General features: G+C 40.8%; 5 protein-coding genes across 7 annotated transcripts; 1 reads left to right on the forward strand and 4 right to left on the reverse strand.

Annotated features, from left to right (window-relative positions):
* Window positions 1–342,258: 342,258 nt before the first annotated feature.
* Window positions 342,259–360,426, reverse strand: LOC134537983 (nuclear speckle splicing regulatory protein 1-like). Its single transcript, XM_063379002.1, has 4 exons — window positions 359,723–360,426; window positions 358,989–359,331; window positions 350,114–350,214; window positions 342,259–342,403 (listed from the first exon to the last, which is right to left on the reverse strand). Exons 1-4 carry the CDS (start codon window positions 360,424–360,426, stop codon window positions 342,259–342,261), a joined length of 1,293 nt encoding a protein of 430 aa, XP_063235072.1.
* LOC134537944 (excitatory amino acid transporter 1-like) lies at window positions 350,187–878,228 on the forward strand. 2 transcript variants are annotated; one of them, XM_063378937.1, is made up of 9 exons: window positions 350,187–350,263; window positions 810,896–811,339; window positions 823,968–824,010; window positions 827,734–827,776; window positions 843,013–843,220; window positions 846,683–846,916; window positions 860,204–860,398; window positions 872,500–872,634; window positions 876,697–878,228. In XM_063378937.1, exons 2-9 carry the CDS (start codon window positions 810,909–810,911, stop codon window positions 876,923–876,925), a joined length of 1,518 nt encoding a protein of 505 aa, XP_063235007.1. In that variant the 5' UTR covers window positions 350,187–350,263; window positions 810,896–810,908; the 3' UTR covers window positions 876,926–878,228. The 2 variants fall into 2 exon arrangements, with proteins under 2 accessions (XP_063235007.1, XP_063235008.1); XM_063378938.1 differs by lacking the exon at window positions 350,187–350,263 and adding an exon at window positions 777,343–777,497.
* Window positions 493,914–503,915, reverse strand: LOC134537943 (uncharacterized). The gene is made up of 2 exons (XM_063378936.1): window positions 503,766–503,915; window positions 493,914–497,867 (listed from the first exon to the last, which is right to left on the reverse strand). Exon 2 carries the CDS (start codon window positions 497,821–497,823, stop codon window positions 495,736–495,738), a length of 2,088 nt encoding a protein of 695 aa, XP_063235006.1. The 5' UTR covers window positions 497,824–497,867; window positions 503,766–503,915; the 3' UTR covers window positions 493,914–495,735.
* A 23,449-nt stretch (window positions 878,229–901,677) lies between the features above and the next one.
* On the reverse strand, window positions 901,678–960,407 carry LOC134537215 (uncharacterized). Its single transcript, XM_063377479.1, has 3 exons — window positions 960,336–960,407; window positions 943,243–943,833; window positions 901,678–902,507 (listed from the first exon to the last, which is right to left on the reverse strand). The coding sequence occupies exons 1-3, from the start codon at window positions 960,371–960,373 to the stop codon at window positions 901,808–901,810; spliced, it is 1,329 nt and encodes a 442-aa protein (XP_063233549.1). The 5' UTR covers window positions 960,374–960,407; the 3' UTR covers window positions 901,678–901,807.
* Window positions 960,408–965,820: 5,413 nt separating this feature from the next.
* Window positions 965,821–969,033, reverse strand: LOC134537216 (uncharacterized). 2 transcript variants are annotated; one of them, XM_063377481.1, is made up of 3 exons: window positions 968,855–969,033; window positions 968,158–968,302; window positions 965,821–968,075 (listed from the first exon to the last, which is right to left on the reverse strand). In XM_063377481.1, exon 3 carries the CDS (start codon window positions 968,042–968,044, stop codon window positions 966,308–966,310), a length of 1,737 nt encoding a protein of 578 aa, XP_063233551.1. In that variant the 5' UTR covers window positions 968,045–968,075; window positions 968,158–968,302; window positions 968,855–969,033; the 3' UTR covers window positions 965,821–966,307. The 2 variants fall into 2 exon arrangements, with proteins under 2 accessions (XP_063233551.1, XP_063233552.1); XM_063377482.1 differs by having other exon boundaries at window positions 965,821–968,302.
* Between the last annotated feature and the right edge of the window lie 184,119 nt (window positions 969,034–1,153,152).

Genomic DNA, 1,153,152 nt, shown 5'->3' on the forward strand with positions numbered 1-1,153,152 from the left:
CATGGCAAACTTATATTGTACATTCTGAAATAGTTTCCCCAATATTCTAGATAAGCATTGCGCACCAAAATTCACCCCAAAAGGGACCCTCTTCCACTCATAGTGCCCCCACGGCGTTACAAAACCTGTGTACCTTTGACTAGCGGGTTTCAGCAAACATTGATGAAAGGCGGCATTCAAATCTAGAATGGTAAAATATTTGGCTTGGCTTAAATACTGGAAAATAACCTCAATTTTAGGCATGGGGAAAGGATCTACCCGGATCTTTTGGAACCAAACGATATTCACCAGGTGTTTTCTTTTTCACTAAAAAGGCCGGAGAAGCATAGGCGGAGTTAGATTCGGTTATGATATCTTGTTTAAGCAAGTCCTTAATTATAGCCCTAAAGGCTTGCATTTTAGGTGGGGCGCATTGGTAAGGGGCACACTTTACTGGGACTTCATCGGTAACTTTAATTTCATAAGGCTCCATAACACACTTTCCTACTTTTTTGGTAATAACGTCCTGAAACTCATTAATAATACCCTGAATTTTCTCAATTTCTTTTTCACTAAGCCTTTCTCTCGCCCCTTCAATTCCACCACAAATTACCTTTCTTTTCCCCAAGGGTTTCACTAAACCTACTTTAAACCGGGGCTCAAAACCAAAACACAACTGTTGTTTCTTACAATCGATTACAGTTCGGGTGTCGCTTAAAAAATCCAAACCTAAAATCATCTTACAAATAAGGTCGGGGATTACATAAAATTCACGATACCATGAAAATTTCTGAATTTTAATATGCAATTTAACCCTCCTATTACTTTCTCGGACTTTCCCATCAGCTAGCTGAAAAGGTTATCCCCTCCTCAATAAGGTCACTTCCCTTTTTAACTAATTTGTTTTGTTTACAATGCTGATAAAACTCCCAACTTATGAAACTCTTACTCGCCCCCGTATCGACTAAGGCCTTTATTGACTCTGGGCCCACTTTAACAGAGGCATAGAAATTGTTAGATTCCCGCATGACCATTACTCTATGCTTATCTTTAAATCTAAAAAGATTATCCTGCCGTTTTAGCCTACACTTCGGCGACCTATGGCCGCTTTTACCACAATAGCCACATAATTCACATTTCCGCCGCTGTTTACTACATTCTTTACGAAAATGTCCAAATTCTCCACAATAATAACAAATAACCTCTTTATTATTATTGTTACTGTTATTCTTAATATCCCCGTGCCCCATAGATCCCTTTGAACGCCGCCAACAAAACTGTACCAAATGCCCTTTTTTCATACAAAAGACACATTCTTTTTTACTGCTCTCCCCATCTCTGTAATGATTATTGCCTTTAATCACTTCAACCTCATTTTTAATCCCCCCCCATACAAACCATAGGATCAGGAACCGACTTGGAGTAAGGATCATGACCTATTACTCTCGCATACTCTTCCTGTACAAATTTTACATTATCGACTTCTACAGCCCATTCATGTAATTCTTCTAAATTCCGTGGCCTCTTAATAAAAGAACATTCTCTCCTTATATCCGGACGCATGTTTTCAATAATCATATCAATGATTTCCACTTCAGAAAATTCTACCCCAAACAATTTTATATTTTGTAACACATCCAACATAAATACAGCCACCTTCTCGTCGGGTTTCTGAAAACGTCCAACCCGTTTGTGTATTAATCCCAACTTGACCCGCTTAGGACATAAATTCCGCCATAATAACTCTTTAACCAGTAGTATAGGATAGCCGGAGCTGGGACTGGCTTCTGGCTGTGGAGCCCGTGGAGCCGACCGCCATCTTAGATTGTGACGTCACGGCGGCCATCTTGGATGACCTTGACCTTGACCTTGACCTTTGACCTTGACCCCGGTGGCCATTTTGGATCCGCCATCTTGGATCCGCCATCTTGGATGCAGCGTAACGGGACACGCCGTAACGGGACACGGCGTAACGGGACAAGTAGGTCACGGTCGACATCTTTAAAATCCGCCATCTTTAAATCGAGCGCCCCACTCATTATGAAGAAATTTTCGTCTCTGTCGCCATATTGATTTTTTCTGTTCCACTGGAGGCCGCCATCTTGGATACCGTCGACTCTGTTTCTGTCGTTTGTTCCTAGATAGCCCCAGCGTCACTCTTGAATTTTTTTCTGTTCCACTGGAGGCTGCCATCTTGGATACCGTTGACTTTGTTTCTGTTGTTTGTTCCTAGATAGCGCCAGCAGCGCACTTGATTTTTTTTTTCTGTTCCACTGGAGGCCGACATCTTGGATACCGTCGACTTTGTTTATGTTGTTTGTTCCTAGATAGCGCCAGCGTCGCTCTGTCTCAACACATAAGGTCGATGTTCCATTACCTACCAGAGCTAGTATGGTCCTTATCGACATATCAAATTTATTTTTTTATGCAAAATACATTGGAGGCGCTGTGATTCGAACCAGCGCAGCTCTGATCTCTAGGTTGGAAAACATATGCCTTTAACCGCTCGGCTATCGAGACATTTACCAGACTGAGAATAAAATAAGGTATATAAAAAAATAACATGCATATCGAGACTTGATTTTTTTTTTTAAATTTTAAGTAATAATAGCACTACATGTTCGAGACAGATCCGCCATCTTGTAATAAGTCGTAACTGTTGCAATTATCGTTACGCCCGCAATCATTAAAATCCGCAATTTTTATGTTAGAAAATCGGGTAAAATTTTAAAAATCATTAAAAAAAATTATTTAATCGAATAAATAATAAAAATTTAAAAACCACTGTTGCAGTTATCGTTACGGCCGCCATCTTGGATTATATAAATTTTGCATATTTCGTTACACCCGCCATCTTGGTTGAGTACTATGTCATCGTTACACTTTATGTTGCGGCCGTCATATTGGATCCTATTAATGTTGCAATTACCGTTATGGTCGACATTTTGAAATTTAGTCGTCATCTTGGAAATACATAATTTTTATGTTAGAAAATCGGGAAAAATCCCAATATTTGTCAAAGAATTAACTTATTAGAATTCTGATTGATTATATCGATTCCCGTCCTTGGTTCGAATCCGTTAAGAGCATACAACCGATCCTTCCTACACGGAAGTTACCTAGACTGATCTACCACCACCATTACCAAGGTATACATCGTCAGCTGGTATGACATCATGTCCGCCATCTTGTCTTAGTCCGCTGGAGACCGTCATCTTGTTTTCATCTGCTAGAGTGTGCCGATACCATGTAGTATAATTTTATGTTCACCATACCTTTAACCTCGACTGTAGGCATTGATCTTTGTCATTGACCTTGTACTTTGACCTTAACCTTGATCTTGAACTTTGTCCTTGAACTTTGACCTTGACCTTGAACTTTGACCTTGACCTTGAACTTTGACCTTGGCCTTGAACTTTGACCTTGACCTTGAACTTTGACCTTGACCTTGAAATTTGGCCTTGACCTTGACATTCGACCCTAACCTTGAAAATTATCCTTGACCTTGATCTTTGACTTTGAACTTGACGACCATCATGGATCCGACAGTTTATGTTTAGTACATGCTACCAGGAGTACCTACCACCTGCTAGTAGTCATTGCCATCATCTCTTTTTTGTCTGATGGAGGACACAATCTTGTGTGTACTCGTCTTACCATTCTAACCCGCTGCAGTGCAGTAATCATTTATTATTACCGAGGTGCCCCCGACATCTTGAAATTCGGCAACCATCTTGAAATCATGTAATAATGTAGATAGAAAAGCGGGAAAAAGTTCAAAATTCATCAAAAAATTAACTCATTAACTTACATATTGATTCGATCCGCTCCAGTCCTTGGTTCGATACTCGAACGATGCAATAATGTTTAATTTTATGAAGAAAAAAAATAATAATTTCAATAAACCATGTTCAACATTCTTAAGAGACTTTAAATCCTCTACTACCATCATCCTATCCGACGTAACGACCAAAATATTGGATTTTTCATAATAATTAAACTAAAAATTCAGGAAAAAGTTAAAACTTCATTTAATAAATTTGCAAACAATATACTGATTAATTAGGTCGTCTAAGGTCCTTGGCACGATCCTGGACGAAGCTAAAATAAATTTAATTTAAATACCAGAAAAGCGTAAGGTTCGAGAAATAAAACACCACAAAGTCTTTTACAAACATAATTTTTATTACACAATTTCTATCCTACTACAGAATCACTTGCGTAAGCCAGCAAACTTATAAACATTTAGCTTTGCATAGACGTGCAACGACTACTTCTTAGCTCCAAATGCTCCAACAGCCTCCAAATGCTCCAACAGCCTCCAAATGGCTCCAACAGCTCCAAATGCTCCAACTACCTTTTCTTTCAACAGCTCCAATGATATTGGGCTACAATGCTACGAGTCTAAGAGACTACGAGGCTACATGGCTACGAGTCTAAAAGGATCTAGCTGGTTCCGAGTTATACACGGCTGAGAGACTGCATGACTAAAAGACCGCATGGTTACGAAACTACATGTCTATGAAGCTACATGGATACAAGTCTACTCGGCTCCAACACGCAATGTACACACAGTACACACAGGAAAACGAAATGTACACACAGGAAAACGGAATGTACACACAGGAAATCGGAACGTACACACAGTACACACAGAAAACGGAACGTACACACAGGAAAACGGAACGTACACACAGTACACACAGGAAACGGAACGTACACACAGTACACACAGGAAACGGGACGTACACACAGGAAACGGGACGTACACACAGGAAAACGAAATGTACACACAGGAAAACGAAATGTACAAACAGGGAAACAAAATGTACAAACAGGAAAACCAAATGTACAAACATAAAAACGAAATGTACAAACAGGAAAACCAAATGTACACACAGGAAAACGAAATGTACAAACAGGAAAACGAAATGTACAAACAGGAAAACGAAATGTACAAACAGGAAAACGAAATGTACAAACAGGAAAACGAAATGTACACACAGGAAAACGAAATGTACACACTTGAAAACGAAATGTACAAACATGAAAACGAAATGTACACACAGGAAACGGAACGTACACACAGTACACACATTAAACGGAACGTACACACAGGAAAACGGAACGTACACACAATACACACAGGAAACGAAATGATCACACATACAGTAGCGGAAACACAGGCTTATTTGGAAATCAGGATACAAGAAATAAATCATACTTTTTTAAAATATAAATAATTCATTTTATTTTTCATTGGTACACACATGACAGTTAATCAAAAGATTATTGTATGTAGCCAGCGTTCCGAAGTTCTTTAAGTATGGTTGATACTTCCACGATATGCGAGTAGTTCCCTCTACGAACAGATGCCACCATCAGTCTTAGCCGGTCAACCAATATTTTTGGATCTTTCCATGATGTGGAATCAATCTCTTCTGCCACCATCTTCATTGCTTGTTTATTATAAATATTATGATCTTTGGTGTCTTCCGTTTTAACACCAACCTCAGGGTTACTTTCATCATCGAGCCAGCGATCATCACAAGCTTGATCAGATTTATTTATTATAACACGACGTTTCCATAGCTTCGGTCTCAGAACACCACCACATTCTTCGATCTTGTCAGCTTTAGGTTCTGCATCACAGTCTATGCCTTTGTAAACAGCCTCAGAGTCACTGTAGCAATCACCGTAGAAGACAACGTCTTCACCCAGATTACTGCAAGAACTCGATATCGTTGATGTCGAAGGGTCTTCATCGCCTGTATGCTTCCTTTTCAGGAGTCCACCATTTTTACAAAGAATGGAGGATTTACTGAATATAGGCTTGAATGTATTCTCACTTTTCACGGTGTTGATACCTTTATTAGTTTCAGTCTTCCCGATACCATCAACATCATTCAATATTTGTTTCTCGTCACGATCGGCGTGCTAAGGCTTCCATCTTTTCTATATTAATAATAATATTTGTCTTAAAATCTCAGCGTCCGTGTCACTATCACAGATGTAAATCATCATCATAGCTGTCATCAATATTATCATGAGTTGCATCAATATCACTCATTTTATGATATCGTTTCCTCATTTCAGGTGTCAGAGATGTACCTCAATCTATGATTTTGTGAGCTCCATTCTCATTTTCTTTAAAAGCCTATGTGTCCCAGTTTTATTATTTAATCCTTCAACCCATCATCCCAAACTCAATTAAATCATCTTAGTATATAGAAAAAAAAATCATCAGAGTTCCTTTCATTTAATCTTAGGAACCGAATCATCCTTTCCACATATAGTTTAGTTTCTTGAGCCCAAGAGTCTTTCATTATATACCATGCAGTGTTCTTCAAGAGATGTGGTATACTACCAGTTCTACATACAAATCCATCCTATCAATGATTTGTTTACACATAAAAAAACCTTCACATTATTTTTACGTGTTTTATTAAATTATCTCTTCGACTAAAATAATTACCACACATAGTAATTTCTACAAAGGACACTTTGTCCAAGTCATTTTAACCATCATCTGTCTGAAAACAACCATGTCCCATCTATATCACAAAGTAAACGAGGGTTAGTGGAGATAGGTCAAACAAGTGCTAGTCACTCATAGGGTAAGAACCATGTGTTCGATACCTATCTCAGTCATTGTAGCATCTATGTATTTTTCTTACCTCATGTAGAAAAATATGTTCCAATGCATACGAATTTAAACTTATTCACGTACGACCAGGCAAAGAATTTAAATTCAAACACGTTATCCTCAAAGAAAATTAAAAAAAATTCTGAAGGATAGAGGCAGAGACTTCTCGATCGCGACACGCATACCGCCACCTGCAAATGAACATTGACCCCTCGCGCAGGAGTTGCAAGCTTGCAGAATGCTGCGGCAGTCATATGTTTGCTCGAGTCATGCACACATCACGACGATAGTCTTCCCACTCATTTCACGTAAAACTCCAGTGAAATCGTAATCGAGCATACGTAAAGTACTTGCTGGTACCACTTCAAAGTATGCATCACTGAACCATAGCAGAAAATCAGCCTACATATGTATAACTTGCTACCAAAAAAAAAATTTGTAGCACATATACGAGAGGAGTCGAACCCTATATACCATACTGTGAAAGTAGTTACTCCGATAATTATAAGCAGCAAAATATTTTAAATCAAGACCCCGGCCAGTATATATTATTTTTTTCATGTTTTAAAAATTCATGTTAGTAATCAGCAACGAAGGAGTGAGTAACTTGGACGAAGAACCGCTTACCAAGTATCTAGAATCTTACTGATACAGCCCATACAGTGCACCAGTATACCCCGAAGTGTGGACAATTGATTAACATTATTTAATTTTTAATATCACCTCCGTAGTGTACACCAATATATGACAGGTTACGATTTAAGACCATAAATTTCCCACAAGTCTGTTAGTTTTATTTCGGTAAGTAATAAATTATTTCTCAGAAATAATAAATCAAGTTCCTATCAGATTTTCTCTAATGTTACAGCATTACCTGTACCTGCACATTACCAAAACATCTCCCATAAAAATCTTAAGAATGCAGATGACATACTCATACAAAAATAATTTTAGCAAAAAAAAAAAAAAACAGTCTTCAGCATTATTGGAAAAAAAAATAATACACACAATCAAGACAAAACACACATTACAAATCCGACCTTAATTACGTGTCACATGTAGTTTATTACATTAAGATAAACGATGTAGGTTAAGAAAAATATATAAAATTTCTTTAATTCTATAATTTATTTAAAATTGTACATTTATAAACATTAAAATGTGACACTGTATATATATTTATATCGTATTCATTTCTCAGTCCACACGACATTAAATATTAATAAAATAAATTATTATAGTTCGTATTAAGACTGACAAAATACAAATAATTCATACCGATCACGATACATCAGTTCAGGAGTGTAACATCTTAGAGGACAGAAATGTTGATGCTAGTGACCTTCCTTTACAAAATTTATAATGTTTTTTCAAGTAAAATCTTCGTGTTACCTGTACACTGCACTTCTCACACAGAAATTTTACACGATCATGATTTCTTCTACAGCCATGCTTTTCATGGATGCGTGTACTTCGTAGTCGTTCAAAACGTTTACCACAGTAGCGGCACTGATACAGATACTTATCGCAATTACCATCGCTTCCTCGATGTACAACTTTCAAATGAACTTTGCTTTTACAATGCCTAATCAAATTACTTTTGTTTGTGAAATGTACACCACATGGCTCACACGGAAATGTCACACGATTAACGTTTCTTCTACAGAAATGATATTCATGTATTCTTGCATGTTGTCGGTATTTAAAACTTTTGCCACAGTACGTACACAGATGTCTCGTCGTTACACCCAGAGTCACCGACGGCTCGGAAAGTATATTACTTTCAATGTACACTACTGTTGTAGGCGACGAAGTCCCGTATGTTGCATGAGCTGGAGATTTCCCACTCGACATTGACAGATCATCTGTACAGGATGTCAAAGAATCTGAAGTATACACGACTGATGCAGAAGCTGGGAATTGCTCACAAAATGTTTTATTTACGAAATGCGGTGTATTTGCAGGTATCGGAGTCTCCTCTGCGTTCGATAATGAACACATTGAAGTCTCTTGGAGTGAAGAGACAGTAGATACAGCCATACATCGAGATCTCTGGAGCTTCCAGCATCGTTGTCATAGGGATCTGCTTCGTCATCATCGCCTCCGTCGTCAGGGACCCCGGTGAAGACGTGAGACCCTCCGTCAAGATCTCTGCAGTCGTTGACCCCGCCACCATTGGGATTTGTACCGATTTCAACGTTGCTACCATTGAGTTCGGATACACATCAATATTCATATACCAGACTTATATGCAGCCAAAGACTCGCTTAAATAACAGTGTCCGCTTGTATAATACACAAGGCAATACATCATCCATTGTTATTACTTTAAAAAAATTAGGAATTTCAAGGAATAAGAATTTAAATTATATATTCAATCAACTAATCACACACCATACATACAAGGTTCATTTAGACCTACAAGAGGAGCAAGAGTCTGTAATCAATGGAACTTTCAGAATCCAAACAAAATTTAAACTACTCAAATGTAAATTTTATTATGTACAGCTACACATAACCTCCAACTGACTCCAAATTTCTACAACACGTGACTAAATTATTTTATCCGATACCTTAAGCTTTTCATAGCACACATCGATAAATATCTTCGTAAATAACCCAAAATATTATCAGACCACTAGCATTTGATTTATGCACATACTGTGGGTCACCAGCGTATTCATCAACACATGACCGTTCTATATTAAGCTCCCCACTTACTTACATCAGTCTACTAGGCTCCATGCAGCACACATAAACTAAAAGAAGTCAATTAACAACCTATTATTTATTTACATTCGAATATTTAACAGCATACCGTCGACTAGTTAAATAATCCTGTCAGTGAACATGTCAGCAAAGTCTTCATTTATATAGGACCAGGAATCCATTGAACATTCAGAACCTAGCTACACATACACAGTGCTGGATGCAAGTTAATTCTACACTTATTTATCATCACTGACACTCATATTACATCATAGGCACCTGAGTCAACCCTCATTTTCCAGCATTAACATGCACACAAATGCAAATTAACCACCATCGACACTCAATGCAACCAACCACTTTCCATAATCTAATCTCAATTCGACACTCATTTTCCAACATCGACACTCAATTAAACACTCACTTGCCATCATCGACACTCAATTCAACACTCACTTTCCATCATCAGCACTCAGTTTCCATCATCGACACACAATTCAACACTCATTTTCCATAGTCGACACTCAATTCGACACTCATTTTCCATAATCGACACTCAATTCGACACTCATTTTCCTTAATCGACACTCAATTCAACACTCATTTTTCCATAATCGACACTCAATTCGACACTCAATTTCCATCATCGTCACCCAATTCGACACTCATTTTCCATCATCGTCACTCAACTCGACACTCATTTTCCAACAACTACACTCAATTCAACACTCATTTTCCATCATAGACACTCAATTCCACACTCAATTTCCATCATCGACACTCAATTTGACACTCAATTTCCATCATCGACACTCAATTCGACACTCATTTTCCATCGATGACACTCAATTCAACACTCATTTTCCGTCTTCGATACTTAATTCTTCATACTCCTTCCTTCTTCGACACTCGTTTACCATCTTCTACATACAGTAAAATGGAAACTTTCCACGCACACACACACACACACAGAGATATATATAAATATATTCATACTCAACTCAATTCTTTAAAGTAGCATACACATTAACTTTATTAGGGCATGAATAACGACACATTTTAATAACAATTTTTAAAATTATATTTATATCAAAAATACAAAAGTATAAAATTTCATCAGTCAATACACATTACTAACTTATTATATATACCCGAAAATTCTAAGTTCATCAAGAATAGTCCACGTTTCTTTGATAACTGATACAATTTCGTCATATTGCGAAACAAGTAAAAGTCGCAACCTGTTCGTTAACACGTTCGGGTCTTTCCACGATATAATCAATTTCACTTGATGAGACTATCTTCTTCGAATGTTTGTTGAACATATTCTGAAAATCGTTGTAATAATGATTATGATAATTTGTATCATCATCATCATCGATGCTGTCCACATCTTTATCAAACACACTGACATCTTCATCTTGCATATCCCAGTATTTCGAATTTTTTGACATTGGAGTACCATCATTGGCAACAAGCTTACTTGCTAATTTTCCAAAAAAAATATATTCCAAAGTCCGTAGAAGTCTACTATAAGACGCCTTGTCACTTTTTCTGGAGATATTACTTTCATTATCTTCTACCTTACTTATATCTCCAACACCATTTAAGCTATATCCTTTCTCAAGACCTGGAGAGATTTTAACACAATCGCTTTTAAGACTAGGTCGATCAATTTCATTGTAAGACATACTGTCCCCGAGCATATCGTCTCCATCTTCGTACTTTATCTCCTGAACGAGCTTGACTTTACAAGTTTTATAGTGTCTTTTTAAATTCTCTCTTCGTGTCATCCGCCTACCACACTTGTCACATCTTAGTATTTGACGGAATGGACTTTTAACACAATCGGTCTTTTCATGTCTGCGAGCATTATAGCTTTTATCAAAGTATTTGCTACAGTATGTACAATGTCCTTCAGATCGAGATCGATATTTGTGTATCGTACCTTCACTAGACTGTATGTACTCCATAATGGTTGAATAGCCACTAAAAGTATTTTTTAGGTACTTCGTATTTTTATGTATGAACATTCATCAATTATTTACGAAAAAAGATTATTTTTTTTCTTCTCATTTTGACTAAAAAACTCATGTTCCACGTAGTTTTACTACCCACCTTCATATTTCCTCATATGTTATGTTGTAAAAGCATCCAAAGTTGGTTGTAGGTTACGGAATGCTCACTCACGATCTCTTGAAAAAGGTGTGCCTCCCTAGATCTCAAGAGGAAGAACATTGACCTTATTTAAAAATTAGTGAATAATATCATGGCCTAGCAAGAATCACAAGATAATCTATTCACATATTAGCAACCATCATGTATCAGTTGTCTGTATATGCAGTCTCTGTTGTCTGTATACGTAGACAATGTTTTGTGTGGGATGCGGGATGCTCCCTAACGATCGCAACAGAAGGAGGGCTTCGCTAGAACTCAAGGGGAAGGGAAATCTTCGTGTGTGATAGCTTTTTTCCATTTGTTTCAAGGCATAGTAATCGTCTGATTAATGAACTTTGATTTTTGTGTGATTTCCCCCTGTTAAAATTATTTTTTAAGTGTTGATTTGATAATATGACTTCGGAAATTTATACGAAACTCTGAATAAAATTACCTGTCTTAGACACCAAGGACAATACAGTTTGTCTTTCATGTTAATGCTTCTCAGATATCTCAAAGCATATTATTTGTCTGAGTAAAGTTATAATTTTTTTAAATCCACCTGATAACAATATTGTAAGTGCTGATTTATTGACAGAATTTCACTGATTAAATGTAACTCAGAATAGATATAACATGACTCAGTAAGTAAAAAATTATTCATGCAGAGATAGATCTCTCACAAATAATCACGAGCACTCGGCGAAAACCATCAGATGTCTAGCCAGGAATAATCAGAAACACTTGGAGAAAGCCATCAATATAATATCAAGATTAATCAGAAGCACTCGGAGAAAGCCATCTGATGTCTTGTTAGGTATAATCAGAAGCACATGGAGAAAACCATCATAATATTGTCAAGAATAATCGGAAGCTCACGGAGAAAACCATCAGGGAGGATGTCGTTTATAAACATCATAAATTACCAATTTTTTTAAAAAGTCCAAATTTAATCCCGCTTAAGCAACATGAGAGTTTTAGCACAAGTCTGCTTGTGAACTCTTTGCTTAAGCAACATGAGAGTTATAGCACAAGTCTGCTTGTGAACTCTTTGCTTAAGCAACATGAGAGTTCTAGCACAAGCAGACTTGTGCTATAACTCTCATGTTGCTTAAGCAAAGAGTTCACAAGCAGACTTGTGCTAAAACTCTCATGTTGCTTAAGCAAAGAGTTCACAAGCGGGTTTGTGCTAGAACTCTCATGTTGCTTAAGCAAAGAGTTCACAAGCGGGATTGTGCTAGAACTCTCATGTTGCTTAAGCAAAGAGTTCACAAGCAGACTTGTGCTATAACTCTCATGTTGCTTAAGCAAAGAGTTTACAAGCAGACTTGTGCTAAAACTCTCATGTTGCTTAAGCGGGATTAAATTTGGACTTTTTAAAAAAATTGGTAATTTATGATGTTTATAAACGACATCCTCCCTGATGGTTTTCTCCGTGAGCTTCCGATTATTCTTGACAATATTATGATGGTTTTCTCCATGTGCTTCTGATTATACCTAACAAGACATCAGATGGCTTTCTCCGAGTGCTTCTGATTAATCTTGATATTATATTGATGGCTTTCTCCAAGTGTTTCTGATTATTCCTGGCTAGACATCTGATGGTTTTCGCCGAGTGCTCGTGATTATTTGTGAGAGATCTATCTCTGCATGAATAATTTTTTACTTACTGAGTCATGTTATATCTATTCTGAGTTACATTTAATCAGTGAAATTCTGTCAATAAATCAGCACTTACAATATTGTTATCAGGTGGATTTAAAAAAATTATAACTTTACTCAGACAAATAATATGCTTTGAGATATCTGAGAAGCATTAACATGAAAGACAAACTGTATTGTCCTTGGTGTCTAAGACAGGTAATTTTATTCAGAGTTTCGTATAAATTTCCGAAGTCATATTATCAAATCAACACTTAAAAAATAATTTTAACAGGGGGAAATCACACAAAAATCAAAGTTCATTAATCAGACGATTACTATGCCTTGAAACAAATGGAAAAAAGCTATCACACACGAAGATTTCCCTTCCCCTTGAGTTCTAGCGAAGCCCTCCTTCTGTTGCGATCGTTAGGGAGCATCCCGCATCCCACACAAAACATTGTCTACGTATACAGACAACAGAGACTGCATATACAGACAACTGATACATGATGGTTGCTAATATGTGAATAGATTATCTTGTGATTCTTGCTAGGCCATGATATTATTCACTAATTTTTAAATAAGGTCAATGTTCTTCCTCTTGAGATCTAGGGAGGCACACCTTTTTCAAGAGATCGTGAGTGAGCATTCCGTAACCTACAACCAACTTTGGATGCTTTTACAACATAACATATGAGGAAATATGAAGGTGGGTAGTAAAACTACGTGGAACATGAGTTTTTTAGTCAAAATGAGAAGAAAAAAAATAATCTTTTTTCGTAAATAATTGATGAATGTTCATACATAAAAATACGAAGTACCTAAAAAATACTTTTAGTGGCTATTCAACCATTATGGAGTACATACAGTCTAGTGAAGGTACGATACACAAATATCGATCTCGATCTGAAGGACATTGTACATACTGTAGCAAATACTTTGATAAAAGCTATAATGCTCGCAGACATGAAAAGACCGATTGTGTTAAAAGTCCATTCCGTCAAATACTAAGATGTGACAAGTGTGGTAGGCGGATGACACGAAGAGAGAATTTAAAAAGACACTATAAAACTTGTAAAGTCAAGCTCGTTCAGGAGATAAAGTACGAAGATGGAGACGATATGCTCGGGGACAGTATGTCTTACAATGAAATTGATCGACCTAGTCTTAAAAGCGATTGTGTTAAAATCTCTCCAGGTCTTGAGAAAGGATATAGCTTAAATGGTGTTGGAGATATAAGTAAGGTAGAAGATAATGAAAGTAATATCTCCAGAAAAAGTGACAAGGCGTCTTATAGTAGACTTCTACGGACTTTGGAATATATTTTTTTTGGAAAATTAGCAAGTAAGCTTGTTGCCAATGATGGTACTCCAATGTCAAAAAATTCGAAATACTGGGATATGCAAGATGAATATGTCAGTGTGTTTGATAAAGATGTGGACAGCATCGATGATGATGATGATACAAATTATCATAATCATTATTACAACGATTTTCAGAATATGTTCAACAAACATTCGAAGAAGATAGTCTCATCAAGTGAAATTGATTATATCGTGGAAAGACCCGAACGTGTTAACGAACAGGTTGCGACTTTTACTTGTTTCGCAATATGACGAAATTGTATCAGTTATCAAAGAAACGTGGACTATTCTTGATGAACTTAGAATTTTCGGGTATATATAATAAGTTAGTAATGTGTATTGACTGATGAAATTTTATACTTTTGTATTTTTGATATAAATATAATTTTAAAAATTGTTATTAAAATGTGTCGTTATTCATGCCCTAATAAAGTTAATGTGTATGCTACTTTAAAGAATTGAGTTGAGTATGAATATATTTATATATATCTCTGTGTGTGTGTGTGTGTGCGTGGAAAGTTTCCATTTTACTGTATGTAGAAGATGGTAAACGAGTGTCGAAGAAGGAAGGAGTATGAAGAATTAAGTATCGAAGACGGAAAATGAGTGTTGAATTGAGTGTCATCGATGGAAAATGAGTGTCGAATTGAGTGTCGATGATGGAAATTGAGTGTCAAATTGAGTGTCGATGATGGAAATTGAGTGTGGAATTGAGTGTCTATGATGGAAAATGAGTGTTGAATTGAGTGTAGTTGTTGGAAAATGAGTGTCGAGTTGAGTGACGATGATGGAAAATGAGTGTCGAATTGGGTGACGATGATGGAAATTGAGTGTCGAATTGAGTGTCGATTATGGAAAAATGAGTGTTGAATTGAGTGTCGATTAAGGAAAATGAGTGTCGAATTGAGTGTCGATTATGGAAAATGAGTGTCGAATTGAGTGTCGACTATGGAAAATGAGTGTTGAATTGTGTGTCGATGATGGAAACTGAGTGCTGATGATGGAAAGTGAGTGTTGAATTGAGTGTCGATGATGGCAAGTGAGTGTTTAATTGAGTGTCGATGTTGGAAAATGAGTGTCGAATTGAGATTAGATTATGGAAAGTGGTTGGTTGCATTGAGTGTCGATGGTGGTTAATTTGCATTTGTGTGCATGTTAATGCTGGAAAATGAGGGTTGACTCAGGTGCCTATGATGTAATATGAGTGTCAGTGATGATAAATAAGTGTAGAATTAACTTGCATCCAGCACTGTGTATGTGTAGCTAGGTTCTGAATGTTCAATGGATTCCTGGTCCTATATAAATGAAGACTTTGCTGACATGTTCACTGACAGGATTATTTAACTAGTCGACGGTATGCTGTTAAATATTCGAATGTAAATAAATAATAGGTTGTTAATTGACTTCTTTTAGTTTATGTGTGCTGCATGGAGCCTAGTAGACTGATGTAAGTAAGTGGGGAGCTTAATATAGAACGGTCATGTGTTGATGAATACGCTGGTGACCCACAGTATGTGCATAAATCAAATGCTAGTGGTCTGATAATATTTTGGGTTATTTACGAAGATATTTATCGATGTGTGCTATGAAAAGCTTAAGGTATCGGATAAAATAATTTAGTCACGTGTTGTAGAAATTTGGAGTCAGTTGGAGGTTATGTGTAGCTGTACATAATAAAATTTACATTTGAGTAGTTTAAATTTTGTTTGGATTCTGAAAGTTCCATTGATTACAGACTCTTGCTCCTCTTGTAGGTCTAAATGAACCTTGTATGTATGGTGTGTGATTAGTTGATTGAATATATAATTTAAATTCTTATTCCTTGAAATTCCTAATTTTTTTAAAGTAATAACAATGGATGATGTATTGCCTTGTGTATTATACAAGCGGACACTGTTATTTAAGCGAGTCTTTGGCTGCATATAAGTCTGGTATATGAATATTGATGTGTATCCGAACTCAATGGTAGCAACGTTGAAATCGGTACAAATCCCAATGGTGGCGGGGTCAACGACTGCAGAGATCTTGACGGAGGGTCTCACGTCTTCACCGGGGTCCCTGACGACGGAGGCGATGATGACGAAGCAGATCCCTATGACAACGATGCTGGAAGCTCCAGAGATCTCGATGTATGGCTGTATCTACTGTCTCTTCACTCCAAGAGACTTCAATGTGTTCATTATCGAACGCAGAGGAGACTCCGATACCTGCAAATACACCGCATTTCGTAAATAAAACATTTTGTGAGCAATTCCCAGCTTCTGCATCAGTCGTGTATACTTCAGATTCTTTGACATCCTGTACAGATGATCTGTCAATGTCGAGTGGGAAATCTCCAGCTCATGCAACATACGGGACTTCGTCGCCTACAACAGTAGTGTACATTGAAAGTAATATACTTTCCGAGCCGTCGGTGACTCTGGGTGTAACGACGAGACATCTGTGTACGTACTGTGGCAAAAGTTTTAAATACCGACAACATGCAAGAATACATGAATATCATTTCTGTAGAAGAAACGTTAATCGTGTGACATTTCCGTGTGAGCCATGTGGTGTACATTTCACAAACAAAAGTAATTTGATTAGGCATTGTAAAAGCAAAGTTCATTTGAAAGTTGTACATCGAGGAAGCGATGGTAATTGCGATAAGTATCTGTATCAGTGCCGCTACTGTGGTAAACGTTTTGAACGACTACGAAGTACACGCATCCATGAAAAGCATGGCTGTAGAAGAAATCATGATCGTGTAAAATTTCTGTGTGAGAAGTGCAGTGTACAGGTAACACGAAGATTTTACTTGAAAAAACATTATAAATTTTGTAAAGGAAGGTCACTAGCATCAACATTTCTGTCCTCTAAGATGTTACACTCCTGAACTGATGTATCGTGATCGGTATGAATTATTTGTATTTTGTCAGTCTTAATACGAACTATAATAATTTATTTTATTAATATTTAATGTCGTGTGGACTGAGAAATGAATACGATATAAATATATATACAGTGTCACATTTTAATGTTTATAAATGTACAATTTTAAATAAATTATAGAATTAAAGAAATTTTATATATTTTTCTTAACCTACATCGTTTATCTTAATGTAATAAACTACATGTGACACGTAATTAAGGTCGGATTTGTAATGTGTGTTTTGTCTTGATTGTGTGTATTATTTTTTTTTCCAATAATGTTGAAGACTGTTTTTTTTTTTTGCTAAAATTATTTTTGTATGAGTATGTCATCTGCATTCTTAAGATTTTTATGGGAGATGTTTTGGTAATGTGCAGGTACAGGTAATGCTGTAACATTAGAGAAAATCTGATAGGAACTTGATTTATTATTTCTGAGAAATAATTTATTACTTACCGAAATAAAACTAACAGACTTGTGGGAAATTTATGGTCTTAAATCGTAACCTGTCATATATTGGTGTACACTACGGAGGTGATATTAAAAATTAAATAATGTTAATCAATTGTCCACACTTCGGGGTATACTGGTGCACTGTATGGGCTGTATCAGTAAGATTCTAGATACTTGGTAAGCGGTTCTTCGTCCAAGTTACTCACTCCTTCGTTGCTGATTACTAACATGAATTTTTAAAACATGAAAAAAATAATATATACTGGCCGGGGTCTTGATTTAAAATATTTTGCTGCTTATAATTATCGGAGTAACTACTTTCACAGTATGGTATATAGGGTTCGACTCCTCTCGTATATGTGCTACAAATTTTTTTTTTGGTAGCAAGTTATACATATGTAGGCTGATTTTCTGCTATGGTTCAGTGATGCATACTTTGAAGTGGTACCAGCAAGTACTTTACGTATGCTCGATTACGATTTCACTGGAGTTTTACGTGAAATGAGTGGGAAGACTATCGTCGTGATGTGTGCATGACTCGAGCAAACATATGACTGCCGCAGCATTCTGCAAGCTTGCAACTCCTGCGCGAGGGGTCAATGTTCATTTGCAGGTGGCGGTATGCGTGTCGCGATCGAGAAGTCTCTGCCTCTATCCTTCAGAATTTTTTTTAATTTTCTTTGAGGATAACGTGTTTGAATTTAAATTCTTTGCCTGGTCGTACGTGAATAAGTTTAAATTCGTATGCATTGGAACATATTTTTCTACATGAGGTAAGAAAAATACATAGATGCTACAATGACTGAGATAGGTATCGAACACATGGTTCTTACCCTATGAGTGACTAGCACTTGTTTGACCTATCTCCACTAACCCTCGTTTACTTTGTGATATAGATGGGACATGGTTGTTTTCAGACAGATGATGGTTAAAATGACTTGGACAAAGTGTCCTTTGTAGAAATTACTATGTGTGGTAATTATTTTAGTCGAAGAGATAATTTAATAAAACACGTAAAAATAATGTGAAGGTTTTTTTATGTGTAAACAAATCATTGATAGGATGGATTTGTATGTAGAACTGGTAGTATACCACATCTCTTGAAGAACACTGCATGGTATATATAATGAAAGACTCTTGGGCTCAAGAAACTAAACTATATGTGGAAAGGATGATTCGGTTCCTAAGATTAAATGAAAGGAACTCTGATGATTTTTTTTTCTATATACTAAGATGATTTAATTGAGTTTGGGATGATGGGTTGAAGGATTAAATAATAAAACTGGGACACATAGGCTTTTAAAGAAAATGAGAATGGAGCTCACAAAATCATAGATTGAGGTACATCTCTGACACCTGAAATGAGGAAACGATATCATAAAATGAGTGATATTGATGCAACTCATGATAATATTGATGACAGCTATGATGATGATTTACATCTGTGATAGTGACACGGACGCTGAGATTTTAAGACAAATAATATTATTAATATAGAAAAGATGGAAGCCTTAGCACGCCGATCGTGACGAGAAACAAATATTGAATGATGTTGATGGTATCGGGAAGACTGAAACTAATGAAGGTATCAACACCGTGAAAAGTGAGAATACATTCAAGCCTATATTCAGTAAATCCTCCATTCTTTGTAAAAATGGTGGACTCCTGAAAAGGAAGCATACAGGCGATGAAGACCCTTCGACATCAACGATATCGAGTTCTTGCAGTAGTCTGGGTGAAGACGTTGTCTTCTACGGTGATTGCTACAGTGACTCTGAGGCTGTTTACAAAGGCATAGACTGTGATGCAGAACCTAAAGCTGACAAGATCGAAGAATGTGGTGGTGTTCTGAGACCGAAGCTATGGAAACGTCGTGTTATAATAAATAAATCTGATCAAGCTTGTGATGATCGCTGGCTCGATGATGAAAGTAACCCTGAGGTTGGTGTTAAAACGGAAGACACCAGAGATCATAATATTTATAATAAACAAGCAATGAATATGGTGGCAGAAGAGATTGATTCCACATCATGGAAAGATCCAAAAATATTGGTTGACCGGCTAAGACTGATGGTGGCATCTGTTCGTAGAGGGAACTACTCGCATATCGTGGAAGTATCAACCATACTTAAAGAACTTCGGAACGCTGGCTACATACAATAATCTTTTGATTAACTGTCATGTGTGTACCAATGAAAAATAAAATGAATTATTTATATTTTAAAAAAGTATGATTTATTTCTTGTATCCTGATTTCCAAATAAGCCTGTGTTTCCCTACTGTATGTGTGATCATTTCGTTTCCTGTGTGTACTGTGTGTACGTTCCGTTTTCCTGTGTGTACGTTCCGTTTAATGTGTGTACTGTGTGTACGTTCCGTTTCCTATGTGTACATTTCGTTTTCATGTTTGTACATTTCGTTTTCATGTGTGTACATTTCGTATTCCTGTTTGTACATTTCGTTTTCCTGTGTGTACATTTGGTTTTCCTGTTTGTTCATTTCGTTTTCATGTTTGTACATTTCGTTTTCCTGTTTGTACATTTTGTTTCCCTGTTTGTACATTTCGTTTTCCTGTGTGTACATTTCGTTTTCCTGTGTGTACGTCCCGTTTCCTGTGTGTACGTCTCGTTTCCTGTGTGTACTGTGTGTACGTTCCGTTTCCTGTGTGTACTGTGTGTACGTTCCGTTTTCCTGTGTGTACGTTCCGTTTACTGTGTGTACTGTGTGTACGTTCCGATTTCCTGTGTGTACATTCCGTTTTCCTGTGTGTACATTTCGTTTTCCTGTGTGTACTGTGTGTACATTGCGTGTTGGAGCCGAGTAGACTTGTATCCATGTAGCTTCATAGACATGTAGTTTTGTAACCATGCGGTCTTTTAGTCATGCAGTCTCTCAGCCGTGTATAACTCGGAACCAGCTAGATCCTTTTAGACTCGTAGCCATGTAGCCTCGTAGTCTCTTAGACTCGTAGCATTGTAGCCCAATATCATTGGAGCTGTTGAAAGAAAAGGTAGTTGGAGCATTTGGAGCTGTTGGAGCCATTTGGAGGCTGTTGGAGCATTTGGAGGCTGTTGGAGCATTTGGAGCTAAGAAGTAGTCGTTGCACGTCTATGCAAAGCTAAATGTTTATAAGTTTGCTGGCTTACGCAAGTGATTCTGTAGTAGGATAGAAATTGTGTAATAAAAATTATGTTTGTAAAAGACTTTGTGGTGTTTTATTTCTCGAACCTTACGCTTTTCTGGTATTTAAATTAAATTTATTTTAGCTTCGTCCAGGATCGTGGCAAGGACCTTAGACGACCTAATTAATCAGTATATTGTTTGCAAATTTATTAAATGAAGTTTTAACTTTTTCCTGAATTTTTAGTTTAATTATTATGAAAAATCCAATATGTTGGTCGTTACGTCGGATAGGATGATGGTAGTAGAGGATTTAAAGTCTCTTAAGAATGTTGAACATGGTTTATTGAAATTATTATTTTTTTTCTTCATAAAATTAAACATTATTGCATCGTTCGAGTATCGAACCAAGGACTGGAGCGGATCGAATCAATATGTAAGTTAATGAGTTAATTTTTTGATGAATTTTGAACTTTTTCCCGCTTTTCTATCTACATTATTACATGATTTCAAGATGGTTGCCGAATTTCAAGATGTCGGGGGCACCTCGGTAATAATAAATGATTACTGCACTGCAGCGGGTTAGAATGGTAAGACGAGTACACACAAGATTGTGTCCTCCATCAGACAAAAAAGAGATGATGGCAATGACTACTAGCAGGTGGTAGGTACTCCTGGTAGCATGTACTAAACATAAACTGTCGGATCCATGATGGTCGTCAAGTTCAAAGTCAAAGATCAAGGTCAAGGATAATTTTCAAGGTTAGGGTCGAATGTCAAGGTCAAGGTCAAATTTCAAGGTCAAGGTCAAAGTTCAAGGTCAAGGTCAAAGTTCAAGGCCAAGGTCAAAGTTCAAGGTCAAGGTCAAAGTTCAAGGTCAAGGTCAAAGTTCAAGGTCAAGGTCAAAGTTCAAGGTCAAAGTTCAAGGTCATGGTTAAGGTCAAAGTACAAGGTCAATGACAAAGTTCAATGCCTACAGTCGAGGTTAAAGGTATGGTGAACATAAAATTATACTACATGGTATCGGCACACTCTAGCAGATGAAAACAAGATGACGGTCTCCAGCGGACTAAGACAAGATGGCGGACATGATGTCATACCAGCTGACGATGTATACCTTGGTAATGGTGGTGGTAGATCAGTCTAGGTAACTTCCGTGTAGGAAGGATCGGTTGTATGCTCTTAACGGATTCGAACCAAGGACGGGAATCGATATAATCAATTAGAATTCTAATAAGTTAATTTTTTGACGAATATTGGGATTTTTCCCGATTTTCTAACATAAAAATTATGTATTTCCAAGATGACGACTAAATTTCAAAATGTCGACCATAACGGTAATTGCAACATTAATAGGATCCAATATGACGGCCGCAAAATAAAGTGTAACGATGACATAGTACTCAACCAAGATGGCGGGTGTAACGAAATATGCAAAATTTATATAATCCAAGATGGCGGCCGTAACGATAACTGCAACAGTGGTTTTTAAATTTTTATTATTTATTCGATTAAATAATTTTTTTTAATGATTTTTAAAATTTTACCCGATTTTCTAACATAAAAATTGCGGATTTTAATGATTGCGGGCGTAACGATAATTGCAACAGTTACGACTTATTACAAGATGGCGGATCTGTCTCGAACATGTAGTGCTATTATTACTTAAAATTTAAAAAAAAAATCAAGTCTCGATATGCATGTTATTTTTTTATATACCTTATTTTATTCTCAGTCTGGTAAATGTCTCGATAGCCGAGCGGTTAAAGGCATATGTTTTCCAACCTAGAGATCAGAGCTGCGCTGGTTCGAATCACAGCGCCTCCAATGTATTTTGCATAAAAAAATAAATTTGATATGTCGATAAGGACCATACTAGCTCTGGTAGGTAATGGAACATCGACCTTATGTGTTGAGACAGAGCGACGCTGGCGCTATCTAGGAACAAACAACATAAACAAAGTCGACGGTATCCAAGATGTCGGCCTCCAGTGGAACAGAAAAAAAAAATCAAGTGCGCTGCTGGCGCTATCTAGGAACAAACAACAGAAACAAAGTCAACGGTATCCAAGATGGCAGCCTCCAGTGGAACAGAAAAAAATTCAAGAGTGACGCTGGGGCTATCTAGGAACAAACGACAGAAACAGAGTCGACGGTATCCAAGATGGCGGCCTCCAGTGGAACAGAAAAAATCAATATGGCGACAGAGACGAAAATTTCTTCATAATGAGTGGGGCGCTCGATTTAAAGATGGCGGATTTTAAAGATGTCGACCGTGACCTACTTGTCCCGTTACGCCGTGTCCCTTTACGGCGTGTCCCGTTAGGGCGTGTCCCGTTACGCTGCATCCAAGATGGCGGATCCAAAATGGCGGATCCAAGATGGCGGATCCAAAATGGCCGCCGGGGTCAAGGTCAAAGGTCAAGGTCAAGGTCAAGGTCATCCAAGATGGCCGCCGTGACGTCACAATCCAAGATGGCGGTCGGCTCCACGGGCTCCACAGCCAGAAGCCAGTCCCAGCTCCGGCTATCCTATACTACATTACCTTTTCCCAACATAACTTATCTTTTACGCCACGCGTAATAATATGACGCGCTAACCCATAGCTTTTACCAATTACGCTCCTCAACAACTGCGAATCATTTTCAAAAATATAACTTTCTTGCACCCGATCCTCTTCCCAGCAAAACCTAATTAATTCATCAATCGTATTTTCTTTCAACACCGGAAACTTATCTAAGTCTTTACTAAAGGAATCACACACAATCCGGCCAGCCAAATCCTCCGCGGGGGGTTCTACCGCACATGCAGATACCAACATATCTCGCTCCTTTTTTAAATTATACTCCGCCCATAGCAATTCTAAAAACGGTACATCATCATCAGCTGTTACATTTAATCCCGCTTCCTGTAAACATACCACCAAATCTTCGCGTTCCAAACTTGAATTCAAAGGTTTATTTAAGGTATCCATTATGCTTGAAAACGTAATTCTCGCTATCACTGCAAAAACCAATAACAAGACTGCCGTAGCAGAGTGGCGCACTTGTGGCCAACCCCCCTTATACCGGGGTAGTTGAACACGTCCGCACTCGCCACGCCAGTCCTGTATACGCGTCTCCACTGACATATTGATAATGAAAGTGTAGTAAAATTAACTTAAATAGACGCGCATGGACTGGCTTAAAATTTGACCAGTGCGCAAAAGGAATCATTAACGTACTAAATTGACCGACAGCCCTGCCAAACTTATTGTGATAGTTATAATATATATAATGAATTACCAGAAATAAAATGACCAACATTAAGTACTGTAAAAAAGGAAAGGAACCTATAAATTCAATTCGTGATACCATTTAAATTGCTATAATTAAATTTAACGTACGTTGGTGACATTTGCATACAAACACTCTTACACTATACTTAAAATAAACCAAAGTCCCATAAAGTCTATTACGGAGGAGGGGAGTGTGGAAAAACGAAATAGTGACGTCCTTCAGTCTAGATAGTTCTACCAGCAATTTCCATCGCCGCACTCTGTTTTTAAACACGTTGCCCGCAAGTAAAACCAGCCGAACAAAAAGTACAAATCCAGTTCTCGCACTTATTTGTTCTAGAAGCATACCTCTGTAGTCGGTGTCCGCCGGGGTCGGATGTAAACCCCGCTCACCTTTTAGCGCCTCTAGCATCGCGCTATGGCCAGTGCACTAGGCCCACGATATCGCATTCTCATATACCACCACTGGTGTTACTTCGCCGAGGGTGTCGTGGCATTACCGTCATCTTCAATATTAATCACGTAACGTAACACTCGTAGCTCATCGCTGAAATGCAAATTCTCGTCTGCACCGAGTACTTCCGCGGCCGGCGGTCAAACACACACTTCCCGCAAAACAGCTGGCCGTCGCCTCACTTTCTCACGTCAGCTGACGGCACCCCCCTCCTCTACTGCCACCCCTCACTCCGTTCGATCGTTCTCGTTATTTCTAGCGGGTCCCACTACCGAATAAGAATAATAAGCGTACAACACAAGTATATGATTAAAAAAAACAATAAATAAATAATTTACATACACCATTAACTAGTATAATATTATAAATAATATCATAAAACAATTTACTCATCTTAAAACAAACTTTACGCACCATAAAAGTAATAATAAAAATCAAGACGACTGAGGCCGCCACAAGTGGCCTCAGAATTATCACTATTTTGTATGGATAAAAAGAAGGAGTGAAATGAAATGTACAATTTAATTAATAAATTTACTTTTATTTGCATTCATTAATTCAAATATATTTATTACTTTTGAAATGTTGCGTGCGCCATATTTAATTTTACAAGTACAAAAAAAAAATTCACATCTGCCGGGATTTAAACCGACAACCTTCGGAACGTAAGTTAGCTATGCTAAGCGCACAGCCACGAGGCCATACTTATAAAAATAATAGTTTCAGATGTTATATATATATTTATAAAAATTTTGTTCACGGTATGGGAATAATATTATTTCGTTTTTATAACACGATTTTATAACAAATACGCATCCAAAATACACCAAACTTATTTATAATGTGTTACAATATTTTTTTAAAACATTGTGCAAAAGATCCCGTGTGTAATTTAAATTATTATGTGTAACTGTAAAACACCATTGTTCGTTAAAAACGTATTTGTAAATTCAACATTACTTTTAAATAACCGTACCGATTGTGCTGAAAATCGGTGGACGATCGTTAAATTATATAATATTAATAATTTAAATGACGAAAATATGATTGAAAAGTCAAATCGATGGTTGTTCCAATCGAGTGGAAGAGAGATGCCACGCATGCGTACAATGAGAATAACAGGACACATCCATAGTGGGACATCCGTAGTGGGACACTTTTTCGTGCGTGCAGCCGGCGTTCATCGATTTATTAGACGTTGTCACGTCAAAAATTCTTACATCACAACCGCCATCTTGTATTCTAGAAACTTACACTTTTCGTTACGCACGCCATATTGGATATTTATGAAGTCATCGTTACACTTTTCGTTACGGATGCCATCTTGGATTCTAGAACGTTGTAATTTTCGTTACGGCCATCATCAAGAAAATCCGTATTTTTTTATCAGATTTTAAGGTGAATTTTTTTATAAATAATAACAAATTATTTAAACAAATTTTATTTTAATAATCCTACTTGCATCATGGAGTCCTCAGTTTGAATCCGACGAGGTAATTAAATTAAAAAGGGCGATGGATCCTTTCTCCAGGGAAGCCACCGGCAGGCTAACCTCCCACCACTAATCCCAAGACAGAATTTACACCGGCCAGTATGACGTCATGGCAGCCATGTCATTTGGTGAGCTTGCCACCTCATTTTCATCTGCTAGATGCAGGTCGCCATATTAGTTTAATTTTTACCCACTAGAGTGCAGGAATAATTTACTGCCGTTGCGTCCGCCATTTTGAAATTTGACCGCCATTTTAATTTCTGTAATTTTTAAGTTATAAATTTGGAATAAAATCCCAATTGTCATTAAAAACTCACTTATTAAAATAACGTTTGATTCAATCGAATCAGTTTAATTATTGTTTGATGCAATAAATGATAATTAAAAAAAATTACTATTAGTGTGACCGGTTCGGGAAAAAACAAAAAGATTACAAATAAAAAAATTTGTACAGAAATTCTACAAATACAAAAAAAAAAAATCAAGCGTTTCAGTTGGTAGCCAGGCCATGTGTTGTAGAAAGTGATAATATCAATCTTAAAGTATTACAAACTATTTCTTTGGAAACTGGGTTCAAAATAATATTATGTAAAAGAACAGAAAAAGTTTTTCTGCGCTGTAATATTTTCTTTCCTTCAATTCAGAAAGGACACTTGTATTAAACGAAGCAGATGTATTCGTAAACTTATGGACCTGAGATCATTTTCTTTGAACATTAATTTATTTAAATAAATTTCTTGGTATATTAAAGAACTTATAAAATCTTTCCAGGAACACTCTTATTTTTTCCACGTGTTGGGATAATAATCTTTGTTTCGAACGAAACATACAACTCGGAAAACAAAATATAGCGTAGTGTCTAATTAGAGGTAAATACTTGGTTGAAAAGTCGGTAAATTGACTGTAATATCTGAGAGTGTGTGAGTTGTGGTGGCGCAGTGGAAATACGCCGGACTCTAGTGCCAGGGGCTCCAGCTCCCACGATGTCTCGATGTCTCTGCAGGCAAACTGTCGACAGACCGCGCTATATTCCTCGCCGTCGTGAGTTGCCTCCAACAACCACTACCCGGACACAGCTTCTGAAGAACCCAGTGGTTTTGAAACTGCTCACCTTATACGAGTAGTGCCTGCTAAACATATCCGAGTGGTGCCTGCTCAACATATCCGAGTGGTGCCTGCTCAACATATAGCTTTTAATTAACATGTTCCATTTACAAGTAAAAAATTACAGTGCATAACCGGACTGGAGTTTGTGAAAACATATGGCGAATATTGCACTCGACAGTCAAGATCTTACGTGTATTTTTCGTTTTGTTTTTCGGACGAAGAGACCACACTTCGGGTAAACGGTCCGACCCTGGATGGGCGGTGGGTTAAAGAGGGGGGGGGGGAGGTAGAAGGAGGCGGGAAGGTCCATAACGACATAATATATAATGAAGGGGCTCCATTGTCCCGCGCTCTGGCATGACGCTGCGACCCTGTCGCGCAATACTGGAATATGTACCTCACGGCTCGAACCCACACGTCATTGGATTTGTTTTCTACCTTTCCATCATTACATTTGTTTCATATATTTATTTATTTAATTCGATACCTTCCTTCGTTTGTTGTTCGCAACAAATATTTCCAACTTCAAAAGTATCTATTAAACACATTTGTTGCAGAAAAACAAATGGAAGGGAGGTGTCGAGTCCAAATTTTACAAATATCCCTTTAATAAAAGAAAATACAAAAAAATTAAAAGAACCACAAAGTTTGTGATACTAAGCACTAAGAATTAGTGGGAACTCACTGACTGTATTTACTCGAATCAAGCGTTTTGAATCTTCTCGACGATAAGTAATGTTAGTCACTTACTTTTAACCCGTTTCCTAAAGGAAAAGGTAAAGTAAGCCGGTAAATTTGGAGGTTTTATGGGTTCAATTTATCTATAAGCTTTATTATATTTATGTTTTTACAAAATTGCAGAACTGTTTTGAAATATTTTACACAATTTATTAGTAAAATATTAACCCTAAAAATGTATATAGACCAACAAAATTCATGTTATTATATGAAGACGAGCAAGCACGTAGGCATGCTATCCTACATTCAAATTGATTATTCATTGGTTGGAGGGTAGTTTGACACGCCACGAAGTACAAGAAATTAATAATACAATACCAAAATTCGTATTACACAACTAAGTATATGTCGAACCATGTTTATTAATTTATTTAACTTCGGGTTTGATCTAAATTGTCTCAATGTAACCAAGTGTTTTACATCCTTGTGACTGAGCGAGCCCTTCTCCTTGTTTACAACTAGCTCAGGGTCCAGAGCAGGTAGTCAAGTTTTAACGTCAAAATTTTAATGTACGCAATTAAATTTGCGAGATGACAGGGGATCCAAAAATTTGAAGACAACAAAATATGTGGCAACAACAAATTAAAAAAAAATACATATTCATCAGTGAACTAGCGTAGATTGACCTTAGAGTTATCTTAGCAAGTATTAGGTCACACGGTCTTTTGTATAAGATATAATAGGCATACTTTCCAACTAGGCCGGTATTAAACTATAGCCTACATAGGCCTTCTGCAAATACGTCTTATAAAATCAGGATGCCAGATTGAAAAAAGGAGCGTCATTGAAAAATGTAGATATTTGAATAAAACATGAAGAATTAACTGCTCGTAGTGCTGACGAAACGCTTACAGGGATATGCATGGTAAACGGTCTTGAATTCGGTGTTGTGAAAATTTTACAACTTTTCCCAGACAACGGTGCGCAATCGCCAATTCTTCACTAGGTTTGATATTAGTGCCCAGTCTACTTCGAGAATATGTAGTACTTAGTTAAACTCGCGCAACAATGAATTAGGTGAACTAAGTATACATTTGAACGATGGGTGCTTTGAAACAATTATGGGAATGATTGGAGGAATATTTAAAAAAAAAAGTTTATTATACAAAGATGTTTGGCAAATTCTTCAATGCGAAATCACAACACACGTAGTTTAGACGTTGACTTAAGTGTCTGGGTTTCTGATTTCACGGGAGTTTGTTTGATGGTTTGATAAGGTTCTACGTCAGTCAACTATGCAGAGTAACGTTAGGCGACAGGACCTCCCGTAGTTTATTCGTCATTACTTAACGGTATTTTCAAATTTTTGACTAAATACCTCTCTTACATTAGCTTTTTGCTACAAATGTGTAATATTACGTGTGTAAAAATCTCACCCAATTGATGATAATTGACTTGGGAGTGATACTTTCAAAACTTTTTTGCATCCTTACCAGAAAAACTACGTTTTAACTCCTCAACATGACCAAAAATAGGCACTCAAACAGAACACTATGATAGTTATCTGCGCCAAACTCTGCCACATACACTGCACTCGTAAAGCGTTAGAATCAACGCTTGAATTCCCAATGCCAAACACAATTCATCTTAAATACTGTTTATATTATTTCAGAGTTATGTGCTTTAATGAACTATTATATAACATTATAAGTTTTTAAACTATGTTATAATCTAAAGTAAAAAAAATATATTACACAACGTTATAAAATACCTACAAAAACAATATTTTAATATCCCTAATTTTCAGGCTCTCACAAAATTAAGTCAGAAACTTTTCTTAAGTGTTCCAAAGATAAGGGTCTTTAGACAGGCGACAACAAGTAATTAGAAGAATATCGCTGGTCCATTATATATCGTTGTAATATTACACAGATTCATTGGTTACCAAAGTAGACTTGAAGCACATGTACATCTGCTACACGTTGATAATTGGAGTACAGTAATCCTATCCCTCACTTAGCACGTCTTCAGATTCCGCGGATTCATTTAGCGCGATGTGAATTTTACTGCCCCAGTCTTGAATAGCACGTCTGTAAATTTCAGTTAGCACGAAATATCGGCAGGCAAAAAAAAAGTCGAATACGAAGCCACGAAGTCTGTTTTAACTTTTGTAAACAACAGATGTGCCTTGGGATACAGTTAGCCAAACAAGGGGGGAAGAGATGCACGCGCAGGTCTGTCTACGCTATCGGCTGTTGTACTAACATCAGCTATGGCAAGTTAAATTGCTGCTACGGAGTGTAAAAGACCAAATGTTTTTACGTCCGCGCGTATGCCGCTGTGCCGTACCATTGTCGCCTGGCCACAAACCGGGCCGTGAACTCAGTCTAGCCAATGACAGGGAATTCACTCAAACAAAAGCAACGTCTGCCCACTCAGCTGCTGGTAACTGTACGTGCTTGATCACTCATAATGCATCGTGTTCAAGTATTTCAGACAAAACTAGATACATTACGGCCCGCACCATTGTCATGAAGGTCACGCTTATGTTGGTCGCACTTTAGTTTTAAGCAAGTCAACTGTACTCACAATCGTACGAAATAAGGACTCTTACCAAAAGTTTATATAAGTCTGATGCGGTTGGTTGTACTAGCGGTAATATATTTGACATTAGATACCGGAACAGAAATGAACAGATGATTCACGTGGAAAAGGTTGTTAAATGAATGTTGCAACGAAAAAAAATAAAATTATTGGCCTGACAGGTTTGGTGTGAATTAGGTGGTGATACGTGAATTAGCATTTTAATTTTGAAAAAATAAAATATAACTCTCCGGACAATAATATCGGTTTCACTGTCAGGATGGTTTGGAAAGGTACGCGAAGTGAATTGAAGGTTACGCCCTGGCGGGCAAATCAGCCAGCAGACTGACGATAAAGTACATAACCACGTATCTACCATTGTGCAGTGTCGTATTTGTCATACAAAGTGCGATGGGAGGCATATAAAGATAAATAGTGTGACACATTTGTAGTTGAGTGTTATTCAACGCATTTATATTACGTAAAGTATGTTTCCCTACACAATTTTGGAACACATTAAATAAATTATCCTTGCTATTTATGGAAACTAATGCTTCAGAATACGCGATTTCGAACAACACGAGCATTTTTAGGAACGAATTAGTCGTGCTAATGAGGGATAGGTAATCCGGTCACGCCATGATGACCTTGAACTGGAATAGTAAGTGGTATCCAAATCACGCGTAACCCACCAACAACGAGCACTTAACAAATAGTGCCGAGTCTCCCAGCACTCGCCAGAGTTGTGTAACACCAAACATCGGCAACGAGATCTCGTGTTGAAGATACGCGTATGACGCCACACTCGGGCCTCGGACACCACATTTAACGCAGAATTCCTAAATATATGCCGAGTTAGACCAGTTTTATACGCAAATTGTAAATATACGCAAGTTATAAATTAATGTATGTTTTTTAAATTCTCACTCTATCTTTAATGCCATTCGATCTCAAATTATTTCATCGATAAATTTTACTTCGAAATATTTTAATGTTTGCTTTTATTGTAAAACGCTTAAAGTATTATGTAAAAGAAAAATAACCACGAGGTAATAATAATAGTTACCAAATTAATGACAAAGTAATTAATAAAATAATTAATATAGTTATATAATAAATTATAAAATAACAAATATATCATAGTAATAAAATTAATAATTAATATAATTAAAATAATTAATAATTTCTGGACACGATTCACACTTAAGTTCTGCACCCACCACTAGGGTTTTCTGCCGGAGCAGCTACGTCGACTATTAAATCGTTTTATTAGTTGAAAGAAATTTTAAGCTTTATAATGAAACGCACCGATGAAAGCAAAAAAAAAAATTGTTAATAAAACTAAAACCAGGTTTTTGACTTGATTTTAGACAAAGAATTTCTATTAAAATACAGCCCATCATGTTAAAATTCATTTAAACGTTAATATTATACAGTTTCCAATTGCATTAGTGAACTTTGGTTTCCGCCTTCAGAAAACAGATGGCAGCACCGCGGTTGTTACACATGTAGGCTGCGTTCTCTGACTTCCGTCGCAATCACGAAATTACTCCCACAAAACGCCGTATACCAAGTTTGTAAATAAATTATAATCGTGTAAATATTATGCTATTGATATTTGATTTTATTGTGTTTTCCGTATTTCCGCCAGGAGAGTGGAAAAACTGTTGAACGACTGTGTTAATTGAAAGTTTTCTTGTAATAAATACGTGCTTCACACAAGACTTTTTTTTAGTTTTCCTCGCAAATCTTAAGCCTTCTCCTATTGCATCCTTAACCAGATGCCACAAAGCGTCAAGATGTTACACATCAAAAGGCTTTGTTGTAATAGATGCCCCATCGAGGGACGCTCCTATCGCTCTACAAATCTGCACGTGGACTTGCGTCGCTGCTGCACGGAGCCTCCACTTGGTCCGCGAGATACTCCTATGGCCGACGGGGGGAGTGGAGTCAGTTAGCTCGGGCCCTAAAGGGAGGGGTGAATATGGCAGGCGCGCACATTCCACGGCACGGAATGCCTCATGCTCGACAAACTGATGCATAGCTCCCCCCCCCCCCCTCCCCCCCCCCACCCCGGGGAAAAAATCTTCATTGCTGTTTTAAACCGACAGAAAAAAAAGAGATGTCTTGGCAGTACATAGTGTGCAAGTGTTCCTCCTGTGCCTGGTGCATGTGCATGTCTGCCATTTGGATTGTAATGTCACGGCAGCATTATCGTATGACCTGGAAGTTTCACCCTGACTTTGATCTTCGAAATTTGCAAAAATTACTCTAAATTCATCTAAATTTACCAAACATTCACCATGAAAACGCCAAAATGTCCACTTTAAAAAAAAAATCCGCTTAAAAATTCTAAAAATAAAATAAAAAAATTATGTATTTCGAGGGAAAATTTTTAGTTTTTAAGGAAAATTTCTTCTTTTAGTCCTTAAAAATGTCACCAGATTGTAAATTCCCCATGAGCAAGACACACAAAGCCACCTAGGTCACCCCCGTCATTAGGATGTCATGGACGCCATTTTGAATTATGTCACCGCTGCACTTTTAGTTACGGTCGCCATTTTGATAACCCGTATTTTTGCCCTAAAACCGGGGGAAATTTTAAAATTATTAAAATGATTAAATTAAAAAAAATTAATTTTAAAATATTACCATTTTGATAGTATGACAAAAGTCTGCCATCTAAAAAATACGCAATTATTTAGCCAGAAATTCAGGAAAGTTTTTAATTTAATAAAAAATAATTTAAATGTAATTTAAATAAAATTTTAATTTAAAAGCGCACTTACATCATGGAATCCTTGGTTCAAACTCAAAGAGAGCAAAACAAAAAAATGGTGACAGAACCAACCTCCACAGAAACCAACGAGACCGACTGAACACCCACCACCACCAATGCCAAGGTAGATATACCTATCTCCTATTAGTAGTCTATGTCGTCATGCCCAAAATCTTGTTTTCGTTTGCTGGAGGCCGCCATCTTGGATCTGACATATTCTTTTCAACTGCTAGAAAGTGCTACCGCCATGTTAGTTTAATTTTTATCCGCTGGAGTACAGAAATTGTTTAGTGTTGGCCATCTTGTCGGCCATCGCGGCTGCCATCTTGTAAATATGTATTTATTAAGCTTTAATTTCGGTGAAAAGTCTAAATTTCTTTATAAATTGGCAATTTATTAATTGTTTGATTCGAGGGATTTCAGTGCTTGGTTCGATCTTTGCTCAATCAAAATAGGTAATTTTATGTAAAAAAAAATCTTATTTAATAAAATATGGTGGAAAGTCCTAAATACAGCTTGGATTCCTAGTAAACCCGCCTCCAGTAATCCGACGATGACATATTGGTCGCCATATTGGAAATCAATAATATTTGAACTATAAATTCGGAAAACATTCCAAAAATCATCAAAAATCGCATATTAGTGCACTAATTTATTCGATTGATATTATTACTTATACCGATCATTAGTCAACGGAAAAGAAAAATTATTTAAATAAATTTTTTTAAAAGTGACAGTTTCAAGAAATAAAACAACAAAATTACAACAAACGATTTATTAAAGAAATACTATATTACTACAGGAAAACTTGCTAAATTAGCAATCTAATAAACATTTAGTTTTGCATTGGCTTAAACTTCTTAGCTTCAATCGTTAACTGAAGACAGAGACCAGCCATATCCTTTAACTATATAGTATTTTTTTCCCGACAGAGTTTCTCAATAATGTGTTTAAAAGACTAATTGACATCGTTGGAATTATAAATGTGAATATTCACTGTCTTGAATGCACACTTTATACTTTTTTCTCGAACGAATATGGTTTTTCATATACACAGTACAACCACAATTTATGTTTTAAAGATACATATGTACGTTGATACTTAATCTGTTGGATAATTTATTATGTTCTGCTTGATATCATAGAGAAAAGTACAAATGTTTTTTGATTCATTAAATGTATTATGATAAAAGTAGTCTTTCCACGTTCCACAAAATACAGATTTCCCCAAGTGGAGTCGATTATCATTTAACTGTAATGCACCAAGTACAGCCGTGTGTTTAGTGTCATATCCAGGCGTCATCGCAGTTGGTTTGCTGAACATCTGTTGTGTGTTTGTACGCATCCGAGTCTCCAATCTAAGGCGAGGAGTCGAAGTGTCTGCAGGTAGTTCATCAGTAACCTGTCCGCGGATGAATGTGGGCATAACTGCAGACACTTTCTCCGCGTATCTACTCACGTCTTCACACGCAACATTTTTTTCTCTATTTTTATAAAAAATTCTTTTGGAAACTTATTGCCAAAGGAATATTTTTTTAATACCACAAGAAAGATGTTATAGATTTGTACAGCACATTTCTATGTTTATTTTTTGGTATATGAAATACGTTTCTTGTGATAATACGAGTATTTCTTACGAAAATCTTATAATTTAATAAAAGTTACATTGAAGCATAAATAATTTAAAACATGGAAAAGATTATCGAATATCCAGTAGTTGGATTTTTATTTTATTATTTATTAATGTGCGCAGTTAATGCGTACATTAGTTTTCAAATATTGGAGGTGCTGGGACAACACAAAGAATAAATGCCCGGGTAAGAATCCGAACCCAGTATAACCACGAACACTATTTTGTATCTGTAATTTTATGTGAATATATCTGTTCTATATACAAAAAAAGAGCGTGCGTAACTTAGGTGATATAAGTAAAATTTCTTTGGCAATTCAAACCTCAACTCGTAAGTACCTATATCGTAAAAGGAAAACCGGCGGAGATAGATAGATAGAGAGAGAGACAGAGAAGACAATTTCCAAATAATATGATAAAAAGACAGTAGTTAAAGGATCAAAATATAAACATTATAGCCAACATATCAGTTTTGTTTGTATTACTGTTTCTTAAAACAATCCTGCCAATTTGAACACGCCAAATCTCTGAACGAAATATGAAATTCATTGCAAGTATCGCTATCTATAATGGAAATGCAGGTACTGTCTCAACCACGCTCTCTACACTGCTGGTTGAACAAGTAGGAAGGTAGCAAATATAAATTTCAAAGCATTCTCAGCTGACTGTATGGGATACCTATATATATTTTCGGAAACAAGCACATGTGCACACTCTCTGTCTTATTCTTTCGTTTACCTATATCTTTTGGTTCTTTTTTTTTTTTTTTTTTTTGGCTGGGGACTAATCATCACACAAAGAGGAGAACGAAAACGAGCCTAGCAACATATATAGGATAGTGCGTTCTTTTGCTATATCTGTTTGCCAAGTACCTGTTTTCTGTCCTTTTCGCATCAGAAAAATGTTTCACAGCAATGTTTCACGAAAATATTGCATTAAAATTAGGCCTTAAAATTTTACTCTCATCTCGCACAAAAATGGTTTACTTCGAAAACTTAGTGTACACGCCAGAATAACGAGTAAGCAGAATTTTCAGTTACTAACACTCAACAACAAAACAAGAATTATATCTTAATAAATAAAATTTCATATTAGACGAGGCCTTAAGATATGACTATGTTTACTATGTGATTGTTGTGCAGGAGTTTTGATGGGTGTGCGTGAATTGTCTGTCTGTTGACCTATAACGAACGCTGGGCTGCAGGTAAACACTCAACAATGAATAATTAAATTAAGGCCTTGGAAGCATGAGCCTGGAAAACAAAAAAATAACAACAATAATCACAGAGGTGCCCAGACGTCGTACAAAATAATTTTATTTATAACCTCCTAGCAACTCTAGTAGGCTATGTGGATCGGGGATGAATAATAATAAAATAACAAGACTGGTGGTTTGATTTATATAAGTGCCCTTTTACTAAAATGATTTACTTTTTTGTATCTTTTAAGTACACTGGTATTAAAACATATTGATTACAAAATGGAGGGAGCCCTGGGGCAACAAAATACATATAAAAGTAACACAATAATACATCTTGAACTTAACACTGGTTTTCAGTGAGCTCGCAGGCTCAAAAGAAAGAAACAATTACATGGAAATTTAATTATATCCTGTGTTCTGGCACCGGAGGTTTCGGTCGATTAAAGTCCAGAAGGAATCATTTTGTGTAAACTTGGAGATAAATTTTGGAGATAACTTGCAGCTAATTTTGGAGATAAACTTCGAAGCTGAACTTGGAGCTAATTTTGAAGGCTGATTTTGGAGGCTGACTTTGGAGGCTGCTTTTGGAGGCTGATTTTGGAGGCTGATTTTGGAGGCTGATTTTGGAGCTCAACTTAGAGGCTGATTTTGGACCTCAACTTGGACACGGCCCAAAACAGCGGGGTGAAGTCATGTAGGATGACTGCAGGAGCAGAGAAGGCAGCTCGTGGCACGGATGGTCGTGGTAGACATGTTGAGAGAGAGATAAATAATTTAGATTAGCAAATAACTATTGCGGGCAGTTAAATTTAAAAATTAGAAGATTTAGGCCTCTATGCCTTGTCGTTGGCGACTACATGACGCAGTGTCGAGTCTTGGTCGAACAATAGAGATTGACTCTCGCGGATCGCGACGCGTGGTCCGCACAGACCAGATGCTGCCCGCCGAATCTCCGAAAAATGGCGTCGGGGCGCCTAATTAAAGGAAGCAACTGCCCCCAGCCAAAGAAGGGGGGGTGGTGATTGCCCAAAGGTGTCCGGGAACGCCCGAAGGGGCGAAGCAGACTGCAACATGTTCGCCGCGCTCTCACGCGAGTCGCCGGCAAACTAAAATCGCAATCGCACTACAACTGCTGCCAAGGTCGATTGTGACCAGCTGTCTCTTATGGGAGGGATGAGTAGTGCACTCTGGCGGCCAAGACGAGAACCTGCCTGGAGGATCACAGAAACGTCCGCTAGAGTGCAGTGGGCGCGCTCGCGACCAGCACTCAGAGCAAGGTTAGGGATTTTTCCCGCCGCTAGACTTCGCTGAGGGCTCTGTTTGACAAGGGCGAAAGTCCTTGAAGAGACAATGTCCCCGCCTGGGTTCACTGGAGGTCGATGCTCCGGGTTGGAGTTCCCGTGAAGCCACCGGTGGGTGATGAAGGGAGAGGGGTTTAAATTTGCTAAATCGCCTGGGAAAGGCGTCATGTGGACCGTCCCGAGGCTTCGCTGCTGGCTGTAACCTAGTCCAGTACGTGACGGAAAAACCCTTACGTATGCTTGCCTCCGAGAAATGTAAGTTGCTAGCAGTGGGCTTGGGGTATCGTTTGCTAGCACGAAAGTCATTCTGTTACATGAATAAAACGTGACGCGAACCGCGGCCGAGATGCTGCGATCGCAAATCGTCAGCAAACAGTATCTAATTGAAGCCTGCGAACAAGCACAGGTGCACTGTGTTGCACAAGATTACGTCGGAGTGTACAGTAATGGAAACAAAATTTAATTAAATTAAAAATGCAAAATTTATTATTTGGTTTCCTTCTTTAAAAAGTACAAATTAAATTTAAAATCGTACATTTGTGCCTGAAAGTGGCACTGAAACGGCACATACTCCCCCGCGGAGCATAGAGAAAAAAAATACAACACTTATATTCTTTAGTAAGGTGTGTAACCAGGTTCGCCTGTATCCTAATACTTATCAAAAAAAATTTTACGATCAATTCGAAGGTGTATTATAATTAATTAAATTACCCTTAATGGTAAATGATGTCATGAGGAAAGTTGATCTCAGATGTTGGGAATGGTGTCACGTGACAAAAACACTAAATATGGGCGCTGTGAGGCGGGCCGAATACACTGGGCCGGAACTGGAACTTGGTCCGTCGGGTGCCAGTAAAGTAAGGTGGGGATTTGTGTACCCCTGAAAATAATGAAAGTGGGAATGTAAACCCCTGTACAATAGTCTTTCCATAAGAAACCGAAGGCATTGGGACTTAGCCCTGCACAGTCAGGCGATGGAGAAGATGGTCGAATTTTCTGCTTGCCCGAAGGCGAAACAGAACCTCTGTCCCAGAGTGACACAGAACCTAAGGGTGGAATTCCCTTGGCGGAATTTTAAATGATTGGGGATGAAAACCCCAAAAGATCAACAATCCGTAGGAATGAATGAATTTAAAAATATTAAATATTCGATAAATTAAGAAATTTCAGCGCATACCACTCTGATGTTTAATATAATTAACTAATATTTATTATTTAAAAGTTTTCTGCAAACAAAACGATAAATTAACGACTCTTCGCACTCAAATTAAATTGTTTAAAGGAAAGTAAAATACAATAAACCAACCATTATAAATCAAAAAGGGGATAAATTATAATGAAGCCGTTAGATCTTCCATGACTGCTGATAGGCTTCGCACTGCCTGAGAGGGGGTTTGAACATAGGCCGTCCAAAGATGCGTGGTGGGAATGTAACCCAAAGAACACTCGAAAATGGTCATGAGATATTTCTCACAGAGGACCTGGTCATGGCTCGTTGGCTCAGAGGACCCTTACTTTTGCGCCGCTCGTTGGTTAGCTTGACCTAGCTCCTATTTTAGAAAAACACATAAAAGAAACCAGTTTGCCGTCTGGAAGTCACGTAGCTCTTACTTAAATAAACAATCTCATCGATAACGATGTAAAAGACATACAACTTTGGGGTAGAATGCAAAAGAAAAAAGAAACATGGCTAGATGTGACAGCTTCAGGGCTCAGAATTTATGTACGTCACTGTACATCACATTTACGTACAAGGAAAATAAAGAAATAAACATGTAATAGTATTAACTCAAAATAAATAAAAAAAACTACAAACATTATTCTTGCTTACTTTACGAATTATGATCATTAAAAAAGAACGTAATCAGAAATTAAATAGATAAAATCGTCGAACAAAATTCATGAAGATTCAAAAAAAAATATCAGAGAGGTATTTCTGAGTAAAAAAAAATACTAAAACTTTTTGCGTCAAGTAGCTTGTTAAAGACTGAACTCACGTATAAAAAAATTAAAATATCTTAAATTACCTACAATGTGCTAGCCTAGAAACGGGGTGCTCAAACATCCAAATTAATTTAGTGGACCTCTCGCATGAGGTTGAAAGTATTTCACCACTCGGTGATTGCTATAAATATTAAAATGAGACTTGTTAACTCGTAGCTGCTTAATTTCGGGGGAATACGTATTTTGATATGCTTGATTTTATTATTATTATTAATGAGCGAAAAGAAAAGAAAAAAAGATGCCTGTTGCCCTACTACTTGTAATAAAAGTTAAATTAATTCCATGACCTTTGATTGTAACTGTAACACTTTATAAGTCAAACATAAGGTTTATAATTAAATAGGATCCATTTAAAATGGTTTTAATTATTTAAAAAAAATCCTTAAAATCATTTAATAAATAAAAGGTTTAAATTCAAAGCTTAAATTTAAAGTACTTGTATGCTTACAACTATTTATGCAGTTGCTATATTAATGAAATTAAATTCATCCCGTTGATCTCAGATATTGGATATCGTGTAGGAACACAAAATGGGCGCTGTGATGGAGGCCGAAAAGCACTGAGGCAGAAACAAGGGAAATGCATCCTTGATAACTCAGTGACTAATGGGGACTGTAACCCCTGTAAATGGGTATGGTAACCCGTAACTTGCAAACTAAATTGGGAATATAACCCCTGTACATATTTGTTTCGCTGTCCATAAGAAGTCGAAGGCATTGAGTCATAGCTCTGCACAATCTGACGATGGATCAGACGAAATGATGAATTTAATACTTGCTTAAAAAGCGAAGTACTCCTCGGTCCCGGATACCGACATTTATTAACTCACATAGGCTCAATATGTTCAAGCTCTGACGGTTGATCAGACCATCAGGCTGAAGCAGAGAGACCTACGAGGGAATTTCACCCCTGAGTTAGTTCGGGTTCGAAACCCGAAAGATCAACGAATTTGGATAAAAAATTGATAATGTAAAGAAAATTTAGATTATAAGAAACTGACTGATATAATATCGTAGTTATTATATATTCCTTATTAATCATAATTCTTGCACTCAAATATAATAAAAAAAACTATAAGTAACATCGTAAAATGATATATTATATCCTAAAAAAACTAATTTTAAATTAATTATAATTTCGCTGTCGGATCTTCCATGGCGGGCACAAAAGTTCACACTGCCTAAGAGGGCGTTTGAACATAGGTAGTCCAAAGGGTGAGTGCTGGGGATCTAACCCAGGGAACACTCGATGGTCATAGGATTTTTCACCTAGAGGACAAGGTCATGGCTCATTGGCTCAGAGGACCTCTCGCAATTTAACGCCTGAATTTAGTGCTGCTCTGTGACTAGCTTGACCTATCTCGACTTTAGTAATACACGAAAATAAACCTCAATGCCACCTTGGAAGTCACAGTTGCAAAACACTGTGAAATCATAATGAACATCAAACTACTAATTTTAGGTAGAGAGCAAGAAAACAATCAAATTTAGTGTACTGTGATGCACGAAATACTGTGCTCAGTTTTAGATACGTAGCTGTACACCCCCTTATAAAAGAAATTAATACTGATCCAAAAACAATATAAAAGATAATAAATCGTTTACTCAGAAATTATAATCACCAAAATATTATTTATCCTTTACTTCGCATTCTTAGATTAGTTGGTAAATTGCTTATAGAAAACTCGACGTTAAAAAAGTATAGTACTCTATCTTACAATAAATTCCTCACCTCATGGCTAGCGTAAAAAGTATTGGGGATTCAACCCGTGTATATAAACAATTTAATTCAGTACCCTTTCCTTAAAGGTATGAGTGATTGCACCTCTCATTGGGTGATCACGAAATAAATTTAAACAAAAGCTAGGCACATGGGTGTGTGTGGTAACACAATGAAATGGTACGTCGAAGTATATTCACGTTGCTTGTGAACGATGCAATTGGTTTAGAGTACTAGTTAATATTACTTAAGAGCATATTCTTATTTAATATAGCTTAATGAATGAACCCTTTTATAAATTTATTTTATGTATTATTAAAATACTTTATCGTTAATTTTAAGATACTTAGAAAATGTAAACAATGGCAGTTTCTTAGCATTAGCTAAAACAAAATAGTTTATATTATCATATTTTTAGTATAGTTAATATTATTATAAGGTATATATAAGATTATTATGTTATATTTTGGTACCCCTAGATTAGGAAAATACCTTGCTGCTAGATTTAAAGTAGTATAGATTATTTATAGTGCGTGTCTTCTGACATAAAAATTATATTAATAGGACATACAAAGCAGGGGTAGTTTGTTTACAAAATACGTGGCACGTGGGTGGAGTGGAGAAGAGTTCCGCGCCGTTGGTGAAGAGATAACATGTCGGCGCGCGCAAGGCACCGAGAGACAAAACAAAAATACCACGATGTCCAAAAGGACTTCTATTATCTGTTTTTCACAAAGATGGCCTAGTTTGCAGGCGGATGTGTTATAAAAAAAAACACTGATAAAGGGAGGAATTTAGACAAACTCAGGGCACTGTCGGCCGTGAGGAACAAACTAGATTGCAACACATTGTTTCGCTGCCGGACACGGGGTCAACGGCATGACCTTGTCTCCACCAGCCAGTGAGGTGTGAAGGGGAGGGGTGAAGTGGTGACAGGGAGAATGACACGCGCGCCTGATAAGGCTTGCTGCCTGAGGGACGTCGCGCCGAAGCGACGGGGTGCTGCGGTGTCTCAACGCGCGCAAGCACAGTCACAGCGGGACGTAAAACACAAGAAAATTTTAATGTAACTCACTTTGGGTGAATCAGGTTGGGTGCCAGTTTTAGGACTTACAATAATATGTCATACGATCTGAATCTAAATAAACTCTTAAAAGTTTTTAGTTATATATTTCATTATGTTTAAAATTTAAAATTAAAATTTCAAATTAAAAATTAAAATTATTATTTGGGTATGCATTTAAACCAAACCATGTTAAATACTACCAACTTCCAACTTGAAGCAGAAAATTGCTCTATGCTACCAACTTGTAGCAAAGATAAAACCACGCTCTGCTACCATTTTTATAACGAATGCTGGGCTGCAGGTAAACATTTAAAAACGAATAATTAAATTAAGGCCTTGGAAGCATCAGCCCAGAAAACAAAACAATAACAACAATAATCACAGAGGTGCCCAGACGTCGTATAAAAGAATTTTATTTATAACCTCCTAGCAACTCTAGTAGGCTATGTGGATCGGGGATGAATAATAATAAAATAACAAGACTGGTGGTTTGATTTATATAAGTGCCCTTTTTACTAAACTAATTACCTTTTGTTTTTATCTTTTAATGACATTGGTATTAAAACATAATGATTACAAAATGGAGGGAGCCCGGGGCAACAAAATACATATAAAAGTAACACCATAATACGTCTTTAACTTAATACTGGTTTTAAGTTAGCTCGCAGGCTCAAAAGAAAGAAACAATTACATTGAAATTTAATTATATCCTGTGTCCTGGCACTGGAGGTTTCGGCAGATTAAAGTTCAGAAGAAATCATTTTGAGTAGAAACTTGGAGATAAACTTGGAGTTAAACTTGGAGTGGAGCTTGCAGCTAATTTTGGAGCTAAACTTCGAAGCTGAACTTGGAGCTCATTTTGGAGCTAAACCTCGAGGCTGATTTTGGACCCCGCCTGCAACCAAAGTCCCAAATTACTTAGACTGGTTAACATGCGGCTAAGCCTGGGCAAGACTATGCCCAGTGAAAGGCAAAAAAAGGGGGGGTAGGGATGACGACCACTTACCCAAAACAGTGGGGTGAAGTTCATGTAGACTGCCTCCAGGCGCAGGGAATGCAGCTCGCGGCACGGAAGTTCTCGGTAATCATGATTAGAGAAAATGAAATAATTAAATTAACAAAAAAAAAATACTATTGCGGGCAGCAAAATATAAAAATTCGCCGCTGGCTGTAACTTGGTCCAGAGGCGTGCTGGCAAAACCCTTACGTATGCTTGCCTCCGAGAAATGAAAGTTGCTAGCAGTGGGGTTGGGGTAGTGTTCGCTTACATGAAAGTCATTTTGTAACATGGAGAAAACGTCACGCGAACCGCGGCCGAGTTGCTGCGGTCACAAATCGTCAGCAAACAGTATCTAATTGAAGCCTGCGAACAAGCGCAGGTGCACTGGGTTGCACAAGATTACGTCGGAGTGTACAGTAATGTAAACAAAATTAAATAAAATAAAAAATACAAATTTATTATTTGGTTTCCTTCTTTAAAAATTAAAAATTAAATTAAAATTCGTACATTTGTGCCTGAAAATGGCACTGAAACGGCACAATACATATGCCGTGTTTCCGGCCATGTGTTGACTGAACTCTAGGAGCTCCTTTTGGAATGGGTCTAACATCTTCTGGCAAGACAGCACCTATTGCCACACGCATAACTCGTAGCTATCGCTGCAGAGCTTGGAACATGAAACGAGGAACTTCTTTCTGCCACTTGGATGCTGGGTCCAGGGTTGTCTTCATTCATAACCAGGAGGGGACGATCAGACACTGCAGATGACAAGAAATCTTCATCTCAGAAGACATCTCTGTTGAATGGCACAGTGCCAGCTACTCTGAAACCAGACTTAACATTTTGTGGAGTTGCTAATCCGTCCCAAGCATAACCACACAGTTTTGGGAGAGCGTAAATGTTAAGCATTACATTTGGGTTGGAGTTCATCCAAGAGTTTACAGCCATGCTGAAGAATTTTTTTAAAGGACCAAATACTCAATGATCCAGTGGCTGCAGTTTGTTGGATGTGTGTGTGTGTGGGGGGGGGGGGGGGGGGCGAACTGTCAGCACCACAATCCCATTTTGCTTGCAGAATTCTAAACCCTGAACACTCAAGTGTGACTCATGATTATCCACTGTGAGAAGCGGGGCTCTCTTTGGTGCACCGTACATTGTCTTTGAAAAACTGTAAAACTTCTGCAAAATTGTCTTATGTCATCCAACCCGATTTAAGCACTAGGCCAAGAGAACCAACTGGAGCCCCTGACATCATTATGTAGTGTTTCATCATAGCCCTTCCGAGGAAAAATCCATACTGGGGGCAGTGCATTACCATTGCCACAGATTAATTACCCGAATACATTACTGCACTATTACCATCATTCCTTCAACTCATTGTCCATTTTCTCGCCAGTTTGCCGCCGGAAGTGACGTATTCCCAGGGCCGGCGCGTCCATATAGGCGAACTAGGCAACCGCCTAGGGCGCCCAGTAGCTTGGGAAGGGGGGGGGGGGGGCGCAGCACGACACATAACAGCTGATATAATATGTTTAACGATTATTGAAACTAGATGAAAATTGATTTTTGTAACAGTTTGGAATGTTTATATTGATATGATTAATTATTTAAAGTCCAGGTGACCTGTTTATGATTTGTAATAAGTAAAAAGTAAAGTTGAGAGTGATTTGGGTGGCAATGAATAGCAATATGCTTGAAAGACGATGAGGTTAGTAATTCGAGCAGGAAGCGGCGCCGGAAAGCAAGGACGGGGGGAAACTATGAACTCTTGTTGCTTATTTTACTCATTTATCGTGGTAGGTATCAATTGACTGGGGGATGGTGTAACTTAGAGGATGGGCGCCATGGAGGGCAATACCTCCAGCCTCCACCCTCCACCCCCTCATCGGTTGTGACTTTAAATGTGCTGTCCTTTGTCGCAGCAGCAGGTGTACCGGTGAGGCACCCCACTACCTTTCTTTTTCTCGTGTTTCTCGTGATAGAGTATCACACATTTTTATCAGAATCTTGAAAAACACCCTTCAAACAGTAACTGTGTATGTGTTATCATCACTGCCAGGCTGCCAGCTGTGGCTCCTACACAAGAATCAGTCTGTATTTTGAAGTGAATGCGTATCCAGTTTTCTCAGTTGCTGATGAGCTTTATTCTTCCTAAAAGGTACATTTAGGTGCCACTGGTTGACCTAAGGCAATTTTGACATCCACAATGTTTTTGTTTAGGTTTTTTTCGTATTTTAGTGTGTATTAAGCCAAGATGGAAGTAGCTCTGAAGACGTGACATTTTCGTACAGTGGAACAGTATGGTTGGTTTAAATTTTACTGATTATGCATGGTTGGTTAAAACATTGTCAATTTATTGTTGCACTTGAATTTATTAATTTATAACATAAAGGTGTGCCGTTGGTCGTGCTGGTTTTCTCGGGGATCTCCCAAGGGCGTAGCCAGGGGGAGGAAGTTTAGGGGTTCAAACTCCCCCCCCCCCCTTAGCATCAAATCTTTAATTAATTTCTTATTCATCACTCAAAGAAATTACATATTAAAATCAATAAAAAATTTACCATTACAATATTTAAATTTAAGAACCGAAAACTGCTAAAATAGCACTATTTTACACCTTAAAATCCCAATTTTCCCGGGGGAAGACCCCCGGACCGACCGCTTTAATACGGGGGGACCATGCTTCTTAACACCCCCCATACACAAATCCTGCCTACGCCACTGGGATCTCCCCATTTCCCCCAACCCTTTCATTCCAGTGCTGCTCCATACTTTATCTCATGTCACATCACACCAACACTACAGGCCTAAGGCCTGCCACCCTCTTGCTGTTTTACACGTTGGAGGCTCAGATGCGAGGCAGCAATAAGAACCACCAGACGCGCGCGCCTAGTGTCATTTCGCCCCTATGCGCAAGGTGCTAAACTGGCACGCAGTGTTGCCATTGAATCGTTGGAAAAGCGGTCATACTATAATTTTATTGCTGGAAAAAAAGTATGTACCATTGATGTACTGCCACAACCTTTACTGTGATTCTCTGGCAGTTAATATGTTATATATATTTTTTTAATTTATGAAGTTGAAAAAAAAATTAGTATTTTCCATTGAAGTGTGTAAAAAGTATAAAGCTAAATAATAATAAAAAAACAAGCCTGCTTACATTTTACTGTTGACAAAATCTTAGGCTTACGTGATGTATTTTGAGGCAAGGAAAATATTTTTTGGTAAGGTCGGCTCGGGGGAGGGGGCGGCAATAAGGCTTTTAGCCTAGGGCACCAATTTACCTTGCACCGGCCCTGCGTATTCCAATATGGCCGCCGCGGATCCCTGGATCCCCCACCGCCCACCGGTGTCCCAGAACGAACTATATATACCTACTGAACAGAAACAACGTAAGAAAGAATTGTTTAAAATTAGAAATATGTATGTTTTGTTTTTTATTATCACGTTATTCACGTTTTTTGTTCTTATCTTAAAAGAGATAATATAATAAAATCGCTCTAATGAGATTTAATTGTTTCTTGGTTAACAAAATCTGTTAATTATCAAATATTGTTAATTGTTTATATTCTATTTATTATTATTTACGCGACGTCATACTGATACTGTACGCGTACGCAATACGACTCGATTCGTTGCTGCAACATAACATAGCATGTTATGCGGTATCAGAAGTAACGAGTATCGTAACGATACGATAGTAACGAGTACTAATTGTTATAGTAACGAATACATACGGGTACTTTTTTTTTTCGTTACTTTTACACCTTTATCCGCTCGCCCGCGCGCGATGCTACGCCCGGGTTGGTGGAGGGGGAGGGGGAAGCCGGCGCGGAGACATGTCCTTGACAGGCCAGGCGGCGGGTTTTACAAATGAACACACAAGCACTGGATAACAATATACGATTAATTATAAAATACAAATACAAATACAAATACAATTATGAAAAAAGAATACATAAGTCACACAGATACGTGGCCGTCCGTGAGCGGTCCTTGTCCAGACGTAGGCCTGACCTAGACACTACACCGCACTGCACTGCACCAGTGGGACAGGTGTCTCCCTGGGGCACACGGCGGTGGACAGCTACGGCCTCTACGTCTAGGAGGGCACGGCGACTGTCGTCAACATAATGAGACATCTGCAGACATACAAAAAACCGATCGATCGTCTTTTGGGCAGCAATCGATATATCGGTGGCTGCATTCGTTCGGCGCGCAGCACCACATTGCGCTTTCCCGGCACTGAGTGTGTTCACCTCACACGACCCTGCGAGGCGACAACCCGCCGTAACGGCCTGTGCGAGCAGAGTGTTGACAGTATGTATGTGATGTTTATGCAATATATCATAACTCAGAAATGGGATAGAATTTAAAAATGATTTAATGTATTTTTTTTTTGAAATATGCCATTGGAGATTTGCACTGTTTGTCATGGAAAAATTCCGAGAAAAAAAAATAAAAAATGAGCACAGAAAGTTCATTGAAAAATTAAAAAACTGAACCAGCTGATGTTTGACAAACAGAAGCAACGATGAAACTAAACAAGTATTATTGACAACACAATGACGACAACACGGACAAAAAACTTTTCAACATGTAAACATCATACAGCACCAGAATTCCGTTGAAGGAACTTAGTCATGTAAAATATAATATAACAACACAGACAGTCACAGTGGGCTAGCAACGACGACGCAACAGCAATACTGGAGAATGCAGCAAACATATAAACACACTGATGAAGATAAACGTATAAACACACTGATGAAGATAAACAAGTATCTTCTATGGACAACGCAACGACGATAGCACTTACTGGTCAAACATTAAAGGATCACCAGTTAGCAGTTAAGAATAAGATCATGACCTTGGCGGTTAAGGGCGGCTCATCGATTGGGCACTTTTGGGAAACTTTTGTTCTTTTAAAGGCAACAATTCCTTGAGACATTTCAAATATCGAAATTCGTATTTTTGGGGGAATAAAACGAGACATTTTCCTTAAAAACGCGAAATTTTCCCTTGAAATAGAGGACTTTCTAGGAATTTTAAGGATTTTTGTGTCCTTTTGAGGAATTTTGAGGGACACCAAGTTAGCTGACTTGATGTAAGTTTTTGGACATACGTCATTGCTGAGAACTTTTTCTGTTGAAGAAAAACTAATAAATTAAATAAATAAATAAAAATACCCAAAAAAGACAAAAAACACACAAAATTAAGCAAACAATTGCTGTTGTCAACAAGGATATGAACACCACAAAATATTCCGAAACAGGAATATGGTCAACAACCAAAGAAAAACAAAGAAAAATGTACTAAGAGAACGAAAAAACCCCCCACAAATGATGACAACACAAAAATATTGAACTCAAAATAATTCAATATTTTTGTGTTGTCATCATTTGTGTTTTTTTTTTTTCGTTCTATTAGTACATTTTTCTTTGTTTGTTGACCATATTCCTGTTTCGGAATATTTTGTGGTGTTCATATCCTTGTTGACAACAGCAATTGTTTGCTTAATTTAGTGTGTTTTTTGTCTTGTAAAGAGTTTCTTTCTCTTCTCCCACCGGTACAGTAAGGGGAAGAGGGAGAGTCTCGAAGAAATAAACACTACGTTCAGGCGTTAGAACTTTTCCTTTTATTATTTAGGATTATTTTCAAAGTGCAAAAGGTAATAACAACAACAATTTATATTAATAGCTGCACACCACATTTGCCACTAACACTAACAGTTTTGCAGATTACAACCATGCTGGTGGCTAATACATTTATATAAATGTCCTAAAATCACCTCATGCCACATTCGCCACTAAAACTAACAGTTTTACAGATTACAAACATGCAAATGGGTAATACATTCATATAAATTTCCTAAGATCACTTCATGCGACATTTGCCACTAAAGGTAACGGTTTTGCAGATTACAGACATGCTGGTGGCTAATACATTTACATAAATCTCCTAAGATCACCTCATGCCACATTTGCCACTAAAAGTAACGGCTTTGCAGATTACAAACATGCTGGTGGCTAATACTCACATAAATGTCTAATTAATTCTATAAAATTGTATATTGTCATCAATAAAGTTCACATAAAAAATTTATGACTCTACAAATATATATATATATATATATATATATATATATATATATATATATATATATATATCAAACGCGGACTATTCTGCTTCACAATAGCCACAATAATTCTTCAAAAGTCACGCCGCACTTAAATTTTGATTGTGCAGTAATCAAGCCGTTATCCAATACAAACTAAAATCTATTCCAATCTGGGTCACCGATGATTTCTGCCCTTCCTCGAAAAACAGGCAAAATCCAGGAAAATGGCTGCTTGCGGCGCGGAGAAATGGTATAATCCCATCTCAGGAATTTCAGCTATCGGAGGAACGGGGCAATTGCACCTCAGGAATTTCTGCCATCGTAGACCAACACGACACAAAGCATGTTATAGCTCACTGCTGTACTATTCGCGCACCGCGAGTTCACAACCTCTCATGTGAGTCGTACAACACTCGTCAATCCCCATTTCCCTCGTCAAGCCCAACACTCTTCCTAGACGCTACCCGTTATAGTCTCGTCTCCAAGACTCCCCGAAAACAACTTCATCCCAGCTCGCCTGTTTCTCCCCAGCTTGACCCACCTCGTCCCACTCCACCTCACTCGTTTTCCCCTTCCTATGTTTCAAGCTGCTCAAAATGACAACAAAAGAACAACGCAACCACCAACCTCACAAACCAAAATTCCCCGCGTCACACTCACCGCAAAAAAACAGGGGGCGCTGCCAGCACACAGATAGCAGTGACGCCTTACGGTTAAACGGGCACAAAATCACCCGGACGAAGAATAGAAACAAACAGGAGAAGATAGGAAATACCGGTTCAGGGACAGGCGCAGGATCCAGGATCCGGTGGTCATCTTGGATGACGTCATCGGCGGCCATCTTGGACTCAAAAATTCCCTAAAATTCCTTAAAAATGACTCAAAATGACTCAAAAATTCCCGTTTTGAGGAAAAATTTCCCGTTTTAGAGGGAAAAATTCCCGTTTCGAGGGAACATTTCCCGTTTTATTCCTTAAAGATCTCGTAATCCTAAAAGCGGCTTAATAAACATTAGAACTAGCAACTCAATTAATAAAATTTTAATAAAAAATATAAGTCCTCGTTTCGAACCCGACGAGTGCAAAAATAAAAATTGCGTCCGATCCTTCCCTCTTGGTGGCTGCTGGCAGACTGACTCCCACCACTTTGTTCATAGTATATTTATCGTCAGGTAGTATGATGTCATGTCCGCCATCTTGAAAATCAATAATTTTTATGTTAGAAAAACGGGAAAAAATTAAAAATTATTTAAAAAAAATAACTAATCGAATTAAATAATAAAAATTAAATAAATTATTACTTAAAACCACTGTTGAACATATCGTTATGGTCGACATCTTGGATTATATTTAATTGTTGCATGTTTCGTTATGCCCACCATCTCGGTTGAGTACGATGTTATCGTTACACTTTACATTATGACCGCCATATTGGATCCTATTAATGTTGCATGTTTCGTTATGGCAGCCATCTTGGAATCGTGTAATTATTTACCTAGAAATTCGGGAAAAAAATCCATAATTCATTAAATAAATCACTTATTAATTTACATATTGATTCGATCAGTTCCTGTCCTTGGTTCGATACTCGATCGATGCAATAATGTTTAATTTTATGTAAAAAAATAATAATTTCAATAAACCATGTTCAAAATTCTTAAAGAGGCTTAAAATCCTCTACTACCATCATCTTATAAGCCATCATGTCCACCATCTTGGAAATTCGTAATTTCAATGCTAGAAATTCAGGAAAAAGTTCAAAACTCATTAAATAAATTTTGCAACCAATAAAATGATTAATTAGATCGACTTAGGTCCTTGGTACGATTCTGGATGCTGAAGAAAAAATAAATATAACAACAATTTAACATAATAGTGACAGGTTCGTAAATAAAACATCGAAAATTCTTTCACAAAATAAATTTTATTACAAAATCTATATTTTACTACAGGATCACTTACGAAAACCCTGCATAGGCGTGAAATGACTAATTCTTAGCTCCAATCGGTTTATACTAGACAGAGACCAACCAGAACCTTTACAGACATAGTCCTCCTCTTCTTGACAGTGTTTCTGGATACCATTTTTAACAGTTTGCTTCACATCGTCAGAACTGTAAATTACTGCAGCCGATGTCTTGAATGCACACTTCCTCACTTCGTCTTCGAATGGATACGGCTTTCCATATATACAGTCCAACCACAAGTTATATTTTGATGGACCGTTTGTTGCTACATCATCAGTAAGATGATTGATTATGTCCTCTCTGATAACATCAAGAAAATTACAAATGTCTTTTGACTCACCTAACGTATTAAGATAATAGTAATATTTCAATTTTTCACGAAATGCAGACTGCGCCAAGTAGAACCCATTATCATTCACTTGTAATGCACCAAACACAGTATTAGGTTTATTTTCATGTCCAGACGTTATAGCAATCGGTTGCTGCACATTGGTTTTCTTGCTTGTACGCTTACGAGTCTCCAATCTAAAGCGAGGAGTCGAAATTTCTACAGGTAGTTCTTTAGTAGACACACGGACTTTACCGTTGCATTTTTTCACATGCCGTCGCAAACTATCAATACGTGTAAACCATTCATGACACTCATCACAGCGGAACTTCATGCGAGACGGATTCTTCTTGCATTTACTCCTCTCATGTCTTCGTGCTACATGAGAAAAAGTGAACGACATATCGCAGTAGCTGCAAGGATACCTTGCTGATGAAGACGAGCCTTTCAGACCCGATCCAGATACTGACGTTGCCGCAGTTGCGACATCTCCAGGCATACTCTTATGAACATCAATGCATAGTTGTTGAATAGAAACCTTTACTTTCTGCCAAACAGCAGGACCTTTGCATGTCTTCATGTGCGTTTTCATATTATCTTTTCTTGCAAACTGCTTATAGCATTTCTCAAAAAAAACCATCATTTTACGATATAGGTTCTTGGCACATTCTCTCTTTTCGTGTCGTTGAGCATTGCTGTTGTTTGTGAAAATCTTGTCACATTAACAGCACCGATGTTCGTTAGTTGTTGTCGATTCGGCATCCATTGAAGTCTCCATTGAGGCTGAAACGAAGTTCGTCGAGTTTTCCTGCCCAGTCAACACTACCGGCATTAAAGTCTTTTCTGCTGGTTGTATCGAGCCTGATGAAGTCTCCTCCAGTGTTGTCGCCGTGGTTGTCAACGGAATCTGCTCCTTCTCCGTCGTAGCTGTCGTCAAGGTTCCCGTAGACGATGGTACATCCTCCATCCAGTTCGTCGTTAAAGTCGGTAAAGATGCCATCGAGTTCGCAAGAACAGGTAATTACGTGATGAATGCACCAGAAGAAACAAAATAGGTGATCCTTACACCGATAACGTCAGTAACAAACTGAGCGACCTGCTTAATAGGACTCGCTTATATACATGCACCGTATGGAATAATACGCTAGTCAAATCAAGAACCAATTACTATAATACTCGAGTCAAAACTACATTAAAAATAGAAGCCCACTCAACGAAAAAGGCAGCACATTTGGAAGCAAATTCGACATATGAAATGGACACGCAATGCACGCACTAGCAGATTTCATCACAAAGTTAACATTTAAATTTCATTCAAGCGAAGTAGCAAGCCAATGTCACATCATCATATTAACATCCTATTGGTCATACTATCCTCAAAATTTCACAGTATTATAAATAACACCAGTTATAGACGGACTTATGGTTTCTAACACACAACATTTCAGTCATATTTCTTTAATAAATTCATATTTTAAAATGCAAAATATACATGGTAAACAAAGACCCAGGTACGTAAATATTTTATATACTTTATGTACACGGTAGACGTCAAGAGCTTTAAAGTACATATGTAAGAAAGATATTTAATAAAACTCATATTAAATTGTACATTTATTCCCATTAATACACATCAGATCAAAAAAGTATGTTTTATTATATAAACCTCGAATTTCTTAGTTCATGTTTCTTTGAGGATGTATAAATTTTCAGCATTTCGCGAACCAAGTAGAAGTTTTAGTCTATTCTTCAATCATTTGGATTGTCTCTCGATGAACAATTGGTCTCATGTGCTACGGCTTCCATCTTCTTTACATATTTGTTATTATTAGTCTTAAAATCCACGCATCCGTGTCACTATTACAGACGCAAAGTTATCATCATCATCGTAGCTGTCATCAATATTATCATGAGCTGCATCAATATCACTCATTTTATGATATCGTTTCCGCATTTCAGTTGTCAGAGATTTACCACAATCTATGATCTTGTGAGCTTCACATTATTCTCTATTGTTTTGTAGACATGGTTAGTTCCATTCTCGTTTTCTTTAAAAGCCTGTGTGTCCAGTTTTATTATTTAATCCTTCATCCCATCATCCCATACACAATTAAATCATCGTAGTATACAGAAAAAAAAATCAACAAAGTTCCCTTCATTTAATCTTAGGAACCGCATCATCCTTTCCACCTATAGTATAGTTTTTTGAGCCCAAGAGTCTTTCATTATATACCATGCAGTGTTCTTCAAGAGATGTGGTATACTTCTAGTTCTACATACAAATCCATCCTATCATTGATTTGTTGACACATTAGAAAAAAAACCTTAAAGTAAATTTTTACGTGTTTTATTAAATTATCAATTCGTCTAAAAATAATTACCACACATAGTGTGTTATTTCATTTCCTTCTTCATCTGCAATGCTAAGTTCCTTGATAATAAATCCATACTGACTAGAGAAGCCTTGGAGGTTTACGCATTTCGTCATGGTGGTCGAGACGAGACTAAGCCGGTAATGTACTGTCAGGTCTTAGATAATAGACGACACAATCTACCTTGTTGCAGGATGTCTCGACGATGACCGGAGCCTCCTCGTCACAATCACTAGTGCAGTGATGACCGAAGTTGCAGACCTCTAGTTGGAAGTAACCATCCTCGGTGACGTAGTGCACACGGAGGAATCCGAGCGTTACTTCCGCGTACTTTGCAGTTGGAACGAACAGCATTTCCTTGAATTTGTAGCAGCAGCTCTATACCCACACGACTATGTGTTGACTGCTGTGTCTAGGGTGTTGACCTCAATTTATTCCGCTAGGACCACCCTCCAGTCCAGTCACATGTACCGTTGCTTCCGTTGTTGTCCCCCGCCTTGCTGGCGACCTCCAACATTCCAACACGGTGATCAACCATCCAAGCCCTAAGCATGCTAGCATTGTGTCTTGAGATCGGACCTGGACATCCAAGTTACATAGAGTATAATATACACTTAAATACATAATAAAGAGAAAATTGATATAAATAACATTATACTTTGCTTAATAGTTCTAGAAGTAATGAACGCACTGCTTGACCAGTGACAGGTGTAACTAAATATATTAAATATATAAAATATTTGATTTTCAATTACCTTTCGTGGTATTTATTAATCATTCACTCTAAGAAAAACAACTCAAGACAATAAACCTGACCAACGAATTAAATACTGTACCGCTATGCCTTACATGAAAGTATAATTTTTCGATAATCTGAATAACCTATAAATCGTTCATGTACAAAGCCACACATACAGGCCAATTGTCTATGGACCATGAGACCGAGTCATGACAATATCAGACGTATAGGCTAGTCATTTCAGGACCGCAGGACCTTCTTTGTCTTTAGATAATAACAGTCATTTAGACCATCATGAAATTTTTATACATACTAAAACACCAAGTGACCTTAAAAAATATTTTAGCAACACCAAGAGGTTTTTAACTAGTAAATATTCAGTCACTACATATTTTACTACGCGCAATCAACAAAACGGAAGCACCATCAACGAAAAGGCAGCACAATCAAAAAAGTCAGCACATTTGTAAACACCATCAACAAAAAGGAAGCACATTTTGGAAGCACCATCAACGTAAAGGCAGCACATTTTGGAAGCACAATCAATAAAGAGAGCACATTTGGAAGCACAATCAATAAAGGCAACACATTTGGAAGCACCATCAACAAAAAGGAAGCACATTTTGGAAGCACCATCAAAAAGGCAGCACATTTTGGAAGCACCATCAACATAAAGGCAGCACATTTTAGAAGCACAATCAATAAAGGCAACACATTTGGAAGCACCATCAACAAAAAGGAAGCACTTTTTGGAAGCACCTTCAAAAAGGCAGCACATTTTGGAAGCACAATCAAAAAAGGCAGCACATTTTGGAAGACCAATCATAAAAGGCAGCACATTTGGAAGCACCTTAAACAAAAGAAGGAAGCACATTTTGGAAGCACCATCAAAAAGGCAGCACATTTTGGAAGCACATTCAAAAAAGGCAGCACATTTGGAAGCACCATCAACAAAAGAAGGAAGCACATTTTGGAAGCACCATCAAAAAGGCAGCACATTTTGGAAGCACAATCAAAAAAGGCAGCACATTTTGGAAGCACCATCAAAATGGCAGCACATTTGGTAACTCAAGGTACGAGAACTAAGTCTTAGTTAGAAATCAGAATGCAAGAAATAAAAACATTAAATTTTTACTTTTAATATTTAATTTATTTCTTAACATTATACAAATAGAAGTAAAATAAGTCATTATTGTATGTAGCCAGCTTTCCTCAGTTCTTCGAGTATGAAGGATATTTCTTTTATGCACGAATAGTTTCCTGCACAAAGCGAGCGATGTAGAAGTCTTAGTCGGTCAACCAATAAGTTTGGATCTTTCCACAATGTGTAATCAATCTCTTTTACCACCATCTCACTTGCTTGTTTATTATAAATACTTTTAATATCACAATCGTCCCAGTGATCATAATAAGCGTTATCAGATTTATTTATTGTAACACGTCGTTTCCATCGTTTCGGTCTCAGGACACCGTTACATTCTTCGATCTTGTCAGCTTTAGGTGCTTCATCACAGTCTATGCTTTTGTCAACAGCCTCAGAGTCACTGTTACAATCACTGTAGAAGACATCTTATTCACCCAGATTACCAAATGAATTCGATATCGATGATGTCGAAGTGCCATTATCGTCTTCATGCTTCCTTTTTAGGAGTCCATCATTTTTACAAAGTAAGAAAGATCTACTTGAATTCGGCTGGAATGTATTCTCACTTTTCACGTTAAGGATTCTTCCATTGTCTTCATTCTTCCATAAATCATCATCGTCCTTTAATTTAAGTTCTTCGTCGAGATCGGAAGAGCCACGAACATAATCTCTCTCAAGACAGGGAAAATTATTGTCGTAATGCAGATCACTATTCCTTAGTCTAGTAGATCCATCGTTGTACTCTGGCTTGTACGCAGGCTTAACGTTACAAGTTCTGTCATGTCTTTTTAAGCTCTCTCTCCGCGTAAACGACTTGTTACATCGAACGCAACTTATCATATTGCGTAGTGGATTTTTAACACAGTCATTCTTCTGGTGTTGTCTTCCATTCTTTCTCAAGATAAATTCTTTGCTGCAAAACTTACACCTGTGTCCTTTCGATACAGCGACAGACACCGAATCAGGATTCATATTAGTTACTGTGACTAATGTTAGATACAAACAGACAGTTTTCCAATTGGAACCATTACTTAAATATATTTTTTTGAAATATTTCTTAAGCGAGAGTTATTTCATGCAAAGGTACTTGTTGTAAGTAGTTATGCTTTTCAACAACAGATGACACCACGTATTGCTTGCAGGTAAATATTATTTCTTTCTTTCATGCGGGATGCAGGATTCTCACTAACGATCGCAATAGAGGGATGGCATCGCTAGACTCCAAGGAGAAGGTAGTTTGTTCTTCCAGTTAAAGTTTCTCAGATTTCTCAGGGTATATTATTATTTGACTGAATAATGATTTTTTTAAATTCCACCTAATAAAAATAAAATTGAAGCACTCAGAGAAAACCATCAGGGAGAATGTCGTTTATAAACATCATAAATTACCATTTTTTTTAAAAAGTCCAAATTTAATCCTGCTTAAGCAACATGAGAGTTCTAGCACTAGCCCGCTTGTGAACTCTTTGTTTAAGCAACATGAGAGTTCTAGCACAAGCCCGCTTGTGAACTCTTTGCTTAAGCAACAAGAGAGTTGTAGCACAAGCCCGCTTGTGAACTCTTTGCTTAAGCAACATGAGAGTTCTAGCACAAGCCCGCTTGTGAACTCTCTGCTTAAGCAACATGAGAGCTCTAGCACAAGCCCGCTTGTGAACTCTTTGCTTAAGCAACATTAGAGTTCTAAAACAAGCCCGCTTGTGAACTCTTTGCTTAAGCAACATGAGAGTTCTAGCACAAGCCCGCTTGTGAACTCTTTGCTTAAGCAACATGAGAGTTCTAGCACAAGCGGGCTTGTGAACTCTTTGCTTAAGCAGGTTTAAATTTGGACTTTTTAAAAAAAATGTTAATTTATGATGTTTATAAACGACATTCTCCCAAATGGTTTTCTCTGAGTGCTTCTATTTTATTTTTATTAGGTAGAATTTAAAAAAATCATTATTCAGTCGAATAATAATATACCCTGAGAAATCTGAGAAACTTTAACTGGAAGAACAAACTACCTTCTCCTTGGAGTCTAGCGATGCCAACCCTCTATTGCGATCGTTAGTGAGAATCCTGCATCCCGCATGAAAGAAAGAAATAATATTTACCTGCAAGCAATATGTGGTGTCATCTGTTGTTGAAAAGCAGAACTACTTACAACAAGTACCTTTGCATGATATAACTCTCGCTTAAGAAATATTTAAAAAAATTATATTTAAGTAATGGTTTCAATTGGAAAACTGTCTGTTTGTATCTAACATTAGTCACAGTAACTAATATGAATCCTGATTTGGTGTCTGTCGCTGTATCGAAAGGACACAGGTGTAAGTTTTGCAGCAAAGAATTTATCTTGAGAAAGAATGGAAGACAACACCAGAAGAATGACTGTGTTAAACTCCTCTAAGCAATATGATAAGTTGCGTTCGATGTAACAAGTCGTTTACGCGGAGAGAGAGCTTAAAAAGACATGACAGAAAATGTAACGTTAAGCCTGCGTACAAGCCAAAGTACAACGATGGATCTACTAGACTAAGGAATAGTGATCTGCATTACGATAATAATTTTCCTTGTCTTGAGAGAGATTAAGTTCGTGGCTCTTCCGATCTCGACGAAGAACTTAAATTGAAGGACGATGATGATTTATGGAAGAATGAAGACAATGGAAGAATCCTTAACGTGAAAAGTGAGAATACATTCCAGCCGAATTCAAGTAGATCTTTCTTACTTTGTAAAATGATGGACTCCTAAAAAGGAAGCATGAAGACGATAATGGCACTTCGACATCATCGATATCGAATTCATTTGGTAATCTGGGTGAATAGGATGTCTTCTACAGTTATTGTAACAGTGACTCTGAGGCTGTTTACAAAAGCATAGTCTGTGATGAAGCACCTAAAGCTGACAAGATCGAAGAATGTAACGGTGTCCTGAGACCGAAACGATGGAAACGACGTGTTATAATAAATCAATCTGATAATGCTTATTATGATCACTGGGACGATTGTGATATTAAAAATATTTATAATAAACAAGCAAGTGAGATGGTGGTAGAAGAGATTGATTACACATCGTGGAAAGATCCAAACTTATTGGTTGACCGGCTAAGACTTCTACATGACTTGCTTTGTGCAGGAAACTATTCGTGCATAAAAGAAATATCCTTCATACTCGAAGAACTGAGGAAAGCTGGCTACATACAATAATGACTTATTTTACTTCTATTTGTATAATGTTAAGAAATAAATTAAATATTAAAAGTAAAAATTTAATGTTTTTATTTCTTGCATTCTGATTTCTAACTAAGACTTAGTTCTCGTAACTTGTGTTTCCAAATGTGCTGCCTGTTTGATGGTGCTTCCAAAATGTGCTTCCTTTTTGTTGATGGTGCTTCCAAATGTGCTGCCTTTATTGATTGTGCTTCCAAAATGTGCTGCCTTTACGTTGATGGTGCTTTCAAAATGTGCTTCCTTTTTGTTGATGGTGTTTCCAAATGTGCTTCCTTTTTGTTGATGGTGCTTCCAAATGTGCTGCCTTTATTGATTGTGCTTCCAAAATGTGCTGCCTTTACGTTGATGGTGCTTCCAAAATGTGCGTCCATTTTGTTGATGGTGTTTCCAAATGTGCTGCCTTTTTTGATTGTGCTGCCTTTTCGTTGATGGTGCTTCCTTTTTGTTGATTTCGCGTAGTAAAATATGTAGTGACTGAATATTTACTAGTTAAAAACCTCTTAGCGTTACTAAAATATATTTCAAGGTCACTTGGTCCTTTAGTATGTATAAAAATTTCATGATGGTCTAAATGACTGTTATTATCTAAAGACGAAGAAGGTCCTGCGGTCTTGAAATGACTAGCCTATACGTCTGATATTGTCATGACTCGGTCTCATGGTCCATAGACAATTGGCTTGTATGTGTGGCTTTGTACATGAACGATTTATAGGTTATTCAGATTATCGAAAAATTATACTTTCATGTAAGGCATAGCGGTACTGTATTTAATTCGTTGGTCAGGTTTATTTTCTTGAGTTGTTTTTCTTAGAGTGAATGATTAATAAATACCACGAAAGGTAATTGAAAATAAAATATTGTATATATTTAATATTTAGTTACACCTGTCACTGGTCAAGCAGTGCGTTCATTACTTCTAGAACTATTAAGCAAAGTATAATGTTATTTATATCAATTTTCTCTTTATTATGTATTTTAGAGTATATAATACTCTTTGTAACTTGAAAGTCCAGGTCCGATCTCAAGACACAATGCTAGCATGCTTAGGGCTTGGATGGTTGATCACCGTGTTGGAATGTTGGAGGTCGCCAGCAAGGCGGGGGACAACAACGGAAGCAACGGTACATGTGACTGGACTGGAGGGTGGTCCTAGCGGAATAAATTGAGGTCAACACCCTAGACACAGCAGTCAACACATAGTCGTGTAGGTATAGAGCTGCTGCTACAAATTCAAGCAAATGCTGTTCGTTCCAACTGCAAAGTACGCGGAAGTAACGCCCGGATTCCGTCGTGTGCACTACGTCACCGAGGATGGTTACTTCCAACTAGAGGTCTGCATCTTCGGTCATCACTGCACTAGTGATTGTGATGAGGAGGCTCCGAACATCATCGAGACATCCTGCAACAAGGTAGATTGTGTCATCTATTATCTAAGACCTGACAGTACATTACCGGCTTAGTCTCGTCTCGACCACCATGATGAAATGTGTAAACCTCCAAGGCTTCTCTAGTCAGTATGGATTTATTATCATGGAACTTAGCATTGCAGATGAAGAAGGAAATGTAATAACACACTATGTGTGGTAATAATTTTTAGCCGAATTGATAATTTAATAAAACATGTAAAAATTAACTTTAAGGTTTTTTTTCTAATGTGTCAACAAATCAATGATAGGATGGATTTGTATGTAGAACTAGAAGTATACCACATCTCTTGAAGAACACTGCATGGTATATAATGAAAGACTCTTGGGCTCAAAAAACTATACTATAGGTGGAAAGGATGATGCGGTTCCTAAGATTAAATGAAGGGAACTTTGTTGATTTTTTTTTCTGTATACTACGATGATTTAATTGTGTATGGGATGATGGGATGAAGGATTAAATAATAAAACTGGACACACAGGCTTTTAAAGAAAACGAGAATGGAACTAACCATGTCTACAAAACAATAGAGAATAATGTGAAGCTCACAAGATCATAGATTGTGGTAAATCTCTGACAACTGAAATGCGGAAACGATATCATAAAATGAGTGATATTGATGCAGCTCATGATAATATTGATGACAGCTACGATGATGATGATAACTTTGTGTCTGTGATAGTGACACGGATGCGTGGATTTTAAGACTAATAATAACAAATATGTAAAGAAGATGGAAGCCGTAGCACATGAGACCAATTGTTCATCGAGAGACAATCCAAATGATTGAAGAATAGACTAAAACTTCTACTTGGTTCGCGAAATGCTGAAAATTTATACGTCCTCAAAGAAACATGAACTAAGAAATTCGAGGTTTATATAATAAAACCTACTTTTTTTGATTGGATGCGTATTAATGGGAATAAATATACAATTTAATATGAGTTTTATTAAATATCTTTCTTACATATGTACTTTCAAGCTCTTGACTACTACAGTGTACATAAAGTATATAAAATATTTACGTACCTGGTTCTTCGTTTACCATGTATATTTTGCATTTTAAAATATGAATTTATTAAAGAAAAATGACTGAAATGTTGTGTGTTCGAAACCATAAGTCCGTCTATAACTGGTTTGATTTATAATACTGTGAAATTTTGAGGACAGTATGACCAATAGGATGTTAATATGATGATGTGACATTGGCTTGCTACTTCTCTTGAATGAAATTTAAATGTTAACTTTGTGATGAAATCTGCAAGTGCGTGCATTGCGTGTCCATTTCATATGTCGAATTTGCTTCCAAATGTGCTGCCTTATACGTTGAGTGGGCTTCTATTTTTAATGTAGTTTTGACTCGAGTATTATAGTAATTGGTTCTTGATTTGACTAGCCTATTATTCCATACGGTGCATGTATATAAGCGAGTCCTATACAGCAGGCATCTCAGTTGGTTACTGACGTTATCGGTGTAAGGATCACCTAGTTTGTTTCTTCTGGTGCATTCATCATGTAATTACCTGTTCTTGCGAACTCGATAGCATCTTTACCGACTTTAACGACGAACTCGATGGAGGATGTACCATCGTCTACGGGAACCTTGACGACAGCTACGGCGGAGAAGGAGCAGATTCCGTTGACAACCACGGCGACAACACTGGAGGAGACTTCATCAGGCTCGATACCACCAGCAGAAGAGACTTTAATGCCGGTAGTGTTGGCTGTGCAGGAAAACTCGACGAATTTCGTTTCAGCCTCAATGGAGACTTCAATGGATGCCGAATCGACAACAACTAACGAACATCGGTGCTGTTACTGTGACAAGATTTTCTCAAACAGCAGCAATGCTCGACGGCATGAGAAGAGAGAATGTGCCAAGAACATATATCGTAAAATGATTGTTTGTGAGAAATGTCATAAGCAGTTTGCCAGAAAAGATAATATGAAAACGCACATGAAGACATGCAAAGGTTCTGCTGTTCGGCAGAAAGTAAAGGTTTCGGTGCAACAGTGATGCATTGATGTTCATAAGAGTATGCCTGGAAATGTCGCAACTGCGGCAACGTCAGTATCTGGATCGGGTCTGAAAGGTTCGTCTTCATCAGCAAGGTATCCTTGCAGCTACTGCGATATGTCGTTCACTTTTTCTCATGTAGCACGAAGACATGAGAGGAGTAAATGCAAGAAGAATCCGTCTCGCATGAAGTTCCGCTGTGATGAGTGTCATGAATGGTTTACACGTATTGATAAAATGCGACGGCATGTGAAAAAATGCAACGGTAAAGTCCGTGTGTCTACTGAAGAACTACCTGTAGAAATTTCGACTCCTCGCTTTAGATTGGAGACTCGTAAGCGTACAAGCAAGAAAACCAATGTGCAGCAACCGATTGCTATAACGTCTGGACATGAAAATAAACCTAATACTGTGTTTGGTGCATTACAAGTGAATGATAATGGGTTCTACTTGGCACAGTCTGCATTTCGTGGAAAATTGAAAGATTACTATTATCTAAATACGTTAGGTGAGTCAAAAGACGTTTGTAATTTTCTTGATGATATCAGAGAGGACATAATCAATCAGCTTACTGATGATGTAGCAACAAACGGTTCATCAAAATATAGCTTGTGGTTGGACTGTTTATATGGAAAGCCGTATCCATTCGAAGACGAAGTGAGGAAGTGTGCATTCAAGACATCGGCTGCAGTAATTTACAGTTCTGACGATGTGAAGCAAACTGTTAAAAACGGTATCCAGAAACACTGTCAAGAAGAGGAGGACTATGTCTGTAAAGGTTCTGGTTGGTCTCTGTCTAGTATAAACCGATTGGAGCTAAGAATTAGTCATTTCACGCCTATGCAGGGTTTTCGTAAGTGATCCTGTAGTAAAATATAGATTTTGTAATAAAATTTATTTTGTGAAAGAATTTGCGATGTTTTATTTACGAACCTGTCACTATTATGTTAAATTGTTGTTATATTTATTTTTTCTTCAGCATCCAGAATCGTACCAAGGACCTAAGTCGATCTAATTAATCATTTTATTGGTTGCAAAATTTATTTAATGAGTTTTGAACTTTTTCCTGAATTTCTAGCATTGAAATTACGAATTTCCAAGATGGCGTACATGATGGCTAATAAGATGATGGTAGTAGAGGATTTTAAGCCTCTTTAAGAATTTTGAACATGGTTTATTGAAATTATTATTTTTTTACATAAAATTAAACATTATTGCATCGATCGAGTATCGAACCAAGGACAGGAACTGATCGAATCAATATGTAAATTAATGAGTGATTTATTTAATTAATTATGGATTTTTTCCAAAATTTCTAGGTAAATAATTACACGATTGTAAGATGGCTGCCATAACGAAACATGCAACATTAATATGATCCAATATGGCGGTCATAATGTAAAGTGTAACGATAACATCGTACTCAACCGAGATGGTGGGCATAACGAAACATGCAACAATTAAATATAATCCAAGATGTCGACCATAATGATATGTTCAACAGTGGTTTTAAGTAATAATTTATTTAATTTTTATTATTTAATTCGATAAGTTATTTTTTTAATGATTTTTAATTTTTTCCCCGTTTTTCTAACATTAAAATTATTGATTTTTACGATGGCGGACATGACGGTTAGGTTAGGTTAGGTTAGATTAGGTTAGGTTAGCATAGATTAGCATATGGATTAGGTTAGGTTAGGTTAGGTTAGGTTAGCATAAATTAGCATAGATTGGCATATGGATTAGCATGGATTAGATGACTTCATCCAAGAGGTTGGCAACATCTAGGGTCGCAAGGCTAAAGGTCAGGGTCGAATTTCAATGTCAGGGTTAAATTTCAAGGTCAAGGTCTAAGGTCAAGGTCATAGTTAAAGCTCAAGGTCAAACTTAAAGGTCAAAGGTCAAATTTAAAGGTTAAAGGTCAAAGTTCAAGTTCAAGGTCAAATGTCAAGGTCATAGTTAAAGGTCAATGGTCAAGGTCTAGGTTCAAGGTCAAAGTTCAAGGTCAAGGTCAAAGGTCAAGGTCATTGTTTAAGGTCATGGCCAAAGATCAAGGTAGTAATTAAAGGTCAAGGGTCAAGGTCAAGGTCAATGTTCAAGGTCAAAGTCAATGTTCAAGGTCGGCTCCTGGATCCTGCGCCTGTCCTTGAATCGGTATTTTCCATCTACTGTAACGGGACATTTTTTCGTGCGTACATGGCTGATGAACGTAACGGGACACTTTTTCGTGTGTGCATGGTCGAAGGAAGTGACATAATCCCTTAATCCCCCTCCGGTGCCCTCATACATACCAAATACATCTACTGATATTCAACAACAACTATCGGACATCGGTGCTGTTACTGTGACAAGATTTTCACAAACAGCAGCAATACTCGACGGCATGAGAAGAGAGAATGTTCCAAAAACCTTTATCGTAAAATGTTTTTTTGTGAGAAATGCCATAAGAGGTTTGCCAGAAAAGATAATATGAAAACACACATGAAGACATGTGAAGGTCCTGCTGCGTGGCATAAAGTAAAGGTTTCGGTGCAACAACGATGCATCGATGTGCATAAGAGTATGTCTGGAAATGGTACTACTGTTGCAACGTTAATATCCGGATCGGGTCTGAAAGGCTCGTCTTCATCATCCCGGTATCCTTGTAGCTACTGCGATATGTCGTTCGCATTTATACCATGGTGCACGAAGACATGAGAGGAGTAAATGCAAGAAGAACCCTTCTCGTATAAAGTTTCGCTGTGATGAGTGTCATGAATGGTTTACACGTATTGATAGTTTGCAACGACATGTGAAAAAATGCAACGGTAAAGTCCGTGTGTCTACTGAAAAACAACCTGTAGAAATTTCGACTCCTCGCTTTAGATTGGAGACTCGTAAGCATACAAGCAAGAAAACCGATGTGCAGCAACCGATTGCAATATTGTCTGGACATGAAAATAAACCTAAGACTGTGTTCGGTGCATTACACGTGAATGATAATGGGTTCTACTTGGCACAGTCTGCATTTCGTGGAACATTGAAAGATTACTATTATCTTAATATGTTAGCTGAGTCGAAAGACATTTGTAATTTTCTTGATGATATCAGAGAGGACATAATCAATCAGCTTACTGATGACGTTGCAACAAACGGTCCATTAAAATATAACTTGTGGTTGGACTGTATATATGGGAATTCGTATCAATTCGAAGACGAAGTGAAGAAGTGTGCATTCAAGACATCGGCTGCAGTAATTTTAAATTCTGACGATGTGAAGCAAACTGTTAAAAACGGTATCCAGAAACTATGTCAAGAAGAGGAGGACTATGTATGTAAAGGTTATGGTTGGACTCTTTCTAGTATAAGCCGATTGGAACTAAGAATTTGTCATTTCACGCCTATGCGGACCTAAATGTTTATAAGATTGCTGGCTTTCGCAAGTGATCCTGTAGTAAAATATATATTATGTAATAAAGTTTATTTTGTGGAAGAACTTGTGTTGTTTTATATCTCGAACCTGTCACTATTATGTTATATTGATGTTATATTTTTAAAAAAATTCATCGTAATTCCGAATCGTACCAAGGACCTAAGTCAATCTAACTAATCATTTTATTGGTTGCAAATTTAATTAATGGATTTCAACTTTTTCCCGAGTTATAGCTAACTAATTACGAATTTCCAAGATGGTGGACATGATGGCTTATAGAATGACGGTAGTAGAGGATTTTAGGCCCCTATAAGAATTTTGAACATGGTTTATTGAAATTATTATTTTTTGCATAAATTTAAACGTTATTACATCGATCGAGTATCGAACCAAGGACAGGAACTGACCGGATCAATCAGTATATTGATTGTAATTTATTTAATTAATTTTGGAATTTTTTATCATTAAAATAGGATAATATATAAAGATATTCAATATGGCTGCCGTAACGAAACATGCAACAGTAATAGGATCCAATATGGCGGACATAACGTAAAGTGTAACGATGACATCGTACTCAACCATGATGGCGGGCATAACGAAACATGCAACAATTATATAATCCAAGATGGCGACCGTAACGATATGTGTAACAGTGGTTTATAAGTAATTTTTTATTAAATTTATCTTATTTAATTCGATTGATTAATTTTTTTGATGATTTTTAAAAAAATTCTCGATTTTCTAACATAAATATTACGGATTTACAAGATGGCGGTCATGACGTCATACTAGGTGACAATATATATACTTTGAAATAAGTGGTGGAGGTCAGTCTGCCTGCAGCCACCACGAGGGAAGGATCGGACGCCATTTTTATTTTTTTGGCCGTCGCCGGTTTCGAACCGATGACTCCGAGCTCCGTGTAGTTAATGTTTGTTTTTTAAATATTTTTCATTAAAATTTTATTAATTGAATTTTTTATAAATTTTAAAGATTTTTTTATTAAAATCGGATAATAAACAAAGATTTTGATGATGGCGACAGTAACGTAAATTGCAACGGTGATAACATAATTCAAAATGGCTGCCATGGCATCCTAATTTTCAAGGTCATGACCTCGGCGGCTTAAAGTGGCTAGCTCTGAGGATGCTTAAGCCACTTTTAGGATTTTGAGTTCTTTCTAAGGCAAAACGACTTTTGAGGTTTTTCGAAATCCTAATTTTTGAATTGTGTAATTATTTAAGATTTTTTGGCGGAATTTTTTTCCAAAGAAATGGAAATTTTGGCGATTTTTGAGGAATTTTGGGCAGGTTTTGCCAGATTTTGGGCAATTATGGCACATTTTGAAGGAAAAATGTCAAGATCAAGGTCAAAGGTCAAGGTCACGACCATCCAAGGTGGCCGCCATGACGTCACAATCCAATATGGCTGCCATGACGTCACAATCCACACAATCCACACCCAGGACCCAGTCCCCGGAGACCCTATTATATACTACTTCTAAAAATTGGTAGTCTGTATGTAATCTAGACTCTATAAAGCATTATAGAAAAAAGCTGAAATATAGGAGATTACTTATATTGAAATGATTTCATCATATATAGTCCGTCCCACTCTTAGATTGCAGTACACGGCTTATGGCGCGCGCTGTTGTCAAATCTCTAACACATTACGAAATTCAGGAGATGTGTGTCTTTGTAATTCGAATCGAACAAGAAGCATTTTAAGAAGTCATATCGTAATTTATAATGTTTTATACTATTACAGAAATAAATTTGTAATAATGCCACTTTTATGTAAATTTCAAATAAAAACTACCTATTGTAGACGAAAATTTCTTATAGTTTTCTTTTATGATCAAAAAATCCCATATATATATATATTTATATATATATAAATCACATTTTTATGGGTGCGATAAATGCCGTATTTTTGGACAAGTCATGTTCAAAATGATAAATAAAATACGGTAATGGAAATTCTCGGTCGAGTAAGTTATGGGAAAAATCCGAACAATTGGGTCGAAATGGGGAAGATTTTTCGAAAAACTCCCATAATATGAATAATATCGCATCCGTTTTAACGTATGATAACTCGGAGTACCTATTGCCAAAAAATGTTTTCGAAATAAATTTTTGATACGACCAGCCATAACTGTATGGGTTCGAAAAATATTTTCACCGGACAAAAAACCCTTAATTGCCTTAGTAGACACCTTATTAAAACTGTTTATATTGTTTGTAAATATCATAATTATTTTCCAAATCTTTGTCTAAAACAATGTTTGATAAGATACTTGGTGTTGAGAAGGATAGAAAAATAATTCAAAATTTTGTACCATGATTGCTATTAAATTCCTTCGTATTTATTTCATACATTTTACATATTATGTTCAAGATTCGATTAAAATATTTTTGTAACAACCATTACTGCAAGGGGAAGAAGAAAATATGGGTGTAAGGATATAAAAATACCTTTTTGTTCTAATGTAAAGAAATATAATCATCAAAATCTTCCTGCGACTTTAGGCTGTGCCGATAAGGAATTTTTTTTTAACTGTAACTTACAACAAGAATCTGTTCACACACATTTCATACATGGGAATTTATACGATAAATGTAACGTTAACTTGATTAAGAAATTAATAACATCACATACCTTTTAATTACTATCGCTACCGCTGACCAATTTTGATACCCCTTCCATAAGAGTAGCACAGAGCTGACCAGAAGAATGGTAAGCTTCCTTAATTGCATTGCACACACTCATATTTTTTGAAAAATACTCAAATACATTCAACACAATCTTGCGCTCCCTCCCGCGTAGCCTACCAATATAATTTCTTTTCGGTGTTCTATCTTCCATATTTTATATGTACGTAATAAAAATAAATGTAGAAAATTATATCACGTATGTTAATTTATAATTTGTCAAAATTAGAACTGTAACAAGTCACTGGACACAACGCATTGCTTCGTCGCGAGACGCGATAATAACTGGCAGGCTGGTTTTCAGAAATGCGTGTCTAAGGAAATACATGGTTGACTAAGGAAGCCATGTATTTGAAATTTCTTGCAGGACAGAACCCCACTTATCTATACACACGACCCTGTTTCCTCTTACGACGGCAGCTTGTGAGAGAAACCTCTATTGCAGCGCGCTCTTGTACTGATAAGACACATCTTTAACAGATATTTCCACGGAAACTGTAGAAGCAATTGAGATGGAGCTGCTTTTAAAAACTAATTCAATTCATTGTGAACATTTTTCACGCTTTCGTCCCCCATCTATCTTTAATAGAAAAAAAGTTTTCCGCTGGTCAACTTTTTGATGTGTCAGTTTGTGAGAAAATGCATTTTAATATATTAAAAAAATTATTTAAGTAAAACCTGTACAGTTTTTGTCTTAACATTTGTTCGGTGGCGTCCTAAGGCATTAATTTATTATTAAAAAAAATCTGAATGAAATACACATGTAGGTTTTTTTTTAATGTGAAACATCTCGGAATACTTCAAAACAGTTCGCAGTGAATAATTTATGATTTTTATTTTTTTCGGACACTTAAAATACTGTTAAGTATTCAAAATAAGCATTGCCTGGTGTGTATTTCGATGCTATACAATATGAAAAAAAGCTTGGTCCAAAAATTAAAATTTTAGTTTCGTTTGATGTTTGGCAACAACGCACAAAGAAACAAGGACAGCGCTAACGGCAATCGGCGTGTGTTAGAGAGAGAGAGAGAGAGAGAGAGAGAAGGCGCCCATTTACTTCCACACTGCAATCTAAGAGTGGGATGCTCAATAGATAATGCTCGGCATGCATTCATTGCAATGCCTCATTCCGTTTTGTTTTGTAATATGTTTGAAGTAGTTACACATATAGGTACAAATCATCTATCCACCTCTCTTAATATATATTTATCTCTATCTACATATATATCTCTATATCTATATTTATCTCTTTATATCTACATATATACATATATAACTCCCACTATCTCTATCTCTTCTATATATATATATATATATATATATATATATATATATATATATATATATATATATAGCTCTATACATATATATATCTCTTTATCTAACCCATTTCATTCTCTATACCTAGCTCTATCTCAACTTATCTCTCTGTCTCTCTCTATCTCACTCTATATATATATATATCACTCAATCTCTGTCTCTCTTTTATATTTAAATCAATTGTGTAATGCGTGCGCACTTATACAACAAAAACAGACGAAGTGTCACTATATAAATAGAAAAAAAAAAACATTTTTTTACACGACTCGTGCTCCAACTATTGAAAAATAAATATACCGTCTCAGTAACCTTCATGGTCATGCGCATAACAAATCACCAAAATTTCATCGCAATCGGATGAATGGTATAGGAACGCATACGGCACAAACAAACGAAAATTAAAGACATTACAAACGCATCAAACGATGGTGCGCTTAAAATTCAAGGCAACTCTATCTATTGACGAAGTTAAGAACAAAACTGTTATTAGCGCATTTATTTTGCTAGCCGCTGCGAGCTCCACTAAGCGGACTAGTCTCACCAAGGAGAAAAATATTAATTTGTCAGACCTTACTATGTGTATGATCGTGTGGCAGACATAGAGAAATTACACTCTCTCACTATTTGTATGTCTATGACCTATGATTTTTTTCTGTTATAAAATGAAATTATAACTTTTTCACTCCCTTAGGGATGAAATTTCATATTAATATGTGGTCTATGTGTTAATACAGGTTATGAGCTCGCTGTAGACCAAATTTCATCTAGATCCGTTCAGCCATTCTGGCGTGATTGAGTAACAAACATCCATCCATCCATACATCCAAACTTTCACATTTATAATATTAGTGGAATTGGCCCGTAATCGGCATTGTTTTGTCGTTGATGAACAAGTTTTTAGTGCGTTTTTATTTTTGATGGGCAAGCGTAGGGCATTGTTTAATCGCATATGCTCAAAGTTTCGGCATTTTTTCTTCGTTGATGGACAATATTTTGGCATTGTTTCGTCATTAACGGGCAAGGTTACGCCAATGTTTCGTCGTGGATGAGTGAAGTTTGGGCATTGTTTCGTCGTTCATGGGCGAGGTTTCAGCATTGCTTCATAGTTGACGGGCAAGTTTCGGTGTTGTTTCTCCTGTAATTTGGGCAAGGATTTGGCATTGTATCATTATTAATGGGGCAATATTTTAGCGTTTCTTATTTGTTTAAGGTGATGGTTTTTTTTATGAGCTTACAATGTTGCAATATGCCCGAAAATAGTAGTTAATGGTGTTTAGGGGCTTTCACTTCATTTATGGTGTTCTTGGATATTTTCGTTTCATGCGCGTGATAAAAAAGGCGTTCGTAACCTTGCGTGACTTACTCGCTTGATATAGCTGTCTGATCACAAATTGGCGCTGCGCGGTGTTTTTTACTCACCTTGCAAGACCAGTACGTACACCCTGGGGAGGGAAGGACTGTTAACTTGAGAGGATCCACTGGTGGGGGGGGGGGGGGGGGGGGGGGTGGTGAGTAAGCCACTTCGGCGCGGCTCAGAGGTGCTTGGCAGTGGGCTATGCCGAGAGTCTCCCTCTTAACCCAATCAGCAACCAGCACTGAGGGCACCTATACAAACCTATACCATAAGCGTATGAGTATTGTCCAGAACGGGACACACTGTGCAAGTGTCTGGTCACTGTGCAAGTGTGCGATGCAGTTTTAGGAGGAGGGATGAAGTTGTATCGTTTTGGGAGAGGACTGTCGGCTCGGCCCACACATGTAATTCTAATGTTTATGTTTCGGAAAACAATGTAGGTATTCAACGTTTTGTTTGTTTTATTTATTGAATTATTTCCTGTTATGCGAAAATTTTGAGACATAGGGGCCATACATAGTATGAAATATGAAGTCTATGCATAATGACAGTAAAGTTTAAACAAAAGAAAACCAAATTTCCAATCAGACATAGTCATGGATGGTACTCAAATAACCAGTAAGAAACATGGAGTGTGGAGTTATTGTCTCCTCTGCAACAGCTGACGCGAGCCAGTGAACTGTAGTGAACTGTAGTGAACTGTAGTGAACTGACTCTCGAGTTCGTTCTTAGAGGGTTTAGTAAGTGGGTAGGGGTGGTAAAGCCAAAAAGAATTTTGTGTTAACGAATAACAGTCGAGGCGGTTGAGTCACAGCCAATAAAATATTCGCTCTTGGTGAAAGTGGGGCGGAGGGGAATCACTCTGCTTGCATAAACTATGGAGGAAATATGTTTATATTTTTAATTTATTTCGACGTGTTCTTACCCATTAGCTCCAACATCCTAGATATTAGTTATTTTTAAATTTTCTTAATATTTTTATTTTGTTTCTTTCAATCCAAATGTTGTTTGCATACGTGAAATTAAAGTACATGGGAAAATAAAATCCAAGATAACTAAATTATTTAGAATCAAAGATTACGAATTTTCTAGAACTAAGCTGGCAAAATGTTTTATAATCCATAATGAAGGATAATACTATCGTTTTGTTTTTACGTAAGCTATAATTGGGATATCGAAGTAAAATTGGGGCACCTATTACATTTCAGTTGGTGTTTCACATTTCTTTTCCAAGGTCAAATTCTAAGATGACAGGTATCCAAGATGGCGGTCGTATTGACCCGCACCTGGCACCGGTACCAGTATACTACCATCTTTGAATATATATACTGTATAGAAGTCGCGAGTGTATAGGATTTACTCTACGTTTTTCAGAATCGTATGATGAGCAGCTTGGGAACTTCACCGCTGCAGTGCGCTGTCGTAACGCCCTGTATTGTCTTAGTTGTTATTTACACTTTAGAGCGCAGCGCTGTCGCCTGCTGTCATACCCCGCACCCCTCATCCATCATTCACTGCAGCTCAACGTCGTTCAACGGGAGGGGGAAGGGGTGTTTGAAGAGTTCGAGACTTGTCCGCTAGGGACCACCACAAGTCGATGCCCTAGAGATGGTGGCGATTGCGGCGGTGAATTAACCAACTACCTCAAAACCGTATTAGAAATTTTAACCTGGGCTGGCGACTTCTATACAGTATATATATTCAAAGCTACCACTAAGGTACCCCTGTACTACTGTCGTAGCTCAACCCAGCTGTTCAAAACAAACGTGGTAAACACAATACACTGTGTTAAATTTTATGAAGCAGTTGTGTTCTCCGCGGAATGCAGGCGTCTCTAACTATTATTATATTAAAAATGGAGAAAATAAAAAAAAAAACTGTTTTGAACTTTACTATTTAAAATATTTCCACTACGTAGGAAACATATTATTTTTTTCCGGCCGAAAACTCAGTCACGAAAGAAAACCAGAGAAAAAAAATTAAATTGCTTGTAATTATGTACGTGCGTTAGAAGTTATACTTATTGTAGTAATAAAAATTTACTTTAATTTAGCAATGCAAATAATTAATGGAACTAAAATAATATACGAACTGCAGTGTTGTTAAAGAATAAATTCTTTTAAATTAAAATTTTTATTTAAAAACATAGTACTTAATATAAATTTAAAAGTATATATAAAATTTATAATTTATTTTTAAATAATCGAGAAATATTCTAATTAATAATGATAATAAATATGCTGAATGTTTATTCTAATTTATTATTTTAATTATTTTTTAAATAATAATAATTTATATTGCAGGTAAACTATACTTACATATGAGAACGTAAACTTTTATATATATATATACTTGAAAAAGTTTGTAAACACAATTTTTTATTAATATTAACAACCAATAATTTTTTTTAATTTTACAGACCAGTATTCAATATCAATCTCCAAAAATATAAGATTTAAAGCTCATATCTAATTTCAATTTGTATGTAGCCTATTTTCATGCTGTGAATATTTCGTTTCAGGGTCCGCGCACATCTTAAGAATTCACTATTCTATCATTTTTGCATAACTTGCCTAAAGAAGTTTAACCTAAGAAAAGTCTCCACAAAGTACGAACAAAGCTACGCTGTAACTGAAAGCTAACTGGAGACTCTTTGGTACGAGGGAATAGGCGCCCATGAGCTAGCGCTTGATAATTGGGGAGGGGGAATTTATTTCCACGTGTTCGTAATTTCTAATATTGCGGTCTTGACGCATTTACGTTAAAAGTCATGGGAACGATTTTTCAGCGCCGGTCGAAAAATAACGGTATAACATTAAAAAAAATTGACGTTATTTTTTAGCCTTCTTGGAACCAGTCATTTGCGGAGATAAGCAGGGATATTCATTAAACGAGAGTATGGCGTTAGCAGAAAAGTGACTTTAGTAATAGGTGGTGAATTTTCATTTGATTTATACACGTTAAAATATATAGTATTTCTAATTAAATTATCTTGAAACTATTTGAAAAATATTTTCTTTTAAATGTACAAATATAACATTTTAATATCTTCAGAAAATTCTTGAGTAATAAAAAAAATTAAGGTTTTATCTGAAGAAGAAGTATCGTTGTCTCCCAGATTATGATAGATTAAACAAGAAGTTACATCCTACAACATGTCTTGTGTACCAGAAATTCTGTTGCAAAAAATATGCATAATTTGTTACTTTTAGCATAAAAGTTAAATATATTGGCAACCAAGTTTTAAATAGAACTGTTTATAAAACTTTGAAAGATTTTTTTACACTTTCATTTTGGAACATACAGATAATTTTTCGGTTTGGGCTCATGGTTTTGTTTTTGTAATACATTTATTTCACTCTGAAGCTGTAGTTCTGTTTCAAGTTCAAGCCAAGTATGTAGGTATTTCTTTTATATATTTAACTAGCAGAACACGGCAGACGTTGTGCTGCCTTTTTACCTCTATATATCTGAAATGGAGAGTTTGTATGTAATCTAGAATCTATATAGCGTTTGAAATGGTATTCCATTTTAAAATCACTCACCAAATTCTTATCACAGTCACAATTACTAAATGTTGTTATTGAGGATTTGGACAGTAAAAATCGCAATATACCAATAGCCTATTCATGGCGATCGGTTGAACGAAATATATGTTGATGCGCAGCAATGCCATCTAGTGACGAGTTAAAGTAATATGGATAGCGCTATAGGTATGTAGGGACCGGAAAATTTCGCGGGTTCATTGACCTCTAGGATGGGCTCAGCAGTCTTTTACATGCTAAAGAAAATGACGCCTGTTCATTGGCTGCTGACTTAAAAGACATCTCAACTAGCTTATCCGTCATTCAGCACTTTCTTGGTTTAGTGTTTCCCATTGGTTCACAGTTGCCCAGATAAAATGTAGGCCAATCGCAGAAGCGATACAAAGGTATACTTGTTCATATGTTAGCCTATCACGAAATGTTTCCGCGATTTTTTCCTGTCTCTAGCTATATGAGAGTGTGGTAACATAGAGAAATGACACACAATTGCTGTTTGTATTTCTATGACCTATGATGTTCTGTTTACTCATGGCGATCGGTTGAACGTTTAGAAGTGTTTTTAAACGGTGAGTTACAAAAATATGTATAGAATAAAAATCTTCTCCACGAAAAAACACTTCGATGTGCCACCTTAATGGCGATTAGTCAAACTGTTTCGGAGTTTATCGACATTATACACCCATATATACAACCACCTATTATATGTATATTAAAATACTTTAACGAAAATAAAAGAGATCATTGGTATGGGAAGCTCAGATTTTATGATTTCATCAGTAAACTTTTACACATGAATTTTTTTTTCGTAAAAGCAGTAATCATAATTTAAGACATGCTAAAAAGATAAACAACGCACCGCATTTTTAGATTTTAGACACGTGGATTTTTCATAACTTATTTCGGTTTTAATTTGGACTGAAAATTTTTCTGCTAGTAAAACTGTGTCACCAGACAGCTGTTAGAATAGTTATTGTTTTCTCTGTTAAACATTGTTGATGAAAAGTTATTTGTGGGACAGTTATTCCGCTGTAAGGAATGAAACAGATTTAAACCGACAATATTTGTTTGCATGTTTATCACGAAAAATATAAGTTGTAAACATACATACCATAAGGTACTTCACAAAGTAAGCACGTCTACGCACTTTATAACTCTATATTAATTGTGTATGTTATTGACTTGTTTAGTACCTACACAATTAGCTGTGCTCATAAAAGTAATTATTATGAACAGCAGAGTTGGCTTTGATTCTTGGCGACATTATTTGGTTTAACTATCTTTTGTTTAAATAAAAATAAACGGGTGATCATATATATTTTAATATAAAAGAGTTTAAAGCATTTTAATAATACATTAAAATAAAATAAGTATATATATATTTTTAATTATGTAATGAACCTAATCCAAGTGATGTGAAAACTGAATAATAAAGAACGCAATCAAATTGCAGCTTGCAAAATCTCATATTGCAAATTACGAATTAAATGGATCACAATAAACTAAATGTGGTGTTGAATAAACAATGAAAAATTGTAAAAGTACCTTAATTGTGTATGCCTGAAATCTAAAGTTTCCTAAAACACAATACAGCTTTGATAAACCTCTAACAAACAAAACACATCATAGCTCTAGTACAAACCAGCAGACTATGTCAATGCCCAAAAATGTTCTTTAAGACGTTATTAAGAAATATTTTATTTATTCATATTGCTGGTTTGTTAGAGCCAATATCTCCAAGCTGAAACAAGTTAAATTAGGTATTTGTAATGGAAATATATGATTTCAAAATTTTTTTAACACCAGAATCGTAAATGTAAACCATGGCTAAAATTAAGCTAACTGGCAATAAAATTGTGTTACAAGGATTAAAAAACCGGTGAAATAGTTACAAGTGTCCTACCAAATATGCTTTTGTTATCAGCGTACAGAACATCATTAAAATCTGTTATGTGATTTTTTTAAGGAGTTGGGAATTATTTTACCCATGAGTTTTAATACAAATAAATAATGTAAGAAAGAATTTACTGTGAACCCAAAAACGGGAAGTTAAATATATTTTGAAGTTATACTTCTTTAGGCTCGTTATGAAAAAATGATGAGAGTGAAATTTTAAGATGCGCGCGCATCACTGTAACACAAAATTAACAGGTTGAAGCTGCACGTTAAATCGCTCATTATTTCTCAAAAAAAGCTACCAACAGAATAGAAATAGAACCTCTATTAGTCGCGCAAGTTGGCACGCTCGTCTCCTCTGATCACTGTTTTCATATTTAAAATATTTATTTATCCACATGTTTCTACATTCACAAAACGTGTTTTAGTTTCATACAAGTGCGAATTATATATGTATGTGCTAATAAATTATATTCAGTATTGATTAAAATTGAATATTTTGATTAATATTATTTACTATCCGTAAATATTAGTAAAAAAATTGTGCTTATATACTTTTTCAAGTGCTCCAATATAATTGAGGTTAACTATCCGTATGTTATTGATATAAATTGAAATATTATTTTTTAAGATAATTAATACTATATATTATTAAATTATTAATGTTAAATATTTATTATTAGTTATTTAATATGTACAAAAAAGAAATAAATTTAATAAATCATTTAATAAAAAATTTGTTTTAAAAATTAACATCGAACATCATATTAAAATATTAAATTTTAATATTTATTATTAAATTGAATAAATAATAAATGTATATATTTTTAAATAAATAAGCAAATATAATGAAAACGTTTTGATAAAAATGAAAAGTAAATATTATATTAACAAAATAATAAATATTTAAAAAATGAATAAAGTTAAATTATTTTTTTAAATTTATTATTAAATTTATTTATTTTCTTTTAAAATCTTAAATAATAAATAATAAATATTAAAAATTAAGAATCTTGTAATATTTAGTAATATATATTATTATATATATTTATTATTATATATATTAATTATTCTCTAAATTTCATTTATTTAATTTTTCAAATTTAAACTGAACTTTATTGACTGCGTTGACTATCTTTTTCCAGCCCTTTTATTATTTTATTGTAATTAATTATTTGCATGCAATTAAAAACTATATTTTAATGATGCCAAAGAAGTATAACTTCTCACGCGCGTACACAAGTACTAGCACCCATTTTTTTCCCACCATTTCTTACGCATAAAAGAAGTATCGAAATTTACCGGAAAACTTTTCCCATTTTATTGAGTCGTCGGTGAATTTTGATAATTATTATGTGAAAATTTTTATGTCTTATATATCTAGCCTAAGATTCTCCATCACTATATCTTAGGTTCAGTGATAAATATTTTATAAACTCAATCCAGCGTGTTTTTGAGTATAAAAAATAAAGAATGTTATCTGCAGTATGGCTGGAATTTATCATCCCGTGTTATCGAGGAGTCTGAGATGGAATTCCGCAAAAACACCAAAAAAGATAGTTCGGAAAAAAATCCAACTATTTTTTTTTAATGGTTCAATCTCTCGAGGCGTTGTCGTGGCGTCATTACCACGAGATCCTCCACAATTTGTCATCATTTAGTCGTGACGGTGGAGAACCAGTCGGTCTTGAAAAATATCCCGTCCGAAACCATTTCCCAAAAGGGATTACGATTTTGGGATTGTGGCCTTCTTCGGCGTAGGTCGTGCAGCCACAACTGCAGGCAGGCCCCAGCCCGCCCGTTGAATATTCAGACCCTGACCTTAGCCAAACCGAACTATTCTTCTGACACTACAACATTTATCAGTCGCGGCGGGGTGCGCCGCCCCGGCTACTACCCGGCCTGAAAACATTTCTCTGCCACTCCACAGGAAGTCTCCACTGAGAGAAAGGTTTGTTTGCCTCAACAAAATATTTGTTTGTATATGGTAAAATAAATATATTTTGTCAATTCAAACAAATATTTTGTGGTAGGAAAGATTCGGTCAACCCAACAAAATGGTTTTGTCAAATCAAATGTATATTTGGTTAGGTGTAACAAATCATTTTTGTTTCTTACTGAGTTTGGTTAAGCTAGCAAAATATTTTGTTCCACCAAATAAATATGCCTATTTGTTTCGCCACATATAAACAAATATTTGTTTGATTCAAACAAATCCTTTTCCCTGTGCACCCTCACCCCCTTGTTAAATTCAGTAACTTTACGCTGGAAGCAATTTCTTCTTATCAACATTAAGGTCGCAACTCCAAGGAACCCGTTGGATCAGAATCACAGTACTTAAGAATAATTAGCTAAAATTAATTATTTAGTTTAAATCCTACGTTAATGACGATGAGCAACTCGAAGTGATACAAGAGATGCAGATGGAAACTATAATCAAAAATAGTTAATAAAACGATAGTCCATAAAATTTCTACTTTGCAAAACGATGAAGATATATAGATTGAAATATAAACAATTAATATTTAAAATAGTTTTACGTATTTAATTTTTGTTTTTGTTTCCACTAGCCAAGTTGCTAAGTTCAGATGACTTGAGCTTCAAGTGTACGTGCCTATGTCTTCTCAAGCTTCTTTCCTTTTTTGCAAGCCTACACTGCATGGATGAAAATAATTCCCTAATTTGATTTCAAGCCTTCAAGGTTCGGATTCATGTATATAACCTGAAGCTTTTTGATGGAATCGTCACATAACTCAAGAATTGAGAATGCAAAATGCAAGTTATTTTCTAGCACCAAGCGGACTCCACTCAATTTTTGACGTGATAACGTCTTATAAATCGATGAACGCCGGCTGCACACACGAAAAAGCATGACTCATTGTCACGTTCCGCCTGAGCCGAGCGTGCAAGCGAGAGCGCGGAACAAGCGATAGAGAGGCACGATCGACTTGTGACGCATCTATCTCTCTTCCACTCCATCTGCCGATGCGTCCGAGTAGAAGAGAGACAGCGGCAGCACACAACCTACACGTGAACTGTTTGTCAACTGTTTATAAAGTGAAGTGAAAAGTTAATGTGGTTTGTATGCAATTTTTTATCAATGTTTTCTTATGACGTTATCACGTAAAACTATCGCCCGTAAACCGACTTTTTTTTATAAATAATTTGGTATCTTCTATCCATTGGCTGCTGCCTTATATCCAGATAGCATATCATTGGTTGATATGAATCTTATAATAAAGTTATTGGTTTCTTTACCTTGAGGAGGTGACGATCTACCCAAGTTCAAATGCTTGTCGGTATACATTCTAGCGTGGCTTCAAATAATATTGAGCATTGTGCAGGTCTCTACTCAAGATATACTCACAATTTCACGTCACCACGTGTTCGTCGTCCCGGAAGCCCAGAGCAGGCGATGTTTGCATCTAAGGTAGTACAGGCTGTCCACCGTGACTTGCACCGCCGAACGTCCGAATTCCTGCCCTATCCTCCTTCACATCCCGTCCCGCTGCCCGAGAACGAAGATAGAAGGAGGGAATAGAAATAAGAAGAGTCGGAAAGGAAAAATATAAATAAATTGAAACGCAACGCAACGATAAATAACCCGGAATTCATGATTTCTGTCGGTGAAAAATGAGACAATGGAACGTGCGTGGTCTTTTTTTTACTTTTTTTTTCTTCAGAGAAGGAGGGGTACGAGAGGGGATGAAAATTTTTTTCTTTTCTTTTTAGTTTCCCTTTTTCTTATTCTCGGTTCTCGGTTCCATTCCCTTTTCTGGCCAGTTGTTTTATAATGTTGTTTCGTCCCGTGTGTTGACGATTATAAATTTCGGTCTCGTAGGAATGTGAACAAGCATTCAGACCCCATGGGGCAGCCGGCGCTACATGACGCCGAGAAAAAAAAGAAAAGTACGAATAAATAAATACAAATAATACACGCGCGTGTGTATATATAGGAAAGGACACTGCATTAGAGTTCCTCTTTGTATCGGAATATTGTTCAGGGACTCGTGGCGCCGTAAATTAGTTCCAACGCGACGAGAACTCCGAGATAGCGTAGCTGTGGCAGGTTATTACCGAGTGCGGCATTTATTGGGGTCGGTTCGCGTGAAGAGGAGGAAATAAGTTTTCTTTTCGTATGCGTCTCCGCTGCGTAAAAATGTCGCCGCGAGACGTTCATACACGCTCCTGGCTGATGGGCCTCGACGTGTCTCTAAAACCGAGGCGGGCGTAACGAAGTTTGACGACGCTGCTGAAGACTACGAAACACCGAGTCATTCCCGTGAACCTGCTAACATGACGCCGACAACTTGAAATAAAGTATCTTCTTACCAAGACATTCTGAATCACGTTGAAACATACGAATTTAGAAGAAAGAAGAAAAAGCTTACGAATCACATTACAAGAGAGAGATAACAAAATTAGTCGGAATTCGTCACTTAATTATAACTCGTTTCCTTTTAAGAGATTAAAATTACTTCTTGGAATTTGGAATCCTCTTAAGAGGATTTGTTTTTTCTATTTAGCTGTTGTAGTCAGTAGAAGAAATTATTCTCCAATCATTCACCAACATGGTTAAGATTTCCTTTTATTTTAAGTTTTGGTCACACTTAAAGATGAACCTGGTAATGTAATTTTTTATTCAAGAATTTTTGTTGTCACAAAAATTGTAACACTATTGCTAAGGAATCTATACTTATTAATTACATTCAAATACAAGAATGTTGTCTGTATTTTTAAAACTTTTGCATGACGATTTTATAATAGGCCTAGAATACAAGTAGAAATGATGTATTAAAAAATAAAATTGCGTGCTAAAATTATACACTATTTAGAGCAAACATTTTTGAACTTACAATTTTTGTTATACATAATGATTACCTGTGTAATACAAAATGGATCAACAAATTTATTTATCCGGGAAGAAAAGATGTTTTACGACTATTTGCATGAAAAACTGAACCTAATGTACTTGAAGTACGATATAAAAGGAAAAAAATGGGTTCGTGTACTTTTGTACGCACGTGAGAAGTTATACTTCTTTGGCATCATTAAAAAAATAGTTTTTAATTGCATGCAAATAATTAATTACAATAAAATAATAAAAGGGCTGGAAAAAGATAGTCAACACAGTCAATAAAGTGCAGTTTAAATTTGAAAAATTAAATAAATAAAATTTAGAGAATAATAAATATATCTATATGACATATGTTATTTCTACTAAATATTATAAGAATCTTAATTTAAATATTTAATATTGATTATTTATTATTTTAAAAGAAAATAAATAAATATAATAATTTTCAAAATTTCATTTATCTTTATTCATTTTTTAAATATTAATTATTTTCTTAAGTTAATATTTACTTTTAATTTTTATCCAAAAGTTTTCATTATATTTGTTCATTTCTTTTAAAAAATATTTATTATTTTTTCAATTTAATAATAAATATTAAAAATTAATTTTTTAATTTGATGTTTGATTTTAATTTTTATCACAAATTTTTTATTAAATGTTTTATTAAATTTGTTTCTTTATTTTGTAAATATTAAATAACCAATAATAAATATTTAACATTAATAATTTAATCATATTTAGTATTAATTATATTAAAAATAATATTTTAATTCATATCAATAAATAATACATACGGATAGTTATTCTAAATTATATTGGAGCACTTGAAAAAGTATATAAGCACAATTTTTTTACTAATATTGACGAATAGAAAACAATATTAATCAAAATATTCAATTTAAATCACCACTGAATATAATTTATTAGCACATAATATATAATTCTCACTTGAATGAAACTTAAACACGTGATGTGAATGTAGAAACTAGAAACATGTGGATAAATAAATATTATAAATATGAAAACAGTGATCAGAGGCGACGAGCGTGCCAACTTGCGCGACTAATAGAGGTTCTATTTATATTCTGTTGGTAGCTTTTTTTCGAGACTTAATGTGCGATTTAGCGTGCAGCTTCAACCTGTTAATTTTGTGTTACAGTGATGCGCGCGCATCTTAAAATTTTACTCCCATCATTTTTCATAACGCGCCTAAAGAAGTATAACTTAAAAAAAAAATTTACAAAGTCTTGAAAGTGTGCTAAATTTATATAAGCATATATAATGCAGAGATTGAGAGAAGCGTTACAAAAACTAACTTACTAATAAATGGATTGGAGTCTTTATAATGGTCACAATTTTCCACTAAATAAACTTCTAAAAACAACAAATGTTTATACACTGTATTAAATATTTTTCTTGTCTCTTATCTTTGTTTTTATATGAGATTACAGTAATTAATCAACATTATAATGTGGGTAAATCAAAAAGAAAAGGCTATTCATACATAATGTACTTATAAGAACATAGTTATATATATTATCATTATAAAACTTTAATAAGTCCCGACGTTTTTAGTGATTTATAAATGAAATAAAACAATAAAATTTGTTGCCCCTCTTTAAACATTGGAGCTCAGCAGAAGTGCAAGAAGCAGCTTATTGAGGAGGAATCCTCAGGACTCAAGGCGAATATTGCGGGAAACCCTCAAAATGAAGGAAAACGGCTGTTAAAGTAGAAGCAGTAGAATCTTGAGAAGTAAAGTAGTAGAAACGTGGGGACGTTGAACACACGTGGTGGGCAGAGAACGCACAGGAGCATCCATGCTCAGGGGTGCGGCACAATACAAGTAAAATAATAAACTACATGTTGAAAAAGAATAATAATTTGGGAACTATGCAATACCTATAGTTTAGCGAATTGATGTAAGCTTTTGGACATACGCCATTGCTAAGCACATGTATGTCTGTAGAAGAAAACTACAAGAAACCCAAAAGACAAAAACACAAATTAACCGAAAAATTGCTGTTGACAACAGGATATAAACACCAAATAATATTACATAACAGGAATATGGTCAACAAACAAAGAAAAACAAAGAAAATTGGACTAAGAGAACGAAAAAACCCCCACAAATGATGACAGCACAAAAATATTGAACCCAAGAAAATTCAGCACAACAGTTGAAACGAGACAAAAACACGACAAAACAAAACAGACGAAACAAACACAATAGTATTGTTTTTTTTTTCAAATATAATATAGTTTAGCGACTACATGCCGTGTTAACAACTGTGAAGAACACAGACGAACACGGATGTCAAGTGTGTTCACGACGGAGGCGTGTGTCTCCATGGAGTCGCGGCGATAGCAGAGGGAAACCTTCCTTGTGTATCAGTGCGCAGGGAGCCGCCGAAAGTAGTGCGGCGGGTCGACAAGCATGGGAGTATTCGTCCCTGAGGGGGAGGGGGAGAAACACAACTCCACTGGAAGTAGTCCGCGGAAGGGTATCCGTGGGCAGGCCAGGTCGCTGCCGAGTTGCTGGAAGGATATAGGCGCGGGGGAGGGGGTCGGAGTGGCGTCACGGGATACAGGAAGTGCTGTGAACAGCACTAAAGAACTGCCGCTTGGCGACAGGAAGCTGAAGATGCCGAGCCGAGAGGCCTAAAATAAAGTTCCCTTAAATAAATCTAAGATATTAACTTAAATATCAAAATAATACAAATGAAAAAATTCCCATAAACTACCTAAAAATGGCACACCATTGAGACCGCTTATTTAAAAGTATGTATTTTCTTAATGTTAATTTCAAAATTATAAATAATTGTCTATAATATTACAAATAAATTTTAAAACCATAAAACATGCAATAAAGTTCACTTTTTAAATATATCCTTTCACATGTTATTTTGGTTTAAATAACATGAGTCTAAAAAAATATTATTTTAAACAAATTATCACAAACTAATTTTGAAGTCCTAACTTTATGTCCATACGAGTTTACTATTTATTATTAGAATCTCACGGCATACCACAGAGATCATTTACAAAAATGATAGCCTCAACAGTCTTTGAAACTTGAAACCTTCAACAACCGTAGCAAATAATCGCTGAAAACATTATGTAAGCTGCTATAATCTACAGCTTTATCACCAGCTTCGTGGTCACTATCAACATGGCGAACACACGCACTGCCATCTTCGTCCGGCTCGCCGCAAAGATGAAGCCACAGATCCGGCTTCGAGCGCTGTGCCGAATCAGTGCTACTTTACGCACGATTTTTTTTTATTTTTTTGGTTTTACAAAATTTTAAATTTTTTTATAACTTTAATTTTACGCTTTCGCCCCATCCAAACTTGTTCGGTCAAGTGTACCGGCAGGTTACCTTGTTGAGCAGCATAGTGCTCTCACCACCGTTTCCCACCAAATTTGCTGGGTCTAGCCGACTACAGGACTATCATCAGCAACGGTATCCACTGGCCGTCGCGTTTCGTCACGAGTTTAGCGCTACGCGTGACGAAAGTAGCCGCCCTAAGCTTCCCATGGTCACCCCCACCCCTTCTCGGAGGTGTGCTGAAGTTTGCGGTCTCTAACACGTTTTGGTGTCCTTTTTTCAAGTTCCGCCGCACGTCCCGACGTCTGGCCGGCGAATTCTCCCAGGGCAGGTCATTCACCGGACATACCCCCCACCCCATCCTGGTCCACAGCGGTCATCGGCCAGCCGCGGCAATGTCCCCTCTCAAGGCCAAAATCCCCCCCCCCCACTTGCAAAATGGCGGCCATCAAGTGCCGCGATGGTCTCTGCGAGACTCCGATCTGCATGCCCACACCATCTATCGACGAAAGGACGAACCAGCTGAGAGCGAGAGCACACTACTGACCACCCTATCCCCTCCAGGAGAAACAGTCGACCTCACACTCAGTCGATAGGTCGCTGGAGCCCTTTTTTTTTTTTCTTTCGGAGCCCTTCGGAGCACTTCGGGGTTCCCGATCCCCTCCTCCAGAGGAACAGACGACGGGACTAAAGTTTAAGTTAGCGTCCCGGCGCCATTTTCAGGGATTTTGAGGGCAGCTCTCGTCCAGCGCGCATCTTTGCAACAAGTCGCAGTAACGACCAGCAGCTATCGTGATCCGCTTTCGGCAATAATGTAGTTGTTTCTGAGCCAGGCCATGTCGCCTAGATTTTTTTTTAGTTTTTCTTAGTAGCTGCCCAAATAGTCAAGTTTAACTTTAGTTTTCTTTGGTTTTCGCCATAGCTATTTCTTCTATGGCTACCGCGAGCTCCCGTGCCGCGCATCCCCGGATCACCCCCAGGGACAGCCACTATCTACTTCACCCTGCCAGCTAAGGTAAGCTGCACTTCGCCCCACACAAACCTGTTAGGTTGCCTTTTTTTTGGGCTTAACTTCGCCCGTCATAAACTGCCTGCTAACCAAGCTAATCCAGGTGGATTATTGGTTACAGGCAGGGTTCCAGAATCCCAGAGGGTTCCAGAATCCCAGAGTACTTCAAGGACCCCAGACCAGTTCAAGATGGCGGCCCAGTTCCGGCGCCATATTTTACACCTCAACATGTAACTCGTGAGCCTCTATAACGGAGTCTCCCTCCATCTTTCGGCACCCCTCAAAAAGAAGTGAAGAACAGTTTATAACTCCGCCAGTTTTAGGACGTTTTCCATATTATTATAAAATATTGTATTTTAAACACATATATTTGTTTGATGAGCCTGCGAGCTCAATGTTCCTAAACAGTTGAACATAGCATAGTATGAAATGGTGTTCCCCCCCCCCCCCGGCCCCTCTTTCTTCTTTCTTTTATTCGTTAGTTACTCAATGTAATGTATCAAAAATAAGAATGTGACATTGTTAGCAGTTTTGTTTGTAATGGCTGTAATGCCGTAAGATATTTTCTAATGTAAGAAACCTATCAATGACAAGATACTAAACTACTAATCAACAGTAAAAGCCTCTAATGAAACCAAACCATACGAGTGTTTTCATTTGCTGCTACTTGAAACCACAATCCACGTAACCTTTCCTACTGTCAGGGAGGTTAATTTTAAATTGTGTTTGTAAGTGGGCTGTGCCCCTCTGGCAAGTTCTTTTAGATAATTAGCCTGACGCTTCCGCCGGACATTTATTATCAATAATTATGGTTTTGTTTTGAGCACAGCACCACGGTTACAGCGCCCTTGCAAAGTGTCCGACGTCCTTACAAAGCTCGAGGAGTCCAAAACTGGAAACCTGACTCCTCGGGTGTTCCGTCCAGCTCAACTCTCGACCCAGGCGTGGTAGCGCGGCTATTAAGGGGGTGCCTCCCATTTCAGGTCATGATTTTATATTTATATCAATCACTGATCAACTTTTAGACTTTTTCTATTGTTTAACTTTCACGAAATGAAAAATACATACAGCGCATACTTTTTGCATAATTAGCTGCCAATGTTACATTTTTAACGTTTTTGGGTTGTACAAATAAGGAGAATTAAATTTAATACAGAACTGAAACTTTCTAGGTTTAACTGCAATGCCACTGGCTACTTCGAGAAATGGTTTGAATTTCTTTCAGAAAATATTAATTAATTTTACCTGGCATTTCAAAATTCTCAAATTTGTTATGATTTTTACAGCCAAGAAATATTAAATAAGTTTTTGTGATAGAAATGCAAACCATATCATGAAGTAGCCAGTGGCATTGCATTTAAACCTAAAAAGTTTCAGTTCTGCAAAAAATTCAATTCTCCTTATTTGTACAACACAAAAACATTGAAAATGTAACTTTGGCAGCAAATTATACAAAAAGTATGCGCTGTATATATATTTTTAATTTCTTGAAGGTTAAACAACTGAAGAAGTCTAAAAGTTGATCAGTGATTAATGTGTAGCCTCTCGGTTAAACACTCGAGGGGAACAAGGAATAGGAATGGAACAGAGTGCGGCGAAGTGTCATCAAATAGTATTACAACTCTATGGTAACAACACATTTATTATCGCTTATACATTAAATTATTCATTACAACTTCATTAATGACAAACATGTAAACAGTTGATATTTTCGGCGTGGCTCTGATGCAAAAGTCTGCGAACAGAAACGTTTAGGAACTATTGCAACGTTAGACACATGAATGCAGCTTAACAAATTCACTTTACAATTGCCCGTGCTCTCATACTTGGCACCGCGCTTGGCGCTGGGTACACCGTCAAAACAAAAGCTAAGTTACAATCAATTAACGTACATAAATTTCCAGAGTGTAAATGAAAATATATAACAAGACCCCTCGACTCATTGATTACTATGCGACACACATCTGTCAATGCGCAAATTAGCAAACACCTTAATCATTAATATCATTTAACTAACATGCTATTTGAATATCTATATTGATATCTCGCCGTTTTCATGCAACGCGCGCTCTCTGTCTTGTGCCGAGTTTACTACATTTGATAGCCCGCACTACTTCGTGGTGTGTACTACGACAATAGTTATGCGTTAGTTCAGGCTCGTATTTGGGTCACAGATTTTGTTTTTCTAATTAAAGTTGAAGGAACACTATACATGTTTTCACGAGGGTACGCAGACCTCTAATTATTACTATAACTAGTCGTCAACTTAGATTACTCTTGTCGACACGTATTTCTGCGGGCAAGTTCTTATTCGTCGATGCAGGGGTTACCACTGACTATCTCCCCAAACTATCGTAGCGGGAGAAATGCTCGTCGGCGTGGGGACTGGCATTATTCTTCACGTGTCGCTGACGGGATTCGCACCTAAGTGTTGTGTGTCCAGTCAGGTGTAAATTCTTTCATCGGGACTCACAAGCTCACACCGCCGTCTCCAAGCCTTGCCTCCGTCGCCACTGCCCCTCTTCTCACTCTAAGTTTTCTACCCACTCGGTCTATAGGTGTCTACGACGAAACAGTACTTTACCAAGTGGTAGCTTCTTCCGACGGGCAGCGTGACGGCAGACCGGCGAGACGTGTTGACGGTGTAGCTTGCTTCGGCAGGGAAGGCCAGCAGGGCCTCCGGCTGGTGTCGCTGGTGGTCGCGACGAGTCTCCTCTCTCAGCGGAGAATGGGACCCCTTTTATACTCTGTGAACCGCTAGTATCGAACATGGCAGATTGTTCTCGGTCGGGCCTACCGGAACAGGCGCCTGCGGCGATGTCCGGTTGGCAGCCCGCCAAAACGAGCCTCACGAGGGCTGCCGAGCGGCTCCGAACGTCATGCGCGCAGCGCGCGAACACTTGGCTTGTGCTGGTTGCATCGGCGCGCGGTTAGGCGCCGCGCGACACATCTTGATGTGCGTATGCGGAGCACATGCAACGAATGTTATTACGAACGTGAGCAAGGCCGGGACACGTGCAGGTGCAGAGCTGTCTGGCGACTGCCGCAACATGATATGCGCCGCGCGCGCCTGGAAGATAACAAGGATTGTCGCTTTCCCCCTCCTTCCCACCACTCCCCGCACGGCGCCCTGCCTTTGACACGTAACTGACACCTGACAGCTGCGGAGTGACGCGAGCCGCCGACACGTGTTTCGAGAGATTTCTGCCGTCGGGATGGCGCGGAATGACGCGACTGGCCCCAGCCGCGCTCGCGAGTTCTGGAAGGTGTCTGGGCATATATATATATGTGCCCGGGACGCCAGCCTGAGTTCAGTGGAGAGCTGAGAGAGAGTTCAGTCGGGAGTTCTCCCGCGGCGGAGTTCCGAGGCGATAGTAATTTATAAGACGTTATCACGTCAAAAAAGTAAAATGAACATGGGTTATAACAAGTCTTAAATAATAATCCAATTCGCTTATTTATTAAATCTGTTGTGGGTCCAGCAGGGGGGTTGACTTGTTTGACGACGGCCCCAGCCCTCGGGGTGTTTGAGGCAGGGCTACTCACCCCTCAACATTGTTCAGACAACCAGTGGGTGGCCGCGAGTTTCGCGAGACCACTCGGACTACCACAGCCCGTGATGAGAACTGGGGACAGTGGTTTCACGTAACAAAAAAGAAGTATGTGCGCAAATAAACTTTTAAAGTTCCACACTGCATATCCTGTTATATATTTAAAAATGTATTAAAGTAAAATATTATGATAATAATGAGTTGTTTTTTTTCGTTTGTGATGCAATGCTGTATAATTACGAAAAATACATTTGATTTGGAAAATATGTATAAGACGTTCAGGAAAATTCGTTCCCGGAAGCAATTGTCCTGTGTGACATATGCAATTGTATTTTAACATAAACTATTGAAATAAAGTAAACAGATGAATGTGTTATATATTTCTGATTTTAAAGATATGTATTAAAAATATTTTATTAAACTCTATAAGCAGTAAGGAACATAGTTCCTTCGCTTAATTGTTTTTTCAGACGTATCCAATAGTATTTTAAGGCAAAATATTAAAACAATTGGAGAAGTTAAATTTGTTTGTAAAGCGAGACTGTACGGTAATAAATATATATTGGAATTTAGTATTTCGCCCTCGGCACACCCAAGAGACAGCCAAAAATATACCTATTGGTTGATCCCCTAAGACTACTGATGACATCGAGTAGTGTAAGAAACTATTGCACCTAAACGAAGAACCTTCATATTAAAAGAACAAAGAAAATATGGAATAATACAATAATGACTTGTTTTACCTCCATTTTTATAAAAATATATATATGGGATTTCAAAAACGATTGATTATTCCTCGATTTCATATTTATAACTAAGACTGAGTTCTCGCGTCTGCGTGTTCAATATGAGCATTGCGTGTTCATTACTTGTTCGGTGTGTCCACTGCGTGTTTGTTGCGCGTTAATTGCGTGACCAGTGTGCACTGTATATTCATTGCATGTCCAGTGTGTGTATACTGTGTGTATTTTGTGTTCATTGCATATCCAGTGTGCATAATGGGTGTCCATTGCGTGTCCTGTGTGTGTACTGCGTGTCCATTGCGTGTACTGTGTGTTTATTGCGTGGTCATTGAGTGTTAGGTGTGTACATTGCATGTTCGGTGTGTACTTTGCATGCCCAGTGTGTGTATTGAGTAGCCTGTGTTTGTATTTGTGTCCTGTCAGTGTATTGCGTATCCATTGCTTGTGAAGTGAGTGTATTACGTATCCATTGCGTGTGAAGTGAGTGTATTGCGTGTCCTGTGTGAGTATTGCGTGTTCATTTCGTTTCCAGTGTGTGTATTGTGAGTTCATGGCATGTCCTTTTCTTTTGTTGAATATGTGTCGTTTCGTTAAATGTGCGTAGTCAAGTCTGTAGTCAGCTCTGAATGTATACTGGTTCAAATTTTCTTGGTCTTGATAAAACATTTTTCAGGAATTCTTGGTACTTTAGTAAAGGTAAAAAATGTTTCGTCCTTTGGTCTTATTGCATGTAACTGATTTTAACGATACTTTAGGTCCGACAGTTCGAAGACTTTGTCTTGACTGCTTGAAATACGTTACATTTTCTATCGACAAAGAAGGCCTTGTGGTTCGGAGACGTCTCATCTATACGCCTGACGTACAAGAATTGGCCTCGGGGTTCAAAGTCACTTGGCCCATATGCTTAACATTGTACATTCCCTGGTTGAACGCTTTCCAAGTATCGAAAAATAAGTCTTTAATGCTAGTGATGTATTTATTTAGTGGACACGTATCATGTATAATGCCATTTTTAGTTAAAGGGAATAATTAATTAACTCCACAATATGTATTTGGAATCAAAATTTAAAATGTTATGTTACACTTATCACTGACTGAGAATCGAATCAAGGATCGGAATGAATCTAGGTAATAATTATTTTAAAGAGGGATTGCTCTGATTTTTTTTGGAATTTTTTTCCGAATTTCTAGGTCAAATTTTACGAATTTGAAAAGATGGCGGCCAATGTGTCATCATCGGCTTACTGGAGGCTGGCAATAAAGTGTTTCAGCTTTTTTTTTTTAGGTCTTTCACTGTGTTTTATTAAATAAATCGAACAAATCATTATTTTAATATTTTTTTAATGAATTTTTGAATTTTACCCGAATTTCTAGCTTAATACATACATATTTCCAAGATGGGGGCCAAGATGACTGACAAGATGGTGGGTGCCCTGGCAATAAATGATTTCTGCACTGTAGCGGGTAAAAATTAAACTAATGGGTACAGTGTCCTCTAGCAGATGGCATATTTACTACTTGATGCTATCTCTCCTGGTTTCGAGTACTGAAAACAAGAAGGCAGCACTCTAGCAGACGAGTGTGTACTATGTGACACTAGTGCTCCGGGTATCGAGTACTGAAAATAAAGACGGCTGCCTCTGGAAGACGAAAACAATTTGGCTGTTATTAAGTTATAATCCAAGACAGCCTCCAGCAGGAGAAAACATGATTGCAACTGTGATGTCATAATTGAATATGGAGGTCTCCAGCAGACGATAACAATATGGCGGATTCAATATGGCGGACATGACATCATACTGATTGGCATAATATATATATACATTTATATTAGTTGTGTGAGGTCAGTCTGTAGGTTGCTTCTGTCGATGAAGGATCTGCGTCATTGGAATTTCAAAATGGCTGAGTTTTTTAATTAAATATAATTGATTAAAAAATTCCCGATATTATAGCACAAAAAATATAGATTTTCAAAATGGCGACCATAACGAAAACAGCAATGGTGATGTCACAGTTAAAAATGGCAGGCATGACAACATAATTAACAATGTCATGACCTCAGTGGCTTAGGGCGGCTTGCTTTTAGGAGTCTTCTGCAGTTTTTTGGAATTTTCGTTTTCTCTATGGCAAAAGTCTTGTTGCGCTCCGGGAGGGGAAACAAGAAAGGGCTGTGTTCGAGTGAAACCAAAGAAATGGCTTGTGAGAGTCACACATTTTATTATCTGTGAATATATGGTTAGCAAAGACAAATGGATAAATCTCAAGCACTCAATTGGTCTTGTGTACATGTTCTTTGTTTCTTGGCTTGCTCAAGGACGTGCACAGTATGTGCCTATCAACAAAAACATTTTGATTATTACTGACAAGTTTTACATCATTTTTTACATACAGTAAATTCTTATTTTTCTGTAAAATAAAAAAATAATTATTATGTTTAAAAAAATTACTGCCTCCAATATTTACAATAGAAAAACATGAATGAATAGAAAACTAACATGCATTAAATGAGTATTGGTCAAGCGAGTAATATTTTAAAAATGAAATATCTGCGGTAAACAAATGTAAAAAATTACTTTAGAGACAAAAATGGCATTTAACTGAACCAACTATTTACAACATTTCAACAGCCCTGAAACATTTAGGTTGTATGTACAATTCATCAAACTTCAATATTTAACCCACAAATCCTCTACCAACTTTAAATGAAACTATCTTTGAAAGATTTGTGCAATGGGAGTGCATGACTTGATGTAAGCTTTTGGACCTATGCCATTGCTAAGCAAATATATGTCCTTTTTTTTTGTTCAATATTTTTGTGCTGTCATCATTTGTGTTTTTTTTTTTTCGTTCTGTTAGTTCAGTTTTCTTTGTTTTTCTTTGTTTGTTGACCATATTCCTGTTATGGAATATTATGTGGTGTTTATACCCTGTTGAAAACAGCAATTTATTGCTTAATTTAGTGTTTTTGTCTTTTGAGTATTTTGTAGTTTTCTTCCACAGACATACATGTGCTTAGCAATGGCGTATATCCAAAAGCTTACATCAAGTTTAAATAAAAACCCTCGAGTCTGTGGGTGAAAACTGGCCGGACACTCGCCTTAAAGTTCGCAGGGCGTCCTGTCCCGGGCTCGCTCGACGAGTTGTGTCTCCAGCCAGCACGCCTGGCGACTAGCGCTCTGCTGCCCCAACAGCGCTGGAGCCGGACTTCTGAACAGGAACAAAGAGTGGCCCTGACGACTCGACACAGCGACGCGAAGAACAGGCCACAGCCCTCTGCGTCCACATCCAACATGTCCGCTCCTGTCGCACCCACACCGGGGGGGTGAGGCCGTGTATGGTCACGAGACATTAATCAAAGATTCTACACACAAACATTTAAGGACATGAAGAAGCTTACCTTTCATGTTAACGGGTAGGAATAAAACTGACATCAAAGACAAACAATGAACGTTGAAACTAATTTTATGTGTTTTGTCAATGTTCTGCCACCTTACATTTTCAGCATAGGTTTTATCTCTTTGTATTTGGTTTGAATTTAATATGCAGGTTAGGCCCCATCTGGGCAAGTGTTTACCTTGTGGAAGGTAACAGGAGTTGATGCTTGCAGTGGGAGTTTGGACTCTGATGGGGCCTGGCCTCAGGGGCTTGAAAATACCTTTCCGTTCCACACCCTCAACACTCGTACACAAAGTCAATAATGGTTGCTTAGGGATTAGAAGTCACTGTCGGGAAGAAAGTCAAAGTCAGGTATATCATTATATTGCCATGGCATATCAGCCACAAACCAACCACCGCAGTCACACACATAAGCCACGAGTATTTATTTCAGAATTTTCTGCTAACTACCTCGTACTCGTTGAGCGAGTAAAAAAAGTGACACATCAACGGCAAGCATTATCAGACCCAGGGCGCTACTGTTTACCTTACACAGGTCCCAAAACAGTAGAGCGACTTTTCGCATAAAACTCGCCCGACGAGTCCCCAACTCGGTCCACGAGTTGACGCATCAAATCACCGACGATTGTCTTCTTCGCTGAGAGTCTTTTCGCAGCACTGACTTTAGGCCCCTTCTCGACGATTGGGCTAAGTCCGATTTCCAAAGTAACATGTAAGTTGAGCTTACCAGTCACAGAGACCCAGTCCACTTTCGATGTTCGATGCGTGCTTGGACGTAGTGACGTACCTGGTGGCCTGGCTGGGCGGCGGCAGCACGAGGATAGTGGAGTTGTGCTTCGTGCTCTGTGCTCTGTGCTCTGATCCCTCTCCCCCTAACCTAACATACAGCTATGAGGGTGCGGGAGAGGTCTGGGTAACGAAGACTCCAAGTGCGTCTCAGGCCGAAGCCTATACGCTCTAAAAATGCAGGTTGTTAACCATGCAGGTGAGGAAGCATGCATCATGTCCTAGGAGGGGTATTGGACATCCATGGCTGAGATTGGCGTCACGACTAACTCCCCTCACTGACTATACTAGACTAAAACTAGATACGCTGGGCCCAGGTAAAACCTGCATAGACACAGGGAAAACCCTGGGCTCTGACATGCGGGATGCAAAAGTCATACATTATGCCTGCAGGTTGGTTACAGGAAACAGAAGGATGGATCTGGATGAAGAGTTGGACAGAGTACAGAAGAATCCACCAAGCGAGGGTAGGGCACTTGCACATTGCTGTCCGCATTGGTTTGGGTGGCACTGGTTGTTTAGGGGGCGACTTTAGTCGTTTCCCGCCGGGCTGCCAGCCTGCCTAAACTCAATTAAGAAAGATAAATTAGTTGTTCGCTGTAAATTTACATATATAAATAAGCATTAAAATATGTTTGTATTCTGTAACTTTTATTAATTTAGTACTTTTGTCGCGAGCTGGTGCATCGGACCTACACTCAGGAGTGGATAGAGCTTCAGGTTGACCGAGGTTGGTTAGAGAAATTATCCAGTCCTTCATCGCACTCAGTACTCTGCGCTCAGATCAGGGGTATATATACTCCTCGGGCGCGCTCCCCATTGTTCCTCGAACCGCCCAGAAGGCCTGAGATGGTCCTACTTCAGCGGAGACGCGAGAAGTGACATGGTCACATGGCCACTCCCACCACTCCACTGCTTCAGCCGAGGCGTGCGAAACCAGCGGTGATCACTTGTCACCCGCAGCACATGAGTGTTCGACGGGTGCAAAGTCTAAACCAGTGAGAATAAAGTTGTGGGCAGCGAAAAGCAACCACAACAGTCTTTTGAAGTTTTCATATTCCAAAATTTCGAATTTTTACGGTTTTTTTCCTCTCAAAACATTTGCAATTTTTTTTTTTTTTTTTTTTTTAGATTTTTTGGCTGAATTTTTTCCCTTAAACTGTAAACTTCGGTGAATGTTTGGAAAATTTTCGAGTCATTTAATTTGGGCAAATTTGGGCAAATTTTGAAGGTCAAAGGTCAATGTCAGTGTCATCCAAGATGTCCGCTGGGACGTCAGAATCCAAAATGGTGGAAATCGGCACCGTCACCACAAGCCTGAAGCCTGGGCTTACTAAAAATTAAAATTAAAATCAAATTGTTTGTCCAAATGCCGATTAATGCACCACAACTCTGTATAACTAAAAGCCTGTGGTGCTTGATACCATTTTACATAACATCTTTCACTATTTTTAGGGAAGTAGTCATTACGAAAATGAAATTAAATAAAATAGTAATTGACATTTATATCATTGGTCTCAAATTTTTTATCAGTAATAACAAAATGATTTGTAATAGATTTAATAGATAAATATAGTCAATACAAAAATATATATTCATTTAAAATTTTTTAGGATATAGTAATTAGAAAGTTAGTATATCAACTGAATAAAAATAAACTGGGTATTTTGTCTCAAATTTGATATTATTTTTTTTAGGATAAAGTCATAAGAAAAATTTAAGGATATAGACATTGCAAAAATTTTAGGAGATAGTCTTTACGAAAATTTGAAATATAGTAAATACTTAAATTTTAAGGTATAGTCATTTCTAGATTGAAAGAGGAGAGCACCCCAAGCGTTTATTGATACAGAGTTGTGTTGCATTATTAGGCTGTTGTACAAAAAATACTTAATTTAAATTTAAATTTTAAAAAAAATTTCGTTCATTCTACGATAAAAGCATTTTTTTTTTTAACTTTAGGTTTATTCTCTATGACATTCAGAGCAAAATAGCGATGATGTATGTTCAAAATAATGATTTAACTACTACGTTATATATTTATATAGTTAACATGATATTATTTGTATTACTGTAGATGTTCAAGACACGCGAAATCTTGTAATAATATAACTGCCAAATTAAAGTTAGTTTAAATCACTAGCCTGAATTACAGCATTCACTTCTATGTAACAATTTGGTACCTTACATATGTACAATGACCGGATCCTATAAATCTTGCAATGCTGTTTTTGGTTTACTGTCTTTCAGATCATGCCAGACATCCCACGATCTATTAAGAACGTCATTAATAAGGATATTTGTATGTATTCTAAAATACCCTCAAATAATATTGCAAAATTTGCAGGTCTCTACTTAAAAGGAATTGTAGTGCAAATATTAAGTAGCATGATAGTCTGCAATTCACTGTACCGTCTTACTTTCCTATTGGATTTATTATTCTTTTTTTATTTTTATAGTGTTTGGTCAACTTATGGTGAATCACCGACATTCTATCTTGAAGAATGTGAGTAGTAGAATATAGAGACTTCTGGCGCAATGTATTTCTTGTGGTACTATGGCTTGGTGGCTTACTCAGATGTGGTTTACCAATCGTCAAGAATCGGCCATGTTCGAGTGTTTCCGCAGATCGCGGTTTATGATCAGGACATCGGCGGCCATTTTTTGACGCCACATCCGCCATATTAGAATCTTAATTGTTTTATATCTGTAATTATTTAATTAGAAATTCTAAAAATACACCAAAAATGATAAAAAATAATCTCTTATTAAAATATTATTGATTCGATTGATTTCTGTCCTTTGTTCGATCCTTGCTCGATGCAAAAATTGTAATTTCAGGCAAAAAATATTTATATAATAAAATATGGTGAAAAAATCCTAAAAAAGTTTTAAATTACTCGTATACCAGCCTCCAATTGATTCGATCTATTATTTTCCTTGGCTCGAACATTGCTTGATACAAAGAAAGTTAATTTTAAGTAAAAAAATCACTTATTCAAAATAAATCTTGAAAAATCCTAAAGCTGCTTCGATTCCTCATCCACCAGCAGCCATTAAGCTATCTTGGCCGCCATCTTGGAACGTCGTAAATTTTAGCTATAAATTCGGAAAAATCGAAATATCCTATAAAAATCAGTTATTGATTGATTCGATCGATTCCTTACCTGGATTCGGTCCTTGGTCAATGAAAAAAACTATAATTTTATGTAAAAAAATATTCATTTAAATATAACATCCAGGTGACAGGTTCAAGGAAAGAAACATCAAAATAACAAATAAATTAGTATTGCATAAATTCTTCAAGTACAAACAAGGATCTTACTAACGTTTCTCAATTTCTACAGTCTTCTTAAAAGGCGAAGCTAGTCCTTTGCATGCCTTAACATGTGTTTTCAGGGCATTTCCTCATGGCAGTCGATCAACCAGGCACGTCAATTCATTTGGTTTTCTGGGAACGTTAGATAGGTTGTCCAGTTGGTTGGTCAGGCTAACACGTCACCCAGTCTGTGGCTAGTCAAGTCAAGCCATTGTCCATGAACACACAAGTATGAGACAAGGAATATTCAGTTTGGTAGCTATGAATTTATGTTCAGTAGACAATCACTTAATTAGAGGCCAGGCAAATTCAGTTTATGGTCAACATTTTGTTATCAGCTAGGCACGTCCAGACAGCGACCAGGTACCACCAGTTGTTGTCATCAAGTTGTCATCAAGTTGGTGGCAAGGTACGTCCAGGCGGTGGCCAGACACTTTTATTCATTGACCAGGAACGAATGTTGCGTAGGTGACAAGGCCCATCAATTTGGTGGCCTGGCGGGCCAGGAGGTGGCAAGACGCGTCCAGTCAGTTGCCAGGCAGTGGTCAGGCAAGTGTTCTGTGGCCAGACACATTCGATTTGTTTGGCTAGACACGTCCAGTCTATTGTCAGGCTAACAAGATTGCCAGGCACGTGATCCAGTGGCAAGGCTAGACCAGGCACTGCAGTCGGTTTGTCAGGTGAACAAGGTCAGTTGTTGGCCGGACACCTCCATTCCTTGGCCAGGCACATCAGATAGGTTTAACAGGCAGGACCATTCAGTGGTTAGGCACATACAGTCAGTAAGTAGCATAAGAGGTGTAACATTTCTATATTTGATATACCTACCTTTCAAACAAATCATGTGTAATGTCTCACGTGCAGGTCAAGAGTCTCCGAGCCAAGAGGTATTTTTCGAAGATTCTCGGAGAACATTTTATGCAGATCACGTACGATGTCAGAAGTGTAGTCCAATCATTTCCAAACCTAGAAGTATTTTTCGTCGATACACGGCTAACATTTTAAAAAGGCCACGTTAAAAGTCAGGCTCATAGTTAACCGAAAGGACAGACATTTGGACAAAACTTCAACTTGGTAAAATACGATCTCGTCACAGGGATACGATATCGACATTAGGATACGATACTACTGACCTGACTACGAGAATTTAACGAAAATTATGTACATTTACACGGACTATTAACTCAGTAGCATACGATCCTATCAGTAGGCTCCATCTGCTCCAACTGTCTTTGTCTTCATCTGTACTTGGCTCCAACTGCTTCGACGACATTTTGTTACAAGATTCCAAGGTTACATGGCTACGAGACTACATGGCTACAAGGTTACAAGGCTACGAGGATAGGCAACGAGTCTACAAGGCTCCAACTGGTAAAAATAAGCACATTCAGCAGCGAAAGTTAATTTATCTAATGAAAAATAACTTGTTGCAAGTATTCCCGATTCTTGCGAACATATATTATCACATATTATGTTGAAGGGGTATTTTTTTTTTGTGATATGCGGGTTGGGCACTCACAATCTCAACAGAAGGTCTTCGCTAGACACCAAGGAGAAGGAAGAGAAGGAAGTTCGTCTTGCATGTAATTTCTCAGTTGTCCCAAGGCATAATAATCGTCTGAATATTGAATATTTTTTTATCTTAAGTCAACTTAAAAAAAAATCTTATAAATGCTGTTTAGGTAGCAAAAATTCACTAGTTAAATTGCTTATCTCATTACAAAAAATAATTACGTGCAGGGATTGTTTTCGCAGTAATAATTAGAAACACACAGAGAAAACCCGCAGAAGTTCGCTAGGAATGCCCAGATGCACTTGGAGAAACCAACAAAATATTAACAAGAATTACCAGAAGCACACCGAAAAAAACAACAAAATATTGGCAGGAATAATAAGGAGCAGAGGGAGAAAACCAACGCACGCATCAAGATCAGCGAATCACAAAAATTATAATTAAAATAATGTAAAAAAAAAAAAAACATCATACAATTTTTTTATTGTGCTAAATCTCCTTGCTGAACAAAAAACAAGTTCACAAGCTGACAGAAGTTTTTTTTTAATTTTTATAGTTTTTTAATCACCATAAGCATTCATTACCTCTTGTGATGCTTATACTTTTAGCCGAGTTTTTTTTTCTACTGGACTCTGAGACAATGAGTAGCGTAAGCCGAGTAAGTATAGAATTTTCTCGAGTATGGCATTTCACTAATGAATGTAGCGACGTTTACTTATTGTATTTATTGTGTACAGCCTAGTAGAATCAAAGCACATTTTCATCTACTTCGCGTTGATGATTGGACTACACTTACCTCGCTGTTGCCGACCATGAACAACAAGAAGATAGGTGGTTACTGAATCATTAGGGATTGGATCCATTTATATCTAGGACCGACTCCACTATTCTTTACGTGTTCGGGAAAATGCCACCTTCTCGTGTGAGACCTGTTATCTGGATTGCTTGTGATTTGAAACATTTTTTGTTCAAGGTTTTTTTTTCCTTCTAATCAACGGTGGTCCAATCACTAAAGCAGTAAAAATGTAACAACTTGCGATTCTCACATATCATAAAATAAATCCGCGATTTCATCTGGTCTCCACCAATCACCCGCCAAAGGGTGTGACTTTGTTATCGACCTATGAGGATTATTAAGAGGCTTGAGTGTATTGAGGAATGTTTATCATAGCCTGGAGTGAAACGAAACCGCCAAAAAAATTGTGGTTGTAGACTATTAAAAATTTTCACCTTTAATTTACGAAGGATGCTTGTTACAAATATCCAGGGATCTTCATCAATGTGTCGTTATCTTCGTAGATTTACGGGTACTAAGTTGACTTGCTTCAAAAATGAATCGACAATAATAGTCTTGCTATACAATCAATACAGTCAAAAACTGTTCGACGAGTGATCACGCGTGAGTTTATCATGTTCATAACGAAAACCATTCCAAGCACGACTTTGTTCCTACTAGTCCGAGCTATCATAAATCACGAAGAACTATTCGTTTATTTCAATTCAATTCTTTGCAAGCGTGGCTCCAGAAGGGGGGTGGTGGGGGCGATAGCTCCTCCCGAGACCAATTTTATTGATTAGTGTATATGTATGTTTACTTAAATATTTAATTTCATATGTTAAACTTTTATCTCATCAAAAGTTGCATGGAGCTACTTAGGTTCTGTATTTGAAACCTGTAATTTGTAAATAATATTCCAAGGCCAATATCTGACCACTTTCATTTTTTGCAACTACGACCTTTCTTTGTGCGATAGCCCCTCCCGAAAAGTCATTCTGAAGCTGCCATTGATTATTCGTTGAAAAGTTAATAAGTAAAATATAATTTCTAACTGTGTACTAAAGAACATTTGAGATTGTTTTTGGAGTCTGGCTTGTTAGAAAATAATGCAGAATCGTGGTGGGTCCTCCGATTGAATTACACTCAGTTAATCGTCCCCCCCCCCCTAAAAGGGGTGGTGAGGCACGACGGGAACACATGGCAGGCGTGTCTGTGCGAGGAGTCATAACGCCCGCTGACGGGTGGTTCCTGCCGCTGACAGCAGCCCTGCCTCCCGGACACGACGGTGTCTCAGGCGTCTCGGTGCGCCCCCCCCCCCCCCAGGCGCCCATGGGCGGCTATTGTCCTCGGGGGTGCCTCATTGCCCGGCCATCGCTCGCGGCCGCTGCACCGGGCTCACTGGGGAGACACTCCAACTGCCGAGGCTGAGACCCAGGTTTTGACGTGACTACGTCTAATATATCGATGAACGCCGGATGCACGCACGAAAAAAGTGTCCCGTTACGCACATTGTCACGTTACGCTGTGTCCCCGTACGCTCATTGTACGCTTGCGCCGCATCTGCCACTCGATTGGAATAACCATCATGTTTTCGTCGTTTGAATTATTAATATTATGTAATTTGACGATCGTCCACCGATTTTCAGCACAATCGGTACGGTTATACAAAAGAATTGTTGAATTTTCAAATAGGTTTTTGTACGAACAATGGTTACACATAATTATTCTAATTACACCCGGGATATTTTGCACAATGTTTTAAATATATCATAACACATTATAAATACGTTTGGTGTATTTGGGATGCGTATTTGTTATAAAATCGTATTATAAAAACTAAATAATATTATTCCCCTACGGTGCTGCCATCTACGGTGACGGACGCGAACCGAACGAATCGCGCTATCTATCCGCTTCCACGGAAACCAGGCACTCGTTAAAACATATTTTCCTTCGTTTATCACGAGGGGCGTTATTATTAATGAATTATAAATTAAATTTCATGCCCGGGACCACAATTGCATATCATTTTGAGCACTGGAAGACATAAAAACGTAAAATATTCTCGACGAATTTTAAACTGCATTTTTCATTGCTTATTACAATAACAATTTCGGCAATAAAGGTTAATTATTCTTGCATTTTAAAAATCTGATTACTAGTATAATTTCAAGTATTTATTCTTTTATTATTAAAAAAAGTAGCATCTGTCGGCGAGTGCAGTAATAATAGGTTATGTTACAATTGACTAAAAATGTATGGTGATTCATATAATTGATGATAGATTTTTGATTACAGTTTATTTACGTGAAAACGTGTTCATAATTATATTTAAACTTTATAGCTAAACGCCAGTTTTTAAAATTAATTACAAGTCATCTACACGTGAACTGTTTCGTCGACTGTTTATAAAGTGAAGTGAAAAGTTAATGTGGTTTTTATTGCTTATTACAACAATTTCGGCAATAAAGGTTAATTATTCTTGCATTTTAATAATCTGATTACTAGTATAATTTCAAGCATTCTTTTATTATTAAAATAAAAATGATTCAATTTTATTCACAAAAATATATGCAATCATTACATCAATGTTTTGTTATGACGTTGTCGCGTTAAACTGTCGTCCGTAAACCGACTTTACAGACAACCAATTGTTTTAATTATCACTTCTCATTCAACTAGAAAATCCTCAATTATTAAATTAGTACATTGAAAAATAAATTGAAAGTTATAAAAAAATATTTAATTTTTTCAGATGTTATAATGTTTGTGTAAATATTTACATTTCTGACCTCACGTAATATCTATATATTTTAGGCAGCCATCTTGTTTAGTAGAGTCCGACATATTGACTTCATCTGATGGTTATCATCATTGAGTCTCGGTTCCTAAATTATGTCAGTGTATGTTAGGACGAGTTTCTATATACTACTAATGTTGTCATGAACATTATATACCAAAAAATTCCTAAAATTCACATTAATTTTTGTTTATGATGTTTGTGGCCACAATTTTTAATATTTAATATATAAATTGTTTACATGCATAGTCTGAGACAAATCTTATATATCAAATGAATCGTCTCATAGTTGCGGATACGATGACTTAATTTATTTTTAAGTAATGATAATTAAAAAAACAATTAATGAGTAAATTTTATGTATTTACTCCATCATTGTCGTCACAGGACAATAAATTTTTCAGAGTCTTAACCCACAAGTAAGTATCTCTTCTAAACATGATCATATTACGTATTCGTTTTCAAAAGTTGAATGGAAGCAGATATTTTAATGAGGATAGAAAGTCGACCTTACATGCATTGACGTACTTTAGGAACCGACACTCGATGACGAAATAAATCAGATTAAATCAAGCTGGCGGTCTCCACTAAACAATATGGCCGCCTCCAGCATACTATAATGGTAAAAAAAATTTTAACTGTTCTTTATTTTTATGATATATTTATTTTTAAGAAGGTAGAGTAACGAAAATGGCAACGCACAGGAGTGTGACGTTCGATGTCGATAATACGAAAATTACAACGCACAGGAGTGGGGTGCTCGATGATGGTGTCTTCGCGGTTTTTATTAAGAAAAATTTAATACTTTATATATATTATTAATTTTTCCCCCCAATTTTCTAAGTTAATAATATAGGATTTTCAAGATGAATGAGACGTCATAATTAAAAATGGAGGAATATTAAAAAAATGGCGGAATAATAGATGGTCGCCGGAAGTGATGTAATCCAAAATGACCACCGGGGACAAAGGTCAAAGTCATTTAAGATGGCCGCTGGAAGTGTAATCCAAGATGGCCACTGCGGTTTCCTGGATCCTGCACCTAGTATCAGTGCCTCCATACATATCAAACACACCTATTATGTTTCAATAGTCGACGTAGCCGCCCCATAAGGGAATTATAGTGTTGGGTTAGGGAGACTGTGTGATTCGAGTCTAGAAATGTATTTAAAACACATTAAGCGCGTGTTTACCACGCTTGGCATTATTTTAAAGAATTATATGTTAGATAGCATCTGAGGTATTAAAAGTCTATTTGCCACTTTAAAACACATGAATGTTCTCTATATCTACCGAGGTTAGATGTTACACATCTCTGAAGAATACTAAAAAAAATCTCGCTCACACATATATTTTTTAAATTGAACGTAACACGCAAAGTTATTTCGAGCTGGACCGACAAACTTCAGCTGCTGGTTCATTACAAAAAAAATGTTACATACTACAATTCATGGTAAGAGCCATTAGTCAAATTTAATGAATTCGCGTAGCATTGTGGCTCTGCGTCTGACCTATTGTTTTCCAATTCTGGTTTAATGCATTTCAAGTTGGAGCAGAACTGGAATTTTTATTAAAAAGAAAATTATCTAAAAAAGGCACAATAAGCGTCTGAATTAGGTTTGATTGTACAAAGTTAGTTTTATAACCATTGCAAAACTTGTCGCTAAAAATCATTGAAATAAATTAATCATTTGTCATACATCTTTCTGACATTTTGGTTCTCTCAGTTATTTTAAATTTATAATTTAATGACAGTAACAAGTTTTGCGGTAGTTGTAGGGATTTGATAAGTTAATCATTATCGAGACGCATATTGTTCATCTTAAATTATTTCTCTTTTATTTTGCGATAAGTCATTTGTTCAGCTCCATCGTCAAAGGCGTATTCAAGCCTTGAGAAGCTCTTAAAGCTCAGTATCAACGGCCATGTTAATTTTTCGTTATTTCGTCATTCATGTTAGGGCTATTTATAAAATTCTAAAACGATACCTCCCTTGAGTGTGTTATTCTTCAACGAATATTTTCAAACGATATTCACTTAGTCTGATGTCATGAGCGAACACTTGTACGCAATCTGCCGTTAATTTTACTCTTGGTTCGGTTTACTAAACCTCACCAAGGTAAAACACGACGGAAGACTCCGGGATCTTAGGTTCAATGGCACTGCTTTGTTGTATTCTAAAAATAACGAGTAGAGAGGAAATATGCCGACTGGGAAAACTACAGAACAAAAGTTGATAACCTGTTAAGTATTTATATTAATTAGAAATTAAATAAAAGGTTAGGAAACTGTAACATAAAATACACACTGATTTCGGGTCGGCTATAACAAAACATTATTATTAAAACAAGAATATAAAAGAGTATTAGTTGAGTATTCGTACAGTCAACACAAAAGAGGGGCCCCTTACAAAAAGAATATTATTACTTATAAAATCACATTTTCAAATATTAAAGTAAATTCAACAAATATACTGTAAGTATTAAAATATTGTTCTTTAATTAAATGTTGATTTAGATGCCAATGGGGTAGTTCGATGAAATTGAAGATACGCGTGGCCGAAACAGGTTAACTACCCATGCTGCATGCTTATGATTAGAGGTCGAAAACTTTCCTGGGATTTTCGTTGGCGGCTCCCATCGCCGTAGAACCACGGGACAAGCCCTGGGGTGCCCAGATGTTATGGGCCAAGCTTATGGATTACGCCTCAGGCATGGGGCAGCGAGAGGTCGCCAACATTTGGACTGCTAAACAAGTTTATAACAACAACAAATAAAACTATCCCATAAATATTTATAAAACCATTATTCCCGAGGGAAAAGGCAGTAAAACTCACCTAAAGCGGTAATAAACACACAACTTTCAACATGGATGTCGATGGAAACTTGAAGAGCACAAAAATTTAGAAGTTTACATCATGGCTGACAAAGATAGAAAGGAAAGTACTACCTTGTCTTTTCCAATAGGAAGATGCCCACAGATATGACAATAGGTAGAGATGAGAATCTTAACATTAGTTACACTTTCCTGCACTTAAGTGCAATCACTCAATAATTAAGTCTTAACCACAATATTTATATAAACAAAAAAGGAAAAAATCAATTTATGACGTTTAAAAACTTTTCAAGTCCATATTTTTTTTCTTTTAAATACACAAAGCTTAACAAAGACATAAATATATATTTAAAAAAAATGATATTTATACAAAACCAATTGTTTCTTACATATTGATACTTCAAGTAATAATAATTTCGTTATACTTTAAATAATTAAAAGGTTAAAAAGAATTTGTTATTGCAAAGCAATATAGTAAAAAAAAATGTAGCCTCCCAGTTTGCATTTAAAATTAAACAAAATATATAAGTAACAAAGGGCGCATGCCCACACAACTAGTGCACAACGGCACAGCAACTGACTTACACGCCTTTTTACACTCATAATATTACATATCTTTTAAAATTATTAGTGGGAGGAAAACTAATGAAAGGGAGGTAGCGAGTAAATCTTTAGACATAAAGCATTAATAAAAGCTACGGGAAAAAAAAATCAATATGGAGTGTGAGACCAACTCAAACACCATAAATTTCATTGTATGTTTTCCAATTGTCACAATTTATTTTTTTCATTGTGAATCTGCAGTCAAATCCAGTCTTACTGTTTGGAACTGATTCCATAACCCAAATTAGTTACTCAGACATAATTTATTTTTCTTGTAGAAATAAATAATTTCTTTAGTTGCGTGAAAACAACTATTTATTTACACCAAACAAACCCTCTTCTTGGCAGAATAAAAATCCATGTGGTGTCGATATCCGTAAGCCCTACAAGACATGCATCTATTCACTGAGTCAGATCTCCCAGAATAAAGGAAGGAAAATGTTGCGAGTTGATATCTAGTTACACGAAATTCAAAGACTATAAATTTTTGTCACGTCTGCTGCCAGTGGCTCACACAGGTTCGAAATTTTGAGAGGGCGGGTGAGCGAAGTAATGGTGGCATTTAACACCTCTACTGTCAATCGGAGAATCTAAAATTTTGGAAAATAATAATGCCTTAAAATTGTTTAACTTGTTTTCTGACTGATTGAAAATTCATTATCAAATTTATGGTTTCGTCTGATTTTAAGCATAAATAAGTTGATAAGACCCAAAATACAGTAGATTCAAAATCTTAAATAATAAAATTTAAAAAAGTAAGTAAATTCTATGGTCAGGTATTGACTAAAGTAGATTTTTTTACAGTTTTGACAGGTCCTTAGAGGTTTATAGAAAGTATATTGGGGGTAAAAGGGGGGGGGGGCACCAATGGACAGCCACTGTCTGCAACTGGATACAATATGGTCTGACCCACTTAAGAGGGTTTTTATTCATTGACAATTAGTTACGAATGAAGGACCGAAGAGAGCTGAGCCCACGGATATGAGCAGACAACGGACGTACAGTAGATTATTTTGTGGATACAATACAGACATGAAACACGTTGATTACTTCACGACGAGCATCCCGCAAAAGGATGTTCACTTTTTCCCGAACAATGAACACTCTGAAAAAGCTTGATTATATAAAGGCAAGCTGAGTCCATCCTAGAGTGAAATGAATCTGCGTGATCTGCGTGGTTACATTATTGACAAATAAATGTTATATTTTCTTCGAGAATTACGAACTCTGTATGACGTGGAATAACCAAGAGCTGATAAGAACCACCATTATACTGTCACTTATTAAAAAAAGTTCTTACTTCAAAGGTAAAGAACACGGGGAGTTATAAATGAAGAGCTTAGATTAAACGGCCCTAATTACAGCGTCAAATTGTGTTTCTTTGGTAAAAGAACTATAAAAGTGTATTTCGGGATGGTTACGTCTGGGGAATGCAGCCTTCTGTGCTTACTGGCCACAGTTTCAGGGTGGGGATTGCGACGGAGGGGTTGGAATACATGAAAGAGGGGGGGGGGGGGGGGGGGGGGGTAAACCCAGGGAGCTGGGGTTGGCTCCCCTGGTGTCAGGGGCAGAAACCTGCGGGACCATAATTATGTGGGCGGGGCTCCCCACATGGCAAGTGGCAGGTTTAAGGGGTGTGGCGGGTGGGGCAGGGGGTAGTTTGTCTGTGTGATGAGCTGCTTCTCACCCCTCGTGCAATAAGAGGGAAGCTAGTGACATGATTCTTACGTCGACTGCGTGTGATCCCAACCGTAGAAAGTTTTCCCATCACAAAATATGTATACATAGACTATATTTAGGGCTGATTTTAACAACTAATAGCTATTTTGCAAATCCAAAAATCTTGATGATTTATTTTCATAAAAACGGCGACTTTTAGTTTTGCTAAATGAAGTAGCAAACGATTTCTATGAATGTACCTTAAGCCAGAAATTTGAATTTTCAGTATTATAAAATATAATAACCTCCTTCAGTAATAAATATATTCGAGTGATGACTAAAAGTCTTTACAGTTTACGCTATTATTTAGCATAGAATGTCAACCAATATCATGTATACGACGTGCTCATTGGATCATAACTACATATTTCCACACGTCCTGAAGAACTGGAAACCAACCACAGTGCTGCAAGATTCATATGACCCAATGAAGCGCTATCCAGACAGAAGCCAGCAGCCAATGAACGGAAGAACATTAATTACACATTATGCAAGTGTGTGTAGTTGAGCCCATGTAGTATGAGAAAATAACGCGATTTTAGATTGTATGTGGTGTAATAAATTTATCTATAACATTCTCTCTTAAAATAACAAATTCATCATTCATACTCTTAAAAATTTGTTTAATTGTTACATCTTAATTCCACGAATTAAAATATATATATATATAAAGGTTAGTGGTCAAACGTTGATTTATTTTAGTGTAAAAATTTAACTGTTAAAATATGATACACTGTGCCAGGAGAAAATATCTGTAGATTCCCAGGTTAAGGTGGCCCACTCTATTAAAACTAATATTCCCGTTTCACAGTTACGATGTTACAAATGGGACTCCATACATTATAGGGGATTTTTAATTACAGCTCCCCCCCTCCCTCCTTACTGGCCAACACCAGGTTTATGCTTATGTGCATCTGCTAATATTCAGTACGATTGGTTTTATTACTGGCTACGAGGGATGTTGCCAACAAGAATTCAGTTATTTACTATTGAACGTCACGCTATAACAATATACAAATAACATAATTTGTATAAACAGATAGGTGGAAAACGTTTTCCGCCAATGCAAATGGTTTTATTGTTTGACGACCGTGATTTATTCACTAGGGGGATGGGAGAAAATTTAGTGATTGAAAACTGCTCATCTTTGATTCATTACTATGTATAATAGTTTCAATTTTGAATTATTTATCTAAAACAAACTGTCAGCAAATCATAATAAAAGAAAATAAGGTGAATATACGCTCAAAAGCTACTTTACTCTTTACTTAATAAAACTCTAAAACTGACTATGTGACAGACAGCTCACAGCCTAAACCGGTGGACCAAGATATTTGGAAGACATATTCCTTGAGTATCCTATTGGTGCAATACGAAAGGATTTTTGAAATTCCATCTCTAAAGGGATGAATAGGGATGATAATGTTTGTATGAAGCGAAATATCACTCACTGGCTCACTCATCACGAATTCTCAGGAACTATAACACGTAAAGACTTGAAATTTTGGCATGTATATTCCCTTTGCTACTTCGAAATCCACTAAGAAAGGATTTTAAGTAAATCGAATCCTAAGGACGGTTGCGGGGAAGTTAATGCCTTCTGCGTATCCTGGCAACGCCTATTATATTTTAATGCTTTATTCACTTTAAAATCTTAATCAGCTACCAAGGTGGATTGCAGGGTTGATGAAGATCAAAATTTCCCGTCTTTTAAGTTTAGGTCCTACAGACTTGAAACTGGGAAGAGTATTCTTTATATTAAGTAGACGTCAGTTGAGAATGGGGATTTCATTAAATCAGCTATCAAGGTGGGTTATAGGAACTTTAATATCAAAATTTATCGTCTTTCAAGTATTTGTCCTACATATGTTTGTCCAACATCAGTATCTGGGTGAAATCTGACAAGATGTCCTTACGGCTACTGCAACATGACGTCTGCCTTCGTCCATGATGCACGAAGACATGAGTGGAGAAATACACAAAAAATATATCTCGTATGAAATTTCGATGTTTTAAGTGCCATGTTTGGTTTACTCGTATTGATAATTAGAGTGGACACGCGAAAAACTGTGAAGGTGTAGTCCATGCACTTACTGTGGAACTACCTGCAGACATTTCAACTGCTAGGTATCGGTTGGAGACTTGTATGCATGCAAGCATACGAGCAGATGGGCAGCAACCGATTGCTATGACGCCTGGACATGAAACTAAACCCAAGATTGTGCTTGGTGCTTTACATGTATATGATAATGGATTCCAATTTACGAAATGCACATTTCGTGGAATTTTGAAAGGCTACTATTATCTAAATACATTTTGTGAGTTGAAAGACATTTGTACTTTTCCATACAATATCAGGCAGAACATTATCAGTCAGCTTACTGATGAATTTGCTACATACAGTTCTCTAAGATATAACTTATGGTTCGACTGCGTCTATTTTAAAACGCATCCATTCGAAGACAAAGGAAAGAAGTGCGTTTTTAAGAAATCGGTTACTACAATTTACACTTCTGACGATACAAAGCAGTCATTTAAACACGGTATCAAGAAACATTTTCGGGAAGAGGAATACTGTTACACTATAGTATCTGGCTGGTCTCTGTCTTCAATAAAACCGAGTGTAGTTGAGAATCAGTCAGTTCACTTCAGTGCAGAAAAAAATAATTATAAGATTTATAATTTTCGCAAGTGATCCTGTAGTAGAGTATAAATTATATATAAACTTTTTATTTGTAATTTTGTTGTTTTATTTCTTGAACTTGTCATTTTTATAGTAGGCCTATTTTTTATACATTTATATTTTTTTTATCTGTCAGGTATCAAACCATTGCGATTGTATAAAGAGGCCAGATTTCAGATAGCGTATGCCTCAGTTATAAAGGAATACTGATTTCTAGCTAGTTAAAAAATAAAATATTATGACGGCAGCGCAATCTAACAGACAAAAAAATAAGTCGGAACCGAGATGACGGCCTGAAGCCAACGAAAATAAGATGGCCACCATGACGTCATACTGACTGACATAATATCTGCTGTGGCATCAGTGGTGGGAGGTCAGTCTGCCGGTAGCTTCCATGAAGGAAGGACCCGTCACCATTTTTAATCGAATGACCACTCCGCTTTCGAATCGAAAACTCTACGATGATTTTTGATTAAACTTTTATTAGTTAAATTTTTATAAATTATAATTTTTTCCCTTTACAATAGTATAATATTTAAGTATTTTAAATATCATGGAAAATTTTCAAAATGGCGGAAGATTTTAAAAATTAAATTTTTTTCGATGAATTTTTTATGAATTTCAAAATTTTTGTGTTAATTGAATAATATTTACGGATTTCCAAGATGGCGACCGGAACGTAAAATTTCAATATGCCGGTCGAAGTCAAGGTTAAGGTCAGATATCTCCACTAGAGTCTTATGGGGTATTTAAGCCATAATGGGGACACTTCAATCCTAGAGCACTTTGGGAAATAAAAAATTATTCCCTCGAAGTAGGAATGTTTAAAGGAATGTATGAAATTTTTAGTAATTTTTGAGGAGTTTTGATGAAAATTGACACCAAAACGGCCGCCGTGACGTTACAATCCTAGATGGCGGTTGGCACCACAGCCTTGAAGCCTGTCCCTGGAGTCCCCAATATATACTGCTTATACACATTTGAATTTTATCCTATCATCAAGAAATAAATCCGCGAATTTTCCTGGCCCCTTCCAAACCTAAAAGTTATTTTTTTTCTGAAATACTTAAATTCTTCACCTATGAATAGAGACAGGAAAAAAATCGCGGAAACATTTCGTGATAGGCGAACATATGAACAAGTATACCTTTGTATCGCTTCTGCGATTGGCCTAAATTTTATCTGGGCAACTGTGAGCCAATTGAAAACCCTAAACCAAGAAAGTGCCGAATGACGGATAAGCTAATTGAGATGTCTCTTAAGTCAGCAGCCAATGAACAGGCGTCATTTTCTCGAGTATGTAAAAGACTGTTGAGCCCATCCTAGAGGTCAGTGAACCCGCGAAATTTTCCGGTCCCTACCTATGCAACATCTCTTGCATGAATAGTAATACGGCAGTGCTAGGTTCAGTATTCGGAACCATTAATTTGAAAATATTCCAAGGCCGATCACTGAATTATTCATCGTCACGTTGGCAACTAGGGCCTACATAGTTTTCATGAGATAGCCGCTCCCGAGAGACGCCCCTGTCGTTGGACCAATGAGGATGCAGCTGCTGCATTATTGGAACTTCCGTGATTCGCCTGTTGAGACTATCCGCTGGGCCTTACAATAGGTACAGACCGGAAAGATTCTCAGAATCCAATGGAAGCCAATGGAAAACCCTTCTACTCACAAGGCGCATTTAACTGGAGCAGTCTTTGCCTGTAATTTACAGCAAAGGGAGCATTAAAGGGGTGATACTATAAATGTTAAAACAGAATAATAAAATTTAACTTGTATGCACCTTCCTTTACCTCATTATGTTTGTAAAAATACTGAATTTAGTTTTTTCATTGTTCCACAAAGCACAAAAACAATGGCAAAACTGAAACTTGTATGGACAGTAGACTTGATGATATTTGTGATGAAATAATTTAAAAAAATATTCCGCAAATTTTGAATGAAACATTTTCTGCTAAAACACTGCACACACTTTGGCAGCCCAGCCCTAACAAACGCTTCAACGAAAGAAGTTTCGAATCGCAAGCATCCCAGGTAACAGGTATCACGAGTCAGTCAGTCAATGCTCAGCTGTAATTTGCCTGAGTATATATATATATATTTATATAGGATCGTGGAGTCTGTCCTGGAGGTTATTGCAACCGAGAACTTTCCAGTCACTAGCAATAGTTCCTGCATGATTCCTCACAGGTATTCCTGCCTTTCGCAGTCTTTTTAAGTCTCTAGTGACCTCAATATAAACGAGAAGTACCAACAAAATAATTTGAAAAAACTTATATCTAGAGACCAGAACAATTCACGGATTCATTCCACGATATGCTAGAATCTAAACAACTGTACATTTATATTGCTTCTGTGATTGGCTTACAGTTTATCTGAAGGACTTTTAGCCAATGGGAAAACTTCAACCAAAAAATTATCGAATCGCAAGCGTCCCAGTTGACAAGTGTCACGAGTCAATAGCCAATGAGCAAGCGGCATTTGCCTGAGTATGTAGATGGTTATGGAGTCTATCCTAGAGGTCACTGAAAACGCGAATTTTTCCAGTCTCTACTTATATCCATAGCTACAGCCACGGTTATTTCACGGAATCATTGGGTATCAAACGAGGCTTGAAGAACATTTATGATTTCTTCGGGTTGATTATTGAACCACACGAGCTCTTGACCAGCTTTTGCGCTAGTTACAAACAAGGAAAAGTGTTACCCGGTGAATGCAACCCTTTGACCTTGTTACCGACCATTGATCATTAGAGACCGGAAGAATTCGCGGATTCCTTTCGAGACAGGCTGGAATCCAAACTCGTTTATCTTAATGCTGCGTCAGTGATTGGACCGCAATTTACCTGAAGGACTCTGAGCCAATGGCAAACACTCAACAAAAGACGTATCGAATCATAAAGATCGCAGTAACAGGTGTACCGAGTCGGTAGCCAATGACCAGGCGATAGTTGCCCGAGTACATAAAGAAACTTGGAGTCTATCCTAGTGGTCATTGAAACCACGAATTTTTCCAGTCCCTAGTGATCATTCTAGAAGGACTAGATTCGAAAACAAGATGAGTAGGGCCATGCATTTTTTCGCGAAAAGGTTCCGAGAGTAGCTGGAAGTTGAAACACTGTAGCATCGTCTGTGTTCCGTGATTGGGTGAGTTTCTTTCAGGTACATGTCCACTGTTAGAACCCCAATCGCAGTAAACGCGACCTGATTGGCTCGGTCAAACAAGGCAACAGACGACCGCCAATCACAAGGAAGGAACCGCTGGTGCGGGTACAGCTAGTTGCAGTCTAACTGGAGTTCAGATCTTTTCGCGACAAATGGTTGGCCCTGAAGATGAGTTTGAACTCGTCCGTCCAACTTCGGCTGCAGGTAAATTCTGAAAAAATAAGTAAAAACCTTTATACGACTTATGATCTAAATTGCTTTTCAAGACTGGTTGGTATGCGTCTATGAAGTTGGGCAGAACAAATTTTTTTATAGTAAATAATATATACATATTTAAGACAGACCACTAAGCGCAGGTGTCAAAATAACTAAAGGAAGTTCTACAACCACCGCTAATTTCATTGTTGTAAAAAATATTATTTCAAATAATAACTGGGGGTATCACTAGGGGTATACACACTGAGAGAAAGGTTTGTTTGCCTCAACAAAATGTTTGTTTATATATGGCGAAATAAATATAATTTGTTAATTCAAACAAATATTTTGTAGTAGATACTGTTGACCCAACATAATGATTTTGTCTACTCAAATGCATATTTGGTTAGGTGTAACAAATCAATTTTGTTACTTTCCAAGTTTTGTTACAGCAGGTAAAGATTTGTTTCACCACATATGAACAAATATTTGTTTGATTCAAACAAACCTTTTTCTCTGTGCATTTTTCGCTAAATTGAGACTAGCTAAGAGTTCAAACACTGTAGCGTCGTCTGTGGTTCGTGATTGTCCATATTATTGCAGGTACGTGTCTGCTGTCTGCGCACCAGGCACTACAACTCAGCGCGGGAGCTAATGCGTTCTGAATGCGCGGTCAGATGGGCCAGTGTCCATCTTCCGGACGGTCACAAACACGAGGCGCGGCAGTACCATACTGCAGTTTAATGGGCGTGCAGATTATTTTCCTGAAAATAATGTGTACCCTTAGGTATCACTTTTATTTTCCACATACTTTTGTAGCGTGTTACACTCCAAATTATTTCAATTAATTAATTATGCTACAGCGACAAAATTCCCGCTGGTTGTTGAACGTCGTTCAATTTTCATTCATTAGACGCTGAGTGTTCTATCTTAAATACTTTATAAATGGAGAGTGAAGAAATACTTGAATTAATTTGGCGATATGATAAAATTGAAAAGAAAAAAAAAACTATGTGCTGCTTCTGCCTTTGGTTGGCTGTTATTCTAGAGAACTGTGGTCCAATTAGACACCCACAATCATATAAGTATCGTATCACAGACTACCCAGTCGAGACGACTCACAAGTCAGCAGCCCGAGTGCGCAAAGGATCGTGGAGTCTATCATGGAGGTCATTGAACCCGCTAAGTTTTCCAGTCTCTATTAGTAGAGACAGGAAAAATTAGCGATTTCAAATCCCTAAAGGATAGACACCATGATCCTCTATGAACTCGTGCAAATTACATCTGCTGATTGGTTACCGACTCGTAACACCTGTTGACTGGAATGATCGCTATTCGCTAATTCTTCTGTTAAAGATTTTTCATTGGTGCAGAGTCCTTCAGATAAACTGTGGCCCAATTACTGAAGCAAAATAATGTCAAAATTGTTTGGACTCTATCCTATCGCGAAATGAATCAGCGAATTTTACAGGTCTCTATCTATTAGTTACAATAAAACTATTGTTCAGCTCAAACTTCAACCACTATATCATCATTGGGAAGCTCTTCAGATCATTAGTCGTATATAGGTTTGCAGCCAATTTTGTCGTGATGAGCCTGCAGCCGCAGTTTGTAGGTCGACTTGAGCCTCACCTGCACACGCTATTGGAGGCAAGTTGAGTCGAGCAGCTGAGCTGTCGGGGCGCCTGCTGGGGAGGGCTCGCGATGACACATCAATCAAACCCCACGTGCGTCGCGTCGCCGCCAGCTGACTGCATTGTGCCTCGCCCCACCGCGTGCGCCTGCCTGGCGGGGATCTAGGATACAAGGATCTAGGCACTCCTCACACCTCGCTATCGCGTCCGCTGCTTCCACAACGCACGCACGCACGCACACGTAACAAACGGATACCAATGAGATTGCAATTTTTATTTATTTCCTTTTTTTACACTTTGTTAACAATATTCACTTAATTAACCAGGAAATTTAACACCCACGAAAGCAAGCTTGTATGTGTGTGCATCTAGTCACTTCAAATTACATGCGGTATTTTGACAAATGTAAACATTTATAAATGTATAATAACTGAGAAATAAATATATAAATTATAACCTAAGAAACCTTACATTAGTAGAGACCGGAAAAATTTGCGATTTCAATGACCTGTAGGATAGACTCCATGATCCTCTATGCACGCGGGAAAATTACATTTGCTCATTGGCTACTGACTCGTGACACCTGTTAACTGGGACGTTAATCATTCGATACTTCTTTTGTTGAAAGTTTTTCATTGGCCGAGTGTCATTCAGAAAAACTGTGGTCCAATCACTCATGCAGTAAAAAGGCAAACGTTTTTGGATTCTAGACTATCACGAAATGAATCCGCGAATTTTTCAGGTCTCTTTATTATTTATTAATTTATTAATCTGTTACTGTGATAGGACTCATTTACTGTGACAGTAAATTGTGTACTCAGCAGGGGGCATTACAAAATATAGAGTGATATAGAGAGAGACAGAGAGATAAGTTGAGATAGAGCGAGGTATAGAGAATGAAATGGGTTAGATAAAGAGATATATAAATGTATAGAGCTAGGTATATAGAAATTTATACATAGAAGAGATAGCGATAGTGGGAGGTATGTATGTAGATATAAAGAGATAAATATAGATAGAAAGATACATAGATATATAGATGTAGATAGAGATAAATAAATATTTATAGAGATGGATAGATCATTTGTACATGTGTAACTACTTCAAACATATTGCAAAACATAACTGAATGAGGTATTGCAATGCATGCCGAGCATTAGCTAGATAATGGAATCTTTTGAATATTAGTAATCTCTTATTTTTCACCTTTTTTCTATAGTGCTGTATAGAGTCTATGTTATACAGACCACCAATTTTTAGATATATACAGGTAAATAACTATACACTGGCAGAACAACGTCTGTCGGGATCTGAAAGTGATATAAATTATTTTGCACACTTGACATTCAAATTAAGAAGACAATTACTAACTACATCCCCTTCACCCTGTGTTCAGCCCGGGCAACGCCGGGTACTGCAGCTAGTCTAGAATAAAGGTTTGGAGATTTTATATCTTATTTTTTGTATAGTGAAACATATAAATGATCCGTAAAGTATTTTTAGAAGGCATTTCCGGACTGTTGACAAGCCTTGTAGAAGTAAAAAACATGTAGTTATTTTATGGTCTGTAACTAAAGGTCATAACATATTTTATTCAAGCGGTATACTGAAATTTACTTTAATTTCGTAATGTTTCTACACACATAGTTGAAGTTTATAACCTATATATTAGGTAAAGATGTTTTCTACAAATCCGTGTTATCTATGCTTTATTTATTGAGAAAATATTATTATGAAATGCACCTTATTTCTACAGGAAATGTACCATACAATGAATTGGTTAGCTACCAACGTCCTTAAAGTGTTTAGGAAATTAACATTAAACTTTTTTGGGTGAACAATGCAAAATATGTAGGCTATCCTTAAGTAGGTGGGCTGCTACTATTAATAAATAGTCAGCAAAACTGGCTACACTTTCGGAATCTCAATCACACAACTGAAAATAGTTATGCCACGTCATGATTTGGCATCCCACGACTAGCATTTATTTTGGGTTCTCTTGCTTTTTGCCCATTGGCGTTGGTCTTGTATTTATCATCGGTGATATTTTATTCATCAGTTATGGTAATATGATACTCTAAATTTTCCTATATCAAGAACGACAAAATTGGCTTCTAATGAGTTATTAATTAAAAATATTTTGCTTTTCAATTTATAAATACAATTTAAGATTTAATGTTAGTTGACTAAATTATGTTAGTTTTCCATTCATTGCCTGAAACCATCCTAAAATATTAATTCATTAAATTTAATAATATTAATAAAAATATTGACGAATGACCTTTAGTGAGTAAACACTGTAAAAAATTACATACAAAATTTCTGAAGTGCTAACAACACATTAATTCAATAAATTATATTAACAGACTATTATTTACAGCGAAAACGTACTGAGTAAAGATAGTCTGCGAAAATACTATAACGCCTTCCTACTATTTTAATTAGAAGTAATATTTTTGTATTGACGTAGTTTAAGAATAAATAGCTGCATCCTCATTGGTTCTTTCAAGACATTTGAGGCTTGTTTCTTCGGATATGAATAAAACGTATTGAAGTATAATTTACCGTGATATATTATCTTTCCTTATTTAATTAAATTTAAATAATCAATAAAAAAGTTTTATTTGTTAAACTTATCATACGTATTATATGTAATTAATGAAAACTTACTCAAACGAAAAAAAATTAGTTTTACTTGTACTTCAGAGATGATGAACTATCGTGAGAAAATGTGACTGATTAGCTTCAAATTTATGTAGCCATTTTTCGAACAACTCTTTCCTTATTGTCTCTTATCGGTGAAGAATCTCGTCGCTCGTTAGACTCGGCTAATGAGGACATACGTGAGGCAACATGTATGAACCGTCCTTAGTTAACTATAAAATAACTACGCTATTAATAGCCTATATATATAGATTGTTTGTTTGTTTTTCCCATGTGCGTTCCTAAACCATTCATCCGACTGCAATGAAATATTGCACACTTGACCTTCGAAACACAAGCAAGGTAACCTATTAGTGAGATGTCGTGGAAACTACACCTTGAAAGAGAATTGAATTATTCTTGATGACATTTCGCCATGGTATTGTTGACGTTTTCTTCGTCTCCATGACAAAAGGCTTTTGCATTGTTGGTGCCTTCTGTGTATCCATGGCAACGGTTTCTACAGCGGGACTGACGAACCCACAGGGGACAGGGAGGCGCATGCGCGATAGAGTTCGCCTAGAGACTGCCGTATAGGAGTATAGGAGCACGGTGCTCCGGCTACAGCGGACCGCACACTATTTTGGTGGTGCAAAACGTTTTCACGATAAATAATTTGGGGCAGGCATTTTTCGCGAAAAGATCTGAACGCCTATTAGACTGCAACAAGGTATACCCGCACCTGTGGTTTCTTCCTTGTGATTGGCGGCCGTCTGCAAGAGAAGTCGTTGCCTTATTTGACCGAGCCACTCAGGACGCGTTTACTTCCGCACTGAATCACTGTGATTGGTGTAGTTACAGTCGATTTGTACCTCGGATAAACTCCACCCAGTCACGAAACACAGACTGTGCTACGGTGTTTTAACTTTCATCCAGTATCGAAATTTCGCGAAATCTGCATGCCTCTATAAATAATCATTTCAACCAAGACCATATGTTCAGAAACCTTAAAATTTGAGTAATGTTTACTGCCCCAGGCTCCACCTCACTTGTACGTAAAGTAATAATTAGCTGACATCGCAGCTTTTCAGAACGTCCATAAATTTACTCCGAAGGGATAGTTTCGTAAATCCAATTAGTTTGTGAAAAAAAATATATATATCTTACATTACAATACCTGTGCTTTTACGCTGCCACCGCCATTCATTGTTTGCCCGCGATAAGCATGGCTAGTTTCCATATACTAGAGACGTTCCTGAACTAACCCTGAAAGGAAGGTTTCTTAATTCCTAGTGGTTTGTGAAAAAAATAGCAGTTTACACCTTACCTTACAATACCTATGTATTCACGCAATCGCCGACATTCATTGTTTACCCATGTGCAGTTTTAATTTTTTTGGGGAGAATTTTAGTTAACTTTGTTGTTGTGAAAATGAAAATCGTTTAAATAACGAATTACAATTGTAAGTAATTTTGAATGCTTATATTTCATTTTTGTTGTTTTATTACAATGAGTCATTGTGTAAATAAATGATTGTTTTCTTACATTGCATTTAAAGGACTACTATTTTGAGTCACGTAACGAATGAGTCTAATGGAAGGCAAAAATTTGAATATTAACGTTGTTCATTTTCTGTGAGGATATATGTGCTGTGCCCTGAAGTAGCTGACACATTGAATTTTGCAGTCTTTCCAAGGAGTTATTCAATTACAGCTGTCGTATATTGTGTGTTCGTTATGGCTAGTGTTTCGTGTATCCCAGTTTATCCCTGGATCCTGAAGGCTTGTTCCTGATTGAATGATACTGTTGCTTGATCCTGTGGTTCATGATGCTTGCTGTTTTATTTCAGTACGTTGGAAGATCCTGTACAGAAAATAAATTGCGAAATAAGAAAGAATTATGATTGTAGTTTGAAAAAAATACTTCTTATTTCACTTACGATCATAATTCATTATATGACAATTTTTTTTTCATGTACCGGAAATTTAGACATACTGAATTAAAGCAGCAATCATCATTTACCGCGGTATCAAACCATCAGGATCATGATATCAGGATATTTCGACGTACTGAACTAAACAGCAAGCATCATGTACCACATGATCAAGTCAAAAGGATCATGCCATCAGGATCAAGCCTTCAGGATTAAGGGATACGCGTCAATATATGAAACGGAAGAATTAGTGTATTTTTAATTCTCCGTGATTGGCTACAGTTGAGCTAAACAAAGAGATACACGATCGCAGGTAAACAATGTCTGGTGGCGGCAGTGTAATAACACAGGCAATGTAATGTAAGCTTAAAAAGTTATTTTTCACGAATTAGTAGGAATTCAGAAACTATTCTTTCAGGGTTAATTTAGGGACGTTAGTAGTCTGTGATAAAACCACGTTTTGTGATATATTTTTTTTTTTCCGTTCTAAAAAACCACGATGTCCGATAATCACCGTACAAATAAATCTGTCGGTGTCTTCTGTTCATTGACTTCTGCTTCTGTTCGGGTTGCGCATGACTGAGTAATACAAATCTTATAGTTCTGTGACTCGTTTCCCGGGCTTCGGAACCTACCAGGATCCACTTAAACGTCGTTTTAATATAAACTGGTACGCATTTTATCGTGCATTATAGTATATTTTTTTTTGTTAATGGTACAGAAATATTAATGTGGAGTTACAGATATTTGTAAAGTTCTACATTTACCTGAAAGCATCTGTATCAATATATAATAGTGTTTTGCAGTAATACTGGGTTCGGATTTATGTACATGTGAGGAACAGGTGTGTCTACCAATTATATGCAAATTTATTTAAATGTTAAGCTTTTTATTAAGCAATGTAAACTCTAGAAGAAACTCGAGTTATATTGAAAAGTAAATTCTCCACTTCCCATAGATGATAGATTTATTTTCTGGTTTTGCCAATTGCATATTTTTATGAAAAAATATTTCTAAGGTTCTATTATACAGACAATAAGTGTTATCCAGGAATTTTCTATCGAGGGACGATGTTGCCAACAGTCAGGCAAAAAGTTTAATCATCAATATTGCCTGATTTCTTTTTATAAATAGAAGATAATAGTAAGCAAGCATGAGTTTAGCTAAAAACGTTTTCCTAAAGAACTTTAATGATTGTACAGTGTAACAACAGGATAAATATTCGTAGATTAAAAAAATAAGGAATGGGTAACCATGATAAGTAACCCAAGCCATAAGACTAACATGGAGCTTTAAAACAACATTGCCCTTTATAAACTTAACTAATGAAATATTTTAAAAATTTTTGCCCAAATATTTCCTCGTAGGTCCGTCTACGCAACAGTAGATAATTCTGCAATTCATTCGTGTGTAATGTATAAAACTAATGGTTTACCTTAAGAAGCTAATTTTGTATTCTCCTATGTTATCATAACTTTTGAGTTACAGCATATTATTTCATGGGTCTCACTGAATTGTGAAAATGTAAAAGACTTGGCTTAAAACAATATCATAAATAGTTTTTTAAAAAAATTTCCAAAAATAAATATAGCTTTAAAAATATACTATTTTTCTACAGTCAATGTGCAAAACAATTGTTGTTTTTATCATTTAAGTATAAATCTGCATAGTTCGCGTTGTTTTCTGGCACCAGGGAACCGGTTTCCTGAATTGGACTACCGGTATATCTATTTGCACCACTTTGACAATAATATTATTTATGACATTAAGAGATCTTGTAATAAACTAAATTGTATTTATTTCTCAAACTGTGCTTCAAAGAGCAGTGTCGCTCTACCAGCGTGAAGCAGATGCACGGGTGCTTCAAGGAGCACTGTGGTACTACCAACGTGAAGCAGATGCACGGGTGTTTCAAGGAGCACTGTGGTCCTACCTGCGTTAAGCATATGCACAGGTGCTTCAAAGAACACTGTGGTACTACCAACGTGAAGCAGATGCACGGGTGCTTCAAGGAGCACTGTGGTACTACCAACGTGAAGCAGATGCATGGGTGCTTCAAGGAGCACTGTGGTACTACCAACGAGAAGCTGATGCACGGGTGCTTCAAGGAGCACTGTGGTCCTACCTGCGTGAAGCAGATGCATGGGTGCTTCAAGGAGCACTGTGGTACTACCAACGTGAAGCAGATGCACGGGTGCTTCAAGGAGCACTGTGGTACTACCAACGTAAAGCAGATTCACAGGTGCTTAAATGAGCACTGTGGTACTACCAACGTGAAGCAGATGCACGGGTGCTTCAAGGAGCACTGTGGTACTACCAACGTGAAGCAGATGCACGGGTGCTTTAAGGAGCACTGTGGTACTACCAACGTGAAGCAGATGCACGGGTGCTTCAAGGAGCACTGTGGTCCTACCTGCGTGAAGCATATGCACAGGTGCTTCAAGGAGCACTGTGGTACTACCAACGTGAAGCAGATGCACGGGTGCTTCAAGGAGCACTGTGGTACTACCAACGTGAAGCAGATGCATGGGTGCTTCAAGGAGCACTGTGGTACCACCAACGTGAAGCAGATGCATGGGTGCTTCAAGGAGCACTGTGGTACTACCAACGTGAAGCAGATGCACGGGTGCTTCAAGGAGCACTGTGGTACTACCAACGTGAAGCAGATGCATGGGTGCTTCAAGGAGCACTGTGGTACTACCAACGTGAAGCAGATGCATGGGTGCTTCAAGGAGCACTGTGGTACTACCAACGTGAAGCAGATGCACGGGTGCTTCAAGGAGCACTGTGGTCCTACCAACGTGAAGCAGATGCATGGGTGCTTCAAGGAGCACTGTGGTCCTACCTGCGTGAAGCATATGCACAGGTGCTTCAAGGAGCACTGTGGTACTACCAACGTGAAGCTGATGCACGGGTGCTTCAAGGAGCACTGTGGTACTACCAACGAGAAGCAGATGCACGGGTGCTTCAAGGAGCACTGTGGTAATACCAACGTGAAGCAGATGCACGGGTGCATCAAGGAGCACTGTGGTACTACCAACGTGAAGCAGATGCACGGGTGCTTCAAGGAGCACTGTGGTCCTACCAACGTGAAGCAGATGCATGGGTGCTTCAAGGAGCACTGTGGTCCTACCTGCGTGAAGCATATGCACAGGTGCTTCAAGGAGCACTGTGGTACCACCAACGTGAAGCAGATGCATGGGTGCTTCAAGGAGCACTATGAAACTACCAACGAGAAGCAAATGCACGGGTGCTTCAAGGAGCACTGTGGTACTACCAACGTGAAGCATATGCACAGGTGCTTCAAGGAGCACTGTGGTACTACCAACGAGAAGCAGATGCACGGGTGCTTCAAGGAGTACTGTGGTACTACCAACGTGAAGCAGATGCACGGGTGCTTCAAGGAGCACTGTGGTACTACCAACGTGAAGCAGATGCACGGGTGCTTCAAAAAACACTGTGGTCCTACCAACGTGAAGCAGATGCATGGGTGCTTCAAGGAGCACTGTGGTCCTACCTGCGTGAAGCATATGCACAGGTGCTTCAAGAAGCACTGTGGTACTACCAACGTGAAGCAGATGCACGGGTGCTTCAAGGAGCACTGTAGTACTACCAACGAGAAGCAGATGCACGGGTGCTTCAAGGAGCACTGTGGTACTACCAACGTGAAGCAGATGCATGGGTGCTTCAAGGAGCACTGTGGTCCTACCAACGTAAAGCAGATGCATGGGTGCTTCAAGGAGCACTGCGGTCCTACATGCGTGAAGCATATGCACAGGTGCTTCAAGGAGCACTGTGGTACTACCAACGTGAAGAAGATGCACGGGTGCTTCAAGGAGCACTGTGGTACTACCAACGAGAGTCAGATGCACGGGTGCTTCAAGGAGCACTGTGGTACTACCAACGTGAAGCAGATGCACGGGTGCTTCAAGGAGCACTGTGGTACTACCAATGTGAAGCAGATGCACGGGTGCTTCAAGGAGCACTGTGGTCCTACCAACGTGAAGCAGATGCATGGGTGCTTCAAGGAGCACTGTGGTCCTACCTGCGTGAAGCATACGCACAGGTGCTTCAAGGAGCACTGTGGTACTACCAACGTGAAGCAGATGCACGGGTGCTTCAAGGAGCACTGTGGTACTACCAACGAGAAGCAGATGCACGGGTGCTTCAAGGAGCACGGTGGTACTACCAACGTGAAGCAGATGCATGGGTGCTTCAAGGAGCACTGTGAAACTACCAACGAGAAGCAGATGCACGGGTGCTTCAAGGAGCACTGTGGTACTACCAACGTGAAGCAGATGCATGGGTGCTTCAAGGAGCACTGTGGTCCTACCTGCGTGAAGCATATGCACAGGTGCTTCAAGGAGTACTGTGGTACTACCAACGTGAAGCTGATGCACGGGTGCTTCAAGGAGCACTGTGGTACTACCAACGTGAAGCAGATGCATAGGTGCTTCAAGGAGCACTGTGGTACTACCAACGTGAAGCAGATGCACATGTGCTTCAAGGAGCACTGTGGTACTACCAACGTGAAGCAGATGCATGGGTGCTTCAAGGAGCTCTGTGGTACTACCAACGAGAAGCAGATGCACGGGTGCTTCAAGGAGCACTGTGGTCCTACCAACGTGAAGCAGATGCATGGGTGCTTCAAGGAGCACTGTGGTACTACCAACGAAAAGCAGATGCACAGGTGCTTCAAGGGGCACTGTGGTACTACCAACGTGAAGCAGATGCATGGGTGCTTCAAGGAGCACTGTGGTACTACCAACGTGAAGCAGATGCACGGGTGCTTCAAGGAGCACTGTGGTACTACCAACGTAAAGCAGATTCACAGGTACTTAAATGAGCACTGTGGTACTACCAACGTGAAGCAGATGCACGGGTGCTTCAATGAGCACTGTGGTACTACCAACGTGAAGCAGATGCACAGGTACTTCAAGGAGCACTGTGGTACTACCAACATGAAGCAGATGCACGGGTGCTTCAAGGTGCACTGTGGTACAACGAACGTGAAGCAGAAGCATGGGTGCTTCAAGGAGCACTGTGGTACTACCAACGAGAAGCAGATGCACGGTTGCTTCAAGGAGCACTGTGGTCCTACCAACGTGAAGCAGATGCATGGGTGCTTCAAGGAGCACTGTGGTACTACCAACGTGAAGCAGATGGACGGGTGCTTCAAGGAGCACTGTGGTACAACTAACGTGAAGCAGATGCATGGGTGCTTCAAGGAGCACTGTGGTCCTTCCTGCGTGAAGCAAATGCACAGGTGCTTCAAGGAGCACTGTGGTACTACCAACGTGAAGCATATGCATGGGTGCTTCAAGGAGCACTGTGGTACTACCAACGTGAAGTAGATGCACGGGTGCTTCAAGGAGCACTGAGGTCCTACCTGCGTGAAGCATATGCACAGTTGCTTCAAGGAGCACTGTGGTACTACCAACGTGAAGCAGATGCATGGTTGCTTCAAGGAGCACTGTAATACTACCAACGTGAAGCAGATGCACGGGTGCTTCAAGGAGCACTGTGGTACTACCAACGTGAAGCAGATGCACGGGTGCTTCAATGAGCACTGTGGTACTACCAACATGAAGCAGATGCACGGGTGCTTCAAGGAGCACTGTGGTACTACCAACGTGAAGCAGATGCACGGGTGCTTCAATGAGCACTGTGGTACTACCAACGTGAAGCATATGCATGGGTGCTTCAAGGAGCACTGTGGTACTACCAACGTGAAGCATATGCATGGGTGCTTCAAGGAGCACTGTGGTACTACCAACGTGAAGCAAATGCACGGGTGCTTCAAGGAGCACTGTGGTCCTACCTGCGTGAAGCATATGCACAGGTGCTTCAAGGAGCACTGTGGTACTACCAACGTGAAGCAGATGCATGGGTGCTTCAAGGAGCACTGTGGTACTACCAACGTGAAGCATATGCATGGGTGCTTCAAGGAGCACTGTGGTAATACCAACGTGAAGCATATGCATGGGTGCTTCAATGAGCACTGTGGTATTACCAACGTGAAGCATATGCATGGGTGCTTCAAGGAGCACTGTGGTACTACCAACGTGAAGCAGATGCATGGGTGCTTCAAGGAGCACTGTGGTACTACCAACGTGAAGCAGATGCACGGGTGCTTCAAGGAGCACTGTGGTACTACCAACGTGAAGCAGATGCATGGGTGCTTCAAGGAGCACTGTGGTCCTACCTGCGTGAAGCATATGCACAGGTGCTTCAAGGAGCACTGTGGTACTACCAACGTGAAGCTGATGCATGGGTGCTTCAAGAAGCACTGTGGTACTACCAACGAGAAGCAGGTGCACGGGTGCTTCAAGGAGCACTGTGGTACTACCAACGTGAAGCAGATGCATAGGTGCTTCAAGGAGCACTGTGGTACTACCAACGTGAAGCAGATGCACGGGTGCTTCAAGGAGCACTGTGGTACTACCAACGTGAAGCAGATGCATGGGTGCTTCAAGGAGCTCTGTGGTACTACCAACGAGAAGCAGATGCACGGGTGCTTCAAGGAGCACTGTGGTCCTACCAACGTGAAGCAGATGCATGGGTGCTTCAAGGAGCACTGTGGTACTACCAACGAAAAGCAGATGCACGGGTGCTTCAAGGAGCACTGTGGTACTACCAACGTGAAGCAGATGCATGGGTGCTTCAAGGAGCACTGTGGTACTACCAACGTGAAGCAGATGCACGGGTGCTTCAAGGAGCACTATGATCCTACCTGCGTGAAGCATATGCACAGGTGCTTCAAGGAGTACTGTGGTACTACCAACGTGAAGCAGATGCACGGGTGCTTCAAGGAGCACTGTGGTCCTACCTTCGTGAAGCATATGCACAGGTGCTTCAAGGAGCACTATGGTACTACCAACGTGAAGCAGATGCATGGGTGCTTCAAGGAGCACTGTGGTACTACCAACGTGAAGCAGATGCATGGGTGCTTCAAGGAGCTCTGTGGTACTACCAACGAGAAGCAGATGCACGGGTGCTTCAAGGAGCACTGTGGTCCTACCAACGTGAAGCAGATGCATGGGTGCTTCAAGGAGCACTGTGGTCCTACCTGCGTGAAGCATATGCACAGGTGCTTCAAGGAGAACTGTGGTACTACCATCGTGAAGTATATGCATGGGTGCTTCAAGGAAAACTGTGGTACTACCAACGTGAAGCAGATGCACGGGTGCTTCAAGGAGCACTATGATCCTACCTGCGTGAAGCATATGCACAGGTGCTTCAAGGAGTACTGTGGTACTACCAACGTGAAGCAGATGCACGGGTGCTTCAAGGAGCACTGTGGTCCTACCTTCGTGAAGCATATGCACAGGTGCTTCAAGGAGCACTGTGGTACTACCAACGTGAAGCAGATGCACGGGTGCTTCAAGGAGCACTGTGGTACTACCAACGTGAAGCAGATGCACGGGTGCTTCAATGAGCACTGTGGTACTACCAACGTGAAGCATATGCATGGGTGCTTCAAGGAGCACTGTGGTACTACCAACGTGAAGCATATGCATGGGTGCTTCAAGGAGCACTGTGGTACTACCAACGTGAAGCAGATGCACGGGTTTTTCAAGGAGCACTATGGTCCTAGCTGCGTGAAGCATATGCACAGGTGCTTCAAGGAGCACTGTGGTACTAACAACGTGAAGCAGATGCTTGGGAGCTTCAAGGAGCACTGTGGTACTACCAACGTGAAGCATATGCATGGGTGCTTCAAGGAGCACTGTGGTACTATCAACGTGAAGCATATGCATGGGTGCTTCAAGGAGCACTATGGTACTACCAACGTGAAGCAGATGCATGGGTGCTTCAAGGAGCACTGTGGTACTACCAACGTGAAGCAGATGCACGGGTGCTTCAAGGAGCACTGTGGTACTACCAACGTGAAGCAGATGTATGGGTGCTTCAAGGAGCACTGTGGTCCTACCTGCGTGAAGCATATGCACAGGTGCTTCAAGGAGCACTGTGGTACTACCAACGTGAAGCTGATGTACGGGTGCTTCAAGGAGCACTGTGGTACTACCAACGAGAAGCAGATGCAAGGGTGCTTCAAGGAGCACTGTGGTACTACCAACGTGAAGCAGATGCATAGGTGCTTCAAGGAGCACTGTGGTACTACCAACGTGAAGCAGATGCACGGGTGCTTCAAGGAGCACTGTGGTACTACCAACGTGAAGCAGATGCATGGGTGCTTCAAGGAGCTCTGTGGTACTACCAACGAGAAGCAGATGCACGGGTGCTTCAAGGAGCACTGTGGTCCTACCAACGTAAAGCAGATGCATGGGTGCTTCAAGGAGCACTGTGGTACTACCAACGAAAAGCAGATGCACGGGTGCTTCAAGGAGCACTGTGGTACTACCAACGTGAAGCAGATGCATGGGTGCTTCAAGGAGCACTGTGGTACTACCAACGTGAAGCAGATGCACGGGTGCTTCAAGGAGCACTGTGGTACTACCAACGTAAAGCAGATTCACAGGTGCTTAAATGAGCACTGTGGTACTACCAACGTGAAGCAGATGCACGGGTGCTTCAAGGAGCACTGTGGTACTACCAACGTGAAGCAGATGCACGGGTGCTTCAAGGAGCACTGTGGTACTACCAACGTGAAGCAGATGCATGGGTGCTTCAAGGAGCACTGTGGTACTACCAACGTGAAGCAGATGCATGGGTGCTTCAAGGAGCACTGTGGTACTACCAACGTGAAGCAGATGCACGGGTGCTTCAAGGAGCACTGTGGTCCTACCAACGTGAAGCAGATGCATGGGTGCTTCAAGGAGCACTGTGGTCCTACCTGCGTGAAGCATATGCACAGGTGCTTCAAGGAGCACTGTGGTACTACCAACGTGAAGCTGATGCACGGGTGCTTCAAGGAGCACTGTGGTACTACCAACGAGAAGCAGATGCACGGGTGCTTCAAGGAGCACTGTGGTAATACCAACGTGAAGCAGATGCACGGGTGCATCAAGGAGCACTGTGGTACTACCAACGTGAAGCAGATGCACGGGTGCTTCAAGGAGCACTGTGGTCCTACCAACGTGAAGCAGATGCATGGGTGCTTCAAGGAGCACTGTGGTCCTACCTGCGTGAAGCATATGCACAGGTGCTTCAAGGAGCACTGTGGTACCACCAACGTGAAGCAGATGCATGGGTGCTTCAAGGAGCACTATGAAACTACCAACGAGAAGCAAATGCACGGGTGCTTCAAGGAGCACTGTGGTACTACCAACGTGAAGCATATGCACAGGTGCTTCAAGGAGCACTGTGGTACTACCAACGAGAAGCAGTTGCACGGGTGCTTCAAGGAGTACTGTGGTACTACCAACGTGAAGCAGATGCACGGGTGCTTCAAGGAGCACTGTGGTACTACCAACGTGAAGCAGATGCACGGGTGCTTCAAAAAACACTGTGGTCCTACCAACGTGAAGCAGATGCATGGGTGCTTCAAGGAGCACTGTGGTCCTACCTGCGTGAAGCATATGCACAGGTGCTTCAAGAAGCACTGTGGTACTACCAACGTGAAGCAGATGCACGGGTGCTTCAAGGAGCACTGTAGTACTACCAACGAGAAGCAGATGCACGGGTGCTTCAAGGAGCACTGTGGTACTACCAACGTGAAGCAGATGCATGGGTGCTTCAAGGAGCACTGTGGTCCTACCAACGTAAAGCAGATGCATGGGTGCTTCAAGGAGCACTGCGGTCCTACATGCGTGAAGCATATGCACAGGTGCTTCAAGGAGCACTGTGGTACTACCAACGTGAAGAAGATGCACGGGTGCTTCAAGGAGCACTGTGGTACTACCAACGAGAGTCAGATGCACGGGTGCTTCAAGGAGCACTGTGGTACTACCAACGTGAAGCAGATGCACGGGTGCTTCAAGGAGCACTGTGGTACTACCAATGTGAAGCAGATGCACGGGTGCTTCAAGGAGCACTGTGGTCCTACCAACGTGAAGCAGATGCATGGGTGCTTCAAGGAGCACTGTGGTCCTACCTACGTGAAGCATACGCACAGGTGCTTCAAGGAGCACTGTGGTACTACCAACGTGAAGCAGATGCACGGGTGCTTCAAGGAGCACTGTGGTACTACCAACGAGAAGCAGATGCACGGGTGCTTCAAGGAGCACGGTGGTACTACCAACGTGAAGCAGATGCATGGGTGCTTCAAGGAGCACTGTGAAACTACCAACGAGAAGCAGATGCACGGGTGCTTCAAGGAGCACTGTGGTACTACCAACGTGAAGCAGATGCATGGGTGCTTCAAGGAGCACTGTGGTCCTACCTGCGTGAAGCATATGCACAGGTGCTTCAAGGAGTACTGTGGTACTACCAACGTGAAGCTGATGCACGGGTGCTTCAAGGAGCACTGTGGTACTACCAACGTGAAGCAGATGCACGGTGCTTCAAGGAGCACTGTGGTACTACCAACGTGAAGCAGATGCATAGGTGCTTCAAGGAGCACTGTGGTACTACCAACGTGAAGCAGATGCACATGTGCTTCAAGGAGCACTGTGGTACTACCAACGTGAAGCAGATGCATGGGTGCTTCAAGGAGCTCTGTGGTACTACCAACGAGAAGCAGATGCACGGGTGCTTCAAGGAGCACTGTGGTCCTACCAACGTGAAGCAGATGCATGGGTGCTTCAAGGAGCACTGTGGTACTACCAACGAAAAGCAGATGCACGGGTGCTTCAAGGGGCACTGTGGTACTACCAACGTGAAGCAGATGCATGGGTGCTTCAAGGAGCACTGTGGTACTACCAACGTGAAGCAGATGCACGGGTGCTTCAAGGAGCACTGTGGTACTACCAACGTAAAGCAGATTCACAGGTACTTAAATGAGCACTGTGGTACTACCAACGTGAAGCAGATGCACGGGTGCTTCAATGAGCACTGTGGTACTACCAACGTGAAGCAGATGCACAGGTACTTCAAGGAGCACTGTGGTACTACCAACATGAAGCAGATGCACGGGTGCTTCAAGGTGCACTGTGGTACAACGAACGTGAAGCAGAAGCATGGGTGCTTCAAGGAGCACTGTGGTACTACCAACGAGAAGCAGATGCACGGTTGCTTCAAGGAGCACTGTGGTCCTACCAACGTGAAGCAGATGCATGGGTGCTTCAAGGAGCACTGTGGTACTACCAACGTGAAGCAGATGGACGGGTGCTTCAAGGAGCACTGTGGTACAACTAACGTGAAGCAGATGCATGGGTGCTTCAAGGAGCACTGTGGTCCTTCCTGCGTGAAGCAAATGCACAGGTGCTTCAAGGAGCACTGTGGTACTACCAACGTGAAGCATATGCATGGGTGCTTCAAGGAGCACTGTGGTACTACCAACGTGAAGTAGATGCACGGGTGCTTCAAGGAGCACTGAGGTCCTACCTGCGTGAAGCATATGCACAGTTGCTTCAAGGAGCACTGTGGTACTACCAACGTGAAGCAGATGCATGGTTGCTTCAAGGAGCACTGTAGTACTACCAACGTGAAGCAGATGCACGGGTGCTTCAAGGAGCACTGTGGTACTACCAACGTGAAGCAGATGCACGGGTGCTTCAATGAGCACTGTGGTACTACCAACATGAAGCAGATGCACGGGTGCTTCAAGGAGCACTGTGGTACTACCAACGTGAAGCAGATGCACGGGTGCTTCAATGAGCACTGTGGTACTACCAACGTGAAGCATATGCATGGGTGCTTCAAGGAGCACTGTGGTACTACCAACGTGAAGCATATGCATGGGTGCTTCAAGGAGCACTGTGGTACTACCAACGTGAAGCAAATGCACGGGTGCTTCAAGGAGCACTATGGTCCTACCTGCGTGAAGCATATGCACAGGTGCTTCAAGGAGCACTGTGGTACTACCAACGTGAAGCAGATGCATGGGTGCTTCAAGGAGAACTGTGGTACTACCAACGTGAAGCATATGCATGGGTGCTTCAAGGAGCACTGTGGTAATACCAACGTGAAGCATATGCATGGGTGCTTCAATGAGCACTGTGGTATTACCAACGTGAAGCATATGCATGGGTGCTTCAAGGAGCACTGTGGTACTACCAACGTGAAGCAGATGCATGGGTGCTTCAAGGAGCACTGTGGTACTACCAACGTGAAGCAGATGCACGGGTGCTTCAAGGAGCACTGTGGTACTACCAACGTGAAGCAGATGCATGGGTGCTTCAAGGAGCACTGTGGTCCTACCTGCGTGAAGCATATGCACAGGTGCTTCAAGGAGCATTGTGGTACTACCAACGTGAAGCTGATGCACGGGTGCTTCAAGAAGCACTGTGGTACAACCAACGAGAAGCAGGTGCACGGGTGCTTCAAGGAGCACTGTGGTACTACCAACGTGAAGCAGATGCATAGGTGCTTCAAGGAGCACTGTGGTACTACCAACGTGAAGCAGATGCACGGGTGCTTCAAGGAGCACTGTGGTACTACCAACGTGAAGCAGATGCATGGGTGCTTCAAGGAGCTCTGTGGTACTACCAACGAGAAGCAGATGCACGGGTGCTTCAAGGAGCACTGTGGTCCTACCAACGTGAAGCAGATGCATGGGTGCTTCAAGGAGCACTGTGGTACTACCAACGAAAAGCAGATGCACGGGTGCTTCAAGGAGCACTGTGGTACTACCAACGTGAAGCAGATGCATGGGTGCTTCAAGGAGCACTGTGGTACTACCAACGTGAAGCAGATGCACGGGTGCTTCAAGGAGCACTATGATCCTACCTGCGTGAAGCATATGCACAGGTGCTTCAAGGAGTACTGTGGTACTACCAACGTGAAGCAGATGCACGGGTGCTTCAAGGAGCACTGTGGTCCTACCTTCGTGAAGCATATGCACAGGTGCTTCAAGGAGCACTATGGTACTACCAACGTGAAGCAGATGCATGGGTGCTTCAAGGAGCACTGTGGTACTACCAACGTGAAGCAGATGCATGGGTGCTTCAAGGAGCTCTGTGGTACTACCAACGAGAAGCAGATGCACGGGTGCTTCAAGGAGCACTGTGGTCCTACCAACGTGAAGCAGATGCATGGGTGCTTCAAGGAGCACTGTGGTCCTACCTGCGTGAAGCATATGCACAGGTGCTTCAAGGAGAACTGTGGTACTACCATCGTGAAGTATATGCATGGGTGCTTCAAGGAAAACTGTGGTACTACCAACGTGAAGCAGATGCACGGGTGCTTCAAGGAGCACTATGATCCTACCTGCGTGAAGCATATGCACAGGTGCTTCAAGGAGTACTGTGGTACTACCAACGTGAAGCAGATGCACGGGTGCTTCAAGGAGCACTGTGGTCCTACCTTCGTGAAGCATATGCACAGGTGCTTCAAGGAGCACTGTGGTACTACCAACGTGAAGCAGATGCACGGGTGCTTCAAGGAGCACTGTGGTACTACCAACGTGAAGCAGATGCACGGGTGCTTCAATGAGCACTGTGGTACTACCAACGTGAAGCATATGCATGGGTGCTTCAAGGAGCACTGTGGTACTACCAACGTGAAGCATATGCATGGGTGCTTCAAGGAGCACTGTGGTACTACCAACGTGAAGCAGATGCACGGGTTTTTCAAGGAGCACTATGGTCCTACCTGCGTGAAGCATATGCACAGGTGCTTCAAGGAGCACTGTGGTACTACTAACGTGAAGCAGATGCTTGGGAGCTTCAAGGAGCACTGTGGTACTACCAACGTGAAGCATATGCATGGGTGCTTCAAGGAGCACTGTGGTACTATCAACGTGAAGCATATGCATGGGTGCTTCAAGGAGCACTATGGTACTACCAACGTGAAGCAGATGCATGGGTGCTTCAAGGAGCACTGTGGTACTACCAACATGAAGCAGATGCACGGGTGCTTCAAGGAGCACTGTGGTACTACCAACGTGAAGCAGATGTATGGGTGCTTCAAGGAGCACTGTGGTCCTACCTGCGTGAAGCATATGCACAGGTGCTTCAAGGAGCACTGTGGTACTACCAACGTGAAGCTGATGCACGGGTGCTTCAAGGAGCACTGTGGTACTACCAACGAGAAGCAGATGCAAGGGTGCTTCAAGGAGCACTGTGGTACTACCAACGTGAAGCAGATGCATAGGTGCTTCAAGGAGCACTGTGGTACTACCAACGTGAAGCAGATGCACGGGTGCTTCAAGGAGCACTGTGGTACTACCAACGTGAAGCAGATGCATGGGTGCTTCAAGGAGCTCTGTGGTACTACCAACGAGAAGCAGATGCACGGGTGCTTCAAGGAGCACTGTGGTCCTACCAACGTAAAGCAGATGCATGGGTGCTTCAAGGAGCACTGTGGTACTACCAACGAAAAGCAGATGCACGGGTGCTTCAAGGAGCACTGTGGTACTACCAACGTGAAGCAGATGCATGGGTGCTTCAAGGAGCACTGTGGTACTACCAACGTGAAGCAGATGCACGGGTGCTTCAAGGAGCACTGTGGTACTACCAACGTAAAGCAGATTCACAGGTGCTTAAATGAGCACTGTGGTACTACCAACGTGAAGCAGATGCACGGGTGCTTCAAGGAGCACTGTGGTACTACCAACGTGAAGCAGATGCACGGGTGCTTCAAGGAACACTGTGGTACTACCAACATGAAGCAGATGCACGGGTGCTTCAAGGTGCACTGTGGTACTACCAACGTGAAGCAGATGCATGGGTGCTTCAAGGAGCACTGTGGTACTACCAACGAGAAGCAGATGCACGGGTGCTTCAAGGAGCACTGTGGTCCTACCAACGTGAAGCAGATGCATGGGTGCTTCAAAGAGCACTGTAGTACTACCAACGTGAAACAGATGGACGGGTGCTTCAAGGAGCCCTGTGGTACAACTTACGTGAAGCAGATGCATGGGTGCTTCAAGGAGCACTGTGGTCCTTCCTGCGTGAAGCAAATGCACAGGTGCTTCAAGGAGCACTGTGGTACTACCAACGTGAAGCATATGCATGGGTGCTTCAAGGAGCACTGTGGTACTACCAACGTGAAGTAGATGCACGGGTGCTTCAAGGAGCACTGTGGTCCTACCTGCGTGAAGCATATGCACAGTTGCTTCAAGGAGCACTGTGGTACTACCAACGTGAAGCAGATGCATGGTTGCTTCAAGGAGCACTGTAGTACTACCAACGTGAAGCAGATGCACGGGTGCTTCAAGGAGCACTGTGGTACTACCAACATGAAGCAGATGCACGGGTGCTTCAATGAGCACTGTGGTACTACCAACATGAAGCAGATGCACGGGTGCTTCAAGGAGCACTGTGGTCCTACCTGCGTGAAGCATATGCACAGGTGCTTCAAGGAGCACTGTGGTACTACCATCGTGAAGTATATGCATGGGTGCTTCAAGGAGCACTGTGGTACTACCAACGGGAAGCAGATGCACGGGTGCTTCAAGGAGCACTATGATCCTACCTGCGTGAAGCATATGCACAGGTGCTTCAAGGAGTACTGTGGTACTACCAACGTGAAGCAGATGCACGGGTGCTTCAAGGAGCACTGTGGTCCTACCTGCGTGAAGCATATGCACAGGTGCTTCAAGGAGCACTGTGGTACTACCAACGTGAAGCAGATGCACGGGTGCTTCAAGGAGCACTGTGTTACTACCAACGTGAAGCAGATGCACGGGTGCTTCAATGAGCACTGTGGTACTACCAACGTGAAGCATATGCATGGGTGCTTCAAGGAGCACTGTGGTACTACCAACGTGAAGCATATGCATGGGTGCTTCAAGGAGCACTGTGGTAGTACCAACGTGAAGCAGATGCACGGGTGCTTCAAGGAGCACTATGGTCCTACCTGCGTGAAGCATATGCACAGGTGCTTCAAGGAGCACTGTGGTACTACCAACGTGAAGCAGATGCATGGGTGCTTCAAGAAGCACTGTGGTACTACCAACGTGAAGCATATGCATGGGTGCTTCAAGGAGCACTGTGGTAATACCAACGTGAAGCATATGCATGGGTGCTTCAATGAGCACTGTGGTATTACCAACGTGAAGCATATGCATGGGTGCTTCAAGGAGCACTGTGGTACTACCAACGTGAAGCAGATGCATGGGTGCTTCAAGGAGCACTGTGGTACTACCAACGTGAAGCAGATGCACGGGTGCTTCAAGGAGCACTGTGGTACTACCAACATGAAGCAGATGCACGGTAGCTTCAATGAGCACTGTGGTACTACCAACGTGAAGCATATGCATGGGTGCTTCAAGGAGCACTGTGGTACTTCCAACGTGAAGCATATGCATGGGTGCTTCAAGGAGCACTGTGGTACTACCAACGTGAAGCAGATGCACGGGTGCTTCAAGGAGCACTGTGGTCCTACCTGCGTGAAGCATATGCACAGGAGCTTCAAGGAGCACTGTGGTACTACCAACGTGAAGCAGATGCATGGGTGCTTCAAGGAGCACTGTGGTACTACCAACGAGAAGCAGATGCACGGGTGCTTCAAGGAGCACTGTGGTACTACCAACGTGAAGAAGATGCACGGGTGCTTCTATGAGCACTGTGGTACTACCAACGTGAAGCATATGCATGGGTGCTTCAAGGAGCAGTGTGGTACTACCAACGTGAAGCAGATGCACGGGTGCTTCAATGAGCACTTTGGTTCTACCTGCGTGAAGCATATGCATGGGTGCTTCAAGGAGCACTGTGGTACTACCAACGTGAAGCAGATGCATGGGTGCTTCAAGGAGCACTGTGGTACTACCAACGTGAAGCATATGCATGGGTGCTTCAAGGAGCACTGTGGTACTATCAACGTGAAGCATATGCATGGGTGCTTCAAGGAGCACTGTGGTCCTACCTGCGTGAAGCATATGCACAGGTGCTTCAAGGAGCACTGTGGTACTACCAACGTAAAGCATATGCACGGGTGCTTCAAGGAGCACTGTGGTACTACCAACGAGATGCAGATGCACGGGTGCTTCAAGGAGCACTGTGGTACTACCAACGAGAAGCAGATGCATGGGTGCTTCAAGGAATACTGTGGTACTACGAACGTGAAGCAGATGCATGGGTGCTTCAAGGAGCACTGTGGTACTACCTACGAGAAGCAGATGCACGGGTGCTTCAAGGAGCACTGTGGTACTACCAACGTGAAGCATATGCATGGGTGCTTCAAGGAGCACTGTGGTACTACCAACGTGAAGCAGATGCACGGGTGCTTCAAGGAGCACTGTGGTCCTACCTGCTTGAAGCATATGCATGGGTGCTTCAAGGAGCACTGTGGTACTATCAACGTGAAGCATATGCATGGGTGCTTCAAGGAGCACTGTGGTACTACCAACGTGAAGCAGATGCATGGGTGCTTCAAGGAGCACTGTGGTACTACCAACGTGAAGCAGATGCACGGGTGCTTCAAGGAGCACTGTGGTACTACCAACGTGAAGCAGATGCACGGGTGCTTCAATGAGCACTGTGGTACTACCAACGTGAAGCATATGCATGGGTGCTTCAAGGAGCACTGTGGTACTACCAACGTGAAGCATATGCATGGGTGCTTCAAGGAGCACTGTGGTACTACCAACGTGTAGCAGATGCACGGGTGCTTCAGGGAGCACTGTGGTCCTACCTGCGTGAAGCATATGCACAGGTGCTTCAAGGAGCACGGTGGTACTACCAACGTGAAGCATATGCATGTGTGCTTCAAGGAGCACTGTGGTACTACCAACGTGAAGCATATGCACGGGTGCTTCAAGGAGCACTGTGGTTCTACCTGCGTGAAGCAGATGCATGGGTGCTTCAAGGAGCACTGTGGTACTACCAACGTGAAGCAGATTCATGGGTGCTTCAAGGAGCACTGTGGTACTACCAACGTGAAGCAGATGCACGGGTGCTTCAAGGAGCACTGTGGTACTACCAACGTGAAGCAGATGCATGGGTGCTTCAAGGAGCACTGTGGTACTACCAACGTGAAGCAGATGCACGGGTGCTTCAAGGAGCACTGTGGTACTACCAACGTGAAGCAGATGCACGGGTGCTTCAATGAGCACTGTGCTCCAACCAACGTGAAGCAGATGCACTGGTGCTTCAAGTCGCCAGGAGCGCTGTGCGCGGTACCGGCCCCGCAGCTGCAGGTATGCTAATGAGCGACGTCACGGCGGGGTCAGATGTCACGGGGCACCTGCCCGTGCAGAGACCCTGCTGCAGGCCTCGCCGGCGCCTGTCGACTGAAGCTGGACTCTCAATAGTCCGTCTCGTCCGTTCGTCATCCGTCCGTCAACAAACCGAGCGATTCATAATGATCCTCAAATCCGTCATATTTTTTATACTTGAATGATTTCCACAACTATTAAGGCTTATTATTTTGAAGAAATTTCCCCTTTAATGTTTTACCAGTTTGACAATCATTTACATTAAGCATCATTATATTAAAAACTCTTAAATATTTATATAAATTAATTTTCGAGAAACCATGCAATTTTAATTAATTTTGTGACTCAGTTATTTTTTTTCAAACATCAAATTTAAAATGTGTCCATAATTAACTGAAAACATAATTTTGGTAGCATCTTAACAATTAAACCAACCCGAAAACTTTTTAAAATAAATACAGTACCTTTCACACATTTTTGATTTTATCATTTCATCCGTCCGTCCGTCCGTCCGTCCGTCCGTCCGTCGAATGTTAAAGATTGTCAGTGTTTTGACGATCGGTCAGATGAATTTTTTCAGGCCATTTGATTGGCTGTATGTCATGTGATTGACGAACGGATGAGATGAATCATTGTACGTACAGATTAACAAGACAGCCTGGTGCTGAGCGTCCGTTTCTAAGAATGGCAAAATTTTGAATACGATTAATGCCTCCATGGCTATAACCTTTTTTTACAGGCTAGGTAATGCCCGGAATGCGTTGCAATGCCTCTTTGTTATTTTTTCTTAGTTTGTACAGACATACAAAACATCTCTCTGTGTCTATCTCTCTCTTTATCTCTCTGTAACTCTATATATATTTTAATATCTGTTCATCTCTTTTTATTCATCTTTACATATCACTACATATCTCTCAATCTCCCTATCTTTATCTATATATCTCTATATCTTACTATAAAGGTATTTATACCTGTCCATAAATATATATCTTCATATGTCTCTATACATCTATATCTATATAATTATAGCTGTATAATCATCTATATCTCTAACCCTTTATTTTTCTCTTTATAGGTATATCTATCTCCTATCTTCTTGTCTTCTTAATATATATAAATTTCGTGTCACAATGTTTGTCCTCAATGGACTCCTAAACCACTTAACTGATTTCGATGAAAATTGGCATTTAGGTGTAATATTTTCCAACTTGAGAGATAGGATAGTTTTTATTTCGATTAATGGTCTTAATCTTATAATTTTAGAGTTTTCTAATGTGATGTATGTATGAGTTGGCATAAAATCACCACGGCAACGGCTGTAGCATTGTTGATGCTTAATTCGTCTCCATGGCAACGACAATTTCATTGTTAGTGTAGTCCTCATCACTCATTAAATACAGACCACCAATTTTTAGATATATACAGGTAAATAACTATACACTGGTAGAACAAAGTCGGTCGGGATTTGAAAGTGATATAAATTATTCAAATTAAGAAGACAATTACTAACTACATCAGATTTCTAAAAAGGTCCCCTTCACCAAGTCAACTGATTTCGATGAAAATGGGCATTTATGTGTAATTTTTTCCAACTTGAGAGATAGGGTAGTTTTTATTTCGATCAATGGTCTTAAAAATTTATTATTAATAATAAACTGATCATCAATGTTGATTGGTGTTTAAGCCCGGGAAACAGTGGGTACTTCGTCTCCATGACAACGTTGCGTGCTCGAGAGTCGGGAAACCATCGGTGCTATTCGTTTTTTCTTCGGTACATTACAAAGCATTGTATTAAATTTTTGTCAAAATTAATTAATTTTCATTTTATTTCATTTATTATAACTGTACATAAGAGATTTGGTCTCATTTCCCCCCCCCCCCCCCCCAATTAATACAACCGTGCGAAGCCGGATCGGGCAGCTAGTATATATATATTTATCTTAATCCATATATCTATATGTAGCACTCTATACATCTCTCTAGCACTATACCTCTCTGTGTATCCATATATCTATATTTCTCTCCATTACGCTGTATTCAAATTTTCTCTATCTCTATCCCTCTCTCCATCACTCCATCACTCTATACAGCTTTTTCTTTCCCCCGCTTTTTCTATATCTCTCTTTATCTCTATTTATCTCTCTCGACTCGCACGCCACCATTATTATTCGGTCTATAGAAAAGAGGTACTGACATAAAATTACTTACTGGTAATCATCTGATACTACTCGCATGCCACGTTAATTTTTTCTTTGAGGTTTGGTACTATCTAAATCTCACCTGAATAGTGTTTGAAACCTTTCTCATATTTTCAACATGGTTGCAGCACATAAGGGAGTTGGTGTATACAATCGTTGCCATTTAAATACTTGAAGTCCAAACCTAATGTCTGGCAGAAGTGTTGGTATTATAAATATTATATATATATATATATATATATATATATAAGCAATATTCACTACGTGAGGCCATATTTACGATTCTTCATAGATACTTCTTTTCAAGCTATGAAACAAATTTATAGCATATTAGTCTTTATACAGCTACTTTATCAGGTACTTCAGAACAGACAACCATTCCATAGATCGGCTGAACGATCAGTTATCAATGCAATGACGAAGTTTTATCAAGAATAAATAAAGTCTGCTTTAAGGATTGATTTTATCATATCTCACCTATATACAGTACAGTAATTACCATTACAAACTATTCCCGTCCCGTATGGTCAAATGATTCGTTCCCGCCAATAATACGATAAACGTTATTTTTTGGTTTTTATTTTTACCAGTTTATAATATTGCCTATTAACTTATTTTCCCATATAAAACGATGTATTTTAAAGTTGAAAACCATTATTTGTTAGGATATTACCGGTTACTTATTAAATTATCAGAAAAATATGAAGTTGGTGGTGTGAAAAATTTCTTTCAAAGACGTTTTCAATCTTATAGTCTTTATCTGCAACACATTTATTACTATGTAGAGTGCGCTCATATAGTCCAATATCAATATCTATAGCTCGCCGATTGCATGTAACGCGCACGCTATGTCTCGCGCGAGTGAACTACATTTAATAGCCTGCATTTTTTTCTTTGGAACTGCGAGGTTTCACCAAGAATAATTAAATTATGGTTTAAAGTTATTTTTAATCTAAATCTCACCTAGACAGTGACCTTCCCCTTGTTTTGAAGGTCAGGTGTGCAAAGTTTTCACTCGATCGGATGAACAACGCGTGAGCGTATAGAAGGCGAGCACACAAACATTAAATTTTATATATAAGAAGAAAGACTAGTCACGCATTGGATAAAATGCTTGGAATGTAAAAGATAGCCTACTATGTCGAAAAGTGAACAGTGCATTGCATAGAGGACACATGTAGAATTTTTGGTAAAACAATAATTGTGAAATACACGCAACCGATAAATACGTTATGGTCATAAAGGCATTACTATATTATTATCTCGTATATCTATTTCGGTAAAATATCGGCTTTAAAACATCAATATCGTACATATATAATAGGTTATCGAAATTTCAAAACATTTACCCTTGTAATACTTGTTTTAAATTTTATGTTTAAGTATAGGTGATATTGAGTTCTTGATACAGTCTTAAATTTAATAACGAAATTAGCTCAAACACATGTCACGTCAAGAAGCCATACCTTCACAAAACTGAAAAAAACTGAATATGAAAATAAAATCAAAACATAAATAGTCCGGTCTCTACGTGGGTACGTTTACGGCTCCAGTCACATCAGTGTTTCAACTTACCTCATATAAAGTCCCCAACTTTAAGCTCCTTAAATTACTTTTTCATTTCGGTAGATTTCAAAGAAATACTTCCAACTGAGGTCGGTAGAATGGTGCAAATTTCGGAACATTTGTATATAGTTTTTTGTTTCATGATCCATAGACCCCAAAACCATCGTCAACTCAAACGTTTGTGGACACGTTAACTGTTGCAAAATTTCATAAATCGCTTCCAAACTGATACATAAAATCTTGTAGTGGAAAATCTCGGCCGAGTTCGTTAATGGGCAATATCCTATCATAGGGGTAGAAATGGGAAAGGTATTTTTAATCAGAAAAATTGCTGTAACTCCTATGACATGGAAAATATCCTACCCGTTTGAACGTATTGTAATTCGTAGGAGTAATACAAAAATCTTTTGTCTGAATAGATTTTTGATACGACCAACCACAGGTAACTGCAAGGGGTTGAAAAAACAATGGTTAGAGGACAAAAAAAAATAACTTCCTTCGTAAGAACAACATCGAAATCGTGCAATTTTTTTTACTAATCCTATAATTTTAATCTAAAACTTCTGTCTCAAACAGTTATTGGTAAGACAGCCCATTGTTGCAAAGGTTTTAAAAAAATTGATTGAAATTTAAAAGAATTCATAAATTCCGTTCCTTTTACACTATTAACTCCGTTCACTTTTATAGTAAAACCTAAAAATATGATCTACAACTTTTGTCCGAAATTATTTTTTATATGACCAACCATTAGGTACTGCTAGGGGTATAAAATAACAGTAGTAGAATACAAAAAAAAATTATAACTACCTTAAATTGCACACTACTAAATCCGTTCCTTTTGTTTATAAAGCGTATAAATATTATATAATTTTTTCAGCTAAAATTATTTTTAATATGACCAACCATATTTGAAAGGGTTGGAAAAAAGTGTCACAGGTCAAAAAAAAATTACAATTCCTTTAGTAAGAACACAATGAATCTGTTAGATTTGTTTGTAAATCTTATAATTTTTATCTAAAACTTTTGTCTGAAACCATTTTTTTTAAAGATGAGCCATTGCTGCAGGAGTTTGAAAAAAAATTGTATAATATTAAAAAATTCATAATTTTCGTTATCAAATTCGTTCTTATTTATTCTCAAACCTGAAATTATTATCTAAAACATTTGTCTGAAATAATGTTTCATATGACCTACCATGACTGTATGAGATCGAATAAACAGGGGTTGAATAAAAAAAAAATAATTAAAATCTTTCTTAGTATGCACACTATCAAAACCATACAAATTCTTTGTAAATATTATAATTTTTATCTAAATTTTATGTCTGAAACAATTTTTGATAATACAAACCCATATTGCAAGGGGTTGAAAAAACCTGGGGTTGGAACGAGAAAATAAATAAAACTGCCTTAATCTGCACACTATTGAATCTATACTTTTTTTAACTTTATAAATATTTACTAAGGGAATTTTTCTTTACCCAATCATTACTGCAAGGGGTGTAAATAACAATATTTGAAAGTAAAAACTAATAATTACTTTTGTTAAATAGATATAATATCATATCCGTTATAATTCATTGTAGAAATCCTAAACTTCATCCAAAACTTTAGCTGAAACGGTTTTTGATGAAACCAAAAATAACCGTAAAAACATGAGTTTAAATTTTAAAACATTCAAAATTTTTATATAAATTTTGTTTGAATTTATTTAAACCATTTTAATATTGTCTTAAAACTAAGTGTGAAAAATGTTTATACGACCACGTCATTAGTGCAAGGGATGAAAAATAGTTTTAAAAGTCAAAATGTTAAATAATGACATTAGTTGGCAAATAATATTAAATTCATTCTTAGGTATTCATTGTTACATTGTAAACATTTGAATGCTGGATAAATTGAGTAATAAATAATAGTTTAAAAAACAAAAAAAAACACGCTTTATATAGAAAACCTAACTCAAAAATAGAAAATAAATTTTAATAAATTTTAATTAAGAATAGTGTAAAATTTTTTAATAAATATAAATTAATAATAGTGTATACAAGAAAAAAAATGTATTTTATTTAAAAAAAAGGCCGGAGTGCTTTTTAAGATATTATCGAAATGATAATCCTTCTACTCATATATGTCAATAAAATATTTATAACTATTGACACCATGCATTCCAAGCTTTTTTTTTAAATAAAATACTCTTTTTCTTATATACACTAATATTAATTTTTATTTATTAAAATTTTTTACTCTATTCTTCATTCAAATTTATTAAAATTTATTATCTATTTTTTAGTTTGTTTTTCTATATAAAGCGTGTTTTTTTAGTTTTTTAAACTATTATTTATTTTCTACTTTTTAGTTTGGTTTATGTATAATATTTTAAAGTGATAATTATTTATCGACGTATGAAAGAAATTTTATAACGATGTTAAAAAGCTTGATAGTTATTAATAGGGACCGGAAAAATTCGCGGGTTCAATGACCTGCAGGATGAACTCCATAGTTATACCTACACTCGGTCAAATACCACTCACTCATTGGCTGCTGTCTTGTGAGACGTCCCAACGTAGCAGCCTGCGATTCGATAAAGCTTTGGTCGGGCGTTTCTCATTGGCTCAGAGTCATCCAGGTGTGTTTTGAGCCAATGGCAGTGGCAGCACTGAGGTATAACTATTTGTATTTTAGCCTATCGCGAAATGAATTCGCGTATTTTTCCGGTCTCTAGTTATTACATCAATTTACTATTAAAGTAGATTTTGAATAGATATTGGCTGCAGTTAAAATAAAATCGATAAATGTTGCTTTATCTCAGAAGTGTCTCTATATGTGGCTCAATTTTTTTATTTATTACATGACTTTACTATTAAAGTGAATTTTAGTAGATATTGGCTGCTTCTAAAATATATATCCAATATAGCGTGTTGAAGAACTACAGTACCTACTCAATAATTTCAATATCCTGCTATGAAAATCAATATATTCGGGAAGTCATTGATGTTTATTCTAAGTCAGCATATCTGATGGATGACCATCCTTTGTTTGCAAATGTCTCACAAAAAAATTTATCCCATTTGTTCCAGTCCGATTCCACTGTAAGTTTCACTTTAATGCAGTTGTACCAAACTACACTGGAGTATTCTAAGAAATGTATTAAAATTTCTAATTTCTTTTTATCTTGTTTGATTAGGAAACGTTCTCATTCTTTGTTGGAATCTTTAATTCACTGGTAAGCATTTGAGTTTCTACCCGTGAATTTCTCAATCAAAAAAAATCTTTTGCAATTTTCCCTAAATTTTGAGTTTCAGAAATAGTTTTTTTTCTTCAAGAAAATTTTCCAACAGTTTTTCCAATTTTTTATAGGTAAAGGTTCAGCACTTTTTGTTATTTTCCTCAATTTCTTCGAGGTAAAAATCCTTAAACTGTAAGTTTTGCTCTCAATCCAAATATGTTTTTGATATATCATCTGTCAAACTTATCCATATTTTCCGTGTTTGATGTCTTTTATTTAATGGGTTACTGACCTTGGCATAGTTTGGAGTATTTGTAACTGCTTGGTGTAGATTTGCAGGTTTATATTCGAGTGAAATTTCAAAAATCTGCCCATCAGGTGTAGCTATTGAGGTTATGCATATGGTGTTTGATTTCCCATCTGCTGTTGGTTTCACAGCAAATTCAAACCTCAATTTTTCCATGTTTCATGAAATATTAGCAGAAAATGTTGTTTTATAATAAAGTTTTTACTTTTGGTTAATTGGTAAAATGAAACAAAGACGTAATTGTGTTTCTCTATTTAACGAAAGAAACAACATTTAAAGCCCTTATTTCAGGGTTTTTTTTTTCAATATTTTTACAAATAAAGATAATATTATCTTCAAGAAAGTATATTGTTTACAATATTCATAACCCACTCTCACTTTTCATTTAATTAAATGTCACAATATTTAGTAGGCTTTGTTTATATCGTGCCAAAGGCAAACTGAAAGAAAAGAGTTCGTACATGAGCGAAATGGTTTTCTTTACAATGTGCGAACTCTTTTCTTTCAGTTTGTCTTTGGCGCGATATAAACAAAGCCTACTAAATATTGTGAAATTATATAAATGGACAAAAATCTTATATTGCAAATTAAATAATAGAATAATCTGATCAAATTAGTGTATTGTCATCGGTCCTCGATAAATCAAGAAAGTTTGAATGAAATCTACCGTTTAAAGTGGGCCAAAATCGCACCCAAATGAGTCGGTTACAAACATACAAACAAACAAACAAACATATAGGTGAAGCTTATATAAAGCGTGTAAAATCATAATTAGTTTATTCTTTCGTTCCATCATTATGTACATTTTTCTGCTTAATGTATTCCCAAGTAATATCGATTAAATGGTTTGAAACTTGAAGATATTTACAAAATAATAATAGCTAAACAGAAGGATAAGCATAATTCCTTTTTGGGAGAATGTTACAGAAAATGTTTTGAAACTTGCGGGTAATACATGCATGTCAGAACTTTTGCGTCACATGTTTCTGTGCCGCAAAAAAAAAAACGAAGTCAGCTGTTAAGAATGTGGGCAGCATACTTAAGTACGTCAGTTTGTTAGGTATTCCATATACCCCGAGAGAGAACTTGTTGGGGTGCTAATAGATTCATGCACCCGACAATTAAGGCATACTGTTTGGCGTCTGCGCCAATGACTACTAGTCTCAGGGAGTTAGTGGTTGCTGGGTACAGGCGGTGACGGTGGATACAGAGCCCTGCAAGGAGGTCATTGCGAATGCGCATGTGCTACACTTTAATAAATGTTTGTTTGTCTCAACAAAATATATGTTTGTATATAGAGAAATAAATATATTTTGTTAATTCAAACAAATATTTTGTAGTTGGAAAGATTCTGTTGACCCAACAAAATGATTTTGTTAACTCAAATATATATTTGGTTAGGTGTAACAAATCATTTTTGTTACTTACCGAGTTTGGTTAATTATCTTTGAAAGATTTGTGCAATGGAAGTGCATGACTTAATGTAAACTTTTGGACATACGCCATTACTAAAGCACATGCATGTCTGTAGAAGAAAACTACCAAAAACACAAAAGATAAAAACACAAATTAAGAAATTTTTTTGCTGTTGTTAACAGGATATAAACACCACATAATATTCCATAATAGGAATATGGTCAACAAACAAAGAAAAACAAAGAAAATGGACTCACAGAACGAAAAAAATCCACAAATGATGACAGCACAAAAATATTGAACCCAAAAAATATTCAGCACAACAGTTGAAACGTGACAAAAAACACAGCAAAACGAAATGACGAAACAAACACAATAGTTTTACAAAAAACAGAAAAGAACGAAAAAAATCCCACAAATGATGAGAGCACAAAAATATTGAACCCAAAAAATTCAGCACAAAAGTTGAAACGAGACAAAAACACGACAAAACTAAAAGACAAAACAAACACAATAGTTTTCTAAAAATTTTTTGTTTAATTTGTGTTTTTGTCTTTTGTGTTTTTGGAAGTTTTCTTCTACAGACATACATGTGCTTTAGCAATGGCGTATGTCCAAAAGTTTACATTATGTTGAGTTTGGTTAAGCTAACAAAATATTTTGTTCCACCAAGTAAGTATTCGTTTCACAATATACAAACAAATATTTGTTTGATTCAAACAAACCCTTTTCTCTGTGTATAGCGGGAGGCACGCGGTGTCATTCGTGTTTAAAACAACCACACAGGCGGCGAGTGAACGAGTCGTGGAAGACACCATTCGCCCTGGTGTTCCACAAGAGGTGCACGCAGCGCCCCGGAATCCAGATGATCCCCCACTGAGCGTGACTGTGAAACGGGATTACGTCCAAACATTGTCTTACATAACATGTCTTATTAACTGAAGGACTCGGAGCCAGTGAATAACACTCAGCTAAAGAAGTATCGAATCGCAGGAATGCCAGTTAACAGGTGTCACGAGTCAGTAGCCAATGAGCAGGTGTAATTTGCCCGAGTGCATACAGGATCCTAGAGGTAGGGGCAGGCATTTTTCGCGAAAAGATCTGAACGCCTATTAGACTACAACAAGGTATTATACCCGCACCTGTGGTTTCTTCCTTGTGATTGGCGGCCGTCTGCGAGAGAGGTCGTTGCCTTATTTGACCGAGCCACTCAGAACGCGTTTACTTCCGCACTGAATCACTGTGATTGGTGTAGTTACAGTCGATTTGTACCTCGGAGAAACTCCACCCAGTCACGAAACACAGACTGTGCTACAGTGTTTTAACTTTCATCCAGTCTCGAAATCTATTCGCGAAATCTGCATGCCCCTATGTATGCATATAGGGCTACAAATGGGCAGTATACAACATACAAGCATGACCGGTCGGTTACCCCCACGCGCAGATACGGACTTGCGCCCCTGGTGGTACATGCACCACACACTTCACAAGAAGTGGGAAGACAGTCTGCACACAGCGCAGCAAGGAAGCCCTAAGACATCAGGACACGAAATACGTAACAACGGAGAGGAAAACAAGGCACAGCCTGAGACGTTGCTCAGCGTCAGGGTCGGCAAGCTGATGGATCCTGTTGACACTGGGTCGACAGCGCGTTTAATCAGGAGTGCTGTAATCGTCTGCTGCGGCAATGCCCGAATGTAACGACTCGCATCTCGAGAAGCTAGTGATTCCTTTGGTTCAGTGAATTAAGTTATTGTTACGGGTGCCATATTGAATCTTTACGATGTTAAACTTTGATTTCGATGAACGTCTACGTACCATCGTTTACTCGTCAGTTTATATTATATATATATGATTCTTTATTATGGACACGATAACTGACTGGCTACGCCCTCAGGCCGGCTGTATGAACTACGCAAATTGCGCAATGTCACAACGGTGTAACACGCAACCAACGCAACAAAATTAAAAAATGAAAAAAAAAGGGGGGGGGGGTTCTGTAAAGTCGGTTTACGGACGATAATTTTACGTTATAACGTCAAAAGAAAACATTGATGAAAAATTGCATACTTTTTAATTTTCAAATTTTATGTATTTATAGTTTTTTCAAATTTAATTTAAATAATTTTTTAAAATATAATCACGAAAAATTAGTTATAGAAATAAACTGAAAACAAATCAATGTCAAAAAATTGTTTATTTAAAATGACGAAACTGGACAAATAAATCAATTTTTTTTTAATTGCTGCTTTTAAAAAGCTCGCCTTAACCTGTTTGATATTATATAAGATTTTCTCGCACGGTGGTTGGCCGGTTCTTGCACGCTCGGCTCAGACGGAACGTGACAATGAGTCATGCTTTTTCGTGCGTGCAGCCAGCGATCATCGATTTATAAGACGTTATCACGTCAAAAAAAAACACTTTAGTTGTGAGATGTCACCAACCCTACAACATGAAATTTTGTGTAACAGAAGAAAATTATAATTTTTTTCCTTGAAGGCAACTTTTGATAATCTATTTATTATTATTAAAACGAAACAAATTTTTAATAATTTGATTTTAAAGTTTTAATTTCTTTCACTGTGTGAAAATTTAACAAGTGTTAACATAATGTATATATTAAAAAGAAAATAGTGGGCTTCTGTGCACATAACGTCTGGGTGTTACAAACAAACAAGAACATCGGAAACGCAAGTCAAAACGCAAGAAAGCCGGAAGTTGAAAAACATTACGTTGCGTTATCGCTCCTTGCGTAGTTTAAAACCCAGTGCTCTATATTGTGGTTGCTGAACATATTTCATTGTGCATTTTTGCGTGTTTGATAAAGAGAGGCGGGTATTTTTCGCCAAAAAAAATCAGAACGCTCACTCTACTGCAACGGGGTATGTCCTTGCCAGCAGTTTCTTCCTTGTGATTGGCTGTCGCCAGGCCATTCAGGACGCATTTGCTTCCGCACAGAAATACTGTGTTAAGTTGGCCGACACGGAGGAGACACAGACAATGTTACACCATGAACACTGCTAGTCAAGAAATCGTTTAGCGATGGTTAGAGACCTGCAAAATTCGCGGGCTCATTTCGTGTTAGGCTAAAATTCAAATAATTATAATTTAGTGCTGCTTCTGTCATTGGTCCACTGTTAATCTAGAGGAATGAGGGCCAATTAGAGACCCTCACTCATAGAAGTGTCGAATCACAGGCCACCCAGTCGAGACGACTCACAAGTCATCAGCCATTGAACAGTTGGAATTTGCCCGAGTGTGTAGAGGATATTGGAGTCTATCCTGGAGGTCATTGAACCCGCGAATTTTTCGTGTCACTAGTAGAGATCTGCCAAATTCGCGGATTCATTCTGTGATATGCTAGAATTCAAACACATATACCTCTTAGATAATTTTGCAATTGGCTTACTGTTCATCTGGACGAATGTCAACCAGTTATAAACCCTCAACCAAAGAGGGATCGAATCACAGACAAACCAGCTGAGACGACTTACAAGTCGGCAGCTAATGAACTTGCGTTATTTGCCCGAGTGTACAGGGGTATGTGCAGTCTATCCTGAAGGCCATCGAAACCGCTAATTTTGCAGGTCTCTACAATGACAGAGAAACGGAGACGGATCACGTAAACAGACCAGTACGTATTACCTCGGCAATGCTGAGCTCTTCCGTACATTATATTGAATTTTAATAAATTGCTCTTTTCAACTTTAAATCCGCGCTTAACTTTGCGGTGTCAGCACTCATAGTATCTAGTCTAGACACAATGCACTGAAACATAGTAGCTACATCCATGTTGCCACTGGTTGTAGGCACTAAACCTGTATTTACTAACTGTTCCGTGGGCTGGCTATTTTCAACATCCTCTGGGTTATGTGCTACAGGACTGGAGATGGTGTCGTCTTCGGACATGCTGCTGTCCCTAGAACTAGTGATGCCTTTGTTTTTACTCCTCCCTCTAGTGTTCATGTCTTGAAATTATACAATAATGTTGTACAACAAAATAATCGAACCCCACGTTGCGTGTGTCACTCTTAATCTGTAATGCCCCCTGCTGAGTACACAATTTACTGTCACAGTAAATGAGTCCTATCACAGTTACATATTAATAAATTCTCCCTGTCATGCGCTTCTGAATCTTTAATGTGCGCCAGTACCCTAAGGTACCCAACTTAATTATTTATTAGATAGAAAAATAAATTTAATACTAATTATAATACTTTTATTGTTTAACATAAAAAAATGACAAAGACGGTTGCTTACACTTGCGAATAAAAAGAAAACAAACATATTAAGTAGCTAATAAAATTACGTTGGACACAACAGATACAAAAGTTTATTTGTTAGGAGATAAAAATAAATTTAGCTAGTTCAGTATTCGTCGGATTGCATGAAATTCAATATCCTTCAAGACTTCTGAGTGAAGTCGTACAACATATTAATCGTGCCATAATTCTAAGAAAACTAGAGGCTTTAGTAGCTATTATTCAAATGCGATGGATTTAAAACAATTATGATAATCAGACAGCAGATGATCACTACCTCAAAAAATGCTATGATTCGGTGACGTGACTGCTCAGGATTCAACATAGCATATAGTCATACCTCAAGATTTGATGATATATGGTTTTAGATAAAGCCCCAATAAAACCATTACTCTCAGAGCTTCGCCGAAGCTCGGGGCGTATTTTTCTCGCCAATTTGAGAGACGTAGCGATGCTATATAATATTTAAAATGTCACGTCGGCAAGGCCCGACGCGACAACACACACAAGCCACAAGATGGCACACCCCAGTTTTTTCTCTTCTCTTACAAAATTAATAGCGTCTCTTAATCAACAATGTCTTTAAAAGATCCGCCGATCTATCGGCCAATCACCGGCCTTGAATTAAGCATTTAAAAGATATTACATTTAACATTACTAACATAGAGAAAGGTTTCAAAGCTCAAAGAAATATCCAAAACAAATATAGAAGTTAATTAACATGAAAGATGTATAAATTTGGCACTAATAAAAACGTAAACAAATACTGAAAACATAAATAAATTATTTAAATTAAAGTTTCTGTGTTCTATGATCTGATGTAGTATCACAATTAATCACTTTATCTCTGTCTCTCTTTTATATTTAATCAAATTGTGTCACGCGTGCGCACTTATACAACGAAAACACACGAACACCGCCGTTTCTTCGTATTGTTATGACTCGCTCTGAGCACTCTGGCAAGCGGCTTCGAGGCTCGCCCTGAGTCAAACACGAGGTGTCAGCAATTTCAACACCGCCAGCGAAACAGCGACGCGAGTCGCCGAAGGCCGACCGCCGCTGCGAGAGAAAGAGGACAACACGGAACATCAACACGGACGCGGACGGAAGAATAAAAACGACAGCCACCGTCGAGAAGGGGCTTCTTCTGGTCACCGGCGACTGGACGGCTGAAGTCGTGACGCCGGAACCACGGAGCGCCGTGGTCCTCGGCCGCCGCAGTCCGTCGTCGAGAACCTGCCGCGAGCGCGATCCAGCACAGTGTGGGTGGGGAACCTGCCGAGGTGTGGTAGCGAGGCTCCCCGATAATTGTCTAATTTGGTGACCGCTAACTCTATAATAGTACGTGACATTAAATCAAGTCTCTATATTGAATTGCCTTTCATTGTTAGTCTTGAGCCCCCTATCACCCTGTCTTAGAATAGTAAATAATTAAGATCATCTTAAGGTTGAATCATAACAGTATGCTCTGCTGCTAAACTATATTAAATACACATATTTGTTGAAACGATTCGCGCTCCAACTATTGTTGTACACTCTCAGAAATCTTCGCAGGCATGAGAATAACTCACCAAAATTTCATCGCAATCGGATGAATGGTATAGGAACGCATAGCCTACGGCACAAACGAACGAAAATTAAAGACATGACAAACGCATCAAACGTTGGTGCGTTAAAAATTCAATGCAACTCTATCTATTGACGAAGTTAAGAAAAAAAACTCTTATTAGCGCCTTTATTTTGCTAGCCGCTGCGAGCTCCACTAAGCGGGCTGGTCTCATCAAGGAGAAAAATATTAATTTGCCAGACCTTACTATGTGTATGATCGTGTGGCAGACATAGAGAAATGACACTCACTCACTATTTGTATGTCTATGAACTATGATTTTTTCTGTTATAAAATGAAATTATAACTTTTTCACTCCTTTAGGGATGGAATTTCATAATAATATGTGGTATATTTGTTAATCCAGGTTATGAGCTCGCTGTAGGCCAAATTTCATCCAGATCCGTTCAGCCGTTCTGGCGTGATTGAGTAACAAACATCCATCCATTCATCCATCCAAACTTTCACATTTATAATATTTGTGGGATTAGTGGGATGTATCTGAAAGGTGTGTTTTTCTCAGCAATGAAATTAACATCAAAAGTATTTGAAATAATTTAAAAAATAAATCACAAACACTAAATGTTTCGTCAGTTTGTGTACACCTTGCTATAATAGCCCATTATTTCGTGTGCTTTGGCGTACATTTACTTTTATGTGAGTTCTTTACTTAGAGTAGTTCTACGTGTAATACAACAATGCATCTATACTGAACATTAATTGAGAAAAACGAGCAGAGAAAAACTAAAACAGTTCCGTAATATGTTTAGCTATTAAGAAACAGTAACAAAACTTCGTTACCAACATCAATCTGTACTCCAGAGATAAACGAACCTAAGTTCACATTTAGTGGTTTTTGCTGTACTGCACTATGCATTAAATGTTCTCTTTGTATCGTACCATGACATCGCAAATAAGTCAAAAGAAAATTCTGTCACATCTAGGCTGAAATAATTACATCCTGCATCCAATGCTTGAGTAGAGTCAGAAAAACGATAGGTCCAGTAACAATGTTATGTGTATTTGCTTGTTGGAAAAGTCCCCTATTTTGGGAAGATTATAAATATTTCCTTTTTCCCCTCGTTATATGACTTTTATTTAGGAATCCGGAAACAGACAATGTGATAGTTAAGCCCTGATGATAATGGATTTTGCCTTGACGTGAGCTGGCGTGTAGCAACTTGTACGTTTACACAGTGGCTCGTCTCGCATGCACGGACGCTTTTGACCTAGTTGTATTGTGGTATAGGACAGGAAATCAGCTGATCGTTTGTGACTCTCAGAAAAACGCATACGTTAAAAACTATAAACTCTATTACGTAAAATACGTAATTCATTAATAAGACGCATGTTTTCAATGATCGTATCAATAATTTCTGCTTCTGAAAGAACTTATGTCTTTTATCTACGCTTGTAGGTTACTAGGTCTTTTGGTATAACCCTTTTTATACTCACTTATATTATTAGCTACGTCTATAATTTATAATCTCTGTAAAGATATTTTTTTCATATTATATATTCTAACTATTTATTATTAGCTTCCATATAAGGCTTACTGTTAATTACCCTATTTTGTACCATGTTAAAGGATTATCCAGTAAACCTATATATTTGCTTTAATTTCTTTTGCGTACTTATTTATCCAAGACTAGCCCTTAATGCGTTCACTTGCCTTTTATGATTACGCCCGGCTACGGTAGGTAACACCACCCACGTGGATATGAAGGTTGATGTTAGAGAAAGCATCATTACATGATTTGGAGTTTTACTAACTTGTAAAGTTTCCCAAATTTGACTTAGGTTTTATTGGTTACGAGTTACAGAAGTTATTAAAAAATAGCACTTTCTAAACCATTATTAATAACATAACAGAAATATTATTTAAAGTGTTTAATTTACTAATGAAGATACTTGCTTCAATAAAATCAAGCTTCTACAATAAATGTTACAAGGACAGAAATAGCATTTAAAGTGATTAATTTACATATCACTCATTTTGTTCTCGCAACCAAACACTATCTGTTCTGCAGTCACAAGAAAGGCAGCGGGGAGACGCCAGCCTAGAAGTCTCTGCGTGCAGCGGCAAAGAAAAATGCAGCAGCGGCAAACACCAAGCCCAAGAAGTTACCGTCAAATGCAAGAAAGGGTATCAAACCTCCCTCGTAGACACGCTCTGCTCCGAAGTCAAAGAAGGTTGACCCAAAGAGCAAGTCGCTGTTGAAGAGTCCGTGTACACATATTGTGAAATTGGTAATTTTATGATTGAAGGTGCCCTATCGTTAGGGACGATAAAGTTCGCTGTTTCAGTGACCTCTAGGATAGACTCCACAGTCCTGTACACACTTGAGCGAAGACCCCCTGCTCATTGGCTGCTGAGCTGAGACTAGTCCATGCTGGGTTGCCCGTGATACGACACTTCTCTGCTTAAGGGTCTCTCTTCGCCCATATACCTCCAGATAAGCTGTTAGAAAATGTTAAAATGTATACCAAGATATAGTAATTTGAATTTAAGCTCATCTCGAAATAAATCAGCAAAAGTTTCTGGCCCCCTACATATCGTATGTGAGTATGTTAAGTAGTTAAACGCTGCTCCAAAAGGAAGACAGTGCGAGTGTATAGCCGGAGTCTAGTGGGATGAGAGCCAGTAGGAGTGCCATGGCGAGGCGAGGACACCTGCCCCGGGCAGCTGCTTGACCCCTGACCCCGCGTGGGCGGCGCCACGTGCCGGCACACTCTCCTGGCTCGCGACCACCACACTGTGCCCTGGTGCGTGGACACGCTGTGCCGCGGTGCGTGGACACACTGTGCCGCGGTGCGTGGACACGCTGTGCCCTGGTGCGTGGACACGCTGTGCCCTGGTGCGTGGACACACTGTGTTCTGGTGCGTGGACACGCTGTGCCGGCACACTCTCCTGGCTCGCGACCACCACACTGTGCCCTGGTGCGTGGACACGCTGTGCCGCGGTGCGTGGACACGCTGTGCCGCGGTGCGTGGACACACTGTGCCCTGGTGCGTGGACACGCTGTGCCGGCACACTCTCCTGGCTCGCGACCACCACACTGTGCCCTGGTGCGTGGACACGCTGTGCCGCGGTGCGTGGACACACTGTGCCCTGGTGCGTGGACACACTGTGCCCTGGTGCGTGGACACGCTGTGCCCTGGTGCGTGGACACGCTGTGCCGGCACACTCTCCTGGCTCGCGACCACCACACTGTGCCCTGGTGCGTGGACACGCTGTGCCGCGGTGCGTGGACACGCTGTGCCCTGGTGCGTGGACACGCTGTGCCCTGGTGCGTGGACACACTGTACCAAAGTTCGTGGACACACTGTGCCACGGTGCGTGGACACACTGTGCCAAAGTTCGTGGACACACTGTGCCTAGGAATATTCTGGACACGACTTTCTGTCACTTATTTTGCCATATTTTTTACCTTGCACCACATTCTAACATTCCGGTAAAGGTGCTTTACCACGTCTGATGATGATTATGACACTGTCACACCATCTAATATTGTCATCAACTGTATTTGACAATAGAGTCTGAAGGGTAGTATTGGATGGTAATGTCATATTATTTTCTCCATCATACGTATATATTTGGAAAAATACAACTCCGATATATTTTGAATCATGTCAGTCCATTTAATTCCATGTTTGATATGAGTTTTTTTATAACTTCCATTTTTTTAATTATATAATGCAAAATAATGCTAGAAGGAATTTTTAATTTTTTATAATTTTTTACCATTTTTAACTTATTAAAACAATCCTACCCACAAAAATAATTGTTAAATAAAAATATTTTTTTTTTTTGATTTTTCAAAGTTATAGACAAATAGTTACACTTTTATATGTAAAATTATTTTGCAAATTACATTCATACTAAAAGTAATTTAGTGATTTCACCTTAATCACGTCTTTAGTCGTCGTTTTGTTATTCACAATTTTAAATATTTGTTCTGACAAACATGGATGTTATTTCTGTTTTCAATAAGTACGTTTTTTAGTTTGGCTGATTGCATCCAACAATAAGCATATTTTGGAACCCGTCCTTTATGAAAATATTGGATGCAAAATCAAGAAATCCAACTTTTCGAACAATCTAAGCTGCACTGGTACCCATTTAGGTGATGTCATAAACCTTCACCTTTATTTGCCACTACATAGTAAGGGAAGATTTTGGAAGAGAACGTTTGACAACGTGACAGAGAATTTAGTATGAACTAGAATCTGCGTCGTTAAACGAAGTCACTTTTATTAAAAAAGAAATAGTAATTTAAACTTTTTACTCAATAAAAACACTTCAGCCAATGTTCCTAGTGTCTACCTGCCAAGCAGGCCTATATGAAAGAACTAACCTGCTCCGCACGGCTACATGCCACCAAGCCAACGTAGCCACTATTGTCTCCGCACGGCTACAATGTCACCAAGCAGACATGGCCACCACTGTCACCGCACGACTACAATGTCACCAAGCAGTCGTGGCCACCACTGTCTCCGCATGGCTACAATGTCACCAATCACACATGGCTACCACCTGCTCCGCACGGCTACAATGTCACCAAGCAGACGTGGCCACCACCTAATCCGAACGACTACAATGTCACCAAGCAGACATGGCCACCACCTGCTCCGCACGACTACAATGTCACCAAGCAGACGTAGCCACCACTGTCTCCGCATGGCTACAATGTCACCAATAAGACGTGGCCAACACCTGCTCCGCACGGCTACAATGTCACCAAGCAGACGTGGCCACCACCTGCTCCGCACGAATACAATGTCACCAAGCAGACGTGGCCACCACTGTCTCCGCACGGCTACAATGTCACCAAGCAGACGTGGCCACCACCTGCTCCGCACGGCTACATTGTCACCAAGCAGACGTGGCCACCACCTGCTCCGCACGACTACAATGTCACCAAGCAGACGTGGCCACCACATGCTCCGCACGGCTACAATGTCACCAAGCAGGCGTGACCACTGCCTGCTCCGCACGGCTACAATGTCACCAAGAAGACGTGGCCACCGCCTGCTCCACACAGCTACAATGTCACCAAGCAGACGTGGCCACCACTGTCTCCGCACGGCTACAATGTCAAGAAGCAGACGTGGCCACCACTGTCTCCGCACGGCTACTATGTCACCAAGCACACGTGGCCACCACTGTCTCCGCACGGCTACTATGTCACCAAGCAGACGTGTCCATCACTGTCTCCGCATGGCTACTATGTCACCAAGCAGACGTAACCACTACTGTCTCCGCACGGCTACTATGTCACCAAGCAGACGTGGCCACCACTGTCTCCGCACAGCTACTATGTCACCAAGCAGACGTGGCCACCACTGTCTCCGCATGACTTCTATGTCACCAAGCAGACTTAGCCACCACTGTCTCCGCACGGCTACTATGTCACCAAGCAGACGTGGCCACCATTGTCTCCGCACGGCTACTATGTCACCAAGCAGACGTGTCCACTACTGTATCCGCAGGGCTAAGATGTCACCAAGCAGACGTGGCCACCACTGTCTCCGCATGACTTCTATGTCACCAAGCAGACGTGTCCACCACTGTCTCCGCACGACTACAATGTCACCAAGCAGACGTGGCCACCACTGTCTCCGCACGACTACAAAGTCACCAAGCAGACGTGGCCACCACTGTCTCCGCACGACTACAATGTCACCAAGCAGACGTCGCCACCAATGTCTCCGCATGGCTACAATGTCATTAATCAGACGTGGCCACCACTGTCTCCGTACGTCTACAATGTCACCAAGCAGACGTGGCCACCACTGTCTCCGCACGGCTACAATGTCACCAAGCAGACGTGGCCACCTCTGTCTCCGCACGGCTACAATGTCACCAAGCAGACGTGGCCACCACTGTCTCCGCACGGCTACAATGTCACCAAGCAGACGTGGCCACCACTGTCTCCGCACGGTTACAATGTCACCAAGCAGACGTGTCCACCACTGTCTCCGCACGGCTACATTGTCACCAAGCAGACGTGGCCACCACTGTCTCCGCACGGCTACAATGTCACCAAGCAGACGTCGCTACCAATGTCTCCGCATGGCTACAATTTTCACCAAGCAGACGTGGACACCACTGTCTCCGCATGGCTACAATGTCACCAAGCAGACGTGGAAACCACTGTCTCCGCATGGCTACAATGTCACAAAGCAGACGTGGCCACCACCTGCTCCGCACGGCTACATTGTCACCAAGCAGACGTGGCCACCACTGTCTCCGCACGACTACAATTTTCACCAAGCAGACGTGGCCACCACTGTCACCGTTCGACTACAATGTCACCAAGCAGACGTGGCCACCACTGTCTCCGCACGGCTTCAATGTCACCAAGCAGACGTGGCCACCACTGTCTCCGTACGGCTACAATGTCACCAAGCAGACGTGGCCACCACTGTCTCCGTACGGCTACAATGTCACCAAGCAGACGTGGCCACCTCTCTCTCCACACGGCTACAAAGTCACCAAGCAGACGTGGCCACCACTGTCTCCGCACGGCTACAATGTCACCAAGCAGACGTGGCCACCACTGTCTCCGCACGGTTACAATGTCACCAAGCAGACGTGTCCACCACTGTCTCCGCACGGCTACATTGTCACCAAGCAGACGTGGCCACCACTGTCTCCGCACGGCTACAATGTCACCAAGCAGACGTGGCCACCACTGTCTCCGCACGGCTACAATGTCACCAAGCAGACGTGGCCACCACTGTCTCCGCACGGCTACAATGTCACCAAGCAGACGTGGCCACCTCTCTCTCCGCACGGCTACAAAGTCACCAAGCAGACGTGGCCACCACTGTCTCCGCACGGCTACAATGTCACCAAGCAGACGTGGCCACCACTGTCTCCGCACGGTTACAATGTCACCAAGCAGACGTGTCCACCACTGTCTCCGCACGGCTACATTGTCACCAAGCAGACGTGGCCACCACTGTCTCCGCACGGCTACAATGTCACCAAGCAGACGTGGCCACCACTGTCTCCGCACGGCTACAATGTCACCAAGCAGACGTTGCCACCACTGTCTCCGCACGGCTAAAATGTCACCAAGGAGACGTGGCCACCACTGTCTCCGCACGGCTAAAATGTCACCAAGCAGACGTGGCCACCACTGTCTCCGCACGGCTACATTGTCACCAAGCAGACGTGGCCACCACTGTCTCCGCACGGATACAATGACACCAAGCAGACGTGGCCACCACTGTCTCCGCACGGCTACAATGTCACCAAGCAGACGTGGCCACCACTGTCTCCGCACGGCTACAATGTCACCAAGCAGACGTGGCCACCACTGTCTCCACACGGATACAATGTCACCAAGCAGACGTGGCCACCACTGTCTCCGCACGGCTACAATGTCACCAAGCAGACGTGGCCACCACTGTCTCCGCACGGCTACAATGTCACCAAGCAGACGTGGCCAACACTGTCTCCGCACGGCTTCAATGTCACCAAGCAGACGTGGCCACCACTGTCTCCGCACGGCTACAATGTCACCAAGCAGACGTGGCCACCACTGTCTCCGCACGGCTACAATGTCACCAAGCAGACGTGGCCACCAATGTCTCCGCACGGCTACAATGTCACCAAGCAGACGTGGCTACCTCTGTCTCCGTACGGCTACAATGTCACCAAGCAGACGTGGCCACCACTGTCTCCGCACGGCTACAATGTCACCAAGCAGACGTGGCCACCACTGTCTCCGCACGGCTACAATGTCATCAAGCAGACGTGGCTACCTCTGTCTCCGTACGGCTACAATGTCACCAAGCAGACGTGGCCACCACTGTCTCCGCACGGCTACAATGTCACCAAGCAGACGTGGCCACCACTGTCTCCGCACGGCTACAATGTCATCAAGCAGACGTAGCCACCACTGTCTCCGCTCGGCTACAATGTCACCAAGCAGACGTGGCCACCACTGTCTCCGCACGGCTACAATGTCACCAAGCAGACGTGGCCACCACTTTCTCCGCACGGCTACAATGTCACCAAGCAGACGTGGCCACCACTGTATCCGCATGGATACAATGTCACCAAGCAGACGTGGCCACCACTGTCTCCGCACGGCTACAATGTCACCAAGCAGACGTGGCCACCACTGTCTCCGCACGGCTACAATGTCACCAAGCAGACGTGGCCACCACTGTATCCGCATGGATACAATGTCACCAAGCAGACGTGGCCACCACTGTCTTTGCACGGCTACAATGTCACCAAGCAGACGTGGCCACCACTGTCTCCGCACGGCTACAATGTCACCAAGCAGACGTGGCCACCACTGTCTCCGATAGGCTACAATGTCACCAAGCAGACGTGGCCACCACTGTCTCCGCACGGCTACAATGTCACCAAGCAGACGTGGCCACCACTTTCTCCGCACGGCTACAATGTCACCAAGCAGACGTGGCCACCACTGTATCCGCATGGATACAATGTCACCAAGCAGACGTGGCCACCACTGTCTCCGCATGGCTACAATGTCACAAAGCAGACGTGGCCACCACTGTCTCCGCATGGCTACAATGTCACCAAGCAGACGTGGCCACCACTGTCTCCGCACGGCTACAATGTCACCAAGCAGACGTGGCCACCACTGTCTCCGCATGGCTACAATGTCACCAAGCAGACGTGGCCACCACTGTCTTCGCATGGCTACAATGTCACCAAGCAGACGTGGCCACCACTGTATCCGCATGGATACAATGTCACCAAGCACACTTGGCCACCCCTGTCTCCGCACGACTACAATGTCACCAAGCAGACGTGGCCACCACTGTCTCCGCATGGCTACAATGTCACCAAGCAGACGTGGCCACCACTGTTTCCGCACGGCTACAATGTCACCAAGCAGACGTGGCCACCACTGTCTCCGCACGGCTACAATGTCACCAAGCAGACGTGGCCACCACTGTATCCGCATGGATACAATGTCACCGAGCACACTTGGCCACCCCTGTCTCCGCACGACTACAATGTCACCAAGCAGACGTGGCCACCACTGTCTCCGCATGGCTACAATGTCACCAAGCAGACGTGGCCACCACTGTCTCCGCACGGCTACAATGTCACCAAGCAGACGTGGCCACCACTGTCTCCGCATGGCTACAATGTCACCAAGCAGACGTGGCCACCACTGTCTCCGCACGGCTACAATGTCACCAAGCAGACGTGGCCACCACTGTCTCCGCACGGCTACAATGTCACCAAGCAGACGTGGCCACCACTGTATCCGCATGGATACAATGTCACCAAGCACACTTGGCCACCCCTGTCTCCGCACGACTAAAATGTCACCAAGCAGACGTGGCCACCACTGTCTCCGCACGGCTACATTGTCACCAAGCAGACGTGGCCACCACTGTCTCCGCACGGATACAATGACACCAAGCAGACGTGGCCACCACTGTCTCCGCACGGCTACAATGTCACCAAGCAGACGTGGCCACCACTGTCTCCGCACGGCTACAATGTCACCAAGCAGACGTGGCCACCACTGTCTCCACACGGATACAATGTCACCAAGCAGACGTGGCCACCACTGTCTCCGCACGGCTACAATGTCACCAAGCAGACGTGGCCACCACTGTCTCCGCACGGCTACAATGTCACCAAGCAGACGTGGCCAACACTGTCTCCGCACGGCTTCAATGTCACCAAGCAGACGTGGCCACCACTGTCTCCGCACGGCTACAATGTCACCAAGCAGACGTGGCCACCACTGTCTCCGCACGGCTACAATGTCACCAAGCAGACGTGGCCACCAATGTCTCCGCACGGCTACAATGTCACCAAGCAGACGTGGCTACCTCTGTCTCCGTACGGCTACAATGTCACCAAGCAGACGTGGCCACCACTGTCTCCGCACGGCTACAATGTCACCAAGCAGACGTGGCCACCACTGTCTCCGCACGGCTACAATGTCATCAAGCAGACGTGGCTACCTCTGTCTCCGTACGGCTACAATGTCACCAAGCAGACGTGGCCACCACTGTCTCCGCACGGCTACAATGTCACCAAGCAGACGTGGCCACCACTGTCTCCGCACGGCTACAATGTCATCAAGCAGACGTGGCCACCACTGTCTCCGCTCGGCTACAATGTCACCAAGCAGACGTGGCCACCACTGTCTCCGCACGGCTACAATGTCACCAAGCAGACGTGGCCACCACTTTCTCCGCACGGCTACAATGTCACCAAGCAGACGTGGCCACCACTGTATCCGCATGGATACAATGTCACCAAGCAGACGTGGCCACCACTGTTTCCGCACGGCTACAATGTCACCAAGCAGACGTGGCCACCACTGTCTCCGCACGGCTACAATGTCACCAAGCAGACGTGGCCACCACTGTATCCGCATGGATACAATGTCACCAAGCAGACGTGGCCACCACTGTCTTTGCACGGCTACAATGTCACCAAGCAGACGTGGCCACCACTGTCTCCGCACGGCTACAATGTCACCAAGCAGACGTGGCCACCACTGTCTCCGATAGGCTACAATGTCACCAAGCAGACGTGGCCACCACTGTCTCCGCACGGCTACAATGTCACCAAGCAGACGTGGCCACCACTTTCTCCGCACGGCTACAATGTCACCAAGCAGACGTGGCCACCACTGTATCCGCATGGATACAATGTCACCAAGCAGACGTGGCCACCACTGTATCCGCATGGATACAATGTCACCAAGCACACTTGGCCACCCCTGTCTCCGCACGACTACAATGTCACCAAGCAGACGTGGCCACCACTGTCTCCGCATGGCTACAATGTCACCAAGCAGACGTGGCCACCACTGTTTCCGCACGGCTACAATGTCACCAAGCAGACGTGGCCACCACTGTCTCCGCACGGCTACAATGTCACCAAGCAGACGTGGCCACCACTGTATCCGCATGGATACAATGTCACCAAGCACACTTGGCCACCCCTGTCTCCGCACGACTACAATGTCACCAAGCAGACGTGGCCACCACTGTCTCCGCATGGCTACAATGTCACCAAGCAGACGTGGCCACCACTGTCTCCGCACGGCTACAATGTCACCAAGCAGACGTGGCCACCACTGTCTCCGCATGGCTACAATGTCACCAAGCAGACGTGGCCACCACTGTCTCCGCACGGCTACAATGTCACCAAGCAGACGTGGCCACCACTGTCTCCGCACGGCTACAATGTCACCAAGCAGACGTGGCCACCACTGTATCCGCATGGATACAATGTCACCAAGCACACTTGGCCACCCCTGTCTCCGCACGACTACAATGTCACCAAGCAGACGTGGCTACCACTGTCTCCGCACGGGCCGTCAGCCAGTTAACACTGTCATTTTACGCTAGAACAAACCTTGGGAAAATAAATTATTCACTGCAAGCCACTGTATGTTTTGTATATGTGACAAATAGAATTAATTTAACTTATTTTTACTTCACGAAATGTGTAATATATTATTAATTTAAAAAAGAAAATTTGTATTAAGTATTTAAACTCACGTTACGCATGCAAAATTAGGTAAAACCGAAGAACTTCAATGCGATTGGCGTGCTTGCTGCAAGGAATCTCACACAGTGGTCGGAATTATTGTGAAATATGCGTTAATCTGATAGGCAGTGTTTGTATCTAATACATCGTGGCCAGAAAACCAAAACAAAATTTGTATGCTTTTCTTTACCCTCCGTTCGAGGTATTAGCAAATACTCTTAGAGACTAATACAAACAGCTCCAATACTTTTATGTGAAAACCTGGTTGTTTTACATTTTTCCGATAGATGACGTATGTTATGCCTAGGGAAAAAAAAACTATTTTTGGTTTAATACTCATGGTACCAACATTATAACAAAGAAAATAACTTTCCTTTTTCTTAGAAAAAAAAACTTTTTTTTATTTCATATAGATGTATGGGGGAAAATAAACCTCCAAAAAATTTCTTAACAATAATTAAAATAATATTGAAACATATATTATATAATTTATATATCTTGCTGTCCAGTATTAATCTCTAATGTATTCGTTACTAGATAGTAAAATATCACGCAGCACTAAAAATGTTACAGGCTGCTACACAACATAATAAGGAAACTTTTACCATACTAAATTGATAAACATTTTAACTTTTTATTGTGCATCTAAATAGAAAAATATAATTTAGAAATATTATTTATTAATAAAATTACTATTATATATAACTTACAATAAGTTATTTGTATTTTAAAGCATGGCATAACCGCTTATATGTGTATATTGACCCCAAAGATAAGAAAACAAAACAAAAATTCAAAGGTTCATTAGCATTAAGGGACCGCTCCACGAAAGTGCCTTATTTACTCTGTGCCCAGACACAATAGCGCCAAGTGCTCACTGAGCAGTGCAGGGCAAGACAGGGCCTTGATGGCACACTTGAATGGTCTCTCGAGAGAGGGAGCTACACCACAAATCTTGAAAATATTAATTTTGGCCATTCCCAATCTTCTCCTGCTATCTGTCATCCATCATGTTAACTGCAACCATTTAGCACAGCTTTAAAACAAACTTTGACATAGCAATTGGTTTTAGAAAACTCAACTTATTTCCATTTCTTGTCGAAGTTCCATAGCTTCCTCTCTCACTAGACTCCTCGGTTGTCCACGGGTATTGGATAGCAGCAGTTTATGTGAGGCACACTTGATTTTTTTGTTAATGTATCAGAAATATTCATGTAAAATAAAAAATATATTTTTTTTAAATTTGTACATTAACATGAAAAAAACTATATCAATTCAAATAGTGCTCGCAGTAATATTGGGTTCGGGTCTAATCTGTGGCACTTATGATTTTGTTGTGTCAGTACCTCCAATAGTTAAAAAGTTATTTGTAAACCGTTCCCTGAATAACTTTCCAGTATTAACTGCGCATATCAAAAGTGCAGTAAAACAAACTAAAATCAAATTGTTTAATATTTGATTATATTTTCCACGGTTAAAAAAAAATGCTTGCCTAAAACAGCAACAAAAATATTAAATTATGATCCAATTTTCTTAAGAAATACTCAGTATCATTTTCAAAAACTAAAAACCATGGCCTGAGCATACTACGCATGAATACTTGACAAAATGAAGGCAGACATAGTAAAAAAAAGGTCACTTTTGCAGAAACAAAAAAAAATGGTTTAACCGAGAGAATGCACTAGCTCACACCTCAGCGGTTGCGATGGCAAAATATACGAATTGAGATTTGGACTGTTTGACCACCCTCTTTATTCACCAGATATAAACCCAATTGTTTTTGTTTTGTTTGAAAGTTGCGCTCGAAGGTCAGAGATTTTTGTCAAGTGAGAATTTTATCACCTTCGTAAACAACTATTTTGCAGATAGGTACTCACACAAATGATTATTAAAAAACAACTGTGCATCCAAAATGGTTGAAATTTCGGAGAGTCTATTCCAAATCAAGGGCATTCACATTCCCCAATTTTCGATGACGAGTGCTGCCATCTTCATGTTGATGTCAGAAACTTTTCAGAGAACCCTCGTAAACAAAGAATGCACCGTAAATAATCTTCGCAGATCCAGATATCCTAAAGGAATCTCAGAAACTACGGCAGATCCGGGATTCACAGTTCTGAGTTTTTTTGTAAAAAAAGTAAACCGTCTTAAAAGAGGAATGCAATTACCTATGCTGTAAGCTTAGTCATTTATTGAAGGTTTTTTTTAATAAAAGTAAGATGATTAAGATTTAAGTAAACTCAACACTCATAACTTTAGAAAAAAATCCGTTAATTCGCATTAAGTCTGGATAAATTGTAACCAGTTATTTTTACATACATCTTTTGACATTTTTTGTTAGTAGGCCTACACATTTTTAAGATGTTAAAAATTGTACAGAAATTTACGTCTTATCTAATGTTGTGGATTTAAATTACCTATGTTTGTAGACCTATAGGACAGGTTAAATGCATATGAAATGCACCATGTTCCCATATAGAATGTTTAGTATAATAATACAAGTTTATAAATGTTAAGAAACATTACCAAATTGTGTTACCCATGTGCGTCTAGTAACACTTCTAGCATAAACATTGAACACTTAATCTGAATGCAATCACAGAAATGAAACATTTGTGTGCTTGTTTGAATATTTTTATTTACGCCAATTATAATAAAAATTTCTTTTACTAAACAAAAATGTGGTAATTTCAACTTAACCATACAGATCCATCACATATTGAATATGTAAAAAAGGGAAACAGTTGGTTGAGACCTTTCCATTGCAAACGTTGCAAAATTTAAACACGATATAGCTGACTAATGTGAAGAAAAATAATTATTTTCTAAAAAGGATTTTTTTTCGGTTGGAAATTGTAAGTAACTAACAAAATCAAATATTGAATTAAAATAGCACGCACACGTTATAGGACACTGTCACTTGGTTTGTTTATGAAAGTTTGAGGTCCTATAATGTCGCGGTAATTTTACTAACAGTCTAAATGTCTGGTAGATCGTTCCTTCCCGTATGTAGCTGAGCCATCCATGAACTGACATGCATGGGAGAGGAGTTCTCTCTTAGCAGATGAGCTGCCGAATCCCATGAAACCAATTTTGACAGGAACGTGACTGTTAAGAGATAATGTTGGATAGTTCTCGGATATGCCTCATGTCCAAATCTATGGAGGTTACACACAAAATGTAAAGTTCGGTCGCTACAAACCTTATTTTTATATGGTGAACATAATATTAACTTGCTTTAACAAAATATTTTGTCAGACTTAACATATTTTATGTATGACAAAAATAATCTCTTACACATTCGTAAAATATACAGCTGAGTTGACAAAACCTTATCCTACTAACTTTTCGGAAGTCTCACTTCAAAAAATTGTTCAAGGCAAGCCTCCTTACATTCGTCGGCGGTGAAAGGATCTTACAGGTGATAACCGACATGCACGTAACAGTCTCTAAAACATCAGGTTTAACGTAAAATGGCATTTAAAACAAGCATGTTAAAGAAGTGTTAACTTTTATATGAAGTCAAGATATTTGCCTAAAGCTATGTTTAGGCATGGTGATTTTTTTTGCGAAAACATTTGACTGCTGGACCGTAATACGCTTTGTTTGTGTCTGTGAGAGCATTGCTGGATTCGTCTGCAGAAATAATCCTGAATGGCTGTTACATGGACCAATAATAACGCAGATATTGCATCAAATATCGTATGTGATTCGTAAGAAAATAAATAGGTATTTTAAAAACGAATTATTCAAATGAAAAATCAAATTTCAGGTTGTATGTGGATCGCTTAGTTAATTGTACATTTTTATAGAAAAGGCTCTCATCCAATAAAAAAATAAAATTAATTCTATAAATTATGATTTTGAATAAAACTAATGCTGAAGAATATGGCTACCATATACTAACCAAACATTCACGTTATATTATAGTATTTCTGAAATTACTGACTGCGCACTTCTGCGGAAGGAAAAAATATTGCACTGGGCTCTGTTTGCAACTCTAGACGAAATAAAGAAATGAGAGCGAGTCCCTAGCGTGCGGTAGAAGTGGAACTCCATAGACAGAGGGACAAGAAAGTTGCAGGGGAAAAAATTATTAGATACACTTATACAAGTGTGCAAGTATCCGAGTACTTAGCCTTGCGAGTGAGCAAGCATAAGAGTTGGCAAGCATTAAAAAATGAAAGAGTGCAAGTATACCAGTGCACGAGTATGCAAGTTGAGTTTATGCAAGTGTTCTATGATGAACACACACCAGCGAGTTATTTAATATCTTCAATAAATAGTACACAATCAAGATTCGCACAGGAGACTCGCAGTTGGAAAAAAGTTTTCTGACTATACTTTATTTGTTATTTTTATCACCCCCTCCATCTCACCGCAATCGAGCTCCCCACTCCTGTGCTGTGCACTTTTCGTTTTTCGTTAGGCATTGGTCTGGAATTTTCTCACCAGCTTTAATGAAGATTCATTTTAAAAAAAATTCTTAACTGAGCAACATATTCGTGAATGTGAGGCGGGATGATAAGTGCAACGCTCGCTGGTGTTGCTAGCGCGGTGTCGCCTCTAAGCGCAAGGCTCTGAACTGTCGCAGAGTGTGCATGTCGTGCATAGGGCAACAACTACATTAGAACCAGCTTCTAAGCCAATCATCGAGAGGGTGCCCTGAGTAAATCCACCTGCCCACTGTCACGTCCGCCATGTTTCCTACTTGCTAAAATATTCTGGTTTGAACTCCCGACAGGGCTGAAGCCCGAATCACCCTTGTGCCCGGCGAGTTGTCTGACCACACAGCCGTCATCACCCCTGACACAGTGAGACGTAACTGTTTCCAAGGGCTCGGATTCAAATATTCTTGAATATTGCACCTTAAAGGATGTCAGCCATTTGGAAGCATTCTGACAGCATCACCGATGCAGCCTTTCGTCAAAGGAGTGTCATTCGCTGCAAGTTGATGCAGATTGTTAGAAATTACAGTAAATGTGCTGATTTTTCAACGAAAAATTAACCGCAATTAAACAATGTGTCCTTCGTAACCACAGATAACTGGAGCTTCGTAGGTGAGACAGCGATTTCCCGCTTAGGAGTTTCGTGTTTCCCTGTAAACAAGGTAAACATACAAGTCGAGGAAAAAAGTTTTCGTTCTGTGTACTCTACCAGTTTTTGAATTTTTTGTTAGTAAATTAATATTGTTATTGTTGATTCAATTTTAAACAAACACCTGTGAACTTACGAAGCTACTCGTAAATTGATGAAGATCCGTGGATAATTTATAACCAGCGTTCTGCGTAAATTTGAGGTGAAAATTTCTAACATGGCATATTGATGACAGGTATTTGAGGGGTTTATGGTAGTGCGTTTTTTAAAATTCAGGTGTAAATATAGTATTTTGTTTAATACCGTAAAGTGATTATCTTGAACGTGTAAAATTTTAAATTTGCAGGAAAAAAAGTGTGTGACAAAATTATAAACGCCAACAAACGACTGCCGAGAAAGTTTTCTTTGTTGATACACCAGGTCGAAAGAATTTGGGTATCGTTTCATTGTTAGTTTCTCAATAAATACAGCTGTAAATCGAGGTATCCTTTGGATCGGTAAAGGAAGAGTTCCAACGGTTCAAGAGCAGTATATGCGAGATTTTAAAACCTCAACCGTCCGCTGAGAGACACTATTTTATTTTGTAGCAGCTCTACAGACCAAAAGGCTTTTATTCGTCGGGTTTGTGTAATGTTATGCGCATCGCACGCGCGCTGTTCTACGTCCGGACGCTGTGAAACATTTTGTTAAAAGAAATGAAATAATCGTGTAAATTTACGGTATTTGTAAATATGTACATTTACATGAAACAACTAAAGCATCACAAAAAAATCTCCGCAGTGATACTGAGTTCGGATCTTCACCCGATGATTTTTGTTTGGTTTTTTTCACAGTGCCTCCAATTAGTTAAGCATTAACTACGCGAATTAATAAGCGTAATACAGTCCAATCAAGATTAAATTTTTCTATGGCTTAAACAACATTTGAGTTTGTAAAACCCATCCTTCAAAAATTAAAATTGTGTTTTGGTTTTTAGTATGAGCAAACAATAATTATTCCGAATTCTTTGCATGAACTGCATGCACGTGAAAATAATTATAGGAAAGTATTGTAAAAAAATTTACAATTTTTTTCCTTGTGGTATTTACACACTATTTGTCGGCAACTGGTTTCCAAAGGAATCTTTTGTAAAAGTTCCAATTTTTTTTTTCTGTGCCAGCAAATGAGGCGGGTCCCTGCGCGGAGTTGTACTCCTCATGCGGTGTCGGGGCTGGGTCGAGACGCCGGGAAGCCGTAAGTCTGCCGCAGGCGTCAGACAAGTGCCTACCCCCCTACTGCCCCTTACCACCCCACTCCCTCTCACTCGGACAGTGACGCTAGGCCGTCCTTCCGTCCTTCCAGCGGTGCCTGGGGGGGGGGGGGGGGGCTGCCCGGAGAGACGCATCCACCTGCCGCGTCGACGGTGAGCAGCTGTTACCCCCCCCCCCCCCTCAAGCCAGGGGAACAAGGGACATTTATATAACCCCCCTTTCCAGAGTCACGACACTATTTGCAAAATACCAGTGAAGACAGTACGAGAAACCATGTCGCCTACAAATACTAGGTACTTGAGGCCCATATGTCAGTGTTTTAGCGTTGATAGTTTTGTAAGTTTTTTTGTTAGAACACTTGTACAAATTAATTTTTGACGTGACATCGTCTAATAAATCAATGTACGCCGGCTGCACGCACGAAAAAGTGTCCCGTTACGCAAATTGTTCCGTTGCAGCAGGGAGGGGGGGGGGGTTGAGAATGGTCCCTACCTATCCCTAACTGCAATACAGAGTGTAACAAGAAAAAAAAATAAAGGGTTCTATTACCCTTATTTAAGGCGCAGTAAGGTTTTGAAGTAAATCCAAAGTTACCAAAAATAACATTTTATTATAGACGAAACAGGTATATTTATATAAAAGTACAATTTTAGATAAAGGACATAAATAATAATAATACTGATGATAATAAGCTGCACACACTAGTTCAATATACCAATTGGGCTGTAGTAACAATTCCGTGCATAATAAATTATTCATGAGTCAATTTGGCACATGGACACAAACATAGAATTCTTTGCATTATACATTTTTGTATATTTGTATATTTCAATCGCCTTAAATCTTTTACATAAGTGTTTACAATATGATAACGTGGTTTTCGTGATTCATTTCCGAGATTTTCATAGACCAATAATTTTGCAATCAACTGCATTTACACGTGAAATCTTACTGCTAATAAAGAGGGTATGAGATACAAATAATTTACATAATACGCAGTTTAGATTACGAGCATAACATTCGTATAAAACATAAGATAATAGTCTGCTGAAATAATAGTGCAGAAAAAATCAAATACACACAACTTTATCCAATAGGACGAACGTTACTTGCGCAAGACCTCTGAACTGTATTAAACAGATGGCTATTCATGACTAACAGGATATAAGGTACAACGTATTCTTTCAGCTTACGTATATTCTTATACCTATCGTGATTTTAGGAAATAACGACATAGCATATATATATATATATATATATCGATTTCAGAGCAATACAACTTTAAATGGGCCAAACGCCCATTCTACAACTCTATCATTAAACCTACTACTGACTTGAGATATATCAGACGTCTGCACGGAAGTACGTCGGGCAGTGACGTGAATGAAGCTACAATCATAAGCAAGGAAACACGAACTCTGGCGCATCTACTACCGACAGGAGTTTGATGTAAGTAAGCCTTACTGAGCGCGACGCGAGTGCCATAAAAGAGAGAAATTCAAACAACTAGTATTCAAGTTTGCACTAAATAACAACGAAGCGATACGGTAGGTAACCACAACTTAACTGAACCTACTACCATCTGACCGCATACGGACATAATAACCTTCCGAAACGTAATGACGGCGAGCAAGACCCCATCGATATTACCACTAGCATAGATTCACCGTGTTTAAACCTAACATCGCCTAATGCCCGACGGACTGTCGACCACTCCGAAGAGCAAGCAGACAGTGGCAAAACATGCAAAATCTGGAGTTTATATAGGCCTCTGAAACTACGCCACTAGGCGCGCTAAAATCGCGGCGGGGATGGAGGGAGTAGATGGGAGTGGGGATGGAGGGAGGGAAGGAGACTATAGGGTGGAGGGGGAAAAGGGGAGGAAGACGATGGGAGCGCTACCTATACCGACCGACAGTGTAGCCAACTGCTACAATCCCCCCTCCCTGACTGACCCTTGCCTGGAGATCTGACGACGACCTTGCAAACACATCAATTGACGTAAGACGAATCTCAGTAGGACAATGTTTCAGTGCTCATAAACATGGTGACCTTTAGAATTCGACGAAATCCACAATGTCCAGTAGCAAAAGTCTGACGAAGAAACTGATTTATAGCATGCACCCCCCCCAGGGCTCGTAGTCATGACTGTCTTGGACAGCTCGACGGCAGGATTCCACCACGAACCACTTCCACGGAGCTGGCGTGAGCAGAGGCGGAGATGTCCGGTGGGTCACCATCACGCTACTGCATCAAACACTGGCACCCAGTAGAGCAGACGCAGCAGTATCCGACGGAGCTCCAGAAGACAGAAGCAAGATCTCAACAGGCAGGTCGCAGGTCAGGAGGGGGTGAAGATCCTTTGAACTTGTAGGGACGTCTCCCGAGAAGTCGCAGGCAGAAAACAGACGAGGCGAAGGTCGGTCTGACAGCGCGTAGGAAGAGGAAGATGGAATGACGCGTCATCTGAAAAGGGACAAGGGGAGCCGCAAACATTAGACACCCAAATAACACAACAACATACAACACTTGAAATAAACTCCTATAAACTAAACCTAACAAAACTCTAATCAGCAGCAAAGAAGAATTGCCCACAACAATATTCAAGTGACAAACAGCTTAACCTGGGATACATGGGCTTTGCGGAATTTCTTTTTAAACTTACAGCTTTTTAACAATAATGTATTTGCGCCCAGGTACCTATCCACACTATATGGCCCTTCGAAGGGTGCCAATAATTTAACATTTAGCTGGGAAGCTGCCTTGGGTAACTGATAATTTCGACATAACACTAAATCGCCGATTTCAAAACGAGGGGCAGTGCGATTTTGGTTATACACTGTAGCCAAACGAGCTCTAGCTTTACTCAAATTAAATGTAGCTGACTCTAAAGTCTGTTCAAGCTGGCGTTCATCCAAGACGGAATCGATGGGAGGCAGACCCCATAGATTCAACAGGGGATGCAGGAGTTCACGCCCTAGGAATAAGGTGCTGGGAGGATATCCGGTAGAGGAATGAAGGGCGGAATTTAAACCAACATTAATGAAAGATAAATCAGAATCCCACAAACTCTGATCTCCCCGATAATATGAAATTAGAATACTCTTTAAAACTTTATTTACGCGTTCAACCTGGTTACCCTGCGGAAAATAAGGGGAACTGTACACAGGCTTGACAGCCCACTCAAACAGGAAATTTTTGTAACAACCAGACTGGAAATAAGGGGCATTGTCTGAGACGACCACACATGGAGGACCAAATAATTTAAAGACTTGATCATTTAGGGCTTTAACAATTGTTTCTGCTTTCATGTTCTTAAGGGGTAGAAGGATTACAAATTTAGTAAAAATGTCCATAATAACCAGAATGCAAATATTCCCCTTTTTTTGAACGGGTAAGAGGACCAAAAATGTCTATGTGGATCACCTGCCATGGAGCAACTGGAGGGTCAGCTGCATATAATCCTATCTTAGAATTATGTGGGGGTTTAGAGATTTGGCAATCCTCACAGCAACGAACGAACTGACGCACCTCCTCCTGTAAATTTGGCCAGTATAAATGAGCGGCGATACGACGATACGTTTTGTCAATCCCTAGATGACAGCCAAACACTGAAGCATGGAAATATGATAGAACCATGGGCCTTAACAAATTTGGGACCACAGCTCGACGAGCTTTTCCGGATACACCAGTGAAATATATTAAGCCCTGCTCCAATACAAATGGTATAACTTTCTTAGCCTGAAGGTCTTTAAAAATCTGTTGGCATAAGGGATCTTGTTTTTGACATTCTTTAATATTAAAGTAGGATTCCGGCTGTAATTTATAGGCAAGTAACTGATCGCTATGGACCGGATTATCTGGGGTATCTGTAATTTGTTCAAACTCGCCTGGGCAAAACATCCGCGATAAGGAATCTGCAATAACATTTTCCTTTCCTTGAATATGATGAATTTGAAACCGAAACTTAGATAGCCTGAGGATCCACCTACCTAGTTTCCCTAACTGGTGAGGGTGGTTAAACAGCCAGGACAGTGCCCGGTTATCAGTGAAAAGATCAAATTCTGCTGAATCAAGATAACCTTCAAATTTTTCTAGGGCAAATAAGCATGCTAAGGCTTCCTTTTCGTAAATTCCTAGACTTTTTTCTGCGTCTGACAAGGAACGACTTGCGTATGCTATGGGCCTGATTTTATTTTCCTTCAAATGACCTATGACAGCTCCTAATGCTACCGAAGAAGCATCCACTTGTACGGCCAATCTTTTGTTAAAATCTGGTAAGATTAGAATGGGCGGAGTGGTTATACATTGTTTTAAGGTTTGAAATGAGTTTTCCTGATCTGATCCCCAGCAGAATTTTGCATTCTTTTTACGTAGTTGATTTAGGGGTGCGCAAATTGCTGAATAATTTTCAATAAAGCGAGAAAAATATCCGATCATCCCTAAAAATATTTGTATACCTTTTACATTAGTCGGTCTGGGAAATTGTACAATAGAAGAAATTTTTGTCGGATCCATGATTAAATTACCCTGTGAAATAATAAACCCTAAAAATTTAACTGAGGTTTGACCAAACTCAACTTTATTAGGATTAACAGTGAGATGTGCTGCACGCAACCTTGTAAGAACTTCAGTGATGTGTTGTAAATGTTCCTCAAAAGGAATTACTGTATATGATTATGTCATCGATGTAGTTGAACACAAATTTATATTTTACGTCTGCTAAAATGTGATCCAAAATTCTGCTCATTGCTTGGCTACCAAAGCTGACACCCATGGGAATGCGATTAAACTCATAGTGCCCGAAAGGAGTGGAAAAGGCGGTATATTTACGACAGCTCGGGTCTAAATAACACTGATGATAACTATTGTTTAAGTCTATGACTGAGTAGAACTTTGCCTTTCCCAGATGTTGCAAGGCGCTCTCGATAGTTGGTAACGGGTAAACGTCCTCATAGGCAATTTTTTTGTTTAAAGGAATATAGTTGTGCGTCATGCGCCAACTGACGCCATCTTTCTTTCGGACTAAAAAGGTTGGAGTGCTAAAATTTGATGTAGACTTTGAAATGACACCGGCTGAAAGTAGCTTATTGACAATGTCACGCATTGCCTGTAACTTAGGTGGTGAACAACTATATCGCTTACTACGCACAGGATTTTCGTCTTTTAGGTAAAACCTATAAGGTAAAATGTCACAGTTACCTATCTTAGTCGTAATAACATCGGAAAACTTCTGAATGATAGACCTGATGGCAGACTGGTGGTCCGTGCTCTCAATATCACGACATTCCATGACAAAATTATTTGATGACTCAAACCTCAAGGGTACCTTAACGTTAGGGTTAAAGCCAAAATGCAGCTCATGTTGATCTAAATCCAAGATACACCTTGTTTTCCCCAAAAAATCTAAACCAATTATAAACTCTGGTGTGATGTTGGGTACAACAGAAAATTTCTAATCCCACGAAAAATGCTTTATTTTGAAATGTAATATCACAGCTTTGTCTGACTTTAAACATTGCCCATTTGCGACACAAATATTAATAGAGTCAGCAGTAAATTTATGTTGCGGAAATAAATGAGGAAAAAGGGTAATTAACCTTTGTAGAAAATTTTCACTTATTACTGAGCGTGAAGCCCCAGTGTCAACCAAGGCGAAAAAAAAAAATGATTATGTATCTGTACCGGTAGGTAATGTAAATAACTACAAACAGAGGATTTTTTTAGAAAACGACAGAGTCTACCTCTTTTCCGACCTGTCACTGCCAGTTTAAAGGACACTTATTACGATAGTGTCCAATCGCCTTACAAGAAAAGCATTTGCGGTCATTCAAACTGACACGCACCTTGTCAAAGGTTTCCACTGAATGCCCAAACTGACAACAATTGGCGCAACGAGTGTGGCGGAATTCATGCACATCCTGTACCTGGCGAGCTGGCTGGGCGGCGTTCGCACGACTATCGGCCACGCGCGCCGCGGGGTAACTTACACAGGGCGAACTGCCTCTGTCTGACGGAACGCGAGATTCACGACTACCACTTTCAGTCGCAAATAACCGCTGATTTCTGTCATGGTACTGGTTTGTTTTGTAATAGTTTACCCCTTTATGTTTATTAACATCCATAACCGGCTTACTGTAGGATTCTTTAGACAATGTGATCGAGCTGTGTCCTTTGTTCGTGTTAGATGTAACTTCTCCTTTGGCAGCATACTCAACGTCGTACTTGTTTGCGGAAGAAAGGCGTGCTTCCACCTCACTTGCCCACGAGCGCAAGGAGTCGAAAGTTGAAGGAGGCACGAGCATACTAGACAAACTTATAACTCGTGGCGCCACATTTCCTAATATGAGTTGGACTAAATCTCCCTCATTATATTCTAGTTCCAACACGCCTGCATAGGCAAGTACGTTATCCACAAATTGCGGGACCGACTCATCAGGTTTTTGAAACCTAAGTACTAGATCACGACGACATGCGTCCATGACGCGGGGAGGGCACACAGAGCGAATGACTTCAGATTTAAAAGTGTTGAAATCTTTTCCCTGTATTATAGCTTCAGTGAGACGGCTAACATAAGTACCTGTACACTTAGTTAATAACCCTTTCATCAGAGATCCTACAGGTACCAAACTCAATTTACTTAATCTGTCAGCACTAAGGAAAAAGTCTAAAATACTTTTTACGTCAGAGCCCTCCAATGGCGGAAGGGATTTTAAAACACTGAAATACAATTTTAAGGAAAAGGGATCGGAAACGGGACTCACGCTAGGAGAAGTCTGCATCCCAGGAGTCTCGGCTGTGATGTCACCACTCGGCTCGGCCGCCTCGCGCATAAAGCGAATAAGTCGCGCACGAAGCGCGGCCACAGTATCGGAAGGCTCGGAAGGGAGTTGATTTTCTTCCAAGTACCGCACCAGGTCTTCACGGTGGAGTCGGTAGACCCAACTCACACCGCTCGTCGCACCGCTCACGGCCATCATGAAACCAAAGAACAAAACCTTGGAGCTGCCTTAAAAGCAGAGTTGCGCAGTCCTCGCAGCGGGGGGGAGGGTTGAGAATGGTCCCTACCTATCCCTAACTGCAATACAGAGTGTAAAAAGAAGAAAAAATAAAGGGTTCTAATACCCTTATTTAAGGCGCAGTAAGGTTTTGAAGTAAATCCAAAGTTACCAAAAATAACATTTTATTATAGACGAAACAGGTATATTTATATAAAAGTACAATTTTAAATAAAGGACATAAATAATAATAATACTGATGATAATAAGCTGCACACACTAGTTCAATATACCAATTGGGCTGTAGTAACAATTCCGTGCATAATAAATTATTCATGAGTCAATTTGGCACATGGACACAAACATAGAATTCTTTGCATTATACATTTTTGTATATTTGTATATTTCAATCGCCTTAAATCTTTTACATAAGTGTTTACAATATGATAACGTGGTTTTCGTGATTCATTTCCGAGATTTTCATAGACCAATAATTTTGCAATCAACTGCATTTACACGTGAAATCTTACTGCTAATAAAGAGGGTATGAGATACAAATAATTTACATAATACGCAGTTTAGATTACGAGCATAACATTCGTATAAAACATAAGATAATAGTCTGCTGAAATAATAGTGCAGAAAAAATCAAATACACACAACTTTATCCAATAGGACGAACGTTACTTGCGCAAGACCTCTGAACTGTATTAAACAGATGGCTATTCATGACTAACAGGATATAAGGTACAACGTATTCTTTCAGCTTACGTCAGTATATTCTTATACCTATCGTGATTTTAGGAAATAACGACATAGCCGATATATATATATATATATCGATTTCAGAGCAATACAACTTTAAATGGGCCAAACGCCCATTCTACAACTCTATCATTAAACCTACTACTGACTTGAGATATATCAGACGTCTGCACGGAAGTACGTCGGGCAGTGACGTGAATGAAGCTACAATCATAAACAAGGAAACACGAACTCTGGCGCATCTACTACCGACAAGAGTTTGATGTAAGTAAGCCTTACTGAGCGCGACGCGAGTGCCATAAAAGAGAGAAATTCAAACAACTAGTATTCAAGTTTGCACTAAATAACGACGAAGCGATACGGTAGGTAACCACAACTTAACTGAACCTACTACCATCTGACCGCATACGGACATAATAACCTTCCGAAACGTAATGACGGCGAGCAAGACCCCATCGATATTACCACTAGCATAGATTCACCGTGTTTAAACCTAACATCGCCTAATGCCCGACGGACTGTCGACCACTCCGAAGAGCAAGCAGACAGTGGCAAAACATGCAAAATCTGGAGTTTATATAGGCCTCTGAAACTACGCCACTAGGCGCGCTAAAATCGCGGCGGGGATGGAGGGAGTAGATGGGAGTGGGGATGGAGGGAGGGAAGGAGACTATAGGGTGGAGGGGGAAAAGGGGAGGAAGACGATGGGAGCGCTACCTATACCGACCGACAGTGTAGCCACCTGCTACACCGTTACGCTGTGTCCCGTGACGCTCATTGTTCCGTTACGCTGTGTCCCGTTACGCTCATTGTTCGGTTACGCTGTATTCTGTTTCGCTGTCGGCGAGTGCAGTAATACTAGGTTATGTTACATTTGACTAAAAAATTATGGTGATATATGTAAATGATGATATATATTTGATTACAGTTTATTTATATGGAAACTTGTCCATAATTATATTTAAACTTTATAGCTAAACGCCAGTTTTTAAAATTAATTACAAGTCATCTACACGTGAACTGTTTCGTCGACTGTTTATAAAGTGAAGTGAAAAGTTAATGTGGTTTTCATTGCTTTTACAACAACAATTTCGGCAATAAAGGTTAATTATTCTTGTATTTTAAAAATCTGATTACTAGTATAATTTCAAGTATTTATTCTTTTATTATTAAAATAAAAATGATTCCATTTTATTCATAAAAGAATGCAATCATTTCATCAATGTTTCGTTATGACGTTGTCACGTTAAACTATCGTCCGTAAACCGATTTTACAGACAACCAATTTTTTTGTCAAAATATATAAACCCGACTGGAATAAAACACTACCCTCCCCTGATGTACTGGCGGGAGTGTGAACTACAGTCGTGTTGCGTCTCGTGCGACGCCACACGACGCTGGTGAAAAGTTAATTATTTCCCCCAATCACGTTCGAGACATCTGTGACGCTGGAGCAACGTAATTCGCGAGTGTGACAGACAGTTTCCATCGTGTCGCTGTTGCGAAATTACTGATATGAGCATTATGATATAGTTTCTGATGGATGGTTGGACTGGTGTATAGGTAATGCTGTTATTTTAGATGCCCATTAGGAATTTATTTGTTCACGGCGTGAGTTTGCAGTTGCAAAGCCTTTTTATTTTAACGGAAATCCGTTTAAATATTCTTATCCTGATTCTGACCAGTATGATCAAAATTTCTAAATGTGATATGATAGGTAGTATATAAATGTTCCTCCTGCGCCAGGAACGGGAGTTTAATGTCGGTGGTGTCGTCCGCCAGCTTGGATTGTGATGTCAAGGCAGCCATTTTGGAGTCAAATTACTTCAAAAATGACACAAAATTCCTAGAACTTGCACTATTTCAAGAAAAATATTCTATTTTGAGGTAAAATTTCTGGTTTTTTATTTTTACTATTATGAAATAATTACAAATATTCTGGCTTGTGCTAGAAATCGACCCTTATTCAAGAAAGGAGAAGTTCACAAACTGGCAGAAGTGGTTTTTGCATTTTTTAAATTTTTATTGTATTTTTATTATTTTGTATTTTTAAATTTTTAATTTTATATTTATTTTCTATTTATGTTATTTTTTAGATTTTTTTTCTGTAATTTGCTGATATTGATTAAGGAAAACGTGTGATAGTTTTCTCAGTGTGCTCCTGATTATTCCTGCCAATATTTTGATGGCATTGTTCATGTGCTCCTGATTATTCCTGCCCAGACTTCTGCTGTTCTCCGAGTGCGTCTAGTTATTTCTGAGAAATCGATCTCTGCACGAAAATGTTTCTACCAAAAAAGTCACACAATTTTATTCAGATTTTCATTTAATTTGAAAATTTCTGCTATCAATTTATCACTAAAATTATTTTTTATGAGATTGAATTCAAACAAAAACATCCATGACTCAGTCAAATAATATGCTTTGAGACAGCTGAGAAACACTAACATACAAGCCGAATTTCCTTTTCCTTGTTGTTTAGCAAAGCCTTCCTACTCTTGTTACCGATAGTGAGCATTCCGCAACCCACATGAAAAATAAATAATATTTACCTCAACACAAAATATGACAACATCTGTTGTTGATAAGCCGAACTACTTGAGCCAAACTTTTTGTATGTTATAAATAACTCGCGCTGATGAAAAATTTGAAAAATAGTCTATTCAAGTGATTGTTACAATTTGAAACTCTCAGTTTGCCTCTGGCATTAGTCGCAGAAGCTAACATACATCCTGGCTCGTTGTCTGTAGCTGTATCAAAAAGACGTCGCTGTATATACCTTGAGGAAAATGCTAAACGTTATGAGAGAAGCGAGTGTGTTTTGGGTCATTACCAAACACCATTAGTTTCAGTCAGTGTCATAAATCATTTTGACGAAGTTATTTCTTGAATAGACATTGCAAAACCTGTACAACTAAGGTGAATAAAGATATTGAGGACTGGTCTACAACACTGAGGAAGATACATGAAGGCAAAATATTAAACTACTATAATTATTACGAAGAATATAACAATTATATTGCTAAAAATACTATTCTTGATCTCGATAATTATTTTAAATTTAAAACTAACGAAGAAAGTAGTAACATCATGGGAAATGAAAAGAAATTTACACAAAATTCTAGTCGCCTCCATGAAAATGCGAACAATGGAGAACGATCTGAAGCTGACAAGATCGAAGACTGCAGTGAAACATTTGAACTGACATGATTGAAGACTATATGATGACACAAATGAGGCTGACACTATCGAAAACTGTGATGAAGTTCCTGAATCTCACGAGATCGAAGACTGTGATGAAGCGTTGAGACCCTTATTTTGTAAACGATGTGTTAAAATAAATTATTCTGATCAAGCATGTGATGAAAATCAGGTTGATGACGAAAATGAACGGATTTAAAACGGAAGATCCAGAGATCTTAATATTATTTATAATAAACATGCAAGGAAAATGATGGCAGCAGAAGAGATTAATTTTGCACCATAGGAAGATCCTAACATATTGGTCGACAGGTTTAGACTTTCACATGATTCGCTTTGTGCAGAAAATATTCGCACATCAAAGAAGTATCGTTCATACTCAAAGAACTGAGAGAAGCTGGCTACATAAATAATAATGATCGCAGGCTTTCAAGGCCATTGTCTGAAGTAGCTTGCCTTCTGGGTTGTAGCCGCGTCCTTGGCGAATAATTCACCGACGTTTCGATCGACATTGCAGTCATCATATTGAATTATAACAACATGTCTGCCATTTAAGATCTGATTTCACAGTCACTTTTTTAGATTCTGACATCATTTCCGTGATCTTGTTTTCGTCTGCTGCAGGCAGACATCTCGGATGACGACTCGCCCACCATCTTGTTTTTTTACGGTTTTCTGGAGGCCGCCATTTTGGATTCTGTCATCTTTGTTTCTGCTGTTTGTTCCTAGAGAGCACCAGCATCGCTCTGTCTCATCACATAAAGTCGATGTTCCGTTACCTACCAGAGCTGTTATGGTCCTTATCGACATATAAAAATATTTTTTTCTTACAAAATACATTGGAAGCACTGTGATTCAAACCATCGCAGCTCTGACCTTTAGGTTGGAAAACATACGCCTTTATCCGCTCAGTTATCGAGACATTTACCAAAGTTAAGAATTAAATAAGGTAGATTCCTAATATGCTAGAATAACGGAAATTTTTTTTAAGTGTGTAAAAATAATTAAGTAATCAAAATTGTATAAATTATAATTTAAAAAACTGTTACAACTTTCGTTACGGTCGCCGTTTTGAAAATCCATTATTATTATCCGAAAAAATCGTAAAAATAATTTAAATTAAAAAAACAATAAAAATGTAAATAAAACCATATTTCCATTTTGGATTATGTCGTCACGATCGCCATCATGAAAATCCGTAATAATTATCAGATTTATTGGGAAAATTTTTAAAATTTATAAAAATTTAATTAATCAAAATTTAATAAAATATATATAAAAAGAGCCACATTTGTCATTGGTTCGAACCCTATGAGGGCAAACAAATAAAAATTCTCAGATCCTGTCTACACGGAAGCCACCGGCAGACTTACCTCCCACCACTAATGCCATGGTAGGGTATATATCAACCGCTAGTATGACGTTATGTCCACCATATTGTTTTCGTATGTTGGAGGCCACCATCTTGTTTTTGTCTGCTAGAGTGTGCAACAGCTATGTAAGTTTCATTTTTGTCCACAATATCCTTAACTTAACCTAGCTCAATCAACAGGGTTATGGCAAAACACACATCATGTGTTATCCACATATAGGTACATTTGGCAATGCAAAACATTTAAATCGTGAATCTAAAGTTAAGGGAAAACTCTGAATTCATCCAATTAAAATGAATATAATGACGAAATCATTTCGACAACTGTTAATGTAGGGGAGACCGGGGTAAGTTGGCGAACGGGGTAAGATGACGAATCGTATGTAACTAATCCAGAAACACAGATAGACGGTTGGCGCACCTGTGACCTTGTGTGTCACCATCTGCACCTACTAGGCAGGTGCAGCGGAATTTTCCAGTCAGTTTGAATGTGGCAGTTTTGAGAGGCAGTCTGTTTCGTGAGCCATTGTTGTAATATTGAAGGTACGTATGCTAAGCTATTACGAGAAAAGAGTCCATTTGTTTTAAATGTTTATATATGTAAAATGAAATGCTGACTTTTGGGAGTATTTTAGTGTATAGATTGTTGAAGAAAATTTGTTAATGTTGTTCGTGATTTTGGTAAAGCAAAAATACGGCTACTGGGGCAAGTTGACGGGGGCAAGATGACGAATTCGTCATCTTGCCCCCGTCAACTTGCCCCAGTAGCCGTATTTTTGCTTTACCAAAATCACGAACAACATTAACAAATTAACATTAACATTAACGAATTCGTCATCTTGCCCCTGCAATCGTAAACTTGCCATAGGTAATGGCAGTGTGAGCATTATTTTGTATTATATGTGTTATTTAAACCAATGATGTACAGATATGACGAACATTTAAGTAAAATAAAAATAATAATGAAATTATTAAATATTATAAATAGTTCCTGTGTTAATAGTCGTAACAATTTTGTTTGGTTTTTTTGTAGATGCCTAGGCATATTATAAGCGGAAAACGGAAAGGAGGCGTTGGAGTGACGAAGAGATAGATAGAAGAAGCAGAATGAAGAGAAGAAAAATGAAAGAAAAACTAAGAAAACTGAAAAACAAAGCTCTGATCATTCTGTAGCAAAACCATAAAGCCTAAATAGCGTTTCTTGCCCTGCATGTGAAGAAGTTTACGTGGAACCTCCAAATGAAGTCTGGATTCAGTGTTCCACATGTTCTGAGTGGTGGCACGAAAACATTTCCAATTATGAAGTCAAGGAATTATATCAAAGTCGTTCAAATATGTTACAATATATCTTCTTTACATCCTGCACGTTGTTTAGTGTAGGATATCTATAAAACTATTGTTTACTTTGTCCATAAATATATATATTTTGGTTTCGTCATCTTACCCCAATAGGTTCGTCAACTTACCCCACTCCTGGGGCAAGATGACGAATGTGCTAACTAATTGGTTTCTTGTCAATAACTTCGGAACTACGCAAAGTAATACAACCTTTTTACATATTTAGGTATAAATTAGTATGTACTTCGTATTGGTACCAAATTAGACATTATATATGCTTATTTATCTGTTAAAGGCCATTTCAAATCTTAACATCGTCAACTTGCCCCGGTCTCCCCTACTTCAATTTCATTCTTAATATATAAATACAGTACGTACCAGTTTCAATCAGCATTATCTATTTTAGAGACTTTAATCAGATCAGCATCCATCAAGTCGACGACTGTTCTTTCACTACTCGCCAAGAAGATCTGCAACGAAGATCGTAGAAGTGGACAGCAAATGGTAGTATTCACGGGGCAGCGACTGTTTCAATCAGCTGTAAACGTGGGCTTCTTCTTTGATGTAGCAGACAAGACGAAAACTTCAAAGGGTGGACTCAACATAACCATATCATCAGGGCGATGTAAAGTTATTGTCCTGTAGTTGACTCCGTCTGAATCACGCACTTCCAGGTGAGTTATTTCAAATAATAATTTTTTTTAGAATATTCACAACGAAGTTTAGGCCTCTTCTTATGGTTTAGCCTCGTCATAACTTAACACGATCAAATCAACGCCCACATTGAACAAATGTTTAACTGGGTGACGATTAACTAAATTTACAATTCTAGTTCAGGATATCTCACCAACAAAAATATAAATATAGTTACTAAAAAGTAAAGCTTTTAAAATTTGGAAATCGTAGACTCACGACTGTTCTTTGTGACTAGACTAGAAGCTTCCAAACAAACGCACTTGTATATATAAAACTCTTCCTGGTAAGTACTGTACACAGCTCTTAAAAATTTACCATTTAATCACAAATTATTTTATTACACAGTTATACATCAAAAATCACTTTCAAACAGAATCAAAATAATACCTGAATCAAATTTGATAGTATATTAAGAGTATTCTGGTGATATTATTCAGTAATTAAATTTAAAATAAAAAAAAACAATATAAATTCACAAATTACAAAGGAGACTTTTAATTGGCTAATAAACAAAACTTGAAAATAAAAGATAAAATATTCAACTAAGAAGATAATTTAAGAGTAATGAAACAAAACTCAGAGGTTACACTCGGAAATGCAAAGAGTAATTTGGAAAATATGTTAAAATGTTGAATTAGGAATTCCTCCATTATTTAAAAAAGAACAATCCTAATGGAGTGGACTACCAGTTAAAGGAACTCTTACCCCGTTACGGACAACGATACAAGGCGAGTTACGGTATCGAATACAGCCACCCTAGTTGCGGTGATGTTAATAAGACATCTATTTCTAAAGACTGAGTTTTACATTGCCACATCTTATAATCCTTGTTGGTGCAATATTTAATTCTTCCTGGTTATTATGTACATATTTAAATGTGCTCTTTGTGCCAAAGTGCATCATAAATTAATATTAGTCGGATGCTCCTTATAGATAATTTTCTCAAACTTAAGAAGATTTTAGGGCTCCATTTTTAATTTTTTTTTTCCTGGGAGATTAAAAACTAACATCAGCCTTGCCCAGGTCCTTTAATGAACCATATTTTAAAATAAATTGCTTACTATTTTGTAATGTTTGTCAAGACTCTATTCAGTTTTAGTTATCTGCATGTACTTTACTGCTTATATTTTTGCATTCCCCCCTTGATATATAACCTCGTTGCATTCTGTGTTCACAGATGAGACCAGGCATAGAAACGAGATCAAGTCACAATGTTTACACCTTCTTTCAATTGTAAACTTTGTTATAATAATCGAGTATCAAATTGTTAGTAAAATGCTGCCGGCTCTTAACCAATTGCATTTTAATGAATATCGTTACGCTCTTGCTGATCTCAGGCAGTAACAAGACTTAAGAATTTATTGTTCTTTCAAATTCAAGCAGTGTGTTAAATATTTTGCCAATATCCTGATTTATATCTTCTTGTGATGAGTGTGGTGATGAGAGCTTATGTTACGAGCTTGTAAAGGACTTAGCGTACCACAGAGTTCGTAAAGAAAAAAAAAAAGGAAGCTCTTTGGTTTAATCACCTGCGGCATCAGAAATTCTAAGCACAGCTATAATATTTATACAACACAGTACCCAACACAGTATTAATTAGTATCCAAGTACCAGAATGGATAATTAACTATTCTTTAATGGCGCCACAGGCAAAAGTTAACATGATTAAAATTCTTATTAAAGTCACAAATTTTGTGTTTTAATTTGATTATTAATTTACGCTGGTGTTTAAAAAGTACAGATAACGTCGACTGCTTGCTATTAACAGTTAAATATACAAATTAAATTTCTTGTGACATGAGAATGTAAATAATTTATCTACTGCTAAATCTTTTTCAGTTACTGAATCAGAGAGTCACCTTTAACTAATCTAAATATAATTAATATTATGTTTTTATCTAGTTATTTTTTAATTTGAATGAACCGTGATGAAAGAAATGTTATGCGGACAGTACATTTAACAGCCGTAGTTAATGCCTAGAGCATAAACCAGTCAGACAGGTTTCAACAAATCAACAATCAAATGTTTTCCACATCAGGCAGAAAAAAAAAATTATAAATTTCCAGTGAACATTTTCCGCGTCTTCCTTGATTTACAACGCTATAATTCTGAGATTGTCATGTTTACGGGCCGCGCCGCAAACGTAGTGTTCAAACAGTGGTCCGGGAAGTTGATAGAAAAATGGCAGGTGTTAAATGCCATGACAGCCAAGTTGTATTCCCTTCAGTCGAGAATCTCTTCAAGGGTTTTATAACCAGCTGTGAAAACGGTGTCCAGGAACATATAACCAGAAGGGAAGAGAGGGAGGAACAAAATAATGTCTCGAGTGAATGAAAAATGAAGAAAAAATCTCACATAGACTTTCATCTCGTATGATACCTTAATGGTGTACACACTTAAGTAAAAAGGCCGTGAATGTACGGCAAAAAAAACCATACCCAGTGCCATTGTCAACTACGATAAAAAAATGTACTTAAATTAACGGCGAAACTCCTCTTAAAGTACACCTAGTGAGTTCCGGTATTTTAGTAAAAGTTGGTTTTAAAATATGTGTTAATATAGTAGTGATAAGTATAAATAATAACCAAACAGATATGCTTGTTACAGATATATTAATTTATTACTTCATGTTATATGAAATAAAATCCCACAAACAATTCATAAATGGAGTGAGTGAATGAGGTAACTTTCATATTGAGGTTGTATATAGTACTGTAGATAACTAGCTAATAAATAATAACAAATAAACAATAATACAGATATAGACAAAATAAAATGTTACATAAATTTAGATTTCAAACAAAATATAAACCGTATAATTTTGAAATTTTGAAAATATTAATGCATGCTTTAATATTTAGTAGTAGTATATGAATGGGGCTCCTGCGGCAGGCGGCAGGCGGTGGAGCTGTGTGTCATATCCGCCATATTGGATTGTGATGTCACGGTGGCCATCTTGGATGAGTGTAACGGGACACAGCGTAACGGGACACAGCGTAACGGGGCACATCGTAACGGGACATAACGTAATGGGACAAGTAGATCACTGCGGCCATTTTGGATCCGCCATTTTGGATGACGTCATTTTGTTTTCTCGAACTTTCCGCCATTTTGTTTTCCGCCATTTTGAATTATGACGTCACCGTTGCAATTTTTGTTATGGTCACCATCTTGAAATTTGGACGCCATCTTGAAAATCTTTAATTATTATCCGATTTTAATGAAAAATTTTTTAAAAATTATAAAAAAATTCAATTAATAAAATTTTAATATATATTTTTTTTAAAAACGTACTTTTTAGACACGGAGCTCGGAGTCCTCGGTTCGAACCCGACGAGGTCAAAAAAAAATTAAAAATGGCGACAGGCTCCTTCCTCAATGGTGGATGCAGGCAGACTGACTCCTACCACTTTTTTTCAAAGCATATCTATCGTCACCTACTATGACGTCATGTCCGCCATCTTGTAAATCCGCAATTTTTATGTTATAAAATCGAGAAAATTTTTAAAAATCATTAAAAAATTTAAATAATCGAATTAAATAAAAATCTTAAAAACCACTGTTGCAGTTATCGTTACGGTCGCAATCTTGGATTATATAAATGTTGCATATTTCGTTACACCCACCATCTTGGTTGAATACCATGTCATTCTTACACTTTACGTTACGACCACCATATTGGATCCTATTAATGTTGCAATTATCATTATGGTCGCCATCTTGAAATTTAGACGCCATCTTGAAATTTAGACGCCATCTTGGAAATCCGTAATTTTTATGTTAGAAAATCGGGAAAAATTCCAAAATTCATCAAAAAACATTATTTTAATAGAATTCTGATTGATAATATCGATTCCCGTCCTTGGTTCGAAACCGATGAGGGCAAAAAAAATCACATCAGATCCTTCCTCCACAGAAGCCACCTACAGACTGACCTACCACCACCAATAACAAGGTATTTACCATAAGCTGGTATGACATCATGTCCGCCATCTTGTCTTTGTCCGCTGGAGGCCGCCATCTTGTTTTCGTCTGCTAGAGTGTGCTGACGACATGTTAGTATAATGTTCTGTTCACCATAACTTTGAACTCTTATATTGACATTGAACTTTGTCATTGACCTTGAACTTTGACCTTGACCTTGAACTTTGACCTTGACCTTGAACTTTGACCTTGACCTTGAAATTTGGCTTTGACCTTAAAATTTGACCTTGACCTTGAAATTTGACCTTGACCTTCACCTTTGTCCTTGACCTTGCACTTTGACCTTTATCTTCGACCTTGACCTTGAACTTTGACCTTGACCTTGAAATTTGACCTTGACCTTGATCTTTGACCTTGACCTTGATCTTTGACTTTGACCTTGACGCCCATCATGGATTCGTCATTTTATGTTCAGTACATGCTACCAGGAGCTACCACATGCTAGTGGTCATTGCCGACATCTTGTTTTCGTCTGCTGGAGGTCACCATATTGTGTGTACTCGTCTTACCATCATGCTAGTTTTATTATATATAACCTGTTACAGTGCAGTAATCATTTATTATTACCGAGGTGTCCGCCATCTTGAAATTCAGCCGCCATCTTGAAATCATGTAATTATTTAGTTAGAAATGCGGAAAAAATTCCAAAATTTATCAAAAAAATCACTCATTAATTTACAAATTGAATCGATGGATCCCTGTCCACGGTTCGATTCTTGACCAGTTACAGTTGTAACTTATTATGAAATAAATTTTAGATTCTGTTTTCCATTACCTTTCGCGGAGTTTATTAATCATTCACTCTACGAAAAACAACTCAAGTCAATATACCTGACCAACGAATTAATACAGTGCCGATTAGCCTATTATGAAAGTCTAATTTTTCAATAATCTGAATAACATATAAGCTGTTCATGTACAAAGCCACACATATAGATCAATTGTCTTCAGTCCATGAGACCGAGTCACGTCATTATCAGACATATAGGCTAGTCATTTCAGGTCCGCGTGACCTTCGTCGTTAGCTAATTATATTCAATTAATCCATCGCGTCATTTTTATGCAATCTAAAGGACCAAGTAACCTTGAAAAATATTTTAGTAACACCAAGAGGTTTTAAACTAGTAAATATTCAATCACCACATTTTGTACTTCGCGCAATCAACAAAAAGGAAGCACCAACAACGAAAAGACAGCACCGACAACGAAAAGGCAGCACATTTGGAAGCACCGCCAACGAAAATGCAGCACATTTGGAAGCACCAACAACGAAAAGGCATCACCACCATCGAAAAGGCAGCACCGACAACGAAAAGGCAGCACATTTGAAAGCACCGACAACGAAAAGGCAGCACCACCATCGAAAAGGCAGCACATTTGGAAGCACCGACAACGAAAGGGCAGCACCGTCAGCAAAAAGGCAGCTCATTTGGAAGCACCGACATCGTAAAGGCAGCACCACCAACGAAAAGGCAGCACATTTGAAAGCACCGTCAACGAAAAGGCAGCACCGTCAACAAAAAGGCAGCTCATTTGGAAGCACCGACAACGAAAAGGCAGCACCATCGACGAAAAGGAAGCACATTTGGAAGCACCGTCAGCAAAAAGACAGCACCGACAGCGAAAAGGCAGCACATTTGGAAGCACCGACATCGTAAAGGCAGCACCGCCAACGAAAAGGCAGCACATTTGGAAGCACCGCCAACGAAAAGGCAGCACATTTGGAAGCACCGCCAACGAAAAGGCAGCACATTTGGAAGCACCGCCAACGAAAAGGCAGCACCATCGACGAAAAGGAAGCTCATTTGGAAGCACCGACAACGAAAAGGCAGCAACGACAGCGAAAAGGCAACACATTTGGAAGCACCGTCAGCAAAAAGGCAGCACCGACAACGAAAAAGTAGCACAATCGACGAAAAGGAAGCACATTTGGAAGCACCACCAACGAAAAGGCAGCACCATCGACGAAAAGGAAGAACATTTGGAAGCACAAATTACGAGAACTAAGTCTTAGTTAGAAATCAGTATACAAGAAATAAAAACATAAAATTTTTATAATTCAAATTATTATTTTATTTCTTTACATTATACAAATGCAAGTAAAACAAGCCATTATTGTATGTAGCCAGCTTTCCTCAGTTCTTTGAGTATGAAGGATATTTCTTTGATGCACGAATAGTTTCCTGCACAAAGCGAGCCATGTAGAAGTCTTAGCCGGTCAACCAATATGTTTGGATCTTTCCATGATGTGTAATCAATCTCTTCTACCACCATTTTACTTACTTGTTTATTATAAATATTATGATCTCTGGTGTATTCCGTTTTAACACCAACCTCAGGGTAACTTTCATTATCGAGATAGTGATCATCACTAGCTTGATCAGATTTATTTAATATATTACGTCGTTTCCATCGTTTCGGTCTCAGGACACCGCCACATTCTTCGATCTTGTCTGCTTTAGCTGCTTCATCAAAGTCTATGCCTTTGTCAACAGCCTCAGAGTCGCTGTAGCAATCATCGTAGAAGGCAACATCTTCACCCAGATTACCGTAAGAATTCGATGCCGTTGATGTCGAAGTGTCTTCATCGTCTTCATGCTTCCTTTTTAGGAGTCCATCATTTTTACAGAGTAGGAAAGATCTACTTGAATTCGGCTGGAATGTATTCTCACTTTTCACGTTAAGGATTCTTCCATTGTCTTCATTCTTCCATAAATCATCATCATCCTTCAAATTAAGTTTTTTGTCGAGATCGGAAGAGCCGCGAACGTAATCTCTCCCAAGACAAGGAAAATTATTGTCGTAATCCAAATCGCTCTTCCTTAGCCTAGTAGAGCCATCGTTGTCCTCTAGCTTGTACACAGGCTTGGCGTTACAAGTTCTGTCATGTCTTTTTAAGCTCTCTCTCCGCGTAAACGACTTGCTACATCTATCACAACTTATCATATTACGTAGTGGATTTTTAACACAGTCATTCTTCTCGTGTTGTCTTCCATTCTTTCTCAAGAAAAATTCTTTGCTGCAAAACTTACACCTGTGTCCTTTCAATACAGCAACAGACACCGAATCAGGATTCATATTAGGTACTGAGACTATTGTCAGATGCAAACTGAGTGAATTAAATTAGATACATTACTTAAATAGAATTTTTTAAATATTTCATCAGCAAGAATTAAGTTACCTCATACAAAAGAAATTGTTACATGTGGTTTCGATTATTAGCATGAGATGTCGCCACGTGTTGTGTTGAGTCATAATTTATTTAGTTCTTTTATGTGGTATGCGGGATGCTCACTAACGTTCACAAAACCTGGATGGCTTCGCTAGTCATCAAGGAGAAGGAAGTTCGTCTTGCATGTTGGTGGTCCACAGATATTTCATGACATATTATTAATTTCACTGAGTAATGATATTTTTTAAATTCCACCTGATAAAAATATTGCAAGTTTTGATTAAGTAGCAAAAATTATCGAATTAAATGTAACTCCAAATAAAATGACATGTCTCATTAGACAAAAAAAATCCATGCAGAGAGCGGTTTATCAGAATAGTCAGAAGCACTTGAAGAAACCACAGGAATGATTGCAAGAACACGGGAAAAAACCATCAAAATATTGGCAAGAATATTAAGGAGCACACGGAGAAAACCATCATAATATTGACAAGAATAATCAGGAGCTCACGGAGAAAACCACCACATGTTTTCTTTGATATCATAAAATTACAGGAAAAAAATATTTAAACATAAAAATAAATTAATAAAAAAAAAAAATAATTAAAAAAATACATAAACAGATTCTGCTAGCTTGTAAACTTATCATTGTTGAGCAAAGATAGAGTTTTTGTACAAGCAAGAATTTTTACCGCCATGGTTTTAGGCATTTGGAAAGTGGTTAAAAAGAATTACCTGTCCGCATTAGCACCCCCTTTGCAATCGATTTCTGAAAAATGTTATATACAGTCTACACAACTCATTTTGAAGATTATTCTCAAAATTTTTTGTACCTCCTGATTGATTTGCTATGAAATAAGAATAATTACTACTAAAAACTGGCCCTTTTTTCACTTCCTTTGTGTTGGAATTTTTAAAACTGCTAGAAACACGTAATTTAATTAAATGCGTGTATTATAAGTATTCAGTTTCTTATTTTCAAAGTGATTTTATTGAGGGTTTGATTTTTAAATATAGGACCAATTTGGCTAGTTTTTCACCCCCTTTGCGGTATAATTTCGAAAAAAAGGTAGAAACCTCCCTCGTAACTCACAGCGTAAATTAATCATAATTCCTATATTAACGCATGCTTTATTTGTTTCGCAGATATTACTTACTTAAAAATAATTAACTTTTCACCGTTTCACCCACTATGCAGTCGAATGACGAAAATATAAATAAAATGCAAGGCTACTTATTATATGTATATGCTATTCGTGTTCAGATGTATATAACAGCCAGTCAAGATCCAGAACCGAGAGAGAGGATTGAAGATAATCGGCTGCCATCTTAGATTGTGACATCACTTTAGAGACCTTAACGTTAAAATATTCTTTAAAAAAAAAGATACAAAAATTTCCAAAATAACGCATGATTTCCCATTTTCCAGGGAAAAAAATATCCCGATTTATTCCCCAAAGAGGTCGGAGGCTTGAATTATCCCGCAAAACAGCTTAAATGCAACCAAAATTCATTAAAATATCTCATTAAAGCTGTTGAGACTAGAAATTGAACTCAGAACCTGACATCGACTGAATTTAAACACATCGATAACTTTGTTTAACCTAAAATTTAAAAAAATATATATATTACTGAAATAATTATATATTTTGTTTGGTAAAAACCAAATCACGCCACCAAGTTTGTCATCTCCAGAACGAATCCATGGAAGTCAATGTAGTAAAAATGATTAAAATTTCATAATATATATACCTATATTTTTTCAAAAATATTAAAAATTAATTTTAAAAATGATTAAAAATGCACAAACATCATCAAGTCCGAAGTCCTTGGTTCGAAACCAATCTGTACAATTTAAATTTTTTATTAATTGAATTCGTAAATATTAATAAATGTAAAAAATAAATAAATGAAAAAGCACTTACGTCATGGACTTTGGAGTTCTTCGTTCGATAATTACCCGGTAAAAGTATTTATAAAAAAGTTCACGTAACCTTTCTTTGCAATGTTGAATAGACAACAAAAAACCCATTTTTTTCCTCCCTTTTTTCCCTCTTAACGCTTAAGTCAATTTATATTACATGAACTAAGACTAAGGAAATTTAAAATACAATTACGTAGTTTGAATATAAACTCACTATTTAACGAGATTCCATGCATTTTCGCAAAGTAAGAGGCCTAAGAAAGCTAACCTTTCATGTAAGATACGATAAACTAGACTTTCAAAAATCTATTCCCCCCTACCCCGTCCCGGTAAGTCATAAAAAAACACCGAACAAATTAGCAAAAATATTTTACGAGAGTTTTCATACTTAAACAATGACTAGGTGTATTATTTACGTAAATGATTTACAATAAAAACCTATGATTTTAGTTACAATCACCTACACATGTTAGCCGTCTCGTCAATATTGCAAAGAAAGGTTTCGTGAACGTTTTAAGAAATGCTTTCATTAGGTATCGAACCAAGAACTCCAAAGTCTATGACGTAAGTGCTATTTATTTAATTTTTTTTACATTTACAAATTTAATTAATACAATATTTACATTGAACTCGTTGTGTTCGAACCGAGGACTTCGGACCTGATGATGTTTGTGCATTATTAATAAATTTAAAATTAACTTTTAATATTTTTGAAGAAAAAAAAGAATGAACTTTAAAGCGAGAACTTTTGTTTGAATTACAAAACTAAGTTAACCTTCATTTATTTTTTTTATTTTTTAAAAAAAGAAGAAGCTAATGTAGATGCATGAACGAAGATAGTTCGCGGTTCCGGCATGTTTCCCACGTGCTGGTGTTTTTTCTTTCCCAAGCGTACACTTGACTCGGGCGCGCAAATCCGCTGACGTCACTGGGTGCTTCTCCCAGGCCGCAGTCCGGGGTGGGAATCTCTGTAGCCAGGAGTGTACCCCATCAACCCCTCTCCCAGAAACTCCTTCACCGCCGCTGCTCCTGGAGGGCCTATCTCCGCGCGCGCATCTCAGCTCGGTTACCGGAGAGTAATTGGACTTCTCTCGCCCGCGCGACGGTATGCTTCGCCCGCTACCAGCGTTTCCATTTGCCACGTCTGCATTATTACACGCTAAGTTCCTGAAGCTTTCTTTTTTGACGTGACAACGTCTAATTAACTGATGAACGTCGGCTGCACGCACGAAAAAGGATGACTCATTGTCCCGTTACGCTAATTGTACGCTTGCGCCGCATCTATCTCTCTTCCACTCGATTGGAACAACCATCGATTTGACTTTTTCGAGGCACATTAAACTTGAAACACTCCCATTCGTTTACTACTTTTCCTATCATCGTCCTATCCTTAACAGAATAACACAGATTGGAAGAAGTTAAATAGCAAACATGTATAAAAGTTATAGTTAAAATAATCTCTTCGTTAAAGTAATAAACATATTTGAATTAATGAGTGCAAATAAAAGTAAATTTATCAATTAAATTGTAGATTTCATTTCACTCCTTTTTTGTATCCATACAAAATAGTGATAATTCAATAAAAATGATTCAATTTTATTCATAAAAGTATGCAATCATTTCATCAATGTTTTGTTATGACGTTGTCACGTTAAACTATCGTCCGTAAACCGACTTTACAGACAACCAATTTTTCCATCAGCAAATTTTGGCACCATCTCGGTTAGACGCTGTTTGCATTTTGGAAACATTTTTAAATGACCTATTATATGAAACTACTCTTTTTATCGACGGGGGATTGTAATAATACTAACTCTGAAAAAAAATAATTCAAACAGGTGGCGTATTATTAATTTATAAACGATATTCATTTACGTTGGAACTGTGCATTGTAGCATATACATATATATATATATATATATGTATATTGTGTTGACGCTGGCAGTAGAAATATACTCTCTTAAGTCATCATGCTCTTTGACGTTTAATGATTGTTACGAGTTGCAATGACTGGGACCCCTCTGGGGTTTCAATGAAACAGTGAACAAATTTTTATATGGCATAACATTAAAGTCATGAAATGCACGCAAAATTATTTTTTTTTAATAATGGTGAAGTTACAAGTACTGTTTACGTTTAATAAGTGTGTAATTTAATGTTTGTGTTACTTGGCCCCGTGACGTCATAGCAAACTACCCAATCAGGATGCACCATTTTAAATGGACGCTTGTTAACGACTTGGGTAGTTAAAAATGTTTCTTCTGGACCTATCATCTAAAAGTGGCACCACGTTTTACAGAAAGACCGTATTGAATTGTGAATTTATAGCTAAAAAAGTTTAACTATCACCAACCTATTTATGTTTAGGGAAATATGAATGTGTCTAGCTATTGGGGCATAACATGGCAATACTGAAAAGTATTGTGTGTAGAAGTGATTCCTGTAGAAGAGAGCACAGAAAGTTTCCATGATTAAATCCGTTAATTTTAAAACAGTGAAACGTAAACGAATTTCTGTACGTGTAACGGCAAATGCAAACTTTTCTTAATTTAATTAACTGAAAATAGAACTATTATTTTGTTTCTTTATTACCAAAATTGACTCTAAATTTAAGATTGCCAATCGCCAATTTATGGTCTTAATTGGACGATATTCTGGTTTGCCACTGAACTATCTAGACGGCCTCACTTTTAAAACTATTAAAGGAAAATTATAGTGGTGTGCAAGCTAAGATAAAGTCTGAATATTGCATCGTAGTACAGACAATTGGGTTCAGAGTTACCCAACCTATCGGCGGCATATATACAATATACAAAATGACAGGATTTAATGATTTTAACTGAAACATTTGATATTTAATTATTGAGTTTTATTATCTGAGCTAGCCAATGTTCCTATCAATCGCAGCAAATAGCAGAAAAATTGGGAGACTATTTCTTGAATGACAGAACAAATTGTACTATATTTTTATTTGTTGTTTTGCTCTACCTACATAAATCATTTCAGTCCTTCTTTTAACAGTTGTATTTATTGATTAAGTTTCAAGTAATTACCAATAAATCTGGCCTCAAAGTGTTTTCATTTGTCTTAGATGTGTATTCGATACACCACAACGCTACAGTAAGATACAGATACAGTTCAATTCAAGGTGAGACAGCTATTGAATCAGGCGTTATTGTAATCGCCTACATCACTGGCGTTATAACAAGCATTTGTCTTACAGGTTTTGTTTTGCTATCCTCAGTTATAGTGACAAATGGTGTGGTTGAAATTAACTTAAGTTACTAATCTTCACCTAAATAAGCATGTGTTTCATATCAGTTATTGACATTTTTTTAAACGTATATAATCTTGAGAATTTTAATCCGTAGCAAAGCAAAATCAGTATGTCAAATTTAACTGTATGGTCTTATAGTTGTACTTAAAACCATTGTTACTGATAAATGTGGACCTAATAAAGCAATAATTTTCAACACTTAAATATACATGTGTAAATTTTTATAATGACGAAGTTTTTATATTTTTTTAACAAAACAGTTTTTTTGTTCAACGAAATTTTGCACCGAAAGACCTCGTTTCTTTCAGCGAAATTAACCATTTTTATTTACCATTTTTCTTTGGCCATACCGATCGTCCAAAGCGTTTCATGAGAGCCACAATTTTTTCGCTCATTATTTGTGTGGCAAAGTAGACTAGAAGCACGTTGATGATTGTACTACAAAACTGTTGACTACCCTGAGTCAGTTATACACAAGCAGGAGAATTGATTACTCAATCTCTTGGAACCCTCCAAAATATGTGACCTTTTTTTATCAATCAATGAAAATTCAAAAAATTCTCGAACATACATAGACGAATTGAGGGTAGACTGTAGTGAAATAAATCCACGAAATAATGTTGGTTCTAAGTAACATGTTTGCATGTGACGTGGACAATAAGAAAATAATATTTTTATACTAGCTGCAATACCCGGCGTTGCCCGGGGTGAACACAGGGTGTAGTTAGTAATTGTCTTCTTAATTTGAGTGTGAAAATTAATTTATATCACTTTCAGATCCCGACAGACGTTGTTCTGCCAGTTTATAGTTATTTACCTGGTCTGTATGTAATTTAGACTTTATAAAGCAATATAGAAAAAAGCTGAAAAATAAGAGATTACTAATATTGAAAAGATTCCATTAACTAGCTAATGCTCGGCCTGCATTGCAATGCCTCATTCAGTTTTGTTTTGTAATATGTTTGAAGTAGTTCCACATATACAAATCATCTATCCATCTCTCTATATATATTTATCTCTATCTACATCTATATACATCTATGTATCTCTTTATCTCTATTTATCTCTTTATATCTACATATATACTTCCCACTATCTCTATTATATAAGACTCTATATAGTCTTTTATATAAAAGTCTCTATATAGCTCTATACATATATAGCTATATCTCTTTATCTAACCCATTTCATTCTCTATACCTTGCTCTATCTCAAATTTTCTCTCCGTCTCTACCTCACTCTATTTATTCATCACTCTATGTCTCTCTTTTATATTTAAATAAATTGTCATGCGTGCGCACTTATACAACAAAAACAGACGAAGTGCCACTATAAAAATAGAAAAAAACACATTTTTTTACACGACTCGTGCTCCAACTATTGAAAAATAAATATACCGTCTCAGTAACCTTCATGGTCATGCGCATAACAAATCACCAAAATTTCATCGTAATCGGATGAATGGTATAGGAACGCATACGGCACAAACAAACGAAAATTAAAGACATGACAAACGCATCAAACGATGGTGCGCTTAAAATTCAAGGCAACTAACTCCATCTATTAACGAAGTTAAGAACAAAACTGTTATGAGCGCCTTTATTTTGCTAGCCGCTGCGAGCTCCACTAAGCGGACTGGTCTCACGAAGGAGAAAAATATGAATTTTCCAGACCTCACTATGTGTATGATCGTGTGGCAGACATAGAGAAATGACACTCACTCACTATTTGTATGTCTATGACCTATAATTTTTTTGTTATTAAATTTAATTATCACTTTTTCACTCCCTTAGGGATGGAATTTCATATTAATATGGGGTCTATGTGTTATACAGGTTATAAGCTAGCTGTAGGCCAAATTTAATTCAAATCCATTCATTAGTTTTTACGTGAAAAAGTAACAAACATCCATCCATCCATACTTACAAACTTTCGCGTTTATAATATTAGTAGGATTTACTTTCAATTGCTCTATTCCTTATTTTCTTTTAGAAACTATAGTCTTGTAAGTTCAAAAATAGATCATTTTTATTTTTTCTCTCCCAAAATTCATGCATTCGATAAAAAACAATACAATTTTTATGATTTATTTCCTTATTTATGTCATATTTAAACTTGATGCATCATATGTGGATTAACAAAAATACTTATTTTAGTACTCAAACAAGAGACACAAACCAGAGAATGCCATCTTGGATTAGGTCGTAATGATTAACATTAATTATAATTTAAAAATTAACTTTTTTAAAACTTGTAATTTAATGGAATACTTGAACTTTATGATTACTGTTCAAGCTAAATATTTACCCAGTAAATCATTGAAATTAAGGAATGCAATTATTTCAAATGTTAGTACTATAACTAACGGAGATTTTTTTAACATAGGGACATAGGGATTGTTTTCAGGGGAAAGGTTTAAGGGGAATGTAGCCTATAGTTTGCTCCCGCCGTTTCTTCCCTTAAATCTGATTGTTTTATTAATTTTTTTTCCAGCTGTAAGTAAAATAAACTGTATAAATACAAGCCCACGCTCTACCACTGTGCTATTAAGACAATTAAGAATTTAAATAGTGAATATTTATTAAAACAAGTATGTAGGACATAAACTTGTAGAACGGGAAATTCTTTTTTTTAAAGTCCCACTGTTTGCACAATCTCGGTGCGTCAAGGACGGGTCGTTACCACAACGCCGAAATACCACAACGCCGAACGTACAATAACGCCGAATGCCAAATTGACCACAACGCCGACAGCTAGAAAACTGCTGTGTACCACAACGCCGAAAAATGTTTTTGCGGGGAATAATGGCCGGGGGGGGGGGGGGGGCACAGGAGCAAAATGAAAAACAACTGAATGAATTTGTGTGCTAACCTTACCTAACCTAACCTTTGTGGCAGTCCTGCAATGACATTTCTCGGGGTTAATGTATTTCGGCGTTGTGGTACACAGCAGTTTTCTAGCTGTCGGCGTTGTAGTCAATTTGGCATTCGGCGTTATGGTTTTCGGGGTTATTGTACGTTCGGCGTTGTGGTGCGTCCCCGTCAGGGACGCCACATTCAGCTCCAGTTTGTGGGAAGGCAGGTAACCCTTAGGAAGGATGTGACTGACCCACCAAACGATAGCGCGGTACAATTCTAGCCAACGCTATCTATTAACGAAGTTCTAAACTTAACTGATATTAGCGCAGCAGTATAAAGCAGTTCTTCCGAAAACAGGATTTAAGGTGTGCTGTCGGCGGTGTCAGCCGCCAGCTTGCATGACATTGACCTTGACCTTTAATCCTTAGATACCTTTAAAATTTACCAGAAATAACTCAAAATTTTACCAAATTTACCAAAAAATTCCGGCAAAAAATATTTAAAAAAATATCTTAAAAACTAAATTTCCCTAATACGAGGGAAAAATTCTCGTATTGAGGGAGAATTTCTAGTTTTTAGTCCCAAAACATGTCAGCGACTTGAAATGTCCTCGAACAGGCTTAAAGTACTCATCGACAAAACTCAAATAACCTCTGAGGACATTTTGACAAAACAATAGGATGCCATAGACACCATTTTGAATTGTTATGTAAACATTGTAATTTTTATGGCAGACATTCGGAAAATTTGTATTTTTATGCTAAATAATCAACAAAATTTTTAAATTAATAAAAAAATATTGCCAATAAACATTGAAAATAAAGAACACCTATAAGTGATTATGACACCACGGTCGCCATCTTAAAAATCCGTAATTATTATCAGAAAATATTGGGAAAAATTCTTAAAATTTATAAAAAAAAATTAATTTAGATAACATTTTAATAAAAACCACACTTACTTCATGGAGACCTCGGTTATAACTCGGTGAGGAAAAATTAAAAATTGGCATGGATCCTTCCTCCAAGGAAGCCACCGGCATATTGAACTCTCACCACTAATGCCAAGGTATATACATATATCGACAGTTAGTACGATGTCACAATCACCATATTGTTTTCGTCTGCTGGATGCTGCCTTCTTGGATCCAATTCTTTAATTTTTAGTCTGCTGCCATAATGTCAGTTTAATTTTTAACCGTTAGAGTGCAGTAATAATTTATTGCCAGGATGGCCACCATAATGGCTACCATCTTGAAATTCAAGAAAAATACCGAAATTCATTAAAATAACATTGCAATTAGTTTATTGATTCCATCGATTACAGTATATGAACAAGACAATTTTTATTCTAAGAAAAAAATATTACTTCCAATAGATATGGTGGAAAATTCTAAAAGATGCTTAAAAACTTCATCTACCAGCCTCCAGTAAGCCGATGATGACATATTGACCACCATCTTGAAAATGCGTAATAATTAACCTAGAAATTCAGGATGAATTCCAAATAAAAACAATAAAATCATTAAAATAATGTTGGACTTGTATCCTATCCTTGTTTATATTCTCAGTCAGTGATACGAGTAATTTAAAATTAAAATAATTTTTTTATTAATGTTAAAACATTTCCCGATTTTCTAGTTTAAAAAATACGGATTTTCAAAATGATGGCCGTAACGAAAATTGCAACAGTTGAGTAATAATTCAAAATAGCGGCCATGGCATCCTAATTGTCATGGTCATAACCTCAGCGGCTTATGGCAGCTTGTCCATGCAGAATTTAGGTCGATTGGGGGAATTTTGAAGCCTCTGGCATTATTGAGTACTTAAAAGGGAAATTTTACCCAAAAAGGAGTTTTTCCCTTGAATTAGGGAGATTTTAATTTTTATAAATATTTTTTTAATTTTTGGTAAATATTTTTTTTTCAAAAAACTGTTATTTTGTCCAAATTTGTGCAAATTTTGAATCAAGGTCATGGCCACCCAAGACCGTGACGTTACAATCCAAGATCGCGGCCGACACAACTGACATCACACCTTAAACCCTGTTTCCGGAAGACCTATGATAAACTACTTAGCGCCAAGAGTTCGCTAGCAGTCGCGAGCTTCACTGAACGGGTTCCGCCAAGGATAAGGATAGCAAGTTTCCAGACCTTACTATTTGATCGTATGGCAGACATAGAGAAATGACACAAACTCACTGTGATTTTCTATTAAAAAACTGAATTATGAATTTATAATTCATGAACAAACACAATTTAATCTAAGGTTTTATATGCAGTTCTAAACTAACCGTTATGTAGTCAGCCACTGTCGTAAAATTTCTTTAATTTTAGTAGATAATACATAAATCAATAACAATTAGTTTCCCCCTTCCCTAGAGAAAATTCAGGATTATATACTTTTGGAAACATTTAATTTATTTATTTTTAACATACATACTGCAAATAAATTATTTTACATGCAAAGGCTATATCCCAAACTGAAAATTCAAAGTATCAACCAAACTAAAAATTCAAAGTATCTACCAAACAATTTCACGCTTTTATTAGGCTTATTACTTATACTAAGGTAAAAATTTAATTTTAAAGATATTCAAAACAATAAATAAATATTTATTTAAATAACATACAATTTTGTAAACAAATAAATCATCTCCGCTTCGGGGGCCGTCAATGTGAAGATTACTTATTGAAATATGACTAGTAAGAAAAGCGGCGTTTATTTCACGCACTCATTTCACTCCAGGCTAGACGCCACGTGCCAACGTATAATCAACCTATTTAGCATGCAATTAAGTCGACACCAAGGTCACATTCTTTGGAGGATTACACGTGCTTGGGTGACCACTTCTTGTTAATAAGTCCGTCAAGATCAGCGAAGCAAGTGTACTAGTCTACTTTGCAATCCATTTTATCCACAAAATATCTATGTTTATAATAGTCAATAGCTTTCTTAGCAATAAACTGCATCGGCATAATAGCGTTTAGTATATTAAAGCTCGCCTGTAATATTTGTATTTAATTTTCGAAAATATCGTCGGGTATATATAGGTATATATTACTATAAAAAAATTCAAGCACACATATATCTCAAGTATAAACTATTAACTTGATGTTTTGGCGGAAGGGAGAGAGATACAAGATAAACTTGCCACCCCTAGCGTAATTCTCCCAGCCCCGCTCCCAAAGCCACCCCAGAAGTAATATCGGCGGCGGGCACTTATCGAATATCCTTTTAATAACGGCCCAGGATAAACGACAACGCCGTGTACGTCCTAACCCACCCTCCCTCGAGCGAGACACCCTCTTGTCCGCGTGTGCTCGCGATTCAGAGAGTCGCACCGACGTAATCTGATTCGGGACCGCGTAGCGGTTTGATTGCTTTGCGCTAGCGCGCACGTGACACACACTCTCCATCTCTCTCTCTCTCTAGCCCCTCCCCTCCCAAACATAATCCATTTTCCCAACATTGTGGACACCGAGGGTGGCGTTGAAAGCAACGTGGTGCCTTCAATTGTTTTGTTTTTTTCAAGCGTCGGTGTGGTAGCGCTGAGGGTTGAATTCTAAATTGACATTGAGCAGGCGAGCCACTGCTAGAAATGGTCACCTCAAATTTAAGTTAGAAAATGGTTACAAAATTATCCAGGAATCTTCGTGAGTCTGCAATTGTTCTTCGTAAAGTTACGGATACTAAGATCTGTGGATTAAAAATATAAAAAAATAATAACATTAGGAACAGCGATTGGATTTAGGAAAACGTCCATTAGTTTTCTCCGTGTTCCTCCTAATTTATTCATTTCAATAGTTTGTTGGTTACGTATCCTGTATTGTCGTATCCTACTTATGAGATCGTAACATACTTTGTTGAATTTTCGTCCAAATGTGCTGCCTTTTAGTCCAATGCGTGTCTTGTGTTTGTATTGTGTTATTTGCATGTATTATGTGTCCATTGCGTGTCCATAGAATGTCCCGTGTGTATTTTGTGTCCATTGCGTGTCCAGTGAGTGTATTGCGTGCGATTTTCTTTTGTCGAAATTGCTTTTAATTCTTCTTCCTTTTTTTGAGTGCGCTCATTTTTGAAATATCGTTTAGACACGTAGGATTCACAAGACAATGATGCTCTTCATGTCGCCGAGCGCTACTGCAGCTTGCAAACTTCTGCCCACAATATTTACACAATATTTCGTATTTGCATTTAGCTATCCCGTTGCAACGCACAATATGGAGATTAAATTTTTCTCTCCTTGCCAACAACTTTCCACATTTGTCAATCAGAAGTATTATATTGGAGGAAATCTTCACACACTTATGTTTTTCAACATGCGATGCTTTTGTCGGAGCTGTATGTGTAGTTCATCATCGACGACATAACTAAGACTCTATTTCCAGTGAATTAGAATGATTCGTCGTCAATTATCTACCACTGAATTGTTGACCCATTTCAGAAGAAAAATAACCTGATAAGGTTATTCCAAAGAGTTTGCACTACTTAAAATCTAACAAAAAACCGATGAATTTATATTGGCTTTGTAGCCTTTGTACTCCAAAATCCAATATCACATTGTATTACCAAATAAAGGAAGCAGAGCTCTCTTGCATGCATATGTATTTAATAACACAATATTCACGAGTTATTATTTCATCAATATCATGTTGATCTTATGCTGCTTCAAAGTATTGCCAACCAATTCGATGAAACCTCAACATGCATGTAATGTAATCTAACTTTCTCAGTGACAGTAACCAACTCATCATATCAACAAGTCCGCAAATTCACTTCCAACTCACAATCATCATCATCATCATCATCATCATCATCCTACACAAACACCACTCCTCTCAAAGAAAACAGCAGAGTAGATTAAATGAATGTTTAGTGCAGATATGTTACATTCATAACGAGCACTTCCACGAGATATAATTTTACCTGCAGTAAAATGCTATTTAAATTATTCATGCATGTAAGTGCTTTTCAAATATATGGCTAGATAAATCACAATTTACATATAGATATTCAACCTTACAAGAAATAAAATGTCATCACCATTAGAACATTAAAAAAACATTTTCTATCATATGCTTATATGTGATGAAAACAAAAATGATACGCTTAAATTATCTGAATGAAGAGTGTCATATAACAACCACATGTCCATATCATAAATAAGGTTTTATTGCTTTTTTAATTGTTGCACATCATTCCTTCATTCCAAGTTACGAAATATATTTATTTATAAAGCAATCCAAGGTCTCTCAATAGTCAAAACATCCCTAGACAGCAAAACCTTCAACCATATCTTTGATGCATTAAAAAAATCTGATAATGCACATTATCAAAATCTTCTTGTTTATCGACTCACATTAGTTAAAATAAAATTTTCGCTGTTTTTTTATTTAGTACTTACGTAGCAAACTTTTCATGTCTTTTAAGCAACGATTGCTACTTCAACATAATTGTGTACCTACAGTTAAAACACTTCACATTTTCACTTTTCTTCAGAGACATTTCAGCAAAAATCTTTAAGGAAAAAAATACATATTTCTCTTGTCTCAAGTATACAGTTAACGAACTTATGTTCCTAAGCAACCAGCAGTTTACCTTACAATATAATGTCACTGACCACAAATTGTATTAGACACACGCTATGAGTGAATGAACAACTTTACCAAGTTAAGAGGATGTTCTTCCAACTATCCCTTCTAGGTTAGGTTTGCCAGGAAGGACATTGAAATTGAAAACTCCATGAACCTTAGGCTCGATGGCACTCCAAACTTGAAGTGCAGAGAAAGTATCAGTGAAAACGTAAACTGCACCGACTGGCTCACCACGTTGCCCATATAAGGTGCAAAAAAACTTAATTAATTAGGGTAAATATTTAAAAATAAACTTTAGGTCAAAACATTTGAAAGCAATTTACACAAAACAACTTCCGAGGTAAACCTTTTGTTTATTTCTTAGAACAAGATATCACACTAAAAGAGAATTCATTTTTAGTATTATTTGTTACACTATAAATTCAACATAATTTCTTTATATTTTTGGGTGCCCCAATAAAAAATTTAGAATAGACAATTAAATTACTGCAATAAGGCATTTGCATTGCTGTGAGAGTAACACAGTAGTTACATAAGTAACTTTTAAGAACATGTAATCCATTAATTTTGTTTATTCATTTTTATTAATCTTGATTAAGAATTACTTTTATTATTTTGATTTGAATTTCGGTGAGGAGATGGCCGGTTGGAGTTCCCAAGAAGTAAAACTCATGCGCAGCATGTTGCATGCAAAAAAGGAATCAAAAACCATTAATAAAGAACTTTCCTGGAAATACTTATTGGTGGCATCCCGAAGCCGTTCAAGATGGTGAAAGACTCAGTCTTTATTCCAGAAAAAGTGGAAATTAGTGACTCCAGGTCGGGATGTCTCATACCCAAACGAGGACCACTAAAATAAAAGAATACACATAGAAAAATAACACATCGACCAAAACTAAATAAACCAATTGGTTCCCGGGGACATAAAGCAAAAACTCACCTAGTTGGATGTGTGGAGGTACTAATTATAACATAAATCTAGTGGATTTAAAAGCCGAAGTTAAAAGTATGTGTTCACATAATGTCTGACTAAAAGAGAAGGTGCAAGTCACCTCACAACAACCAAGATGTTAAAACTCGTAACAAATACTGTTCTCTGTTCCTAAACGATTATTGCATTATACATTATTGTTCATTAATTATTATTTGAAGTTTTTATGCTTCTGTTTCAATATTAGTTGATAGTGCTTTTATATTAGAGTCTTGTCTTCGGGCACTTCACTACAGTCTTATGTATTGAATATAATTATATTATTTAGAGCACACACAAGAGATTTACATTACAAAGTTATTACATTGATCTAAGGTAGTTACAAAAATAGATCATATGTGACATCCAGTTTGTCAACTACAAAAAAAAATAAGCAAGTTGATTATTTACCAAACTACAGCTGTGCAATAGCACATACTTCCCCTTCAAAGCACACCACAGCAGGTAGGTGGGAATAGTAACCAAAACTAAAACTAAGCCAACTCTCCAAATGGATAATACCACACAAAGAAACTTGTGAATAAATTGTTTACAAGATAACATTATAATGTCGTGTAGGGAGTAGCTGAGGGAATCAAGATACTGCCTGCAGGTATAGATGGGGAAGGGGTAGGATGTGTGGTCGTGGTAGACATAAACTTTAACCAAAGGAAAAGGCTGAGAATAAGAACGACAAATAAAATAAGAGAGGATAATGATACTGCAAAAATGTTAACATGGGAATTGCATTCGTAGTAAAAAAATAATAATGTAATGGAAGGAAACACCACTGGGTTGCGATACTAAAAGGTTACTGATATTTTTAACAATGGAGTCATTCAAGGTCAAATTAGAGATTTGAGAAATGTTACTGACTAAAAATTAAAGTTACATTTATAAATATGTATGGTAGGTAGACTTAGATATAAAGTAAGGGATGAACTAACAGAACGAAAAGTTCTAAAAAAAATGGCTTTCAATATCACAATGTGGGGCATTATTAATGAAAACACTACCAACTATGGGTATGGTGAGTGGTGAAAATTAATTTGATTTTCTAGCTGTAGTAAGGCAACATTCAATAAACCAAATAAAAGTTTTCTGAGAATAACAGTGGCTCTTCCTTTTCAAACAATACCCATTAGTGTTAAGAGGGTTTACCGTGACATTGCTGAGAACGAAAGTGTGGATACATAAAATAAGACATCACGCCCCGAACATGGTGCAGAACTGCAAAGATTAGGAGCAGAAGGAAATGTGAATACAGGTACAATAAAAAAAAGAACAGTCATGTCAATGGCATGTCAACAAGAAACACATAAAAAACACTTATAACATATCACCTAAGAAAACCTAAAAAATAAATAAATTACCCTTACTTTCATAAAATCAGTAACACATTACTATGCCATACCGACAAACGTGTTCCCATGACATAACAAAAAAGATAATTTGATGCAACAAAACTTAAATATCAGTACCATGGAATTTTTTTAATGTTCGATAACTCAGTCATCAATGCAATACTTTCGAGGGACTCCAAGACTAGGTCCAGTGGGTTGTCAGTTCATGATAAACTGAGTCAAAGTTCCAAAGTAAACAAGATACTAACAGTAGGCACAAAATTTATGCTGCAGATCATAAACATTGGACACTTAAATTGAAGGCCTTTCAATGCTTCGGGCGACCAGGAGCATCTTCAATCATAATGTCATATCTGGTTCAATAAAACATCTCATGTTGCTCTTAGGGTCTCCCATAATCCTAGCTGCTCATGGTCTGCAGGAATTCAAAAGATTCGCTAACTACCTCTTCCATTTCCGGAACTGCTAATTGGTCGAAGTTAAAAGGGCCTCCCCTTAATCTTTAAATAGCAGTTACTGTCCTTCCGTGTCAGTAACGAATCCTTAACGATTAAAGACTTACCATTACTAGAATTACCTCGTCGGTGATATCAGCAACAAGAAACACCTGTGATAATATCCTAGTTCCAATCCTTACCTCCAAATCCAGCTGTCCATGCACAGGTGAAGTGTCTCTGATGGCAGTTTAGAGTCTATATGAGATAGGTATTCTCTTCAGATTTTCCCCACTTACAATATCTGCGCGAACTGCGAACTATAGATGGCGATGATCCTGTGTCAACCGTAAGTAAACTGTGTCTGCCATGAATACATCCATTAAGCAACAAACTGTCATGACCTCTACGAAGTACAGATACAGGAAAGACCCTAGGGGCTACCATTCCCTGTACAGCTGACATGCACCTCCTCACACCAACCTATTGCTTGTTTCCCTGATGTTCTTCCTGTTTATCTTCCTGCTGCGATGTCTTCCTGGGTGTCGGACAGTCGCACGGATGTGTCCTGGTTCATTGCAGACGAAGCACCGCGGGCGTCCTGCTCTTCTGATCTGGTGTTTAGGAGTATTCAGCAGCTTCTTCAATGCACTGAGAATATCTTCTTCATTAGTGGCGTTCCTCGCATTTTCTCCATTGTGGGGCTCCAGTTCAGTTCTCTTTGTCCTAATTCCGGCGTTTCTTGAAAAACTACAGGCTGCCTCGGTTTCCAGGGCATAGACCAAGGCTTCGTAGCTTTTCTAGTGCCAGGCCAAACGAAGAGTTTCCTAAACCTCCGCATCTCGGAGCCCGTCTATAAAAGCCTAATGGCTAGCTGCTGGCGGAACTCTGTTGGTGCTTCTGGGTAGGCGAAGTGCACGAGTCGCTCGATGTCGGCTTAGAATTCTTGGAGGGTTTCCGAATATATCTATTGACGTGTCATCAGGGTTGTTCTATACACCCCGCCCATGTTTCGGTCGCCATACCTAGGCTCAAGGACCATTACTAATACTTCAAAGTCTTTCTGGTCTTTAACTGGTATGGTCTGCAGTAGCTGTATTAGAGATCCTCGCAGGACCAAGACGAATTCCGTCCCAACGATTCACCTCAGCAGATGTCACCTGTAGACAACTAACGACGATTGTCCATCAAAGGTGGGTGTCTTAAATTTTTGGTGACCTGTTGCACCTTCTACCTTCACATCTCCGGAATAATTTCTCCATTTTATAACAGGTGTAGCTTCCCTAATCATCCGACGACACTCTTTAGTTACAGCTGCTACTCACTGTTCTGTGGCCTGCTCGAGTTCAGCTAGCTGTTGCGCCATCAGGTCTTCATGTTCTACTTGTTGTTTCTCCAAACACTGCACTTTCAACTATATGCTGATTACGTCGATCATCTTCTGCATTTATTTTTATTCTTCTTGATGTTCTATATTTCTGTCTTTATAGAATTCTTCATTTCATTCTTCATCTCTTCTTGGTTACTCTTAATTTTATGGTTTTTTTCCTCTTGGTCCTTTTTCATTTCCTCCTGGCCCTTCTTCATTTCACTTTGACACCAAAAATGTTACGAACTAATGTGGGGATAACTTGGTTTGTAAGGGATAGCTCTATTAATTTTTATTACTGTTTTATTAATTACTAATATTTACATTACTTATAAATAATTGCACTTAAAAAAATGTCTGCTCACCAATCACTTGCACTTAAAAATGTTTATTCGCCAGTCACTCAATGTCTGTCAAGTTCCACAGTTCGCACTCCTCACTGTAGCTAGGCTCGACAGTGGTTCGCCGCTTACCTCGCGCCTGTCCACACACACAGTCTCGTGCCACTCAGTCGGACTCTCTAGATCACGTAGCTCTGCATTGCACCACTCTCGAGGGGGTATCTCTTCCTCCTCGCCGATGTCGCCCTTCCCCCTTCACTCGCAGAACTCTCTGAACTCTCGTAACACGCTCGGAACTGTCGCGGAACTAGGCGTCACTGCTTATATACTTGTGGCGCCCTTCACGAACCAACGAGAATTGATGTGACGAGTCGCGTCATCTCGGTCTGACCCGACGCCCCGAAAAGTCCAGAAAGGCGGTGTTTATTCTTGCCACTCCGCGCGGTGGCCAGTAGATTCCCCAAGGCTGCTCAGCGATAGAAAACAACGCTGAGGAAGGATGGCGGGGTGGAAGAGGGGAGGGGTGGTGAAGTCAAGCAGTGCTAATTCGCACATGACGTCAGTGGCTGCTGGAGGGCCCTTCAAGTATGTGGCATGCATTGCGGCTCTGCTTTCAAGTTCGTAACAATATAATTATGATAATATTGGTATATTCTACCAAACCTATGCTGAAACATGAATCTTGGATTAAAAATGACCGAATATACAGACATGTGTAGTGATATTAATAATAATGGTTTGATCATGTATAATACATATTAGGATATTGTAATAAATTAATAACTTTTTAACATTTTGTTTCCTAGTCCAAATGTCAATCGAAAAGAAAATGACGTACTGAATTTGAACTTAGGTAACTAAAGTGAAGAAATATTTTAATTTTTTGTAGATGAACTGTTGATATTATAATATTTTATTATTCGTTTTTTGAAGTTTTGTCTGTGATGTTAAATGCTCGGTGCTTATTCCCATCTTGATAGTCGGGTGGCCTGTGATTACTATCAGTGATATAAATTAGTTTATATTAGTATTTAGGTTGATTAGTGTGATGCACTCTTATACTTTATTCAATTATTTGGTCTTTAGGAAAGAAATGACGCAAACAGCATCAGTAGGTTATCGTAAATAAGTTACTAAATTATACCTGTCCAACTAACTGTACTAAACCAACGAATAAAACATCAGCATACTCTAACAGAGGATAAATAATGAAAGTTATACATAGCTTATGATTATACCTATAATTCAAGATGATGGGGAAATAAAATACAAGATGGTGGTAGTATAAGTGAAATAAAAGAGCATGATCAGATGACATACAGGATGGTAGCCGCATAAGTAAAATGAAAGCATTCGAAAATAAAATCCAAGATGGCGGATGTATGAGCGAAATGAGAGGCGATAAACTATCATGACTATGAAGAGGTGAATGTGGTGGTTGTTATGTTAAAGATCAAAGGTGATGTCGACATAGTTCAGGATGCCGGTGGAAATGTAATTTGTCAAAAGGTCATGTTGATGTAATCCAAGATGTAGGAGGTGATATCATAGGTAAAATTATTCATGAAATAGTCTAAGATGGCGTTTTTGATGACGATGTAGTCCAAGATGATGTCAGAGATGTCATAAGTCAAAGGCGATGAAAAAATAATCAAAGATGCCATAAAGTTCTAGAATTCAAAATGATGGAAAGAAATAATGTAATCCAAGGTAATGGAAAGTCTAAGGTGGCTACAGTGATGTCATATGTCAAAGGTAATGATATCATATTCCAAGATGTCATAGTTTAATATGATGCTGGTGATTATGACATAGTCGAAGATGGCGGTAGATATGTCATAAGTCAAAGATGAGATGAAAAATCCAAACTAGTTGCTTCCAGCAGATAAAATAAATATACAAATGTCAACATAAATATAACGTGTACTGCATAGGAGTGTGCTCGATGATGTCATTGTAACGAAAAGTGCAACACATAGAAGTGGTGCACTCGATTACAAGATGGTAGGTGCGATTGATAGTTTAAAGTGGAGAGTTGTTATAGAAATAAAAATGGCGTAAAGTTCTAGAGTCCAAGATGGTGTATGGAAATCACCTCACCCAAGATGGCTATATAATAAGTGTAATAATAGAGCATGAGAAAATTGATTTCAAGATTTTGAATTAAAATTAAAATTACATAATACAAGACGGCGGTTTATGTTTTCTCACTTAATCAGTATAGGGATGTACAAAACCAAAGATATAATGTTAATACTTAACATAATATTAAACCTATATGATGGAAAACCCTGAAACAAATATTACAATCATGAACCGGCCAATCAGAAAGCATATTCCATAACCCTAAAAGTTTGTTGGGGGTTGGTAGGGGGAAGATAAAACCTCTTTGGGAAGACCGGAGGTTACTTAGAAAATGCGGGAATAGAAAAATTTTATAGGGATTTTTTGTGGGAAAATGCAAATTTTTTGGGGAGAAATGTGGAATTTTGAGGAAAAAAACAGGAAATTTTCAGGAATTTGGGGAAAAAGGGGTCAAATATCACGAGTCAGAAATCCGGATTCTCATCCTCTTTCCCCGGACCTACTAAATATAACTACTAGGAATAAAATTCAGAAAAAGGTATTTTTAGTTCGTCTTTTTTTTGTTGTTACACGGTAGTCACACAAATGTCTACTACAGTTTATTTAAGTTATATTCAGGCATTTAATTAACAACGCCGATTTCATGTTATGCTGTTTCAATTTTTAGAGATTCTAAATAATTTATATTATCAGCACATTCACCTGATACTTATGCTGGTGTGCAAAACTGTGTTAATAATACTTGAAAATTACTATATAACTAAGTCCAAACTTAATGTAGTTTAATATAACAGCTCTATTTTTAAACAGTTTTAATAGGACGTTGCACATATTGGGTTGTTTTGGTTATTTTAAATCGTCAAGCTAACTTAAACGAGTAACGAAAATAACTCAATTATGATTAAAGCACTCTAATAGTATTTCAAGTTGAGTCGTAAGAGATTGATATACAAATACATTGTTTTATCATAATGTTGTAAGTAACAAATGACCATTGAAAACCAAATTATGAAAAACGGACAACACATCATTTAAAAAACTACAAACTTCCATAGTGTTACTGTCATTGAAACTATTAGATAGTATTTAATAATCATTACCGATGCATTTTGAATGATTTCATTATGTTCTGAGTCTGATACGCGATGGTGTATTGCGGTGCAAATAATCGTCTTTGAAATTTACATTTTACGAAAAACCAGTAGGTATATAGTGCATAATGATATAAACATTGAATATTATTGTGTAAATAGCATAATTGGATATAAACTTCAAGCATAAGTTTTACGAATGTCCACAGTCTTATTTGTTTCGGTAGTGAATTAAAAAATTTAAGGTCGATAAACTTTTAAAATCAATTTCACTAGCGTAAGTTTCTCTGAGCAGATTTCCCTAGATTAACTCTGCAATGGCTTACCACGGCTGAGATCAATCTAGCTTCTAGCTAATAAATGCCAAGCGCGATGCCGATCCTGCCAACGAAATAAGACTGGTTACAGTCTGTGTCATAACTTGGCTCAAATTTCCAAATTCTCAAACGTAACCCAATCGCATCCTTCTATCAATTATGCAAACCACTTAGTGTGGTTGTTCAGTGTTCGAAAACAATGATGATGAAATTGTTTCAAAAGTGACATTTGTGCGCCACTGTAACTAATAATTTTAAGAGCAGTCAAATACGACGCAGACTGTACTTGGGTTTCGTGCGTGAGAATTAGTGGTGAGGTGGGTTTGAGCGGTAAGGGAAGGGGTGCAGTAAAGTCATATGTGTGGCGAGTGGTGTAAATTAAACAAGACTTCTAAAAGGCGTGTTGGAAAGAACGGGAGGGGAGTCGCTCACCCCCCCCCCCCCCCAAGGCCATGAGTCAGTAGCCTCGTGATCCCAGTTAAGCCCCGCCGACTCGCTAGTCACGTGACCGGGATATATTGCCCGCGATCGGCGAGCAGGAGGGATGGCCGTCGATGGGAAAGGGGCAAGGAAGGGGTAGGGGGGAGATCGGGAAGGGAATGGGAGGTAAAATACGCGTAAGCATCATTCATCAGCTTTAAAATTAAATTAAGGCGGACGCGACAGACGGCTGCACGTCACAGCGACTGCTATGCCTCTGCTTCCCCTGGTTGCCGCCGGCGGCGCTAGCAGAGAGAACCCGCTTCAGACCATGGAGGGTGTTCAGAAACATTACCATGTACCTATATAACTGAAGTCGAAAAAAAAAAAAAAAAAAAAATATTACAATTCCCCACTTCCTCTTCTGGATAGCAAACCATTTTATAGTTTCATAATGGCAAGATACGGCTTGTCTTGTTGACCAACTGCTAGGGACTGAAAACATTCGTGGGTTCAACGACGTTTTGGAAAGACTCTAAGATACTCTGCGTACTTGGCTAAATTTCGCCTGTTCATTGACGGCATACTTGTGAGATGCATCAACTGGTTAAGCTGTGATTCGATACTCCTTTGATTGAGTGTCTCTAATTGTCGAACGGTAAACCAAAAGCAGAAGCAGCACAAAGATATAATTATTTGGACTTTAGCATATTTCGAAATGAATCCGCGAATTTTTATGGTCTCTAACAATTGCTAACTTAGATCAGACACTATTCCATTTTCTTAAACATTCATGGTTGAAATAGAAGATTAAAAATTTGTCAAAAATATATTTTATGTAAAACCAAACTTAGATTTTAAACTCTATCAGCACTTAATATACATATATTTATATTGTTATGATTTATTAAAAACAAAAATAATATATTGTCGTGGGAAAACTACTGGGTTCGCAAAGGATATCCCTTTTAAAAATTTTATTACTACACAGTTTTATTGTTTGGTAATATTTACATCACTAACAAATTATCGTCTAAAAATGCTTAATAATTAATTACACTTAAAAATGTTGCTTCCCGAGTCACTCGTTTCTCACAATCCACACGCCTCGCTGGGCCGCACCTCTGGCGATACTCTCGCCGCAGCACCCCTCGTGGGTCTCCACCGCGGGACTCCGTCGCCACACTCCGCCGCTGCTGTCGCACTTCCCTTCACCGAGGCTCCGCTCGACGCTTCGCTCGGAACTTCGCTCGGGACTCTCGCCGCACCCGCAGCACTCTCGCCACCCAACTATCACCGAGAAACTCGCCCGCCGAGGAACTCCTCGCCCAGGAACTCAACCGCACCCGCGACACTATCGCCCGGATCAACTCCCAATTGAACTCTCCGCCCTGGAACCTTCGTCCAGGGACTTCGCAGCTATCACCCTGGAAACTCCGCCGCGGTAAAACTCCCAACTCCTCACTCAAATCGGAGGCCGGCATCCTGGGCTTATATAGGCCCAGGCGCAACTTCTAGAAGTCACGAGCGTGGCTGGGGCCAGTCGCGTCATTCCGTGCCGACCCGACGCCATATTTATCGAGAAATGCGACGGCAGCTCACGCGGATCCTCACACAGCTCCCAGGTGTCAGGTTGACGGCGCCGAGACAGAGCGCCGCGCGCGTAGAGGTGGGGAAATCCACCAGGCGCGCGCGGCACGTCTCACGTTGCGGTGGCTACGTGATGTCAGTGGCCGTGCGGGGCCGCCAGCCAGCTTCGAACCTGCCGCGCCGCAGCTCCGCTCACGTTCGTAATAATATGTATATTCTCAATAATGTTGAGAATAATCCAAAAGTAATTATGCTTCAATTTTTCTTACTCTGATAAATAGTTAGTTTAAGCCAAACAGATGAAAACCGTTTTAAAAATGAATAATTGTCAATAAAGGCCTCAAAAATTTATTTTATTTTAATGATACTTTTATTGTGTTTAAATGCAGAATTCTTCTAATTGATTGAAAAAATTATTCCGTCTTAATCCATGTGTCATAACAGTTTTTAGTCAGTAAAATATATTACTTGTTACTACTGCAGTAATATTTTGTAGGCTACATATGACAATTTGCATTCACTTATAAACCTTCATTTCAACGCTGGTTATTTAAATAATAAATTATTTTCTGTTCTAACACAACAATACTTTCTGTGAAAAAAAATTCATGTTAAATACAGTAGTATACACTGGCTGGTCCGGGGACAGGGTTCTGGGTGCGGTGCCGGTGCCGGGTCTCTGACGTAACGGCGGCCATTTTTGGTGTCAAATATTTTTTTAAAATTACTCAAAATTTATTTAAAATAACTCAAAAATCCTAAAAATGTTCCGTTTTCGAGGGAAAAAATCCCGTTTTAAGAGAAAATTTCCATTTATTTTTTTCCTGAAAAATGTAAAAATTCGGAATTCGAAAAACCTGAAAATACTTTTGCTTTACAAAGAAGGAAAATTCCCCGAGAAGGCTTAAATCCCAAATGGTCAAGCCGCCCATTAGCCACTGGCGGGGAGCACTGACCCTGACCTCGACCATAAAATTCAAATTATTTAATTTTTGACCAAAAAATTCCAAAAAAATATTTAAAATATTGCTTACATCAAATATTAAGTTACTTAATCGATTTCCGTCCCCGGTTCGATTCCCGGCAAAGTAAACCAGTAATTTATTAATATATAAAAAAAATCTCAATTAAAAGTATTAAAAATTTCTTATGCCACATCAGCCATTTTTAATTATGACGCCACCATTGCAATTTTCGTTACGCCCACTATCTTGGATTCTAGAAACATTTCTTGATTCGTTACGTCCACCATCTTGGATTACTATGACGTTATCGCTACTTTTTACGTTATGTCCGCCATATTGGATTCTAGATCGTTGCACTTTTCGTTACAGTCGCCCTCTTAAAAATCCATACTGTTTATGCTATAAAAATGAAAAAAAAATTATCTAAAAAATTTTTAATAAAATATTATTTAAAAACGCACTTACGTAATGGAGTACTCGGTTCGAACATGATGAGGTCGAAAATTAAAATAAATGTCGATAGATTCTTCCTCCACAGAAGCCGCCACCTGACTGACCTCCCACCACTAATGCCAAGGTATATATATAGCCCGCTAGTATGACGTCATATTCGCCATCTTGTTTTCGTCTGCTGGAGGCCACCATCTTGTTTTCGTCTGCTAGAGTGCGCTGATGCTATATTAGTTTAATTTTTACCTGATCGAGTGCAGTTATCATTTATTACAGTGGCACCCGCTATCCTGAAATTTGGGCGCCATCTTGGAATTGTGTAATTATTTAGCTATGAATTTGGGAAAAAATCCAAAATTCGTTAAAAAATATCACTCATTAATCTACTGAATAAATCGATACTTGGTTAGATACTTGTTAAATGCAAAAACAGGACATTTTAACTAAACATATTACAAAAGTAACAGGTTATAGAATAAAAACACCACAAGTTCAAAAATAAAATTAATATATAAATTATAAACTACCATAAGTAAAAAAAAACGCATGGATGTTAAGGAATAACGAAAATTGATACATTCTAGAATCTAATATGGCGGCCTTAACCAACTGTGCATCGATGATGTCATACACATTCAAGATGGAGGGCGTAACGAAATGTACAATGGTGATTCTTAATTCAAGATGGCAAAATATTAATTAAAATTTTATTAATTACTTTTTTGAAGAATTTGAAAATTTTTTCCGATATCTAGTATAAAAATTACGGATTTTTAAGAAGGCGGCCATAACGAAAATTGCAATGGTGACGTCATAATTCAAAATGGTGGATTGTAGTAGAAAGCATAATGGCGGATGGTTATAGAAAACAAAATGGTGGTTGTGAAATTCAAATGGCGGAATACAAGTTGGTCAAGATGAAGGTCAAAGTCATCGGTCAAGGTCATCCAAGATGGCCGCGTGGCGTTAAAATTCATTATGTTGGATCGGTACCAAGCACCAGGAGGAACCATTATATAGTAGCCTAATAAAATTTTTATTTAAAAATATTAAATTATTCACCTCAACGATTTACTTAAACAATTTAATACAAAAATTTAGTTCACAATTCGGACAAACATGTCGACAAAATACCTTAAAATATATAAGACGTATTTTACTTTCAACTAAATTCGTTATTTTTCGATGTTTTCCCACCCTCCTTTTTTACGTAAATCTTTTCAAATTCCGTTCCCACGAGTTATATACGTTACCTCCGTTACATATATAAATATATATACTTCCGTTATCCTATGATGACGTCATCACACAACTATTTCTGCCGGTCGTGAATAAGTTTAACTCCAAAATTTCTACATGTTTAACTTCCGGTATACAAACTGTTATTTTGAAAATACGAACAATAATCATCTCAGTGATGGAAAATAAAGTTGTTTTTTTATTAAATTCGTCTTGAAATTTTTGGGTTAAACTCACTAATAATCAAAGTAGAAAGAACAGTCTTTGGTGGAAAGATTAAGTGGTGTGAATATTTAATGAATCCCGGTTATTTAATTTAATTTGTGGATTTCACTGAAACTTAGTTCCATTTTATTTATCAGTTTGGTAGCAAAATTATACATACGTAAATTCTGCACCCACAAGTATACATATTTTTGATGTGACAACGTCTAATAAATCGATGAACGCCGGCTGCACGCATGAAAAAGTGTCCCGTTACGCACATTGTCCCGTTACGTTATGTCCCGTTACGCTTATTGTACGCTTGCGCCGCATCTATCTCTCTTCCACACAATTGAAACAACCATCCATTTGACTTTTTCTAGGCACATTAAACTTGAAACACTCCCATTCGTTTCCTAATTTTCCTATCATCGCACCATCCTTAACAGAATAACACAGATTGGAAAAAGTTAAATAGCAAACACGTATAAAAGTTATAGTTAAAATAATCTCTTTGTTAAAGTAATAAACATATTTTAATTAATGAGTGCAAATAAAAGTAAATTTATCGATTAAACTGTAGATTTCATTTCACTCCTTCTTTATATCCATACAAAATAGCGATAATTCAATAAAAATGATTCAATTTTATTCATAAAAGTATGCAATCATTTCATCGATATTTTCTTATGACGTCACGTTAAACTATCGTTCGTAAACCGACTTTACAGACAACCAATTTTTTTTGAACAAAGTGACATATTTTATATTTTGACGTTTGTCAAAAGGTGATTTTAAATAGTCATTTGAATTATACAGAAATGTTTTAAAGAAACCGTTAAAATAAAGAAGCTAGAACTAACCTGGCGATGAAAGATATTCACACGAGCTTTAAATTTAAAATTTTTTTTTTCATTTTAAAAGTTAAAATATTTAAAACTTGAGAATGAATGATTAATCAAAATAAGTATTAAATATGTATACAGAAAATGGGTTCTTGTTTAACCATCTCAGATCCGACTTAAATATCAATGACAGTTTTAAACCATCTGCTTACTTCAAAAGGGTATTAGAAAGAAGAGGCGATATCTTCGTACACAATTTACTTGAGCGAAAATCCAGAGCAACAATTTTTTAAATGTAAATTATACTTTTTTATACTTCATTAAACACTATCAATCACTTTATTGCTGACTTTATGCAGTCAGTGAAGCGGGATGATTCAACATCTATTTTTTTTACCACAGAATTAATATACTGGGATAAAAATAAATGCCCAGAGATTAAGATATTATAAAATAGTGAATTTATTAATAAAATATTTGAGTTTTAAAAAAATCTGCTAATTTTTTCAATGAAAATGAAGGAATATAAATGATTAAGACATTTAAAATTGCGCAAGAAATCATGTGGCCTAAATGTAAAAAATGAATAAACCTGCATTCGTCTACATTTGTTTTAACATCATAGAAACAGCAATACAAGTGCTAGTTCCCTTCCTGCAAGACAGCAACCAATCTCATTGTAGAAGCGATTGTTTAAGGGGGAAGTATCCTAAAATACTTTACAGCTATGATTAGCTATGTATATTTTACGTTGATTTAAATTGAATCCTTAGCATGCATAGAGTTGATAATTTATAAATATTATTTGATATTTTTAGTAACCCCGATGACCAGTTTTTAGGATAATCTTGTTTTATACAAATTTTAATGACCTGTTTGTATATATGGGTCGTTCTAAGTTAAGAGGTAATTCGTTATATGAAAAGGCGGCTCGGCTTTTTATATATTTTTACTTAAGTATACATATATTTAAAAAAAATGCTAAGTTGAAAACGTTTACAAAGTGGCCAGTCAATTTGTTGGTTTTATCTCGTTTTATAAGTGACCAGGGGAAATACACAGTGCAGGGGAGGGAAAAGGTGCACAGGGGAGGACACTCTATGAACAGGGAAGAGATAGACATTAAAATACAAGGTAATTTTTATGAATCATCTTTATCTATTTTAATTAAAATTATTTATAAACAGACTTTTCATTTCTTAGCAAGCTTTGTTTATAAAATTAAATGTTTCTTAAATGCTAGGTTCAAAACATGAAAAGGTTCTCACTTTTCTTGTCCATGAAAACAAAAATATATATAACTATAGTATCGATAATAATTAAATAAAAAGAAACAAAAACTAAAAGTTCTCTTTTGAATCACATTATTAAACTTTGCTTGTACTTAAACTATAAAAACATTTTAAGTTTTAAAGGTAACTAAAAAAATACTTAATTTTTTTCTAAAACCCGCGTTCAAAGAGATCAACGGATTCATTTAAAGCATAAAGCATACGCTGCACTCTCATTTTAAAGTTAGGGGCAGGTAGTTTTTTTATAACCTGATCCCAGGTGATAAAAGAAATATCGTCTTCATTAATTCTGAAGATTTTTTCCAGTTTCATCACAGATTTTACAAAATACAACTTGAACGTCATCATATTCTTCACCTGTACACATTTCAACATAACAATATTCTGTTTTTCTATCTTGAAGTTTAACCAGCACAAATTCCCCATTCTAGAAAAAATTTTTTCCAGATGTTGAGGGCTTTGGATCATTTTTGTGCAGTCTGGTTTTAATGCTTGCGGTAGGTACAGAAAGCTGTAGTGTTTCTTGAGGGTTCTTCGTGCGTTCTTGACATACGAATTTGATTAGATTTTTATCTTCTGAATCACCAGCTCCGTATACGTCATCAACATGTAGACGAGATTTAGGATGTGTTTGTGGATAATCCAAAGTACCCAATTGAAAATGACGAGATAACTCAGAGTCACAGAAGCAGCTCAGACTTTTGAATATCAGGCAATTGTGTACGAATATGCAACCGGTAACTTGACGAAACTTTAGTGTGCCTGAAAAAGTTACCATGACCTGCTCCATGAAATTCCTTGTAAAATTTTGAAGGTTGTTGCCAAAACCTTGAATCTCATATTATTACGATATTGGGTGACCGGCCCATCGCTCAAGAAATGTAAATTCGTAACAGTAGCCGGCAAACGCTCAATTATGGGCTGTAAAGGGCCAAAATTGCAAGATATGAGTGCGATAAATGTTGTGACAAAGTGCAGTAACATTCGCTTTTTAGCATTTGATCGACACCTTTAGTGTAGACTACAACAGTGTGTATACTTATTTGCTGTCTCGATCCTCCGAAATGGAAGGGTTGTACTTCTTCAACGTATTTTGTTAGATAATTCTCACTGAAATCTACATGTATAATTGCTTCCGACTCAGTAAGGACAATTTATTTTTTCATTTTTATAGCTTGATATTGGTGCACTATGTTTAATTCGTGATTTAAACTTTTCCATCTTTGATTCCATATACAAAATCAAGTACCTTGGTTGAATATGTAGTGTGCTTTTAACGCATTTCGTTACAGTCCATGGTTTGTTAGATTTTAAATCGACGATATCTTGGCGTGCACTTTGCCACTTGCTGTAAAATAGTGGAATAGAGTAATCGAATTCCTTGTAATGGAGACCTTTGTTTAAACACGTCTTGCACTCGCGTGATGAACATTTTTCGTTGAATCTATTGCAGCAAACTTGATTTAGAAGGTCCACGTAAGTCGAGACAGATATTATCTTAGCGTTGTATAGTGATTTCAGCGTTAAACCTGTATTGCTGTGTGTAACACACATGCAAGTGCTACGACTGTCACAGTGTGGTTGGATGACCCAAAATGGTTGGAGGTTGCAGAACATTGGGTAAGATATGTTTATATGTGCCTTTTCCACAAAACGTCTGTGAAAGTTGAGTAAAGTATCTAGCATAACTCGCTTTTGCTTACGCTAGCTCTTTTTCGTTATAAAGTCTTTTTTCCTGCACAAAAACTACTGCTTGAATCATCTTCCATAAATTTGACTATGCTCGTTTTCAAATTCTCACAGTTTTTTTCTTGAGCTGCTATTTATATCCATCAGTCTTAATTTCTTGCTTATTTTACTCAAAGGTTTCATTTTTATTCCTTTCGATAAAACGTATTTTTTTACTATTTTCCCGCTTAACACTCTCCTGAAGACGCTTATTTCTTACTCAGTGGTGAGATTTGAAAAATTTTCATTAAGTTGTTGAGCAATAACTTCACTGAAAACCAGTTTCTTCTTTATAGTTTCTTTGTTGCCTGCACTTCCTGTTCTTACAAGTGAATTTACTTTAGTGTTGTGTGAGCTAATTGATGTTTTTTTTGATCAGCTGTATTTGTTTTTTGTAGCGTTGGATTGCAGACCTAAGTTGAGCTATTTCGGCCGTTTGTTTTCTTTTCATCAGGTGTCTTGCTTTTCTTGCTGTGCTGCCTGCGCTCGCCTGTTTATATTTAGATGAAGGGTGGGCAAAAATTCATAGACGTCGCGTCGTTTAGCACTCCATAGTAGTATAGTTTGGCCGGTCCTGAAACAGGGTTCAGGGTGTGGATTGAGATTGTCGGTCCGCCATCTTGGATTTGTGACGTCACGGCGGCAAAAATTCCTCAAAATTCCTCAAACATGACTCAAAATGACTCAAAAATTCCCGTTTTAAGAAAAAATTTCCCGTTTTCGAGGGAAAAATTCCCGTTTCGAGGGAAAATTTCCCGTTTTAGTCCGTAAAAATCCCAGAGGCTAGAAATGTCCTTAAAGAGGCTTAAGCATCCTTAACTCAAGCCTCAGTTCAGCCTCTATCAGGATGTGACCTTGACCTTTGACCTTGACCTTGACCCCGACGGCCATATTGGATCCGCCATTTTGGATGACGTCTTTGTGTTCTCGAAAATTCCGGTGATGTGTTTCCCGCCATATTGGATGATGATGTCACCGTTGCAATTACCATTACGTCCGCCATATTTAACTTTTTTATTTATTATCCAATTTGAATGAATTTTTTTTTAAAAATTATAAAAATTTAATAAAAAATAATAAAAAAGCAAACATTTACGACACGGAGTACAGAGTCCTCGGTTAGAACCCGACAGAGGCAAAAAAAATAAATATGATGACCGATCCTTCCCCCACGGTGGATGCTGACATACTGACTCCCACCACTTTTTTTCAAAGCATATATATCGTCAGCTGGTATGACATCATGTCCGCCATCTTGTCTTCGTCCGCTGGAGATCACCATCTTGTTTACGCCCGCTAGAGTGTGCTGATATCATGTTAGTATAATTATCTGGTCACCAAACCTTTGACATTGACCTTGAACTTTGACCTTGAAATTTTACCTTGACCTTGAAATTATACCTTGACCTTGAAATTTGACCTTGACCTTGAAATTTGACCTTGTCATAGAAATTTGACCTTGTCCTAGAAATTTGACTTTGTCCTTGTCTATCATCATGGATCCGACATTTTATGTTCAGTACATGCTACCAGGAGCTACCACCTGCTGGAGTACACCATCTTGTGTGTGTACTTGTATTATAGAGTACATTTCCATCTGGATAATTTTATTCTTACCCGCTACAGTGCAGTAATCATTTATTACGGAGGTGCCCCCCGCCATCTTCAAATTCAGCCGCCATCTTGAAATCATGTAATTTTTATGCTAGAAAAGCGGGGAAAAAACCAAAATTCATTAAATAAATTTGTAATCCATATAATAATTGATTGGATCGACTAAGGTCCTTGGTTCGATCCCTGGCCGATACAAAACAACTTTAATTTAAAAAAATACTAAAAAAGTGTTAGGTTTGAGAAAATAAAAAACAAGTTCTTTTAAAAAAATTTTATTACATAAATTCAATACACTACTACAAGTACAAAAAAAAACACTGACAAATTACTAAAGCCTTTTGGATTCCTCGATTCAAACAGTCTTCTTATTGTACGGACTAAGCCTTTTACATGACTTTAAATGTCTATCCGATCCGTTCATCACCACAGCCAGAGACGGACTGAAGTTCATAGCACTTATAAAGTCTCATTAGTCGGTACAACACATTAGTCAAATCCATAACCATGTTCATTATACGTCTCGGAGCATTTTTTATAATGTCGATGTAAGCTATCGAGACGTGAAATTAGTTTTTTTGCATTTATTGCACTGAAATTGTATTCTTTTAACATTCTTAGAACAACCGCTTCTTTCATGTCTGCGAGCCTTTGAGGTGATAGTAAATGATGCACCGCAGTATTTGCACTGACGCAATGTACGCTCTTCATTAGTTGAAGAATCCATTGCTGACGATGAAACTTCGGATGATGGTGGTATCACATCTGTTGAACACTCCTCCAATGTTGACGCCATCGTTGCCAACGGGATCTGCACCTTCTCCATCGTAGCTGACGTCATGGTTCCCGTAGACGATGGTATAACCTCCGAGTTCGACGTTAAAGTCGGTAACGATGCCATCGAAGTCTCAAGAACAGGCAATAACACGACTTATGCACCAGAAGAAGCAAACTAGGTGATCCTTACACCGCCGACGGCAGTAACAAACTGAGCGCCCTGCTGTCTAGGACTCGTTTATATACATAAACCAGTTTGAATAATACGCTAGTCAAATCAAGAACAATTTACTAAAATACTAGAGTCAAAACTACATTAAAAAAATAGAAGCACCGACTACGAAAAGGCAGCACATTTGGCAGCACCGACAACGAAAAGGCAGCACATTTGGAAGCACCGACTACGAAAAGGCAGCACATTTGGAAGCACCGACTACGAAAAGGCAGCACATTTGGCAGCACCGACAACGAAAGGGCAGTACATTTGGAAGCACCGACAACGAAAAGGCAGCACATTTGGAAGCACCGACAACGAAAAGGCAGCACATTTGGCAGCACCGACAACGAAAAGGCAGCACATTTGGAAGCACCGACTACGAAAAGGCAGCACATTTGACAGCACCGACAACGAAAAGGAAGCACATTTGGAAGCACCGACAACGAAAGGGCAGCACATTTGGAAGCACCGACTACGAAAAGGCAGCACATTTGGCAGCACCGACAACGAAAGGGCAGCACATTTGGAAGCACCGACTACGAAAAGGCAGCACATTTGGCAGCACCGACAACGAAAAGGCAGCACATTTGGAAGCACCGACTACGAAAAGGCAGCACATTTGGAAGCACCGACTACGAAAAGGCAGCACATTTGGCAGCACCGACAACGAAAGGGCAGCACATTTGGAAGCACCGACTACGAAAAGGCAGCACATTTGGAAGCACCGACAACGAAAAGGCAGCACATTTGGAAGCACCGACTACGAAATGGCAGCACATTTGGAAGCACCGACTACGAAAAGGCAGCACATTTGGCATCACCGACAACGAAAGGGCAGCACATTTGGAAGCACCGACTACGAACAGGCAGCACATTTGGAAGCACCGACTACGAAAAGGCAGCACATTTGGCAGCACCGACAACGAAAAGTCAGCACTTTTGGAAGCACCGACAACGAAAAGGCAGCACATTTGGAAGCACCGACTACGAAATGCAGCACATTTTGCAGCACCGACAACGAAAAGGCAGCACATTTGGAAGCACCGACTACGAAAAGGCAGCACATTTGACAGCACCGACAACGAAAAGGCAGCACATTTGGAAGCACCGACTACGAAAAGGCAGCACATTTTGCAGCACCGACAACGAAAAGGTAGCACATTTGGAAGCATTATCATCGAAAAGGCAGCACATTTGGAAGCTCCATCAAGAACAGTATCTTTGCTCAACAATGATAAGTTTACAAGCTAGCATAAACTGTTTATGCATTTTTTTAATTTTTTAATTTTTTTATTAATTTATTTTTATTTTTAAATATTTTTTCCTGTAATTTTATGATATCAAATAAAACATGTGGTGGTTTTCTCTGTGTGCTTCCGATTAATCTGGTCAATATTATGATGGTTTTCTCCGTGTGCTTTCGATTATTATTGTTAATATTATGGTGATTTTCTCCGTGTGCTCCTGATTATTCTTGTCAATATTTTGATGGTTTTTCCCGTGTTCTTGCAATCATTCCTGTGGTTTCTTCAAGTGTTTCTGACTATTCTGAGAAACCGCTCTCTGCATGGATTTTTTTTTGGTCTAATGAGACATGTCATTTTATTTGGAGTTACATTTAATTCGATAATTTCTGCTACTAAATCAAACCATGCAATATTTTTATCAGGTGGAATTAACATATATCATTACTCAGTAAAATTAATATTACGCCATGAGACATCTGTGGAGCATCAACATGCAAGACGAACTTCCTTTTCCTTGGAGTCTAGCGAAGCCATCCTTCTTTTGCGATCGTTAGTGAGCATCCCGCATCCCGCATAAAAGAACTAAATATTATTTACCTGCAAGCAACATGTGGCGATATCTGTTGTTGAAAAGCAGAACTACATGCATAAAATACTTTTGCATGAGATATATTAATTCTCGCTGATGAAATATGAAAAAATTTCTATTTAAGTATTTAATCTAATTTAAAACACTCAATTGGTATCTGGCATTAGTCTCAGTAACTAAGTAATATGAATTCCGATTTGGGTTCTGACGCTGTATCGAAAGAACATAGGTGTAAGTTTTGCAGTAAAGAGTTTATCTTGAGAAAGAATAAAAGACAACATGAGCAGAATGTCTGTGTAAAAAATCCACTGCGCAATATGATAAGTTGTGTTCGATGTAGCAAGTCGTTTACGCGGAGAGAGAGCCTAAAATGACATGGCAGAACTTGTAACGCCAAGCCTGCGTACAAGCTAGAGGACAACGATGAATCTACTAGCCTAAGGAAGAGTGATCTGCATTACGACAATAATTTTCTTGGCTCTTCCGATCTCGACAAAGAACTTAAATTGAAGAAGGTTAATGATTTACGGAAGAATGAAGACAATGGAAGAATCCTTAACGTGAAAAGTGAGAATAAATTCCAGCCGAATTCAAGTAGATCTTTCCTACTTTGTAAAAATGATGGACTCCTAAAAAGGAAGCATGAAGACGATGAAGACACTTCAACATCATCAACATCGAATTATTACGGTAAATTGGGTGAAGACGATTCCTTCTACGGTGATTGTTACAGTGACTCTGAGGCTGTTGACAAAGACATAGACTATGATGAAGCACCTAAAGATGCCAAGACCGAAGAATGTGGCGGTGTCCTGAGACCGAAACGGTAGAAACGACGTGATATATTAAATAAATCTGATCAAGCTTGTGATGATCACCGTCTCAAACATGAAAGTTACCCTGAGGTTGGTGGTAAAACGGAAGACACCAGAGATCATAATATTTATTATAAAGGTGCAAGGAAGATGGTGGTAGAAGAGAATGATTACACATCATAGAAAGATCCAAACATATTGGTTGACCGGCTAAAACTTCTACATGGTTCGCTTTGTGCAGGAAACTATTCGTGCATCAAAGAAATATCCTTCATACTCAAGGAACTGAGGAATGCTGGCTACATACAATAATGGCTTGTTTTACTTGCATTTGTATAATGTAAAGCAATAAAATAAATAATTTAAATTATAAGACATTGATGTTTTTATTTCTTGTATTCTGATTTCTAACTAAGACTTAGATCTCGTAACTTGTGTTTCCTTTTTGCCTTTTTTTTTTGTTGATGGAGCTTCCAAATGTGCTGCCTTTTCGATGATGGTGCTTCCAAATATGCTACCTTTTCGTTGTCGGTGCTTTCAAATGTGCTGCCTTTTCGTAGTCGGTGCTTCCAAATATGCTGCCTTTTCGTTGTCGGTGCTGTCAAATGTGCTGTCTTTTCGTAGTCGGTGCTTCCAAATGTGCTGCCTTTTCGTTGTCGGTGCTTCCAAATGTGCTGCCTTTTCGTAGTCGGTGCTTCCAAATGTGCTGCCTTTTCGTTGTCGGTGCTTCCAAAAGTGCTGCCTTTTCGTTGTCAGTGCTGCCAAATGTGCTGCCTTTTCGTAGTCGGTGCTTCCAAATGTGCTGCCTTTTCGTAGTCGGTGCTTCCAAATGTGCTGCCTTTTCGTAGTCGGTGCTTCCAAAAGTGCTGCCCTTTCGTTGTCGGTGCTACCAAATGTGCTGCCTTTTCGTAGTCGTTGCTTCCAAATGTGCTGCCTTTTCGTAGTCGGTGCTTCCAAATGTACTGCCTTTTCGTTGTCGATGCTTCCAAATGTGCTGCCCTTTCGTTGTCGGTGCTGCCAAATGTGATGCCTTTTCGTAGTCGGTGCTTCCAAATGTGCTGCCTTTTCGTATTCGGTGCTTCCAAATGTGCTGCCTTTTCGTTGTCGGTGCTGCCAAATGTGCTGCCTTTTCGTAGTCGGTGCTTCCAAATGTGCTGCCCTTTCGTTGTCGTTGCTGCCAAATGTGCTGCCTTTTCGTAGTCGGTGCTTCCAAATGTGCTTCCTTTTCGTTGTCGGTGCTGTCAAATGTGCTGCCTTTTCGTAGTCAGTGCTTCCAAATGTGCTGCCTTTTCGTTGTCGGTGCTGCTAAATGTGCTGCCTTTTCGTTGTCGGTGCTTCCAAATGTGCTGCCTTTTCGTTGTCGGTGCTTCCATATGTGCTGCCCTTTCGTTGTCGGTGCTGCCAAATGTGCTGCCTTTTCGTAGTCGGTGCTTCCAAATGTGCTGCCTTTTCGTAGTCGGTGCTTCTATTTTTTTAATGTTGTTTTGACTCTAGTATTTTAGTAAATTGTTCTTGATTTGACTAGCGTATTATTCAAACTGGTTAATGTATATAAACTAGTCCTAGACAGCAGGACGCTCAGTTTGTTACTGCCGTCGGCGGTGTAAGGATCACCTAGTTTGCTTCTTCTGGTGCATAAGTCGTGTTATTGCCTGTTCTTGAGACTTCGATGGCATCGTTACCGACTTTAACGTCGAACTCGGAGGTTGTACCATCGTCTACGGGAACCATGACGTCAGCTACGATGGAGAAGGTGCAGATCCCGTTGGCAACGATGGCGTCAACATTGGAGGAGATTTCAACAGATGTGATACCACCATCATCCGAAGTTTCATCGTCAGCAATGGATTCTTCAACTAATGAAGAGCGTACATTGCGTCAGTGCAAATACTGCGGTGCATCATTTACTATCACCTCAAATGCTCGCAGACATGAAAGAAGCGGTTATTCTAATAATGTTCAAAGAATACAATTTCAGTGCAATAAGTGCAAAAAAACTAATTTCACGTCTCGATAGCTTACATCGACATTATAAAAAATGCTCCGAGACATATAATAATGAACATGGTTATTGATTTGACTAATGTGTTGTACCGACTAATAAGACTATATAAGTGCTATGAACTTCAGTCCGTCTCTGGCTGTGGTGATGAACGGATCGGATAGACATTTAAAGTCATGTAAAAGGCTTAGTCCGTACAATAAGAAGACTGTTTGAATCGAGGAATCCAAAAGGCTTTAGTAATTTGTCAGTGTTTTTTTTGTACTTGTAGTAGTGTATTGAATTTATGTAATAAAATTTTTTTAAAAGAACTTGTTTTTTATTTTCTCAAACCTAACACTTTTTTAGTATTTTTTTAAATTAAAGTTGTTTTGTATCGGCCAGGGATCAAACCAAGGACCTTAGTCGATCCAATCAATCATTATATGGATTACAAATTTATTTAATGAATTTTGGTTTTTTCCCCGCTTTTCTAGCATAAAAATTACATGATTTCAAGATGGCGGCTGAATTTCAAGATGGCGGGGGGCACCTCCGTAATAAATGATTACTGCACTGTAGCAGGTAAGAATAAAATTATCCAGATGGAAATGTACTATATAATACAAGTACACACACAAGATGGTGTACTCCAGCAGGTGGTAGCTCCTGGTAGCATGTACTGAACATAAAATGTCGGATCCATGATGATCGACAAGGACAAAGTCAAATTTCAAGAACAAGGTCAAATTTCAAGGTCAAGGTCAAATTTCAAGGTCAAGGTCAAATTTCAAGGTCAAGGTCAAATTTCAAGGTCAAGGTCAAATTTCAAGGTCAAAGTTCAAGGTCAAGGTCAAAGGTGTGGTGACCACATAATTATACTAACATGATATCAGCTCACTCTAGCGGGCGAAAACCAGATGGTGATCTCCAGCGGACGAAGACAAGATGGCGGACATGATGTCATACCAGCTGACGATATATATGCTTTGAAAAAAAGTGGTGGGAGTCAGTATGTCAGCATCCACCGTGGGGGAAGGATCGGTCATCATATTTATTTTCTTTGCCTCTGTCGGGTTCGAACCGAGGACTCTGAACTCCGTGTCGTAAATGTTTGTTTTTTTATTAATTTTTTAAAATTTTTATAATTTTTTAAAAAAAATTCATTCAAATCGGATAATAAATAAAAAAGTTAAAGATGGCGGACGTAACGGTAATTGCAACGGTGACGTCATCATCCAATATGGCGGGAAAAACATCACCGGAATTTTCGAGAACACAATGACTTCATCCAAAATGGCGGATCCAAGATGGCCGTAGGGGTCAAGGTCAAGGTCAAAGGTCAAGGTCACATCCTGATAGAGGCTTAACTGAGGCTTGAGTTAAGTATGCTTAAGCCTCTTTAAGGACATTTCTAGCCTCTGGGATTTTTACGGACTAAAAAGGGAAATTTTCCCTCGAAACGGGAATTTTTCCCTCCAAAACGGGAATTTTTTTCTTAAAACGGGAATTTTTGAGTCATTTTGAGTCATTTTTGAGGAATTTTGAGGAATTTTTGCCGCCGTGATGTCACAAATCCAAGATGGCGGACCGACAATCTCAATCCACACCCTGAACCCTGTTTCAGGACCGGTTAAACTTTACTATTATGGAGTGCTAAACGACGCGACGTCTATGAATTTTTGCTTTTTCTCTCCATACTTTTCTAGCCTTCCGCTGCTCTCTGGGTGCCATTTACTTCACTGACTTAATAGTTCCCTTGTCTTTCTTCTTTTCATATTTTTCTCTTTCCTTAACTTTTTGTTGGGCGTACTTATCCGAGTCATTTTGAATTCTTTGGTATTGTAATCGTTCTGCTATCCTTTTTTTTTCAAGCGGTTCTTCGCGCGTCATTTTTCTTCGAGATGCCATTGTTATGTAAAAAAACGTCATATTATATAGTAAAACTAAGATAGACATAACGCCAAGTAAAGGTTCAGAGAAAACTGTAGACATTTACCTACCTCCTCTGCCATCAAAAGAGCCAGGGGAAATATGCCAGGGGAGATACATTTTCAATAGAAATCTAAAATAGCCCTAAAATCGTTTCTCGTACGCAATTCACAAACAAACTGTAACAATGTATGCACTATTCACAGTGAGTATTTAAGTATATATTAATATTTTAACACATAATTGCAAAATAAAACTTACCAGAGGATAGACTTCTGCACCCAGCGAGTGGCGTGACTGAAATGGCCGACAATATGGCTGCGCAGTTGGCTTATGCGCCGCTTGCTGCTAACTTCACGTAACACACTATGTATTCAAAGTCACAACTTCCACAAACTAGCGGACCAAAACTGATTTTTAAACGAAAACAAAAAGCCAGGGGACGAGACACGAAACACGGAGGACAAATTTCGGCTTAAATATTTTTATGAAAAATTGGAATATAAGCAATTGTACGTGTAAGCTACTGTTACTAAGTTGTCTTTTTTTGACGTGACAACGTTTAACAAATCGATGAACGCTGGCTGCACGCACGAAAAAGTGTCCCACTACGGATGTCCCACTACGGATGTGTCCTCTTTGCTCATTGTACGCATGCGTGGCATCTCTCTTCATGCTCATTGTAGGGCCTACGAATGCGTGGCATCTCTCTTCCACTCGATTGGAACGGCCATCGATTTGACTTTTCAATCATATTTTCGTCGTTTGAATTATTAATATTATGTAATTTAACGATTGTCCACCAATTTTCAGCACATTCGGTACAGTTATTTAAAAGTAATGTTGAATATTCAAATACGTTTTGAACCAACAATGGTGTTTTACATTTACACATAATAATTCAAATTACAACCGGGATCTTTTGCACAATGTTTTAAAAAATATTGTAACACATTATAAATAAGTTTGGTGTATTTGGGATGCGTATTTGTTATAAAATCGAGTTATAAAAACGAAATAATATTATTCCCCTACCGTGAACAAAATTTTTATTATATAACATCTGAAACACTAATTTATTAAATATGTCCTCGTGGGTGAGCGATCAGCGGCGCTATTTATTAATTGTAAGGTTGTCGGTTCGAATCCCGGCAGGTGCGAAAACTTTTTTTGTACTTGTAAAAATAAATACGACGCACGTAACATTTCAAAAGTAATAAATATATTTGAATAATGAATGCAAATAAAAGTAAATTTATTAAATTAATTGTACATTTCATTTCACTCCTTTGTTTTCATACAAAATAGTGATAATTCAATAAAAATGATTCAATTTTATTCATAAAAGTATGCAGAGGTAGATTTTATCATACAAAAGATAGAAAAATTAAAAAAAATTCTTCCTCAAAGAATATAATATTTTTAATGCCTGAATGGTTTCGTTGCAAAAACCTATTACGGCTCAGTCTCAGGCCGAATATGATATTTCCTTTTCTTCTGGATCAATCATTTCATCAATGTTTTGTTATGACGTTGTCACGTTAAACTATCGTCCATAAACCGACTTTACAGACAACCAATTCTTTTTTTTATGTAAAATTAACGACGTTAAAGTAATTAATAAATTTTAATTGATTCATAATTACTGATTTACAAATAAAGTCGGCTGGGGGACAGACCAGGGGAGCTTATTGTAAATAAATAACGTACATTTCTGCAATAAATTTAAGTGACCACTTAGAAAACATTTTTTTTAAAGCCATCAATAGGTTAATTGTGAAGTTATATTAAATAAAGGATTTTTTTCTCCTTTTCGTCGAAAGTACCCCTTAACTTAGAAAGATCCATAAAATAAATCATTTAAACTTTTTTATTTGTAGGATATCATTTATTAATAAATATCATTGATTTATGTTTCATAAATCTATAGATGGTTCCAGGTTTCAATTATTTTTGGTAAATCAATTGTTTTTAAACTTATACATTATTAGTTGCAGTACCCGGCGTTGCCCGGGCTGAACACAGGGTGAGGGGGATCTTTTTCGAAATAAGATTTGGTCCGTCATTGTCTTCTTAATTTGAATGTCGTGTGAAAAATAATTTATATCACTTGCAGATCCCGACAGACGTTGTTATGCCAGTGTATGGTTATTTATTTCTATATATCTAAAAATTGGTGGTCTGTATGTAATCTAGACTCTATAAAGCACTATAGAAAAAAGCTGAAAAATAAAAGATTACTTTTATTGAAAGAATTCCATTATCTAGCTAATGCTCGGCATGCATTGCAATACCTCATTCAGTTTTGTTTTGTAATATGTTTGAAGTAGTTACACATAATTGTATAAATCATCAATCCATCTCTCTAAAATATATATAATTATTTATTTATCTCTATCTACATTTATATATATATATATATATATACATGTATAAAACTTTACCTCCCACTAACTGTATATAGTTCTATACATCTTAGAGGTGGGTCGAAAAGTATCAACATGATACTTTGGCACTGATACGCGCCTGTATCAGGAACGGCAAACGAGTACACATGAAAAGTATCAAATACTTTAGTATCAGTTCAGAATTCGCCTGGAACAACACCACGGCCAATGTGCGCAGAACCCGATCGCAGATGACGGTCACTTGGGCGGAGCTTGTGAAAGGGGAGGTTTTTTTTTCCTAATCTAAGTTAAAACTAAGTGTGTAAGGGAGGGATCTAGGTAGGGAAGACTCTAAGTGCGTCTCAGGGCAAGCCCTATACGCTCTAAACAGGAGCAGGAACGACGAATAAGGGATAAAGAAGGGAAATAATGTAGGGGAGGAAGCGCAGGGGAAGGCGTTGAAGGAGAGGCGCAAAGCGAAATTGTTACGAGTCGTTTGGTTATTGTCCCACATCAAAGTACGCTCAGTGCGTAGTGCGTGCACAGTCTCGTTCAATAATAAAACTAATGAAATTTTAATATTAAAAAGTACATTAATACAAGATATAATATTTATATTTGTGCACCTAACAGCTATTAAAATGCAAATAAATTCTCAGTTGACACTAATTACAGATGTAATCAACATTAGGACTTTTTTTTCGAAAACAATTAGTAACTAGTGTTTTCATACATTAAAAGATTACGATTTTATCAAAAATTAAAAATAAAATAAAAAAACAGATACGTACATTAGTGAGCATACTATATCAATGTTTACATTTCAAATGTTTCTTCAGATTAGTCGATGATGATTTATAACTCAGTTTTTGTTTACACAAATTACAATTAGCAAACTCATTATTTTCCATAAAAAAATTCCACACAAATGAAGTCTTTTTCCTGCACTTATCCATTCCTTATTTCACTATAAAGATACTAACTACAAAGCATGACAGCCCGCAACAATGTACATGGTGGTAATTAATACACGGCCAGGACGAACTGCAGTGAATGTTGAACTGATTGATACTGGCTGTATCAGAGGTAGAGAATTACCGGGCGTGATAAATAATGTATCAGAGACACCGATACCTTTTTACGCTGGTGATGACGGCACGGAGGATGTGTACCTACCCTGTAACGAGAATGCTGATACTTTGTCGCTTCCTGGGACCGCTACTGCTCTGATACAAAAGTATCAGATACTTGTAACTATGTACATTACTGTATCTGTATCAGGTTGGAACAGATACTAAAAATTGCTGTAACAACCCACCTCTAATACATCTATATATCTTCATCTAACTCCATTTCATTCTTTATACCTCACTCTATCTCATCCTATCTCTCTGTATCTCTCTATCTCACTATATATATATATATATATATATATATATATATATATATATATATATATATATCACTCTATCTCTGTCTTTTATATTTAATCAAATTGTGTCATGCGTGCGCACTTGTATAACGAAAACACACGAACTGCTGCTAAACTATATGAAATACACATATTTGTTGAAACGATTCGTGCTCCAAATATTATTGTACACTCTCAGAAACCTTTGCAGGCATGCGAATAACTCACCAAAATTACATCGCAATCGAATGAATGGTATAGGAACGCATACGGCACGAACAAACGAAAATTAAAGACATGACAAACGCATCAAACGATGGCGCGTTTAGAATTCAAGGCAACTCTATCTATTGACGAAGTTAAGAACAAAACTGTTATTTTGCTAGCCGCTGCGAGCTCCACTAAGCGGGCTGGTCTCACCAAGGAGAAAAATATGAATTTTCCAGACCTTACTATAGTAGTTGGAAAAGGGGGGTTCAAGCACAGGCGGAGGAGCCAGGAGCCCGCCATCTTGGATGACGTCATCGGCGGCCATCTTGGATGACGTCATCGGCGGCCATTTTGGATGACGTCATCATGACCTTTGACCTTGACCTTTGACCTTGTCAATCTATGCTATTCTATGCTAATCTATGCTAATCCGTAAGCCAATCTATGCTAATCTATGCCAATCTATGCTAATCTATGCCAATATATGCTAATCCGTATGCTAATCTATGCTAATCTGTATGCTAATCCATGCTAATCTGTATGCCAATCCATGCTAATCCATCCGCCATTTTGTATTTCTAGAAATTTCCACCAACTTCGAATCGTGACGTCACCGTTGCACTTTGTGTCACGGACGCCATCTTGGATTTGAATTTTTTTTTCGAACTTTGAAATTCGATGTAAACATCAACCGCCATCTTGTTTTCGTCTGCTGGTGGCCGCCATCTTGTTTTCGTCTGCTGGTGGCCGCCATCTTGTTTCGTCTGCTGGAGGCAGCCATCTTGTGACGTCATATAGTTCTGTTGGTCGCTACCAGATAGCAGCAGGGATTATTTTATTTTTTTTCTTTAACTAAAATAATTTCAGTGCCGAGGCTGGAATTCGATCCATGGGACGTGAAAACGTCCAGGATGTCGTGGTTACGAGGCGGACACCTTGACCACTAGACCACGAGACCAATTGGGATATGGTGGAATAAATAATCTATATATGCCACGTACTGATGTCAAGTTTTATGATAAAAGGGGGGAGGGTGTCTATGCCTTCCCAAATGCATGAAATTCAAATTATTATTATACCATCGCCATCTTTAATTCCAGCACAGACTACCAGATGGCGCCAAATTCAAATATTAGTTAGGGAGTCGGCAGGCAGGTGTCGCATGCCGCCATCTTGGTTCTCAAGTTGGCTGGTAGATGTCGCTAGTATCGCGCGCAAAATTCAAAAATTAGTTGCCAGAGACGCCGCCATCTTGGTTCTCAAGTTGGCTGGTAGATGTCGCTAGTATCGCGTGCCAAATTCAAAAATTAGTTGCCAGAGGCGCCGCCATCTTGGTTCTCATGTTGGCTGGTAGATGTCGCTAGTATCGCGCGCCAAATTCAAAAATTAGTTGCCAGAGGCGCCGCCATCTTGGTTCTCAAGTTGGCTGGTAGATGGCGCCACCGTCGCCATATTTTAGTTCATACAATCGATACCAGATGACGCCACCATCGCCATCTTTAGTTCCTAGTGTTGCTACCAGAGTGTGCCACCGTCGCCATCTTTAATTCTTAAAGTTACTACCGGATGGCGCCAAGTGTTATGTAGTCAGTCTAGACAAGTCGGGATAAGTTTGGAACCTGTAGCCATATTATTATTAATTAATAATGTATGTTTATTAAATATGATAGAGTATTTATAAAATATTGGTGTTGTGTAGAGTCTCTCTCTCTTCTTCTCGTAGTGGCGGAAGACATCTCGAAGGTAGTGTTACAATTTATGTATTAAAGCAATCACTCTAGCTGAGGAGACTAATAACTTATAGTTACAATTCAATAATAGCGGCAATTAAATGTTTTGAAAGTAAAGCAAACAACGTAAATGTTAAACACATATTTATTTAAATCTTATCACAAACAGCAAGGGGTAAGAACAATCGATGATTTAAAAGAAATAAATAACGAGTAATAAAATCACATAATATTCACACACTATACATCATAGTGACAAAGGTGAAGTGTTTTCAGAATTACTCTATGGAGTATATTTCCTAAAATGCCAATATCTATAATGTAAAATGTGGTCTAGTTGGGCGCCGTGAAAACTCTATAAAGTACTAGTGCTGTGATTGTGTATGTAGCACAACTACTAACCTCTACAGAATATTAACTAAAATATGTCTTGTTATGTTGATAGTGAAAATAAATTATTCTCAAGTTGTATGTACTGGTGTAGTTTGACTCAGTGTGAATACCAAACAATAAAATGTCGTATAATTCCTTAGCAGTATGTCTCCTTCTCTTTGGTGTAAGTATTCTGACCTTAAAATCAACAAATATAAGTAGTGTGTTTAAAAGCATTAACTTCTCTATGACTGCTGATCTCAGTGTAATAAAAACTAATTATTCTTTCAAGACAATCCAAGCTAAATATTTCTGTCTATCTGGTTTAACATACACATGATATGTAAGTATGGTTATCAATCGGAAAAATAAAATATAATGAAAATTTAACTTTTTACTAGGGTCAAAATCATGGTTGTATGGGTGACAATACTCTTTTGCAACATATCCAACTGTAACATGAAAAGTGACAGAGTCAATGATTAGCAAGCAACATACAAATACCTTTGAGACAATTATTCATGTTTAAATAGGTTTTTCATTAAACAAAATTTCAATATCCGTTATACTTAAATGTCTTTCAGAACTAATTACGTTTTACGTAATTGTATCACTGAATAATAGTTTGGTTATCAGTCAATATTTTAAATATTATTGAAACACATTTTAACTGGCAAATTAGTCTTTTCTTTGTTTTTACTAGCTCAGTCTCTTTCGGTAGATCAAACTGTCTCAAGACTTCTGGACCTGGGGCTATTCTTTAAACATTCAAGACAATTAATGACTTTAACAGATTTTAACTTTGATATCGTACATATTACTGATCAATGTCAGTTAACCAGGTCCAGTATGTACAAGCTACAAGTCTTTACGTAGTTAAGTAGTATTAAGTTGTTTTGCGAGTTTCAAATTAGGTCTTGATCGTAAACATCATAGTTTAAGATATCTTGCCATTAAAATAGGACAGGTAACTTCTCGCTGTTCTTGTTAATTCGGGGATGGGGCAAACAAACCTCGTCGCGTCGTTACAATACCAAGAGGCTGTGGAAAACCTCTCCGAACCCCTGTCTCTCCTCCGATGTTGCTGGTTAGATCTCACTCTCCTCCGATGTCGCTGGTTGGGTCTCCGTCTCGATGCACCTCCTCTCGTGCTGCTGGTACTCCAGCAGGACTGGCGTCGGTCACCTGGAGTCGTCTAGAAGGATGATGTCCTCCGGTACACCGTCTACGATGCCGTCTACCGCTGTCGAACTCCTTCCATCTCGAAGATTGATAGTCCTTTTCTTCTTTTCTTCTTAATTCGTCGTTGATCCAGTTCTATTTATGCTGTTAGTCAAAACTTATCGTCGTCGTCGATTCTTTAGTAGAGCTTCGAACATCGGTAACTACCTCTTCTTCATTGTGTAGTTCCGGTATTTATTATAAAATCATCAATTTCACGTAGATTCTAGCTATTCAGTCGTCGTACCAATGTTTTACGTGATATTCTTACATTCATTTATGACTTAATCACGGAGCTCTTTCTCTCTAATCCTTCTCCCATGATAGTAGAACAGAAACTCAAGTTCCAATTTGTTTCAAACAGTCAAAGCTTTCTCTATTGAACACTCTCCGAAATCACACTGGAAATACTAAATTCTTTAAATAAAATCTATGCGCAGTCGAGCGTCCAATCACATATACTCTTTCCTCAGTAATGACCCAAAAACAATATTAAAAGGTGTAAGCTCATTTCCTATTCGTCGCCGTTTAACAAATGTTTGCAAAGACATTTCATAAAATTATTACTTAGATAAAACATGAAAATACTTAAAGAGTAAAACCAAATTGACCTGACCATAGAGATACAATACTGGTAAATATAATTCATAACAGGACTAAGACAAAGTCATAGAGGTAAGAAGTAAAATAATAAACATAAAATTCATTTCTATTGAGGGCTTCTCAAATACCTCTATAGAATAGTCCCCTTCAGAAATGTGACTAACGAACTATACTCTGATATAGGTCTTAGGACCATTTCTCATCATACAAACATCTCATCTATATTCTAATTATTTGCAGAAAATTTACATTTCATATTATTGACCTTATTTACATACTTACTTGCAAACATAGAGTATTGTCACCGATATATGTCTTCAAACGGACATATGTGTAACAGTGTATACTATTCTACAGGAGTGTAATATTTCCTCAACTGCGTTATATTATAGTGTCCTATTACTTGTTTCGTTTTAATGTCAGACAGTTCGTAACAGTTACTTCTAATAATCTTCGTGATCATATATGGTCCATCGAAGAGTAGAAATAGCTTCTTAGTAACGTACTTCCAAAATTGGCTTACTGGATTCGTTCTCTTGAGTACTAAATCTCCACAATTAAAACTCATCTTGCTGGAATCTTTCTGGTATTTTCTCCGAAGATCCGCCGTGGATGTCAACTTGGCTGCGACCAACTCTTCAGTTTCCTTCTGTATCTCGACTAATTCTTTATCTTCTGCGGCCAGAGCTTCATCGTGATGTCTCGGTAGTAACGATGACGGTATTATCAATGATCTTTTTCCTGTTAACGCTTCATATGGAGTAACACTGGTAGAACTGTGTACAGTATTATTCAAAATGCATTCAATGAAAGTTAATTTACTCATCCAGTTCTGCTGTGTATCGTGGCAGAATGTCCGCAACATATTACCAAGTGTGCGCATTTGTCTCTCCACAGGATTACTCTGCGGGTGTCTCACCGAAGACGTGGTGGGTACGATTTGCAGTTTTCTGAGTCCTTCTTGCCAAACTTGACTCATGAATTGTGTGGCATGATCTGAAATAATTTTCTCCGGTCGACCCACTTCCGCGATAAACTGTTTAACTTTCTGGAATACTATCTTGCTGGTGGCATTGACTATGGGATACAACTTGGTGTATTTTGTAAATAAATCTACCATCACGAACACATATTTCACCCCGGCTGTTGATCTAGGTAATGGTCCCAATACATCCACTGATACCAACTGCAGTGGTCTCTCCGGAAGGATAGGTTTAAACTCACCTTCGAGATTTTGTTGGGCATGTTTCGCTTTCTGACACAAGTCGCACGATCGAGTAATGGCGGCGACTGACTTGTGCAGATTCGGAGAGTATAGCTGCCTAATCAATGACTGTGTCAGCTTCTTTGAACCAATATGCCCGCAATTCCTATGAACCTCCCAAATAATCGAGTTGATGTTTCGCTTCGGTATTACCGGCTTCCATGGCTCTTCAAATCTGGCTTTTCCCTTGCTATGATTGAACAATACTCCCTCCGACATGCAGTATCTCTCCTATAACCTAGTTGGAACCTCTGAACCCTTCAATTTATCTATTATGACCTTGCAGAATTCATCTTCCTGTTGCAGTTGAGCTATCTGGTCAAAAACATTCTTGATTGTTGCGTTATCTTTAAGTTGTTGTGTCACAAGATTAGCTACCAAAAATTCCTTGGAGTTCTTCCTCGGTGTCAATTCACCATTCAATACATCGGGTATTCGACTTAGGTAATCGGCGACTACATTCTCTTTCCCTTTAATGTGGCATATTTCCAAGTCAAACTCTTGCATCAGCAAGCACCATCGTGTCAGCCTGCTACCAAAAATTTTGCCTGCTTTTAGACACATCAGGGCTTGATGGTCAGTCATTAGCTTTATATGTTCTCCCAGAAGCAGGTCTCGAAACTTCTGCAGAGCCCATATTATTGCTAGTGTCTCTTTCTCCGTGACCGTGTAATTTCGCTCTGCCGAATTCAATGTTCTACTCGCCATCGCTACGGTACGTTCTACTCCCTCATCGTCCATTTGCGCGAGCTTCGCCCCTAAGGCATAATCAGATGCGTCTGTGTATAGTAGAAATTCCCGACCTAACATGGGATGATAGATGACTCGTTCTTCGAGAAAGACCTTCTTGAGTTCTTCAAAAGCTTCCCGCTGTTCTGCTTCCCATTTCCACAGCTTGTCCTTCTTGAGTAGATCAAACAATGGGACTGCGATCTTGGCTATCTTGTCGCTGTAATTTCGGTAAAACCCGATAACTCCCAGGAATGTACGTAGTTGTTTAACATTCTTTGGTGTAGGGAAGTTGGAAATACTGTTCAATTTTTCAGGATCGGTATGAATCCCGGTCGGTGTCAGAATATGCCCTAGAAATGGTAACTCTTGTCGGCAAAATACGGATTTTCGCAGTTTCACCGTCATTCCTGCGTCACGTAGTTTCGTTAGGACAATGCCGATATGCTCCAGGTGTTCTTCGAATGATGACGATGTAATCAAAATGTCGTCGACATATGCTCGCGCGAATCCTTTGCACTCAGATCCTAGCGTTTCGTCCAGACAACGAGTAAACTCAGCTACCGCATTACATAAGCCGAACGGCATGACTTGGAACACATACTGCGAGTTCTTGAATAGGAATAATGTGTACTGTCTAGATCTTTCTTCTAAGGGTATTTGCCAGTACCCTGCCGACAAATCAAGTGTGGTTAGAAACTTGACACCCTGATATAATCGCAGAATATCATTCGTTGGTCTCGGACTTTCCCGATCTCGAACAGTAATTTTGTTGATCTCCCTCGCGTCAAGGCATAAACGTACTGTTCCGTCTTTCTTTCGCACACAGAGTATCGCATTCGTGAATGGGCTAGGCGCTCGCTTTATTACATTCCATTCCAACATTAAGTCTAGATATTCTTCAGCCTCTTTCAAATATTTCGCCGGGATGGGATACGACTTTTTATGGAATGGTTCACCGGGTATGACCTGAATACTAGCTGTATATAATTTGTTTAACCCAGGTTTTTCGGAAAATATATTTTGAAAATTTCTTAAGACATGAAGAAGATTATTTCTACCGGTTTCATTTACCATGGTAATTCCCTTTACAGCTTCTATTAAATCAGCTCCGGTCGCCATCAAATTTATGTCACTATTAATACACGAAGTTTCCTTATGAATGATTGCAATGCATTTTTCCGAAACTTCCCAATTTTCAGTAGTTTTCGTATTTTCTGTGTCATCCATAGCAGTTACCATCCAACCTGCAAAATTCAAAATTATTTTATGGCTAGTTAGAAAGTCTACACCGAAAATTACTGGTTTAGCCAATCCTTTTACGATTAATACATTAATGTACTTGGTGCTACCTAAACCTTCTACTTCCAATAAGGTCTGACGATTAATGATGGGACTAGCCCTTGATGTAACCCCTAGAATCTTTAAACTCGGTACTGGCATTCTCGGTAATGATATTCCGGTGCTCTCTATCATGGCTACGCAGTCTTCGCTGATGCAGGATATCTCTGCGCCGCTGTCTAATAGTACAGGCACTTTAACTCCGTTTAAAGTTAACGATATCTCCGGACATAGTGCTTGTTTCGCTTGAACTTCGGTTTCTGTGGGCTCGCTGAGTAAAAATTCACGCTCGTTTTCTTTGAACATAATGGTGTGTATGCTTCGACAATTATTCTTGTCATTTCCGTCGGGATCCAATTTTATACTAGCCCCGTCTAACTTACAATTAGGGACTGACGTGCGGAGCTGGTTTTCGCCATCCCTAATTAGTTTACCGCACCGTCCTTAAATCCTCTAATTTGCTCTTGTGACAAATTAGCAAATCCATTATTTGCATTCGGTGAAATCAAAAATGTGTTACTACCTCCTTGGTTTGTGTCTGGGTTTCCGCTAGATTGCATGCGCGGCCATTCCGTGTTGCTTTGCTCGTGACTTGGCGCTATAGAATATGAATTTCTTTATCCTTGTCGCGCGTCGTGAATGGTGGTGCTAAAGCTGTTCCCTTTTTCAGACGGTACAAACGTTTGTGCATTTATGCTGTACTGACCTCCGGAATGATTATTGTAATTTGCCGATCGTTCTTTCGTTGTTCGATTTTCGCCTGAATTCTCTCTGAAATTAACTGTCCCCTCCTGACGTTTATTCTCCCACTGTGATTCATTTTCGCGTCTGTCTTGTCGCTTCTCGTTTCTACGACGATAGTACTGTGGTTTATAAAATCCGTTACCATATCGCTGACCTCGATATCTATTGTGATACCAATTACTTCCGCAGTTTTCAACGTTCAGTGTGTGAATTTGAGGTTGTTTGTGTCCGCTGTTCTGCCCTTCATTTCGGTTACGCCAGTTATTGTATAACGGTGTCTGTTGGTTCGTGTTCTTGCGCTCGTTAGTTTCTTTGTGCGTTACCGTTTTATCGAGCTTAACGAGTCGTTCATACGTTAACAGTTGTTCCTTGAAATCTACAATATTACTGTATTGCCGTCCACTAAGTTGTAATTGATAATTGAGTGGTAATTGCGAAATTATCATGGCAATAAACTCTTCGTCTTCCATACGGCAATCAAGATAACGAGTTCTCTCGTACATATCGCTGATATGCGCCTCTAAATTTTGAAATTTACGATTTTCGAATTTTTCAGAATGCAACTGTATTCGCAAATTGCTTTGGATACGAGTATTCCAAAATTGGGATATGAAAGCTTTCTGAAACGATTCGTATGCGTGTACCGAATCTTTCGCCAACTCCCACCAATAATATGCCGTGTTTTTCAAGCAGTGGCTAACGCATTTCAATTTTTCTGCGTCTGTTAACTTAAATGTGTGGCAATATTCTCCAAACTGATTTAAGAATCTTCGAGGGTTTTCATTACTTTTCCCTGAATATGTTGGAACGTCATCCAACCATTTCTTAGAAGGGTGGTGTAGTGTAAGTACCGGATCTGCTGACATAATTGCAGTACTAATATTCGCGGGATTTCGCTCGGCTTCTATCGTTATCGATTTGTTTACCGGCGTGTCTTCCTTGTCGGTATTACATTCGCTAGTGTGGTGAGTCGTTAGTTGGGGCGAGAATGTTGCGATGTGTCTGGATTCTCTTTCTATTTCCCCTATTTTCGCCTCTACCATATCTAACCTTCCTGTTAGACGCTCGCTTAAGTGTACTACTTTATCGTCAGTGCGTTTACTGAATATTTCTACACCTTCAATACGAGTGTGTACACTGGAAAACTTCTGTTGCATCTCGTGCTGTGTTTCAGTTAAGTCATGCCTGATTTCTGCTGTTTCATCTGCAATCCTGCCTAAAGTGTTATTTAAGACTTGCACTAAATTGTCTAGTCTTTCGGCGTTTTCTCGCTCCTTTTGTTCCCTTTCTAACTTCTCCTCCTGTTCTATACGCTCACGTTCTTGTTTCTCCCGTTCCCGTTCTAGTTTCTCCTCCTGTTCTTTACGCTCCCGTTCTTGTTTCTCCCGTTCCCGTTCTAGTTTCTCCTCCTGTTCTTTACGCTCCCGTTCTTGTTTCTCCCGTTCCCGTTCTAGTTTCTCCTCCTGTTCTTTACGCTCCCGTTCTAATTTCTCCTTATTCATGAACTGGAACAGTGCATCTAGGGTAACAGTTGGTGTCGGCGGCGAATGACCCAACTCCATTTCCTGCTGTGACTCCATACCAGTAGTCTCGATGTGCTGTTCTGGTACTACTTCTCTAGGTTCTCGTTCAGGACTAGAGTCAGAAGTGTCATTGCTACCTCTCAAAAAATATGACTTCCTACCTGTGTCTGTCATCTTGACAAAATAAAATTACTGTCTGTATTTTTCAAAGTGTCTTGAGTTGTTAAAAAAAAAATCATAAAATAGTCCCTAACGTTGGCTTACACGTTGTGCGCCAAAAATTCTGAAGTGTTTTCAGAATTACTCTATGGAGTATATTTCCTAAAATGCCAATATCTATAATGTAAAATGTGGTCTAGTTGGGCGCCGTGAAAACTCTATAAAGTACTAGTGCTGTGATTGTGTATGTAGCACAACTACTAACCTCTACAGAATATTAACTAAAATATGTCTTGTTATGTTGATAGTGAAAATAAATTATTCTCAAGTTGTATGTACTGGTGTAGTTTGACTCAGTGTGAATACCAAACAATAAAATGTCGTATAATTCCTTAGCAGTATGTCTCCTTCTCTTTGGTGTAAGTATTCTGACCTTAAAATCAACAAATATAAGTAGTGTGTTTAAAAGCATTAACTTCTCTATGACTGCTGATCTCAGTGTAATAAAAACTAATTATTCTTTCAAGACAATCCAAGCTAAATATTTCTGTCTATCTGGTTTAACATACACATGATATGTAAGTATGGTTATCAATCGGAAAAATAAAATATAATGAAAATTTAACTTTTTACTAGGGTCAAAATCATGGTTGTATGGGTGACAATACTCTTTTGCAACATATCCAACTGTAACATGAAAAGTGACAGAGTCAATGATTAGCAAGCAACATACAAATACCTTTGAGACAATTATTCATGTTTAAATAGGTTTTTCATTAAACAAAATTTCAATATCCGTTATACTTAAATGTCTTTCAGAACTAATTACGTTTTACGTAATTGTATCACTGAATAATAGTTTGGTTATCAGTCAATATTTTAAATATTATTGAAACACATTTTAACTGGCAAATTAGTCTTTTCTTTGTTTTTACTAGCTCAGTCTCTTTCGGTAGATCAAACTGTCTCAAGACTTCTGGACCTGGGGCTATTCTTTAAACATTCAAGACAATTAATGACTTTAACAGATTTTAACTTTGATATCGTACATATTACTGATCAATGTCAGTTAACCAGGTCCAGTATGTACAAGCTACAAGTCTTTACGTAGTTAAGTAGTATTAAGTTGTTTTGCGAGTTTCAAATTAGGTCTTGATCGTAAACATCATAGTTTAAGATATCTTGCCATTAAAATAGGACAGGTAACTTCTCGCTGTTCTTGTTAATTCGGGGATGGGGCAAACAAACCTCGTCGCGTCGTTACAATACCAAGAGGCTGTGGAAAACCTCTCCGAACCCCTGTCTCTCCTCCGATGTTGCTGGTTAGATCTCACTCTCCTCCGATGTCGCTGGTTGGGTCTCCGTCTCGATGCACCTCCTCTCGTGCTGCTGGTACTCCAGCAGGACTGGCGTCGGTCACCTGGAGTCGTCTAGAAGTATGATGTCCTCCGGTACACCGTCTACGATGCCGTCTACCGCTGTCGAACTCCTTCCATCTCGAAGATTGATAGTCCTTTTCTTCTTTTCTTCTTAATTCGTCGTTGATCCAGTTCTATTTATGCTGTTAGTCAAAACTTATCGTCGTCGTCGATTCTTTAGTAGAGCTTCGAACATCGGTAACTACCTCTTCTTCATTGTGTAGTTCCGGTATTTATTATAAAATCATCAATTTCACGTAGATTCTAGCTATTCAGTCGTCGTACCAATGTTTTACGTGATATTCTTACATTCATTTATGACTAAATCACGGAGCTCTTTCTCTCTAATCCTTCTCCCATGATAGTAGAACAGAAACTCAAGTTCCAATTTGTTTCAAACAGTCAAAGCTTTCTCTATTGAACACTCTCCGAAATCACACTGGAAATACTAAATTCTTTAAATAAAATCTATGCGCAGTCGAGCGTCCAATCACATATACTCTTTCCTCAGTAATGACCCAAAAACAATATTAAAAGGTGTAAGCTCATTTCCTATTCGTCGCCGTTTAACAAATGTTTGCAAAGACATTTCATAAAATTATTACTTAGATAAAACATGAAAATACTTAAAGAGTAAAACCAAATTGACCTGACCATAGAGATACAATACTGGTAAATATAATTCATAACAGGACTAAGACAAAGTCATAGAGGTAAGAAGTAAAATAATAAACATAAAATTCATTTCTATTGAGGGCTTCTCAAATACCTCTATAAAGGCAACATTAACTCGAGACCCAATTATACATAGTAGTATGGATGGTCGAATAGCCAGAATTTTAAGTAGCTGAACATTACAATGGGCGCAATGGAATTTTCCATACATTTTTATACATTTATCCAGGCGGTTTCCATAAGTCTTTTAAAAGTTTGTTCAAGCTAGGACAGTTTCTTTCATTATGTAAATCAACAATGTTGGCACTGCACAGTTCACTCAAGATAAATTTTTGTTTGTCTCCTAGACCATACACTAAATATCCTTCTTCAGGGTTGATGATGTCACATAACACTGATGAGATTTGGTCAAAGCTCACTTCACCTTCGTTCCACGAGAGTCCATGCACTTCATAAGTCAGTTTACGATTCTCGCTTTGCGACAGCCTGTCTAGTTCGGACCAGTCACATGGCGGTTTGAATATGTATTCGTAGGTCCTTAATACATCAAAGTCCACGATGAACATTGGTGCAAGTTGCTTAACCACATACCCCTTTTGTGATGTGAGGCACTGAATGTTGCAGAGAAATAATGTCATTTTTGCCAGTACTCACGATAACTGATGTGTGAAGCTGTGCTAGCTCTGCAAGGCTGATGCTAGTTCTACAGGTATGACTGCAAGGATGCAATGCTGATGTTGTCTTTAGGATGCTGAATGTCAGACTGGTTGTAACAACCTTTGGTGTCGTAGTACACACAAATTTATAATTCGTCTTCATCACTATCCCCCAAGCCACTATCCGTTCCTTCATCCACATCTTCGTTCGCCTCTTGAGCTTCCTTTGCGGCCTCGATGCAGGTCATAACAGCCTGATATAAATAGGTAATAAATTCCTCTTCCTCAGGGAACTCAGCGAGAATGTTGAGGGTGGAGGATGTAAGGTGGTAATGTATATCATTAAAGTCCATACCTATGTAGCGACGTACTACCTCCATTACAAATTCCCGAACATCGTCCATCGTAACACTGTTTAAATTACAATCGCAAACACTCTCCGCGTAAACACTGGTGGAAGCCATGTTGACTGGAGCTTGGTCAAAAGCAGAATGAATTCTATACCTACCACGTTAGCATGGAGATGTCGTCAGAGCCCCCCCCCCCCACACCACTGGGCGGCAGTTACGGTGACCCCAGAACTCGCTCGAAATATCCTGCACAACACATTCCAAAAACATGACGTAGCCTATGGTTGACGGCACAAACACCCTGAGTGGCTCTGTGTGTTTCCTCCTGCCCGAACACGCGCTGCTGTGAAAGCCTCTTCCCAAGCACAGACGTCACTCCCGCAGCAGACAAAACAGGCGTATGCTACAGGAGCTAGAACAATTGAATAACCAAATATACTTAGACTACCCAACTACATAAATGACATGAGATAATTCCTGTGCGATAATCGTACTTTAAATAATGCAATGTATGTATAAACAATAATCATGACTAAGTACTTGAAAAAAAAATGTAAATGAGGTGTTATTCACCTTTAGCGCTTCTCGATTTCTGTATCTGCTACCCACGAATTAAATTGAGACGGGAAACCCCACCATTTCACAAAAGACCGGCCATTTCTTCGGTTGAGAACTTTTTCCACCAAATATGTGTCCGGATACATCGTAGGCTGGATATCTTCAGCATAGAAGCCACCACGAATAGGCTTGCGGTCCAAGTCTTCGAGGTAGTAGGTCCTAGGTTCCGATTCACGAACATGTGTCACACGGAAAAGTTCAGAACTCCAATTCATCGTGAAACCTTTCTCAAAGGCACCTTTCTGCTTGGAGATTCTCACAATGTCACCAACATTAGCTTTATGCTTGCGTGTATCTTTCTTCTTCGTGTTGGTGAATACAGTCCCAAGCAGACGATCATCCTTTACATCTGTCGATGGTACATCCTCCATCGAGTACGACGTTAAAGTCGGTAAAGATGCCATCGAAGTCTCAAGAACAGGCAGTTACGCGACGCACCACAAGAAACAAACTAGGTGATCCGTACACCGTCGACGGCAGTAACAAATTGAGCGTCCTGCTGTCTAGGACTCGTTTTTATACATTAACCGGTTTGAATAATACGCTAGTCAAATCAAGAACAATTTACTAAAATACTAGAGTCAAAACAACATTAAAAAAATAGAAGTACCATCAACAAAAAAAACAGCAAATTTGGAAGCACCGACTACGAAAAGGCAGCACATTTGGAAGCACAGACTACGAAAAGGCAGCACATTTGGAAGCACCGACTACGAAAATGCAGCACATTTGGAAGCACCGACTACGAAAAGGCGGCACATTTGGAAGCACCGACTAAGAAAAGGCAGCACATTTGGCAGCACCGACAACGAAAAGGCAGCACATTTGTAAACACCCTCAACAAAAAGGAAGCACAATTGGAAGCACATTCATAGAAAAGGAAGCACAATCGGAAGCACAATCACAAAAAGGAAGCACATTTGGAAGCCCAATCACAAAAAGGAAGCACATTTGGAAGCACAATCCACAAAAAGGAAGCACATTTGGAAGCACATTCAACGAAAAAGGAAGCACTATCATAGAAACAACGCACAATCGGAAGCACAATCAACAAAAAGGAAGCACATTTTGGAAGCACCATGAACAAAAAGAAGGAAGCACATTTTGGAAGCACCATCAAAAGGCAGCACATTTGGTAACACAAGTTACGAGAACGAAGTCTTAGTTAGAAATCAGAATGCAAGAAATAAAAACATTTAATTTTTACTTTTAATATTTAATTTATTTCTTAAGATTATACAAATAGAAGTAAAATAAGCCATTATTGTATGTAGACAGCTTTCCTCAGTTCTTCGAGTATGAAGGATATTTCTTTTATGCACGAATAGTTTCCTGCACAAAGCAAGCCATGTAGAAGTCTTAGCCGGTCAACCAATAAGTTTGGATCTTTCCACTATGTGTAATCAATCTCTTCTACCACCATCTCACTTGCTTGTTTATTATAAATACTTTTAATATCACAATCGTCCCAGTGATCATAATAAGCGTTATCAGATTTATTTATTATAACACGTCGTTTCCATCGTTTCGGTCTCAGAACACCGTTACATTCTTTGATCTTGTCAGCGTTAGGTGCTTCATCACAGTCTATGCTTTTGTCAACAGCCTCAGAGTCACTGTAACAATCACTGTAGAAGGCTTCCTCTTCACCCAGATTACCATATGAATTCGATATCGATGATGTCGAAGTGCCATTATCGTCTTCATGCTTCCTTTTTAGGAGTCCATCATCATTTTTACAAAGTAAGAAAGATCTACTTGAATTCGGCTGGAATGTATTCTCACTTTTCACGTTAAGGATTCTTCCATTGTCTTCATTCTTCCATAAATCATCATCGTCCTTCAATTTAAGTTCTTCGTCGAGATCGGAAGAGCCACGAACAAAATCTCTCTCAAGACAAGGAAAATTATTGTCGTAATGCACATCACTATTCCTTAGTCTAGTAGATCCATCGTTGTACTCTGGCTTGTACGCAGGCTTAACGTTACAAGTTCTGTCATGTCTTTTTAAGCTCTCTCTCCGCGTAAACGACTTGTTACATCGAACGCAACTTATCATATTGCGTAGTGGATTTTTAACACAGTCATTCTTCTGGTGTTGTCTTCCATTCTTTCTCAAGATAAATTCTTTGCTGCAAAACTTACACCTGTGTCCTTTCGATACAGCGACAGACACCGAATCAGGATTCATATTAGTTACTCTGACTAATGTTAGATACAAACAGACAGTTTACCAATTGGAACCATTACTTAAATATAATTTTTAAAATATTTCTTAAGCGAGAGTTAAGTTATCTCATGCAAAGGTACTTGCTGAAAGTAGTTCTGCTTTTCAACAACAGATGACACCACGTATTGCTTGCAGGTAAATATTATTTCTTTTTTTCATGCGGGATGCAGGATTCTCACTAACGATCGCAATAGAGGGATGGCATCGCTAGACTCCAAGGAGAACGTAGTTTGTTCTTCCAGTTAGTGTTTCTCAGATTTCTCAGGGTATAGGTATTATTATTTGACTGAATAATGATTTTTTTTTAAATTCCACCTAATAAAAATAAAATAGAAGCACTCAGAGAAAACCGTCAGGGAGGATGTCGTTTATGAACATCATAAATTACCAATTTTTTTAAAAAAAGTCCAAAATTAATCCTGCTTAAGCAAAGAGTTCACAAGCCCGCTTGTGAACTCTTTGCTTAAGCAACATGAGAGTTCTAGCACAAGCCCGCTTGTGAACTCTTTGCTTAAGCAACATGAGAGTTCTAGCACAAGCCCGCTTGTGAACTCTTTGCTTAAGCAACATGAGAGTTCTAGCACAAGCGGGCTTGTGAACTCTTTGCTTAAGCAACATGAGAGTTCTAGCACAAGCCCGCTTGTGAACTCTTTGCTTAAGCAACATGAGAGTTCTAGCACAAGCGGGCTTGTGAACTCTTTGCTTAAGCAACATGAGAGTTCTAGCACAAGCGGGCTTGTGAACTCTTTGCTTAAGCAACATGAGAGTTCTAGCACAAGCGGGCTTGTGAACTCTTTGCTTAAGCAGGAATAATTTTGGACTTTTTTTTAAAAAAATTGGTAATTTATGATGTTCATAAACGACATCCTCCCTGACGGTTTTTTCTGAGTGCTTCTATTTTATTTTTATTAGGTGGAATTTAAAAAAAATCATTATTCAGTCAAATAATAATACCTATACCCTGAGAAATCTGAGAAACACTAACTGGAAGAACAAACTACGTTCTCCTTGGAGTCTAGCGATGCCATCCCTCTATTGCGATCGTTAGTGAGAATCCTGCATCCCGCATGAAAAAAAGAAATAATATTTACCTGCAAGCAATACGTGGTGTCATCTGTTGTTGAAAAGCAGAACTACTTTCAGCAAGTACCTTTGCATGAGATAACTTAACTCTCGCTTAAGAAATATTTTAAAAATTATATTTAAGTAATGGTTCCAATTGGTAAACTGTCTATTTGTATCTAACATTAGTCAGAGTAACTAATATGAATCCTGATTTGGTGTCTGTCGCTGTATCGAAAGGACACAGGTGTAAGTTTTGCAGCAAAGAATTTATCTTGAGAAAGAATGGAAGACAACACCAGAAGAATGACTGTGTTAAAAATCCACTACGCAATATGATAAGTTGCGTTCGATGTAACAAGTCGTTTACGCGGAGAGAGAGCTTAAAAACACATGACAGAACTTGTAACGTTAAGCCTGCGTACAAGCCAGAGTACAACGATGGATCTACTAGACTAAGGAATAGTGATGTGCATTACGACAATAATTTTCCTTGTCTTGAGAGAGATTTTGTTCGTGGCTCTTCCGATCTCGACGAAGAACTTAAATTGAAGGACGATGATGATTTATGGAAGAATGAAGACAATGGAAGAATCCTTAACGTGAAAAGTGAGAATACATTCCAGCCGAATTCAAGTAGATCTTTCTTACTTTGTAGAAATGATGATGGACTCCTAAAAAGGAAGCATGAAGACGATAATGGCACTTCGACATCATCGATATCGAATTCATATGGTAATCTGGGTGAAGAGGAAGCCTTCTACAGTGATTGTTACAGTGACTCTGAGGCTGTTGACAAAAGCATAGACTGTGATGAAGCACCTAACGCTGACAAGATCGAAGAATGTAACGGTGTCCTGAGACCGAAACGATGGAAACGACGTGTTATAATAAATAAATCTGATAACGCTTATTATGATCACTGGGACGATTGTGATATTAAAAGTATTTATAATAAACAAGCAAGTGAGATGGTGGTAGAAAAGATTGATTACACATAGTGGAAAGATCCAAACTTATTGGTTGACCGGCTAAGACTTCTACATGGCTCGCTTTGTGCAGGAAACTATTCGTGCATAAAAGAAATATCCTTCATACTCGAAGAACTGAGGAAAGCTGGCTACATACAATAATGGCTTATTTTACTTCTATTTGTATAATCTTAAGAAATAAATTAAATATTAAAAGTAAAAATTAAATGTTTTTATTTCTTGCATTCTGATTTCTAACTAAGACTTAGTTCTCGTAACTTGTGTTACCAAATGTGCTGCCTTTTGATGGTGCTTCCAAAATGTGCTTCCTTCTTTTTGTTGATGGTGCTTCCAAATGTGCTGCCTTTTTTGATTGTGCTTCCAAAATGTGCTGCCTTTTTGATGGTGCTTCCAAAATGTGCTTCCTTTTTGTTGATGGTGCTTCCAAAATGTGCTTCCTTTTTGTTGATTGTGCTTCCGATTGTGCGTTGTTTCTATGATTGTGCTTCCTTTTTCGTTGAATGTGCTTCCAAATGTGCTTCCAAATGTGCTTCCTTTTTGTGATTGTGCTTCCAAATGTGCTTCCTTTTTGTGATTGTGCTTCCGATTGTGCTTCCTTTTCTATGAATGTGCTTCCGATTGTGCTTCCTTTTTGTTGATGGTGTTTACAAATGTGCTGCCTTTTCGTTGTCGGTGCTGCCAAATGTGCTGCCTTTTCTTAGTCGGTGCTTCCAAATGTGCCGCCTTTTCGTAGTCGGTGCTTCCAAATGTGCTGCATTTTCGTAGTCGGTGCTTCCAAATGTGCTGCCTTTTCGTAGTCTGTGCTTCCAAATGTGCTGCCTTTTCGTAGTCGGTGCTTCCAAATTTGCTGTTTTTTTTGTTGATGGTACTTCTATTTTTTTACTGTTGTTTGGACTCTAGTATTTTAGTAAATTGTTCTTGATTTGACTAGCGTATTATTCAAACCGGTTAATGTATAAAAACGAGTCCTAGACAGCAGGACGCTCAATTTGTTACTGCCGTCGACGGTGTACGGATCACCTAGTTTGTTTCTTGTGGTGCGTCGCGTAACTGCCTGTTCTTGAGACTTCGATGGCATCTTTACTGACTTTAACGTCGTACTCGATGGAGGATGTACCATCGACAGATGTAAAGGATGATCGTCTGCTTGGGACTGTATTCACCAACACGAAGAAGAAAGATACACGCAAGCATAAAGCTAATGTTGGTGACATTGTGAGAATCTCCAAGCAGAAAGGTGCCTTTGAGAAAGGTTTCACGATGAATTGGAGTTCTGAACTTTTCCGTGTGACACATGTTCGTGAATCGGAACCTAGGACCTACTACCTCGAAGACTTGGACCGCAAGCCTATTCGTGGTGGCTTCTATGCTGAAGATATCCAGCCTACGATGTATCCGGACACATATTTGGTGGAAAAAGTTCTCAACCGAAGAAATGGCCGGTCTTTTGTGAAATGGTGGGGTTTCCCGTCTCAATTTAATTCGTGGGTAGCAGATACAGAAATCGAGAAGCGCTAAAGGTGAATAACACCTCATTTACATTTTTTTTTTCAAGTACTTAGTCATGATTATTGTTTATACATACATTGCATTATTTAAAGTACGATTATCGCACAGGAATTATCTCATGTCATTTATGTAGTTGGGTAGTCTAAGTATATTTGGTTATTCAATTGTTCTAGCTCCTGTAGCATACGCCTGTTTTGTCTGCTGCGGGAGTGACGTCTGTGCTTGGGAAGAGGCTTTCACAGCAGCGCGTGTTCGGGCAGGAGGAAACACACAGAGCCACTCAGGGTGTTTGTGCCGTCAACCATAGGCTACGTCATGTTTTTGGAATGTGTTGTGCAGGATATTTCGAGCGAGTTCTGGGGTCACCATAACTGCCGCCCAGTGGTGTGGGGGGGGGGGGGGGGGGGGCTCTGACGACATCTCCATGCTAACGTGGTAGGTATAGAATTCATTCTGCTTTTGACCAAGCTCCAGTCAACATGGCTTCCACCAGTGTTTACGCGGAGAGTGTTTGCGATTGTAATTTAAACTGTGTTACGATGGACGATGTTCGGGAATTTGTAATGGAGGTAGCACGTCGCTACATAGGTATGGACTTTAATGATATACATTACCACCTTACATCCTCCACCCTCAACATTCTCGCTGAGTTCCCTGAGGAAGAGGAATTTATTATCTATTTATATCAGGCTGTTATGACCTGCATCGAGGCCGCAAAGGAAGCTCAAGAGGCGAACGAAGATGTGGATGAAGGAACGGATAGTGGCTTGGGGGATAGTGATGAAGACGAATTATAAATTTGTGTGTACTACGACACCAAAGGTTGTTACAACCAGTCTGACATTCAGCATCCTAGAGACAACATCAGCACTGCAGCCTTGCAGTCATACCTGTAGAACTAGCATCAGCCTTGCAGAGCTAGCACAGCTTCACACATCAGTTATCGTGAGTACTGGCAAAAATGACATTATTTCTCTGCAACATTCAGTGCCTCACATCACAAAAGGGGTATGTGGTTAAGCAACTTGCACCAATGTTCATCGTGGACGGTGATGTATTAAGGACCTACGAATACATATTCAAACCGCCATGTGACTGGTCCGAACTAGACAGGTTGTCGCAAAGCGAGAATCGTAAACTGACTTATGAAGTGCATGGACTCTCGTGGAACGAAGGTGAAGTGAGCTTTGACCAAATCTCATCAGTGTTATGTGACATCATCAACCCTGAAGAAGGATATTTAGTGTACGTTCTAGGAGACAAACAAAAATTTATCTTGAGTGAACTGTGCAGTGCCAACATTGTTGATTTACATAATGAAAGAAACTGTCCTAGCTTGAACAAACTTTTAAAAGACTTATGGAAACCGCCTGGATAAATGTTTAAAAATGTATGGAAAATTCCATTGCGCCCATTGTAATGTTCAGCTACTTAAAATTCTGGCTATTCGACCATCCATACTACTATGTATAATTGGGTCTCGAGTTAATGTTGCCTTTGTCACTATAATGTGTAGTGTGTGAATATTATGTGATTTTATTACTCGTTATTTACTTCTTTTAAATCATCGATTGTTCTTACCCCTTGCTGTTTGTGATAAGATTTAAATAAATATGTGTTTAACATTTACGTTGTTTGCTTTAATTTCAAAACATTTAATTGCCGCTATTATTGAATTGTAACTATAAGTTATTAGTCTCCTCAGCTAGAGTGATTGCTTTAATACATAAATTGTAACACTACCTTCGAGATGTCTTCCGCCACTACGAGAAGAAGAGAGAGAGACTCTACACAACACCAATATTTTATAAATACTCTATCATATTTAATAAACATACATTATTAATTAATAATAATATGGCTACAAGTTCCAAACTTATCCCGACTTGTCTAGACTGACTACATAACACTTGGCGCCATCCGGTAGTAACTTTAAGAATTAAAGATGGCGACGGTGGCGCGCTCCGGCGGTAACTTTAAGAATTAAAGATGGCGACGGTGGCACACTCTGGTAGCAACACTAGGAACTAAAGATGGCGATGGTGGCGTCATCTGGTATCGATTGTATGAACTAAAATATGGCGACGGTGGCGCCATCTACCAGCCAACTTGAGAACCAAGATGGCGGCGCCTCTGGCAACTAATTTTTGAATTTGGCGCGCGATACTAGCGACATCTACCAGCCAACATGAGAACCAAGATGGCGGCGCCTCTGGCAACTAATTTTTAATTTGGCGCGCGATACTAGCGACATCTACCAGCCAACATGAGAACCAAGATGGCGGCGCCTCTGGCAACTAATTTTTGAATTTGGCGCGCGATACTAGCGACATCTACCAGCCAACTTGAGAACCAAGATGGGGCATGCGACACCTGCCTGCCGACTCCCTAACTAATATTTGAATTTGGCGCCATCTGGTAGTCTGTGCTGGAATTAAAGATGGCGATGGTATAATAATAATTTGAATTTCATGCATTTGGGAAGGCAAAGACACCCTCCCCCCTTTTATAATAAAACTTGACGTCAGTACGTGGCATATATAGATTATTTATTCCACCATATCCCAATTGGTCTCGTGGTCTAGTGGTCAAGGTGTCCGCCTCGTAACCACGACATCCTGGACGTTTTCACGTCCCATGGATCGAATTCCAGCCTCGGCACTGAAATTATTTTAGTTAAAGAAAAAAAATAAAATAATCCCTGCTGCTATCTGGTGGCGACCAACAGAACTATATGACGTCGCAAGATGGCTGCCTCCAGCAGACGAAACAAGATGGCGGCCACCAGCAGACGAAAACAAGATGGCGGCCACCAGCAGACGAAAACAAGATGGCGGTTGATGTTTACATCGAATTTCAAAGTTCGAAAAAAAAATTCAAATCCAAGATGGCGTCCGTGACACAAAGTGCAACGGTGACGTCACGATTCGAAGTTGGTGGAAATTTCTAGAAATACAAAATGGCGGATGGATTAGCATGGATTGGCATACAGATTAGCATGGATTAGCATACAGATTAGCATAGATTAGCATACGGATTAGCATAGATTAGCATAGATTGGCATAGATTAGCATAGATTGGCTTACGGATCAGCATAGATTAGCATAGATTGACAAGGTCAAAGGTCAAGGTCAAAGGTCATGATGACGTCATCCAATATGGCCGCCGATGACGTCATCCAATATGGCCGCCGATGACGTCATCCAAGATGGCCGCCGATGACGTCATGCAAGATGGCGGGCTCCTGGCTCCTCCGTCTGTGCTTGAACCCCCCTTTTCCAACTACTTACTATGTGTGGCAGACATAGAGAAATGACACTCACTCACTATTTGTATGTCTATGGCCTATGATTTTTTCTGTTATAAAATGAAATTATCACTTTTTCACTCCCTTAGGGATGGCATTTCATAATAATATGCGGCCTGTGTGTTAATCCCGGTTATGAGCTCGCTGTAGGCCAAATTTCATTCAAATCCGTTAAACAAACTCACATTCACATTTGTATTATTAGTAAGGATATCGTAATTATAAAATGTGTTGCGACAAACACACTCAAAAGGTTTTAGTCCAAAAATGTATACCCCAAAATATTGCATGATCTTTGTTCATGATATGATTGAAATATGAATTTTTTTTGATGTGATAAGGTCTTATTAATCAATGAACGCCGACTGCACGCACGAAAAAACATGACTCATTGTCAAGTTCCGCCTGAGCCGAGCGTGCAAGAACCGGCCAACCACCGTGCGAGAAAATCTTCTATAATATCAAACCGGTTAAGTCGGGCTTTTTAACTACTGAATTGTTTGTGATTACATTCAAATAAATTATTTAAATTAATTTTGAAAAAAAAACTGTAAATAATATTTGAAAATTAAAAATTATGCAATTTTTCATCAATGTTTTCTTATGACGTTATCACGTCCTTACAGACAACCCCCTTCATTTAATTTGAATTAAAAATGGTATTAAATGAATAAAAAAATTGATCTATATTTATTAGAGACCGGAAAAATTCGCGATTTCAATGACCTATAGAATAGACTCCTTGATCCTCCATACACTCGGGCGAATTGCATCTGCTCGTTGGTTACGGACTCGTAGCACCTGTAAACTGGGATGCTTGTGATTCGCTACTTCTTTTGTTTACATTTTCTCATTGGCCCGAAGTCCTTCAGATATACTGTGGCCCAATCACCGAAGCAGCAAAAATGCAAACGTTTTGGATTCTAGCCTATTGTGAAATGAATGCGCGAATTTTTCAGGTCTCTAATAATTATCCATTGTTAAATTTGATATGATTTAATAAAACCTAGTATAAATGAATAGGCTAGATAGTTGACGGGTATCGACTGGCCAGGAGAGTGGTGTTGTAGTGGGATCAGTGTCACAGGGCCACAGGCCGCTCGCCAGGCCAGAAGGAAGGGGGGATTAAGGGGCGGCTCCTGATCTCTGTGACACCGACTCTCCCCCCCCCCCCCCCTTCTTACATGCCCCCGGGGGCGAACCAGGGTGCGAGCACACATCCCAGCTGGAGCTGAGGGAGGGGGTGTTTCAACACCGCTCATCTGCGTGTTAATGCGCCCGGGGGAGTGAAGCGATTAAGGGGTTGATGCCGCACCCCTGCGGAGGGATGCGTGTCGTGCTATAGCAGGGCTCAGCCTTGGATTGCAGCGTGCACACACACACACACACACACACACTATCTCTCTCTCCAATGCACGGTGTCTGTTATTAGCGCCGTCCTTGTTTCTAAATATTCTGTTAGCCAAAGAGCAACACACACACACTCACCGCTTCCTTATACCATGAAAACATGTTTTATCTAAGTACTTAAATAAATCTATTTTTAAAAGGAAAATTTGGAATAAGAATTTTACAAATAAAGTTTCTTGCTGTATTTCATCAATGAATCATCTGATAATATTAAATTCTTGCATGTAAATATAGATAATTGTAAGATGCCATATAGGTATCAATAGTTTTACTCATCAATGCTTTTTACATCTCTTAATATATCTTATTTTGACTCTGTTTGACCACATGACGTGATAAATGGACTGCCTTCTAATTAACAGCGACTGAATGCTACAAATAGCTTCACTTGTGAAATTATAATTTGTATTTAGAATTGTTGCTGTTTTATTCTTTCATAATGTTATAAACTGTAAAATACTATCAAGGACATTATCTTATGTTCTTATAAAAACCAAAAAATATTAAATATTAAAATTACTTGATATAAATATAGATTGTATGTCACGTAATGATTTTAGCGTTAGCCAGACAGGTGGTATGAACGTGGCATATTTACACTGTAAATTATTTTGGAAACGGAACGGAAATATAAATGTAAAATTACAGATGTTTGTAAATATGTACTTCAACATTAAAACAACAGTTTCAGTAAAAGTGTTCGCAATAATACTAGATTCTTACAATAATACAAATCTTAAACGGGAATTTAAGCTTTGTGTTGTACCAGTACCTCCAGTAGTTAAAGTTAAATGTAAACTGTTTTCTGAATAGCTTTCCAGTATTAACTGTGCAAATAATAGGTATGCCAAATCAAAATAAAATCAAAATCTGAAATATAAGTTTATCTTTTCCATTGTTGAAACAACTTATGCTTGTATGAAACATCAATTGAAATATAGAATTTTGCGCCAACTTTCGTAAGAAATGTTCAGAATTATTCTGAAAAACGTATTGCATGTATGCAAAAATAATGATAGCCATGTGCTGTACAAAGTAACAATATTGTTAGGAAGGCGAGAGACCAGACCGCGATGCCAGGTTCGCAGCTGGCTGGCGGCCCCGCACGGCCATGTGTGGCCCGCTGACGTAAGGCATGCCACGCGCGCCTGGCCGGATCACAAGGGTCGTCGCTAGACCACCTCCCCCGGCGCCGTTACCTATCGCTGAGCGGCCTTGGGAATTCCGCGGGCCGCCGCGTGGAGTGGCGTGAGCGAGCGACGCTATTCTCGAAGCTTCGGGCGTCGGGTCGGCGCGGGATGACGCGACTCGCCCCAGCCGCTCTCGTCGGTTCTAGAAGGGCACCACAGACTACTTGAGCAGGGACACCGGCCTCCACGGGAGTTCTGGAGCGACGGTGAGTGGCGAGGAGTGCGGACTGGCAGACACTGAGTGACTTGGGGACAAACATTTTTAAGTGCGAGTAATTGGTGATTAGGCATTTTGAAATAAAATTATTTAGTATTAATGTAAATATTATTAATCAATAAAACTGTGTAATGAAGATTAAATGGGCTATCCCTTGCGTACTCTGATCTCCCCACGACAATATAAAATCGTAACAATAGTGTAACATGTAGTATTGCCAACTATTCCTCGGCATGTGGTTATGTAGGAGTGTTTGCTCCGTGCGGCAGGCAGCGCGGGACGGACTGTACTGCGGGCTGCATACCCGGGATCACGGGCAGCGTGTAGCAGGGATCAGGCGAACAGGCGCGCTCCAAGGACGCTGTCTCGTGGCCGGACATGAGGCTCGGGGCAGGCTCTGTCCCTGTCGTGCAACACACCAGTCACCAGGAACTTACAGAAATATAGTTGCATTTCGAAGGATTACCTATTGCTAGAGCGGAAAAACTTCGCGAATTCATTTCGCGATAGGCTTGAATACAAATAGTTATACCTCAGTGCTGCCTCTGCTATTGGCTCACAACTCACCTGGATGACTCTGGGCCAATGAGAAACACCCAACCAAAGCTGTATCGAATCACAGGCTGCTACGTTGGGACGTCTCATAAGACAGGAGCCAAAGAGTGGGTGGCATTTGACCGAGTGTACGTAGAACTATGGAGTTCATCCTACAGGTCATTGAACCCGCTATTTTTTCCGGTCCCTACCTATTGCAGTCTTTTCCATGGCGTAACTTCCGATAAGGGTCTAACTTCTCTGCCAAGTTTGCGTTTTATAATATATAATTTCCCCAAATATTTTATATATACATTTCTTTTTATAGAAACAAAAACTACCACAATATGCACGAATTACTTCTAGATTGACACATAAAATAAAGAGATGAAAATTATCGGCCCAGTTCGTTAATGGATAAAATCGGACAAGGAATAGCAATCGATAAATAATAGGAAGAATTGTTAAAAATATTCACATTAACTCCCTTAGTGCGTAAAACATTGAATTCTTCTGAAGGTAGGCCTACTGTACAAATATAAAAAATATTTTTTTTATTTATATGTAGGTATGCATCAATGGGGCAGAGGAAGGTAGCCTGGCCGTCCAGGTCGCAGTAGTATGGGATTACTGACTTATATAATTCGTTTTATGTGACCTTAAAGTTAAAAATAAGCTCTCATTGGACTTGTTTCCATGCATATTCCGGCCGCACTTGTTTTTCGTTGCAGGTATTTCCTAGGGTAGTACATATTAATTTTTTGTAAATCAAAAAGAATTTTTCAGGTTAAATATACTATTAAAGGTATATATATTTTTATTTTAATGAAGAAAAAAATAGAATCAATACAAAATAGACCTCGATCTTGAACTACAATATTTGACTCAAAATTTGCCAAAAATTCGCCAAAATCCGCCTCAATTTTCAGTTTTTTTTTAACTCTGTCAAAAAATCTCAAGAGTAGCTGAAAAATTAAAATTTCTACACTTCGAGACCAAAATTGTCGTTTTGAAGGAAAAATTCCCGTCTAAGTACCCAAAAATGCCAATAGCTTGAACATTTCCCCAAGTGGCTTAAAGTCCCCGCGTCAAACAGCTCTTAACCACCTATGTCACGACCTTTACAAATAGATTACAATGGCTGCCATCTTGAATCATTGCGTATCCGTGGGAATTATCGTGACAAACGCGATCTTTAAAATTCGTAAATGTATAATAGAAAGTAAAAAAATTAAATTTTATAAAAAAAATAATTAATAAAAAATAATACACGAATTCCGCTTTTATGGATTATGACGTCACGGCCCCAATCTTAAAATTTAGTAGGTAATTATTATAATAACTATTAGGAAAATATTTAAAATGTATAAAATCTTAATAAAATTTTGAGAAAAAATCATTTACATCATTGAGTCCTCGGTTCGAAGACGGTGAGGGGAAAATAAAATGCGGCGACCGATCCTTTCTCCATTGAAGCCGCCGGCAGACTGGCCTCTTACCACTAATGCCAGGGTATATATCACCAGCAAATAATGACATAAGGTCCGCCATTTTGTTTTCGTCTACTGAAACAATCACCTTGTTTCATCTTCTGGAGGCCACCATCTTGTTTTAGTATGCTGGAGGCTGCCATGATGTTTTCGTCTGCTAGAGGCAGCAATCTTGTTTTCGTTTGTTAGAGTGCACTGCCACCATTTTAGTTTAATTTTTACCCACTAGACTGCCTTAATCATATATTATTAATGTTTAACCAGCCATCTTTACATTTTTGGCTGCCATTTACAAATGCACCGCTTTTTAGCTATAATTTCGGGAAAGATTCCAAAACTCAATTAAAAATCTGCAATTAATAAACTGATTAGTGCGATCGATTCCTTTTCTTGGTTCGATACTTGACCAATGCAAAAACATTAATTTTATTTTAAAAATACTATTATCGTGGAAAGTCCTAAAAATGGTTTAAGTTACTTATTTATATACTAGCAGCCAGTAAACCGATATGACCATCAAATAGCAAGTTTTTTATATTGACATAGAAATTCGGAAAAATTCCCAAATATAAAAACAAATAATTTAATCAAATAATAACAGATTCGGTCGATATCAGTCTTTGGTTTGATTCTCAGCCAGTCATAATGGTAATTTAAGCTTAAAATAAATTTTAAATCCTGTTATTCATTATCTTTCATGGAGTTTATTAATCATTGACTCTACGCCAAACTACTCAAGACAAGATACCAGTTTAACGAAATAAATATTTCGTAACTTTTCCTTTAATAGAAGTCTAATTTTTCGATGCATTGAATGCCATAAAATCAATTTATTTTAAATGCTAGACATATAGGCAAATTGTGTTCGGACCACAAGGCGAATTCACGAATAATGTCAGATGTATAGCCCAGACGTCTCCTACCTCAAGGCCATCTTCATCGATAACATATTTCAAGCAGTCAAGACAAAGTTTCCGAACTGTCAGACCTAAAGTATCGATAATATCAATAACAAGCACTGAGATAAACGGATCATGTTTTTTGTTTAGGCCTACTAAAGGACCAAGAATCCCTGAAAAAGGTTTTATCAAGACTAAAACTAAAAAAATTCAGGGAATGTTGTACTATACGATATTAAATTAAAATAATAAATAATGGCCTTTACATTTCTGTTTGCAGGGTTACGCTGATGCCATCCGAGACTTTACATTCTTACATAAAAAAATTTCGCACAGGGTACACTATAACATTTTGAACAAAGTAGCTGCAGTGTTTTCAAGCAAACCATGAAGTTACATGTTCGTAAAATACAAACTGTGATAATATGTGTTTAAAATCATAATATATATAAATCTCAATATTATAAATATTTCCTCGTATTTTACACTCAGTAGTTCTACAAACATATTGCAGTAAAATCTCAAGGTGTCTCCTCGGTAAAGTTTAATGAAAGTGGTTACTGGAATATTTAACAAATATAAGTATTTTTTCGTGGCCTCTTTAAAATATATATGACGGAAATGCTTGATTTATGGTTTGCAGAACGATTAAACATATCTTTCATTCACAATATTTGCTAATGGCTGGCTGTAAGGGTGCGCGTTGCTACATGAGAAGTAAAGTGTAAAACTATATCGTGTCTGGATAAGAGAAAACAAAGGATTTTATTCTGAATCAAGTTGGACCATGGTTTCACCAGATTACCCTAAAAGAACAATACGATGGTTTCTTATAATATACTAAAGCCTATTCCGTCCCCTATTCCCACGATGTCTGATGAATTAGGGCCACGTAGAATTATCTGCGTTTCGTGATTGGTTGAGTTTCCATCCGGAACACGCCTACTGTCGGCACGCCAATCGCAGCAGTTTTGTGCGGAAGCAAACGAGTTCTGAGTGGCTGGCCTTGCCAAATAGGGCAATGGCTGCTCTTGCAGACGTCCACTAGTTACAAGGAAGAAACCGCTGGTGCAGACATACCATATATTATAGGCAGTCCTGACAGCGATGAGATATTTCTTTTTTTTCCCGCGAAAACACATGATCCTACAAATGTGATCTGTCCAACTTGAATGTAATCGTTGACAAATCTATGTAAAAATGATTTCCTACGTGTTGCAGGTAATATAAATTTTTAATTACAGTAGAACATTATCACAGAAAAAATAAATTAGAAATAATTATTATGCAGTGTCCATGCGATGTTAGACAGCTTATGTGTGCGTGTGTGTATATATATATATATATATATATATATATATATGCAAAATTCACGTTACTCTTTTGATTCAAGTTATAACGTACATTTAAATGAAATTTTCATTGCATTATTGATTGATTGACACGCCCAGTAGGACAAGAAGCTTAAAAGAAAGATAAAAATGTATGAGCTCCAATCAGGTACAGGCGGGACTGAAGATAGAAAGTGTCAGCAGCCAATGAACACTAGCCATTGTCTTGTTTATGCACAAGGGCGCGGAGTTGTGATTGGTGCAAGAAGATAACATGAATTCGCAGGTCTTAAGGATAAACATTATGAAAAAGTACTTAGTTTCACAACTATTTTTCTTCTGTTCTGTTCCACATAATACCCGCTCAAAACCATTCTGTTTTGAACATTCTAACACCACTTATTACACAGAAAACAATTTTCTGTACTTTTACAAAATATTCCTTTGAAAAACAGTTGCCAAGAAATAGTTTGTAACACTACAAGAAATATATTGTAACTTAGTACAACACCTGACTATGGTAATTCTTGCATAGCCTATATGAAATACGTTTTTGGAGATAATACTGAATATTTCTTACGAAAATTGGCTCAATATTTAAATTTATGATTCTTTAAAGAATACATTTTTTTAAATATGGAAAAGATAATCGAATATTCAATCATTTGACTTTATTTAGTTTTATTATGCTTATAAATGTGCGTTGCTAATACTGGAAAGCTATTCAGGGAACGGTTTATAAATAACGTTAACTCTTAGAGGTACCGGGACAGCAAAAGCATAAATGCTCGGGTAAGTATCCAAACCCAGTATTATTGCAAACACTATTTTGTACTGATACGGCTGTTTTTATGTAAATGTACGAAATTCCAATATCTGTAATTTTGCATGAATAATTCTGTTCCATATACCAAATTAACTTCAAGTGAACTGTGACAGCGAAACTATTAGAAGTACGTCAGCAATGAAGGAGTTTTGCCTAGACAACCTGAGCAAAGCGGCGGCGGGGTAAAACACGCTGTTTTGAAAGCGCGCTAAGCCTAAATGCTCGTTTACACGCGTCGGGATTACGAGCAAAGTACGCGAAGCTCTGGAATTTACCGCTACCTAACGGGCTTAGTAACCTGTACGTAGTCAAGTTCGTGGTTGTCGATTACTGTGTTGTTGTGCCTAACCTGGGAGCTTCCTGCCCGAACACCAAATGCGTTTAGACAAACTGAGGGAGTTTTGGAAAAAAAATTAAAAATAGATTAAAAGTTGCAGATTCAAATGGCTAAATTTGATGGTTTCGTCGATCCTTTAATTTTGACACAAAATAAACGAATAGATGTATGACATATATATTTAATTTCAAATTTTTTATTTTCATCGCTCTAACACGTTCTTTAGTATCTGAGTTAGAACAAATGGAGATACGACAAAATAAATCTGATCAAATTTGTAGATTACTAAAAGTGTGTTGTTTGTAAAATCCGTTTTTTTAAGATACTGTTGAACTCCAGTATCCTTTTTAAATTTTTTAAAGGAGTTTTAAAATAAAAAGTACATTTTTTTGGTAATTTTCTCGTCGTTTACACGTAAAGAGCTAAAATTTCTGTGATTTCAGTTTTATAGCTCAACTGATAGTACGTACGAGTTTTCACAGATGAGTGAATGCAAAGTTTTTATGTATATTGGAAACCTACTGACACGTCTGTTCCAAGCAAAAACATACGTAGTGAGATTTATGGAATAAGTAAAAAGCTCTAACTTTTAAAATACCTTAAATCTAGCATTTTATTTCAGATACATTTGTATATTTAAGATACGTTTGTATCATGATTATGTGTGTGTGTTCAATGGGGTACGTATATCGAGACGGTATTTTTTTTCTTAGACTGTACATTTGTACATATAAAATTGTATTGTTCTTCAAAACATTTTTTTTTAATCTACTCAAAAATGTTTAACGTATTATGGCACTAATTTTCATTAATTTTATCTATTATTTGTAGATACTAAAATAATGAGACATTAAGTACCAACTCAATTTTCGTGAAAATGTTCTCTGGATACCTATATATAGGTATATTTTCAAAACACAATATTCTGAAAATTTTAACATCTTTTATACTCTCAAAAAATGTTTGGCTGTTAATAAGTATTTTGTAACAGTTAGCTATGCTATTTATTCCTTATGACCGGAAAACATTGTTTTGCTTAGGTATTAAATATTATTACTAATATAAAAATTTAATTTAATCGTAATAAATTAACCATTTTGTGGTCACTACACTTATAAGTGAACGTGAGTTAAAGCAGAAAATTCTGACATTTGGGTAAGCTTCAAAACGTTTTGTCGATTTTGAAACACTTCTTTCCTTACTGGCGGTTATTGGTGAACGAAGATCATTTCTCGATAATTGCTCGTCAATCATTCTACGAGAAAAAGTAAGTTTTCTCCCTAAAGTAATACAAGAAACTATAGAAAAAAAATGTGTTGAATGTCGTTGCCAGAAAATGTTTGGGAAAAAATTATTAATAAATTAATAAATTTTATGCACTCAATTATTTTCATACATCACTGAACAACTCAGAATTTAACTAACTATATTGACTACCGTCTTTTTCTCCCTTCCTTACACCAAAAATGTATGTATGATCCTAAACGCTGTCGAGATTTTTAAGTTTGATAATACTCAGCTGGATAACATTGGAATGCATAGTAATATATCACATATTAAGTTCAACATTTCTTTCGCTGTGTTTAAAAAGGAATTATTTTATTTATTGAATCCTGTTGTTTAAAGTAATTCAGGAAGATTATTAACGAAATGCATTACTTTTTCTTAATTATTTCCTAAACAATGTTATTTGTGGCTAGAAATAAATAGTTGAGAAGGTGTGGAGGGAGGGAAACCTATTGGAAGCTGAGAAGAATTTCACCTGGAACCGTAAAGACAAAAATTTGGGGTACGCTGTGTCAGGACAGGCATTAAGTCACAACCCTCTACTCCGGGATTAAAAAACAAACAAGCAAGGAAAGAAAAATAGCTACTTATATATTATTTTATAGGGATTATTGTATTACTAATTTGGTTACAATAATGTATTGTTGTTATTGTGACAAGATATTCTCGAACAACATTAATGCTCTACGACACGAGAAGAGAGTAGTATGCTAAAAAACATTCGCGCAAATTGTTAAGCTGTAAAATGTGTAGCAAGCAGTTTACAAGAAATTATACGTTGAAATGACACTTGAAGACATGCAGAGGTCTTGCTGCGTGGCAGAAAGTAAAATTTCGCTTTAAGTGTACAACGGGAATTGGTACAACTGCAGTAACATCAGTATCTGGATCTGGTATGAAAGTACCTTACTACTACTACGATATGTCGTTTTCATTTGTCCATGATGTATAAAGACATGAGCTGAGTTAATGCATGAAGAATTCATCTGGTATTAAGATTCACTTCGATAAGTGTCGTGTTTGGTTTACTCGTATTGACAATTTTAGACGACATGTAAAGGTGAAGTCCGTGTGAAGACTGACATTTTGACTCCTCGCTTTAGATTGGTGACTCGCATAAGTACAAGCACAAAAAAAGGTGTTTAGCAACCATTTGCGATAGTGACTGGACATTAATCTAAACCCAAAACTGTTCTTGGTACATTACAGATAAATGGTAATGGATTCCACTTGGCGAAATCTTCATTTTGTAGAACGTTGAAAGACTGCTGTTATCTAAACACATTTAGGGAGTCAAAAGACATTTGTACTTTCTTTATGGTATCAAGCAGAATATAATCATTCGGCTTACAGATGAAGTGTGAATGTATGGATCTTTAAAATATAACTTGTAGTTGGACTGTGCATAAGGCAAACCTTTTCCGTTCGACGAAAAATTAAAGAAGTTTTTATTCAAGACAGTGAATAGTCCCATTTATAATATCAATGATGTGAAGCAATTTGTTAAACACAGTATCGAGATACCGTGTCGGGAATATATACTATGTAGATAAAGGATTTTGCAGATTACTGTCTTCAGTAAACCGATTGGAGCTAGAATTAGTCAGTACAATCCAGTGCAGAAATAAATGCTCATGAGATTCCTAACTTCACAAGTGTTCCTGTAGTTGAATAGAAATTACGTAATGAATATTTTGTTCATTTTTTGTTGTAATAGAAATTCTAAGATTGTAACCTTAAATAATTAAATGAGTTTTTTCCAGTATAAATGGGAAAAATACATTTTTTGCAATTCCTTGGTTATAGTAAATTAATTCTGATAATTATTTCGCAATTTAACAGTTTCGCATGAGTGTGTGCTCCTAAGTACAGTGTATTGAAAATAAAAGACTTATTATTTTAAAACGTTTCGAAAGGTAATTTCATCCAGACATCAAAATGTGTAAATTAACCCGCTAGTTATTGTAACAACATATTTACATTCGTGAAGTTTTACCAAAGCATTAGGACTATTTGATTTTTTTAAAAATGTGTTATACTTTTGTAAATATAATTTCACGAATCAATTTACAATGTGGAAAAAAAAAATAATGAACTAAGTTAGATTTAAGTGACTGCGTTATATGACTGAATAATTATAAAATAATTTTTTTCCAACAATGGTGAAGCACCATTTTTATGTTTTATATGTTGCAAAATGGTGAGGTCGAAAGTGACTTAAAACACTGTCACGATTTATTAACGTGGGAACAACAGGGTTCGTAATGGATAGCCCAATTAATATTTATTACAGTTTGATTGATTACTAATAATTACGCTAAACATAAATCACTGACACTTAAAAATGTTTATGAAGTCACTCGATGTTTGCCAGTTCGGCAGCTCGCACTCCTCACAGCACTCAACGTCGCAGGACTCACGCGACACCTGTCGCTCATCTCCGTCGCCGAACTCTGTTGCTGAACTCTGTCGCCGAACTCTGTCGCCGAACTCTGTCAACGAACTCTGTCGCCGAACTCTGTAGCCGAACTCTGTCGCCGAACTCTGTCCCCGAACTCTGTCGCCGAACTCTGTCGCCAAACTCGGTCGCCGAACTCTGTCGCCGAACTCTGTCGCCGCACTCTGTCGCCGAACTCTGTCGCCGAACTCTGTCGCCGATCTCTGTCGCCGAACTCTGTCGCCGAACTCTGTCGCCGATCTCTGTCGCCGAACTCGGTCGCCGAACTCTGTCGCCGAACTCTGTCGCCGCACTCTGTCGCCGAACTCTGTCGCCGAACTCTGTCGCCGATCTCTGTCGCCGAACTCTGTCACCGAACTCTGTCGCCGAACTCTGTCGCCGAACTCTGTCGCCGATCTCTGTCGCCAAACTCGGGTCGCCGAACTCTGTCACCGATCTCTGTCGCCGAACTCGGTCGCCGAACTCTGTCGCCGAACTCTGTCGCCGAACTCTGTCGCCGAACTCTGTCGCCGATCTCTGTCGCCGATCTCTGTCGCCGAACTCGGTCGCCGAACTCTGTCGCCGAACTCTGTCGCCGAACTCTGTCGCCGAACTCTGTCGCCGAACTCTGTCGCCGAACTCTGTCACCGATCTCTGTCGCCGAACTCGGTCGCCGAACTCTGTCGCCGAACTCGGTCGCCGAACTCTGTCACCGAACTCTGTCGCCGAACTCTGTCGCCGAACTATGTCGCCGAACTCGGTCGCCGAACTCTGTCGCCGAACTCTGTCGCCGAACTCTGTCGCCGATCTCTGTCGCCACTCTGTCGCCAAACTCGGTCGCCGAACTCTGTTGCCGAACTCTGTCGCCGATCTCTGTCGCCGAACTCTGTCGCCGAACTCGGTCGCCGAACTCTGTCGCCGAACTCGGTCGCCGAACTCTGTCGCCGAACTCTGTCGCCGAACTCTGTCGCCGAACTATGTCGCCGAACTCAGTCGCCGATCTCTGTCGCCGAACTCTGTCGCCGAACTCTGTCGCCGAACTCTGTCGCCGATCTCTGTCGCCAAACTCTGTCGCCGAACTCTGTCGCCGAACTCTGTCGCCGAACTCTGTCGCCGAACTCTGTCGCCGATCTCTGTCGCCAAACTCTGTCGCCGATCTCTGTCGCCGAACTCTGTCGCCCAACTCTGTCGCCGATCTCTGTCGATGAACTCGGTCGCCGAACTCTGTCGCCGAACTCTGTCGCCGAACTCTGTCGCCGATCTCTGTCGCCACTCTGTCGCCAAACTCGGTCGCCGAACTCTGTTGCCGAACTCTGTCGCCGATCTCTGTCGCCGAACTCTGTCGCCGAACTCGGTCGCCGAACTCTGTCGCCGAACTCGGTCGCCGAACTCTGTCGCCGAACTCTGTCGCCGAACTCTGTCGCCGAACTATGTCGCCGAACTCAGTCGCCGATCTCTGTCGCCGAACTCGGTCGCCGAACTCTGTCGCCGAACTCTGTCGCCGATCTCTGTCGCCAAACTCGGTCGCCAAACTCTGTCGCCGATCTCTGTCGCCGAACTCTGTCGCCGAACTCGGTCGCCGAACTCTGTCGCCGAACTCGGTCGCCGAACTCTGTCGCCGAACTCTGTCGCCGAACTCTGTCGCCGAACTATGTCGCCGAACTCAGTCGCCGATCTCTGTCGCCGAACTCTGTCGCCGAACTCTGTCGCCGAACTCTGTCGCCGATCTCTGTCGCCAAACTCTGTCGCCGAACTCTGTCGCCGAACTCTGTCGCCGATCTCTGTCGCCGAACTCGGTCGCCGAACTCTGTCGCCGATCTCTGTCGCCGAACTCGGTCGCCGAACTCTGTCGCCGATCTCTGTCGCCGAACTCGGTCGCCGAACTCTGTCGCCGAACTCTGTCGCCGATCTCTATCGCCGATCTCAGTCGCCGAACTCTGTCGCCGAACTCTTTCGCCGAACTCTGTCGCCGATCTCTGCCGCCGAACTCTGTCGCCGAACTCTGTCGCCGAACTCTGTCGCCGAACTCTGTCGCCGATCTCTGTCGCCACTCTGTCGCCGAACTCGGTCGCCAAACTCTGTCGCCGATCTCTGTCGCCGAACTCTGTCGCCGAACTCGGTCGCCGAACTCTGTCGCCGAACTCGGTCGCCGAACTCTGTCGCCGAACTCTGTCGCCGAACTCTGTCGCCGAACTATGTCGCCGAACTCAGTCGCCGATCTCTGTCGCCGAACTCTGTCGCCGAACTCTGTCGCCGAACTCTGTCGCCGATCTCTGTCGCCAAACTCTGTCGCCGAACTCTGTCGCCGAACTCTGTCGCCGATCTCTGTCGCCAAACTCGGTCGCCGAACTCTGTCGCCGATCTCTGTCGATGAACTCGGTCGCCGAACTCTGTCGCCGAACTCTGTCGCCGAACTCTGTCGCCGATCTCTGTCGCCGAACTCTGTCGCCGAACTCTGTCGCCGATCTCTGTCCGCAACTCTGTCGCCGAACTCGGTCGCCGAACTCTGTCGCCGAACTCTGTCGCCGAACTCTGTCGCCGAACTCTGTCGCCGAACTCTGTCGCCAATCTCTGTCGCCGAACTCGGTCGCCGAACTCTGTCGCCGAACTCGGTCGCCGAACTCTGTCACCGAACTCTGTCGCCGAACTCTGTCGCCGAACTCTGTCGCCGAACTCTGTCGCCGAACTCTGTCGCCGATCTCTGTCGCCGAACTCGGTCGCCGAACTCTGTCGCCGATCTCTGTCGCCGAACTCTGTTGATGATATCTGTCGCCGAACTCTGTCGCCGAACTTTTTCGCCGATCTCTGTCGGCAAGCTCTGTCGCCGATCTCTGTCGCCGAACTCTGTCGCCGAACTCTGTCGCCGAACTCTGTCGCCGATCTCTGTCGCCGAACTCGGTCGCCGAACTCTGTCGCCGATCTCTGTCGCCGAACTCTGTTGATGAACTCTGTGGCCGAACTCTGTCGCCGAACTCTGTCGCCGAACTCTGTCGCCGAACTCTGTCGCCGAACTCTGTCGCCGAACTCTGTCTCCGAACTCTGTCGCCGAACTATGTCGCCGATCTCTGTCGCCGAAAATATGTCTTTTAACTCTGTCGCCGAACTCTGTCGCCGAACTCTGTCGCCGAACTCTGTCGCCGAACTCTGTCCCGAACTCTGTCGCCGAACTCTGTAGTTGAACTCTGTCGCCGAACTCTGTCGCCGAACTCTGTCGCTGAACTCGTTCGCCGAACTCTGTCGCCGATCTCTGTCGCCGAACTCTGTCGCCGAACTCTGTCGCCGAACTCTGTCGCCAAACTCTGTCGCCGTACTCTGTCGCCGAACTCTGTCGCCGAACTCTGTCGCCGATCTCTGTCCCGAACTCTGTCGCCGATCTCTGTCGCCGAACTCTGTCGCCGAACTTTTTCGCCGATCTCTGTCGCCAAGCTCTGTCGCCGAACTCTGTCGCCAAACTCTGTCGCCCAACTCTGTCGCCGAACTCTGTCGCCGAACTATGTCGCCGAACTCTGTCGCCGAACTCTGTCGCCGATCTCTGTCGCCGAAAATCTGTCTCTGAACTCTGTCTCCGAACTCTGTCGCCGAACTCTGTCGCCGAACTCTGTCGCCGAACTCTGTCTCCGAACTCTGTCGCCGAACTCTGTCGCCGATCTCTGTCGCCGAAAATCTATCTCTGAACTCTGTCGCCGAACTCTGTCGCCGAACTCTGTCGCCGAACTCTGTCGCCGAACTCTGTCGCCGAACTCTGTCTCCGAACTCTGTCGCCGAACTCTGTCGCCGAACTCTGTCTCCGAACTCTGTCGCCGAACTCTGTCGCCGAACTCTGTCGCTGAACTCTGTCGCCGAACTCTGTCGCCGAACTTTTTCGCCGATCTCTGTCGCCAAGCTCTGTCGCCGAACTCTGTCGCCGAACTCTGTCGCCCAACTCTGTCGCCGAACTCTGTCGCCGAACTATGTCGCCGAACTCTGTCGCCGAACTCTGTCGCCGAACTCTGTCTCTGAACTCTGTCGCCGAACTCTGTCGCCGAACTCTGTCGCCGAACTCTGTCGCCGAACTCTGTCTCCGAACTCTGTCGCCTTACTCTGTCGCCGAACTCTGTCGCTGAACTCAGTCGCCGAACTCTGTCGCCGAACTCTGTCGCCGAACTCTGTCGCCGAACTCTGTCTCTGAACTCTGTCGCCGAACTCTGTCGCCGAACTCTGTCGCCGAACTCTGTCGCCGAACTCTGTCTCTGAACTCTGTCGCCGAACTCTGTCGCCGAACTCTGTCGCCGAACTCTGTCGCCGAACTCTGTCGCTGAACTCAGTCGCCGAACTCTGTTGATGATCTCTGTCGCCGAACTCTGTCGCCGAACTCTGTCGCCGAACTCTGTTGCCGAACTCTGTCGCTGAACTCTGTCGCCGAACTCTGTCGCCGTACTCTGTCGCTGAACTTGGTTGCCGAACTCTGTCGCCGAACAGTCGAGAAGGACGTTGCTCGCTCACGCCACTCCACGCGGCGGCCCGCGGAATTCTCAAGGCCGCTCAGCGATAGAGGTAGGAGCAGTGGGGGAAGGAGGTTAGTGACGACCCTTGTTATCCGGCCAGGAACGTGGCATGCCCTACGTGAGTGGAGACCACGTGGCACGCGCCGGACGCCAGCCGTCTCCGAGCCATGCGCGCGCCGAGAACTGGTCTCTCACGTTCGTAACAGCATGCCATCACCTAACAAACTACCAACTCCAAACTGAACCGAACATTCGTTTGCTCTCCGTTACCAAGTGCTGTAGCTGTTACCTTGTACACCTTTTACATTGTCCCTATTTTACCTCGGAAAATGATTGCCCGACGCGCTTCTTGGCCTGACACTAAAAGCTTGAAGCTTATAACTATCATACACTGAGAGAACTGTTTGTTTGCATGGAATATACGTGTGTATATGGCGAAGCAAATACAAAATTGCTGATTGAAACAAACATTTTGTAGAAGGTAAGAGTTTTGACCCAAAAAAAATATTTTTTCGCCCACTCAAATGTAAATTTTGTTAAGTGCACGATAAAATTGTTGTGTAAATGGAAGTTAATAATCATGTAGCGATGATCAAGGGAACGCTTCCTTCAAGACCTGATCGTTATCAAGGGCGATGGGACAGGAATGTGATGGCTGACTGCAGCTGCAATATCGGACCAGATTGCCCCGAGCAAGTTTACAAACGCAAAAGCTACAAGCGCAAATTCTTGCCTCATTACAACCTGATAATATTTTAGATAAGATTTTTTTCTCAAGATAAGAGCTTTTAGGTTTTTGTATCTGAAAACATCATGCATATTTTTATACAATTTCATGTTTTTGTGTATAAATAACCTAATTAAAACATCACGATGGTGTTCAAGATAATATCTAACATTTGTACATTCAAATCAATATTAAATTTTTTGAACAAGTGACAATAATAAAAAATGTTTGAAAAACTATTTGTTGAAAAAAACAGTAAGGCACAGAAAAAAACTAACTTCAGATCTTAAAACAGCATTCTCAAATCAATACCATTTTTGTGACCTACGCCATTGCAGTTTTATACTGTATGTCATGAACAAATTCAAGAATGCATAATAAGAAATAAATAAGAAAACATAAATTCACAGATAACAGCGCTAGATCAGCTGAGGTTGAACAGTTGGGCCCAACGATGAAACTAAACAGGTATTATGGACAACAAAATGACCACAGCGCAGAAAACACGTTCAAACTGTAAATATCACACAGCACAACAATTCCGTAGAAGGAATTTAGTCACGAAAATATAATAACAGAGCAGATGCAACGACGAGGAAGTTTTAAAAAGAACAGTAGTTGCAGACAGACAACAAAACTGGACAACGAAACAAACATACGGAAACAGCGATGAAAATAAACTGGTATTATGGAAAACACCACGACGACAAGCACCGACGAACACAATATGTTTCCTGTGATAAAACAGTTTTTTTTCTTTTTTGTATTTCGTCACATTGACATACGATCCAGCGTCCACTTATAATAAGTTTTCCATGACGAACAGTGCAAAACTGCAATGGTGTATGTCCAAAGATATTGTATTGAATTAAAAACTGAAAGAGCTCCCAGACTAGTTAATAACAAGGGAATGGAAAAATTTACTGTTTCAATGACCTCCAGGGTAGACTCTACAAGTCCCTGCCTGCTCGGGCAAATACCGCTGCTCATTGGCTACTGGCTCGCGAGACCTGTTAGTTGGGATGCTTGCGATTCGACACTTCTTTGGTTGAAGGGTTTTTCACTGGAGCAGAACCCCCTATATAAGCTGTGAGCCAATCGCAGAAGCAATAAGGAGGTGCGTGTGTTTGGATTCTAGCTTAACGCGATTTGAATCTGCAAAATTTTCCGGTGTCTAGTAATAACAAGTAGGGACCGGAATAATTCGCGGGTTCAATGACCTGTAGGATGAACTCCATAGTTCTACGTACAATCGGTCAAATGCCACCCACTCATTGGCTGCTGTCTTGTGAGACGTTCCAGCGTAGCAGCCTGTGATTCGATAAAGCTTTGATTGGGTGTTTCTCATTGGCCCAGAGGCATCCAGGTGAGTTGTGAACCAATAGCAGAGGCAGCACTGAGGTATAACGATTTGTATTTTAGCCTATCGCGAAATGAATCTGCGAAATTTTCCAGTCTCTAATAACTAGGGCCATGAAAATTTCGCGAAAAGATCCCGAGAGTAGCTGGAAGTTAAAACACTGTAGCATCGCCTGTGTTTCGTGATTGGGTGAGTTACTTTGAGGTGCATGTCGATTGTTACAACAACCAATCATACTAATTCAGTGTGGAAGCAAACTCGTCCTTAGTGGCTCGTGCAAACAAGGCAACGACTTCTCTCGCAGACGGCCGCCAATTGCAAGGAAGAAACCGCTTGTGTGGGTATACCTTTATGCAGTCTAGTAGGCGTTCAGATTTTATCGCGAAAATTTCCTGCCCCTACTAATTACTAGAGACCGGAAAAATTCGCGGGTTCATTTCGTGATATGCTAAAATTCAAATAACTATACCAATGCTCTGCTTCTGCTATTGGTGCACTGTTAATATGTAGGACTCTTGGCCAATTATAGACCATCAATTAAAGAAGTATCCATTCACAAGTTACCCACTTGAGACGCCTCAAAGTTCATCACCCAATGAACAGGCGCCGTTTGCCCAAATAGGCAGATGATCGTGGAGTGTCATTAAACTCGCTAATCTTCCAGGTGCCTACTAATAACAAGTGTTCTCGCCAGTGCAGCACGAGTGTCTGTGTGCGCCTGGTGCTGGTGGAGCGACCCTCCCGACAGCAGGGAGAGCGAGTAACGACGGAAACAATCCCTCGCAGGAAGCACAGTGTGCCGGGGAGGGGGCGGCTGAGTTATGGCGGAAGCTGTGGAAGAGGGGGAGTGGCAGGGCGAGGGAAGGGGAAGTGCGAAAAACGCCTCTTATTGGAGGCGGAAGTCGCGTGAGTCACTTTGAGACGCCACTCAGGGGACGCCTCTGGCAAGTGTGGTTCCAGCGAGACACAACCTGCACAACCACCAGCTCGAGCCCACACTGCAAAAACACATTGCTGTCTGTAAAATCTGTTTACGCACAATAATTAAAGTGACAACGTCATAACAAAACATTGATGAAATGATTGCGTACTTGTATGTATAAAATTGAATCATTTTTATTGAATTATCACTATTTTGTATGGATACAAAGAAGGAGTGAAATGAAATCTACAATTTAATTGATAAATTTACTTTAACGAAGAGATTATTTTAACTATAACTTTTATACATGTTTGCTATTTAACTTCTTCCAATCTGTGTGACTCTGTTAAGGATAGGACGATGATAGGAAAAGTAGGAAACGAATGGGAGTGCTTTAAGTTTAATGTGCCTCGAAAAAGTCAAATCGATGGTTGTTCCAATCGAGTGGAAGAGAGATAGATGCGGCGCAAGCGTACAATGAGCGTAACAGGACACAGCGTAACGGGACAATGAGTCATCCTTTTTCGTGCGAGCAGCCGGCGTTATTAGACCTAAAAAAGTAAAATATTACTATTCAAATGTCTTGAAAATTTTTGCTGTAAGCTGTAATATTTCATTAAAATACCACAAGTGATAATGCTCATTTCCTTAACAAATTTTTCAACGAGATACAAAGTATTTTTCGTAACTTGGAAGACTTCACTACTTCCGAGACCGAAATAAACCATCGATAGTAAGAACCTCAGATTTTTTTCGCAGGTTTGCAGAGTAGCAAAGTAGACTTGATTTACGTTGATGATTGTAAAATGCTGCCCTTGAAACACCTTTGACGGGTCTGAGCCAGTTACGAACAAAGAGAAGAAGTTATAAGTTTATCGCTTGTGACCCGGCAAAAGAATGTGACGTTTTTTCAACCAATGAGCTTTCTAAAAAAAATCTTGACCATGAATAGGCAAGTTCAGTTTAGCCTGGAGTGGAATGAATCTGCGCAAACGTCGTGGTTAATTTGTTGCTATTATTAAAATACAAACAACAACCATACCATAGTGTATATTTACAGTATTATTGCAAATGTAGTTATTTCGAGAAATTAATTCAATGCTAAATGTCAAAAATTTCACAACGTACTTTTTTTGACGTGACAACGTCTAATAAATCGATGAACGCAGGCTGCACGCACTAAAAAGTGTACCGTTACGCACATTGTCCCGTTTCGCTGTGTCCCGTTACGCTCATTTTATATTGCTCTTTGCTAACCTGAACCTCCTAGCATTGCGACCGAGTCCGTGGCGTAATTCTGTTTTCATGCATTTCACTGTAACTTTTTCATTGCTCTTTGCTAACCCGTTCCTCCTAGTATTGCTGCAGAGTCCGTGGCGCAAATATATTATTTTTTACTGCATTTTGGTGTTCGGTAAGCCTTTTTCCTTCACATCATCCTTGAAACACTCCCATTCGTTTTCTACTTTTCCTATCATCGTCCTATCCTTAACAGAATAATACAGATTGGAAGAAGTTAAAAAGCAAACATGTGTAAAAGTTATAGTTAAAATAATCTCTTCGTTAAATTAATAAACAAATTTGAATTAATGAGTGCAAATAAAAGTAAATTTATCATTTAAATTGTAGATTTAATTTCACTCCTTCTTTGTATCCATACAAAATAGTGATAATTCAAAAAAAATAATTCAAATTTATTCATAAAAGTATGCAATCATTTCATCCATGTTTCGTTATGACGTTGTCACGTTAAACTATCGTCCGTAAACCAACTTTACAGACAACCAATTTTTTTAGTAACTAATCACTACAATATGAATTCGTTCCATTAAATAATGTGATGCACTTTGAAAAAGTATTATTGTCACATACAAGGTAAGAAAATTATTGTTGCCTAAAATGTCATTAAACCAAAAAGGCCCCATTAATTTCAAAAACTGGTACCAGCAATTAGTCAGTACTCGTCTTTTCCTTCGACTGCACAGCTGAGACGATATTTTTGATGCCGTTGTGACATCAGCAACGTTTTCTGCAACAAGTTAAAGTTTGAATATTTAAATTCATGCTGGTGTCGTGAAAAGCGATAAAAATGATGGATAAGTCCTAAGAGTACGAATTTTTGTAATTTAAAAAACTACAAATTTCTTTAGTGGCTACCTTTAATCGATTGAAATGTTTATTTGTTCTAAAACACGCTAATTTGGGGTCTGCCTAGTCAGGGGTGTATATATGTTGGTAATGCGATATGATAAGTTCAATGCTCGCTAGTGCTTTTTGCTTCATAAACCCATAATTTCCTTTTTAAATTTAATTGAAGACACAGATCCTAGTAAATATTTACTTTCGAGACATAATTATGTGAGTTTCAAGTATCTTTGTACTTACTTTATGATATTCCCTGTTCCTCTAGCTATGAATTTTTTTATTATGTGTATGGCGACCACGTTCTAAAGCCACTTCTTCTTTTTGTAAAAGTAAATGTAGGCTGATGGAGTCAGTTCCATAAATAAGATTCACACCAAATATCATAATTTATTTATTTTTCTTTGTATTCCAAGAGGGTAGGTTACGCTCGTCTAAGTGACAGTAACTTAAATAAAATGTTGGTGAGGTTAGGTTGGCAACATTGAAAATACTATAAAATAACGTAAATGGTGATAAACCTTGTTTTAACTTCAAACCCGAACCTGCGCGAGCAAGCTGTGGACTCCGGATACGTTCAGGGTACTGAGCTATAGGGTAAGTGCTTCCATACTGGCCTCTAAGTGGGAATCCTTTTCACAGACGAGAGAGCCAAACGCCCGATTGTTAGAGACCTGTAAAATTCGCGCTTTCAAATCCCTAAAGGATAGACACCATTATCCTCTATGAACTCGTGCAAATTACATATTCTGATTGGTTACCGACTCGTAACACCTGTTGACTGGAATGATCGTGGTTCGCTAATTCTTCGGTTAAAGATTTTTCATTGGCCCAGAGTCCTTCAAATAAACTGTGGCCCAATCACTGAAGCAAAATAATGTCAAAAGTATTTGGACTCTATCCTATCGCGAAATAAATCCACGAATTTTACAGGTCTCTACCGATTGTGCATCTTCGTTTTTTTTTTTTGTTTTTTGAAATAAATATGGCTTTGTTGATAAAAGGATACTAATGGTCAATTAGTATACACCGGAAAAATTCGCCCATTAATTTCGCGATAGGCTAAAATAAAAATAGTTATACCTTAGTGCTGCCTCTGCAATTGGCTCATCACTCACCTGGGTGACTCTGGGCCAATGAGAAACGCCCGACCAAAGCATTATCGAATCACAAGCTGCTACTTTGGGACGTCTCACAAGACAGCAGTCAATTAGTGAGTGTCATTTGACCGAGTGTACGTAGAACTATGGTGTTCATCCTGCAGGTCATTGAACCCGCGAATTTTTCCGGTCCCTTTCAATTAGGTTAGGTTAGCTACATTATAAATACTTTAAAACATTGTGGACGGTTGATTTGGTTAGGATAGCTACATAAAAGATACGGAAAAAAAGCACGAACATCGGGGAACTTCGGGTTTTGGCTGTATCGTGTGTGACAAGAAGGCTTCTCTCTCTAAGTGGAGGCGCGAGGCTGTGGACAATGGCGCTGCCTATCGGCAGGCGTAAGGAGCTACGTGGCGCGGTAATGGCTGCCTGGCGGCAGGCGAGATAAGCTCCCTGGCGTGGTAATGGCGGCCTGGCGGCAGGCGAGAGAAGCTCCCTGGCGCGGTAATGGCTGCCTGGCGGCAGGCGAGATAAGCTCCCTGGCGCGGTAATGGCGGCCTGGCGGCAGGCGAGATAATCTCCCTGGCGCGGTAATGGAGGCCTGGCGGCAGGCGAGATAAGCTCCCTGGCGCGGTAATGGAGGCCTGGCGGCAGGCGAGATAAGCTCCCTGGCGCGGTAATGGAGGCCTGGCGGCAGGCGAGAGAAGCTCCCTGGCGCGGTAATGGCGGCCTGGCGGCAGGCGAGAGAAGCTCCCTGGCGCGGTAATGGCTGCCTGGCGGCAGGCGAGAGAAGCTCCCTGGCGCGGTAATGGCGGCCTGGCGGCAGGCGAGAGAAGCTCCCTGGCGCGGTAATGGCGGCCTGGCGGCAGGCGAGAGAAGCTCCCTGGCGCGGTAATGGCGGCCTGGCGGCAGGCGAGAGAAGCTCCCTGGCGCGGTAATGGCTGCCTGGCGGCAGGCGAGAGAAGCTCCCTGGCGCGGTAATGGAGGACTGGCGGCAGGCGAGAGAAGCTCCCTGGCGCGGTAATGGAGGTCTGGCGGCAGGCGAGAGAAGCTCCCTGGCGCGGTAATGGAGGTCTGGCGGCAGGCGAGAGAAGCTCCCTGGCGCGGTAATGGAGGTCTGGCGGCAGGCGAGAGAAGCTCCCTGGCGCGGTAATGGAGGTCTGGCGGCAGGCGAGAGAAGCTCCCTGGCGCGGTAATGGAGGTCTGGCGGCAGGCGAGAGAAGCTCCCTGGCGCGGTAATGGAGGTCTGGCGGCATGCGAGAGAAGCTCCCTGGCGCGGTAATGGAGGTCTGGCGGCAGGCGAAGGAAGCTCCCTGGCGCGGTAATGGAGGTCTGGCGGCAGGCGAAGGAAGCTCCCTGGCGCGGTAATGGAGGTCTGGCGGCAGGCGAAGGAAGCTCCCTGGCGCGGTAATGGAGGTCTGGCGGCAGGCGAGAGAAGCTCCCTGGCGCGGTAATGGAGGTCTGGCGGCAGGCGAGAGAAGCTCCCTGGCGCGGTAATGGAGGTCTGGCGGCAGGGGAGAGAAGCTCCCTGGCGCGGTAATGGCGGTCTGGCGGCAGGCGAGAGAAGCTCCCTGGCGCGGTAATGGAGGTCTGGCGGCAGGCGAGAGAAGCTCCCTGGCGCGGTAATGGCGGTCTGGCCGCAGGCGAGAGAAGCTCCCTGGCGCGGTAATGGAGGTCTGGCGGCAGGCGAGAGAAGCTCCCTGGCGCGGTAATGGCGGCCTGGCGGCAGGCGAGAGAAGCTCCCAGGCGCGGTAATGGAGGTCTGGCGGCAGGCGAGAGAAGCTCCCTGGCGCGGTAATGGAGGTCTGGCCGCAGGCGAGAGAAGCTCCCTGGCGCGGTAATGGCTGCCTGGCGGCAGGCGAGAGAAGCTCCCTGGCGCGGTAATGGCTGCCTGGCGGCAGGCGAGAGAAGCTCCCTGGCGCGGTAATGGCGGTCTGGCGGCAGGCGAGAGAAGCTCCCTGGCGCGGGAATGGCGGCCTGGCGGCAGGCGAGAGAAGCTCCCTGGCGCGGTAATGGCGGCCTGGCGGCAGGCGAGAGAAGCTCCCTGGCGCGGTAATGGCGGACTGGCGGCAGGCGAGAGAAGCTCCCTGGCGCGGTCTTGGCGGCCTGGCGGCAGGCGAGAGAAGCTCCCTGGCGCGGTAATGGCGGCCTGGCGGCAGGCGAGATAAGCTCCCTGGCGCGGTAATGGCGGCCTGGCGGCAGGCGAGAGAAGCTCCCTGGCGCGGTAATGGCGGCCTGGCGGCAGGCGAAAGAAGCTCCCTGGCGCGGTAATGGCGGCCTGGCGGCAGGCGAGATAAGCTCCCTGGCGCGGTAATGGCGGCCTGGCGGCAGGCGAGAGAAGCTCCCTGGCGCGGTAATGGCGGCCTGGCGGCAGGCGAGAGAAGCTCCCTGGCGCGGTCTTGGCGGCCTGGCGGCAGGCGAGAGAAGCTCACTGGCGCGGTAATGGCGGCCTGGCGGCAGGCGAGAGAAGCTCCCTGGCGCGGTAATGGCGGCCTGGCGGCAGGCGAGATAAGCTCCCTGGCGCGGTAATGGCGGCCTGGCGGCAGGCGAGATAAGCTCCCTGGCGCGGTAATGGCGGCCTGGCGGCAGGCGAGATAAGCTCCCTGGCGCGGTAATGGCGGCCTGGCGGCAGGCGAGAGAAGCTCCCTGGCGCGGTAATGGCTGCCTGGCGGCAGGCGAGATAAGCTCCCTGGCGCGGTAATGGCGGCCTGGCGGCAGGCGAGAGAAGCTCCCTGGCGCGGTAATGGCGGCCTGGCGGCAGGCGAGAGAAGCTCCCTGGCGCGGTAATGGCGGCCTGGCGGCAGGCGAGAGAAGCTCCCTGGCGCGGTAATGGCGGCCTGGCGGCAGGCGAGAGAAGCTCCCTGGCGCGGTAATGGCGGTCTGGCCGGCAGCTCATGGCCGTGGCCGGCCGGGAGGGGGAGAACCACAACCACTTCTTTATTTCCCACTTCAACACATTTGTCAGTCAGCTCGACAAAATTCGTGGAGCCGACTCATTTTCCCAACTATAAAATTTTATCTGTTTCGACCGCGTCGCTGGTGTGATTCTCATAAAATGTGCATCATAAATTTCGTTTTTATTTAATGTTTAACAGCTGTAAAATTTATATAATCAGATATATAAATCTTTTAAATACAATCAATTGCAACCATTTTTAAAAAAGTCGTAAATTTGAAACAAACAATTTATTCATAAACAGTTAAATTGAAAGCAACTTGCAATTATTGATGTAGTGTGATCATTATTATAATTCCTAGCGAAGTGCATTAAAGCTGTTAAAGAAAGCTTCCATCTCGGGCCTATCCAGACTGATGACCTCCGTGTGCGGGATCGCCGCAACATGGAGGATCCCTGCCCCGCCCCACACCGCCCCACACCACCCCACACCGCCCCACCAGGGCCAGGGACCGCCTCTCTGCCCGCCGCCGCACATAACTCAGGTGCGCCTCGCGCGGGCTAATTGACGCCCGAGCGCCTTCTTCATCAGCCACTGCCCCGCCCCCAGCTCCCAGCCTCCCATCCCCCCCTTCCCCCTCCCCCACCAGCTGCTGTGCGTGGTTCCTGCAGGGGCTGAGATTCATCAAGGATAGCTTTTTTCGGACATACGCCACTGTATGTTATAAGTAGAGACCGGAAAAATTCGCGGGTTCAATGCCGTTTAGGATGAACTCCATAGTTATACGTACACTCGGTCAAATGCCACCCACTCATTGGCTGTTGTCTTGTGAGACGTCTCAACGTAGCAGCCTGTGACTCGATACAGCTTTGGTTGGTTGTTTCTCATTGGCCCAGAGTCATCCAGTTGAGTTGTGAGCCAATAGCAGAAGCAGCACTGAGGTATAACTATTTGTATTTTAGCCTATCGCTAAATGGATTCGCGGATTTTTCCTGTCTCTACTTATTTATAAGACGTCTCAAGGGTATCTCGTGATTCGATATTTCTTTGATCGAAGGTGCCTAATATTGGCCTACATTTTTCCAGATTAATAGCGAATCAATAGCAGAAGTAGAAAATTTTTATAATTATTTTAATATTAGCATTCTACGAAATTAATCCGCGAATTTTTCCGGTCTTTACTATGGGAACACTTCACCCCCCCCCCCCCCCCCCACTCCCGGGCACTTTATAAAATCCCAAGAACAGTCATAGCTGAAAAATAACCGGATACTTATAGAATTATTTTGTAAGACGTTCAAATCGGTTAAATACCTTAAGGGACTATACATTTTCAAATTTTGTGACTTTCCATTTAACTGAGAGGTATTCTATAACTACTATGCCCCGTTTCCAAATCCGGTCATGTACGCCCAACCCTCTTCAAAACACCCCGCCGAAAATTTAAAGCTAGGGGTCCGCCTGAGTTAATAAGACACTAAGTGGACAGTAGGCTTGTTTTGATTGTTGACACAGAACATTTTGTTTCTTTTACAATGGGAAATTTACTTTCTGGTTGCCATATAATTAATTTTATTTCGTGCGATAATTTTTTGTACAGTTCACGAGCCTAACTTTGTAAACCAGAAGTAAACATTCACTGACGTAAAATCGCCTTATTTCCGTGGTATTATCAAATGCAAGAAAACTATTTATTATACTTATGTGTTTGAGTACAGTATTATAACACACCTACAATTTACACTGGAATCGTCGAAAATTTCACTAAGCCACCTGTTATCTAAAATAAATTTATTTTGGTAGTGAGCTTCCATATGATTATTTAATGAATGTCAATTTTAAAGAAAAGAAGGTGGTTTTTCTTGGTCGATTATTTAATTGCGTAGTTCAATTATTCCCAAAGATACTGATAAAAAAATTATAATTTTACGTTGTTAGTTTGGTAAAGCTTCTACAAAGCAACGGCTACCTCAAAATATTTTTGCAGGCTCTAAAAAAAAACATGAAAATAAACTCTGTGAACATTAATTTACTATCAATTAGCAGAATATGATTTCCCGAATATATTTCCTATCACGCCACCCTCCTCTTTTCTTTACATACTTGATGATGGATGATTTTCCACAAATATATGACATTTGGATAATTTTCAGCATTTGCCAACTCACGCGTCATTTCATAGAACTCTGCAAAGTGTTGGACAGTCCAGGAACTCTCGCCTCTTAATTTAGAGTTCTAGTGAGAAATACATATGGCTGTAGGAACCAAACTTCTGCTTCCAGAACCCTCCCATTCTGTCAATACAGGAAGAACAGCAATAAGCCTTGTTGGCCGAATCATTCAACTGTTTCTAAAACTCACGGAGGAGTTACAAACCAATGTTGAGAATTAAATGGAGTTTATGGACCTATCTATTGCTATCACTGAAGTATGGGTACTAACTGTTATTCTGTCTTTTTTCTGCTCAATTATCTCCGTGTACGGTTACCAAGTTTGTGCTCACGGAAAGGTAAACAACAAACACAGTTTGGTAAATTAATTTATGAGATTGTGAACAACTGAAAGTGCTCAACTGATAACCACCTTACAAGTCTTAGCCTGTCAAACAAATAACACAGGTGTCTTTTTTAAGGGTGTTTTTTTCCCCTCGGGAGATTACTTTCTTCCACACGGCAGGCGTGTTTACCGTTGGGAAGGGCGAGATCCCACCAGCTTCGTGAGCCTCGAACCATCAACGAAGGGCTTTGCTGAAGGGTCTTTGAGGGAGGGGGGTTGGAGGTGATGTAATGAAGTGTGCGAGGGAACAGGTGCCTGCTCCATGGGATCCCTTATTGCACCGCTCACACCTCGCGGCCATTTGTTCCCTTCGCCTCCTCCTGCAGCCCTTCCGCCAGCGAGGCTCCCGACAGACCAGCCTTCCCCCTGCTGCCTCCTGGATCAGCACCTGGATCAGCACCTGGATCAGCACCATGCCAGGGATCCACTGGGCACCTCTCCCTCGAGTGGATGCTCGGACTGCGGTGCTCTTGGCGATCCTGAGCCAGTTGTGACAAGGCGATGACGCGGTTACCCAATCACGCATAACCAGCCAAATCGACCAATGAGCATTCTTAAAGGGCTTCACTATGCAAAGGAAGTAAAAAGGAATCTGAGAAATAATCGTGTGTCTACACAGGAAAAAAAAAATGTTCGTACTTTTACAAAAGATTCCTTGGGAAACCAGTTGCGAAGCTATATTTTGCAACACTACAAGAAAGATATTGTAACTTTGTACACCACATGGCTATGGTTATTTTTAAACCTTTAAAATACATTTTTCGAAATAATATTGAGTATTTTTTACGAAAATTGGCGTATTATTTTATATATTTATTGATATTATTTCAAAGCATATTTGTTAAACAATGGAAAAGATAATCGTACTTTTAATAATTGAAATTCATTTTGTTATATTATGCTTCTTTATGTGCGTATTAAGTACAGAAAAGCTATTCAGGTAAAGGTTTACAAACAACTTTAACTATTGGAGATACTGGGACAACACAAAGCATAAATTCCCGTGTAAGAATTCAAAACCATTATTACTATGACCGCTATTTTGAAGTGATACAGTTGTTTTCAAGTAAATGTACCAATTTTCAAATAAGTATCTGTAAATTTAAATGAATATTTCTGTTCCATTTGCAAAAAACATTTCATGTATTAATCTGTGACTGGAACATTTCTGTAATATGTTTACGAGCTGTCAGCAAGCAGATGCCAGAACCAGCATCTAGAGCGATCTATGCACATAGCATATCAAGTTATAGTATAATTGTTCCATCATCTGCAGGAATAGTTTTATGACGTTAGCCAACCACCAGACAACTGTCCCTGAATTAAAAATCTCTACGGGACGTGGACACAGAAATTTGGTACTATAACTAGTTTTTTTTTATGTGAAACGAATATAAAATCGAATTATTAAAATATTTAAGAGGTAAAATTTATGTGCAATTGTTCTTCGTGGCGAAGCTGTATTAAACTGATTTTACAAGATTTTAAGTTTGAAAAAAAAAAAAGTAATCACTTAAAATTTGTAATGATTATTTGAATTGATTAATTGATTAACCCACTGGTCCCTATGCATTACAAAATTGAATAAACTATGAAATTTCAGTGCAAATTCAAATATGCATCTGCCCTCACGCGAGCCCACGTCCGTCACTCAGCTGTTTCCCCTCCTTCCCCCTCCAACCTCCTTCCCTTCTCTGGGTCAAGTCATGCTCACTTGGGGCATGCTGGGCTTGATGAGGCCTGTCGCCAGCATTCCCGTTCTTATCTCGTGCTATTCACTTTTACTTCTTTAGTTTTAGGTGCTGACTGGCGGCGGAGTGAGTGGTCAGTGTGGCCACTCACCACCAGGGGCGCTTGTGTCCCTGGTCACTAAACCCAGTCCTGGATACACGAGTCCAAGTGCCCAACCCCCCGCATGGTAGACTCTTTCCTACTCTGTCCAACTCTGCATCCAGACCATCCTCTGTCTCCTGTTTTATGATACACTTGATGCGTGCAAGTTTGCATCCCGCATGACAGTGCCCAGGGTTTTCCTTGTGTCTATGCAGGTTTCACCTGGGCCCAACCTATCTCTAGTTATAGTCTAGATTTTTGTGAGTGAAGGGAGTTAGTCATGGCGCCAATCGCTGCCATGGCTGGCCAACCCCCTCCTAGCACTCAATGCATGTCTAACCCCAGCATGACCAGGCGTATAGGCTTCGGCCTGAGACGCACCTAGGTCCCTCCCCTAACCCGGACCCCTCCCAAATACACTTAGTTTTAGCTAGGTTAGGAAAAATAAATTCTCGTTCTTATTCGTCTGGGTTCTGTTCGAGTAGTTATTCTTTTAATTTAAACCCATCCACGCCTCATCAATAGCGGCTGGTGATTTCCCTCTCGAGATGAAGTTGGGACTTAGCCGCCTTTGAATTTCTTCCAGTTGTGTGACGATAGCGGTATTCAGTATGGTTCGAAATTTATTGAAAATTTTATCGTTTTGCCGTGTATTCAGGTGTCGAACAACAACAACATTTAATATAACTGAAATGTCAACGCACCAATTAGTATTTTCTTTAGGCAGCTGCCTTGCATATTGCATTGGTGCCTCCGAATGATTTATGGAAAAAGGGAGAAAAACCATGCTGAACAGAGCCGTGTCTCGTACGCCGGTCAGGTATGTTCAATTTTTCTTAATTTCAAAACTTTGATTCAATCTGTGGTTTACCTGGGCTTATTTCCAGTCTCGGTTGCTTCGGTCTGCCCACTCGAGATAAGTTCAGTCTTGCTCTTGTGCCTTCAGCAGTGCATACGTGTAGGTATTACTGTAGCTCGTGGCACCCAACCCATTAGACGTTTTGTAAAATTAGTAAATATTTTCCTTTGTCTGCATTCCAGCTCTCGATTTAGCATTGTGTAATTAGGGCTCTTTTTGAGCATTCTGATGGTAACTTCTGACGGCCCGCTCGTCTTGACTTGCAGTTGTAGGGCCTGGCTCACTGTCAATTGAACCAGCTCTTACTTTCGCGTGGATCAGCTCCATCCTTTGTAGAGGGCTTAAATTACATACACAATTATTTCATATTTAATATGTAATCTTGTATCATATACGCTTATTTGTCATATTTATAACTTTTATATTAAAATGTATATGACTGTCTTTTTTTTTTGTGCTGGTTTTGCGCGATCATTTACCTATTTGTGTAAATTGTAACGTAAGTGCTACTTCAATAATAGTTGTGTTAGAGTTGATCCCTGTATAAAATATTATGTGCGCGTCGCTACGCACTACATTTAAGTTATTGTTTTGATTTCTAATGAAATTTTCATAAAAATTTTCACAATGTTTTGCATGTATTTTCATTATTAATTTTTATAGCATATTTGATACTCGATTAAGCTGTGCAATTTATTATAACAAAATATTGCTAAATATATATTCCTTAGGTGTTAGTTATGAATTATATTAAAGAACTGTTTCCATTTTCTTGTTTTATACAATTAAGCTATTGAGTGTTACCCCAAGGTATATTATTTATAGTATTAATCGTAATTGCCATTTTCATGGTTTCGTTTTTATAGGCACGATAGTTGTGATGTTATTTATATTCATTACTTAAAAATAATAAAATATAAGCGTACAAGTCCGTCAATACTATTACCGCGTCATTATCGAAACGGTAGTCAAAATTTATTATTATCTGTGTCCCTGATCCAGATCCAGGCTTTGTCATTTTTGTTCAGCGAATATAACCGTGCATTTTCGGTCTGTTTGAGCTCCAGATAGCACCAAGGATAATACTAATATTGAGCATTTATAAAAATAGATTGCGTTCTTTTTTTTTTTTGAGAAACCATTTGTATTCAAGCATAACACATATATAACACAAAAAAAATATTTTCAGAAGAAATATCAGACTTCCAAAGTTTTATAACAGTACAACAAACACGAAGCTTAACATCATACGCGATGCTTTGCATTACAACAAAAGTTTCAAACTAAACGATTAGAAATTTTGCCGGCAAAGTCAAATTGAATATTACAAAGAACTTAGATTTATTCATTTAGTCAAAGCTTAGTAAACTTAGAACTTAAAATAAGTAATGATGGCTGTTTAGGCAGTGAAATCCAGCTAACATAACAAATTTTAAGTATTACTAGATTTACAATCAAAATCCAATATTCTGGAGCAGTTTCCACTATATGTGCAGTGTAAGTAATGAGAACCACTCCAAAAATGCAAAGAAATTGGACCGCGAAACAGTTGAAACTGCCAGTTTGAAATTATTTCAATCTTAATAGTTTAGTGATGGAGGTACAATTTATTCATCTACGATTTTCACTGATCTTTGTGCCGTGGTTTTCAAGGCCCCAGCCCACGGGTTTTCCTTGGCGTTAGAAGACTTTTGACTGACTGGGGATTTAGTGGAAATCATTTCACAAGTTGAAATCATTTAATTCTTGTTTTAAGAGTGTTTAGTGCATATAAACATACTTATTACTTTAACAATACTTACGTTCCAAAATTTTGACAAGTGATAATATTTTAGTAGAAGTTTTTATTAAAATTAATTAAAAGTCTAATTACCATTCATATGTTCATATTTATAAGATACTAACTGTGTGCCCGATGGGAAAGTATTTGATCCTCATTTTTGATGAATTACCAAAAACCCTGATAATACTCACATTTATTTACAAACAGAGGACTAAACACCAATTTCCATATTTATAACTTAAAAAATTGCAAACTTGATTCCCCTATTTAACCCCCTTAGAGGGTGATTAAATCTTTTTCTAGTGCTCACCTATTATGCAAGGAACTCCTCTTCAAAATGTAATGCTTCTAGACTCACTGGCTTAATCTGTGTGTTGTCTGTCGATCAGTCCGTGTAACAGTTTTATTAAGTAGGTTACTGAGAGAATCGTGAATGAAAAGGACCATGGGTTTTGGTAAGAGCCCATCAAGCCATTTCCCTGGAGTTATTGAATTAATAACGAGAAAACAATTGACAAGTGACTGGATTGGAAATTAAACTTGGGTCCACCCAAATCTGAGACCTAAATTTTACATCTACCAGTAGTATGTAAATGTATGTCCGGCGCCAGGCTTCAGGCTGAGGCGCCTGAGGTACCGACCGCCATCTTTGATTGTGACGTCACGGGGCCATCAGCGTAACGGGATACAGTGTAACGGGACAAGTATTACCGAGACTTTGACCTTGACCTTGACCCCGGTGGCCATTTTGGATCCGCCATCTTGGTTCCGCCATTTTGGATGACGTCATTTTGTTTTCGCGAGCTTTCCGGCGTTGTGTTTTCCGCCATTTGGAATTATGACGTCACTGTTGCAATTTCCGTTACGGTCGCCATCTTTAACTCTTTTATTTATTATTATCCGATTTTAATGATAAAAATTTAAACATTTATAAAAATATTTCAATAACAAAATTTTGATAAAATATATTTTAAAAATTTACTTTTACGACATGGAGCTCGGAGTCCTCGGTTCGAACCCGGTGAGGGCAAAAAAATAAAAATGTTGACCGATCCTTCCCTCACAGTGGATGCAGGCAGACTGACCCCCACCACTTATGTCAAAGTATATATAACGTCATCTAGTATGACGTCATGTCCGCCATCTTGTCTCCGTTTGCTGGAAGCGATCATCATTGTATCGTCGCTTAGAGTGCGCTGACGCCATGTTAGTTAAATTTTTACCCGCTAGAGTGCAGTAATAATTTATTATTACAAAGGTGCCCGCCATCTTGAAATTTCGACTGCATATTGGAAATTCATAATTTTAATGCTAGAGATGCGGGGAAAAGTTCAAAATTAATTAAATCAATTTTTAATCTATATAACGATTAATTAGATCGACTAAAGTCCTTGGTTCGATCCCTGGCCGATACAAAACAACTTTAATTTTAAAAAAGTACCACCAAAGTGTTAGGTTTGAGAAAATAAAAACACCACAAGTTCTATTAAAAAAAAACTGTTATTAAATTATACACTACAACAAACCCCCACAAATGATGACAGCAGAAAAATGACCGGATCTTCCACGTTGAGGATTTTGTCTTCCATATTTATTCGGCACTTGTCAAATACTAAGAAGATTCTTTATGTTGTCAGGTGTTAATGCACCAGTGTCTGGTAGAGAACTGTTCTTATTCACGGCAATACGATTTATTTTATAACTGTTTGGTGTTACGAACTTTATGCCCATCGCTTCAAGTGCAGACGTAATGTAATTTCTTCGTCTTGAAAATTCACCAATCGTCCTCGCTGGTCAACGATTCTGACGACTTCATGTGCGCACTTCACGACGACCGGAACGTAAATGATACTTTGCGGTACTTCGACCAGTTTATATCCTGGCGGGACCATCGGCGAAAACTCGTGCAGCATATTGCTTAGTCTTCCATTGAGATACGTTCCACTTGCCAAATTACAGTTTATTCTTATGACATTCACAGGCAAAATGTTTACTGCACGCGTAGATTCGTACGTTCTTCCTGTATCATACACCTTTGATTCGAATCCGAGCATCGTACCTATGGTGCCAGGTTTCGTAAAGTCCACATTTTCACTACATGTTGGAATGCTTTTTTGAGTGTTTGGATTTCCACGCAGTTGAAAGTCTACATCCTGTGGTAACATATCCCTGATGTAATTTGCAATGTCGTCAATTTCGTTAGAGCCAGCAGGTAACCGTATTTCATGAGGGGTCCCATCCCTTTTCAGGAAGCAGATCTTGCAATTTTCTTCGTCGATATTCGGTATGGCATTATACGTTTGAAAATCTACGAGTCCGATACACCATTCTCCGTCTAAATCCAGAGGCGGGAAATGAACCGCCCGCAGCTCAGATGCGTGACCTGTCAAGGTAAGTGTTATCGACATGTCTAATAAATTATTATCACTGCACAGCCTTTAAGTAGCAATTTTCATTTGTCAGCTAATTTTTGTTTGTTAAAAAGCGAAGACACAAGTGTCCGCAGTTTGTTTGATTAGGCTTTTGCTCCGTTTCGTAATTGTAAAACAATGTATCGGTTCGGCCCAGGTACCGACTAAGTTCTGGCGGAGGCCGTAAATTTCCAAAACTATCGTAGTACTCGGCCATTTTTCCAGTCTTTACATAAGCCACCCAGTGCGTGCTGCGACCTGTCGACGTATCTAGATTAACTATAGCGCGCTCGCGTGTTTTTGGCTTGCTGGGCAAAGTGTCTCGCATAAACACGCCTCGGAAATTTGGTATTTTCAGTTTGCGTGCGTACTTCATCAAATCTATATTGGTAAGTGGACGTTTCGGCAAAGAACTTAGGATTTTTCATTCGTTTCTTTCTCATGCCTCGGCCTGATTTGTGAGGTCGTAAGTACAGTCCTGCGCCGTTTTTTTTTACCGATGGCAATGGCTTCCATGCTGGCAATATGTCGCTGTGCTTCTTTTAACTGCTTGCGCTCATTCTTCGAAGTGTTGACTGCCCGCACTATACCGCTCGTTGCACCGATGAGGCCGCCGAGAGCACCCAATGCAGGCAAAAGCAAAGGAAGAAATCCTCCTATATTCTTCTTGTTGAGAGTATGTAATTTTTGCTTGGCTTTTTGCACGCCTGCAACAGTCTTGCGTTTGGTCTTGCGTGAGTTAGTCTTTGACTTGATGGAGGTGGCTCGACGAGCACCCAGTCCTAATTTGGTCTTTGCCTTCATGATTTTAGATACGCCCCACGCTGCGATTTTCTCTCCTAGTCCCGCGTTCGACGATTTACTTATATCTTCGGCTTCCTGTGCCAATATCTCGTCAGCCCGGTGACTGGATTCCAGATCCTTGCTTAATGAATATGCGATATCGTGTTGTTTGCACTTTTCGTCGAGAGAATTAATGCCCACGTCACCGCAAGCTAACCTTTTCGCTAGTTTAGTGCCGGGGCCGCAGAATCGGTAGCCGGGAATGTGTAGCTAGAATGGCAGATTGTTTATCAGCGAGTTCACGAGTCCTGCACCGATGTGTTTTTTGTTCTTACCTCTTCGAGTCATTACGCACAACTGACCAGAAAGTATAAATGTGTTTGATTTTATACAATTTCTTCATTACAATGCAGGTCGTCAAGCAAGAAGTGTGTTTGCCTGTGCACATGACGCAAGACGATGTATTTAGTGCGCGTGAATCACGACATGGCTTACTGTTGCCTTCTGCCGTACGTTGCATAATGGCTGGTCCATTCAACTGCGGAAAAACGTGCGTTCTGTTGAGTTTACTGGAGGAACCAAATGGTCATAGGTTCGAAAACGTTTACTTGTATTCCAAGTCGTTGCAACAGCCAAAGTACCAGCGCCTAGCTACAGTTCTACAATCGATGGATGGTCTGGAGTATTTTCCATTTAATGATAATGTGGATGTGGTACCTCCAAGCGAAGCAAAAGCCAATTCCGTGTTTGTTTTCGACGATGTAATGTGCGAGAAACAAGGCATAATACAAGAGTACTTTTCCATGGGCAGACACTCCAAGGTAGATTGCGTTTACCTGTGTCAGACGTACAGTCATATTCCAAAACATCTCCTACGAGACAACGCGAATGTCATAGTACTTTTTCGCATGGACGAACTTAATTTACGTCACGCTTATGATGATCACGTAAACACCGACATGACATTCCAGGAATTTAAAGACATGTGCTCCTTGTGTTGGAAAGAAGAACACGGATTCCTAGTTATAGTCAAAGACTGGCCTCTATATAAGGGCAGGTACAGGCGAGGGTTCGATCAGTTTATCGCCAAACATAAGTCATAGCATTTTGAATTTCGGTCGTAGCAGTCAAGACTTACGTACTGCTCTCAAGTCTCATGACGACGTTATCCGCAAATACATTATACTACTGGCTCAAAGAGAAGAAAGTGTGAAAAACGAATTACTAGATTATCTCGTTGCCATCAACCAGCGTGTGGAAGCTGTAACCCTTCTTCCTCCTTAATTGGAAGAGGGGTTGCGTCCCCGACTCACTCTGGGCGCGAAGGGAAAAAATAAATTTTAAAACCAGGCATAAAAAGCTAAACAATATAAATTCCCCACACCACTGCCCAGGGGTCAGGCCAAAAAATTCAAAGGATATAATAGTAGAGTAACCATTAAACAAACAAGAGGCAAGACTTTGGACGTATGTTATTAAAAATAGAAATTTGCAAAAATAATTTTTACTATACATAACCATACAAGCTTAGTTACAAAAGCTGACGTTAATAATGGCAGCATCTTATCCCCATTTGCGATACTAACAATAACCTTTAAAAAATCGTAAAAATATAAATACTGATAACAACAAGTATGAAAATATATAAGGGCGTGAGGCGTGGCCACTATAAAATATCAAAATTTACTGACTGCCCTAATACCAAAAATCAAACAAGACAATCAATACAAATATATAAAAAATCTACAAAAATAATACTGAAGTACAAACAAATTATTTAAATAAAGTTCTTAAACTCTCAATCAACGGTTTAGTCTTTCTTCAGATGTTCGTTGCTAAAGACTTGCCAAAAAAACAAAGTTAATATCCTAGGCGTACGCTGGCTTCCTGACCTTCCTCACCAACTCCAGAGTCTAATGCCACGCCGGGCCATAGGTACGAATTCACAAAGGCGTGAACGATGACCAAAAAAAAATTATCTTATTTTTTTTTTAAGGGAAATGTAGCAAAAACTCTTCACGTAACATAACTATGTTACCACCGAAGTTTTTATTATATACTTCAAACAAAGTCTTACTTCTTTATTAACTTGCCAATGATTTCATAAAAACGTAGAATGGCCGCACCAACCAACATCAGGCTGCGCATGTAGTCCAATACCGATCGCATACTTTTAATAATACTGCACAAGCTGATATATTAGCTAAATGCCAACTTTACGTATGCAAATTCCGATGACAAAGTCTCAAAAACAAATTGCAAAAAGTTCGTTTCTTCCAAACTTATACTTTTATTGCAACTACAGGCAAACGGGCGACCTTTTTTAAAAAAATCCCACACTGGAACAACGTGTGAAAACAAATGGGCCTCTTCACCAAACTGGCTAATAAAAGTTCCGTCCAAATAAAATTTAGTATGGGAAAATACACAGTTCACTAGGTTTGCCAAAAACCACTGCAGCACCACGAGGGTAAAAATCAAAATTGCGGCCTCTCTTTACCTTGATAAGTTCAGTATCACAGGGCAATCCATTGCCCTGTCACCCAGCGTGGAGCCTCCATCCCAATACTCTTCGTCGCCCGTTGCCGTCCGGCACACCAGTCCGCGCCGTCACATGGCTCTCTCCTCGACGGTCGCTCGCCACAAACTCTCTCGGCCCAGCTGATTTTTTCTTCCCGGCAAGCCGAATGTCTGACGTCATCAGCCAACCGCCGGGCGCTCGCCAAGTGGTATTTACGTGAAACACAATCGATGTTCTTAAACTCATAATCGATAGCTACCAAACGGCGTATAACTAATTAACAGAAACAAATATAATTAAAAAAATTTACAGATAGATTAACATTAATTAAAAAAGGCGTAAAAATACGTGAAATAAAAAACCATATAAAACTAGAGACCAGCAACAAAAATAAATTACAAGTAAAAATGTGGCCCTGCCGGCCACAAAGCCTCGGATTCTCGCATTCGCGAAATGATAGAAGTAATGAATGCACAAAGACGTGACGATTTGAGAACTTTTCAAAGTAGTCTGAAAGCATCACGATCTCACTTCTCAACAAATTCAGATTTAGCCAAACACAAGAAAGAAGTTGCTGTGAACGAATAAAAAAGTATAAAAGGAGGTCTTGCAATATGTTTCCAGCCAGTACAATGTCGGACCTGGCCAGTGACCTTCAAGGAGCTATACAGTCTGTTCGTGGAAAATATTTACTTGCTAGACGAACCAGACTTGCACGTGAGATGGAAAATGAGGAGATATTTAAACCAATCACTAGTCGCCTCGACGAACTTAAAAACAAGGAAGAACCAGCCATCATTGTGAAGACAGAAGTTGAAGATGAAATGCCAACTGTAAAGAAGAGAAAGTTTGAACCGGAGCGAGAAGAAAAGGACTTAACGAGTACAGAGTCCATGCACAAGAAAAAAATACCGAAAAAGGGGCACCAAGTTAAGCAATGGTCCGACCATACCTGATATCGTTTACGAGCCGGAATAATGACACGACCTACGGAGTGTACAGAAAACATAATAAGTGGTTCCTCGGTGCTAAAGAAATAGACTTTCTTCCAGGAAATATCGTGCGCGTAGAAGAGTTAAAAACGCGCTGGACTCCGGGCCTGCACGAATTGCTGTTTCGCAGGGAGCCTAAAGGATATTCTCGCAAAGACTTACAAGAGTACAAAAAACTGCTAGAGCTAACCAATGCACATTTTCGCGATAACGATCCAGATAGTGGTGTATATAAAGACGAAGATCATGAAAAAATCGACATTCTCGCTAATCTCTTCAGTGAACTAACAATACATGGAGAAGGTTTAAAAAAGATAGAAAGTGGTCAGTTATTTGACTATGTATATTGGGACGACCCCAATGAATTAGTTGATCGTCTTAGAATTTTACATGCTTCGCTTAGTGTAGGAAACTATTCACACATCAACGAAATAGTCTCCATACTTAAAGAACTGAGGGAAGCCGACTACATACAATGAGTCGAACCGGAATCGCTCGCGAACTTCATGCTCCTGCTAGACGGAAATACCTTCGTCGCAAAGTCATTGTTCGCGAAATTGATGATTTATTCCAGGCGGACCTTGTTGAGATGATACCGTATTCCCGATTGAATAAAGGTTTCAAGTACATGTTGACAGTCATCGATGTTTATAGCAAATTCGCTTGGGCTAGACCTGTCAAATCAAAGACTGCAACTGAAGTAGCCAAGGCCATGAACAATATTTTGCGGGATGGACGTGTACCGTCGCACCTGCAAACGGACCTCGGGAAAGAATTCTACAATGCAACATTCAAGGCTTTGATGAAGAAGTATGGCATCAGACACTATTCTACATTTAGTAACGTCAAAGCCTCCGCTGTCGAAAGGTTTAACAGAACTTTACGTTCCAAGATGTGGCGGCAGTTCACGGCTAACGGAAATACAAGTGGCTTGACATCTTGCCGAAACTAATAAGCGAGTATAATTCCACGGTGCATTCTACCACGAAAATGAAGCCAAAGGACGTAAAGGACAATCGCCTGCTTCAAACAGTGTTTTCCAACACGAAGAAGAAAGATCCACGAAAGCTTAAAGCTAACTAAGGTGACATTGTGCGAATCTCCAAGCAGAAAGGTATCTTCGAGAAAGGTTTCACTGCGAACTGGAGTCCTGAACTTTTCCGTGTGACACATGTTCGTGAATCAGAGCCTAGGACCTACTACCTCGAAGATTTGGACCACAAAACTATCCATGGTGGCTTCTATGCCGAAGAGATTCAGCCTACGTTGTATCCCGATACATACTTGGTGGAGAAGATTATAAAACTAAGAAATGGACGGTCCTTCGTCAAGTGGTGGGGCTTTCTACCTCGCTTTAATTCGTGGGTGGCAGATAAGGAAATCGAGAATTCCACAAGACTTTAGTAATTTGTCTGTATTTTTTTTTTTACTTGTAGTAGTGTAGAATTTATGTAATAACAGTTTTCTTTAATAGAAATTGTGGTGTTTTTATTTTCTCAAACCTAACACTTTGGTAGTATTTTTTTAAAATAAAGTTGTTTTGTATCGGTCAGGGATCGAACCAAGTATCGATTCTATAGGGAGATTAATGATTAATTTTTATAAATTTATGGGTCAATAAATACAAATATCCAAGATGGCAGTCGTAATGGCTTATAGAATGATGGTACTAATTGATTTTAAGCCTCTTTAGGATTTTGATCATGATTTATTGAAATAATTATTTTTTATATAAAATTAAATGTTTTGCATCATCCAGGGATCGAACGAAAAACAGGAATCGATCGAATCAATCAGTATATGTATTGCCAATTTATTTAATGAATTTTGAACTTTTTCCCGCATTTCTAGCATAAAAATTACTGATTTCCAAGATGGTGTCCAAATTTCAAGATGGCACCTTAGTAATAATAAATTATTACTGCACTCTAGCGGGTGAGAATTAAACTAACATGGCGTCGGCGCACTCTAGCCTACGATACAATGATGATCGCTTCCAGCAAACTAAGACAATATGGCGGACATGACGTCATACTAGATGACGTTATATATACTTTGACATAAGTGGTGGGGGTCAGTTTGCCTGTATCCACTGTGAGGGAAGGAACGGCCGTCATTTTTATTTTTTTGCCCTCACCGGGTTCGAACCGAGGACTCCGAGCTCCGTGTCGTAAAAGTAAATTTTTAAAATATTTTCATTGAAATTTTATTATTGAATTTTTTTTATAAATTATAAATTTTTTTCATAAAAATTGGATAATAAATAAAAGAGTTAAAGATGGCGACCGTAACGGAAATTGCAACAGTGACGTCATAATTCAAAATGGCAGAAAACACAACGTCGGAATGTTCTGGAAAACAAAATGACGTTATCCAAAATGGCGGATCCAAGATGGCGGATCCAAAATGGCCGCCGTGGTCAAGGTCATGGTCACGGTACTACTTGTCCCGTTACGCTGTATCCCGTTACGCTGATGGCCCCGTGACGTCACAATCCAAGATGGCGGTCGGCACCTCAGGCGCATCAGCCTGAAGCCTGGCGCCGGACATACATTTACATAGGTACTACTTCTACCCATTTCCTTATTTTTGTTCCGGTGCATTTAAAAACAAACAGTTTTGTGGCCATCACAAAAATATTTTCGTTAGAGTAAGATTTATTGTCTCTAATAAAAAATTTTGTGGAGCAAAACAATATTTTGGTCTCACCAGAAAACATTACAAAGGTATGTATTTATAAAAACCATTTTCGTCAGACAAATATATTTTTATTTTAATTCTTTCTTTCTTAAGAGTTAGATAATCACAAGGCCTGTCTTCCAAGTTTCGTGGTTTCATACCCATTCGGGTTTAGGACATTCTAAAATTTATTTCCATGTTATTTGTATTGTTGTTCAGTCATTTCCCCTGCAGATTGTGGCAAGCAATAACTAAAGTAGGTGTCGTTGTGTAGATTGTTGGCACAACATAATGCTGTAGTTACTCCACAAGTTAATGCCTCTGAATGACATTTAAGGTTCGGGAGTTGTCTATATGGTCATTGACTCAGCGCTCAGTAATTAAAACATACGTATGATTTAAGATTATTCTAACCAGCCTCCAAACTCGTCCATTAAAAGAAACGCACCCAAAATGTTGGATTAATTTTTTTTTTGTTATAACTCATATTTTGAATCATCTCTTCTATTATTTCGGAGTAAAAAGTATAAAACACCAGAAACCATATTGTCCACAATACGTATTTAGTTTCATCATTGGGTCCATCTGTTCGCTGTGTAGTCAAGGGTATCTAACTTTTGCAAGAAGCTCGTACCTCATTAAACTCAGCCAATGAGCGAACACATTCAGCAAGATGGAGCGACAGTGATTTACCAAAAAGTTACTAAACACATCAACAATATATTTACGCGAATTCTAATTATAAGAGCCAAGACGTTAAAGAAAAGTGCAGACTATCCTAGTAGAAAAAGTTTGCGCTTTTTTGAATATACATCTCCAGAGATAGATACTTAGGATAGGTATATGTTATCCAGTTAAAATTGTAACGGGAAGACTATTTAAGTACATAAATATTTTATGGCGTTCACGAAAATAACTTATTTAGTTTATTTTTTCCCTGCTCCAGGACAGACTGTAGATATTTAGATTTTTTTGAGTATGGTGTCGCAGCCGATCTCCCCAGTCAGACGCAGTCGGCTTTCCGGTCGACTCGCGATATTGAAGTTATTGGTGACGTTTCCTTCCCGCCAGACGGAACAATCCCCAACACCCGCTCCCCTAGCTTCCGCCCATCCTCGCCGAGGCAGTTCCAACTCGCCCCACTGTCCCTCGCACTCGGCTAAACTCCTCACCAGCCCGCCCTTCCATTACCGCTCGCTCCCACCGAAGCTCTAGCTCCCCCATTCCACCTAACCGCGACGTAATAACTGCCTTGTGCCCGCCCCCTTCCCAAACCACCCTCTTCCTCCTCCACGGCTCCACTTCATTATTTGTGCTTGTATTCCAACCTCCCAGACCGACTGTGCCTTGCCCTGTGAGTAGAGACCTGCCAAATTCGCAGATTCATTCGGTGATAGGCTAGAATTCAAACACATATACCTCTTAGATAATTTTACTATTGGTTTACTGTTCATCTGGACGAATCTCAACCAGTTATAAACCCTCAACCAAAGAAGGATAGAATCACAGACAAACAAGCTGAGACGACTTGCAACTCGGCAGCCAATGAACTTGCGTTATTTGGCCGAGTGTACAGGGGTATGTGCAGTCTATCCTGAAGGCCATCGAAACTGCTAATTGTGCAGGTCTCTACCTGTGAGGTATCACTGGGCTGTGGCACATTGTGCACGTGCTTCATCCACAGTGAGCTCGGTGCTCCTTCGACGACCACAGACTACATTCTCTTGTAAACTGCACAGAAATATTTCATGTAAAATTACAGTTTTTGAACATATCTTCTTTTACGCGAAAACCAATATCACTACGAAATATTGTTCGCAGTAATATTGGGTTCGGATTCTTACCCGGGCTTTAATGTATTGTCCCAGAACCTCCAATAGTTGATGTTATTTGTAAACCGTCCCCTGAGAAGTTTTCCGGTTTTAAATGCACTCATAATAATCACAATAAAACAAAATAATCGTTGATTATTTAATATTCGATTATCTTTTCTATGGTTTAAAAAATTTCTGCTTGAATAGAACATTAAATCTTTATATATATATTTCTTGTGTGCGTGTGTATGTCACTGAACTCCTCCTAGACGGCTGGACCGATTTTGATGAAATTTTGTGTGTGAGTTCACGGGGATTCGAGGATGGTTTAGATTCACAATTGGATATTTTATCTCGATTCTGAGTTAAGAAAAACTAAAAAACACGCTTTAAAAGCAAAAATTGCAACGCATTATTAGAAGTCATTAAGTTTTGCTATTGTAAGGAACTAAGTAGAGAGTAAGAAAAAATAAAGATCCTGACAGTTTATAGCGTCGCCATATTTGTTTAAATTTTCAATACCCTTTTTGTATATTACAATTTAAATTGCAGAAAAAAAATCATGTTTCATAGCAACACAAATAGTGAGGATGGTTTAGATTCACAATTGGATATTTTATCTCAATTCTGAGTTAATAAAAACTAAAAAAAACACGCTTTAAAAGCAAAAATTGCAACGCATTATTAGAAGCCATTAAGTTTTGCTATTGTAAGGAACTAAGTAGAGAGTAAGAAAAAAATAAATATCCTGACAGTTTATAGTGTCGCCATATTTTTTTCAATTTTCAATACCCTTTTTGTATATTACAATTTAAATTGCAGAAAAAAATCATGTTTCATAGCCACACAAATAGTGAGTGTGTGTCATTTCTCTATGTCCACGAGGTCTCGCCGCGTCAATTTTCTCCTTGGAGCGAACCCGTCCGCTTAATTAAATAAACAGCTTTTATCGTTGAATGATTTCATGATTTATTTAATGAAAATATGCTCTCATAAAAAAATTAGTTTTATAGACATTCAATAGGTGTCTTTCTCTCACTCTCTCTCTCTCTCTGAAATGTATGTAGCTTGCTCGCGGGTCAGTAATGCAGACAATCTTTACATTCTAGCTCGAGACGGAAAAAACAGTAAATGTGGTTTACAAAGACAGTTTATGAAGTGTCTTCCCGTCATTACATTTGAAAGTAGAAACATATTTACTCAAAATTTAGGTATTAACATATCTTTATTGCAAAGACTGAAATAGAGGTGAGAAAAATTATCATTTGTGAACATAAGAAAACTACTACAACTGTATCAACTGTTATGTTATAATGTTTAAATTTATAAATGGTGCAAGATAATACAAAATTCCATGCGGAAAAAGTTGTGGGCAGCAGATAGGCCTACGTATAGTTATAGGTGTGGGGCTATGCATGCTGATTTTTCATACACTGCATGGATGCGAACATGTAAGAATAATCTATCTATCTTACTATAATAAAGCAGTACTTTTTCTGTATGTCTGTTTGTACGCGATTTTGATGAATTTTTGTGTGTGAGTTCACGGGGATTCGAGGATGGTTTAGATTCACAATTGGATATTTTATCTCGATTCTGAGTTAAGAAAAACTAAAAATACACGCTTTAAAAGCAAAAAAACTAAGCATTGTTGATAATTAGCCTCCATGGCAACGGGCTTTTGCATTGTTGTTGCCTTCTGCGTAACCATGGGAAAGGTTTTTGGTAACGGCAGTGGCGTGCCCAAGAGGAGGGGTATGTATAATGAGAAGATACAAAATGTCCAGCGTAGAAATACTTACCGCCATATCAATATCTCACAAAAAGTACATTTGGGCAGGACAATGTCTGTCGGGTCCGCTAGAAAGATATATAGAGAGATAGAGATATAAATAGAAAGATAGAGAGAGTTATAGAGATAGGTATACATAGAGAGAGAGAGAATTAGAGAGATAAAGAGAGATGCTTAGTATACGTTTAAAAAATTACAAAAAAAAATTGATTGAGGCATTGCAACGCATGCCGGGCATTATCTAGTTAAATATAAAATAATGTACAATTTTTGTACGAAATATTCAGCATTACCTCAAAAAACGCATTTCATGCAGTATGCAAAAATAACAATAGGCATGTATTGAACTAAGTCACAATACCTTTTTGTAGTATACAAACTATTTCTTCGCTACTGGATTTTTTTAAATGAATCTGCTGTAAAAGTAACGGAAATTGTTGTTCGGTGCCGTTATAAACAATAAGGAGAAGTTCGTAGCTTAATCACATGTAATCTGCCGCGTCATGCGTGACCCTGTTATCGACCAACGAGCATTCTTCAAACACTATATTACGTAAGGACAAGTTGAGCCTAGGCTAGAGCGAAGTAAATCCGCGTGGAAGTCGTGGCTCTAACTACAGAGTCACTTGTAGCGAGTAGCGAACAAATACCAGAGGCAATTGATGAGAAAACACTCGTTACTGGAAAATAAGGTTATAATACTGACGAACCAATAAAAAGTTACAACTTATTTATATACTTTTGTTAAAAAAAAATAAAAAACAGCTAAGTGAAGCCAACGATGCATTTTGATTCGGTGGCGAGACCAACATCATAATATTTTTCAAAAATTGTTGATAATATAAATTAATTTTTGACTTTTATTCAACATTTCACCAATTTGAAAAAAAACGTAAGTTTAGCAAAACAATACAGATATGCATATATTACACACATGCACATGATTTTTTTTTAATTGACTGCTATAAAATCGAACTAGATTCATTGAATTATTGGGAATAGTAATCCAGTATTTTTGACGCTATTCGTGGGCACTATCATCATTAATTATATTTTTTCTGATTTTTTAAATCTCGAATAGAAATATAAACTATTGGAGTGTACTCTAGATGTTTCGTTTAGTTCCAACAAAAAGCTGAAATCCACTGAAATTCGAAAAAAAAAAAAAAAAAAAAGGAACAAGAGTTTAAATGTGATATTATTGGTGGCCGTTAAACGCCACGATTGCTAGTTGATTGGCCGAATACTTCTATCTGACCAATTGTGTCGTGGTCAATTTGGAACAAGTAAACTTATTGAGTTACGAAGGCACGTTTGTGGATAGTAGTATACAAATGTTCCTCCGAGATCAGGGTTCAGGGTGTGGAGCCGAGAGCCGAGCCACATCTCTGACGTCACGTCCATCTCTGACGTCACGTCCATCTCTGACGTCACGTCCATCTCTGACGCAACGGCGGCCATCTTGGACGAGCGTAACGGGACACAGCGTAACGGGACATAAAGTAACGGGACAAGTAAATCACGGAAGCCATCTTGAATCCGCCATTTTGGATGACGTCATTGTGTTCTAGAAAATTCCGCCATTGTGTTGTCCGCCATATTGGATGATGTCGTCACCGTTGCAATTTTCGTTACGGTCGCTATCTTTAACTTTTGTATATATTATCCGATTTTAATGATTATTTTTAAAAATTATTAAAAAAATTAAATAAAAAAAATTAATAAAAATTAAAAAAAAAAACATTTATGACATGGAGCTCAGAGTCCTCGGTTCGAACCCTGTGAGGGCAAAAAATAAATAAACATGGCGACCGATCCCTCCCCCGCGGTGGCTGCTGGCATACTGACTCCCACAACTTTTTTTCAAAGCATATATATCGTCACCTAGTATGACGTCATGTCCGCCATCTTGTCTTCGATGCTGGAAGCCATCATCATTGTATCGTCTGCTAGAGTGCGCTGATGCCATGTTAGTTGAATTCTCACCCGCTAGAAGGCAGTAATCATTTATTTTTGATGTGTCACCCGCCATCTTGTCATTTGGCCGCATTCTTGGAATCGTGTAATTATTTAGCTAGAAATTCGGGAAAAATTCCAAAATTCATTAAAAAAATCACTCATTAATTTACATATTGATTTAATCCGCTCCTGTCCTCGGTTTGCTACCCAATCGATGCAATAATGTTTAATTTTATGTAAAAAAAATAATAATTTCAATAAACCATGTTCAACATTCGTAAAGAGACTCTAAATCCTCTACGACCATCATCCTATCAGACATCAAGACCACCATATTGGAAATGCGTAATTTTAATGCTAGAGAGTCGGGAAAAAGTTCAAAATTCATTAAATACATTTGAAATCGATAAAATGATTGATTAGATCGACTTAGGTCCTTGGTTCGATCCCTAGCCGATACAAAACAACTTTAATATTTTAAAAAAGTACCACTAAAGTGGCAGGTTTGAGATAATAAAAACACTGCAAGTTCTTTTAAAAATACTTTTATTACATAAATTCTACACAACTACAAGTACAAAAAATACACAGACAAATCACCAAAGTTTCGTGGATCTCTCGATTCAAACAGTCTTCTTACTGTACGGACTAAGTCCTTTACATGACTTTAAATGTCTATTCAGTTTATCAGTTCGACATATTGGTACACCGCAATTTTCACACAAAGACGAACTATCGACTTCATTAAAAGGACAGTGATATATTTCGTGTCGTTGTGCACTTTGAATATTTGCCAATGTTTTGTTACAAAATATACAGCTTGATTCCGATAAATGTACAGCCAATCTATCACAAATCTTGAGGTGCCGTTTTAATCTTCCATAGAGTATAAACTTGCTTAAACACCTGTTGCACTGATATTTAATTCGTTCAGAGTTATTACTACAATTGTGCATTACATAATCCCGTAATTCCAAGTTTTTGATCTTCTCACAGTACGTGCAGTCGGGTGATGGAACACCGCTGGATGCTCCTTCCTTCATCAATGCCACTGGAATTGTTGACAACCATTGTAACACTGCTGACATGTTAACTTCTGAAGCCTTTGAGGTCTGCTCTGCGGAAGATGTTGCACGCGTCGAAATCTCCTGCTGTGCTGAGAGAGAAGGTGTAGCTGTAGACGTCGTTGTCATCGTGCTCTGCACTGATGATGATGGTAGACCTTCGATCCAGGTTGGTGTAGATAGTGGTAATGATGCCATCGAGTTCTCAAGAATAGCTAGATACAGGTATATTATGTTATACAAGTCTAACTATCCGATCCGTTCATCACCACAGCCAGAGACGGACTGAAGTCCATATCACCAAGGTCTCACTTATATAGACTTATCAGCCGGTACAACACAAGAGTCAAAACAATAACCATGTTCATTATACTCGCACTTAACTTTCTCTAAGCATTTTTTATAATAAAGATATAAGCTATCAAGACGTGAAATTAGTTTTTTGCACTTATTGCACTAAAATTGTATTCTTTTAACATTATTGGAACAACTACTTCTTTCATGTTTGCGAGCATTTGAGGCGATAGTAAATGATGCGTCACAGTATTTGCACTGACGCAATGTACGCTCTTCATTAGTGGAAGTATCCATTGCTGATGATGAAACTTCGGATGATGGTGGTATCACATCTGTTGAAATCTCCTCCAATGTTGACGTCGTCGTCGTTGCCAAAGGGATCTGCACCTTCTCCGTCGTAGCTGTCGTAAAGGTTCCCGTAGACGATCGTACAACCTCCGAGTTCGACGTTAAAGTCGGTAAAGATGCCATCTAGTTCGCAAGAACAGGTAATTACGCAATTTATGCACCAGATTAAAAAAACTAGGTGATATTTACACCGCCGACGTCAGTAACAAACTGAGCGTTTGCTGTCTAGGACTCGCTTATATACATGCACCGTATGGAATAATACGCTATTTAAATCAAAACCATCTACAATAATACTAGAGTCAAAACAACATTAAAAATAGAAGGACATTCAACGAAAAGGCAGCACATTTGGAAGCACCGACAACGAAAAGACAGCACATTTGGAAGCAACGACAACGAAAAGGCAGCACATTTGGAAGCACCGACAACGAAAAGGCAGCACATTTGGAAGCACCGACAACGAAAAGGCAGCACATTTGGAAGCACCGACAACGATAAGGCAGCACATTTGGAAGCACCGACAACGAAAAGGCAGCACATTTGGAAGCACCGAGAACGAAAAGGCAGCACATTTGGAAGCACCGACAACGAAAAGGCAGCACATTTGGAAGCACCGACAACGAAAAGGCAGCAGATTTGGAAGCACCGACAACGATAAAGCAGCACATTTTGGATGCAACATCATAAAGGCAGCACTTTTTGAAAGCACCATCAAATAAGGAAGCTCCATCAACAAAAAAAAAAGGCAAAAAGCAAGCATAAGTTACGAGAACTAAGTCTTAGTTAGAAATCAGAATACAAGAAATAAAAATATTAAATTGTTATAATTTAAATTATTTATTTCATTTCTTTACATTATACAAATGCAAGTAAAACAAGCCATTATTGTATGTAGCCAGCTTTCCTCAGTTCCTTGAGTATGAATGATATTTCTTTGATGCACGAATAGTTTCCTGCACAAAGCGAACCATGTAGAAGCCTTAGCCGGTCAACCAATATGTTTGGATCTTTCCATGATGTGTAATCATTCTCCTCTACCACCATCTTCCTTGCACCTTTATAATAAATATTATGATCTCTGGTGTCTTCCGTTTTACCACCAACCTCAGGGTAACTTTCATTTTTGAGACGGTGATCATCACAAGCTTGATCAGATTTATTTAATATAACACGTCGTTTCCATCGTTTCGGTCTCAGGACAGCGCCACATTCTTTGATCTTTGCAGCTTTAGGTGCTTCATCATAGTCTATGTCTTTGTCAACAGCCTCAGAGTCACTGTAACAATCACCATAGAAGGAATCGTTTTCACCCAATTTACCGTAATAATTCGATGTTGATGATGTTGAAGTGTCTTCATCGTTTTTATGCTTCCTTTTTAGAAGTCCATTCTTTTTACAAAGTAGGAATGATCTTCTTGAATTGGCTGCAATATATTCTCACTTTTCACGTTAAGGATTCTTCCAGTGTCTTCATTATTCCGTAAATCATCAACCTCCTTCAATTTATGTTCTTTGTTGAGATCGGAAGAGCCAAGAAAATTATTGTCGTAATGCAGATCACTCTTTCTTAGGATAGTAGATTCATCGTTGTCCTCTAGCTTGTACGCAGGCTTGGCGTTACAAGTTCTGCCATGTCTTTTTAGGCTCTCTCTCCGCGTAAACGACTTGCTACATCGAACACAACTTATCATATTGCGCAGTGGATTTTTAACACAGCTTGTGAACTTCTCATTGTTGAGCAAAGATAGAGTTCTAGTCCAAGCCAGAATCAGTTTTATAATTTGTTGTGATTTTTTTATTAATTTTTTATTAATTTTTTTTTGTAATTTTATGATAACAAAGAAAACTTGTGGCGGTTTTCTCCGTGTGCTCACGATTATTCTTGTCAATATTATGGCGGTTTTCTCCGTGTGCTCCTGATTATTCTTGACAATATTATGGTGGTTTTCTCCGTGTGCTCCAGAATATTCTTGTCAATATTTTGATGGTTTTCTCCGTGTGCTCCTGATTTTACTTGACAATGTTTTGATGGTTTTCTGCAAGTGCTTCTGGTTACATATGAGCAATTGATCTCTTGATCAAGGATTTTTTTATTTCATGAGACATGTCATTTTATTCAAGGTTACATGTATTTAGTGAATTTCTGCTACTTAATCAACACTTGTTATATTTTTATCATGTGGAAATTAAGAAAAAAATATTTCTCAGTCAAATAATAATAATCTCTGAGAAATCTAAGAAGCACTAACAGGATGGACAAATTCCTTCTCCTTGGAGTCTAGCGAAGCCATCCTTCTTTTGCGATCGTTAGTGAGCATCCCGCATCCCGCATAAAAGAACTAAATATTATTTACCTGCAAGCAACATGTGGCGACATCTGTTTTTGAAAAGCAGAACTACATGCATAAAGTACTTTTGCATGAGATATATTAATTCTTGCTGATGAAATATGAAAAAAAATTCTATTTATGTATTGGATATAATTTAAAACACTTAATTGGTATACGGCATTAGTCTCAGTAACTAATATGAATTTCGATTTGGAATCTGACGCTGTATCGAAAGAACATAGGTGTTAGTTTTGCAGCAAAGAGTTTATCTTGGGAAAGAATAAAAGACAACACGAGAAGAATGACTATGTTAAAAATCCACTGCGCAAAATGATAAGTTGTGTTCGATGTAGCAATTCGTTTACGCGGAGAGAGAGCCTAAAAAGACATGGCAGAACTTGTAACGCCAAGCCTGCGTACAAGCTAGAGGACAACGATGAATCTACTAGACTAAGGAAGAGTGATCTCCATTACGACAATAATGTTCTTGGCTCTTCCGATCTCGACAAAGAACTTAAATTGAAGGAGGTTGATGATTTACGGAAGAATGAAGACAATGGAAGAATCCTTAACGTGAAAAAGGAAAATATATTCCAGCCGAATTCAAGTAGATCTTTCCTACTTTGTAAAAATGATGGACTTCTAAAAAGGAAGCATGAAGACGATGAAGACACTTCAACATCATTAACATCGAATTATTACGGTAAATTACGTGAAGACTATTCCTTCTATGGTGATTGTTACAGTGACTCTGAGGCTGTTGACAAAGACATAGACTATGATGAAGCACCTAAAGCTGACAAGATCGAAGAATGTAGCGGTGTCCTGAGACCGAAACGATGGAAACGACGTGTTATATTAAATAAATCTGATCAAGCTTGTGATGATCACCGTCTCCAACATGAAAGTTACCCTGAGGTTGGTGGTAAAACGGAAGACACCAGAGATCATAATATTTATTATAAAGGTGCAAGGAAGATGGTGGTAGAGGAGAATGATTACACATCATGGAAAAATCCAAACATATTGGTTGACCGGCTAAGACTTCTACATGGTTCGCTTTGTGCAGGAAACTTTTCGTGCATCAAAGAAATATCCTTCATACTCAAGGAACTGAGGAAAGCTGGCTACATACAATAATGGCTTGTTTTACTTGCATTTGTATAATGTAAAGAAATAAAAATAAAAAAATTTAAATTATAACAATTTAATATTTTTATTTCTTGTATTCTGATTTCTAACTAAGACTTAGTTCTCGTAACTTGTGCTTGCTTTTTGCCTTTTTTTTTTGTTGATGGAGCTTCCTTATTCGATGGTGCTTTCAAAAAGTGCTGCCTTTATGATGGTGCATCCAAAATGTGCTGCTTTTTCGTTGTCTGTGCTTCCAAATGTGCTGCCTTTTCGTTGTCGGTGCTTCCAAATGTGCTGCCTTTTCGTTGTCGGTGCTTCCAAATGTGCTGCCTTTTCGTTGTCGGTTCTTCCAAATGTGCTGCCTTTTCGTTCTCGGTGCTTCCAATTGTGCTGCCTTTTCGTTGTCGGTGCTTCCAAATGTGCTGCCTTTTCGTTGTCGGTGCTTCCAAATGTGCTGCTTTTTCGTTGTCGGTGCTACCAAATGTGCTGCCTTTTCGTTGTCGGTGCTTCCAAATGTGCTGCCTTTTCATTGTCGGTGCTTCCAAATGTGCTGTCTTTTCGTTGTCGGTGCTTCCAAATGTGCTGCCTTTTCGTTGAATGTCCTTCTATTTTGAATGTTGTTTTGACTCTAGTATTATTGTAGATGGTTCTTGATTTGACTAGCGTATTATTCCATACAGTGCATGTATATAAGCGAGTCCTAGACAGCAGGACGCTCAGTTTGTTACTGACGTCGGCGGTGTAAGGATCATCTAGTTTGTTTAATCTGGTGCATAAATCGCGTAATTACCTGTTCTTGCGAACTCGATGGCATCTTTACCGACTTTAACGTCGAACTCGGAGGTTGTACGATCGTCTACGGGAACCATGACGACAGCTACGACGGAGAAGGTGCAGATCCCGTTGGCAACGACGACTACGTCAACATTGGAGGAGATTTCAATAGATGTGATACCACCATCATCCGAAGTTTCATCATCAGCAATGGATACTTCCATTAATGAAGAGCGTACATTGCGTCAGTACAAATACTGTGACGCATCATTTACTATCACCTTAAATGCTCGCAGACATGAAAGAAGCAGTTGTTCTAATAATGTTAAAAGAATACAATTTCAGTGCAAAAAGTGCAAAAAACTAATTTCACGTCTTGATAGCTTACATCTTCATTATAAAAAATGCTCCGAGAAAGTTAAGTGCGAGTATAATGAACATGGTTATTGTTTTGACTCTTGTGTTGTACCGGCTGATGAGTCTTTATAAGTGAGACCCTGGTGATATGGACTTCAGTCCGTCTCTGGCTGCGGTGATGAACGGATCGGATAGTTAGACTTGTATAACATAATATACCTGTATCTAGCTATTCTTGAGAACTCGATGGCATCATTACCACTATCTACACCAACCTGGATCGAAGGTCTACCATCATCATCAGTGCAGAGCACGATGACAACGACGTCTACAGCTACACCTGCTCTCTCAGCACAGCAGGAGATTTCGACGCGTGCAACATCTTCCGCAGAGCAGACCTCAAAGGCTTCAGAAGTTAACATGTCAGCTGTGTTACAATGGTTGTCAACAATTCTATTGGCATTGATGAAGGTAGTAGCATCCAGCGGTGTTCCATCACCCGACTACACGTACTGTGAGAAGATCAAAAACTTGGAATTACGGAATTATGTAATACACAATTGTAGTAATAACTCTGAACGTATTAAATATCAGTGCAACAGGTGTTTAAGCAAGTTTATACTCTATGGAAGATTAAAACGGCACCTCAGGAATTGTGATAGATTGGCTGTACATTTATCGGAATCAAGCTGTATATTTTGTAACAAAACATTGGCAAATATTCAAAGTGCACAACGACACGAAATATATCACTGTCCTTTTAATGAAGTTGATAATTCGTCTTTGTGTGAAAATTGCGGTGTACCAATATGTCGACCTGATAAACTGAATAGACATTTAAAGTCATGTAAAGGACTTAGTCCGTATAGTAAGAAGACTGTTTTAATCGAGAGATCCACGAAACTTTGGTGAAATGTCTGTGTATTTTTTTGTACTTGTAGTTGTGTAGAATTTATGTAATAAAAGTATTTTTAAAAGAACTTGCGGTGTTTTTATTATCTCAAACCTGCCACTTTAGTGGTACTTTTTTAAAATATTAAAGTTGTTTTGTATCGGCCAGGGATCGAACCAAGGAACTAAGTCGATCTAATCAATTAGTATATCGATTACAAATGTATTTAATGAATTTTGAACTTTTTCCCGACTCTCTAGCATTAAAATTACGCATTTCCAATATGGTGGTCTTGATGTCTGATAGGATGATGGTCGTAGGGGATTTAGAGTCTCTTTACGAATGTTGAACATGGTTTATTGAAATTATTATTTTTTTTAAATAAAATTTATTATTATTGCATCGATTGGGTATCGAACCGAGGACAGGAGCGGATCGAATAAATATGTAAATTAATGAGTGATTTATTTAATGAATTTTGGTATTTTTCTCGAATTCCTAGCTATATAATTACACGATTCCAAGATGGCGGCTAAATGACATTATGGTTGGTGACACATCAATAATAAATGATTACTGCCTTCTAGTGGGTGAGAATTCAACTAACATGGCGTCAGCGCACTCTAGCAGACGATACAATGATGATGGTTTCCAGCATCGAAGACAAGATGGCGGACATGACATCATACTAGGTGACGACATATATGCTTTGAAAAAAAGTGGTGAGTGTCAGTATGCCAGCTGCCACCGCGGGGGAGGGATCGGTCGCCATTTTTATTTATTTTTTGCCCTCACCGAGTTCGAACCGAGAACTATGAGCTCCATGTCATAAATGTTTTTTTTTTATTTAATTTTTATTATTATTTTTTTTAAATTAAAGTAATTCATTAAAATCGGAATATTAAATACAACAGTTAAAGATGGCGACCGTAACGAAAATTGCAACGGTGATGACATCATCCAATATGGCGGACAACACAATGCCGGAATTTTCTAGAACACAATGACGTCATCCAAAATGGCGGATCAAGATGGCCGCCATGATCTACTTGTCCCGTTACGTTATGTCCCGTTACGCGGTGTCCCGTTACGCTCGTCCATGATGGCCGCCCTGGCGTCAGAGATGGACGTGACGTCAGAGATGTGGCTCGGCTCTCGGCTTCACACCCTGAACTCTGATCTCGGACGAACATTTGTATACTACTGTGGAGGATCTCAATTCCAAGACGTTCGCAGTTTACTTCAAATACGAAAATGCTGGTATACAAAATGTTGTACAAATTTAACGTGCATTATACCATAAATTGCAAGTTTTTTTGGTAATGTTTCTAACTGTAATGAGAAATGTTAAAACATACATTTGTAAGGTGAATTTCCCATGCGTGCATTGTATTCATTGCCAATTTGTATACAATAAAGTAAAAAAAACAACTAGAAATGTACTGTATATACCGTAGTTCAGCTTAACCTTATTTTACCAGCTAATTTTTTTTTTTCACGTTTTGCGAAAGAAATGAAAGTACGTACTTTCTGTGACGGTGTAGCAATTCAGCCCCCGAGGTGAGATACGTCCGAATAAAGAATACAACTGTAACCTGTGTCAATTTAGCAACAGTTAGCACAAATATAGAGTTACATTTAGGTTAAGGAAAATGTTTATATAAAATTGTCTCTTTTAATATAAAAATACACAAACTGATGATAGATTACCTTTTGCTGTAGACTTCTGGTAGACAACCGGAGTATGAACTGTGAATGTGTACAGAGAAGTAGAAAGTCGTTAAACTTCATACTAAGCTTAGATATGCTAATATTTGAGGTGAACATAGCAAGGAGATTCTATGTTTCTCATACTGAGAACAAATAATTTTGTTTTAAAAGTATAATAAAACATATTCAAATTTTAAATTTGTCAAGGAGGAAACTTAACATGCATACATATTGTTACGATTTACCGCGAGTTCGTAAAGGATAGCCCAATTAAAGATTTGATTACACTACACAGTTTTATTGATGGCCACTACTTATGTCACATACAATTAATCTTATAAAATTACCCAATAATCAATTACACTTAAAAATGTTGCTTCGCCAGTCACTAGTTTCTCACAATCCACACGCCTCGCTGGGCCGCACTTCTGGCGCAACTCTCGCCGCAGCACCCCTCGTGGATCTCCGCCGCGGGACTCCGTCGCCGCACTCCGCCGCCGCCGACGCACTTGCCTTCGCCGAGGATCCGCTCGACGATTCTCTCGGAACTTCGCTCGGAACTCCGCCGCGCCCGCGACACTATCGCCCGGAACTGAACTCAATGACTTCGCCACTGCCGCACCCGCGGCACTATCGCCCCGGAAGCTCCGCCGCGGGAAGGCTCCCGCCTGAACTCTCTCCACTCTCCTGCTGAGGCCGACGTCCTATTTTTATATATCAGTCGCCATTTCTGGAATTCACGAGTGCGGCCGGGGCCAGTCGCGTCATTCCGCGCCATCCCGACGGCAGAAATCTCTCGAAACACGTGTCGGCGGCTCGCGTCACTCCGCAGCTGTCAGGTGTCAGTTGCGTGCCAAAGGCTTGGCGCCGCGCGGGGAGTGGGGGAAGGAGGGGGGAAAGTGACAATCCTTGTTATCTTCCAGGCGCGCGCGCTTTCATGTTGCGGCAGCCGCCAGCCAGCTCTGCACCTGCACGTGTTCCGGCCTTGCTCACGTTCGTAACAATATGTACAAGGAGTGTCTTGGTAAGAAGTGTTTTCAGTATCTCTTAATCTAGTAGTAGAACAGGAACTATCAATTTTTACGTTACGAGATGTAAGTATGCTGAAACAATACCATATTTTTCATAATTTTCATTAAACAGCAGACGTGTGATCGGACAATAGTTGCACTAGTTGCAGCCAAAATTATTTTTAATAATTTTCTAAACATAAAAAAGACTATATTATCTTATACAAATGTGTATTAAATTTACCATACAGATATACCTATCTTCTTTCATTCATTTGATTGGAAAAAGTCAAAAGCATTAAACGTCTAGGATACAATATTTTTGTGGTTAATTTTCTACTCGATTGTATCTTATAATACCCCACATTAAATGTTAAGGAATATTTCCCAATATTTATTCAGTATGCCAGTCATATTTGTTGTATTCTTTGTGTTTTTATTTTCCTTTCGACATCAGTAGGCTTATCTTTCATAGGGCCTTGCAATAATTGAGTTAATCATAATATGTATCACAAAATGTAAGAAAAGAAAACCTTAGCACTTATATTGATAGATCATACGAAACAAATCATATCATATAGATCATTTAAGTAATAACTAGGGACCGGAACATTTCGCGGGTTCATTGACCTCTAGGATGGGCTCAACAGTCTTTTGCATACTTGAGAAAATGACGCCTTTTAATTGGCTGCTGACTTAAGAGACGTCTCAACTAGCTTATCCGTCATTCGGCACTTTCTTGGTTTAGGGTTCTCAATTGGCTCACAGTTGCCCAGATAAAATGTAGGCCAATCGCAGAAGCGATACAAAGGTAAACTTGTTCATATGTTAGCCTATCACTAAATGTTTCCGATATTTTTCCTGTCTCTAGTCATAACTAAACCGCAGGGGAAATGTATCTAAAAGACAGTTTTAATGTGCAGGTAATCAACATCAAGAAAAACCACAAATGTGCCTCTTTTTTCCTTGTGGCATGAAAATTTACAGAGGAACATAAAATATATATTTTTTTTGGGTTTTCTGTTTTGCTTTCTTTGTAAGAGAAAAAACAAATTCTTTCTGTTACTTTCATGAACGTCGGCCGTAATTGTGAGTGACGAGGAAAAGGACTCTTTTACCTGGGGCTTATTTTTCATCTCTTCCCCCATTTGTCAGCGCGTGCATATTTCTGTTTTACTGCAGATTACGGCCACTCGCGCGCGCCGCAGCGCCCATCAGACACATCCTCGAACATGTTCGCGAGAGATCCACTGGAGGTTGTTTGCTCTGGCGCAGGCGAGACGCGAGAGGAGGGGATACGAGTGATTGCTCTGCGCTGGAGGTTTTTAACCACCGTCGTAAATCGTCGGAGCGCCTAAAGTCACGGGGGAAAAGGGGCGAGTTTTGCATATTCCGCACGCAATTAAAATGGCAACGGCGTTCCTCGGTGAAGTCCAGGTAATAAGGATCCATAAGTCACGGCGCGACGATGCAGAACAATCAGTTGTTGTTCTCGTAATGAATTGCTGTCGTTGACGGACAGAGCGCGCACGTCACATCCCCTGGGGGAGGGGGGAGGGGGGGAGGGGAAGATGCCTGGTTTATGGTCGGCCAGTTAATTGGCCGGTAAAACACGGGACTGTGCATTCTCCAACATCGCCTTCTGCTTCAACTTCGCCAAATCAGTGAAATCCTGCTGGGACAGAGTATTCCGTACCTGTGTAAGCCTGTTTTCAACTAACATGGTCTTATTGTAATTATTGTCATACTTGAACGCCTTTTTCGACTGACGAGAAATCAAAATGGTTAATATTTGCTGGAATTCACACTTGTACACTTTCACACATTCTTACATTTCTCGTACACTCTTGTGAAGTTTCACTTTAAACGCGCGTGTCGGCCACGAACTAATGAGTTTTTTTTTGTAAGTGGGACAACGTCGTCAAGTGTATTTTGTTTTCCTCAGATTTCGAAGGAAAAAACTACCTGTGGCGATCTTTACCAAGGCGTGACTTCCGGAAATTTTTTTACTTAGCTTTCCGTTTCATGTCCCTATACCCCAAAACCACCGTCAACTTAAAGATTATGAAAAAAAATTATTTATTTATAAATTTATGTAATTGTTTTTTTTACGGAAACGATGGGAAAAAGTTATTCCGAGTTCGTAAATGTGCACAATCGAACAAAGGAAGTATATATAGGAAAAATGTTCTGAAAAAAAATCATACTCTGACTTCTTTTCGAATTATTATATCGTAACCTCTTAAGAGTAGTACAAGAGTAGTACCAAAAGCTTTTTATTTGTATTTTTTTTTCATATCGATCCAGAACCAGTTCTGAGCGAGGGGGGGGGGGGGGGGGGTGGAACACGTGGCGCGCGAAGAGGGAAGCCTGAGGACCGCGAGAGCAACCGGCTCCGTTGTTGCTGTTGTTGTTGTTGTTGTTGTTGTTGTAGCTGTTGTTTCTAAGCGCCGAGGCGACGCGCATAGCCGTAATTAACTAATTACCGGCGACCGCATCCAGGCCGCTCCGCTGGGAATTAACCCCGCCAGAAGACTCTCACACGGCCTTCGCGCGCTGCTTCGAAGCGCGGGCGAAAGAGAGATCCCCCCCCCTCCTATAACACCACACGTATTAATTAAACTCTCCTGGAGGGGGGGGAGGAGGTAAGGCTAATAAAAGTGATTAGAGGCATTATTCACGGGACCAGGACGCCGCGGGAGGGGATTGGGGGAGGACAAATGACTCTGCGCAGGACGTCACCAGTCCAAGAGGTCCTAGAGTAGAGAAGGGACCTAGGTCTGACAAGCAGTCCACTTTGCGAACATCAGCTCGAGGAAGGATGGATGTCCCTGTCACAGGAATATAAGAATTCCTTCGGAAACAAGTTGCCAGGAAATTGTTTGTAATACTAGTGAATTTAGGCAACACATTGCTAAGGTTATTTTTGCCTACATAAAATTCGTTGTTAGAAACAAAACTGAAAATCTTCATTCTTAATTTTGATGGAATTTTTATTCAAGAATAATTTTTTACTCCATGTAAAAGATTATTTATTTTATTTTATTATGCTTATTTATGTGTGCAGTTAGTATAGTAAGCTATTAGGGAAAGGAATTGCAAATAACTTTAAATAATTGCGGCACTGGGACAACACAAATCATAAATGCCCGGGTAAGAAACGGAATCTCTGTATTACTGCGAACACTATTTTTTTTGTAGTGATACAGATGCTTTCATGTAAATGTACAAACGTACTATATTTGTAATTTTACATGACTATTTCAGTTCCATTTACAACAAAGATACAGTCGCGGAGTGTCAGCCGCCATAGAGTCATGGTCCATTTAGACTTGTCTCAACACTTTTAAAATCAAATTTTTGAGAAATGACACCAATTGTGAAGACATATTAAACAAAAAAAAATTGGTTGTCTGTAAAGTCGGTTTATGGACGATAGTTTAACGTGAAAACGTCATAACAAAACATAGATGAAATTATTGCATACTTTAATATATGAAATTCAATCATTTTTATTGAATTATCACTATTTTGTATGGATAAAAAGGAGGAGTGAAATTAAATTTACAATTGAATTGATAAATTTACTTTTATTTGCACTCATTAGGCCTAATTCAAATATGTTTATTACTTTAACGAAGAGATTATTTTAACTATAACTTTTATACATGTTTGCTATTTAACTTCTTCCAATCTGTGTTATTTTGTTAAGGATAGGACGATGATAGGAAAAGTAGGAAACGAATGGGAGTGTTTCAAGTTTAATGTGCCTGGAAAAAGTCAAATCGATGGTTGTTCCAATCGAGTGGAAGAGAGATAGATGCCGTGCATGCGTACAATGAGCGTAACGGGACACAGCGTAACGGGACAATGAGTCATCATTTTTCGTGCGTGCAGCCGGCGTTCCTCAATTTATTGGACGTTGTCACGTCAAAAGGTTTTGCACCATTTGTTTTTCCATGCAAGTACGTAGCCATAAGTTCACTGTGAACAGTCAAAGAAATACAAAAATTTTCGTCACTAGAACACACAATTTACTGTACAGAACTAACGGAAATTCTTAAATCTTATGCATTAATATTTCAAGTTAACTGGATGATAAATAACTTTCTTTTTTAGTAGTGTAATACAACGCAAACACAGAAAGTTTTTCGAAGCGTCAAATTGGCAGTAAATCTGAAACAGTAGTTCTGAGCATCAACATGTTATATTTAATACGCTGCCTTAAAACATTTGCCACCCAATAAGACCTTTCCTATTTTTTATGCATTTGTGAGCAAGATTTTCTGTTGAAGTAACACATTTGTATATCACTGACAGTTTTTTGCAGTTTAACTTGATACATGTAGGCATGGTCCCTGGATTTATAGCCAAGATGACTTGGCCTCCAGCGAAGGAATATTAAAATGACTTTTCAAGCAGGTCCTATAAAACTTTAAGTTAATGGTAAACTATTATTAATTTTACACAGCCTCTGACAAATTACAAGGTAATGATTTTTAGTAGGTTTGTAATACGTTTCTTTTGACGTGACAAAGTCTAATAAATCGATGAACGCCGGCTGCACGCACGAAGAAGTGTCCCGTAACGCACATTTTCACGTTACGCTGTGTCCCGTTACGCTCATTGTACGCTTGCGCCGCATCTATCTCTCTTCCACTCGATTGGAACAACCATCGATTTGACTTTTTCGAGGCACATTAAACTTAAAGCACTCCCATTTGTTTCCTACTTTTCCTATCATCGTCCTATCCTTAACAGAATAACACAGATTGGTAGAAGTTAAATAGCAAACATGTATTAAAGTTATAGTTAAAATAATCTGTTTGTTAAAGTAATAAACATATTTTAATTAATGAGTGCGAATAAAAGTAAATTTATCAATTAAATTGTAGATTTAATTTCACTCCTTCTTTGTGTCCATACAAAATAGTGACAATTGAATAAAAATGATTCAATTTTATTCATAAAAGTATGCAATCATTTCATAAATGTTTTGTTATGATGTTGTCACGTTAAACTATCGTCCGTAAACCGACTTTACAGACAACTATTTTTTTATTTACAGTAAATATGTTTGTTTTATAAACTAGCAAGTGAAGCGAGCGCGGGAGACATTGCCGCTTGGCGCGCCAGTTGCCTGAGCAGCCTGCTGTCCCCGCGCACACGCATGCCTTCAGGGATTGAAGCGGCTCAGCGCTGTCATCTCCCCCGGTGGCCTGGGTACTCCGCGGTAAGCCTCATTGTTCTGGATGCTTCGAGCGTCGGGTCGGCCCGGACGACGCAACACGTCACGACCACACCAGGCAACTCCAGGAAGACTGTCAAGGGCAAAAAGCGGCAACGCCGGCCTCCGCGGGAGTTCCGATATCTCCGAAAGAGCGAGTTGAGTTAAGTGTGAGTTCGGCGAAGAGGGTGAGAGACCCCCTGAGAGTGCGCGACGCGGAGTGCGACGGGACCGTGCGAGTGCGACTGAGTGGCGCGAGACTGTGTGAGTGTACATGCGTGAGGTGAGGGGCGAACCACTGTCGAGCCCAGCTCCAGTGAGGAGTGCGGTCTGTGGACAGGACAGACACTAAGTTATTTGTGATCAGACATTAGGTGTGATGAGTAATTTAAGTATAAGTAGTAGTTAATTAAAAATGTATAGAATTAATTGGGCTGGTCTTAAGAACCCTTGTTTCCACCCGTTACAATATAAATTTTCGAACACATATTTTCACAGACATCACAATTTAAATCCTTGAGTTATTAAATAAAATAGTGTACGGGTGCTATGCTAGTAAAATATTTATGGTTTAAATAGAGTTAAATGCTAATATCGTGTTTATGTGTTTGTACAATATTTGTTTTTGTAATACTGACCACGTGATAGCATTTTAACGAGTCTTCCTAGCGAGTTCATTTCATGTTATTAAACGAAATTTTAGCAACAGCCTTTACGCAACTGTAGCTTGTTTGGCTGAACAATTGCTCACCAGAGTGGCTGCGCCATTTGTATCATACACTCACTCCATCTAAATGTTTATTTAAACATTGATACTACAGTAGGCTTTTGTGTGTGGTGTAAATATTGCACAGCTATACTTGGTTTTCTGCAAATAATTTATTAGTATCAATTATACAATAATTTAAACAAAATCTTTTTCAAAAATTGGCCATAGCTACATGATGTATAAGTACAGAGTTAATATTTTGCAATTGGTGCACTTTTCCTATGGATAACTCTCAATCAACGAGGCAATCTCAATAAAAAGTAATATCGAACAATAGGAAACCAAGTTCACCCGACTCCCAAGTAAGAAGCTAATGAACATGTTGCATTTGCGCGAGTATGTGTAACACTGTGCAGTCTATAGTCAATGAACCCTTGAGTATTGTTCAGTCTCTACTTAATGTTAAGAAACAATTCCTGCTTCCCATAAGTTTACATCATTATTTTTGTTTACAGTTTAGACCTTATAGTATTATATTGTTTAATAAATAACATTATTTTGTATAGAACTAACTTCTTGTCTTATACATATTAACTGCTAAAACTACATTAAAATTAAAAAATTAAAAATGAAATGGTTAAGGAACATGATCAACCTGCCATCTATTTAATATATAAAATATACACAAATTGTCATTAAATTAATTTTTCACTTTAAGGGTACATTATTTTAAGATATATGGAATCATTTAACTTAAATTAAAGAACAATCTATGTGAAAAATTATTTTCTCACATTTACAAAGTCTTTTTGATTCATTTTTAAAAAATAGTTAGAGTCCATTTTAAGAACAAAATTATTAATTTAAGAGTTTTTTTAGTACTCGCTAAAAATCAATGTTGTTAATAGTTTCTAAAAACTTTTTTTCCAAGAATATTGATATTATAGAATGATTTTAAATGCAAATAAATATTTGCAAAAAATACTTTTTATAAATTAATACATTTATATAATTCATACTAAAAAATTAATTTTATAACAATTAATTTTGAATTATTACATAAAATATGTTTGATGACTCTTTTTATTAATTACATTAATAATAGAGAAATAATATACTATGTCACTATGGACATTTACTACATAATTCACAACCAGTTAGTTCGAGATTTCGACTGTTACTACACTTTATTATTTTTGTACCTATATGAAACAAAAATATTCAGTGAAAATTACAGATATTTGTAAATTTAAACATTTACATAAACACAACTGTATCACTACAAATTAGTATTCGTATTCTTACGCAGGTATTTGTGTTTTGCTGTCACAGTTAAAGTTATTTGTAAAAAGTTCCCTTGCTAGTTTTCAAATATTAACTGCACACAATAATTTGTTCAAAACAATTATGCTTGATTTAAACATAAATTAAAATATAAAATATTGTACCAATTTTCGTAAGGTACACCAGTATTAACTTTAAAAACTAATTTTATATATACAAAAATAACCATAGCCGTGTGTTGTGCAAAGTTACAATATATTTATTGTAGTGTTATTATAAACTACTTCTTGGCAAATGCTTTCCAAAGGAATCTTTATGTGAGGTTTATAAGAGAAAATAAAATAATTAAAAAAAAAACCTTTCTAGAATTATAATAAAGTCTCATTATTTATTGAGTATTAGTGCATGGAGTGAGAAGACTAAAAGAGACTTCAGCGGATAATGGCCAGTTCGTAGCTTGGCTCCGAAGCTTTTATCTGCAAGTCGCACCGCGCGTTCGTGTGATTAATACTTTCCCATCAGCGGTCCTAAGTCTTGCATTGCCAGCGGTCGAAACACCTCTTTGTATCCCGCAGCACAATTTGCATGAAAATGCGCTTAACTCCATCATCTGGGGAGCTGGTCGTAATTACAACTGCCACCCTGGGTCTCCGCTAACGTTACCTATTCCTTGTTCGAGTTGCTCCCATACGGATAGATACTTCTTCCTGCATAGCTGTCTACAGATTTGAAGTATGTGCTGGTATAGTCGTTTGCACTTCTAACAGAAACTCAAAACACGTGATACAGCATATGAAAAAAACTGAATTTGTAATGGAAAAACACATTTTTAGGAAATTATACATTAAATTTTTTTGTTACAGTTACGAATTTCGCAACGTTTTCCTGGAAAATTAATAAACTAATTCATCAGCTTCACAAGCAGTAATGCAAATTTTCTGCCAATTAGGTACTGATTTCTTGATGTTTCTTAAATAAATAATTTCGTTTCTCTAAGAAAATTTCTAGGATGATACAAACATTTTTAAATAACAAAATAGTGACAACCTGTCAACAATTCCACCAATTATAGTCAGCAATATTTTAGGCTTCTGCTATGCTTTAAAGACGTATTATAGAATGTCAAACATTTAATAGAATCTTATGTAATTGCAAAATTTACTAGCATTATTTAGTTTCAAAGAAACTATTCCTGGTGTTTAACAACATAAACTGAATTGCAAGCGTTCTTGAAAGAATTTATACTGTTTATTTATGGCTGAAATTAGATTTTACTTGACGTTTTGCCCGATTATTGCTTAAGTATGGGAGAGAAGGTACTCTATGTTTATAAATAGTTTTCACTTAACAATAGGAAATAACGGCATACTTGTAATCAAATAATATCCTTCTCATTTATGCAAGTTATCTAAAATTGTCTTAAAGGTTCTAAGTGATAATATTTATTGTGAGTGTGAAATAAATGCAACCTTTCAAAGTTTATTTTAGATACGAATATAATGAGATCAAACAACTTACGTAAATTTTAACATAGAAACTTTGGTATAATGGAATACTAATAATATTTACACATTTTTTCTTTCTTTTTAGTATCTAAAAATGTATAAAACTTAATGATGTCAATTCTTATAACTTAAGAAACGTACAAACTGATCAATAATATGGTTGAAATAAATATGAAAATGAGATTTCTTATTAGACTCTACCATCCTCACTTCGAAACAAAATATTGAATAGTCATTAAAATCGTATCTACTCGGACACATTGTGAGAAAGGCTATTACTTAGCTTAAGAACAAGATTCCTTGTGAGTAATGAGAATGTGTAAAAACTCAGTTCATAGCAATGAAACACAGTTTCTGCAGCTTTAGCGTGCCCCATTCAAGCAGGGATCTGACCGCTTCGGATGTTACACTTCTCCCTGGTGAAACAAAGGTACCGGGTTCAACCCTATATCCATGGAATGTTCGAACCACCACATTAACTTCCAGATTGTAAACTCCTCTTCTTCTAAAGCTGGTTCTTTTCACTTGACGTCACATCCACCTTTTGTCTTCACGGTGATGAGCGGTTCAATTTTTTTTTAAGTTTCTCTAGGTAACTGGTAAAATATTTTAAATATCTCCTAATTTTATAATTATTGGGGATTTCTAGCTTCTCTCTATAGTAAATATGCAACACGGATCGACTCTTATGCGCTGACTAAGTGCGACATTTAATTATAGAAAATATATTGCATTATCTCCCTTAATATATTTACTAGTTGAAAAATCCGACTTTTCCCGGGCTAAAAACATTATAATATAAGGAACATTACTACTGAGTTTCAAGTCTTTAGGACACTGAAAAACTGGAAATCGCACAATCTTGGAGCCTCAAGACTATGCATCAGCAAGACCGGGACTCCAATCTTCAGCTTCATGTTGTGGGAAGGCAGGTAACCCCCAGGCAAGACGTGACGGACGCACCAAACCATGGCGCGTTACAAATTCAAGGCAACGCCATTTATTGACGATGCTTTGAATTAAACTTTCATTAGTGCTGTTAGTTCGCTAGCAGCTGCGAGCTTCACTAAGCGGATGGGTTTCGCCAAGGAGAAAGATAGGAAGTTTTCCAGACCTTACTATATGACCGCGTGGCGGACATAGAGAAACTAAAAACTCACTGTTTGTGTGCCTATGACCTACCTCCCATGGTTTTCTATTTACCTCTTTTTACTCCCTTTGTGATGGAATTTCATAATTATATGTAGTCTATGTCACTCTCCTGCCTGTAAACTATCTATATGCAAAAAATCATGTTGATCCGTTGCTCCATTTCTGCGTGAAAGTAGGACCAACAGATAACATACTTTCGCATTTATAATATTTGTTGGGATTCGTTCGAAGTAACTTTAATTAGTAAACTGCAAGTTTTTTTGACCGAAACGTCGGAGAAACGATAAACGGAAAAATTACTTTTTTTGTTAAATATGTTTCGGCAGTATGTCTTTCGGTCTAGCGCCTGTTGAAAAGCGGCCTGTTGCCGAAGCTGAGACGTTTTCCCAGAAAGTTAGGTTTCCCGGTTTCTGGTCAAATGACTGCTGCCTAGCCCAACGTTAAACACCTTCGCCGCAGCCCGTGAATCAACGACGCGCGCGTACCGCAAGTTTCCCCGCGACCAGACTGTACCAGCTTCATGGCCTCGTGGAGGCACCCTGTGTGATGCTGGTCTGTCCCACTGACTTATTTTTTGGTCTCTTTCCTCCTGTTAGCCGCCTATTTTCCTCCGCGCCATATCCTCCCAGTCGCTCCCGAGGGAATGCAGCCTGTACAAACAAATCACGAAGTGGCCCGAGTCATAAATTACCCGCTTGGCAGGCCAGGGCGAAGTTTCGCATAACTTACAGTTCATACCCGTCTCGACAAAAAAAATTGGTTGTCTCTAAAGTCGGTTTATGGACGATAGTTTAACGTGACAACGTCATAACAAAACATTGATGAAATGATTGCATACTTTTATGAATAAAATTGAATCATTTTTATTGAATTATCACTATTTTGTATGGATACAAAGAAGTAGTGAAATGAAATCTACAATTTAATTGATAAATTTACCTTTATTTGCACTCATTAATACAAATATATTTATTACCTTAACGAAGAGATTATTTTAACTATAACTTTTATACATGTTTGCTATTTAACTTCTTCCAATCTGTGTTATTCTGTTAAGGATAGGACGATGATAGGAAAAGTAGGAAACGAATGGGAGTGTTTCAAGTTTAATGTGCCTCGAAAAAGTCAAATCGACGGTTGTTCCAATCGAGTGGAAGAGAGATAGATGCGGCGCAAGCGTACAATGAGCGTAACGGGACACAGCTTAACGGGACAACGAGTCATCATTTTTCGTGCGTGCAGCCGGCGTTCATCGATTTATTTGACGTTGTCACATCAAAAGTATGACAGGACATCCACTCAAGCTCTGAACCAGAAAGAAGTTTGCTCATGTTTCTTTTTCCTACTTATATTTATGTTACAAGTTCTGATGATATTGTGAAATGTCCAAGATTCCGTCTAACTTGTCTTAAGTAGCTTGGCTTCTGGGTTGTAGCCGCGTCCTTGGCGAATAATTCACCGACGTCTCGGTCAACATCGCAGTGGCCATCATCACGGAGCAGTTACCTACTGGTATGTAGCCGCTCCCCGATGATGGTGACTGCAATGTCGACCGAAACGTCGGTGAATTATTCGCCATGGACGTGGCTACAACCCAGAAGCCAAGCTACTTCAGACAATGGTCGTGAAAGTCTGCCAACATTATTAACTTGTCTTAAATTTTACAGTACTCAAAAGTAGTAGCCTACATATTTCACAAATGTTATTTCAAAGCCACACGTGATTTTTTACAAATACTACCAATAAGATGAAGTTATTTCCAACCACAGTTGTCAGAACTACACTGGCAGAAGAATACGTAGTCAGTTTGAAGTTCTTTAGAGAACTGTAAAATTTAAGACATGCTATATGTGTCAGGTACTTTATACACCATTTGTATGCTCTAAAATTCTATAATGAGGGGTAGCGTTTGGCAATGAAGGCACGAACAGTAAATCTGTAACAGTGTTGACGAACATTGAGAACGTTGCACACACGATCGTTCTGCTCTCGTAACGGAGTTCTTTCTGAATTCAGCTACTTTCTTCAGTCAACACAAGAAGGTGACACTTGTAACATTTTTTTCCCTTTATCTCAAGTCCTAGATCCTTTCGTGAGTGTACCTTAAGCGAATGAAGTGTGCACTGACGATATTCTTAGGAATTTCACAATTATTTTAACTGCAGGTAATATGGTGTAATTCAATAAATGAAGTCACTGGTTTTGAATAAGTTTGAGTTCACAAAAAAAATTTTGAAATTTTACAAAAGATTCCTTTGGAAACCAGTTGCCAAGATATAGTTTGTAATACTACAAGAAATATATTGTAAATTTGTACAACTCTTGGCTATGGTATTTTTTGCATATATGAAATACGTTTTTGGTAGTTAATACTTATTTTTTTTTTACAAAAATTTCCCAAAAAAATTATATTTTAATTGATTTTACATTCAAGAAAATTTTTTCCAAATCATGTATAAAGATAAGCGAATATTCACAATTTGACTATATTTACTTGCACCATGCTCATTATGTGCACACTTAATGATCAAAAGCTGCCCAGGGAACGATTTACAAATAACTTTAACATTATAAAGTATTGGGACACCTAAAACATAAATTTCTGGATAAGGATTTAAATCCAGTATAACTGCGATCACTTTTTTGTAGTTGTACAGTTTTCTTTTTCGTGTAAATGTACAAATGCACAAATATGTGTAATTTGACATTAATATTCCTGTTCCATTATAAATAATGTCCCAGTGTAGTGATGGCCCAGGGGGAGGGGGGAGGGGGCACACGCCGGCCACAGGCTGTTCACAAACGAAGCAGCCAAGCGTCGACAATCACCGGCCGAGGAAGAATGTTTCCAACCCAGACTCGGCGAGAAAAGAAATGCTCTTTCATCCTCTACACGCTACGTATTTACGGCTTTTACAACTTGTTTCCTTCAGTAAAGTCTTTCTTCGCGCGGTTGTAAGCTCATCATTACGAAAGGATTTACATGAAATGTGAAAGAGACGAGGAAAAAAAAGAATAGCTCGAGTGTAAATAGAAATTTCACTGTAGCATTAAAAATAACGCTAGTTTATTACTTTATTTAAAAGAGAGTTTAAAAATTTTGTTTCCTGCTTGAAAAATCGGCAACGAAGCTTCAACAGGCTTTCAAGGAGGATGCTATGAGCCGCACACCAGCTTCAGAGTGACTTGGGCGCTTTAAACGTGGTGGGATGAGTGCTGAAGACCATGCTCGTTCTGCGCACCCTTCAGCATCTCGAAACGATGAAAACATCGGAAAAATCTGAGAAAATATCAACGAGGATCGTCGTTTCACGATCGACGAAATTTCAGAAGACAGAAAAGTGAATTGAAGCTCATGCCAGCGGATTTTGACTTTGGATTTTCAAATGAGACGTGTTGCCGCTAAATTTGTTCCTTGCCTTCTCAAACAGGATTTAAAAAAAAAAAAAAACATTCGATTGAGGTTGAGCCAGGACTTGAAAAAAGAGATTGAAAGTTATTCAAACGTTTTGACCAAAGTCATCACAGGTGATGGGAGTAGGTGTTACGGGTATGACCCAGGAACCAAGCAAGCGTCAAACCAGTGGAAGACTCCCAACTCCCCCAGACCAAAAAAAGCGAAACAAGTGGGGTCGAATGTTAAGACAATGATCATTGTAATTTTTAATGTTCGTGGAATTGTGCACAGGCAATTTGTTCCCCTGGCCAGAATGTTAACCAGCACTTTTATTTGGAAGTTGTAAGACGTTTGCGAGAGGTTGTGCGGAGGAAACGCCCGGAACATTGGGATCAGGTGACTGGTTCCTTCACACGGCCTGACGAGTGGACCGCTACATGGCCTCTCAGGGGTGGTCTGTCGTTCCCCACCCTGTGTATCAGCTAGACCTAGCCCCGCGCCACTTCTTCCTGTTTCCTGTAAAAGAGAGGTGTTCTGACGACGCGGAGGCAGTAGAAACCGCTTCGCAAACGGCACTGGAGGATATCAAAGTTGAAGAGTTCCAGAGGTGCTTCGAACAGTGGGAAGAAAGACTTAAGAAGTGCATCGCATCTAATGGAGAGTACTTTAAAGTGACTAAACGAATTTTGTCAAAATGTTAGTAAATAAATTTTTTTATTACAAAAATTTGGTCTTTTTTTAGGTCCACTCTCGTAGACCTCAACATTAATGAAAGATTTTTTCTTAAGATTTTTTTATTTTTCGTACTAACCAAAACAGTTTAAAATAAAACATCATTGCTTCGATTTAAGATTTTATTTTATTTCTTCATACATTTGGAAATTAATACTCAGTTTTTATTTTCAAAATTCAATTGTAGCCAACTTCAGATCGCATGACTTGCAGACTAATGATTGGATTTGTTACAAGCTTGTGAAGTAATTTAAACGAACCTCGTATATGAAAGTTAAGGAAAATAGCATGGGTGTGAAAAATCGGGTGAAATGACAGTTTCCCTCCGAGATCCGCCAGTTGGAGCACAGACTAGCCCAGGGGTTAGCAACCAGAAGCTCGCGAGACACCTGCAACTCTCTTCGCAGTATTTTTCGGCTCTCAACTCCCTGCGCTGCCGAACATTTGAAGCGGCCAATCACAACGCAGGATTCAACCTGTGCTCTGCGGCCCTGCCTACACTCGTCCAGGGGCTTTTCTGTTTCAATAAACAATAAACTAAAAAAAATTACGTATTCTTGTTTCATCATTAGAGCTCTACTAATGACTACCATATTTTTTTTACGATTAATTGTTTTTCTGAGTAGCCTTTAAATGAAGACTTTATGTTGAATTTGTGGAGAAAATATTTTCTACGTGATAACGTCTTATAAATCGATGAACGCCGGCTGCACGCACGAAAAATTGTCACGTTCATCCTGAGCCGAGCGTGTAAGAACCGGCCAACCACCGTGCGAGAAAATCTTCTATATTATCAAACAGGTTAAGGCGGGGCTTTTTAACTAATTGTTCGTGATTATATTTAAACAAATTATTTAAATTAAATTTGAAAAAAACTGTAAATAATATTTGAAAATTAAAAAAGTATGCAAATTTTCATCAATGTTTTCTTATGACGTTATCACGTAAAATTATCGGCCATAAACCGAATTTACAGACATTTTTTTTACATGAACTTGTTTTTCTAATTAGCCTTTAAATTAGGACTTTATTTTGAATTTATGAATAAAAAATTTTTATTTTATCTGGTTTTATCATCTTAAAATTCCCTGTGGATGCAGAGAAAATACACGTCGCGACTCTCTACATAAACAGGAGAATGTGTTGACTTAAGGGGATGCCTTCCATTTCAGGTCAAGATCTTATATTTACAATAATTACAGATAAACTTGTAGACTTTTTCAATTGTTTAACTATCACGAAATGAAAAATATATACAGCGCATACTTTATGCATAATTATCTGCCAAAGTTACATTTTTAACGGGTTTTTTCAGGGTTGTACAAATAAGGACAATTTAATTTATTGCAGAACTGAAACTTTTTAGGTTTAATAACAATGCCACTGGCTACTTCAAGAAAGGGTTTCAATTTATCTCAGAAAATATTAATTAATTTTACCTGGCATTTCAAAATTTTCAAATTTGTTACGATTTTGACATCCAAGAAACATTAAATGAGTTTTTATGATAGAAATGCAAACCATATCATGAAGTAGCCAGTGACATTGCAGGTAAACCTAAAAAGTTTCAGTTCTGCAGTAAATTAATTTTTCCTTATCTGTACAACCCAAAAACGTTTTAAAAATGTAACTTTGGCAGCTAATTATGCAAAAAGTATGCGCTGTAAATATTTTTTATTTCGTGAAAGTTAAACAATTGAAAAAGTCTACAAATTGATCAGTGATCAGGATAAATACAAAATCATGACCTGAAATGTTTGGCTCATCTCGCCCGGACGTCTCCCCGCCGTGTGGAGGGGGAGGAGGGGGCAGACAGGACTGCTGGAGGGGGGACCAGCCATCCCCTCCCCCGCTGCAACATCCAATCCCAGGCCGCAGCGGGGCGCCGGCTCGCCGCCTGTCCGGCACACTCGGCGGCTCGGACCATAGAGTAGAGGCGGGCGTAGACACACTCTCGCCGCCGCCGGCCTACCGTCTGCACACCTGTTGCGCTGCAACTGCTTTCATGTAACACATATCTGTCATGTTTCTGTTACATGTGTTGTGTTGTCCCAGTACCTCCGTTCCCTGAATAGCTTTCCAGCATTAACTCCACCTACAAATTAGCACGTTAAAACAAAATACAGTCAAAATACTAATACTTATTCGATTATTTTTTTCGTGATTTATAAAATTATGCTTGAATGAAAAATCGATTAAAATGTAAAAAAAAAAGAGTCAATTCTAGTTAGTAATACTCAGTAATATCTAGAAAAACGTATTTCATACATGCAAAAGTAACAATAGCCTTGTATTCAACAAATAAACAATATCTTTCCTGTAGTGTTACAAACATGGCAAATGGTTTCCAAAGGAATCTTTTTAGTGAAAAATCAGAATTCTTTTTTTCTGTGTGTAAGCGTAGACACATGTATTGGTTTACAAATGACATATCAACAAATACGTTTGGTTCAAATCATCATCTCAAACTTTTGCTTTTATTTTCTGGCTTTAATAAATAAGGCCTGGGAAAGTTGACATATTAAATTACCTTTAGAATATACTCCACGTCCTCTGCATACTAAGGTAAATATCATATGTTCATTGTTAGACGTACGGAAATTTTACGGATTAATTTGTTCGCAAGCTAGGATGGAACCCTACATGGCTGTAACGTGCATATTTGGACACGCATTTCTATGACCGAGAGCCCACAATGCCCAGCTACGATATAAGTAATTGTAATTGAATCACTTAGAGCCCACAATATAGGAAAAAAGGTTCTCCCTAAGAAATCAACAGACATTTGTATTTTAGTCTCACACCATACGAATTCGCGAAATTTCCGCGTCTCTGTTCATTGGGTTCTTTTTAACTTAACTTGGTTGTTCGTGATTCGATAATACTTTGGTTGAGATTTTCTCATTAGCTCTGAGTAGGCCTACTTCAAGGTGATTGCGAGTCAATTACAGGAGTCGGGAGGTATAATAATTGGAATATTAGCCTATCGCAAAATGAAACTTCAAACTCTTTCAGTCTCTTCTGATAAAGTTTGCAGGTTCAATGACCTCCAGGCTCCACACCCAACAGTCCTCCTCTCTTGAGTCGATATCGCTCGCTCGTTGGCTTCTGACTGACACGTGTCGAGTGGGCTGCTCGTGTTTCTTCTCTATCTCGCATTGCAAACACTGCGGGTGTGACACAATCTCTGGCCCAGTTGCACGCGTCAAAACCCTAAAGGTATTTGGAGTTCAACCTCTCGCCAGGCTTGGCATTTAAAGGGGGGGAAGGGGAAAAGACAATAAGGGACAGCTGCTTCATTCCGAAGTGGGAAAAATATAAACAACAAATTTCTGAATAATGGATCAACATGTCGGTTGTTGGTACGAGGGTTATTTTTTTTTTCAACCTCCGATCGGCTGTAATAAAAATACGGGAATGAATTAGTGTGATTACAGTTTCATTTCTCCATGGCATGCCCATTAATCGATACCCTAATCGATCGTACATGAATCGACACGTCTCGTAGTGTTTACCCCCTTCCACCAACCACGTGGAGCGGCCAACTCACACCTCAGTTGAAGCTTGGTTATGGGAATGTCAACATGGCTGCAACGATAAACTGTACGGTGAAATGCGAGCTGCGTGGAGTCATCCGTTTCTTACAGGCAGAAGGGCACACCAATGATGAACTGCAGAGCACTGTTAAAACGTGGCTGAATAGGCAGGAGGCATCATTTTATGCAGAGGGTATTGGAAAGCTGGTGCATCGGTACGACAAATGCCTCAATCTGCACTGTGATTATGTGGAAAAATAGAGTAAAGATGTACGTTTCTTTTGACATTTAAATAATTTCCCAATTCATTCCCGTTTTTTTATTGCAGCCGATCGGAGGTTGAAAAAAAATAACACTCGTATTTTAACACTTTAAAAAAAATTATTACGAAATGTAGATTCTGCGTCATCTGTGAGAAGCCTATAGAACTACAACCTGTATGATTTCTCATAAAATTAAAACTCTTCCGAAGGGTATCCCCTCCTCCAACCTTTTTCGTTTTGTTAACTGTTTGAGTTACTCTAAGGCAGAACAACAAATTCAAGGAAGGTATCGTGTTAACATTTCGGAAATAGCCGGTAAATAAAGTAAATGACGAGAAAAAAAAGGGGGTTGTCTGTAAAGTCGGTTAACGGACGATAATTTTACGTGTTAATGTCATAAGAAAACATTGATAAAAAATCGCATACTTTTTAATTTTCAAATATCATTTACAGTTTATGCAAATTTGATTTAAATAAAAATGTTTAAATATAATCACGAACAATTAGTTAAAAAGCCCACCTTAAACCGTTTGATATTATAGAAGATTTTCTCGCACGGTGGTTGGACGGTTCTTGCACGCTCGGCTCAGGCGGAACGTGACAACTTTTCGTGCGTGCAGCAGGCGTTCATCGATTTAAAAGACGTTATCACGTAAAAAAAACTATGAACTGTGAGAGAGAGACTAATAGATTCCACCTTGACGGAATTCACCTGTACCTGACGGAATGCTGCATACCAACCAATGCTTTAAAAACTGGCATATGTTCAAGCAGCTTCCAACCTTGCTCTTTTATTTTCACTCACTCTAAAATAACCACAAGTTCCACCCCCACTCCCCCCGCCAACCCTTTTTTTTTACAAACTCTCTTTGATCGCACCTTTAACAATGCGACGGATATAAACTGCCCGTTCGTTTATTTGGCACGTAGCTTGACTTTCTAAGCGAATGAAGTACGACTTTTAAAAATATCGCGTGAAAACTGGCCAATTTCCGCGGTGAAGTTGGTTGCAAGTTGGTATTCAGCGTGAAGGGTTTCTGGGTTCGCGTCCCGGTTGAAACATTGGCATGGATTTGTATCGTCTGAATTTGTCAAAAAATATTACAAATTAAGTAACAAATATTAAAATTAAACAAAGCATTCTGAATGAAACGTAATAAATAGGAATGGTAGTCTCAATGGGGATAAAAATTACCAGTGAATTTAATCTTTTTATACACTAGACATAAATAATTAAATAAAAGTTCTGCTCACAAACAGTGTTTGCACTATTTTAAACTAAGTTCATTTAACACACTGCAAAGAAAGTTGCTCTTTAGTAGATATAAAAAGCGACTGGATATAATCGCCTGTTCAATTACCTCTAGGATAGACTCAACAGTCTGCTGCTTACTCAGGTAAATGTCCCTTGTATATTGGCTTCTTACCCGAGAGATTACTTAGCTTAGGTTGTCCGTGAGTAGTTTATATTGGGAGCTCCTGGCACAGGTTCAAAGTTGAGGTGTCTGAGGAGCCGGCTGCCATCTTGAATTATGAGGTGACGGTTGCATATTGGATGTTCTTGACCTCAACTTTTGACCCTCACATGGCGGCCGTTTTTGTTCCGCCATTTTTATTACAATGTCAATACTGCCATATTGAATTCTAGATTATTCTTGGATTATGATGTCTCATCCACCATTTTGAAATCTTTCATTTTGGATTCCACCATTTTGAAATTATGACATTACCATTGAAATTTTCTTTACGGCCACCATTTTGAAAATTTGTATTTATTAAGCTAGAAAATCGGTACATTTTTAAAAATTATAAAAAAATCCTTAAAAACGAATTTAGAAAAATTTTAGTAAAAAACGCACTTACATCATGGAGTCCTCGGTTCGAATCCAACCAGGGCAAAAAAAAAATGGCGACAGATCCTCCACTTGTGGTAGCAGCTGGCATACTGACCTCCCACAACTCTCATCAATAAAAATATTTCATCAGCTAGTTTGACGTCTTGGGTTATGACGTCACAGCCACCAACTTGTATTTTAACATCACGTCCACCATCTTGTTTAAATCTTCCGGAGGTCGCCATCTTTGGTGTCGTCACCGTCACCTTTCGGGGTCAAGGTCAAGGTCAATGTCATCCAAGATGGCCGCATGACGTCATAATTCAAGACGGTGGTCAGATCCTCAGACGCATACCCTTTAAAATATTATACTTACTACATAGTCTGGGTCTATAATTCCCGCATTACTACCTTAGGTTATTGGACCCGCATTTGATAGTCTCTTGCAGATAATATTTTAAACATTTATCTGCTTTACTTCAATACTTTTTTTTTTACATAACTATAAACCAACATATTTTTTTGTGGATATTGAAAATTGCTAGTTTAAAAATACTAAAATTCGCCCAAATTCCAAGAAACGAGGAAATAAACATAAAAGTAACTTTATATATTTGTATTGTGCATCAATACAGAAATATATTTATATAGTGCAAAATAGTTTACTAGAAGGTCAACCATTACATGGTATCTAAAAGGGCCTATGGAACTCACACTAGTAATAGTGAGGTAATTTTTTATTTCGCTTTAACAAAATAAAAACTTTGTAAAATTTGCATTTTGGTATACAATATAAGTTTTGATTGGAGATTATAAAAGTTAACAATGAGATTGCATTGAAATAGCAACTAATATAATGCACTATCAACCTCCCGGGTCTACGACCATGGGTAATTCGTGAATCGCAGGGTTGAGGTACAAGCCCATTGTAGGCACGGGAATCACAGCAATTCTGCGCGTTCTGAATGGCCTGGCCAGATAGACAATGGCTAGAGACCGGAATATTTCGCGGATTAAAATCGCGTGAAGCTAGAATCCAAAAACACACGTACCTCCCTATTGCTTCTGCCATTGGCTCACAGTTTATATGAAGGGTTCTGCTCCAGTGCAAAACCCTTCAAGCAAATAAGTATCTAATCGCAAGCATCCCAATTGACAGGTCGCGAAGTCAGAAGCAAATAAGCAGTGGAATTTGCCCGAGTAGGTATAGGCTTGTGGGGTCTACCTGAAGGTAATTAAAACCGCGAATTTTTCCAGTTCCTAGCAATGGCTTTCTCACATTCGGCAGCCGGTCACCTTGCAGAAATTCCTGGCGCAGACATACCGTATTGCAGTCTAGTAAGCGAACAGATCGTGTCGCGAAATACCACTGCCTCTTACTCTGGTACCGAACTGATTGCCTAAATGTTTGTGGGGTATAACTCAGCACATGAAAATAACGTCAATCTCTAAGGTTTCTGGTTATACAGACATTAACTTTCCTCTACCTCAATTGCATTTGCTCGTATTTTATTGCGAAAACCGACAATTCCAAGATGTATGCTGTGTAATGTATGACTGTAATAGAAAAAATGTCAAGCAAGCTAACTAAGCAGAATTAAAAATAAACATAACAATAATTTTGAAAATTAAGCTAAGAAACATTTTCAGAAAATTTTAGTCAGGTAGACTGAACACTGAATAATTTGCTGGTCTTTGATGTGTTAAGAGGGATTAGGTACCGCCATCTTGGGTTTTTCTACCTTTTGGTTATAATTATGATTTTGAAATATTTATCTAAATTTTTGGCATGTCAAGGCATAAATAATACTTCTAGGACATTGCGTACATTGCTGCAACCACTTCTAACAGCAATCTTAGTCAAATATACTCAACGTGTGTGTGTCTGCTTTAATACTAGTTTACTACCAAATTAATAAGTGAAATATGTTAACCAATATGTTAATGTTATTTCGCGTGTAGTAGTGACGTGTGAACCGCGCTCGGGCACTCAGCATGTCCGTGTGAACCCGGCTCCGGCAGTCAGCGCCACACGCTGGAAGCCCGCGCGAACAGGGATTAGTACAGGATCCAGAAGGGACATTAGCCGTCTGACGTGAAGCCATTCGCCCCTTCTCATTTTTTTCTTCGTATTTTCACATACCAATATGGCGGACGTTTGCTTATTTTTGAATAAGCGTTTCTATCCTGCTTCTAGCCTACTTTACACGCTGCGAGCGACTACAGATGTCATGATTTTCACACCAGTTAAAAAGTGTTGACTTCAGCATGTAGCCAAATTAAAATCTTATGCCATGAAAAGAAGAAGAAAAATAATATCACGGGATCTTTATTGCAAGCGGTATCAAAATATTTGAAATTGCAAGACGGCGAGGCCTAATCCACCTTAATTATTTATGTTTACGTCTGGTTGTGCATACTAGACTGTACCACAAAAAAAAATTGGTTGTCTGTAAAGTCGGTTTACGGACGATAGTTTAACGTGACAACGTCATAAAAAAACACTGATGAAATGATTGCATAATTTTATGAATAAAATTGAATCATTTTTATTTAATTATCACTATTTTGTATGGATACAAAGAAGGAGTAAAATGAAATCTACAATTTAATTGATAAATTTACTTTTATTTGCACTCATTGATTCAAATATATTAATTACTTTAACGAAGAGATTATTTTAACTATAACTTTTATACATGTTTGCTATTTAACTTCTTCCAATCTGTGTTATTCTGTTAAGGATAGGACGATGATAGGAAAAGTAGGAAACGAATGGGAATGTTTCAAGTTTAAAATGCCTCGAAAAAGTAAAATCGATGGTTGTTCCAATCGAGTGGAAGAGAGATAGATGCGGCGCAAGCGTACAATGAGCGTAACGTGACACAGCGTAACGGGACAATGTGCGTAACGGGATACTTTTTCGTGCGTGCAGCCGGCGTTTGATTTATTAGACGTTGTCACGTCAAACAAGGCGAATCTTTCATGTCCGCATGCGTGTTAGCGACGGAAGAAGGATCGCGGTAACTGCCTGGGAATACGTGGGTACCTACGTAACCGGCCCAAATACTCGATCAACTAGGGCAGGTTATTAATTTTTTTTTTCCACCCGGAACCCCCCCGCTGTTCGCCAACAAAAGCTCTCTCGTATCGATGCCCCCCCCCCCCCTCTTCCCCTGTTTTTGTGCGGCGCATCTCTCCCTCGCCTCTCCCCCTCTCTCTACTTCTCTCCCCCCCCCCCCCATGGCTGTTTCCAAGATTTATCTGGCGGTGCTGTAAATTTTTCATCCGGCTAGGCAAATAAAACTGTCCGGGATACAACCTCCACTCCCCCCCAACCCTGGTCGCAATCCCTCCTGCCCGCGCCCCTGAAGGTCCACAACCCGCTACACAGGAGCTGTGCACTGCGGGAAGCCTACGATTCACGCCGAGTATTCGACATGCCCGAACTTTACCGAATACTTGCCTTCGGGTGTCTTCGGAATTCGTTTTTTTTAGGTGAATAAACGTCTGTTTTAAATGCCGGAGATTTCATGCTATCATCTCCAATGCTACCAATGAGAAAATCTAGTCAATGTGAGTGTTACATATACTGGAAAGTTATGTATGAATGAAAAAAGAAATAAAACACCATTTATGTTTGTTCTTCTCGAATAATAAATTTGTAATTATTAAGGTGAGTAAATTTTATAAAAGGGAATATAATAATAATTAAAACAACTACTTTTTGACAAGGATTTTCTGACATTGTGATCTAATAGTTCACCATTTTAACAAATGATTAGGTTAGGATTATGTATTACAAATCTGGGATATAGAGAATGAAAATGTTCAGTTGAGTTAGGTCGTGTGGACAGTGGGTTATGATAGGTTAGGTCCATTAAATATTCTTTAAAATTAGGATGATTGGTTAGTATAGGTTAGCTACATAGCTAAACAAAAGAATTCCGAAGTCACCCGAAGGCAGGTATTCGGTAATCTTCCTGCATGTCGAATACTCGGCGTGAATCGTAGGCTTCCCGTGTACTGCAGGGCTAACCTCGAGGCAACACGAGTGTTTGAGCGTCCACAGCTCTAGAGCGTCGTTTCTTTATTCGTTTATTATCGTTGCTCGCCGCACTCTGGCCTCGGCTCGTTTAAACTATACCTTGTTTCTTAGGGAAATAGTTGAGATTGATTGCAAGCGCCTTAATGCTCCTTGTTTTTTTCGGTAGAAGGGGTATTACGTCAGCGAAACCTTGTTTGTTTTCGGTGATTTTTACGTCCGGTGGGAGAGTGGTAATTACGCCAGCTTCAAAGTAATATTTACCTCTCCAAGTGTTTTGTTCATTATGTTTAACTTGAAAATTGTTTTTTTTCTTTCTTTAAAAAAATAGGTGTTTCTACTAACATACATATATATTTTTTTTCTCTAGCAGATAATAAGGCACTCCACAAAACGATGAAATCGTGGAAAAATTAAACATAGCATGAACGCATTCAAAACCAAAGCAAACTTAAAAACAAAATTTTATAGCTAGAGGTTTTATTATATGTATGTATTTATCAATGTACGTAGTTTTCCCAGGTCATGTGGAAACCTTTCATGTATTTTATAATACAACATGCAAGGTCCTTTATGCAAGGACGCATTAAACCGGCTGCTTTAATACAAATTATTTTTTGTGTCACATATCTCACAAAAAATTTACAAAATTGTATTTTTGCTTAATAAAAATTAAATGTTTGCTATATTAATACGTTAAAGTTAATGTTTCGTTTTAAAATATTTAAGATTTTCGTTTTCTTTCTAGTTATCAATATAAAATGTCTTGTTTGATATATAATTATTGAAAAAGCTATGATTAATAACATTAAATATAATTTCAAGAGGCTCCTCATCAGGAAAATGGTATTAGGATTATTTCTTAAAGTGTATGGATATTTTCCACGCCATGATTGGTTGTTTAAATAACTGAGGTAGACCTTCTTTTTTTGTATTTTAATTTGCACTAAGATAAAAAAAAATAACCTGATGCACTACAAAATCAATTTTTTTTAGAACACATTGAGAACTATTAAGCAAAAAAATGCTTCTCAAGGTTAGCATTTCCCCAAAGTTTAGTTTCTAGATTCATTATATACTACTGCAAAGCCTAATGGTTTAAATGAAGACTCAACTATTCCAAACTATGATTTACTATAAATGGTGCCAGGCTAGGCTTCGCAAACGTATGCATAATTAAGTAGATGCCAAATGTCTATTGGCTGCGGCCACGTAGACTTTCTCTCCAGGTCACGAGTAATTTTTTTTAGGCTTTCGTCAATGGCTTCTGGCTTTTCGAGCATGTAAAACAATCCAAGATCCAATGACAAGGTATATTAAAGTGTAGAAAGTTTCGCACTCTTACTGTCGCCAATTGAATAAAGGAAAAATTTGCAGGTCCGTAGCTATAAATAGATCCCACGTTTATTTCCGGGAATCATTACACCCACAGACTATATTCAACTAGCCTGGCTTTTTATAATGCTCATTGGTAGAGACCTGTAAAATTCGCGATTTCAAATCCCTAAAGGATAGACTCAATGATCCTCTATGCACTCGTGCAAATTACATCTGCTGATTGGTTACCAACTCATAACACCAATTGACTGGAATAATCGTGATTCGCTAATTCTTCTGTAAAAGATTTTTCATTGGCCCAGAGTCCTTCAGATAAACTGTGGCCCAATTACTGAAGCCAAATAATGTCAAAAGTATTTGGACTCTGTCCTATCGCGAAATGAATCCACGAGTTGTACAGGTCTCTACTCATTGGTCAAGAACAAGGTTGCATCCTTTCATGGGGTACACGTGTTTGTGCAAAAAAACTGTTCTCCTTGTTTACAACTGGCTATGGTAGTCAACGGCAGGCGTGTTAAGAGCAATCGTAGTGTGTGGGTAGTTCACTACCCAATTGATCGGTGAAATATTGATGTTAGTTCGCGTGTAGTGGTGACGTGTGAACCGCGCTCGGGCGCCCTGCTTGTCCGTGTGAACCCGGCTCCGGCAGTCAGCGCCACACGCTGTAAAGCCCGCGCAAACAGGGCGTAGTACAGGATCAAGAAGTGACATTATCCGTCTGACGTCAAGACCTTTTTCTCATATTTTTTCCTTTCGAATTTTCACACACCAATATGGAGGACTTTGCTTATATTTGTATCAGCTGTTCTAACCTGCTTTGATTCACGACTGTAGTTAAGCTGTTCGTAATAAATGTTAGATCAAAATATTACCGGAAATTAAGGAATCTTCAATATATTGATATGAGTTGAAATAATTGATTTCCCAAAAATTTTCAGCTTTTAACCTAAATGCAAGTACAACTGATACATATATAAACAAATAGCACTGCAGCACAGTCTGTGTTTCGTGACTGGGTGGAGTTTCTCCGAGGTACAAATCGACTGTAACAACACCAATCACAGTGATTCAGTGCGGAAGTAAACGCGTCCTGAGTGGCTCGGTCAAATAAGGCAACGACTTCTCTTGCAGACAGCCGCCAATCACAAGGAAGAAACCACAGGTGCGGGTATAACTTGTTGCAGTCTAATAGGCGTTCAGATCTTTTCGCGAAAAATGCCTGCCCCTACAAATATCTGCCATATTGGTATGTGTAGTGCAGTGATTTCCCCCTACCTTTTAGGCTCCCCCCCCCCCTTTTACAAGAAGCGGGCCTTATGCTCCGCCTGGATGTGCACGTGTTTCTCCCGTAACTGGAGCACAGTGGAGGAGGCCTGCTCCGTGTTGAGTCGCGTGCTCATGTTGCCTCCGCACTGCCCGCGTCTGTAGCGCATGGCCGCAGTGCTTGAAGGGGACACCAGTTTGTGCTCAAGTGAACTACAAGGCGTGTGTGCACAGCCAATAGACGTACAAACGGAAATGAGAGGAAACGAGGAGATATAAAAGAAATAGAGGGAGGAAAAAGTGACGCCTCGTGTAAAAACATATACCTATAAAAGAAACTTGAAATCATTAAAAAAGAAAACTAAAAAAAGTATGAAGGAAAACGTTTAAACAATTGTACTGTTGTTTTAACAAAATAATTGGGCACGACATTATATGACTTAAAACAATTGAAACTGTCAACGCACAGCAACATTTTGTGTATTAGACAGCAATTAAAATCCACGTTGAATAACTAAAGCCACTTGACTAATATACTCTTCCAAGGACAATGGTCTTACCGATTCACTTATTTTAAAGTCATTAGGTAGACATCTTTCTGGACTGGTATTTGTAAAAAAATTATATACATTCTGATATAATTGCACATAGGTTGCAGAAATAATCTTCTGGGTGTCAGAACAATAATAATTTAGTTTTGCAGCTAATTATTTCATGGGAGTGAGCAACAGGAAAAAATGTGCGTGTTGGCTAAAAGCAGTACAAGCTCTTGTTTCGAATTAATGATTATATGCTTGTAGTCCTCAGCGAATCCAAGAAGCATGGACAGAGGAACACAAACTTCGAACTTCCCTTCGGCATAAACCGGAAGCTTATATTCATCCTCGAGAGCCCAACCGGCCATCTTTGCAGCAGACAGTTCATTTGGCGTGAGCGAAAGGTAATTTTTCATAGCAGATGTTATGCCTACATCTCTCGTCTGGTCTACCTCGACGCCATTGAGTACATATGTAATGCGCTCGATTAGGTGAAGAATACCATTGCATGTTATTGACGTCGTTGTCGGATGCGTACCATCCGCTTTTGTCAGCGTGCCTCTTATACGTAGAAATGACTGCGAAGGTAAAGTACAGACATCCTGGTGCTGTACAGCAATGCGTACTTCTGATGGTAGTGCGTACGGTCCGAGCAGGAAAGGCTGGTACTCGTGCAATTCCATTTTCATAATGCTGTCATCAAAAATGACCGGATCTTCCACGTTGAGGATATTTATTCGGCACTTGTCCAATACTAAGAAGATACATTATGCTGTCAGGTGTTAATGCACCGATGTCTTGTAGAGAACTGTTCTTATTCACGCCAATGCGATTTATTTTATAACTGTTCGGTGTAAAGAACTTTATGCCCATCGCTTCAAGTGCAGACGTAATGTAATTTCTTCGTCTTGAAAATTCACCAATCGTCCTCGCTGGTCAACGATTCTACCGACGATTTCGTGTGCGCACTTCACGACGACTTGAACGTAAATGATAATTTGCGGTACTTCGACCAGTTTATATCCTGGCGGGACCATCGGCGAAAACTCGTGCAGCATGTTGCTTAGTCTTCCGTTGAGATACGTTCCACTTGCCAAATTACAGTTTATTCTTATGACATTCACAGGCAAAATGTTTACTGCGCGCGTAGATTCGTACGTTCTTCCTGTATCATACACCTTTGATTCGAATCCGAGCATCGTACCTATGGTCCCAGGTTTCGTAAAGTCGACAATTTCACTGCATGTTGGAATGCTTTTTTGAGTATTTGGATTTCCACGCAGTTGAATGTCTTCATCCTGTGGTAACATATCCCTGATGTAATTTGCAATGTCGTCAATTTCGTAAGAGCCAACAGGTAACTGTATTTCATGAGTGGTCCCACCGCTTTTCAGGAGGCAGATCTTGCCATTTTCCTCGTCAATATTCGGTATTGCATTATACGTTTTAAAATTTACGAGTCCGATACACCATTTTCCATCTAAATCCAAAGGCGGTAAATGAACCACCCGCAGCTCAGATGCGTGACCTGTCAAGGTAAGTGTTATCGACATGGCTAATAAATTATCGTCACTGCACAACCTTTAATTAAAAAATTTTTGCCAGCAAATCTTTTTTTTAGTTAAAGCGAAGACACAAGTGTCCGCAGTTTGTTTGATTAGGTGACTGTTCGGTTTCGTAATTGTAGAACAATGTAGTGGTTCGGTCCCGTTACCAACTAAGTTCTGGTGGAGGCCGTAAATCTCCAAAACTATCGTAGTAATCAGCAATTTTTCCGGACTTTATGAACGCTACCCAGTGCGTGCCACGACCCGACGATGTAGCTAAATTAATTATGGCACGCTCACGTGTCTTTGGCTTGCTGGGTAAAGTGTCTCGCATAAACACGCCTCGGTAATTTGGTATTTTCAGTTTTCGAGCGTACTTGATTGAATCTATATTGGCGAGTGAACGTTTTGGCAAAGAACTTAGGATTTTTTCATTCGTTTTTTTCTCATGCCCCGTCCTGCATTGTGAGGTTGCAGGTAGATTCCTGCGCAGTTTTTTTTACCCATGGCAATGACTTTCATGCTGGCATTGTGTCGTTGTGCTTCTTTTAGCTGCTTGCGCTCATTCTTCGAATTGTTGACTGTTGTTGGCACTATACCGCTCGTTGCACCGATGAGGCCACCGAGAGCACCCAATGCAGGCAAAAGCAAAGGAAGAAATCTTCCTTTAATCTTCTTGTCGAGAGTCTGTAATTTTTGCTTGGCTTTTTGCACGCCTGCACCAGTCTTGCGTGAGTTAGTCTTTGACTTAATGTAGCTGGCTCGACGAGCACCCAGTCCTAATTTGGTCTTTGCCTTCATGATTTTGGAAACGCCCCAAGCAGCGATTTTCTCTCCTACTCCCGCGTTCGACGATTTACTTATATCTTCGGCTTTCTGTGCCAATATCTCGTCGGCCTGGTGCCTGGATTCCAGATCCTTGCTGAGTGAGTATGCAATATCGTGCTGCTTGCACTTTTCGTCGAGAGAATTAATGCCCACGTCACTACGAGCTAACCTTTTCGCTAGTTTAGTGCAGGGGCCGCAGAATCTGTAGCCAGGAATGTGTAGCTCGAAGGGAAGGTTGTTTATCAGCGAGTTAACGAGTCCTGCACCGATGTGTTTTTGTTCTTACCTCTTCGAGTCATTGCGCACAACTGACCAGAAAGTATAAATATGCTTATTTTATACAATTTTTTGTCAGTACAATGCAAGTCGTCAAGCAAGAAGTGTGTTTGCCTGTGCACATGACGCAAGACGATGTATTTAGTGCGCGTGAATCACGACATGGCTTACAGTTGCCTTCTGCCGTACGATGCATAATGGCAGGCCCGTCCAACTGCGGTAAAAGTGTGTTCTACTGAGTTTATTAGAGGAGCCAAACGGTCTTAGGTTCGAAAAAGCGTACCTTTATTCCATTTCGTTGCAACAGCCAAAGTACCAGCGACTAGCTACAGTTCTACAATCTGTGAATAGTCTGGAGTATTTCCCGTTTAATGATAATGCGGATGTGGTACCTCCAAGCGAAAAAAAAACAATTCCGTGTTTGTTTTGGACGATGTAATGTGCGAGAAGCAAGGCATAATACAAGAGTACTTTTCCATGGGCAGACACGTCAAGGTAGACTGCGTTTACCTGTGTCAGACGTGCAGTCGTATTCGAAATTATCTCCTACGAGACAACGCGAATGTTATAGTACTTTTTCGCATGGACGAACTTAATTTACGTCACGCTTATGACGATCACGTAAACACCAACTTGACATTCCAGGAATTTAAAGACATGTGCTTCTTGTGTTGGTAAGATGAACACGGATTCCTAGTTATAGTCAAAGACTGGCCTCTATATAAGGGTAGGTACAGACGAGGTTTTGATCAGTTTATCGTCAAGCATGAATCATAGCATTTCTAAATTTTGGTCGTAGCAATCGAGACTTACGTACTGCTATCAAGTCTCATGAAGACGTTATCCGCAAATACATTTCGCTACTGGCTCAAAAAGTAGAAAGTGTGAAAAACGAATTACTAGAGTATCCTGTTGCCATCCACCAGCGCGTAGAAGCCTTGGACATTGCAAATTACATCAGGGATACTATGGGCGGAGACAGTCACCGCTACTGAGTCCCGACAGTTTCAAGAACAAGGTTCCGTTAATGGTGTTTGACGTTTCCAAACAGGATGATTGAATAAATTCAAACATCATCGACTGTAGAATCGAGATATCGACTAGCAGAAATATCCCACCAAACACCTATGCTTTTTGTCTGATACTTCACGATCGGCTTGTATCGTACAATTGTCGAGACAAGCTTGTGAAAGTTCTGACATAAATACTGTTTCGTTTGCGATAATAATTCAGTTACGACCGGGCATTACTAACGAAAAAAGATGTACTGCAACCTGCAAGGTTTCCAGAGTCAACACGGATTCGTGCTCAAAGAAATCAGCATAACCTCCGGAGACAAGACTCGAACCCGCACGTTCCAACCTCCGTATCCCTGGAAATTATTAGACGGAAAAAGTGAACGCACGAATGAATGGCTATGTAAATACTACCATGGCCTGGAGTGGGACGAAGGTAAAATTCCCTACCACTAAGTGAAAAACATTATTGAATATTTATTATTTCAAAACGAATTGATTTACGTTGCGGGACCTGAGCAGAAGAAATGGCTGAGCAAGATGTGTGATGCGTCAGTTTTAATTGTAGTCCTACAGACCGACTACGGCTGTCCTTTCCTACGCCAGCTTAGTGCAATATTCGACGTGCAGCCACGTGACAAGTTTGAACGTGTCTGTGCCTGTACAAACTCACAGTTAATGCAGAAATTGCACAAACAGTGAGAGTTGGAGCCTGCATTAATAAAGGTCATACATCCGTTCGTGCCTTCAGTTTTCGTTAGACCTGTAAGAAGATGTTTACGTTATCCTGCTTACGTGTACGTGAGCGTAAGACCTAGCTTCAGCAGTGTCGCGTACAGCTACTGGGATTCCGGGTATTTACGTACATATACAGAAACCTATGATGGAGGTGCTTAGCATTGGCGGTTTGCGCACTTTCCTGTGTCCTACGAACCGACTCAGCAGCTGGTAGATTGTTGCGAACATGGAAACTGCGCCATCTATCACATGAGACCACACACAATCCTTCCTGCTAGCATCGCTGAGGTAGTCGCCTCGTCTGCACGTGCAACACCAAACATGGGCGTGTTGCAACCTGTTTCGACCTGTGATGCTTCTACGCAGACGTCCAAACGACGTGCGTCTCGTCGTCGCAGTTCAGGCAGTGAATCCGTCCCAACTATCACTGAGCCAAAGCCCAGGCGCAGACGTGGTCACAGACGTCATCGACCAAGTCTCGCTCGAGATGACGACATCGCAGAAGATGACCAGCTGGAAACCTGTGCTCCTGATCCCGTGACCTGCGAACCATTTGGAACCGGAGTCGACGAGGCAGTTGGAACCGGAGTCGACAAGGCAGTTCGTGCAGCGTTTAAGACTTTGCTTGCGAAAATTCTTAATTCCTTAACGTAATATGCATTTGTGTAATTTTTCTAAATATATGTGTAAAACTTGAACTCGTATGTTTTTATTTATTTTATTTAAAGGTACCTAATAAAAAATAATTTTAAATACAGACAATAATTTGACTAATGTAGTATACCAGTAGACCGCGGGTATATAAGCGAGGTTCAGACGACTGGACCCTCAGTCCACCTCTGGCCGCGGTGCAGTACGGACCTGCTCTCTTCAGTAAGTTTCGTGAGATTTAGTTTCTGCTCCAATGTCGACCGGGATAGACTGTTTACCATCAGCAGCGGGGACCTCGATGGTAGCAACGTTGATGGAGTCGACTGCAGAGGAGACAACGATATGTGCTGTTCCATCATCAGCTGAATTTTCACCAGCAACATTGAATACTCCAACGAATGAGGAACGTTCATCGCGTCAGTGCAAATACTGTGGTGCATCATGTACTACCACTTCAAGTGTGCGCAGACATGTAAGAAGCAGTTGTCTGAATAAATAACTGAAAAGAACAGAGTTTCAATGTAACAAGTGTAATAAACAATAATAACTTGAAAAGACATCTTATAACCTGCAGTAGGTATCCGACAATCTCTCGAAATACATATAAGTGCGACAAATGGGATAAGTTTTTTTCGCATTTTAACAGTCTGAATAGTCACAAGATTATGTGCAGAGGAAAATATAAACAAGTGCTAGTTTGCTTCCATAACAAACGACATCCTCATTTATTGCTTTACCTGAGACAATAGTCAACAAAAGAGCAGTAGTCAATTGCCAAAACTTGAAGGATCAGTTTTGTTTTAAATGGAGTATTTTGGCAAGATTTGTCGAGGGAATTCATCAAAACTGCTTTGAGAAGAGGTATTATGCTTTGGAGAATAAGTACAACTTTGATGGTCTGTACATACTATCCGCCACCATAAAATTAGATACAATTTTTTGAGAGGAATGACCCTGAAGTTTCAGCTAATTTGTATGCGCCAAATGAGGATAATAAGGTGTGTCCTATTCGGTTAACCAAACAAGAAAGAAAAAATCATTTCGATTTGTTGCTTGTAACAAATGAAAGCGGTGCTGCACACTACTGCTACATCAAAAACTTCTCCCGACTTGTGAGACCTTAGGTTAAAAAACATCAATATAATATTCATGTGTGTAAGATGTGCTTTAAGTGTTTCGCTAATCGACCTCGGAAAACAGGTCTAACCTCTATACAGTGTCTTAAACAGCACAAGATTAAATGCGAAAATAAATATTGTACACAATTTGTTTAGGTTAAACAAGACTTTAAAATTTGTCTGTGTTTTATTGTACTTGTAGTAGTTTAGAATTTATGGAATAAAAATTTTTGTTTTTTAAAAGAACTTGTGGTGTTTCTATTTTCTCAAACATGTCACTTTTGTGGTATTATTTTTAAAATTAAAGTGGTTTTGTATTGCTCAGGGATCGAACCAAGTATCTATTATAGGTAGATTAATGATTGATTTTTTTATGAATTTAATAATATTTTATAAATTTATGGGTCAATAAATACAAATTTCCAAATGGTGAACCTATCAGCTTACTGGAGGCTGTTAGTGTAGGATTTTAAGCATCTTTAAGAATTTTGAATATGGTTTATTGAAATTATTAATTACATAAAATTTCAATTTTCTGCATCAGCCAGGGATCGAACGGAGGACAGCAATCGATCGAATCAATCAGAATATTGATTAAAAATTTATTTAATGAATTTTGGAATTTTTCCTGAATCTATAGCATTATTCTATGAAAAAAGTGGTGGGGGTCAGTCTGCCAGCAGCCACTGTGAGGGAAGTATCAGTCGCCATTTTTATTTTTTTACCCTCTGAGGACTCCGACCTCAATGACGTAAATGAAGGTTTTTTAAATATTTTTTATTAAAATTTTTTTCATTAAAATCAAATAATAAAAATAGATTTTCATAATGGCATCCATAAAGGAAATTGCAACGGTGACGTCATAATCCAAAATGTCGGAAAACAAAATGCCAGAAAGTTCGAGAAAACAAAATGACATCATCCAAAATGGCGGATCCAAAATGGCCACCGGGGTCAAGATCACGGGCATTCAAGATGGCCGTCGTGACGTCACAATCCAAGATGGCGGTTCGGCTCCACGCTCCACCGCCTGGCGCCTGTCCCAGAAAATTCTTTTACATACTACTGAATCTATTGTAAAAGCGCAGTCACTCCTGGCCCCGCAGAGGATAACAAACAAGGGGGGTGGGGGGAGAGGGAGTTATAGCCGCCGACTAGGCCGGCATCTCGCCCGCCTCACCTGAAGGTGGCTATTCCTGGGGCGACGCCCGGCCAAAACAAGCCCCCTCCCTCCCCAGCCCTGACCGCGGCCAGACACTGTGCAGAGGACAACACCAGCGCCTGTGAACACCCGCTCCCTCGGGACTACACGCCGTAACCGCCGTCGACCGTGAGTGCTCTGCCCTCCCCGACTAAACACTCTCATCACCCAGCATCGTGTTCACAAGTGCCACGTTTTCAGAAGAAAACAGGGGCGTTTGTCTGTAAAGTCGGTTTACGGACGATAATTTTACGTGATAACGTCATAACAAAACATTGATGAAAAATTGCATACTTTTTAATTTTCAAATTTTATTTATAATTTTTTTTGCAAATTTTATTTAAATAATTTGTTTAAATATAATCACGAACAATTATTTATAGAAAAAAAATGAAATCAAATCAATTTCAATAAATTATTAATTTTTTTAAATGACGAAATTGGACAAATAAATCAAATTTTTTTTTTAATTTCTGCTTTTAAAAAGGCTTGTCTTAACATGTTTGATATTATAGAAGATTTTCTCGCACGGTGGTTGGCCGGTTCTTGCACGCTCGGCTCGGGCGGAACGTGACAATGAGTCATGCTTTTTCGTGCGTGCAGCCGGCGTTCATCGATTTATAAGACGTTATCACGTCAAAAAAAATAATAAGCACTTGAATGTCATCAGATAGCCAAAACGGCGTATCAAAAGCACCATGTTTTGAAAAAAATGTTTGGATGAGGAACACCAAGCGAGTCACTTTTTGGGACAGGGAAGAGGGAAGCATGCCGTATCACTCCCCTACGACGCCTATTAAAAAGGTATGCTTGTTATTCATATGCCCCCCTCCCTATTCAACAAAATCCTGGCCCATGCCTCCAAGGCTAACATTTCGAAACCTAGGGTTCGGACCTCGTAATATACGGCGAACTACTGTTCCTCGGCTTCAATATAGGAATTAGGTAGCCATATTGGTTCCAACAGTTTTTATGCAGTAACATTTTTTTTTAACGTAAAAAATTTTCCTGTGTATTCAGTTTTTCAAAGACTTTAAATTAGTGATTTAATACAATGTCTTGGACATACGCCATTGCAGTTTTGCACTGTTTGTCATGGGAATATTCATAAATACAAAGTAAGATATAAAAAATAAACCCACAGAAAGCAAGCCTAAATCAGCTGATACCAAACAGATAGACTCAACAACGAACTTAAACAGCTAACATGGACAACACAGACGTCAGCTGACATAGGCTTGTATTCTGTGGGTTTATGTTTTCATTTTTATTTCTTATTTTGCGTTTATGGATTTTTACCATGGCAAACAGTGCAAAATTGCAATGGCGTATGTCCAAGAAATTGTGTTATATCAAAATCCCTCGTTGCATGAATAATTTAAGGAACGTTTAAGCAGTGTCTGTTGACAATATTGTTACAGTTGTAGTCATCCCCCGAAACTAATTTAGTACTTAAGGCCAATGAATGTTTTGCAGTAGCCATTCACTTATAAGGTCAGGCATTACATACAATTGTACATTATGCTTCGACTAAGATAAGTTTTGAAAATACCTCAACAGATAATGATAACTGCTTAATATAAATTTAAAAATGGCATCTTTTAAATCCAATATCGTCTATTTTTAGTTTCATGCCAGCTGATTTTTGACGTGACATTGTCTAATAAATCGATGAACGCCGGCTGCACGCACGAAAAAGTGTCCCGTTACGCATTGTCCCGTTACGCTCATTGTACGCTTGCGCCGCATATATGTATCTCTCTTCCACTCGATTGGAACAACCATCGATTTGACTTTTTCGAGGCACATTAAACTTGAAATACCCCCATTAGTTTCCTACTTTTCCTATCATCGTCCTATCCTTAACAGAATAACACAGATTGGAACAAGTTAAATAGCAAACTTGATATAAAAGATATAGTTAAAATAATATCTTCGTTAAAGTAATAAACATATTTGAATGAGTGCAAATAAAAGTAAATTTATCAATTAAATTGTAGATTTCATTTCACTCATTCTTTGTATCCATACAAAATAGTGATAATTCAATAAAAATGATTCAATTTTATTCATAAAATTATGCAATCATTTCATCAATGTTTTTTTTATAACGTTGTCACGTTAAACTATCGTCCGTAAACCGACTTTACAGACAACCAATTTTTTTTTGTGGAATGAATTGACCGCTATCTTGTCTCTAGGCCATAATGCGTTTATAGTATTATGTGTACAACATCTTCATGGTGCTCCACTAAGAGATATCTCATCCTATGCTTCAGACAATGAACACGTCTCTGTTTATAGTAGAATGAAATTTTTCGCATCGATACTGGCATAGCACCATGCGACATAAATATTATAAACGTTTACCCACGATTTTTACATTATATTTTGTTAGTAAATTACATCACCCTAAAAAGACCTTAATTTACCAATACATATATTTCGGAGTGAATTATAACGGAATAATTTTTTAGATGTTACGAAAATGAAATTGTTTGCCACGGGCCTCAGATTTCCTTGGCTTACCCGTAGCTTATTACCTACAGGTTAAGTAATGACTGAAAGCTTGTATAAGGAAATACATAATTGACCACAAGGATCCTAATAGTAATAATTGATGCCTCGAGTTGGAACTTCGAGACTTCGAAGACCCGAGGGGAGGAAATAATCGGCTAAATTGAAGTCATGGTTTATGTAAACACCATTCATTGCAACCTCACGTAGGTACTTATAGACTTTATAAAAATTCTTCGTCAGATTCTCATTCTAATGGCTATAAGAAGTCATTTGTACTGAGAGTTGTAATGTGTTAAAACCCTTAAGATTAGTGGTATTTCCTTTTGAAATTTGTAACAATTTTTACAAGTAAGCTTCATTATTTGTATTTATTTATGTATTAAAGCTTTTTGAGCAAGAACACAATTGGACGTCAGTAACGGGCATATCAAAGAGTAAATATAATGCAAAAGGAATCTCACAATAATGCGCCAGGAGTGGAGTTGTAAAACCCACATAGAGAGAAAACCACATCTTGGTGCATGCGACGAGCATTGATCCAAGGTCTCCCACATAAGAGCTGCAGACACGCTTCATTCACACTCGGTGTTTTGCATGTGTTTTGGAGTGTCTCAATGTGAATATTTGAAAAATAAACTTCTGTTTACTCATTTAAAGTATTTACCACTCATTTAATGTTTCGTTACAGCCCATCCTTTAAATTCCAACGATACTTTATACATTGAATGTTTACTTTCATATTGTTATTATAAAAGAAAGGGAACTCATTTTTACAATTTAAGAGAGTAGTATATGTTGGCCGGTCCTGGGTCCGGTGCCGGGTGCCGAGCCACATCTCTGATTGTGACATCATGGCAGCCATCTTAGATGACGTCATCGCCACCATTTTGTTTTCTCGAACATTCCACTATTTTGTTTTCATCCAATTTGAATTATGACGTCACCGTTGCAATTTCCGTTACGCCCTCCATCTTGAAAATCCGTAATTTTTATGTTAGAAAAACGGGAAAAATGTTAAACATCATAAAAAAATTAAATAATCGAATTTAATAATAAAAATTTATTAAATAATTATTTTAAAATATATATAAAAAATGTACACTTATGTCATGGAGCTCGCAGTCCTCGGTTCGAAACCGGTAAGAGCAAAAAATTAAAAATAAAAAAAAACAGATCCTTCCTCCACAGAAGCCACCTAGACTGACCTCACACCATCAATACCAAGGTAGAATAGAGTGGGGTAAAAGTGCGTGGCGGGTAAAAGTACGCAGTGCTGGTATATTTGTTCCCACTAATATTATATTTGGCAAACCTGAGTTGGCGTTGAAGGTGTCATGGTGGAGCATCGTTACACGTAAGAACGGCTGGCTAGTACGAATGGCATCAAAACCATGAGGTAAATATTGTATTTCATGATACTGATGTAATATTTAGATTTCTTGGAACTAGTTTATCAAGAAAGGAGTTAGTGTACGAAAATAATACGCTAGGCTGTTTGATAAAGTGGTTTTCCCCGAGTGTCGTTAAGTATCAGATAGTTCGCATTGCATACCACAGATAGCAGCACTTCCTGGAAATTGAAGAGAAGTATATAGGGGGCAAAAGTACGCAAGTATAAGAGGGGTAAAAGTTCGCAATGCTAACTTTTACCCCGCATACACATGTGTAGTTTACAGTCCTCGAAAATATTGTGGGTAATGATTGTAATACCATTTATATCTATAGTTATGTTAAAACATTATTTACATATATTTATTCTTTTAAACTTCAGATATAGTAATGAGATCTTTTTTTGCAGGAATTATCAGAGGAAAACTAAGCGAAAGCTGTGTAGGCCTACTCTAGAGATGTTGACGATAGATCAACAGAGACTTGCAGAAGGAGATTCTAAATGTAGAATAGCTGCAGATTATGGCATTTCAGAGGCCACTCTACGTAAAAAAAACTCAAACAAGTAAGAATCCCTTAGTAAGGAAATTATTATGTCTAGTAAGTTTACTAAAATAATTTGTGCACCAATAAAATAGAGTTCAACGAAATAAAAAGTTAAAAAAAAACACTCAAAATTTTTAATGGTTCTGGCAAAGAAAGATGCTAAAAAAAGGAGGGGGACGAAAGGCTGTACGTAGGCCTAAATCTCGTCAACAACGAGATAATTAGAACTTCCTTACTTATACAAGAGCCAGGTGCTGGAAGAGTAATCGACAACAAACTGTGTTAAAAGTATTTGCCTGGAGAGATCTCGGGAAAAAAAAAAAAAAAAAAAACATTCAAAAAATCCTGAATCAGAATGGCTTCCTACTGAATGCCCGAATTCCTCAGAATTAATTGTTATTGTTTTATATTATGTTCTCTCTTTCTGATCTTAAGCCTATATTTTTTATACACTTACAATTTATAGGCTGAAAGTCTATACTATCATATCATAATTATTATTTTGTTGTTACTATTGTGGTGTTTCAGGGATTTGGTATGGTCAAATTGGGAAGGTTTGCGTCAACATTCACACCAGAGAAAGAGGTCGAACTAGCTGCCCATTGCAGAGAGCTAGATGTATCCTTCTATGGACTTACGTTCAATGATCTAAGGAGATTGGCTTTTGAGTACGCAGAGGCTAATGGTATTGCGCACAGGTTTAACATAGAGTCAAAACTAGCAGGGAAAGATATGGCTTTATGTTTCAAGAGAACAATCTTTGTCGTTGCGAACACCACAGCAAACAAGCCTCGCTAGAATGATGGGATTTAACAGAATGCAGGTGAATGTATTTTTTAATAATTTGTCTGAGGTTATGGAAAAAAACAAATTCACACCAAGTAGGATTTATAACATGGATGAGACGGGAATGTCGACAGTTTCGAATGATGTTCCCAAAGTTATTTCCAGTACAGGAAAAAGATCTGTTGGGAAAATTAGTTCAGCAGAAAGGGGGGCGTTCGTTAATGCCGTCTGTGCAATGAGTTCTGCATTTCATAATGTTCCCCCTGCTCTTATCTTTAAAAGGTAAAGGCAAAAACCAGAGCTGATGCATTGAGCTCTACCAGGATCAGTTATGTATGTTTTTGATAGTGGCTATATAAACATAGATCTAATTGTTCTTTGGGTTAAGCACTTTAAAAATCATGTCAAGGCCACAAAATATTCGCCTGTTTTGTTGATTCTTGATAACAACAGTTCTCACCTGTCCTTAGAAGCTGTTTTGTTTTGTCGGAATAATGGCATTCACCTGTTGTGCATCCCTCCTCACAGCAGTCACAAGGTTCAAACACTGGACAGATGTTTTTTCAAACCAATGAAAACGTATTTTGCAGAGGCATGTAATAACTGGTTGGTGAGCAACCCAGGAAGAGTCATCACTCAGTTGAATATGGCTAACTTAATAGGCACTGCCTTCTGTAGATGTGCTTCTGTGGACAGGGCAGTCAAATCTTTCCAAATGTTTGGTATTATGCCTGTTAATCCTGGAATATTTACTGATGAAGACTTTGCTCCTTCTGTAGTAACAGATACCGCAATTAATAAAGAAGTTGCATCATCTACAACACATGTTGTTCCATCATCAACATGTGCAGTTCCATCATCAACATGTGCAGTTCCATCTAAATCTGGCACCCAGTCTAACAGGCCCGAGTTGAGTGTACCGTTGCTATCTTTAGGCCTACAATTTAGTCAGATTTCTGATACTGATTTGGACGAGGAACCTTCCACACCATCTCCGGAAGCTAGAAAACCTGTCTCTCCTGCAGAAATTAGGCCACTGCCGAGAAGAAAAGACTCACAGCAAAGAAGGAAGAAAGGGCAAAAATCTGAGTTGATTACTAATTCACCATTTAAAACACTTTTAGAAGAGAGAGAGCTGCTGAAGTTTCAAACAAGAAACCAACAGGTTCCATTAAGCGTAAAGGAAGGTGTGTTAGTGACAGTGTTCCAGACAGTAAAATGAAGAAGAATTCTAGAGAAACAGAAGAGATACTTCTTGGTCCAAGATGTGAGGAGAGATACACAGATCCTCCATCAGAAGATTGGATAATGTGTAATGACTGTAAAGATTGGTGGCATGAAGCATGCTCTGCATATGAAGGCGGAAGTGTTTTCATTTGTGATAACTGTTAAAATACATTATAAGCCCTACTGTTTTTTGAAGCTGATAACATGCTAACATTTGCCACTTAAATCTATTTTTCTGTGTTATTAGTGTTAAATTGTAATGAATTTGTGTCTTAAGTAAAACTCATATGAATCTAAATAAATTATACAATTCAATTTTTCTTTTACAATTATATGGTAACATGCGAACTTTTGCCCCACATCATGCGAACTTTTGCCCCACTGGTGGGGCAAAAGTACGTTTTTACTTCATGTCGGCAAACACATCCTAGAATTCATAATATTTATAATTATGTTGTAATACCTAGTTCATTAGACTCACAAATGATAATAGGTTCTATGTTACAAATAACAAATTTTTTTTCTATTAACATGTCAGATATTTGAGTCAAAATGTTAAGTGCGTCCTTATGCCTCACTCTACTCTATATATTGTCAACTGGTATGACATGTCCACCACCTTGTCTTCGTCCGCCGGAGGCCGCCATCTTGTTTTCGTCTGCTAGAGTGTTCTGGCGACATAATAGTATAATTTTATCTTCATCATACCTTTGACCTCGACTGTTGGCATTGAACTTTGAACTTGACCTTGAAATTTGACCTTGACCTTGAAATTTGACCTTGGCCTTGTACTTTGAACTTGACATTTTACTTTGGCCTTGCACTTTGAACTTGATATTGGACCTTGGCCTATTGACCTTGACAACCATCTTAGTTTCGCCATTTTGTGTTTAGTACTCGCTACCAGGAGCGATAATTAACATATATCACCTGCTAGAGGATATTGCCACCATCTGGTTTTCATCTGCTGAGGTCACCATCTTGTGTGTGTACTTGTTGGATAGAGTGCATTACCATTATATTAGTTTGAGTTTTATCCGCTAGAGTGCAGTAATTATTTATTTTTAGTGAGGCGTCCGCCATATTTAAATTAGGGTGCCATCTTGGAAATGTGTAATTACCTACTTAGCTAGAAAATCGGAAAAATGTTCAAAATTCATCAAAAATAACTTATTGATATAATGATTTATTCAATCGGTTCCTGTATTTGGTTCGATCCCTGGGCAATGCAAAAAATAATAATTTTATGTAAAAAAATAATAATTTCAATAAATCATGTTCAAAACCCTAAAAGAGGCTTAAAATCCTCTACTACCAGCCTCCAGTAAGACATTATGACCACCATCTTGGAAATTTGTATTTATTGACCTTGAATTACGAGAAAAATTCCAAATAACCATTAAAATATTATTCATCATTTTACTGATAGAATCGATGAATTCCTGTCCATGCTTCGAACCTTGGTCAATGCAAAAAAATTATTTTAATGAAACTTATAACAAATACATTGTTCAAAAAACAAAACAAAATTACACATATAAATTTTATTACATAGATCCTATACTACTACAGGAACACTTGCTTGAGTAGGAAATTCAATAAACATTTAGTTCTGCATTGGATTTAACAGACGAATTCTTAGCTTCAATCGGTTTACTGAAAACAGACCAGCCAGATCCTTTGGCAACCCACTTTTTCATCACGACATATTTTCTGGACACCGTGATCAAAAGTTTGCTTCACGTCGTCAGAACTGTAAATTACTACAGCCGATGTCATGAATGCACACTTTTTCACTTTATCCTTGAACGGATATGGTTTACCATATACACAGACCAACCAAATGTTTTTTTTAAAGATCCGTATGTAGAAACTTCATCAGTAAGCTGATTGATAAAGTTCTGTCTGGCATCGCCAAGAAAAGTACAAATGTCTTTCGACAAACTAAATATAAGTATTTAAATAATAGTCTTTCAATGTCCCACGAAATGCACCAAGCACAGTCTGAGGCCTAGATTCATGTTCAAACGTCATCACATTCGGTTGCTGAACATCTATTTATGTGCTTGTACGCATACGAGGCATCAAAGGTCTCTTGATAAATCTGTCACTTGATAATCTTTCTCTTGGTCCTCCTGTCTCTTGGTCCGTCTATGCCTTAGTCCGTCTGTCTCTTGATTCAGCTGTATCTTGGTCCGTCTGTCTCTAGATCAAGCCGTCTCAATCCAGCCGTCTCTTGATCCAACCGTCTCTTGATCCAGCCATATCTTGATCCAGCCGTCTCTTGATCCAGCCGTCTCTCGGCCCGCCTGTCTCTTGGTCCGTCTAGGTCTTAATCCGCCTTTCTCTTGGTCCGTCTATGTCTACGTCCATCTGTCTCTTGAACCATCTGTCTCTTGATACAGCTGTCTCTTGAGCCAGTTGTCTCTTGATCCGGCTGTCTCTTGATCCGGCTGTCTCTTGATCCGGCCGTCTCTTGATCCGGCCGTCTCTTGATCCAGCCGTCTCGTCCCGTCTGTCTCTTGGTCCGTCTATGTCTTGGTCCATCTGTCTTTTGATCCGTTTGTCTCTTGGTTCGTCTATGTCTTGGTCCGTCTGTCTCTCGATCCGTCTGTCTCTTGATCCAGCTGTCTCTTGATCCAGCTGTCTCTTGATCCGGCTGTCTCTTGATCCGGCTGTCCCTAGATACAGCCGTCGTTTGCTCCAGCCGTTTCTTGATCCAGCCGTCTCTTGAACCAACCGTCTCTTGATCCAGCCGTCACTTGATCCAGGCGTCTCATCCCGTCTGTCTCTTGTTCGTCTTTATCTTGTCCCGTATGTCTCTTGGTCCGTCTATATCTTGGCCGTCTGTCTCTAGATCCGTCTGTCTCTCGATCCGTCTGTCTCTTGACCCAGCTGTCTCTTGATCCGGCTGTCTCTTGATCCGGCTGTATCTCGATCTAGATGTCTCTAAATCCAGCCGTCCCTTGATTTAGCCGTCTGTTGATCCAGCCGTCTCTTGATCCAGCCGTCTCTTTATCCAGCCGTCTCTTGATGCAGCCTGCTCTTGGTCCGTCTGTCTCTTGGCCCGTCTGTCTCTCGATCCGTCTGTCTCTTGATCCAGCTGTCTCTTGATCCAACTGTCTTTTGATCCGGCTGTCTCTTGATCCGGCTGTCTCTAGATCCAGCCGTCTCTTGATCCAGCCATCTCTTGAACCAACTGTCTCTTGATCCAGCCGTCTCGTCCCGTCTGTCTGTTGGTCGTCTTTATCTTGTCCCGTCTGTCTCTTGGTCCGTCTATTTCTTGGTCCGTCTTTCTCTTGATCCGTCTGTATCTTGATCCGTCTGTCTCTTGATCCAGCTGTCTCTTGATCCTGCTGTCTCTTGATCCGGCTGTATCTCGATCCAGCTGTCTCAAAATCCAGCCGTCCCTTGATCCAGCCGTATCTTGATCCTGCCGTCTCTTCATCCAGCTGTCTCTTGATCCAGCCGTCTTTTGATGCAGCCGTCTCTTGGTCCGTCTCTCTTGTCCCGTCTGTCTCTTGGTCCATATATGTCTTAGTCCGCCTGTCTCTTGGTCCGTCTATGTTTTGGTCTGTCTGTCTCTCGATCCATCTGTCTCTTGATCCATCTGTCTCTTGATTCAGCTGTCTCTTGATCCGGATGTTTCTTGGCCCGTCTGTCTTTTGGTCCGTCTGTCTTCTTATCCAGCTGTCTGTTTCCTGCTCCGGCTGTCTGTCTCCTGCTACAGCTGTCTGTATCCTTCTCCAGCTGTCTGTCTCCCGCTCCAGCTGTCTGTCTCCTCCTCCGGCTGTCGGCCTCTCCCTCTTGCTCCTACTGTTCATCTCTCCCTCTTGCTCCAGCTGTCTGCCTTTTTCCTTTGCTCCAGCTGTCTCCCTCTCTTTCTCCAGCTATGTCTCTCTCTTACTCCAGCTGTGTCTCTTTCTTGCTCCAGCTGTCCGCTTTTTTCCTTTGCTCCAGCTGTCTCCCTCTCTTTCTCCAGCTATGTCTCACTCTTACTCCAGTTGTGTCTCTCTCTCTTGCTCCAGCTGAGTCTCTCTCTTGCTCCAACTGTCACTCACTCTTGCTGCTGTTGTCTCTCTCACTCTTGCTGCAGTTGTCTCTCTCACTCTTGCTACAGCTGTCTTTCTGCCTCTTGCTCCATCTGTCTGCCTCTTGCCCTAGCTATTTCTCTTGCTCCAGCTGTCTCTCTCTTGCTCCAGCTGTCTATCTTAATTGCTCCAGCGTCTCTCTATTGCTCCAGCTGTTTCTCTCTCTCTCTCTCTTGCTCCAGCTGCTTCTCGCTCCCTTGTTCCAGCTGTGTCTCTCTCTTGCTCCAGCTGTTTCTCTTTCTTTTGCACCATATGTCTCTCTTTCTCGTGTTCCAGTTGTCTCTCTCTTTCTCCTGCTGTCTCTCTCACTCTTGCTACAGCTGTCTCTCACTCTTGCTGCATCTGTATCTCTCACTCTTGCTACAGCTGTCTGTCTCACTCTTGTTATAGCTGTCCCTCTCACTGCAGCTGTATCTCTCACTATTTCTGCAGCTCTCTCTCGCTCACTCTTGCTACAGCTGTCTCTCTCACTCTTGCTACAACTGTCTCTCTCACTCTTGCTCCAGCTGTCTGCCTCATGCTTCAGCTGTCTGTCTCATGCTCCAGCTATCTGCCACATGCTCCAACTGTCTGCCTCATGCTCCAACTGTCTGCCTCATACTCCAACTCTCTGCTACAACTGTCTGCATCTTGCTCCAGCTGTCTGCCTTTTTCCTTTGCTCCAGCTGTCTCCCTCTCTTTCTCCAGCTATGTCTCACTCTTACTCCAGTTGTGTCTCTCTCTCTTGCTCCAGCTGAGTCTCTCTCTTGCTCCAACTGTCACTCACTCTTGCTGCTGTTGTCTCTCTCACTCTTGCTGCAGTTGTCTCTCTCACTCTTGCTACAGCTGTCTTTCTGCCTCTTGCTCCATCTGTCTGCCTCTTGCCCTAGCTATTTCTCTTGCTCCAGCTGTCTCTCTCTTGCTCCAGCTGTCTATCTTAATTGCTCCAGCGTCTCTCTATTGCTCCAGCTGTTTCTCTCTCTCTCTCTCTTGCTCCAGCTGCTTCTCGCTCCATTGTTCCAGCTGTGTCTCTCTCTTGCTCCAGCAGCTCTCTATCACTCTTGCTCCAGCTGTGTCTCTTTCTCGTGTTCCAGCTGTCTCTCTCTTTATCCAGCTGTCTCTCACTCTTGCTGCAGCTGTATCTCTCAATCTTGCTGCAGCTCTCTATCACTCTTGCTACAGCTGTCTGTCTCACTCTTGTTATAGCTGTCCCTCTCACTGCAGCTGTATCTCTCACTATTTCTGCAGCTCTCTCTCGCTCACTCTTGCTACAGCTGTCTCTCTCACTCTTGCTACAACTGTCTCTCTCACTCTTGCTCCAGCTGTCTGCCTCATGCTTCAGCTGTCTGTCTCATGCTCCAGCTATCTGCCACATGCTCCAACTGTCTGCCTCATGCTCCAACTGTCTGCCTCATACTCCAACTCTCTGCTACAACTGTCTGCATCTTGCTCCAGCTGTCTGCCTCTTGCTCCAGCTCTCTGCCTCTTGATCCAGCTTTCTCCAACTGGGCTGCACAAATAGCATAGAGACAGTTCCATCGCCACAATTTATAATGCTGGGAAGAAACTATTTCTGCGACTGAGCTGCACCAATATAATACAGTTCCATCTCTACAATTTTAAAGTCTGGTCCAGAAAAATAAAACCTTCCTCCACCTAGTCCGCACATAAAAACAAAGCAGCTTTCTCAGATTATGAAAAAAAATCCACCAATCACGACCATCGAAGGCTTTCTCTTCGATTTGTCCTCACTTTATCTTCGTTATTGTTATCGTCCTGAGATATTAATTCCTTACACATTCGTCTTCAGAAGACCTAACCGGGCTGTCGTGGGCTACCTCGCTGACGAGCCAGGCTGCGGACTGGACGAGGACTGCTGGTGGTTTGACGGAGCGAGGTCGAACCCCGGCAGGTATCGTTTCAGCTCAGCAACCCCACCGTCCTCTACGCCAGCCTCCTGCTCTGAGCTGTCTGCAGCACACCCCGGCCCTTCTCTCCTCGCCAGTGTGGGGGGGGGGGGGGGCCGGCAGATTGTTCCAGTCAAGGCCCCGGACCTCTGCCAGGTGAGCTGTCGGCCCTCCTGAGCGAGTCCGCCGCCTGGTTGACGACCCTCGTCCTCCGGGTGGAAGGACAGGCTGCCCTGCCAGCACGCCCGCGCCCCAGCAGTCCACGGCGGTGCAGCCGGGCGGAGTCCTCAGGAGCACCTCGGGCCGGCTCCGAGCACAGCACCACGTGGCCCTCGCCGTCCACCAGCACGTGGTCAGTCAGACAGGCGGGAGTGGGCCTGACTCTGCGGGGAAGGTGATTGTCGCCTGTTGCCGGCTCTGGTATCCGAGACGTGATCCAACTGGTTCGCGGAATGGTTGCAAGGATGTGAATTCATAGCCTCTCCACACCAAGTGGCAATCCTCTGCCTCCACGTGGGCACCGCTGTTGGGGGTGAATCGTGGTGACCATGGTGGGATGGGTAGCCTCTACCTCTGGTCATAGCCTCGCCTTAAATGAAGAGGACAATGCCTGTTGGATAGGCCTCCACCAGACCATGGGTTCACTGGGTGATTGAGGGGTCCCGGTGTGATGTAGGCGCCAGCAGTGCTGATTAGGTCTAAGGGTTAAGGACACAGCCAACTGTCTGGTCAGTTGAGTGGAGGTTACAGGGCTGAGGCGGTGACCATGCTGGGTTGGTGGCCCCAGCCGCTGGTCATTGCTGAAGCTCTAACACCCTCCCGATCAACAACAGGGAGCGATCCCTAACAGCTCTGTTTACTTTAAAAGCTCTGGAATGTTTAATCAAAGAGAACTGGAATGTTACTCCCACCCTACCCTACTAGGGCGCATATGTGGGAGGGGTCGGAATAATCTGTGAGTGTTCACGTCTCCGCGACTCACGCCGAGCGAGTGGAGGGTGTCCGGGCCGTGCACCAGACCGGCCAGGTCCTCCGGCCGTGAGGTCGCCTCCCGCCGCGTGGTCGACCTCTAAGACGGCCGCCTGCTCGCAGTGCAGGAGCAGGAGCCTCCAGCACTCGCCACTCCTTCAGGAGGACCTGGACAGCGCCTCCTTCAGGGCGTAGCTGCGCCCGTCCTCGCAGCGACCCAGCCCCGCCAGCAGCTCAGCACACCTCCCCACTGCCACCCGCCACGGCCACAGTACTGCAGGAACTGTCTCATATCGCTGACGACACATTCTCCACTCACCAACTTCCAACGAAAGGTTGTAAAAGTTAGTTGCTTCGTAACTCCAACAATACCAACATGAGCGAGAGGGACATTGTTTATAGCAACGCTGCTCTTGGAGCTTGTAAATAAACAATTTACTACACGTTCCTGAAACAATATTTATTTTTTATTATTCTAATTTTTAATTTTGTTATTATTTCTCTGTGGTTTTATTATATTTAAAAAAAAACATGCGTTACTTTTCTCTGTGTACTCCTGATTATTCCTGGCAATATTTTGATGGTATTCTTCGTGCTAATTATTCGTGTGGTTACATCTGCTGATATTCTGAGTGTACTTCTGGTTATTTCTGAGAAATTGATCTCTGCACGAAAATATTTTTTACTTAATGAGTAACGCAATTTTATTTTGAGTTACATTGAAATTGTGAATTACTGATACCAAATTATCACTAAAAATATTTGTATCATGTATTTGTAAAAAAAAATCCATTACTTAGTCAAATAATATGTCTTGAGACAGCTGGAAAGCACTAGCATGCAAGACGAACTTCCTTCTCCTTATTGTCTAGAGAAAACTGCCTTGTATTGCGATCGTAGTGAGCAGCTCCGCATCCCACTTAAAAGAAATAAAAATAATTTCTTCCTCAACACAACACGTGGCGATATCTGTAGACAAGAACCAGAACTACTTCTGACAAGTTTTTTTTGCAAGAAATAAGATAACTCTCGCTGCGGAATGGAGCTATTGTAGCCAGTTTGAGCTATTGGAGCAGTTGTAGTACTTGAAGCACTAAGAGCTGCTGGAGCCTACCGTATATTGGCGAGATCGTATCACACCACTTCGAATTTAGTCCATATGTGTTCCTTTTTTTTCAAATACATGTCCTGTGTGTGTATTGCATGTTCGTTGATTGTGCTTCCGTTTTCGTTGAATGTGCTTCCAAATGTGCTTCCTTTTCGATGGTTGTGCTTCTAAATGTGCTTCCTTTTTGTTGATTGTGCGTTTTCAAATCTGCGGTATCTCTGAATGTTTACTAGTCCAAAACCTCTTTGTCTTGATAAATCATTTTTTCAGGGATTCTTGGTCTTCTTGTAAGCGTAAAACATGTAACGTTGGTTTAATCAAATAATAAGCTGACATAGAAGAAGGTCATGATGTTCGAATAAGACTGGTCTATATGTCTGCCATTGTTCATGACCTGGTCTTGCGGTCCGAAGACGCTTGGTCTATATGTATGGATGGCTTTGTACATAAAAGTTTTAGAGGACAGGAACTGTTCTTATCAATCAGTATATTTATGTTATTTTTAATTAATTTTGAACTTTTTCCCGAATTTCTAGCTAAGCAATTACACAATTCCAAGATGGCACACAAAAATCAATATGGCGGGCGCCTCAGTAATAATAAATTATTACTGCACTCTAGCAGATAAAACTTAAACTAATATGATGGTAATGCACTCTATCAAACAAGTACACACACAAGATGGTGACCCCAGCAGATGAAAACAAGATGGTGGCAATATCCTCTAGCAGGTGATATATGTCCTGGTAGCGTGTACTAAACACAAAATGGCGAATCTAAGATGGTCATCAAGGTCAAAGGCGATGGTCAAGGTCAACTGTCAAGTTCAAGGTCATAGTTCAAGGTCAAAGTCAAGGTCAAAGTTTATTTGAAAAAGTCGAGGTCAAAGGTACGGTGAACAAAAAATTACACTAACATGGTGTCAGCGAACTCTAGCAGATGAAAACAAGATGTGGTCTCCAGCGAATGAAGACAAGATGGCGGACATGATGTCATACCAGCTGACGATATATAGCTTGGTATTTTTGGTGGGAGGTCAGTCTGCAGGTGGCTTCTGTGGAGGAAGGATCTGTCGCTTTTTATTTTTTGTCTTACCTGGTTCGTACCAAGGACGGGAATTGATCTATTCAATCAGTATATTAATAAGATATTTTTTTTATGAATTTTGAACTTTTTTTCATTAAAATCGGATAAAAAGTAAAGAATTTCAAGATGGCATCCGTAACGATAACTGATAAAGTGGTGACATAATTCAAAATGTCGGTTTTTCGATTAAAATCGGATAATAATTACTGATTTTCAAGATGGTGGACATGACGTCATACTAGCTGACGATATATATACCTTGGCATAAGTGGAGGGATGTCAGTCTGCCGGTGGCTTCTGTGGAGGAGGAATCTGTTTTTTTCTCTCTTACCGGTTTAGAACCGAGGACTACGAGCTCAATGACATAAGTGTTCATTTTTTTATAATTTTTTTAAAAATAATTATTTAATAAATTTTATTATTAAATTCGATTATTTAATTTATTTTATGTTTTTTTCTGTTTTTCTAACATAAAAATTACGGATTTTAAAGATGGCGGGCGTAACGTAAATTGCAACGGTGACATCATAATTCAAAATGGCGGAAAACAAAATGGTGGAATGTACGAGAAAACAAAATGGCGGCGATGACTTAATCCAAGATGGCCGCCGTGATGTCACAATCAGAGATGTGGCTCGGCACTCGGCACCGGACCCAGGACCCAGTCCCAGGACCGGCTAACCTATACCTACTACTTAAAAGGTAAATTACAATTTTTTTTTGCAAAAACCAACATAATCCACAGAAAACCATTTTTAAAATATCGAAATAGGAATCAAAGAAATTCGGCCAGGAAACCGCAATTATACAAAATATAAAATATGAAATAATTGTTGATCTGGAAAATATGGTAATAAATAAAAATATTATTTTTGGACTTACAAAATACGTGTGAGAATATTGAGATGATACAATTTCTTAACAAGGGAGATTGCTATCAAGAGGTTTGTAAATATTTTCGTCAAAGCGACGGGACATAAGCCTAAAAACCACGGCAGGTCTTAAAGCATTCTGCAGTTCTGCTAAAAACTTACAGCCTGGTTTGATATTTCAACTATAATGCTTAAATCCTTAGCCAATTTTCATCACCAACGAGTCAACCATCTTATTTATATTCAGAGTTATTTCACTACTGTACGTAACCCAGACTTTTATTATGATTGGCAGATACACATTTATTATTGGCAGATACACACATATTATTGGCAGATACACACATATTATTGGCAGATACACGTACATATAGTATCACATACTTATACAGACAACACGTGATTGGTTAACTCCTTGTTCTTCTTGTTCAGAACTGGCTCGGGGTTGCCCAGAGCACTGTAGACCAATTACCAACGTGAAGCGGATGTAGGCCTACATGTGCTTCAGTTCTGCTTTGTTGCAGAATCAATCCGCGAAAAATATACGCGACTCCAATCATCACCATTCATTGACATTGTTCAGTTCGTTTGTCAGTCTTTACTGACTTTGATTTTTATTTTCTTTTACGGACTCGAACCCAGAACGCTCGCACGTAAAGCTGGCGTGCACACATCTGCCGACACAGAATTAAATATTCCTGTACGTTTACAGAAGATTCCTCTGGAAACCAGTTGCCAAGAAACCGTTTGTAGGAGATATTTTTAACGTTGTACAACACATGGCAATGGTTAGTTATGCATAAATTAAATACGTTTTAAGAAATAATAAGTACTTCTTACAAAAATTGATACATATTTATATTTTAATTAATGTTTAATTCAAGCATAACTTTTTTAAAACCATGAAAAAATTTATTGTTTATTCAATAACCAAACTTTTTTTTTTTGTGTTTTATTATGCTTGATCATGTGCGCAGTTAATACCGTAAAGATATTCAGGGAACGGCTTGTAAAAATCTAATAATTATTAGAGGTACAGGGACAATCCAGTATTACTGGGAAAACTATTTGATTCGCTTTTTTTTTAAGGGAATCAGTCATAGGAAGCAAACTTTAGGGAAAAAACAAAAAAATAGTATGCCTTAAATAAAGCTTTACTAAATCATGTTTTACATTTTCCCCTCCTTCTTCATCATGTATGGCACGATTTGGAAACAGTTCGTCCTTAACATATTAAAAATATAGATTTCTACAGAATTTTAAAAATCATAAAATGATGCCCTTTTAACACAAAAGACAAATTCCTACCAGGAATCAGATCAAAATAACAACATTTACAATGCAATTATATTATCATTGTCTCAAAATACCAATGTAATGTGCCATTAAATATTAAACATTATAGACATGGTGTATGATAATTTTTCTTTAATAAAGTTCACGTTAAGCATCACATAATATAACACTACTCATCATTGTCTTTATCAGACACTGGCCCATCCAAGAGGTCTTTGTACAGTTGATACTACTGCTCTGGTACATATTGTATCAGAAGTCTAATATCACTCACTTTGTTTGAGTGCAGAGGAATTTTCAAAACTCATCCTGTATTTTGAATGCATGTAACTACACACACGATGCTTCGACCGATGCCCTTCCTACACCAATCATTAGGTTTACGTTTTGTGATCGGGACGAACCATTTAACTGAAAATATTCAATATGCTGACTGAATTCTCACCCTGCGCAGACCGCGCCGTGTGCTGGCTCGGCGCCGACAGAGATGGTGGGACAGCGCGGTCTGGCGGTGTGAGGAGTGTGGATCGCAGACAAGGACTAGCTCTCTCCCCGCGTAGACCGCGCCGTGTGCTGGCTCGGCGCCGACAGAGATGGAGGGACAGCGCGGTGTGGCGGTGTGAGGAGTGTGGATCGCAGACAAGGACTAGCTCTCTCCCTGCGCAGACCGCGCCGTGTGCTGGCTCGGCGCCGACAGAGATGGAGGGACAGCGCGGTGTGGCGGTGTGAGGAGTGTGGATCGCAGACAAGGACTAGCTCTCTCCCCGCGCAGACCGCGCCGTGTGCTGGCTCGGCGCCGACAGAGACGGAGGGACAGCGCGGTCTGGCGGTGTGTGGAGTGTGGATCGCAGACAAGGACTAAATCTCTCCCAGCGCAGACCGCGCCGTGTGCTGGCTCGGCGCCGACAGAGATGGAGGGAAAGCGCGGTGTGGCGGTGTGAGGAGTGTGGATCGCAGACAAGGACTAGCTCTCTCCCTGCGCAGACCGCGCCGTGTGCTGGCTCGGCGCCGACAGAGATGGAGGGACAGCGCGGTGTGGCGGTGTGAGGAGTGTGGATCGCAGACAAGGACTAGCTCTCTCCCTGCGCAGACCGCGCTGTGTGCTGGCTCGGCGCCGACAGAGATGGAGGGACAGCGCGGTGTGGCGGTGTGAGGAGTGTGGATCGCAGACAAGGACTAGCTCTCTCCCTGCGCAGACCGCGCCGTGTGCTGGCTCGGCGCCGACAGAGATGGAGGGACAGCGCGGTGTGGCGGTGTGAGGAGTGTGGATCGCAGACAAGGACTAGCTCTCTCCCCGCGCAGACCGCGCCGTGTGCTGGCTCGGCGCCGACAGAGATGGAGGGACAGCGCGGTGTGGCGGTGTGAGGAGTGTGGATCGCAGACAAGGACTAGCTCTCTCCCCACGCAGACCGCGCCGTGTGCTGGCTCGGCGCCGAAAGAGATGGAGGGACAGCGCGGTGTGGCGGTGTGAGGAGTGTGGATCGCAGACAAGGACTAGCTCTCTCCCCGCGCAGACCGCGCCGTGTGCTGGCTCGGCGCCGACAGAGACGGAGGGACAGCGCGGTGTGGCGGTGTGAGGAGTGTGGATCGCAGACAAGGACTAGCTCTCTCCCCGCGCAGACCGCGCCGTGTGCTGGCTCGGCGCCGACAGAGATGGAGGGACAGCGCGGTGTGGCGGTGTGAGGAGTGTGGATCGCAGACAAGGACTAGCTCTCTCCCTGCGCAGACCGCGCCGTGTGCTGGCTCGGCGCCGACAGAGATGGAGGGACAGCGCGGTGTGGCGGTGTGAGGAGTGTGGATCGCAGACAAGGACTAGCTCTCTCCCCGCGCAGACCGCTGCGTGTGCTGGCTCGGCGCCGACAGAGACCCAGGGACTGCGCGGTGTTGCGGTGTGAGGAGTGTGGATCGCAGACAAGGACTAGCTCTCTCCCCGCGCAGACCACGCCGTGTGCTGGCTCGGCGCCGACAGAGATGGAGGGACAGCGCGGTGTGGCGGTGTGAGGAGTGTGGATCGCAGACAAGGACTAGCTCTCTCCCCGCGCAGACCGCGCCGTGTGCTGGCTCGGCGCCGACAGAGATGGAGGGACAGCGCGGTGTGGCGGTGTGAGGAGTGTGGATCGCAGACAAGGACTAGCTCTCTCCCCACGCAGACCGCGCCGTGTGCTGGCTCGGCGCCGAAAGAGATGGAGGGACAGCGCGGTGTGGCGGTGTGAGGAGTGTGGATCGCAGACAAGGACTAGCTCTCTCCCCGCGCAGACCGCGCCGTGTGCTGGCTCGGCGCCGACAGAGACGGAGGGACAGCGCGGTGTGGCGGTGTGAGGAGTGTGGATCGCAGACAAGGACTAGCTCTCTCCCCGCGCAGACCGCACCGTGTGCTGGCTCCACGCCGACAAAGATGGAAGGACAGCGCGGTGTGGCGGTGTGAGGAGTGTGGATCGCAGACAAGGACTAGCTCTCTCCCTGCGCAGACCGCGCCGTGTGCTGGCTCGGCGCCGACAGAGATGGAGGGACAGCGCGGTGTGGCGGTGTGAGGAGTGTGGATCGCAGACAAGGACTAGCTCTCTCCCTGCGCAGACCGCGCCGTTTGCTGGCTCGGCGCCGACAGAGATGGAGAAACAGCGCGGTGTGGCGGTGTGAGGAGTGTAAATCGCAGACAAGGACTAGCTCTCTCCCTGCGCAGACCGCGCCGTGTGCTGGCTCGGCGCCGAGAGAGACGGAGGGACAGCGCGGTCTGGCGGTGTGAGGAGTGTGTATCGCAGACAAGGACTAGCTCTCTCCCCGCGCAGACCGCGCCGTGTGCTGGCTCGGCGCCGACAGAGATGGAGGGACAGCGCGGTGTGGCGGTGTGAGGAGTGTGGATCGCAGACAAGGATTAGCTCTCTCCCTGCACAGACCGGTGTGGCGGTGTGAGGAGTGTGGATCGCAGACAAGGACTAGCTCTCTCCCTGCGCAGACCGCGCCGTGTTCTGGCTCGGCGCCGACAGAGATGGAGGGACAGCGCGGTGTGGCAGTGTGAGGAGTGTGGATCGCAGACAAGGACTAGCTCTCTCCCCGCGAAGACCGCGCCGTGTGCTGGCTCGGCGCCGACAGAGATGGAGGGACAGCGCGGTGTGGCGGTGTGAGGAGTGTGGATCGCAGACAAGGACTAGCTCTCTCCCTGCGCAGACCGCGCCGTGTGCTGGCTCGGCGCCGACAGAGATGGAGGGACAGCGTGGTGTGGCGGTGTGAGGAGTGTGGATCGCAGACAAGGACTAGCTCTCTCCCTGCGCAGACCGCGCCGTGTGCTGGCTCGGCGCCGACAGAGATGGAGGGACACCGCGGTGTGGCAGTGTGAGGAGTGTGGATCGCAGACAAGGACTAGCTCTCACCCCGCGCAGACCGCGCCGTGTGCTGGCTCGGCGTCGACAGAGATAGAGGGACAGCGCGGTGTGGCGGTGTGAGGAGTGTGGATCGCAGACAAGGACAAGCTCTCTCGCCGCGCAGACCGCGCTGTGTGCTGGCTCGGCGCCGACAGAGACGCAGGGACAGCGCGTTGTTGCGGTGTGAGGAGTGTGGCTCGCAGACAAGGACTAGCTCTTTCCCTGCGCAGACCACGCCGTGTGCTGGCTCGGCGCCGACAGAGATGGAGGGACAGCGCGGTGTGGCGTTGTGAGGAGTGTGGATCGCAGACAAGGACTAGCTCTCTCCCTGCGCAGACCACGCCGTGTGCTGGCTCGGCGCCGACAGAGACGGAGGGACAGCGCGGTGTTGCGGTGTGAGGAGTGTGGATTGCAGACAAGGACTAGATCGCTCCCCGCGCAGACCGCGCCGTGTGCTGGCTCGGCGCCTACAGAGACGGAGGGACAGCGCGGTGTGGCGGTGTGAGGAGTGTGGATCGCAGACAAGGACTAGCTCTCTCCCCGCGCTGACCGCGCCGTGTGCTGGCTCGGCGCCGACAGACACGGAGGGACAGCGCGGTGTGGCGGTGTGAGGAGTGTGGATCGCAGACAAGGACTAGCTCACTCCATGCGCAGACCGCGCCGTGTGCTGGCTCGGCGCCGACAGAGATGGAGGGACAGCGCGGTGTGGCGGTGTGAGGAGTGTGGATCGCAGACAAGGACTAGCTCTCTCCCCGCGCAGACCGCGCCGTGTGCTGGCTCGGCGCCGACAGAGACGGAGGGACAGCGCGGTGTGGCGGTGTGAGGAGTGTGGATCGCAGACAAGGACTAGCTTATCCCCGCGCAGACCGCACCGTGTGCTGGCTCCACGCCGACAAAGATGGAAGGACAGCGCGGTGTGGCGGTGTGAGGAGTGTGGATCGCAGACAAGGACTAGCTCTCTCCCTGCGCAGACCGCGCCGTGTGCTGGCTCGGCGCCGACAGAGATGGAGGGACAGCGCGGTGTGGCGGTGTGAGGAGTGTGGATCGCAGACAAGGACTAGCTCTCTCCCTGCGCAGACCGCGCCGTTTGCTGGCTCGGCGCCGACAGAGATGGAGAAACAGCGCGGTGTGGCGGTGTGAGGAGTGTAAATCGCAGACAAGGACTAGCTCTCTCCCTGCGCAGACCGCGCCGTGTGCTGGCTCGGCGCCGACAGAGACGGAGGGACAGCGCGGTCTGGCGGTGTGAGGAGTGTGTATCGCAGACAAGGACTAGCTCTCTCCCCGCGCAGACCGCGCCGTGTGCTGGCTCGGCGCCGACAGAGATGGAGGGACAGCGCGGTGTGGCGGTGTGAGGAGTGTGGATCGCAGACAAGGATTTGCTCTCTCCCTGCACAGACCGGTGTGGCGGTGTGAGGAGTGTGGATCGCAGACAAGGACTAGCTCTCTCCCTGCGCAGACCGCGCCGTGTTCTGGCTCGGCGCCGACAGAGATGGAGGGACAGCGCGGTGTGGCGGTGTGAGGAGTGTGGATCGCAGACAAGGACTAGCTCTCTCCCCGCGAAGACCGCGCCGTGTGCTGGCTCGGCGCCGACAGAGATGGAGGGACAGCGCGGTGTGGCGGTGTGAGGAGTGTGGATCGCAGACAAGGACTAGCTCTCTCCCTGCGCAGACCGCGCCGTGTGCTGGCTCGGCGCCGACAGAGATGGAGGGACAGCGCGGTGTGGCGGTGTGAGGAGTGTGGATCGCAGACAAGGACTAGCTCTCTCCCTGCGCAGACCGCGCCGTGTGCTGGCTCGGCGCCGACAGAGATGGAGGGACACCGCGGTGTGGCAGTGTGAGGAGTGTGGATCGCAGACAAGGACTAGCTCTCACCCCGCGCAGACCGCGCCGTGTGCTGGCTCGGCGTCGACAGAGATAGAGGGACAGCGCGGTGTGGCGGTGTGAGGAGTGTGGATCGCAGACAAGGACAAGCTCTCTCGCCGCGCAGACCGCGCTGTGTGCTGGCTCGGCGCCGACAGAGACGCAGGGACAGCGCGTTGTTGCGGTGTGAGGAGTGTGGCTCGCAGACAAGGACTAGCTCTTTCCCTGCGCAGACCACGCCGTGTGCTGGCTCGGCGCCGACAGAGATGGAGGGACAGCGCGGTGTGGCGTTGTGAGGAGTGTGGATCGCAGACAAGGACTAGCTCTCTCCCTGCGCAGACCACGCCGTGTGCTGGCTCGGCGCCGACAGAGACGGAGGGACAGCGCGGTGTTGCGGTGTGAGGAGTGTGGATTGCAGACAAGGACTAGCTCGCTCCCCGCGCAGACCGCGCCGTGTGCTGGCTCGGCGCCTACAGAGACGGAGGGACAGCGCGGTGTGGCGGTGTGAGGAGTGTGGATCGCAGACAAGGACTAGCTCTCTCCCCGCGCTGACCGCGCCGTGTGCTGGCTCGGCGCCGACAGAGATGGAGGGACAGCGCGGTGTGGCGGTGTGAGGAGTGTGGATCGCAGACAAGGACTAGCTCTCTCCCCACGCAGACCGCGCCGTGTGCTGGCTCGGCGCCGACAGAGATGGAGGGACAGCGCGGTGTGGCGGTGTGAGGAGTGTGGATCGCAGACAAGGACTAGCTCTCTCCCCGCGCAGACCGCGCCGTGTGCTGGCTCGGCGCCGACAGAGATGGAGGGACCGCGCGGTGTGGCGGTGTGAGGAGTGTGGATCGCAGACAAGGACTAGCTCTCTCCCCGCGCAGACCGCGCCGTGTGCTGGCTCGGCGCCGACAGAGATGGAGGGACAGCGCGGTGTGGCGGTGTAAGGAGTGTGGATCGCAGACAAGGACTAGCTCTCTCCCCGCGCAGACCGCGCCGTGTGCTGGCTCGGCGCCGACAGAGATGGAGGGACAGCGCGGTGTGGCGGTGTGAGGAGTGTGGATCGCAGACAAGGACTAGCTATCTCCCCGCGCAGACCGCGCCGTGTGCTAACTCGGCGCCGACAGAGATAGAGGGACAGCGCGGTGTGGCGGTGTGAGGAGTGTGGATCGCAGACAAGGACTAGCTCTCTCCCCGCGCAGACCGCGCCGTGTTCTGGCTCGGCGCCGACAAAGATGGAGGGACATCGTGGTGTGGCGGTGTGAGGAGTGTGGATCGCAGACAAGGACTAGCTCTCTCCCCGCGCAGACCGCTCCGTGTGCTGGCTCGGCGCCGACAGAGATGGAGGGACAGCGCGGTGTGGCGGTGTGAGGAGTGTGGATCGCAGACAAGGACTAGCTCTCTCCCCGCGCAGACCGCGCCGTGTGCTGGCTCGGCGCCGACAGAGATGGAGGGACAGCGCGGTGTGGCGGTGTGAGGAGTGTGGATCGCAGACAAGGACTAGCTCTCTCCCCACGCAGACCGCGCCGTGTGCTGGCTCGGCGCCGACAGAGATGGAGGGACAGCGCGGTGTGGCGGTGTGAGGAGTGTGGATCGCAGACAAGGACTAGCTCTCTCCCCGCGCAGACCGCGCCGTGTGCTGGCTCGGCGCCGACAGAGATGGAGGGACCGCGCGGTGTGGCGGTGTGAGGAGTGTGGATCGCAGACAAGGACTAGCTCTCTCCCCGCGCAGACCGCGCCGTGTGCTGGCTCGGCGCCGACAGAGATGGAGGGACAGCGCGGTGTGGCGGTGTAAGGAGTGTGGATCGCAGACAAGGACTAGCTCTCTCCCCGCGCAGACCGCGCCGTGTGCTGGCTCGGCGCCGACAGAGATGGAGGGACAGCGCGGTGTGGCGGTGTGAGGAGTGTGGATCGCAGACAAGGACTAGCTATCTCCCCGCGCAGACCGCGCCGTGTGCTAACTCGGCGCCGACAGAGATAGAGGGACAGCGCGGTGTGGCGGTGTGAGGAGTGTGGATCGCAGACAAGGACTAGCTCTCTCCCCGCGCAGACCGCGCCGTGTTCTGGCTCGGCGCCGACAAAGATGGAGGGACATCGTGGTGTGGCGGTGTGAGGAGTGTGGATCGCAGACAAGGACTAGCTCTCTCCCCGCGCAGACCGCTCCGTGTGCTGGCTCGGCGCCGACAGAGATGGAGGGACAGCGCGGTGTGGCGGTGTGAGGAGTGTGGATCGCAGACAAGGACTAGCTCTCTCCCTGCGCAGACCGCGCCGTGTTCTGGCTCGGCGCCGACAGAGATGGAGGGACAGCGAGGTGTGGCGGTGTGAGGAGTGTGGATCGCAGACAAGGACTAGCTCTCTCCCCGCGCAGACCGCGCCGTGTGCTGGCTCGGCGCCGACAGAGATGGAGGGACAGCGCGGTGTGGCGGTGTGAGGAGTGTGGATCGCAGACAAGGACTAGCTCTCTCCCCGCGCAGACCGCGCCGTGTGCTGGCTCGGCGCCGACAGAGATGGAGGGACAGCGCGGTGTGGCGGTGTGAGGAGTGTGGATCGCAGACAAGGACTAGCTCTCTCCCCGCGCAGACCGCGCCGTGTGCTGGCTCGGCGCCGACAGAGATGGAGGGACAGCGCGGTGTGGCGGTGTGAGGAGTGTGGATCGCAGACAAGGACTAGCTCTCTTCCCGCGCAGACCGCGCCGTGTGCTGGCTCGGCGCCGACAGAGATGGAGGGACAGCGCGGTGTGGCGGTGTGAGGAGTGTGGATCGCAGACAAGGACTAGCTCTCTTCCTGCGCAGACCGCGCCGTGTGCTGGCTCGGCGCCGACAGAGATGGAGGGACAGCGCGGTGTGGCGGTGTGAGGAGTGTGGATCGCAGACAAGGACTAGCTCTCTCCCCGCGCAGACCGCGCCGTGTGCTGGCTCGGCGCCGACAGAGATGGAGGGACAGCGCGGTGTGGCGGTGTGAGGAGTGTGGATCGCAGACAAGGACTAGCTCTCTTCCCGCGCAGACCGCGCCGTGTGCTGGCTCGGCGCAGACAGAGATGGAGGGACAGCGCGGTGTGGCGGAGTGAGGAGTGTGGATCGCAGACAAGGACTAGCTCTCTCCCCGCGCAGACCGCGCCGTGTGCTGGCTCGGCGCCGACAGAGATGGAGGGACAGCGCGGTGTGGCGGTGTGAGGAGTGTGGATCGCAGACAAGGACTATTTCTCTCCCCGCGCAGACCGCGCCGTGTGCTGGCTCGTTGCCGACAGAGATGGAGGGAAAGCGCTGTGTGGCGGTGTGAGGAGTGTGGATCGCAGACAAGGACTAGCTCTCTCCCGCGCAGACCGCGCCGTGTGTTGGCTCGGCGCCGACAGAGACGCAGGGACAGCGCGGTGTGGCGGTGTGAGGAGTGTGGATCGCAGACAAGGACTAGCTCTCTCCCCGCGCAGACCGCGCAGTGTGCTGGCTCGGCGCCGACAGAGATGGAGGGACAGCGCGGTGTGGCGGTGTGAGGAGTGTGGATCGCAGACAAGGACTAGCTCTCTCCCCGCGCAGACCGCGCCGTGTGCTGGCTCGGCGCCGACAGACACGGAGGGACAGCGCGGTGTGGCGGTGTGAGGAGTGTGGATCGCAGACAAGGACTAGCTCTCTCCCCGCGCAGACCGTGCCGTGTGCTGGCTCGGCGCCGACAGAGACGCAGGGACAGCGCGGTGTGGCGGTGTGAGGAGTGTGGATCGCAGACAAGGACTAGCTCTCTCCCCGCGCAGACCGCGCCGTGTGCTGGCTCGGCGCCGACAGAGACGCAGGGACAGCGCGGTGTGGCGGTGTGAGGAGTGTGGATCGCAGACAAGGACTAGCTCTCTCCCCGCGCAGACCGCGCCGTGTGCTGGCTCGGCGCCGACAGAGATGGAGGGACAGCGCGGTGTGGCGGTGTGAGGAGTGTGGATCGCAGACAAGGACTAGCTCTCTCCCCGCGCAGACCGCGCCGTGTGCTGGCTCGGCGCCGACAGAGATGGAGGGACAGCGCGGTGTGGCGGTGTGAGGAGTGTGGATCGCAGACAAGGACTAGCTCTCTCCCCGCGCAGACCGCGCCGTGTGCTGGCTCGGCGCCGACAGAGATGGAGGGACAGCGCGGTGTGGCGGTGTGAGGAGTGTGGATCGCAGACAAGGACTAGCTCTCTCCCCGCGCAGACCGCGCCGTGTGCTGGCTCGGCGCCGACAGAGACGCAGGGACAGCGCGGTGTGGCGGTGTGAGGAGTGTGGATCGCAGACAAGGACTAGCTCTCTCCCCGCGCAGACCGCGCCGTGTGCTGGCTCGGCGCCGACAGAGACGCAGGGACAGCGCGGTGTGGCGGTGTGAGGAGTGTGGATCGCAGACAAGGACTAGCTCTCTCCCCGCGCAGACCGCGCCGTGTGCTGGCTCGGCGCCGACAGAGACGCAGGGACAGCGCGGTGTGGCGGTGTGAGGAGTGTGGATCGCAGACAAGGACTAGCTCTCTCCCCGCGCAGACCGCGCCGTGTGCTGGCTCGGCGCCGACAGAGATGGAGGGACAGCGCGGTGTGGCGGTGTGAGGAGTGTGGATCGCAGACAAGGACTAGCTCTCTCCCCGCGCAGACCGCGCCGTGTGCTGGCTCGGCGCCGACAGAGATGGAGGGACAGCGCGGTGTGGCGGTGTGAGGAGTGTGGATCGCAGATAAGGACTAGCTCTCTCCCCGCGCAGACCGCGCCGTGTGCTGGCTCGGCGCCGACAGAGATGGAGGGACAGCGCGGTGTGGCGGTGTGAGGAGTGTGGATCGCAGACAAGGACTAGCTCTCTCCCCGCGCAGACCGCGCCGTGTGCTGGCTCGGCGCCGACAGAGATGGAGGGACAGCGCGGTGTGGCGGTGTGAGGAGTGTGGATCGCAGACAAGGACTAGCTCTCTCCCCGCGCAGACCGCGCCGTGTGCTGGCTCGGCGCCGACAGAGACGGAGGGACAGCGCGGTGTGGCGGTTTGAGGAGTGTGGATGGCAGACAAGGACTAGCTCTTTCCCCGCGCAGACCGCGCCGTGTGCTGGTTAGGCGCCGACAGAGATGGAGGGACAGCGCTGTGTGGTGGTATGCCTGGCCATGGCCTCTCCCACTGCCCACGTGACGCTCACTGCCTCAAGAGCGTGCTAGTAGTGGCATGCAAGCGGTCCTTAACTGTAGGCAACAATGGCGTCTTCAGGATGACTTTACGGGAGGGGCTATCGCACAAACAAAGGTCGTAGTTGCAAATAATGAAAGTGGTCAGATATTGGCCTTGGAATATTATTTATTTCAAATAAAGAACCTTAGTAGCTCCATGCAATTTTTGATGAGATAAAATTTAACATATGAAATTAAATATTTAAGTAAACATAAACATACACTAATCAATAAAACTGGTCTCGGGAGGGGCCGCGCTTGGCAAGCCATCGCGGTAACTCTCCCCTCTCTTCAACGAATAACGAGCCACAGACTTACCAGGATTCTTCGTAGCTCCATGAAACTATACCGATTTATTTCTGTAAATGGAACAGGAATATTCAGATGAATTAACAAATATTTGTGAATTTGTACATTTACATGAAAACAACTGTATCACTACGAAATAGTGTTCACAGTAATGCTGGTTCGGCTCTGTGTTGTCCCATCATCTACAATAATTAAAGTTATTTGTAATTTTTTCACATTAATACGCATGATAAAACAACATAAAGTCAAATTTTTCAAATATTGATTATTGTTTCCATGGTTTAAAAAAATATATATTCTTAAATGAAACATGAATTAAAATATAAAATTATGCGCTAGTATTATTAAGGAATATTGAGTATTATCTCGAAAGACGTATTTCATGTATGCAAAAATAACCATTGCCATGTGTTGAAAAACGTGACAATATCTTTTTTGTAGTATTACAAACTATTTCTCTAAAAAGGAATCATTTGTAAAAGTACAGAATTTTGTTTTTATACGCGGACATTCGTAGAATCTTACACCGTATGCTGACTTCCGAGTAGAACCCCTGGTTGTAAACACTGTAAAAAACCTCGAAAAATGAAGACTTTTTTTGCCGTACACAAGCTTTAAAATTATTGCTAATATAAGCACCAACATAACTATATGATTCTCTGTGAGCAGTCGTAATAAGTATTTTTGGTAGTAAATAAGGGTGACAAACTTGTGCTCACTTGCTGAAATATTCCAACCCATTAGCCACGTTAGTTCTAAAGCAGATTTGTATCTACAGTGGTTTTTAAAATAACTTTTCCTTTCAGCCATTTGCAATAAAAAGCTAAAACATTTTTTTAAAAACTTCTGTGAAATTTTAACATGACCTTGTAGTTTAGGATTACCTAATTTTTAAAACTTATTTTTAATCACATTGTTAAAAAGTTTTAGTTTTAAGTTTCTTGAAATTGTCATTACCTTAACAGCCACATTTAAAACTCCACTGAAAATTTGTTTTAAAGATATGGATTCTACGTTGTAGAATTAATTTCGAAACAAAACACTCTCGGCAGCTTGATGTTAGTCTCAGTTCGTAGGGTATACAAAAAAGTTTAAGCTTAAAGTCAATGATATAGACTTATTGTCGTAAGTGGAAGTGTCTGAGAAGGATTTAAGAAACATTTACGTTGAACATTCAAGCTATTAAAGAGTCATTTTACTAGGTTGATTTTGATCGAAGTCAAAAGATGTCCAGTGTTGATCTATCTGTCAATCGTATGTCTATCTGTCGGTCTGTCTTTCTGTCGTTTGCATAACGTGGAGTCGATTTTTTTTCTACAATTCGATTTAATTTATATAAAATTTTTTTTACAATTTTTGCCTATCACTATTCTGTGTGAACAAAACGTATACAGTTTAACGAATGAAATACGCTTAGTCATTAATTTTTAAGCTTTGCAATTTCCCCCCCCCCCCCCTCCCTTCATTTTTGTTACAGTCGTGAGTACGTTTAATTTTCAAATGTTATATATTTCCTTACTGCAGTCGTGTGTAGCCAGTGACGTCGCGATTTCGATTTTAGTTCCGAATAACATAAATTGCATTTAAGTATTTAAGCTATGCTATTTTTGTTTTACTCTATGATAATAAAACAGAGCTTGTCTGTCTGTTCAATGAGAAGAGCGTGCGTGTTCTGCCTGTATACTTTCAAACCAAAGCAAAGGTACATCAGCTTGTATAAAATAAGCTTGGTTATCAAACGCAAGGCTAGCAGCTAAACCATAAGTCTCGCCAGCTGGGCTAGTGGCTCAGAATGGACTGGCCTAAACAAACTGTGCGCAGAGTGATATACCACCGATTCGACAAGACCAGACTACACATAAACTGTACTAGAAACATTTTTCATCATTTGCCATCATTTGCCATGGTACAACGTGTGTCTATTTAAAAAATCTGTCAACATGAAACACGATTTTTGTCAGCGAGTTTCAATGAATTAACATTGACAGAAATGTATGCGTAATTTCATTTATTTTTATTTTTATACAATTTAATAAAGGTATTCATTGTGGTCCCCATTCTTCAACTGTGTAAACTTTTGTGTTGGAATATCGTGTTGCGTACTATTTTAGTGTCCGTCTTTGTTTCAAGTGTTGTCTTAGCAAACCAACCAAAACACTTTTCCTGACTTTCTGAAACTCATTATTACAATAAATGAAATTTTGCTACTGCTTCTTCAAGGTAAGTAATAAATGTTTGAAATATTTAAAATAGCTGATATTAAGTTGTAGGCCCGAGGCGTGTCGACTTCATTACCCACCTGTACGATAGTCATCTCCTGGAAAGACAGACAGTTATTGAACTATTGGGAATTTGTTTTATTTATTTTTTCCTTTTCTTTTCGTTAGTTCTCTTACGTCATAGACTTATTACAGTTAATTCTTTGATAGAATAGTTCTGCCACTTTTCCTACGCTTGCGCTCAGCTCCGCTGTCTTTGAACAGTTGCGACCAACATCTTCTGAGCGGGTATGGTACACGAAGGGAGAGCGCCGTTTTCCTTCCCCTCCCCTACTTCCACCACTTCCCCTATCCCCTTTCCACCCCGCTCCACCCCCGCACACCCGCGCTGTACAACTGTTAGGACTTCTGGCCGGCACTATACACAGCCACGCTATAAAACTGTAAGACTTCTGGCCGGCACTATACACTCCCACCACGCCAGCGCTGCGTGCGCTCCCGGCCCTCGACCAAAATACGTGACGTATCGCGGCCAAGGTCGATCACAGTGTTGCCAACTGCTGGGCGGTGACTGCGTATTTTAACATCCAACACGAAATGCCGTATCAAAAGTCACGGCCTTGCAGGAGTTTTTAATATTTTGATAACTATCAAATTTGGAAACATTTGAGCATTTGCGTGTTTCAAGTTAGCCTTTTCATTTTTCAGAAAGGTTAACTTTGCCATTGTCTTTCTTAAAGTATATTATTGGGGTTATCTCTTTAAAGATCAAGTGATTGAAACGTTTAAGATTCAGCACTGATTAATACTTATATATGTGTGTAGCATTTAATTTGTGAAGTTGAAGAAAAAATTACAATTAACACGGGAAGAGTTTCCTTTGTACAGTGACCAAATATTTTTTGCACGTAAGACAGTGTACACGATCTAAAACTCAATTTAGAAAAACTACGAAATAGAGATCCCTCTTCAAACCTTTTAGTTTAGAACAAACATGTGGTACTAATTTAACGACTTTGTATTTTAAAAAATCTGTGCATTAGAAGACAATAAACGCAAGAAATACGTTTGATCAGAGAAAAATCTTGAAAGGTATATATTTTTATAGAATTAAAATCTGTTACTTGTTAGATTTTTGATGAATCATGTTATATTACACATTAAGTTAGGTAATTCAAATGCCTGCCTCTTAAAGTTTATAGCAATGTTAAAAGGGTACTTATATATATTAAATTTTATTTTTTGTAAATCATCATTTTATATATGAATACTTTACTGAAAAAAGTCACGTGTTTAGGGAAGCAAGCACAGCAAACCTTTAATGACAAAACTGTTATTAGGGACAAAATAATTGTTAAAAAAAGATTACAGAATGAAATAGTGTTCAGTGTAACTGTACTGACCACAATACATTATTTTAATAATTATTCGACGAAGAATATAGAAAATAAGTGCTGAAGAAAATAATAAAAGTAACAAAATATTTTAATGATATTTGGAAGCGACAGTTATTGGGAACAGTTCTGAACTTGTCCGAGTGTGAAAGGTGGTGTGTAAGAGAACACGAGCTATTCGCAACATCCCTGTGCTCCGGATGAATCTTGTAGGTCCGTGTGCTTCGTGGCATCATCAGGACACGACCTTGTAGGTCCGTGTGCTTCGTGGCATCATCAGGACACGACCTTGGAGGTCCGTGTGCTTCGTGGCATCATCAGGACACGACCTTGTAGGTCCAAGTGCTTCGTGGCATCATCAGGACACGACCTTGGAGGTCCGTGTGCTTCGTGGCATCATCAGGACACGACCTTGTAGGTCCGTGTGCTTCGTGGCATCATCAGGACACGACCTTGTAGGTCCGTGAGCTTCGTGGCATCATCAGGACACGACCTTGTAGGTCCGTGTGCTTCGTGGCATCATCAGGACACGACCTTGTAGGTCCGTGTGCTTCGTGGCATCATCAGGACACGACCTTGTAGGTCCGTGTGCTTCGTGGCATCATCAGGACACGAACTTGTAGGTCCGTGAGCTTCGTGGCATCATCAGGACACGACCTTGTAGGTCCGTGTGCTTCGTGGCATCATCAGGACACGACCTTGTAGGTCCGTGTGCTTCGTGGCATCATCAGGACACGACCTTGTAGGTCCGTGTGCTTCGTGGCATCATCAGGACACGACCTTGTAGGTCCGTGTGCTTCGTGGCATCATCAGGACACGACCTTGTAGGTCCGTGTGCTTCGTGGCATCATCAGGACACGACCTTGTAGGTCCGTGTGCTTCGTGGCATCATCAGGACACGACCTTGTAGGTCCGTGTGCTTCGTGGCATCATCAGGACACGACCTTGTAGGTCCGTGTGCTTCGTGGCATCATCAGGACACGACCTTGTAGGTCCGTGTGCTTCGTGGCATCATCAGGACACGACCTTGTAGGTCCGTGTGCTTCGTGGCATCATCAGGACACGACCTTGTAGGTCCGTGTGCTTCGTGGCATCATCAGGACACGACCTTGTAGGTCCGTGTGCTTCGTGGCATCATCAGGACACGACCTTGTAGGTCCGTGTGCTTCGTGGCATCATCAGGACACGACCTTGTAGGTCCGTGAGCTTCGTGGCATCATCAGGACACGACCTTGTAGGTCCGTGTGCTTCGTGGCATCATCAGGACACGACCTTGTAGGTCCGTGTGCTTCGTGGCATCATCAGGACACGACCTTGTAGGTCCGTGTGCTTCGTGGCATCATCAGGACACGACCTTGTAGGTCCGTGTGCTTCGTGGCATCATCAGGACACGACCTTGTAGGTCCGTGTGCTTCGTGGCATCATCAGGACACGACCTTGTAGGTCCGTGTGCTTCGTGGCATCATCAGGACACGACCTTGGAGGTCCGTGTGCTTCGTGGCATCATCAGGACACGACCTTGGAGGTCCGTGTGCTTCGTGGCATCATCAGGACACGACCTTGTAGGTCCGTGTGCTTCGTGGCATCATCAGGACACGACCTTGTAGGTCCGTGTGCTACGTGGCATCATCAGGACACGACCTTGTAGGTCCGTGAGCTTCGTGGCATCATCAGGACACGACCTTGTAGGTCCGTGTGCTTCGTGGCATCATCAGGACAGGACCTTGTAGGTCCGTGTGCTTCGTGGCATCATCAGGACACGACCTTGTAGGTCCGTGTGCTTCGTGGCATCATCAGGAGACGACCTTGTAGGTCCGTGTGCTTCGTGGCATCATCAGGACACGACCTTGTAGGTCCGTGAGCTTCGTGGCATCATCAGGACACGACCTTGTAGGTCCGTGAGCTTCGTGGCATCATCAGGACACGACCTTGTAGGTCCGTGCGCTTCGTGGCATCATCAATCACACGACCTTGTAGGTCCGTGCGCTTCGTGGCATCATCAATCACACGACCTTGTAGGTCCGTGCGCTTCGTGGCATCATCAGGACACGACCTTGGAGGTCCGTGCGCTTCGTGGCATCATCAGGACACGACCTTGGAGGTCCGTGCGCTTCGTGGCATCATCAGGACACGACCTTGGAGGTCCGTGTGCTTCGTGGCATCATCAGGACACGACCTTGTAGGTCCGTCTGCTTCGTGGCATCATCAGGACACGACCTTGTAGGTCCGTGTGCTTCGTGGCATCATCAGGACACGACCTTGTAGGTCCGTGTGCTTCGTGGCATCATCAGGACACGACCTTGTAGGTCCGTGTTCTTCGTGGCATCATCAGGACACGACCTTGTAGGTCCGTGAGCTTCGTGGCATCATCAGGACACGACCTTGGAGGTCCGTGTGCTTCGTGGCATCATCAGGACACGACCTTGGAGGTCCGTGTGCTTCGTGGCATCATCAGGACACGACCTTGTAGGTCCGTGTGCTTCGTGGCATCATCAGGACACGACCTTGTAGGTCCGTGAGCTTCGTGGCATCATCAGGACACGACCTTGTAGGTCCGTGAGCTTCGTGGCATCATCAGGACACGACCTTGGAGGTCCGTGTGCTTCGTCGCATCATCAGGACACGACCTTGGAGGTCCGTGTGCTTCGTGGCATCATCAGGACACGACCTTGGAGGTCCGTGTGCTTCGTGGCATCATCAGGACACGACCTTGTAGGTCCGTGTGTTTCGTGGCATCATCAGGACACGACCTCGTGGGACAAAGATCTGCATTAGCGCATCACGAGAGGACCCGAGGATGTCGTGGATTGTGCATCAGCAGTCCAAGTTATATCTGTGCTTGTTGCGTAAAAGGGGTTAAGGCCAAAATCTAAGTTTTGAGAAAATCGCGATTGAAATTTATCAGGTTTCCTGAAGTTATTTTTTTTTAGCTTTATAAACTGTTTTAGAACCTTGGAAACTCATTAATTGTTTTAAATTAATGTCTTTAATCCCCCTTATCAATTTTGCAAACTTGCCTGTGATAATAACTCATTTTAAACCATTTTTGACAAGCACAGATATGTTCTATGCATTTGTTGACTGTCGTTTAGTAACTGCTGCATAATGTTTGACAAATTATGATGAAATTAATGTAAACTCAGAGATAGAGATTAAAGATAAAATTAAAGAGTTATTAAGCCATAGAGAAAGCTGCTCTTTGAACTACTGATAATTAGTCTAAAGCATCAGCCAGTCTAGTCAAGTAAAACAGAATTAAGTTGAAACTAAATTAAAATTAATTTGAACATAATATTGAATTAATAGTGTCAAATATTGCAATTACATTTATCACTGTTTATACATATGTATAGTCATCTTTGTTATATGTAGTTTCATTTAACCTAACTTCGAAAAATTATTCATATTAATATATATACGATAGTTTATAGTGTCTTTCATAATGATATAAGTATGACTGTGATTTGTAGGATTGTTGCATAATAGTACTAACTAATGGGCTTCATAAGTTTCAGTAAATCAACTCAAATTTAATAAACCATAATGGACACATTTATATTGGCTGCCATACAAGGAACCTAATGATGTAATAATACAACCTCCTAAGTAATTAGGAAATGGTACTTATTGTATTGTAAAATAAAGAATATAAGGACTTACGACGCTACGTCTGTTTGTATCTCGAAGTACAGATATACGTGGCGGGAATATTCCAACTGCCATTGAAACAAGCTTCTTTGGGCCACGGCGGGAAACAGCCATTCCTTGTAGCTTCAGTAATGTTCCTCTTAGACATTAAAGTTATGAGAAGTGCAAAAATGGTCCATATTAAAAATAAAATCGAAATTCAATTCCGGTCTTTCGACATTAATAAATCGTTTCCGTGGTATACTTTACTGGTAAGCAAATATTTATGTCTATGTGCATAATTTCCAAGCAGTGTGAACATCTTAGATGAACAAATTTCTTGAGAGAGTAAGTATGACAAGGTGAAATATACGTCTAACTTTGGCAGCCTGAACCCGTGGTTTAAGATCTGACATCTTTGGGGTATTTATTACCACCATTTTTTTGGGACCTTTATTATACTACTTCAGACAATGCCCGCGAAAGCCTTCGCACATTATGCATTATTTTACTTGAGTATTTGTCTCGTTAAGAACTGCCGGCGCGGAGAGCGGCCATGGCGTCGAATGGGGACTCGCTACTGGGACGGACGGACGGACGGACGGACGGACGGACGGACGGACGGACGGACGGACGGAAGGAAGCGCTCGAGGTGTTGCCATGGCGACCACTCAGCAGGGGGCGTGGACCTCCCCCCCCCCCTCTAGTGGTCGATAGCGGCTGTCCATCCCACCCCTCACACCCCACTCACTCTAGCAACCACCCCCAGAAGGAACAACTCACACTCACGCACGTTATTTACCGCCGTCGCCTCGATACAGAAATTAAACGGCCTGTGCTCGAAAATAATCATGTTGTCATCCCTCTTCCTTCCTTTTCCCCCCACTCGCCACCACGTGCCAACATCGGCCTCTCCGCCTATCCTCCTATCCTCCTATCCTCCTATCCTCCTATCCTCCTATCCTCCTCTCCTCCTATCCGCCTATCCTCCTATCCTCCTATCCTCACCCGAGAGTTGCTAGGCCATCGCAGGACCGTCTGGAGGTTTAACACAAGCTCTTGTACACCCGCCATTGCAACTTTGCACTGTTTGTCACGGAAAAACCATTCAAGAACACAAATTAAGAAATAAAAATACAAACATAAACTCATAGGAACCAAGCCTAAACCTAAATGAGCTATGTCAAACAGATAGACCCAACGCTGAACCTAAACAGGTATTGTGGAAAACACAGCGACGAGAGCACAGATGAACACATTCAACCTCTAAATATCAGACAGCACAAGAATATCGTGGAGTAAATTTAGTCATGGTAATAATAATAACAGCGCAGACGAACACAGCGGGGTAACAACCACGAGACAGTCTCAATGCAAACAACAAGACCTGGATAACGCAGCAAAAGTATCTTGTGCTGTCTGGTATTTAAGTCTGAATGTGTTCATCTGTGCTGTCGTCGTTGTGTTTACCATAACACCTGTTTAGGTGTGTCGTTGGGTTTACCTGTTCGGCAGCGCTGATTTGGGCTTGTTCCCTGTGGATTTATGTTTTCATTTTTATTTCTTAATTAGCGTTCTTGAATTTTTTTCATGACAAAAGTACAAATTTCAATATCCAAGAAATTGTATTAAATAAAATTACCCCAATTACATGAATAATTTCAAAAATGTCTAAAAGTGTTCAGTCATACTACTTAAAGCTTCTACGATCAAAGGAAAAATAATTGTTTTTTGAGACATAGCAATCTATAACGCCTGATGTGTAGGCAGTCCCCGCTGTATGTAGCGCCTCCATTCTGCCTACCTTTAATTGTGATTGGGTGCTGGTACTATTAGCAAGGTTTAAATGTGTGGGTTTCTGATTTGTGCAGGTCACATATTTAAATAAATCGCGTTGGTATGCAACCTTCTAAGAGCATGTGTTGAAAATATGACCGCCAGCTAGGTTACATATACTTAGGGGCAAGCATTTTTCACAAATAAATTTGAACTCTCATAGACTGTAATATTGTATGTCCGTGACAGGGGTTTCTTCCTTGTAATAGGCAGCCATCTGCAGGAGAAGCCATTGCCTTATTTGGCCGGGCCATTCAGGACGCTGAATTACTACGATTGTTTTCCTAACAGTAGAAATTAAGCTGAAAGAGACTCACTCATCACGAAACACAGACGATGCTACAGTTTTTATCTCGTAGTTAGTATCGAAGCCTTTGCCAAAGACACCTGCCCCTAGGCAGGTATATTATAAACGTCGCAAATTATCGTCACAAAATTGACTTTCGGGGCACTTATGAAAATGCCAACAAACTTTAAGACGTGATAACGTCTTATGAATCGATGAACGCCGGATGCACGCACGAAAAATTGTCACGTTCCACCTGAGCCGAGCGTGCAAGAACCGGCCAACTACCGTGCGAGAAAATCTTCTATAATATCAAACAGGTTAAGGCGAGCTTTTATATTAATTGTTCGTGATTATATTCGAACAATTTATTTAAATTAAATTTTCAAAAACTGTAAATAATATTTGAAAATTAAAAAGTATGCAATTTTTCATCAATGTTTTCTTATGACGTTATCACGTAAAATTATCGTCCGTAAACCGACTTTACAGACAACCCATTTTTTTGTTCAAGTGGACACACAACTCGGGTGTTCTCATAACGTACAAACATGCGTGGTTCTGCATACTCCACATTTCGGAATAGTTCTGATCGCTGAAGTATGGAGCCACGTATTTTTCGCGCAAAAATGTTTCCAGACCACTGTGTGCTATAAATGTGTAGCATTGTCTGTATTTCGTGGTTGGCTGGGTTTATTTCACGTGCATGTATACTGCCAGCACACCAATCATAGCCACTCTCTGCGGATGTGAACGCGTCCTGAACGACCCAAGACCAATAAGCGAATGGTTCTTTTTGCAGACGACCCCCTAGTCACCAAGGAACAGTCGCTAGCGTGGGCAAACTTCACTGCGGTCTCATGAGCCATCAGATTATCACGTGTCCCTACTGATGCCTCCTGCTTACGTGGAGCGGAGTGGCTGTTTCCATCCATAAACCCGGTGTGGTTCGAGCAAATAACCACAGAGGCGGGAATCCCACCTTCGTCTAGAGCATCTCCTTGCGCTACCGTGTGTCGCTAACCCTTAATGACACACTGCTGTGCTGTTTTTAACAAGTTACCCGAAGGATAGGCACCAGGCTCCTGCAGAGTGCACTGCGGAATGCCTTTCTGTCTGGCGTCCAGAACTACAATTTAAAAACAGAGTCCGCAAAAAAAAAAATTTAGCTAAACAATGGTTACACTCAAAAGATTTTTTATTGGTAGTCAGAATTCTATTTTTGCAAACCATCAAAATTTCTCTAAGCAAAATATCTTAATGTAAAATTAGTTTCTGAAGTGATGTTTATCTTTAATCATCACAATTTTTTTTTCTTTAATTATAAAGTGTTGGGTAGAAAAAATCACAAACTACAGTATTTTAAAATATTTATATCTTTTAGCTATTTGAAAGTGAAATTGTGCGCTTAAAAGCTGTTTTCACAGATCACGTTCCCAGATCAGATACGTCCATAACGTGAACTGTAATATGAGTTAGTGCAATGATGTTAGCCGATGCGTGTAGGAAGACTATCCAGTTTTCATCCGTGAAATGTAAGACTGGGCACGGCATCCCATTTAGAATATTGTCACAATGGGCTCTAACATCCTTAAGTTAGTTCAGAATAATAACAAGGTTGAAAGAAATTTCATCATTCAGAAATATATTATCCTTGAAAGATTTGTGCAATGGGAGTGCATGACTTGATGTAAGCTTTTGGACATACGCCATTTCTAAGCACATGTATGTCTTTAGAAGAAAACTACAAAAAACCAAAAGACAAAAAACTAAAATTAAGCAAAAATTGCTGTTGTCAGCAGGATATATACACAACATAATATTGCATAACAGGAATATGGTCAACAAACAAAGAAAAACAAAGAAAAATGGACTAAGAGAACGAAGAAACCCCCACAAATGATGAATTGAACCCCCCCCCCCCCCTCAAAAAAAACAGCACAACAGTTGAAACGAGACAAAAAACAACAGCAATTTTTGCTTAATTTGCGTTTTTTGTCTTTTGGTTTTTTGTAGTTTTCTTCTACAGACATACATTTGCTTAGCAATGACGTATGTCCAAAAGCATACATCAAGTCATTCAGATATATACTCTTTAAGAAAGGTAAGGTAAAAGATTTTTTTTAATTAATCTATTATGTGACTATAAACTTTTTCTTCAAGTTCTTGAGTACATTGACTACATTATTATTATTTTTAACATACCTATTTGAGAAAGTTTTTAATGTATACTTCTAATTATTTATGAACCCAGTATGATAAAATATATTTACTGGATGTCTGCTATTATTCAGATGACTCTTCTGTTTTGCTCAACTTGCTAAGAGTAACCTAGAATCCTGAGTGCTAAATATTCACATATTCTACGGATTTTCACTAGATGTGACGTATGATAATAGGCTATACTCAGTACTTCTTGCAAAATAATAACAAACACAAAAAATGTTTTCAAAACATTATTTTAAAAATGGTAACCAAAATAAATTTTTAAAACGAAATTTTTTTATAAATTACAAGTATTATCATTGAGCTCTATTATATAGATAAGCAAGCAATTTAATCAGTCACCACTTTAAGTTGGCCACCTCATTTGGCATGCAGAGCTGTGAATGTTGAACCAACATTTAGCAACCGTTCGAAATCCTTAAAGGTGTCTGATAAGCCTCGGTCTGTCGCTCTTAGTTTATTGTACATTTGACCCGTCTTAAATAATATAAACTAAGGGAAATAGCCTGTTTACTATATTATGATAACTTTCTCGTATTTCTTATGATGTAAATTAGAAACACCTGCGCCAATTTTTACCACTATTAGTTAATATTTATTAATATCTGTTGAGAATAATCGAGACGAAACATTTAATGCCTAAGACACTGTATCGTGATACGTACACCGGGAAAGCCCTCAAGAATAAGTATTTGCGAGGAATAAATAAACCAACATGGCGTTAAAGACTGAGCACGAAAATATATTGCATATTCTTAATGTACTTAAGTTCCATTCTTAGTTTATTTTGTCAGTTGGAAAACTGAATGGGGTGTTTTCACATGCGTATTTTAGTGTGTGAAAATTAAGACATAGTATTGCTAGTAAGGAAAGTACAAACAAGGAGCCCATGTCTTTCATATTTTATCATTAAATCGTAGGTTCTTTAATAAACCAATGGGGAACATTGATTTAATACAATTTTGTTGGACAACAGCCTTTGCAGTTTTCCCAGCAAATAAAATGAACCCTTAGGTGCGCGGCTAATAAGAGGAGTCCTCAACTGTTACTGGATGTGCCAGCAGACGGAGAGGAAACCCCTTTTAAGGGAACGCGGAAGACGAAAGACGGGTATATCCGGACAGTTGTCTGGGCGGCGGACGAGCGAGTAGTGCGAGGCAATGTGCTGGGGCAGAGGAGCAGTGAGTAGTAGAGACACTGTCGAGCCTAGGTCCAGTGGGGAGAGCGAGAAGTGCGAGGCAATGTGCTGGGGCAGAGGAGCAGTGAGTAGTAGAGACACTGTCTAGCCTAGCTCCAGTGGGGAGAGCGAGTAGTGCGAGGCAATGTGCTGGGGCAGAGGAGCAGTGAGTAGTAGAGACACTGTCGAGCCTAGCTCCAGTGGGGAGAGCGAGAAAAGCGAGGCAGTGTGCTGGGGCAGAGGAGCAGTGAGAAGTAGAGACACTGTTGAGCCTAGCTCCAGTGGGGAGAGCGAGTAGTGCGAGGCAATGTGCTGGGGCAGAGGAGCAGTGAGTAGTAGAGACACTGTCGAGCCTAGCTCCAGTGGGGAGAGCGAGTAGTGCGAGGCAGTGTGCTGGGGCAGAGGAGCAGTGAGTAGTAGAGACACTGTCGAGACTAGCTCCAGTGGGGAGAGCGAGTAGTGCGAGGCAGTATGCTGGGGCAGAAGAGCAGTGAGTAGTAGAGACACTGTCAAGCCTAGCTCCAGTGGGGAGAGCGAGTAGTGCGAGGCAATGTGCTGGGGCAGAGGAGCAGTGAGTAGTAGAGACACTGTCGAGCCTAGCTCCAGTGGGGAGACCGAGTAGTGCGAGGCAATGTGCTGGGGCAGATGAGCAGTGAGTAGTAGAGACACTGTCGAGCCTAGCTCCAGTGGGGAGAGCGAGTAGTGCGAGGCAATGTGCTGGGGCAGAGGAGCAGTGAGTAGTAGAGACACTGTCGAGCCTTGCTCCAGTGGGGAGAGCAAGTAGTGCGAGGCAATGTGCTGGGGCAGAGGAGCAGTGAGTAGTAGAGACACTGTCGAGCCTAGCTCCAGTGGGGAGAGCGAGTAGTGCGAGGCAATGTGCTGGGGCAGAGGAGCAGTGAGTAGTAGAGACACTGTAGAGCCTAGCTCCAGTGGGGAGAGCAAGTAGTGCAAGGCAATGTACTGGGGCAGAGAAGCAGTGAGTAGTAGAGACACTGTCGAGCCTAGCTCCAGTGGGGAGAGCGAGTAGTGCGAGGCAGTGTTATGGGGCAGAGGAGCAGTGAGTAGTAGAGACACTGTCGAGCCTAGCTCCAGTGGGGAGAGCGAGTAGTGCGAGGCAGTGTGCTGGGGCAGAGGAGCAGTGAGTAGTAGAGACACTGTCGAGCCTAGCTCCAGTGGGGAGAGCAAGTAGTGCGAGGCAATGTGCTGGGGCAGAGGAGCAGTGAGTAGTAGAGACACTGTCCAGCCTAGCTCCAGTGGGGAAAGCGAGTAGTGCGAGGCAATGTGCTGGGGCAGAGGAGCAGTGAGTTGTAGAGACACTGTAGAGACTAGCTCCAGTGGGGAGAGCAAGTAGTGCGAGGCAATGTGCTGGGGCAGAGGAGCAGTGAGTAGTAGAGACACTGTCGAGCCTAGCTCCAGTGGGGAGAGCGAGTAGTGCGAGGCAGTGTGCTGGGGCAGAGGAGCAGTGAGTAGTAGAGACACTGTCGAGCCTAGCTCCAGTGGGGAGAGCGAGTAGTGCGAGGCAATGTGCTGGGGCAGAGGAGCAGTGAGTAGTAGAGACACTGTCGAGCCTAGCTCCAGTGGGGAGAGCGAGTAGTGCGAGGCAATGTGCTGGGGCAGAGGAGCAGTGAGTAATACAGACACTGTCGAGCCTAGCTCCAGTGAGGAGAGCGAGTAGTGCGAGGCAATGTGCTGGGGCAGAGGAGCAGTGAGTAGTAGAGACACTGTCGAGCCTAGGTCCAGTGGGGAGAGCGAGTAGTGCTAGGCAATGTGCTGGGGCAGAGGAGCAGTAAGTAGTAGAGACACTGTCGAGCCTAGCTCCAGTGGGGAGAGCGAGTAGTGCGAGGCAATGTGCTGGGGCAGAGGAGCAGTGAGTATTGGAGACACTGTCGAGCCTAGCTCCAGTGGGGAGAGCGAGTAGTGCGAGGCAATGTGCTAGGGCAGAGGAGCAGTGAGTAGTAGAGACACTGTCTAGCCTAGCTCCAGTGGGGAGAGCGAGTAGTGCGAGGCAGTGTGCTGGGGCAGAGGAGCAGTGAGTAGTAGAGAGACTGTCGATCCTAGCTCCAGTGGGGAGAGCGAGTAGTGCGAGGCAATGTGCTGGGGCAGAGGAGCAGTGAGTAGTAGAGACACTGTCGAGCCTAGCTCCAGTGGGGAGAGCGAGTAGTACTAGGCAATGTGCTAGGGCAGAGGAGCAGTAAGTAGTAGAGACACTGTCGAGCCTAGCTCCAGTGGGGAGAGCGAGTAGTGCGAGGCAATGTGCTGGGGCAGAGGAGCAGGGAGTAGTAGAGACACTGTCGAGCCTTGCTCCAGTGGGGAGAGCAAGTAGTGCGAGGCAATGTGCTGGGGCAGAGGAGCAGTGAGTAGTAGAGACACTGTTGAGCCTAGGTCCAGTGGGGAAAGCGAGTAGTGCGAGGCAATGTGCTGGGGCAGAGGAGCAGTGAGTAGTAGAGACACTGTCGAGCCTAGGTCCAGTGGGGAGAGCGAGAAGTGCGAGGCAATGTGCTGGGGCAGAGGAGCAGTGAGTAGTAGAGACACTGTCTAACCTAGCTCCAGTGGGGAGAGCGAGTAGTGCGAGGCAATGTGCTAGGGCAGAGGAGCAGTGAGTATTAGAGACACTGTCGAGCCTAGCTCCAGTGGGGAGAGCGAGTAGTGCGAGGCAGTGTGCTGGGGCAGAGGAGCAGTGAGTAGTAGAGACACTGTCGAGCCTAGCTCCAGTGGGGAGAGCGAGTAGTGCAAGGCAATGTGCTGGGGCAGAGGAGCAGTGAGTAGTAGAGACACTGTCGAGCCTAGCTCCTGTGGGGAGAGCGAGTAGTGCGAGGCAATGTGCTGGGGCAGAGGAGCAGTGAGTAGTAGAGACACTGTCGAGCCTAGCTCCAGTGGGGAGAGCGAGTAGTGCGAGGCAATGTGCTAGGGCAGAGGAGCAGTGAGTAGTAGAGACACTGTCTAGCCTAGCTCCAGTGGGGAGAGCGAGTAGTGCGAAGCAATGTGCTGAGGCAGAGGAGCAAAGAGTAGTAGAGACACTGTCTAGCCTAGCTCCAGTGGGGAGAGCGAGTAGTGCGAGGCAGTGTGCTGGGGCAGAGGAGCAGTGAGTAGTAGAGACACTGTCGAGCCTAGCTCCAGTGGGGAGAAAGAGTAGTGCGAGGCAATGTGCTGGGGCAGAGGAGCAGTGAGTAGTAGAGACACTGTCGAGCCTAGGTCCAGTGGGGAGAGCGAGTAGAGCGAGGCAATGTGCTGGGGCAGAGGAGCATTGAGTAGTAGAAACACTGTCGAGCCTAGGTCCAGTGGGGAGAGCGAGAAGTGCGAGGCAATGTGCTGGGGTAGAGGAGCAGTGAGTAGTAGAGACACTGTCTAGCCTAGCTCCAGTGGGGAGAGCGAGTAGTGCGAGGCAATGTGCTGGGGCAGAGGAGCAGTGAGTATTAGAGACACTGTCGAGCCTAGTTCCAGTGGGGAGAGCGAGTAGTGCGAGGCAGTGTTCTGGGGCAGAGGAGCAGTGTGTAGTAGAGACACTGTCGAGCCTAGCTCCAGTGGGGAGAGCGAGTAGTGCGAGGCAATGTGCTGGGGCAGAGGAGCAGTGAGTAGTAGAGACACTGTCGAGCCAAGCTCCAGTGGGGTGAGCGAGTAGTGCGAGGCAGTGTGCTGGGGCAGAGGAGCAGTGAGTAGTAGAGACACTGTCGAGACTAGCTCCAGTGGGGAGAGCGAGTAGTGCGAGGCAGTATGCTGGGGCAGAGGAGCAGTGAGTAGTAGAGACACTGTCGAGCCTAGCTCCAGTGGGGAGAGCAAGTAGTGCGAGGCGATGTGCTGGGGCAGAGGAGCAGTGAGTAGTAGAGACACTGTCGAGCCTAGCTCCAGTGGGGAGAGCGATTAGTGCGAGGCAATATGCTGGGGCAGAGGAGCAGTGAGTAGTAGAGACACTGTCGAGCCTAGCTCCAGTAGGGAGAGCAAGTAGTGCGAGGCGATGTGCTGGGGCAGAGGAGCAGTGAGTAGTAGAGACACTGTCGAGCCTAGCTCCAGTGGGGAGGGCGAGTAGTGCGAGGCAATGTGCTGGGGCAGAGGAGCAGTGAGTAGTAGAGACACTGTCGAGCCTAGGTCCAGTGGGGAGAGTGAGAAGTGCGAGGCAATGTGCTGGGGCAGAAGAGCAGTGAGTAGTAGAGACAATGTCGAGCCTAGCTCCAGTGGGGAGAGCGAGTAGTGCGAGGCAATGTGCTGGGGCAGATGAGGAGTGAGTAGTAGAGACACTGTCGAGCCTAGCTCCAGTGGGGAGAGCGAGTAGTGCGAGGCAATGTGCTGGGGCAGAGGAGCAGTGAGTAGTAGAGACACTGTCGAGCCTAGCTCCAGTGGGGAGAGCGAGTAGTGCGAGGCAGTGTGCTGGGGCAGAGGAGCAGTGAGTAGTAGAGACACTGTCGAGACTAGCTCCAGTGGGGAGAGCGAGTAGTGCGAGGCAGTATGGTGGGGCAGCAGAGCAGTGAGTAGTAGAGACACTGTCGAGCCTAGCTCCAGTGGGGAGAGCGAGTAGTGCGAGGCAATGTGCTGGGGCAGAGGAGCAGTGAGTAGAGGAGACACTGTCGAGCCTAGGTCCAGTGGGGAGAGCGAGAAGTGCGAGGCAATGTGCTGGGGCAGAGGAGCAGTGAGTAGTAGAGACACTGTCTAGCCTAGCTCCAGTGGGGAGAGCGAGTAGTGCGAGGCAATGTGCTGGGGCAGAGGAGCAGTGAGTAGTAGAGACACTGTCGAGCCTAGCTCCAGTGGGGAGAGCGAAAAAAGCGAGGCAGTGTGCTGGGGCAGAGGAGCAGTGAGTAGTAGAGACACTGTCGAGCCTAGCTCCAGTGGGGAGAGCGAGTAGTGCGAGGCAATGTGCTGGGGCAGAGGAGCAGTGAGTAGTAGAGACACTGTCGAGCCTAGCTCCAGTGGGGAGAGCGAGTAGTGCGAGGCAGTGTGCTGGGGCAGAGGAGCAGTGAGTAGTAGAGACACTGTCGAGACTAGCTCCAGTGGGGAGAGCGAGTAGTGCGAGGCAGTATGCTGGGGCAGAGGAGCAGTGAGTAGTAGCGACAATGTCGAGCCTAGGTCCAGTGGGGAGAGCGAGAAGTGCGAAACAATGTGCTGGGGCAGAGGAGCAGTGAGTAGTAGAGACACTGTCTAGCCTAGCTCCAGTGGGGAGAGCGAGTAGTGCGAGGCAGTGTGCTGGGGCAGAGGAGCAGTGAGTAGTAGAGAGACTGTCGATCCTAGCTCCAGTGGGGAGAGCGAGTAGTGCGAGGCAATGTGCTGGGGCAGAGGAGCAGTGAGTAGTAGAGACACTGTCGAGCCTAGGTCCAGTGGGGACAGCGAGTATTGCGAGGCAATGTGCTGGGGCAGATGAGCAGTGAGTAGTAGAGACACTGTCGAGCCTAACTCCAGTGGGGAGAGCGAGTATTGCGAGGCAATGTGCTGGGGCAGAGGAGCAGGGAGTAGTAGAGACACTGTCGAGCCTTGCTCCAGTGGGGAGAGCAAGTAGTGCGAGGCAATGTGCTGGGGCAGAGGAGCAGTGAGTAGTAGAGACACTGTCGAGCCTAGGTCCAGTGGGGAGAGCGAGTAGTGCGAGGCAATGTGCTGGGGCAGAGGAGCAGTGAGTAGTAGAGACACTGTCGAGCCTAGGTCCAGTGGGGAGAGCGAGAAGTGCGAGGCAATGTGCTGGGGCAGAGGAGCAGTGAGTAGTAGAGACACTGTCTAACCTAGCTCCAGTGGGGAGAGCGAGTAGTGCGAGGCAATGTGCTGGGGCAGAGGAGCAGTGAGTATTAGAGACACTTACGAGCCTAGCTACAGTTGGGAGAGCGAGTAGTGCGAGGCAGTGTGCTGGGGCAGAGGAGCAGTGAGTAGTAGAGACACTGTCGAGCCTAGCTCCAGTGGGGAGAGCGAGTAGTGCGAGGCAATCTGCTGGGGCAGAGGAGCAGTGAGTAGTAGAGACACTGTTGAGCCTAGCTCCAGTGAAGAGAGCAAGTAGTGCGAGGCAATGTGCTGGGGCAGAGGAGCAGTGAGTAGTAGAGACACTGTCGAGCCTAGGTCCAGTGGGGAGAGCGAGAAGTGCGAGGCAATGTGCTGGGGCAAGGAGCAGTGAGTAGTAGAGACAATGTCGAGCCTAGCTCCAGTGGGGAGAGCGAGTAGTGCGAGGCAATATGCTGGGGCAGAGGAGCAGTGAGTAGTAGAGACAATGTCAAGCCTAGCTCCAGTAGGGAGAGCGAGAAGTGCGAGGCAATGTGCTGGGGCAGAGGAGCAGTGAGTAGTAGAGACAATGTCGAGCCTAGCTCCGGTGAGGAAAGCGAGTAGTGCGAGGCAGTGTGCTGGGGCAGAGGAGCAGTGAGTAGAAGAGACACTGTCGAGCCTAGCTCCAGTGGCGAGAGCGAGTAGTGCGAGGCAATGTGCTGGGGCAGAGGAGCAGTGAGTAGTAGAGACACTGTCGAGCCTAGGTCCAGTGGGGAGAGCGAGTAGTGCGAGGCAATGTGCTGGGGCAGATGAGCAGTGAGTAGTAGAGACACTGTAGAGCCTAGCTCCAGTGGGGAGAGCGAGTAGTGCGAGGCAATGTGCTGGGGCAAAGGAGCAGGGAGTAGTAGAGACACTGTCGAGCCTTGCTCCAGTGGGGAGAGCAAGTAGTGCGAGGCAATGTGCTGGGGCAGAGGAGCAGTGAGTAGTAGAGACACTGTCGAGCCTAGCTCCAGTGGGGAGAGCGAGTAGTGCGAGGCAATGTGCTGGGGCAGAGGAGCAGTGAGTAGTAGAGACACTGTCGAGCCTAGCTCCAGTGGGGAGAGCGAGTAGTGCGAGGCAGTGTGCTGGGGCAGAGGAGCAGTGAGTAGTAGAGACACTGTCGAGACTAGCTCCAGTGGGGAGAGCGAGTAGTGCGAGGCAGTATGCTGGGGCAGAGGAGCAGTGAGTAGTAGCGACAATGTCGAGCCTAGGTCCAGTGGGGAGAGCGAGAAGTGCGAAACAATGTGCTGGGGCAGAGGAGCAGTGAGTAGTAGAGACACTGTCTAGCCTAGCTCCAGTGGGGAGAGCGAGTAGTGCGAGGCAGTGTGCTGGGGCAGAGGAGCAGTGAGTAGTAGAGAGACTGTCGATCCTAGCTCCAGTGGGGAGAGCGAGTAGTGCGAGGCAATGTGCTGGGGCAGAGGAGCAGTGAGTAGTAGAGACACTGTCGAGCCTAGGTCCAGTGGGGACAGCGAGTATTGCGAGGCAATGTGCTGGGGCAGATGAGCAGTGAGTAGTAGAGACACTGTCGAGCCTAACTCCAGTGGGGAGAGCGAGTATTGCGAGGCAATGTGCTGGGGCAGAGGAGCAGGGAGTAGTAGAGACACTGTCGAGCCTTGCTCCAGTGGGGAGAGCAAGTAGTGCGAGGCAATGTGCTGGGGCAGAGGAGCAGTGAGTAGTAGAGACACTGTCGAGCCTAGGTCCAGTGGGGAGAGCGAGTAGTGCGAGGCAATGTGCTGGGGCAGAGGAGCAGTGAGTAGTAGAGACACTGTCGAGCCTAGGTCCAGTGGGGAGAGCGAGAAGTGCGAGGCAATGTGCTGGGGCAGAGGAGCAGTGAGTAGTAGAGACACTGTCTAACCTAGCTCCAGTGGGGAGAGCGAGTAGTGCGAGGCAATGTGCTGGGGCAGAGGAGCAGTGAGTATTAGAGACACTTACGAGCCTAGCTACAGTTGGGAGAGCGAGTAGTGCGAGGCAGTGTGCTGGGGCAGAGGAGCAGTGAGTAGTAGAGACACTGTCGAGCCTAGCTCCAGTGGGGAGAGCGAGTAGTGCGAGGCAATCTGCTGGGGCAGAGGAGCAGTGAGTAGTAGAGACACTGTTGAGCCTAGCTCCAGTGAAGAGAGCAAGTAGTGCGAGGCAATGTGCTGGGGCAGAGGAGCAGTGAGTAGTAGAGACACTGTCGAGCCTAGGTCAAGTGGGGAGAGCGAGAAGTGCGAGGCAATGTGCTGGGGCAAGGAGCAGTGAGTAGTAGAGACAATGTCGAGCCTAGCTCCAGTGGGGAGAGCGAGTAGTGCGAGGCAATATGCTGGGGCAGAGGAGCAGTGAGTAGTAGAGACAATGTCAAGCCTAGCTCCAGTAGGGAGAGCGAGAAGTGCGAGGCAATGTGCTGGGGCAGAGGAGCAGTGAGTAGTAGAGACAATGTCGAGCCTAGCTCCGGTGAGGAAAGCGAGTAGTGCGAGGCAGTGTGCTGGGGCAGAGGAGCAGTGAGTAGAAGAGACACTGTCGAGCCTAGCTCCAGTGGCGAGAGCGAGTAGTGCGAGGCAATGTGCTGGGGCAGAGGAGCAGTGAGTAGTAGAGACACTGTCGAGCCTAGGTCCAGTGGGGAGAGCGAGTAGTGCGAGGCAATGTGCTGGGGCAGATGAGCAGTGAGTAGTAGAGACACTGTAGAGCCTAGCTCCAGTGGGGAGAGCGAGTAGTGCGAGGCAATGTGCTGGGGCAAAGGAGCAGGGAGTAGTAGAGACACTGTCGAGCCTTGCTCCAGTGGGGAGAGCAAGTAGTGCGAGGCAATGTGCTGGGGCAGAGGAGCAGTGAGTAGTAGAGACACTGTCGAGCCTAGCTCCAGTGGGGAGAGCGAGTAGTGCGAGGCAATGTGCTGGGGCAGAGGAGCAGTGACTAGTAGAGACACTGTAGAGCCTAGCTCCAGTGGGGAGAGCAGTAGTGCGAGGCAATGTGCTGGGCAGAGGAGCAGTGAGTAGTAGAGACACTGTCGAGCCTAGCTCAAGTGGGGAGAGCGAGTAGTGCGAGGCAGTGTGTTGGGGTAGAGGAGCAGTGAGTAGTAGAGACACTGTCGAGCCTAGCTCCAGTGGGGAGAGCGAGTAGTGCGAGGCAGTGTGCTGGGGCAGAGGAGCAGTGAGTAGTAGAGACACTGTCGAGCCTAGCTCCAGTGGGGAGAGCAAATAGTGCGAGGCAATGTGCTGGGGCAGAGGAGCAGTGAGTAGGTGAGACAATGTCGAGCCTAGCTCCAGTGGGGAGAGCGAGTTGTGCGAGGCAATGTGCTGGGGCAGAGGAGCAGTGAGTTGTAGAGACACTGTCGAGCCTAGCTCCAGTGGGGAGAGCGAGTAGTGCGAAGCAGTGTGCTGGGGCAGAGGAGCAGTGAGTAGTAGAGACACTGTCCGGCCTAGCTCCAGTGGGGAGAGTGAGTAGTGCGAGGCAGTGTGCTGGGGCAGAGGAGCAGTGAGTAATACAGACACTGTCGAGCCTAGCTACAGTGGGGAGAACGAGTAGTGCGAGGCAGTGTGCTGGGGCAGAGGAGCAGTGAGTAGTAGAGACACTGTCGAGCATAGCTCCAGTGGGGAGAGCGAGTAGTGCGAGGCTGTGTGCTGGGGCAGAGGAGCAGTGAGTAGTAGAGACACTGTGGAGCCTAGCTCCAGTGGGGAGAGTGAGTAGTGCGAGGCAGTGTGCTGGGGCAGAGGAGCAGTGAGTTATACAGACACTGTCGAGCCTAGCTCCAGTGGGGAGAGCGAGTAGTGCGAGGCAGTGTGCTGGGGCAGAGGAGCAGTGAGTAGTAGAGACACTGTCAAGCCTAGCTCCAGTGGGGAGAGCGAGTAGTGCGAGGCAGTATGCTGGGGCAGAGGAGCAGTGAGTAGTAAAGACACTGTCGAGCCTAGCTTCAGTAGCGAGAGCGAGTAGTGCGAGGCAATGTGCTGGGGCAGAGGAGTAGTGAGTAGTAGAGACACTGTCGAGCCTAGCTCCAGTGGGGAGAGCGAGTAGTGCGAGGCAATGTGCTGGGGCAGATGAGCAGTGTGTAGTAGAGACACTGTCGAGCCTAGCTCCAGTGGGGAGAGCGAGTAGTGCGAGGCAATGTGCTGGGGCAGAGGAGCAGTGAGTAGTAGAGAAACTGTCGAGCCTAGGTCCAGTGGGGAGAGCGAGTAGTGCGAGGCAATGTGCTGGGGCAGAGGAGCAGTGAGTAGTAGAAACACTGTCGAGCCTAGGTCCAGTGGGGAGAGCGAGAAGTGCGAGGCAATGTGCTGGGGTAGAGGAGCAGTGAGTAGTAGAGACACTGTCTAGCCTAGCTCCAGTGGGGAGAGCGAGTAGTGGGAGGCAGTGTGCTGGGGCAGAGGAGCAGTGAGTAGTAGAGACACTGTCGAGCCTAGCTCCAGTGGGGAGAGCGAGTAGTGCGAGGCAGTGTGCTGGGGCAGAGGAGCAGTGAGTAGTAGAGACACTGTCGAGCCTAGTTTTAGTGGGCAGAGCGAGTAGTGCGAGGCAGTGTGCTGGGGCAGAGGAGCAGTGAGTAGTAGAGACACTGTCGAGCCTAGCTCCAGTGGGGAGAGCGAGTAGTGCGAGGCAATGTGCTGGGGCAGAGGAGCAGTGAGTAGTAGAGACACTGTCGAGCCTAGCTCCAGTTAGGAAAGCGAGTAGTGCGAGGCAATGTGCTGGGGCAGAGGAGCAGTGAGTAGTAGAGACACTGTCGAGCCTAGCTCCAGTGGGGAGAGCGAGTAGTGCGAGGCAGTATGCTGGGGCAGAGGAGCAGTGAGTAGTAGAGACACTGTCGAGCCTAGCTCCAGTGGGGAGAGCGAGTAGTGCGAGGCGATGTGCTGGGGCAGAGGAGCAGTGAGTAGTAGAGACACTGTCGAGCCTAGCTCCAGTGGGGAGAGCGATTAGTGCGAGGCAATGTGCTGGGGCAGAGGAGCAGTGAGTAGTAGAGACACTGTCGAGCCTAGCTCCAGTAGGGAGAGCAAGTAGTGCGAAGCGATGTGCTGGGGAAGAGGAGCAGTGAGTAGTAGAGACACTGTCGAGCCTAGCTCCAGTGGGGAGAGCGAGTAGTGCGAGGCAATGTGCTGGGGCAGAGGAGCAGAGAGTAGTAGAGACACTGTCGAGCCTAGGTCCAGTGGGGAGAGCGAGTAGTGCGAGGCAGTGTGTTGGGGCAGAGGAGCAGTGAGTAGTAGAGACACTGTCGAGCCTAGCTCCAGTAGGGAGAGCGAGTAGTGCGTGGCAGTTTGCTGGGGCAGAGGAGCAGTGAGTAGTAGAGACACTGTCGAGCCTAGCTCCAGTGGGGAGAGCAAGTAGTGCGAGGCAATGTGCTGGGGCAGAGGAGCAGTGAGTAGTAGAGACACTGTCGAGCCTAGCTCCAGTGGGGAGAGCGAGTAGTGCGAGGCAATGTGCTGGGGCAGAGGAGCAGTGAGTAGTAGAGACACTGTCGAGCCTAGGTCCAGTGGGGAGAGCGAGTAGTGCGAGACAATGTGCTGGGGCAGAGGAGCAGTGAGTAGTAGAGACACTGTCGAGCCTAGCTCCAGTGGGGAGAGCGAGTAGTGCGAGGCAATGTGCTGGGGCAGAGGAGCAGTGAGTAGTAGAGACACTGTCGAGCCTAGCTCCAGTGGGGAGTGTGAGTAGTGCGAGGCAATGTGCTGGGGCAGAGGAGCAGTGAGTAGTAGAGACACTGTCGAGCCTAGGTCCAGTGGGGAGAGCGAGTAGTGCGAGGCAATGTGCTGGGGCAGAGGAGCAGTGAGTTGTAGAGACACTGTCGAGCCTAGCTCCAGTGGGGAGAGCGAGTAGTGCGAAGCAGTGTGCTGGGGCAGAGGAGCAGTGAGTAGTAGAGACACTCTCCGGCCTAGCTCCAGTGGGGAGAGTGAGTAGTGCGAGGCAGTGTGCTGGGGCAGAGGAGCAGTGAGTAATACAGACACTGTCGAGCCTAGCTACAGTGGGGAGAACGAGTAGTGCGAGGCAGTGTGCTGGGGCAGAGGAGCAGTGAGTAGTAGAGACACTGTCGAGCCTAGCTCCAGTGGGGAGAGCGAGTAGTGCGAGGCTGTGTGCTGGGGCAGAGGAGCAGTGAGTAGTAGAGACACTGTGGAGCCTAGCTCCAGTGGGGAGAGTGAGTAGTGCGAGGCAGTGTGCTGGGGCAGAGGAGCAGTGAGTTATACAGACACTGTCGAGCCTAGCTCCAGTGGGGAGAGCGAGTAGTGCGAGGCAGTGTGCTGGGGCAGAGGAGCAGTGAGTAGTAGAGACACTGTCAAGCCTAGCTCCAGTGGGGAGAGCGAGTAGTGCGAGGCAGTATGCTGGGGCAGAGGAGCAGTGAGTAGTAAAGACACTGTCGAGCCTAGCTTCAGTAGCGAGAGCGAGTAGTGCGAGGCAATGTGCTGGGGCAGAGGAGTAGTGAGTAGTAGAGACACTGTCGAGCCTAGCTCCAGTGGGGAGAGCGAGTAGTGCGAGGCAATGTGCTGGGGCAGATGAGCAGTGTGTAGTAGAGACACTGTCGAGCCTAGCTCCAGTGGGGAGAGCGAGTAGTGCGAGGCAATGTGCTGGGGCAGAGGAGCAGTGAGTAGTAGAGAAACTGTCGTGCCTAGGTCCAGTGGGGAGAGCGAGTATTGCGAGGCAATGTGCTGGGGCAGAGGAGCAGTGAGTAGTAGAAACACTGTCGAGCCTAGGTCCAGTGGGGAGAGCGAGAAGTGCGAGGCAATGTGCTGGGGTAGAGGAGCAGTGAGTAGTAGAGACACTGTCTAGCCTAGCTCCAGTGGGGAGAGCGAGTAGTGGGAGGCAGTGTGCTGGGGCAGAGGAGCAGTGAGTAGTAGAGACACTGTCGAGCCTAGCTCCAGTGGGGAGAGCGAGTAGTGCGAGGCAGTGTGCTGGGGCAGAGGAGCAGTGAGTAGTAGAGACACTGTCGAGCCTAGTTTTAGTGGGCAGAGCGAGTAGTGCGAGGCAGTGTGCTGGGGCAGAGGAGCAGTGAGTAGTAGAGACACTGTCGAGCCTAGCTCCAGTGGGGAGAGCGAGTAGTGCGAGGCAATGTGCTGGGGCAGAGGAGCAGTGAGTAGTAGAGACACTGTCGAGCCTAGCTCCAGTTAGGAAAGCGAGTAGTGCGAGGCAATGTGCTGGGGCAGAGGAGCAGTGAGTAGTAGAGACACTGTCGAGCCTAGCTCCAGTGGGGAGAGCGAGTAGTGCGAGGCAGTATGCTGGGGCAGAGGAGCAGTGAGTAGTAGAGACACTGTCGAGCCTAGCTCCAGTGGGGAGAGCGAGTAGTGCGAGGCGATGTGCTGGGGCAGAGGAGCAGTGAGTAGTAGAGACACTGTCGAGCCTAGCTCCAGTGGGGAGAGCGATTAGTGCGAGGCAATGTGCTGGGGCAGAGGAGCAGTGAGTAGTAGAGACACTGTCGAGCCTAGCTCCAGTAGGGAGAGCAAGTAGTGCGAAGCGATGTGCTGGGGAAGAGGAGCAGTGAGTAGTAGAGACACTGTCGAGCCTAGCTCCAGTGGGGAGAGCGAGTAGTGCGAGGCAATGTGCTGGGGCAGAGGAGCAGAGAGTAGTAGAGACACTGTCGAGCCTAGGTCCAGTGGGGAGAGCGAGTAGTGCGAGGCAGTGTGTTGGGGCAGAGGAGCAGTGAGTAGTAGAGACACTGTCGAGCCTAGCTCCAGTAGGGAGAGCGAGTAGTGCGTGGCAGTTTGCTGGGGCAGAGGAGCAGTGAGTAGTAGAGACACTGTCGAGCCTAGCTCCAGTGGGGAGAGCAAGTAGTGCGAGGCAATGTGCTGGGGCAGAGGAGCAGTGAGTAGTAGAGACACTGTCGAGCCTAGCTCCAGTGGGGAGAGCGAGTAGTGCGAGGCAATGTGCTGGGGCAGAGGAGCAGTGAGTAGTAGAGACACTGTCGAGCCTAGGTCCAGTGGGGAGAGCGAGTAGTGCGAGACAATGTGCTGGGGCAGAGGAGCAGTGAGTAGTAGAGACACTGTCGAGCCTAGCTCCAGTGGGGAGAGCGAGTAGTGCGAGGCAATGTGCTGGGGCAGAGGAGCAGTGAGTAGTAGAGACACTGTCGAGCCTAGCTCCAGTGGGGAGTGTGAGTAGTGCGAGGCAATGTGCTGGGGCAGAGGAGCAGTGAGTAGTAGAGACACTGTCGAGCCTAGGTCCAGTGGGGAGAGCGAGTAGTGCGAGGCAATGTGCTGGGGCAGAGGAGCAGTAAGTAGTAGAGACACTGTCGAGCCTAGCTCCAGTGGGGAGAGCGAGTAGTGCGAGGCAATGTGCTGGGGCAGAGGAGCAGTGAGTAGTAGAGACACTGTCGAGCCTAGCTCCAGTGGGGAGAGCGATTAGTGCGAGGCAATGTGCTGGGGCAGAGGAGCAGTGAGTAGTAGAGACACTGTCGAGCCTAGGTCCAGTGGGGAGAGCGAGTAGTGCGAGGCAATGTGCTGGGGCAGAGGAGCAGTGAGTAGTAGAGACACTGTCGTGTCTAGATCCAGTGGGGAGAGCGAATAGTGCGAGGCAATGTGCTGGGGCAGAGGAGCAGTGAGTAGTAGAGACACTGTCGAGCCTAGCTCCAGTGGGGAGAGCGAGTAGTGCGAGGCAATGTGCTGGGGCAGAGGAGCAGTGAGTAGTAGACACACTGTCGAGCCTAGCTCTAGTGGGGAGAGCGAGTAGTGCGAGGCAATGTGCTGGGGCAGAGGAGCAGTGAGTAGTAGAGACACTGTCGAGCATAGCTCCAGTGGGGAGAGCGAGTAGTGCGAGGCAATGTGCTGGGGCAGAGGAGCAGTGAGTAGTAGAGACACTGTCGAGCCTAGCTCCAGTGGGGAGAGCGAGTAGTGCGAGGCAATGTGCTGGGGCAGAGGAGCAGTGAGTAGTAGAGACACTGTCGAGCATAGCTCCAGTGTGTAGAGCGAGTAGTGCGAGGCAATGTGCTGGGGCAGAGGAGCAGTGAGTAGTAGACACACTGTCGAGCCTTGCTCCAGTGGGGAGAGCGAGTAGTGCGAGGCAATGTGCTGGGGCAGAGGAGCAGTGAGTAGTAGACACACTGTCGAGCCTAGCTCCAGTGGGGAGAGCGTGTAGTTAATTAATTAGGCTTTCCTTATGAACCTGTTTTTCCACTCGTAACAATAACTTACTTATCCACAATAAGAACAACATGGTTCAAAGTTAGTCGATTCGATTAATTTGTGATGTTTTATTTCGGACTTAACTTCTCGTCGGCAGCCGGGTCTGTAGATTAGAGGCGGCTACACGAAAGAAAATATTTTATGAATATTGCGGGGAGGAATCGGACATTACCCACGAAGTTACATTACCAGCATTCATCTGGAGTGGTTTCAGGGGAACACGGACAGAGATACACGGATTAATTGAGCTGGACTCAGACCTGGGACTTCCTGGACACGAGTCCATTTTGTTTACAACTTCTCAACCTGACTCGGAATCTTCACTAAGTTTGATTATGTAAATAACGTAAGTGATATCCTAAGGTAAGAGTGATGTGTATTATATAGTATAAATTTCATCACTAATGACTAGAGTCAATATCTTATGGTGTAAGTATATAAAACCAAATTTCGCCAATAAAAATTGTGGATTTCTCTTTATCGTCCTTCAAATTAAAACACGCGCACATCATATCAAGCATAATTACTTTTATTAACTTTACCAACCAATCGTGTCAAGACACTTTAAATGTTTACATAAATCAATAGTAGATACTAATTGATGAGAATAATTAGCCAAATTAAATCTGAAACTAAAACATTTAAAATCCTTCGTAGTGATTCTTAGTTCACGAAAAATTATAAATATGACAATAACAAGTACAGTTCCACTTTTCTAAATACAATTTCTAGAGTCAAAATGCTATAGTACTATATTTTGTCAGATTTCACTGTTGTATTTGTTTATTTTTAAATCATTATTAATTAACACATACTTTTTACTCAAATATTTTAACAAGAAATAGCATTATTGCTACTATTAAACATACATAACTTATTAGGCAGTGGGGGGAAAATATTTCATTGCTTATTTAATGTTTATTTCTTGTGCCATCTGTTTTAATGTAAATTATTACTTTTTGTCGCTGTCTTATTATTAAATACTTTTTATATGAATCTAAATATGATTATGCATTGATAAAGCCCAAAAAATTCCAATAATACTTTTTATTTGTGAAGAATCTCTTTAGGCATTTAGCCATATATGTATGATATCAGATACAGATTGCTTTTACTTACCTACATTTGAAAGAAAAATAAACGTACACAAAAACTGAATACTTTTTACTTTGTACATAAGATTTTAAGGTTTTAATTAAAATCTTAAACTTAAGATTTATGAAATAAATAATATATTTTAGAAGACAATATGATATGATTCAGGTGAATTTCACAGCATTTGTTTTCCTTTGTATTTCTGTTACGTGGTGTATTGACTTCCATTTCAATCTTTGGCGGTGTATTGAATTCTGTTTCGCTGTTTTTTGGGGTTTTTATCGCTATTCACCATATAATCTAGCTTCTACTTACGACCTTTCCTACTTAGGTCGTATCCATTAATTTGGTCGCGAGCTAGACTCTGACAAAGACGTTAGAAACTCCCGGGTCTCTACTAACGACCTCTACCACAGTCTATATCGAACCCACGCCACGTTACAGGGTGAGTAAGATGCCGCGAGGTAGCTTTAATAGCCACGGTTCGCTACCAACCTCCGTGATGACTCATTTTACTAGCAATGAGTAGAGACCTGTAAAATTCACGATTTAAAATCCCTAAAGGATAGACTCCATGATCCTCTATACACTCGTGCAAATTACATCTGCTGATTGGTTACTGACTCGTAACACCTGTTGACTGGAATGATCGTGAATCGCTAAATCTTCTGTTAAAGATTTTTCATTGGCCCAGAGTCCTTCAGATAAACTGTGGCCCAATCACTGAAGCAAAATAATGTCAAAAGTATTTGGACTCTATCCTATCGCGAAATGAATTCGCGAATTTTACAGGTCTATAGTAATGAGTCAATACCGTTTCCATTATAGTATTAAATTGTTTAAGAAAAATTGCCCGTGACGTTGCAGGATCACTGCTAACACTACACTTCAGGAACGTAACCTGAACGCTGTGTGCTGAATGGTTCCTAGTCGCTGGAAGCGCGCCATGACCCATGAGCCCATGCTAGTGTGCCACGGGAAATCCCCCAACTGTATCTCTGAAGCTCGTGACTGTACTCCAAGTGTCCTGTTTGCGGTTTGCGGGTGTGTACCTCCCGCGCCATCATCGCCCAATGAAGCCACATCAATTATTGAAGATTGGATAGCAAGAGGAAACAGCCCTACAAGTTTGCAGCAGGGGAAAAAAAGGAAGGAAAAAAAGGAGATCGTCGCGGATGATGGTACAGGGTGCGGGGGAGGGGAGTGACCGAGGGGGAGGAAGGAAAATGGAGGCGAAAGATGGCAGCGGAGAGCTGGCGCGAGGAAAACAACTGCCGATCAATAATACGTCCGCGCGGGAACTCAGCTCATGGGCAGACGTCAGGCGGCATGACGACCGATACTTCACCTGCCAGGTGGCGTGGGCGGGTCGCTCTGTTCCACGCAGCACACTCTAGCTCTGGGTGGACCTGCGGCATTGCGCATGGTGCTGCCGTCTGCGATGAACAATCCTTCACGAAAACAAACTTTTAAATGAATTTTAACAAGATGTGAACTATTTTTATTAAAATTTCTTGTGAAAAATCGGGCCTAATTGCGGGGTTAAGTTTCTTTTTTTTTTTTTTTCAAGTCTTTTTCGCTTTTATCGGAACCATTTCATTATTAAGTTTAAGATTTTCCTTTTCAAATAGAATGATTGGAAAGTCGACGTAGTTGCTCCGGCAGGTAACTCTAGCGGCGTGTAAGGAAACTAGGTGTGATTCGAGTCCAGAATTGTAGTTGAAAACACAATTTGCGTACATGTTTATTACGCTCGGTATTATTTTAAAGAAGACTACGTTACGTTTCGTGTCCGAATTCCATATTATACGTAAGTGTGTTTGCAACACGAGAACACGTGACTGCTCGTTACCGAGGTTACAACAAAGAAACTTTTGGACTACTAATAGGTTAGTTCACGGAATTTCACCATTAAAGCTATTGTAAAGGAAAAGCTATGTCTAGTTTAAAAAAAATTAAGAAAAAAATTGCGATGAACTTAAACACACATTTAGTTTAAACTATTTTCGAGAAAAAGATACAAAATAAAAATCTCTCAAAGTAACTTAATTTGATTGTATTATTTCAGATCAAGTATTTTTGAATTGGATGTAAACATAAATAAAAAAATATGAGTATTTAAAAGCAAAAAATTAAAAATATTTTGTAAAAAAATTAGGTGTAGTTCCGAACACCATACATGCAAGCTCGATCCCTCGTTTTAACAGATTACATTGGTGCCAACAGCCAAATTTTTCTTGGACTAAAATTGAGTCTTTGTTTGTTATGGTGGTATAAATGGGAAAGACATAAAGAACGGTCGCTCGTGTGTTGTTTCCGACTGCTCGCGCCTGCAAGCCGCCGATGCCCGGCCGGTCGTGTGAGCGCTAAGGGCGACACTGGCGGGCGATTCACTCGCCTCTTCGCCTCTACAAGCCGCGCACCGAGCTGCCTGAAGTCTTCGCGTCGATAATGCACCTCTCTGAGACTTTGCGCAGTGACTACTTGGCATTATGGGAGAATATTACAAATAAATTCCCCCTGTACTTCCTAATGTTACTCACAATATTTGGTTTTATTTGTTCATGTCAAAGGAGTTCTTCAAAACACACATTATTTTATTTTCATTGAAAATAATAAGTTTTAAAAACGAAACTTGTATAGGCAAGTGCAATGGTCCTTAAATGCTATTAGTAGAGAACGGAAAAATTCGCGGATTCATTTCGCGATAGGCTAAAATTCAAACACACATACCTCTAAGCTGCTTCCTTTTTTATTGGCTCACTGTTCATCTGGACGACTATGGGCCAATGGGAAATACTTAACTAAAGAAGTATCGTATCACAGGCAAACCATTTGAGACGACTTACAAGTCAGCAGCCAATGAACAGCCGTTATTTTCCCGAGTATACTGAGAACTGTGTAGTCTATCCTGAAAGTCATCGAAAACGCAAATTTTTCCAGTCCCTAGCTATTAGTAATCAGTAGAGACCTGCAAAATTCGCGGTTTCGATGGCCTTCACGATAGACTGCACATACCCCTGTACACTCGGGCAAATAACGCAAGTTCATTGGCTGCCGACTTGTAAGTCGTCTCAGCTGGTTTTTCTGTGATTCGATCCTTCTTTGGTTGAGGGTTTATAACTGGTTTAGATTCGTCCAGATGAACAGTAAGCCAATAGCAAAATTATCTAAGAGGTATATGTGATTAAATTCTAGCCTATCACCGAATGAATCCGCGAATTTTGCAGGTCTCTAGTAATCAGATGTTTTCGAGATGTCTGGAGCGGTTTGCAAATGGCACGTCAACACTAGAGCTGAGCCACGCATGCGCTGTGCAGAGCTCAGAACAACCACGCGACTTGAACAACACAGCTCAGGATATTTGAGTTGTATCTACGTGCGGGAAGTATTTAAGAATACTCTGAGCGCGGGTGATTGATTCTTTTTCCGTACTTCATTTTTAAACTGATTTTTTTTAAGACAATTGAAAATGGATAAATCGCATGTCTCTAGAATAATTTTTTGAAATGAATCACTCGGAAACGGTTCTTGAAAGCCCTCATAGTACTTGCATTACACCTTTATCTTCATTTCTCAGTGTTTCAATATGTAGGTTACCGCTCAGATATCATAGTGGTCCTACGCGCGACGAGAAGACTGTTTGGAGCGACGATATGCATTCTCACAAACTACAGTCAATTTGCAGACTTTTCAACAAAGAAATCGACTGATAAAATAACATATCTGTATGCAGGATTCCTATTTCCGAGTTGTGTGGTGTTTTGTACACCAGGTAAAACGCGCGTGTAAGGAAGAATAGTGTTTTTTAGTTAACTATTTTAAATTTTGTTTTACTTGACAACGTCTAATAAATCGATAAACGCCGGCTACACGCACGAAAAAGTGTCCCGTTACATACATTGTTCCGTTACGCTGTGTCCCGTTACGCTCATTGTACGCTTGTGCCGCATCTATCTCTCTTCCACTCGACTGTTTATAAAGTGAAGTGAAAAGTTAATGTGGTTTTCATTGCTTATTACAACAACAATTTCGGCAATAAAGTTTAATTATTCTTGCATTTTAAAAATCTGATTACTCGTATTTTTTCAAGTATTTATTCTGTTATAATTAAAATAAAAATGATTCAAGTTTATTCATAAAGTATGCAATCATTTCATCAATATTTTTTTATGACGTTGTCACGTTAAACTATCGTCCGTAAACTGACTTTACAGACAACGAATTTTTTACATTTAAAGATGGTCCAATGGGTTCTTTGTTCAAAATAAGTAAAATGCATCTGCAATTTTCAGAAGGTATCCGCGCACGAAGATACCTGAAATTCCATAGCCAAAGTTCTTAAACAACCAAGGTGAACTTCTTTTTTAAACAGTGTGTGTGTGTGTGCAGTTTTTTTTTGTGGGGCGAGTAGCCAGGACTGTGTGACTTTGACCCTTCAGTCACGTGTAAGGCCGGTTGTATAAACCACGCTAGGAACGTAACTACGTAACAACGCAAAACGCAAACAACGAAAGAAATGTCACAATTCGTACATTTTAAAATTGTAAAAAAAAAAATAGAATACACATTTTTACCACGGGGCTTCCAATATAGTTCATATTTATCACGAAAACAAAAACAAATCGACATGTATTTTTCGCGAAACTATCTGAGAGCTTATTAGGCATCTCAACCTTTGGCCAAGCCAATCAGGACGAGGTTATTCCGCGCTTCATGACATGTGCCTGAGCGACACTCAGCCAATCAAAAACCCAGGCGGTGCTACAGTGTTTTCAAACACAGCTAGTTTTGAAATATTTTCACCAAAAATGAATGCCCCTATCGATAATTTATTTCTGAATTGTGGGTTTCTTTCTCCGCGTGGAAGTATAACTAGTGTAAACAGCTGTACATAGTGAAAATAACACCTGCTCATAGGTAGGGACTGGAAATATTCGCGGTTTCAATGGCCTCTAGGATAGATTCCACTATCCTCTATATACTTGGGCAAATCACACCTGCACATTGGCTACTTGACTTGTAACACATGTTAACTGGGGTGCTTTTGATTCGATACTTCTTTTGTTGAGAGTTTTTCATTGGCTAATAGCTAGAGACCGGAAAAATTCGCGCTTTCGATGACCTCTAAAATAGACTCCACAACCCCCTACATACTCAGGCAAATGCCACGTGCTCATTGGCTATTGACTCGTGACACCTGTCGACTGGGACGCGTGCCATTCGATACTTTTTTGGTTGAAGATTTTCCATTGGCTCAAAGTCCTTCAGATAAACTGTAAGTCAATCACAGAAGCAATATAAAGGTACAGTTGTTTGGATTCTAGCATTTCGTGAAATTAATCCGCTAATTTTCCCGGTCTCTACTTATAGGTAGGGACCGGAAAAATTCGTGGGTTCAATGACTGCTAAGATGAACTCCACAGCTCTATGTATACTCGGTCAAATGTCACCCACTCATTGGCTGCTGTCGTGTGAGACGTCCCAACGTAGTAGCCTGTGATTCGTTACAGATTTGGTTGAGTGTTTCTTATTGGCCCAGAGTCCTGAATATGAGTTGTGAGCCAATGGCAGAAGCAGAATTGGTGTATAACTGTTTGAATTTTAGCATATCGCGAATTGAATCCGTGATTTTTTTAGGTCTCTACTTATAGGTCTTAAAAAGTTTTCGTTGCAATTCTCTTTAAATGTGACCGTCGAAAACGACAGCCAAAACGCAAGAATGTTGGAAGTTGAACAATTGTTGCGTCCTGCGTAGTTCATAAACTTGTACTCTGTAGAGTGGTTGCTGAACTTGACGTGTCTCGCTTACTTGAGTGGTTTGTAAACCGGGCCTAAACCGTCGCGTGGCCGGTTTTACACCTGGGTGCCGTCTCGCTTACAGCCCCTGCGACCGGCCACTCCAACAGAAGACAACCCCCGTGTTATAAAACTGAGCGCCCCAGCCTTCATAATTCAAATTATTTCATTCTTCATCTCCAGACGTCCAGGCTACCAAGGCAACTATTCTTTTTTTTTTTTACGGGACCCCTCGTCCGTCTAATTTTTTTTTGTTTGCTTCCCTGGTACCTCCGTGCGCGCGGGTGTGGGAGTGGAGGAGGAATGTTATGGTAGGCCAGTGAGGGTGCGGAGGGAGGGAGGGGCGACCTCTGACCCCCGCGCAGGGTTGCCAATCTGCGCGCGACCATCCATCAACGTCGGCCGATGCAGCGCTCAGACTGAGCCCCCATAACCCTCGTCGTCGGCGACCCTCAACACCTGGTCGAGTCTCGGCGAGAGGGGGGGTGGTCGGACCAACATTCTTGGAGGGAACACAAATTTATATATATTGAGGCACTAGACTTACCTGCGCGTGAATTGACACGCGGAGTGTCAGAGACACGCATTTCAAGTTCGTACGTGAAGCGAAAGGAATAATACTTTTATATTTGTAAGCTCATTTCTTTCTAGATAGATACTTGGTCGTTTTAGCTAAATATTGTTTGGCATGCCTCAATAATGATATATATTTTTTTTTGAAATTAAAAAGACATATTATATTTGACGATTTGATGGTTTTGGCACAGATTAATGAACTTTGAATCTTTTTTTAATTAAAAAATAAAACTTTTAAAATATCATTTCTATTTTAAAAATACATTGTGTAGCTCTACGAAGTATCAAACATCACTTTTTTTATAAAAATGTTTTGGAGTTATTTTATTGTTTTTTTTATCTATAACAGTCTTGTAAATTACCCAAAAAACCACTTTAAGGGATTTTTTTGTTGTGTTCGAAAGAGGGCTAGTAAAATGTCAGCTAGAAGCGCCCATGTTGATAGTAATAAATCAGTTGTCTTCCCTTTAACGCAATGCGAAAACGTTTAGCTATTTCTTGTAAACTTTTCACCAGTTTCATCTTCCACTTGACACTTCAGGCCTTGCACATCCAACCGCGATTCCAGAGGTTGCTGGTTCGCGCCATTCGCGACAGATGGCAGCACCGTCTTTGTTACACATTTACGTTCCTTGACTTCCGTCGCATTCACGAAATTACTCCTACTGAATGCCGTACACCTAAAGCTAACATTTGGATTCATTAAAAAACCGTTTATAACTTAACGAATTGCCTGGAATTAACAGTGACAGGCTGCTGCAAACAGTGTCTCTCGTGAAGTCATTTTATAAAATGACTTAACCGGTAGTAATACTGTTAACACACACTATGTCATGGTTTCCGTAAATCACTTGATGCATGATATGAGTCTAAATAATGGTCAATTTTGGTTACTAAACGATAGAATAACGTTACGACCTAAGAAATTTTGAACCAAGTAAGATGTTTTTTGGTTCCTATCTCTTCCAGCCTTTACACAGAAAATGATTTAGGTACTGTACTTTTACAAAATAATCAATTGAAAACCAGTTGCCAAAAACAGTTTGTAATACTAAAAGAAAGTTACTGTAACTTTATCAAATACATGGCTATGGTTATTTTTGCATAAGGACGTTTTCAAGATAATACTATAGTATAGAAATTTGGCTAATGGGACTGGAGTCTGAGTGTGGAGGCGAAGATGCTGTAACGCAATCTTGAATTATGTCGTAGACTTTGCACTTTTCGTTACGCTTACAATTTTGAATTTGACTTTGGTCTCTGACATTGAGGTTTGACGTTGATCTTGACATTTTTTATTGAGTTTTACCTTGACCTTGGCCACCATCTTGAATTCCGCCATTTTTAAATTGAGCTGTCCCCACAAGGAACAATACACGTTTCCTTACGGTAGATCCTTCTGCCATACTGAATCCTGATATCACGTCCGTGATCTGGTTTCCCTTCTGCTGGAGGTCACCATCTCGGATAACGTTACAGTCGTCATTTTGTTTCCATCTGATAGAGGCCGCTGCCTTGTTTACGTCTGCTGGAGGACATTACTGTCTTTTTTCGATTCTCAATTCACAGCCATCTTTTTTTTCGTCTGCTGAAGGCCACCATACTGAATGACGTCACAGCCGAACACTTATTTTTGTTCTGCTGGAGGTTGCCATATTGGATACAACCATTATTTGTTTCTGTTTTAGTTATTTAGTAGCCGAAATGTTAAGTTGTACGGCTGCAAGTGAAATACCGTAAAATTATGTATGTAATAATATGTGTTTCAAATGGCTATTAAAATATTTTTTTAAAACTATTAACCAAAGAACATCCTAATATAATGACAAATGCCATTTAGGTAGATTTAAAATAAATACTAGGCTACATATTGTAGCCGTTACCATAGTGCGACTTCCGGAAAACTTTTTATAACTTTTCGTTTCTTGGTCCATAGACCTCAAAACAATCGTCAAATCAAATGTTATATATAAATTTATATATCTATATATATATATCACAATTTTTTAGACACGATAACTGTATACATTTTTTTACAAATCACTTCCAAACTGATACATAAAATATAATTGTGGAAAATATTGGTCAAGTTCGTTAATGGGCAATATCCGAATTAAAGGGTAGAAATTCAGAAGCTTTTTAAAAAAAAAAAAGTCGCAATAACCTCTTAATAGGGAAAATATCATATCCATTTGAACGCGTTATAACTCGGTGGAGTAATATCAAAAACCTTTTGTCTGAATACGTTTTTGATACGATCAACCATAAGTGTAAAGGGGTTAAAAAAACAAGGGTTGGGGGACAAAAAAATATATAACTTCGTTCGTAGGCACATCTAAATTGTACAAATTAGGTTTTTATCTTATAATTATCTAAAACTTATTTCTGAAACAATTTCTGATTAGACGAGCCAGTGTTGTAAGAGTTTGAAAAAATTAGAGGTATAATTAAAAAAAAAAAAAATCATAACTCGCATAGAGGCACACTATTAATTCAGTTAAAATTGTTTGTAAATCTTATAATTTCACCTAAACCTTATGTCTGAAATAATTTTGACCATACAGACCATTACTGCATGGGGCGGAAATAACAAAGGTCAAAATACCAAAGTCATTACTTTTTTAAAAAAGATATAGTATCAAATCCACTAAAATTTATTGTAAAATGCCTAAACTTGATCTTAAACCTTTGCCAGAAACAACTTTTGCTCAGACGAACTATTACTTTAAAAACAGGGTTTGAAATTTAAAAAATAAATTACAACTTTCTTAGCATCAAATTCGTCGAAATTTATTAATAACCATCTTAATGTGACCTTAAAATTATTCGAAAATAAATTCATACGAATACGTGTTAAAGCAAAGGATGAAAAATAGTGTTTTAAAGATAAAAAATAATTGCATTACTACCTTAGTTGGCACAATAAGAAATTCGTTAAGATATTCAATGCTGCATGCATTAAGTTAAGAACATTCAAACATTTTAGCTTAATGGAATATGAGAAAACGTAAAATTGACCCTTTTTAATATTGGAAAACATATAGGATGTTATGTAGGCTACAATATTTTCTTAAAATGTCCCAGAAGTTTATAGAAGTTTCGAAAATATTCTGAGAAGAAAAAGGTACCTCGGAATCTACCTACGCCTGTAGTCTGTGCCCGAAAGGGATTGCTTTTGTTGGGATCGAGAGAGCAGGCGAGCTAGCGACAGGCTCGTGCGCAGGCGAGGATAAACAGTCTACCCGGTCGTCAGTCCATGGTCAGACGAGGGAGGGTAGGGGAGTCCGCTAAGAGCCCTTGTCGCAGCGACGCTAACCGCGGCTGTGTATCGCCGCCAGCCCGCATGGCCGCGCTAATTGCCGTGCGGCGCCTCGAGCACACAAACCCGCGCACAACACACACCGCGACTCCCGAGGACTTCCGGAGACACACGCCGCGCCTTGTCAAGGGGCGGCCCCACTACTCCACTACTGCTGCACGCTCCACACGGCACAGGCGTTGCCCGGGCTCAAACAGTTGTAGACAGTAATGGTCTTCTCAACTCCGAGGCGAGTCATTGCTTAATGGATAACGCGGGAATATTCTCCGAGTTAAAAATACCTATATATATTATAGGGGCAGGCATTTTTCGCGAAAAGATCTGAACGCCTATTAGACTGCAACAAGGTATACCCGCACCTGTGGTTTCTTCCTTGTGATTGGCGGCCGTCTGCAAGAGAAGTCGTTGCCTTATTTGACCGAGCCACTCAGGACGCGTTTACTTCCGCACTGAATCACTGTGATTGGTGTTGTTACAGTCGATTTGTACCTCGGAGAAACTCCACCCAGTCACGAAACACAGACTGTGCTGCAGTGTTTTAACTTTCTTCCAGTCTCGAAATCTTTTCGCGAAATCTTCATGCCCCTACCTATATACGTACACCTATTTTCATGGCAGTCGTGTGAACGGTGTAGAAGTTTATGCACTTCAGCGCTATCTGGTGGCGAGTTATAACGAAATGTTCATCGCGAAAATATTCTCGTTATTCAAATATGAATGTATGCTTATTTTCATGGCTATCTGTTGAATGGTGTAGAAGTCGATGCGCTGCAGCATCATCTAGTAGCGAAATATAGCAAAACGGATAGCATAAAAACCTTCTCCGTGAAAAAAATACACAGAAGTGCCAACTTTCATGGTGCTCGGTCAAACGGTGTCCGAGTTTATCAACGTCGTACATACGAACATTCAATTTATATATATATATATTAATTATAAGATTAAAACATAATTTGTACAATTTAAATGTTGTACCTACGAAGGAAGTTATAATTTATTTTGTCCTCCAGCCCTTGTTTTTCAAACCCCTTTACATTTATGGTTGGTCGTATCAAAAAAGGAATTCAGACCAAAGGTTTTTGGTATTACTCCTTCGAGTTATAATGCGTTCAAATGGATATGACTTTTTCCCTATTAAGAGGTTATTGCGATTTTTATGTTTTTCAAAAAGCTTCTGCATTTCTACCCCTTTATTAGGATATTGCCCATTAACGAACTTGACCAATATTTTCCACTATTATACAAAATTGTGATTAATATAGATATATAGATATATAAATTTTTATATAAATATATATATATATACATATTCGTTTGGAAACCAGTTGGCAAGAAATATTTTTCAATACTTCAAGTAAGATAATGTAACTTCGTACAACATACGGCTATAGTTATTTTTTCAATAATGAAATACGTTTATCGAGATCATACAGTTTTCTTTTTTTTTACAAAAATTTACGCATAATTTTATAATCAAGTATTACTTCTTTAAACCATGGAAAATATAATTGAATATACACTAATTGGACATTATTTTGTTTGATTGTAGTTATTAATTTATTACTGGAAGCTATTCAGGAAACGGTTTACAAACAACTTTAACTACATGAGGTACTAGGAAACACAAAGCATAAATGCCCTGATAAGAATCTGAGCACAGTATTTCTGCAAACACTATTTTGTTGTGACACAGTTATTTTCATATAAATGGACAAATTTACAAATGGCTGTAATTTTGAATGAATATTTCTGTTCTATTTACAAAAAGTTACAGTGAAGCACCAAATATGAATTATTATTTTTAATAATGTATCAAACAAAGAATCCGAGAACTTCCCTGGTCGTGTGCCACCTGGCTGATGTCAAGCCAGAGACTTGTCATCCTCTGGACCGAGCAGGTGACAGTCACGCAGTGAGTCACTGATGTGACTGGCTCAGCGTGCCTGCAAGCCGTGTCAGGAGGGAAGCCTTCATTTCACAGACGAGAGAGACACACCCGAAGTTCCCCGAAGTTCATGCTCGCTTTTATTCTTCTCCCGTTCCATCTCATTGCATAAACCGGTGTGGCATTAATTTTTGCGGTCGATTAGGATAGGTTAGCTTCATTATAAATACTTTTAAACATTGTGGATGGCTGGTTATATTAAATAAGTATAGCTACATTAAAAATACTGTAAAATCTTTTTATGGTTGCTTAGCAAATAACTTTTTAATATGTAGCTATCCAGGGCTAGGAAACCGTTTACATGATTTCACAGTATCTTCAATGTAGCTATCCTTACCAAATTAACCGTCCACAATGTTTTAAAGTATGTATAATGTAGCTGACCTAACCTAATTGACCATAAGTTAAAAACCGAAGATGCACGATCGGGCGTCTGGCTCTCTCGTCTGCGGAAAGAAGGCTTCCCGTGCCAGGAGCGCCGTGGTACGGACACAGACGTGGTGTGCCGCCGGTATAGCCGTGTTCCTACACAGCACAGGAACTTTACAGACTTTCTAACGTAAACTAAGTGCTCTTCGCGGTTACACATAAACAGATCTCCGTAGAAAGTACGCTACGTTCTGACTGCCGACTTCTGTGCTTGCTTATGAACGAAGTGAATCGGCCGTGGAAGGAAACATTTATTTCTGGTTTAAATTTAACCAATTTTTGAGGATTATTGACGTTACAACGTCTAATAAATCGATGAACGCCGGCTGCACGCACGAAAAAGTATCCCGTTACGCACATTGTTCCGTTACGCTGTGTCCCGTTACGCTCATTGTACGCTTGCGCCGCATCTATCTCTCTTCCACTAAATTGGCCTATGCGTCCGAGGAGAAGAAAGACAGCGGCAGCACACAACATCTACACGTGAACTGTTTCGTCGACTGTTTATACAGTGAAGTGAAAAGTTAATGTTGTTTTCATTGCTTATTGCAACAACAATTTCGGCAATAAAGGTTAATTATTATTGCATTTTATAAATCTGATTAATATTATAATTTCAAGTAGCCTATTTATTCTTTTATTATTAAAATAAAAATGATTCAATTTTATTCATAAAAGTATGCAATCATTTCATCAATGTTTTGTTATGACGTTGTCACGTTAAACTATCGTCCGTAAACCGACTTTACAGAGAACCAAATTAAAAATATATATATAAATAGATGATTTGTATGAGTTCATGTCCGAAGTATGAAGACCCTGGTGCCAGGAGCACTGTAGATCAAACAGAGATGTTAAACTTTGCCATTCAATGAATCCGCGGATAAATTAGGGGCTATACTAACAATTATTTTAATTAAGTCAATATATATGCACACCGCCTAGATTGAAATCCAATTTGGATTTACTGTGTAAGGGTTTTAATTTTCACATTATCTTTTTTATTTATTTTTCTTCAATTGTTATTTTCTTTCGTCTTGTTTATTTAATTTTTCTATGGGTATCTGTCTTCTTGTTCTATACTTTACCCCTTTGTGAACTGAACTATAATTTTTTTCAAATTTTAGTTTGAAATTCCTCTTTGTAATCGTGATTCCTGAAATGAAGGATATAAGCATACATGCTGAAACACTCCCGTCATGTCTGCGTTGATTGCAAGTGATAATATTTATTTATCTCGCCGCATTTCTTTAGTCACGTGTCTTCCTTCTCGAGCGCTGCTGTAGCCTACTTTTTTTTATTTTTTTTATTTATTGTGGCCTACAGCTTTTCGCCAACAGCCAAAGGGTCATTATTTTCAGTGTGAATCTCAATTTCAACTCGTTTTCAAATATCAGAATATGTATGGTACACCCATGCCTTACCCGGGACTCGAACCCAGGACCCCTCGCACCGTAAGCCGGTGTGCAGTCTCCGAGCAGTTGGGCGTCCAGACATGGCGGCAGACACACAGAGCGACATGTGACGCTATCTGTTGACTGGGCCCACAACTACTAGCAAACAAGACACCTCGGGCGGGAGGTTCGAATCCAAAGAGTCAGCTCTATAACTACTCGACGCGACGGCTAGCTGCTTATTAGAAGACAATAACTGAACCTAAAAAAAAACTCAATACTTGTTTACTGTAATAAAGTAAGTAGTTTCTATATAAATGAGTATGTGCTGCAGTAATCTGGTATGCCACACCACAAAATATGTGACTGCCAAAATTAAGTGAAATATTTTTTAACTGATTTTTTTCCTGACACTTTTCACAACGAACGTAGCTATGGTTGTAATATATTATAAAAGCTACTATCTAGCGGGCGAGCCCCAAACTACTTGTAAAACTAGTTCACAGTCTCGGCTATTAGAGTGGTTGTTCGCTGACTAAACGACTTGCTGTTCGACTCGCCTGCCCGCGAACACGCTGTCGCTAATCCGGGTAATTAAGCCGGCGAGAGACAGGCGGTGGAACCGGACCGGTTGGACCGGGTCGGCGGGTTCTGGTGAATGTGGTTTGTCACGTGAGCCGCTATCCCTGTCAGCAATCAGGGCGAGCGACACCTCGGCGCGTGTCTCACAACCCGCACGAGCTACACCGTCAAAAAATAAATTGGTTGTCTGTAAAGTCGGTTAACGGACGATAGTTTAACGTGACAACGTCATAACAAAACATTGATGAAATGATTGCATACTTTTATGAATAATATTGAATTTTTTTTATTGAATTATCACTATTTTGTATGGATACAAAGAAGGAGTGAAATGAAATCTACAATTTAATTGATAAATACACTTTCATTTGCACTCATTAATTCAAAAATGTTTATTACTTTAACGCAGAGATTATTTTAACTATAACTTTTATCGTTGTTTTTTATTTAACTTCTTTCAATCTGTGTTATTCTGTTAAGGATAGGACGATGATAGGAAAAGTAGGAATCTAATGGGAGTGTTTGAAGTTTAATGTGCCTCGAAAAAGTCAAATCGATGGTTGTTCCAATCGAGTGGAAGAGAGATTGATGCGGCGCAAGCGTGCAATGAGCGTAACGGGACAAAGCGAAACGGGACAATGTGCGTAACGGGACACTTTTTGTGCGTGCAACCGGCGTTCATCGATTTATTAGCCGTTGTCACGTCAAAACACGGCACTCGCCAGAGATGTTTGACTTCTGGCCTCGCAAAAACCACTTGTAATGCGAAACACGATATTGAACAATGCCGAGCGTGATAAATACACGCGAATTGTGTTTTCAACCTCATTTCTGGGCGCGAATCACACGGCACCCGCCGCTAGAGTTCACTGCTGCAGCAGCTACGTCGGCCATCGAATCATTCGACTAGCAGACCGTAATTTTAAACTATATAATGAAACGGCTCCGATAAAAGTGAAAAATACTTGAAAAATACTAAACACTCGCTTTGGGCTTATTTTTCAATAATTAATTTGATTGAAATACTGCCAATGTTGTTAAAATTCATTAAACAATTTATATTATAAATAGGGCCCCTAAAAAATTCGCGGGCTCAATGACCTGTAGGATGACCTCCATAGTTATACGTACACTCGGTCAAATGTCACCCACCCATTGGCTGCTGTCTTGTGAGACGCCCCAACGTAGCAGCCTGTGATTCGATAAAGCGTTGGTTGGGTGTTTCTCATTGGCCCAGAGTCATCCAGGTGAGTGAGCCAATAGCAGAGGCCGCACTGAGGTACAACTATTTGTATTTTAGCCTATCGCGAAATGAATTCGCGAATTTTTCCGGTCTCTAATTATAAAGTTTCCCTTTGTCTTTGCGAACTTAGGTTCGCTTCACCCACCACTAATGGCAGTACCGTGGTTGTTACACTTTGACTTCCGCCGCTTCATGAAATTCTGTACGTCCACCAAATACCGTACACTTGGAGCTAAGATGTTACACATCAAACATTTTTGAAGTGAAACATTTTTACAGCCGATAAAATAATTTTATATCAGAGCTTAGCAAAAAACTAAAGCGTAACACACGCTTGAGCGTAAAAAAGAAGGCATATCTATCGAATAAATTAGTGAGTAAGACAACTGTAAGAACCGTTCCATTTTGTTGCAGCCATGTTTGTTACAGTTGTTAACATTTATTGTGAACCTTCATTATATTCCTTCTTTACTGAATGCGAACTTATGTATTATATTTTAGCGAAAACACAAATGGCAATAGCAGTGTGCATCATAGTATACCTGCACAGTTGCGCACTTCCATTGTGTTGCACTTGTGTACCTAATGGTGCACTTGTATGCTTGCGAACTTGCATGTTTTCACTTGCGCACTCGCATATTTTGCTCAATCGAATACTTCACACTAACTTGGATACGTATTTACACATTCGCATACTTAACTCACGCGCATACTTGCTAACTCGCATACTTCCCTACATTATAATAAAGTCGCATACCTGTACACTCATCTGTAAGCTTGTGTACTTGCACAATTGTACACATTTGTCAAATATTTGTACTTTTCCTGCATATTTCCAATCATTATTTCCGCGAAATTCCACATCTAAGGTGCGTGCAGGCCTCACGCCCAATGTTAAATTCGAGCTAAGCTCCAAGTTAACTGCGTGAGATGCAGTGGCGCTTGTCTTACATTTAACCATTTTTTATAATCACTCAGCTATTTGTTGGATTTATACATACGCTAGGGTCATTTTCAGACAAGCTGTGTGATTAAACTTTGATGTAACTTATATTCCATGTTCCGTTGTTGACTGGGTTTATTTCAAGTACGTGTCAACTATGTGTAATCATGGAAACCACATACACTGTGTTGACTTTTGATTTTCTCTTTATCACTCCTATGTTTGGGCTGTTTCTGTTTATTTAACTTGTAACGTTCCTTGCTATGGTTTTCCTGTCACATATTTTCAACAGATATTCGCTAATTGTAACATATTATGTGTAAATGTCGCACACGTTTTCGTCACTATTATCACTTGCACTTTTTTCACACTCTTTATATTGCACCTAAAGAATTTCTGTTGGAAATATTTATGGCAGAACATGAAATATAAGGGAGCTATGTTGATAACATTATTTACAAAAATTTCCTTTAAATAATAGCAATAACGAGGAAATTAAAAAATTCAACATGGCGTATGAGATCAAGCTTCAATGAATACAAGGCTTGCTGTAGATATTCCGCATGACGTTAGTTCATGGCTCGGCAGGAAATACATAGCGCCTAGGTTTGAGCAGTGGTTGAAGCGCTGTGATACACACGAGACCACACAGCAAGTACAGGGAGTCAGATACGTCACTTCCCTGTTGGCGATAGTTCATCTAGGTGGATGGAGTATTAGGTCTCTGCACAGAAACATGTCCGTACTTTAACAAAATATTCCTATGGAAACCAGTTACCAAGATATAGTTTGTAATACTTTAAGAAGGATATTGTTAATTTCAAAAAACATGTCTATGGTAACTTTTGCATAAAAAAAAAAAATTTTTCTCAAGATAACACTAAGTATTTATTAAGAAAATTGGTACGTAATTTTATATTTCCATTGATGTTTCATTCAAGCATACATAGTTTTAAACAAAGGAAAAGATAATAAAATATTCCACAAATTATTATTTTTTTGGCTGTGTCGTGGTTACTATGTGCGCAGTTCACACTGGAAAGCTGACACAAGGCATAAATTCCCAGTATTACTGCGAACACTATTTTGTAGTGATATAATTACTACGAGGTCGGTTCTAGCATAGGGACGAACTTCAGTGGTGCCTGCCCCGTGTCAGCTCTGTGCGAGACAGGTGTTTGCCCCCGGACGGAGTGAGGGGGGGGGGGGTGATAGTGCCGGGCGCGAGTAGCTGTCGCTAAAAGCCCTCCGCCACTCACAGGTAACGGACCCTCGCGCTAATTATCCTGATAGGGAAGCTCGCTGCCCTGGCTATTAGCGCCGCGGGCGGTCTGCTACCTAACCACGACGGATACTTTCACGCAGGATGTCCCCCTCCCCCCCCCCCCCCACTCGCTGCAAGGCCACCAAGCACATGCTTGAGCAAGCGAAAAATAAAGGGGGGTTGTCTGTAAAGTCGTTTTACGGAAGATAATTTTACGCGATAACGTCATAAGAAAACATTGATGAAAAATTGCTTACTTTTTTAATTTTCAAATATTATTTACAGTTTTTTTGCAAATTTAATTTAAATAATTTGTTTAAATTTAATCACGAACAATTAGTTATAGAAAAAAACTTAAATCAAATCAATGCCAATAAATATTGTTAATTTGAATTGACGAAATTGGACGAATAAATCAAATTTTTTAAATTGCTGTTTTTTTTTAAAAGCCCGCCTTAACCTGTTTGATACTATAGAAGATTTTCTCGCACGGTTGTTGGCCGGTTCTTGCACGCTCAGGTCAGGTGGAACGTGACAATGAGTCATGCTTTTTCGTGCGTGCAGCCGGCGTTCATCGGTTTATAAGACGTTATCACGTCAAAGAACCTTAATTTGTAAAATAATTTACATGCGTCTTTTTTTAAAACAAAATTGTCTGAAACTCAGGTAACAATTTTTTTTCCGTGGTGTCACAAGTAAAACAGTGCAGGAGAGGTCGGAACACAACTACACACGGGACATGTTTTCACTGTGATCTTAGTTCAAAAACAATGCATACATGGGTGCACCTTCAGTTAAACCAGTCTAAAGATATTTTCTAGCATGCATTATAACAACATTTGCAACTTGTGAACTAGATCTAGAATAATAACTTTTGGAAGGTCAGAAATTATAATTTTTTAATAAAAAAATACTTGCACTACATTCTGAAAGAGTAGTTTTCCTCTGCAAATCGCAATGCGCAATTTCAATTCATAAGTTTATCAGTGGTTTTGTAACCTCAATTATACTAAAAACATAACCACGAAGCTCTTTTACTCACATTCGTTGGGGTTAACTTGCTCTGGCATTTTGCCTTTTACTTTTTATTACAAAATACTACTTGATAAAAGTTTAGCAGGTTAAACCATAGTTGTGTATAAAATATAATTGGCATACATTAATTAGAATCCTTTATATGACTTAACTGAAATAGAGGTTCTACTTTTTCTTTGTTAAACATGAAGGCAAGAAATTATCATGAAAGCATATAACAATTCCGGTGAATTTATTACAATTAAACTGTTTCCTGAAACAGGAAAACGCCTCCATTCTGGGGAAAAAAATGCAATTGTAGGTTTTTACTGTTTAAGCCGTTTTTTTTAAACGACAACACAGTGCCTATTAGGACCCCCAAGGCTACAAGCTTAGCTCTATCTACAAGTTACTATAAGGGCATTTTGGACTAAAACATACAACTGTCTTTAAAAGTCCAACGGTTTGTCATGCCAATATTTGTAATGAAGAAGAAATTGGCATTACAACTGAGCAAAGGCCAAGTAGAGTTATAGCAGGCAGAGGATTCAGTCGACTTGTAAAAACTACATCGGCAGAAAAAGGGTCTTTGGTTAATGTGGCTTTCTCAGTGAGCGCTGTGGGACAATTCTCCCCCGGTTATTGTGTGTTCAATTGTCAGGTTTCAGCAACATTTTATAAATGATGGGCTGGTACGTCGTGAACGTGATGCTTGCCTGTCAGGGAGAATTGGTTTGAAAGGAACTTTTTGAAATTTAGTAAACATTTTTTACACGTGTAAGATGTTCAACCAGATAGCAAAGTCTTATATTTTTGACAATTTGGAAAACTCTGGAGTAATGTTACGGTCATGTATCCCCCCATCATTACTGTAGCCATAAATTTAGCCTCTGGGCCGTAGTGTATAAGGTGTAGGTTTGAGCTACAATCACATTCTAGCAGAAATTTACACAAAAAATAAAGTTAGGATTTTAAGTCATTGACAGATACCCGTTGAACTGTGATATTTTTTATGTTGCGAATCATATGCCTCTTAATGATTCTGACAGGCCTGCACACAATGCAACCAACGTGAGGAAGCATTACATTATGGCTGAGTCTGACACATTTCAATGCATCTCCTTTTGTTCCTATCCCAAGAACTTGTGAAACATCTTCGCATATCCATGCCCCTGCAAGTGCAACTGCATAGAAGTTAAAGTTCCCAACACCAGAACAGGCAATTCTTTCGAAAATTCTTCCTTTAAAGAATAAAAACAAAACAGAACGGTATAAAGGAAAGTAAGTTAGTCATGTTGACTGATACACCAGACAAGGAACTCACGGAGATGAACAAGATAACTGAAAAAGAGGATAATTCAGAAAATTGAAAACAAAAAGATGGAGTTTGATGTTAAAAAACAGATGTTTGTTTTGAGAGATTCAGAAATTCCCAAAAATAAAAATACCAAATTTCATGGGCGAGAAGATTAGGCCTATAAAAGAAAATACAAATGACTCAGAATTTAATCAAGAAATTGAAAAAAATGAAATATGATGCATGTATTGCTCGGGAGCTTACATTGAGTGGTCCGGGGAGAATGATGGGGGGGGGGGGGGGGGGTGTCGCAATAAGTGTGAAAAAGTGGGCCATGTAGATTGTATTCCAGGAGATGATAATTTTTATATACGTGATAACTGTAATAGTGACGATGATAGCGAATTTTGTTAAGAACATATTTTAAGCTGCCATGTAAAATTTTAACTAGAAATTTAAACAATTTCTTATAAATTTTAGTTCATTTTAAGTTTAATGTGGCCAGTAGAGAAAGGTTTACTGACCATAATCATTATCATTGCAACTAAGTATTATTTTCAAGATTCCAATGAAGTTGCAAGGGGTGTGTAAAATCAGCCCGCGAAGTGCGTAAGCTTGCCCCGAAGTGGGGCATGTTTACTCAACTCGAATAGGCATATGTATTTTTTATTACACTACAAAAGTTGAAAGTAAAGGAAATTCAAAAAATTATATACAAACCCCAAGGTACCACTCAATATTTTGGAATATTTTTAAGGAAAGAAATATTTGGGAAAAATCGAAACAATAATTTACATAAATCCATTTTGTAGAACTTAACGAATATATTGACTCTGTAATAAAAGAGAATCATTATCTTAATGAGTTTAAAATCATGTCAGGACTATTGATTATCATGTAAAATTTCATGTGTAAGTAACATATATTTTGTTTCAATGACAATCCGAGTTCAATGTAAAATAGTTTATAGGTGTATAAAGAAAATTTATGTCTTAGAATCTACTATAGTGGGAAATACAAAATGGGAATATATAACGGGGGTGCGGCGTTTGTCCTAAAATCGTTTGTCCTAAAGCGTTTATCCTAATTTCGTTTGTCCTAAAAATTAGGACAAACGACTTTAGGACAAACGACGTTAGGACAAACGACTTTAGGACAAACGACTTTAGGACAAACGAATTTTAGGACAAACGACGGAACAGCTTCAAAATATTTTTACTCTGAGTTTTAGGACAAACGACTTTAGGACAAACGACATTAGGACAAACGACTTTAGGACAAACGACTTTAGGACAAACGACTTTTAGGACAAACGACGGTTCCAGTATCGATAAATCCTTACTCTGAGTTTTAGGACAAACGACTTTAGGACAAACGACATTAGGACAAACGACTTTAGGACAAACGACATTAGGACAAACGACTTTAGGACAAACGACATTAGGACAAACGACTTTAGGACAAACGACTTTAGGACAAACGACTTTTAGGACAAATGATTTTAGGACAAACGACATTATGAAAAACCAAGTTAGGACAAATGACTTTAGGACAAAAAACTTTGAGTCAAACTATTTTATTTAAAAAAAAAAACAGAGCATGTGAGAACTTACAGTAAAAGAAAATGTTTGAAAAAATAATGTTATATACTGGGGAAATACTTTACATTCTATGTAAAAAATAATTCAGCCTTTCCGATCGTTACAATTTTTAGACATCTAGGAATGGACGACTACGGTTTCAACGACCTAAATCTGTTTTTTTTTTTGCCATCTTGGATCCGCCATATTTAAATAGAGCGCCCCACTTATTATGATGAAATTTTCGTCATGACCGCCATATTGAATTTTTCTGTTCCACTGGAGGAGGCCATATCGGAGCCGTCGACTTTTTTTCTGTTCTTTGTTCCTAGATAGCGCCAGCAACGCTCTTGATTTTTTTTTGTTCTTCTGGAGGCCACCATCTTGGATACCGTTGACTTTGTTTCTGCTGTTTGTTCCTAGAGAGCGCCAGCCTAGCTCTTTATTTTATTTTTTTTGTTCTTCTGTAGGTCACCATCTTGGATACCAAGGACTTTATTTCTGCTGTTTGTTCATAGAGAGCGCCAGCGTCGCTCTGATTCATCACATAAGTTCGATGTTCCATTACCTACCATAGCTATTATGGTCCTTATCGACATATTAAAATTAAATTTTTTAACAAAATACATTGGAAGCGCTGTGATTCGAACTTTTGCAGCTCTGATCTCTAGGTTGGAAAACATATGCCTTTAACCGCAAGGCCATCAAGACATTTACCAAACTGAGAATAAAATAAGATATATATGAAAATAACATGCATATTCGGACTTGTAACATTTTTGATTTGAAGTAATAATAGCACCACCTGTTGGAGACAGAACCACCATCATGTATTAAGACGTAACTGTAACTATTATCGTTACGGTCACAATCTTGAATATCCGTAATTGTTTTGTTAGAAAATCGGGAAAAAAATTAAAAATCATTATAAAATTTATCAATCGAATTAAATAATAAAAATCTTAAAAAACACCGTTGCACTTTTCGTTACGGTCGCCATCTTGAAAATACATAATTTTAATGCCAGAGATTCGAGAAATAAAATACTTATTAGAATACTGATGAATTAGTTCGATTCCTGTCCTTGATTCGAAGCTATTAGAGCAAAAAAAAAAAAACAGATCCTTCCTCCACAGAAGCCACCCACAGACTGATCTCCGCCACCAATAGCAAGGTATATATATATATATATATATATATATATATATATATATATATATATATATATATGGTCAGCTGGTATGACGACATGTCCGCCATCTTGTCTTCATCCACTGGAGACCACCATCTTGTTTTCGTCTGCTAGAGTGTGCTGATACCATGTTAGTATAATATTCTGTTCACCATAACTTTGTCCTCAACTGCTGGCATTGAACTTTGATTTGACCTTGAAATTTGACCTTGACAGTGAAATTTGACCTTGACCTTGAAATTTGATTTTACCTTGATGACCATCATGGATACGCCATTTCTCGTTCAGTACATGCTACCAGGAGCTACCACCTGCTAGAGGTCATTGCCACCATCTTGTTTTCGTCTGCTGGAGGACACCATCTTGTGCGTGTACTCGTCCTATAGAGTACATTACCATCATACTTGTCAAAGTTTTACCCGCTAGAGTGCAGTAATCATTTATTATTACTGAAGTGCCTGCCATCTTGAAATGTGGGCGCCATCTTGGAATCGTGTAATTATTTAGCTAGAAATTCTGGAAAAAAATCCAAAATTCATCAAAAAATTCACTCATTAAAGTAATGATTGATTATATCAATTACAGTTCTTGGTTCGATCCTTGGATGATGCAAAAAAAATAAACTTATGTAAAGAATTATTAGTAGTATATAATAGGGGCTCCGGAAACAGGATGCAGGATGTGGATGGTGCGGATTGTGATTGTCGGTCCGCCATCTTGGATTGTGACGTCACGTCGGCCATCTTGGACGAGCGTAACGGGACACAGCGTAACGGGACACGGTGTAACGGGACATAACGTAACGGGACAAGTAGATCACGGCGGCCATTTTGGATCCGCCATCTTGGATCCGCCATCTTGGATGACGTCATTTTGTTTTCTCGAACTTTCCACCATTTGGTTTTCCGCCATCTTGGATGACGTCATTTTGTTTTCTCGAACTTTCCACCATTTTTTTTCCGCCATCTTGGATTATGACGTCACCGTTGCAATTTCCGTTACGGCCGCCATCTTTAACTTTTTTATTTATTATCCGATTTTAATGAAATTTTTTTTTAAATTTATAAAAAAAATTAAATTAATAAAATTTTAATAAAATATTTATAAATATTGAACTTTTTAGACACGGAGTTCGGAGTCCTCGGTTCGAACCCGACGAGGTCAAAAAAATTAAAAATTGCGACCGATCCTTCCCCCTGTGGTGGCTGCTGACAGACTGCCCCCACCACTTTTTTCAAAGCATATATATCGACAGTGAGCATGACGTCATGTCCGCCATCTTGTCTTCGATGTTGGAAACCATCATCATTGTATCGGCGGCGAGAGCGCGCTGACGCCTAGTTAGTTTGATTCTTACCCGCTAGAGTGCAGTAATCATTTATTACTGTGACACCCGCCATCTTGAAATTTGGCCGCCATCTTGAAAATCCGTAATTTTAATGCTAGAGATTCGGGAAAAAGTTCAAAATCCATTAAATAAATTTGTAATCTATATACTGATTGATTAGATCGACTAAGGTCCTTGGTTTGATCCCTGGCCGATACAAAACAACTTTAATTTAAAAAAATACTAAAAAAGTGACAGGATTGAGAAAATAAAAAACACCGCAAGTACTTTTAAAAACTTTTATTACATAAATTCAATACACTACTACAAGTACAAAAAATAATACACAGACATAGAACTAAAGTCTTGTGGATTTCTCGATGTCTGCATCTGCCACCCACGAATTAAAGCGAGGTGGAAAGCCCCACCACTTGACGTAGGACAGTCCGTTTCTTCGTTTTATAATCTTCTCCACCAAGTACATATCAGGATACAACGTAGGCTGAATCTCTTCGGCATAGAAGCCGCCACGGATAGGTTTGTGGTCCAAATCTTCGAGGTAGTAGGTCCTAGGCTCTGATTCACGAACATGTGTCACACGGAAAAGTTCGGGACTCCAGTTCGCAGTGAAACCTTTCTCGAAGATACCTTTCTGCTTGGAGATACGCACAATGTCACCGACGTTAGCTTTACGCTTTCGTGGATCTTTCTTCTTCATGTTGGAAAACACTGTTCGAAGCAGGCGATTGTCCCTTACATCCTTTGGCTTCATTTTCGTGGTAGAATGCACCGCGGAATTATACTCGTTTATTAGTTTCGGCAAGATGTCAAGCCACTTGTAATTTCCGTTAGCCGTGAACTGCCGCCACATCTTGGAACGCAAAGTTCTGTTAAACCTTTCGACAACGGAGGCTTTGACGTTACTAAATGTAGAGTAGTGTTTGATGCCATACTTCTTCATCAAAGCCTTGAAGGTTGCATTGTAGAATTCTTTCCCGAGGTCCGTTTGCAGGTGCGACGGTACACGTCCATCCCGCAAAATATTGTTCATGGCCTTGGCTACTTCAGTTGCAGTCTTTGATTTGACAGGTCTAGCCCAAGCGAACTTGCTATAAACATCGATGACTGTCAACATGTACTTGAAACCTTTATTCATTCGGGAATACGGTATCATCTCAACAAGGTCCGCCTGGAATAAATCATCAATTCCACGAACTATGACTTTGCGACGAAGGTATTTTCGTCTAGCAGGAGCATGAAGTTCGTGAGCGATTCCGGTTCGACTCATTGTATGTAGCCGGCTTCCCTCAGTTCTTCAAGTATGGAGACTATTTCGTTGATGTGCGAATAGTTTCCTACGCTAAGCGAAGCATGTAGAATTCTAAGGCGATCAAATAATTCATTAGGATCGTCCCAATATACATAGTCAAATATCTGACCACTTTCTAGCTTTTTTAAACCTTCGCCATGTATTGTTAGTTCACTGAAGAGATTAGCGAGAATGTCGATTTTTTCATGATCTACGTCTTTATATACACCACTATCTGGATCTTTATCGCGAAAATGTGCATTGGTTAGCTCTAGCAGTTTTTTGTACTCTTGTAAGTATTTGTGAGAATATCCTTTAGGCTCCCTGCGAAACAGCAATTCGTACAGACCAGGAGTCCCGCGCGTTTTGAACTCTTCTACGCGAACGATATTTCCTGGTAGAAAGTCTATTTCTTTAGCACCGAGGAACCACTTATTATGTTTTCTGTACACTCCGTAGGTCGTGTCATTATTCCGACTCGTAAACGATATCAGGTATGGTCGGACCATTGCATTCACTTGATGTCCCTTTTTCGGTATTTTTTTCTTGTGCATGGTCTCTGTACTTGTTAAGTCTTCTTCTTCTCGATCTGGTTCATACTTTCTCTTCTTTACAGTTGGCATTTCATCTTCAACTTCTGTCTTCACAATGATAGCTGGTTCTTCCATGTTTTTAAGTTCGTCGAGGCGACTAGTGATTGGTTTAAATATCTCCTCATTTTCCATCTCACGTGCAAGTCTGGTTCGTCTAGCAAGTAAATATTTTTCACGAACAGACTGTATAGCTCGATGAAGGTCACTGGCCAGGTCTGACATTGTACTGGCTGAAAACGTATTGCAAGTCCTCTTTATATACTTTTTTATTCATTCGCAGAAACTTCTTTCTTGTGTGTGGCAAAATCTTAATTAGTTGACAAGTGAGATAGTGATGCTTTCAGACTACTTTGAAAAGTCCTCAAATCGTCACGTCTTTGTGCATTCGATACTTCGATCATGTCGCGAATGCGAGAATCCGAGGCTTCCACACGCAGGTCGATGGCAACGAGATACTCTATTATTTCGTTTTTCACACTTTCTACTTTTTGAGACAGTAGTATAATGTATTTGCGGATATCAGAGTCGGGGCATACAGTATGTCTGCTGCTACGACCGAATTTCGAAATGCTATGACTCATGTTTGACGATAAACTGATCGAAACCTCGTCTGTACCTGCCCTTATATAGAGGCCAGTCCTTTACGATGACTATGAATCCGTGCTCGTCTTTCCAACACAAGGAACACATGTCTTTGAATTCCTGAAACGACATGTCGGTGTTTACGTGGTCGTCGTAGGCGTGACGTAAATTAAGTTCGTCCATGCGAAAAAGCACTATAACATTCGCATTATCTCGTAGGAGATGTTTGGGTATTCTACTGTACGTCTGACACAGGTATACGCAGTCTACCTTGACGTGCCTGCCCATGGAAAAGTACTCTTGTATAATACCCTGCTTCTCGCACATTACATCGTCGAACACAAACACGGAATTAGGCTTTGCTTCGTCGGTAGACACCACATCGATATTATCGCTAAACGGAAAATACTCCAGTCCTTCCACCGAGCGTAGAACAGTTGCTAGGCGCTGGTACTTTGGCTGTTGCAACGACTTGGAATACAAGTAAACGTTCTCGAACCGAAGACCGTTTGGCTCCTCCAGTAAACTCAGTAGAACGCACGTCTTGCCACAGTTTGACGGTCCCGCCATTATGCATCGTACAGCAGAAGGCAACAGTAAATCATGTCGCGATTCGCGACCGCTAGTTTCATCGTTTTGCGTAATGCGCACGGGCAAACAAACATCTTGCTTGACGACCTGCATTGTACTAAATAAATTGTATATAATCAAACACATTTATACTTTCTGGTCAGTTGCGCGTAATGACTCGAAGAGGTAAGAATAAAAAACACAGCGGTGCAGGACTCGTGAACTCGCTGATAAACAATCTGCCATTCGAGCTACACATTCCCGGATACAGATTTTGCGGCCCCGGCACCAAACTAGCGAAAAGGTTAGCTCGCGGTGACGTGGGCATTAATTCTCTCGACGAAAAGTGCAAGCAGCACGATATTGCGTATTCCCTCAGCAAGGATCTAGAATCCAGGCACCAGGCCGACGAGATATTGGCACAGGAAGCTGAATATATTAGTAAATCGTCGCACGCGGGTCTACGAGAGAAAATCGCGGCCTGGGGCGTATCTAAAATCATGAAGGCAAAGACCAAATTAGGACTGGGTGCTCGTCGAGCCAGCTCCATCAAGTCAAAGACTAACTCACGCAAGACCAAACGCAAGACTGGAGCAGGCATACAAAAAGCCAAGCAAAAATTACAGAATCTCGACAAGAAGATTATAGGAGGATTTCTTCCTTTGCTTTTGCCTGCATTAGGTGCTCTCGGCGGCCTCATCGGTGCAACGAGCGGTATAGTGCGGGCAGTCAACACTTCGAAGAATGAGCGAAAGCAGTTAAAAGAAGCACGTAGACATAATGCAAGCATGGAAGCCATTGCCATCGGTAAAAAAAAACGGCGCAGGACTGTACTTACGTCCTCACAAATCAGGCCGAGGCATGAAAAAGAAACGAAAATCCTAAGTTCTCTGCCGAAACGACCGCTCACCAACGTAGATTTAATAAAGTACGCACGCAAATTGAAAATACCAAATTTCCGCGGCGTGTTTATGCGAGACACTTTACCCAGCAAACCAAAAACCAACGAACGCGCCATAATTAATTTAGACACGACTGCAGGTCGCGGCACGCACTGGGTAGCGTATATAAAGTCTGGAAAAATGACCGAGTACTACGACAGTTTCGGTAATTTGAGACCTCCGCCTGAACTTATGCGGTACCTGGGCCGGACCACTACACTGTTCTACAATTACGAAACGGAACAGAGGCCTGATCAAACAAACTGCGGACACTTGTGTCTTCGCTTTTTAACTAAAAAAATAATTTAGCTGACAAATAAAAATTGCTACTTAAAGGTTGTGCAGTGATGATAATTTATTAGTCATGTCGATAACACTTACCTTGACAGGTCACGCATCTGAGCTGCGGGCGGTTCATTTCCCGCCTCTGGATTTAGACGGAGAATGGTGTATCGGACTCGTAGATTTTCAAACGTATAATGCCATACCGAATATCGACGAAGAAAACTGCAAGATCTGCTTCCTGAAAAGCGATGGGACCGCTCATGAAATACAGTTACCTGTTGGATCTTACGAAATTGACGACATTGCAAATTACATCAGGGACAGTAGACTTTCAACTGCGTGGAAATCCAAACACTCAAAAAAGCATTCTAACATGCAGTGAAATTGTCGACTTTACGAAACCTGGGTCCATAGGTTCGATGTTAGGATTCGAATCAAAGGTGTATGATGCAGGAAGAACGTACGAATCTACGCGCGCAGTAAACATTTTGCCTGTGAATGTCATAAGAATAAACTGTAATTTGGCAAGTGGAACGTATCTCAACGGAAGACTAAGCAACATGCTGCACGAATTTTCGCCGATGGTCCCGCCAGGATATAAACTGGTCGAAGTACCGCAAAGTATCATTTACGTTCCAGTCGTCGTGAAGTGTGCACATGAAGTCGTCGTCAGAATCGTTGACCAGCGAGGACGATTGGTGAATTTTCAAGACGAAGAAATTACATTACGGCTGCACTTGAAGCGATGGGCATAAAGTTCGTAACACCGAACAGTTATAAAAGAAGTCGTATTGACGTGAATAAGAACAGTTCTCTACCAGACATCGGTGCATTAACACCTGACAACATAAAGTATCTTCTTAGTATTGGACAAGTGCCGAATAAATATGGAAGACGAAATCCTCAACGTGGAAGATCCGGTAATTTTTGATGACAGCATTACGAAAATGGAATTGCACGAGTACCAGCCTTTCCTGCTCGGACCGTACGCACTTCCATCGGAAGTACGCATTGCTGTACAGCACCAAGATATTTGTACTTTACCTTCACAGTCATTTCTACGTATAAGAGGCATGCTTACAAAGGCGGATGGTACGCATCCGACAACGACGTCAATATCCTGCAATGGTATTCTTCACCTCATCGAGCGCATTACTTATGTACTCAATGGCGTCGAGGTAGACCAGACAAGAGATGTAGGCATAACATCTGCTATGAAAAATTACCTTTCGCTCACGCCAAATGAACTGACTGCTGCAAAGATGGCCGGTTGGGCTCTCGAGGATGAATATAAGCTTCCAATTTATGCCGAAGGAAAGTTCGAAGTTTGTGTTCCTCTGTCCATGCTTCTTGGATTCGCTGAGGACTACAGGCATATAATCATTAATTCGAAACAAGAGCTCGTACTGCTTCTAGCCAACACGCACATTAATGCAATTGTCGTCGCTGCAGAAAACCCTCAAGATGTCTCGCTAACACTACAGTCTATCGAGTGGATGCTGCCCCACATCCAAGTGAGCACCGTTGAACGAGTCAAGATGTTGAAGAACATAGAAAATGGTAAGAACTTCGATGTGCCATTCCGATCCTGGAGCCTGGAAACTTATCCTGGCTTGCCTCATAGTCAGCGTATCAATTGGATAGTAAAGTCCAGCTTCGCTACGGAAAAACCAAGATACATCATCGTCGGGCTTCAGACCGGAAGACAGCTCAATGCAGGAGTAAGTCGTTCCTTATTCGATAACTGTCAATTACGTAATGTAAAAATATTTTTAAACAGCGAAAGTTATCCGTACGTTGATATGAACATGGACTTTGAAAGTGGAAGATTTCTTCTCGCATATCAAATGTATGCCAAGTTTCAGCAAGCTTACTATGGACGGAGACAGTCACCGATACTGAGTCCCGACAGTTTCAAGAACAAGGCTCCGTTAATGGTGTTTGACGTTTCCAAACAGGATGATCGATTAAATTCAAACATCATCGACTGTAGGATCGAGATAACGACTAGCGGAAATATTCCACCAAACACCTATGCTTTTTGTCTGATACTTCACGATCGGCTTGCATCGTACAATTGTCGAGACAAACTTGTGAAAATTCTGACTTAAATACTGTTTCGTTTGCGATAATAATTCAGTTACGATCGAGCATTGCTAGCGACAAGATGTACTGCAACCTGCAAGGTTTTCAGAGCCAAAACGGCTTTGTTCTCAAAGAAATTGCAGTCACCTCTGGAGACAAGACTCGAACCCGCAGCTTCCGACCTCCGTATCCTTGGAAACTACTAGACGAAAAAAGTAAACGCTCGAACGAATTGCTATGCAAATATTATCACGGACTAGAGTGGGACGAAGGAAAAATCCCATACCACCAAGTGAAAAACACACTTCAAGATTTACTAGTTCAAAACGAAACAATATACGTTGCCGGACCTGAACAGAAAAAATGGCTACGAGATCTATGTGACGACGGAACAGTTGAAATTGTAGACTTACAGACCGACTATGGCTGTCCTTCCCTGCGCAAGCTTAGTGCAATATACGACGTGCAGCTACGTGACAAGTTTGAATGTGTCTGTGCCTGTACAAACTCGCAGTTAATGCAGAAATGGCACACACAGTGTTAGTAGGAGCCTGCATATATAAATGACGTACCTACGTACATGCCTTCAGTTGACGTTCAACCTGCAAGAAGATGTTTACGTTTCATCCTGCTAACGTGTACGTGAGCGCAAGACCTAGCTTCAGCAGTGTCGAGTACAGCTACTGGGATTCCGGGTATCTACGTACATATACAGAAACCTGTGATGGAGATGCTCAGCATTGGCGGTTTGCTCACTTTCCTGTGTCCTACGAACCGACTCAGCAGCTATTAGATTGTTGCGAACCTGGAAACTGTGCCGTCTATCACATGAGACCGCACACAATCCTTCCTGCTAGCATCGCTGAGGTAGTTGCCTCGTCTGCACGTGTAACACCAAACATGAGCGTGTTGCAACCTTTTGCTACCTGTGATGCTTCTACGCAGACTTCCAAACGGCGTGCGTCACGTCGTCGAAGTTCAGGCAGTGAATCTGTCCCAACAAGCACTGCAGTAGAGCCAAGGCGCAGACGTGGTCACAGACGTCATCGACCAAGTCTCGCTCGAGATGACGACATCACAGAAGATGACCAGCTGGAAACCTGTGTTCCTGATCCCGTGACCTGCGAACCAGTTGGAACCGGAGTCGAAGAGGCAGTTCGTGCGGCATTAAAGACTTTGCTTGCGAAAATGCTTAATTCCTTAACCTAACATGCATTTGTGTAATTTTTTTATAAATAAATGTGTAAAACCTGAACTTGTGTTTGTTTTTTATTTCTACAATTTTTAGCTACCTAATAAAAATTTATTTTAATTACAGACAATATTTTGACTAATGTAGTATTCCAGTAGACCGCGGGTATATAAGCGAAGTTCAGACGAGTGGACCCTCAATATACCTCTGGCCGCGGTGCAGTACGGACCTGCTCTCTTCAGTCAATTTCGTGAGATTTAGTTACTGCTCCAATGTCGACCGGGATAGACTGTTTACCGTCAGCAGCGGGGACCTCGATGACAGCAATGATGATGGAGTCGGAGATTCCGATACCAGATGCAGAGGAGACCACGACAGCGGAGAGCTCAGTGGCTGTGGTGTCGACAGTCGCGGAGATCCCGATACCGACTGCAGAGGAGACTTCAATTAATGAAGAGCGTACTTCGCATCAGTGCAAATACTGTGGCGCATCATTTACTAGCACTTCAAGCGCTCGCAGACATTAAAGAAGCAGTTGTCCGAATAATTTACTGAAACCAATACAATTTCAGTGCAATAAGTGTAATAAACTAATTTCACGCCTCGACAGCTTACATCGTCATTATATAAAATGCTCCGAGACAGTTAAGTGCAAGTATAATGAACATGGTTATTGTTTTGACTCATGTGTTGTACCAGCTGATGAGAACATATAAGTGAGACCCTGGTGATATGAACTTTAGTCCGTCTCTGGCTGCGGTGATGAACGCATCGGGTAGTTAGACTTGAATAATAGACCAAAAACTAGCTGTTCTTGAGACCTCGATGGCGTCTTTACCAGTATCAACACCGACCTGGATCGAAGGTCTACCATCATCAGTGCAGACCACGATGACTACGTCGTCTACAGCTACACCTGCTCTCTCAGCACAGCAGGAGATTTCGTCGCGTGCAACATCTTCTGCAGAGCAGACCTCAAAGGCTTCCGAAGTTAACATGACAGCAGTGTTACAATGGTTGTCAACAGTTCCAGTGTCATTGATAAAGGAAGGAGCATCCAACGGTGTTCCATCGCCCAACTGTACGTACTGTGAGAAGATCAAAAACTTGAAATTACGTGATTATGTAATACACAATTGTAATAATAACTCTGAACGTATTAAATATCAGTGCAACAGGTGTTTAAGCAAGTTTATACACTATGGAAGATTAAAACGACACCTCAGGAATTGTAATAGACTGGCTGTACATTCATCAGAATCAAGCTGTATATTTTGTAACAAAACATTTACAACTATTCGAAGTGCTAAACAACATGAAATATATCACTGTCCTTTTAATGAAGTCGATAATACGGTTTTGTGTGAAAATTGTAGTGTACCAATATGTCGACCTGATAGACTGAATAGACATTTACGAACATGTAAAGGACTTAGTCCATACAATAGGAAGACTGTTTGAATCGAGAAATCCACAAGACTTTAGTTCTATGTCTGTGTATTATTTTTTGTGCTTGTAGTAGTGTATTGAATTTATGTAATAAAAGTTTTTAAAAGTACTTGCGGTGTTTTTTATTTTCTCAATCCTGTCACTTTTTTAGTATTTTTTTAAATTAAAGTTGTTTTGTATCGGCCAGGGATCAAACCAAGGACCTTAGTCGATCTAATCAATCAGTATATAGATTACAAATTTATTTAATGGATTTTGAACTTTTTCCCGAATCTCTAGCATTAAAATTACGGATTTTCAAGATGGCGGCCAAATTTCAAGATGGCGGGTGTCACAGTAATAAATGATTACTGCACTCTAGCAGGTAAGAATCAAACTAACTAGGCGTCAGCGCACTCTCGCCGCCGATACAATGATGATGGTTTCCAACATCGAAGACAAGATGGCGGACATGACGTCATGCTCACTGTCGATATATATGCTTTGAAAAAAGTGGTGGGGGCAGTCTGTCAGCAGCCACCACAGGGGGAAGGATCGGTCGTAATTTTTAATTTTTTGACCTCGTCGGGTTCGAACCGAGGACTCCAAACTCCGTGTCTAAAAAGTTCAATATTTATAAATATTTTATTAAAATTTTATTAATTTAATTTTTTTTATAAATTTAAAAAAAATTTCATTAAAATCGGATAATAAATAAAAAAGTTAAAGATGGCGGCCGTAACGGAAATTGCAACGGTGACGTCATAATCCAAGATGGCGGAAAACAAAATGGTGGAAAGTTCGAGAAAACAAAATGACGTCATCCAAGATGGCGGATCCAAGATGGCGGATCCAAAATGGCCGCCGTGATCTACTTGTCCCGTTACGTTATGTCCCGTTACACCTTGTCCCGTTACGCTGTGTCCCGTTACGCTCGTCCAAGATGGCCGACGTGACGTCACAATCCAAGATGGCGGACCGACAATCACAATCCGCACCATCCACATCCTGCATCCTGTTTCCGGAGCCCCTATTATATACTACTATTATTATAATAATTTATTATCAAAGTCCTAAAAGAGACTTAAAATCATATATTACCATCATCCTTAAAACCATTACGACCGCCATTTTAGATATTTGTATTTATTGACTTATTACTTCGGGAAAAATTCCAAAAATCACCGAAATATCACACATTATTTTACATAGTGAATCGAAACTTTCTTCGATCTATGAACGAAGCTGAAAATAAATTTAATTTAAATACCAGAAAAATTTGAGGTTCGAGAAATAAAACACAGCAAGTTCTTTTACAAAAATAATATTTATTACATAATTTCTATCCTACTAAAGGATCACTTGCGAAAGCCAGCAATCTTATAAACATTTAGCCCTGCATAGACGTGAAACGACTAATTCTTAGCTCCAACAGCTCCAACTGCTCCAAATGCTCTAACAGCTCCAACAGCTACAGAGGCTCCAAATGCTCCAAATGCACCAACAGCTCCAAATGCTACAAAGGCTCAAAATGCACCAAATGCACCAAATGCTCCAACAGCTCCATGTGCTCCAAATGCTCCAACAGCTTCAAATGCTCCAAATTCTCCAAATGCTACAAATGCTCCAAATGCTCCAACAGCTCCAAATGCGCCAAATGCTCCAACAGCTTCAAATGCTAAAAAGGCTCCAAATGCACCAACTGCTCCAAATGCTCCAACAGCTCCAAATGCTCCAACAACTCAAAAAGCTCCAAATGCTCCAAATGCTCCAACAGCTCCAAATGCTCCAAATGCTCCAACAGTTCCATCATCTCCAAATGCTCCAAAGGCTCCAAATGTTGCAACAGCTCCAAATGCTTCAAATGCTCCAACAGCTCCAATTACACCAACAGCTCCAAATGCTCCAAATGCTCTAACTGATTTCAATTACCTTTTTTTATCGAACTTGACATGATTACATGCATGACTTTATTAGTATACATTTTGGATGTCAGTGGTCACTAATTACACCTTTTAGTTATAAATTTATTTAGAAATGAGCTTTCGAGAAATGATAAAATACATTTTTAAAAAATCTTAATTTTTCTTCAAGTTCATACACATGCAATTAATGGAAACCATTATTTTATGTAGCCAGCTTCCCACAGTTCTTTAAGTATGAAGGATATTTCTTTGATGCTCGAATAGTTTCCTGCACAAAGCGAACCATGTAGAAGTCTTAGCCTACAACCAATGTGTTAGGATCTTCCCATGAGGTATAATCAATCTCTCTGCTACGTTCATCTTCCTTGTATGTTTATAATAAATATTATTGTCCCTGGTGTCTTCTGTTTCAACACCAAACACAAGGTCACTTTCGTCATCGAACCAGTGATTATCACAAACTTGATTAGGATAATTTATTTTGTGCGGGAAATTAGGCATTTCGTCACCTTTTTTTTAATTTTTCTATAATTTTAAATTTTTTTTGGAAATTTATTTTTTAAAATTTATCTGATTGTTAAGGGGGTGATTTACTCTTTGTTAGGCCGGTGTACGCAATGTGTTTAAACTTTGTGCCAGTGGACCGAAGACCCCTTTCCCAGGGGGCCTATCTGATATTATGCTGTCAAATGTGGACGTGGGCAGCCCAGTTGAAATTTCTCTCGCCTGCAGTCATGTCCCGAGTTTGTAATTTTATTTCTCTTCATGACCAAAATTGCATAGAGCAGCTTCTGGGCTGCAAGCTGCTACTTCTTAGAGGCCTGCTGAGAATAGCAAGTCTCGTCACGAATGGGTCTCCAGTGGACCTGTGTTCCCACCTTAGTGGCTATTTCTATCCCCCCTACCTCTCATTCCACCTCACATTTGTTCTGAGAAATCAAGTCGGGAGCAGTGACCTGACGTGAACTTAGCCATGACGATGGGCTAATTCAAGGACTTTCTCCCTGGTCTTACAGAGACGTCCACGACATCTAGCGACAGAAAAAGTAATCGCGGGCCTGGTCACCAGCGTGTAGAGCACACCCTCGTGACACCTGGTGGCAAGTCAGCTCATCGCCTCAATTAGTTCTACTTTACGCCGCTAGAAAGCAGCACCGCAGCGCCATAAGGCACTATGTTTCTTCTCGCGGCCTGTAGAAGTCGATTGTTTGTTGCCTTCTGTACTTGCCGGTAGAGAGTGCGCATGTCTGTGTTCTTGTCACGACCGCCTCGGACTCCTTCGCATGTTTTCGGCCATGAGCCGAACTTTCCCCCTCTTTTTTCCTAGGGCCGACCACCCGATTTAATTAGTAGCTATGACCGTCATCGCCAGGACTCAGTACTCTAACCTCGGCTGCTGACCACATCTTCTCGGCATCCTCTGCGCTAAGAGGCTTTTCGCGGGAAAGGCGATTTTCGGTTGCATAAAAGATGTAGTCAGTTGCTTAAGGGATGTGATCCCATTTGTACAGTAGCCAGGCAGATGTAGTTTTTAGAAAAAGTCATGTGTAGTTAAAATTTTATTTTTTTATTCTTTTAAAAAATTGTTTTCCTAACGCACATCCGCGATTTCTCGGTGCGCGTCATCCTGATGTCGGCGCGAGACACCTTGAGGCCCTGTTTCCACACCCTGTTTGGTGAGTAATCCATTTATTTTCCTCCCCATATTCCCGTTTGTTGGCCTTTCGCGCCGACTGTGTATGACTGTCTGGAAGCAGGTCTAATTCGTTTTGAATTTGACTTGTGTTTCAAACAGGGTCCAAGTTTCTGGGGAGAGAAATTGCTCCCCGCATGATCTTCGGGACCTCCAGCTGATTTCCCCCTTTAGAAGAGTTTTCCTCTCGGTCCGACGTCATCCTGGGAAGACCCGGGTGATATGAGCTATATATATTTTCCGCTTGCATAGAAGGAACTAAATTCATTAAAAAGATACGAGCGAGCTCCTCAAGAACTTGTAAAATCAAGGAAACTAATATATATGTAATCGTTGGGAGAATCAAATTTTGGTGCTATACTTGAAATTTTGTTAATGTAATCATTTGTTTGTTAAGGTGTAATATGTATTGTTTTAAATAATGTAGGGGCTCCCCCTTAACTTTGTTAATTACCAAGATCTTTATTATCATGTCAAAATAATGCTAAAATAAAACCTCTTAATAATAAACCAGGAAAACCTATAGACCAAATTATTTATATAGTGTATTTATTTATCATATACCTTCTTCTACATAACGATCCACGAACTCCCATTTTACTAGAGTGCAGGCAGTGTAAATTTTGTCTTGTTCACCGCCTCGTGTCCCCTCTGGTAATTAACTTTAATTTTCTTAATATTTTTCCCAGCAGTTTCCAAGGTGTTTTTAATTAATTTAAAATAATATATTTTTTGGGCACGAGGGGCGTTACAATTTTATTATGTCATTTCCATCGTTTTGATCTCAAGCCACCATCACTGTCTTCGCTCTTGACCGCTTTAGGTGCTTCAGCACAGTACTCAATTATGTCAGCATCACAAGCTTGATCAGGAAATTAATTTATTACGTCGTTTCCATCGTTTTGGTCTAGAGCCACCATCACAGTCTTCGCTCTTGCATGATTTAGGTGCTTTAGCACAGTACTCATTCATGTCAGCCTTAGATTTGTCAGCACATTCATCGATTATGTCAGCCTCGGATGTGTCACCACAATCTTCAATAATGTCAGCTTCAGATGTTTCATCACAGTCTTCGGTCTTGTCAGCTTCAGGTGGTTCTCCATCTTTCACATTTTCATGGAGATGACTAGATGGTGGTTTTCTCTGTGTCCTCCCGATTATCGTTGTCAATATTTTGATGGTGTTCTCCGTGTGCTCCTAATTATTCTTGTCAATATTGTGATGGTTTTTTCCGTGTGCTTGTGATCATTCCTGTGGTTTCTCCAAGTGCTTCTAGTTATTTATGAGAAACCGATTTCTCCATGAAGGAGTTTTACTCTTAATGAGACATGTCATTATATTAAAGGTTAAATTTAATTAGTAAATTTCTGCTACTAAATCACCACTTGCAATATTTTTATCAGGTGGAATTTAAAAAAATCATTATTCAGTCAAATAATAATATGCCCTGAGAAATCTGAGAAACACTAACTGGATGAACAAACTTCCTTCTCCTTGGAGTCTAGCAAAGCCATCCTTCTTTTGCGATCGTTAGTGAACATCCGCATCCCGCATAAAATAAATAAATATTATTTACCTGCAGCAACACGTGGCATCATCTGTTGTTGAAAAGCATAACTACTTACCACCAGTACTTTTGCATGAGATAATTTAACTCTCGCTGACGAAATATTTAAAAATTCTATTTAAGTAATGGTTTTAATTTAAAACTCTAAGTTTGCATCTGCCATTAGTCGCAGAATCTAACATGTGCCCTGGTTCGTTGCCTGTAGCTGTATCAAAACGACATAACTGTAGATAGTGCAGCAAGGTGTTTACCTTGAGAAAGAATATAATTTGGGTCTTTGTCAAAAACCATATAATTGCAGTCAGTGTCATAAATCCTTTGGTTGAAGATATTACTTGGATAGACATTGCAAGAACTGTACAACTAAGATGAATAAATTTAACGAAGACTGTGCTCCAACATCGTGGAAGAGGAACGAAGGCAGAATATTAGACGGCAATAATGATTATGAAGAATGTAAAAAAGCTAATGCTAGAAAAACTGATATAGATCAAGACAATAATTTCAAAAAACAAAAAACCAAGAAAGTAGAAACCTCATTAGAAATGAAAATATATTTACATCAACATCTAGTCATCTCCATGAAAATGTGAAAGATGGAGAACCACCTGAAGCTGACAAGACCGAAGACTGTGATGAAACATCTGAAGCTGACATTATTGAAGATTGTGGGGACACATCTGAGGCTGACATGATCGATGAATGTGCTGACAAATCTAAGGCTGACATGAATGAGTACTGTGCTGAAGCACCTAAATCATGCAAGAGCGAAGACTGTGATGGTGGCTTGAGACCAAAACGATGGAAACGACGTAATAAAATTAATTTCCTGATCAAGCTTGTGATGCTGACATAATTGAGTACTGTGCTGAAGCACCTAAAGCGGTCAAGAGCGAAGACAGTGATGGTGGCTTGAGATCAAAACGATGAAAATGACGTAATAAAATTGTAACGCTTTTCGTGCCCAAAAAATATATTATTTTAAATTAATTAAAAACAACTTGGAAACTGATGGGAAAAATATTAAGAAAATTAAAGTTAATTACCAGAGGGGACACGAGGCGGTGAACAAGACAAAATTTACACTCCCTGCACTCTAGTAAAATGGGAGTTCGTGGATCGTTATGTAGAAGAAGGTATATGATAAATAAATACACTATATAAATAATTTGGTCTATAGGTTTTCCTGGTTTATTATTAAGAGGTTTTATTTTAGCATTATTTCGACATGATAATAAAGTTCTTAGTAATTAAAAAAGTTAAGGGGGAGCCCCTACATTATTTAAAACAATACATATTACACCTTAACAAACAAATGATTACATTAACAAAATTTCAAGTATAGCACCAAAATTTGATTCTCCCAACGATTACATATATATTAGTTTCCTTGATTTTACATGTTCTTGAGGATTACGTTCTAAACTCACTGCTCGCTCGTATCTTTTTAATGAATTTAGTTCCTTCTATGCAAGCGGAAAATATATATAGCTCATATCACCCGGGTCTTCCCAGGATGACGTCGGACCGAGAGGAAAACTCTTCTAAAGGGGGAAATCAGCTGGAGGTCCCGAAGATCATGCGGGGAGCAATTTCTCTCCCCAGAAACTTGGACCCTGTCTGAAACACAAGTCAAATTCAAAACGAATTAGACCTGCTTCCAGACAGTCATACACAGTCGGCGCGAAAGGCCAACAAACGGGAATATGGGGGAGAAAAAAAACGGATTACTCACCAAACAGGGTGTGGAAACAGGGTCTCCGAGGTGTCTCGCGCCGACATCAGGATGACCTTCACCGAGATATCGCGGATGCGCGTTAGGAAAACAATTTTTTAAAGAATAAAAAAAAATAAAAATTTTAACTACACATGCCTTTTTCTAAAAAATACATCTGCCTGGCTACTGTACAAATGGGATCACATCCCTTAAGCAACTGACTACATCTTTTATGCAACCGAAAATCGCCGTTCCCGCGAAAAGCCTCTTAGCGCAGAGGATGCCGAGAAGATGTGGTCAGCAGCCGAGGTCTTAGTACTGAGTCCTGGCGATGACGGTCATAGCTACTAATTAAATTGGGTGGTCGGCCCTAAGAAAAAAGAGGGGGAAGGTTCGGCTCATGGCCGAAAACATGCGAAGGAGTCCGAGGCGGTCGTGACAAGAACACAGACATGCGCACTCTCTACCGACAAGTACAGAAGGCCACAAACAATCGACTTCTACAGGCCACGAGAAGAAATATAGTGCCTTATGGCGCCGCGGCGCTGCTTTCTAGCGGCGTAAAGTGGAACTAATTGAGGCGGTGAGCTGACTTGCCACCAGGTATCACGAGGGTGTGCTCTACACGCTGGCGACCAGGCCCGCGGTTACTTTTTCTGTCGCTAGATGTCGTGGACGTCTCTGTAAGACCAGGGAGAAAGTCCTTGAATTAGCCCATCGTCTTGGCTAAGTTCACGTCAGGTCACTGCTCCCGACTTGATTTCTCAGAACTAAGGTGAGGTGGAGTGAGAGGAAGGGGGGACAGAAATAGCCACTAAGGTGGGAACACAGGTCCACTGGAGACCCATTCGTGACGAGACTTGCTATTCTCAGCAGGCCTCTAAGAAGTAGCAGCTTGCAGCCCAGAAGCTGCTCTATGCAATTTTGGTCATGAAGAGAAATAAAATTACAAACTCGGGACATGACTGCAGGCGAGAGAAATTTCAACTGGGCTGCCCACGTCCACATTTGACAGCAAAATATCAGATAGGCCCCCTGGGAAAGGGGTCTTCGGTCCACTGGCACAAAGTTTAAACACGTTGCGTACACCGGCCTAACAAAGAGTAAATCACCCCCTTAACAACCAGATAAACTAAAAAAAATAAGATTACCAAAATAAAATCTAAAATTTAAAATTATAGAAAAATTAAAAAAGGTGACGAAATGCCTAATTTCCGGCACAAAATAAATTATCCTAATCAAGTTTGTGATAATCACTGGTTCGATGACGAAAGTGATCTTGTGATTGGTGTTGAAACAGAAGACACCAGGGATAATCATATTTATTATAAACATACAAGGAAGATGAACGTAGCAGAGAGATTGATTATACCTCATGGGAAGATCCTAACATATTGGTTGACAGGCTAAGACTTCTACATGGTTCGCTTTGTGCAGGAAACTATTCGAGCATCAAAGAAATATCCTTCATACTTAAAGAACTGTGGGAAGCTGGCTACATAAAATAACGGTTTCCATTAATTGCATGTGTATGAACTTGAAGAAAAATTAAGATTTTTTAAAAATGTATTTTATCATTTCTCGAAAGCTCATTTCTAAATAAATTTATAACTAAAAGGTGTAATTAGTCACCACTGACATCCAAAATGTATACTAATACTAATAAAGTCATGCATGTAATCATGTCAAGTTCGATAAAAAAAGTAATTGAAATCAGTTGGAGCAATTGGAGCTGTTGGTGTAATAGGAGCTGTTGGAGCATTTGAAGCTTTTGGAGCTGTTGGAGCAATTGGAGCCTTTGGAGCATTTGGAGATGATGGAGCTGTTGGAGCATTTGGATCATTTGGAGCTGTTGGAGCATTTTGAGCTGTTGGAGCATTTGGAGCATTTGGAGCTGTTGGAGCATTTTGAGCTGTTGGAGCATTTGGAGCATTTGGAGCTGTTGGAGCATTTGGAGCATTTGGAGCCTCTGGAGCCTCTGTAGCTGTTGGAGCTGTTAGAGCATTTGGAGCAGTTGGAGCTGTTGGAGCTAAGAATTAGTCGTTTCACGTCTATGCAGGGCTAAATGTTTGTAAGAAATATGTAAAATAATGTGTGATTTTTTCGGTGAATTCTGGAATTTTTCCCGAACTAATAAGTCAATAAATACAAATAACTAAAATGGCGGTAGTAATGGTTAAAAGGATGATGGTAATAGATGATTTTAAGTCTCTTTTAGGACTTTGATAATAATTTATTATAATAATTATTTACATAAAATTATTTTTTTCATCATCCAAACATCGAACCAAGAACAGGAATTGATATAATCAATCATTACTTTAATGAGTGAATTTTTTGATGAATTTTGGAATTTTATCCAGAATTTCTAGCTAAATAATTACACGATTCCAAGATGGTGCCCAAATTTCAAGATGGCAGGCACTTCAGTAATAATAAATGATTACTGAAATCTAGCGGGTAAACCTTTGACAAGTATGATGGTAATGTACTCTATAAGACGAGTACACGCACAAGATGGTGTCTTCCAGCAGACGAAAACAAGATGGTGGCAATGACCTCTAGCAGGTGGTAGCTCCTGGTAGCATGTACTGAACGCAAAATGGCGGATCCATGATGGTCGTAAAGGTAAAATCAAATTTCAAGGTTGAAGGTCAAATTTCAAGGTCAAGGTCTAATTTCAAGGTCAAAGTTCAAGGTCAAGGTCAAAATTTCAAGGTCAAGGTCAAAGTTCAATGCCAACAGTTGAGGACAAAGTTATGGTGAACAGAATATTATACTAACATGGTATCAGTACACTCTACAAGACGAAAACAAGATGGTGGTCTCCAGCGGATGAAGACAAGATGGCGGACATGTCATAACATCTGATGATATATAGAGCCTATATATATTCCTTGCTATTGGTGGCGGAGATCATTCTGTAGGTGGCTTCTGTGGAGGAAGGATATGTGTTTGTTTTTTTGCTCTAATAGTTTCGAATCAAGGACAGGAATCGAACTAATTCATCAGTATTCTAATAAGTAATTTTTTTTCTGGAATCTCTAGCATTAAAATTATGTATATTCAAGATGGCGACCGTAACGAAAAGTGCAACGGTGTTTTTAAAGATTTTTATTATTTAATTCAATTGATTAATTTTTTAATGATTTTTAAATTTTTTCCCGATTTTCTAACAAAACAATCACAGATATTCAAGATTGACTGTAACGATAATTGTTACATTTACGTCTTAATACATGATGGTGGTTCTGTCTCGAACAGGTGGTGCGATTATTACTTCAAATCAAAAAAAATACAAGTACGAATATGCATGTTATTTTTATATATACCTTATTTTATTCTCAGTTTGGTAAATGTCTTGATGGCCGTGCGGTTAAAGGCGTATGTTTTCCAACCTAGAATGGTTGGAATAGTTCGAATCACAGCACTTCCAATGTATTTTGTTAAAAAATTTAAATTTAATATGTCGATAAGGACCATAATAGCTATGGTAGGTAATGGAACATCGACCTTATGTGATGAATCAGAGCGACGCTGGCGCTCTCTATGAACAAACAGCAGAAATAAAGTCCTTGGTATCCAAGACGGTGACCTACAGAAGAACAAAAAAAATAAAATAAAGAGCTAGGCTGGCACTCTCTAGGAACAAACAGCAGAAACAAAGTCAATGGTATCCAAGATGGTGGCCTCCAGAAGAACAAAAAAAAAAATCAAGAGCGTTGCTGGCGCTATCTAGGAACAAAGAACAGAAAAAACGTCGACGGCTCCGATATGGCCTCCTCCAGTGGAACAGAAAAATTCAATATGGCGGTCATGACGAAAATTTCATCATAATAAGTGGGGCGCTCTATTTAAATATGGCGGATCCAAGATGGCAAAAAAAAAAAAAAAAAAAAAAAACAGATTTAGGTCGTTGAAACCGTAGTCGTCCATTCCTAGATGTCTAAAAATTGTAACGATCGGAAAGGCTGAATTTTTTTTTACATAGAATGTAAAGTATTTCCCCAGTATATAACATTATTTTTTTCAAACATTTTCTTTTACTGTAAGTTCTCACATGCTCTGTGGTTTTTAAATAAAATTGTTTGACTCAAAGTTTTTTGTCCTAAAGTCATTTGTCCTAACTTGGAATTTCATAATGTCGTTTGTCCTAAAATCATTTGTCCTAAAAGTCGTTTGTCCTAAATTTGTTTGTCCTAAAGTCGTTTGTCCTAATGTCGTTTGTCCTAAAGTCGTTTGTCCTAATGTCGTTATCCTAAAGTCGTTTATCCTAATGTCGTTTGTCCTAAAGTCGTTTGTTCTAATGTCGTTTGTCCTAAAGTCGTTTGTCCTAAAACTCAGAGTAAGGATTTATCGATACTGGAACCGTCGTTTGTCCTAAAAGTCGTTTGTCCTAAAGTCGTTTGTTCTAAAACTCAGAGTAAAAATATTTTGAAGCTGTTCCGTCGTTTGTCCTAAAATTCGTTTGTCCTAAAGTCGTTTGTCCTAAAGTCGTTTGTCCTAACGTCGTTTGTCCTAAAGTCGTTTGTCCTAATTTTTAGGACAAACGATTTTAGGACAAACGACGTGTACCCTATATAACGTACATAATTAGTTACGTAGATACTATTTGATTAAGTTTAAACTTTTTTATATTATAAAGAAAATATTATGATTTGAAACATAAAAAAATGTATCGGAAATAAATTAAATTTTTAGTATAAAACTATGCACAAACAGCTTGCATAGTCAGTTACGTAAATTGTTTATTACATGTTATGAGTTTTACCGTAACGGGGATGAATATTTTTTTTTTAAAATTAAAATGTTACCTTGGAAGCTCATCAAGCGGAGGTTACGTCATTGGAATGAATTAAAAATGTACAAATTCTAAAATTAAATTTTTTCTTGTATTCAAAAATCACACCGTTAAAGTAGTTAGAAAGATCATTATATGTTTCAAATAAAAAAAAAACCAAGTAGTAAAACTAAACTTAAGATAATGTGGGAAAATATGTTTTATAAGTACAGTCAAATTAAATAAATACCATTTTATTTATTAACCCCTATTTACACTTGATTGAATAACATTTAAATGCCTGTCCACAGTTGCCACTCCCCACTGCAGCTAGGCTCGACAGTTGCCACTCCCCACTGCAGCTAGGCTCGACAGTTGCCACTCCCCACTGCAGCTAGGCTCGACAGTTGCCACTCCCCACTGTAGCTAGGCTCGACAGTTGCCACTCCCCACTGCAGCTAGGCTCGACAGTTGCCACTCCCCACTGCAGCTAGGCTCGACAGTTGCCACTCCCCACTGCAGCTAGGCTCGACAGTTGCCACTCCCCACTGCAGCTAGGCTCGACAGTTGCCACTCCCCACTGCAGCTAGGCTCGACAGTTGCCACTCCCCACTGCAGCTAGGCTCGACAGTTGCCACTCCCCACTGTAGCTAGGCTCGACAGTTGCCACTCCCCACTGTAGCTAGGCTCGACAGTTGCCACTCCCCACTGCAGCTAGGCTCGACAGTTGCCACTCCCCACTGCAGCTAGGCTCGACAGTTGCCACTCCCCACTGCAGCTAGGCTCGACAGTTGCCACTCCCCACTGCAGCTAGGCTCGACAGTTGCCACTCCCCACTGCAGCTAGGCTCGACAGTTGCCACTCCCCACTGTAGCTAGGCTCGACAGTTGCCACTCCCCACTGCAGCTAGGCTCGACAGTTGCCACTCCCCACTGTAGCTAGGCTCGACAGTTGCCACTCCCCACTGCAGCTAGGCTCGACAGTTGCCACTCCCCACTGCAGCTAGGCTCGACAGTTGCCACTCCCCACTGCAGCTAGGCTCGACAGTTGCCACTCCCCACTGCAGCTAGGCTCGACAGTGGCTGCTCGTCTCTCCGCGCGCCTCAGTGCCGACACACTGCCTCGTGCTGCTCACAGAGCACAGTCCTGCTGCACGAGGCCCCACTGCCTCGCGCTGCTCACAGAGCACAGTCCTGCTGCACGAGGCCCCACTGCCTCGCGCTGCTCACAGAGCACAGTCCTGCTGCACGAGGCCCCACTGCCTCGTGCTGCTCACAGAGCACAGTCCTGCTGCACGAGGCCCCACTGCCTCGCGCTGCTCACAGAGCACAGTCCTGCTGCACGAGGCCCCACTGCCTCGCGCTGCTCACAGAGCACAGTCCTGCTGCACGAGGCCCCACTGCCTCGTGCTGCTCACAGAGCACAGTCCTGCTGCACGAGGCCCCACTGCCTCGTGCTGCTCACAGAGCACAGTCCCGCTGCACGAGGCCCCACTGCCTCGCGCTGCTCACAGAGCACAGTCCTGCTGCACGAGGCCCCACTGCCTCGTGCTGCTCACAGAGCACAGTCCTGCTGCACGAGGCCCCACTGCCTCGTGCTGCTCACAGAGCACAGTCCTGCTGCACGAGGCCCCACTGCCTCGCGCTGCTCACAGAGCACAGTCCTGCTGCACGAGGCCCCACTGCCTCGTGCTGCTCACAGAGCACAGTCCTGCTGCACGAGGCCCCACTGCCTCGCGCTGCTCACAGAGCACAGTCCTGCTGCACGAGGCCCCACTGCCTCGTGCTGCTCACAGAGCACAGTCCTGCTGCACGAGGCCCCACTGCCTCGCGCTGCTCACAGAGCACAGTCCCGCTGCACGAGGCCCCACTGCCTCGTGCTGCTCACAGAGCACAGTCCCGCTGCACGAGACCCCACTGCCTCGTGCTGCTCACAGAGCCCAGTCCTGCTGCACGAGGCCCCACTGCCTCGTGCTGCTCACAGAGCACAGTCCCGCTGCACGAGGCCCCACTGCCTCGCGCTGCTCACAGAGCACAGTCCTGCTGCACGAGGCCCCACTGCCTCGTGCTGCTCACAGAGCACAGTCCCGCTGCACGAGGCCCCACTGCCTCGTGCTGCTCACAGAGCCCAGTCCTGCTGCACGAGGCCCCACTGCCTCGTGCTGCTCACAGAGCCCAGTCCTGCTGCACGAGGCCACACTGCCTCGTGCTGCTCACAGAGCACAGTCCTGCTGCACGAGGACACACTGCCTCGTGCTGCTCACAGAGCACAGTCCTGCTGCACGAGGCCACACTGCCTCGTGCTGCTCACAGAGCACAGTCCTGCTGCACGAGGCCCCACTGCCTCGTGCTGCTCACAGAGCACAGTCCTGCTGCACGAGGCCACACTGCCTCGCGCTGCTCACAGAGCACAGTCCTGCTGCACGAGGCCCCACTGCCTCGCGCTGCTCACAGAGCACAGTCCTGCTGCACGAGGCCCCACTGCCTCGCGCTGCTCACAGAGCACAGTCCTGCTGCACGAGGCCACACTGCCTCGCGCTGCTCACAGAGCACAGTCCTGCTGCACGAGGACACACTGCCTCGCGCTGCTCACAGAGCTCAGTCCTGCTGCACGAGGCCACACTGCCTCGCGCTGCTCACAGAGCACAGTCCTGCTGCACGAGGCCACACTGCCTCGCGCTGCTCACAGAGCACAGTCCTGCTGCACGAGGCCACACTGCCTCGAGTTTCTCACAGAGCACAGTCCTGCTGCACGAGGCCACACTGCCTCGTGCTGCTCACAGAGCACAGTCCTGCTGCACGAGGCCACACTGCCTCGCGCTGCTCACAGAGCACAGTCCTGCTGCACGAGGCCACACTGCCTCGCGCTGCTCACAGAGCACAGTCCTGCTGCACGAGGCCACACTGCCTCGCGCTGCTCACAGAGCACAGTCCCGCTGCACGAGGCCACACTGCCTCGCGCTGCTCACAGAGCACAGTCCCGCTGCACGATGCCACACTGCCTCGCGCTGCTCACAGAGCACAGTCCCGCTGCACGAGGCTACACTGCCTCGCGCTGCTCACAGAGCACAGTCCCGCTGCACGAGGCCACACTGCCTCGCGCTGCTCACAGAGCACAGTCCCGCTGCACGAGGCCACACTGCCTCGCGCTGCTCACAGAGCACAGTCCTGCTGCACGAGGCCACACTGCCTCGCGCTGCTCACAGAGCACAGTCCTGCTGCACGAGGCCACACTGCCTCGCGCTGCTCACAGAGCACAGTCCTGCTGCACGAGGCCACACTGCCTCGCGCTGCTCACAGAGCACAGTCCTGCTGCACGAGGCCACACTGCCTCGCGCTGCTCACAGAGCACAGTCCTGCTGCACGAGGCCACACTGCCTCGCGCTGCTCACAGAGCACAGTCCTGCTGCACGAGGCCACACTGCCTCGCGCTGCTCACAGAGCACAGTCCCGCTGCACGAGGCCACACTGCCTCGCGCTGCTCACAGAGCACAGTCCCGCTGCACGAGGCCACACTGCCTCGCGCTGCTCACAGAGCACAGTCCTGCTGCACGAGGCCACACTGCCTCGCGCTGCTCACAGAGCACAGTCCCGCTGCACGAGGCCACACTGCCTCGCGCTGCTCACAGAGCACAGTCCCGCTGCACGAGGCCACACTGCCTCGCGCTGCTCACAGAGCACAGTCCCGCTGCACGAGGCCACATTGCCTCGCGCTGCTCACAGAGCACAGCCCTGCTGCACGAGGCCCCACTGCCTCGCGCTGCTCACAGAGCACAGTCCTGCTGCACGAGGCCCCACTGCCTCGCGCTGCTCACAGAGCACAGTCCTGCTGCACGAGGCCACACTGCCTCGCGCTGCTCACAGAGCACAGTCCTGCTGCACGAGGCCACACTGCCTCGCGCTGCTCACAGAGCTCAGTCCTGCTGCACGAGGCCACACTGCCTCGTGCTGCTCACAGAGCACAGTCCTGCTGCACTAGGCCCCACTGCCTCGCGCTGCTCACAGAGCACAGTCCTGCTGCACGAGGCCCCACTGCCTCGCGCTGCTCACAGAGCACAGTCGACACCCCTTCGAAGTGTCGCGTCATCGGTGTCGACTTGCCACCCGAAGCTCCCAGAACAATGGCTTCCTAGTTACGCCACTTCACCCCGACTGGTTTTAGGTGCCGAACCGTCCAGAGCCACAGATAGTTCTACGAAAAAACGCTGTCGAAGCGCTAAGTGGGGAGAGATGAGGATTGAGTTTGCAAGATTAGGGAATAAGGTTTTATATGTAAGTTGGTTTTTGATAGAAAAAGCCCTTTTAATCACAGATTTTACGGGAGATTTGAATTCAATAATGAATAATATGCCTATTCTTCGAGAAATGAAGGGTTTATTTTCAGACCGCTGAGGTAGTAAAAGCTGAGTAAATTGGTTTTTTATAATAAAAATTGTGTCTCTAAATCTCACCATATAGATATAAGGTATGAATACCAAACATACAAAAACTAGTAAATTATTATTACAATTTTAAGAAATTGCAACATTAACTGATGTATATAATGTTATTTTGGTTTGATAAGAATCCAACTTATATCAGCAAATCAACCAGGTATATGTAAGGATTAATTTAATTAATAATATACACACAAAGGTTTATTGCATGCGGGCTTTACTTTTAGAAAATTTATATATCAAGTTATAAAATAGGGTTAAGGTTTGTTTTCATGAAAATAAATTCACCTTTATATAATCAAGCTTTATATAAGGTATGATTAATAAACATTTTAACATATAAATATAAATTAAGCATTTTACGTGGTTTCGCATTTAAAAAATTTTAATAAACTTCGGCATGACATACAGGCGAAGGTAGATTTTTAATTTTAGAATATTTTAGAAACTGATTTAACATCTTGGAAATTTAGATACAAAGCACTTTATTAATTCTCAAATATCTTATGGGTATCGAACGAACATTTTAAGCCAAAAATTTTCGGATCCTTTCATTTCAATTCATACAGAATTTTCGTAGTATAGAGTTTCTTTAGTAATATCGGTAGAAATGTACTTGACATCGGCCTGGTAGAAATAGGGAAGGTCCTGTGCTATGCTGCTGGAGAAAACTATCTTCAACATTGTTGTAGTGGCTTCACGTTCCACGAAGTAAAGGAATTGCCCCTGAAATGACTGTTACCCGTGCTACGTGTTTGTGTGACGGGTGTTCAACCCCACAGGCGCACACTCCACCCAGAGCCGCGTGATGGAGGGGGTGACTGGGGAGTAGTCACGCGACTCGTCACATGACCTCCCTCCCCTCCTGCCGTCCAGACCGAAGTAGGAGGAACCACGAGGTTCGAGATGGTCAGAGAATAGAGGGGAAGGCGCCCCGTGGGATATTTCAACCCCCCACCACGACCCTTAGTACCATGGCTGGCTAGCAGCCTGGCGGGAAACGACTAAAGTCGCCCCCGAAACAACCAGTACCATCCAAAACCAATGCGCACCGCAATTTGCAAACCCCCAACCCCCCGCATGGTAGACTCCATTCTACTCTGTCCAACTCTTCTACCGGGACCATCCTTCTGTTTCCTGTACTCAACCTGCTTGCCAATAATGCATGAACTTTTGCATCCCGCATGCAAGTGCCCATGGTTTTCCCTGTGTCTATGCAGGTTTTTCCTGGGCCCAACTTATCTAGTTTATAGTGTAGAATAGTCAGTGAGGGGAGTTAGTCATGGCGCCAATCGCTGCCATGGCTGGCCAATCCCCCTCCTAGCACATGATGCATGCTACCCCTCCTGCATGGCTTAAACCCTGCATGATTAGAGCGTATAGGCTTCGGCCTGAGACGCACTTAGAATCTATCCCTAACCCAGACCCCTCCCAAATACACTTAGTTTTAATTTAGGTAAGGAAAAAAAATCAATCCTTAGTACCAGCAGAACAGCGGCGACCAGCGGAAGCGCTGCAACACAGACCTGCCGCCCCGCCTGGCCCCCGAGAAGACCGTCCCTATGCTCGAAGGAGCGACGATCTCCGGTACTGGACTTGGGTCTGCGAAGGGCGAGCTGGACTTGGTTATGTTCCGTAGTCAGTCGGACTCGGCCCAACTCGCGAGGAGCGACGATCTCCGGTACTGGACTTGGGTCTGCGAAGGGCGAGCTGGACTTGGTTATGTTCCGTAGTCAGTCGGACTCGGCCCAACTCGCGAGGAGCGACGATCTCCGGTACTGGACTTGGGTCTGCGAAGGGCGAGCTGGACTTGGTTATGTTCCGTAGTCAGTCGGACTCGGCCCAACTCGCGAGGAGCGACGATCTCCGGTACTGGACTTGGGTCTGCGAAGGGCGAGCTGGACTTGGTTATGTTCCGTAGTCAGTCGGACTCGGCCCAACTCGCGAGGAGCGACGATCTCCGGTACTGGACTTGGGTCTGCGAAGGGCGAGCTGGACTTGGTTATGTTCCGTAGTCAGTCGGACTCGGCCCAACTCGCGAGGAGCGACGATCTCCGGTACTGGACTTGGGTCTGCGAAGGGCGAGCTGGACTTGGTTATGTTCCGTAGTCAGTCGGACTCGGCCCAACTCGCGAGGAGCGACGATCTCCGGTACTGGACTTGGGTCTGCGAAGGGCGAGCTGGACTTGGTTATGTTCCGTAGTCAGTCGGACTCGGCCCAACTCGCGAGGAGCGACGATCTCCGGTACTGGACTTGGGTCTGCGAAGGGCGAGCTGGACTTGGTTATGTTCCGTAGTCAGTCGGACTCGGCCCAACTCGCGAGGAGCGACGATCTCCGGTACTGGACTTGGGTCTGCGAAGGGCGAGCTGGACTTGGTTATGTTCCGTAGTCAGTCGGACTCGGCCCAACTCGCGAGGAGCGACGATCTCCGGTACTGGACTTGGGTCTGCGAAGGGCGAGCTGGACTTGGTTATGTTCCGTAGTCAGTCGGACTCGGCCCAACTCGCGAGGAGCGACGATCTCCGGTACTGGACTTGGGTCTGCGAAGGGCGAGCTGGACTTGGTTATGTTCCGTAGTCAGTCGGACTCGGCCCAACTCGCGAGGAGCGACGATCTCCGGTACTGGACTTGGGTCTGCGAAGGGCGAGCTGGACTTGGTTATGTTCCGTAGTCAGTCGGACTCGGCCCAACTCGCGAGGAGCGACGCCGGAGCTACGAGATCGCGAGCGACCAAGTGCCACAGTTGTTCAACCACGAGCAGGGCGACTGAGTGGCGACTGAGTGGCGACTGAGTGGCGACCGAGTGGCGACTGAGTGGCGACTGAGTGGCGACTGAGTGGCGACCGAGTGGCGACTGAGTGGCGACCGAGAGAATTGGAGGGCACTCGGTACAGCGAGTCCGAGACAGTCGGACAAGAGCAGTGGGCAGTGGTATGGGCAAGTGCTTCGTGATATGGAAAACCTCATGAAAAAGCACTTTGGTGAGAGTCGGCGTGGCAATGAACGTTTGCAGTACTACAAAGAGATCATTGATGTTACTGTCGTAACAGAGGAGACCCTGAGGAGTAGAGGAAAAATGAAGAAGAAAAAAATGTGTTCATGGGAGATATTTATTTTTGTTGAGTGTTTACCACTTTTAATGTACTCTTCAAAGGATATTGTTTAGTATGCTATGGAAAGAACATAATGCGATAATTATAATGTCAAACCAAGAACAAGGATTAAAGTTAAATGTATCTAATTTTATTATTATGCAGGAACTAAATTATTATAGCTTAATAACAATACAAAGAGCTACAAATAATTAAATAAAAAAAAAGTCTAGCAAATACCGAATTCTAACAACATTGCTAATGTTTTTATGTTCCAAAATACATCCTCGTCCAATTGTTACTATTACAAAACGACCCTTCTCAATCCTACAGTACCAAAAATTGTCTTATCCAAAATAAAAACAAGAATATTTTTAAATGATTATAGAGAACATTAATTAAATTATGTTTGTTATATATTTTTGACCCAGAGCAGATGCTTGGCTATAAAGTAAAGGTAAAACCTAGATAGTTTTGTCTGTACAGTTTTTTGCGTTTTCTCACAACTCACTTGACATGGACAAGACAACTTTCGGAACTCCACTCCTCAAGTAAACGTATACCTCGTAAATTATTTCTTTGAGCGTGTTTCGGCAAAGCCAACATTTTGTGTCAACTAAATTAATAAATATTAATCATCAATCAAAATAATTAGAATTTTTTTATTATATGTCTTAATACGGTTCACTTCTATTTATTTAAAGTTGATAAAAGATCCATATATTTATAAATAGTATTTTACCAATCACAATTTAGATTTTAAAGCTGTTAGTTAAATTTTTAAAGAAGATTGCATTTAAATATGTTATTCACCCACTTAAAAAAAATATTCATTTTCTCCATTTATCAATAATAGCGAGGGATCGTCAAACTTCATAAACTTATAACGTCTTGACTCAGCTTGTTGGTAAATGTGTAAATACGTCTGGTCATGTGTACGTGCATGCTTATTAATGCACATATAAACGCACATGAATAGATATATTAATCGTATGGTAGTTATACAAAAATTAATTCAGGACAGTTATCTAAACTACCCACCACAGTAAAATAAGGTATATTTTTAGTTCCCTAACATAGTAACAAAATAAACTACTACATTCATTACTTGATGAACATAACTCTTTTAACTCAGGAAACAGACGTTCATGCACTAGATACTTTTGTAAACATGAACCAAATTAATAAAAAACCTTAGATATCAAAATAATGGTTAAGTTAATGTAGGAAGTAAAACATAATTCATCTCGTTAATTGATGTCAATATAAATAGTATATTTTCTAAAGCTGTTTGACTTAAGACGCCTGCCTTCCAGAGACCAGTGATCAGGGTCTCGTCTGTAGGAAGATCGCCGCTAGCCTTTTCAACGTCGAGGTAGTAAAAATAATAAACATTATTTCCTAAATGTATACGGCTTGAGAATATTTTAAATGTTGATGACCAAACATTAGTTACCCTTAATTTTTTTATACTATCACCTATACGTGCGAAAACTTACCCTCCCGAAAAGGGGGGGGGGGGGGGGAAGTTGTCTGTAAAGTCGGTTTACGGACGATAATTTTACGTGATAACGTCATAAGAAAACATTGCTGAAAAATTGCATACTTTTTAATTTTTAAAAATTAATTACATTTTTGGCAAATATAATATAGATAAATTGTTTAAATATAATCCCGAACAATTAGTTATAGATATAAACTTAAATCAAATCAATGTAAATTAATCGGTAATTTGAAATGACGAAATTGGACAAATAAATCGATTTTTTTAAATTTATGTTTTTATAAAGCTCGCCTTAACCTGTTTGATATTATAGAATATTTTCTTGCACGGTGGTTGGCCGGTTGTTGCACGCTCGGCTCAGGCGGGACGTGGCAGTGAGTCATGCTTTTTCGTGCATGCAGCCGGCGTTCATCGATTTATAAGACCTTATCACGTCAAAAATTACCAATGAATTTTTACGACGTTTTAATTTTTGTTACGCACCTACACTAACTAACATTTAACTTTTATAACAACAAAAAATTTATAGATGCACGAACGTGAATTATTCTGCCGTCTGCGTCGGGTTCAATGAAAAGTATCTTTCTCTGGATAATTTATTTTGCCGCGTCGTTAATCAATTGCAGTGTAGTTTTAACAACCGGTGTTATTTTCGGAACATCTGCCAGGCATTTTATGGCAGCTGCTGTCAAGTTGTCAAGTAGGGTCACTTGTGTTCTCCCACTTATTTTTATCCGCCCTAAACGTTTCCTTCAATTACTGTTAATTTCATCAGCCGTGACAGCGAGGATGTATACAGGCTGTCCCATAACTCATCTCAAGCTGAGAACAGTTGAAAGGCCAGAAAATTACTGTTCTGAATCAAGAAATAAAAGTTCAAAAAGTGTCGTAGCTGTCGAAAAATATACATTTTCCCAAGTTTTTAATTTTCCACCCTTAACCAAACTATTAGACAATGTGACTGAAATTTTGCTACGCAATTATAAATAACTTTACTATTTATAACAATTCAAAATAAAATCAAACATGCCTAACTTTTGGGGGAAAAAAATTATTATGAAGTCATAAGCTCGTGCAAAGAATTATTTTCCCCAATAGTATACATTTTAAATTTTATTTTGAATTGTTGTCAATAGTAGGGTTGAATATGATTGCGTAGCAAAAATTTTTAGTCGCAATATATAATGTCTAGGAGGTTGTAAGGCACTTAAGACACCCACTGAAGAATACTGAATACAACAAACACTTTAATTTAATATACACAATTTTTTATCCTTTTAATTCTTCTTTATTTGTGCTTCCGATTGTGCGTCCGATTGTGCTTCCTCTTCGTCAGATGTGCCTAAGATTGTGCTTCCAAATGTGCTTCCTTTTGTTGATTGTGCTTCCGATTGTGCGTCCTTTTCTATGATTGTGCTTCCGATTGCGCGTCCTTTTTGTAAAATATTTTTTAAGGTCTCTTGGTCCTTTAGTATGTATAAAACATTTCACGATGGTCTAATTGCCTGTAATTAGCTAACGACGAAGAAGGCCATGAGGTCCGGAAATGACTAGCCTACACGTCTGATATTGTCATGACTCGGTCTCATGGTCCGGAGACACTTGGTCTGTATGTGTGGCTTTGTACATGAACGATTTATATGTTATTCAAATTATCGAATAATTAGACTTTCATGTAAGGCATAGCGGCACTGTATTTAATTCGTTGGTCAGATATATTGTCTTGAGTTGTTTTTCTTAGAGTGAATGATTATTAAATTCCACGAAAGGTAATGGAAAACTGAATATTAAATATATTATATATTTAGTTACACTTGTCACTGGTCAAGAATCGAACTGAGAACAGGAAAATATCGATTCAATATGTAAATTAATGAGTGATTTTTTCGGTGACTTTTGGAATTTTTCCCGGATCTCTAGCTAAATAATTACACAATTCCAAGATGGCGTCCAAATTTCCAACTGGTGGGCAGCTCAGTAATAATAATTGATTACTTCACTCTAGCGGGTTAGAATAAAACTATCATGATGGTAATGTACTCTATAAGACGAGTACACACACAAGGTGGTGTCCTCCAGCAGACGAAAACAAGATGGTGGCAATTTCCTCTAGAAGGTGATAGCTCCTGGTAGCATATACTAAACACAAAATGTCGGATCCATTATGGTCGTCGAAGGTCAAAGTCAAATTTCAAGGTCAAGATCAAATTTCAAGGTCAAGGTAAAATTTCAAGGTCAATGTCAAATTTCAAGGTCAAGGTTAAAGTTAAATGCCAACAGTCGAGGTCAAAGGTATGGTGAACAGAAAATTATACTAGAGTATTATACTAAGCATACTCTAGCAGACGAAAACAAGATGGCGGCCTCCAGCTGACGAAGATAAGGTGGCGGATGTGACATCATACCAGCTGGTGGCATATATACTTTGGTATTAGTGGTGGGAGGTTAGTCTGCCGACGGCTACCACGAAGGAAGGATGTGTCGACAATTTTTTAAATTTTTGGCTCTTACCGAGTTTGAACTGAGGACTTCAAGGCGTAAGTGCGTTTTTTTAAATATTATTTTATTAAAATTAGATTAATAAATTTTTATTATAATTGTTTTAATTTTTTCCAAATTTCTACCATAGAAATTTCAGTTTTTCAAAGTGGTGACCGTAACAAAAAGTGCAACATTCTAGAATCTAATATGGCGGACGTAACATAAAGTGTAACTATTATGTAATAGTCATCCAAGATGGCGGGCATTACAAAACATGCCAAATTTCTAGAATTAAAGATGTTGGTATTAACTATATGTGCAATGTTTTTTTTAAGATTTTTTATTAAACTTTGATTATTCAATTTTTTTATAATTTTTAAAAAAAATTTCAATAAAATCGGATAATGAATAAAGATTTTCAAGATGGTGGACATGACATCATACTAGCTGACGATATATATACCTTGACATAAGTGGTGGGAGGTAAGTCTGTCGATAGCTACAAGGAAGAAGGACCTGTCGCCATTTTTTATATTTTGACCTCGCCGGGTTCGAACCGAGGACTTCGAGCTCCATGTCGGAAAACTATGTTTTTTAAATATTTTTTATTAAAATTTGATTAATTGAATTTTTTTATTAATTTTTAATTTTTTTTCATTAAAATTGGATAATTATTAAGTTTTTCATGATGGCGGCCGTAACAGAAATTGCAACGGTGACGTCATAGTCCTAGATGACGTCAGAGGCTTATCGGAGGCTGTAGACATGGATGCTTCAGCCTCTTTTAGGATTTTGTGTTCTTTCGAAGGCAAAAGACTTTTGAGGTTTTTCTAAATCATAATTTTTGAATTATAAAAATTTTGATATTTTTTGGTAAAATTTTTTTTCCAAAAAAAATGGAAATTTGGCGTATATTGAGGACTTTTGGGTAATTTTTGGAAATTTTTGGCAAATTTTGAATGTCAAAGGTGAAGGTAAAGGTCAATGGTCAAGGTCACGGTTATCCAAGATGGCCGACGTGACGTCACAATCCAAGATGGCGGACCGACAATCACACACCACAGCCAGAAGCCAGGGCCAGTATGTCCTATTATATACTACTAAATGTATTTGTAAAATCTCTTAAATGTGCTAACGAATGATTAATTATATTTAAACAGATTCTCTCAAAATTCCCAATTAAAATTTTCCTGCAATTTTTGATGGCTGTCGAATGTTTGTTTCGAATTCAACGGAGAGGAAAGTTTTATATAAATAAAAGAGACTTTTTATTCTTGCTGGGTGAGAAACGCATGATCACCAAAACGCGATTATCCTATGTCTCTTCGCGTCGTTTAGCAGCACACCCTGTACAATTGCCGTCTCGCAGAGTGTCCAGTTGGAACATAGCATCGCAGTGTTGGCTGAACTCGAACTATAGCATCTGTCGCATAATTCAGTCGCGGCAGGGCCTACTGCCTAGCTATCCCACCTGAAAAACCATACGAAGGGTACCTGCTAGCTTATTGGCAAAACAGGGGCATCTGGATGCTGACTAGAAACCCAGGGGCACCTACAGTCTGCATAAACACGGAAACGTACCTACGATATAACACGCAAACGTGCCTACAACATGCCTACCCACACAGGAGGAACCTGCCGGCCGATTTGACACCTTAGGGAAACTGCCCGCGCTCTAGTAACTCAAGTGTACCTTGGGAAGCCATCAGTTCACAGACGAGAGAGCCACGCCCGAAGTTACCCGAAGTTCATGCTCGCTTTTTTTTTTCGTTCTATCTCATTGTATAAACCGGTGTGGCATTAAATTTTGCTGTCGATTAGGATAGGTTAGCTAAATTATAAATACTTTAAAACATTGTGGATGGTTGGTTATATTAGTTAAGTAGGTATATCTACATAAAAAATACTGTAAAATCATTTCATGGTTGCTCAGCAAATAACTTTTTAATATGTAGCTATCCAGGTCTAGGAAACCGTTTACATGATTTCACAGTATCTTTAATGTAGCTATCCTAACCAAATCAACTGTCCACAATGTTTTGAAGTAGGTATTTATAATGTAGCTAAACTAACCTTTTACAATGAACAAAAAAATACCCAAGGATGCACGATCGGGAGTTTGGCTCTCTCGTTTGTGAAAAGAAGGCTTCCCAACTACCTGCTGATAATACACATAAGGGCACCTATCGGCTGTCTATCCAACCAAGGGGACCAACCAACTCGTTTCCCGCCTAAGGACAAGCTCGGTTTCTGCTTCCTAGATCATTCCACACCATTCCTAGATCATTCCACACCAATGCTAGGTCATTCCACGCCATTACGTTCCCGACTGCACCATCCACAGTCCGCGACGCATTATAAATACTTATGTTACCTTTACTACTCTACGATAACAACAGTTTTCGTTCAGATTTTATTTATTATTGTCTAATTAATTGTTATATTTTAATATGTTATTATTGAAATGTCAGAATAATATTATATTGTTGAATAATTGTCTATAAGCTACAACCACGAACAATAGAAACGCTGATTTATAATTTCGTCAACAATAGACATTACATCATTTACAGCACTTAGTTAGCAATCTATCATGAAATGAATTTATTTGAAATTGTTTTATGTTATTTTGGTATTTAGTTGTAATTTATTATTTATTTATTTATTTTTCTCACTTACCTGTATCTTGCTGCGTACATGTGTACGAAGGCCTTCTGTTATGTTTTTACAGCAGCCAATCAGCGATCTGGATTTTAAAGCTAACAATAAGACTTTTGTACAACAGGGAGAAATTAGAGAATAGAAGAAAAGAAATGTCTGAGGCATCCTTCGTAAGGCTTAGCCCGATGCCGATGTGTAGAAATGTTTATATTATTTAACTGATTTATTACGTATGGTGATAAATAATAGTGCATCCGATTCTACACGATGCCGGCGCGTGCCGTGAGTAAATGTGGCAGGAAATATCTACGTGGTAATTAATTATTACCATAATTAGAAGGAAGCTTAAGCCATCGACATTTTAGCTACGATTATATTCATAATTCCACACAACCATTTAGTAACTTCGTTGGAGATTTTGTTTGAATCACGAGCTGTGCTACATGTCAACATAATAGTAATTAATTCTATTATAACATTGGCTAATTAACATTTGTTGTGAGGACATAATTAAGCTGGAATAATAGACCAGTGGTCTGCGTGTCTAGTGATCGTTGCTCCCACTGAACTATCTAGCCGCGGTATATTTTAAGAGTTCATATGAGATACAACTGCATAAACTAAAAAATTAAACATTTAAAGCTGAGTAAATCGTTTCCGGACTGTTTTTCATTGAATACAAGCAACGAACTTTTGAATAATCTATCTCACCATAAATCTCGACAGTTTGATCCAGTTAAACATCACCAGATCTGCCTTAATCACACCAAATAATATCCATATTTTTTTTTATTATTTTAACTTCCGTCAATTCAAAGCTAATTGCATTTATAAGTGTGTTCTTGTGTATATTTAATATTAGTACAGTGTAAGGGTATATGTATGTGTCATTTCAGTGTTGATGTTATATATTAAATGTGTTTTGTGTGTTGTGCCCCAAAACTTTAATATATTTTTATTGCAGATTCAAATATTTAACTTATACATTTTCCCCCAAACATTCATACACTATACAATATTCTCATTTGTTCTCAGTTTTATTTGTGTTTATGTCAAACTTATGTCAGTTGCATCTATCTTCTGGAAGTTATCTCCTGGGTCTCATAATATTATCACTATACGACATCATCAGTAAGTCAGTATTGATACATAAGGAGAAAACAAGGCGCCCAATAATAATCATTGTAACATAATTCCCAGAGAGAATAACACTACAGAGGAAAAGTGAAACAACAACGTGTAATACTGTGCATACACAATCTGTGTTACCTCTTCTACACAGAGAAGAGATAATACACTACTAGAACATAACGTTTAGTAAAAATAGAGTGATAAACTATTTGATACGACAAAAAAACGCAAGGAAAGTACTCTATTAAATTTACAGGAAAAGATCTAAAATTCAAGTAACGAAAAGAAATCGATATTCTCTAACATTTTTCCTCGCGCCATCGTGCCATATTCGTTCCATACGTCACACACTATAAATTCATTACCCACCCACTACCGTGAGCTCGTGATTGTGATACTTGCCTTAGTTGGCACGACTACTTTCGTGCGTTCGCTACGTCAGTGCGACCCGTGAGTAACGGAACGCGTGACCAAGCAGAATAAAAGAACACGACACGCCGAGTGCGGCGACGGGGCGCCATGTTGGAGCGAGAGGCACTTGTTGCTTCCCACGTCGAGGGAGGGGGGGGGGGTGATCTCCCTCCCCTACCTGCCCCTCCAGGGAGTGTGCGACCTGTCCGCGTGGCGCGCGCTGCACCCTGAGGCAGTTCACCGACATTTCCGAGATACCACTTCAGGCCTAGTGCCTTTAGGCCTAGTGCCTATCGACTAGATGACTTCCAGTCTAGTGCATTTCAGTCTAGTGCCTTTAGGCCTAGTGCCTTTCGGTTTAGTGCATTTCGGTCTAGTGCCTATCGACTAGATGACATTTGGTCTAGTGCCTTTAGGCCTAGTGCCTTTCAGTTTACTGCTGCGTCCTCCACCCTGAACCAGGGCGCCAGACCTACTATTGTTATCTTTAAAAGATTTGTGCAATGGGAGTGCATGACTTGATGTAAGTTTTTGAACATACGCCATTGCTAAGATTTTTTTCTGTTGAAGAAAAACTAAAAATTAAAATAATGAAATAAATAAATAAAAATACCCCAAAAAAAAGAAGACAAAAAACACAAAATTAAGCAAACAATTGCTGTTGTCAACAATAATATGAACACCACAAAATATTCCGTAACAGGAATATGGCCAACAAACAAAGAAAACAAAGAAAAATGTACTAAGAGAACGAAAAAAAAAAAACCACAAATGATGACAACACAAAAATATTGAACCCAAAATAATTCAGCACAACAGTTGAAACGAGACAAAAACACGACAAAACGAAAAGACAAACGAACACAATAGTTTTACCAAAACAGAAACAAGTGACGTTTCGGGAACTGCTATCTGCTCCCGTCCTCAGGCAGAGACGCACATGGTAAAAAAAAAACACAGGTGCGACTGAGAAGGGCTGGAAAATGAGGGTATTTATCAGAGAAAGGGCTACATCTTGCTCAGCCAATGGCAGACGAGCTGTCTCCCCATTGGCTGTGCACCATGGAGTTAAAGCGGATTGGTTATGGTAGGTTGAGTATTGGCTATTGTTTTGTGCTGCAGTTATGATTCTCTCTTTATCAAAGGGATCCACATATTTTTTAATTTAATGCTCTGCTGGCTGAAAATATTTTTATTGCTAATAATGAAGGCTGATTCTTTGATTTTCCTTTTTATTTTATCGTATTCCTGTATGAGTGGTGTGGAGTCTTCCCAGAGAATTTTGTGGCTATTTTCCCATGTATGTTCAGCAAGTCTGGATTTTAGGGTTTCCCCCTTCTTGCAGTTGTTTTTGTGTTCTTAGATTCGGGTGGATAGAGCTCTGCCAGTTTCACCTATGTACATGTGGCCACATTCACAGGGGATCTGATACCCACAGCTGTGAGTTTGTAATTTTTCTGTGGCTGGTTTCACCTTGGTAACAATGCTTTTAATAGTAGATTTAGAACGGAATGCTGTTTGAAGTCCATATTTGTTTCCCAGGCGTCTTATTTTTTCTGAAAGCCCTTGAACATACGGAATGACTAGGGTTCCTGCAGGTTTCTCAGTTTCTGTGGATTTGAGTGTTTTGTTGGATTTCATATGCTGTTTGATGGTGTTGACAGGGTAACCATTGGCCATGAGTTCTTATTTTATATGATTGTGTTCAACCGCAATAGATTTCTCATCAGAACAAATAATCTCAGCTCGGTTGGTTAGTGTGTGAATTATGACAGTTTTTGTTGTTTTGGGATGGTTGGATGCAAAATTAAGGTATTGGCCTGTGTGCGTAGGTTTCCTGTATACTTTAGTTTCCAGGCTGTTGTTTTTTCTGCTGACTAGTACATCCAGGAAAGGAATGCTACCTTTGGTTTCATTTTCATATGTGAATTTTATTGATGGCCTCAGAGAGTTGAGGTGGTTCACAAATTCCTCTAAAGTTTCAGGTCCATGTTGCCAGACAGTGAAGGTGTCATCCACATAACGGAGCCAGATTTTAGGAGGGCTATTACTTTTGCTAAGTGCTTCTTGCTCAAAGTTTTCCATAAATATATTGGCCATAAATGGTGAAATAGAAGAGCCCATTGCCATGCCATCGGTCTGTTTGTAGAAAATATCCTTGAACTGGAAATATGTTGTGGTGACACAGAGGGTAATCATTTCCATTATGGATGGGATTGGTATAATAGTTCTGTCCTTTAGGGTTGGATCAGCTTCCAATTTGGCCTTGACAATGCTGAATGTTTCGGCTACTGGCACATTAGTGAAGAGGCTTTGGACATCAAAACTCACCAGGGTATCGTTGTTTTCTATTTTCAGTGTTTTGACTATAGAAATAAAATTATTAGAATCTTTGACAAATGTATTTGTCTGTCCTGCTAGTGGCTCAACAATTTTCAGGAGATATTTTGATAGTTTTTGGCATGAGGAATTACAAAATCTGATGATCGGGCGTAGAGGCATGTCGGGTTTATGAATCTTTGGAAGACCGTAAATGTGGGGTACTTTACTGCTGTGTGGTGTCAGTTCTGATCTAGTTTTTTCTGGGATGTGATTCTGATGTTTTTTTAGAGTTTGGTACACTTTTCTTTCAATGCTGGCTGTGGGGTCTTTTACCAGTTTTATATATTGATATGTGGTGATCAAATCAGTAATTTTTTGCTCATAGTCTGGTTTGTCAAGTATGACTGTAGCACGACCCTTATCAGCTGGGAGGATTACAATGGTATGGTCGGATTTCAGAGTTTTGATGCCTTGAGTTCATCAGGCGGCAGATTCGGTTTAGGCGGACCAGCTGAGGTGATTGTTGTACGCACATTCCAATGAAATTCATCTTGTTTGGCGGCAGGAAGTTTGTATATTGCACTTTCAACAGATGAAACTATGTCAAGTGCAGGAATGTGTAATGGAGCAATGCTGAAATTGAGGCCTTTTTGTAAAACATTTTCCTCGCTATTGGACAGCTTTCTTGAAGATGAATTAACGACAGTGTTGAAGTTCTGTGTTGTGGGATGTGTTTCTGTATTCGCCATACTCGTCAGTTTGGCTAATTTATCTTTATGCTTCTCTTTGCACTGTAGAGACCTCTTTTGGACAAGATTTGTGATGGACTGATAGATGCAATTGAAGTCTTTAGTATTGAGAGTAGACTGAATTTCCAGCTGTAGTGCCGAAATTTCATTGTTCAAATGTGATTTTTGGCAGTGATATGCGGCAATTCTTTCACTCAGAAGCTTTTGGCTGGCTTTCCGTGTTATTTGTTGAGCCTGTTTGCTGTTGACCAGGGATTTGATTGTTAGTCCTCTAGGAATGACTCCCTTACTGCGACATTTACAGAGAAAAGTCAAGTTATTCGAACATTGTGATAAATCAATTAATTTCTTTTCCAACTTCCTTAGAGAAATATGCATACCGGGTCCATACCAGATATTGATGTTATCTTTAAAAGATTTGTGCAATGGGAGTGCATGACTTGATGTAAGTTTTTGGACATACGCCATTGCTGCCATTCCTGTTACGGAATATTTTGTGGTGTTCATATTCTTGTTGACAACAGCAATTATTTGCTTAATTTTGTGTGTTTTTGTCTTTTTTTGTGTATTTTTATTTATTTATTTATTTATTTTGGTTTTTAGTTTTTCTTCAACAGAAAAAGTTCTTAGCAATGGCGTATGTCCAAAAACTTACATCAAGTCAGACCTACTATTATATACTATTTTTATGAATTGTTAAAAAATTATAATATTATATTTAATAGTGCGTCTGTGCTATTACCGATAATTTCAGAAGCAGTAAATTATGTGCCAGAAAAAAGAAGAATATAAAAAATATTAAAATGACTTAAGTCCAAAATTTTTAATACTGCCACAAATATCTTTCGGGGATACAAACAAACATTGTGTAAGGCGTCCATTTAAAAATCTAATAAATACAAACAAAAGCTTTAATAAGGTAATTAAGGCGTTTTCTCATTATGTAGCTTTATTTCATATGTTTCGCTATTGTTACAGTTCCACTTTCTATTTTATGCACATCTCTATGGAGTAGACTAATATCTGTGCTTCATGATACGCTTGTCTCCAAGGTATAAATATCTCTCTGGCGTTACAGAGTCAATGAGCCAGTGCTGAGCGTTACTATAAACAGGATAATAAATAAACTTAACTTCCATGTGGTGAATTTCCAATGGTTTAGATCTGACAAACATGATATAAACATGTGCTTTTGCGCACGAATAAAATAACTTTCAAAGTTACGAGTCGTCACTGTGGAGTTATTTTGCTTCTGTTTGAATAGGGAATGTAAGTTAACTGTGTTTACTAATGATGGGCAGTGCGATACAATTGTTGATCCCAATCGAATCATTATGATCAGTTCCGTGGAATGATTCGTTCAAAAGATTCGTTCATCTCGTTCTTTTAGTTGCGACCACCGACAACGTGAGCTGGCACATCTCAGAGTACTTACTCGTTTACCCATATGCGTATCCTTTATGCCTTGTTGTGGGCTCAGATAGTGGGGATTCCTAACGACTAGCAGTTCAAAAATTGGTTGTCTGTAAAGTCGGTTTACGGACGATAGTTTAACGTGACAACGTCATAACAGAACATTGATATAATGATTGCATACTTTTATGAATAAAATTGAATCATTTTTATTGAATTATCAATATTTTGTATGGATACAAAGAAGGAGTGAAATGAAATCTACAAGTTAATTGATAAATTTACTTTTATTTGAACTCATTAATTCAAATATGTTTATTACTTTAACGAAGAGATTATTTTAACTATAACTTTTATACTTGTTTGCTATTTAACTTCTTCCAATCTGTGTTATTCTGTTAAGGATAGGACGATGATAGGAAGTTTAATGTGCCCCGAAAAAGTCAAATCGATGGTTGTTCCAATCGAGTGGAAGAAAGATAGATGAGGCGCAAGCGTACAATGAGCGTAACGGGACATGGCGTACCGGGACAATTTGCGAAACGGGACAATGTGCGTAACGGGACACTTTCTCGTGCGTGCAGCCGGCGTTCATCGATTTATTTGACGTTGTCACAAAGTCAAAAAAGAAATGTGCATGAACACATGTTAAAGCTCTGACAGATAATTTTAGAAAACAAAAACTAATACAATACATGAGTAATAATTGTAACGCGATACTTGATGCGTCGCTAACGTCCTACACCATTGCTTCCTTAATATTACCAACGTGGTCTCCTCTTACATGTCTTGCTTTGTCTTTCTGTTGTATTACAACTGTTGATTTTATAAAATTCTCTTAGTCAAATACTTAATATGTGCTTACAATAATATTTCTTACAAGTTAAAAATTCATAAATATTGTTTAACAATCTTTGGTACCCATCGTTGGTGGAGTAGGTATATTTCTGATATAAGTCCCTGAACGCCAAGTTAAAAACTGATAGTAGCAGTATGATAAAAGTAATGTAGTGGTAAGGAAATCATAATATTTTGAATTGAGGTATTTTATTATAAAATTGAAAATTATATTAATGTAAAAGAAATGTTAATAGAAAGTGATAGCTCGTTCTATCTTTATTGTAGCCTGTAACGCAATACATTAACTTTACCAATTTTAAATAAATAGCAATTCCTTAATTAATGTTGTGATATCTAGAGATAAAAATGCCCTCTTATTTATCCAATACGTGGGTAACTTCAACTAAAAACTTCATAAAAATCTATTTCATAATAAAGATGTAATTGAGTAACCAACATTCGAATACTCAAACTTTCACTTTTACAACAGACTCCAGTAGTATATGAATGGGGCTCCGAGATCAGGGTTCAGGGTGTGGAGCCGAGAGCCGGCTCCGCCATCTTGGATTTGTGACGTCACGGCGGCAAAAATTCCTCAAAATTCCTCAAAAATGACTCAAAATGACTTAAAATTTCCCGTTTTAAGAAAAAATTTCCCGTTTTCGAGGGAAAAATTCCCGTTTCGAGGGAAAATTTCCCGTTTTAGTCCTTAAAAATCCCAGCGGCTAGAAATGTCCTAATAGAGGCTTAAGCATCCTTAACTCAAGCCTCAGTTAAGCCTCTATCAGGATGTGACCTTGACCTTTGACCTTGACCCCGACGGCCATCTTGGATCCACCATCTTGGATGACGTCATTTCGTTTTCTCGAACATTCCGGCATTGTGTTATCCGACATTTTGAATTATGACGTCACCGTTGCAATTTCCGTTACGGCCGCCATCTTTAAATTTATTATCCGATTTTAATGAAAAAAATTAAAAAATTATAAAAAAATTTAAATAATATAAATTTAATAAAATATTTATTAAAAACAAACATTAACGACACGGAGCTCGGAGTCCTCGGTTCGAACCCGACAGAAGCAAAAAAAATTAAAAAATGACGACCGATCCTTCCCCCGCGGTGGACGCAGGCATACTGACTCCCTCCACTTTTTTTTTAAAGCATATATATATATCGTCAGGTAGTATGAAGTCATGTCCGCCATCTTGTCCTCGTCTGCTGGAAGCCATCATCAGTGTATCGTCGGCGAGAGTGCGCTGACGCCATGTTAGTTTAATTCTTATCCGCTAGAGTGCAGTCATCATTTATTATTGCTGTGACACCCGACATCTTGTCATTTGGCCGCCATCTTGAAAATCCATAATTATTTAGCTAGAAATTCGGGAAAAATTCCAAAATTCATTAAATAAATTTGTAATCTATATACTGATCGATTAGGTCGACTAAGGTCCTTGGTACGATCTAGGACGATGCAAAAAAATTAAATATAACATCAATTTAACATAATAGTAACAGGTTCGAGGAATTAAACACCACAAGTTCTTTTACAAACATAATATTTATTACATAATTTCTATTCTACTACATGATCATTTGCGAAAGCCAGCAATCTTATAATCAATTAGTTCCGCAGCGGTGTGAAATGACTAATTCTTAGCTCCAATCGGTTTATACTAGACAGAGTCCAGCCAGAACCTTTACAGACATAGTCCACCTCTTCTTGACAGAGTTTCTGGATACCGTTTTTAACAGTTTGCTTCACATCGTTAGAACTGTAAATTACTGCAGCCGATGTCTTGAATGCACACTTCTTCACTTTGTCATCGAACGGATATGGCTTTCCATATATACAGTCCAACCACAAGTTATATTTCAAAGGTCCGTTTGTTGCTACATCATCAGTAAGCTGATTGATTATGTCCTCTCTGATATCATCAAGAAAATTACAAACGTCCTTCGACTCACCTAACGTATTTAAATAATAGTAGTCTTTCAATGTTCCACGAAATGCAGACTGCGCCAAGTAGAAGCCATTATCGTTCACTTGTAATGCTCCGAACACAGTCTTAGGTTTAGTTCCATGTTCAGACGTCATACCAATCGGTTGCTGCACATCGGTTTTTTTGGTTGTACACTTTCATGTCTCCAATCTAAAGCGAGGGGTCGAAATTTCTGCAGGTAGTTCAGCAGTAGGAGCACAGACTCCACCTTTACATTTTTTCGCATGATGTCGCAAACTGTCAATTCGAGTAAACCATTTAAGGCACTCATCACATCGAAACTTCATGCGAGAAGGATTCTTCGTGCATTTGCTCCGCTCATGTCTTCGTGCATCATGGGAAAATGCGAACGACGTATCACAGTAGCTGCAAGGATACCGTGGTGATGAAGACGATCCTTTCAGACCCGATCCAGATACTGACGTTGCCGCAGTTGCACCATCTCCAGGCATACTCTTATGAACATCAATGCATCGTTGTTGCGCCGAAACCTTTACTTTCTGCCGAACAGCAGGACCTTTGCATGCCTTCATGTGCGTTTTCATATTATCTTTTCTGGCAAACTGCTTATGACATTTCTCACAAACAAACATTTTACGATATAGGTTCTTGGCACATTCGCTCCTCTCGTGTCGCCGAGCATTGCTGTTGTTTGAGAAAATCTTGTCGCAGTAACAGCACCGATGTTCGCTAGTTGTCAAATCAGCATCCATTGAAGTCTCCATTGATGGCGAACCAGCGTTCGCCGAGTTTCCCTGTGCAGACAGCACTAGCGGCATTAAAGTCTCTTCTGCTGGCGGTACCACGTCTGTTGAAGTCTCCTCCAGTGTTGACATCGACGTTGCCAACGGGATCTGCTCCACCATCGTCGACGCTGACGTCATGGTTCCCGCAGTCGATGGTACAACCTCCATCGAGTTCGTCGTTAAAGTCGGTAAAGATGCCATCGAGTTCGCAAGAACAGGTAATTACGTGATTAATGCACCAGAAGAAACAAACTAGGTGATCCTGACACCGACGATGTCAGTAACAAACTAAGCATCCTGTTGTCTAGAGCTCGCTTATATATACATGCACCGTATGGAACAATACGCTAGTCAAATCAAGAACCATTTACAATAATACTAGAGTCAAAAAAACATTAAAAATATAAGGACCATCAACGAAAAGGCAGCACATTTGGAAGCACCGACAACGAAAAGGCAGCACATTTGGAAGCACCGACAACGAAAAGGCAGCACATTTGGAAGCACCGACAACGAAATGGCAGCACATTTGGAAGCACCGACTACGAAAAGGCAGCACATTTGGAAGCACCGTCATCGAAAAGGCAGCACATTTGGAAGCACCGACAACGTAAAGGCAGCACATTTGGAAGCACCGTCATTGAAAAGGCAGCACATTTGGAAGCACCGACAACGTAAAGGCAGCACATTTGGAAGCACCGACAACGTAAAGGCAGCACATTTGGAAGCACCGACAACGAAAAGGAAGCACATTTGGAAGCACCGACAACGAAAAGGCAGCACATTTGGAAGCACCGACAACGAAAAGGCAGCACATTTGGAAGCACCGACAACGAAAAGGCAGCACATTTGGAAGCACCGACAACGAAAAGGCAGCACATTTGGAAGCACCGACAACGAAAAGGCAGAACATTTGGAAGCACCGACAACGAAAAGGCAGCACATTTGGAAGCACCGACTACGAAAAGGCAGCACATTTGGAAGCACCGACTACGAAAAGGCAGCACATTTGGAAGCACCGACAACGAAAAGGCAGCACATTTGGAAGCACCGACAACGTAAAGGCAGCACATTTGGAAGCACCGACAACGTAAAGGCAGCACATTTGGAAGCAACGACAAAGAAAAGGCAGCACATTTGGAAGCACCGACAACGAAAGGCAGCACATTTGGAAGCACCGACAACGAAAAGGCAGCACATTTGGAAGCACCGACAACGAAAAGGCAGCACATTTTGGATGCATCATCGAATAAGGATGCACATTTGAAAGCTCCATTAACTAAAAAAGGCAAAAAGGAAGCACAAGTTACGAGATATAAGTCTTAGTAAAAATCATCATACAAGAAATAAAAATATTACATTCTTATAATTTAAATTATTTATTTTATTGCTTTACATTATACAAATGCAAGTAAAACAAGTCAATATTGTATGTAGCCAGCATTCCTCAGTTCCTTGAGTATGAAGGATATTTCTTTGATGCACGAATAGTTTCCTACACAAAGCGAACCATGTAGAAGTCTTAGCTGGTCAACCAATATGTTTGGATCTTTCCATGATGTGTAATCATTCTCTTCTACCACCATCTTCCTTGCACCTTTATAATAAATATTATGATCTCTGGTGTCTTCCGTTTTACCACCAACCTCAGGGTAACTTTCATGTTGGAGACGGTGATCATCACAAGCTTGATCAGATTTATTTAATATATCACGTCGTTTCCATCGTTTCGGTCTCAGGACACCGCCACATTCTTCGATCTTGGCAGCTTTAGGTGCTTCATCATAGTCTATGTCTTTGTCAACAGCCTCAGAGTCACTGTAACAATCACCGTAGAAGGAATCGTTTTCACCCAATTTACCGTAATAATTCGATGTTGATGATGTTGAAGTGTCTTCATCGTCTTCATGCTTCCTTTTTAGGAGTCCATCATTTTTACAAAGTAGGAAAGATCTACTTGAATTCGGCTGGAATATATTCTCACTTTTCACGTTAAGGATTCTTCAACTGTCTTCATTCTTCCGTAAATCATCAACCTTCTTCAATTTAAGTTCTTTGTCGAGATCGGAAGAGCCAAGAAAATTATTGTCGTAATGCAGATCACTCTTCCTTAGGCTAGTAGATTCATCGTTGTCCTCTAGCTTGTACGCAGACTTGGCGCTACAAGTTCTGCCATGTCTTTTTAGGCTCTCTCTCCGCGTAAACGACTTGCTACATCGAACACAACTTATCATATTGCGCAGTGGATTTTTAACACAGTCATTCTTCTCGTGTTGTCTTTTATTCTTTCTCAAGATAAACTCTTTACTGCAAAACTTACACCTATGTTCTTTCGATACAGCGTCAGATCCCAAATCGGAATTCATATTAGTTACTGAGACTAATGCCAGATACCAATTGAGTGTTTTAAATTAGATTCAATACTTAAATAGAAATTTTTTCATATTTCATCAGCGAGAATTAATATATCTCATGCAAAAGTACTTTATGCATGTAGTTCTGCTTTTAAACAACAGTTGTCGCCACATGTTGCTTGCAGGTAAATAATATTTAGTTATTTTATGCGGGATGCGGGATGCTCACTATCGATCGCAAAAGAAGGATGGCTTCGTTAGACTCCAAGGAAAAGGAAGTTCGTCTTGCATGTTGGTGCTCCACAGATGTCTCATGGCGTAATATTAATTTGACTGAGTAATGATATTTGTTAATTCCACCTGATAAAAATATTGCAAGTTTTGATTTAGTAGCAGAAATTATCGAATTAAATGTAACTCCAAATAAAATGACATGTCTCATTAGAACAAAAAAAATCCATGCAGAGAGCGGTTTCTCAGAATAGTCAGACACACTTGAAGAAACCACAGGAATGATTGCAAGAACACGGGAAAAACCATAAAAATATTGTCAAGAATAATCAGGAGCACACTGAGGAAACCACCATAATATTAACAATAATAATCGGAAGCACACGGAGAAAACCATCATAATATTGACCAGTTTAATCGGAAGCACACAGAGAAAACCACCACATGTTTTCTTTGATATAAAATTACAAGAAAAAAATTTAAAAATAAAAATAAATTAATAAAATATTAAAAAAAATTAAAAAATGCATAAACAGTTTCTGCTAGCTTGTAAACTGTACAAGCCAGAAATTTATGCATTTTTTAATTTGTTTTAATTTTTTATTAATTTATTTTTATTTTTAAATATTTTTTCTTTTAATTTTATGATATCAAAGAAAACATGTGGTTTTCTCTGTGTGCTTCCGATTAAACTGGTCAATATTATGATGGTTTTCTCCGTGTGCTTCCGATTATTATTGTTAATATTATGGTGGTTTCCTCAGTGTGCTCCTGATTATTCTTGACAATATTTTTATGGTTTTTCCCGTGTTCTTGCAATCATTCCTGTGGTTTCTTCAAGTGTGTCTGACTATTCTGAGAAACCGCTCTCTGCATGGATTTTTTTTGTTCTAATGAGACATGTCATTTTATTTGGAGTTACATTTAATTCGATAATTTCTGCTACTAAATCAAAACTTGCAATATTTTTATCAGGTGGAATAAACAAATATCATTACTCAGTCAAATTAATATTACGCCATGAGACATCTGTGGAGCACCAACATGCAAGACGAACTTCCTTTTCCTTGGAGTCTAACGAAGCCATCCTTCTTTTGCGATCGATAGTGAGCATCCCGCATCCCGCATAAAATAACTAAATATTATTTACCTGCAAGCAACATGTGGCGACAACTGTTGTTTAAAAGCAGAACTACATGCATAAAGTACTTTTGCATGAGATATATTAATTCTCGCTGATGAAATATGAAAAAATTTCTATTTAAGTATTGAATCTAATTTAAAACACTCAATTGGTATCTGGCATTAGTCTCAGTAACTAATATGAATTCCGATTTGGGATCTGACGCTGTATCGAAAGAACATAGGTGTAAGTTTTGCAGTAAAGAGTTTATCTTGAGAAAGAATAAAAGACAACACGAGAAGAATGACTGTGTTAAAAATCCACTGCGCAATATGATAAGTTGTGTTCGATGTAGCAAGTCGTTTACGCGGAGAGAGAGCCTAAAAAGACATGGCAGAACTTGTAGCGCCAAGTCTGCGTACAAGCTAGAGGACAACGATGAATCTACTAGCCTAAGGAAGAGTGATCTGCATTACGACAATAATTTTCTTGGCTCTTCCGATCTCGACAAAGAACTTAAATTGAAGAAGGTTGATAATTTACGGAAGAATGAAGACAGTGGAAGAATCCTTAACGTGAAAAGTGAGAATATATTCCTGCCGAATTCAAGTAGATATTTCCTACTTTGTAAAAATGATGGACTCCTAAAAAGGAAGCATGAAGACGATGAAGACACTTCAACATCATCAACATCGAATTATCACGGTAAATTGGGTGAAAACGATTCCTTCTACGGTGATTGTTACAGTGACTCTGAGGCTGTTGACAAAGACATAGACTATGATGAAGCACCTAAAGCTGCCAAGATCGAAGAATGTGGCGGTGTCCTGAGACCGAAACGATGGAAACGACGTGATATATTAAATAAATCTGATCAAGCTTGTGATGATCACCGTCTCAAACATGAAAGTTACCCTGAGGTTGGTGGTAAAACGGAAGACACCAGAGATCATAATATTTATTATAAAGGTGCAAGGAAAATGGTGGTAGAAAAGAATGATTACACATCATGGAAAGATCCAAACATATTGGTTGACCAGCTAAGACTTCTACATGGTTTGCTTTGTGCAGGAAACTATTCGTGCATCAAAGAAATATCCTTCATACTCAAGGAACTGAGGAATGCTGGCTACATACAATATTGACTTGTTTTACTTGCATTTGTATAATGTAAAGCAATAAAATAAATAATTTAAATTATAAGAATGTAATGTTTTTATTTCTTGTATTATGATTTCTTACTAAGACTTATATCTCGTAACTTGTGCTTCCTTTTTGCCTTTTTTAGTTGATGGAGCTTCCAAATGTGCTTCCTTATTCGATGATGCATCCAAAATGTGCTGCCTTTTCGTTGTCGGTGCTTCCAAATGTGCTGCCTTTTCGTTGTCGGTGCTTCCAAATGTGCTGCCTTTCGTTGTCGGTGCTTCCAAATGTGCTGCCTTTTCGTTGTCTGTGCTTCCAAATGTGCTGCCTTTACGTTGTCGGTGCTTCCAAATGTGCTGCCTTTACGTTGTCGGTGCTTCCAAATGTGCTGCCTTTTCGTTGTCGGTGCTTCCAAATGTGCTGCCTTTTCGTAGTCGGTGCTTCCAAATGTGCTGCCTTTTCGTAGTCGGTGCTTCCAAATGTGCTGCCTTTTCGTTGTCGGTGCTTCCAAATGTGCTGCCTTTTCGTTGTCGGTGCTTCCAAATGTGCTGCCTTTTCGTTGTCGGTGCTTCCAAATGTGCTGCCTTTTTGTTGTCGGTGCTTCCAAATGTGCTGCCTTTTCGTTGTCGGTGCTTCCAAATGTGCTGCCTTTTCGTTGTCGGTGCTTCCAAATGTGCTGCCTTTTCGTTGTCGGTGCTTCCAAATGTGCTGCCTTTACGTTGTCGGTGCTTCCAAATGTGCTGCCTTTACGTTGTCGGTGCTTCCAAATGTGCTGCCTTTTCAATGACGGTGCTTCCAAATGTGCTGCCTTTACGTTGTCGGTGCTTCCAAATGTGCTGCCTTTTCGTAGTCGGTGCTTCCAAATGTGCTGCCATTTCGTTGTCGGTGCTTCCAAATGTGCTGCCTTTTCGTTGTCGGTGCTTCCAAATGTGCTGCCTTTTCGTTGTCGGTGCTTCCAAATGTGCTGCCTTTTCGTTGATGGTCCTTATATTTTTAATGTTGTTTTGACTCTAGTATTATTGTAAATGGTTCTTGATTTGACTAGCGTATTGTTCCATACGGTGCATGTATATATAAGCGAGCTCTAGACAACAGGATGCTTAGTTTGTTACTGTCGTCGTCGGTGTAAGGATCACCTAGTTTGTTTCTTCTGGTGCATTAATCACGTAATTACCTGTTCTTGCGAACTCGATGGCAACTTTACCGACTTTAACGACGAACTCGATGGAGGTTGTACCATCGACTGCGGGAACCATGACGTCAGCGTCGACGATGGTGGAGCAGATCCCGTTGGCAACGTCGATGTCAACACTGGAGGCGACTTCAACAGACGTGGTACCGCCAGCAGAAGAGACTTTAATGCCGCTAGTGCTGTCTGCACAGGGAAACTCGGCGAACGCTGGTTCGCCATCAATGGAGACTTCAATGGATGCTGATTTGACAACTAGCGAACATCGGTGCTGTTACTGCGACAAGATTTTCTCAAACAACAGCAATGCTCGGCGACACGAGAGGAGCGAATGTGCCAAGAACCTATATCGTAAAATGTTTGTTTGTGAGAAATGTCATAAGCAGTTTGCCAGAAAAGATAATATGAAAACGCACATGAAGGCATGCAAAGGTCCTGCTGTTCGGCAGAAAGTAAAGGTTTCGGCGCAACAACGATGCATTGATGTTCATAAGAGTATGCCTGGAGATGGTGCAACTGCGGCAACGTCAGTATCTGGATCGGGTCTGAAAGGATCGTCTTCATCACCACGGTATCCTTGCAGCTACTGTGATACGTCGTTCGCATTTTCCCATGATGCACGAAGACATGAGCGGAGCAAATGCACGAAGAATCCTTCTCGCATGAAGTTTCGATGTGATGAGTGCCTTAAATGGTTTACTCGAATTGACAGTTTGCGACATCATGCAAAAAAATGTAAAGGTGGAGTCTGTGCTCCTACTGCTGAACTACCTGCAGAAATTTCGACTCCTCGCTTTAGATTGGAGACATGAAAGCGTACAACCAAAAAAACCGATGTGCAGCAACCGATTGGTATGACGTCTGAACATGGAACTAAACCTAAGACTGTGTTCGGAGCATTACAAGTGAACGATAATGGCTTCTACTTGGCGCAGTCTGCATTTCGTGGAACATTGAAAGACTACTATTATTTAAATACGTTAGGTGAGTCGAAGGACGTTTGTAATTTTCTTGATGATATCAGAGAGGACATAATCAATCAGCTTACTGATGATGTAGCAACAAACGGACCTTTGAAATATAACTTGTGGTTGGACTGTATATATGGAAAGCCATATCCGTTCGATGACAAAGTGAAGAAGTGTGCATTCAAGACATCGGCTGCAGTAATTTACAGTTCTAACGATGTGAAGCAAACTGTTAAAAACGGTATCCAGAAACTCTGTCAAGAAGAGGTGGACTATGTCTGTAAAGGTTCTGGCTGGACTCTGTCTAGTATAAACCGATTGGAGCTAAGAATTAGTCATTTCACACCGCTGCGGAACTAAATGATTATAAGATTGCTGGCTTTCGCAAATGATCATGTAGTAGAATAGAAATTATGTAATAAATATTATGTTTGTAAAAGAACTTGTGGTGTTTAATTCCTCGAACCTGTTACTATTATGTTAAATTGATGTTATATTTAATTTTTTTGCATCGTCCTAGATCGTACCAAGGACCTTAGTCGACCTAATCGATCAGTATATAGATTACAAATTTATTTAATGAATTTTGGAATTTTTCCCGAATTTCTAGCTAAATAATTATGGATTTTCAAGATGGCGGCCAAATGACAAGATGTCGGGTGTCACAGCAATAATAAATGATGACTGCACTCTAGCGGATAAGAATTAAACTAACATGGCGTCAGCGCACTCTCGCCGACGATACACTGATGATGGCTTCCAGCAGACGAGGACAAGATGGCGGACATGACTTCATACTACCTGACGATATATATATATGCTTTGAAAAAAAAGTGGAGGGAGTCAGTATGCCTGCGTCCACCGCGGGGGAAGGATCGGTCGTCATTTTTTAATTTTTTTTGCTTCTGTCGGGTTCGAACCGAGGACTCCGAGCTCCGTGTCGTTAATGTTTGTTTTTAATAAATATTTTATTAAATTTATATTATTTAAATTTTTTTATAATTTTTTAATTTTTTTCATTAAAATCGGATAATAAATTTAAAGATGGCGGCCGTAACGGAAATTGCAACGGTGACGTCATAATTCAAAATGTCGGATAACACAATGCCGGAATGTTCGAGAAAACGAAATGACGTCATCCAAGATGGTGGATCCAAGATGGCCGTCGGGGTCAAGGTCAAAGGTCAAGGTCACATCCTGATAGAGGCTTAACTGAGGCTTGAGTTAAGGATGCTTAAGCCTCTATCAGGACATTTCTAGCCGCTGGGATTTTTAAGGACTAAAACGGGAAATTTTCCCTCGAAACGGGAATTTTTCCCTCGAAAACGGGAAATTTTTTCTTAAAACGGGAAATTTTAAGTCATTTTGAGTCATTTTTGAGGAATTTTGAGGAATTTTTGCCGCCGTGACGTCACAAATCCAAGATGGCGGAGCCGGCTCTCGGCTCCACACCCTGAACCCTGATCTCGGAGCCCCATTCATATACTACTGACTCCTTTTACCGTTGATTCACATATCGCATACTTGGCTTTCATCCACCATTTTCTGTTATAAATTTCATTATCCATTAAATCAGATAAATATAACTAAAGCTTAACGTAACCTACAAAATATTCTGTGATTTTTCCCGATTAAATAAAATAAAATGGTGGAAGATATTTTCATTGTGTACGTAGATGATTATCCCTCTAATTCATTAGGGATATTTCATTTTGTTGTACCTTCATCATTACTGCTGAAAAAAAAAAATGTCAAACAACATAAGGCAGTAAAATTTGATACTAGAGGGCTGGGGTTCAAATAACAGCCTGGCCATTCTGATTTCGGTTTTCCACTATGTCTCGAACTCACTCAAGTCTAACACTAGCATGCTTTCAAGTCCTGGCCTGTACTGTACTGTGTGTTACTGTCTATATGGCATATCTCGCAACGAGACGGCAGCACCTTGCGAAAATTCAGTAACAAAAAAAATCTAGGAATTCATTCTTTTTTTGACGTGATAACGTCTTATAAATCGATGAACGCCGGCTGCACGCACGAAAAAGCATGACTCAATGGCACGTTCCGCCTGAGCCGGCGTGCAAGAACCGGCCAACCACCGTGCGTGAAAATCTTCTATAATATCAAACAGGTTAAGGCGGGCATTTGAACAAATTGTTCGTGATTATATTTAAACAAATTATTTAAATTAAATTTGCAAAAACTATAAATAAAATTTGACAATTAAAAAGTATGCAATTTTTCATCAATGTTTTCTTATGACGTTATCACGCAAAATTATCGTCCGTAAACCGACTTTACAGACAACCCCCTTTTTATTTTATTTTATTTTTGCTCGCCTTCGCAGCTCGTTCTTGGACCGTGCAGCCTAATGAGACTCTCATATCACTCACACGTGTACACTTTATCGGGGTGCAAACTGTTCTGTTTCTCGCGTGGGCGCTACCTCATATGGCTGCAGCCTGGTTGTCGATGTTGGGGCGGGCGGGAGGGACTCGCGCACGAGGAAGGGAGGGGGGAGCGGCCCGTGGAAACACTCCGGTCTTTGTCCGCCGCGCGGGACGGCTAATTCCGCCTAAACTGGGCCCGCGGCGGACAGCTGAGTCACGCTGCAGACGCCATTAATCACGGGCCGGTCCGCGCCAATCAGCTGTTGGGGATCTCGCCAGACACCGGAGCACCCCCCCCCCCCCCCCCCTCTATCCAGAGCTCCACGGAGACCCCTGACAGCAACTAGCACCACCATCTATCCCACGGTCCGGAAAAAAAAATGTCTTAAGTTAATCCGTACCGTAAATAAGGGTTAATTTGGACCTGTGTTATAGCTTCATTCCGAAACGTAACAAAATAAAAGAGCGCGTGTTAACTCAGTACACATGATATATGTGAAACTTCTTTGGTAATTCAATTCTCGACTCGTTAGTATATGGTAAAGAGTAAAACGGCAGAGAGAGAGAAAAAGAAAACAATTGTCTAAATAAGTACTTACTACTCACTGTTGAAATACTTACACCATAAAGAAAAACTGTGCGTGTTTCTGTTTCTTCAAACAGTTATGCCATTTGGAACTTGCCAAATCACGGAAAGAAATATGAAATTCGCAACAGGTAGTACTATATATGCGGGAAATGCAGTGACTGTCTCAACAGCGCTCTCTACGCTGCTGGTTGAACAATGAAGGAACGCGAGCGCGCTGGTAGCAAATATTAAATTCAAAGCATTCGCAGCTGACTGTATAGGAAACCTATATTTATTTTCTGAAACAAACGCACGTGCACACACTCTGTCTTATTCTTTCGGTTATAAATCTCTCTTAGTTATATTTTGGGGGGAGGGGCGGTAGACCAACATTACACAAAGAGAACAATAACGAGCCTCAGCAAAGTAGCATAGTGCTCTCTTTATATATCTTTGGCCATGTACCAATTATCTGTCCTTTTTGTGTCGAAAACGTTTCACAACAAGTTTAACAATAAAGTTGCAATACAATTTGGACTTGAAATTATACTCTAATCGCTCCCGCAGAAGTTTCTCTTCAAAAATTGTCGGAATAATTAGTGCTACATTGTTAGAAAAAACAGTATATTACGAATTTTTAAACAATAAAATTACCTGAAATAAACGAAGATTTATTCGTTTTTTCAGATAACTGAATCTTCGTGACAACTACGCCGTATTCCAACTTCCTTGTTACGTAATCAGGCAACTGTAAGGAGGAAATGTGTTTTTCTGAGACTCAACAATTTTGGGAATGTTTTGTGGTATACCAACGTTATTATTGTAAATTTGATAGAAGATAAGGATATAAATTGGAGATTTCGTCGTTTGAAGTTTTAATTTAACTTGGGAGAGCTAACTACATCCCGAACTAATATTGGAAACGTAAGAGTAACGAATTGTATTTACTGCTACGAGCAACTACATGACGACTTCCCTTAATTGAGTTTGAGCAGTTTCTGAAATACATAGAAAGATTATTCTTACACATCTAATTGATAGTTGCTGTGAAAAATAAAAAAAAGAGCAACTTTGAAATTTCAGGTTCGACAAGTAGGTATATTTATAACATTCCGATCAAGTGGAATATATATATTTATGGCGACAACCTAGGGGACGCACCACAACGCCGAAATACAACAACGCCGAAATGCCAAACTGACCACAACGCCGACAGCTAGAAAACTGCTGTGTACCACAACGCCGAATTACCACAACGCCGAAATACACTAACGTCGAAAAATGTCATTGCAGGACTGCCACAAAGGTTAGGTTAGGTTACACTAGGTTAGGTTAGGCTAGGTTAGGTTAGACTAGGTTAGGTTAGGCTAGGTTAGGTTAGGCTAGGTTAGGTTAAGCTAGGCTAGGATAGGCTAAGTTAAGTTAGGTTAGTTTATATTATGCTAGGTTAGGTTAGGTAAGGTTAGGTTTGATTATGGTATTTCGGCGTTAAGGTACATTTAAGAAACACACACAAATTCATTCAGTTGTTATTTCGGCGTTGTGGTACACAGCAGTTTTCTAGCTGTCGGCGTTGTGGTCAATTTTGACATTCGGCATTATGATATTTCGGCGTTGTGGTACACAGCAGTTTTCTAGCTGTCAGCGTTGTGGTCAATTTTGACATTCGGCATTATGATATTTCGGCGTTGTGGTCAATTTTGACATTCGGCGTTATGGTATTTCGGCGTTGTGGTAACGACCCGACAGCCTACCTCAAGAACTACTGATTTAGGTTAAATATTGTAGAACACTGGTCAAGAAGACTGAGGAGTTCCAAAACAAGTTACTGCAGATGTAGCAGGGTCCGCACTACTGACGGCTGATGTGCGACTGTGACGACGGGGAGAGACGCTGACCCAGTTCCAGTAGGACGAGGGTGGCTGGATCGCTCGACCCCGTCCTCGGCCGATGTCCGGGACTGGTTCGCGAGGTGTCTCTGGATGAAGACGGTATTACAGCTTCTCTTGCAACAGTTGTTGACGTGACAACGTCTAATAAATCAATGAACTCAAGCTGCACGCACGAAAAAGTGTCCCGTTGCGCGCATTGTCCCGTTACGCTGTGTCCCGTTACTCTCATTGTACGCTTGCGCCGCATATAACTCTCTTCCACTCGATTGGAACAACCATCGGTTTGACTTTCTCGAGGCACATTAAACTTGAAACACTCCCATTCGTTTCCTACTTTTCCTATCATCGTCCTATCCTTAACAGAATAACACAGATTGGAATAAGTTAAATAGCAAACATGTATAAAAGTTATAGTTAAAATAATCTCTTCGTTAAAGTAGTAAATATATTTGAATTAATGAGTGCAAATAAAAGTAAATTTATCAATTAAATTGTAGATTTCATTTCACTCCTTCTTTGTATCCATACAAAATAGTGATAATTCAATAAAATTGATTCAATTTTATTCATAAATTATGCAATCATTTCATTAATGTTTTGTTATGACGTCACTTTAAACTATCGTTCATAAACCGACTTTACAGACAATCAATTTTTATTACTGAGAACTAATTCAAGGTTGGTTCGTCCTATAGCGAATTTTTGAAGGCTAAACTTCTTTAGCCGCGTTGAGCGATTTTTGATAGGGGCAAAACATGGGTTCGCGTCACCGACATGCTAGTGACGTGTTGCGCCAGACTGGCGAATCGCAGCGACCTGTGTACATGTATACGCATATATACACTAATACATTCTATATACTCGACTGTATCATGTGCGTGTTAGACTCTTTTTTGGGTGGCTAAAATCTTTTGTGTTCGCATCACCGACATGCTGTAGTAGCAGTAAGTGAAGTTAATTTGACCAAGTGAATACATGACCTAGGTCTGACATCACTGGTAAGTCATAGCTAGGTAATGAATTTTTACGTAATTTTTACATACCACTGACATCTGTTGTGACTAAAAAATGATGTAAGGATAACTGATATCATGCTGACATCGTACTGATATTATACCAAAATCATTTTGAGTAGTATGTAAATGGCGGAGCTGGGACACGGGTTCTGGGTGTGGATTGTGATTGTCGGTCCACCATATTGAATTGTGACGTCACGGCGGCCATCTTGGAGGAGTGTAACGGGACATAGCGTAACGGGACAAGTTTGACCTTGACCTTTGACCCTCAAAATTCGCCAAAATTGGGCAAAAATTGCCCAAAATTCCTCAAAATTCGTCAAAATTTACATTTCTGTGAAAAAAAATTCCGCCAAAAATTTTTAAAAAATTCCACAAATTAAAAATTTCTCTTTTCGAGGGAAAAATTCCCGTTTCGAGTGAAAATTTCTCGTTTTTAGTCCTTAAATATCCCGGCGGCTAGAAATGTCCATATGTAGGCTTAAGCATCCATGTCGACAGCCTCCGATAAGCCTCACGTCATCATGGAATATGTCATCTTGGATAATGACGTCACCGTTGCAATTTCCGTTACGGTCGCCATCTTTAACTTTTTTATTTACTCTCCGATTTTAATGAAAAAAAAATTAAAATTTATAAAAAAATTCACTTAATAAAAATTTAATGAAAAATATTTAAAAATCATACATTAACGACACGGAGCTCGGAGTCCTGGGTTCGAACCCGACGAGCGCAAAAAAAAAAATTTGCGACCGATCCCTCTCCTGTGGTGGGTGCTGGCATACTGACTCCCACCACTTATTTCAAAGCATATATATTGTCACCTAGTATGACGTCATGTCCGCCATCTTGTCTTCGATGCTGGAAGCTATCATCATTGTATCGTCGGCTAGAGTGCGCTGATGACATGTTAGTTTAATTCTTACCCGCTAGAGTGCAGTTATTACTGTGACACCCGCCATCTTGAAATTTGACCGCCATCTTGAAAATCCGTAATTATTTAGCTAGAAATTCGGGAAAAATTCCAAAATTCATTAAATAAATCACTCATTAACTTACATATCGATTCGACCCGCTCCTGTTCTTGGTTAGATACCCGAACGATGCAATAATGTTTAATTTTATGTTAAAAATAATAATTGCAATAAACCATGTTCAACATATTTAAAGAGACTCTAAATCCTCTACTACCATCATCCTATCAGACATCAAGACCACCACATTGGAAATTCGTAATTTTAATGCTAGAGATTCGGGAAAAAGTTCAAAATTCATTAAATAAATTTGTAATCCATAAATGATTGATTGGATCGACAAAAGTCTTTGGTTCGATCCCTGTACGATACAAAACAACTTTAATTTAAAAAAATACCACAAAAGCGTCAGGTTTGAGAAAATAAAAACACCACAAGTTCTTTTAAAAAAATTTATTACATAAATTCAATACACTACTACAAGTACAAAAAAACACTGACAAATTACCAAAGCCTTTTGGTTTCCACGTTTCAACAGTCTTCTTATTGTACGGACTAAGCCTTTTACATGACTTTAAATGTCTATCCAATCCGTTCATTACCTCAGCCAGAGACGGACTGAAGTCCATATCACCAGGGTCTCACTTATATAGACTCATCAGTCGGTACAACACATGAGTCAAAACAAGAACCATGTTCATTATACTCACACTTAACTTTCTCGGAGCATTTTACATAATGAAGATGTAAGCTATCAAGACGTGAAATTAGTTTTTTGCACTTATTGCACTGAAATTGTATTCTTTTAACATTATTAGAACAACTGCTTCTTTCATGTCTGCGAGCATTTGAGGTGATAGTAAATGATGCGTCACAGTATTTGCACTGACGCAATGTACGCTCTTCATTAGTTGAAGAATCCATTGCTGACGATGAAACTTCGGATGATGGTGGTATCACGTCTGTTGAAATCTCCTCCAATGTTGACATCGTCGGTGCACACGGGATCTGCTCCTTCTCCGTCGTAGCTGTCGTCAAGGTTCCCGTAGTCGATGGTACAACCTCCGAGTTCAACGTTAAAGACGGTAAAGATGCCATCGAGGTCTCAAGAACAGCTAATTGACACGACTTATGCACCAGAAGAAACAAACTAGGTGATCCTTACACCGCTGTCGTCAGAAACAAACTGAGCGTCATGCTGTCTAGGACTCTCTTATATACATGCACCGTATGGAATAATACGATAGTCAAATCAAGAACCAATTACTAAAATACTAGAGTCAAATTTACAAATTAAAAAAGAGGATCATTTGATCGAAAAAAAAACTCGATCTCTCAAATATACGCCAGGCTCCAAGAGCTACAATTCACGTCATCAGATCCATCTACATTTTGCTCCTATGCTTCAATTGACCATTAGCTGCAAGTGCTCCAACAGCTCCATCAGCTCCAACACGTAATGTACGCAATGTACGCGCAATACATGCAATTTACACGCAATAAAAGTAATGATTACATAGTACACACAGGAAACTGAACGTACACACAGTACACACAGGAAACTGAACGTACACACAGTACACACAGGGAAACTGAACGTACACACAGTACACACAGGAAACGGACCTACACACAGTACACACAGGAAATGGAACGTACACACAGGAAACGGAACGTACACACAGGAAACGGAACGTAAACACAGAACACACAGGAAACGGAACGTACACACAGTACACACAGGAAACGGAACGTACACACAGTACACACAGAAAAAGGAACGTACACACAGTACACACAGGAAACGGAACGTACACACAGTACACACAGGAAACGTAATGATCACACATACAGTAGCGGAAACACACACAGGCTTAGTTGGAAATCAGAATACAAGAAATAAAAACATTAAATTTTTACTTTCAATATTTTATTACTTCTCAACATTACACAAATACAAGTAAAAGAAGCCATTATTGTATGTAGCCAGCTTTCCTCAGTTCTTTGAGTATGAAGGATATTTCTTTGATGCACGGATAGTTTCCTGCACAAAGCGAGCCATGTAGAAGTCTTAGCCGGTCAACCAATATGTTTGGATCTTTCCATGATGTGTAATCAATCTCTTCTACCACCATCTTACTTGCTTGTTTATTATAAATACTTTTAATATCACAATCGCCCCAGTGATCATAATAAGCATTATCAGATTTATTTAATATATCACGTCGTTTCCATCGTTTCGGTCTCAGGACACCGTCACATTCTTCGATCTTGTCAGCTTTAGGTGCTTCATCATAGTCTATGTCTTTGTCAACAGCCTCAGAGTCACTGTAACAATCACCGTAGAAGGAATCGTCTTCACCCAATTTACCGTAATAATTCGTTGTTGATGATTTCGAAGTGTCTTCATCGTCTTCATGCTTCCTTTTTAGGAGTCCATCATTTTTACAAAGTAGGAAAGATCTACTTGAATTCGGCTGGAATATATTCTCACTTTCCACGTTAAGGATTCTTCCATTGTCTTCATTCTTCCGTAAATCATCAACCTCCTTCAATTTATGTTCTTCCTCATGATCGGGTGAGCTAATACCATCACGCTCAGGACAAGGAAAATTATTGTCATAATGCAGATCACTCTTCTTTAGTCTAGTGGATCCATCGGTGTCCTCTATGCCGTAAGTAGTCTTGACTTTACATGTTCTACCATGTCTTTTTAAGCTGTCAATTCGTGTTAACAACCTGCTACAACTATTACAGCTTAACATGTTGCGTAGTGGGTTTCTAGCACAATCATTCTTCTCATGACGTCTAGCATTCCTTCTCATGTCAAAATCCTTGCCACAGTATCTACAGCGGCTTCCTTCCGATTCAGCTATAGATAACAAACCACGATCCATGGTAGCTTCTGTGACTAATGTTAGATACAAACTGTCAGTTTTCTCCAATTGGAACCATTTCTTAAATAGAGTTTTTGAAATATTACATAAGCGAGAGTTAAGTTATCTAATGCAAAGCAAATTGATGCAAGTAGTTCCGGCTGTCGTCAACAGATGGCGCCACGTGTTGCTTGCAGGTAAATAATATTTAGTTCTTTTATGCGGGATGCGGGATGCTCACTAACGATCGCAAAAAAAGTATGGCTTCGCTAGACTCCAAGGAGAAGGAAGTCCGTCCTTCCTGTTAGTGCTTCTTAGATATCTCAGAGATTATTTGACTAAATAATGATTTTTTTTTATTTTCCACCTGATAAAAATATTACAAGTGTTGATTAAGTAGCAGAAATTCACTAATTAAATATAACCTTAAATAAATTAACATGACTCATTACATAGAAAAAATCCTTCATGAAGATATCAATTGCTCATCTGTAACCAGAAGCACTTGCAGAAAACCATCAAAATATTGCCAAGTATAATCAGGAGCACACGGAGAAAACTATCATAATATTGTCAAGAATAAACGGGAGCACACGGAGAAATCCACCATAATATTCACAATAATAATCAGGAGCACACGGAGAAAACTACCATAATATTGTCACGTCTCACTTTCAGAGGGGGGGTTCAATTCTTCAAAAATGTAGCTCTGAACATAAGAAACTCAAAACATTAACTAGCCATAGAGCATCTCACTGAGGATTGAATCTTAGTAGGTGTATTCTTATACAAGAATAGAAAATCAGGATACTGAGAAAAAAATAAGAGTAACCTAAAAACAATAGAACAATCACATTTATTTATAACAATTAAATAAAGCTGACAAATAATGAGGCACCTTCCATGTCCGCTACCAGCCTTATAGATATTCCGACAGAAAAACAATAAACCATATATAAGATTTTCTTAGTAGTACTAACACATTAACATAATCGTAATAATTTCCTCCAGGCCACCCAGTGATACCAAGCTTCATTAGCTCTTCCACAACTTCATTTTTAAAATTTATTAAGAACATCCACTACCTTGAAACGGATTTTAGAAATTATTTAGTTTAAGTTTATAACGTCATCATTTACATGAAAAGACAAGGATCGTGATGCAAACAAATTACCGAGTTATACTTGAAAATAAAAAGGGAACGGTAGTGCTCAACGTATTATACGTTAAAACCACTAAGTTTCTAAGAACAAATTATTTATAAGAGCAAATAATACACCAAACGAGAATTTTTAAAGTTAACTACGAAGAAACACTGAAGGCTAAGAGTCCGGCATCACTCAGGCGCCATTTCCGATAGCACTCACCTAACCATTACCAAGTCGCCGCGCGGCCGGGCAGCATGACAGCCTTCCACAGGATTACCGCCCCGCGAAAACATTTTACATCTCTTTTAAGCTATTTTCTTGGCCGCAAAACCCCTACGGGGAAAACATCCTGACGGGAAGTTTTCCTGTGTTTTACAAACACGTAAAGTTATTACAACAAGCCGGCCGCGCGGTCGGCCGCGCCAGGTTGCCCACGTAGTCAGAAAACCGGCCGCTAGATTGCGACACTCGCCTGCGCACGGCGACTGCGCACAATCTGCGCTCTCAGCTGGCCTCAAAAAAAAACGACAAACAAGTCTGCGCCGCGTTTCTCTGGAACTGCAGCAAACAACGTGTCAGCTGGCCTGGCTGAAACGCGGTCACGCCTGCGTTCCCAGACAAAGACGTGCAAGACTCGCACTCTTCCAGCCCCCCCGCAAACCCAAATCCAACAAAGGTGTTACCCCATCTTAGCGTGAGGGAAACCAAGTCCCGAACTAGCGAAAAGAATTTAAAATTGTATTTTCAACAAATAAACTAATTAAATAAATTAATGATAATTTTGAGCTACGCGACATCACCCCGGGCGGCAGGAGCTTGTGCCCCACAAGCTTACAACAATGCTTGGGGAATATTTAAGTTTGCTTCAAAAAAAAAAAAAAACCAATTGTCCCTATCATTTCTATGTGATCCAGTTACAAATTTAAATTAGTGATTACAGTGGTTGTTGTTTAGGTATAAATACCAACTCTAAGTTCTACTAGCACTTATTGACAATTTCCTCTCGGAGGACAAATGTGTTTTACAAAATTTCACATGTTAGCACTGCTTGGGACAGCAAGCAGCCAGGAGGGATACGGCGAAGAGATGCACCAACTCAGGGCAGAGACAGGAACAGCCAGCGGAACTGTGAGCTGCAGAATCACACCCCACTCCAACTTCTGCCTCTCCCAGCCGGTTCATCCCGACGTCGTTCATCCCAACTGCTCGTCATCCACGGTACACGACACCATTCCTACACAAAATACATGAGCAGCATCAGGAGTCATACAATTACAAACAACTAAAAAAAAAAACTCTCAAACATCAAAATAATAGTGAACAAATCAAACAATTAAATTATCTTACTTAAGTTAATGACGTATTTTCATGTGTTTATCAAGAAGTATTCATGAGATCAACATAGATCAACACAACTAACCAAGGAGGGTCATACCAGGTATCAACACAAAAATAACTTTTAAAGATTCTTAAAACAAGTAACTATTCAAAAACTAAACTCGTAACTCATCTGCAATATTCAACATCTTGAAGAAAAGCCTACCCCCCACATTTCGTAGAGGAAGGATAAGGTAAGGTACCTAATAGGAAAATTTACAACAAAAACTTGACTGTGTCCACGTGTAGGTTGAAAGTTTATAACTACACTGGCCTTGTCTTGCTATACACTTTGTTTTGAACGTCAGGTCAGTAGTTTCAAACGATGGATAATTCTAGTCTTCTCGATAAATTTGTTGTTTGGGGGGCCACACCCTATCGCGATGCGTAATCACTGTCCTTGGACATGGCCACTCCCAAACCGCTGATACTCCTGGTAATCGTGCATCACCACACGATTCGACGATACGGGCACCAGCCCGCAGCAATGGGTAGAAGCAGGTCCTCTTCTCCCAACTGGCCCACGTGGTATCTGGCTGACCCTTAACGACGCGCCTTCTCCCAACTCGAGAAGGGACAAGAGTTCTGGATGGAGCTGCACCACAGCACTCCTTTCGAAATTGCCCTTAACAAGTCCGCCTCAAAAGTCATTCTCTTCGATTGACGAAAACTATCAATGTCACTTCTTGAATAATAAAAACACAAGGGGGGGGGGGGGGGTTATGGTGGAAAATGGGAATACGGAAAGGATCCCACCCACTTTCTCAATGATTAGTCCTGACGTCATAATTCCCCTTATTGAACCTGGTATTCTCCCTCCATCGTTATTTGGTTCTATAAAAATTATTTATGGGCGCATGCCCCTTCACATAAACATTAATCAAATTCTAATTTTTCTAATCGTAGGTAAAGCTTTACATTGAACAAAATTCATTCACTACTGATCATCACAAATGGAAATGGTTACTTTCAATTCCTCCCCAGTTTCACTGGATAACTTAGCTACACAACCATTATCTCTGGCTAGTATGTCTTTTAATTCTACCTTTCCACTGGTAGAAGGAACAGCATTTTCTACTGTAGTCGAGATTTCTACAGACATACTGAGGGGTTTCCGATTTCTCAGATATTTTAATAACAGAACTAAAAACATTCCAACTATTACCAATATAGTAATTACAGTTACACTTATTTCTATGCCAAGGGTAGTAACATTGTCCAAGGCGGATACTCTTGGTAGCGTTCCAATACCTACTAGATATGGATTTTTAATAATAATAAATAATAATACACTACTTACAATGGAAAGCGCAATACTCTGTAAGTTTTTCATTACAAATCTTGGTACGTTTTCTGGTTCTCTTAAATGAATCGGGTCTAAAGGGGTTTCAAACTTTGTCAAAGAAAAATTTAAATGTGGTATTAGAGTTGGCCAATTTTCATCTAAACAATCCATTAAGGATGGAAAAACTGTATGTGTTGACGTAGGATGAGGGAAAATTTTCAATTTACGTAACTTCGTCCAAGCAGCTGGTATTACATGTACCAATTGAAATTTAGATTTTGTTAACGCATCACATGGATACAACTCGTTAATTTTAAGTTCTTGGTTTAAATACAAACGACAATCACACGGTACTTCTATATCTACAGCTCCGAGGATGTCTCCACTTCCTAAAAATAAAGATTCATTGTTATGTTTCATGCATTGCAAGTCTAATTTTCCTGACGGGTTTGTTAGGAAGTACCGCTCTGGTCCAGCCTGGGTGATCATCAGTTGGTTTCCGGAATGGCATCGAAACGCACATGTGGTACTAAGATTTTCAACGGTAATCCCCTGAAAAAGAGCCTTTGGACACAAAGCACTACCTAGGGTATCTCCGGAGAACCTGGGAACAAAACACAATTTATCTTCAAATGGTCTACAATCTAATAAATTTCTACCCTGAATAGTGATTAGATGGTCTCCATCCACTGCCAGAAAATTCGGAGCATGATCCAAATGACAAGTTGAGTTCTTCCACTGAAATGGGACTGCGACGAACTGAAACAATCTCCAATTGGAATTTAGTTTAACAATTGGTACTTTAATTTGAAGGTATAAATTTTCCTTGTGGACTTGACATTTACAAATGGGTAAATTAAAATATTTCTGAACTTCTGATACACTTATGGACAACGCATAACCATCCCTATTAAGAATTTCATTTAGCATATTTAATTTCTCTTTCAATTGAGCTGGTGTAACTACAATGGCAGGTATTTTATTTGACCGGCACTGGTCCAGAATCTCTAGTCTTGTAAATGTATGCGCTTGTTTGGCTAATTGAGAGGCCAACAGTACCTGAAACTGGAATGAATGTCCTATGTCTTGAACCATTCCTGAAAACTTAGTCACCATAGTCTCTCGGAGGTCTTTTAAGTAATCAGACAAATTTGTGAATTTTGATTGTACTCTTTTTAGAATTCCGGTCATTCCCTCGTTTATAACAAAAATAGTGTTGCTCATATTTGCCAGTGCCTCATGAGTGTTTAAAATTTGTGATTCCATCTTGTTTATGTGTTCTGACATTTGTTGTTCATTTAGGAAAAGATTATTCAATTGACTATTGACGGCAATGTCACAACACCAATGAAAAAACTCTCCAATGAAATTTAACCCTCGTCTTTCCCGAACTTGAGACTGAAAATCCAATACGTCATCCCCTGCTGCTTCGTTTACCTTATTAATTAGCATGTCAGTATAAATTAAGCTATGTTTTAATTCTTTGAAAATAACACACCATTCACTTGAACTATTGGAGGGACAAGAAGTGATTTCTTTGATACTATCCTGAATGTCATCTAATTGCATTGGCCAAGCAACCTTAAAATTTACTGGTACCGATGAAGTGTACAATGTTACCTGAGGTATCGGCTCGAAATGCGCTCCCGCAACCACCCCCACTGCTCCTTCAGGTAGCGGTCGATGTTGTCTGCTGCTTCCCAGCTGCAGGAGCACCAGGACGATGTGTAGCATCCTCATCGTCAGTACGGAAGATGATCACGCCTTAAGACTCTGTAAAAATTCTATACAAAACTAAATATTAGACACGCTCAATTTTTGTTTACAAGTGTTACAAAACTTTCGAATTATTTTTTTTTTCTCTCTCTCTTTGTTTTATTTAGTTATCCACAACCACAATAAAAAAATCTCTATTACATAACTTATCATAACTTATACACTGTAAAAATTTTTCATTCTCTCTACGTTTGTAACTTCGTAAACATCTCTGCCTCGACTCGTCTTCTTTAACCTGTACAGGTTATTAGACAATTTGTCCACCACAACATAAGGACCGAACCATTTATGCAATAGTTTCTCTGACAAACCCTTTTTTCGAACAGGTGTGTACACCATAACCTCCTGTCCTATCTTATAGGTCACCGCTCGTCGTCTGCGGTCATACCTTTTTTTATCGATACCCTGTTGTCTCTTTAAATTCTCTCTGGACTGTCGCAGGATCTCCTTCCAACGAGTACGCAGTCGAAGGCTGTCCTCATCTTCTACAGGCTGACTTAATTGAACATCTGAGGGTAATACAGGTTCTCTACCATACATGAGCACAAATGGGCTAAATTTTAATGTTTCCTGCCTCGCCGTGTTGTATGCCAAAGTGACCAAGGGTACATATTCATCCCAATTACGTTGTGAGGATGCCACATACTGAGATAGCATCATTGCTATTGTTCCATTTAATCTTTCACATAATCCATTTGTGTTTGGCCTGTATCCTGAGGTTTTCAAACTTTGTACATCCATTAACCTAAGTAATTCATTAACGACTTTGGAAGTAAAAACTTTTCCTCTATCTGTCAATATGGAACATGGTACAGAATGGCGACAAATTATGTTTTCTAGTAAAAACTTAGCTACGTCATTGGCGTTACTAGTGGGGGTGGCTTTAGTCTCCGCCCATCGAGTACCGTAATCAATAGCAACAAGAATGTATTTGTTTCCTGACACGGTTTTTGGAAAAGGGCCTAAAATATCGACACCAATACGTTCGAAAGGTTCACAGATAGGTAATGGTTCTAATAACCCTGCTTTCTTTTGAGGAACTCCCTTTTTCCCCTGACATCCCCTACAACTCCTTACATAGGCCTGAATCTCTTTTAGCATATTGGTCCAATAATAACGACGTATAATTTTGTCTGCGGTGCGAACTACTCCTAAGTGACCGCCAAAAGTGGGATTGTCGTGACTTTCCCTCAGAATTTCAGCCTTTAAGCTTTCTGGGACTACTAATAGCTTGTCTCTACCACTTGGGTTAGAGTTATTTTTGTACAAAACACCATTCAGCAAAGAAAAATTTTTCGCTTGTCGGCTTAACTTATTATCGATTCCTGACGGTTGAGTCAACTCAGAAATTAAAGGTCTTAGACTCACATCAGAATATTGCAGCTTAGCTAAATCCACATCATGCATCACAAAAACAGGTAACTCAAGGGATTTTTCTTCGTCAAGGGCTGTCCCTGTGTTGACAGCATTTCTACTCAAACTGTCTACATGTACATGAGTTTTTCCACTACTATAACATACAGTGTACTCATACTCCATCAATTTCAATGCCCACCTGGTTAACCTTCCTGCGCTATGAGCATTAAATTTCAAACGATTCAAATAACATAGGCTATGATGATCGGTTACAATTTTGAATGGCTTCAGGTAAATGTAAGGCCGAAACTGGTCTAAAGCATAAATCAAGGCTAAACATTCAAGGTGAGTTATAGGATATCTAGTCTCAGCTGACGTGAGAGTTCGACTGGCATAGGCAATAGGTTGTAATTTTCCATCAATTCTTTGTAACAATGTGGCTCCTATCCCTAAGGTACTAGCATCTGTATGTATTTCAATGGGCTGGTTTTCCTGGAAGTGAGCTAACACGGGGGAAGAAATCAGCTTTTCTTTCAAAATTTGGAATGCTTGTTCTTGCTTGTCGGTCCAGATAAACTTTTCATTTTTCTTTAGCAATGTCGACAAGGGTTTCGCAATCTGAGAGAAATTTGCTATAAACTTACGATAGAAAGAAGCTAGGCCTAAAAAGCTTCTCACCCCTCGTTGGTCCTTAGGTGTAGGAAATTGTTTCACTGCTACTACTTTATCGGGGTGGGGTCTAATCCCTTCATGGTTAACCAAATGTCCCAACACATCGGTTTCAAAATAACCGAAGGTACATTTTGACGGTTTCAAGGTTAAATTAGCATTTTGCATCCTTTTAAAAACTTGTTCTAATCGGTCAAGATGTTGATTAAACGTACTGCCCACTACTAGAATGTCATCCAAATAGACTAAGCATGAACCCCACTTTAACCCTGCCAAAGTCTTATCCATGTATCTCTGAAAAATTGACGGAGCGGTTTTCAAACCAAAAGGAAGGGTTTCAAAACAAAAAGTACCATCGGTGGTAACAAATGCAGTTTTTTCCTGATCCTGTTCAGCTACTCTCAATTGGTGGTATCCTGAATTCATATCCAAGTGAGTAAAATACTTAGCACCAGTCAAGTGACTTAAGAAATCATCTATTCGAGGAAGGGGGTATTTATTATCCTTAAGAATAGTGTTAAAACGACGGTAGTCCACACACATCCTATAATCGTTGTCTTTTTTTCTAACAAGAACAACTGGTGAACACCAACTCGTGTCACAGGGTCTCACAATCCCATTTTTAATGTGTTCTTGTACTATGTTATGAATAATTTCCCGTTCCCCAGGAGAAACTCGATAAGGTACAGATGATATGGGTGTGCTGTCCCCTGTATCCAGAAAAACTACTTCCTCTTTTGTTCTCCCTATCTGGCTGGGGTCCCAACTGAAAACATTTTGATATTTATACAACAACTCTACCAGTCTGTTTTTTTGTTCCTCTGGTAACTCTGGATTAATGTTTAATTTAGACACATCAAAATCGACATTATTTTTATCTCTAGCTTGTAATACCTTAGTTACTTCTTTGTTCTCGATACTGGGTGTTTCCTCAAACTCATTTAAATATCCTAATTTCATTCCCTTATGAAGAGTAACTGACTGGTTAGTAGTATTAGTAACCCAAATGTGAGTATGCTGTTTTCTGTTTACAATACTCCTAGGTACAAGTACAGAATATCTGTTGTAAATATCCTCCTTAGGCTCTATCAGCACCTCATCAGGTAAATTATTTCCTTCAAAATTAATTTCGATAAGATGATGCATCCTTGGCTCTACTCTAACATGATTGTGAACTGTCACACAACCTAACCTGAAAATATTTTCTGGCTCGATTTGGCTTAACTCCTGTGTTCCATCCTGACCTACATTATGATTAACCCGATTTTGGTTTTGATCTACTTGAATTTTGTCTCTTTTTACTTTGGTTTGACTTTTAACCTCCCTTATTTCGGTATTTGTGGTATTTACGAAGCAATCAGGACGTGTTATGGTCAATGACATTTTCTGGCCTCCCTTACAAGAAATTTCTGCTCCATATTTGGTTAAAAAATCACATCCTAAAATGATCCCTTTTATTGGGGCTTCCACCAGACCTACCGCATGTGAATAAACATACTGTCCTAATTTAAATCTTAATTTGGCCATCTTATTAAGTTTCTGAACTCTTCCTGAGACTCCTGTAAAACCTCTTGGTTCTGCGGATTTCCAACAACTTTTCGGTACTAATCTATCCTCAATTAGTGATACCGCAGCTCCTGTATCGATAAAAACGGGGATTTCTTTTCCGAACATTTTTGTCTTCTGACTTAAAATACCGTCATTTTGTAAAAGAGACATTTGGTTAACAAGGGACGAGTTGTCACCCCGACCGACTCTCGCCCTATTTAGTTTCCCTGTTGTGACGTTTTGCAATCTCGTATCAAGTGACCTGGTCGTTTGCATTTTAAACAAATCGGCCTACCATCTGAGGTCCACTGTGGTCTGTCAGTTATTTTTGGAAATGAATTACTTGGGGTCTGCCTGAAAAAATTGTTGTTCTGATTTCGATGGTATTGTGTTAGTGTACTGTTATTTTTGTAATTTCCTCCCTGAGTTCTAAACTGTGACTTTGGTTGTGCCTGTAATCTCATGGTATCCAGTTCCCCGCGTAATTGTTTTAATTGTTTATTAAACTCTATCAAACTGTCCTCAATTCTCGTGTTGATAGATGACAATTCTCTTTCTGGTGTTTGAATTTCTTTAAGATTTCTGATAGGTACTTGTTCCTGTTTCGAATTTACCCACTGTGTCCTCCCATGATTTTTAGCGTAATACAGACCTGCCTCAATATTCCTCAAATTACCTAGTAACTGTTCCACAGTATTGTTTGGGAAAAGCATAACTTTCTCTACAATGTCTGGCCTTAACCCACGCAATACATATCTAACCTTACTAGCTTCATTCATCTTAGCATCAAGTCGGTTACAAAGATTCAATATGTCGTACACAAATGACTCGAAAGGTTCATCTACTGCTTGTACTCGCGCCTGCAATCTTAACTCTAAGTCCTCTATGTGACCCACTCTCACAAACGCATCCCTTAATTTATTTGCTAATTCCTCAAATGTAGTTAAATTCTCCAATGTGCTCTCACAGCTGTCATACCATTTTAAAGCAGGCCCTCTCAAAAATGTAGGCAAGTATGACAAACATTTTTGCTCATTCCACCCATTTACCTTGGCTGCTCTGCGAAACTGTTTTAAAAATTCCTCAACCTCCTCACATCTCTTTCCAAAAAAATATCCCGGGTCCACAAAACACCTGCCTGTCTCCATGTTTAAATTCTGATCTTTCAATTCTGGTTTTATGTCGCTTAATTTATCTTTTAACACTTTCAATGATTCATCATCTGACGAAGAACTACTATCACTGTTCTCAGGGTTTTTTACTTTGTCATCCAATATTTCAATTGTGTATTTACTAGCCATCCCTAATAGACTCCACCTTAAATTATTTTCATTAGTCCTTAACTTAAGCATACATTTCACATTTCACCTTAAATTAATTATTGTTAGACAAATACAGCCATCCCTGGTCTCCCACTGGTTTCCTGAAATAACCTAAAATAAATTTTATTATCATTACACAATTAATCCTATAAACACATCAATCTTAATACACCAGCTGCACTGCATGCTCTTCTTCTTCACTAAAATAAATCAAAATGTTAGACCACACCTAACACTCTTATCTTAATTTATTTTTCAGTATCCCAACATTCTTTATACCTACTACCCGGCGCCTCCACCATTTGTCACGTCTCACTTTCAGAGGGGGGGTTCAATTCTTCAAAAATGTAGCTCTGAACATAAGAAACTCAAAACATTAACTAGCCATAGAGCATCTCACTGAGGATTGAATCTTAGTAGGTGTATTCTTATACAAGAATAGAAAATCAGGATACTGAGAAAAAAATAAGAGTAACCTAAAAACAATAGAACAATCACATTTATTTATAACAATTAAATAAAGCTGACAAATAATGAGGCACCTTCCATGTCCGCTACCAGCCTTATAGATATTCCGACAGAAAAACAATAAACCATATATAAGATTTTCTTAGTAGTACTAACACATTAACATAATCGTAATAATTTCCTCCAGGCCACCCAGTGATACCAAGCTTCATTAGCTCTTCCACAACTTCATTTTTAAAATTTATTAAGAACATCCACTACCTTGAAACGGATTTTAGAAATTATTTAGTTTAAGTTTATAACGTCATCATTTACATGAAAAGACAAGGATCGTGATGCAAACAAATTACCGAGTTATACTTGAAAATAAAAAGGGAACGGTAGTGCTCAACGTATTATACGTTAAAACCACTAAGTTTCTAAGAACAAATTATTTATAAGAGCAAATAATACACCAAACGAGAATTTTTAAAGTTAACTACGAAGAAACACTGAAGGCTAAGAGTCCGGCATCACTCAGGCGCCATTTCCGATAGCACTCACCTAACCATTACCAAGTCGCCGCGCGGCCGGGCAGCATGACAGCCTTCCACAGGATTACCGCCCCGCGAAAACATTTTACATCTCTTTTAAGCTATTTTCTTGGCCGCAAAACCCCTACGGGGAAAACATCCTGACGGGAAGTTTTCCTGTGTTTTACAAACACGTAAAGTTATTACAACAAGCCGGCCGCGCGGTCGGCCGCGCCAGGTTGCCCACGTAGTCAGAAAACCGGCCGCTAGATTGCGACACTCGCCTGCGCACGGCGACTGCGCACAATCTGCGCTCTCAGCTGGCCTCAAAAAAAAACGACAAACAAGTCTGCGCCGCGTTTCTCTGGAACTGCAGCAAACAACGTGTCAGCTGGCCTGGCTGAAACGCGGTCACGCCTGCGTTCCCAGACAAAGACGTGCAAGACTCGCACTCTTCCAGCCCCCCCGCAAACCCAAATCCAACAAAGGTGTTACCCCATCTTAGCGTGAGGGAAACCAAGTCCCGAACTAGCGAAAAGAATTTAAAATTGTATTTTCAACAAATAAACTAATTAAATAAATTAATGATAATTTTGAGCTACGCGACAATATTGTCAAGAATAAACGGGAGCACACGGAGAAAACCATCAAAATATTGACAAAAATATTCAGGAGCACACGGAGAAAACCGCCGCAAGTTTTCTTTGATATTATAAAATTTCAGGAAAAAAATAATACTAAAAAATAAAAATAAATTAATAAAAAATTTAAAAAAAAATAAAATAAAAAAATTCATAAAATTCTGGCTTGTACTAGAACTCTATCTTTGTTCAACAATGAGAAGTTCACAAGCTAGCAGAATATATTTATGTATTTTTTTATTTTATTTTTTTTTTAATTTTTTATTAATTTATTTTTATTTTTTAGTATTATTTTTTCCTGAAATTTTATGATATCAAAGAAAACTTGCGGCGGTTTTCTCCGTGTGCTCCTGATTATTCTTGTCAATATTATGGTGGATTTCTCCGTGTGCTCCCGTTTATTCTTGACAATATTATGATAGTTTTCTCCGTGTGCTCCTGATTATACTTGGCAATATTTTGATGGTTTTCTGCAAGTGCTTCTGGTTACAGATGAGCAATTGATATCTTCATGAAGGATTTTTTCTATGTAATGAGTCATGTTAATTTATTTAAGTTTATATTTAATTAGTGAATTTCTGCTACTTAATCAACACTTGTAATATTTTTATCAGGTGTAAAATAAAAAAAATCATTTTTTAGTCAAATAATCTCTGAGATATCTAAGAAGCACTAACAGGAAGGACGGTTTTCCTTCTCCTTGGAGTCTAGCGAAGCCATCCTTCTTTTGCGATCGTTAGTGAGCATCCCGCATCCCGCATAAAAGAACTAAATATTATTTACCTGCAAGCAACACGTGGCGCCATCTGTTGACGACAGCCGGAACTACTTGCATCAATTTGCTTTGCATTAGATAACTTAACTCTCGCTGATGTAATATTTCAAAAACTCTATTTAAGAAATGGTTCCAATTGGAGAAAACTGACAGTTTGTATCTAACATTAGTCACAGAAGCTACCATGGATCGTGGTTTGTTATCTATAGCTGAATCGGAAGGAAGCCGCTGTAGATACTGTGGCAAGGATTTTGACATGAGAAGGAATGCTAGACGTCATGAGAAGAATGATTGTGCTAGAAACCCACTACGCAACATGTTAAGCTGTAATCGTTATAGCAGGTTGTTAACACGAATTGACAGCTTAAAAAGACATGGTAGAACATGTAAAGTCAAGACTACTTACGGCATAGAGGACACCGATGGATCCACTAGACTAAAGAAGAGTGATCTGCATTATGACAATAATTTTCCTTGTCCTGAGCGTGATGGTATTAGCTCACCCGATCGTGAGGAAGAACATAAATTGAAGGAGGTTGATGATTTACGGAAGAATGAAGACAATGGAAGAATCCTTAACGTGAAAAGTGAGAATATATTCCAGCCGAATTCAAGTAGATCTTTCCTACTTTGTAAAAATGATGGACTCCTAAAAAGGAAGCATGAAGACGATGAAGACACTTCGAAATCATCAACAACGAATTATTACGGTAAATTGGGTGAAGACGATTCCTTCTACGGTGATTGTTACAGTGACTCTGAGGCTGTTGACAAAGACATAGACTATGATGAAGCACCTAAAGCTGACAAGATCGAAGAATGTGACGGTGTCCTGAGACCGAAACGATGGAAACGACGTGATATATTAAATAAATCTGATAATCCTTATTATGATCACTGGGGCGATTGTGATATTAAAAGTATTTATAATAAACAAGCAAGTAAGATGGTGGTAGAAGAGATTGATTACACATCATGGAAAGATCCAAACATATTGGTTGACCGGCTAAGACTTTTACATGGCTCGCTTTGTGCAGGAAACTATCCGTGCATCAAAGAAATATCCTTCATACTCAAAGAACTGAGGAAAGCTGGCTACATTCAATAATGGCTTCTTTTACTTGTATTTGTGTAATGTTGAGAAGTAATAAAATATTGAAAGTAAAAATTTAATGTTTTTATTTCTTGTATTCTGATTTCCAACTAAGCCTGTGTGTGTTTCCGCTACTGTATGTGTGATCATTACGTTTCCTGTGTGTACTGTGTGTACGTTCCGTTTCCTGTGTGTACTGTGTGTACGTTCCTTTTTCTGTGTGTACTGTGTGTACGTTCCGTTTCCTGTGTGTACTGTGTGTACGTTCCGTTTCCTGTGTGTACTGTGTGTACGTTCCGTTTCCTGTGTGTACGTTCCGTTTCCTGTGTGTACTGTGTGTACGTTCCATTTCCTGTGTGTACGTTCCGTTTCCTGTGTGTACTGTGTGTACGTTCCATTTCCTGTGTGTACTGTGTGTAGGTCCGTTTCCTGTGTGTACTGTGTGTACGTTCAGTTTCCTGTGTGTACTGTGTGTACGTTCAGTTTCCTGTGTGTACTGTGTGTACGTTCAGTTTCCTGTGTGTACTGTGTGTCCGTTTAGTTTCCTGTGTGTACCGTGTGTACGTTCCGTTTCCTGTGTGTACTGTGTAATCATTACTTTTATTGCGTGTAAATTGCATGTATTGCGCGTACATTGCGTACATTACGTGTTGGAGCTGATGGAGCTGTTGGAGCACTTGCAGCTAATGGTCAATTGAAGCATAGGAGCAAAATGTAGATGGATCTGATGACGTGTATTGTAGCTCTTAGAGCCTGGCGTATATTGGAGAGATCGAGTTTTTTTTTCGATCAAATGATCCTCTTTTTTAATTTGTAAATTTGACTCTAGTTTTTTAGTAATTGGTTCTTGATTTGATTATCGTATTATTCCATACGGTGCATGTATATAAGAGAGTCTTAGATAGCAGGACGCTCAGTTTGTTTCTGACGACAGCGGTGTAAGGATCACCTAGTTTGTTTCTTCTGGTGCATAAGTCGTGTCAATTAGCTGTTCTTGAGACCTCGATGGCATCTTTACCGTCTTTAACGTTGAACTCGGAGTTTGTACCATCGACTACGAGAACCTTGACGACAGCTACGACGGAGAAGGAGCAGATCCCGTGTGCACCGACGATGTCAACATTGGAGGAGATTTCAACAGACGTGATACCACCATCATCCGAAGTTTCATCGTCAGCAATGGATTCTTCAACTAATGAAGAGCGTACATTGCGTCAGTGCATATACTGTGACGCATTATTTACTATCACCTCAAATGCTCGCAGACATGAAAGAAGCAGTTGTTCTAATAATGTTAAAAGAATACAATTTCAGTGCAATAAGTGCAAAAAACTAATTTCACGTATTGATAGCTTACATCTTCATTATGTAAAATGCTCCGAGAAAGTTAAGTGTGAGTATAATGAACATGGTTCTTGTTTTGACTCATGTGTTGTACAGACTGATGAGTCTATATAAGTGAGACCCTGGTGATATGGACTTCAGTCCGTCTCTGGCTGAGGTAATGAACGGATCGGATAGACATTTAAAGTCATGTAAAATGCTTCGTCCGAACAATAAGAAGACTGTTTGAAACGTGGAATCCAAAAGGCTTTGGTAATTTGTCAGTGTTTTTTTGTACTTGTAGTAGTGTATTGAATTTATGTAATAAATTTTTTTAAAAGAACTTGTGGTGTTTTTATTTTCTCAAACCTGACGCTTTTGAGGTATTTTTTTAAATTAAAGTTGTTTTGTATCGTACAGGGATCGAACCAAGGACCTTAGTCGATCCAATCAATCATTTATGGATTACAAATTTATTTAATGAATTTTGAACTTTTTCCCGAATCTCTAGCATTAAAATTACGAATTTCCAATGTGGTGGTCTTGATGTCTGATAGGATGATGGTAGTAGAGGATTTAGAGTCTCTTTAAATATGTTGAACATGGTTTATTGCAATTATTATTTTTAACATAAAATTAAACTTTGTTGCATCGTTCGGGTATCTAACCAAGAACAGGAGCGGGTCGAATCGATATGTAAGTTAATGAGTGATTTATTTAATGAATTTTGGAATTTTTCCCGAATTTATAGCTAAATAATTACGGATTTTCAAGATGGCGGTCAAATTTCAAGATGGCGGGTGTCACAGTAATAAATTCTTACTGCACTCTAGCGGGTAAGAATTAAACTAACATGTCATCAGCGCACTCTAGCCTACGATACAATGATGATAGCTTCCAGCATCGAAGACAAGATGGCGGACATGACGTCATACCTTGTGAATATATATATGCTTTGAAATAAGTGGTGGGAGTCAGTATGCCAGCACCCACCACAGGAGAGGGATCGGTCGCAATTTTTTTTTTTTTGCGCTCGTCGGGTTTGAACCCAGGACTTCGAGCTCCGTGTCGTTAATGTATGATTTTGAAATATTTTTCATTTAATTTTTTTAAGTGAATTTTTTTATAAATTTTAATTTTTTTTTCATTAAAATCGGATAGTAAATAAAAAAGTTAAAGATGGCGACCGTAACGGAAATTGCAACGGTGACGTCATTATCCAAGATGACATATTCCATGATGACGTGAGGCTTATCGGAGGCTGTCGACATGGATGCTTAAGCCTACATATGGACATTTCTAGCCGCCGGGATATTTAAGGACTAAAAACGAGAAATTTTCACTCGAAACGGGAATTTTTCCCTCGAAAAGAGAAATTTTTAATTTGTGGAATTTTTTAAAAATTTTTGGCGGAATTTTTTTTCACAGAAATGTAAATTTTGACGAATTTTGAGGAATTTTGGGCAATTTTTGCCCAATTTTGGCGAATTTTGAGGGTTAAAGGTCAAGGTCAAACTTGACCCGTTACGCTATGTCCCGTTACACTCCTCCAAGATGGCCGCCGTGACGTCACAATCCAATATGGTGGACCGACAATCACAATCCACACCCAGAACCCGTGTCCCAGCTCCGCCATTTACATACTACTATTTTGTTACGTACATTTGACGTAGAAATGATGTCATATTACACATTTTAAAACAAAGTTTTAAGTTTTCACTTCTGTTGACAGTCCCCATGACTGGCTATTTTTTTGTGTGTTTTGAGAAATCATAATAATAATTCAGCTATAGTGAAACTAATTATTTAAATTGACTGTTCGCGTTATGGTTCTAGTCCAGTACTAGTTCAGATTTATTTTCTGTGAATATTCTTATATCTTAATTTAATATTTTATTCAGCTGTCATTGATAAGAAACTTACGTATGGAATCAGCTATTCACCAAAGTTAACTAATTTAAAGGTATCACAAGTTGTCTAAAGTTCATTTTTGTCCACAACTTGCAGTAAATATTGTTTTATCCCAGAGGTTATATTTTCACATTATGAGTCCGTTATGCTTTGCAAAATGACATATTTATTATATCATTCAATGATTGAAATATTTACACCTATTTTCTTGGAATGAAGTACTCGCGTAACTACTAAGCTGAATATACAGTTATTATAATCCGTGATTGCTGATTTATAACTAAATGTCATAAATATACTTGTGGTTCGTTGATGTCATAAAGGTGTAACTGCTATAAAATAGAAGTTAATACCAAATAATTATACGTATGGACGTCCTGTGTACACCAAACACCAAATATTAACGTCATAGAAAATACGCACTGTTAGTATTTCAAATTCACTTTCGGAGTATTTTATTTTTTTTAAATTATTGTAGCTTTATGGAGCTCAAAACAATTAGTTTTTTTTGCGTGAGTTGGAGATTTAATTTTTCTTTAAGAATTAAAGTTTGACTCTTTAATAACAGCTAACTGGTGATATTTCTTTATACAAAATAGTATTTAAATGTTTTAATTTACCAGTTTTCATAAAACACCAAGGTCAAACCCGATAAACATAAATCAACGACGATCTTTGGATAATTTTTCACCAGCTATCTTCGTAAAATTAAGATTAAAAAATTTTAACGTTGTATAAGTTAATGGCTTGAAGTTCGTTATAGTAACAGGCAAGTCCACCCCCCTCCCACTTCCGAAATTAAATCCTGCTTACGTTCCTGGATCTAGTATGTTTTTTCAATGGCCTACCAGTGCAAATAAACAATACACATAATTTGTATATTTGTATTGATGTGGTGAGAGTTCCTTTTAAATTTTTTAAACAGAAACCACTGTGTGACATTGCCTCAATCATGTTTTACAGTATGCTCAGATATGAATATCTGATGCGGTACAAAGTTACCCTCATTCATTGTGAACTTAAGCATAAATAATAATAATAAATCGTTTAATTACATTAAAGAGTTGCTTTCTTATATTACAGTACTCAAATAAATGTTTGAACAGTCAAATACTTTCCTTGTGGTGCACCGCAGCATTTTTTAGCTTCTATAAATAGCAATAGCCATATAACAGGTTCATAGTTGTTTTAATAAATAAATAAGAAAATTTTATACTAGCAAAAAAATATTCGTCTGGTAATAGTAAAACTGTAAACTCAATTATGACCACATTAATGCATGGCAGTGAACTTAAGTTTCTACTATTGTTATGCAAGTAACGATTGTTTAATGTGCATGTATTTGCTGAACCTTTCTTATAAACCTTTGTGTCTGAAACTTGTTGTTTACTTTAATTTTCTACCTAATGCTCATTTCTTAGGGAGGCTATATTTAAAAGTGTTTCAATAATTCTCTTAGAAATGTGATATTTTTTTTAGTTCTTTCTCTTATGAGTTAAAATATTTTTTAAAAAAATACAGAAATGGACTGATATCATAAAAAAAATTGGCCTCAATATAACATTCAAGTAAAATTTCCAAATTTTTGTATTTAAAGGTTTTATCTCGCCAGATCTGGTTTCTTACAAGTTTACTTTCTAACTGCACTTTTCAACCCGTTTACTTTCTATTGAAAACTTGTGCAAATCTTTGTAAAACGCCTGTTTGTAATAACTTTCTATTACAAGAGATTATTCTTTACAATTTTTAATAACAGGGCTTTGTTGTTTCGGTTGTACCGACCTCCAAATGCAAACAGGGACTCATTTTGGAATTTCACTCAATTATACTTATAAATAAACCCAATAATTTCAGCAGTTGATTTTTCCAATAAATTAATATTGTAAGTTCAAATGATATGAGAAATAATAAGCTTTAGACAAACACATCAGCAAGACTATGCTTGTAGTGCCAACATCGCACTGTGGCTTTATAGTTTGGGTTTCTGTTTAGTTCTATTCCAGACTCACGATTCGTCGCTGTTGCATGAAACATGCTCTAAATACTTTTAAAGACAGCATTTGCAAGAGCATAACATCTCTTTCACAAACACATTGCCACATCCAGTCAACAGAGTTTGAGTACGTACGTTGAAAATATATCGTATTTAATTTAATGTCAGCTTTGATAATAAAACAAAATATTATTATTTACTGCAAAACAATTTATTCGTGATATTTATAAACTAATTAAGTATTTTCAACCCGTTTTCGGACTAAAGAATTTAAAGGACGGACCTAAACACAAAATTATTTTAATGGGTAGAATGTTTCGTGCAATCATACTGAAGTAGTAAATAAAATATGTATTCGAAATATAAGGTTTGTCTTGAATGCATTTCGAATTTAAAGTCTGGTTATTTGAGCTGCCCTGCCCAGTCACACTAAGTCAAACTAATATTTTTACTAAAAAATAAAAAAGATAAATTTCGTGTGATATTTTTAAGCCATAGCTAGGGCCAGGTATGTTAGTTTATTAGACTCAGCAAGGTTCGCCCGTGCTAGAGATGTTTGCCTTGAGTTTGGCGGCCGTCTGCAACAAGGCCATTACACTAGTTGTGCGGGCCAATCAGGACGCGTTTGCTTCTTCACTGCATGTCTGTGATTGGTGTGCTGACAGTCGTGATGAACTGTCAATAAGTCCAGCCAACAGCGAAACACAACGTTTTAACACGCTTGTGGTCTGTTAATTTTCTCGTGAAAACTACATGGCTCTAGCCATAGCCGAAGTAGGTAATGACAAAAATTTGATTAGTTTAACTTCTCTGATTAAAAAAAAAAAAAAGGATATGGTATTCAAATGTTCTCTGCACTGATAAATCCTACTTATTAGTAAGATGCTTCATAAATTAGCATTATTTTCTAGTACCAGGGTGAACTGAACACACTTGCACATTGTCAATTGGCTGCGGCTGTATTTTACCTTCCGGCTGGATTGCATGTGAGTAGTATATAACAGCCGGTCCGGGGACTGGCTTCTGGCTGAGGATGGAGGATGGGGTTGGCCATCGTGGATTCTGACGCCATGGCGACCATCTTATATTACCTTGACCTTCAAATTTTGCCCAAAATCTCCCAAAATCCACCAATTGTTCACGTTTTTAGGGGGAGGGGGGCGGAATCTGACAAAAAATATCAAAAATTAAAAAAAAAAGAAAATTCCCTAGTTTGAGCGAAAAATTACTGTTTTGAGGGAAAATTACCCGTTTTAATCCTCGAAAATTCAAAAATTCAAAATTCGAAAAACTTCAAGAGACTTCTCAATTGGAAAGAACAAAAATTCCTAAAAACGCCTTCATGTCCGCTTCTATAATCCGCAATGAGCCGCAGAGGTCAATACCTTGACCTTAATCATAAACTTTAAATTCATTAATTTTTACCAAAGAATTTCTAAAAAATTCTTAAAGTATAAAATATTGTTTACTTTACATTTTTAGTAAGTTAATAAATTTTGGTCCTAGGTTAGATTCCCAGCAAAAGTAAAAATATTATTTATATATAAAAAAATCAAAAAATTTAAATTACAGTAAAAAAATTAATAGCAATTGCTTACGTTACACCCACCGTCCTGGATTCTAGATACTTTGCACTTTTCGCTACGGCCGAAATCGTGAAAAAATAAAAAATTAATAAAAATTATTTAATACAATTTTTAATAAAAAACAATCTGTCATTTTACTAAATTAAGATAACTTAAATAGTAAAATTATATTAATAATTATCAAAAATTTAAAATTAAAAAATCTGGCTTCTACTAGAATTATATTCTTGCACAACAAATGAGAAGATAAAAGTTGGCAGAAGTTTTTTTTTTCATTTTTTTTTTTTTTACATTTTGTTAGAAATTTTTATTATTATTGTGATCTTTATTTATTAAAACGAGCGTTAGTTTTCTCAGTGTGATCCTGATTTGTTCTGCCATTATTTTTTGTTGGTTTTCTCCATGTGCTCCTGATTATTCCTGTCAATATTTTGTTCTTATCTCCTAGTTCTTCTTGTCATTAATGTTGACGCTTATGTGGGGTTTTCTCCGTGTGTCTTGATTATTCCTGTCGAGACTCCTGCTGATCTTCTCCAAGTGCTTCTGGTTATTTCTGAGAAATCAATCTCTGCATAAATTTTTTTAAATTGTTTAGTGATGCAATTTCATTCAGAGATTCGTATAAATTGTTGAATTCCTTTTACTCCATCAGCAATTATAATATTTAAAACAGTTGGAATTTAAACAAAAATAATCCATTACTCAGTCAAACAGTATTTTCCTTTAGACAGCTGAGAAGCACTATCATGCAAGACGAACATCCATCTCCTTGAAATCTAGCGGAGCCCTCCTTCTCTTGCACCTGTGAGTGACCTTCCCGCATCCCACATAGAAAAAAAAATATTTACCTGAACACACCACGTGATGCCATCTATTGGCAGGAATAGGAACTGATTGCAACAAGGTCCTTGCATTAGATGAATTACCTCTCGTTGACAAAATATTTAAAAAAAATTCAATTTAAATATTGGTCACAATTTAAAACTCTCAGTAAACATTTGCTATTAGTCTTTTTATCTAATATGGATCCCTGTTCAATGTCTGTAGCTGTATCGAAAGGATACAGGTGTAATTTCTACAGCTATGAATTTATTTTGAGAAATAATGGTAGACAACAATTGAAGAATGAATGTGTTAAAAATCCGTTACGCAAAATGATAAGTGGCATGCGTTTTAGCAAGTCGTTTACGCTAAGAGAGAGCTTAAAACGATACGACAGAACTTGTATAGCCAAGCCTGCTTACAGGAAAGAGGACAACGATGGAGCTACTATTATAAAGAAGAGTGTTCTGCATTACGTCAATAATTTTTCTAGTCTTGAACAAAATTGTGTTCTTACCTCTTGTGGTTGACAAAGAAATTTAATTGATGGACGTTGATGATTTTTAGAAGACTGAAGACAATGAACATGAAAAGAGAGAAACATTGAAGCCGAAATCAGGTAGATCCTCCGTTCTTTGTAAAAATGACGTACTCTTAAATAGGAAGATTGAAGACGATGAAGAATGCTTCGACGTCAACGATTTAGAATTCTTACAGTAATCTTGGTGACGATGCTGACTTCTACAATGATGGCGACAGTGACTCTGAAGCTGGTGACGAAACCTAAGAGTGTGACTGAGCACCTGAAACTGGCAAGTTCGAAAGATGTGAGGAAGCCCTGACACCGAAACTATGGAAATGGTGTAATGAAATAAATTATTCTAATCAAGCTTACGATAAACAATGGGACGACAGTTATCTTAAAATTTTAATAACAGACATTTCACGAAGATACCAATAACAAAAGAGATTGACTATATGTCGTTGGAAGATCCTAACATATTGGTTGATCATCTGAGACTGTTGGTGGCATCGGCTCGTAGGGAACAACTCGCTAATCGACGAAGAAGCTTTCACACTTAAAGAGCTGAGGTATCCTGGATACATATAATAATCACTTTTTTAACTTGCATGTGTATAATATTAAAAAATAAATCGATCATTTAGATTTATTAAATTTATCGTTTTATTTCTTGCTATCTTATTTCTAACTAGGACTGAGTTCTCGTAATACAGCTTCCTTTTTGATGATTGTGCTTATAAATGTGCTTTATTTTCTTTGATTGTTCTTACAATTGTGCTTCTTTTTCGATGATTGAGCTTCCAATTTTGCTTCCTTCTCGTTGGTTGTGCTTCCGATTGGGTTTTTCTTTTCGATTTTAATTCGGAATTTTCTTCCTTTTCGTTGACTGTGGTTAGTTAATTCTGTACTAAGGATATGATTTGTCTGGTGGCTCGGAGATGTCTGGTCTAAAGCCTGACAATGGACATTCCTTTTTTAAAAAGGTTTTTTGAGTATCATAAAAAATTACCTCTTGGTTCGGCGATGCTTGGTCTATACGCCTTACATCGTACAAGACCTGGTTGGAAGGAATTCCAAGAATCGGAAGACTAGACTTACATGGTAGGCATAGTGACTACGTATTTATTTTGTCGGACAGGTATCTTTTTTATAGTCGTTTTTCTTAGAGAGGTTGATTAATAAACTCCACAACAGATAATGGGAAACAGAATAAGAGTTTTATTTTAAGTTTTAGTTACTTTTATAACTGACTGTGAATTAAACGAAGGTCGGTAATCGATCGAAGCAATAAGAATTATGATTAATTTTTTGATGATTTTTGGAAATTCCTACGAATTTATAGGTTATTTATTATGAATCTTCCAGATGGTGGTAAATATATCATCTTCGGTTTGCTGGAGATTGGTAGTAAAGACGTTTTACCATATTTATTAAAATTATTTTTTTTACCTAGAATAAAGGTTTTTTTTTATTCAAACAAGGATGGAACCAAGCACTCTAGTCGGTCGAATCAATTTATAAATTAATGAATGATTTTGGATATTTTTTGTAATTTTTATGAATAAATATCTAAATAATTACGAATTTACAAGATGACGTGCAAGCGTGAAATATGGCAGAAACCCTGACAATAAATGATGCACTCTAGTGAGTAAAATTTAAACTTACATGGCGGTAGCGTACTCTAGAAGACGAAACAAGATGGTGGTCTCCATCAGACGGAAACAAGATGTTGGCCTCCAGCAGACTACTACAAGATGGTTGACGCTCGTCATACTATATATATACCTTGACATTAGTGTTGGGAGGTCAGTCTGCCAGTGGCTTCCGTAGAGGAAGGCTCCGTCGCCATTGTTAATCTAATGACATTTCCGGGCTCGAACCGAGGACTCCATGACGTTAGTGCGTTATTTTTTTTAAAATTTACTAAAATACAGTTAGTTCAATTTTTTATAAATTTAATTATTTTGTCAAAGGTTTCTGATAATAATTAAGGATTTTCAAGATGGTGGCCTTGAATTAGTGATCGAAGCCGTATGTATGTGTTTTTATTTAAATTATTATAGTTAATATTTTTATATATTTTAAAATTTTTCCCGATTTTTAGCATAAAAACCAGTTTTTCAAGATGGTGGCCATAGCAAAAAAACATCGTTTCTATAATCCAAGATGGCGGATGTCACTTAAGCAATTTGTATTAATTTTCTTAAATTGTTATTAAGTTTTTTTAATATATTTTTCATTAATTACATGTTTACTCCCGCCGACAGAAATCGATTAAGTAATCAAAAATTTGAAATACCTAAACTATTTTTGTTATATTTTTTAAAAATTTCTTCGGAATTATTGATCAATAATTAAATAATTTCAAGTTTATAGTTAAGGTTATAGTCATAAACTCGGCGGTTTATGGCGGCTTGTAGATGCGGACTTTTGGTTCTTTCTAAGGCAAAAGTCTTTTGAGGTTTTTCGAATTTCGAATTTTCAAAATGTTGAGGAATAAAACGGGAATTTTTCTTTTGAAATCGGTAAAATTTGTATTTTTCAAAAATTTTGAGATTATTTGCCAGAATTGTTTTCCAAAAACTTGGATATTTTGGCAGAGTTTGGCGAATTTTGGCCAAATATTGAGTCATTTTTGGCAGTTGTTGGCAAATTTTAAATGTCAAGGTCTAAGGTCAAGGTAATCCATGATTGCCGCCATGACGTCAGCTGACCCTATCATCTATCCTCAGCCAGAAGCCAGTCCCTGGACCGGCTATTGTATACTACTCATGTGATTGGCTCATTTGAAGTTTGTAATGTTTCTTGTCATTCGGGACGTGTTGAAACCACAGATTGTCCAATGATAGCGCTTTTTAACTGTACAGTAGCATGCACTCCAGCCTATCTCTTAATAGAAACGATAATTCAGCAGATCTCTTCTTATTAGTAAAGCAATAAGTGAGGTAATATCAAGGAGAATGTTTCTAGACACTCGACTTTAAGAGGGTGGTATCATACATTATTTTGCTTTTAATAATTTGAATTTTCACATTATTTTAAATAAATTAGTAATATAACAATTACTAATTGTTTATAAAACATTTTTATACCAAAAATGTCCTGATTTAATGTTTTTATGAACTTAAACGCAAATTTTTATGTCAGACATAGCATGAACTTAAATCATGAAATCATGTGGTTATTTGTTTTGGAATAACTGTTCATATAGAGCTTTCATTTTAAATTTATTTAATTTTAGTATAGCTGTCATTAAAATAACAAAAAAATTATGTTTCCCCAAAACTATGAAAAAATCTGAGTTTTCTCGGGGTTTTGGGAAGAACTAATTTTTAATGGTCTATGACCGATGTACAAAAAAATAAAGACTTTTTTTACTGTAAACGCTAGCACTTACATTTAAATTGTCCTTTAAGTATATATAAATTATTAAATAAGGGCATGTATCATAGATAGTGTGTAGGAACACGTGCATAGGTAGGGACCGGAAAAAATCGCTGGTTCAGTGACCTCCAGGGTAGACTCTGAAGTTCTCTGTATACCAGGGAAAATGCAACCTGCTCATTGGCTGCTGACTCGTGAGACGTCTCAACCGGGTTGCCTGTGGATCGTTGCTTGTTTGGACAACTGTTTATAATTGGCTCAGTGACATCCAGATGAACTGTGAGCCAATAGTAGAAGCAGCACAACAGTATAAGTATTTCAATTTTAGCCTATCGCAAAAGGAAACCGCTAATTTTTCCTGTCCCTATACATGGGCTACTGCTCGCTTAAAGCGAAGTGGCGATGGACTATAAGCGCGATGCCGCCCCTCCCAGCAGCTCCCCAAGGCGGAAGTGCGCCGCGCGACCGCAGTACGTGGCCCTTCCTGCCATACAACCCCCTTGGAAGTCAAGTGCAGGCGCCACGTGCGCGCGCATTATTCATTCCGATGTTTGTCTTTGATCTGCCAGCCCTTGTTGTGCGCTTGTCACTTTAATAACCTCCCGCCTCCCCGGCGCGACTTGTCGCCATGGCAACCCCTCCCCTCCTCCCCTGCGCCGCCGATACAGTAATAACTACACTCCGCACTGTGGTGCGCCGCGCGCTACAGTCCCGCCAGGATAGCTGGTTCAAGCTGGCTGGACAATTTAACAAACGTCACTGACAAATAATACCAGTTTCCGTTTACATGCACACAATATCAAAATGTACCAAAATAAAAAATTTCCGTAACTGTTTTTTTTTTTTTTTTGCAAATATTTTCAAGGCATTTTGAACGAACATTTTTTTTTCGCTGATCAATAAACATTCTTAATTGTTTTACTCAAAACATACTTACATGCATTGTGGTTTCTTCCGCTGTTAGTGTTAGTATTGTTATATTGATACTATAAAAAATGTTTCTGCAATCTGTGGGTTTTTAACTTTTTTTTTCCTTTAAAGTATGCGAAATAAAATCTAAGGATAGATTTAAGTGACCAATGGCTTAGACAGGGCTATTTCAACCAATATCTGTACTTAATTAACAAACATTCTCTAAGTATAGTATAAAATATTATCGAAAATTCTATCTCATTTTCCTAATTTCTACGGATAAAATGAAATATATATATATCGGGTATATTTATCCAAAAAAAATTAACATAAGAAGTTTGAAAGTTTGAAAGTTTGTGTAATACATAGATAGCTATCAATTTATGTCTTAAATAAAACACGAAAGAAATTAGGATGTTCTTCATTAAGTTAACTAGTTTGGTTAATTTGCTATCAAGAACTTTGAGAAAAATTTTAAAGTATAAGTTTAGTTATTTAATGATAGTTATGGAACCAAGAATACGAAACATGTTTACCTTATTAAATATTGCCACTACAGCTGTCATTTTATTCAGAACAATAAAATTTGTATAGAATAATTTACATTAATTTTAGAATAATATAATTTTATTTTCCGAATAATATGCATTGTAATAGAAATTTAAAGATAAGGTTTTTTTCTCTACAAATTTCAATAAGGCCAACAATAATTCAGTACTCTATAACCACGCGATTTGTTTTACGCTATATTTGTGGATACATGAGTAATTATTTAAATATTTATATACATCCATTTGTGAATACATTAAACTCTTAGAATTAAATACTCTACTGCTATCTTATATTTGACCACAGCTGCAATATTTATTTTAATATAATTCAAAAAATTACTATTTTTGAAGAATTCCGCAAGTGAGCCGTGTTCAATGCTTCTGATTTAGTTATTGTTTAGATCTAAAACGTTTAATGTCACCTTTAAATTGACATTCCATCGCAACATTTAATTCTCCTAATTTAAACACTTCAATATAAATAAAGCTGGACTCAGTGGACCAAACACCATAATCCTGATTGTTGACCTTAAGGTAGTCGTTTTAAGTTGCTCTTCAAGCATAGCTGTTTTCATGATTAGAGTATAATCTACGGTTTTTATTATAAGGTACTTTACTCTCTAGCTTACCCACAGCCTAAATATTATTTAAAATAACTAATTTTTTATTGAAATGTATTTATCTGTAATGTATATAGGCTATACTCGCAAAAACCTAAGTTGCTAAAATTATCCCTAAATAGGCACACATTTATCAAAAGATCCTGATGACGTAGCTACGAATGAAACAAATTTTTTTAATGTTTACGTTAGTAGTTGTTTAATAAACGTTTATGCAAAAATAAATCTGATGGTCAGTTCAAAGATCATTTGCTACTGTACAATTCCAGTGTTGCGTGATAAGCAGGCAGCCCCTGTGACGTATGCAACACGTCATGTCTTCACGTGACTGCCTGCCTACCAGGGAGTGGCGAGCTATAGTCCGTGACACGTGACTTGACTAAAATGTAACAGTTCTCAGAGGTATTACCCACTTATCCAGCCGCCGCATGTTGTTTGTTTACACTGGCAGTCACCTTTTTGGTCTTGGACAACACTTCTGTATGAAGCCATTGTTATTTATAATATTAAGAGTTCCCTATTTGTATGCCCAAAATGCATTGTTATTTTATCGTCAATAAAACTAGATATTGCTCTGTACCTCTTGCGCTACACTCGCTACTTCATTAAGTCCTTGGAGGGTATTCCTATTAATAATAGGGATCCTCATATTACATAACAAAACTATATGGTTCTTTGACTACAACACAGGTGTTGTCACGACAATTAGAATGCATCCGAGCATGTATTAGGCAAAACGACAGTGCACAGAAAACGTTTTTGTACTGATTCAAAAGATTCCTTTGGAAACCAGTGGCCAAGAAATAGTTAAGTAATACTTAAAGAAAGATTTTGTAATTTTAAACAACACATGGCTATGGTTATTTTTGCGTTTATAAAACAAGTTGTTCGATACAACACAGAATGTTTCTCACGAAAATTCGCGCATAATTTTATATTTTAATTGATGTTTCATGCAAGCATAAATTTTTAAACCATGAAAAATATATTTTTATATTCAATAATTTGACCTTATTTCGTTTCATCGTGCTTATTTATGCGCGCAGTTAATGCCGTAAAGCTATTCAGGGTATTGTTTAGAAACAGCTTTAACTGTTGGAGGTACTGGGACAACACAAAGCATAAATGTCTGTAAAGTTTGAGACAAGTTGCGCGGCATGGACTGTACCTGCTTGTGACATCTTGCTGGCGGTTCTCTCTGCCTCGATGCTTCCTCCGGGCCTTGCTGCGCCGCGCTTGAAGCCAGCGCTTGAAGCCAGCGCTTGAGACAAGCGCGCTCCGACACTGCTGCTCGCCGAGTTGGGCGTGGCGCGCGACCAGGTGGGAACACATGCTCACGAATCACACTGTAGAAGCCTTCTCCTGGACTCTACAAGCAATGTTGACTACAATTTACTATTAAGGGGAGTAGAGCCCCATGAGGGAGGGAAAACGTTTTGACGTGATAATGTCTTATAAATCGATGAACGCCGGCTGCACACACGAAAAATTGTCACGTTCCGCCTGAGCCGAGCGTGCAAGAACCGGCCAACCACTGTGCGAGAAAATCTTCTGTAATATCAAACAGGTCAAGGCGGGCTATTTAACTAATAGTCCGTGCTTATATTTAAACAATTTATTTAAATTAAATTTGCAAAAACTGTAAAAAATATTTTAAAATTAAAGAGTATGCGATATTTCATCAATGTTTTCTTATGACGTTATCAAGTAAGATTATCGTCCGTAAACCGACTTTACAGACAACCCCCCTTTTTTTTAAATAAATATATCCCAGACACATTTATGAATGTTTTTGTAGATCTTGGCCTGAACTAGAGGTCTGGGATTCTGAAAATTGTTAACCCCGAGTCAAGGTTACTCTCCCGGCGATCGAGGCCTCTGATAAGTGTCTGAGACACAAATAATTTTTTTGCAAATTTTTTTTTTCAAATTTACGTATGGCTTAGTAAGTTACGGGTTGTGAGCTAGCTTTCTCTGAACATGTCCTCACAACCACAAGAGGCAATCCAGAGCATTAACAAAAGTTTAGAATTCTTGTTAAGTATACAGCAATCACAATCTTCTTCGAATATATTCGAGGTTTATTCTTGTTTGAAAAGTTTGTAAATTTACTGCAATTTATCATTTTTAACATACTCGATTTTATATTTATATATTAACAGGTAAGCTGAGTGAATAAACTATTTTAAAAACACACACGTATACACTAAAACGAATATTTTGGTTTGAAACAAGTATTTTATGTCTTATTTATTTCCTTTTAAGAATATGGGTGTTTGGCCAAATATCTACGGAATGAAATTATTTTGAATCAAATTACTAGATTTGCTTTCAGGAAGACGTCCGGATTCAGTGGAGTGAATTTACTCCGTGATTTCTTATCAAAGACCTATTCTTACTTCACTACTGGTGAAAAAATACATCAGACCTTAATAAATTCCATCTACCTTGTAAAATTGTGCATTAAATAACCAAAGGAAATTCATAAAACCTATTTCATTTATTGTTCGCTTGCCCATGCTAGTTTATAGCTATTTGTTTGTTCATCGTCAAAAATATTTTTTTAACTCCATATCACTTTCACTTTGTTTCGACGTTCATCAATTTTTTCGCCGACAGAATAGTGAGGCCGAAGATATTTTTTGTCTCATACATAGATTTAGGAACAATACAAGCATGAAACTTTTTTTTCGCAGATGATTTATCTCACATATATCATCAGCGATCAAAATAAGAATATTAGTTATTATTAAAGTTACTTCAAACGACTTAATGGATTTTAATTGTTTCATGATCTGCATTCACCAAGACATCATAAATTAACAACCATTTAAAGAAGAACAAAATTTGAATAATATGTTGGTGATGTAAATATTGATTTAGTCTTGAAATAAATAAAGACTGCCCACATTATTTATCTATATTTATAATAATAAAACTGTAATTTGTGATGTAAGCCAAATTTCAGATATTTTTAAACGCTCTTGTGCATTGAAATATTTTACAAGAAGCACCAACCTCTATTAATAAACAAAAAATTATAACAATTATTTTATTCAAACGTGCATATGTATTTGGCAAGTTCATTTATTTTACATTTTTATTATCAAGTGAAAAGTATTTAGGTCTGCCTATTTTGAAAATACTGGTATGAAAACTGTGTGTCACCTTAATTGCAAATTAATAATTGAATTACAGCTTTACAAATCCAACACACATTTAATTGCGACCACTATGTCTGTCTGACTGTCTGTATTTTTGTATTTGTGTATGTGTTTTATACTGTACTGCTGCTAAACTTGTTGGTGTATGCTTACTGCTGGCGCCAGTACCATTAATAGTACTCGTTGATTTATAAATAGACCCTTTTGTTGTGTGTGTGTTGTCGGGACGATATACACTGGCTGTCACTATTTTTTTCAAAAAAAAAATATATATATACATATATATATGTCAATGGTACTGTTATACTCTTGTACTCTGACCCTTAGAAACATGCATAAAATGTTATCTATCATAAAACACACACTCTAGGACACAGGTAGCTAGGTAACATATATCAATACATAGGGATAGAATCCAGATTTTTATTAATAATAAAATTGCTATTCATCAGGGACAACTAACATAGGTGTAGAGATAAAAATCAATATTAATATAATTAGATAAAAATCACAGAAAAACAATCCTAACGATACTGAACATGACTCGTGGATATGCGCTTATGTAAATTAAAACATCAGGAAAATACGTAGCACACATGAATCGTTCACAAAAGTTCGTTAGTGTAAGTTTAGAAAATCAAATCAAATGATGTTTTTACGGACGCATTCTTACATAACAGAAAAATGTTTGAAATCATAGCACAATTAATTAGTATGATTACTATTTATGTTTATATTTGGGTTCGTATTTGCCTTGGCTTAACTCAGTTTATATGGTAGAGACACGAAACTTGTACTCCCATTTCACCTCTGGGTATCACAAAATAAAATAATAATTTAAATCTTGGAAATAACAATTCATGACGTAGTTCAGGATAATTGACACCTTTTACGTGAAAACTAATCAGTTTGTAGTCAAATCGAAGTGATTCACGAAGAAATTACATACAGCAGGGTATGTCTATGGGCGATACAAAATGCAAGATCTTTACTTACAGATTTTCACTCCTAATAACATATCCGTCAGAATATGCCCTTATAAACTTACATATTATTTATTTATACGTCGTTTAAGCTCATCCTGAGTGTCGGATGGCATAATCTAGCTAGCTAACTTTCAAATTTAAAATAGGCCTCACGCCTTTGCGTCGGCATCAGACGCCTTCATACAACCAAACTTTTTAATTAAGACGTTCTAGACGCCTCACATCTAAAACACGGCCTCTCATTGGCCGAAACCAAAATCGGTTAGCGTAATTTACAATATAAATACTGTAAATAACACTTATTAATACAATTGAAAACACAAAAATGCGGTAAATTTAAAACGAAAATTTCCAACAATTTAATTTCTTTAAGTAATACCCCGAATAAAATCATCGTTAATTCGTTAAGTTCATTAGTCCTTAGAGGGGTATACTCAATTGACTGTCCATATAAGTCCATTTCAGGTCATAGAGCATAGCTCTCGTAGATATACATAATTAATAAAAATATATTTAAATAACTTTTGCGGGCGAACAATATACAAATTAAATAACAAAATTTCATAATAATAATAATAACAATCAAAATAATAAGACTTTATAAATAATAGTATCATTAAAATAAGTCATAACTTTCTGTGCATTATGAAAATAGTAACAGCACAGTTTATGTATGAATGAGTTTATGTAAGTATGTAATAATGTACGAATAATGAACGTAAGTATTTATTAACATTAATGCATACAAGTATCTAAATATTTATGTATGCCTTTATACAAGACGTAATTATTGTTTACGTTTTAGAGTGTCGATTACAATAATTGGCATAAATAACTTTGATTTTTTTTTATTTGGTGAAAACTATTATCGCATGTATGAAATCACTTAAACGTGATATCACTTAATCATACCTTTTTCTAATGCCGATTTCATAGTTATTTTTGACGTGACAACGTCTAATAAATCGATGAACGCCGGCTGCACGCACGAAAAAGTGTCCCGTTACGCACATTGTTCCGTTACGCTGTGTCCTGTTACGCTAATTGTTCTGTTACGCTGTGTGCCGTTACGCTCATTGTTCCGTTACGCTGTGTTCCGTTACGCTGTCGGCGAGTGCAGTAATAATAGGTTATGTTACAATTGACTAAAAAATTATGGTGATTCATATAATTGATGATAGATATTTGAATACAGTTTATTTATATGAAAGCTTGTTCATAATTATATTTAAACTTTATAGCTAAACGCCAGTTTTTAAAATTAATTACAAGTCATCTACGCGTGAACTGTTTCGTCGACTGTTTATAAAGTGAAGTGAACAGCTAATGCGGTTTTCATTGCTTATTACAACAACAATTTCGGCAATAAAGGTTAATTATTCTTGCATTTTACTAATCTGATTACTAGTATAGTTTCAAGTATTTATTCTTTTATTATTAAAATAAAAATGATTCAATTTTATTCATAAAAGTATGCAATCATTTCATCAATGTTTTGTTATGACGTTTTCACGTTAAACTATCGTCCGTAAACCGACTTTACAGACAACAAATTTTTTTACTATCATCACACTATAATCGTTCATACCTTAACATTCATGATACAACAAATAAGAGCGCACGTCACTCAGTACTCGTGATAGAGGAGAAACTTATTTGGCAATTCAAACCTTGACTCGTAAGTAAAACGTAAGGGATAAAACTGCAGAGAGAGAGAGAGCGAGAGATAGATAGAGAGATAGGTAGAGAGAGAGAGAGAGAGAACGAAGACAATTTTCAACAAATAACACAGTTTGGGGTGTTTTGGTTTACATTTGTTTTTCAAGTATTTAAGAATCTTAATATTTTATGTTTTTATTAGAAATTTAACTAAAATAAATATAAATTAACATTAATAATTAAAAAAATTATTACTCACTTAAAAATTAAGTGCTTAAGATATCAATAATTATTGATTAATGAATTATGATATATTAACAGTAAATATTACCCACTGTTGAAATACAAAAACCATAAAGAAAAACTGCGAGTGAAACTGTTTATCCAAACAATTCTGCCATTTGGAACACGCCAAATATCGGAACGAAAAATGAAATACATAACAGGTAGCGCTATCTATTCGGGAAATGCAGTGACTGTCTCAACAGCGCTCTCTACGCTGCTGGTTGAACAAGGAGGAACGTGAGCGCGCTGGTAGCATTCTCAGCTGACTGTACAGGATACCTATATCTATTTTCTGAAACAAGCGCACGAGCACTTTTTCATTCTTATTCTTTCATTCATCTATCTCTCTCGTATTTTTTTTTTTTTCGGGGGTGGACGAATCATCGCACAAGGGGCGGAGAACGAAAACGAGCCTGATAACGTAAGAATAGTGCTCTCTTTATATCTCTTTGGCGAAGTACCTATTCTCTGTCCTTTCCACATCAGAAACGTTCCACAACAATGTTTCACGAAAACCCATTAAAATTTGGCCTTGAAATTTTACTGCTAGCGTTCGCGTTTGCAACTCGCAATACAGCTAAAAACAGACTTTACAAGTGAATGAAAACTACCGGTTACTGTAACTTTCAAGTTTATCTTAACATAAATTAATCTTGTTCTAAAATGTAGCAGTTTTAATTCTAACTTGTAAAAAAAATTTTATTTCAAAAATAAATGTACACATACACTTAATGCAATCAATTTTATTTTAAACGAATCTAAATAATCCAGATTATAAACCTTATTTCATTAAATTGAATCACTAACTGAAGAAAGTATATCACTCACTTATCTTGAGCTATTTGTAATAATTTTTGACCAGTTTTACTATGTTAATTACATACTAATTAAAAATAATTGAAATAAAAAGTAAAACAGTTTATAAAAGCAATTTTATAACAGAACTTTAACGATAGTCCAACTAATCTCTTTTAAGGTATATTTTTAGGAATTCCGGTAGGTGATTCCAAAATTGTAAACGCCATGTAGTTGAAAAAATGGTTGTAAAACGACGGTTTCAATTTGGGTACCCGGAACGTTTTTTCCCCCCCTCGTGTTGTGATGATGATCCGTGTTTTTGCTAGGAATCCAAACACAAGACACCGACACAGCAGAGGGAGCATTGTAAAAACACGAAACATCTTTTTTCCTGCTTCATTGCGGCCTCTAGGATAACACCGGACATATGCTCGGAGGTTGTCGCAGATCGCTGGCCAGATACGCGGGCTTGCGGTCTTCTCGGTTTGACGAGATTCACCATCTCTCGCCCCATCTCAACAACCCCCCCCCCCCCCCCTGAGGGTCGTCACTTGTTCGGGCCGCCCAGGTAGGCACTGCCTATAGTCTGTGCCACGTAACTTGCCTGAAGTTCGACAGCTCTCGAACGTGAAACCGGAAAACTGAAAAGCCACGAAGATTTCCCACAAACGCTGTTGACAAAGCAACAATGGCAATAGCATACGTATACCATTGCTAGAGACCTGCAAAATTTGCGGATTCATTCAGTGATAGGCTAGAATTAAAACACATATACCTCTTAGATAATTTTGCTATTGGCTTACAGTTCATCTGGACGAATCTCAACCAGTTATAAAGCCTCAACCAAAGAAGGATCGAATCACAGACAAACCAGCTGAGACGACTTACAATTCGGCAGCCAATGAACTTGCGTTATTTGCCCGAGTGTACAGGGGTGTGTGCAGTCTATCCTGAAGGCCATCGAAACCGCGAATTTTGCAGGTCTCTAACCATTGCTAGAGACTTAAATAAATATTCAGGTTGTTATTTAAAGACAGACCCTCACGTATGCTTTTGTACAAACGAATTATATTTTCACTGGATCGCGAAGCCGTTGACAGAGTAACAGTTCCTAATTAGACACCAACATTTTCAATCCGGACAGTAGATAAAATGTTGCAGCAGACAATGAACAATAGAGAGCGATTTATTTGAGTACGATGTATAGAGTTCACCGTGATCCAGAGAGCATCGCAGATTTCATTGGTCTCTAACTGCACTGTTAAACATTTTACCTTCGATTAATAAAGAAGGCGAGTTACAAATCATCCAGAGATCTTTATAAATTTTCTGCTATCTTCATAAATATACGGACACTGAGTTAACTTACTTTGAACATGAATTCAAAAGCATATTGTTGATATATTAAACAAAAAAATACTATATAAGTCTACAGCAAGAACAATCTTCTTTTGGCCACCTTTGTTTAGAACAAAACATAAAACTAAAAAGTCAAAATACAGCTGATTGTTTGGAAGATTAATCTATTTTAAATGACGGAAGAAGGCTTCGTTTATTTGAGCTATAATCTTCATTTAAAAGTTTGTTAATTTGATGTAATTTCTGTGAGTGCATTGCCGCTACTTTTGAGAAGTGTCAAGCTTGCGACAAGTTGCGCGACCCGGACTATACAGATCGCCGCAAGTGTATCTGACCGCGACATCTAGCGGGCGGTGTTTCGCCGGCCGCCCCGTCTGGACTCTGGCGACCTGGTCGCCTCTCCAGGGGGGGGGGGGGGTCTCGCCAAACACCCCCTCCCCATCTAGCTCCCCACTCCCGCCTGACGAGCAGATCTGCTCGCGAGGTAACCGAGCCTCGGGCAAGCAGCACCAGCCGTGAGTCACACTTCAACTATTACAATTACGTTTCTTGGAGGTATGTTCCACTCAACCTAGATATGCATGAATATTATTTAACGATGATATTTTAGAAACTAGCTGAAGGTTAAAACACCGCATCATCGCCTGTGTTTCGTGATTAGTGGAGTTTATTTCAGGTGCATGTGTACTGTCGGCACACCAACCATAATTGTTCAGTGCTGAAGCAAAAATGTCCTGAATGGCCTTTTCAAATAAGTAGAGACCGGAAAAATTAGCGAATTCATTTCGCGATAGGCTAAAATACAAATATCTATACCTCAGTGCTGCCTCAGTGCTACGCTGGGACATCTCACAAGACATCACCCAATGAGTGGGTGGCATTTTACAGAGTGTACGTAGAACTATGGAGTTCATCCTGCAGGTCATTGAACCCGCGAATTTTTCCGGTCCCTACAAATAAGGCAATGGTTAGGGGCAGACATTTTTTGCTAATAAATCTGAACGCCTATTAGACTGCAACAAATTATACCCGCACAAGCGGTTTCTCCCTTGCGATTGGCTGCCTTCTGCGAGAGACGTCGTTGCCTTATTTGACCGAACCATTCAGAACGCATTTTATTCCGCACTCAACTACTGTTATTGGTAGAGACCTGAAAAATTCGCGGTTTCATTTCGTGTTATGCTAAAATTCAAATAATTATACCTTAGTGCTGCTTCTACCATTGGTTCACTGTTAATCTGGAGGACTGAGGGCCAATTAGAGACCCTCACTCATAGAATTGTCGAATCACAGGCCACCCAGTCGAGACGACTCACAAGTCAACAGCCAATGAACAGTTGGCATTTACCAGAGTGTGTAGAGGATATTGGAGTCCATCCTGGAGGTCATTGAACCCGCGAATTTTTCCGGTCTCTAGTTATTGGTGTTGTAACACTCCACGTGTAACTGAAATAAACTCACCCAACCATGAAACACAGATGATGCTACGGTGTTTTAACTTTCAGCTAGTTGCGGAATATTTTCGCGAAATTTACATGTCCCGAGCAATGGCTTGTCTTGCAGAATAGGAAGAAACAGCTAGTGCGGTCATACCATATTGCAGAATGAGCGTTCAGGTTTTTTTTCGCGAAAAATTCATGCCTCTAACTATATATAATTAATACATAGGGACTGGAAATATTTGCGGTTTCAATGACCTCTAGGATAGATTCCACTATCCTCTATGTGCTTGGGCAAATTACACCTGTACATTGGCTACTTGACTTGTAACACATGTTAACTGGGGTGATTTTGATTCGATACTTCTTTCGTTGAGAGTTTTTCATTGGCTAATAGCACTTCGGATAAGCTGTGGCCCAACTACTGAAGCAGCAGAAATGTAAACGTATTTAGATTCTAGTCTGTCGCGAAATGAAACCACGAATTTTTCCGGTCTCCATCAATACATTCTAGAATGCGTCTTTGTTGACGCCAAGTTCACATTTTCTGGAGGGTGATACCTGTTTGGGAAACCACTTATTCGCCTTGTTTATACTGGCTCAGGGTCATCAGCGGGAAGTAGATGTTTATGTGCTTCGATTCTACTTTGCTACTCAATTAATTGTGGCACTTGTGCAGTAAGCTTAGATGAGGGGAGTGAAGTCGACATGTCAGGGCAACATTGATTCAGTCTTGGTGTTAGCTTGAGTTTAACTTGTGCCAGCTTGATTCAAACTTGTCTAGCAAGCTTGCAGCATACCTGGACGCCTGTATTCTTGTAGGCGCAGGCTTGCTGCAAGTTTATTAGGCAATTCAGGTTTGATACGTTCTGTTTGTTGTAGAATTACGAAAGATATAAATTATTTTTCCGCAAAGCAATCTGATCGCATACTAAACTGCAATACTCTATGTCTGCGCCAGCAATTTCTGCTTTGAGATTGGCACCGTCTGCGAGAGAAGCCGTTGCCAGCGTCAATCATAACGCAGTATTGCTGTGATTCGTGCAACGACAGTAGCCAATAAGGAAAGAGATTGCAAATTTGGCCAAACAATTTTTAATGCAATCATAAGAGCCAAATAGTTAGGCTATTAATAAAGTTCAGTGACGTCAATTTACCTCTCCATACTCGGGAAAATGCCATCCTCTCATTGGCTGCTGACTTGTGAATATCTCAACTGGGTAGCCTGTGATTCGATATTTTTTCGATTTAGGAGTTTGTCATTGGCCCAGAGTCCTCCAGATTAGCTGCGGGTCAAAGCCAATAGCAGAAGCCGGACACATTTTTTAATTATTGAATTTTAGCGTATTACGAGTGAGTTTGCAAATTTGTTTAGGTCCCTAACTGTAAATCATCATATCTAATATTTTTAAATTGTTCCTGTAATACAGGGAGCTATTATAAATAGAGTCCCGGAAATTTCGCGGATTCCTCTGGCCTCAGGATAGAATTCAAAGTTATAGGTGTGCTCGACCCATGTATACTTTCCCATTGGTTGATTTCTTAGCGAGAACATTTTTATCCTAGTTATTTGGCACTACCTGATTCGCTTACTTCTCTCCTAGCTGGACATCGTTGGCTCACGGTCGTAGAGGGGCGTGTCCAGATAACTGCGGTCCAATCATGAACACAGTGCGACAATGTGGAGGTTTGCATTCTAGCTTGCGACTAAATGAATGCGCGAAAATTCCATGGCTCTAATTACAAACAATTATTTTAGTGTTCTGTTTACGGGTGGTTTCTATTCTGGTGACGGCGCTACTCGGTCGCCAGTGTCTGCCCGTGTCAGCCGGTGTTGCGCGGTAGAAGAGGGGAGGTTCCACCCCCGGGCGGACCTGACCTGCCCCATGCCCGGAGCCGTCAGCTCTCGTCACACACTGCGGGGGCGCGCTGGGGCTCCGAGCAACACCAGCCTATCTCCTCCGTCTCCCGCGCCGCATCGCTGTTTGTGCTCTCTTGGGAGCAGGCGGTTAGAGAAGGTGGGACGGAAACATGGCTGACCCACGCGTAGCTACATAAACCCGTATGTAGTCACTTTCGTAAACATTTGGGGACGTACCTGATGTAGCCTACTGGTGTGCCAAATGAAACTTTATGACAGTGAAACTTAAATAGTCTTAGTAAAAAGTAATCACAAGTTTTAAAAACGTAAGAAAATTGTCACTACACTTTTGATAATACGTAGTATGCTTTTATTACTGATGTTGTACTGGTGGCGCAGTGGTGTGAGGCGTGGTTGGTTATCTACAATCGTAGTTTTTGACGTGGTTCAAACCTCATCATTGAAGAAACAAAAAATTCTTCTTTTTTTTATACCAGGTTACTGGATTCTAAATTTTGTGCTCAAGCATATATTCATGAATACATTTTATTTATGTAATTGCTATAATATTGCGAAATACATGTCTAAGTCCTTTAGATTGACTATTATATTAAGCTTGTTTTTATTTAAAACATAATTAGCTACGTTCATTAGGAAATGAATGTCAATGATTCACATATGTATTAAAATAAAAAATAAAAGATTATAACACACTGTTATATGTTGTAGTCATCTAAAGTGTGTAGAAATTGTATAGTATTAATTTTTAGTGAATCTTAACAAGATGTATTTGAATAAAATTCCTTGTCAGAAGCTGGAATTTAGATTTTTTTTTTTCAATATTTTTTTGCTTTTCTCCAGGCCGTTTATGATTGTTTGAAAGTGACTTCTGTTTCGTGCTGCCACGTGAAGCGAGATGGGACAAGCAACGTTCACAATTCCTGCGGCGGTGTGCGACGCATTGCCATGCGGGTTTCCTAAGCCTGGATTATCAACTACGCAATAACGCAATAACGCAAGTAACCCATATTATAAGTTTATTTGAAACACAAGAACGCATTAACCTGCTCGTTACCAAGGTAAGATGTTACACATCACCGTAAACGCTCATAATTTTCGCCTCATTCACTCCTTCGTCATTACTTCGTAACATTTATTTAAAGGGCTATTTATTAAATGTTTAAGTCGATTCCTCCCTTGCATTGGCTGTTTCACCCCTACTATTTGCACTTAGTGTAGTATTATTGGAGTAAAAAAGGTGTGCAAGTGATGATAATTAAGAAGACTTGAAAATATATGCGACATAACAGCAAATGAAAGGGAGATATCGATTAAAAGTTTTATAAATAGCGCATTAATAAATGTAATGTAATATAACAGTATGTATGAGCCTCAAGGGCAGTCATGAATAGAGACTGCAGGATCTGCGTCATCACATGAAGCCACAGGTACACATTTGAACGACGCAGTGTGCAGATAAGAGCACAACACGACAGAAACACACTTTCATGACCCCGGGAAAGGAATTTTCTACGAGAAAAAAAAAAATTCCCTACCCGATTCTCACCAGCCAAATTCTCTAACCACTTTGCCAGCAGACCGTACGAGTCCATGGTATCTCTACTGTAGACATACATTCAGGAAAGAGTAAAATTAATACAAAATTTGCAATATTTATACTTGAGATTTCTCATACAGTTATAGATCCAAAACTAAATATGATAACAGACCACTCCCACAGTAGGTGCAGCAGGAAATGTTTGCACGCAACATAGAACAGATTATTTGCCAACAGAAATAAATAAAACATGTTACGGTAAATTCTTTAGGTTTCAATATATCATTAAATAATTTATATCACAATTTAAGTGTACTGAACTTCTGGTATTTCAACATTGATGCATTTAATTACGCTATGTTTCAAATTACTATAGAACATCCGCTATACAGTTACGGTCCTGCGTGACTCACGTTGTTATCTGGCGCAGTTTGCCGAGAGAAAAGTTTTTTTGCCTCAACAAAATATAATTTATGTATGGCGAAAAAAAATTATTTTGTTGATTCAAACAAATATTTTGTAGTAGGAAGATTGTGTTGACCGAACAAAATGGTTTTGTCAACTCAGATGTATATTTGGTTAGGTGTAAGAAACCAATTTTGTTACTTACCAAGTTTTACGTACCTATATAACAAAACATTTTGTTACAGCAAGTAAATATTTGTTTCACGATATGCAAACAAATATTAGTTTGCCTCAAACAAACCTTTTTCTTTGTGTAGAGATTTCTAGGGACAGGAAACATTCGTTGGTTCAACGACCTGTAGGATGAACTCCATAGTTCTACGTACACTCGGTCAAATGTGACCCACTCATTGGCTGCTGTCTTGTGAGACGTCCCATCTTAGCAGCCTATGATTCGATAAAGCTTTTGTCGAGCGTTTCTCATTGGCTGAGAGTCACCCAGGTGAGTTGTGAGCCAATAGCAGAGGTAGCACTGAGGTATAACTATTTGTATTTTAGCATATCGCAAAATGAATTCGCGAATTTTTCCGGTCTCTAGAGATTACATATAATTAGGGACACCTGTATTTCGCGAATACATTTCGTTTCAAGGTGTTTCACAAAATACTGTAGCTTTTCTCCTGTGGTTATTGGCTGAGGTCGGTGAGAGGTGTCGTCCCGCTCTTGACGGGGCCAATGAGAATGTGGTCACCGTACTGATGCACCCTCACAATTTGCCATGACTCTTAGAAAAAGCTACAGTGTTTTGTGAAATACCTTGACACGAAATGAACTCGCGAAATACAGGTATCCCTACATATAATTCTGTAAATTTGAATGGATTTATTTGACTGGTCCTAAGGGTTGCATGACGAGCGACCAGGAAAAATAACATGAATGTGGCAGCAGCCAATGATCACATAAACGTCCACTTGCTTGTGCCACGTCCGTGAAGTCTATCCTGGCGTCAGGAACACATCCCCTGGGTTTTGCAGGTCTTCAATGACAGCGCTTCATTGCAGAAATATTAGTAGGGGCATATAGATTTCGCGAAAAGATTTCGAGACTGGATGAAAGTTAAAACACTGTAGCATAGTCTGTGTTTCGTGACTGGGTGGAGTTTCTCCGAGGTACAAATCGACTGTAACAACACCAATCACAGTGATTCAGTGCGGAAGTAAACGCGTCCTGAGTGGCTCGGTCAAATATGGCAACGACTTCTCTTGCAGACGGCCGCCAATCACAAGGAAGAAACCACAGGTGCGGGTATATCTTGTTGCAGTCTAATAGGCGTTCAGATCTTTTCGCAGAAATTGCCTGCCCGTAAATATTAGTACACAGATGACTTGCATGGTAATTCTGAACTTGACCAAAAATCTACAGATACAGGTTCATCACGAAAAATTATGTTAAAAACGTTTTTGCGACTTTTGGTCCAAAGTGCTTCTAAAGGCTGGTATACGCCTTTGAAATTAAAGTTGAACAACTGGTTTATTACAAATAAAAGATCAAGTATTTTGATTACGATGCATCTGACTTACGTTTAATTTGACAATGTTCTACAATAAATGCAAAAATTTTGTCGCTGATATACACTATTTTTATTATTATAATAATAGGTAAAAGCCTTAATTCACTACATATTTATGACATGAAGGAAATTAGTGCTATAGGAAGGTGAATTATTAATATTCATGTAAAAAGTTACAGAAAATGTAGCTTTGTTTTATCGCTCTTAACTCTACCGTTTTTCGAGAAGTGCTGGTATAAAATTCAGAACGAAAAGACTGCAACACCTGGTATCTTTGCAACACGCACTACACTAAGGTTTCAGGAGCTGCTTGCAAACAGGAGCACTGGGTGTGGTGAGATATGCACACAATCTAACTAGTGATCGTAATACATATTTTTGGAATAAACTTCTTTAATTGCGGTGGGAGTAAAATTTCAAGGCCGAATTTTAATGCTACGTTTTCGTGAAACATTGTTTGGAAATGTTTCTGACACCAAAGAGATATAAAGGAATATTAAGAGAGTCAGGGTTTGGTTTGCCAAATAATTTTAACTGTTATCATGTGTACTGTCCTTTTTTTTATTTTTACGTTGGTTCAGTTACTTTAGGGCTGATTAACGACATTCTGTCTTGTTATTAGCTTAGTTTAATGAAGAACGTGTATCTTTCACCGAAAAGAAAATAATAATTACGAAACCGGCTAGACATTTTGAAGACTGTGAAGCAGTAAAATATTCCTGCCTTAATTCACTATCTGTGTAGCTTGTAAAGCGTTAAATGTTCTTTTTTTTTACGTTTACTGATCAAGGAAGAGAACTTGTACTATTGAAATTGTATACAGTACTCCTTGCCGCCAGTTACAAGGAACAAATCGCTAGTTGGAGTCTAATAAGCGCTCAGATTTATTCGCGAAAAATGCCTGCCCCTACTAATCAGTTTTGTAAGCACTAAATATTTTTATAATTTTTTTAACGTTTATAATAAATTCTAGTCTCGAATGCAAATATATCTTGAATATATAGTATTTTAACCGATTTGTCAAAAGAATTGCCAACAATACGTGTGGCAGCACACAGGTGCTGGGTGTTGAGGTTATAAAGCCTCATAGCTAGAGATCTGCAAAATTTGCGTCATGTTTTGAAGCCACGATAGATTGCATACCAATATGAATTTGATCGACTTTCTCATTGGATTAAGCATGGGTTGTTCCATACGCCCTAAAGAACAAAAAAACAATAATAGCACTTCATGTTTTATATTATCGAGTCGTAACCAGAGACCAGAAAAATTCGCGCTTTCGATGACCTCTAGGATAGACCCCCTACATACTCAGGCAAATGCCACCTGCTCATTGGCTATTGACTCGTGACACCTGTCGACTGGGACGCTTGTGATTCGATAATTTTTTGGTTGAAGGTTTTCCATTGGCTCAAAGTCCTTCAGATAAACTGTAATGCAATCACAGAAGCAATATAAAGGTACAGATCATTGGATTCTAGCATATCGTGAAATGAATCCGCGAATATTTCCGGTCTCTAGTCGTAACTAATGTGGACAGAAGCAGCAGTCAAATCAGAGGACGAGTTATTTATGTACAACTGTTTTGAGGCCAGCCTAATCTTTACTCATAGCACTTGTTATATTCCAGTGGCAATGTATTAAGTTTTTGAGAGTTCATATATGTATAGGGAATAGGGCGTTCGAATATTCGCAGCTTTAAATGACAAATCAAAAGATGTAATATTTAGAAAAAAAATAAACATTCCTGTGTTGAAATAACCAAAGTAAACCACTGTTGCGTTTATTGTTTACACCAAATGACTCTAATATTACTATTAAATGTCGTAAATTTAAGAGCTTATGTTTATGCTGACGACGAAAACCAGCTGTCTACCTATCTGCCAGATATTTCTCAACAGTTTTTGATCTTAACCAAAATATGACTACGAAATTTCATCTCATAAATCAGGGACACTGTGTCAAATTCTAGCTGAGAAAAATATTTTCCTCTTATCTGGTGTGATATTAGTTGTTTCACATCTAATTCCACCTCGTTATGTACCTTACCGCCCCGGGACGAATTTGTAATTAATGAGAACCCTTTAAAGCTCTATCCATGAGCCGATAGCGTAAAATCGAAATGTTGATAATATAAATAATTATACAGAATATCCATAAAACGTACAAGTTATAAATGTTAATAGTATCAATTGTATTATAGATTTTTAGTTCAAGTTCACAATTAAAGAGTAACTCAAACAGTTTTACATAAGCACCATTGCTAGAACCGCTTTGTTGTTTTTTTCGCTTGCAGCACCACCTACGCAAAATGTCGATTCCTGAGGGTATAGCGTTTTGTGTTCTGAAATTTTTACGAAGGGTGAGTTTATAATTTCCGTCCTTCCCATTGGAATCTCTTTGTACGAGAGTGGTTGACCGTCGAAGTCCCTGACCGTTGGATTGGTCGTAATAATTGAGCGAGACGACAGCGCTCTTTTTCGCTGGCCTCCATGTTCCCCTGACACTACGCCATAAGGTTTTTGTTTCCTTTGGGGCTTTACAAAAGATTGTGCCTACGTTCCGCCGCTACCAGAGTTGAAACACAGAACTGAAGAGGCTATTGCTTCCATGACTCCGGAATGTGTTAACCGAAGTTTTGAAAGAATTGGACCTTAGGTTGGATGTGTGCCATACAACTAAGGTGCACATATTTAACATTTGTAAAAAAAAAATCTAGGTTAGTTAATTGGGACAACCGTTTTTATAATATTTTAAGAGATTAATGATCACTGTACCTGGGATATTTCAAGGCATTTTGCTTTAGGTCTTCATGTAGAAGTTAGTTCTTCAAAACTGGTAATAATTATTAGGATAAAAATAATATTGCAAAATGTTATTTTAAAATTCATTAAATTAAGTTGCAGTGAATTTTTTATACTCCTGTAACCATAGTCAAAAGCATTATTATTATTATTATTATTATTATTATCATCATCATCATAATCCAGTTCGTTTTCATCGGCCACTCCAAACATGGATGTTAGTAAATCTGTATCTGTACCAAAAATCACTCTACGAAACGATGAGCTTCGATTATTTATATTTGATCATTGAAGAAATGTACGGAACGAAGCAAATAATTTCCAGTGTAGTTACTGTAATTTCAAATAATTGGATAATAAGCAATAGTATCTATACACCGCCGCCGTTTCCTCATATGTTCGGCCGGGAGCGTGTGACAGCGATACCAGGAACTATTATGTTCTCATAACTCGCTATGTAGTTGCCAATATAAATATTGCGACCCCGTCACTTTGTTCGAATGATTGGAAACGACGGCGGGGCGCGAAGTGAGCGATTTTAAGATTAAAGGTGGCTCACGGTCCAGAAATCTATGCGCAGAAACAGCAATTTTTTTTAAACTGGATTTGTACCTATAGCGTTTGGATTTTGCGCAATTGTTTTAAGTCATGTGGCAAAATATTTTGATTCCTTAAACATGCTTCCGAATGAGAGAATTGTAAAATGGTGTTTGCAATAGATATATATATATATTAAAAAATTTTAATCCCAAGTTCTACGTAGTACACTTTATATAAACGGGGAACTGTTGAATGTGAAGCGCATGTCCGCATTTTCACTTAGTTCTAGCTCAGACCGCTAGAGCGCTTCCTTGCCTCGCATCATCTCGCTGTCTCGGTGACAGTGTCTAGTAGTTCAGTCACCCGCCGCTGCACTGCACTACTCTACAGTTTATAACACGCTGAATATGTCCCCAGTGTGCAAACAGAATGATGTCATGTTAAAAAAAAAATTGGTTGTCTGTAAAGTCGGTTTACGGACGATAGTTTAAAGTGACAACGTCATAACAAAACATTTATGAAATGATTGCATACTTTTATGCAGACGTGCCCACCCCCCCTAAACACTATGACTCACCCCCCCCCCCTAAACTAATGATAACCCCCCCCCCCCCCGAAATTTTTTGTGCCATTTTCTCAATGATTTTATAATATTATACTTTTTTAGTATTATCTTTTGTCACATTTTGCATTAATTAAAACTAATTTTCTAATAATAATAATTTTGGTCATATGCGTGTGTGCACTTATTGTCGAAGCGGGGATAGGGACCATCCTGAACCGACAGATGCCAAACTGCTTTTGTTGAGGAAAGTGCGGGGTTGCCAATTTGATATACAAGATCCCTTTCAATTATCAAAGCACCAGAAACGTATTTTCACATTAGAAGCTATAAGTATGTAAATGATATATATATTTTCTCGTCTTTTGACAAACCCCCCCCCCCCCCACCTGAAATTTTAATGACGCAGTCTGCGTCGTTACCACCCCTTGTGGGCACCCCTGTTTTATGAATAAAATTGAATAATTTTTATTGAATTATCAATATTTTGTGTGGATTCAAAGGAGTGAAATTAAATCTACATTTAATTGATGAATTTACATTCATTTGCACTCATTAATTCAAATATGTTTATTACTTTAACGAAGAGATTATTTTTACTATAACTTTTATACATGTTTGCTATTTAACTTCTTCCAATCTGTGTTATTCTGTTAAGGATAGGACGATGATAGGAAAAGTAGGAAACGAATGGGAGTGTTTCAAGTTTAATGTGCCTCTAAAAAGTCAAATCGATGGTTGTTCCAATCGAGTGGAAGAGAGATAGATGCGGCGCAAGCGTACAATGAGCGTAACGGTACACAGCGTAACGGGACACTTTTTCGTGCTTGCAGCCGGCGTTCATTGATTTATTAGACGTTGTCACGTCAAAAAATAGTAGTTAAAGACATACGTATTTTAAAGAACTTTGCACATAATTATAATTTGGTTAAAAGGATTATGCCAAACCACAATCGTTCTCAGCATTCAATTCATCTGTATGACCACTTAAAAGTTATATTTTTAAGGTAAATTTTTATTCCAACTACCAATTGCTAATGTGTCTTTCGTGAACGATAATTTCAATACGAACGAATCTTTGAGCAAACGAAATCGCTTGAATCGTTGGTGATGTACAGAGTTGGTTTTTTGAAAACCGATTCCTTTATAGTTGACCGCGGGTCAGAAGAACCGGCCACGCGGCCAGTCTGATTCGTTTCTTGGATTCGTTCGTGGAATGAATCATGACGTCGGGAGTCAGAGATATAAGAAATCGCTGCGCGAGTGTGCGTATGTGTGCACAAGAGCCAACGATACATGAATAAAATAAAATATGGTGACATGAAAAGTATTTACACTTAACAATGTCAACGGTAGTTTGTAGTTTAAAATAAAATTTTCACGTACACAAAAACAATGTTTGGGAATAAAAACCAACAAACCATGCGTACCTACTAAAAGATAACGGGTAAAGTAACAACAACAAAATGCACCACATGTACGTACCATTTTTGGGTTATTTACTTCACATTGCTTGTACTGGCTTTTTAGAGCGGTCCTAAAACCAGGTTGTTATAAACATCATCTAAAAAAAAGGCGTGAAGAAAAGTTTATTTAACAGTGTTTTTTTTTAAATTATAATATTAAAATCGTCATAAACTAACAGTCAGTATAAAGATAAACGTCTGGAATTTCAGTTACCGGAGCCGAGCAGATTACGATAACCAGCCAGGCGCAAAGATGTAACCAATACTCCAAAAGCTAAAAGTGGTATGATTCTTGATAAGAGCCACATTCCGTATAAGAACGAAAAGCACTATTCATTTGAACGAATAATTACATGGTACTGATTCAAATGAAGCGATTTGTTAGAAATTATCGTTTGGCCCATCAAAATAATGTGTATTATAATTAATTTCATCTCAGTAAGTAAGTTATTCATGAAATAAGGTCATATTTATTTAGCACTGTGTGCCAAACTGTCAACAGCAGTACAAATTTGAATATATGTTTTCAAAAGTGTTGGGATTTATTTTAAAAAAAAATCTAGGTTTATATGTGATCTTGTGGAATACATCAAGCTTATTTTCAATCGCAAAACTATTTTTTTTTTTTTCACGATGTTAAATCTACTGGAAACTTACCTTGACGGCAAGGAGCCTTTCTGAAGTTATCCGCCATCTATGGAGGGAAAACTCAACCACTTAAAAAAAAAATGCGCGCTTTCTCATACACAGCTGCAACCTAGCGGCGTTTTCTAGCACTGCATGTAACTTACTCGTTTTCATTGTAGGCGCTGTGGGTTACGTAACTCCTTTTTTACAACGGTGGTTAATTATTAAGTTTATACGTTTTATAATCTTTAATGAAGCAGTTTACTTAGCTAGCTTCTTTTCAAGAATGCGAGGAACAGCTGATAGTGCACCAGACGGTGAAAATACTTCTTTATTATAATACTTTGGCTTATTACCTGTTCCAGATATAAAAGTAAGAAAGGCTTTATTAAGGTTTTTTTATAAGAGAAGATGATAAGAGCGAGAGCACTAAATTTGCATCTAGTTGCAGTAGCATCTATATGTTGAACAAACAGGGAGTAAAGAGTATGTTTTTCCTCACATCTCTCTGCTCTTACCACACTCTAACCATCAGGGGCGCTGGCGGGGGTTAGTGGTTCAAACCCCCCCCCCCCCCCTTAACACCAATCTTTAATTAATTTCTTATTCATCACTCAAACAAATTTCATATTAAAATTAATAAAAATTTTACCTTTACAATATTTAAATTTAAGTAACGAAAACTGCTAAAATAGCACTATTTTGCACCTTAAAATCCAAATTTTCCCGGGGGAGGACCCCCCGACCCCCCGCTTCAATACGGGGTAGCCATGCTTCTTAACACCCCCCATACACAAATCCTGGCTATGCCACTGCTAACCATACTTACCAATTTACAAAACAACACCATAAACAGTGCATAAAGTTTCAAACAATTGTGCAAAAAAAAACAGGGAATTTTTTACAGGGACTAAAATTAAAATCTTAAATGGCCAGCTGTAAAGTGGGATAAAGGTCGCTTTAATAGGAAATAGTTAACAATTTAAAATAGTAGTATTCAAACCTTTTATGCCAAATCTTAATTTTCTTCGAGGATGAAAAAGTGTCGATCGCGTAACAGTTTGAAATCGTTTTTCTACAAAATTGTATTATAAAAGTAATCTCACAGAATGTAGTAATATCCCTGAGTGCTATAGGCTACATTTTATTTTGAAAAAAATCTATATATATTATTGAAAAATGGAATAAATATTAAATATCAGTAAAAAAAATTACTCTATACATATATGTATACGTTAAGGACATGGAAGTGTGGATATTAAATTGCGTGTATTAAACTCATACCTATTTCTTCTTATCTTTCCATGGAGTTGAAAACAAATGGTTTGCGTGGGCAAGTATTCCATATCAATCACTAAAGGATATGATTTAAAAGCACATAGATAATATTATTTTTTGTATGTAGCTTTTTTTTTGTATGTAGCCTCTTTTTCATCGCATGGATACTTCGTTGCATGTTGCGCACGCATCTTATAATGTCACTCTCATAATATGTTTCATAATGTGCCCAATAACCTCACTTATGTATTATTTGTATGCAGCCCTTTTTATCCTGTCAATTTTTGTTGCATGCTGCGCGCGCATCATAAAAATTCACCTTTTTTTTCAGTACGTGCCTAAAAAATGATAACATAACCTCACTTTTATATTTTAATTTAAAAAAAAAACCTTGAACACGGCCAGGGCACGCGGTGAGCTGCAGCGAGGACGTAACCATAGCGGTGCATACCTCCAACGGCGCACGTGTAGCAACAATCCTAGCGCATGTGCAGTTGGAGGTATGTACCGCTACGGTTACCCTCACTCCAACTCACTGTGTGCACCACCACAAGGAGGCTTCCACAAAAATAATTGTATTAACAAGTTACGAACAAGTACTTATTTTTCAAATGTAATTATATAAGTGAGGTTATGTTATTATATATATACACTCGAGACGTGTTCTATCGATTGACTTAAAATTTTGACACGACGTTGCATTTCAATATGCGAGTGTTTTTACTGTAAAAGTTTCACAAAAAAAAAAAAATTCTAAAATTTTCGGGAAGTCGGTCTTTTTCAAAATAGGAAGCATGAATTTTGATTTTATGGCGTTCAGTTATAAATAATAAATAACGGTCATAGTGTTTTTGATAAAGAAAAAATATATACGTTTTTTTTAAAGAATTTTTATAGGTTTTATTCACATTATACTAATACATGCTTTTAAACCTAATTATCTCCGGAAAGTATAGCGAGAAAGGAGATTAGACCTTCATGGAATGAATAAATTCTTTTTTGAAAGAACGCGCAAAAAAAAAAAAATTTTGACTACCGTATTTTGGTTTCGCTTCCCATAGTACTCGTTTTACGAGTTGGCTCACAAGAAGTCATTGGAAGCATTAGACGATACAATGGAAGACTAGAGAAATAATCAGGTTCAGTTTGGTAGAGCATTGGTGTTATTATACTGTGACTTTAGTCAAATGCTTCCAGTTAAACCTCGCAAAACACTAGTTGATGAATTGAATGCTTGTTTGAAATATTCAACTTGTTGGTCAACATAAAAAATGCATTTAACAACAATTATGAGAGTTCATCTTCAAACCAATCCAACGGCTGACATATTTTCAAGACAGTTACTTGAGGTCGGTAACGGCACTATACCTACAATTTCCAGAAACAGGAGAAATCTTATTACCCATTAAATTTTATCAATATCATAAATTCTAAAGAAGAATTAGTAGACAAGGTTTTCCAAAACAGTGAAACAAATTATTGAAATAACGTATGGTTAAGTGGAAGAGCCATTCTAGCGGCTAAAAATGTCTACTTAGGAAAAATAAAAATATCATTATAAAAAGAATCACAGGTGAAACAGTGACATACAAATCCATTGACTCCATGATAAACCAAAGTGAAGTATGAATTTTCCAAAGGAATTTCTTAATTCAATCGATGTTACCTGATTACTGTCACACATTCTGGATTTAAAAATTTGCGTGCCAATGATATTACTCCGCAACATCAATCAGCCAAAGTTATGCAGTGCCATACGATTTGTAGTTTAAAAAATTATGAACAGTTTAATTGAAGCAACATCTCTGATTGAACCTCATAAAGCTGAAGACGTACTTCTTACCCGAACACCATTCATTCCGACCGACATAGCGATCGAGCTGAAATGGCTTCAATTTACAATACGCCTTGGGTTCGCTATGACTATCAGTAAAGTTCAAGGGCAATCTTTGCAAGTGTGCGGTTTCAATTTAGAAAACGAATACTTCTCTCAGGTCAATTATACGTCGCATGCTCAAAAGTAGTTAAAACATATGATCTTTATGTTTATGCAGAACACGGACAAACAAAAAGCGTAGTTCCATCCAGTAGCTTTAAAATAAAAATTAAAATAAATTTATGTATAAAAAAATCTTCCTTTCTTTTCATTCCACAGCATAGCTTCATCAAAGCAAAGCAGTGACGTGTTTTCACAGGGAATCTATGTTCGCTAGAATACTTTGATTTACTTTCCTATTCATTTCAGACTGTTCCACAGCAAAGCGTGGACGGGTTTAGCTAGTATGTGTGTGTATATATATGCATATATATGCATATATAAATATATATATATACACATACACAGATCACAGTGGGCTAACAACGAAGGGACAGTTTCAAAAATAACAGTAAATGAAGAGAGACAACACAGCAAATATACGAACACGTCGATGACAACACAAAGACAACAACAACCACGAATACAGACTGTTTGTTCCTGACGACACGGAACAGATGCAAATTCCTGAAACGTTCTCATCTGTTTTGTCGTCTGTGCTGTCGTCGTTGTGTTGTGCGCAATACCTGTTTAGGTTCATCGTGAGTCTATCTGTTGACATCTGCTGACTTAGATTGGTTTTCTGAGAGTTTATATTGTTAATTTTAATTTCTTATTTTGCAGTTAGGAATTTTTCCTATACGACCCAACAGTGAAAAACTGCAATATCGTATGTCCAAGGAATCGTATTCACTCAAAATTCCCCATTGCGTGATTCATTTAAAGAACGTAAAGACCGTCAGTTGTTAATCGCCCTTGAAAACGTCCGCAACAAGGGATGCCGAAGCGTCGGGCACAACTTGGTTTTCACGAACATGGCTTCACCTCAGAAGTTAAGAAGTTACTATTTGTGGCCACGAGAGCCCGACTTTTCACTCAAGGCTCGCTCTAAAACATCATGTTGATTTTTTCTTCATTTAATCGTCAATACTATTATTAAAGAGCTGCATCTAAAATATTACCACTATACCTCCCTTGAATATGTTGTTCTGTCAATAAAATTTTTAACAATTCACTAAGTGTAATAAATTGGTGCAAAAAGTCACGAAAATCGTAATTATTGTCACTTGCGCGACTTTTTCCAACCATTATATTACACTTAGTGAATACTTATTTATTGAAAATATTACTTGAAAAACAAATTCTAGGAAAGTATCGTGTTAGAAATAGCTATTTTGTAATATTTACATTACGAAAAAGTGAAAATTAAAAAAAAATTCGAAACGGTATGTGAGACTCAGGTTTAAAACAATCCTGTGCTTTGGGCAATATTTATTCATATGGAATAAAAACAAATACAAATAGTTAAACTTCTGTGCCCACACACTTAACTTTAAATGTTAGGAGGGTAGCTATCGCTCTGGCTGGCTGGCAAGCGCTTCCTCACAATGTAGCTGCCATCAACAAAACCAGACAAGTCCAGCTTTGAGCGGTATGAGACGGCTCGTTGTCATTCTGGGCGGATTGGATGGCCTGACCTCGTAACATCATGCGCAGGCTGGTTACAATTCTGTACTCCTCTCTCTCTCTCTCTTCCACCCCAATATAACCATTTGCAGACCAACAGGAAAACAATTTTTATTTACTAGGCATCCCCCCCCCCTTTATCCTCCCAAATTCCACTCGCCATTGTTAGAGACCGGAAAAATTAGCGCTTTCGATGACCTCTAGGATAGACTCCACAACCCCCTACATACTCAGGGAAATGCCACCTGCTCATTGGCTATTGACTCGTGACACCTGTCAACTGGGACGCTTGCGATTTGATACTTTTTTGGTTGAAGGTTTTCCATTGGCTCAAAATCCTTCAGATAAACCGTAAGCCAATCACAGAAAAAATATAAAGGTACAGTTTTTTGGATTATAGCATATCGTGAAATGAATCCGTAAATTTTTCCGGTCTCTAGACATTGTTGGCCCTTCAAGGTCGCCGAGATACAACTGCGCGCCCACGCCACACAACTTCTCACACAAGTGCCCCGCCCACCCGGCCACTCACACGGTGTGCAGAGCTTCAGAACAAACCACGCGAGATGTCCGAGTGCTGTATGTTTGCGAATAGCATTCAGGACACGCCGAGGTCGTAGGAGTAGCCATGTTTCAGGATTTCGTTTTTAAACGTTTTGTTTTTTGACGTGACAACGTCTAATAAATCGATGAACGCCGGCTGCACGCACGATAAAGTGTCCCGTAACGCACGTTTTCCCGTTACGCTGTGTCCCGTTACACTCATTGTATGCTTGCGCCGTGATAATTCAATAAAAATGATTCAATTTTATTCAGAAAAGTATGCAATCATTTCATCAATGTTTCGTTATGACGTTACGTTAAACTATCGTTCGTAAACCAACTTTACAGACAACCAATTTTTTTTTTTTTTACAATGGTGAAAGTGGCTAAAGCATGTGTTTTCAGAATGAATATTTATACATGAAACAGCCGGTACAGATTCTTCAAAGCACTCAAGGGACTTGCATTACACCTTTACCTTTATTTCTCCGCCATATAATATTATGATTTCCGCTCAGATCTCACGGTTGCTCTTGCAAGTCAAGAAGACCGCCTACTTAAAGGCGATACATGACTAGTAAAACCAGCGAGTATCGCACTAATATCCTATCTCACGAACACACAAACCTGAACGCTCTGAGTTGGCGAATTCATTTAATTAACTAAGGCATTTTTTCTGTAAATGTTGTCCGATACACTGTGATCTTTTTGTAAATGAAACAAAACTATTCATGTAGAATTATACATATACTTGTCAATTTGTGCATTTACACCAAAACAACTGTAACATTACAAAATATTGTTAGCAGTAATACTGGGTTTGGATTCTTACAAGGGCATTTATGCCCGGGTTAAAGTGTTTTTGGAAACCATTCCCTGAATAGCTTTCCAGTATTAACTGCACATATAATAAGTATGATGAAACAAAATAATGTCCAATTATGTATTATTTTATTATTTTTTCCATGTTTTAAATAAATTATCCTTGAATGAAACATTAATTAAAATATAAAATTATGCACCAATTCGCATACGAAATACTCAGTATTATATCGAAAAGCATGTTTAATAGATACCAAAATAACCATAGCCATGTGTTGTTCAAAGTTATAATATCTTTCTTGTATTATCTTTGAAAGATTTGTGCAATGGGAGTGCATGACTTGATGTAAGCTTTTGGACATACGCCATTGCTTAGCACATGTATGTCTGTAGAAGAAAACTACAAAAAAACACAAATGACAAAAACACAAACTAAGCAAAAAATTGCTGTTGTCAGGATTTAACGCTACACAATACTCCCCAACAGGAATTTGGTCAACAAACAAAGAAAAACAAAGAAAAGGGGACTAACAGAACGAAAAAAATACCACAAATGATGACAGCACAAAAATACCGAACCCAAATAATTCAGCACAACAGTTGAAACGAGACAAAAATACAGCAAAACGAAAAGACGAAACAAACACAAAGTTTTCCAAAAACAAAAAAAAAAGAAACGAAAAAAAAAAACACAAATGATGACAGCACAAAAATATTGAACCCAAAAAAACTCAACACAACAGTCAAAACGACACAAAAAAAACACGATCAAACTAAAAGACGAAACAAACACAACAGTTTTCTAAAACAGAAACAAGCGACGTTTCGGGAACTGCTATCAGCTATCTGCTCCCGTCCTCAGGCTTCCCAGCCCCTTCTCAGTCGCACCTGTGTTTCCGTACCATGTGCGTCTCTTGTGCGGCGTTCAATCCTGACAACAGCAATTTTTTGCTTAGTTTGTGTTTTTGTCATTTGTGTTCTTTTGTAGTTTTCTTCTACAGACATACATGTGCTAAGCAATGGCGTATGTCCAAAAGCTTACATCAAGTCATCTTTCTTGTAGTATTACAAACTCTCTCTTGGCAACTGGTTTTCAAAGGAATATTTTGTAAAAGTTAAGAACAATTTTTTTTTTCAGTGTAGCTCTCTTGCATTTGGTGTTAGGTCACAAATTTATTTGGCAGATATTTACTAAAATAAAAGGTCACTCAAGTGATCATAATTAGTATAACCTTTAACGTGCCTTTCAACCGCTATCATAGTGTGTTAAGTCAACATATATGGGTGAAACCTGGGACGAAAAATAAAACGCAAAATATCTCCAGTGATGAACTTACAGGAAAATTCCTCAAATAAATGTGATGAGAATATCAAATAACTAACAAGGCGTGAGAGACTGGGTCTTAAGGGTGAAGTGACCTAAATTGGCTTTCCTTCAAATAGTTCGTGTATTTGTAGGAATATGATGTTTTAACAATTTATATTGTAACCATTTATAATGATTTATAAGTAGTTTTGTATACTAAGCAAATCATTATCCAAAGGTTGTTATAAACTTTAAAAAAATTATATCAATCGAAGCATGTACTAATAGCATTAAATTGTTTTATAGTCTACAGTTTTGGATTAGCCGTTCGTATGTATGTAGTCTCCGTCTTAAAACCTTAACAAATATCACCCATAAATAACAAATAGGTTTTCCAAACACCTAAAAAACACAGATATCTTTTTTTTTCAAACCAAATACAATAAACTCCCTGTTATCCGCTTATGCTACGAAAAAATACAGCACATAAGTAAATCTGTATTTGATTACAAGTGAGCAAATTTGAACTCTACTGACGAGTGTATTGCGTGCAGTATACAGTAAAACGCCACAGGCCTTCTCGGAACTCACTCAGTAGGCTGGCATGCGTTGCTATTTTTGTCTCTGTCGCACTTTGTTTCTAGTCGTATGGTTGAGCACTTTTATGTTTCATTACTGAAATTACTCACCTGCCACTTAATTTCGCGGATAATCGGGAGTGTACTGAATTTATTGATTTCTTGAATACTATACTTAAAATAAAGAGTTTGAAAACTAACTACAGACGGTAAATCCAAAAATGTTACCACGTGAATTCCGGCTTTCAGTATATGCTATGGTTGACATAAAAAATTGCCTTTCAATTCATAAAAAAAAAAAAAAAAACATTAAGCAAGAACTTGTTTGGTAAAAAAGGTGTAAGGTGTGGCACAGCTGGCCTACCCTGCCTCTTCAAGGCGTACACGACGTCCATTGCGGTGCCGGTCTCTCGGCGTGCTCTGTGCAGGTGACCGCATCGCCAGGAACACTGAGCACGCCTCGTGTCTCCTCGTGCATGAGGCCCGAGATGCGCTTCACTCCGCCGCGCCTGGCCGGCTTGGTGATGCCCTGGATGTCACGCATCACCTTCCACGCCACCTTTCCCCAGACCTTCCCCGCCCTACAGCACGTGCACGAGCCTTGTGGGGCGCCCAGGGTCGGCTGGTCCAGGCGAGAGCCCGCCCTTGCGAGCTGTGCCACGTGCTGATGCCTGGACAGTCCACACCGGACTTCTGGCTGATACGTATTTAGTGTTGTAGACGTTTCTACAACCACTTCAACACTTTTCACCGCCGTCATTGTTTTATACACGTAACATCTCAGCTCTCTGTATACGGCATTTGGTAGCAGTACCTAATTATTTATTGAGGATGGAAAGGCAGTCGATGAACGGAAAAGTGGGACAAAGATTGTGGACCCACGTGTAGCAACATAGACCGATATATAGTCATTTCGTAAAAATTTCTGGTACATTATAAAGGTATTTGTGGGCCAAAAGAAACACTATGATAGTGAAACTACCCTGCAAAATATTTATAATTGCGTGTTGAAGTTTTAGCTCGTGTATTGTTACCAACGATGGTGTTTTCTGACATTTGGCAAGATTAAAAATATCCTCCCTTTCTTCTATTTTTGTGTCACCAGTCAACTTTATTTATTCTTTTCGACTCTGGCATCAATTTCCAATTTTTTTAAAATTAATTATTTCATATTTATTAATTGCAAGCATGAAAAATCCTGTGCTTTCATAATTTTCGCTACATTAATTTTATTTTTCGCCGACCATTCAGACAAGTATGGCATGGAATAACAGTACAAAGCCAACTTTGCTTACACAAATTGCCCACACCATGCGTACTAAAGCATCGCAGCTGTTCCGAAATTACTTGCAGCGCATCAAGTACACTAATTATAATTTTTGTTCTATTAAACCACTTTTCCTATACCAGCGAACGAACTGCATCATAACTGTTCCGAAACTACCCGAAGCTTATCAAATGCACCGTATAGGAGAAAAATTGAAGGAAAATAATAAAAATTAGCTTAAACTAACTGGGTTGGGTTCCGTTAGATTATTGCCATTTTGTTAAACCGAATTTTAATTAGTTTTTAAAAAAGGGAAAAGCTTTTACAGTTTTTCCCTAAAATGAAAAATGTTCACATATTTATCACGCTCGGCATTATTTTAGAGAATTCTACGTTAAATTTGGTGTCCACGTTTTGTATTATAGGTTTATTTGCAACACGTTAACACATGAATTTGCTCGTTACAAGTGACAGTTCCGTTGTGATGCCAGCGATGAAGCATTAATTTATCAGATGTCATACAATCTATTTGTGCCACATAACTCGCTTTGGAATGTCAACCGCAGTGGTGCTTTGGCAGTGTGAAAACATTCGCGAACCTGTTATTAAATTATGTGAAAAAGTCCCAAAACTTTTTTGTGACAAAGCATATCGAAAGTCCCAAATATGACACAGACATTTTTAATTTACAGGATTCGCCGAAAACTGCCATATGTCAAGGAAACATTAAAATGAAAGTTACCTAATGGGCATAGTTTAAAAAATGTTTATTTAATCATTCTTCACCCTCAGTTCATTCTTAAGATTTGTGGGTGTTGCGTGGAGCCTTCTTGATAAAATTAATATTCCTGATTCCACACTAATAAAAAAGGAAAATTTCAACTAATGACCCCAAATCACAAACCCACCTGTCAAAAATAAACCAACTCTCCTTGAACGAAACGGGATCGATTGCATCATTTGGAAGTAGTTAAAGTTTACTAGTGGAGCTACTAATGGGACGCTCATGTAAGAATTCTGGAATGGTTGTTTAACAGTCTGATTTAGTTGTAACTACTCAATGGCGAGGCCTAGATAACTACAACACGAACTCCCTAGAGCCAGAGGGCAAAAAATATGCCATTTCACCACCAATGGTAGGTGACTGAGGAGAAGCTACAATGAGAAACTAAGACAATACATCACAAAATCATTGCCTCACACTCACCCTTACCTTCAAGAAATCTGCATCCCAAAAGTATCACAAGTGCTTAACCGGTAATTTGCCATGGCGGTCCCTGGAACCGCCGAGTGAAATATTAAAATTTTTGCTTGCTGCCAGCAGATTTTATTATTGTTTTCTTATTGTTAATACTACAAAAATATTATTTTACGCCAAAAATTAATGAAAGATATGTTCAGATGTCTTAAAACATCACAATTTTGAGAGCGGTCCGAACGACCGCCCTGGCATGAGACAAAAGACCGGCGGGACTAGGGACCGCCCTGGCATGAGACAAAAGACCGGCGGGACTAGGGACCGCCCTGGCATGAGACAAAAGACCGGCGGGACTAGGGACCACCCTGGCATGAGACAAAAGACCGGCGGGACTAGGGACCGCCCTGGCATGAGACAAAAGACCGGCGGGACTAGGGACCGCCCTGGCATGAGACAAAAGACCGGCGGGACTAGTGACCGCCCTGGCATGAGACAAAAGACCGGCGGGACTAGGGACCGCCCTGGCATGAGACAAAAGACCGGCGGGACTAGGGACCGCCCTGGCATGAGACAAAAGACCGGCGGGACTAGGGACCGCCCTGGCATGAGACAAAAGACCGGCGGGACTAGGGACCGCCCTGGCATGAGACAAAAGACCGGCGGGACTAGGGACCGCCCTGGCATGAGACAAAAGACCGGCGGGACTAGGGACCGCCCTGGCATGAGACAAAAGACCGGCGGGACTAGGGACCGCCCTGGCATGAGACAAAAGACCGGCGGGACTAGGGATCGCCCTGGCATGAGAAAAAAGACCGGCGGGACTAGGGACCGCCCTGGCATGAGACAAAAGACCGGCGGGACTAGGGACCACCCTGGCATGAGACAAAAGACCGGCGGGACTAGGGACCGCCCTGGCATGAGACAAAAGACCGGCGGGACTAGGGACCGCCCTGGCAAAATGAAAAGGGATGGGTAGGCGAGTGAGGGAGTGTGACTCGTCTGCACAGTGACTGATACGCTTCCTGTTGCATCGTTCTGCCTTCGCTGGAGCCTAAGGCTCAGTGTGAGTCTAGCCACTAATGTGACAGTATGTTTTCGTCAACGACAAATCGTATTGTGCAGTTAGCCCAAGAGCAAAGTTCTATTGCGGATGCTTCAACAGGTAAGGCATGCTAATTGTAATATATGTAGAGACAACAAGTTTTTGCCAAAATAATTTTTCCCCACTTTCTTTCATTGCACACACGTGTATGATTTGCGTGGAGAACCCCCAGACGCTGGGAGACCAAACAGCCAATAGCTGAACACGAAGTAGAGCTGCAGGTGCTCACGTAAGACACTGAAAGTGGTGTGAAATCTCGCAAAAACTTCCTGTCACTAAATATATGCTGTCTGTTCGAAATACTTATGCTTTACTTTTTTACATAAATAATTATCTTATTTGCACCTGTTTACAGACTCGGAGCCTGAAGAGCTTCAAAGAGGTCCCAACTCTTTGTCCGATGACCCTGACTTTGCGCCTTCACTTAGCTGTAGTACATCATCTGATTATGAAGCAGTCGAGCCTCAAGCATAAAAAAAAGGAAGTACTATTCAAGAAACAGTGATGAAAGTGTAAGTGTAAGTTACGTGCCAGAGTCTAATAATAGAGTAGTGCCAGACCAAGAATTGAAGATGGATTGACAGAAACACAAGAAAGAGAATTTCGGGCATTTGAAGTAGTTTGGGAAGATCCACAAGGTAGGTCTAAGATGTTTGCCTTCCAAAAGAAGCCTGCAATTGATCCCAAAATGCAAGCAGATTTGGCAAATGCTAGTCCTGAGGACTGTTCATTTGTTCACAACTGACGAAATTATTGATATGATGGTACTTGAAACCAATCGCTATGCAGAGCAAAGTATTACAAAGGGCATTGTTAAAGAAAGCATTAGTGAAAACAGCAGATTAGCCAAGTGGACCCCAGTAGATAGAGTAGAAATGCTAAAATTTTTAGTAATTTTTGATACCCACTTACTAGGTACACTGCGCAAGAACAGGAAGAATTTGCCTGTAGATGTCAAAGCCAAACTAAAAAAAGGAGAAGTGGTGGCGAAAGAGAGCCAAGAGGGAATCCTTGTTCTAAACTGGAAGGACAAGAGAAATGTTATAATGCTATCCACAAAACATGGAAACGAAATGGGCGAAGTAAAAAAAAAAAAACGAGGAACTGTGATCAAACCAACAGCTTTTATCGCCTACAATGAGGGGAAGAGTCACATCGATATATCAGACCAAATGAGCAACTACAATACATCACTCAGGAAGAGTTTGTTTTGGTACAAGAAATTTGCCTTGGAGCTAATATTTGGTACAAGTATGGTGAAAAGCCACATCGTCTACAAACTGATAAAAAATAGTAAGTTCAGTATAACGGAGTTCAAAGAAATCCTTGTGAAACACTTCCTTTTGCAAGTTGAACCAGACGTAGAAAGGCCAATGTTGACGAAACGACCAAGGCACACACTATAAAAAATGGAAGGTGATAATAGGAAGGTGCGGAAAGGGTGCAAAGGCTGCAAACAAAAGAAAAAAGATGGACTTATCACAAAAGGAAAAATGAAGAAAGTGGTTACATACTGCGCCGACAAACCATTTTACAGCTTGTCTGGCTTCAATGTAGCTCATTGACTCAATTACATTTTTTTTTGAAAAATGCATATATTTGTTTTGTTTGTGTAATTATTTAGTACAGATAAGGCATTTGTTTGTATCTTGTTTATTTATGTAGTTATTTGGGAAAATAAGTACTGTGTTTCTTACGTTTCTTTGTGTGTAGTTATTTGGGGACAATAATTACTTCATATTTGCTTATCTATGCCACGTAAGTAGGGAATTTGTTTGTATCTTGTTTGTGTTATTATTTGGTGGAAATGGGTTTTGTTTGTTTCTAGTTTGTACTGTGGCTAGTTGTAAATTTTTTCACTTCAATATATAAATTGTTTGAATCATAAAAAATTTTCTCCCCTAACCCCCTCCCCTTTTTTTTCTCATTTTACTAAGCCTAAAATCAAATATGAAATTAGTGAAATATTTAGTTCATTTTAGTTCATTTGAATGAATTAAATTTTTTGTGTAATATTGGAAATATGTTCCCAAAATTATACTACTTCAAGTACAAAAGAAGACAAAAATGAAGTAATTTTGATAATCACATAAAAACATCCAGAATAGAGGAAATTACAAACCAACGGTGTCTGGTTATTGTGCGGTGCCATGGCAGTCCGGAATAGCTGGGACTAGCCATTGCAAGGCGGTCCTGTGGCAAGGAGTAAAGGTTTCCTATCGGCAGTTGCAGCAAACACTGGCGGTCACAGGGACCGACCTGGCACCACAGTAAATATCTCAATCTCACTTGTATTATGGCCTGGCAAATTACCTGTTAACCAAGTCTTCACTGTCCCGTAGACTCCCCCCCCCCCCCCCCCCCCAGAGAGCGTGTGGCCTTGCCGAAGTGCAACCACTCTCTACTAGCTGCCATGCCAGTGCCGGAGCTGTGTCGCCTCTTACTATGTCCCCCTTGGGGTTGGGATTCCTCAGCACCCAGAATTTTTTTCAAAAATTGAGACGTTATTAGGTATAATATCCCATTCGAAACTCACATTTAACACTATGTTAATAATGAGCCCCGCTACCACTAGCGCCGTTAGTTCACGGGCTGTCGCGAGTTTCTCTAAGCCAACGAGACACGCCAAGGCAAAGGATAGGCGGTTGGCAGACATATCTATATGATCGTGACCAAACATAACCTTTTACTTCGGTTAACATCGGGACTATTCGGTTTTCAGTTATGGCTTTTATCCTTGTGAACCGAAGGTTGTCTTGTAAGGCCACGAGACTGCTTGTCAGGACGGGAGACACGCATCCTTTCACGAAATGTTGCATCGGCGAATCCGTGACGATCTTTGGAACTATTCGGAAGATCAAGACAAAGGTCGATGTTTTTTAAGATGCACTGTTGAACCTTTTTTTTAGACTTAAGAGTTCTTTAAGGATGTACTCGGTAACAGTCTCTGTTGTGGGCTGGTTGTTCTTAGGGTCCGAAGTCGTTACAATGTAAATTTGATTTCTGTAAATAGAACAAAAAATGCATGTATAATAAATTACAGATATTTGTAAATTTGTACATTTACATGAAACAGCTATATCAATACAAAACAGTGTTCCCAGTAATACTAGATTCGGATTCTTAGCCAGGCATTTAAACTTTTTGTTGTCCCAGAACCAACAATAGCTTAAGTTATTTGTAAACCGGTCCCTGAATAGCTTTCCAGTATTAACTGCCCTCATTAATAAACATAATTAAAACTAATAATGTACAATTATTGAATATATTATTACTTTTCCATGTTTTAAAAAATATGCTTAAATTTAACATCAATTAAAATATAAAATTATGCGTCAATTTTCGTAAGAGATACTCAGCATTATCCAGAAAAACATATTTCATATATGCAATAATAACCAAATAGCCATGTGTTGTACAAAATTACAATATATTTCTTAAAGAATCACAAACTATTTGTTGGCAATTGGTTTCCAAAGGAATCTTTTGTGAAAGTACGTAATAATTTTCTGTTTATGGGAGTGTCCGGACTTGTTTGCGGCTGTGGGTTGTGTTTTAACACTTGCTGAGCGTAGGCTGTTCCTCTCTATCACCCCTTCGACCGCTAAATACCTCCTATCATTATAGTTAGTATTTGGATTCGAACAATGGTTACTTCAGCACCAGCAAGAGTCTAGTCTTACCATCATTGGATACCGGAAAAATTCGCGGTTTCATTTCGCGACAGACTGGAATCTAAATACGTTTACATTTCTGCTGCTTCAGTAGTTCGGCCACAGCTTATACGAAGGGCTATTAGCCAATGAAAAACTCTCAACTATAAAGGTTGAACTTGTTAATTTCATATAACAAGATGGATGAACAAAATTAATGTAGCATATTTATAATTTCACTTCACTACACATTTTATTTCTCTATGAACCATAAATCAGTAATTTGTATTTATATTTTTGAATGTAATACTTCTTTGCTCAAGTAATGATATTTGTTTAACGAATAAGAATGATGGTTTTTCACAGTTCACATGTAATATTATATGACGAATATTTGTAAAACAATCTGGTATTGGTGGAAAAGATTTAACAAAAATTATTGCTAGCTAATAAAAGTTTTGTTTGGAAGGAATAGGAGAAAACGAAAGGGAATTGATATAGGAACTTCGAATAGTAAAGACATGACATTTTATGACTGAAGAAATTGAACTTATAACTGGTGAAATATTTTGAAGAATTATAATAAATGATAGTAAACAGGAATAATATTAATGATTTGAAGAGAGTTATTGAAATCAAGAAGAATTATTATTTATAAGAATATTTGAGTACTACAAGGCGATACCAGGAAGAAGACTACGAGTATAAACTACGAAAACTGAAATCCTATTAAGGCGTTTCCAGGACGAAGAAAGAAGTATTTCTAATATTCAACTGTACGAGAACATACATAAACGACGAGAGGCGTTCCCAGGACGAAGACGATCAACGATAGGCGTTCCCAGGACGAAGACGATCAACTATAGGCGTTCCCAGGACGAAGATGGTCATCTAGAGGCGTTTCCAGGACGAAGTTTGAAACAACGAAAGGCGTTCCCAGGACGAAGACGACTCGTTAATACTAGGCGTTCCCAGGACGAAGGTACAAGACAGCGAATGGGCGTGCCAAGGATGAAGACGCAGCAGATTCATTGCTGAGGTCCTGGTTGAAAGAAGGCAAACCTAGTAACGCATAGTTCGTTACCACGGAACTATAATAACAGGTTGGTTATATAATGATGAATGAATGTCACCACATTTACTAGCTTGCAAAACTGACAATCGGGAATAATTAATATCACTTGAAATCCCTTACTAAATCTTTTCACACTACCAGATTGCTAAAGTTAGAGACAACTTGAGTTAAAATTCACAAAATCGTTGTATACAAGCTAATCCAAGGTTTTACGAATTTTTCCACGACATACCCAACTCTACCCCTGAATAGTCCGGACAACAATAAAAGAAATTTTAATTAATGGTGTGTATTACAAATTAATTAAAATAGAAGTAATTGTTATGGTTATTCATTATTACAACTTCGTAGAAGTTGTTGGCGCCCACAAATTAAAATAAATGATTCGTTCTTTTGTTCTTATCATATAAATACACCAGAACGAGTCTAAGTACTTTCCAGTCTTATACAGTCAAATATATTTTTTATAAATAATAAAGAATTTGATAGCTAAGGCCCGTTTACAACAAAAGAAGTATCGAATCAAAAGCACCCCAGTTAACATGTGTTACAAGTCAAGTAGCCAATGTGCAGGTGTTATTTGCCCAAGCACATAGAGGATAGTGGAATCTATCCTAGAGGTGATTGAAACCGCGAATATTTCCAGTCCCTACCCCATCATGCAAGGCAGTGAGCGATTGTTCATTAAGTTTGTCCGGTTGCTTGCACTATGGGATGGATTTTCAACGGAGACCTTATAGCAGGTACGGTTTCCAAAGTTAGCACTTTCGCAGCTATTTTCTTTGTAGGGTTTTATCGATGTGTAAATATTTTTTTTATCAAAGTTGAAGAATTTCAGATGAACTTTTACCCAACGCAAAATTCATCGAAGTTCTTATTTCATAAATAATATGACAAATAGTAGAAAATTACAGAATTATTACATAAATTATATGACTAAATATAAAATCGTTTGAATTTTGTTACTGTGTATTTTCATTTAGAAGTTTACGTATTAAAATCATTCTCTATACGTACACTTTTAAATTCCTGAAGGTTAAAAATTCAAATTAATGGTAGGGAAAATTTTCAGAAAATAATGAATAAATTGGTGTTATTTATTTATATATAATATATAGCCCCCACGTGATAAATATATATATTTTTTGATTTAAAAACCATGTTCTAAATATTTTTACCCTCTTAGGGGTAGAATATAAAGCAATACAAATGAGTTAATGGTGAATAGTCGTTTGTTATTTATACCACTTATTAGCTCCAGAATCATTCTTTTTTATTATAACCTCAAACATGCCATCTAAGCAATCGAATTGTGAAAAATTGAACAAAAATAGTACGTAAAATTGTTCGCATATTTTTAATTAGTTTACTATCCACTGCTCTGGTAGTCATTATTTTTCACTTCATTAAACTTAATCTACCCCGTTCACAGTCCGTAGGTTTGAAATCTCAGAAAATGTTAAACTGAAGTAGGTAATTATTTTATGTTTATTATTCGTAATAAATATCAGAAATTTTGATTCGTTAGCTTCGGAGATAAAAATTACTACTGTAAAAAATATTACAATTTTTATATTCCTTCAAAGGTGGAATTTCGTAATGACATAAAGTTTAGTGTTTAAGTAAGAGAAAGGTCGTATGAATCTATTCAGTACTTTATAAGCGATGACGAAAGAAACAGACATGTTTTAAAATGTTATCTTTAATTTATTAATATATACACAAAGTAAAATGTAGTTTCCTTATTTTGTTTCATATTTTTATATTATGTACAGGTTAATTTTTCCAAACAAATTTAATATTAATATATCATAGTAGGATGGAACACATGTTAAGGCAGTTGAAGAATTTTGCCTTTGGGAATCTTACTATCTCCGAATATCAATCACACTGGTACATACAGCAATAATCAAACCAAATAAAAAAACAGCAAGCAGGTCCGATATACTCAGGTTTCACTGACCAGTAATATCACTACCAAGCATTCCGAAACGACTGATGAAAGAAAATACAGTAGTTAACCTTGAATTGTTCCCTGAGGCACGCTCCAAGTGGCGTCACTAGCGACCTGCAGGACTCGTGGTGTACGTCACCAGCAGCCAATCACATGGCCCGTTCGTCCGTCAAAACATTACCCAGCTTTAAGACGAGTCATCACACAGGAGATTTATCTGCTCTGCCTTTTCGGTGGTATTCGTGCGTGGAGAGCAGAGACGAAGGAAAAGAAACCAAGTGGGCAGCAAGGCAGGCGCATAGAACAAGTGCGACTCTTACAGCGGAAACAGAAAACATTAAACCAAGTTTCAGATTAATATTGTTAAATTATGTACTTGACAACTAATTGCTTGGTAAAAGTGATTTCAGTTGTGCGAAAAAAACAAATTAAGCTCTTTTGTAGTAATAAAGTCATGTTGTATACACATGAGTAAGAGATGTGACTACCAAAATAGAGTGAATTTAATTTTCACTGGTTTGTTTGCCTGATAATAACTTATGCATTACTTCTCACAATAAATGTAGCTATGTTAGCACGATATTATGGAAGCTAATATTGTCGCGTATTCCCCTTGGTCGGTCACAGTGGTCATGGTGGTGGCCAATTGTACAAGCCCCACGATAATGGGTGTCACTGTCGCGACTCTCTGGTACTGTCGCGGGGTTTTACGGTGTAGATATTGTGAAAGTCTACACTTCCAATAATTGTTATCATAAACTATGAATATTCTCAGGGTTTTGTCGCCTATTCTCTCCGCAGTAGATCTCAGGAACGCTGATGCTGGAGTGACTATCCAGACTGCTAATCCAGCTAGCAAGTCACTGCATTGTATTACTGTCAAGAGAGTAATTATTAAAAAGAAATTTGGTAGTTTTGTATGACGAGTGAAAATTTGCATTACCTATGACCAGGTCTGTTTTAGACGTAATTTACATTAACCATAAATAAAAAAATAGCTGGAAAACATGCGATTTTAATGTGTTCTTAGATATTTACGTGAAGTAACTGTCAACATGCAATTCAGCGAGAGGAACAACCAATATCATTTACAGTGTATGTTAGCATTTTTTTCAGACCTATGTGTCAGTAAGTAAATGTAAATGAGGTCACAGGAACACATCGACTACCATGCCGGGTCTAGCTAGAAGCCGTCGGAGGCTTGAGGCTCTCTTCTTAGGACCTCCAGGTGGTCTACCGCGACGCTGGAACACTGGACGCTGGAAGCTGAAATTGGCGAACTACCGAAGATCTGATATCGCCGGGTGTCTGGCAGAAGAATCGGCTTCCCTCTCGTCCTAAAAAGCCTGTTTTAATTTGGATCGGTCTCACCAAACGTCGTGGCCGATCGTAGCTGGCGCTGACATCAGTCGTCCGGAACCACTACGGGACGAACGGGACCGACGCGGAAGTTGGCACTAGATGTCGCCGATACTCCCTATCTGAGACTTATTCAGTCTAGAACTATTCTCGCAAATCATAGTATGGAGAATTCTGTATAGCACACGACCGCGGATGACGCGAGTCTTCAATTCCTCGGGCGGCAACCAAGTCTTTGGTTCGCCCCAGCCCGAGAAAAGTCTTCCCGCTGCAAGATGGCGATGGCGTCTCTCCCTTCTTCCTTCTCACTATTTATTTTCCGTTCCTAGCAACCAAGGATCTATAGGGCAATCAACAAACCAAATTAACTGCATAGTGAAATAAAACTTGGATATTAGCGTGTAAGAGTGCTGAACTAAGGCAAATGAATAAAGTTTTCAAAGAATAGTGCTTAGATGACCCTGAAGTTAAAAAGTGTGTTGTCTCTGGCAATTAAATGTATTATATATGTTAAACTTTGGTTGTCCTCTTTGCAATAAAATAATTAAATACATAAGATCGGCTCATGAAATATACAATTAATGTCACAATAATAATATCAAAATAATAATATGGCTGTAAACAGTTGGACTGGTTACACTATCTAGCGGGCGGGACCAAAACTGCTTGAACACTGGGTGTCAGTCCCCCGTAGACTGGCGGCGGTCTCGCGAGCCGTCAGGGGCGAGAGGCGAGTAGGAGTGGTGGGAGTAGGGGGAAGTATGGAGTAGGGGGAAGTTGAGGTAGTAGGGAGAGTTAGGGGAGTAGGAGTAGTAGTGGGAGTAGGAGTAGTAGTGGGAGTAGGGGGAGTATTGGTAAGTAGGGGTAGGGGGAAGTAAGGGAGGGGGAAGTAGGGGATAAGGGGGAATAGTGATAGGAGTAAGTAGGGGGTAGGGGGAAGTAGGGAGAGTTGGGGAGTAGTAGGAGTAGGGTAGTAGGAGAGTAGGGGGAAGTAAGGTGTAGGGGGAAGTAGAGTAGTAGGGAGAGTTGGGGAGAAGGAGGAGTAGAGGGAGTAGGAGAGTAGAGGGAAGTAGGGAAAGGGGGCAGTAGGGGGAGTAGGATGAGTAGGTGAGTAGGGAAGGGCCGTTTTATGAGAATGCGAGGCCTGGGGCAATAATATTCGGAGGCCCCCTTTTTTTTATTGTAGTGATAATTTTCAGATATGAAAAACTCATATTTGCATTGACATGTATGTATGTAATAACTAACATAAAAAAGGACAAGAAGTACCATAATGAAATGCAGCCTGTATACACAAAAATATGAAACATATTTATGCAGGGAAAACAAAATAATGTATAACAACAAATTTTCTAGTTGAAATTGAGTAATATTTCATAGCCAACCCCCAACCCCAATATTTCTCTGCTTCATTTACGAAAGTCTTAAATCGTTCTGAAATATTTACACAATTTTATGAGTTGCAGATCACGACCAATCAAAATTACACATTTATTAACTCTCTTTGCAATAAACTTCTTCCTTGCCTTTTTAGCAGCAAACAAGTTAATGAGTCCATCAAATGAAATGCTGTTCACAAGATCATATTTTGTATAAATCACCGCTAACGAGTTTAATCTCTCTTGTGACATGGTAGATCGGAATTGATTCTTCAGAACTGATAGTTTTGAAAATGATCTTTCACTTTCACAGTTTGTGATTGGTAGTGTCAAATACAAGCGCAGTGCTATTGCTACATTTGGAAATACATCAATTATATCACTGTTATATAAGTGCTACAAAACCTTTTGTGGAGTGAATGATGTAACACTGTCTTCAACTTGTTTCTCTCTGAGAAATGATGATAAGTGTAATAATTCATTTGTAATAACAGGCTGCAGATACTTTCTGTATTTTCTGACCAACTCAGTAGCACTAGATTTGAGTTCATCTTCACTTGCTGTAATTAAGTTACAAAGAAACCCAAATGTTGAGGCAATATCTTTGTAGGAAGCAGCTCTCTTCTCCAGTTCCATGCGGAGCTTATCAGCAATGCATAGAAATGTAAAATTTCTGAAATTCTCGCGAGATGTTACAACAGTTGAAAGTTCGTCTTTTCCATCCAAAAACTTTTTATTTTTGGAAGATCTAGTATCTACAAAAGTTTGTAACACATGGTTGCTTAGTTGTGTTGCTTTAACTTCAATTTCATTACAATTATTTCGCAAATCGGAAACAAAAACTTTCAAAGAATTCATCAGTTGATGACCAGTTATGACATCGAGTCCAGGCTTCTGTAGGTGCTTGGTTACTGCACCGAATCTTTCCATAATGTCGTACCAAAATACGGCCATAAAAGCAAATTCTAAATATTGCATTTTCTTCATGAGGGAGTTCGCTTCTATACTTGTGACTTGCGTTTCATTTTTGTCGTTGAACATATCATTAAATGCACAGAAAATCTCATCATAATGAATGATGAGAGTTTTCAATGCATCTTCTCTGCATGACCACCTTGTTTCCGTCAAGCCCCTGACAGTGACTTTTGGCTTTCCGCTATTTCCTGTGCTTTCCGAAATAACTCCTTCAAGAACTGACCACCTGTGAGGGGAAGCATCCAAAAATGAGTACAGCTTTTCTAAAAACAGAAACATTTTTGTTGTATGAATACATTCACCAACACTTTTTTTTCCTATTAAGTTTACTGAATGTGCTGCACATGGAACATACAGTACAGAGCTGTTTATTGATTTAATGTGCGCTTGTAGGCCCTCGTATTTTCCTGACATGTTGGCTGCATTATCATAGCTCTGACCTCAGAAATCCTGGATATCAATGGTGTTGTCTTTTAGAGAACAGGTTACAACTTCACTTAAATTTCTTCCTGTGTGGCTGTAAATTGGAATGAAACACAAAAACCTTTCCAAAATGTTACCGTTAAGGCAGTATCTAAATACAAAAGATAACTGATCTGCATGGGAAACATCAGGTGTAGAATCAACTATAAGTGAATAATATTTGCCCTGTCTAATCTCATTTAGCATGTGTTTCCGAACTTCGTTGCCCATTAGCTCAATGAATTCTTCACATATATCAGAAGAAAGATACGATACAAGACCTTTTACTTGGTTCCCATGTATCCTTAAATGTTCCTGTAAAAAAGGATCAAACTGAGCAAGGAGTTCCAAAATTCCTAGGTAATTACCATTACGAGGTGATCCAAGCATCTGATTATCACCACAAAAAGGAAGACCACGACTGCACAAAAATTTTACAACTGCCATTACTCTAACAAGAACATTCTTCCAGTAATTTGTCTCAGTAGTCACTTGTGCATCTAAAAGTGATGTAATTGACATTTTCTTATTTTTTCTTTAAATCCATTTTAAAGAACATGCTTTGTGTTTAATACTGTTTTAATGCTCCCTCAATTTTTCTTCTGTTTTCTTCCAATTAGAAAAAACCATTTACAAATTTTGATAGTTTACAATTACTGAAAAGTTTGCACGCAAAGAAAAACACATTTCCCGTGCATTTAGACTACAATAACCATTTTCTCTCCTGTCGCTCTCCATTTTCAAGAACTCTCACAAATGCAGATGTGGTTAGTTTACGAGTACATTTTGGATATTGCCTAGCAGAAGCTGTGTAGTCTCCATTATTATTACTAAAAAAGTTCGGCCCCTTATCAACACAATAACTAATCATTTCGTCAGTGATATTGCCAAGCCATGCCGCAGGATCTTGCTGGATTTCTTCTATTAACACTGCACTATCAAACTCTACATTTCTTTCAGTCCTAGCACAGTTTCTAGAAGTTATGGTAATTTCTGGATTCGTGTTAATGAGATTACAATTATCTATTTTAGTTACTTCTGTGTTTTCTTTAATTTTATCAGAGCTTGAAAGTGATAAAGTCAAAGGCAACTTACCATTACAATCACATGGTTCTAGTGTTTGAGGAGGTTCATGGTTCTTTGTGAAGAAGGATGTAAGTTTTGGAAGTTTGTTTATTTCTTCTTGTTCTCTTCTTTTTGCTTTACGTTTGGAAGCACCACTTTCAAATTTACGTACCCTCATTTTGTGACTTTATTATAAAACACAACCAATTAGCAATTATTATCAAACTAAAACTCTGGTGTAGTATCAAGGTCTGTTTACATTATTCCCGCCTGATGGACTTCTCTATTGTTGAACACAACTACCAACATAGACATCATAAACAAGTTCGTATGATTCATAAACCAACTAAATCATTAAAAGAAATAAAATCATTACTGCAAAAACAAAATTAATAGCTTTAAAATCCCACTAAAAACATATTTAGTTGCACAAATAGATTAAAAAAGGGATATTGATTGTTGTTCGTCAATCTTACATTAAGAAGTTTTACGCGTACATTAATGACATGACATCTGTTGGAACTAAAACGAATCACACATCACATTAATGGACCTCTCGAATCGAACAATAGCACCCGTAGCGCCACAATCACTGTAGCGGTATGTAATGAATCCGCTCGCTTTGTCCGCACCACAGTAGTTTCGGCGACCGGCGTCGATGTCGGTGACATACTCAGTAGTTATAAATAAAACCATACAAGTTACAGCACGGTGTGGTTTTATTGTGGAATCATGCTTTAAAAAATAAATAAATAGGTATCTAAATTTAAAGACAAGTTATTATTACGCCAGATATAAAATGGGAATTCACTTTAAATAATGATATATTTTTTAATAAAATTTGAGGCCCCCTAGAATGTGAGGCCCGGGGCAAATGCCCCTTCTGCCCCTCCCCCTATACGCGACCCCGGAGTAGGGGGTTGTAGAGGGTAGGGGGAGGTAGGGGTAGTAGGGAGAGTTGGGGAGTAGGAGGAGTAGAGGAAAGGAGTACTTATCAGCGGGGAGCGGCAGACTACAATCTCATAATAAACAGAAATAACTAATTTCTGTACATTTACAAAATATTCTTTGGAAACCAGTTGCAAAGAAACTGTAATACTACAAGATAGATATAGTAAATTTGTACAAAAAAGACCATGGTTATTTTTGCATATATTAAATACATCATTCGAGAAAATAATGACGCATAAATTGAGTATTTTAATTCATGTTTTATTCAAACATAATTTTTTTAACAGTAGAAAAGATAATTGAATATTCAACAATTAAACTTTCTTTTGTTTTCTTATGCTTATTAATGTGCGCAGTTAATACTGGAAAATTATTAAGGGACCTGTTTACAAATATATTTAACCATTGAAGGTAATGGCAGAACATAAATGCATGGATAAGTAACTGAACCCAATATTACCGCGAACAATATTTTGTAATGGTACATTTGTTTTCATTTTAATGTACAAAAGTACAAATATCTGTAATTTCACATGAATATTTCTGTTTCATTTACAAAAAAAATATATGTGCACATTATCAGGCAGAACTACGTATTTACCACAAACTAAGTGCTCTCATCGAGATCTTACTGAACTATCCCTGATAATAAACCACTTCTTTAACAGCACCACAACATCGCAATATTTACACGAGAGACTCTCCAAGATAACTTGACATGAGACAATATCGTCAGAGATTACGTCTGTAAACTGTTGATATTGTGAGAGTGCTGTTACTATACATAAATATTAATTATCAATCGTATAATTTATTTTGTACATAATTAAGACATATTTGAACAACTCAAATCATTACTTCTGTCAATAAAAAGGTAGATACATAGATTCACTCACATACATAGCCCTTATTTAGTGTGTAAGTACGTTTACACAAAAAAACTGTAAAATCCGCAGTGCGATATCAATGTTTATAACAGTACATCGCAATCGTGTCAGCCAATACTAACTGATTCATCCCTACACACAATACTTTCTAATTTTTACTAGCGTCAATGTCAGTGACCTAAATCTTTACTTAAGGCTTGGTATCACAATACCCTTCGGTTATTTAATTTTCTTGTCATTGATAGTTTTAAGGACTGTTCTTAATAATTTACCTCGATAACTGAATTGCGATTCAGGTTTTGCCTAAACTGTATTAGCAGATATTATTTACTACTTGTTATTTGCAAGCTGTAAAATGTCACGTAAGTTATCATTATTACGAACAATTCCACGCCTTCATTTACAGCTACTACGTGCCACTGGGTGAATATCTTGTGAAAAAGATGATAAAATAACATTAAATCCAAGAATAATATAAATATAAATTTATAGGAATAGCCCTTTTAACAAAAGTAAAGCAAACCAAAGTAAAGCAAAAAAAGTGCGTGAAACCGAGCCTTATATATTTCTGCATTGTCGGAACTCTAAACAGTATTAAAGACTTCCGTTTAGTGCGGTAACAACGTAACAAATGAATTATACTTATCTTGCTGTGTGTAACAGAAAGTGAAGTGCTATTGCGGCGAGTGACGTCACAACGTTAACACGTAAGTAATTTCAAATTGAAGTTTTTATTTCTTCAAATGAACTTATATGCAAGAGTTAAAGTTTTTGATATGCTGTGATTAGTCATAAATATTGCTAGTAGAATGGAATAAATGCATTTTGCTAGAGCCAAGAACGTTGAATTATTTTTTTTTACTTAGCGCTTGAACTTTATTACAGCTAACCTGTACATTTTGCAATTCACTACTACAAGTCGTCTGCCTACGACTGCTCGAAATTTATCTGAAAACAAGACCCTCCAAAATACTTACAAATTGACAACACACTACACAGAGGAAAAAAAAGTTTGTTCAACAGAAACATATATTTGTTATGTGTAAAGTGAAATAAATATTTGGTACCCTACCCAAATTTCCTGTGTAAGAAAATCGATTTGGTTCTCCTAACAAAATACAGAGTAAATATGCGAAACATTTTTTATGAACCTAATCCTTTCTAGAGAAAAATATTTATTTAAAACATATCATTGCAATTATCTCGCCATTAATTTTTTTCATTTAGAAGATTTTTTTTGTTCACGTAAACAAACCTTTCTCTCGTATCAGGACAATACTGTTAAGACTTATATAATGTGGGGAGAACTGGGTTCTAAAGGCTAGCACAATAAGGTTTTATTACAGTTACAGTTTTATTGATTAATAATATTTACATTAATACTAAATAATTTTATTTCAAAATGCCTAATCACCAATTACTCGCACTTAAAAATGTTTGTCCCCAAGTCACTCAGTGTCTGCCAGTCCGCACTCCTCGCCACTCACCGTCGCTCCAAAACTCCCGCGGAGGCCGGTGTCCCTGCTCAAGTAGTCTGTGGCGCCCTTCTAGAACCGACGAGAGCGGCTGGGGCGAGTCGCGTCATCCCGCGCCGATCCGACGCCGAAGCTTCGAGAATAGCGTCGCTCGCTCACGCCACTCCACGCGGCGGCCCGCGGAATTCCCAAGGCCGCTCAGGGATAGGTAACGGCGCCGGGGGAGGTGGTCTAGCGACGACCCTTGTGATCCGGCCAGGCGCGCGTGGCATGCCTTCATCAGCGGGCCACATATGGCCGTGCGGGGCCGCCAGCCAGCTGCGAACCTGGCATCGCGGTCTGGTCTCACGCCTTCCTAACAATATGTTTAATGTTTAACAAGCATCAGTAAGGACAGTAAATATGTTGGGTTCCAAAATATTGTGTACATGTGTGCAGGTTGTGCAAGTATACAACAGTACAGACGAGTGTACACGTTTGTGTGCAAGTATGAGAGTAAATAAGTGTGCGAGGAAGCAAGTATGCGAGTGAGCCAGTATTAAAGTCAGCAAGTATGCGATTGAGCCAGTATAAAAGTGCGCAAGTATGCAAGCGAGTAAGTATGCGAGTGAGCAAGTAGGCAAGTGTGCTGTAATGCAAACATGCTACTGAATGCTGAGGCTGCGATATGATAAAAATGATATGTATATCAAAGATTATGTCTACATTAAAAAATGACGTCTACGTAAATTCGCCTTAGGTTAAGTACACAATGGAGGTTTACAACAACTGTAACAAAATAGTGACGTAAAGCCTGCAACTCACGTGTCTTGCAGTTGGCTGACTATGTGTCCTTGACAAGCTCGCCACCCCTGAGCGTTGCATTTCTGGTTATACATTACATTGTAACTATCCATCGCCTTGACCATTCTGCCGGCGGTAAGGAAGACTCACGTAAACTTGGCGAGCTCTGAAGGAGGGCCGACACGTGTCAAATCACACTAATATTTTATTTTTGAAATGGAATAGATATATTCATAAAAAAGATCATATATTTGTAATTTTGTACATTTACTTAAAAACAATTATTTTATCGTTACAAAATACAGTTCGCAGTAATTTTGGGTTCGGTTTCCTACCGGGAATTCATGCTTTATTTTGTCCCAGTAGCCCCAATAGTTAAAAACATTTGTAAACGATTCCCTGAATAGCTTTCCAGCACTAACTGCACTCATAATAATCATGATAAAACCAAATAAAGTAAAATTGGTGAAAATATAATTATCTTTGCCAGGTTTCAAAACTATATATGCTTGAATGAAACGTATATTATAATATGGAATATTACAGACAATTTTCGTAATATTTACTAAGTATTGTCAAGCAAGACGTTTAAATTGTTAAGGACCGGAAAAATTCGCGGATTCAATGACCTCTAGGATAGCCTCCATTATCCTCTGCATTTCTCAAGTAAACACGCGTGTTCATTGGGTAGTAAATTGTGAGGCGTCTCCACTGGGTAGCTCGTGATTCGACGCTTCTTTGGTCAATAGTCTCTCATTGGCCAAGAGGGCTCCAGTTAAACTGCGAGCCAATAGCAGAACCAGCAGAATTGTACACATGTTTGAATTTCAGCCTATCACGAAATGAATCCGCGAATTTTTCCGGTCTCTATTTATTGTATGGAAAAATAAGGCACAGCCATGTGTTGTACAGAGTTATAATGTATTACCAACTGTGTCTTGGCAACTGGCTTCCGAGGGAACCTCTTGTGTAGTACAGGACATGTCTGTGCACTGTGGTTCGCGGGAGTCCCACGGGACAGCTGGCGGCGCTGGCGTCGAGGCAGCGACGTGACGTCAGTTTTTTTTTAATTCATTTATTTCAGCAGTAAAATACATAGTTACAAAAGAACACAACAGCCAAGAAAATAGCACGCTCCACCTGACTCAGCTCTTTTGTGCTCAAAAATAAATACATGATACAATAGAAACAACAAAAAAGTACAAGAAATATAATCATTACAAATTCCAGGAAAAAGTATAAAAAAACAGAACACAGCAAGTAAATAGTGAACAGTAATGAATTAAAAACGACCCCGAAGTAAGAAAAGAAAGATGGAGGGTCGGAAAAACAAAATTAAAAGGCAGTTCGCCACCTTGCTTTCAGATGGGAGAATGAAAGAAGTGACTCTGGGGGCCAAAATAGCAGCTCACAAAGGGAAGAAACTAAATATTACAAGAAAAACATAAAGAATTATGGATCGAAGGACCAATAGGTAGAGACCGGAAAAATTCGCGCTTTGATGACCTCTAGGATAGACTCCACAACCCCATACATACTCAGGCAAATGCCACCTGCTCATTGGTTATTGACTCGTGACACCTGTCAACTGGGACGCTTGCGATTTGATACTTTTTTGGTTGAAGGTTTTCCATTGGCTCAAAGTCGTTCAGATAAACTGTAAGACAATCACAGAAGCAATATAAAGGTACAGTTGTTTGGGTTCTAGCATATCGTGAAATGAATCCGCGAATTTTTCCGGTCTCTACCAATAGGCCCGCAAAAAGTCAGTGTTTCCTCCGCGGCACAGCGATGACGTCACCGGCACGGTGGCTCGCGCTGATTGGTTCACCGCCAGTACAACATGTGAGCGAGTCTTCCAGTGCTCGCTACAGATGTGTGAGATCTGTCCCAGGTAACGAGCACATTCACGTGTTCTCATGTTGCAAATGCACTATTATACAACATTCGGAAACGAAATTTAACGTAGAATACTTTAAAATACACATAGCCTATAACGCAAATCATAGGTAGTTTCCACACCCGTCGCCAGAATTCGCTGCCGAAGCAGCTACGTCAAATATTAAATCATTATTTTATTAGCAAACCAAACTCTTGAATTACCTATATAATGGAACGGTTGCGATTAAAACGAAAAAGACTTTAAAAAAATACTGAATCCTGGATTTGGACATGACTTACGACAAGAAATTTTATTAATATAAAAATTTACCTTTGTTTTGTATACTTTGGTTCGTTCCATCCGCCACAGATGGCAGCATCGTGGTTGTTACAATTTCGGTTTCATGCGAATTCCGTTACATTTATGAAATAAATCCTATCAAATGCCGTATACCAGAGCTAAAATATTACACACCAAAAACATCGTTAAACTCAATAGTTTGGCTTCTGACTAATAACATCTTTATCTAGGTTTCGATTAACATTGCATTCACCATATTCAGTGAAAGTACAAATTTAGCTGGTATTAGTTAAGATGAAAGATTAAAACATGCTGGAAACAAAATGTCAATGCATTAAAAAATTACGCTCTCCCAATTTGTTTCGAAACTTCTTTCATTAATGAATGCGTTGTTACTATACAAAGTTGTTTTTAATTTATCATAAAAGACGCAAGAGTATAAAAATTATTCTTTAATAATCATTTTTCTCATACATCTTACGTACATTAAACCTATCCCACGTTATAAGGGTTATGAATTTTAAACACATACCGTGTGAATATGATATTTAAAATAATTTTTGATGAAAATTTTCTTGAAAATAATTGAAGAATGAGCGGTTTGTACCTCATAAAATGTCATCCATCTGCCAGAATTTCTCAGTGGTCTCTGAAAACAGTTTATTTTGACATTTTTACCGTGTTTAAATTTTAAGAAAGTAATTGCAATTTACATTTAAATTGAACATTTTATTTACAGATTTGTATCAAGGTACGCATAAAGAATTACCAACAAGTTAAAGATGTATTAAAAAGCAAAAAAAAAAAAAAAAAAAGTGGCCAGAACACAAGGTACACAGATTTGATGTATGTACATGTTCTCAGTAACTGACAAACCTGCCTGGTTCAAACAAATAAAAACAGAAGAGGCTGAACCAACCGCGACTCGGAACAGGCTTGATCCAGGCGGTGTGCACTTGTGTGGAGGGCCAAGCCGGTGACCTTGACGGGCCCTGGGTGCCGGCCAACAGACCAGCGCGTGCTCGAGAGATTCCAGTTTAGATAGCCGAGTTGATTCCCGTAAACACTCCCGGAGACAGCTCAACAGCCGGGGCTGCCAGCAGGCAGTAAACCACTCTCGCGCCCACTCCGGGTCCAGCGACGACCTGAAACATACAGGCGACACGCGGCATTGCAGGACACCTTGGTGTCGGTTGACACGGTCCATCCGATCACACGTCCTTTAAAATTGAACGAGTTGAACGCAAGAACGACAGAGTGAACGCTTGGCTGAATGAGTGAACGCGTGAATGAGTCAGTGAATTCATGAATGAACGAGTAAACGATTGAGCGAAGGTATGAATGAGTGAGTGATTTGCAAGACTGAATTAGTGAATACGTAATGCACGCTTGAATGTACTAATGAGCGAGTGGATGATTGCAAAAATAAACGAATGAATGGATTAATGAGTGAGTGAATGTATAAATGAATGAGTGAATGCACGAATGAGTGGACACATAAATAAATAAAGTGGACTGAGCGTCGATGTCATCGGGTGATTTGAGATGAAGGGGTGAGGAGGTGAGCTCAGAGCATCGATGTAGTAAACGGGAGAGCTCCCAGTAAGCCCACAGACTCACGGCAACGTATGCCACGTTTCCCAACGGCAAAAAAAATAGGTTTCGACTTCGCCGGGAACCTGAACTCATACTCCCTTGTTTGGAGGTGAGTGTTTTGGCCATTTTTTAATACATGTTTGGTTTGATGGTAATTCTTTATTACCAACGAGCCAACCACCCCCTCTTTAATATCTGATTTGTGACATGGTTTATTGGTATTTGGACACGGTCAGTGCGGGTGACGGTGTTGTGAAACAAACCCCCGGGACTCGAACCCCGGCGCGGCCACACTGAACACCAGCCAGTTAGCGCCGCAACTGGGCGACACGCACAGGAACACAGGGCACATGTGGGCTTACTGCCCGTCACGAGAGGACTGGAACCCAGGGAGCGGCCGCACTGAACACCAGCCAGTCAGCGCCGCAACTGGGCGACACGCGAAGGAACACAGGGCACATGTGGGCTTACTGCCCGTCACGAGAGGATTGGAACCCAGGCGAGGCCACACTGAACACCAGCTAGTCAGCGCCGCAACTGGGCGACACGCACAGGAACACAGGGCACATGTGGGCTTACTGCCCGTCACGAGAGGACTGGAACCCAGGCGAGGCCACACTGAACACCAGCCAGTCAGCGCCGCAACTGGGCGACACGCACAGGAACACAGGGCACATGTGGGCTTACTTCCCGTCACGAGAGGACTGGACCCCAGGCGCGGCCACACTGAACACCAGCCAGTCAGCGCCGCAACTGGGCGACACGCACAAAAACACAGGGCACATGTGGGCTTACTGCCCGTCACGAGAGGACTGGACCCCAGGCGCGGCCACACTGAACACCAGCCAGTCAGCGCCGCAACTGGGCGACACGCACAGGAACACAGGGCACATGTGGGCTTACTGCCCGTCACGAGAGGACTGGAACCCAGGCGAGGCCACACTGAACACCAGCCAGTCAGCGCCGCAACTGGGCGACACGCACAGGAACACAGGGCACATGTGGGCTTACTGCCCGTCACGAGAGGACTGAACCCCAGGCGCGGCCACACTGAACACCAGCCAGTCAGCGCCGCAACTGGGCGACACGCACAGGAACACAGGGCACATGTGGGCTTACTGCCCGTCACGAGAGGACTGGACCCCAGGCGCGGCCACACTGAACACCAGCCAGTCAGCGCCGCAACTGGGCGACACGCACAGGAACACAGGGCACATGTGGGCTTACTGCCCGTCACGAGAGGACTGGAACCCAGGCGAGGCCACACTGAACACCAGCCAGTCAGCGCCGCAACTGGGCGACACGCACAGGAACACAGGGCACATGTGGGCTTACTGCCCGTCACGAGAGGACTGGACCCAAGGCGCGGCCACACTGAACACCAGCCAGTCAGCGCCGAAACTGGGCGACACGCACAGGAACACAGGGCACATGTGGGCTTACTGCCCGTCACGAGAGGACTGGACCCCAGGCGCGGCCACACTAAACACCAGCCAGTCAGCGCCGCAACTGGGCGACACGCACAGGAACACAGGGCACATGTGGGCTTACTGCCCGTCACGAGAGGACTGGAACCCAGGCGCGGCCACACTGAACACCAGCTAGTCAGCGCCGCAACTGGGCGACACGCACAGGAACACAGGGCACATGTGGGCTTACTGCCCGTCACGAGAGGACTGGAACCCAGGCGAGGCCACACTGAACACCAGCCAGTCAGCGCCGCAACTGGGCGACACGCACAGGAACACAGGGCACATGTGGGCTTACTTCCCGTCACGAGAGGACTGGACCCCAGGCGCGGCCACACTGAACACCAGCCAGTCAGCGCCGCAACTGGGCGACACGCACAGGAACACAGGGCACATGTGGGCTTACTGCCCGTCACGAGAGGACTGGACCCCAGGCGCGGCCACACTGAACACCAGCCAGTCAGCGCCGCAACTGGAAGACACGCACAGGAACACAGGGCACATGTGGGCTTACTGCCCGTCACGAGAGGACTGGAACCCAGGCGAGGCCACACTGAACACCAGCCAGTCAGCGCCGCAACTGGGCGACACGCACAGGAACACAGGGCACATGTGGGCTTACTGCCCGTCACGAGAGGACTGGACCCCAGGCGCGGCCACACTGAACACCAGCCAGTCAGCGCCGCAACTGGGTGACACGCACAGGAACACAGGGCACATGTGGGCTTACTGCCCGTCACGAGAGGACTGGACCCCAGGCGCGGCCACACTGAACACCAGCCAGTCAGCGCCGCAACTGGGCGACACGCACAGGAACACAGGGCACATGTGGGCTTACTGCCCGTCACGAGAGGACTGGAACCCAGGCGAGGCCACACTGAACACCAGCCAGTCAGCGCCGCAACTGGGCGACACGCACAGGAACACAGGGCACATGTGGGCTTACTGCCCGTCACGAGAGGACTGGACCCAAGGCGCGGCCACACTGAACACCAGCCAGTCAGCGCCGAAACTGGGCGACACGCACAGGAACACAGGGCACATGTGGGCTTACTGCCCGTCACGAGAGGACTGGACCCCAGGCGCGGCCACACTAAACACCAGCCAGTCAGCGCCGCAACTGGGCGACACGCACAGGAACACAGGGCACATGTGGGCTTACTGCCCGTCACGAGAGGACTGGACCCCAGGCGCGGCCACACTGAACACCAGCCAGTCAGCGCCGCAACTGGGCGACACGCACAGGAACACAGGGCACATGTGGGCTTACTGCCCGTCACGAGAGGACTGGAATCCAGGCGCGGCCACACTGAACACCAGCTAGTCAGCGCCGCAACTGGGCGACACGCACAGGAACACACGGCACATGAGGGCTTACTGCCCGTCACGAGAGGATTGGAACCCAGGCGCGGCCACACTGAACACCAGCAAGTCAGCACCGCAACTGGGCGACACGCACAGGAACACAGGGCACATGTGGGCTTACTGCCCGTCACGAGAGGACTGGAACCCAGGCGAGGCCACACTGAACACCAGCCAGTCAGCGCCGCAACTGGGCGACACGCACAGGAACACACGGCACATGTGGGCTTACTGCCCGTCACGAGAGGACTGGAACCCAGGCGAGGCCACACTGAACACCAGCCAGTCAACGCCGCAACTGGGCGACACGCACAGGAACACACGGCACATGAGGGCTTACTGCCCGTCACGAGAGGACTGGAACCCAGGCGCGGCCACACTGAACACCAGCCAGTCAGCGCCGCAACTGGGCGACACGCACAGGAACACAGGGCACATGTGGGCTTACTGCCCGTCACGAGAGGACTGGAACCCAGGGAGCGGCCGCACTGAACACCAGCCAGTCAGCGCCGCAACTGGGCGACACGCACAGGAACACAGGGCACATGTGGGCTTACTGCCCGTCACGAGAGGACTGGAACCCAGGCGCGGCCACACTGAACACCAGCTAGTCAGCGCCGCAACTGGGCGACATGCACAGGAACACAGGGCACATGTGGGCTTACTGCCCGTCACGAGAGGACTGGAACCCAGGCGAGGCCACACTGAACACCAGCCAGTCAGCGCCGCAACTGGGCGACACGCACAGGAACACACGGCACATGTGGGCTTACTGCCCGTCACGAGAGGATTGGAACCCAGGCGCGGCCACACTGAACACCAGCCAGTCAGCGCCGCAACTGGGCGACACGCACAGGAACACACGGCACATGTGGGCTTACTGCCCGTCACGAGAGGATTGGAACCCAGACGCGGCCACACTGAACACCAGCAAGTCAGCGCCGCAACTGGGCGACACGCACAGGAACACAGGGCACATGTGGGCTTACTGCCCCTCACGAGAGGACTGGAACCCAGGCGAGGCCACACTGAACACCAGCCAGTCAGCGCCGCAACTGGGCGACACGCACAGGAACACACGGCACATGAGGGCTTACTGCCCGTCACGAGAGGACTGGAACCCAGGCGCGGCCACACTGAACACCAGCCAGTCAGCGCCGCAACTGGGCGACACGCACAGGAACACAGGGCACATGTGGGCTTACTGCCCGTCACGAGAGGACTGGAACCCAGGGAGCGGCCGCACTGAACACCAGCCAGTCAGCGCCGCAACTGGGCGACACGCACAGGAACACAGGGCACATGTGGGCTTACTGCCCGTCACGAGAGGACTAGAACCCAGGCGCGGCCACACTGAACACCAGCCAGTCAGCGCCGCAACTGGGCGACACGCACAGGAACACAGGGCACATGTGGGCTTACTGCCCGTCACGAGAGAACTGGAACCCAGGCGCGGCCACACTGAACACCAGCCAGTCAGCGCCGCAACTGGGCGACACGCACAGGAACACACGGCACATGTGGGCTTACTGCCCGTCACGAGAGGACTGGAACCCAGGCGCGGCCACACTGAACACTAGCCAGTCAGCGCCGCAACTGGGCGACACGCACAGGAACACAGGGCACATGTGGGCTTACTGCCCGTCACGAGAGGACTGGAACCCAGGGAGCGGCCGCACTGAACACCAGCCAGTCAGCGCCGCAACTGGGCGACACGCACAGGAACACAGGGCACATGTAAGCTTACTGCCCGTCACGAGAGGACTGGAACCCAGGCGAGGCCACACTGAACACCAGCCAGTCAGCGCCGCAACTGGGCGACACGCACAGGAACATAGGGCACATGTGGGCTTACTGCCCGTCACGAGAGGACGGGAACCCAGGCGCGGCCACACTGAACACCAGCCAGTCAGCGCCGCAACTGGGCGACACGCACAGGAACACAGGGCACATGTGGGCTTACTGCCCGTCACGAGAGGACTGGAACCCAGGCGCGGCCACACTGAACACCAGCCAGTCAGCGCCGCAACTGGTCGACACGCACAGAAACACAGGGCACATGTGGGCTTACTGCCCGTCACGAGAGGACTGGAACCCAGGCGCGGCCACACTGAACACCAGCCAGTCAGCGCCGCAACTGGTCGACACGCACAGGAACACAGGGCACATGTGGGCTTACTGCCCGTCACGAGAGGACTGGAACCCAGGCGCGGCCACACTGAACACCAGCCAGTCAGCGCCGCAACTAGGCGACACGCACAGGAACACAGGGCACATGTGGGCTTACTGCCCGTCACGAGAGGACTGGAACCCAGGCGCGGCCACACTGAACACCAGCCAGTCAGCGCCGCAACTAGGCGACACGCACAGGAACACAAGGCACATGTCGGCTTACTGTTCGTCACGAGAGGACTGGAACCTAGGCGCGGCCACACTGAACACCAGCCAGTCAGCGCCGCAACTGATCGACACGCACAGGAACACAGGGCACATGTGGGCTTACTGCCCGTAACGAGAGGACTGGAACCCAGGCGAGGCCACACTGAACACCAGCCAGTCAGCGCCGCAACTTGGCGACACGCACAGGAACACAGGGCACATGTGGGCTTACTGCCCGTCACGAGAGGACTGGAACCCAGGCGAGGCCACACTGAACACCAGCCAGTCAGCGCCGCAACTGGGCGACACGCACAGGAACACAGGGCACATGTGGGCTTACTGCCCGTCACGAGAGGACTGGAACCCAGGCGAGGCCACACTGAACACCAGCCAGTCAGCGCCGCAACTGGGCGACACGCACAGAAACACAGGGCACATGTGGGCTTACTGCCCATCACGAGAGGACTGGAACCCAGGCGAGGCCACACTGAACACCAGCCAGTCAGCGCCGCAACTAGGCGACACGCACAGGAACACAGGGCACATGTGGGCTTACTGCCCGTCACGAGAGGACTGGAACCCAGGCGCGGCCACACTGAACACCAGCCAGTCAGCGCCGACACTGGGCGACACGCACAGGAACACAGGGCACATGTGGGCTTACTTCCCGTCACGAGAGAACTGGATCCCAGGCGAGGCCGCACTGAACACCAGCCAGTCAGCGCCGCAACTAGGCGACACGCACAGGAACACAGGGCACATGTGGGCTTACTGCCCGTCACGAGAGGATTGGAACCCAGGGAGCGGCCGCACTGAACACCAGCCTGTCAGCGCCGCAACTGGGCGACACGCACAGGAACACAGGGCACATGTGGGCTTACTGCCCGTCACAAGAGAACTGGAACCCAGGCGCGGCCGCACTGAACACCAGCCATTTAGCGCCGCAACTGGGCGACACGCACAGGAACACAGGGCACATGTGGGCTTACTGCCCGTCACGAGAGGACTGGAACCCAGGCGAGGCCGCACTGAACACCAGCCAGTCAGCGCCGCAACTGGGCGACACGCACAGGAACACAGGGCACATGTGGGCTTACTGCCCGTCACGAGAGGACTGGAACCCAGGCGCGGCCGCACTGAACACCAGCCAATCAGCGCCGCAACTGGGCGACACGCACAGGAACACAGGGCACATGTGGGCTCACTGCCCGTCACGAAAGGACTGGAACCCAGGGAGCGGCCGCACTGAACACCAGCCAGTCAGCGCCGCAACTGGGCGACACGCACAGGAACACAGGGCACATGTGGGCTTACTGCCCGTCACGTAGGACTGGAACCCAGGCGAGGCCACACTGAACACCAGCCAGTCAGCGCCGCAACTGGGCGACACGCACAGGAACACAGGGCACATGTGGTTTTACTGCCCGTCACGAGAGGACTGGAACCCAGGCGCGGCCACACTGAACACCAGCCAGTCAGCGCCGCAACTGGGCGACACGCACAGGAACACAGGGCACATGTGGGCTTACTGCCCGTCACGAGAGGACTGGAACCCAGGGAGCGGCCGCACTGAACACCAGCTAGTCAGCGCCGCAACTGGGCGACACGCACAGGAACACAGGGCACATGTGGGCTTACTGCCCGTCACGAGGAGACTGGAACCCAGGCGAGGCCGCACTGAACACCAGCCAGTCAGCGCCGCAACTGGGCGACACGCACAGGAACACAGGGCACATGTGGGCTTACTGCCCGTCACGAGAGGACTGGAACCCAGGCGAGGCCGCACTGAACACCAGCCAGTCAGCGCCGCAACTGGGCGACACGCACAGGAACACAGGGCACATGTGGGCTTACTGCCCGTCACGAGAGGACTGGAACCCAGGGAGCGGCCACACTGAACACCAGCCAGTCAGCGCCGCAACTGAGCGACACGCACAGGAACACAGGGCACATGTGGGCTTACTGCCCGTCACGAGAGGACTGGAACCCAGGCGCGGCCACACTGAACACCAGCTAGTCAGCGCCGCAACTGGGCGACACGCACAGGAACACAGGGCACATGTGGGCTTACTGCCCGTCACGAGAGGACTGGAACCCAGGGAGCGGCCGCACTGAACACCAGCTAGTCAGCGCCGCAACTGGGCGACACGCACAGGAACACAGGGCACATGTGGGCTTACTGCCCGTCATGAGAGGACTGGAACCCAGGCGACGCCGCACTGAACACCAGCCAGTCAGCGCCGCAACTGGGCGACACGCACAGGAACACAGGGCACATGTGGGCTTACTGCTCGTCACGAGAGGACTGGAACCCAGGCGAGGCCGCACTGAACACCAGCCAGTCAGCGCCGCAACTGGGCGACACGCACAGGAACACAGGGCACATGTGGGCTTACTGCCCGTCACGAGAGGACTGGAACCCAGGCGAGGCCGCACTGAACACCAGCCAGTCAGCGCCGCTACTGGGCGACACGCACAGGAACACAGGGCACATGTGGGCTTACTGCCCGTCACGAGAGGACTGGAACCCAGGCGCGGCCACACTGAACACCAGCCAGTCAGCGCCGCAACTGGGCGACACGCACAGGAACACAGGGCACATGTGGGCTAACTGCCCGTCACGAGAGGACTGGAACCCAGGGAGCGGCCGCACTGAACACCAGCCAGTCAGCGCCGCAACTGGGCGACACGCACAGGAACACAGGGCACATGTGGGCTTACTGCCCGTCACGAGAGGACTGGAACCCAGGCGCGGCCACACTGAACACCAGCCAGTCAGCGCCGCAACTGGGCGACACACACAGGAACACAGGGCACATGTGGGCGTACTACCCGTCACGAGAAGACTGGAACCCAGGCGAGGGCGCACTGAACACCAACCAGTCAGTGCCGCAACTGGGCGACACGCACAGGAACACAGGGCACATGTGGGCTTACTGCCCGTCACGAGAGGACTGGAACCCAGGCGCGGCCGCACTGAACACCAGCCAGTCAGTGCCGCAACTGGGCGACACGCACAGGAACACAGGGCACATGTGGGCTTACTGCCCGTCACGAGAGGACTGGAACCCAGGCGAGGCCGCACTGAACACCAGCCAGTCAGTGCCGCAACTGGGCGACACGCACAGGAACACAGGGCACATGTGGGCTTACTGCCCGTCACGAGAGGACTTGAACCCAGGCGAGGCCGCACTGAACACCAGCCAGTCAGCGCTGCAACTGGGCGACACGCACAGGAACACAGGGCACATGTGGGCTTACTGCCCGTCAAGAGAGGACTGGAACCCAGGCGAGGCCGCACAGAACACCAGCCAGTCAGCGCCGCAACTGGGTTACACGCACAGGAACACAGGGCACATGTGGGCTTACTGCCCGTCACGAGAGGACTGGAACCCAGAGAGCGGCCACACTTAACACCAGCCAGTCAGCGCCGCAACTGGGCGACACGCACAGGAACACAGGGCACATGTGGGCTTACTGCCCATCACGAGAGGACTTGAACCCAGGGAGCGGCCGCACTGAACACCAGTCAGTCAGCGCCGCAACTGGGCGACACGCACAGGAACACAGGGCACATGTGGGCTTACTGCCCGTCACGAGAGGTCTGGAACCCAGGCGAGGCCACACAGAACACCATCCAGTCAGTGCCGCAACTGGGCGACACGCACAGGAACACAGGGCACATGTGGGCTTACTGCCCGTCACGAGAGGACTGGAACCCAGGCGCGGCCACACTGAACACCAGCCAGTCAGCGCCGCAACTGGGCGACACGCACAGGAACACAGGGCACATGTGGGCTTACTGCCCGTCACGAGAGGACTGGAACCCAGGCGAGGCCACACTGAACACCAGCCAGTCAGTGCCGCAACTGGGCGACACGCACAGGAACACAGGGCACATGTGGTCTTACTGCCCGTCACGAGAGGACTGGAACCCAGGCGAGGCCGCACTGAACACCAGCCAGTCAGCGCCGCAACTGGGCGACACGCACAGGAACACAGGGCACATGTGGGCTTACTGCCCGTCACGAGAGGACTGGAACCCAGGCGAGGCCGCACTAAACACCAGCCAGTCAGCGCCGCAACTGGGCGACACGCACAGGAACACAGGGCACATGTGGGCTTACTGCCCGTCACGAGAGGACTGGAACCCAGGGAGCGGCCGCACTGAACACCAGCCAGTCAGCGCCGCAACTGGGCGACACGCACAGGAACACAGGGCACATGTGGGCTTACTGCCCGTCACGAGAGGACTGGAACCCAGGGAGCGGCCGCACTGAACACCAGCTAGTCAGTGCCGCAACTGGGCGACACGCACAGGAACACAGGGCACATGTGGGCTTACTGCCCGTCACGAGAGGACTGGAACCCAGGCGCGGCCACACTGAACACCAGCCAGTCAGCGCCGCAACTGGGCGACACGCACAGGAACACAGGGCACATGTGGGCTTACTGCCCGTCACGAGAGGACTGGAACCCAGGGAGCGGCCGCACTGAACACCAGCCAGTCAGCGCCGCAACTGGGCGACACGCACAGGAACACAGGGCACATGTGGGCTTACTGCCCGTCACGAGAGGACTGGAACCCAGGCGAGGGCTTACTGAACACCAGCCAGTCAGTGCCGCAACTGGGCGACACGCACATGAACACAGGGCACATGTGGGCTTACTGCCCGTCACGAGAGGACTGGAACCCAGGCGCGGCCACACTGAACACCAGCCAGTCAGCGCCGCAACTGGACGACACGCACAGGAACACAGGGCACATGTGGGCTTACTGCCCGTCACGAGAGGACTGGAACCCAGGCGCGGCCACACTGAACACCAGCCAGTCAGCGCCGCAACTGAACGACACGCACAGGAACACAGGGCACATGTGGGCTTACTGCCCGTCACGAGAGGACTGGAACCGAGGCGCGGCCACACTGAACACCAGCCAGTCAGCGCCGCAACTGGGCGACACACACAGGAACACAGGGCACATGTGGGCTAACTGCCCGTCACGAGAGGACTGGAACCCAGGTGCAGCCACACTGAACACCAGTCAGTCAGCGCCGCAACTGGGTGACACGCACAGGAACACAGGGCACATGTGGGCTTACTGCCCGTCACGAGAGGACTGGAACCCAGGCGCGGCCACACTGAACACCAGCCAGTCAGCGCCGCAACTGGGCGACACGCACAGGAACACAGGGCACATGTGGGCTTACTGCCTGTCACGAGAGGACTGGAACCCAGGCGCAGCCACACTGAACACCAGCCAGTCAGCGCCGCAACTGGGCGACACGCACAGGAACACAGGGCACATGTGGGCTTACTGCCCGTCACGAGAGGACTGGAACCCAGGCGCGGCCACACTGAACACCAGCAAGTCAGCGCCGCAACTGGGCGACACGCACAGGAACACAGGGCACATGTGGGCTTACTGCCCGTCACGAGAGTACTGGACCCCAGGCGCGGCCACACTGAACACCAGCCAGTCAGCGCCGCAACTGGGCGACACGCACAGGAACACAGGGCACATGTGGGCTTACTGCCCGTCACGAGAGGACTGGAACCCAGGGAGCGGCCGCACTGAACACCAGCCAGTCAGCGCCGCAACTGGGCGACACGCACAGGAACACAGGGCACATGTGGGCTTACTGCCCGTCACGAGAGGACTGGAACCCAGGCGAGGCCACCCTGAACACCAGCCAGTCAGCGCCGCAACTGGGCGACACGCACAGGAACACAGGGCACATGTAGGCTTACTGCCCGTCACGAGAGGACTGGAACCCAGGCGAGGCCGCACTGAACACCAGCCAGTCAGCGCCGCAACTGGGCGACACGCACAGGAACACAGGGCACATGTGGGCTTACTGCCCGTCACGAGAGGACTGGAACCCAGGGAGCGGCCACACTGAACACCAGCCAGTCAGCGCCGCAACTGAGCGACACGCACAGGAACACAGGGCACATGTGGGCTTACTGCCCGTCACGAGAGAACTGGAACCCAGGTGCGGCCACACTGAACACCAGCTAGTCAGCGCCGCAACTGGGCGACCAGCACAGGAACACAGGGCACATGTGGGCTTACTGCCCGTCACGAGAGGACTGGAACCCAGGGAGCGGCCGCACTGAACACCAGCTAGTCAGCGCCGCAACTGGGCGACACGCACAGGAACACAGGGCACATGTGGGCTTACTGCTCGTCACGAGAGGACTGGAACCCAGGCGAGGCCGCACTGAACACTAGCCAGTCAGCGCCGCAACTGGGCGACACGCACAGGAACACAGGGCACATGTGGGCTTACTACCCGTCACGAGAGGACTGGAACCCAGGCGAGGCCGCACTGAACACCAGCCAGTCAGCGCCGCTACTAGGCGACACGCACAGGAACACAGGGCACATGTGGGCTTACTGCCGTCACGAGAGGACTGGAACCCAGGCGCGGCCACACTGAACACCAGCCAGTCAGCGCCGCAACTGGGCGACACGCACAGGAACACAGGGCACATGTGGGCTTACTGCCCGTCACGAGAGGACTGGAACCCAGGGAGCGGCCGCACTGAACACCAGCCAGTCAGCGCCGCAACTGGGCGACACGCACAGGAACACAGGGCACATGTGGGCTTACTGCCCGTCACGAGAGGACTGGAACCCAGGGAGCGGCCACACTGAACACCAGCCAGTCAGCGCCACAACTGGGCGACACGCACAGGAACACAGGGCACATGTGGGCTTACTGCCCGTCACGAGAGGACTGGAACCCTGGGAGCGGCCGCACTGAACACCAGCCAGTCAGCGCCGCAACTGGGCGACACGCACAGGAACACAGGGCACATGTGGGCTTACTGCCCGTCACGAGAGGACTGGAACCCAGGCGAGGCAACACTGAACACCAGCCAGTCAGTGCCGCAACTGGGCGACACGCACAGGAACACAGGGCACATGTGGGCTTACTGCCCGTCACGAGAGGACTGGAACCCAGGCGCGGCCACACTGAACACCAGCCAGTCAGGCCGCAACTGGGCGACACGCACAGGAACACAGGGCACATGTGGGCTTACTGCCCGTCACGAGAGGACTGGAACCCAGGGAGCGGCCGCACTGAACACCAGCCAGTCAGCGCCGCAACTGGGCGACACGCACAGGAACACAGGGCACATGTGGGCTTACTGCCCGTCACGAGAGGACTGGAACCCAGGCGAGGCCACACTGAACACCATCCAGTCAGTGCCGCAACTGGGCGACACGCACAGGAACACAGGGCACATGTGGGCTTACTGCCCGTCACGAGAGGACTGGAACCCAGGCGCGGCCACACTGAACACCAGCCAGTCAGCGCCGCAACTGGGCGACACGCACAGGAACACAGGGCACATGTGGGCTTACTGCCCGTCTCGAGAGGACTGGAACCCAGGGAGCGGCCTTGAACACCAGCTAGTCAGCGCCGCAACTGGGCGACACGCACAGGAACACAGGGCACATGTGGGCTTACTGCCCATCACGAGAGGACTGGAACCCAGGCGCGGCCACATTGAACACCAGTCAGTCAGCGCCGCAACTGGGCGACACGCACAGGAACACAGGGCACATGTGGGCTTACTGCCCGTCACGAGAGGACTGGAACCCAGGCGCGGCCACACTGAACACCAGCCAGTAAGCGTCGCAACTGGGCGACACGCACAGGAACACAGGGCACATGTGGGCTTACTGCCTGTCACGAGAGGACTGGAACCCAGGCGCGGCCACACTGAACACCAGCCAGTCAGCGCCGCAACTGGGCGACACGCACAGGAACACAGGGCACATGTGGGCTTACTGCCCGTCACGAGAGGACTGGAACCCAGGCGCGGCCACACTGAACACCAGCAAGTCAGCGCCGCAACTGGGCGACACGCACAGGAACACAGGGCACATGTGGGCTTACTGCCCGTCACGAGAGTACTGGACCCCAGGCGCGGCCACAATGAAAAACAGCCAGTCAGCGCCGCAACTGGGCGACACGCACAGGAACACAGGGCGCATGTGGGCTTACTGCCCGTCACGAGAGGACTGGAACCCAGGCGAGGCCACACTGAACACCAGCCAGTCAGCGCCGCAACTGGGCGACACGCACAGGAACACAGGGCATATGTGGGCTTACTGCCCGTCACGAGAGGACTGGAACCCAGGCGCGGCCACACTGAACACCAGCCAGTCAGCGCCGCAACTGGGCGACACGCACAGGAACACAGGGCACATGTGGGCTTACTGCCCGTCACGAGAGGACTGGAACCCAGGCGCGGTCACACTGAACACCAGCCAGTCAGCGCCGCAACTGGGCGACACGCACAGGAACACAGGGCACATGTGGGCTTACTGCCCGTCACGAGAGGACTGGAACCCAGGCACGGCCACACTGAACACCAGCCAGTCAGCGCCGCAACTGGGCGACACGCACAGGAACACAGGGCACATGTGGGCTTACTGCCCGTCACGAGAGGACTGGAACCCAGGCGCGGCCACACTGAACACCAGCCATTCAGCGCCGCAACTGGGCGACACGCACAGGAACACAGGGCACATGTGGGCTTACTGCCCGTCACGAGAGGACTGGAACCTAGGCGAGGGCACACTGAACACCAGCCAGTCAGTGCCGCAGCTGGGCGACACGTACAGGAACACAGGGCACATGTGGGCTTACTGCCCGTCACGAGAGGACTGGAACCCAGGCGCGGCCGCACTGAACACCAGCCAGTCAGTGCCGCAACTGGGCGACACGCACAGGAACACAGGGCACATGTGGGCTTATTGCCCGTCACGAGAGAACTGGAACCCAGGCGAGGCCGCACTGAACACCAGCCAGTCAGTGCCGCAACTGGGCGACACTCACAGGAACACAGGGCGCGTATGGGCTTACTGCCCGTCACGAGAGGACTGGAACCCAGGCGAGGCCACACTGAACACCAGCGAGTCAGCGCCGCAACTGGGCGACACGCACAGGAACACAGGGCACATGTGGGCTTACTGCCCGTCACGAGAGGACTGGAACCCAGGCGAGGCCGCACTGAACACCAGCCAGTCAGCGCCGCAACTGGGCGACACGCACAGGAACACAGGGCACATGTGGGCTTACTGCCCGTCACGAGAGGACTGGAACCCAGGCGAGGCCGCACTGAACACCAGCCAGTCAGCGCCGCAACTGGGCGATACGCACAGGAACACAGGGCACATGTGGGCTTACTGCCCGTCACGAGAGGACTGGAACCCAGGCGAAGCAGCACTGAACATCAGCCAGTCAGTGCCGCAACTGGGCGACACGCACAGGAACACAGGGCACATGTGGGCTTACTGCCCGTCACGAGAGGACTGGAACCCAGGCGAGACCGTACTGAACACCAGCCAGTCAGCGCTGCAACTGGGCGACACGCACAGGAACACAGGGCACATGTGGGCTTACTGCCCGTCACGAGAGGACTGGAACCCAGGCGAGGCCACCCTGAACACCAGCCAGTCAGCGCCGCAACTGGGCGACACGCACAGGAACACAGGGCACATGTAGGCTTACTGCCCGTCACGAGAGGACTGGAACCCAGGCGAGGCCGCACTGAACACCAGCCAGTCAGCGCCGCAACTGGGCGACACGCACAGGAACACAGGGCACATGTGGGCTTACTGCCCGTCACGAGAGGACTGGAACCCAGGGAGCGGCCACACTGAACACCAGCCAGTCAGCGCCGCAACTGAGCGACACGCACAGGAACACAGGGCACATGTGGGCTTACTGCCCGTCACGAGAGAACTGGAACCCAGGTGCGGCCACACTGAACACCAGCTAGTCAGCGCCGCAACTGGGCGACCAGCACAGGAACACAGGGCACATGTGGGCTTACTGCCCGTCACGAGAGGACTGGAACCCAGGGAGCGGCCGCACTGAACACCAGCTAGTCAGCGCCGCAACTGGGCGACACGCACAGGAACACAGGGCACATGTGGGCTTACTGCTCGTCACGAGAGGACTGGAACCCAGGCGAGGCCGCACTGAACACTAGCCAGTCAGCGCCGCAACTGGGCGACACGCACAGGAACACAGGGCACATGTGGGCTTACTACCCGTCACGAGAGGACTGGAACCCAGGCGAGGCCGCACTGAACACCAGCCAGTCAGCGCCGCTACTAGGCGACACGCACAGGAACACAGGGCACATGTGGGCTTACTGCCGTCACGAGAGGACTGAAACCCAGGCGCGGCCACACTGAACACCAGCCAGTCAGCGCCGCAACTGGGCGACACGCACAGGAACACAGGGCACATGTGGGCTTACTGCCCGTCACGAGAGGACTGGAACCCAGGGAGCGGCCGCACTGAACACCAGCCAGTCAGCGCCGCAACTGGGCGACACGCACAGGAACACAGGGCACATGTGGGCTTACTGCCCGTCACGAGAGGACTGGAATCCAGGGAGCGGCCACACTGAACACCAGCCAGTCAGCGCCGCAACTGGGCGACACGCACAGGAACACAGGGCACATGTGGGCTTACTGCCCGTCACGAGAGGACTGGAACCCTGGGAGCGGCCGCACTGAACACCAGCCAGTCAGCGCCGCAACTGGGCGACACGCACAGGAACACAGGGCACATGTGGGCTTACTGCCCGTCACGAGAGGACTGGAACCCAGGCGAGGCCACACTGAACACCAGCCAGTCAGTGCCGCAACTGGGCGACACGCACAGGAACACAGGGCACATGTGGGCTTACTGCCCGTCACGAGAGGACTGGAACCCAGGCGCGGCCACACTGAACACCAGCCAGTCAGGCCGCAACTGGGCGACACGCACAGGAACACAGGGCACATGTGGGCTTACTGCCCGTCACGAGAGGACTGGAACCCAGGGAGCGGCCGCACTGAACACCAGCCAGTCAGCGCCGCAACTGGGCGACACGCACAGGAACACAGGGCACATGTGGGCTTACTGCCCGTCACGAGAGGACTGGAACCCAGGCGAGGCCACACTGAACACCATCCAGTCAGTGCCGCAACTGGGCGACACGCACAGGAACACAGGGCACATGTGGGCTTACTGCCCGTCACGAGAGGACTGGAACCCAGGCGCGGCCACACTGAACACCAGCCAGTCAGCGCCGCAACTGGGCGACACGCACAGGAACACAGGGCACATGTGGGCTTACTGCCCGTCACGAGAGGACTGGAACCCAGGGAGCGGCCTTGAACACCAGCTAGTCAGCGCCGCAACTGGGCGACACGCACAGGAACACAGGGCACATGTGGGCTTACTGCCCATCACGAGAGGACTGGAACCCAGGCGCGGCCACATTGAACACCAGTCAGTCAGCGCCGCAACTGGGCGACACGCACAGGAACACAGGGCACATGTGGGCTTACTGCCCGTCACGAGAGGACTGGAACCCAGGCGCGGCCACACTGAACACCAGCCAGTAAGCGTCGCAACTGGGCGACACGCACAGGAACACAGGGCACATGTGGGCTTACTGCCTGTCACGAGAGGACTGGAACCCAGGCGCGGCCACACTGAACACCAGCCAGTCAGCGCCGCAACTGGGCGACACGCACAGGAACACAGGGCACATGTGGGCTTACTGCCCGTCACGAGAGGACTGGAACCCAGGCGCGGCCACACTGAACACCAGCAAGTCAGCGCCGCAACTGGGCGACACGCACAGGAACACAGGGCACATGTGGGCTTACTGCCCGTCACGAGAGTACTGGACCCCAGGCGCGGCCACAATGAAAAACAGCCAGTCAGCGCCGCAACTGGGCGACACGCACAGGAACACAGGGCGCATGTGGGCTTACTGCCCGTCACGAGAGGACTGGAACCCAGGCGAGGCCACACTGAACACCAGCCAGTCAGCGCCGCAACTGGGCGACACGCACAGGAACACAGGGCACATGTGGGCTTACTGCCCGTCACGAGAGGACTGGAACCCAGGCGCGGCCACACTGAACACCAGCCAGTCAGCGCCGCAACTGGGCGACACGCACAGGAACACAGGGCACATGTGGGCTTACTGCCCGTCACGAGAGGACTGGAACCCAGGCGCGGCCACACTGAACACCAGCCAGTCAGCGCCGCAACTGGGCGACACGCACAGGAACACAGGGCACATGTGGGCTTACTGCCCGTCACGAGAGGACTGGAACCCAGGCACGGCCACACTGAACACCAGCCAGTCAGCGCCGCAACTGGGCGACACGCACAGGAACACAGGGCACATGTGGGCTTACTGCCCGTCACGAGAGGACTGGAACCCAGGCGCGGCCACACTGAACACCAGCCATTCAGCGCCGCAACTGGGCGACACGCACAGGAACACAGGGCACATGTGGGCTTACTGCCCGTCACGAGAGGACTGGAACCTAGGCGAGGGCACACTGAACACCAGCCAGTCAGTGCCGCAACTGGGCGACACGCACAGGAACACAGGGCACATGTGGGCTTACTGCCCGTCACGAGAGGACTGGAACCCAGGCGCGGCCGCACTGAACACCAGCCAGTCAGTGCCGCAACTGGGCGACACGCACAGGAACACAGGGCACATGTGGGCTTATTGCCCGTCACGAGAGAACTGGAACCCAGGCGAGGCCGCACTGAACACCAGCCAGTCAGTGCCGCAACTGGGCGACACTCACAGGAACACAGGGCGCGTATGGGCTTACTGCCCGTCACGAGAGGACTGGAACCCAGGCGAGGCCACACTGAACACCAGCGAGTCAGCGCCGCAACTGGGCGACACGCACAGGAACACAGGGCACATGTGGGCTTACTGCCCGTCACGAGAGGACTGGAACCCAGGCGAGGCCGCACTGAACACCAGCCAGTCAGCGCCGCAACTGGGCGACACGCACAGGAACACAGGGCACATGTGGGCTTACTGCCCGTCACGAGAGGACTGGAACCCAGGCGAGGCCGCACTGAACACCAGCCAGTCAGCGCCGCAACTGGGCGACACGCACAGGAACACAGGGCACATGTGGGCTTACTGCCCGTCACGAGAGGACTGGAACCCAGGCGAAGCCGCACTGAACATCAGCCAGTCAGTGCCGCAACTGGGCGACACGCACAGGAACACAGGGCACATGTGGGCTTACTGCCCGTCACGAGAGGACTGGAACCCAGGCGAGACCGTACTGAACACCAGCCAGTCAGCGCTGCAACTGGGCGACACGCACAGGAACACAGGGCACATGTGGGCTTACTGCCCGTCACGAGAGGACTGGAACCCAGGCGAGGCCGCACTGAACACCAGCCTGTCAGCGCCGCAACTGGGTGACACGCACAGGAACACAGGGCACATGTGGGCTTACTGCCCGTCACGAGAGGTCTGGAACCCAGGCGAGGCCACACTGAACACCATCCAGTCAGTGCCGCAACTGGGCGACACGCACAGGAACACAGGGCACATGTGGGCTTACTGCCCGTCACGAGAGGACTGGAACCCAGGCGAGGCCACACTGAACACCAGCCAGTCAGCGCCGCAACTGGGCGACACGCACAGGAACACAGGGCAAATGTGGGCTTACTGCCCATCACGAGAGTACTGGAACCCAGGCGAGGCCGCACTGAACACCAGCCAGTCAGCGCCGCAACTGGGCGACACGCACAGGAACACAGGGCACATGTGGGCTTACTGCCCGTCACGAGAGGACTAGAACCCAGGGAGCGGCGCACTGAACACCAGCCAGTCAGCGCCGCAACTGGGCGACACGCACAGGAACACAGGGCACATGTGGGCTTACTGCCCGTCACGAGAGGACTGGAACCCAGGCGAGGCCACACTGAACACCATCCAGTCAGTGCCGCAACTGGGCGACACGCACAGGAACACAGGGCACATGTGGGCTTACTGCCCGTCACGAGAGGACTGGAACCCAGGCGCGGCCACACTGAACACCAGCCAGTCAGCGCCGCAACTAGGCAACACGCACAGGAACACAGGGCACATGTGGGCTTACTGCCCGTCACGAGAAGACTGGAACCCAGGGAGCGACCGCATTGAACACCAGCCAGTCAGCGCCGCAACTGGGCGACACGCACAAGAACACAGGGCACATGTGGGCTTACTGCCCGTCACGAGAGGACTGGAACCCAGGCGCGGCCACACTGAACACCAGCCAGTCAGCGCCGCAACTGGGCGACACGCACAGGAACACAGGGCACATGTGGGCTTACTGCCTGTCACGAGAGGACTGGAACCCAGGCGCGGCCACACTGAACACCAGCCAGTCAGCGCCGCAACTGGGCGACACGCACAGGAACACAGGGCACATGTGGGCTTACTGCCCGTCACGAGAGGACTGGAACCCAGGCGCGGCCACACTGAACACCAGCAAGTCAGCGCCGCAACTGGGCGACACGCACAGGAACACAGGGCACATGTGGGCTTACTGCCCGTCACGAGAGGACTGGACCCAAGGCGCGGCCACACTGAACACCAGCCAGTCAGTGCCGCAACTGGGCGACACGCACAGGAACACACGGCGCATGTGGGCTTACTGCCCGTCACGAGAGGACTGGAACCCAGGCGAGGCCACACTGAACACCAGCCAGTCAGCGCCGCAACTGGGCGACACGCACAGGAACACAGGGCACATGTGGGCTTACTGCCCATCACGAGAGGACTGGAACCCAGGCGCGGCCACACTGAACACCAGCCAGTCAGCGCCGCAACTGGGCGACACGCACAGGAACACAGGGCACATGTGGGCTTACTGCCCGTCACGAGAGGACTGGAACCCAGGCGCGGCCACACTGAACACCAGCCAGTCAGCGCCGCAACTGGGCGACCCGCACAGGAACACAAGGCACATGTGGGCTTACTGCCCGTCACGAGAGGACTGGAACCCAGGCACGGCCACACTGAACACCAGCCAGTCAGCGCCGCAACTGGGCGACACGCACAGGAACACAGGGCACATGTGGGCTTACTGCCCGTCACGAGAGGACTGGAACCCAGGCGCGGCCACACTGAACACCAGCCAGTCAGCGCCGCAACTGGGCGACACGCACAGGAACACAGGGCACATGTGGGCTTACTGCCCGTCACGAGAGGACTGGAACCCAGGCGCGGCCACACTGAACACCAGCCAGTCAGCGCCGCAACTGGGCGACACGCACAGGAACACAGGGCACATATGGGCTTACTGCCCGTCACGAGAGGACTGGAACCCAGTCACGGCCACACTGAACACCAGCCAGTCAGCGCCGCAACTGGGCGACACGCACAGGAACACAGGGCACATGTGGGCTTACTGCCCGTCACGAGAGGACTGGAACCCAGGCGCGGCCACACTGAACACCAGCCAGTCAGAGCCGCAACTGGGCGACACGCACAGGAACACAGGGCACATGTGGGCTTACTGCCCGTCACGAGAGGACTGGAACCCAGGCGAGGGCACACTGAACACCAGCCAGTCAGTGCCGCAACTGGGCGACACGAACAGGAACACAGGGCACATGTGGGCTTACTGCCCGTCACGAGAGGACTGGAACCCAGGCGCGGCCGCACTGAACACCAGCCAGTCAGTGCCGCAACTGGGCGACACGCACAGGAACACAGGGCGCGTGTGGGCTTACTGCCCGTCACGAGAGGACTGGAACCAAGGCGAGGCCACACTGAACACCAGCCAGTCAGTGCCGCAACTGGGCGACACGCACAGGAACACAGGGCACATGTGGGCTTATTGCTCGTCACGAGAGGACTGGAACCAAGGCGAGGCCACACTGAACACCAGCCAGTCAGTGCCGCAACTGGGCGACACGCACAGGAACACAGGGCGCGTGTGGGCTTACTGCCGGTCACGAGAGGACTGGAACCCAGGCGAGGCTGCACTGAACACCAGCCAGTCAGCGCCGCAACTGGGCGACACGCACAGGAACACAGGGCACATGTGGGCTTACTGCCCGTCACGAGAGGACTGGACCCCAGGCGAGGCCGCACTGAAAACCAGCCAGTCAGCGCCGCAACTGGGCGACACGCACAGGAACACAGGGCACATGTGGGCTTACTGCCCGTCACGAGAGGACTGGAACCCAGGGTGCGGCCACACTGAACACCAGCCAGTCAGCGCCGCAACTGGGCGACACGCACAGGAACACAGGGCACATGTGGGCTTACTGCCCGTCACGAGAGGACTGGAACCCAGGCGAGGCCGCACTGAACACCAGCCAGTCAGCGCCGCGACTGGGTGACACGCACAGGAACACAGGGCACATGTGGGCTTACTGCCCGTCACGACAGGACTGGAACCCAGGGAGCGGCCACACTGAACACCAGCCAGTCAGCGCCGCAACTGGGCGACACGCACAGGAACACAGGGCACATGTGGGCTTACTGCCCGTCACGAGAGGACTGGAACCCAGGGAGCGGCCACACTGAACACCAGCCAGTCAGCGCCGCAACTGGGCGACACGCACAGGAACACAGGGCACATGTGGGCTTACTGCCCGTCACGAGAGGACTGGAACCCAGGCGAAGCCACACTGAACACCAGCCAGTCAGCGCCGCAACTGGGCGACACGCACAGGAACACAGGGCACATGTGGGCTTACTGCCCGTCACGAGAGGACTGGAACCCAGGGAGCGGCCGCACTGAACACCAGCCAGTCAGCGCCGCAACTGGGCGACACGCACAGGAACACAGGGCACATGTGGGCTTACTGCCCGTCACGAGAGGACTGGAACCCAGGCGCGGCCTCACTGAACACCAGCCAGTCAGCGCCGCAACTGGGCGACACGCACAGGAACACAGGGCACATGTGGGCTTACTGCCCATCACGAGAGGACTGGAACCCAGGCGAGGCCGCACTGAACACCAGCCAGTCAGCGCCGCAACTGGGCGACACGCACAGGAACACAGGGCACATGTGGGCTTACTGCCCGTCACGAGAGGACTGGAACCCAGGCGAGGCCGCACTGAACACCAGCCAGTCAGCGCCGCAACTGGGTGACACGCACAGGAACACAGGGCACATGTGGGCTTACTGCCCGTCACGAGAGGACTGGAACCCAGGGAGCAGCCACACTGAACACCAGCCAGTCAGCGCCGCAACTGGGCGACACGCACAGGAACACAGGGCACATGTGGGCTTACTGCCCGTCACGAGAGGACTGGAACCCAGGGAGCAGCCACACTGAACACCAGCCAGTCAGCGCCGCAACTGGGCAACACGCACAGGAACACAGGGCACATGTGGGCTTACTGCCCGTCACGAGAGGACTGGAACCCAGGCGAGGCCACACTGAACACCAGCCAGTCAGCGCCGCAACTGGGCGACACGCACAGGAACACAGGGCACATGTGGGCTTACTGCCCATCACGAGAGGACTGGAACCCAGGGAGCGGCAGCACTGAACACCAGCCAGTCAGCGCCGCAACTGGGCGACACGCACAGGAACACAGGGCACATGTGGGCTAACTGCCCGTCAGGAGAGGACTGGAACCCAGGCGCGGCCACACTGAACACCAGCCAGTCAGCGCCGCAACTGGGCGACACGCACAGGAACACAGGGCACATGTGGGCTTACTGCCCGTCACGAGAGGACTGGAACCCAGGCGCGGCCACACTGAACACCAGCCAGTCAGCGCCGCAACTGGGCGACACGCACAGGAACACAGGGCACATGTGGGCTTACTGCCCGTCACGAGAGGACTGGAACCCAGGCGCGGCCACACTGAACACCAGCCAGTCAGCGCCGCTACTGGGCGACACGCACAGGAACACAGGGCACATATGGGCTTACTGCCCGTCACGAGAGGACTGGAACCCAGGCGCGGCCACACTGAACACCAGCCAGTCAGCGCCGCTTCTGGGCGACACGCACAGGAACACAGGGCACATGTGGGCTTACTGCCCGTCACGAGAGGACTGGAACCCAGGGAGCGGCCGCACTGAACACCAGCCAGTCAGCGCAGCAACTGGGCGACACGCACAGGAACACAGGGCACATGTGGGCTTACTGCCCGTCACGAGAGGACTGGAACCCAGGGAGCGGCCGCACTGAACACCAGCCAGTCAGCGCCGCAACTGGGCGACACGCACAGGAACACAGGGCACATGTGGGCTTACTGCCCGTCACGAGAGGACTGGAACCCAGGCGCGGCCACACTGAACACCAGCCAGTCAGCGCCGCAACTGGGCGACACGCACAGGAACACAGGGCACATGTGGGCTTACTGCCCGTCACGAGAGGACTGGAACCCAGGCGAGGCCGCACTGAACACCAGCCAGTCAGCGCCGCAACTGGGCGACACGCACAGGAACACAGGGCACATGTGGGCTTACTGCCCGTCACGAGAGGACTGGAAACCAGGCGAGGCCGCACTGAACACCAGCCAGTCAGCGCCGCAACTGGGCGACACGCACAGGAACACAGGGCACATGTGGGCTTACTGCCCGTCACGAGAGGACTGGAACCCAGGCGAGGCCGCACTGAACACCAGCCAGTCAGCGCCGCAACTGGGCGACACGCACAGGAACACAGGGCACATGTGGGCTTACTGCTCGTCACGAGAGGACTGGAACCCAGGCGAGGCCGCACTGAACACCAGCCAGTCAGCGCCGCAACTGGGTGACACGCACAGGAACACAGGGCACATGTGGGCTTACTGCCCGTCACGAGAGGACTGGAACCCAGGCGCGGCCACACTGAACACCAGCCAGTCAGCGCCGCAACTGGGCGACACGCACAGGAACACAGGGCACATGTGGGCTTACTGCCCGTCACGAGAGGACTGGAACCCAGGCGAGGCCGCACTGAACACCAGCCAGTCAGCGCCGCAACTGGGCGACACGCACAGGAACACAGGGCACATGTGGGCTTACTGCCCGTCACGAGAGGACTGGAACCCAGGCGAGGCCGCACTGAACACCAGCCAGTCAGCGCCGCAACTGGGTGACACGCACAGGAACACAGGGCACATGTGGGCTTACTGCCTGTCACGAGAGGACTGGAACCCAGGGAGCGGCCACACTGAACACCAGCCAGTCAGCGCCGCAACTGGGCGACACGCACAGGAACACAGGGCACATGTGGGCTTACTGCTCGTCACGAGAGGACTGGAACCCAGGCGAGGCCGCACTGAACACCAGCCAGTCAGCGCCGCAACTGGGCGACACGCACACGAACACAGGGCACATGTGGGCTTACTGCTCGTCACGAGAGGACTGGAACCCAGGCGAGGCCGCACTGAACACCAGCCAGTCAGCGCCGCAACTGGGTGACACGCACAGGAACACAGGGCACATGTGGGCTTACTGCCCGTCACGAGAGGACTGGAACCCAGGGAGCGGCCACACTGAACACCAGCCAGTCAGCGCCGCAACTGGGCGACACGCACAGGAACACAGGGCACATGTGGGCTTACTGCCCGTCACGAGAGGACTGGAACCCAGGGAGCGGCCACACTGAACACCAGCCAGTCAGCGCCGCAACTGGGTGACACGCACAGGAACACAGGGCACATGTGGGCTTACTGCTCGTCACGAGAGGACTGGAACCCAGGCGAGGCCGCACTGAACACCAGCCAGTCAGCGCCGCAACTGGGCGACACGCACAGGAACACAGGGCACATGTGGGCTTACTGCTCGTCACGAGAGGACTGGAACCCAGGCGAGGCCGCACTGAACACCAGCCAGTCAGCGCCGCAACTGGGTGACACGCACAGGAACACAGGGCACATGTGGGCTTACTGCCCGTCACGAGAGGACTGGAACCCAGGGAGCGGCCACACTGAACACCAGCCAGTCAGCGCCGCAACTGGGCGACACGCACAGGAACACAGGGCACATGTGGGCTTACTGCCCGTCACGAGAGGACTGGAACCCAGGGAGCGGCCGCACTGAACACCAGCCAGTCAGCGCCGCAACTGGGCGACACGCACAGGAACACAGGGCACATGTGGGCTTACTGCCCGTCACATGAGGACTGGAACCCAGGCGCGGCCACACTAAACACCAGCCAGTCAGCGCCGCAACTGGGCGACACGCACAGGAACACAGGGCACATGTGGGCTTACTGCCCGTCACGAGAGGACTGGAACCCTGGGAGCGGCCGCACTGAACACCAGCCAGTCAGCGCCGCAACTGGGCGACACGCACAGGAACACAGGGCACATGTGGGCTTACTGCCCGTCACGAGAGGACTGGAACCCAGGCGAGGCCACACTGAACACCAGCCAGTCAGTGCCGCAACTGGGCGACACGCACAGGAACACAGGGCACATGTGGGCTTACTGCCCGTCACGAGAGGACTGGAACCCAGGCGCGGCCACACTGAACACCAGCCAGTCAGGCCGCAACTGGGCGACACGCACAGGAACACAGGGCACATGTGGGCTTACTGCCCGTCACGAGAGGACTGGAACCCAGGGAGCGGCCGCACTGAACACCAGCCAGTCAGCGCCGCAACTGGGCGACACGCACAGGAACACAGGGCACATGTGGGCTTACTGCCCGTCACGAGAGGACTGGAACCCAGGCGAGGCCACACTGAACACCATCCAGTCAGTGCCGCAACTGGGCGACACGCACAGGAACACAGGGCACATGTGGGCTTACTGCCCGTCACGAGAGGACTGGAACCCAGGCGCGGCCACACTGAACACCAGCCAGTCAGCGCCGCAACTGGGCGACACGCACAGGAACACAGGGCACATGTGGGCTTACTGCCCGTCACGAGAGGACTGGAACCCAGGGAGCGGCCTTGAACACCAGCTAGTCAGCGCCGCAACTGGGCGACACGCACAGGAACACAGGGCACATGTGGGCTTACTGCCCATCACGAGAGGACTGGAACCCAGGCGCGGCCACATTGAACACCAGTCAGTCAGCGCCGCAACTGGGCGACACGCACAGGAACACAGGGCACATGTGGGCTTACTGCCCGTCACGAGAGGACTGGAACCCAGGCGCGGCCACACTGAACACCAGCCAGTAAGCGTCGCAACTGGGCGACACGCACAGGAACACAGGGCACATGTGGGCTTACTGCCTGTCACGAGAGGACTGGAACCCAGGCGCGGCCACACTGAACACCAGCCAGTCAGCGCCGCAACTGGGCGACACGCACAGGAACACAGGGCACATGTGGGCTTACTGCCCGTCACGAGAGGACTGGAACCCAGGCGCGGCCACACTGAACACCAGCAAGTCAGCGCCGCAACTGGGCGACACGCACAGGAACACAGGGCACATGTGGGCTTACTGCCCGTCACGAGAGTACTGGACCCCAGGCGCGGCCACAATGAAAAACAGCCAGTCAGCGCCGCAACTGGGCGACACGCACAGGAACACAGGGCGCATGTGGGCTTACTGCCCGTCACGAGAGGACTGGAACCCAGGCGAGGCCACACTGAACACCAGCCAGTCAGCGCCGCAACTGGGCGACACGCACAGGAACACAGGGCACATGTGGGCTTACTGCCCGTCACGAGAGGACTGGAACCCAGGCGCGGCCACACTGAACACCAGCCAGTCAGCGCCGCAACTGGGCGACACGCACAGGAACACAGGGCACATGTGGGCTTACTGCCCGTCACGAGAGGACTGGAACCCAGGCGCGGCCACACTGAACACCAGCCAGTCAGCGCCGCAACTGGGCGACACGCACAGGAACACAGGGCACATGTGGGCTTACTGCCCGTCACGAGAGGACTGGAACCCAGGCACGGCCACACTGAACACCAGCCAGTCAGCGCCGCAACTGGGCGACACGCACAGGAACACAGGGCACATGTGGGCTTACTGCCCGTCACGAGAGGACTGGAACCCAGGCGCGGCCACACTGAACACCAGCCATTCAGCGCCGCAACTGGGCGACACGCACAGGAACACAGGGCACATGTGGGCTTACTGCCCGTCACGAGAGGACTGGAACCTAGGCGAGGGCACACTGAACACCAGCCAGTCAGTGCCGCAACTGGGCGACACGCACAGGAACACAGGGCACATGTGGGCTTACTGCCCGTCACGAGAGGACTGGAACCCAGGCGCGGCCGCACTGAACACCAGCCAGTCAGTGCCGCAACTGGGCGACACGCACAGGAACACAGGGCACATGTGGGCTTATTGCCCGTCACGAGAGAACTGGAACCCAGGCGAGGCCGCACTGAACACCAGCCAGTCAGTGCCGCAACTGGGCGACACTCACAGGAACACAGGGCGCGTATGGGCTTACTGCCCGTCACGAGAGGACTGGAACCCAGGCGAGGCCACACTGAACACCAGCGAGTCAGCGCCGCAACTGGGCGACACGCACAGGAACACAGGGCACATGTGGGCTTACTGCCCGTCACGAGAGGACTGGAACCCAGGCGAGGCCGCACTGAACACCAGCCAGTCAGCGCCGCAACTGGGCGACACGCACAGGAACACAGGGCACATGTGGGCTTACTGCCCGTCACGAGAGGACTGGAACCCAGGCGAGGCCGCACTGAACACCAGCCAGTCAGCGCCGCAACTGGGCGACACGCACAGGAACACAGGGCACATGTGGGCTTACTGCCCGTCACGAGAGGACTGGAACCCAGGCGAAGCCGCACTGAACATCAGCCAGTCAGTGCCGCAACTGGGCGACACGCACAGGAACACAGGGCACATGTGGGCTTACTGCCCGTCACGAGAGGACTGGAACCCAGGCGAGACCGTACTGAACACCAGCCAGTCAGCGCTGCAACTGGGCGACACGCACAGGAACACAGGGCACATGTGGGCTTACTGCCCGTCACGAGAGGACTGGAACCCAGGCGAGGCCGCACTGAACACCAGCCTGTCAGCGCCGCAACTGGGTGACACGCACAGGAACACAGGGCACATGTGGGCTTACTGCCCGTCACGAGAGGTCTGGAACCCAGGCGAGGCCACACTGAACACCATCCAGTCAGTGCCGCAACTGGGCGACACGCACAGGAACACAGGGCACATGTGGGCTTACTGCCCGTCACGAGAGGACTGGAACCCAGGCGAGGCCACACTGAACACCAGCCAGTCAGCGCCGCAACTGGGCGACACGCACAGGAACACAGGGCAAATGTGGGCTTACTGCCCATCACGAGAGTACTGGAACCCAGGCGAGGCCGCACTGAACACCAGCCAGTCAGCGCCGCAACTGGGCGACACGCACAGGAACACAGGGCACATGTGGGCTTACTGCCCGTCACGAGAGGACTAGAACCCAGGGAGCGGCGCACTGAACACCAGCCAGTCAGCGCCGCAACTGGGCGACACGCACAGGAACACAGGGCACATGTGGGCTTACTGCCCGTCACGAGAGGACTGGAACCCAGGCGAGGCCACACTGAACACCATCCAGTCAGTGCCGCAACTGGGCGACACGCACAGGAACACAGGGCACATGTGGGCTTACTGCCCGTCACGAGAGGACTGGAACCCAGGCGCGGCCACACTGAACACCAGCCAGTCAGCGCCGCAACTAGGCAACACGCACAGGAACACAGGGCACATGTGGGCTTACTGCCCGTCACGAGAAGACTGGAACCCAGGGAGCGACCGCATTGAACACCAGCCAGTCAGCGCCGCAACTGGGCGACACGCACAAGAACACAGGGCACATGTGGGCTTACTGCCCGTCACGAGAGGACTGGAACCCAGGCGCGGCCACACTGAACACCAGCCAGTCAGCGCCGCAACTGGGCGACACGCACAGGAACACAGGGCACATGTGGGCTTACTGCCTGTCACGAGAGGACTGGAACCCAGGCGCGGCCACACTGAACACCAGCCAGTCAGCGCCGCAACTGGGCGACACGCACAGGAACACAGGGCACATGTGGGCTTACTGCCCGTCACGAGAGGACTGGAACCCAGGCGCGGCCACACTGAACACCAGCAAGTCAGCGCCGCAACTGGGCGACACGCACAGGAACACAGGGCACATGTGGGCTTACTGCCCGTCACGAGAGGACTGGACCCAAGGCGCGGCCACACTGAACACCAGCCAGTCAGTGCCGCAACTGGGCGACACGCACAGGAACACACGGCGCATGTGGGCTTACTGCCCGTCACGAGAGGACTGGAACCCAGGCGAGGCCACACTGAACACCAGCCAGTCAGCGCCGCAACTGGGCGACACGCACAGGAACACAGGGCACATGTGGGCTTACTGCCCATCACGAGAGGACTGGAACCCAGGCGCGGCCACACTGAACACCAGCCAGTCAGCGCCGCAACTGGGCGACACGCACAGGAACACAGGGCACATGTGGGCTTACTGCCCGTCACGAGAGGACTGGAACCCAGGCGCGGCCACACTGAACACCAGCCAGTCAGCGCCGCAACTGGGCGACCCGCACAGGAACACAAGGCACATGTGGGCTTACTGCCCGTCACGAGAGGACTGGAACCCAGGCACGGCCACACTGAACACCAGCCAGTCAGCGCCGCAACTGGGCGACACGCACAGGAACACAGGGCACATGTGGGCTTACTGCCCGTCACGAGAGGACTGGAACCCAGGCGCGGCCACACTGAACACCAGCCAGTCAGCGCCGCAACTGGGCGACACGCTCAGGAACACAGGGCACATGTGGGCTTACTGCCCGTCACGAGAGGACTGGAACCCAGGCGCGGCCACACTGAACACCAGCCAGTCAGCGCCGCAACTGGGCGACACGCACAGGAACACAGGGCACATGTGGGCTTACTGCCCGTCACGAGAGGACTGGAACCCAGGGAGCGGCCACACTGAACACCAGCCAGTCAGCGCCGCAACTGGGCGACACGCACAGGAACACAGGGCACATGTGGGCTTACTGCCCGTCACGAGAGGACTGGAACCCAGGGAGCGGCCGCACTGAACACCAGCCAGTCAGCGCCGCAACTGGGCGACACGCACAGGAACACAGGGCACATGTGGGCTTACTGCCCGTCACATGAGGACTGGAACCCAGGCGCGGCCACACTAAACACCAGCCAGTCAGCGCCGCAACTGGGCGACACGCACAGGAACACAGGGCACATGTGGGCTTACTGCCCGTCACGAGAGGACTGGAACCCAGGCGCGGCCACACTGAACACCAGCCAGTCAGCGCCGCAACTGGGCGACACGCACAGGAACACAGGGCACATGTGGGCTTACTGCCCGTCACGAGAGGACTGGAAACCAGGGAGCGGCAGCACTGAACACCAGCCAGTCAGCGCCGCAACTGGGCGACACGCACAGGAACACAGGGCACATGTGGGCTTACTGCCCGTCACGAGAGGACTGGAACCCAGGCGAGGCCACACTGAACACCAGCCAGTCAGCGCCGCAACTGGGCGACACGCACAGGAACACAGGGCACATGTGGGCTTACTGCCCGTCACGAGAGGACTGGAACCCAGGCGCGGCCACACTAAACACCAGCCAGTCAGCGCCGCAACTGGGCGACACGCACAGGAACACAGGGCACATGTGGGCTTACTGCCCGTCACGAGAGGACTGGAACCCAGGCGAGGCCACACTGAACACCAGCCAGTCAGCGCCGCAACTGGGCGACACGCACAGGAACACAGGGCACATGTGGGCTTACTGCCCGTCACGAGAGGACTGGAACCCAGGCGAGGCCACACTGAACACCAGCCAGTCAGCGCCGCAACTGGGCGACACGCACAGGAACACAGGGCACATGTGGGCTTACTGCCCGTCACGAGAGGACTGGAACCCAGGCGCGGCCACACTAAACACCAGCCAGTCAGCGCCGCAACTGGGCGACACGCACAGGAACACAGGGCACATGTGGGCTTACTGCCCGTCACGAGAGGACTGGAACCCAGGCGAGGCCACACTGAACACCAGCCAGTCAGCGCCGCAACTGGGCGACACGCACAGGAACACAGGGCACATGTGGGCTTACTGCCCGTCACGAGAGGACTGGAACCCAGGCGCGGCCACACTAAACACCAGCCAGTCAGTGCCGCAACTGGGCGACACGCACAGGAACACAGGGCACATGTGGGCTTACTGCCCGTCACGAGAGGACTGGAACCCAGGCGAGGCCACACTGAACACCAGCCAGTCAGCGCCGCAACTGGGCGACACGCACAGGAACACAGGGCACATGTGGGCTTACTGCCCGTCACGAGAGGACTGGAACCCAGGCGAGGCCACACTGAACACCAGCCAGTCAGCGCCGCAACTGGGCGACACGCACAGGAACACAGGGCACATGTGGGCTTACTGCCCGTCACGAGAGGACTGGAACCCAGGCGCGGCCACACTAAACACCAGCCAGTCAGCGCCGCAACTGGGCGACACGCACAGGAACACAGGGCACATGTGGGCTTACTGCCCGTCACGAGAGGACTGGAACCCAGGCGAGGCCACACTGAACACCAGCCAGTCAGCGCCGCAACTGGGCGACACGCACAGGAACACAGGGCACATGTGGGCTTACTGCCCGTCACGAGAGGACTGGAACCCAGGCGCGGCCACACTAAACACCAGCCAGTCAGCGCCGCAACTGGGCGACACGCACAGGAACACAGGGCACATGTGGGCTTACTGCCCGTCACGAGAGGACTGGAACCCAGGCGCGGCCACACTGAACACCAGCCAGTCAGCGCCGCAACTGGGCGACACGCACAGGAACACAGGGCACATGTGGGCTTACTGCCCGTCACGAGAGGACTGGAAACCAGGGAGCGGCCGCACTGAACACCAGCCAGTCAGCGCCGCAACTGGGCGACACGCACAGGAACACAGGGCACATGTGGGCTTACTGCCCGTCACGAGAGGACTGGAACCCAGGCGCGGCCACACTGAACACCAGCCAGTCAGCGCCGCAACTGGGCGACACGCACAGGAACACAGGGCACATGTGGGCTTACTGCCCGTCACGAGAGGACTGGAAACCAGGGACTGAACACCAGCCAGTCAGCGCCGCAACTGGGCGACACGCACAGGAACACAGGGCACATGTGGGCTTACTGCCCGTCACGAGAGGACTGGAACCCAGGCGCGGCCACACTGAACACCAGCCAGTCAGCGCCGCAACTGGGCGACACGCACAGGAACACAGGGCACATGTGGGCTTACTGCCCGTCACGAGAGGACTGGAACCCAGGCGAGGCCGCACTGAACACCAGCCAGTCAGCGCCGCAACTGGGCGACACGCACAGGAACACAGGGCACATGTGGGCTTACTGCCCGTCACGATGCGCCTGTGCACCAAACAATTACAAATAATTGTTTGTATGTGGCGAAATAAATATTTACTTGCTAGAAACATTTATTTGGCCTCTTAAGTGTAGCAAAATTTATTTTGTAGGCCTAACATAATATACGATTGAGTAGTAGAAACAATACTTTTAGGTCTACAAAAGATTTCCTACAGAAAAATAGTTGTTTCGACTAGAGTGGTTTTTATTGTAGGTATCTTCTATAATTTCTCTGCAATGTTATCACTCTAAATGTTGTTTGCAGTATGTACCTATCTATCTCTGTACATCTATCAAATTAGACTCGGGAATATTATGTAGTATAGGTAGGTTGTTAGTGTGAGAAATATAGTAATTTCTATATAAACAGTATATTGTCGTGTTACATTCATTAACTTTGGTGTTATTTCGTATGATTAACTTTATAAACTTAGTATTAAATATCCAAAGATCAGACACAAATTTATGTCTTTCACTAAATATTCTTTTCTTTTCCGAAATAAAACATAAAAAACAATAAACATGTGAATATATTTTAATAAACTATTATCTTGAATAGAATTACAAGTATTAATATTAATAATAATATTAATGTCATTTAGAAAACAATACTGTCCACATTAATATAATCAAGAAAATATTGATTCACTAGCTAAGAATTAAGGCTGGTGCTCTTTATTTCACAAGTTCAAAGGTTTTTAAAGTAGTGTATAAGTCGTTTTAAATAATGTTAGGGGCTTGATATTAATTCCTAGTTATCTGGGTTCAAGAAATAAGGATAATGAAAAAATAATGCTGAGTCAGTTCGAGGCCGGGGTCTCTAAATCTCAGTTTATTAACACTGGATTTAGCTGTAAACTATGGCAGACTAAATTTCTGATCGAAGCTTCTTGATAAATCGATCTAGATTCAAGCAGTAAAAATAGTTATATAATTTTAATTGGTGAACAGCTTAACTCATTCAGAATATACTAAAATGGCTGTGGCCGTTTACAAAGACAACCACATGTTTTTGCATAGACCCTATCATCTACCTCTCTACATTCTTGAACTGTCTCATGATTCTAAAATTATTTCATCCTAAGAATTTTGAAACTATCCAGATACTGTAGATCCATATCATAACCAATGTAATCACTATATTAACTATTGTACAACCACTTCCAAAACCAAAGTTCACACAACTTTCTCTAACCTAACATGAAAAATTAATAAAATGCCCAACATTCTCTTTAAAATATTGTAACACCTCTTCCATTGATCAAAATAAAAATGTTGTACCCAGTTCTCTAAGTAATTATTTCCATTTCTCATTTACTTAAAATATCACAGCAGCCATAACATAATGGAAACATAAATCATCAATACTAACCCAGCTCACAGATTATATACTACATATTAAGTCTGCATGTTTGCGAAATATTACCCGCTGTATTTTTCCTATGGTTATCATTCTAATTTACCCTACTAGCCAAATGCGTGGCATATAATTTTACATTGCATTCCTTCCCATTATCGCTTAAAAAAGCCAATTCAAATTACATATTTAAGAGTTATAAATAAATCATTGTATCACAGTAGCCGATTCAAATATAAGGAACCCGAATAATAAAGTATGTACCTACATTTCATGCATAAATAATAATCTTCACACTTACCAATTTTCCTACTCAGACAAAATGTAACAGTTACAATTAAAATACCATAACCATACTACATAAGAAAATATATAATTCCAGAAATAGTTACCATAAGCAAACATTAACCATTTCATAGTAACTATGTTTTTGACCCACCTGAGATCCAACATGAACATCAAGATTAAATCTATAGACCATAACATAATTAATTGCCTCTGTATTTTTTTGTTTCTCGGCCACAATACCTAAAACATTCATTTGCTTGCATAGTCTTTAAATATAACCTTCATTTTATATATTCTCCTTTCATTGAATATTTATTGTAATAAGGAATTTTGATTTAATATTTTTTTATTTAAACCTACATCATTATTGTTTCGCACCTTTATTGATTTAAACCACTCTTTATTTGACGGTATGTTTTCATCACACTACAATACCCAAGTAAATAATTCTTTGTAAAATGTATAACAAGCCAGAAGTAACTCTTCACTTGAATCCAATTACAGACATAACCAGTAGTCCTTTCACATCCTGATAGACCAATATGAATACGCATCCTGACATCAATGACAGGAGAAATCCATATACCATTTCGAATCCGAAAATCCAACGAAACATAATCGTAAAGATATGTACTAAGTCCGATCCGACATAACAGCCAATTCATTTTATATGGTTACAAAGGGGAGGAGGAGGGAATATAGCATAAATAAAACAAACCAGATTTATTCTAAGCCTAAATATGAATACCACAAAGTAAATATAAGGGTAATGTTTCCAATCGAAAATTCTTTCAAAACGCCCAACCCAACAATTACCGTACATGTCTAAAAATAACTAAAAAGACAGCACACAGTATTAAATAATGATGTATTCACTACCATAAATCAAAAGTCACAGATCCTCCAAACTATAAGACACATGACTGTTATATTTATATCAACCTTTTCCGTAGACCGCCAAAACACGTACATCAGTTAAAATTTTAATTCAGTGAAAATAAATATTCGATATACTGTAAACACTTCTATCATCCAAACACGAACAAAATTTGGAGTGATTTTGACATAGAGATTCCGAATCAAATTCCTTACTTAAATAACAATCAGTATGCAATCAATTCACATTATAGGCACTGATAATAACAATTATCCATTCTACATACGTAGATATAAAGACAACAAAAATTAATCAACCATTATTCTCAATTCACAAATCACATAGTCATCAACATGTTAGCTATTCTACGCATTACAATGTAAAGTAATTTATATAAGTATATACAAATCTTCTACGAAACGAGAAGATAACCGAAACCATGCAAAGCTAAACATTACTTTAAGTCTCTAATAAGCAGTTCACAAATATTATTTTTCCAAACGATGAAACACATACTTATGATATAAGTTGCATATGAGCTGCACACAATTGAATAGTCAGAACTATTTCGATTGTCTTGAAGTAAAATCCAAAATGTAAAAATAATTATTATTAATGAAATTAATGGAATACTTACATACTATGAAATGTCAGCAAAGCTGAAGTGAGTAAAATAGGAAGAGATAGAATTAACAAATTCTAAAATTTGACGCACTGTGTTATTTCACTATATTGCTGATAGAACCCATTATATGTTTTTTTTTTCACTTGTTATAAGGAACAAGTTCTCACACTTTTAATTACGATTGTCAATCTTCGGTGATTATAGATAAATGCGAAAACATTAATATCTTGGAAGACAATCTTGTATATCAGTGTCTTGTTAAAGAAAGAACTTTGGGAACTTTTAGTCAGACAGTTCTTCATGTAGACCATGCCCACGATGTTGTCACCAAGCTTGACTCCACAGCTCCATCGCAGCATAAATCTGCCCGCCCTAGTTGGCCGCTGTTTGAGAAGAGCAAGAGCTCGCATGCGCAACCCGGGCTTCTGTGCCGACTACCTGTGACCTCGGCAGTGGGGAACTGGTGCTGTAACAAATGATATAAATCCTTACAAAAATTATATTATTTATTTATAGTAAAATGCCTATAGAGCGAAAACATATGACATGCATATATGAGCTGATTACAAGCAATTTAGAAAATTATAATAATCATGCGCTCCTCGTGCGTTCCCGCGGGATGCAATACAATAAATACAATCATTCATACAATTTAAAACAATGTGCAGATAAAGCGGGCGTGGTGGCGAAGCGTTATAAGTAGCAAACAAGTAATATGGGCCGCAAGGCTGAGAGCAAGATTGAGGGCGAAAACAAGAAAAGAATTATAATGCGGCTTGACAATAAGTGTCCAATGCCATCGTGGCATGCCCATACACAACCGCAGAAATATTACGCAAGCTACAGGTAGTACCTACTCGGCGTCAGCAAAAGAAACTATATTCAAACAATAACTTGAAGGGTCCAACATAGATAGCAATTATGAAACATTACATATCATGGCAAAATACAAAGGTGAAGGCGCGGCCACAACGCGCAGGCAAGAATAATAGATAATACTGAATACAGAAGCTAAATTTCACAGCCGAGTACCTACCAGATCGCGACGCCACGCCCACAGTGACAGACTTCGAGTCAGACGACCGAGAGACTGCGACGAATATGATTTTTTTATTTTATTTTTTTTCCAAGCCTAAGTTAATTCTAAGTGTGTAGGGGAGGGTCCAGGTTAGGGGAGGACCTAAGTGTGTCTCAGGCCGGAGCCTATACACTCTACCATGCGGGTTTTAAACCATGCGGGACAAGGGCGCGTGCATCATGTGCTTATTGGGGTTTACTGGCCAGCCATGGCTGCGATTGGCGCCATGACTGACGCCCCATTGGTCGCCTATCTTAAAAGCTAGCTAATGTGACCCAGGTAAAACCTGCATAGACACAGGGAAAACCCTGGGCCGGTTCATGCGGGGATCAAATAACATGCATTAAGCAAGCAGGTAACTACTGGACAAGAGGGAAGAAGGGTCCAGGTAAGAAGAGTTGGAGGGGCTGAAAAATCAACCATGCTGGAGTTGGGTGCTTGGGCCTTGCGGCCCGCATTTAAAGGTTGGGAACTCCTGGGTTATTATTAACCAGGGGCGCATGTGCCCCCAGGGGCGGGCGACTTCACTCGTCGGCCCAGCCACAGCTGCCCAGGCAGCCACAGTTAAAACAGAAGTGGGCAGACGAGCCAGTAAACCGGCTCGAACTGCGGGCGCACGGAGCGAAAGGCAACCTGACATTGCGCCATCTTCATCTTCCTTCTTCCAGTCAACAGCCAACGACCTTTCAAGCCAGGGTGGGGGTAAGTCGTTCAGGCGAATGAAGTATCTTGCGAGTCGGACCCTCTTGCCCCCCAAATTCCCGGGTCGGTTGAAGGTCGCGCCGCCCAGGCTACCACTGGCTCCAACAGGGCCCCAACTTGAAGGCGCCGCCATCTCTTCCTTCAGAATTCCGATGCTGTTCAGTTCCGTTGCGCGCGCGGCAGTCCACAGCTCCGCAAGTTCCAGCCCGCAGTTCGTCTACACTTCGCTACTATGGCACATCGAGCTGCGGTGCCTTCGCCGACGAAGCTGCTTCCTGCCACGCGCCGAGCTGCATTCAGGCTACCTTTCACCCCGACAGCCGTGATAACGACTCCACAGGCCGGCCATTGGTCCGCGGAATGCTATTGGTTATTCACAGCCACCCCAGCGAGATTGCAACTCTCGAGCTGGGCTCCCGTATCCGCCACCCGCGGGACGCGGTCGGTAGCAGTTGGCGCTGCTAGGCCGCCCCCAGCACGCACACAAAACCCACACGCACTGCCAGCCTTCGGTTACCCAATAGGGCGCAGGGAACTCCCAGCCAACAGCCCGCGAGAGAGATGCGCACGCCCCGAGAGACGACCACCGACTGCGACGAATATGCTAGGAGCCGAGTATATATAGGCCCGGTACAACACTCGTCAGAGCGCGCTGGTGAGGCGGCGGGGAAGGGAGGAAGAGGAGAGGGGGGGGGGGGGGTTAGGAAATCGACCGAAATTTTTCACCTCTGTATTTTATGTGCCAGTCTGGAATTGATTTGTGCAAAATTACTGAAGTTATCGTGGCCATAAAAAAAATGGGTGTCTGTAAAGTCGGTTTACGGACGATAGTTTAACGTGACAACGTCATAACAAAACAAAGATGAAATGATTACGAATAAAATTGAACCATTTTTATTGAATTATCACAATTTTGTATGGATACAAAGAAGGAGTGAAATGAAATCTACAATTTAATTGATAAATTTACTTTTTTTGTACTCATTAATTAAAATATGTTTATTACTTTAACGATGAGATTATTTTAACTATGTGCTGTGCTCTTCCCCACTCAGCTACTTTCTACCATTATTATGCTAGATAGGTTTGACTGTTGGTTACTATTACTTTCTGCCGATATTGATATATATATATATATAATTTGTAATAATGTATAAAGGTAGGTCAAACAACACAGATATTATTCAGGTCCTGGTAATTATGTGTAATATTTTATTACATGTGTGGCAATTTATTACATCGGCGCCTATTGCTACACAAGGGCCTAACTCACTTAACACAAATGAGCATTAGACAGAACACAAAGCATAGGTTAATATGACAGGTTCATTCATATCTCGGGAAATTGGTCAGGAAAATTAACATACGTTGAAACTTTATTAATTACAAAATTTATTAAATAAAATTTTTTAAATAAAATTTACTATCAATAAATTACTGAACTTGGTTGTGGAATGACTATCATGTTCGTTAATCTTCTGGATATTTACGTCACACACACGATTACGATACAACAGTTAATTTAGGTCCATTCAAAAATACGTAATATTATGTTGAACTTTTGCGTGATCAACGAGTTAGCAATCCACAAAATCAAGTATTTAAATAACAATTTCAGTTCGTTGTAGAGTTCGTGTACCTAGGCTTTAGCTCAGTTTTTACGATCGGTAGAACACAAAACTATCTCTCTCGTTTCACCTCTAGGTTAAAATTGATCAATTATATTGCTTACAATTACAATAACATTTACTGTTTTTGGTTATTAAAAGTCTTTTAAAATGTTGATAATATAATTTAAACTCAATATTCTTTCAATTAGTACTTCGCTATAACAACTTTAGTATGGCGCTGTTTCACATGGTATGGAGGGTTTTTACTTACATAAACTAATCACTCCTGGGTACATAATCGTCAGAATATGCCCTAACAAACTAGTAAACATTTAACAACACGACGAAAAAAACTCATCCATTGTTGCGGATGGTCTGAAATAACTAATATATTTTATTCCTTTTGAATTTTTAACAGTCTCCTCGCCCTTGCATCTCACTGGGAAGCCAATTCTTACATAACTCTTTCTCAAATAGAAACGTTCCAGACGCCTTCTACTTGAAACATGGCCTCTGATTGGCCGGGGCGGAATGCCGTTAACGAAATTTACAAAATTACATCTTGTAAACAAAAGGTATTAACAAAGTTTCAAACACAAAACTGAATTAAATTTAAAAACAGAATTTCCAACAATGCCACATCCTTCGTATATGGCACGTATAATAACACAGTTTATACGTATTGTTCAATTGGTCCTTAGAGAGCTATATCTAATTGCCGGTCCATATATGTCTTCCTCAATACATAGAGCATAGCTTCCTTAGATATACCTAATTAATAAGAATATATTTTAAATAACTTTTGTGGGCGAACAATAAACAAATAAAATAATAAAATTTCATAATAATAACAGTAGTATGTAAATGGGGTTCCGAGATCAGGCCTCAGGCGGTGGAGCCGAGAGCCGACTCCGCCATCTTGGATTTGTGACGTCACAGCGGCAAAAATTCCTCAAAATTCCTCAAAAATGACTCAAAATGACTCAAAAATTCCCGTTTTAAGAAAATTTTTCCCGTTTTCAAGGGAAAAATTCCCGTTTCGAGGGAAAATTTCACTTTTTATTCCTTAAAAATCCCAGCGGCTAGAAATGTCCTGATAGAGGCTTAAGCATCCTTAACTCAAGCCTCAGTTAAGCCTCTATCAGGATGTGACCTTGACCTTTGACCTTGACCCCGACGGCCATCTTGGATCCGCCATCTTGTATGACGTCATTTCGTTTTCTCGAACATTTCGGCATTGTGTTATCCGCCATTTTGAATTATGACGTCACCGTTGCAATTTCCGTTACGGCCGCCATCTTTAAATTTATTATCCGATTTTAATGAAAATATTTAAAAATTATAAAAAAATTAAATAATAAAATTTTTAATAAAATATTTAAAAAACAAACATTTACAACACGGAGCTCGGAGTCCTCGGTTCAAACCCAACGAGTGCAAAAAAAATAAAAATGGCGACCGATCCTTCCCCCGCGGTGGCTGCAGGCATACTGACTCCCTCCACTTTTTTTTTTCAAAGCATTTATATCGTCAGGTAGTATGACGTCATGTCCGCCATCTTGTCCTCGTCTGCTGGAAGCCATCATCAGTGTATCGTCGGCGAGAGTGCGCTGACGTCATGTTAGTTTAATTCTTATCCGCTAGAGTGCAGTAATCATCTATTATTGCTGTGACACCCGACATCTTGTCATTTGGCCACCATCTTGAAAATCCATAATTATTTAGCTAGAAATTCGGGAAAAATTCCAAAATTCATTAAATAAATTGACAATAAATGTACGGATCGATTAGATCGACTAAGGTCCTTGGTACGATCTAGGACGATGCAAAAAAATTAAATATAACATCAATTTAACATAATAGTAACAGGTTCGAGGAATTAAACTCCACAAGTTCTTTTACAAACATAATATTTATTACATAATTTCTATTCTACTACAGGATTATTTGCGAAAGCCAGCAATCTTATATTCATTTAGTTCCGCAGCGGTGTGAAATGACTAATTCTTAGCTCCAATCGGTTTATACTAGACAGAGTCCAGCCAGAACCTTTACAGACATAGTCCACCTCTTCTTGACAGAGTTTCTGGATACCGTTTTTAACAGTTTGCTTCACATCGTTAGAACTGTAAATTACTGCAGCCGATGTCTTGAATGCACACTTCTTCACTTTGTCATCGAACGGATATGGCTTTCCATATATACAGTCCAACCACAAGTTATATTTCAAAGGTCCGATTGTTGCTACATCATCAGTAAGCTGATTGATTATGTCCTCTCTGATATCATCAAGAAAATTACAAATGTCTTTCGACTCACCTAACGTATTTAAATAATAGTAGTCCTTCAATGTTCCACGAAATGCAGACTGCGCCAAGTAGAAGCCATTATCGTTCACTTATAATGCGCCGAACACAGTCTTAGGTTTATTTTCCTGTTCAGACGTCATACCAATCGGTTGCTGCACATCGGTTTTCTTGCTTGTACGCTCACGAGCCTTCAACCTAAACCGAGGAGTCGGAATTTCTGCAGGTAGTTCAGCAGTAGGCACACGGACTTCACCTTTACAGTTTTTCGCATGTCGTCGCAAATTATCAATTCTAGTAAACCATTCATGACACTCATCACATCGAAACTTCATGCGAGATGGATTCTTCGTGCATTTGCTCCGCTCATGTATTCATGCATCATGAGCAAATGCGAACGACGTATCACAGTAGCTGCAAGGATACCGTGGTGATGAAGACGAACCTTTCAGACCCGATCCAGATACTGACATTGCCGCAGTTGCACCATCTCCAGGCATACTCTTATGAACATCAATGCATCGTTGTTGCGCCGAAAACTTTATTTTCTGCCGAACAGCAGGACCTTTGCATGCCTTCATGTGCGTTTTCATATTATCTTTTCTGACAAAACTGCTTATGACATTTCTCACAAACAAACATTTTACGATATAGGTTCTTGGCACATTCTCTATTCTCATGTCGTCGAGCATTGCTGTTGTTTGAGAAAATGTTGTCGCAGTAACAGCACCGATGTTCGTTAGTTGTTGTCGATTCGGCATCCATTGAAGTCTCCATTGATGGCGAACCAGCGTTCGCCGAGTTTCCCTGTGAAGCCAGCACTAGCGGCATTAAAGTCTCTTCTGCTGGCGGTACCACGTCTGTTGAAGTCTCCTCCAGTGTTGACATCGACGTTGCCAACGGGATCTGCTCCACCATCGTCGACGCTGACGTCAAGGTTCCCGCAGTCGATGGTACAACCTCCATCGAGTTCGTCGTTAAAGTCGGTAAAGATGCCATCGAGTTCGTAAGAACAGGTAATTACGCGACTTATGCACCAGAAGAAACAAACTAGGCGATCCTTACAACACCGACGTCAGTAACAAACCGAGCGTCCTGCTGTCTAGGACTCGCTTATATACATGCACCGTATGGAATAATACGATAGTCAAATCAAGATCAATTTACTAAAATACTAGAGTCAAAACAACATTAAAAAATAGAAGCACCATCAACAAAAAAAGGAAGCACCGACAACGAAAAGGAAGCACCATCAACGAAAAGGAAGCACATTTGGAAGCACCGACAACGAAAAGGCAGCACCGGCATCGAAAAGGAAGCACATTCGGAAGCACCGACAACGAAAAGGCAGCACCGGCATCGAAAAAGAAGCACATTTGGAAGCACCGACAACGAAAAGACAGCACCGGCATCGAAAAGGCAGCACATTTGGAAGCACCGACAACGAAAAGACAGCACCGGCATCGAAAAGGCAGCACATTTAGAAGCACCGACAACGAAAAGGCAGCACATTTGGAAGCACCGACAAAGAAAAGACAGCACCGCCAACGAAAAGGCAGCACATTTGGAAGCACCGACAAAGAAAAGGCAGCATCGCCAACGAAAAGGAAGCACATTCGGAAGCACCGACAAAGAAAAGGCAGCACCGGCATCGAAAAGGAAGCACATTTGGAAGTAGCGACAACGAAAAGGCAGCACATTTGGAAGCACCGACAACGAAAAGGCAGCACATTTGGAAGCACCGACAACGAAAAGGCAGCACCGGCATCGAAAAGGAAGCACATTTGGAAGCACCGACAACGAAAAGGCAGCAACGACAACGAAAAGGAAGCACATTTGGAAGCACCGACAACGAAAAGGCAGCACATTTGGAAGCACCGACAACGAAAAGGCAGCACATTTGGAAGTACCGACAACGAAAAGGCGGCACATTTGGAAGCACCGACAACGTAAAGGCAGCACATTTGGAAGCACCGGCAACGTAAAGGCAGCACATTTGGAAGCACCGACAACGTAAAGGCAGCACATTTGGAAGCACCGACAACGAAAAGGCAGCACATTTGGAAGCACCGACAACGAAAAGGCAGCACATTTGGAAGCACCGACAACGAAAAGGCAGCACATTTGGAAGCACCGTCAACGTAAAGGCAACACATTTGGAAGCACCGACAACGAAAAGGCAGCACATTTGGAAGCACCGACAACGAAAAGGCAGCACATTTGGAAGCACCGACAACGAAAAGGCAGCACATTTGGAAGCACCGCCAACGAAAAGGCAGCACATTTTGGATGCATCATCGAATAAGGAAGCACATTTGGAAGCTCCATCAACTAAAAAAGGCAAAAAGGAAGCACAAGTTACGAGATCTAAGTCTTAGTAAGAAATCATAATACAAGAAATAAAAACATTACATTCTTATAATTTAAATTATTTATTTTATTGCTTTACATTATACAAATGCAAGTAAAACAAGTCAATATTGTATGTAGCCAGCATTCCTCAGTTCCTTGAGTATGAAGGATATTTCTTTGATGCACGAATAGTTTCCTGCACAAAGCGAACCATGTAGAAGTCTTAGCCGGTCAACCAATATGTTTGGATCTTTCCATGATGTGTAATCATTCTCTTCTACCACCATCTTCCTTGCACCTTTATAATAAATATTATGATCTGTGTGCTTCCGATTAATCTGGTCAATATTATGATGGTTTTCTCCGTGCGCTTCCGATTATTATTGTTAATATTATGGTGGTTTCCTCAGTGTGCTCCTGATTATTCTTGACAATATTTTGATGGTTTTTCCCGTGTTCTTGAAATCATTCCTGTGGTTTCTTTAAGTGTTTCTGACTATTCTGAGAAACCGCTCTCTGCATGGATTTTTTTTTGTTCTAATGAGACATGTCATTTTATTTGGAGTTACATTTAATTCGATAATTTCTGCTACTAAATCAAAACTTGCAATATTTTTATCAGGTGGAATTAACAAATATCATTACTCAGTCAAATTAATATTACTCCATGAGACATCTGTGGAGCACCAACATGCAAGACGAACTTCCTTTTCCTTGGAGTCTAGCGAAGCCATCCTTATTTTGCGATCGTTAGTGAGCATCCCGCATCCCGCATAAAAGAACTAAATATTATTTACCTGCAAGCAACATGTGGTGACATCTGTTGTTGTAAAGCAGAACTACATGCATAAAGTACTTTTGCATGAGATATATTAATTCTCGCTGATGAAATATGAAAAAATTTCTATTTAAGTATTGAATCTAATTTAAAACACTCAATTGGTATCTGGTATTTGTCTCAGTAACTAATATGAATTCCGATTTAAGATCTGACGCTGTATCGAAAGAACATAGGTGTAAGTTTTGCAGTAAAGAGTTTATCTTGAGAAAGAATAAAAGACAACACGAGAAGAATGACTGTGTTAAAAATCCCCTGCGCAATATGATAAGTTGTGTTCGATGTAGCAAGTCGTTTACGCGGAGAGAGAGCCTAAAAAGACATGGCAGAACTTGTAGCGTCAAGCCTGCGTACAAGCTAGAGGACAACGATGAATCTACTAGCCTAAGGAAGAGTGATCTGCATTACGACAATAATTTTCTTGGTTCTTCCGATCTCGACAAAGAACTTAAATTGAAGAAGGTTGATGATTTACGGAAGAATGAAGACAATGGAAGAATCCTTAACGTGAAAAATGAGAATATATTCCAGCCGAATTCAAGTAGATCTTTCCTACTTTGTAAAAATGATGGACTCCTAAAAAGGAAGCATGAAGACGATGAAGACACTTCAACATCATCAACATCGAATTATTACGGTAAATTGGGTGAAGACGATTCCTTCTACGGTGATTGTAACAGTGACTCTGAGGCTGTTGACAAAGACATAGACTATGATGAAGCACCTAAAGCTGCCAAGATCGAAGAATGTGGCGGTGTCCTGAGACCGAAACGATGGAAACGACGTGATATATTAAATAAATCTGATCAAGCTTGTGATGATCACCGTCTCAAACATGAAAGTTACCCTGCGGTTGGTGGTAAAACGGAAGACACCAGAGATCATAATATTTATTATAAAGGTGCAAGGAAGATGGTTGTAGAAGAGAATGATTACACATCATGGAAAGATCCAAACATATTGGTTGACCGGCTAAGACTTCTACATGGTTCGCTTTGTGCAGGAAACTATTCGTGCATCAAAGAAATATCCTTCATACTCAAGGAACTGAGGAATGCTGGCTACATACAATAATGACTTGTTTTACTTGCATTTGTATAATGTAAAGCAATAAAATAAATAATTTAAATTATAAGAATGTAATGTTTTTATTTCTTGTATTATGATTTCTTACTAAGACTTAGATCTCGTAACTTGTGCTTCCTTTTTGCCTTTTTTAGTTGATGGAGCTTCCAAATGTGCTTCCTTATTCGATGATGCATCCAAAATGTGCTGCCTTTTCGTTGGCGGTGCTTCCAAATGTGCTGCCTTTTCGTTGTCGGTGCTTCCAAATGTGCTGCCTTTTCGTTGTCGGTGCTTCCAAATGTGCTGCCTTTTCGTTGTCGGTGCTTCCAAATGTGTTGCCTTTACGTTGACGGTGCTTCCAAATGTGCTGCCTTTTCGTTGTCGGTGCTTCCAAATGTGCTGCCTTTTCGTTGTCGGTGCTTCCAAATGTGCTGCCTTTTGTTGTCGGTGCTTCCAAATGTGCTTCCTTTACGTTGTCGGTGCTTCCAAATGTGCTGCCTTTACGTTGCCGGTGCTTCCAAATGTGCTGCCTTTACGTTGTCGGTGCTTCCAAATGTGCCGCCTTTTCGTTGTCGGTACTTCCAAATGTGCTGCCTTTTCGTTGTCGGTGCTTCCAAATGTGCTGCCTTTTCGTTGTCGGTGCTTCCAAATGTGCTTCCTTTTCGTTGTCGTTGCTGCCTTTTCGTTGTCGGTGCTTCCAAATGTGCTTCCTTTTCGATGCCGGTGCTGCCTTTTCGTTGTCGGTGCTTCCAAATGTGCTGCCTTTTCGTTGTCGGTGCTTCCAAATGTGCTGCCTTTTCGTTGTCGGTGCTTCCAAATGTGCTTCCTTTTCGATGCCGGTGCTGCCTTTTCTTTGTCGGTGCTTCCGAATGTGCTTCCTTTTCGTTGACGGTGCTGCCTTTTCTTTGTCGCTGCTTCCAAATGTGCTGCCTTTTCCTTGACGGTGCTGCCTTTTCTTTGTCGGTGCTTCCAAATGTGCTGCCTTTTCGTTGTCGGTGCTTCTAAATGTGCTGCCTTTTCGATGCCGGTGCTGTCTTTTCGTTGTCGGTGCTTCCAAATGTGCTGCCTTTTCGATGCCGGTGCTGTCTTTTCGTTGTCGGTGCTTCCAAATGTGCTTCCTTTTCGATGCCGGTGCTGCCTTTTCGTTGTCGGTGCTTCCAAATGTGCTTCCTTTTCGATGCCGGTGCTGCCTTTTCGTTGTCGGTGCTTCCAAATGTGCTTCCTTTTCGTTGATGGTGCTTCCTTTTCGTTGTCGGTGCTTCCTTTTTTTGTTGATGGTGCTTCTATTTTTTAATGTTGTTTTGACTCTAGTATTTTAGTAAATTGATCTTGATTTGACTATCGTATTATTCCATACGGTGCATGTATATAAGCGAGTCCTAGACAGCAGGACGCTCGTTTTGTTACTGACGTCGGTGTTGTAAGGATCGCCTAGTTTGTTTCTTCTGGTGCATAAGTCGCGTAATTACCTGTTCTTGCGAACTCGATGGCATCTTTACCGACTTTAACGACGAACTCGATGGAGGTTGTACCATCGACTGCGCGAACCTTGACGTCAGCGTCGACGATGGTGGAGCAGATCCCGTTTGCAACGTCGATGTCAACACTGGAGGAGACTTCAACAGACGTGGTACCGCCAGCAGAAGAGACTATAATGCCTCTAGTGCTGGCTGCACAGGGAAACTCGGCGAACGCTGGTTCGCCATCAATGGAGACTTCAATGGATGCCGAATCGACAACAACTAACGAACATCGGTGCTGTTACTGCGACAAGATTTTCTCAAACAACAGCAATGCTCGACGACATGAGAATAGAGAATGTGCCAAGAACCTATATCGTAAAATGTTTGTTTGTGAGAAATGTCATAAGCAGTTTTGTCAGAAAAGATAATATGAAAACGCACATGAAGGCATGCAAAGGTCCTGCTGTTCGGCAGAAAATAAAGGTTTCGGCGCAACAACGATGCATTGATGTTCATAAGAGTATGCCTGGAGATGGTGCAACTGCGGCAATGTCAGTATCTGGATCGGGTCTGAAAGGTTCGTCTTCATCACCACGGTATCCTTGCAGCTACTGTGATACGTCGTTCGCATTTGCTCATGATGCATGAAGACATGAGCGGAGCAAATGCACGAAGAATCCATCTCGCATGAAGTTTCGATGTGATGAGTGTCATGAATGGTTTACTAGAATTGATAATTTGCGACGACATGCGAAAAACTGTAAAGGTGAAGTCCGTGTGCCTACTGCTGAACTACCTGCAGAAATTTCGACTCCTCGGTTTAGGTTGAAGGCTCGTGAGCGTACAAGCAAGAAAACCGATGTGCAGCAACCGATTGGTATGACGTCTGAACAGGAAAATAAACCTAAGACTGTGTTCGGCGCATTACAAGTGAACGATAATGGCTTCTACTTGGCGCAGTCTGCATTTCGTGGAACATTGAAGGACTACTATTATTTAAATACGTTAGGTGAGTCGAAAGACATTTGTAATTTTCTTGATGATATCAGAGAGGACATAATCAATCAGCTTACTGATGATGTAGCAACAATCGGACCTTTGAAATATAACTTGTGGTTGGACTGTATATATGGAAAGCCATATCCGTTCGATGACAAAGTGAAGAAGTGTGCATTCAAGACATCGGCTGCAGTAATTTACAGTTCTAACGATGTGAAGCAAACTGTTAAAAACGGTATCCAGAAACTCTGTCAAGAAGAGGTGGACTATGTCTGTAAAGGTTCTGGCTGGACTCTGTCTAGTATAAACCGATTGGAGCTAAGAATTAGTCATTTCACACCGCTGCGGAACTAAATGAATATAAGATTGCTGGCTTTCGCAAATAATCCTGTAGTAGAATAGAAATTATGTAATAAATATTATGTTTGTAAAAGAACTTGTGGCGTTTAATTCCTCGAACCTGTTACTATTATGTTAAATTGATGTTATATTTAATTTTTTTTCATCGTCCTAGATCGTACCAAGGACCTTAGTCGATCTAATCGATCCGTACATTTATTGTCAATTTATTTAATGAATTTTGGAATTTTTCCCGAATTTCTAGCTAAATAATTATGGATTTTCAAGATGGCGGCCAAATGACAAGATGTCGGGTGTCACAGCAATAATAAATGATAACTGCACTCTAGCGGATAAGAATTAAACTAACATGACGTCAGCGCACTCTCGCCGACGATACACTGATGATGGCTTCCAGCAGACGAGGACATGATGGCGGACATGACGTCATACTACCTGACGATATATATGCTTTGAAAAAAAAAAGTGGAGGGAGTCAGTATGCCTGCAGCCACCGCGGGGGAAGGATCGGTCGCCATTTTTATTTTTTTTGCACTCGTCGGGTTTGAACCGAGGACTCCGAGCTCCGTGTTGTAAATGTTTGTTTTTTAAATATTTTATTAAAAATTTTATTATTTAATTTTTTTATAATTTTTAAATTTTTTCATTAAAATCGGATAATAAATTTAAAGATGGCGGCCGTAACGGAAATTGCAACGGTGACGTCATAATTCAAAATGGCGGATAACACAATGCCGAAATGTTCGAGAAAACGAAATGACGTCATCCAAGATGGCGGATCCAAGATGGCCGTCGGGGTCAAGGTCAAAGGTCAAGGTCACATCCTGATAGAGGCTTAACTGAGGCTTGAGTTAAGGATGCTTAAGCCTCTATCAGGACATTTCTAGCCGCTGGGATTTTTAAGGAATAAAAAGGGAAATTTTCCCTCGAAACGGGAATTTTTCCCTCGAAAACGGGAAATTTTTTCTTAAAACAGGAATTTTTGAGTCATTTTGAGTCATTTTTGAGGAATTTTGAGGAATTTTTGCCGCTGTGACGTCACAAATCCAAGATGGCGGAGTCGGCTCTCGGCTCCACCGCCTGAGGCCTGATCTCGGAACCCCATTTACATACTACTAATAACAATAAATATAATAAGTTTTATAAATAGTAATATCATTTAAATAAATCATTAAGTTCTGTGCATTCTGAAACTAGTAACAGCACAACTATAACTTTTATACATGTTTGTTATTTAACTTCAAGATCGTCGAGAATGTTTTACGCTTGTTCGCAATTACACATTTAACGACGAAGATTGTTCGTCGTGAAATTAATCGTAGAATTCAATAAAAACGCCCTTGCAGTTAGTAAAATAAGTATTAGTAAGATAAGAAAGAATTTCGGCGTTAATCTCCAACCCAGACGCTCGTGGTGCGCTGGGGCCGAGGTTAAAATTCGTCGAGAATATTTTACGTTTTTATGTCTTCCAGTGCTCAAAAGGATATGCAATTGTGGCCCCGGGCACGAAATTTTATTTATAATTCATTAATAACAACGCCCCTCGCGATAAACATAGGAAAATATGTATTAACGAGTGCCTGGTTGCCGCGGAAACGGCTAGATAGCGCGATTCGTTTGGTTCGCGTCCGTCACTGTAGATAACAGAACCGTAGGGGAATAATATTATTTCGTTTTTATAATACGATTTTATAACAAATACGCATCCCAAATACACCAAACTTATTTATAATGTGTTACAATATTTTTTAAAACATTGTGCAAAAGATCCCGGGTGTATTTTGAATTATTGTGTGTAACTGTAAAACACCATTGTTCGTACAAAAAAAACCTATTTGAACATTACTTTTAAATAACTGTACCGATTGTGCTTAAAATCGGTGGACAATCGTTAAATTACATAATATTAATAATTCAAACGATGAAAACATGATTGAAAAGTCAAATCGATGGTTGTTCCAATCGAGTGGAAGAGAGATGCGGCGCAAGCGTACAATGAGGGTAACAGGACATATCGTAGTGGGACAATGTGCGTTACGGGACACTTAACGTGCGTGCAGCCGGCGTTCATCGATTTATTAGACCTTGTCACGTCAAAATCATGTATACTTAAATACAAACGCATGTATAAACGTTTCAGATGAAATGGTTTTCTTGTTTATGGACCATGAAACAAAAAAAAAAAAATGTGAAAAATATCTATAAGTCGCTCCTAATAACGATTACATACAAAGGCTTATTCTCTTCGGAATTCCTAATATTGTAAAATTTTCGCAAAGTTAGCTTTTAGTCACAATTTATGGCCTTGCTAACAAACAGAATACATAACTAAAATATTCTTGATAAAAATAAGATTTTACGTAGTTTAAAATATTTTTCGAGATTATTATTTAATTACACAAAGTTAAAGAAGTTCTTATACCTTATGTGTTTTTTCAACCATTGGGAATCTGGCGGCTTTAATTTACAACATCAATTTTTCAGTCACGTAAAAAAGTTAGTTTTGCGAATTCATATGGTAAAAATCGTTATAAATGAGTTTTTGAGAGCTAATTATGGAAACAGGATGCAACCGAACAGTGACGTCACAGGCAGCGCTCACCTCAGACATGCAGCCTGTTAGGTAGACAGCTCGTCCAACTATCTGCAGCTCCCAAGCCAGCAGTTGGGCCTGTCGTGTTCGAGACAAACATACAGCTTTCTGAATATTGTTCACAAGTTTAATAATCTAACATTAAATGAATGTAAAACTGCACATTTTGTTAAATCAATAAACCTATTGGTAGAGACCGGAAAAATTCGCGCTTTCGATGACCTCTAGGATAGACTCCACAACCCCCTACATACTCAGGCAAATGCCACCTGCTCATTGGCTATTGACTCGTGACACCTGTTGACTGGGACGCTTGTGATTCGATACTTTTTTGGTTGAAGGTTTTTCATTCGCTCAAAGTCTTTCAGATAAACTGTAAGCTAATCACAGAAGCAATATAAAGGTACAGTTCTTTGGATTCTAGCATATCGTGAAATGAATCCGCGAATTTTTCCGGTCTCTACCTATTGGTCTTCCCGGTGGAACGATATCATGAAACCTGACTCTTGAGGGACTCCAGATCTAAGTAGCGGGATGGGCCAATTTTGGAACACGGCCTTTCCCACGTGCCTTTCGCATTTTAACCGTATCCAATGTGTAATACAGTGACAAACAAATACATTACAAAGAACATAACGTATTAAACAAATCTTTGAATATTAGTTTCTGAGTTTAGTTACGAATGCTTTTAGCTACAGCTTCGTTGAACTTGTCTGTGAGAACCCATTGACGGCGAGTGCTTAGCATTGCTAACCATTGAACCTGTTTTCACCATTACCATTTCTTAACCATAAGAAAAATTTGCAGTTTCGCTGACTCCAGGATAGACTCCACGATCCCCGACATGCTCGGGTGAGTGACAGCTGCTCATTGGCCACTGACTTGTGAGACCTGTCCACTGGGGTGACTGCTATTCGATATTTCTTTTTTTTTTTTTTCATTACCTTAGATTCTTTCAGGTAAGCTGTTGTCCAATCAGAGAAGCATAATGGAGGTAAACGTGTTTTGATTCTAGAATATCTCGAAATGAATCCGGAATATTTTCCAGTCTCTAATAATGACAAAGGAGAGAACCAAAATCCAATCCGGTATAAATTTTTCAAATATTTATTATTTACATTTTTGTTTAGTTTTTTTTCCTATGCCATTTAATTACCCCTCCCACCACAAACATTCATTCTTGCCACGAATAACGGCCTTCAGTCCAACTTTGCACACAATAGTGTGTTTGTTGACCGCGTCTCAAACTGGATACAAGGCACTACAAACCAAGGAGGAAATGGGCTCTGTGAATGCCAGAGCCACAGTCACAGCGATGTACGTGTGCAGGTAGGCAGACGTGGCGAGTCACGCGTGTGTCGACTGTTCACGTGAACACCCGCGCCACCACGTCTGTCCAGTGCAGTGATGGCGAACAGATGAGCTGCACTCGGCGAGTGAACGTTTAAGGGAAGCCTTCATTTCACAGACGAGAGAGCCACACCCGAAGTTCCCCGAAGTTCTTGCTCGCTTTTTCCCCCCGTTCTTTCTCATTGTATAAACCGGTGTGGCATTATATTTGCGGTCGATTAGGATAGGTGAGCTACATTACAAATACTTTAAAACATTGTGGATGGTTGGTTATATTAGGTAAGTATGGCTACATTAAAAATACTGTAAAATAATTTTATGGTTGCTTAGCAAATAACTTTTTAATATCTGGATATCCAGGGCTAGGAAACCGTTTACATGATTTCACAGTATCTTTAATGTAGCTATCCTAACCAAATCAACCGTCCACAATGTTTTAAAGTTTTTATAATGTAGCTAACCTAACCTAATTGACCATTAGTTATCATGAGTTACAATGAACAAAAAAAACCGAAGATGCACGATCGGGCGTTTGGCTCTCTCGTCTGTGAAAAGAAGGCCGTGGCGACACTGCTGCCGCGTCGCGCCGTGCCTTCCTTGGACTGGATATAACATTCGCATAGGGACAGGATTCAACGGCCTCTACGCTGTAGATTTGTTTTGCATATGGAACAGAAATATTCTCGTAAAATTGAAAATATTATTCGTAAATTTTGACATTCACACGAAAACAACTGTGTTATTACAATAATGTTCGCTGGGTTTCACGGACATTGTCTGAAGTGGCTTGGCTTCTGGGTTGTAGCCGTAACCGTGTCCTTGGCGAATAATTCACCGACGTTTTGGTCGACATTGCATTCGCCATCATCAGGGAGCAGTTACCTACTGAGGTTCTTACCAGATTGTCCTGCCTGTTAGTACAAATTAGTGTTTGCAGTAATACTGGGTTCGGATTTTTACCCCAGAAATTTACCTCCAATAGTTACAGTTATCTGTATACTGTCCTCTGAATAGCTTTCCAGTATAACTGCGCCCATAATAAGCACAATAAAACAAAATAAAGTGCAATTATTGAATATTATATTATATTTACCTTAGTTTGAATATTTTATGCGTAATGAAAAAAAAAATTCAAATATAAATTTTGCGTTAATTCTCGTAATAAATACTCAGTATTATCTTGAAAAACGTATTTCATGTATGCAAAAATAACCATAGCCAATATTGTTCTTATAGTGTAACAAACAATTTCTTGGCAATTGGATCTCAAAGGAATATTTTGTTAAAGTAGAGAAAATTTATTTTCTATGGGAGGGACTCGACTATCCTTTATCTACGCAGGCAATTGTCACCTGCTAATTGGCTAGTGAGTGGCAAGAAATGTTAACTGTGATGCGTGTGATTCAATGCTTCTATTGATGAAGGTTTTTAAATGTCACAAGTTACTTTCGATAGCTTGGAAGCCAATTACGGAAACATCGCGAGTAGTATATCATAGCCGGTCCGAGCCCTGGGTTCTGGAAGGTGATTGAAGATTGTCGACGTCATCTTGGATTGTGACGTCTTGGCAGCCATCTTGGACTCAAAATTATTAAAATATGATTCAAAATTACTCAAAATACCTAGAAATTTCCCATTTAAAGGGAGAAAATTCACACTTTGAGGGAAAACTATCCGATTTATTCATCAAAAATTCGGAATTCTAAAAACCTCAGAAGACTTTTTGCCCTAGAAAGAACACAAAGCCCACAACACGGCTTAAAGTCCGCATCTACAAGCCACCATAAGCCGCCGAGGTCATTACCTTGACCTAGACAATAAACATAAAAAGGTTTAGATACGACCAACCAACCATAACTGCAAAGGGTTGAAAAACAAGGTTTGTAGGAAAATAAATCATAACTCCCTTCGTATGCAGAACATTGAATTCGTAAAAATTGTTTATAATTATTATAATTTTTATCTAAAACTTTTGTCAGAAACAATTTTTGATTAGACGAACCATTGCTACAAGGGATTGAAAAAAAGAGGGATTAGAATACACTATCAAATGTGTTAAAATATTTTGTAATCTTATTATTGTTATCCAAATCTTTGGTCTGAAACAATTTTTGATAAGACGAACCATTGTTGGAGGGGGTTGAAAAAATAAAGAGGTAGAAATTAAAAAATAATCATAATTTACGTACCACATTTACTGTTAAATCGGTTCTGTTTTATTGTAAAACCTTAAATTATTATCTACAACAATCGCCTGAAAAACTTTTATACGACCAACAATTACTATATGAGAAAATGGTATATCAATCGTTTTTGAATTTTGGTGAACATATATGTTGTTATGTACATTAATTTCTTCAAATGTTCCAAGAGTTTATAGAAGTTTCCTAAAACATTTTCAGAAGAAAAATAGGTTCTTCGAAATCTACCTACGCCTGTAGGATGTGCCGACAGGGATTTATTAATGTGGTTGCAATAATGCAAATAAGTTCTGGGAGATATGACTTATGCATTGGCATGCCAAAAATATCAGTCTTAATAGTTCAAAATTAAAATTACATCCTACTAATATTATAAACGCGAAAGTTTGTAAGTATGGATGGATGGATGTTTGTTACTCTTTCACGTAAAAACTCCTTAATGGATTTTAATGATACTTTACAATAATATAGCTCATACATCAGAATAATACATAGACCACATATTAATATGAAATTCCATCCCTAAGGTAGTAAAAAGGTGATAATTTCATTAGTAGTATACAAATTGGGGCTCCGAGCGCATGGTCCAGGGTCCGGTGCCGGTGCCGATCCACATCTCTGACGTCACGCCCATCGGTGACGTCACAGCGGCCATCTTGTATGAGCGTAACGGGACACAGTGTAACGGGACAAGTAGTACCGTGACCTTGATCTTGACCCCGGCGTCCATTTTGGATCCGCCATCTTTAAATCGAGCGCCCCACTCATTATGATTAAATTTTCGTCTCTGTCATCATATTGATTTTTTTCTGTTCCACTGGAGGTCGCCATCTTGGATGAGCGTAACGGGACACATCGTAACGGGACACAGCGTAATGGGACAAGTAGATCAAGGTGGCCATTTTGAATCCGCCATTTTGGATGACGTCATTTTGTGTTCTCGAACATTCCGGCGATGTGTTTTCCGCCATTTTGGATTATGATGTCACCGTTGCAATTATCGTTATAGTCGCCATCTTGAAATTTGGATGCAATCTTGAAAATCTTTAATTATTATCTGATTTTAATTAAAAAATTCCAAAATTCATAAAAAAATTAACTTAATAGAATTCTGATTGATTATATCGATTTCCGTCCTCGGTTCGAACCCGGTGAGGGCAAAAAAATAAAAATGACGACCGATCCTTCCCTCGTGGTGGGTGCTGGCAGACTGACTCCCACCACTTTTTTTCAAAGCATATATATCGCCAGTGAGCATGACGCCACGTCCGCCATCTTGAAATTTGGACGCCATCTTGAAAATCCGTACTTTCAATGCTATAAATTCGGGAAAAATTCCAAAATTCATCAAAAAATTAATTTATTCGAATTCTGTTTGATAAGATTGATTAACGTCCTTGGTTCGATTCCCGGCGAGAGTAAAAAATCAAAAAACAACAGATCCTCCACAGAAGCCACCTACAGACTGATCTACCAAGGTACATATATCGTCAGCTGATATGACGTCATGTCCGCCATCTTGTCTTCATTCGCTGGAGACCACCATCTTGTTTTCGTCCGCTAGAGTGTACTGATACCATGTTAGTATAATTTTCTGGTCACCATACCCTTGTCCTCAACGGCTGGCAATTAACTTTAACCTTGAACTTGAACCCTGACCTTGACCTTGAAATTTGACCTTGACCTTGAAATTTTAACTTGTCCTTGAAATTTGACTTTGTCCTTGTCGACCATCATGGATCTGACATTTTATGTTCAGTACATGCTACCAGGAGCCACCACCTGCCGGAGTAAGCCATCTTGTGTGTGCGTACTTGTATTATAGAGTACATTTCCATCTGGATAATTTTATTCTAACCCGCTACAGTGCAGTAATCATTTATTATGGAGGTGCCCCCCGCCATCTTGAAATTCGGCCACCATCTTAAAATCATGTAATAATGTAGCTAGAAAAGCGGGAAAAAATCCAAAATTCATTAAATAAATCACTCATTACCAACATATTGATTCGATCGATTCCTGTCCTCGGTTCGATACCCGATCGATGCAATAATGTTTAATTTTATGTAAAAAATAATAATTTCAATAAACCATGTTCAACATTCATAAAGAGACTCTAAATCCTCTACTACCATCATCCTATCAGACATCAAGACCACCATATTGGAAATTCGTAATTATAATGCTAGAGATTCGGGAAAAAGTTCAAAATTAATTAAATAAATTTGTAATCTATATACTGATTGATTAGATCGACTAAGGTCCTTGGTTCAATCCCTGGCCGATACAAAACAACTTTAATTTTAAAAAAGTACCAGAAAAGGGTAAGGTTCAGGATATAAAACACCATAAAGTCTTTTACAAACATAATATTTATTACACAATTTCTATCCTACAACAGAATCACTTGCGAAAGCCAGCAATCTTATAAACATTTAGCCCTGCATAGAAGTGCAACGACTACTTCTTAGTTCCAACAGCTCCAAATGCTCCCAAAGGCTCCAAATGCTTCAAAAGGCTCCAAATGCTCCAAATGCTCCAAATGGCCTCCAAATGCTTGACAGATCCAAATGTTTCCAGCAGCTCCAAATGCTCCAACAGCCTCCAAATGCTTAAGACAGCTCCAAATACTGCAAATGGCTCCAACAGCTCCAAATGCTACAAAAGGCTCCAATTGCTACAACAGCCTCCAAATGCTCCAAAAGGTTCCAAATGCTTCAAAAGGCTCCAAATGCTCCAACAGCTCCAAAAAGGTTCCAAATGCGCCAACAGCCTCCAAATGCTTAACACAACTCCAAATGCTTCAACAGCCTCCAAATGCTCCAACAGCCTCCAAATCCTCCAACAGCCTCCAAATGCTTAAGACAGCTCCAAATGCTCCAAATGGCTCCAACAGCTCCAAATGCTCCACAAGGCTCTTATCATTGACGTGCAAAGTTAGAGTTCTAGTACAAGCCAGAATTTAATTTTGTATTTTTTTGTTTTTATTTTAAATTTTTTATTAATTTTTTTTTTGTAATTTTATATCAAAAAAACTGGTGGTGGTTTTCTCCGTGTGCTCCCGATTATTCTTGTCAATATTATGGTGGTTTTCTCCGTGTGCTCCTTATTATTCTTGACAATATTTTTTTATGCTTTTCTCTTAGTGCTTCTGATTATTCCTTACTAGACATCTCATGGTATTCTCCGAGTGCTTCTGGTTACAGATGAGAAGTTGATCTGTGCATGAAGGATTTTATCAGGTGGAAACAAAAAAAATCATTACTCGGTCAAATAATATATCATGAGACTTCTGTGAAGCTTTAACGTACAAGACGAAATTCCTTCTCCTTGGTGTCTAGCGAAGCCATCCTTCTTTTGCGATCGTTAGTGAGCATCCCGCATCCTGCATAAAAGAAATAAATATTATTTACCTGCAAGTAACATGTGGCGACATCTGTTGTTGAAAAGCAGAACTACTTGCAACAAGTACAATTGAATGAGATAAATTAATTCTCGCTGATGAAAAAATTAAAAAATTCTATTTAAGTAATATATCTAATTTAAAACTCTTAGTTTGTGTCTGGCATTAGTCTCAGTAACTAATATGAATCCTGATTCGGGATTAGTTGCTGTATCAAAACGACATCACTGTAGATACTGTAGCAAGGTGTTTACCTTGAGAATGAATGCTAAACGACATGAGAGAAGCGAGTGTAATTGGATTCCTTGTCAAAAACTATTTCATTGCAGTCAGTGTCAGAAATCCTTTGGTAGAAGATATTACTTGGATAGACATTACAAGACATGTAGAATTAAGATGAATAAAGATAACGAAGACTGGGCTACAACATCACGGAGAAGGAACGAAGGCGATAAAGCTAATGCTAAAATTACTGATCTAGAGCAAGATAATAATTTAAAATTTAAAACAAACGAAGGAAGTTGTAACCACATTAGAAATGAAAATATATTTACTCCAATATCTAGTCGTCTCCATGAAAATGTGAAAGATGAAGAACCACCTGAAGCTTACAATGTCGAAGACTTTGATGAGTCATCTGAAGCTGGCATGATTGAAGATTGTGGTGACACATCTGAGGCTGACATGATTGATTACTGTACTGAAGCACCTAAAGCAGGCAAGATCGAAGACTGTGATGGCGGTCTGAGACCAAAAAGATGGAAACGACGTAATAAAATAATTTATCCTGATCAAGTTTGTGATGCTGATATGATTGAGGACTTTGGTGACACATCAGAAGCTGGCATGAACGAAGACTGTGCTGGCACATCTAAGGCTGACATGATTGAGTACTGTGCTGAAGCACCAAAAGCATGCAAGAGTGAAGACTGTGATGGTGGTTTGAGACCAAAACGATGGAAACGTCGTAATAAAATAAATTATCCTGATCAAGCATGTGATAATCACTGGCACGATGACGAAAGTGACCTTGTGGTTGGTGTTAAAACTATAGACACCTGAGATAATAATATTTATTATAAACATGCAAGGATGACGAACGCAGCAGAAGAGATTGATTATACCTCATGGGAAGATCCTAACTTATTGGTTGACATGGATCGCTTTGAGCAGGAAACTATTCGAACATTAAAGAAATATCCTTCATACTCAAAGAACTGAAGGAAGCTGGCTACATACAATAATGGCTTATATTAAATGTCTGTGTATAAACTTGAAGATAAATTAATATATTTTCTTTCCAAATGGTATCTACCATTTATCGAAATCTGATTTCTAAATAAAACTTATAACTTAAAAGTGCAAAATACATTACCACTGCCAGTCAAAATGTATACTAATAAAGACTTGTTAGTAATCATGCCAAATTCGATAAGAAAAGTAATTCGAATCAGTTGGAACCAATTGAAGATGGAGCTGTTGGAGCAATTGGAGCCTTTTGAAGCATTTGGAGCCTTTTGGAGCTGTTGGAGCCATTTGGAGCATTTGGAGCCTTTGGAGCATTTGGAGGCTGTTGTAGCATTTGGAGCCTTGTGGAGCATTTGGAGCTGTTGGAGCCATTTGGAGCATTTGGAGCTGTCTTAAGCATTTGGAGGCTGTTGGAGCATTTGGAGGCTGTTGAAGCATTTGGAGTTGTGTTAAGCATTTGGAGGCTGTTGGCGCATTTGGAACCTTTTTGGAGCTGTTGGAGCATTTGGAGCCTTTTGAAGCATTTGGAGCCTTTTGGAGCATTTGGAGGCTGTTGTAGCAATTGGAGCCTTTTGTAGCATTTGGAGCTGTTGGAGCCATTTGGAGCATTTGGAGCCTTTTGGAGCATTTGGAGCTGTTGGAGCCATTTGGAGCATTTGGAGCTGTCTTAAGCATTTGGAGGCTGTTGGAGCATTTGGAGCTGCTGGAGACATTTGGAGCTGTCAAGCATTTGGATGCCGTTTGGAGCATTTGGAGCCATTTGGAGCTGTTGGAGCCATTTGGAGCATTTGGAGCATTTGAGGCCTTTTGAAGCATTTGGAGCCTTTTGGAGCATTTGGAGGCTGTTGTAGCAATTGGAGTCTTTTGTAGGATTTGGAGCTGTTGGAGCCATTTGGAGCATTTGGAGGCTGTTGGAGTCATTTGGAGCATTTAGAGCTGTTGGAGCAATTTGGAGCCATTTTGAGCTGTTGGAGCCATTTGGAGCTTTTGGAGCTGTTGGAGCTAAGAAGTAGACGTTGCACGTCTATGCAGGTCTAACTGTTTATAAGATTGTTGGCTTTCGCAAGTGATTCTGTAGTAGGATAGAAATTGTGTAATAAATATTATGTTTTTAAAAGACTTTATGGTGTTTATATTTCCTGAACCTTACCCTTTTCTGGTACTTTTTTAAAATTAAAGTTGTTTTGTATAGGCCAGGGATTGAACCAAGGACCTTAGTCGATCTAATCAATCAGTATATAAATTACAAATTTTATTAATTAATTTTGAACTTTTTCCCGAATCTCTAGCATTATAATTACGAATTTCCAATATGGTGGTCTTGATGTCTGATAGGATGATGGTAGTAGAGGATTTAGAGTCTCTTTACGAATGTTAAACATGACTTATTAAAATTATTATTTTTTACATAAAATTAAACATTATTGCATCGATCGGGTGTCAAACCGAGGACAGGAATCGATCGAATCAATATGTAAGTTAATAAGTGATTTATTTAATGAATTTTTGATTTTTTCCCGCTTTTCTAGCTACATTATTACATGATTTCAAGATGGCGGCCGAATTTCAAGATGGCGGGGGGCACCTCCGTAATGAATGATTACTGCACTGAAGCGGGTTAGAATAAAATTATCCAGATGTAAATGTACTCTATAATACAAGTACACACACACAAGATGGCGTACTCCGGTAGGTGGTGGCTACTTTTTGCATGTACTGAACATAAAATGTCGGATCCATGATGGTCGACAAGTACAAAGTCAAATTTCAAGGACAATTACAAATTTCAAGGTCAAATTTAAATTTTAAGGTCAAGGTCAAATTTCAAGGTGAAGGTTAAATTTCAAGGTCAAGGTCAAATTTCAAGGTCAAGGTCAAGGTTCAAGTTAAAGGTCATAGTTCATTGCCAGCAGTTGAGGACAAGGGTATGGTGACCAGAAAATTATACTAACATGGTAGCAGTACACTCTAGCGGACGAAAACAAGATGGTGGTCTCCAGCGAATGAAGACAAGATGGCGGACATGACGTCATATCAGCTGACGATATATGTACCTTGGTAGATCAGTCTGTAGGTGGCTTCTGTGGAGGATCTGTTGTTTTTTTATGTTTTAGTCTCGCTGGGAATCTATCCAAGGACGTAAATAAATCTAATCAAACAGAATTCGAATAAGTTAATTTTTTGATGAATTTTGGAATTTTTCCCGAATTTCTAGCATTAAAATTACGGATTTTCAAGATGGCGTCCAAATTTCAAGATGCCGGACGTGGCGTCATGCTCACTGGCGATATATATGCTTTGAAAAAAAGTGGTGGGAGTCAGTCTGCCAGCACCCACCACGAGGGAAGGATCGGTCATCATTTTTATTTTTTTGCTCTCACCGGGTTCAAACCGAGGACGGGAATCGATATAATCAATCAGAATTCTATTAAGTTAATTTTTTGATGAATTTTGGAATTTTTTAATTAAAATCGGATAATAATTAAAGATTTTAAAGATGGCGTCCAAATTTTAAGATGGCGACCATAACGATAATTGCAACGGTGACGTCATAATCCAAAATGGCGGAAAACACATCGCCGGAATGTTCGAGAACACAAAATGACGTCATCCAAAATGGTGGATTCAAAATGGCCTCCGTGATCTACTTGTCCCATTATGCTGTGTCCCATTACGATGTGTCCCGTTACGCTCATCCAAGATGGCGACCTCCAGTGGAACAGAAAAAAATCAATATGGTGACAGAGACGAAAATTTAATCATAATGAGTGGGGCGCTCGATTTAAAGATGGCGGATCCAAAATGGCCGCCGGGGTCAAGGTCAAGGTCACGGTACTACTTGTCCCGTTACGCTGTGTAACGTTACGCTCATACAAGATGGCCGCCGTGACGTCACAGATGGGCGTGACGTCAGAGATGTGGATCGGCACCGGCACCGGACCCTGGACCCTGCGTTAGGAGCCCCAATTTGTATACTACTTTCATTTTATAACAGAAAAAATCATAGGTCATAGACATACAAATAGTGAGTGAGTGTCATTTCTCTATGTCTGACACACGATCATACACATAGTAAGGTCTGGCAAATTCATATTTTTCTCCTTGATGAGACCAGCCCGCTTAGTGGAGCTCGCAGTGGCTAGCAAAATAAATGCGCTAATAACAGTTTTGTTCTTAACTTCGTCAATAGATAGAGTTGCCTTGAATTTTAAACGCACCATCGTTTGATGCGTTTGTCATGTCTTTAATTTTCGTTTGTTTGTGCCGTATGCGTTCCTATACCATTCATCCGATTGCGATGAAATTTTGGTGTGTTGTTATGCGCATGCCTGTGAAGGTTTCTGAGACGGTATAACAATTTTGTAATAGTTGGAGAACGAATTGTTTGAAAAAATGTGTTTATTTAATATTATATAGCGGCACTTCGTCTGTTTTTGTTGTATATGTGCGCACGCATGACAAAATTTATTTAAAACTAAAAAATAGACAGAGATAAAGTGATACATATATATATATCACACTATACATATAGAGAGTGAGATAGAGAGCGACAGAGAGATAAGTTGAGATAGAGCGAGGTATAGCGAATGAAATGGGTTAGATAAAGAGATATATAGATGTATAGAGCTATATAGAGATTTATATATAGAAGAGATAGAGATAGTGGGAGGTATGTATATATGTAGATATAAAGAGATAAATATATATAGAGATACATAGATGTATATAGATGTATATAGAGATAAGTATATATTTAGAGAGATGGATAGATGAATTGTATATGTGTAACTACTTCAAACATATTACAAAACAAAACTGGATGAGGCATTGCAATGCATGCCGAGCATGAGCTAAATAATGGAATCTTTTCAATATTAGTAATCTCTTATTTTTCAGCATTTTTCTATAGTGCTTTATAGAATCTAGATTACATACAGACCACCAATTTTTAGATATATACAGGTAAATAACTATACACTGGCAGAACAACGTCTGTCGGGATCTGAAAGTGATATAAATTATTTTGCATACTTGACATTCAAATTAAGAAGACAATTACTAACTACATCTGATTTCGAAAAAGGTCCCCTTCACCCTGTGTTCAGCCCGGGCAACGCCGGGTACTGCAGCTAGTAAATTATATAAAATTTGGAAAATTCAAATATATCGGATCCTAATGCCTACCAAGCTGTGTTACCTCAACCGTCAGATAATATCATTACTTCTTCATATATATGGCTAGATTTGAACTACATTTTTTTCCCCACGGAAAGAGACTTTAAGTATATTGTGTTCCTTCATGTTCCAATTTTTACATTAATGATTTCACATACGGACAAATATTATAAAATATCGATCCTTCGTCATGTTTTGTATGAGTTTGTAAACCAGGAGGAGAAAAATATATAAGCGACACTTTCAGTACTCGCAAGAATGTGTGTAATATCTCACCTCGGTAACGAGCAAGTTCATGTGTTCTCATGTTGCAAATACATTTGTAATACGAAACTTGGACACGAAATATATCGTTGAATTCTTTTAAAATAAATCCCTTTTGTCAAATCTAAAAGCGTAGGTAGATATCGAATAACCTTTTTTCTTCTGGAAATGTTTTAGAAACTTCTATGAACTACTGGAACATTTTTAGAACGTTTTGTACATAACATCTCATATGCTCTCCAATATTCCAAAATGATGGATTACACATTTGCTTGTATTCCATGCAACGAAAATATTTTTAATGTTTTAAGACAATGCAACAAGCACTGAATTGCTTGACGAATTTCATAACACTATTTTTCATCACTTGCACTAACCTGTGCTCGTATTAAATTTCTTCTTTGGACCAAGGTTTGATATAATATTAAGATGGTTAAAAATAAATTGAAACGTATTTAATACTAAAAAAGTTGATTTTTTTTATTTTAACCTCTGTTTGAACGGTAATATGTCGTTTCATCGAAGCTTATAGATACAGTTTAGGAGCTTGACAATAAAATATAACGGATTTGATAGCATATTTATTAAAAAAAGTAATGACTGTCTTTCTACCCTTGTTACTTCCACCCAGTGCAGTAATGGTTGGTTATAAAAATTTATTTATGACAAAAGTTTTAAACAATTTTTAAAACTTAAAACGTTAATTAAAAATAAACATTGATTCGATTATGTAAATGATAAAAAATTTTTATTTATTTTCTTTTTTCAATTCCATGTATTTTCAACCCCATGCAGTAATTGGCTTGAATCATCAAAAATTGTTTGAGGAAATGTTTAAGATAACAATTTTAATATTTACAGACACTGTGAAAGGATTTGATTGTATGCCTACTGAGGAAATTATTAATTCCTTTTTTAATGCAACCCCTCTTTATCCACCCTTTGCAGAAATTGTTGGTTTATCAAAAATTATTTCAGTTAAATATTTTTAGGTAATACTGATAACGTTTACAAACAATTCGAACGAATTTGATAGTGTGCCTACTAAAGGAGTTATAAATTTGTTTGTCATTCAACTGATAACGTTTACAAACAATTCGAACGAATTTGATAGTGTGCCTACTAAAGGAGTTATAAATTTATTTGTCATTCAACCCCTGTTTATTTCACCCCTTGAAGTAATGTTTGCTCGTTTAATATTTTATTTCAGACGAAAGTTGGATATACTAATTGAGGGTTTTGCAATCTTTCAAAACTGATTTAATAGTGTAAATGATACGGATTTTTGATTTTTTTTAATTTCTACCCTCTTATTTTTACAACCCCCAGCAACAATTGCTCACCTTGTTAACAATTGTTTCATACAAGCGTTTAATATTAAAAAAATGGTGATATTTACAAACAATTTTAACGTATTCTATTGTGTACATACTGATGTAGTAATGAAATTGGTTTTGCATTTAACCACTCTTTATCCCTTTTGATATCAAAAATTGTTTCAGACAAAAGCCATGTATATTATTTATAAGTTAAAAAAATAATTTGAACGGATTTGATTGTGTGCTTATTAAGGAAGTTATGAAATTTTTTAATTCAATCTTTTTTTTTCAACCGTTTACAACAATGATTCGTCTAATAAAAATTGTTTTAGATAAAAGTTTTTGATAAAAATTATAATATTAACAAACAATATGACTGGATTAGATGGTGTCCCTAAGATGGAAGTTCTGATTTTTTGTCTTCCAACTCCTGTGTTTTCCACCCCTTGCAGTTATGGTTTGTTGTTTCAAAAATGTATTTTTATATTTGTTTACGGTATGACTGCTACGAATTATAATACCTACATTAAAACAGACTTTATATTTGTCATATTATGGGAGTTGTCACGACTTTTATATTTTTTTAATATATCTTACAAATTTCTTCCCCTTTGGTCGGATATTGCTCACTAAGGAACTCGACCCTGATTTTCCAGTACTATATTTAATGTATCAGTTTGGAAGTGATAAACATGTGAAAAAATAAGGCAGTTATAGTGTTCATTAAAATGTGATATATAGGTACTATATAAACTTTTGATTTGTGGGTTTTGGGGTCGATGGAACATGAAACGAAAAACTATAAAAAATTGTTCCGGAAGTTCCAACGTGGTAACGGCTACAGTAGGGAGTATTTCTTGGAAATCTACATAAAAGTAAGTTTGTATTAGGTTCACAGGCTATACTTATGATATTACTAAAATTTTAACCTCAAACATTTTATAACATACGTTATAACACTTAGTTAATGTATAAATATATATTTTTAAGTAAATGACTGAAATAAGTCTATAAATACTTCGTACAAACCAATCTTAATCTTATGAAACAGATTCACCATTTACAATCTAACAGTAAAAATTTTGACACTAAATTTCTTTATTTTTGATGTGTCGAATAAATGTAGGCTAACAATTTGTTGTGTGTCTACAGTACGATGAAATCTGCCCTATTTCTACATTTCGATGTAACTAAGGGTTCTCAAAATTATAATTTCAGGATTATATTTTCTAAGTTGTCATTGTTTCTTTATATGATTATAGATTTTAACATAAACCATTATAGAATAGTTATACTACTATAAAGTTTTATTAAAATTATACTTCTTAAGGCACGTTATGAAAAAAATACGAAGAGGTTCCATTTTTGCGATACACTTCAGTATGCAGTATGAAAAAAAAAGCAATATACACAAGAAAGGCTACATGCCAAGAAAAATTATATGCATGTTTTTAACTAAATTACTTTAGTGATTGATATTGAATACTGGTGCATATCCTTAAAACATTTATTTGTTTTGAATATAAGTGATATAAATTGTGTTTATAAACTTTTTAAGTATATTGTAAAGTGTATTTATATAAGTGGGATTAGGTTCCCGTATGTGAAATTTATTTGTGCTATGAATTATAACTGTTTTATTTTAATATTAATTAGAATTAATAAATAGGTTAATAATGTACCATATTAAATTATTTCATTATTTTATTACTTAAGATATACGTATCTCAATTATTTTACCGAATTAAATTATAATTTTATACACAAGTTTATATTAATACTAAATAGAGAGTGTTAATTTAATTTTGTTTGTCTTGACTGAATTTATACCTACTTTACTTACCGTATTAATTTATCATATCACTTCTGTAATTTTATTTTTTTATTTTTTTAAATTATTTGGATGCCAAATCAAAATTTATTTTTTATCACTCCAAGTAAGTATAAGTACATAATTACACGCACTTTTTTTAAATACCTATACGTTGTGCGAACTGCAATATATACGAAAGAATCACGCGGCTCCGCCATGTTTTCAACATTTCTGAGACCTCCACAGATAGCAGCACCGTGATTACACACTTCCGTTTCAATCAACCTCCTTTCCATTCACGAAATCACTCGTACCAACTGTCGTGTACCGAGAGCAAAGGTGTTACACATTCAGAAACATGTTCACGGATATTGCCTGCAAGTGATTCGACTGTGGCGGCTATTGCTCCAAGTCTTCTTCAAGGCTGTGTTACACTGGGATGACGGTAACTGGTGCTTCTGTGCTGTTGCCAGCTCCGTGCTTGTTGCGACAGTGAGTGCTTAGTGACGCTTGGACGACAAGTAAGCTGTAGAGACCTGAAAAATTCTCGGATTCATTTCACGATATGCTAGAATCCAAACAACTGTACCTTTATATTGCTTCTGTGATTGGCTTACAGTTTATCTGAAGGACTTTGAGCCAATGGAAAACCTTCAACCAAAAAAGTATCGAATCGCAAGCGTCCCAGTCAACAGGTGTCACGAGTCAATAGCCAATGAGCACGTGGCATTTGCCTGAGTATGTAGGGGGTTGTGGAGTCTATTTTAGAGGTCATCGAAAGCGCGAATATTTCCGGTCTCTAGTAACCTGGTATTAAATTAAACCAATAGATAAATAAATATCTGAACGCAAGACAATTTCAGCTATTCCTCAACATTGTTAACGCTTACTAGTTGTGTCAGTCTTTCGGTTAAGTGATCCCCTGAGTGTAAACACTTCGCTTCGAGTGACGAGCGGCGCTGTGAGTGGTTGAGAGTGAATGTTCGGAGAAGTGGCGCGCAGAAAAGCATCAAGTAAAAGAAATTTGGCTTCTGGGTTGTAGCCGTGTCCTTGGCGAATAAATCACCGACGTTTCGGTCGACATTGCAGTCGCCATCATCAGGGAGCAGTTACCGACTAGGTAACTGCTGCTGTAGGTAACTGCTCCCTGATGATGGCGACTGCAATGTCAACCGAAACGTCGGTGATTTATTCGCCAAGGACACGGCTACAACCCAGAAGCCAAGCTACTTCAGACAATGGCCGTGAAAGCCTGCGAACATTAAGTAAAAGAAATGTTAGTTTTCGTTAGATTTTCGGCTTAGTAAATGACTATTTGTAGATAGAAATGAAATTTTTTATAGTTCCACGTTATTAAAATATTGCTTATATACATTATCAGTAAACGCTTATCGTTTTTATGAAATATTTTCTATGTACCCATGTTTTTACTTGCGAAATTAACCTCAACAAATAGCGACTTACGATTGCTGTAACCAACAAAAGCGTACGTCAAAAAAAAAAAACTCAAATTAATTTTCCCCATTTCAGAACCATTCGAAGACCTTATGAAATAAGCCTTACAATGCGCTTGCAGCAAAGCTCTGATTGGCGTCCCCAAGACAAGCGTTGGCCATCTCATAGCGGAAAGCAGGCTAGAGTGACGTCACGTGTGGCATGGGCCAATCAGATATTAGAGCAGGGAGTATTACGTAACAGCACGGGCCCAGAACTGTCCAGTTGTAATCGAGCCTTTTGCCCATCCATTCGCCACTTCTTGATCTTGTAGGAGTAATATAATCGCCCGTTAAAAAAAGTGGGAGAAAAAAATAGTTAGGGAGCTTATTTATGTCGGCCGAATCGCAGCCAACTCCTGACCTCCACGCCCGCTTACCTTGGCTCACATTAATAAATAGACCTGTTTCAAGGACGATTACACTCCTCCCCTCCCCCTCCTCGACAGAACACCTCACCCCCCCCCCCCCCTACACACTTGGAGCAGAGCAGGGACAAATACAGATGCCAGAGGAACAGATGTTGGACAAAGCAATTTTCTTGAGTTTACCGCGAGTTTCTTGTAGATCGCTCGCGCTTAAGTCCCTACGAAATTTTAGCTGCCGGAACTCAGAAAATGATTTCTGACAAATCACCACAAAACAATTAGTCACGTCAAAATTTTAATTAAGAACAATAGAGTTTTTTTTACTTCAAAAATCGCATACAATGTAACAAATCTGGCAACTTTATTTGCTACAAAACCCACAATGCTTGTCTTAGATAAAACGGTTATTTGTTAATAATAACAAACCGTAGCAGTTTAAAGGCTAATGCCAGAAGTTTTGTTAATTGCCTGAAATGAGACTAGCTAGGAAGAATCGTCATCTTAATGTGAGTACTTATTGTTTTAACAGATGTTAAACAAGAAATTAGAATTTTTAGCTATCCAGGTTTGTGAAGAGACGGTTTTTTTTTATTTGACCAATTATTAACACGGTAAAGAATGCACACAACCATTACCTAACTTTTTAACTCCATTAAACAACGCCTGTCGTAAAAGCTTCAGACCTTTGAAAGTTTGGCAGCCAGTTAGTTACATTATGTATTGAGATAAGCAGTTACTGAGGTCTTATGAGAGGAAACGCATGCAACTTAGGTTATGTGTAGAGACTCGGAAAATTCGCGGGTTCAATGACCTCCAGAATAGACTCCAATATCCTCTACACACTCGGGCAAATGCCAACTGTTCATTGGCTGCTGACTTGTGAGTCGTCTCGACTGGGTGGTCTGTGATTCGACACTTCTATGAGTGAGGGTCTCTAATTGGCCCTCAGTCCTCCAGATTAACAGTGGACCAATGACTGAAGCAGCATTAAGGTATAATTATTTGAGTTTTAGCATAACACGAAATGAACCCGCGAATTTTCCGGGTCTCTAGTTATGTGATATTCTTTCTAAAATTCGTGTTCAATTTTTCATCGCCAAAATATGAATATTTGTTTATTTTATTAAAGTTTATAAATTTCCGTTCTAAAATAATTCACTTTTGGAACTGCCTATAGGCGTAAGTAGATTGTGAAGTAAGCCTACGTATTTATTCTGGTAATATTTTGGAAACTTCTATAACTTTTTGGAACATTTAAAGACATTAATATACACAACATATTTATGTTCTCCAATATTACAAAATGATCGAATATATATGTGTTCATTTTACATGCAGCGAAATTATTACGAATATTATTAACTCAATGTATAGCTTTGAACGAATTTCTTATTACTATATACCAAATAAGGTAAAATTAAAATTTGTTGACTTTCAAAAACTTTTTTCATTCCTTGCAGTAGTAACGTGGTCGTATAAAAATTTGCTTTGCACCAAGGTTTAAAATAATTTTACGATGGTTTAAAATAAATTCGAACGAATTTGATACTTTGACACATTTATTATTTTACAATTTTATAATTTCAACAACTGTTTTTATGTTTCATCAAAATTGGTTTCAGCCTAAGTTTCAAATGAAGGTTAGGATTTATACAATAAATTATAACCGATTGGATAGTTTATATATTAAAAAAATATATTGCCTTTTACTTTCAAACCTTGTTAATTCCACCCCTTACAGTTATAGTTTGTTAGATAAAAACATATTTACATTTATTCTAGGCAATATTTAAAAAATAAGAATGGATTAGTTAGTGTACATAGTAGGGAACTTATAGCCTATTTATTTTCAAATTAAAATCAGATTTTTTCAACCCCTTACAATAATGGTTTGTGTTATCGATCATTCAGAAAAAGTTGTAGATACTAATTCAACGAATTTGATAGTTTAGATGGTACGGAAAGTATGCATTTTTTAAATACTAACCTTTTTTTCAACCCTCCTGCTGCAATGGCTCATATTATAAAAAATTGTTTCAGACAAAACGTTATCAGTGCAAAGAAAAAAATACTGTTTAAAGGTTAAAACAATTAAAAAATTACCTTTTTGGTATCTATATAATGAAATTCGTTCTAAGTTATACAATAGTGGATACATGAGTTTAAAATATTCTTAATATTTTCGTTGCACGGCAAATGAGCAAATATTAAACCGATCAATTCATTATATTGGATAACATAAATATGTTATGTACATTAAATTCTTAAAATCTTCCAGAAGTTTATAGAAGTTTACAAAATATTTTCAGAAGAAATAGGTACTTAAAATCTACCTACGCCTGTAGGCTGTGCCAAAAGAGATTTTTAATTTCCACCCCTTTCTTTTCAAACCCTTGCAGCAATGGTTTGTCGTATAAAAAATTGTTTCAGACAGAACTTTTAGATAAAACTATAAGATTTACAAACATTGTAAACGAATTGGATGGTAAGCTTACGAACAGAATTATGAGTTTTTTGGCCTTCAACCCTTGTTTCTTTTTTCATTCCTTGCAGATATGGTTGTACGTATGAAAATCGTATGCAGACAAAATATTTTGTTATTACTCCTATGAGTTATAATACTTTCAAACGGATGCGATATTCATCAATTTATGGGAGTTATAGCGATTTTTCTGTTTTTCAATAAACCTTCCTACTTCTACCTTTTTGGTCGGATATTGCCCATTAACGAACTCGACTGAAATTTTCAGTGTTTAAATTTTATGTATCAGTTTGGAGGTGATTTGTGAAACGGCATTTGTCGTGTCCACAAAAATGTGATGTATACAAATATATAGATATATAATTATATATTTTTTGAGTTGTCGATGGTTTTTGGGTCTACGGAACATGAAAAGAAAAACTAAAAAATAATTATTGGATGTTGCACCATGGTAATGGCTACAATAGCTAGAATTTATTCCAAATATACCTAAAATACAAGCATTAATATCCTAAGCGGTGCAACCTTTTAAACTCCGATTTCAATGAAAAGGCAGTTTAAAATCTCAGTCACTGATCGATTTCATTAACTCTACGTGCATCAGGCTAAGAAGCCAGGGGCATTTAGTAGAGATGGGCAGGCCAACTTTTAGCCACTCCCTTTAACTTCTAAGGCTCCGTCTCAGATCCTAAGTTTGCTATATAATTTTCTTGTTGTAATTAAGTATTTTACTTTTGACGTGACGTCTAATAAATCGATGAACGCCGGCTGCACGCACTGTACCGGAAATTAGGCATTTCGGCACGATTTTTTAAAAATTATTCGTATAATTTTTAAATTATTTTTGTAAATTTTGTTTTCTATATCATTTGGTTACAATAGGGTGATTTACACTTTGTTAGGCTAGTGTACTCTACGTACCAGTAGCCTGAGGCACATTTTCTCAGGGACCAATCTGATCTTTTGCAAATCTAAGGCATCGTTGGCAGACCGTTGGACATTTCTCTCGCTTGCAGTCATGTTCTCGGCCCGTAACATTATGTCCCTGCATGACTAAAACTGCATACAACAGCTCTGGACGAGTTGTTACCACTTCTCAGAGACGAGATTACCATAGTCTTTCCCGTCACGAATACATCTTAGGTTCTCTCCTCGAAAGTCACGGCTAGGACGCTCGTTCCCAGCGTCGTTGCGTTTTTGTCCCCCCCCCCCTTACCACTCCCAGCTCCCTCTTGATTCTAAGAATTTAGCTCAGGATCTTTGCCCTGAGGTGAACCCCAGCAGGCAGCAGCCGACTTCAAGGAAATATTGCCCTAGAAAAAATATGTGCAAGTATGGACCACACACGACATCTAGCGGCGGACATAGTAACTTCTTCTCTTGTCGCCAGCGCGTGGAGCTGACCCCCGCGAACAGGTGGCAACTTTGCTAACCTCACAGCTACCTTCCCCTGTAGGCCGCCAGAGTGCAGCACCCGACTGCGGCTTTAGCCCCAGGCTATAGCAAAAGTCTCGAGCGAGTCGATTCTTTTTTATTTCAGACACCCCTTAATAGGTAGCGCTAAAGTCGGCCAGTGCTACCAAATTCGAGACATCAAATTCAGAGTTTTTTATGATGCCCACTCGGGGAACTTCGGAACCTTTCAGTCCGGACGCCCCAGTCTCCCCCTCCACTTTTGATTGAACATTTACTTTTAATTACGAGACACTGCTCTTCGGCAGACACTTCGCGTCGCGATCCCAGATGGACTGTTTGTGATTATTGGCGGATCAACGCACTACAAGACTTCCATCCGGCCGCAACCGACGATTTAGTCGATTAGATAAGGGATGCTATCCCTGTAAATTTCTTTAAGTAGTTTAGTCCGTCTGTATAGTATAATAAATAATAGTTTTTTTTCTTTTAAATATTTTTTTTATGTAATGGAAACGTCCGCGCCTGCCGCGTATTTGCGAGCTGCAGATCCGGTCTTGCTACAGTTCCAAAACTAGAAGCCAAATTCCCTGTCTGGTGAGTTACTATCACTGACTTTCCCCAACCTCCCCTTACCTTTTGCGGGCATTTTCTGCCCAGTTTTCTAACTGTCTGTGTTCTAGTTCTGATCATGTTTGATTCGGATTGTTCACAGACAGGGTCCAAGAGCCGGACGCCGAATTTGCTTTTCCACCACCCTTCCTCAACAACGAACAGGCTCCCTGGTATCGTGTTCACTACTGGTCTCCGGGAAGCGACGCACCGACCTCCGGTGCAACCGTATTTAAAAACCTTTTTCTCTTTGGAACATTCTTTAAATTACGACGTTTGAAGAAACTAATCATATAAGCATCTGTTTTGGACTTTAAGAATATAAACTGGGATAGTTTAAACATATTTGTATTTTTTTATTGGTTTATGTATTTTTTTTAATGAAGCCTTTTTATAATCTAATTTAGGGCCGGCCCATATTTTTTTTCTTTCTTTCTGAATATTTCTGATAGCTCTTTAAGTATGTAATAGATATTGTATGTTAATATCTTTTAATAACTGTTATAAGTTTCCTAAGCATGGAGTAATTATATTCAGACGGAATCACACCTTGTTTCTGTTCATTCTTTTTAACCTTGTAAACCTTAAAGATCCCTAGCACAGCACGAAAAAGGATGACCCATTGTCCCGTTACGCACATTGTCCCGTTACGCTTTGTTTCGTTACGCTCATTGTACGCTTGCGCCGCATATATCTCTCTTCCACTCGATTGGAACAACCATCGATTTGACTTTTTCGAGGCACATTAAACTTGAAACACTCCCATTAGTTTCCTACTTTTCCTATCATCGTCCTATCCTTAAGAGAATAACACAGATTGGAAGAAGTTAAATAGAAAACATGTATAAAAGTTATAGTTAAAATAATCTGTTCGTTAAACTAGTAAACATATTTGAATTAATGAGTGCAAATAAAAGGAAATTTATCAATTAAATTGTAGATTTCATTTAACTCCTTCTTTGTATCCATACAAAATAGTGATAATTCAATAAAAGTGATTCAATTTTATTTATAAAAGTATGCAATCATTTCATCAATGTTTTGTTATGACGTTGTCACGTTAAACTTTACAGACAACCAATTTTTTTAAAGTGTAACCTTTTAGCTCTCTGTATACGGCATTTGGTAGGAGTAACTTCACATGGATCGGAAATGTGTAGACGTCCACGGTGCTGACATCTATAGCTGATGGAGTGAACCGAAGTTCACAAAGACAAAGTGAAACTTTATGGTATTGACTGTTTAACAAGGTAGGCAGTATTATAACATTTCTTGTCGTAAATCAGGCCCAAAGCCGGAGTTTCGTTTTTTTTTTTCAAGTCTTATTCACGTTATCAGAGCAATTTCATTTTAAAAAAATTAACCTTTCGCTCTGCTAATCGAATAATTCAATAATCAGCGTAGCTTCTCCTGCGGAAACAACGAGTGATCTGGTTAAATATACAATTCTGGTCTATTTATCACGCTCGGCATTATTTGAAAGAATTCAACGTTAAATTTCGCGTCTAAGTTTCGTATTGTAAGCGTATTTGCAACGTGAGAACACACGAATATGTTCGCTACCGAAGTTACACGTTACACATGACTGGCGAGTAGTATGTAAATGTATTTCCGGAAACAGGATGCAGGTAGCGGATTGAAGATTGTCGACCGCCATCTTGGATTTGTGACGTCATGGCGGCAAAAATTCCTCAAAATTCCTCAAAAATAACTCAAAATGACTCAAAATTTCCCGTTTTAAGAAAAAATTTCCCGTTTCCGAGGGAAAAATTCCCGTTTCGAGGGAAAATTTCCCGATTTAGTCCTTAAAAATCCCAACGGCTAGAAATGTCCTGATAGAGGCTTAAGCATCCTTAAATCAAGCCTCAGTTAAGCCTCTATCAGGATGTGACCTTGACCTTTGACCTTGACCCCGACGGCCATCTTGGATCCGCCATCTTGGATGACGTCATTTCGTTTTCTCGAACATTCCGGCATTGTGTTATCGGCCATTTTGAATTATGACGTCACCGTTGCAATTTCCGTTACGGTCGCCATCTTTAAATTTATTATCCGAATTTAATGAAAAAAAATTTAAAAATTATAAAAAAAATTAAATAATACAATTTTTAATAAAATATTTAAAAAACAAACATTTACAACACGGAGCTCGGAGTCCTCGGTTCAAACCCGACGAGTGCAAAACAATAAAAATGGCGACCGAATCTTCCCCCGCGGTGGCTGCAGGCATACTGACTCCCTCCACTTTTTTTTTCAAAGCATATATATCGTCAGGTAGTATGACATCATGTCCGCCATCTTGTCTTCATCCACTGGAGACCACCATCTTGTTTTCGTCTGCTAGAGTGTGCCGATATCATGTAGTATAATTATCTGGTCACCACACCTTTGACCTTGACCTTGAACATTGACCTTGACCTTGAAATTTGACCTTGACCTTGAACTTTGACCTTGACTTTGAAATTTGACCTTGACCTTGAAATTTGACCTTGACCTTGAAATTTGACCTTGACCTTGAACTTTTACCTTGACCTTGAAATTTGACCTTGACCTTGAAATTTGACCTTGACCTTGAAATTTAACCTTGAACTTGAAATTGAAATTTGACCTTGAAATTTGACCTTGACCTTGAAATTTGACCTTGAACTTTGACCTTAACCTTGAAATTTGACCTTGACCTTGAAATTTGACCTTGACCTAGAAATTTGACTTTGACCTTGAAATTTTACTTTGTCCTTGAAATTTGACTTTGTCCTTGATGTCCATCACGGATCAATCATTTTATGTTCAGTACATGCTACCAGGAGCGACCACCTGCTGGAGTACACCATCTTGTGCGTGTACTCGTATTACCATCATGCTAGTTTTATTCTAACATGCTACAGTGCAGTAATCATTTATTATTACTGAGGTACCCACAATCTTGAAAATTGACCGCCATCTTAAAATCATGTAATTATTTAGCTAGAAATGCGGGAAAAATTCCAATAGTCTCCGAAAAAATCATTTATTAATTTACAAATCGAATCGATGGATCCCTGTCCACGGTTCGATTCTTGACCAGAGACAGTTGTAACTAATTATTAAATAAATGTTAGGTTCTGTTTTCCATTACCTTTCGCGGAGTTTATTAATCATTCACTCTACGAAAATCAACTCAAGTCAATATACCGGACCAACGAATTAAATCAGTGCCGATTAGCCTATTATGAAAGTCTAATTTTTCAATAATCTGAATAACATATAAGCCGTTCATGTACAAAGTCACACATATAGATCAATTGCCTTCAGTCCATGAGACCGAGTCATGTCATTATCAGACGTATAGGCTAGTCATTTCAGGACCACAAAAACCTTCGTAATCCATCGTGACATTTTTATACAATCTAAAGGACCAAGTAACCTTGTAAAATATTTTAGTAACACCAAGAGGTGATAAACTAGTAAATATTCAATCACTACATTTTGTACTACGCGCAATCAACAAAAAAGGAAGCACCAACAACGAAAAGGCAGCACATTTGGAAGCACCGACAACGAAAAGGCAGCACATTTGGAAGCACCGACAACGAAAAGGCAGCACATTTGGAAGCACCGACAACGAAAAGGCAGCACATTTGGAAGCACCGACAACGAAAAGGCAGCACATTTGGAAGCACCGACAACGAAAAGGCAGCACATTTGGAAGCACCGACAACGAAAAGGCAGCACATTTGGAAGCACCGACTACGAAAAGGCAGCACATTTGGAAGCACCGACTACGAAAAGGCAGCACATTTGGAAGCACCGACAACGAAAAGGCAGCACATTTGGAAGCATCGACAACGAAAAGTCAGCACATTTGGAAGCACCAACAACGAAAAGGCAGCACATTTGGAAGCATCGACAACGAAAAGGCAGCACATTTGGAAGCACCGACAACGAAAAGGCAGCACATTGGAAGCACCGACAACGAAAAGGCAGCACATTTGGAAGCACCGCCAACGAAAAGGCAGCACATTTTGGATGCATCATCGAATAAGGAAGCACATTTGGAAGCTCCATCAACTAAAAAAGGCAAAAAGGAAGCACAAGTTACGAGATCTAAGTCTTAGTAAGAAATCATAATACAAGAAATAAAAACATTACATTCTTATAATTTAAATTATTTATTTTATTGCTTTACATTATACAAATGCAAGTAAAACAAGTCAATATTGTATGTAGCCAGCATTCCTCAGTTCCTTGAGTATGAAGGATATTTCTTTAATGCACGAATAGTTTCCTGCACAAAGCGAACCATGTAGTAGTCTTAGCCGGTCAACCAATATGTTTGGATCTTTCCATGATGTGTAATCATTCTCTTCTACCACCATCTTCCTTGCACCTTTATAATAAATATTATGATCTCTGGTGTCTTCCGTTTTACCACCAACCTCAGGGTAACTTTCATGTTTGAGACGGTGATCATCACAAGCTTGATCAGATTTATTAAATATATCACGTGGTTTCCATCGTTTCGGTCTCAGGACACCGCCACATTCTTCGATCTTGGCAGCTTTAGGTGCTTCATCATAGTCTATGTCTTTGTCAACAGCCTCAGAGTCACTGTAACAATCACCGTAGAAGGAATCGTCTTCACCCAATTTACCGTAATAATTCGATGTTGATGATGTTGAAGTGTCTTCATCGTCTTCGTGCTTCCTTTTTAGGAGTCCATCATTTTTACAAAGTAGGAAAGATCTACTTGAATTCGGCTGGAATATATTCTCACTTTTCACGTTAAGGATTCTTCCATTGTCTTCATTCTTCCGTAAATCATCAACCTTCTTCAATTTAAGTTCTTTGTCGAGATCGGAAGAGCCAAGAAAATTATTGTCGTAATGCAGATCACTCTTCCTTAGGCTAGTAGATTCATCGTTGTCCTCTAGCTTGTACGCAGGCTTGGCGCTACAAGTTCTGCCATGTCTTTTTAGGCTCTCTCTCCGTGTAAACGACTTGCTACATCGAACACAACTTATCATATTGCGCAGTGGATTTTTAACACAGTCATTCTTCTCGTGTTGTCTTTTATTCTTTCTCAAGATAAACTCTTTACTGCAAAACTTACACCTATGTTCTTTCGAAACAGCGTCAGATCCCAAATCGGAATTCATATTAGTTACTGAGACTAATGCCAGATACCAATTGAGTGTTTTAAATTAGATTCAATACTTAAATAGAAATTGTTTCATATTTCATCAGCGAGAATTAATATATCTCATGCAAAAGTACTTTATGCATGTAGTTCTACTTTTCAACAACAGATATCGCCACATGTTGCTTGCAGGTAAATAATATTTAGTTATTTTATGCGGGATGCGGGATGCTCACTAACGATCGCAAAAGAAGGATGGCTTCGTTAGACTCCCAGGAAAAGGAAGTTCGTCTTGCATGTTGGTGCTCCACAGATGTCTCATGGCGTAATATTAATTTGACTGAGTAATGATATTTGTTAATTCCACCTGATAAAAATATTGCAAGTTTTGATTTAGTAGCAGAAATTATCGAATTAAATGTAACTCCAAATAAAATGACATGTCTCATTAGAACAAAAAAAAATCCATGCAGAGAGCGGTTTCTCAGAATAGTCAGAAAAACTTGAAGAAACCACAGGAATGATTGCAATAACACGGGAAAAACCATCAAAATATTGTCAAGAATAATCAGGAGCACACTGAGAAATTCACTATATTATAACAATAATAATCGGAAGCACACGGAGAAAACCATCATAATATTGGCAAGAATAATCAGGAGCACACGAAGAAAACCGCCACAAGTTTTCTTTGATATCATTAAAATACAAAAAAAAAATTAATAAAAAATAAAAACGAAAAAAAAATTCAAACATTCTGCTAGCTTGTGAACTTCTCATTGTTGAGCAAAGATAGAGTTCTAGTACAAGCCAGGATGTTTGAATTTTTTTTTCGTTTTTATTTTTTATTAATTTTTTTTTTGTATTTTAATGATATCAAAAAAAACTTGTGGCGGTTTTCTTCGTGTGCTCCTGATTATTCTTGTCAATATTATGATGGTTTTCTCCGTGTGCTTCCGATTATTATAGTTAATATTATAGTGGTTTTCTCAGTGTGCTCCTGATTATTTTTGACAATATTTTGATGGTTTTTCCCGTGTTCTTGCAATCATTCCTGTGGTTTCTTCAAGGGTTTCTGACTATTCTGAGAAACCGCTCTCTGCATGGATTTTTTTTTTGTTCTAATGAGACATGTCATTTTATTTGGAGTTACATTTAATTCGATAATTTCTGCTACTAAATCAAAACTTGCAATATTTTTATCAGGTGGAATTAACAAATATCATTACTCAGTCAAATTAATATTACGCCATGAGACATCTGTGGAGCACCAACATGCAAGACGAACTTCCTTTTCCTTGGAGTCTAACGAAGCCATCCTTATTTTGCGATCGTTAGTGAGCATCCCGCATCCCGCATAAAATAACTAAATATTATTTACCTGCAAGCAACATGTGGCGATATCTGTTGTTGAAAAGCAGAACTACATGCATAAAGTACTTTTGCATGAGATATATTAATTCTCGCTGATGAAATATGAAAAAATTTCTATTTAAGTATTGAATCTAATTTAAAACACTCAATTGGTATCTGGCATTAGTCTCAGTAACTAATATGAATTCCGATTTGGGATCTGACGCTGTTTCGAAAGAACATAGGTGTAAGTTTTGCAGTAAAGAGTTTATCTTGAGAAAGAATAAAAGACAACACGAGAAGAATGACTGTGTTAAAAATCCACTGCGCAATATGATAAGTTGTGTTCGATGTAGCAAGTCGTTTACACGGAGAGAGAGCCTAAAAAGACATGGCAGAACTTGTAGCGCCAAGCCTTCGTACAAGCTAGAGGACAACGATGAATCTACTAGCCTAAGGAAGAGTGATCTGCATTACGACAATAATTTTCTTGGTTCTTCCGATCTCGACAAAGAACTTAAATTGAAGAAGGTTGATGATTTACGGAAGAATGAAGACAATGGAAGAATCCTTAACGTGAAAAGTGAGAATATATTCCAGCCGAATTCAAGTAGATCTTTCCTACTTTGTAAAAATGATGGACTCCTAAAAAGGAAGCACGAAGACGATGAAGACACTTCAACATCATCAACATCGAATTATTACGGTAAATTGGGTGAAGACGATTCCTTCTATGGTGATTGTTACAGTGACTCTGAGGCTGTTGACAAAGACATAGACTATGATGAAGCACCTAAAGCTGACAAGATCGAAGAATGTGGCGGTGTCCTGAGACCGAAACGATGGAAACGACGTGATATATTAAATAAATCTGGTCAAGCTTGTGATGATCACCGTCTCAAACATGAAAGTTACCCTGAGGTTGGTGGTAAAACGGAAGACACCAGAGATCATAATATTTATTATAAAGGTGCAAGGAAGATGGTGGTAGAAGAGAATGATTACACATCATGGAAAGATCCAAACATATTGGTTGACCGGCTAAGACTACTACATGGTTCGCTTTGTGCAGGAAACTATTCGTGCATTAAAGAAATATCCTTCATACTCAAGGAACTGAGGAATGCTGGCTACATACAATATTGACTTGTTTTACTTGCATTTGTATAATGTAAAGCAATAAAATAAATAATTTAAATTATAAGAATGTAATGTTTTTATTTCTTGTATTATGATTTCTTACTAAGACTTAGATCTCGTAACTTGTGCTTCCTTTTTGCCTTTTTTAGTTGATGGAGCTTCCAAATGTGCTTCCTTATTCGATGATGCATCCAAAATGTGCTGCCTTTTCGTTGGCGGTGCTTCCAAATGTGCTGCCTTTTCGTTGTCGGTGCTTCCAATGTGCTGCCTTTTCATTGTCGGTGCTTCCAAATGTGCTGCCTTTTCGTTGTCGGTGCTTCCAAATGTGCTGCCTTTTCGTTGTTGGTGCTTCCAAATATGTACCTGCCTTTTAGTTGTCGATGCTTCCAAATGTGCTGCCTTTTCGTTGTCAGTGCTTCCAAATGTGCTGCCTTTTCGTAGTCGGTGCTTCCAAATGTGCTGCCTTTTCGTAGTCGGTGCTTCCAAATGTGCTGCCTTTTCGTTGTCGGTGCTTCCAAATGTGCTGCCTTTTCGTTGTCGGTGCTTCCAAATGTGCTGCCTTTTTGTTGTCGGTGCTTCCAAATGTGCTGCCTTTTCGTTGTCGGTGCTTCCAAATGTGCTGCCTTTTCGTTGTCGGTGCTTCCAAATGTGCTGCCTTTTCGTTGTCGGTGCTTCCAAATGTGCTGCCTTTTCGTTGTCGGTGCTTCCAAATGTGCTGCCTTTTCGATGACGGTGCTTCCAAATGTGCTGCTTTCTCGTTGTCGGTGCTTCCAAATGTGCTGTCTTTTCGTAGTCGGTGCTTCCAAATGTGCTGCCTTTTCGTTGTCGGTGCTTCCAAATGTGCTGCCTTTTCTTTGTCGGTGCTTCCAAATGTGCTGCCTTTTCGATGACGGTGCTTCCAAATGTGCTGCCTTTTCGTTGTCGGTGCTTCCAAATGTGCTGTCTTTTTGTAGTCGGTGCTTCCAAATGTGCTGCCTTTTCGTTGTCGGTGCTTCCAAATGTGCTGCCTTTTCGTTGTCGGTGCTTCCAAATGTGCTTCCTTTTCGTTGTCGGTGTTTCCAAATGTGCTGCCTTTTCGATGACGGTGCTTCCAAATGTGCTGCCTTTTCGTAGTCGGTGCTTCCAAATGTGCTGCCTTTTCGTTGTCGGTGCTTCCAAATGTGCTGCCTTTTCGTTGTCGGTGCTTCCAAATGTGCTGCCTTTTCGTTGTCGGTGCTTACAAATGTGCTGCCTTTTCGTTGTCGGTGCTTCCAAATGTGCTGCCTTTTCGTTGTCGGTGCTTCCAAATGTGCTGCCTTTTCGTTGGTGGTGCTGTCTTTTCGTTGTTGGTGCTTCCTTTTTTGTTGATTGCGCGTAGTACAAAATGTAGTGATTGAATATTTACTAGTTTATCACCTCTTGGTGTTACTAAAATATTTTACAAGGTTACTTGGTCCTTTAGAATGTATAAAAATGTCACGATGGATTACGAAGGTCATGTGGTCCTGAAATGACTAGCCTATACATCTGATAATGACATGACTCGGTCTCATGGACTGAAGGCAATTGATCTATATGTGTGGCTTTGTACATGAACGGCTTATATGTTATTCAGATTATTGAAAAATTAGACTTTCATAATAGGCTTATCGGCACTGATTTAATTCGTTGGTCCGGTATATTGACTTGAGTTGATTTTCGTAGAGTGAATGATTAATAAACTCCGCGAAAGGTAATGGAAAACAGAACCTAACATTTATTTAATAATTAGTTACAACTGTCTCTGGTCAAGAATCGAACCGTGGACAGGGATCCATCGATTCGATTTGTAAATTAATAAATGATTTTTTCGGAGACTATTGGAATTTTTCCCGTATTTCTAGCTAAATAATTACATGATTTCAAGATGGCGGTCAAATTTCAAGATGGTGGGTACCTCAGTAATGATAAATGATCACTGCACTGTAGCATGTTAGAATAAAACTAGCATGATGGTAATACGAGAACACGCACAAGATGGTGTACTCCAGCAGGTGGTCGCTCCTGGTAGCATGTACTGAACATAAAATGATGGATCCGTGATGGACATCAAGGACAAAGTCAAATTTCAAGGACAAAGTAAAATTTCAAGGTCAAAGTCAAATTTCTAGGTCAAGGTCAAATTTCAAGGTCAAGGTCAAATTTCAAGGTCAAAGTTCAAGGTCAAGGTCAAATTTCAAGGTCAAGGTCAAAGTTCAAGGTCAAATTTCAAGGTCAAGGTCAAATTTCAAGGTCAAGGTCAAAGTTCAAGGTCAAGGTCAAAGTTCAAGGTCAAAGTTCAAGGTCAAGGTCAAATTTCAAGGCCAAGGTCAAATTTCAAGGTCAAGGTCAAATTTCAAGGTCAAGGTCAAATTTCAAGGTCAAGGTCAAAGTTCAAGGTCAAGGTCAAATTTCAAGGTCAAGGTTGAAGTTCAAGGTCAAGGTCAAATTTCAAGGTCAAGGTCAAAGTTCAAGGGCAAGGTAAAGGTGTGGTGACCAGATAATTATACTACATGATATCGGCACACTCTAGCAGACGAAAACAAGATGGTGGTCTCCAGTGGATGAATACAAGATGGCGGACATGATGTCATACTACCTGAAGATATATATATGCTTTGAAAAAAAAAGTGGAGGGAGTCAGTATGCCTGCAGCCACCGCGGGGGAAGGATCGGTCGCCATTTTTATTTTTTTGCACTCGTCGGGTTTGAACCGAGGACTCCGAGCTCCGTGTTGTAAATGTTTGTTTTTTAAATATTTTATTAAAAATTGTATTATTTAATTTTTTTTATAATTTTTAAATTTTTTTTCATTAAAATTTGATAATAAATTTAAAGATGGCGACCGTAACGGAAATTGCAACGGTTACGTCATAATTCAAAATGGCCGATAACACAATGCCGGAATGTTCGAAAAAACGAAATGACGTCATCCAAGATGGTGGATCCAAGATGGCCGTCGGGGTCAAGGTTAAAGGTCAAGGTCACATCCTGATAGAGGCTTAACTGAGGCTTGAGTTAAGGATGCTTAAGCCTCTATCAGGACATTTCTAGCCGTTGGGATTTTTAAGGACTAAATCGGGAAATTTTCCCTCGAAACGGGAATTTTTCCCTCGAAAACGGGAATTTTTTTCTTAAAACGGGAAATTTTGAGTCATTTTGAGTCATTTTTGAGGAATTTTGAGGAATTTTTGCCGCCGTGACGTCACAAATCCAAGATGGCGGTCGACAATCTTTAATCCACTACCTGCATCCTGTTTCCGGAAATACATTTACATACTACTCTGGCGAGTAATGAAATAATCGCGCTTTTTTTGTTTTTTAAATTAATCCCTATAACTCTCTTGCATTTCATGTTTTAGCTTAAACTTTCTCAACCATAATTAACTATATATTTTCCAATAGCGGTAAAAAGTCAATCAAAGGTTCATAATTATGATCACATCTGTTACCTTCAATGGCTCGAAAAGAACGTTTATTAAATAAACAGTGAGAATCCAACAAGTTCCAGAGAATTATTGGATTATATTTATAAGATTTTCTCCTAATGAATAGCAATGGCAAGAACATTATTTAACTAACAAGGTGTGGGAGACAGAGCCTGAAGGGCAATGTGGTTTGAGCGCGAAACATACAAAATAATGTACAGGCGGTTTCTTGTGTGAAACTAATCAGTAGTTTTCTGGAAACTGTATTAAATTAAACGTAGTGACCATAGCCGTTATTGACATGTTTTTATTAAAAAAAATACTTAATCATTTACGATTTTATTTTCAATTAACGTTTTTATTTTCCATTTAACTCTAAATTTTAAGTTAAGTTGGTTGTTTTCATAAAATTTTTATCTGATATTTAACATCACAGTAGTAATAATTAAAACAATGGTTCAAAAAATACAATTTTTCATTTGCTCAAAAACCTAGTCCATACAATAGCAGTCAAGGGATTTAAAGAAAAGAAAAACAATTCGGTTTACACCTGAAATGGGATTACAAAGCAAGCTTGGTTTTAAAAGATGGAAACATAAAATTCTGTTTTTAATTTAACAGTTATTAAGTCATAACCATAATTACTGTTAATTGTTTATCTTTTTTTATTATTTCCTTACGTTAATGCAGACAGCCACAATTAATAGGTTTTCTGATAGTCGTAAGCTTACGGATACGTTTCTAAATTAACGAGCAATGACCTAGCTTACTTTCAACACGAACCTTCAAGAATCAGCTTAGTAGTATACAATAAACCATTAAGAACCTGTTGAGGCTACCACAAACACGCTTTATTCTGCCAGCATGTGTGGTTACCTTGTTTACAACTGATCACAAAACTGGGAAGTTTGGAGCCAGCGTGGTTTCAACGAAGATATAGCTACCTGCAATTACGAAAAACCTTTCGTTTAGTTCAGGTGCAATCTTCATTGAAACATTTATAAACTTAAACTGGACTCAACAATGATCCGTCACATGCGTCCGTCACCCATCCATCCGATGACATGCAGCCAATCAGATGGCTCGAAAAATTCCACTCATACGTCCATCAAAACCTTACCAAGTTTTGACTTTCGACGGACGGTTGCATGAAATCATAACCTCATGAATGTCTTCAAGGCATTGTCTTTATTTTAAAAGTTTTTGACGTGACAACGTCAAATAAATCGATGAACGCCAGGCTGCACGCACGAAAAAGTGTCCCGTTACGCACATTGTCCCGTTACGCTCATTGTACGCTTGCGCCGCATCTATCTCTCTTCCACTCGATTGAAACAACCATCGATTTGACTTTTTCGAGGCACATTAAACTTGAAACACAACCCCATTCGTTTCCTACTTATCCTATCATCGTCCTATCCTTAACAGAATAACACAGATTGGAAGAAGTTAAATAGCAAACATGTATAAAAGTTATAGTTAAAATAATCTCTTCGTTAAAGTAATAAACATATTTGAATTAATGAGTGCAAATAAAAGTAAATTTATCAATTAAATTGTATATTTCATTTTACTCCTTTGTATCCATACAAAATAGTTATAGTTCAAAAAAAATGATTCAATTTTATTCATAAAAGTATGCAATCATTTCATTAATGTTTTTTATGACGTTGTCACGTTAAACTATCGTCCGTAAACCGACTTTACAGACAACCAATTTTTTTATTCTTTGCTTAATTGTTTACCTGCTTCGGTATTATGTTTTTGATTTGCCTATGGACATTTTTTTATATTTGAAAAAAAATTGCGCAAGACACAAAAGTAATTAATAATGCACTGGGAATTCGAAAATATATTTTAATAAATAGTTTAGAGATTTTTTTCATTTATAAGTGCTTAGCGTACATGATAATCGAACTGGTAAACCGTTACAAGATAAATTGTCTCAAAAGTTTAAGCTTTAATAGTTGGTTGGCCGCATTCAAACTGAAACATATTATGAAAAACGCACGGATCATTGTGAATCGCTCGGCTTTTGGAAGGACAGACGCGACTTATATTTGTTCCAGCTTTGATATAATACATAGCAATGTACTGACAAACAAATTATTATAAAAAATCAGCATCTGTGCAGCAGACTACCTGCCTCATATTCTTTACTTAGAGTAAGCAACGATTTCACCAAGTTTTAAAGTTTCCCAGCCATTGAGGCACTAGCCGCAGTGATACGACACTAAGTCCCTACACCGAGATCTATTCTGGTTTGCCTGAACAATATATTTGTATTCTGTAGAACAAACGTAAAAAATTGACTAACCGAGTGCCCGATGGGAAAGTATTTGATCCTCATTTCTGATGAATTACCAAAAACGCTGATACAACTGACTTTCATTTATGAACAGATGGCTAAAACAAAACATTTCCATATTTGTATCTTCAAAAGTTACAATATTTCGTACAAACATTCATATGTTATTTAATCCCAGAAGTAAACGAATTATATATATATAATCTTAGCGTTCATATTCGTCATATAAAGAACTCCTATGCAAAATTTCATGCTTCCATAAACACTCCGGTTTAAGCTATGCGTTGCCGTTCAGTCAGTCAGTGTTAGAGTTTTATTATTACTAAATGTCCCGGTGAACTTCGTACCACCTAATATTAATTTGATTGTAACTCTTTATAAGTGATTATCAGTCCTTATCAACCTTCCAACTCTAATTCATTGAGATAGAGAATTTTAGCCGCATCGTGTACGATTTGGGTTTTGTTTGGTTATTAAATAAAACTCGTTTGTAATTTAAATGAATTCAATGTGTTTTATTTACACGAAAGATAAATGCAGTTAACATTCAATGGAAAGCTTTCTGGTAAACTAAATTTTTCGTTTTGTTTTTCGGCCAAAGCAAAATTTTGTTGGTATTTCAAATACCATGGTATTTTTATTTTTATTTGTTAAAAGTGTATATCGTCGGGAGTTAAGAAAGTGTCGGTAGGGCCATTTTATTATAATTACGTGTTTTATAATATCTAACGTTAATTGGAACAAATCAGAAAGTGCAAAACATATTCTTTATGGAAGTTTTAATCATAATCGACAAGTTATTTTTTTATTGTTGTTGATAAAATTCTTGTAGATATTGATGCTAGTAGTTAGACCATAGTATTTGCATCGTAAATGGTGACTAGCGTTTTATAATAATTATAGCAAAGATATATGATTTTTTGTGTTAAATTTTTTTTTGGACATAGTGTGGAGAACTTTGATTAAAATCAATTTATAAGTATTAGTACGAGTATCCAAACATTTTCTGAGCATAAGAGCACTTCGGAACTGAACCACAGAGAACAAAACTCTCCATGTGCTGGAAACAGTTGTAATTCACACGCATCTAGTTTGTTTTTTTTGCCACAGCTTCCCTGGGAAAGGAAACACAACTTTTTTTTTAACTTCCGCCCTTAAATGCGATGCAAGGCCGGGTTACAAGGTCGGGCGCTTATTAATGTGCCGTCGCTAACGAACTAAACGAGGCGTGGTATGCATGCTCGCAGTCTGGAATGAGGACACCACAGGCTGGCAGCGGTCCTCAGTCCGCCGTCAGGGTGGCTAGTTGTCCTCGCTATTGGTGCTCGATGCTGTTGTTATAACTGAGACTTTGTAACAGCCACATAGTGGCACTGTGCTTTTACAAAAGATTCCTTCGAAAAATAGTTGCCAAAAATTAATATGTAATACTACAAAAAAGATATTGTAATTTTGTACAACACATGGCTGTAATTATTTTTGCATGTACAAAATAATTTTTTTCGAGATAATACTGAGGATTTTAAATTTTAGTTGAGGGGTCATTCAAGCAGAATTTTTTTTAAACTATGGAAAATATTATTTAGTATTCAAAAACAGGATTTTTATTTTGTTTTTTATGCTTTTTAACGTTAGCAATTAATACGGGAAAGTTAGTTACTGAGGGGACATTTACAAATAACTTTCACTATTGGAGGTACTCGGACAACACAAAGCATAAATGCGTGGGTAAGAATTTGAACCCAGTATTATTGCGAACACTACAGTTGTTTTAGGGTGAATGTAGAAATGTGTCGTATGTGATCTTGGAGAGTAAGGGGGGGGGAGACCAGCGCAGAAGTGAATTGTAAAAACCACGGGGAACGAATCATGGTAGTTGGACCGAGTTTCAAACCCGCTTTATCACGCAGTCCACGTAACATGAATGGAGCATTGTTGGCATCTGCACGCGCGAAACCAAATGGCGTGCAGTATTTCCAACGAGCAGTGTGCTACTAATGGGATTTACACCACCTTTGTAGCCGTATTAAAAAAAAAAAATTGTAAAAACAAACTTCAAAACATATTATGTAGTTTATTCGTGCTCAGTCAGCATAGTTATTTTTTATCTACGACACTCGGAGAGTTGAGAAACAGACTCATTGTCCAGGCTCGGAGCTAGGCAACGACTTTCTTTGTCCAGGCTTAGAGCACTGCAGAGACACTCATAGTACCAGCTCGGATCCCGGTACAGACTCTCCTTATTCAGGCTCAAAGCCTCGCAGCCGCTTTTCTTCTCCAGGATCGACTACCGGCAGAATCTCATTGTCCAGGTTAGGAGCCGGGCAGTGACTCGCCATCTCCAGGCTCAGCGCCCACAAGTGAATCTCCTAATCTAGGCTCGGATCTAGGCAACGAGTCTAATTGTCCAGGATCGAAGTTGGACAGCCTCCCTCCTTGTCTTATCTTGGATCCCGGCAGGCACACTTCTTGTCCAGGCTAGAAAGCGACTCTCCTTAACCAGGCTATGAGCTAGGCAGCAACTTTCTTGTACAGGCTTGGACCCCAAAAGCAACTCTCCTTATTCAGGCTAGGAACCCGATAGCGACACTCCCCTTGTACAGTCTCGCAGCCCAGCAGCGAGTCTCATTATCCAGTCTAGGAGACAGGCAGTGACACCTTTTTGTCCATGCTCGAAGCCCGACATCAACACTCCTTGTCTATGCTAGGAGTCTAGCAGCGATTCTCTTTGTCCAGTCTAGGAGCCCAGCAGCGACTATGTTCGTGAAGGCTCGGAGCCTGCACGAGTCTCACATTGTCCAGGTTTGGAGCCCGACAGCCACTCTACTTGTCCAGGCTAAGATGTTGTCTCCTTGTTCAAGCTTGGATCCCTGTAGACACTCTCATTGTCCAGGCTCGGAGCTAGGCAGCGAGTCTCCCAGACGCCTTGTAGCGATGACCGCCCAGTGACCCGATGTTCGTTGACGGAGCTTACTAGCGACTATCTTTAGCCTCCTGTTGGCACCGAGGGAGATGAGAGACCTACCGTCGGCATGGACTATCATTTTGTGGCGCGCTGCCCAACATCCAAACACCATAGCTGGAATACCTTGCGATGCAGTCCGCTGAATTACACTTATTCCTTCACTCTTGACGTCCTGCAGGCTTGGCGCATTTTGGCTGATTTTAGTTGTTTAAAAGAAATATAATTAAAATAGACTCTTTAAAAAATTGAAGCTGTAAGTATTTTAATGCACAAATGTTTGTTCCTTATTTATATATTTTTAACTTATTGCTTAAATTTCAACCAATACTGAAAGTTCATTGTAAACAATATTATAATTAGCTCAAACACCCAAGCAAAATAAAATCACTTCCAAAAATATTATATTTTTTTATATTACCATAATCCTACGGAAATATTGTTATAGTAATTAACTTACAGACGTTTTAACATTTGAGGCAAACTGTTGAGAATAATTGCTATCGTACAGTCGCATTTATATTTTCCGTTTCCGATTCAGATGTATTTAAGATACAGTAAAACTAGATACAACATACTTGTATTTCTAAGATAACCTAATGAGACAAACCATTCATATGAGTTCTGTAAGAATACTCGCTCATATACTTTACCATACACCAACACCAGCGGTAGAAAGATCTCAGACAGTGTCACTACTTGGTAAAAATTTTAATGTTAACGTAAGACTTATATGAAGGAATATAATTAAACTAATTGTTTAGTCAGTTAACAATAATTGATCTGAAATTGACTACAGAGCGGAGAAGCAAAGATGAATCTTAGCCACTTGACGTAGTGGCAAATGTTGTCTGTGTTAAGTCAGCAGCCGTCATGTTCGAAATGACAGCTGGCGAACAGCACTGACAGATCAGATAAGACCCAGAGAGTAGTATATAATAGTTCTTCCGGCGGCTGGGTTTTGGGTGTGGCGCCGGGAGCCGATGTCCGCCATCTTGGATTATGACATCGCGGTGGCATTTTTGTATGACTTTGACTTTGACCTTAGTCATTACCTTCAAAATATGACCAAAATTGCCAGAAAAAGACTCAAAATTTGCCAAAAATTCACCATAATCCCCAAAAAATTCCCAGTTTTTAGGGAGCGAATTCCGCAAAAAAAATCTCAAAAAATCAGAAAAATTAAAATATCGAACTTTGGGGGGAAAATTCCCGTTTTAAAGGGAAAATTTCCCGTTTTATATTTTAAAAATGTCAACTGTTTGAAATGTCCTAAAAGTGGCTTAAGAGTCCTAAAAGCAAACCACCACAAACCACCGAGATTATGACCTTTACAATTACAATGTCATGGCCACTATTTCATATTGTGACATCATCATTGCAATTTTAGTTACGGCCGCCATCTTGAAAATCCATAAATTTTAAACTACAAAAACTGAAAATGAAAAAATAATAAATCATTATACCTAATAAATATATTTAAAAACTTTCCACCGTCTTGGATTAAGACGCCATGTCCACCATCTCGAAATTCCGTAATTATTTTTAGATTTTAATGGCAAAATATTAAAATTCATAAATAATTATTTTATAAATTTCTATAAAATTTTAATTAAAAATTATAACTTGCATCATGGAATCCTCGGTTCGAACCTGGTAAATACAAAAATAAAAAAGGTGATGTATACTTCGTCCGCAGAGGTTAAACGACTAACTAACTTCCTACCACCAATGAAAAGGTATATATATATCGTCAACTAGTTTGATGTCACGTCCACTATCTTATTTTCGTCTGCTGGAGGTCTCCATCTTTGATTCGACTTACAGTTTTCATCTGCTAGAGGGCACTACCACCATGTTAGTTTAATTTTTACCCACTAGAGTGCAATAATTATTTATTGTCCTGGCGCCAGCCATCTTGACATTTGACCGCCATCTTAAAAATATGTATTTTTTTAGTTAGAAATTGGTGACAAGGTAAACCCAGTCGATAACTAGGCAGGTATATTCAGTGTCCAGGAACGCACATCTATTAGGTGGCAAGATGCATACAGTTGGTAGTCAGGCATGTATGTCTATTCAGTCGCCAGACACATAATCGGTGACAAGTTTGTGTCCGACATGTGTAGTTATCAGCGATCAGGCACAACCGGTTGTCGGCTAGACACATCAAGTTGGTGGCAAGGTATGTTCAGTCAGTGGCTAGGCATGTCTGTTCAGTGGCCAGAAACGCAAGTCCAGTTGGTGGTCACAAACGTCCAGATTGTGGTGAGGCTAACACGGTCTGTTGGTGGCCAGGAACGTCCAGTCAGTGGCCACTAACGCACATCCAGTAGGTGGCAAGGCGCATACAGTTGGTGGACAGGCATTTATGTCCTGACTACAGACTTGTCAATTTACATTCCTTAAAAAAGAAGCACATTTAACAAAAAGGACGGACATTTCGACGAAAATTCAACTTGGTAACATATGATTTCATCAGCGGGGTACGATACTACTGACTCGACTATGTACATTTAACGAAAATGACGTACATTTACCCGAGTAATTAACTCAGTAGAATATGAATCTTTTAGAAGGATACGGTCACCAAAATACAAATATTGTTAAAAAATAAACTGCTCAAAATGTATTTGCCCTCAAATGTATATGCCTTCACCTATCATTGGCTCCAACTGTTTAGACTACAATTGACTGTGGAATATTTTCACATCATTTGGTGTCTTTCGGTGTTTAGCTGATAATTACTAGCTTACAAAAATGCACTGAGTGTTATATAAATCACTGTCAAACAATGAAAGCAAAGTAGATGCTAAAAATTTATGAAATCGTACCTCACTTCACCTTAAAATTGCCACATAGAAACTAATGTCATTACCAGTATAATGTATATCCACAAAATCCACAGCTTTAAAGAAATTTGGCTGAAACTTAATATATCTGAAAGTCACTTGACCTAAAAGTCACGAGACCGAAGAGCTAACTGGCATAAAATTTATTTGTTTGAAAAGTCACATTGCTAGAGTTATTTTATTTTCCATTTTACTTTAAGTCGAAAACCCTTTCAGGCCAAATAGTTAATAGGTCATTTTAAGTTTTCGAAATTTGCATATTTACATGTTTTAGAATTTCTATTATAACTTTTCTTTAGAAGCCTCTTTTGTGCACCATTCAAGGTGTTGTACCAAGCACAAACAATGCAGATTTTTTTGTTTCCTTTTTTAATTTTACTATTATAACTATTCTGAGGTCCCTGAGATCCAAACTGACCTATTAGCGGCCTGTCGCGGCGTCTTGGAAGTTGAGCGAGAAATGATTGCGGGGAGGGGTGGGAGACACATGGGGGCCAATGCCACATATTAATATCGGTGACTCAACACGTGGTGGCGTGACCTTTGCACCCGCGACAGCGCGAGCCTCGCTGGCCCGACATGTCGTGGACAGTGCTCAGCAGCTGCGCGCTGGCGGCTCGTGTTCTCTCGACAGCTGCGCGCGCCCAGTCGCTGGTGCTCGCTGGTGCTTTCAACTCCTCCCACTCTGTCTGCACGCCGGCTCTCGTTGCCAGCCCCGCTCAAGGCTTTGTAACTGTCGACATTACTCAAGAAAAACTTCAAGTCTAATGAAACCGTCGAAATGTCAATAATAAGTCGAAAAGACGAAAATGGTTGACTCATTTATTATTTTAAAAAAAAACTGGTGTGAGCTTATAGCTGGAGAGTCCAAGGTCTAGTGTTCGTTTCCCAGCCTTATGGAAATATTTCTCCCTCATGGATAGTTCCCTCCAAGGAGTCGGGGCCTAGGTTTTGTGCTGTCCCTTCACCTCCACAGCTACCACTACCTGGTCCACCACTGCAGAATCTTCTCACCGTCTCTCCGTGACGATAGCTGGGATCCAGAAACCACTCTGCAGACATACCATCACTTTGTTTTAGTTATACGCTAATATGATATAATATAAAACGATACTTTGACAATGCGATAGTACAATTAACTTAAAATATTGTAATTTGAATGATTCTTGCTAGGGTAAAAAAAAAAATCTTCTATATTAATAGTAGTATATAATAGCCGGAACTAGATCAGGCTTCAGGCTGTGGTGGTGGTGTCGGTGTCCGCCATTTTGGATTGTGACGTCACGGCGGCCATCTTGGACTCAAAAATTCCTCAAAATTCCTCAAAATTGACTCAAAATGACTCAAAATTTCCCGTTTTAAGAAAAAAATTCCCGTTTTCGAGGGAAAAATTCCCGTTTCGAGGGAAAATTTCCCATTTTATTCCTCAAAAATCCCAGCGGCTAGAAATGTCCTGATAGAGGCTTAAGCATCCTTAACTCAAGCCTCAGTTAAGCCTCTATCAGGATGTGACCTTGACCTTTGACCTTGACCCCGACGGCAATCTTGGATCCACCATCTTGGATGACGTCATTTCATTTTCTCGAACATTCCGGCATTGTGTTATCCGCCATTTTGAATTATGATGTCACCGTTGCAATTTCCGTTACGGCCGCCATCTTTAAATTTATTATCCGATTTAAAAAAAAAAATTTAAAAATTATAAAAAAATTAAATAATAAAATTTTTAATAAATTTTTTAAAAAACAAACATTTACGACACGGAGCTCGGAGTACTCGGTTCAAACCCGACAAGTGCAAAAAAATATATAAAAGGCGACCGATACTTCCCCCGCTGTGGCTGCAGGCATACTGACTCCCTCCACTTTTTTTTTCAAAGCATATATATCGTCAGGTAGTATGACGTCATGTCCGCCATCTTGTCCTCGTCTGCTGGAAGCCATCATCAGTGTATCGTCGGCGAGAGTGCGCTGAAGCCATGTTAGTTTAATTCTTATCCGCTAGAGTGCAGTAATCATTTATTATTGCTGTGACACCCGACATCTTGTCATTTGGTCGCCATCTTGAAAATCCATAATTATTTAGCTAGAAATTCGGGAAAAATTCCAAAATTCATTAAATAAATTTGTAATCTATATACTGATCGATTAGGTCGGCTAAGGTCCTTGGTACGATCTAGGACGATGCAAAAAAAATAAATATAACATCAATTTAACATAATAGTAACAGGTTCGAGGAACTAAACACCACAAGTTCTTTTACAAACATAATATTTATTACATAATTTCTATTCTACTACAGGATCATTTGCGAAAGCCAGCAATCTTATAATCATTTAGTTCCGCAGCGGTGTGAAATGACTAATTCTTAGCTCCAATCGGTTTATACTAGACAGAGTCCAGCCAGAACCTTTACAGACATAGTCCACCTCTTCTTGACAGAGTTTATGGATACCGTTTTTAACAGTTTGCTTCACATCGTTAGAACTGTAAATTACTGCAGCCGATGTCTTGAATGCACACTTCTTCACTTTGTCATCGAACGGATATGGCTTTCCATATATACAGTCCAACCACAAGTTATATTTCAAAGGTCCGTTTGTTGCTACATCATCAGTAAGCTGATTGATTATGTCTTCTCTGATATCATCAAGAAAATTACAAATGTCTTTCGACTCACCTAACGTATTTAAATAATAGTAGTCATTCATTGTTCCACGAAATGCAGACTGCGCCAAGTAGAAGCCATTATCGTTCACTTGTAATGCGCCGAACACAGTCTTAGGTTTATTTTCCTGTTCAGACGTCATACCAATCGGTTGCTGCACATCGGTTTTCTTGCTTGTACGCTCACGAGCCTTCAACCTAAACCGAGGAGTCGAAATTTCTGCAGGTAGTTCAGCAGTAGGCACACGGATTTCACCTTTACAGTTTTTCGCATGTCGTCGCAAATTATCAATTCTAGTAAACCATTCATGACACTCATCACATCGAAACTTCATGCGAGATGGATTCTTCATGCATTTGCTCCGCTCATGTCTTCGTGCATCATGAGCAAATGCGAACGACGTATCACAGTAGCTGCAAGGATACCGTGGTGATGAAGACGAACCTTTCAGACCCGATCCAGATACTGACGTTGCCGCAGTTGCACCATCTCCAGACATACTCTTATGAACATCAATGCATCGTTGTTGCGCCGAAACCTTTACTTTCTGCCGAACAGCAGGACCTTTGCATTCCTTCATGTACGTTTTCATATTATCTTTTCTGGCAAACTGCTTATGACATTTCTCACAAACAAACATTTTACGATATAGGTTCTTGGCACATTCTCTATTCACATGTCGTCGAGCATTGCTGTTGTTTGAGAAAATGTTGTCGCAGTAACAGCACCGATGTTCGTTAGTTGTTGTCGATTCGGCATCAATTGATGTCTCTATTGATGGCGAACCAGCGTTCGCCGAGATTCCCTGTGCAGCCAGCACTAGCGGCATTAAAGTCTCTTCTGCTGGCGGTACCACGTCTGTTGAAGTCTCCTCCAGTGTTGACATCGACGTTGCCAACGGGATCTGCTCCACCATCGTCGACGCTGACGTCAAGGTTCCCGCAGTCGATGGTACAACCTCCATCGAGTTCGTCGTTACAGTCGGTAAAGATGCCATCGAGTTCGCAAGAACAGGTAATTACGTGATTAATGCACCAGAAGAAACAAACTAGGTGATCCTTACACCGACGACGTCAGTAACAAACTGAGCGACCTGCTGTCTAGGACTCGCTTATATACATGCACCGGATGGAATAATACGCTAGTCAAATCAAGAATCATTTACAATAATACTAGAGTCAAAACAACATTAAAAATAGAAGGACCATCAACGAAAAGGCAGCACATTTGGAAGCACCGACAACGAAAAGGCAGCACCGACAACGAAAAGGCAGCACATTTGGAAGCACCGACAAAGAAAAGGCAGCACCGACAACGAAAAGGCAGCACATTTGGAAGCACCGACATAGAAAAGGCAGCACCGCCAACGAAAAGGAAGCACATTTGGAAGCACCGACAAAGAAAAGGCAGCACCGCCAACGAAAAGGAAGCACATTTGGAAGCACCGACAACGAAAAGGCAGCACCGCCAAAGAAAAGACAGCACATTTGGAAGCACCGACAACGAAAAGGAAGCACCATCAACGAAAAGGCCGCACCGCCAATGAAAAGGAAGCACATTTGGAAGCACCGACAAAGAAAAGGCAGCACCGCCAACGAAAAGGAAGCACATTTGGAAGCACCTACAAAGAAAAGGCAGCACCGCCAACGAAAAGGAAGCACATTTGGAAGCACCGACAACGAAAAGGCAGCACCATCGACGAAAAGGAAGCACATTAATTTGTCATTGACTCCAATATTCATTGGCCCCAATATTCATTGGCTCCAATATTCATTGGCTCCAATATTCATTGACTCCAATATCCATGAGCTCCAATATCAATTGGCTTGAATTGCTCCAAAAGGTTCCATCAGCCTTTTGGCTCCAACAGTCTTTTGGCTCCGATAGTCATTGGCTCCAATAGTCATTGGCTACAATAGTCATTGGCTCCAATAATCATTGACTGCAATATTCATTGGTTCCAATATTCATTAGCTCCAATATTCATTGGCTCCAATATTCAATGGCTCCAATATTCATTAACTCCAATATTCATTGGCTCCATCAGTCATTGACAACTACAGTCTTTTGGTCCCAAAAGTCTTTTGGCTCCAAATATATTAGGCTAGAATTCTTCGAGTCTAAGAGACTATGAGACCACATGGCTACGAGTCTAAAATGATCTAGCTGGTTACGAGTTATACATGGCTTGCGAGGCTACAGAGCTACAAAGTTTCTAGTACACAGGTTTACATGACTGCGAGGATACAGGACTACAAGTCTGCAAGAGTACTTGACTACGAAGGTACTCGTATACATGACTCCAGTTACCGCATCTGTCTTCGACGGAATTTTCTCTTTTGCTCCAACTGCTCCATCAGCATTATGTTATAAGATTACAAGGCCTCTTGCTTACGTAGCTTTAAGTCTACGAGCCTCCAATGCATCATGACTACGAGACTACGGGCCATGAGGTTACGAGTCTATGCGATTGCGAGTCTTCTAGGTTACGTGATCGCGAGGCTATAGGACTACGAAGCTTCCAGAACGCATGGTTACGAGACTGCGAGGCTACAATTCTACGAGGTCCCAAGACATCCAGGCTACGCGACTACGAGCCATGAGGTTACGAGACTACGTGACTACGAATCTTCAAGTTTACGAGACTGCGAGGCTACAGAGCTACGAAGCTTCTAGTACACAGGTTTACGTGACTGCGAGGATACAGGACTACCAGTCTGCATGAGTACTTGACTACGAAGCTACTCGTCTACAAGGCTACAATTACAGCATCTGTTTTCGTCAGAATTTTCTCTTTTGCTCCAACTGCACCACCAGCATTATGTTATAAGATTACAAGGCCGCTTGCTTACGTAGCATCAAGTCTACGAGGATACTTGGATACGTAGCTTCAATTCTACGAGGTCCTAAGACTTCATGACTACGCGACTTCGAGCCATGAGGTTACGAGATTACGTGACTACGAATATTCATGTTTACGAGACTGCGAGGCTACAGAGCTACGAAGCCTCTAGAAAACGAGTTTACGTGACTGCGTGGATACAGGAATACAAGTCTGCATGAGTTCTTGACTACGAAGCTACTCGTCTACAAGGCTCCAATTGACACATCTGTCTTCGATGGAATTTTCTCTTTTGCTACATCTACACCATCAGCATTATGTTATAAGATTACAAAGCTACTTGCTTACGTAGTTTCAAGTCTACGAGGCTCCAATACATCATGACTACGAGACTACGAGCCATGAGGTTACGAGACTATGCGATTGCAAGTCTTCAAGGTTACGTCATCGCGAGGCTATAGGACTACGAAGCTTCCAGAACGCATGGTTACGAGAATGCATGACTAATTGGCCGCATGGCTACGAAACTTTATGTCTCTAACTGACTACAATAGCCCTATTCAGTGGTGAGAGTTAATTTATTTCATGCACAGGTACTTGCTGCAAGCAGTTCCGCTTTTCAACATCAGATGACGTCACGTTTTGCTTGCAGGTAAAATAATATTTATTTATTTTATGCGGGATGCGGGTTGTTCACTATCGATCGCATAAGAAGAATGGCATCGATAGTCTTCAAGGAGAAGGAAGTTCGTCCTTCCTGCTAGTGCTTCTCAGATTTCTCACGGTCCGCCATCTTGGATTGCGACGTCACGGCTGCCATCTTGGATGGGTGTGACTTTGACCTTTGACCGAAACCGCAGGAATGATCGCAAGCACACGGATTAACCATCAAAATATTGATAAGAATAATCAGGAGCACATGGAGAAAACCATCATAATATTAGCAAGAATAATCAGGAGCACACGGAGAAAAACGACACATGTTTTCTTTGATATCATAAAATTACAGAAAAAAAAATATTTAAAAATAAAAATAAATTAATAAAAAAATTTAAAATAAAAACAAAAAATACATAAAATTCTGGCTTGTACTAGAACTCTATCTTTGCTCAACAATGATAAGTTTACAAGCTAGCAGAATCTGTTTATGTATTTTTTGTTTTTATTTTAAATTTTTTTATTAATTTATTTTTATTTTTAAATATTTTTTTTCTGTAATTTTATGATATCAAAGAAAACATGTGTCGTTTTTCTCCGTGTGCTCCTGATTATTCTTGCTAATATTATGATGGTTTTCTCCATGTGCTCCTGATTATTCTTATCAATATTTTGATGGTTAATCCGTGTGCTTGCGATCATTCCTGCGGTTTCGGTCAAAGGTCAATGTCACACCCATCCAAGATGGCAGCCGTGACGTCGCAATCCAAGATGGCGGACCGTGAGAAATCTGAGAAGCACTAGCAGGAAGGACGAACTTCCTTCTCCTTGAAGACTATCGATGCCATTCTTCTTATGCGATCGATAGTGAACAACCCGCATCCCGCATAAAATAAATAAATATTATTTTACCTGCAAGCAAAACGTGACGTCATCTGATGTTGAAAAGCGGAACTGCTTGCAGCAAGTACCTTTGCATGAAATAAATTAACTCTCACCACTGAATAGTGCTATTGTAGTCAGTTAGAGACATAAGGTTTCGTAGCCATGCGGCCAATTAGTCATGCATTCTCGTAACCATGCGTTCTGGAAGCTTCGTAGTCCTATAGCCTCGCGATGACGTAACCTTGAAGACTTGCAATCGCATATAATAACGCCGAATACCATAACGCCGAATGCCAAATTGACCGCAACGTCGACAGCTAGAAAACTGCTGTGTACCACAACGCCGAAATACAGTAACGTCGAAAAATTTTGCTGCGGGGGGGGGGGGGGGCCGCTCAGGAGCAAAATGAAAAACAACTGAATGAATTTGTGTACTAACCTTACCTAACCTAACCTATGTGTCAGTCCTGCAATGACATTTTTTGGGGTTAACGTATTTCGGCGTTGTGGTAATTTGGCGTTGTGGTACACAGCAGTTTTCTAGCTGTCGGATTTGTAGTCAATTTGGCATTCGGCGTTATGGTTTTCGGCGTTATTGTACGTTCGGCGTTGTGGTATTTCGGCGTTGTGGTGCGTCCCCAAGCCATTGTTGGTTCACAGTGGTTATCAAACAAGACACCTCAAGAATGGACAACGGAGATAAATACACAAACACAAGAAGAACAAGCCAATATCAGCTGATGTGAAATGATTAATGGCCAGACAGCACAGATGAACTCGTGAAAGGAATTCAGGCTGACAACGACGTGCTAGTTGCAACAAGAACACAAACTTGAGAAAAACAACAAACTTGGGCAACACAGGGACGTACAGGCGAACACAAATAAGGAAACTAAATTCCTTTCACGGAATTATGTGTGCTGTCTAGGCATGAAATATTTCACATGAGCTGAAATTGGATTGCTCTCTCTGTGTTTTTTTTTTCTTTCTGTATTCAACTTTGTAAACCAGAATGGCTTGAGTTCATTATGTTTATTTGTAACAACATAGATCTTGGTATACGGCGTTTGGTGAAATTTCGTGGAACGGAAGTCACATGGATCGGAAATGGGTAACCATGGTGCTGCCATCCGTGATGGATGGCTCGAACCAAAGTTCACAAAGCCAAAGGAAAACTTCATAGTATAAACTGTTTAAAGAATTTTAACAATATGGGCAGCATTTTCATAAAATTGCCTGTTGGAAATCAGGTTCAACGCCGGGATTTAGTGTTTATTTAAAGTTTTATTCTTGTTTGCCGCAGCCTTTTCATAATATAATATAAAATTTCACTATGCAAATATAATAATTCGAAAGTCGACGTACATGCTTCGGCAACGAATTATAGTTGCGGGTGCTAAAACCACGTGTTATTCGTGTCAAAAAATATAGCTGAAAACAATTAACGTGTACGCTCTGCATTATTTTTAAGAATTCTACTGTGAATTTAGTGTCCTAGTTTCGTATTATAAGTGTATATGGAGCATGAGAACACATGGTTTTGCTCGCCACCAAGGCTAGTTATATACTTTTTTGGCGAGTACTTAAGGAATCGTTTACATTTTTTAAAAACAAATCTTCTCCATTGTAGTAATTATTTAAACACCATGTTCTTCTCTTAGGACAGGGTTCTCCTTAAGTCCACTACAGTTTAGCTGACTGTGTTAAAGGGTATAGAGGTAATGATTTTGGAATGGGCAGCCTCGGTTTATCGTTTAAACTCTTCCCCAAAAAACCCCGTGTTGCAATGAAATGGTGTATCCATTTCCCCACATCATTGGGAGACTATGCCAAATCAGTTCTACCCATGATAGGGTGTAGTTGGTCCCATAAGAGGTAAAATTGCGTTTAATAAATTTACCCATTCGATTATGGAATGACAATATCATTATATTATATGCAAGAATCATTCAAAGACCACATAATCATATCCTATCATTAGGAGCAGGCATTTTTTACGAAAAAATATCCGACCGCTCATTAGACTGGTATGCCCACTCCAGCGGGTTCTTCCTTGTGATTGGCGGTCGTCTGCGGGAGAAACCATTGCCTTATCTGACCACGCCATTCAGGACGCGTTTTCTTCCGAGCTGAATCACTGTGTCTGGTGTGCCGACGGTAGACATGCACCTGGAAGAAGCTCGACCAATCACGAAACACAGATGGTGATACAGTGTTCTAACTCTCAGATAGTCTCAATTTTTTTTCGCTAAAAATAGGTATGCATAATAGTTAGAGACCGGAAAAATTCGCGCTTTCGATGACCTCTAGGATAGACTCCACAACCCCCTACATACTCAGGCAAATACCACCTGCTCATTGGCTATTGACTCGTGACACCTGTCGACTGGGACGCTTGCGATTCGATACTTTTTTGGTTGAAGGTTTTCCATTGGCTCAAAGTTCTTCAGATAAACTGTAAGCCAATCACATAAGCAATATAAAGGTATATTTGTTTGGATTCTAGCATATCGTGAAATGAATCCAAGAGTTTTTCCGGTCTTTTATAATTGCAAATCTACAGCTGTCCAACTGGAGCAATGACACAAACGAACAATTATAAAACGTCCAGCTGTACACCACATGCATGTGCGGATATCCCGCCCCCCCCCCCCCCCCCTGGGGTTGACGCAGAGGCCTGCAAGGTCCCTGCCTGTCGCGTCTCGGCGAGGATTCACTCGCCCCCGATCAGTCTGCAAGTCCGCTGCTTGTTCGTCTCGTGAAAACATGCGGTTGCAAGCATACATACAACTTTCAGGATTTCAGAGTATTTTAATTTTGCTAATTAAACTTTAATTTATCCTCACCACAATATATATATACGTAACGGAACTTAACAAACCAACTTTTTAATATATACGTACATACATGCTTAAATAAAATAAAAATAAATGAGCGTTAATTATTAGGTCGTCTGATTCGGGTTCAATGAATCTTCTGGGGATTTTTGGCCCATGTGTTCGTGTGCCAAGCATGTTTGGTTCGCGTTTAACTGTGCACTTTCGGGGAGCTGTTGGTGCAGGCTTGCCTCACCCGCCATTTTCATGTTTCTAGTTTCAAACTTTCAGAAATACTTTTGCTATAGAATTTAAGATGTTGTATCTGCAGGACCCAGATAAATAATTCATAAGAAATTACTTTCTAGTAACATTCACAGCGCAATCGGTTAGAAAAAAATAGTATTTATTGCGAACACTTGCGTGATATTTTACAAATATCACATGGCATTGAGAAAATTTTGCAGCAAAACATAGTGCCTGGTGATAGGAGCAGATATAGTTCCCGAAATGTCGTAACAATTTTAGCCGTTGGCTTCGTGTGTGTGTCGCTATGTTGCCAATGTTGTTTTTCTGTATTGTGGCCTGTGTCAGCGTGCGTTATCATTGTGAATCCAGTCTCTAAGTAACATGTGTTAATATAACAAACAGAATTTCTCAATTTCCTCAAACCACCAGGTATTCCATCACACTGCCTTCAAATAAAAGTCGAGATTCCAAATATTTTGCAGACTTACCTATCCCTCTCCAAAGCTATGCAATGGGACAAGATTGCAAGATAAACACTCAAGAACAACGTAATTGAAACCATAATCCTCTCAGGATCAGCAGTTGGGGAAATCCCTCACATTCCTTGAATCCCCATGATCCCAACGGACTTAACATTTCAATTGAAGCGAACAAAATTTCAATTTAAATTTCATTTGTGATCATCGTAAAAAAATCACAGGTTCAATCACTGAAATGTCTTGGTGTTGATCTGAGAAAAGAATGTATGCGCAACTGTGAGTTGCTCTGTCTGGATCAGGGGGTGCAAGGAATCAGTATATTTTAAATACGTTCAGAAATAGTACAAAAACTTTGGTATAGGGGAGAGTCTTACATTACCGACCACCCTAAGTTTCTATCGGTAATTAAGGTAATGTATTTAAATATCCCATTTTAATACATTAATCTGTTACCTTAACTATTAATATATATATATATAATGTTTCTTTAATTATATTAGAAACCATTTTTTATTTCCAAACATAAACAGGCCTTATTTTGTATAGTGCAAAAAAAAATCATCCAGAACCGACAAGCCATTATTTTAGAAGGTTTATGGTCTTAACGACTAATATTTTAATTAAAATAACAATGTTTATCTAAAAAACTAAGAAAAAACCAATATTTGTATTAATATTTCTCTAACGAAGTTCGTACAGTAATCATTATTTTATTTTTCATAAGAAAAACACCATAACATGTCAAAATTTAATTACACTAGCTTCAGGATAAGTTCACTTTATGCAAAGGTCACTTTTAAAATATAATATGCCTTCTTGAGATGTATATTCAACATGTACCCAACCTTTACATTCGACCCATTCTTCAAATTATTTACGACAAATAATACACTCTGTTTTGTCTTCTGAAGGCTTTTCCCTGTTTGAATTTTCACAAAAGTATAGTTTCTTTATATGTTTTCAAATTATATCAGCCTTTTTTTCTTTCCATTTCTCCAGTGGCCCCGAACTTTCTTATTTTCTTGATTTTTTCACCAATCTTTTAATTTCTTTCAGAACTTCTCTTCTTTGCTTTTATCCTATTCTCGTCAGTCAATTTTTTTCTCCACAAGTATATATTTATGAGGTGTTAAACAGGTGAGGCAACTTTAGATATTGAGCCAAATCGAATGCTAATTTTATAAATTATCTCCTACTGAAAGACATGAATTATTCATCGTGTACTTGCATATAAAAAACAATTTGTTTTTTTCTATTTCACTATCAAACGTCACTTGAAATCTGCCCATCTGAGGGGTTGGATTCACTTTCACCAGATTTGATGCTCTCAGTCTATCTCCTAACGTAGTTATTTGGAAAAGAAAACATCTCAGCTGCTTTAAGTTGTGTCATTTGATGCGAATCATCTTCTTGTATTACCGATCTCATATCGTTCTCTTTCCATTTTCCTTTCTTCTTCATTCATTTTGATCCATTTTTCTCTGAAAAGGTAAAAAAAAAAGTATTGTGTTTATTTTGTTGATACATTTATTAGTTGGTACTAGACAACAATTGTTTGGTCGTTACTGTATGACAGCATCGTGATAACATTAACGCGAGCTGCACATTTACCTCAAGTAATATCGTGGATTGAATACCATGTAATTTGACCTTATACTCAAAAGATTAAGTGGATGCTAAATAAGAAACACTATATTACCCCAGAAAGGAGATACGCCTTCGTCAAAACAACTTATCGCACGAAATGTAAACGAACACCTTCACTGGCTCAAAGTTCCTACAACACTGAACAAAGACGGTAGTCGCCAAAGAATATGAACTATGAAGGAAAAGGTTTATTCACGAACGTCTGCAAAGTTCAGCTACCTAATGTCAGAAGTGAGAACTAGGAATGGTCGGTACTGTACGACCTTCCCCTGCTCAGAAATATTGAAAATACTATCCTAGATAAAATAAAACAGATCACTTATTTATCTCATGCATCCTGAGAACCTATCCTTACTCCTTTCGTGAGTTTATTTTGCATTTGCTTGTCAATTAGCAAAACTTATACATCAGTTTTTAATTATAATTGAGTTGTTTCTCTGTTAAAGAAAATTATCCACCCAGGCGAAGTTAGGCGTGTAGCTAAAACCAATTTTTAAGGCGAATACCAACCTTGGGGAGCACAGTAGACGATAAGTTGTGTATATGTTTTCAACCTTTTTTTTCTCATGATTAACCTGCCCCAGAAATTTTTTGGTCGAATTCAGACTCATTCTGTGTAGAGATAAATCCACATGCTCTAAAATGCATCATAGCAAGTGACTCGAACAACTCCCGGGTTCATTGACCTCCAGTCTAGACTTGTTAGTGCTGTGTTTCTCAGCTTGTGGGTTCCTGTCCTGAAAGGAGACTGTGTCAGTGGTCAGATTTCACGCACTTCAGCTTGGTTCCATAATGGTCAAAAACAATTAAACAAAACTGCCACGTTTAGTGATTTATTTGTGCTAGTTTGTGCCCAGGTACTCAATAGGACTTTGGTCCCGTGTAAATAGTAAAGCAAGGGACAGTTTTTGATTGTTTGGCAGCTTTTATTCAACTGAGAGGCCAATTTTAAAGACCGAGCTGGCTACCTCATTCTAAAAGTATCGTAAACATTGTAGGCCTATTAGTGATTGATTTAGAGCATAGAATATAATTTTCGGGAACAAATCACCATTAATTAAGCCCAATAATCTACCATTACAATTAACTGAAATAAAAATTGAATGGGAAAAAATGTCCAATGCACAAGTTGGCCCGACCTTTTGAGTTGTATTATGACAATAATGTACGATTTCTTTCATTTTTGGCCACGTTAGAGCACAGATGAAGCCTTTTGAACTAACATAAGAAGGATTTAGAAATGATATTTTTAGGTGGACATCTGGGTTGTCATCAATTGTTTGTAATTTTATTATTTTCACGAGCTTAAAATCTTATTCGTTGGCACAAACGAGCTCAATTAAATCACTAACTACAGCTACTTTTTGAAAATATGCTTTGAGAATTTTTGATGCCAATATTTAGTACACCAGATTACTCGATTACCTTCGAAACGATATGGGCTCAATTACTGGCGTTGTCAAACTCTGGATTTTATTTTTTTTTTTTTGGGGGGGGGGGGGGGGGGGGAGTGGGAGTAGTTGCAGACGTTTCCGTGGTCGGGAGGGGTTTGTTCGGGGTACTCCTGTTTCCCTACCCAAGCATTCCGTTGATGTTCCGTGCTGATCTAGTCAGCACTAGGCGTCTTCAGCAACCTTCGATGATGACGAGACTTCGAGCTCAAATCAAACAAAAGTCATCATGATCATGTCCTCCTTGCACAAGAATTAAACAGAACAATCAACATTTAAAAAATATCTTTCGACACAGCCTACGAGCATAGTAGATTTCGAAGTATACCTATTTCTTCTACAAAGGTTTTAGAAAATTCTATAAACTCTTGGAATCTTCTAAGAACTTAAGAACCTACATGATCGCCAATATTAAAAAAAGATCGATTAAACTAGTTCACATATTCTATGCAGCTATAATATTTTGAATGTTTTTAACTCAGCATTGAATGTCCTAACAAATTTCATATTGTGCCTACTAAGGTAGTTAAGCAATTATTTTTGACCTTCAAATACGTTTTTCATCCCTTGATCGTACAAAATATTGTTTTTAAAGTTTAAGGTAATATTAAATTATATACATAGTAAAATCGCGTAGTTTTCGTACTAAACTAAAACCTTCTTCGCCAAAGGGATGATGACGGACTACCAACCCATATAACTCACATAGTGATGCAGGGATTGGTTGAAGAGTTATATGGCACTTAACATGAAAACTCCACTGACTTTTATTATATATATATAGATGCATTGATAACATATTTGACAGTTATCGAACACGGAGCGGCTCACACCTGCATTGAGCTGTCTTCCAGTCTGAAGCCCCACGATGATGTATCTTGGTTTTTCCGTAGCGTAGCTGGGCTTTACCATTCAGTTAATACGCTGACATTGAGACAAGCCAGGATTAGTTTTCCAGGCTCCAGGATCGGAATGGTACGTCAATGTTTTTGACATTTTCTTCATTCTTCAGCATCTTGATACGTTTGATCGTGCTCACTTGGACGTGAGGCAGCATCTATTCGATAGACTGGGGGGTTTCATGTATCAGCAAAAATTGCATTAATGTGTGTGTGTTGGCTAGAATCAGTGCCAGCCCTTGTTTCTATATGTGATTATACGTTTATAGTCCTCAGCGAATCCAAGAAGTACAGACAAAGTAACGCAAATTTCTAATTATCCTTCAGCATAAACAGGTAGCTTGTATTCCTCCTCGAGGCCCCAGCCAACTATCTGTGCAGGAGACAGTTCGTTCGGCGTGAGAGAAAGATAGTTTTTCATAGCGGATGTTAAGCCCCTATCTCTCGTCTGGTCTACCTCGACACAATTGAGTACATATTTAATGCGCTCGATTAGGTGAAGAATAAATGCCATTGCAGAATATTTTCGTCGTTGTAGGATGTCGGCAATTTGCTTATGTGAGCAAGCTTCTGATACGTAGAAATGACTGCGAAGGTAAAGTACAGATATCTTGGTGCTGTAAAGTAATGCGTACTTCAGAAAGTAGCGTGAATGGCCCGAGCAGGAAAGTCTGGTATTTGGGAAGTTCCATTTTCGGAATGCTGCTATCAAAAATGACCGGGTTTTCCACATTGAGGATTTCCTCTTCCATATTTATTCGGCAATTGTCCAATATTGAGAAGAAACTTTACGCTATCAGATGTTAATGCACCAACGTCTGGTAAAGAACTGGTATTTGCACGTCAATACGATTTCTTTTATAACTGTTCGGTGTCACAAACTTTATGCCCATCGCTTCAAGTGCAGACATAATGCAATTTCTTCGTCTTGAAAATTCACCAAGTAGCCTCGCTGGTCAACGATTCTGACAACGACTTTGTGTGCGCACTTCACGACGACTGAAAAAAAAGACACTTTGCGGTGGTTTAACCAGTTTATATCTTGATTGGACCATTGGCGAAAACTCGTGTAGCAGGTTGTTTAGTCTCCCATTGAGATATGTTCCCTTGCCAAATAGTAGTTTATTCTTATGACATTCATGGACAATATGATTACTGCGCGCGTAGATTCGTACGTGTTTCCTGCATCGTAAATCTTTATTTAGAATCCGAGCATCGTGTCTCAGGTTTCATAAAATCGAAATTTTCACTGCATTTTAGAATGCTATTTTGGTTGTTTGTGTTTCCACGCAGTTGAAAGTCCACATTCTGAGGTAACATTTCCCGGATATACGCGTAATTTGCAATATCGTCAATTTCGTAAGATCCAACAGATCTTGAGCAGTCCTGTTGCTTTTCAGGAAACAATGCTTGCAGTTATCTTTGTCGATATTTGGTATGGCATTATACGTTTGAAAATATATGATTCCGATACAACATTCACCTTCCAACTCTAGGGGTGGGAAATAGATCGCCCGTAGCTCCGAAATATGACCTGTCAATGTAAATGTTATCTACATGACTCATTTATATTCATGACTGTACAGGCTTTAAATACAAAAATAAAATCTTAGTTTTAATTTATTTTAGTTCTAAAGCTAAGGCACAAGTGTCCGCAGTTGTTTTTGTATGCCGACTGTTCGGTTTCATAATTGTAGCACAGCATTGCTCCGCCTAAGATCTGATGGAGGTCTCAAATTGCCGAAACTTTGTAGTTCTCAGCCTTTTTTCCAGACTTTATTTATGCTGTCCAGTGCGTGCCATGACTTGTAGATGCTTCTAAATTAATAACGGCACACTCATAAGTCCTTGGCTTTGCAGGTAAATTGTCTCCAATAAACACGCCTCGGAAATTACATATTTTCAGTTTTCGAGCGTACTTGAATAAATCTATATTGGTGAGAGGATGTTTCGGCAGGGAACCTAAACATTTTTCACTCGTTTATTTCTCATGCATCGACCTGCTTTTTGAGGTTGTAAGTAGATTCCTGAGCCTTATTTTTAATCAATGGCAATGGCTTCCATGCTGGCATTGTGTCTTCATTGTTTCTCCAACTGCTTGTGCTCGCACTTGGAAGTGTTGACTGCCCTCACTATACCACTCGTAGCACCGATGAGGCCGTCGAAGACACCCAACGCCTGGAAAAGCAGTGGTCAGCTCGGTGACTGGATTCCAGATCCTTGCTTAGGAAATAGGCAATGTCGTGCTGCTTGCACTTTTCGTCAATGCCCACGTCACCGCGAGCTAGTCGTTTGCTAGTTTCGTTCTTGGACCGCAAAATCTGTAGCCTGGAATGTGTATCTCGAAATGTAGATTGTTTATCAACGAGTTTACGAGTCCAGCCCTGATGTTTTTCTTGTGCTTACCTATTCGAGTCAGTACGCAAAATTGAGCAGAAAGTATAAATGTGTTTGCTTTTATACAATTTCACCAGTACAATGTAAGTCGTCAAGGAATAAGTGTGTTTACCCGTGCGCATTATGCAAGATGACGAAGCCAGTGCTCGTTATTTCCTTCTGTCGTGCGATGCGTAATGTCGGGAAAACATGGGTTCTACTGAATCTGCTGGAGGAACCAAACGGTCTTAAGTTTGAATATGTGTATCTTTATTCCAAAAGGTTGCAACAGCCAAAGTACCAGCGCCTGGCCACTTTGCTACGATCGGGGAAGGCCTAGAGTATTTTTCATTTCCCTCCTAGGGAAGCAAGAGCCAATTCAGTGATGGTTTCTTGAAGACATTTTGTGTGAGAAGCAAGGCATAATTCAAGAAAAAAATTTGTCGGGAAGACTTGCCAAAGTAGACTGCATTTACCTGTGCCAGTTTTACAGTCGTTTTCAAAAACTTCTGCTACGTTACGAGACAATGCGAATATCGTAGTACTTTTTTGCATAGACAAACTTTATTTTCGTCAAGCTTACGACGATCTCATAAACACAGACATGACTTTTCAGGAATTCAAAGATATGTGCATATTGTTTTGGTAAAACGAGCACAGAATCAGAGTTATAGTCAAGGACTGGCCTCTATATAAGGGCAGGTATAGACAAGATTTCGATCAATTAATCGTTAATCGTGAGTCAAAGCAATTCAAAATGTGGTCGTAGCGCTCGTGACTTACATACTGTGATTGAGCCTCACGGCGCCGATATCCGGAAATACATTTCGCTTCTGGCTAAAAAAAACTAAAAGGTGTGAATACGAACTATTAGAGTACCTACTTGCTAGCCATCTACCAGTGCGTGGAAGCCTCGGATTCTCGAGTTCGCGACGTTATCGTAGTATCGAATGCGCAAAGACCTGATGATTTGCAAAGTAGCCTGAATGCAACACTAACTCACTGGAAAACAAAAACAGATCTTGCTAACCACCGGGAACAGTTTTCTGCGGATGAATTAAAAAGGTATAAAAGGAAGTATTGCAATGTGTTTTCGGCAGGTACAATGTCGGACTTGGTCCGTGACCTTCATCGTTCTATACAGTCTGTTCAAGAAAAATATCTACTTTATAGATAGATGAAGTGGAAAATGAAGAGATATATAAACCAATCACTAGCCGTCTCGACGAACTTAAAAATAAGGAAGAACCACCCATCAACGTGAAGATAGAAGTTGATTACGAGATTCTTACCGCGAAAAAGAATTAAATTTTAACCAGTTCGAGAAGACGAGGACTTTACGAGTACTGAGTCTATGTACAAGAAAAAAATATGGAAACGTGAACATCAAGTTATTGCAGTGATCTGACCATAATATTGAGATCTTTCACTTGTCGGAATAATGACACGACCTATGGAGTGTATATAGTAGGTGGTTCCGCAGTGTTAAAGAAATAGTATTTTTACCATGAAATAAAATATGTGTAGAAGAGTAAAAAACACATGGCAGTCCTCGTCTGTATGAATTCCTGTTTCGCAGGGAAACAAAAGGCTATTCCCATGAAAATTTGCAAGATTATAAGAAACTTCTAGAAAAAACTAATGCATTTTTTCGCAATAACGATCCAGAAAGTGGCATATATAAAGAAGATAATAATGAAAAAATCTACATTCTCGCCAATCTCTTTAGTGAAGTAGCAGTACATGGTGAGGATTTAAAAAAGCTACAAAGTGGTCAGAACTTTGACTATGAGTATTGGGATAATCCAAACGAATTGGTCGAACATCTGAGACTGATGCTGGAATCGTTTAGAGCGAAAAACTATTGGCTCATCCCATACTCGAAGAACTGAGTGAAGCCGGCTACATACAATGAGTCCAACCGGTATCGCTCGCGAACTACATGCTTCTGCAAGACAAAAATACCTACGGCACAAAGTCGTAGTGCGTGGACTTGATGATTTATTCCAGGTGGACTTTGATCAGATAATTCCATATTACTCAATGAATAAAGGGTTCAAGTACATGTTAGCTGTCATAGATGTGTATAGCAGGTTCGCTTCGGCGAGACCTGTGAAATCGCAGAGTTCAACCGATGTAACAAAGGCCATGACAGACATTTTGCATGATGGACATGTATTGTTGCACCTGGAAATGGATATTGGCAAATAATTCAACAGTGCGACCTTCTAGGCCTTGATGAAGAAATTTGACATCAAAAACTACTCTACATTTAGTAATGTCAAAGCCTCCGTTGTCGAAAGTTTTAACAGAACTTTGCGCATCAAGATGTGGCGACAGTTCACGGCTAATGTAAATTACAAGTGGCTGGATATCTTGCCGATACTAATAAGAGAATACACTTCCACGGTGCCTTCTTCCACAAAAATGAAACCTAAAGACATGAAGGATGATCACTTGCTTCGAATAGTGTTTCCAAAAAAAAAGAATAAATATTCATTAAAGCATAAATCTTACGTCGGTGACATTTTGCGAATCTCCAAGCAGAAATTATTCTTCGGTAAAGGTTTCACTACGATTTGGAGTCCCGAACTTTTCCATGTGACCCACATTCGTGAATCGGAGCCTAGGACCTACTACCTCGAAGATTAAGACCACAAACTAATTACTGGTGGCTTCCATACCGAAGATATTAAGCCTACGATATATCCCGATACATACTTGGTGGAGAAGATTTTCAAACGAAAAAATGGGCGATCCTATGTCAAGTGGTGGGGCTTCCGGCCTCGCTTTAATTCGTGGGTAGCAGCTGTAGATAACGAGTAATGCTAGAATTTACTTTTTTTTGTTTGTTTTAAAAATTACTTAATAATTTTTTTTTGTAAAAATTGTGGTGTTTTATTTCTTGAATCTTCTCACTTAAAAAAAAAATTAAATATAATTTTTGGATCATATCAAGTCTATTGTATCAGCCAGTAAAAAAACCCTTAGCTGAATTTCTTGATGGAATTTGTTCTTTTTAAAAATTTCTATCTAAATAATTACTGATGTTCAAAATGGCGGCCAAATGCCAAGATGGTGGATGCCACAGTAATAAATTAATGCTGCACTCTAGCAGGTAAAAATTAAACTAATATGGTGCAGTGCACTCTAGAAGACAAAAACAATATGTCGGTACCAATATGGCGGCCTCTAGCAGACTAAACCAAGATGGCGGCCATTATGTCATACAGGCTGACGTAATATAGTTTTATTTGAAATAACTAAAAAGCAAGTGCTCATCATCGTACAGCAAGCAGCAACCCAGTATTTCATTTCGGAACCGTGTGTGCACAGACGACTTTTTTCCTTCTTTTCTTTTCGGGCTCTGTTCCTTGTCGAGGCAGATGGTCGACTGACTTGGAAGACAGCACATTCACATCTGGGACTCAACAAATCACATTCCATTTGTGTACTGGGTTTTGGCCTTACTTTATCAACCCATTGTCCCACTGGGATAGTAGTAGATGGGATAAATGACTGACCACTCTGACGTCGCAGCGGCTGCGTGGGAAACCAATAAATGCATAGTTAGAAGGCTCTTCTGAACAGATCGAATAAATATCTAATTTAATTACAATAATATTAATTTTTACCAAACACAAGTATAAAAAACCAGTTCACTCTGACCTTGAAGTTTATAACAAGCCGATCCATCAGAATGATAAAATTTTATATTTATTTTGGTCAAAAAATCTGGGAGGGCAGGCTCCTGCAATGCTACACACTAAACGCAAGAGTGATTAACTTTTGGACAAACATTTTAAGTGTTGTTATTTAATTAACAGTGTAAATAGTAGTTAATAAATAAAATTGTAGTCAATAACTGTTTGTCAATAGCTGGTATTGAAGTCCGTTTATATTGCTAAGAATGGAGATTATATTTTTTTTCATTATCAGTTTAGAAACATTATTGTATAATCTTATTTGAATCTATACATTTGTTGCAGTAGTAATAAGTCAATATTGACTACGGCTCAAACACCTAAGTTATATACATGTGACATACTTTAAATTTAACTTAGAAAATTAACTATAACATACCATAAAACATAACATATATGTCCCGTTTCAAGTCACTATTTTATTTTATTTTTAACATGGTTAAATTTGTAAACTTTTTGGGTGGTTGAACTTCAACCAAATTAAAATAAATACACACATTTATATATATAGCTGACAAAGTTAAATTTTTAACATAATTTGTGTAGTACGGATCAGAAGAACCAAATGGAATAAATAACTGAGAATTTTTTGGTTTAAAGGTAATGCTGGAGGCTATTGCGTTGTATAGATTACAATTATTATAGAAAAAATTCATTTAATTTTATTTAGCATTTTAAAGTAATAAACATTCCGAGGATTTAAACAGAATAGGTAAAAATTAATGATTTTTTGACGTGACAACCTCTAATAAATCGAATAACGCCGGCTGCACGCACGAAAGAGTGTCCCGTAACACACATTGTCCCGTTACTCTGTGTCCCGTTACGCTCATTATAAGCTTGCGCCGCATCTATCTCTCTTCCACTCGATTGGAACAACCATCTATTTGACTTTATCGAGGCACATTAGTAGTATGTGAATGGGGCTCCGGGCCCTGGCGCTGGCGCGTGGTGTCGGTATCAGTACACCATCTATGATTCTGACATCACGGCGGCCATGTTGGATGAGCGTAACGGGACACAGCGTAATGTGACAAGTAGTACCGTGACCTTGACCTTCACCTTGACCCCAGCGGCCATATTGGATCCGCCATCATGGATCCGCTATCTTTGAATCCAGCGCCCCACTCAATATGATGAAATTTTCGTCTCTGTCGCCATATTGATTTTTGTCTGTTCCGCTGGAGGCCGCGATCTTGGATACCGTCGACTTTGCTTCTGCTGTTTGTTCCTAGAGAGCGCCAACGTCGCTCTGTCTCATCACATAAGGTCGATGTTCCATTAACCTACCAGAGCTATTATAGTCCTTATCGACATATTAACTTTAATTTTTTATGCAAAATACATTAGAAGCGCTGTGATTCGAACCAGCTCAGCTCTGATCTCTAGGTTGGAAAACATACGCCTTTAACCGCATCGGCCATCGAGACATTTACCAGAATGAGAATTAAATAAGGTATATAAAAAAATAACATGCATAACGGGACTTGAAATTTTTTTTTAATTTTAAGTAATAATAGCACTACCTGTTCGAGACAGAACCACCATCTTGTATTAAGGCGTAACTGTTGCAATTATCGTTATGCCAGCAATCTTTAAAATCCGTAATTTTTATGATAAAAAATCGGGACAAATTTTAAAAATCATTAAAAAATTAATCAATCAATTAAATAATAAAAATATTTGAAAACATCGTTGCAGTTTTCGTTACGGCCACCGTCCTAAAAATCTGTAATTTCAATGCTAGAGATTCGGGAAAAATTTCTTAAATTCATCAAAAAATTAAGTTATTCGAATTCCGATTAATTAGATCGATTTCCGTCCTTGGTTCTAAACCGCTAAGAGCAAAAAAAAAAAGATCCTTTCTCCACAGAAGCCACCTACAGACTGACCTACCACCACCAATACCAAGGTATATATATATATATATATATATATATATATATATATATAGTCAGCTGGTAGGATGTCATGTCCGCCATCTTGTCTTCATCCACTGGAGACAGCCATCTAATTTTCGTTTGCTTGAGTGCGCTGACATCATGTTAGTTGAATTCTTACCCACCAGAGTGCAGTAATCATTAATTATTACTGTGATACCCGCCATCTTGGAATTTGGATGCCATCTTTGAATAGTGTAATTATTTACCTAGAAATTCGGGAAAAAACCCAAAAATCACCAAAAAAATTGTCAATCAATGTACAGATCGATTCGAACAATTCCTGCCCTTGGTTCGATACTCGATCGATCGAATATTGTTTAATGTTATGTAAAAAATAATTTCAATAATCCATGTTCAAAATTCTTAAAGAGACTTTAAATCCTCTACTACCATCATCCTATAAGCCATCAAGACCACCATATTGGAAATTCGTAATAATTAACCTAGAAATTCAGGAAAAAGTTCAAAAATCATTAAATAAATTTGCAAACAATATACTGATTAATTAGATCGACGAAGGTCCTTGGTACGATCCTGGACTAAGCTAAAAATAAATTTAATTTAAATACCAGAAAAGTGTAAGTTTCGAGAAATAAAACACAGCAAATTCTTTTACAACATAATATTTATTACCTAATGTCTATTCTACTACAGGATCACTTGCGAAGGTCAGCAATCTTATAATTATTTAGCCCTGCATGGGCGCAAAATGACTAATTCTTAGATACAATCGGTTTATACTAGACAGAGACCAACCAGAACCGTTACTAACATAGTCCTCCTCTTCTTGACAGAGTTTCTGGATACAGTGTTTAACAGATTGCTTCACATCGGCATAACTGTAAATTGTAACAGTCGATGTCTTAAGAGGACATCTTCTTCTTACAAAAAAATTATAAACAAAAATACAAAAAATACAAAAACAGATTCTGCTAGCTTGATAACTATCTTATTGATGAGCAAAGATAGAGTTCTAGTCGAAGCAAAAATGTTTTTATTTTTTTATTTTTTTGTAATTTTATATCAAAGAAAACGTGTGGTGGTTTTCTCCGTGTGCTTCTGATTGTTCTTGTCAATATTATGATTGTTTTCTCCGTGTTCTTGTGATCATTCCTGTGGTTTCTCCAAGTGCTTCTGGTTATTTCTGAGAAACCGATCTCTCCACGATGGAATTTTACTCTTAATGAGTCATGACATTTTATTCAAGGTTACATTTAATTAGTTAATTTCTGCTACTAAATCAGTACTTGCAATATTTTTATGAGGTGTAATTTAAAAAAAACCAACATTACTCAGTCAAATAATAATAAGCTCTGAGAAACAATAACTGGTAGAACAAACTTCCTTCTCCTTGGAGTCTAGAGAAGCCATGCTTCTTTTGTGATCGTTAGTGATCATCCCGCATCCCGCATAAAATAAATAAATATTATTTACCTGCAAGCGACACGTGGCGACATCTGTTGATGAAAGCAGAACTACTTACAAAAAGTATTTTTGCATGAGATAACTTAACTCTCGCTGACGAAATATTTAAAAAATTGTATTTAAGTAATGGATTTTAATTTAAATTTCTTAGTTTGCATCTGCCATTAGTCGTAGAAGCTAACATGTACCCTGGTTCGATGTCTGAAGCTGTATCAAAACGTCATCACTGTAGATACTGTAGCAAGGTGTTTACCTTGAGAAAGAATGCTAAACGACATGAGAGAAGCGAGTGTAGTTTGGGTCCTTGTCAAAAACCATTTCATTGCAGTCAGTGTCAGAAATCCTTTGGTAGAAGATATTACTTGGATAGACATTGCAAGACCTGTACAACTAAGATGAATAAAGATAACGAAGACTGTGCTCCAACATCGCGGAAGAGGAACGAAGACGAAAAAGCTAATGCTAAAAATACTGATCTAGATCATTATAATAATTTAAAATTTAAAACAAACTAAGAAAGTTGCAACCACATTAGAAATGAAAAGATATTTACACCAATATCTAGTCGTCTCCATGAAAATGTGAAAGATGGAGAACCACCTGAAGCTTACAAGGCCGAAGGCTTTGATGAATCATGTGAAGCTGACATGATTGAAGATTGTGGTGTGAGCTGGGTATCTTTAAGGTTTCACAATGTTAAAATAAAATGAACAAAAACAAGGTGTGATTCCGTCTGAATATAATTACATCAAATTTATTAAAGAAAAATTTATAACAGGTATTAAAAAATATATAAACATACAATATCAATTACGTACTTAAACAGCTCTCAGGTATATTCAGAAAGAAGAAATAAAAATATGGGTCGACCCGAAATTAAATTATAAAAAGGTTTCATTTAAAAAATACATAAACCAATTAAAAAATACAAATATATTTATACCATCCCAGTATTCTTTAAGTCCAGAAATGATGTTTATCTGATGAACTTCGTCTGACGTCGTAATTTAAGAAAGTTCCGAAAAGGTTAAAAACATACATTAGCACCGGAGGTCGGGGCTTTGTTTCCCGGATATAAATCGGGAACATGATGCCAGGGCGCCTGTAAGCTGTTGAGGAAGGGTGGTAAAAATGCAAATTCGGCGTCCGGCTCTCGAACCCTGTCTGCGAACAGTTTGAATCAAAACTGATCAGAACTAGAATACAGACAGTATAAACCGGGCAGAGAATGCCCGCAAAAGTTAAGGGGAAGGTGGGGAATGTCGCAGATCGTAACTCACCAGACAGGGAAGTTGGCTTCTATTTTCCGATGCGTCGCCAGCCAGGAACTGGAGCCCGCGAATACGCGGCTGTGCGCGGAAGTTTCCACCATTTCAAAAGAAATAATTTAAAAGAAAACTAACTATTACACATTGTACTATGCAGACTGATTAAACTACTTAAAAAAGATTACAGGGATAGGTAGCATCCCTTATTTAGGTGACTACATAGTCGGTTGCGGCCGGATGGAAGTCTTGCAGTGTCTCGTCGACTCGCCGATAGTCACAAACTGTCCGTCTGCAGTCGCGACGCGAAGTGTCACGCGAAGAACCGCGTCTCGTAATTAAAAGTAAATGTTCAATCAAAAGTGGGGGGAGGAGACTGGGGGGTCCGGACCGAAAGGTTCCGAAGTTCCCCGAGTGGGCATCATAAAAAACTCTGACTTTAATGTCTCGAAGTTGGTAGCACTGGCCGACTTTAGCGCTACCTGTTGAGGGGTGTCTGAAATAAAAAAAAGAATCGACTCGCCCAAGACGTCTGCTATAACAAGGGGATAAAGGCGCAGTCAGGTGCAGTACTCTGGCGGCCTACAGGGGTCATGAGGGGGGGGGGGGGGGTTAGCAGGCTCGCCCGCAGGTGTCGCGAGCGTCAGCTCCACGAGCTGGCGCCAAGAGAAGACGTTACGGTTTCTGCCGCTAGAAGTCGTGTGAGGTCCATCTTTGCACACACATTTTTTTTATGCCAGTCGTCCTTGGAGACTGTCACTGCCTGACGGGGTTTACGACCGGTCATTGGTCCTGGACTAAATTCTGAGAACCGGAGTGAGCTGGGAGGGGTGGGGGTGCAACGAGGCTGGGAACGAGCGTCCTAGTCGTGACTTTCGGGGAGTGAACCTAAGACATATGTGTGACGGTAAAGTCTATGCTCAGCTCGTCTCTGAGAAATGGTAACAACTCGTCCAGAGCTGTTGTATGCAGTTTTAGTCATGAAGTGAAGTAATATTACAAACCTGGAACGTGCCTGCAAGCGAGGGAAATGTTAAACGGGCTGCCAACGAAGTCTTAGATTTGCAAAAGCTCAGATAGGTCTCTGAGAAAGGTGCTTCAGTCTACTGGCACAAAGTTTAACTAAGGAGAGTACACCAGCCTAACAAAGAATAAATCACCCACAGTAACCAAATTATAAAGAAAAATTAAAATTTCCAAAAATTATTTAAAATTATATAAACAATAAAAAACGTGTCAAAATACCAAATTTCCAGCACAGGTGACACATCTGAGGCTGATATGAAAGATGACTGTGCTGACACATCCAAGGCTGACATGATTGAGTACTGTACTGTAGCATCTAAAGCAGGCAAGATCGAAGACTGTGATGGTGGTCTGAGACCAAAACGATGGAAACATCACAATAAAATAAATTATCCTGATCAAGTTTGTGGTGCTGACATGATTGAAGACTGTGGTGACACATCTGAAGCTGACATGATCGATGACTGTGCTGGCACATCTAAGGCTGACATGATTGAGTACTGTGCTGAAGCACCACAAGCATGTAAGAGCGAAGACTGTGATGGTGGCTTGAGACCAAAACTATGGAAACGATATAATAAAATTAATAAATCTGATCAAGCTTGTGATAATCACTGGCTCGATGACGAAAGTGACCTTGTAGTTGGTGTTAAAATGAAAGACACCAGAGATAATAATATTTATTATAAACATGCAAAAAAGATGAACGTAGCAGAAGAGATTGATATACCTCATGGGAAGATCCTAACATTTTGGTTGACAGGCTAAGACTACTACATGGATCGCTTTGTGCAGGAAACTATTCTAACATTAAAGAAATAGCCTTCATACTCAAAGAACTGAGGGAAGCTGGCTACATACAATAATGGCTTAAATTAAATGTATATGTATTACTTGAAGATAAATTAATATTTTTTTCAATATGGTACCTAGCATTTATCGAAATCTGATTTCTAAATAAAACTTATAACTTAAAGGAGTAAAAAACGTCACCACTGCCAGTCAAAATGTATACTAATAAAGGCATGCAAGTAATCATGCCAAGTTCGATAAAAAAATTAATTGAAATCAGTTGGAGCCAAATGACGATGGAGCTGTTAGAGCATTTGGAGCCTTTAGGAGCAATTGGAGCCTTTTGGAGCCATTTGGAGCAATTTGTAGCCTTTTGAAGCATTTGGAGCCATTTGGAGCAATCGGAGCATTTTGGAGTCTTTTGAAGCCATTTGGAGAATTTGGAGCCTTTTGGAGCATTTGGAGCTATTTGGAGCATTTGGAGCCTTTTGGAGCCTTTGGAGCCTTTTGGAGCCTTTGGAGCCTTTTGGAGCATTTGGAGCTAAAGATATTTTTATTTTTCTTGAGGATATCAGGTAGAACATAATCAATCAGCTTACTGATGAAGTAACAACGTACGGACCTTTAAATTATAACTTGTGGCTGGACTGTTTATATGGTAAATCGTATCCATCCGAGGACCTAGAGAAGAAGTCCTCTCAATACAACGACGGTTACAATTTACAGTTTATGACGATGTGAAGCAATCTGTTAAACAGTGTATCCAGAAACTCTGTCAAGAAGAGGAGGACTATGTTAGTAACGGTTCTGGTTGGTCTCTGTCTAGTATAAATAGACTGGATCTAAGAATTAGTCATTTCGCGTCCATGCAGGGCTAAATAATTATAAGATTGCTGACCTTCGCAAGTGATCCTGTAGTAGAATAGAAATTATGTAATAAATATTATGTTGTAAAAGAACTTGCTGTGTTGTATGTCTCGTAACTTACACTTTTCTGGTATTTAAATTAAATTTATTTTTAGCTTAGTCCAGGATCGTACCAAGGACCTTCGTCGATCTAATTAATCAGTATATTGTTTGCAAATTTATTTAATGATTTTTGAACTTTTTCCTGAATTTCTAGGTTAATTATTACGAATTTCCAATATGGTAGTCTTGATGCCTTATAGGATGATGGTAGTAGAGGATTTAAAGTCTCTTTAAGAATTTTGAACATGGACTATTGAAATTATTTTTTACATAACATTAAACAATATTCCATCGATCGAGTATCGAACCAAGGGCAGGAATTGATCGAATCGATCTGTACATTGATTGACAATTTTTTTGGTGATTTTTGGATTTTTTCCCGAATTTCTAGCTAAGTAATTACACGATTCAAAGATGGCGTCCAAATTCCAAGATGGCGGGTGTCACAGTAATAATAAATTATTACTGCACTCTGGTGGGTAAGAATTCAACTAACATGATGTCATCGCACTCAAGCAAACGAAAACAACATGGCTGTCTCCAGCGGATGAAGACAAGATGGCGGACATGACATCATACCAGTTGTTTTTTTTTCTCTTAGCGGTTTCGAACCAAGGACGGAAATCGATCTAATCAATCGGAATTCGAATAACTTAATTTTTTGATGAATTTAGGAATTTTTTCCCGAATTTCTAGCATTGAAATTACAGATTTTCAGGATGGTGGCCGTAACGAAAAGTGCAACGATGTTTTTAAAGAATTTTATTATTTAATTCGATTGATTACTTTTTTAATGATTTTTAAAAATTTTCCTGATTCTCTAACATAAAAATTAGGGATTTTAAAGATTGCTGGCCTAACGATAATTGCAACAGTTACGCCTTAATACAAGATGGTGGTTCTCTCTCGAACAGGTAGTGCTATTATTACTTAAAATTTAAAAAAAAATTCAAGTACCGATGTGCATGTTATTTTTATGTATACCTTATTTAATTCTCATTCTGGTAAATGTCTGGATGGCCGAGCCGAGTCGGCCTCCGTAGCGCAGTCGACGGCCCACCGGGCTACGGTGCGGGGGCTCCGGGTTTGAATCCCGGGTAAGACATGGCTGTAATTTGTATTGTCTTAATAACAACCTTCAACCAACACTACCATTCCTCCATGACTCGGGGTGACTTAAAACTACAACATTAAGGGGGGGAGATTGTTGCACACTGGTGACTGTCCAAACTTGCCAGTAAGCCATCAATCTTTTTTTTTTAAAAAAAAAAAAAAAAAAAAGCGGTTAAAGGCGTATGTTTTCCAACCTAGAGATCAGAGCTGAGCTGGTTCGAATCACAGTGCTTCAAAAGTATTTTGCATAAAAATTTAAAATTAATATGTCGATAAGGACTATAATAGCTCTGGTAGGTTAATGGAACATCGACCTTATGTGATGAGACAGAGCGACGTTGGCGCTCTCTAGGAACAAACAGCAGAAACAATGTCGACGGTATCCAAGATGGCGGCCTCCAGTGGAACAGAAAAAAATTCAAGAGCGACGCTGTCGCTATCTAGGAACAAACAACAGAAACAAAGTCGACGATATCCAAGATGGCGGCCTCCAGTGTAACAGAAAAAAATCAAGAGCGCTGTCTAGGAACAAACATCATAAACAAAGTCAACGGTATCCAAGATCGCGGTCTCCAGCGGAACAGAAAAAATCAATATGGCGACAGAGATGAAAATTTCATCATAATGAGTGGGGCGCTGGATTTAAAGATGGCGGATCCATAATGGCGGATCCAATAAGGCCACCGGGGTCAAGGTCAAGGTTAAGGTCACGGTACTACTTGTCCCATTACGCTGTGTCCCGTTACGTTGTGTCCAGTTACGCTGTGTCCCGTTACGCTCATCCAACATGGCCGCCGTGACGTCAGAATCATAGATGGTGTACTGATACCGACACCACGCGCCAGCGCCAGGGCCCGGAGCCCCATTCACATACTACTTACATTAAACTTGAAACACTCCCACTCGTTTCCTACTTTTCCTATCATCGTCCTACCCTTAACAGAATAACACAGATGGGAAGAAGTTAAATAGTAAACATGTATAAAAGTTATAGTAATAAACATATTTGAATTAATGAGTGCAAATAAAAGTAAATTTATCTATTAAATTGTAGATTTCATTTCACTCCTTTGTATCTATACAAAATACTGATAATTCAGTATAAAGTATTAAATTTTATTCATAAAAGCATGCAATAATTTCATTAATGTTATTTATGACGTTGTCACGTTAAACTATCGTCCGTAAACCGACTTAACAGACAACCAATTTTTTTCTGAAATAAATTGAACCTTATCAAATAACAGCAGTTAAAATGACTTTAAACCTAAAAAAATTTAATTTTATATTTCATTCCATCTTCCTTATCCAGACTTCAACAAAAACAAAAATGGAACTTTGCAAGCTTCGAGTGCAGAATGTATGCGTTGTGTAAGTATATATATATTTTATTTTGTGTTTAACCGCGCAGAACGTAAATTTAAACAATGACCTGTAACGGGAAATGTTTCCTATCAACACTTGTCCTACAGTGTAATGGATCTGTGTGATGTATATTGTTTCAGCTGTCTAAAAACCCTTCATTTTGTAGCTCGTGTTCGTAAATAAACATCACGTGATGCTTCGCAAGTAACATTTGTAAAATTGGTACAACCGGTACTGCTTTTGAGCACTGCTGAATTTGAGACGTGTTAGGTGACACAGACGTAAGGCGCAAATGCGTAAATGGAAGCCTCATCGAGTGTAGTTTTACAACAGTGGGTCGATAGCCGCTCTCTGTTCGGCGATAGCGAGCGATCCGGCAAGATACGGCAAGATCCGGCAAGATCCTGCAAGATCCTTCAAGATCCTGCAAGATCCGGCAAGATGCACGCCCCGTCACGAGAGCCTGGCGCCACACGAGCTGACCGAGGTCTTGGCCCTTCACCTTTAACTGCTTCGTGCGATGCGTGCAACACAGCTTTATAGCTGTGCTTCAGAAGCAAACAATACTAAATCAGAATTGAGTTACAGGAGAGTGCTTTTTCGATGATACTGTTTTTGTTTTCCATCTACCTCGGTTAGCATGTGTCCGGCAAGAATGGACTTATAGGTTTTTATAAATGGGCTACTTCTGCCTTCAGTAACCGGTACGTAACTTTGTAATCCGAGTTACGTTTGTCTGGCTCAACCAAGTCGTTTGACTTGGCTCTTATAGATCTTGCTGAAAGATTTAAAAAATTTTATTGCGTAACAATGTTATGCTTCGATAGGAAACGAACTATGAAGACATAATCTTTTAATACGACAAAAATCGACAAATTTGAACTTATTCTCATTCGGCTCTGAGATACAGAAGGTTGACTTTGAAGCCGGTACATGTTAAATGGGTAACTATTTGAAGATAATTTTGGGTTCTGATACGAAACAAGCTGTTGAAGCGTTTACGACATTATTATTTCTGGTAAGATTGTGATCGTTTACATTCACCCCTATAAAATTTATGAGGTTTATTTATCAGCAAATTTTCATAACTTTTCTTTGTGAGTGACATTTAAGATATGTTCGTCCACTTTTTCAACAGTTTAGTATTATTGTTCCGTTCGTACGAAACATGGAACACTCTTATAACATATGTTTTTGTAATTTAATATATTTAACTCGCAAATGATGTACTGAAATTAATAATAGTAGTATATAATAGTTCCTCCTGCGTCCGGCTTCTGGCTGTGGTGCCTGTGGTGCCGACCGCCATCTTGGATTGTGACGTCACGGCGGCCATTTTTGACTCAAAATTCCTCAAAATTGACTCAAATTTCCCGTTTTAAGAAAAAAATTCCCGTTTTCGAGGGAAAAATTCCCGTTTCGAGGGAAAATTTCCCGTTTTAGTCCTCAAAAATTCCAGCAGTTAGAAATGTCCCCATAGTGGCTTAAATTTCCCCAAGGTCATGACGCTCTAAGCCACTTGTGGGGAGCTTTGACCTTGACCCCGGCGGCCATTTTGGATCCGCCATCTTGGATCCGCCATCTTGGATGACGTCATTTTGTTTTCTCGAACTTTCCGCCATCTTGGATCAGCCATTTTGAATGATGACGTCACCGTTGCAATTTCCGTTACGCCCGCCATCTTTAACTTTTTATTTATTATCCAATTTTAATGAAATTTTTTTGAAATTTATAAAAAAATTAAATTAATAAAATTTTAATATATATTTTTTAAAAAACGTACTTTTTAGACACGGAGCTCAGAGTCCTCGGTTCGAACCCGACGAGGTCAAAAAAAAATGGTGACAGGCTCCTTCCTCAATGGTGGCTGCAGGCAGACTGACTTACCCCCACTACTCATGTCAAAGTATACATATCTTCACCTAGTATGACATCATGTCCGCCATCTTGAAAATCTGGAATTTTTATGTTAGAAAACCAGGATAAAATTTAAAATCATTAAAAAAATTAACTAATCAAATTAAATAATAAAAAATTAATAACATTTTACTTATAAACCACTGCTGCACATATCGTTATGGTTGCCATCTTGGATTATATAATTGTAGCATGTTTCGTTATGCCCGCCATCATGGTTGAGTACGATGTCGTCGTTACACTTTATGTTATGTTCGCCATATTGGATCCTATTACTGTTGCATGTTTCGTTACGGCAGCCATCTTGGAATCGTGTAATTATTTAGGTAGAAATTCGGGTAAAATTCCAAAATTCATTAAATAAATTTGTAAGCAATATACTGATTGATCCGGTCAGTTGCTGTCCCTAGTTCGATACTTGATCGATTCAATATAGTTTAATTTTATGTAAAAATATTAATTTCAATAAACCATGTTCAAAATTCTTAAAGAGACTTTAAATCCTGTACTACCATCATCCTATAAGCCATTAAGACCACCGTCTTGGAAATTCGTATTTATTGACTTATTAATTCGGGAAAAAGTTCAAAATTAACTAAATAAATTTACAACCAATAAAATGATTAGTTAGATCGACTTAGGTGCTTGGTACGATTCGGAATGAAGATAAAAAAAAATAAATATAACAACAATATAACATAATAGTGACAGGTTCAGAAAAAAAAACACAAGTTCTTTCACAAAATAAATTTTATTACATAATATATATTCTACTACACGATTACTTACGAAAGCCAGCAATCTTATAAACATTTAGGTCCGCATAGGCGTGAAATGACTAATTCTTAGCTCCAATCGGCTTATACTAGAAAGAGTCCAACCAGAACCTTTACTGACATAGTTCTCCTCTTCTTGACATAGTTTCTGGATACCGTTTTTAACAGTTTGCTTCACATCGTCAGAACTGTAAATTACTGCAGCCGATGTCTTGAATGCACACTTCTTCACTTCGTCTTCAAATGGATACGGCTTTCCATATATACAGTCCAACCACAAGTTGTATTTTAATGGACCGTTTGTTGCTACGTCATCAGTAAGCTGATTGATTATGTCCTGTCTGATATCATCAAGAAAAGTATAAATGTCTTTCATCTCACCTAACGTATTTAAATAATAGTAATCTTTCAATGTTCCACGAAATGCAGACTGCGCCAAGTAGAACCCATTATCATTCACTTGTAATGCGCCGAACACAGTCTTAGGTTTATTTTCATGTCCAGACGTTATAGCAATCGGTTGCTGCACATCAGTTTTCTTGCTTGTACGCTTACGAGTCTCCAATCTAAAGCGAGGAGTCGAAATTTCTACAGGTAAGTCTTCAGCAGACACACGAACTTCTCCTTTACATTTTTTCACATGTCGTCGCAAACTATCAATACGTGTAAACCATTCATGACACCCATCACAACGAAACTTTATACGGGATGGATTCTTCTTACATTTACTCCGTTCATGTCTTCGTGCATCATGAGAAAATGCGAACGACATATCACAGTAGCTGCAAGGATACCGGGATGATGAAGACGAACCTTTCAGACCCGATCCAGATACTTGAGTTGCCGCAGTTGTGCCATCTCCAAGCATACTCTTATGAACATCAATGCATCGTTGTTGCACCGAAACCTTTACTTTCTGACGCGCAGCAGGTCCTCTACATGTCTTCAAGTGTCTTTTCAACTTATCTTGCCTTGCAAATTGCTTGCGACATAGGTTACAGCTAAACATTTTGCGAGGAGGATTCTTAACACATTCTCTCTTCTCGTGGCGTCGAGCATTGCTGTTGTTTGAGAAAATCTTGTCACAGTAACAGCACCGATGATCGTTAGTCGTTCTTGAATCACCAGTCATTGAAGTTTCCATCGAGGACGAAACGAAGTTCGTAGAGTTTTCCTGTGTAGCCAGCACCACCGGCATTAAAGTCTCTCCTGCTGACGGTATCGCGACTGTTGAAGTCTCCTCTTGTGATGACGTCGTCGTTGCCGACGGCATCTGCACCTTCTCCGCCATAGCTGACGTTAGGGTTCCCGTAGTCGATGGTACAACATCCATCAAGTTCGACGTTTTAGATGGTAAAGATGCCATCGAGTTCACAAGAACAGATAATTACACGTCTTATGCACCAGAAGAATCAAACTAGGTGATCCTCACACCATCGTCGTCGCTAGTAACAAACTGAGCAACCTGCTGTCTAGGACTCGCTTATATACATGCACCGGTTGGAATAATACACTAGTCAAATCAAGAACTAATTACTATAATATTCGAGTCAAAACACCATTGAAAGAAGAAGCGCACCAAAATAAGGTGACACTTTTGGAAGAAAATTCGACAAATGAAATGAACACGCAATGCACGCACTTGAAGCTTTCATCTCAAGGTATCATTTAAATTTCATTTAAGCGAAGTATCAAGCCAATGACACATCATATTAACATCCTATTGGTCATACTATCCTCATAATTTCACAGTCTTATAAATCACATCAGTTATAGGACTTATAGTTTATAACACACATCATTTCAGCCATTGTTCTTTATCAAATTCAAATTTAAAAATGTAAAATGTAAGTACTACTTGTTAAATTGAAGAACCAGGTACGTAAATATTTTATATATACTTTATGGACACTGTAGGCACAAAAACCCTGAAAGTACATATGTAAGAATGATATTTAATAAAACTAATATTTAATTGTATATTTATTTCCAATAATATTCATCTGATCAAAAAAAGCAGGTTTTATTCTATAAACCTTGCATTTCGTAGATCATGTTTCTTTGAGGATGTATAAATTTTCAACATTTTGCGAACCAAGCAGAAGTTTTAACCTATTCTCCAATCATTTGGATTGACTCTCGATGATCAATTTGGTCTCGCGTGCTACGGCTTCCATCTTTTCTATATTAATAATATTATTTGTCGTAAAATCTCCGCATCCGTGTCACCATCACAGATTCAAATCATCATCGTAGCTGTCATCAATATTGTCATGAGCTGCATCAATATAACTCATTTTATGATATCGTTTCCGCATTTCAAATGTCAGAGATTAACCACAATCTATGATCCTATGAGCTTCACAATATTCTCTATTGTTTTCTAGACATGGTTAGCTCCATTCTCATTTTCTGTAAAAGCCTATGAGTCCCAGCTTTATTATTTAATCTGTCAACCCATCATCACAAACACAATTAAATCATCTTAGTATACAGAGAAAAAAAATCATCAAAGTTCCTTTCATTTAATCTTGGGAACCGCATCATCCTTTCCACATATACTGTAGTTTCTTGAGCCCAGGAGTCTTTCATTATATACCATGCAGTGTTTTTCAAGAGATGTGGTATACTACCAGTTCTTCATACAAATCCATCCTATCAATAATTTGTTTACACATAAAATACCTTCACGCTATTTTTACATGTTTTATTAAATTATCACTTCGACTAAAATAATTACCACACATAGTAATTTCCACAAAGGACACTTTGTCCAAGACATTTTAACCATCATCTGTCTTAAAACAACCATGTCCCATCTATATCTCAAAGTAAACGAGGGTTAGTGGAGATAGGTCAAACAAGTGCTAGTCACTCATAGGGTAAGAACCATGTGTTCGATACCTATCTCAGTCATTGTAGCATCTATGTATTTTTCTTACCTCAAATAGAAAAATATGTTCCAATGCATACGAATTTAAACTTATTCACGTACGACCAGTCAAAAGTACATAAATCCAAGCACGTCAACCACACACAAAAAAAAAATCTCAAGAATAGAGACAGAGACTACACGATCGAGGCACACCTACCATCACCTGCAAATGAACATTGACCCCTCGCGCAGGAGTTGCAAGCTTGCAGAATGCTGCGACATCATATGTTTTGCTCAAGACATGCATACATCACATCGCTAGCCTTCCAACTCAGTACACGTAAAACTCCAGTGAAATCGTAATCCAGCATACGTAAAGTACTTGCTGGAACCACTTCAAAGTATACATCACTGAACCAGAGCAGAAAATCATCCTACGAATGTATATATTGCTACCTTCAAAAATAAATGTATAGTAAATATACGAGAGGAGTCGATTCCTACATACCATACTGTGAAAGTCGATACTCCGATAATTATAAGCAGCAAAATATTTTAAATCAAGACCCCGGCCAGTATATATTATTTTTTTAATGTTTTAAAAATTCATGTTAGTAATCAGCAACGAAGGAGTGAGTAACTTGGACGAAGAACCGTTTACCAAGTATCCGGAATCTTACTGATACAGCCCATCCAATGCACCAGCATACCCCGAAGTGTGGTCAATCGATAAACATTCTTTAATTTTTTAATATCACCTCCGTAGTGTACACCAATATAAATGACAGGTTACGATTTAAGACCATAAATTTCCCACAAGTCTGTTAGTTATATTTCGGGAAGTAATAAATTATTTCTCAGAAATATTAAATCAAGTTCCTATCAGATTTTCTCTAATGTTACGGCATTACATGTACCTGCACATTACCAAAACATCTCCCATAAAAATCTTAAGAATGCAGATGACATACTCAGACAAAAATAATTTTAACAAAAAAAAAACAGTCTTCAGTTTTATTGATAAAAAAATAATACACACAATCAAGCCAAAACGGACATTACAAATTCGACCTAAATTTCGTGTCAAATTTTGTTTTTTACATTAAGATAAACGATGTAGGTTAGGGAAAAATATTTAAAAAATTCTTTAATTCTATAATTTATTTTAAATTGTACATTTATACACATTCAAATCTGACACTGTATATATTTTTTTACATTTCTCAGTTCATGCGACATTCAATATTATTAAAATAAATTATTATAGTTCGTAGTAAGAGTGACAAAATAAAAATAATTCATACAGATCACGATACATCAGTTCAGGAGTGTAACACCTTAGAGGGCCAGAAATTATGCTAGAAACCCGTCTTTACAAAAGTTATGTTTTTTCAAGTAAAATCTTCGTGTAACCTGTATACTGCAGTTCTCACACAGAAATTTTACACGGTCAAGATTTCTTCTGCAGCCATGCTTTTCGTGGATGCGTGTACTTCGTAGTCGTTCAAATCGTTTACCACAGTAGCAGCACTGATACAGATATTCATCGCAATTACCATCGCTTCCCCGCTGTACAACCTGCAAATGAACTTTGCTTTTACATTGCCTAATCAAATTACTTTTGTTTGTGAAATGTACACCACATGGATCACACGGAAATGTCACACGATCAGCGTTTCTTCTACAGACATGATTTTCATGTCTTCTTGCATGTTGACGGTATTTAAAACTTTTGTCACAGTACGTACACAGATGTATTGTCGTTAGACCTTGAGTCACCGACGGCTCGGAAAGTATCTTACTTTCAATGCACACTGCTGTTGTAGACGACGAAGTCCCGTATGTTGCATGAGCTGGAGATTTCCCAGTCGACATTGACAGATCATCTGTACTGGATGCCAAAGAATCTGATGTATACACGACTGATGCAGAAGCTGGGAATTGCTCACAAAATGATGTATTTACCAAATGCGATGTAGTTGCAGGTATCGGAGTCTCCTCTGCGTTCGATAATGCACACATTGAAGTCTCTTGGAGTGATGAGACAGTAGATACAGCCATCATCGGGATCTCTGGAGATGGTAGCCTCGTTACCATCGGAATCTCTGGAGCTGTACTCATCGTTGTCATAGGGATCTGCTTCGTCATCATCGCCTCCGACGTCAGGGACCCCGGTGAAGACGCGAGACCCTCCGTCAAGATCTCTGCTGTCGTTGACCCCGCCACCATTGGGATTTGTACCGATTTAGTCGTTGCTACCATTGAGTTCGGATACACACCAATATTCATATACAAGACTTATATGCAGACGAGCCAATCCATCAGATCTGCACTGCACCACTACAAGAGGTGGACTGAGGGACCTGCTGTCTAAGACTCGCGTAAATAAACATGTTCGCTTGTATAATACGCAAGACAATACATCATCCATTGTTATTACTTAAAAAAATTAGGAATTTCAAGGAATGAGAATTTAAATTATATATACAAACAACTAATCACACATCCTACATACACGGTTAATTTAGACTTTATAGAGGAGCAAGAGTCTGTAATCAATGGAACTCTCACAACCCAAACAAAATTTAAAGTAGGTACCCAAATTTAAATATTATTATGTAGAGCTACACATAACATCCAACTGACTCCAAATGACTACAACACATGACTAAAATAATTTATACGATACCAGGCTAGGTCCAAAGGCAATTTTTTTTGTACCTCTCATCTACAGTTCAGAGGACCTTCAGTGTTGATATAGCTACAGCCAAGACATGTCCAGTACCATACATCTTCAAAGCCTTCAAAGTCGATCCTTGTTAAGCCTTCCGACAAAAGTCTCCGAAACAAGAGACCTACTCTACAAGTTTACTAGACATTTTAAGCTTGTCATAGCACACATCGATAAAAATCTTCGTAAATAACCCAAAATATTATCAGACCACTAGCATTCGATTTATGCACATACAGTAGGTCACCAACATATTCGTCAACACATGATCATTCTACATTAAGCTCCTCACTTACTTATATCAGCCTACTCGACTACACTCAGCACACATAATCTAAAAGAAGTCAAATAACATCCTATTATTTATTTACATTCGAATATTTAACAGCATGCCGTCTACTAATTAAATAAACCTGACAGTGAACATGTTAGCAAAGTTTACTTTTATATAGGACCAGGAATCCATTGAACCTTCAGAACCTAGCTACACATACACAGTGTTGGATGCAAGGAATTCTACACTCACTTTCCATAATCTAAACTCAATTCGACACTCATTTTACATAGTCGACACTCAATTCAACACTCATTTTCCATTATAGACACTCAGTTCGACACTCATTTTCCATAATCGACACTCCATTCAACACTCAATTCAATCATCGTCACTCAATTCAACACTCATTTCGACACTCAATTTCCATCATCAACACTCAATTCAACAGTAATTTTCCATCATCGACACTCAATTCGTCACTCATTTTCCATCAACGACACTCAACTAGACACTCATTTGCCATCAATGACACTCAATTCATCACTCATTTTCCGACATTGACACTCAATTCTACATACTCTTTCCAACTTCAACACTCATTTTCCATCATCTACATACAGTAAAATGAAAACTTTCCATCATCCACACACACACACACACACACAGATATATATTAAAATATTGATAGTAGTATATAATAGGGCATCCGGGGACTGGCGCTGGCGCGTGGATTGTGATTGTCGGTCCGCCATATTGGATTGTGACGTCACGGCGGCCATCTCGGAGGAGTGTAACGGGACATAGCGTAACGGGACAAGTTTGACCTTGACCCCGGCGGCCATTTTGGATACGCCATCTTGGATCCGCCATTTTGGATGACGTAATTGTGTGTTCTCGAAAATTCCGGCGTTGTGTGTTCCGCCATCTTGGATGATGACGTCACTGTTGCAATTTCTGTTACGGTCGTCATCTTTAACTTTTTTATTTATTATCCGAATTTAATGAAATTTTTTTAAAAATTATAAAAAAATTCAAATAATAAAATTTTAATTAAATAATTACAAAAAACAAACATGTACGACACGGAGTTCGGAGTCCTCGGTTCGAACCCGGTGAGGGCAAAAAAAAAAATGGCGACCGATCCTTCCCTCACAGTGACTGCTGGCATACTGACTCCCACCACTTTTTTCATAGCATATATATCATCCGGCAGTATGACGTCATATACGCCATCTTGAAATTTGGAAGCCATCTTGAAAATCTTTATTTATTATCCGATTTTAATGAAAAAAATTCCAAAATTCATCAAAAAATTAACGTATTTGAATTCTGTTTGATTATATCAATGTACGTCCTTGGTTCGATTCCCGGCGAGAGTAAACGGTCGATCCTTCCTCCATGAAAGCTACCTAGACTGATCTACCACCACCAGTACCAAGGTATATATCATCAACTGGTATGACATCATGTCCGCCATCTTGTCTTCATCCGCTGGAGACCACCATCTTGTTTTCGTCAGCTAGAGTGTGCCGATACCATGTAGTATAATTATCTGGTCACTAAACTTGTGTCCTCAACTGTTGACATTGAACTTTGACCTTGACCTTGAAATTTGACCTTGACCTTGAACCTTGACCTTGAAATTTGACCCAGACCTTGAAATTTGACCTTGACCTTGAATTTGACCTTGACCTTGAAATTTGACCTTGACCTTGAAATTTGACCTTGACCTTGAAATTTGACCTTAACCTTGAAATTTGACTTTGTCCCTGAAATTTGACTTTGTCCTTGTCGACCATCACGGATCCGACATTTTATGTTCAGTACATGCTACCAGAGGATACCACCTGCTGGAGTACGCCATCTTGTGTGTGTACTTGTATTATAGAGTACATTTCCATCTGGATAATTTTATTCTAACCCGCTACAGTGCAGTAATCATTTATTACCGAGGTGCCCCCGCCATCATGAAATTCGACCGCCATCTTGAAATCATGTAATAATGTAGCTAGAAAAGCGGGAAAAAATCCAAAATTCATTAAATAAATCACTCATTAACTTACATATCGATTCGATCCGCTCCAGTCCTTTGTTCGATCCTCGATCGATGCAAAACATTTAATTTTATTAAAAAAAATAATAATTCCAATAAACCATGTTCAACATTCTTAAAGAGACTTTAAATCATCTACTACCATCATCCTATCAGACATCAAGACCACCATATTGGAAATTCGTAATTGTAATGCTAGAGATTCGGAAAAAAGTTCAAAACTCATTAAATAAATTTGTAATCTATATACTGATTGATTAGATCGACTAAGGTCCTTGACACGATCCTGGATGAAGCTAAAATAAATTTAATTAAAATACCAGAAAAGTGTAAGGTTCAAGGAATAAAACACCTAAAAGTCTTTTACAAACATAATATTTATTACACAATTTCTATCCTACTACAGAATCACTTGCGAAAGACAGCAATCTTATAAAAATTTAGCCCTGCATAGACGTACAACGTCTACTTCTTAGCTCCAAATGGCTCCAAATGCACCAAACGGCCTCCAAATGGCTCCAAAAGCTCCAACAGCCTCCAAAAGCTTAACACAGTTCGAAATGGCTCCAAATGCTCCAAACGGCCTCCAAATGCTTGACAGCTCCAAATGTTTCCAGCAGCTCCAAATGCTCCAAATGCTTGACAGCTCCAAATGCTTCAAAAGGCTCCAAATGCTCCAAATGCTCCAAACGGCCTCCAAATGGCTCCAACAGCTCCAACAGCCTCCAAATGCTTGACAGCTCCAAATGTTTCGAGCAGCTCCAAATGCTCTAAATGGCTCCAACAGCCTCCAAATGCTTAACACAGCTCTAAATGGCTCCAAATGCTCCAAACGGCCCTCAAATGCTTGACAGCTCCAAATGTCTCCAGCAGCTCCAAATGCTCCAACAGCTCCAAAAAAAGACTCCAAATGCTCCAACAGCCTCCAAATGCTTAACACAACTCCAAATGGCTCCAAATGCTTGACAGCTCCAAATGCATAACACAGCTCCAAATGGCTCCAAATGCTCCAAACGGCCTCCAAATGCTTGACAGCTCCAAATGTCTCCAGCAGCTCCAAATGCTCCAACAGCTCAAAAAAAAGGCTCCAAAAGCTCCAACAGCCTCCAAATGCTTAACACAGTTCCAAATGACTCCAAATGCTCCAAACGGCCTCCAAATGCTTGACAGCTCCAAATGCTTCAAAAGGCTCCAAATGCTCCAAATGCTCCAAACGGCCTCCAAATGGCTCCAACAGCTCCAACAGCCTCCAAATGCTTGACAGCTCCAAATGTTTCCAGCAGCTCCAAATGCTCCAAATGGCTCCAACAGCCTCCAAATGCTTAACACAGCTCTAAATGGCTCCAACAGCTCCAAAAGACTCCAAATGCTTCAAAAGGCTCCAATTGCTCCAAGAGCTCCATCTTCAATTGGTTCCAACTGATTCCTATTACTTTTATCGAACTTGGCATGATTACTAACATGTCTTTATCAGTATACATTTTCACTGGCAGTGGTAACGTTTTTTACACCTTTAAGTTATAAGTTTTATTTAGAAATCAGATTTCGATAAATGATAGCTTCCATCTGGAAAGAAAATATATTAATTTATCTTCAAATTTATACAATACATTTAATTTAATCCATTGTTCTATGCAGCCAGCTTCCCTCAGTTCTTTGAGTATGAAGGATATTTCTTTAATGTTCGAATAGTTTCCTGCACAAAGCGATCCATGTAGTAGTCGTAGCCTGTTAACCAATATGTTAGGATCTTCCCATGAGGTATAATCAATCTCTTCTGCTGCCTTCATCATCCTTGCATGTTTATAATAAATATTATCTCTGGTGTCTATCGTTTTAACACCAACCACAAGGTCACTTTCGTCATCTTGCCAGTGATTATCACAAGCTTGATCAGGATAATTTATTTTATTACGTCGTTTCCATCGTTTTGGTCTCAAACCACCATCACAGTCTTCGCTCTTGCATGCTTTTGGTGCTTCAGTACAGTACTCAATCATGTCAGCCTCAGATGTGTCACCACAATCTTCAATCATGCCAGCTTCTGATGTGTCACCACAGTACTCAATCATGTCAGCCTCAGATGTGTCACCACAATCTTCAATCATGCCAGCTTCTGATGTGTCACCACAGTCTTCAATCATGTCAGCACCACAAACTTGATCAGGATAATTTATTTTATTACGTCGTTTCCATCGTTTTGATCTCAGACTGCCATCACAGTCTTCGATCTTGCCTGCTTTAGGTGTTTCAGTACAGTACTCAATCATGTCAGCCTCAGATGTGTCACCACAATCTTCAATCATGCCAGCCTCAGATGATTCATCAAAGTCTTCGACCTTGTAAGCTTTAGGTGGTTCTCCATCTTTCACATTTTCATGGAGACGACTAGATATTGGAGTAAATATATTTTCATTTCTAATGTGGTTGCAACTTTCTTAGTTTGTTTTAAATTTTAAATTATTATAATGATCTAGATCAGTATTTTTAGCATTAGCTTTTTCGTCTTCGTTCCTCTTCCGCGATGTTGGAGCACAGTCTTCGTTATCTTTATTCATCTTAGTTGTACAGGTCTTGCAATGTCTATCCAAGTAATATCTTCTACCAAAGGATTTCTGACACTGACTGCAATGAAATGGTTTTTGACAAGGACCCAAACTACACTCGCTTCTCTCATGTCGTTTAGCAATCTTTCTCAAGGTAAACACCTTGCTACAGTATCTACAGTGATGACGTTTTGATACAGCAACAAATCCCGTTTCAGGATTCATATTAGTTATTGAGACTAATGCCAGATGCAAACTAAGAGTTTTAAATTAGATATATTACTTAAATAGAATTTTTTAATTATTTCATCAGCGAGAATTAATTTATCTCATTCAAAGGTACTTGTTGCAAGTAGTTCTGCTTTTCAACAACAGATGTCGCCACATGTTACTTGCAGGTAAATAATATTTAGTTCTTTTATGCGGGATGCGGGATGCTCACTAACGATCGCAAAAGAAGGATGGCTCCGCTAGACTCCAAGGAGAAGGAAGTTCGTCCATCCTGTTAGTGCTTCTTTGATTTCTCAGAGATTATTTGACTGAGTAATGATATTTTTTTTTTTTAAATTTCCACCTGATAAAAATATTACAAGTGCTGATTTATTGGCAGAATTTCAATAATTAAATGCAACCTTGAATAAAAAATTACATGACTCATTAAGTAAAAAATTCTTCATGCAGAGATCAATTCCTCATCAGTAACCAGAAGCACTCGGAGAAAACCATCAGATGTCTAGTCAGGAATAATCAGAAGCACCCAGAGAAAACCATCAAAATATTGTCAAGAATAATCAGGAGCACACGGAGAAAACTACCATAATATTGTCAAGAATAAACGGGAGCACACGGAGAAATCCACCATAATATTGACAAGAATAATCAGGAGCACACGGAGAAAACCACCGCAAGTTTTCTTTGATATCATAAAATTTCAGGAAAAAAATAACACTAAAAATAAAAATAAATTAATAAAAAATTAAAAAATAAAATATAAAAATACATAAAATTCTGGCTTGTACTAGAACTCTATCTTTGTTCAACAATGAGAAGTTCATAAGCTATCAGAATATATTTATGTATTTTTTTATTTTATTTTTTTTTAATTTTTTATTAATTTATTTTTATTTTTAGTGTTATTTTTTTCCTGAAATTTTATGATATCAAAGAAAACTTGCGGTGGTTTTCTCCGTGTGCTCCTGATTATTCTTGTCAATATTATGGTGGATTTCTCCGTGTGCTCCCGTTTATTCTTGACAATATTATGGTAGTTTTCTCCGTGTGCTCCTGATTATTCTTGACAATATTTTGATGGTTTTCTCTGGGTGCTTCTGATTATTCCTGACTAGACATCTGATGGTTTTCTCCGAGTGCTTCTGGTTACTGATGAGGAATTTATCTCTGCATGAAGAATTTTTTACTTAATGAGTCATGTAATTTTTTATTCAAGGTTGCATTAAATTATTGAAATTCTGCCAATAAATCAGCACTTGTAATATTTTTATCAGGTGGAAATTTAAAAAAAAAATATCATTACTCAGTCAAATAATCTCTGAGAAATCAAAGAAGCACTAACAGGATGGACGAACTTCCTTCTCCTTGGAGTCTAGCGGAGCCATCCTTCTTTTGCGATCGTTAGTGAGCATCCCGCATCCCGCATAAAAGAACTAAATATTATTTACCTGCAAGTAACATGTGGCGACATCTGTTGTTGAAAAGCAGAACTACTTGCAACAAGTACCTTTGAATGAGATAAATTAATTCTCGCTGATGAAATAATTAAAAAATTCTATTTAAGTAATATATCTAATTTAAAACTCTTAGTTTGCATCTGGCATTAGTCTCAATAACTAATATGAATCCTGAAACGGGATTTGTTGCTGTATCAAAACGTCATCACTGTAGATACTGTAGCAAGGTGTTTACCTTGAGAAAGAATGCTAAACGACATGAGAGAAGCGAGTGTAATTTGGGTCCTTGTCAAAAACCATTTCATTGCAGTCAGTGTCAGAAATCCTTTGGTAGAAGATATTACTTGGATAGACATTACAAGACCTGTACAATAAAGATGAATAAAGATAACGAAGACTGGGCTACAACATCGCGGAAGAGGAACGAAGGCGAGAAATCTAATGCTAAAATTACTGATCTAGATCAAGATAATAATTTAAAATTTAAAACAAACGAAGGAAGTTGTAACCACATTAGAAATGAAAATATATTTACTCCAATATCTAGTCGTCTCCATGAAAATGTGAAAGATGGAGAACCACCTGAAGCTTACAAGGTCAAAGACTTTCATGAATCATCTGAGGCTGGCATGATTGAAGATTGTGGTGACACATCTGAGGCTGACATGATTGAGTACTGTACTGAAACACCTAAAGCAGGCAAGATCGAAGACTGTGATGGCAGTCTGAGACCAAAACGATGGAAACGACGTAATAAAATAAATTATCCTGATCAAGTTTGTGGTGCTGACATGATTGAAGACTGTGGTGACACATCAGAAGCTGGCATGATTGAAGATTGTGGTGACACATCTGAGGCTGACATGATTGAGTACTGTGGTGACACATCAGAAGCTGGCATGATTGAAGATTGTGGTGACACATCTGAGGCTGACATGATTGAGTACTGTACTGAAACACCAAAAGCATGCAAGAGCGAAGACTGTGATGGTGGTTTGAGACCAAAACGATGGAAACGACGTAATAAAATAAATTATCCTGATCAAACTTGTGATAATCACTGGCAAGATGACGAAAGTGACCTTGTGGTTGGTGTTAAAACGATAGACACCAGAGATAATATTTATTATAAACATGCAAGGATGATGAAGGCAGCAGAAGAGATTGATTATACCTCATGGGAAGATCCTAACATATTGGTTAACAGGCTACGACTACTACATGGATCGCTTTGTGCAGGAAACTATTCGAACATTTAAGAAATATCCTTCATACTCAAAGGACTGAGGGAAGCTGGCTACATACAATAATGGATTAAATTAAATGTATGTGTATAAACTTGAAGATAAATTAATATATTTTCTTTCCAGATGGAAGCTATCATTTATCGAAATCTTATTTCTAAATAAATCTTATAACTTAAAGGTGTAAAAAACGTTACCACTGCCAGTGAAAATGTATACTGATAAAGACATGTTAGTAATCATGCCAAGTTCGATAAAAGTAATAGGAATCAGTTGGAACCAATTGAAGATGGAGCTCTTGGAGCAATTGGAGCCTTTTGAAGCATTTGGAGTCTTTTGGAGCTGTTGGAGCCATTTAGAGCTGTGTTAAGCATTTGGAGGCTGTTGGAGCCATTTGGAGCATTTGGAGCTGCTGGAAACATTTGGAGCTGTCAAGCATTTGGAGGCTGTTGGAGCTGTTGGAGCCATTTGGAGGCCGTTTGGAGCATTTGGAGCATTTGGAGCCTTTTGAAGCATTTGGAGCTGTTAAGCATTTGGAGCATTTGGAGCTGCTGGAAACATTTGGAGCTGTCAAGCATTTGGAGGCCGTTTGGAGCATTTGGAGTCATTTGGAACTGTGTTAAGCATTTGGAGGCTGTTGGAGCTTTTGGAGCCTTTTTTTTGAGCTGTTAGAGCATTTGGAGCTGTTGGAGACATTTGGAGCTGTCAAGCATTTGGAGGCCGTTTGGAGCATTTGGAGCCATTTGGAGCTGTGTTATGCATTTGGAGCTGTCAAGCATTTGGAGCCATTTGGAGCTGTGTTAAGCATTTGGAGGCTGTTGGAGCATTTGGAGTCTTTTTTTGGAGCTGTTGGAGCATTTGGAGCTGCTGGAGACATTTGGAGCTGTCAAGCATTTGGAGGCCGTTTGGAGCATTTGGAGCCATTTAGAGCTGTGTTAAGCATTTGGAGACTGTTGGAGCTGTTGGAGCCATTTGGAGGCCGTTTGGAGCATTTGGAGCATTTGGAGCCTTTTGAAGCATTTGGAGCTGTCAAGCATTTGGAGCATTTGGAGCTGCTGGAAACATTTGGAGCTGTCAAGCATTTGGAGGCCGTTTGGAGCATTTGGAGCCATTTCGAACTGTGTTAAGCTTTTGGAGGCTGTTGGAGCTTTTGGAGCCATTTGGAGGCCGTTTGGTGCATTTGGAGCCATTTGGAGCTAAGAAGTAGTCGTTGTACGTCTATGCAGGGCTAAATTTTTATAAGATTGCTGTCTTTCGCAAGTGATTCTGTAGTAGGAAAGAAATTGTGTAATAAATATTATGTTTGTAAAAGACTTTTAGGTGTTTTATTCCTCGAACCTTACACTTTTCTGGTATTTTAATTAAATTTATTTTAGCTTCGTCCAGGATCGTGTCAAGGACCTTAGTCGATCTAATCAATCAGTATATAGATTACAAATTTATTTAATGAGTTTTGAACTTTTTCCCGAATCTCTAGCATTACAATTACGAATTTCCAATATGGTGGTCTTGATGTCTGATAGGATGATGGTAGTAGATGATTTAAAGTCTCTTTAAGAATGTTGAACATGGTTTATTGGAATTATTATTTTTTTTTATAAAATTAAATGTTTTGCATCGATCGAGGATCGAACCAAGGACTGGAGCGGATCGAATCGATATGTACGTTAATGAGTGATTTATTTAATGAATTTTGGATTTTTTCTGGCTTTTCTAGCTACATTATTACATGATTTCAAGATGGCGGTCGAATTTCATGATGGCGGGGGCACCTCGGTAATAAATGATTACTGCACTGTAGCGGGTTAGAATAAAATTATCCAGATGGAAATGTACTCTATAATACAAGTACACACACAAGATGGCGTACTCCAGCAGGTGGTATCCTCTGGTAGCATGTACTGAACATAAAATGTCGGATCCATGATGGTCGACAAGGACAAAGTCAAATTTCAGGGACAAAGTCAAATTTCAAGGTCAAGGTCAAATTTCAAGGTCAAGGTCAAATTTCAAGGTCAAGGTCAAATTTCAAGGTCATGGTCAAATTTCAAGGTCAAGGTCAAATTTCAAGGTCTGGGTCAAATTTCAAGGTCAAGGTCAAAGTTCAAGGTCAAGGTCAAATTTCAAGGTCAAGGTCAAAGTTCAATGTCAACAGTTGAGGACACAAGTTTAGTGACCAGATAATTATACTACATGGTATCGGCACACTCTAGCTGACGAAAACAAGATGGTGGTCTCCAGCGGATGAAGACAAGATGGCGGACATGATGTCATACCAGTTGATGATATATACCTTGGTACTGGTGGTGGTAGATCAGTCTAGGTAGCTTTCATGGAGGAAGGATCGACCGTTTACTCTCGCCGGGAATCGAACCAAGGACGTACATCGATATAAACAATCAGAATTCAATTACGTTAATTTTTTGATGAATTTTGGAATTTTTTTTCATTAAAATCGGATAATAAATAAAGATTTTCAAGATGGCTTCCAAATTTCAAGATGGCGTATATGACGTCATACTGCCGGATGATATATATGCTATGAAAAAAGTGGTGGGAGTCAGTATGCCAGCAGTCACTGTGAGGGAAGGATCGGTCGCCATTTTTTTTTTGCCCTCACCGGGTTCGAACCGAGGACTCCGAACTCCGTGTCGTACATGTTTGTTTTTTGTAATTATTTTATTAAAATTTTATTATTTGAATTTTTTATAATTTTTAAAAAAAATTTCATTAAATTCGGATAATAAATAAAAAAGTTAAAGATGACGACCGTAACAGAAATTGCAACAGTGACGTCATCATCCAAGATGGCGGAACACACAACGCCGGAATTTTCGAGAACACACAATTACGTCATCCAAAATGGCGGATCCAAGATGGCGTATCCAAAATGGCCGCCGGGGTCAAGGTCAAACTTGTCCCGTTACGCTATGTCCCGTTACACTCCTCCGAGATGGCCGCCGTGACGTCACAATCCAATATGGCGGACCGACAATCACAATCCACGCGCCAGCGCCAGTCTTCAGATGCCCTATTATATACTACTATTGATACTCATCTCAATTCTTTAAAGTAGCAAACACATTAACTTTATTAGGGTATGAATAACGACACATTTTTAATATCAATTTTTAAAATTATATTTATATCAAAAATACAAAAGTATAAAAATTCGTCAGTCAATACACATTAATAACTTATTCTATATACCCTAAATTTCTTATTTCATCAAGAATAGTCCACGTTTCTTTGATAACTGATAAAATTTCGTCATCTTGCGAAACAAGTAAAAGTCGCAACCTGTTCGTTAACACGTTCGGATCTTTCCACGATATATAATCAATTTCACTTGATGCCACCATCTTCTTCGAATGTTTGCTGAACAAATTCTGAAATTCGTTGTAATAATGATTATGATAATTTGTTTCATCATCATCGGTGCTGTCCACATCTTTATCAAACACACTGACATCTTCATCTTGCATATCCCAGTATTTCGAATTTTTTGACATTGGAGTACCATCATAGCCATCAAGCTTACTTGCTAATTTCCAAAAAAATATATCAAAGTCCGTAGAAGTCTACTATAAGACGACTTGACACTTTTTCTGGAAATGATACATTCATTATCTTCTACCTTACTTATATCTTCGACACCAGTTAGGCTATTTCCTTCCTCAAGACCTGGAGATATTTTAACACAATCGCTTTTAAGACTAGGTGGATCAATTTCATTGTAAGACATACTGTCCCCGAACATAGCGTCTCCATCTACGTACTTTATCTCCTGCGCGAGCTTGGCTTTACAAGTTTTATCGTGTCTTTTAAATTATCTCTTCGTGTCAACCGTCTACCACACTGGCCACAAATTAGTATTTGACGGAATGGGTTTTTAACACAATCGTTCTTTTCATGTCTACGAGCATTATAGCTGTTATCAAAGTATTTGCTACAGTATGTACGATGTCCTTCAGATCGAGATCGATATTTGTGTTTCGTACCTTCACTAGACTGTACGTACTCCATAATGGTTGAATATCAACTAAAAGTATTTTTTAGGTACTTCGTATTTTTATGTACGAACATTCATCAATTATTTACGAAAAAGATTTTTTTTTTCTCATTTTAAAAAAAAAATTTATGTTCCACGTAGTTTTACTACCCACCTTCATATTTCCTAATATGTTATGTTGTAAAAGCAACCATAGTTGGTTGTAGGTTACGGAATGCTCACTCACGATCTGTTGAAAAAGGTGTGCTACCCTAGATCTCAAGAGGAAGATCATTGACCTTATTTAAAAATTAGTGAATAATATCATGGCCTAGCAAGAATCACAAGATAATCTATTCTCATATTAGCAACCATCATGTATCAGTTGTCTGTATAAGCAGTCTCTGTTGTCTGTATAAGCAGTCACTGTAGTCTGTATAAGCAGTCAATGTTTTGTGTGGGATGCGAGATGCTCCCTAACGATCGCAACAGAAGGAGGGCTTCGCTAGAACTCAAGAGGAAGGGAAATCTTCGTGTGTGATAGCGTTTCTCCTTTGTTTCATGACGTAGTAATCGTCTGATTAATGAACTTTTGTTTTTGTGTGATTTCCACCTGATAAAAAAAATTAAGTTGATTTGATAATATGATTTCAGTCAGTAATTTGTAGGAAACTCTGAATAAAATTACCTGTCTTAGACACCAAGATCAATGCAGTGTGTCTTTCATGTTATTGCTTCTTAGCTGCATTAAAGCATATTATTTTGTCTGAGTAAGGTTATTATTTTTTAAATCCACCTGATAAAAATATTGTAAGTGCTAAATTATTGACAGTATTTCACTAATTAAATGTAACTCTGAATAGAAATTACATGTCTCATTAAGTAAAAAATTCTTCATGCAGAGATAGATTTCTCTCAAATAATCAGGAGCACTCGGCGAAAACCATCAGATGTCTAGCCAGGAATAATCAGAAACACTTGGAGAAAGCAATCAATATAGTAACAAGAATAATCAGAAGCACTCGGAGAAAACCATAAGATGTCTAGTCAGGTATAATCAGGAGCACACGCAGAAAACCACCTTAATATTGTCAAGAATAATCGAAAGCACACGGAGAAAACCACCATAATATTGTCAAGAATAATCAGGAGCACACGGAGAAAACCACCATAATATTGACAATAATAATCGGAAGCACACGGAGAAAACCACCACAAGTTTTCTTTGATATCATATAAATACAGAAAAAATATTTAATAAACCATCAGGGAGAAGATGTCGTTTAAAAACATCATAAATTATCAATTTTTTTAAAAAAGTTCAAATTAAATCCTGTTTAAGCAAAGAGTTCTAGCACAAGCCAACTTGTGAACTGTTGCTTAAGCAAAGAGTTCACAAGTCAACTTGTGCTAGAACTCTCCTGTTGCTTAAGCAGAGAGTTCACAAGTCGTCTTGTGCTAGAACTCTCCTGTTGCTTAAGCAAAGAGTTCACAAGTCGACTTGTGCTAGAACTCTCATGTTGCTTAAGCAAAGAGTTCACAAGTCGACTTATGCTAGAACTCTCATGTTGCTTAAACAAAGAGTTCACAAGTCGACTTGTGCTAGAACTCTCATGTTGCTTAAGCAAAGAGTTCACAAGTTGACTTGTGCTAGAACTCTTTGCTTAAACAGGATTTAATTTGAACTTTTTTAAAAAAATTGATAATTTATGATGTTTTTAAACGACATCTTCTCCCTGATGGTTTATTAAATATTTTTTCTGTATTTATATGATATCAAAGAAAACTTGTGGTGGTTTTCTCCGTGTGCTTCCGATTATTCTTGTCAATATTATGGTGGTTTTCTCCGTGTGCTCCTGATTATTCTTGACAATATTATGGTGGTTTTCTCCGTGTGCTTTCGATTATTCTTGACAATATTAAGGTGGTTTTCTGCGTGTGCTCCTGATTATACCTGACTAGACATCTTATGGTTTTCTCCGAGTGCTTCTGATTATTCTTGTTACTATATTGATTGCTTTCTCCAAGTGTTTCTGATTATTCCTGGCTAGACATCTGATGGTTTTCGCCGAGTGCTCCTGATTATTTGAGAGAAATCTATCTCTGCATGAAGAATTTTTTACTTAATGAGACATGTAATTTCTATTCAGAGTTACATTTAATTAGTGAAATACTGTCAATAATTTAGCACTTACAATATTTTTATCAGGTGGATTTAAAAAATAATAACCTTACTCAGACAAAATAATATGCTTTAATGCAGCTAAGAAGCAATAACATGAAAGACACACTGCATTGATCTTGGTGTCTAAGACAGGTAATTTTATTCAGAGTTTCCTACAAATTACTGACTGAAATCATATTATCAAATCAACTTAATTTTTTTTATCAGGTGGAAATCACACAAAAACAAAAGTTCATTAATCAGACGATTACTACGTCATGAAACAAAGGAGAAACGCTATAACACACGAAGATTTCCCTTCCTCTTGAGTTCTAGCGAAGCCCTCCTTCTGTTGCGATCGTTAGGGAGCATCTCGCATCCCACACAAAACATTGACTGCTTATACAGACTACAGTGACTGCTTATACAGACAACAGAGACTGCTTATACAGACAACTGATACATGATGGTTGCTAATATGAGAATAGATTATCTTGTGATTCTTGCTAGGCCATGATATTATTCACTAATTTTTAAATAAGGTCAATGATCTTCCTCTTGAGATCTAGGGTAGCACACCTTTTTCAACAGATCGTGAGTGAGCATTCCGTAACCTACAACCAACTATGGTTGCTTTTACAACATAACATATTAGGAAATATGAAGGTGGGTAGTAAAACTACGTGGAACATAATTTTTTTTTTTAAAATGAGAAAAAAAAATCTTTTTCGTAAATAATTGATGAATGTTCGTACATAAAAATACGAAGTACCTAAAAAATACTTTTAGTTGATATTCAACCATTATGGAGTACGTACAGTCTAGTGAAGGTACGAAACACAAATATCGATCTCGATCTGAAGGACATTGTACATACTGTAGCAAATACTTTGATAACAGCTATAATGCTCGTAGACATGAAAAGAACGATTGTGTTAAAAACCCATTCCGTCAAATACTAATTTGTGACAAGTGTGGTAGACGGTTGACACGAAGAGATAATTTAAAAGACACGATAAAACTTGTAAAGCCAAGCTCGCGCAGGAGATAAAGTACGTAGATGGAGACGCTATGTTCGGGGACAGTATGTCTTACAATGAAATTGATCCACCTAGTCTTAAAAGCGATTGTGTTAAAATATCTCCAGGTCTTGAGGAAGGAAATAGCCTAACTGGTGTCGAAGATATAAGTAAGGTAGAAGATAATGAATGTATCATTTCCAGAAAAAGTGTCAAGTCGTCTTATAGTAGACTTCTACGGACTTTGATATATTTTTTTGGAAATTAGCAAGTAAGCTTGATGGCTATGATGGTACTCCAATGTCAAAAAATTCGAAATACTGGGATATGCAAGATGAAGATGTCAGTGTGTTTGATAAAGATGTGGACAGCACCGATGATGATACAAATTATCATAATCATTATTACAACGAATTTCAGAATTTGTTCAGCAAACATTCGAAGAAGATGGTGGCATCAAGTGAAATTGATTATATATCGTGGAAAGATCCGAACGTGTTAACGAACAGGTTGCGACTTTTACTTGTTTCGCAAGATGACGAAATTTTATTAGTTATCAAAGAAACGTGGACTATTCTTGATGAAATAAGAAATTTAGGGTATATAGAATAAGTTATTAATGTGTATTGACTGACGAATTTTTATACTTTTGTATTTTTGATATAAATATAATTTTAAAAATTGATATTAAAAATGTGTCGTTATTCATACCCTAATAAAGTTCATGTGTTTGCTACTTTAAAGAATTAAGATAAGTATCAATATTTTAATATATATCTGTGTGTGTGTGTGTGTGGATGATGGAAAGTTTCCATTTTACTGTATGTAGATGATGGAAAATGAGTGTTGAAGTTGGAAAGAGTATGTAGAATTGAGTGTCAATGTCGGAAAATGAGTGATGAATTGAGTGTCATTGATGGCAAATGAGTGTCTAGTTGAGTGTCGTTGATGGAAAATGAGTGACGAATTGAGTGTCGATGATGGAAAATTACTGTTGAATTGAGTGTTGATGATGGAAATTGAGTGTCGAAATGAGTGTTGAATTGAGTGACGATGATTGAATTGAGTGTTGAATGGAGTGTCGATTATGGAAAATGAGTGTCGAACTGAGTGTCTATAATGGAAAATGAGTGTTGAATTGAGTGTCGACTATGTAAAATGAGTGTCGAATTGAGTTTAGATTATGGAAAGTGAGTGTAGAATTCCTTGCATCCAGCACTGTGTATGTGTAGCTAGGTTCTGAAGGTTCAATGGATTCCTGGTCCTATATAAAAGTAAACTTTGCTAACATGTTCACTGTCAGGTTTATTTAATTAGTAGACGGCATGCTGTTAAATATTCGAATGTAAATAAATAATAGGATGTTATTTGACTTCTTTTAGATTATGTGTGCTGAGTGTAGTCGAGTAGGCTGATATAAGTAAGTGAGGAGCTTAATGTAGAATGATCATGTGTTGACGAATATGTTGGTGACCTACTGTATGTGCATAAATCGAATGCTAGTGGTCTGATAATATTTTGGGTTATTTACGAAGATTTTTATCGATGTGTGCTATGACAAGCTTAAAATGTCTAGTAAACTTGTAGAGTAGGTCTCTTGTTTCGGAGACTTTTGTCGTAAGGCTTAACAAGGATCGACTTTGAAGGCTTTGAAAATGTATGGTACTGGACATGTCTTGGCTGTAGCTATATCAACACTGAAGGTCCTCTGAACTGTAGATGAGAGGTACAAAAAAATTGCCTTTGGACCTAGCCTGGTATCGTATAAATTATTTTAGTCATGTGTTGTAGTCATTTGGAGTCAGTTGGATGTTATGTGTAGCTCTACATAATAATATTTAAGTTTGGGTACCTACTTTAAATTTTGTTTGGGTTGTGAGAGTTCCATTGATTACAGACTCTTGCTCCTCTATAAAGTCTAAATTAACCGTGTATGTAGGATGTGTGATTAGTTGTTTGTATATATAATTTAAATTCTCATTCCTTGAAATTCCTAATTTTTTTAAGTAATAACAATGGATGATGTATTGTCTTGCGTATTATACAAGCGAACATGTTTATTTACGCGAGTCTTAGACAGCAGGTCCCTCAGTCCACCTCTTGTAGTGGTGCAGTGCAGATCTGATGGATTGGCTCGTCTGCATATAAGTCTTGTATATGAATATTGGTGTGTATCCGAACTCAATGGTAGCAACGACTAAATCGGTACAAATCCCAATGGTGGCGGGGTCAACGACAGCAGAGATCTTGACGGAGGGTCTCGCGTCTTCACCGGGGTCCCTGACGTCGGAGGCGATGATGACGAAGCAGATCCCTATGACAACGATGAGTACAGCTCCAGAGATTCCGATGGTAACGAGGCTACCATCTCCAGAGATCCCGATGATGGCTGTATCTACTGTCTCTTCACTCCAAGAGACTTCAATGTGTGCATTATCGAACGCAGAGGAGACTCCGATACCTGCAACTACATCGCATTTGGTAAATACTTCATTTTGTGAGCAATTCCCAGCTTCTGCATCAGTCGTGCCTACATCAGATTCTTTGGCATCCAGTACAGATGATCTGTCAATGTCGACTGGGAAATCTCCAGCTCATGCAACATACGGGACTTCGTCGTCTACAACAGCAGTGTGCATTGAAAGTAAGATACTTTCCGAGCCGTCGGTGACTCAAGGTCTAACGACAATACATCTGTGTACGTACTGTGACAAAAGTTTTAAATACCGTCAACATGCAAGAAGACATGAAAATCATGTCTGTAGAAGAAACGCTGATCGTGTGACATTTCCGTGTGATCCGTGTGGTGTACATTTCACAAACAAAAGTAATTTGATTAGGCAATGTAAAAGCAAAGTTCATTTGCAGGTTGTACAGCGGGGAAGCGATGGTAATTGCGATGAATATCTGTATCAGTGCTGCTACTGTGGTAAACGATTTGAACGACTACGAAGTACACGCATCCACGAAAAGCATGGCTGCAGAAGAAATCTTGACCGTGTAAAATTTCTGTGTGAGAACTGCAGTATACAGGTTACACGAAGATTTTACTTGAAAAAACATAACTTTTGTAAAGACGGGTTTCTAGCATAATTTCTGGCCCTCTAAGGTGTTACACTCCTGAACTGATGTATCGTGATCTGTATGAATTATTTTTATTTTGTCACTCTTACTACGAACTATAATAATTTATTTTAATAATATTGAATGTCGCATGAACTGAGAAATGTAAAAAAATATATACAGTGTCAGATTTGAATGTGTATAAATGTACAATTTTAAATAAATTATAGAATTAAAGAATTTTTTATATATTTTTCCCTAACCTACATCGTTTATCTTAATGTAAAAAACAAAATTTGACACGAAATTTAGGTCGAATTTGTAATGTCCGTTTTGGCTTGATTGTGTGTATTATTTTTTATCAATAAAACTGAAGACTGTTTTTTTTTTGTTAAAATTATTTTTGTCTGAGTATGTCATCTGCATTCTTAAGATTTTTATGGGAGATGTTTTGGTAATGTGCAGGTACATGTAATGCCGTAACATTAGAGAAAATCTGATAGGAACTTGATTTAATATTTCTGAGAAATAATTTATTACTTTCCGAAATATAACTAACAGACTTGTGGGAAATTTATGGTCTTAAATCGTAACCTGTCATTTATATTGGTGTACACTACGGAGGTGATATTAAAAAATTAAAGAATGTTTATCAATTGACCACACTTCGGGGTATGCTGGTGCATTGGATGGGCTGTATCAGTAAGATTCCGGATACTTGGTAAACGGTTCTTCGTCCAAGTTACTCACTCCTTCGTTGCTGATTACTAACATGAATTTTTAAAACATTAAAAAAATAATATATAATGGCCGGGGTCTTGATTTAAAATATTTTGCTGCTTATAATTATCGGAGTATCGACTTTCACAGTATGGTATGTAGGAATCGACTCCTCTCGTATATTTACTATACATTTATTTTTGAAGGTAGCAATATATACATTCGTAGGATGATATTCTGCTCTGGTTCAGTGATGTATACTTTGAAGTGGTTCCAGCAAGTACTTTACGTATGCTGGATTACGATTTCACTGGAGTTTTACGTGTACTGAGTTGGAAGGCTAGCGATGTGATGTATGCATGTCTTGAGCAAAACATATGATGTCGCAGCATTCTGCAAGCTTGCAGCTCCTGCGCGAGGGGTCAATGTTCATTTGCAGGTGATGGTAGGTGTGCCTCGATCGTGTAGTCTCTGTCTCTATTCTTGAGATTTTTTTTTTTTTGTGTGGTTGACGTGCTTGAATTTATGTACTTTTGACTGGTCGCACGTGAATAAGTTTAAATTCGTATGCATTGGAACATATTTTTCTATTTGAGGTAAGAAAAATACATAGATGCTACAATGACTGAGATAGGTATCGAACACATGGTTCTTACCCTATGAGTGACTAGCACTTGTTTGACCTATCTCCACTAACCCTCGTTTACTTTGAGATTTAGATGGGACATGGTTGTTTTCAGACAGATGATGGTTAAAATGTCTTGGACAAAGTGTCCTTTGTGGAAATTACTATGTGTGGTAATTATTTTAGTCGAAGTGATAATTTAATAAAACATGTACAAATAGCGTGAAGGTTTTTTTTATGTGTAAACAAATTATTGATAGGATGGATTTGTATGAAGAACTGGTAGTATACCACATCTCTTGAAAAACACTGCATGGTATATAATGAAAGACTCCTGGGCTCAAGAAACTACAGTATATGTGGAAAGGATGATGCGGTTCCCAAGATTAAATGAAAGGAACTTTGATGATTTTTTTTCTCTGTATACTAAGATGATTTAATTGTGTTTGTGATGATGGGTTGACAGATTAAATAATAAAGCTGGGACTCATAGGCTTTTACAGAAAATGAGAATGGAGCTAACCATGTCTAGAAAACAATAGAGAATATTGTGAAGCTCATAGGATCATAGATTGTGGTTAATCTCTGACAACTGAAATGCGGAAACGATATCATAAAATGAGTTATATTGATGCAGCACATGACAATATTGATGACAGCTACGATGATGATTTGAATCTGTGATGGTGACACGGATGCGGAGATTTTACGACAAATAATATTATTAATATAGAAAAGATGGAAGCCGTAGCACGCGAGACCAAATTGATCATCGAGAGTCAATCCAAATGATTGGAGAATAGGTTAAAACTTCTACTTGGTTCGCAAAATGTTGAAAATTTATACATCCTCAAAGAAACATGATCTACGAAATGCAAGGTTTATAGAATAAAACCTGCTTTTTTTGATCAGATGAATATTATTGGAAATAAATATACAATTAAATATTAGTTTTATTAAATATCATTCTTACATATGTACTTTCAGGGTTTTTGTGCCTACAGTGTCCATAAAGTATAAATAAAATATTTACGTACCTGGTTCTTCAATTTAAAAAGTAGTACTTACATTTTACATTTTTAAATTCGAATTTGATAAAGAACAATGGCTAAAATGATGTGTGTTATAAACTTTAAGTCCTATAACTGATGTGATTTATAAGACTGTGAAATTATGAGGATAGTATGACCAATAGGATGTTAATATGATGTGTCATTGGCTTGATTCTTCGCTTGAATGAAATTTAAATGATACCTTGAGATGAAAGCTTCAAGTGCGTGCATTGCGTGTTCATTTCATTTGTCGAATTTTCTTCCAAAAGTGTCACCTTATTTTGGTGCGCTTCTTCTTTCAATGGTGTTTTGACTCGAGTATTATAGTAATTGGTTCTTGATATGACTAGTGTATTATTCCAACCGGTGCATGTTTATAAGCGAGTCCTAGACAGCAGGTTGCTCAGTTTGTTACTGGCGACGACGATGGTGTGAGGATCACCTAGTTTGATTCTTCTGGTGCATAAGACGTGTAATTATCTGTTCTTGTGAACTCGATGGCATCTTTACCATCTAAAACGTTGAACTTGATGGATGTTGTACCATCGACTACGGGAACCCTAACGTCAGCTATGGCGGAGAAGGTGCAGATGCCGTCGGCAACGACGACGTCATCACAAGAGGAGACTTCAACAGTCGCGATACCGTCAGCAGGAGAGACTTTAATGCCGGTGGTGCTGGCTACACAGGAAAACTCTACGAACTTCGTTTCGTCCTCGATGGAAACTTCAATGACTGGTGATTCAAGAACGACTAACGATCATCGGTGCTGTTACTGTGACAAGATTTTCTCAAACAACAGCAATGCTCGACGCCACGAGAAGAGAGAATGTGTTAAGAATCCTCCTCGCAAAATGTTTAGCTGTAACCTATGTCGCAAGCAATTTGCAAGGCAAGATAAGTTGAAAAGACACTTGAAGACATGTAGAGGACCTGCTGCGCGTCAGAAAGTAAAGGTTTCGGTGCAACAACGATGCATTGATGTTCATAAGAGTATGCTTGGAGATGGCACAACTGCGGCAACTCAAGTATCTGGATCGGGTCTGAAAGGTTCGTCTTTATCATCCCGTTATCCTTGCAGCTACTGTGATATGTCGTTCGCATTTTCTCATGATGCACGAAGACATGAACGGAGTAAATGTAAGAAGAATCCATCCCGTATAAAGTTTCGTTGTGATGGGTGTCATGAATGGTTTACACGTATTGATAGTTTGCGACGACATGTGAAAAAATGTAAAGGAGAAGTTCGTGTGTCTGCTGAAGACTTACCTGTAGAAATTTCGACTCCTCGCTTTAGATTGGAGACTCGTAAGCGTACAAGCAAGAAAACTGATGTGCAGCAACCGATTGCTATAACGTCTGGACATGAAAATAAACCTAAGACTGTGTTCGGCGCATTACAAGTGAATGATAATGGGTTCTACTTGGCGCAGTCTGCATTTCGTGGAACATTGAAAGATTACTATTATTTAAATACGTTAGGTGAGATGAAAGACATTTATACTTTTCTTGATGATATCAGACAGGACATAATCAATCAGCTTACTGATGACGTAGCAACAAACGGTCCATTAAAATACAACTTGTGGTTGGACTGTATATATGGAAAGCCGTATCCATTTGAAGACGAAGTGAAGAAGTGTGCATTCAAGACATCGGCTGCAGTAATTTACAGTTCTGACGATGTGAAGCAAACTGTTAAAAATGGTATCCAGAAACTATGTCAAGAAGAGGAGAACTATGTCAGTAAAGGTTCTGGTTGGACTCTTTCTAGTATAAGCCGATTGGAGCTAAGAATTAGTCATTTCACGCCTATGCGGACCTAAATGTTTATAAGATTGCTGGCTTTCGTAAGTAATCGTGTAGTAGAATATATATTATGTAATAAAATTTATTTTGTGAAAGAACTTGTGTTTTTTTTCTGAACCTGTCACTATTATGTTATATTGTTGTTATATTTATTTTTTTTATCTTCATTCCGAATCGTACCAAGGACCTAAGCCGATCTAACTAATCAATTTATTGGTTGTAAATTTATTTAGTTAATTTTGAACTTTTTCCCGAATTAATAAGTCAATAAATACGAATTTCCAAGACGGTGGTCTTAATGGCTTATAGGATGATGGTAGTACAGGATTTAAAGTCTCTTTAAGAATTTTGAACATGGTTTATTGAAATTAATATTTTTACATAAAATTAAACTATATTGAATCGATCAAGTATCGAACTAGGGACAGCAACTGACCGGATCAATCAGTATATTGCTTACAAATTTATTTAATGAATTTTGGAATTTTACCCGAATTTCTACCTAAATAATTACACGATTCCAAGATAGCTGCCGTAACGAAACATGCAACAGTAATAGGATCCAATATGGCGAACATATCATAAAGTGTAACGACGACATCGTACTCAACCATGATGGCGGGCATAACGAAACATGCTATAATTATATAATCCAAGATGGCGACCATAACGATATGTGCAGCAGTGGTTTATAAGTAAAATGTTATTAATTTTTTATTATTTAATTTGATTAGTTAATTTTTTTAATGATTTTAAATTTTATCCTGGTTTTCTAACATAAAAATTCCAGATTTTCAAGATGGCGGACATTATGTCATACTAGGTGAAGATATGTATACTTTGACATGAGTGGTGGGGGTAAGTCAGTCTGCCTCCAGCCACCATTGAGGAAGGAGCCTGTCGCCATTTTTTTTTGACCTCGTCGGTTTCGAACCGAGGACTCTGAGCTCCGTGTCTAAAAAGTACGTTTTTTAAAAAATATATATTAAAATTTTATTAATTTAATTTTTTTATAAATTTTAAAAAAAATTTCATTAAAATTGGATAATAAATAAAAAAGTTAAAGATGGCGGGCGTAACGGAAATTGCAACGGTGACGTCATCATTCAAAATGGCTGATCCAAGATGGCGGAAAGTTCGAGAAAACAAAATGACGTCATCCAAGATGGCGGATCCAAGATGGCGGATCCAAAATGGCCGCCGGGGTCAAGGTCAAAGCTCCCCACAAGTGGCTTAGAGCGTCATGACCTTGGGGAAATTTAAGCCACTATGGGGACATTTCTAACTGCTGGAATTTTTGAGGACTAAAACGGGAAATTTTCCCTCGAAACGGGAATTTTTCCCTCGAAAACGGGAAATTTTTTCTTAAAACGGGAAATTTGAGTCAATTTTGAGGAATTTTGAGTCAAAAATGGCCGCCGTGACGTCACAATCCAAGATGGCGGTCGGCACCACAGGCACCACAGCCAGAAGCCGGACGCAGGAGGAACTATTATATACTACTAATAATTATTCTTAAACGATATTTCTTCCAAAAGAGAATTACTTTCATTAGTTTCCTGGTATTATGTTTCATACTTTGTTGTAAACTTTGCCTTAGTTATTCTGTAATTGTTTTACATTATTTACATTAAATGATAAAAAAAAACCGTTAACGTGTGGGCGAATAAACTCTTATTAGTGATTAGTGATCTTTGAATTACAAGAAACATTGTCAAAGTTGTTAATTAAATCCCATATTTATTTTACGATTTTAGCTGTCATTATTAAATTGTTTAAGATTTTTATAGTTTAAAGAGTTTTTCGCCAATTTCTTAACATTACGAAAAATTAAATTTGCCTGTTATCTAACGTCAGTTCTTAGAAAAAAATGGTCCTCAATTTAAAATGAATTTTTCTATTCCATTACTTATATTTAACACTGGAAGGCGGAATAAAAAATTTGCATTCACATAAATAATCCTACGTCCAAATATTTTTAACTTATAAATATCAAATATAAAGTTTTCATACTTCCTGCAAATTATAATTTCTAACAGCTCAAATAAATTTAGTGGGGTTTAGAATTGCGGCTATATTTACGATAAGTAATAACATTTCTATATTACCTGAACTTCATGCAACAGACACTATTTTTTAAGACAAAATTAAGTTCAACAAATATTATACTGTTCAAAAAAAATTTCGTTACTGAACACTCAAACGCGATTTTTATTGCAACAAGGAATGAGCCCACCTCTATACGCGTGCTCGGAGTGACGTCTGTGTTATGCAAAACAATCAAATCATTTTTGCGACACGTAATGAGATGAGCCATATTACAAAACATGTTACTTCATCAACTCAGTTGTCAGCATCAATAAACATTCTCAATAATACAGGGTCCACACAGCTGCCACATCAGAATTTAATTAAGGGAACTTTACATATTTATGAAGACAGATGCCGAAATTGATTCAGCTGTAGAAAATCATAGGGAATTTTACTTCACTGTAAAAGTGAAATCTATTTTTTTATTTCAGTCATGTGTAACTACTTAAAAAACTGGGAGGTATAACTACTTAATTTATTTCGTTGTTGCTAGATATTTTAAATTAATATAGGTGTCACTCATAACACTCTAGCTTCGTTTTGTCTAAGCTCTTGTATAACATGTTCAAAACCACTTCCAGCTAATATCATGTGCTTCAAGAGCAATATGTTTAATAAGTTTTCTTCATTTTGGTGTACTTTTACAAAGATATTGTTGGTGTAAAGCCATTTAGAATAATTGTTTATTTACAAGGTAACTATGTATTTTTACACCAATGTTGAGTTTTTAAAATACAAACCTTTATTTAATGTAAACTTACACGACATAGTAGAAATTTTACAAAAGGAATGTATGAAAGTACACAAACTGCATGGGTTTTTTTTGGGAATTATTAGTCGACAAAATTTAAAATAAACTAACACTGAATTATTCAAATTGTTTTTTTACAGTGTAAGCTGTTTTCATTTGTTTATAATAATTTAGGAGACTACACTTCCTTTTTCTGAAATGCATTTCAATGTGTTACACAGAAATGTAGTTAAAAAATTACAGTAATAAATTGTAGATTTTCAAGACAATTTTTTTGCAAAGTGTTATCGAAGATATTATTAGTAAAACTACAAACAAATACACATTGTCATCGTGTTTTCGCCTTTTTATTTGCATGGCTAGTAAGTTTTCACTACCATTATGCTCTTCACAAACTCAACGGGGGGAAATTAAGGCAAAAGGTAGTAGAGATGGAAAAATACTATGTTGAGGTCAGGTTAGTTTAATTGCTGTTAAGTTCTCAAAAGAACAACAAAATCAAAACTGTAACATGAGAGATCCAAAACATTAAATGACAATAAAAAAAATTATTTTACAGATCAAAAGATCTTCCCAAAATATTAAAATATGAATTCAAAATTAATAAGTTCTCAAATTTGACAATGAAAACAAATATTTTACTTTAATTTTCAGCAAAATGATTCCAAGGTAACCTCAAACATTACAGGGGTAAGCTGTAGGTAGCAAACAGGCAACGTACGCTGCTTCTTCATATAAGTGCAATGTAAGCAGAGCATAACATAGGCAAATTCTCCCTAAAATCAAAACCTATGTCAGTTTCTATAAAACCAATTTTAAGGTTACACCTATCTTACAAAGGAAGTATTGTAAGTGAAAATTACTCCGCCAATTATATATTTCCGAATTTTCTTCATTTAATATTTTAGTATTGACTTGCAAGTCAGCAAAGAAATATGAATTATTCACAGGACCAAATCCAACATTTCTACAGGTTAATAGGCTCTGCCAAAATGTACAATTATTTAATCAATACACATAACACAGATGTAAGAAACTCCTTGCTTCAGCATCTCTCAAATAATAATAAAGCAAAATATATCAAGGTAACTAACGTACTATTAAACCTAGTATCAAAACTTATTAAAGTAGCAGCCTACCTGATATACCACAAGATGAATAAAATAATTTTATATATCTATCATGAGAAACAACAAGTACTTTGATGAATATATATGAATACATTATATATTTTTGGTTACTGTTCATTATCTTTAAACAATTTAAATATTTAAAATACAAGTATTAAATCTTGAGACTCTTATTACTTACAAGTGTTCAGACTACAACTCTATGTTGATAGCTTCCAGGTTTTACAAAAAAATTTAACTGTGTTCATAGCACCGACAACTGCAACTAACTTTTCCCAAAAAATTTAATGTAAACAAAAAAAAATTTTATGACACATCGAGCTATCTGAACTATTTTTCAGTGCTAATTATTGATTTTGTCCCAGCATAAATTAATTTAATGTATACCTAATGCATCACCTGAATGACTTATTAAAAAAGCACAGTTAAAACAATAAATAAATACTTCACAATTTATTTGTCATTGCACTCCTTCGTAACTAAGTAGTATGCTATCCAATTGGCTTTTTTTTTTTTTTGCAAAATTTTAAATTTGAATTTTGAAACATTAATTTGACCAGTCGTTTTGGCAGATAAAAATTTAAACTTTTTCCGCTCTCTGTACACTCCCATTTAATCTTTGTCAGGGCCAGAGGTAGATCTAATATATGCCGAGCCAGTGCGAGTCAGACTGTGTATCATTTTATCCCCGCTTTTACGCATGGCCGTCGCCTGTAATTCTCCTCCGAGCCGTGACAAGAACTGCTATGCCCTGCAAGCTATCAGAGCAGCTCGGTTCTGAGAGCCACGAGTCGTTTTGCTGAAGCCCTCGGCACGTCTCCAGACCCTGCCGTGAGTTTCCCACTGCCCTAGCACATTTCCACCATCCCCCCCTTACTGCCTTTCTAGGGAACCAGCCACCAACCCCGGCCTGCCTCAAGGTCACAACACTAGTCTTCGTATATACCGCGTCTGCCCTCTAGCGGCAGATTTGCGAGTTATTTCCCCTGGGTGTTTCAACGCCCGCTAAACGCCTGGCCCTGGCGCCTCACGCAACAAGCAGTGCCCCGAAAATTAATTTCCAAACCACCAGAGCGCTGCACTAGTACCCTCTATAAGCTCTATGCTTTAGAAGTCTTCTCGCGCGAGTCCATCTTTCCTTGTTTCAGCCCCTCCTCAGTAGTTCGCGCTGCAATCGGCCAGTACCACCAAGTTTGAGATATTGAAGTCAGTATTTCTCGACCACCCACTTGGAAATCTTCGGAACCTTTCGGTCCGGAAGCCGAAGTCCCCTCCCTTTCTTTCGAAAGCCGTCGCCTATTTTTAATTACGAGTCGCTGCCACCACGCAAGACACTCCGCGCATCGCGAGCAGACTGACTACCTCGGATAAACGGCCAGCATACCGCAAGACTTCAGTCGAGTCGTCATACCAATATGTAGTCGCTAGTCAAAGCATGGTGTCCCTAAACTCATTTATTAGCCATTAATTTCTGTCTGCGTACCTAGGAGAAATAGTTATACTTCGGTAATTTTACTAATTATTATAAATTATTGAAAAGTCCGCGGCAACCGCGCGTGCTTGCGAGCTTCGCGTCCTGGCAGACTGCCTTGCTGAGAGCTAGAAGCCGCCCCCCTGTCTGCTGAGTTTTGCCAAATCTTTATTCCCCGACCATCACCGTTTTGGGCGGGCATTTGCTGCCAATTTACTAACTGTCTGTGAAGCAGTTCTGATCATGTTCGCAGACAGGGTCTATGAGCCGGGTGTGGACATGACTACACCACCCTCGACGCCTTCCTCCGGGAATCAGGACGACTAAGGCGCCCTGGTACCATGTAACTCGTCACCTTCAGTCAAGCTAACGTCAAATCTCCAGTCCTACAGATTTTTGTGATATCTACAGCGAGACCATGCGATCACTATTTTGAAAAGATTGGAACATCCGAAAGTTTTCTTTGCGGGAATTTAATCACTCCAAGCGCTAACATTGGGATTGTTTTTTTATAACCTTTTTATTGTTTTTGGTTTTGTTTATCTATGACAAATGAAATCTAAGAGTAATAGTCTTATTAGGGCCGGCCCATACATTAAAATGTTCTAATTTTAATATATTTGTGAACCCATTCATTAAATAATATAATTTTAATATATTTGTCACCCATTCATTAAATGTTATAATTTTAATATATTTGGCAATAAGCATATAAGAATTAATTTACTTTTTAATCTATTTGTGGAATTAATGTTTTGTTGTTTTATAGTCAGTTAATAGGACAATTAATATAGTGGCACTTATATTTAGACGAAATCATGTATTTTTAAATATTATATTGCCTTTGTAACTAAAAGATCCACAAGTCTCCCAAAGTCATTTTAAGGGGACATTTAAGTTACACCAGTGAAGAAAGAGAGTATGTATAGCAGTAGATTCATCATTAAATTAATGCATAAAAAGTCAGTTCCCCAAAGCCGATTCACCAGCAACCATAAGAAATAGTACTTCTACGGTAGATGCACAGGAACAAACAAGTTTAAAGCCAAAACATTCAGAAATTTAATCCTGTTAAATTATTATTCTGCTCACACTAAAATCTCCGAGCATGAAACATGCCGCTCCCACAAGTCTCGTGAACGCCTACACAGCGTCTCCTCTCCACATACAAGACATGCCGAACCCGCAAGCAAAATGTCCCGGCCCGCCTCGACCTCGTAGCCCGCATCACACGACCATTAAATTATTTTTGCAGCATTCGTAGACGAAGATCATCTTGGCTCACTACTCTTTAACATTGTTTCAACGCTAAAATAGCAATGTTCCAGTCGCTCGTCCTCCGTAGTCCGGGCAGTTCCATTGACAGCAGAACAACAGCCATCTCGCTCTCAAGAGAAAAGTTCCCAGCTACTACCAACCAGGAAAACAGAATTCCCGCTAGTCATCCCCGAGCCCAGAACTGCCCATGCTCCACGCACTACCGCATAGCACCCATAGGGGAGCAGATAAAACCACACTGTGCTGACTTCACTACCGCGCCGCTAAAGCGCAGCAGCAGCCACATCTCAGCAAACTCACCGCAGCTGAAACTCGCCCACCAGAAAGTACCGGTCCATTTATCTAGGAGGGCATTTTCAACGACGAGAGACGAGAGAGCCAAACGTCCGATCGTGCATCTTCGGTTTTTTTTTTTTTTTGGTTCATTGTAAATAAATATGGCGGTGTTGGTAAAAGGATACTAATGGTCAATTAGGTTAGCTACATTATAAATACTTTCAAACATTGTGGACGGTTGATTTGGTTAAGATAACTACATTAAAGATACGGAAAAAAAAACATGAACTTCGGGGATCTTCGGGTTTTGGCTCTCTCGTCTGTGAAAGAAGGCTGCCCGGGTAAAAAAGGGAGCGGGTGGCTAGCAGACGAGATGTTTAACGATCCAAAACAGTTACACTCCACTTATAGTGACCTCTTTGGAGCAGTTGGGTGCGTGTGACCTTGGGAGCTGGCAATCACAAGCTCTCTCCTTGCAGATAGCCCAGTTCATTGCAAATCGTGCAATAACAAACATTTCTGCACACATGTGATGTGCGGTAAATTTCTACATTTCTCACCCAATAGTGTATGCAAGCTTTCTATTTAAATTTTTTGGATAGTTCCTTAACATTGGTTATAGCCAAGTATTTTCTCATTTTTATTTCTTCAGAAGTGTTATATTTTTATCGTTACGTCGTTGTCGAAAAGATTCAAAGAAACTGACATAGACCAAACTCAGTTGGGTAGACCCAATCGCCTTAGTTGTGGGTGCTTCCATACTTGAATATGTTTCTCCTAAATTTTTAATTAGTATCAATATTAAAAAATAACTTGAAGTTTACATTCTAGTAAATAGTATGTATTGGGGGCTCCGGGCCCAGGCGCCAGGCGCTGGATTGTGATTGTCGGTCCGCCATCTTGGAGTGTGACGTCACGGCGGCCATCTTGGATGGCCTTGACCTTGACAATTGACCTTGACCCCTGCGGCCATATTGGATCCGCCATCTTTAAATTGAGCGCCCCACTTATTATGATGAAAGTTTCGTCTCGGTCGTCATATTGATTTTTTTCTGTTCCGCTGGTGGCCGCGATCTTGGATACCGCCGACTTTGTTTCTGTGTTTGTCCCTAGAGAGCGCCAGCATCGCTCTTGAATTTTTTTTCCTGTTCTGCTGGAGGCCACCATCTTGGATACCGTCGACTTTGTTTCTGCTGTTTGTTTCTAGAGAGAACCATCGTCGCTCTGTCTCATCACATAAGGTCGATGTCCCATTACCTACCAGAGCAATTATGGTCCTTATCGACATATTAAATTTAATTTTTTATGCAAAATACATTGGAAACGCTGTGATTCGAACCATCGCAGCTCTGATCTCTAGGTTAGAAAACATACGCCTTTAACCGCACGGCCATTGAGACATTTACCAGACTTAGAATTAAATAAGGTATACTTATATAAAAAAAACATTTATTTTCGGACTTGTATTTTTTTTAATTTTAAGTAATAATAGCACCATAATAGCACCAAATTCGAGTCAGAACCGCCATCTTGTATTAAGTCACAACTGTTGCATATTTCGTTACGACAGCCATATTGAAAACCCGTAATTTCAATGCTAGAAATTCCGAAAAAGTTCCAAAAATATTTTAAAAACTGCCTGATTCAAATGTTTAGTTATTTAAACGATTTAGGTCCTCGGTTCGATTTCCGGCGAGAGTAAACCAGTAATTTTTTAATATATTTTAAAAATTCTAAATAAAAAGTAATAAAAATGTTTTACACCACACGTGACATTTTGAATTATGTCACCACTGTGTACATTATCGTTACAGATGCCATCTTGTAAATATTTATTTATTATTAGATTTCAATAAAAAAACGTTCAAAATTCACCAAAAAAAATTATTAGAATACTGACTGATTAGATCGATTCCTTGTCCTTGGTTCGAAACTGGTAAGAGCAAAAAAAAAAAACTACAGTTCCTTCCTCCACAGAAGCCACCTGACTGACCTACCACCACCAATAACAAGGTATATATCGTCAACTGGTATGACGTCATGTCCACCACCTTGTCTTCGTCCGCTGGAGGCAGCCATCTTGTTTTTGTATGCTTGAGTGTGCTAGTGCCATGTTAGTATAATTTTCTGTTCACCATACCTTTTCCTCAACTGTTGGCATTGAATTTTGACCTTGACCTTGAAATTTGTCCTTTACCTTGAAATTTGACCTTGAACTTGAAATTTGACCTTGACCTTGAACTTCGACCACGAACTTTGACCTCGACCTTTGAAATTTGAACTTGTCCTTGAACTTTGTCCTTGACCCTGAAATTTAACCATGACATTGACATCCATCTTAGATACGTCATTTTGTGTTCAGTACTCGCTACCAAGAGCTACCATCTGCTAGAGGACATTGCCACCATGATGTTTTCATCTGCTGGAGGACACCATCTTGTGTGTAATCGTCTTATAGAGTGCATTACCATCATGCTAGTTTTATTCTAACCTGCTAGAGTGCAGTAATAATTAATTTTTACTGTGACACCCGCCATCTTATCATTTGGGTGCCATCTTGGTAATTTATAATTATTTAGCTAGAAATTCGGGAAAAATTACTAAATTCATTAAATAAATTTATAATCAATATACTGATTGATTTGATCGATTCATGTCCTTGGTTCTATCCCTGATCGATGCAAAACATTTAATTTTATATAAAAAATAATAAATTCAATAAATAATGTTCAAAATACTAAAAGAGGCTTAAAATCAACTACTGCCATCATTCTATAAGCCATTACGACTGCCATCTTTGATATTTGTATTAATTGACTTATAAATTCGGGAAAAATTCCAACATTCACTGAAAAAACTTATTAATTTACATTTACATGTCGTCGGTTTGCTTCTTAACCAGTGACAAGTGTAGCTAAATAATAAATAGATTTTATTTCTTTATTTCCATTACCTTTCATGGAGTTTATCATTCATTCACTCTACGAAAAACAACTCAAGACAATATACGACAATGTTCGAGAAATTAAATACGTTGCCGATAAGCCTAACTTGGAAGTATATTTTCACGATACTTAGAATAACCTCTAAACCGTGCATGTACAAAGCCATACATATATATAGACCAAACGTCTTCGGACCGCGAGACCGGGTCATAAACAATGTCATACGTAAAGACCAGTCATTTAAGCCCGCCCCACACGATGCCCATTTCCTTAGCAGTTTTCATGTAATTTTTATGCTAGCGCGCCTGCTCCCGTGTGGGTAACATTTCAGCACCCTTCCAAGGGGTCTGGCTCTGGGTATAAAAGTTTTCATACCCAAAGTCTTAGCCAAAACCGTAATAGAACGTGTTCTATTTTTCTGCTATACCCACGAGCTGGAGCCGTCAAGATGGCGGACCCACGTGTTGCAATATAACCCCGTATATAGTCTGTATTGTCAACATTAAGGGACGTAACAAATGTAATGGCATGCCAAATGAAACTTTATAATAGTAAAACTACTATGGAATATATTTGTTAAGCTGAAATTGCCACAGAAAGAAGTAATCGGAAATTTTAAAATACGTTATGAAAATACGTTGCATTCTATATTACGCATTATCTCCTATCACATTCGTAGATGTTGCGGTAGCGTAGTGGCGAAGGGCACGATGGCAGCGGTAGAAGGGTGATTTTGAATGTGGTACGAATCCTCATCAGTCCAAATTTTTTTTAGTTTTTTTTTAAATAACAGATAATTAAATTGTACATACTGTGCTTTCTGCAAATATAAATTATTAGAATTAATTTATGATATAATATTATTAACTACATTTAGGTGTCTCAGTCCATTGATTTTATTCATAGTACTACGTACCTAGATTTATTTTTACTTTTAAAAAAAAGTAAAGTAAAATCACATGTTCACAAATAATTTAAACCAAAAGTTAATTTTATAATTAAAACGCCAACGTTTATTAAGAAACGAGTGTCCATAAATTAATAATGAATAAACTGATACTTCATAGCGACACACCTGTGAGGGTAAAAAAAAACATGCAAAATTTTTTTCTTCACCTAAGATTTAAATTTATTACGCGGTATGTGCGTGTTTATTTGTCTCACTGGGTTACAAAAAAATTAGTTACAATTTCTCTAATTATGTAGTTAAATATATAAGTAATCAATAAATCTTATATATAACATATATGAATCGGTAGCATTTTTTTTACTATTACAATGAAATTAGCTTGATTAACTGTATAATTAAATTAATATTAGAATTTAAACCGTACATAAACTACATTTAGTAAACCCAATGTCCCTTGTATCATTTAAATTTATGTATTTTTAGATTTAGAAATTAACCTACAACTTAAAAATATATTTGTAATTCCAAAATTGATCTTAATTTGTTTTTAAATACTAAACCAATTTTGTTATTTATTTGCAAATGAAAAATATAAGATAAAATATCAAATAATATTTCCGCAAGTTACATAATTTTTAACACAAACAGGTGTAACTTTCACTTTTTTTTTCTCAGTATTTTGATAAGTTGACTACGACAGGTTTATCCTCCCCTGATATGTTTGCTTTGGTCGGCAACTGCGTTGGCTGGTTTTCTGTTAGCATTCTAGGTATCGTGTGTATGGAGTTAAGAAATGTTTCTGCGGTTCTGCTATACAAATTTTTATGAAAATTTTTATACCCATGGGTATAACAGAAGTTATAGCAGAAAATGGGCATCGTGTGGGGTGGGCTTTACGAACCTCACGACCTTCTTCATCGACAGCTGATTATATTCAATTAAACCGACGTAACATGTTTTTACTCTTACAAGAAGACCAAGAATCCCATCAAAAAGGCAGGACATTTTTGAAGCACCATCAACAAAAAGGACACACCATCAACCAAAAGATAGCACATTTAGAAGCACAATCAAAAAGGCAGCGCATTTTGGAAGCACAATAAAAAAGTCAGCACATTTTGGAAGCACAATCAAAAAGGCAGCACATTTTGGAAGCACCATCAACAAAAAGCAGCACATTTTGGAAGCACCATCCACAAATGGCAGCACATTTTGGAAGCACAATCAAAAAGGCAGCACATTTTGGAAGCACCATCAACAAAAAGGCAGCACATTTTGGTAGCTCCATCAACAAAAAGGCAGCACATTTGGAAGCACAATTAAAAAGGCAGCACATTTGAAAGCACAATCAACAAAAAGGAAGCTGAATTTGGACGCACCGTCAATCAAAAGGAAGCACATTCTACCAAACGAAAGCTCATTTAACGAAAAGGAGGTACATTCTCACGTACATTCAACTCGGTCGGATGCGATCGTCAATGTTAAGTAAGGATATAATGTCTCGATCAGTCTATGAATTCTAAAGTTTTTAGTTCCATAAGTCATTGGCTCGAATAGTCATTGGCTCCATCAGTTATTGACTCCAACAGTCTTTTGGCTCCAAATGTCATTGGCTCCAACAGTCATTTTGCTTCAACAGCTCTAATGATATTTGGCTAGAATGCTACGAGTCTAAGAGACTATGAGGCTACAAGGCTACGAGTCTACAAATATCTAGCTTGTTACGAGTTATACATGTCTGCGAGACTGCATGGCTAAAAGGCTGCGTGGCTACGAAACTACATGTCTATGAAGCTGCAAGGATACAAGTCTACTCGGCTCCAAATGACTGCAAGGCGACATGGCTACAGGACAACTTGGCTACAAAGCTTCAATTCTACGAGTCTACAAGACTCCTCCAAATGCCTACGAGTCTACAAAGCTCCAACTACTCCAGCAGCATTATGTTATAATATTACAAGACTACTTGTTTACGTAGCTACAGGTCTACGAGGCTACTTGGCTACGTAGCTACAAGTCTACGAGGCTCCAAGACACATGACTACGCCACTACGAGCTATGAGGTTACGAGACTATGTGACTACAAGTCTTAAAGTTTACAAGACTGCGAGGCTACAGAGCTAGGAAGCCTCTAGAACACAAGATAACGAGACTGCGAGGATACAGGACTACAAGTCTACATGAGTACTTGACTACGAAGCTACAAGTCTACATGGCTCCAATTGCGGCAATTGTCTTCGGCTGAATTTTCTCTTCGGCCCCAACTGCTCCAACAGCTTTATGTTATAAGATTACAAGGTTACTTGGTTACGTAGCTTTAAGTCTACGAGGCTCTAATTTCCGCATCTTTCTTCGACGGAACTTTCGCTTTTGCTCCAACTGCTCCAACAGCATTATGTTATAAGATTATAAGGCTACTTGGTTACGTAGCTCCATTTCTAAGAGGCTCCAAGGCATCATGACTACGTGACTACGAGTCATGTGGTTATGAGACTATGCGATTGCAAGTCTACATGGTTACGTGATCGCGAGGCTACAAGACTACGAAGCTTCCAGAACACAAGGTTACATGATTACGAGCCTACAAGACTACAAAGCTTCCCGAACACAAGGTAACGAGACTGCGAGGCTACAGGACTACGAAGCTTCCAGGACACGAGGCTACGTGGCTACGAGACTACATGACTTTAACTGACTACAATAACACCATTCAGTGGTGATAGTTAATTTATCTCATGCAAAATAACCTGTTTAAGTAGTGTCGATTATTGTCAACAGATGACACCACATGTTGCTTACAGATAAATATTATTTAGTTATTTTATGTGGGATGCGGGATGCTCACTAACGATCGCAATAAAAGGATAATTCGCTAGACACCAAGGAGAAGGAAGTTCGTCTTGCATGTTAGTGCTTCACAGATGTCTCAAGGTATATAATTTAACTGAGTAATGGTTGTTTATTTTATTAATTACAACTGGTATAAAATAATTGCAAGTGCTGATTTAGTAGCAGAAATTCACGAATGAAATGTAACTCCAAATAAAATGTAATGACTCATTAGGTAAAAACACCTTCATGCAGAGAGCTGTTTTTCAGAAAAGACAGAAGCACTTGAAGAAATCACAGAAATAATCAGAACACATGGAGAAAACCACCACACTATTCTTTGATATCGTATGATAACAGGAAAAATATTTAATAAATAAAATAAAAATTAATAAATAAATAATTTAAAATGAAAAAAATACAAAAAAATACATAAAATTTTGGCTTGTACTAGAACTCTATCTTGACTCAACAATAAGAATTTAACAAGACAGCAGAATAAACAGCCATTTCCTAGCACGTGTACAAGAATAACTTGTACTAACCGGTCGGGTCCTAGCATGAGAGCAAGCTTCACAGATAATAACCAGCCGTGGCCAAGCACGAGTGCTGGCATTACCGGTAATAATTAGCCAGGTCCTAGCACGAGTGCAGTTATAACCGGTAATAACCAGCTGTGTCCTAGCACGAGTGCAAGCATCACTGGTAATTACCAGCCGGGACCTAGCACAAGAGCAGGCATCACAAGAATAACCAACCGGGGCCTATAACGAGTACAGGCATAACCTGTAATAATCAGCCGAGTGGTAGCACGAGTGCAGCCATCACCTGTAATAACCAGCCAGGTTGTAGCACGTGTTCAAGAATCAACTTTAATAACCAGCCGGGTTCTAACACAAGTGCAGGTATCACCGGTAATAACCAGCCGGGGCCTAGCACGAGTACCGACATCACCGGAAATAACCAGCCAGGTACTAGCACGAATGAAGGTATAACCGGTAATTCATAAAAGGGTCCTACCATGTGTAAAAACATAACGTTTAATAACTGGCCGGGTCCTAGGATGAGTACAGGTATCACCGGTAATAACCAGACGAGTCCTAGCACAAGACTAGTCATCATTGGTAATAACCAGCCAGGGCCAAAACGAGTGCAGGCAAAACCAGTAATAACCAAGCGGGTCCAAGCTCAAGAGCAGGCATAAGCAGTAATAACCAGCCGGGTTGTATCACAAGTGCAAGCATCACCGGTAATAACCAGCCGGGTACTAGCACAAAAGCAGACATCACCGGTAATAACCATCCAGCTACTAGCACGAATGCAGGTATCACCGGTGATAACCAGCCGGGTCCCAGCACGATGGCAGGCATCACTGTTATAACCAGAAAGGGAATAGCACGCGTGAAGAATAACCAGTAATAACCATTCCTGTATCCTAACACGTGTGCAGGTATTAGCGGTAATAACCAGCCAGGTACTAGCACGAGTGCAGGCTTAGCCGGCAATAACCAGCCGGATCCTAGAACGAGAGAAGGCATTATCGTTAATGAACAGCCGGGTCTTAGTACGAGTGCAAGCAACGCCGGTAATAACTAGCCGGTGGCTAGCACGAGTGCAGGCATCACCGGTATTGAGCTGCTGGGTCTTAGCACGAGTGCAGGCATAACCGTTAATAAACATCTGGGTCCTAGCACAAGAGCAGGCATCATTGGTAATAACCAGTCGGGTCGTTGCACGTTTGCAGGCATAACAGGTAATAAGCAGCCAGGTCCTAGCACAATTGCAGGCATAAACCGGTAAAAACCAGCTGTGTCCTTGCACAAGAGTAGGAATCACCTGTTTTAACCAAATGGTTCTTAGCACGAGTGGAAGCATTACTGGTAATAACAAGCCGGGTCCTAGCACGAGAAGTAATTAATAATAATAACCAGCGGGGTCCTAGCACGAGTGCAGGCATCACCGGAAATAACCAGTCTGGTCCTATCACGAGTGAAAGAATCACCGGTAATAACCAGCCGGCTCCTAGCACGAGTGCAGGCATCACCAGTAATAACCAGCCAGGTCCTAGCACGAGTGCTGGCTTAACCGGTAATAACCAACCGGATCCTAGGACGAGAGAAGGCATAATCGGTAATAAACAGCCGGGTCTTAGCACGAGTGCAAGCAACGCCGGTAATAACTAGCCGGTGGATAGCACGAGTGCAGGCATCACCGGTATTGAGCTGCTGGGTCTTAGCACGAGTGCAGGCATAACCGTTAATAAACATCTGGGTCCTAGCACGAGAGCAAGCATCACCAGTAATAACCAGCCGGGTCGTTGCACGTTTGCAGGCATAACCGGTAATAAGCAGCCGGGTCCTGGCACCTGTGCAGGCATAACCGGCAATAACCAGCTGGGTCCTTGCACAAGAGTAGGCTTCAGCTGATTTAACCAAATGGGTCTTAGCACGAGTGCAAGCATTACTGGCAATAACAAGCCGGGTCCTAGCACGAGAAGTAATTAATGGTAATAACCAACGGGGTCCAGGCACGAGTGCAGGCATCACCGGAAATAACCAGTCTGGTCCTAGCACGAGTGTAGGCATAACCGGTGATAACCAGCTGGGTCCTAGCACGAATGCAGGCATACCCGTTAATAAACAGCTGGTTCCTAGCACGATGGCAGGCATAACCAGTAATAACCAACCTGGTCATAGCACGAGTGCAGTCATAACCGTTAATAAACATCTAGGTCCTAGCACAATTGCAGGCATCACCGGTAATAATCAGCCGGGTCCTAGCACGAGTGCAGGCATGAACGGAAAATAGCTAGCCCGAGCCTATCACGAGTGCAGGCGTCACTGGTAATAAACAGCTGGTTCCTAGCACGAGAGCAGGCATCACCGGTAATAACCAGCAGGGTCCTAGCAGGAGTGCAGGCATAACCGGTAATAACCAGCCGGGATCTAGCACAAGTGCAGGTATTACTGGTAATAACCAGCCGGGTCGTAGCATGTGTGCAAGGATAACTTATAATAACCGGCCGAGGTCTAACACGACTGCAGGTATTACTGGTAATAATCCGACAGGGCATAGCACGAGTGAAGCATAACTGGTAATAACCATCCGTGTCCTAGCACATGTGCAGGTATAAGCGATAATAACAAGTCGGTTTCTAGCACGAGAGAAGGTTTTACAGGAAATATAAGCAGGGTCCTTGCTCAAGAGTAGGCTTCACCTGTTTTAACCAAATGTTTCTTTGCACAAGAGCAGGCATCACCAGTAATAACTAGCCGGATCGTTGAACGAGTTTAACAATATACAAGTCATGAACTTATGGATCTCCAGTAAAAACACGCTGGGTGAAATTTAATAATATTAATAAATATTCCAACAAAATTATTCAAAATTGACATTTTTTAAAACATAAAATACACTTACGTGTTCAAGATCAAAGGTACAGGTTTCGATTACCGGTGTATGCACCTGAAAACGTCACCTTATCAATCCTAAATATTAACTAGCATATGACCTCCACCACTACTACGAAACACATATTATTCTAACCAGTATGACGTCACAACGGCTATATTCGATACCAACATGTTAGAATTTTTTCTGCTAGAGTGTACTGCCCTCATTTTGGTTTAATTTTTTACCCACTGGAATGCAGTAGTATCAACCTTCAGATCTTCAACTATTGTAGCATTAACCATCATTTCAGCCATATGGGCTGCCATTAAAAATCATTAAAATACATATTAGAATATTGATGGACCCAATCAATAAGTGTCCTTGCTAAGATACTTTACCGAAGCAAAAACATAATTTAGGATCAGAAATATTTATTTTAATTTATTTATTTAATTTGTTATACAATTTATGTAAATTGAATGTTTTTCCTTTAACGTTTAGGTTCCAGATACAAGAAATAAAACAGCTCGTTTTTGCAAACAATATTAATTACATCAATTCAACTGTATGAGGAAAACAAAGAAAACAAAAATCATCATCAATTCTATAAATTTCAAATGATTTTGAAACCAATCCTTTGCATGGGTTGGCTGGTCTTTTAAGAACATTTTTACGTAACACTTGTAAAGTACCCAAGTGTACGAGCTGATAGCAGAGCAGCAATGATCGAAGGTGGTTTGTAAGATGTTGAGATCTACACTAGGTAGTGTAGACTGGAGGTCTTCTCGCCAGTTGTAACTGCATCTGCAGCTACCATCAGGATCTCTGTGGTTTCCGGCGCTGTTGCCATAGAGGTCACGTTTACCGAAGAAGTTGTAGATGCTAGTTCAGACTGGCCCGAATGAGAATATACTGCTGGTATAGATGCAATCGAGGTATTTGTCATTGCTACTACTGCAGCCATCGGAGATGAGAGTCTTGATGAATAACTAGTTAGAATAATTAACAGAAGTGTCTATCCATGCTCTTTCCCAATCAAAGAAGAACTGAGAGCTCCACAGTAAACAGGCCACTGTCTGGGACACATATTGCCATGATATTTACCACACTTAGAGTCATTGTAATCACGTATCAAACGCACACACGCACATTTAAGTTTATGGCATTAACAAAGTAGGCAGAGTTTGGTGTCGCTTTCATCACAGAAGTCATCACCACGGATGGTATAGATGCCATTGCGTTCACAAGAATAGTCGCTGAGCAAACTAAATGGGGACCCTCCCGTCTGGTCCTCACATACTAGCATCTGATACAAACTGTGAAATAAAAAACATCATTTTCGTTAATTTCAATTACATTTTTTACAGATAATTTTTCTTTGTTATACATTTTAAATAATGAATATTGACCTATCACATTCTAAAAAAAAAGTGTTTTATAGTAAACATAGTCATCAATGCTTGACCAACAGAAATCTTGCATATTAATGATCTGTGCACTTCAAGCGTTATATATATATATATATATATATATATATATATATATATATATATATGTGTGTGTGTGTGTGTGTGTGTGTGTGTAGGTGTGTTGGTGTGTGTGTTGGTGTTTGTGTGTGTGTGTGTGTAGGTGTGTTGGTGTGTGTGTTGGTGTTTGTGTGTGTGGCTATTCTACATTAAGACTGAGTTAGCATTTAATTGTAGAATAGCAGGCACAGATACTCCTGGTAGTTATTCCACTACCAACACCAAGGGTCTACAAGCTACGGCCCGCTGGCCAACACCTATCCGACCGGACAAGCCCGTAATCCGGCCCTCCATAGTTGCACAGTATGTTGGTGTGATGAGCGAGCTAGGTCTCGGCTCTTGGAACTTAGTGTGACCCTCAGGGTAAAATGTTTAAAGAAACCTGATCAAGTCGTTCATCTTCGATGGCTTGGATTTGGATCACGTTTAACGCATCTATTTTGAACATCCTGAGTAACACATGCTTTCATTGCCCCTCTACCAGGTGGGAAAATCAAGTTGCCATGTGCGTAGTGACTTGTAACCATGCGCTGATCATTTGGAGTTGCGAAATTGTTAAAAACATTAACATGTTAGTTTTCAAGGAAATTGATACTGCCCTTGTGTAGGTAAAGAGCACATTGTATTAATTTTATTTTAAAAGCCCTGGAAGCTGCTTTGAGTGGGCACTACAGTATACTCAGAGCTACACAAGGGACAAACATTAAAAAAAAGGACTTACTTCTCACGAGAGAAAATAGAAACTGCATAATATTTGAAGAAATAAAAAAAAAACCAAGATGTTTGCTTAAAGCTTACCCTATTTATTGGTATTTATGGTTTTCATTATTTTCTTTTGATAGTTTAAAGAATTACAAAATCACACAGATGAAAGTTACTTGGGGCCCCTTGCCATAAAAAAATTAATCAATTACCAATAGATTATTAATTGTACATGAAATATAAATTTAACATATTCTTTTAAGACATGTCGTAATAAAATGTTCACAAAAAAAACTAAAATTAGTTAAAACGTTTGTTAGCCCAACCTGTGTGGACTATATACAATTTAAGTAGAAATTTTAGGTTTGGCAATATCTGGTGTCGTTGACTGTTCACTGGGGGTGAGAAGAAGCGAGGAGAAAACTCTTCTGTTCTTGCCTTCAATTATACGCAGTTAGAGGCGGAGACTGATCTCAAAATGATTGAGATGAGCCAGCACGGACTGTGCCTAGATTCTGCCGCGTCGCTAGAAGGACATGGCCGCGTGTTGCTAGGCTGCCACCGGCGCAGGGGCTCTCTTGTTGCTTCGTCTGGCAATACCACTGCAGGCTGAGACGCTAGTGTGCTGTTATCAACTCCACAGTGAGCCTCGTGATACGGGACTGCGGAGAGTTCCAGGCCGCAGAACGCCGCCCTACTTCCATCTATACTGTTATAAAACTGTAACTGTATGTCTGTTTGTTTGTTCGAGCACCACGCAAAAACTACTGGACCGATTTTGCCGAACCGTTCTGTGTTCAAAAGCTTATTTCTTTAAAACTTGAAACTGTGTGTTTATGTTATCTCGCTACTTTAACAGGAGCCGGATATATAATATCAAAACCATATTTTTGCATACATACCACAGGACTACGTGGTTTATTGAATGTCGACCGCAGGCTTAGATTAAATGCCCTCGATTGCTTTTATTTCTACTGGCTATAATTGGATCATATAAAAATGATATTCCAACTGTAAGGGAGTGAAAAAGGCGTAAATTCAGTATTAAAATATATCATAGATAAGTCAGAGACATACAGTGAGTGTGTGTCATTTACTTATGTCAGCCACACCGTCTTTTATTAAGATCTAGCAACTTCCTATCTATCTACTTGGCGAGACACGTCAGTTTAGTGGAGCCTAGCGAACTAAGTTTTGAATTTCCTCGATAGATGGCGTTGCCTTGAATTTGTAACGCTTTATCGTTTAGTATGTCCGTCACATACTGCCTAGGGGTTACCTGCCTTTTCACAAGCTGGAGCTGATGCGTAGCCTTGATGCAACGAGATTGTGCAACGGTACCAGACTGTGCATCACACAGCTGGGGACAATGCATTACTGTCATCGACCGGAGTAGCTGAAGGAGAGAGCATGTCGACTCCCTGATGATTCCCAACAAACAGCCATTACAATTTAAGAACTGCAAGTCCTGCTAAAGTTAAAATGAAAAATGACAATTAGTCCCAGAGTCAAACATTGAAAGTTGCAGGAATTGCTTGGGCACTCCATGCTTCTCGCATGTTCAGAATTATGTTGGTCGTTCAAGAGTATCGAATGCCCAAAACTTATACATACTGACGGAAATTAATAAATCCTAAAATTTTGTGTAAAAAATATATATTGCATTAAATTAAAAGTGAGAAATAATATAAATTTCACGACTCTGCCATGTTAATGAAGCGCAAAATTACAGTTGAAATCAGACTCGAATATGTTTTTTTATAATTCATTATTCCTCTTTATTCTTTACTCTCTGGATACAATCCTGAAGTCCACGCATATGAAGTTGCATACAAAAGCATTTTATAAATTCAGTTCGGTACTTAATCTATACTAAAGTTTAAAAACAATTAGGCACAAAGACGTTTTAAACGGTTTATTTTTTACAATGGTAAAATATCATAAATACCCTGAAATTTCTTGAGCGAAGCCGCGGATGTTGGTATAGCATATGTATAAAAGGCAAATTTAGGTTTTGGTAGTGATGATACGAAGGATTCTAATTTATGACTGTTGCAGTGTGTTGATTCTAATTACAGGTTGGATTTATTTTTCGGGCTTCAACTCGTGCTAATCTGAAGCAGGATCGTCTGTCTGTAAGGGTAGGAACAAGGGGGGTGGGTTGAGATATAAACTTTCCGAAGTCCTAAAATAATTAAATTCTTATGAATAAATAGAAATAATTGTAAAGCAAACGGGGTAAAAGTGGTTCTATCTTTCCTTCTTTTTTTTCCCGAAATGAAATTTTGCGGATGATCCTGATCTAAGGGATTATACTTAATATACACACATCACACAGACACCACACACACTCACACACACCACATACAATGAGCGTGTATTTCAGTACTCGCCAGTAATTTGTAACATTTAGCCTCGTTAACGAGCAAACTCGTGTGTTCTTATGTTGCAAATACACGAATAATACGAAACTTGGACACGATAACTAACGTAGAATTCTTTAAAATAGTGCCAAGCGTGACAAATATATGCAAACAGTTTTTTTAAACTAAATTTAAGGATGCGAATCACACGTAGTTTTTGTGCCCGCCAATATAATTCGCTTCTGGAGCTATTTACTAATGATTAATTTGTTTATCAAACAAAAAAATTGTGATAAAATATTATTAAATAACTAAAAGCGAAAAAGGTTTTGATCAAATAGTAAAATCGGGCTTCGAACGTGATATTCGACAGTGAATTTGATTAAAACACTGGCCAGAATGTTATAATTTCACCAAATCGTCAATACTTCAGAGTTAGCACAGACGGAAGCACCGTGGTTGTTCCTCGACTTGGCCGCAGTGGCGACAGTAGCCGCACGCCGCCTGGGTGCTAGAGCAGCTCCCTGATACAGCGAGGTCCCGCGGCTCCACCGCCGGGAGACGGCTTCTGGCGCGGCGCGGAGCGTCTCTCAAGGCCGTTGGACCGGTTCCCGCCCGACCACCGGACACATCAGGGTCACAGCCAGGCGTCGCGGCGCCCGACCTTTCCAGCACTCATGAACCACTCCGTCCACTCATCTCCCTGTGCTCCTCACGGCGACGCCGTGCTGTGACTCAGCTAAACTCACTCGAGCGAAGCCGCGGGTTTTGGGCTAGCATATTGTTACGAATGTGAGCAAGGCCACGACATAACAGGTGCAGAGCTGGCTGGCGGCTGCCGTAACATGAGATGTGCAGTGCGCACCTGGGTCGCCGCTTTATCTCCCTCCAGCCCTCCGCTCCCCCCGCAGGCACTGTTAGTTTGGCATCCGAAACCTGCCAGCTGCGGAGTTACGCGAGCCGCCGACACGTGTTTCGAGAGATTTCTGCCGTCAGGACAGCTCGCGATGACGCGACTGGTCCCGGCCGCTCTCGTAAGTTCTGGAATTGCGCCGGGGCCTATATATATGCCCGAGGACGCTGGCCGGAGGGAATCAGTTCGGAGTGTTCAGTCGGGAGTTCTCCCGCGGCGGAGTTTCCGGGCGATAGTGCCACAGGTGCGGCAGAGTGGCGAAGTCCTTGGACGAAGATTCCAGGGCAGGGAGTGAGTGAGTTCAGTGGAGTCGGGAATTTTCCCACGGCGGAGTCCCGAGCGAAGTTCCGAGCGAGGTGTCGAGTGGGATCTCGGCGAAGGGGAAGTGCGTCGGTGGGGGCGGAGTGTGGTGACAGAGTCCCGCGTTGGAGACCCACGAGGGGTGCTGCGGCGAGAGTTGCGCCAGAGGTGCGGCCCAGCGAGGTGTGTAGAACGAGTGACTGGGGAATAGACCTTTCTTTAAGTGTAATTAAGATTTTTGTAAGTGACATATGTAATGAAAATAAATAAAGCTGTGTTGTGTGATACAAATCTTTAATTGGGCTATCCTTTACGAACCCGCAGTAAATCGTAACAATATGTATAAAAGGCAAATTTAGGTTTTGATGGTGATGATAAGAAAGATTCTAATTTATGACTGTTGTAGTGTGTTGATTCTAATTACAGGTCGTATTTATTTTTCGGGTTTCAACTCGTACTAATCTGAAGCAGGACTGTCTGTAAGGGTGGTAACATCATCATCACCATATTGTTCTACTCAAAACATTGCGCGTAACGTCTGATGAAGGTTAGTGAGTATGCATTGAAATCTCCGTCGTTAAACACACTCGCTTTCATTTAAAAAAAAAAAAAAACTGTTTCCACAATGCAGACCCTTCACTTCAGCCAATGTTTTGGGCGTCTAACCAACTTGGAGGAACAGTAAGCTGAAGAAGAAAAAACACGGCTTTGCCCATTTGGAATGTAATCCTGCAGACATGGTCATCTGCTGGTGCCAGCACTTCTTGTGACCATATCAGCTGGGCTTACAAACCTTAACTTCACTACAAAACAGTTTCATAGCCCTGGCCGTATCAGCTCAAAGCGCAAGACCAATAAACATGAACAGATATCATTGCTTGGGGGAGATCCAAATAATTCATGTTACGTACCAAAAAGACGAACGTAATCATAGAATCCTACAATTTAACAATCTCTCATGGTTATTTTATTTTTCTGGTGGTTGTATATATATATGTTTGATTTCATTGACGTAAAATAAAAGCTATATGGTGATTATACTCTTTCATGTACTTCGGAAATTTTGTCCATTTGGAAACATTTATTTTCTTACAAGCTAGTTTCGGTGAAAAAATCCCGTTCCACATTTAGCTCAGTCTCTGGGTAAACACAGAGTACAATATAGCGTTTTTAAACCTAACCCTAACATATTAAAAATATTTCTGCCAATCATAAGAGAAAGAAGTTACAGTAGAATGCAGGATATCTTGGTACAGATTATTTGCTGTGAAAAGAGCCATGATTATATCGCAGATACCTTTTTCTTTTCAATCTAAACTCAACTTGGCTATACATAATCGTGCCTTTTAAGAGTGGTCTTTGGTCGATTACAAGGCCACATCCTTTGATGGGAAAACACGTTATTGGGTAACCGCTTCTTTTCCTTGTTTTATAACTGGCTGAAGGACATTAACAGCAGTTCAGTGCAATCACCGCGAGGAAGATGTGAGTCTGCTTCAAGTCCACTTTGTTGCCCCAAAGAATACGCGAGATGACCGTGAATCATCGTAGCAATACAAGTAATTTGAATGATGCGATGGCTCAAACATGTCACAATGGCGCACAAGTGCCGTGGTGATGGTTCGTGTGACAATCATTCCAAGGAAATACTACAACGGACATTTAAATTTATTATATTACCCATTCACAAATTAAAGCTCGGTTTTCTATAAACCCTGAAAAAAATTCTGGTTTTTACTGTCTTGTGAACACTAAATTGTCATTGATTTATTTATAGTAGTAGTATAGAATAGGGCATACTGGGACACTAGTTCTGGGTGTGGAGCTGTGTGTACAGGGTTTTGGTGTGGTGCTGGTGCCGGGCCGCCATCTCGGATTTGACGTCACGGCGGCCATCTTGGATGACCTGAACCTTGACCTTGGACCCTTGGCCTTTGACCTTTGACGTTCAAATATGCCCAAATTTGCCCAAAATTTGCCAAAATTTCTCAAAATTTGCCAAAAATAGCCTAAATTTCCATACATTTTTTTTTGGAATAAAATCTCGCTAAAAAATCTCTAAAATTCCTCAAATCAAAAATTAGGATTTCGAAAACTTTAAAATTCTTTTTGCCTTAGAAGGAACACAAATTCCTAAAAGAGGCTTAAGCTTCCATGTCTAAAGCCTCCAATAAGCTTCTGACGTCATCTAGGATTATGACCGCCATCTTGTATTATGACGTCATCGCTGCAATTTCAGTTATGGCTGCCATCTTGAAAATCCGTAATTTTTATGTTAGAATATCGGTGAAAATTTTAAAATTTATAAGAAAACTACTCACTCGAATTTAATAATAAAAATGTACTAAAAAATATTTTCAAAAAAATTATAAAAAGATTTACACTTACGTCATGGAGCTCGGAGTCCTCGGTTCGAACCCGGTGAGGGCAAAAAATAAAAATAACGACGACCGATCCTTCCTCCACGGAAGCCGCTGGCGGACTGACCTCCCACTAGAGGTGGGTCGAAAAGTATCAACCTGATACTTTGTCACTGATACGCGCATGTATCAGGAACGGCAAACGAGTACACTTGAAAAGTATCAGAGACTTTAGTATCAGTTCAGAATTCACCTGGAACAACACCACGGCCAATGAGCGCAGTACCCGATCGCAGATGACGGTCACTTGGGCGGAGCTTGTGAAAGGGGAGGGAGCAGGAACGACGAATAAGGGATAAAGAAGGGAAAGAATGTAGGGGAGGAAGCGCAGGGGAAGGCGTTGAAGCCTTGAAGGAGAGGCGCAAAGCGATATTGTTACAAGCAGGGCTGCCACTCATGGGTTTTTCCACCCAGATCTGGGTTTTTCCAATGGTGTTTGGGTTTTTCTGGGTTTTTAAATAATGAATTCCAACAATTCTAGGTTTCTTATAATTTTAATTATTTTTATACCTAAAACAATAATAAAGTTAGTAGCTACTGTATCTGTTGCAATATCTGTTTGATAAATGCAAACAAGTCTATGTGTTTCACACACAAAAATACATATAAACACAAAACAAGTTTTCAAGAAGCTAAGTCGAATATTAAATTAGACACATTCTTCAAAGAGGCTTGCAGAACACAAAACCAATGCAACAATTAACCTTCAAACCAATCTTGTAGAATCAGACTCTGAATAAAGACTAACGTACATGATGCAGTTTTATAAAAACAATCACCGGTTTAAAGAATGCAGTGATGGTGTTTGTTTTGTCATGTATATATTTGTAGGTTTTTTTATGATATGTGCTGGTCCAAGAATTACTTATACAGCCATTTTGCTGCAGTGTAATTTTCTTGTATTGGTTGTATTTAACCGTTTTCAGTCTTGTAAGGTAATTAATTGTTTTATATTAAAACCAGTTATGTTTATATTTTTGAATTAGTACGCAAACATTTTCAACGATAGCATTTTAGACGCATCTGGGTTTTTTACCCATGTGTCTGGGTTTTTTTGTAGGTTATCTAGGTTTTTCATGAATATCAGAGTGGCAGCCCTGGTTACAAGTCGTTTTGTTTATTGTCCTACTTCAAAGTACGCTCAGTGCGCAGTGCGTGCACCGTCTCGTTCAATAATAAAACTAATGAAATTTTAATATTAAAAAGTACATTAATACAAGATATAATATTTATATTAGTGCACCTAACAGCTATGAAAATGCAAATAAATTCTCAGTTGACACTAATAACAGATGTAATCAACATATGGACTTTCTTTTTTCGAAAACAATTAGTAACTAGTGTTTTTATACATTAAAAATTCACGATTTTATCAAAAATAAAAAATAAAAAAACAGATAGGTACATTAGTGAGCATACTATATCAATGTTTTTTCAAATGTTTCTTCAGATTAGTCGATGATTTATAACTCAGTTTTTGTTTACACAAATTACAATTAGCAAACTCATTATTTTCCGTGAAAAAATTCCACACAAATGAAGTCTTTTTCGTGCACTTATCCATTCCTTATTTCACTATAAAGATACTAACTATAAAGCATGACAGCCCGCAACATGGTGATACACGGCCAGGACGAACTGCAGTGAATGTTGAACTGATTGATACAGGTTGTATCGGGCGGGCATGAGAGTATCAGAGGTAGAGAATTACCAGGCGTGAAAAATAATGTATCAGATTCTCCTTCCGGTCGCACGGTCTGCGTACGCGGAGCTTTGTTGCCTCCTGGGACCGTCTGATACAGAAGTATCAGAGACTTGTAACATGGTACAATGCTGTATCAGTATCATGTTGGAACAGATACCGAAAATTGCTGTAACAACCCACCTCTACCTCCCACCACTTATTTCAAGGTATATATATCGTCAGCAACTATGACGTCATGTCCGTCATCTTGAAAAACTATATTTGTTATCCGATTTTAATGAAAAAAGTTTTTAAATCTATTAAAACATAACTAAATTTTTAATATTAAATCTTTAAAAAACCGTTGCATGTTTCGTTACGACCGCCATCTTGAAAATCTGTAATTTCAATGCTAGAAATTCCGAAAAAATTCCAAAAATTATTTTAAAATTTTCCTATTTCAAATAATTAGCTATTTAAACGATTTCGGTCCTCGGTTCGAATCCCGACGAGAGTAAACCAGTAATTTATTAATATTTTAAAAAATTCTCAATAATAAGTAATAAAACATCTTACACCACACCCGACATTTTTAATTATGTCACCACTGTATCAATCATCGTTACAAACACCATCTTGAAAATCTTTATTTATTATCCGATTGTAATGAAAAAAATTCAAAATTCATCAAAAATTTTACTTATTAGAATACTGATTGATTAGATCGAATCCCATCCTTGGTTAGAGACTGTTAAGTGCAAAAAATAAAAAAACGACAGATCCTACCTCCACGGAGCTTAAGCCTCTTTTAAGGAATTTGTGTTCTTTCTAAGGCAAAAAGTATTTTGAGGTTTTCAAAATCCTAATTTTTGATTTAAGGAATTTTTTGAGATTTTTAACGAGAATTTTTAAAAAAACAAATTGATATTTTGGCGATTTTTGGCCAATTTTGAGTAATTTTGGCAAATTTTGAGGAGTTTTGGCCAAATTTTGGCAAATTAAAAGGTCAAAGGTCAAGGTTAAAATCAAAGTTCAAGTTCATCCAAGATGGCCGCCGTGACGTCAAATCCGAGATGGCGGCCCGGCACCAGCACCACACCAAAACCCCGTACACACAGCTCTACACCCAGAACCCGTGTCCCAGTATGCCCTATTCTGTACTATTAGTAGGCTATCCTTAAATCGAGTTTTGCCAACAAAAAAAAGTAGCTCCATACGAAAGATTAATCCAAAATGATATATTACCCTATTATATTTGATGTTCATTATTGGGTTGAAATATACATTAGCATTTCTAAGTTCTTAAAAAAATTAAATAAATGTTATTAAAAGTATAATAGCTTTTGTGATGTTTGTACTATAAATTCAATAACTGAAGTACCCGGCGTTGCCTGGGTTAAACAAATAGCGAGAGGCTTGTTTTAGTAAAATAAATAATTACAAATATCACAATGCAACATCCGTTGCCATGGTGACGACGTAAAGAGGCATAGTGAAACAACTACCATTCACTCACTGTAAACGCATGTCTCCTTCCTGTCTAGCGTTCAACATTTCAAACACGTCGTCTTTGGGATTCTCCAAGCGTCTCTGCAGCTATCGTTGACACATGTTGCTCGGCATCTAAAACCTGTCGTTGTTGAGTCTGCTCTAAAGTCTCTGCAACACTTTGAGTTGCGTAACGATCGGCATCTGAAGCCTGAAGGGCTTGAGTCTGCTCTAAGGTCAAGACAACTCTTTGAGCTGTGTGTCGCGCGGCATCTAAAGCCTGAAGGGCTTGAGTCTGCTCTAAGGTCTCTGCAGCTCTTTGAGTTGCAAATAGCTCGGCATCTAAAGCCTGACGGGCTTGGGTCTGCTCTAAGGTCTCTGCAGCTCTTTGAGTTGCGTTTCACTCGTCATCTAAAGCCCGACGGGCTTGAGTCTCCTCTAAGGTCTCTGCAGCTCTTTGAGTTGCGTTTCACTCGTCATCTAAAGCCCGACGAGCTTGAGTCTGCTCTAAGGTCTCTGCAGCTTTTTGAGTTGCGTTTCACTCTTCATCTAAAGCCCGACGGGCTTGAGTCTGCTCTAAGGTCTCTGAAGCTCTTTGAGTTGCGTTTCACTCGTCATCTAAAGCCCGACGGGCTTGAGTCTGCTCTAAGGTCTCTGCAGCTCTTTGAGTTGCGTTTCACTCGTCATCTAAAGCCCGACGGGCTTGAGTCTGCTCTAAGGTCTCTGCAGCTCTTTGAGTTGCGTGTCGCTCGTCATCTAAAGCCTGACGGGCTTTAATCTGCTCTAAGGTCTCTGCATCTCTTTGAGTTGCGTGTCGCTCGTCATCTAATGTCTGACAGGCTTTAATCTGCTCTAAGGTCTCTGCAGCTCTTTGAGTTGCGTGTCGCTCGTCATCTAAAGCCTGACGGGCTTTAATCTGCTCTAAGGTCTCTGCAGCTCTTTGAGTTGCGTGTCGCGCGTCATCTAAAGCCTGACGGGCTTTAATCTGCTCTAAGGTCTCTGCAGCTCTTTGAGTTGCGTGTCGCTCGTAATCTAAAGCCTGACGGGCTTTAATCTGCTCTAAGGTCTCTGCAGCGCTTTGAGTTGCGTGTCGCTCGTCATCTAAAGCCTGACGGGCTTTAATCTGCTCTAAGGTCTCTGCAGCTCTTTGAGTTGCGTGTCGCTGGTAATCTAAAGCCTGACGGGCTTTAATCTGCTCTAAGGCCTCTGCAGCTCTTTGAGTTGCGTGTCGCTCGTCATCTAAAGCCTGACGGGCTTTAATCTGCTCTAAGGTCTCTGCAGCTCTTTGAGTTGCGTGTCGCTCGTCATCTAAAACCTGACGGGCTTTAATCTGCTCTAAGGTCTCTGTATCTCTTTGAGTTGCGTGTCGCTCGTCATCTAAAGCCTGACGGGCTTTAATCTGCTCTAAGGTATCTGCAGCTCTTTGAGTTGCGTGTCGCTCGTAATCTAAAGCCTGACGGGCTTCAATCTGCTCTAAGGTCTCTGCAGCTCTTTTAGTTGCGTGTCGCTCGTAATCTAAAGCCTGACGGGCTTTAATCTGCTCTAAGGTCTCTGCAGCTCTTTGAGTTGCGTGTCGCTCGTAATCTAAAGCCTGACGGGCTTTAATCTGCTCTAAGGTCTCTGCAGCTCTTTGAGTTGCGTGTCGCTCGTCATCTAAAACCTGACGGGCTTTAATCTGCTCTAAGGTCTCTGCAGCTCTTTGAGTTGCGTGTCGCTCGTAATCTAAAGCCTGACGGGCTTTAATCTGCTCTAAGGTCTCTGCAGCTCTTTGAGTTGCGTGTCGCTCGTAATCTAAAGCCTGACGGGCTTCAATCTGCTCTAAGGTCTCTGCAGCTCTTTGAGTTGTGTGTCGCTCGTCATCTAAAGCCTGACGGGCTTTAATCTGCTCTAAGGTCTCTGCAGCTCTTTGAGTTGCGTGTCGCTCGTAATCTAAAGCCTGACAAGCTTTAATCTGCTCTAAGGTCTCTGCAGCTCTTTGAGTTGCGTGTCGCTCGTCATCTAAAGACTGACGGGCTTTAAGCTGCTCTAAGGTCTCTGCAGCTCTTTGAGTTGCGTGTCGCTCGTCATCTAAAGCCTGATGGGCTTTAATCTGATTTATAAGGCGTCTGTAGTTTTGCATGTCGCTCGGCATCCAAAATCTCAGATTCTTGGGTTCTAGCTACTTTCGCATCTGGAGCTTTGCTAGAGCTACGTGCTAGATTAGATTTACTCTTACCAGATATATCGGCAGCAGTAGGTACCTAAAAAAGAACAAAAATAAGCGTAAGAATATTTTTTTCTTACGATGAAGCATTGAACGGTTTACAGAAATCTCGGATATAGTACTCACTAGGTAACTTCTTAATAAGAATCATACAGTTAATTAACTAAGAACTTAACTTTAACTAATGAAGATAAGTAGTATACGAATGGCGGAGCTGGGACAGGCGCCAGGCGCTGGTGCTTGGTGCCGATCCACATCTCTGACGTCACGTCCATCTCTGACGTCACGACGGCCATCTTGGATGGTTGTGACCATGACCTTTGACCTTGACCTTGAATTTGATCCTCAAAAATCGCCAAAATCCGCCAAAATTGGGCAAAATTTGCCCAAAATTCCTCAAAAATCGCCAAAATTTCCATTTCTGTGGAAAAAAGTTCCGCCAAAAAATCTCAAAAAATTCCACAAATGAAAAATTTCTCATTTCGAGGGAAAAATTTCCCGTTTCGAGGGAAAAATTCCCGTTTTTAGTCCTTAAAAATCCCAGCGGCTGAAAATTCCTAAAACTGGCTTAAGCATCCTTAACTCAAGCCTCAGTTAAGCCATTTCTAGGAATAAGGATACCATGACCGCCATCTTGAATTATGACGTCATCGTTGCAATTTCCGTTACGGCCGCCATCTTTAAATTTATTATCCGATTTTAATGAAAAAAATTTAAAATTCATAAAACAAATTAAATAATAAAATTTTTAATAAAATATTTAAAAAACAAACATTTACGACACGGAGCTCGGAGTCCTCGGTTCGAACCCGACGAGTGCAAAAAAAATAAAAATGGCGACCGATCCTTCCCCCGAGGTGGCTGCAGGCATACTGACTCCCACCACTTTTTATCATCATCTAGTATGACGTCATGGCCGCCATCTTGTCTTCGATGCTGGAAGCCATCATCATTGTATCGTCGGCTAGAGTGCGCCGATGACAAGTTAGTTTAATTCGTATCCGCAAGAGTGCAGTAATCATTTATTACTGTGACATCCGCCATCTTGTCATTTGGCCGCCATCTTGAAAATCCGTAATTATTTAGCTAGAAATTCGGGAAAAGTTCCAAAATTCATTAAATAAATCACTCATTAATTTACATATTGATTCGATCGATTCCCGTCCTCGCTTCGATACCCGATCGTTGCAATAATGTTTAATCTTATGTAAAAAAAATAATTTAAATAAACCATGATCAACATTCTTAAAGAGACTTTAAATCCTCTACTACCACCATCCTATCAGACATCAAGACCACCATATTGGAAATGTGTAACTTTAATGCTAGAGATCCGGGAAAAAGTTCAGAAATCATTAAATAAATTTCCGATCAATATACTGATTAATTAGATCGACTAAGATCCTTGGTACGATCTAGGATGATGCAAAAAAAATTAAATATATCATCAATTTAACATAATAGTAACAGGTTCGAGGAATTAAACACCGCAAGTTCTTTTACAAACATAATATTTATTACATAATTTCTATTCTACTACAGGATCACTTACGAAAGCCAACAATCTTATAATCATTTAGTTCCGCAGCGGTGTGAAATGACTAATTCTTAGCTCCAATCGGTTTATACTAGACAGAGTCCAGCCAGAACCTTTACAGACATAGTCCACCTCTTCTTGACAGAGTTTCTGGATACCGTTTTTAACAGTTTGCTTCACATCGTTAGAACTGTAAATTACTGCAGCAGATGTCTTGAATGCACACTTCTTCACTTCGTCATCGAACGGATATGGCTTTCCATATATACAGTCCAACCACAAGTTATATTTCAAAGGTCCGTTTGTTGCTACATCATCAGTAAGCTGATTGATTATCTTCTGTCTAATATCGTCAAGAAAATTACAAATGTCCTTCGACTCACCGAACGTATTTAGATAATAGTAGTCTTTCAACGTTCCACGAAATGCAGACTGCGCCAAGTAGAAGCCATTATCGTTCACTTGTAATGCTACGAACACAGTCTTAGGTTTAGTTCCATGTTCAGACGTCATAACAATCGGTTGCTGGGCATCTGTTTTTTTGGTTGTACGCTTTCGTGTCTCCAATCTAAAGCGAGGAGTCGAAATGTCGGCAGGTAGTTAAGCAGTAGGAGCACAGACTCCACCTTTACATTTTTTCGCATGATGTCGCAAACTGTCAATTCGAGTAAACCATTTAAGGCACTCATCACATCGAAACTTCATACGAGAAGGATTCTTCGCGCATTTGCTCCGCTCATGTCTTCGTGCATCATGGTAAAATGCGAACGACGTATCACAGTAGCTGCAAGGATACCGTGGTGATGAAGACGATCCTTTCAGACCCGATCCAGATACAGGCGTTGCAACAGTAGTACCATTTCCAGGCATTCTCTTATGCACATCGATGCATCGTTGTTGCGCCGAAACCTTTACTTTCTGCCGCACAGCAGGACCTTTGCATGCCTTCATGTGCGTTTTCATATTATCTTTTCTGGCAAACTGCTTATGACATTTCTCACAAACAAACATTTTACGATATAGGTTCTTGGCACATTCGCTCCTCTCGTGTCGCCGAGCATTGCTGTTGTTTGAGAAAATCTTGTCACAGTAACAGCACCGATGTTCGCTAGTTGTCAAATCAGCATCCATTGAAGTCTCCATCGAGGTCGTATCGTCGATCGTCGTGGTTTCCTGCACATCCAGCTCAGTAGTCATTAAGCTATCTTCTGCTGGTGGTATCACATCTGTTGAAATCTCCTCCAATGTTGACATCGTCGTCGTTGCCAACGGGATCTGCTCCACCATTGTCGTCGCTGTCGTCAAGGTTCCCGTAGACGATGATACAACGTCCATCGAGTACGACGTTAAAGTCGGTAAATATGCCATCGAGTTCTCAAGAACAGGTAATTACGCGACTTATTCACCAGATGAAATAATCTAGGTGATCCTTACACCGTCGACGACAGTAACAAACTGAGCGACCTGCTGTCTAGGACTCGCTTATATACATGCACCGGATGGAATAATACGCAAGTCAAATCAAGAACCACTTACTATAATACCAGAGTCAAAACAACATTAAAAATAGAAGGACCATCAACGAAAAGGCAGCACATTTGGAAGCACCGACAACGAAAAGGCAGCACCGACAACGAAAAGGCAGCACATTTGGAAGCACCGACAACGAAAAGGCAGCACCGACAACGAAAAGGCAGCACCGACAACGAAAAGGCAGCACATTTGGAAGCACCGACAACGAAAAGGCAGCACCGACAACGAAAAGGCAGCACATTTGGGAGCACCGACAACGAAAAGGCAGCAGCGACAACGAAAAGGCAGCACATTTGGAAGCACCGACAACGAAAAGGCAGCACCGACAACGAAAAGGCAGCACATTTGGAAGCACCGACAACGAAAAGGCAGCACCGGCAACGAAAAGGCAGCACATTTGGAAGCACCGACAAAGAAAAGGCAGCACCGCCAACGAAAAGGAAGCACATTTGGAAGCACCGACAAAGAAAAGGCAGCACCGCCAACGAAAAGGAAGCATATTTGGAAGCACCGACAACGAAAAGGCAGCACCGACAACGAAAAGGCAGCACCAACAACGAAAAGGCAGCACATTTGGAAGCACCGACAAAGAAAAGGCAGCACCGCCAACGAAAAGGAAGCACATTTGGAAGCACCGACAAAGAAAAGGCAGCACCGCGAACGAAAAGGAAGCACATTTGGAAGCACCGACAACGAAAAGGCAGCACCGCCAAAGAAAAGACAGCACATTTGGAAGCACCGACAACGAGACTATGCGATTGCAAGTCTTCAAGGTTACGTCATCGCATAGTCTCGTAAACATGAAGATTCGTAGTCACGTAATCTCGTAACCTCATGGCTCGAAGTCGCGTAGTCATGAAGTCTTAGGACCTCGTAGAATTGAAGCTACGTATCCAAGTATCCTCGTAGACTTGAAGCTACGTAAGCAGGCGGCCTTGTAATCTTATAACATAATGCTGGTGGTGCAGTTGGAGCAAAAGAGAAAATTCTGACGAAAACAGATGCTGTAATTGTAGCCTTGTAGACGAGTAGCTTCGTAGTCAAGTACTCATGCAGACTGGTAGTCCTGTATCCTCGCAGTCACGTAAACCTGTGTACTAGAGGCTTCGTAGCTCTGTAGCCTCGCAGTCTCGTAAACTTGAAGATTCGTAGTCACGTAGTTCTGTAGCCATGTGGTCTCATAGTCTCTTAGACTCGAAGAATTCTAGCCTAATATATTTGGGGCCAAAAGACTTTTGGAACCAAAAGACTGTAGGTGTCAATGACTGATGGAGCCAATGAATATTGGAGTCAATGAATATTGGAGCCATTGAATATTGGAGCCAATGAATATTGGAGCCAATGAATATTGGAACCAATGAATATTGCAGTCAATGACCAATTAATGTGCTTCCTTTTCGTCGATGGTGCTGCCTTTTCGTTGTCGGTGCTTCCAAATGTGCTTCCTTTTCGTTGGCGGTGCTGCCTTTTCTTTGTCGGTGCTTCCAAATGTGCTTCCTTTTCGTGGGCGGTGCTGCCTTTTCTTTGCCGGTGCTTCCAAATGTGCTTCCTTTTCGTTGGCGGTGCGGCCTTTTCGTTGATGGTGCTTCCTTTTCGTTGTCGGTGCTTCCAAATGTGCTGTCTTTTCTTTGGCGGTGCTGCCTTTTCGTTGTCGGTGCTTCCAAATGTGCTTCCTTTTCGTTGGCGGTGCTGCCTTTTCTTTGTCGGTGCTTCCAAATGTGCTTCCTTTTCGTTGGCGGTGCTGCCTTTTCTTTGTCGGTGCTTCCAAATGTGCTGCCTTTTCGTTGTTGGTGCTGCCTTTTCGTTGTCGGTGCTTCCAAATGTGCTGCCTTTTCGTTGTCGGTGCTGCCTTTTCGTTGTCGGTGCTTCCAAATATGCTTCCTTTTCGTTGGCGGTGCTGCCTTTTCTTTGTCGGTGCTTCCAAATGTGCTTCCTTTTCGTTGGCGGTGCTGCCTTTTCTTTGTCGGTGCTTCCAAATGTGCTGCCTTTTCGTTGCCGGTGCTGCCTTTTCGTTGTCGGTGCTTCCAAATGTGCTGCCTTTTCGTTGTCGGTGCTGCCTTTTCGTTGTCGGTGCTTCCAAATGTGCTGCCTTTTCGTTGTCGCTGCTGCCTTTTCGTTGTCGGTGCTCCCAAATGTGCTGCCTTTTCGTTGTCGGTGCTGCCTTTTCGTTGTCGGTGCTTCCAAATGTGCTGCCTTTTCGTTGTCGGTGCTGCCTTTTCGTTGTCGGTGCTGCCTTTTCGTTGTCGGTGCTTCCAAATGTGCTGCCTTTTCGTTGTCGGTGCTGCCTTTTCGTTGTCGGTGCTTCCAAATGTGCTGCCTTTTCGTTGATGGTCCTTCTATTTTTAATGTTGTTTTGACTCTGGTATTATAGTAAGTGGTTCTTGATTTGACTTGCGTATTATTCCATCCGGTGCATGTATATAAGCGAGTCCTAGACAGCAGGTCGCTCAGTTTGTTACTGTCGTCGACGGTGTAAGGATCACCTAGATTATTTCATCTGGTGAATAAGTCGCGTAATTACCTGTTCTTGAGAACTCGATGGCATATTTACCGACTTTAACGTCGTACTCGATGGACGTTGTATCATCGTCTACGGGAACCTTGACGACAGCGACGACAATGGTGGAGCAGATCCCGTTGGCAACGACGACGATGTCAACATTGGAGGAGATTTCAACAGATGTGATACCACCAGCAGAAGATAGCTTAATGACTACTGAGCTGGATGTGCAGGAAACCACGACGATCGACGATACGACCTCGATGGAGACTTCAATGGATGCTGATTTGACAACTAGCGAACATCGGTGCTGTTACTGTGACAAGATTTTCTCAAACAACAGCAATGCTCGGCGACACGAGAGGAGCGAATGTGCCAAGAACCTATATCGTAAAATGTTTGTTTGTGAGAAATGTCATAAGCAGTTTGCCAGAAAAGATAATATGAAAACGCACATGAAGGCATGCAAAGGTCCTGCTGTGCGGCAGAAAGTAAAGGTTTCGGCGCAACAACGATGCATCGATGTGCATAAGAGAATGCTTGAAATGGTACTACTGTTGCAACGCCTGTATCTGGATCGGGTCTGAAAGGATCGTCTTCATCACCACGGTATCCTTGCAGCTACTGTGATACGTCGTTCGCATTTTACCATGATGCACGAAGACATGAGCGGAGCAAATGCGCGAAGAATCCTTCTCGCATGAAGTTTCGATGTGATGAGTGCCTTAAATGGTTTACTCGAATTGACAGTTTGCGACATCATGCGAAAAAATGTAAAGGTGGAGTCTGTGCTCCTACTGCTGAACTACCTGCCGACATTTCGACTCCTCGCTTTAGATTGGAGACACGAAAGCGTACAACCAAAAAAACAGATGCCCAGCAACCGATTGTTATGACGTCTGAACATGGAACTAAACCTAAGACTGTGTTCGTAGCATTACAAGTGAACGATAATGGCTTCTACTTGGCGCAGTATGCATTTCGTGGAACGTTGAAAGACTACTATTATCTAAATACGTTCGGTGAGTCGAAGGACATTTGTAATTTTCTTGACGATATTAGACAGAAGATAATCAATCAGCTTACTGATGATGTAGCAACAAACGGACCTTTGAAATATAACTTGTGGTTGGACTGTATATATGGAAAGCCATATCCGTTCGATGACGAAGTGAAGAAGTGTGCATTCAAGACATCTGCTGCAGTAATTTACAGTTCTAACGATGTGAAGCAAACTGTTAAAAACGGTATCCAGAAACTCTGTCAAGAAGAGGTGGACTATGTCTGTAAAGGTTCTGGCTGGACTCTGTCTAGTATAAACCGATTGGAGCTAAGAATTAGTCATTTCACACCGCTGCGGAACTAAATGATTATAAGATTGTTGGCTTTCGTAAGTGATCCTGTAGTAGAATAGAAATTATGTAATAAATATTATGTTTGTAAAAGAACTTGCGGTGTTTAATTCCTCGAACCTGTTACTATTATGTTAAATTGATGATATATTTAATTTTTTTTGCATCATCCTAGATCGTACCAAGGATCTTAGTCGATCTAATTAATCAGTATATTGATCGGAAATTTATTTAATGATTTCTGAACTTTTTCCCGGATCTCTAGCATTAAAATTACACATTTCCAATATGGTGGTCTTGATGTCTGATAGGATGGTGGTAGTAGAGGATTTAAAGTCTCTTTAAGAATGTTGAACATGGTTTATTTAAATTATTTTTTTTACATAAGATTAAACATTATTGCAACGATCGGGTATCGAAGCGAGGACGGGAATCGATCGAATCAATATGTAAATTAATGAGTGATTTATTTAATGAATTTTGGAACTTTTCCCGAATTTCTAGCTAAATAATTACGGATTTTCAAGATGGCGGCCAAATGACAAGATGGCGGATGTCACAGTAATAAATGATTACTGCACTCTTGCGGATACGAATTAAACTAACATGTCATCGGCGCACTCTAGCCGACGATACAATGATGATGGCTTCCAGCATCGAAGACAAGATGGCGGCCATGACGTCATACTAGATGATGATAAAAAGTGGTGGGAGTCAGTATGCCTGCAGCCACCTCGGGGGAAGGATCGGTCGCCATTTTTATTTTTTTTGCACTCGTCGGGTTCGAACCGAGGACTCCGAGCTCCGTGTCGTAAATGTTTGTTTTTTAAATATTTTATTAAAAATTTTATTATTTAATTTGTTTTATGAATTTTAAATTTTTTTCATTAAAATCGGATAATAAATTTAAAGATGGCGGCCGTAACGGAAATTGCAACGATGACGTCATAATTCAAGATGGCGGTCATGGTATCCTTATTCCTAGAAATGGCTTAACTGAGGCTTGAGTTAAGGATGCTTAAGCCAGTTTTAGGAATTTTCAGCCGCTGGGATTTTTAAGGACTAAAAACGGGAATTTTTCCCTCGAAACGGGAAATTTTTCCCTCGAAATGAGAAATTTTTAATTTGTGGAATTTTTTGAGATTTTTTGGCGGAACTTTTTTCCACAGAAATGGAAATTTTGGCGATTTTTGAGGAATTTTGGGCAAATTTTGCCCAATTTTGGCGGATTTTGGCGATTTTTGAGGATCAAATTCAAGGTCAAGGTCAAAGGTCAAGGTCACAACCATCCAAGATGGCCGTCGTGACGTCAGAGATGGACGTGACGTCAGATGTGGATCGGCACCAAGCACCAGCGCCTGGCGCCTGTCCCAGCTCCGCCATTCGTATACTACTAAGATAACTATTTTATTAAATGTTCAACTTTGTCCTAAAGTCCTGACCAGGATCACGAAAAAATTCAAAATTTCTAACTGTATAGGTTAAACATACAACATACGTAAAATAACAGTATAAATATTGTATTTCTTCATTGAGGTGGAAAAAAAGTCACAATTTCTAACTTTATATGTTAAACATACTTAAAATGACACCAAATATTGACTTTCTTCATAGAATTGAAGAATAAAAATGTCAACATATCTAACTTATAGGATATACATACAATAAAAATACAGCAAACCAAACTAAAAAAAAATCAACATTGTTGATAATTTATCTCCATGGCAACGGGAATTTGTAACCCCATGCTTACTTTCGCATTTACAATATTAGTATGGATTTTAAAACACGAGCAACCATGCGAATTATAGAAGCAAAATAATTTAGGATACGAACTCCTTTAATGACGTGTATTTATGATGGTGCTAAGAATAGGTCTCGTTGCCGCAGGCTCCCGTGAAGGAAGCCTCGGCAGTTTCCCGCGCCGAGGAGGAAATGCCGCGTGGACTGAGACGGCCTGCTCAGTGACAAGCTCGCTCTGGCCGCTCAGCACAGCTGACCCAGCTCCGGACAAGCGCGGCTCCAGGAGAGGGCGGTGGGGGTGACAGCCCCTCCCGAGACCAGTTTTATTGGTCACTGTATATTTATGTTTACTTAAATATTTAATTTCATATGTTAAACTTTTATCTAATCAAAAGTTGCATGGAGCTACTAAGATTCTGTATTTCAAGCCTGTAATTTGTAAATAATATTTCAAGGCCAATATTTGACCACTTTCATTTTTTGCAACTACGGCCTTTCTTTGTGCGATGGCCCCTCCCGAAAAGTCATTCTGAAGCCGCCATTGGCTCCGGAGCATGTGAACACACCATGTCGACACGTGGTACCTTCGTCGTTTCCTTTCCCTAAGGGGCCCGCCCAGTCAATATGACAAGCGCGACGCTCGCTGGTGCTTCTAGCGCTGTATCTCCTATGGACTGGCACGCAGTCTTCTCGTCGTGCTTGGGGCAACCACGAAATTTGTGCGGTGACCGTAACATTATATGGCGGAGAAGTAAAGATAAAGTCCTTAGAGTCCTTTTAAGAATCTGTACCGGAGGATTCATCCCTAAAAGTATTCCGAAAACACGTATTTTAGAAATTTTCGTTATTCCAAAAACACAATTTAAAAACGAAGTGCGGAAGCAGAACTTCCCATCTGACCTCAGCGAACTCTTAAATACTTCTCGCAAACAGACATCACTCGGATACCTTTGAGCAGTTTTATAATTGCTTGAGGGTTTATTTTCTGAAGCTCTGCACACCGTATGTGTGTCCAAGTAGAAGGGGGTCTTTAAGTTAGAACGCCCGCATTTACACGGAAAAAAAGATGTGGTTTTACAAAAAATATTTTGGAAACCAGTTGCCAAGACTATACGACAATACAACATTAATTATGTAACTTTTTCTACACATGGCGTTGGTTATTTCGCACATACGAAATACGTTTTTTTGAGATTGTGCTGAATATTTCTCACGAAAGTTTGCGCATAATTTTATATTATTGCTGATGTTTATTCCACGCATATTTTTTTAAGCATTGGAAAAGAAAAATGTTGTATTCAAAAATTTACTTTGTCTTGTTGTATCGTGCTTATTATGTGTGAAGTTAATACTGGAAAGCTACTTAGGGAACAGTTTACAAAAAAAATTCAAAATAATACAAAAGGGAAAGGTTTGAGAAATAAAACACCGCAAGTTCTTTACAAACATAAAATTTATTATATAAATTCCACACTAATACAAGTAAAACAAAAAAACACATCACTAAAGTCTCGAGCATTTCTCATTATCTGCATCTGCTACCCACGAATAAAAGCGAGGAGAGAAGCCCCCATACTTAATGTAGGATCGTCCATTTCGTCTTTTTATAATCTTATCCACCAAGTACGTATCGGGATACATCGTAGACTGAATCTCTTTGGCATAGAAGCCGCCACGAGTAGGCCTGTTATCCAAATCTTCCGAGGTAGTAGATCCTAGGCTCTGATTCACGAACATGTGTCATACGGAAAAGTTTGGGACTCCAATTCGCAGTGAAACCTTGCTTTAAGATGCCTTTCTGCTTGGAGATTCGCACAATGTCATCGACGTCAGCTTTAAGCTATCGTGGATCTTTCTTCTTTGTGTTGGAAAACACTCTTAGAAGCAAGTGATAATCCTTTACGTCTTTAGGCATCATTTTCGTCATAAAATGCACTGTGGAATTGTATTCGCGTATTAGTAGCGGCAAGATTCAAGCCACGTGTAATTTCTGTTAGTCGTGACCATTGCCACATCTTGGTGCGCAAAGTTCTGTTAAACCTTTCGACAATGGAGGCTTTGACATTACTAAATGTGAAATAGTGTTTGATGAGATACTGCTTCATCAAATCCTTGAAGGTTGCATTGTAGAATTCTTTACTGAGATCCGTTTGCAGGTGCGACGGTAAACAGCCATCACGCAAAATATTGGTCAAGTCCTTGGCTATGTCAGTTGCAGTCTTCGATTTTACTGGTCTAGCCCAAGCAAACTTGCTATATACATCGATGACTGTCAACATTTACTTGAAACCTTTATTCAATCGGGAATATTGTATGATCTCAACCAGGTCCGCCTGGAATAAATCATCAATTCCATGAACTATGACTTGGCGATGAAGGTATTTTTGTCTTGCAGGAGCATGCAGTTCGTAAGCGATTCCATGTCGACTCATTGTATGTAACCAGCTTCCTTTAGTTATTCGAGTATGGAGACTATTTCGTTGATGTGCGAATACTTTCCTGCACTAAGCGAAGCATGTAGAAGTCAAAGACGATCAACTAATTCATTAGGGTCATCCCAATACACATAATCAAAGTTCCGACCACTTTCTAGATTTTTTAAACATTCACCATATACTGTTACGTCACTGAAGAGATTAGCGAGAATGTCGATTTTTTCATGAATTTCGTCTTTATATATGCCAATCATGGATCATTATGGCCAAAATGTCAATTGGTTAGCTCAAGCATTTTTTTGTACTCTTGTATCTCTTTGTGAGAATAGCATTTAGGCTCCCTGCAAAACAGCAAATCGTATAGACCCGGACTCTTCTACACGCACGATATTTCCTGGTAAAAAGTATTATTCTTTAGCACCGAGGAACCACTTATTATGTTTTTTGTACACTCAATAGGTCGATCATTGTTTTGACTCGTGAAAGTTATCAGGTAAGGTCGGACCATTGCATTAACTTGGTGTCCTCAATTCCATATTTTTTTCTTGTGCATTGACTCTGTACTCACAAAGTCCTCTTCTTCTCGATCTGATTTATATATTATCTTCTTTACAGTTGGCATTTCTTCATCAACTTCTGTCTTTACAGTGATGGTTGGTTCTTTTGTATTTTTAAGTTCGTCGAGACGGCTAGGGATTGGTTTTAATATCTCTTCATTTTCCATCTCACGTGCAAGTCTGGTTCTTCTAGCATGAAGATATATTTCACGAACAGACTTTATAGCTCGATGAAGGTCTCTGGCCTGGTCCGACGTTGCACTTGATGAAAACATTTAGCAAGACTTCCTTTTATACTTTTTTATTGGCCCACAGAAACTTCTTTCTTGTGTTTGGCAAGATTCGATTTGTTGCCAAGTGAGTAAGTGTTGCATTCAGGCTACTTTGGAAAGTCCTCAAATCGTCGCGTCTTTGAGCATTCGATATATCTATCATGTCGTGAATTCGAAAATCCGAGGCTTCCAAGCGCTGGTCGATGGCTAGCAGGTACTTTTTTACAATCTCTAATGTTTGAGCCAGTACTGAAATGTAGTTCAGTGTCGTGAGACTTGAGAATATCGAAATGCTATGACTCGTGTTTGTCGATAAACTGATCGAAACCTGTCTTTACCTGCTCTTATATAGAGGCCAGTCCTTGACTATAATTAGGAATCCATGTTCGTTTTTCCAACACAATGAACACATGTCTTTGAATTCCTGGAAAGTCATGTCGGTGTTTACGTGATCGTCTAAGAGTGATGTAAATTAAGTACGTCCATGCAAACTAGTACTATGATGTTCGCGTTGTCTCGTAGGCGATGTTTTGTAATACGACTGTATGTCTGACAAAGGTAAATGCAATCTACTTTGGCGTGTCTACCCATGGAAACATACTCAGGTATTATGCCTTGCTTCTTGCACATTACTTCGTCGAAAACAAACACGGAATTGGCTTTTGTTTCGCTAGGAGGCACCATATCTGCATTATCATTAAATGTTAAATACTCCATGCCATCCACTGATCGTAAAACCGTAGCTAAACGCTGGTACTTTGACTGCTGCAACGATTTGGAAGAGAGGTAACAGTTTTCGAACCTAAGACCATTTGGTTCTTCTAGCTAACTTAGTAGGACACACGTTTTACCGCAGTTGGACAGACCCGCCATTATGCATCGTACGGCAGAAGTCAACAGTAAGCCATGCCGTGATTTACGTGCATTAGCCTCATCGTCTTGCGTAATGCGCACGGGCAAACACACTTCTTGCTTGACAACTTGCATTGCACTGGTGAAATTGCATAAAACCACACACATTTATACTTTCTGGTCAGTTGTGCGTAATGACTCGAAGAGGTAAAAACAAAAAAAAAACTAATCGGTGCAGGACTTGTGAATTTGCTGATAAACAATCTACCTTTCGAGCAACACATTCCCGGATACAGGTTCTGTGGTCCAGGAACGAAACTAGCTAAACGACTAGCTCGCGGTGACGTTGGCATTAATTCTCTCGACGAAAATTGCAGACAGCACGATATTTCCTATTCGCTCAGCAAGGATCTGGAATCTAGGCACCGAGCTGACGAGATATTGGCACAGGAAGCCGAAGATATATGTAAATCACCAGATGCGGGACTAGTAGAGAAAATGCAACTTGGGGCTTATCCAAAATCATGAAAGCCAAGAAAAAATTAGGACTGGGTGCTCGTTGAGCCAGCTCCAACAAATCAAAGACTAATTCACGCAAAACGAAACGCAAGACAGGTGCAAGCGGGCAAAAAGTCAAGCAAAAATTACAGACTCTCGACAAGAAGATTTTTGCAGGATTTCTTTATTTGCTTTTGCCTGCATTGGGTGGTCTCGGTGGCCTCATCAGTGCGACGAGTGGTATAGTGCGGGCAGTCAACACTTCGAAGAATAAGCGGAAGCAGTTAAAGGAAGCACGTCACTATGCCAGCATGGAAGCCATTGCCATCAGTAAAAAAAAACCGGTCCAGGACTCTAATTGCAACCTCGCAAATTAGGTCGAGGCATGAAAAAAAAGTGAAAAAATCCTAATTTTTTTGCCGAAACGTCCGCTCAACAAAATAGATATAATTATTCTTTTCTCGAAAACAGAATACCAAATTTTCATGGCGTGTTTACGCGAGACACATTACCTAGCAAGCCAAAGACCCGTGAGAGTCCCATTATTAATTTATATGTGTCTACAGGTCGTGGCACACACTGGGTACCGTAAATAAAGTCTGGAAAAACGACCGAGTACTACGACAGTTTTAGAAATTTACGACATCCACCAGAATGGTACCTGGGCCGGACCACTATATTGTTCTACAATTACGAAACCGAACAGTCACCTACCCAAACAAACTGCGGTCGCTTTTTAACTAAAAAAAAAAAAAAAAAAAAATTAGCTGGCAAGAAAGTTTTTTTTTTTTGTATTTGAAGACTGTAAAGATGTGAAAACAAATCAGTCATGTCGATAACACTTACGTTGGCAGGTAAAATTTCGGAGCTGCCTGCAGTCCATTTCCCGCCCCTGGATTTAGACAGTGAATGGTGTATCGTATAATCCCATACTGAATATCGACGAAGAAAACTGCAAGATCTGCTTCCCGAAAAGTGATGGGACTGCTCATGAAATACAGTTACCTGTTGGCTCTTACGAAATTGACGACTTTGCAAATTATATCAGGGATATGTTACCACAGGATGTAGACTTTCAACTGCGCGGAAATATAAACACTCAAAAAAGCATTCTAATATGCAGTTAAAATGTCGAATTTATGAAATCTGTTAACATATGAACGATGCTCGGATTCGAATCAAAGGTGTATGATACAGGAAGAACGTACGAATCAATGCACGCAGTAAACATTTTGCCTGTGAATGTTATAAGAATAAACTATAATTTGGCAAGTGGAACGTATCTCAACGGAAGACTAAGCAACATGCTGCACGAGTTTTCGCCGATGGTCCCGCCAGTATATAAACTGGTCTTAGTACCGCAAAGTATCAATTATGTTCCAGTCGTGACGTGCGCACACGAAGTCGTCGTCAGAATCGTTGACAAGCGAAGACGCTTGGTGAATTTTCAAGACGAAGAAATTACATTACGTCTGGACTTGACACGATGGGCATAAATTTTGCTATCCCTGAAAAGTTATAAAATAAATCGCATTGACGTGAAAAATATCAGTTCTCTACCATTCATCTGTGCATTAACAACTGACAGCATAAAGTTTCTTCTATGTATTGCACAAGTGCCGAATAAATATGGAAGATGAAATCCTCAACGTGGAAGATCCAGTCATTTTTGATAACAGCATTACGAAAATGGAATTGCACGAGTACCAGCCTTTCCTGCTCGAGCCATACGCACTACCTTCAGAAGTACGCATTGCTGTACAGCACCAGGATATCTGTACTTTGCCTTCGCAGTCGTTTATATGTATTAAGGCCACGCTGACAAAAGCGGACGGCACACATGTTACAATGACGACAATATCCTGCAATAGTATTCTTCACCTAATCAAGGGCATTACATTTGTAGTCAATGGCGTCGAGATGGACCAGACGAGAGATATAGGTATAACTTTTGATATGAAAAATTATCTTCCGCGCATGCCAAACGAACTGTGATGCAAAAATGGTTTGTTGGGCTCTCGAGGATGAATTTAAGCTTCCTGTTAATGCCAAAGGAAAGTTCAAAGTTTGTGTTCCTCTGTCCATGCTTCTTGGGTTCGCTGAGGACTACAAGCATATTATCATTAAATCAAAACAAGAGCTCGTAATGCTTCTAGCCAACACTCACATTAATTCAATTGTCACCCACAAGATGTCTCGCTAAACACTACAGTCTATCGAGTGGATGTTGCCTTACATCCAAGTGAGCATTGTTGAACGTATCAAGATGGTGAATAACGCAGGAAATGGCAAGAACATTGATGTACCATTCCGATTCTGGAGCCTTGAAACGTATCCAGGCTTTTGTCATAGTCAGCGTATCAATCGGATGGTTAAGTCCAAATTCGCTACGGAAAAACCAAGATACATCATCTTCGGGCTTCGTACCGGAAGAATGTTTAATGCAGGAGTATTGTAAAATATATCTTTAAACAGCGAAAACTACCCATATGTTGATATGAACATGGACTTTGAAAATTGAAGATTTCTTCTCGCATATCAAATGTATGCCAAGTTTCAGCCAGAGTACCGTGGCCGCGGACAGTCGCCGATACTGAGTCCCGACAGTTCCAAGAACAAGTCTCTGCTAATGGTGTTTGATGTTTCCAATCAGAATTATCGAATACATTCATACATGATCGACTATAGGATTGAAATATCTACGAGTGGAAATATTCCACCAAACACCTATAATTTTTGTCGGATACTTCACGATAGGCTTGCATTGTACAATTGACGAGAAAAGATGGTGAAAATTCTGTCATAAATACTGTTTCGTTTACGATATTAATTTAGTTTCGACCAAGAATTGATGGCGACAAAATGTATTGTATCCTACAAGGTTTTCAGAGCCAACCCGTTTTCGTGTTCAAAGAAATTCCTGTTACCTAAGAGGACGACGGCAGGACTCGAACCCGCATCTTCCGACCTCCGTATCCCTGGAAATATTTGGACGAAAACAGTATACGCACGAATGAATGGCTATGCAAATACTATTATGGTATTGAGTGGGACGAAGGGAAAATTCCGTACCACTAAGTGAAAACACTATCGAAGAATTATTATTTAAGAGCGAAATAATTTACTTTGCCGGAACTAAGCAGATGAAATGGCTGTGCGAGTTGTGTGAATCACAATTAAAAATTGTAGATCTTCAGACCGACTGCGGCCGTCCTCCCTGCGCAAGCTTAGTGCACTGTATGGCGTGCAGCTACACAACAAGTTTGAACGAGTATGTGCCGGTACCAACTCGCAGCTAATGCGAAATGGCACTCGCAGTGTGAGTGGGCGGTTTTTGCACTTTCCCGTGTCCAATAAACCGACTCAGCAGCTGCTAGATTGCTGCGAACCTGGAAACTATACTGTCTATCACATCAAAGAGCACACAATCCTTCCTGCTAGTATCGCCGAGGTAGTCGCCTCGTCTGCACGTGCAACACCAAACATGGATGTGTTGCAAAATATTGCAACCTGCGATGCTTCTACGCAGACGACCAAACGACGGGCGTCTCGTCGTAGTTCAGTCAGTGATCCTGATCCTGTCTCAACAAACACTGGGACAATAAGCATGGTCACAGACGTCATCGTCCATGTCTCACCGAAGCAGTCGTTGACGAAGAAGATGACCAGCTGGAAACCTGTGCTCCTGAGCCCGTGAACTATGAACCAGTTGGAACCGGAGTCGGTGAAACAGAGCTCGTAGTCGACGAGACAGTTCGTGCAGCGTTAAAGACTTTGCTTACGGAAATGTTTAATGTCTTAACCTAATATGCTTTTGTGTAATTTTTCTTAATAAATGTGTAAAACTTGAACTTGTGTGTTTTTATTTCTAGAATTTTAATATACCTGAAATTTAACCCAATAAAAATCTATTTTTAAATTAAGTCAATATTTCGTCACATGCAGTATACCAGTAGGCCGCGGGTGTAGAAGTGAGGTCCAGACGACAGGACCCTCAGTCCACCTCTGGCCGCGTAGCAGTGCGTATCGTCTTGTTTGACTAGTCTGATGTGTAAGTCTGCTGTTCTTGATAACCCGATGGCTACTTTAACGCCGACATGGATGGATGGGGTACGACAGCGGAGAGATCAGTAGCAGTGGTGCCGGCAGCCGCACAGATCCCGGTGTCATCGGTGCCATCAACTGCAGACAATTCGATGTAATCTGTGATACCTGCATCCACTTGTGCTGTTCCATCGGTTGAAGTTTGAAACAACAAATGCTCGCAGACAGGAAAGAAGCGGGTATCCGAATAATGCTCAAAGAATACTATTTCAGTGCATCAAATGCGATAAAGTATTTAACCGTCCAAATAGTTTACATCATCATTATGATTTCTGTACTAGGTCTGTTATGCGCATGCAAGAACCTGTTTGCAAATATTGTGGCAGAATCTTTATGCTAGTGCAGATTGCTAGGCATCATGAAAATTGGAATAGTACACTAAACTTGTCGTTACGATCGTCAATGTTCAAACGCTGTGGTGTTTTTTGGCTTTTATTGGCTCCTCAAGAATAATTTATCTAATGATAAATGCTTGAGACTTTAGTGATTTGTTTTTTTTTTTTTGTACTTGTAGTAGTTTTGAATTTATGTAATAAATGTTATTTTTGTAAAGAACTTGCGATGTTTTATTTCTCAAACCTGTCACTTTGGTATTATTTTTTAATTAAATTACCTTTTCATTGCATTGACCGATAATCGAACCGAGGAAGTTTATCGATAATATAAATTAGTAAATGAATGCGTGATTATTTAAAATGAATTGTATAGGCCAATAAATACAAATTTCCAGGATGTTTCTCATAATGGCTTATAGGAGGCTGGTAGAAAAGTACTTTAAGCCTTATTTAGAATTTTAAATATAATTTATTAGAAAAGCATTTATTTACATAAAATTTAAAATTATTGCAGTGCCTAGAGATCGAACCAAGTACAGGAACTAATCGAATCAATTGGAATATTAATTGCATTTTTTTTATTAATTTAAAAAAAAAAATTTAAAGTTAAATAATTTTGAATTTTCAAGATGGCGTCCGTAAAAAAATTTGCAATGGTTTTCTTAAAAAAATTTATAATATTTATTAAATACATTTTTTATAAATTTAAAATTTTTTCCCATTAAATTGATAATAATTATGGATTTTCGAAATGATATACTAGCTGTCGATATATACCTTGGTCGTAGTGGTGGGGGTTAGTCTTCCAGCAGTCACCAAGGATCGGTCGCCATTTTAATTTGGTTTTACCCTCACTGGGTTCGAACCGAGTACTCCTAGTTCCATGACGTAAGTGCATTTTTAAAATAATATTTTATTAAAATTTTGATTTAATTTTTATAAATTAAAATATTTTTTTAAATTTTTTAGCATAAAAATTACAGATTTTCAAGAAGTCTGCCAGCACGAAAATTGCAACATTCAGGAGTGGGGTGTTAGATGGCGGAAAGTTCTACAAAACAAAATGGCGGATGCTAGATTTCCGCCGGGGTCAAAAGGTCAAAGATGAATGATATCCAAGATGGCCGCCGTGACGTCGGTGCAATCGATCATTGACCCCATCCACATCCACAGCCAGAAGCCAGTCCCAGGACCGGCTAACATACACTATTCTTAACGGCACTGGAACTGGATAAACATATTATACTCCTTGTGCTTCACAATCAAATTTTAAAATGTTTATTCGTTTTTTATTAATAGATTCTAGAAGTTGCTTTCAAATATTTTATTCATGCTTGGACCTCAGTTATTTAGGTACTTCCCGACGATTGTGAGCCAATGATGCCCAGCTAGGTAGTGCCAACTAATAAGAACAAAATTATTCTCCCTAAGAGATCAGCAAATGGAATGGAAATTTTAGTACAGAAAATGAAGAGTTTGAAACAAGTTTTGCGAAATTTCGGGATATCTATTAATGCGTTGTATAACCACTTGTAAAGTGGAAACTGCCACACACGTGTACGTCCAACTCAGGAGCGATCGCCTGGAGCGGCTTGGCCCTGCCAGCTGGAACACTTCTCTCTGCTGGTGGCTCGACGCCACGACTCGTCAGTGAAGATAACTCACCACGCACAGGTGCCAACTGCTCGCACAGAAACACTCGACCGTTTGACACGTTGCTTTCTGAAACATGGTGTTTTCTAACAACCAAGGCCAAGAACGTAATTTTTTTTTACGTGATAACGTCTTATAAATCGATGAACGTCGGCTGCACGCACGAAAAAGCATGACTAATTGTCACGTTCCGCCTGAACCGAGCGTGCAAGAACCGGCCAACCACCGTGCGAGAAAATCTTCGATAATATCAAACAGGTTAAGGCGGGCTTTTTAACTAATTGTTCCTGATTATATTTAAAACAAATTATTTAAATTAAATTTGTAAAAAACTGTAAATAATATTTTAAAATTAAAAATGATGCAATTATTCGTCAGTGTTTTCTTATGACGCTATCACGTAAAATTATCGTCCGTAAACCGACTTTACAGACAACCCCCTTTTTTATTTATTTATTAATTTTGTGTTCAGAAGGTAGGAAACATTTTCCTTATGTATGGTTCAAAAGATTCAAACATTTGGGCCAATGATTTTGGTCCTCATTGTTGTCAGAAAAGAAAAGTTATTGCACGTTCTGGCAGTAACTCCACGATACATACGGACAAGTCATGAGGTGTTTTAGCTGGTGTTTCGACCCCAGAACACTCGCAGTAACAACGCAACGAATGTAAGAACTCAGGCCAGGGTCAAGAGCACTGCAGTTCGTATTATCCCCGTGAAGCAGATGTGTATGTTCTTCAAGTCTACCTTGCTACCCTACGATTCCGTGGAATATTTGTGGTTCGTTAATGTAGCCTGAGTATGGGTCGAGGTGTCTGTAAACTAAACATTAATCATTACATTCTGAAAGTTAATACTCATACTAAGAATAGGGATTAATTATTGTTTATTTATTTACAAGGAGTAGGTATTTATTTTTGTGAAAAGAGTAGATTGACCTTGTATTTATTTATGTGTCAGTTATAGTTTACAGGAAATCTGAAACGATGTGGGATGAAAAATACTTTTTTTTTTTTTTTAGTCAACACACTCCACACCCTGTCCCAAGGAGGTTAGACGTCCCTGTACCAGCTCTACTGCTCCCCCCCCCCCCCCCACAAACGTTATTAAATCTAAAGATATTGGTTTATTATTGTTATTCTGGAAATGTTGTCGGAGTCCGAGAGATCTGCGCCACTGCGCACATCACGGCGCGTGGCGCACAAGAACCACGAGGTCCATGCACAAGGCAGGAGGGGGGCTAGGGGCAGGGCACGTGGCTGAGATCGGCCGTCGTCAGCCGCGGACCGCGCTATTCTCTGTCGACCGGTCGGATGTGTGTCGCCAGGTCGTGCCGTGGCTCTGACTAGCCGACTTGGGAATCCTTCTTTTTACAGACGAGAGAGCCAAATGCCCATCGTGCATCTTCGGTTTTTTTTGTTCATTGTAAATAAATATGGCGGTGTTTATAAAAAGATACTAATGGTCAATTAGGTTAGGTTAGTTACATTATAAATACTTTAAAACATTGTGGATGGTTGATTTGGTTAGGATAGCTACATAAAAGATACGGAAAAAAAAGCATGAACTTCGGGGAACTTCGGGTTTAGGCTCTCTCGTGTGTGAAAAGAAGGCTGCCCAGCTAGTCACCAGAGCGGCCGGCGGCGGCCCGCGCGCTACTGGCGGCGGCTATAAGAGGCGGCGGCGTCGCGGCGCGCGCAGTCGCCCGCGGTCTGCCCCCGCGACGCCCGTGCACGGCCCGCGCTGCGCCAGTCCTGCCGCCGCTACCAGCACCACGCGGAGCTCTGCGCAGTGCACACAAGTGAGTCGGTGTCTTCATGACGAGTCTAACTACCCGTCACCACTAGGCACGTGTTTTCCACAGCTCTACTACAGGACTCCACGGTCGTGTGACTACTCTGACAGTTGTAACCCGCTCGTTGGCTGCTGTCTCGTGAGACGTCTCAAATAAATAGCCCGGGTTCGATACTTTCATTTATTTATTGTTTGTTTGGTCGATGTAAAGAAAAAATTTCATTTGGAAATCAGTTTCCTAGAAATAGTTTGTAATAATAGAAGAAATTTATTGTAAATTTGTAAAAAAAACATTGGAATGATTTTTTTGCAAGTGTGAATACGTTCTTCGAGATAACACTGGTTATTTGTGACGAAAATTGCCGCATAATTTTAAATTTTTTTTTATTATTTTTTATTCAGGCAGAAATTTGTTTTAAACCATAGTAAAGATAATCGAAACTTCAGTAATTTGACTTATTGTGTAACTTATTATTATGCTTATTAATGTTGGCAGTTAATACCGGGAAGCTCTTCAGGGAACGGTTTACAAATTACTGGCTTAAATACCCGGGTAATAATACAAAACCAGTGAATACTTGTTTGCAGTGATGTAGTTGTTTTACATGTAAATGTACAACTGTAGTGATATCTTTAATTTTACATAGTTATTTCTGTTCCATTTCCAAAATAATGCACAGAGTGGTTGGCCACCCTCCATGATAGCCCCGGGTCGCGCCTGTCCAAGCACCCTCAGGGGGTGGGGGGTGTACACCCCAGGGGGTTCGCACGCTGGGCGCGGGAAGCCTTCATTTCACAGACGAGAGAGCCACACCCCAAGTTCCTGCTCGCTTTTTTTTCCGTACAACAGGTGTATTTATATTGGATGTAGCTTACTCATATGTCATACGCCGTTATAGCTCATTGTATAAACCGGTGTGGCATTAAATTTTGCGGTCGATTAGGATAGGTTAGCTACATTATAAATATTTAAAACATTGTGGATGGTTGGTTATATTAGGTGAGTATAGCTACATTAAAAATACTGTAAAATCATTTTATGGTTGCTTAGCAAATAACTTTTTAATATGTAGCTATCCAGCGCTAGGAAACCGTTTACATGATTTCACAGTATCTTTAATGTAGCTATCCTAACCAAATCAACCGTCCACAAAGTTTTAAAGTATTTATAATTTAGCTAACCTAACCTAATTGACCATTAGTTATCATGAGTTGTCCAAAATAAACATTCACGGACACACGGCTAACGAAAAAAATATGGCGGCGTACAAATAAATACCGTTGCCTGGTTTATGGTCTTTCCTTTTATCAACACCGCCATATTTATTTACAATGAACAAAAAAAACCAAAGATGCACGATCGGACGTTTGGCTCTCTCGTCCGTGAAAAGAAGGCTTCCCGCTAGGCGCGCGGATGGCGGTTGTTGCGCTGCGTGTCGTGCCGTCAGCCGGCGGCCGGCACTTGTCTCTTGCGCCACAGCGCGCTTGGCTGCACGTGTGGCACAGCCGAGTCGCGTGCAGGCAGTCGCGGCTCTGTCCGTGCTGTTCCATCACGTGCCTGCCGCCCCAATGCCCCGCGGAGACTGCGCACACTTTAGCAACTCATCTGCGCGTCCTCTAGCCGAGATACGGTTCGCATATTATCTTTGAAAGATTTGTGCAATGGGAGTGCATGACTTGATGTGATTAGAAAACTATTGTGTTTGTTTCGTCTTTTCGTTTTTGTCGTGTTTTTGTCTCGTTTCGACTGTAAGTGCTGAATTTTTTTGGGTTCAATATTTTTGTGCTGTCATCATTTTTGATGGGTTTTTTTTTGTTCTGTTAGTCCATTTTCTCTGTTTTTCTATGTTTGTTGACCATATTCCTGATATGGAATATTATATAGTGTTCATATCCTGTTGACAACAGCAATTTTTTGCTTAATATGTGTTTTTGCGTTTTGTGTTTTTTGTAGTTTTCTTCTACAGACATACATGTGCTTTAGCAATGGCGTATGTCCAAAAGCTTACATCAAGTCACGGTTCGCATTTCAGCAAACTTCTTAAAAAATTTAAAATGTTCTTATAAGTGAGTGATTATCTTACTGTACATTATCAATATTCTCAGAAAAATTTTTAACTAAGGAGTTAAGATTTAGCAATTTGTTAAAAGTAGTAAAGATGGAGTTTCATAGTTTTTTTCTTTCTCTTTCTCCTGTAAAATTTGCATTCTGGGAGTATCATTTGTCGTAGCAAATATATTTTTCTTTTTGAGAAAACATAGACTAAACCGTTTAAATAGTTTAAATAGTTAATTTTTAATTTTTAAGCTCTCAACATGATTATTTCCGATTTATTTCGTACGCTGTTAAAGCGTTTTGTAAATCTACAGATTTTGTTTTTTAAAGAAGAAAGCGTTTCAAGTAAACAAAGGTTTCTTCATAGTTCCTAATAAAATGACTTTCGTATTAACTACGTCAGGTTCCGACTTGTGAGTTTGTTTTCTATTTTAAATGCGATAAACATGCACCCAGTGTTTGTGGCGGATTGTCAGAGTTTCGAACGCTTGTCAACACTTCAAGTTGATTTCTAAAAATTAATGTTTAAACTAAATAAACTCTGTAATCGTAATTCTACTAAGATCCATAAATTATTTGTAACCAGTTTTCTTCGTAGTTTCAAAGTGAACATTTTAAACGTTGTAATGTTGAAATTTTGACTTGAGTGGAAGCTGCATGCATCGTCGAAGCGAAGTCTGCCAGGCGCTCATTGGTATTACGTCACCGCGGCCACGGTAAACCAGTATCTACCTTCCGCGCTTGGACGCCCGACCTTGGAGCGCAGCTTGAATCACTTGAATGACAATGAGGATATACATCAGCCGACGCCTGCTGGTACTTTGCCAGAACCTGCGATGTCTGAGGCGCTTGCCAAACTGAATACACAATCGCACTACAACTCACTCAACAAGCTAAATGTAAAATAGGTAAAGAAAACACCAAAACATTACCATCAGAAAATACGTTTTTTTAAGCAACCTTTATAAGTTAACAAAGGCATAATCAAGGCCATTGTTGCCTATCATTGGAGTAAATCAATACAAGAGAAGAGACACGATTGTTTTCAACGAGTTGTACCTACTTCTTCGTTCACATGTAGTAGTTTAGAGCGATGTGTGTAAAAACAAAAGCATGTCGTTATTTATCAGGATGAAAATTACAATGTTTACAATAGTTTAGCACGAGGTTAAAACAAATTAACAGTCAGAAGGAAATAATTTTGTAAATTAGTTTTGGTTTTGGTCTCTTTATCATTTATTACCAAATGCGCAAATACCAAATCTGTAATTATTTTAAAATTATATTTCGGGTTAAGACGCGAATTCGTTACCAATTTCTTATAAGTATGGATCGCAGTATGTTAATAAATTACTAATTAAATTGGCCAAATAAAAAGGATACAAATATGTTTAGCTATTTACCTAGTATCAGCCAAAAGATACAATTTAAATTTCAAAGATAGTTTCAGTAAATAATTGGCTTTAGCAAAAACAGCAGGAATTGTGTTGTCAACTTAAAAAAGATTATGACCGCTCATAATTATTATTCCTGTATAAACTTCTGTAGTGAAATCATATTGTTTTTGTAATGGAGGACATTTTAACAGGTTGAAATTTACATGTGTGATCCGTGTATGCTGCTTGGTTACGCCCAATGGGTGAATTTTGTACAAGCGATTGACAGTTGGATCACTGACTTCTCAAGTTGAAGTTCCAAGGTTAAGAAAAGTGAAGAAAAAAAAGTAATGTCGTAATGATTCTATACAGTCAAAACCGTTATATAAATATAGATTACTCTTATCTGTGTAAACAGGAAAAAAAATTATCGCAACCATTGCTCTTTATAAGCTTAGTACTTCAAGTGACCTCTTAGCTTCAGTGTGCTTCAGCATCGCTCTATTCTAGCAGAACATCGGTAAATTATGATTGGGACTCGAAGCTAGTAGACTTTATTGGCGACATAAAAGTTTACGGATGAAATGTTCAATGTAGGGATATCTTAAGTGTCTTCGTTACATCCTGAGAGTTTCTAGTGACGATTTTAAGAGCGAATATGGGATGAAATTAATAAACGTAGAAAATCGATCATATAAATACACAAAAATTTTGTCTAAAATCGATGGGAAATCTATGTAAAAAAATCAAACCAACTGCCGAACAAAATTACTCTCTGGCAAATCAGGGGAGACGCAAGAATTTTTGGCAAAACCATTATAGGCTAGGCAGAACACTTTAGGGCAAAAATATTATAGGCAGAATGACTTTAGGCGAAAACATTATTGGCAGAATGACTTTAGACAAAACCATTATAGTAGAACGACTTTAGGCAAAACCAGTACAGGCAAAACGACTTTAGGCGAAACCATTATTGGCAGAATGACTTTAGACAAAACGATGCACTAACAATCGTATTGCCACTTCTATTTTGGAGAATCAAAAATAATGGATCTAGTAAGTTTAGCGGTTTAGTTTCCTGTAAAAACGAGTGCTCCAAGTATCTCAAGGCGCAACTTTGTTCCAAGTGGACCGAAAGTGCCTAGAGAGCTAGTAGTGATTGGGTGTTCCTCTTGCCCGTCTACGAGGTCGCGAGATCTTCGTGCTAAGTTGGTCAGTTACATTGTCACCTTGAATTCCAGAAGTTCACTTATTAAAAATTGTCCAGGGATCCCGTCTATTATCGGGTACACAAAAAAAAATTCCGTACTTCAAAATAAAATCTCTTTGGAAACCAGTTGCCAAGGCATAGTTTGTAATACAATAAATATATATCGTAACTTTGTACAACACATGTATATGGTTATTTTTGCTTTCATAAAATAAGCTTTTCGAGATAGTACTAAGTATTTTAATTGATGTTTCATTCAAGTATAATTTTTCCAAACATGAAAAAAAATACTGATTATTTAATAATTAAACTTTATTATGTTTTACTAAGCTTATTAATGTGCAAAGATAATACTGCAAAGCTTTTCAGGGAACGGTTTACAAATAACTTTAACTATTGGAGTTACTGGGACAACACAAACAATAAATTCCCGGGTAAAAATCCGAACCCAATATTTCTGCGAACACTGTTGTATTAACACAGTTGTTTTCATGTCAATGTTCAAATGTTAAAATATCTTTAATTTTGCATGAATATTTTTGTTCCATTTATAAAAATATATTATAGTGTAATGAATTAACTTAATTTAAAACACCCAAACATCTATTATATCTTAGCAAAAACAATGTTTTCCTTCAGATGCTTGTTGAGCTGTTTACAACGGAATATATAAATCTGAAAATGGAATTTTCTATAAATATATCAAGTATTCTTAGCTGAAAAGAAATCTTTAATAAACTGTGCTTTTTAATTTTTTTGTTAATTGAACAGAAAAATCGTGCAAAGATATTAGTAAAATTGTACATTTACATCAAAACAACTGTACCTATCTCTACGAAGTAGTGTTCGCAGTAACACTAGGTTGGAATTCTTATCCAGGAATTTACGTATTGTAGTGTCCCAGTACCTGCACTGGTTAAAGATATTTGTGAACGATTAGTTACCTGCACACATCAATAAACATAATAAAATAAAATAAAGTCCTATTATTGAATATTCAATTAATTATTTTAAGGTTTAAAAAATGCTTGACGAAACATCAATTAAAAAAATATTATTTTGCGCCCTTTTTCATAAGAAATAATTAGAATTATTTCGAAAAAGTATTTCATGCATGCAGGAAATAACCATAGGCATGTGTTGAAGAAAGTTACAATATATTTCTTGTAGAACTATAAAGACACTTTTTTTTTTGGTAGCTGGTTGGCAGAGGAATCTGTTGTAAAAGTACGGGATGCTTGTTCCTGTGTAATTTATACGGTTGTAATTGGCTGGGGAGACGTCACGGCCGCAAAGGACGGGCGTATCAGTGTCCCCTCACACCCGCGGCAAACACTTCTGCCAACAGCGCAGAGTCAACACGCCGGGAGGAACACACGAGCATACACTACAGCCGGGGACTGGCCTTCTGTGTTGCTGCCAGGCGCTGGCCCTCCACGCGCTGCCTTCGTGTTATTCTGGGCACAGAGCCAACATTTGTATGGTTTCATATTTTCATCAATTTCATTGAGGAAAATTTTAAGGTTTCGTTGTTATCATTTTAATTTTCGTGAATATTGTACATATGCTACTAAAATCATGGAAATCTTTAAAAAAATTAACGTAATTACTCCATACATAAATTTTTATGTTCCAAAACAACGAGCCACGTTACTAGAACTACTGAACTTACATGACCATATTACAAGTGAAAAACAATTTGATTGCTTGTGTGTTTTTTTGACGTGACAACGTCTAATAAATCGATGAACGCCGGCTGCACGCACGAAAATGTGTCCCGTAACGCACATTGTCCCACTACGGATGTCCCACTGAGGATGTGTCCTGTTATGCTCATTGTACGCATGCGTGACATCTCTCTTCCACTCGATTGGAACAACCATCGATTTGACTTTTCAATCATATTTTCGTCGTTTGAATTATTAGTATTATGTAATTTAACGATCGTCCACCGATTTTCAGCACAATCGGTACGGTTATTTAAAAGTACATGGCTGACTACATACGTTTTTAAAACTTCCACAACACCAAGCAAAATTTTTATAAATATATATCTATATATAAAACATCTGAAACAAATATTTCCATTATGGCCTCGTGGCCGTGAGGTTAGCATCGCTGAGTACTAATCCAAAGGTTGACGGAACGAATCCCGGCCGCTGCGATATCTTCATTTTTGTACTTATAAAAATAAATACGGCGCGTGCGACACTACAAAAGTAATAAATATATTTGAATTAATGAATGCAAATAAAAGTAAATTTATCAATTAAATAGTAGATTTCATTTCACTCCTTCTTTGTATCCAAACAAAATAGCGATAATTTAATAAAAACGATTCAATTTTATTCATAAAAGTATGCAGAGGTAGATTTTATCATATAAAAGATAGAAAAATTAAAAAAAAATTCTTCCTCAAAGAATATAATATTTTTAATGCCTAAATGGTTTGGTTTCAAAAACTTATTACGGCTCAGTCTCAGGCCGAATATGATATTTCCTTTTCTTCTGGATCAATCATTTCATCAATGTTTTGTTATGACGTTGTCACGTTAAACTATCGTCCGTAAACCGACTTTACAGACAACCTTTTTTTTTTTAAATTTAATTTTGTTACTGGCTTTGCTTCAAGTTTGAATATTAACTGAGGCCATAGTCTTGATTTTACAATTATATAAGTAACGCTCAATTTCCTTAAATGTGTTTTCTGTGCAGTCTTTCAGACACGGTTCGTACCACTGAATCAGATACCTACTTCCTACATTTACTATACTTTTGATTCCGATTTTCAACTCAAACATTTACCTACTTTCTTCACTTTTCCAGTTTAGCCTGCAGCACAGCCATGATTGGCCTCGTGGCATTGAACTCGACCTGTTGGAAATAATGGTCCCGTATCAGTGAGTGAAACCTCTTGGCTCGGAGACGGTTCGCCATGCGTATGACTTTAACATGAACTGTTTGAAATGTTCGTCGCGTATCGACGAAAAAAAAATGGTTGTCTGTAAAGTCGGTTTACGGACGATAGTTTAACGTCACAACGTCATAAAACATTGATGAAATGATTGCATACTTTTATGCATAAAATTGAATCATTTTTATTTTAATAATAAAAGAATAAATAATTGAAATTATACTAGTAATCAGATTTTTAAAATGCAAGAATAATTAACCTTTATTGCCGAAATTGTTGTTGTAATTAGCAATGTAAACCACATTAATTTTTCACTTCACTTTATAAACAGTCGACGAAACAGTTCACGTGTAGATGACTTGTAATTAATTTTTAAAACTGGTGTCTAGCTATAAAAATTAAATATAAGTATGAACAAGTTTTCATATAAATAAACTGTAATCAAATATCTATCATCAATTATATTAATGACAATAATTTTTTAGTCAATTTTAACATAACCTATTATTACTGCATTCGCCGACAGCGTAAAAGAACACAGCGTAACGGAACACAGCGTAACGGAACAATGAGCGTAACGGGACACAGCGTTACGTAACAATGTGTGGAACGGGACACTTTTTAGTGAGCATAGCCGGCGTTCATCGATTTATTAGACGTTGTCACGTTAAAAAACCTCTGTTTGGATGTGTTTGACCACCTACTGAATGCGACTGGCTAACCACGTGGTATTACTTGCACACCTAAGGTCGGACTGGCCCGGCCACCAACTGGTCGTGCCTTGTTGCTGACTGGACATGTCTAGCTGATAACTGAACATGTCGGCCACCAACTGGTCGTGCCTTGTTGCTGACTGGACATGTCTAGCTGATAACTGAACATGTCGGCCACCAACTGGTCGTGCCTTGTTGCTGACTGGACATGTCTAGCTGATAACTGAACATGTCGGCCACCAACTGGTCGTGCCTTGTTACTGACTACATGTCCAGCTGATAACTGAACATGTCGGCCACCAACTGGTCGTGCCTTGTTACTGACTGGACATGTCTGGCTGATAACTGGGCATGTCAGCCACCAACTGGTCGTGCCTTGTTACTGACTGGATATGTCTAGCTGATAACTGGGCATGTCAGCCACCAACTGGTCGTGCCTTGTTACTGACTGGACATGTCTAGCTGATAACTGAACATGTCGGCCACCAACTGGTCGTGCTGATAACTGGGCATGTCAGCCACCAACTGGTCGTGCCTTGTTACTGACTGGACATGTCTAGCTGATAACTGAACATGTCAGCCATCAACTGGTCGTGCCTTGTTACTGACTGGACATGTCTAGTTGATAACTGGGCATGTCAGCCACCAACTGGTCGTGCCTTGTTACTGACTGGACATGTCTAGCTGATAACTGGGCATGTCAGCCACCAACTGGTCGTGCCTTGTTACTGACTGGACATGTCTAGCTGATAACTGAACATGTCGGCCACCAACTGGTCGTGCCTTGTTACTGACTGGACATGTCTAGCTGATAACTAGGCATGTCAGCCACCAACTGGTCGTGCCTTGTCACTGACTGGACATGTCTAGCTGATAACTGAACATGACGGCCACCAACTGGTCGTGCCTTGTTGCTGACTGGACATGTCTAGCTGATAACTAGGCATGTCGGCCACCAACTGGTCGTGCCTTGTTACTGACTGGACATGTCTAGCTGATAACTGAACATGACGGCCACCAACTGGTCGTGCCTTGTTACTGACTGGACATGTCTAGCTGATAACTGGGCATGTCTGCCACCAACTAGTCGTGCCTTGTGGCTGAAAGGACATGTCTAGCTGATAACTGGGCATGTCAGCCACCAACTGGTCGTGCCTTGTTACTGACTGGACATGTCTAGCTGATAACTGAACATAACGGCCACCAACTGGTCGTGCCTTGTTACTGACTGGACATGTCTAGCTGATAACTGGGCATGTCAGCCACCAACTGGTCGTGACTTGTTGCTGACTGGACATGTCTAGCTGATAACTGGTCATGTCAGCCACGAACTGGTCGTGCCTTGTTACTGACTGCACATGTATAGCTGATCACTGAACATGTCAGCCACCAACTGGTCGTGCCTTGTTACTGACTGGACATGTCTAGCTGATAACTGGGCATGTCAGCCACCAACTGGTCGTGCCTTGTTGCTGACTGGACATGTCTAGCTGATAACTGAACATGACGGCCACCAACTGGTCGTGCCTTGTTACTGACTGGACATGTCTAGCTGATAACTGAACATGACGGCCACCAACTGGTCGTGCCTTGTTACTGACTGGACATGTCTGGCTGATAACTGGGCATGTCAGCCACCAACTGGTCGTGCCTTGTTACTGACTGGACATGTCTAGCTGATAACTGAACATGACGGCCACCAACTGGTCGTGCCTTGTTACTGACTGGACATGTCTAGCTGATAACTGAACATGTCAGCCACCAACTGGTCGTGCCTTGTTGCTGACTGGACATGTCTAGCTGATAACTGAACATGTCGGCCACCAACTGGTCGTGCCTTGTTGCTGACTGTACATGTCTAGCTGATAACTGAACATGTCGGCCACCTACTGGTCGTGCCTTGTTACTGACTGGACATGTCTAGCTGATAACTAAACATGTCGGCCACTAACTGGTCGTGCCTTGTTGCTGACTGGACATGTCTAGCTGATAACTGAACATGACGGCCACCAACTGGTCGTGCCTTGTTGCTGACTGGACATGTCTAGCTGATAACTGGGCATGTCGGCCACCAACTGGTCGTGCCTTGATACTGACTGGACATGTCTAGCTGATAACTGGGCATGTCGGCCACCAACTGGTCGTGCCTTGTTGCTGACTGGACATGTCTAGCTGATAACTGAACTTGTCGGCCACCAACTGGTCGTACCTTGTTGCTGACTGGACATGTCTAGCTGATAACTGAACATGACGGCCACCAACTGGTCGTGCCTTGTTGCTGACTGGACATGTCTAGCTGATAACTGGGCATGTTGGCCACCAACTGGTCGTGCCTTGTTGCTGACTGGACATGTCTAGCTGATAACTGAACATGACGGCCACCAACTGGTCGTGCCTTGTTGCTGACTGGACATGTCTAGCTGATAACTGGGCATGTCGGCCACCAACTGGTCGTGCCTTGTTGCTGACTAGACATGTCTAGCTGATAACTGAACATGTCGGTCACCAACTGGTCGTGCCTTGTTGCTGACTGGACATGTCTATCTGATAACTGAACATGACGGCCACCAACTGGTCGTGCCTTGTTGCTGACTGGACATGTCTAGCTGATAACTGGGCATGTCGGCCACCAACTGGTCGTGCCTTGTTGCTGACTGGACATGTCTAGCTGATAACTGAACATGTCGGCCACCAACTGGTCGTGCCTTGTTGCTGACTGGACATGTCTAGCTGATAACTGAACATGTCGGCCACCAACTGGTCGAGCCTTGTTGCTGACTGGACATGTCTAGCTGATAACTGGGCATGTCGGCCACCAACTGGTCGTGCCTTGTTGCTGACTAGACATGTCTAGCTGATAACTGAACATGTCGGCCACCAACTGGTCGTGCCTTGTTGCTGACTGGACATGTCTAGCTGATAACTGGGCATGTCGGCCACCAACTGAATGCACCTGGTAACCGACTACGTGCCTGGCTACTGGATAGAAAGGCTCAATTACCAACTGGATACGCCTTGTCACCTACTGAATGTGCTTTTCTGGATTTATTAAATGAACACATATCCATAAAATATTTATATTTTTAAACGTTTTGATACTAGCTACCTGGAGCGGTATTTAACGTAATTTTAAAATTTCTCTGTCAATAAACCCAAAGAAATAAGTGACGTGAGTTCTGCTGATGCGTAGACCGATGGCGTTACTTTTAATTGCTTGTACACAAATAAAATATATATAGAGGTGACACTTTCGGAAAACATTTCTATTTGAACGCTTTTAAAAGGCATTCGTGTTAGTAAATGTGGGATGCATTTTTTATTTCATTGAATTAGGGGAAAAAATGGCTGGCCTTAAGTATATCTAAAGTATAGTTTCACAAAAACTAAATTAATTACGATGTTTATGAAAGATGTTTGTATCAGAAGTATATAATAACCGATTTTTCTCACATAAATTGACACCGTTAGCTAGTATTTCACACTTTACTACACTAATCTTGCAAGAAAAATAAACATAACATAAGATAAAAACTTAGTTATTGTTTAAATTTTGAGATATTTATATTTATGTTGTTATATTTATTTTAAAGTACATCAATATAGGTAATTACATTGGCTAAAATCGTTCCAGAAATATTTTTATAACAGTAGTAACATTGCAAAAGTTAAGCTTAATGTTTTGTAGCTTTTAGGAACATAATCATGACAATCGAGTCACAGGCCTAGTATAAGTCACGACTCATCAAACAAGCAAAATACTAATGTTTTAATAAACTTAGCTATAGCAGTACATAATTTTACGGCGTGACAAATTTTATTCCAGTAAACATATGTGATAAAAACCGGCACTATTTAAACAAAATCACTCTCTTGCAAGGTACAATTTTTTGACGTGACAACGTCTAATAAATCGATGAACGCCAGCTGCACGCACAAAAAAGTGTCCAGTTACGCACATTGTCCCGTTACGCTGTGTCCCGTTACGCTCATTGTACGCTTGCGCCGCAATTATCTCCCTTCCACTCGACTGGAACAACCATCGATTTTACATTTTCGAGGCACATTAAACTTGAAACACTCCCATTCGTTTCCTACTTTTCCTATCATCGTCCTATCCTTAACAGAATAACACAGATTGGAAGAAGTTAAATAGCAAATATGTATAAAAGTTAAAGTTAAAATAATTTCTTCGTTAAAGTAATAAACATATTTGAATTAATGAGTGCAAATGAAAGTAAATTTATCAATTAAATTGTAGATTTCATTTCACTCCTTCTTTGTATCCATACAAAATAGTGATAATTCAATAAAAATTATTAAATTTTATTCATAAAGTATGCAATTATTTCATCAAAGTTTTGTTATGACGTTGTCACGTTAAACTATCGTCCGTAAACCGACTTTAAAGACAACCAATTTTTTTTTTATCAATTGGAATATTATTGGATCATGTAAGTATGAACATAAGCTTTATTATTCAACATGCGTGTCTACGCTTAAATGTAGTTTTTACTTATTATGAACTGTGATTCCACAAATTGTAACTGTGATTCCACAACGTAGGTTTATAGCTGGTAAGTAAAGGAGCGTGTAACAAATTCTGCTCTGTCTTAATAGTTTATTTACAAACTTCTTGAAGCAAACAGACATTGTCATATGCAGCATTACACAGGATAATTATTCAAATAACAGAAATAATACAATATTTAATTTGAAAATGTTAATACGTACTCTTAATAAACCCGCAAAGCATACCAACACACAGTCTATTCAGGCTTACCTGAAAACGTTTGAAATCAACTTGTTGAAAGTAAATTCATTGCTCGTAAACTGACAATGAAGAACGTGTTCACACTATGGTATACACACATTTTGTTTGGTAGTATGTGAAGAAAATTAATTACTTCGCTTGAAATCTTTGGAAAACGTATGTATTCGAAACTGTTTGCTGTTAAATTTTATTTGTACCCGTTTATGTGTATTATACTTAAATTTAAAGTGATGGAAATTTTATTTTAATTTTTTAATTTCAGCAATGTAACAGCTTTGCATTTATACTCATACCTACAGGTTATTAGGTTCATGGCCAGGCTATTTTGACATGTGGCTTCCGAAATAGCTCATTAAGGACGAACAAGTTGTAATCATATGACTTGGCAAACCTTCCACAAAGAAAATGCTTACACATACACAAGTTTCAGTCATGTCTGTAGAGAGGCTGTGGGCACACAGAGAAACAATCCTACAGTTTGGCCGATGGAAGGACGCTATAAGCTGCTCTACTGCCCCAAAATTGTCTTAAATACCTCAAGTTGCATTTCGCACTTTGGTCGAAAAAATATGGCTTTGCTCTCCACTAGTATTATTCTTAACGACAAGGATATTTTGCTATACGTAGCTCATCACACAGATGTGCGCTTACAAGGAAATATCTCTAATTATACTTCTGTCGATTAATTGTACCTGCAAGCAACTTAAAAGAAATATTTTATTTGTTTGTGAACAGTTGAAAAAGACAATCACACAAATACAAAATACAGTTTTATTCACTTGATGCCAAAAAACAGTGTCTTATAATACAGTTCATTTACCTGAATATTGTTTTTAGTCTTTCCTAAAGCATAACTTTCTCAAATAAAACCCAACATAAATTTAAGTGCATACAATTAGCGTCACACTGCGATTTACTTAGGATGCTATTATCAAGCACCTTATAAATAGGAAATTTTGAATACATATTATAATACAGTATGTCTATTAAAATAATGTCTCAGATATAAATTTTAACAATATATTTTGTATGTTGTAGAGTTTCGGTTCAATGTCACAATTAAAGAGTAACTCAAGCAGTTTTACATAAGCGCAAGAGCGAGCACTGCTTCGTTGTTTTCTCGCTCGCAGCGCCACCTACGCAAAATGGCGACTACTGAGCGTAAAGTGTTTCGTGTTCTGCGATATGTTAAGAGTGAATCTGTCATTTCAGTTCAACGTTCAGTATCGTCTGAATGAGAGTGGTTGAATGTCGAAGTCCCCGACCGTTGGATTGGTCGTAATGGTCGAGACTACAGATCTATTTTTCTCTGGCCTCCACGTTCACATGACATAACGCCAAGCGATTTTTTTTTTCCTTTGGGGCTTTATAAAAGATCGTATTTACGTTCCACCACTACCTAATGATTCGCCAGATTTGAGACACATAATTGAAGAGGCTATTGCTTCCATTACTTCGGACGTGTTAACCAAAGCGTGGGAAAGAATTGGACTTTAGGATGGATTTGTTCCGTATAACTAAAGGTGCACATATTGAACATTTGTAAAAAAAAAAAAAACCTATGTTATTTTAGCTTCAATTTTATGTATGATTTGTTGCTTATAGTCTAAAATTAAAATGTTTTAATATACCATTAAAACTGAGACATTCTTTCATGGACACCGTTTATTAGCAATTAGAAATGTAAAGACAAGCCCATCCAATTGAAACAGAAGAATAGAACAGTAGGTATAATATATATATTTATATATAATAAAAGTTCAATTTATTCGCCAAATATATTTTCTGTGTGAAGTATTGATTTTAATACTATACAAATTTTTAAAACATTTCTGTGTAAAAGAGTTCAAAAATGTTGTACATGTAATTTACATTCCATTATTTATCCACCCACTTTACGTTATAGAACTACCTTACAAGTTATATTTAAAAAAAGAGAGAACTAAAATGATGGTGTTTCTTTAGCAATAAGTAGGTACTGGAAAAATTCGCGGTTTCGATGACCTTCAGTATAGAGTACACAGTTCTCAGTATACTCGGAAAAATAACGCCTGTTCATTCATTGGCTGCTGACTTGTGAGTCGTCTCAACTGGTTTGCCCTTGATACGATACTTCTTTGGTTGAGTGTTTCCCATTGGTCCATAGTCGTCCAGACGAACATTGAACATATAACAAAAGCAGCTTTAAGGTATATGTATTTGGGTTCTAGCGTATCGCGAAATGAATCAGCGAATTTTTTCCGGTCTCTAGCAATAACGTAGATACCGGAAAAATTCGCGGATTCATTTCACGATATGCTAGAATCCAAAGAACTGTAGGCCTTTATATTGCTTCTGTGATTGGCTTACAGTTTATCTGAAGGACTTTGAGCCAGTGGAAAACCTTCAACCAAAAAAGTATCGAATCGCAAGCGTCCCAGTCGACAGGTGTCACGAGTCAATAGCCAATGAGCAGGTGGCATTTGCCTGACTATGTAGGGGGTTGAGGAGTCTATCCTAGAGGTCATCGAAAGCGCGAATATTTCCGGTCCCTAGCAATAAAGCTGTGAAGGCGTCTGAGTGTGTCACTTGTCGACGCAGCATCCAGGCCACTGACCTCCCCCCGATGCACTCCCAGGCCGCCAGGCTCAGTGCGAGGCTAGCAAGCCGCAGTCAGGCCACTGTCCTCCCCCCGATGCACTCCCAGGCCGCCAGGCTCAGTGCGAGGCTAGCAAGCCGCAGTCAGGCCACTGTCCTCCCCCCGATGCACTCCCAGGCCGCCAGGCTCAGTGCGAGGCTAGCAAGCCGCAGTCAGGCCACTGTCCTCCCCTCGATGCACTCCCAGGCCGCCAGGCTCAGTGCGAGGCTAGCAAGCCGCAGTCAGGCCACTGTCCTCCCCCCGATGCACTACCAGGCCGCCAGGCTCAGTGCGAGGCTAGCAAGCCGCAGTCAGGCCACTGACCTCCCCCCGATGCACTCCCAGGCCGCCAGGCTCAGTGCAAGGCTAGCAAGCCGCAGTCAGGCCACTGACCTCCCCCCGATGCACTCCCAGGCCACCAGGCTCAGTGCGAGGCTAGCAAGCCGCAGTCAGGCCACTGACCTCCCCCCGATGCACTCCCAGGCCACCAAGCTCAGTGCGAGGCTAGCAAGCCGCAGTCAGGCCACTGAACTCCCCCCGATGCACTCCCAGGCCTCCAGGCTCAGTGCGAGGCTAGCAAGCCGCAGTCAGGCCACTGTCCTCCCCCCGATGCACTCCCAGGCCGCCAGGCTCAGTGCGAGGCTAGCAAGCCGCAGTCAGGCCACTGACCTCCCCCCGATGCACTCCCAGGCCGCCAGGCTCAGTGCGAGGCTAGCAAGCCGCAGTCAGGCCACTGAAATCCCCCCGATGCACTCCCAGGCCTCCAGGCTCAGTGCGAGGCTAGCAAGCCGCAGTCAGGCCACTGTCCTCCCCCCGATGCACTCCCAGGCCGCCAGGCTCAGTGCGAGGCTAGCAAGCCGCAGTCAGGCCACTGTCCTCCCCCCGATGCACTCCCAGGCCGCCAGGCTCAGTGCGAGGCTAGCAAACAGCAGTCAGGCCACTGTCCTACCCCCGATGCACTCTCAGGCCGCCAGGCTCAGTGCGAGGCTAGCAAGCCGCAGTCAGAACACTAGCCTCCCCCCGATGCACTCCCAGGCCGCCAGGCTCAGTGCGAGGCTAGCAAGCCGCAGTCAGGCCACTGACCTCCCCCCGATGCACTCCCAGGCCGCCAGGCTCAGTGCGAGGCTAGCAAGTCGCAGTCAGGCCACTGACCTCCCCCCGATGCACTCCCAGGCCGCCAGGCTCAGTGCGAGGCTAGCAAGCCGCAGTCAGGTCACTAGCCTCCCCCCGATGCACTCCCATGCCACCAGGCTCAGTGCGAGGCTAGCAAGCCGCAGTCAGGCCACTGTCCTCCCTCCGATGCACTCCCTGGCCGCCAGGCTCAGTGTGAGGCTAGAAAGCCGCAGTCAGGCCACTGTCCACCCCCGATGCACTCCCAGGCCGCCAGGCTCAGTGCGAGGCTAGCAAGCCGCAGTCAGGCCACTGACCTCCCCCAAATGCACTCCCAGGCCGCCAGGCTCAGTGCGAGGCTAGCAAGCCGCAGTCAGGCCACAAACCTCCCCCCGATGCACTCCCAGGCCGCCAGGCTCAGTGCGAGGCTATCAAGCCGCAGTCAGGCCACTAGCCTCCCCCCGATGCACTCCCAGGCCGCCAGCCTCAGTGCGAGGCTAGCAAGCCGCAGTCAGGCCACTGTCCTCCCCCCGATGCACTCTCAGGCCGCCAGGCTCAGTGCAAGGATAGCAAGCCGCCGTCAGGCCACTAGCCTCCCCCCGATGCACTCCCAGGCCGCCAGGCTCAGTGCGAGGCTAGCAAGCCGCAGTCAGGCCACTGACCTCCCCCCGATGCACTCCCAGGCCGCCAGGCTCAGTGCGAGGCTAGCAAGCCGCAGTCAGGCCACTGTGTTCCCCCCAATGCACTCCCAGGCCGCCAGGCTCAGTGCGAGGCTAGCAAGCCGCAGTCAGGCCACTGACCTCCCCCCGATGCACTCCCAGGCCGCCAGGCTCAGTGCGAGGCTAGCAAGCCGCAGTCAGGCCACTGTCCTCCCCCCAATGCACTCCCAGGCCGCCAGGCTCAGTGCGAGGCTAGCAAGCCGCAGTCAGGCCACTGACCTCCCCCCGATGCACTCCCAGGCCGCCAGGCTCAGTGCGAGGCTAGCAAGCCGCAGTCAGGCCACTGTCCTCCCCCCAATGCACTCCCAGGCCGCCAGGCTCAGTGCGAGGCTAGCAAGCCGCAGTCAGGCCACTGACCTCCCCCCGATGCACTCCCAGGCCGCCAGGCTCAGTGCGAGGCTAGCAAGCCGCAGTCAGGCCACTGTCCTCCCCCCAATGCACTCCCAGGCCGCCAGGCTCAGTGCGAGGCTAGCAAGCCGCAGTCAGGCCACTGACCTCCCCCCGATGCACTAACAGGCCGCCAGGCTCAGTGCGAGGCTAGCAAGTCGCAGTCAGGCCACTGACCTCCCCCCGATGCACTCCCAGGCCGCCAGGCTCAGTGCGAGGCTAGCAAGCCGCAGTCAGGTCACTAGCCTCCCCCCGATGCACTCCCATGCCACCAGGCTCAGTGCGAGGCTAGCAAGCCGCAGTCAGGCCACTGTCCTCCCCCCGATGCACTCCCAGGCCGCCAGGCTCAGTGCGAGGCTAGCAAGCCGCAGTCAGGCCACTAGCCTCCCCCCGATGCACTCCCAGGCCGCCAGGCTCAGTGCGAGGCTAGCAAGCCGCAGTCAGGCCACTGTCCTCCCCCCGATGCACTCCCAGGCCGCCAGGCTCAGTGCGAGGCTAGCAAGCCGCAGTCAGGCCACTGTCCTCCCCCCGATGCACTCCCAGGCCGCCAGGCTCAGTGCGAGGCTAGCAATCCGCAGTCTGGCCACTGACCTCCCCCCGATGCACTCCCCGGCCGCCAGGCTCAGTGCGAGGCTAGCAAGCCGCAGTCAGGCCACTGACCTCCCCCCGATGCACTCCCAGGCCGCCAGGCTCAGTGCGAGGCTAGCAAGCCGCAGTCAGGCCACTGTCCTCCCCCCGATGCACTCCCAGGCCGCCAGGCTCAGTGCGAGGCTAGCAAGCCGCAGTCAGGCCACTGTCCTCCCCCCGATGCACTCCCAGGCCGCCAGGCTCAGTGCGAGGCTAGCAAGCCGCAGTCAGGCCACTGTCCTCCCCCCAATGCACTCCCAGGCCGCCAGGCTCAGTGCGAGGCTAGCAAGCCGCAGTCAGGCCACTGACCTCCCCCCGATGCACTCCCCGGCCGCCAGGCTCAGTGCGAGGCTAGCAAGCCGCAGTCAGGCCACTGTCCTCCCCTCGATGCACTCCCCGGCCGCCAGGCTCAGTGCGAGGCTAGCAAGCCACAGTCAGGCCACTGACCTCCCCCCGATGCACTCCCCGGCCGCCATGCTCAGTGCGAGGCTAGCAAGCAGCAGTCAGGCCACTGACCTCCCCCCAATGCACTCCCAGGCGGCCAGGCTCAGTGCGAGGCTAGCAAGCCGCAGTCAGGCCACTGTCCTCCCCCCGATGCACTCCCAGGCCGCCAGGCTCAGTGCGAGGCTAGCAAGCCGCAGTCAGGCCACTGTCCTCCCCCCGATGCACTCCCCGGCCGCCAGGCTCAGTGCGAGGCTAGCAAGCCGCAGTCAGGCCACTGTCCTCCCCCCGATGCACTCTCAGGCCGCCAGGCTCAGTGCGAGGCTAGCAAGCCGCAGTCAGGCCACTGTCCTCCCCCCGATGCACTCCCAGGCCGCCAGGCTCAGTGCGAGGCTAGCAAGCCGCAGTCAGGCCACTGTCCTCCCCCCGATGCACTCCCAGGCCGCCAGGCTCAGTGCGAGGCTAGCAAGCCGCAGTCAGGCCACTGTCCTCCCCCCGATGCACTCCCAGGCCGCCAGGCTCAGTGCGAGGCTAGCAAGCCGCAGTCAGGCCACTGACCTCCCACCGATGCACTCCCAGGCCGCCAGGCTCAGTGCGAGGCTAGCAAGCCGCAGTCAGGCCACTGTCCTCCCCCCGATGCACTCCCAGGCCGCCAGGCTCAGTGCGAGGCTAGCAAGCCGCAGTCAGGCCACTGACCTCCCCCCGATGCACTCCCAGGCCGCCAGGCTCAGTGCGAGGCTAGCAAGCCGCAGTCAGGCCACTAACCTCCCACCGATGCACTCCCAGGCCGCCAGGCTCAGTGCGAGGCTAGCAAGCCGCAGTCAGGCCACTGTCCTCCCCCCAATGCACTCCCAGGCCGCCAGGCTCAGTGCGAGGCTAGCAAGCCGCAGTCAGGCCACTGTCCTCCCACCGATGCACTCCCAGGCCGCCAGGCTCAGTGCGAGGCTAGCAAGCCGCAGTCAGGCCACTGTCCTCCCCCCGATGCACTCCCAGGCCGCCAGGCTCAGTGCGAGGCTAGCAAGCCGCAGTCAGGCCACTGACCTCCCACCGATGCACTCCCAGGCCGCCAGGCTCAGTGCGAGGCTAGCAAGCCGCAGTCAGGCCACTGTCCTCCCCCCGATGCACTCCCAGGCCGCCAGGCTCAGTGCGAGGCTAGCAAGCCGCAGTCAGGCCACTGTCCTCCCCCCGATGCACTCCCAGGCCGCCAGGCTCAGTGCGAGGCTAGCAAGCCGCAGTCAGGCCACTGTCCTCCCCCCGATGCACTCCCAGGCCGCCAGGCTCAGTGCGAGGCTAGCAAGCCGCAGTCAGGCCACTGACCTCCCCCCGATGCACTCCCTGGCCGCCAGGCTCAGTGCGAGGCTAGCAAGCCGCAGTCAGGCCACTGTCCTCCCCCCGATGCACTCCCAGGCCGCCAGGCTCAGTGCGAGGCTAGCAAGCCGCAGTCAGGCCACTGACCTCCCCCCGATGCACTCCCTGGCCGCCAGGCTCAGTGCGAGGCTAGCAAGCCGCAGTCAGGCCACTGTCCTCCCCCCGATGCACTCCCAGGCCGCCAGGCTCAGTGCGAGGCTAGCAAGCTGTAGTCAGGCCACTGACCTCCCCCCGATGCACTCCCAGGCCGCCAGGCTCAGTGCGAGGCTAGCAAGCTGCAGTCAGGCCACTGACCTCCCCCCGATGCACTCCCAGGCCGCCAGGCTCAGTGCTAGGCTAGCAAGCCGCAGTCAGGCCACTGACCTCCCCACGATGCACTCCCAGGCCACCAAGCTCAGTGCGAGGCTAGCAAGCCGCAGTCAGGCCACTGAACTCCCCCCGATGCACTCCCAGGCCTCCAGGCTCAGTGCGAGGCTAGCAAGCCGCAGTCAGGCCACTGTCCTCCCCCCGATGCACTCCCAGGCCGCCAGGCTCAGTGCGAGGCTAGCAAGCCGCAGTCAGGCCACTGACCTCCCCCCGATGCACTCCCAGGCCGCCAGGCTCAGTGCGAGGCTAGCAAGCCGCAGTCAGGCCACTGAAATCCCCCCGATGCACTCCCAGGCCTCCAGGCTCAGTGCGAGGCTAGCAAGCCGCAGTCAGGCCACTGTCCTCCCCCCGATGCACTCCCAGGCCGCCAGGCTCAGTGCGAGGCTAGCAAGCCGCAGTCAGGCCACTGTCCTCCCCCCGATGCACTCCCAGGCCGCCAGGCTCAGTGCGAGGCTAGCAAACCGCAGTCAGGCCACTGTCCTACCCCCGATGCACTCTCAGGCCGCCAGGCTCAGTGCGAGGCTAGCAAGCCGCAGTCAGGCCACTAGCCTCCCCCCGATGCACTCCCAGGCCGCCAGGCTCAGTGCGAGGCTAGCAAGCCGCAGTCAGGCCACTGACCTCCCCCCGATGCACTCCCAGGCCGCCAGGCTCAGTGCGAGGCTAGCAAGTCGCAGTCAGGCCACTGACCTCCCTTCGATGCACTCCCAGGCCGCCAGGCTCAGTGCGAGGCTAGCAAGCCGCAGTCAGGTCACTAGCCTCCCCCCGATGCACTCCCATGCCACCAGGCTCAGTGCGAGGCTAGCAAGCCGCAGTCAGGCCACTGTCCTCCCCCCGATGCACTCCCAGGCCGCCAGGCTCAGTGCGAGGCTAGCAAGCCGCAGTCAGGTCACTAGCCTCCCCCCGATGCACTCCCATGCAACCAGGCTCAGTGCGAGGCTAGCAAGCCGCAGTCAGGCCACTGTCCTCCCTCCGATGCACTCCCTGGCCGCCAGGCTCAGTGTGAGGCTAGAAAGCCGCAGTCAGGCCACTGTCCACCCCCGATGCACTCCCAGGCCGCCAGGCTCAGTGCGAGGCTAGCAAGCCGCAGTCAGGCCACTGACCTCCCCCAAATGCACTCCCAGGCCGCCAGGCTCAGTGCGAGGCTAGCAAGCCGCAGTCAGGCCACAAACCTCCCCCCGATGCACTCCCAGGCTGCCAGGCTCAGTGCGAGGCTAGCAAGCCGCAGTCAGGCCACTAGCCTCCCCCCGATGCACTCCCAGGCCGCCAGCCTCAGTGCGAGGCTAGCAAGCCGCAGTCAGGCCACTGTCCTCCCCCCGATGCACTCTCAGGCCGCCAGGCTCAGTGCAAGGATAGCAAGCCGCAGTCAGGCCACTAGCCTCCCCCCGATGCACTCCCAGGCCGCCAGGCTCAGTGCGAGGCTAGCAAGCCGCAGTCAGGCCACTGACCTCCCCCCGATGCACTCCCAGGCCGCCAGGCTCAGTGCGAGGCTAGCAAGCCGCAGTCAGGCCACTGTGTTCCCCCCAATGCACTCCCAGGCCGCCAGGCTCAGTGCGAGGCTAGCAAGCCGCAGTCAGGCCACTGACCTCCCCCCGATGCACTCCCAGGCCGCCAGGCTCAGTGCGAGGCTAGCAAGCCGCAGTCAGGCCACTGTCCTCCCCCCAATGCACTCCCAGGCCGCCAGGCTCAGTGCGAGGCTAGCAAGCCGCAGTCAGGCCACTGACCTCCCCCCGATGCACTCCCAGGCCGCCAGGCTCAGTGCGAGGCTAGCAAGCCGCAGTCAGGCCACTGTCCTCCCCCCGATGCACTCCCAGGCCGCCAGGCTCAGTGCGAGGCTAGCAAGCCGCAGTCAGGCCACTGACCTCCCCCCGATGCACTGCCAGGCCGCCAGGCTCAGTGCGAGGCTAGCAAGCCGCAGTCAGGCCACTGTCCTCCCCCCAATGCACTCCCAGGCCGCCAGGCTCAGTGCGAGGCTAGCAAGCCGCAGTCAGGCCACTGACCTCCCCCCGATGCACTAACAGGCCGCCAGGCTCAGTGCGAGGCTAGCAAGTCGCAGTCAGGCCACTGTCCTCCCCCCGATGCACTCCCAGGCCGCCAGGCTCAGTGCGAGGCTAGCAAGCCGCAGTCAGGTCACTAGCCTCCCCCCGATGCACTCCCATGCCACCAGGCTCAGTGCGAGGCTAGCAAGCCGCAGTCAGGCCACTGTCCTCCCCCCGATGCACTCCCAGGCCGCCAGGCTCAGTGCGAGGCTAGCAAGCCGCAGTCAGGCCACTAGCCTCCCCCCGATGCACTCCCAGGCCGCCAGGCTCAGTGCGAGGCTAGCAAGCCGCAGTCAGGCCACTGTCCTCCCCCCGATGCACTCCCAGGCCGCCAGGCTCAGTGCGAGGCTAGCAAGCCGCAGTCAGGCCACTGTCCTCCCCCCGATGCACTCCCAGGCCGCCAGGCTCAGTGCGAGGCTAGCAAGCCGCAGTCTGGCCACTGACCTCCCCCCGATGCACTCCCCGGCCGCCAGGCTCAGTGCGAGGCTAGCAAGCCGCAGTCAGGCCACTGACCTCCCCCCGATGCACTCCCAGGCCGCCAGGCTCAGTGCGAGGCTAGCAAGCCGCAGTCAGGCCACTGTCCTCCCCCCGATGCACTCCCAGGCCGCCAGGCTCAGTGCGAGGCTAGCAAGCCGCAGTCAGGCCACTGTCCTCCCCCCGATGCACTCCCAGGCCGCCAGGCTCAGTGCGAGGCTAGCAAGCCGCAGTCAGGCCACTGTCCTCCTCCCAATGCACTCCCAGGCCGCCAGGCTCAGTGCGAGGCTAGCAAGCCGCAGTCAGGCCACTGACCTCCCCCCGATGCACTCCCCGGCCGCCAGGCTCAGTGCGAGGCTAGCAAGCCGCAGTCAGGCCACTGTCCTCCCCTCGATGCACTCCCCGGCCACCAGGCTCAGTGCGAGGCTAGCAAGCCGCAGTCAGGCCACTGACCTCCCCCCGATGCACTCCCCGGCCGCCAGGCTCAGTGCGAGGCTAGCAAGCCGCAGTCAGGCCACTGACCTCCCCCCAATGCACTCCCAGGCGGCCAGGCTCAGTGCGAGGCTAGCAAGCCGCAGTCAGGCCACTGTCCTCCCCCCGATGCACTCCCAGGCCGCCAGGCTCAGTGCGAGGCTAGCAAGCCGCAGTCGGGCCACTGTCCTCCCCCCGATGCACTCCCCGGCCGCCAGGCTCAGTGCGAGGCTAGCAAGCCGCAGTCAGGCCACTGTCCTCCCCCCGATGCACTCTCAGGCCGCCAGGCTCAGTGCGAGGCTAGCAAGCCGCAGTCAGGCCACTGTCCTCCCCCCGATGCACTCCCAGGCCGCCAGGCTCAGTGCGAGGCTAGCAAGCCGCAGTCAGGCCACTGACCTCCCACCGATGCACTCCCAGGCCGCCAGGCTCAGTGCGAGGCTAGCAAGCCGCAGTCAGGCCACTGTCCTCCCCCCGATGCACTCCCAGGCCGCCAGGCTCAGTGCGAGGCTAGCAAGCCGCAGTCAGGCCACTGACCTCCCCCCGATGCACTCCCAGGCCGCCAGGCTCAGTGCGAGGCTAGCAAGCCGCAGTCAGGCCACTGACCTCCCACCGATGCACTCCCAGGCCGCCAGGCTCAGTGCGAGGCTAGCAAGCCGCAGTCAGGCCACTGTCCTCCCCCCGATGCACTCCCAGGCCGCCAGGCTCAGTGCGAGGCTAGCAAGCCGCAGTCAGGCCACTGTCCTCCCACCGATGCACTCCCAGGCCGCCAGGCTCAGTGCGAGGCTAGCAAGCCGCAGTCAGGCCACTGTCCTCCCCCCGATGCACTCCCAGGCCGCCAGGCTCAGTGCGAGGCTAGCAAGCCGCAGTCAGGCCACTGACCTCCCACCGATGCACTCCCAGGCCGCCAGGCTCAGTGCGAGGCTAGCAAGCCGCAGTCAGGCCACTGTCCTCCCCCCGATGCACTCCCAGGCCGCCAGGCTCAGTGCGAGGCTAGCAAGCCGCAGTCAGGCCACTGTCCTCCCCCCGATGCACTCCCAGGCCGCCAGGCTCAGTGCGAGGCTAGCAAGCCGCAGTCAGGCCACTGTCCTCCCCCCGATGCACTCCCAGGCCGCCAGGCTCAGTGCGAGGCTAGCAAGCCGCAGTCAGGCCACTGACCTCCTTCCGATGCACTCCCTGGCCGCCAGGCTCAGTGCGAGGCTAGCAAGCCGCAGTCAGGCCACTGTCCTCCCCCCGATGCACTCCCAGGCCGCCAGGCTCAGTGCGAGGCTAGCAAGCCGCAGTCAGGCCACTGACCTCCCCCCGATGCACTCCCTGGCCGCCAGGCTCAGTGCGAGGCTAGCAAGCCGCAGTCAGGCCACTGTCCTCCCCCCGATGCACTCCCAGGCCGCCAGGCTCAGTGCGAGGCTAGCAAGCTGTAGTCAGGCCACTGACCTCCCCCCGATGCACTCCCAGGCCGCCAGGCTCAGTGCGAGGCTAGCAAGCTGCAGTCAGGCCACTGACCTCCCCCCGATGCACTCCCAGGCCGCCAGGCTCAGTGCGAGGCTAGCAAGCCGCAGTCAGGCCACTGACCTCCCCCCGATGCACTCCCTGGCCGCCAGGCTCAGTGCGAGGCTAGCAAGCTGTAGTCAGGCCACTGACCTCCCCCCGATGCACTCCCAGGCCGCCAGGCTCAGTGCGAGGCTAGCAAGCTGCAGTCAGGCCACTGACCTCCCCCCGATGCACTCCCAGGCCGCCAGGCTCAGTGCGAGGCTAGCAAGCCGCAGTCAGGCCACTGACCTCCCCCCGATGCACTCCCTGGCCGCCAGGCTCAGTGCGAGGCTAGCAAGCCGCAGTCAGGCCACTGTCCTCCCCCCGATGCACTCCCAGGCCGCCAGGCTCAGTGCGAGGCTAGCAAGCCGCAGTCAGGCCACTGACCTCCCCCCGATGCACTCCCTGGCCGCCAGGCTCAGTGCGAGGCTAGCAAGCCGCAGTCAGGCCACTGTCCTCCCCCCGATGCACTCCCAGGCCGCCAGGCTCAGTGCGAGGCTAGCAAGCTGTAGTCAGGCCACTGACCTCCCCCCGATGCACTCCCTGGCCGCCAGGCTCAGTGCGAGGCTAGCAAGCCGCAGTCAGGCCACTGACCTCCCCCCGATGCACTCCCAGGCCGCCAGGCTCAGTGCGAGGCTAGCAAGCTGTAGTCAGGCCACTGTCCTCCCCCCGATGCACTCCCTGGCCGCCAGGCTCAGTGCGAGGCTAGCAAGCTGTAGTCAGGCCACTGACCTCCCCCCGATGCACTCCCAGGCCGCCAGGCTCAGTGCGAGGCTAGCAAGCTGCAGTCAGGCCACTGACCTCCCCCCGATGCACTCCCAGGCCGCCAGGCTCAGTGCGAGGCTAGCAAGCCGCAGTCAGGCCACTGTCCTCCCCCCGATGCACTCCCAGGCCGCCAGGCTCAGTGCGAGGCTAGCAAGGTGTAGTCAGGCCACTGACCTCCCCCCGATGCACTCCCAGGCCGCCAGGCTCAGTGCGAGGCTAGCAAGCTGTAGTCAGGCCACTGACCTCCCCCCGATGCACTCCCAGGCCGCCAGGCTCAGTGCGAGGCTAGCAAGCCGCAGTCAGGCCACTGACCTCCCCCCGATGCACTCCCAGGCCGCCAGGCTCAGTGCGAGGCTAGCAAGCTGCAGTCAGGCCACTGACCTCCCCCCGATGAACTCCCAGGCCGCCAGGCTCAGTGCGAGGCTAGCAAGCCGCAGTCAGGCCACTGACCTCCCCCCGATGCACTCCCAGGCCGCCAGGCTCAGTGCGAGGCTAGCAAGCCGCAGTCAGGCCACTGTCCTCCCCCCGATGCACTCCCAGGCCGCCAGGCTCAGTGCGAGGCTAGCAAGCCGCAGTCAGGCCACTGTCCTCCCCCCGATGCACTCCCAGGCCGCCAGGCTCAGTGCGAGGCTAGCAAGCCGCAGTCAGGCCCCTGACCTCCCCCCGATGCACTCCCAGGCCGCCAGGCTCAGTGCGAGGCTAGCAAGCCGTAGTCAGGCCACTGTCCTCCCCCCGATGCACTCCCAGGCCGCCAGGCTCAGTGCGAGGCTAGCAAGCTGTAGTCAGGCCACTGACCTCCCCCCGATGCACTCCCAGGCCGCCAGGCTCAGTGCGAGGCTAGCAAGCCGCAGTCAGGCCACTGACCTCCCCCCGATGCACTCCCAGGCCGCCAGGCTCAGTGCGAGGCTAGCAAGCCGCAGTCAGGCCACTGTCCTCCCCCCGATGCACTCCCAGGCCGCCAGGCTCAGTGCGAAGCTAGCAAGCCGCAGTCAGGCCACTGACCTCCCCCCGATGCACTCCCAGGCCGCCAGGCTCAGTGCGAGGCTAGCAAGCCGCAGTCAGGCCACTGACCTCCCCCCGATGCACTCCCAGGCCGCCAGGCTCAGTGCGAGGCTAGCAAGCTGTAGTCAGGCCACTGACCTCCCCCCGATGCACTCCCAGGCCGCCAGGCTCAGTGCGAGGCTAGCAAGCCGCAGTCAGGCCACTGTCCTCCCCCCGATGCACTCCCAGGCCGCCAGGCTCAGTGCGAGGCTAGCATGCCGCAGTCAGGCCCCTAGCTAGCAGTCACGTGGAGATAATACTTCGTCGCTAAGAGACGAGCGGGAGTCATGAAGCCTCAGAGGTCCTGTGCTCGAGTCTCTGCTGGAGCGGTGATACATCCGTGTTCAGGGCAGTGCAGTGTTAAGCGATCAAAGGTCAAGGGCGAGAATCAAGAACCCCTCCCCCTCCCCCCCTTTCTCAAAATCCAACTCCTGCCATACCCCTTACCTTCCAGTGGAAACACTGGTGGTGTCGGACTACGAAGAATGGCCCCCTTACATTTGGTGCCGTTACATTATATCAATTCCAATGGTTAAAAATTTGAAGTAGTGACACATTTACTTTAACTACGGAGCTAAATTATATTTTTCTTGTCCAAAACTCGCAATGTTTTTGTTATTAAAATGAAATTTATGAATTAAATTCCAAGACAGTATATGAAGTTCTCAGAAATTCGCGGTGATATCGTGCGCCAAATGTAGTTATTAGGTTTTGAAGCAGTTCTATACTGACTTACGTTATAGCTATATGCCTATCATTGTAATATGTGTGCTTAACAATTTGTCTATAACCTTAACGTTAACTTTATTTATTACCTGTTTAATCAGTCATTAATAGAAAGTAAAGAATCATACCCCAGCCTTAATACCTGCTATTAAAGCGTAGTATGATATCGCATAGTTAAGATAAGCATTATGTCTGTATCCTCTCTTTCAAATTTTAGCAATGCTATTTTACAGAAATTACACTATATATTTAAAAGCATAATTAAATGTAAAATAAAGAAATTTTGCAAGTTATAAGCATAGCATTTTATGCAATGAAATGTATGTACAACTTTTACGGTAGTAATAATAGCAGCTAACACTTAAAAATGAGCAACAACAAATAGTTTCATTGTGTTCATATTTATATGATTAAATAGATTATAATTTATACCGCGTAGGGTAATATTTAAAAAAGAAAGATAACTATTGTTTAGTCATAATGTTTTAATGTATGTTAACGAAGGTCATATATTAGTTTATATTATTTCCTATCTTATTACGCATATACCAAATAACCATTTATTACAAATTACAAAAGGTAACTCGAAAATTCAAGATTTTTATAAACAATACACTAAATAAAAATATTTAATAAAGCATTTTTTAATTCGCTAATTTAAACGACATATGCGTTTGTTAAAATTTGTTCATACTAAAGTTGTAGTTTCAATATTTCATTCCAAACACCTCAATCGCATTTAAATACGTAGGTACAAATGAGGGGGAATATGTCAAGTTTATGTTCAGCCAAGTGCATACTCCCTGAAACACATTTTCGACATTGGCCAACTAAGCCGCTCAAATTTGGGGCCACAGGTTTGTTACTGAGCAGATTATGGATGCGATCTACTTATATAATCATTGGGCTGTAGAAGCACGGGCGTAAAGGTTTTGTCTTATGTGTCGGGCCGCTGTGTTTCATTGCTAGGTTTTTAAAACCTGAAGAACACAATGATTTGTACTGTAAACATCCCAGTATTCTTGAAATGCTTCAATTTAAATGCCGTTACTTTATTTGTCAAATTTGTTTTCGAAATTTTAACACTATATAATAATTAGAATTATTATTGTCATTAAAATATAAAAAATAAAACCTTTCTTCTAAAAGTCATAACACATGTAGAATGTGAATAGGGATAAACGCTATCTCGCGCTGCTTCCCTGGAGGATTGGATGTGTGTCCAGCTATCAGATGAACAGTTAAAGTGAAAGGCGTGCATGAGAAGGAAAACAGTAACAAAATTAAATTTAGTGAAAGTATGCACTCTCATTTGCAACCTGCATTTAGGTGTATCAAAGGATTAATATAGTAATAATAAGTTGTCTGAATGAAATGAACATGAAAGCAAATAAGACTGGTTTGTAGCTCGTATTTACTGATTCATGGGTAGATTTTAAATCCAGTGTTAAGTTAACAAAAACAACTAATAACAAAGTTAATTAGGTTTAAAAAAGTATGTTTAATGCAAAAGAAAACTGGCCAGTAACAAAATGTTTTAAATAATTACGAGTCTACATAATCCTACGGATAACAATAGAGTCAAATTTATAATTACTTGTCTTTTAAATATTTTATAATATTGATAATAAAATCCATATTTTTATGCCTTTTGGCCCATTGTATTCGATTTCTTTTCCTCCAGAACGAAGAAACTGACAAAGATCTTTTATTTCTCTTATGACTGCGGTAAGTCCTTTTTCTCGTGCCCATTGCGAATAACCCTACAATTTGCACGAGACAGTGTTGCCACTTACAGTGACTTCGAACTGCAAAATATCGATAATGTGGCATCGCTGTATGTGCGTATGCTCAGCAGAGCTGGTCTTGCACTGCGCTCTGTTGGCGCTACAAACAACTATGCGCTAACCTAATAGTATACGAGGAAACGCTTGTTTTCGGTTATTCAGTGCGTCTATTGCTCTGATTAAAATTGTTGTCAGACCAAAGTCAAGAGGTGACATTTTTCTTTAGATAAGGCACAGAATCATCCAAATGTATTCATTAAAACGTCTTAAAATGAAATATGTTTTAGAAGTAATTTTTCATGTCAAACATTTAAAATTTTATTTTTAAGACAACTTATCGAAAGAAATCGAATTTTGATATTTTATGTAGCTGATAAAAATATCTGAACATATTTTAAAAATAAAATTCTCTATTTGTTTATTTTAATTACACATAGAGACCTGTTATCACCGAAGATACTAAATATTTAAAAAAAAATTATTTCGAACATTTCAAAATGATTTTATAAAAATCTTATCGCTAAAAATTGGTTGGACTTTCCTCTTTATCCGATATAATTCGAAGTATCTATAACTTCAGTTATGCTGGCTTAATTTTTGATCAAATAACATGCCGATTCGCAAAAATCCTTAACTATGGCCTTTAAGGTGAGCTATACCTTTCAAATGATTATTTTGTTTTTATGTCGCCTAAACAATTTTTTCTAGAAGAAGGTTTTTTAAATTTTTTTAGCTTTGGAATCTTTTAAAAAATTTGATCCTTTTTTATTATGGCCATATTTGTTATCTGTCAAATACTTTTTTGGAGCATACAAATAAGCAAAGAGAAGCAAACGGACTAAAAAAACTGATAGACGTTTTAAGTTTGAATTCGATGCTACTTGTTTCTTTATAATTTATTTGGGGCATATTCCTGTGAAACATATTTTACTTTATGCAACTTAAAGGCGGAAGTACAAGAATTATTTTGACTGATCATAGCAGACATGAAGCTTAATTAAGGAAGCGATCGATGTCAACCAAAAGGTACGAGTAACCTAGACATTCATTACGTACATTCTCTTCCGATGTTTAGTAACAAACCACGTCTTATCACGCACTGGGCAAACACGCGTGTGCCATTGTTTGCATTGTGTTACTGTTAACACAACTTCTTGATGTTCCCAGCGCAGATTGTAGGGTACACAAGTGAGATTACTTAATAAAATTTCCCTATTCATTAAAAAATTATATTCAGTCCATGTTTGTAACGGGAATAGATTTTCTATAATAATTAAAATGAACTCCCTTTTTAGTGCAATTTTAAGTCAATTATAAACAATACCTTCACAATTTCTGTCGTTGTGAAAGTTAATTAATTCTTCATCTATTTTATTTCTAAGTTAGGAACTATCTGTGTATATTTTGAGTTTAAGTAGGTTTAGATTATTACCTATCTTATTACGTATGCACCAGATAACCATTTATTATAACTACAAAAGAAAAGTCGGTAAAGTTATTAAGCACTTTTTCTATACAACAATGAATAAATATAATACATTAAAAACGTTTATTAAAGTTTGCTAATGCAAACGACATTTGAGATTAATTCTGACACTTACACAAATGTTTTCATAATAAATTTACTAAGTATAAAGTTATGGTTCCAAGTACGACATTCCAAACACCTAATTGCATTTAAATACGTAGGTAAGTAGGGCCGGGCCACTGTGTTTCTTTTCTGAGTTTTAAAACCTGAAGAACATCAGAATTTGTTCTGTAACCATTTAAGTATTCTTGAAATACTAGCATTGAGAATATCTTGAAATTTATTCGAACTTTTGGCCCACTTCTGTGATTGTCCAAAGTGTCGTGTGGGACTCTGAACCAATGAGAAGCTTCCAACATTAGCATTATCCCGTTTCATGCAGCCCAGCTAAGACTTCTCTCAATGTAGCAAACAACGAGAAGCGGACATTTTCTTAGTCTTGCAGAAAATGAGGGAAAACGTACGTATGGACAGTTGCATTACAGTTCATCTGTACTTTTTTTAATTCATTTTTAATGTTATCTTTATGAAAATTACTTTTTATTGTGTCACATCACTTATTCAAACATTTCCTCACTTGAAACATTATTTATTTAATTTTATGCAGTTGTAAACAGATATTGTATATGTTTTGCAGTATTCTTAATTGGCCCACGTTCATGAGGTAGTCTGAACCAGTGGGAGTTGCAAGCTTGCAGATGTCCGTGCCAGCCAGAGGGTTGCATGCGACATACAGAGCGGGCTGGCCTGCCTTCTCATTACACCTCTAAAGTAGGTGAAATCATAATCCAGCACATGTAAAGTACTCGATGGAATCACTTTAAAGTACACTGAACCTGAGCAGAAAACCAGCCTACGGATGTATAAAGTTCAACAAAACATTTGTGTAGTGTATATACCAGAGTCGAACCCATTTACCACGCTGCGAAAGCTGACACTATGTAAATTATAAACTGTAAAAATCTCACCACGAGCCACCACCCAGCATGTACCCAATATTCTTGTTAGGAATCAGTGATGGCGTGAGTAACTTGGACGAGAGTCGCTTGCCAAGTATGTTGGATCCCATCGAAGCAAACACCAGGTTATCCACTAGTTTGGATAATTGGTCAACCTTATTATTTTTAATATCGGTACAGTAGTGAACAATGATGCATGGCATGTTATGATTTTAAGACCATAAAATTCTCGGAAGTAGGTATATTAATTTTATCTCGAGAGTTTGAAAAATATTTCACACAAAATAATTCTACTAGCTTTGCTCTAATGCTATGAGATTACCTGTGCCAGCTTCGTTGCATATTCATCACACGAGCCTACATACATTATAGGCTTAACACTCGCATATATATATATATATATATATATGGAAGCCAGTTGCTGCTCATAACCGATTCGCTTAAAAAATTTAAAGCATGTAGAAGACATATTCAGGTAAAAATTTTGTTTTATGTCCTACAGCATAATTGTAAAAATGAGTATCTACAAACGATACCAAACGTCCGTTACAGACATAACGAGTTAGGAGAACTAAATAAATTTATTTAATGCATTTTTTTAAATCAAACATTTACACACCGTAAATTTTTACACTTGCATATATAATTCATATACAGTTTAAAAACTACGCCACTTTAGGTTTTTTTTTTTAATTTTTTGTTAAGTCACATATTTTGCTACCGAGGCAAGTGGATGCACGTTTAGAAAAATACAATAAATTTATGAACTTATCAACGAAGATAGCATATTCAATAAACAAATCTTATTAGAATATTTCATTCAAAAATTATTCGAAGTTCGTTTTAGAATGAAAAAAAAAATACAACTATTTCTTACATATCCCGATAAAACTGTTCAGGAATGTCACGCCTTAGAGCCAGCATGTGTTGATGTCAGGTCCTTATCTTTACAAAATTTTAATGTTTCAATAAAATTTTCGTGTAACTTGTACACCGCACTTCTCACACAGAAATAAATGGTCAAGTTTGCATCTACAGTTATGATTTTCATGGATTCGTGTACTTTGTCATCGTTCAAAACTTTTACCGCAGTAGCGACATTAATACAACAACGAACCATCATATTCCTATTATAAAGCTGTAGTTTTCGATGACATCGCCCCCACTGAAGACATAATAGCAGCTGATTTCAATAAGTCTATAGATTCCTCATTATATGATGATACAGTTGTTATAGATGTTAAAAATCCTTCGCCATAACCATCAATTACTTGAGGTACAACTTGCAAATGAACGTTGCTTCTACATTGTCTAGTGAAATTACTTTTCTGTGTGAAATTCACACCACATTTGTCACATGAACATGTTGCACCACAGTCGGGCCAGGTGTAACCCGGTGCTGCGCTGTGTGCGTAGACTCGCCCGCGAGATGGGTCGCCTCGGCGCCAAGGTGAAGAGCTGCGTGTCGGGCAACCTGCTGACCTTCCTGACGCTGGTGGCCACCGTGGGCGGCACCGTGTTCGGCCTGGCCCTGCGCGCCAGCCGCGACGGCGACTGGACCAACCGCGAGATCATGTACGTGGCCTACCCGGGCGAGATCTTCCTGCAGATGCTCAAGGGCCTGATCCTGCCGCTGATCGTGTCCTCCATCGTGGCGGCCATCGGCTCGCTGGACCTCAGTCTGTCGGGGCGCATCGGCCTGCGCGCCATCCTGTACTACGCGGCGACCACCGTCACCGCCGTGCTCACCGGCATCTTCCTGACGGCGGTGATCCGGCCCGGCGAGGGCGGCACTGCGGGCATGGCCGTCAACTCCACGCGCAAGACCACCACGGCGGACACGCTGCTCGACCTGGTCAGGTGAGCCCTGACTTCCCCTCTACCCACCGTAGCTACCGTTCCCCCGTGTTACCTGCGCGCGACGATACACGTTACCCTCAAGTAGCTACCTTTCCAGTCTTACCTGCACGCGACTATACACATTACCCTCCCGTAGCTACCTTTCCAGTCTTACCTGCGCGCGACAATACACGTTACCCTCCCGTAGCTACCGTTCCCCCGTGTTACCTGCGCGCGACGATACACATTACCCTCCCGTAACTACTGTTCCCCCGTGTTACCTGCGCGCGACTATACACATTACCCTCCCGTAGCTACCTTTCCAGTCTTACCTGCGCGCGACAATACACATTACCCTCCCGTAGCTACCGTTCCCCCGTGTTACCTGCGCGCGACGATACACATTACCCTCCCGTAACTACTGTTCCCCCGTGTTACCTGCGCGCGACAATACACATTACCCTCCCGTAGCTACCGTTCCCCCGTGTTACCTGCGCGCGACGATACACGTTACCCTCAAGTAACTACCTTTCCAGTCTTACCTGCGCGCGACTATACACATTACCCTCCCGTAGCTACCTTTCCAGTCTTACCTGCGCGCGACAATACACGTTACCCTCCCGTAGCTACCGTTCCCCCGTGTTACCTGCGCGCGACGATACACATTACCCTCCCGTAACTACTGTTCCCCCGTGTTACCTGCGCGCGACTATACACATTACCCTCCCGTAGCTACCTTTCCAGTCTTACCTGCGCGCGACAATACACATTACCCTCCCGTAGCTACCGTTCCCCCGTGTTACCTGCGCGCGACGATACACATTACCCTCCCGTAACTACTGTTCCCCCGTGTTACCTGCGCGCAACAATACACATTACCCTCCCGTAGCTACCTTTCCAGTCTTACCTGCGCGCGACAATACACATTACCCTCCCGTAGCTACCGTTCCCCCGTCTTACCTGCGCGCAACAATACACATTACCCTCTCGTAGCTACCTTTCCAGTCTTACCTGCGCGCGACAATACACGTTACCCTCCCGTAGCTACCTTTCCAGTCTTACCTGCGCGCGACAATACACGTTACCCTCCCGTAGCTACCTTTCCAGTCTTACCTGCGCGCGACAATACACGTTACCCTCCCGCAGCTACCTTTCCAGTCTTACCTGCGCGCGACGATACACATTACCCTCCCATAACTACCGTTCCCCCGTGTTACCTGCGCGCAACAATACACGTTACCCTCCCGTAGCTACCTTTCCAGTCTTACCTGCGCGCGACAATACACGTTACCCTCCCGTAGCTACCTTTCCAGTCTTACCTGCGCGCGACAATACACGTTACCCTCCCGTAGCTACCGTTACAGTCTTACCTGCGCTCGATGATACACATTACCCTCCCGTAGCTACCTTTCCAGTCTTACCTGCGCGCGACAATACACGTTACCCTTCCGTAGCTACCTTTCCAGTCTTACCTGCGCGCGACGATACACATTACCCTCCCGTAGCTACCTTTCCAGTCTTACCTGCGCGCGACGATACACATTACCCTCCCGTAGCTACCTTTCCAGTCTTACCTGCGCGCGACAATACACATTACCCTCCCGTAGCTACCTTTCCAGTCTTACCTGCGCGCGACGATACACATTACCCTCCCGTAGCTACCTTTCCAGTCTTACCTGCGCGCGACGATACACATTACCCTCCCGTAGCTACCTTTCCAGTCTTACCTGCGCGCGACGATACACGTTACCCTCCCGTAGCTACCTTTCTAGTCTTACCTGCGCGCGACAATACACATTACCCTCCCGTAGCTACCTTTCCAGTCTTACCTGCGCGCGACGATACACATTACCCTCCCATAACTACCGTTCTCCGTGTTACCTGCGCGCGACAATACACGTTACCCTCCCGTAGCTACCTTTCCAGTCTTACTTGCGCGCGACGATACACATTACCCTCCCGTAGCTACCGACAGCTTTCCAATATTACATGCGCACAACACTACACATCACAACAAATTAAATTCATTAAATGTTTCATTAACTTTTCAATAGTTTAAAAAAAGTTACGCTTCAATGAAACACCACATGATACATAAACCATGCGCCAATATTCGTAACTCAGTATTAAATCGAAAAAAAAAGTAGCCATGTGTTGTACAAAGATACAATATTTTATTCATTGCAGTTTTACAAATTAGTTCTTTGCAACTCATTTGCAAATGGAATCTTTCGTAAATGTTCAGAATATGTTTGTTTTTTTTTGTGCACGTTGATGTTGGACTACATTGATCTTGTCAACTCTCAGCCAGTTTTAAACAAGGAGATAAAGTGGTCACCGAATCTATTGAATCCTGCCGAAGAACGTGACCTTGTTATCGAACATAAACACTCTAAGACTTTATATATATGTATATACATATAGTATAGCTAGGCCCGTCCGGTGCCAGGTGTATTAGTGAGGATGAAGTTTTTCGGCCACCATCTTGCATTGTGACGTCACGGCGAATATATTAGATGACCTTGACCTCGAAATTAGCCACACATGACTCAAAATGTCCAGTCATCCAGCGAAAAATTAAACCAAAATATATCAAAAAATTAGAAAAATTAATATTTTCCCTATTTTGAGGGAAAAATTACCGCTTTGATGGAAAATTTACCGTTTTATTCCTAAAAATATGCAGATAGGCCTCTTGTAAATTCTAAACAACCCTAAAAGACTTTGATCCTAAAAATAACTAAAATCCCTCAAAGCTGCTAGAGAGTTCTGAAAGCAAGCAACCTTAAGCCGCCGAGTTCACGATCTTGACCTTGATAGTAAATATGAATTGTTTAATTTTTGACCAAAATATTACCAAAAAAATTTCCAAAACAAATAAAAAATTTACGTCAAATGTTTAGATACTTAAAAGGACTTAGGTCTTCGGTTCGATTCCCGACGATAGTAAACATATAATTTAAATATAAAAGATAAATATAATCTTAGTTACATAAAATTTAAATTAAGTTTTAATAAAAAATTGTTAACATCACACCTGCCATCTTGGATTCTAGAAACGTTGCACATTTTGTTACCTCCGCCATCTTAAAGATCAATAATTTTTATGCTAGCAAATCTGAGCAAAAATTAAAAATAATAACATTTAAAATAAAAAATTCCGCCATATTGAATTAAGACATCAACGTTTTACATTTTATTATGGTCACCGTCTTGGATTATAGAGATGTTGCACTCTTAGTTACGCCCACCATCGTGGAGTGTATGATTTCATCGTTGCAAGTTTCGTTACGGCCACCATCTTAGATTCTAGAACGTTGCAATTTTCGTTACAGCTGCCATTTTGAAAATCCGTATTTTTTAAAGTATTGATAAAGTGATTGTACAGCTAGTAAAAAAAAGACAGATTAGTAAGATACATTTTTAACAACAAAATGGCTCCATTTATTATAAATTTGCACGTAGCGATGAAACCTCATCCAAAATATTAAATGTATTGGGCAACATTTATCCTTTTAGGGCAAGTTTATCTAGCAACATGCGAAAGCTTTAACGCTGACATAGTCACCAGGACACTAAGCATATTAAGAGTAGTCCAGACATAGATAAATGTCGTCATCAAAGAGACGAGGTGTGTTACAACCATGTATATATATAGTTATATAAACAAATATAAATACGACTATGGCTACATGACCCTGGGAATCTGACGTTAGTGCACTTCGCAGTGCGCCTCATTAAACGCCAGTACAACCAAGTTGAGGCCAGGTTACGCTAGGCGACTGAGACAGTCGAGCCACAGCAAACAATCATTAAAACTGTAGCTCCTGCTCTGCGCTGGAAGTCCAGTCAGTAGACGTCGCACGCCCCACTCTCGGGTCTCACGATGAAGTCCCTTGCGCCGCGCAGTGCGACCCTACTTCAGGTCTCCGCGCATGCGCAGTGCGCATGACACGCACGTGCCTTAAACCACACCGGAATACTCGCCTAAGACACCACATCACGCACTCACTATCGTACATATTCTGGTACCCCTTTCCCTACTGTGGTGGGGCACACAAAACACTAAATAAAATAGCATAAAAATCTTATAAAAATATTGCAGTAAAAATACGAATACTTTTATATTACAAATAAGCTCAGTTTTAAATTTTTAGTAATCAACTTAAATTACAATAAAAGGTAAATATGTATTAAACGGATTAGCGCCAAAAAAAAATCGTACAAATATGAAATAACTTTCATTATATGCTATCTTACGTACTCTCTTCAGAACCGCCTGCGGAGATAAAAAATTCCAATTACTTTAGGAGATATCGAATTTTTTAATCTTCATTTTTTGGCGATTTTTTTTAAAAAAAAATTTAAAAATCCGAAAATACCTTTATTCTGTGCTCTTAAACTTCCTCTTTTCATTAAACCCGGCTGAGATAAGAAATTCCAAATACTTTTGGAGATATCGAATTTTTTAATTTTCATCCTGTGCACTCGTGCGGCGAGAACGGTTGCTTGTTTACAAGTATCATTTTTTTTTTTTTTTTGCGATGTTCCCGAATGGAGAAACCTAAGATGCACATAGAGTTCTGCCATTCCCGATTGCACCCGAACAATTCACCTTCGGCCAACCTCGGGTTTATTTATTAATATTTCTCTGTTTATTTTAATGTAGCTATACTAACCTAACTAACCATCCAAATGGTTTTAAAGTGTTTTAATGTAGCTAACCTATCCGACCACTTTTAATATTTCAATTCATTTTTCCTGCGTAAAAATAAATAAATCCCGAGGTTGGCCGAAGGTGAATATTCGGGTGTAATCGGGAATGGCAGAACTTTATGTGGATCTTAAGGACTCTCACGTAAACGAATACATCATGTAAAAAGAAACTTACGTGAGTTTATTCTGTTCATCCTTTTTCCCGGTTTGTTAGGTCAGGTCAGCTACATTATAAATACTTTAAAACTAAACAACCAATAAAATTAATTTTATTATTTTTAATGTCTGTTCAGTTTCAAAGTATTTATAATGTAGCTGACCTGACCTAATCTACCTTTGTCCCATTTTGTTAGGTCAGGTCAGTTACATTATAAATACTTAAAACTATACAACATGTAAAATAAATTGATATTATTTTTAATTTCGGTTTATTTTGAAGTATTTATAATGTAACTAACCTTACCTAATGGAAAATTTATGTTATTTAGACATTCACGCGCACACGGCAAAATATAAAATGGCGACGGTCAAATTATTACACACGTCTGGTATAGCAAAATAAGAACGGCCATATCTCCAAAAGTATTTGGAATTTTTTATCTCCGTAGGCGGTTCTGAAAAGAGGACGTAATATAGCATATAATGAAAGTTAATTCATATTTGTAAGATTTTTTTTGGCGCTAATCCGTACAATACATATTTACCCAATAAAAATATGACATACAAAAATCTATGAATAAAGAGTGTAAATTCAAAAAAAAATCGGTAAAATACCAGATTGGAGGCGTGCCAACCGCCTTAGCCTAATAAAAAATAAATGAGTAGGCAAAAAAAAATTAATTCGGACCTCAGCTTAGAAATACTTATAACCAAAATGTAAACACTTAATCTAAACTTGAATATGGGGGAAAGCCACAAATGAGCAACAAAATTCTCAAAAAAAAACAGCATAGGCGTAAGAAAAGACAGCACAGGAGAGGAAAGCAACACATACGCAGCAAGAAAAAAAATCACGCGAGACTAAATATCTTAAACGCGAGCACATCAAATAAAAATTGGTTGTCTGTAAAGTCGGTTTACGGACGATAGTTTAACGTGACAACGTCATAACAAAACATTGATGAAATTATTGATCCAGAAGAAAAGGAAATATCATATTCGGCCTGAGACTGAGCCGTAATAGGTTTTTGCAACCAAACCATTTAGGCATTAAAAATATTATATTCTTTGAAGAAGAATTTTTTTTTAATTTTTCTATCTTTTGTATGATAAAATCTACCTCTGCATACTTTTATGAATAAAATTGAATAATTTTTTATTGAATTATCACTATTTTGTATGGATACAAAGAAGGAGTGAAATGAAATCTACAATTTAATTAATAAATTTACTTTTATTTGCATCCATTAATTTAAATATATTTATTACTTTTGAAGTGTCGCGCGCCCCGTATTTATTTTTACAAGTACAAGGATTCGACCCATCAACCTTCGAATTGGTAGTCAGCGATGCTAACCGCAAGGCCACAAGGCCATATTTGGAAACAATTGTTTCAGATGTTATATATATAAAAATTTTGTTTTGTGTTGTGGAAGTTTTAAAACGTATTTGAATATTCAACATTACTTTTAAATAACCGTACCGATTGTGCTGAAAATCGGTGGACGATCGTTAAATTACATAATATTAATAATTAAAACGACGAAAATATGATTGAAAAGTCAAATCGATGGTTGTTCCAATTGAGTGGAAGAGAGATGCCACGCATGCGTACAATGAGCATGAAGAGAGATGCCACGCATGCGTACAATGAGCATAACAGTACACATCCGTAGTGGGACATCCGTAGTGGGACAATGTGCGTTACGGGACACTTTTTCGTGCGTGCAGCCGGCGTTCATCGATTTATTAGACGTTGTCACGTCAAAAATAGTCAAAACGTTTTGCTGTGTCCCGCGTCCAAACATGTTAACAAGCTACGTTTTGCAGGGACATAGTTATAGGTCCCAGAAGTTTAGTTATTTTATAGGGCCCTGCTTAGAAAAAAATTCCATTTTTCCTGTTTGAAAGTCAACCTTCATATTAGGGATAAATTGGGTATACGGAGTACTAAGTCTCATACTTTAAAAAGGGTTGTCCTTCCTATCTTTGTTGTACTGCCTGACTACCTTGCATCGGACCTTTTCCAGGTTTTTGAGGGCTCGTCCCAATTCCTATGTATTAGACGAGAGCTATGCCCCTGGGAAAGCAGGCTCGAGATGCGCCAAACATTCAAAAGGGGGTCAGCCAATTCTCTTTCTAAAAACAGCTCGGTGGGAGTGAACCCTGTGGCTCCATGCCAACTTATGTTAAATGACAAGTTTAAAAATTCCAAGGATCCATTCCATGTTCTGTGATTTTGCTCGTGGTAAATGGTTAACACCGTTTTAATACTCTTGTGGACCCTCTCTACGTAGTTAGGGTCAGGATTATAAGGGCCGGTGGTAATGTTCCCAATGCTCCACCGAAAACACATGTCTTGGAACTTTTTAATGGTGAAGTATTTGGCGTTGTCCAAAACTAGACTATCCGGTCCACCAAAACGTTTCCAAACCTTTTGCGACAGGGACTTCACGATTTGCTCTGATTTCATGTCTCTGAGAGGCATGAAAATGTTTATATTAGTAAAACCATCCACCAATACCAGCGAACAGTTGTTACCTCCTCGCGACCGTGGTAGTGGCCCAAAAAAGACAATGAAACCCCGCTCCCAGGGTTGCGTGGGCAGTTGCACCACATACTGGCCCACCTTGGTGTTGGTGGCCTGTTTTACTCGTTGAAATTCCTCACATTTCCGCACATGTTCATCTACACCGGCCTGTAGGTGCTCCCAATAGAAAATACTAGTCAGCTTTTGAACCTTTTATCCGATTCTCCCACATTTCCCCACGAGCCCATCATGATAGTACATCTATCACTAGCTTGGGGACGTAGAGCCTCTCTTTCTCTCCCTCAGGACAAAAGTATAACAAAACCTTATGTATCTGAAAATCTTTAATTCCACCTGATTACACTTTCCGCACCAGTTATTGAGTGTAGGGATCCTGACTCAACCTTTCCTTCAGTCGTACAAACAGCTCAAGTTCCACGCACAACAAATTGCATCCTAATTCCTCTCCCGACGAAATGTTCTCAGACATTACTAGTTGGAATTCCTTCTCATCAAACATGCGCGAAAGCGCGTCGGTGACTTTTTCTTCCCCTTGATGTGGACCGTGTCAAAATTGAAATGTGTGAGCCGGATTATCCAACGCCCTATATTCCCGAAATGTCGCGGATGTGCAAACAGCCAGGTCAATGCTTGATTGCCAGTCCAAAGGTCAAACCAAGCATGCTACAAGAATTTATCGAACCGCTCCACCGCAAAGATACACGCTAGAGCTTCATTCTCATAGCAACTATCCTTTTTTCATGTGAGTTCAGTGCTATGCTGGCGTTCATAATGGGTTGTAGACCCTTACTAAAATCCTACAGGAGAACGGCTCTCAGAGCCATACTGGAGGCATCTACCTGCACAACAAATTTGCGCTCGATTTCTGGCAGCGCCAAAATGGGAGGATTAGCTATAGCAGTTTATAAGCTTTAAATTTTTTTTCTCTCGGCACCCCTCCCTCAAATTTCACTCCCTTATTTCAGTGGGGCACACAAATCAGCATAATTGTCAATAAATTTGCTGAAGTAGCCCAGCATTCCTTGAAACTTCATGATGTCCCTGGAATTTTTGGTCTCAAGGAAATTTACATTAGCAAAGATTTTTCTTCATAAATTATCATTTTTCCCTTCCCCATGATGAAACCGAGGAACTTAATTTCCTATCGATCCCAAAACACATTTTCAGGATTTACCATAAGACCGGCCTCCTTTAGTTTTTGCAACTCTAAGTTGATGTGTGTGAGATGTTCCTCAAAGGAGTTGGAGTAGATGGAGATGTCATCTGGAAAACTGATGACAATGCTAAACTGGTATTCCTGAAGAATGCTGCACAGGATACGGGACAAACACTGCGACCCAAGGATCACTCCAAAGGGAACATGCTGCCGTTGTTAGTCCGTACAGGGAGTGATAAAACCCGTGATGTGGCTACTGTCAGGATCCAACACGCATTGGTTAAATGCCGCATGAAGGTCCAAGACGGTAAAGTACTTAGTTTTCCCCAAATACTGAAGCACGACCTTGACCTTAATAATAAAATCTGAACGACTTAACAGAATTTGATGAGGTCTGATTTGTTGGTTAGACATTTTCATTATGAAGACCTGGATATACAGAAATATACAATACAATGTAAAGTTTAAAAACAATTTACAAAATATTTATCATGAAATAAACGTTTAAAACAAAAAAAAAATTAAATTATAAAAAATATCGACTGAAAATTAAAAATAACATGGCTAAAACCCATATAAAATCAAATCTTCCAATGAAATATATTTTATTGATTTTCTTTTATAATTGCATAATAGAATGTTTATAAAAAAATGAAAATAACTAAAAAATTGTAATACATTGTCACAAGGTGTTTGTCCACGGTTGATTGAAGAGTTAGGTAGCGTGTCTTGGCAGTGACCTGCAGCTCGGTGTAATGCAGGCAGTGCAGTTGCGTTCAGGTGAGAAGGTCGGGCAGGGCATTCTCCGCCACGTGCCACTCGGCTGTCACGAGGCGAGCGGGCGCCAGCACGGTGGGCGTACTGCTTGCGGGCTGAGGCCCGGTCCACCGCGTCTCTCTTGGGCTCTCGGCCCGGACGGCGCGTCCTGCAGTTCCAAGTTAGGCCCACAAGGTGTCGCTCCTAGAGAAACTACAGGTAGTACATTTTAACCGTGATTAATCATTAGGGACCGTACAATTGTGCGGGTTCAATGACCTGTAGGATGAACTCCATAGTTCTACTTACACTCGGTCAAATGTGACCCACTCATTGGCTGCTGTCTTGTGAGACGTCCCAACGTAGTAGCCTGTGATTCGATACAGCTTTGGTTGGGTGTTTCTCATTGGCCCAGAGTCATCTAGGTGAGTTGTGAGCCAATAACAGAGGCTGCATTGAGGTATAACTAGAGACCGGAAAAATTCGAGAATTCATTTCGCGATAGGCTAAAATAGAAATAGTTATACCTCAGTGCTGCCTCTGCTATTGGCTCACAACTCACCTGGATGACTCTGAGCCGATGAGAAACACTCAACCAAAGCTTTATTGAATCACAGGCTGCTACGCTGGAACGTCTCACAAGACAGCAGCCAATGAGTGGGTGACATTTGACCGAGTGTACGTAGAACTATGGAGTTCATCCTACAGGTCATTGAACCCACGAATTTTTCCGGTCCCTAGGTATAACTATTTGTCTTTTAGCCTATCGCTAAATCAACTCGCGAATTTTTCCGGTCTCTATTAATCATTGACCCACCGTGTTCTTAGCTGTTCCGCCGAAACATCTTCATGTTCGTGAATGTTGTCAATTTTATTTAATAATGGCCCGAGGCTGGATATTAAGTCAATCTATACTGGAGTGTTTGATCCAAATCCAAACTAACAGTAAAGTAACATTTATTTCACGGTGTGAGGGGCTAGCAGGCCTCGTTTCTTTAATAATCAGTTTTCTAATTAATGAATGGTTGCCAGATCTTCTTTGTGATGTCCTTTTAAGAAAATAAAATAAATACAGAGTCCAGTCAAAAACATTTATACTGAATAAAACCAATTGTAGTACTCAGTTTGTATTACATCATTTTGTTTGAATATAAGTTGCTTTTCAGTTCACGTCTGTTAGACAGTATAAGTACATTATACATTTACTAGTTTAGTTTTTCATTTCTGAAGGATTAATGGTTTTATTTAAATTATTGTTTGGTGAGTGGCTGTCTACTGTTCAAAAGCGACCCAGGTTCCCCTATTGCATACTTCTTTGTGCTAATAAGAGGTGTAGGCACCCCTGATACCTGGTGAGGCAAGATTCACTACATTTCAGGGTGGTGGAAGCTTAATTTTGAAGATGTTAGGAGTACCCGTTAGTCAAACAAAGTGTCATATTTTATTTTCAGATCATTTGTTATTTACCCAGCATCTTCTACCCACCATTTATTCATTTCATATTTTCAATACATTTCAGTTTTATTATCACTGTCATAACTTCTCATCCACATTTCCACCATTCGTTAGGTCTCTCCGGATACCTACATGACATTAATTTTCTTTATAGCATTTAGTTATCTTAGAGGTTTTTCATATGTGATTTGCATAACAATAAATTTATTTTTTATAATTGTTTATATTTTGGTTTCAAGCTCTTCTTTTACTAAAAATTGTTTACAGTTCTTTTAAATTATACATTTTATTGACTATTTCTGTGCATTACTGTCTCCGGAATGAAAATATCTCGTGAACGAAACAATCATCGAATTCTGTCAAGCAGTTCAGATCCTATAATTGTTTTTATTCTCTCGTCATTCGTTCACATTGCGACCTTTTCAATTCTCTCAAAGCTCAACTAAATGAAACAAAACTTAAGGAAAGATATCATTCAATAGTTCAATTTTTTTTTCCCGTAAGGGTGCACAGATAGAAGTGTGAATCATATACTTAATGCTGGTATGGATCTGGGTATTTCTTCATTTGGGGCCGAATTGTGATGCGCACACCTCCCCCGCCCTCTTACAAGAGGCATTATTTGTTTTCCAACAGTACGTAATGCATAAAATTCTAAAGCATATTTTGTCAAAATTTTAAGTTGAATGTTATCAAACCCAGTGTTCCTACCAGGGTTTAAATTTATGTTTTATTTCACGGTCTCTGCGGAATAATGCCGCGCAAAATCAATAGAAAAATGATTATAAAGATCACTATTGAAAAAACTATTTTGATAATTAGTAAAATATAAGTATGAATAAACAGTCAAATAATGTTATTCCATTTTACTGTCTGCCTATTATTTTAAACTTTTCGTAGTTTACAGAAATTTGGTTAGCCCATCCTCAACCTTCTATAACCCTGACACGGAAAAGACACCCCCCACTGCTCCTACTGTCCGCCACTGCCCCCTACTGTCCGCCACTGCCCCCTACTGTCCCCCACTGCCCACACTGTACTCTCACTGCCCCCCTACTTGCCCCTACTGTCCAACTGCCCCCACCACCCCCACAGCACCTACTGTTCCCACTGCCCGATACTGTCCCCTACTGCCCCATACTGTCCGCCACTGCCCCCATGTTCTCTCACTGCCCCCTACTGGCTCTTACTGTCCCACCACTGCCCCCATTGCCCCCATTACCAACGCTGTTCCCCCACTGCCCCCACTGTCCTCTCACTGCCCTTACTGGCCCCTACTGTCCCCCCACTGCGCCCACTGCCGTCACTGACCCCTTCCCGTTATTGCCTTAGTACGTCCGTGGACGGTTCCTTACAATATGTCATGGCCGTTTTCTTCCCCGTCACATTAATTATTGTTTGTTTTTTCTACCCTCAACCTCATTAAATAAAAGTTTGTAAGTAAAAAAGGGGGGGGGGTCAATAACAGGCCAGCCGTACGTTAATTAAACCCTACCACATATTTAAGTGTATAACCATAACTAAATCCCTTCCGTTGTCTTACTCAGCTACTCACGAATAGCTGCGAAGTATAAGATAACGCAATTGTATAACTAATCGAATATTTACAAATACAAGATTAAATGTATTTTTATAATTTATTGAAATTATGTAAAACGTAGAGAGAATTGGTTTTACTAAAAAAGAAAAAAATGGGAATGAACACATTATCTTAAACCCAAATACAAAAAAAAAATTAAAATATTATTTATAAAAACGAAAAATTATACATAATTTATTTTGAGACAATGTAAAATTACTCTTCATTTCTTGAAAAACAGTTCATCATAATCGGATTTTTTTTCTTTCTTTTTCAGGAGCATGTTTCCTCCCAACCTAGTGCAGGCTTGTGTGGCCCAGGTGAGTGAAGCCTGAAAGCATAAAATAAAAACAAATAGAAAACGTTTCATGATTTGACAAGGGTGTGAAAAATATGCATGTATCGTGTAAGGTTGTTAGGATGTGAAAATACTTTAATAACTTAAACACACTTTGACACCCATAAAAATATGAGCGAAACACTGTGTGATAATTTTTCCTCCCTTACACAGAATAACTTAATATTTTTACCATGACAAATATTTGTCATATCTATCACTACTATTTGCTTACGAAAGAACCGATAGAAATAAAATAGAATAATACGTAGAAAAATTGGGGAAATATTTAACGTCTGCACTGCCACAGTGATGTTGGGCACAAAAAAGTCTACAGACGGTGGAAGGAACAAAACTCAATCAAATATTCAATAATGCTTACTTGTTACTTTCAGCGTGCTAAAGTCTAAAACTGTTGTCTTGCCTCGGTTGCCTTCTTCTTCCATCCCACGTCTTGTATTGCCGTCAATAATATAACATCGTTTTCAAATCGATTTACTAGTGCTCAAATCATAACATCATCACCCACGTAATGTTTCATCTGACAATGATATCTTCGCTATTTTTTACAGTTGTGTTCGTCTTGTCAGGTTTTTTTATGGTACCCGACTTCACATGGGTAGATTAAAAAAATTAACATAAAAAGTTTCCTTTTCAGAATATTTATAGTATATTAATACTTAAATAAATGTCAAGTTCCAACTTTCCTTTGCACATACCCCTTACACTCAAGTTTATTTTACCAAAACTGTGTCGTCGATATGATAGCAAAGACAATTCCACAAAGACTGTATTTAAATCAAAAAAATGGTGTTTATTTGCGAGATATTAGATGTATAAGGTTTATAAAAGATCATATTCAGAACGTACGTGGAGATATTTATGAGTTATATCCGTAAAGGTTAAATACGCGTAAGCCAATAATGCAATCGGTTTGGTAGCGTTTTTCCGGTTTTAAACATACTTCTTTATTTTATGGAAATAAACTCTTTTTAAATAAACTACATCTGAAATAATGCAGCCTTATAACAGTGAAATAATCTTTTTAATCAGATCAGTAGTTTTTAAGTTTACTTCTTACAAACGAACAAACTCACACTCCTTTACATTTAATTTTTACAGATTTTTTTAAATACAAATCGTAAACTAAATTTTTTTGCGAATTGTTTAAATTCTCAGGAACCTATTCCCAAACGTTACTTGTATTTGTTACTATATTACTTTCATTTAATTGCTTATTAATATATTATTTGTATAAAAACACCATAAAATCTACAGTTTTATTTCAAGCTTGATGAATTTTGTAAACACGAAGTTCAAAGTAAGAGGAAAATTACTGTATTCATCTGAATTTAAAAAAAAAAATACCCTATCCCCTTTTTCCTCAACTATTAAAATGTCAGTGTAAGGGGTCTATTTTAAGTTTCTTTTTCGTTTCCACCTGTCGTTTCAATTTCTTGTATTCTAACTACGCTCTGAAACAAACTTGCACTCACTGTGATGTCAAAAATGCTCAGGGGCCATCACTTTCTGTGGCAGGTATTAGCTTGGAAACGCCATGTTTGTGTCACATGAAAAATTTGTATGTGGCTTGCTCAAGAGTCGATAGTTTGTTTGTTTGAGCTCCATATAAAATAAGGAAAAAAAAAAAAAAATTTTTGTACCCTTAAGCTTTAAAGGAAAGTTTTCTAAAGAATTTTAAAAATATATATTTTTGTTTGCTTGGTTATTTTCTGTCGAAATAAAATTTACTTTTTACATGATATTTCGAGGGGAAAAAATTGCGAGTGAGTCTTTCAGTACTCGCTAGAGATGTATAAACTTCTATCCTGTGACGAGCACATTCACGTGTTCTCGTGTTGCAAATACACTTATAATACGGAACTCGGACACGAAATTTAAAGTATAACTCTTAAAAATAATGCCAAGGGTGAAAAATTTACAAAAAGTATTCAGTTTAGGGGAAAAATGTAAAAAATTTTACCCCTGTTTGAAACCTAACTATAATTATGTTTGAAAAGATGGTAGTAGTGATTTCTCGAAAGTACCGAACGCGTCACATGTAAATACCTCAGCGCTGATCCTGTGACATTTCTCCCTAGACAGGAATTATCATCGCCTGAGATTTTTGTTATACTTCTTTAGGTGTGTTGAGTGTGAAATTTTATTAGGCCTGTGCATCAGAAATACAATGGAATAAGCGCGCATTACACAACAGGATGTCAACAAGTTGAGAGTCAAATGCACATGAAAACAGAAACTGATGTAGTCACGAGCCGAAGTTGTTAAGATGGCGGACCCTCGTGTGACAACACGCACCCGTACATATTAACTTTCGTGAACATCGTTGGATGCACTACGCGTATTGGTGTGCCAAAGGAAACTTTATGGCGTTGAAACTATCCTGGAATACATTTTGTAATCTTGAATATTCTTAACACGATGTAATCGTAATTAAAAAAATACCTTTAATTTATTAGCCAGGGAAATTAAATTGGAACAAACATAGTGTCAAAGATATTTAACATATTATTAGTTTCATAAAGCTTAACAAACGTGGTGCTATCTTTTGGGTGATTTTCAAACCTAAGGTTGCATTACAATAGATACATTAAAATGAAATTAACCAGGAACATAAAAAAATATATATACTGTAATACGAAGTGCATGTATATTTGTTTTTGCTTAAATGACAGAAACCTGTCTGAAAATACTTCCTATAAACCAAACTTCTCCTTATTGAGTTGATTCCACATTAAAAAGTCAACAGTAAATATTTCATCACGATTTCTCTTATTCAACATGGTTTCGAATACATGTTGGCTAACAATTTCTTGTTTCTCTACAACATGACGAACGCTGCGCCATCTCTTTATTTCATTTTTAACTAAGGATTGTCAAAATCGTAATGAGTATTTTTAAGTTTTCATATTCCTTTTTAAGACAATAAAATATAAAATAAAGTATTAAATTATAGCTGCACTCAAAAAGTAGAGGTAGTTCGGCACACCGATGTGCTTAGTACACCGGCCGATGCTCGCGAAAGTGAATTTTTAAGGATGAGTCACCCGGGTCCGCCATATTTTCGAGATTTTGGTGAAATCCACCGATGACAGCACTGGGTTTACATATTTCCGTTCCATAATAGACTTCCGTTCCATTCACGAAACTGCTCGTACCACACGCCGTGTACCGAGAGAATTCTCCTGTTCATCGCCATGCCTCTACAAGAAGCCTCTTGAGTGTAGAGCCTTGGCAGAGCCGGGTACTTCTGCCAGTCTCCAGTCACACTGAACCAGAAAGTCTCAAATCGGTCCAAGCGTTTGGGCATTTAGCTGACGTCTTGTGGTACTTGGCGATATCGGAATATCAAATGTATCGCTGTGTCTCTTGAAGTTCACCGTGTGGCGACGACTAGCGTTGCCACGTCAAAACTGAACTCGACGACCAATATTTTAAGAAACTCAGACAAATTCACTAATCAAATATACCCCACTTACTTTTTTGTTTCACTGCTAAACAATGTCTCTGTTTTTAACACTGAAAAATTATTTCTTTACGTAACATACATTAATTCAGTAACAAATTTTCAACCTATAAATTCTTATATTACTTGTTTCTATACTTAGGTTATGTTACAATAATACTTTTTTTTTCTTTTTATTGAGAATGACTGGACATAATTTTGGATCTCTTTTTTTTCTAGTATCAAACAGTGCTGATAGAGCCAACGCCTGAAGAATATGAAGGTACGTAAAAATTAAATATTTTTATGCATCTGAATTTCCTTTTACAGAAAAAAGTATAAGACTATCCATTATAAACACATTTTAGTTTTAATTACTATTGATTGATAATTGTAGAATAGTCTAATAGCTTTGGCGAAAATCATTAGCTATTTCCGTGAAGGGTACCTACATTACGGAAAAGGTATGAAAAGCCACAACCTTCCAAATAGCAGCCAGAACCGTTTATGCATTCTCCAAACAAAATAAAAATTTTGAATCACGGGTTGGAATTACCGTGGGAAAAAACCAAAGGTTCTATATTTGAGCGCTTAGTGATTTCCCGGCCTAAGGAAAGTTTTCTTTGGCCAAATTCTGATTATTTTTTTGTAAAATATCTAGCTTCAACAGTATCGCGGATATTTTTCTTCACTGTACTCTCAGTAAGGCATTGTGATACAGATGTTTTGAATACATGGGATGCATTTGGATTCTGTTTATAAAATCACTTGTGTACCAATGCTTTAATATCCATGCATAAAGAAAATTTTTATTCGTCCACCACACAGCAAAAATAAAGACGAGAGCTTAGTTAAATGTTTTCATACGCTAATTTTGTGAAATAATAAAATTGTAAAAAAAAAATTAAACGTCATTATTGCACCAGTTTTATCGTAATTGATATGTCATGAAAAGTAACTCATTTAGTGACCTAAAATCTCAAAAGGTGCAAAGGCATTACATTTATTTTCTTAAATGTTTTCATACTTAGCTGCACGCATACCACAAAAAAAAATATTTTTTTTAAATTTATTAATACAGTGGCATTTTCACAGTTGTATTTCAAAATGTCGTGGGTTTATTTGAATATTTTTTTAACCAACAGAAACAGATGCAAATCTTTTTCAGTCAAAAATCAAATTAAATTGTGTTTTAACAAATAAAACATCCAGAAGAAAATGGTTTGCATTTCCTAACTTCTTCTAACAGTAGGAAAACGTTTCCTTCCAGTTATCAACTTTTTTCTCTTAACCCCACAGTATGTTCATATCAACGTTAATATACCTACCATATTGTGACTTTTATTTCACTTGAAGTCACTTAGACATCTAAGGCAACTTTCCTCACGGCTCCATCTGTCCATCAGTGGTGGCTGGTCACAAGTTGCAAAGCGAGCTTGCATTTGCTCAAAACTGTACCGGATCGCTTTCTGCGTTATAAACATTTTTGAAAAACTACATACCTATACAAAGGTATAGCAATTTTACTTTTTGACGTGTTGTTTTGAAAAACTAGTACAGTTAGTGTAATTTTAGACAAATTTTTCTAAACAACCAAATTGTGACGATACACGAATGTTCATCTCTTATTATAATAAATGACGTGTTAATTCAAACATGTGCATGTATATATAAATTTACACATATCAAGTGTTAAATTAATAAGTGTTTCTTTTTGTCAGTAGGTAGGCTACACTGTATTTGTAGGCACGCACACATACGCCACTGTATGAGTAAAACATATTTGTCAGAGTAAATCTTCAACCACCAAGGAACTGCAAAAAGTGTATTTTGACATTTACACAATGATATCCCATCACTTATCGATTTGTCAGTGCGTGCGATGGTCACGATGAAGAAATATATTAGTACAAATTTATATGTTAATATTGTTAATGCCAATTTGTTAAAAGATGTATTCAAATGAACTGAAAGCTGTGATAAAAATATGCATACATATGTAAATTTATATATTACAGAGTAAATACACACCGACAGCTTTGACATATTTACCAGGCCATAGAAGTTGAAATTTTCCAATTTTGATAATACTTTTGCTAGTACACGAAGTAAAAAATATCAACGCATTTAGGTGTAAAATTACTCTAACGTCGCTAGAGAAATTTCTGCCACATACATTTTGTGTAAAAGTGCACAAATTTGTTTTTGGAAAATTTGTTGGTGGAAATTACAGCCACTGAAACTAATTGTGCATGTGCATTCAACTAAACTCCACGTGTGAAGCTTCCGCCTAGCCGCTTGTTAAAAGACCGGTCACTAAAGACCCTGGCATAATAATTGTCCATAACTATATTGGACAGTATATTTGGAGAGGTAGCCATGGACGGAAAATGGATACCAATTTTCTTCTTCAAATAAAGAAACCTCAAATGACCAATTACCAATTTGTGTCTGTCAAATCTGTTTTAAATAACATCACTATCATTTTTATTTTGTTTTCAGCTCTCTCTAAATTTTCAAATTTATTCTTATTTTTAATTTTAATAACGCAACTAAGTGGTTAATGAATTTTTTTAATTGTTATGGTTTTTGAGCATTTTGAAATTTTTAAAGCAGCTAAATATATATCTGTCATATGATCAAATATGTGGTCAGTGATTTTTAAAGTTATACCTTTTTAGATGTGAACTGGTTTCTTCCCAGTATTGCCTGGCCCAATTTCGCTGTCCTCTAGGCAATCAACTACATACATTCAGCTCCCAGATATTTGCTAGGGGATGTAATAAATCCCACCCAAAAATTTTGACTTTCAGCTAAAACGTCAATGCCCCCAAGACTAATTCATGACATAATTATAACTTTACTAAGCACTTATGTAAATTTATTAGTAGTATGTAAATGGCGGTACTGGCTCTTGTTCCGGTGCTAGGATTAGGATGGGGGCTATGATCGACCACCCTGAAGCCACAGCGGCCATTATGGATAACCTTGACCTTAAACTTTAACCTTGACCTTTTAACATGACCTTGAGAGTGGTCCTATGGCTTTGACCTTGAATGTTTAACTTAACTTTGGCCTTGACCTTGAACTTTTATCTTCAACTTTTACATAGACCTTGACTTTTGGCCTCATTCGCCATCTTTTATTCCGCCATATTTATATCGAGCGTCCCAATTCCCGAACATTGTAATTTCTGTAACTGTCGCCATCTTAAAATCAGTATTTTTTTGCTAAAAAATCGGGAATATTGTAAACTTTATTAAAAATTTTAATAAAGAAATTTTATTTAAAAATCCATTTACATCATGGAGTTAGATGTTCTTGGTTCGAATCTGACCTGGTCATTTTATTAAAAATGGCAACAGATCCTTCCTCCACGCAAGCCACTTGCAGACTGACCTCCCAACACTAATTTCAAAGCAGATATTACGCCAGACAGTATGACGTCATGGCAGCCATCTTGGGTCCGTCATCTTGTTGTCGTCTGATGGAGGTCGACATCTCATTTTAGTTTGCTATACGGCACTGTCGTCATATTAGTTTAACTTTTCCCTGATAGAGTTCAGTAATATTTATTACCATGGCGTCCGCCATCTTGACAGCCATCTTGGCCACCATCTGCAAATTCTATATATTTTAAGCCAAAAATTCAGGAATAATTAAAAATTCAGTAAAAAAATCACTTGTTAAAAATGATTAATTCGATCAGTATCTATCCTTGGTTCGATCTTTCCTTGATGTAATAAAATAAAAATAGACATTACCAAAGAATTAAAGTTTCGAGAAATAAAGCAACAAAATTACAAAATAAAAAAATTATTACAGAAATTCTACAAGTACAAAAAAACAAGCAAATAATAAAACGTTTCTCGATATCTACAGTCTTCTTAGAAGGTGAAGCGAATAATTTGCATGCCTTGTCATGTGTTTTCACGGCATCTGAACATGACAGTCGAATAACCAGCCACGTCCAGTTATTGGCCAGGTACATGCAGTCGGTGGCCAGACGCGCACAACCAGTTGGCTGGAAAGGTTATCACATCAAGTTAATGGCAAGGTGGCCACACGCGTCTATTCAGTGGTCAGGAACGCATGGCCAGATATGTGGCCAGTCACTTCCAGTTGTGCATCCAGTGGGTGATCAGGCACATCCAGTCAGTAGCAAAGCGGTATTTTCTGTCGATACTCGGTGAACATTTTAAACAGTTTATGTACAAAATCATGCGAATAGGCCAAGCGTCTCCGAACCAAGAGATAATTCTCGTCAATACTCGACCAACATTCAATGTCTGGCTTACAGACCAGACTTCTCTGAACCACGAGACTGACTCCTTAGTACAGACTTGTGGATGCTCTTTCGTCAAAAAGGGAGGTCATTCTGAAGCATAAACCAAATAGGCAGCACATTTGGAAGCACATTCGACAGAAAGGAAAATCATTTGGAAGCACAATCAAAAAAAAGGAGCAAAAAAGAAACCCCCCCTTTTTAAAGTACAATCAAAAATAAGCACATTTGGAAGCATATTAAAAAAGTAAGTATAATGTGAAGCACAATGAAAAAAGGAAGCATAATCGAAAGCACATTCGACAAAGAGGGAGCACATTTAGAAGCGCATTCAAGAAAAGAGCATTTTTGGAAGCACAATCAGAAAAATAAACACAAACGGAAACACAATTAAAAAGTAAGCACAATCGTAAAAATAATCAAAAGAGAATAACATTCAAAAAATATCACAATTGGAAGCACATTTGACAAAGAGGAACCACTTTTCGAAGCACAACCAAAAAATGAAAGTACCTACATTGAAAAACGGACGCACATTTGTGAGCACATTCAATAAAAAAGGCAGCACATTTTAAAACAGCACATTCAAGAAAAGAGGGTACATTCATAAAAAAATAAGAAGCTCATTTGGAAGAACATTAAAAAAAAAAGGAATCAAACTAAAAATTTAAGCACATTCAACGAATAGGACACAAATTTGTACGAAAATTCAACTTGGTAGGGTGCGATCACATCACATGGATACGATCTCATGGAAGGGATACGAACTAATCAGCGGGATACATTCTCATAAGAGGGACATGTTCTCGTCAGAGGGATGCGCTCTAGTCAGAGGGACTCATTCTTTTCAGAGGAATTCGATGTCATCAGAGGGATACGATATCAACAGTAGAATACGATACGCAGATATGACTACGTGAGTAGTATAGGAATGTATGTCCTGAAACTGGCCTCTGGCTGTGGAGCCTGTGGAGCCGTCCGCCATCTTGGATTGTAACGTCACGGCGGCCATCTTGGACCAAAAATTCCTCAAAATTCCTCAAAATTGACTCAAAATGACTCAAAATTTCCCGTTTTAAGAAAAAATTTCCCGTTTTAAGAAAAAATTTCCCGTTTTCGAGGGAAAATTTCCCATTTTATTCCTTAAAAATACCAGCGGCTGAAAATTCCTAAAACTGGCTTAAGCATCCTTAACTCAAGCCACCGTTAAGCCATTTATAGGATTATGACCTCACAGTTGCAGTTTCCGTTACGCCCGCCATCTTTAACTTTTTGATTTATTATCCGATTTTATGAAATTTTTTTTAAAAATTATAAAAAAATTCATTCAATAAAATTTTAATATTTTTTTTATAAAAAATATACTTTTACGACACGGAGTTCGGAGTCCTCGGTTCGACCCCGACGAGGGAAAAAAAATTTAAAATGGCGGCCGATCCTTCCTCACAGTGGCTGCAGGCAGACTGACTCCCACCACTTTTTTTCAAAGCATATATATCGTCACCTAGTATGACATCATGTCCGCCATCTTGTCTTCGTTGCTGGAGAACACCATCTTGTTTTCGTCGGCGAGAGTGCGCTGACGACATGTTAGTTTAGTTCTTATCCGCCAGAGTGCAGTAATCATTTAATATTGCTGTGACACCCGCCATCTTGTCATTTGACCGCCATCTTGAAAATCCGTAATTATTTAGCTATAAATTCGGGAAAAAATCCAAACTTCATCAAAAAAATCACTCATTAATTTACATATTGATTCAATCCGCTCCAGTCCTTGGTTCGATACTTGATCGATACAATAATGTTTAATTATATGAAAAAAATAATAATAATTTCAATAAACCATGTACATCATTCTTAAGAGACTTTAAATCCTCTACTACCATCATCCTGTCCGACATCAAGACCAACATATTGGTAATTCATAATTTTAATGCTAGAGATTCGGGAAAAAGTTAAAAATTCATTAAATAAATTTGCAAACTATATACTGATTAATTAAGTCGATTAAGGTCCTTGGCACGATCCTGGACGAAGCTAAAACAACTTTAATTTTAAAAAAGTACCAGAAAAGTGTAAGGTTCGAGAAATAAAATACCACAAAGTCTTTTACAAACATAATATTTATTACACAATTTCTATCCTACTACAGGATCACTTGTGAAAGCCAGCAAACTTATAAACATTTAGCCCTGCATAGACGTGCAACGACTACTTCTTAGCTCCAACAGCTCCAAATGCTCCAACAGCTCCAACAGCTTCAAATGCTCCAAACGGCCTCCAAATGATTGACAGCTCCAAATGGCTCCAAATGCTCCAAACGGCCTCCAAATTCTTGACAGCTCCAAATGACTCCAACAGCTCCAAATGCTCCAAACGGCCTCCAAATGCTTGACAGCTCCAAATGGCTCCAACAGCTCCAACAGCTTCAAATGCTCCAAACGGCCTCCAAATGCCTGACAGCTCCAAATGGCTTCAGCAGCTCCAAATGCTCCAAACGACTCCAACAGATCCAAATGGCTCCAAATGCTCCAAACGGCCTCCAAATGCTTGACAGCTCCAAATGACTCCAACAGCTCCAAATGACCCAAATGCACCAAATGTCTCCAACAGCTCCAAATGCTCCAAATGCTTGACAGCTCCAAATGGCTCCATCAGCACCAAATGCTCCAAATGACTCCAACAGCTCCAAATGGCTCCAAATGCTTCAAACGGCCTCCAATTGCTTGAAAGCTCCAAATGACTCCAACAGCTCCAAATTCTCCAAATGGCTCCAACAGCTCCAAATGCTCCAAATGGCTCCAACAGCTCCAAATGCTCCAAAAGGCTCCAACAGCTCCAAATGCTCCAAATGGCTCCAAAAGGCTCCAAATGCTAAAAAGGCTCCAATTGCTCCAACAGCCTCCAAATTCTCCAACAGCCTCCAAATGATTAAGACAGCTCCAAATGGCTCCAAATGCTCAAAAGGCTTCAAAAGGCTTCAAATGCTACAACAGCCTCCAAATGCTCCAAAGGATCCAAAGTCTCCAAATGACTCCAACAGCTCCAAAAGGCTCCAAAAGCTTCAAAAGGATCAAATGCTTCAAAAGGATCCAAATGCTCCAATAGCTCCATCTTAAATTGGTTCCAACTGATTCAAATTACTTTTCTTATCGAACTTGGCATGATTACTGACATGACTTTATTAGTATACATTTTGACTGGCAGTGGTAATGTATTTTGCACCTTTAAGTTATAAGTTTTATTTAGAAATCAGATTTCGATAAATGGTAGATACTATTTGAAAAGAAAATATATTAATTTATCTTCAAGTTTATACACATATATTTAATTTAAGCCATTATTGTATGTAGCCAGCTTCCTTCAGTTCTTTGAGTATAAAGGATATTTCTTTAATGTTCGAATAGTTTCATGCACAAAGCGATCCATGTAGTAGTCGTAGCCTGTCAACTAATATGTTAGGATCTTCACATGAGGTATAATCAATCTCTTCTGCTGCGTTCATCATCCTTGCATGTTTATAATAAATATTATTATCTCTGGTGTCTATCGTTTTAACATCAACCACAAGGTCACTTTCGTCATCTTGCCAGTGATTATCACAAGCTTGATCAGGATAATTTATTTTATTACGACGTTTCCATCGTTTTGGTCTCAAGCCACCATCACAGTCTTCGCTCTTGCTTGCTTTTGGTGCTTCAGCACAGAACTCAATCATGTCAGCCTTAGATGTGTCAGCACAGTCTTCGTTCATGCCAGCTTCTGATGTGTCACCACAGTCTTCAATCATGTCAGCATCACAAACTTGATCAGGATAATTTATTTTATTACGTCGTTTCCATCGTTTTGGTCTCAGACAACCATCACAGTCTTCGATCTTGCCTGCTTTAGGTGCTTCAGTACAGTACTCAATCATGTCAGCCTCAGATGTGTCACCACAATCTTCAATCATGCCCGCTTCAGATGATTCATCAAAGTCTTCGACCTTGTAAGCTTCAGATGGTTCTCCATCTTTCTCATTTTCATGGAGACGACTAGATATTGGAGTAAATATCTTTTCATTTCTAATGTGGTTACAACTTCCTTCGTTTGTTTTAAATTTTAAATTATTATCTTGATCCAGATCAGTAATTTTAGCATTAGCTTTTTCGCCTTAGTTACTCTTCTGCGATGTTGTAGCCCAGTCTTCGTTACCTTTATTCATCTTAATTGTACAGGTCTTGTAATGTCTATCTAAGTAATATCTTCTACCAAAGGATTTCTGACACTGACTGCAATGAAATGGTTTTTGACAAGGACCCAAATTACACTCGCTTCTTTCATGTCGTTTAGCATTCTTTCTCAAGGTAAACACCTTGCTACAATATCTACAGTGATTACGTTTTGATACAGCAACAAATCCAGTTTCAGGATTCATATTAGTTACTGAGACTAATGCCAGATGCAAACTAAGAGTTTTAAATTAGATATATTACTTAAATAGAATTTTTTAATTATTTCATCAGCGAGAATTAATTTATCTCATTCAAAGGTACTTGTTGCAAGTAGTTCTGCTTTTCAACAACAGATGTCACCACATGTTACTTGCAGGTAAATAATATTTAGTTCTTTTATGCGGGATGCTCACTAACGATCGCAAAAGAAGGATGGCTTCGCTAGACTCCAAGGAGAAGGAAGTTCGTCCATCCTGTTAGTGCTTCTTAGATTTCACAGAGATTATTTGACTGAGTAATGATATTTTTTTTTTTAAATTTCCACCTGATAAAAATATTACAAGTGCTGATTTATTGGCAGAATTCCAATAATTAAATGCAACCTTGAATAAAAAATAACATGACTCATTAAGTAAAAAATTCTTCATGCAGAGATCAATTCCTAATCAGTAACCAGAAGCACTCGGAGAAAACCATCATATGTCTAGTCAAGAATAATCAGAAGCACCCAGAGAAAACCATCAAAGTATTGTCAAGAATAATCAGGAGCACACGGAGAAAACTGTCATAATATTGTCAAGAATAATCAGGAGCACACGGAGAAATCCACCATAATACTGTCAAGAATAAAGGGGAGCAACGGAGAAAACCACCATAATATTGACAAGAATAATCAGGAGCACACGGAGAAAACCGCTCGACCTTATTTGTTGAGATAGAGCGACGCTGGCGCTATCTAGGAACAAACAACAGAAACAAAGTCGACGGTATCCAAGATGGCGGCCTCCAGTGGAACAGAATAAAAAAAATCAGGAGCGACGTTGGCGCTCTTGATTTTTTTCTGTTCCACTGGAGGCCGCCATCTTGGATACCGTCGACTTTGTTTCTGTTGTTTGTTCCTAGATAGCGCCAGCGTCGCTCTGTCTCAACACATAGGGTCGAGCGGTTTTCTCCGTGTGCTCCTGATTATTCTTGTCAATATTATGGTGGTTTTCTCCGTTGCTTCCCTTTATTCTTGACAGTATTATGGTGGATTTCTCCGTGTGCTCCTGATTATTCTTGACAATATTATGACAGTTTTCTCCGTGTGCTCCCGATTATTCTTGACAATACTTTGATGGTTTTCTCTGGGTGCTTCTGATTATTCTTGACTAGACATATGATGGTTTTCTCCGAGTGCTTCTGGTTACTGATTAGGAATTGATCTCTGCATGAAGAATTTTTTACTTAATGAGTCATGTTATTTTTTATTCAAGGTTGCATTTAATTATTGGAATTCTGCCAATAAATCAGCACTTGTAATATTTTTATCAGGTGGAAATTTAAAAAAAAAAATATCATTACTCAGTCAAATAATCTCTGTGAAATCTAAGAAGCACTAACAGGATGGACGAACTTCCTTCTCCTTGGAGTCTAGCGAAGCCATCCTTCTTTTGCGATCGTTAGTGAGCATCCCGCATAAAAGAACTAAATATTATTTACCTGCAAGTAACATGTGGTGACATCTGTTGTTGAAAAGCAGAACTACTTGCAACAAGTACCTTTGAATGAGATAAATTAATTCTCGCTGATGAAATAATTAAAAAATTCTATTTAAGTAATATATCTAATTTAAAACTCTTAGTTTGCATCTGGCATTAGTCTCAGTAACTAATATGAATCCTGAAACTGGATTTGTTGCTGTATCAAAACGTAATCACTATAGATATTGTAGCAAGGTGTTTACCTTGAGAAAGAATGCTAAACGACATGAAAGAAGCGAGTGTAATTTGGGTCCTTGTCAAAAACCATTTCATTGCAGTCAGTGTCAGAAATCCTTTGGTAGAAGATATTACTTAGATAAACATTACAAGACCTGTACAATTAAGATGAATAAAGGTAACGAAGACTGGGCTACAACATCGCGGAAGAGGAACTAAGGCGAAAAAGCTAATGCTAAAATTACTGATCTGGATCAAGATAATAATTTAAAATTTAAAACAAACGAAGGAAGTTGTAACCACATTAGAAATGAAAAGATATTTACTCCAATATCTAGTCGTCTCCATGAAAATGAGAAAGATGGAGAACCATCTGAAGCTTACAAGGTCGAAGACTTTGATGAATCATCTGAAGCGGGCATGATTGAAGATTGTGGTGACACATCTGAGGCTAACATGATTGAGTACTGTAGTGAAGCACCTAAAGAAGGCAAGATCGAAGACTGTGATGGCGGTCTGAGACCAAAACGATGGAAACGACGTAATAAAATAAATTATCCTGATCAAGTTTGTGATGCTGACATGATTGAAAACTGTGGTGACACATCAGAAGCTGGCATGAACGAAGACTGTGCTGACACATCTAAGGCTGACATGATTGAGTTCTGTGCTGAAGCACCAAAAGCAAGCAAGAGCGAAGACTGTGATGGTGGCTTGAGACCAAAACGATGGAAACGTCGTAATAAAATAAATTATTCTGATCAAGCTTGTGATAATCACTGGCAAGATGACGAAAGTGACCTTGTGGTTGATGTTAAAACGATAGACACCAGAGATAATAATATTTATTATAAACATGCAAGGATGATGAACGCAGCAGAAGAGATTGATTATACCTCATGGGAAGATCCTAACATATTGGTTGACAGGCTACGACTACTACATGGATCGCTTTGTGCAGGAAACTATTCGAACATTAAAGAAATATCCTTCATACTCAAAGAACTGAGGGAAGCTGGCTACATACAATAATGGCTTAAATTAAATGTATGTTTATAAACTTGAAGATAAATTAATATATTTTCTTTCCAGATGGAAGCTACCATTTATCGAAATCTGATTTCTAAATAAAACTTATAACTTAAAGGAGTAAAAAACGTTACCACTGCCAGTCTAAATGTATACTAATAAAGTCATGTCAGTAAACATGCCAAGTTCGATAAGAAAAGTAATTGGAATCAGTTGGAAACAATTGAAGATGGAGCTGTTGGAGCATTTGAATCCTTTTGAAACATTTGGAGCCTTTTGGAGCTGTTGGAGTCATTTGGAGCATTTGGAGCCTTTGGAGCATTTGGAGGCTGTTGTAGCATTTGGAGCCTTTTGAAGCATTTTGAGCATTTGGAGCCATTTGGAGCTGTTGGAGCCATTTGGAGCTGTCTTAATCATTTGGAGGCTGTTGGAGAATTTTGAGGCTGTTGGAGCAATTGGAGCCTTTTGAGCATTTGGAGCCTTTTGGAGCCATTTGGAGCATTTGGAGCCATTTGGAGAATTTGGAGCTGTTGGAGTCATTTGGAGCTGTCAAGCATTTGGAGGCCGTTTGGAGCATTTGGAGCCATTTGGAGCTGTTGGAGTCATTTGGAGCTGTCAAGCATTTGGAGCTGTCAAGCATTTGGAGCATTTGTAGCTGTTGGAGACATTTGGAGCATTTGGAGAATTTGGAGCTGTTGGAGTCATTTGGAGCTGTCAAGCATTTGGAGGCCGTTTGGAGCATTTGGAGCCATTTGGAGCTGTTGGAGTCGTTTGGAGCATTTGGAGCTGCTGAAGCCATTTGGAACTGTCAGGCATTTGGAGGCCGTTTGGAGCATTTGAAGCTGTTGGAGCTGTTGGAGCCATTTGGAGCTGTCAAGCATTTGGAGGCCGTTTGGAGCATTTGGAGCTGTTGGAGTCATTTGGAGCTGTCAAGAATTTGGAGGCCGTTTGGAGCATTTGGAGCCATTTGGAGCTGTCAATCATTTGGAGGCCGTTTGGAGCATTTGAAGCTGTTGGAGCTGTTGGAGCATTTGGAGCTGTTGGAGCTAAGAAGTAGTCGTTGCACGTCTATGCAGGGCTACATGTTTATAAGTTTGCTGGCTTTCACAAGTGATCCTGTAGTAGGATAGAAATTGTGTAATAAATATTATGTTTGTAAAAGACTTTGTGGTATTTTATTTCTCGAACCTTACACTTTTCTGGTACTTTTTTAAAATTAAAGTTGTTTTAGCTTCGTCCAGGATCGTGCCAAGGACCTTAGTCGACTTAATTAATCAGTATATAGTTTGCAAATTTATTTAATGAATTTTTAACTTTTTCCCGAATCTCTAGCATTAAAATTATTAATTACCAATATGTTGGTCTTGATGTCAGATAGGATGATGGTAGTAGAGGATTTAAAGTCTCTTAAGAATGATGTACATGGTTTATTGAAATTATTATTTTTTTTCATATAATTAAACATTATTGCAGCAATCGAGTATCGAACCAAGGACTGGAGCGGATCGAATCAATATGTAAATTAATGAGTGATTTTTTTGATGAAGTTTGGATTTTTTCCCGAATTTATAGCTAAATAATTACGGATTTTCAAGATGGCGGCCAAATGACAAGATGGTGGGTGTCACAGCAATAATAAATTATTACTGCACTCTAGCGGATAAGAACTAAACTAACATGGCGTCAGCGCACTCTCGCCAACGAAAACAAGATGGTGGTCTCCAGCAACGAAGACAAGATCCGGACATGACGTCATACTAGGTGACGATATATATGCTTTGAAAAAAAGTGGTGGGAGTCAGTATGCCAGCAGCCACTGTGAGGAAGGATCGGCCGCCATTTTAAATTTTTTTTCCCTCGTCGGGGTCGAACCGAGGACTCCGAACTCCGTGTCGTAAAAGTATATTTTTTATAAAAAAAATATTAAAATTTTATTAATTGAATTTTTTTATAATTTTTAAAAAAAAATTTCACTAAAATTGGATAATAAATTAAAAAGTTAAAGATGGCGGGCGTAACGGAAACTGCAACGGTGACGTCATTATCCTATAAATGGCTTAATGGTGGCTTGAGTTAAGGATGCTTAAGCCAGTTTTAGGAATTTTCAGCCGCTGGTATTTTTAAGGAATAAAATGGGAAATTTTCCCTCGAAACGGGAATTTTTCCCTCGAAAATGGGAAATTTTTTCTTAAAACGGGAAATTTTGAGTCATTTTGTGTCAATTTTGAGGAATTTTTGAGTCCAAGATGGCCGCCGTGACGTCACAATCCAAGATGGCGGACGGCTCTACAGGTTCCACAGCCAGAGACCAGTTTCAGGACATACATTCCTATACTACTTACGTGACTTTAAAGAAAAGGGCGTGATTACACATTAACACTCAGTAGGATGTGATTATCTCAGTAAGTTACAATCGCTAACATACGGTAGGCTCCTGGTTATTTCTGGCAGGACTTCTGCTGATAATCTCAGAGTGTTTCTGGTTATTTCTGAGAAAATTATCACTGAATGTATTTTTGACGTAATTAGGCCAGCAAATTTATTTGGAATTTGGTTTAATTAGTGAATTTTTGCCACCAAATCACCACTAACAATATTTTTTATGGGGTGGAATTTAGACAAAAATATTTATTACTCAGTCTATTACAATGCTTTGAGACGGCTGATAAACACGGACATGCAAGACGAATTTCTTTTTCCTTGTTGTCTAGCGAAGCCCTCCTCCTCTTGCGATTGTGAGTGAGCTTCCTGCATCCCACATGAAAATATAAATAATATTTACCTTAACACAACACGTAAAAACATATGTTGGCAAGAATCGGGACTACTTGCAACAAGTTATTTTGCTTGAGAAAAATTAAATCTCGCAGCTGAATGGAGTGAAAGACAGTTAGAGCCATGTAGTCTTGTAGCTTCGTAGACTTGTAGCTTCATATCGTAGCTATGTAACCTTTGTTGCAATGTAGCCTCGTAATCTTTCAGCCTTGTAGGCCTGTAGTTTCGTAGTCTTGTAGGTTCGTAGCCAAGTCACCTAGTAATCAAATGTCGGTGGAGTAGTTAGGTATAAGGCAGCTGGAGTCAATGACAGGTTAAAAAAAACAGTGGAGGCAATGTAGCCCACTGTAAATTAGCGATCGCATCCTACTGATTTGAATGTTCGTTAAAATATGCGTACTTTTAGTTAAATGTACATTGTCAAGTCTGTATTATCGTAACCTACTGATGAGAATGTATACCTGTAAAGAGAATGTATCCCTGCGATGAGATATTAACACTTACCCCGATCCCTGCGACGAGATCGCAGCCTACCAAGTTGAATTTTCGTACAAATGTGTGTCCTTTTAGTTAAATGTGCGTCCTTTTCTAATGTGCTTCAAAATGTGCTTCCTTTTTTTTGACGAATGTACTTAATTTTCTTGAATGTGCTTCCAAAATGTGCTGCCTTTTTATCGAATGTGCTCTTACATCTGCTTCCAAATGTGCTTGCGTTTTTTGGTCGTGATTCCTTTGGGACGAATGAGCATCGAAAGTCTGTAGGTGCTCAGGAGTCAGCTTCGCGGTTTAGAGAAGTCTGGTCTATAAGTCAGATATTGAACATGACCTTATTAAAATTCTGGTCGAGTAATGACGAGAAATACCTCTTGGCTACGTACTGGATGCGCATGGCTGCCAACTGGAGCTGGCTGGCCACCGAGTGGATGAACCTGGCCACTGACGTTACGTGGCTGGTTAATCGACTGTCATGTGGAGATGTCCTGAGAACACATGTCAAGGCTTGTAAATGACTCCTTTCGCTTTCTAAGAAGACTGTAGATATCAAGAAACGCTTGTAATTTGCTTAATTTTTTTTTTTTGTAAGTTACTTTTAGAATTTCTGTAATAAATATTTTTTTTTATTTTTTTTTTATTTTTTGAACCTGTATTGTTCTGGTAATTTTATTATATTTTATTGCATTAAGGAAGGATCGAATTAATGATGGACTTCGATCAAATGAATACTCTTTTTAACAAGTACGTGGCTGAGTTGTCACCGAGGTAGACGGGCGGTGACCTGGGTGCGTGTCTGTCGCAGAGGCGGCGGCGGCGGGCAAGAACCTGACCCTGACCGACTGGGAGGTGTCGGGTCGCTTCGTGTCCGGCTCCAACACGCTGGGGCTGGTCATCTTCTCCGTGGCCATGGGCATCACGCTGGCCAAGATGGGTGCCGAGGCCCGGCCGCTCATCGACTTCTTCGACAGCCTCAACGCCGCCATGCTCACCATGACCGGCTGGGTGATATGGTGAGTGAAGCGGCACGCTGACAGTGTCACTTAGCTCACCATGACCGGCTGGGTGATATGGTGAGTGAAGCGGCACGCTGACAGTGTCACTTAGCTCACCATGACCGGCTGGGTGATATGGTGAGTGAAGCGGCACGCTGACAGTGTCACTTAGCTCACCATGACCGGCTGGGTGATATGGTGAGTGAAGCGGCACGCTGACAGTGTCACATAGCTCACCATGACCGGCTGGGTGATATGGTGAGTGAAGCGGCACGCTGACAGTGTCACTTAGCTCACCATGACCGGCTGGGTGATATGGTGAGTGAAGCGGCACGCTGACAGTGTCACATAGCTCACCATGACCGGCTGGGTGATATGGTGAGTGAAGCGGCACGCTGACAGTGTCACTTAGCTCACCATGACCGGCTGGGTGATATGGTGAGTGAAGCGGCACGCTGACAGTGTCACTTAGCTCACCATGACCGGCTGGGTGATATGGTGAGTGAAGCGGCACGCTGACAGTGTCACATAGCTCACCATGACCGGCTGGGTGATATGGTGAGTGAAGCGGCACGCTGACAGTGTCACTTAGCTCACCATGACCGGCTGGGTGATATAAAGAGTGAAGCGGCACGCTGACAGTGTCACATAGCTCACCATGACCGGCTGGGTGATATAAAGAGTGAAGCGGCACGCTGACAGTGTCACATAGCTCACCATGACCGGCTGGGTGATATGGTGAGTGAAGCGGCACGCTGACAGTGTCACATAGCTCACCATGACCGGCTGGGTGATATGGTGAGTGAAGCGGCACGCTGACAGTGTCACATAGCTCACCATGACCGGCTGGGTGATATGGTGAGTGAAGCGGCACGCTGACAGTGTCACTTAGCTCACCATGACCGGCTGGGTGATATGGTGAGTGAAGCGGCACGCTGACAGTGTCACATAGCTCACCATGACCGGCTGGGTGATATGGTGAGTGAAGCGGCACGCTGACAGTGTCACATAGCTCACCGTGACCGGCTGGGTGATATGGTGAGTGAAGCGGCACACTGACAGTGTCACATAGCTCACCATGACCGGCTGGGTGATATGGTGAGTGAAGCGGCACGCTGACAGTGTCACTTAGCTCACCATGACCGGCTGGGTGATATGGTGAGTGAAGCGGCACGCTGACAGTGTCACTTAGCTCACCATGACCGGCTGGGTTATATGGTGAGTGAAGCAGCACGCTGACAGTGTCATATTGATCACCATGACCGGCTGGGTGATATGGTGAGTGAAGCGGCACTCTGACCGTTTCATTTAGCTCACCATGACCGGCTGGGTGATATGGTGAGTGAAGCGGCATGCTGACAGTGTCATATTGCTCACCATGACCGGCTGGGTGATATGGTGAGTGAAGCGGCACTCTGACCGTTTCATTTAGCTCACCATGACCGGCTGGGTGATATGGTGAGTGAAGCGGCACGCTGACAGTGTCACTTAGCTCACCATGACCGGCTGGGTGATATGGTGAGTGAAGCGGCACGCTGACAGTGTCACATAGCTCTCCATGACCGGCTGGGTGATATGGTGAGTGAAGCGGCACTCTGACTGTGTCACATAGCTCACCATGACCGGCTGGGTGATACGGTGAGTGAAGCGGCACTCTGACCGTTTCAGTTAGCTCACCATGACCGGCTGGGTGATACGGTGAGTGAAGTGGCACGCTGACAGTGTCACTTAGCTCACCATGACCGGCTAGGTGATATGGTGAGTGAAGCGGCACTCTGACCGTTTCATTTAGCTCACCATGACCGGCTAAGTGATATGGTGAGTGAAGCGGCACTCTGACCGTTTCATTTAGCTCACCATGACCGGCTGGGTGATATGGTGAGTGAAGCGGCATGGTGACAGTGTCACTTAGCTCACCATGACCGGCTGGGTGATATGGTGAGTGAAGCTGCACGCTGACAGTGTCACTTAGCTCACCATGACCAGCTGGGTGATATGGTGAGTGAAGCGGCACGCTGACAGTGTCACTTAGCTCACCATGACCGGCTGGGTGATATGGTGAGTGAAGCGACACGCTGACAGTGTCACTTAGCTCACCATGACCGGCTGGGTGATATGGTGAGTGAAGCGGCACGCTGACAGTGTCACTTAGCTCACCATGACCGGCTGGGTGATATGGTGAGTGAAGCAGCACTCTGACCGTTTCATTTAGCTCACCATGACCGGCTGGGTAATATGGTGAGTGGAGCGGCACGCTGACAGTGTCACTTAGCTCACCATGACCGGCTGGGTAATATGGTGAGTGGAGCGGCAAGCTGACAGTGTCACTTAGCTCACCATGACCGGCTGGGTGATATGGTGAGTGAAGCGGCACGCTGACAGTGTCACTTAGCTCACCATGACCGGCTGGGTAATATGGTGAGTGAAGCGGCGCTCTGACAATGTCACATAGCCATCCTTCAACCCATATTTGAGGTGAAAGTACTGAACCTGGTGAAAATCATCAAACATTATTATTGGATCATGCATTCATAATATTTCAAACTATGAGGTTTTTTGCTTACTTATGGGCAAGGCAATCTCCAGCCTAATTATGATACTGTTTTTGAATGAACTATGTATATAAGGATACACTGCTTCAGAGACGTATCGATATGCCGAATCGACTGTGAAATTTAATTAAAAATTCTTTATTTAATCATTATTTTTTTTTTTAAATTATATGCCCAAAGGAAAGATGTGGCTTTTCAAAATTCGTGTTGAGAAAAATTTTTGGAAGGTTTAATTTATTAAAAACTTTTTGAAATAACTGTAAAAAATAAACAATCAAATGTGTGTGTTACAACATTTTGTTTTTAGAAATAAAAATATCTTCTATTTATAACAATTCAAATTAAAATCAAACATTATATACTTTGCGAAGGGGGTGGGGGGAGAATTCATTGCATGACTTAAACTGCAACTATGTTCAATAGTGTATCTTTAACAATTCATACTGTAAAAAAATACTTTGCTAACATGGCAATTTACTTGCTTTAATAAGCCATATTTTCAAATTACTTGTTTGGTAAGTAGAGCTATTTTATTTTTGCAGCGTAAGTCTTCAAATTAATTTTTGCCCTAAAAGTATAGCACGTTTTATATTATTTGGGATTGTTATCAATATAGCTTTTTTATGATTGCGTAGCAAAACTTTTACCGCAGAATCTTATAATTTTGTGTAGGATAGGGATTTAATAATTTAAAAAAAAATGTTTATAACTCCAAAACCGGACACTTTTGGGATTTAGGTTTTTTGATTCAGAACCGTGATTTACTGTCCTTTCAACTGATTTCGTTTTGACGATGAATTATGGGGCTTTCTGTGTACAAAAATAACCATAGCAATGCATTGTACGATTTCAAAAATGTTGCTTGTAGTACTAGTAGCAGGTGGTTTCCGAAGGAATGTTTGGAGGGAGCACAGAGACATGTGCGCAGGATCTCGCCCATCGGAGTGTTCTTCCTGATCGGCTCCAAGATCATCGCCATGGAGAGCGTGAGCGTGATGGCCGGCCAGCTGGGCTGGTACTTCATGACGGTGGTCATGGGGCTGTTCATCCACGGCGCCATCATGACGCCGCTCTACTTCGCCGTCATCTGCAGGAAACTGCCCTTCCGCTACATGTACAACATGGCGGAGGCCGCGACCACCGCCTTCGGCACGGGATCCAGGTGAGGACTGCTCGTCCTAACGCAGCCCTGGGGCAAGTGTGGCTCGCGTCCTGTCCCGACCACCCTCCTGCTGCCCCTGGCGGTCCACAGCTAAGACAGGCTCACATTAATCGCTTAAGGGCCCCGCCTACCCGGGCACACACACGGTGTGCACAGACTCAGGAAAAACAACACGATTTCAAAACTTCTCAAGAGATCCGAGTGGAATCTGCTTACGAAAAGCATTTAAGAGTTCGCGTAGGGCCGAAAAGTACTTTTGATTTCGGATTAAGTTTTTAAACTGTATTTTCAGAAAAGTTAAAATAGCTAAAAACGCATGTTTTCAGAGTAATTTTTAGGCGTAAAACAACCAGTACAGATTCTTGAAAGCACTTAAGCGACTTGCATTACACCTTTATCTTCATTTATCCGGCATGTAATGATACTGTACTAGTATGTAAATGTTCCTACGCCGCCAGGCTTTCGCAGGAGGAGCCAGAGGAGCCGACCGCCATCTTGGATTGTGACGTCACGGTGGCCATTTTCGACTCAAAATTCCTCAAAAATGACTCAAAATGTCTCAAAAATTACCGTTTTGAGGAAAAATTTCACGTTTTCTTCTACAAAAATTCAAAAATTAGGATTTCTAAAACCACAAAAGTCGTTTTCCTTGGAAACCACGAAAATTCCTAAAAGACGCTTAAGCAATTCATGTCTACAGCCTCTGATAAGCCTCTGACGTCATCTAGGATTATGAAGTCACCGTTGCAATTTCCGTTACGCCCACCATCTTTACAATCTTTATTACTATCAGATTTTAATGGAAAAAAAAATTAAAATTAATAAAAAATTTAATTAATAAAATTTTAATATAAAATATTTAAAAAACATACATTTACGACATGGAGCTCGGAGTCCTCGGTTCGAACCTGGTAAGGGCAAAAATTAAAAAATGATGACCGATCCTTCCCTCACAGTGGCTGCAGGCAGACTGATCCCCACCACTTTTTACAAAGCATATATATCGCCAGTTAGCATGACGTCATGTCCACCATCTTGAAATTTGGGCACCATCTTGTAAATCAGTAATTTTTATGCTAGAAAAGCGGAAAAAAATTCCAAAATTCATTAAAAAATTAACTCATTAAAGTAATGATTGATTCGATCGATTCCTGTCCTTGGTTTGAACCCTGGATGGTGCAAAACCTTTAATTTTATATTTAAAAAATAATAATTTCAATAAACCATGTTCAAAATTCTTAAAGTGACTTAAAATCATCTACTACCATCATTCTATAACCCATTATGACCGTCATCTAGGATATATGTATTTGTTATCCAATTTTAATTATTTAATTAAAAAAATTAAAATTCATTAAACAATTCACTCATTAATTTACATATTGATTCGATCAATTCCTGTCGTTGGTTCGATCTCTGAGCGAAACTAAAACTAAATTTAATTTAAATATCAGAAAAGTGTCAGGTTCGAGAAATAAAACACCACAAGTTCTTTTACAAACATAATATTTATTACATAATTTCTATTCTACTGCAGGATCACTTGTGAAAGCCAGTAATCTTATAATCATTTAGTTCCGCATCGGTGTGAAATGACTAATTCCTAGCTCCAATCAGTTTATACTAGACAGAGACCAACCAGAACCTTTACTGACATAGTCCTCCTCTTCTGGACAGAGTTTCTGGATACCGTGTTTAACAGTTTGCTTCACATCGTCAGAACTGTAAATTACTGCTGCCGATGTCTTTAATGCACATTTATTCACTTTGTCATCGAATGGATACGGCTTTCCATATATACAGTCCAACCACAAGTTATATTTCAAAGGTCCGTTTCTTGCTACGTCATCAGTAAGCGGAATGATTATGTTCAGTCTGATATCATCATAAAAATTACAAATGTCTTTCGACTCACCTAACGTATTTAGATTATAGTAGTCTTTCAATATTACACGAAATGCAGACTGCGCCAAGTAGAAGCCATTATCATTCACCTGTAGAGCACCGACCACAGTCTTAGGTTTATTTTCATGTCCAGATGCCATAGCAATGGATTGCTGCGCATATGTTTTCTTGCTTGTACGCTTACGAGTCTCCAATCTAAAGCGAGGAGTCGAAATTTCTGCAGGTAGTTCAGCAGTAGGCGCACGGATTTTACCGTTGCATTTGTTCGCATGTCGACGCAAATTATCAATTCGAGTAAACCATTTATGACACTCATCGCAGCGAAACTTCATGCGAGATGGATTCTTCTTGCATTTACTCCGTTCATGTCTCCGTGCATCATGGGAAAATGCAAACGACTTATCGCAGTAGCTGCAAGGATACCGTGCTGATGTAGACGAACCTTCCAGACCCGAACCAGATGTTGATGTTACTGCAATTCTACAATTTCCAGGCATACTCTTATGCACATCAATTATTCGTTGTTGCACCGAAACCTTTACTTTCTGCCACGCAGCTGGTCCTTTGTATGTCTTCATGTGTGTTTTCATATTATCTTTTCTGGCAAACTGCTTATGACATTTCTCACAAACAAACATTTTACGATAAAGGTTCTTGGCACATTCGCTCCTCTCGTGTCGTCGAGCATTGCTGTTGTTTGAGAAAATTTTGTTGCAGTAACAGCACCGATGTTCGTTAGTTGTTGACAAATCAGCAATCATTGAAATCTCCATCGAGGACAAAACATCGTTCGTCGAGGTTTCCTGTACAGCCGACACTACCGGCATCAAAGTCTCTTCTGCTGGTGGTATCGTAACTGTTGAAGTCTCCTCCAGTGTTGACGTCGTCGTTGCCAACGGTAACTGCTCCACCATCGTCGTCGCTGACGTCATGATTCCCGTAGTCGATGGTACAACAACCATCATGTTCGTCGTTACATTCGGTAAGTATGATATCGAGTTCGCAAGAACAAGTAATTACGCGAATTATGCGCCAGATGAAACAAACGAGGTGATCCTTACACCGTCAACGACAGTAACAAACTGAGCGACCTGCTTTATAGGACTCGCTTATATACATGCACCTGATGGAATAGTACGCTAGTCAAATCAAGAACAATTTTCTATAATATTAGAGTCAAAACAACATTAAAAATAGAAGCACTATCAACAAAAAGGAAGCACCATCAACGAAAAGGCAGCACATTTGGAAGCACCGTCAACGAAAAGGCAGCACATTTGGAAGCACCGTCAATAAAAAGAAAGCACATTCTACAAAACGAAAGCTCATTTAACGAAAAGGAGGTACATTCTCACGTACATTCAACTCGGTAGGATGCGATCGTTAATGTTAAGTTAGGATATAATGTATCCATCAGTCTATGAATCTATCAGTTTGTAGTTTCATAAGTCATTGGTTCCAATTTTCAAAAGCTTCAATATTCATTGGCTCCATTAATCATTTACTCCAACAGTCTTTTGGCTCCAAAGGTTATTGTCTCCTACAGTCATTGGTTCCAACTACCTTTTGTTTCAACAGCTCCAATGATATTTGGCTAGAATGCTACGAGTCTAAAAGACTATGAAGCTACAAGGATACAAGTTTCTCGGCTCCAAATACTCAACAGCTCCAAATGCTCCAACCGCTCCAAAATGCTCCAAATGCTCCATCAAGGCTACAAATGCTCCAAAAAGCTCCAAATGCTCCAAAATGCTCCAATTGCTCCAAAAGGCTCCAAATGCTCCAACAGTTCCAAATGCTCCAATAGCTCCAAAGGCTACAACCGCTCCAAAAGCTCCAACCGCTCCAAAATGCTCCAAAAATGCTCCAAATTCTCCGAAAGGCTTCAATTGCTCCAACAGCCTTTTGTTTCAACAGCGCCAATGATATTTGGCTAGAATGCTACGAGTATAAGAGACTATGAGGCCACAAGGTTACAATTCTAAAAGGATCTAGCAGGTTACGAGTTATGCATGGCTGCGAGACTGCATGGCTAAAAGACCGCGTGGCTTCGAAACTACACATCTATGAAGCTACAAGGATACAAGTCTACTCGACTCCAAAATACTGCAAGGCGACATGGCTACAAGACCACTTGGATACAAAGCTTCAATTATACGAGTCTACAAGAATCCACCAACTACCTTTGAGTGTATAAAGCTCCAACTACTCCAGCAGCATTATGTTATAAGATTACATGACTACTTGTTTACGTAGCTACAAGTCTACGAGGCTACTTGTCTACGTAGCTACAATTCAACGAGGTCCCAAGTAATCATGACTACGCGACTACGAGCCATGAGGATACGAGACTACGTGACTACGAATATTCAAGTTTACGAGACTGCGAGTTTACAGAGCTACGAAGCTTCTAGAACACAAGTTTACGTGACTGCGAGGATACAGGACTAAAAGTCTACATGAGTACTTGACTACGAAGCTACACGTCTACAAGGCTCCAATTGCCGTACCGGTCTTCGATGGTATTTTCTCTTTTGCTCCAACAGCTCCAACAGCATTATGTTATAAGATTGCTACTTGCTTACATAGCTTCAAGTCTAGAGGCTCCAAAGCATCATGACTACGCGACTACGAACCATGAGGTTAGGAGTCTATGCGATTGCGAGTCTTCAAGGTTACGTGATCGCGAGGCTATAGGACTACTAAGCTTCCAGATCACATGGTTACGAGACTGCATGTCTGAAAGGTTGCGTGGCTTCGAAACTACATGACTCTAAATGACAGCAATAGCACCATTGAGTGGTGAGAGTTAATTTATCTCAATCAAAATAACCTGTTTAAAGTAGTGTCGATTATTGTCAACAGATGACACCACATGTTGCTTACAGGTAAATATTAATAATTTCTTTTATGCGGGATGCAGGATGCTACTAACGATCGCAATAGAAGGATGGCTTCGCTAGACTCCAAGGAGAAGAAAGTTTGTTCTTCCAGTCAGTGTTTTTAAGATTTCTCAGAGCATATTATTATTTGACTGAGTAATGATATTTTTTTTAAAATTATACCTGATAACAATATTGCAAGTGTGGTTTTAGTAGCAGAAATTCTCGAATTAAATGTAACTCCAAATAAAGTGTCATGACTCATTACGTAAAACAAATCCTTCATGCAGAGAGCGGTTTCTCAGAATAGACAGAAGCACTTGAAGAAACCACAAGAAATATCAGGAGCACACGGAGAAAACCATCATAATATTGGCAAGAATAATTAGGAGCACAAGGAGAAAACCGCCACACATTTTCTTTGGTGACATAAAATAAAAAATTTAAGAAATTTTAAATTAAAAATTACAAAAAATATAAAAACTGATTCTGCTAGCTTGTGAACTTCTGATAGTTGAGCGAAGATAGAGTTCTAGTTCAAGCCAGAATTTTTTGTATTTTTTGTAATTTGTAATTTTTAATTTTTTAATTTTTTTTCTAAATTTTATGTTATCAAAGAAAATGTGTGGCGGTTTTCTCCTTGTGCTCCTGATTATTCTTGCCAATATTATGATGGTTTTCTCCGTGTTCTCCTGATTATTCTTGTGGTTTCTTCAAGTGCTTCTGTCTATTCTGAGAAACCGCTCTCTGCATGAAGGATTTATTTTACCTAATAAGTCATGACATTTTATTTGGAGTTACATTTAATTTGAGAATTTCTGCTACTAAATCAACACTAGCAATATTTTTATCAGGTGGAATTTTAAAAAAAAATATCATTACTCAGTCAAATAATAATATGCTCTGAGAAATCTTTGAAACACTGACTGGAAGAACAAACTTTCTTCTCCTTGGAGTCTAGCGAAGCCATCCTTCTATTGCGATCGTTAGTAGCATCCCGCATCCAACATGAAAGAAATAATTAATATTTACCTGTAAGCAACATGTAGTGTCATCTGTTGACAATAATCGACATTACTTTAAACAGGTTATTTTGATTGAGATAAATTAACTCTCACCACTGAATGGTGCTATTGCATTCAGTTTGAGTCACGTAGTTTCGTAGCCACGTGGCCTTTTAGCCATGCAGTCTCGTAACCATGTGATCTGGAAGCTTCGTAGTCCTATAGCCTCGCGATCACGTAACCTTGAAGACTCGCAATCGCATAGACTCGTAACCTCATGGCTCGTAGTCGCGTAGTCATTATGCTTTGGAGCCTCGTAGACTTGAAGCTATGTAAGCAAGTAGCCGTGTAATCTTATAACATAAAGCTGTTGGAGCAGTTGTAGCAAAAGAGAAAATTCCGTCGAAGACAGGTACGGAAATTGGAGCCTTGTAGACGTGTAGCTTCGTATTCAAGTACTCATGTAGACTTGTAGTCCTGTATTCTCGCAGTCACGTAAACTTGTTTTCTAGAAGCTTCGTAGCTCTGTAGCCTCGCAGTCTCGTAAACTTGATGATTCGTAGTCACGTAGTCTCGTAACCTCATGGCTCGTAGTCGCGTAGTCATGATTACTTGGGACCTCGTAGAATTGTAGCTACGGAGCCAAGTAGCCTCGTAGACTTGTAACTACGTAAAAAAGTAGTCATGTAATGTATAACATAATGCTGCTGTAGTAGTTGGAGCTTTATACACTCAAAGGTAGTTGGTGGATTCTAGTAGACTCGTATAATTGAAGCTTTGTATCCAAGTGGTCTTGTAGCCAAGTCGCCTTGCAGTCATTTGGAGTCGAGTATACTTGTATCCTTGTAGCTTCATAGACATGTAGTTTCGTAGTTACGCGGTCTTTTAGCCATGCAGTCTCGCAGCCATGCATTACTCGTAACCTGCTAGATCCTTTTAGACTTTTAGCCTTGTGGCCTCATAGTCTCTTATACTCGTAGCATTCTAGCCAAATATCATTTGCGCTGTTGGAGCAATTGATGCCTTTTGGAGCAATTGGAGCCCTTTTGGAGCTTTTGGAGCTGTTGGTGCATTTGGAGCCTTTTTGGAGAATCTGGAGCTGTTGGAGCCTTTGGAGCCGAGAAGACTTGTATCTTTGTAGCTTCATAGTCTCTTAGACTCGTAGCATTCTAGCCAAATATCATTGGAGCTGTTGAAACAAAAGGTAGTTAGATTCAAAGACTGTAGGAGCAAATGACTTTTGGAGCCAAAAGACTGTTGGAGTAAATAACTGATGGAGCCAATGAATATTCGAGCCTTTGAAAATTAGAGCCTATAACTTATGGAACTGCAAACTCATAGATTCATAGACTTATGGATACATTATATCCTAACTTAACATTAACGATCGCATCCTACCGAGTTGAATGTACGTGAGAATGTACCTCCTTTTCGTTAAATGAGCTTTCGTTTTGTAGAATGTGCTTTCTTTTTATTGACGGTGCTTCCAAATGTGCTGCCTTTTCGTTGACGGTGCTTCCAAATGTGCTGCCTTTTCGTTGATGGTGCTTCCTTTTTGTTGATAGTGCTTCTATTTTTAATGTTGTTTTGACTCTAATATTATAGAAAATTGTTCTTAATTTGACTAGCGTACTATTCCATCCGGTGCATGTATATAAGCGAGTCCTAGAAAGCAGGTCGCTCAGTTTGTTACTGTCGTCGACGGTGTAAGGATCACCTCGTTTGTTTCATCTGGTGCATAATTCGCGTAATTACTTGTTCGTGCGAACTCGATTGCATCTTTACCGACTTTAACGACGAACTAGATGGTTGTTGTACCATCGATTACGGGAACCATGACGTCAGCGACGATGATGGTGGAGCAGATCCCGTTGGCAACGACGACGTCAACACTGGAGGAGACTTCAACAGTCACGATACCACCAGCAGAAGAGACTTTGATGCCGGTAGTGTTGGCTGTACAGGAAACCTCGACGAACGATGTTTTGTCCTCGATGGAGACTTCAATGGTTGCTGATTTGTCAACAACTAACGAACATCGGTGCTGTTACTGCGACAAAATTTTCTCAAACAACAGCAATGCTCGACGAAACGAGAAGAGCGATTGTGCCAAGAACCTATATCGTGAAATGTTTGTTTGTGAGGAATGTCATAAGCAGTTTGCCAGAAAAGATAATATGAAAACGCACATGAAGACATGCAAAGGACCAGCTGCGTGGCAGAAAGCAAAGGTTTCGGTGCAACAACGAATGATTGATGTGCATAAGAGTATGCCTAGAAATTGTAGAATTGCAGTAACATCAACATCTGGTTCGGGTCTGGAAGGTTCGTCTACATCAGCACGGTATCCTTGCAGCTACTGCGATAAGTCGTTTGCATTTTCCCATGATGCACGGAGACATGAACGGAGTAAATGCAAGAAGAATCCATCTCGCATGAAGTTTTGCTGCGATGAGTGTCATAAATGGTTTACTCGAATTGATAATTTGCGTCGACATGCGAACAAATGCAACGGTAAAATCCGTGCGCCTACTGCTGAACTACCTGCAGAAATTTCGACTCCTCGCTTTAGATTGGAGACTCGTAAGCGTACAAGCAAGAAAACATATGCGCAGCAATCCATTGCTATGGCATCTGGACATGAAAATAAACCTAAGACTGTGGTCGGTGCTCTACAGGTGAATGATAATGGCTTCTACTTGGCGCAGTCTGCATTTCGTGTAATATTGAAAGACTACTATTATCTAAATACGTTAGATATGGACGAAAGACATTTGTAATTTTTATGATGATATCAGACTGAACATAATCAATCAGCTTACTGATGACGTAGCAACAAACGGACCTTTGAAATATAACTTGTGTTTGGACTGTATATATGGAAAGCCGTATCCATTCGATGACAAAGTGAATAAATGTGCATTAAAGACATCGGCAGCAGTAATTTACAGTTCTGACGATGTGAAGCAAACTGTTAAACACGGTATCCAGAAACTCTGTCAAGAAGAGGAAGGCTATGTCAGTAAAGGTTCTGGTTGGTCTCTGTCTAGTATAAACCGATTGGAGCTAAGAATTAGTCATTTCACACCGATGCCGAACTAAATGATTATAAAATTGCTGGCTTTCACAAGTGATCCTGTAGTAGAATAGAAATTATGTAATAAATATTATGTTTGTAAAAGAACTTGTGGTGTTTTATTTTCTTGAATCTAACACTTTTCTGATATTTAAATTAAATTTATTTTTTGCTTCGTTCAGAGATCGAACCAAGGACAGGAATCTATCGAATCAATATGTAAATTAATGTGTGAATTGTTTAATGAATTTTAATTTTTTTTAGTTAAAATCGGATAATAAATACACATATCCTATATGACGATCGTAATGTTTGATAGAATGATGGTAGTAGATGATTTATAGTCACTTTAAGAATTTTAAACATGGTTTATTGAAATTATTATTTTTTAAATATAAAATTAAATGTTTTGCATCAACCAGGGATCGAACCAAGGACACTTATCGATCGAATAAATCATTACTTTAATGAGTTAATTTTTTAATGAATTTTGGAATTCTTCCCGCATTTATAGCATAAAAATTACGGATTTCCAAGATGGTGCCCAAATTCAAGATGGTGGAAATGACGTCATGCTAACTGGTGATATATATGCTTTGTAAAAAGTGGTGGGGGTCAGTCTGCCTGCAGCCACTGTGAGGGAAGGATCGGTCGTTATTTTTTATTTTTTTTTTGCCCTCACCAGTTTCGAACCGAGGACTCCGAGCTCCATGTCGTAAATGTATGTTTTATAAATATTTTTTATTAAAATTTTATTAATTATTTTTTTTATTAATTTTTTTTTTTTCATTAAAATCTGATAGTAATAAAGATTTTAAAAATGGTGGGCGTAACGGAAATTGTAACGGAGACGTCATAATTCTAGATGACGTCAGAGGCTTATCGGAGGCTGTAGACATGAATGCTTAATCCTCTTTTAGGAATTTTCGTGGTTTCTAAGGCAAAACGACTTTTGTGGTTTTCGAAATCCTAATTTTTGAATTTTTGTAGAAGAAAATGTGAAATTTTTCCTCAAAACGGTAATTTTTGAGACATTTTGAGTCATTTTTGATGAATTTTGGGGAATTTTGAGTGGAAAATGGCCACTGTGACGTCACAATCCAAGATGGCGGTCGGCTCCTCTGGCTCTTCCTGCGAAAGCCTGGCGCCGGAGGATCATTTACATACTACTTACGGTCACCGCTCAAATTTCACAGTTATCCTGTGTGATGACGAGAAGACTGCGCGCCAGTCCAGAGGAGACACCGCGCTAGAAGCACCAGCGAGCGTCGCGCTTATCATCCCGCCTCACTAACACACACACACCCCTGACGAGGCGGGCCCCTTAACGAAGCAACCCCCAGCAGTGATTGCTGACTGTCTCATCATCGCCACGGCGGGCCTAAGGGTCGAGTACCAGGACTTGGCTTCGAACCCCAGGCCGCGGACTGAGGCCCATAACTTCCTGGATTGATAATACAATATTAAAGTTTGGCGGGGAATGTGTAAAATATGGGGGAGGGGGTTAGTCTTTTAGCTGCGAAGCTTGCTTTTAGATGAAATTTTTGGCCCTGTTTTAATTTATATTTATTTATTGCGTGGGGAATTGTTGTGATTTTAATTGGGGAGTTTCTGCAACATCTGGCCAATCCCCGAACAAAGCACTCTTTCTGCAAGGCTGGAAACTGACACGTACTTAGAGTGTTCCTTAACCCAGACCCCCTCCCAAAGAAATACATTTACTTGTAGTTAGGTAAGGGAAAAAAAAATTATAATAATGTACAGGGGCTAGGTCTGTGGGTACGAACAACTTTCTTCCAGTGTTAAAAAAAAAAGCGGAGACAGGATAAGAAAATTTTTCAAACCTAGCTATATAAGGGTACAGAGGTATTATTTTGGAAGAATAATTGAAATGATTAGCGGACTACATTAATGTGTTTCCTCCTCATTTTAGCCAGACTTGGCTCGTACACAAAAACGGCAGAAATTTTTTTTCTAAGTAATCTACAATTAATGCCGGTATGCACAAGTGTTTTTGTATGCAAATCTTTCGTACAAATTTGATATGTGCGTATCATGTATTTAATAACATTATGTATGTATGACTTCATTTAAGGATATCATCAAACAATTAACTTAAAAACATAGTATTGAAAACAGGTAAATAATTACTTAAATAAATAATGCTCAGTTTTATTTTCTCAAAGCAAAAAATTTATAAAATTTATATGAGTGAACTTTGGATGTCTTGAAGTCCACTTTTCACTGAGATTTTATTGTTACAATCATTAAAAACATATTATTCAATTATAAATAAATCTTACTCATAAAAAAATAATTTAATGGTTATACTATCTCTTGCACTCTACAACACTTTCAATTCCAAAAGCGGATATTACTCCAATTCAGTGGAATTTTATTCCGAATTTTTGAGTTCCTCTATTTGAATCAGTAGATTATTAATTTTTATTTATGTAGTACACTGAAGTTCACTGATTTGACAGTGTGGTTTACTAATCCTCTAATAAATAAACCCACAATTATTTCACGGATTCAGCCAATTCCAGGCTGGACTCAACTAGCCCATATATGATCCAGTCTATTTTATAATTCCCATTAGTAGATGACAAGATCACATCTTACTTTTGTTCGGGTAACCATTTCTTCTACTTGTTTATAATTTGCTAAGGGTATAGTAAAGGGCGCGTCAAGAGAACTGTAATCCAATGATTTAACGTGAGGCAGACGTGTATGTCCTACAAGTCAAATTTTCTACCTAATGAATACGCAACATGATCGTAGCTCTAGTAACGAATTACACTTTTTAAGCGTAGATTTGCAGTGATACCTACTAATTAATCGTTAGCTTAGTTTGCAGTCATTTTAATAGCACTTACTCAAATCACAGATTCAGTTATAGAGTTATGTTTAAACTACAGCTTATTCTAATGAAATGTTTTATTTGAATGGTTTTTATTCCTTTATAGAATCTAATATTGCTGTACACTCAATTAAAATACGTCCATCTGAATAAAACAGTTCATAAAATTCCCTAAAATCTACTCACAAAATAAAATAATCTTTTATTAAGAATTAGTTGTTATCTTATTATTCTGTAATGATAAAATGTATTTATGGTAGATTTATGCTAGCTGAATGCTGCAAAGGGTGATAAAAAAGATAATAATGAGTGCAGTGTACCTTTATTGCGGCTAAAACAACTACAAAAATAATATTAAAATAATATAATTTAGTTCATGAAACGGCCGTTGGCGCCACAAGACAGTGGTCCGGATTTAGCGTGTTGACAATAGGAATTATTTTATATAAATCAGAAGTACTCGTTTGTCAAGAAGGGTAGTTGTTTTATATTTTTGACGTGTATTATTTATATTAAAATTGTTATGTATGCACATAAAACTGAATATTGAAGTGTGCAAGTTTTGAGTAATGTTGATTTTTCTGTTTGGGGCGGAATGGTGAAGAAGCTATTGGAGGCAGTTTTTGAAGTAATGTGAACCTTCTAATTTTTTAAACCCATTTGAAATAATTCATCGTGCTGTACAATGCCAAATCGCTGCGTTGCTCCAGGTTGTAAAACAAATAGGACAGTTCATTCGACAAGTGTCATGTGTTCAGTTGCGACATAGTTTAAGCTCTTGTTATAGTTAGTTTCACAGAAATTGATACTTTTACACAAACTGTTACATTATTTTCGTAGCTTGGCGTACCTAGTCAGCTAGCGGAAATTTTGTACATAGGAGAGTTATTAGACGACTGTGTCTAATAACTAATTAAACATATATATATATATATAACTCCCGGAAAAAAGCATTAGAATTTTAGCATTACGAATCACGATTTTCAATAGCGCGTAGTTGGCCGACGTTATTAAGTTTTGAAAATAATCTTTGAAAACAATAACAAACATAACCTATCACACATCAACATAACACATTTTCTTGAACTGTGCACATACATTTTTTTATAACGTTGGATATTTGTTTTATAATACCTACATCACTCCTCGAGATTTAAAAAAAGCTCCCAAGTATGTTAACTATCATTTAAATGCAATTAACAAAAAAAAGTACATAAAGCACAATGTTAAAACCAGACCACTGTCTTGTGGCGCTAACGGCAGTTTAATGAACTAAATCAGTCAATAAGGGGGTCAATAAAATACGCTTGTGTCCAGACCTGGTTTCTAAGGCCGTGGTCTTGATGATAATTGCATTTTAAAGTAAGAATAAATAATGTGAAATATGGCCATTAGCTTTATAAAGAAATTTCGCTCGTTATATTTGCATTTCACTTCACACAAGTAAAATAATTATCTGTAGCTCGTAAATTAACAAATTAAAATAAACAAATATACTAAAAAAAAGTTATTTACTACACGTGATAATAATTTAATTTCTGAATGTGTTCTCTGTTTCAGCAATGCCTGTTTACCTGTGACAATGAAGTGTGTTGAAGAGAAAAACAAGGTAGACTTGCGAATATCCAAGTTCGTGTTGCCAATTGGCGCCACCATCAACATGGACGGCACAGCTCTGTACGAGGCAGTGGCGGCCATCTTCATCGCTCAGTTGAGGAGAGTGCCGCTAGGTGTTGGCAAGTATTTGGCTGTCAGGTTAGTGTGCCAGGCCTTAATAACAATACTGTGGTGATTACTAAACGGAGTGAAACCTACAGCGGTACAATTGCGTATTTCAAACAAATAACAGCCATTACTTTTAATTATCTCTCCAAGAAAGTAATTTTTGTAAAGTTTGTTTGGTTGTCTTAATGTATAACTCACTTAAATAACACATTTAGTTAAAAACTTAAGTTTTGTTCACACCATAAATAATATTTCAAGAATAATTTTTTATAGGCATAGAAGTATAACTTTGTTTCAAAAATATTACTGTCACTTGCGTCTTAAAAAGGATAGAGGCTATATTCATGAGCACTGAAGTGGATACTCAATGAGTCCAGAATCTACTATAGTCAAGCAATACTCATATAAATTTACTTGGGATTGCGTCTTGCTGTTTTGGTTTATTTAATCCCCAATGCATTCCTGTTTATATTCTTATGCAGGCTCATGATGTTTCAGATATATTGCAGTAATATGTTGTAGCAACCAATAATTGGAAAATACCATCATTTTTGCAAAACTTTCCTTCACCATTGTAGTAATACTGGAAGGATATGCATGAGTATATTTTTTTAATGTTCCATATTAACATTGCCACAATTTCTCATAAATGTGGCATATTCTACTACTGTAGTAATCTTTATAGCTCAATGCTGAGGGTGATATCAGTAGCCTGGGAAAAAATGAAATTTAACTAAAATATTGTAACATTCTACAAGATTTCTGCAATGAAATTTTTATACACAAATTGATTTGTAGTAACAAATAACCATTTTGTGAGGTAGCTACTGAGCAAGAATAACCTCTTAAAGGTATTGAATACTGCCCAATCCCTTTGATGAGTTCTTTGAATGATTATTGCATGGGGAAGATCGATTAAAAACATTTTTATAAACATAAACCATTGCTGGTATTCACTATTTGTCACAAAGAAATCACGAGAATTGACAGGAAAGACGAATGCACGGACATACAGAAAAACAAGTCAAAATCAGCCGATGTCGAATTGTGAATGCATAAAGAGCACAGAGAATTCCGTGTAGTTCCCAAAACGTTGCAACTGTTTTGTCTCAGGAAGACTACTTTGTTCGTCTGTGTTGTCTGTGGCGTATGTTGTTCAGAACATCTGTTTGGTCACCTGTGCGTCGTGTTATCAGGATTACCTGTTTTTGTATCATTTTTGGGTTTGAATTTTTTGCCACTGTGTTTTCCAAGGTTATTGTTTTAACTCGGTCGTCATTGACAGCTCAATGTATTCTCCTGTGCAGTATTTTTTTTTTTTCGGACTGATTCATTTTACTGAATTCTTCTCTGTATGGTATATGCATTTGACATGAGTGGCGTATGTCTAGTATATTTTTAAATCATTCGTTAAGTTAAATATTAAAAGAAATTAAAATAAAATTTATGTAAAAACTACTAAAATTCAAAATTGCAAAAGAAATACTCCCCTGATTAGTTTCTGTAGAGAGTCACCTAACACAGATTTATTACACAACCTTACATTGTAGCCGTGTCTCGCACGCTACAACCACAGTGATTCTCTTGCAACAGATGGTTACGGCTCTTATAACAGAGCCACAGAGTATAGTGACCGTTGGCCCGTGGAAAAGAAACCCAATAAACAAAACACCCATATAATTCTCCACTCGCCCTCAGCGACATCTCTTTTATTTTATTTTTAATTAACACACAAATGCTCATGCATTCTACAAGGCCTCTCAGATGGGCTAACATGAGGTTATTAAAATATGTTGTCACATCGCAAACATCATCAATGTTATCACAAGGAATGAGTATAATAAAACAATATGGATTACACGACTAATGAAGGCCTGTAATATGAAATGACTAGGATACAAATACGCCAGTTAAATGCGAATACAATCTACTACAATATATATATATATATATATATCACAGTAAGGAATTACGTTTAGACGTCGCGGCCACGACAATAAATTATCATACATAGAATCTCAAAAGACTCATAAGACATTAAGTACAATAAACATAGACGTGGAATAGTCAATAAGGCATGAGGCGTGCGGATCCAAATCAAACGACCCTACGAAACAAGCCCGCAATCAAAGAACGTTAAATTTCCCGGAAACCAGAACAAGACGCAAAAATGATACTATATAAGGCAGACATAACGACGCATAATCACGGAAACATTGCGCAACGAACAACTGCTCATGGTAACAACCGGCTAAACAGCAAACAATCAAAAGGGCAAATCAAGAGCATCCCATTATAACCAAACGATACGGCAAAAGTACTGCCTTACGAAAACGAAACATGACTTGTCCAAAGTGAATTTCTACAGGTGGCGGCCGAAACGGAATTTAGAAGAGTAGGCACACAACGATACGTCACCTTAAAGCATGGCTAATGGCACGGCCACCTCGTGCGACGACAATCCTAAGAATATACCAAAGCATTACTCCTCAGGCCAGCTACTGCCAAGCTCCGCACACCGCGTCCAACTCATACTACTTGTCTAAGAGCAACTAAATAATTAACGAGACCCAGCGCGCGCAGCCGCTTTTAAAACCTCGCAGGTGGCGCTGAGGTCACTAAGGCGCTAGAGGGGAAGGAGGAGTGGAAAGGAGTGGAGAAGAAGGGGAAAGTCACCGATCCAATGCATGCGCTAAAGTCAGGGCTAAGTGCCCGCTTCAACTCCCGCCCCCTTAACAGCCCTAACTGCCTGAGTGAGCAGAACGAAAAAGTAACATCAGTGTACGAAATCTTCATGATGGCTTCAAGATGCTCAGGCACACCAAGTTGCTCGTCGGCCTCGGCCGTCGGTTGAAGCGGCGAATGGACGAAGCGGACGGCGCCGGAACGTCCCGGTAGAGATGAGACGGGTGGCGGCGGTAAGGCGTGCCTCAGGCTGCAACTGACGGCATGGTGACATAGTCATAGTCACACGAAAGGGTTTCCCCTCCTTTTGGTTTGTTAACCCAGCGCTCTTAGCGTAAGCCTTACCGCCCTGGGGCCCCCACGGGCATAGATGCGGATCACGCCGCATACGCAACCAGGAAGAGCGTTAGAGCTTTTGGCTATTCAAAGGGACTAAGGCCACCCATCTCAGTTTATGCACCACCTCCGGCCCCCTACTCCACTCAGCTGACCAGCAAGTTGGATGCTCCCTTAGCCCTCTGGAGTTGTCATCACTTCTGGCGCCTACCCCGGTCTCCCGCCTCACACTGGGACTTCTCAATCACCCAGCGAACTCGCGGTCCGGTGGAGGCCTACCCAACCTCTGCCAGCTGTCCAGGCTGGTTACCGGAGCTGTCCTCGTCGCTCACAACATCGGTACTTCAATGGGCTAGGGAACCCTGATACCTGCCCCTAAAGCACTCGGGGCACCACTCCCAAGTACGAGTCCTACCTCACCAAGAATCCTGGGCCTTAAGAAAACCTCAGCAGGGAACCATTCAAACATGATGGATTCTTCCCGTACTACGACCAACTTTTGGTCTCGTCGGCAGACTGTTCACTGGTAGTTTGACCAGACCATCACACTTCAGAGTGCAGCCACGAGGTGTCCTCGTCGCCTCGGAAAACCCTCCGACACGCCGTACCTCGGCCCGGCGGGTTTACAGCCGGTTAAGGCCCGGATGCGACTGCACCCCTCCGGCGACGACCGCCGTCAACCCCAGCTGGAAAATGGCAATCACAGTGCCCGGGCAGGAAGCACCTGGGGCCTCAGTACCTCCACCGACTACAAGGTTAAAGGGGAAACCTCGCCGTGCAGTTTACAGCCCGTTTTTAGGCCCGGGCGCCCGACACCGTAACCACCATACCCAGTCGAACTCCTTTACCATGGGGCCTGATCCATTCACTATGGGGCCCTTTGGGACCGATGCACCGAGGCTCAGCCGTCGAACCCCCCGGAAAGGTTTCTATCGCATCTGCTGTTGCCCGCAGATCCAGCCCTTTCACCATTTCTGGTCTCATACATGCAATTGAGGATGCACTGTGGCAGAGTTTGACCCGGCAACGCCCTCTTTAGTTAGAGAGGTGCTATGACCAGCGGTTGGGGAAACCCTCCCAACATAGTCACCACGATCCTCCCCCAACAGCGGTGCCAACGTGGAGGCAGAGGGTTGCCACTTGGTGTGGAGAGGCTATATAATCGCATCACACACCCTTTCCGCGGACTTGATGGTTCATGTCTCGGATACTAGAACCGGCAACAGTTCCGACACCTCAGACGACAATCACCTTCCTAACGGTGTGTGGAAACCTTAGAGCAGGCAGAGGAGACCTCGGGGTTGCCTGAATCTCCTCACCGACTGCAAGGCTAAAGGGGAAACCTCGCAGTGCAGTTTACAGCCCGTTTTTAGGCCCGGGTACCTGCTCTCCAACGCCACTGCCAGAGAGGCCAAGTCCACTCCCGCCACAGCATGGTGACAGAGGGACTGCACCCGGAGCCGCGGCAACCCGACGCACCACCACTCAAGGCGCAAGAACAGCGCGCCTCCGGACAGGGGGCACATGGCCACCGACTGTAGAACTGGTGGTGAAGCCGCATCAGCCTCGCGGACACGCTCGCTGGCTCGCTGGTGGAGAAGAGTGCCAACTGCCAGGATCTCGGCACATCTCAACGACGAAATCGGCACGGAGCAGTGCCAAGACGTGGGTCAACCGCTGGCCCGGGCAGCGACGAACTCCGGCGGCGCAGAGGGCGCCGGCACGGAGGGCGCCGTCACGGAGTCATAGGACCGCCTCAGGCAGACGACGAGTCCCAATCCGCACTTTCCCCGTGAAGCGTCACCAGGGATGGAGAACGGAGACCTCAATCCAGAGGGCAGTCTCAACTAGGAGGGCCAGTCCCAGGAGACTCCACACAAAGCCGAGCAAGGATGAGCAGGCTGTGATGACCCCGAAAGGAGGCCGCCAACAGCACGAGCGCAGGCGTCACGACTCAGGCAGCGGGCAGCACAGGGAGGAGCGGGTGACGGTGACACGGCGAGGATGTCTCCTCACAGTGTTGACGTAGGCCATGACGACGATCCGAAAATGACAGCAGAGTGCACCGGCATGTCGTAAGCGAGGGAAAGGATAGTAGGTGCCAGAATTCTACATACAAGCAGATGCAAATAAACAATACACACATTAATTACATAACAAAAGGGGAAAAAACAAAATATCACTACGGTACCCAAAGGCACATTAAGGCACATACCTTTTTAGCTGAGCTACGTGGCATTTCTTTAATTTATGTTTAGATTGACAATCTTTTAATAAAGCCGTGTTACTGCCCAAAAACCTAACAAGAGTATACGGACCCTGATAAGGAGGTAATAATTTAGTATTTAACTTAGAGGCTAAAGAAGGAAGAGTATATGCTCGGCAGATTACAGTATCCCCTACCACGATGGTATGGGCTGCCCGATGCTTGTCATAAGCACTCGAAACTGAGTCTCTAGCTTTCTTCAAATTGCAATCAACACTCTGCAATAAATCTTTCAAATCAACATGGCTAAGGTCAGAGTACAGCGGTGGCAGGCCCCATTGATTAACAGGAGGGTGAGCTCTCGCCCCAGGAAAGGGAGAGAGGGAGGGTAGCCAGAGGCGGAATGAACAGCCGAGTTAAGACCCACATTTAAAAATTCTAAGTCCGAGTCCCAGAGAGTTTGGTCATCACGATAGAAGCACGTCAAAATGCCTTTAATGACTTTATTTACCCTCTCTGACTGGTTTCCCTGAGGGAAATACGCTGAGCTGAAAACAGGTTTGATGGCCCACTCAAAACACATGTCAAGATATACATGGGATCTAAAATACGGGGCATTATCAGACACTAAGAGCGCCAGGGCACCAAACAATTTCCAGACCTGTTCCTTAAGGGCCTTGACAATGGAAATGGCCTTCATGTTTCTCAGAGGGAGGAGTATCACAAATTTCGTGAAGACATCAACTAACACTAATAAACACACATTTCCCTTGCAGGACCGTGTGAGAGGCCCAAAAATATCTAAGTGCACAGCGTGCCATGGCCCCACCGGCGGATCGGCACAGTAAAGTCCCACTTTCGAATTATGGGGCGGCTTAGAAATCTGGCAGTCATGGCACGACCTGACATAGCTACGTACGTCGCCTCGCAGATCAGGCCAATACATGTGTGCGGAAACACGACGGAAAGTCTTGTCAATGCCTAAGTGACCCCCTATTACCGGGCTATGAAAATAAGAAAGGTCCATAGGTCTTAATTTATCTGGAACGAGCACTTTCCGCGCACGACCTGACTTGCCCGTGTACACGATCAAGTCCCGGTCAACAATAAAGGGAACGGGTTTGTTTGCCTTAAAATCCTTAAGGATTTGGGCACAAAAGGCATCCTCCAGTTGATACTCCCTAATGTTGACATACGACGCCGGAAACACCTTACAAACCGACACAAAATCAGCCTTGAGTAACGGAGGGGGATCAACGGGCTCAAACTCGTCCAGGCAAAACATGCGCGAAAGCGCGTCCGCAACTGTGTTGTCGGTACCCTTAATATGGTGAATAACAAAATTAAACCTAGACAGCCTTTGTATCCAACGTCCTAACTTCCCTAATTGTTGAGGGTGATTACACAACCAGCTCAATGCACGGTTGTCTGTGAAAAGGTCAAAACAACGACAATCTAAATAGCTCTGAAAGTGTTCAATACCAAAAAGGCAAGCAAGGGCCTCCTTCCCATAGGTGCCTAATCGTTGTTCGGATTCTGACAGGGTGCGGATAGCGTAGGCAATAGGTCTAATTTTGCCATTCTCCATGTGCCCCATGACCGCGCCTAGGGCTATGGAGGACGCGTCTACCAGCACAGCAAACCGTTTATCAAATTCAGGGAGGATCAGCACAGGAGGAGAAGCCATACAGGACTTAAGTGAAGTAAAGGCCAATTCCTGCTCTTCACCCCATTCAAATGGTGTATTCTTTTTACGCAACTTATTCAGAGGGGCGAAAATGGCCGCAAAATCTGGGATAAAACGGGCAAAGTAACCAAGTATGCCAAGAAACCTCTGAACTCCCTTAAGATTCACAGGACGTGCGAAGTTAACAATAGGCGCAATTTTGTCAGGGTCCATAAGGAGCTGACCTTGCGAGATGACATAGCCTAAAAATTTAACGTAAGACTTTCCCAATGTGATTTTACTAGGATTCACAGTAAGGCTTACTTCCTTAAGGCGATTGAAGACCTCCTTAACCCATTTGCATCCACTCACTTTAATGTTAGACATATCATGGAATCCATAAACTTTTTATATATTACTATTATTAAAGTTATTTTCTATTTTCATTATATTTTTATTCTTTAAATAAAATTTTAATAATAGTTTAAGTTTCACGATAATATACCTTTGTTATAACAATAATAGCTACTCTGAGGGGTTATTTTCATTCTAAAGGGTTTTTTTCAAGTTTTTCGGGCAGATTAGCCATTTTGCATACCAGTATGCCTATGGTGTTATCGGCTAGAAAAACAGCTGCGTACTAGTACGCCTGTAGATGCAAATGGGTTAAGGTGAGGTAAATGCTCCTGAAAGGAGTTACTAAAAACAATAATGTCAATATAATTGAACACAAATTTATACTTAAGATCGCTAAACACATGATCTAAAACGCGACTAAGTGCTTGTGAACCAAAACTCACTCCCATGGGGATTCTGTTGAACTGAAATTGACCGAAGGGAGTAGAGAAAGCTGTATATTTACAACACTCGGGAGCTAACAAACATTGATGAAAACTTTCGTTAAGATCGATTACGGAGAAAAAGGACGCCTTGCCAAGATGTTGAAGGGCACTTTCCACAGTAGGTAAGGGACAAATATCATCTACCAGTTTAGCATTCAGTGGTTTAAAGTTGTGAACCAATCGCCATTTTGACGGTTCCTTCTTACGGACGAGAAACGTCGGCGTACTAAAATCAGAAGTGGAAGGAGTGATGACGTCGGCGTCTAAAAGCCTATCAATGGTGTCACGCAAAATTTGTAATTTGGGGGGTGAAACTTTATGGTATTTACTACGGACTGGTGTTTCGTCCTTAAGATGAAAACGGTAAGGCAGGATTTCACATTTCCCTAATTTGCGCATAATAACCTCAGGAAACATCGTAACAAGCTCGGCGATAGCCGTCTCGTTCATAGTCTGTTTAGAGCCGTCACTAGTAAGCACAATAGGTGTGCTTGACTCATGACGCATCAAAACTTTAACTGATGGGGCAAAACCAAAACTAAGTTCATGACGCTGCATATCCACTATGCATCGCGTCTTACTAAGAAAATCAAGACCCAATATGAGGTTTGGCGAAAGCCCGGGAACCACCGAAAATTTCCAATTCCAGGAAAAACCCTGAATCTTAAGATGTAACACGACCGCGACCTCGGCGCATATCACCTCGCCGTTAGCAACATGTATATTGGTGATGGGTTGTTGATCAACAAATCGTGACAATGAAGGTAACTGATAAATGAGACTGTCCAAGCAATTACAACTGATAAGAGAGCAAGACGCCCCAGTGTCAATCAAGGCGGGATAAAATTTATCGAGAATTCCGACGGAGACATAATTCAAGAAAGAAGGAGAGGTTTTACGCAAGACACGACGAAGACGTCCTATCCTACGCCCCGTCAATGCCCGTTTCCCGGACAAGAGTCATGGTAGTGGCCTACGCCCTTACAACGAAAGCATCTCCTGGCAGTACTCTCCACACGAGGGGCAGTACAGTCAGCAGAGACGTGCCCGAAGGCGCAGCAATTAGCGCAACGCCCCGACACACGGCGCGCGTCAGGCAGCTGTTGACGACCCGGGTCACTCAAGGTCAAGGGCGGAGCTGTGGGCACCGCGGTAACCCGCGGCGGCACACACAAAGCAGACTGCGCCTCGCGCTGCGGGTGGGGTAAGCCATCCCACACCACCGGACAACCTGGTCCGCTCACGGTCACTGGGGTCGCACCAAAGGACGGGCTAGCGTCAGCAGGGCCGTCATTATGCGATAGGCCACTACTATGCGTCACGGGAAAATCAGCTTGAGCAACAAACGACTGACGAGAATTATAAGACTCATCACGGCATCTGTGAACACGATCACTAGCAGGCGAGGGAAATTCAACTTGATATTTACGAACCGCCGCAATGCAACTCTCAACTTCATCGCCCCACTCCCGCAACTCGTGAAGAGAGGAGGGAGGGGAAAGCAGGGCACAGTTCTGTATCACAGTCGGCGATAAATTACCCAAAATCAGCTGGACGAATTCATTCTCCGGCAACCCTAAATCTAAGGTGTCCGCATAAGCGGTAACTGAGCTAACAAACAGGCTAATCGGCTCGTCAGGCCGCTAAAAACGCAAGACTAATTCCCGCTTGCACGCATCCAAAACACGAGGGGGGCAGACAGAGCGAATCAACTATTTCCGAAAATGAGCGAAGTCAGTCCCTTTCAAAACAGCTTCAGTCAGCAGATCAACATAACTTCCTGAGCACTTGCTTAGCAAGGCCTTCATGAAGGCTTCCTGAGAGACAAAATTCAATTTATTTAACCGCTCAGCCACGATTATAAAATCTAAAACCTTACGAAGTTCTGACCCACCCAGGACAGGAAGGGGCTTAAGAGCACTAAAAAAGAGTTTAAAATTAAAGCTACTGTCGCTAGTCTCAATCACTCGTTCTGGGACCTGCCGCGGCTGTTCCACCGGCGGGGCGAAACACCCGCACGCACAAATTCTACGAGCCGCGCTCGCAACTCTGCCACAGTCTCGGTAGGCAGAGCGGGCAGCCCATTTTCCTCAAGGTGCTGCACAAGCTCTAGCCGATGGAGCTTGTAGATCCAGGAAACTCCAGCCATGGTGAAAGAAAGCAAACAACGACACAGTACTCCTAGCAGAGTAACGCAGTTTTGTAGCCGTGTCTCGCACGCTACAACCACAGTGATTCTCTTGCAACAGATGGTTACGGCTCTTATATCAGAGCCATAGAGTATAGTGACCATTGGCCCGGGGAAAAGAAACCCAATAAACAAAACACCCATATAATTCTCCACTCGCCCTCGGTGACATCTCTTTTATTTTATTTTTAATTAACACACAAAAGCTCACGCATTCTACAAGGCCTCTCAGATGGGCTAACATGAGGTGATTAAATAAATGTTGTCACATCGCAAACATCATCAATGTTATCACAAGGAATGAGCATAATAAAACAATATGGAATACACAACTAATGATGGCCTGTAATATGAAATGACTAGGATACAAATACGCCAGTTACATGCGTATACAATCTACTACAATATATATATATATATATATATATATATTTATTTATTTATTTATATATATAGATAGATAGATAGATATAGATATCACAGTAAGAAATTACGTTTAGACATCGCGGCCACGACAATAAATAATCATACATAGAATCTCAAAAGACTCATAAGACATTAAGTACAATAAACATAGACGTGGAATAGTCAAATAGGCATGATGCGTGCGGATCCAAATCAAACGACCCTACGAAACAAGCCCGCAATCAAAGAACGTTAAATTTCCCGAAAACCAGAACAAGACGCAAAAATGATACTATATAAGGCAGACATAACGACGCATAATCACGGAAACATTGCGCAACGAACAACTGCTCATGGTAGCAACCGGCTAAACAGCAAGCAATCAAAAGGGCAAATCAAGAGCATCCCATTATAACCAAACGATACGGCAAAAATACTGCCTTACGAAAACGAAACATGACTTGTCCAAAGTGAATTTCTACAGGTGGCGGCCGAAACGGAATTTAGAAGAGTAGGCACACAACGATACGTCACCTTAAAGCATGGCTAATGGCACGGCCACCTCGTGCGACGACAATCCTAAGAATATACCAAAGCATTACTCCTCAGGCCAGCTACTGCCGAGCTCCGCACACCGCATCCTACTCATACTCACTTGTCTAAGAGCAACTAAATAATGAACGAGACCCAGCGTGCGCAGCCGCTTTTAAAACCTCGCAGGTGGCGCTGAGGTCACTAAGGCGCTAGCGAGGAAGAAGGAGTGGAAAGGAGTGGTGAAGAGGGGGAGGTCGCCGATCAGATGCATGCGCGAAAGTCAGGGCTAATCGCCCGCTTCAACATTTCCAAAGTTTGCGCAGTATGTTTCAAGCACAGATCAAATTTATCTGCAGAAACTTATGCTATTCGACAAACCGTATATTGAAATTGTCTTGTCATCGTCTTGATATCATAAGAAAATCAATACACCTTTTAAATATGTTGATTCTTCTTGGCAAACCATGAATATAAAGTAGGTACTTTCAAGACAAATAATTGTTGTCTGGTATCTGAACTTAATTTCTGGGAAGTGAAAAGGAATGCGCAAACATCAACTGAATAAAAATGCATTCCAAATAACCTTAATACTTACAAAAAATTTCTAGATTTCAATTCTGTTCACAGTGACATAAAAAAGTCTACTTGACCATAGTCTTAAATGCTCCCAATGCAGTTGACAAGATATTAGAGCGACAAATTTGAGCTATTTTACATTTTATTGTTTGAAATAAATAAATTTAAAAAATCATTTCATAGTACACAGATAGTGTGAAATAACATATAATTTGGTGAGAGGATGGTAAAAGAAGAAAACAAGTCAATTTTTTTTGTAACAGACAATTAACAGATTGTATCTGATCATAGAATATTTTATTAGCAACTTAAACATTGTGAGACAATGTGAAAGTCAAATAAAGTAAAAAAAAAATCATAATTCTCTACTTCAGAGGCAAACTAGCCTAAGTCCATATTATTATGTTTTTGTTTTATTTTAGATTTATGCCTTATAAGATAATTTTTATAGAATCATAGCATAGTAATTCACTCCTTTTTTTTTCTAAAGCATATGACGAGAGATATAAGTACCTATATACAAATCGTAGGTTGAACTATACCAACGTTAATCCTTTTACGATTTTACCTACCTAAAATTATTGGAAAAAGTCCCCAATAGGAAGAAATTTATGGAAAGTTCACTCGTCAGCTACAAACTCGTTACACTGCTCAGTCGTGCCGTAGTTTGGGACCTGGTTGCAATGTTGGCAGCCTGACGGCGACCATGGCGAGCATCGGCGCGGCGGGCATCCCGCAGGCCGGCCTCGTCACCATGGTGATGGTGCTGGACACCGTGGGCCTGCCGGCGGACGACGTCTCCATCATCCTGGCGGTGGACTGGCTGCTGTGAGTACCCGCTCCTCTCCTAGCTGCGGGCTCGCTCGCTACCCCAAACTTTCCCTCACTTGAGCGGTGCACTGGCTGCTGTGAGTACCCCCGCCCCACCTAGCAGCGGGCTCGCTCGCTACCCCGGCCTTCCCCTCACTTGTGCGGGAGACTCCGGTGTGAAGCAGGGAACTCGTGCTCCTCGCCTACCCTTGTGTTGAAGTATACGGTATATGGCAGGGAACTCAGCGCTCCTCGCATACTGGTGTGTTGAAGTCTCCGGTGTGCGGCAGGGAGCTCCGTGCTCCGCGCCTACCCTTATGTTGAAGTCTCCAGTATATGGCAGGGAACTCAGCGCTCCTCGCCTACCCTTGTGTTGAAGTCTCCGGTATATGGCAGGGAACTCAGCGCTCCTCGCCTACCCTTGTGTTGAAGTCTCCAGTATATGGCAGGGAACTCAGCGCTCCTCGCCTACCCTTATGTTGAAGTCTCCGGTGTGTGGCAGGTCACTCAGCGCTCCTCGCCTACCCTTGTGTTGAAGTCTCCAGTATATGGCAGGGAACTCAGTGCTCCTCGCCTGCCCTTGTGTTGAAGTCTCCGGTGTGTGGCAGGGAATTAAGCGCTCCTCGCCTACCCTTGTGTTGAAGTCTCCAGTATATGGCAGGGAACTCAGTGCTCCTCGCCTACCCTTGTGTTGAAGTCTCCGGTGTGTGGCAGGGAACTCAGCGCTCCTCGCCTACTGGTGTGTTGAAGTCTCCAGTATATGGCAGGGAACTCAGCGCTCCTCGCCTACCCTTGTGTTGAAGTCTCCGGTGTGTGGCAGGGAACTCAGCACTCCTCGCCTACCCTTGTGTTGAAGTCTCCGGTATATGGCAGGGAACTCAGCGCTCCTCGCCTACCCTTGTGTTGAAGTCTCCGGTGTGCGGCAGAGAACTCAGCGCTCCTCGCCTACCCTTGTGTTGAAGTCTCCGGTATATGGCAGGGAACTCAGCGCTCTTCGCCTAGCCTTGTGTTGAAGTCTCCGGTGTGCGGCAGGGAACTCAGCGCTCCTCGCCTACCCTTGTGTTGAAGTCTCCGGTGTGTGGCAGAGAACTCAGCGCTCCTCGCCTACCCTTATGTTGAAGTCTCCGGTGTGCGGCAGGGAACTCAGCGCTCCTCGCCTACCCTTGTGTTGAAGTCTCCAGTATATGGCAGGGAACTCAGTGCTCCTCGCCTACCCTTGTGTTGAAGTCTCCGGTGTGTGGCAGGGAACTCAGCGCTCCTCGCCTACCCTTGTGTTGAAGTCTCCAGGGTGTGGCAGGGAACTCAGCGCTCCTCGCCTACCCTTGTGTTGAAGTCTCCGGTGTGCGGCAGGGAACTCAGAGCTCCTCGCCTACCCTTATGTTGAAGTCTCCAGTATATGGCAGGGAACTCAGTGCTCCTCGCCTACCCTTGTGTTGAAGTCTCCGGTGTGTGGCAGGGAACTCAGCGCTCCTCGATAACCTTCGTGTTGAAGTCTCCAGTATATGGCAGGGAACTCAGTGCTCCTCGCCTACCCTTGTGTTGAAGTCTCCGGTGTGTGGCAGGGAACTCAGCGCTGCTCGCCTACCCTTGTGTTAAAGTCTCCTGTATATGGCAGGGAACTCAGTGCTTCTCGCCTACCCTTGTGTTGAAGTCTCCAGTATATGGCAGGGAACTCAGCGCTCCTCGCCTACCCTTGTGTTGAAGTCTCCGGTGTGCGGCAGGGAACTCAGCGCTCCTCGCCTACCCTTGTGTTGAAGTCTCCGGTATATGGCAGGGAACTCAGCGCTCCTCGCCTACCCTTGTGTTGAAGTCTCCAGTATATGGCAGGGAACTCAGCGCTCCTCGCCTACCCTTATGTTTAAGTCTCCGGTGTGCGGCAGGGAACTCAGTGCTCCTCGCCTACCCTTGTGTTGAAGTCTCCAGTATATGGCAGGGAACTCAGTGCTCCTCGCCTAGCCTTGTGTTGAAGTCTCCGGTGTGTGGCAGGGAACTCAGCGCTCCTCGCCTACCCTTGTGTTGAAGTCTCCATTATATGGCAGGGAACTCAGTGCTCCTCGCCTACCCTTGTGTTGAAGTCTCCGGTGTGCGGCAGGGAACTCAGCGCTCCTCGCCTACCCTTGTGTTGAAGTCTCCAGTATATGGCAAGGAACTCAGTGCTCCTCGCCTACCCTTGTGTTGAAGTCTCCAGTTTATGGCAGGGAACTCAGCTCTCCTCGCCTACCCTTGTGTTGAAGTCTCCAGTATATGGCAGGGAACTCAGCGCTCCTCGCCTACCCTTGTGTTGAAGTCTCCAGTGTGCGGCAGGGAACTCAGTGCTCCTCGCCTACCCTTGTGTTGAAGTCTCCAGTATATGGCAGGGAACTCAGTGCTCCTCGCCTACCCTTATGTTGAAGTCTCCGGTGTGTGGCAGGGAACTCAGCGCTCCTCGCCTACCCTTGTGTTGAAGTCTCCAGTATATGGCAGGGAACTCAGCGCTCCTCGCCTACCCTTATGTTGAAGTCTCCAGTATATGGCAGGGAACTCAGTGCTCCTCGCCTACCCTTGTGTTGAAGTCACCAGTATATGGCAGGGAACTCAGTGCTCCTCGCCTACCCTTGTGTTGAAGTCTCCGGTGTGTGGCAGGGAACTCAGCGCTCCTCGCCTACCCTTGTGTTGAAGTCTCCAGTATATGGCAGGGAACTCAGTGCTCCTCGCCTACCCTTGTGTTGAAGTCTCCGGTGTGTGGCAGGGAACTCAGCGCTCCTCGCCTACCCTTGTGTTGAAGTCTCTGGCGTGTGGCAGGGAACTCGCCGCTCCTCGACTACCCTTGTGTTGAAGTCTCTGGCGTGTGGCAGGGAACTCGCCGCTCCTCGACTACCCTTGTGTTGAAGTCTCCGGTGTGCGGCAGTAAACTCAGCGCTCCTCGCCTAACCTTGTGTTGAAGTCTCCGGTGTGTGGCAGGGAACTCCCCGCTCCTCGCCTACTGGTATTTTGAAGTCTTCGGTGTGCGGCAGGGAACTCAGCGCTCCTCGCCTACCCTTGTGTTGTCTCCAGTATATGGCAGGGAACTCAGCGCTCCTCGCCTACCCTTGTGTTGAAGTCTCTGGCGTGTGGCAGGGAACTCGCCGCTCCTCGACTACCCTTGTGTTGAAGTCTCCAGTATATGGCAGGGAACTCAGCACTCCTCGCCTACCCTTGTGTTGAAGTCTCCGGTGTGGGGCAGGGAACTCACCACTCCTCGCCTACCCTTGTGTTGAAGTCTACGGTATATGGCAGGGAACTCAGCGCTCCTCGCCTACTGGTGTGTTGAAGTCTCCGGTGTGCGGCAGGGAATTCAGCGCTCCTCGCCTACCCTTGTGTTGAAGTCTCTAGTGTGTGGCAGGGAACTCCACGATCCTCGCCTACTGATATGTTGAAGTCTCCGGTGTGCGGCAGGGAACTCAGCGCTCCTCGCCATCCCTTGTGTTGAAGTCTCCGGTATATGGCAGGGAACTCAGCGCTCCTCACTTACTGGTGTGTTGAAGTCTCTGGTGTGCAGCAGGGAACTCGCCGCTCCTCGCCTACCCTTGTGTTGAAGTCTCCGGTATATGGCAGGGAACTCAGCGCTTCTCGTCTAACCTTGTGTTGAAGTCTCTGGTGTGTAGCAGGGAACTTGCCTCTCCTCGCCTACCCTTGTGTTGAAGTCTACGGTGTATGGCAAGGAACTCAGCGCTCCTCGCCTTCCCTTGTGTTGAAGTCTCCAGTATATGGCAGGGAACTCAGCGCTCCTCGCCTACCCTTGTGTTGAAGTCTCCGGTGTGGGGCAGGGAACTCCGCGCTTCTCGCCTACTGATGTGTTGAAGTCTCCGGTGTGTGGCAGGGAACTCCGCGCTTCTCGTCTAACCTTGTGTTGAAGTCTCCGGTGTGCGGCAGGGAACTCGCCGCTCCTCGCCTACCCTTGTGTTGAAGTCTGTGTTGTGTGGCAGGGAACTCCATGCTTCTCGCCTACTGGTGTGTTGAAGTCTCCGGTTTGTGGCAGGGAACTCGCCGCTCCTCGCCTATCCTTGAGTTGAAGTGTGCGGTGTGCGCAGGGAACGTGTGTTGAAGTGTGCGGTGTGGCAGGGACCGGCTGCGCACCACGGTGAACGTGACTGGGGACGCGCTGGTGGCGGGCATCGTGGACCACCTGAGCCGCGGCGAGCTGGACGAGGTGGACCGCCGGACCGTGGCGGAGGGCGCGCTGCGGCGGCCCAGCTCGCTGCGGCCGGCGCCCGGCTCCACGGCCGCCATGATCGAGCTGGCGCCCGTGGGCCAGGACGAGGCCAGCGTCGGCCTGCTCGGCAAGAACTGACACCTGCCGGCACGTCCTCCTCTGCTTTCCCTCAGCCTCGCCCGCCATTACACGTTCTTGTCACATTCTCATTCTGAATTATTAGTTGTAACTTCAAACGTTTCATACATAGCCTTGGATACAGAGAATAATATATATACATTCAAACAATAAACTCTAGTAATAATTACCAGACTGGATTTTAAATATACCAGAGTACATTTGGCAACTAAATTTGAAAAAAAAAAGTAAAACATATTCCATGTATTGTAAATAATAATAAATTAATAATTGTCCTTTAAAATTTAATCACACACCACGGTTGGCGACAATGAATCGTAAAGTAGAAAAAAATATTTATGTTTCATGGATAATGCTTGTCATGGAATTTAATTTAAAATGTTTATCAAAACTTTTGACAAAAACTCGGGGCTGTTGGAATACTTGTTGCTAACACACGCCTGTATTATTATAGATTTGACATTTACATTGGGGTACTTGTAGGCGATGTTGGCGCCATGCTCAGGAGACATAACTCTGTTACCTCGTAGATGATCTATGTAGGGACGCGCATATGGCATGTGTTCACCTGCGACCACCCAGTGCTAGCGCAGAGACATTTTCTACGAACACAAAACTTAGAGCTAGAGGTGTTAAACAGCAAATTATTGCACAATGTCTATACGCTTTTGTGATGTTGACTTGCAGCTGGGTTACATTTGTTAAAGTGCTTCTCGATATAAAATCTAACAAATATTTTATATCAGTTACAGAGATGTTACCGTGAAACGACACTTTGAAACACTGTTGAATCATTAAGAACCAATTTTGCATTGTGAATTGCGAAAACATTGTATGTTACCTTTAAAAATGGTTAAATGTACCTTTACTTGTTGTAAAAAATGTTGAATTTGTTTTAAAGTCTACACAAATATTATATTTTTCAGGAGAGCATGTTGGCACAAAGTATTAAAAAAATAAGGGTCATGATTCACAGATGTGTATTTTGTACTGTCTCTATAGTAAATTGGCGCCTCATTTAAAGCAAATGAATAAAATCAACACTGGTGCCATAAGTGTCCTCCAATGACATCATCGTCACATATGCAGCAGATTCACATTATACAACAAACATCTAATTACCTAAATTTTTACCATTTTGTAATAATGAGTGTTTTTCTAGAATAATGTGCCAAATAAAAAACCATTTTCGAGATTATATTATGTAAACTTATAAATTAATGTAAAATAATAAAAATTTTGTTTATGTTATGTTCATGTTATGTATAAAAGAATATAAGATTAGTAAATTATTTATTTTCTACTAAGAAGTGAATATTAAACCTCATAAAATTGTCTTTACTATCTTATCTGTATCCACAGCTAAGCTTCGAGACTGGTGCTTGTGTGAATGTAATCTTCAATATTATTCAATATTCTCAAGAAATTGTCAACCAAATAGGGTGTTAAACAGTCGTGGCACCGGCTGCAATGTTCTGACACTAAAAATTTCTGTTCACGCTATATTCCTAAGGATCTCTGTAGAACCAAAGGATCAAGTTGCAGCTAGTATCGAGTACACAGTAGGACGGTGACCACAGGATCAGGGATATCTCTCTTGGAAAAACAGTCTCGGCTAAGCTATCACGGCACAGCACAAATTTACGTCACTTTATTTACATTACAATATATGTAACTACTAGCGACCCGCCCCGGCTTCGCACGGGTGCAATGCTGATACTAAATATACTACAAAATGTCTTTATATACAACGTTCACAGGAATCCATGGATTGAGTCAATATTTTAAAAAAGTAAAATATTTTGACAAATTTGAATTTTTCCCGAATTTCTAGGTCAATAAATACAAATTTCCAATAATGGCGTCCCAATTTCAAGATGGTGGGTGCCACAGTAATAAAAAAAATTACTGCACTCTAGCGGGTAAAACTGAAACTAATACGTTGGTAGCACACTCTAGTAGACAAAAACAAGATGGTGGCCTCCAGCAGACGAAAACAAGATGGCGGACATGGCGTCAAACCAGCTGATGGTATTGGTGGTGGGAGGTTAGTCTTCCGGCGGCTACCGAGTAAGAAGGATCAGTCGCCATTTTTTATTTTTCTTCTTACCGGGTTCGAACCGAGAAACTCAAGGCATAAAAGCGTTCCTTAAATATTATTTTATTAAAATTTAATTAATAATACTTAATTATAATTTTTGAAATTTTTTCAAATTTTTAGCATAAAAATTATGGCTTTTCAAGATTGCGGTCGTAACAAAAAGTGCAATGTTCTAGAATCCAATATGGCAGCCATAACGAAAAATGTAACAATTCCGTCATACTCTTCCAAGATTGCAGGCATAACGAAACATGCAACAATTGAAGAGGTGGATTCCAAAAGGGGTTAAGTCACATTTTAGCGATTTTGTGTTTATATGTGGAATAACTAACTTTTTACTATTCGCATCTATGGCTGTAACAGGTATTCCAAAAGCGCTTAAGTTATAGCTGTTATGCGGTAGTGAAATCTGGGTTTCTTTCCAAAACGTCCTAAGTCAGCAGTGTTTTCCAAACAAGCCTTGGTTAGTCATGCACCGATATGCGCATGCATAAACATGGTGAAAGTATTGTCATGGTTTTGTACTGCATATAGGTTATGTCTGTTTATTATTGTTATTGTGGTGGTTTGTCTTGTCAATAGTTAATGTATAAGTAGATGCCAAAATGAATGTAAGTGAACTACAAGATAGCACATGTTCTGTAACAGATATAAGTAGTACACGAAGTAGAAAACGAGCAAGAAATGAAGATAAGTGGGTTAAAAACCGTAAAAAGTTTGCCAGAAACAGCAGTGAGGCCCATGGTGCTCCTTTGGTTGCATGCACGCATAAAGAAGGTGGTAATAGTTGTAAGGCTGCTTTGCTGTCTACAGCAGATATAAGTGCATTTTATGACAAAATCTATAAACACAAAACAGCTGCTGAACAGAATAGCTTTGTTTTCAAGTATATTGTCGCACAAGAGCCTAAACAGCGTAGGCCCAGAAACAAAAATAAGCCTAGAAGCCGTACCGTTACTAAATATTTCATACGACAGACAAGCGGTCGTATTCTAAATGTATGTAACAAAACGTTTTTGTCTGTAACGAGATTTTCTCGTAAAAGAATAAACACCTTAAGCAAACACATGGAAGTATATGGGGAATGCCCACATGAAAGGCGTGGTGGGGCTAGGTTAAATACCAAACACACTGCGATAAAAGACTCAATGATTGCATACATTAAAACGTTTAGATGCAATGAAAGCCATTATGGCCGAGGAAAAAGTGTTCGTGGTTATCTTAATCCTGAACTTTCTATCAAAAAGTTGTGGCGAATGTGGAAAGATAACCAAAAAATAGAAAACAAACCAATTGCTTCATTATCTAAGTTTTTCAAGGTGTTTCAAAACAACTTCAATCTCAGCTTCGGAAGCCCAAAGACGGATGTGTGCTCATTTTGTTACAAGACTAAGAACCAAATCAAGACGTCACGTGACCTTGCTGAAAAGGCTCGATTAATGACTCAGTATAGGCTACATACTCTTAGAGCTAAAAATTTTTATGAAATCATGAAGAAACAAGAAAACAATATAATAAGTGTTTCATTTGACATGGAACAAAACCAACCACTGCCCAAATTAAGCATTGGTGAGGTCTTTTATGCCAGACAAATCTGGCTGTACAATTTGACGTTTGTTTTGATGGAAAACCAACAAAACACTTCCAACACATCTGTGTACACTTGGACTGAAGACAAAAGTGGTCGAGGTTCTAATGAAGTATGTTCGGCATTGAGTCATTTTTTGGAAAATCTTGAGAAAAAATTGGCAAATGTACCAAAAATCTTTTTGACTCTGAGATTATTTTCAGATGCCTGCAGTGGGCAAAATAAAAACACCAATGTTATGATGTTCTTACTCAACTACGTTGCCAAATCAAGAACCTTTGCAAAAGTGGAACATTACTTTCCAATCAGAGGTCATAGCTATATGCCCCCTGACCGAGTATTTGGAAGATTTGAAAAGGAGTTACGGAAAAAAGAAACAATATTAGAGCCTAGTGAATATCACAAGGTATTTGCGACGGGTGCTACAGTAAATGTGTTAGGCATAGATTGGGTGGTCTCAAACTTTATGGAAGCTTCAAAGAAGGCCATAGTAAAAAGACTTCCCTTTAAAATGCGTGATCAACGTGTTCTCATCTACTCAAGAATGCATGACACTACTATTGACATTCAAAACACATATTGTGGTCTGCCAACAACAGTCAAGGTGACTAAATCACGTACAGTATTAAAAGAAGCGTACACAAACGTTCCTGTTTCGCCAGCAGAAAACCATATTAGTGAAAAGAAGCGACAAGATGTGAAGAAACTTCTGCAGTTTGTTTCACTCAGTCAATGTGCAAGACAGTTTTACCAAACTGCTCTGACTAACAATGTAGAAGGAGATAACGACAACAATATTGTACTATATGATGAAGAAGAGCCATTCCTTTAAACATTGTAACCTTAATGTTCACTCAAAAGACTTGACACATTTTAAAGATCATATTGTTGCTTTTGTTTTGTACTATGCATAAGTCTACATACATATTTTGTTCAGTATTATGTAAACATCACACTTAGGCCTGTCAATCTGGTAGGACTAATATTCTTCAATTACATGTTTTTCAAAAAGTCCTCAGTCACTGACAAGTTTTCCAAAAAGCTCTTAGTCACTGACAAGTTTTCCAAATAGCTCTAAGTCACTGATTTTCCGTTTTCTTAACCTAATTACAGGTAATATATTGAACTCATAATCATAATAACTGCCTGAGAACATGTTCTTAATGTAAAACATTAGCATTATGTGGATTTTGTGCTTGACATTATCAAAATACACATTCACACCAAAAAAATTGTTTCCTGGAAAAAGTACATTTTTGACTTAGCCCCTTTTGGAATCCACCTCTTCAATTATATAATCCAAGTTGGAAACCGTAACAATATGTGCAATGGCGGTGTTTTTTTAGTTTTTTTTAGTATAATTTCATTAATTATCTTTTTTAAATTTTAAAATTTTTCCCGATTTTATAGCATTAAAATTATGGATTTTCAAGATGGCGGACATGATATCATACTATCTGACGATATATACCTTGACATAAGTGGTGGGAGATCAGTCTGCCAGCGGCTTCCACAGAGGAAAGATCGGTCGCCATTTTTTATATTTTGACCTCACTGGGTTAGAATTGAGGACTCCGAGCTCCATGACGTAAGTCGTATTTAAAGTTTTTTGTTAAAATTTGATTAATTAGTTTTTTATAAATTTCATTAAAATCGGATAATAAATAAAGATTTTCAAGATGGCGGCCGTAACATAAATAGCAGCGGTGACTTCATAATTCAAAATGGTTGCCATGGCATCCTAATTTTCAAAGTCATGACCTCGGCGGCTTCGAGCGGCTGCTCTTAGGACTTTAAAGCCGCTTTTAAGATTTGGTGTTATTTCTAGGGCAAAAGGACTTTTGAGGTTTTCGAAATCCTAATTTTTGAATAATCTAATTTTTTAGATTTTTCAGCAGAATTTTTTCTAAAAAAAAAAAAAAAAGGAAATTTTTGCGAAGTTTGGGCAAATTTTGGCAAATTTTTGAAAATTTTGTCTTGTTTTGAAGGTTGGGGTCAAGGTCAAGGTCAAAGGCTGTCATCCAAGATGGCCGCCGAAACGTCACAATCCAAGATGGTGGTCTACGCCACAACACCACAGCCTGAAGCCTGTCCCAGGAGCCCGTTTTATAAACTACTCACACCTTTTCCATCGTTTCTATCTCAGGACTTCATTAAAGCTTTCGATCAAGCCAGATTTAGATGGTTCATCACAGTCTTTGGTCTTATCACCATATTCAAAATCACTGAACTATCATCGTACAAGTCAGCATCTTCACCCAGATTACTGTATTATAAATCTTTGACATCGAAGCTTCTTCATTGACTCCAAGCTTCCTTTTGAAGAGTCCATCATTTTTTAAAATTCCTGAGGATCTTGAATTTATTCTCAACCTTTTCATGGTAATGATACTTTCATTGTCTTTAATCTTCCATAAATCTTCAACTTCCTTCGATTTATATTCTTTGTCAAGATCAAGAGATCTATGAACATAATATTGTTCAAGACAAGGAAAATGATTGATGTAAAGCAGGAACACACTTATTTATAACAGTAGCTGCATCTTTGTCCTCTATCATGTAAGCAGGCTTAGCGTTACAAGTTAGGTCTTGTATTTTGAGCTCTCTCTACGCGTAAACGACTTACTACAGCAAACGAAACTTATCAATTTGCGTATTGGGTTTTTAACATTGTCATTGTTCTCGTTTTGTCTACCATTCTGTCTCAAGATAAATTCCTTGCTGCAGAACCTACACATGTGTCCTTTCGATACAGTTGCAGACATCGAACAGGGATAGGTATAAGTTTCTGAAACTAATAGTTGTTGTTTATTGAGAGTTTAATTTGGAACCATTACTTAAATAGAATTTTTAATCTTTTGTCAGTAAGGGTTAATTTATTTCATGCAAGAAACTTGTTGCAAGTAGTTCGTATTTCCACCAACAGATGGCGTCACGTATTTTGTTGAGATGATTTTTTTTTAATGCGTGCACTCATGGTGCAAGATAAGGAAGGGTTCGATAGACATCAAGGAGAAGGAAATAAATCTAACTTGATAGTGCTTCTCTGCTGTCTCAAGGCATATTATTTAACTGAGTAGGTAATGGATTTTTTTTTGTTTGAATTCCACCTGATAGAAATATTTTAAGTGTTGATTGAGTAACAGATATTTACTAATCAAACGAGACACTGAATAAAATTGCTTGTCTCAGTACAAAAAAAATTACATGATGGTATTGTTTTCTCAGAAATAACCAGAAACACTCGGAGAATGTCAGCAGAAGTCTCATCAAGAATAACCAGGACCACACGGTGAAACCAGTAGAATATTTACAGGAATAAATGACAGATCTTTATCTTAGTGGTTCCATTGTTTTCTTAATATACATTAATTTTAATATATAAAGTTATTATTACAAAATACTCATATTTATGTTGTGAAATGTTTTATATGTTTTATCTATAATTACAAGACATGGACCCCAAAATATATTTTTATTTAATCAAACTCTCTTTTTATTGAGCTGGTAAAATTTTTAATTTTTGCTATTTTCATTATCACTTTAACGTTTTAATGACATAGTACAGTAAATTTAAATGATCCGACATGCCTGGAACATTCATAGGCTAAAGTCTTTTTGGTAACCTTCAATGACATTAATGGAAGATTATGTGAGACTCTGTAGTCACTGAATGTCTTCCAGTTAAAAACACATGTCAGAGTATCCAGAAATAACTTTGAGGATTAAGTTCCTAGCCTTAACGTAAACTCTGTAAATTCTCCATGTGTAGCAGCTGGCTGCAGCACGAGGTTGAGGAGGCTGAGGCAGGCTCGCTTCAGAGTCGGGGATGTGGATTGGGGGAGGTGACTTCCCATGCCCTCTTATCTTATTCGAGAGTATGGGAGAGCGAAGCTGCCACGCTGGTCTAAACGAACTCATTCTGCTTCTGTTTTGGGCCATGGCAGCACTAATCAACATGTCTGAAGCAATGCAGCAAAGGTCCACCATGTAACGAATAGGAGTTGGAGGCTGCCACAGAACTCCTCCAGGACTCTGCTGGCCACGTGACAATAGCACGTCCGGACCAGGCTGTGTTTATCCAGTGCATCTACATAGCCTAGACGTTACCTGCTGAAGTGGCTTCTGATGAGGAAGAAGGGTCAGGATGGGCTGAGAAGACATGTCGGACAATGACAGCGGTGTGGGCGAACAAGACAAAGATTTGTAAAAGAATTTTGTAAATTTTTCGTATACATCGGGTAGATCAGATTGTGTTTATTTAAGAGGGTTAAAATTAGGTTAGGGGTTAACGAACCAGAATGGCATGCTTATAGCACTAAGGCATCAAAACAAAAATATCTTATTGGCATAAGAATGTAATTCTGCTCAGTCTCCAGTCAGAATAAAAATATATAACTTGCACGGATGATTGTTGCTACAAGAGGCAATGTGGAACATTTCTTATCAATTATATGTGCAAGTGAAAGGCCAAAAAAGAACATTACTTTTACCTGGTTAGTGAAAACGTGTCAGGTACAAGTAATTTTAAAATGTTTTATTGCTGGCTTGAGTAGTTCATAGCCGCGAGGCCTATGTTACATTAGCTTGAGCAGTGAAAATGCCATAATTTTTGGTAAATTATTGCGTGTTGTATGTGTGAGTTTGAAAACCCCATGCCTTGCTTTCCGAAGCTAAGTTCGTTGCGTGATCTAAGCCCGCATGTGCAGGGCTGCGTGGGCATTAGAAATAATCCACACCTCCCTCGAAGTTAATGTCTTTTCCTACATGCCTGCGTCTCTGCAAAAGAAAGGATGGCTTGCCATTAAGGAGATATTCATTTTTTAGTATAATACTATAGTGTGTGATCTCATTTAACCATATTTAAAATACAAAATAAGCAAATTATAGAGGATAACTATTCTTTAAAAAATACTTCATGATCAACTATAACAGAAAATTCATATTTAACACATATATCATCTACGCTTATTTCTTCTACAACTGGGCTGTTAGCATAGTGGCTAAGGTTCTCTGCATGCCAACTCAAAGATGCTTGTACCCCTCGGTTCAGGCCCAATCCACCGCAATTGGATTTCATTTTAAAAACAACACCAGAGTGCCTGACATCAGCGATACCTACCTCCGACCAGATGAACCAATTGTGATGTCACCTGCAGATACCAAGAACAGCACCGGCTCCCCACCACATGTTATTAAAGAGCAACAACCTGTGGAGCAACAACCTGTTGCTATGTTTAGCATCCCTGATCATTAGCCCGCTCCCCCTGCACCCTACTTAGAGACTCAAGTAGGTAAATAAAGTATTTATGAGGACACCGGAGGACGGAGGGTGATCCGGGGATCCGATCCAGCCACCTTAAGGCTTCGCTTCATCAGCCATGTTGGATTATGTCACTTCCTTCGGCCATGCACACACGAAAAAGTGTCCTGTTACGTTCATCAGTCATGTACGCACGAAAAAATGTCCCGTTACAGTAGATGGAAAATACCGGTTCTGGGACAGGCGCAGGATTCAAGAGCCGACCTTGAACATTGACTTTGACCTTGAAATTCAACCTTGACCTTTAACTATGACCTTGAACATTGACCTTGACCTTGAAATTATACCTTGACCTTGAAATTTGACCTTGACCTTGAAATTTGACCCTGACATTGAAATTCGACCCTGACCTTTAGCCTTGTGGCCTTCGATGTTACCAACCTGATGACGTCATCTAATCCGTATGCTAATCCATATGCTAACCTAACCTAACCTAACCTAACCTTACCTAACCTAATCCATATGCTAATCTATGCTAACCTAACCTAACCTAACCTAACCTAACCTAATCCATATGCTAATCTATGCTAACCTAACCTAACCTAATCCATATGCTAATCTATGCTAACCTTACCTAACCTAACCTAACCTAATCCATATGCTAATCTATGCTAACCTAACCTAACCTAACCTAATCCATATGCTAATCTATGCTAACCTAACCTAACCTAACCTAACCTAATCCATATGCTAATCTATGCTAATCTAACCTTACCTAACCTAATCCATATGCTAATCTATGCTAACCTAACCTAACCTAACCGTCATGTCCGCCATCTTGAAAATCAATAATTTTTATGTTAGAAAAACAGGGAAAAAATTAAAAATCATTGAAAAAAAAACTAATCGAATTAAATAATAAAAACTAAATAAATTATTATTTAAAACCACTGTTGAACATATCGTTATGGTCGCCATCTTGGATTATATTTAATTGTTGCTTGTTTCGTTATGCCCACCATCTCGGTTAAGTACGATGTTATCGTTACACTTTACATTATGGCCGCCATATTGGATCCTATTAATGTTGCATGTTTCGTTATGGCAGCCATCTTGGAATCGTGTAATTATTTAGCTAGAAATTCGGGAAAAATCCATAATTAATTAAATTAATCACTCATTAATTTACATATTGATTCGATCAGTTCCTGTCCTTGGTTCGATACTCTATCGATGCAATAATGTTTAATTTTATGTAAAAAAATAATTTCAATAAACCATGTTCAAAATTCTTAAAGAGGCTTAAAATCATCTTCTATCATCATCTTATAAGTCATCATGTACGCCATCTTAGAAATTCGTAATTTCAATGCTAGAAATTCATAATTTCAATGCTACAAATTCAGGAAATAGTTCAAAAATCATTAAATAAATTTCGCAACCAATAAAATGATTAATTAGATCGACTTAGGTCCTTGGTACGATTCTGGATGCTGAAGAAAAAATAAATATAACAACAATTTAACATAATAGTGACAGGTTCGTAAATAAAACATCACAAATTCTTTCACAAAATAAATTTTATTACAAAATCTATATTTTACTACAGGATCACTTACGAAAGCCCTGCATAGGCGTGAAATGACTAATTCTTAGCTCCAATCGGTTTATACAGACAGAGACCAACCAGAACCTTTACAGACATAGTCCTCCTCTTCTTGACAGAGTTTCTGGATACCGTTTTTAACAGTTTGCTTCGCATCGTCAGAACTGTAAATTACTGCAGCCGATGTCTTGAATGCATACATCCTCACTTCGTCTTCGAATGGATACGGTTTTCCATATATACAGTCCAACCACAAGTTATATTTTGATGGACCGTTTGTTGCTACATCATCAGTAAGCTGATTGATTATGTCCTCTCTGATATCATCAAGAAAATACAAATGTCTTTTGACTCACCTAACGTATTTTAGATAATAGTAATCTTTTCAATTTTCCACGAAATGCAGACTGCGCCAAGTAGAACCCATTATCATTCACTTGTAATGCACCGAACACAGTATTAGGTTTATTTTCATGTCCAGACGTTATAGCAATCGGTTGCTGCACATTGGTTTTCTTGCTTGTACGCTTACGAGTCTCCAATCTAAAGCGAGGAGTCGAAATTTCTACAGGTAGTTCTTCAGTAGACACACGGACTTTACCGTTGCATTTTTTTCACATGCCGTCGCAAACTATTAATACGTGTAAACCATTCATGACACTCATCACAGCGGAACTTCATGCGAGATGGATTCTTCTTGCATTTACTCCTCTCATGTCTTCATGCTACATGAGAAAAAGTGAACGACATATCGCAGTAGCTGCAAGGATACCTTGCTGATGAAGACGAGCCTTTCAGACCCGATCCAGATACTGACGTTGCCGCAGTTGCGACATCTCCAGGCATACTCTTATGAACATCGATGCATCACTGTTGCACCGAAACCTTTACTTTCTGCCGAACAGCAGGATCTTTGCTTGTCTTAATGAGCGTTTTCATATTATCTTTTCTGGCAAACTGCTTATGACATTTCTCACAAACAATCATTTTACGATATAGGTTTTTGGCACATTCTCTCTTCTCATGCCGTCGAGCATTGCTGCTGTTTGAGAAAATCTTGTCACAGTAACAGCACCGATGTTCGTTTGTTGTTGTCGATTCAGCATCCATTGAAGTCTCCATTGAGGCTGAAACGAAGTTCGTCGAGTTTTCCTGCACAGCCAACACTACCGGCATTAAAGTCTCTTCTGCTGGTGGTATCGAGCCTGATGAAGTCTCCTCCAGTGTTGTCGCCGTGGTTGTCAACGGAATCTGCTCCTTCTCCATCGTAGCTGTCGTCAAGGTTCCCGTAGACGATGGTACAACCTCCATCGAGTTCGTCGTTAAAGTCGGTAAAGATGCCATCGAGTTCGCAAGAACAGGTAATTACATGATGAATGCACCAGAAGAAACAAACTAGGTGATCCTTACACCGATAACGTCAGTAACAAACTGAGCGAACTGCTGTATAGGACTCGCTTATATACATGCACCGTATGGAATAATACGCTAGTCAAATCAAGAACCAATTACTATAATACTCCAGTCAAAACTACATTAAAAATAGAAGCCCACTCAACGAAAAAGGCAGCACATTTGGAAGCAAATTCGACATATGAAATGGACACGCAATGCACGCACTTGCAGATTTCATCACAAAGTTAACATTTAAATTTCATTCAAGCGAAGTAGCAAGCCAATGTCACATCATCATATTAACATCCTATTGGTCATACTATCCTCAAAATTTCTCAGTATTATAAATCACACCAGTTATAGACGGACTTATGGTTTCTAACACACACAACATTTCAGTCATTTTTCTTTAATAAATTCATATTTTAAAATGCAAAATATACATGGTAAACGAAGAACCAGGTACTTAAATATTTTATATACTTTATGTACACTGTAGACGTCAAGAGCTTGAAAGTACATATGTAAGAAAGATATTTAATAAAACTCATATTAAATTGTATATTTATTCCCATTAATACACATCAGATCAAAAAAAGTAGGTTTTAATATATAAACCTCGAATTTCTTAGTTCATGTTTCTTTGAGGACGTATAAATTTTCAGCATTTCGCGAACCAAGTAGAAGTTTTAGTCTATTCTTCAATCATTTGGATTGTCTTTCGATGAACAATTGGTCTCATGTGCTACGGCTTCCATCTTCTTTACATATTTGTTATTATTAGTCTTAAAATCCACGCATCTGTGTCACTATCACAGACGCAAAGTTATCATCATCATCATCGTAGCTGCCATCAATATTATCATGAGCTGCATCAATATCACTCATTTTATGATATCGTTTCCGCATTTCAGTTGTCAGAGATTTACCACAATCTATGATCTTGTGAGCTTCACATTATTCTCTATTGTTTTGTAGACATGGTTAGTTCCATTCTCGTTTTCTTTAAAAGCCTGTGTGTCAAGTTTTATTATTTAATCCTTCAACCCATCATCTCAAACACAATTAAATCATCGTAGTATACAGAAAAAAAAATCAACAAAGTTCCTTTCATTTAATCTTAGGAACCGCATCATCCTTTCCACCTATAGTTTAGTTTCTTGAGTCCAAGAGTCTTTCATTATATACCATGCAGTGTTCTTCAAGAGATGTGGTATACTTCTAGTTCTACATACAAATCCATCCTATCATTGATTTGTTGACACATTAGAAAAAAAACCTTTAAGTTAATTTTTACGTGTTTTATTAAATAATCAATTCGGCTAAAAATAATTACCAAACATAGTGTGTTATTACATTTCCTTCTTCATCTGCAATGCTAAGTTCCTTGATAATAAATCCATACTGACTAGAGAAGCCTTGGAGGTTTGCACATTTCGTCATGGTGTTCGAGACGAGACTAAGCCGGTAATGTACTGTCAGGTCTTAGATAATAGACGACAAAATTTACCTTGTTGCAGGATGTCTCGATGATGTCCGGAGCCTCCTCGTCACAATCACAAGTGCAGTGATGACCGAAGTTGCAGACCTCTAGTTGGAAGTAACCATCCCTCGGTGACGTAGTGCACACGGCGGAATCCGGGCGTTACTTCCGCGTACTTTGCAGTTGGAACGAACAGCATTTGCTTGAATTTGTAGCAGCAGCTCTATACCCACACGACTATGTGTTGACTGCTGTGTCTAGGGTGTTGACCTCAATTTATTCCGCTAGGACCACCCTCCAGTCCAGTCACATGTACCGTTGCTTCGGTTGTTGTCCCCCGCCTTGCTGGCGACCTCCAACATCCCAACACGGTGATCAACCTTCTAAGCCCTAAGCATGCTAGCATTGTGTCTTGAGACCTGGACATCCAAGTTACAAAGAGTATAATATACTCTGAAATACATAATAAAGAGAAAATTGATATAAATAACATTATACTTTCTTAATAGTTCGAGATGTAATGAACGCACTGCTTGACCAGTGACAGGTGTAACTAAATATTAAATATATTTAATATTTTATTTTCCATTACCTTTCGTGGTATTTATTAATCATTCACTCTACGAAAAACAACTCAAGACAATAAACCTGACCAACGTATTAAATACAGAACCGCTATGCCATACATGAAAGTATAATTTTTCGATAATCTGAATAACCTATAAATCGTTCATGTACAAAGCCACACATACAGGCCAATTGTCTATGGACCATGAGACTGAGTCATGACAATATCAGACGTATAGGCTAGTCATTTCAGGACCGCAGGATCTTCTTCTTCTTTAGATAATAACAGTCATTTAGACCATCATGAAATTTTTATACATACTAAAGGACCAAGTGACCATGAAATATATTTTAGTAACACCAAGAGGTTTTGAACTAGTAAATATTCAGTCACTACATATTTTACTACGCGAAATCATCAAAAAGGAAGCACCATCAACGAAAAGGCAGCACAATCAAAAAAGGCAGCACATTTGGAAACACCATCAACAAAATGGAAGCACATTTTGGAAGCATCATCAACGTAAAGGCAGCACATTTTGAAAGCACAATCAATAAAGGCAGCACATTTGGAAGCACCATCAACAAAAAGGAAGCACATTTGGAAACACCATCAACAAAAAGGAAGCACATTTTGAAAGCACCATCAACGTAAAGACAGCACATTTTGGAAGCACAATCAATAAAGGCAGCACATTTGGAAGCACCATCAACAAAAAGAAAGCACATTTTGGAAGCACCATCAAACAGGCAGCACATTTGGAAACACAAGTTACGAGAACTAAGTCTTAGTTAGAAATCAGAATGCAATAAATAAAAACATTAAATTTTTACTTTTAATATTTAATTTATTTCTTAACATTATACAAATAAAAGTAAAATAAGTCATTATTGTATGTAGCCAGCTTTCCTCAGTTCTTCGAGTATGAAGGATATTTCTTTTATGCACGAATAGTTTCCTGCACAAAGCGAGCCATGTAGAAGTCTTAGCCGGTCAACCAATAAGTTTGGATCTTTCCACGATGTGTAATCAATCTCTTCTACCACCATCTCACTTGCTTGTTTATTATAAATACTTTTAATATCACAATCGTCCCAGTGATCATAATAAGCGTTATCAGATTTATTTATTATAACACAGCGTTTCCATCGTTTCGGTCTCAGGACACCGTTACATTCTTCGATCTTGTCAGCTTTAGGTGCTTCATCACAGTCTATGCTTTTGTCAACAGCCTCAGAGTCACTGTTATAATCAATGTAGAAGACATCCTCTTCACCCAGATTACCATTTGAATTCGATATCGATGATGTCGAAGTGCCATTATCGTCTTCATGCTTCCTTTTTAGGAGTCCATCATTTTTACAAAGTAAGAAAGATCTACTTGAATTCGGCTGGAATGTATTCTCACTTTTCACGTTAAGGATTCTTCCATTGTCTTCATTCTTCCATAAATCATCATCATCCTTCAATTTAAGTTCTTCGTCGAGATCGGAAGAGCCACGAACATAATCTCTCTCAAGACAAGGAAAATTATTGTCGTAATGCAGATCACTATTCCTTAGTCTAGTAGATCCATCGTTGTACTCTGGCTTGTACGCAGGCTTAACGTTACAAGTTCTGTCATGTCTTTTTAAGCTCTCTCCCCGCGTAAACGACTTGTTACATCGAACGCAACTTATCATATTGCGTAGTGGATTTTTAACACAGTCATTCTTCTGGTGTTGTCTTCCGTTCTTTCTCAAGATAAATTCATTGCTGCAAAACTTACACCTGTGTCCTTTTGATACAGCGACAGACACCGAATCAGGATTCATATTAGTTATTGTGACTAATGTTAGATACAAACAGACAGTTTTCCAATTGGAACCATTACTTAAATATATATTTTTTTAAATATTTCTTAAGCGAGAGTTAAGTTATCTCATGCAAAGGTACTTGCTGTAAGTAGTTCTGCTTTTCAACAACAGATGACACCATGTATTGCTTGCAAGTAAATAATATCTTTCTTTCATGCGGGGATGCAGGATTCTCACTAACGATCGCAATAGATGGATGGCATCGCTAGACTCCAAGGAGAAGGTAGTTTGTTCTTCCAGTTAGTGTTTCTCAGATTTCTCAGGGTATATATTATTATTTTACTGAATAATGTTTTTTTTTTTAAATTCCACCTAATAAAAATAAAATAGAAGCACTCAGAGAAAACCATCAGGGATGATGTCGTTTATAAACATCATAAATTACCAATTTTTTTTTTTTAAAAAAGTCCAAATTCAATCCTGCTTAAGCAAAAGAGTTCACAAGCCCGCTTGTGCTAGAACTCTTATGTTGCTTAAGCAAAGAGTTCACAAGCCAGCTTGTGCTAGAACTCTCTTGTTGCTTAAGCAAAGAGTTCACAAGCGGGCTTGTGCTAGAAATCTCATGTTGCTTAAGCAAAGAGTTCACAAGCGGGCTTGTGCTAGAACTCTCATGTTGCTTAAGCAAAGAGTTCACAAGCGGGCTTGTGCTAGAACTCTCATGTTGCTTAAACAAAGAGTTCACAAGCGGGCTTGTACTAGAACTCTCATGTTGCTTAAGCAAAGAGTTCACAAGCCCGCTTGTGCTAGAACTCTCATGTTGCTTAAGCAAAGAGTTCACAAGCGGGCTTGTGCTAGAACTTTCATTTTGCTTAAGCAAAGAGTTCACAAGCCCGCTTGTGCTACAACTCTCATGTTGAGATCAACACCCTAGACACAGCAGTCAACACATAGTCGTGTGGGTATAGAGCTGCTGCTACAAATTCAAGCAAATGCTGTTCGTTCCAACTGCAAAGTACGCGGAAGTAACGCCCGGATTCCGCCGTGTGCACTACGTCACCGAGGGATGGTTACTTCCAACTAGAGGTCTGCAACTTCGGTCATCACTGCACTAGTGATTGTGACGAGGAGGCTCCGGACATCATCGAGACATCCTGCAACAAGGTAAATTGTGTCGTCTATTATCTAAGACCTGACAGTACATTACCGGCTTAGTCTCGTCTCGAACACCATGACGAAATGTGCAAACCTCCAAGGCTTCTCTAGTCAGTATGGATTTATTATCAAGGAACTTAGCATTGCAGATGAAGAAGGAAATGTAATAACACACTATGTTTGGTAATTATTTTTAGCCGAATTGATAATTTAATAAAACACGTAAAAATTAACTTAAAGGTTTTTTTTCTAATGTGTCAACAAATCAATGATAGGATGGATTTGTATGTAGAACTAAAAGTATACCACATCTCTTGAAGTACACTGCATGGTATATAATGAAAGACTCTTGGGCTCAAGAAACTATACTATAGGTGGAAAGTATGATGCGGTTCCTAAGATTAAATGAAAGGAACTTTGTTGATTTTTTTTTCTGTATACTACGATGATTAAATTGTGTTTAAGATGATGGGTTGAAGGATTAAATAATAAAACTGGACACACAGGCTTTTAAAGAAAACGAGAATGGAACTAACCATGTCTACATAACAATAGAGAATAATGTGAAGCTCACAAGATCATAGATTGTGGTAAATCTCTGACAACTGAAATGCGGAAACGATATCATAAAATGAGTGATATTGATGCAGCTCATGATAATATTGATGACAGCTACGATGATGATGATGATAACTTTGCGTCTGTGATAGTGACACAGATGCGTGGATTTTAAGACTAATAATAACAAATATGTAAAGAAGATGGAAGCCGTAGCACATGAGACCAATTGTTCATCGAGAGACAATCCAAATGATTGAAGAATAGACTAAAACTTCTACTTGGTTCGCGAAATGCTGAAAATTTATACGTCCTCAAAGAAACATGAACTAAGAAATTCGAGGTTTATATATTAAAACCTACTTTTTTTGATCTGATGTGTATTAATGGGAATAAATATACAATTTAATATGAGTTTTATTAAATATCTTTCTTACATATGTACTTTCAAGCTCTTGACGTCTACAGTGTACATAAAGTATATAAAATATTTACGTACCTGGTTCTTCGTTTACCATGTATATTTTGCATTTTAAAATATGAATTTATTAAAGAAAAATGACTGAAATGTTGTGTGTGTTAGAAACCATAAGTCCGTCTATAACTGGCGTGATTTATAATACTGAGAAATTTTGAGGATAGTATGACCAATAGGATGTTAATATGATGATGTGACATTGGCTTGCTACTTCGCTTGAATGAAATTTAAATGTTATCTTTGTGATGAAATCTGCAAGTGCGTGCATTGCGTGTCCATTTCATATGTCGAATTTGCTTCCAAATGTGCTGCCTTTTTCGTTGAGTGGGCTTCTATTTTTAATGTAGTTTTGACTGGAGTATTATAGTAATTGGTTCTTGATTGGACTAGCGTAATATTCCATACGGTGCATGTATATAAGCGAGTCCTATACAGCAGGTCGCTCAGTTTGTTACTGACGTTATCGGTGTAAGGATCACCTAGTTTGTTTCTTCTGGTGCATTCATCATGTAATTACCTGTTCTTGCGAACTCGATGGCATCTTTACCGACTTTAACGACGAACTCGATGGAGGTTGTACCATCGTCTACGGGAACCTTGACGACAGCTACGATGGAGAAGGAGCAGATTCCGTTGACAACCACGGCGACAACACTGGAGGAGACTTCATCAGGCTCGATACCACCAGCAGAAGAGACTTTAATGCCGGTAGTGTTGGCTGGGCAGGAAAACTCGACGAACTTCGTTTCAGCCTCAATGGAGACTTCAATGGATGCTGAATCGACAACAACTAACGAACATCGGTGCTGTTACTGTGACAAGATTTTCTCAAACAGCAGCAATGCTCGACGGCATGAGAAGAGAGAATGTGCCAAGAACCTATATCGTAAAATGATTGTTTGTGAGAAATGTCATAAGCAGTTTGCCAGAAAAGATAATATGAAAACGCACATGAAGACATGCAAAGGTCCTGCTGTTCGGCAGAAAGTAAAGGTTTCGGTGCAACAGTGATGCATCGATTTTCATAAGAGTATGCCTGGAGATGTCGCAACTGCGGCAACGTCAGTCTCTGGATCGGGTCTGAAAGGCTCGTCTTCATCAGCAAGGTATCCTTGCAGCTACTGCGATATGTCGTTCACTTTTTCTCATGTAGCATGAAGACATGATAGGAGTAAATGCAAGAAGAATCCATCTCGCATGAAGTTCCGCTGTGATGAGTGTCATGAATGGTTTACACGTATTAATAGTTTGCGACGGCATGTGAAAAAAATGCAACGGTAAAGTCCATGTGTCTACTGAAGAACTACCTGTAGAAATTTCGACTCCTCGCTTTAGATTAGAGACTCGTAAGCGTACAAGCAAGAAAACCAATGTGCAGCAACCGATTGCTATAATGTCTGGACATGAAAATAAACCTAATACTGTGTTCGGTGCATTACAAGTGAATGATAATGGGTTCGACTTGGCGCAGTCTGCATTTCGTGGAAAATTGAAAATATTACTATTATCTAAAATACGTTAGGTGAGTCAAAAGACATTTGTAATTTTCTTGATGATATCAGAGAGGACATAATCAATCAGCTTACTGATGATGTAGCAACAAACGGTCCATCAAAATATAACTTGTGGTTGGACTGTATATATGGAAAACCGTATCCATTCGAAGACGAAGTGAGGAAGTATGCATTCAAGACATCGGCTGCAGTAATTTACAGTTCTGACGATGTGAAGCAAACTGTTAAAGACGGTATCCATAAACTCTGTCAAGAAGAGGAGGACTATGTCTGTAAAGGTTCTGGTTGGTCTCTGTCTAGTATAAACCGATTGGAGCTAAGAATTAGTCATTTCACGCCTTTGCAGGGCTTTCGTAAGTGATCCTGTAGTAAAATATAGGTTTTGTAATAAAATTTATTTTGTGAAAGAATTTGTGATGTTTTATTTACGAACCTGTCACTATTATGTTAAATTGTTGTTATATTTATTTTTTCTTCAGCATCCAGAATCGTACCAAGGACCTAAGTCGATCTAATTAATCATTTTATTGGTTGCAAAATTTATTTAATGAGTTTTGAACTTTTTCCTGAATTTCTAGCATTGAAATTATGAATTTCTAGCATTGAAATTACGAATTTCCAAGATGGCGTACATGATGGCTTATAAGATGATGGTAGTAGAGGATTTTAAGCCTCTTTAAGAATTTTGAACATGGTTTATTGAAATTATTTTTTTACATAAAATTAAACATTATTGCATCGATCGAGTATCGAACCAAGGACAGGAACTGATCGAATCAATATGTAAATTAATGAGTGATTAATTTAATTGATTATGGATTTTTTCCCGAATTTCTAGCTAAATAATTACACGATTCCAAGATGGCTGCCATAACGAAACATGCAACATTAATAGGATCCAATTTGGCGGTCATAATGTAAAGTGTAACGATAACATCGTACTCAACCGAGTTGGTGGGCATAACGAAACAAGCAACAATTAAATATAATCCAAAATGGCGACCATAATGATATTTTATACAGTGGTTTTAAATAATAATTTATTTAGTTTTTATTATTTAATTCGATTAGTTATTTTTTTTAATGATTTTTAATTTTTTTCCCATTTTTCTAACATAAAAATTTTGATTTTCAAGATGGCGGACATGACGGTTAGGTTAGGTTAGGTTAGGTTAGCATAGATTAGCATATGGATTAGGTTAGGTTAGGTTAGGTTAGGTTAGGTTAGCATAGATTAGCATATGGATTAGGTTAGGTTAGGTTAGGTTAGGTTAGCATAGATTAGCATATGGATTAGGTTAGGTTAGGTTAGGTTAGGTTAGCATAGATTAGCATATGGATTAGGTTAGGTTAGGTTAGGTAAGGTTAGCATAGATTAGCATATGGATTAGGTTAGGTAAGGTTAGGTTAGGTTAGCATAGATTAGCATATGTATTAGGTTAGGTTAGGTTAGGTTAGCATAGATTAGCATATGGATTAGGTTAGGTTAGGTTAGGTTAGGTTAGGTTAGGTTAGCATATGGATTAGCATACGGATTAGATGACGTCATCAGGTTGGTAACATCGAAGGCCGCAAGGCTAAAGGTCAGGGGAGAATTTCAATGTCAGGGTCAAATTTCAAGGTCAAGGTCAAATTTCAAGGTCAAGGTATAATTTCAAGGTCAAGGTCAATGTTCAAGGTCATAGTTAAAGGTCAAGGTTGAATTTCAAGGTCAAAGTCAATGTTCAAGGTCGGCTCTTGAATCCTGCGCCTGTCCCAGAACCGGTATTTTCCATCTACTGTAACGGGACATTTTTTCGTGCGCACATGACTGATGAACGTAACAGGACACATTTTCGTGTGTGCATGGCCGAAGGAAGTGACATAATCCAACATGGCTGATAAAGCGAAGCCTTAAGGTGGCTGGATCGGATCCCCGGATCCCCCTGTGTGTTGTGTGTACGTTCAGTTTCCTGTGTGTACTGTGTGTACGTTCAGTTTCCTATGTGTACTGTGTGTACGTTCCGTTTCCTGTGTAAACTGTGTGTCCGTTTAGTTTCCTGTGTGTACCGTGTGTCCTTTTAGTTTCCTGTGTGTACTGTGTGTACATTCCGTTTCCTGTGTGTACTGTGTGTACGTTCCGTTTCCTGTGTGTGTGTACTGTGTGTACGTTCCGTTTCCTGTGTGTACTGTGTAATCATTACATTTATTGCGTGTAAATTGCATGTATTGCGCGTACATTGTGTACATTACGTGTTGGAGCTGATGGGGCTGTTGGAGCACTTGCAGCTAATGGTCAATTGAAGCATAGGAGCAAAATGTAGATGGATCTGATGACGTGAATTGTAGCTCTTGGAGCCTGGCGTATATTGGAGAGATCGAATTTTTTTTCGATACAAATGATCCTCTTTTTTAATTTGTAGATTTGACTCTAGTATTATTGTACATGGTTCTTGATTTGACTAGCGTATTATTCCATACGGTGCATGTATATAAGCGAGTCCTATACAGCAGGACGCTCAGTTTGTTACTAACGTCGGCGTCGTCAGGATCACCTAGTTTGTTTCTTCTGGTGCATAAGTCGTGTCAATTAGCTGTTCTTGAGACCTCGATGGCATCTTTACCGTCTTTAACGTCGAACTCGGAGGTTGTACCATCGTCTACGGGAACCTTGACGACAGCTACGATGGAGAAGGTGCAGATCCCGTTGGCAACGACGGCGTCAACATTGGAGGAGATTTCAACAGATGTGATACCACCATCATCCGAAGTTTCATCGTCAGCAATGGATTCTTCAACTAATGAAGAGCGTACATTGCGTCAGTGCAAATACTGTGACGCATCATTTACTATCACCTCAAATACTCGCAGACATGAAAGAAGCAGTTGTTCTAATAATGTTAAAAGAATACAATTTCAGTGCAATAAGTGCAAAAAACTAATTTCACGTCTTGATAGATTACATCTTCATTATAAAAAATGCTCCGAGAAAGTTAAGTGTGAGTATAATGAACATGATTCTTGTTTTGACTCATGTGTTGTACTGAGTCTATATAAGTAAGACCCTGGTGATATGAACTTCAGTCCGTCTCTGTCTGCGGTAATGAACGGATCGGATAGACATTTAAAGTCATGTAGAAGGCTTAGTCCGTACAATAAGAAGACTGTTTGAAACGAGGAATCCAAAAGGCTTTGGTAATTTGTCAGTATTTTTTTTTGTACTTGTAGTATTGTATTGAATTTATGTAATAAATTTTTTTTAAAAGAACTTGTGGTGTTTTTATTTTCTCAAACCTAACACTTTTTTAGTATTTTTTAAAATTAAAGTTGTTTTGTATCGGCCAGGGATCGAACCAAGGACCTTAGTCGATCCAATCAATCATTATATGGATTACAAATTTATTTAATGAATTTTGGATTTTTTCCCGCTTTTCTAGCATTATAATTACGAATTTCCAATATGGTGGTCTTGATGTCGGATAGGATGATGTTAGTAGAGGATTTAAAGTCTCTTTACGAAAGTTTAACATGGTTTATTGAAATTATTATTTTTTCATAAAATAAACATTATTGCATCGATCGGGTATCGAACTGAGGACGGGAATCGATCGAATCAATATGTAAATTAATGAGTGATTTATTAAATGAATTTTGGATTTTTTCCCGCTTTTCTAGCTACATTATTACATGATTTCAAGATGGCGGCCGAATTTCAAGATGGCGGGCACCTTAGTAATAAATGATTACTGCACTCTAGCGGGTAAGAATTAAACTAACATGACGTCAGCGCACTCTCGCCGACGATACATTGATGATGATGGCTTCCAGCATCGAAGACAAGGTGGCGGACATGACGTCATACTAGGTGACGATATATATACTTTGAAAAAAAGTGTTGGGGGTCAGTCTGACTGCGTCCACTGTGAGGGAAGGAGCCTGTCGCCTTTTTAATTTTTTTTGCACTCGCCGGGTTCGAACCGAGGACTTCGAGCTCCGTGTCGTAAAAGTATATTTTTTTATAAATATTTTATTAAATTTTTATTAAATGAATTTTTTTATAATTTCTAAAAAAAATCATTAAAATCGGATAATAAATAAAAAAGTTAAAGATGGCGGTCGTAACAGAAACTGCAATGGTGACTTCATCATCCAATATGATGTCAGAGGCTTATCTGTGGCTGTGGACATGGATGCTTAAGCCGCTATATGGACATTTCTAGCCACCGGGATTTTTAAGGACTAAAAACGGGGAATTTTCCCTCGAAACGGGAATTTTTCCCTCGAAAAGAGAAATTTTTTATTTTTTTAATTTTTTCAGATTTTTTGGTGGAATTTTTTTTCCACAAAAATGGAAATTTTGAGGAATTTTGGGCAAATTTTGCCCAATTTTGGAGAATTTTGACACATTTTGAAGGTCAAATACAATGTCAAGGTCAAAGGTCAAGGTCACAACCATCCAAGATGGCCGCCGTGACGTCACAATCCAAGATGGCGGTTGGCACCTCAGGCACCTCAGCCAGAAGCCAGTTTCAGTATGCCCATTTACATACTACTATCCATTATAAGGTAAAATATGGAACTAAGAAAGACAATGTTTATCCACTTAACTTAGAAGTCTTATTTAATCGTAAACTCTAACTAGGAAAAAAGAAAGGTCCTTCCATGTTACTAAAAGTAAGATACTTAAATGTTCATAACTTTTGATTATAATAAACCAGAAACATAATTGTTACAATGTTGTAACTCATGACATTAAAACACACCCTTGCTGAACGATACAATTGAAAAACACTTAAATTAGAAGTTCAATAAATAAACCGCCGCGTTAGAATATTAGAATTTAAAAATAAATATTTTATAAATACACTATACTTAGATATCATATCATAGTAATAAAATAACTAAGAGAAGCACAACAAAAAATCATCTTAAACTAAAAGAGTATATATGACTAACACACAGAAATAAAACAGTAATAACCAGAAAATTCTTATCTAAGAAATTTCGTTATAAATTTTATCAAAACAATGTGCGCCATATGTTGCAAACATGTAATTTAAAATATAAAGTGACAAATCAATTAATTTTAATTGAAATAACCTAAAATTATGCTAATTTATATTTAAATTGATGAAGTGATAAAATCATTAATTAGGTACATACTGTAAATAATTAAAAGAACTAAATCCCAACTCATATAATAAATGAACTTCAAAATTTAGAACTATAGATACTAACAAACCTGTTAATAGGAAACATCGTAGAGTAGAAATGCATAAAAATATATATCTCTCATAATTTGTATTATTTGATATCCGACCAAGTATTTAGTGTAAAAACCTCACAGAACCTGTCACAGGTTAGTTGCCGACAACAGGGGACTCTCCTTGAGGGAGGGGGTTCACACGGAGGCACGGGCCGGAGAGCTGCGGAAGGGCCCGTCAGACCGCCTGGTCCACACAGCCTCCCAGTCGACAGTCCTGAAGCACCTGTCCGCCTGCAGGCTCTGGAGGAAGTGGTCCACGGAGGAGCTCCGGGAGCAGGCGCCCAGGTAGCGCTCCATGCGCCCGAGCAGACTGCGGAGGTCGCTCGTGCCGGAGGTGTCTGGACAGACTCTCCCCAGAGCCTCTCCCAGCACGAGCATGACCTTGTAGGCGTCCCTCTCGGCGCCGCGCTCCGTGAGGCGCGAGCTGGAGCCCAGGTCAGCCAGCGCGATGTGGCCGTCGTCCCGCACGAGGATGTTGCCGGCGTGGAGGTCGTTGTGGCACAGGCCGGCCGCGTGCAGCTGCCGCACCGCGACTATCAGCTCCGCGGCGAGCCTGCTCAGCGAGGGCGCCTCGCGGGCCAGCACGTCGCTCAGCGGGCCGCGCGCGCACAGCTCCAGCACCAGGCACTGCCGGCCGCCGCGCGAGTAGGTGCGCACCAGCTGGTTGGCGTAGGGCAGTCCGGCCACCTGGCGCAGCGCCCGTAGCTCGCGCGCGCTCTCTGCACTCGCCTCCTGCTGCTTGAGGGCGTAGCTGCAGCCCCGGCTGTGCACCAGCCACACGTGCCCGCGCCGGCCGGCGCCCAGCGGGACCAGCTGCGAGGAGCAGGGCGCGTCACTGCGACACACCGGGGGCACCCCGGCATCTTGCTCACAAGGACACTTTAATAAACACAACAACAACAATAGGGGTTGTCTGTAAAGTCGGTTTACAAACGATAACTTCACGTGATAACGTCATAACAGAACATTGATGAAAAAATGCATACTTTTTAATTTTCAAATATTATTTACGGTTTTTGCAAAATTTAATTCAAATATATTGTTTGAATATAATCTGGAACAATTAGTTAAAAAGCCCGCCTTAAACTGTTTGATATTATAGAAGATTTTCTCGCACGGTGGTTGGCCGGTTTTTGCATGCTCGGCTCAGGCGGAACGTGACAATGTGTCATGCTTTTTCGTGCGTGGAGCTGGCGTTCATCGATTTAAAAGACGTTATCACGTAAAAAAATCAAAGTCTTATCACATCAATGGCTATTTTTACACTTAGTTAATACCGACATATATACATTTATCGTACAGTGAAATCAATTTCAAGAAACCGTCCTGCTAAAAACAACAAATTCGGGAATTTTTTCGCCCAGCCTCTTGCTCTTCTTCTGTGCCCGAAAGCACTCACTTCACTTCCGGCCATGCTTCCAGCACACGTCTTTCTGCCACACTGGTTTGCACTCGACTCACGTCGGTCTACTGCTTATCTCTATTCTTCAGCATTTGGGTATGCGCTATTTCTCATCTACTATCGCTCGTCCCGTCGTGAATCCAGGAGATATTGTCTTTTTTATGTAAATGAGTTTTCTCACTTTTTGCTACAGCTTTCCCAAGGGGCAAAAAATGACGAAACTTACATTGAGATTACATACATTGAGAATTTGAGAGAGGCACCGAGTATAGGAGCACCTGTCCAGAAAAGTACTGATTTTCCCTTACAAGCCACCTACCACTTTGGGGAGACATCCCGCGTCCTTAACATCAATAAGCAGAGGAGAATAAGTACATTGTTTTGCAGTGATTTTGCATCCATTTACAATAAATGATTGATGTTGTGACCTTCTCTCCCTCCCCACTTCGATATAAACATTGTACCTGAGTACTATGATACAGTACTTTGCTCACATCCACTGTGGTGGTTTTTGGCTTGAAGCGAGGAAACATTACGTTTATGGCAATTAGTTAATAAGCAAAATTTTCTCTTTTCGGTCCCCTTTCAACCCCTTCAAAGTGAGAAATAGGAATTTTGATATATCCTGAAAATTTACGTAGTAAATTTATCTAATATATAAAATACATGTAATATTAGATGGTTCATATGCATCCACTGTAGGGGAGGCTGAACTGCTAATGAATACACACATATCCAGAAAATATTATATTAATCGCTTGAAAATTACCTTGCATTATGATACACACTGGATCCCTGCCATGAGTAATGCTCTGCTATACGAGATTCAATAACATTTAAATGGTGGAAAATATACACACTAAAACATTGTGAAATAACTGGAATTATACCCCGGAAAAAGGAAACAACACCGTTACATGTCTCATAACATGTACTGGGAAAGTGGATACCGTGTGTCCTGTAGCGAACTGGTTAGGTACAAAGGTGCATACACAAGAAACTGAGTGGAGTTTCTGCCCAACAGCACAGCACAAAAGACATGCAGAACTGAACACTCACATGCACTCCCTTTATGCACTAAGTTGTGTTGTGGACTGTGAATCCAGACGCCAACACAGCATTCTACATATCAATGAACTGTCTTATCCAATAGAAAATCTTAACAGCTATGACGATTAACAGAAGCATTACAAACATATGTTCATTTCTGCATCTTTTTCATGATCTTCATATGTACCCACAGTTTTTGATGTGGAATTTTACATACAACCAAAAAATATTTTTATTTTGATATTTTTTTTAATAGTTAATATAGTGATATTCTGTGCAAAAAAACACTGTTGCAAGTGGCGAAGGCATAACCGTGCGGATGTTTAAGTGGGTTGGTTACTCCTCCACATCTGAAGTTAAAGAAAACTTAAACATAAATATTATAAACCAAATTTTACATAATGAATGTTGTTAAACGCGACTAAGAAACACTATTGGTTAAAATAATGTAAGTTAAATAGGTTAGCCATAATAAATATTAACTGTCAATTGGTTTTCGCAAAACAAGTAGTAAGGTGCTGGATTTAAATATTTGTAAATAACCCTCAAAAATTATTGTTCAAATATATTTATTTCAAATAAATGTGTTTTTCCTTTTGTTATTGTTTATTATTGGTTGCACCTGGACTCTCGCCCCACATGAAAGCGATTGAATTCCAAAAATCCCTCTCCCCATACTTTTCTGTTTTGAGCCGAATACACCCTGCACCGATAGGAGATGTAAGTTACGAGACCGCAGCGACCCATGGACTGTAAAGGCACTTGTAAAGAGGTGGACCTGACCCTGATTGTCCCCTGAGGTGTCGGAGCTGTTTCCGGCTCTAGTATCCGAGACATGATCCAACAGGCTCGCGGAATGGGTGCCAAAATGCGATTACATAGCCTCTCCGCACAAAGTGGCAATCCTCTGCCTCCACATGGGCACCGCTGTTGGGGGCGAATCGAGGTGAATATTGTTGGGATGGGTAGCCTCTACCTCTGGTCATAGCATCGCCTTAACTAAAGAGGACAATGCCAGGCGATACCCTGCCGCAGTTAATACTCAATTGCATGTATGGGATCAGAAATGGTGAATTGGCTGAATCTGCAGGCAACAGCAGTTGCATTTGAAACCTCTCTAGGTGGTTCGACTGCCGAGCCTCGGCATCTCGGCCCCACAGGGCCCCATAGTGAATGGATCAGTCCTATGGGAATGGATGGACCGAGAAAGGCACCGAAATGTTCGGTTGCATCCGGGCTAAAAAAAAAAAAAAAAAAAAAAAAAGCTGTAAACTGCTCGCCTAGATGTGATATGTTCCCCTAGTCCAGTGGTCGGGGGAGGTACCGAGGTAACCCCGAGGCCCTCCAGCATACGCACGGTTGGTTACCATTTCTAGCCAGGGCTTCCTGCGATCGCCGCCGGAAGATTTCAGGCGCTTCCGAGCCTTAACCAGCTGTAAATTTAACGAGCCAAGGTACGGCAGGTCGGAGGATAGTCCGAGGAGACGAGGACATCCAGTGGAGTAACTCTGAAGAGTGGCGGTCGGTTAGCCTGCTGGCGAACGGTCTGCCGATTCGACGCCAAGTTGGTAGTAGGATGGAAATAATCCATGAAAGATTGAATGGTATTCCGCTGAGGTTTTCTCCAAGGCCCTGGATTATGATTGTGATGGACTTGTACTTGGTAGTGGTGCTCCGATCGCTTGGAGCAGGCTCTAAGGGTTCTCTAGCCCGATGGGGAGTCGACGTGGTGAGCGATGACACAGCTCCGGTACTAGCCTGGACAGCTGGCAGAGGTTGGATAGACCTCCACCGGACCACGGGTTCACTGGGTGTTTTGAGGGGTCCCAGCGTGATGTGGGAGATCGGGGAAGGGGCCAGAAGTTCTGATATAGTCTTAGGGCTCAGGACACAGCCAACAGTCTGGTTATCTGAGTGTGGTATTAGGCTGAGGCAGTGACTATGCTGGGTTGGGGGCCCTAACTGCTGGTTGTTGTCAAAGCTCTCATTTCCTCCCGATCAAAGAAAAGGGAACGATCACTAACAGTTCTGTTTCTTCAAATAAGCTGTGGAATGTATAAGAAAAACTAATTGGAATGGTACTCCCACCCTACTCTATTAGGGCGCATATGTGGGAGGGTAATGTGAGAATGCCGGCCGTAAGTTCGGAATAATCTGATTGCCAGCTACTTAGCTGAACCAGAACACAACGACAGAATATGTTTTTGAATTTTTCTTGCGAAGGAGAAGATTGATTTCAAACATTATGTTGGACATACGCCATTGTTAGTTTTCACTGAGTGTCATAGGAAAATCTTGAAGAACAGAAAAACTTGAAGAACAGAAAAACAAAATATAAATACACAAACATACAGGGGAAAAAAACAGCCAAAAACACCTTATTACAAATGTTAAATGAATCGAGAGTACAGAGAATTCCGTTGAAGGAATTAGGACAATATCATAGCATAGACGAATCTGGTGAGCTGAAAATGAATAGACAGTTACAACAAGAAAAGTAAATACAGACAAACAACAACCTGGTACAATACAAACATAACAATGATTCAAAACAGAAAACCTTCACGTTGTGCCGCCCATTATCATTTTTGACAACAAATTTAAAACTGAATTTTGAACCATAATTTTACCACTAATTTTATTACTAAAACTTAAACTTTTTCCGCTTTCTGCACACTCCCACTTAACCTTTGTCAGGTTAGTCTCCCCAATCTGTTCCTAGCACCAGATCTGATTTGTGCCGAGTCTTTGCAAGCCAGCATGTGTCTCGTCTTATCCCCGCTTTGATGCCCGCCCGTCGCCTGTAATTCTTCCTGTAGCCATTACAATAACTGCTATGCCCTGCAAGCTATCAGAGCAACTCGGTTCTAAGAGTCCACCTGACGCGAGCACCCTAAGACATGATCACGAGTCGTTTTACTTAACATCCTGGCATGTCTACGGCCTCTGTAGAGTTAATTTCCCACCGACGTGCGGTTTCCACCTCCCTGTGAATACTGCCCAGAGCACTGACCAGCCACTAACCCCTGCCTAAGTCAAGGCTAGCCATAGGTCTCCAAAAGTATCGTATCTGCCCTCTAGCAGCGGATTTGCGAGTTATTTCCCCGGGGTGTTTGAATGCCCGCTAAATGCCTGCCTCCTGATGACTGACGCCACAAGCAGGGCCCTGTAATTCTTCTGCATGTCACCAGAGCACCCCACTCTTCTCCTCCTTAAGCTCCATGCTTTAGAAGGAGCCTTGTGCGAGAGATGCACTATTCGATTTCTTCTTGGTTCAGACACTCCTCAGTAGGTCGCGCTGCATTCGGCCACTAACACCAATGTCAAGATATCGAAGTCAATATTTCTCAATCACCCCCTCGTAAATCTTCAGAACCATCCCCCCCCCTTCCTTTTCTTTCCAAAGCAAGTGCCTGTTTTAACTATGAGTCGCCCCCGCTTCGCAGAGATTTCGCGCCGCGCTATCAGACTGACCTCTTCGCGTCTTCGGCCAGCCCACACAAGACTTCACTTCTGCCGTCATACGAGATTGAAGTCGTCTCGTAAAGGGATGTTTTCCCTAATTTTTTTAGACCTTAATTAGTCAGTCTGTGTTTCCTATGTAGAGATTTTTATATTTTGCTAAATTCTAATTCCTATCTTTCATGAGTGTGTCCACGTCAACCACCGCGCTGTTTCGGGACTATCTTCGCTCACCTCCCGGCAGGCACACTTGCTGAGTGCTACAAGCTACACTCTCTTTTAGTGAGTTTCGAAAACCTTGCTCTTCCCCGACCATCACCATTTTTGTGGCCATTTTTGCCAGTTTAATGACTGTCTGAGAACCAGGTCTAATCATGTTTGATTTTGCTTGTTCACAGGCAGGGTTCAAGAGCCGGAGCAAGCATTGCGACCACGTGCTTTTTTCCCGTCCTCGGACCCAGGACTGCTATGGCGCCCTGGTAGTCCAACTACAGCGTGAATCATTATATTTCCAAATTCTCCATTAGACCTCCAACATGCCAAAATTCGATAATTAGAGAACTTTAATTACACGACATGCCAATCATTATTATTCTGGGATTGTTTAATCTTATCGTTATTTGTTTATTCTTATTGTTAATTGTTTATTCTTATTGTAAACTATGGTGGAAGTCATCTCGTAATATTTTTACAAAGGGTCGACCCTACAAAAGAATAGTAATCAAATTTGTGTATTAGCCACCATTGTAATGTCTAATAATTCATTAGTCAAATTATGTATGTCAAGGAACTAACTTCTTTATCATATTTATTGTTATAAAGATTTGTTGGCTGAGTTTCCAGTAACTATAAAAGTCAAATAAATAGGTGCAAAAATATAGACGAAATTACATTTGTTATTTATATATTTAAAACTAAAATATCCACCAGTCTCCCAAAGTTTTTCCTAGGAGACATTTCCGTTAAACCAGTGTCGAGAGAAAGTGTAACGATAAACTTAAAAAAAAATATTCTGTCAAATAACGACAACATAGACAAACTCCGTTCTACGTCACACAGTCAGTAGCGCGCGCAGGGGGGTATGTGACTTGAGAAGCCACATGAGCGGGTCCAGTGTGGTCCCTCAGGAGCGCGGCACTCACCCTGGAGGGTCGTCGAGGCGGGTACACAGGGCCTGGTCCCCCCGAAGCGAGTCGCTGGAGGTCTCGGCGCCGGCACGGCTCTGCGCAGAACACACGCCGCGCTCCCATAGTCACTGTGATGTTCGAGAGCTAGGAGTTATGGTGGGCATTCGGAGAGTGGTCGTGCCCTCCTAGTCACCTTCCCCACACCTCCCCGACACATTTTCGTCAGCAGCGATCGTCAGCTGTCGACGATCTCGCTGCATGATGTCACGACCACGATCATATGACTTGCCTTTATTCTCCGCACACGTAGTGAAGCTCACGGCGACCTGCGAACTAACGGCGCTAGTAGTAGTTGAACCCATCGTTGACATTGTGTTAAATGGGAGCTTCGTATAAAAGTGCGCATATTTTTTAAAAACTGTGTTGAGTTTTCAACTTCGGTTACAGTTTAGGATTTTCAATTTATTTTCAGCTTTGTCGGGGGTGAAATTCATAGCGATAACTTGTAACATTGCCGCAGTTGTCAGTTGAAAGTCGGACTTTTGATAGTAAAGATCTCAAACAAACTGAGATCTCGCATACAAAGCATGTTTGAAATAAAGAATATGTTTGTTGTACTTTTTTATATATAGGGAGAAGGTGGGAATATGGACCACTTTTTTTGTTGGTTTCCAGGAACAAGTATGTTTAAAAGTAAACGTTGGGCGAAAGTTGCAAATTGTCATGTATTGATCTAAAATAACACAGGAAGAAGATTGAATTTTATATCTACAATCATAGTGAAGCTATACATCATTTAACGATTGTTTGCAAATACTGAGTCTGCAGAAGTGGGGTGGTAATATGGACCATAACTGAAAATGTGAAAAACTCATCACAAAATTGTAGTTTTTATCCTACAGATTGACCCCATACACATCATGAAGCAATTCCAATTCACTCAAAAAATTTCACATTATTTATAATCATATAGAAGCCACAGGCATTTAAATTTCTGGAAGGCCTTATAATAAATGTGCACTAAAAATTAAGAAAAAGGGGCCTAGATGTTAAATAATTAGCTCTCACCTTAATTCTAATGAAACCTAAAATTAATTTTACTGGATCATCAAGCGTTTTGGGTATTTCAACAAAAATCACAAATGTACAATTCACTATCACATCTACTGCATAAGTTGTAGGCCCATTCGTGACATGTTACACAGAACCCAGAGTTCTCCTGGTTTAGACATCGTAAAGGTCTCAGAACAAAATAAATACTCGGCATCTTCTTTTTCAGGAGCATCTTCACCAATAACTTGTTCTATCGTTGACCTTCTTGAAGATAAACTGAGAACATCTTCGCAAGAACTTTCTGAAGATTCGCTTCTCCTTCTCTTCTGTTTGTGATTCACACGTGAAGCTACTTTGCCTGTTTCATGTGTAGTTGAACTTGACTGAAGTCTTAGCTCTCTGTGTGTTCTTGTTCTGTTTTTTTTTTTTTTTTTGTTTTAACAAGTTCTTTTGCAGCAGTCGCCTTCTTAGTAGCCCTTATCCTATCCATTGAAAGCTGCAACCCATCTTTATATGGAGAAGCTATAAGAACAGTTGCTGAAAGTGATTTACGGCCTCTCTTTGACGTCATCTTGCTCAAAACTGGAACAGGAGATGTCTTCTGGGGTGATGTAGGCTTGAAGTGTTGATGGACCAGGCGTTGATGGATCCATAGCTTTCGAAGGACCTGGCTTTGGTGAGACACACTCACGACCTACTTCATCAGTTTCTATTCCATGTGCTTCTGCTTCTTCGATCTGAGGAGGATTGACTTCATCTACGTTTCTGTCATCAGTGTCTTGAGCTGGTCTACATTGTTCATTGCTTTCGTCCGCAGGATTTTCTGCTACTAGTGCAGAGGCAACGAAGACAGCATCGTCAAAAACTTGTCTGTCAAAGGGATATATTCCCATACATTTAAAACCCCTCACAGCAATAGCACCTTTCTGAACCTTCAGATAGGCTTTTCCAAACATTTCCGCAATGTCATATACATCCAAACCACCTGAACGGAGGGCTTGTCTTATTTCGTAACTGTAAAAAGTTTTCAATGGACCCATGAAGGTTCGGTCCAAAGGCTGGAGCCTGTGGGTTGTGTGAGAAGGTAAGCACAAAAGGGTGAAGTGATGCTCTCTTGCTTTCAGGATTACGTCCATTTTCCGGGTATGAGAATTATGACCATACAGTATGAGCAGAACAGGATCCTCGGCAGACGGTTTCACATGTTTAATAAAATGATCTAACCATTCAGTGAAAAGATCACCAGCCTGATGGGTGGCACTTTCCTATTTCTCCTGGAGGAGCACCTTTCATTAGTCTCTGGGTCCAGTTTTTACGGGGAAATATCATCATCGGAGGGACTAAATCCCCTCCAGCACTCATGCAGGCAACAATGGTGACAAGTCTTCCCCTCTCCGCAGCTGTAAGAGAACCTATCTGCTTCTTTCCTTTCAGACCAACAATGTGAGCTTGTTTAGACTGCACAACACTAAGACCACTTTCATCGACATTGTAAACGCGACTAGCAGAATACTGATGTCTGGAATATTCCTGATCCAAAAGATCAAAAGTAGTATATAATAGGGGCTCCTGAAACTGGGTCCTGGGTGAGGAGCGAGGAGCTGACCGAGCTCTGATGTCACGTCCATCTCTAACGTTACGGTGGCCATCTTGGATGGTTGTGACCTTGACCTTTGACCTTGACCTTGACCCCAATGGCCATTTTGGATCCGCCATCTTGGATCCGCCATTTTGTATGATGTCATTTTGTTTTCTAGAAAATTCTGGCATTGTGTTTTCCGCCATATTGGATGATGAGGTCACCGTTGCAATTTCAGTTACGATCGCCATCTTTAAAACCTTTATTTATTATCCGATTTTAATAAAAAAAATTTAAATTTATAAAAAAATTCATTTAATAAAATTTTTAATAAAATATTTTAAAAAACAAGCATTTACGACACGGAGCTCGGAGTCCGCGGTTCGAACCCGGCGAAGGCAAAAAAATTAAAAAATGGCGACCAATCCAACCCTCACAGTGGCTGCTGGAATGCTGACTCCCACCACTTTTTTCAAAGCATATATATCGCCAGTGAGCATGACGTCATGTCCGCCATCTTGAAATTCCGTAATTTTAATGCTAGAAATACGGGAAAAAATTTAAAAATCATTAAAAAATCAATCAACCTAATTAAATAATAAAAAAATCCTTAAAACCACCGTTGCACTTTTCGTGACGGCCGCCATCTTGAAATCACCCGCTGGAGGTCACCATCTTGTTTTCGTCTGCTAGAGTGTGCTGATACCATGTTAGTATAATTATCTGGGCACCACACCTTTGACCTTACCTTGAAATTTGACCTTAACCTTGAAATTTGACCTTGACCTTGAAATTTGACCTTGACATTGAAATTTGACCTTGACCTTGAAATTTGACTTTGTCCTTGAAATTTAACTTTGTCCTTGTCGACCATCATGGATCCGACATTGTATGTTCAGTACATGCTACCAGGAGCTACCACCTGCTGGAGTACGCCATCTTGTGTGTGTGTGTACTTGTACTATAGAGTACATTTCCATCTGGATGATTTTATTCTAACCCGCTACAGTGCAGTAATCATTAATTACGGAGGTGCCCCCTCCATCTTGAAATTCGGCCGCCATCTTGAAATCATGTAATAATGTAGCTAGAAAAGCGGGAAAAAATCCAAAATTCATTAAATAAATCACTCATTAACTTACATATCGATTCGATCCAATCCAGTCCTTGGTTCGATCCTCGATCGATGCAATAATGTTTAATTTTATGAAAAAAATAATAATTTCAATAAACCATGTTCAACATTCTTAAAGAGACCTTAAATCCTCTACTACCATCATCCTATCAGACATCAAGACCACCATATTGGAAATTCGTAATTGTAATGTTAGAGATTCGGGAAAAAGTTCTAAATTCATTAAATAAATTTGTAATATATATACTGATTGATTAGATCGACTAAGATCATTGGTTCGATCCCTGGCCGATACAAAACAACTTAAATTTAAGTACCAGAAAAGTGTAAGGTTCGAGAAATAGAACCCCACAAAGTCTTTTACAAACATAATATTTATTACACAATTTCTATCCTACTACAGAATCACTTGCGAAAGCCAGCAATCTTATAAACATTTAGCTCCAAATGATCCAAATAGCTCCAACAGCTCCAAATGGCTCCAAACGCTCCAAAAAGCTCCAAATGTTCCAACAGCCTCCAAATGCTTAAGACAGCTCCAAATGCTCCAAATGGCTCCAAATGCTCCAAATGCTCCAAATGCTCCAAAAGGCTCCAAATGTTCCAACAGCCTCCAAATGCTTAAGACAGCTCCAACAGCTCCAAATGCTCCAAATGCTCCAAATGCTCCAAATGCTCCAAAAGGCTCCAAATGCTCCAACAGCCTCCAAATGCTTAACACAGCTCCAAATGGCTCCAAATGCTCCAACAGCCTCTAAATGCTTAAGACAGCTCCAAATGCTCCATTTGGCTCCAACAGCTCCAAAGGCTCCAAAGGCTCCAAATGGCTCCAACAGCTCCAAAAGGCTCCAAATGCTTAAAAAGGCTCCAAATGCCCTAACAGCACCATCTTCAATTGGTTCCAACTGATTCCAATTACTTTTCTTATCGAACTTGGCATGATTACTGACATGACTTTATTAGTATACATTTTGACTGGCACTGGTAAAGTTTTTTACACCTTTCAGTTATAAGTTTTATTTAGAAATCAGATTTCGTTAAATGGTAGATACTATCTGGAAAGAAAAAAAGTATATTAATTTATCTTCAAGTTTATACACATACATTTAATTTAAGCCATTATTGTATGTAGCCAGCTTCCCTCAGTTCTTTGAGTATGAAGGATATTTCTTTGATGTTCGAATAGTTTCCTGCACAAAGCGATCCATGTAGTAGTCGTAGCCTGTCAACCAATATGTTAGGATCTTCCCATGAGGTATAATCAATCTCTTCTGCTGCGTTCATCATCCTTGCATGTTTATAATAAATATTATTATCTCTGGTGTCTATCGTTTCAACACCAACCACGAGGTCACTGTCGTCATCTTGCCAGTGATTATCACAAGCTTGATCAGGTTAATTAATTTTATTACGACGTTTCCATCGTTTTAGTCTCAAGCCACCATCACAGTCTTCGCTCTTGCATGCTTTTGGTGCTTCAGCACAGTACTCAATCATGTCAGCCTTAGATATGTCAGCACAGTCTTCGTTCATGCCAGCTTCTAATGTGTCACCACAGTCTTCAATCATGTCAGCATCACAAACTTGATCAGGATAATTTATTTTATTACGTCGTTTCCATCGTTTTGGTCTCAGACCGCCATCACAGTCTTCGATCTTGCCTGCTTTAGGTGCTTCAGTACAGTACTCAATCATGTCAGCCTCAGATGTGTCACCACAATCTTCAATCATGCCCGCTATAGATGATTCATCAACGTCTTCGTCCTTGTAAGCTTCAGGTGGTTCTCCATCTTTCACATTTTCATGGAGATGACTAGATATTGGAGTAAATATCTTTTCATTTCTAATGTGGTTACATCTTCCTTCCTTCGTTTGTTTTAAATTTTAAATTATTATCTTGATCTAGATCAGTAATTTTAGCATTAGCTTTTTCGCCTTCGTTCCTCTTCCGCGATGTTGCAGCCCAGTCTTCGTTATCTTTATTCATCTTAATTGTACAGGTCTTGCAATGTCTATCCAAGTAATATCTTCTACCAAAGGATTTCTGACACTGACTGCAATGAAATGGTTTTTGACAAGGACCCAAATTACACTCGCTTCTCTCATGTCGTTTAGCATTCTTTCTCAAGGTAAACACCTTGCTACAGTATCTACAGTGATGACGTTTTGATACAGCAACAAATCCCGAATCAGGATTCATATTAGTTACTGAGACTAATGCCAGATGCAAACTAAGAGTTTTAAATTAGATATATTACTGAAATAGAATTTTTTAATTATTTCATCAGCAAGAATTAAGTTATCTAATGCAAAGCAAATTGATGCAAGTAGTTCTGCTTTTCAACATCAGATGTCGCCACATGTTACTTGCAGGTAAATATTATTTAGTTCTTTTATGCGGGATGCGGGATGCTCACTAACGATCGCAAAAGAAGGATGGCTTCGCTAGACTCCAAGGAGAAGGAAGTTCGTCCTTCGTGTTAGTGCTTCTTAGATTTCTCAGAGATTATTTTTTGTCTGAGTAATGATATTTTTTTTTTAATTTCCACTTGATAAAAATAATACAAGTGTTGATTAAGTAGCAGAAATTCACTAATTACATGTAACCTTGAATAAAATGACATGCCTCATTAAGTAAAAAAATCCTTCATGCAGAGATCAATTTCTCATCTGTAACCAGAAGCACTCGGAGAAAACCATCAAAATATTGTCAAGAATAAACGGGAGCACACGGAGAAAACCACCATAATATTGACAAGAATAATCGGAAGCACACGGAGAAAACCACCACAAGTTTTCTTTGATATCATAAAATTACAAAAAGAAATAATAAAAAATTAAAAATAAAAACGAAAAAAAAATATCTGGCTTGTACTAAAACTCTAACTTTGCACATCAAAGAGAAGTTCACAAGCTAGCAGAATTTTTGTATTTACCTTGAGAAAGAATGCTAAACGACATGAGAGAAGCGAGTGTAATTTGGGTCCTTGTCAAAAACCATTTCATTGCAGTCAGTGTCAGAAATACTTTGGTAGAAGATATTACTTGGATAGACATTGCAAGACCTGTACAAATAAGATGAATAAAGATAACGAAGACTGGGCTACAACATCGCGGAAGAGGAACGAAGGCGAAAAAGCTAATGCTAAAATTACTGATCTAGATCAAGATAATAATTTAAAATTTAAAACAAACGAAGGAAGGAAGATGTAACCACATTAGAAATGAAAAGATATTTACTCCAATATCTAGTCATCTCCATGAAAATGTGAAAGATGGAGAACCACCTGAAGCTTACAAGGACGAAGACGTTGATGAATCATCTATAGCGGGCATGATTGAAGATTGTGGTGACACATCTGAGGCTGACATGATTGAGTACTGTACTGAAGCACCTAAAGCAGGCAATATCGAAGACTGTGATGGCGGTCTGAGACCAAAACGATGGAAACGACGTAATAAAATGAATTATCCTGATCAAGTTTGTGATAATCACTGGCAAGATGACGAAAGTGACCTCGTGGTTGGTCTTGAAACGATAGACACCAGAGATAATAATATTTATTATAAACATGCAAGGATGATAAACGCAGCAGAAGAGATTGATTATACCTCATGGGAAGATCCTAACATATTGGTTGACAGGCTACGACTACTACATGGATCGCTTTGTGCAGGAAACTATTCGAACATCAAAGAAATATCCTTCATACTCAAAGAACTGAGGGAAGCTGGCTACATACAATAATGGCTTAAATTAAATGTATGTGTATAAACTTGAAGATAAATTAATATGTTTTCTTTCCAGATGGTATCTACCATTTAACGAAATCTGATTTCTAAATAAAACTTATAACTGAAAGGTGTAAAACACGTTACCACTGCCAGTCAAAATGTATTCTAATAAAGTCATGTCAGTAATCATGCCAAGTTCGATAAGAAAAGTAATTGGAATCAGTTGGAACAAATTGAAGATGGTGCTGTTGGAGCATTTGGAGCCTTTTGAAGCATTTAAAGCCTTTTGAAGCTGTTGGAGCCATTTGGAGCCTTTGGAACATTTGGAGGCTATCGTAGCATTTGGAGCCTTTTGGAGCATTTGGAGCATTTGGAGCTGTTGGAGCCATTTGGAGCATTTGGAGCTGTCTTAAGCATTTGGAGGCTGTTGGAGCATTTGGAGCCATTTGGAGCAATTGGAGCTGTGTGTTAAACATTTGGAGGCTGTTGGAGCTGTGTTAAGCATTTGGAGGCCGTTGGAGCATTTGGAGACTTTTGGAGCATTTGGAGCCATTTGGAGCCATTTGGAATATTTTGGAGCATTTGGAGCCTTTTTGGAGCTGTTGGAGCCATTTGGAGCTGTTGTAGCATTTGGAGCTGTTGGAGCTAAGAAGTAGTCGTTGCACGTCTATGCAGGGCTAAATGTTTATAAGATTGCTGGCTTTCGCAAGTGATTCTGTAGTAGGATAGAAATTGTGTAATAAATATTATGTTTGTAAAAGACTTTGTGGTGTTTTATTTCTCGAACCTTACACTTTTCTGGTACTTAAATTTAAGTTGTTTTGTATCGGCCAGGGATCGAACCAAGGACCTTAGTCGATCTAATCAATCAGTATATAGATTACAAATTTATTTAATGAATTTTGAACTTTTTCCCGAATCTCTAGCATTACAATTACGAATTTCAAATATGGTGGTCTTGATGTCTGATAAGATGATGGTAGTAGAGGATTTAAAGTCTCTTTAAGAATGTTGAACATGGTTTATTGAAATTATTATTTTTTTCATAAAATTAAACATTATTGCATCGATCGAGGATCGAACCAAGGACTGGAGCGGATCGAATCGATATTTAAGTTAATGAGTGATTTATTTAATGAATTTTGGATTTTTTCCCGCTTTTCTAGCTACATTATTACATGATTTCAAGATGGCGGCCGAATTTCAAGATGGCGGGGGCACCTCCGTAATAAATGATTACTGCACTGTAGCGGGTTAGAATAAAATCATCCAGATGGAAATGTACTCTATAATACAAGTACACACGTACTCCAGCAGGTGGTACTGTAGGGCCGCGACGTCTTGGCGTGTCGTTTTGCGGTGAAGCGGGGAAGAGTAAATGAGAGGGGAAGCAGCTGCGCGCGCACATCAGCCGCTATGCGGTTCATAGCAAAAACATCAGGCGCCACGCTCTCAGTATGAAGTGAGCAATGGAGCCCGACGCAGGACATTCAAGATACAATAAAGTAATACATAGTGGGGAGAGGGTAATTATAAGTAGTGTAATCCAGTGCTGTGATGAAGAAGCTGCCAACAAATGTCTGCTAGTACCTCTTGCAAAAGCAACCGAAAGAGCTGCGCGATACACAGGTATAAGCCAAAGATCAGTTTCGCGCATCCGAAAACACAACAGAGAGACGCCAAATAAAAAACAAACAACACCAGGCAAAAAAAGGTAATTATAACTTTAAATAATTATACTTACATTATAAGTTTTTTAACGTGTTCCCCGTAATTTAACCCGCGGTTTGTTTGTTTTGCATTTGGCAATTTTCCAGACTTTCTGCACCGCTTGTTAGAATATTTGTTAGCTACAGGTGTAGCCGATATTGCTACACATTATATTGCATTATATTACATGATATTATATTACATTATATTACATTACATACATTATACATAGATACATATACATTATATATATTGCATTATATATTTTATTATATATATATATGATTTTATGATATATATTAATGTATATAATATTAATATATTATTTATTTACAATTTATATGTTTATATTTACATATATATTACACTTCTTTATTTGACCGTGAAACAGCCTCTCATGTGTAATTATTCATTTCAGGCCAAAAAAAACTGGGAAACATTTGTTGTCAGTTGATGACTTTGATAGAAGAGTGATCAGAGACACTATCCACGAATTTTATGCAGTAAAAAAAGTGGTTCCCACAACAAGGAAACTACTGCCAGTTTTGAAAGAAAAAATCGGATGGAGTTGGGGAAAGACATCGCTGCGTAAAATACTGAAAGAAATGGGTTTTGTGTGGAGAAGAAGCCAAAATAAGCGAATGCTTCTTCTCGAAAGATCTGACGTTGTTGCTTGGCGATCACGGTACCTGACTCAGATGAAACAGTGCAGGGATGCTGGGAAGAGAATATTTTACATGGATGAATCTTGGGTTGACACTAATTTAACCTTTCAGAAATGTTGGCAAAAGAAAGGTGACGTAGAAGGTGTAATGGCAACAGGAAGTGCAGCGCACAGACTGATAGTTGTAAGCATTGGTTCTAGGCAAGGCTTCCTTCCCGGAGCCTCTCTTGTTTATAAAGCAGGCACAACAACAGGAGACTACCACGGCCAGATGAACTCTGGAAACTTTGAAAAATGGATTACGGAAAAAGTGATTCCAAATTTGCCACCGGCTTCAGTCTTGGTTATGGATAATGCTCCATACCATTGCAAGCAGGAAGACAAACCGCCATCCAAGTACGACAGCAAATGTGCAATGATAGCTTGGTTGCAGAGAAAAGGTATAGAATGTGACGATAAAATGCGGAAAACAACACTTGCCGAACTGGTTGAAAAACATCGACCAAGAGAAAAACGTTTCAGAGTAGACAGGTTAGCTGAGCTACATGGTCATCGTGTAATTCGTCTGCCTCCCTATAATTGTGAATTAAATGCTATTGAGTTCGCGTGGGCCAAAATGAAGCGTTTAATTCGTGAGAACAATACTTCTGGCGAACTTTCGTTGCAAGCGTTGCAGTCGCAAACCACCAGGGCCTTAGATTCCATCACAAGCACCGACTGGGAAGGTTACTGTCAACACGTGGTCAGTAAAGAGGATGAGTATTGGAAAAAGGACTGTGTCATGGAGGATGTATTGGAAGGTTTTATAATAAATGTGTGTAATGACAGCGATGACACTGCATCTGAAAATAGTGACGCAACTACTGACAGTAGTGATGAATCTGTTCTTGCTGTCCCATTGTGACATTCATGTACATGCTGCTAGTCAAAACTGTTTATTTCAGATTCTCTAAACGGCATCTGTGTTTTCGTACCATGTGCCTCTCTGCCTGAGGACGGGAGCAGATAGCAGTTCCCGAAACGTCGCTTGTTTCTGTTTTAGAAAACTGTTGTGTTTGTTTCGTCTTTTGTTTTGTCGTGTTTTTGTCTCGTTTTGACTGTTGTGCTGAATTTTTTGGGTTCAATATTTTTGTGCTGTCATCATTTGTGGGTTTTTTTTCGTTCTCTTCTGTTTTTGGAAAACTATTGTGTTTGTTTCGTCTTTTCGTTTTGCTGTGTTTTTGTCTCGTTTCAACTGTTGTGCTGAATTTTTTGGGTTCGGTATTTTTGTGCTGTCATCATTTGTGGGGGTTTTTTCGTTCTGTTAGTCCATTTTTCTTTGTTTTTCTTTGTTTGTTGACCATATTCGTGTTGTGGAGTACTGTGTGGTGTTTATATCCTGACAACAGCAATTTTTTGCTTAATTTGTGTTTTTGTCATTTGTGTTTTGTAGTTTTCTTCTACAGACATACATGTGCTTAGCAATGGCATATGTCCAAAAGCTTACATCAAGTCATGCACTCCCATCGCACAAATCTTTCAAATATAATGGCCAAAATTCATACTTTTATGTTTGAGAGAGTTCTATTAATCTAAATACAAATGTTTTAAAACATATTTGTCAAAAAAGGTGTTTCTTTCAGAGTACTTCGGCTTTGTCTGCTAGGATACGCTGTAACTATTATATTATGTTACTATTGTGTTATGATAGTGTTATTTTTTTTGTTTTAATACTATTGTTGCCAAACAATGTTACTATTATCGTGTTTTTAATGTTAACATTATTTAACACTGCTGTCATTCATCTTAACTTAATTCTCTACAGGCTGCTAAAAAGTGTTATAATAGCATGTCATTCGTGTTATTTTTTGAGTCAAAGTACTAAACGTTTTGTCAGTAGGATTGTACATGAAAAGAATATACGTTTATCTATGGGTCAATGTTTTATAAAATACTCGAGGATGGTTTGATAGATATATGGTTTTCGGCCCCCTCTAAATTACTAATATGGTTCTTTCAGAGTGCTGTTATGGAAAAAAAATACCAACCGAGTGCATAAAAGTGGTAAGGTTCTTGACGTGCGTGAAAGTGTCATGTCGATCGTCTTCACGTTTCAGCCAAACTAAATGGAAAAGAAAGCATCAGCGAGGGAGTTACCTGATGCAAGTCTTAATTAATTATGTTTCCTACAGCAACCCACAATTACAAATTTAGTTCTTAATGTACTACAACTATGTATATTTCCAGCCCAGATTAAGCTAATCATTTATTTTAATTTATATTTCTTCGTTCTATTTATATATTTTATTATTTGAAAACTCTTTGGATTTAATACGTAGGTATATCTATGTACCTAATTGAAACTATGACTAAAACGAACGTTTGAGACGGGCAATTGCAAGGACCCCTCTAGGAAAAATTGAAATTTAAACGGTAAATTGCTAATTTGACACCGTGTTTATAAACGTAAAATGTTATTACTATATGATTTTATTTTGAATTTAATGTGAGATTTTGTGTTCCGCGCTATTGTTGCGCGCGGGATTGATGTGTTTTATTTAAAATAATATAACTATCATTAGTTCTTGGCCAATCAGGAGAAGTATTTTTAATGTGGCACGCATTGTTAAATTACTTAAATTAAGAAGGTTTTTAAGAAGTATGTAATGGCCTATTAATGAATGGACACGTATCAGACATCGTCGGAAATTTATCCTGAAAAATAGCAAATTAGAATTAGGCATCCGCACTAAAGGATGAAAGGAACTGATTGTTTAAGTGTCAGTGTATAGTAATAGGGCTTTATCCAAAAGGATAAAGATACTAGGAGTGTATAAATACGTGAGTAAGAAATGACTGTGTCTGTTACTCCATTTCGTTAGTACGAAGCACGTATCACATCCATACTTAGTTATTATGCGGCCTAATTTCAAGGAAAACATTGAGAAACTGAAATATTGTTAAATTAACTACGTGAATCTAATTTGGCACTCTATTTTAACACACAACTGTAATTACCCAGTGGTCTGGGAGAGAGAGCATCAAAGCTTTACCAACTTAAATTACTTTGATCTAGCCGAGGTAAAACTTATGTAAATCATAATTATATACTGAATCTGTGTATAAGATTTCGAACCCGAACATAAGAAACACTTCATTATTTAATAAATGTGCGCATCGTCACTCCAGACATTTTCCAATATATACGTGTTCTGCAGTGCCAACAATTGTTATGATTTTGAAAGGAATAAATATTTTTACTTTTTGATATAAACCTGAGATACTTTGACTTTCATTAATAAATAATTAAAATTACCATTGTGTTTTTATGATATTGTAATCTACTTATTGCCAACTGTATCCCTACCTATAAATGTATGTGTATACCTATCTATGTGTCAATACAAGTAAATGGCATAGCCGTTAAAGTAACTGCACAATATAAACTGATTAATAACTGAGAGACCTAGTAGGTAGGGTACGTACATTAACATTAAAGTATTGTATAGCTATGTTTAACTATGTTTAACTAAGCTGCCCAGTCGAGCAAATAGTGCACTACCTTTAAATAATAAATTACCGTAAAGCATTATCGCATCTCTGTATCATTAAGATCTGCGCTGTGTTGCACCGTACGTGAGATTGTTCTCGACCAATGTTTTCGGAACGGCATGAAGACTTCCAGGCCGTTGCTATCTGCGGAGCAGACAAGGCGGGACGTGTCGATTACAAGGTCGCTGAGCTCTAGGGAGTCGACCCGCCAAGACGTCGCGGCCCTACAGTAGCTCCTGGTAGCATGTACTGAACATAAAATGTCGGATCCATGATGGTCGACAAGGACAAAGTTAAATTTCAAGGACAAATTCCAATTTCCAGGTCAATGTCAAATTTCAAGGTCAAGGTCAAATTTCAATGTCAAGGTCAAAGGTGTGGTGACCAGATAATTATACTAACATGGTATCAGCACACTCTAGCAGACGAAAACAAGATGGTGACCTCCAGCGGGTGATTTCAAGATGGCGGCCGTCACGAAAAGTGCAACGGTGGTTTTAAGGATTTTTTTATTATTTAATTAGGTTGATTGATTTTTTAATGATTTTTAAATTTTTTCCCGTATTTCTAGCATTAAAATTACGGAATTTCAAGATGGCGGACATGACGTCATGCTCACTGGCGATATATATGCTTTGAAAAATGTGGTGGGAGTCAGTATGCCAGCAGCCACTGTGAGGGTTCGATCGGTCGCCATTTTTTAATTTTTTTGCCTTCGCCGGGTTCGAACCGCGGACTCCGAGCTCCGTGTCGTAAATGCTTGTTTTTTTAAATATTTTATTAAAAATTTATTAAATGATTTTTTTTATAAATTTAAAATTTTTTTTTATTAAAATTGGATAATAAATAAAGATTTTAAAGATGGCGATCGTAACTGAAATTTTAACGGTGATATCATCAAATATGGCGGAAAACACTATGCCAGAATTTTCGAGAAAACAAAATGACGTCATCCATAATGGCGGATCCAAGATGGCGGACCCAAAATGGCCGTTGGGGTCAAGGTCAAGGTCAAAGGTCAAGGTCACAACCATCCAAGATGGACGCCGTGACGTCAGAGATGGACGTGACGTCAGAGCTTGGTCAGCTCCTCGCTCCTTACCAAGGACCCAGTTTCAGGAGCCCCTATTATATACTACTATCAAAAATTGCATTACACTTTCTTTATTGAAACCTACTGCACGAGCGAATGATATTCCTTCAGGTTATCTAACAGAGAGCTTGTCCCTGTGACGGTGTATGAAATGGTCAAACCATGCTCGACCGGCCATATCTTGTCTAAATTTGTGCAAAATGTTGTTTTCGGCTGCAAGCTGATAGGCGAGTGTTCTAATATCGTTTCGAGTAAGTCCATGGAAGGTATTTTCCATTAGCAGACAATACTGAACCAGTTTTTGCTAGATTTCTGGAGGGAAAATAGTATGCCTACCCATCCTCTTATTTGCTACAGTCTCTGCATCAAAATAGGATTTTACTTTCCTCAATAATATTGATTTATGGACATTAAAATATCTAGCAGCTTCATTAAGACTTTTCTTTTTTGAACGAACAGCTGTTATGGCATTCACCATATCTTCCGGGTGCCATTTCTATCTTAATCCTCTATTTTCTCTTCCCAGCTTCTTCCTTGGCATAGTAGCCTAAATGGCTCACACCTGGAAAAAGATAGGTTCGAAAATCAAAAAAAAAAAAAAGAATATGTAGGTCTAGTACCTACAAGTGCCTATTAATATGTTAATAAAATGGCTTTTGCTACAATTATATAAGGAAATATTTAATTTGGCTTACGTTAGGCCTATCTAGGTTAATGGATACTATTAAATATTTTTTATTTAAAAAAACTTTAAAAAATTATTTTATACTATAAATATTCCAAGTAAATTAGTGATACATTAAATGACCACAATTATTACAGCAAATGTTACATAGTTGTGCATTAGATTGGTGGAATTAACTGACTAGCAACAGCATTTTTAAGCAAAATTTAATAGTTGGCTCGGTCTACATGTGTATTGTAAAAGGAGTGGTAATATGGACCAGCTTGGACCAAGAAGGTCCATATTACCACCATACCACGTTGTACAGAATAACCTAAAAATGTCGGTCTATGAATGGTATAGCGAAAATACTATTAGGTGCAGTTTGAAGCTTAACATTACTACTAATTATGTATATATGAATAATATTTTACAATTGTCTTAAAAGGTAAGAAAAATATTAGTTAATCTCACCTTTCAAAAAGTTTTCGATGGACAAGAACAAACACATCAACTTGTTAGCTAAACTAAACTTGAAATCCACACTAGCGCCACCTGTTGACTTCTCAGGACACTCTCCAATGTGTTTATTCCAAAATCCGGCAGATCGCAGCACATACAACAGAATAACAATACTGGTCCACTTTACAACCCCGGTCCATATTCCCACCTTCTCCCTATTTAATCAAGTATAATTCTTTCAAAACTTATTTTTGAGATTCAGTAATTCTTTTTAATGTAATTAAGCAGAAGTTCATTTTGTTTTGTCATACCGCTGTTGGATTTTAACATTTATATTTAAGAGTTTTGTTTACATGTAATACAATTTTATGCATTATCATTAATTTACTATATTAGGTATATTCTTTAAATAAATGCTATTTTTATCTTTAGTGATGTTTAAATTGCACTTTGTGCCGAGAATTTTATGTTCAAATTAGAATTCATTTTGAGACAATACTTGATTCTGCAGTCTCTCAGTGGCTTCCGTGGAGGAAGGATCTGTTGTATTTTTTTTTGTTTTGCCCTCGCCAGGTTCAAACCGACGACTCCATGATGTAAGTGTGTGTTATTAAAATTTTATTAAAATATGTTTAATTTATATTTTATAAATTTTAATTTTTTTCCACATTTTTCTGATAAATATTACGGAATTCAAGATGTCGGCCGTGACGTTATAATCCAAGATTTGCGGAGGGAGTATTTTCAGTAAGAATTTTATTTTTTATAAATTTTAAAATGTTTTCCATTTTCCTAGCATAAAAATTATGGATTTTCAAGGTGGCGACCGTAACGAAAACTGCAACGATCTAGAATCCAAGAAGACGGCCATAACTAACATGCAACGATGATATCATACATTCAAAATGAAGGGCATAACGAAAAGTGAAATGTTTCTAGAATCGAAGATGGCAACCTAACTAAACGTGCAACTAAACATTTGAAGTAGAATTGTTATATTGTTTCAAAATGTTTTTTTACAAATATTATAAAATTTCAATTATATGGTCAAGGCCAAGGTCATCTAAGAGGACCACCAGAGGCTTAGAGGCGGCTTGTCGTCGGGGAATTTAAGCCTCTTTGGGGAATTTTGGTTCTTGGGGTCGTCCATTAATCACGTGATGTTTTTTTAGCAAATTTTTAACCCCCCCCCCACCTCTAGTGATTTGTGGTGAGGTTTCAGACAAACACCCCCCCCCCCCCCCAATAAATCAAGTGTGTTTTTTGGTGCAAAATATTAAAAATTTCGGAATATTAGTAGTAGGAAATAGCCGGTTCTGGGACAGGCGCAAGGTTCCAGGATCCATCTAATCCGTATGCTAATCCATGCTAATCCGTATGCTAATCCATGCTAATCCGTATGATAATCTATGCTAATCCATGCCAATCTATGCTAATCCGTATGCCAATCTATGCTAATCCATGCCAATCTATGCTAATCCGTATGCCAATCTATGCTAATCTGTATGCCAATATATGCTAATTCGTATACCAATATATGCTAATCCATATGCCAATCTATGCTAATCCATATGTTAACCCATGCTAATCCATGCTAATCCATCCGCCATTTTGTATTTCCAGAAATTTCCACCAACTTCGAATCGTGACGTCACCGTTGCACTTTTCGTCACGGCCGCCATCTTGGATTCGAATTTTTTTTTTCGAACTTCAACTTTTTGAAATTCGATGTAATCAGCCGCCATCTTGTTTCGTCTGCTGGTGGCCGCCATCTTGTTTTCGTCTGCTGGAGGCAGCCATCTTGTGACGTCATATAGTTCTGTTGGTCGCCACCAGATAGCAGCAGGTATTATTTTATTTTTTTCTTTAACTAAAATATTTTCAGTGCCGAGGCTGGGATTCGATCCATGGGACGTGAAAACGTCCAGGATGTCGTGGTTACGAGGCGGACGCCTTGACCACTAGACCACGAGACCAGTTGGGATATAGTGGAATAAATAATCTATATATGCTACGTATTGACAGCAAGTTTATGATAAATGGGGGGGAGGGTGTTTTTGCCTTCCTTAATGCATACCTAAGGCGCCACATTTGAAATTATAATTACTATACAGCCGCCATCTTTATTTCCAGCACAGACTACCAGATGGCGCTAAATTCAAAAATTAGTTGCCAGAGGTGCCGCCATCTTGGTTCTCAAGTTGGCTGGTAGATGCCGCTAGTATCGCGCGCCAAATTCAAAATTAGTTGCCAGAGGCGCCGCCATCTTGGTTCTCAAGTTGGCTGGTAGATGTCGCTAGTATCGCGCGCCAAATTCAAAAATTAGTTGTCAGAGGCGCCGCCATCTTGGTTCTCAAGTTGGCTGGTAGATGGCACCACCGTCGCCATATTTTAGTTAATATAATCGATACCAGATGATGCCACCGTCGCCATCTTTAGTTCCTAGTGTTGCTACCAGAGTGTGCCACCGTCGCCATCTTTAATTCTTAAATTTACTGCCGGATGGTGCCAAGTGTTATGTAGTCAGTCGAGACAGGTCGGGAACGAGTCGAGACAAGTCTAGACAGTCGAGACAAGTCGGGGGACAAGACGAGACAAGTCGGTAGCCTGTATTCACCAAGTTCTCTGTTGCCGTCACAGCCACCCGGGTATCTGACGAGTCCTAATTAATATACTCGTACACATCCTACCTCTATGACTTCTACAAACAGACTGACCATACCTACTCCAAAAGGACATGTATATATATTACACCCACATACAAAAATAAATTAACCATCGCTGAAACAAATTTCCCAACATTAATTACAAGAAAAAAAAGTCCGGTAAGATACTGTATTTCGTCTATAATTTTATAAATTATGATAGAGTATTTATAAAATATTGGTGTTGTGTAGAGTCTCTCTCTCTTCTTCTCGTAGTGGCGGAAGACATCTCGAAGGTAGTGTTAGAATTTATGTATTAAAGCAATCACTCTAGCTGAGGAGGTTAATAACTTATAGTTACAACTTTTTAAAAATACTCTGAATTTAAAACAATTTTTAATAAGAGGGACCATTAAACGGTTTGAAATTAAAGCAAACAACTTAAATGTTAAACACATATTTATTTAAATCTTATTACAAACAGCAAGGGATAAGAAAAAACACTGATTTAAAAGAATTAAATAATGAGTAATAAAAGTACATAATATTCACACACTGCACATCATAGTGACAAAGTCAACATAACCTATTTACATAAACCAGAGACCCAATTATACATAGTAGTATGGGTGGTCGAATAGCCAGAATTTAAGTAGCTGAACATTACAATGGGCGCAATGAAATTTGCCATACATTTTTATACATTTATTCAGTCGGTTTCCATAAGTCTTTAAAAGTTTGTTGAAGCTAGGACAGTTTCTTTCATTATGTAAATCAACAATGTTGGCACTGCACAGTTCACTAAATATACTTTTTTGTTTGTCTCCTAGGACGTACACTACATCTCCTTCTTCAGGGTTGACGATGTCACATAACACTGATGAGATTTGGTCAAAGCTCACTTCACCTTCGTTCCACGAGAGTCCATGCACTTCATAAGTCAGTTTACGATTCTCGCTTTGCGACTGTCTATCTAGTTCGGACCAGTCACATGGCGGTTTGAATGTATATTCGTAGGTCCTCAATACATCACCGTCCTCGATGAACATTGCTGCAAGTTGCTTAACCACATACCCCTTTTGTGATGTGAGGCACTGAATGTTGCAGAGAAATAATGACATTTTTTTGCCAGTAACCACGATAACTGATGTGTGAAGCTGTGCGTAGTTGATATGGAGAGCTGCCGAGTGCTAGCTCTGCAAGGCTGATGCTAGTTCCACAGGTATGACTGCAAGGCTGTAGTGCTGATGTTTTCTCTAGGATGCTGAATGTCAGACTGGTTGTAACAACCTTTGGTGTCGTAGTACACACAAATTTATTATTCGTCATCATCATCACTATCCCCCAAGCCACTGTCCGTTCCTTCATCCACATCTTCGTTCGTCTCTTGCGCCTCCTTTGCGGCCTCGATGCAGGTCATAACAGCCTGATATATATAGGTAATAAATTCCTCTTCCTCAGGGAACTCAGCGAGAATGTTGAGGGCGGAGGATGTAAGGTGGTAATGTATATCATTAAAGTCCATACCTATGTAGCGAGGTACTACCTCCATTAAAAATTCCCGAACATCGTCCATCGTTACACTGTTTAAATTACAATCGCAAACACTGGTGGAAGCCATGATGATAGGAGCGCGGTTAGAAGCAGACTACCACGTTAGCGGAGCGATGCTGTGAGGCCCTAGAACTCAACCTTCAATGCATTCCCGAAAGTTAACAACAGCCTCAACGAACCGTTACACATTCCAAACCTTCCCCCCCCCCCCCTCACTCTCTCGAAGCAGACAAAACAGATGTACGCCACAGGAGCTAGAACAACTGAATAACCAAATATATTTTTAGACTGCCCAACTTCATAAATGACATGAGATAATACCTGTGCGATAATCATACTTTAAATAATGCAATGTATGTATAAACATTAATCATTCCGAAGTACTTGAAAAAAAAATGTAAGTGAGGTGTTATTCACCTTTAGCGCATCTCGATTTCTGTATCTGCTACTCACGAATTAAATTGAGACGGGAAACCCCACCATTTCACAAAAGACCGGCCATTTCTTCGTTTGAGAACTTTCTCCACCAAATATGTGTCCGGATACATCGTAGGCTGGATCTCTTCAGCATAGAAGCCACCACGAATAGGCTTGTGGTCCAAGTCTTCGAGGTAGTAGGTCCTGGGTTCCGATTCACGAACGTGTGTCACACGGAAAAGTTCAGAACTCCAATTCGCCGTGAAACCTTTCTCAAAGACACCTTTCTGCTTGGAGATTCTCACAATGTCACCAACATTAGCTTTATGCTTGCGTGTATCTTTCTTCTTCGTGTTGGTGAATACAGTCCCAAGTAGACGATCATCCTTTACATCTTTAGGCTTCATTTTCGTGGTAGAATGCACTGTGGAATTATATTCACTTAAAAGTTTCGACAAAAGATCCAACCATTTGTAATTACCATTAACTGTGAACTGACGCCACATCCTGGTGCGCAATGTTCTGTTAAACCTTTCTACTACAGAAGCTTTAACATTACTAAATGTGGAGTAGTGATTGATAGCATTCTTTTTCATCAAAGCCTTGAAGGCTGCATTGTAAAATTCCTTGCCAAGATCTGTCTGTAGGTGTGACGGTATGCACCCATCACGTAGAATGTCTGCCATAGCCTTGGTTACATCAGCTGCATTCTTCGATTGTACAGGTCTAGCCCAGGCAAACTTGCTATACACATCGATGACTGTTAGCATGTACTTGAAGCCCTTGTTTATTCGTGAATATGGAATCATCTCAACAAGGTCTGCCTGAAATAAATCATTAAGACCATACACTATAACCTTACGACGTTTGTAGTTCCGTCTTGCAGGAGCATGAAGCTCTCGGGCAATCCCGGCTTTACTCATGATATGTAACCTGCTTCACGCAGTTCTTCCAGAATAGTCAGTATTTCGTTACTGTGGCCAGTATGTCCGGCTGATTGCGAAGCCAGTAACAAGCGAAGTCGAGAAACTAATTCATTTGGATCATCCCAGTAAATATAATCCTTTTTGCGCTTCAAATCAAATGTTTTTTGCACTAGTCCACTACCTTTCTGCTGCGGTCCGATACCTCCAAACATGTGATATATAATGCCGAATTTTGGATGTTCCAATGTCTTATACTGTCCAGTAAAAGCATTATTATTTCTAAAATATCCATTCGTGATTTCAAGTAAATGTCTATACTGTTTTAAGGCCATTTCGGAGTATACAGATGGATCTCGTGTGAATAGTAGTTCGTATAAGCCAGGTGCAGCTCGAACAACTTCATCATTCACACGCACCTCACTTTTGGGGAGAAAGAATATTTCTGAATTTCCTATAAACCATCTGTTTTTGCGGCGATATACTCCATATATGACATCATTTACTCTAGGGTTGAAATTACTTAGATATGTTTGTGCTTCGTTGGTATTGGATTCAACTGATGTAGTAGGTTCTGAATTCTGATGTTTCCTATACCATAGATTCAGTGGTAAATCATCATCGCTGCTACTAGATGTAGCCTTAGGTTGAGGGTTTTTAAAAGTAGATTGTAAGGGTTCTTGTTTCACAATGGGCGCAGGTGCTACCTTTTCAAGTCGGGAAGTAATTGGTTGAAAAATAGCTTCATTGATTTCATTACGCTCTAAGCGAGCCCGTTTTGCTAATATATATTTAGCACGTACATTCTTAATGACGTGGTCTAGCTTATCTGCCTCGAGCGACATAACTGAAGACAAACAAGATAACTGAAGTCTTATATAGCTCTAAACCTGAACCGATAAATGTTAGATCGATCGCACTTGTGTACCCAGATTTACATCCTACGATGTCTAAGGCCTAGTACGGGGAACTATTGGTTTAGGAGTCGCAGGTTTTGGTAGAGCTATTGGTTTAGGAGCAGCAGGCTTCGAACCTGTATTGATGAGAGAAAGTAATTTATGGATATCATTCTTCATACTATCGATAGTGCGAACCATTTGTGTAAACCTCTGAGTGTTGCCTGTGCTACTTACACTTATTGACTGCAAAGAATCTGTTAAGTTTGATGTTAGAATATCTTTAACCCCAGTCAAAATCGATTCACGCAACTTTCCTTCAAATGAAAAGAGCTTATTTTCCAACAACGAAGTAAACATGTCACTTAATTTTATTAACATTTCAGAAAGATTTTTATTCAGTTGATCCACCGAGTGCTGCTTATTCGTTTCCATAGTATGCAAGTAGTTGGTAAGCTCTAATTGTACACTTCTCATGTCAGTGAGTGAGCTAGTGAGTCCAGTAAACCGTTGCTTCAACTCATCCGAAATGGTTCTTAAGGCATGAGTAATCAATCCGTAAATACCGTCAACATAGTTTTTATTAACAGCATCATCAGGTTCTCTAGGTGTGGCCACGCGTTTCAAACGTTTACCACCTGCACTACAGTGTCCATCATATGTAGGAATCAAACACGACTCATACTGATGTTTAAGACTCCCACCACCAAACTTGGAGACGCTATAGTTCATTCTTCAATGATGCACAACTATGAAATGGTCGAAACCGCGGCGATACCTGCCTTTTTGTAAAGGAAAATCCTTTACAATGACGAGAAATCCGTGCTTAATGCTCCAGCATAAGGAGCACATATCTTTAAATTTCTGAAATGGCATGTCTGTGTTTATATGATCATCATAAGCGTGACGTAAATTAAGTTCGTCCATGCGTAAAAGTACTATAAAATTCGCGTTATCGCGGAGCAAATGTTTGGGTATACGGCTATATGTCTGACACAGGTATATGCAGTCTACCTTGGCATGTCTGCCCATGGAAAAGTACGCTTTAATTATGCCTTGCTTCTCGCACGCAACATCGTCGAAAATAATCACCGAATTGGCCCTTGCATTGTCAGGAGACACGACATCTGTATTATCGCTAAATGGAAAATACTCCAGTCCATCCACAGATTGTAGAATCGTAGCCAGTCGCTGGTACTTTGGTTGTTGTAGTGATTTCGAGTATAGGTACACGTTTTCGAACCGAAGACCGTTTGGTTCCTCTAGTAAACTCAGTAGTACACACGTTTTTCCACAGTTGGATGGGCCTGCGATTATGCATCGAAAAGTTGAGGGTAATAAAGACCCATGTCGCGAGTCACAAGCATCGACTTCATCATCATTAGTGATGCGCACTGGTAACGACTCGCTCTGTGCTATGAGCTCCATGACACTAAGTGGAAACCTATAAAACAGACATACTTATAAGGAATACTATCAGTTCGTTGTTATGGCTCGAGCAAGAAGGAAGGTACAGAAAGGCAGAGGGTTAATAAATTCTGTTATTAACAAGCTACCAATTGAACTACACCTGCCAGGATATCAATACTGTGGACCAGGGACGAAATTATCGAAACGACTAGCACGTGGTGACCCAGGCATAAATTCTCTCGACAAAGCTTGCAAGCAGCATGATATTAGCTATTCACAAAGCAATAATCCAAGTGATAGGCACCTAGCCGATGGTATATTAGCAGACACAGCTGCGCAAATTGCAAAGAATTCAGGGACAAAATTTGGGGAGAAAGTTGCGGCTTGGGGTGTAAATAAAATCATGCGTGTTAAACGTAAACTCGGATCGGGTATAAGGCACAAACCCATGAAGAAAAAACAGAATAGGAAAGCCCACACAAAGAAGGGTGGACTGTTGCCCTTTATTTTCCCAGCGCTGGCTGCGCTAGGTAGTTTGATTGGTGGAGCTGCAGGTATTATAGCCAAGTCTGTTAACACCGCTAAGAACCAGGTGAAATTGCTAAGTCAAAATGCTCAGCATAATGCTACAATGCAGGCACTAGCACGCAATTCAAAAAACGGGTCCGGACTCTTCTTGCAGCCTTACCCAGTTATGGGAGGAGGAAGAAGGCAGGAACCCAGAAGCAAGAAGAAGGGATACAAGAAACAATAATAAATAACTTACCGAAACGTCCTCTTACCAATGTAGACTTAAAGGTAGCAATAAAAAAATTAAAAATTCCATACTTTAGAAATGTGTTTATGAGGAACAACTTGCCAAGAAAACCATGGCATAATGAATGTGCTATAATTAATTTAGATTCCACGGAAGGGCCTGGAAGTCATTGGGTTTCCTTTAGCAAGAGGGGACTGAATGTTACATATTACGATAGTTTCGGAGATTTTCCTCCACCATTAGAACTGCTACGATATTTGAAACAATCTAAAATAACCTACAACTATACTAGACAGCAGAGGATAAACTCATGGAACTGTGGTCATTTATGCATAAAGTTTCTGCTCTCTGTATATAAGAAACACAAGTAAGAGTTTAGGCTCACAGTTCAAAAACGAGGGAAAGTTGCACCACGTAGAGATATGTAATCGTATAACCTGAAATGTCGATCACGTTAATACTAACAGGAAACAGTTCGGAACTATGTTCCACACACTTTCCTCCCCTAGAACTTAGTGGAGGGGAGTGGGAAATGGCTCTTGTTGACTTCCACAGCTATAATAGCATTCCTAATGTTCATGAAACAAACAATATATTTCGATATATCCTAAAGGGTGACGAGCAGCCACGTGAACTGGTTCTACCAACAGGCAGTTATGAAATTGTAGACATTGAGATGTATGTGAAACAAATGCTACCTACTGATATCTCCTTCACATTAAGAGGCAACCCCAACACACTACAGTGTGCAATGTATAGTGATGTAGCAATAGATTTCCGTGCTAACGATACTCTACGAAGCATGCTTGGCTTTGAAGCTGGAATCTACAAGGAAGGAATAATACATGAATCAACACTGGCTGTGAATATCCTTCCAGTGAACGTCATACGTATTACAACCAATATCGTCGGCAACAGTTTTCTCAACGGAAAGATAAACAGCACGCTACATGAGTTTGCTCCACTTGTACCACCCGGATATAAAATAACGGAACTACCAAAAAGTCTCATTTATACTCCAGTCACCGTCAAGAGAATACAGGAACTGATTGTGCGGGTTGTTGACCAGGACGGTTACCTAATTAACTTTATAAACGAACAAATCACTTTACGTCTACATCTGAGGAAATATGGGCGTGAAATACTTTAATCTGTATAAAGGTAGGGGAGTGACGAAACCTAGAGTCAGTAGATCAAGAGACCTCAAGCGACTAACACGTGTAAACGTACGCTTACTTAAGAATTTGGGGTATAAAGTTAATCAAAATGGCCGATAGTATTTTAGAAATTGAACAGCCGATACAATACGATGACGACATTACGAAAAGTGAATACCATTCTTATAGGCCATTCCTACATGGTCCCTATGAAGCAAGCTCTGAGGTAAGAATTTCAATACAAAATGCTGATATCTACACTCTAATCTCCAAGATCATTCTACGCATACGTGGCACTTTCACCAAGGCAGATGGTACAGCACCGGATAATGCAAAAATTATAAACAATGGAATAATGCACATGATGAGTCGGATAGCATATGAGCTGAATGGTGTTCAGATTGATGAGTGTCGAGATGTGGGGACTGTATCTACCGTGAAAAACTACTTGTCACGCACAAGTGATGAAAATTGACTTAGTGAAATGTCAGGGTGGAGTCTCGAAGACAACTACAGCCTTCCTGTTACTGCAGCTGGACAGTTTGAGATTTGTGTGCCACTAAACCATCTGCTCGGATTCGCAGAAGACTATAAGCATATTATCATAAATGCAAAGCAAGAGCTAGTGATAGTATTGGCAAATACATTTACTATTGCCATTGTAGATGTAAGTGTCCAACCACAACAAGTGTCACTAACTCTAAATAGCTTCGAATGGCTTGTTCCACAGATCACTGTTTCACCAACCCAAAGAACACGGCTTCTTCGACTGGTGTAGAAGGGAAAAAATATCGACCTAGCTTTTAGATCGTGGAGCATAGAATCATATCCTAGTTTACCACATGCTCAAACAATTTCTTGGAATGTGAAATCGAGTTTTTCCACAGAGAAGCCACGGTATATAATCGTAGCATTTCAAACCGCTAGACATAACACCATTAATGCTGATAAATCGATATTTGACCACTGCGATGTAAAGAATATCAAAGTATACCTCAACTCAGAAAGTTACCCCTACATTGATTTAGAAAACAATTTCACTAATGGATATTACTTACTTGCATATAACATGTATGCAAACTTCCAGTCGAGTTTCTATGGACGGCAATGTGCACCGCTTTTGACTCCTCAAAGTTTCAAAGACAGAGCAACTGTGTTTATGTTTGATGTATCTCGCCAGGATGAAAGGATTGCTTCAAATGTAATAGATTGCAAAATTGAAGTTACAACTTCAAGGAACATCCCTGCTTTAACTCAAGCCTTTGCGATTATACTACATGATAGACTTGTATCGTATAACCCAAGAGACAAAACTGTTAAAATACTATCCTAGAAAGGATATTGGCTTAGTCTCGTCTCAACCACCATGACGAAATGTGTTAACCTCCAAGGCTTCTCTAGTCAGTATGGGTTTATTATCAAGGAACTTAGCATTGCAGATGAATAAGGAAATGTAATAACACATAACTTTCAACCTCCATTTGAATGGCGATATCTCACCAGGAAGCATCAAAAAACAAATGCTTGGCTCACTAGAAATTTTTATGGTTTACATTGGGAACACGGACTCTTTCCTTATGTTTCAATACCCAACATATTGGCAAGTCATCTGACCGGACCTGTATTGGTTGTAGGAATAGAGCAGAAACGGTGTCTAACTAACTATTGTAAGCATCATGTGCTAATATTAGATGTACAAGCAGAATATGACTGTCCATCATTGAAAGAATTAAATAAATTGTACACGTGCAATAATACATGTCCAGGTTCGATCTCAAGACACAATGCGAGCATGCTTAGGGCTTGGATGGTTGATCACCGCGTTGGAATGTTGGAGGCCGTCAGCAAGACGGTGGGGACAACAACGGAAGCAACGGTACATGTGACTGGACTGGAAGGGGGTCCTAACGGTATAAATTGACGTCAAAACCCTAGACACAGCAGTCAACTCATAGTCGAGTGGGTATAGTGCTGCTGCTACAAATTCAAGCAAATGCCGTTCGATCCGTCTGCAAAGTACGCGGAAGTAACGCCGGGATTCCGCCGTGTGAACTACATCACCGAGGATGGATACTTTCAACTAGAGGTCTGCAACTTCGGTCATCACTGGACCAGTGATTGTGACGAGGAGGCTCCGGACATCATCGAGACATCCTGCAACAAGGTAGATTGTGTCGTCCATTATCTAAGACCTGACAGTACATTCCCTACAACATTAGAAGCGTTTAAGGCTGCATCAGCGACTGAAACTATAAGCTAGGAACCAGACTATTCCTCAGTAAGGTGCGAGTTGCGGCGCAACACCGATCCGGAAGCAGTTATTAGTTGGAAGGAACAGTGTGACGGGTTTATTCACAACACCACCTACGTTAACCATCATTGGTACACATCCTGCAGCTTTCTACTGTGTAGACTCTACCGCTTCTTTCCCCACAGTTAAATTTGTAAGCTAAGAAGAAATTTGAAGCTTTGTGTGGTTGTTATTATGTCTTTGCGCCATGAAATTGATTTCAACAGCTTGTGGTGGAATACGTGTGAATGTATTAGGACCATACCCTTAGAGGGCATACCAAGTGAAGCAGAGGATGAGGAAACATTTCTACACAATTGGTTTGAAATCGAGTACTGCAGACAACGTGGGCGACGGTGGTCACGTGAAGAGCCGTGGGGACGATCCCCTGAGCTTGATTGTTCACCAATAGAGTCATCACGTCAAGTTTTTGGAGACGTAACCTCAAATCATCCTGCTCGTGAACCAATGATACCACCAACCATCGTTAGTAACGATGCTGTCGAACCACTGCCAATTGCATCTCGTCAATCACCTCCTACATCAATCACAGAGAGACCGTCACCTCCATCAATTGTGGGGAGACCAGTACGGACATCGCATCTCATGCTAGGAGCGAATCTAACATCTAACTGTATGAACGAGGGTGAATTAACATCTCATAGAGTATAACATAAAACTGAAAATAATTTTAACAATGGACTGTTCTAATAAATGCTCTACTCTATGGAATTGTATAAAAGACATATTTATCCAAGTGATACATATATTTTTAAATACGACCCTCGACTCGTGCGATGGCAGTCGAGCTGAAACTGTGGTGGTGTAAGGACCTACAGCAGAAGTAGTTAACCAAGATGTCTAACTTTCAACCGAACAGGATATACTCCAGTGTAACACCTGGGCTAGGCACTGTTGATTATAGTGAGTCTATCGACGGGGTTTTAAACAGATTTTTCGGAGAGTTGTGACGCTGTGTTTCACGTGAAACAGGTTTTAAACCCAAGACCTCAAGATACACCTCTAGAAGTTATCAACTGTCTGGGCTATAGACATTGTTGTGTGAATATGATGAGAGACGATACAGTTCTCCCTGCAACGCCTGAAGAGGTTTTCGCACATGCATTCAACCTACCAACTATTCAGTCACCGCCAGCATCTGCATGTGGTTAGACTTCGTCAGTCCAGACATCATCTAGCTGTACCCAGATGAGTCCCACATCGCCAGCACCTACTACATCAGTAGCAGTCCAGCCTAAACGCCAGCGTCAGCTTCGCCTTCCTACATCTCGCAAGAGTCGAACCCGAGATCTCAGTCATCTAGGTCCGATCAGTGAAGACACCACTCAAGTATGTTCCACAGAAAACACTAGTGATGAAAGAACTGTTGAAATTGCTCGTGTAGCAGTGCGTTCATTACTTCTGGAACTATTGAGCAAAGTATAATGTTATTTATATCAATTTTCTCTTCATTATGTATTTCAGAGTATATTTTTACTCTATGTAACTTGTAGTTATGATAAAATTTATGTATTGGGTCTCTGGTTTATGTAAATAGGTTATGTTGACTTTGTCACTATGATGTGCAGAGTGTGAATATTATGTACTTTTATTACTCATTATTTAATTCTTTTAAATCAGTGATTTTTCTTATCCCTTGCTGTTTGTAATAAGATTTAAATAAATATGTGTTTAACATTTAAGTTGTTTGCTTTAATTTCAAACCGTTTAATGGTCCCTCTTATTAAAAATTGTTTTAAATTCAGAGTATTTTTAAAAAGTTGTAACTATAAGTTATTAACCTCCTCAGCTAGAGTGATTGCTTTAATACATAAATTCTAACACTACCTTCGAGATGTCTTCCGCCACTAGGAGAAGAAGAGAGAGAGACTCTACACAACACCAATATTTTATAAATACTCTATCATAATTTATAAAATTATAGACGAAATACAGTATCTTACTGGACTTTTTTTTCTTGTAATTAATGTTGGGAAATTTGTTTCAGCGTTGGTTAATTTATTTTTGTATGTGGGTGTAATATATATACATGTCCTTTTGGAGTAGGTATGGTCAGTCTGTTTGTAGAAGTCATAGAGGTAGGATGTGTACGAGTATATTAATTACGACTCGTCAGATACCCGGGTGGCTGTGACGGCAACGGAGAACTTGGTGAATACAGGCTACCGACTTGTCTCATCTTGTCCCCCGACTTGTCTCGACTGTCTAGACTTGTCTCGACTCGTTCCCGACCTGTCTCGACTGACTACATAACACTTGGCACCATCCGGCAGTAAATTTAAGAATTAAAGATGGCGATGGTGGCGCGCTCCGGCGGTAACTTTAAGAATTAAAGATGGCGATGGTGGCACACTCTGGTAGCAACACTAGGAACTAAAGATGGCGACGGTGGCATCATCTGGTATCGATTATATTAACAAAAATATAGCGACGGTGGTGCCATCTACCAGCCAACTTGAGAACCAAGATGGCGGCGCCTCTGACAACTAATTTTTGAATTTGGCGCGCGATACTAGCGACATCTACCAGCCAACTTGAGAACCAAGATGGCGGCGCCTCTGGCAACTAATTTTGAATTTGGCGCGCAATACTAGCGGCATCTACCAGCCAACTTGAGAACCAAGATGGCGGCACCTCTGGCAACTAATTTTGAATTTGGCGCGCGATATTAGCGACATCTACCAGCCAACTTGAGAACCAAGATGGTGGCACCTCTGACAACTAATTTTTGAATTTGGCGCGCGATACTAGCGACATCTACCAGCCAACTTGACAACCAAGATGGCGGCGCCTCTGGCAACTAATTTTTGAATTTAGCGCCATCTGGTAGTCTGTGCTGGAAATAAATATGGCGGCTGTATAATAATTATAATTTCAAATGTGGCGCCTTAGGTATGCATTAAGGAAGGCAAAAACACCCTCCCCCCCCATTTATCATAAACTTGCTGTCAATACGTAGCATATATAGATTATTTATTCCACTATATCCCAACTGGTCTCGTGGTCTAGTGGTCAAGGCGTCCGCCTCGTAACCACGACATCCTGGACGTTTTCACGTCCCATGGATCGAATCCCAGCCTCGGCACTGAAAATATTTTAGTTAAAGAAAAAAATAAAATAATACCTGCTGCTATCTGGTGGCGACCAACAGAACTATATGACATCACAAGATGGCTGCCTCCAGCAGACGAAAACAAGATGGCGGCCACCAGCAGACAAAACAAGAAGGCGGCTAATTACATCGAAATTCCAAAAGTTGAAGTTCGAAAAAAAAATTCGAATCCAAGATGGCGGCCGTGACGAAAAGTGCAACGGTGACGTCACGATTCGAAGTTGGTGGAAATTTCTGGAAATACAAAATGGCGGATGGATTAGCATGGATTAGCATGGGTTAACATATGGATTAGCATAGATTGGCATATGGATTAGCATATATTGGCATACGAATTAGCATAGATTGGCATACGAATTAGCATAGATTGGCATACAGATTAGCATAGATTGGCATACGGATTAGCATAGATTGGCATGGATTAGCATAGATTGGCATACGGATTAGCATAGATTGGCATGGATTAGCATAGATTAGCATACAGATTAGCATGGATTAGCATACGGATTAGATGGATCCTGGATCCTGCGCCTGTCCCAGAACCGGCTATTTCCTACTACTAATATTATCTTTAAATATAGGTATAATCTAATTTAATTCTGGAAAATTAAGCACAGTGATAAAAATGTCAAGACACACATTTAGGTTGCAGGTTTATTCTCACTGGCATAAAAATAATAAAGGAAAGGCTTATATGTGATTTACGCATGTATTCGGCGCCAAAATCACAGTCTTACTAGCGACTGGCAAGCCGAGCCGGGTGATTCATGTTGCGGCGGGCGGGGATATTGTTGCCTGGCTACGGCGAGTCAAGGTCACGCATCGCTTTTCGGTTTAGTAGAAATCGGGCGAAAAAAAAAATACACTTGATATCTCTCTACACGCCCCCCCCCTCCCCCCTTGTGATATTTCGTGATTTTTCCCGACCCCCTCCCCCCCCCCCTTTCGAGCCTCACGTGATTAATGGACGATCCCCTTCCTAAGGCAAAGGTTTTCTGCAGTTTTCAAATTTCGAATTTTTTTTAATTTCTGAAGTATTAATTGGGAAATTTTCCCTCATAATTAGAGTTTTTCCCTTGAATAAGGGAAATTTGTAGGAATTTTTTATCATTTTGAGTCATTTTTGATGAATTTTGAGGAATTCTGAGACCAATATGGCCGCCAGAACGACATTATCCCAGATATCGGCCGGAATCTCGGCACCTCAGCCTAGTAGCCTGTCCTCTGATGCCCATTTCAATAATTTATTTTTTGATGATTTGTGAATTTTTTTCCAAATTCTAGGTTAATTAATACGAATTTTAAGATGGTGGTCAATATGTCATCGACGGCTTACTGGAGACTGGTACTAGAGTAATTAAAACTCTTTTAGGACTTTTTACCATATTTTTTAAATCAATATATTTTTACCTGGAATAATATTTTTTGAATGAAGCAAACATTGATTCAAGTAGTACTGTAATCGATCGAATGAATCAATTAATTATTTGCTGAAATTTTATGATTTTTGGATTTTCTTCCCAAATTTATAGCTAAATAATTACGAATTTACAAGATGACGTTCAATATAACCGACACCCTGGCAATGAATGATTACTGCATTATATCGGGTAAAAATTAAAAAAAAAACATGGCAGTCGCATACTCTAGCAGACTAAAACAAAAACGTGGCCTCCAGCAGACGAAAACAAGATGGTGGCCACCAGCAGACGAAGACAAGATGGCAGACTGCAGCAGACGAAAACAAAATGGTGGCCGCCAGCAGGCGAAAACAAAATGGCGGATGTGACATCATGCTAGCTGACAATATATATACCTTGCCATTAGTGGTGTGACATCAGTCTGCTGGTGGCTTTTATGGAGAAAGGATCCGTCGCCATTTACCTTGCCATGAAGCAAGTGCATTTTTATTAATATTTTAATAACTTTTAGTTAATTAAATTTGAGTTATTATATGTTTTTCAATTTTTCTGATAAATATTATGGATTTTCAAGATTGTGGCCGTGACGAAATAATCCAAGATGACAGGTGTGATGTCGGCAATGTTTAAATTTTTTAATATAATTGAGAATATTTTAATTTTTTATAAATAAATTACATGTTTACTCTCGCTGGGAATAGAACCGAGGATTTAAATCGATTAAATAACTAAAAATTTGAAGTAAGCAAGTTTTTTCGGGATTTTTTGGACAAAAATTAAAGAATTTCATGTTTTTAGTCAAGGTCAAGTTCATGAATTCGGCTGCTTATGACGGCTAGTAGATGTGGACTTTAAGCCGCTTTGCGAACTTTTGTTTCTTTCTAAGGCAAAAGTCTCTTTCGTATTTTGAATTTTTGAGCAATAAAATGGCAACTTTTCCTTAAAAAACGGGATTTTATTCCCTCAAAATTTGAAAGAACTTTATTTTTCCAATGTTTTTGAGATTTTTTCCAAAAAAAAACTGGTAATTTTGGCGGATTTTGCCGAATTTTGGGCCGCCGTGACGTCAGAATACACAATGGCCGACCCCATACTTCATTCTCAGCCAGAAGCCAGTCTCCAGACCGGCCAATATATACTACTTCTGTGCTCACATATTGTTCTACTTCCTATTAAACGTAATTCAAATAAGCTGTCTTTCTCTTACATGTCGGTCTTTCTGATTCTTATTTCTTAGTTTGCAATGGGAATATATGACATATAACTTTACATTTGTTCATTAGAAAAAATTTATTAGGTACATGAACCGGGGAAAATTATATCACTTGATAATCACAACATAATGATTCATTACCATTTTATTAAGTATATGCATGATCGAGTTTCGATGTGCAGGGTCTGCTTCACAAGTTCAAGCTCATAGTTTTCCCAAGCAAGCCAGCAATGTCGTAGCTACATCCTGGTCGTACCAGGACGGCCGACAAATCTAGGGTCTTCCTCTCATGCCCGACCATTTTTAGTTTTTCGTTTAACGTGGTTAAACTTGTAAGATCTTTCAGTGGTCTAAATGATACAAAATGAACAAATACACTTAGTGCATACTTTTTGCGTAAAGAGCTGGCAAAGTTGAATTTTTATAATTTTTTGTAGTCAAAGGAAAAGTGAATCGAATAAAAAAATTATATATTTTTTTAAGTTTAAAGGTAATGTTGGTGGCTACTGCGTGGTAAGATTCTTTAAGAACATGTTTTAATTTTAATTCAACCTTACAAAATCATAGGACATTTGAGGGTTTTAAAAGGCTAGCAACAAATTAAATAATTCTTTCTGAAAGAAAATAAACCATATCACATAATAGCTGGTAAAATTGAGTCAATCCTCAAAATTTACAAATTTATATTACGTTTCAATGTCCTTATCCATATATCACAAAATTGTGGAAAATACAACTTTGCTACCTAATTATGGAAAATGTATGCAATATATATTTTCCATTTTGAAAGTTCAGCCATTTGAAAATTCGACGAGTTCAAACACGTCGAACACAAATATAAAATTATACATTTTAAAAAATTTCTGGAATATTTGGATTATAATAACGGATTTTCAAGAAGTCAGACAAAATTTTAAATGGCATATTTTGTCATCAGAACAGAACAAGTATGTAAAACTAACCAACAAATATATGAAGTTAAATAAAATATTGCAATAATGAGTTGGAATAGGACATACGCACTTAAGTCATGCCATTGGTTGCGCGCCCCCACAGTGTTTAACGGAGTAACCACCCACTGACTCACCCACGACTCCAGCTGGTCCTGCGAGTCACCCTGGCTGGCGCCAGTAGCAGACAGGCTGGGAGCCGCGCCCGCGGCAGCTGACTGCAGTGTAGCACAGCGCGCTGGACTTTCTCCCACCTCCAATGGCTTGCCGTGACTGGTGCTGGTGGCAAACAGGCTGGGAGCAGCGCCCATGGCAGCTGACTGCCGTGTAGCACAGCGCGCTGGACTTTCTCCCACCTCCAACGGCTCGCCGTGTCTGGTGCCGGTGGCAAACAGGCTGGGAGCAGTGCCCACGGCAGCTGACTGCCGTGTAGCACAGCGCGCTGGACTTTCTCCCACCTCCAACGGCTCGCCGTGACTGGTGCCGGTGGCAAACAGGCTGGGAGCAGCGCCCGCGGCAGGTGACTGCAGTGTACCACAGCGGGCTGGACTTTCTCCCACCTCCAACGGCTCGCCGTGACTGGTGCCGGTGGCAAACAGGCTGGGAGCAGCGCCCGCGGCAGGTGACTGCAGTGTAGCACAGCGCGCTGGACTTTCTCCCACCTCCAACGGCTCGCCGTGACTGGCGCCGGTGGCAAACAGGCTGGGAGCAGCGCCCGCGGCAGCTGACTGCAGTGTTACACAAGGTGCTAGAATTTCTCCCACATCCAACGGCTCGCCGTGACTGGCGACTTTGGCAAACAGGCTGGGAGCAGCGCCCATTGCAGGTGACTGCATTGTTCCACAGAGCGCTGGTCTTTCTCTCACCTCCAATGTCTCGCCATGACTGGTGGCCATGTTAGAAGGGATGGAAGACACACCATTGGAAGACATGTGTTGCGTCTTGTTATGTGTTGGTTACACTCATTGCTCTTCCGCTGAGTCTGCTAGCTGGTCAAAATGTGCTGTCCTTTTTTATATACATGTTTACAAACCGACATGTAGTTTAGATATGTCTATAAATATACAAAATAATATATCCTAGTGTCTGTGTGTGATTTCATAATAAAAATATGTCTTAGATACAAAAAAGAAATCTAACATCATAATTGTATTTGTGTGTGTGTGTCAAGTGCGTGAACTCAAAAACTGCTGATGATGTTGACTCGAAATTTATACAATTTTGTCTAAATTTTAAACTGTTCCAAAGTTAAGATGATTAAACAATAATAATGTTCTATTATATTTTGTTGCTTCTTTTGTTTCTAGTATCATCTTTTAAAATTAAATAATAACTATTTTTTGTTTCTTGTCCTGTCTTCTGATATACCTATTATGGTTTATTTTCAGCATATTTGGTTTTTTCATGATTGTGCTTTTGTGTGTTATGTGTGTTGGGTTGTAGATAATATGGTATGTTGGCTTTGAGTCTAGGTTAAGTGTGATGTTTATCTTTCCACACACTGTTCCAGTGTCATGTGGTATGCCACACACAGTACCTGTAGCAGTTGTCTAGTGTCCTCATCCTAATAACTCTTTATTTGGTTTAACGACTTTTATTATAGGTTTATTTGTTTTTAATTTTGGTATTCTTATGGTATTGATTTGTGCAATAGGTTGATTGCGGCATGGCATCTCTACTGTGAGATGTCTGCTGCATGGAGTTCTCTAAGGTCGTTGCAACTTCGGCTCAGTGTTGCTGTGAATCACCATTTCAGCAATCTTTGGTGTATTTCGTGTAGTGGAGTTCTGCTCGGTGAGATTGTCGTGTAGTGGCATTTCCTTCATTATGCGGAATGGTTAAACTTTATTTTCTTCTCTAAAATGTTTCTTTAAAATTACAGTTAGTTGTATCTTCTTTTTTTTATGTGCTTTCCTTCGCTGACTTTTCTCATTATTTAATGTTGACGTCGTACCGACCATGGCCGTTAAGCCCGTGCTCCGCACCACCAGTACCGTATCCTGTTTTCGGAGCGCGCCCCTTTGCCCAGCCGGAATGAGTCAGGCGAGCGCCTCGGGCGTGACCCCAATAGACGTAATGAATCTTAAAGGTACGGAACCCCGAAGGCTCGAACCCATAATTCAATTAAGCGAAAAGACATTAGTACGAAATTACTAATTACCTGACATGTAATAAGTGCGTCGTAGCCACTCCGGGCGAGTACACCATGCACGGAGCAGACAACAAACCTCATTAACAGTCACTGCGGCCACTGGCCTTAATTAAAATGCCCGTGACTATGATAAAGTCAGACAAGGAGAAATCCCTCTAAAATAATTCGCAGTGGGACAATATGTTAGTAAATTTACAGTCGCCTACTTGATGTCACAATTTGAATAATTAAATACATTAAAACCCTTGTTAAGCCTTAAGCACCCAAATACCAGGTGCTACATTTTAATCAAGCACCTGCAGCATGTTTTTACTCATCATGTAACCAATTAAATTATTGTAAGTTTTTGGTGCCGACTCACAAAGAAGAGAAAGTTTCTCTTCCTTGCGAGGCGGCCATGTTCGGCAGTGTCCAACCACTCGCGCCGGGAACAAATGTATGTCTGTGGGCAGCATTCAAGTTTGTATCATTGATTATTTTTATTCTGTACTACATCTTCAAATTTAAAACTTTTTATTAATTCACCGCTGCCCACGTAAACTCGGCGCGTATTTTGTGTAACCGGGCCTATCCCGACCGTCTTCAGTGTGATACCGCGTTACATATCGTATCACCGAACGTACGGTACTGGCCGACTCCAGCGAAAGTATTTTTAATTAAGGACGCCGTGCATATGCCTGCCGGCTGCACACACGTGTTTCTCCGAACTTAGGAGCCCGCTCATAGAGCCCCCCCCCCTGCACCCGTTAACTTTCTGTGCTGGCCGTCTCCAGCGAGCATCGACCCACGTCCCGCGAGACTGCTGCGGTAACCATTAGTGTCGCGTAGTGTTGTGTTTTTTGTGTTAATTGTGTAACCGCTAGACGTCGCCAAGTGTTGGTGAGAGTTTTTGTAGCGGGACTAAATTAAAAGTAATTCTCACCAACTCGTTTACAATAATTTTCCGTAGTCTCCCGTCCTCCACACGGCCGAGCGGCCTTCACAGTCAAGGGAGAACAATTCAGGTTAGATTCAAGCCGTGTACCTGGCGGGGCACACGGGGGCAGAGTACCCACGACCCAACATCAACGGCCTAGCAGCCCGCTAGCCTGGCGCCCCACCGGACAGCAAGAGCATCGCGACGCCCGTAGCGCCCGTCAGGTACCCCCGGACCTTTCAGAGAGGTCGGGTTGATGGCAAATGGCGCCCTTGCGTTGGGCCTAACTACAGCCCAAAATCACGATAAACGCAGCAAGATCAGATAAAGGGGACTGAATACGGCCATTTTGGACGCACGCAGTGGAATTTGGTACATAGAGGAGCAGCGACAAAGGGACCACCCGGAAGAGCGTGTCACAGCCCGCGCCGACCCTCACCAACTTTCACTTTCACCCCCACCCCTCCCCTTTGGGCCTTCAGCGAACATCCTCGTCCGCACACCACCCCACCCCCCTTCACATCCTCGCGCTCTTCGCTTTGTGCAGCTATCCGGGCGCTCTCGGCCGCCGCTACACATGGTTATCCGCATCCCCCCTTCGCAGTGGCCAGTCTCGGCTCTTCCATTTGTGCGGCTGTCCGGGCGCCTCTCTACCAGTGGCCCGAATCAGCGCGCGCGCCAACCTCCCTCACCCCTCGTCATATGCCGGGAGTCTGTTTGTAAACAGAGCCACATGTGCTCACGAAGTGGCTGTCAACACCGATGCGCCGCACGACGCAATAGCAGACAGACTCAAGATGAACACCTGTCGAGTCTGCTACTGGCCACAGGGCAGGGACCTGGTGACGGGGAAAGCGAACCCTCTACAGACCTGTAAATGCGCACCGGATAACAACTTGCCGGCAATCAAGGTCGAAGCGCTCATAGAACCGTGGCACGACAGCACGGAGATGGAATTACAGGCGCGAACACCACCGGTGGGCCACACACCCCTATCGAACCGTACCACCCCGGCCATCACCGCGCCTCCAACCACTTACGCCAGCGACTGGAGCTCGCACACCGGCCACGCGACGCACGCACCGGACATCACCGAGGCCAAGTGCGTGTGGCCCGGCCTGGAAGACCTGGCACGAGCCCTGCCGCCCCGCAGAGCGACTCTGCCAGAGTTTGCCGGAGCCCCGCACGAGGACCCAGGGAAATTCCTGACGCGGTGCGAGGCGCGCCTAACCGGGTGCCGGACGCACCAATCGGAGTGGACAGAGCGGGTCAGCGAGCAGCTGCGAGGGACCGCTCGGAGCTGGTGGAGCATGTGGGGCCGGTTTGCCATGCCATGGGGCGATATCACGGACACTTTCCAACACCAGTTCGACACAGGATCGCCCCTCGTCGAGTGTTCCGCCAATTTCTTTGGGGCTCGGCAAAAGGACAGCGAGGCAGTGGAGGCGTTCATCGCCACTAAACTCCAATTGTTTCGCCGCATCTCGCCCGTCACCCCCCTGTCCGGGGCACTGCCCATCATCACGGGCTTAGTGAGGGACGAGCTGCAGCCCTTTTTGCGTCGCTGCCACACCGGCGGTGTAGCCGAATACGTGCAGGAAGCACGCGAGACTGAACGCAACTTCCAGAGAGCCTGCAAGCGCGGCCCGAACACGAGCACCCGAGGGGGTGACAGCCTACCAGAAGCCAGGCGGAACACCGCACTACGGGACTCACCCTCACAACACCGAGGACTATGAGCCATCGAGGCACCGCCGGCTTGGCTAGCGGAGCGACCGCGGGATGCCGGAGCACGGGAGCAAGTCCCCCTGTGTCGCTTGGGATGCCCGCGTGGCGAATGCCACTGGCACAACGAGTGCCCGTGGGGACTCCAGGCGGCGCGACCCGCAATGCCGCCGTGCCAGGAGGTGAACGCGATACCACCTCCACCACAGCGCACCAGCCCGGCCCAGTCTGGAAACGGCCCCCGGGGGGACCGGGATTAAGGCTCCCTCTTCCCCACACAGTCCATCAACCCCGCGCCTGGCGAGGTGCGCGCCCTCCCGAACTTGGGACAGCTGGGCTGCCCGCGGGACAATCTGTCCGTATCCCCGTGGAGGTCAACGGCCGGCCAGCTGCCACGCTCGTCGACACGTGAGCGAGCGATGTGTTCGTATGCCCCGTGTTCGTGCCCGCAGGCGCGTTGCGTCCGGGCAGCGGCGAGCTGCGCCTGGCTACCACCACACACACCGGGCGGATGCTGGGGCATGTTGAGATTGTGGTGAGTACGCAGGAATTAAATAGTAGTGTGTCCGCAGTAGTTGTGCAAAACTTGTGTGAGGAGGTGGTGCTAGGACTCCCCTGGTTGTCCAGCAAGATGCGGTCTTGGAGCTAGGACCCCCCCCCCCCTCAACCATGGGAAGAGCCAAGAGGTACGTGGTGTACGCCCTAGGACAGACGCCCCCCATACAGGATGCGGTGCTGACCCTGGCGGACGTGTGCCATGATGTCCCCCCCCCCTCCTTCCAGGCTGAGGTAAACAAGGTCCTGGCCGCCTGACCCGAAGTGTTTGCCGTGGACAGAACCTTGAGGCGGACCACCGTCACCGAACATTGCATCCCCACCCTGAGTGATGACCCAGTGTTAGACCCGCCTCGCAGCTACGGGTTTCGCGAGCAGCGAACCATCCGGGAGCAGGTGGACGAGATGCTGCACGACGGAGTCATCGAGCCGTCCCACAGCCGGTACAATGCGTGCATTGTACTGGCCACTAAGAAAGACGGGACAAGCCGATTCTGTGTGGACTTCCGGCCGTTAAATGCCGTGACTGTCGGCGCCCCGCCCCCCAGATTAGCGTCGAGGCCGCTGTAGCTGGCTTAGGGAGGGCCCAGGTCTTCAGCACGGTTACTGGCAAGTGCCCATACGACGCAGGGACCGGGAGAAGACGGCATTCACGGTGGCAGACGGATGGAGGTTCCAGTTCAAAGCAATGCCGTTCGGCCTAAAGTGCGCCCCGTCCACCTTCCAGTGCATGATGACCCATGTGCTGGAGGGCTACATCGGACAGTTCGCCCTAGCATACCTGGACGATGTCATAGTGTATTCAGACACCTGGGAGGACCACTGCCACCATCTGGCCTTGGTGATGGAGCGGTTGGCCTCAAACCACCTAAAGGCCAACCCAGCCAAATGCCATCTCAGAACCGCCGAGGTCGACTTCCTGGGCCACATGGTCAACGTGGAGAGGAACCGCCCCCAACTAGGTCACCTCCAGCAGATCGCGATGGCAGAAGTCCCACGCAACCCGGAAGCAACTGCAGTGCTTCATCGGGCTATTGAACTGGCTCTGGAACTATATTCCGAATATTTCACAAGTCATCGCGCCTCTGACGGACCTGTTGTCACCCCAAATCCGCTACCACTGGGGCTCACCCGCCCAGACGGCGTTCGAGGCCGTCAAGAGCACGTTCACCCGGTGCCACACACTGGCCCGCATAGACCCCGAGCGCCCACTCGCCCTCCAGCTGGACGCAAGCGCCCTGGGAACCGGAGCCGTGCTGTACCAGGTGAACGACCATGGAGAACGGCAGGTGGTGGACTACGCCAGCGCGAAGTTCAGCGCGGCGGAGAGGCGGTACTACAGCAACGAACAGGAGTGCTTGGCGGTGGTGTGGGCCGTGAATAAATACCTTCCACACTTGGAGGGCAAGCATTTCACCCTCCGCACCGACAACCACTGCCTCACCTGGCTCCACACCATGCAGGGGAGGAAGGGAAAGCTGATCCGCTGGGCGCTGCTCCTACAGTCGTTCGACTTTACGGTCGAGCATGTGCCAGGCACGGAAAATCAGCTCCCCGACCTGCTCTCGCGCGAACCAGACGGCAGACGGGAGGTGCTGGACGAGGACGAGTAGGACGAAATCCTGCCCCCTACCCACACCAGCACGACTGCCGACGGGCTCCCTACCAGCACCTGCCTCACGCTCGGCGTAGAAGGGACCGAAGACCCTCCCAGTACCGAGGCCGACCTGGAGCGACGCAATCTCACGGCCCAGCGCCGCTCGCCGGACGCCGACCGGCGCCGCGAGACAGCGCGCGGAGGTGACCACCCCGCCTGGCAGCTCCGGAACGACCGGGTTATGAACAGACCGCCGAGGGAAGAGGACGAGTGGAAAACCTATGTCCCACCCGAAGAGCGCGAGGCAACACTGCGGTTCTACCACGATCATGACCTCGCCGGACACCCAGGCTTGGACCAGACCCGGAGAGCCATCTGCCGGTACTACCACTGGCCGGGGGTTAACCGGGATGTCCGGGTCTACATACAGGAGTGCGAGATCTGCCAGCGCCGCAAAGCCCGCCGAGGCGACAGCATGCAGCAACAGCAGCCTCGTCAGTCATCAACACCGTTCCAGACGCTTGCGCTGGACGTGATGGGGCCGTACCCCCGCTCACCGCAGGGTAAGTGCTTCCTAGTGGTCGTGACCGACATGTTCACCTGCTGGACTTAAGCCTACCCCTGCGGCAACGCACGGGCGGCCACCATCATCGAGGTCCTGACGCGCGAGTCCCTCAATTGGTTCGACTACCCGGAGTCCATCTTGACGGACAACGGCAGCCAGTTCCTGGGGGCCTGGTGGAGAGGGTGGTGCCAAGAGGCACACATCAAACACCACACCCTCCTACCACCCCAGGGCCAATCCGACCGAGTGCAGGAATCAGGATCTGAAAGTTCAACTGCTGCTGCGCCTAGGGGAGGACCACACCCAGTGGGACCGCCACGTCGCTGACACACTGTTCTGCGTCTGGTGGCGCTTGAACACGGCCACTGGAATGACCCCTGCCGAGATGATCCAGGGGCGTAACCTGCCGCTGCCTGGCGAGCTGGCAACACACGGCATACCGCACCCAGGAGAACAACCGGAGGAGTGCGACGAGCGACGAACCCAGGAGCACGATACGGCACACGCAAGACAAGCCCGCTACAGTCAGGGAATCACGCCGCAGACAGCATGATCCCCGGCACAACTGCGGGCCGGCGATCAGGTGTATGCCCGAGCGTACCCCCTGTCGGCGGCAACACGCAATTACTGCGTCGGACTCGCTCCCCGCTGGGAGGGGCCCTACACCGTGATGCGGCGCCTGGGGGCGATGTCCTACATGGTGGACTTGGGCGACCGCCGCATGCAGAAGATCCACCAGGACCACCTGCGAGTGGCGGCGACCCCCAGAAAACCACTCCCGACCGAACCCGAACATGGGGACACGGCAGACGGACCAGACATCCACCTTGATTCACTCCCTCCTGGAGGACTCGTGAACAGCGAAAGGAAGCCGAGGACACCGCTCCAGATGAACCCGAGTATCTCACCGACAGGGAACTGGAAGCGGATGCACCCCACGACCCCAGCGAGGCACCCCGTCCCGCCGAAACCGCTCCACGAGGTGAGTCCCCCGAGGGCGAGCCCCCCCCCCCCCCCCCTTCCCTAGGCTTGAGGAACCTAAGGAGAATCACACCACGCCACGCCGGCAGAGAAGGGGTCGGCCCCGCCACGCCCGGTGCTGAGTGACAGAAGTTGGGAGGGACGACTCCGAAGACCCCGCCAGAGCCACCCCTGACCCCAAACCCATCATATCCGACCCAGACGAGGCCGAAGAGGAATCGCCATCAAGCCCGACCAGAGGCGGTTGGTGACACGCGGCCTCCCTTGCCGTCGCAACTTTCCGCGTCACCATCACGCAAACGCGCGAGGAGGGGGCTGGAAGTCCCCGTCGGACAAGACGCAGACCAGCGAGGCTGCGGGAGTTCGTCCTGGACTCCACCCCGGGGCGGAGCTCACCCAGACCGGGGCGGATACCGGAGCGGAAATGCCAGTCCTAGGGACGGCAAGGCCCGATGAGCCCGGAGGAAGGTAGACCACGAGAGCGGCCCCGACGGGAGCGTCGGCCTCCGGTCCACCTGGCTGAGTACGTCTTGGGCGGGCTCGTGGCACCGCCTCTCATGCCAAGTGCGCAGCGCCGCCTCCCAGCCCAGCTGCCCACGCAGCGCCGGCACTAAGGCGCCACGCACCATGGGATCGCGTGTCGAAGGGTGCCGGCTGTGCTAGGGGGTCGTCATACCGCGGGAGCGGGAACACGGGAGCGGTGACGGGCTTCCACTGGGGGGGGGGGGGGGGCGTTTGACGTTTCACGTCGTTCCAACCATGGCCGTTAAGGCCGTGCTCCGCACCACCAGTACCGTATCACGTTTTCGGAGCGCGCCCCTTTGCCCAGCCGAAATGAATCAGGCGAGCGCCTCGGGCGTGACCCCAATAGACGTAATGAATCTTAAAGGTACGGAACTCTGGAGGCTCGAACCCATAATTCAATTAAGCGAAAAGCTATTAGTACGAAATTACTAATTATCCGACATGTAATAAGTGTGTCGTAGCCACTCCGGGCGAGTACACCACGCACGGAGCAGACAACAAACCTCATTAACAGTCACTGCGGCCACTGGCCTTAATTAAAATGCCCGTGACTATGATAAAGTCAAACTAGGAGAAATCCCTTTGAAACAATTCGCAGTGGGACAATATGTTAGTAAATTTACATTCGCCTACTTGATGTCACAATTTGAATAATTAAATACATTAAAACCCTTGTTAAGCCTTAAGATCCCAATTACCAGGTGCTACATTTTAATCAAGCACCTGGAGCATGTTTTTACTCATCATGTAACCAATTAAATTATTATAAGTTTTTGGTGCCGACTCACAAAGAAGAGAAAGTTTCTTTTCCTTGCGAGGCGGCCATGTTCGGCAGTCTCCAACCACTCCGCGCCGGGAACAGACGTGTTTCCGTGGGCAGCATTCAAGTTTGTATCATTGATTATTTTTATTCTGTACTACATCTTCAAATTTAAAACTTTTTATTAATTCACCGCTGCCCACGTCGACTCGGCGCGTATTTTGTGTAACCGGGCCTATCCCGACCGTCTTCAGTGTGATACCACGTTACATATCGTATCACCGAACGTACGGTACTGGCCGACTCCAGCGAAAGTATTTTTAATTAAGGACGCCGTGCATATGCCTGCCGGCTGCACACACGTAAGTGTTTCTCCGAACTTAGGAGCCCGCTCATAGAGCCCCCCCCCCCCCCCTGCACCCGTTAACTTTCTGTGCTGGCCGTCTCCAGCGAGCATCGACCCACGTCCCGCGAGACTGCCGCGGTAACCATTAGTGTCGCATAGTGTTGTGTTTTTTTTGTGTTAATTGTGTAACCGCTAGACGTCGCCAAGTGTTGGTGAGAGTTTTTGTAGCGGGACTAAATTAAAGGTAATTCTCACCAACTCGTTTACAATAATTTTCCATAGTCTCCCGTCCTCCACACGGCCGAGCGGCCTTCACAGTCAAGGGAGAACCATTCAGGTAAGATTCAAGCCGTGTACCTGGCGGGGCACACGGGGGCAGAGTATCCACGACCCAACATCAACGGCCTAGCAGCCCGCTAGCCTGGCACCGCTCCGGACAGCAAGAGCATCGCGACGCCCGTAGCGCCCGTCAGGTACCCCCCGGACCTTTCACAGAGGTCGGGTGATGGCAATGTCATATTATTTTTCATGGTCAAGCCTTGCTTCGCAGGAATTAAATTAATCTTTGGTTTCTAGGGTACGGTACATAGTCGTTTACTTTTGTACGGCCATTTGGATTAATTTATAAATCTGGTCAGCTTGTGTTGGTTTTTTGAACTGCAGTGTTCATAGTGGTATTTAATGATCTAGATCTTATAAACCAGTATCGAGTGTTTGTCCTTTTGTTTTGTCTTGGGTTGTGTAGTTGGGTGTTGACCCTGATCACATTTTGGTTTATCCTTGGATTTTGGCACTTCCCAGTTTTTTTTTTAAACTGATGGACCTCTTTTTTAGGTTTCGTCCATCGCTGGCGGTCCTGGGTACTTGTACCACCATTCTGTCTCGTTTTTCCTCTTCAGCTATACACTGATTTCTTCCTCCTTTATTTATTTGTCATTTTCGTATCGCCATCATAATTTTTGTCATTTAATATTTTTTTAATAATAAGTAAATTATTGGTGCTGATATTAATTAATATATCTTATTCAAAACATTTAATAAATTATTTTGCTCATAATATTATTGTGCCAGCCAGAGCTGTTTAGCTGCTATTTCTATGTCATCAAAAATAATTTCTATGGTCAATTTTCATAGGTTCAGATCTTATGAGTTCAATTCCCAATCTAGCTTTGAGAATTTTCTCTCGTAGATATCTACTCTTCCTGCCTAAGGAACTATTAGCCCGGTTTACAGGATTAACCAAAAAAAACCTTAGAATGACACATTATGTTCAGAGCCGAAATGACAAATAGTAGTATCTTAATTTTTTATTTATAAATTACAATTTAGGTCTTATTAATTTTACTTTTTATATGACATAAATTCCTATCCTCCTAAGTGTCCACCTCGGGGCTAGACTATTACTCGTTGACACAACCTAAGTATTTGCATTATCCCAAGCTCCCGCGACGATGGTTCCATTGCAGCTGTGACGACATCACTCTCCTTTGGCGCGGTGACGGAGGTGTCCAGTCCTGCTCGCATCCCGGCGCTGTCCTGAACGTAGCTCCTCTCAGATATGTAACCCGAGCCGAGACCTCAGCAACCTGTTACACTAATGCAGTTCTTTTTGTCATCGAGTCCCGCTGTGCGGTGAAACTGGGTTATTCCCAGAACACCCCGATGTAGGCTATCAGACTTGAGTCCAGGCCAGCACCAGCCATGTCTATCGCTATTCATGTTGCCGTCGTCTGGGTTCTTGCGTTCGAGATCCAGCGTAGTTCCTAGTGAGAAGGCTGGTTTTCTGCTGAAAATGTGTCCGGGAGGGCGCCAGGCTAGCTCTATGGCTAACCACGAAGTGGGTCGTTGAGTGCGAATGCCCCTGTGTGGCCCGCTAGGAATGGCGCCGGTGATCGTGGTGTGAGGGGTCCCTGGTTATTGGTAGGTACACTACTGGCCCTACACAGCATAGCACGCTGATCTCTAACTGGATTGGGGAAGTTCACAAATAATGTACACGAGTCTTGTTTACACTGTCGTAACACATCGCGCACGGAGTGTGCAGAGTGGGTGTTTAATTGGCATTGGCAGTTATACTTGCAATTACAGTTACACTATTTTTCCCTACACAAATTACACTATGTTGACATTGAATGCTCTGACGCGCCATCACTAAGATTAAGTCCTCATGCCAGTCGTGGTTGACGGGGGGATTTCGATTCGAGTCGGCCAATCCCGTAAATTGCGAACGGCGATGGCCTGGCCCACCTGTGTGGACCGCGGCTCGCTATGAAATTCGTTAAAAGTCTTTAACTCGCTGTGGCCGGTGCCTGTGCACTGCGGTGATTAACCAAACATCTGTGATAGCGGGAGTCGGCCTGCGCCATACACTGTACTGCCCCGCGTAATGCGTTGTGCGGGGAGTTTACGTTAAGCGGCTGGGATAGGCCCTACACCGTAAAAGGACCGGGTGGACACGGGGATTTCATTACAAAAAGGTTTTGGAGAGTGACTATAATTACCAGGAATGAAATCGGCGAAGACAATGGTTGAAGGCTCCCCATGGGACGCACGTTCATACCGGTCCGCGAGTAGCTCGGTACTTGCGTCTGTTCCAGGCGCGAGAGGAGGGCTCCGCGTCCTCTCGCGCCAAGGTTTCTAAAGTTCTGTTATTCGTAAATTATTAAATTAACAAGAGGTTTCAAGTGGCTCTAAATTCACACATTAAATAATAAGAAATAATCTAATACACATATCCGTTTTAGGAATTGGATTCAACAAGTTTACATTAATTTCTTTTAAATAATGTGAGTCCCACTGGAGACTGTTCGTCACTTGTTGACTGCTCCAGTGGTAAATGATACACAAAAATTTGGGAGGTTATAATTAAGTCACACACTACTTTATTTAATTAAGGCTGAAGGCCACAAGGGGAGCACTCACAATTGTATTAATCAAAATCCACACGTGAGTGACCCGGGCACTCCTATGTCGCACTTCCCTTGTACGGTGCTTTTAATGAAAAGTGACATTATTGTTAATTTATGTTTAATTTATAATGTACAGGAACCGCGGTGTCTGTTTTAGTGGGGCATGATCTTTAATTATACCTTTTGTTCTTGTGCTCGCCTGACTCGGGTGGGCCATGGCTAAGGGTGCGTTCTGTTAGCAGGGTTGAATACTGGCGGTTGCAGGTCGGGCTTTAGGGTGGCCTTCGGTCGGACGACGTCAATGTATACCATCCTTATCATGCTGACCCATGATCATGTCATCCTGGCACCTCCAATATCCTGGGGACAGTCCGATTCAATGCCGTCTCGCCGGCGACTGTCGTATTGCACCCTATATAGCCCTAAGGCCTCAGCCATTCATGGCGTGTGCATGCACCATCCACTTGCCAGCGCGTGTTTCAAGCGCCTCTGTCCCAGAACCATGACGTGACCCATGGAGCTAGGCTTGACTTCCCCCTGCATGGATACACTAGAACTCCCCGGCCTACTCAAGTAGCGGGCATGTTATATAACTGGCGAAGATGACTGCTTGTGGGGTCTTGAGGCGTCCCACACACATCCATATCTGTACTTCAAAGCTCATGGTCGGGAATTGGGTGTTACTAATTATTGGGTGAATATTAAGTTTTATTGCCACCGACACATACACTGACAATTCGTACAAAAACAGCATGTAGTGTAGCTATAATGCTGACCAGGACACAGTGTGGATTGGCCCGGAAAGTGCAAGCTCGCCGAATAATACAAAATTCTCCAGGGAGCTTTAATTAATGAAGTTACATAGTCTGCTGCCGGTGTTGGCCTCGAAGGTTAATTTAAAAAAAGTTTAAAATAATTACGATGGTGGATGATAACGGGTCAGTTGAGAGTAATAGTTAAAGTCGATGAGGTGCTGAGATGTGTCCCACTCCCCACACAACGAATGGAAGAGACTGCACCAGGGCAAGGATATCATGGCTGCTGGAAGTGCTGAATTTACCATTAGTAGATTGATATAACAGAACAAATAGGCATTACATATTTAAACTCTTTAAAAATTACATGTAATTTAGACTTAAGTTTTATGTATTACAGTTCCTTAATTATTAACTACATTATTTAAAAAGATGAAGTCACCACTGCTCAAGTTAGGGTGGGTGCCGAAGGGTTCGCGCAGGGCGACCGAACACACACACACTTGTTGGCGGGAGGTTTGAATTAGACGGAGACGATGGGGTCGGCAGTGGCGTGAATTACATCGAACTTAGGGAAGGCATAGCCTTTGTCGGCTTTAATTGCCGCTCCCTCCCACTCCCATAGGAGCTCGATGTGACTCTGATACGCTTTCTTTCTTGTCACTCTCATTGCCCTCGTGCTGTTGTCGGCTCATCTTCTGTATTGTGCCACACTGGAGCGGTGCTGCCACCTGGCACGGCCGTAAGTTGTAGTGTGGTGCCGGGGTGGGTGTCTCATCTTCTGCCACCCCCCATGCAGCTTCTGTGTCGTCTGTGGCGGGCTCCAGTGCTCTTCGATGGTCATGCGAAGAGTGGCATCTGTCAGTGACAGATTGTAGGGGCCACCGGAGTTTGTCTTCATCGAGTGTCTCCAGTGATGTTGCATCATCCAGTTCTCAAATTATCGGTATGGGGTGTGTATATTGAATTGCTCCCCCCCACCCCCAAGCAGCCTTGTCAAACTCGTGGAAAGTTGTCATTTCGTCCTCCCCCTCTGAAAACAGCTGTCATGGAAGATTACTGTGGGTATTTGGTACAGGGTGCCTCTCCTCGGGTTTCTGGAAACCCCTGAAATTCCCTTTCTGCATCTTCTGTCGGAATTTAAGTATCTGGCTGTGCAATTTGCCTGGACTTCTCGGGTATTGGTACTCTGAGTTCATCGCTCACCTTGTTCGGTTCCTTATTTGCTACCCGGATGAAATCTTGGTGATAACTTACAGCTCATCCTGAAGGGAGCTTCACTACTACAGCCGTGGCGCCAATGGTCCTGATCTCTGGCATCGGTCCAATCCATTTGGGCGCTGGTCCAGCACAGTAATACCGTTTCCTGCTAACAATGGGTGCAAGCATCCATAGACCAGATGGCCGGGTGTCAGAGGTGTTGGGGGCCATGTTGTGATTGGGGTTATCTGCATCTGGTACGTGGTTTGGTGTTGCCGGGCAGTTTTGTGGGTTCCCGTCAGCTCTCGAGCGCGCTTTTCGGGGTTCTGTCTGTGGTTTCTGGGTTCCTCTCGTCGATGTGGTACTTTCCCGGCAGTGGGAGGTTGCGCCCTTACATTAGCCTGGTCTGGGTATCCCCAGGGCTGCATTGGCCCAGCGGCGTTTACAGAACATGTGGGTATGTGGGTGTCCCACTGGGAGTGGTTCTCTGATAGGTGGAGTCGAAGTTGCACTTTGATATCCTGGTTGCGCTGCTCAGTTAAATTTACCTTTGGGTGATTTGCCGGTTTTGTGTGTGCGATCACGCGCCACTTCCACTGAGTTATGCCCATCGCTACCCTGAAAACTGTGCAGCATTATCTGACAATAGTACCCAGGAGTAGACCCATCGTGGGAGAAACTGTGTCTCGAGTGCATGCGCGGTGGTTCTCGCCCGGGCATTGGACAGGGGGTAGGCCTCCACTCACCGTGTGAAGTCATCCGTCACTACCATTATAAATCTTTTTACTCTTGGGGTGCGGGGGTATGGCCCCATCAAGCCCAATGCTACCATGTGAAATGATTCCGCGGGATATCAAGGCAGTTGCAGTTCCTTCCTGTCAGGGCACCATCTTTTGTGACATTGGCAGTACGGCACCATCGCATGCTCTTACACGCGCACTGGTTAAGACCTGGCCAGTAGAATGCTTCACAAATGGCTCTCATTGTCTCGTCCATGCCCGGGTGTCCGGCAAGCCGATTCACATGCAGCATGCGGAACACCTGGCTTCGAGTCTCGCGCAGTGCGAACATCCACCATGGGTGTTTGCTTCCAGTGGGTCATGCCTGCAAATGTCCATCAACATCTCTTTAGCCCTCGCGCGGGCCCTCCACACAGCTATGCATTAGATCCTGTGACTGGACGTCTGTTCTTTGTACTGCACACACAAACTCGTCAATATCGTAGTTTTCCGCCCCCAGCGGGAGTGCCGGAGCATCGTCCCTGTCAACAGCGCATATGGTCGCATGGTGACAATGTGCCCTCAGTTCGTCTACTGGCCATCAGTGAGGGGCGTGGCCACAAGCTAGAAGCCAGGTATAAATGCTCTGAGCCAATTGGCCAGCCCCAGGAAGCACTGCAGCTATTTTGGTGTGCAGGGTGGAGGTTTGTTTGCAATCACTTCCAGCTGTTTTTCTGTCAGGTGGTTCCCCACCGCATTGACTATGGTCCCCAGGAAGTCAAGCTCAGTGGTGCCTAGGTGACATTTGACTGTGCTGCACATGAGCCCATGTGTGGCAAGTCGCTCTAATACGAGCGTCAGGTGATGGGCATGCTCTTCCCAGGTCTGGGACAAGATAATTATGTCATCTAAGTATGCAGTGGCAAATTTTCCTGAATAATTATCAAGCACACGAGTCATCATGGTTTGAAACATGATGGGCGCATCTTGCAAGCCAAAGAGCATAGAGCAGAATTGAAAGAGCCGCCCATCTGGAATGGTGAAGGCAGTTTTTCGGTTGGTCTGTGGGTCTGATTGACACTTGCCAGTAGCCTGATTTTAAGTCCAATGATGAACATATTTTGGCATCTCCCAGACAAGCTATTGTGTCGGCAATGTTCAAAAGGAGTGACAGGGCATTAATGGTGACTGTGTTCAGCGGTTTTAAGATGATACAGAACCGCAATTTGCCATTTTTTTTCTCTTCCAAGATAATTTGCGACTTATATGGACTTTCACTTGGCTCAATAATGTCCTACAACATCTTATGCACTTTAGTAAGGATAGTCTGCTTACTCATGTGTCCGTAGCTCTCGAGAGAGATGGAAATCAATTTGTGTGGGAGGTTCAGGATTGCATATTCTATCACTGTGGTGCATTTAAGTGGGTCGGTGGTGGCAAACACGTTACTCTGGTGGTCGAGTACTCTTTGCAACATTTCTCGGTGGCAAGGGGGCACATCATGTAGGAACTTATCTAGACTGACCTTGTGATCCATAGGCGGCAGTGGGTGTCCGACGCCATGGAGGGTGCATTGGCTTTGGACACCCTCGTATAGATGCCTCAACCGCACCTCGATGCTGGTATCCTGGTCACACAACCAGAGATGCCCTAGGATGATATTTTTAAGCAAATTCGACCAAAAGAAACAATTGAAAGCACATTTAAAGAGAACCTTATTTTTAAGAACAATTAAAATGGAAGTATGTTTTGAAGAACAATCCAAAATAGGAAGCACATTTAAAAAAGCAGAACTTTTTGAATAACAATCGACAAAAAGGAAGCACATTTAAAAAAAGAAGCACATTTGGCAGCTCATTATAAAAAAAGCACTTTTGGAAGCACATTTGACAAAAAGGAAGCTTAATTGGAAGCTACATCAAAATAGAAAGCATAATTGGAAGCATATGGACTAAAAATAAACACATTTGGATGCACTTTCGACAAAAAGAGAGTACATTTGTAAGCACAATCGACAAAAAGGAAGCAAATTTGGAAGCATATTCAAATAATGAAGCACATTTTGACACACATTAACAAACGATACGACATTTGCAAGCACAATTGGAAACACATTCGACAAGAAGGAAGCTATTTGGAAGCATATTCGACAACGGGATGCACATATGGAAGCACATTCCACAAAAATTAAGCACTTTTTCCAGAAGCACATTCAAGAAATGTAATTTGTAAGTACAATCGACACTAAGGAAGCACAATTCACAAAAAGAAACACTTTTGGAAGCACAATCAAAAAAGGAAGTAAAACTGAAAGCCCATTTGACAAAAGGAAGCACATTTGACAAAAGGGAAGAACATTTAAAAAGGGAAACACATTTAAAATAGGAAGCATATTTAAAAGAGGAAGCACATTTGGAAGCACATTTGACAAAACAGTAGCTTAATTGGAAGCACTAACAAAAAGGATATAGAATTGGAAGCACATTCTACAAAAAGGAAGCACATTTGGGCACATATTCAACCAAAAGGAGGCACATTCAAAAAAGGAAGAAAATTGGAAGCACAATCATAAAAGGAAGAACAATTGGAGCACATTTACTAAAAGGAAGCTGTACCCTATTTTATCGCATAATGGTCGCACTCGCATAATCATCGCACTCATATTTTAGGGTGTCAAAATTTGGACAAAAAAAAAACCTCTCGCATAAACGTTGCATGATGTTTTTGGTCATGATATTAGAATCCGAGCACTTTGTGTGGGTTTTTTTCCCGTATAGAACAATGTAGGAACTTAAAACTTAATTTTTGATCTTTGCATTGCTCATAACAAAAGAGATTTTCTAGTGGTATATGGAAAATGCTAGCCTATTAGATTGACGAAGCGCGAGACAATTTACTGCATTGCTTTCAAGCTATTTTCCACTCCACGCCGCTAGATGCCACTACCTAAAACTAGTTTCACACACTTCTGAACATAGGCACTGTCACACACTCTCTTCTTCACTGGTGCAACGTAAATGTCCCCTTTAAATAACTTTGGGAAACTGGTGTATTTTTTAGTTTCAAATGCAAAAAAAAATGTCTAAATATCTGTGCCTCTATATTTATTTTACTTTTGATCAATTTAACATAAACCAACAAAACATGATTTCAGCCAAGAGGTTACAAAGTAACTTAACATAGGCCTACATATGCTTTGCCAAATATATTAAAATTATAATATTAGTTATATGGGTTGGCAAATGTATTATAACTATAACATTTTAAGTATGGACCGGCCCTAATTAGAATATTACTATTAGGCTTTCTTTGGCATAGTTAAACTGAATCAGAAACAATCAAAGATTAAAATAAACAATCCCAGAGTTTTAATTTTTAGTGCTTAGAGTTGTTAAAGTTTCGTAAGTAATAGTTTCGTATGTTCTAGTCTCTTCAGCGCAGTAATCTAATTGTCATGCTGTAGACACCACTGAGAAATTGGAAGTATGGAGATTTGAAGTTAGCTGGCCGAAGCTGACGTATTACAGGCTACCAGGGCGCCTTAGCCGTCCTGGGTCCCCGAGGAAGGGAGCGAGAATGCGGTCACCATGCCCGCTCCAGGCTCTTCAACCCTGTCTGTGAACAAGCCCAAATCCAACATGGTCAGAACTGGTTCACAGACAGTAAGTTGGCAAAAATGCTCATCAAAAACGGTGATGATCGGGGAATAAAAAGGTTGGCAAAAACTCACCAGACAGGGAGTGACTCCTAGCGCTCCGGAAGGTAGCCCGCCAGGATGCGAGGTGAAGACAAGCACCGAACCCGCGCAGTTGTCGCGGACGTTTCTATAAATTAAGATAATTAGGAATTTAACAAAGTATTACATATTTCTACTAGGCACACCGACTGACTAATTACTGGTTAAGAAAGAGATTACGGACAACATCCCTTGACTAGCCGACTACATTTTCGTATGACGACCGACTGAACTCTTGCTGTTTGCTGGCCGAGGATCCGAGTTAGTCAGTCTGCTAAAGCGGCGAGGAGACCCTGCGTGGCGGCAGCGACTCTTAATTAAAAAGGTCCTTTCTATTGAAAAAAAAGGGGGGTTCGGCTTCCGGACCGAAAGGTTCAAAAGATTTCCGAGGGGGTGGTCGAGAAATACTGAATTCGATATATAGACGGTGTTAATGGCTGATCGCAGCGCGACGTACTGAGGAGTGACTGAACCAAGAATAAATCGACTTATGCATCTCACGCACGAGGCGACTTCGAAAGCAGGAAGCTTACGGAGGGGACTAGTGCACCGCTCTGGTGGCTTGGAAATTAAATACGGGGCACTGCTTGGGGCGTGAGGCACCAAGGGGCAGGGGTTTAGCAGGCGTTCAAACACCCAGGGGAAATAACTAGCGAATCCGCCACGAGAGGGCAGAGGCGGTACTTTCGAAGATCGATGGCTTCGGCCGGAGTTAGTGGTCGGTCAGTGCCCTCGGCAGAGTTCCCTGGAAAGGCAGGAGAAGGGGATGGGAAGGAGGAAACTAAACGACGGTGGAAAATTAAGCTCTACGGGGCCAGAGACAAGCAGACATGTTGGGTAAAACGACTCGCGAGTGTGCCTCTAGGTGCTTGCCTCAGGAGAGCTCCGAGAAAAAAAGGCCCCCTGGGAAAATGCAGGGATAAGCCGTCTTGATCACATCTCGGAGGAGAATTACAGACGACAGGTGTGTACCCAAGCGGGGATAAGCCGAGATACAGGTTAACTCGTAAAGACTCGGCAAAATCAGATCTAGCGCTGGGAATGGATTGGGGAGACTTACCTGAAAGAGATTGAATGGGAGTGTACGGAGAGCGGGAAAAAGTTAAGTTTTAGCTTCAAAATTACTGGTAAAATTTATGGTTCCAAATTAAAATTCAAAATTTCGACAAAAATTCTAATTGGTGGCACAGCACACTCCACACTACCAGGTTCACTGCTCACCCTGTCCACCCGCACGGATCCCCCCCGGCGCCACCTTGGCAGCCGGGCGGCGACCCAGCGCAGCGCCCTCGCCAGCAGCCACAGCAGCACCAGCCCCATGGTGGCCGCTCCCACGGGCAGTCCCTGCGACCACGGGCCAGACACTAGAGCAGTCTGCGTGGGAGGCATGTAGCCAGCCGGGCGGCGACCCAGCGCAGTGCCCTCGCCAGCAGCCATAGCAGTACCAGCCCCATGGCGGCCGCTCCCACGGGCAGTCCCTGCGACCACGGGCCAGACACTAGAGCAGTCTGTGTGGGAGGCATGTAGCCAGCCGGGCGGCGACCCAGCGCAGCGCCCTCGCCAGCAGCCACAGCAGCACCAGCCCCGCGGCGGCCGCTCCCTCGGGCAGTCCCTGCGACCACGGTCCAGACACTAGAGCAGTCTGTGTGGGAGGCATGTAGCCAGCCGGGCGGCGACCCAGCGCAGTGCCCTCGCCAGCAGCCACAGCAGCACCAGCCCTGCGGCGGCCGCTCCCACGGGCAGTCCCTGCAACCACGGTCCAGACACTAGAGCAGTCTGTGTGGGAGGCATGTAGCCAGCCGGGCGGCGACCCAGCGCAGCGCCCTCGCCAGCAGCCACAGCAGTACCAGCCCCGCGGCGGCCGCTCCCACGGGCAGTCCCTGCGACCACGGGCCAGACACTAGAGCAGTCTGTGTGGGAGGCATGTAGCCAGCCGGGCGGCGACCCAGCGCAGCGCCCTCGCCAGCAGCCACAGCAGCACCAGCCCCATGGCGGCCGCTCCCACAGGCAGTCCCTGCAACCACGGTCCAGACACTAGAGCAGTCTGTGTGGGAGGCATGTAGCCAGCCGGGCGGCGACCCAGCGCAGCGCCCTCGCCAGCAGCCACAGCAGCACCAGCCCCGCGGCGGCCGCTCCCACGGGCAGTCCCTGCGACCACGGGCGAGACACTAGAGCAGTCTGTGTGGGAGGCATGTAGACTAGGAACCTTAGCTGCTTTTAGGGTTTTCCACCATATTTAATAAAAAAAAACGTATTTTTAACCTAAAATTACTTTGATTGCATCGAGCAAGGATAGAGCCAAGCACTGTAATCGTTTAGCTCATCAATTAAAAAATTGCTGATATTTTTTATCAATTTTGGTCGTATAGTTGGCCGTGTTGGCGGTGCTCTGACAATAAATAATTACTGCACTCTGTTGGGTGAAAATCAAACTAATATAGTGGCAGCAGACTTTAGCAGATTAAAACAAGATTTCCAACAGTGCACTCAAGCAGACGAAAACAAGATGGCTGTCTCCAGCTGACAAAAACAATTTGGCAGCTTCCAGATGATGAAAAAATATGGTGGCCCCCAGCAGGCAAAAACAATATGGTGGATGTGATTTCATACTAACTGACGATATATACCTTGGCGTTATTGGTGGGAGGTCAGTCTGCTGGTGTCTTCCATGGAGGAAGGTTCCGACGTCATTTTTTTTCGCCCTCATTGGGTTCAAACGGAGGACACATTAATGTAAGTGAAATTTTTATTAAAATTTTTATTTATAATTTTTTTGTAAAAATTTAATTTTTGTGTTTTTACAGATTAATAATTACAGATTTTTAAAATTTTGTGGCCCTCATGTCATTTACCAAGATGCCATAATTTTTTTTTGATTATTTTTTTATCAATTTTAAAAACATTTCCCTATTTTCTAGGATAAAAATTATAGATTTTAAATATGGCGGCCATATCGATAATTGCAACGATGACGTCATAATTCAAAATTGCGGCCGTGACATTCTAATGGTTGGCGACTTAGAATGGCTTGTCGCCGGGAAATTAAGCCACTTCGGGGACTTTTCAAGCGATTGTCATTTTTGAGTAAAATAGGAAATGTACCTTTAAAACGGAAATCTTTTCCTTGATATAGTGAATAATTTTATTTTTTTTTTGCGCAATTTAAAAAAAAATGGAAATTATGGCGAATTTTGGCGAATTTTTTTTTAATTTGGGCAATTTTTGAAGTTCAACATGAAGGTCTAAGGTCAAGGACATCTAAGATGGTCGCCGTGATGTTAGAAACCAAGATGTGGGACATCGGCTCCAGCGCCCCACTCCGACTCGTTGTCCCCGCACCGGCTATTATATACCACTTATATATAATCTTTTCAGGTGAAAATGGTTTTGGTGTCTATAGAGTTTGGGCCAATAGGGGAGGGTGGGCCAGAGTGAGACACAAAATTTTTTATTTGAAATCACTGTTTACTTTTCTACATTTAAAGACATCCTCTTATGCCAAAAAATAGCCTGATTAATGCTCTTTATTATTGCAAACTATAAATTCCGTAATATATGAGACCTTTTCTTAGAAAATGCAATTCTTCATTACATATCAAACGTCTCACTGTACCCCACAGATGTTCCACAGTGAGACAGACAGTGGTCCACAGTGAGACAAACTGAATACGCTATACAACAATCAGATTTACCTAACAACAATCACTGCACTTCAACATAAATGCCAGGAAAAATTTATAGAACATTCAGCCGTCCAAAATCTACACAAAATTTGAGGTACGACTTTTGTCTTTTGGTTTTTCCAGTTCAGAAGGAACAGGCAATAATGCTCTAATATCTTTTGTAGCAACTGATGCAATATCTGGAACATATGGGTAAAAAAACTTCCTCCACATTTTTTCACTTTTTCTCAGGAACTTGACTTCATAATCCTCAATGTCTATTTCTCGTAGCACCTCCCCAATGTAAAATTTTGTGTTTTTTCCTGAAAACTCTACCAGGACAAAGTCAACTTCTTTAGGCTTCCTCGCAAGTTGGTCGTATGATTGAAGTTGTATTACTTCATTGTCTGAAGAAACATCAGATTCAGAAAACTCTTCATCTTCATTTGAAATCTCAGTGAATTTTATTTTTATAGGGTCACACTTCTTGAATAGACCTCTCTTGCTGTTCATTTTATGTTGGTATTGAAGAGCAAGTTGGTTTTTTTCTGGTGTGTCAGTTGGAATGAAAGATCTTCCCTTTTTCCTTTTATTAGCAGACTCCAATCTCTTTCCTGCTTTGGGATAGTTATGTATGTTTACTGGGCTTATGTAACTAGGTGTCAAGCTATTTTCTTCAGAATGTCCATCTCCAGTCGTCACCATTGAATTGTGGATTGGAATGTCTTTACTACTGCACGGTCTCGTAGCTTCTGGTGTAGGACTAATTTCCCTGTCAGTCACAGCACTTGCCAAAAAATCTTGCTCTGAAAACACATTCCTGTTAAAAGGAAAAATTCCTGTTTTGCGGAATCCAGGTGTGATGTTTGCGGGTGTCATTGCTTTTTCGTGTGCTTCACAAATTAAACTTGCCACATCATATATCGAAACTGTTTTTCCAGGGTTTCTCATCATCCACGAGTCAACCGAAGCATTATAGAAAGACTTGAAGGCCGCAAACACTGATACATCAAGTGGTTGAAGGCGATTACTGCAGTGAGGAGGAATTGTTAAAATGGTTACCCCATTTTCCTTGGCTAACTCGATAGCCTCTATACTTAAGTGGCTCTCGTGAATGTCCAGTATCAAAACAGCGGGATTTTCTAGCGAGGAAAATGAGTGCTTCACAAAATGGTGCAAAACTTCAACAAAGAGTTCACCATTCATCCAACCTGACTGTGTTGCGAGGCCAAGACTTCCAGTGGGGGCACCATGAAGCATATGTTCCTTAAAATGCATTCTTGGGAAGATGATGACTGGAGGAAGAGTATTCCCTGCTGCGTTGACAATATAACATGATGTGACGAGGCTGCCTTTCTCGCCACTTGTTACTTTTGCAACTTGCTTCACTCCTTTTCCTGCAATGATTTTGGTTGGTTTTTGACCAGTGCTGCAACCAGTTTCATCAAAATTGAAAATACGCAATCCATTGGAGAAGTGGTCAGATCGTTTAAGCACAGTCTCAAGTTTATCGAAAAACAGCCCCACATTGTGTTTATTAAATGATGTAGCACGTGACAAACTGCAAGCTTCTGGCTGCCTTAGGGATAAGTCTGGATGCCTCTTCAAAAAACCCCGGACCCACTCTATTCCAGCTTTCTTTTGGATTTTCCATGTTTCGGGACAATCAATACCATTTCTTGATGCAATTTCAAATGCTAATTCTCTGCAGTTCATCAAACTCAGGCCATAACACATAGCTGAACAAGTTAACAGATAATCTTTCAACTCGCTTTCTTGTTCAGTGTTAAACACTTGGCGACTGTTGTACTTGGGACACATTCTCATGTTAGCCATTTAGGGATTATTCATCTTTTTTCTCACATACCTAAAACACGAAACAATTTTGTTGAGAAAGACATATTTTATAAACCATAAGTAGGCCTGAATCTCATAGCACTAAGCCTCACCTGTGAAGTGTCTGAAAAGCTAAACCTTTAGTTTTTGCAGCTTTTCGCACTGACAAGCCTTCCTCCACAAGTTTTACAGCTGCTCTCATGTCATCTTCTTTAAATGTTCCAATAGTTGTTTTTCTCTTCCTGTTGCGTGTCATGACTGAAAAACAATTTTTTTTTAACCTTTTTAAAAATAAAATGGGTTAAATGGATATGTAAGTTTGATAATTAATGTAACTTGAAATTAAGTATCAAGTAATATTGGATGTTAATTTTGCTTTGTTATTTTATAGAATATATATGCCTATCTAACAAAAAAAAAGAACATTTTTGTGTGACAATAAATATTTAACAGTTAAAATTGCATAACGTAACCAAGAACTTTTTTTCATATAGTCATCTAAAAATTAGCAAAATCTAATGTGGGGCTGGATGTTCCCGAAACGGAAGCTAGCTATTAAATTTACAAGCATGGGGTACAGTGAGACATGTCTCACTGTGCCCCATTCTGTTGTGTCTCATTGTGCCCCACACTACTACACACATATCTATGAATTAAAAATCCTAACCTATAATAACCAGCATGTCTGTGACTCTATTAGTTATTCCTCAATATGTGCACATTAAGTTAATGTCTTAATAAGTAACATATAACAACAAATATAAGTATGAAAAATAATAAACTAAGGAAAGAAAATATTTCTTTTCTTACCTGAAAACCAACACTTTAAAATATCTGGTTAATATCAGGTGTCATCAACATTAAAACATAATAAAAATGGAGGTTATGAAGGGTACCAACATGGGAAATATTGAAAGAAATTTCCATTTAATAATAGTTGGAGTTAAAAGACATGTCTCACTGTACCCCATGTCTCACTCTGGCCCACTCTCCCCTAAATACAAAAAATTCCGGGAGTTGCATCATAGTAATTTCATTAATTAATTTAAATATCACTCTACGTATATTGTCAAATATACATCCATACATGTTAATAAAAACATTATTGTTTAACTATTTTAAAATATACCCTTTATTTGTATGTTTTAACCTAAGCCTTTAGTAAATTTGGTTTGTATTAATACTTGTGTAAAATAATATATACTGAAGTAATTTTGGAAAATAACAGGACACAGATGTAGAATTACTTACTGAAAATTTGTATTTGTAATGCGGTATTCATAGTCACAACGAGACGCATAACATTTCTAGAAAAAAATATATTATATAACAGTGATTTAAACATTAAATTTTCTCCTCTAACCAAGAATTTCTCTCAATTTGCTCGAGTAACTGACAGACCACTAAGTCAAACACTAAGCCATTTGCTGTTTTTTCTAATCCTTTTTCATCCAAGTATTGGATAAAATATCTGTAATAATTCAATAAACACGATTTAAAAATATTTTTTGATACTCGTAATTTTAAACTGCTTCCTGTCGAATCCCACATTCCACTATTCTGTATTTTGGCAATTAACAGAAATGCGTGTGTTCGGAAGAAAATTTTACTGTAGGCATATGCTAAACTTGGAAAAACTATTTTAAAAAATTTGCACAATTAACTTAATTATTTTGGGCATTATGCAACATTGTAGGGATACATGTAAAATATAATCTTCCGTTATGCCTAGTGTTGATAATTCTAATTTTTCATCGAATCTTTACATCGTACACTTATAGAACCGCGTACAAAATATATCCCTCCCTTAAAATCGATTATAAGATGAGTAGTATGTAAATGTATGTCCTAGATCTGGCTTCTGGCTGTGGATTGATGATTGTCGACCGCCATCTTGGATTGTGACGTCACGGCGACCATCTTGGATGAGTGTAACGGGACATAGCGTAACGGGACAAGTTTGACCTTGACCCCGACGGCCATTTTGGATCCGCCATCTTGGATCCGCCATTTTGGATGACGTCATTGTGTTCTCGAAAATTCCGGCGATGTGTTTTCCGCCATATTGGATGATGACGTCACCTTTGCAATTTCCGTTACGGCCGCCATCTTTAACTTTTTTATTTATTATCCGATTTTAATGAAAAAATTTTTAAAAATTATAAAAAAAATTAAATAATAAAATTTTAATAAATTATTATTAAAAAATTGTACTTTTACGACACGGATCTCGGAGTCCTCGGTTCGAACCTGGTGAGGGCAAACAAATAAAAATGGTGACAGGCTCCTTCCTCAATGGTGGATGCAGGCAGACTGACTCCCACCACTTTTTTTCAAAGCATATATACCATCAGGTAGTATGACGTCATGTCCGCCATCTTGAAATTTGGACGCCATCTTGAAAATCTTTATTTATTATCCGATTTTAATGAAAAAAATTCCAAAATTCATCAAAAAATTAACGTATTTGAATTCTGTTTGATTATATCGATGTACGTCCTTGGTTCGATTCCCGGCGAGAGTAAACGGTCGATCCTTCCTCCATGAAAGCTACCTAGACTGATCTACCACCACCAGTACCAAGGTATATATCATCAACTGGTATGACATCATGTCCGCCATCTTGTATTCATCCACTGGAGACCAGCATATTGTTTTCGTCTGCTAGAGTGTGCCGATACCATGTAGTATAATTATCTGGTCACCATAATTTTGTCCTCAACTGTTGACCTTGAAATTTGACCTTGACCTTGAACTTTGACCTTGACCTTAACCTTGAAATTTGACCTTGACCTTGAAATTTGACTTTGACCTTGACCTTGAACTTTGACCTTGACCTTGAACATTGTCCTTGACATTGAACATTGACCTTGGCCTTTGAACTTGACCTTGAAAGTTGACCATGACCTTGAAATTTGACCTTGTCCTTGAAATTTGACCTTGACCTTGAAATTTTACCCTGGCTTGAAATTTGACTTTGACCTTGAAATTTGACCTTGACCTTGAAATTTGACTTTGTCCTTGAAATTTGACTTTTTCCTTGTCGACCATCATGGATCCGACATTTTATGTTCAGTACATGCTACCAGGAGCTACCACCTGCTGGAGTACGTCATATTGTGTGTGTACTTGTATTATAGAGTACATTTCCATCTGGATAATTTTATTCTAACCCGCTACAGTGCAGTAATCATTTATTATGGAGGTGCCCCACACCATCTTGAAATTCGGCCGCCATCTTGAAATCATGTAATAATGTATCTAGAAAAGCGGGAAAAAATCCAAAATTCATTAAATAAATTAGTAATCCATATAATAATTGATTGGATCGACTAAGGTCCTTGGTTCGATCCCTGGCCGATACAAAACAACTTCAATTTAAAAAAATACTAAAAAAAGTGTTAGGTGTGAGAAAATAAAAACACCGCAAGTTCTTTTTAAAAAATTTTATTACATAAATTCAATACACTACTACAAGTACAAAAAAAACACTGACAAATTACCAAAGCCTTTTGGATTCCTCGATTCAAACAGTCTTCTTAATGTACGGACTAAGCCTTTTACATGACTTTAAATGTCTATCCGATCCGTTCATCACCACAGCCAGAGACGGACTGAAGTTCATAGTACTTATACAGTCTCATTAGCCGGTACAACACATGAGTCAAATCAAAAACCATGTTCATTATACTTCTCGGAGCATTTTTTATAATAACGATGTAAGCTATCGAGACGTGAAATTAGTTTATTGCACTTATTGCACTGAAATTGTATTCTTTGAACATTATTAGAACAACCGCTTCTTTCATGTCTGCGAGCATTTGAGGTGATAGTAAATGATGCACCACAGTATTTGCACTGATGCGAAGCACGCTCTTCATTAATTGAAGTATTCAATGCTGATGAAACGTCAGCTGATGGTGGAACAGCACATATCGAAGTCTCCTCCAGTGTTGTCAGAGGCGTTGCCAACGGGATCTGCTCCAACATCGTCGGCGCCGACGTCACGGTTCCCGTAGTCGATGGTACATCCTCCATCGAGTACGACGTTAAAGTCGGTAAAGATGCCATCGAAGTCTCAAGAACAGGCAATTACACGACTTATGCACCAGAATAAACAAACTAGGTGATCCGTACACCGTCGAAGGCAGTAACAAACTGAGCGTCCTGCTGTCTAGGACTCGTTTATATACATTAACCGGTTTGAATAATACGCTAGTCAAATCAAGAACAATTTACTAAAATACTAGAGTCAAAACAACATTTAAAAAATAGAAGCACCATCAACAAAAAAAGGAAGCACATTTGGAAGCACCTTCAAAAAAGGAAAAACAATAGGAAGCACCATCAACAAAAAAAGGAAGCACATTTGGAAGCACCGTCATCGAAAAGGCAGCACATTTGGAAGCACCGACTACGAAAAGACAGCACATTTGACAGCACCGACAACGAAAAGGCAGCACAATAGGAAGCACCGACTACGAAAAAACAGCACATTTGGAAGCACCGTCATCGAAAAGGCAGCACATTTGGAAGCACCGACTACGAAAAGGCAGCACATTTGACAGCACCGACAACGAAAAGGCAGCACATTTGGAAGCACCGACTACGAAAAGGCAGCACATTTGGAAGCACCGACTACGAAAAGGCAGCACATTTGGCAGCACCGACAACGAAAAGGCAGCACATTTGGAAGCACCGACTACAAAAAGCCAGCACATTTGACAGCACCGACAACGAAAAGGCAGCACATTTGGAAGCACCACCATCGAAAAGGCAGCACATTTGGAAGCACCGGCAACGAAAAGGCAGCACATTTGGAAGCACCGACAACGAAAAGGCAGCACATTTGGAAGCACCGACAACGAAAAGGCAGCACATTTGGAAGCACCACCATCGAAAAGGCAGCACATTTGGAAGCTCCATCAACAAAAAAAAAGGCAAAAAGGAAGCACAAGTTAAAAATCAGAATACACGAAATAAAAACATTAAATTCTTATAATTTAAATTATTTATTTTATTGCTTTACATTATACAAATGCAAGTAAAACAATCCATTATTGTATGTAGCCAGCATTCCTCAGTTCCTTGAGTATGAAGGATATTTCTTTGATGCACGAATAGTTTTCTGCACAAAGCGAACCATGTAGAAGTCTTAGCCGGTCAACCAATATGTTTGGATCTTTCCATGATGTGTAATCATTCTCTTCTACCACCATCTTCCTTGCACCTTTATAATAAATATTATGATCTCTGGTGTCTTCCGTTTTACCACCAACCTCAGGGTAACTTTCATGTTTGAGACGGTGATCATCACAAGCTTGACCAGATTTATTTAATATATCACGTCGTTTCCATCGTTTCGGTCTCAGGACACCGCCACATTCTTCGATCTTGGCAGCTTTAGGTGCTTCATCATAGTCTATGTCTTTGTCAACAGCCTCAGAGTCACTGTAACAATCACCGTAGAAGGAATCGTCTTCACCCAATTTACCGTAATAATTCGATGTTGATGATGTTGAAGTGTCTTCATCGTCTTCATGCTTCCTTTTTAGGAGTCCATCATTTTTACAAAGTAGGAAAGATCTACTTGAATTCGGCTGGAATATATTCTCACTTTTCACGTTAAGGATTCTTCCATTGTCTTCATTCTTCCGTAAATCATCAACCTCCTTCAATTTAAGTTCTTTGTCGAGATCGGAAGAGCCAAGAAAATTATTGTCGTAATGCAGATCACTCTTCCTTAGGCTAGACAAGAATAATCAGGAGCACACGGAGAAAACCATCATAATATTGGCAAGAATAATCAGGAGCACACGGAGAAAACCATCATAATATTGACCAGATTAATCAGAAGTACTCGGAGAAAACCACCACATGTTTTCTTTGATATCATAAAATTACAGGAAAAGATATTTAAATATAAAAATAAATTAATAAAAAAATTAAAAAAAAATTTAAAAAATGCATAAATTTCTGGCTTGTACAAGAACTCTATCTTTGCTCAACAATGATGAGTTTACAAGCTAGCAGAAACTGTTTATGCATTTTTTTAATTTTTTTAATTTTTTTTAATTTTTTTTATTAATTTATTTTTATATTTAAATATCTTTTCCTGTAATTTTATGATATCAAAGAAAACATGTGGTGGTTTTCTCCGAGTACTTCTGATTAATCTGGTCAATATTATGATGGTTTTCTCCGTGTGCTCCTGATTATTCTTGCCAATATTATGATGGTTTTCTCCGTGTGCTCCTGATTATTCTTGTCAAAATTTTGATGGTTTTTCCCGTGTTCTTGCAATCAATCCTGTGGTTTCTTCAAGTGTTTCTGACTATTCTGAGAAACCGCTCTCCGCATGGATTTTTTTTTTGTCTAATGAGACATGTCATTTTATTTGGAGTTACATTTAATTCGATAATTTCTGCTACTAAATCAAAACTTGCAATATTTTCATCAGGTGGAATTAAAAAATATCATTACTCAGTCAAATTAATATTACGCCATGAGACATCTGTGGAGCACCAACATACTTCCTTTTCCTTGGAGTCTAGCGAAGTCATCCTTCTTTTGCGATCGTTAGTGAGCATCCCGCATCCCGCATAAAAAAACTAAATATGATTTACCTGCAAGCAACATGTGGCGACATCTGTTGTTGAAAAGCAGAACTACATGCATAAAGTACTTTTGCATGAGATATATTAATTCTCGCTGATGAAATATGAAAAAATTTCTATTTAAGTATTGGATCTAATTTAAAACACTCAATTCGTATCTGGCATTAGTCTCAGTAACTAATATGAATTCCAATTCGGGATCTGACGCTGTATCGAAAGAACATAGGTGTAAGTTTTGCAGTAAAGAGTTTATCTTGAGAAAGAATAAAAGACAACACGAGAAGAATGACTGTGTTAAAAATCCACTGCGCAATATGATAAGTTGTGTTCGATGTAGCAAGTCGTTTACGCGGAGAGAGAGCCTAAAAAGATTTGGCAGAACTTGTAGCGCCAAGCCTGCGTACAAGCTAGAGGACAACGATGAATCTACTAGCCTAAGGAAGAGTGATCTGCATTACGACAATAATTTTCTTGGCTCTTCCGATCTCGACAAAGAACTTAAATTGAAGGAGGTTGATGATTTACGGAAGAATGAAGACAATGGAAGAATCCTTAACGTGAAAAGTGAGAATATATTCCAGCCGAATTCAAGTAGATCTTTCCTACTTTGTAAAAATGATGGACACCTAAAAAGGAAGCATGAAGACGATGAAGACACTTCAACATCATCAACATCGAATTATTACGGTAAATTGGGTGAAGACGATTCCTTCTACGGTGATTGTTACAGTGACTCTGAGGCTGTTGACAAAGACATAGACTATGATGAAGCACCTAAAGCTGCCAAGATCGAAGAATGTGGCGGTGTCCTGAGACCGAAACGATGGAAACCACGTGATATATTAAATAAATCTGATCAAGCTTGTGATGATCACCGTCTCCAACATGAAAGTTACACTGAGGTTGGTGGTAAAACGGAAGACACCAGAGATCATAATATTTATTATAAAGGTGCAAGGAAGATGGTGGTAGAAGAGAATGATTACACATCATGGAAAGATCCAAACATATTGGTTGACCGGCTAAGACTTCTACATGGTTCGCTTTGTGCAGGAAACTATTCGTGCATCAAAGAAATATCCTTCATACTCAAGGAACTGAGGAATGCTGGCTACATACAATAATGGATTGTTTTACTTGCATTTGTATAATGTAAAGCAATAAAATAAATAATTTAAATTATAAGAATTTAATGTTTTTATTTCGTGTATTCTGATTTTTAACTTGTGCTTCCTTTTTGCCTTTTTTTTTTTGTTGATGGAGCTTCCAAATGTGCTGCCTTTTCGATGGTGGTGCTTCCAAATGTGCTGCCTTTTCGTTGTCGGTGCTTCCAAATGTGCTGCCTTTTCGTTGTCGGTGCTTCCAAATGTGCTGCCTTTTCGTTGCCGGTGCTTCCAAATGTGCTGCCTTTTCGTAGTTGGTGCTTCCAAATGTGCTGCCTTTTCGATGGTGGTGCTTCCAAATGTGTTGCCTTTTCGTTGTCGGTGCTTCCAAATGTGCTGCCTTTTCGTTGTCGGTGCTGTCAAATGTGCTGCCTTTTTGTAGTCGGTGCTTCCAAATGTGCTGTTTTTTCGTTGTCGGTGCTGCCAATTGTGCTGCCTTTACGATGGTGGTGCTTCCAAATGTGCTGCCTTTTCGTTGTCGGTGCTGTCAAATGTGCTGGCTTTTTGTAGTCGGTGCTTCCAAATGTGCTGCCTTTTCGTTGTCGGTGCTGCCAAATGTGCTGCCTTTTCGTAGTCGGTGCTTCCAAATGTGCTGCCTTTTCGTAGTCGGTGCTTCCAAATGTGCTGCCTTTTCGTTGTCGGTGCTGTCAAATGTGCTGCCTTTTCGTAGTCGGTGCTTCCAAATGTGCTGCCTTTTCGATGACGGTGCTTCCAAATGTGCTGTTTTTTCGTAGTCGGTGCTTCCTATTGTGCTGCCTTTTCGTTGTCGGTGCTGTCAAATGTGCTGTCTTTTCGTAGTCGGTGCTTCCAAATGTGCTGCCTTTTCGATGACGGTGCTTCCAAATGTGCTTCCTTTTTTTGTTGATGGTGCTTCCTATTGTTTTTCCTTTTTTGAAGGTGCTTCCAAATGTGCTTCCTTTTTTTGTTGATGGTGCTTCTATTTTTTTAATGTTGTTTTGACTCTAGTATTTTAGTAAATTGTTCTTGATTTGACTAGCGTATTATTCAAACCGGTTAATGTATATAAACGAGTCCTAGACAGCAGGACGCTCAGTTTGTTACTGCCTTCGACGGTGTACGGATCACCTAGTTTGTTTATTCTGGTGCATAAGTCGTGTTATTGCCTGTTCTTGAGACTTCGATGGCATCTTTACCGACTTTAACGTCGTACTCGATGGAGGATGTACCATCGACTACGGGAACCGTGACGTCGGCGCCGACGATGTTGGAGCAGATCCCGTTGGCAACGCCTCTGACAACACTGGAGGAGACTTCGATATGTGCTGTTCCACCATCAGCTGACGTTTCATCAGCATTGAATACTTCAATTAATGAAGAGCGTACTTCGCATCAGTGCAAATACTGTGGTGCATCATTTACTATCACCTCAAATGCTCGCAGACATGAAAGAAGCGGTTGTTCTAATAATGTTCAAAGAATACAATTTCAGTGCAATAAGTGCAATAAACTAATTTCACGTCTCGATAGCTTACATCGTTATTATAAAAAATGCTCCGAGAAGTATAATGAACATGGTTATTGATTTGACTCATGTGTTGTACCGGCTAATGAGACTGTATAAGTACTATGAACTTCAGTCCGTCTCTGGCTATGGTGATGAACGGATCGGATAGACATTTAAAGTCATGTAAAAGGCTTAGTCCGTACATTAAGAAGACTGTTTGAATCGAGGAATCCAAAAGGCTTTGGTAATTTGTCAGTGTTTTTTTTTGTACTTGTAGTAGTGTATTGAATTTATGTAATAAAATTTTTTAAAAAGAACTTGCGGTGTTTTTATTTTCTCACACCTAACACTTTTTTTAGTATTTTTTTAAATTGAAGTTGTTTTGTATCGGCCAGGGATCGAACCAAGGACCTTAGTCGATCCAATCAATTATTATATGGATTACTAATTTATTTAATGAATTTTGGATTTTTTCCCGCTTTTCTAGCTACATTATTACATGATTTCAAGATGGCGGCCGAATTTCAAGATGGTGTGGGGCACCTCCATAATAAATGATTACTGCACTGTAGCAGGTTAGAATAAAATTATCCAGATGGAAATGTACTCTATAATACAAGTACACACACAATATGACGTACTCCAGCAGGTGGTAGCTCCTGGTAGCATGTACTGAACATAAAATGTCGGATCCATGATGGTCGACAAGGAAAAAGTCAAATTTCAAGGACAAAGTCAAATTTCAAGGTCAAGGTCAAATTTCAAGGTCAAAGTCAAATTTCAAGCCAGGGTAAAATTTCAAGGTCAAGGTCAAATTTCAAGGTCAAGGTCAAATTTCAAGGTCAAGGTCAAATTTCAAGGACAAGGTCAAATTTCAAGGTCATGGTCAACTTTCAAGGTCAAGTTCAAAGGCCAAGGTCAATGTTCAATGTCAAGGACAATGTTCAAGGTCAAGGTCAAAGTTCAAGGTCAAGGTCAAAGTCAAATTTCAAGGTCAAGGTCAAATTTCAAGGTTAAGGTCAAGGTCAAAGTTCAAGGTCAAGGTCAAATTTCAAGGTCAACAGTTGAGGACAAAATTATGGTGACCAGATAATTATACTACATGGTATCGGCACACTCTAGCAGACGAAAACAATATGCTGGTCTCCAGTGGATGAATACAAGATGGCGGACATGATGTCATACCAGTTGATGATATATACCTTGGTACTGGTGGTGGTAGATCAGTCTAGGTAGCTTTCATGGAGGAAGGATCGACCGTTTACTCTCGCCGGGAATCGAACCAAGGACGTACATCGATATAATCAAACAGAATTCAAATACGTTAATTTTTTGATGAATTTTGGAATTTTTTTCATTAAAATCGGATAATAAATAAAGATTTTCAAGATGGCGTCCAAATTTCAAGATGGCGGACATGACGTCATACTACCTGATGGTATATATGCTTTGAAAAAAAGTGGTGGGAGTCAGTCTGCCTGCATCCACCATTGAGGAAGGAGCCTGTCACCATTTTTATTTGTTTGCCCTCACCAGGTTCGAACCGAGGACTCCGAGATCCGTGTCGTAAAAGTACAATTTTTTAATAATAATTTATTAAAATTTTATTATTTAATTTTTTTTATAATTTTTAAAAATTTTTTCATTAAAATCGGATAATAAATAAAAAAGTTAAAGATGGCGGCCGTAACGGAAATTGCAAAGGTGACGTCATCATCCAATATGGCGGAAAACACATCGCCGGAATTTTCGAGAACACAATGACGTCATACAAAATGGCGGATCCAAGATGGCGGATCCAAAATGGCCGTCGGGGTCAAGGTCAAACTTGTCCCGTTACGCTATGTCCCGTTACACTCATCCAAGATGGTCGCCGTGACGTCACAATCCAAGATGGCGGTCGACAATCATCAATCCACAGCCAGAAGCCAGATCTAGGACATACATTTACATACTACTAAGATGGTTTAGGTGAATGAATGTAACTTGATGTAACTTGATGTAACTTGATGATTTATTCTAGGTGGACCTCTTTGAGATGATACCATTATCCCGATTGAATAGATGTTTCGAGAACATTTTGACGATCGTCGATGTGAATAGATAGTTTTCTTGGGCCAGACCTGTGAAAGCGAAGACTGCAACCGAAGTAACCAAGGTCATGGCCAATATTTTGAATGATTGTCGTGTACCGTCGCACCTGCAAAGGGATCTCGGCAAATAATTTTACAATGCGACCTTCAAGGCTTTGATGAAGAAGTTTGGCATGAAACACTACTCTACATATTTAGTAATGTCAAAGCCTCCGTTGTCGAAAGGTTTTACAGAACTTTGCGGACCAAGATGTGGCGACGGTTCACGACTAATGGAAACTACAAGTTGTTGTATATCTTGCCGAAACTAATAAGCGAATTCCACAATGCATTTTACCATGAATATGAAGCCTAAAGACGTGAAGGATGATCACTTTCTTACTTTAAGAGTGTTAATTGGAGTCCCAAATTTTTTCTTGTAACGCATGTTAGTGAATCGGAGCCTAGGACCTACTACCTCGAAGATTTGACCTCAAGCCTATTCGTGGTGGCTCCTATGACGAATAGATTCAGCCTACAATGTAACCCGATACATACTTGGTAGAGAAGATTATCAAACTAAAAAACTGTCGAACCTACATCAAATGGTTGGTTTTTCCACCTCGTTATAATTCGTGGGCATCAGATTCTGAAATCAAGAAACGATAGTAATATGTTTGATTTTTGTACTTGTAGAAATTATGTAATAAAATTTTTCATTTGTAATTTTGTTGCATTTTATTTTTAAAACATGTTACTTTTATGGGTTTTTTTTATAATTTTTTTTTTTGGACTGAAAAAGGATTGAACTGAAGTGATCGAATTAATCAGTAAATTAATGGGTGATATTTTTATTAATTTTGGGATTTTCCCATAATTTCTAGACTTATGAATTTCCAATATTGCGAAAACAATGTCATCTTTGGCTTACTGCAAGCTTGCAGACTAAGAACCTAAGCTGATTTTAGAATTTTGGTCATATTTTATTAATTTTTTATCTAAAATTACCTTCTTTGCATTGTCCAGGTATCAAAGCAGGGGTGGATATCAAACAAACCAATCATTATTTTAATAAGTGATTTTTTTGATGAATTTTGAAATTTTTCCCGAAATTCTAGCTTAAAAATACAGACTTCCAAGATGGTGGTCAGAGGTCAAAGTTTGGACAAATTTTGAAGAATTTTGAGTAATTTTTGGCTGATTTTGAAAGTCGAGGTCATATCTCAAGGTCAAAGGTTAAGGTAATCCAAGATGACCGCCGTGATGTCACAATCTCAGATGGCAGACTTGCAATAAATCCTCAGGCCGGCACCATCCGCAGGATCGGTTATTATAAACTACGAAATTGCTCTCTGTTCCTATTAGCCTAGTATCTCAAGTTTAAGAGTAATTTCAGTTAACCTTCAGCACAAAGTGATAACATTGTGGTGCATAATCAGTGTGAAAGATGTACACCTCCTCTATGCTCCTAAAAGTGTAATTCTATAATATGAAGTGGCTAGCTCAATAAGCGTTAATATTTACAACGGGTGGGTTACGATACTGATAAGCACTGAGAGAGAGCATTGATATATGTATCATCAACAGAACAATAAAAAATTAAACTACTGTTTTTACTTTAATCAGTCGTACTGGATGCTTGGCAGCGTTATTACTGGCCAGTGAAGCCTGAGAATATTGCAACCTGCTTGCTGTTCTTTATTTGGTCAAAATATTGCGGTTTGTGCCAGTGTGTGATGTCAGGAGATTATAAGATTTCGAGAGGTGGCATTGCTGTGTATCGTATATTTATTTAGTGTCAATGATGTATACTCATCTCTCCTAACAGTTTTTTGTAAAAAAAAAAAAAAAAGTGAGCATGTCTCTAAGTACTCGCCAGTGATGTGTAATCATCTAAATTCGGTAACTAGCAAATCCATGTGTTTTTCTCATGTTGTTCATGTTACAAATATACTTATAATACGAAACCCAGACACTAAATTTAATGTAGAATTATTTAAAATAATGCCGAGAGTGATACTCATTCTGATAAATAAAATATTCTCTTTTTAAATACCAAAAATGTATGTGAATCACACACAAACCACCTGAGCCCGCCGCTAAAATTCGCTGCCTGAATCGTATTCGTTGCTTGCCACTGTTACAGCAGGTAAACACGCTCTGTGTACCATTTATGTTTCATTGGGTAACCACGCTAAATGCTACCATTTATGTTACCGCCTTGTTCATTAATTACCATTTTTGTTACTTTGAGGCAGCATAGTTAAATCAGATTAAGTATATAAATAATAGTATTAACATTATATTTTGCTGTAACGGTGGATCTTTAAGTTTCACAAGGATATGAGGAATGAACAGAAACAAGGTGTGATTCCGTCTGAATATAATTACTCCATATTTATTTAAGTAAACTTATAACAGATATTAAAACTTGTTAAAATACAAGTTTGATTACATAATTAAAGAGCTCTCAGATATATTAAAATACGTATGGGCCGGCCCTAAATTAGATTATTTAAGGTTTCACTTAATATAAATAAACAAACTCAATTAAATTTAAAAAAAAAGATATACAAAGCTGTATAACAATCCCAATACCGATTGTGAAAGTCCAGAACGGAAGTATTTATAATTAATATTTTCGAACGTAGTAATTTAAAGAAAGTTCCAAAAAGGGTTCATAGATGCTGGGGCACCGGAGGTCGATGGTTCGCTTCCAGTAGTTCAGTAGTCAACCTGGTGCCAGGGCGCCCGTTTGTTGACGAGGAAGAGTGTGAAAATGCTAAGCCTGCATCCGGGCTCTTGGACCCTGTCTGTGAACAGTCCGAATCAAACATGATCAGAACTAGTACACAGACAGTTAGCAAACTGGGCAGAAAATGCCCGCAAAAAGATAAGGGGAGGTTGGGGAATAACGCTGATAGTAACTCACTAAACAGGGAAGTTGGCTTCTAGTTTCTGGAACGTCGCCAGTCCGGATCTGGATCTCGCGAAAACGCGTGTGGCGCGGAAATTTCCATCATTTAAAAAAGAAATTATTTAAAAGAAATAACTATTATGCTGATTACTGTACAGACGGATTAAACTACTTAAAGAAATTTACAGGGATAGCATCCCTTGTCTAAGCGACTACATTGTCGGTTGCGGCCGGATGGAAGACTTGTAGTGCGTCTCGTCGATCAGCCGATAATCACAAACAGTTCGTCTGGAATCGCGACGCGAAGTGTCCGCGGAGGAGCCGCGTCTCGTAATTAAAAGTAATGCTTAAACCGAAGTTGGGGGGGGGGGGGGCTAGGGCATCCGGACCGAAATGTTCCGAAGTTCCCTGAGTGGGAATCACAAAAAAACTCTGACTTCGATATCTTTAAGTTGATAGCACTGGCCGATTTTAGCGCTACCTGTTGAGGGGTGTCTAAAACAAATAGAGATCGACTCGCCCGAGACGTTTGCTACAGCCTGGGGCTAATGGCGCAGTCAATGGTGCTCTCTGGCGGCCTACAGGGGTAGGTAACTGGGAGGTTAGCAAAGTCGTCACCAGATGTCGCGGGCGTCAGCTCCACGAGCTGGAGACAAGAGAAGAAGTTACTATTTCTGCCACTAGATGTCGTGGGTGGTCCATATTTGCACATTTTTTTTCTATGGCAAATCGTCCTTGAAGTCGGGCACTGCCTGGCGAGGTTCACGTCAGGTCAATGATCCTGGGCTAAATTCTGAGAATCAAGGGGGTGGAGGGAGACGATAAAACGCAACGAGGCTGGGAACGAGCATCCTAAACGTGACTTTCTATGAGTGAACCTATGCGTGACGGTAACCGCTGTTCTGAGCTCGTCTCTGAGAAATGGTAACAGTTCGTCCAGAGCTGTTGTGTGCAGTTTTAGTCATGCAGGGAAATAATGTTACAGGCCCGGGACGTGACTGTAAGCGGGAGAAATGTCAAACGGGCTGCTAACGTCTTCATTAGACTAGCAAAAGATCAGATTGGTCCCTGAGAAAGGGTGCCTCGGTCTACTGGCACAAAGTTCAACTAAGTAGAGTACACCAGCCTAACAAAGTGTAAATCACCCTTTAGTAACCAAATTATATAGAAAATAAAATTTCCAAAAATCATTTAAAATTATAATAACAATTTAAAAAAAACGTGCCGAAATACCTAATTTCCGGCACACCACCATCACGCGCAGATATCAACACGAAACATATGGAATTTTAAACTAGTAGAAACGGCTCCGATAAAAGCGTAAAGACTGAAAAAAACAAATCGTAAACCCTGGCTTTGGACGAGATTATCAACAAGAAATTTGATTAAAATACTGCCCATCTTGTAAAATTCACTAAAAAGTTAATACTATAAAGTTTTCGCATATTTTAGAAGTTATACTTCTATGTCATTACGAAATTATTAATCTTAAATATTTTAAAACACATAAAATACTAAGTATATGATTATATATATATATTTGTTTTTGCCTAACGATTAAAATCATCTTGTAAATGATTCATGTACGCAAACCTTAACTTTACTGAATTGATTCAACATTATTATAACATAGTATTAAATTACTACATTATTTAAAACAGTAAAAACAGTTTTTTTTTCCAGTGACTAGGTTTGAACCACGTCGAAAATTCCCTTTTAACTTTACAAGCTCGCTATCTAACGCTGTGCTCCCGAGTCTATATAGATTTAGCAATGAGAATAGGTATTATAATCATTGCAATGACCGTTTTCTTTTGTATTTTAAAACTTATCACTTTTACAATGACTATTTAAGTTTACGAAATGCATGCCAGGATAGTTTTACTTACATAAAGTTTCATTTGGCACACTAATTCGTTTGGTATGTCCCCTAATGTTTACGAAAGTGGCTATATATGGGTTTATGTTACTACAAGTAACTCCACTACTTGTCGACTTCGGCACCGTGGTTAAAAATTTCCGTTCATCCGACTTCCGTTCCATTCATGAAATTACTGCAACCAAATTTCGTATACCGAGAGTTAAGATGTTTACACCTCAACGTGTCTCGCTCGTAATGTGTTATTACAACGAGTGGGTGCGATATTGTTGATAAGCAATAAAGACATTGATGATTTGCAAATATATAACAATTAAAAGTAAACTACTGTTGTTGCTTTTACCATTCTTTTCGAAACACTTAGTAGTGTTATTACTTTTCATTTAAACCTGAGGGTATCGGAACCAGCTTGCTGTTGTTTTTCTTTTTTATTTAGTTCGAATATTGCTGCATGTACCAGTGTGACTGATATTCGAAAATAATTATATTCCCAAAGGTGGAATTTTTCAAATGTCTTAATATTTGTTGCATCCTACTAGTCTATATTGATATTAAATTTGTTTGGAGGAATAAATCTGTACTTTACATGAAATTATTAAAAAATTGAAGAAAAATTTTTAATTATTTATGTTTTAAGATATAAAAGATAAAAATTTTTAAAATGTTGTCAGTAGAATATATTGGCCTGTCCGGCATCTGGGTTCTGGGTGTGGAACAGAAGCCGATGTTCGCCATCTGGGATTGTGAAATCATGGCAGCCATCTTGAATTACTTGACCCTTGACCTTTTACCATGACCTTGACCCCAGTGGCAATCTTCTCCCCACCATCTAAGAAACCACTATTTTGTTTTCCGCCATTTTGTTTTCTACAAATTTCTGCCAATTTTAATTATGTCACATACGCCATTTTGTTTCCGCCATTTTATTTTCTAGAAATTTACGACATTTTTAATTATGATGTCATTGTTGCAAATTTAGTTACAGACTCCGTCTTAAAAATCCCTTATTATTATCAGAAAAATTGAGAAAAATTTAAAATTAAAAATAAATTTAATAAAATTTTTATTACAAAAAGAACTTTGTCATGAAGCTCGGAGTCCTTATTTTGAACCCGATGAGGGAAAAAATAAAAATGGCGACCGATTCTCGGAAGCAATCGACAGACTGACCTCCCACCACTAAGGCCAAGGTATATATCGCCAGCTAGTAAGATGTCATATCCGCCATCTGGTTTTCGTCTGCTAGAGTACACTGCTGCCATGTTCATTTAATTTTTACCAGCTATAGTGCAGTAGTCATTTATTACTGTGGCACACACCAACTTGAAATTTGGGCACCATCTTGTAAATTCGTAATTATTTAACTAAAAATATGGAAAAAGTTTACAAAATTCATTTTAAAAATCTGTAATTATATACTAATTGATTCGATCAATTCCTGTCCTTGGTTCGATACTTTATCGGTGCAAAAATATTTAATTTTATGTAAAAAATATTAATTTCAATAAATATGGTGAAAAGTCTTACAAGAAGCTTGAATTCCTCTACTCCCAGCCTTTAATAAGCCGTTGATAACATATTGATGCAATCTTGGAATTTTGTAATTATTGGGCTATATTCTCGGGAAAAATTCCAAAAATTATTTTTAAAAAATCACTCATTATATACTTATTGAATAGACTGATTCCTGTCCTTGAATCGATCCTTGGTCAATGCAAAAGAAAAGTAATTTAATTAAAAATAATGCAAAAGTGACTGGTTCAAGAACTAAAACATCAAAATTACAAATATAATAATATATTATTTTAACATTTATATATTTATAACATAAATTCTACACTACTTCAAATACGAAAAAAATTATTAGCATTTCTTGATTTCTGCATGTGCTACCCACAAATTAAAGCGATTTCTTTACATGTGTTTACATTCCTTTCGTGTGTTTTCAGTTCATCAGGCCGACTCATTGATAAACCCCATTTTTCACACAGAGAAGAATTATCGATTTCATTAAAGGACATTGGTGTATATCATGATTTTTGTACTTGGAATATTTGCTAACGTTTTTCCAAGACAATAAAGATTGCTTCTGATGGATGCAGTGCTTTGCAAAAAAATTTGTGCCTTTTCAATTTTCCATTATGCATAAACTGGCTATTACACCTGTTGCACTTATATCTAATGCGTTCAGAGTTATTATTACAATTATGTATAACATAATCACGAATTTTCCAGTTTTTTATGTTGTTACAGTACATACATTTGGGTGATGAAACACCCTCAGTTGATGTTTCCTTTATCGATGTCACTGGCACTGTGGACAACCATTGTAACACCGGTAAAATGTTAACCTCGGAAGTCTTCAAGGTATGCTCTGCGAAAGATATTGCACGCATCCAAATCCCCTGCAGTGCTGGGAGAGTAGGTGTAACTGTTGATGCCGTTGCCATCAGGCTCTGCGCTGGTGATGGTAGGCCTTCCATCCAGGTCAACGTATATAGTAGTAATGATGCCATCGAGTTCTCCATAATATCCAGATACTAGACTATTATGTTAGACAAGTCTAACTAACCGATCCGCACAGCACCACGACCAGAGGTGGACTGAAAGGTCTCATTTTCTGGGCCACACTTATATACTCCCAGTGGCTGGTACAATACATGAGTCAAAATAACAACAATTGTTATTATGCTTGCAGTTAACTTTCCAAGAGCAGATTTCATAATGTCGATTTAGGTTATCGAGACGTGAAATTAGTTTGTGACATGTTATTCACTGATACAGTTTTCTTTGAACATTATTCGGGCAACCTCTTATTTCATGCCAATGAGCATTTGAAGTTGTGGTGAATAATGCATAACAGTATTTGCACTGGTGCGATGAAAGTTCGACATTCGTTGAAGTCACAGATGTTGCTGGCGAAACTTTAGCCAATGAAACAGCGCCTGTCAATGTCTCCTCTGCAACCGGTATCGGGATCTCCTACTCCACCAACGTCGCTGCCATCGAGTTCTTCACTGCTAGTAGTAAACTGTCCATCAAGGTAAACATTGGAACAGCAACTACATTTTACGAAACTTACTGAAGAGAGCTATCCGCACTGCATCGTGGTCAGAGGTGGACTGAGGGTTCTGTCATTTGGAACTTGCTTACTACCCCCGGTTGCTGGTATCTATACTATGTGAGTCAAAACAATGAATTTTTAAAAATTAATTTTTTACTATGTTTAAATGCAGGTACCTTAAAACTCTATAAATAAAAAAACAAAGTTCAAGTCTCAAAAATTAATTTTAAAAAATTACCCAAATACATATTAGGTTAAGGCATTAAGCATTTAAATAAGCAAAGTCTTGAACGCTGCACTGACTGCCACGTCGACTGTGGGTGCTGTCTTGTCGATTCTGGTTCCAACTGGTTCGCAGGTCACGGGCTCAGGAACACAAGTTACCGACTGGATATCTTCAATGACTGATTCAGTCAGACATAGACGACGACGTCTGTGACCACGGCTGCAACTTGGTATTGTCCCGGTGCTTGTTGAGACAGGATCACTGGCTGAACTACGACGAGATGCACGTCGTTAGAGCGACTGCGTACATGCATCGCAGGTAGCAACAGGTTTCAACAAGTCCAACTTTGGTGCTGCACGTGCAGACGAGGCGACTATTTCGGCGATACTAGCAGGAAGGATTGTGTGCTTTTTGATGTGATAGACGGTACAGTTTCCAGGTTCGCAGCAATCTAGCAGCTGCTGAGTCGGTTCATAGGTCACAGGAAAGTGAGAAAACCGCCAGTGCTGAGCGCCTCCATCACAGGTTTACTTATATGTGCGCAGATATCCAGAGTCCCAGTAGCTGTACTCGATACTGCTGAAGCTAGGTCTCATACTCACGTACACATTGGAAGGATGAAACGAAAATATCTTATTGCAGGTCGGACGACAACAGAAAGCACGAAACGTTGAAAATCGTTTTATATATTCATGTTCAGAAAAGTCCATTCGCACCCAGAGAACCATTTTTGCATTAGCTGTGAGTTTTTACAGGCACATACTCGTTCAAACCTGTCGTGTGGCTGCCCACCATACATTCTGCAAGTCTACAATTTCAACTGATGTTTCACACAACTTGCTCAGCCATTTCTTCTGCTCAGGTACGACGACATAAATGATGCCAAGCGGATTCTGCATTAGCAAATTATGTAGAGGGTTTTTCACTTGGTGGTACAGAATTTTACCTTTATCCCACTCCAGGCCATTGTAGTATTTGCATGGCAATTCATTTTAGCATTTACTTTTAATATCCAATAATTTCCAGGAGTATTGATGAGGAAGGTGCGGGTTCGTGTCCTGCCATCTTCCTCGTAGGTAACGGCAATCTCAATGAACACGAATATATTTGGGCTCTCGAAACCTTGCAGGTTGCAGTACATCTTGTAGCTAGTAATGCTCGGTTGTAACTAAATTAATATCGCAAACGAAACAGTATTTATTACAGAATTTTCACAAGCTTGTGTCGGCAATTGTATGAAGCAAGCCGAGTGTGAAGTATCAGACAAAAAGCATAAGTTTTTGGTGGTTTGCGCCTTTTGGTTGTGGTACCTGCTTCTTCATGCGAAGCTGAACATAGATTTAGCTCCCTGCGAAGACTAAAAACATATTTGAGAAACAGCATGACTAAAAAACTATTAAATAATGTTATAATATGCCACACACATCAAAATTTGCTGGACCTTCTCAAACTGGACGAATTATCAGACAGATTTATTGCAGCCAGTGACCGCCGCAGGACAATCTTCGGTACAATCAGCATTCCAAAATAGCCATGTGTCAAATTAATCCACAAATTTTCTGGTTTTCTAAACACCATGTATCTGATTTATTCAGTGATGTGAATAACTTTCATAATTAAATTGAACAGTTTCATAATACATAAAAAAAACTATTGCAAGTAAAGTTATAAAATGTGTATTTCAAGTTAGTAGCAATTTAATATTTAAGTACTAGAATAATGTGCGTCGAATCAGACTATAATTTTATTTATTAACTAGCTGTACCAGCTATGCGTTGCTGTGGCTCAGACTGGTTAAATGGAAAAGAAAGAAAACACAATATATTTTTGTAATTTGTTTAAAGTAGTTACACATAATATACAAAGCATATTTCTCTGTCTCTCTATATATGTCACTTTATAAATCTTACAATATTTCGCTATATATAACAATTTTTTCTAAGTCTATCACACTATATATGTCTATGCATCTGTATAACTCCCTATTTCTATCTCTTTATACCTGTATATACCTCTCCTTATATATCAATCTATGTCTATATCATTTATGTATATCTTTACCTTTACCAAAAATTAGAAAAAGACACAAACATTCATTTATAAATATATGTTTACATAGGCCTATTTATATTTTTGTCTATCTCTTTACCTGTCACAGGTGTGACACGTTAGTATTCGAATACACCTTTGGGTCAAACTTTCAAAGTAAATGGTGAAGAACATACGGAGATGAGCTAATTTTATACAAACGAACATTTACATTTTTATTTTTATAGATCATTATAAAATGAACATACTTCAAATGCTGAAATATCAGAAAATACGTCTCCTTGTTGCCCTGTATGACAGGGGGACAGGAACTTAACTGTTTATTGTTTTACTAACCTGGAACGTTGAAAACCACCAATAGCTCCGCATGACGTTCAGATAAACACAACAGCATTATGGTACATGGTTACTAATAAATTCTATTTATGTACAGAATTTAAAAAAAATATATAAAGTATGTGTCGTCGATTTCACTATGCTGAAACTATTTCTCAGTTGTCTATTGTTTCGAAAGTTTCCATTATAGGTATATTGCCAATGAGTTTTTCTTTGGTTTTCTTTGGCTTAGAGCCAACTCCGTGTTACCAATAATATAAATATTTCTGTCTTTGGTACTCTTAGGAGTAAAATAAATATAGCAAGATATGTGGATTTTTATATGTACAACTTCAGTAATAATGTGAAATGCTTGGTTATAAACATAAATACTAAATTGATGCTATGTTATTATTCACTGCTGCAAATTTTAACATTTAAAATACAGCAGAATACTGACTTAAAATTATCTAGTTAAGAAGTACCTATAAAAATTATTTCCTGGGAAAGAGCGTAGAGCGTAGAGTCGACCGATATCTTATGTCACGGCAGCTAACTTGGTGTTACCTTTAAAAAGATTTGTGCAATGGGAGTGCATGACTTGATGTAAGTTTTTGGACATACGCCATTGCTAAGAACTTTTTCTGTTGAAGAAAAACTAATAAATAAAATAAATAAATAAATAAAAATACCCAAAAAAGACTGTGACGAGTTTGGCCGTCACCTGTTTGTTTCTATTCTTCGTCCGGGTGATGTTGTGCCCGTTTAAAGGTAAGGCGTCACTGCTATCTGTGTACTGGCAGCGCCCCCTGTTTTTTTGCGGTGAGTGTGACGCGGGGAATTTTGGTTTGTGAGGTTGGTGGTTGCGTTGTTCTTTTGTTGTCGTTTTGAGCAGCTTGAAACATAGGAAGGGGAAAACTAGTGAGGTGGAGTGGGACGAGGTGAGTCAAGCTGGGGAGAAACAGGCCAGCTGGGATGAAGTTGTTTTCGGGGAGTCTTGGAGACGAGACTATAACGGGTAGCGTCTAGGAAGAGTGTTGGGCTGGACAAGGGAAATGGGGATTGACGAGAGTTGTACGACTCACATGAGAGGTTGTGAACTCGCGGTGCGCGAATAGTACAGCAGTGAGCTATAACATGCTTTGTGTCGTGTTGGTCTACGATGGCAGAAATTCCTGAGGTGGAATTGTCCCGTTCCTCCGATAGCTGAAATTCCTGAGATGGGATTATACCATTTCTCCGCGCCGCAAGCAGCCATTTTCCTTGATTTTGCCTGTTTTTCGAGGAAGGGCAGAAATCATCGGTGACCCAGTTTGGAATAGATTTTAGTTTGTATTGGATAACGGCCTGATTACTGCACAATCAAAATTTAAGTGTGGCGTGGCTTTTGAAGAATTATTGTGGCTATTGTGAAGCAGAATAGTCCGCGTTTGAATTATTTTGGGTTCAATATTTTTGTGTTGTCATCATTGTGGGGGGTTTTTTCGTTCTCTTAGTACATTTTTCTTTGTTTTTCTTTGTTTGTTGACCATATTACTGTTTCGGAATATTTTGTGGTGTTCATATCCTTGTTGACAACAGCAATTGTTTGCTTAATTTTGTGTTTTTTTTTGTCTTTTTTGGGTATTTTTATTTATTTATTTTATTTATTAGTTTTTCTTCAACAGAAAAAGTTCTTAGCAATGGCGTATGTCAAAAAACTTACATCAAGTCAGCTAACTTGGTGTCCCTCAAAATTCCTCAAAAGTGACACAAAAATCCTTAAAATTCCTAGAAAGTCCTCTATTTCAAGGGAAAATTTCGCGTTTTTAAGGAAAATGTCTCGTTTTATTCCCCCAAAAATACGAATTTCGATATTTGAAATGTCTCAAGGAATTGTTGCCTTTAAAAGAACAAAAGTTTCCCAAAAGTGCCCAATCGATGAGCCGCCCTTAACCGCCAAGGTCATGATCTTGATCTTAACTGCTAACTGGTAATCCTTTAATGTTTGACCAGTAAGTGCTATCGTCGTTGCGTCGTCCATAGAAGACACTTGTTTATCTTCATCAGTGTGTTTATATGTTTATCTTCATCAGTGTGTTTATATGTTTGCTGCATTGTCCAGGATTGCTGTTGCGTCGTCGTTGCTAGCCCACTGTGACTGTCTGTGTTGTTATATTATATTTTACTTGACTAAGTTCCTTCAACAGAATTCTGGTGCTGTATGATGTTTACATGTTGAAAAGTTTTTTGTCCGTGTTGTCGTCATTGTGTTGTCAATAATACTTGTTTAGTTTCATCGTTGGTTCCGTTTGTCAAACATCAGCTGGTTCAGTTTTTTTTTTTTCCAATGAACTTTATGTCCTCATTTTTTTATTTTTTTTTCTCCGAATTTTTCCATGACAAACAGTGCAAATCTCCAATGGCATATGTCAAAAAAAACTACATTAAATCATTTTTAAATTCTATCCCATTTCTGAGTTATATATTGCATAAACATCACATACATACTGTCGAGACACTGCTCGCACAGGCCGTTACGGCGGGTTGTCGCCTCGCAGGGTCGTGTGAGGTGAACACACTCAGTGCCGGGAAAGCGCAACGTGGTGCTGCGCGCCGAACGAATGCAGCCACCGATATATCGATTGCTGCCCAAAAGACGATCGATCTGTTTTTTGTATGTCTGCAGATGTCTCATTATGTTGACGACAGTCGCCGTGCCCTCCTAGACGTAGAGGCCGTAGCTGTCCACCGCCATGTGCCCCAGGGAGACACCTGTCCCACTGGTGCAGTGCGGTGCGGTGTAGTGTATAGCGCCCTACGTCTGGACAAGGACCGCTCACGGACGGCCACGTATCTGTGTGACATGTATTCTTTTTTCATAATTGTATTTGTATTTGTATTTGTATTTTATAATTAATTGTATATTGTTATCCAGTGCTTGTGTGTTCGTTTGTAAAACCCGCCGCCTGGCCTGTCACGGACATGTCTCCGCGCCGGCTTCCCGCTCCCCCTCCGCCAACCCGGGCGTAGCATCGCGCGCGGGCGAGCGGATAAAGGTGTAAAAGTAACGAAAAAAAAAAACGTACCCGTATGCATAGGCGTGCGCACGGTAGGTGCCACAGGTGCCTTGGCACCACCATTAGGGTTAACGTTATTTTGTTTTTTACATGCACAAATAATACATACTTACAAAAATCCGTATTATTACCAAAAAAAAATGTTTTTCAATCGTGTCGAGTTACAGATATGTGCTCATAACACTATCAGTATATCAATTATCAATCTAACCAACTATACACACGAAAACAAGCCAGTTGCAATTACTTGTGTTGTACTCGCGGGTCGCGGCTACAAAACTTCTGAAATGTAAATACTTCTCTTAGTTCTCCTCGAATTACATAGAATGCGCGCTCGGTGTCCACTGTTCACTCCACTCGGCAGGCGCACGGAATAATAGCCGCCGTCCGCCAGGGTTTATTTAAAAAAGAGAGAGAGTTTAGTTAGTTAAAAGGATAGGCTTACTCGATGACTTATATGCAGTCGCCGACAAAACATTTTGGTTGTATTCCAAAAGTTAAAACTTTTGCCCACTCTTATTTGTGTGTTTTTATTATTTTAATATTTTACATATTTAAGGTATGTTACAAAAACTCCCTTGATTTGTTGATTTTAAAACTTAACATTTGAGAATGTTTTTTTCTAGCATTTATTTGGCATCTTCAGAAAACATTTAAGTACGGTTTTTCAAAGCCACCAGCATGAATTCCATGCAAACAATTTGTGCAATTTACTTTACGGCTCAACAAAGCTTAAAACTGTAAATAGTTTAGTAGTTTTCCTGGTGATTATAACGTTCAAAGCCATAATTTGTCATAAAAAATGTTAAAATTTTTACATCTGTGTATTTAATGTTTTTGTTCGGAAACACCTTAAATAGCACTATTTTGCGCTTTCAAATCCAAAATTTTCCAGGGGAGGACCCCTGGACCCCCCGCTTTAGGCTCGGGGTACGTGAATGACAGGGCTGTTGTGTAATCTGGCACCACCAATACTGAAGTACTGCGCACGCCTATGCCCGTATGTATTCGTTACTATAACAATTAGTACTCGTTACTATCGTATCGTTACGATACTCGTTACTTCTGATACCGCATAACATGCTATGTTATGTTGCAGCAACGAATCGAGTCGTATTGCGTACGCATACAGTATCAGTATGACGTCGCGTGAATAATAATAAATAGAATATAAACAATTAACAATATTTGATAATTAACAGATTTTGTTAACCAAGAAACAATTAAATCTCATTAGAGCGATTTTATTATATTATCTCTTTTAAGATAAGAACATAAAACGTGAATAACGTGATAATAAAAAACAAAAACATACATATTTCTAATTTTAAACAATTCTTTCTTATGTTGTTTCTGTTCAGTAGGTATATATAGTTCGTTCTGGGACACCGGTGGGCGGTGGGGGATTCGGGGATCCGCGGCGGCCATATTGGAATACGCAGGGCCGGTGCAAGGTAAATTGGCGCCCTAGGCTAAAAGCCTTATTGCCGCCCCCTCCCCCGAGCCGACCTTACCAAAAAATATTTTCCTTGCCTCAAAATACATCACGTAAGCCTAAGATTTTGTCAACAGTAAAATGTAAGCAGGCTTGTTTTTTTTTATTATTATTTAGATTTATACTTTTTACACACTTCAATGGAAAATACTAATTTTTTTTTCAACTTCATAAATTAAAAAATATATATATAACATATTAACTGCCAGAGAATCACAGTAAAGGTTGTGGCAGTACATCAATGGTACATACTTTTTTTCCAGCAATAAAATTATAGTATGACCGCTTTTCCAACGATTCAATGGCAACACTGCATGCCAGTTTAGCACCTTGCGCATAGGGGCGAAATGACACTAGGCGCGCGCGTCTGGTGGTTCTTATTGCTGCCTCGCATCTGAGCCTCCAACGTGTAAAACAGCAAGAGGGTGGCAGGCCTTAGGCCTGTAGTGTTGGTGTGATGTGACATGAGATAAAGTATGGAGCAGCACTGGAATGAAAGGGTTGGGGGAAATGGGGAGATCCCAGTGGCGTAGGCAGGATTTGTGTATGGGGGGTGTTAAGAAGCATGGTCCCCCCGTATTAAAGCGGTCGGTTTGGGGGTCCTCCCCCGGGAAAATTGGGATTTTAAGGTGTAAAATAGTGCTATTTTAGCAGTTTTCGGTTCTTAAATTTAAATATTGTAATGGTAAATATTTTATTGATTTTAATATGAAATTTGTTTGAATGATGAATAAGAAATTAACTAAAGATTTGATGCTAAGGGGGGGGGGGGGGAGTTTGAACCCCTAAACTTCCTCCCCCTGGCTACGCCCTTGGGAGATCCCCGAGAAAACCAGCACGACCAACGGCACACCTTTATGTTATAAATTAATAAATTCAAGTGCAACAATAAATTGACAATGTTTTAACCAACCATGCATAATGAGTAAAATTTAAAACCAACCATACTGTTCCACTGTACGAAAATGTCACGTCTTCAGAGCTACTTCCATCTTGGCTTAATACACACTAAAATACGAAAAAAACCTAAACAAAAACATTGTGGATGTCAAAATTGCCTTAGGTCAACCAGTGGCACCTAAATGTACCTTTTAGGAAGAATAAAGCTCATCAGCAACTGAGAAAACTGGATACGCATTCACTTCAAAATAGAGACTGATTCTTGTGTAGGAGCCACAGCTGGCAGCCTGGCAGTGATGATAACACATATACAGTTACTGTTTGAAGGGTGTTTTTCAAGATTCTGATAAAAATGTGTGATACTCTATCACGAGAAACACGAGAAAAAGAAAGGTAGTGGGGTGCCTCACCGGTACACCTGCTGCTGCGACAAAGGACAGCACATTTAAAGTCACAACCGATGAGGGGGTGGAGGGTGGAGGCTGGAGGTATTGCCCTCCATGGCGCCCATCCTCTAAGTTACACCATGCCCCAGTCAATTGATACCTACCACGATAAATGAGTAAAATAAGCAACAAGAGTTCATAGTTTCCCCCCGTCCTTGCTTTCCGGCGCCGCTTCCTGCTCGAATTACTACCCTCATCGTCTTTCAAGCATATTGCTATTCATTGCCACCCAAATCACTCTCAACTTTACTTTTTACTTATTACAAATCATAAACAGGTCACCTGGACTTTAAATAATTACTTATATCAATATAAACATTCCAAACTGTTACAAAAATCAATTTTCATCTAGTTTCAATAATCGTTAAACATATTATATCAGCTGTTATGTGTCGTGCTGCGCCGCCCCCAGCTACTGGGCGCCCTAGGCGGTTGCCTAGTTCGCCTATATGGACGCGCCGGCCCTGGGAATACGTCACTTCCGGCGGCAAACTGGCGAGAAATCGGACAATGAGTTGAAGGAATGATGGTAATAGTGCAGTAATGTATTCGGGTAATTAATCTGTGGCAATGGTAATGCACTGCCCCCAGTATGGATTTTTCCTCAGAAGGGCTATGATGAAACACTACATAATGATGTCAGGGGCTCCAGTTGGTTCTCTTGGCCTAGTGCTTAAATCGGGCTGGATGACATAAGACAATTTTGCAGAAGTTTTACAGTTTTTCAAAGACAATGTACGGTGCACCAAAGAGAGCCCCGCTTCTCACAGTAGATAATCATGAGTCACACTTGAGTGTTCAGGGTTTAGAATTCTGCAAGCAAAATGGGATTGTGGTGCTGACAGTTGCCCCCCCCCCCCCCCCACACACACACACACACACACACATCCAACAAACTGCAGCCACTGGATCATTGAGTATTTGGTCCTTTAAAAAAATTCTTCAGCATGGCTGTAAACTCTTGGATGAACTCCAACCCAAATGTAATGCTTAACATTTACGCTCTCCCAAAACTGTGTGGTTATGCTTGGGACGGATTAGCAACTCCACAAAATGTTAAGTCTGGTTTCAGAGTAGCTGGCACTGTGCCATTCAACAGAGATGTATTCTCGGATAAAGATTTCTTGTCATCTGCAGTGTCTGATCGTCCCCTCCTGGTTATGAATGATAACAACACTGGACCCAGCATCCAAGTGGCAGAATAAGTTCCTCGTTTCATGTTCCAAGCTCTGCTGCGATAGCTACGAGTTATGCGTGTGGCAATAGGTGCTGTCTTGCCAGAAGATGTTAGACCCATTCCAAAAGGAGCTCCTAGAGTTCAGTCAACACATGGCCGGAAACAGGGCATACGTATTGTGCCGTTTCAGTGCCATTTTCAGGCACAAATGTGCGAATTTAAATTTAATTTTTAATTTTTAAAGAAGGAAACCAAATAATAAATTTGTATTTTTTATTTTATTTAATTTTTTTTTCCATTACTGTACACTCCGACGTAATCTTGTGCAACCCAGTGCACCTGCGCTTGTTCGCAGGCTTCAATTAGATACTGTTTGCTGACGATTTGTGACCGCAGCATCTCGGCCGCGGTTCGCGTCACGTTTTCTCCATGTTACAAAATGACTTTCATGTTAGCGAACACTACCCCAACCCCACTGCTAGCAACTTTCATTTCTCGGAGGCAAGCATACGTAAGGGTTTTGCCAGCACGCCTCTGGACCAAGTTACAGCCAGCGGCGAAGCCTCGGGACGGTCCACATGACGCCTTTCCCAAGCGATTTAGCAAATTTAAACCCCCCTCCCCTCATCACCCACCGGTGGCTTCACCGGAACCCCAACCCGGAGCATCGACCCCCAGTGAACCCAGGCGGGGACATTGTCTCCCCAATGACATTCCCACTTGTCAAACAGAGCCCTCAGCGAAGTCTAGCGGCGGAAAAAAATCCCTAACCTTGCTCTGAGCGCTGGTCGCGAGCCCGCCCACGGCACTCTAGCGGATGTTTCTGTGACCCTCCAGGCAGGTTCTCATCTTGCCCACCAGAGTGCACTACTCATCCCTCCCATAAGAGACAGCTTGTCACAATCAACCTTGCCAGCAGTCGCAGTGCGATTGCGATTTTAGTTCGCCTACGACTCGCGTGAAAGCGCGGCGAACATTTTGCCTTCTGCTTCGCCCCTTCGGGCGTTCCCGGACACCTTCGGGCAATCACCACACCCCCCCCCCCCCCCCCCTTCTTTGGCTGGTGGCAGTTGCTTACTTTAATTAGGCGCCCCGATGCCATTTTTTGAAGATTCGGCGGGCAGCATCTGGTCTGTGCGGACCACGCGTTGCGATCCGCGAGAGTTAATAACCGTTGTTCGTCCCAGACTCGACACTACGTCATGTAGTCGCCAACGTCAAGGCATAGAGGCCTCAATTTTCTAATTTTTAAATTTTGCTGCCTGCAATAGTATTTTTTTTTGTTAATTTAATTATTTCATTTTCTCTAATCATGATTACCGAGAACTTCCGTGCCGCGAGCTGCATTCCCTGCGCCTGGAGGCAATCTACATGAACTTCACCCCGCTGTTTTGGGTAAGTGGTCGTCATCCCTACCCCCCCCCCCCCACCTTTTTTTGCCTTTCACTGGGCATAGTCTTGCCCAGGCTTAGCCGCCTGTTAACCAGTCTAAGTAATTTGGGACTTTGGTTGCAGGCGGGGTCCAAAATCAGCCTCGAGGTTTAGCTCCAAAATGAGCTCCAAGTTCAGCTTCGAAGTTTAGCTCCAAAATTAGCTGCAAGCTCCACTCCAAGTTTAACTCCAAGTTTATCTCCAAGTTTCTACTCAAAATGATTTCTTCTGAACTTTAATCTGCCGAAACCTCCAGTGCCAGGACACAGGATATAATTAAATTTCAATGTAATTGTTTCTTTCTTTTGAGAATGTGAGCTAACTTAATACCAGTATTCAGTTCAAGATGTATTATGGTGTTACTTTTATATGTATTTTGTTGCCCCGGGCTCCCTCCATTTTGTAATCAATATGTTTTAATACCAATGTCATTAAAAGATAAAAACAAAAGGTAATTAGTTTAGTAAAAAGGGCACTTATATAAATTAAACCACCAGTCTTGTTATTTCATTATTATTCATCCCCAATCCACATAGCCTACTAGAGTTGCTAGGAGGTTATAAATAAAATTCTTTTATACGACATCTGGGCACCTCTGTGATTATTGTTGTTATTGTTTTGTTTTCTGGGCTGATGCTTCCAAGGCCTTAATTTAATTATTCACTTTTAAATGTTTACCTGCAACCCAGCATTCGTTATAAAAATGGTAGCAGAGCATGGTTTTATCTTTGCTACAAGTTGGTAGCATAGAGCAATTTTCTGCTTCAAGTTGGAAGTTGGTAGTATTTAACATGGTTTGGTTTATATGCATACCCAAATAATAATTTTAATTTTTAATTTGAAATTTCAATTTTAAATTTTAAACATAATGAAATATATAACTAAAAACTTTTAAGAGTTTATTTAGATTCAGATCGTATGACATATTATTGTAAGTCCTAAAACTGGCACCCAACCTGATTCACCCAAAGTGAGTTAAATAAAAATTTTCTCGTGTTTTACGTCCCGCTGTGACTGTGTTTGCGCGTGGTGAGACACCGCGCGGCCCCGTCGCGTCGGCGCGACGTCCCTCAGGCAGCGTGCCTTATCAGGTGCGCGTGTCATTCTCCCTGTCACCACTTCACCCCTCCCCTTCACGCCTCACCGGCTGGTGGAGACAAGGTCATGCCGTTGACCCCGTGTCCGGCAGCGAAACAATGCGTTGCAATCTAGTTTGTTCCTCACGGCCGACAGTGCCCTGAGTTTGTCTAAATTCCTCCTTTTATCTGTGTTTTTTTTTATATCACATCAACCTGCAAACGAGACCATCTTTGTGAAAAACAGATAATAGAATTCCTTTTGGACATCGTGGTATTTTTTGTTTTGTCTCTCGGCGTCTTGCACGCGCCGACATGTTATCTCTTCACCACATGACAGGGCTGCCAACCGCGCGGAACCCCCTCTCCTCTCCTGTGTGCTCCACCCACGGGCCACGTATTTTGTAAACAAACTATCCATGCTTTGTATGTCCTAATAATATAATTTTTATGTCACAAAACAAGCGCTATAAATAATCTATACTGCATTAATTCTAGCAGCAAAGTATTTTCTTAATCTAGGGAAACGTAAATTATAACATATTATATTTATATAACTTAAAATAATATTAACAATACAAATAATACGAAAATATAAAATATTTTGTTTTAGCAAATGCTAAGAAACTGCCATTGTTTACCATTTTCTTAGTATCTTAAAATTAACGATAAAGCATTTTAATAATACATAAAATAAATCTAAAAAAGGGTCCATTTATTAAGCTATATAAAATAAGAATATACTCTTAAGTAATATTAACAAGTACTCTAATCCAATTGTGTCGTTCACAAGCTACGTGAATATACTTCGGCGTATCATTTCATTGTGTCACCATACACATCCATGTACCTAGCTTTTGTTTAGATTTATTTCGTGATCACCCAACGAGAGGTGCAATCACTCGTGCCTTTAAGGAAGTTCGGCCTGAATTAAATTGTTTATATACACGGGTTGAATCCCCAATACTTTTTACGCTAGACATGAGGTGAGGAATTTATTGTAAGATAGAGTACTATACTTTTTTAACGTCGAGTTTTCTATAAGCAACTTACCAATTAATCTAAGAATCCAAAGTAAAGGATAAATAATATTTTTGTGATTATGATTTTGAGTAAACAATTTATTAACTTTTATATATTTTTTGGATCGGTATCAATTTCTTTTATCAGGTGGTGTACATCTACGTATTTAAAACTGAGCACAGTAGCTCGTGCATCACTGTACACTAAATTTGATTGTTTTCTTGCTCTCTACCTAAAATTAGTAGTTTGATGTTCATTATTATTTTACAGTGGTTTGCAACTGTGACTTCCAAGGTGGCATTAAGGTTTGATTTTATGTTTTTCTAAAGTCGAGCTAGGTCAAGCTAGTCACAGAGCAGCACTAAATTCAGGCGTTAAATCGCGAGAGGTCCTCTGAGCCAATGAACCAAGACCTGGTACTCTAGGTGAAACATCCTATGACCATCGAGTGTCCCTGTGTTAGATCCCCAGCACTCACCCTTTGGACGACCTATGTTCAAATCCCCTCTTAGGCAGTGTGAACTTTTGTGCCCGCCATGGAAGATCTGACAGCGAGATTATAATTAATTTAAAATTAGCTTTTTTTAGGATCATAATATATCATGTTACGATGTTACTTATAGTTTTTTTATTAAATTTTAGTGCAAGAATTATGATTAATTAAAATTATATAATAACTACTATATTATATCAGTCAATCTCTTATAATCTAAATTTTCTTTACATTATCCATTTTTCATCCAAATTCGTTGATCTTTCGGGTTTCGAACCCGTACTAACTCAGGGGTGAAATTCCCTCGTAGGTCTCTCTGCTTCAGCCTGATGGTCTGATCAACCGTCAGAGCTTGAACATATTGAGCCTATGGGAGTTAATAAATGTAGGTATCCGGGACCGAGGTGTGCTTCGCATTTAAGCAAGTATTAAATTCATATATTTCGTCTGATCCATCGTCAGATTGTGCAGAGCTATGACTCAATGCCTTCGACTTCTTATGGACAGCGAAACAATTATGTACAGGGGTTATATTCCCAAATTTAGTTTGTAAGTTACAGGTTACCATACCCATTTACAGGGGTTACAGTCCCCATTAGTCACTGAGTGCTCAAGGACGTATATCACTTGTTTCGGCCTCAGTGCTTTTCGGCCTCCCTCATAGCGCCCATTTTGTGTTCCTACACGATATCCAATATCTGAGATCAACGGGATTAATTTCATTTCATTAATACAGCAACGACATAAATAGTTGTAAGCATACAGGTACAATAAAATTAAGCTTTGAATTAAATATTTTTTATTTATTATATGATTTTAAGGATGTATTTTAAAATAATTAAAACCGAGTTTAAATGGACCCTTTTTAATTATAAACCTTGTGTTTGACTTATAAAGTGTTACAGTCAAAGGACATGGAATTAATTCGGCTTCTATTACAATTAATAGGGCAACAGGCATCTTTTTATCTTTTCTTTAGCTCATTAATAATAATAAAATCAATCATATTAAAATAAGTTTTTCCCTGAAATTAAGCAGCTACGAGGTGACTAGTCTCATTTTAATATTTAAGGTAATCACCGAGAAGGGTGAAATACTTTCAAACCCCAATGAGAGGTCCACTAAATTAATTTGAGTTTGTTTTCGCACCCCGTTTCTAGGCTAGCACAAGCTAGGTAATTTAAGATATTTTATTTTTTAATTTTTACATACGTAAGTTCGGTCTTTAACAAGCTACTTGACGCAAATAGTTTTGATTTTTTTTACTCAGAAATACCTCTCTGATATGTTTTTGAATCTTTATGAAGTTTGTTCCTCGATTTTATATATTTAATTTCTGATAAGTTCCTTTTTTTTAATAACCATAATTCGTAAAGTAAGCAAGAATAATGTTTGTAGTGTTTTTTTACTGATGTTGCGTTAATACTTTTACATGTTTATTTCTTTATTTTCCTTGTACGTAAATGTGATGTAGAGTGACGTACATAGAGTTTCAGCACTGAAGCTGTCACATCTAGCCATTTTTCTTTTTTCTTTTGCATTCTACCCCAAAGTCATATTTCTTTCACATCGTTATCGATGAGATTGTTTATTTAAGTAAGAGCTACGTGACTTCCAGATGGCAAACTGGTTTCTTTTATGTGTTTTTCTAAAATAGGAGCTAGGTCAAGCTAGCCAACGAGCGGCGCAAAAGTTAGGGTCTCCTGAGCCAACGAGCCATGACCCGGTCCTCTGAGTGAAAAAAATCATGACCATTTTCGAGTGTTCTTTGGGTTACATTCCCACCACTCATCTTTGGACGGCCTATGTTCAAACCCCCTCTCAGGCAGTGCGAAGCCTATTAGCAGTCATGGAAGATCTAACCACTCCATTATAATTTATCCTTTTTGATGGTGCTTCTAAAATGTGCTTCCTTTTTGTTGATGGTGCTTCCAAATGTGCTCTCTTTATTGATTGTGCTTCCAAAATGTGCTGCCTTTATGTTGATGGTGCTTCCAAAATGTGCTTCCTTTTTGTTGATGGTGCTTCCAAATGTGCTCTCTTTATTGTTTGTGCTTCCAAAATGTGCTGTCTTTACATTGATGGTGCTTCCAAAATGTGCTTCCTTTTTGTTGATGGTGTTTCCAAAAGTGCTTCCTTTTTGTTGATGGTGCTTCCAAATGTGCTCTTTTTATTGATTGTGCTTCCAAAATGTGCTGCCTTTATGTTGATGGTGCTTCCAAAATGTGCTTCCTTTTTGTAGATGGTGCTTCCAAATTTGCTGCCTTTATTGATTGTGCTTCCCAAATGTGCTGCCTTTTTGATGGTGCTTCCAAAATGTGCTTCCTTTTGTTTATGGTGCTTCCAAATGTGCTGCCTTTTTGATGGTGCTTCCAAAATGTGCTTCCTTTTTTGATGGTGCTTCCAAATGTGCTGCATTTATGTTGATGGTGCTTCCAAAATGTGCTTCCTTTTTGTTGATGGTGCTTCCAAATGTGCTGCCTTTTTGTTGATGGTGCTTCCAAATGTGCTGCCTTTTTGTTGATGGTGCTTCCAAATGTGCTGCCTTTATTGATTGTGCTTCCAAAATGTGCTGCCTTTACGTTGATGGTGCTTCCAAAATGCGCTTCCTTTTTGTTGATGGTGTTTACAAATGTGCTGACTTTTTTGATTGTGCTGCCTTTTCGTTGATGGTGCTTCCGTTTTGTTGATTGCGCGTAGTAAAATATGTAGTGACTGAATATTTACTAGTTCAAAACCTCTTGGTGTTACTAAAATATTTTTCAAGGTCGCTTGGTCCTTTAGTATGTATAAAAATTTCATGATGGTCTAAATGACTGTAATTATCTAAAGACGAAGAAGGTCCTGCGGTCCTGAAATGACTAGCCTATACTTCTGATATTGTCATGACTCGGTCTCATAGTCCATAGAAAAAATTGGCCTGTATGTGTGACTTTGTACATGAACGATTTATAGGTTATTTAAATTATCGAATAATTAGCCTTTCATGTAAGGCAAAGCGGTACTGTATTTAATTCGTTGGTCAGGTATATTGTCTTGAGTTGTTTTTCGTAGAGTGAATGATTAATAAATTCCACGAAAGGTAATGTAAAATAAAATATATTTAATATTTAGTTACACCGGTCACTGGTCAAGCAGTGCGTTCATTACTTCTGGAACTATTAAGCAAAGTATAATGTTATTTATATCAATTTTCTCTTTATTATGTATTTCAGAGTATATTGTACTCTATGTAACTTGGATGTCCAGGTCCGATCTCAAGACACAATGCTAGCATGCTTAGGGCTTGGATGGTTGATCACCGTGTTGGAATGTTGGATGTCGCCAGCAAGGCGGGGGACAACAACGGAAGCAACGGTACATGTGACTGGACTGGAGGGTGGTCCTAGCGGAATAAATTGAGGTCAACACCCTAGACACAGCAGTCAACACATAGTCGTGTGTGTATAGTGCTGCTGCTACAAATTCAAGCAAATGCCGTTCGATCCGTCTGCAAAGTACGCGGAAGTAACGCCCGGATTCCGCCGTGTGCACTACGTCACCGAGGATGGTTACTTCCAACTAGAGGTCTGCAACTTCGGTCATCACTGGACCAGTGATTGTGACGAGGAGGCTCCGGACATAATCGAGACATCTGCAAAAAGGTAGATTGTTTCGTCTATTATCTAAGACCTGACAGTACATTACCGGCTTAGTCTCGTCTCGACCACCATGACGAAATGTGTAAACCTCCAAGGCTTCTCTAGTCAGTATGGATTTATTATCAAGGAACTTAGCATTGCATATGAAGAAGGAAATGTAATAACACACTATGTGTGGTAATTATTTTTAGCCGAAGTGATAATTTAATAAAACACGTAAAAATTAACATTAAGGTTTTTTCTAATGTGTCAACAAATCAATGATAGGATGGATTTGTATGTAGAACTATAAGTATACCACATCTCTTGAAGAACACTGCATGGTATATAATGAAAGACTCTTGGGCTCAAGAAACTATACTATAGGTGGAAAGGATGATGCGGTTCCTAAGATTAAATGAAAGGAACTTTGTTGATTTTTTTTTCTGTATACTACGATGATTTAATTGTGTTTGGGATGATGGGATGAAGGATTAAATAATAAAACTGGACACACAGGCTTTTAAAGAAAACGAGAATGTAACTAACCATATCTACAAAACAATAGAGAATAATGTGAAGCTCACAAGATCATAGATTGTGGTAAATCTCTGACAACTGAAATGCGGAAACGACATCATAAAATGAGTGATATTGATGCAGCTCATGATAATATTGATGACAGCTACGATGATGATGATGATGATAACTTTGCGTCTGTGATAGTGACACGGATGCGTGGATTTTAAGACTAATAATAACAAATATGTAAAGAAGATGGAAGCCATAGCACATGAGACCAATTGTTCATCGAGAGACAATCCAAATGATTGAAGAATAGGTTAAAACTTCTACTTGGTTCGCGAAATGCTGAAAATTTATACGTCCTCAATGAAACATGAACTAAGAAATGCGAGGTTTATATAATAAAACCTACTTTTTTTGATCTGATGTGTATTAATGGGAATAAATTTACAATTTAATATGAGTTTTATTAAATATCTTTCTTACATAGCCTATGTACTTTCAAGCTCTTGGCGTCTACAGTGTGCATAAAGTATATAAAATATTTACGTACCTGGTTCTTCGTTTACCATGTATATTTTGCATTTTAAAATATGAATTTATTAAAGAAAAATGACTGATTTGTTGTGTGTTAGAAACCATAAGTCCGTCTATAACTGGTGTGATTTATAATACTGTGAAATTTTAAAGATAGTATGACCAATAGGATGTTAATATGATGATGTGACATTGGCTTGCTATTTCGCTTGAATGAAATTTAAATGTTAACTTTGTGATGAAATCTGCAGGTGCGTGCATTGCGTGTCCATTTCATATGTCGAATTTGCTTCCAAATATGCTGCCTTTTTCGTTGAGTGGGCTTCTATTTTTAAAGTAGTTTTGACTCGAGTATTATTGTTGATGGTTCTTGATTTGACTAGCGTATTATTCCATACGGTGCATGTATATAAGCGAGTCCTTGACAGCAGGATACTCAGTTTGTTACTGGCGTTATCGGTGTAAGGATCACCTAGTTTGTTTCTTCTGGTGCATAAGTCGCGTAATTACCTGTTCTTGTGAACTCGATGGCATCTTTACCGACTTTAACGTCGAACTTGATGGAGGATGTACCATCGTCTATAGGAACTCTAACGTCAGCGCCGACGATGTTGGAGCAGATCCCGACGGCAACGCCTCTGACAACACTGGAGGAGACTTCAACAGTCGTGGTACCACCAGCAGAAGAGAATTTAATGCCGGTAGTGTTGGCTGTGCAGGAAAACACGACGAACTTCGTTTCAGCCTCGATGGAGACTTCAATGGCTGGTGATTCAACAACTAACGGACATCGGTGTTGTTACTGTGACAAGATTTTCACAAACAACAGCAATGCTCGACGACACGAAAAGAGAGAATGTGTCAAGAACCTTTATCGTAAAATGATTGTTTGTGAGAAATGCCATAAGCAGTTTGCCAGAAAAGATAATATGAAAACGCACATGAAGACATGCAAAGGTCCTGCTGTTCGGCAGAAAGTAAAGGTTTCTATTCAACAACGATGCATTGATGTTCATAAGAGTATGCCTGGAGATGGCGCAACTGCGGCAACGTCAGTATCTGGATCGGGTCTGAAAGGCTTGTCTTCATCAGCAAGGTATCCTTGCAGCTACTGCGATATGTCGTTCACTTTTTCTCATGTAGCACGAAGACATGAGAGGAGTAAATGCAAGAAGAATCCATCTCGCATAAAGTTCCGCTGTGATGAGTGTCATGAATGGTTTACACGTATTGATAGTTTGCGACAGCATGTGAAAAAATGCAACGGTAAAGTCCGTGTGTCTACTGAAGAACTACCTGTAGAAATTTCGACTCCTCGCTTTAGATTGGAGACTCGTAAGCGTACAAGCAAGAAAACCAATGTGCAGCAACCGATTGCTATAACGTCTGGACATGAAAATAAACCTAATACTGTGCTCGGTGCATTACAAGTGAATGATAATGGGTTCTACTTGGCGCAGTCTGCATTTCGTGGAACGTTGAAAGACTACTATTATCTAAATACGTTCGGTGAGTTGAAGGACATTTGTACTTTTCTTGATGATATGAGAGAGGACATAATCAATCAGCTTACTGATGATGTAGCAACAAACGGTCCATCAAAATATAACTTGTGGTTGGAATGTATATATGGAAAGCCGTATCCATTCGAAGACGAAGTGAGGAAGTGTGCATTCAAGACATCGGCTGCAGTAATTTACAATTCTGACGATGTGAAGCAAACTGTTAAAAACGGTATCCAGAAACTCTGTCAAGAAGAGGAGGACTATGTCTGTAAAGGTTCTGGTTGGACTCTATCTAGTATAAACCGATTGGAGCTGAGAATTAGTCATTTCACACCGATGCGGAACTAAATGATTCATTATAAATTTGCTAGCTTTCGTAAGTGATCGATCCTGTAGTAGAATAGAAATTATGTAATAAATATTATGTTTGTAAAAGAACTTGCGGTGTTTAATTCCTCGAACCTGCCACTATTATGTTGAATTGTTGTTATATTTAATTTTTTTTTGCATCATCCTAAATCGTACCAAGGACCTTAGTCGATCTAATTAATCAGTATACTGATTGTATTTTATTTACTTAATTTTGAACTATTTCACGAGTTATAGCTAAATAATTACGAATTTCCAAGACGGCGGACATGATGGTTTATAGGATTTAAAGTCTCTTTAAGAATGTTGAACATGGTTTATTGAAATTATTTTTTTTTTACATAAAATTAATGTATATTGAATCGATCAAGTATCGAACCAGGGACAGCAACTGACCGAATCAATATGTAAATTGATGAGTGGTTTATTTAATGAATTTTAGAATTTTTCCCGAATTTCTAGCTAAATAATTACACAATTCCAAGATGGCGGCCAAATGACAAGATGGTGGGTGACACATCAATAATAAATGATTACTGCACTCTAGCGGGTGAGAATTCAACTAACATGGCGTCAGCGTACTCTAGCAGACGATAACAAGATGATGGCTTCCAGCAGACGAAGACAAGATGGCGGACATGACATCATACTAGTTGACCTTGTTATTGGTGGTGGTAGGTTAGTCTGTAGGTGACTTCCGTGGAGGAAGGATCGGTCGTCATTTTTATTTTTTTGCACTCGTCGGGTTCGAACCGAGGACTCCGAGCTCCGTGTCGTAAATTTTTTTTTAATATTTTTTATTAAAATTTTATTATTTGAATTTTTTTTAATAAATTTTAATTTTTTTATTAAAATCGGATAATAAATAATAAATTTAAAGATGGCGACCGTAACGGAAATTGCAACGGTGACGTCATCATCCATGATGACGTCAGAGGCTTATTTGAGGCTGTAGACATGGATGCTTAAGCCTACATATGGACATTTCTAGCTGCTGGTATTTTTAAGGAATAAAACGGGAAATTTTCCCTCGAAACAGGAATTTTTCCCTCGAAAACGGGAATTTTTTTTCTTAAAACGGGAATTTTTGAGTCATTTTGAGTCATTTTTAAGGAATTTTAGGGAATTTTTGAGTCCAAGATGGTCGCCGATGACGTCATCCAAGATTCCCGCCGGATCCTGGATCCTGCGCCTGTCCCAGAAACGGCTATATCCTACTACTGTAACGGGACTATTTTTCGTGCGTACATGGCTGATGAACGTAACGGGACACTTTTTCGTGCGTGTATGGCCGGCGGAAGTGACGTAATCCAACATGGGTGATGAAGCGAAGCCATAAGGTGGCTGGATCGGATCCCCGATCCCCAGCCCTCAGCCCCTGTCCTCATATGAACTATATACATCTACTAAGGACGCACAATCGGAAGCACAATCAACAAAAAGGAAGCACATTTGGATGCAGAATCAACAAAAAAGGAAGCACATTTGGAAGCACAATTAAGAAAAAGGATGTTTAGTCGAACATTTTACGTTTCAACTTAATGTCTGATCGCTATAGTGTATAAGATGCACTTACAACACTCACCTCAGCCATTACCTACTGCCGCTACGAGATGCACTTCATATCAAATGAAAATAGTATTTTTTTAAGTCGTGGCAAGAAGTCGAATAAATCAAATATTAAAAAATATTTAACACTATTCAATAAAAATCACACAATCCTTCGCACCATATTCTCCCCCTTGTTAACACAATACCATTCAGAAGGCGTTACCGACCCCCTTCACAACACCCCGCTCCACAGTACTTCCCATAATAGCCATCAAATATTTTGTCCTCCACACAACTATACAAGCATCACACAGCTCCAAAGTCGATAATTGAGGAATAAGCGCCTAATATTCCCCCACCACCGCGGCAATATCCTCCCCAGTCAGAGCGGAGGTGTTCACAGGTACATCCGCGATGTCATCCCTGGACTCTTCGTCTTCATCCATCGCAAGAGCTTCTTCCCGACCGCTAGCCTCCTGACAGCACGCATAGAACTCCTCAACAATTTTCTCATAGCTGGCAAGACACATCTTACTAGCTCTGTTGATAACTACGAATGATACATCCTAAGGCTGCAATTGTTCAACTGTCCCCACCCCTCTACCCATTCTATTGCAGTCCTGTTCGTGCGTGCCAAGCACACACGTCACTAACGCACGGCCTTTGACGTCAGCAGACCTACCCTCTCTCCCCTCCCACTGAACCATCCACACTCCAAATAGCTGCGTCATTTAGACCTGATGCCTAATACCATTTTAAGCACCTTCGACGAACATCCCAAACTCCTTTAACTAGTGAAAAGTTTCAAACAGTACATAAATAAATACATTTTTGACGTGATAACGTCTAATAAATCGATGAACGCTGGCTGCGCGCACGAAATTGTCCCACTACGGATGTCCCACTACGGATGTCCCACTTTACGCATGCGTGGCATCTCTCTGGTATATTGCGGACGGTACAGAGAATTCGGCCGGTGTTCGAGGTTATTGTTGTGCACCGCGCCACGGAAGTATATTCGCAAGGAAATGGCGTTCTTAAAGTACGTAATTTTTTAATTACTAGTGTAAATCAGTATATTTAAACAGTGTTGTATGAGTATTGTTTTAGCTGTGTAACTAAATATTTATTGCTGGCATGATTCTTTTCACGCTTTATTTTGACAATGGTAATTATTTGTCAGGAGTTATTATTTGATCAACTAAATCACACACCGTATTATAGTTATGAGCCCACGAGCGTGTAAATATTTCGAGTCCAACAGAGAATATGCTAGTTCAAAGAAATTCAAACAAATATCGTGCGTGGAATATTATTAATTTATACCATCTGAGACAAATATCCTCAATGTGGCCTCGTGCCTGTGTGGTTAGAATGGACGATTTCTATTCTAAAGGATGTCGGTTCGAATCTCGGCATCTGCAATATATTTTTTTGTACTTGTAAAAATAAATACGGCGCACGCAACATTTCAAAAGTAATAAATATATTTGAATTAATGAATGCAAATAAAAGTAAATTTATAATTTAAATTGTAGATTTCATTTCACTCCTTTGTATCCATACAAAATAGTGATAAATCAATAAAATTGATTCAATTTTATTCATAAAGGTATGCAGAGGTAGATTTTATCATACAAAAGATAGAAAAATAAAAAAAAAGTTTATTCCTCAAAGAATATAATATTTTTAATGCCTAAATGGTTTGGTTGCAAAAACCTATTACGGCTCAGTCTCAGGCCGAATATGATATTTCATTTTCTTCTGGGTCAATCATTTCATCAATGTTATGTTATGACGTTGTCACGTTAAACTATCGTCCGTAAACCGACTTTACAGACAACCAATTTTTTTTATTTATTTTAGACTTGCATTTATTAATATAAAAATTTACAACATTTCAAAACATTAAAATTTATATGAAATCAGTATATTTTTTTCAACTGATTTTCACATTTATCGAATCCTAGCCACTTCCTAAACAAGGGATCATCTTTCTAATATATCAATTTTTCTACTTAATAATCGCTTGGGTACTTGGTAGGCTGAATTTATTCCCCATAGAATCCACCACGTATCGCCGAACCTCGTAAATCTTCCAAGTAGTAACATCTCGGATGGTAATTACGTATTTTAAAAACACAGAATTTTTATGTTGACCATTTATAAATACACACAAAATATTCAATTTTAGCTTTAAGTTTTATTACACCAAGTTTGTCTGCATCAAAATAAACAGTTTCCAGGAGTGAGTTATCTTTCACATTAACAGGCACCATGACAGTTCTTCTGTATTTTCTGTAACATATAAATCCACATATAACTCCCTTTTGCTGTGAACTCCCTTCACATGGCTTCCTTTGGAGCAGGAATAAATCACTCATCCACCCATCCTTTTATCTCTATGAACATAGTTTAATTATTTATTCCGAACAAGGCTACAAGACTTCTTGGCTACAAAGCTACAAGCTACAAGGTTCCAATCGGCTACGAGTCTACAATACTACCAGGCTATAAGACCACGAGGCTACAAGGATACATCAAAAACACATAGAAAAAAAAATCTTGGTATAAAAATACCAACTCAGCAAATTTAAAGCTTGCTGTAGAGCAAAAACATCCCTGAAATATGTATTTTATGCTTACTACAAGATCAAGTGGTTTTTGAACCATTACATATTCAGCCCTGGCTACAGACTTAACAAACATTCAAAGAAACGGGCATACATTTGGATAAAACATTCAACTCAGTAGGATACGATTTCTAGGATACATTAGCTAAAATACTAAAGGAAACGATAGGCTCCAGCTCAAGCCGGCTACAATGCCTCCATCCACATTTGGCTCCAAATGATTTTAGTTACAATGTAGCACGTACCCGACACAATTGCCGGAAAGACGTTATTATGACTCTTCATTTTGTTAGTCATTTATTACGAATTTTACATCTTTAAGTTAGAAGTTGTACTACGAGAACCCAACCTTAGATAGAAATTAGATTACAATAAATAAAACAAACTTTTTTATCCAAAGTATAATTTTGTTTTTCACTTATATACACATGCAGACAAAACAAGTTACTATTGTATGTAGCATGCATTTCTTATTTCAGGAAGTATAGACCATATATGTTTGGTATTGGGTAAATTTTCTTCATTTTTGCGAGGCAAGTAGAAGTCTTAACCTATCTACCAATAGGTTAGAATATGTCCATGTGGTGTAACAAATCTCTTCAGCTTTTAACATCTTACGTGAATTTTCATTACTAATACTTTTAAGATTTCTTAAGTTCCTTTTTTAATACCAGCCTCAAAGTCATTAAAATTGTAATCGCCCCACTGACCATCATAAGCCTAATCTGAATAATTTAGATTAATAAGTCGTTTCCATCATTTTGGTCTCAACACTTTATCACAATATTCGATCCTGTGAGCTTCAAGTTCTTAATCATAGACTTAGTTCTTGTAAGCTTCAGGTGAATCATCGAAGTCTTAGACATTTTCAGCTTTAGGATGTTCTAAAGTGCTCTCAATTTCATGGAGGCGACTAGAACTTGGTGTAAATTTTTTTTAAATTCCCCATGAAAATGCTACTTTCTTTGTTAACTTTTAGTTCCAAAAAATTAACAAGACCTGGTATAGTACTATTAGAATCATCATCTTCTCATTTCTCGTGATCATTATAGTCATCTAATATTTTGCTACGATTTCACTTCCTTGCTTTTATAGACACACCATTCTTAACATTAACCAGCCTTGTTTTACAGATAGAGGGCTTTGTCAGACCTCAAGGGGGAAGACAATCATCATACAAACGAGTGTTTCTCGGCTGTACTTAACCTATTTAACGAATGAGTAATGGATATTTTTATTCAAGTGCCACCTGATTAAAATGCGGAAATTTCTTATTTGGTGTCAGGAATTCAAAATAAAAACGGATATCTCAATATATTCCAAGACCAATACATTAAATAAAACTCAATAAAAGATATATGACTCAGGAAAAACTGGAATCACATTACATTAAATTAATATATTAACTCAGAATCATTCTTCTATAAGAATACAAATGTGTTTATTACTAATGTTAACACTTATTTAAAACACTAATACTCATATTTCAAACACAATTCATCATATTTCAAACTCAATACAGCATATTTCAAAACAACAATCTACACAATTCACAAAAACCGCATATTTCAAGACCAAGAACATAAGTTTGAAGTAATGTTATTTTCTCTTTTAGTGCGACACGTGATGTTACAATCATCTGGTTATCGTCGATGATATAGATGTTTATGCAGGCACGAGGATTCTGTTTCTCAAACAGAGGGATCTGGCGAAGTGGATTGGGAAACTCGTTGTTAGTGAAGTTGAACCTTCCCTCCAAGTCATTGTAGCACTGATTAACATGCTCAGATGCTCACCCGCAATTAACTTGACCAGAATTGCACACTTAAAACGTATGTGCTCATCTAAGTATTTACAGATTGACCTCCGCATATTTTTCTTTGATGCAGGGAGGTATTTCGATGTAGGAGCTAGCTCGAAGTGGATCAAGCTTGTTAATGTGTAGTTGTAGTCGCTTAAGACCAGACAAAGACCATCCGGATCCCTTTAATAATTAGTATTCTTCCTCTTTACATATCTTAAAGATGTATTCAGTAATGACATCCTCCACTTCACGAACTGCAAAGAGTGGAACATTCGTGTTTTTGAAGGACCTCTTGTCTTCACACGTACCCATTGGCTTTTCACAATTGCACTCAAGTACGATATAATACTTGAGTGGACCATCCTCTTCAATTTCCTTTACGAGTTGGCTTATTAGTTTAACCTCGATAGAGTCCAAGTATGTACATGTGTCCTTGACAGAACTGGTATTATTTTCTACCACACAAGTCTTCAAGTTACCCCAGATTCCCACTTCTGCAATGATGAGGTCGTGGATGTTGGCCAAAACCCGCCTTTGTCACCAGCTATGTTCGGCTGGTGCTTGGCTTAGGTATGACTACAGGCTTAAGCGCGGCCATTCTCTGCTTCTTATTTGATAGTGGATCAGGTACCTTGCACACTTTGGTATGTGCTTTCAACTTACCAGCCCTGGCGAACACTTTAGCATAGTTCCCACCCGAATACATTTTATGGCTAGGGTTGAGACCGCAAGCCATCTTCTCATGATGTGTGACATGGCTGGAGTTTTCGAAGGTTTTGAAGCAGAAGCTACACCAGGTGACTGAAGTCGTGAGGGCAGCACCAGTACATGTTGTAAGATATTACAGCAATTTATCACTGCGAGCAACCATCTTTCCACACAGATGACACTGCTTGAGGTCATGCTGCAGGTTGTCAGCACACTGACGTTCATAACGGTAGCAGTTATTAGCTGCCGTATAGGTAGCAGGGCAGAAACGTCATTTCTGCATGGTTAATGTCATCACAACAATCGGTAGTCTGTGCGCAATGCACGGAACACGCGAAGGAAGCCCGACGTGCGGAGAACTATAACAGAAGTCTTAAGAAAACAATGTAGCTTGCCATTACATAAAAATGTTTGCATACATAGCTTCAAACCTACAAACTACAGCTTCAACAAACCAATCCTTAAGTTAGCACTACCTTACCCGAAAATAATCAAAAAATCACTAAAATGTTAAAGTACTGTAACTGACAAGTTACACAGAAGTAGTCAAATATATTCAAAGTCCTGGTAACTGGTAACTTTTACAAATTTTTAAGTACAGAGAAGCATTTAGCTGAAAAATATTCAAAGTCTACACAACCCCCTCTACACACAAATGTTTAAGTACAAAGAAGCATTAAGCTAAAAATATTCAAAGCCCTACCTATATATACATTTTCACACACACGATTAAGTACACAGAAGCATTTAGCTCAAAAATATTCAAAGTCCACACAGCCCCCTCTCCACACAAATGTTTAAGTACAGAGAAGCATTAAACTGAAAAATATTCAAAAGCCCGCACAGCTACATTTTCACACAAAAGTTGAAGTACACAGAAGAAGCCAGCAGAAAAAATGTCCAAAGTTCTGATAGCTAACAAAATTATTTAAAAGATCATATAGATAGCTATCTACAATAGAAAAAAATGAATACACAGCCTCAAATCCACTCATTTACACGAAATCCAAAAATTTAACCCACAAACTACAACTAATAGTACCCCTCAATATAACAAAGAAGCCCCTTGCTTGAAACCAACCAAACCTAAAAATTGTTATAATTTTAGCACAAAACTTAGTTCATGTGCAGGTTTTCATAACAACTCCTGAGTTTCGGTAGGTCTGTGATGTGTGAAGGGGTATGGGGTAAAAACATGTAGCAGCCATGCAACAAGTATGATTAACTTATATAGCTTGGACCAAGTACAACCACTACAGGCTTTGCCAATTAGAGATGGGGTCGCGAGGTAATTTCAGAATCATGACTCATCTCTCAATAATGTCTGAGAGCTTGAGCTATCCACAACAGTCTCAAGCAATTCACGGCATCGAGGACCCAAGAGTCTCTCAGCACACAGACATTATCTACACACACAGTTAAACTTATTCACGACAATACTTGACATGGTAAATGTTATACTACTTAGTTATGAAAGTATATAGTTAGAAAAATTGAAATCTAATACTTTTTTGGATTCAGAACATACACATACATGTGTGAAACTAAGCATGGGACTGAGCGAAAAGTTTATTTGCTCACGAAACATTTTGTGTAAATAACTTCATACCTACAAACCCACATTAAAACCATAATTCATAGTGATAAATTATCAAACGAACCCACAACACCATCAAATTAATCTGCACATTAGCATATTGCAGCTACCTCCACCACCCTTTGAATTCAATCTAACATAAAAATCACTCAAATACCACCAATGTAAAAATTACAAGTCGAAAAATTATGCATGAGTTCAAGTATGGAGGTGATCTCATCCATATCAGTATAGGCTCCTACACACAAAGAAAAACTATTAAATGTATCACCCTGGCCACCAAATCATTTAGACCATTCCAAGACACATATAGTATCTCTTATGCTGCCATTATTCTGAAAATCACAAGATTCTTTGTTTTTAACACCAGCTACATAGTCATTATCCTCATCATCTTCTCAGATATCGTCGACACAGCCATTATCATGAGCAACATACTCATCCAGATTACTGTCATATTTCGTAATCTTAGGCATCGAAGCTTCTTCTTTGTCTTAAAATATCCTTTATAAGTGTCCATCCGTTCTCAAAGTTCGTAGGCTCTGGAGAAATGGGCTGAAACATAAGTAGGGGCAGTGTGCCGGTTCTGGGACACTATAAAAAAAGGACAGGTGGTTGTCTGAGCACCTGCGGGGGGGGGGGGGCACCACGTGGCCGGGTAGGCGTGGCACCATTTGGTCGGGTGGGCGTTGATGGGAGCCACGTAGAGGGGGTCGGCAGGGGGTTGTTGACGTCACGTGGAGGGGGTGTGTGTATGTTTGTAAATGAGGAAGGCAGGTAGCGCTAGTGTCGCGCGCGCCGGAATTATTTTTACAAGTATAAAAATGTGAGGGCGGGCAGCGGTTGGATTCGTACCTTCGTTTCTGGATCGTTAGTGCGTCACGCTAACCACAGGACTACTAGACCATGTTGGAGAAAATAATTTCAGATGTTGTATATATGCTTAAAAATTATATTTTTAAAGAAAAGGTATTTTTTTATAGTGCTAAGCGGGAAATTTAAAAAAAATATTGTGTCGGTTGCTATGTGGCCGCCATGTTTTTTTTATAGTGGTAAGTGGTAAATTTAAACGAGGCGCATCGGCTGCTATGCGGCCGCCATGTTTATTTCTTTTTATAGTGCTAAGCGGGAAATTTAAAAAATATATAGTGTCGGCTGCTAGTCGGCCGCCATGTTTATTTTTATAGTGCTAAGCGGGAAATTTAAAATATATAGTGTCGGCTGCTAGTCGGCCGATATGTTGTTTTTTTTGTGGTAAGCGGTAAATTTAAACGAGGCGCATCGGCTGCTATGCGGCCCCCATGTCTATTTTTTTATAGTGCTAAGCGGGAAATTTAAAAACGGGCTGGCCGCCATGTTTATTTCAACATTGAAAAAAATAATAATAATTTAGACTGCTAGGAAGTAACCAAAACAGCCAACTTTGAAAAAAATTAAATAATATTATATGTATAACAATCGATTGCTGAAAGTCGCAATCTTGTAGTACAGCATACCAGGCCACCGTCTTGTAGCATAGTACACCAGGCCGCCATCTTGTAGCACAGCATACCAGGCCACCATCTTTTTTTTCTTCCCTATTTATAGTCATTGTTTTTTTCATTTCTCAAGTTTGAATATAAAAAAGTATTATTTCGGCAGCCACTACTCTATGACTATAGTAGTAGTAGTAGTAGTAGTACTAGGTGCCAAATTTTTAAAACACACACTGAAGTGTAGCCATGTTTTCTTATAGTACTAGACCAGTATAGTCATATTATGCTTAATTTGTTGTGTAGCATGTCTGTCTATAATATTAAATAAAAAAGCTTTAGGCATACTTATGCTAATAGCATGTTAATAAAAAAATTATTCTTTACGTATTTCAGCGAATTCAAACACCTTTTTTTTACCGTATGTGTTAAAGACATAATGTTCTCTTGTGTGTATTGTGGAAATGAAATATACAGTTGTATTAATTACTTAAAAAAATAATAGTATTTATAATATATCACCAATTTTATTTTAAAAAAAGTATTCTTATTACGTCACTTCTCATTTAAAAGAAAATGTATTGTGCATTTATAGGCATTATATATATTTAAAAAAATAAAAAAAATTCCCAAGGGGTGGTAGCTGCGAGGGAGTACGCGCCGTCGTCTGCGGCTCCAACCCCTTTCCTTCCTCCCCCATTGTCATTTTTTTAAATAATGACCCAGACACTGGCACCCGCATAGGGAAGCCACTCGCAGAGGGGTGGGGGCTGCAGCTGCAGAGAACTGTATACAAATGTAATTTCTTCCACAGTTAAAATATATATTTCCCCAACACTTAAAAAAAAAAATTACATCTACCTGGTGTGTTAGTTACCTGTACCTGCCATTTGATTAATGCAAGATAAAATTAACTTGTAATAATAATATTTTGCCATAGTCTTGTTTACGTAATATTTCTGTTAAAATATAATGTATGTATATATTTTTTTCTCACAGCATTTTTTTTACGAGTAGAGCTTTGCTTCAAAATTATATATTAAATATTACGTGTATTTTTCCAAACAAAACGAGTTTTAAACCTTAACACCAGTCTACCATGACTGCATAGTTCTTTACACGTATTACCAATTTTCTGCATACTAAGTAACCAGCCACAAGTAACACATAATGGATATTGAAATAATGTAGTCAACACAACGATATTACTTAGTTAAAAAAATATATTATTTATTATCCCCTCCCCTACCCCACTGGGCGTCCATAGCCATCAGCTTGGCCACGACTTTGCCACTAGGCAGAGCCGGCACCTGCTGGTTTGTAGCAGGTAGCCTGAACCCTCTTTTTTCGTCGGCTGTTAGCGGCCGACCCCAGGGACATGTCCCAGAGGGGCCCGCCACCAACAGCAGCGGCGAAGTCTTGGCCGGCGGTGTTGGAGGAGGAGGGGGAGATGACGGCCCTTCCAGCAGGTCTTCTGCGAAGAAGGCCGCCGCAATGTCGGCTGGAATACTCGCCCCCTCCTCCACCTCTTCTTCGAAGAAAGAGGCCACCAACGCTGATGGGATCCATTCCATTGTCTAGGTTGGGGATATCTGTAGAATGTCACACAAATTTCAGGCATCCTATCACGAGGACGATTTATATAAATTAAAAAAAGAAACAGGGGAATATTTTATTTTTACATTTAATCAGGATAGATTGAATATACTTTGAGAGACAACTTCAAACAAAATAGTATTTTTTACATTTAATCAGGATAGATTGAATATACTTTGAGAGGCAACTTGAAACAAACTTTTATTTTTTTATGTTAAATCATGATAGATTGAATATACTTTGAGAGGCAACTTGAAACAAACTAGTATTTTTTACATTAAATCATGATATATTGAATATACTTTGAGAGGCAACTTGAAACAAACTAGTATTTTTTAAATTTAATCAGGATAGATTTAATATACTTTGAGAGGCAACTTGAAACAAAATAGTATTTTTTTTAAAAGTTAAATCAGGATAGAATGAATAATATGCAAGCTATCATGGTAACAGGAGAATATTTTTCAAACATCTCTACACATTTTCTTTAACATACCGACGGTTTTTCTCTCCACATGCATAATGGAAAGGATCAGTTGGCATGACATGGCGTGGCACGGTGGGGGGGAGGTGAACACACCCCTCTCGGGATAATTTTTTTCTCTTTTGTGTGTGGGGGGAGGCGGAAGAAGCGATGTTGTTTGCCTTCTACCCCTCCACACACACATATATATATACACTTGAAGCCCCTCCGAGCAGGGGAGGAGTGGTGAGCTCTGTTGTGTTCCTGTAACCACTGATCGGAGGTTACTTCAGCAGTGTTCGTCTCACTGGTGAATGTAATCAGAGGAAAAATGGAAAAATGTACAATTATTAGGATGGATCGGGCGAGGCACGAGTTTTAGAAGGACACAGATCTTTATGCCCCCAAGGTAATGTGCTGACACTGTCTTCAGAAAGCCAATGCTTATCGTCTCCTGAAGACAGTGCTACCTTGTTCACTCGCTCCGTAAACACGGCGTGGCCTCGCGAACGTAAATGGTATTGACTGCCTAGAATCCGGGAATTTTTAAGCAAGCAATCCAGGTATTGAGGGAACAGAAGTGATTGGATTATGTTGGCCTTAACTCCTTTCGCTTTACGCATACAAGAACCATCCTCCATCTTGTATGCGTATAGTTTCGGGCGAAGACCCACGTATTCCGTAATGATCTTGCCAGCGGCTTCATCTTTCATCACCCCTGTTACACCCTTGTTGACTAAGGGGAAGTGTTGATCATTACCTGGCGCATAATTTGATGTGTCGAAACGTGAAGCTAAGTCGGGTCGAATTGAATCATAAATGTTATCACACTGAACGTGGTAAATCAACGAAGCAGTGTCCGAGTACAAGAGATGCAGGGACTGTGGAGGGAATTTTTTTTGCATGTAGTTATAATGAAAGTCGTATAAAATCAATTTTGACAAATCTAAAATGGCGACACCCGTGTACAAAGGTTTATCGAAGGTTATCGAACCTTTCTGCAACTCTATGAGAACTAGATTTTGATCGACGATTTGCCGAGCCTTAAATATCGGACGACCAATCAGCTCGGCTGCCCCATAAATAGTTTCGTAACACGAAGCGATGCGAATGTCTCTGTGTTTTCTAGAATCTTCTAAACTTTTACCGTACCCTGCATTCTAAAGTAACTTAAAAAACGATTTTTCGAAGGGATTCGCAGCCTGGGCACGACGCTCAGCATTAAAGGTTATGTATTCTTTCATCCAGGCCGCCTGTTCAAACCGCAGCACGCGGTGAACCTGGCCGATGACCGCCCCATACAGAATGTAGTGCCGCAGTATTTTAGCATGGACAATATAATTATTACGCGGCGCGAGAGTTAACAATAATTTACTCATTCGCCCGTTTGGCAGTACGCCATTCACAGGGGCCAGAGGCAGATCTGATAGGCGGTCGTGACAATCATCGGGAAAGGTCAAATCCACTTCCGCGAAATATGACGTATCGCCATCTATGTCAATGGCGTTGAAATCCCAACTCGCATACTCATCCCTGGCAACCCACTCAAATTTGCCCACAGGAAGTTTATCTAACATTGCGTTTACATCGAAATAGCAGATGTACGAAGACGGAAGGCTCGGGTCGTGAGTGAACACGTGAACATTATTGGCTTTCGCGTGACGTCGACTTACATTTATTATACCTCCACGAACGGCTGACTCTAGGAAGCGGTATACATCCGGGTCGGTTATCAGCTCAAGACACGCACTGCTTTTAAATAAAAGTGCATCCCATGCGAGCGAGGGAGCAGTAATGTAATGGGCAGGATCAAATTAATAATATTGTAAGCAAACAAAACAAAATGACTCGAATATGTCGGCCAGCAAACAAGTATCCACCTTAAGATAACTAAGTGCATACTCTTTCAATGTGGCACAATGGAAGATGTCTCAAGCATTTTGAGCGTGAGTATAGTCCAGATCACTCACGTCCGTGCCACTCATTACGTTATGGAACGCTTCCTTAGGGGGTAGCGAGGCAGTCTGCAATTGTTCACTAGTTTTAACAAAATCATAGGGAAACACCTTTATGAGTAGCTAACTGAAACTGTCCGTCATCTGGAAACGTTGAACGGGTGACTTTCAATTTATCTGGCGTGAGATTGCCAGCGAGAGTTTCCAGAGATGAATTTAAAAAGTTAAGTGAATCTATGAATCTAAGACGCACAGTGCGCATGCCTCCTTGCGCATTATCTGATATGGGTATGTATTTTGTAATGCACTTGTAGCTCTCCATTGTAACTCCAAGGACCCTGCCGGGGTTCTCCACAACGAAGGAACCGTCCGGCTGTGCAATCTGCCACGAAACTAAATGTTGCATTAAAAAGTGGGCATCGTAATTTTGCAAATTATGAAAAACCGCAACGAGTTGATTCTTTTGCAACCTGAAAGCCAGGTTGCATTTAGAATGGGCATAACCACATATTTCACCAGTCAAATGGCAGTGGTCGTGCACCGTCTGCCCAGCCAATACCTTCTGACAGATATGGCAATGTGTTTGACTCGCAAGCCTTGCAGAGACGGCCGGGGTCGGTGTCTTAATAGTAATGGTCTTTGAATAAATATCGCAAACCCACTTTGTCATTGAAACTAATTCTGCGACCATTTCAGCAATACAATTATCACCCTCGAATTGCACATACTTGGTCAAAGAGCTATCGTACCCACATACTAACAAAATACTACATGCATAAGGCACGTGTTCGTTTACCCGCGTGTTGCTAAAAGACTCGTCACCGGGCAAACAGGTGGAGAAAGGCTTCAGGTAACACTCAGTGTCACAGTACGCAATAAAGCCTAGGCGGTCCTGTTTTGCAAAGTTTGTAAATTGCAAATACTTGTTCTCTTCTGTAGGGAAACAGGTCCGCACTGCTTGATGCTGGCTGCAGAGAACATTGTGTGAATTTAATATGTCTTCGCTTCTAAAATACTGAAGACAGCGCTCGCAAATCCATTTCTTATGTTGCGTCTTGGACAATTGTGAATGCAATAATCTGGACATAGATTTTATGTAAACAAAATGTAGGTGCTCTGTCGCGCCACTCGAACGAATCGCCAAGATATTTACATGTCTCTCTCTTCGCTCAGAGGATACGCGAAGAGGCTGGATCGAGGATTCAGATTTGCCACTAAAACATTCGTCAACGATATTCCCCTTAGAATCTACGCAAGCATAAACATTAATGGAAATAGCATTGTTCCTCTCAAATGTTTTAATCTGGTGCAGAGTGAAGGGAAACGTCAAGCCATTCGTATTAAAATACACTAGTGGATTTGGATACGAAGTGGCTCGAGTAACGTTGCCTTCCACCGTCGACACACCTGCCATGATGGCATACAGGAAACAGTGCTGCTCGGAACACTCAATGTTAACACAAGCTTTCCTATTGGACAAAAACGCCGGCAATTTTGTGTGCGCTGCGCCAACTGTGAAAACTCTATAGCTTGAAACATGTACATCCATGTTAATCAATCTTTTTAGAGCCCAGCCACTGCCACACGCACCGAAATCACTAATGTGTTTATTGATTTCCGGAATGAATGTTGAATCGTAGATTTCCCCACCTCATCAGAGTGCAGTATCGCGGTTGAGTGAGTTGTGAAATGAAAAGTTTCACTCTCGTTTCCCTCCGCAGATTCCTTAACAAATGAAGCCGAGAGTGAAACGTAAACTTAAAAGGGGCGAATTAATTCGTTAGTTAAGTCCAGAAAGGGAACCCTACATCTCTGTAGAAACCGGTCCAAGTCCGGATCGACATTTTCAATATAATTTCCAATTCGAAAGTACTATCTTGTTAGCAAATGCAGTGTTCAAAGTAACACCCTCCAGGCAAGGCAAGACGTTGGCCCCTGCGCCAACTCCACCCCTGACCCCCGCCCACCATCGCGAGAGGCAGAGATAGAAGGCCCAGCTTCATTAAGACGGAGTCGCTTTGCCTCGGGTTAAGAAGAACGGGAAGACATAGTAAGAGAGAAGAGAGAGAAAATAAAGAAATAGAGAGAGGGAAATTACGTTCAACAGTGAGCACAAAGCAAAAACAAAAAGAAAAGTATAAAATTTAGTATACGTATTTATGGAGTATGGGTTTGACATAATATTTTAAAATTAATTTTTTTTTTTCAAAAAACATAGTTAGAATGTACACGAAATCTCCCATCCATTTGCAAGATATGGAAAAAAAAAATTTTAGAGATTATCTCTAGATGGAAATATTTTCTAAAAAACATTTACGTATTAATGTATAGGAAACGATAATAAATTATAGATGGTAAATGCGAAAACATTGTGTGGTAGTAAAAGGTGAAGAAAGTTTAAGTTTAATATTAATTTCATGTTAAATGAAAAAAATAATATTTTCATTCAAAATGATAATAATATCATCAGAATAAAATTTAATAGACGTATTTATGGAGTATGGGTTTGACATAATATTTTAAAATTAATTTTTTTTTCAAAAAACAATGTTAGAATGTACACGAAATCTCCCATCCGTTTGCAAGATATGAAAAAAAAAATTTTAGAGAATATCTCTAGATGGAAATATTTTCTAAAAAAACATTTACGTATTAATAAATTGGAAACGATAATAAATTATAAATGGTAAATGCGAAAACATTGTGTGGTAGTAAAACGTGAAGAAAGTTTAAGTTTAATATTATTTTCATGTTAAATGAAAAAAAAAATATTTCCATTCAAAATGATAATATCATCCTAACATTACAAACAGCTTAGTAAATACATTTACAGTAAATTGTATCTATCTATCTTACCTTTGCTGGAAAAAACTGGAGGCGCAGCTCTGCTCGTCGAGGTAGCAGCAGTGCGGCGGCAGCAGCAGTGCGGCGACTGATCAGAGACTGTGTTCCCTCACAGTCTGTGCCATTTATATATCAAACGAATGTTTCAAAATGGCTGCCAGCATTTTTTTTAATTTTATTTTTACCCCGGGAGCGCTCACGCCGCAGTGTGTTGCGTCTGGTTATTATTTTTTACAACTTACCACCCCTCCATCCAGACGGAAGCCACCCCAGAACAGGCTAGTATTCAAATAATCTAACAAGTAATAACATTTACAGTTTTTTATTCAAAAGTCACTCTTCAAACCACTCCTCATACAATAAATAAATTACGCACATAAAAAATTATGACTCTTTAATCAGAGTCCAAACATACTTATCAAACTTTTGATATTAGACCACACTTATGTGTGTTTTAAATTACAACAAAACAATTACATGAAGAGATTTTTTTTCACAAAAACAACGTATTAAATTTAAAAACATTATGACTCTTTGATCAGAGTCCAAAATTACATAATTATGTATAATACTTTTCATATTAGACCACACTTATGTGTGTTTTAAATTACAACAAAACAATTACCATGAAGAGGTTTTTTTTTCACAAAAACCACGTATTAAATTTTAAAAAAAATATGACTCTTTAATCAGAGTCCAAACATACTTATCAAACTTTTGATATTAGACCACACTTATGTGTGTTTTAAATTACAACAAAACAATTACATGAAGAGATTTTTTTCACAAAAACCACGTATTAAATTAATAAACCACAAGTCATAAAACTTACAGTTTGTTATACATTTCTATGAGTACAGTACGTAGGGCTATTTTGGCATTGCTTAGGTCTCTTTCGTGCTGGTTCTGCTGAACGTTGTGATCACCATCTTGACTGACGGGTCCCAGATGGCTGAGGTCTCGGGTTCGAGTCTTGCGCGGTGCATACGTTGCGGGCACTCTCCGCTGACATTTCTTGCGCGCTGGTTTCGCAGGCTCGATGATAGCTGATGCACAGTCGGGTGAATGCAGTTCTGGCATTTTCAAGGCGTGATTGTAGACTTCGTCGACACTGCAAGGCAATGGCGTGTCTTTTCGCATGTAATTAACTGCACAACGTCCGTACGAATTGCACTGATTAACTTCCAGGGGTAAATAGTTAGTGTCCGGGTTTATAATCTGAACAGTGTGAAAGTGACCGTCACAACTCTACACATAGTTCTTCAGGATGCCATTATTCCAGATTGAGTACTCCACCATAGATAAACCACGAGACAGGTTTTCATAATGGTTACCCGAATTAAATGACATGTTTACTCCACCGAGGCTAACTCCGCACTGAGCTGAGAATGTGATTCTCTTTTAGCAATTATACGTATGACTTCCATAAATAAACTTGCAATGTATTCACAGAGGGTGTTACAACACGCTGACTCACAACAGTTCATGGTTTATTTTTTTATTTTTTAGAAAAGTTTACGTTTCGTCGATAGCTTGAATCCGACATATGGCGCAAGAGGTAATGATTTAGACACTGAAAAGTTTGACTCTTGTATTACTTTTGCACGGTAAATAGGACATAGGTGTCCTACACACGGTGTGTTCAGGTCGTCATCGTCTCCCAACAAAACATTGTACGTTTTCTTCCGACAATGATCGGTTCTGGTACAGCGCTCTATGAAAGTTTCATCATTTTTAACTCTAGAGGTCCTGAGTTCATCAACGGTTGTTGGATGTTTAGCCAGCGGATGGCATAAGTGCACGTAACAGTTCTTATCTTCACAGTGAAACGATGTTAACAGTCTCATTGTAGTATATGGGAATGATTTATCCCAACACATGCGATAATGGATAGTATCGCGACACGATTCAAAGTATACAGGCAGATGTTCACAACCCTTCTCAATGTCATAATATCTAACACGGTATTCGACACAGTGCAGGCTAGAATGCACGTAAAGATATCTAGTTTCTTGACAGTTGTACATTATCTGCGGTAAAGTGTCAGTTAACCTAGGATCCACTATTCTGTTTTTCTTCGCTTTTTCTCGCCATCGGCGCGAAGCCAAAGGAATAGGAATGTCATAGAAGTTTCGGTCACTTTGATTATCACTAAAACCATCATCTTACAATTGTTCTGGGTTCGTATCTGAATAACGAACATCCTCGAACAGCGACATGGGAATGTCCAGATGTTCACCGAAAGCTAGTCTTAAGCCTGCGGGATACGGCCCGCGGATGTGTCTAGACTTTTCCCTCTTGGTCTTGATGGGGTCTCGACCCCAGACGGGTGGAAACATGGGGGACGTCACTCACCGGAGCTGTTACTGGCGAAGACGGGCGGGTGGCAGCTGGCGGGCAGGTGGCAACTGGCGGCTGGCGGCTGATGTCTAGCCGCGACGGCGGTCGGCGTCCTCCTCCTCCTCGTCATCGGAGCCGACCGGTGTTGGGATGTCGCAGATGTCCGGGTTGCACAGCACACTCCACAAGTGGTTGCCCCCGTCGAGGAATGTTGAATGTGTGAACGAATCACACGATTCACTCCAGGCAACCACCGTGCCGTTAGGACGATGCAGCTCGAACTCAACAAAACCTTCCTCCTGGCCGGGCCACACCTGCACCACCTCATCTGCGGCCTCGACGAGCAGAGATTCCGGAGAGCATGGGAGGTGTGTGTCCGGCCGTAGGAGTCTTACGCTGCAGTTTTGCTGAGTGCAAGGCGGCTCTATCAGTTCGTCATCTGCGTCGTCGCGAACCAGGTGTCCTAACGTTGTACACACGTGCTACCACTGCCGACTGTCCGCCGTCTCGAATATCACCCGACCGTAGCCAAGCGACACATCCCGATACGAAGTTGCCAGATTGAACTGCATTGGCACGAAGAGTGGCTTGGAGAGTGACTAGGCACCCCTACGAACGACGCGTTCCATTTATAGCACCGAGGGTGGCAACCCCACCAGGCTCCCCCTCCCTACGAGAGACGTGTTCAATTTATAGCATCGGGGGAGCAACCAGGGTCTGGCGTCGCTTGGCAATGCTCCAACGCCCAAGCCCTAAGCAGCGCGGCGTTATGTCGTGACGTAACGGGCCGTGCACGGCTATTATCTTGCGTATACATTTTATTCAGTTCTTTCAGTGACGGACATCCGAGCTCGGTCTGAGCATCCTGAATATTAACATGTTTTTTACACAACTTTGCAAGCCACCTTTTTTGCTCTACGCCTGCCACCATTACGGTTCCGCTGATGTGTCCTGACAGGATGTTTTGCAACGAAGTCTACGGAAACAGACCGTCATCCCAATGGATGCCGTGGAAATGTCTATTTAACCAAGAATTTGTTCTCTAGTAATTTCTGTGGAGGTATTTCCACGAGTATGGCGGCTGAAATGTTCTCGTAATTATCTCCCCTTCGTCATTAGCCAGGCTTATCTCTTTTAAGACGAAACCGTGCTGAGAATAGCATCCCTGGAGGTTGGCATGCAGCATGACGTCCCAGGGAAGACTGCGTTATCATTTACATTACATTATAATTTTAATAGATTTGTCTCTCGGGTTATACGAAACCAATCGATGGTGCAGAATTAGTGCGAATGCTTGAGTGCCGACGGGAATATTTCTCGTTGTGGTAATTTCTATTCTACAATCCACGACTCCTCCAATCATCTTATCGTTCTGTTTAGACACATCAAACACAAAGAGAGGAGCCATATCTTTAAATTTCTCTGGGTCGAGAAGTGGTGATGATTGACGACTGTAACATGAGTCTTGAAATTCCGCGTACATGTTGTACACCAGCAGATAGCTATCATTAGGAAAATTACTATCCAGGTTTGTGTACGGATAGGATTCCGAATTCAAAAAAAAATTCACATTCTTAATGTCAACATGATCAAACTTTGATTTATCACCGGCGACGTTGTTTTGCCTACCCGTTTGAAATGTGACTATTATATATCTAGGCTTTTCCGTATTAAATGATGTTTTCACGGACCAATGTACCGATTGAGATTGCGGCAGGGCCGGATATGTTTCGAGGCTCCAGGATCGGAAAGCAATGTCTATGTTTTTTTTCCTTTTTCAACCATTTTAAGCAAACTAATCCTCTGTGAGGTAGAAACGGTTACACGAGGCATTAGCCAATCGATGCTCGTGAGTGTTAGTTTCACAGGCAACAGTTGCACTGCCGTGTCTAACACCGCGTTGTTCTGAGAGTTTGAAACCAGTAACACTAATTCTTGTCGAACATTAACTAAAACATGTTTATAATCTTCGAAAAATCCCATGAGATGACTCAAAGGCACGCATATTTCAAACTCGCCATTTGCATTAATGGGTACACCATAGTCTTCAGACAAGCCCCAGCCGGCCATCTTGGAAATGGCTTTTTCACTGGGCGTTAGCGAAAGATAGTTTTTAATCGTAGTCACTAATCCAACATCGCGACATTCATCTATCTGTAAATTATTTACCTCGTGCGCAATTCTGTTAAACATGTGTAAAATTCCATTTCTGACAATTTTTGCGTATGTAGCGGCCTGGCCATCCGGTTTGACGAATTTTCCGCGGATTCTTAACAGGCTTTTGCACGGCAGACAATAAATATCAGAATTCTGGATTGCGATATGTATCTCCGAATTTAAATCATAAGGACCCGAAATGAATGGCCGGTAGCTATGTATTTCCGTTTTCGTGATATCATTTTCAAATTGAATTGGTTGGTTGACTTGGAGAATGCTGGAATCCATTTTGGAATACTTTGAATCCTAGTTTCTTGAGAAAATGTATATTTTTACGTGTTAACCACTTGGCGTCTCGCTGACTACTGGGTCTGCCTTCGAAACCGCCGGAGCCTTTATGAATGCCAAAGTAATTCACTCCCATATTTTTTTTTAAATGCAGACATAACATTATTTCTTCGCCTCTAATATCTATGAGCTTTCCATTTTGGTCGACTATCCTCACAGACAACTCGTGTATTCGTTTAACGATTACCGGAACGTATATGACAGATTTAGGTACTTCGATGACCTTATATCCAGGCGGGACGCTGGGGTAAAACTCGTGCATGCTCAAGCTAGGATTTCCGTTTAAATAGCTGGAGCCCACGGTATTTGTATCTATATGTATGACCAATACAGGGAAAATATTGACTGGTTGTGTTGACTCATGCATTCGACCTGCCACGTAAATTTTAGGTTCAAAACCGAGCATTTTTCCGATCATATCGCTTTCTGTAAAATGGATATCGTAATTACAATGCATATTACATTGCAATGTATAAGGTTGCCTCTCAAAATAAATGTCGCATCGTGTGGTAACAGATCTCAGATGTAACTTTCCAAATCTGAAATTTCATAACTTCCGAAAGAAGATTAATTTGAGATACAGGACCATTGTTTTTCGAAAAATGGAATTTGTTGTTTTTATCGTCAATGTTCGGAATGGAATGGTATGTTTGAAAGTCGATTAGCCCAATCTGCCACTCTGCATTCGTAAGGTCAAGGGGTGGAAAATATACAGACCGCAATTCCGATTTTTTTCCTGTTAATATAAGTGAAATTGACATTTCAGGTTAGCTTGCACTACAGTATGGATAACCAGGATAGGTTGCACTCTAGTATAGACTGGATGCGTCAATGGCTGGTGCATCTGTGCTGTTTGAAATTATTTCTTTTGCTTCTTATACACGGACACGAGAAATCTTAAACATAAATGACCGCAATTCCACGATTTGATCGTCTGTTGTCTATCGTAATTGTAACTTAACATTGTGTCTTTCAGGTTCGTTCTTACTTCCGGAGGCGGTCTGAGGTCGCCATAGCTGTCATAATACAGCGCAGTGCTGCCAGACTTTTTATATGCAACCCAGTGAGTTCCTTTTCCTGTCGATACATCTAGATTAATTATCCCGCACTCGTACTGTTTCGGTTTTAAAGGTAAGTTATCTCTCATGAAAACGCCTCGGAAACTTTTGATTTTCAACTTGAATACCGCATTTTCTAAATCCATTGTAGTTAGCGGTCTGTGAGGCAAGGCTAAAATCACCCTTTCCTCATTTTTTTTACTGCTTTCTTAGTTGCTGTGGCGAGAGCGCCCCTTCCCCGCGTGAGGTCGTGAGGCAGGGTTAATAGCGTCCCACTCTTCCCTGTCCCCCCTTCCGCTTCCGGCGGCGGCGGCGGCATCCTCCCACGCCTCCTCCCACGGCTTTGAATGGTCTTAAAAAAAGGCCCGCACCATTTTCGCTTCGATTTGTTAAGGCCTGAATACATCTGTGATGTTGTGCATTTTGTTGCAACAATTTTGTCTGAGCGGTTGTCACGCTCTTTGCGATTCTGGCTGCGCCTCCGAGCGCTGCCAGAGCTGGAAATAGAAATGGTATAACACCACCCTTTTTAACACGTTTATTTTTCTTATTTTTTTTCTTTGAGACTTTAACCGGCTCCTAGTTTACGCTTAACACTCATTATTTTACTTACGCTCCAAACCGCGATCTTTTCACCTAGCTTAGTATGAGGGTTCTGTGCAATTTGTTTAGCTTTAAGTGCTAAAATATGGTCTGCTTGATGTCTGTTCTCCAAATCGTTACTCTTTGCGTTAAAGGGTACATGTTGCAGATCAGCAAATAACCTCCAACCCACGCATGGATAAACTATAAAAAAGTACCCTCACAAAATATGTACCTGAAAACAAATGGCAATGTCCTAAGCTGGATTAGGAATGGCTACTAGAGGTGTGTTATTGTAAGTATAAGCAAAGTTAAATTTTATCTTGACATCATCTTTACTATCCTTTCAACTGCAAATAGGTACATTATAAACAGGTACAAAATAGTTTCTTTCACAAAATACATAGTTGAATAATTCTGATATAATACTGATAATACTGTATAATACTGCTCTCTGTAACTGTAACAACCATAACTTGCACAAATTTATAAACATAACATTAAACTATTATAGTTTACAGTATAAAGTCCCGCAATCGGACTCTCGCAAACCAAAGCTAGCTAGCAGTGAATGTCAAAAAGAGAAAGAGTCAAATAGATACAACACATTATGCCACAAACGGCCTAACTTGTTAACGTAGACCAGACTAATATAGAACTGGCAAAGCATGATACAGTTACTACTACAAAAAAAGAGAAAAGAATTGAAAAAATTATTAACCACAAAACCGTATGTACTACGAGACTACTCGACATGGTTACGTAATTTCCAAGTGGAAAGCCGAAACAAATAATTTAGAAGAAATATGATTAAGCTACATAACGATCACCTGACGTTAAGAACAGGGCCACAACCTGTTGGTGCCCAAGCACACAAACCCATGTTCCGCGAAGGAGCTTACCATGTCGAGAGCTCGCCAGCACCGTACCCCTAACTGACTTAAAAAGTTACAAAAGGAACTACATGCTGCTCAAATGGAAAGTGACCTGACCCTGTCGGTGGCTACAGCTGAAAAGGCCACGAGACCTAGCACCTAAAATCCTCGAAAGCAGCGCCCCAGAAGGGGAACCGCGCAAGCGCAGTAAACCAGAAGGGTGGGGGATCAATTACCAATTGGCCGGAGAAGGAATCGTGACGTAATTAAAGGGGAAAGGAGGGGGGATGGGTAGGAGGGGTGACAACTACGCCGCGCCGAAGTCGAAGTACATGACGTTGTCATTACAGCGTATGAAATATCGTGTTCTTTGCACGCTCTATCTAATTGATTTTTGCCTGGGTCTCCGCATGCTAAATGTTTTTCAAGTTTTGTACTGGGCCCACAATACTGATAAGTTGGCAAATGTAGCTCGAAAGGTAATTTATTTATGGCAGAGTTAATAAGACCTTTACCCTTCACCCTCCTTCCAGCACGACTCATATCAGCATAATGACTTTGGGGGGTATAAATAAGACGGTTTTATACTTTTTACGCTTCAGTTATAACGATGGAAGTAATCCCTCAACATGACAGTCTTCCGATCGAAATTATTCACAATGATTTTATAAGCAAACGAGAACGCCACAGACCGCTGTTGCCGAATACCATAAGATGTATAATTGCGGGACCTTCAAACAGCGGGAAAACATGTATTTTACTTTCGCTTATACAACATCCTAATGGAGTGCGTTTCGAGAATATTTATTTGTATAGCAAGAGCATAGAACAACCAAAATATAAATGTTTGGTGCAGGTGTTGTCTCATGTTCAAGGTATTAAATTTTTTCAATTTCGTGAAAATGAAGAGGTAGTGCCGCCAAGCAAAGTGCTACCAAATTCGATTATAATTTTCGAAGACATCGGGTGTGAAAAACAGGCAATAGTTCAACAGTATTTTTCCATGGGGCGACATTTATTGTGCGATTGTTTTTATTTAATTCAAACGTATAGCCAAACCCGAAAACAGTTGGTTCGGGATAATGCTAATTTAATAATTTTATTTAAAATGGATCTTCTAAATCTTCAACATGTTTACCACGAGCACGTCACAACCGACATGTCATTCAATAAATTTAAAGATGTTTGTGCTCGCTGTTGGAATAGCAATGATGGTTATGGTTTCCTAGTAATAGGTAAGGATTTTCCTCTACAAAACGGTCGTTATCGCTGTGGCTTCGATCACTTCATAGTGTTACCTTCGTGAAGAATGAACTTGGGCATCTCCAAATTTGGGAGCGGCGGGAATAAACGTCAGCGACAGTCATGTCTGACTCTTACGGAAGATGGGCACTGTCAGGTTGGCGGGAAACGTTTGCGCGGTGTAGGCGATCCACGTGACGTGGCAGATGCTGCCACAAAGAATTACATAGATGTAGCTTCTGGTGCCACCGCACATGCAATTAGTACGATGGCGAATAATTTAGAAAAAGACTTTGGTCTACTAAAAAACAGTCTCTCATACACACAGGATCTTAATAACAATTTGCTAATGTATCTACATCAGTTTGAAAAGAAGAGTACAGATGTTTTAGATAAAATTCGAGGAAATTTACCCGAGAAGGAAGTTTTACATGAGTTGAAAAATCTGGTATCTGTCAGTAGTGATGAGCTGAAAGTAATTTTTACGGATGTGAAGGATCTCGTTAGCTCGTCATGTGACTTGCAAAGGGGAATGGGAAGTTACTTGCATCAGGCAGATAGCGATACGCGCGAGTCATTTGCCAAGATTCTAGAGCTGTTGAAGGCTCTGTCAAGTGGTGGTTGCAATAGGAACTTTAGCGAGCTAAAGAATATTGTTCTGACTAAACACAATGAGGGTTTATATATACACAAACAACACTTTGAAGCAATCAAAAATGCTTTGGTGTCTACAAACAAAAAACAATCTGATACGACTGCGTACCTACGGCAGATTGATGCCACGGATCGCGCGATGTTTACAGAGCTTTTAACACTCGTGGGCGAGCAACCACAGCTTTTAAGTAAGGAAATAGTGTCCGGTATGAAATTTCAATTTAATACTTTGAAGAGTTCTTACACGAAGATAATGCTAAATTTATTAAGGAGTCTCTATCGAGTATTGAGGATAAATTTGATAGTCTCGTTAGTGGAGCTACTTCAAGTTCTCAGTTTACACATATCATTAATCAAAGCTTGAGTGCAATGAGAAATTGTCTAGACCTATGGGAAGGAAGCTAGCGGACAGACCTGAAAACCAGCCCGCACAGTCACCATCTGTATCGCTTCCAGTTTTAAGAGGTCCGTCGCTGAATTTGTCTGGTGTAAGACCATCTTCAACTCCGCTTCCGCATATTACCGTACCGGTTGAGCTTCCCATTATACCAACTACAGCTACTATGCTTAAAAGGCCTACTTAATGTATAAAAGCCTCTATTTACGCTCACATGAGTCAGTCATGGCTTCAGAAGCAAGAAAGCTCCATCACGGTCATACAAAACGTTCGTGAAAAATATTTGCTAGCCAAACGCGCGCACCTGGCGCGGGATGCAGTTAATGAACAGGTATGCAAACCGATCACATCGCGTCTCGAGAGTTCTTCTGCTGCCGCGGATAATTTATCGGCTGAGGTGAAAAAAGAATCCGCTACACCTATCGCTAAACCTGAGATTAAGACTTTCTCTAGCGAAGGTGAAGAAGATGATGATGATTTACCACTGATTGTTCATTCCGGTAAACGCTCGGCTGCGTCACGTGAGCCGTTGGGTGAGGAAGCCCGGTCCTACCTAACCGGATTCAATTCTAAAATAAATGATACGACCTACGGAATTTACAAACACAATAATCGCTGGTTCTTGGGAAATACGGAAGTTTTTTTCCTACCTAATAATTTACTTCGCATAGATGATGAACTAATACAAACTTCGCCGGGATTATATGAGCTATTGTTTTCGAAAGAACCTAAGGTGTATTCATAAGCTGCATTGCGTCAATACACACGCTTGCTGCGGTCTACTAGCGTGTGTTATAAAAGAAATGATGCATCATCCAAACGTTATAAAAACACCGATCATGAAAAGTTCGGGCTCATTAAGGATTTTTGTCCTGTCATTGCTTCCCATGAAGGCAGTGGTTTAGTTGAAAAACTAGATTTAAACCGTTGAAAGGAATATGTTTACTGGAACTCGGTAAATGAATTATGTGATCGGCTTAAATTATTACTTGCATCGCAACAATCCGGGAACACGAGCCATCAAATGAAGTGTTGGCCATACTAGAAGAACTCATTGAATCTGGCTACATTTAAAAAAAATTAAGTAAAAAAAAATGACTGCCAGATGAGGTATTGCACTTGAACTTCACAAAAGTGCATGCAAAGTCTTTCCTCGGAGACGTGTGTAATCACTAATGGTCTCGGCGATCTTTTACAGATCGATTTGGTGGAAATGCAACCTGATCACTGTGCGAATAAAGGATTCAGATATATATTGGTTGCGAATGATGTTTACTCCAAGCGGGCACGCGGTTCCGGTACTGAAAAAAACTGCGGAGCTAGTGGCTTTAGCTATGAAACGTATTCTAAAGGATTCTGGAGGTTTCACTCACGTGCACTCAGACCGCGGTAACGAATTTTATAACAGAAAATTTCAGACATTGATGAAAGAACACGGAGTTAACCATTATTCAACCAACAGCGAGCTGAAGGCCTCGGTAGTTGAACGCTTCATTAGAAGTTTAAAATCGCTTTTGTTTAAGGAAATGAGCGCTCAGGGAAACTATAAATGGCTACCGCTCTTACCAAAAGTTATGGAAATATACAATGGCAAATTTCATAGGACTATCGGTATGAGCCCCAACGAGGTGAAAGATCATTCTCTTCTTAAAACGGTTTACAATGTTGTGAAAAAAATAGATCACAGGCGACTTAAAGCTACTACACGCCCAAGCCAACTGTGATCCCGAGGAGGGGAGTTACGGGAGCGCCAGTGTCGCAGTGAGAGAGGGGTGGGGAATGAGGAGAGGTTAGCAGTAGGGGAATACCGTTAGCTGTGGAAGCAAGGAGTATACACATGCGTTCATAAGTGTACGCAACGATGGCCATGAAGCGCAGTCGTGCAGTAAGAAATGTTGTGATAAGGTGAAGGTACAGTTGTATGAAACAGCAAAACACAGTGTCTACGAAGATGTCACAGTGTGTACCAAAGTGTGTCACAGCATCACATCGTACTGTTTGTGTTATAATAATTATTTCACTTAGCACCATATTTAACATACATGTCAATATACATATGCCTATAATCAAAGAAAATATTGTTTGTGTGATTAATTAATGAAAAAAATGCAAGAAACATTTCAACACAATTTTGTGCATAGTGCACGTAACAAACGCCCACTCAGCCAATTAGTTCTTCAATTCCTGATATGTTACCATTGGAATATGTGCTGCTGTTGTCCGAAAAGTCGCATTCACTGTCTGAGCTGGACTCGCCAAAGTTAACAATTTTCTCAATTTCGTGCTCTATTAGACAGTCACCTGTCCAGTACTCTGCTTTTGTATGTTTTACATGTAAAATAGCATTTTGCCATTCTTCTTTGGTGACACTATTGATTGCTTCTAGTTGTGATGTTTTCAATGGTATGTGATGATTGAGCGACATTTTTTTCAGCAACACGTGATTTCACAATGTTCCATACATAATAGCATTAAGCTCACAGTGGTATGGTGGTAATCTCATCTATGCAAAACCTGGGAGGTGGACGTCGACCGCGAACAAGCTGGAGGAGTTCACATTTTGTCATATCATTGTCATGCGGATGTTGTTCCATTGGATGATATCTTGTTTTCTTGTACTGGCTGTTGGTGGCTTATTTAACTGGACGGAATGATAAGGGGCATTATCCATTACAACCAACGAATTAGCAGGCAGATTTGGAATTAACTTGTCTTGCACCCATCTGGAAAAGTAACCGGCTATGTAACTGGCTATGTATAGTGTTTTGTTTTGTTGTACTGCCCGATGCCATTATTCAAGTTACAGTTGTATGAAACAGCAAAACACAGTGTCTACGAAGATGTCACAGTGTGTACCAAAGTGTGTCACAGCATCACATCGTACTGTTTGTGTTATAATAATTATTTCACTTAGCACCATATTTAACATACATGTCAATATACATATGCCTATAATCAAAGAGCTTGATATTGACTTGATGTAAGCTTTTGGACATATGCCATTGCTTAGCACATGTATGTCTGTAGAAGAAAACTACAAAAAAACACAAATGACAAAAAACACAAATTAAGCTAAAAATTGCTGTTGTCAGGATTTAACGCCACACAATACTCCACAACAGGAATATGGTCAACAAACAAAGAAAAACAAAGAAAAATGGACTAACAGAATGGAAAAAATAACCCAAATGATGACAGCACAAAAATACCGAACCCAAAAAATTCAGCACAACAGTTGAAACGAGACAGAAACACAGCAAAACGAAAAGACGAAACAAACACAATAGTTTTCCAAAAAATAATAAACAAAATAGAAATGAAAAAAAAACCACAAATGATGACAGCACAAAATATTGAACCCAAACAATTCAGCACAACAGTCAAAATGAGACAAAAACACGACCAAACGAAAAGACGAAACAAACACAACAGTTTTCTAAAACAGAAACAAGCGACGTTTCGGGAACTGCTATCTGCTCCCGTCCTCAGGCAGAGACGCACCTGTGCTTCCATACCATGTGCGTCTCTGCCTGAGGACGGGAGCAGATAGCAGTTCCCGAAACGTCGCTAGTTTCTGTTTTAGAAATCTGTTGTGTTTGTTTCATCTTTTCGTTTGGTCGTGTTTTTGTCTCATTTTGACTGTTGTGCTGAATTATTTTGGATTCAATATTTAGTGCTGTCATCATTTGTGGGTTTTTTTTCGTTTATCTTTTGTTTATTATTTTTTGGAAAACAATTGTGTTTGTTTCGTCTTTTCGTTTTGCTGTGTTTCTGTCTCGTTTCAACTGTTGTGCTGAATTTTTTGGGTTCGGTATTTTTGTGCTGTCATCATTTGTGGGTTTTTTTCGTTCTGTTAGTCCATTTTTCTTTGTTTTTCTTTGTTTGTTGACCATATTCCTGTTGTGGAGTATTGTGTGGCGTTAGATCCTGACAACAGCAATTTTTAGCTTAATTTGTGTTTTTTGTCATTTGTGTTTTTTTGAAGTTTTCTTCTACAGACATACATGTGCTAAGCAATGGCATATGTCCAAAAGCTTACATCAAGCCATGCACTCCCATTGCACAAATCTTTCAAAATAACACGTTATATTACAGTCACGCACGCTTCGAAACCTTGCTCCGCTTTCAAAGGATCCGTGAAATACTTGAACAGCGATACGTATCCGCGCACTGTGTCGTGACTTATGGTGACAACTCTACTTGCCGTCCCACCTGTGACATGACTCGCTTCGACCATTGAGGCGGACTAGGGAATGGGAGGGGACAGTGTGGCGGAAGGGATGACGGTGGAGGGAGGGGTCTGTCTGACCTTGGGTAGTTCACATTTTTCCGGGACCACAGTTGGCTTGGGCGTGTAGTAGTGTCGGAGATCATGTACATATCTCAAGAAATAAGGATTTATTTGCAAAAGGTTATTCTGTAAATTGGTCCCACGAGATTTTTAAGGTGATAAAAATACTTAACACTTACCCTAGAACATACTACTTGTCTGATCTAGATAGAAATGAAATCAAGGGCGGTTTTTATTCTCAAGAAATTCAAGTGACGAAGTATATAGACACTTATTTAATTAATAAAATCCACAAGCGACTTCCTACACGTCTTCTAGTCAGCTGGAAGGGATTCCCAGAATCAGTAAAAACATGGATTTCTAGAAGCGATCTGGAAGACTGATGGAGTAAACCGGCCTTTACAGACTCTAATCGCAACTGTCTGGAGACCCTTGCAAGGGTTGGGGTGTAGACTCCCGCACACATTTCGTGACTGCGCGTTCCCCCTATGCGGGCTGACATCTGGCAGGGTTATTATTTTAAAAAATGACAATGGGGGAGGAAGGGTTTGGAGCCGCGACACGGCTGCAGCCCCCACCCCTCTGCGAGCAGCTTCCCTATGCGGGCGCCAGTGTCTGGGTCATTATTTAAAAAAATGACAATGCGGGAGGAAGGAAATGGGTTGGAGCCGCAGACGTCGGTGCGTACTCCCTCGCAGCTACCACCCCTTGGGAAAAAATTTTATTTTATATATATATATATATATAATTTTTAAATGCACAATACATTTTCTTTTAAATGAGAAGTGACAAAATAAGAATACTTATTTTAAAATAAAATTGGTGATATGTTATAAATAATATTATTTTTTTAAGTAATTAATCCTACTGTATATTTCATTTCCACAATACAATCTACAAGAGAACATTATGTCTTTAACACATAAAAAAATCGGTGTTTGAATTCGCTGAAATACGTAAAGTATAATTTTTTTTATTAACATGCTATAAGCATAAGTAATGCCTATATCTTTTTTATTAATTATTATAGACAGACATGCTACACAACAAATTAAGCATAATATGACTATACTGGTCTAGTACTATAAGAAAACATGGCTACACTTCAGTGTGTGTTTTAAAAATTTGGCATCTAGTACTACTACTACTACTATAGTCATAAGTAGTGGCTGCCGAAATAATACTTTTTTTATATTCAAACTTGAGAAATGAAAAAACAATGACTATAAATGGGGAAGAAAAAAATATGGCAGCCTGGTATGCTGTGCTACAAGATGGCGGCCTGGTGTGCTATGCTACAAGATGGCGGCCTGGTGTGCTATGCTACAAGACGGCGGCCTGGTATGCTGTACTACAAGATGGCAACTTTCAGCAATCGATTGTCATACATATAATATTATTTAATTTTTTTCAAAGTTGTCTGTTCTGGTTACTTCCTAGCAGTCGAAATTATTTTTTTTCCAATGTTGAAATAAACATGGCGGCCAGCCCGTTTTCAAATTTCCCGCTTAGCACTATAAAAAAATTAACATGGGGGCCGCATAGCAGCCGATGCACCTCGTTTAAATTTACCGCTTACCACTATAAAAAAACATGGCGGCCGACTAGCAGCCGACACTATATATTTTAAATTTCCCGCTTAGCACTATAAAAAATAAACATTGTGACCGACTAGCAGCCGACACTATATATTTTTTAAATTTCCCGCTTAGCACTATAAAAAAATTAACATGGCGGCCGCATAGCAGCCGATGCGCCTCATTTAATTTTACCGCTTACCACTATAAAAAAAATAAACATGGCAGCCGCATAGCAGCCGACACTATATATTTTTTTAAATTTCCCGGTTAGCACTATAAAAAAATATACCTTTTCTTTAAAAATTTAATTCATAAGCATATATACAACATCTGAAATTATTTTCTCAAACATGGTATCGTGTTCCTGTGGTTAGCGTGACGGACTTAAGATCCAGAAACGAAGGTTCGAATTCAACTGCCGCCCGCTCTCACATTTTTATACTTGTAAAAATAATTTCGGCACGCGCGACACTAGCGATACCTGCCTTCCTCATTTACAAACATACACACACCCCCTCCACGTGACGTCAACAACCCCCTGCGGACCCCCTCCACATGGCTCCCGGCAACGCCCACCCGACCATGTGGTTCCACGCCCCCCCCCCCCCCCCCCACATGCTCAGACAACCACCTGTCATTTGTTTATAGTGTCCCAGAACCGGCACGCTGCCCCTACTAACATATTTCTCACTTTTCACAATAATGATATTTCCACCGTCTTCGGTCTTCCTTAAACCTTCAACATCCTTAATTTCAAGTTCTTTGTCGAGATCAGAAGAGCTACGAAGATTCATCCCAAGGAATAACATTCATCAGTGAGCATAACTTTACAAGTCTTGCAATGTCTTTTTAAGCTCTCTCTCTTAGAGCAAAATACCTGTCACACCGATCAAAACTTAATATTTTATATAGTTGGTTTTTGACATGATCATTCTTTCTCAAGTAAAACCACTGTCACAATAACTACACCAGTGACCTTTTCATGACGTTAATAGCACCGATCCAGAATCCATATTACTTTCTACGACAAATGTCAGAAGCAACCTGAAAGTTCAAACGCAAATACTAAACTTAAATATAACATTAAAATAAACTATCAGCGAGAGTTAATTCTGAATTTTAAATAATACATGGTTAATTAGTTCCGCTTTTCACCAACATGTTTTGCAACATGCTGATTTAAAGTACTTAATAATTTTTTTTCTAATGAAGTAAACCTTATACAAAGTACATAATATTAGTTAAGCAAATATAAATGTTACCCACATATGACTACAAAAGTAGTCAATTCGGGAGCAAATGTAACCAATTTTCTCCATCTGTCTACTAATGTAACCCTGTAGCCTATGCATTCCGATCTTCAACCCACTTCGGTTTCAGAGTATGATGGGTGTATTCATAGTGTTTATAAAGCTATGTTATTATGTAGCATGCAGGATGTATACTTGGTGATCGCAAGAGAAGTAAGGATTGGATAGGTCTCAAGGGAAAGAAAATCAAATTTGTGTTGTCCTCGTAACAAGCTACCATTTCTTATATGTATCAAAATAGTGAATTTTAATCACGTGTCATCGTTATTATCATTTGTTTAAATTAACCGAGATTCTCAGCACATAACCAGTCACATGTAGAAATAATCTGACTATGGTGGATTATTACCCCATAATCATTGAAAAATTCTATGGGAGAATCAATTTTATTTCTAAATAAGGCCACATTCGCCAGTTCAAAGAGTGAACATTATGGAGGATGTATACTTGGTGTTCGCAAGAGAAGTAAGGATTCGATATGTCTCAAGAGAATATCATCAAATTCTTGTCAGGTAATAAAGCAGAAGCACAACGAAAAAAAAATTCTCACACAGTAAAGTTGAAGCAAACGTAGAAATCCATCGAAATTTCACGTGAAAAAATAGGAGCACTCAAAGAAAACGATCAGGGAGAAGATGTCGTTTATAAACATAATAAATTATCAATTTGGAATGAATGTTCGTAGCTCTTCTGATCTCAACAAAGAACTTGAAATTAAGGATGTTGAAGGTTTAAGGAAAACCGAAGACGGTGGAAATATCATTATTGTGAAAAGTGAGAAATATGATTCAGCCCATTTCTCCAGAGCCTTCGACCTTTGAGAACGGATGGACACTTATAAAGGATATTTTAAGACAAAGAAGAAGCTTCGATGCCTAAGATTACGAAATATGACAGTAATCTGGATGAATATGTTGATCATGATGATGGCTGTGTCGATGATATCTGAGAAGATGATGAGGATAATGACTATGTAGCTGGGTTAAAAACAAAGAATCTTGTGATTTTCAGAATAATGGCAGCATAAGAGATACTATATGTGTCTTGGAATGGTCTAAATGATTTGGTGGCCAGGGTGATACATTTAATAGTTTTTCTGTGTGTGTAGGAGCCTATACTGATATGGATGAGATCACCTCCATACTTGAACTCATGCATAATTTTTCGACTTGTAATTTTTACATTGGTGGTATTTGAGTGATTTTTATGTTAGATTGAATTCAAAGGGTGGTGGAGGTAGCTGCAATATGCTAATGTGCGGATTAATTTGATGGTGTTGTGGGTTCGTTTGATAATTTATCACTATGAATTATGGTTTTAATGTGGGTTTGTAGGTATGAAGTTATTTACACTAAATGTTTCGTGAGCAAATAAACTTTTCGCTCAGTCCCATGCTTAGTTTCACACATGTATGTGTATGTTCTGAATCCAAAAAAGTATTAGATTTCAATTTTTCTAACTATATACTTTCATAACTAAGTAGTATAACATTTACCATGTCAAGTATTGTCGTGAATAAGTTTAACTGTGTGTGTAGATAATGTCTGTGTGCTGAGAGACTCTTGGGTCCTCGATGCCGTGAATTGCTTGAGACTGTTGTGGATAGCTCAAGCTCTCAGACATTATTGAGAGATGAGTAATGATTCTGAAATTACCTCGCGACCCCATCTCTAATTGGCAAAGCCTGTAGTGGTTGTACTTGGTCCAAGCTATAGAGGTTAATCATACTTGTTGCATGGCTGCTACATGTTTTTACCCCATACCCCTTCACACATCACAGACCTACCGAAACTCAGGAGTTGTTATGAAAACCTGCACATGAACTAAGTTTTGTGCTAAAATTATAACAATTTTTAGGTTTGGTTGGTTTCAAGCAAGGAGCTTCTTCGTTATATTGAGGGGTAGTATTTGTTGTAGTTTGTGGGTTAAATTTTTGGATTTCATGTAAATGAGTGGATTTGAGGCTGTGTATTCATTTTTTTCTTTTGTAGATAGCTATCTATATGATCTTTTAAATAATTTTGTCAGCTATCAGAACTTTGGACATTTTTTCTGCTTGCTTCTTCTGTGTACTTAAACTTTTGTGTTAAATTTAGCTGTGCGGGCTTTTGAATATTTTTCCGTTTAATGCTTCTCTGTACTTAAACATTTGTGTGGAGAGGGGGCTGTGTGGACTTTGAATATTTTTGAGCTAAATGCTTCTGTGTACTTAATCGTGTATGTGAAAATGTATATATAGGTAGGGCTTTGAATATTTTTAGCTTAATGCTTCTCTGTACTTAAAAATTTGTAAAAGTTACCAGTTACCAGGACTTTGAATATTTTTAGACTACTTCTGTGTAACTTGTCAGTTACAGTACTTTAACATTTTAGTGATTTTTAGATTATTTTCGGGTAAGGTAGTGCTAACTTAAGGATTGGTTTGTTGAAGCTGTAGTTTGTAGGTTTGAAGTTATGTATGCAAACATTTTTATGTAATGGCAAGCTACATTGTTTTCTTAAGACTTCTGTTATAGTTCTCCGCACGTCGGGCTTCCTTCGCGTGTTCCGTGCACTGCGCACAGACTACCGATTGTTGTGATGACATTAACCATGCAGAAATGACGTTTCTGCCCTGCTACCTATACGGCAGCTAATAACTGCTACCGTTATGAACGTCAGTGTGCTGACAACCTGCAGCATGACCTCAAGCAGTGTCATCTGTGTGGAAAGATGGTTGCTCGCAGTGATAAATTGCTGTAATATCTTACAACATGTACTGGTGCTGCCCTCACGACTTCAGTCACCTGGTGTAGCTTCTGCTTCAAAACCTTCGAAATCTCCAGCCATGTCACACATCATGAGAAGATGGCTTGCGGTCTCAACCCTAGCCATAAAATGTATTCGGGTGGGAACTATGCTAAAGTGTTCGCCAGGGCTGGTAAGTTGAAAGCACATACCAAAGTGTGCAAGGTACCTGATCCACTATCAAATAAGAAGCAGAGAATGGCCGCGCTTAAGCCTGTAGTCATACCTAAGTCAAGCACCTGCCGAACAGAGCTGGTGACAGAGGCGGGTTTTGGCCAACATCCACGACCTCATCATTGCAGAAGTGGGTATCTGGGGTAACTTGAAGACTTGTGTGGTAGAAAATAATACCAGTTCTGTCAAGGACACATGTACATACTTGGACTCTATCGAGGTTAAACTAATAAGCCAACTCGTAAAGGAAATTGAAGAGGATGGTCCACTCAAGTATCATATCGGGCTTGAGTGCAATTGTGAAAAGCCAATGAGTACGTGTGAAGACAAGAGGTCCTTCAAAAACACGAATGTTCCACTCTTTGCAGTTCGTGAAGTGGAGGATGTCATTACTGAATACATCTTTAAGATATGTAACGAGGAAGAATACTAATTATTAAAGGGATCCGGATGGTCTTTGTCTGGTCTTAAGCGACTACAACTACACATTAACAAGCTTGATCCACTTCGAGCTAGCTCCTACATCGAAATACCTCCCTGCATCAAAGAAAAATATGCGGAGGTCAATCTGTAAATACTTAGATGAGCACATACGTTTTAAGTGTGCAATTCTGGTCAAGTTAATTGCGGGTGAGCATCTGAGCATGTTAATCAGTGCTACAATGACTTGGAGGGAAGGTTCAACTTCACTAACAAAGAGTTTCCCAATCCACTTCGCCAGATCCCTCTTTTTGAGAAACAGAATCCTCGTGCCTGCATAAACATCTATATCATCGACGAAAACCAGATGATTGTAACATCACGTGTCGCACTAGAAGAGAAAAGAACATCAATTCAAACTTATGTTCTTGGTCTTGAAATATGCAGTTTTTGTGAATTGTGTAGATTGTTGTTTTGAAATATGCTGTTTTGTGTTTGAAATATGATGAATTGTGTTTGAAATATGAGTATTAGTGTTTTAAATGTGTGTTAACAGTAGATGTATATAGTTCATATGAGGACAGGGGAGCATGGAGGGGGATCCGGGGATCCGAGGCAGCCACCTTAAGGCTTCGCTTCATCAGCCCTGTTGGATTACGTCACTTACGGCAGCCATGCACGCACGAAAAAGTGTCCCGTTACGTTTATCAGTCATGTACGCACGAAAAAATGTCCCGTTACGAGTAGTAGAAAATACCCGATTCTAGGACAGGCGCAGGATCCAGGATCCGACCTTGACCTTCGTCCTTGACCTTGACCCCTGAACTTTGACCTTGACCTTGAACCGAGTCCTTGACCTTTGACCTTGAACTTTGACCCTGACATTGAAATTCGAACCTTGACCTTTAACTATGACCTTGAACCTTGACCTTGACCAGTGACCTTAAACCTTACCCTTGACCTTGACCTTTAACTTTGACCTTTAAAATTGACCTTGACCTTGAAATTTGATCTTGACCTTGAAATTTGACACTGACATTGAAATTCGACCCTGACCTTTATCCTTGCGACCCTCGATGTTGCCAACCTGATGACGTCATCTAATCCGTATGCTAATCCATATGCTAACCTAACCTAACCTAACCTAACCTAACCTAATCCATATGCTAATCTATGCTAACCTAACCTAACCTAACCTAACCCATGCCAATCTATGCTAATCCATGCCAATCTATTCCAAACAGTATGCCAATCTATGCTAATCTGTATGCCAATCGATGCTAATTCGTATGCCAACTTCGAATCGTGACGTCACCGTTGTACTTTTCGTCACGGCCGCCATCTTGGATTCGATTTTTTTTTCGAACTTCAACTTTTCGAAATTTGATGTAAACATCAGCCGCCATCTTTTGCCTTCCTTAATGCATACCTAAGGCGCCACATTTGAAATTAAAATTATTATACAGCCGCCATCTTTAAGCACAGACTACCAGATGGCGCTAAATTCAAAAATTAGTTGCCAGAGGTGCCGCCATCTTGGTTCTCAAGTTGGCTGGTAGATGTCGCTAGTATCGCGCGCCAAATTCAAAAATTAGTTGTCAGAGGCGCCGCCATCTTGGTTCTCAAGTTGGCTGGTATATGTCGCTAGTATCGCGCGCCAAATTCAAAATTAGTTGCCAGAGGTGCCGCCATCTTGGTTCTCAAGTTAGCTGGTAGATGCTGCTAGTATCGCGCGCCAAATTCAAAATTAGTTGCCAGAAGCGCCGCCATCTTGGTTCTCAAGTTGGCTGGTAGATGGCGCCACCGTCTCCATATTTTATTTCATATAATCGATACCAGATGACGCCACCGTCGCCATCTTTAGTTCCTAGTGTTGCTACCAGGAGTGTGCCACCGTCACCATCTTTAATTCTTAAAGTTACTGCCGGAGCGCGCCACCGTCGCCATCTTAAATTTACTGCCGGATGGCACCAAGTGTTATGTAGTCAGTCGAGACAGGTCGGGAACATGTCGAGACAAGTCTAGACAGTCGAGACAAGTCGGGGGGGACAAGACGAGACAAGTCGGTAGCCTGTATTCACCAAATTCTCCGTTGACGCCATCTTTAATTCATAAAGTCGCTACCAGATGGCGCCACTGTCGGCCATATTTAATTCAAGGCATTGTCGCCGGATGATGCCAAGTTTGAATTTAAAAACCTACAAGTGTTATGCAATGTGTAACCAGTCGAGACAAGTCGAGATAAATTTGGAACATGAAGCCATATTCTAAACTATGTTTATTATATATATGTATGCCTTTATATGTTTAGGTTTGATGATAGAGTAACGCAAGGGAATGGCTTTTCATTTATATTTGCGACAAACAAACCATCCATCCGATTACATTATTCCAAGTGGCCATATTGGATGATGACATCACCGTTGCAATTTCCGTTATGGCCGCCATCTTTAAATATATTATCCGAGTTTAATGAAAAAAATTTTAAAATTTATAAAAAAAAAAAAACTTTTACGACACGGAGCTCGGAGTCCTCGGTTCGAACCTGGTGAGGGCAAAAAAAATGGCGACCGATCCTTCCCTCGTGGTGACTGCAGGCAGACTGACTCCCACCACTTTTTTTTTTCAAAGTATATATAACGTCATCTAGTATGACGCCTTGTCCACCATCTTGTCTTCGATGCTGGAAGACATCATCATTGTATCGTCAGCGAGAGTATGCTGACGCCATGTTAGTTTAGTTCTTATCCGCTAGAGTGCAGTAATCATTTATTACTGTGACACCAGCCATCTTGAAATTTGGCCACCATCTTGAAAATCCGTAATTATTTAGCTAGGAATTCAGGAAAAAGTTCAAAATTCATTAAATAAATCACTCATTAATTTACATATTGATTCGATCCGCTCCTGTCCTCGGTTCGATACTCGATCGATGTAATAATGTTTAATTTTATGTAAAAAATAATAATTTCTATAAACCATGTTCAACATTCGTAAAGAGACTCTAAATCATCTACGACCATCATCCTATCAGACATCAAGACCACCATATTGGAAATGTGTAATTTTAATGCTAGAGATCCGGAAAAAAGTTCAAAATTCATTAAATAATTTTGTAATCTATATACTGATTGATTAGATCGACTTAGGTCCTTGGTTAGATCCCTGGCCGATACAAAACAACTTTAATATTTTAATAAAGTACCACTAAAGTTTCAGGTTTGAGAAAATAAAAAAAAAAACGCAAGTTCTTTTAAAAAAACTTTTATTACATAAATTATACACTACCACAAGTACAAAAAACACACAGACAAATTACCAAAGTTTCGTGGATCTCTTGATTCAAACAGTCTTCTTACTATACGGACTATGTCCTTTACATGACTTTAAATGTCTATTCAGTTTATCAGCTCGACATATTGGTACACCACAATTTGCACACAAAGTCGAATTATCGACTTCATTAAAAGGACAGTGATATATTTCGTGTCGTTGTGAACTTCGAATATTTGCCAATGTTTTGTTACAAAATATACAGCTTGATTCCGATGAATGTACAGCCAGTCTATCACAATTCCTGAGGTGCCGTTTTAATCTTCCATATTGTACAAACTTGCTTAAACACCTGTTGCACTGATATTTAATGCGTTCAGAGTTATTACTACAATTGTGTATTACATAATCCCATTATTTCAAGTTTTTGATCTTATCACAGTACGTGCAGTCGGGTGATGGAACACCACTGGTTGCTCCTTCCTTCATCAATGCCACTGGAACTGTCGACAACCATTGTAACACTGCTGACATGTTAACTTCTGAAGCCGTTGAGGTCTGCTCTGCGGAAGATGTTGCACGCGTCGAAATCTCCTGCTGTGCTGAGAGAGCAGGTGTAGCTGTAGACGACGTCGTCATCGTGCTCTGCACTGATGATGGTAGACCTTCGATCCAGGTTGGTGTAGATAGCGGTAATGATGCCATCGAGTTCTCAAGAATAGCTAGATACAGGTCTATTATGTTATACAAGTCTAACTATCCGATCCGTTCATCACAGCAGCCAGAGACTGACTGAAGTCCTTATCACCAGGGTCTCACTTATATAGTCTCATCAGCTGGTACAACACATGAGTCAAAACAATAACCAGGTTCATTATACGCACACTTTACTTTCTCGGAGCATTTTTTATAATGAAGATGTAAGCTATCAACACGTGAAATTAGTTTTTTGCACTTATTGCACTGAAATTGTATTCTTTTAACATTATTAGAACAACTGCTTCTTTCATGTCTGCGAGCATTTGAGGTGATAGTAAATGAAGCGTCACAGTATTTGCACTGACTAAATGTACGCTCTTCATTAGTTGAAGAATCCATTGCTGATGATGAAACTTCAGTTGATGGTGGAACAGAAATATCGAAGTCTCCTCCAGTGTTGTCAGAGGCGTTGCCAACGGGATCTGCTCCAACATTGTCCACGCTGAGGTCATGGTTCCCATAGTCGATGGTACATCCTCCATCGAGTTCGACGTTAAAGTCGGTAAAGATGCCATCGAAATCTCAAGAACAGCTAATTGACACGACTCGTGCACCAGAAGAAACAAACTAGGCGATCCTTACACCGCCGACGTCAGTAACAAACTGAGCATCCTGCTGTCTAGGACTCGCTTATATACATGCACCGTATGGAATAATACGCTAGTCAAATCAAGAACCATCAACAATAATACAAGAGTCAAAACAACATTAAAACTAGAAGGACCATCAACGAAAAGGCAGCACAATCAAAAATTAGCAGCACATTTGTAAACACCATCAACAAAAAGGAAGCACATTTTGGAAGCACCATCAACGTAAAGGCAGCACATTTTGGAAGCACAATCAATAAAGAGAGCACATTTGGAAGCACCATCAACAAAAAGGAGGCACATTTTGGAAGCACCATCAACATAAAGACAGCACATTTTGGAAGCACAATCAATAAAGGCAGAACATTTGGAATCACCATCAACAAAAAGGAAGCACATTTTGGAAGCACCATCAAAAAGGCAGCACATTTTGGAAGCACAATCAATAAAGAGAGCACATTTGGAAGCACTATCAACAAAAAGGAAGCACATTTTGGAAGCACCATCAACATAAAGGCAGCACATTTTGGAAGCACAAACAATAAAGAGAGGACATTTGGAAGCACCATCAACAAAAAGGAAGCACATTTTGGAAGCACCATCAACATAAAGGCAGCACATTTTGGAAGCACAATCAATAAAAAGAGCACATTTGGAAGCACCATCAACAAAAAGGAAGCACTTTTGGAAACACCATCAACAAAAAGGAAGCACATTTTGGAAGCACCATCAACGTAAAGACAGCACATTTTGGAAGCACAAACAATAAAGAGAGCACATTTGGAAGCACCATCAACAAAAAGGAAGCACATTTTGGAAGCACCATCAACATAAAGGCAGCACATTTTGGAAGCACAATCAATAAAGAGAGCACATTTGGAAGCACCATCAACAAAAAGGAAGCACATTTTGGAAGCACCATCAACATAAAGACAGCACATTTTGGAAGCACAATCAATAAAGGCAGAACATTTGGAAGCACCATCAACAAAAAGGAAGCACATTTTGGAAGCACCATCAAAAAGGCAGCACATTTTGGAAGCACAATCATTAAAGAGAGCACATTTGGAAGCACCATCAACAAAAAGGAAGCACATTTTGGAAGCACCATCAACATAAAGGCAGCACATTTTGGAAGCACAATCAATAAAGGCAGAAAATTTGGAAGCACCATCAACAAAAAGAAAGCACATTTTGGAAGCACCATCAAAAAGGCAGCACATTTTGGAAGCACAATCAATAAAGAGAGCACATTTGGAAGCACCATCAACAAATGGGCAGCACATTTTGGAAGCACCATCAACATAAAGGCAGCACATTTTGGAAGCACAATCAATAAAGGCAACACATTTGGAAGCACCATCAACAAAAAGGAAGCACATTTTGGTAGCACCATCAAAAAGGCAGCACATTTTGGAAGCACAATCAATAAAGGCAGCACATTCGGAAGCACCATCAACAAAAAGGAAGCACATTTTGGAAGCACCTTCAAAAAGGCAGCACATTTTGTAAGCACCATCAAAAAGGCAGCACATTTTGGAAGCACAATCAAAAAAGGCAGCACATTTGGAAGCACCATCAACAAAAGAAGGAAGCACATTTTGGAAGCACCATCAAAAAGGCAACACATTTGGTAACACAAGTTACGAGAACTAAGTCTTAGTTAGAAATCAGAATGCAAGAAATAAAAACATTAAATTTTTAGTTTTAATATTTAATTTATTTCTTAAGAATATACAAATAGAAGTAAAATAAGCCATTATTGTATGTAGCCAGCTTTCCTCAGTTATTCGAAAATGAAGAATATTTCTTTTATGCACGAATAGTTTCCTGCACAATACGAGCCATGTAGAAGTCTTAGCCGGTCAACCAATAAGTTTGGATCTTTCCACAATGTGTAATCAATCTCTTCTACCAACATCTCACTTGCTTGTTTATTATAAATACTTTTAATATCACAATCGTCCCAGTGGTCATAATAAGCGTTATCAGATTTATTTATTAAAACACATCGTTTCCATCGTTTCGGTCTCAGGACACCGTTACATTCTTCGATCTTGTCAGCTTTAGGTGCTTCATCAATTTCTATGCTTTTGTCAACAGCCTCAGTGTCACTGTAACAATCACTGACCTTGACCCCTGAACTTTGACTTGACCTTGACCTTGAACCGAGTCCTTGACCTTTGACCTTGAACTTTGACCCTGACATTGAAAATCGAACCTTGACATTTAACTATGACCTTGAACCATGACCTTGACCAGTGACCTTGAACCTTACTCTTGACCTTGACCTTTAACTTTGACCTTTAACATTGACCTTGACCTTGAAATTTGATCTTGACCTTGAAATTTGACACTGACATTGAAATTCGACCCTGACCTTTAGCCTTGCGACCCTCGATGTTGCCAACCTGATGACGTCATCTAATCCGTATGTTAATCCATATGCTAACCTAACCTAAACTAACCTAACCTAACCTAATCCATATGCTAATCTATGCTAACCTAACCTAACCTAACCCATGCCAATCTATGCTAATCTGTATGCCAATCGATGCTAATTCGTATGCCAACTTCGAATCGTGACGTCACCGTTGTACTTTTCGTCACGGCCGCCATCTTGGATTCGATTTTTTTTTCGAACTTCAACTTTTCGAAATATGATGTTAACATCAGCCGCCATCTTTTGCCTTCCTTAATGCATACCTAAGGCGCCACATTTGAAATTAAAATTATTATACAGCCGCCATCTTTAAGCACAGACTACCAGATGGCGCTAAATTCAAAAATTAGTTGCCAGAGGCGCCGCCATCTTGGTTCTCAAGTTGGCTGGTAGATGTCGCTAGTATCGCGCGCCAAATTCAAAAATTAGTTGTCAGAGGCGCCGCCATCTTGGTTCTCAAGTTGGCTGGTATATGTCGCTAGTATCGCGCGCCAAATTCAAAATTAGTTGCCAGAGGTGCCGCCATCTTGGTTCTCAAGTTGGCTGGTAGATGCTGCTAGTATCGCGCGCCAAATTCAAAATTAGTTGCTAGAAGCGCCGCCATCTTGGTTCTCAAGTTGGCTGGTAGATGGCGCCACCGTCGCCATATTTTATTTCATATAATCGATACCAGATGACGCCACCATCGCCATCTTTAGTTCCTAGTGTTGCTACCAGAGTGTGCCACCGTCACCATCTTTAATTCTTAAAGTTACTGCCGGAGCGCGCCACCGTCGCCATCCTAAATTTACTGCCGGATGGCACCAAGTGTTATGTAGTCAGTCGAGACAGGTCGGGAACATGTCGAAACAAGTCTAGACAGTCGAGACAAGTCGAGGGGGACAAGGCGAGACAAGTCGGTAGCCTGTATTCACCAAATTCTCCGTTGCTGCCATCTTTAATTCATAAAGTCGCTACCAGATGGCGCCACTGTCGGCCATATTTAATTCAAGGCATTGTCGCCGGATGATGCCAAGTTTGAATTTAAAAACCTACAAGTGTTATGCAATGTGTAACCAGTCGAGACAAGTCGAGATAAGTTTGGAACATGAAGCCATATTCTAAACTACGTTTATTATATATATGTATGCCTTTATATGTTTAGGTTTGATGATAGAGTAACGCAAGGGAATGGCTTTTCATTTATATTTGCGACAAACAAACCATCCATCCGATTACATTATTCCAAGTGGCCATATTGGATGATGACATCACCGTTGCAATTTCCGTTATGGCCGCCATCTTTAAATATATTATCCGAGTTTAATGAAAAAAATTTTAAATTTATAAAAAAACAAACTTTTACGACACGGAGCTCGGAGTCCTCGGTTCGAACCTGGTGAGGGCAAAAAAAATGGCGACCGATCCTTCCCTCGTGGTGGCTGCAGGCAGACTGACTCCCACCACTTTTTTTTTTCAAAGTATATATAACGTCATCTAGTATGATGCCATGTCCACCATCTTGTCTTCGATACTGGAAGACATCATCATTGTATCGTCAGCGAGAGTACGCTGACGCCATGTTAGTTTAGTTCTTATCCGCTAGAGTGCAGTAATCATTTATTACTGTGACACCAGCCATCTTGAAATTTGGCCACCATCTTGAAAATCCGTAATTATTTAGCTAGGAATTCAGGAAAAAGTTCAAAATTCATTAAATAAATCACTCATTAATTTACATATTGATTCGATCCGCTCCTGTCCTCGGTTCGATACTCGATCGATGTAATAATGTTTAATTTTATGTAAAAAATAATAATTTCTATAAACCATGTTCAACATTCGTAAAGAGACTCTAAATCATCTACGACCATCATCCTATCAGACATCAAGACCACCATATTGGAAATGCGTAATTTTAATGCTAGAGATCCGGGAAAAAGTTCAAAATTCATTAAATAATTTTGTAATCTATATACTGATTGATTAGATCGACTAAGGTCCTTGGTTAGATCCCTGGCCGATACAAAACAACTTTAATATTTTAATAAAGTACCACTAAAGTTTCAGGTTTGAGAAAATAAAAAAAACGCAAGTTCTTTTATAAAAACTTTTATTACTTAAATTATACACTACCACAAGTACAAAAAACACACAGACAAATTACCAAAGTTTCGTGGATCTCTTGATTCAAACAGTCTTCTTACTATACGGACTATGTCCTTTACATGACTTTAAATGTCTATTCAGTTTATCAGCTCGACTTATTGGTACACCACAATTTGCACACAAAGTCGAATTATCGACTTCATTAAAAGGACAGTGATATATTTCGTGTCGTTGTGAACTTCGAATATTTGCCAATGTTTTGTTACAAAATATACAGCTTGATTCCGATGAATGTACAGCCAGTCTATCACAATTCCTGAGGTGCCGTTTTAATCTTCCATATTGTACAAACTTGCTTAAACACCTGTTGCACTGATATTTAATGCGTTCAGAGTTATTACTACAATTGTGTATTACATAATCCCATTATTTCAAGTTTTTGATCTTATCACAGTACGTGCAGTCGGGTGATGGAACACCACTGGTTGCTCCTTCCTTCATCAATGCCACTGGAACTGTCGACAACCATTGTAACACTGCTGACATGTTAACTTCTGAAGCCGTTGAGGTCTGCTCTGCGGAAGATGTTGCACGCGTCGAAATCTCCTGCTGTGCTGAGAGAGCAGGTGTAGCTGTAGACGTCGTTGCCATCGTGCTCTGCACTGATGATGGTAGACCTTCGATCCAGGTTGGTGTAGATAGCGGTAATGATGCCATCGAGTTCTCAAGAATAACTAGATACAGAACTATTATGTTATACAAGTCTAACTATCCGATCCGTTCATCACAGCAGCCAGAGACTGACTGAAGTCCTTATCACCAGGGTCTCACTTATATAGTCTCATCAGCTGGTACAACACATGAGTCAAAACAATAACCAGGTTCATTATACGCGAGCTTTACTTTCTCGGAGCATTTTTATAATGAAGATGTAAGCTATCAAGACGTGAAATTAGTTTTTTGCACTTATTGCACTGAAATTGTATTCTTTAACATTATTAGAACAACTGCTTCTTTCATGTCTGCGAGCATTTGAGGTGATAGTAAATGAAGCGTCACAGTATTTGCACTGACTAAATGTACGCTCTTCATTAGTTGAAGAATCCATTGCTGATGATGAAACTTCAGTTGATGGTGGAACAGCAATATCGAAGTCTCCTCCAGTGTTGTCAGAGGCGTTGCCAACGGGATCTGCTCCAACATTGTCCGCGCTGAGGTCATGGTTCCCATAGTCGATGGTACATCCTCCATCGAGTTCGACGTTAAAGTCGGTATAGATGCCATCGAAATCTCAAGAACAGCTAATTGACACGACTCATGCACCAGAAGAAACAAACTAGGCGATCCTTACACCGCCGACGTCAGTAACAAACTGAGCATCCTGCTGTCTAGGACTCGCTTATATACATGCACCGTATGGAATAATACGCTAGTCAAATCAAGAACCATCAACAATAATACAAGAGTCAAAACAACATTAAAAATAGAAGGACCATCAACGAAAAGGCAGCACAATCAAAAATTAGCAGCACATTTGTAAACACCATCAACAAAAAGGAAGCACATTTTGGAAGCACCATCAACGTAAAGGCAGCACATTTTGGAAGCACAATCAATAAAGAGAGCACATTTGGAAGCACCATCAACAAAAAGGAAGCACATTTTGGAAGCACCATCAACATAAAGACAGCACATTTTGGAAGCACAATCAATAAAGGCAGAACATTTGGAAGCACCATCAACAAAAAGGAAGCACATTTTGGAAGCACCATCAAAAAGGCAGCACATTTTGGAAGCACAATCAATAAAGAGAGCACATTTGGAAGCACTATCAACAAAAAGGAAGCACATTTTGGAAGCACCATCAACATAAAGGCAGCATATTTTGGAAGCACAAACAATAAAGAGAGCACATTTGGAAGCACCATCAACAAAAAGGAAGCACATTTTGGAAGCACCATCAACATAAAGGCAGCACATTTTGGAAGCACAATCAATAAAAAGAGCACATTTGGAAGCACCATCAACAAAAAGGAAGCACTTTTGGAAACACCATCAACAAAAAGGAAGCACATTTTGGAAGCACCATCAACGTAAAGACAGCACATTTTGGAAGCACAAACAATAAAGAGAGCACATTTGGAAGCACCATCAACAAAAAGGAAGCACATTTTGGAAGCACCATCAACATAAAGGCAGCACATTTTGGAAGCACAATCAATAAAGAGAGCACATTTGGAAGCACCATCAACAAAAAGGAAGCACATTTTGGAAGCACCATCATCATAAAGACAGCACATTTTGGAAGCACAATCAATAAAGGCAGAACATTTGGAAGCACCATCAACAAAAAGGAAGCACATTTTGGAAGCACCATCAAAAAGGCAGCACATTTTGGAAGCACAATCATTAAAGAGAGCACATTTGGAAGCACCATCAACAAAAAGGAAGCACATTTTGGAAGCACCATCAACATAAAGGCAGCACATTTTGGAAGCACAATCAATAAAGGCAGAAAATTTGGAAGCACCATCAACAAAAAGAAAGCACATTTTGGAAGCACCATCAAAAAGGCAGCACATTTTGGAAGCACAATCAATAAAGAGAGCACATTTGGAAGCACCATCAACAAAAAGGAAGCACATTTTGGAAGCACCATCAACATAAAGGCAGCACATTTTGGAAGCACAATCAATAAAGGCAACACATTTGGAAGCACCATCAACAAAAAGGAAGCACATTTTGGAAGCACCATCAAAAAGGCAGCACTTTTTGAAAGCACAATCAATAATGGCAGCACATTCGGAAGCACCATCAACAAAAAGGAAGCACATTTTGGAAGCACCTTCAAAAAGGCAGCACATTTTGGAAGCACCATCAAAAAGGCAGCACATTTTGGAAGCACAATTAAAAAAGGCAGCACATTTGGAAGCACCATCAACAAAAGAAGGAAGCACATTTTGGAAGCGCCATCAAAAAGGCAACACATTTGGTAACACAAGTTACGAGAACTAAGTCTTAGTTAGAAATCAGAATGCAAGAAATAAAAACATTAAATTTTTACTTTTAATATTTAATTTATTTCTTAAGAATATACAAATAGAAGTAAAATAAGCCATTATTGTATGTAGCCAGCTTTCCTCAGTTATTCGAAAATGAAGAATATTTCTTTTATGCACGAATAGTTTCCTGCACAATGCGAGCCATGTAGAAGTCTTAGCCGGTCAACCAATAAGTTTGGATCTTTCCACGATGTGTAATCAATCTCTTCTACCAACATCTCACTTGCTTGTTTATTATAAATACTTTTAATATCACAATCGTCCCAGTGGTCATAATAAGCGTTATCAGATTTATTTATCAAAACACATCGTTTCCATCGTTTCGGTCTCAGGACACCGTTACATTCTTCGATCTTGTCAGGTTTAGGTGCTTCATCACAGTCTATGCTTTTGTCAACAGCCTCAGTGTCACTGTAACAATCACTGACCTTGACCCCTGAACTTTCACTTGACCTTGACCCCTGAACTTTGACTTGACCTTGACCTTGAACCGAGTCCTTGACCTTTGACCTTGAACCGAGTCCTTGACCTTTGACCTTGAACTTTGACCCTGACATTGAAATTCGAACCTTGACCTTTAACTATGACCATGAACATTGACCTTGATCCTTGACCTTGATCCTTGACCTTGACCTTTGACCTTGAAGTTTGATCTTGACCTTGAAATTTGACCCTGACATTGAAATTCGACCCTGACCTTTAGCCTTGCGACCCTCGATGTTGCCAACCTGATGACGTCATCTAATCCGCTTGTGCTAGAACTCTCGTGTTGCTTAAGAAAAGAGTTCACAAGCGGGCTTGTGCTAGAACTCTCATGTTGCTTAAGCAAAGAGTTCTAGCACAAGCCCGCTTGAGAACTCTCATGTTGCTTAAGCAAAGAGATCACAAGCGGGCTTGTGAACTCTTTGCTAAAGTAGGATTAAATTTGGACTTTTTTTTAAAAAGATTGGTAATTTATGATGTTTATAAACGACATCATCCCTGATGGTTTTCTCTGAGTGCTTCTATTTTATTTTTATTAGGTGGAATTTAAAATAAATCATTATTCAGTCAAATAATAATATATACCCTGAGAAATCTGAGAAACACTAACTGGAAGAACAAACTACCTTCTCCTTGGAGTCTAGCGATGCCATCCCTCTATTGTGATCGTTAGTGCGAATGCTGCATCCCTTATGAAAGAAAGAAATATTATTTACCTGCAAGCAATACGTGGTGTCATCTGTTGTTGAAAAGCAGAACTACTTACAACAAGTACCTTTTCATGAGATAACTTAACTCTCGCTTAAGAAATATTTAAAAAAAAATTATATTTAAGTAATGGTTCCAATTGGAAAACTGTCTGTTTGTATCTAACATTAGTCACAGTAACTAATATGAATCTTGATTCGGTGTCTGTCGCTGTATCGAATGGACACAGGTGTAAGTTTTGCAGCAAAGAATTTATCTTGAGAAAGAATGGAAGACAACACCAGAAGAATGACTGTGTTAAAAATCCACTACGCAAAATGATAAGTTGCGTTCGATGTAACAAGTCGTTTACGCGGAGAGAGTGCTTAAAAAGACATGACAGAACTTGTAACATTAAGCCTGCGTACAAGCCAGAGTACAACGATGGATCTACTAGACTAAGGAATAGTGATCTGCATTACGACAATAATTTTCCTTGTCTTGAGAGAGATTATGTTCGTGGCTCTTCCGATCTCGACGAAAAACTTAAATTGAAGGATGGTGATGTTTTATGGAAGAATGAAGACAATGGAAGAATCCTTAACGTGAAAAGTGAGAATACATTCCAGCCGAATTCAAGTAGATCTTTCTTACTTTGTAAAAATGATGGACTCCTAAAAAGGAAGCATGAAGACGATAATGGCACTTCGACATCATCGATATCGAATTCATATGGTAATCTGGGTGAAGAAGATGTCTTCTACAGTGATTGTTACAGTGACTCTGAGGCTGTTGACAAAAGCATAGACTGTGATGAAGCACCTAAAGCTGACAAGATCGAAGAAAGTAACGGTGTCCTGAGACCGAAACGATGGAAACGATGTGTTTTAATAAATAAATCTGATAACGCTTATTATGACCACTGGGACGATTGTGATATTAAAAGTATTTATAATAAACAAGCAAGTGAGATGTTGGTAGAAGAGACTGATTACACATCGTGGAAAGATCCAAACTTATTGGTTGACCGGCTAAGACTTCTACATGGCTCGCTTTGTGCAGGAAACTATTCGTGCATAAAAGAAATATCCTTCATACTCGAATAACTGAGGAAAGCTGGCTACATACAATAATGGCTTATTTTACTTCTATTTGTATAATGTTAAGAAATAAATTAAATATTAAAAGTAAAAATTTAATGTTTTTATTTCTTGCATTCTGATTTCTAACTAAGACTTAGTTCTCGTAACTTGTGTTACCAAATGTGTTGCCTTTTTGATGGTGCATCCAAAATGTGCTTCCTTCTTTTATTGATGGCGCTTCCAAATGTGCTGCCTTTTTTGATTGTGCTTCCAAAATGTGCTGCATTTTTGATGATGCTTCCAAAATGTGCTGCCTTTTTGATGATGCTTCCAAAATGTGCTGCCTTTTTATGGTGCTTCCAAAATGTGCTGCCTTTTTGAAGGTGCTTCCAAAATGTGCTTCCTTTTTGTTGATGGTGCTTCCGAATTTGCTGCCTTTATTGATTGTGCTTCCAAAATGTGCTGCCTTTTTGATGGTGCTTCTAAAAGGTGCTTCCTTTTTGTTGATGGTGCTTCCAATTGTGTTGCCTTTATTGATTGTGCTTCCAAAATGTGCAGCCTTTATGTTGATGGTGCTTCCAAAATGTGCTTCCTTTTTGTTGATGGTGCTTCCAAATGTGCTCTCTTTATTGATTGTGCTTCCAAAATGTGCTGCCTTTTTGATGGTGCTTCCAAAATGTGCTTCCTTTTTGTTGATGGTGCTTCCAAATTTTCTGCCTTTATTGATTGTGCTTCCATAATGTGCTGCCTTTATGTTGATGGTGCTTCCAAAATGTGCTTCCTTTTTGTTGATGGTGCTTCCAAATGTGCTCTCTTTATTGATTGTGCTTCCAAAATGTGCTGCCTTTTTGATGGTGCTTCCAAAATGTGCTTCCTTTTTGTTGATGGTGCTTCCAAATGTTCTGCCTTTATTGATTGTGCTTCCAAAATGTGCTGTCTTTATGTTGATGGTGCTTCCAAAATGTGCTTCCTTTTTGTTGATGGTGCTTCCAAATGTGCTCTCTTTATTGATTGTGCTTCCAAAATGTGCTGCCTTTATGTTGATGGTGCTTCCAAAATGTGCTTCCTTTTTGTTGATGGTGCTTCCAAATGTGCTCTCTTTATTGTTTGTGCTTCCAAAATGTGCTGTCTTTACGCTGATGGTGCTTCCAAAATGTGCTTCCTTTTTGTTGATGGTGTTTCCAAAAGTGCTTCCTTTTTGTTGATGGTGCTTCCAAATGTGCTCTCTTTTTTGATTGTGCTTCCATAATGTGCTGCCTTTATGTTGATGGTGCTTCCAAAATGTGCTTCCTTTTTGTTGATGGTGTTTACAAATGTGCTGCTTATTTTTGATTGTGCTGCCTTTTCGTTGATGGTCCTTCTATTTTTAATGTTGTTTTGACTCTAGTATTATTGTTGATGGTTCTTGATTTGACTAGCGTATTATTCCATATGGTGCATGTATATAAGCGAGTCCTAGACAGCAGGATGCTCAGTTTGTTACTGACGTCGGCGGTGTAAGGATCGCCTAGTTTGTTTCTTCTGGTGCATGAGTCGTGTCAATTAGCTGTTCTTGAGATTTCGATGGCATCTTTACCGACTTTAACGTCGAACTCGATGGAAGATGTACCATCGACTACGGGAACCATGACCTCAGCGCGGACGATGTTGGAGCAGATCCCGTTGGCAACGCCTCTGACAACACTGAAGGAGACTTCGATATTGCTGTTCCACCATCAACTGAAGTTTCATCATCAGCAATGGATTCTTTAACTAATGAAGAGCGTACATTGCGTCAGTGCAAATACATTGACACATCATTTACTATCACCTCAAATGCTCGCAGACATGAAAGAAGCAGTTGTTCTAATAATGTTAAAGAATACAATTTCAGTGCAATAAGTGCAAAAAACTAATTTCACGTCTTGATAGCTTACATCTTCATTATAAAAATGCTCCGAGAAAGTAAAGTGCGCGTATAATGAACCTGGTTATTGTTTTGACTCATGTGTTGTACCAGCTGATGAGACTATATAAGTGAGACCCTGGTGATAAGGACTTCAGTCAGTCTCTGGCTGCTGTGATGAACGGATCGGATAGTTAGACTTGTATAACATAATAGTTCTGTATCTAGTTAATCTTGAGAACTCGATGGCATCATTACCGCTAACTACACCAACCTGGATCGAAGGCCTACCATCATCAGTGCAGAGCACGATGACAACGACGTCTACAGCTACACCTGCTCTCTCAGCACAGCAGGAGATTTCGACGCGTGCAACATCTTCCGCAGAGCAGACCTCAACGGCTTCAGAAGTTAACATGTCAGCAGTGTTACAATGGTTGTCGACAGTTCCAGTGGCATTGATGAAGGAAGGAGCAACCAGTGGTGTTCCATCACCCGACTGCACGTACTGTGAGAAGATCAAAAACTTGAAATAATGGGATTATGTAATACACAATTGTAGTAATAACTCTGAACGCATTAAATATCAGTGCAACAGGTGTTTAAGCAAGTTTGTACAATATGGAAGATTAAAACGGCACCTCAGGAATTGTGATAGACTGGCTGTACATTCATCGGAATCAAGCTGTATATTTTGTAACAAAACATTGGCAAATATTCGAAGTTCACAACCACACGAAATATATCACTGTCCTTTTAATGAAGTCGATAATTCGACTTTGTGTGCAAATTGTGGTGTACCAATATGTCCAGCTGATAAACTGAATAGACTTTTAAAGTCATGTAAAGGACATAGTCCGTATAGTAAGAAGACTGTTTGAATCAAGAGATACACGAAAATTTGGTAATTTGTCTGTGTGTTTTTTGTACTTTTGGTAGTGTATAATTTATGTAATAAAAGTTTTTTTAAAAGAACTTGCGTTTTTTTTTATTTTCTCAAACCTGAAACTTTAGTGGTACTTTATTAAAATATTAAAGTTGTTTTGTATCGGCCAGGGATCTAACCAAGGACCTAAGTCGATCTAATCAATCAGTATATAGATTACAAAATTATTTAATGAATTTTGAACTTTTTCCCGGATCTCTAGCATTAAAATTACGCATTTCCAATATGGTGGTCTTGATGTCTGATAGGATGATGGTCGTAGATGATTTAGAGTCTCTTTACGAATGTTGAACATGGTTTATAGAAATTATTATTTTTTACATAAAATTAAACATTATTACATCGATCGAGTATCGAACCGAGGACAGGAGCGGATCGAATCAATATGTAAATTAATGAGTGATTTATTTAATGAATTTTGAACTTTTTCCTGAATTCCTAGCTAAATAATTACGGATTTTCAAGATGGTGGCCAAATTTCAAGATGGCTGGTGTCACAGTAATAAATGATTACTGCACTCTAGCGGATAAGAACTAAACTAACATGGCGTCAGCGTACTCTCGCTGACGATACAATGATGATGTCTTCCAGTATCGAAGACAAGATGGTGGACATGGCATCATACTAGATGACGTTATATATACTTTGAAAAAAAAAGTGGTGGGAGTCAGTCTGCCTGCAGCCACCACGAGGGAAGGATCGGTCGCCATTTTTTTTGCCCTCACCAGGTTCGAACCGAGGACTCCGAGCTCCGTGTCGTAAAAGTTTGTTTTTTTATAAATTTAAAATTTTTTTCATTAAACTCGGATAATATATTTAAAGATGGCGGCCATAACGGAAATTGCAACGGTGATGTCATCATCCAATATGGCCACTTGGAATAATGTAATCGGATGGATGGTTTGTTTGTCGCAAATATAAATGAAAAGCCATTCCCTTGCGTTACTCTATCATCAAACCTAAACATATAAAGGCATACATATATATAATAAACGTAGTTTAGAATATGGCTTCATGTTCCAAACTTATCTCGACTTGTCTCGACTGGTTACACATTGCATAACACTTGTAGGTTTTTAAATTCAAACTTGGCATCATCCGGCGACAATGCCTTGAATTAAATATGGCCGACAGTGGCGCCATCTGGTAGCGACTTTATGAATTAAAGATGGCGGCAACGGAGAATTTGGTGAATACAGGCTACCGACTTGTCTCGTCTTGTCCCCCCCGACTTGTCTCGACTGTCTAGACTTGTCTCGACATGTTCCCGACCTGTCTCGACTGACTACATAACACTTGGTGCCATCCGGCAGTAAATTTAGGATGGCGACGGTGGCGCGCTCCGGCAGTAACTTTAAGAATTAAAGATGGTGACGGTGGCACACTCTGGTAGCAACACTAGGAACTAAAGATGGCGACGGTGGCGTCATCTGGTATCGATTATATGAAATAAAATATGGCGACGGTGGCGCCATCTACCAGCCAACTTGAGAACCAAGATGGCGGCGCTTCTGGCAACTAATTTTGAATTTGGCGCGCGATACTAGCAGCATCTACCAGCCAACTTGAGAACCAAGATGGCGGCACCTCTGGCAACTAATTTTGAATTTGGCGCGCGATACTAGCGACATATACCAGCCAACTTGAGAACCAAGATGGCGGCGCCTCTGACAACTAATTTTTGAATTTGGCGCGCGATACTAGCGACATCTACCAGCCAACTTGAGAATCAAGATGGCGGCGCCTCTGGCAACTAATTTTTGAATTTAGCGCCATCTGGTAGTCTGTGCTGGAATTAAAGATGGCGGCTGTATAATAATTTTAATTTCAAATGTGGCGCCTTAGGTATGCATTAAGGAAGGCAAAAGATGGCGGCTGATGTTTACATCAAATTTCTAAAAGTTGAAGTTCGAAAAAAAATTCGAATCCAAGATGGCGGCCTAGACGAAAAGTGCAACGGTGACGTCACGATTCGAAGTTGGTGGAAATTTCTAGAAATACAAAATGGCGGATGGATTAGCATGGATTTTCATATGGATTAGCATAGATTGGCATATGGATTAGCATAGATTGGCATACAGATTAGCATAGATTGGCATACGAATTAGCATAGATTGGCATACAGATTAGCATAGATTGGCATACGAATTAGCATAGATTGGCATACAGATTAGCATAGATTGGCATACTGTTTGGAATAGATTGGCATGGATTAGCATAGATTGGCATGGATTAGGTTAGGTTAGGTTAGGTTAGCTTAGATTAGGTTAGCATATGGATTAGTATACGGATTAGATGACGTCATCAGGTTGGCAACATCGAGGGTCGCAAGGCTAAAGGTCAGGGTCGAATTTCAATGTCAGGGTCAAATTTCAAGGTCAAGATCAAATTTCAAGGTCAAGGTCAAAGTTAAAGGTCAAAGTTAAAGGTCAAGTCAAGGTCAAGGTTCAAGGTCACTGGTCAAGGTCAAGGTTCAAGGTCATAGTTAAAGGTCAAGGTTCGAATTTCAATGTCAGGGTCAAAGTTCAAGGTCAAAGTTCAAGGACTCGGTTCAAGGTCAAAGTCAAGGTCAAAGCTCAGTGTTCAAGGTCAAGGTCAAAAGTCAAGGTCGGATCCTGGATCCTCCGCCTGTCCCAGAATCGGCTATTTCCTACTACTCGTAAAGGGACAATTTTTTCGTGCGTACATGGCTGATGAACGTAACGGGACACTTTTTCGTGCGTGCATGGCCGCCGGAAGTGACGTAATCCAACAGGGCTGATGAAGCGAAGCCTTAAGGTGGCTGCCTCGGATCCCCGGATCCCCCTCCCACCTCCTCTGTCCTCATATGAACTATATACATCTACTGTTAACATTAGTAATAAACACATTTGTATTCTTATAGAGGAATGATTCTGATTTAATATATTAATTTAATGTAATGTGCTTCCAGTTTTTCTTGAGTCATATATCTTTTATTGAGTTTTATTTAATGTATTGGTCTTGGAATATATTGAGATATCCGTTTGTATTTTGAATTCCTGACACCAAATAAGAAATTTCCGCATTTTAATCAGGTGGCACTTGAATAAAAATATCCATTACTCATTCGTTAAATAGGTTAAGTACAGCCGAGAAACACTCGTTTGTATGATGATTGTCTTCCCCCTTGAGGTCTGACAAAGCCCTCTATCTGTAAAACAAGGCTGGTTAATGTTAAGAATGGCGTGTCTATAAAAGCAAGGAAGTGAAATGGTAGCAAAATATTAGATGACTATAATGATCACGAGAAATGAGAAGATGATGATTCTAATAGTACTATACCAGGTCTTGTTAATTATTTGGAACTAAAAGTTAACGAAGAAAGTAGCATTTTCATGGGGAATTAAAAAAAATTTACACCAAGTTCTAGTCGCCTCCATGAAATTGAGAGCACTTTAGAACAGCCTAAAGCTGAAAATGTCTAAGACTTCGATGATTCACCTGAAGCTTACAAGAACTAAGTCTATGATTAAGAACTTGAAGCTCACAAGATCGAATATTGTGATAAAGTGTTGAGACCAAAATGATGGAAACGACTTATTAAACTAATTTATTTAGATTAGGCTTATGATGGTCAGTGGGGCGATTACAATTTTAATGACTTTGAGGCTGTTATTAAATAAATAATAGTTTAAAAAACTAAAAAAACACGCTTTATATAGAAAACCAAACTAAAAAATAGAAAATAAATTTTAATAAATTTTAATTAAGAATAGTGTAATTTTTTATAAATATAAATTAATAATAATGTAAATAAGAAAATAATGTATTTAATTAAAAAAAGTGTGGGGTGCATGGTGCCAATAGTTATAAATATTTTATTAACAGATATGGGTAGAAGGATTATCATTTCGATAATATCTTAAAAACCACCTCACGCTTTTTTTTAATTAAATACATTATTTTCTTATTTACATTATTATTAATTTATATTTATAAAAAAAATTACACTATTCTTAATTCAAATTTATTATAGTTTATTTTCTATTTTTTAGTTTGGTTTTCTATATAAAGCGTGTTTTTTTAGTTTTTTAAACTATTATTTATTTTCTACTTTTTAGTTTGGTTTATTTATAAAAGTGTTTTTTTTCCTCAATTTCTTCCAGGTAAAAATCCATAAACTGTAAGTTTTGCTCTCTATCCAAATATGTTTTTTTGATAAATCATCTGTCAAACTTATCCATATTTTCCGTGTTTGATGTCTTTTATTTAATGATTTACTGACCTTGTCATAGTTTGGAGTATTTGTAACTGCTTGGTGTAGATTTGCAGGTTGGTGTTTGAGTGGAATTTCAAAAATCTGCTTATCAGGTGTAGCTATTGAGATTATGGATATGGTGTTTATACAAATATAGATAATATTCTCTTTAAGAAAGTATATTGTTCACAATAATCATAACCCACTCTCACTGTTCATTTAATTAAATGTCACAATATTCACTCTATGACAATATTTAGTATGCTTTGTTTATATCGCGCCAAAGACAAACTGAAAGAAAAGAGTTCACACATGAGCGAAATGGTTTTATTTTTATTTGTTTCATTTTACAAATATATTGACAAAAATATTATTTTGCAAATAGATTAATAGAATTATCTTATCAAATTAGTGTATTGTCATCGGTCCTCGATAAATCTACAAAGTTTGAAAGAAATCTGGCCGTTTAAAGTGGGTCAAAATCGCACCCAAAGGAGTCGGTTACAGATGGACAGACAAACAAACATACAGGTGAAGCTAATATAAAGCGTGTAAAAAGGAACTTCAGAAGTCTTAAAAGTATTAGTAATGAAAATTTACGTAAGATGTTAGAAGCTGAAGATATTTGTTACACCACATGGAAATATTCTAACATATTGGTAGATAGGTTAAGACTTCTACTTGCCTCGCAAAAATGAAGAAAATTTACGCAATACCAAACATATATGGTCTATACTTCGTGAAATAAGAAATGCATGCTACATACAATAGTAAATTGTTTTATCTGCATGTGTATAAAAGTGAAAAACAAAATTATTCTTTCGATAAAAAAAGTTTGTTTTATTTATTGTAATCTAATTTCTAGCTAAGGTTGGGTTCTCGTAGTACAACTTCTAACTTAAGGGGCCGTCCTAGTAAGAAATAGAGACAATAAACTGACGGCTACGGTAAAGCATGTCCTGCTTATTCGAGAAAAGTTGTCAGGGTAATTTCAAAAAAATAATTAACAAGAAAGATGTATTGATGTTTTTATAGTCATCTGTGTTCGTAAAATTCGTAATTTAGTTTAGTAATTCGCGGTTCAATTATCGTAATATTAGCAAATTGAACACAATTTTTGAACTATATCCTATAAATTTATTAGGTTTTGGAGACTACAGAAACATAGATACATACTTCGACAAAACAAATATCAAATAAAATTGCATAGTTGTCGCTTTGGGTTTTTTGAGGCCTGCTCTAAGCTGAGCCATGATTCCGGCAAACCTCACTTCTACGCACGGCCGGACGGTGCTGCTTCTGCTTCGGAAGGCGACAGGAGGGCGACAACACTGAGGTCTGAGAGTGGAGGGGATAGAAGGGTTGAGAAAGGGAAGGGGCTTGGCAGGGGGTGGGGTTGGTCAGCGGGGGTGCGGGAAGGCAACGGAGTTGGCGGGAAACAGGTTTTAGTGAAAGAGGCAGGAAGCCCCAGCCAGTGTTTAAAGTATGGGTGTTGATGTGCTTTGGTGTGTGAATTGAGTTCGTTGCATTATGTTTTCTACAAGCAAAGGCTAGCGCTATGGGAATAAATAATAGTTTTAAAAATCTAAAAAAAAAAACACACTTTATATAGAAAACCAAACTAAAAAATAGAAAATAAATTTGAATTAAGAATAGTGTAAAAATGTTTAATAAATATAAATTAATAATAGTGTTCATAAGAAAAAAATGTATTTTATTTAAAAAAAAAAAAAGTGGGGTGCATGGTGTCCATAGTTATAAATATTTTATTGACATATATGAGTAGAAGGATTATCATTTCGATAATATCTTAAAAAGCACCTCACGCTTTTTTTTTTAATAAAATACATATTTTCTTATATACACTATTATTAATTTATATTTATTTTAAAAATTTACACTATTCTTAATTCAAATTAATTAAAATTTATTTTCTATTTTTTTAGTTTGGTTTTATATAAAAGCGTGTTTTTTTAGATTTTTTAAAATATTATTTATTTTCTACTTTTTAGTTTGGTTTATTTATAATTTAGAGTGATACTTCTTTATCGATGTATGAAAGAAATTTTATAACAATGTAAAAAAACTTGATAGTTATTACATCAATTTACTATTAAAGTAGATTTTGAATATATGCAGTTAAAATAAAATCGATAAATATTGTTTTATCTCAGAAGTGTCTCTAATATCTGATGGGTGACCATCCTTTGTTTGCAAATGTCTCACAAAAATTTTTCTCCCATTTGTTCCAGTCCGATTCCACTGTAAGTGTCATTTGCATGCAGTTGTACCAAACTACACTGGAGTATTCTAAGAAATGTTTTAAAATTTCTATTTTCTTTTTGTCTTCTTTGATTAGGAAACGTTCACATTCTTTGTTGAAATTTTTAATCCACTGGTAAGCATTTGAGTTTCTGCCCGTGAATTTCTCAATTATGAAATCTTTTGCAATTTTCCCTAAATTTTTAGTTTCAGATATAATTTTTTTTTTCCTTCAAGAAATATTTCTAACATTTTTTCTAATTTTTTATTTGATCCACTAGGTATAGATTGAGCACTTTTTGTTTTTTCCTCAATTTCTTCCAGGTAAAAATCCTTAAACTGTAAGTTTTGCTCTCTATCCAAATATGTTTTTGATATATCATCTGTCAAACTTATCCATATTTTCCGTGTTTGATGTCTTTTATTTAATGATTTACTGACCTTGGCATAGTTTGGAGTATTTGTAACTGCTTGGTGTAGATTTGCAGGTTGGTGTTCGAGTGGAATTTCAAAAATCTGCCCATCAGGTGTAGCTATTGAGGTTATGCATATGGTGTTTGATTTCCCATCTGCTGTTGGTTTCACAGCAAAATCAAACCGCAATTTTTCCATGTTTCGTGAAATATTTGCATAAAATGTTGTTTTATAATAATGTTTCACTCTTGGTTAATTGGTAAAATAAAACAAAGCCGTAATTGTGTTTCTCTATTTAACGAAAGAAACAACATTTAAAGCCCTTATTTCAGGTTTTTTTCTTCATATTTTTACAAATATAGATAATATTCTCTTCAAGAAAGTATATTGTTCACAATAATCATAACCCACTCTCACTTTTCATTTAATTAAATGTCAGAATATTAAGTAGGCTTTGTTTATATCGTGCCAAAGACAAACTGAAAGAAAAGAGTTCGCACATGAACGAAATGGTTTTCTTTACAATGTGCGAACTCTTTTCTTTCAGTTTGTCTTTGGCGCGATATAAACAAAGCCTACTAAATATTGTGAAATTATATAAATGGACAAGAATATTATTTTGCAAATTGAATAATGCAATAATCTTATCAAATTAGTGTATTGTCATCGGTCCTCGATAAATCTACAAAGTTTGAATGAAATCTGGCCGTTTAAAGTGGGTCAAAATCGCACCCAAATGAGTCGGTTACAAACATACAAACAAACATACAGGTGAAGCTAATATAAAGCGTGTAAAAAGAAGCGCATGCTACTCGGTGCCAGGAGAGAAAAGACAAGCTCCGGCTGCCCTTCTGGATTCTGCTAGAAACCGGTAAGCACAATTATTTAATGCAGTGGAAATCCAAAATAAAATATATTCCATTATATCTAAATTTTAAAATTTCTAGCAATTATACTTACAAAGTATTCTGTTTTATTTGTAACTATACTAAATACGCTTGAAATAGATCTGCACAAGTAGCTAAACAGACTAATTATTTCGAAACTTTGAATTAAGCAAGCGCCAAGTATATCGGGATAAAAACATCATCTTAATTATGTATATAAATTTTGCCTACTAAGTTATGTGTAATTTGTTTTAGGAAAGTGGTTAAATTAGTCAAAAAGAGTGATGTTTACGCAGAAACCCGAAGCGTTAACACAACTAACGAAACAACGATGAAATGTGACACTTATAATGAAAGTCTGGATGAAATGTAAGTTTAATTTATAACAATGTAGGTATCTGTGAATTCCAGCGGAGAGTTGCACCGAGTTATTCACAAATCTGCTCTCAAGAAAAGTCCTGGAATCCACACGAAGAATTTCGTTGACAGACGCAAAAATAGAGCAGGATACCAAAAAAGACGTCGTTTGATCTTCCCAAACAGAAAGAAAACCGAAAATCGCATACAAAGCAGTGCAGACAGCGATTATGGGCCACAAGCTGCTGTGGTCATACCTGATATGACTCAACCTGAGTTTGAGAACGCAAAGGAATTTTTTTTTTTACAGACAATGAAACTCGAAAAGAAAGAAAACATAGAGAAAATAACAAGAGAGCAAAGCTCTTGTCATGAATGGAAAGTTGAACTGTTGACATCATCCATGTTCGGGAGGATATGCAAAATGAAAGCAGAAACTTCTTGTGCCAACTTTGTTAAAGAAATAATGTATCAGGTCTTCAAAGGAAATTCAAGCACATTCTGGGGAACTGAAAATGTACCGGTAGCTGCTCAGTTTGAAAGCGAAAATTCTGGAATTGTGGTAAGGCGATGTGGACTTATTGTTGACGAGAGTTTCCATTTTTAGGAGCATCACCTGATGGCCTAATAGGCGACGACTAAATACTTGAAGTCAAGTGTCCCTCATCGGCTAAACTAATGCTACCAATGGATGCTAGTAGGGAGAGCGTGCCGACTCTGGAACATAGACGAGGGGGGAGCGGGGTAATCCGGGGATTATCCAATTTTTTATGGTTTTTTACGCATTTTTTATGGTTTTTTATGTGCAAATCTAGTTTTTTATGCGCTAATCCAGTGGCTAATCCGGAGATCCGCAAATCCGCAAATCCGCAAATCCGCAAATCCGCAAATTCGCAAATCCGCAAATTCGCAAATCCGCAAATCCGCAAATTCGCAAATCCGCTAATCCAGTGGCTAATCCGCAAATCGCAAATTCGCAAATCCGCCATTTTTGTATTTCTAGAAATTTCCACCAACTTCGAATCGTGACGTCATGATTCTGTGTCGTCTGCTGGAGGCTGCCATCTTGATTTCTTCTGGCCGCCATCTTGTTTCGTCTGCTGGAGGCCGCCATCTTGTACCAACTTCGAATCATGATGTCATGATTCTGTGTCGTCTGCTGGAGGCTGCCATCTTGATTTCTTCTGGCCGCCATCTTGTTTCGTCTGCTGGAGGCCGCCATCTTGATTTTTCCTGGCCACCATCTTGTTTCGTCTGCTGGAGGCCGCCATCTTGTGTGACGTCATATAGTTCTGTTGGTCGCCACCAGGTAGCAGCAGGTATTATTTTTCCTTTAACTAAAATATTTTCAGTGCCGAGGCTGTGATTCGATCCATGGGACGTGAAAACAATGATGATGTCGAGGTTAGAAAGCAGAGACGCTAACCACAGGATCACGAGACCAGTTGGGATATAGTGGAATAAATAATCTATATATGCTACGTACTGATGTCAAGTTTATGATAAAAGGGGGGAGGGTATTTTTGCCTTCCTTAATGCATACCTAAGGCGCCACATTTGAAATTAAAATCATTATACAGCCACCATCTTTAATTCCAGCACAGACTACCAGATGGCGCCAAAATCAAAAATTAGTTGCCAGAGGCGCCGCCATCTTGATTCTCAAGTTGGCTACCAGAGTGTGCCACCGTCGCCATCATTTAGTTCATATAATCGATACCAGATGACGCCACCGTCGCCATCTTTATTTCATATTTCAGCTGCCAGGGCGCAGCACCATTCGATAGGTCGAATGCTAATCGATATATTTACTTTTATTTCATATTTCAGCTGCCAGGGCGCAGCACCATTCGATAGGTCGAATGCTAATCGATATATTTAGTAACAAGTGTTGCTACCAGAGGGCGCGATATTTAAATTTAAAAAATATTACAACCTTTAAACAATTCTCCGCCATCTTGGATTCAACAGCCCCACCATCTTGTAAGCACATGATACACCCAAGGACTCGTTCCAATACATGCACAGAGTGCACCGAAAAGATTGTTCCCTTACATGCACAGAGTGCACCATATTGAATGATCATGATATGTGTTCCTTTATATGCATCAGAAGCAGGCATAAGAAATTTTTTCTTATAGGCATATTTTAGTGTTAGCTTTCCTGTAATGCATTTAATAATAGTGTAAGCTCATTATTATTATTTAGTGATAGTGAATTTATAACTATGAAGTGTAGTCTCATTCTCTTCGTCTCGACGTGCCGGAAGATTCTCTGGAGTGTAAGCTGAAAATAAAAAAATAAAAAAACTTGAGTTTGAATTTATAGTGGTATGCTGCTTTCCACATCACCTTAGAGACTATGTCTCAGGAGGTACAGCATTAGATGCGTTAACTCCTTTTTTTTTATACATGGTGAGTTTCCCCGAGAGGCCTATTTTCCATGTTTAACAAGGGCGCAAGCATTATGCTTCACCGTCACTCTCTCCGAAGCCGCTGTCCACTCCATCATCTGGTTCCACTTGCTCTTGAGCCTCCATTACAGCTTCAAGGCATGCTATAATACCGTTGTAAAGGTATGTTAGAAACTCGTATTCCTCTGGAAATGCAGCGAACAAATTGATCGCGGAGACCTCTAGATGGTGTACTATCGCATCTATATTCATGCCGATGCAAGCATGAAGCGCATATTCAATGCAATCGCGAATTTCCTCAAAAGTAGCCATGTTCATTATGGAATTGTCAGAGACAGAATGAAGACTATAGTTGACCGGGTCTTGACGGAAAGATGACATGCAACCCCGATGTCGCGCTACACATTCCAATGAGGCGCCCAGCGCGGGCTGACGTCACAGCTTGTTGATCCCAAGCTGCAGAGTGCTGGGTCGTGTTCAGGAAGTAGTCCACACATTATAAATACATTGCAGGAATAGAATCTCAACAACAGCCCACACAAACGATTCCATAGAATATGCTTCGATTGAGAACAAGCAATAAGGTAAAATAAAATGTGTATATGTAATCTTAAACTCCAATATCGTTTCTCTTTACCCATGTTCTCACGGTATCGGGAAACCCCTTCCAAGACACCTGGAATCTTTCTCCACGCTTTCGATGAATTTTATTTACCAAGTATGTATCGGGGTATTTTGTAATTTGAATTTCTGAAGCATAAAAAACACCTTGTATTTCATTTCCATCCATATCACTCAAGTTATACACACGCGGAAAGCTGGACCTCATAGCTGTTACTTTAAACACTTCGTGAGACCAATTCGGTGTAAACCCCTTTTCAAAAACTTTCTTGTTTCGTGACACGCGTACATGATCCCCCACACGAGCCTTAGGTTTTCTAGGGTCAATTGTCTTTACATATTTGTAAACACTTTGTAGCAAAGAGTCATCCTTCACTTGATTCGGAGCCATGCCAATGGTGCGGTGGAATCTGTTATTGTAGACACGTAGAACTTGTGGTAAAATTTTAAGCCACTTATAATTTCCTTGAGCTGAAAACTCGCGAAAAAGCAGCGATTTTAGAGATCTATTAAACCGCTCTACCACACTTGCTTTAATCTCACTGTGAGTGGAATAATGATTAATATTTTTTCTTTTCATAAGAGCTCTGAAAGTTGAGTTATAAAATTCTGTTCCCGCATCACTTTGAATACTTTTAAAACTTCCTGCTTCTTTCAAAATACTTCTCATGGCAGCAGTAACCATCACACCTGTCTTTTGTTTAACTGGAACTGCATAAGCACGTTTGCTGTACACATCTATGGCAGTCAGGATGTACTTGTAACCACTGTTCACTTTACTGTATGGTATCATTTCTACCAAATCAATCTGTAGTAAATCATGGAGTCCATATGTTAAAACCTTTCTGCGAGGAAATATAATACGTTTGCCTCGGTGAAGCTCGTATGCAATCCCACGCTGTGCGTCGCTCATTTTGCAATGTATCCTGATTCTTGTAACTCTTCAAGTATCGAAAGGATTTCGTTATTGTGTCCGGTGTGGCCAGACGCCTGCGAGGCCATTAACAACCTGAGTCGATCTACTATCTCATTCGGATCATTCCAATAAATGAACTCTCGTTTACGACCTAAATCCAATGTTTTATGTAACAATCCACTTCCTCGTTGCTGCGAACCAATATGTGGAAACAGTTGCTTAATGATATCAAATTTCGCATGTGACGTGCTTTTATAGAGATTTGTTGCAGGATCATTCTTTTTAAAATAAGCATTTGTAAGCTCTAGTAGATTGATTACCATATTGTTTAAGGGCCGATTCCGAGTACGTATGCGGCTCTCTGCGAAATAAAAGTTCAAATAAACCAGGAGCAGGTTGTATTAGTTCATCTTTAACGCGAATCATATTGTTATCATGAAAAAATACTTCCGTGTCCCCTAAAAACCAGCGGTTATGTCGTTTAGATAAACCATAGGTTCCATCACCAGAGCGAAGGCTGTAGCTCTGCAAATAAGACTGCACTCCACCTAAAGAATCATCATATGGAACACCGTGATGTTTTAAAGGAATAGCGTTCGAGTCATCACTGTCGCTTGATTCTAAATATTGTTTCACAGTAGCTTCTTCCGCAGAATCCTGCTTCACAGTATCGATAGACTGTGCGAGCGATGTAGTAGGTCCAAGTTTATCCAAACGCGAATTAACAGACTTGAATATTCCTTCATTAATTGCATCCCTCTCCAAACGAGCTCGTTTGGCAAGTAGATACTTTGCACGAACATTTTCTATGATGCGCTCCAACTTACTAGCCTCAAGAGCCATGACTGCAGAGTTAGCGATAGCATATCACCCTTTTATATACAACTAGCATCAATACGTGAGTGATCTAGGCATGTCTAGAGCTTGATGGTTTTGGAGGTGCTGGTTTTGGAGGTGTTGGTTTTGGAGGTGCTGGTTTTGAAGATGCTGTTTTTGCAGGTGCTGGTTTTGGAGGTGAAGGTTTCTTAGACAACACACCGCGAGAATATTCATCAGGAGTAATCGTCAAAACACCAACAGTGCGATTCATTTGTGAAAGCTGTTGTACAATTCCAGCATTAATTTTCAATACCATCTCAACCATGTTAGCATTTAGTGCATCATTTAGTTCCTCTATAAATGTTTGTGCGAATAAATCTAACCTGCTCTCCAACGAGGTGCACATATCACCCAACTTTGTCGACACACCTGAAAGACTTTCATTTAATTGAGCAATTAAATGCTATTCTTTAGCCTCCATATTGCGCAAGAACTCCATAATCCCCACTTGCACATCTCTTGTTACAGTAAGTGATCTGTTGATATCTGTAACTTGTCGTGTCATACCATCAGTCATCGAATGCAAAGCATGTGTAAAAGCCCCGCTTACTGCGTCAACATACTTCTTATTAGCAGCATCACCATCTTGTTTAGGATCACCAACTCTCTTCAAATGTTTCCAGCTTAAGTCGCAGTCCCCTTCACGAGTAAACGTCATGCATGAGTCGTGCGATCGTTTAAGTCCACCACCACCGAACTTTGACATCATGATTCATGAACCTATCACAATAAACTGATCAAAACCACATCTGTAACGCCCTTTATGTAGAGGAAAATCTTTAGCTATCACAATGAAACCATGCTCATTAGGACTGTTCCAACAGTGACCGCAAAGAGTTTTAAATCTCTCAAAGCTCATATCTGTACCGACATGGTCGGAAAACACATGTTTTAGATTAAGATCGTCCATTTTAAACAAAATTATTAGATTACAATTATCTCGCACTAATTGCTTTCGGGTTTGGGTATAAGTTTGTACCAAGTAGAAACAGTCGATATGTGGTGTCGCCCCATAGAATAATACTTTTGAACAATGCTTTGTTTATCACAAGCAACATCATCGAAGATTAGCACAGAGTTGGGGAGGGCTTGACTGGGGTCTAAAATATCAGCATTTTCTCGAAATTTAAAAAATTTCACTCCCCCAACATTTTCCAGCACATGGGCTAAACTTTGATATTTTGGTTGTTCTAGGGACTTGCTATATAAATACACATTCTCAAAACGTATCCCATTGGGGTGTTCTAGAAGTGAAAGAATAAGACAAGTTTTGCCAGAATTCGAAGGACCTGACACTATACACCGTATGGTATTTGGTAACAGAGATCCATGACGTTCTTCAGTTTTACTAAACACATCATCATCAATTAGTGAAATTGGTAAAGCGAGCTGTTGTTGAACAACCTCCATTCTTAATACTAAACCTAAACACTATAAAACAGTCATCCTTATAGTGAAACCACTCAGTGTCTTGATATGTCTTGTATGAGACGGAAGAGAGGTTCAGGCTTAGTTAATTCTGTTATAAATAAGCTACCATTCGAGGCACATCTTCCGGGCTACAATTTCTGTGGACCTGGCACGAGACTAGCCGAGAGACTAGCAAGAGGTGATCGTGGTGTGAATGCACTAGACGAGGCGTGTCGTCTTCACGATATTGCGTATGCGAATAGTAATAACTTGGCTGAAAGACATAAAGCGGATAAAATATTAGCTGACACGGCCGAGAAGATTAGAAAGTCTCCCGAAACTAAATTTGGACAGAGAGTATCCGCATGGACCGTTAACAAGATTATGAGAGTGAAACGTAAGCTTGGTGCAGGTTTAAGATTTTCATCATCAAAGAAGAGAAACCGTAAATCTGTCAGGAAAGCCCTGGGGAAGAAGGGTGGTCTATTACCATTTATATTTCCAGCACTCGCTGCATTAGGCAGCTTAATTGGTGGAGCTGCGGGTGTTGCTAAAACTGTTTCCGATGTCCGGAGTCAGGCACGTATGCAAGCGATAGCACGTGCAGCAAAAAACGGTTCAGGACTTTATCTACGCCCCTATCCACAGTCGGGTGGTGGGGGAAAGCGAAGAGGAAGAAGAAGAAAGAAAAATCGCGGGAGCAGGAAGCGATAATCAAAAACTTACCAAAGCGAGCTCTTACAAACCTCGAGTTAATGAAGGCGATAAAAGAATTGAAAATACCATACTTTAGACAAATATACATGCGCGATTCGCTACCTAAGAAACCATTGCGTAATGAAAGTGCTATTTTGAATCTAGACTCATCCAAAGGACCGGGAACGCATTGGACTGCTTATGTCAAGACCGGTCCTAACGTTGAATATTACGATAGCTTCGGAGACTTGCCTCCACCAGTGGAACTGATACGATATTTAAACAAGTGCAACATAACCTATAATTATGACAGGCAACAAAAGTTGCATTCATGGAATTGCGGTCACTTATGCTTAAGATTTTTAGTATCAATATATAAGAAGCATTAGTGTTATCATAAGCCACATATGCGACAGAGTGTTTATAGAGAGACCACACACAACGCGAGACGCAGTGTAAACTAGACAAAATGAGAATAACATTAATTTTAACTGGGAAGAGCTCGATTATGAGAACCTACTACTTCCCTCCCTTGCAATTGGATGGAGAGTGGACAATGGCATTGATCGATCTGACAACATATAACTCGATACCGAACATTGATGAAAATAATCAAGTTTTTCGATACATCGCAAACAATGAACATCATGAAATGAAATTACCAACAGGTGCATATGAAATAAGTGACATGGAAGCTTACATAAAACAGAACCTACCTGCAGATTCAACATTTCTATTACGAGGCAACCCCAACACCTTACAGTGCATAATGTTCAGCAACAATATACATGTGGATTTTAGTGGATTTTAGTTTTCTTCTCAAGTATACAAAGCAGGTGAGCTGCATGAATCGACAAATCCTGTAAATATATTCCCCGTGAATGTTATACGAATTACAAGCAATGCTGTGGGACACACATACTTGAATGGTAAATTAAACAATACCTACTATTCATGAATTTTCCCCCATAGTACCTCCGGGATATAAGATAAATGAACGACCTACCACGCTCATTTATGTCCCAGTTACCGTTCAATCGATATCGGAGCTCGACATTCAAATAGTCGATCAGGAAGGACGCTTAGTTAACCTAAGAAAGGAAGAAATAACTCTAAGACTGCATTTGAAAAAACAATGGGAGTGAAATATTTTTCTAAGCATAAATGGAGCGATTCAGGTGTGACCTTATCCAGTAGACGACGAGACATCAAGCGGCTAACATCTGTTAACGTGAGATTCCTTAAAAAACTTGGATTTAGAGTTTATCCTCATGGAGAACACCGTTCTTGAAGTCGAGCAAGCACCACAATTTGAGGATTCTATTTCAAAAAACTGAACTGCATATTTACAAACCATACTTAAATGGACCCTATGCCCCCAACTCTGAAATCCGTATAGTGATTCAAAATCATGATGCATACACAAACATCTCAAAATCCTTTTTGCGTATACGTGGAAAACTCGTAAAGGCAGACGGACGGAAACCGGACCATGCAAAGATTATAAACAATGGTGTATTACATATGATCTATCGGATAGGATTTGAACTGAACGGCGTTCTTATAGACCAGACCAGATCACTAGGAGTGGTATCTACAGTGAAGAATTATCTTTCACGAACTCGTGATGAATACGCCATCAGCAAAATGGAGGGATGGTGTCTCGAGGAAAACTATAGCTTGCCTCTAACAGCCGATGGTGTTTTCGAAATCTGTGTTCCGCTAAGCCATCTCCTCGGCTTTGCTGAGGATTATCACCGTATACTTCTAAACTCCAAACAAGAGTTAATTATAGTTTTAGAAAATACGTACATTAACTCGATCGTAGATGCGAGTGCGCAGCCTCAAGCAGTTGATTTAACCATAAACTCTATCGATTGGGCCGTACCACACATCCAAGTGTCTCCAGCGGAACGCACGCGACTGCTTAAGCTTGTGGAGGAAAGCAGAAATATAGATATAGCATTTAGATCTTGGTCTGTTGAAACATATCCCAGCATGCCACAAGCACAAAATGTCAGCTGGTCAGTAAAGACAAGCTTCTCGATGGAAAAACCACGATACATAATAGTCGGCTTTCAATCGGCTAAACATAATGTAATGGCTGCCGATAAATCGAGGTTTGACCACTGCAACATAAAGAATATAAAACTATTCTTGAATTCAGAAAGTTATCCGTACACGGATTTGGACATAAACTTCGACAATGGATTTTACTTAATCGCATATGATATGTATTCAAATTTTCAAGAGTCTTACTATGGAAACCAGAATGCACCTTTGCTTGACCCTCATCAGTTTAAGGAACTGGCTACGTTATTCATGTTTGATGTAAGCCGTCAAGCTGAGAAAATACCTTCGAATATCATAGATTGCAAGTTGGAGATCACAAGCTCAGACAACCTACCGATCTTAACACAAGCATTTGCAATAATATTGCACGACAGACTTGTCTCCTATAATCCACGAGACAAAGCTGTTAAAATACTGAGTTAAGCATAGTAGAGGCTCAGTCGTGTCTCAGCCACCATGAAGTATGTTAATCTGCAAGGATTTTTCTCTCAGTATGGCTTTATTACCAAGGAACTTAGCATTGCTGACTCTGAGGGGAACATAATTACGCGAACATTCAAACCGCCGTTTGAGTGGAGAGACATTAGTCGTAAATACCGGAGAAGTAATGCGTGGCTCACTAAAAATTTTCATAGTTTAAAATGGGAACACGGATTGTTTCCCTACAACAGTCTTTCCACCATCTTGACAACTCACTTGAGTGGAACTGTAATAGTTGCTGGAAGCGAACAGAAAAGATGGTTGGGTAAACACTGTCTCAAACACATGCACATAGTGGATGCACAAGAGGAATATGGCTGCCCGGCTTTCAAAAAATTAGACATAATGTATGCTCAAAATCGTGACAGCATAAGACCTGTATCGTCTCGCCGTAACATCGCATTGCTTAGGGCTTGGATGCTAGAACACAGCGATCCTGGAATGTTGGATGACGCGCTCGAAATGGAATCAACAACAAGCGAAGCAATGGTAAACATGTCTGGACTGGAGGCGCTATAAATTGAGGTCATCGTCCCGGGGTACGACAGTCAGCGTACAGTTCGCGGTCGTGCGGGCGTAGACTCACTATATATTCAAGAAAAATGACGTTCGATCCATCGGCACGCTACGCAGACGTGTCACCCGGCTTTCGTCGTGTGGCATACCTTACCGGAGATGGAGAGTTCCACCTCATAGTCTGCAACTTCAATCATCACTGGAGCACCGATTGCGATCTGTAGGCTCCGGACTTTATTGAGACGCCCTGCAATCAGGTAGATTGTGTTGTGCACTACTTGAGACCCGACAGTAAATTTCCTACTACCTTAGAAGAACTTAAGGCAGCAGCCGCTACTGAAACTATAACCTCAGAACCAGATTATTCTGCAGTAAGGTGTGATTTGAGACGCAGCACGAACCCAGAGACAGTTGTGCATTGGGAGGAGCAGTGTGATGGTTATGTTCACAACACAACTTATGAAAACAGTGTTTGCTACGAGACATGTAGTTTCCTTCAGTGTAAACTTTATCGATTCACCCCATTCGCTTAAGTTTGAGAGCTAAGACAATACCTATGTCAGTCATGTTATCACCGCGATTCCATGATATAACTCAAAGCCAAGAAGATGCCATAATAGATGAATAGTGGGCACCGAGCATCTTAACATGGGATGAAGCGACAAGATATTTTAATTATCCTCCTGATCCACGATCTAAAGAAATGAAGCCTTCGACTTTGTTTGACAATACCGAAAATAGATATCTTTACAAACGTGCAAGTCTGAACTGTGTTGAATTTCATGTAGAGTTCTATGAATTTGATATTGGATTGAGTAGTCTTCGATACGTTTATTTCGAACTTTGTCGCGAAAATACTCATTTCCGACTGAGGTGGCACGCTGATAGACCATACAAGTCCGTGACTCTCTTGACTGTTTTCGACTGTCAGCATAAAGACTGTGTAATAAATCTTAGTCATCCAATGGCAAAGTTTCCCTGTACTATTGATGAGCTCAAGACATCCCGTGACAGAGACTATGAAAGTACTTTCTCCGAATGGTGTACCGGAATTAAACACTATCGCCATAATCCCGCTACATGCATGTGGAACCCACCTCACGACACGCCTTGCAGTAATCATTTGTGTTCCTTGTCGAGAGGTCGTTTATTACGAGAAAACAAATTCTCGGTGTCGACGCATCTAAGCAAGCAACTATGGGGATATAGATAATGGACTGTTCTACGAGATGCTCTACTCTATGGAATTTCGTAATCAATTTATTCATTCGGATGGGCAATATATTTTTAAATAGGATCGCCGCTTCCTGGGTCGACAGTCGAGCTGAAACTGTGTCGGTGTGAGGATCTGTGCCAAGCAAGAAATACGTGAGTGTAAATCCTGGTCTAGGCAGTGTTGATTACAGCGAGTGGAGTCAAGACAATTTAAAACACATATCGGAAAGCTGTGACGGCATGTTTCACTCGAAACAAATACTCGACCCAGGACCTCAAGACATGCCATTTGAATTAATTAACTGCTCGGGTTATGGACAATGTATTGTTAACATGCTTCGACACGATACAGTGCTGCCTGCCACGAGTGAAGACGTCTACGCACACGCATTCAACCAGACAGCTACCCAATCGGTTCAGGTTATCCCTGAATGCATTCAAATCAGCCCTGATTCGCCAACATCCATCATACCTGTAGCTGAGCCAATCACCGAAGCGACACCGAAGTCCACCAGACGACAGCGAAAGCCTGCTGCCTCTCGCAAGAGTCGAACCAGAGATCTCAGTCATTTAGGACTGGTGAGTCAAGATGTCAGAGTTCAAACAGAGTCTAGTGCTTCCATACAAAGAACTGACGAGATGGCCCGGGTAGCAGTGCGCTCATTGCTTCTAGAATTATTAAGCAAAGTATAATTGAATTTTTGTCACTTTGTGTATGTAAATGTTTCAGCTGAATACGTAAATATAATATTCTTTGTGTGTAAGGAAATGTTCAAGTTAGCATTCAAATCTTTTTTTTATCGTCACTTTAATATTCTTTGTATGTAAATGTTCAGGTTTGTATGCAAACATTATGTGTGATTTTCTTGTAATATTTCAGTTTTGCATAAAGTTTTAAAATAAATTGTTAAAAGCATAATGCATATCTTATTACCGAAACTGTTTGTAACTTAAGTAAAGAACGTGTAGGTTACTGTATTTTTTATTAATGCTCTTTTCAATTATATAATTTTCTGGTTTAGTATAATTAAAAAAAAAAAAATGTATTCAAATTATCCATCAGTCTCTGCGCCCGCACGTTCACGAAATGTATGTTGACTACAATAAAACTAATGTGTAATCTCTGATTTATTGTTATGATTTAAGTATTCCTCTGATATAAAATAAAAGCTAGCCTTCCTGGGCCGACCAGCGGGTTGACGTGCGCGAGCCCGTGGATGAAGCTCTCTATTTTCAGAGAAAGGAATTTGTTTTTCCAGACAACTGTCGTCGCACCTAAGAGGTGTCTATATGCTGTCACAGACTTGGTTGACAGTTTCTGCAATCGTTGTAATGCATTACAACGATTGCAGAAATATGTTTTCAGTAAGCTATAATAAAAAAAACATTAATTAAATTTTAATTCTGAAAAAAGTGAATGGTAGAAAATCTACTTTCTAAAACAAAAAAACATATAGTTTAACTAGTTTTCCATGATCACCATATTATTAAATGATTTTACCAAATATAATCTACTCAACTTTCTTAAATTAATAATTTTCAGTTTATAACTGTCATCTAAAGCCGACACACAGAGTAGGCGATTCCGCGAGAATTCAGGTCATCGCCCGACGCAGATTTATATATATATATACACCTGCCACAGAGGTCGGAAACGTCATTTGATCGCAGCCAGCCCTCGTCAGCCCTCGATACCTCCTCCGCAGAGAGACGTTCTTCTCCAGATAAGGTATGTGTCCTGTCAGTTCTGACTGACAACACGAGATGGAGTACATTCGTTTCGTTAAAACACGTTCGCGCACTGTGTTTACAGTTCTTATTTAACAATATGTCCACTATTTTAAATAAATAAACACGTTAAAACGGTCGAATTAAGCAATAACTAAATCCATGTATTTATATTACTTGAATTGTGTATTATCACGGAAAAATTACTAAACTCTATTTTTTTTTTGTTGCGATTATATCACTTTGAATATTATTCCTGTTTTCGCTTATTTATTAATGATTGAGAATCAACTTTTTTTCATAATTATTTTTACAATGGGATGCGTGTATTTAATATTTCTTTAATACATCTTTCATTCTGTTACTGAACGCTATGCGCGATTTATAAAATCAACAACCATTCAGAGCTCGTTCTTTGATTGCAAACAGTTAAATAAATTTTATCAAACTTTAAACAATATTAAGCGTGATATGAAGTTGATATACATTTGTTTTCAATACAGTATGTTCCATGTAAATAATAATTCTCTACATTCTCAGAATATACCGACATATATTTAATTTCTTGCACATTGTTTACATGTCTTAAACATTTTATATTTCTACATTATTTACAACTTGAAATACTTCACAAATAAATATTACAAGAAGTTTTCTCATGACATACAATTATTTCATATTTACACTTATTTTTTCAATACAAATTTTTACACATATTATGGAAAATAATAAGTGATGATACAGCTGTTGGTTTCAGTATATTAGAGCAAGCATCTTTTATTTATTTTTCAGGTTCTAACTTGTTGAGCGTATCCTTCTTTATTTTTTTTAAATTCCTTTTATAATAATGTCTTCTCCATACTCTAATAAGCGTGCTAGATTTGAGGAAAGCGAGCCTTCGATGTCTGAGCTCGATGAATCATCTATTGATTCATTGATTTCATCTTCATCATCATTTCAGTCAGTGATTTTATCGTCGGCTGATGATTCATCCAACCTAGAGATCGAAGACACGCCACCTCCCTCTTTGCCTAGCCTGAAGCCCGTCGCTTTAGATTCCGCATTCCAGGGTCGACTTGTTGATTCCAGAATCGCGAATGATATTCCCCAGCCCGACCCCAACATTAATAGATTTCTCTCCAGGTGCAGGGAACCCTTTCTGGACGTAGTGGGTGGCGTTCTCCGCCCATTCAAAATTTATCTTACATTGGCCGCGGTATTTATTAAGGAGGATCCTGTGCAGGGGCCCATCAGTGATAGCTTCCACTTCGCCTCCAAAAGTATCCCTGTTTTGTTAAGTGAGGACCTAGCAGAAATTTTCAGTTTCACATTAGTTTCTGTGCTTATGGAGCATGTAAGTGAGTTTGCTTTGCGCGGGTCTGGATGGATGTTGAGTCATGTAAAACATCTCGACATGCATGTCTCTGCATACCGACCATTCACGGTGGGGGCCGCGCATACAAAGTTGCCTGCATTTTTGTCTAACCGCAAAGCTTGTGTAAACATCGAGACTGACCGTGAGATGTGCTTTCTGTATGCCGTTATGGCAGGTGTGACGCCGGCGGCTGGGATGGTTACTCGTACTGGATCGTATCCTAATCCTCTCGAGGTTTTTGATACGACCGGTATGACGTTCCCCATGACACTGCATCAGGTTAAGATCTTTGAGAGTCTCAATAATATTTCCGTGAACATTTATTCTTGCGTGAGTGATCAGGGAACGATTATTGACGAGGATTTTAACAAACCTACTGATGCAAGTATCCAGCCGATTTGCATTACCTCTATGCGATGTGATCGCCATGTGAATATTTTGGCTATTCGTGCGTCTGGTGCTCCCGCTCATCTCCATTTCGTGACTATTAAGAATTTGTCCCGCTTGCTTTCTTCTCAACTCTCGCGTGATCAACATACAAAGTGGGTTTGCGAGCACTGTCTTCAGTATTTCCATACTGCGGACAAGTTGAACTCCCACACTGATTTGTGCAGCCAACACACGGCCGTTCGGTCAGTATTCCCGACTGAGGAGACTAAATGGCTCGAGTTCACAAATGTATCCAAGAAGGAACGTATGGGCTTTGTCGCTTATTGCGATACAGAGACCTGCTTTTCACAAAAAAAATCCTGATGGGGCATCATAATTTTAATAGTAAGATTATTATTACACATAGCGTTATATATATTTTTTTTCCCCTAGAAAAGTAAATTCATATTTTAGGCGAAAAATAGGTGGAAAAGTATCCTATGGTGTCTTACCCTGAAACGGGATTTCATATTTAAGAACATTTTAAAACTGGAAAAGTATCCTACATTTCAGTTTTAAGGATCTGGAAACTTAGGCCTATCATATTTTAAAAGGGCATAATCAGATCCTTTCTTGCCACTTTCGAATACTGAAAAATGGAAATGGCTCTTTTCAGGTTTTTGTGTCAATACTAAAAGTGTTATAAAAATCTGAAAAGTATCGGATTTTGAAAAGGGTCCTATCAGGATTCGTTTGTGAAGTTCTGACGGGAGTAAGTAGTATAGGAATGGGGCTACTGGCGCATGGCGCTGGCGCGTGGTGCCTGGTGCCGGTCCGTCATCGTAGATTCTGACGTCACGGCGGCCATTTTGGACTCAAAAATTCCACAAAATTCCTCAAAAATGACTCAAAATGACTCAAAAATTCATGTTTTGAGGAAAAATGTCTCGTTTTCATCCACAGAAATGCGAAAATTAGGATTTCGTAAAACCTCAAAATACTTTTGCCTTAGAAAGAACTCTAAATCCTAAAAACGGCTTAAGAATCCTTGTCTACAGCCAACATTAAGCCATTTCTAGGATTAAGGTTACCATGACCGCCATTTTGAATTATTACATCACCGTTGCAATTATCGTTACGGCCGCCATCTTGATAATCCGTAATTTTTATGTCAGAAAGTTAATAAAATATTACTTAAAAGCCACTGTTGCACTTATCGTTATGGGTGCCATCTTGGATTATATAATTGTTGCATGTTCTGTTAGGCCTGCCATCTTGGTTGAGTACGATGTCACCGTTACACTTTACGTTACGACCACCATATTGGATCCTATTAATTTTGCATGTTGCATATTTCGTTACGACCGCCATCTTGAAAATCTTTATTTATTATCCGATTTTAATGAAAAAAAGTACAAAATTTATCAAAAAAATTAACTTAATAGAATACTGATTAAATATATCGATTCACGACCTCGGTTCGAACCCGGTGAGGGCAAAAAAATAAAAAAAACATCAGATCCTTCCTCCACAGAAGCCCCCTACAGAATGACCTACAACCACCAATAGCAAGGTATATATCGTCAACTAGTATGATGTCAGCCATCTTGTCTTCGTCCGCTAGAGACCATCATCTTGTCTTCGTCTGATAGTGTGTTAGCACCATGTTAGTATAATTTTCTGTTCATCATACCTTTGACCTCGACTGTTGGCATGGACCTTGAAATTTGACCTTGAACTTTGACCTTGACCTTGAACTTTGATCTTGACCTTTAACTTTGATCTTGACCTTTAACTTTGATCTTGACCTTTAACTTTGACCTTGACCTTGAAATTTGACCTTGACCTTGAAATTTGACCTTGACCTTGAAATTTGACCTTGACCTTGAAATTTGACCTTGACCTTACTGAGTGTCACCTATATTTTTGTATCTTTGGTGCACAGTTTAAATGAGATTTTGGCTTTGTTAGCAAAAATTCCGTGCTGCTGATTCGAACCTTGTCCGATGAAGATGTGACTGAGGCGTAGTCATGTCTCAATTCATCCTAATTAATAGTTTAGAAACTTAGTGCCGTAATTATAAACGTCATTCGAATGACAACCAAACCAACCGCCCTCCAGCGCAATCGATGGTTTCGTAGATTATAGTCCTCTTCCGGAGGTCGGTTGACCGCCGGCGAACAACCGACCTCCACTCCAGGGTGGATGAGGTCTGGCGCTCTGCCAGCGGTCCTCCAGCGGACATCCGACATCTCGATTTGTGAAAATGGCAACATATCTGATGAGGTTAGGTGGCATATGCAAAATGTTTTCAGCTTCTACAAACAAATCGAGTAAACGGAATAATTGCTGGTACGAAAAAGATACTTTTGGGACATGACAGACCCGTTTGATTACTGCTACGTGATAAATTTAAATAGTCGTACAGTTTGTAAATATGTGTGTATCGGTATTTGTAAACAAAACCTAACATCAGAGTCCAATCTTTTAAAGAAGATGATAATCCTACTTTCACAAAACCATATAACATGGTGTGATAATACTAAGTATCACAGAACACTGAAACTTTAGTTTAATTGTTTATTTATATTTTTCAGTGTTTGTTTACTTTAATTCACGTAATTTTATTTATGTCAAATTTATATGTCTTTCAATTGTAATAATATCTAGAGTTTGTTTTGTTTATTGCTCAGAGCAGTAGCAATGTCTCTATGTTTTGACAAAATTTTCTAATGTTTGAAAAAGATACGTGATTAAGAGAAGGTGATTGGTCTATGGATCGGCGGACCTTTAAAATTGAAAATTTAGGCATTGTTGGAATTTTGACGATATAATTTTGGAGAGAATAATGAAGAGGAAGGTTTTGTGTGCCATTTTTGTGGCTGGTGTGTGTGGCCGGGTCGGGCATTTCCGACGCGGAATTCAGCTATATTTTCAACAGATATTTCACTGAATAAGTGAGCTGTTGCGCCCCTGAGCCGGGGCGAATGTTACGGTAATATTTAATTACCGGGGCTACCTTTATCTACGGAAATATAAGGTACGAAAGTTTAGTGTATTTAGGCCTGAAGTTTTGTGTTCCGCGAGTCCCTTATATTAACTGTTTCGGCCTAGTAACTGATTGTTCCTGTTAATGCCTCTGGTTTTCGTTATGGCACAACATAATTATCTTAACTTTCACCCAGTAGTCTCGACTTAAAGATTCTTGTGTGATCCGAGGGAACTGAGTTAGTTGATTTTTAATTCACTTTAAGTATTACCTATTATTTACCATAAATGAACTTTTGCTTTCGGTTGTGCCCAACATAACTATGTAGATAACTTATATTTTATTTGATTTTATATGAGTTATGTGTAAGCAACCTTGTTTCCCAGTGTTAATCACCTTATGTGTGTCAAACTAAGCTTTAATGTTATTGTGTTTACACTTATTCATAATTTTAATAAATAGAAGTGATAATTTTCAGTTGTATTAATATTTTAAATGGGTAACTTTGGGCATAAGCCGCAATTGAAAAACCACTTATAGCAGTGGAAATATTTATGAGTAATATAGTAATATTAAAGTGTGGCGCCCGTATAAACATAATAATAATAGTTGTCCTATTACCTATAGCAACTAAAATTCATTCATGAAATAATAGTAATTATATACAGACTAGTCATAGACGTTATACATATATGATATGTATAACACATGATCAGATGATTTAATTAAGAGTACAATTATAGAGTGGCTAACCCAACTTGGAGACAGTCAAACTGCGATTAATATAATTGTGGTAACAAGCAAGTAATTGTACAATGGATGTGATGTTTTCTTGGTGGTGTTTTGCAAATCAGTAGTTTTCAAAACTCGAATACAACAACCATGTGATTAAATACATGACTAATATAAATCCATCATTTTCCAAATGCCACTTTCGCTCAGTAGGACAAAACAAAAATGGTACAAGAAGAATTATTAGGAAAGGTTAAGTAATGAATCACACTTTATTGGGAGGATCCAATTCTCTCCTAAACCATCCTACCCCGTTACTGTAACTAGGTTATTATGTACACTACCTACTGACATTATTGCTTAGGTTTGGTGCTTCAGATGATAGAAAGCACGTTTTTTTTTGTTTTAATTTTAGGTCTACTGTGCAATATTTCCAACATGCAACCATAAGTTGAACTACAATTCTTTATGGAGTAGTTGACCTAAGTTGTGTAGTTGTTTGTGCTAATGGCACGTTCAGAGTTAACAGAGCTTTGTACTGTGAGTGGCCTATGGATCATATTTTCAGATACACTCTGAACTGACATTGCCACTATGCTTGGTTTTTGCTGGGGAAAAAAACGCAGGGCAGTAGTTTTTTGATTTTCCCTACTACAGCAGCTTCAGACATTCTCCAAATCCTTATCCCCATCTTAAAGATCAGAAAATCAATTTTGTTTTAGAACAGGTAAAGATACAACTGCTGTTAGATCTCTAGTCAACATGGTTTTGAATTCATTTAACACTAACAACTTTATCCAAGCAAATATGCGTGAGTTGAGTAAGTCATTTGACTGTGTACCATAATATTTTATTATCCAAACTACAATTTTATTATATGTGTGTTGTTGAATTAAATTTTTTTAGGAAATATATATAATAGGACGAAAGCAATTTGTAGAAATATGACAAATCTTAATGCACCCTAACCTTTTTACATGTTTAAATTTCTTAATTCAAATTGCCTCAAGTTTCTTGTATTCCGTCACGTCGCGCTTATTTATATTCAAGTAAATAGCATTATTTCTTCAAAATGACAGTATGTTTAACACATACTCTAGTATTTACATTGTATAACCTTAAAACTATTTGCCGACTTTCGAGCCACCTAGCTCACAGTCAAAAACACTAACAAGCAAAATGCAAATTATTTTCGAAGGCGTTTTCCAAAATATCGAAAAAGTGTGGTTCGGAAGTATTTCAAACACAAAAATCACAGCAACGTTGCCACATTTCAAGGTGAAGAGCCATCCAACTCTCATTCTTCGGGCGGTCAAATGGCAGATGTTTATAACTAGGAAAGGGTGGAAAGCCGCCGGTAAGCCGCTGGGTGGGTGACAGCCGGCGGCTTGCCGGCAGTCATTCGAATGTCGTTTATAAATTCGGCCCTTAATCTTCTATTATCAGCATAGTTTTGGCAGTAAACAAGTTTTCTACAGTTTGAGGTAAAATTACAGTGTTAATTGGTTTAAAATTCAGTTTTAAATAGTTTCTTTAGTGCACGATGTCAAGCGTCACCACAAGAGAAGCCTACGAGGGAGTCATGGAAAATTCGTTTAATCAAATTGTCGACCCATACTTTTCGGAAGTGTATTTTGTACTAAAATATGTGAGTTTAATTCACGTCATCGCTCAAACGTTACTGGTATTCCTGAACCCGTGCTTGACGTATAATCGAATATATCTTAAAATGTGCTAGCCCAGAGGTCCCGAGAAATGAATTTCAGTTGATCTATTTACTGATTTACCCAGGGAATAATTCAAGTACTATTCACAAAAGTAAAAGTCCTAGTGAAGAATTTATTGTTAAGCTCTACAAAGCTATGCAGTTTTAATGGTAATTGTGTCTGTTATATGTGTGGTTTACGATAGCCAATGTTCATTCCTTGGACGTAAAGTCTTTCATTATTTTATTTCACATTATGTGATGTGGTGACAAGAACATTATTATTGAATTTTCTTGCCACAAGACTTATTAAATTTATTATTAAATGTGTCTAAGTAGATAGGAAATACCGGTTCAAGGACAGGCGCAGGATCCAGGATCCGGTGGTCATCTTGGATGACGTCATCGGCGGCCATCTTGGACTCAAAAATTCCCTAAAATTCCTTAAAAATGACTCAAAATGACTCAAAAATTCCCGTTTTGAGGAAAAATTTCCCGTTTTCGAGGGAAAAATTCCCGTTTCGAGAGAACATTTCCCGTTTTATTCCTTAAAGATCCCGAAATCCTAAAAGCGGCTTAATAAACCTTAGAGCTAGCCACTCAATTAATAAAATTTTAATAAAAATATGAGTCCTCGGTTCGAACCCGACAAGTGCAAAAATAAAAATGGCGTCCGATCCTTCCCTCTTGGTGGCTGCTGGCAGACTGACTCCCACCACTTTGTTCATAGTATATTTATCGTCAGGTAGTATGATGTCATGTCCGCCATCTTGAAAATAAATAATTTTTATGTTAGAAAAACGGGAAAAAATTAAAAATCATTTAAAAAAAATAACTAATCAAATTAAATAATAAAAATTAAATAAATTATTACTTAAAACCACTGTTGAACATATCGTTATGGTCGCCATCTTGGATTATATTTAATTGTTGCATGTTTCGTTATGCCCACCATCTCGGTTGAGTACGATGTTATCGTTACACTTTACATTATGGCCGCCATATTGGATCCTATTAATGTTGCATGTTTCGTTATGGCAGCCATCTTGGAATCGTGTAATTATTTAGCTAGAAATTCGGGAAAAAATCCATAATTAATTAAATAAATCACTCATTAATTTACATATTGATTCGATCAGTTCCTGTCCTTGGTTCGATACTCGATCGATGCAATAATGTTTAATTTTATGTAAAAAAATAATAATTTCAATAAACCATGTTCAAAATTCTTAAAGAGGCTTAAAATCCTCTACTACCATCATCTTATAAGCCATCATGTCCACCATATTGGAAATTCGTAATTTCAATGCTAGAAATTCAGGAAAAAGTTCAAAACTCATTAAATAAATTTTGCAACCAATAAAATGATTAATTAGATCGACTTAGGTCCTTGGTACGATTCTGGATGCTGAAGAAAAAATAAATATAACAACAATTTAACATAATAGTGACAGGTTCGTAAATAAAACATCGCAAATTCTTTCACAAAATAAATTTTATTACAAAATCTATATTTTACTACAGGATCACTTGCGTGAAATAGCTAATTCTTAGCTCCAATCGGTTTATACTAGACAGAGACCAACCAGAACCTTTACAGACATAGTCCTCCTCTTCTTGACAGAGTTTCTGGATACCGTTTTTAACAGTTTGCTTCACATCGTCAGAACTGTAAATTACTGCAGCCGATGTCTTGAATGCACACTTCCTCACTTCGTCTTCGAATGGATACGGCTTTCCATATATACAGTCCAACCACAAGTTATATTTTGATGGACCGTTTGTTGCTACATCATCAGTAAGCTGATTGATTATGTCCTCTCTGATATCATCAAGAAAATTACAAATGTCTTTTGACTCACCTAACGTATTTAGATAATAGTAATCTTTCAATTTTCCACGAAATGCAGACTGCGCCAAGTAGAACCCATTATCATTCACTTGTAATGCACCGAACACAGTATTAGGTTTCTTTCATGTCCAGACGTTATAGCAATCGGTTGCTGCACATTGGTTTTCTTGCTTGTACGCTTACGAGTCTCCAATCTAAAGCGAGGAGTCGAAATTTCTACAGGTAGTTCTTCAGTAGACACACGGACTTTACCGTTGCATTTTTTCACATGCCGTCGCAAACTATCAATACGTGTAAACCATTCATGACACTCATCACAGCGGAACTTCATGCGAGATGGATTCTTCTTGCATTTACTCCTCTCATGTCTTCGTGCTACATGAGAAAAAGTGAACGACATATCGCAGTAGCTGCAAGGATACCTTGCTGATGAAGACGAGCCTTTCAGACCCGATCCAGATACTGACGTTGCCGCAGTTGCGACATCTCCAGGCATACTCTTATGAACATCAATGCATCGTTGTTGAATAGAAACCTTTACTTTCTGCCGAACAGCAGGACCTTTGCATGTCTTCATGTGCGTTTTCATATTATCTTTTCTGGCAAACTGCTTATGGCATTTTTCACAAACAATCATTTTACGATATAGGTTCTTGGCACATTCTCTCTTTTCGTGTCGTTGAGCATTGCTGTTGTTTGTGAAAATCTTGTCACAGTAACAGCACCGATTTTCGTTAGTTGTTGTCGATTCGGCATCCATTGAAGTCTCCATTGAGGCTGAAACGAAGTTCGTCGAGTTTTCCTGCCCAGCCAACACTACCGGCATTAAAGTCTCTTCTGCTGGTGGTATCGAGCCTGATGAAGTCTCCTCCAGTGTTGTCGCCGTGGTTGTCAACGGAATCTGCTCCTTCTCCGTCGTAGCTGTCGTCAAGGTTCCCGTAGACGATGGTACATCCTCCATCAAGTTCGTCGTTAAAGTCGGTAAAGATGCCATCGAGTTCGCAAGAACAGGTAATTACGTGATGAATGCACCAGAAGAAACAAACTAGGTGATCCTTACACCGATAACGTCAGTAACAAACTGAGCGACCTGCTGTATAGGACTCGCTTATATACATGCACCGTATGGAATAATACGCTAGTCAAATCAAGAACCAATTACTATAATACTCGAGTCAAAACTACATTAAAAATAGAAGCCCACTCAACGAAAAAGGCAGCACATTTGGAAGCAAATTCGACATATGAAATGGACACGCAATGCACGCACTTGCAGATTTCATCACAAAGTTAACATTTAAATTTCATTCAAGCGAAGTAGCAAGCCAATGTCACATCATCATATTAACATCCTATTGGTCATACTATCCTCAAAATTTCACAGTATTATAAATCACACAACATTTCAGTCATATTTCTTTAATAAATTCATATTTTAAAATGCAAAATATACATGGTAAACGAAGAACCAGGTACGTAAATATTTTATATACTTTATGTACACTGTAGACGTCAAGAGCTTGAAAGTACATATGTAAGAAAGATATTTAATAAAACTCATATTAAAATGTATATTTATTCCCATTAATACACATCAGATCAAAAAAGTAGGTTTTATTATATAAACCTCGAATTTCTTAGTTCATGTTTCTTTGAGGACGTATAAATTTTCAGCATTTCGCGAACCAAGTAGAAGTTTTAGTCTATTCTTCAATCATTTGGATTGTCTCTCGATGAACAATTGGTCTCATGTGCTACGGCTTCCATCTTCTTTACATATTTGTTATTATTAGTCTTAAAATCCACGCATCCGTGTCACTATCACAGACGCAAAGTTATCATCATCATCATCGTAGCTGTCATCAATATTATCATGAGCTGCATCAATATCACTCATTTTATGATATCGTTTACGCATTTCAGTTGTCAGAGATTTACCACAATCTATGATCTTGTGAGCTTCACATTATTCTCTATTGTTTTGTAGACATGGTTAGTTCCATTCTCGTTTTCTTTAAAAGCCTGTGTGTCCAGTTTTATTATTTAATCCTTCAACCCATCATCCCAAACACAATTAAATCATCGTAGTATACAGAAAAAAAAATCAACAAAGTTCCTTTCATTTAATCTTAGGAACCGCATCATCCTTTCCACCTATAGTATAGTTTCTTGAGCCCAAGAATCTTTCATTATATACCATGCAGTGTTCTTCAAGAGATGTGGTATACTTCTAGTTCTACATACAAATCCATCCTATCATTGACTTGTTGACATATTAGAAAAAAACCTTAAAGTTAATTTTTACGTGTTTTATTAAATTATCACTTCGGCTAAAAATAATTACCACACATAGTGTGTTATTACATTTCCTTCTTCATCTGCAATGCTAAGTTCCTTGATAATAAATCCATACTGACTAGAGAAGCCTTGGAGGTTTACACATTTCGTCATGGTGGTCGAGACGAGACTAAGCCGGTAATGTACTGTCAGGTCTTAGATAATAGACGACACAATCTACCTTGTTGCAGGATGTCTCGATGATGTCCGGAGCCTCCTCGTCACAATCACTGGTGCAGTGATGACCGAAGTTGCAGACCTCTAGTTGGAAGTAACCATTCTCGGTGACGTAGTGCACACGGAGGAATCCGAGCGTTACTTCCGCGTACTTTGCAGTTGGAACGAACAGCAATTGTTTGAATTTGTAGCAGCAGCTCTATACCCACACGACTATGTGTTGACTGCTGTGTCTAGGGTGTTGACCTCAATTTATTCCGCTAGGACCACCCTACAGTCCAGTCACATGTACCGTTGCTTCCGTTGTTGTCCCCCGCCTTTCTGGCGACCTCCAACATTCCAACACGGTGATCAACCATCCAAGCCCTAAGCATGCTAGCATTGTGTCTTGAGATCGGACCTGGACATCCAAGTTACATAGAGTATAATATACTCTGAAATACATAATAAAGAGAAAATTGATATAAATAACATTATACTTTGCTTAATAGTTCCAGAAGTAATGAACACACTGCTTGACCAGTGACAGGTGTAACTAAATATTAAGTATATTTAATATTTTATTTTCCATTACCTTTCGTGGTATTTATTAATCATTCACTCTACGAAAAACAACTCAAGACAATAAACCTGACCAACGAATTAAATACAGTACCGCTATGCCTTACATGAAAGTATAATTTTTCGATAATCTGAATAACCTATAAATCGTTCATGTACAAAGCCACACATACAGGCCAATTGTCTATGGACCATGAGACCGAGTCATGACAATATCAGACGTATAGGCTAGTCATTTCAGGACCGCAGGACCTTCTTCGTCTTTAGATAATAACAGTCATTTAGACCATCATGAAATTTTTATACATACTAAAGGACCAAGTGACCTTGAAAAATATTTTAGTAACACCAAGAGGTTTTGAACTAGTAAATATTCAGTCACTACATATTTTACTACGCGCAATCAACAAAAAGGAAGCACCATCAACGAAAAGGCAGCACAATAAAAAAAGGCAGCACATTTGGAAACACCATCAACAAAATGGAAGCACATTTTGGAAGCACCATCAACGTAAAGGCAGCACATTTTGGAAGCACAATCAATAAAGGCAGCACATTTGGAAGCACCATCAACAAAAAGGAAGCACATTTGGAAACACCATCAACAAAAAGGAAGCACATTTTGGAAGCACCATCAACATAAAGGCAGCACATTTTGGAAGCACAATCAATAAAGGCAGCACATTTGGAAGCACCATCAACAAAAAGGAAGCATGTTTTGGAAGCACCATCAAAAAGGCAGCACATTTTGGAAGCACAATCAAAAAAGGCAGCACATTTGGAAGCACCATCAACAAAAGAAGGAAGCACATTTTGGAAGCACCATCAAAAAGGCAGCACATTTGGGAAGCACAATCAAAAAAGGCAGCACATTTGGAAGCACCATCAACAAAAGAAGGAAGCACATTTTGGAAGCACCATCAAAAAGGCAGCACATTTGGTAACACAAGTTACGAGAACTAAGTCTAAGTTAGAAATCAGAATGCAAGAAATAAAAACATTAAATTTTTACTTTTAATATTTAATTTATTTCTTAACATTATACAAATAGAAGTAAAATAAGCCATTATTGTATGTAGCCAGCTTTCCTCAGTTCTTCGAGTATGAAGGATATTTCTTTTATGCACGAATAGTTTCCTGCACAAAGCGAGCCATGTAGAAGTCTTAGCCGGTCAACCAATAAGTTTGGATCTTTCCACGATGTGTAATCAATCTCTTCTACCACCATCTCACTTGCTTGTTTATTATAAATACTTTTAATATCACAATCGTCCCAGTGATCATAATAAGCGTTATCAGATTTATTTATTATAACACGTCGTTTCCATCGTTTCGGTCTCAGGACACCGTTACATTCTTCGATCTTGTCAGCTTTAGGTGCTTCATCACAGTCTATGCTTTCGTCAACAGCCTTAGAGTCACTGTAACAATCACTGTAGAAGACATCCTCATCACCCAGATTACCATATGAATTCGATATCGATGATGTCGAAGTGCCATTATCGTCTTCATGCTTCCTTTTTAGGAGTCCATCATTTTTACAAAGTAAGAAAGATCTACTTGAATTCGGCTGGAATGTATTCTCACTTTTCACATTAAGGATTCTTCCATTGTCTTCATTCTTCTATAAATCATCATCGTCCTTCAATTTAAGTTCTTCGTCGAGATCGGAAGAGCCACGAACATAATCTCTCTCTAGACAAGGAAAATTATTGTCGTAATGCAGATCACTATTCCTTAGTCTAGTAGATCATCGTTGTCCTCTGGCTTGTTGGCAGGCTTAACGTTACAAGTTCTGTCATGTCTTGTTAAGCTCTCTCTCCGCGTAAACGACTTGCTACATCGAACGCAACTTGTCATATTGCGTAGTAGATTTTTAACACAGTCATTCTTCTGGTGTTGTCTTCCATTCTTTCTCAAGATAAATTCTTTGCTGCAAAACTTACACCTGTGTCTTTTCGATACAGTGACAGACACCGAATCAGGATTCATATTAGTTATTGTGACTAATGTTAGATGCAAACAGACAGTTTTCCAATTGGAACCATTACTTAAATATAATTTTTTAAATATTTCTTAAGCGAGAGTTAAGTTATCTCATGCAAAGGTACTTTTTGTAAGTAGTTCTGCTTTTCAACAACAGATGACACCACGTATTGCTTGCAGGTAAATATTATTTCTTTCTTTCATGCGGGATGCAGGATTCTCACTAACGATCGCAATAGAGGGATGGCTTCGCTAGACTCCAAGGAGAAGGAAGTTTGTTCTTCCAGTTAGTGTTTCTCAGATTTCTCAGGGTATATTATTATTTGACTGAATAATGATTTTTTTTTTAAATTCCACCTAATAAAAATAAAATAGAAGCACTCAGAGAAAACCATCAGGGAGAATGTCGTTAATAAACATCATAAATTACCAATTTTTTTTTAAAAAAGTCCAAATTTAATCCTGCTTAAGCAACATGAGAGTTCTAGCACAAGCCCGCTTGTGAACTCTTTGCTTAAGCAACATGAGAGTTCTAGCACAAGCCCGCTTGTGAACTCTTTGCTTAAGCAACATGAGAGTTATAGCACAAGCCCGCTTGTGAACTCTTTGCTTAAGCAACATGAGAGTTCTAGCACAAGTCAGCTTGTGAACTCTTTGCTTAAGCAAGATCAAATTTGGACTTTTTTAAAAAAAATTGGTAATTTATGATGTTTATAAACGACATTCTCCCTGATGGTTTTCTCTGAGTGCTTCTATTTTATTTTTATTAGGTGGAATTTAAAAAAAATCATTATTCAGTCAAATAATAATATACCCTGAGAAATCTGAGAAACACTAACTGGAAGAACAAACTTCCTTCTCCTTGGAGTCTAGCGATGCCATCCCTCTATTGCGATCGTTAGTGAGAATCCTGCATCCCGCATGAAAGAAAGAAATAATATTTACCTGCAAGCAATACGTGGTGTCATCTAATGTTGAAAAGCAGAACTACTTACAACAAGTACCTTTGCATGAGATAACTTAACTCTCGCTTAAGAAATATTTAAAAAATTATATTTAAGTAGTGGTTCCAATTGGAAAACTGTCTGTTTGCATCTAACATTAGTCACAATAACTAATATGAATCCTGATTCGGTGTCTGTCACTGTATCGAAAAGACACAGGTGTAAGTTTTGCAGCAAAGAATTTATCTTGAGAAAGAATGGAAGACAACACCAGAAGAATGACTGTGTTAAAAATCTACTACGCAATATGATAAGTTGCGTTCGATGTAGCAAGTCGTTTACGCGGAGAGAGAGCTTAACAAGACATGACAGAACTTGTAACGTTAAGCCTGCCAACAAGCCAGAGGACAACGATGTTCTACTAGACTAAGGAATAGTGATCTGCATTACGACAATAATTGTCCTTGTCTAGAGAGAGATTATGTTAGTGGCTCTTCCGATCTCGACGAAGAACTTAAATTGAAGGACGATGATGATTTATAGAAGAATGAAGACAATGGAAGAATCCTTAATGTGAAAAGTGAGAATACATTCCAGCCGAATTCAAGTAGATCTTTCTTACTTTGTAAAAATGATGGACTCCTAAAAAGGAAGCATGAAGACGATAATGGTACTTCGACATCATCGATATCGAAATCATATGGTAATCTGGGTGAAGAGGATGTCTTCTACAGTGATTGTTACAGTGACTCTAAGGCTGTTGACAAAAGCATAGACTGTGATGAAGCACCTAAAGCTGACAAGATCGAAGAATGTAACGGTGTCCTGAGACCGAAACGATGGAAACGACGTGTTATAATAAATAAATCTGATAACGCTTATTATGATCACTGGAACGATTGTGATATTAAAAGTATTTATAATAAACAAGCAAGTGAGATGGTGGTAGAAGAGATTGATTACACATCGTGGAAAGATCCAAACTTATTGGTTGACCGGCTAAGACTTCTACATGGCTCGCTTTGTGCAGGAAACTATTCGTGCATAAAAGAAATATCCTTCATACTCGAAGAACTGAGGAAAGCTGGCTACATACAATAATGGCTTATTTTACTTCTATTTGTATAATGTTAAGAAATAAATTAAATATTAAAAGTAAAAATTTAATGTTTTTATTTCTTGCATTCTGATTTCTAACTAAGACTTAGTTCTCGTAACTTGTGTTACCAAATGTGCTGCCTTTTTGATGGTGCTTCCAAGATGTGCTTCCTTCTTTTGTTGATGGTGCTTCCAAATGTGCTGCCTTTTTTGATTGTGCTTCCCAAATGTGCTGCCTTGTTGATGGTGCTTCCAAAATGTGCTTCCTTCTTTTGTTGATGGTGCTTCCAACTGTGCTGCCTTTTTTGATTGTGCTTCCAAAATGTGCTGCCTTTTTGATGGTGCTTCCAAAACATGCTTCCTTTTTGTTGATGGTGCTTCCAAATGTGCTGCCTTTATTGATTGTGCTTCCAAAATGTGCTGCCTTTATGTTGATGGTGCTTCCAAAATGTGCTTCCTTTTTGTTGATGGTGTTTCCAAATGTGCTTCCTTTTTGTTGATGGTGCTTCCAAATGTGCTGCCTTTATTGATTGTGCTTCCAAAATGTGCTGCCTTTACGTTGATGGTGCTTCCAAAATGTGCTTCCATTTTGTTGATGGTGTTTCCAAATGTGCTGCCTTTTTTTATTGTGCTGCCTTTTCGTTGATGGTGCTTCCTTTTTGTTGATTGCGCGTAGTAAAATATGTAGTGACTGAATATTTACTAGTTCAAAACCTCTTGGTGTTACTAAAATATTTTTCAAGCTCACTTGGTCCTTTAGTATGTATAAAAATTTCATGATGGTCTAAATGACTGTTATTATCTAAAGACGAAGAAGGTCCTGCGGTCCTGAAATGACTAGCCTATACGTCTGATATTGTCATGACTCGGTCTCATGGTCCATAGACAATTGGCCTGTATGTGTGGCTTTGTACATGAACGATTTATAGGTTATTCAGATTATCGAAAAATTATACTTTCATGTAAGGCATAGCGGTACTGTATTTAATTCGTTGGTCAGGTTTATTGTCTTGAGTTGTTTTTCGTAGAGTGAATGATTAATAAATACCACGAAAGGTAATGGAAAATAAAATATTAAATATACTTAATATTTAGTTACACCTGTCACTGGTCAAGCAGTGCGTTCATTACTTCTGGAACTATTAAGCAAAGTATAATGTTATTTATATCAATTTTCTCTTTTTAATATGTATTTCAGAGTATATTATACTCTATGTAACTTGGATGTCTAGGTCCGATCTCAAGACACAATGCTAGCATGCTTAGGGCTTGGATGGTTGATCACCGTGTTGGAATGTTGGAGGTCGCCAGCAAGGCGGGGTCAACAACGGAAGCAACGGTACATGTGACGGGACTGTAGGGTGGTCCTAGCGGAATAAATTGAGGTAAACACCCTAGACACAGCAGTCAACACATAGCCATGTGGGTATAGTGCTGCTGCTACAAATTCAAGCAAATGCTGTTCGTTCCAACTGCAAAGTACGCGGAAGTAACGCTCGGATTCCTCCGTGTGCACTACGTCACCGAGAATGGTTACTTCCAACTAGAGGTCTGCAACTTCGGTCATCACTGCACCAGTGATTGTGACGAGGAGGCTCCGGACATCATCGAGACATCCTGCAACAAGGTAGATTGTGTCGTCTATTATCTAAGACCTGACAGTACATTACCGGCTTAGTCTCGTCTCGACCACCATGACGAAATGTGTAAACCTCCAAGGCTTCTCTAGTCAGTATGGATTTATTATCAAGGAACTTAGCATTGCAGATGAAGAAGGAAATGTAATAACACACTATGTGTGGTAATTATTTTTAGCCGAAGTGATAATTTAATAAAACACGTAAAAATTAACTTTAAGGTTTTTTTCTAATATGTCAACAAGTCAATGATAGGATGGATTTGTATGTAGACCTAGAAGTATACCACATCTCTTGAAGTACACTGCATGGTATATAATGAAAGACTCTTGGGCTCAAGAAACTATACTATAGGTGGAAAGGATGATGCGGTTCCTAAGATTAAATGAAAGGAACTTTGTTGATTTTTTTTTCTGTATACTACGATGATTTAATTGTGTTTGGGATGATGGGTTGAAGGATTAAATAATAAAACTGGACACACAGGCTTTTAAAGAAAACGAGAATGGAACTAACCATGTCTACAAAACAATAGAGAATAATGTGAAGCTCACAAGATCATAGATTGTGGTAAATCTCTGTCAACAGAAATGCGGAAACGATATCATAAAATGAGTGATATTGATGCAGCTCATGATAATATTGATGACAGCTACGATGATGATGATGATAACTTTGCGTCTGTGATAGTGACACGGATGCGTGGATTTTAAGACTAATAATAACAAATATGTAAAGAAGATGGAAGCCGTAGCACATGAGACCAATTGTTCATCGAGAGACAATCCAAATGATTGAAGAATAGACTAAAACTTCTACTTGGTTCGCGAAATGCTGAAAATTTATACGTCCTCAAAGAAACATGAACTAAGAAATTCGAGGTTTATATAATAAAACCTACTTTTTTGATCTGATGTGTATTAATGGGAATAAATATACATTTTAATATGAGTTTTATTAAATATCTTTCTTACATATGTACTTTCAAGCTCTTGACGTCTACAGTGTACATAAAGTATATAAAATATTTACGTACCTGGTTCTTCGTTTACCATGTATATTTTGCATTTTAAAATATGAATTTATTAAAGAAATATGACTGAAATGTTGTGTTAGAAACCATAAGTCCGTCTATAACTGGTGTGATTTATAATACTGTGAAATTTTGAGGATAGTATGACCAATAGGATGTTAATATGATGATGTGACAATGGCTTGCTACTTCGCTTGAATGAAATTTAAATGTTAACTTTGTGATGAAATCTGCAAGTGCGTGCATTGCGTGTCCATTTCATATGTCGAATTTGCTTCCAAATGTGCTGCCTTTTTCGTTGAGTGGGCTTCTATTTTTAATGTAGTTTTGACTCGAGTATTATAGTAATTGGTTCTTGATTTGACTAGCGTATTATTCCATACGGTGCATGTATATAAGCGAGTCCTATACAGCAGGTCGCTCAGTTTGTTACTGACGTTATCGGTGTAAGGATCACCTAGTTTGTTTCTTCTGGTGCATTCATCACGTAATTACCTGTTCTTGCGAACTCGATGGCATCTTTACCGACTTTAACGACGAACTTGATGGAGGATGTACCATCGTCTACGGGAACCTTGACGACAGCTACGACGGAGAAGGAGCAGATTCCGTTGACAACCACGGCGACAACACTGGAGGAGACTTCATCAGGCTCGATACCACCAGCAGAAGAGACTTTAATGCCGGTAGTGTTGGCTGGGCAGGAAAACTCGACGAACTTCGTTTCAGCCTCAATGGAGACTTCAATGGATGCCGAATCGACAACAACTAACGAAAATCGGTGCTGTTACTGTGACAAGATTTTCACAAACAACAGCAATGCTCAACGACACGAAAAGAGAGAATGTGCCAAGAACCTATATCGTAAAATGATTGTTTGTGAAAAATGCCATAAGCAGTTTGCCAGAAAAGATAATATGAAAACGCACATGAAGACATGCAAAGGTCCTGCTGTTCGGCAGAAAGTAAAGGTTTCTATTCAACAACGATGCATTGATGTTCATAAGAGTATGCCTGGAGATGTCGCAACTGCGGCAACGTCAGTATCTGGATCGGGTCTGAAAGGCTCGTCTTCATCAGCAAGGTATCCTTGCAGCTACTGCGATATGTCGTTCACTTTTTCTCATGTAGCACGAAGACATGAGAGGAGTAAATGCAAGAAGAATCCATCTCGCATGAAGTTCCGCTGTGTTGAGTGTGATGAATGGTTTACACGTATTGATAGTTTGCGACGGCATGTGAAAAAATGCAACGGTAAAGTCCGTGTGTCTACTGAAGAACTACCTGTAGAAATTTCGACTCCTCGCTTTAGATTGGAGACTCGTAAGCGTACAAGCAAGAAAACCAATGTGCAGCAACCGATTGCTATAACGTCTGGACATGAAAATAAACCTAATACTGTGTTCGGTGCATTACAAGTGAATGATAATGGGTTCTACTTGGCGCAGTCTGCATTTCGTGGAAAATTGAAAGATTACTATTATCTAAATACGTTAGGTGAGTCAAAAGACATTTGTAATTTTCTTGATGATATCAGAGAGGACATAATCAATCAGCTTACTGATGATGTAGCAACAAACGGTCCATCAAAATATAACTTGTGGTTGGACTGTATAAATGGAAAGCCGTATCCATTCGAAGACGAAGTGAGGAAGTGTGCATTCAAGACATCGGCTGCAGTAATTTACAGTTCTGACGATGCGAAGCAAACTGTTAAAAACGGTATCCAGAAACTCTGTCAAGAAGAGGAGGACTATGTCTGTAAAGGTTCTGGTTGGTCTCTGTCTAGTATAAACCGATTGGAGCTAAGAATTAGTTATTTCACGCAAGTGATCCTGTAGTAAAATATAGATTTTGTAATAAAATTTATTTTGTGAAAGAATTTGCGATGTTTTATTTACGAACCTGTCACTATTATGTTAAATTGTTGTTATATTTATTTTTTCTTCAGCATCCAGAATCGTACCAAGGACCTAAGTCGATCTAATTAATCATTTTATTGGTTGCAAAATTTATTTAATGATTTTTGAACTTTTTCCTGAATTTCTAGCATTGAAATTACGAATTTCGAAGATGGTGGACATGATGGCTTATAAGATGATGGTAGTAGAGGATTTTAAGCCTCTTTTAGAATTTTGAACATGGTTTATTTAAATTATTATTTTTTTACATAAAATTAAACATTATTGCATCGATCGAGTATCGAACCAAGGACAGGAACTGATCGAATCAATATGTAAATTAATGAGTGATTTATTTAATTAATTGTGGATTTTTTCCCGAATTTCTAGCTAAATAATTACACGATTCCAAGATGGCTGCCATAACGAAACATGCAACATTAATAGGATCCAATATGGCAGCCATAATGTAAAGTGTAACGATAACATCGTACTCAACCGAGATGGTGGGCATAACGAAACATGCAACAATTAAATATAATCCAAGATGGCGACCATAACGATATGTTCAACAGTGGTTTTAAGTAATAATTTATTTAATTTTTATTATTTAATTCGATTAGTTATTTTTTTTAAATGATTTTTATTTTTTCCCGTTTTTCTAACATAAAAATTATTTATTTTCAAGATGGCGGACATGACATCATACTACCTGACGATAAATATACTATGAACAAAGTGGTGGGAGTCAGTCTGCCAGCAGCCACCAAGAGGGAAGGATCGGACGCCATTTTTATTTTTGCACTTGTCGGGTTCGAACCGAGGACTCATATTTTTATTAAAATTTTATTAATTGAGTGGCTAGCTCTAAGGTTTATTAAGCCGCTTTTAGGATTTCGGGATCTTTAAGGAATAAATCGGGAAATTTTTCCTCAAAACGGGAATTTTTGAGTCATTTTGAGTCATTTTTAAGGAATTTTAGGGAATTTTTGAGTCCAAGATGGCCACCGATGACGTCATCCAAGATGACCACCGGATCCTGGATCCTGCGCCTGTAACTGAACCGGTATTTCCTATCTACTTGTCTAGTTGCTAATTATTTCATATTGCAGTGATTATTGTACCGTCTTAAGTTGTATTCTTAGGCTGGCGCTCAGTGACGTGTACTCAAAAAATCTCACAGATAACAAATTTTCTGACATTGTTGAACTTGAACTGCAAAAAACCATGCAAACTGCACACACTTCACAATTTTTCAAAAGAATTTAATATTATTGTAATATGACACACATATCGCGTCGCAAGAAAGTTACATCTTCCTACAATATACCAATGCGAACCCTAAAACTTATTAGTGCAATTCTTCAAGAAAAATTGTTGTTAAACATGTCATAGAATACTTACAAAACTTTGAATTATGGGTACACATACAAAACATATTAAGAAAGAAAAGGACGCCAGTGCCAAATGGTAGCGTGGTGGATATAACGTCCACAATTTATTCTAAATGTGTCTTTTAACACAATTTCAAGCCGTTCAGTATGGTTTTAATTTTTTGGCACAAAATAGCACTGAGTCTACAAATAACTGACCTGCCAAAATGTTTTTTTATTATTTATTAAAAATAGGTTATAGATTATTTTTGTAATTAATGCACACATTCATTTAGAATCGACCTCTACCAATTAAGTCAAATGTTTTGTATATTATTATTACATTTTCATAACGCTATGGCAATTCTCAACGTATTACTACTATTATTCTTTTTAGTATTTGCAACATATTTGTTGTGTTCGCCTTGCCATTTCATTATACATTTAAGTTTAATTTCTGTGGCTTTAGCTGTTATTGCCGCTGAATGAAAAGGTCGAAAATGTAGTGCTCATGGCACCATCTTCAGGTGAAATCTTACACTACCGTCCTCTACGATATATCGTATCAGTGCTGCCACATAGGAATAAAATATGTTACTACATGAGATGCGAAGCGCACAAAACTTAAACTTTTATGCCATTGCGTATCAGAACCGTCACTCAGCCTAAAATTATTCAGCCTAAAATCGTTCAGCCTAAAAATACAACCGCTCACATACATTAACAGCCAAGATCAGAATTTCGTTCTGCCTAAAGTCATTCAGCATAAAGTCGCTCAGCCTAAAGTCACTCAGCCTAAAGTAGTACAGCCTAAAGTCATTCAGCCTAAAATAACTCAGGCTACAGTCACACAGCCTAAAATCGTTCAGCCTAAAGTCACTCAGCCTAAATTCGTACAGCCTAAAGTCATTCAGCCTAAAATCACTAAGCCTAAAGTAACATAGCCTATAGTCACTCAGCCTACAGTCACTCAGCCTAAAATACATCCAGCCTAATTTTAGGCTGAAAAATTTTAGGCTCAGTGACGTGTACTCTCCACCCCCACGGCAGGGTCAGCTCTAGAGTCAGCACCTCCCGCAACTCAGATCACACACGGCGCTATCACACGAGAGCCTGCATCAGCAGTTGCGACCGCACAGGACTTGACATCACAGAAGACTGCAGGCCCCCCTGGCACACAGGGCACAGCAGCACAGCCTGCCACCCCGCGCGCCAAGAGAACTAACAAGCACGCTCTGAGGCTGGTCGTACCCGATACCAGTCTTTACAACCAGCTCGTCACTCGCGTGCGAGCCTTGGCCCCTGGCGGCGCACAACTAGCCCTTGTGCGGGAGGGGCTTCAGATCGCGTGCGAGACCGAGCAGTCATACCACCTGATTAAACAGTACCTTGAATCGGCCCCGATACCATTCTACACCTTCAGCACGGCCTCAGAGCTGCCACAAAAAGTGGTAATCAAAATGCCCAAACAAACACCCGCAGCCGCTATCAAAGAGGACCTCGAGGCGCGCGGGTATTCAGTCCTCGATGTATACCAGTTCAAGGCTCGAACCACCGACCCTGTCGACCCAACTCACTCCTGGGAGGAGCCCCTTCCCCGCTTCTGCGTAACGGCTAGCAAGAATGACACCCTGCCGCCTCTCACGACACTATCTGTTATCAACATGACGAGAGTAGTCGTTACACAGTACAAAAAACGAGTATCTGATGTCGCCCAGTGCAAAAACTGCTGGCAGTTTTCGCACACCAAGAACTTCTGCCGCCTGGCGACACGTTGTCAACACTGCGCCGGGCCCCACACTCACGCCGCCTGCCCACATATCGACAAAAACCCTAATTGCGCAAATTGCAAAGGGAAAGGGATTCATGAGGGAAATTCTAAACTCTGTCCAGTATACCTCAACCACGTCCAGGCCAGACAGGATTTCGCAAACTTGCGAGCTGAAAAACTTAAACAGAGTGTCCCTCAAGTCTCGCCAGCCAGCTGCCCATTCCTCTCGACAGCCCCACTCACAAGACCAGTTCAGACCACACTCTCCTACGCACAGGCGGCTAACACCAGCACAACATCTGGCGACTCCTCAGCTCGCCCCTCCACTCCCCGCCCCACCCCAGGACCATCCTCTCGCGGCGACTGTAGTGGCATCCCGACTGCACTTTCCGACCTTCAGGACCTACTAAAATTCCTCCGCGAAACCAACTTTGCCTCCTTCATGTCACACCTCAAACCATACATGCTCCTCGCCAATACAGTCTCCGATCCTTCCATGAAAACCCTCCTGCTCGTTCAGGCCCTGACGACCTTCACGGGCTGCGAGTAGGTTCGTAAACTACCTGACAGTACCGCCAATACCTTCTCCTACGCCACGGAAAATCCAGCACCGCGTCTCAATACACGGTAAACTCCGCGGACAGCCCGCAGTGCGGACTGTGCTGCGATTGGCCAGAGCCAAAGACACACAGCCAATCAGAGCGAAGCACCGACTTCGACACTATTAGCCAGTTTTTTCACCACAATATACGCGGTATTTTCTCGTACACACAAATAAATTAACATATAAATTCATACACAATCAGATAATAAAATTAATATTATTCCAAAAAAAATCCGCACAAAATTTAATAATTAAATTCTAAGCAGAGAAAAAATGTGCAAATAATTGGCCAGAGCCAATTTCCTTCCACAACTCACGAAGCACCGACTTCGTCACAGCCAAGCCATAAAATCAATTTAAAGCCAACACTAATTAATTAATTCATTAATTAATTAAATTACTTACTCATTATATTATATTTTGGAGACCAGGACGCATTCCCCGATCACCGACTATCTTGCTAATAACACTTTCGGCTTAATGTTTAAAATCACCCAATAAATAAATTAAGACCCACAATTATTCAAAATTTCCGACCGTTTTAGGGCAAATGTGCAGGGGGGTAATCCTGCGCTCGACCTCATCCTCAGTGGGCAGAGGGGGGTAGAAAATCAAAAAGACACCTGGGGGAAAGGTGGCAACATTTTCCCCCTGACAATACATCAGCTGGGAATGCGCAAGCTACCCTGAAACACAACTGAAAGACGAGGGGAGAGGGGAGGGGCTATCCCTCTCATTCCTCCCATCCAAATAAAGATGACAAATTGGGAGGACAAGAGCCCTGCCGAGCTTGTACCTCCCCCGCGCTGAGGGGCTTCGCCCCAGTGATGAAAAACCGGCGGATCGTAAATTACTATGGCGCGATCATATAGAAGCAAAAAGAAAGGCGGCATTCACGAGATTAATGACACTCTATCCAGTCATGAGTCGACAACGAGGTAGCTCAGTTAAAAACGGATTAACCATATATAACGCGCTAATTAAACCCATTATTACCTATGCGGCACCAGTGTGGGCAACAGCAGCAGAATCCCATCTGAAAAAGCTACAGAGAATACAGAACAAGAGCATTCGTATCGCGACTGAAGCACCTGTGTATTGTCCCGTCAGGGCCATGCATAGGGAGCTAAAACTCGAATTATTAAAGGATTATTATGTTAGGACTACTCAGAAATTCTATGATAAATGTAAATTAAGTGAAAATCCGTTTATTTCCTCCCTTGGCGACAAATATCCGGATTTGCATCGGAAATATAAAATGCCGGTTTCAATCCTGGCTCACAGGCCCCCGTAGCTGCGCTGTGGTTGGCCGACTCGTCCGGCCAATGAAAATACTACTCGCGAATTAAAATGTAACTTCAAGTTAATTTATACTTAATTACAATAATTAATAGTTAGGCTACCAAACGTAGCGACAAAGAGTGTCGTACTGCATTGAACCTGCCCTCTGCCCTCGCATTCAGTGCAAATAAACACCGATCGAGCTGGGGATGCCGATACGAGTGGCATGCTGCTTTCCGATGGGTACCACTGCTGCAGGGCATGGCTACTTAAAATTTTGAATATTTAAAACAATAATACGAGTGCTCTGTTCCCATTCGCCTGTGACTTTATATGTTGGCAGTTCTACCACTATATTTAAGTGTGTAGATATTAAGATACTAAATAAAGTAATATAATATATTAGGCTAAGAGAGAAAAATTAAAAATAATAAAAACAAAAACAAAAAAATCAAATAAAATACCAAAAATATAATAGTTTAATTCATATTAAGTTATTAGCTTTAAAATATCTTAAATAATGTAGCCTACGCTCCGCACTAGCAGAGCGTACACATAGTGAAATATGTTCTGTTTGTGTATGTTTAGTAAGTAAGGTGTTCTAATTTTCTTTTAGTTTAGGTGCTACTGGAGGCGGAGTGGGTGGCCCGGTGTGGCCAGCCACCACCAGGGGCGCTCGCGTCCCTGGTCAGAAGATCCAGAACTGCAGAACAACAAACAATGCGGACATGCCCAAACCTCGCATGGTAGACTCTTTCTGCTCTGACCAACTCTTCTTCCTGAACCATCCTTCTTTCTCCCGTATTGAACCTGCCTGAAATTAATGAATGAAATTTGGCATCCCGCATGAAAGTGCTCAAGGTTTTCCCTGTGTCTATGCAGGTTTTACCTGGGCCCAACTTATCTAGTAGTTTAGTCTAGAGTTAATAGTATAGGATCCCGATATAAAACGACCTTCACCGAGATGTTTATTCCATGAAACGTATTTTATATTTGATTTAATATGTCAATAAATATATTGCATATGGGTTGCCTAACAAATTTTAGTCCAGGGTATTTTTAATTAATAATTAAAAAAAAAATTTTTGTAACATTCCACCGGTGTGATTATTAGATAAACTCTATACCAATCGAAAGTATGAAGCCCATAGAATATGCATAAGTTAGGTTGCCTATTTTTTTCCGGTCACAACTATCGGGTCGCCAGGTATAAACAGGTAAATCTATACTAGCATTTTGCAACGGTCTGCTTATTGAATTGAACTTAAATAAACTTAAAGATTATTTAATTATGAACATGGTGGTATAGGGTTGCATGCGAAAAATCAGTCCCTAATTCCGGTTGTCGAATTTTAAAAAGTAAAATATCGCTGCGAGTGAATGTGTGCGACTGAGAGGTCCCAACCAACCATCCCATGCGATAGAAGAGGACACAGCATAGCAGCTGTTTAAGGTCCGCCCATTTAAAGAAAGAGAGTGCGCATGCTATTTGTGCTTGAAAATGAAAAAGATAGCGATAGACGCGTATATGCTGTGCATCATTTTGGAGTAGTTTATTATTAAAATAGAGAAATAGTCATTTAATTTTTTATTTTTCAATCAATTAATTAATAATTGTGTTATTTTTTATTTATATGATTTATTTACATGCAGAATTAAATTGTGATTCTTCTTCAGTAGTTGTAGATACATTGGTATGCTCCTAAAAAAAACAATTTTTGCGATTAAATGAAAATGTTTGATATATAAATATAAAATTGTTGCTATAGATACAAGTGAAAAAACGTGCTAGCTACTATTTATTGTTTGAAAACATGGCCAAAAAGTGTTTTTTGTGTGATTCGGATGACGAAATAATTGATTTTAATGATGAAACTTTTAAAAACTGTATATTAAAGTTAGCTTTTCGTTAAAAAAAAAAACTTTAAATACAACTTTGTTGAGCTATCCAGTGCGTCACTCCAATTTGTAGGTTATCATACCACGTGCTAGAAAAAAGTGACCGTTTTGAATAAAAAAAAAACCAAGAATTTCTTCAATTTAGTGCTGAATATACATAATAATTTAATCTTTAAAATTATCTAAGCTAATATCTCTTCTATATTTTTGTCATGTTGAAATAATTGTTAGTAAAATTCAATTATGGTTTTGTTAATTTTCTACACACATAATTTTTTTGTAATTTACTTAAAAAAAACTGTTATTTATAAATTAAACAAGAAAATGTTCTGATTTCCTTTTTTTTTGTAACAATTAAATTAGGATGTTTTCAACCTTAAACAGCTGCTATGCTGTGTCCTCTTCTATCGCATGGGATGGTTGGTTGGGACCTGTCAGTCGCACACATTCACTCGCAGCGATATTTTACTTTTTAAAAATTCGACAACCGGAATTCGGGAGGCAACCCTATACCACCGTGTTCATAATTAAATAATATTTAATTTTATTTAAGTTCAATTCAATAAGCAGACCGTTGCAAAATGCTAGTAGGTATAGATTTACCTGTTTATACCTGGCGACCCGATAGTTGTGACCGGAAAAAAATAGGCAACCTAACGTTTGCATATTCTATGAGCTTCATACTTTCGATTGGAATAGGGTTTATCTAATAATCACACCGGTGGAATTTTTCAAAAAAAAAAATTTAATTATTAAAAAAAATACCCTGGACTAAAATTTGTTAGGCAACCCATATGCAATATATTTATTGACATATTAAATTAAATATAAAATACATTTCATGGAATAAACATCTCGGTGAAGGTCGTTTTATATCGGGATCTTAGACTATAAGAGTGAGGGGAGTTAGTCATGGCGCCAATCGCTGCCATGGCTGGCCAATCCCCTCCTAGCACACGATGTATGCGACCCTCTCCCTGCATGGTTAATCCCAGCATGACTAAGGCGTATAGGCTTCGGCCTGAGACGCACTTAGGTCCCTCCCTAACCCGGACCCCTCCCAAATACACTTAGTTTTAGTTAGGTTAGGAAAAAAAACAGAGCTAGTAAGATGTGTCTTGTCAGCTATGAGAAAATTGTTGAGGAGTTCTATGCGTGCTGTCAGGAGGCTAGCGGTCGGGAAGAAGCTCTTGCGATTGTAACCCTTCTTCCTCCTTAATTGGAAGAGGGGTTGCGTCCCCGACTCACTCTGGGCGCGAAGGGAAAAAATAAATATTAAAACCAGGCATAAAAAGCTAAACAATATAAATTCCCCACACCACTGCCCAGGGGTCAGGCCAAAAACTTCAAAGGATATAATAGCAGAGTAACCATTAAACAAACAAGAGGCAAGACTTTGGACGTATGTTATTAAAAAATAGAAATTCGCAAAAATAGTATTTACTATACATAACCATACAAGCTTAGTTACGAAAGCTGACGTTAATAATGGCAGCATCTTATCCCCATTTGCAATACTAACAATAACCTTTAAAAAAATGTAAAAATATAAATACTGATAACAACAAGTATAAAAATATATAAGGGCGTGAGGCGTGGCCACTATAAAATACCAAAATTAACTGACTGCCCTAATACCAAGAATCAAAAAAGACAATCAATACATATATATAAAAATTCTACAATAATAAAACTTAAGTACAAAAAAAATTTATTTAAATAAAGTTCTTAAACTCTCAATCAACGGTTTAGTCTTTCTTCAGATGTTCGTTGCTAAAGACTTGCCAAAAAACAAAGTTAATATCCTAGGCGTGCGCTGGCTTCCTGACCTTCCTCACCAACTCCAGAGTCTAATGCCACGCCGGGCCATAGGTACGAATTCACAAAGGCGTGAACGATAATCAAAAAAAAAATTATCTTATTTTTAAGGGAAATGTAGCAAAAACTCTTCACGTAACATAACTATGTTACCACAGAAGTATTTATCATCTACTTCAAACAAAGTCTTACTTCTTTATTAACTTGCCAATGATTTCATAAAAACGTAGAATGGCCGCACCAACGAAAATCAGACTGCGCATGTAGTGCAATATCGATCGCATACTTTTAATAATACTGCACAAGCTGATTATATTAGCTAAAGCCAACTTTAAGTATGCAAATTCCGAAGACAAAGTCTCAAAAACAAATTGCAAAATGTTCGTTTCTCCCAAACAGGCAAACGGGCGACCTTTTTAAAAAAAAAATCCCACACTGGAACAACGTGTGAAACAAATGGGCCTCTTCACCAAACAGGCTAATAAAAGTTCCGTCCAAATAAAATTTAGTATGGGAAAATACACAGTTCACTAGGTTTGCCAAAAACCAGTGCAGCACCACGAGGGTAAAAATCAAAATTGCGGCCTCTCTTTACCTTGATTTCTTCTGTATCACAGGGCAATCCATTGTTCTGCCACCCAGCGTGGATCCTCCATCCCAATACTCTTCGTCGCCCGTTGCCGTCCGGCACACCAGTCCGCACCGTCACATAGCTCTGTCCTCCACGGTCGCTGGCCACCCACTTCACGCGGCCACAGCTGATTTCCCATTCTCGGCAAGCCGAATGTCTGACGTCATCAGCCAACCGCCGGGCGCTCGCCAAGTGGTAATTACGTGAAACACAATCGATATTCTTAAGCTTATAATCCATAGCTACCAAAAGGTGTATAACTAAATAACAGAAACAAATATAATTAAAAAATTACAGATAAATTAACAATAATTAAAAAAGGCATAAAAATACGTAAAATAAAAAACCATATAAAATTTAGAGACCAGCAACAAAATAAATAACAAGTAAAAATGTGGCCCTGCCGGCCACAACCTCCGCCTAGAACAAAAAAAAATATTTAAACAGCAACCTTAAAAAAACTAAAACGTCAAAAAAAAACCTGGACTTGGAGAAAAAGTATTCACAAAAACTTCTAATCCAACAAACCAGCCCAAACTCAAACAAACAAACCAGCAACAAGGAATACTTGCCTCCAAAGCCCCAGCCAAAATTTCAACGCTAAAAAAAAACAAGAGAAGGATTTTCCAACAAGTAACGGAAAAGACAAACTAAACATCACAAACCCAACAAACGGGATCTAAGTAAGCCAAAACAAACAAACAAGCTCCAAAGTCAAATCCGAAACGTATTAGACAAATACTTCTCTCTCAAAATTATCAATAACTAAAGAACAAAAAAAAAAAAAAACACCAAGTCTGACAACCCGGAGGTTGCAAACAAAGCAAAGAACTATAAAAACTATAACCTCACAGGAAATATATCAAAACCATCACTGGTAATCTAAATGACCACTATAATTCCTGGTGCTGTTCTTGCTCCCGCTTCTTTTTAAAGCAAAATTTTTCTGAATGACCATTTTTGCCACAAAAACCACAAACAAATTTATTAACCTTCGAAACCGAGCAATCCTTAGCAAAAATGCCCTACCTTATTACACTTAAAACAAGTCTTATCACTTTTTTTATTACCCGGCGTTTTAAAACAAACCGTTTTAAAATTCATTTTACCTTTACACTTATCGAATTCACATTTAGCGTAAAAAATATTATCAACCTGGATAGCCCAAGTGTTGAGTTCCTCCACACTATTAGGTCTGCCAATAAATGCGCATTCGTGTCTGATGGCAGGATTTAGATTTTCCAAAATAATAGCTACAAAACGGTGATCATCTAACTGCAGACCAAATACATTAACGTGATTTCTAATATCCTGTATAAATTCTAAGGTGCTTTCATTTTCCCGTTGAAAACGGAAAATCAATTCCTTAATTAGATCGTCCTTCACCCTCTTAGGGCACAAATATTCCCACAAATTCTCTTTCACTACCAACCATCCAACAGACTTATTTATACCTGACGTAATCACGTCCCTAGCGATCCTGCTACATTTAGTCGAAATACACCTTAACAATTCTTGCTCATTTTGTAAACAACAATTAGTTTTCAAACTATCTACCCCCAAGCAAAACTTTATTAAATCTCTTGGCCCACCGGAGCATAAAGATGGCAACCTATCCAGTTCCTTAAAAAGTAATTTACTTTGCATAGCAGTATTCAATGAATTTACTTGGCTGATCTCCGAATTCTCCACATTTTCCTCAACAGGTTTTTTCCTCCCTTCTTTAATGTGGGTACTTAATTTCCTGCGTAAGGTATCAATGTCATCCTCCAGACCACTCTCTACTCCCGCTGCTTGCAAATTAGCGTAAACCTGTTCTTTGGGAAGTTTATAAATCCAAGAAACTGCCATTATTAAAAAAATCAAAAAAGTCGGCAAAATCGCAAAAGTCCAAAGTCTCTGCCAAGCAGAGTGGCGCAGGTTGTAACCCTTCTTCCTCCTTAATTGGAAGAGGGGTTGCGTCCCCGACTCACTCTGGGCGCGAAGGGAAAAAATAAATATTAAAACCAGGCATAAAAAGCTAAACAATATAAATTCCCCACACCACTGCCCAGGGGTCAGGCCAAAAACTTCAAAGGATATAATAGCAGAGTAACCATTAAACAAACAAGAGGCAAGACTTTGGACGTATGTTATTAAGAAATAGAAATTCGCAAAAATAGTATTTACTATACATAACCATACAAGCTTAGTTACGAAAGCTGACGTTAATAATGGCAGCATCTTATCCCCATTTGCAATACTAACAATAACCTTTAAAAAAATGTAAAAATATAAATACTGATAACAACAAGTATAAAAATATATAAGGGCGTGAGGCGTGGCCACTATAAAATACCAAAATTAACTGACTGCCCTAATACCAAGAATCAAAAAAGACAATCAATACATATATATAAAAATTCTACAATAATAAAACTTAAGTACAAAAAAAATTTATTTAAATAAAGTTCTTAAACTCTCAATCAACGGTTTAGTCTTTCTTCAGATGTTCGTTGCTAAAGACTTGCCAAAAAACAAAATTAATATCCTAGGCGTGCGCTGGCTTCCTGACCTTCCTCACCAACTCCAGAGTCTAATGGCACGCCGGGCCATAGGTACGAATTCACAAAGGCGTGAACGATAATCAAAAAAAAAATTATCTTATTTTTAAGGGAAATGTAGCAAAAACTCTTCACGTAACATAACTATGTTACCACAGAAGTATTTATCATCTACTTCAAACAAAGTCTTACTTCTTTATTAACTTGCCAATGATTTCATAAAAACGTAGAATGGCCGCACCAACGAAAATCAGACTGCGCATGTAGTGCAATGTCGATCGCATACTTTTAATAATACTGCACAAGCTGATTATATTAGCTAAAGCCAACTTTAAGTATGCAAATTCCGAAGACAAAGTCTCAAAAACAAATTGCAAAATGTTCGTTTCTCCCAAACAGGCAAACGGGCGACCTTTTTAAAAAAAAAATCCCACACTGGAACAACGTGTGAAACAAATGGGCCTCTTCACCAAACAGGCTAATAAAAGTTCCGTCCAAATAAAATTTAGTATGGGAAAATACACAGTTCACTAGGTTTGCCAAAAACCAGTGCAGCACCACGAGGGTAAAAATCAAAATTGCGGCCTCTCTTTACCTTGATTTCTTCTGTATCACAGGGCAATCCATTGCCCTGCCACCCAGCGTGGATCCTCCATCCCAATACTCTTCGTCGCCCGTTGCCGTCCGGCACACCAGTCCGCACCGTCACATAGCTCTGTCCTCCACGGTCGCTGGCCACCCACTTCACGCGGCCCCAGCTGATTTCCCATTCTCGGCAAGCCGAATGTCTGACGTCATCAGCCAACCGCCGGGCGCTCGCCAAGTGGTAATTACGTGAAACACAATCGATATTCTTAAGCTTATAATCCATAGCTACCAAAAGGCGTATAACTAAATAACAGAAACAAATATAATTAAAAAATTACAGATAAATTAACAATAATTAAAAAAGGCATAAAAATACGTAAAATAAAAAACCATATAAAATTTAGAGACCAGCAACAAAATAAATTACAAGTAAAAATGTGGCCCTGCCGGCCACACGATGGATGAAGACGAAGAGTCCCGGGAAGACATCGCGGATGTACCTGTGAACACCTGCACTCTGACTGTGGAGGATATTGCCGCGGTGGTGGGGGAATATTAGGCGCTTATTCCTGAATTATCGACTTTGGAGCTGTGTGATGATTGTATAGTTGTGTGGAAAAAGTATTTGATGGCTATTATGGGAAGTACTGTGGGGCGGGGTGTTGTGAAGGGGGTCGGTAACGCCTTCTGAATGGTATTGTGTTAACAAGGGGGAGAATATGGTGCGAAGGAGTGTGTGTTTTTTTATTAAATAGCGTTAAATATTTTTTAATATTTGATTTACTCGACTTCTTGCCACGACTTAAAAAAATACTATTTTCATTTGATATGAAATGCATCTCGTAGCGGCAGTAGGTAATGGCTGAGGTGAGTGTTGTAAGTGCATCTTATACACTATAGCGATCAGACATTAAGTTGAAACGTAAAATGTTCGATTGTGCATCCTTTTTGTTAATTGTGCTTCCAAATGTGCTTCCTTTTTTGTTGATTCTGCTTCCAAATGTGCTTCCTTTTTGTTGATTGTGCTTCCGATTGTGCGTCCTTTTCTATGAATGTGGTTGCGTCAAATTGATTATTATTTTAACATAACACCTATATCATCCAAGGTACTAATACCTATAAATGCCTTAGAGAATGGTAAAATGTAATTATGTGCAGACATTAAAAACATCTGCTTCCATGCAGCTTTAAAACACGAGTACGGAAACATGAACTTGTTTAGGAATGTAATTATATGCAGACATAAAAAAATATCTGCTTCCATGCAGCTTTAAAACACGAGTACGCAAACATGAGAAGAGAATATTACTTGTGAGTTAGGACTCTGAAAAATTTCTGGTCCACTAAGATGGAGTAATAAATGCTTTTTTTTTAAATTATCGTTACTTTAACTTTCACATCCACAAAGATAGTATTGATAACATATTTCAGTTAACACCTATAAATGATAAGACTTTAAGAAAAAATTGTGGTTACAACAACGAAATGACTGTGGATTTTGTGGATTTTATGGATTATTGTCTATAAGGGTCATAATAATGCTGGTACGGAATAGATCTCGACCTTACATACACTAACATACTTTAGAAACCTACACCCGATGACGACATCCATCAGATGAAATCAAGATGGTGGTCTCCACTAAATAAGATAGCTGCCTCCAGCAGACAACAATGGTATATAATTTTTATTTTGATAATAAATTTATTTTAAAGATTGCAGTGTAACGAAAAACTGTAACAGGTATGAGTGGGGTGTTCGATAACGATGTCATTGTAACAGAGGAGTGGGAGGCTAGATGGTATATTCATAATGTAGAGGAGTGGGGTACTCGATGCACAGGTTTTTTTAACTAAAATTTTATTTAAAAATTTTGATTATTTAATTTTTTATAAATTTGAATTTTTTTCATTAAAATCGGATAATAAATAAAGATTTTCAAGATGGTGAACGAAACTCAAAATGGCGGAATGTTCCACAAAACAAAATGGCGGATAAAACAAAATGGCCACCGGGGTCAAAGGTCATGGTCAAATACAATATGGCCGCCGGAAGTGATGTATTCCAATATGGCACCGGGAGTGACATAATCCAATATGGCCGCCGCAGATCCCCGGATCGCTCACCGCCCACCGGTATCCCAGAACGAACTATATATACCTACTCTGTTCCAATCTCAAACTTTGTCTACACACACAATACCTTTAATAAACAGTAAAAAAAACTTGGACGACGAATTTCCAAATTATACTTTACTTAATAAACAAACATCGTTCTTTGTAACGCAAATTCATCGAATATGCGCGCGCATGCGTAAAACATGCGGAAAATGCTAGTAACGAAATTCATTCGTGTGTAACGTTTCGTTACTCGTTACTAGATGGCACATCCGTTACTCAGTACCGAATACATACGGTTTGCTACAGCTCTACGAGAGGATATTTAGTAGCTAACTAGCTGCCGCGCGGAGCAGACCTGTGTCGCTCCTCTCCGCGAGTAGACACACGTCTCAAGTACGTTACGCACAGTCGAGTTACCCCGAACAGCTTCAAGTACCACGGGGAAGTCATCGGCTGTCTTACTACTCCGCGTTTATTTTCTGTTTTTCATTAGGGAGTCCGGGTCGCGGCATGGAAGAAACGTCTGTCTCTCGATGTGGTCGGCCAGGCCGCGATTAGGCTTTCCATTAATAAATCTCGTCTACAGAACCGAGCGAGACGTCTTTTCCCATCGCCTTCGCCAACGTTCCCTACCTCTCCACAATTCCCCTCCCCAGTACCCACATCTCCCGGTCCCGGCCACGTTAGGCCTGAACTCGCCACTCTCCGGCTGGAGCTACTCGGGCAGACGTTTTTCACAGGGCGAGCATCGTCGGGGACCGGGGGGAATTAGGGCCAGGGGGACGACAATGTATACACCAAACTAACAGACAATGTTTTCATTGACACAAAACATAATCTTTAAGAATCGCTAACCTGATGAAAATCTGCTCAAAAGTCCTGCCCTCGTCCACTCCGGAGTTGCGCGGGTTTTATTCGCGGGAAGGGATCCCGTTGGCCGCTGCCATTCGGGCTGAGCATGCAGTTCGTCATCCCTTGTCGGTGGGACTAGACAGTGCCGGTCCTATCAAATATTTAGGTGGTGCGAAATCTAAAAATGGCGCCCCTCTAAATAAAAAAAAATTGTTAAACTGGTTGCTTAATTTTCCACCAAAAAAAGCAGCCGCCTCAGATTATTAAGCCGAATTACTGCTGTCTAAAATGTCAAATCTTAGAAATGTTCGTTTGACCAGTTTTTGCGATTACCGATATGTGATAGATGTAGTGGACAAATGACAAATAATAATAATAATAAATATAATGATTGTCAAATTTAATTTATTCTATGTTCCATGCAAACATTAATCAAAAAGTATGTAGACATGTAGTAAAAATATTTAAAAAATACCTAGATAATCAGTTTTCTAGCTTTAGCACTTGCATTTTTTTTTATCAAGTCAGAATAATTCAACTTTTGGGCAATAGCATTTTCTATAGCCAAATTTCAAGATCGGACAGTCTTTCCTGACACATAGTAGTCCGTAGGTAGGTTTTTATAAGTTTTAATTTACTGAAACTTCGTTCTCCTTTGGCAACAGTTATAGGCACAGTTAGCAAGATACGAAGCACTGTCCATACATTCGGGAAAATATCTTGCCAATCATTTTTTTTTATAAGTCGAAGTACTTTTATTGGCTCTCCTGACTGAAGATCTCTTAGTAATGGGTTCAGGCTCACAAGTTCTTCAACCAATTCATGACCAGATACGTCACATTTTTCGTTAAAGTGATTTGCAATTCGGCACAGGCTTTTTCCAACATGGATTTTTCTGGAATTATTTTAATGTCGTATAAAAATGACCATGTATCATTGAATTTTGACAGTTGTTGAAAACGTGTAACCAATGTATTCTCAATTGTGTCTATCATCGGGTAAAAAACGTTCATTTTATATAATTCCTCCGGTACATTATCTTTGAAAGATTTGTGCAATGGGAGTGCATGATTTGATGTAGGCTTTTGGACATACGCCATTGCTTAGCTTCGTATTCAAATAACAGTTTTTTTTCTTCGCGATCGGACTGCCTTAAAAACTTTGTTTATTTCGGCTAGAGACGCTATTTCTTTAGCTGTAATTAGAGTTGAGGAAAAGCTACAGTACTCTTTCACGAATTCCGAACAGTTTTTCAGTAATTGCGATGCATGTGGTAAGTCCATAGTTTCAGACTGCATAGCTTTACTTACAATGTTTACTTGGAACAATATATCATACCAAGCCACCATTGTAATTATGAACTCAAATTGCTCCATATTCTGAATAAGCGACAATGCCTCTGATGCTGCAACTAATTCATTAGTTTCTTCATGAAGATTTTGAAGGGCTTCACGAACTGAAGTGTAGTTAAAGCGAACAGCAGCAAGACTAGAAACTCTACTCTCCCAGCGAGTTTCGCAAACTTTTTTTAATGATAATCCGTCTATGTGCTTGGATATCACTTCCCATCGTTTGGTTGATCCAGAGAATAAAACAAATAGTCTTTGGAGAAATCCAAATAAAGAAACAGATTTAACGGAACTTTTGGCTGCATCTGCTATCACCAAATTCAAGCTGTGGCAGCCACATGGGTTAAAAATTGCCCGAGGATATAGGTTTAAAATTCTGGTTTGTACACCTTTGTTCACTTCTATCATATTCGCTGCATTATCGTAGCCTTGACCTCTACAATCGTTCATGTCTAAATCAAATTCTTGTACAATCGAATCAAGAAAGAGGCCAGTGAGTCCTGCTCCCGAAGAGTCACTTACTGGCTTGTAAGCAACAAAACACTCTCGCACTTCCACTTCTTCTTCATTAACGTCAACGAACCGAAATGTTAGTGACATTTGTTCAATGTGGCTTACATCAGGAGTGCAGTCCATAATGATGGAGAAGTATTTAGCTGACTTTACCATATTCACTATATTATTTCGAAATTAACTTCCAAGTAAGCCAATTAATTCGTTTTGAATGCGTTTGCTGAAATAGTGGACATTAGTCTCTTTATTTACATTACGGCGGAGGTGCTCCATCATCACATTGTCAAATTTTCCTAATAATTGCACCAAACCCAAGAAGTTGCCATTATTAGGGGTGTATAATGTTTCAGAGCTCCCTCTAAACGCCAAATTATTGCCTGCCAAGAAGAACACTATCGACATCATTCTTTCGAGGATAGCAACCCATCTCGATTTCTCATCTTCAATCTGTTTTTGTAATTGTTTGTCTATCCCGCTACAGTTCTTCAACCTAATCGATGCTTGTATCCAACTGTTCAAAGCACGTCGGTGATCTGAGGATGTTTCGTGTGTTTTGAGACGCGTTGATAAGTGCCGCCAGTCGTCAAATCCTTCTTTTCCCAAATTAGAGTTGGGGTTTGTGTTGAGTAAACGACAGCAAAAACAATATACTTTATCTGCAGATTTAGAGTACACGAGCCATCTTCTTTTAAAAATCTCCCCATTTGGCATTACTTTTTCAAAATGCGAATTTGAAAAATGACGGCCGTCACAATTCTTTGGGTAATTTTCGTTTTTCATTTCATTACAAACAGGGCCTTGAAGAAGTATTTCATCTTTTGTTGCAGAGTCAATAATAAGCGGCCATTTTGAAATATCATCTAGTTTTCTCTCTTTAAAAGATGATGATAACGATTCATCTGTTACAACTTCTTCTGTAATATTTTGAGATGCAGATGAGGTTCCAGGAACAGCTAAATCTTCTTGAAAATGGTGCTGTGTATCTTCAAGATCAGAACTTTTTTCAAGCGGGTCTTCTTCTATTGCATGTTGATATTGAAGTTCTGGTGATGAAGGGTCAGATAACTTTTCGACTCTCAAAAATTTTGATAGCAAATTTGCAGATTTTTCAGTTTCGGCTTGCTTTATCCGTTTCCTTTTTAAGTTTTGTGCACCAGAAAATTTTTTTGAATACTGTGACATGTTTTTTAATCTGTAAAAGACACATTTAACCATCACTCGTTACATACATGATATCAGGAAATCAGTGACATAGAATAGGACATACTTGAGTTAAAGATTTAAATTCTGATGTGCGATAATTTTTTCTACGGACCCACGCGATCGTAATCGCCGGAAGTAGCCAGTTATCAAATAATAAAATTAATTTTTTTTCCTTTATTTAAGTTCAGGGACTATTTAAAAACCCGTTTTTTGCACTTTTAATTAATTACGGACCTGTTTTTAACCACCTTTATTTATCCAACAGTTAGTATAACTGATTGATTTTTCATTTATTTTCCATTCAAAATACGTAAAAACTCAGTTACGCTAATTGTCACTTAAATAAAGGCAGTAAAACAGGCCCTTAGACCAAACGTTTTTTAATAGTTATTGGACAAAAAATAAATAACTTTAACAAGAGTGATATATAATATATAGTAGGCCTATACAAATTTGTTAAAACAAACTAGTACCTACACCTTTACCACCTTATATATAAAACACAGTATAGGCAAAGATTAAATAATAGTTATTACGTAACAGGTACATCACTTCCATACAAAAGCTACCATACATACACTATAATAAATACACTACAAAAGCGCAGTACATCGGGCTGCAAGGAGAAACGTACTCGACAAACGCGCATAATCATTCAATGCCTAAGACACCGTGTTTAATCTCGCCGTGTGGATTCGTTCGTTGATAAGTGGATATGTCTTATCGCAGTACCACAGAATACACTAGAAAGTAGTGGTGCACTGATATGACTTTACCGATTACCGATTCTTGAAACGTCCGCTTTATATGGTAATAAATTATTACGCTATTCATTTTTGGCCTTTGTGTATAATCATATGTTAACATTTAAATAAGTTAAGATTCTTATCGGAAAATAACTGTACTAAAATAACGGAGATAATTTCAGAACGATTGCGAACGTTTAGATCAAGTAAACGTTAATAACATTTCAATGCAATGTATATGTATGGAAATTAAGTGTCGCCAACATCTTGTCGCAATATGTATTTCTTATTCGTTAAAACAAACATCGCCGAACATGCACGAAGACGCCATATTAACAAAACTTTGGATACGTTGCTGTTAATATGCGATTAATCGGTATCCGCATCTGTGCTCCACTACTAGAAAGGAACTTATATAAACAATACTTACCTACTTCTGTTTTCTATTAAGGATTCTTCTGTAATAATCTAACGACACACACACTGTACAATACAGATATACACTCGCGCATGTTTGAACGACTTGGCAATTCAATAGACAATGCTTGCCTAGCGAAACAAGTGACGGACGAAATTTAACCCCGCGCCCCACTTGCCCCTATGAACGACTGGAAATTGGAAGACTCAGGCGCCAAGCAGTTCAAGTAACGGCCGGATGAAGCGCCACTGTAAACTGTGGGACACAGGATGTAAATAAACAATTGCTAGTAATGTAATACGAATGAGCCACGTTAAAAGAGCTGTCGTACACATAATCATTATTAATTTGGATTCATTCAATTTGGAGATCTGACACCGTGATTTCGGAGGGCGGGTACCTCAATTCGTCCATTTTCCCGTGAGACCGATCGTCACCGTCGTTCGTCTCATGTGTCGGTTGATTTCGGCGCCCCCTCCCTTGATGGCGCCCGGTGCGGTCGCACCGCTCGCACCGCCCTAGGACCGGCCCTGGGACTAGACACGTATCGCACCACGTCGTTCTTTCAGATCATCTTTCTTCTCTGTGATAGTAAGTTTTTGAACCTTTTTTTTATTTCAGGCTTCGCGGCTCGTCCATCGACTGGCCCGAACTCACCAGCCGCTTAATTTAATGTATTCGTACTACGTGTGGTTTTTTTTCTCTGTATTGTTAATTCGCCCGCCCGGTCGCATGTGGTCATATTCCGCGGGCAGCGGGCCACAACATGTAACCTTTATGCTAGGGAAGTGTTTCATGTCAATGTTTAACTCCATATTATGCCAGGCACAATCATGATATCCTTAGCATCGACCCTGCGCTCGAGGACCGGGACAGGCCACGACATCAAGCAGCATCTGTACGAGTGTGCTGCACAATGATTGTACATTTTACCTGGACTCCTCTTTCATTGTCTTCAGTAGCACAGTGTCCTGGGGGGATTACATCCTGGGGCACCTTGTAGCCACGTGGTGATGTCACCCCTGAGACCATAGAGTCTCCACGCGACTTGCTAGCCAGTACCCAATTTACCACCTCACCACCTAGGCAAGGTGGTTAGGCAGCAACACAAATACATGAATACCGATTATTGCACAAACTGATAAGGCCTACAACAATCTTCTGGACATCCTCCCTTCTCCCCTCCATTAAGTTGCCCATCCCTTGGTATTCCCATTGGCTATTTGTTACAATGATTTAATGTCCATTGTTTGGTAAACCATTTATGCCATTCTATTTATCACCTTAGACTCTGTCTTAATTTTAAACTCACTTTTTATAATGCAATACAATGATGTCGTAACTCTGGGAGCAGTGAACCACCCCACCCACATCAACACCACTGGCTGACACACCCCTAGCCAAGTAACATCAAGTAAATTTCAGTGCCGTGTGTGTGTTTATTTCATACTCGAACACCGGTTTGATTACTGTCACAATATTACCAATGTAGTGCAGCACTTTTTTTCTTTTGCGCAAATTTTACTACAACAAAATCTGCCTCCTTCGGTTCAGAAACATCTTCGCCATCACTTTCTTCGGACTCTGACGAAGAAAACGGAGAATCCCCCGACTCTTCACACAATTTATAAATGTTTTCAAAACTCTAACTTGAAGATGTCATAAGAGCTTTCTTCTTAACACTGGAACTGTTTTTTTTTTCTCCAGGTTCATCTTCTCAGGAGTATCTGTAGCTATCATACATATGCCGTGTTTCCGGCCATGTGTTGACTGAACTCTAGGAGCTCCTTTTGGAATGGGTCTAACATCTTCTGGCAAGACAGCACCTATTGCCGCATAACTCGTAGCTATCGCTGCAGAGCTTGGAACATGAAACGAGGAACTTCTTTCTGCCACTTGGATGCTGGGTCCAGGGTTGTCTTCATTCATAACCAGGAGGGGACGATCAGACACTGCAGATGACAAGAAATCTTCATCTGAGAAGAAATCTCTGTCGAATGGCACAGTGCCAGCTACTCTGAAACCAGACTTAACATTTTGTGGAGTTGCTAATCCGTCCCAAGCATAACCACACAGTTTTGGGAGAGCGTAAATGTTAAGCATTACATTTGGGTTGGAGTTCATCCAAGAGTTTACAGCCATGCTGAAGAATTTTTTTAAAGGACCAAATACTCAATGATCCAGTGGCTGCAGTTTGTTGGATGTGTGTGTGTGGGGGGGGGGGGGGGGAGGGGGCGAACTGTCAGCACCACAATCCCATTTTGCTTGCAGAATTCTAAACCCTGAACACTCAAGTGTGACTCATGATAATCCACTGTGAGAAGCGGGGCTCTCTTTGGTGCACCGTACATTGTCTTTGAAAAACTGTAAAACTTCTGTAAAATTGTCTTATGTCATCCAGCCCGATTTAAGCACTAGGCCAAGAGAACCAACTGGAGCCCCTGACATCATTATGTAGTGTTTCATCGTAGCCCTCCCGAGGAAAAATCCATACTGGGGGCAGTGCATTACCATTGCCACAAATTAATTACCCGAATACATTACTGCACTATTACCATCATTCCTTCAACTCATTGTCCATTTTCTCGCCAGTTCACCTTCACAACCACAACAACAACAACACATAGCTTTCCAATCCAGACCCGCCAACCTACTGACAATATTTACACACAAAGAGTACAGAACACCCACCTGTGTGGTAAGTTCCCCGCGCTCCCAAGATGTGACTTGTCCCACCTGTTTGTGTCCTTTCTGCGCAATAAATTTCTCAGTATGATGAACTATTGTCACTCCAGTTTCATCTAAATTATAGATCTAATTTGGATGGAAGTTGTGCCTTTTGAGTACAGTTTCAAGTTTATCAAAGACTAGTGGCCCGTCTCTTCTTCGCACGGGTGGACATGATTTTTTTATATTTTTACCTTTTATTTATATATTTTTTGTTTTCATTCTATGTATAGCTACTTATAATCCGAATTTGTTCATCTTTTTTTTATTAAAGTAACTTATTTAATCTTAAGGGAGACATATTACTTAGTATTTTTTATTCACATTTTTACATTTTACATTTTTATCTGATCCTACCTAATTAAATTGTCTTATGTTTTTTATATATTTAAATTTTTTATTAATTTTTTTGTTGTTTTTTTTAAATTTTTTGTTGTTGTTTTAGGTGTATGTATTTAACTTTAAAGTGTTTTTCTAAGTCATTGTAATTTTTACATTTCTGTCTTTACATTTTTATTTTAAAGCTTTATTTAATTCTATTGGTTCTTACTTTTATTTTACAAAACTTTACCTTAAAGCTTCACTGTACACTATGTAGGCAGTGGTATTTGTAGGTGATAACAAAACATATTGATTTTCAGGAGATCCTACTTGAGAAAGGGCAACATTGCCCATGAGAGAAACCCTCTTTTCTTAGGTCGATGCCAACAATCGAAAAAGTTTGACTCTGTGATTTACTGAGTCATTTCTCGGTGACACTATCGCCCTCGAACAGAGCCAATTGAAACTTCTTTCTGTGAGATTTTCGATGTCGGGATAGATTGTGTCTATAAGAATTTCTAGACTCTTAACAGTTTGAGCTAATTCATTGTCCAACAATACTTGGGGGGGCTATGTAAAATGTTGAAAAATTGTAAATAAAAAAATACTAAGTAATATGTCTCCCTTAAAATTAAATAAGTTACTTTAATAAAAAACGATGAACAAATTCGGATTGTAAGTATACATAGATAATGTGATACTGTTTTTAAATAATACAGAAATTAAACAAAAAATATAAATAAAAGGTAAAAATATTTTTAAAAAAATCAAGTCCACCCGTGCGAAGCCAGGACAGGCCGCTAGTGACTTATTAAATTGGTAATATTGTTACGATTTACTGCGGGTTCATAAAGGATAGCCCAATTAAAGATTTTTATCACAAGTTTTATTTATTACCACTATTTACATTACTAGCTAATAATCTAAAAATTCCAAATAATAAATTGTACTTAAAAAAAATGTTGCTTCCTCCAGTCACTCGTTTCTCACAATCCACACACCTCGCTGGGCCGCACCTCTGGCGCAACTCTCGCCGCAGCACCCCTCGTGGTCCTCCGTCGCGGGACTCCGTCGCCGCACTCCGCCGCCGCCGTCGCACTTCCCCTTCGCCGGAATCCCACTCGACGCCTCGCTCGGAACTTCGCTCGGGACTCTGCCGCGCCCTCGGCACTATCGCCCGGAACTGAACTCTTCGCCCTGGAACCTTCGTCCAGGGACTTCGCCACTCTATCGCCCGGAAACTCCGCCGCGGGAAAACTCCCGACTTCGCTCTGAACTCCACTGACTCTCGATCAGCATCCTCGGGCATATATAGAGGCCCCAGCGAAATTCCAGAACTCACGAGAGCGGCCGGGGCCCGTCGCGTCACTCCGAGCCATCCCGACGGCAGAAATCTCTCGAAAACACGTGTCGGCGGCTCGCGTAACTCCATAGCTGGCAGGTTTCGGATGTCAAACTAACAGTGCCGCGCGGGGGGAGCGGAGGGTTGGAGGGAGATAAAGCGGCGACCCAGGTGCGCACAGCACATCTCATGTTACGGCGTGCAGCTGCGCGTGACGCGGCCTGGCTAACGTTTGTAACATTGCCCCCTCCTTAAACCTGTTCGTCCCGAACAGGTAACTCATCCCTTCCTGAATATTCCCTCATGCGGTCTAAATGTACCACATTCATACGTCCCCTCTTTCCTCTCTGGATCTTGTAAACCACATCATTTAGGCGCTTTAAGACCTCATAGGGGCCTTCCCATGATGCTTGATGTTTAGGGCACCTTCCCTTTCTTCACTGCGGGTTATACAACCACACTTAATCACATTTCTGGAATCCGGATGAATTGGCTTTCAGGTCATACCTAGTCTTCATTCGATTCGTCGCTAATCTAAGATTCCTGCGGGCCTCCTCGTGTACAAGTGACATTCGCTCCTCTAGATGATTTACATATTCAGTAGTGCTGGTCGTCTCCTTGCGCGGACGACCGAACTTGACATCACAGGGCAGCCTCAACTCCTGTCCAAACACAATACTCGCAAGGGTCTGCCCAGTGGAGTCATGGATGGAAGATCTATATGCCATTAGGAACAACTGGATGTGTTGATCCCAATCCTGTTGATGCTCGGACACAACTTTGGCAAGGTATTCCTCCAGAGTTCTATTGAACCTCTCCACCATGCCATCGGACTGAGGATGTAGGACTGTTGTCCTGGTTTTATTTATTCCCAGTGACCGACACACCTCCTGAAATATTGTCGACTCGAAATTGTGGCCTTGGTCTGAGTGGAGCTCCATTGGTACCCTAAATCTGCAAATGAAGTTGCTGACTATTGCATCTGCAAAAGTGGAGGCTTCTTGGTTAGGAAGTGCATAAGCCTCTGGCCACTTGCTGAAGTAATCCATTGCTACCAGAATATACCGGTTACCATCTTTAGTCTTGGGAAATGGTCCAGGGATGTCGATGGCTATCCTCTCAAAGGGGGCCCCTACATTGTATGCTCTCATTTTCCCATGACTTCGTTGTTGTGGCCCCTTTTTAGCCGAGCATGCTTCGCATTGTCTACACCAAGCCTCCACATGCTGGCGACACCTCAACCAATAAAAGCGTTGACGGGTCTTGGCTAGAGTTTTGTTCACCCCTAGATGACCACCAGAGGTACCATCATGAATTTCCTTCAACACCTCTGCCACTAGACTCTTTGGAAGGAGTAGTTGCATGGTAACTACTTTTCCATTCGGACTCTCCCATGCCCTCATTAGTAGCCCATCCACAATTCTCAAGGAATCCCACTGTGCCCAGTAACCTTTCACCGCCATATGGTCACTGGAGATTTCATGCCATTTTGGACGTCCAGCACCACTCTCTAACCAGCTTATGATAGGTGACAGGTCAGGATCTTGCCGCTGTGCTGCCTTCAAGCTGGCACTATCCCATTTTTCTTCCCCGTTAATTATCGTTGTTCGCCGAATATCTTCGATCCCCTCATTTTTCTCTGCCCTGTTGCAATGGTTACAGTCTACCTTGCATGGCCTTCGGGAGAGTGCATCAGCATTGCTGTGAATTCGGCCTTTCCTGTGTTCTATCCGACAATCATTTTGCTGTATCTGTTCAATCCACCTAGCAAGTTGTCCCTCTGGATTCTTGAACTGTAGTAGCCACTTACGTGCGGCAGGGTCAGTGCGTAAAAGAAATTTTCTCCCATATAAATATTTGTGGAAATGTTGCAAAGACTTTACTACAGCCAAGAGTTCTCGTCTTGTGACACAATAGTTGTGTTCAGGCTTAGACAAAACTTTGCTGTAGTATGCTATTACTCGTTCATTTCCACCCTGAACCTGGGACAGGACAGCGCCCAAACCATCTCCGCTCGCATCTGTGTCGAGGATGTACTCTCCATGTAGATGGGGGTAGGCAAGTATGGGGCTAGAACACAGGGATTTCTTGAGGTCTTGAAATGCAGTCTCGCATGCTGAGGTCCTGATAAATTGTCTCTTGTCCTCGGTCAGCTGATGCAGTGGTTTTTCGATTGTCGAGAACCCGGGCACAAACCGTCTGTAGTAAGTACAGAGTCCCAAGAAACTTCTTACTTCATGCTTGTTCTTAGGTTGAGGCCACTCCATAACAGAATGGATCTTCTCAGGATCTGTTCGCACTCCATCCTGCGATACGATATGCCCAAGGAATGTAACCACATGCTGGAACAAGAAGCACTTCTTAGAACTTAAGTTGGGCATGGCGAAGCCTGTCGAATACATCCTGGAGATTTTGCAAATGTTCCTTCACTGTATTACCTACTACAATAATGTCGTCCAGATATACTAGGCATGTTTTCCAAGTCAAGCCATGCAGGACAAGCTCCATCAATCTCTCAAACATTGCAGGAGCATTACAAAACCCGAATGGTAACACAGTGAACTGGAACAGACCACTACCTGATGTAAAAGCAGTCATCTACTTATCCTCTGGGTGTAGCTCCACTTGCCAGTAACCACTCTTCAAGTCCAATGTAGAGAACCATCTGGTGCCAGAGTGTGTATCAAGTGTGTCATCGATACGTGGGAGTGGGTAGCTGTCCTTTTTGGTGATGTCATTCAGCTTCCGGTAGTCCACACAAAACCTCAGTTGGCCATCCTTCTTCGCCACTATAACAACTGGGGAAACCCAAGGACTTTCTGATGGTTCTATTACACCACCTTCCATCATACCCGCGATCAACTTCACAGCCTCTTCCTGTTTTGCTAGAGGCAGCTGTCGTGGTGCCTGTCGGATCGGCTCTGCATCACCTGTGTTGATGCGATGATAGACCAGGTTTGTTCTCCCAAGGTCAGTATCCCCTGAAGAAAATACATCCTGGTTGTTTACCAGAAAAGCTGCTACTTCTTCCATTTCCCCATCTGTCAGATTATTTTGGCATCGCCTTAGTAGTTTCTCTAGATTCTGGTTCAGTTTTTGCACATCATGTCTAACAGGTGAGGAAGACTCGCATTGGCCTAACCCAAGAGACTGGTTCGCAGCTAGCTATTGGGTCCCCTGTTTTAAGAACCTTTGTTCGAGAGTCGAGGTTGGCCACCCTGACTGGTACAACCTCGCCACATCTTGCAATGCTTCGAGCGACCAGGAGTGTCTTCAATCCTAACTTCATATCTGGCTCTATCAGGTAGCTCATGTTGCCCCTAGGGTCTCCCGTAATCCTAGCTGCTACTATCTTCTCATGATTTGCTTGAAATTGAAACAGTTTCGCTAACTACCACTTGCATTACAGGAACTTCTAGTTGGTCGGGAGTAAACAAAGCCACCACTTCATCTTTAATATGCAGTACCTGTCCTTCCATGTCAATAACGAATCCATATCGATTCATGATGTCTACTCCTAATATTACCTCATATGTGATATCAGCAACAAGAAAGGTCTGTGATAATGTCCAAGTTCCAATCCTTAAATCCAGATCCAACTGTCCATGCACAGGTGAGGTGTCGCCAGTTGCTGTTTTGAGTCTGTATGGAATGGGTGTTCTCTTCAGTTTTTCTCTATTTACAATATCTGTGCGAATAATAGATGCCGATGCTCCTATGTCAACAGTAAGTAAACACTGTCTGTCATTGATCCACCATTGAGCAGCAAACTGTCATGGCCTCTACGAAATATGGATACAGGAAAAACCCTAAGGGCTACCATTTCCTGTAGAGCTGGCATGCGCCCCCTCATACCAGCTATTGCTCGTTTCCCTGTTGGTCTTCTTGTTTTTCTTCCTGTTGTGTTGTCTTCCTGCGTGTCGGACAGTCCCACTTGATGTGTCCTAGTTCATTGCAGATGAAGCACCACGGGCGTCCTCCTGCTCTTTTGATCTGGTTACCTGGAGTATCATTCAGCAGTTTCTTCGATGCCCTTATAATATCTACTTCATTAGTGGTGTTTCTAGCATTTGCTGCATTGTATGGCTCCAGTCCAGCTCTCCTTGTCCTGATGCTTGTGTTTCTAGAGGCACTGCGTGCTGCCTCGATTTCCAGAGCATGAACCAAGGCCTCGCAGCTCTTCTTGTGTCGGGCCAAACGAAGAGTTTGCTGAACCTCCGCATCTCGGAGCCCGTCTATAAAAGCACTAGTGGCTAGCTGCTGGCGGAACTCTGTTGGTGCTTTTGGGTAGGCGAGGTGCACGAGTCGCTCGATGTCGGCTTCGAAATTTTGGAGGGTTTCCGAAGATCTTTGTTGACGTGTCTTCAGGGCTGTTCGGTACACCTCGCCCATGTGTCGATCGCCATACCTTAACTCAAGGGCCTCTACTAATATCCCATATTCTTCTGGTCTGTAACTGGTATGGTCTGCAGCAGCTCTAGTGGAGATCCTCGCATTTAATTCAGCAGCTGCCTCAAACTGTCGCCTGTAGACAGCCCATGATGATTGGCCATCAAAGGTAGGTGGCTTGAATTTTGGGTGACAGGTTGCGCCTTCCACCTTCACATCTCCAGAATAACTGCTCCTTTTCGTATCCGACGCAGCTTCCTTGATCATCCGATGGCACTCTTCAGTTACAGCTGCTACTTGCTGCTCGGTGGTCCGCTTGAGCTGTTTTGTGGTGTGCTCGAGTTGGGCCAGCTGTTGTGCTACTAGTTCTTCATGTTCTGCCACATGTTGCTCTAAACACTGTACTTTGCCTTCCAACTGGTTGCTGGTTTCATCGATCTTCTTTTTCATTTCTTCTTGGTTTTTCTTGATGTCCTCTATTTCTTCCTTCATAGCATTCTTCATCTCCTCCTGGCAGTTATCAATTTTATTCTTCATTTCTTGCTGGCCACTCTTCATCTCGTCCAGCCTATTTTCCATTTTCTCCTGGTTACTCTTTATTTCATTCTTCATTTCTTCCCTGTTACTCTTCATTTCATTCTTCATTTCTTCCCTGTTACTCTTCATTTCATTCTTCATTTCTTCTCTCATTTCAGACAGGAATGCCATTAAATTCTTTTGCTCGTCCGCAGCCATATTTCTTGTCCACATGTACTATAAGCCTAACACTAATGTCTTATGGCGACAATGTAATTTTCTCTACGAGCTAACCAAAACCCCTACTAAACACTAACACTAATATCCAAACTACTACAGTTCCTAACACTTGTTGCAGTCTCGAAAATCTAATTAAATTTTAATGCACTATAAACTAATCTTAAATTCTTTAAATTAGGGCTATCCCACTTTTGACACCAAAAATGTTACGATTTACTGCGGGTTCGTAAAGGATAGCCCAATTAAAGATTTTTATCACACACAGTTTTATTTATTGCCACTATTTACATTACTAGCTAATAATCTAAAAATTCCAAATAATAAATTGTACTTAAAAAAAATGTTGCTTCCTCCAGTCACTCGTTTCTCACAATCCACACGCCTCGCTGGGCCGCACCTCTGGCGCAACTCTCGCCGCAGCACCCCTCGTGGTCCTCCGTCGCGGGACTCCGTCGCCGCACTCCGCCGCCGCCGTCGCACTTCCCCTTCGCCGGAATCCCACTCGACGCCTCGCTCGGAACTTCGCTCGGGACTCTGCCGCGCCCTCGGCACTATCGCCCAGAACTGAACTCTTCGCCCTGGAACCTTCGTCCAGGGACTTCGCCACTCTATCGCCCGGAAACTCCGCCGCGGGAAAACTCCCGACTTCGCTCTGAACTCCACTGACTCTCGATCAGCGTCCTCGGGCATATATATAGGCCCCAGCGAAATTCCAGAACTCACGAGAGCGGCCGGGGCCCGTCGCGTCACTCCGAGCCATCCCGACGGCAGAAATCTCTCGAAACACGTGTCGGCGGCTCACGTAACTCCGTAGCTGGCAGGTTTCGGATGTCAAACTAACAGTGCCGCGCGGGGGGAGCGGAGGGCTGGAGGGAGATAAAGCAGCGACCCAGGTGCGCACAGCACATCTCATGTTACGGCGTGCAGCTGCGCGTGACGTGGCCTGGCTAACGTTTGTAACAATATCTATTCATTGGAATAGCCGATTTTAAGAATTCAAAAAGTAATCTACATGAATTGAAACAGTCTTGAAAACAATATGATTTATTTGGGTAAGGATTTAAACAGAAGTATGAATAACATGGTCTAATTTTGGTCGGTATTTCTATCAACTTTTAAAATGTAAAAAGTGGTTATTGTGACATAACGATAATAGTTGGACATATAGTATCCACAAGTTTTTTGTAGATATTGATATGTTCTTTAATAGTGTAGAACATACTTTTGTTCTATCATCAATAGTTTCCGCAGCGCATGCGACGTAAGATGTTTTATGGAATTATTTTTTACACCTTTGGTTACGTTACTAAAGTTTTAGTAAGGATTCCTTATCTTTTCCAGCAATAAATATAGCCTACGTTACTCAGGGTGAATGTAGCTTTCTAATGGTGAAAAAAGTTTTGAAATCAGAACAGTATTTTTTGAGTTTATTCACTACAAACATACACACAAAAATACAAATCTTTCCTCTTTATTATATTAGTGTAGAATACACCCACAGTATGCCTGTTGAAAGCAGCCATTCTCGCCAAACTTGTCGTTTCCGGTGTTTGTATGGTTAGGCTAGGTTGTATTTTCATAAAAGCTGAGAACCAGTCTACACCAGCTTCTCCCTTCTCATCCCAAGTAGTTGGCACTAGCAAACCATTCTGTTTTGCATATTCGTATGCCAATCTTCTTGTAGTTTTTGGAGTAAGTCCATAAAACATTCCTGAGCACTTAACAAGATACTCAGGAAGTGATTTTTCCATTGCATCTAGAATTTCTCTATTTTTAAAGGAACTGGTACATACCATGTTTGAAATGCCACATTCTTTCGCTTTCTGAACTAAATACCCCAAACGGGATTTCTTAACTCCATATTGTGTGTCCGCAACACGCAGTGATGTACCCCTTTCAATCACATCCTCGACTGCAGCTTTTGTGTCCCCTTCTCCTGACTGCCTTTCTGTCTGCCTTTTGTAATTCAGCACCAGCTATTAGGAAACAATAAAATAGAGGTATATATAGCTAATATTTGTAGAAAATAAACAGTGTAAATACAGTATGGCCACACAAAACTATACATTGTGACGCCAGCCGCCAGAGCTCCCTCTGGGTCGCACAGGCCGTTACGTCCCAACAACACTTACTCTAATTGCGTGTGCAACGAACACGCCCGTGCGTGATGTGCGCTGCGATGAACAGCAAGTCGACTACAGCGCCCGGCCGGGTGTGGCAATGCGCTAGTGTGTAATTAATAAGTAATTCTTCTTTTAAAAAACCAAAATAATAATAGGATACTGAAATAATATGAAAATTATATGCAATTGTTAAATAATCATGTAATATCAAATTTAACATTTAAGTCGAAAACTGTTCGGAGCTGTTTTCCCGCGCTGCACGCGTCTTGGCGCGAGGTCGCGCGGCGCTCGAGCGCCAGTTGCCGTCGGGAGCTCACAGGGGTCGGTCGGTCGCTCTGCGAACGCAGAGCTTACAGTTTTCACGCCATGTCCAGTTCATCGCCATAGTCGTAAGTTTACCAAATCTTTTCAATTAGCTCTGCGCCCGACCCCACTTAGCCGTACGTTCTTATGTGCGGCTCTTCGCTTAATCATTTTAATCCCAACAGGGATATTTCGGCATATCACGTAAATGTCACGTTCAAAGCATTCGGACAGTGGACTTGTGCCTTACGCATTTTTTCCAGGCTTTTACGCCAGTTATTTGTTAAGGGCTTCTGGCAAGACTTGTGTGTCATGGTGTACTAACTCTTTAATATATGTGTCTTCGATTTAGCTAATTTTGACTGTGTAATATATGTATTTGCAATATAACCAAGTAATTACTTTGTCAACCTGTAAGAAGCTACTGTGACTCTCGTATGTCTTTCATCTAGCTGGGCTTACGCACAATTCGAAACATTCGCATTGTGTTGGGTTAGATTGCAATCACCTTTAAGAACGTTTGATAATATACTGCTGTCATTGTATGTTTAACTTCATTTACCACATAAACAGTTGCAATTTATCAGCTCAACAATAATTTGCCGCAGCCTTCGTGTTGTTAGTAAAGGTCACAGGATAGAACATTATACAAGAGTTTGCAGCCTATCCTGTTTGCGCGCAACGTCAATGTGTTGAACCGATCGTGAAGCGACGGTCTGACACAACAGACTCAGCCAGGCGTTGGACAAGCAAGTGTATCAGTCTTAATAAAGTGCAGTATCTTTTCAGTCAGTTTCCCTTTCTTTATTTCAAGGCGTCCTGGGTGGCCTGAACAGCCCAGGTAGTTTAAAATCACGACGCACTCCTGGCTGCAGCCACGAGGTCGAACCCCCTTTTTGCCCCCTGAGATCATTTTCAATTTAATATTTATTCAAAACTAATCAGGCAGCAGGAGTGGCGTCAATTGGTTAGACATGGGGATACATTGGCCAGCTGTCCAATGTATCCCCTGGTCTGTCCAATATAACCTCATACATCGTGAAACTAAAATGTAATTTGTCAATAATCTAATTGAATGATTTCATTTTTGCATAACATTGCATTATTTCTAATATTTTTAACAAAATTTAAAATAATATAATGCTACTTTGAAAAAACAAACATTTGTCTCTCACAATGTCACTTGTCAACATAGGAATCTAGGAAAAATTATAACCTAAAAGGAGGTGTTGGAGTGGAATGGGGTGGGATAGCCGGAATGGTGTCTCATTCCGCCCCATTATATTTTCGTTGCAAAAATTTTCTAGGTATTTTTTTGTTATGATTCCAGATGGTGCAAAATTACATCAGGAAAACTGATAGACAAAAACTGGACAAAAAAGCAATGTCAGAAGCAGTTGAAGTTGTAATTTCTGGCAAAATTAGATTTCTCAATGCTTCTCGTCAATTTGATGTACCAGTATCGTCTTTAAAAAGCTACGTTAATAAAAGAAAGAAAAACCCTGACAACAAAGTTAACAATTCTGAAAATTGAAAAAGTGTTTTCACTGCTGAACAAGAATCCGAACTAGTTGAATACCTAAAGTCTATGGAGAGTAGGCTTTTTGGCCTTCCAATGAAGGATTTTAGATCTTTGGCTTACCAACTAGCCAAGCGAAATAGCCTTGACCACATATTTGACAAGTTGACAGTTGCATTACACAATATTATTTGTCACTGCTTTAAACATCTTTTGTTTCATATAAGTCATTGGGCGTAACTTTACAACTCATTTTTAATTATTACAATTGTATTTAAAGACAAAACTTTCATGTCCATCAACTAGAGAAAAGAGATAAACATAAGGAAAAAAAATTATAACTTTTCTTTTCACACGTTTCACATTTCACTTTCACACGTTGCCACATTCCCATAGAGACTTTTCATCAACCCAATGTTGATTCCGATAGCTGCTATACCAGTTTCAGGAATTGACATTAAACTATCTGAATGATAGTAGTGGATCTTTCTGCTAGCCTAATAATTCAGACGAACAGGTGGACTATGCCAACTTCAGGCGGTGGTGGAGCTTGGGAGTGGCTATGTTGTACTGACCTATTGATGTGATGGTGGGTTTGGTATGTCGTGAACATTCACAGTGTAATTTTGTAGTCATTAGATTGATGAGTGTTTCCGGGCAGGGCATTCCAGACAGATCATACAAGGTGTGTTGACAGGAGGAATGATGGGGAGACAGAATGATTCGGAGTCCCTTGTGATGTATGGAACAGAGGGTACATAGTGCAAGCCCATACTGCACAGGTACAGAACATCACTGACTGAACTAAGGATCATAGGAGTTGTAGGTGCTCAGCCTGGGGCGTATTTGTTGTATCTTATAACACTGTGGTTGGTCCTTTTTTTGATATAGGTGATGTGTGTGTGCCCGGTCAGGGTTTTCTCAAGGGAGATGCCAAAGTATTTTACTGTATCGGTCCATGGGAGTACGTGATTCATGAACTGAATTTCTGTTGGAGGTCGAGGATGTTTTCCGGTAAAGAAAGTGGCTCGAGTCTTTGTGGAATTGGGTAGAACGTCCTAGGGTCTGAAATGTATGAGTAATCGGTATTCCAACCTTCTCCAATGTACTTTAACAAAATCACACCACAGTGGTCGCCCCACTTGGCCATAGGCGGCATGGCCACTTGATTTTATATTTATTTTAAGTAATTTTGAATTATGGCTGTTACGTAATTTTAGTTTTAATATTTGCCCCTTTCCTTTTTTTTTTAAAGAAAGTATTGGTTTGTTATAAGTTTTGTAAATCTTATTTTTAAATATGTTTTTATATTATTTTATTTTTTACGTTAATGGTTTAGTTTCTTAATATTTAATAATAACGCTTTGGACTTTTAATTAAAATACTGTGTGCGATGCTTCCCCGCTGTGAGCATGCAAATGGACTGTTCCAAGGCTATAAGGTGGTGGGGGAAATACGTCAAGGAGAGACAGAATGAGCTGTGCGGGAGTCGTCAGCGGATCGCCGGGTGACGCGTATGCGCTTCGGGCGTAACGAGCGCGATGATGGCTTGTGGTATTGGGCCGGCGCGGACTCGCAAATACTTTTTAAATAAAATCACCTGACGTGTATTGAGCATTGGGAAATACTTATGTTGTCACGGGTGCTGCCAAGAAGAAGAAGAGTTCACGCTACATTTTCCGTTGAATGCAGAGTTAATATGAAGCATTTAGCACCTCTGCTAAATTACAGCCCGCTAAACTCCGGGCCAGGAGGTGCAGGGTGTGATTCGACGTACATCGTTCATCCAAGTAAGTGATTCCGGCTTCGAACTTTTGCCCCTGTAACCCCGGGGCGTTGATTTAGACTTTGCCAAAATAAGAGTGAATAATCCGAAAAATAACTTCTACAACTTCGAGTGTATGTTCCATCGTGGTACCCATTTTTAACGAACCTTGTATCATGCTTGCCGCGAAGCGTCGTAAATTAAAAATCACCCGGGTGTAATTAAGACATTTTAGAGTGACATTTATTTTTATTAACTTTTATTTAAAAAGAATTGTAATTCATTATTTATATATATATATATATATATATATATTTGGAGCTGCTTGTCATCAATGTTTGATTTTATTACAGTATTTATTTATTGGTATATACTAAAACGTGGCTCTATTAAAAGCCTCTGTAGCACTATAGGGCAAAAGGTTATAGGCATTATTGTAATCTTTTTGAGATTTTGTTTTCAATTAAATTGCCTGCCATGTTCATGCGCAAGTAGTCCCATTAAAATTGTTGGCATTGCAAGTAATTACGTTTTTTTCATTTTAAATACTATTACTCTGTTCTCTTCCTTTTCCAAAAGGTGTTTGAATAATTTACTTAAGAATTTTGGGGCACTCGTTTATTGGAGCAGCGCGCAAAATAATAATTTGAAACGTGGAGTTTTTAAGGCTGTTCCCAGACGGGTGTCTGACTTGTGGTGGTGTGACACAGGGGGTGTCAACCACGACAAAGTGCGCCACTCTGCTGGGAAGAGCAGATTTCTAATAGTATTTGTGACTATTTTGTGTTTGAGCATGGCGGTAAATTGGGTATATGAACTTGAGCGGGGCGGAATTATGGCTAACTTAGAAGCGGCAGGAGTAGTGTTCGAAGACGATGATGACGTAGAGATACTACGACTTAAATTAATAGAAATAATGATAAAAGAAAATTCTGATGGGGGACGCGATAATATTCAGCCTGTTTGCACAGAAGAAAGGGATGTGGTGAGCCAAGTAGAAGCTAACCAATTAATTAAAGAGATTGATTCTTTGCCTTTTTTGCAGAAGGGTGGTCCCATGGAATTGCTAGAATTTTGTAAAAGCGTAGAGGAATTGTTGCAATTGCGCATTTTTACGAACGCGACCAGCCTTTTTAAATGCATAGTTGGTAAATGCGCCGGTGTGGGACGGACTATTATCACGCGCGGACTCGCGGATTATTTAGGTTGGAAAAAGGTTAAGGGTTTACTTTGGGATAACCTGTGCCTTAGACGGGTTAAATACGGTATAATCCATCAATATGTGAATCGGTTTCAAAGACGAGATGAGTCAATGGGTAGTTACGTGCATGAAATTTTGCAATATGCGAAAATTTTTGAAGATAATTTTTTGGAGGGAGAAGTAGTGAGTCTAATTTTGGAGAATATGAATCCCGAAGTTCGTAGGGAGTGTTCATTCCTAAAGAGACCTGAAAGGGTAGGTGAATTATTAGAGTGGGGCGCGAAAGTTGATAATTTAATGTTCGCGCGGGTAGAGTATGAAAGAACCGCGCGCGTTGATAATAAGAGAGATGGTGTTGAGGGTATAAAAACTGATACTGCTGAGCCCGAGAGGAAGGATTTTCAGAAAAAGGCAATTACGCGAACATGTTACCGATGCCATGCCCCAGGGCATTATGTGCGGCAATGTAAACACGAGAAGATGGTTCCGGGTTACGAGTTAAGGGAAAGAAAAAAAGATTTTATTAAATGTTGTATACTTAAAGACAATAAAAATGATGCGGGTAATTTAATGCCGCGTAAGGGAGCAAAGGTTGAGAATAAGGTATGTTTTTCTTGTGCGAAATTTGGGCATTTAAGCCGGAATTGTAACCAGAGAAATGGAAGGCCCAGGGATGGAGGCAATAGGAATAGTTATAAAAAAAATGTTAAATGCTTTAAGTGTGATAAGTTAGGACACTTAGCGAGAGAATGTCACGAGAAATTGAAAATTATCAAATGTGGCTATTGTGGGCAAGAGGGACATCTCGCGTGTTGGTGTAGAATAAAATCGCGTGATAAGAAATATAGGTTTAAAGAAAAACACAGATTAATGGTAATGCGAAATATCAATAATTTTTGTATGAAGGTTGAAGTGGGTGATAGGAAGGTTACTAGCCTAATTGATATGGGAGCCAGTCAAAGTTTTGTGAATCAAAAATTCGTGGATGAATGCATGAAAATAAAAAAAGGATTAGGGAAGGGAAAAGTGAACCCCTGTTACTTCAAAATTCAACTGGCGGACGGTAAGATATACGTAAGTAAATCAAGCGTTATTTTGCACATAAAAGTTGAAAAATTTTCATGGGATCGAAAATTTTACGTGATACCCAATTTGATATTTGATTTAATTTTAGGTATGGATTTCCTGAGCGACACTAAGGCTATTATTGATTGTAAACAGAGAAAATTGAATTTTGGTTTTGAACCTCGGCATCAAATAATGCTAGAAAAACCTAAGAAAAAAAAGATGGTGTGTGTGGGGATAGAAGAGGCACGGGAAAGTTTATGTGAAAGAGAGGCCGACAAGATACAGCAGGTAATAGAGGAATTTAAGGATGTTATTACTACTCGGATATGGAAGTGTGAGTTGGCCCCATATGTCATTAAAGTAAACGATGAAGTGCCAATAAAATGTGCCCCATACCAGTGTGCTCCCCCGAAATTAAAGGCATTTAAGGGTATTATTCGAGATTTACTCGAACAGGACATTATTACGCATTCTGACTCACCGTATGCCTCTCCCGCATTTTTAGTAAAGAAGAAAAGGCCAGGGGAATACAGGCTTGTGCTGGACTATAGATTTTTGAACCAGAAGGTGCTATTAGATCCCCATCCCATGCCGAAAATAGAAGTTCTATTGCAATATTTGAGCAAGGCTAAATTTTTTACGATTTTGGACCTGAATTCCGCTTTCCACCAGTGTATGTTGCACGAATCCAGTCGTAAGTACACGGGGTTTGTCACCCCCTGGGGTCATTACGAGTGGAAACGAGTCCCCTTTGGGGTAAATTTTGGTGCTCAATGCCTTTCACGTATTCTGGGAAAATTTTTGAATGAAGAGCAGTTTAAATTTGTGCTTAGTTTTCTTGATGATATCTGTATCTATTCAGAGTCTTTAGAGGAGCATGTTGAACACGTAAGGGTGGTGTTAGAGAAATTACGATCTGCGGGATTTACCATTAATCCTGACAAAGTTTGTTGGGCCAAAAACCAAATACATTTTCTTGGGTTTGTGGTAGGAAATGGGAAGTTAGAACTGGACCCCTTGAAAGTGGCACCGATCGTGCGTTCCCCCCCCCCCCCTAAGAACGTAAAAGGGGTTATGCGTTTCTTGGGAATGGTAGGGTTTTTTAGTAGATTTATTCCGAATTATGCGGAAATTTGTGCATCCTTAAATCATCTCAAGAAAAAAGGTGTAGCTTTTATATGGGGAGAGGAGCAAGATAGAGCATTTAAGGAACTGAAGAAAGCCCTTTCGGAACCACCAATACTCTCGTTGCCAGACTTTGACAAAAAATTTATTGTGCAGGTGGATGCGTCTAGTTTAGCATTGGGCGGGGTGTTATTACAGGAAGGTCCTAAAGGGTTGCAACCGGTGATGTACGTCAGTCGTACCCTTAATCGGCATGAACGTAAATATAGCGTATATGAGAAAGAGGCTTTGGCCTGTATTTTCGCTGTAGAACGTTTTGAAAATTTTTTGGAACATGCCGAGTTCGAGCTTTGTACCGACAACCAGGCGCTCACATGGTTATTTTCCCACCCCCGCCAATTAGGGAAAATAGGACGGTGGATAATGCGCCTAACCCGTTTTCCAAATCAGACACGTAAAAGGTAGTGAAAATGTTGTTGCCGACGCGTTATCCAGAATGTATGACCCTCAAGATTTTGAGGCTGAGAAAGAATATAGTGAGATGGATGATTTAGATGCGAGTAGTGAAGCTGAGGATATGGAAGTTTGTAACGTGTTGGGAGAATTTCCCGAATGTTTTGTAGATTTGAAGGAATGGCAAAGTAAGGACCCGGAAATTAGGGAGATCCGAGCGGGTATTCATGAACCTAAATTTCAAGATTTTCAGGTAATTAAAGATAAAGTGTATTTCGTAAAAAATGGAAAAAGGTTAGTATATGTGCCGAGAGGATTAATTAATATGGTCATTAGATATTTTCATGACTCAGTAGTAGGGGCTCATGGGGGTATTGAAAAAACCTTTGAAAAAATTGCGGCCAAATTTTATTGGCCTGGGATGCGGTCTGACGTGGAGCAGTATGTGAGACAATGCGAACTTTGCCAGTTGGCCAAACAGCCACATAACACTAAAGTGGGAAAATACTCTATGGAGAAAATTACTCGACCATGGGAGAGGGCGTATGTTGACGTTTTTGGTCCCTTACCCAGGTCTATGAAAGGGAATAATTGCTTACTTATTCTGGTAGATGGTTTTAGTAAATTTTGCATATTTTTGGCCATGCGCGATATGAAAAGTGCTCAAGTGGTGAAGAATTTGGTGGAAAAAGTGTGGAGTTTATTCGGGGCCCCAGAGCATCTAATTTCGGATAATGCTAGTTACTTTAATAGTGAAACCTTTAATCGTATGTGTTTAAGCTGGGGCATAAAGCATATTAATACTAGTCCATATTTCCCAAACCCAAACTTGGTAGAAAGAGTAAACAAAAACGTTAAAGTTGCCCTAACCATTTTTCACCAACGCGATCAACGCAAGTGGGATGAATATTTACCTTTTTTAAACTTGGCTTTTAATACGACCAGGCATGGTGCCACAGGAGTTACCCCCGGGCATGTATTTATAGGACGCGAGTTATGCCATCCATTGTTAAATATTTGAGGGTTGGAATCCGATAATTTGCTTATACACAGCCCCCGAAAATTAGAGCAGCTATGGGAGCAAGTTGCTGCAAATTTGGATAAAGTGAGGCTTAAAATGAAGTCTCAATATGACAAAGACCGGCTACCCAATCCTTTCACTGTGGGTCAAGAAGTAGTATGCCGTCAATTTTGGCAGAGCAACAAAGCCAAATTCCGTGCCGCTAAGTTGCAAAGTCCATATGGGGGGCCGTTTATTATTAAGAAATTTCTAGGTCCAGCAACAGTGTTGCTTGAAGAAGTAGGAAATAAGTTAAGAGTGCGAAAAGCTCATATCTCGCATCTTAAGAAATTTTGTGGTAAAAGCAAATGAGTATGAAAGTTTTGGAAAATTTTATTAAATTTCTATTTAGTTTACTGATTTAAGTTTACCATAACTGTACCTGTTCCACGAGTGTGTTCTAATTACGTGTTGTTCTATCTTGTGAAGCATACTAAATGTGCCTTGAGACTTTTGAGACTATTTCTAATACTCTCCCTTTCGAACTCTAATTTTCATACTTGCCTTATTATATGTTGCTTTAAGTGTTCAAGACTTATGTGGAACTTAGGTAGGTGTAAGATTATGTATTTTAGTTATAATTTTTAGATCTTTTTTTTTGGCCGGGGAGATTTGTGGCCATAGGCGGCATGGCCACTTGATTTTATATTTATTTTAAGTAATTTTGAATTATGGCTGTTACGTAATTTTAGTTTTAATATTTGCCCCTTTCCTTTTTTTTTAAAAGAACGTATTGGTTTGTTATAAGTTTTGTAAATCTTATTTTTAAATATGTTTTTATATTATGTTATTTTTTACGTTAATGGTTTAGTTTGACGTCAGCCGGGGCTACGCCCCATGAGCCTAGTCAGTCTCCGTTTCCTCAACATTCCTCTCCCCTTCCCCGGCATTTGTACCGCCATGTACGTAGTCGTGTGTTTGAATTGCGCGCCACGAACTACCACAAGAGGGCGCTTAGAAGCAGTGCGGCGATCCCTAAAATTGCTATGTTAATATTAATTGTAAGCCTTTTTGTTGTTTTCATCCATCTTCGCCCCAGTGCTGTGTAGTTTACTTGTGTTTCCTTTAATTTAAATAAGTTACCTTAAATAACTATAGACGTTGCCCGGGCGGACCCGAACAGGCACGGACTTGGACGAGGATAGGAATGCTTTTATATGAATTATCATTAAATAAGTAAATAGTAACAAACTTTCCATTGTCAGTAATTTTTATATATTTTTAATGTTTATCTGTAATTTACTCAACTTTCGCCGGGGCACGGAGTCGTAGAATACAGTAACGGTAATTGTGTTGGCGCGAAGGGCGCCATGTTGCCACCTGCGAGCGATGAGCTCACCCCAGTCCATCTTCATCACTGACCGAGAGCAGACGCGCCAGCACCCCGGGGACTTCACCTTTGTTCTGCACTGACCAAGTAATTCTGTCTCGTTAAGTATTTCTGAATCTCTTTCGCTCGTCATCCTCGGGGCAGCTCTCGGCCAGCGGGCTGTTTAATTAATTAATTGTCTCAGTCGAGTTTTTTCATCACCGTGTAATAAGTATACTTTGCAGCATGGCCACGTGTGTGGACCATGTCCTCACCTAAACCGATTCGTGCCTCAGGCTTTTTAACCGTGTAATGTGTAACGTGTAACGGGCGTGTAGAGAGACGTGTTAGTGAAATTAAATCTGGAGAATAAATATAAAGTGAGTACTTATTTAATCACGTGGTGAGTGAGTCTAGGAGTGTGGCGTGCCCGACGCCTAGAGCGGGCCAGGTCTGGGTAGCTAGGATAGAAAGGGCTGGTAACTCGTCCCCACTTGGGCTACGTCACGCCCTGAGTGAGAGACTCCGCCGGGTCCACGTGCCCTTCCACGTGGTGGCGCCCATAGTTAACATCTCGAAATCACCGGCAATGCGCGATCAGCCCTCAAATGGCGCCCAAGAGCGTGGGGCGAGTTACATCTTCCGCGAAAACCAGACCTGTACGAGCGTGTGAGATAGGCGGTTGTTACGCGGAGCGCGCGGAACTAAAGTTCGCGCTGGAACTATTGTTCGCGCGGAGCGCATAGCGGGACTCTGGCGCGCCGGCCACGTGACCAGCCGGGCGCGCGCTTCCAGGAATTCGCTGCGAGCAGCCAGGTGGCCGCATTCCTCGCGACAACAGCAGCCAGGCCAGGTCAGTGTGTGTGTGTACCGCCATCCGCGTCGCGTCGCGTAGCGAAGGGAAGAGGGGCAATCGACCGGCCTCACCACCACACGACCATGTCGGACAACCACGGACTTGACAAAAATCCGGGCGCGATTAAGGCAAGTGAGTTGTTTCAAAAGAATAGCTTATATTGTGTTATGTGCGCGCGACCGCGCCAGGTGAGCGGGACGGCGATTTCTTCGTGGACGGACACGTGCGTGTGCGTAGGACAGTATGAAGCGCAGCCGAACCACGAGCAGGCAGAACGGGCGGATCAGTTTGAGGCGGGACACGGGAAGTGCACGGATGCGGAGTGTGAGGGCAAGACGCGGGAGGGAGGCTGGTGCCGGAACTGTCGCGCGTTCAAGCACACGGCGTGTTTCGCGAAGTCCGAAATAATCTCCTTTCAAGACGGGTGGTACACGTGCCAGTGGTGCCACCACGTGAGAATAGCGGGCCCGTCAGGCCGCAGCCCGGTGAGAGACGCCGCCGACACACCACGGAGCAGGGTACCTCTCATAGGACACGTGGAGCTACCGGAATTTGCGGGCAGAACCAGCGACGATCCGCGGAGATTTGTACACGCGTGTCGGGAACGCCTGAATCGCTACGGAGTGCCGGAGTGTGAGTGGGCGAACAGGGTGAGCACCGCGCTCAAAGGCGACGCCAAGACGTGGTGGCAGATCGTCCAGGAGTATGACATGCCGTGGACCGAGTTCGCGAGATTGTTCGAGGCCAGATTCGCGGACGTGAAGACAGAGATGAGAGTGCGGACGGAGCTGTATTGTCTCGAGCAAGGCGCGACGGAGGCGGCGGAGGCGTTTATCATGAAAAAAATACGTCTGTACAAGCGGCTGTTTCCCGGAGAAGAACCTACCGGAGTGCTGGAGCGGGTAGTTGAGCTGATGCGCCCGGAATTTCGCCCGTATTTACGCCCGATGACGCGGCGTCCGGCAGAGGAGTTCGTCCAACAGGCGCGCGTCTTAGAGCAGGACCTACGAGCTGTCAGACCGACCAGGATCCACGCCACCCTGAGCACCAAGCAGGAAGACACGACGCCCGCCGACACCAAGGCGCTGGTGCCCTACACGGCGCCCACCCGAGACCAAGCTAGGCGCGACGAACCCGGACCGAGCGGCCACGCGCAGCTGACATGGCGGAGACGGACTACCGGCGGCAGCCCACCACCTCAGTGCCACACGTGTCCACCAGGCACGTTCCATTGGCACGAGAACTGCCCGGTGAGGAACAAGTTCCGGCCTGACTTCGCGGCGCAGCAGCCGTCGGGAAACGGACGGCAGGGGGCGGCGCGCTAAGACAGCCCACCTCCCCCGCCTCACCTAACAACAACAGACCTACGGCGGCGGGGCCTCTCCTGGGTCACGTGGGAGCGGCGGAGGCCGACCTGTTGCGCATTCCGGTGGTTGTCAACGGGCGCGCAGTCCACGCGCTTGTTGACACCGCCGCCAGCCACAACTGTGTGGCGGCACGCGTGATTGGCCGTGACAACTTCGAGTACCACCCGGGCCAACTCCAGCTGGCTACCACGGGGGACGCCTGCTACACCCAGGGCGTCGCGACGCTGGAGGTGGACGTGCGGGACCAACGGTCCGTCACGACGGCGCTGGTGGTGGAGCAGTTACGTGATGACGTCATTCTGGGGCTACCCTGGCTCTACGAGCAGCACGCAGCCATCGACATCCGGGCCGGCTGCGTCCACGTCGGCACCCAGGGGCGGCGGACCATCCACGGGCTGGGTAAGCCTACTCCACCAGCAGTAAACCACGTCAGTCTCGACGAGTTCCAGCACGGAGTTCCCCCCGAGTTTCGTGCTACCATCCAGCAGGTCCTCGATCATCAGTGTAATGTGTTTGCGTCCGCGGACCCGCTGAAACGTACCACCATAGCTGAGCATGCCATCCCGACCCATCCTCACGAGCCAATGTTTATCCCACCCGGTAGCTACGGCCACGTTGGTAAACAGACCATCCTAGACCAGGTTCAGGACATGTTGCATGACGGGATAATTGAGCCTAGCGAAAGTCCGTATAATTTCCAGGTCGTGTTGGCAGAAAAAAAAGACGGGAAACTACGCTTCTGTGTCAATTTCAAACCTATCAATAGAGTGACAATTAATGCCCCACCCCCCCTGCTGAACATGGCCGACACACTTTCAGGCCTGGGTAACGCCAAGATATTTTCTTCCCTCGACCTAAAATCTGGGTATTGGCAGGTGCCGATACGTCCGGCGGACCGACCCAAGACGGCGTTCACAGCCCCAGACGGGCTGAGATTTCAGTTTTGCGCGATGCCATTCGGCCTACAGGACGCCCCCGCTACCTTCCAAGGGATGATGACACGGGTCTTAGACAACTACTCGGGCAAGTTTGCGGCCGCGTATCTGGACGACATAATTGTTTGGTCTCAGACGTGGGAAGAACATGCGCATCATTTAGCATTAGTCTTGGAACGCCTGGCGAGCCATGGTCTGACATGCAATCGCGAAAAATGCCACCTGGGGACCACAGAACTAGATTTCCTGGGCTTAGTGGTTAACGCGGACGGAAACCGACCCACGGAAAAACAGCTGAGTGTAATTATCAACAAGGAGCCCCCACGCACGCGCAAGCAACTGCAAAAGTTCTTGGGGCTAGCTAACTGGCTGCGAGCCTTCGTCCCAGAGTTCTCGGTAGTAGCGGCGCCGATGACAGAACAGCTGTCACCCAAACGTCCGTTCAGGTGGACCGTGGAAGCCCAGAACGCTTTTGACGAGCTAAAACGCAGATTTCAACAGTGCCACTTACTCGCGCGGCTGGACCCAGGCAGACCCCTGATCGTACAAACAGACGCGAGCGAGAAGGGCATCGGGGCCATCCTGTTACAACTCGGCGACGACGGCGAGCCTCGGGTGATTGAATATGCAAGCGCCAAGTTCGGCGACGTCGAGCAGCGGTATAGCGTGAACGAGCGTGAGTGTCTAGGCGTAGTTTGGGCCCTCAGACGCTACCGCCCACACCTGGAGGGGCAGAAATTCGTACTGAGAACTGACAGCCAATGTCTCAAATGGCTGGCCACGATGCAGGGGCGACGTTCGAAGCTGACGCGTTGGGCCATGCTTCTACAGGCCTTAGATTTCGAAGTCGAGCATGTACCGGGAAAACAGAACGAACTAGCGGACGAGCTGTCGCGAGATCCGGACGTCACCGTCACAGCCTGTGACGATGCGGAGTGGGAGGAGCTTTTGCCACCACCCAGCGGGCGCATACCCAGGACCCCGCGCACCCCGACAACCCAAGCCGCATTGTGTGCCCTAAACCTTAACGTCACACCGACATTACCGCCAGGCGCGGAGCTTGATGACTTAGACGCCTACGTGCGAGCGGCCCAACTCACGGACACAGACACACAGGAGATCGTGCGCCGTTGCGGGAGCGGAGAATGTGAAGGCTACCGTGTATTGGACGGGACACTGCAGGCGCGACCTAAGGGGACAGCTGGCCAATGGCGGACGTTCGCGCCAGCCGCCACCCGCCGGGAGGTGTTTGACATGTATCACGTGAACAGGCTAGCCGGACACCCCGGCGCAGACCAGACGCGACGCGATCTGCGGGAACAGTTCTACTGGCCAGGGGTAAACAAGTTTGTACGGGACTGCGTGAGGAGATGTAAACATTGCCAGAGGCACAAGGCGCGCCGCACCGACGGGACAGCCCAGCAGGTACCCAGGCAGCCCACCGAGCCATTCCATACAGTCGCCATAGACCTAATGGGACCATATCCCCGCACGCCCCGAGGGAAAAGATTTTTGTTGGTGGTGACAGACTGCTACACGCGTTGGGTGGAGGCCTACCCCCTGGCGAACATCCGCGCCGGCACCATTGCACGCAGCCTGGAAACGGAGTTTTTTCCTAGGTGGGGGTACCCCCGGGTCCTGTTGTCGGACAATGCCACCCAATTTGTCGGGCGCCGGTGGGCGCAGCTGGGGAGAAAATGGCGGGTAATCCTACACACCACCCCCGTGTACCACCCCCGCGCGAACCCCACGGAACGACGCAACCAAGAGGTGAAGGTTCAACTGCGGTTGAGGCTCGCGGATGACCACGCCCAATGGGACACGCACATCCCGGACGTTCTGTACTGCATCCGGCGACGGGTGAACGCGGCAACCGGCGAAACACCAGCCACCATGGTCCAGGGGCGGAACCTCACCCTCCCCGGGGAATATCACGTGCGGCAACAACAAACGGACCCGGACGTAGAGAGCCCCGAAGGACGCCTGAGGCGATTGGCCGAGACGCACGATAGGGCGCGACGTAACCAGGCAGCTTACCAAGCACAACGCACACCCGAGACGACCCGCCCGCCCCCTGAACTGAAACCAGGCCAGCTGGTTTACGCGAGGCTCCACCCCCTCTCCTCCGGCCGACGCAACTTCTGCGCCGGCCTGGCGCCAAAGTGGTTTGGCCCGGTGGCGGTGGTCAAGGCGGGGCCCACGGCGGTCGTGATAAAGTTACCCTCAGGCCGGGCCGCGAAATATCACCGGGACGATGTGCGCTTGGCACAGGAAGAGACGGAGGCGGCGGACGAGGCGGAGACGGGGCAGGAAGAGACGGAGGCGGCGGACGAGGCGGAGACGGGGCAGGAAGAGACGGAGGCGGCGGACGGGGCGGAAGAGACGGAAACGAGACGTGACGGAGCAGGGACGCGGCAGGAAGAGACGGAGGCGGCGGACGAGGCGGAGACGGGGCAGGAAGAGACGGAGGCGGCGGGCGGGGCGGAAGAGACGGGAACGAGACGTGACGGAGCAGGGACGCGGCAGAGAGAGACGGAGGCGGCGGACGAGACAGACGGGAGGGCGGCCGCACAGCTGGTCACGTCCACCCCAACAGACGGGGGCGGGTTCAGAGGCTTCCCGGACCTGGGGGCGGGACAGGCGACGCCCCTCGCAGTCACAGATGTCCGGCCGAGGCGGCTGTTCGAAGACTCGGGGAGTGACGTCTCGCCTTTCAGGGGATTTCTCAGGGACACGCCCGGAGTGACGGAGGGCCAGTCGACATCCCAACCACTGATAAGGTGGCCGGAGGAAGTAGAGAGTAGGCCGGGTTCGCCGGACGAGCCATTATGGCCGCTGCATTACTCGTTGGCAGACTCCACGTTCAGGGTGACAGTAACCGAACCGCAGGAAGACGAAACACCGCGGGAAGAGAGGGGAGACCGGGCGTCACAAGACCCAGTTCCGGCTCCGCGATACACGCTACGACCCCGAGGGATCGCGAGGAAGCACAGCTGTTGTTGATAAGGGGGCGACCACGCCCACAGGCGACCCAGCGGAAACGTCGACATGACCGGCTATTCGAGGGGGGGGCAATTGACGTCAGCCGGGGCTACGCCCCATGAGCCTAGTCAGTCTCCGTTTCCTCAACATTCCTCTCCCCTTCCCCGGCATTTGTACCGCCATGTACGTAGTCGTGTGTTTGAATTGCGCGCCACGAACTACCACAAGAGGGCGCTTAGAAGCAGTGCGGCGATCCCTAAAATTGCTATGTTAATATTAATTGTAAGCCTTTTTGTTGTTTTCATCCATCTTCGCCCCAGTGCTGTGTAGTTTACTTGTGTTTCTTTAATTTAAATAAGTTACCTTAAATAACTATAGACGTTGCCCGGGCGGACCCGAACAGGCACGGACTTGGACGAGGATAGGAATGCTTTTATATGAATTATCATTAAATAAGTAAATAGTAACAAACTTTCCATTGTCAGTAATTTTTATATATTTTTAATGTTTATCTGTAATTTACTCAACTTTCGCCGGGGCACGGAGTCGTAGAATACAGTAACGGTAATTGTGTTGGCGCGAAGGGCGCCATGTTGCCACCTGCGAGCGATGAGCTCACCCCAGTCCATCTTCATCACTGACCGAGAGCAGACGCGCCAGCACCCCGGGGACTTCACCTTTGTTCTGCACTGACCAAGTAATTCTGTCTCGTTAAGTATTTCTGAATCTCTTTCGCTCGTCATCCTCGGGGCAGCTCTCGGTCAGCGGGCTGTTTAATTAATTAATTGTCTCAGTCGAGTTTTTTCATCACCGTGTAATAAGTATACTTTGCAGCATGGCCACGTGTGTGGACCATGTCCTCACCTAAACCGATTCGTGCCTCAGGCTTTTTAACCGTGTAATGTGTAACGTGTAACGGGCGTGTAGAGAGACGTGTTAGTGAAATTAAATCTGGAGAATAAATATAAAGTGAGTACTTATTTAATCACGTGGTGAGTGAGTCTAGGAGTGTGGCGTGCCCGACGCCTAGAGCGGGCCAGGTCTGGGTAGCTAGGATAGAAAGGGCTGGTAACTCGTCCCCACTTGGGCTACGTCACGCCCTGAGTGAGAGACTCCGCCGGGTCCACGTGCCCTTCCACGTGGTGGCGCCCATAGTTAACATCTCGAAATCACCGGCAATGCGCGATCAGCCCTCAAGTTTCTTAATATTTAATAATAACGCTTTGGACTTTTAATTAAAATACTGTGTGCGACGCTTCCCCGCTGTGAGCATGCAAATGGACTGTTCCAAGACTATAAGGTGGTGGGGGAAATACGTCAAGGGCAAGACAGAATGAGCTGTGCGGGAGTCGTCAGCGGATCGCCGGGTGACGCGTATGCGCTTCGGGCGTAACGAGCGCGATGATGGCTTGTGGTATTGGGCCGGCGCGGACTCGCAAATACTTTTTAAATAAAATCACCTGACGTGTATTGAGCATTGGGAAATACTTATGTTGTCACGGGTGCTGCCAAGAAGAAGAAGAGTTCACGCTACATTTTCCGTTGAATGCAGAGTTAATATGAAGCATTTAGCACCTCTGCTAAATTACAGCCCGCTAAACTCCGGGCCAGGAGGTGCAGGGTGTGATTCGACGTACATCGTTCATCCAAGTAAGTGATTCCGGCTTCGAACTTTTGCCCCTGTAACCCCGGGGCGTTGATTTAGACTTTGCCAAAATAAGAGTGAATAATCCGAAAAATAACTTCTACAACTTCGAGTGTATGTTCCATCGTGGTACCCATTTTTAACGAACCTTGTATCATGCTTGCCGCGAAGCGTCGTAAATTAAAAATCACCCGGGTGTAATTAAGACATTTTAGAGTGACATTTATTTTTATTAACTTTTATTTAAAAAGAATTGTAATTCATTATATATATATATATATATATATATATATATATATATATATATATATATATATATATATATATATATATATATATATATATATATATATATATATATATATATATATATATATATATATATATATATATATATATATATATATATATTGGAGCTGCTTGTCATCAATGTTTGATTTTATTACAGTATTTATTTATTGGTATATACTAAAACGTGGCTCTATTAAAAGCCTCTGTAGCACTATAGGGCAAAAGGTTATAGGCATTATTGTAATCTTTTTGAGATTTTGTTTTCAATTAAATTGCCTGCCATGTTCATGCGCAAGTAGTCCCATTAAAATTGTTGGCATTGCAAGTAATTACGTTTTTTTCATTTTAAATACTATTACTCTGTTCTCTTCCTTTTCCAAAAGGTGTTTGAATAATTTACTTAAGAATTTTGGGGCACTCGTTTATTGGAGCAGTGCGCAAAATAATAATTTGAAACGTGGAGTTTTTAAGGCTGTTCCCAGACGGGTGTCAGACTTGTGGTGGTGTGACACAGGGGGT

This window comes from Bacillus rossius, chromosome 12 (genome assembly GCF_032445375.1).
Source record: "Bacillus rossius redtenbacheri isolate Brsri chromosome 12, Brsri_v3, whole genome shotgun sequence".
Classification (NCBI taxonomy): domain Eukaryota; kingdom Metazoa; phylum Arthropoda; class Insecta; order Phasmatodea; family Bacillidae; genus Bacillus; species Bacillus rossius.

Coding starts and splice junctions, on each gene's coding strand:
- LOC134537983 (XM_063379002.1), bottom strand. CDS start 360,426: ATGAACAGTAGGAGCAAGAGGGAGAGGCCGACAGCCGGAGGAGGAGAC. Junction 350,215..358,988: donor GCTGTATCAAGAGACAGATG/GTTCAAGAGACA, acceptor GGGTGTTCACAG/GCGCTGGTGTTGTCCTCTGC. Junction 342,404..350,113: donor CCAGGAATAGCCACCTTCAG/GTGAGGCGGGCG, acceptor GTCCCCTTCAAG/CACTGCGGCCATGCGCTACA.
- LOC134537943 (XM_063378936.1), bottom strand. CDS start 497,823: ATGAGGATGCTACACATCGTCCTGGTGCTCCTGCAGCTGGGAAGCAGC.
- LOC134537944 (XM_063378937.1), top strand. CDS start 810,909: ATGGGTCGCCTCGGCGCCAAGGTGAAGAGCTGCGTGTCGGGCAACCTG. Junction 843,221..846,682: donor ATGACCGGCTGGGTGATATG/GTGAGTGAAGCG, acceptor ACATGTGCGCAG/GATCTCGCCCATCGGAGTGT. Junction 846,917..860,203: donor GCCTTCGGCACGGGATCCAG/GTGAGGACTGCT, acceptor TCTCTGTTTCAG/CAATGCCTGTTTACCTGTGA.
- LOC134537215 (XM_063377479.1), bottom strand. CDS start 960,373: ATGGCGTCGGACACCCACTGCCGCCTATGGATCACAAG. Junction 943,834..960,335: donor TGCCGCCTATGGATCACAAG/GTCAGTCTAGAT, acceptor GTAACACTGCAG/TCAGCTGCCGCGGGCGCTGC. Junction 902,508..943,242: donor AGGACCAGCTGGAGTCGTGG/GTGAGTCAGTGG, acceptor GGTGTGTCGCAG/TGACGCGCCCTGCTCCTCGC.
- LOC134537216 (XM_063377481.1), bottom strand. CDS start 968,044: ATGGCTAACATGAGAATGTGTCCCAAGTACAACAGTCGCCAAGTGTTT.